The 1,153,433-nt window shown below is 39.2% G+C and overlaps 2 protein-coding genes, 6 long non-coding RNA genes and 2 pseudogenes across 34 annotated transcripts in view; 4 read left to right on the top strand and 6 right to left on the bottom strand.

The window, feature by feature from the left end:
- Positions 1-5,234: 5,234 nt before the first annotated feature.
- Positions 5,235-219,895, bottom strand: LOC147359199 (uncharacterized). Its single transcript, XR_015140618.1, has 7 exons — positions 216,200-219,895; positions 102,813-103,091; positions 95,772-97,733; positions 94,726-95,518; positions 49,605-49,772; positions 7,431-7,473; positions 5,235-5,652 (listed from the first exon to the last, which is right to left on the bottom strand). It is a non-coding gene; the product is annotated as an uncharacterized LOC147359199 (long non-coding RNA).
- Positions 9,522-81,800, top strand: LOC147359201 (uncharacterized). Of its 3 annotated transcripts, none has more exons than XR_015140622.1 (3): positions 9,522-9,784; positions 36,522-36,552; positions 81,632-81,800. It is a non-coding gene; the product is annotated as an uncharacterized LOC147359201 (long non-coding RNA). The 3 variants fall into 3 exon arrangements; XR_015140624.1 differs by lacking the exon at positions 81,632-81,800 and adding an exon at positions 60,497-61,801 and having other exon boundaries at positions 9,579-9,784; XR_015140623.1 differs by lacking the exons at positions 36,522-36,552; positions 81,632-81,800 and adding exons at positions 13,786-14,014; positions 16,696-18,448 and having other exon boundaries at positions 9,648-9,784.
- LOC147359200 (uncharacterized) lies at positions 140,873-170,525 on the top strand. 3 transcript variants are annotated; one of them, XR_015140621.1, is made up of 3 exons: positions 140,873-141,141; positions 144,107-144,183; positions 169,486-170,525. It is a non-coding gene; the product is annotated as an uncharacterized LOC147359200 (long non-coding RNA). The 3 variants fall into 3 exon arrangements; XR_015140620.1 differs by lacking the exon at positions 169,486-170,525 and adding an exon at positions 148,463-149,331 and having other exon boundaries at positions 140,874-141,141; XR_015140619.1 differs by lacking the exon at positions 169,486-170,525 and adding an exon at positions 158,974-159,494 and having other exon boundaries at positions 140,875-141,141.
- Positions 219,896-225,670: 5,775 nt separating the features above from the next.
- On the bottom strand, positions 225,671-257,826 carry LOC147359198 (TBC1 domain family member 1-like; annotated as a pseudogene). The gene is made up of 4 exons (XR_015141357.1): positions 257,709-257,826; positions 230,487-231,183; positions 228,115-230,111; positions 225,671-226,592 (listed from the first exon to the last, which is right to left on the bottom strand). The product of XR_015141357.1 is annotated as a TBC1 domain family member 1-like (transcript).
- A 10,283-nt stretch (positions 257,827-268,109) lies between these two features.
- On the bottom strand, positions 268,110-492,513 carry LOC147359196 (uncharacterized). 8 transcript variants are annotated; one of them, XR_015140589.1, is made up of 9 exons: positions 492,167-492,513; positions 481,012-481,104; positions 469,052-469,148; positions 358,713-358,785; positions 345,787-345,966; positions 302,386-302,441; positions 297,762-297,939; positions 292,827-292,995; positions 268,110-273,002 (listed from the first exon to the last, which is right to left on the bottom strand). It is a non-coding gene; the product is annotated as an uncharacterized LOC147359196 (long non-coding RNA). The 8 variants fall into 8 exon arrangements; XR_015140595.1 differs by lacking the exons at positions 481,012-481,104; positions 492,167-492,513 and adding exons at positions 452,793-453,049; positions 489,471-489,646; XR_015140591.1 differs by lacking the exons at positions 481,012-481,104; positions 492,167-492,513 and adding exons at positions 484,451-484,608; positions 489,471-489,635.
- Positions 488,825-489,438, bottom strand: LOC147359197 (transmembrane protein 126A pseudogene; annotated as a pseudogene).
- Positions 492,514-494,103: 1,590 nt separating the features above from the next.
- ABRA (actin binding Rho activating protein) lies at positions 494,104-504,557 on the top strand. Its single transcript, XM_086336286.1, has 2 exons — positions 494,104-494,818; positions 503,953-504,557. The coding sequence occupies exons 1-2, from the start codon at positions 494,148-494,150 to the stop codon at positions 504,428-504,430; spliced, it is 1,149 nt and encodes a 382-aa protein (XP_086192412.1). The 5' UTR covers positions 494,104-494,147; the 3' UTR covers positions 504,431-504,557.
- A 14,729-nt stretch (positions 504,558-519,286) lies between these two features.
- On the bottom strand, positions 519,287-1,062,380 carry OXR1 (oxidation resistance 1). 13 transcript variants are annotated; one of them, XM_086336273.1, is made up of 18 exons: positions 1,061,906-1,062,070; positions 962,399-962,660; positions 797,275-797,471; positions 641,755-641,841; positions 596,707-596,789; positions 592,839-592,946; positions 591,307-591,420; positions 581,174-581,326; positions 572,905-573,089; positions 569,028-569,785; positions 561,827-561,995; positions 557,203-557,365; positions 530,041-530,121; positions 528,121-528,246; positions 527,189-527,341; positions 525,735-525,830; positions 523,134-523,207; positions 519,287-521,192 (listed from the first exon to the last, which is right to left on the bottom strand). In XM_086336273.1, the coding sequence occupies exons 2-18, from the start codon at positions 962,419-962,421 to the stop codon at positions 521,057-521,059; spliced, it is 2,706 nt and encodes a 901-aa protein (XP_086192399.1). In that variant the 5' UTR covers positions 962,422-962,660; positions 1,061,906-1,062,070; the 3' UTR covers positions 519,287-521,056. The 13 variants fall into 13 exon arrangements, with proteins under 13 accessions (XP_086192399.1, XP_086192404.1, XP_086192402.1 ...); XM_086336278.1 differs by lacking the exon at positions 641,755-641,841 and adding an exon at positions 958,496-958,590 and having other exon boundaries at positions 1,061,906-1,062,067; XM_086336276.1 differs by lacking the exon at positions 641,755-641,841 and having other exon boundaries at positions 1,061,906-1,062,231.
- On the top strand, positions 649,364-668,330 carry LOC147359194 (uncharacterized). Of its 2 annotated transcripts, XR_015140617.1 has the most exons (4): positions 662,575-662,979; positions 663,169-663,225; positions 663,832-663,939; positions 667,848-668,330. It is a non-coding gene; the product is annotated as an uncharacterized LOC147359194 (long non-coding RNA). The 2 variants fall into 2 exon arrangements; XR_015140616.1 differs by having other exon boundaries at positions 649,364-663,225.
- An 11,790-nt stretch (positions 1,062,381-1,074,170) lies between the features above and the next one.
- LOC147359192 (uncharacterized) overlaps positions 1,074,171-1,153,433 on the bottom strand; it is a 313,939-nt gene continuing 234,676 nt past the window's right edge. Inside the window, exons 3-4 of one of the 2 annotated variants that reach the window (XR_015140614.1) lie at positions 1,084,841-1,084,970; positions 1,074,171-1,074,838 (exon numbers count right to left, since the gene is read on the bottom strand). This is a non-coding gene — a long non-coding RNA (uncharacterized LOC147359192). Of the gene's footprint in view, positions 1,074,839-1,084,840; positions 1,084,971-1,111,926; positions 1,112,567-1,153,433 lie in introns of those variants that run through there. The other variant, XR_015140615.1, reaches the window with a different exon arrangement.

Raw genomic sequence — 1,153,433 nt, 5'->3', positions numbered from 1 at the left:
TTATTTTTCAAAACAACACAGTTACTGTAATAGAACAACCATGTGGTTAGGTTAGCACAGAGCATTTTTGTGAGGAATAGACTGACTGTTATTATCTATTATATAACCAACATTCATTACCAAAGCCTTGAGTTTACATTTTAGATAATCTGAGCAAAAAATTCAGAAAGGAATTTCTTTATTTATTTTGTCCTTATTTTTAATTGCCCTTATCCCTTTCTAATTGAAACGTGAGCAAGCCTCAGTAGGAGAAAGCATTTACTTTTCTTGATCCCTTTCACTCTAGAAAGAGTTTGTTTTTTAACAGAACACAGGCTCTGAATTCAGATCTGCAATGGCTACTCAGTATCCTTATGATCTGAGGCAGCAATCTTAAATTTAAAAGCCCCAGTGTCCTCATGGGAGTAACAAAGACAACCTTGCCCAAAATTGTTGCTGGGACAAGCAACTGGGAAGCATGCGTGAGAAAGTCCTCTGTAAATGGTAAAGACCTTCCTTTTGACGTGCTGCTCTGATTTATTCTCATTCAACCATTTGTTCACAAAGCAAGAAATATTTCAAGAGTGTCTGCTGTGTGCCGGGCATTGTGCTAATTGCAGTGAATGACAACATCTATTAATACTTGTACAAAATTAGAAAAAGAGAATGTGATTTATGTCTTTAGATACTAACAGTTTACAGAGAGAGACAACTGCGAGTTGGAAAATTAGCCAGAGACACAAAAAGGGCTATTTATATTGGTGTAATGAAGGATATAAATATGTGCTATGATATGAAAGGAAATGAAAATTTTGACAGAGTGAACAACACAAGATATGTTCAAGGAACATCAGACTTGCTCTGTCACACTTACAGTGATAAAATATGGAGATAAATTATACAGAACACTGAAAATCAAGCCAAGGAGCATAGATTTTCTTTTAGTAGGAAATAGTGAGTCTTTGACAATTTTGAGCATAATAATGATATAATCAGAAGTAGAACTTCCAGAACAGTGGTGTGAGGAGCTCAGGGAGCTCTTTGCCCAGTAAAGAAACTGATTGACTGATGACAATTATAAATGATAATTTTAAAAAACAACCACTCATCTCTGGAAATTTTAAATAGGGAAATAGTCATTCAAGGAAATCTACTACTAACTCTTTGTAAGAACAGTGAGCACCTATGACATCTTAGCTACAATCTACTCCCACCCTTTCCCTTGATCAGTGTAAGAGAAGCTCTGCTCTAGGCAAGGGTGGCCAAGAGATGGGGCTCCCTCTTTCCCCGGCTCCTAGTTTAGGACGACAGTTTCACCCCAGAAGGGGCTGCTGCCCTGTCTCATTCCCACATCCTGTGTTGCAAAGGTCCTTCCAAACTAAAAGGACTGGCGCTTGCCTCTCCTTCCCAACCCCCACTCGTAGGGCAGGGTCCCTAACCCCAGATATGTCGGGCCAAGAAGACAAGGCCTTAATTGACTCTAATCAGTTCACTCACAGGGAGGAGGATCCATGCCAGAAGGGGCAACCTGCAAGAACAGGGCCACCTCCCCACCTAGCTCTCCCTGCTGAAGAGTAGAACATCTTTGTGGAAGAAGCAGGCCTGGCTCCCTGGCCCCAGCTTCACTGTCATATGATCTAAGTTCTGCCCTCGAGTTGTGGGGCGGTCAGTCGGGCCATAAGATCAGAGAGCTCTGAAGTTCTCTGTTTCTCTAAGGAACCAGATTTCATTTGGAACAGAGCATGGGGAAGTTTGGGCTCGGGTGATGCGGAGGTAAAGAACCCGCCTGCCAATGCAGGAGACGCAAGGGACGTGGGTTCCATCCCTGGTTTTGGAATATCCCCTGAAGAAGGAAATGGCAATCCACTCCAGGATTCTTGATTGAAAAATCCCAAAGACAGAGGAGCCTGGCGGGCTACAGTGCGTGGGGCTGCAAAGAGTCAGATATGACTGAGTGCACGCACACACGGGGGAAGTTTATGCCTGAAGGTGTCGTAAACACTGGTGACCTTGGTCCTGAGAAGCTGAGAAAAAACTGACAGCTCCATGATACTGGTAGCAATAAGCAATTCTGAGAGAGAAACAGAAACAGGGAAAGAGACAGCTAAAAGGAGCCCTGCTAGGGTGAAGCTAGTCTCCATGTCAGGCAACCCTCCTACACCTACAAAGGGTTGGATATTAATTGGCTTAAACAGTGAAGCAATCTGTGCCCCAGGGCATTGTCAAAAACAGCAGAGCAATCAGCTGGGGATTCGTGGAAGCTAGGAGTTGGAGGTTATATTGAGGATCCCCAAGTCTACCTTCAGCCTAGCAATTCACTAGGGCAAATCGGAGGACTCAGCATACAGTTATACTCAGGGCTGTCATTTATTGCACTGAAAGGTGACAAAATCAACAAGTAGCAGAGGTGAATGAGGTGCGGTGCAGAAGAGCCCAGGTGCAAGCTTCCAAGGGTCTTTCCTGGTGGGTCACACAGGAAGCCTCAGTCCTCCAGTCCCACGTTGTGACAACATATGTGAAAGTTATCTAGCAGGGCAGTTCATTAGAGACTGGTTTTTATTGGAGGCCAGGCACTTTGCCTAGCTTGTGTAAAAAGCCCCAATTCCCCAAAGGAAAGCAGGAGTTCAGCACAAAACACAGCCTTTGCACAGAGTTTAGGCACAGTGAGCCATTCTTATCATTTAGTAATGATGGAAACCCTCCCTCAATGCCAAGCTTCCCAAGGTGAATTCCATCACCATTAAAGCTGCTAAAAATAATGTAATAAAAACTGAACTTCAGAAAGGTTAATGCAAACTGGTAGTGCAGTGTAAGAGCACTAGAACAGAGAAAAACTTAACAGAAGAGAGGGGGCTTCTGCATTAGTCCATTCAGGAAGAACTAAGGAGCCGAAGGACAGAGGAAGATAATCCTCATTTACTGAGCATTAATTGTCCATATGGCATGCTTGATAATGACACAAACCTCCATTCTCAATCTTCTTCTCCATTACTCCACTTCATGTACCCTATACTACAGCTAAACTCAATTTGCCCCAAACTCACATGGTAATAATAGGAACAGTAAAGAAGACCACTATGAAAATGCAGTTAGTTTTACTTTTTTCCAATTTCTACACACATATTTTACTTAATTATTAAACAATTTTATTTTATTTTTAATTTAAATTTATTTATTTTAATTGGGGGCTAATTACTTAACAATATTGTATTGGTTTTGCCATACATCAACATGAATCTGCCATGGGTGTACACATGCTCCCCATCCTGAACCCCCCTCCCACCTCCCTCCCCGTACCACCCCCTGGGTCATCCCAGTGCACCAGCCCCAAGCATCCTGTATCCTGCATTGAACCTGGACTTCATTTCTTCATTCATTTCTTATATGATATTATACATGTTTCAATGCCATTCTACCAAATCATCCCCCCCTCCCTCTCCCACAGAGTCCAAAAGACGGTTCTATTTAAAAAACAAAACATTACCAAGTATTAGGATAGGCTAAATCTTCTGCAGTAGTGTTCAAACTTTCAGTCAGTTTCAGTTCAGTCGCTCAGTGGTGTCCGACTTTTTGCAAACTTTAACTTGCATAAGTTTTTAACATATAGAGTTCTGGGCCCCAGCCTCAGATTCTGATTCAGTGTTCTGCGGTAGGGCCTTAGACTTTGCATTTCTAATAAGTGTTTTGCTGAAGCTATGCTCTTGGTCCAGGCATCACATCTTGAGAACACGTGCTATTTTAACACTACGCTCCACATCCCTGTGGTTTGCCACAGCAAAGGGTTATTTGTCACACATGCAACTAGTCCTTCACAGGGTGAGGTGAAGGTGCAGTAGGGTGAGCTCTATGCTCCATAGCCACTCAGAGACACAGGCTGGACTCCATCTGCGTGGCTCTACCATTAGAACCCACCACATCCTTGGTTTTCAGGGCAGGGGGAGAGCCGTGGAGATCTCTCAGCCAAGCTACTCTCTCCTGTTTGACCTAGAAGTGACACATGTCATGTCTGTTCAGGGTCTATTGGCCAGAATTAGGCACATGACCCCTGAAGTCTCCAGTCCTCCCAGGATGAGAAGACTATCAGTGAGCTACAATTCTCTAAGAAAGGAGTGATGTGTTTAGAGTAATTACATTTAGCTAACTGAATTAGATTTGAGCAAACTCTGGGAGATGGTGAAGGACAGTAAAGTCTGGCATGCTCCAGTCCATGGGGTCCCAAAGAGCTGGACATGACTGAGTGACTGAATAACAGCTAAATTCAGTGTTTTATGGAACACAAATAATCTCCCTACATACAAAACTGCTGACCTTCTGATCTTACAGTAGCTGATTGGAATATAGTTATGTAAATATTCGCCCTTTACAGTAATTAAAAAAAAAAAGTGTGAAACTGGCATAAGGATAAACATATAAACCAAAGGAATATTATAGAGGGCCCAGGAAACAAACTCTTGCACATTTGGTCAAATGATTTTCCCCAAAACTTGCCAAAACCATTCAAGGGGGGAAGGAATAGTCTCTTCAACAAGTAGTGCTGGGGAAACTGGAAATCTACAATTAAGAAAAATGAAGTTAGATCCTTACTTTACATCAGATACAAAAACTACATCAAAATGGATTAAAACCTAATTTAAGAGTTAAAACTGTTAAACTCTTAGGTGAAAACATGGCAAATCTTCACAAGCTTTAATTTGGCAGTTGTTCTTTAAAAATAATGTTAAAAGCACAGGCAACAGCAACAACAAGAAAAACTAGATAAATTTGACTTCATTAAAATAAAAAAAAGGCTTTTGTACATCATATCAAGAGAGTAAAAAGACAACCCACACAATGGAAAAAATAATTGAAAATCTTAACTCTAACAAAGGTTTAATACGCAGAATATGTATTAAAGAAAAAAACTCATACAACTCAACAATAGAGAGATAAACATCCCAACTAAAAATACATGGAGAGAAGAAGATATATAAATGACCAAAAGATCTGAACATTATTCATTAGCCCAGTGCAAATCAAAACCACGGTGAAGTATCACTTCATACCCATTAGGATGACTATTATCAATCAAACGAAATCCAGAAAGTAACAAGTGTTCCTGAAATATGGAGAAATTAGAACCCATGTACATTATTGTTGGAGATGTAAAATAGTACAGTTGCTATTGAAAACCGTTGGCCATCCCTCAAAAGCTCAAACTAGAGAAGTACCATTCCAACTAGCAATTACAAAAGATTAAAAAATAGGGACTCCAGCAGAAGCATGTATGTCGATGTTTATTCAGGCATTATTTGCAACAGTTGAAAAAAAGAAATAGCCTCAGGCTCTATCAGCAGATAAATGGAGAGACACAATGTGGTACATACATACGGTGGAATATTATTCAGTCAAAAAAGGAATAAAGTTCTCAAACCTACTACAATATGGATGAACTCTGAAAATATGCTAAGAGAAATAAGCCAAACACAAAAGGATAAACACTATATAATTTTACTTATAAGAAATATTTAGAATAGGCACATTCATAGAGACAGGAAGGAGATTAGTGGTTGCAGCAAGGAATAATAGGGAATTATTGCTTAATGGGTAGAGAGTATCTTCTTAAGGTAATGAATAATTCTGAAGATCTTGTTGATGGTTTCACACACTGTGAAAATAAGGCCACTGAATCGTACACTTAAAATGGTTAAGATGGCAAACTTTATTACATATATAAATATATATATCTCACAATAAAAAAGAAACAAACACTAATGTTATAGTACCTATGTATCATAGTAAAAAAATATAATCTTATTTTTAAAAGAATATCTGCACTGTGTATGGCATAATATATATCAGAACATAGATCATACTATCAAATAATAGGAGAAATTATCTTCCATTTATCTTATTATCTATTATTATTAATAAAATCAGTTATTCTATTCCTTGCCTCTTTGATATTTAATGACATCATTAAATTATCATTCATTTTTAGCTTAAGGTTTTTTTGAGAAATACCAGATGGAGTCAAGTGAAGTGGTTACGAGCACAGACCTTGTAGCTGGAATTCTCTGGATCTGAATCTGAACTCTACCATTTGTTACCAAAGTGATCTTGGGTAAGTTGCTTAATTCTCTGTGTCTCACTTTCCTCATTTTGAGCTAATAATAGTATCTACCTCGTACATTTTGGAAAGTAGATTAATTTTAACTTATAAAGCACAAAAAGCAGTGCTATCTTATGGTAAGTTCTACGTGCGCACTAAGTTGCTTCAGTCGTGTCCTACTCTTGACGACCCTATAGACTAGCTCACCAGGCTCCCCTGTCCATGGGATCCTCCAGGCAATACTGGAGTAGGTTACTATGCCCTCCTCCGTGGGATCTCCCCACCACAGGGATCTAAACCCAAGTCTCTTATGTCTCCTGCATTGGCAGCCAGGTTCTTTACCGTGAGTGCAACCCTGGAAGCTCAAGTGCCATATGTGTTTGTTAAATAAAATTTCTCCATACAGTGATTGGCTGATTTCATACGAAATAGCCTCCAGATTCCCAAAGTAAAGCTGATGTCGTGGCCTTAGTGGTTGCGTCACATCCCTTTATTTGAAACAAATTTTGTGGAGGTTACTACAGTTTGACAAGCTTTAGAATGGCAGTGATAACAATGTCATTACATTTGGTGAAGAGAATAAAATGATTAAATTATGTCAAACCATCCCTGCATCTGAGACCCAGAGAAAATACAACTTATTCTAGTCCTTCACACTCAGACAGGTGAAAAATGATGTCCAAATCTCTCCTCTCAGGGGGCAGGGAAGGCAAACTGCAGTCCTCCTGAGGGGTTTCTCAGGATAGAGACTGAAGGAGGAGGCTTGACGTAGAAATCCCTGTTTCACCAGCTACAGCTGAGAGAGATGCTAACCTCCAATTAGCCAAATCTACCAGGTGGGAGTCGAGAAGGGTGGCCATGGATTTCAAGAGCCAGAAAAGTGAACCTGAGAATAACAAGGCAATAGTTAACAGGAACGGAGAAGGCAATGGCACCCCACTCCAGTGTTCTTGCCTGGAGAATCCCAGGGACGGGGGAGCCTGGTGGGCTGCCGTCTATGGGGTCGCACAGAGTCAGACACAACTGAAGCGACTTAGCAACAGCAGCAGCAGCAGCAGCAGTTAACAGGAAGAGGTCAGGTAAACTGCCTGTAATATTACTGTTGTCTAAAACTTGCTTTAATGTGCAAACCACAGTCCTGGAACTAGAAGGCAGATTGGGTCATTTGTTCATTCTACAAGCTGTTTAGACATATACTGAACCCTGCTCTGAACGTCACACTACGTGTGAAATGAGATGTGGAACCTTCAGGCACAGCGATCCACTGTGGCTAAAAAGGAAAAAAGTCTTTGAGACTTAGGAGGGACCCCAGGGAACTCGAACATTATTGCTGTTGTTTTTAAAAGGAAGTGAAAAAGGATACCAAATATTTCTTGCATGATGTCCCAGCAAGGAAATTCTTACACCTAGTTTAAAAGAAAGAAAGAAAAGAGAGAAGATTAAATCAATTTGGGAATAAAGCTCTTTTGACCTGGTGACTTATTGAAGCCAAAAGTCACTTCCCTTGATGGTCGTTGAGACGCCTTGTTTGTGCTCACTTGATCCCTGGTCTCTTTTACTCTGCCCCCGACTCCCATTTGCCTGAAAACAGTTAAAAGGCGAAGCAGTAAATCAGGAAGTCTCCAAACCCAGCAGGGTTCAGTTTACAGTACTACAGGGTTAGGGCTGCAAACTGGAGTCGTCTAATTCCATTTTCAAAGCTGAACATCTAATGGTGGATTATCATTAATGACAGACAGCATTGTGTCAAAAGGTTGTGTTGGGTTCCAGACCTTTTCATGCTTTAAATTCCTGTGTTTAATCAAAGGTTAACCAAATCATTGCTGGTAGCAAACTGTGGCTTAGAGGTACTGTGGGTGGCCTGTCTTTGCCCCTGAATCAGCCATTGCTGATAAGAAAAAAAATATTCAGATAGGCACATTCCTGGAATCTTACCACTTCATAAAAACTACAACAACCAGCTCCTGAGAAATTGGGGCAGGAGAGGCTATGACATTTTATCTTTAATTGGGAACGGATTTGATTATTTGAATATGTGATTACTGAATTGTTAATTTTTTTTGTTTGTTTGTTTGGTCAAACAGAAATGTGTCCAACATGCGTGCCTGCTAATTTACTTCAGTTGTGTCAGATTCTTTGCTGTTCTAATGGACTGTAGCATATATTAATATATTTTTTTAAATTTCCCACTTCCTTCCCAGACCTTACTTCAGCTTCTTCTCCAAGTCACTGGTAACTCTTTGCTGGGCCTCCACAGACTTGTGAAATTAGGAGAAAGTTCCTTAAGTTAGTACAGCTGATGGTAGATACAAAACTCCTTATTATGCTTGTGCGGTTAGTTACTCAGTCATGTCTGACTCTTTGTGACCACATGGACTGCAGGTCACCAGGCTCCTCTTCCTTGGGATTGCCATTCCCTTCTCCAGAGGATCTTCCTGACCCAGGGATCAAACTCAGGCCTCTGGCATTGCAGACCTATTCTTTACTGTCTGAGCCACCAGGGAAACCCCTTATTATGCTTGTTCTTAGCCAAAAGTCCAAGAAGCAATTTGGCTTCCTTATTATGGTTTGCTTAGTAGGCAGCGATATAGGAGTCTGAATTATTTGAAGTAGCAAGAACTAAAGATGGCATTTTCCTAAATACGACGTAGCTGGAGGTATTTTAATTTTATACGGGTAAGGAGGCTATAAACAGTGGTTCTCAAACTTCAGACTGCCTAAGAATCACCAGGCTGCATCTTAGAAATGAGGAGTCCTAGTTTGAAGCCCCAGAGCTATTTAATCTGCCCCTTTGTTTAACACATGCAGAAACAGGGATGCAGGAGTCAGAGCGAAGCCCTGTGCCCCGGGGCACCAGTCAGCCAGCTGAACTGGGATTGGAGTCCAGCTTCTGATGACTGTCTGAGGTGGGTAAGTATTCAGCATTGACTGGAACAAGATTTCTGTCCTGAGCCTAGACAGACACAGAAACAGCCTTCAGTTCATTGTGATAATGTTATATTAGCAGGAGAAACAAACGGCTTTGGGGCCAAGGAGGGAGTAAGTGCTGGGCTCCGCTGAGGAATGTTGAGGGTGGACTTGAAAGAAAAGGTGGAGTTTGCCAGAATGAGTGCGGTGCCATCACACAAGGTCCTAGGAATGACCACACAAAAGCATGGGCGCATTATAGGGCTCGGTGCGGCCAGGCGGCTCTGAAAACTGTACATTGTCTATACTCCTCAGTGTGGGGCTTGGGCTGTGGGCCAGAGCAAAGGCTGACCACGGCCGGGGAAGTGCGTTAGGGACAGACTGTAAAGAACCTTGTAAGATATTCTAAGGAGCCGTAGTAGCTGTATACTGCAGGGGAGTCATTCTCCCCTTTAGCACGCTGGAGAATCACCTGGATGGCTCTTTAAACCACAGCACTCAGGGCCCTCCCCCCGCTCCCTCACAGGGTTTCTGGTTAAGCAGGGCTGCATGAGGGGGTGGGGGAGCACCAGGAAACCTGCGTGTTTAACAGGCTCCCAGGTGAGGCCAGTGCTACGGCTCAGACCCAGAGACCATCTGCTGTGGGTGTTCAAAAACCAGAAGCAGTTTAGAAAAATAAAGCGCATGATAGCATTTAAATTGTAGAAAGAAAATGCAAGTTGGGATAGAGAAACTAGGGTGTGCTGGTTGCTGTGAAGAAAGAGGCCATACCATCTATTTATTGCCACTTATCATGTGCTGCGTTCTGAGGTAAGAGCTGTTTCTAGCTTTCGTTTAACATGTACTTAAACAAGACAACTGCTGAGTCTTAAGCATACCGCTTAAGTTAGATCAGGCTGAGTGTTAGAATCACGGCTAATAGCCTTGCAAGGAGAGGAAGAGCTATAGGTTGGTGTTCAGTGCTGGGACAGGCTGTTGGCTGCTGGTGTGGTGGAATATTTCCACTGGAGTGGATGGAGTTTGGGTACAGCTGGCCCTTCATCAGCTGTTGTGTGAGAAGGGACACTGGTCCCCCTCCACCTCTTCTGGGCTCCGGTGGTCCTCTAAGTCAGGAAGGTTAGCTGCCTCTCTTAGACCTCACCCTTCAAACTGTAGAGGCAAGTCACCAGGACCCAGCTTAAAATATGAGCTCCTCAACCCATGTTTCCAAGTTCTCCTTGATCTAGAGTGTTAGCTCCCACAACTGTGGAATGTACACCATTTATTTGTGAGAGCCTGGTTATCTTACCAGACCTCACAGATGCCATTTTTAGTCTAATCTTCATGTCATTTCTCATACAAGTAAAGCTTTTCTCCTTCCCTTTCAAGACAAATCCTACCCATCCTTCAAAGCCCAGTTCAGAGGATTCCTCCTTGAGCCCTCCCTGTATTTTCCATTATGAAATCCTGTAGCCGCAATTGACGTGTAATTCACCATTTAGTCCTTTATTATCCCTATTTCTGCTCCCTGCTTAATGTTGCTTCATCAGTTTTAGTTTCTCAGCCAGACTGCCGACTCTTCAGTCATTTCCTGTGCTAACCAGGAAATTAGTTGAGGTGTTCTGCCCAGGATAGGGAAATCCCATTATGAAGTGCTGATCCATAATATCAATCTATGATGTCAGGGAAAGCAAATACACTTAAAACTTGAATCAAACATAAGTTATAAGTGGCACAGTAGATATTGTATCAAATTATCTAAGATAAAAAAATAGAGCAGCTTGTTCACTGGGCTTCAGCTACACCAACTTTATCTCAGTATTTCTTATGCTCTAAGCTCCTCCTTCCCAACAAGACATCTGATGTCCCCTCTGCCCAGTATTTATTCCTTCCCCACCCACACCTTCTCCTGGACTATGCTCCCCCACAAACTGGATCTGTTCGGTGTTCTCATAGCATCCTCCATCTTTCCTTATTTTTTGCATCTGTTACAGTCTGAAGTTACACATGTGTCGGTGTGATTTTTCAATTAACCCCACTAGTCTGGCAGCACCTTGAAGGCAGGAAGAAGGTTTCGACCCCTTTATATCTTCAGCTTATAGCACAAAGCCTAGGCATATAAGGTATTATGTATGTATTTCTTTAATTAAAAATCATGTGAGCAAAAACTTTTTATAAAATTAAAGTAACTAAATGTGTCTGGTGTACTTGCCATTCACACCGGTCTGTGGTCGCATTTTCATTTTCTGTGGGCATCTCTCTATTCTCACAAGCATCTGTCTTCTCTTTGTTTTTGGTTTCGCTGCTGTTGCTGTTTACTTGCTAGTTTCTAAAATGCAAGTGTCTAGCCATAAGAAGGGGCAGGATTAGTACAGACACTGAATCTTGAAGCTCCAGAAATGTGTCCTCTGCAGTCTCGCCCCAGCCTTCCTATCCCCGTGTCTTGGACCACCTCCAACTTGGCTTGACTCCTGGGTGACATGGCTCCCAGAACCCCCTCTCCTTGGCAGACTCCTGTGGGCTTCCAGATACAACAGCAGCATCTTGCAGATCATCCCCAGATCTACCTTTCTAAGCCAACCTTCCTACTCCTCCTGTCCAGACCTATACTTACAAGCTTTCAGATGTTTTTGCCCACATATTTCACAGCCTTCAAACCTATCATCATAGAGACAAACGTAATACTTGCTTTAGCCCCCTAGGCTGTGCTATCTTATTTGTCTTCATTGGCAGTAAGACAGTCACACTTTTGCAATTCTCACAGGCAGCCAAAGTAAGGATCATCGTAAATATTTCTCTTGGTTCATTTTCATCTTCTGTATTTTGTCCATAGTATTTACAACATGTCCACACTTACTAGAAAAGAAGAAATCCATGCTTTGCTAATCATATAGAGGAATTACAATAATACCTCCCCTTTCTTATGTCCATTTAATTTATACTGATTTTTATGTTCACACTAATGTGGTTGTCAAAGATTCTAACATGATTAACATGTAGAGACACACACCGTTTCTCTGCAGAATATTACAAGCTCTTAAAAAATGAATGTCTTCAAAGATGCCACATGTGTCTCCTTATTTGCACTCTGTCTTCCTCCGCCTAACTCCTGCAATCAAGATAGAAACTGGCTTCCCTTCAGCCCTTTTATTCTCTTTCATTACCTCTATACTTTCTATAATGACACCCTGAAATCTGGTGCAATCATTTCTTCAAAGAAGATCAAGAATTGAATATAGTGGCCTACTTGCTCCAAACTATGCTATGACACTTATGGCAGAAAGTGAAGAAGAACTAAAGAGCCTCTTGATGAAAGTGAAACAGGAGAGTAAAAAAGTTGGCTTAAAACTCAACATTCAGAAAACTAATCATGGCACCTTGTCCCATCACTTCATGGCAGATAGATGGGGAAACAATGGAAACAGAGACTTTATTTGGGGGGCTCCAAAATCACTGCAGATGGTGACTGCAGCCATGAAATTAAAAGATGCTTGCTCCTTGGAAGAAAAGTTATGACCAACCTAGACAGCATATTAAAAAGCAGAGACTACTTTGCCAAAAAAGGTCCAGCTAGTCAAAGCTATGATTTTTCTCGTAGTCATGTATGGATGTGAGAGTTGGACTATAAAGAAATCTGAGCACTGAAGAATTGATGCTTTCGAACTGTGGTGTTGGAGAAGACTCCTGAGAGTCTTTGGACTGCAAGGAGATCCAACCAGTCCATCCTAAAGGAAATCGGTCCTGAATATTCATTGGAAGGACTGATGCTGAAGCTGAAACTCCAATACTTTGTCCACCTGTTGAGAACTGACTCATTAGAAAAGACCCTGATGCTGGGAAAGATTGAAGGCAGGAGGAGGAGGAGATGACAGAAGAAAAGATGGTTGAATGACATCACTGACTCCATGGACATAAGTTTGAGTAAGCTCTGGGGGATGGTAAAGGATAGGGAGGCCTGGCATGCCGCCATCCATGGAGTTGCAAAAAGTGGGACTGAGTGACTAAACAATACTTGAAAAACCAATCTTAAAATGGTTGGGAAGCATGTTAATAATTTCCAACCTGTTATTAATAATCAACCTAGATTAACCATCCCTATATTTAGCTGAAGTCTTTATTTAGATTCTCACTGAAACAGTCTTTAAATTCTGTGGGGATAAAAAAGAATCATGGACTGAACAGTCTAAAATGTTAGAATATCTTGAGATAATGAGAAAATGAATTGTGACAAAAATAGTTTTCCTTCCCATTTCCTTTTGTGTCCTGGCATCTCTCATGATCTTTGATGCATAATAAGTGTTAAATAAATATTTGTAGAATGAATAAATTAACGTAAACACAATACATAAAAAGCTGTAGCATGTGTTCCTATCAATTCCAAAGTATGCAGTGTTCTCAATAAAATATGCTATAGTTTAATTTCTGAGTTTTGGAAACAACCCTGAAGATGCAGCCAGAATACATCATTTAAACTATGTTTTGAAAATATCATTAATTTATGTTTCATTTTAGAAGAATGGAATTTCTAACTTATTTCCCAGAGTCTTGTAAAAGGGTGGTATTGATTATGATGCTCTATTTATACTTTGGAATCTCTCTAAGGTTTAAATTCAGCTTGAAAGCAGGGTCATGAATCTGTTCCTGAGTAAGTGTGAGGCAAAGTCGCTATAATCAGATAACTTTAGTATTCACAGTAAAAAATAAAAATAACACTGAAGTCATTTTAGGTAGACAGTTTGGGATGGCTCCCCTGAGTCCCCTTAAGTAATTTTACATTCTGAGATCCCCGAAACCTTGATTGATGCATTGATAAATGCTTTCTTCTGTTTTAGATAACAAAGCACCAATGACTAAAACTAAAGCCAAGTTTTGCCTTTAAAAAATATTCTCCAGTGAATGTCAAGCTATATCAAAACTTGAGTCACACTGCAGTGCATATCATGAATGTTGTGCTGATCATAAATTTCAACTTTAAGTCCAGATCTTATAATGACAAGTCTGCTATCAAACAGTTATATTGTGGGTGAGAAGTCTCTGAAGACTGACGGCAGGGATTACAAGGTCAGCCTTGGCTCCAGTGAATTCCATAAACTTGTGAATAAGAAGTCCTTATTTCTTCAGGATTTTAAGTGTCATGATAAGGAATGGAATATGTCAATAGCCTTGAATCTGTAGGTTTCCTGTCTTAGGTGTCTGGATTTGATCACATCTCAGGTAATAGTTTTGCCTTATAATTATTTAAGGTGAATCATTTGGAGACGTGGATGGCTCCAGTGACTCAGTAACATTTGAAGTTAGTTGGAGCTCAAGTGAATTCATTCGTTTTAATCTACTATTTTGATTAATATGGTGGTGCCAGTGGTAAAGAATCCGCCTGCCAATGCAGGAGACATAAGAGATGTGGGTTCAATCCCTGGGTCAGGAAGATCCCCTGGAGAAGGTAATGGCAAAAGGACACTCCAGGATCCTTGCCTGAAAAATCCCATGGACAGAGAAGCCTGGTGGGCTACAATCCATGGGGTCGCAAAGAGTCAGACATGACAGAAGCGACTTAGCACCAGTGAATTCATTAGATTCAATCTACTATTTTGATCAATATCAGTCCTAAAGTAACTAGAAAGACTCCTGGAGTAGGAAACCCACTCCAGTATTCTTGCCTGGAAAATTCCATGGACAGAGGAACCTGGTGGGCTACTGTCCATGGGGTTGCAAAGAGTTGGACACTGACTGAGCAAGTACATACTGCAGAATAACCAACCACAAGTTAGTCGATTTGGAGCACTTCCTTGATTGTTCATATTACTATCAATGATTGTTTGCTTCCAACTGTTCTTTTAAAAGTGAGCTTTAGCTGATCCTGAACATCCAGTCTAATCCAGATTGCAATAAGGAAATACACAAAAGCTTTCTCTGCCTCAGTTCTCTCGTTAAGAAACTAGAGTTTCTCTCACTACAAATGCCATTATCTGGAACCTAAATGTAGCGGGATCCACAGCCACTTGAGTGGCATCCTCCTTGGCCTGTGCAGCTGACTCAGCCTCACCCATTGGCCCACGTACTCGATCCTTCTTGTCTCTGTGCCCTCTGCCTTCAGTGCCGTAACTTTTCTGACAGTCTCCGCTCCAGGGGGCCAATCCCTTTATTTTCAGTTTCCTGACCCTGCTAGCTATTTGTATTACTCTTTATTTCATGTGTCACTGGCCTGTCTCTCATTCTCAAACAGGCAGAAACAATGTGGTTTTTTTTCCTGGCATTTCACCCAGAGCCAGCTGCAATACTCAGTGTACAGTAGATACTCCAGATGAGTGAAGGGACATCAGTGCAATTTGGGAAAACATTTCAATAGCTTATCATTCCTCTTCAAAACTCTTTTTTTTTTTTTTTTTGGTTAACCCTTCAAACCAACTTTGAGGCTACTTGAAAACAAACAGTAACATGAATTATTATGTTTACATCCTCCCGCTCTCCTTTCTGATCATCATTTGCAAGAGGAAACTTTCTGGAAGTATATTGCCCAAGTGTAGGCACGTGGAGAAAAAAGGAAGAAATTCAGGAGGAAAGACTCATCCTCATGCTAATGATTCAGGATTAGTCTTATTGATTAATGGTCATAATTTGTTACGTAGTGCTGATGTTAAAAGAGATTGTTTAGTTAAGACACCTAGTGTAAAATAAGTTATTTTATTGATATGGTTGTGAAAGTAAGAAGCTGGGAAATTGTGCCTATTTAGTGCTATGGGTTAGACTTTTCTACCTAAATCATTTCTGAAATAATCTTAATGTGTGGAAGGCTAGTTGCTCTTCTGTAAGTCTGATACTATTGTTTCTTAGAGCTGGTAGCAAAGCAGAAGCAGGCTATTGAAGTAAGTGAAGCTGAAACCAAAGGCTTCGGCACCACACCTGTTAATCACTGAAATGAAAGGCCAATTCAAACACTGCTGGTCGTCAAAAACTGCTTGTGTTACCACAAATTCACTTATGACTCTCTTGGGAGCATCACTGCTGTGAAACCTATAGAATTAGAAACCGCCCCCAAATTCTGCTCAGCAGAGAATGCAAACATTTCACTCAAATGGCACTCTTTTGTCAAATGAGCAGCGGCAGGGAAATTGATGAGGGTGCTAATTATTCTTGAAAGAGTCAGAGAGGAGTGGAGAACACTCAAAGACTTCACAGTGAAGCTGGGAGTAAGGGGATGAATTTCTCCAAACTCTAAAAAGCATCAAATCCGCAGACAGGGATGTGAATTAGAAACAGGTCTCCTCCTGTATTGCAACCCTGACATTTCCTTTGTGGATTAAGGCAGTTGGAGTATAAATTTTTGAAAATTGTGAAATTTTCCCTTCTTTCTAACACTGAATTCCTATGCATAATAGGAGGATATAGACCATCACTGCTTTGACTGATCTTTTGTCTTTTGGGGTTTTATAAAAATTAATGTTCTTTCCCCTACATACCAAAAAGGAACACCATGGTAGTTCAAATGGTGAAGGCTTTCAGAGAAAGGCTCAGCTACTCACTATTCAAGCTAATTATGCAAATATGAAATTATCCTGGACTTTCAAAAAGCCAAGTAGAATTTGGTTTTTAACACAGAGATGCGTCAAAGTTGCAAATCAAAAATTTCAAGAAGAGCTAGAGCAAATTCTTTGACTTAATACACTAAAACAAATTAGCAGCTATTTTAATCTCCATGCAAGGGAAAACAAAATATCCTAATTATCTTCTGCATGCCTCTTCAGATAATAAAGAAGATACTAGGAAGCAAGGACCTGAAGAAGAGAAATACTTTGGGAGAGCAGGAACACATTGCCGGAAGAGGAGACCTTGGGTTCACTCCCCTTATATGTATTTGCATTTTCAATTAGACATGGTTAAATATTGAGAATCTTCCAAGCCTAGAGAAATGTGAAATTTTATTCTTGGGAAATCAAGTGGCATGACTGGTATTAAGGATAGAAAAGATCTAAATGTATACCAGAGAAGGATGAGTCACTTGATATCCCAAAAACATATCAGTGAGATAGCAACAGATTTTCAGTGCAAGTTTACCATTTACTGAGCACTGTTGTAGATCTGATGACAACTTGTACTCATCTTTAAGTTGCTTATTACTCATTAGTAGCATAAGAAACTTGTGGCAATCTTATGAGAACCTGTTTAGTTTAAGATACGGCATAGAGAGAGATGTCATGTGAAAGTATGAAGTTCGGAAAACCAATTCTCCATGCTGACAGGGGGAAGAAAACTTATGGTAATTAAATATGCACAGTTACTTGCTTTGCCTAATTGTAGAAACATTCCTACTGGCTAAAGTATGCTTTCCTGCTTTTGAATTGACCCTGAAGTTTTTCAGTATTAATTTAATGGGGAGCGTAAGCAATCCTGAGAAGTCCTCCCATTTCTCACCTTCTCTGTCACCTCTTGACAATCACAAAGGTTGGTTGGTAGCATCAGACTCAGTTGAGCACAGTGACTGTAATTTTCTTTCTTTTATCCACTTTAAAGTGTTTAATCTACCCTAGGAACTCAGACAGAGCCAGGTATACCCAGACAAAGGTATTGGTTATTAAAGGAAGCTATTACAAGGAATTGTGGTTGCATGACCCCATTCGAAGCGAGGAAATGTATCCACTCAACTAGGACAGAAAAGACATGTTCTTCCCAGAGGTTTGCCAAAGCTTGTTTTAGGCCAATACATTTGATCTCCATGATTTCCCACAACTGGGGCTGTGGTTCAATAAAGTGGAGTAACACTGTCCTTGGTTTCTGAAAATAAATACGAACTATGGGCACCACCTGGCCATGCAGGTGCAACTGAGACTCTTGCTCACCCTGTGCCCATTAAGCCAGGACAGCATGTTCTGTCCAAGGATGCCCAGATCGTGGCTTCAGAGATGCTGCCAAAGGAAGGGAACCTTTTTCCAGGCAGGATGGGTCATTCAAGGGGCTTGTAAATGTTCTGTGGTTATTCAGTTTTACAACCACTATGTCTGGATTACAGGAAATTATTCTAAACTAGGGCAGAAAGCCTATATTAGAAGCAATCCAAATAACTTCAGAAGAAGGATAGGGACTCAAATATTTAAAGAGGTTTTGTCTTTTTGTTTCGTTTTGTTTTTTTACTAGAAAGTTGCTAGATTGGCCAAGCCAAAGCCCATGAAACAGTAGGGTGTGACCACTGTCTCAGGCAGATTATTGATTGCTAACATTTAAAAAAAATCTTACATTATATTTATTCTGTTGAAAAGTATGTGCTTAGTCATGTCTGATGCTTTGTGACCCTATGGATTGTAGCCAGCCAGGCTCCTCTGTCCATGGGATTTTCCAGGCAGAATACTAGAGTGGGTTGCCATTTCCTTCTCCAGGGGATCGTCCCAGCCGAGGGGCTGAACTTGCATCTCCTGCACTGGCAGGCAAATTCTTTACCCCTATGTCCTTGAAAAGTATACTTGAAAGCTAATACATGTGTTGGACTAATTTTTTTGCCCCAGCTGTGTCTAAAGCAGGAAATGATAGATTGTTCTCTATTTCCTAGCATGTGAGAAAAGAATTGTCAAGCAAATAATTGGCTCAGAAAATTTCTGCCCAGTTTTGTGGGTTCAGGGGACCTTAGATACAGTGTAAGAAAGACTCAAAATGAGAGTAAAGAGAGGGTGGAGGGGCATGTCCTTCAAAGCCTTCCTGTGTGACATACTGGTTATACATTATCTCTCTTCTGTCATTTAGATCCTCCCCTCTTGTGTTTTCTTTCCCCTTCTTTGAACTTTGGGCAATAATCAAGCCTCCAGGCTGTGCTGCTTCTTAGAGGTCCCCAGAGGCTTTGGGGGAGCTGGTAGGTTGAGACTGCCTGCCAGCCACCTCATACATTTGCTACGCTAGTCCACTCATCTCAAAACAGCCATGTTCTCAAGACTTTATAGGACAGTCCCCTCTGGTAGAAGATTTTTCTTAAACAAGAATTTTGGAAATTTACAAAGCATTTCCTCTTACAAACCACTTCAGAAGGATCCAGATTATTCACAGCTTGTACAAATGAAGTCTCCTCTCAGTAGGCAGTATCCCAGCTCCAGACCCGCACAAACAAAGCAAAAATAGCACATGCTGTATGATTCCTCTTTTCTGAAAATGACTTCGCACCTTCACTGTAATAATATCCTCAAAAAATTCCAATGAGCCAAAATAACGAGAGCAAGGGGCTCCATTCCCTCTAACCATGGGCTTGCTAAGTAGAGCTCTATTGGACTCCTTAAAAGGCTTGTGCAGTTTCTCTCCCAATAAGGTTCAAATAGACTGATGTGTAATTCCGAGTAATTTGCCAGCCCTTCTCCCTTTTTATCATAATATGGTTATGTTAATTATTGTCTTTATCTTCAGGGATCTCATTTTGAGCTCAACTAAGTTGTGAAATTATCTATTGACACTTCTCCAATTTCTACTCTAACTTCCTTTATCAGTCTTGGATGTATAATGTTTGGCTTGATGCCCTGTTAATTATAACATCTAATACTTGCAGAGTCCCAGCCAAAGTGTTTACACAATCTGTTTGATATCCAGAGCAACTTAATCCCCACTTTAGGCAAATCTCTCCCCTCGCTGTCCACCGCTGATTTTGGGATGGGGAAAGAATGACTGTTCTTCAATTTTTCCTACTTCTTTGGCTTTCATTACTCTCCTTTCAAAATTATGCTTCTTTCTCCCTCTTTTGTGAAATCAGTGTTTTCTATCACTATTTATTTATTGCATATAAAAGAATTCTGTAAACTAAAAGTTTGAGGAAGAAATGCATCCTTCTGCCTATCAAACCACAAAAATTTGTATTGTCTTTGGAACTGTAGGTTACAGGAAATACAAGTTAAAACAATAATTATATAATTGGGCTTAACAACTTGGCAAAATAAAAAGGATAAATTATTGATGAAGATATAATTGGTATACCCTTTCTAAGAAAAAGCTGGAAATATGTATGAAACATTTTTAAATGCACATATGTTTTAAGTGGCTTTGCCTTAAAATTTTTATCCTAAGGTTATTATTAAAATCATGGTCAAAAAGATTGATGAGCAGATACATTACTGAACCATATCTTGTTTTATCTTTTTTATTAAAAAAATTTTTTTTAAGTATAGCTGATTTACAATTTTGTATTAGTCTCTGCTGTATAGCAAACTGATTCAGTTATACATATATCCACTCTTTTTTAGGTTCTTTTCTCATACACGTCACCACAGAGTATTATAGAGTTCCCTGTGCTATACAGTAGGTCCTTATTAGTTATCTATTTTATGTATAGTAGTGTGTATGCCCAGAGAAGGCAATGGCACCCCACTCCAGTACTGTTGCCTGGAAAATCCCATGGACCGAGGAGCCTGGTGGGCTGCAGTCCATGGGGTTACTAGGAGTTGGACACGACTGAGTGACTTCGCTTTCATTTTTCACTTTCATGCATTGGAGAAGGAAATGGCAACTCACTCCAGTGTTCTTGCCTGGAGAATCCCAGGGATGGGGGAGCCTGGTGGTCTGCGGTCTATGGGGTCGCACAGAGTCAGACACGACTGAAGTGACTTAGTAGTAGCAGCAGCAGCAATGTGTATGTCGACCCCAATCTCCCAATTTATTCCTCCCCCCTCCTTCCCCTTGCTTGTTTTCTACAACTGTGACTCAATTTACGTTTCACAAATAAGTTCACTTTACCATTTTTTTAGATTCCACATATAAACAATATCATATGATATTTGTCTTTCTCTGACTTACTTCACTCAATATGACAATCTCTATGTCCATGCGTGTTGTTTCGATGGCATTATTTCATTCATTTTTTATGGCTGAGTAATATCCCATTGTGTATATATAAATACCATATCTTCTTTCTCCATTCCTCTGTCAATGGCTATTTAAGATGTGTCCATGTCGTGGCTATTCTAAATAGCGCAGCAATGAATATTGAGGTGCATGTATATTTTTGAATTATGATTTTCTCCAGATATATGCCTAGGAGTATGATTGCTGGATCATATCATAGCTCTATATTTTTAGTTTCCTAAGTAACCTCCATACTGTTCTCTACAGTGGCTATACCAATTTACATTCCCATGAACAGTGTAGGAGTAAACCATTAATTGTAATCAAATGTTGTACAGTGGGAGATTGATTAAGTAAACTGGCTACATTTATGGAATAAAATGTTATGTGGGCGTTAAAAATTAGGCTTTATTGCAAAATTCTTATTCTTTTAAGTAAAAATTGAGCAGACTATAAAGTTTTACATATGGAATAAAGATCTAACTGTACATAATTTTTATTGAATTGAAAAATTTTGTATCTCTAAAGTTTTGATTTTCAAGTGTCAAGTGTGAGTTTCGCATACTCCTCTTACTTGCAGCTGCAGCTTTTAAAAACAAGTCGATCACTTCAGACTTCAAAATGAGGCTAAATGAAATATGTCATATAACATAGTATCATAATATGCTTTTTTGAAAACAGATTATTAATGTTGCTCTAAAAATAAAAAGCTAAAATAAATTGTTCAAAGAAAAATATTTTCTATTATTGAGTGGTTAGGTATAAATTTTTTTTTCCTTTTCAAAATTCTAAGGCTAAAACATTTTGCATATTTGTTATCTTTCTACAACTAATTCACAAATTTATTAGCCAGGTCTGTAGGTGTTAATGTGTCCTAAAGGCAGGCAGACAGAAGTTGCTTTGGGTTAATACTGTGGCTCTCTTTAAAGCTGGCAAACTGCCAGCCCCATTCTAACATAACAGGTATAGTAATAAATAAATAATGGACCTTCAATAAAAATCTATTCGTTTCAACAGTTATTCAGTGAGCCTCTATTACATTCCTAACTTTGTCTCATATAGATAGGAAGAGATATAAGAATTATTGCATTCTAAATTCAAGAATTAAGATTTTTAACAAAGAATAGGAAGTGGCACAAATGAGAACAGTAGTAATATCACAGACATATGTGAAGAGATGGCATAAAGTTCAGAGGCATGACCAAAATCAGAGAAATAGTTAAAAGGGGTATCAGAAAAAGGTGATTGGAAAAGCTGATTATTGTTGGTTGGATTTAAGTGGACAGCGGGGAAGGTAAACGTACAGGACAGGGCACTGTACACCGGTAATGGGCAGGGACAGAGACAATGGAAAACGGAGGGAGAGTCACTGCTCTGACTTAGCAGGTTGCTGTCAAAAGCTCAGTGAAGATCCGGCGTTGTCAGATCTTGGATTTCCCTGCCAGTAGACAAACACTCCAATGTTCTTGCCTGGTGAATTCCAGGGACGGGGGAGCCTGGTGGGCTGCCGTCTATGGGGTGGCATAGAGTCGGACACGACTGAAGCGACTTAGCAGCAGCAGCAGCAGACAAAGGGAAGTCGTGGCCAAGATAGCAAAGCCTGTTGATTCTATTCACCCAGCCCTAGCCCACAAATGGTTCAGGTTCCAATCAGAAAAGCTGAGCTCTAGGAATATAGATATAGATATAATTTATTATAAGAATTTGACCTTATGCAATTGTCAGAGCTGGTTACATAGTCTATTTGAAGCTGTTGTTTATTAACTTGTGTCTTTTGCTGGAAGCCAAAGTCTAGAAAACAAGTGGTTAAGAAGGGAGAATGGACATGAATGGGGAACAAGGAAAAACTAGAACCTGTAACATCAAAGCAGGAGGCAGTGGTACTCATCACCGCTCACAAGGAATCCCCCCAGGAGCTTTAAAAACATTGATGTGCAGGTCCCATCCCTGGAGATCCTGATTTAATTGGTCTGTGACATGACCTGGACTTCAGGATTTTTTAAAGCTCCCCAGATTCTAGTACACAGCTAAGGTTGAGAATTCCTTGTGAGAATTTGCTTTAGTAATGGCAGTGTGATTTAAAGGCTGGGGGAAATCTCTCCCTCCTAACACATACATATGTGTCCATCACAAACCTGTCAGACTGCACAATAGTTTATCCTTAGTGGCTCATCCCATCGAAGCCTCTTCATTCCTTTTTAAAATTCATATCCTTCTGCTAAATGTGACATCTTGAACTTACAATGAGTTTATCTTACCTAGAATCATAAAAATAATTTGGAAAGAATCTCAGAGGCCTCAAGTTCAAACTAGCAAGTATTTTTACTGTGATTTTTATAGATAAGGAAGCTGAAACCCAGGGATGTCTTTCTCCAGCATTATTCTTCTCTGTAGCATTTATTTTGGTGTGGGTGTGGGGAGAGCTTTTAATTAATGTCCTCCTTACATAATATTTTTTTTTAAATAAGAGGTTTTAGACTGTACTTGTGTGACTATGTATTTTTTAAAAACCTTGTACTTTTATGTCAATCTATTTTAGGGCTTAAGATAAATTCCTCTGGGGTAAGGATCCTCATAAATGACATTTTAACCTTTAATATGCCTCATTTATCTAAATCAGCATTTCCTACTCTGTCTTCTCATCACCCTGTGATTGCTTCCTATGATCTACCTTTCTCTCTTTGTACTTTGCATCTTAATCCATAGTATCTCTACTCTGCTGGCCAAAGAGAATATATCATTGCCAAATTGGAAAGCAAAAAGATCCCCCCCTTCTATTAAAAGACATAAACAGCTGTCATATCATGTATATGTCTATTCTCAAAGACGTGTTGGACGTTTTGCTTATCTGGGAATTGTTTGAGGTTCCTCTGGGGTGAATGAATCAAACGCTATAAATTTGCAACATATTAAATCAATCAATCCCTAAAGGTAAAGTACTGGTCTAAGCTTTGACTACTCTGATTGGAGCCCACCCTTTTTCTCCCCTCTAATCAGCATAGTCCGGTCTGAATCAGCCTATCTGAACCAAACCGAGGTATTCTAGGACCAGATGCTTGTGTAATGAAAGGTATGATCTCATCAGAGACTCCATGTTCTAAGAGGCTCACACAAACAGGAGATTATAACCAATATGTTTATTACTCTTCATGACCTAAGTCCTAATTGGAATCATGCAAATCTTCTTGTCAAAATCCTATTGCTGGTTTACCTCTCCATCAGGGAGAAACAGTCATTTTTCTGTATAATAACATGAACAGATAACAAATAACTGCAAACCTTTAGATAATTTAAAAATCCTCTTAAGCCTAGTCTTTTTCTTTCTTTAATATCTAATCTGAAGCATAAGGGTGAATGCAGTGTTTGAGTATATATTGTTTAAGACATTATTTACATGAGGGATATTGATGCAGTATATTGAGCTGAGAAGATACTTATGTACTGTAAATCGCTCTAGTCATATCTGACTATTTGCAACTCCATGGACTATAGCTCTCAGCCTCCTCTGTCCATGGAATTCTCCAGGGAGAAATACTGGAGTGGATTGCCATTTCCTTCTCCAGAGGATCTTTCTTACCCAGGGATCAAACCCAGGTCTCCTCCATAGTAGGCAGATTCTCTTTACCATCCGAGCCACCAGGGAATGATACATTTTGAAACCAGAGAGAGAAAAAAATCTCTTAAGATTTTTCATAAATGTGACCAAGAGTCTCCATTGACTGACCTCATCCAATCAATTTTAAAGAATTAAATGAAAAATAAGTCTTTAATGATACCTATCCAAAAAGGACTGAAAAAAAAAAATTACTTTCACTTGGGAAACTTACTACTGTGATCTGAGGTGCTTTTTTTTTAAGGTTTAATATTTAAGAGGGCTTTGCTGATAGCTCAATTAGTAAAGAATCTGTCTGCAATGCAGGAGACCCTGGTTCAATTCCTGGGTTGGGAAAATATGATGGCGAAGGGATAGGCTACCCACTCCAGTATTCTTGGGCTTCCCTTGTGGCTCAGCTGGTAAAGAATTCACCTGCAATGCGAGAGACCTGGGTTCAATCCCTAGGTTGGGAAGATCCCCTGGAGAAGGGAAAGGCTACCCACTCCAGTATTCTGGCCTAGAGAATTCCATGGACTGTATAGTTCATGGGGTTGCAAAGAGTTGAACATGACTCAGCAACTTTCACCTTCAATATTTAAGAAGTCTCAGGAATTTTCCTTCAGAACTTTGGAATCTATTCACAGATTAATGATTTTGACCACACATTTCAATTCTCTCCTCTTCATTTTGAATCAAATAATATGAAAAAGATGTTTTAATAAAATGTGTTTTGTGGTTCACACATTTTTATAATAATCAACATAGAACCGTGTGGTAAGCATTCCTGAATTTTAGTCTTTAACTCCACCATATACTTGTTATGTGAAAATTACCTTTTTGAAGAGCTCTCATTTGTAACAACCTATTGTGTGAGAACTAAAGATAATGTATGTAAAACTCCTTGAAAACTGCCTGACAAAATAGAAGCTACTTAAGAGAAAAGAGCCCTTTTAAAACAAAACATGTTTATTCACGAGAGAGCTGCTATTTAACCAATTACCTCTTCCATCAAGTTTTATCTTCTCCGAAAGGATCAGATCAGATCAGTCGCTCAGTCGTGTCCGACTCTTTGCGACCCCATGAATCGCAGCACACCAGGCCTCCCTGTCCATCACCAACTCCCGGAGTTCACTCAGACTCACGTCCATCGAGTCAGTGATGCCGTAAGGATAGTCCTCCAAATTTTGCCACTTCTTCCTCATCCTTACAGTCTCTTCATACATTGCTATCTGATTAATGTCTTTTATCATTATAAAGATCTTTATTTTTCTCTATTTAATATTCTTACAGGATCATGATATTTAACATTAAAGGAATGTTATAGACTAGACTGGGCTTCCCTAGTAGCTTAGATGATAAAGCATCTGCCTGCAATGTAGGAGACCAGGGTTCAATCCCTGGGTTGGAAAGATCTCCTGGAGAAGGAAATGGCAACCCACTCCAGTATTCTTGCCTGGAGAATTCCATGGATAGAGGACCCTCGCAGGCTACAGTCCATGGGGTCACAAAGAGTCAGACACAACTGAGTGACTAACACACAACACACACAATAAACTAGCCTATTGCTGTAGATAAAGTTAATATTGTATGCTTGTGAATTTGTGCACATTTTGTTATAAATCGTATTTATCAGTCACTCTCCATTTTACCCCCACTTTACCACCCCAAGTGGTTAATCTAATTTCTGTCTCAATAGATTTGCCTGTTTTAGACATTTCATGTAAATGGAATCATATATCATATTAGACATACATAGACACACATCATAAGGGCTTCTCAGATGGCGCTAGTGGTAAAGAACCTGCTTGCCAATGCAGGAGACATAAGAGACGGCAGGATCGATCCCTGGGTCAGGAAGATGCCCTGGAGAAGGGCATGGCAACCCATGACAATATTCTTGCCTAGAAAATCCCATGGACAGGGGGGCCTGACAGGCTATGGTCCATAGGGCGGCAAAGAGTCAGACACAACTAAAGTGACTTAGCATAGCACACAGATCACATTTTTTTTATCATTTATTAGATGAGTCATTTGAGCTGTTTCTACTTTGGGGGCTGTTATGAATATTGCTACTATGGATATTTATGTAGAAGTTTTTGTGAGGACTTTTGAACTGTGGTCTTGCTTTTGAACTGTGGTGTTGGAGAAGACTCTTGAGAGTCCCTTGGACTGCAAGGACATCCAACCAGTCCATCCTAAAGGAAATCAGTCCTGAATATTCATTGGAAGGACTGATGCTGAAGCTGAAACTCCAATAATTTGGCTACCTGATGCAAAGAACTGACTCATTTGAAAAATGCTGGGAAAGACTGAAGGCAGGAAGAGAAGGGGAAGACAGATGATGAGACAGTTGGATGGCATCGTCAACTCAATGGACATGAGTTTGAGTAAACTCTGCGAGTTGGCAATGGACAGGGAGGGCTGTTGTGCTGCAGTCCATGGGGTTGCAAAGAGTTGGACATGACTGAGCGACTGAACTGACTTGTGGGGACATATGTTTTCGTTTCTCTTAAATTTTCCTCCAGAAGTGGAATTGCTGGGTAGTGGTGCTAGTGGTAAAGAACCTGCCTGCCAATGTAGGAGACAGAAGAGACATGGGTTCAATCTCTGGGTTGGGAAGATCCCCTGGAGGAGGGCATGGAAACCCACTCCTGTATTCTTGCCTGGAGAATCCCATGGAAGGGTAGCCTAGCAGGCTACAGTCTATAGGGTCTCACAGAGTCAGACGCGACTGAAGCAACTTAGCATGCACATGGTAACTCTATGTTTAATCTGTTGAAGAACCACCAGATGATTTTCCATCATCTTACATGCCCACTGGCAATGGATGAGTGTTCTCATTTCTCCACATCCTCTTAATCATATGTTATTTTGTGACTTTTTAATTAAATCTATAGGGCTTCCCTTTTGGCTCAGCTGGTAAAGAATCCACCTGCAATACAGGAGACCTGGATTCGATCCCTGGGTTGGGAGGATTCCCTGGAGAAGGGAAAGGTTACCCACTCCAGTATTCTAGCCTGGAGAATTCCATGGATTCTCCATAGGGTCGCAAAGAGTTGGACAGGACTGAGTGACTTTCACTTAATTAAATCTATCCTAGTGGGTATGAACTACTGTCTCATTGAGATTTTGACTGTACTGTATCCTACATTTTCCTGATGAATGATGTTGAACATCCTTTTATGTGCTTATTGGCTATTTGCATTTCTTCTTTGGGGGAAATGTCTATTGAATTTCTTTGCCCATTTTTGATTGGGTTGTCATTTATTATTTAGTTGAGAGAGTTCTTTATGTATTCTAAATACAAATTATCTCCCAGTGCAATATTTTTTTGCACCATATGGGTTGTCTTTTCATATAATGATTATACTCAAAACACAAAACATTTAACTTTTGATGGAGTCCAACTTATTTAATTTTTGCTTGTGTTGCATGCAGTTCTGTTGTTATATCTAAGATGGCTTTGCCTAACCCAAATACCAAAAATTTATTCATATTTAGTTCCTTTACTGATATTTTCAGTATTTTTTAGTTATTTCTCAGTGGTTTTTTTAGTACTTATCATATACACCTAAACTTATCAGGATCTACTTCAGATTTATATTAACTTTATTTAAATTAGATACAGAATTTATAACTCTTATATAAGGCTTCTCCCCTTCCCCTTTTTGTGCCATAATTCCCATATATCTTACATCTATGTATGTTGCAATTCAGCAATACATTTTTATATTTATTACCTAATGTTATTTTCTGTACTCTAAGGAAGCAAGCTGAGAGAAGAGCTAGTATGTATTCATATAGTTTGCTACAGTAATTTTCTTAATATTTCTTTATTTCTTTCTATGGATTCCAGTTACACTCTGTTGTTTTTTTATTACAGTTGTTTCCTTACTATAATATAGCTTTGTTCTTACCCAATTTCTGTATGCTCTTATCATCAAATATATTACATCTCCATAATTATAGGATGACATAATTATATACATTTTGTTTTATGTGATTGCTTTTAGATTAGTTAAAAGAAGGAGAGACAATACATAAGTTTTACTGTATTTTATAACTATCTACATAATCACCATTATTGGAACTGTTTTTCTTTTTTCAGGTGAATTAAATTACTTGCTGTCTGGCATCACTTACTTTTAGCTTGAAGTACTTCCTTTAGTATTTCTTGCAAGACAGGTCTGTTAGCAATAACTTTTCTAGGTTTTGTTTGTCTTGAAATGTCTTTACTTTGCCCTCATATTTTATAGATAGTTTTTCTGGATGTAAGATTCTTACAGGCTTTTTATTTTTTTAGCAATTTTAATATCATCCTACTTCTTCTGGCCTCCATTATTTTTAATGAGAAGTCATTTGTTAGTATTATTGTTCTCTTGTTTGTGATGAGTTCTTTTTATCTTAGCTTTCAAGATTTTCTCTTCATATTTGGCTTTTATTGTTTTCTATATGATACGTCTCTGGGTGGATCTTTTTCTGTTTACCTTATTGAGAATTCTTAAATGTCTAGATACATTTTTTTTCCATCAAATTTGGGTAATTTTATTAAAAAAAAAAAAACTTTCCTTTTTCCTCTCCTTTTGATGCACCTGCTACATGCATGATAGCAAGTTTAGTGATGTCCTACATTTCTCTGAGGCTCTGTTGATTTTTCCTTCATCACTTTTTCTCTGTTCTTCAGATCACATAACCTCTATCTATTTATCATCAAGTTTACTAGTTCTTCTTTTGCCAGTTCAGATTTACTATGAGCCCCTCATGAGTTTTTCACTCCAGCTATTATAATAGTATACCTTTCAGCTCTAAAATTTCCACTGATTCTTCAAAGAAATTTTAATCTCTTTATTGATATTTTCTATCTTATAAGATACTGTCATATTGTTTTCTTTACTTCTCTAATCATGATTCCCCTTAGTTCTTGAACATGTTTATAGTAGCTGTTTTGTACTTTTTTTCTGTTAAGTCTGGCACGCAGGTCTTCTCACATTGCCTTCTAATATTTTTCCCTCTATATGAGAAATGCTCTCCTCTTTCTTTGCATGTTTCATAGTTTTTGCTGAAAACTGACCGTTTTAGAGTCTATATTTTAATGGTTCTGGATATGGTCACCCCAACGTGTCCACCTCTGCCCCTGGGCTTGTTGTTATGGGAAGAAGGGAAGCAGGAATCTTGTGTTCTGGGTTATATTGACTCAGAGTAGAGCTTCTATCACATTGAGCTGGGGAAGAGGAGGGAGGGTGCAGGTCATGCTCTCACTGTTATTTAAGAGATATTCTTGAATAAATGATTGTGTGCATGTGATTGGGGGTAAGGAGGGGGGCTTCCCTGATGGCTCAGATGGTAAAGAATCTGCCCACAGTGTGGGAGATGTGAGTTCAATTCCTGGGTCAGGAAGATCCTCTGGAGAAGGGAATGGCAACCCGCTCCAGTATTCTAGCCTGGAGAATCCCATGAACAGAGGAGCCTGGCAGCCTACAGTTCATGGGGTGTGTTTTTGATTAGCTGTATGCCCCTAGGAAAATTTACAGAGATTTTGAATGAATGCTTTTTTAAAAATAATTTTTATCAGTTATGGTTGTTTTGCTGGCAAGCAGGTCTACAGAGCTCTACTCCAAGTATGGAGTTGGGGCCTTAATCCAACTCAGCATAGCTCACTTTTGTTGGCACTTTGCACTCAGAGAGTTGACTCTCTGGGAAGTTTTATATGTTTTATTAACTTAATATTCTAAGATAATTCTATATATTACTTAATATTTTAATATTCTAAAGATGTATAAGTAATATATTTCTTTCATTTACTGAACACATACTGCTAAGCATTTTATATATACCATCTTGACACTCATACTTGTATGAGATAGAGGCTCTTAACACCATCCCATGTTTTACAAATAATAAGAATGAGATTCACTCAGAAAGAAATAATCCTCAATGCCATAAAACTAGTTAGGAATGGAGCCAAGATGATCACAAATCTGTCAGGTTTTAATGAATGTGGTCATGCAGAATTTTTTCTGCTTTTATTGCTGTTTCTTTTTTAAGATATATTTCTAGAAGTAAAATTACTAAACCAAAGGAGATGAATATTTAAATTTTCTTGGTAAGAATTAGCAAACTGATTTCTAGAAAATCATCTTTTATTATTTTTTTTTTTCTGTGCTGGGGGCTAGAATATCCCTTTCATTTTTTCACCAGAAATAGAATTATATGATCATTTTCACTTGTATTATGTTGTTACTGATGTTGAAAGTGTTTCCATTCTCTCAATATAAATTACTTATTCATAAGTTGAGACTCTTGAAGCTTTTCTTACTATTTTTATGAGCCTTTTACATAAACTAATATAGATAAGAGTGTTCGATATTTGCTACAAATACTTTTGCTTAACTTGTTTTTCACTGTTTTGTTTTGATTGAATACATTTTTTATTATCTTAACAATTTGTGTGTAGTCCAGGTTGTTAAGGAAATCATCTACTTAATTTCTTGAGGTGAGAAAAAAGAGGCCCAGAAGCAGTTATCCTAGAGATCAAAATTCTGAAAACTACTATCAGTCACCTTTGGTTCACGGGGGACTTCCTGGGAGTGACTCTCCTCACAGTGGTTGCAAGAGCATTGCCTCCTCTGTGAGGCATGTCTTCTAAAGGGTCTGGCATGCTGGAACACCTCACCAAACTACTTTTTTCTGGTAAACTCCCTATCAAGGAGCTATGCTCAAGATTCCCATTCCAGTGGACTGGGCAGAAGGTCAACTCTCTCCGCATTTGTTTTAATTCAGACACTTTAGGAGCTATGATATTCTATATTATAGACTTTAACCTTCCTTCATCTAGGAGGCACATCTTTCAACTTAGTTGACAGGTTAGCTGGGAGACACAAGCAAAGTAAGGTGAGCTGAAGCATATTTCTCAATTTTAATTCTCTCTCATTTACTTGTTTGAATGACAACACCTCAGTTCATATTGAGTAAGTTTATAATAACGAATCTGAAATTCTCTAATTTCAAAATTCTCCAAGCAAGGCTTTAATAGTATGTAAACTGAGAACTTCCAAATGTTCAAGCTGGAATTAGAAAAGGCATACGAACCAGACGGCAAACTGCCAACATCTGTTGTATCATAGAAAAAGCAAGAGAGTTCCAGAAAAACATCTACTTCTGTTTCATTGCCTGTGCTAAAACCCTTGACTATGTGGATCACAACAAACTATGGAAAATTCTTCAAGAGATGGAAATACCACACTACTTACCTGCCTCCTGAGAAATCTATGTGCAGGTCAAGAAGCAACAGTTAGAACTGGACATGAAACAACAGACTGTTTCCAAATAGGGAAAGGAGTACGTCAAGGCTGTATATTGTCACCCTGCTTATTTAACTTATAAATAAGCACATCATATGAAATGCCAGGCTGGATGAAGCAAAAGCTGGAATTTAGACTGCTGGGAGAAATATCAATAACCTCAGATATGCAGATGATACCACCTTATGGCAGAAAGTGAAGAATTAAAGAGCCTCTTGATGAAAGTGAAAGAGGAGAGTGAAAAAGTTGGCTTAAAACTCAATATTCAAAAAATGAAGATCATGCATCCGGTCCCATCACTTCATGGCAAATAGATGGAGAAACAATGGAAACAGTGACAGACCTTATTTTCTTAGGCTCCAAAATCACTGCAGATGCTGACTACATCATGAAATTAAAAGACTCTTGCTCCTTGGAAGAAAAGCTGTGACCAACCTAGAAAGCATATTAAAAAGCAGAAACATTACTTTGCCAACAAAGGTCCATCTAGTCAAAGCTATGGTTTTTCTAACAGTCATGTATGGATGTGAGAGTTAGACGATAAAGAAAGCTAAGCACTCAAGAATTGATGCTTTTGAACTGGAGAAGGCTCTTAAGAGTCCCTTGGACTGCAAGGAGATCAAACCAGTCCATCCTAAAGGAAATCAGTCCTGAATATTCATTGGAAGGACTGAAGCTGAAGCTTAAGCTCCAATAGTTTGGCCACTTGATGAAACGAACTGACTCATTGGAAAAGACCCTGATGCTGGGCAAGATTGAAGGCAGGAGGAGAAGGGCATGACAGAGGATGAGATGGTTGCATGGCATCACTGACTCGATGGACATGAGTTTGAGCAGGCTCTGGGAGATGGTGATGGACAGAGAAGCCTGGTGTGCTGCAGTCCATGGGGTGGCAAAGAGTTGGACATGGCTGAGCAACTGAACTGAATCTCCTGAATATTCCTTAGTAAGAGGATACCTCCACAGGGCTTCTACAACACATATTTCATTACCAGTTAAGGATCTTAATTCTTAAGTCTTTATTAGATGACATCTTCATCTAGACATATGCCTGCTATATGTGTCTCCATTTCTTTCCTTCAAGAGGGCAGCCATATTTAGTTAGTCTCTCAAGTGGTCATCTGTCTGTACATAATGACTATGTTCTAGGACAGCAATATAGACGGATAACCACCAATGATCACTACCATCCCCTCCCCAAATTCAAACTAGTAGGCACATACTCTGCAAGCTACCTGTTTCTTATCATTACTAGTGACAAACATGATTTTATTCTTTCCTAAAACAATCTGGCTAGTTGTGGTATTAATAGAAAATATTGATCCAAATAACTAGCAGTCCAGTTCATTTGGGAGAAGAATCAACTTCTATGAGAGAATAGTTTTACTCCTGTGGTATGAAATAATATATAATCATATTAATTTAGTCCAGAAATAAGTTGAAATTATGTGTTCCCCCCCAATTCTCCCTAAATATACATCATGGACTATAATAACTTGCAGTTTTCCTCTGCCATGAAAGCAAAACTTTCTAACTGAAAACTTTAGAATCATATAACCTATATTTTATTGGCAGGGGCAGGGGATGTCTTAAATTTGAAAATTCCAAACTGGCATTTTCTCCAGAATGAAGAGAGGGCTCCCTTTTCAGATGTGACCTTATCCTGAACTTCTTTGAAATAGCACAGTCAATTGTACTGTGAATGTATTTGACCTCATCAGTTTACTGAAATTTGAAGCCATATCTATATGGAGATATGGAGAGATATGTATCTATTATATACATTCAGATATATATCAGTAATTATTGGGGAAATGATAGTCCAAAGCTTCAGATATTCAAAACCTCTTCCTACAAAAACATGAATAATTGTTATTACTGATTGAAAATGCTCTACCTGTTATTATCAAGTCATGTGTGGGTCTTCTGTTCATAAGCAAAAACATTGGAAGATTAAAAATAAAGCCCATAATAACTAATGTTAAAGTCCCTAGAAGCGCACTGTTAGCCTTTATCCATTTTGGATACAGAAAAGAAAGTCAATTACCAATTTTATTTTAGGTAATTGCTATGGCCACAGTTACCAGGAGAAACAGAAATTCTTCAAAAGCAAACTCACAATAAAGACAGTGTTTTTTCCTTCAGTGAATTCCACAGATACGTTTTTGTCAATGGTCTCAACCAGCAGCTGTGCAATTTGCCATAGTCTGCCAACACATCCTTGCCAGAGCCAGTCTCAATTGCTCAAAGAGGAAAAAAAAAATAGAAATTTCTTCTGAACAAGAATATGAACCAGCAGGTCCCAACCTAGTGGAGAATGTTTGATGATCTCAACCTTTAAAGGGTCTAATTTTTTTTACGAAAGTGGTTTCATAAACTTTTAATATACATTTATCATTCATTTTGCTAGTGATATTTTAAAATAACTATTATACCAGTTTAGTCTATAAATCCAACTTTTGACAAGACAGAGAAGAAACAAGACCCTCTAACGGGAAAACATGTCCATCTTTGGTTGTGAATGCTCATACGCATCATCCTATAGAGAATACCTTTTAGCAAGCACACTTGGCCCAAACATCTGTGCTCGATTTTGTTTTCCTGAACAAATCAATCCATTCAGGGACTATAAAACAAGAATTCATTTAAAAATGTATGTAAGAAAGACACATTTCTCTTTTTAAAAGCTCATTCATCCATGATGAAGCTATTAAAAGAAGGTTCAAGTTAGCAATAAAGAACAAGGGGTAATTGTGTGAATATCTGTGGTGGGAAGTTCCAGGCGAGGGATGGTGGGGTTAGAATGATGGAGACCCGGTGACCAGACAGACCACAAAGATGTCCTCTGGGGGGCTTATATTAAAATAAACAAAGAGAAGGCGATCTACACAGATGTGCCAAAGATTCATGGTAAACAGCTGGCAAACATTCCAGTTAGTGAGAAAAGCATGGTGCTGGGGTTAAGAGACCTGGCTGAACACAGGTTGGCAGTGAACACAAGCAAGCAGCAAGCAACACACAGAAGCTGAGGAAGAAAAACAAAGTCAGAATCTGGGAAGTGGTGTGTACCAGGGGAGATGTGTTCAGGAGTAAATCTCTGACACCTGAAAGGGCCCTGCCTCTAGAGAAACTGCATGCACGCATGCTAAGTCACTTCAGTCGTGTCCGACTCTTTGCAACCCTATGGACTGTGGCTGGCCAGGCTCCTCTGTCCATAGGATTCTCCAGGCAAAAATATTGGAGTGGGTTGCCATACCCTTCTCCAGGGAATCTTCCCAGCCCAAGGATTAAACTCACATCTCTTTATGTCGCTGCATTGACAAGTGGGTTCTTTACCACTAGTGCCACCTGGGAAGCCCAGAGAGCTTATGGCAACCGGAAGACTCACAAACCAAGAGTAAAGCACATGTGACTCTGCTTCTGAAGTTAAAGGGCTTTAAAAGGATTCTCAGAAATAGAAGGGGCATGTCTCCCTTGGCAATCCATGGCAGAACTTGCGTAGGGTAAGGACTGCTGTTGCTAAGTCACTTCAATCGTGTCCAACTCTGTGTGACCCCATAGATGGCAGCCCACCATTCCTTCCCCAATGCATTAAAGTGAAAGGTGAAAATGAAGTCGCTCAGTCGTATCCAACTCGTAGCAACCCCATGGACTGCAGCCTACCAGGCTCCTCCGTCCATCCTCCGTCCATGGGATTTTCCAGGATTTTCCAGTGGGGTGCCATTGCCTTCTCCGGGGTAAGGACTAGCTAGCCATTATCAAATTACACAGTTGTATACACCCCTTCTGCAGAAGGCAATAGCACCCCACTCCAGTACTCTTGCCTGGAAAATCCCATGGATGGAAGAGCCTGGTAGGCTGCAGTCCATGGGGTCGCTAAGAGTTGGACACGAGTGAGCAACTTCCCTTTCACTTTTCACTTTCATGCATTGGAGAAGGAAATGGTAACCCACTCCAGTGTTCTTGCCTGGAGAATCCCAGGGACAGCAGAGTCTGGTGGGCTGCCGTCTATGGGGTCACACAGAGTCGAACACAAGTGAAGTGACTTAGCAGCAGCAGCAGCAGCAGACATTAAATGTCTAAAGAGTAGGAGGAAAGGGATTTCTTGGCTGAGGGAAAGATACTCTATTTTACCATCATTGGGATAGTACCTCTGAAGGAGCAGCATCCATTTCCGTCTGAAACTGGATGGGCTTTAGAACCAACTGACCTGTGAATGATTTGATGCTTACAAATTAAAAAATAATAATAGAACCACCACATTTAAATTCTTAAAGAATGAGACTAAATCAGCAATATAAAATGAGAAATTAAAGCAGAGACATTACTTTGCCAACAAAGGTCCATCTAGTCAAGGTTATGGTTTTTCCAGTGGTCATGTATGGATGTGAGAGTTGGACTGTGAAGAAAGCTGAGCACCGAAGAATTGATGCTTTTAAACTGTGGTGTTGGAGAAGACTCTTGAGAGTCCCTTGGACTGCAAGGAGATCCAACCAGTCCATTCTGAAGGAGATCGGCCCTGGGATTTCTTTGGAAGGAATGATGCTAAGGCTGAAACTCCAGTACTTTGGCCACCTCATGCAAAGAGTTGACTCATTGGAAAAGACTCTGATGCTGGGAGGGATTGGGGGCAGGAGGAGAAGGGGACCACAGAGGATGAGATAGCTGGATGGCATCACTGACTCAATGGACGTGAGTCTGAGTGAACTCCAGGAGTTGGTGATGGACAGGGAGGCCTGGCGTGCTGCGATTCATGGAGTCGCAAGGAGTCAGACACGACTGAGCAACTGAACTGAACTGAACTGAAATAGCAATTCCATGGATATAGTCATTTCCATGTGACCTAACATGTTTCTCTTACTTTTCCCAGGTACCAACAGAAAGAAATGGGAGGAACAAAGGTAAGATGTTCCAAATGGTCTTCTCTCAAGTTCTCCAACCTATCACTGGTGTTTAAGGAAGGTAGGGTCCTCTCAATTCCTCCAGAAGAGTGTCATCACCCCTGTGCAGACCATCTTACATGTGGTCCAGGGGTGAGGACTCTCAGCCTCTTCTAATTTCTTCTTGTTTGTTTCCTTCTTCTGGCTGATGAGCCCTGAAGCAGCAGCTCTCTTGTGTGCTCACTCCTGCTCAGGGTTGCCAGAGGCCAATGGGCACCAGGGGAAGGCTGTGCCAGCCTGTAGTATTGGTCTTCAGGTCATTAATTTCTTAAGCTTGAGGGCTCTACTAACTGCTCCCTAAGAGTGGCTTCTGTCACTCTAGAACCTTCTGGCACTATTTCTCATCATTGCAAGAAGTTGTTGAAAGTTACTGGTCTCATTGTTTCAAGGAGATTACTCTGACAAATAAACTGGGTTTTATTCACTCATTTCTGTAAGGCTTCTCACATGAGGATTAGGGCACAAGTCCTTTGGCATGCTGGTGGTAAGACGAGCCCACATGATATGCATTAAATATCATCAATGTGCTCTTTCTTCTGCCTTTCTGAGTACAAGATATTCACCCCTGTTTCCCCAAAGCATCCATTAGCCTCATGGGACATTTGGATGCTTTAAAGAAAAAGAGCAAGTTAATACTTGGCCTCAGAAATCAAAACAGACAGACTATTGTTCTGAGACTAGAATTTTCAGGTTCCACTGAGCCTTTGTTGTCCTTTGAGGTTATGAAAATACACTCAAGGGACTCGCTGTGCTATGGAGGTGTGCTCCATCTGTGTCAAGTGAATGTGAAGAGGAGACATGATTTGGGGGAAACAAAAGCAATGCCCAACCTCTTCAGGCCTAGGAAATGTCTGGGAAGGAGAAGAGAACAGTGAGAGAGGGCGACAGAAGGCGTCTTCTGAGGCCCCCTCCACAGTGAAGAGGAGAGAACTTTTCAGAGAGGTGAGGGCAACGGGGAAGGCAGGGAAGGGCTCTGCCCACCCCACACTGAGAGCTCCAGAAAGATGTCACCTTGGAAACATCACCACACTGGCAGGTGGCTGCAGCAATTTGGCAAGGTTACGTGGTCAGGCAGAGGGAGGCCTGGAAGGTGAACTCTGTGGGGTCACTCGGGGTTGTGAAGCAACTGAGACTGTAGCAGGGGAGCTTGTCACACTGATTTGATTGCACGGGTTACTGAGCAGCCTGCAAGGCTCAAGGCTGACTGCGTTAGACCCTGCAACATCTCTACCCAAGCAGGAGCCAACATCAGGCTCATTTGCCAGGGAGGCCTGCTGAGCCCTGACCATGCTGGCAAAGACCCGCTCGTGAATCTGGCCTGCTGCACACTTCAGCTGCAGATGACAAGAGGAGCAGCAGACCAGCTGGGTGAGAGGCATTGTCCAAGAGCCTGCAAGTCAGACAGCGTGGAGCCTGAGGGCCCAGCCCTTCCCATTGACTTGAGGCTATGTGCTTGGCACCCCTTTCTCCATATGCTCAGATACTAATTTAGGGAGAGAAAGAGTAACTATTGATACCATGTGGCTTATTCTTACTGGTTTTGGAAGTTTTATTGTGGTTTTTTTTTTTTTTTTTTTTTTTTTGAAAGATGGTAAATAGAATGAGCACCTTAATGTCAAAGATCATGTTTTTTTTTCACCTTTACATCTCTCCTAGTACCTGACCATGACTCTGCAGGTCAAAGAAGCCCAAAAAACAAACAAACAAAAAACTTATAAATGAGAGATTAGTAAATAGGTGTTTTTAGATTTCAGTGGTTCACAATATCCTAGAAAGTAGCTCAGAGTATCTTCAAGCATAACCCTGTTTCCGCACTTCCCTAACTCAGTGCTCCAGAGACATAAATCACCTTGAGTAAGAAGAAACCACATCTGTAAGACTGGGCTTCCAAACTTTAAGAATTTTTCTGTTTTCCAGTCGTTTTTATGTTAGAAGGAGGCAGTCACATCTAGTTTGTGAAACCCTGGCTACAAGAGATTTTCAGTCAACACACAAAGGTTCACAGAGGCTGTCCCTTCCAAGAATAATCTCCCAGGGCCCCACTCAACAATAAATATTGCCCAACTTCCCTGTGCAGAAGTCAGCTTAAGGCCGCAGACACTAAGGAAATTGCCTCTATGTCCAGCCGGCTGACTTGGCAGACCGAGAGCCCACGTGCAGAGAGGGCCTGTTTCTTCTTGCTTTCCTCGTGCTTTTCCTGCTCTCCCAGCAGTAAGCCATGGCGAGTTACGGAAAAGCCTGGGAAGACTCTCTTTTTCCGCAGACCCACTAATTTTTTTTTTTTTAATTTTTATTTAATTAGTATACATGTGTTCCCCATCCTGAACCCTCCTCCCTCCTCCCTCCCCATACCATCCCTCTGGGTCGTCCCAGTGCACCAGCCCCAAGCATCCAGCATCGTGCATTGAACCTGGACTGGCATCTCGTTTCATACATGACATTTCACATGTTTCAATGCCATTCTCCCAAATCTTCCCACCCTCTCCCTCTCCCACAGAGTCCATAAGACTGTTCTATACATCAGTGTCTCTTTTGCTGTCTCGTATACAGGGTTATCGTTACCATCTTTCTAAATTCCATATATATGCGTTAGTATACTGTATTGGTGTTTTTCCTTCTGGCTTACTTCACTCTGTATAATAGGCTCCAGTTTCATCCACCTCATTAGAACTGATTCAAATGTATTCTACTAATTATGAAGAACCAAAGTCTTTGCTTGAACTGTCAGGGCAGTCATGATGCTGACCTCTGCACACACTGCAAACATGGAACTTCTGTAAACCTCACTCTAAAAACGGTCTTGGGAGAGAGGCCTGGGTCTCCACTCACTCTGTTTCAGTTTAGCGCTCCTTCTCCAAGGAACAATAAAATAGCAGCCATTTTATCATCCATTGCCCTTGTCACCCAGTAGAATCCGAAGGAATGTTCTCCTTATAGTGTCGTAGAAAGAGCAACAAAATAACCCATTTGTTATCGTAAAAGGACAGACTTCACTTGTGATTCCAGTATGAATAAAGTCACTGGGTTTCCTGCATGCTATGCTATGCTATGCTATGCTAAGTCACTTCAGTCGTGTCTGACTCTGTGTGACCCCATAGGTGGCAGCCCACCAGGCTCCGCCGTCCCTGGGATTCTCCAGGCAAGAACACAGGAGTGGGTTGCCATTTCCTTCTCCAATGCATGAAAGGGAAAAGAGAAAGTGAAGTCGCTCAGTCATGTCTGACTCTTATCGACCCCATGGACTGCAGCCTACCAGGCTCCTCCGTCCATGGGATTTTCCAGGCAAGAGTACTGGAGTGGGGTGCCATTGCCCTCTCCAGGTTTCCTGCATAACCTGGACCAAATCCCTTTAATTTTCTGGGTCTGAATTTCTATTCTGAAAAAAAAAAAGGGGGGAGGGGGGCGGGGCCAGGGGAGACTTTGTTATGTTTGAAATTCTGTCATACAGCATAGTTTTAAAAGTATTAATGGGATATAAATCTTGACACTTTGGCCTGAGTTATACTTTTTTTCCAGAATATCTTAGGTGATATTCTAAATTCTGTTTCTTGAATTGATTAGCTTAAATTATTCTATATACAAAGAACTTTCCTTCACAAGCTATTTGGATACCTTAAGATAAAATTAACACAGGAAGCATAGGATAAATATTTCTTTCCCATTATAATACATTGCCTTATCAAAGCCAGAAGAGCTATGATTTATGCCTGGAGTTATTCATTTGTGATTTTCTCTTTGGAAGTCTGAGTAGCTATCTCTCCTAGGTAACTGTGTTTTTATGCTAAAGGAAACAGCTGGTAGTATCAGCTGAAATCAAGTATTTGCTGGAACATGCCTTGGTCCATTTACTAATTTCTGAATTTTTTTTTTAAAGATGCTAAGAGTCGGACACGACTGAGCGACTTCACTTTCACTTTCACTTTATTAATCAAAAGGCTCTCATACTATATAATCTTCATTCCTGGCCATAAAAGTATATATAAATAACCTAGGTAATTTCAATAAGAGAAATGACATATTTGTTAATGAAGAAATAGCAATGTCAGTGAGATATTGAGATGCCACCTCAAAAACTGACTGGTGTTAAGAAATGCCGTGAAAAAGAGCTTTGCCATACACATTCAGAAGTATATGCACAAAGTGATCAAACACAGTTGTTCCACAATTTGCACTGAGTGTACAAAATGTATATTGATGTTTTCTGAAACTGTATCATAGAGGTAGGACATATTTTTAGATATTTTAACAAAAGCATGCTATTTACATTTTTGGAAATATTAGCTTCTTATGTACTCTAGATTCTGCTCTACTAACAATAATTACTTGAATTTACTGAGTTCTCAAGAATATCGATTGGCAATATTCTACACCTACACTTGGGTTAAACAAGTGCAAATATCTAACAGATCAACAAAGAATATGACATGTGGAACTATTATTTTTCCAGTTACAGGTGATTATGTTCAGAAAAGAATGCAATAATTCCTTTAATGTTCACTCTACTTAAATGTCCATTTTTTCACCTTTGTCTCTTGCCAGAAGCACAATAATTATTCCAGACCTGGGCTATGTAATAAACGTCTGGGAATAGTTTACTTGCTTGAGCTGTTTCTCATACTAAGACATAGACCATGTGATATTCTGCCATCTGGGGCCTATATATGTAACTTCTAGTTCTCCACCAGAGTTACTCACATGTTCTGAAATACAGTAATGCAAATAATAAGATGTCATTTCACCTTTGGCTCAACCTGTAATTCAAAAAGCCTAAGGAGGCCAATTAAACTGCTCATTTAAAGTAGAATTGAAAAAAATGTTATGTTGGAAAATAATGCAGAGAGTCCATTTGTATTTTAAGTTTCTAAAACTATTACCAAAATATTAGGAGTTTACAGCTTGATGGTAATCCTATGACAAAAACGAAATAGAAGAAGGGGATTTAGGAATCAAATGATCACATTTTAACATGTAACCAGGGAGGGTGATGAAAGCATATTAAGAATTTAAAAAAAAAAAGTCAAATGCTAACAGATGTGGAATATTACACAAAGCACTAACCCAGTAGGTATCCATGTAGAAAAGAATCATGGGAATGAAAAACTAAAAGGCGTTAGCATTCAGAGGTTGCTTTAAGTCTGTTTCCAAGTATACTGAGCTTTGCTGAATTTGCTGAGAAATTTGCATTGTCCTGCCTGACCTAATGCATGGTAAATAAGTCTTGATGTAGAGATAAGTGCTCGGCCCTGTGGGTGGAAGTATGGACTGGAAATAACAGGGGAGACATTCCAAGTGCTGGAGCATGCATCACTGTATACATTATATTACACAGTGGATGCTTGAAAATAAGAAGGTTGATTCTTCCGGATGCTTCTCTGTGGGTAGCAGTCCTCAGAATGGACTTCCTAGAGTTTCTCCCCTGACGCTCACCCCAGGTCCAGGCTGAACATGCCTGTACAGAATCTAACAAGCAGGTGATTTCCTTGGACTTTTCACCTGGTTTTTCCAGTTAGTCAGCAGAGCTCTCACAATTTTGTCCTCACAGAGTCTGCCTCTGTTCTTCCAGAAGTTGCTGTGACCCACAGGGATGTCAGGTGATCTGCCCCAGCCTCACTCGCCAGCTCAGTCACGGGCACGCTATTATCCTCCAGCTACTGTGAATTTCTGCCAGTCTCTTCCCTGCTCCCTGCCTTTCCCTCTGCCTGAAATGTTTCTTCCCTGGGTTCTTTGTGGGTTTGAGTTGATTTCGTTCTTCAGATCTCAGCTTAAATACAAGTCTTCAGAGAAAGTTCTCCTGAACCCTCAGTAGAAAGGACCCATCTCTGTTATTAATAGTGTTACTTCCCTGATGGTGGCTTGGTTTACTTGTTGGCTGTTGGGTTTCCTCACTGAAATGCAAAGTGGGCAGGGAAATGTTCTGTCTTACTTATTATAGCATCCTTAATGCCTAGTCCTGCACAAACCCAAAGTAATGTTAAATAAGTGAATGAAGAGAGGAATAAAAGGTTTTGTAGTGAAATGGAAAGATGAAAGGAGTTGAGAAACATGTGGACCCAGTGAAGGAGAGGAGAGAGTTAGGAGGAGAGCTTGTATATTTCCTGTGGGTCATTTTAAAAATTCTTCATTTTCCCCCAAGCCTAAATGGCAAGGTAAAGGTGTCTACTGGCATATCCTGGGATTCTTTGGGAATGTAATTATGGAATTTGACCTTAGAAAGAAAGCAAAACTCAGAGGGGCACATTCAAAAGAACACAAAAGCAAGAGTCTTCAAATATTCAGTAGGAGCCTCTCTATTCACTCATAGACTGGTTACCTTAACCACCTACCCTGTTTCCAAAGTAGGAAATTCAGCTCAAAGATTAAAGCTTAAACATCTTAAGGATGCTAAATGATTAATGCAAATGGCAAATGAACATGTGTACACCCATGGCGGATTCATGTTGATGTATGGCAAAACCAATACAATATTGTAAAGTAAAAAAAAAAAAAAAAAAAAAATTAGAACGAGGTTAGAAGGAAGGAAAAAGCAAAAAGTAAAAAAAGAAAAAGAATGTTTATTGTATCCATATTATTAAGCCTTTGGGAACAGGGTAAGATTAGAGATGTCTATGTGAGAAAGTGAGTAAGAGTGAGCCAGGGCCAAAATGTAGCTGAGGATACCCCCGTGGCGTTGTGTACTCAGATCCCCTCTGTTGCAGAACACCCCCCACCACCCTGTCGGTTGATTCAGGAGTTCAGTGACCTTCAGCTGAGCTGAAGTCGGTTTCTTTTTAACACAAAGTACCAGGAGAAAGGATGTTTCCACTGCCAGTGCAGACAGAGCAGCTTTCTCCTGATGTCTATTAAGTGGAACTTGAACTGTAAAACAACAGCCGCAAGAAGAGAGTAGGCAACTTAAACGTTTTCCCATAAGTACAGGGCTCTCGCTTGTGCGGGCCAAGGGCTCCATGTCAGTCTGCATCGAGCAGCTTGCTGAAACCCGCCGAGCTGACAGCTGCGGCTGGCCTGGAGCCCACCATGGACCTGAGGAGAATCATACTCCCCTGCTTCATGTGGGGCTTTAAATAACGCTGAATCATCACTTTGGAGTTACAGAATGTGTCAGCCCAGGGAGGGCTGAGGTCATTGCTTGAGATCTTCTTGGGCTGGACGGGAATAGAGGCCTTCAGAAGATATGTGAAGCAAGCCACACACTGTATGACTTCAGTTCACCAACTTGAATTATCTTCCTATTTTCTATGCAGAAGATGGATAGTGGGATTTTCCAAAATTATTTTTGCTTTTTCTGATGATTTCAGAAAGTTTAACTTTCTGAAATAACTTTCCAGACCTTGTAAAATATGTCTAAAATAATGCTTTCTGAAGAGATCCTAGAGGTCTCCTAGAACCAGCGTTTCTGTGGTCCTGAATATCTCAGGGCATACAGGGCTCAAGGGTAATTAGCAAGAACCTTCTATTCTCTTCCCTTGTGCTCCAAGGTGGGGGCAGAATTTCAAGAAATAGATTCAACATGTATTTTCACAAATGAGATTTGGCAACCAGAAAAAGATGAGGCCGTAGCTTTTTAGAATACCCAAATAGTGTAATTACAAAGATTTTCTGGGATGTAACTCCCAGAGATGCATCTTCCCCTTTGACAAAGTGTGAAACACATATGGGCTTCTCTGGTGGCTCAGAATGTAAAGAATATGCCTGCAATACAGGAGACTTGGGGTTGACCCTTGGCTCAGGAAGATCTCCTGGAGAAGGGAATGGCAACTCACTCCAATGTTCTTGCCTGTAGAATTCCATGGACAGGAGCCTGGTGGGCTACAGTCCATGGGGTCAGAAAGACTCAGACGTGACTGAGTCAGTAACATTTTCACTTAAGCATATATAATAATTCGCTATACATAAAGACTCTGTGTCATCAGAAACGACTTAGGAAGCGGTGGGAGGTTGTATGTGGCAGTATATTAAACACTTCTCAAATACATAAACAGCTGGGTCTTTTTTCATATGCAAGTAATTTAAGTTTTCTGTTAGTCATCTCATGAAATGCAGAAGAAAATGGAAATTACAGAAGTGACACGAAACACTTTATGGATACATCTAAGAGACTGGATTGCATTCTAATGATGTGTATTTTGTTATAGACTGGTTCTTTGAAAACTGGCAAACTATATCTGTTTTTAACAGAGATACAAATGGACCAGAATGATACAGTCTCTTTCTATTTCTTTTTATCATTCATTTATTAAGTATCTGTTGGCCTCTGCTTTATGCCAGGATGTCTGCTAAGGACTAGATGTATAAAAGTCAAGAGAAGACAAACAAAATCCGTGCCTTCCTGCAGTTCAGTATTAGAGGAAGCAGGCTAATTTGCATATTTAATTATGTAACTATGCCTATGAAAGTGCCCCCTAAAAGAAATGAATGGCACTAAAGGAACTTGTTACACGATGTCATGACTTCATCCAGGAGGTCAAATGAGGGTTCTCTAATGTAATATTAGTCTGAGTTTGAAGGATACATAGTATTAGATAAAGAAGAAGAGAATTTCAGGCAAAGCAAAAGCATGTGCCAAAGACTTAGGATGGGAAGAAGCTTAGCAAATTTAATAACTGAAAGAGAGGCAAATGGGCTGGAGCATCAATAATCAGGAGAGTGACAGGAGGTGAAGGTACTAATGTAAGCAGGATCTTGCTGATTGTGAAAAATTTGGGACTTTTATCTTAGTTAATGAAAAGCTTTTGATGTATTTGATACATTGGAATGCTATGATCAGAAATGCATTTTTAAAAATCCATGTATTTTCTATTAAAAAAAAAATTGAAGGGATCAAGGATGTATGTAGAGCAATGCATTCAGCATTCTCTCTCAGAAGAGAGAATAGTCGCATGAACTTGGGTGGTAGTAGCAATGGAAATGAGGTGGCTCTGTATTAAAATGAAGAATAGTTGATACCTGGCACATTGTGGACCTCAGTAATATTTGTTGAAAAACTGATTAGTTTTACATTTAGGAAGAGAAAAGAATCAAGTGTACCACTTATATTGCTTCAGTTGAGAATGTATTATACGTAAAGCTGATTTCTAAAGTGTTGTTCACTGCTATGTCCTGAGTCGCTCAATCGTGTCCAACTCTTTGCATCCCCATGGACCGTAGCCCTCCAGGCTCCTTTGTCCTTCTCTAGGCAAGAATACTGGAGTGGGTTGTCATGCCTTCCTCCAAATTGTTCACAGAGCCAGGAGCATTAGCAACACTGGAGAGCTTGCTACAACTAGGCTCTCCAGCCCACCCAGATCTACTACTGGGGCTGCTAATGAGATCCCCAGGAGATCTGTATGCACCTTGAATTTTGAACTTTGTATGTGACACTGTATGTCCAATGTATGTGACACTGGAGCTGAAACATACATAATCTTAAAAGAGCAGGTTACAATCAAAACCAAAAGAAAAAGTACAGGAACATATTTAAATTATGCATGAATAAAATAGTAAGCACCTATTCAAGATGGGCTTGAGTACATAATTAGGTGAGACTTGTTATGGAAACTCTTCATTTTAGTAAACAAAATTTCAAATTCCCAAGCATTATGATAAGACAGTGCTGGCGATGACTATTTCTCTGCCTATATAACAATAACAAATAATAACTAGGGACTTCCCTGGTGGTCCGGTGGTTAGGGCTTCACCTTCCAGTGCAGGGGCGTGTAGGTTAGATCCTTGGTTGGGGACCTAAGATCCCACATGCCTCTTGGCCAAAAGAACAAAACATAAAATAGAAACAATGTTGTATGTAACAAATTCAGCAAAGACTTAAAAAAAAAAAAGTATACATCAGAAAAATCTTAAAAAAATAATAGCCATAATAGAAATAGTAGTTATGACAATAATTAAGACTTGCATTGTATAGTTACTCAGTTCTTGCTTTTATATGCTTTTGCTGTTAGAGAAATTTAAGTTAAAGGGAGAACCCTTAACAGTATGGGGAGAAATGGCCTCGTATGTTATGGTGTGCACAGGAAAATACTGAAATTCTTCTCTACTACCATGTATTTTGACAGGGGTTCATTTTTCTGAAAAGCGAAGGAAATGGCAGCCCACTCCAGTATTCTTGTCTGGAGAATCCCATGGACAGAGGAGCCAGGTGGGCTATAGTCCATGGGGTCGCAAAGAGTCGGACACGACTGAAATAACTTAGCAATAGCAGCAAGATCTGTACTACAGCTCTACATAATAACTTCATAAAATCTGTATGCCCTGTGTACATAAAAAAGTCATATTAGTTATTTCTATAGAGTAAACACAGAAATACCAAAATACAGAGAAGAACTGGGTTTGATGTACCATTACGAATCCTAATAAAAAGAAAATGCCAAAAATTGTTCTAAGCCACATTCTAATTGGAAGTACGATGCAACCAAGTTTACAAGGCTGCTTACCATTAAGTACTAGAGCAGTCCCATATACCCCAAAAGCACAGAGGGCAGGGGCGGGAAACCACAGTATCTCATGTAGCCTTCATATATTGCCAAAAACAGACAAGGTTCAGTTGTGCTCAGTGGCTCCTGAGGTTACAGAACATCATTCTTTTCTCAAGTTCCAGCTGGCAGTGACTTTCCCATCCTCTCATCTACTCCCTTGTGTTTATTTTATATTCATGAGCAGGACAGCAGAGTTACCGAATCGGCCTGTGCAATCTTGCAATTATTGTTTTGAGAAGAATGCACATGACAATTAGAGCAACAATTGAATAATTCAAAGCAGTCATTTAGTATTAATATCATGTGTGCATAACTTGATGAGGGGACAGAGAGGAGGCACAAGAATGTTACAAGGCTGAAAAATCTGACCTTCAGGAAAGAAGGAAAAAAAGTGGCTTGTTTGACCTTGGAAACAGGAAACTAGGGAGAAATTAGAAGCCTAAGAATATATGAGACAGGCTGTAAAGGGAGAGGTTCTGTGACCTGTCAAGAGGGCAACAAAGGAACACGGTGGAAATGAGCTCTAACGATCGTAACAGAAGCTGAGGATAAACCTTCAAGGGATTAGAGGGCCCTAGGGTTGCGGTGGATAGCACATGGCTTTGGACTCTGATATTCCTGGATTTAAATCCTGGCTCTGCCAGGTTAGAAAAAAAAATCTGACCAGAAAACTCTATTTGGATGGAAACTGTGTACTGCTGTTTTTATAATGGTTTAGAGAGGGTTAGCACATGAAAGATGGGAATTAGATTATCTGACTCCTCTTGTAGTGGAAGGTTGGAACACATAATTTTAATCTGTTCTTTGTTTCACATTGATTCTGAAAATTTCTTGGTACATTCATTTCTTTCTAATTTATTGTCTTTTTTTTTTTCCTAAGAACACGATCTCTGAAGTCACACAGTCTGAGTCTGAAGCCTGTGTTTGAACATTTACTTATTATTCATTCTCTTGAAGTCTCTAGTCTCACACTTATAAAAATAGAGACAATAAAAGTACATACCTTGCATGATTTTTTGAAGAATTAAACAACACCTTTCAGACTGATTGGCATATAGTAAACTCTCAATAAAGGTAAGCTCTCTTTACAATTATGCCTGGCTGGTGTCCAGCACTACTTAAGCTCCACGAAGGAATCGAAGATGAACCAGATATGTGTATGAACTGATGTGTATGAACTTTTGGAATCAAGTAGGGGAAATAAGACAGGGATTAAAATGAACATAAATAAAAAGGAACAAATCTGCCTCAAAAAAAGACATAGATAGGGCATTTAAATAAGAGAACTGACTTTAAAGGAGTGAAGGGGAAGTTTCTGGAGAAGGCGGTATTTGAACTGAATTTAGAAACACATAAAGAGTATGACCATCTGGAGATGGGGGAGCCTGGTGTGATGGGAGAAGAGTGATGTATCTCATTCCTAGCTAAGAGGACAGAGCAGGCTTTTTTGCAAGGTTTTCAGATTCTAGTGCTGACTTTAGAGATTTATTTCAACAGATTTTCCCTCCTAAGATATTCTAAAACATTAGTCACTCTTAGTCCCTCAGCTGTGTCCGGCTCGGCGACCCCATGGACTGTAGCCTGCCAGGCTCCTCTGTCCATGGGATTCTCCAGGCGAGAATACTGGAGTGGGTTGCCATTCCCTTCTCCAGGGATTGAACCCACTGCTCCTGCATTGCAGGAAGATTCTTTACTCTCTGAGCCTCAGAATAATCTGCTAAATTTTCAGCAGTCAATCACACACCAGCCTCAAAAGCAGTGAGACACCGTTTGTTCAGAAGTAACAATCATTTCAATGGAATACCTCAAAGAGAGCACTACAGCCCTCATGAGTTTTTATTGTTATTCCATTATTGAATTTACTTCCAAGTTTTATCATTTAATCGTCTGCATTGTGCAAGAACAGTAGTTTATTCATGATTGTTAAAAGAAGAAAAACCTCAAATATTCAAAAAAAGCCTTTTTAGCTTCTAACCAGATACAAAATTCAAAGTGTCTTTTTTTTTTTTTGGAACTGATGTCCCATTTCACACTTTGACTCCATTAAAATTATAGATGATCATGAACACCAGCAAATGAAAGATGTTAGAGAAGAATAGATTCATTTTCTGAGACACACAGAATTTTGGGGGATTTTAAAATATTTAATACTAGAGGGAAACATTCTTGGCAAAATGTATTCTTGATTTTCCTTCAGGCAGTTAGTTTGGGAACTTTTACATAATTGTAAGGGACTAACTCCCAGACATAATTTTTTTTTTCTCTTCTTCTTCTACATACAACTTTTAAAAATACACATTTATATAAATATAAACCTGTTACACTTGTGCATTCCAGAAAAAATCCTATTTGTGTAGCATGGGAATTTAAGTCCTTAACCAAGGGCACTGTATTTTCTGAAATGTTGCTGATTTTTAGCTTGTCAGAAAATTAGGTACAAGGAGGGAAGGATGGCATCACTTCACCAATGGGACCCAATCGATTCAGATAGGCTGAGAGAGAAACAGAGCAGGTACAGATGAAGTAGCCCACTTGGGGAACACTCACATGCTCGGCCCAGGTGTCCTCACGAGTCACAGGTGCTTTCCCAATCCACGTGTGATCAGCAAACAAACTAAGGTTCTCAGTGAAGCTTTAACTTTGGCAGTAAGCAATGGCATTCCCTTGTCTCTGAAATGAAGTTTCTTCTGAGTTATGGTATCACAATCACATTTGCTATGACAAAAATCAGATGTACAATTTCATCAGAACCAACAGGAACTGAATCTAATTTGATGCAGAATCCCCTAATTGAGTTCTATTGCAATTGATGATTTTATAACACCCTTTCTTCTTACTACTTTTGAGACAAAATCTCATTTTCTTTTCTTTTTAGTAAAGGAAGACGTTCAGAGAATTTCTTAAATTTTCTTTCTTAAAAAGATAATGTGCATAAGAGAACGGAGTTGTGGACACCTCGGGGAAGGGAGAGTGGGGTAAATTGAGAAAGCAGCATTGATGTATATGCGCTACCGTGTATAAAACAGATACCTAGTGGGAAGTTGCCATATAACACAGGGAGCCCAGCCTGGTGATCTGTGATGCCCTAGACTGGGGGGACGGGAGGGAGGCTCAGGAAGGAAGGGATATGTGTATTCTTATGGCTGATTCAGCAGCCGAAAGAATACAGCAGACACCAATACATTGTAAAGCAATCACCCTCTAATTAAAATAAGTAAAGGAAAATATTTTTTTAAAAAGATAACGTGCAGATTTTTGAGGAATATCATTTCTTGGGAAACACATTTTATTGTAAACATGAAAAAAATACTTGTATGAGGCCGGACTGTGTACTGTGGGAAATGGAGGGTCCTGCCCCATGTGTCTACCATATGAGGTGAGAGTGAGGGCTGTGGTCTCCATACACACTTATCCACACATTAAAAGTGATAGCTACATCTGCACTCACATTTTCTAAAGAAAACCACATTGAGACTCATCAGACTGTAGCAGCATTCCGAGGTTTATCTATCTTGGGTGAGGACAAAACTCTTCACTGGGGACTTCATTTTATGAAAATATCAATGAATTCTAATTTCTAGGTCATGAGAAATGCCAAGTACTCAGAAAGGAATGCTTTGCTTGTGTGTGTCAAAGAAAAGACACAACAGTGTGTTTTTTCTTTTTTCATCGTTACAGGGAGACATTGTAGGCAGTGGAGAGAATGTGAACCTTGGAGGCAGAAATCGCTAGGTTTGAACCCCCAGGCTGCTATTTACAAGAGTCCTGGTCTTGAGGAAGTTATTTATCTGAGTTTCAGTTTTTTTAAAACATAAAGTATAAATAACAACGCATATCTTGAATGCTAATTGTGATAATAGATAAGATTATCTGTGCATTTAAAGTGGTTCTAGATGTCACAAAACCATAAGCACTGTGGTGTCTCATTAATCATAACAATGTAGATTTCAGTGTCTCCCACCCAGTCCCTTATAATGGGAGGATTTAGTTTATCCCAGTCTCACCTGGTTACTTCTTGACATTTCCACGGATATCTCCCCGGCAATATCTGACACCCCAACGCTCTCCTCATCAGTATCCTCTGAACCAGTATCCTTTCCCATGTCTGTGCTGTTTATGCCCTCACAGGAAGGCCAGCAATTGTGCTGAGAATGTTGGTTTTCAGTGCTGCCCAAACAGAATCCTCCAAGGTATCTGGGCCACTGTTTTCCCCTGAGTCCTCACCGCACCGAAACCAGGATGCAATTCACTCAGAAGTGAGAAGAGCGTCTTGCTCTTATTCTGTGTCATTTCACCCGCGTCCTCAAAACTGCTTTGCCATCCTGGTCTTCAGAGTCACAAAACCAGTTTCTTCACTTTTTGCCTGCAGGATCTTTCCCCATAAGACTCAGAGGGATGGACTCAGGCCACAGAGGCCAGCTGTGTGATCTTGAGCAAGTTTCTTAACCTTTCTCTGCCTCAGTATCCTGCTGTATTAAATAGGTATTGTCATACAGTCTACTTATACGGTTGTTGTCATAACCAAGTGCATTGATGTACACAAAATGCACATTGTAAAGTACTACGTAAGTGCCAACAGTTATTAGAACTTTCATTGTTCTCAGAATTGTTCTACAGTGTAGACCCTGGGAATATGAAGAAATTACTGGAAGAGGTTAAATGATGACTCAAGCTATTTAATTGGAATAGTAAAAGGAGATGTGATTTATATTGTACCTCAAACTGGTACAGTTATCTCCAATTAATTAGAAGATACAGTTTCAAGAATTGAAGTATTATAGGAATATAGGAGGAAAATTAATTTGTTCTGGAGATGCTTAAAGAAGGGAGAGGACTCAAGTTGGAGTTAGTGTTTCCAAAGACTTAAAAAAAGTAGAATGATTAAAAAGGAGGGATGAGAAGGTAAAGCTTGACTGACAGCAAGTCATAGAAACAGGCTTGCAAACCAAGCACACTTGAGAACGGTGAGTGGCACACAGGGAGATGGGAGTGAGACAAGAGTGAGATCTCTAGCTTGAAAAGCTAGCAGGGATTGCAGACGATACTGAGTGATGTGCTCAAAAGTTTAGATTTAATTTTAGGGAAAAGAGGAAACAAAGTTTTTTGGAAAAGAGGCCTTGACCATTTTAATATTTTCAAACAATGCCCACTTTCAGCCATGGAAAACCCTAAAATTGCCTTTTAGGATCTAAATATACATGGTTTATTTTATTTATACATCCTATTAGATTATAGGATCTAAATATGCATTCTTTAAATTACCTTTCTGGTGGTAGGACTTACTTTACAATTTATTAACATAGAAATTTTTTCAAATAGTATGTTTCATTGCATTTTACTTTTATTATTTTGCAAACATAATTACCACTCTGCCAAAGTGCTGATGTTAGTGATAACAAGCAAAGAACCCATGAACTTAATAAATTTGAGATAAAGATGGGAATCATTAGGCTAACTCATTAGACCTAAACTTGCTGACTACATGAATAATTAGGAGAGAAGAGAATAAAGTCAAAAAACATGTATGACATATTAGTTCTACATTTTTAAAGTCTGTGTCTAAAATGTGAACTGCAATTAGAAGTTTGGAATCAATTTTTAGTCTTCCAGAAAGAGAGTTTTTCTTATAATGCATAATTCCTTTCATGGCATGCATATATTTGTCTTTGATAAGTTTTCAAGAATATTATTCTGCAAGAAAACAGGGCACTATTTGAGACTGATAACTTGGCTAGCTAAATGGGTAAGGGAGGAAGCAATTTGGATAAGGGAGGAAGCCTTTGTTAATATCCAAATTAAAGACGATGGAGATCTAAGTCAAAGACAAAGAGAATGAAAAGAGGTTCTATAGTAGCTGCTCAAAGACAAAGAAAAGAAGGCCAGAAAGAAAAGGAGTTGAGACGATAGCTGTGGTTTCTTTCTGAGATGTTTCATAAGGTTTGCATAAAGTTGAAACTAATACCAGATAAGGACAAACAAGAAAGGAGAATTGTAACTTAAGCTTCTGTGTATTATGCATACACAGAGAAGTCCTAAGAAAATACTGGAAAATCAGAGATAATAGGGCATTAGAAATCATTACCATATTGGATTTATCCCAGGAGTGAAAGGATGGTTTTGTGTTTTTGAAAAATTAATATATATCATGACATTAACAAATTTTAAAAAAGAGAGACATTATCTCAATTAGTGCAGAAAAAGGCCTTAAATTACACTCATTACCCATTCAGAATGTTTATAATAAAAAATTTGAGTAAAATAAGTATAGAAGAAAACATACTTAACCTGGCAAATCAGTCAGGGTCCAATCAGGAGACAGAAACAACACAGCAATGTGAATGGGAAAAGCTTAAAGAATTTTAAAAAACTGATTGGAATAAGTGAGGGATTGGTTAGTGAAAAGTAAAGAGAATGCTAAAGAATATGGCGAAAATAAAGAGGCAGCACTACCCCTAGAACTGAGATACAATGCCCAAGGAGGACCCTTCCTCTTCTCCTCCTAGTCACCCTGATTTCCTTTAGGGAGAAGGAGGGCAGAGAAGTTCCTCTAGTGGCATACTAGTAGAATTTGCTAGAAAATCTACCCTCTGGAAATTGCCCAAAAATCTACTCTAGGATTTTGGGGAAAGTCATTCATGGCAAAGTATCTTGTTGGAGGAACTATGCAATGAAACAGTGCAAGGGGATGCCGGGGGAAGCTGCTAGCCTCCAGTTGCCACGAATCTCCATTCACTGCAGAAGCCTAGTGCTGCAGGAGCTGGACATCAGGGAAGCTGTGTGTACCACAGGAGCCTGATGTTGGAGAAGCTGCCTATTCTGTAGGAGCCTGGCCTTGGAGAAGCTGTGGTGCTTCCAGAGCCAGGTGCTGGAAGAGCTGCCTATAGCCTAGGAGATAGGCATTGGAATGCCTGTGAGCTGCAGGAACGTGCCCAGGGAGCACACCACAACCAGGAAGGAGAACCCTTTCCTTCTGCAATGTCTCCCCACTGCTACTACCCAAGTGTAATTGTCATGTGCGCATGCTCAGTTGTTTCTGACTCTTTGCGACCCCATGGACTGTAGCCTGTCAGGCTCTTCTGCCTGTGGGGTTTTCCAGGCAAAAATACTGGAGTAGGTTGCCATTTCATACTCCAGGGGATCTTCCAGGGGATTGAACCCACAATTTCTTGCATCTCCTGCATTGGCAGGCAGATTCTTTACCACTGAGCCACCTGGGAAGCCCAAGTTTAATGTCATGCCGACTGTCAAAGGAAAAATATTTAAAGGGCCCATCTGCATTTTCAAAGAGCAGGCAATAAAGTATATACTTGGAGCCAAGAGGAAATAAGTTGATAACTGGCACAATTACTAATGGAAATCTAACAAGAATATACAACTGTTGTAATTTATTTTGAAGCATTCACTTTACAATCAGGAACAGAAGGAGGATTCTATTACTGCTTCTATTTAACATTCAAATGGAAGATCTAGCCAGGAAAATATGATAGAAAATGAAACAAAATATCTTAACATTGTAATCAAGGGAAAGAAAATGCTAATATTTGCATGAGAAATGTAAAGGGAATATAGTAAGTAATTTAGAGTTTATAGGGATCGTAATCTAACTTCAGCTGCCAGACTAAGCTCGTATTTTTAATCACTTTCATATGTTGTCCTTTCAAATAATTTTCAAAGGCAATTGGGGCTTTAAATGTTTGTCTATGGCACATTTTCAGACTCCATGCTACTAAGGCTGGAGAAAATACTCTGAATGTTCCCCCATACAAAAACATGCACACAGACACATATATACAAATGCCCACACGCATACAGATGAATGTGTAAAGGAAAGAACTGGGAAAACAGATTACATTATCCATGGGACCATGGCCTGATTTTCCCTTTCATATGGGCATCTGATGCAGAGTTTATTTTTATGACTGAAATTCAATATGCAACTGCAACATTCAAAGAATATTCATTGAGCATGTTCCATGGGTCAGTCTTTTAAGATGCTCTTGAAACAGCTGTTTAAAAAAAAATGGGCAAAATCCTTTCTCCCTTCAACTCACATTGAAGCTGGAGAAGTGCTGTGAAGAAAGTAAAACAGAATGATACACTTAGTGTCTTGGTGAGCTTAGCAAAAGCCCTTCTTCCAGCAAATCCACTCAAGGCATATTGGAGTGCTATCATCAGTCTCATAAGTTTAAGTTACAAAGCCAAATTTGATAAAGCAACCCTTGCCCAAGTGCTCCAGCCCATAACTTTCAGGATGTAATGCCTTATGGGCTCTTGAATAAGCATATCTTGATTTAAAGCTTGGCTCACTATGTATCAGCTGTTCATAAGACCTGTATAAAGAGCTTCCTGATGACTCAGTGGTAGAGAATGCGCCTGCCAATGCGGGAGACACAGATTTGATCCCTGGGTCAAGAATATCCTCTGGAGAAGGAAATAGCAACTCCCTCCAGTATTCTTGCCTGGGAAATCCCATGGACAGAGGAGCCTAGCAGGCTACAGAGTTGCAAATGATTTAATGACTAAACAACTATAAGACCTGTAAAATGTGGATTGTAATAACTATCAAAATACATATCTCAATACACGGCAGTGTATAGCCTCATACAGAGGTTATTAGGATTGGCTGAAACACTACATTTAAAGTGCTGAGCATGGTTCCTGAAAGATAGACTGTGTTCAGTAATTATTGAAGGTAATAGTGGTGATTATTTTTATTCTCATGAAAAGCCACACAACTTGAATCACAAAAAGCCATACAACTTGAATGCTTAAGAAATCTTGCAGCCAGTCCAATGACACACCTATCTGATGATTCCATCCAAGTGAGTAAATGATTTTGTTGATCTGGGTGAATGAATTTTTTGGTCTACATCCAACTAAGATCTAAAGGACTCTTCCGTTGAAGAAATCGTTAAAGCCCGGGAAATGGAGTTCTACATGTTTCTCACCATTGGGTGTAGGCTGTCCTGATTTAGTGGAAACACATTTGTGGGCAAGCTTACATGGAACTGTAGTTTAGATTGAGACGAAACTATACATTTTCAAATCATGTTATGATTATTTACCACTTTACCATGACAAAAAGCCAGTTTTAAGTCAGCTTTGTATGGGAAATAGTTACATTCTGGCTGTAATGAACATATTAAAGGTGATTCTAGAAGTTTTAAGGAAAAGAGAAAAAAAAAATCCTAGAAATCTCTGTGTTGTATTTTAGGTTTCTGTTGAATTGTCATTTTGTGGTGATTGTTTGGGTGAGGAGTAGAGTTAATATTGCAGAAGTTAACTCAGAAATCTTTTGCCTAATAGCAGATACCAGGAAATAGATATTGTGTCAAAATAAAATTAAAGAGAAAGGAGGAGAGAGGGAGACAGAGAAGAGGAGGGAAGGAGGCATGAAAGAAGGATGGGAGAGAGATTCTTTCAGTTCATGATACTGATTCATTTGTTGTCTTCCATTTAAAACTGTTCCTGAAGTATCATTATAATGATACTTTTCTTTTCCTGCTTTTTCTTTCCTGCTCCCTCTCCCAGCTTCTTCTCATTCCCCTTCTTTTACCTATTATATTCCCTGACTCTTTTCCAAACTGGGTTCCATATGTTGGCTCTAACATTTCATTATTTTCTATTTCTTAATAGAAAAGAATGATCTGTCTAGGTCAGCAGAGGAACTGAATATTCATGGTGTGCTGTCTTTCCCCATGTATATGATATCACACAACTAAAGCCTTGCAGAGGAGGAAGAATTGTCTAAACTGTCTAAAAAGTTCTTTCTAGGTAAAGGATTTTTTCAATTGTTACTCTTTAGAAAGAAATCACAGTAATACTCCCCAACAGCACATTAGTGATATCTCTAGGCCTTCTGAATACTTTATTTAAAACACAGAATCATAGAATGGTGGCAGTAGACCTAGTCATTTTGTCTGTCCAGGAGTTCTTCACCTTCCTAATCCCATCTTGATTTCTGTTCAGGGAGTTGTCCTTTCGCCACTGTGTGACGTCTTGGTGGGAAGTAGCTTCTGTTTCCTATTATAGAGTGACTGGGCCTGGATAACCCCTCTCCATGGCCCATTGCATGCAGTGGGTAGAATGTAATCTTGGCCAGGGAGACACTCTCTACCTCGACCTGAGTAAATGATGCAGGATCTGAGTCATGGTCAGAGGTTTTTCTCTACCACTGTAGAGGTGACAGTCAATTCAGTCACTCAGTTGTGTCTGACTCTTTGTGACCCCTTGGACTGCAGCATGCCAAGCTTCCCTGTCCATCACTAACTCCCAGAGCTTGCTGAAACTCATGTCCATCGAATCAGTGATACCATCCAACCATCTCATCCTCTGTTGTCCCCTTTTCCTCCTGCCTTCAATCTTTCCCAGCATCAGGGTCTTTTCCAATGGGTCAATTTTTTTGTATCAGGTGGCCAAAATATTGGCGCTTCAGCTTCAGCATCAGTTCTTTCCAATGAATATTCAGGACTGATTTCCTTTAGGATTGACAAGGTTTGTTGTATTGATTGTAGAGCTGACAAGCCTCCTAAATTCCTGCTGTATGCCATTCCATCTGTGAAATCTGATGTGAACCAAGTACATCCCTTTTGATTAAAAAAGAGTAGACTTTTGTTGTTTACAATAAAAAACTGAATTTTACCACTACGCTTTGGAAGAGCTCTTGGAAGTTCTGTCTTAGAAAAAGATACCCACAAGTGAGAATGGTCACCTGGAAAACAAGATTTAGAAAAACTAACCATGTTCATATATATACATCCCTCACTTTCCCACAAAGACTGACAATGGACCTGGAGCACATAGAAATTTTATCAAAAGAGGAAAGTTCAGACATCAGCTAGTATGGATGGGACTCACTGTATTGGAAAAATACAGTGTATTGGAAAAATACTGAATGGGGAAAGGAAAAGTCAATTCGCAAAAAAAAAAAAAAAAAAGAGAGAGAGAGAGAGAGACTTTTGAAATGCCAAGCAAAAGTATAGGGTATAATAAAGGATTTTTGAGTTCCAAAAGCCTGGCTTTTGATTACCAAAATTAAAATTGTTGTATGTAACCAATAGAGTTGAAAAGAACGCATACAACAGATGATCCAGTTTTTCTACCCTAAAATTGTTTTCCAGAACTCAGGCTGAGGCAGGACAAGCAGAGCCTGAGAAGAGGGCAGTAGGAACTGGGGTTGGATAGTTTCTGAAGGACTGCCTCAAGTCATTTTCTCTAGATGGTCCCCATTCCAAAAGAGGTGTAGTAGGGTCAGAAAGCAAATTTTAGGTGCCCAGCTCTGAGTGAGCCTAAGGAGGCAAGAAACCTTCTTGTGACCCCACACACAAGGTGATTCACAGAGGAAAAGAAGATACAGGACAGAGGGGCTGGTGTGCCCTCCCACCTCAAGGTTTGATGATTTGGAGAACATCAGAAAGTTTCTCTGGTCCTCAGAAGGATGCAGAAGTTCTGCAGAGAGGATCAATTTCAGTATCATCCAAGAGGATACAGTGTGTGGACCAGTGCCTGCTTGTCAGATGGAAATGTGACTCCTCCACAGATACCAGTGGAGACAGATCCCAAGACACAAAGAGGGATGGAAATGAAATGCATTTCAGTGGATGTCAGCATGGAGACACGAGGATCTTGGACCACAATTCTGATGGTTCTCTTAATACAACCTCATAAAGACATGATGTTAGATAAACCCACTGGCATGCAGGTCATTTCAGCCAAAGAGAGAGGAGGGAGGTGAATAGGAAAATTGCTAATTTGATTGAATTTACTTAGCATTGAGATTACATTTTTTGACATCAAGGAGAATGGCTTCTTACAGAGAATCTATTTTAAATTACAGAAAAATAAGAAAAAATTGTATTTTTCAGTTCAGTTGTGTCCAACTCTTTTCAACTCCATGGACCACAGCACACCAGGCCTCCCTGTCCATCACCAACTCCCAGAGTCCACCCAAACCCATGTCCATTGAGTTGGTGATGCAATCCAACCATCTCATCCTCTGTCGTCTCCTTTTCCTCCTGCCCTCAATCTTTCCCAGCATCAGGGTCCTTTCAAATGAGTCAGGTCTTTGTATCAGGAGGCCAAAGTATTGGAGTTTCAGCTTCAACATCAGTCCTTCCAATGAACACCCAGGACTGATCTCCTTTAGGATAAACTGGTTGGATCTCCTTGCAGTCCAAGGGACTCTCAAGAGTCTTCTCCAACACATTTCAAAAGCATCAATTCTTTGGCACTCAGCATTCTTTATAGTCCAACTCTTACATCCATACATGACTACTGGAAAAACCATAGCCTTGACTAGACGGACCTTTGTTGGCAAAGTACTGTCTCTGCTTTTTAATAGGCTGTCTAAGTTGGTCATAACTTTCCTTCCAAGGAGTGAGCAAGAGTCTTTTAATTTCATGGCTGCAGTCACCATCTGCAGTGATTTTGGAGCCCCAGAAAAACAAAGTCAGCCACTGTTTCCACTGTTTCCCCATCTATTTCCCATGAAGTAATGGGACTGGATGCCATGATCTTAGTTTTCTGAATGTTGAGCTTTAAACCAACTTTTCACTCTCCTCTTTGATGGTCAAATAATGGATGAAAAATATTGTACCTAATATATGTAACCAAGAGTATATCATTTACTCGGTTAAAACCCTTCAAATATCTGATAGAAATCTTTTGGGCTTACCTGCCCAGAATCCATCAGTTCGTGTTCAGCTGCTGCTGCTGCTGCTAAGTCGCTTCAGTCATGTCCGACTCTGTGCAACCCCATACACGGCAGCCCACCAGGCTCCCCCATCCCTGGGATTCTCCAGGCAAGAACACTGGAGTGGGTTGCCATTGCCTTCTCCAATGCATTAAAGTGAAAAGTGAAAGTGAAGTCGCTCAGTAGTGTCCAACTCTTAGCGACCCCATGGACTGCAGCCTTCCAGGCTCCTCCATCCATGGAATTTTCCAGGCAAGAGTACTGGAGTGGGGTGCCATTGCCTTCTCCACATGTTCAGCTAGGAGGACTTAAATTTTCCTTTGGAAAAGCCCTCCGTCTCCACTCTCACCATATTGCTCCTATGAGACTGACCCCACACTCTGACACAGATTATCCCCCCGCATCCTCTAGCTCTTCTCTCTGGGCCTTACATGACGAACCTTCTCATAAATATTAAATATTAAAGAGAGCTTTTCTGATCAGTGCCTGCTCCTCATATCCCCACCTCAAATCTCATTTCATCATTTATTTAAACGTTTATTTTCTTCACAGAAATTTTTAGTATCTGCTGTGTGTGAGTCACTCAGTCATGTCCAGCTCTGCAACCCCATGTACTATAGCCCACCAGGTTCCTCTGTCCATGGAATTTTCCAGGCAGGAATACTGGAGTGGGTTTCTATTCCCTTCTCCAGGGAATCTTCCTGACCCAGGGATTGACCTGCATCTCTTATGTCTCCTGCATTGACAGGCGGATTCTTGACCTCTGGCACCACCTGGGAAGCCATGCTGCTGCTGCTGCTAAGTCGCTTCAGTTGTGTCCGACTCTGTGCGACCCCATGGATGGCAGCTCACAGGCTCCCCCATCCCTGGGACTCTCCAGGCAAGAACACTGGAGTGGGTTGCCATTGCCTTCTCCAGTGCATGAAAGTGAAAAGTGAAAGTGAAGTCGCTCAGTCGTGTCCAACTCTTAGCAACCCCATGGATTTCAGCCCACCAGGCTCCTCCGTCCATGGGATTTTCCAGGCAAGAGTACTGGAGTGGGGTGCCATTGCCTTCTCCCTGGGAAGCCATACTCTTGTCTATTTGTTACTTTTTCATTGTCTCCCTTATCCAACCAGGGTATAAGTTCCACGAGGGCAGGTACTTTGTCAGTCTTAAGCAACTCATGTTGTCCAAGCTTTGGAAGGCACATAATAAGTACTGCTGGGACAAGCCAATGACGCTCATTTTTGTATTCTGCCATTACATAGTGCTTACTCCAGTGTCAAGTGCTGTCCTAAAGGTTTTCTAATGACTAACATTTTTAATTCTCATAACAATCCTGTTAGAATTAATATTATCTTCATTTGACTAGTTATAACTGCGTTACACAGTGGTTAAGCCATACGGCCAAGTGGGAGAGTTGGTAAGGTTCACACCTGACCGCTGGCTCCTGACTCTTCTCTCTCATCCTCTGTGCCATGCTTATTGAATGATGTGATGAACAAGTACGTTCCTAAGAAACTGATTATCTCTGGCAGGCTGAGAACACCCAGTTCTGATTTTAAAGACAAGGACTGACCATAAAATCTGTGGTTCAGCCAAGATATCAGCACTAAGAGATCCAGCTAGTGGCTCCCCTCTCACTGCTACTGCATCATGCATGCTTGGATGAGTTGTTAACTGGCAGTGGTGGGTTATGAGTGCTCATAAAATATTTAATATCTATTTAATGTTGTTATGTAACTTTGGTCAGTTGAAAATATACCAACTCATTCACTCATGGGGAAAGATTACTAGGGCTGTCAATGAGGAAGAACTTCAAAGGCATATTTTTGCCATTCTTTTTAAAGCAGCTATGTCATTTTATAGAGTTTAATCAACTGTTTTGTAGTTACTGGTGTTGAATTTTTATAGTGTAGTCTAAATCCTACTCTCCCCTTTTCTTTCGTCATTGTATAATCATTGTGGCCCAGCACTGCTAATCATCTGGAAATAAGATGAATCATAATAGGGTGTTACTTATTTAATCCTCAAAGCCATTTTTATGTTAAGCAACATTAAAAAGCTGTGGGTATATTCATTTCTTTCCATTGCGAACATTAGTGTTCCCTTGTTACTTTTTGTTTTGTCCTTCTTTGGGTAAAACAATCCTACTGAACAAGCTGCAGCTGTTGTATAAATCCATATTTTTTTAATACTGATAGGAAGCAGTCAGACATTTCAACTATTCTGTTTTGTTTAAAAGTAAGTTAACAGTTCAGCTCACTCTTAAGAAGGCACCCATGAAGGAATTGTACAGGAATGTGTTTGTGGCCAACTGAATGTTTGTGATTAAAACTACTTGTGAAAGCAACCCTGCTAGACTTAAGAAGAGTTATGCAGCCCTGAAGCTTGGGGGAAATTCACTGAGGGAGAATCCACTAGTGCCTGAAGTGGAAGCTTTTGACCCCTGGCACTGGCAAATACCAGCCAAATGATGCACAGGCTTCGCTTCTTAATGACTAGCCCTTACATAATTTCCTTTCCTTTGCCACTCCATGAGTCTTCAATGTTTGGAATTACAGAGATCTGACATAAGAAAATGCATTTTGATAAACGCTCCCCTAAATACTCTCCTCTTATCTCCATTCTTAACCCCAAATTCGGAGAAGGCAATGGCACCCCACTCCAGTACTCTTGCCTGGAAAATCCCATGGACCGAGGAGCCTGGTAGGCTGCAGTCCATGGGGTCGCTAAGAGTCGGACACTACTGAGCGACTTCAGTTTCACTTTTCACTTTAATGCATTGGAGAAGGCAATGGCAACCCACTCCAGTGTTCTTGCCTGGAGAATCCCAGGGATGGGGGAGCCTGGTGGGCTGCCGTCTCTGGGGTCGCACAGAGTCGGACACAACTGAAGCGACTTAGCAGCAGCAGCAACCCCAAATTAAACTGATTTTCTAGAAAATTGAAAAATATTAGGAAAACCAGTATTTTGTATACTTTCTCTATCCCAGATTTACCTCTGGCAAATCATCTTACCGAATCTTATGAATTAGTGATTAAAAGCATGGGCCTGAGATTAAAGAGAGTAGAGTTAGAATGGAGCTAAGAGAAGTCTATTAGAAAGTAGCCTCACCACTGAATAGCTGTCTGAATTCAGGATGAGTGACAAAAGCAAGCATCAGTCTCTATGTCTGTGTCTCTGTTTCTGCTTTTGTAAGTAGGTTCATCTGTACTATTTTTCTAGATTCCACATATATGTGTTAGTACACAACATTTGTTTTTCTCTTTCTGACCTACTTCACTCTGTATGACAGTCTCTAGGTCCATCCATATCTCTGCAAATGGCACAGTTTCATTCCTCCTTATAGGTGAGTAATATTCCATTGTATATATGTACCACATCTTCTTTGTGGGATGGGATAAACTGGGAGATTGGGGTTATATATATTAACATATACTACTATTTATGAAATAGGTAACTAATGAAAACCTACTGTTACAGCATGATGGGGCAGGAAGAAGGTACAATCTGTAGGATATATATTAAGTTAACTTTAAAAATGCATTACAATATACATTAGGTGCAAATACCATTTAATTTCACTTATACAAGATACCTAGAATAGTCAAATTCAAAGACTCAGAAAGTACATTTGCAGATGCCAGGGGCTGGGGGATAGGTGTGTGGGGAGGGGAGATGGGGGTTACTGTTTAACAGGGACTGAGTTTCAGTGCAGGAAGGTGAAAAATTCAGGAGATGGATTAATGCTGAGAGTTGCCAACAATGTGAATATACTTAGTGCCACTGAACTGTACAGTTAAAACGGTTAAATAGTATGTTGTATATTATAGGATTTTTACCACAATAAAAAAATCATTAAACAAAAGACAAACAAATCAGTCAGTTTATTCACCTGTAGAAAGGGGATAAGATTTCCCACTTCATAAAATCTGGGGGCCCTAAAGGAAATAATCTATGTTTAATACTGAATATCTAATAATTCATCCACAAAAACTCCAGTAGTTATAATAAATATTAAAGCTTAGCTTATGATCAAATACACATTTGACTCCAGTTACCACCAGCTGATAAGAGTTAGAGTGAATTCAAATTAACTTTAGGAAATAAATCATGAATTAATAACTATTTAAGATAACACTGGGGAGTCTCATAGAACCCCAGGGCAAGAATGTTGCTGGGGATCTCAGGAAGAATAGGAGAGGAATTTCACAACCAGGAGGAATTTCTCTGCCTCACGACTATTCACATTTCTGAATATTCACTTGATCCTTCTTTCTCATTTCTTCTGTTATCTCAACCATGTGGTGGAAGCCATGACCGTTACACACTTCACAGGTTATAAGGCCAGCCATTCAAGAGGGGAATGTTGCTTATGCCATATTCAAATCTCTGAAGAACAGGTTCACTGGTCAACTTTGGCTTGTGAGCCCGTTACTGATCTAGCAGCTCAGACCAAGTTGCTCCTTGGTACAGTCATGCTGCTGGCTGGGGTTAGTTCTAGGAAGAAATGCTTTAGGTTCTAGGAAGCAGGTTTCACAGGTGGCCATGTCGATCTCCAATCTTGACCAATTGTCCAGCTCTCTTCTCATGCTGGGCCACATGTACTTGAGCAGGAGAGCTACCTCCTCCCTGAGTCATTTCTTTTTTTTTCTTCCAGTTTTATTAAAATATAATTGACGTACAGCACCATTTGAGTTTAAGGAATACAGGATAATGGTCTGACCTACATATATCATGAAATGATTATCACAGTAAGTTTAATGAATATCCATCATCTCATATAGATACAAAATTAAAGAAAAACATTTTTTTCCTTGTGATGAAAACTCTTGGGATTTACTCTCTTAACAATTTTAATATATGTCATAAAGCAGGGTTAATTACATTTATCATGTTGTAGCTTTCACCCCTAGTACTTATTTATCTTATAACTAGAAGTTTGTACCTTTTGACTGCCTTCATCCAATTCTTACACCCTCCCATCCTTGCCTCTGGTAACCACAAATCTAATCTTTTTCTAGTTGTTTCTGATTTTGAAGTATAACTGACCTACAACCTATCTTAGTTCCTGTCATACAACATAGGGATCTGACATTTCTATATGTTTCAAAATGATCACCGTAAGTCTAGTTACTAGCTGTCACTTTGTCATACAAAGATATTACATAATTATTGACTACATTCCTCACACTATATTTCATATCCATGTTTCATATATTTGGTGATTGTAAGTTTATATCTTTTAATCTTTGTCACTTATGTTTTATACGCACATCCCCCACTCCTCTGGCAAACACTTGTTTGATTTTTATATCTAAAGCTTATTTCTGTTTTGTTATGTTTGTTCATTTGTTTCATTTTTTAGATTCCAAGTATAAATGTCCTCATATAGTATTTGACTTTCTCTGCCTGACTTTTTTCACTTAGCCTAATACCCTGTAGATCCATCCATGTTGCAAATAGCAAGATTCCTTTTTCTTTTTTTGTGTGGCTATATCCCATTGTTTGTATATGCGTGTGTGCTAAGCCACTTTAGTCGTGTCCAGCTCTTTGCAACCCTATGAACTGTAGCCTGCCAGGCTCCTCTGTCCTTGGGATTTCCCAGGCAAGAACACTGGACTGGGTTGCCATTCCCATCTCCAGATGATCTTCCCTACCCAGGGATCGAACCCATTGTCTCTTATGTCCCCTGCATTGACAAGTGGGTTCTTTACCCCTAGTGCCACCTGGGAAGCCCAGAATCTTCCCAACTCAGGGGTCAAACCCACGTCTCCCGATTGCAGGCAGATTCTTTACTGTCTGAGCCACCAGGGAAGCCCCATATATCACATCTTATTTTTCCATGCATCTATTGATGGACACTTAGATTGTTTCTGTATCTTAACTATTGTAAATAATGGTGCCATGAACATAGGGGTGCATAAACCTTTTCTAATTACTGTTTCAGTTTTCTTTGTTTAAATGCCCAGAGTGGAATTGCTGGATCACATGGTAGTTTTATTTTTAATTTTTGAAAAAAATCCATATTGCTTTCCATAGCAGCTACACCAGTTTACATTCCCAATAACACTGCACTTTGGTCCCCTTTATCCCACCTCCTTTCCAACACTTGTTATTTCTTATCTTTTTGATATGGTGGATTCTGATATGTGAGGTTTCTCATAATGGCTTTAAATTTGCATTTCCCTGATGATTAGTGTCATTGAGCATCTTCTCATGCTTCTGTTGGCTATCTGTATGTCTTCTATGAGAAAATGTCTATTTAGATCCTCTCCTTATTTTTAATCAAGTTATTTGGTTTTTTTGAGTTTGAGTTTTACAAGTTCTTTGTATATTTTTGATACTAACACTTTATCAGATATATCACTTGCAAATAACTTCTTCCAATCAGTAGGTGACTTTTTCTCATATTGATAGCTTAATTCACACTGCAAAAGCTTTTTAGTTTTTTGTAGTCCCATTTATTTATTTTTGCTTTTGTTTCCTTTGCCTGAGAAGATATATTGCAAAAAATAATTTATTAAGACCAGGGCTAAAGAGCTTACTGCCTATATTTCCTTCTAGAAGTTTTATGATTTCAAGTCTTACATTTAAATCTTTATTTTTAATTAATTTTTTGCATGGTGTGAGAGAGTAATCCAGTTCAATTCTTTTGCATATAGCTGTCCAGTTTTCCCAGCACCATTTATTGAAGAGGGTGTCTTTTTCCCATTGTATACTCTTGCCTCCTTGTTGTAGATTAATTGCCCATATAAGTGTAGGTTCATTTCTGGGCTCAGTATTTTGTTCCATTGATCTGTGTTTTTGTACTGGTACCGTACTGTTTCCCCTAATGTAGCTTTGCAGGATAGTTTGAAATCCGAGAGTGTGATCCTTTCAGCTTTGATCTTATTTCTCAAGATCATTTTGGCAATTCGGGGTCTTCTGTGTTTCCATACAAAATTTATAATTATTTGTTCTAGTTCTATAAAAAATAGAATTGGCATTTTGATAGAAATTGCTTTGAATTAGTAGATTACCTTGAGCAGTTATTTAAACAATATCAATTCTTTCAACCCATTAACATGGTGTACTTTTCAATCTATTTGTGTCATCCTCAGTTTCTTTCATTAGTGTCTTACATTTCTCCAAGTACAGATGTTTTACCTCAGTTACATTAACTCCTAGATATTTTTAAATTTCCGATGCATTTGTAAATAGGATTGTTTTCTTAGTTTCTCTTTCTGATTGTTTTTAGGATAAAAGAATGAAATAGATCTATATATTAATTTTGTATCCTGCAATTTTGCCAATTCATTGTTCAATTCAGAGAGCTCACAGGGTCTTAAGGCAGACGAACTGCTTGTGGGTTGAGCCTGGTCCATTGGACCAGTAAGCTAGAAGGAGGATTCAAAGTGGCACTCACCAGCACCAGTGTGCTCATGGTAGAATGAGCTCACCAGGATGGCTGCTGCCAGTGTCTATTAATGTGTTCCCAGGATGAGCTCCAGTTGTCTCCTGCCTCTCTAGGAGGTTCTCCAAAATCAGCAGATGGCTTTGACCTAGGCTTTTTTCAAATCACTGCTTCTTCCCTGGATTCACTAGAAGGAAATATCTGTTCCCTAGATATTTATTCCCTAGAATGTGTGAAATTTTGTGTGCACCCTATAAGAGTGGAGACTTTATTTCCTGAAGCCCTCTAGCTCTCCTGATATTGAGTCCTACTGGTCTTCAAAGCCAAACATTTTTGGGGTGAGTCTTGCTGGTACAAGTGTCCTGCACTGGGGACCCCAGTGTGCAGCTTAGATCCCTCGCTCCTTGAGGAGAAACTCTGCAGTTGTAATTATCCTCCCATTTGTAGGTCATACCTAGGGATATGGGTCTTGACTATACCATGTCTCCTTCCCCTCAGAACCATCTTGTTGTGCCTCCTTGTCTATACCTTAAGATGTAGAAGATGTTTTCTGCTAGTCTTCTGGTCTTTAATCATCAATATTTGCTGTGTTAGTTCAGTTCAGTCACTCAGTCGTGTCTGACTCTTTGCAACCCCATGAATCACAGCACACCAGGCCTCCTTGTCCATCACTAACTCCCGGAGTTAACTCAGACTCATGTCCATCGAGTCAGTAATGCCATCCAGCCATCTCATCCTCTGTCGTCCCCTTCTCCTCCTGCCCCCAATTCCTCCCAGCATCAGAGTCTTTTCCAATGAATCAACACTTCACATGAGGTGGCCAAAGTACTGGAGTTTCAGCTTTAGCATCATTCCTTCCAAAGAAATCCCAGGGCTGATCTCCTTCAGAATGGACTGGTTGGATCTCCTTGCAGTCCAAGGGACTCTCAAGAGTCTTCTCCAACACCACAGTTCAAAAGCATCAATTCTTCGGCACTCAGCTTTCTTCACAGTCTAACTCTCACATCCATACATGACCACTGGAAAAACCATAGCCTTGACTAGATGGACCTTTGTTGGCAAAGTAATGTCTCTGCTTTTCAACATGCTATCTAGGTTGGTCATAACTTTCCTTCCAAGGAGTAGGCGTTTTTTAATTTCATGGCTGCAGTCACCACCTGCAGTGATTTTGGAGCCCCCAAAAATAAAGTCTGACGCTGTTTCCACTGTTTCTCCATCTGTTTCCCCTGAAGTGATGGGACCAGATGCCATGATCTTAGTTTTCTGAATGTTGAGCGTTAAGCCAACTTTTTCACTCTCCTCTTTCACTTTCATCAAGAGGCTTTTGAGTTCCTCTTCACTTTCTGCCGTAAGGGTGGTGTCATCTGCATATCTGAGGTTATTGATATTTCCCCCAGCAATCTTGATTCCAGTTTGTGCTTCTTCCAGCCCAGTGTTTCTCATGATGTACTCTGTGTATAAGTTAAATAAGCAGGGTGACAATATACAGCCTTGATGTACTCCTTTTCCTATTTGGAACCAGTCTGTTGTTCCATGTCCAGTTCTAACTGTTGCTTCCTGACCTGCATAGAGGTTTCTCAAGAGGCAGATCAGGTGGTCTGGTATTCCCATCTCTTTCAGAATTTTCCACAGTTTATTGTGATCCACACAGTCAAAGGTTTTGGCATAGTCAATAAAGCAGAAATAGATGTTTTTCTATTTGCTGTATAAATAGTTGTAATTTTGATGTGGCTGTGGAAGGAGGTGAGCTCAGGGCACTGTCCCCTCCATTAGTCATGTCTTGATGATCCTGGCTGCCAGTATTTTGATGTCCTTCTACACCCATGCCTAGAACCCTTCTTCAGTATTTATTTTAGCAGCACAGCAATTGCTGTGTTTCAATTGTACAGGCTCTCAACAGTGCTTTTCTGATCCATATGTCTTTTCATCTCCTCATCCCACTGGATTATAGAAGCTTAGTACTTGGAAGTGAACTTAGAAAACAGAAATCATATGTACACATGCACACACATTTTAAGGATGGGAAAACTGAAGCCCAGAATGGTGAAGTCTTTAGCCAATGTTTAGTTTCCGTCTTGTCTGAGTCTTTCCGACCCCATGGACTGTAGCCCACCAGGCTCCTCTATCCATGGGATACTCCAGGCAAGAATACTGGAGTGGGTTGCCATTTCCTCCTCCAGGAGACCTTCCCAATCCAGGGATCAAACCCATGTGTCCTGCATTGTCAATATTTACCACTGAACCACCAGGGACACCCAATATCACACAGAAAATTAACAAATCAGAGCCAGAATCCAGACCTCTGATTTGTAGACTAGTCTTTTTCCTAAATTGTGTTGGGTATTTCTTGGTCACCAGTCATTATTCACAATTCAATTATTTCTCCACAAGATGAGATTGTTTCTGGGTCTGGAGCACTGTTCTCAACCTACTCTGATTACAACTTTGCAGATTACACTCAACTTCGGAAAAAGCAGCTTCTGCACAGGATTGTGAATTTCACTTGCTTTTGCTGCAGGGGCAACAAAGTACACCTGAAAGGGATTTAAGTTAAAGACTGTAATACTCATCTTTGTTATCCATTTTCCGTTCATATGTCCCTTGTTATTAGTACGTATGTAAAGAAGCTAAGTATTCCATAAATGACACTTTTAAAAGATATTTACAAGTAAGTACAGAAAAAATGTATAATAATGAAGCTTTTGGACCTCATCCTGACACGTATTATGAATATGCCTATGCCTTTGAGGTAATCTACCTCTTTTCCCCAGTATCTAGAGGGGAAAAGATCACTGGTTCTTGAAAAAAATTTGAACCCTTGTTAGAGAGGGCCTGTTGGAAAATTCTTTCATCTACTTTTTGGTGACTCTCCAAATAAGCTTAAATATTATGTCTTTTACAAAAAAAAAAAAAAAAATAAGGATTATTCTATAATTACTGCCATGTCAAATATTTCCAAGACTATATCATTATGTACTAAGCTTCATAATTATTTGTTTATATTTTCATATATACTCTCTATTGATATAATATCTATGTGATTTTCTTCCTCTCATTTTAAGTTTACATATACTGGTTTTATGTTCTCCAAATAGTACTCTCATCTTTTAAAAGTCACCCCTTCTCCACTCTAGTCCATGTGGTTCTATAAGACAATGTTTCTACCCTTAGATATAAGAGGTGGCATGTAACCAAGATATGTCCAATTAGGTCACTGAAGTCACCTGGTTATGGGATAAATTCAGGAAAAAGCATGTGTCCCAATCAGAGGCTATTAGACTCCATTTTAAGACATTTATTGGAATTATTGGATAGAATATTGAGAAGATAAATTTTAAAGTGAAGTTGGTGCAACCACCAAGAAAAGAAAGTATTTGAGACTTAACCCAACACAGAAAAAAGCAAAACTTAAAGATGGATGGAGTAAGTGGGAGTTCAACTGATGTTGGTTAAGGTTTTGAATAACCATGCATAAAGTTTTATTCATTTTTTAGCTTAAGACAGTTTCATTTATTTTTATCTGTCACTTGCAGTGGGAAGATCCTGAACAATTCTGTGTAAAAACTTGTTTTATAAATCTATATCTCATATCATCATTCTCTGCTGTATCCATCCTACTTTTAGAAAAATGGAACTCATTGAAAAGTGTAAGTGGAAATAGTGCAGACCCCAAAGTGGAGAATTGAATATTTTCTAAAATGCAGAGAAAACACTGATAATAAATGATAATGGGTTGGTACCAAAATTTGAATTTTTTAAAAAGTAAACTACAGTAATCAATATGGTATTTAGCACAACTTAATTAATGAAGGTGGAGGGGAAGGAATGAATGCACAGATGTTGGAGAAGAAAAACATCAGCACTTGGAAATAATAATGACATTTACTGATTTTTGTGCTTTTGGTGATAGGTGATTCAGTGCATTTGGAGACTGGGCAGCAGGGACAATTATGAAACAAGAGCTTATTGTTATATCTTTGCTGAGTTTCCTTGATTTGGCACCAAGACAGCTAGCTATAGAACTCTAGGAACTGTATCATAGGTAGATAAGTCCATGTCCTGTGTGTAATGAATATGGTTTAATGAGTGAAGGAGAAATTAGTACCATGGCCTCTAGAGATAGAACACAAAGCTGAGGCTGGGACAGTGGGAGCTCACAGAAATTGTGAGAACTGGATAGAACCTGGCATGGAAAATCTTAAAAGGTAGGGGAAGTAAACTGAAAAAGGACGTATCTTTTCTGTTTTACCCATATGATAAGGCTAAGGAAGATTAGTTAAAAGTAATGTTCTAGCAAATGAGAAAAGGAAAGATATACCCATTTGAATGGAGAGTTCCAAAGAATAGCAAGGAGAGAGAAGAAAACAAGAAAGCCTTCCTCAGTGATCAATGCAAAGAAATAGAGGATAACAATATAATGAGAAAGACTAGAGACCTCTTCAAGAAAATTAGAGATACCAAGGGAATATTTCATGCAAAGATGGGCACAGTAAAGGACAGAAACGGTATGGACCTAACAGAAGAAGAAGATATTAAGAGGTGGCAAGAATACACAGAAGAACTATACAAAAAAGATCTTCACGACCCAGATAATCACAATGGTGTGATCACTAACCTAGAGCCAGACAACCTGGAATGTGAAGTCAAACGGGTCTTAGAAAGCAACACTGTGAACAAAGCTAGTGGAGGTGATGGAATTCCAGTTGAGCTATTTCAAATCCTAAAAGATGATGCTGTGAAAGTGCTGGACTCGATATGCCAGCAAATTTGGAAAACTCAGCAGTGGCCACAGGACTGGAAAATGTCAGTTTTCATTCCAATCCCGAAGAAAGGCAATGCCAAAGAATGCTCAAACTACTGCACAATTGCACTCATCTCACATGCTAGTAAAGTAATGCTCAAAATTCTCCAGGCCAGGCTTCAACAGTAAATGAACTTCCAGATGTTCAAGCTGGTTTTAGAAAAGGCAGAGGAACCAGAGATCAAATTGCCAACACGCTCTGGATCATTGAAAAAGCAAGAGAATTCCAGAAAAATAGATATCTGCTTTATTGACTATACCAAAGCCTTTGACTGTGTGCATCACAACAAAGTGCGGAAAATTCTTCAAGAGATGGGAATACCAGACCACCATACCTGCCTCCTGAGAAATCTGTAGTGAGTTCAGGAAGCAACAGTTAGAACTGGACACAGAACAATAGATTGGTTCCAAATAGGGAAAGGAGTATGTCAAGGCTGTATATTTTCACCCCGCTTATTTAACTTATATGCAGAGTACATTAGGAGAAACACTGGGCTGGATGAAGCACAAGCTGGAATCAAAATTGCTGGGAGAAATATGAATAACCTCAGATATGCAGATGACACTCCCCTTATGGCAGAAAGTGAAGAACTAAACAGCCTCTTCATGAAAGTGAAAGAGGAGAGTGAAAAAGTTGGCTTAAAACTCAACATTCAGAAAACTAAGATCATGGCATCTGGTCCCATCACTTCATGGCAAATAGATGGGGAAACAATGGAAACAGTGAGAGACTTTATTTTTTTTTTGGCTCCAGAATCACTACAGGTGGTGATTGTAGCCATGATATTAGAAGACACTTGCTCCTTGAAAGAAAAGTTATGACCAACCTAGACAGCATATTAAAAAGCAGAGACATTGCTTTACCAACAAAGGTCCGTCTAGTCAAGGCGATGGTTTTTCCAGTAGTCACGTATGGATGTGAAAGTTGGACTATAAAGAAAGCTGAGTGCCGAAGAATTGATGCTTATGAAGCGTGGTGTTGGCGAAGACTCTTGAGAGTCGCTTGGACTGCAAGGAGATCCAACCAGCCCATCCTAAAGCAGATCAGTCCTGGGTGTTCATTGGAAGGACTGATGCTGAAGCTGAAACTCCAATACTTTGGCCACCCGATGCGAAGAACTGACTCATTAGAAAAGACCCTGATGCTGGGAAAGATTGAAGGCAGAGAAGAAGGGGACAACAGAGAATAAGATGTTTGGATGGCATCACCAACTCAACGGACATGAATTTGAGTAAACTCTGGGAGTTGGCAATGGACAGGGAAGCCTGGTGTGCTGCAGTCCATGGGGTCGCAAAGAATCGGACATGACTGAGCAACTGAACTGAACTGAACTGAATGTTCTAGGTCACAGCCTGTGTTTTTGAGGCTCCTCAGATTATTATATAAATTTGAGAAAAAGAAAATAGGAATTCTTGAGTTTTACTTTAATGTAGTTTAGCCATCATATCAGTCAAATTTTTTTCATAATCACCTCCTTGTTTACTGTGTTTGTTTTAAAAAATAACATGGTACAAGCAATGACAGAGGTGGACCTTGGGGCCATTATGATAAGTGAAATAAATCAGATAGAGAAGGAAAAGCACTATTTGGTCTCACTTATGTGTGGGGTCTTATAAAAGAAAATAAAAAATATAATGTGGTAGATTAAAATTCTCAGATAAGTGTTCACTGCAAAATGTGATACTAAATAAAACATGGCTTTTTAAAAAATATAAGATACCACATAGTGACTCTAGTTAACAATACTGTACTGTAAACTTGGTGCTTTCTAAGAGGGTAGATCTTACATGTGAAAGAAAGAGGAGGAGAGAGAAATGGAAGGAAGGAGGGAGGGAGAAAGGGAGGAGGTAAAGAAAGAAAGAAAATGGTAACTTGCTGAGGTGAGGCCTATATTAACTAGCTTGATTGTGTTGATAATTTCACAAAGCATACATATATAGAAACATCCATATATCAAAACATCCAGTTGTAACCTTAACACAATTCTTATTTGTTCAGTATACCTCAATAAAGCTTAAATAAATGTCGTGTGTCTAAACAACTAGATTCATGATGAAAAAAAAAAATCCTCCTTAACAAAATGTTATTGTTAGTTCAATAATATCTTATGTATTATAATATATGGCATCACTAAAACTTTGACATGCTGGTGTCTATTTTAAGGTATGTTTAGTGAAAGCAAAAGTCGCTCAGTCATTTCCGACTCTTTGCGACCCTGTCCATGGAATTCTCCAGGCCAGAATACTGGAATGGGTAGCCTTTCTCTTCTCCAGGGGATCTTCCCAAGCCAGTAATTGAACCAGGGTCTCCTGCGTTGCAGATGGATTCTTTACCAAATGAGCTATCAGGGAAGCCCATTGCTCTATAATAGCTCTTTAAAAAATTAAAGTGCACACTTTAAAAATTTGACAAAATACCTATAACACACACACTCACACAAAATAAATAGAAATTCCTGTCTTTTCCAATCCAAAAACCATTCCCCAGAGGCTCAATTTTTAATTTTTCAAGTTATTTCCTTAAGTATTTACCCCAATTTTTAAAAATAAAATACTATGCTACTTTTCCATAATTTATTGATTTTATAAATTATCGTTAATATTGTATGATGCTAGATGAGCATCTAGCCTTAGAGTTATCATCCTCTCTTTACTCAGATTGATAAATAGTATTTAAATTATCATGATGATTATGTAAATATTGTTCAGTGCCTCGTAGTGGTCTGCAATTACTCTTTTACATTTTCTTACATTTTCTTATTTTCCTTCATTTTGTGTGTGTGTATTTTACATGTAAGGCTGATGGTTACAGTGATAGTCCCAACGAAGTATGTTTCTCTTTTCCTTGACCTTTACAATGTGGTTACCTCTCCTATTAAAAAGCAAAGGCTGTTTCCCTGCCTCTTGAATCTGGGCTAGACTTTGTGTTGTTTTGATCAAAGGAATATAAAAGAAATGATATTGTTCTATTTCCTAAATGAAGTCTTAGAAGAATTGTTGAAACTTCTGCTTTTACTCCCTGGGAACCATGAGAAAACACGATGTAAAAAAGCCCAGATAAAAGACCACAAAGAGGGAGAGTCCAGACTATTCCAGTTGCCCGAATCACAGCTGACTGCAGAGACATAAATAAGACCATGTACAACCAACAGCACTGCCCTTGAATCATGAGAAATAACTATCCATTGTTGCTTCATGTACATTGTTTATTCCACAGAAATTGACACAGAACAAAATAGAATGACCTTGTAACATGGAATCCCAAGGAGAAAAAATAGGAGTGGAGATATATGACTCATGGCTTTTCCACAATTCAACAGATGTAAACCATTTTATATGGTTATACAGATACACACAAATGTATGTATACATACAGATATGTATACATACATACAGATACAGACACTGTATAAGAAATCAAAATGGTTTCCTATGGTGGGAGAAGAAATGAAGTGTGGCATAGGGATCAAAGAAACTCAAAGAATTAGGAATTTGGTCAGGCAAAGGCCAAGGACAATAATGGTCATGAAATGAGTATGATGAACTCAGTCCTCTCCCCTTCAAACCTCCACTTACCACACTCAGACTCATGAAATCCAAAACTCTTTAGTGATGCCCCAGCCACTGATATAATTTTACAGCTCCCTAGACTATGCTAAAATGATAGACAATCATGGTTGATCACCATTAATCTGGTATAGTAAGGTTATTTTCTAAATTATTTTTTATTTATTAACTTACTCTGTTTTTCTGGACTGCTCCTGGAATCTTCTACCTCCAATCTGTTCCTATCTGTAGATGTATACCCTTACTGGGATTACATGTTGCTACTTTCCTCTGTCATTTACACTGTTTCTTATAGTCAGCATTTTACCTTAATTGGCTTACTAACTTTTGAAGTACATTATTCAGTAATTTTATAATAACACATGCCTAAGAGATTTTTTAATGTGTTTATTCTAACGCATCACCTTAGCAAAATTTAATTAACTAAACATATACAAATATTAGTATTCTTATATAGAGTACAAGAATCTATATTTTAAACTAAAGAATAAACATGTATAATACTTAAAAGCATCTAGAACATTATGCATGGGATTTTGTATGATTCAGGAAATAATTTTAGTAGTTGTATTAATAATTCTAAAAACATTTCCAATGACGCCCTCTTTACATCACAGAGACACGTGACAGTTCATTGTTTACTAATCCCTTTTCTTATAAAACCTAAAGATACAGCTATTTAAGAATAAACATTTGTAAATTTTATGTTATAGGAATAAGCTCGTGTAAATTTGGATTTTCATAAGGAAACATCAACCAGTAAGATGACACAGGGCAACTGTGGATATAAGTTATAAACTAAGTGTTCTAACACTTAATGATTGCTAAGCAAAACAGTACATTTATATAATATTTATGCTTAAACCCACTGCCTTTAAAACTTCTGCACCTATGTACCTAATTCAGAAGAACCCAAAGAGAGAAAAGAGAAAATGTATACTTGGCTTTTCTCTTCACTTCTAAAAGCAAATCTAATTCTGTTATTTCTCTAGGGTGAGAGAGGAATTTAGAGGGACACAAATATCCAGAATGAAATTAGAAAATATAATCTAGCCTTGATGGTCTATAAATCTGGAAATCCTTAAGAAATTTGCTATAGGACCATTCTTGGGATTTGAGGCAAATAGACCTGTTTTTGAGCTGGAAATGGTAAAATAACATTTGCCAAACTATTTCCCTGTCTATTTGACATCCTATTAGAACTCTCTGCAATGGACTTCCAACAACCTCCTTGAAAAGAATTCCCCAAAGTCTCATTTAATCCACAAATTCCTCCCTAACAATTCCTGCCTTGGTATGGCCCCAACTATTTTTAGATGACAGTCATAAAATGAGGAACAAAGTATAAATGACCAGAAGTGTTAAACACTCTCTTTAAGACTAAAAATATGTTGCTAGTTGATTCTGTAAGGGTCATAGCTTTTCTTTGACCTGTGGTTTTTATGCAGGCTCTGTAGTTTATCTAAGTCTATTTTGATCACTCAGAACATATAAGCTTCTCATAGAAGAGCATTTATTTTTCACTCTTATACTTCTAAACTTGATTTTACATGCTCAGGAGTTTGACTTACTGCCTCTTATAAATTCTAATATCTATTACTATCTTAAAAGAACTCTAGAGAACATTTTGATTGAAGACTCTAATGGTAAAATCATCCTTTTATAATCCTGAAATTTTATGTTTTTATAAAGGCATGTATATTTTATATACACACATACATGCACATGCATACATATTTGTGTGTGTGTGTGCCTGTGTATTGGAAGGGCTGATGACAATTTCAGTGAAGCACATGACATCATTATTTAGTGATTCACTCACTGCTGCTGCTGCTAAGTCACTTCAGTCGTGTCCGACTCTGTGCGACCCCATAGACGGCAGCCCACCAGGCTCCCCTGTCCCTGGGATTCTCCAGGCAAGAACCCTGGAGTGGGCTGTCATTTCCTTCTCCAATGCATGAAAGTGAAAAGTGAAAGTGAAGTCATTCAGTAAGTGTCCGACTCTTCGCGACCCCATGGACTGCAGCCTATCAGGCTCCTCTGTCCATGGGATTTTCCAGGCAAGAGTACTGGAGTGGGGGTGCCATCACCTTCTCCAGATTCACTCACTATGTAGGCTAATTTCCATGCAGATGGGAAAGACAAAGAAAAGACAAAAAAAGAAAAGTCAAAAATGGAGGTGACTTATCAGTGGTAGTAACAACGTAAGTGTCCTACTTCATCCTTCCCTAATTTTTCTACTTTCTATAACCACCCAGAAGCAACAAAAGCACATTGTGTTTGTTTTAGAAACATTACTGCATTTCCCTCTTATATACTTTTCACAAGGTATACAACATGATTACTTCAAACTTATTCATATAATTTAAAACACTAAAATTAAAAAAAAAAAAATCACACTGTAGTTTTGCTCTCTGCCTCTCCAGCCTTGTGTCTTTCTTGTCGTATTCACCCTAGATTTATGTTTGTGAATCCAAATAATCAAGGCTACAGGTAACCTAGGCCTAAACCCATTGACATAGCCTGTGGTTACTTCGGTGATTGGATTCCAGACAGGCACTTCAATGAGAGGTACATGAGGCAATGTAATTTTCCTGCAAATGCTGTGAAAGAGGCTTCTCTTTCCTACTGACATGCAGTCTGGGAGCATGTGAGGAGATGATTCATTCACCTTGTCCCTGCGGTAGGAAAATTCCAGAGCTTCTGGGGACATACTAATGAGCCTCAGAATAAAACTAAAACAGGGACAGGAAAGACTGATAGATGAAGAGAAACTTGAGCCTAATAACATTTGCACCCCTCCTCCATGTTGGCCGCCATCCTTCTGAATGTTTCTGATACTGATAAATGAATTTGAACTGCCGAAGTCTCCTTTGCTTTTCTGTCACTTACAATCTGAGGACACAATCCTTGGTTAGAACAGATAGTATGTTTTTTAAAGATACTGCTCCCAGGAAATTTCTCAGCAAAATGTTTCCATGGTCAAATACAGTTGGGGAATGCTGAATGTAATACTTTATTTTACTTCATGGAAATGATATTTTAACACCAGTCCTCTTGCTAAAACCCATTGCACTTAAAAATATTTTATATAGCTTCTAAGATTCTGCATGAATTTACATTTTACTATTTATTCTCCTTCTTCGTGGCCTCTTGTCTACTGTACCCTAGCCCCACTGCTCTTTTCTTCCTCCAATTTAGCAAACTCTCTCCTACCTCAAGGCTTTGTCTTTGCTGTTCACTCTACATGGAATTGGGGCTTCCCTGGTGGCTCAAACGGTGAAGAATCTGCCTGCAATGCAGGAGACGGGGTTCCATCCCTGGGTTAGGGAAATCCCATGGAGAAGAGAATGGCTACCCACTCCGGTATTCTTACCTGGAGAATCCCATGGGCAGAGGAGTCTGGCAGGCTGCAGTTCATGGGGTTGCAAAGAGTCAGACACGACTGAGCAACTAAATGCCCCTCTTTATCTGGCTAATTCCTACTTCTTTTAGCTTCAGCTTACATCTTACTTCTTACCAGAGTTCTTCCCTAAATCCATCCCCTAGTTAAATTGGTACCTCTTGTTCATTCTTATAGCATTTTATTCTTTCCCTTTATAGCACCATACAATTTAAAAGTTTATGCAATCTAAATATTTATATCATTGTTTAATCTCTCCCTTCCTATTATTTCGAAAACCCTGTGAGGACAGAAACCATATCTGATTTGTTGACGTTTGTTTGAGCAAAATATGGTGCTGTTCCTGGCACACAGTAGGGACTAGATAAATATTTATTGCCTCATTTCTATCTAGAGGCATGTGACATCGTAACATACTATACAGAATTTCAATAATGAATCCTGTTTAAATTTGTTTAATCCAGAATTTCCCAAATTTATTTAAGAACTGAACTTTTCTTGAGGGATTAACATGAATGAAATTCCTGGATACTCTTATTCTATAGCTCACATTTTAAGAAAACACTTTTTACATTGTTTAGGTCATTTATCCTTTAAATATTCAAGACTAAAAGCCTAAACATATAATTTTATGAGCACTGGACAGTTCTAAGCTTCAGAAGTTCAAATGAGGTCGAGCAACAAGGATATTTGAGGACATTAACCCTGATCATTTTTGGGAGCAGTGTATAGCACGCATATGTTACATTTTCTGTGTTGTTTTTCATGGTGGAAGATGGGCTTCCACCAATTTCTAGGAAATTGAAACGCACTCCAGTTTTCTTGCCTGAAAAATTCTATGGACAGAAGAGCCTAAAGGGCTATGGTCTATGGGGTCGCAAAGAGTTGGACATGACTGAGCAACTGAGCGTGCGCGCACACACACACACATCTTAAAAATCATCAGTTGAGGATCTGTATGATACTAGACTGTAAAGAATTTGTGTGTACTCCCTTAAAGACAATAGTTAATCATTGTGCATTGAATTGTATTGTTCTAGTTTTTATTTTAGGCATCCTTTAAGTTAGATAAGGACACTCAAATACACGGTTAGGAGGATTAAATACTACCCCAGGGCATGTTCTAAAATTCACATGAAAATAATTTTAAATCCCAGTAAATGGTAATGACTTTAGCAATGTCCTTATTTACATTTGTAATGTATATTTTACCAGTACAGAAAATTCCATATAAATGTCTTTTTGAAAAAAATCTCCAAAGAACATTGAAAGCTGGCACATGCATTGCTTTCCCTAGAGAATTTTTAGCTTGACTTTATAACTGCATTCTGCCAAAACCAGATGAGACAAGTCCAGGAATAATTCAAATGACCGCACACGTCAACAATCCAATCTTCAAGCCCAGGTTCCTAACTCCAGGGCAGGGGTGCAGAAAGCATTGAAAATGTCCATTACACTAAGCAGGTGTGAAGTGAACTATTATTTGCTCAACCAGCTGGAATCTTGCCCCTAGTGTAGATTTCTTTCAAAAGCCACAAGCTCCTCACTAACCACCCACATGCATAACTTGCTTTAAGAAGGGTTGGGAAAATGTCATGGGCTGAACCCAACACTCCTCTCTGACCATCTAGATCTACCTCACTCTAAGCCAATGGATTTCAAACCAAGATTTACCAAGAAATGTTACAGTTTTCTAATTATGTTTTGCCCAGAACCATCTGTGATGGCTTTTTCAATATGTTCAAGTCCATTTCAACAGGTACAAGATGTATGAGGTTTTCTCTCCTTCCCACCCTGACACTGGAACACAAAACACACCCATCACCCTTCTGGAACATGCACTTAGAAGGCTTGGATGACAAAAGAGAGCCCCTTTTTACTGCACCTGAGGGCAAGATAGGAGACAGAGGGTCTCTTTGATGAAATAGTACACAGGTATCCTGCAAGAGACAGTCCTTGGCTAGGCTGAGATTTGTTTGCCTTGTAGAGATAAGGACATTGAGATCACACCAGTACACGTTTTTCTAACTGGCTTCTCTCAATTTCCCCAAACCTCCCTGGATTTGAAGCTTTTCTTGTTTTATCCAGAAGAAAAGAAAAACAATTGAGGCTGTATGACAGGTATCACCAGTCAAAAGAGAAAGAGAAGGAGTGGGCTGTAGGAAGAGGGAGGAGCTGGTCTGTGAAGGTGGACCTAAAAGGCCAGTGGTGAGCAGTGGAGAGAGAAGAACCCTCAGGAGTAACAGCCTCCATTTTTTAGTTTTTTAAGGAACCTCCATACTGTTCTCCACAGTGACTGTACCAATTTACATTTCTACCAACCAACCGTGCAAGAAGATTCCCCTTTCTCCACATCCTCTCCAGAGTTTGTTATTTGTAGACTTTTTCATGATGGCCATTCTAACTTCTGTGAGGTGATACCTCATTGTAGTTTTGATCTGCATTTCTCTAATAATTAATGATGTTTAACATCTTTTCACATGTTAGTTGGCCATCTGTATGTCTGTTTAGTTCTTCCTCCCATTTTTTGATTGGGTTGTTTGGGTTTCTGTGATACTGAGCTGCATGAGCTGCTTGTATAATTTGGAGATTAATCATTTGTCCATTGCTTCTTTTGCAAATATTTTCTCCCATCCTGAGGGTTGTCTTTTCATCTTTTTTATGGTTTTATTTGCTGTGCAAAAGCTTTTAAGTTTAATTAGTTCCCATTTGTTTACTTTTGTTTTAATAGAACTACAATATGATCAAGCAATCCCACTCCTGGGCATGCACCCTGAGAAAACCATAATTCAAAAAGACACATATACTCCAATGTTTATGTGTGCAGCACTATTTACAATAGCCAGGACATGGAAGCAACCTAAATGTCCATCAACAGATGAGTAAAGAAGATGTGATACGTAAGTACAATGGAACATTACTCAGCCATAAAAAGGAGTGAAATTGGGTATTTACAGCAATGTGGATGGACTTGGAGTCTGTCATACAGAGTGAAGTAAGTCAGAAAGAGAACAGACACAGTATATTAATGCATATATATGGGTCTAGAAAAAGGGTACAGATGGACCTATTTATAGTGCAGGAATAGAGACACAGATGTAGGGAACACGTGTGGACACAGAGGCGGGGGTAGGATGAACTGAGAGAGGAGCACTGACATATATCCACTACCGTGTGTAAAGCAGATAGCCAGCAGGAAGCTGCTTTGTAGCACAGGAAGCTCAACTCTGTGCTCTGTGATGACTTGGCATGCAGAGGGGGAAGGGAGGCTCATGAGGGAGGGGATATATGTATACATATAACTTTCACTTTGTTGTATAGCAGAAACTGACATAACATTGTAAAGCAATTATCTTCCAATTAAAAAATTAAATAAAAGCTATGGCAAAGTGGTAACAATTTTAAGTTCGGGATATGCAAAAAAAAGTAACAGTCTCCATAGAAGCTGGAGAGGGAAAGACTGCACTGGAAAGCACAGTTGGCAGAAATGGGTGGAAAAAGTCTTCCAGATTGGCTGCCAGGTAAGACACTGCTGGGAACACACTGTTCTGCGACAGGGATTGTACAGTACATTCCTGTAGATGACTTGCTTCTTATTGACGAGCCAGCAGTAATGCATTTTCAGTGATGATTTTACTGTCCCTCTTGTCCAGTGGTAAAGGCAGAGTAAGGAGGTTTTTACAAAAGTTAAAAACAAACACCTCATGCAACCTGGCACATTCAGGAATAAATATATTAAATTGTTGCTTGTAGAATATGCATATGTTTAAGACAAATTCTAAATCACTTTACACAATATCAAACATACATATAGAAAGGTATACACAGAATTCCAGGTACATATAAGAACATCAATGCATGGCAGAATTAAAACAAAAAGGGATTCTATACACACGCACACACATACACATCATTGCCTTTAAGAATGCTGATTCCACTGATAGAGTTTTTTCATATTTCATATTTGTTCTGATAGTGCTTTTAATTCCTATGGAAAATGTGATCATTTAAAACAGGGACTCTGATATTAAAGTGAGAACAAAGAATAAAACATTTATATTTCTCCAAGTTCAAGCCAAGTTTATATATATATATGTATACACATATGTATATATATATGTGTGTGTGTGTATATATATATATATATTAGAAATTCCACTTCTTTGCTTTTCTCTAGAGTCAGTGATGTTTTCACTGGTGGTAGCCAACATGTCTTGAGATAAGTTGAATATCATTTTTGGAGGCTTTAATTGCAATACAATGAACATGGTCCTTGTGTTCATTTGAGAATGCAGAACAGTAAATAATATCTATAAAGCTTCACATTGTGCTGTGTTCTCAGTCGTGTCTGACGCTTTGCGACCCCATGGACTGTAGCCCACTAGGCTTCTCTGTCCGTGAGATTCTCCAGGTAAGAATATTGGAGTGGGTTGCCATTTCCTTCTCCAGGGAAAGCTTCACATTATGCTTAAGTAAAAAGTGAAATTAAAATGTATCTAAAATAAGACAGATTAAATTTCTTCTGCAAAATCTTTATTCAGTTAATTTTAAAACATATCAAAAAGGCCAGGGAGTAAATCACCACATAAAGTCTTAACATCATTTGGAAAAAGGATAAGAAATATAAATAAGCAGAAAACATTCTCAAATGAAGAAAGCAAATTTAAAAAAAAAGAAAAAACAGACATCAAGAAATTCAACTTTCAAGACCTGAAGCACAATCAACTAAAAAATACAAATAGAAAACAGGAAGTTAAGAAAATGAGAAAAATAATTCTTTAAAATATAGAAGAAACTTCCAACAAGTGGAAGAAAGATGCACTTAATTATATTTAAAGTATAGGAATGAAAGTTAAAACCAGCTAAATATATGGCAAATGCTTCAATAGAGAAATTTTAGAAGAATAAAATTTCTAAAAATAAAAATCTTTGTATTTAAATGTAAAGCAAATTAAGAGAGATGCAGTAAAGAATGGATACAATGTTATGGTAAAAGTTAGGGTATAAATCTGCTTATAAAACATCCAGTTTATGCTGTTTAGAGGGCTCCAGGTTTCATTTATACCCAGATCTTCAGTCTGGCATTCAGGTATACTTGGGTACCTAGGGAAACTTATGGGATGGGTCCACCAGGAGGATATTTGCCTGATGGAAGAAAGAGGTACATAGGAAAGAGCTCATTCTAAAGAAGGGAAAGACAGGAGATTATCTCGTTAACAACACATCAGTCACTGGAGAGGCAGGTCTCTCTGCAGAGCGCAGTGTCTCTTATTCTGCATCTGCTGTATATGGAGTTCTCCCATAAACCCCCTACAGGTGAAACCCATCCTCCATTCACCTCCCTGCCTTCTGCCCCTTCCTCTCCATGTGACTCAGCCTGTCACTGGCACAAGAATAACACCATCAGGACCCTAGAGATGATGGAACCCTGACATGGCATAAATATCAGAACAATGAGGGGGGACGCCCAGCAAAAGTACATCCTCTCATGAAGGTTTATAGGCATGTGAGGCCTGGAGGAAGCAGAGAACCTGGCAAAGACTGGAACCTGCTGTACGATATGCAGATGGACACCACCGTAATGGCAGAAAGCAAAGAAGAACTAAAGAGCCTCTTGATGAGGGTGATAGAGGATAGTGGAAAAAGCTGACTTAAAACTCAACATTCAAAAAACTAAGATCATGGCATCTGGTCCCATCACTTCATGGCAAATAGATGGGGAAAAATGGAAACAGTGGCAAATCTTATTTCCTTGGACTCCAAAATCACTGTGGATGGTGACTGCAGCCATGAAGTTGTAGGACCCTAGCTCCTTGGAAGGAAAGCTCTGACAAACCTAGACAGAGTATTAAAAATCACTTTGCTGGCAAAGGTCTGAATAGTCAAAGCTATGGTTTTTCCAGTAGTCATGTACAGATGTGAGAGTTGAACCATAAAGAACTCTGAGCACTGAAGAATTGATGCTTTCACATTGTGAGGCTGGAGAAGACTCTTGAGAGTCCCTTGAACAGCCAGGAGATCAAAGCAGTGACTCCTAAAGGAAACCAACCCTGAAAATTCCTTTGAAGGAATGATGCTGAAGCTAAAGTTCCAATACCCTGGCCACCTGATGCAAAGAGCCAACTCATTGGAAAAGACCCTGATGCTGGGAAAGATTGAGGGCAGGAGGAAAAGGGGGCAACAGAGGATGAGATGGTTGGATGGAATCACATACTCAATGGACATGAATTTGAGTAAACTCTGGGAGATAGTGAATGCGGGGAAATTAGCAAGATGGCACCAGTCAGGCTCTCTCACACCACATCCTCACACCCTCTCCCCATGTTCGGTAAACAGTGACTTTGGATGGTTATGTAACAGCTGAGATCATTCATAGCACTGTGCATGCACATCATGGGGTACTTGTTTGGCTAGGGGGCCACATTTGGTCTGTAAGTATATTTATAAGCTTCAGCTGGAAAAGCCCTGAAGCGTTGTGTGTGGTTATGTTGTTTATGCCTGTTGCTACTGGCTGCTGCTGCAGCCAGTAGAGAATAAATGCATCTACACTTCCTACCGCTCCTTGCATTTTCTTCCAGCCTCTTGGCTCCTGGCTTGCCTACCATAAGTTCAGAGAACAGCGCACACAGTGAGATACAACGAGACAATTAGCACTGTGAGCAGGATCGGCAAGACAGTGAAGGACAGGGAAGTCTGGTGTGCTGCATTCCATGGGGTCTCTAAGTGTCGCACGACTTAAGACTGAAGAACAAGATGATCAGAAAAGTGACTTGCTTGTGGGCCCACATGAGACATCCCCAGGGAGTTCCCAGGAACAGCATGGAGACTTTGAAGGAGAAGCTAGATTTCCATGAAGTTTGTTGGTGGGACTAGAGGAAAGGAAAAAATGTATGTCACAAAAATATATGTCATCAAATTGTAATTCTACCTTGGTCTGAGATCAAAATGGTCTATAGAACTGGGGCCATGATTCAAATTATAAAAGTTATAGAAAGTGCAGTTATACAGTCAAAGTGCTGGGAAAAAGAAGTAATGGCATTTAGAATATAAACCATTTACTATAACCAATAAAACCATCTTTTAAGAAAAAGGTCAAAGGCAACTTCAGATAAATGAAAACAGAGATTATTATGCAAATAATGATTTGTAACTTCTAAAAGATGTCCTTAAAGACAAAGATCTGAGATATGAGATGAATAGTGAGCTATGAAAATGTAAGTATATGAAAAAATATAATTTAATAGACATGTATGAAACTTTAACAATGACTCATTGTGGGAATAAAAATTCAAGATTGAATTGAATGAAGCATTATCACTATCTTGAATGGATGACTGGAGTTAAGCCACTTTAAGATACTTACAGTATTCAGAAGAATAAAGATATTTAGCTTTACAATTTAATAGGTTACTCTAGTATTTTTAAATTCAGTGTTAAAACTTTTAAAATAATTTATATTAAAACTATAATCTTTAGAAAACTATAGAAAAATAGTTTATGTCTCCCAAACTATCAGATGCTCAGTTGCTTTAGTTGTGTCCAACTCTTTGCGACCCTATGAACTGTAGCCCACCAAGCTCTTCTGTCCATGGAATTCTCCAGACAAGAATACTAGAGTGGGTTCCCATTTCCTTCTCCACCAAAATATCAGAGAAAATATTAAATGGTAGAAGAAGAAAATATCAATCAATTAAAATGGCAAGAGAGAAAAAAATTAGAGTCGGCAAATAGAAAGTAGAAAATAAGATGGTTGTGGTTAATCCAAATATACACTCCAGTATTCTTCAGACTTCTCTGGTGGCTCAGATGATAAAGAATCTGCCTGCAATGTGGGAGACTTGGATTTGATCTATATGTAAACAAAATGATTTCTTCTTGAAAATCAAAGATTGTTAGACTGACTAATAAAATCTAACTTTATATTATTTATAGGAAACAAAAGTTTAAATTTAAAAATGATGAAACATATGCTACTGCTGCTGCTAAGTCGCTTCAGTCCTGTCTGACTCTGTGCGACCCCATAGACGGCAGCCCACCAGGCTTCCCATCCCTGGGATTCTCCAGGCAAGAACACTGGAGTGGGTTGCCATTTCCTTCTCCAATGCATGAAATTGAAAAATGAAAGGGAAGTCGCTCAGTCGTGTCTGACTCTAGTGACCCCATGGACTGCAGCCTACCAGGCTCCTCCGTCCATGGGATTTTCTAGGCAAAAGTACTGGAGTGTGGTGCCATTGCCTTCTCCGGAAACAGATGCTATGTAGATATAAATCGAAGCAAGTCTAATTTAGTTATATTAGTAACACAGAACCCCTTCGTGGATCATAACCTTGTTGTGATGAAGGGGTTAGTGTCACTCAATGAAGCTATGAGCCATGCCATGCAGGGCCACCCAAGATGCATGGGTCATAGTGAAGAGTCCTGACAACACGTAGTCCACTGGGGGAGCAAATGGCAAACCTCTCCAGTATTATTGCTGCGAGAACCCCATGAATAGTATGAGAAGGCAAAAAGATATGACACCAGAAAATGAGCCCTCCAGATTGGAAGGTATTCAATACAGCTACTGGGAAACAGCAGAGAGCAATTACTAGTAGCTTCAGAAAGAATGAAGCACCCTGCCAAAGCAGAAATGATGCTCAGTTGTGAATGTGTCTGGTGGTAAAAGTAAAGTCCAGTGCTATAAAAAACAATATTGCATAAGACCTGGACTTTTAGGTCTGTGAATCAAGATAAATTGCCTGTGGTCAAGCAGGAGATGGCAAGATTGAACATCGACATCTTAGGAATCAGGGAACTAAAATGGATAGGAATGGGTGAATTTAATTCAGGTGACCATTATAACTACCACTCTGGATAAGAATCCCTTAGAAGAAATGGAGTAGTTTGAAACTCAACATTCAAAAAATGAAGATCATGGCATCTGGTCCCATCACTTCATGACAAATAGAAGAGGAAAAAATGGAAGTAGTGACAGATTTTATTTTCTGGAGTTACAAAATCACTGTGGATGGTGACTGCAGCCATGAAATTAAATGGTTCTTGCTCTTTGGAAGGAAAACTATGGCAAACCTAGACAGCATATTAAAAAGCAGAGACATCATTTTGCCGATAAAGGTCCGTATAGCCTAAGCTATGGTTCTTCCAGAAGTCATGTACAGATGTGAGAGCTGGACCATAAAGAAGGCTGAGTGCCAAAGAATTGATGCTTTTGAATTGTGGTGCTGGAGAGGACTCTTGAGAGTCCATTGGACTGCAAAGAGATCAAACCAGTCAATCCTAAAGGAAATCAACCCTGAATACTCATTGGAAGGACTGATGTTGAAGCTCCAATACTTTGGCCACCTGATGCAAAAAGCAAACTCACTGGAAAAGACCCTGATGCTGGGAAAACTTGAAGGCAATAGGAGAATGGGGAGGCAGAGGATGAAATGGTTAGATCATCACTGACTCAATAGACATGAATTTGAGCAAACTCAGGGAGATAGTGAAGGACAGGGGAGCCTGACATGCTGCAGTTAATGGAGTCACAGAGTTAGACATGATCTAGCGACTGAATAACAACAAAATAATACAGAAAATGTATTTTAGAGCAAAAGGCAATGTTAGTGATAAAGAGGGTCATCACATAATTATAAATCTTTAATTCCTGAGGATTATATAGTGATTTTAAACTTAAATGGATTTATGATGACTTTCAAAATATAAAGAGAAAATATTGATATATCTACATAAGAAATTGACAAATCAACTGTGAATATTGAACATTTTAATGCTTCTGTAAATATTGATATACAAGCAGATAATCAATATCAATAAGACTATACAAATAACCCCTGGAGAAGGGAACGTCAACCCACTCCAGTATTCTTGCTGGAGAATACCATGGACAGAGGAGCCTGGTGGGCTACAGTCCATGGGGTCACAAAGAGTTGGACACAACTGAGTGACTAACACTTTATACAAATAACACAATTAACAAGATTGATCTTATGGACATATGTAGAACATTATACCCCATCATTGCAAATATATATTCTTTGCCACAATGAAATATGTGCATGTATATATGTATATATACACCCACATACACACACATATATATAAATTCATCATACATAAGCCTATATAGCATCTCAAAAAGTTTCAAACATCTTTATATTCAGACATTTATTTATCTAGTTTTAGAAATTTAAAACAAGAAAAAAAAAACTTTTAAAAAATCTGTATTTATTTGTTAAATAATATTACTATATATTTTTAAATACTCAAAACTGCTTATTACTTCATAATAAAGGTATTACGATTAGAGATAACACAAAGACATAAAAGATAAAATTACAAACAACTTTGAGTAAAAATATTGAAAATTTATCTGAAATAAATTCCTAGATTTTAAAAGTACCAAATTGTCATAAATAATAAATAGAACCTGAGGAGTCCTACAACAGCACCATATTTTTTTTCAGTAGTTTAAACTTTTTTCCCAAATACCATTTCATAGTCTTAATATTTTGGTTCACATTATCACCAAACAAACCTCAAAAGCATGTCTTTATATTGATAGAGAGAGATGATCTCTTGGACTACACAAAAATATAAAAAGCAAATGTATAATTTCAAAAAGGAATAAATAATATTTTTACAGGTTCTGTGATTATACACAAAAAAACCCCAAAATTATAAGTGGACAAACTATTATTAGAATTCACTGGAGATTTTAACAAGGTTGATATAGAATTGATACACACATGAGTCCATTGTGTTTCTATATTTTGGAAAGAAAACGTTAGGCAAGAAATTTAAAAAATAATTTCTAATAGCAGCTGAAAATATAAAGCACCTAAGAATAAAGCTAGTAAACTATGTATAAGACTATTTTGGAGAAATTTATCAAACCGTTATAGCATTTCAAGGAAGGTCTATATAATGGAAAGATTTAGCATGATCATAGAATATGAGCTTAAAGACATCTATTTCAATTCTATTTAAGTTAATCTATAAATTAATATAAGACCAAATTAAAATTCAATAGGATTTTTTTATAAATGTTTAATTTATATGAAAGGTAAAGGACCAAGAAGAGCTAAACCATTCCTGAGGAGTTAGTTAGCCAGAGGAAAATGACTTACTAGATATAAAAAAAATTCGAGTTATATTAAATAAGACTGTGATAGCAGATGCTCTTTGCTCATGGACAAATTTTCTAATGGAATCAAATACAGGGCTTGGGAATAACACAAAATTCATGGAAATAGAAGCAGGGCAGAGGTGTATTGCACACAAATGGGGAAAGAAAGGACTCCCACTCAGTAATGGTACTGAAAACAAAATATCCATGTGGGGAGAAAGGGAAATGGATCTCTACCTCAAAATATACATGAAAACAATTCCAAGTGGATTCAGGACTTAAATGTCAAAGACAAAACTTTTAGAAAAATATATAGGAGAAATTTTATGAGGCTACAGTTGGGAAGAATTTCTTAAGTAAAACTCAAAGCATGTAAATTGTAAACCACTTCTTCAGGTTTATAAGAAAAAGACAAAACAAAGGCAAAGGACATGAAGAGACATTTCACTGGAAACATAAATGACCAATAAAAATGTGAAAAATACTCAACTTTGCTAATAATGATATAACATTAAACTAACTTGCAAAAATGATAAATGTCAGACTAAGGGTTGATATGGAGAAGGCAATGGCATCCCACTCCAGTACTCTTGCCTGGAAAATCCCATGGACGGAGGAGCCTGGTAGGCTGCAGTCCATGGGGTTGCTACGAGTCGGACACGACTGAACGACTTCACTTTCACTTTTCACTTTCATGCATTGGAGAAGGAAATGGCAACCCACTCCAGTGTTCTTGCCTGGAGAATCCCAGGGACGGGGGAGCCTGGTGGGCTGCCGTGTATGGGGTCGCACAGAGTCGGACACAACTGAAGCGACTTAGCAGCAGGGTTGATAAGACTATACACCAAAAGGAATTCTCATCCATTATAGGTGAATGTATATAGGATCAACTTTGGAAGACAACTGAGCCTCACCTAGTAATATTGAACTGACTCTGCAACAGCTATTTCACTCCTAACACATATACCCTAGAGAAACACTTGCACTTCTGTACAGAGAACTGCACAGAACATGAATGTTCACAAGAGAACCATCAGGGTATTAAACACATTATTGACAACCAAAAAACCTATCAAGAGATGAAACAATTTTTAAAGTGGCAATCCAACAATAAATTATTACACAGACAAGGGAAAAAAATAAACCTCACATCAATGAGAATGAATCATAAATATAAATTAACACCTATTAGAATGACCAAAATCCAGAACACTGACAACACCGATTCCTAGCAAGGATATGGAGTGACAGGAGTTCTTATCCATTGCTGGGGAATGCAAAATGGTGTATCCACATTGGAAGAGAGTTTGGCAGTTTCTTTACAAAACTAAACATATACTTATCATACGATCCAGTAATCACCGTCCTTGGTATTAACCCCAAAGGAGTTGAAAACTTATGTACATACAATAGTGCCACCCCCCGCCCCACCTCACCACCCAGATGAGCCCACACACAGATGTCTATGTCCTTTAGGAGGTAAATGGATAAACTATGGCATATCCTGAAAATAGAAAATTATTCAGCATTAAAAAGAAATGAATTATCAAGCCATGAAAAGACATGGAAGAACCTTAAACCCATATTACTAAGTGGAAGAAGTCAATCTGAAAAGCCTCCATATTTTATGATATCAAATACATGACATTCTGGGAAAGGCAAAACTAGGGAGATGGAGAAAACTTCAGTGGTTGCCAGAGATTGGAAGTGCTGGGAGGAAATCTAATCCCTGAACATTTAGAACCAACAAGGATGATTACCACAAAACTGAAAAAGACGAACCCCTTAGCTACTCCTGCATACATGGGAAAAAGCAAACACTGCTTAAACTGGAATAAAATATTTTAGACTACTCAGGTTTCATTGATACTGCTGGAAAGGGGCTATCTTTGAAAACTATTACTTTGTTTACGATTTGCAGTGCACTATAAGCTGCAGTGGCCTAAGGAAAAGTAAGATAAATGTGTAAGTGTAATTCAGTGAAGTATAAATATTTTCCACATAACTATTCCAAGTTTTCTTAATCACTAGGTCCTTCATCTTTTTAAGCAAACCTCACAAGACAACCTGTATTTGCAAACATAAAAGTCTATCTTGGTCAGTTTGAATTCTGCTGTTCTTGTACAGGGCTAAAATTAACCATGATCTTAAATTATTAACACATTCTCCAAGAAGCTAACCTTCTTCCAGGAAGGCTGTTAATCTCAGAAGAGTAAATCCTTCCTGTTTCTGTTATAATAGCTATAAAATGTGGCTAGTATTTCCTGCCTTCCTCAAGAAATGGTAGTAATTAATTGCCGAGATACTTAAAAAATAACTATGTGGTTCTATGGATTAAAGGACAAACAAAGTATTGTTATATTTGGGCAGTTTTTCCTCTAATGAACTCTCAGAATTTGGGGGTTGGTATCTTTCCAAAAATTATAAATGAGAAAGAAATGTGCTTTCTTTCTCAAAGGGCAGTTGAACTTTGTTCAAAATGCTTAAGAAAACATCCGGTGGGATGTTTGCTGATGGAGCTATGTCAACTCATCTTCAAGATTCCCCTTCTAGAATAGTACAACCATTATGAGTCCAAATGCCATGAATATTTTAGCATCACTGAAATCTCATCTCCTAGTAGCCACAGTGCCGTCCTAAACAGCTACTGCTGGAGGTCTGGGCCTGTTTATTCAAGAGGAAACTGAAAGTTCAAGGATAATGTAAAATTGTGAAAGTTATGGTTAGGCACAGGAGCTAAACATGAGAGACATCTTTAGCAAATGGGAAATGTGTGTGGTGTGTGTGTGTGTTTGTGTGTGTGCTCAATTTTCTTCCATGAAGAATCATTTAAACACTGAACAGTTAGTAAATAAAAATGTCTGAGAAGATTTTTCCAGGCAAGAGCTGAGCCATAGCATATTACGGTATTTGCTGAAAGAGAGGTTATTACTTGGCTCAGAGGTTCTGTCCCTTCTTCCCCATGCCTCATCCCCCTTCAGGGTTGAAACAGCAGGCATTTTTCTGACAGAGGGATTCAGAGACAGGAACAAAGGTCATGAACGTGTGACTTTACAAAGAGCGGAATTCAAAAGGAGATTACTCGGATATTTCTTCTGTACTTTTGATCTCTTAATCAAATTATATGTAAAAAGTTACATGGTTCAGGCATTCTAAAAACAGCCTTGATTTATTTTTCTTTATTTAGTGCCTTTCAGCAAATACTGTTGAGAGCCCATTTTGAGAAAGTCTTCAACTGCAAACCAACCACAATCACAAAACGTCACCAGATTTAAATGTAAATATGAAAAAATAAATATACCCCAGAAAAGTTAAGATTATTCACTTATTAACAGATAGTTATTGATCACCTACTATGTGTTCAGCACTGGGGGTATATAGTCATTGCACACATAAAGTTTACAAGCTCGTGTGATAAGTTTTTATTATAATCTCATCTGGAGAATCCCAGGGATGGCGGAGTCTGGTAAACTGCTGTCTACGGAATTGCACAGAGTTGGACACGACTGAAGTGACTTAGCAGCAGCAGCAGCATTACACAAGTACGTGTTTAGTAACTCTAAGTGCTCTGCAAGAGAACTATGGTAAAGAGTATGTGGCAGATGGATCTTGATCCAGACAAGATATCAGGGAAGGCTTTCAAAAGAAGTGATGGTTGAGCTTATATCCAAGGATGAACAGATGCTATCTTGGCAGAATATAGAAGATAAAGTGGTGCAATAAAGATAGTTCAGGGCATTTTCATTTTTTTCAAAATTGAAAAGCAGTGCACACTTTGCTTCAGATTAAAATATACCAACCCGAGTCACACGTCCTTACAAACTGAACTGAATGTGCTGAGAAAGACTGAGGACAGAACCCCTACCTAAGCAACAACTGCTTCCCTGCCAGATGCCAGCTACATAGAGTGATTTGCAGAACGCTGAAGACCCAGGGGCCCTTAAATAACCTGACATCTTGTTGTCTTCCCATTCCACATTTCTAATGGCCAGAAATTCCTGCCGTTAATTTCATTCCTTTGGATTACACAACCTCAATACTAGTAGGGCACTGTCTCTATAAAGCCACAGAGGCTCATCCTGACTTCTCAAGATCCTGCGTGATCTGGTCCCTGATGTTCTCCTGCCAACCCCCGGCTCATGCTCTTGTCTCCATTCTTCCATGCTCAGAACAACACAGGCCTCTTGCATGATGTAAATCACCATGGTCCTGCCCACCTCAGAGTCTTCACAGACTCCCTTCCCTTGTGCTGCTGCTGCTGCTAAGTCACTTCAGTCGTGTCCGAATCTGTACGACCCCATAGACAGCAGCCCACCAGGCTCCTCCATCCCTAGGATTCTCCAGGCAAGAGTACTGGAGTGGGTTGCCATTTCCTTTTCCCCCATTCCCTTGTAATATAATACAATACAAATATGTTATATTTAGACATAACATATATACATATAATTATTTTATATAATATAGTTATATATTATTATATGTAATATTATATTAATGATATCTATTATAACTGTATGATTATAATAGTAACATATTATGTAATATATAATAGTAATATATTATGCTACTTAATGCAAATAGAGTCAGGAAGGAAATATATATAACTTTGCATCTCTGAAGCTTTTGTTGTTGTTGTTCAGTCACCAATTCATGTACTACTCTTTGTGACCCCATGGACTGCAGCATGCCAGGCTTACCTGCCCCTCACCATCTCTTGGAGTTTGCCCAAGTTCATGTCCATTGAGTTGGTGATACCATCCAACCATCTCATCCTCTGTCACCCTCTTCTCCTTCTGCCCTCAATCTTTCTCAGCATCAGGGTCTTTTCCAATGAGTCAGCTCTTCGCATCAGGTGGCCAAAGTGTTGGAGCTTCAGCTTCAGCATCAGTCTGTCCAATGAGTATTCAGGGTTTCTTTCCTTTAGGATGGACTGGTTTGATCTCCTTGCTGTCCAAGGGACTCCCGAGAGTCTTCTCCAACACCATAGTTCAAAAGCATCAATTCTTTGGTGCTCTGTCTTCTTTATCATCCAACTCTCACATCCATACATGATTACTGGAAAGACTATAGCTTTGACTATATGGATCTTTGTCAGCAAAGTGATGCCTTTCTTTTTAATACACTGTCTAGATTTGTCATAGCTTTCCTTCCAAGAAGCAACCGTCTTCTAATTTCAAGCCTGCAGACACCATCCACAGTGATTTTAGAGCCCAAGAAGAGGAAATCTATCATTGCTTCCACTTTTTTCCCTTCTATTTACCATGAAGTGATGGGGCTGGATGCCACGATCTTACTTTTTAAAATAATTTTGAGTTTTAAGCTGGCTTTTTCATTTTCCTCTTTTACCCTAATCAAGAGGCTCTTTAGTTTATCTTCACTTTCTTCCACTAGAGGTATCATCTGCATATCTGAGGTTATGATATTTCTCCCAGCAATCTTGATTCCAGCTTGTAACTCATCTAGCCTGGTATTTTTCATAGTGTGCTCTGCCTATAAGTTAAGTAAACAGGGTGACAATATACAGTCTTGTCATATTCCTTTTTCTGAAGCTTAATCTTAGTTATATATTAAATATAGTTTATATATGTTATATAATATATATTAATAGATAATAGTATTATAATTATATTATTATGATAGATAACAATGACTGTTAAAGGAAGGAAAGAAGAGAGGGATGGAGGGAGGCAGAGACATAAGAATACACATGTGGTTCGAGAGGCTTGCCTGCCCATCATCTCACCTTTACCATTCCAAGTGGCTTAGGCAGGCATGGTTCTACTCCAGGGCCTGTGGCCCAGGACTCTCCAAACCCCTGGTTACCATGATTCATTCAGCACTGGGCACATGGCTCAAAGAGATGGGTCAACTAATGTTCTTTCCAAGATTTCTTCTCCAAGAACATTTAGAAGAGATGCTCTTGCTCCTTTTAAAATCACAAGATGAAAGGGAGAGGCACGTGAGATCTGCAGTCACTTTCATTTGCTAAGTAGAAGAAGTCAGCAGCAGGAAAAAATCAGGCCAGAACTCAAAATGTAGCAAATTGAGACTTGGAGACAGAGAATGTGTGGAAACAGATTTTAAGAGCAAGGGAGGTAGACTTTGTAACATCCTTTCGGCTTCTGATCCAGCCATGCCTGAGTGTTTGGCTTCCTACTCATAGAGTTTTCAGTTATACAGATAAATCCATTTGTTCTCAATTTTATTTAAGTAGGATTCCTGTTACTTTGGGGGGGAAAAAAACCCTGTCAAGTACAGTAGTGATGGCTCTGTTTAAAAACAGCCTAACCCTTCTCTCAATATAAATTAATACTTTGGTCTCACAACATTGGAAGTGCCAAAAGCAGTGCCCAGTGTTTGACAGCAGCCCAGTAAGTGTTGTGACTGGCTGATGAAATAATGAATGACCTAATAGTAACTGTGAATATTTTCAAAGGCACAGCCAGAAGAAAGAAGTTGGGGAATATAATTTCAACATGAGGTGCAGAACTATTGCACAGCAGGTTCCAAGTTCAGCCTGAACAGCACAACAGGTGGACTATGAACCAATTCTGGGCAAGTTTCTGGATTGAAATCCTGATTCTGGGAAATACTGAAGGCAAAAGGAGAAGAAGGCAGCAGAGGATAAGATGATCAGATAGCATCACTGACTCAGTGGACATGAATCTGAGCAAACTCCGGGAGACAGTGAAGGACAGGGAAGCCTGTTGTGCTGTAGTCCAGGGGCTGGCAGAGTCGACTTAGCACTCAACACAACCTAGCAACTGAACGACAGCAACAACAACAAGTGGATCCGGACGTAGAAGACCTGGGCTTAGAACCTCAGCTCTACTGTTTATCCCCTGCTGGACCCTGGGCAAATTAATTAATTCTCTGCTCCTCAGCTTCCTTGTTTGCAAACTGCTGATGAGGAGGAGGACTGTAGAGTTGTTACTGAAAGGAAACACATGAAAATCAATGAAATCAATGAGATGGTTTAAAAAAAAAAGCATGTACACCCGTGGCGGATTCATGTTGATGTTAGGCAAAACCAATACAATATTGTAAAGTAATTAGCGTCTAATTAAAATAAATAAATTTAAATTTAAAAAAAGCATGTAAATCCAACCAAGCATTCCTTAGACTCTCTCTCTTTCTCTCTCTCACACACACACACACACACTCACACACCAGTAGAGTAGGTTATAATTTCAGAAGTAGGTTGCAATTTCAGTTGAACACAATGCTCCGTGGGCAGTACTAAAATAAATGACCTGACATTCTCACTGTGATGCTTGGAGGGTCATCTGGAAGCTTTTTGCTCCCTGGCCCCATGTTCTCATTCTGGTTTCTGGTTGAGAAGTAACTGTATTGTGATCCTGAATTTGTGAATTGACTGAGATGGTAATCTCTTCTTCATTTAGGTCTTGTAAACTCTACGAACACTTAGAAATAAATATCAAATTTAGTATTAAAAGATGATTTTAAGTTCCAAATAATCTGTTTGTTGTTTAAGGTATTTGTATGTTGGAGAGAATCAGTCAGTTTTGTCATTTTTAAGTGAAAGTTTCTAGAGAATTTAAGTTAGGAGTATCGGCATGACTAAAATAATTTGATTTATTTTACTGTTAAGTTTATTATATTAAACTAATGAGCAGTTTGTCACTTATTATCAGTGTGACTTCCAGCAAGTTATTCAAGATTTCAGTACTTCAGTTTCCTCAACCTGTAAAACATAAATTAGAACAGTTTTTAATTAGACAGAATTAAAAATTAGGATAGCTACCTCATGGGACTGATTTGAGGATTAAATAAATGAAAAACTTAGAACATTATCTGGCATAAAGTAAGCATTATATAAATATTGGCTGTAAGGGTTTAGAAAGTTTTTGAAAGTTAAGCTCATATGTGTACACTGTCATATAGTTGAGTCACTTAAGACAATAATTAAATTTATAAAAACAAAAAAGACATTTAGAGGAGTTTAACTAAATTTTAAATATAGTTGATGGTTTAAGGTGATTTTAGTCTGTTCAAATTGAATTAATTTATTGGTATTTTGATACAGGTGAAATTGATCTTATTCTCATAGTATTAATCATAGATATACAGAGAGATGATCAAGAACTACAGGTTGAATTGAAAAACTAAAAGAAAGCCAAGTTTTTCAAATTTGTCAGACTTAATAAACTGAATATTCATATAGAGCCCAAGTGACTACAGAGGGCATTTTGTTGTTTTGGGTTTTTTTGTTTGTTTTGGTGTTGATTTTTTTGCTTACCAAAGTTATTTATACCCCTAACTTTAAATGAGTATTAACAAATAACAGCCTCCATTAGTCAGTGTAAAGGTAAAATACAATGGTGCATTTTAGCATTTCTCAAATTATCTCCCAATGTTAGGAAACTATACCATATGCTTCTCTTGAAGAATCCAGTTCTTGATAGCATATTGATAAAGATGTTTAAGGGCTTCCCTAGTGGCTCAGCAGTAAAGAATTCACCTGCCAATGCAGGAGATACAGGTTTGATCCCTGGATCAGGAAGATCCCCTGGAGAAGGAAATGGCAACTCACTCCAGACTTCTTGCCTGGGAAATCCCATGGACAGAAGAGCCTGGGAGGCTACAGTCCGTGGATCTCAAGAGTCAGACACAACTGAGCAACTAAACAACAATAGCAACTATGTATAAATGTATTCATCCTAGTTTCTCATCATTATTTTCCCATGGAGCCTTTTATTTGTGCACATCCACCATCCATTTAGGATAGCACTTTGCAAACCTTAAGTCCTAGACCAATGGAAAGTTTATAGATCAGTCATGTCAGTGGGTCTCAGATGGTAACTTTCTTTCATCCAGGAGTCAAGAGGGCAGGTGCCTGAGGGCTGAAGGATAGATCTAGTGGGGATGGCAGAGAGATCTGGTGATGACAGAGGAAGCCAAGGGGAGGGGAGACCACTGAGGCACAGTTTGCTTGTGGCCCCCTTCTCTAGACATTGCAACCTGATTTTTTTTCTGGTAAACACTCTCACGGACAAGGTGACAGATCCGTCCCTCCTCAGCCCTTCATCCTAATTTCTGTTACTCCTGGGCAACACATCTAAATTATTTTATTCATAGTTTTTTTTTAATTAATCATTTTAATGATGTGTCATTTCAGTGATTGGTGTACAAAACTGGCAAAATCTTCTGCCTGCAGCTGTAAAATTCTGGTGCATGTGAGTCAAGCTATGATGGTGAAATTTGAGGATGTCTTTGTCGAGTGTCCTCCATGCTTTGCTGATGTTCTTGCTTTAGTTCCCAGGACATTCATCTCTGGGGGTTCTTGAGCTCCATCTGCATTTTGTTGAAGCCCCTCGTGTGCATGCTGGTTTTATCCTGGGAAGGGATCTAAAGCCCTTTGCTCCTCAGATCCTAAATATGTCCAGGGAAGAGGGGTTAGCTTCCCATGTATTTGAAGTCCTCAGCGCATCTCCTTTCCAAATGACTTCCAATTTAACTTTGCCAAACCTGGAAGCCGTCCCTTTTATCTTCTTGTAGAGGCTCTCCCCTCCCCCAGCCAATCTCTATTTTCTTTCATAAGAGCTCCCATGATGCATAGTTGTGGGTATACTATTTTTTGAAGCATTATACTTTACAGAACAATTTTGGCCACAGTCTGTGTTTGCCAAACAAAATTATGCCTCTTTTTTAGTTCTTGAGTATGTGTGTGTTCTTTGAAATTGCTCTAATTGCCTAATGCTGTGATTTTGTATAGTTGAGGTTAGCCAGGGCAAATTATGGCCAAAAAAAGGAGGACTGTCCACTTGAAGGATTTTTGATCTATGTCTGTTCTTTAAAATTATTACTCATGATACTTGTGACAACAAAAATGAGGTATTGCTAGAAAATCTGAGAAATGAGAGGCAGTCACAGTCTTCATTGGAAAACTACATTTTAGAAATTGAGAGTGGTTTCATAAAGAATCTGAACAAGATTTCTTGCTTTGAATGGCTATTTGGGGTCACATTAAAGGACTTTATTGTAGTCAATGTGTGAGTTTCAATTTATATGCTTGAGGCATGTAAACAACAAAACAAAATACAGACCCCTTTTTAAAAGAATTTGGTTTGAGGACTTCCCTGTTAGTCCAGTGACTGGGACTTTGTCTTCCAGTGTGGGGTGGGGTGTTGGTTCGATACTTAGTAGGGGAGCTGAGATCCCACATGCCTTGCAGCCAGAGAACCAAAACATAAAACAGAAACAATGTTGTAACACATTCAGTAAAGACTTAAAAAATGGTACATATAAAAAAAAAAATCTTAAAAAAGTAATTTGGGCTACAAGCAATCTAGGAGACAAAATTTGAGACTAGCATCTTCATTTAAAACCACACACAGTAAAGGGGAGCAATATGAACCCCAAGGGGGCAAAAGCTGACTCCTGCAAGGTGAAATAATCTCAGGTGTTAAAATGATCTGCAGTTGTGTACAAACAAATAGAAATTTTGTGAGGAGAAGAAGAAGGAATTAGGGGGGAAAGTCTGAGGCTTTTTGCCAAGGGAGTGATGGAGAAAATAAGTTTGAGAAACACTAAACTGAGCCTTGTGATAAATTGGTGAAATTACTGAAAGTTCATTTCTACAACATTTATCAGTTCTTGTTCTGAAGTTTATGCTTCGCAATCAGAATCTGCTGCCTGTGTGGGTCTTGTGTCTTTGATGTTAAAGACTTGCCTCATTTCTCACAGCTATGAAATTTTTGGTATTTCTTAGATGGCATGTGGGGCGAGGGCTATATTTGTAAAATTCAAAATGACATTTTCCAGTGGTTCAGTTGACTGAACCAAATGTGACCTTTGTGTTGGCCTAAGAAAACCCTAAATGATGGGACTACATTGCCACATGTCACCACTCATAATTTGTAGTACTCAAACTTTGTAAGAACTCATAATTTTCATGCCTACTCAATCTTTAAGATCCAAATCAAGCATCACCCTGGTTTTGAAACCTAAACAGAACTTCAAGGTCCATGGAGTAATTATTCCTTCTTCTGAGCTGGCAGTATGGAGTACATATGTCAATTATTATGCTAACTACATTGCATTATAATATTTGTTCTTACTTTCTACATCAAGAGCTGTCACAGGTGAACAGCAGTGCCTGATCCATCTCTCTATTCCTAGACCCTTGCTGTGGTGATGGGCTGTGGTATCGCAGCTCAGTAGGACTTGTAGTGTGCGAAGATACCTGCAGTCCAATGGAAGTGGCGAGAAGCCATGATCCAGGATTCCCTTTGGGGTTTTCTGCAAAACTTTTACAGGCAAGCCCTCTCAATTAAACTGTTTCAGTGTCCAAACTACAGCAATTACAACCCTGCAACATTTATTGCCAAGTGGCATTGCTAATTTTTTCATGCTGTGTTTAGATTCCAGTGTATTTTTTCCCTTATCCATCTCTGTTCCTATAACCAGGTCAAACCAGAAACCTGAAAGTCAAACCAGTCTCCACACACAGCAGTCTCTTTTCAACCAATTTAATATTTCTTTAATCCTTCCTCAACTTCCAGTGTGACAGAAGCAGCTTCATAAAAGGATACTCCTTCACTGATTGAAGCGTTAACTACGCTATACATACAAGGACGCTGTTTATTTCTAGCTCTGCAGCGGGAAGGAGAGGTGGGCATTGTGTGTTGCCATTCGGTAATGTTTGGAAAGGAATGGACAATGATTTCAGAATGAAACTGTAGCCATTTTCATTGCACCCAGGAAGACCAAATACAGGATATGAGCACATATTAACTAGACAGCTTGCGCATATTAACTAGACAGCTTTTGTGTAATAAAGGGGTTTTTTTTAATTGAAGACCCACTCATTGTTTCTAAGATTTCTTCCATAAAACACTGCTGCCCTTGGTAATTCTCTATGAGGGCATGAAAATAGAAGAGCTATTATTTACTTAATTATAATACTATTCATGCCTACCTAAGTCCCTCGGTCATGTCAGACTCTGCAACCCTGTGGACTATAGCCCACCAGGCTCCTCTGTCCATGGGATTCTCCAGGCAGGAATTCTGGAGTGGGTTGCTATGCCCTCTTCCAGGGGATCTTCCTGACCCAGGGATTGAGCCTGCATCTTCTGCGGCTCCTGCATTGGCAGGTGGATTCTTTATCACTCGTGCCACTTGGGAATACTATTATTACATGGTGATTATTTTTTTGAAAATACCAAAGATTGCAAAAAATAAAATACAAAACATCTAGAGTTAATGATGATAATGTATGATGATAATAACCTATAACATCATACACACACACACACATTTTGTAATATGACAGTGCTCATTATTATACAGTTACCTCCTTTATTTTTTACAAAAAGTAGTTTCAAAGTGGTCATACTTTCCAAAACTATTCTTTCCATTTTTAAACAATTATAAACATCTCCTGATATCCATTTCCAAGTCATACTAGTTTTTAATGGCCATATACCATTCTCCTCTATGAAATATATTTTATTTTTGCTTATTTATTTTTATTAAGATATAGTTGATTTACAATTATTCTGTGGGATTTATATGAACAGTCTTTCACTTTGTATAATTTTTAAATTATAGCTAACACTTTGAAGAACTATAGCATAAATCTTAACACACTGTTTTTTTTTTTCTTCTGATAAATTCCAGGAAGCTAAACTGCTGAGTCATGAAGTGTAGACATTTTTAAGTCCTCTAGTGGATAATGCTGAATTTCCCTTCAGGAGAGTTGCATCAATTCACAGGCAAAATATATTAAAAAGTAGTCTTTTAAAACCACAGTGTGACCTACCTTCACAACATGGCACAGATGTGGGCTTCCCGGCCAAACCACAGCAGATTGAATGGCTTGGTATGTGGCAACGGAGAAGGTTCTCTCGGTGGAATGTCTGAGGCAAAGTTACAGAGTAGCTCCTAGCAACAGCCTGGATTTAGAGTGCAAACCACAAGTATTCACTGCCTACCTTGCATGCTGGTCACAGTCACATGCTGGGTTTTTATTTTTGTTGGTATTTTTAAAATATTTTCCCAGCCAGGTTAGCACTGTTATTTTCAGGATCACATGTTGATTCTGCAGGACAAAATCAGAACAGAGAAGGAAATAAGTAAAAACACACATAGAAAATCTCCAGTGAATCTCTGAACCTAGATTCTGAAAGATAACTTTGCAAAATATGCCTGCCTATGTAGATGCTCTCAGCAACTACATGTCAAGTAAATTTTTATCTGGGACCATGGAAAGATCTGGCAACCTAATATTAATCTTGGCTGTCACTTTCTCCCTCAGAAATGATATACAGAGAAAGTATATGCCTTAGACTTGATAATGCCATTTCTTCCCCAGTGCTCAAAACTGAAATGTAACAAACAATCATTCATTAGCGTTAAGCAGTGCTAGTGGTAAAGAACCCACCTGCCAACACAGGTAGATGTAAGGGATGTGGGTTCAATCCCTGGGTTGGGAAGATGCCCTGGAGGAGGGCATGGCAGCCCACTCCAGTATTCTTGCCTGGAGAATCCCATGGACAGAGGAGCCTGACGGGCTACAGTCCATGGGGTCACAGGTCACGACTGAAGCGACTTAGCACACAGCACGCAGTGTTAAGTAGTGCCTTCACCTCCATATGTTTTATCCTGATAGAAACACGTTTTCCAATTGGAACAATGAGGAACGGTCCAAATGGGGAGAATGTCCAGTAGCAGAGACCTGACTTGCTTGAGAGTTAAGGTCACTATCAACCTACAGCCCATGGGTCTTTGTGCCAAAGAGGGTATTCTGGTAGAAAATGGTAATGTGACACCACTAGACCTCAGTCTATAGAATCCATCAGCCCAGTCATCCTGCACAACTCAATTTATAGACAGAACCCATAAAATTTTGCAGTCAGGAAAGAAACCTTCAAAGAGTTTCATGTCTTCAAAGGATCAATTTTCACAATTAAGCCCCCAATTTAAGGCAGCAGAATATATTTAGTGGGAATGCGGCCTGGTAATTATCTGTACAAAATAAGCAGCTCTCAACCCAAAAAGGAATTTGCACGTGCACACTACTGTTTGTATAAGCAGCCTTCTGTTTTGCACTTGAGGCCATATACTGTGCAGACACGGCTCCTTAAAACATTGTGGAGCCACTGTGATTTAGCTGGTTGGTATTCACCTAATGTCAGCAATTAGAGTCCAACTGCTGACCTAGGGGCAAATTCAAGTTCTTTACTGTCTTAGAGCTAAAAATGTGTATCTTAAAAAACAGAGTAATTTAAAAATGGATAGGCTTACAGTTAATGTGTTTGGGGAGAAACATCCAGAGTTAATGATGAAATATCATGAGATGAGTATTTCTTGAGAAATCCTCAAAAAATCCAGCCTCTGGAATAATACATTTTCCTGATTTGATTCAAGTTCACAGCTTACATCCAACTCTCAAATCACCTAAATCTAAAAACAGTTGTTCCTTTACACTCTGCTTCTGAAGGAAATGGCAACCCCCTTCAGTACTCTTGCCTGGAAAATTCCATGGGCTGAGGAGCCTGGTAGGCTACAGTCCATGGGGTTGCAAAGAGTCGGACACGACTGAGCAACTTCACATTCTTTTTCTTTCTGATATACTGAGCTAAGAGTCCTGCTGTGAACACCTAGACAATGCTTAACGAAAATTTGTTGGTTCAGAACTGGAGTAAGAGAATAAACTGTGAAGAGCAGAAATCACCAAGAGTGGCTAATGTCAAAGGCAGCCACAGAGCACGTGGCCTCCCTTTGTGCGTGTTGAAGAGAGCCGTCCCAAGGCAGTCCTGACCACTGCACTGGGAGTCCTCCCTTCATTGTGTCACATCGGTTTGCCTTTCAAAAATCAAGAATCGATTCTAGAAAAGATCTTCATAGTGTAGATGGCACTCTGAGTTTTCTTTCTTTAAAAACCTTCAGTTTTTTAAAACCACATGAGATAAAATCCACAAAAATACGTCTTAGCCCTTGAGGCCCTTTATAAAGGAGTTCTACTATTGCCTAGCAAACCTAAGTTCTTTATTAGCTTCCTTCTCATCATGTGAGAAGTTTGTGGTTTACACACACCACTTTTTTTTTTTTAAGTTATCCAGATTTAAGCAGCTTTATTTCCCTGCTGGAAACTTGGCAACATAAATGCCAAGTTTGCACATTTAGGATGTACTTTAAAAAAAAAAATTCTATGGAAATAATGACTGATTTAAAAGAATTAATATATCCACTGAAGCTTAGCTTAATAACACCGAAGCAGCAGTGGATTAGGGACAGGAAGATGGTGCAGGAATATTGTAAATCTTTTTTAAGCAAAATGACTCTATAATAACGGAGACAGTATATTTTCTTAGAAAACAGTTTTATTTAATAGTTTCTTGAAATTCTAGTGACAGATCTGACTGTTCACAAAGTAGATTAAAAAGTGATAAATGGGAAAAAGCAAAGATAATAGCTAACAGAACAGGGCACTAAAATTTATCATCAGTAATAAGTTCAGCTCATGAATCAGGACGTTAATCCTCTATATCATAGAGAAAGCAAATAGTGTGACTTATCTGTTAATTCTGACACAAAGCAAGAGAATTTCATGTGTCTTCCCAAGATATTTCTAATATACTTTTCTCCTAAGTAGCTAGAACAAATCATATGATAAATGGTGGGAGCAATGGGGTTTTTTCCCCCCTGGAGTAAAACAAGGAATCAAGGGGTAAAATGAGAGTACCAAGAAATGAAAGAAACATGTTCTTTATTAATTCAGAAGACAGAAAAGGACAGTAAGTATAGAAAGACAAGTTTCAGATCAACATCATCTAAGAAAGAATACCAAACACCTAGAGTTGTCTAACAATGAAATTGACTCCTTATGAAGTTTGTTTTCTGTCCCAGATGGTGTGCTGTAGAGCTCTAGCAGAATCTAGATGACCATTTGTCAAGGAGTTTTATGACAGCATCTTGTATTTCATTTTCTGCATATTTATTGATTGTTTTCATATACCAAGTAGGCTGGTTTATTAGTACCATGTACCTAGAAAGGCAAGTCCATTTTGCCTCACCACTTGTCATTGCCGAATACCACATCCCACAGTACTGGGGAAGGTAGTCAAGCTCAGGTGTGACCTCTGTTAACCCTGAAACCTTTGCCAATGCTAGCAGCGTTGGGCTACCTATTCAATACAGAGCAGTCAAGACCTGCCTTTGGAGCCACAACATGATATAAGTCAAGGAATTGACAACGTAATAGGCTAACACTCTCCATAATCCTCTCAAGACCATGCCTCGTGTCTGCACAGAGCTCTTGGTACCACTGGTGTCTACCACTTCTTTCCTATTCATCCGTGGTCTCACCTGGTTAGAAACCTAGGCTCACAGTGACCATATATGCTTGGAACAGTGCTAAATTATGCCTGTTGTCCCAACGTGATAATTAATACAGCCCACTTTCACTTTCAAACCCATCCCAGTTTGAATAACAAATTATATTGTCACCGACCTATGACTAAGTCCTGGAGTAACTACCGTAGTTACCACTTTGCCTGATATTATGTTAATGGAAACTCATACATGTGAATACTGCTTGCTACCTTTGCACAGTGAAACCATATAGAACAAGGAGACTGTTTTGGAATTCACATAGGTCACCATGCAAAGCGAGGGCTACCAGTACTCACTGTGCTTTCTGACAGAATATTTCTGAAGCAGTCATTTCTGACCAGCTGAGATTACAAATCTCCTCTACCCCATACTTTAGATGTTTCCCAAATATGTGACATATGAAGGAGGCTTTTCCAATTAGGAAGTTAAATATTAGGTCTCACACTACAACTGTTATTTTGCAATTGGCCTGTTGTCAGCAACAACAAGAAACCCAGGCATCTCTGGGACAATAGGTCTTCTTTGGATTTACTGTAGTTAAGAATACAGTTTGGTTTCCCTGTATTACAGATTCATGTGTCTACAAAAAGCTAGCTTTCTAGGGTACCTACAAACTCCTCTGGTTAAACACCTAAGCCAAGTAAAACTCTCTGATGCCTGTATGCCATTTTAATTTTGTGTCCCATTAACCAATGAAGAGTTTACTCCATTAATTCTTGCCTTGGGAAAGATCAAAGTTACTATATAGTATATTTGGATGATATTCTAATATACTGTTCAGACTTTTTTGCAGAAATCCTCAATTTACATACAGCTCAGTTATCATCATTTTTAAGCTAATCCTAAGCAAGTTTCCATCCAGGCAGTAGAGTTCCAGAACATAGCTTGTCCTGGTCATTCATTAACACCTGTGTCTACCCTCTTGGAACATCAGACTCCCTGTGCTCAGTCGCTCAGTCATGTCCACCTCTTTGCAGCCCCATGGACTGTAGCCAGGCTCCTCTATCCATGGAATTTTCTAGGCAAGAATACTGGAGTGGTTTGCCATTTCCTAGTCCAGGAGATCTTCCCAACGAGGGATCGAACCCACATCTCTTGCATCTCCTGCAGGCAGATTCTTTTACCCCTAGCTCCACCTAGGAAGCCGTCAGACTGTCTAGACTAATACATTTGAAATTTCTGTGGTTTCAGCAAAACGCCATATGTTTCAAGTTCCATTTCTCCAGCATTTATGTTATGGGGTCACACAGAGTCAGAGACGATTGAAGCAACTTAGCAGCAATGAACATAAATGATAAATCCCAGTAGAAACTTGGATCTTTTAAAAAGACCCAAGTACCAACTACCTTACAAGAAGCTCGTCCCAAATACGGTAATGAGTGTTCTTGGAGGATCATTACTTTTACTTCATCATGCTACATTCACAATTCAGTCATTCAGTGATTGAAGTTTGAAGCAGATCTGACAAATCCAGAAAATCTCTTATGGTGTGAAATGACAACTCTTTTTTTGGATCAAGTAGATCTAGATTTATTTACTTCAATCTACTTTATCTAAAGCCCCTTTGCCTAGAAGCAGTTTAATGCAAAATGTGGTCAATGACCAAATCTCCTAAAAACCATTGCCCTTCTGAGATTTTCACCATCTTCTTGAATGTTTTAATTTCTTCTGTCATTCTCACACAGGCTTTTCAATATTTTTAAAAACTAATTTGTTTATATCTAACTTGTCATAAACATACTATTTACAGGATTTCAAAAACAAAAGCATTATTTTGTTTCCTTGTAGGCATCTTTTCCTTTTTGTAACCTTTGAGAATTTAATAATACACTACCTAAGAAAGAGGATTTGCCCAATTTTTAATTATTTTATTGTACTTATTCTTATTGCTTCAATAAATCCTTAAATAATCACAAGAGACTTGTAGAAGATCCACCATCCACAGAACTCTTCCCTCTGAAAGTTCCTCACAACTTATCAGCTGAACTTGGAATCACATAGACAAGGCTAATGCTGTCTTGGAACATCTATATCTATTATTTCCAAATTGAGTCAGTATCTGGTCCAAGTCGTTAATATGTTATATTAAACTTCACTACACTTCTCCACTGAGAGTTTATCATTCTTAAAAATCTTAGCTTCCATGGCCACTAATGCATCCTTAACATTAACATCCTCATTTGCTGTTCAGTCACTAAGTTGTTTCTGACTCTGCGACTCCATGAACTGCAGCACTCCAGGCTTCCCTGTCCTTTGCAATCTCCTGGAGTTTGTCAAACTCATATCCATTGAGTCAGTGAAGTCAGTGATTCTGTCTAACCATCTCATCCTCTGTCATCCCTCTCTCCTCCTAACCTCAATCCTTCCCAGCATCAGAGTCTTTTCTAATGAGTTGGCTCTTCACATCAGGAGGCTAAAGATTGGAGCTTCATCATCAGTCCTTCCAGTGAATATTCAGGGTTTATTTCCTTTAGAATTGACTGGTTTGATCTCCTTGCTGTCCCAGGGACTCTCAAGAGTCTTTTCCAGCACCACAATTCAAAAGCATCAGTTCTTTGGCTCTCAGCCTTCTTTACAGTCCAGCTCTCTCACTTGTACATGACTACTGGAGAAACAATAGCTTTGACTATATGGACCTTTGTTGGCAAAGTGATGTCTCTGCTGTTTAATATGATGTCTAAGTCTAAAACTCAGCATTCAAAAACCAAAGATCATGGCATCTGGTCTGATCATTTCATGGCAAATATATGGGGAAACAGTGACAGACTTTATTTTCTTAGGCTCCAAAGTCACTGCAGATGGTGACTGCAGCCATAAAATTAAAAAAATGCTTGATCCTTAGAAGAAAAGTTATGACAAACCTAGACAGCATATTAAAAAGCAGAGACATTAATTTGCCAACAAAGGTCCATCTAGTCAAAGCTATGGTTTTTCCAATAGTTATCTATGGATGTGAGAGTTGGAGTATAAAGAAAGTTGAGTACCTAAGAATTAATGCTTTTGAAGTGTGGTGTTGGAGAAGACTCTTGAGAGTCCCTTAGACTGCAAGAAGATCCAACCAGTACATCCTAAAGGAAATCAGCCCTGAATATTCATTGGAAGGACTGATGCTGAGGCTGAAACTCCAATACTTTGGCCACGTGATGCAAAGAGCCAACTCATTGAAAAAGACCCTGATGCTGGGAAAGATTGAAGGCAGGAGGAGAAGGGGACAACAGAGCTTGAGATGGTTGGATAACATCACTGACTCAGTGGACATGAGTTTGAACAAGCCCAGGAAATGGTGAAGGACAGGGAAGCCTAGTATGCTGCAGTCCATGGGGTCACAAAGAGTTGGACATGATTGACAACTGAATAACTAATTTGTCATAGCTTTTCTTCCAAGAAGCAAGCATCTTTTAATTTCACGGCTGTGGTCACTGTCCACAGTGATTTTGGAGTCCAAGAAAATTAAGTCTATCACTGTACATAACACACAATCCAATGTATCAATAAGGTAATACAGTCAACATAAAACATAGGTAGGTGGATAGGCATGGAATATCAGGAGAGATGCTGATTTTTGAAAACTTTATGTTATAGAGCTAACAGGAAGAATTCGGTTTACTCAACAGTTTTCATTTGTTATGTGAATATCTTTTGATGTAATAATCCTGTGATGTAGATATTTTTATTATCCCAATCACTAATTTTCCTAGTACTAATGAAGAAATTGGGACTCAGAGAAGTTAGGGCATTTGCCTATAGAGCTGTTCATTGATGTTACTTTTCTTAGCTTTATTCAACCTACATCAGTTCAGTTCAGTTCAGTCACTCAGTAGTGTCCGACTCTTTGCAACCCCATGAATCGCAGCATGCCAGGCCTCCCTGTCCATCACCATCTCCCGGAGTTCACTCAAACTCATCACATAACTTCTACTAATCACCATTGCATCATCTGCAATCCACTGATGCTGCCACCCAACACACACTGCTGGAACAGCTGCTTTCTTTAGCTTTTTGAAATGTTTTTTTCTAAACATTTTTGACTTAGCACCAGTGAGGTTTGGCTCTGACCACATGCTGATCCTTTCTTCTGGATAGGATACTAAGCTCTTAGCACATCTTATATCTTTCATTCAGCTCTTAAGAATTTCTCTAACTCTTCACTAAAGTCTTTGGCTTCTTCAATCCTGATTCCTGGATTTTCTGAAGGGTTTAAAGATACAGGAACCAGGATCCAACCCAAGAACAGAAGGGTTGAGTAATTAAGGTTTAATTTTAATGAAATGAACAGAGTGTATTTAAATATCTTAAGGGTACAGACAAAAACTGACCTCTAATGTTCTCTAATGAAGTGTAGTGGTATATATGTGTATAAATATACACTTATACTCTATGTGTAGCTATATAAATATACATGTATCTATTTTAGGATAAGAAAACATTTTCAGAAAAATAAAATATAAGGACCCATTGCTTTCCCATGTGTGGCTAGAGCCTCTGGGGAGACTTGCCATCTCTTTCATTGTTAACCAGGTTTATAGACCCCCATAGTTAAAGACATTTCTTTATTTTGGAATTTATTAGTTCGTGTATGTAATCAAAGGTCTCAGGGCTCATTATAGAGTACTATTTTTTCTTAAGACAAAATGAGAAGCAACTAAAGTAGCACAGTGATGACAATAAACCTCAATCTAGAGTGATCCCCAGTTAATTTAAATAGAACTTCCTGTCCCAGATGTCTTTAGGCCAAGTCTTGTCTAAATAGAAGGTTTGACCTTTCCTTCTTCCTGTCCACTTTCCACTCACTATGATACAGTTTAAGACAACTGGATTGACATTGCAAATTATGTCCTCGAAGTTGTAGTTACAGATAAAACAAAAAGCAAAACACACGTACTCGTGTGAGTTCTTCCTGAGAACTGATGGATCATCTCTCTACCCTAGTCCAGTGATAACAGTAGATAGAGTCAGAGTAAGGAGTATATAAAATGTGCAAACGTTATTGCCTCTGCTTTATGGGTCAGTGTGATTGAGCCTCAGCCTCTCCCCTGCAGTACCACTGCAATAGCAAATGGTGAGAAGTCAAGAAGAGGCTCCCAGGGTCTTCTCTAAGCCTGCATCTCGGGTGAGGTCCAGACAGCCAGTTGAAAATAAGAACCGCTCACTTTTCAATCAGTTGTTTTTCAGCACTACATAAAACTGATTTAACTGATTCTTGCTCAGGGAGTTGGCCAAGCCATTTAGCTGATTTACCACTGGCTTTTGATTCTAAAGTGAAGTCTGAAAATCATTATTTAAACTTATTAAAGAAAAAGAGAAACAAATGTTTATATAGTTTATCCTTGCTTGGGTTGTAGAGCAGGAATCACTGTCTGATCCTGTGCACCCTGCTGAATGTTCTTAGGTACCAAAAAAGAAAAGTGGGCTTCAAAAAATGACAAAAAATGTACTCAGAATTTTGAACACTATGCATTTCACGTCATCAAAATCTCTGAAAGCAAAAAGGTATTCTTGCTTTTTCAATCCTTTAAAAGAATTACAGATTTATATAAATGAGATACATTATTTAGCAATAATAATGTAAAGACTTCTATCAACAGTAATGATTAATGCCTTCTGAAGTATTTCCCAAGCATTCTGAAGAGTAGTCACTCCTGGTACATAAATATTTTGAAAACATATTGGGAACAATTTAACATTTTTTAAAGTAAAGAGAAATGACACTTTGACAGAAGCACCCTGGAAATTCACATCCTTCTTTTTTTTCAAGTAGTGGATTATATTCTCTGATATGAAAGCCTGTGGCCAGACCAGATTTTTCAGTGTTATTTATGTGTGTATCCATACTGTGCTCTCATGTCCTTTTAATCTTTGCTGGACAAATTAAGTTCAAATATATTTACATGAGCATTATTACAAATGAATAATTTAAATGTTCTTTAGATTATACACCCTTACCACAGACACTTTCCTGAATATGATGCATTTATTACAGTACTTTTACATATATAAGTGTGATTTTAAAGATCAATGCAAGTCCTCCAGTTTTCTATATAACTTTCTATATTAACAATTATTATTATCACGCTCAGCTTTTGTTGTTGTTCACAATCTAATGTGATTTGGGCTCCTTCCCATTGCTTAGGACTAGCTAAGTCTAAGTAGTTAAATATGAATTCTTCCATCTTCATTGCTCATACCTTCCAAATCTCTCTTTTACTGTGCTCTGTTTGAAGTTTTTTCCCTGTATGATAATATGACATTGCCCTGACTTTGCTGCCTAGTCAACCTCGTGTACAATTAGAAGAGCTCCTGGGCCACATTCACACTGTCGTCTGTCTCCTGCATGTGACTACCTCAATGGAGCTGATTTTGAGGCAGCTTTGTTAGCATCCTAATGACTGGCTTGTTCCAAGATTTTCTTTTTGGTAACCTAATCCTATTGACATGAAACTGAGCCTAGAATGTAGCTGATGCTGGTAAAATGCTTCAGGGATACCATCCACAAAGAATTTTCCACAGAGAGCCATGTAGCTCTCAAACCTCTTCCTGTACTTGGATTTTGATACAGCCTTAAATTACTAATTAAAGGGAGGGTCAAACAGACATGTGAATGCCTCTTCCATGCTTTTGATAAATAATTACTGAGCAATGCTATCGTACATGGTACAAGGTGGGGTAAGAACACTTATTGAGTACTAAGTGCCTTACCTGAGTATGACTATCATTGCTACAATCCTATAAAGGAGTTGTCTCATTCATGCTTAGAGATGGGCGAACTGAGACTGAAAGAAGTTATAAATACCCCCGGCACAGCTAGTAACAGTGGTGTTAAGAGTCACATCTTAGGATCACCTATTCTAAAATCAGCACCTTTTTTATGCATACTATTCCAAAGGTTAAAATACACATCCTCCATCCTACTGGACTCTGACAAATTTGTTAAATGACAGCCCAAGAGCTAAACTATAGCAGATTAAAAAGACATAATATATGCCAAAAAGTAATCATGAAATTAAGAGATGGATATAATATGATAAGTGCTTGAGAGGAGAGGTTAGTGGAGTTTGAAATGATCAGAAACAAGGTGGGTGTTGAATGGGATCCAGAAACAAAGGTTATTGGAAAGGTAACTGTACTTAAAGGTAATGCAAACTGAGAAGAGGGACATAAATTCTAATAAAAGCGAGGCTGAGAAAAAAGTTATAGGATCAGCAATAAGTATTTCTCCTTCACGAGACAGCAAACAAGACACACTAGCTGAAGAAAAATGTAAAAGAGTAATGTAAGGTTTAATTTCAAAAACCATGTTGCATTTGGATATGTAAAGCTTTTAAGAGCTAATAATAGTTTGTACTATTCATTAAGAAAAATAGAGGAGGAGGGACCACTGAAGATCTGTGAGTAAGACAACGACATGATGAGAATAAAATTGAAATTAGTCTGGACTAACTGTGCAAGATACCACAGAAGTAAAAGAAAACTGGAGGAAGGTGAGAGAAATTAGAAAGCTGGTGATCATATATATATATACACACACACACACACACATAAATATATAAATATATATATATACACACACAAGTTGTAGTGGTAATAGCAGGAAGTTAACAAAAGGCTTAATGCTATGCTATGCTAAGTCACTTCAGTCATGTCCGACTCTGTGCGACCCCATAGACGGCAGCCCACCAGGCTCCCCCGTCCCTGGGATTCTCCAGGCAAGAACACTGGAGTGGGTTGCCATTTCCTTCTCCAATGCATGAAAGTGAAAAGTGAAAGTGAAGTCGCTCAGTCATGTCCGACTCTTAGCGACCCTATGGATTGCAGCCTAACAGGCTCCTCTGTCCATGGGATTTTCCAAGCAAGAGTACTGGAGTGGGGTGCCATTGCCTTCTCCTAACAAAAGGCTTAAAGAACCCATGAAATGTTTCAGAGAAGCATTTGCTCCAGTAAAGATACATGGTCCATTCTTAAGGGTATGAAGTTAACATAGGCAGTTTTAGTCTATGTTTTATTTTTAATTAATTTTCACATATGTTAATTGAATATTTCATTAACGCACAATGAAATAATACATTATGCTAGTGATGAACTAATTACAAACTGAAACCTATTTTTAAGCCTTTCCTTGAAAGAGGTACTTTTTCTTAATTGATTTTTTTTGGAGGGAGGACACTAGAATTAAATGTCATGTAGCAATATTAAATTTGATGAAAAATATAGTATCATTAGTCTTTAAAAGTAAAACTTAATGAACATGTTATTCTTATTTTTCCATTGTCACAGATACTTAATTATATAAAATATGATCCTATTTTTAAACTTCTAAAATGCCAACTAAATAATTTTGCAGCAGAATTTGGGGGATGGAATAATAAGTGGGTTGTTTGACTTGCAATGTTAAATTGTGGGTTCCCATTTATTTCACTACAAGAGAAATAATATTGATTTTCAAATATAGTAATAATTCTTAAAGAGAACCTTCCCATATGTAACTCACACTATAAAGATATGTTCCTGAATCTACTTTGTAAGGCTCGTAATCTTTAAATGTATTTCGTGCTCTTATTTATGAGCTTCTTATCAGAGTGGTGCTCACATTCTAAATAAGATTTGTAATTTAAACTTCTCTAAATGTGACTACACAGAGTTGAGGCTACATGATCAGAAACAGGCGAATGTCTGCTTCCTTAAAATTTCATCTAAGAGTAATAAGATGTGTGTCAGTGATGAATCTTAGCCAAATTTCTGGGTAATGTTAAGTCTCAATTTATGTAGAGCTACTTCATTAGATAAGCAGACTTCTTAGAAGCCAGACCTCCCAAACCAGCATTTGCAATAAAGAAAAAAGAGCTGTTAATAGTAATTCTCTCATTGTTGATGGTGGTAGAATTATCTGTTTATATTTGTTTTGATTTTTCTATTTTGAGAGGATCTTTTTATGACGACCAAAGCCAGAAGATATTTCTTATTTTAAAATGGAGTTTAAAAGGATTTTAAAAGTTAATAAGTAAGTAACATTTTCTAATTTCCCTTCTCTAAAAGGTCTGTCATCTAATATATAAGGCTGGGCGTTTTAAAAAAAATCCTTTCGTTTATTTTCTCACCCATTACTGTTCTGGATAAGAATAGCCAGAAATAATAACATGATGATGATGATTATAATGATAGTCTAATAACTAAACTTAAGAATTTATATAAATATATGTGTGTTTATGGGACTTCTCCAGTGGCTCAGTAGTAAAGAATCTGCCTGCAATGCAGGAGATGTGGGTTTGATCCCTGGGTCTGGAAGATTGCCTGGAGAAGGCAATGGCAACCCACTCCAGTATTCTTGCCTGGAGAATACCATGGACAGGGGAGCCTGGTGGGCTACAGTCCATGGGGTTGAAAAATGGTTGGACATGACTTAGCAACTAAACAACAATTGTGTTTATATATATATATATATATATATATATGTATGTATGTATGTATGTACACATGGACATCACCAGATGGTCAACACCGAAATCAGATTGATTATATTCTTTGCAGCCAAAGATGGAGAAGCTCTATACAGTCAGCAAAAATAAGACCAGGAGCTAACTGTGGCTCAGACCATGAACTCCTTATTGCCAAATTCAGACTTAAATTGAAGAAAGTAGGGAAAACCACTAGACCATTCAGGTATGACCTAAATCAAATCCCTTATGATTATACAGTGGAAGTGAGAAATAGATTTAAGGGCCTAGATCTGATAGATAGAATGCCTGATGAACTATGGAATGAGGTTCGTGACATTGTACAGGAGACAGGGATCAAGACCATCCCCAGGGAAAAGAAATGCAAAAAAGCAAAATGGCTGTCTGGGGAGGCCTTACAAATAGCTGTGAAAAGAAGAGAAGTGAAAAGCAAAGGAGAAAAGGAAAGATATAAACATCTGAAAGCAGAGCTCCAAAGAATAGCAAGAAGAGATAAGAAAGTCTTCTTCAGCGATCAATGCAAAGAAATAGAGGAAAACAACAGAATGGGAAAGACTAGGGATCTCTTCAAGAAAATCAGAGATACCAAAGGAACATTTCATGTAAAGATGGGCTTGATAAAGGACAGAAATGGTATGGACCTAACGGAAGCAGAAGATATTAAGAAGAGATGGCAAGAATACACAGAAGAACTGTACAAAAAAGATCTTCACGACCCAGATAATCAGGATGGTGTGATCACTGACCTAGAGCCAGACATCCTGGAATGTGAAGTCAAGTGGGCCTTAGAAAGCATCACTACGAACAAAGGTAGTGGAGGTGATGGAATTCCAGTTGAGCTCTTTCAAATCCTGAAAGACGATGCTGTGAAAGTGCTGCACTCAATATGCCAGCAAATCTGGAAAAGTCAGCAGTGGCCACAGGACTGGTAAAGATCCGTTTTCATTCCAATCCCAAAGAAAGGCAATGCCAAAGAATGCTCAAACTACCGCACAATTGCATTCATCTCACATGCTAGTAAAGCAATGCTCAAAATTCTCCAAGCCAGGCTTCAGCAATATGTGAACTGTGAACTTCCTGATGTTCAAGCTGGTTTTAGAAAAGGCAGAGGAACCAGAGATCAAATGGCCAACATCTGCTGGATCATCGAAAAAGCAAGAGAGTTCCAGAAAAACATCTATTTCTGCTTTATTGCCTATGCCAAAGCCTTTGACTGTGTGGATCACAATCAGCTGTGGAAAATTCTGAAAGAGATGGGAATACCAGACCACCTGATCTGCCTCTTGAGAAATTTGTATGCAGGTCAGGAAGCAACAGTTAGAACTGGACATGGAACAACAGACTGGTTCCAAATAGGAAGAGGAGTACGTCAAGGCTGTGTATTGTCACCCTGCTTATTTAACTTATATGCAGAGTACATCATGAGAAACGCTGGGCTGGAAGAAGCACAAGCTGGAATCAAGATTGCCGGGAGAAATATCAATCACCTCAGATATGCAGATGACACCACCCTTATGGCAGAAAGTGAAGAGGAACTCAAAAGCCTCTTGATGAAGGTGAAAGTGGAGAGTGAAAAAGTTGGCTTAAAGCTCAACATTCAGAAAACGAAGATCATGGCATCCAGTCCCATCACTTCATGAGAAATAGATGGGGAAACAGTGGAAACAGTGTCAGACTTTATTTTTCTGGGCTCCAAAATCACTACAGATGGTGACTGCAGCCATGAAATTAAATGACGCTTACTCCTTGGAAGGAAAGTTATGACCAACCTAGATAGCATATTCAAAAGCAGAGACATTACTTTGCCAACAAAGGTTCATCTAGTCAAGGCTATGGTTTTTCCTGTGGTCATGTATGGATGTGAGAGTTGGACTGTGAAGAAGGCTGAGCACCGAAGAATTGGTGCTTTTGAACTGTGGTGTTGGAGAAGACTCTTGAGAGTCCCTTGGACTACAAGGAGATCCAACCAGTCCATTCTGAAGGAGATCAGCCCTGGGATTTCTTTGGAAGGAATGATGCTGAAGCTGAAACTCCAGTACTTTGGCCACCTCATGCAAAGAGTTGATTCATTGGAAAAGACTCTGATGCTGGGAGGGATTGGGGGCAAGAGGAGAAGGGGACGACAGAGGATGAGATGGCTGGATGGCATCACTGACTCGATGGACATGAATCTGAGTGAACTCCGGGAGTTGGTGATGGACAGGGAGGCCTGGTGTGCTGCGATTCATGGGGTTGCAAAGAGTCCGACACGACTGAGTGACTAATCTGATCTGACCTGATGTATATATGGGGGGCGGTGTGTGTGTGTACAAATGCAAATAAAAAGTAGTATTGTCAGGTGAGGAGATAAGGAACAGTGAAATAATCCACCAACCCACTTGAAGTGTTACATTTGACTAAGGAGTATGAGGGAGATTAAATCTGTATATAACAACAAGAGGAAAACCACTCACCTATAATGATAAAACCAAGATATAATTTTATGTGATTTCTAGTCCCTCCCAATAATGACTCCTAGAAATCGGTTTCCTCCTGTCATGTTTTTCTAATCCTACCTACAGTTTCTACAATCCTGATGCTTATCTTTATGATGCTCTATTCTAAAATACAATAATTATTGGCCCAGACATTACAGTTGATAAAATTAAATTTATTATACCACATTATATTACACTGTAATATATACTGCTAGATGTGTGGGAAGTACATTCTCAAAGGCCCTAGTAGGGAAACTCCCATACATTCTTCCTTCTTCTCCACAAGCTTGATTCCATCAAACATACCCATGGATGTAGAGACAGCTGCCTGAACCTTTGTTTTTAAAAGCTGATTCTGCTGAAGTCCCACATCTCAACAGACATCTTACTCTAATACTGAAGAAGGGCTTGTAATCCTCCATTCAAGCTCAAATGCTCCTAAAGGTACAGAATCCTGACCACTGGATTTCAGGATACCAAAACATAAAGACCAAAAAAGACTGGCAATCTGATAAGAAAATTAAATTTTATGTTGAAAAATATTCTAAATATTGCCTGAAGGAACACTACATACTTGGAATTCTCCAATTTAAATTTGTCATGTTAAGTATTCCTGAGTGACCCCACAGGTACATGGTGTCTATGTCTGTGTATCTTAGCTGCCCCTGAACCTATTATTACAAAGGGTGTATGCTGGCTCTGCAGAATGGATGAGTGAGTTATGAGTAAGCCCAGCATCTATTAGCACACACATCTTCCTGAAGCTTTGTATTTGTATACTCGAGTGAATTTGGACACTGGAGAAGGTCCCTATGGAACAATAGTCCATTCTACACTGTGATGGATAAGATCATTTTAGAGTAAGGAAATACACTGAAGAATCTTAACAATTTTCCTTTGAAACACTTTGATCTTGACTGAGTATTTACCAACAATATTCTCAAATTACAAAGTCATTCAGAGATCCCTTAAATGTAATAGATTAGATTAGATTGAAGCTAGGAATCTAATTCACAGCAATTTTAAATTAGGGTGCCAATTAACAAGAAAAAATGATTATGACATTGAACATATTGTCTGCCTTCTTATAATAGATTAATCAGCCTAAACTCATAGCCATTTCAGTTTTTAATGCAGACCACATTTAAACCTCTAAAGCTTAATTACCACAACAACAAAAAGCAAAGTCTCTAATTAGAAGCATCCCTTACTATCTATTCCATAAAATGTAAATTTATGTATAAGTAATTTGTGTATGCATTCTCAGTCGCTCAGTCGTGTCTGACTCTTTGGAACCCCATAGACTGTAGCCTGCCAGGCTCCTCTGTCCATGGGATTTTCCAGGTAAGAATCCTGGGGTGAGTTGCCATTTCCTCCTCCAGGGGATCCTCCCCATCAAGGGACTGAACCCATGTCTCCTGAATCTGTTGCATTTGTCTGGCAGATTCTTTCCTACTGAGCCACCTGTGAAGCCCATATGTAATGTTTTGCTCTGATTTAATTGCCTCAGAGTTTTTCATCTTTTTTCACTGATGAACATTCCAATTCTTCAGTGGAGGAATTATGTCTTTATTTATTCAACAAATGTGCATTTCTAATTTTCCCCATACCAAAATGGACTTCAGGTGAGATGACATTCAATAAGTAATGATTAGCTAGGTTTTCTTGTGTGACAGTTTAGCAGGCTCAGAGAAAGCTTTCAAGGATTGACACTTGTCTTCATGGTATGGTATTTCACCTAAAGAAATGCATGGTTGTTCTTACTAGTACATTAACAACCCCATAATAATGTATGTTTTCACTATTTTTCCATGCTAAGGTTATTGCTTCTCCTCACCAAAATGCAGTTGATTTTTGTAAATATACATGTGAATCATTCTCACAGTCAGTGAGAATAATTTCTTAGCTTCAGTTTTCTTTCTAAAGCTCACATATTTCATACAGAGTTGCCTCTCACAGAAGGAAATTCCACTGTGTCGTACAGAGAAAAAAAATAACCATGCCAACACTCAGATGCAAACAGTGGCATGTTCAACCAAAAATGAACTAGCCAAGGCTTACACAATTTGAACAATGAAATAAATAATAGTAAGATTGTTTTCTAACCCAAAGAATAAAGTACATATTCATGAATCCACACTGATACAAATAAATGACCAAACAAAAACACAAATGAACTGGAGAGCTGAAGAACTCTAGTTAATAAATGTTGAATGAATGAGAGAAGCAGATCACTCCTAGATCACAGTAAGAAGACTACAGTAATAACTTTTGCAGGCAAGATTCAGGGATCAAGGCTAAATTAAAGAGAAACAGGAAATCTGCATAGCCTCAAATTACCTCCTTCAACATAGTTGTTCCATAGTTTTAACAAATTCTTTGTTATTTTTTTTTTTATTCTTTGAATTTTAACAAATTCTTTCCACAAATTCTTTGATACTCCTCTCTAGGAGGTGGAAATTAATCCCCAGTTCCCTTAAGTGTGGTTTGGACTTAGTGTTGAATTCTTAAGAATAGTTTGGAAAGGAAAATTTAGTAACTTTACAGTAGCAAATCCTTGTAGGCTATCACTCATAATAAAACACTGATAACATGTACCTTCTCAGATCATGAGAACACATCTCTAGTGTTTTCTTCTCCAAAATCCACAAGCATAGTCTAGTCATGAGAAAACACAGACAAACCCAAACTTAGGGATATATTAGAAGACTTGTGACCAAAATGGTTCACAAGTGTTGAAAGGTCAGGAAAGGTCAGAAGGTCATGAAACAGAAGCCCAGACAGAGGGACTGTCACAGATGGGAGGAGACTGAGGAGATGTGACGACTGACTGTAACATGATATCCAGGCTTAGACACATAACAGCAAAAAGACCCTAGGGGAAAATGGGGACATGCAAGTAAAATCTATGGATTGGTAACTAGTCCTGTACCAATGTTAATATCCTAGTTTTGGTCATCTTACCAGGCAAAATGTAAGATGTTAACCTTAAGGGAATAAGGAACTCTCTGAACCATCTTTGCAACTCTTACTAAGACCAAAATTAACTTAAAATAGTTTTTAAAAGCTAGAAGGAATCTTCCGTAAAAAAATTGATTCAACCTCCTGTCTTCTGTCATGTATTAATTCAATCAATCAATTATTCCTAGAATGCAAGAAATTTATCTGTTGTTTTCATCACTGCAGCCCCAGTAGCCATATGTAATGTGCAATGAGAGGATTTTTTTAACTGAACTAAAAATAATATCTAATGATTTGGACTTATATCTTAAAAGTAAAAATTTTAAGAAAAAAGTAGTATTTTTATATCTTAAAAATAATGACCATAACTACAGTAACAACACACCCTGGATATCAAGAGTGTTTTCATACTCAATTTTTTAAAAAAATCTATTGCATTTTCATAAGCTACTTCATATCTTCCTCGTCTGGGGGAGTTGAGGTGAATTTGCTGACAAGGACTCACACTGTACCTTGTTTCAAGATTCTTTAATCAGGAAGCTAGATAACGCCTTCTGAAGATTTCAGGAGAAGTTGCAATGGCCTCGGCGATAGATGATCAGTCCTAAGGAAAGTGATCTGGAACTCATTCCTGAGCACCAGGAACTTGTTACATGATGTACTCTGTGACCTGGAGGTTTCTGAGTTAACACTCGGCAGGAAGTTGACAGGGCACAGGTTACACTCCGCTTTATCTTCAAACAGGTTTTAGGAGGAAGGGAAAATCACAGGGAGATTGCAAACACTTCTGGTGAGAGAATTCTTTCAATGTGAGAGAGTTTCACCCTGCTGTCAGAAAGCTTCATTCCTGACACTTTTCTCTATTTAAACAGAGTCATCTTTGGAGCGTCAAACTGACAAGATATGGCTTTTCAGCATTTTCAGAAATGGTAACTTTTGGTGAAGTGATTCAACCTTGTAATCTGACACAAGGAAAAAAAAAAAAAAAGTATTCTGATCTGCATTTAAAATGTGCTGCTTTTGAGCCAGGACATAAATAATGAGTCTGCTTAGCAACTGAATTGGCCAAAATAAATAATAATCTCTCTTCTGCTTTTTACCTCTCCATAATATCTGTAATTCTTGCTGAAAACCCAAAGAAGATACCATATGGATTTTTTTTTTGGTGGGCTAATCTCATAAAATTACAAATAAAGCTTTCACAGAATTGTAACATCTGCTTCACCATTACACTGGAGAAAAGTCATCTTTGCAGCATCACATGAGGACATAGAGTTTCATGTCCAAGTTGCCTTCCATTTTGGCATTCCCGTTGTCTTTGAGAGGGCTTGGAGAACATCAGCAATAAATGCCAGATGAGCGAAACAAGCCTCTGGAGAGAAAGAGGGTTTTGCTTTATTTTACAGATAGTATGATCAAAATTGAAGTACAGTGTTATTAATTAGTTCAGAATAACCTATGTAAGATTTTTAAATACACATTTTCTCAAGAAACAAATGTCATGACTGGATGTAGAATGGAATGTCCAAAGAGTTTGACCTTTGCTTTCACACTGGGGCTACTTAAAGGATGTCAATTTAGAGGTCCACTGACACATTGGAAATGACCCTGGTGCCTGCTATGCCTTTCTTTTATCTTTGTATGTACTTCGACAAGGACAGGCTATGCCTAAATATTTCTCCGAGCTAACCGTGTATTTCCACTCCTGTTGCTGCCACCCTGGTCCAGGCCATCATGCTTCCCCTTGTCTCCGTCTTGCTTACGTCTATCCAGTGGAGTGCTGGTAAACCAGCTTTCCAAAACAACAGCAAAACTCAAAACCCTCACTTGTGGTGTTTGCCAATTTCCAACATGTAAATTTTTCCACCATGTTCTATGTCAAACCACCCACAGTTTAACAACCAGTTAACAAAATTCCTGAACATTTAACAACTGGCATTCTTGGGTCAGTGTGAGCTGGCTCAAGCCCACCACTGCCTCCATGTGATGTCTTACACAGCCAATCATCTGTAGTCTCCTTGCTTAAAAACTTCAGTAGCTCCCATTTTCCTGCACTCTAAGTGGCAAACCCCTCACCAAACTGATAAAACCCTCCACAGTCTGGCCCATGCTTATCTCTCCAGTCTCACTGGATGACCCTCTTTTATTCATACCCCAGCCATATTATTTTTTTTTAGTTCCTTTAATTTATTTACCATGATATCTCTGGTTATTGGACGATCAAATATAGGTTCCTTGTTCTCTTCATCTTGATAATTCCTACTTATTCAGGTATCAGTAGAAAGATTCATTGTGCAGGAAAACTAACCAGGTAGGCATTCCTAACATATTCTCCTACAGTTCTTCTCACATCAGAAAACTCCTACAAGTCCAACAAGATTAGTTATTTAATTACTTTTCTACCTTCAAAACTAGAAACTTTCTGAAGGCAGGAGCCATAGCTCTGAGACAATCACTTTATTTCCAGGGCCTAAGAAAAGCATCTAGTACCTAATAGATCCTCACTTTATTTGCAGGTGAAATAATATTTGTTAAATAATAAGCAAATGGGGATTTACATTCAAATACCCTGATCTTAGGCATAGGTGCACATTTATAAATAAAAGAGATTCATAGCTGTAGTCAGAATTATAACTATTGCCATTTAGGGTCAAGTAATTAAAAAAAAGTCTCTGAATTCTTAAAAGAAAAATATGATTTAAAATGTAATGCATTCTGAAAGCTGAGGTCTTATGAAATCAAAAGGCATGTAGCTTCTAGTGGTGACTGAGAAATGCCACCCTTGAAGAAGCATTCTGAGTATAAAACAGAAACACATTCTTTCCTACTCCAGGGCGCACACTTTCGCATCTTGATTCGGAGCCTGGAACTCAAAGACAAATTTTTATAAACTTGTCAGGGGTGATATACACTGAATTCTTGTATTAAGAAAGAATCAGGCTAGATGATCTTCAAATCTGCTCCCAATTCAAGGGCTCTAAAATTCCATAAAATAAATATAAGGGGGTGGGCGTGGTAGAATGATAGAGGCCTCTTCTATGTCAACTTAGCTTTTGCATACTGGTGCCCTGGCAATGACCTTGAAAGTTAGGAGAAAATATTGCTACAGATGGGGACACACGTGCACTGAGCAGTGTCCAGAAAAAGGCACAGGGTAGCCCTGGGGGAGCAATTTCACTCTGTAGCCATCGATCTTTTGTCTAATATTGATGTTGGAAAAAGCTATATTCAGAGATTCGAGGGATTAAAGGTGTATGTACAGACAAGGCATAAAATGCTGAAGATACTGTGTCCGTGTATTCTTAAACCATTTAGGTTCCTAAATGTGTTTCCCACATAAATCAACCAAAAGTTTTGGAGCAGTCTATGAAAAATGCCTTGTAAATATTAAAATGCATTTTTGAAAGCTCAATTAAAATTGTAACCCCAGGAATAAGAAATAATCCTGCATTCTTTCAGGATATAAGTGCTGAATACCTTCTCTTAGTTGCCCAAAATCATCCCTGCAGGTGGTGATGGGGTGTCCATCTGCATATGACACAGTCTGTGTCCTCAGAGTACGAGCAGTAGAGCAGCAAAAGCACATACGGTATAAAGACTTGTAATTCTGAATAATAAGTATTGTCATCACACTATGTATAAACTACTCCTCAGGAGCATGGGGTAGCTGCCATGTGTTCTCTTTTAATTAGTTCTTTCAAAGGCCACCAAATGTTTGCAAATAGTTAGCCGGTTGTATTTTACACATTCTCCCACCCTCACATTTTAACATACCTGAAACACTGTTACAGGTGCATATTGATTTTAAGTTGTATCACATTTTCAAAAATGTTGAAAAGAGTAAAAATATGTTTGCACAGAAGTAATGAGGTTCCAAAATCACTGCAGATGGTGATTGCAGCCATGAAATTAAATGACGCTTACTCCTTGGAAGGAAAGTTATGACCAACCTAGACAGCATATTCAAGAGCAGAGACATTACTTTGCCAACAAAGGTCTGTCTAGTCAAGGCTATGGTTTTTCCTGTGGTCATGTATGGATGTGACAGTTGGACTGTGAAGAAAGCTGAGTGCTGAAGAATTGATGCTTTTGAACTGTGGTGTTGGAGAAGACTCTTGAGAGTCCCTTGGACTGCAAGGAGATCCAACCAGTCCATTCTGAAGAAGATCAGTCCTGGGTGTTCATTGGAAGGACTGATGCTAAAACTGAAACTCCAATACTTTGGCCACCTCATGTGAAGAGTTGACTCATTGGAAAAGACCCTGATGCTGGGAGGGATTGGGGGCAGGAGAAGAAGGGGACGACAGAGGATGAGATGGCTGGATGGCATCACCGACTCAATGGACATGGGTTTGGGTGAACTCCGGGAGTTGGTGATGGACAGGGAGGCCTGGCATGCTGCGGTTCATGGGGTCGCAAAGTCAGACACGACTGAGCGACTGAACTGAACTGAATGAGGTAATAGGCTGAAGAAAACTTGACAAATGACAGCAAATTCTTTTAGGTAGTTAATTAAGTTAACGGGAAAACCAAATGGCAGAGACATTTGATGAGTGATATGGATACAAGGGTCTACTCTCCACTGGTGCTCGGGTTCTGGTGGGGTTGGATGTGGGAATGAGGATAGCACTCTACAATTTAAGGAAAGACTGAAAAGATTTGAAAGTTTCCAAGGCAAAACCAAGAATGAGGCAAGCAAAAATGAAAGAGGAAGAGAAAATAGTCAAGTAGCGGAAAACTGTTCGGGGAATACTGTGAGTCTCCTTCTCTATGTAAGAATCCTAGCAGTTTGATCTTGAATTTTGAAAGAAAGAGAGAGCCTTAATGAAATGTAAGATATAGATAGGACTAGGCTTATGGGAATCCCAGGGACGGAGAAGCCTGGTAGGCTGCAGTCCATGGGGTCGCACAGATTTGGACACGACTGAAGCGACTTGGCGGCAGCAGCAGGCTTATGGGTGTGCAACCTGTGAGGTCATCCCATGCTTCATTTCATGCTCTGCTGTTACTGCCTTGAAATTCTCACTCTTTGAAAGTATGTTTTTTAAGCTAATTCTAACAGGACAATGGAGCATGTGTGAACAGAGGAGATATGTGCATGTGGAAATTTCTTGCCACCTCTTTTGCGTATAGGGAGGAATCTCCATGACCTGTGAGCATAGACATACAGTGGGTCTACCACCTGTGGGAGGTGAACATATTCTGTCTACTGCTGAGTAAGTGGGGAGACTGAGAGCCCTGGAAGATTCACTATCAATTAAAACACAATTTGCAGAAAGAAGTGGGTGGCACTCTAAGAAACAAAAATATCTCAGAAAATTTATCACATACCTTATTTGCATTGCTTCTCTGTACTAGCTGATTACTGTTTTTTTCTTTTCCATTATAGTTTATTCCAGGATATTGGATATAGTTCCCCGTGCTATACAGTTGGAACTTCTATATTTTGAGAGTTTGCATATGCTAATCCCAACTCCCAATCTGTCCCACCCTGATCCTTCCTCTCTCCCTTGGCAACCACAGATTTGTTATCAATGTCTTTGTTTTTGTCTCATAGATAAGTTCATTTTGGGTCATATTTTAGATTCTACTTAAAAGAGATATTATATGGTATTTGTCTTTATCTTTCTGATTTACTTCACTTACTATCAAAACCTCTAGGTCCATTCACATCGCTGCAAATGACATTATTTCATTCTTTTTTATGGTGGAGTAGTATTCCATTGTGTATCTGTACAGCATCTTCTTTATCTGTCCATCAGTGATGAATATTTAGGTTGTTGCCATGTCTTGGCTATTGTGAGTAGTGCTGCTATGAACATAGGGGTGCATATATCTTTTTAAATTATAGCTTTGTCCCAGTATATGCCCAGGACTGGAATTGCTGGATTATATGACAACTCTATTTTTAGTTTTTTAAGGAACCTCCATACTGTTCTCCATAAAGGTGGGACCAATTTACATTCCCACCAACAATGTAGGAGGGTTCCACACCCTCTCCAGCATTTATTTGTAGACCTTTTTAATGATGGTGATTCTGACTGGTGTGAGGTGATGTCTCATTGTAGTTTTTATCTGCATTTGTACAGTGGTGTATCCCCACTGATTGATTCTATGAGTAACATAGAAGCTTGATTCTATGAGTAGCAAGCTTTTAAAGGGAACTTGTTATCTGTTGAAGAGAGGAATAAATGAACACTGAATGGTTTACTGACATGCTGTAGGTGCTGGTTAGTTTCCAAAGAAGATTGAGTTCCTGTGTTTTATGACTTTTAGTCACGAACAAATTTTTAGTCTTCTATATCATTGTAAGCAGTCATTTTCCTTTATTACTTTTTTGTTGTTAAATTTACTTTTTCTCTCATCTCAGTTGTACTAAATCCCTTGTCACCAGAGAGTGGTGAGGTGTAGAGAACCACACTGCAGATACTGTAGAGATTCTAGGGACGCTGTCAGGGGCTTGTATCCAGCAGCTTAGTCAAGCACTTGCCCTGATTAACACCTTTGGATATTCTCAGCATGTCTATGGTTTTGATTTTGGTGATAGTGTTGACTTTCTTGGGATTCTTAACCCAAGTGGCCTCTTCTGCTTCTGAGGTGTATTTGAATGTGCTGCTGCTGCTGCTAAGTCGCTTTAGTCATGTCCGACTCTGTGCGACCCCATAGACGGCAGCCCTCCAGGCTCCCCCGTCCCTGGGATTCTCCATGCAAGAACACTGGAGTGGGTTGCCATTTCCTTCTCCAATGCATGAAAGTGAAAATGAAAAGTGTATTCTAACTTCAATATTAATATGCTGACCTGAATGCAACAAAGTCTGATCCCACTCTACAAATTTTAGTCCAGCCATTAATACTAAGGATCTAAAAATGGGGAAATATTCAGTATTAATATACATATATCTTTTTCCAACATAAAATTGTCCTTAGAAAATTATAAATGTGTAAAATGGCTGATTGATATTTTTGATATATCCAAGTAACTTCCTCTAGAATCCAAACTGTATATTTTCAGAATTCTTTGTATGGCAAATAACAGAAACCCATCTCAAAGAGTGTAAGAATATAGTGAAGAAATCTAGAGAGAAAAATGGCTTCTAGAATATTTGTATTCAGGAATTCAGCTGATACTATAAGATTCTCTCTCTCTTTTTTTCCTTCTTCAGGCAGTTCTTCTTGTGGTACTTGAGTTAGCTGAAGACAACCCCTGACTCATATCCTGTCAACTTATTGAGTCCAGTGGAAAGAAATAGTTTCACTATTATTTATGGTGAAAAGTTAGGGAAGAATCGTAACTGAGATCCCATGCCCATTTCTTAACCAATCTCTTTGGCTAAAGCAAGAAATATTTTGATTGGGGTTTATGACCACCAGGACCACCCCTTTCATAGATGAATGGAGTGACTAGGGTTATCTCAACCACACAGCTATGGGAAAGAGTACTTCTTATACTGGAAAGGTCTCCCATACCACTCAATGTAAGCAATCATAAAGAATTCATTGCACTCTTATTTTCAGTAACTATTTTAGGAAAGTTTCATGGTTTAGATTTCTAGAAAGACAGTGGCTTCCAGAAGCCATGAGTCATAATTTGGCAGCAGCATGGATACCCAGGGGGTGTATTGGATGACTTCTATTTACAACAGATGATGCTCACTATGCTATGTGTGCCTGCTTTCTCTTTAATCTTCAAAACAACTATGATGTATGTGTTATTATTCCTCACTTTGTTATTGAAAAAGTAAATTGAAGCTGCTGTATAGCACAGGGAACCTAGCCTGGCACTCTGTGATGACCTGGAGGAGTGGAATAGGAGTGGAGAGGCAGGCTCAAGAGGAAGGGTAGAGGAGATATATATATATATATATATATATATATATTTGCATTATTATATGGCAGAAACCAATACAAAATTGTAAAGCAATTAACCTTCAATAAATAATTAAAAATAGTAAAAAGTAAATTAACCTAGGTCACAAGCCTGGTCACACAAGTATCAGAGCCCAGTTTTGAACCCAGATGCAGTTCTGAAAACCATGTGCTTTTCAACATATGGTAATATTCTTATTTGGAAAATGTTGGTGCTTTCACAGAGCAAGCAGAAGTTTTCATTTGCTTTGCTTTCCCTCTTCCTCTCCTCCAAGAAAAAAGACATGTCACCTGTTAGAGGTCAATTTTGAGAAAGTGATCCATTATTAAAATCTAGGAATTGGGAGGCCATTAGCATTGAAAGCAGTAAGAAGGAAGGGGAAGGCATTTGCTGGTGAGCTTAAGATGGAAAATTTTATTTTTCACTTATAGAAATTAAAGGATGGAGATTTGCTGAGACTTTCCACTTCTATTTGAATTTAGAAATTTTTATTTGTCATGAACTTTATATTTTTTAGTTGGTATTATTCAATTACATCACAATTATCTATTGAATTTTTGCTCTAAGGTAAATGTTAAAAAAACAAACCTAAGTGCATAAAATATCTAATAAAATAATAAAAATATAAGTCAGTTTTAAAGATAAACAAAGTACAAAAGGATAGACTGAAATTCAGCTAAATCAACAAATCTCACAGGCCACCCCATGTACTTTGATGGTTCTCATTCTCCTAAATGTAGAGAAAGAATGTGTTACAGCCAAGTTTAGCTCTTGTTCTTCTTTCTGCAAAATTACAGTAGACTATGAACTTGTGGTTTCTGTCCAAGTGAAAACTTCCCACGATTATGTTCCTGACATTTTACTATATATATATTTATAAAAAACATCTAATTTTTCTTCAGAAAAACTGGATTTCAAAATTAAACCTGGAAGAGTGAATAATCAAAATACACAGTCTCTCAACTATTTGTAGTAACCTTTAATGACACTTAGTTGGAGCCACCAAAAAGCAAAGGTCTTCGTTTTTACTTTTCACTTAGTAAAAGATCTATGTATAAAAATCCAAAAGCCCCAAAGGGAGCTTGATGAAGTTGTTCAATCCAGAATAGAAATCAGGATCCACAAGGATTTATGCAGAGAAGCCTGCATAGTTCCTCAATTCCTACAGGAGTTAGTCCTAAATCTTAGGATGGCACACTGCACTTCTATGTTAAAGGTCCCTACTTACCTTGACATCTATGCAAGTAATAATCTGTCACCCTTTCAGAACCTAAAGAACGTGCTATTTCTCAATACCACGCTGCTTTTTGCACCTGTGCCTTTACTTTCATTCATGCTATTGGGCAGAAGTCTTTACACTTTTAGGCCTAGCAAATTCTAATGCATTCTTCAAAATTCAACTCAAAATTCAGGGTACTGTTACCAATGAGAAAAATTTAAACAAAGTACCTGTTTTCCCAAAGCATTTGTAAAAATTTGTTTCCATACCTCTACTAGAGCTCTTTTTTATACATTGTGTTTTGTGGTTTAGTTGCTAAGTCATGTCCGACTCTTGCGACCCCATGGACTATAGTCTGCCAGGCTCCTCTGTCCATGGGATTCTCCAGGCAAGAATACTGGAGTGGGTTGCTGTCTCCTTCTCCAGGCGATCTTCCCAACCCAGGAATCAAACCCAGGTCTCCTGCACTGCAGGCAGACCCTTTACTGATTGAGCCACCACGGAAGCCCTTTTTTATACATTAATTTACATCAAATTAAATTACATTAAATTAATTAACTGTATTTTACTTAGGGTCATTAGAGTGTAAGTTTCTCAGGAGCCATTTTTTACTCATATTTATGCCCTCACCCTAAGAATGCCTTTGTATCATAGGTGCCCAGTTAACAGGTGGTTAATTAATTAATTACTTTTTTCAATATCTATTATATACAAAACATTAGTCACTCAGACATAAAAGTGCCTCTGACTCCAGGAAGTTTGCAACCTGTTTGCCAATGCAAGGTACAGAAAATAGTAATAATGATAAAAATAGTAGAAAATATATAACATATATTATATGCCAGAGAGTATTCTAAGTGTTTTATATGTATTAATTCATTTAATTCTCATTATAGAACCTATGAAATGCATACAATTTTTCAATGAGTAACTGAGGCACAGTAAGAATAAGGAATTCATATCAGGCATGTGGTGAAACTGGAACAGAATGCCAGGAAGTCTGGCTTTAGAGTTACTTTCAACCTATATATTGTACTATAAGTGACCTAATGATAACAACAATTAAATTTAATGGATTAAATTCCATTTGGAATACTAAATATTAAAATAACTATACATTATATTAATGTGCTAAGTTGCTTCTGTCGTGTCTGACTCTGTGTGACCCTATGGACTATAGCCCACCAGGCTCCTCTTGTCCATGGGATTCTGTCCTTGGGCTTTCCCAGGCAAGAATACTGGAGTAGGTTGCCATTTCCTACTCCAGGGGATTTTCCTGACTCAGAGATCGAACCTGTGTCTGTTATGTCTAACCTGCATTGGCAGATGGGTTCTTTACCCCTAGCACTATCTGTGAAGCCCCATTATATTAATAGTACATGTAAAATATCTATAAAAACATTCTATAATTCTTTAATCTGATTTCTCCTCTTAAATACTATTTAACCTGTAGAAACTGCTAAAAGCTTCCCCTCAGGGGACCCTCAGAAGAAAAGGACGTCTTGGTTCCAATTACCACCCACTTTCAACCATTATAGCTCTGCCTTTATTTCTTTTCTATGTTGGGGCTCCATGTAGAATTGTGTCTACTAGTCAAGTGAAGGAGAAGGCAATGGCACCCCACTCTAGTACTCTTGCCTGGAAGATCCCATGGACGGAGGAGCCTGGTAGGCTGCAGTCCTTGGGGTCACTAAGAGTTGGGGGCAGGAGGAGAAGGGGACGACAGAGGATGAGATGGCTGGATGGCATCACTGACTCGATGGATATGAGTCTCAGTGAACTCCAGGAGTTGGTGATGGACAGAGAGGCCTGGCGTGCTGCGATTCATGGGGTTGCAGAGTCGGACACGACTGAGCGACTGATCTGATCTGATCTGAGAGACTTCACTTTCACTTTTCACTTTCATGCGTTGGAGAAGGCCATGGCAACCCACTCCAGTGTTCTTGCCTGGAGAATCCTAGGGACGGGGGAGCCTGGTGGGCTGCCATCTATGGGGTCACACAGAGTTGGACATGACTGAAGCGACTTAGCAGCAGTCAAGTGAAGGTATATTGAAAAATATTTATATATGTGAGTAGATCAGATAAAAACAGAAAATAAAGTAGAATGTGCCTTCTCAGATCATCCACCTCCCTCTTTCTCCTGTTCCCCATGTTAAGACAACCACCCCCACAGCCACTATCAAAACTCAAGCTACGCTAAAGTGAAAAGTGAAAGTGTTAGTCAGTCATGTCTGATTCTTTGTGACCCGATACTGTGGTCCACCAGACTCCTTTGTCCATGGAATTCTCCAGGCAAGAATACTAGAGTGGGTAGCCATTCCCTTCTTCAGGGGATCGTCCCATCCCAGGGATGCTGCATTGCAGGCAGATTCTTTATCATCTGAGCCATCAGGGAAGGAGTTAACCTAACCCTTCCCTGAACTAGTTAAGAGGTGTTTCCAAACTGTGCCTTTATTAAGTTTTGTTGTCTGAACCTCTATCCTGCTTCCCTGTTCTGTCAGCAGGATATTCAGATATGTACTTGATCACCTCTATTTCTTGTTTACTATCCTTATTTAACCTTGGATTTGATACTAAGCCCATGCTTCTTCCAGTTCTCGCTGCTCTGGTCCTACTTTCTGTATCATTGCAGGTAAAACTTCTGCTCTGGCCTTGGACATCACACTGGGGTCAATTCTGCTCACCAGTACTCAACAGAAAATCAAACATCTGCAGGGCCTAGATTGGACCTGGGGTGTAGGCTTTTCATAGAGGTGTCAGCTTCTTTTTTTATTAAGATTCTTATATTTTTAAAAAATGAACTTCTGGTGGAAGTTTAAAACACTGCTGGATGTTTGAGCTCCAGAGACTTACTACTGCCAGCACCATTGCAACTGATTTTCTGACATGTCATCTCTTCCAAACTCATGTAGGAAACAAATACATGGTCACTCACCTCTTCTGTTACTCTTTTCCATGATAGGATCTTAGATATGAGGCTCTTTTTGTACATGGTGTTGTCCTCAACTCCAGAAACTATAATACACTGGCTTTAGAGACACATAAGTTAAAATACAGCCAGAAAGTAGAAAAAGCTAACCGACAAGATCTTGAAACCCTTATATAAGGTTACCAGACAAAGTGTCATAATAGTATCAGTTATCATAAGTAGCATCACATGGTAGTCTTTTAATAATCTTTAACAACATTATATGCTTAGGATAGACTGGATGACCAAGAATACAACTCTCCAATATTACTGAGAGTGATATTGTGTCGTGTGAACACACTTGCATGAAGCTTTCTAACTGAGGAAGAGACACAAGTACCCCCTGGATTGTAGATGAGTTGGACTGAATAGAAAATGTATAGAAAGGGAGAGAGCTGGGAAAGAGACACAGAGCTGAAAATCAAAACAGCATGAACATCAGATTCTGAGAAGTGAAATCCAGTAGGCAGTCTGAACATCTTTCCAAGACAAGAATCATGAGGTCCCTAAGGTCACAGGAAAGGTGTAAAGACATCTGTAAGTAATCCCAACACAGAGTATCTCTGATATGCCCTGGAGAAATCATATGTACAGCTTTAAAAATGGTGAATTAGAGGAAGTACTCTCAGAAGAAGTGTCTTCCCATACAGAGAACACAAAGAACAACATGCCTAATACTCATTCAATTCTTTTTAGGAAAATTTGGGAGATTCTTAACAGCACTTGGGATTCAGTTATCTAATCATATCCATTATGATTCAGTTATCTAATCATATCCATTTAACAGTTCTTTAAATACACTTGTCTACTTTCTCTTTTCCTTCCTTCATCCCTCTCTTCCACCCTCCCTCCTTTCCTACCTTGTTCAACAAATATTTATTCAATTCACATTCTACATTTGGAACTTTGATAGGTCATTCATGTCTTTATGCACTATTTTCCCAACATAACAGCCCAGCCCACACTCTTTGGTGTATATGATTATACTCAATGGATCTTAAAGTCATACAGCCTTGAATTGAATTGAATTGTATTGAATCAAATTGAATTGAGGAATTGAATTCAACTGTGAATCCAACTTGGGAACATTACTTAATCATTCATCTGCTATACTTTTTGATAGTTACATATCCATCTCCCAGGTGTGGGATAAATTTTAAATGAGACAATCCATGTATAAAATTTAATATTATACCTGACATACAGTAATTGCTCAATAAATCTTAGTTGTTATTATCATTATTGTTTTTAAGATTCATCATGGCCTCATTTTAAACCTCTATGAACTAGCCCCTAACATTCAACTAATCTTCCTCCAAGGTCCCAGAGCATCCCATGTGTGGTCAATACAGGGATGTATCACTTATATTTCCCTGAAGAAAGAACTTCCTTCCCAGCTTACAGGGATGATGGCCATCAGAAAGTCTTTAGCTGATAGAGAAGACCTTTTCCAAGGCCATGACCTTCCCAGCGTACCCCTATATCCAGCCACTGAGCAGAGTAAGAGATTTAAAGACCCAGCCTAGCATGGAACAGCTCTGATGGGCGATTAATACTTGCTCCAGAATGTTCTGCCATGTTGGTCAACACTTTGGCAGATGGGCATCAGTTTGACTTTTTCCCCTGCCCAAGCCTGTTTCCACCCCCCATTCTTGCACAGGTGTTCATCACAAATAATAAATATCTTGCACCCACAACTCCCATATCAGCACCTGCTTTTAGAGAGTCGAACCTGAGACCCCACAGTAGCTGTGTTCCATTCATTTGCCTCCTGATGGACTGTCTGATCCTTGAGGACAAAGGAAGTCCTATTTAGTTCTGTATACCCAGCACCTAGCTAGTGATGATTATATATTAATGCTGAGATATGTGCTGAACTTAGTTGCTCAGTCATATCTGACTCTTTGCAATCCCATGGACTGTAGCCTGCCAGACACCTCTGTCCATGGGGATTCCCCAGGCAAGAATACTGGAGTGGATTGCCATGCACTACTCCAGGGGATCTTCCCAACCCAGGGCTCGAGCCCAGGTCTTCTGCATGGCAGGCAGATTCTTTACCGTCTGAGCTACCAGGGAAGCCCTAACAATAATTATATAGGAAACACTCAGTGAGGAGTTGTACGTTGAATGAATGAAAAATAAGTAAGGAGTTAGCTTGAGGGCTTCCCTGGTGGCTCAGATGGTAAGGAATCTGCCTGCCATGCAGGAGACCTGGGTTTAATACCTGGGTTGGGAAGATTCCCTGAAGAAGGAACTGGCAAACCACTCCAGTACTCTTGCCTGGAGAATCCCATGGACAGAGGAGCCTGGCAGGCTACAGACCATGGGATGGCCAAAGAGTGGGACACAACTGAGTGGCTAACCCTTTCCTTAGCTTAAAAGAAAAGCTATTTTAAATGTGTTCAGGAAAATTGAATCACCATAAAAATGATTATTCTGTTTCATGTTAACTTAAAATGCTTCCCGTGAATGAAGCAGAAGTTTTTTTAATAAACTGTATGTACAGAGGTAGAGGAAGCAAATTTTATCAGTGCATTCAACACTGCTCTGGATAGAATCCTCTTAACCTTTTAACAACTGCAGAAACTTTCTTTCTGGTGCTTACTATATGTAGTTGGAGGAATCAAATAAGAACAATGTATGTACGACATCTGGTGGCTCCCAGATAATGTTACATCGACCTTGTCTGGAGTCTGAGCTGCACAGCTTGGTGATCATATTAGTCTGAACCTTTTCTTACATTGAAACCCTCTCCAAGATTAACATGGTCTGCCAGTGCTGGTAGAATGGGAATTATTAAATTTACCAAAGATGCCAGTCGTGATGAACATTAACAGCCCTATTCTTTAAATCCTTTGATTTATATTGTCTTCAGAATCAATAATCATTCATCCAATTAAACGTTCTTGGTCTGGGCCTCTGGCCAATTCTGTGTCATAGGAGGTGATAAGACCCATTAGCTCTAAGCCTTAAATTAACCAGCATCAGACCCAAGGGAAGAATGTTGCACAAATGACCCACCTCCCTTCTAATTCCAAACTTTCATGACTGATGCTAGAAAATATCTTCGTTAAACTGCTGCTTTTCTGGTCAGCAGGACAGACTTGGCTGTTAAAAGGAATAAAACTTAAGATCTCATGATACTTCTTCAACTTTTGTAAATGGAAGTTAGATTTTAAAAAGGTACATTTAAAAAATCAAATGTTATGTGACCTAATATAAACTTATGCAGACATAAAGCATCTAGAGGTAGGAAGAGTAGAATAAAAATCATAGAATCATTTATATGCTTTGGATGATATTGTTACAGTAACACAGTCTGGTGACCAACACATTGACTTGATTTTTAAAATATTCTGAAAAAAGGGAGAGCAAACTTTTGATTTATTAACAGGGAGTAGGACTAAAGGTGAGATTATGTTTATTTGTGTAATTGTCTCTTTCTACCCTTGATTTTGTATGTATTCTTACAGCTTTTGTTGAAAAGATTTAAGTAGTTAATAGATACGTAGATGATACATCCAGGAAACTGGGAGAAGAATCAAATCAGACTTTAGGAAACATTTGCTAAGTAGCTGCAGATTCTTTAGGAAACAAAAGAGATCCAGTAAAGTTAGGTTAATGTTTGGTGCAGTTCACACAGATTTGAGCATATGCTACTTTGTAACGGGCTAAACTGTAGACTTTTCTTTGAACCACAAATCCTCAAAAATAAGAACTGATGAAAAGGGTCAGCAAAGTTAAATCACCATGGAAATCCAGGCAGTTTTACACTCTTCACTTTCAAAGTTGACAAGTGTCATTGGGTTAAGGTCAACACTGGTATTCAAATAAGAATGTAATCTACTTTCCTTATAACTAAAGCCTAACAAACATTTTTAGAATATTTCATTAATGAAAATTTCAGCATAACCTCAGTCTTTTGAATTTTGTTCTACTATCAATAAACATGAAGACTTTTTCTCCAAAATGATACTGGAAGAGATCTCTTTATTGGTTTTCATCTTGGCACATGAATTGGCTAAATTAAAATTACCAGAATTTATTGAACATGGATTTAGAGAAAAGCCAGGAAATTTTCTGGGTCAGGTTACCTCAAAGCCTATTTTATTCTACTCATTTCACCATGACTTGTGTACAATCTCATGAATACAGAGGTGACTATTAACAGTTTGTTTAGTCAAGAGATGATGGAACAGTTTTTGTGATCATTGCCTCCTTGAACCCATGCTAGAAGTTCATGGATTAGTAACCTTGTCCAGATATGGACATTTGTGTGTTGGTTTTTATCATGTTTTTATTTATCACACCATTAGTAATGTTGAACTTTGAATTTAAAATCTTTTTCAAAAATTACCCTCATTTCTTCCTGTTGTAAGCATCTGTAGAACTGGACTGGTATGAGATTGTATCTCATTCTCACATGCCTGAATTTATCTTATTTAGAAAAATTTTAGTATAAAAATGTGGTGTTTTAAATGTAGCTAATTGATGACCTCATGAAAATCAAACCCTAATTCTTTTCCTAATTAATTTTCTATTGGAGTACAGTTGCTTTCCAATGTGTTAGTTTCTACCATACAGCAAAATGAATCAGCCATATGTATACTTATATCCTCTCCCTTTTGGACTTTCTTCCCATTCAGGTCACCACAGAGCATTAAGTAGAGTTCCCTGTGCTATAAGTACATTCTCATTAGTTATCTATTTTACATATAATATCAATAGCATATAAATGTCAGTCCCGATTTCCCAATTCATCCCACCTTCCCTTTCCCCCCTGGTATCCATACAATTGTTCTCTATATCTGTGTCTTTATTTCTGCTTTGCAAATAGGACCATCTATATGGCACCCCACTCCAGTACTCTCGCCTGGAAAATCCCACGGACAGAGGAGCCTGGTAGGCTGCAGTCCGTGGGGTCGCTAAGAGTCGGACACGACTTCACTTTCACTTTCACTTTTCACTTTCATGCACTGGAGAAGGAAATGGCAACCCACTCCAGTGTTCTTGCCTGGAGAATCCCAGGTACGGGGGAGCCTGGTGGGCTGCCGTCTATGGGGTCGCACAGAGTCAGACACAACTGAAGCGACTTAGCAGCAGCATACCATTTCTCTAGATTACACATAAACTTGATTCTAATTTTACCATCAAAATTCCATAAATGCAGATCTAAAAAAAGAAAATATGTGGACATGATTATTTTAAAAAGAATACGTACAAAAATCCCCACCTTGTTTCTATTTTTAATGTATTAGCATTTTATAAAGTAGATAAAAGAGATCCAGCACAAAAATGAGCTAGGGACAGGATGCATGCTATAAAGAAGAGGATCAAGGATCTAGGCAGAGCAGTCAGCATATGGGAGAGTTGAGTGCCAAATGATAAAGGAACCATCAACTGGAAAACTGTAACAACAACCACAGGGGCTGGAATTCACCTGTCAGCTGGGTCTCTGTTATGGATCTTTCCCTTCCACTTGTGAAACTACATGCCCTAAGACAACTTCTTAAATATTTCTGTGCCTCTTTTCTGCTCTGTAAAATGCAGGTAATAAGTACCAACATCTTGGAGTATTACATATGACAGTTCTCATAAGGCACTTAAAATGTGGCCCATAATTGGCATGTGAGACATGGTAGACATTATCATTATGAAAAAGGATTGTGACAGATCAAATATTAAACAAAATTCTAAAAAATAATAATTAGCAAAGGCCTTCAGATAATAATTGTGAGGTTGAACAGAATGAAATTCGATATGTTAAAGGAAGAGAGCTTTTTCTTCAAAATTAAGGGGAGAAGAAATTGTTCTTTTGCAGATTAAATGAATATATGTAAATCTTTAATCGTTGGAAAGTATATAAACAAATACTATTTGTCTTTCAGTGTTATTAATGGTAGTGGTAAACATTAAATTCTATATGGCCAAAGCTTGGAATAAAATACCAAGGATTGAGCTTGAAAAAACAAGCAGAATTCTTGTTAAAAAATGCCAACTTCCTCTTCCAGCATTTTTATGTGAACTAAGGGAAATGTTTATTGTCCACTAGAGAGGTTCACAGAGAAATGTCCATATTTAAGTTCTTTTATCAAAAAAAGAGAGGAAATTATTTGAGGGAATAAAAAGTGTGAGGGTGGGGGTAATCCATGTTCACAATGGAACATGGATTCCAAAGGTTGTGTAGGAAATGACAGAGTATTGCCACAGTTGGGGGAAGAGTGAAAAAATAGTCAGTAGTCAGGAAGACCAGAATACTACTAAAGATAAATGGAAAATAGGAGAAGGAAAAGTCTGGGGAGAGAAAAATAAGTACAGAATTAAATCATCTCACATGCCCTATATTTGGTGCAAATTATATTGGTTTTGAAATTGGCTGAAGTTTCCAGACACTATCTGAGTTGGTCTCAGGGAAATAATGAAGGCCACTGGAGTGGGTAGCCGCTCCACTCTCCAGGGGATCTTCCCAGCCCAGGGTCAAAGCCAGGTCTCCCACATTGCAGGTGGATTCTTCACCAGCTGAGCCACAAGGGAAACCCAAGAATACTGGAGTGGGAGCCTATCCCTTCTCCAGAGGATCTTCCAGACTCAGAAATCAAACCAGGGTCTTCTGCACTGCAGGCAGATTGTCTACCAACTGAGCTATCAGGGAAGCCCAGTGAAGGCTCAGGAAGGCTGGTACCAATCGCACCAAATGCACAGGACAGGTGAGCATCAGACACAATGCCATGTGTTCCCTAATCCCCGTCTGTCTTTCCTCCTGACCTCACAGCTAGATCCAGTTTCCACCATGTCTGGCAGTGAGATGGTGCAAGGAAACTGAATTATGCCAAACAGGGTGTGGAAGTTTTATGCACATCATGAACATCATGTACACTGTTCTTGCACTAGCTCCTTTGAAAAAAACAAACTATGCACCCTTTTCTTACCTCTTCCCTCATCTGCCAGCTGTATACAGAGGACTCGGGAAGACTCTGGGGCTCTGGGGGAGGATGCAATTATTATTTGGAAAGGGTTTGAGCCATATAATGACAGTGTGGATCCCAGTTGTCCCATATTAAAACCTTCATTTCACTGTGTTAGGAGCAAAAAAGACAAGCTTTCATTGTGCCGAGACATGGAGACTTTATGAATGTCAGTAAGCATCCCCTGATGAGAACAATGAATAAACCCCTGGGTTTGGCAGAGTGTAAGTAATTGATAACCTTGAATAAATTTCTAAAGAATAGCGAAATTGAAACCATAGTTGCAATACATTCAAGAGAAAATGCAGACACACAATTGCTTGGGGAGTTTTGCTGTGAAAGCAGAAGATTATATATAATACACACACATACAAACATACATATGTGTATAAAAACAGTAGCCAATTGATATGTATATGAAGGGTACAGTAGGTACAATAATAATCCCCCCAAGAGATCTACATTCCAGTCTTCAGAACCTATGAATATGCTAAGTTACCTGGCAAGGGAAAATTAAGGTTGCAGAAAGAATTAGGCTGCTAATCAGCTGACCTTAAAGTTAGGAAATTTCCAGGTGGGCCCAATTAAACACATGAACCTTTAAATAGGGGAGAAGGCAGCAGAAGACTCAGAAGCGGAGGGAAGATGCCCTGAGAGGGACTCGATGGCTATTCCTGGCTTTGGATATGGAAGGGGGCTGCTGCTGCTGCTACTAAGTCACTTCAGTCAACAAATAGCTCAAACTGAGGGAGATGGAATGACAAGAGGCCTCTGGAGGGAACACATTCCCACTGACACCCGGTTTCAACCCATTGAGATGCCTTTTGGACTCTGACCTCCAAAACAGTAAGATGATAAATTTGTACTAAGTTTGTGGTAATTAGTTAACAGCAACTCTAGAAATTTATACAGGAGAGAAGCTCATTATAACAAAGGTGACCCAAAATAACATGTTTAAGAATATACTTTATAAGGAATTATTGCTTCTAAATGAAGAAAATTACAAAATTTTACTGCAAATTGTAAAAGAAAATCCGAATAATTGGAGAAACATCAAATGCTTCCAAATAGGAAGGCTAGATACTATAAAGTTGGTCAGTGTTCTCAGACTTAGGAATAGCTTTAATGCAATTGTACTCATACCCTTCAAGGCCCTATGTATCACTCAGGACTAATATATCTAGCTTGAACTAGACTTTTTAAGTGATTTTTGTTTTGGAATAGTAAGTAAATTAGAAAACATTGAGAATTTGTATGCTCTCGGACTCTCATCTCTGCTCTCTACAAATTAATGTCATTGCTTTCTGTAGCTGACTTGGTTTATTTCTACTCTTGAGAGGGGGAGGGGAATGGCTTCCCTGCAAAATAGTCATTAAGCTCATTGGTCCAGCCTGTCACATATCTGAATGGCCTGTGTGGTTAGAGGTATGGGGCATCATAATTAGCCTAATCAAGGACACTTGACAATCTGGTGGCCAGAGAAGGTGGGCCTGTTACCAGAAGAAGGAGAGATACAAAGAATAGGTACTCAGCATAGAACTCTACTTCTAAAAATCTACCATAGGAAGTAAAAGTGCAGAAAAAATACTTATGGAAAATGTTTTTCATCATTGTATTATTTATAAAAGTTATTGAAATGATCTAAATCTCCAACAGTAATAAGTAGTAAATTAAATTATGGTCTACTCACACGATGAAATACTTTGGAGTCATTAAAAATATTTTCCATGAGTTTTTAGGACTGATAGAATTCAAAATCCATGGAGAAATACTCATAAAATATTAAGTTAACAAAAATGGAATACAAAAAAAGTACATTATGATCCAATGTTTCAAAAAAAACTCTATTTAATTCACCAAATACTAACAATATGTATGTATAGATAATGAGATTACATTTTTCTTTAGCTTTTTCTGTATTTCCTGATAAATAGCCTAAAGTAGCTTATACAGCTTATAAATTGACCTATAAAACTGCCTTTGTAAACTGTGCAAATATGCAGCAAGGGTAGGCAAACACGTCTCTTGCTACTAGAACCCAAGGCTCTAATCCAGTGGCTCTCAAGTCTAATCAGGCATCACAACCACCTTATTAGAACACAAATTGCTGTGCTCCGTCCCAAGAATCATCTTCTGATTCAACAGGTCTGTGGTATGAACTGAGATTTGCATCCATAGCAAGTTTCTGTGTGATGTTGATGTTAAAGGTCTGGGCATCATTGTTTGAGAACCACTGTTCATCGTATCTGACTACATGCAGTTCCTTGAACAGACTGCTTCTATGCACTTCTGAGCATTCATCTAACTTCTCCTCCTTCAAACCTCAGCTCTACCACTGTACCTTCTTGCTTGCCTAAATCCTCCATGTTCAAGAATCAGCCAAGGTACAACCTTTCCTGAGAGGTTCATTCCTTAAATTTTTCATCAGGATCAAGTGCTTTTCCCATCTGCTCTCAAAGCTCTCAGAGCTAACTTCTATCAGCCTCCCCCAGGGTCTGCAAGTCCCTAGTTATAACCCCTAACGTAGTGATTAGTGAACGAATGAAACTATTTTTTTGATCTACAGTTATGTAAGGTCCTTCTCATTGCTATGCAATTAAATTGTAAAAATCAGTAAAACTGAGGCTAACAGTGTTTAGCTTACCTTTTCAAGGTCAACCAGATAGTTAATGGCAAGGTCAAGTCTTGACTGCAGGTTACCTTGTTGCAAGTCCTATATTTTCTGTTTTATTTCTTGCTGTTCCCCAATCATAGATGCTGTATGCTACACATCTAAACTTTTATGTTTCCAACATCCACTGCAGTGAGATCAACTTGGTTTAAAAAAAATGGATCTGAAGCCTGCATCCTCACAAAGAGCCACCAGTATAACAGGAAAGAAGACAAAAGGGAAATGATTCTTGTTTTTATTTTATTTTGCCTCTGTTAGCGAAATTAGGTGGTTTTTTTTCCTGGTAACAGTTTTATTAAGAGATAAATTACCTATTACACAACTCACTCATTTAAAATGTACAACTCAATGATTTTTCAGTAATTCTGAGTTGGTACAAACTTCATCACCATTAATTTTAGAACATTTTTATTATGCCCCCCAAAAACCAATTCCCATTAGCTGTCACCCTCCAGCCCTATCCCTCTAGTTCTAGACGACCTCTGGTATCTCTCTAGAGATTTGCCTCTCCTGGGCATTTCATGTAAATGGAGTCATGAAATATGTGGTATTTTGTGACAAGCTTCTTTCACTTGGCATAATGGTTTCAAGGTTCATCCATGTTGTAGCGTGTATCAATAATTGGTTCCTTTTAATTTCACTGTATAATATACACCATATTGTATCTGTTCACCAGATGCACATTTGGGTTGTTTCCACATTTTGACTATAAAGAAAAATGCTGCTACAAATGTCTGTGTACCAATTTTTGGTGGGCATATATTTTCATTTCTCTTAGGTATACAACTGAAAAAATTAAAGTTGCTGAATTACATAGTGACTCTATTTAATCTTCTGAGGACCCTCAGGCTGTTTTCCAAGATGATTGCCTCACTTAAATTAGTTTTTTTTTAAGTGTATTTGTTCAAACATTTAGTAAGTTTTATTTGAACTGTGAGAAACCTAATTAAACCAAATACTCACTTTTGGGTCAGTTATGCATTGTCAAATCGATACAACTGTAATCCCCTGGGTCTCTGTAGGGTAGGGCTTCTAAATCATCACTCTCCCACCCTGCCCCGCCCCACCATTTCTCCAACAAGGTCCATCCATCAGCTATGGCTGATTTATCATTTCACTCAGTGCTTTGTTGTTGTTTAGTTGCTGAGCCATGTCTGACACCTTGTGACCCCGCGGACTGTAACCCATCAGGCTCTTCCACTGATGAGATTTCCTAGGTAAGAATACTGTAATGGGTTGGCATTTCCTTCTCCAGGGGATCTTCCCAGATCAGGGCTTAAACACGTGTCTGCTGCATTGCAGGCAGATTCTCTACCACTATTTCTGAAAGCCTGAAGTAAGGCCTAATTGAGCAGGAATAGAAGTTATATGAGAAATTGAAACTACTCTTATATGAGTATTTTCATACAAGAAATTGCAGAAGCCTTCATACAAGAAATTGAAAAAGCCTATTTTCATACAAGAAATTGAAACATGTGTGTTTGTTCAACCAGCAGACCATGTTTGACCCTGATTTTTCACTGGTAATTATTTGTTGCCTCTTGATGTATTTCTGCTGAATTTATGGAAAGTATCACTCCATTAGAATCTGTTTCCCATTGAAAAAATATTTACCTATGATCACATAAAGATTGTTCTTTTATTCATGTTTCAATTAGGCTTTTCTGTAATCAGTTAGGTCTCTTCTAAAAGAACAGAACTCTGAGATCTTGTATCCTCAGGAAGTAACTCATCATTCCTTACCAGAACTGCTGGCCTTGGGCATCATCTCCTGGGTTTATTTGGTTTGGGCAAGAATTGTGCCAAGGTTTTAGTTTAGGCCTCTTTTTTATGTGAATTCTTGGGAATACTCATATTCAGTAGGAAGAATGAATTCTCAAGTGGTGTTTTTTTTTTTTTTTTAAAGACATGGTATGATGCTTTCACAACAAGGGCTTCATTTTTAAAGATGTGTTTCTTTGAAAGAATCCTTGATAAACAAGAGTGGGAGTGAGGAGGAGGCCAGTTGGACTTTGGAATTGGTGACTCTTTGTTTTCTGGAGTAGGAGAAGGAAGGAGAAATAGGGAAGTTTTCCAGACTATTCCAAGATGTGGCATTTGCCAGGATCTGTAGATTTCCCTCGTTCTCTCCTCCCTCAAGACGTGGCACCAACATGTCTTATTAGTTGCAATCAGTCATATAGAGGCAAACCAATTCCCCAAATAAATGGGTATGAATGAATAGAAAATCTATTTTGCAAAATGTTTCAAGTTAGGAAAGAAGTGGGGAGGGCAACTTATAAACCTATTACATTGAGATTTAAGGTCTATTTGTTGTTGTTCAGTCACTAAGTCGTGTCTGACTCTTTGTGACCCCATGAACTGCAGCAGGCCAGGCTTCCCTGTCCTTCACTATCTCCCAGAGGTTGCTAAAACTCTTGTGCATTGAATTGGTGATGCCACCCAACCATCTCATCCTCTGTTGCCCCCTTATCCTCTTGCCCTCAATCTTCCCCAGCATCAGGGTCTTTTCCAGTGCGTTAGGTCTACGCATCAGGTGGCCAAAGTATTGGAGCTCCAGCATCAGTCTTTCCAATGAATATACAGGGTTGGTTTCCATTAAGATTGACTGGTTTAATCTTGCTTTCCAAGGGACTCTCAGGAGTCTTCTCCAGCACCACATGTTGAAAGCATCAATACTTTGGCACTCAGCCTTTTTTATGGTACAACTCTCACATCCATGCGTGACTACTGGAAAAATCATAGCTTTGACTCTACTGGCCTCTGTTGGCAAAGTGATCTCTGCTTTTTAATACACTGTCTAGGTTTGTCATAGCTTTTCTTCCATGGAGCAAATGTCTTAATTTCATGGGTGCAGTCACCATCTGTAGTGATTTTGGAGCCCAAGAAAATAAAATCTGTCATTGTTTCTACTTTTTCCCATCTATTTGCCATGAAGTGATGGGCCCAGATGCCGTGATCTTAGTTTTTTGAATGTTGAGTTTTAAGCCAGTTTTTCACTCTCCTCTTTCACCCTCAGGAGGCTTTTTTGTTCTTCACTTTCTGCCATTAGAGGGGTATCTTCTGCATATATGAGATTGTTGATATCTCTCCTGGCTATCTTGATTCCAGCTTATGCTTCATCCAACCGGGCATTTTGCATGATGTACTCTGCATAGAAGTTAAACAAGCAGGGTGACGATATACAGCCTCGATGAACTCCTTTCCCAATCTTGCACCAGTATGTTGTTCCATGTCCTGTTCTAACTGTTGCTTCATGTCTTGAATACAGGTTTCTCTGGAGACAGGTAAGGTGGTCTGGTATTCCCAACTCTTGAAGAATTTCCCACAGTTTGTTGTGATTCACACAATCAAAGGCTTTAGTGGAGTCAATGAAGCAGAAGTAGACTTATTTTGGAATTCCCTTGCCTTTTCTATAATCCAGCAGATGCTGGCAATTTGATCTCTGGTTTCTCTGCCTTTTCTAAATCCAGCTTGAACATCTGGACATTATCAGTTCATGTATTCTTAAAGTCTAGCTTGAAGGATTTTGAGCATTACCTTGCTAACATGTAAAATGAGTGCAGTTTTAAGGTAGTATAAACATTCTTTGGCATTGACTATCTTTGGGATTGGAATGAAAACTGACCTTTTCCAGTCCTGTGGTCCCTGATGAATTGTGTAAATTTGCTGGCATATTGAATGCAGCACTTTCGTAACATCATCTTTTAGGTTTTGAAATAGCTCAGCTGGAATTCCGTCATCTCCACTAGCTTTGTTTATAGTAAAGCTTCCTAAAGCCTACTTGACTTTACACTCCAGGATGTCTGGCTCTAGGTGAGTGACCACACCATCATGGTTATCCTGGTCATTAAGACCTTTTTGTACAGTTCTTCTGTATATTCTTGCCACTTCTTCTTAATCTTTTACTTCTGTTAGGTCCTTGCTGTTTTTGTCCTTTATTGTGCTAATCTTTGCATGAAATATTCCCTTGGTATCTGTAATTTTCTTGAAGGTATCTCTAGTCTTTCCCATTGTACTGTTTTCCTCTATTTCACTTTCATTTAGGAAGGCTTTGTTATCTCTCCTAGCTATTCTCTGGAACTCTGCATTCAGTTGGGTATATCTTTCCCTTTCTCCTTTGCTTTTCACTTCTCTCTTCTCAGCTATTTGTAAGACCTCCACAGACAACCACTTTGCCTTCTTGCATTTCTTTTTCTTGGGAATGGTTTTGGTCACCACCTCCTGTACAGTGTTACACGCCTCCATCCATAGTTTTTCAAGCACTCTGTCTATGAGACCCAGTCCCTCGAATCTATTTGTCAGCTCCACTGTGTAATCATAACGTATTTGATTTTGATCATACCTGAACAGTCTAATGCATTTCTTTACAGGGGTTCATAATCTGAGCCACAGTCAGCTCCAGGTCTTGTCTTTGCTGACTGTATATACTGTCTCCATCTTCAGCTGCAAAGAATATAATCAATATGATTTATATAAATATCAATAAGTCATTTAAATTATGAAATTAATGAAAAGTTGGTAATACTATTTAGGATATTTTTCTCAAAATAAATATCCTATGTTTTAAAACACAACTTTAGAATCAGAGAGCTTTGAGTCATGATTCCATGGCCTTCAATTAAATGACCTTAGACATGTAATTGGAGAAGGAAATGGCAGCCCACTCCAGTGTTCTTGCCTGGAGAATCCCAGGGACGGAGGAGCCTGGTAGGCTGCAGTCCATGGTGTCACTAAGAGTCAGACACGACTGAGCGACTTCACTTTCACTTTTCACTTTCATGCATTGGAGAAGGAAATGGCAACCCACTCCAGTGTTCTTGCCTGGAGAGTCCCAGGGACAGGGGAGCCTGGTGGGCTGCCGTCTATGGGGTCGCACAGAGTTGGACACGACTGAAGCAACTTAGCAGCAGCAGCAGCAGCAGACATGTAATTACATCTCACTTGTTTAGTTCCCTTGTAAAATTGGCAAAATTTCTGAGATATCAATAAAATTTATTTCTCCAAATAGAATTTCTGTAAGAGTCAAACCTGGCTATGCAGCCAAAGCTCTTTGTCTGGTACATAGAAGATAATAAGTACTCAAAAGATGCTAATTATAATTTATATATATATTATAATGATGTATATTATCACCATTCAGAAGGTGAAAAAAATCTTCTCTAAAAGAATGGCATCTTTCAAAAGAGTTGTAGGAAATACTAATGAATTCTGCAATGGCCTCAAATAATTGAAATAAAAAGTCATCATGGAAAAATTTCAAGAGATTTTTGCCTTTAACAAATGCATTTTGGTTAAAGTAGTTCTTAGAGTTTTTGTACAGTCCTCCTTCAAAATATGTATTTGCTTTTAAGCATTAACTCCTGGGCTTAGTAGCGAAAATAATATAACTGATCTCCTTTCCAAGTGTCCTTCCTTTACTAACATAACATAGCAGTCTTCAGATATTATCTTACAAATGATGTCTTCCCTTTATTCCTCTCTTCTTTCTTTCAGAGACAAATGTTCTTCCAAAAGTTGAAGAGAGTGGTGGCTAACTTCATACCAATACTCTAATCCAGTGCTTGTCTTTCTTGATTTCCATGCCAAATTTTCTCTTTACCAGTTTGTTTTTTTTCTAGATCTATCTTTTTGTTCCCTTTTGATTTTGAACACTCTAAATTTGCAGAAAAGTTGCAGGAATAGTATACAGTAATCACTATTCACATACCTTGCATTTAGATTCACCATTTATTAATAATTCACATTTTCCTAATTTAACACTTTCCTCACCTTGCCTCCATACACATACCTGTATCTCCTGAGAACAATTACTCTTGGGAAATTTAACACTGTGTAATTTTATTATATGGGCTCCCCTGGGTACTCAGTAGTAAAGAATCTGCCTGCTAGTGCAGGAGATGCGAGTTTGATCCCTGGGTTGGGAAGAATACCCTATAGAAGGAAATGGCAACCCACTCCAGTATTCTTGCCTAGGAAACTCACATGGACAAAGGAGCCTGGCAGGCTACAGATCATGGGGTCGCAAAAGAGTTGGACATGACTTGGCAACTAAACAACAACAATTTTATTATATAATACATAATCTGTATTTTGATTTGCCCTATTGCCTAATAATGTCTTCTGTAGCTCCCCACCCTGCTCAATTTAGGATCTATCAAGTATTACACATTGTATTTATAGCTGTCATGTCCATTTAGCCCTTAAATATTTGTGTTCATCAAGGATTCCTTTTTTGTTTTACACTCTACCAATAAAGGAAATGGCAACCCACTCCAGTATTCTTGCCTGGAAATCTCATGGACAGGGGAGCCTGATGGTCTACAGTCCATGGGGTTGCAAAAGAGTCAGTAACAGCTTAGTGACTAAACAACAACAATAACAATATTGCACTAAATTGATATACCCAGCCCTAATCTCCAGGAGTGGGTTATAGAGGTTGTCTGTTGAATACCTTTTTTATTCCCTAAATGAATGGAATGTCTATTTAGAGGAGAGAACCTATATCTATCTATGATTAGGATAAGAAGATGGGATTGATTTCATTCATCTACTGTCCCTTGATCTCCACATCCAAGTGTACACAAATCGTTAAATCTAGAATCCATCAACTTCAATGATTCAGTAACAACATTTTTCAAACTTTGCCAAAGATATCTTTACTCTTCTTTCATGAACCCTATGTTTTGAAACATTTTGATTCCCTAAATACATTAACAGTGGCTCAGATGGTAAAGCATCTGCCTACAGTGCGAAAGAACTGGGTTCAACCCCTGGGTTGGGAAGATCTCCTGGAGAAGGAAATGGTAACCCACTCCAGTATTCTTGCCTGGAAAATCCCATGGGGTTGCAAAGAGTGGGACACAACTGAGTGACTTCACTTCACTTTAAATAAAATCTCAGCACAAAAGTAAATATTTTTATCTTGTGCAAATATCTGTCTTCACAGAATTTTTGAAACATTGATGATAGTATTTAGACTTCTTCCAGGGTCACTAGAAAGGATACATGAACCCCCATATTGAGAACTATTATCTTAACTTAATGAGTTACTTAACCTGCCATGTAAATCCCTTTACACTGAGTCCTTTCCTGCTTCTGGGCTAATTATCTACTGCACCCTCTTATACTACACTCCAGCCACTTTTGCTGTTCCTCAAATTTTCACATCTCTATTCTACCATTTCCTATTCTGTTCCCAAAGCTCAGAATCTTGTCTTCATTTTTACCTATCCAAATATAGGTCAATGCCATATTCTCTGTGAAACCTCCACTCTTCCACACAATCAACTCTGATCTTATTTGAATAGTTTCTCAGCATTTTGAAGATACCTCTCTTGTCAGTCACAGGTTTTATTACATTTTGTAATAATTTCTGTTCCTGTCCCCTTTAAGAGTCTGTAAGCTACAAAAGTACAGAGTCTGTATTTAATCATTATTTTCCCCAATGGTCTGATACATTGTAGATGTTCAATATCTATATGGTGAATCAACGAAGCCTTGGGCAGATGGTGGAGGTACACAGGCAGTTGAATGGAGGGTGCCTCTGTGATGAAGTGTGGTGTACATGTTCTCAAGCATTTTGGGGTCTCGAGCTTTGTTGAGGGTTATATAAAAGTTCAAACCCCACTCCCCACAAAGATGCTCACATCCATAGTCACATATTACAATGTTGGATCAACAGACTGGAACTCAGATAATAACTTCTGCTGGCCTATGGTTTTTTCTGTCAATAAAATTTCGCTGGTCACTGGTTATGCTTATGAGGGTAGCAAGCTAATCACTCATCTGTTTGCAGAATCTATTAGACTAGAAAATAATTTTCAATCAGGCAAAGCAGTATCAAATTGAGAACAAAAAAAAGGGTGAATAATCAAATGATTACTATAGAATGTTAACATTAAAGCACCACTTGCTGCTAAGTCGCTTCAGTCATGTCCAACTCTGTGCAACCCCATAGACAGCAGCCCACCAGGCTCCCCCGTCCCTGGGATTCTCCAGGCAAGAACACTGGAGTGGGTTGCCATTTCCTTCTCCAATGCATGAAAGTGAAAAAGTGAAAGTGAAGTCGCTCAGTCGTGTCCGAGTCTAGCGACCCCATGGACTGCAGCCTACCAGGCTACTCCGTCCATGGGATTTTCCAGGCAAAAGTACTGGAGTGGGGTGCCACTGCCTTCTCCAAAGCACCACTTGGGCCAACTAAATCTACTAAGTTCATTGTAATTTGCATGATCAATCAAATATTCTAGAGACATTATTCCTTTTTTGTAGCAGGTCAGGCTTTTAAAGTAGTTATTGGCTGTTCCTTTGTTTTCAAAAAAGATTTATTAAAAAAATATCAGGAAGTAAAAGTCTTTCCAACATGGAGATAATCAGCTACTGATAAATCAGTTTCTCTAAATTATGTTGTTCTATATCTGTAGTGAAAATCAGTCACCAGTTTCCATCTTCTAGTGTAATATGTTCTAAGGGTGCATCCAAAATATGTGGTCAAGAATAGCTTATAAAGGCAGTGGTGTGACATATTATCTTCTAAACTTGGCAGGATAAAGGAATAATGAGAAAATAGATGGTTTAAACCTACAGAGCTTCCAGACATCCGTATGCCAAGGATTTTAAAAATAGGAATTTAAAGCAGATGAGCACAACACCATTTTAGATGTAGCAAACATATGTTTTAAATATTAATAAAAATATTTCTACCAAATTTTATCCTTGGTGATTTTTTGAAATTTAAATTGGACTTGCCATGTAAAAACATTTCTTGTCCATTGAAATGTTAGCAGTTATCCAGTGCGTACTTAGTATGGCTAAAATATCAGATCAGATCAGTCGCTCAGTCATGTCCAACTCTTTACGACCCCATGAATCGCAGCACGCCAGGCCTCCCTGTCCATCACCGACTCCCGGAGTTTACTCAGACTCACGTCCATCAAGTCAGTGATGCCATCCAGCCATCTCATCCTCTGTCATCCCCTTCTCCTCCTGCCCCCAATCCCTCCCAGCATCAGTCTTTTCCAATGAGTCAACTCTTCACATGAGGTGGCCAAAGTACTGGAGTCTCAGCTTTAGCATCATTCCTTCCAAAGAAATCCCAGGGCTTATCTCCTTCAGAATGGACTGGTTGGATCTCCTTGCAGTCCAAGGGACTCTCAAGAGTCTTCTCCAACACCACAATTCAAAAGCATCAATTCTTCGGCGCTCAGCCTTCTTCACAGTCCAACTCTGACATCCATACATGACCACGGGAAAAACGATAGCCTTGACTAGACGAAACTTTGTAGGCAAAGTAATGTCTCTGCTTTTGAATATGCTATCTAGGTTGGTCATAAGTTTCCTTCCAAGGAGTAAGCATCTTTTAATTTCATGGCTGCAGTCACCATCTGTAGTGCTAAAATATATGGATGTTTATAAACTATACTTGTGTAGTTATGCTCATTTAAGAATTTAAAGTGTAAAATTTATTACATTCAACCTCATAACTTACCCACAAATTAGATAAACAATGGAGCTGCCCTTGACATTTTTGGAGGAAAAAGATAAAGAGAAGGTGAAGACTAATTCAGGTTAATATTTTTGGTCTTAATCCCACTGAAACTAATATAATTTTTGTTTGCAATTAAATGATATAAATGTGGTAAGAAACACCATGCAGAATGAGCCAAGCTAAAGGATAGGGAGAGAGCTGGTAGGGAGGCAGAAGCCTGATCTTTACTAACACTGCTGTTTCTATGATTTTTTTCTAAATAGTAACAATAAGCCCTTAAAATGACTTCTAACTTTTCTTGCATTAGCAGAAACTTCCAAGAGTTATAAACAGTCCAAATAATGCCTTTAGTTACTAGTAATTGAATGTGTCATTGCAGCAAAGGAAGGTGATATTCTGGTTGGTTGAAATTCAATTGACATTATGTGAAAAAGGATAAAATACCTGCAGAATTTTTAATTGAACTGAATTATATCTTGCAAAATGAATGGATGAGAAAACAGAAATAGGATTGATAGCAGTAATGTTTGAGTGTATCAGCAAATAGAATTCTTATAGTATTTCTGAGTTGCTTCCATGAAATTGTGAACATTTCCAATTTGGAGCTAATTTGAATTATCAGTCCTTTTTAAAACAAAGTTTGGAAGCCTCCTATTATATTTGAATCTATCTGGTGGTTGTAATAGTACATTATTCAAGTGTTGTATTAAAATAATCTGAAACAATAACTACCCCCAGATGGTTCAAATATGTGGCGATGTGATCAAGGAAGCAGAGTATTTTTTGCCCAATTTTTAGTGGAGGGCTTCCCTTGTGGCTCAGCTGGTAAAGAATCCATCTGCAATGTGGGAGACCTGGGTTCAATCCTTGGGTTGGGAAGATCCCCTGGAGAATGGAAAGGCTACCCACTCTAGTATTCTGGCCTGGAGAATTCCATGGAATTTATAGTCTGTGGGGTCGCAAAGAGTTGGACATGACTGAACGATTTTCACTTTCACTTTGATAGTACATGCCTTTACTACAGTCGGTTGAAAATTGCCTCTCCCATACTTTCTCTGAAATGGCTTTTTCTCTTATAGTTATGTTAACTCTCATGAAGGTTAAATATATTTAAAGGTATACTATTTTCTATTAAGTAACGTCATACAACTTTCCACTGCTTTGTCTCAATTCAATAAAAAGGAAAAATACAAAAGGCCTATACCTAACAGAATATAATACTTCCTTCACCTATTTATTTGTAGAGGAAAATACTAAAAAGACAGGGAACATAAATCAGATGTAGAATACAGTGATATATGGATAGGGAAAATTTGTTCATTCAGCTACTGCTATTAATAGGAAAGATGTGTAATTGATTATCCAAGCTGTGTTAACTTTTGAGAGTGAAATGGAAATGCTATTAATAATTATGTGGGAATAAAATGTATAAGTCAGGCTTTCTCAAGGTAAACTGTGTCATATGTTTACCCTAATTATTAAGCATCTGGTAACATGCCAAGCACGGGGTATTTTGAAAATAAAAAAATGATAATAATTACTGCCGTCCAGAATCTTGGGGTCCATGAAGTGAAAGGAATAAATCAGTCCTGCAAAACAGATGCCAAGAATGATGGGAGGCGATGCCCTGCCAACCAGATGTCTTCAATGGTACCTTTTAATCCCTTGTTCAGGCAGAGATTAGCCTGGGTTCTAGGCCTCCATTACCTCTATTTGGACATTCCTACGGTTTGACTCGGGTCAGAGTTGTGGCTTTCAGCTTTGTGCTCTTAACGGCTCTCTGGTGCCCTGTCTCTACTTGTGGTGGCCCAGGTTCTGTACATTCATGTAGGAGTACATGAATGCCCTTGTTATCAGAAGTGTACATGCCCCAAAAATGCTTGTCTCAGTTTTGAGTATTTGCTTAATCTATGAGGATTAAGATATGAAAAGCATTGATTTGGATTTTCTACAGTGGCTCTTCTTAGGAGATAGTAATTTGTTGATTGTGCATAATATGCTGAGTAAGGTTTTTCAGGTTTCCAGGTGGCATACTGGGAAAGAATCTACCTCCCAGTGCAGGAGACACAAGTGACACTGGTTTGACCCCTGGGTCAGGATGATCCCCTGGAGTAGGAAATAGCAGCACACTCCAGTATTCTAGCCTGGAAAATCCCATGGACAGAGGAGCCTGGCGGGCTACAGTCCATGGGGGTCACAAAGTGTCAGACACGACTGAGCCATTGAGCTCACACAATATGCTGAGCACTGTTTTTATGTAACAGTTTTCTCACACGTGGACACATGCAATCTTCAAAACAACTGTGTGACACTGATTTTGTCATTACCCTCAATCTATAGATGAGGAAGCTGAGTATCGGAGAGGTTAATTAGCTTGCCCCTGGTACCCAGCTTTGGACAAGGATTCAAATCCAGAAATCTGCTTCTAAATCCCATGCTCATAACCACTTCACTTTACTGGGTTTGACCGAATACCAGGTTCAACTTGGAATTTGCATCCATGAATTAATCCTTACCATCAGCTCAACAGAAATATAAGAAGTTAAAGTATTGTCAGTCTCTTATGCAGCTAAATTTGCTTCTTTTATATTTGTTTATCTTCTCAAAAAGTATATATACTTAAAGATGAAGGAATCTGAAACTGCTTAGAGGGTACATTGTCCTTTCATAAGATAAATATATACTAATGTTATTGGACGAAGGCAGGGGTCTGTACTTTAAGGGTCGGAGAAAAGTTCACTATTTAAGCTCCAAAACCCACAGGAAATCTACAGCACTCTATCCAGCAGTGCAATCAGTTGAGTGGTCCAAGTATCCATCACTCCAAATATACCTCCCCAAAGAGCAAATGCAGGTGATTGATTCAATCAAAATCTTCAATCAAGAATATTCTTTACCATGCTGCTTATGTAAAGATGCCTGGCTTCTTTCTATATTTTGAGTAAGTTAAACTGTGCCTCAATTCCTCAACTCTAAATAGATGCAATTGCTAGAATATTAGATATCACAGAGACATTAAAAGGGTTCTCATAGTCTGCTATCTATATGTAAGTTGAATTGCATTCCATCAGAATATGCCAAGTACTCTGCATAACTGTTTTGTTACATGTTTACTAGCAGTTAATCAAGGCCCTTTTGTTTTTGACTTGAACTGTTGAAAAACATTCTAAATTCTTTGTTCACTCCTGTTGTCATGGATATAGACAAAAGATCTTAAGGTGACTCCACCTTAAGATGGAAGTAACCTTAAAATAAGAATGGAGTTCAATCACTGTCTATTCCTGTAACTTAATAGCCATTAAGCGAAATGCTTTGTCACTTATGTTCTGGTTTCCTAAGCTGTAAAATGAGTGAAGATTTTTGACACATTTAAAATTCGAAATTCAAATGGCCCAATGTATATAAATACACTTTGTAATTTACAAAGCTCTATTCAAGTATATGTGTTTGTGTGTGTGTGTTAGTCGCTCAATCATGCCCAACTCTTTGGGATCCCAGGTATTTAATTCCTTTTCCATGGAATTCTCTAGGCAAGAATACTGGGGTGAGTAGCCATTCCCTTCTCCAGGGAATCTTGCCAACCCAGGGATTGAACCTGAGTCTCCCACATTGCAGGCAGACTCTTTACTGTCTGAGCCACCAGGGATGCCCACATAAGTATATGTAAGTATTTGTGTATGGGCTTCCCTGGTGGCTCAGTTGGTAAAGAATCTGCCTGCCATGCGGGAGACCTAGGTTTGATCCCTGGGTTGGGAAGATTGCCTGGAGAAGGGAACGTCTACTCAGCCCAGTATTCTGGCCTGGAGAATTCCATGGACTGTGTAGTCCATGGAGTCACAAAGAGTTGGACACAACTAAGTGACTTTCACCTCGGTATATGTGTATGTCTACGTAAGTATATGTCCATATTAATATGAAATACATATAACTGGGCAGTGTGAACACATCCCTAGGTAAGACATGAAAGCTACTGAGAATTTTCCGTCTCTGGTATCAGTACCTTTTTTTTCTTCCCTTACTTCTTTTGACTTCTTATAACTGAACTTATTTGAATTCTGAGGTTGTGCTACATATCGCTACATCTGAACTAACCTGCAGTTCATTAAGCTATATGAGAAGTTGGTTGCTATTCATATTTACATACTGTTAAATAATAAAAATAGTTGTACCCTGTATTATAAAGGAGTATACTAGTAACTTGGTTGTATACCCATGTGATGCTCCTTTGTTTCGGTTACATCAAAATTCTTAAAATCACAGCAAGATTGCATGAAATTAAATGTATTTTACTGGGACTGTAGAGGGAATGTTATTTTTGCTATGATCCAGTGACTCATGAGACAATCAGTATTCTTAAAGTTGTTCTTACAGTTGAGCCATGGGTGACAGAGAGAAAGAAATTGTTTTAAAAAAAATCTAATTGAAAGAATAAGAGCAAAGAGTGTAAAACAGTTCATTGAAACACTACTTCCTTTAGAACTTTTTAAATTTTGAAATAATTGAAAAATTAAAATTTAGAAGAATAATGAAAGGAAACCCTATACCCAGACTTACCAGCTTTTACTACTGGTTACTGTTAAATTCCTGACCCCAACATTTTGATTATTCTGTCTCAGTATCTACACACACACTCACACACTTTTATCTATATTTTCTGAACCACTTGAAAGCATGCTGCATATACAAGGCCATCTTAACCATTAATGCTTCAGTGTGAGTTTCCTGAAAACAAGAATATTCTTAGATAAATTTTCTGAATTTAATTATGGTGGTTAATATTGATACAGTACTTAATGTAATCCACATTCCAATTTTGTGAATGGTCTTAAATCACAGCAGTTGTGAATCATGCTGCAATAAATATGGGAGTAAAGCTGTCTCTTCAGTATACTGTTTATTTCTGTTGGATATATTCCCAAAAGTGGATTATATGGTGCTCAGTCACTTCAGTCGTGTCTGCTTCATTGCAACCCCATGGACCATAGCCCACCAGGCTCTTCTGTCCATTGAATTTTTCATGCACGAATACTGGAGTGGGTTGCCCATGCATTCCCCAGGGATCAGGTCGAACCTGCATCTACTTCATTGCAGATGGATTCTTTTACCGCAGAGCCACCGGGAAGCACAGATCATATGGTAGCTCTGCTTTCATGAGGAAACTCTACTCTGTTTTCCACAGTTCAGTTCAGTTCAGTCACTCAGTTGTGTCCAACTCCTTGCGACCCCATAAATTACAGCACACCAGGCCTCCCTGTCCATCATCATCTCCCAGAGTTCACTCAAACTCATGTCCATCGAGTCGGTGATGCCATCCAGCCATCTCATCCTCTGTTGTCCCCTTCTCCTCCTGCCCTCAATCCCTCCCAGCATCAGAGTCTTTTCCAATGAGTCAACTCTTCGAATAAGGTGGCCAAAGTACTAGAATTTCAGCTTTAGCATCATTCCTTCCAAAGAACACTCAGGACTGATCTCCTTTAGAATGGACTGGTTGGATCTCTTTGCAGTCCTAGGGACTCTCAAGAGGGGAACACATGTATACCTGTGGCGGATTCATTTTGATATTTGGCAAAACTAATACAATTATGTAAAGTTTAAAAAAAAAAAAAAAAAGTCTTCTCCAACACCACAGTTCAAAAGCATTAATTCTTCGGCACTCAGCTTTCTTCAAAGTCCAACTCTCACATCCATACAGGACCACTGGAAAACCATAGCCTTGACTAGATGACCCTTGGTTGGCAAAGTAATGCCTCTGCTTTTCAATATGCTGTCTAAGTTGGTCATAACTTTTCTTCCAAGGAGTAAGCATCTTTTAATTTCATGGCTACAGTCACCATCTGCAGTGATTTTGGAGCCCCAAAAAATAAAGTCTGACACTGTTTCCACTGTTTCCCCATCTATTTCCCATGAAGTGATGGGACCAGATGCCATGATCTTCGTTTTTTGAATGTTGAGCTTTAAGCCAACTTTTTCACTCTCCTCTTTCACTTTCATCAAGAGGCTTTTTAGTTCCTCTTCACTTTCCCTACCAACAATGCACAAGGGTTCCATTTTCTCCACACCCTCACCAACATTTTTTTATACCAGGTAATTTTGATGATAGCAATCCTAACAGGTATGAGGTTATATTTCATTATTGTTTTGATATTTCATTTCTGTGGTAACTAGTGATGTTGAGCATCTTTTCATGTACCGGTTGGTCACCTGCATGTCTTCTTTGGAAAAATGTCTTTTCAGTCCCTCTGCCCATTTTTAATTCAAATTTTTTGTTTATGTTTTTGTTATTTTTATTGACTTGTATGAGTTCTTTCACTTCATGGGAAACAGATGCGGAAACAGTGGAAACAGTGTCAGACTATTTTTGGGGGCTCCAAAATCACTGCAGATGGTGACTGCAGCCATGAAATTAAAAGACGCTTACTCCTTGGAAGAAAAGTTATGACCAACCTAGACAGCATATTGAAAAGCAGAGGCATTACTTTGCCAACAAAGGTCCATCTAGTCAAGGCTATGTTTTTTCCAGTGGTCCTGTATGGATGTGAGAGTTGGACTGTGAAGAAAGCTGAGTGCTGAAGAACTGATGCTTTTGAACCGTGGTGCTGGAAAAGACTCTTGAGAGTCCCTAGGACTGCAAGGAGATCCAACCAGTCCATTCTGAAGGAGATCGGCCCTGGGATTTCTTTGGAAGGAATGATGCTAAAGCTGAAATTCCAGTACTTTGGCCACCTCATGCAAAGAGTTGACTCATTGGAAAAGACTCTGATGCTTGGAGGGACTGAGGGCAGGAGGAGAAGGGGACTACAGAGGATGAGATGGTTGGGTGGCATCACCGACTCAATGGACATAAGTTCGAGTAAACTCCTGGAGTTGGCAATGGACAGGGAGGTCTGGCGTGCTGCAGTCCATGGGGTCGCAAAGAGTTGGACATGACTGAGTGACTGAACTGAACTGAGAGATATGTATGGGCTTCCTTGGTGGCTCAGGTGGTAAAGAATCTGCCTGCAATGCAGGAGAGAAAGGTCCTTCTTAAAAGCACAAAAGGCAGATGAGCTTGAAGAAAATTACACCAAATTCTCTTAGTCTTTTTGTTCTTGACAATTTTCCCCACTGTATAATATTCTCTTTGTTTTTCCCACTATTCCATGTTTATTTTGGTCTTTTCACAAGATACAGATGTTTTTATTTTTAATTAGAGGATAATTGTTTTACAATGTTGTGTTAGTTCCTGCCATACAGCAACATGAATTAGCCATAAGTATACGTGTGTCCTTTTCCTCTTGAACCTCCTACCACCCCCGACTCATCCCACCCCTTTAAGCTGTCACAGAGCACCAGGTTGAGCTCCCTGTGTTATACAGCAACTTCTTCTATTTTATATGTGGTAATATATGTTTCAATGCTACTCACTCAATTTGTCCCTCCCTCTCCTTCCCCCTTCTTCCCTGGTGGCTCATATGGTAAAGTGTCTGCCTACAATGAGGTAGACCGGGTTCAATCCCTGGGTCAGGAAGATCTCCTGGAGAAGGAAATGGCAACCCACTCCAGTATTCTTGACTGGAAAATCCCATGGACAGAGGAACCTGGTAGGCTACAGTCCATGGGGTCGCAAAGAGTTGGACACGGCTGAGCGACTTCACTTTCACTTTCTCCTTCCCGCACTGTGTCTGCAAGTCTAAGATACAGATATTTTTAAAGGGCCTCAATATAGGTTTATGAAGGGTTAATTAAAAAGAACTTAGAGATAAGTTTTCTTCTTTTATGAACTGTATAGTACTCCTATGTGTAAAACTCTGTACTGGGCCAAAAGATTAAGAAAATGAGTAGATAAAGCACCAGCATTTAATGAGTTATTGTACCCCATTGCCCAAGTAAAGCGTTACTTTACACCAAGACCTATCATCTTATCCATGTAGCGGCTAAGCTTTGAAACTATGTTAATTTGGATTCATTGTTGTAAATAAAAATAGCCTGATATATTACCCCATTACTTCTATAAAACTTCTTAATGTTACCAGACACCAACTTTTGCAAAAACTAGCATTCTTAGCAGCATTTGACCACATTTGCTGCTTCTCTCTTCATAAAATGCTGTTTTTATTAAGCTTCCATGCCACACTTGTCTCATTTGCTCTTCCCTGACTCTCTCATCAATTTTTGGATTCCTTTTTCTCCACAGGACCTTTAATTGAAGTACCCTAGAGCTCCGTCCTCAATACCACCTCTCCCCTATAGGAACAGCCTCCTTACAAACTCTCCCCAGTCCCACATCTTAAATATCATTGATATCTCAATGTCTCTTAAGTTTTAAATCTGCACACTGAACCGAATAGGCAGTTAAGCATATAAACTTAGACATTCAAGAAGAGATAGCACTTTTATGTCTAAGAGTAGAGTCTTTCTCTCTTTTGTGAATAAATTCATTTGTATCTCTCTTTTGGGTTACACATATATGTGACGTCATATATTTGTCTTTCTCTGACTTACTTCACTTAGTTGATAATATCTAGATCCACACATGCTGCAAATGGCATCACCACATTCTTTTTATGGCTGAGTAATATTCCATTGTATATATCTACTGCATCTTCTTTATCCACTCCTCTGTCAGTGGACATATGGGTTGCTTCCATGTCTTGGCTGTTGAAAATAGTACTGCAATGAACATTGAGATGCATGTATCTTTTCTCCAGATAACATACATGTAAGTGCATGCTAAGTCACTTCAGTTGTGTTGGACTCTTTGCAACCCTGCGGACCATAGCCTGCCAGGCTTCTCTGTCCATGGGATTCTCCAGGCAAGAATACAGGAGTGGGTTGCCATGCTCTCCTCTGGGAGATCTTCAAGATCCAGGAATCGAACTCACATTGTGTCTTCTGAACTGGCAGGCTGGTTCTTTACCGTACCTGGGAAGTATACTGCATGCATGCATGCTAAGTCGCTTCAGTCATGTCTGACTCTTTGCAACTCCATGGACTGTAGCCCTCCAGGCTCCTCGCTCCATGGGATTCTCCAGGCAAGAATACTGGAGTGGGTTGCCATGCCCTGATTATCAACAAGGATCTACTGTATAGCACAGGGAACTCTACTTAATAGTCTGTAGTAATCTGTATGGGAAAAGAACGCATGTGCATAACTGAATCACTTTGCTGTACAACTGAAACTAACACAGCATTGTAAATCAACTATATTCCAATACAGAATATAAGATTAAATTAAAAAATTAAACGTTCAAAAATAAAAGTAATTAATACAAGAATCTAAAAAAAAAGCAGGTTTAATTAAATAAATTCTAAGGTTTCTCCTTATACTAAATATTTGGTAGCTTTCTATCATACTTTAATGCTTTCCTTTTCATTTTAAGCAAAACCGAAGTTACAGTTTCATTAATACTCAACTTATAAATTAATAATAGATATTAGAATTTGCTTATGTAATCTATTATAAAAGTTTTTAAACTGCCTATAGAAATATTGTCTACTGAGGACAGTAAACAAAATTTGGAAAACCATTCCCCAGTCATTCCTAAACTTCAAGCATGTTGTGGAATCATGTTAATACATTTAAAGCTACATTTTGCTGACAGGGAGGAGTCAGTGAGCAACTTGAAGGCATAAAACAGATATGAAAACAACACTCCCACTAAAGGCTAATGGTCATGAAACTAAAATGGTGTCCGATTCCCTTGGCAGTGAATGTAGGAGTGCCAGAGTCCTGTAATTAGATAGTTTGAGTGGTAAATGATCAAATAATTAGCAAACTAATCCTGTAGTTCTCAGTAGCTGTTAATGACTTTGCAGAATATTTTGAAGATTCATTTTACACTTTCTGGTCTACTCCGCAGAGCCACAACACTGTAGTCGGGCTTGGACTATCTTGAAATTACATAAAAGAAATGAAAAAAAAAGTGCTTTTCAAACTGATTATAGAGAACATTATTAAACTAAGTTTAAGATTAAATTGATAAATATGTCCCTGTTTGGCTTTTTGAAGGCAGTATTACCAAATAATACCAAACTTCTAAGTAAAAGGAGATTTAATGAAAGATAAAGTATGCCTGCATTCCACAACAAAAAAAGAAAATGTTATTTAAGATAATTGACTAGGAGGGAGGAGGGTTCAGGATGGGGAACACATGTATACCTGTGGCAGATTCATTTTGATATATGGCAAAACCAATACAATATTGTAAAGTTAAATTAAAATTTAAAAAAAAAGAAAAAAAAAGATAATTGACTAAACAGCATTTTAATATAGGTTCTATTCAGGTTAATCAAATTGTCGATATACCAGATACCATCTGTCATATACCAGATGACCAGAAATACAATTCCATCAGAGCAACTACATATACCTATCTTTATAAATCAGTTGTTTTTATTCTACTTTATTCTTTAAACAAAATATTCTATTCCTTTGTGGAGGATTCAAATTCCTGATCAGTTTGGGACCAAGCCTTCAGAATTGAGTCAAATCTGGTAAGAATCCTATTCAAAGAGATTAAAAATGAACTTGGGTTTATATCATTTTCCCTACAACTAGCCAGCATTTATTTTAATGAGAAAATTTAAGAGCATAGACATCTAAAAAGTCACTCATGACTGAGCTCTCTGAGCTTTCTTCTCAAAATTCCTACCTTCACTCACAAAAAAGTATCCCTTCTCTGTCAAAATCTGTTACATATATGACCTTGACTGTGTTTATACTCAAGGACTCCAGAATCTTTTTAAGTTACCTTCTCTCTCTTCCAACTTTAGCTCACTCTCTCCACTGGATCTTTCCATTTAGCCTCCAAACATTTTAGTGCATTTAATTTAGCCTCAAAATATTTAGTCCCCAAACGTTTAAATACCTCACTGAAAAACAAAGGAATACAAATCAGAACTTCCTGAATTTGTAACTCCTAAATTGCATCTTTTCCTGTTTATCCCAGTGCTCTAGGCTCTTTTTTCATATTACTGAGTTATAGCTGACATATAACATTGTGTAAGACATTCTTGTTCTGTCGTTAAGTCACGTCCGACTCTTTGACCCCATGAACTGCAGCACACCAGGCTTCCCTGTCCTTCACTATCTCCTGGAGTTTGCTCAAACTCATGTGCATTGAGTTGGTGATGCCATCCAACCATCTCATCCTCTGTTGCCCACTTATCCTCCTGCCCTCAATCTTTCCCAGCACCAGGGTCTTTTCAGTGAGTCAGCTCTTTGCATCAGGTGGCCAAATGTTGGAGCTTCAGCATCAGTCCTTCCAATGAATATTCAGGACTGATCTCCTTTAGGATTGACTGGTTTGATCTCCTTGCTGACCAAGGGACTCTCAAGAGTCTTCTCCAACACCACAGTTCAAAAGCATCAATTCTTTGGCACTCAGCTTTCTTCACAGTCCAACTCTCACATCCATACATGACCACTGGAAAACCATAGCTTTGCCTATACAGACCTTTGTTGGCAAAGTGGTGTCTCTGCTTTTTAATATGCTGTCTAAGTTTTTCATAGCTTTCCTTCTAAGAAGCAAGTATATTTTCATTTTGTAGCCACAGTCACTGTCTCCAGTGATTTGGGAGCCGCCCAAGAAAATAAAATCTGTCATGGTTTCCACTTTTTCCCTCTCTATTTGCCATGAAGTGATGGGAACAGAAACCATGATCTTAGGTTTTTAATATTGAGTCTGAGGCCAGCTGTTGCACTCTCCTCTTTCATTCTCATCAAGAAGCTCTTCAGTTGCCCTTTACTTTCTGCCATTAGAGTGGTGTCATCTGCATATATGAGATTGTTGATATTTCTCCTGGAAATCTCGATTCCAGCTTGTGCTTCATCCAGCCAGACATTTTGCATGATGTACTCTGAATAGATGTTAAATAAGCAGGGTGATGACATACTGCTTTGTCATACTTCTTTCCCAATTTTGAGCCAGTTTGTTATTCCATGTCCGGTTCTAAATGTTGCATCTTGTCCTGCATATAGATTTCTCAGGAGACAGGTAAGGTGGTCTGGTATTCCCAGCTCTTGAAGAATTTTCCACAGTTTGTTGTGATCTACACAGTCAAAGGCTTAGTGGAGTCAATGAAGCAGATGATTTTTTGGAAATCCCTTGCTTTTTCTATGATCCAGCAGATCTTGACAATTTGATCTCTGGTTCCTCTGCTTTTTCTAAATTGAGCATGTATATCTGGAAGTTCTCTGCCTAGCTTGAAGGATTTTGAGCATTACCTTGTTAGCAACTGAAAAGAGTGCAATTGTAAGGTAGCTTGAACATTCTTTGGCATTGTCCTTCTTTGGGATTGGAATAAAAACTGACCTTTTCCAGGCCTGTGGCCACTGCTGAGTTTTCCAAATTTGTTGACTCATTGAGTGTAGCATTTTAACAGCATCATCTTTTAGGATTTGAAATAGTTCAACTGGAATTCCGTTACCTCCACTAACTTTGTTCATGGTAATGCTTCCTAAAGCCCATTGGACTTCACACTCCAGGATGTCTGGCTCTAGGTGAGTGACCACACCATCATGGTTATCTGGATCATTAAGACCTTTTTTATACAGTTCTTCTGCATATTATTGCTACATCTTCTTAATCTCTTATGCTTCTGTTAGGTCCTTACCATTTCTGTCCTTTATTGTGCCCCTCTTTGCATGAACTGTTCCCTTAGTATCTCCAATTTTCTTGAAGGTATATCTAGTCTTTCCCATTCTATTGTTTTCCTCTATTGCATTGTTCGCTTAAGAAGGCTTTCCTATCACATGTTAATTTGATACATTTATGTATTACAATATGATTACTGCCAAGCATTAGCTAATACACATAATTATCATATTTCTTTGGTGAGATCATTGAATATCTAGTCTCTTAGCAAGTTTCAAGTGAATAATATAGTATTGTTGTCTATAATTGTTGCCATGTGCATTGGGTCTTCAGAACTGATTTATCTTCTAACTGAAATTTTGTAACCTGTAACCAACATCTCCCAATTCCCTCAACGCCCTAACCTCTGGTAACCACATTCTACTCTGTTTCAGTTCATACTTTTTTGGATTCCAGATATAAGAAGAATCTTCCTCTGTCTGATTTATCTCAGTTAGCTAATGCCCTCAGGTTCCTTCAGTGTTCTCACAAATGGCAGGTTGTCTGTCTTTCTCATGCCTGAATAATATTTCATTATCTTTTTATCCATTTATCCATGGATGGACACTGAGGTTGTTTCCATATCTTGGTCATTGTGCATACTGCAATACACGTGGAAGTGCAGACATCTTTCCATATCCTGTTTTTATGTCTTTCATGTATACGCGGACAGAGATTGCTGTATTAAATGGTAGCTCTATTGTTAATTTTATGAGAAACCACTGTACTGTTTTCCATAATGGCTGAATCATTTAACATTCCTACCAAGAGTGCACAGCTTTTCTCCACATCCTTGTCAACACTTGTTATCTATTGGCTTCCTGATGATAGCCATTGTAACAGATGTGAAGTGATATATCATCCTGGCTTTGGTTCCATTTTTTTTTTTTTTTTTTTGGTTAGTGATGTTAAGCATCTTTTCATGTAACTGTTGGCCATGTGTATATATTTATGGAAAAATACTTATTCAGATTCTCTCTCCATCTTTAAATCAGATTGTTTCTTTGTCATTGAGTTGTATGAGTTCTTTGTATATATTTTTCCTCTGAGAATAATTTTATTTATTATATTCAAAGATGCTTTTAAATAGATTTAATTGGTCTATATCTTGAGGTGATATTTGACTTTACATTTGAATTTCAAGTGTTAAGAATATAAGATTTGATATGCTTAAAGCAAGAACAGGGACAAATATAACTTATTTCACCATGCAGCTACTTTAGAATCTTCTAGATTTGTAAAGATAAACTCTCAAAGACTTAAACAAAACAAAATTTGCCTCCAGTAGGTAGGTGGCCCAGTCAAAGAGCAGTAATGCAATGTACCTGATTTTCAACAGCATTAGTAATTTTCATCTCACGTTCCACAAGCATCAATAAACAGAAAGATCTGAAGCTGCAACTCCCAGCTATGATCATCTTTCATCTCAGTTTTATTTAATCTCAAGGGATGACATAAAAAATTTTAAAATCTAAACTAGAAATTCACTTTCATGTTAGAACTGGATATCATATTTTAGATTTTGTCCCGAGGATTGTCAACCCAACAGTGGTTTGGGAATATAGCAGGCAGAAAACCTAGAGACTCACACTGAAAATGCTATATGAAAAATAAGACCTATTTGCAAATGGAGGGACTCCATTGTTTAATTTTGTTAGGATCACATTGTACATTGATTTTAATTTTTTAATGAAATTTGAATAACATATCAAGCAGAAATTTATAATTATAAATATACTTCAGTGGTAGAATACACTGAGTATAAATAATATATTTGTATAAATATAAGTGCTTTGATATACAAAATGGTTCAAAACTATTCCCATAGGTAAAGAGATCAGTATAGCCCTGAAAGGTAAACGAGAGAAAATAAAAGAAAAAATAAAGCTGCTACATCAGTACACAGGAAGTAGGTTCTAATCTAATTTAAAAATGATACAAATGAACTTATTTACCGAACAGAAACAGACTCACAGATCTCAAAATCAAACTTATGGTTATCAAAGGGGAAATGTGGAGGAAAGTGATAAGTTAGGAGATGGGAATTAATACATATACACTACTATATATAAAATAGATAACTAACAAGGACTTGCTGTATAATGAAGGGAACTATATACTCAATATTCTGTAATAACCTATATGGGAAAAGAATGTGAAAAAGAATGGCTATATGTATAACTATTTCACATTGCTATACACATGAAACTAACACAGCATTGTAAATCAACTATGTTCCAACAGAATTTTTTAAATTTATCTTTAATTGAAGGATAATTGGTTTACAATATTGTGTTGGTTTCTGCCAAACATCAACATGAGTCAGCCTGTATTTTTGGAAAATTAATTATTTATCAGATACATGATATGCTTTGTTGTCTCCCATTCCACAGATTGTGTTTTCATTTTGTGGATTGTTTCCTTTGTTGTGCAAAAGCTTTTTAGTTCTGTGTAGTCTCAATTTGTTTTGCTTTTGTTGCCTTTGCTTTTGTGATATATTCAAAGAACAGTTGCTAAGACTAATATCAAAGATTTTTCCCTTGTTTTCTCTCAGAGTTTTATAGTTTTATATCTTATGTTTAAGTCTTTAATGCATTTCAAGTTAATTTCCATGAAAGTTTAAGATAGGGGTTCACTTTCATTAGTCAAAGTTAAGTGAAGCTGCTCAGTCGTGTCTGACTCTTTGAGACCCCATGGACTGTATAGCTGACCAGGCTCCTCGTCCATGGATTTTCCAAGCAAGAGTACTGGAGTGGGTTGCTATTTCCTTCTCCAGGGGGTCTTCCCAATCCAGGGATTGAACCAGGGTCTCCTGCATTTCAGGCAGACGCTTTACCGTCTGAACCATTGTTCTGCATTTATTATCCAGTTTTCCCAACATTGTTTACTGAAGACACTATCCTTTCCTCATTGGGTATTCTTGTCTCTCTTGTCAAATATTACTTGACTGTAAATGTTAAGTACTATTTGGTTCTGGGCTCTCTAGTCTATTGCATTCATCTATGTGTCTATTTTTGTGAGAGTACCATAAGATTTTAATTAGTATAGCTTTGTAATATAGTTAGAAATCTGCATGATGCGTTCACCTTTGTTCATTCTAAGGACTGGTTTGGCTATTTGTGATCTTTTGTGGTTCCATGCAAATTTTAGGATTTTTTTCCTGTTTCTGTGGAAAATGCCATTTGAATTGGGATAAAGGTTGTATTGAAACTGTAGATTGCTTTGGGTAGTATGGACATTTTAACAGTATTCTTCCAATCTATGAAAATAGGATATTTTCCCATTTATTTGTGTCTTCCTCGATTACTTTTATTAAGCAAACTCTTATAGTTTTCATAGTATAGATCTTGTACTTCTTGGTTAATTTACTACTCAGTATTTTCTTTTTTTGATATTGTGAAAGGGATTTTTAAAAATTTATTTTTCAGATATTTTGTTAGAGAAATCATTTTCATTTGTATAAAATATGTTGATTTTATATTCTACCACTTTACTAAATTCATTGATTACTTTGCATAGTTTTTTAATTGAATCTTTAGAATATTCTATAAACAATATCTTATCTGCAAATAATAATTGTTTTTTTTTTCTGATTTGGATGCTTTTCTTTGTCTTGCTTAATCACTCTAGCTATGGCTTTCAGTATTATGTTGAATTAGAATGGTAAGAGTGGACACCCTTGTGTTATTTTTGGCTAACATTATAATATTAGCTTCTCATATGTGACCTTTATTATGTCGAAATATGTTCCTTCTACATACAATTTGTTGAGGATTTTTGTTGTGAAAGGATGTTATATTTTGTCAAATGGTATTTTTTCTGCATCTATTGATGATCATATAAGTTTTATTTTTCATTCTATTATGTAGTATATCATGTTTATTCATATGTGTATGTTAACCTGGAGTCTTAGAGATAAATCTGACTTGATTATGATGGAAAGTTCCTTTAATGTGCTGCTGAATTCAGGTTGCTAATATTTTGTTGAGATTTTTGTATTTATATTCATCAGAGATATTGACCTATACTTTTCTTTCCTTATATTGTCTTTATCTGGCTTTGGTATTGGAATAATGCTGTCTTTTTAAAAAATATTTTTATATAACATTTATATATAAAAATTTTAAGTCACTTTAATAGAGACAAGAGTGTTCATGAATATATACATGCTAAAAATGCTAACCAGCAATTTAAATTCACTAAATCAGACTAACAGCATTAAGTACTTGCCTATATTAAAATACAAACTAAAGAGGATTCCCTCTGCCTCCCACAGAGTGTGGACCTGAACTTAGTTGGTTCCTTATATTAAAAAAAAGAAAAGAAAAGAAAAAAGAAGGCATTTGTTCTCTCACGATCTAAGAGTACTATCAAATGTAAGTGTATTAAATCTGTTAGTGTTTTCTTCCTGGTCATAGATGAATTGGAGACATGTAAGTGAAGAGGAACTCAAAAGCCTCTTGATGAAAGTGAAAGTGGAGAGTGAAAAAGTTGGCTTAAAGCTCAACATTCAGAAAGCGAAGATCATGGCATCCAGTCCCATCACTTCATGGGAAATAGATGGGGAAACAGTGGAAACAGTGTCAGGATTTTATTTTTCTGGGCTCCAAAATCACTGCAGATGGTGACTGCAGCCATGAAATTAAAAGACGCTTACTCCTTGGAAGGAAAGTTATGACCAACCTAGATAGCATATTCAAAAGCAGAGACATTACTTTGCCAACAAAGGTTCGTCTAGTCAAGGCTATGGTTTTTCCTGTGGTCATGTATGGATGTGAGAGTTGGACTGTGAAGAAAGCTGAGCGCCGAAGAATTGGTGCTTTTGAACTGTGGTGTTGGAGAAGACTCTTGAGAGTCCCTTGGACTGCAAGGAGATCCAACCAGTCCATTCTGAAGGAGATCAGCCCTGGGATTTCTTTGGAAGGAATGATGCTAAAGCTGAAACTCCAGTACTTTGGCCACCTCATGCAAAGAGTTGACTCATTGGAAAAGACTGATGCTGGGAGGGATTGGGGGCAGGAGGAGAAGGGGACTACAGAGGATGAGATGGTTGGATGGCATCACTGACTCGATGGACGTGAGTCTGAGTGAACTCTGGGAGTTGGTGATGGACAGGAAGGCCTGGCGTGCTACGGTTCATGGGGTCTCAAAGAGTCGGACACGACTGAGCGACTGAACTGAACTGAAAGATGAAATTTAACCTGTTCAACTACGATACATAATACTGCATTGAATAAATAATAATAGACTAAGACTAGATTATGGGTTTCCCAGGTGGTGCTAGTGGTAAAGAACCCACCTGAAAAGGCAGGAGACATAAAAGATGCAGATTTGATCCCCAGGTGAGGAAGATCCCCTGGAGTAGGGCATGGCAACCCACTCCAGTATTCTTGCCTGGAGAATCCCATGGACAGAGAAGCCTGGCAGGCTACAGTCCATAGAATCTCACAGAGATAGACATGACTAAACCAACTTAGCACGCACCCAAGACTAGTTTATATGTAAAGATCCATGCAACTATGATTCTAGTATAGTAATTGCTGAAGTAAAAGAAAAAATTGAATCATTACAGTTATGTAGCAATGTACTTTTCGGAGAAGGCAACGGCACCCCACTCCAGTACTCTTGGCTGGAAAATCCCATGGACGGAGGAGCCTGGTAGGCTGCAGTTCTTGGGGTCGCTAAGAGTCGCATACAACTAAGCGACTTCACTTTCACTTTTCACTTTCATGCACTGGAGAAGGAAATGGCAACCCACTCCAGTGTTCTTGCCTGGAGAATCCCAGGGACGGGGGAGCCTGGTGGGCTGCCGTCTCTGGGGTTGCACAGTGTCGGACACGACTGAAGCAACTTAGCAGCAGCAGCAGCAGCAGCAGCAATGTACTTTTACCTAATCTGAATACCATCTTTAATCTTGGAAAATGGTTTTCTCACAACAGTTTCTTCATACAATTACTTTAAGATTATTTACTCTTCAGTTTTTCTAGAAGAGTTTGTAAGAACGTGGTATTAATTATTCTTTAAATATTGGAATTCACCTGTGAAACCATCTGTTCCTGGGATTTCCCTTGTTGGAACGTTTTTGTGATTATTGGTTGTATCTTCTCACTCATTATTGGTCTGTTTAGATTTTTTATTTCTTCATGATTCAGTCTTGGTAAGATTGTATGTTTCTAGGAATTTATCCATTTCTTCTAGATTATCTGATTTGTTGGTATGTAATTTTTCAGACTCTTACAATCCATTATTTTTTATCTGCTTTAACATCCCCTCTTTCATTTGTGATCTTATTTTTTGGAATTTTCTGTTTTTCTTACTAGTCTGCTGCTGCCGCTAAGTTGCTTCAGTCGTGTCCGACACTGTGCAACCCCAGAGACGGCAGCTCACCAGGCTCCCCCATCCCTGGGATTCTCCAGGCAAGAACACTGGAGTGGGTTTGCCATTTCCTTCTCCAATGCATGAAAGTGAAAAGTGAAAGTGAAGTCACTCAGTCGTGTCCGACTTTTAGCGACCCCATGGACCGCAGCCCACCAGGCTCCTCCATGGGATTTTCCAGGCAAGAGTATTGGAGTGGGGTGCCATTGCCTTCTTACTAGTCTAGATGAAGGTTATTCAATTTTGTTACTATTTTAAAAAATGAAGCTCTTAATTTCATTTTCTATTGTTTTTCTGGTCTTCATTTTACTTATTTCCACTCTGACCTTTGTTATTTCCTTCTTTTTGCTAACTTTGAGCTCTGTTCTGCTTTCTTGAAATATAAAGTTAGGTTGTTTAAGATCTTTCTTAATGTATGCATTTATCACTGTAAACTTCTAAGAACTGTTTTTGTATAATCCCATGGTTTTGTGTATTTCCATTTTCGTTTGCTTTTTCAATTCCTTTTTGATTTCTTCTTTGAACCACTGTTCAGGAGTGTGTCGTTTGTAGGTTTTCTAGCTTCCTCATGTTGTTGACTTCTAGTTTAATACTATTGTGGTTAGGAAAGATACTTGGTATGATTTTAAAATTTTATTTAATTTTGAAGTATAGTTGATTAACAGTGCTGTGTTAGTTTCAGTGTACAGCAAAGTGATTCAGAGACACACATGCATGTATGCTTTTTCAAATTCTAATTGTTTTCTCATTTAGGTTATTATAGAATATTAAGCAGAGTTCCCTGTGCTATTGGTTATCTATTTTAAATGTAGCAGTGTGTACATGTCAATCCCAAACTCTCAATCTATCCCTTCCCACCAACCTTCTGCCCTGGTAACCATAAGTTTATTCTCATAGTGTGTGAGTCTGTTTTCTGCTTTGTAAATAAGTTCATTTCTATCATTTTTCCAAGTCTCTGCATTAAGTGGTATCATACATTTGTCTTTCTCTGTGTGATTTACTGTACTTAGTATGATAATCTCCAGGTCCATCCATGCTGCTGCAAATGGCATTGTTTCTGTTGTTTTAGTGGCTGGGTAATATTCCTTTCTATAGATGTACCACATCTTCTTTATCCAGTCAACTCTTGATGCACACTTAGGTTGTCCCCATGTCTTGGCTATTGTAAACAGAGCTACAGTGAACATTTGAGTACATGTATCCTTTCAAGCCACTTTTTACTCTAGATATATGCCCAGAAGGGGGATTGCTGAATCATATGATAGGTGTATTTTTAGTCTTTTTAAGGAACCTCCATACTGTTTTCCTTAATGGCTGTACCAATTTACATCCCCGCCAACAGTGAAGGAGTTCCTTTTTCTCTACACACTGTCCATCATTTATTGTTTGTATATTTTTTTGCAATGGCCATTCTGACTGGTGTGAGGTGATATCTCATATAAGATTTGCATACCTCTAATAATTAGTAATGTTGAGCATCTTTTCATGTGCCTGTTCGCCATCTGGATGTCTTCTTTGGAAAAATGTCTATTTAGGTCTTTTTTATACTGAGTTGCATGAACTGTTTGTAAATTTTGGAGGCTAATTCCTTGTTGGTCACAGAGTTTGCCAGTATTTATTCCCATTCTTTGGGTTGTCTTTTTTGTTTTGTTAATGGCTTCCTTTGCTGTGCAAAAGCTTTTGCATTTAAATAAGTCCCATTTGTTTATTTTTGCTTTTATTTCCCTTATTCTAGGAGAGGAATTGAAAAATACATTGCTGTGATTTATTTCAGAGTGTCCTGTTTGCGTTTTTCTCTTAAGAGTTTTGTAGAATCTGGTCTTGCGTTTAGGTCTATAATCCATTTTGAGTTTATTTTTGTATGGTGCCAAAGAATGTTCTAACTTCGTTTTTTTATGTGTAGCTGTCCACTTTTCCCAGAATCACTGTCATTTCTCCATTTTATGTTATTTCCTTTGCTGTAGTTTAACCATAGGTGCACGGGGTTATTTCTGGGCTTTCTACCCTGCAATGATCTATAGGTCTACCTTTGTGCCGGTACCACAGTTTTTGATTACTATAGCTGTGTAGTGTAGTCTGGGATCTTCATTCCTCCCAGCTCTGTTTTTCTTAAGATTACTTTGGCTATTTGGGGTCTTTTGTGTCTCCTTATAAATTTTAGGATTTGTGTATGTGTGTGTGTGAAAAATGCCTTTGGTAATTTGATAGGGATTACATTGAATTTGTAGATCACCTTGGGTAGTATATTCACTTTGACAGTATTGATTCTTCCAATCCAAGAACATTGGTATATCTTTCCATCTGTTTGTGTCATTTCAGATTTCTTTCATCAGCATCTTACAGTTTCCAGAGGACAGGTCTTCTGTCTCCTTAGGTGGTTTATTCCTAGGTATTTTATTCTTCTTGATATGGTGCTAAATGAGATTGTTCCTTTAATTTCTCTTTCTGATCTTTCGTTTTTAATGTATAGAAGTGAAACATGGGCCAGTGGGGTGATTCTCAGGTAAGTTTCTTTTTTTTAGCAGATCATAGGCAGGCTTCCTGTCGGAAGTTTAGAATGTGATCAGCAGGAACCACATCCCTTGAATGCTCTCTGATATATTATCTGCCTTTTTCCCAGTCTCTTTCCTCCTCCAGTCATGAAGGTTCCACCTCAATACTCTTGATCTCACAGAGGACAAATGGGTTTCTCCCATGGTCTCAACACAATTGGAGAAGTCACTCACTCATTACTCTCCTTTTCCCTGTAGTAAAGGTTGCCAAGAGCTACTTTAGTCCTATGTCATGCTACCTTGGGAGAGGCATAGCACTGGCAGTTTCCTTCTCTAATGTGTGCAGTTTTTTCCTTCTCTTGTGCAATTGTTACTCCAGTGGAGTGGTGGAATTTCTAATCTGAAGTCATGGAGTTCTACAGAGCAGTGGTCCCCAAACTTTTTGGCACCAGGGACCATGGAAGACAGTTTTTCCACAGGCTTGTGCTATGAGGGAAGGTGGCATTACATTTATTATTCTCTTTATTTCTATTATTATCACTTCAGCACCACCTCAGATCAGGCATTAGATCCCAGGGAGGCTGGGGACCCCTGCCATCTGTGGGTGTCTTCCCTAATCAACCCTCTCCAGGTATACCTCTAACACAGCTAAGAGAGGCTGAGGGAAGTTCATAGGTTCCTGTTGGTTCCATAGCCAGTACCAATGTCTGTCTGCTTATTCAATGAACAGTGGGCAAGACTTTCCCTAGGTCCTTGGTATGTGGTGCTGGATCCCACAACTCCCAAAGAGGTCCCATTCTTCATGTATAAATGTTGAATTTTTGTCCTTAAAATGGGGGACACAAAAGAGGGACATCATATACCACCATGCTATCAATATCACTCTTAATCTAGCTAGTTATCTTAAAAGACAACTTTTCATGTCTGCCTTTATTCCTTCATTGTTCATCCCCTCTAAATAGTATGGAACTTGGTTTCCAATTTTCTTTCTACCAGATTGCTGTTCATTGATGATTTCATAATCATCTATTTGTAGGTCTCTCACCCCTCATCCTCTTTTATATCTGCTTATTTGGCACATCCAGGTATTTTCTTTGTTACTTCTTCTTCCACACTATGTAGATATTCTCCAGAACTATGTCTTTGACTTTTACTGCACTTGCTCCTTGGAAAAATCATAGTCAGTATAATAATCATCTCTAAATAGATAGCTCTCATATCTGTGTCCAACCCGACTTCTTTATAAAGCTATCATACTTAATATTTAACTGCTTTCTAGACTTCTTTACCTGTCTGGTCTGAAGGCAATGCCAGTTCATTATGTCCAAAACTTAAACCTCCTCAGCTTCTTTCTGTCACTTTTCTCCTAATGACCCAGGTTTAAACATAAAGGACATTTCTCCACCATTTTTTGATCGTCATACCTCATCAAACATACTAAAAGTTGTTCATTGATCTTCCTTAATTCTCTTAAAGAATGCCCTGTTTTTCTGAAATTCAACAAGTCCATCTTTAGTATACACTTGGCCAATTAATCTTCAAGCATAGCTCTAAGCACTCACTTCCTGTTCTAAAACCTAAAATATCTGCATACTACTCATAGAATAATGTTCAGACTCCAAGTTTGTTACTGGTCAATGTCAGGCTTCAGAAATTTTTATCAAGCTATTTTCCATAATTGTTCTGTAACATAGAACTATCCTGTGCCTCCTTTCTGTGTGTATTGCAAAATGCTATTCACTCTGCCTAGAATTCCCTATTCCTGCCAACTTCTCCATGCAGGCAGGTCTAGGTTTTACTCATTCTTCAAGAGATTAGCTTAAATTCCATCTTTATTGTGAAATATTTCTTAGTCTTCCAGCTGGAAGTAATCTCTCTTTTATGAAGTCTTAGATTATTTTTGTCTTTATTTCATCTAGGGCATCAGTCACTCTTGGCTTTGTACTATTATAGTAATTTTAAGGCAACTTTAACAAACACTTATGAAACACTTGCATGTGTAAGGCAAACTGGTAGACACTATGGATGCAAAAGTGTATTAAAAAGGGTTCAAATCCTCAAGCAGCCCCCATCTGGTAGGTTTATAAATCTTTCTTATCTTCCCTACCAAATGAAAACAGAAAAAAAAATTTTGGACCTAACAGTTATTTTAATATTTCCCATAAGATATTAAAAAGAAAAATCAGCTAATGAAAAAAAAATAATAACAAGAACATTATGATCAGGAGAAACCAGAAACTATTCTTACCTTCAAGTAATTGCCACAGAAAAGTTCTCTATGTCCCAGTCTATTCTAAGTTTTACCAGTTTAATTATTTTTCCTCTTCTTTCCTAGTGACTAATTTTTAAATAAATGAAAGGAAAATTTTGTTATAAGGAATGGCTTTGAAAGTTTCCATGTGAGAGGAAATTGAGGTATAATTCTAAATACAGACTCAGTAATAAGAAGTGTTTTGTGAGAACTTGGTCATAACTCACTTGTCCCATGAGACATGATACTAATGTCAGCATTCTCCCCAACAGTGGTTCTCAAACGTCGTCATGCTTCAGAAACACCTGAAGACTTTACTACAGCACATATCAATGGGCACCACTCCCAGATTTTTTATTCTAAAGATCAGGAAAAGGGCCCTAAGATTTGCATTTTGATCAAGTTCTCAGATGATAATGATGCAGTTGTTCTAGGGACCACACTTTGAGAACCATTGCTCTACAAAATTACTTTGCTCCATGAATATTTTGAAAATCTTTTCAAGAACGTCCAGTTACTTACTGTTTTTCATTCCTCATGAGATTTTAGTGAAGAATAAATGGCTCTATATCATGATCATTTCCTGGCTACTTTGAGATCAAAGAAGTCAGGAGATGATCATAATATAGGTTCTTGCAGCCTAGTTACTATTAATAATGCTCTAATAAGCAATATTTTTGAGGGCTTCTGATATCAAACCATTATATAATAATCTCATTACTATAACAAATGCTATCATATATGTAATATTATCAGATACGAAAACTAAGTCACAGGACAGAGCCAAGATCCACAGATAGGTCTCCTAATATCAGATTATAAGGCTTTCTTCCCTCCTGACTCTTTCCTTTGAGATAATAACTTTGTAGAGACCACAGATGAATTATTCTGGTGTCTGTCTCACAATTTAATTGAACAGCAATAATCAATGAATACTTTTCTTCTTAAAGATAATCTTCACTGCAGTTTCTCAGAGACAATTATGCCACTGTGTCTCTCTTCTTTCATACCTTCCCTCCTATCTTGTCAACATTCTATTTCATCATTAATAGATAATGTGCTCTTGAAAGAGGCATGTGTTAGTCATGTTCATCTTCTCAATGGTAAACAAGCACATTTTCTGCCACAGTTTAGGCACCTAAGAATTGTTTGATTGAACTGAACTAAATGGGAGTTATCTCACATTTTATCTTCTAAATGCCATCTTATCATGTGATAACAGCAATGATTAGGTTTAAATACTCAGCAAAATGCAAGCAATTTTCTGGAAAAGACTGAAAAAAATACATGACTTTGTAGGGCATATATGTTTTTAATCACTTCTTGGCTCTCAATCAGTAACACCATTTCCTGGAATAATATAACAAAATAAAAACAGATACTAGAGTAATATAATAAGACTCTAACCCTCTTTGAACAGTGCTTGCTTTATGTTCTGCCTATGAGAAAAATTTATTAGTAAGCATTAAATAAAAGAAAAAAAGACTTTATGTAAAAGTGTGATTTCCCTCCTCCATACCTAAAGAGTAATCACTATCTTATCCTAAGGGGCAAAAGTGTCTATATTATTCCTATACATTACAGTGATAATATTTCTATAAATGAGGAATAAAAATTCTCTTCATATCTCCTTTTCAAAGGGATGCCCAGAGAAAGTAGTAAATTCTCCATTGGAAGTCATTGGGGAAAAAAAATTAAAATCAATTAAAATTTAGAAGTTAAAATTGATGGACAAACTCCGGGGCAAAAAAAAAAATTATATATATATATATTATAAATTTCAGGAGCATGGTTGCCAAAGGAATTCAATTTAAAAACTGGTGTTGACAGGAGACCAGCAGTGAGAGACCATAGGAAGCAAGAAAGCATATAATTAGATACTTGATCTATGAAATATTAAAGTTAAGTTGATGTGAACCAAGTTATGGCATAGTGTAGAAGATCTACCATGAAACTGAGGGAAAAAACAAAAGGATCTCATAGCCAAAGGATTCAAAACAGCAAATAAACCAAGACATCCTTGAAGGAGAGTCAACTCCCCAGTGGTGAGGGATTAGGGGTGGAATCATCATGGCAAGAAAAACCACATCTGAACACACATAACCTTTACCAATTTATCTGTACACACATATATACGTACATAATGGAAGCTTTTATGTTTCCTTTTTACCTCTGATTTAACATACCCAGAAGCCTGAAAAATTGTAAATCCACCAAACAAAAGCTACCCTGTTCTTGGAACCTGAAGATTTCCTAGTCGTAATGCCTATATTAGCCAGGCATACTAAATATCAAGCTCCAGGCTGGAGGCAAAAAATCAATAACCTAAGCAGACATTAATTGAAGCACAGAAGGAAAAAAGAAGTGCTTGGTGTATCTACAAGACTCAGAGCTAGGGCTCAGGTGAATTACAAACACAAGTCTGAAGCCAATATTTACACAAATTCTTTGTTCACAATACGTAATTCCAGGACAATTCTTGAAAGTTTTAAGAACAGTTTTCAGCAAATCATTGAGTGGAATGTCATCATATACCTGAGTATTAATAGCTCTACTGGGGTTTTAAAATGCTGTGCCTAACCTGATTTTTACCCAGAACCTACTCCAAAACATAATTGTTGCCAGAATTTAGGCACAAGTCTAGTGTTTGTCAAAGAATTGGCTTTTAAAGCATGTATCTATGGTCATGATTTAATTTACATGTAAAATAAGTAGTAAGGATGGGAGAAGAAGGAAGGAAATATTTCTGCATCTTCATGTTTAAGTGCAAATTACATGACATTAATGTTTTAAATTATGTAATTAAATGTTAAATAAGTATTATAAATAGGAAATAAGGGATTTGAAACAGAGAAGACTTATTAGACTTTTTTGCTCTCAGTTATTAACCATATAGCCTTAGGCAAATTTCTTACCCTCACTGAGCTTTGCCTTTCTAACTTCTAAATAGGATGATAATATGAAACATGATAGATAGGAGATAATAAAGTGTGTAATTCAATGTCTAAAATGTAGCAAATGTTCAATAAATTGTGCTCACAGTGGCATTTACCATGCAGCTAATAAAATACATATTTCTGGTCACTTCATTTGTTTTGGATATCTTCTAAGATTCTGGAGCAAGCCCTAGCAATGCGTAACTTTGTATGTCAACTTTTAATATACAAAAGCAAAATTTTAAAAATTATCCCATTGTAAGCCAATGTAATTTTAATACCTAACTTTGTCTTTGTAATATATATTTTCCTTAGAAAGCTTCCTAAATTGAAGTTGCACAGAAACCTCCATCTGCCTATAATTTTGCCGATACTTATTAGTCATTACTACTAATGAGAATCAATTAGTAACACTAAAATAATGTATGATATGACTGTTTTCCCTAACTCAGAGTTCTTTGAAAAGTTCAGGGTTTTTTTTTTTTTGATAATTTTTTTATTTATTCTTGGCTGTGCTGGGTCTCCATTGCTGAGGGGGCTCTTCTCTAGTTGCGGTGAGCAGGGGCTCCTCTCTAGTTCTGGCGCACAGGCTTCTCACTGTGGTGCATAGGCTCCTCTTATTGCAGAACACAGGCTCTAGAACATACGGGCTTCAGTAGTTGCAGTGCATGGGCTCAGTGGTTGTGGCTTCCCAGCTCTAGAGCTCAGACTCAGTAGCTGTGGCACACAGGCTTAGTTACCCCGTGGCATGTGGGATCTTCCCGGACCAGGGATTGAATCCATATCTCCTGCACGGGCAAGAGTGATTCTTTACCACTGGAGCCACAAGGGAAGGCCTACAGTTTAGTTTTAAATTTTAAAAAAAATGGTGGAATCTAAGCTCACAATTAAGTGTATATGACTAGTTTTTTAGGTATTTACCATCAATAGTAGGTTTGCATTTTGAAGACAATGACGGTGCCAATGGGAAGTTAGAAGCCATGTATTCTTCAAGTTTGTTGTTACAAACAGACACTTGTATTGTTGAATTATATCAAATGTAGTTTTCAAAATGTCAGCACACTGTCAAAAACCATGTATTTAGTGAAGAAAAGAGCCCATATTGTTTTAACCTTATGAGATGGGGAACAGACACTAAAGCTTGGGAGGGAAGAGGCTGAGTTTAATGACACTGGATCCAACCCAAAATTGTCAAGTCAGGTAGAATGTTCCCAGAGGTCATCTACCTGGAGCCATAACTTGAAAATTAAAACTTCAGGAATAAGCATAAAATTCCGGTCATCTATGTACACTTTATTCAAATATACAAGAGTAAGCTGAGGGAGAAAGAGATGGAGAGTATGCATGAGAGAACATGTGTGGGAGAGAGAATTAAATAGCATGGAAACAGGTGCCTGCCTTTTGCTGAATAAGCCAGTGCCTCAGAATGGCAGGTGGGAGCAGTGAATCTGCCCTTCCTCTGTGTTCAATCCCACAGCCTCTCATATTGAGGGCGACTTCCACCCTAGTTTCTGGAAATCCAAAGCACCAACTTAATCCAGTGTCACCTGAAAGAATAGCTATCCTCCAGTCCTAAAGGAAAAACTGCCTGTGTGGGATTTATTTATTGGAAGAGAACTCATCTGTCTATTGGCCTATATGCTTGACTTAAAGGATTTTGAGTGATTTTCATTGTACATAATTTCCCTTTACATGTTTGTTCAAGAAACAAATCTTAAAGAACTGATTCTACTATACCCCAAAATAGGATCTCTTCCAATCAGCATGCTACAACAGAAATAGGAAGAAGTATATGTTCAGTTCAGTTGCTCAGTTTTGTCCAACTCTTTGTGACCCCATGGACTACAGCATGCCAGGTTTCTGTTTATCAACAACTCCCGGATCATGCTCAAACTCATGTCCATTGATGCTGGTAATGCCATCCAATGGTCTCATCCTCTGTCGTTCCCATCTCCTCCTGCCTTCAATCTTTCCCAGCATCAGGGTCTTTTCTAACGAGTCAGTTCTTCACATGAGGTAGCCAAAGTATTGGAGCTTCAGTTTCAGCGTCGGTCCTTCCAATGAATGTTCAAGACTCATTTCTTTTAGGATTGACTGGTTTGATCTCCTTGCAGTCCAAGGGACTCTCAAGAGTCTTTTCCAACACCCAGTTTAAAAGCACTAATTCTTCAGCACTCAGCTTTCTTTATGGTCCAACTCTCACATCCATACATGACTACTGGAAAAACCATAGTTTTGACTAGACGGACCTTAGTTGGGCAAAGTAATGGCTCTACTTTTTAATATGTTGTCTAAGTTTGTCATAGCTTTTATTCCAAGGAGTAAGTGTCTTTTAGTTTCATGGCTGCAGTCACCATCTGCAGTGATTTTGGAGCCAAGAAAAGAAAGTCCGTCACTGTTTCCACTGTTTCCCCATCTATTTGCCATGAAGGGATGGGACCAAATGCCAAGATCTTAGCTTTCTGAATGTTGAGTTTTAAGCCAGTTTTTTCACTCTCCTCTTTCACTTTCATCAAGAGTCTCTTTAGTTCCTCTTCTCTACGGTGAAGGGTGGTGTCATCTGCATATGTGATCCAATCTTGATTCCAGCTTGTGCTTCCTCTACTCTGGCATTTTGCATAACATACTTTGTATGTAAGTTAAATAAGCAGGGTGACAATATACAGCCTTGATGTACTCCTTTACCAATTCTGAACCAGTCTGCTCTTCCATGTCAGGTTCTAATTGTTGCTTCTTGACCTGCATGCAGATTTCTCAGGAGGCAGGTAAGGCGGTCTGGTATTCCTATCTCTTTAAGATCCAGTTTGTTGTGAAGTATATGTAGCAAGTATAAATTATCAGGTCATAACTTTGAAATATGCAAAAATATCATACCCCATAGTTTTTTGGTTTTTTTTTAAAATAAACACAAACCCTCATTCTAACTGATTTTAGTTAATTCTAGTTAAAATTAGTTTATTTCAAATTTAAATTAGCTATCTAGGAGGCTCTTTTTCCTATCTTTCTTTTCTAGTTTCTTATACAACTTCATGGGGATTTGTGAATAGTGTTGCAAGGATGGGGGAAGGTCAGCTATTGGTCAGCATCTGGTCACTCATGGATAATTTTGCCCTCCTTGGTCCCTGACATCTCATCCTCTCAGGTTGGCTTTCACTGAGATACACTATCCCAATGATCATAGTCATTGTTTCACACAGTTTATGTTCCTCTCTCCATATAAAGAAGACTTTTCTAATCCATTATCCAGTTTTCATCCACTTCTCTTCCACTCTTGAGACCATCAGATCAGATCAGTCGCTCAGTCATGTCCGACTCTTTGCAACCCCATGAATCGCAGCACGCCAGGCCTCCCTGTCCATCACAAACTCCCGGAGTTCACTGAGACTCATGTCCATCAAGTCAGTGATGCCATCCAGCCATCTCATCCTCTGTTGTCCCCTTTTCCTCCTGCCCCCAATCCCTCCCAGCATCAGAGTCTTTTCCAATGAGTCAACTCTTCACATGAGGTGGCCAAAGTACTGGAGTTTCAGCTTTAGCATCATTCCTTCCAAAGAAATCCCAGGGCTGATCTCCTTCAGAATGGACTGGTTGGATCTCCTTGCAGTCCAAGGGACTCTCAAGAGTCTTCTCCAACACCACAGTTCAAAAGTATCAATTCTTCGGTGCTCAGCCTTCTTCACAGTCCAACTCTCACATCCATACATGACCACAGGGAAAACCAAAGCCTTGACTAGACGAAACTTTGTAGGCAAAGTAATGTCTCTGCTTTTGAATATGCTATCTCGGTTGGTCATAACTTTCCTTCCAAGGAGTAAGCGTCTTTTAATTTCATGGCTGCAGTCACCATCTGTAGTGATTTTGGAGCCCAGAAAAATGAAGTCTGACACTGTTTCGGCTGTTTCCCCATCTATTTCCCATGAAGTGATGGGATGGGATGCCATGATCTTTGTTTTCTGAATGTTGAGCTTTAAGCCAACTTTACCACTCTCCACTTTCACTTTCATCAAAAGGCTTTTTAGTTCCTCTTCACTTTCTGCTATAAGGGTGGTGTCATCTGCATATCTGAGGTGATTGATATTTCTCCCGGCTTTTGTTTCTTCCAGTCCAGCGTTTCTCATGATGTACTCTGCATAGAAGTTAAATAAACAGGGTGACAATATACAGCCTTGATGTACTCCTTTTCCTATTTGGAACCAGTCTGTTGTTCCATGTCCAGTTCTAACTGTTGCTTCCTGACCTGCATACAAATTTCTCAAGAGGCAGATCAGGTGGTCTGGTATTCCCATCTCTTGAAGAATTTTCCACAGTTGATTGTGATCCACACAGTCAAAGGCTTTGGCATAGGCAATAAAGCAGAAATAGATGTTTTTCTGGAACTCTTTTTCTTTTTCCATGATCCAGCGGATGTTGGCAATTTGATCTCTGGTTCCTCTGCCTTTTCTAAAACCAACTTGAACATCAGGAAGTTCATGGTTCACATATTGCTAAAGCCTGGCTTGGAGAATTTTGAGCATTACTTTACTAGCGTGTGAGATGAGTACAATTGTGCGGTAGTTTGAGCATTCTTTGGCATTGCCTTTCTTTGGGATTGGAATGAAAACTGACCTTTTCCAGTCCTGTGGCCACTGCTGAGTTTTCCAAATTTGCTGGCATATTGAGTGCAGCACTTTCACAGCATCATCTTTCAGGATTTGGAATAGCTCAGCTGGAATTCCATCACCTCCACTAGCTTTGTTCATAGGGATGCTTTCTAAGGCCCACTTGACTTCACATTCCAGGATGTCTGGCTCTAGGTCAGTGATCACACCATCATGATTATCTGGGTCATGAAGATCTTTTTTGTACAGTTCTTCTGTGTATCCTTGCCATCTCTTCTTAATATCTTCTGCTTCTGTTAGGTCCATGCTGTTTCTGTCCTTTATCGAGCCCATCTTTGCATGAAATGTTCCTTTGGTATCTCTGATTTTCTTGAAGAGATCCCTAGTCTTTCCCATTCTGCTGTTTTCCTCTATTTCTTTGCATTGATTGCTGAAGAAGGCTTTCTTATCTCTCCTTGCTATTCTTTGGAACTCTGCATTCAGATGTTTATATCTTTCCTTTTTTCCTTTGCTTTTCGCTTCTTTTCTTTTCACAGCTATTTGTAAGGCCTCCCTAGACAGCCATTTTGCTTTTTTGCATTTCTTTTCCATGGGGATGGTCTTGATCCCTGTCTCCTGTACAATGTCACAAACCTCATTCCATAGTTCATCAGGCACCCTATCTATCAGATCTAGGCATGGACATCACCAGATGGTCAACACCGAAATCAAATTGATTATATTCTTTGCAGCCAAAGATGCAGAAGCTCTATACAGTTAGCAAAAACAAGACCAGGAGCTGACTGTGGCTCAGACCATGAACTACTTATTGTCAAATTCATACTTAAATTGAAGAAAGTAGGGAAAACCACTAGACCATTCAGGTATGACCTAAATCAAATCCCTTGAGACCATAGGATATGTTAACACTTTCCCTGGACTTTTCAGGGGCCATAGGAAGATGTCTTATGGAGGTATCTCAAATAGAATCTGCCTTTCACATCATACTGCCACTTCTATTTCACTGCTACTGCACCAAGTTGATGTGATATAAGAATAATCTCAAATTAGGCTGGCTTCTTGAATCCCACCTTAGAAGTAACCATAGTTCTTTCTTCCCACTCAATAACAAACTTAAATGGAAGGTAAAAAAGATTAATTCATATGCCTCTACTTGGAACTAACCACAGGGTTAACATATAGCATAACCAACTTATATCTCAGACAGTTGCATCTAGTTCACTTTATCTAGTTTTTTCTTGACTCTTATCTCCCCAAGTCCAACTGAAAGGATCTTTGTCAAGACTTAGAAAAATGAACCAATTTTTTTGGCATGGACTTTATACTGCAAGCTCTTCAGTTTCTGCTTCTGAAAAAGACAAAACCCAACTCCTGCAATTCAAAAGTCATTATTACTTTTACCTTTGTCTTGAAGTTCAAAAATCTATTTCAAAATGCAAAAGTGAGACAGCATTCTTTTTTTTTTCCCCACTCTGCTCTTCCACAGTAAATCTCTACTATCTGTGGAAATTAAGATCATGTTTATGAGCAGGAACTCTATTTTCCCTCACCCTCGCTCCCCTTGAGTCTCTCACTCTCTCCATAAATGTACAAATTACAGGTAGGCATGGATACATAAGTGCGTAACAAACCAAATGACTAAATTAGATGTGATCAATTTTATCCCATTCACGTTGATTTGAAAGGTCTTCATTCATTTTATCTTTTTTGTAATACTCTATTCTGTAACGGTAGCAAATACTAAAGATTTTATTTTAAAAAAGTGGAAGTAACTTGAAATTGGGAAAATTAGGTCTGTGTATTTTTTTCCTCTAGAATCTGGAAATGGCTGCTGTTAATTGTTTCTTGTTTTCTTATATTTCTATTGGAATCTATTCAACTAAGAAACACTAGTGTTTTATGGAATTACAGTTTGAGCACTACCATGAAACCATCTGATAATACTACATTAACTTGTCCCATCTTTCAAAGATCTGGAAACAACTATTTTCTATATGGGTTTCACACAGTCAAAAGTCAGGAGTGATTGTGGGACCTCAGTGTAGCTCATATGTTATTATAAGAAAAATTCTATGGGCTTTTGCAGATACAGGGCTACAGGGCAACAGTTTGTGTGTGTGTGTGTGTGTGTGTGTGTGTGTTTAAATGCATGTTTAATTTTTCTGTTGTTTGTATTGGTTTTAAGTGAAAGACAGCCAACAACTATGAAGGAAATAGGAATTAGAAAGGATTTCCATCATGAGAGAATGTCTCCCAGCAGTTCTTGGTTTAGAAATATATTTCTTTCCAAACCTCATTCAAAAAGTATTTCAGCCATTCTTATTACTTTAGAGGATTTGAAAGGAGTTTCACAAGATAACTGCACTTCCTCCAATTCTCCCTTTTTATTGATTTGAGTAATAGTAGATAAAAACAGAAGAGACAGTAAAATAACAATGGATAGGACCCATGGAGATCAGAAAGCAAGCATCTATCCCTTACAAGCTGAGCTTTGAACAGTTGCAGGCGAACATTTACTGCTCTCAACGAACCCCAGATGTAGGATACAGAAGCAAACCATATGGGTCAGAGGCAGAAAAAAAACTAAGAAAAAAGATGTAGAACAGAGCAAGAGTCTGATACATTTTTCTAAGTAAGCCCAGCTAGGGGCTTTACAAAAGAGAAGGAAATGGCAACCCACTCCAGTACTCTTGCCTGGAAAATCCCATGGACTGAGGAGCCTGGCGGGCTGTGGTCCATGGGGTCGCAAAGAGTCTGACACGACTGAGCGACTTCGCTTTCACTTTTCACTTTCACGCATTGGAGAAGGAAATGGCAACCCACTCCAGTGTTCTTGCCTGGAGAATCCCAGGGATGGGGGAGCCTGATGGGCTGCTGTCTATGGGGTCGCGTAGAGTTGGACACGACTAAAGTGACTTAGCAGCAGCAGGGGCTTTACAACTAGCAAGAAAAGGGTTAATAATTGGTGGCTGTCCATAGGTAGAAGAGCAATAAGGAGCAGCACTGTTGCAATGGATTTGCAATCCAAAGCTTAAAAAAGTACTACAGTTCAGTTCAGTTGCTCAGTCGTGTCTGACTCTTTATGATCCCATGACTCGCAGCACACCAGGCCTCCCTGTCCATCACCATCTCCCAGAGTTCACTCAAACTCACATCCATCAAGTTGGTGATGCCATCCAGTCATCTCATCTTCTGTCGTCCCCTTCTCCTCCTGGCCCCAATCCCTCCCAGCATCAGAGTCTTTTCCAATGAGTCAACTCTTCGCATGAGGTGGCCAAAGTACTGGAGTTTCAGCTTTAGCGTCATTCCTTCCAAAGAATACCCAGGGCCGATCTCCTTTAGAATGGACTGGTTGGATCTCCTTGCAGTCCAAGGGACTCTCAAGAGTCTTCTCCAACACCACAGTTCAAAAGTATCAATTCTTCGGTGCTCAGCCTTCTTCACAGTCCAACTCTCACATCCATACATGACTACTGGAAAAACCATAGCCTTGACTAGATGGAACTTTGTTGGCAAAGTAATGTCTCTGCTTTTGAATATGCTATCTAGGTTGGTCATAACTTTCCTTCCAAGGAGTAAGCTTCTTTTAATTTCATGGCTGCAATCACCATCTGCAGTGATTTTAGAGTACAAAAAAATAAAGTCTGACACTGTTTCCACTGTTTCCCCATCTATTTCCCATGAAGTGATGGGACCGGATGCCATGATCTTCGTTTTCTGAATGTTGAGCTTTAAGCCAACTTTTTCACTCTCCACTTTCACTTTCATCAAGAGGCTTTTTAGTTCCTTTTCACTTTCTGCCATAAGGGTGGTGTCATCTGCATATCTGAGGTGATTGATATTTCTCCCGGCAATCTTGATTCCAGCTTGTGCTTCTTCCAGCCAAGCATTTCTCATGATGTACTCTGCATAGAAGTTAAATAAACAGGGTGACAATATACAGCCTTGACGTACTCCTTTTCCTATTTAGAACCAGTCTATTGTTCCATGTCCAGTTCTAACTGTTGCTTCCTGATCTGCATATAGGTTTCTCAAGAGGCAGGTCAGGTTGTCTGGTATGCCCATCTCTTTCAGAATTTTCCACAGTTGATTGTGATCCACACAGTCAAAGGCTTTGGCATAGGCAATAAAGCAGAAACATGTTTTTCTGGAACTCTCTTGCTTTTTCGATGATCCAGCAAATGTTGACAATTTTATCTCTGGTTCCTCTGCCTTTTCTAAAACCAGCTTGAACATCTGGAAGTTCACGGTTCACGTATTGCTGAAGCCTGGCTTGGAGAATTTTGAGCACTACTTTACTAGCGTGTGAGATGAGTACAATCGTGTGGTAGTTTGAACATTCTTTGGCATTGTCTTTCTTTGGGATTGGAATGAAAACTGACCTTTTCCAGTCCTGTGGCCACTGCTGAGTTTTCCAAGTTTGCTGGCATATTGAGTGCAGCACTTTTACAGCATCATCTTTCAGGATTTGAAATAGCTCAACTGGAATTCCATCACCTCCACTAGCTTTGTTCGTAGTGATGCTTTCTAAGGCCCACTTGACTTCACATTCCAGGATGTCTGGCTCTAGGTCGGTGATCACACCCTCACGATTATCTTGGTCATGAAGATCTTTTTTGTACAGTTCTTCTGTGTATTTTTGCCACCTCTTCTTAATATCTTCTGCTTCTATTTGGTCCATACCATTTCTGTCCTTTATCGAGCCCATCTTTGCATGAAATGTTGCCTTGGTATCTCTAATTTTTTTTGAAGAGATCTCTAGTCTTTCCCATTCTGTTGTTTTGCTCCATTTCTTTGCATGGATCGCTGAGGAAGGCTTTCTTATCTCTTCTTGCTATTCTTTGGATACTATACATCTGTGTTAACTGAAGTTGTCATGTTTTACATTACACCTCTGTGGTGACCCATGAACGAAAGAGCAGATAAAACCAAGGAGGGTCTTGGAATGCAGGAATGGAAAACCAGACCCTTATTGTCCTTCCCTCCCCCATGTTGTAACTATTAATGGATTTCAGGTTCTCCTGAGCAGTATAACCTGTCTCCCCTCCTACCCAATAGGGAGAAGATATTTGCCTTACTCTCCATGCCCCCACCCAGTACACGTGCCTCACCCAATCAGCAAATGACCCGCAAGACCCCTATCCCCTCCTTGTGCCCTGGGTATAAAAGGACCCCTCTTCAATGTTGGTTCTCCCTTGAGCTGGCTGGCTGTTCTAACAGCGTCTCCACTGTAATAAACTTTTTGCTTTTTTCATTCTGTCTCATGTCTGGAAGTTCTTTTCCAACCCGCGCATGGACCACGACAACCTCTAGTAATTATTTTTCTTGTATCTGGAAGTCTGTACCCTTTCATCTTTTCATCACCTTCATCCAATTCCCAGCCGCCCCCCCACCCCCGACCCCACTGCCCACCACCACACACACACACACACACACACACACACACACACACACACACACACTTCTGGAAACAACAAATCTGATCTCTTTTTCTAAGAGCTGTTTTGGTGTGTGTTTGTTCCAGATTCTACATGTAAGTGGTAGACAGTGTTTGTCTTTCTCTGGCTTTATTTCATTTAGCATAATGCCTCTAAAATCCCTCTGTGTTGTTGGAAATGGCAAGGCTTTTTTTTTTTTTTTCCTCTTTTCAGATCAGATCAGATCAGTCGCTCAGTCGTGTCCGACTCCTTGCTACCCCATGAACCGCAGCACACCAGGCCTCCCTGTCCATCACCAACTCCCAGAGTTCACTCAGACTCATATCCATCGAGTCAGTGATGCCATCCAGCCATCTCATCCTCTGTCGTCCCCTTCTCCTCATGCCCTCAATCCCTCCCAGCATCAGAGTCTTTTCCAATGAGTCAACTCTTCGCATGAGGTGGCCAAAGTACTGGAGTTTCAGCTTTAGCATCATTCCTTCCAAAGAAATCCCAGGGCTGATCTCCTTCAGAATGGACTGGTTGGATCTCCTTGCAGTCCAAGGGACTCTCAAGAGTCTTCTCCAACACCACAGTTCAAAAGTATCAATTCTTCGGTGCTCAGCCTTCTTCACAGTCCAACTCTCACATCCATACATTACCACAGGAAAAACCATAGCCTTGACTCGATGAACCTTTGTTCACAAAGTAATGTCTCTGCTTTTGAATATGCTATCTCGGTTGGTCATAACTTTCCTTCCAAGGAGTAAGCGTTTTTTAATTTAATGGCTGTAGTCACCATCTGCAGTGATGCTGGAGCCTAGAAAAATAAAGTCTGACACTGTTTCCACTGTTTCCCCATCTATTTCCCATAAAGTGATGGGACCGGATGCCATGATCTTCGTTTTCTGAATGTTGAGCTTTGAGCCAACTTCTTCACTCTCAACTTTCACCTTCATCAAGAGGCTTTTGAGTTCCTCTTCACTTTCTGCCATAAGAGTGGTGTCATCTGCATATCTGAGGTGATTGATATATTTCCTGGCAACCTTGATTCCAGTTTGTGTTTCTTCCAGTCCAGCGTTTCTCATGATGTATTCTGCATACAAGTTAAATAAACAGGGTGACAATATACAGCCTTGATGTACTCCTTTTCCTATTTGGAACCAGTCTGTTGTTCCATGTCCAGTTCTAACTGTTGCTTCCTGACCTGCATACAAATTTCTCAAGAGGCAGATCAGGTGGTCTGGTATTCCCATCTCTTGAAGAATTTTCCACAGTTGATTGTGATCCACACAGTCAAAGGCTTTGGCATAGGCAATAAAGCAGAAATAGATGTTTTTCTAGAACTCTCTTGCCTTTTCCATGATCCAGCGGATGTTGGCAATTTGATCTCTGGTTCCTCTGCCTTTTCTAAAACCAACTTGAACATCAGGAAGTTCACGGTTCACATATTGCTGAAGCCTGGCTTGGAGAATTTTAAGCATTACTTTACTAGCGTGTGAGATGAGTGCAATTGTGTGGTACTTTGAGCATTCTTTGGCATTGCCTTTCTTTGGGATTGGAATGAAAACTGACCTTTTCCAGTCCTGTGGCCACTGCTGAGTTTTCCAAATTTGCTGGCATATTGAGTGCAGCACTTTCACAGCATCATCTTTCAGGATTTGAAATAGCTCAACTGGAATTCCATCACCTCCACTAGCTTTGTTCGTAGTGATGCTTTCTAAGGCCCACTTGACTTCACATTCCAGGATGTCTGGCTCTAGGTCGGTGATCACACCATCGTGATTATCTGGGTTGTGAAGATCTTTTTTGTACAGTTCTTCTGTGTATTCTTGCCATCTCTTCTTAATATCTTCTGCTTCTTTTAGGTCCACACCATTTGTCCTTTATCGAGCCCATCTTTGCATGAAATGTTCCTTTGGTATCTCTGATTTTCTTGAAGAGATCTCTAGTCTTTCCCATTCTGTTGTTTTCCTCTATTTCTTTGCATTGATCGCTGAAGAAGGCTTTCTTATCTCTTCTTGCTATTCTTTGGAACTCTGCATTCAGATGTTTATATCTTTCCTTTTCTCCTTTGCTTTTCGCTTCTCTTCTTTTCACAGCTATTTGTAAGGCAATCCCAGACAGCCATTTTGCTTTTTTGCATTTCTTTTCCATGGGGATGGTCTTGATCCCTGTCTCCTGTACAATGTCACAAACCTCATTCCATAGCTCATTAGGCACTCTATCTATCAGATCTAGGCCCTTAAATCTATTTCTCACTTCCACTGTATAATCATAAGGGATTTGATTTAGGTCATACCTGAATGGTCTAGTGGTTTTCCCTACTTTCTTCAATTTAAGTCTGAATTTGGCAATAAGGAGTTCATGGTCTGAGCCACAGTCAGCTCCTGGTCTTGTTTTTGCTGACTGTATAGAGCTTCTCCATCTTTGGCTGCAAAGAATATAATCAGTCTGATTTTGGTGTTGACCATCTGGTGATGTCCATGTATAGAGTCTTCTCTTGTGTTGTTGGAACAATGCTATGACCAGTGCATTTTCTTGGCAAAACTCTATTAGTCTTTGCCCTGCTTCATTCCGTATTCCAAGGCCAAATTTTCCTGTTACTCCAGGTGTTTCTTGACTTCCTACTTTTGCATTCCAGTCCCCTATAATGAAAAGGACATCTTTTTGGGGTGTTAGTTCTAAAAGGTCTTGTAGGTCTTCATAGAACCATTCAACTTCAACTTCTTCAGCATTACTGGTTGGGGCATAGACTTGGATTACTGTGATATTGCATGGTTTGCCTTAGAAACGAACAGAGATCATTCTGTCATTTTTGAGATTGCATCCAAGTACTGCATTTCAGACTCTTTTGTTAACCATGATGGCTACTCCATTTCTTCTGAGGGATTCCTGCCCACAGTAGTAGATATAATGGTCATCTGAGTTAAATTCACCCATTCCAGTCCATTTCAGTTCGCTGATTCCTAGAATGTCGACATTCACTCTTGCCATCCATCTCTTGTTTGACCACTTCCAATTTGCCTTGATTCATGGACCTGACATTCCAGGTTCCTATGCAATATTGCTCTTTACAGCATCAGACTTTGCTTCTATCACCAGTCACATCCACAGCTGGGTATTCTTTTTGCTTTGGCTCCATCCCTTCATTCTTTCTGGGGTTATTTCTCCACTGATCTCCAGTAGCATATTGGGCACCTACTGACCTGGGGAGTTTCTCTTTCAGTATCCTATCATTTTGCCTTTTCATACTGTTCGTGGGGTTCTCAAGGCAAGAATAGTGAAGTGGTTTGCCATTGCCTTCTCCAGTGGACCACATTCTGTCAGATCTCTCTACCATGACCCGCCTGTCTTGGGTTGCCCCACTGGCATGGCTTAGTTTCATTGAGTTAGACAAGGCTGTGGTCCTAGTGTGATTAGATTGACTAGTTTTCTGTGAGTATGGTTTCAGTGTGTCTGCCCTCTGATGCCCTCTTGCAACACCTACCATCTTACTTGGGTTTCTCTTACCTTGGGTGTGGGTATCTCTTCACAGCTGCTCCAGCAAAGCACAGCCATGCTCCTTACCTTGGAGGAGGGGTATCTCCTCACCACCGCCCTTCCTGACCTTCAAAGTGGGATAGCTCCTCTAGGCCCTCCTGTGCCAGCGCAGCCACAGGGTGGGGTTGGTCCTCCCAGCCGCCACCCCTGGCCTCTGGCGTGGGGGCATGGGGTAGCTCCTCCTGCCCACCACCCCTGGCCTGGGGCTTAAGGGCGTGGAGTATCTCCTCCCGGCCGCCGCCCCTGACCTCGGACATGGGGTAACTCCTCTCGTCGCCGCCCCTGACCTTGGACTCTGGGGATCTCCTCTCGGCCGCCCCCGCTGGCCTCCGGCGTGGGGTAGCTGCTCTCAGCCGTTCCTGCGCCGTCGCAGTCTGGCACTCTGGGCCACTGCCCCTGACCTCGGACGTGGGGTAACTCCTCTTGGCTGCCGCCCTTCGGCATGGGGTCTTCCCGGCTTCTGCCCCTGACCTCGGACGTGGGGTAACTCCTCTTGGCCGCCGCCCTTCGGCATAGGGTCTTCCCAGCTTCTGCCCCTGACCTAGGATGTGGGGTAGCTCCTCTTGGCCGCGCTTTAGCGCCCGTCGCGGCCGCCTTTTACTGCTGAATAATAGTTTGTTGTATTGATATATATGTATGACATCTTCTTTATCTACTCATCTGTTGACAAACACTTGGATTCTTTCCAAGTTTTGGCTATTGTAAAGAATGCTGCAGTGAACGTAGAGGTGCAGATATCTTTTCAAGTAAGTGTATTAATTTCCTCTGGATAAATACCAAAAAGTTTAATTGCTGGATCACATGCTACTTTTCTTTGAGTAACTTCCATACTGTTTTCCTGAGTTGCTGCACCAATTTTTATTTCCATCAGCAGTGCACAAGGGTTCCCTTTTTTCTACATTCTCCAGGAACAGTTTTTATTTCTTGTCTTTTTGTTAATAGCCATTCTAATAGATATGATGTGATATATCATTGTGGTTTTGATTTGCATTTCTTTTATTAGTAATGTTGATCACCCCTTATTTCTTGGCCATTCACATGCGTTTTTTGGAAGAATATTACAGGTATTCTGTTCAGGTCCTTTTTCCATTTTTAAATTATTTTATTTGTTTTGTTATTGAGCTGTATGTGAATTCTTTATATATTTTGGATATTAACACTTTATCAGATACAGTTTGCAAACATTTTTCCCTGTTCACTAGGTTACCTTTTCATTTTGTTGATCATTTCTTTTGTTATGAAGGAGCTTTTTTAGTTTGATGTAGTTCCATTTGTTTTTTAGTTTGTTGCTTATACTTTGGGTGTTAAGTCCAAAAAATCATTGTCAAGACTCATATCAAGGAAATTATTTTCTGTGTTTTCTTTTAGGAGTTTTAAGTTTTCCAGTTTTGCATGTAGGTGTTTTACATCCATTTTAAGTTAATTTATGTAAGTAGTGTAAGGTAGGGGTCAAGTTTTATTGTTTTATATGTGAATATCAAGTTTTCCCAGCACAGTTTATCGAAAAGACTCATTTCTCCGTTAAGTTTTATAGGCTTCTTCATCAAATATCAGTTTACTCTCTATAAATGGGTTTTTTCCTGGATGTGCAATTATCTTCTGTTGGTAAATATGTCTATTTTATGCCAGTAACATACTACTTGGATTACTATAGTTCTATAATATAGCTTGAAATCAGAAAGTAGGTTACTTCCTTGTTTTGAACATCCTTGTCTTTGCCATCATTAAGGTTTTTTTTTTTTTTTTTGGCTTTGAAGGTCTTTATTAATGATCCTATAAAAATTTTGCAGCTTTTTTTCTCCTGTAAAAAAAAAATCTCTTTGAGATATTGATAGAGATTGCATTGGCTCTATAGATGGCTTGTGGTAGTTTCAATGTTTTAATTATTCTAATCCATGAACACACACATACCTTTCCATTTATTTGTGTCTTCAGTTTTTTTCATCAATGCCTTATAGTTTTCAGTATAGAGATATTTCACCTTGTGGTCAAATTTATCCCTAAGTACTTTTTGGGTTTGACGCTATTGTGAATGGAATTATTTTTTAAATTTCTTTTTCAGAATGTTTATTAGTATAAAAATACTACTAAGTTTTCTATTCTAATTTTGTATTCTGCAACTTTATTTAATTTATTAGGGTAACAGTTTTTTTTTGATAAAGTATTTATGTCTACATATAAAATCGTGTCATATGCCAATAGAGACCATTTTATTTCTTCCTTTTCAATTCTGATAAGTTTTATTTCTTTTTCTTGCCTGCTTGCTCTGGCTAGGATTTCAGTACTACATTGAATAAGAGTGGTGAGAACGATCATCCTTGTCTTGTTCTTGATCCTAGAAGAAAAACTTTCAACCTTTAACCACTGAGTTTGAATATGATGTTAACTGTGGGCTTGTCACATATGATTTTTATTATGTGCTCATTTTGTACCTAATTTGTTAGAGGTTTTATCATGAACACATGTTGAAATATATCGAATGCTTTTTCTGTACCTATCAAGATAGTCATAAGATTTTTTTTCTTTTATTCTATTAATGTGTGTATTCCATTTATTGATTTGCATATGTTAAACTACCCTTACATCCTAGGGGCAAATCCCACTTGATCATAATGAATAATCCTTTTTAATGTGCTGCTGAATTCATTTTGCTAGTATTGAGAATTTTTGTATTTATCCTCAGTATGGATATTGGCTTACAGTTTTCTTTTCTCCTCCTGTCCTTTTTTAGCTTTCATACCAGGGTAGTGCTGGCCTCCTAAAATAAGTTTGAGTCTTGAGCTTTTCCCTATTGGGAGATTTTTATTATTCATTCATTCTCCTTACTAGTAATTGATCAGTTCAGATTTTCTATTTTCTCCATATTCAGTCTTGGTAGGTATTGTTTCAAAGAATTTTTTCATTGCTTCTGGGTTGTTCAGTTTGTTGATGTAAGTTGTTCATAGTAGCTTTTTATGCTCCTGTGTATTTCCATGGTATCAGCTGTAATGTCCCCCTTTTAGTTACAGTTTTGTGCATTTGAGTCCTCTGTCTTTTCTTTGTTTGTCTTGCTAAAAGTTTATTAATTTGTTAATCTTTTTTAAAGAACCTACTCAGTTTTGTTTATCTTTTCTATGATTTTCCTGTTCTCTAGTTAATTTATTTCTGCCATAATCTGTATTATTTCCTTCCTTCTGCTCACTTTGGGGTCTGTTTATTAATTCCTTGAAGTGTGGAGTTAGGTTATTTATTTGAGATATTTGTTGTTTCTTAATGTAGGTGTTTATTGCCGTGAACCTTCCTCTTAGAAATGTTTTTGTTTCATCCCATAATTTTGGCATGCTCTGTTTCCATTTTCATTTGTCTCAGGATACTTTTTAATTTCTCTTTAATTTCTTCTTTGATCCATTGATTGTTTGATTTTCATTTATTTGTGAGTTTTGTTATTTTCCTCCTGTTACTGGTTTCTAGTTTCAAATGATTGTGGTCAGAGAAGATAACTGGGCATGATTTCAGACTTCTTGAGTTTGCTAAGACTTGTTTTGTGGCCTAACACATGGTCTATCCTAGAAAATGTTCTATGTGCACTTGAGGGAAAAAAATACATTCTGATGTTGTCAGATAGTGTTCTTTCTATGTGTGTTGGGTCTGTTTGGTCTATGAGTGCATGCTAAGTCACTTTAGTCGTGTTTGACTCTCTGTGACCCTGTGGACCATAGCCCACCACGTTCTTCTGTCCATGGGATTCTCCAGACAAGAATACTTAAGTGCATTGCTGTGCCTTCCTTCAGGGAATCTTCCTGTTCCAGGGACAGAACACGCATCTCTTACATCTCCTGCATTAGCAAGAGAGTTCATTACCACTAGTATCACCTGAGAAACCCTATGCTGCTGCTTCTGCTACTGCTAAGTCGCTTCAGTCGTGTCCGACTCTGTGCGACCCCATAGACAGCAGCCCACCAGGCTCCCCTGTCCCTGGGATTCTCCAGGCAAGAATACTGGAGTGGGTTGCTATTTCCTTCTCCAAAGAGTGAAAGTGAAGTCACTCAGTTGTGTCTGACTCCTAGTGACCCCATGGACTGCAGACTACCAGGCTCCTCCATCCATGGGATTTTCCAGGCAAGAGTACTGGAGTGGGTTGCCATTGACTTCTCTGAGAAACCCTATAGTGTTATTTAAATCTGAGGTTTCCTTATTAGCCTCTGCCTCAGTAATCTGTTGTTTAGAGTAGGGCATTGAATTCTCCAACTATTATTGGATTGCTGTTTATTTCTGTTTAGCTCTACTATTGTTTGCTTTATATATTTATGTATTCTAATGTTGGATGCAGAAATATTTACAATTTTTAAAGTTTCTTGATGAATTGACCCCTTTAGCATTATGTAGACAAATAAAACTGCTAATGTTACCATTTTTAAAGTCTTTTGTCTGATAAGTATAGCTACCTCTACACAGTTGAGCACCACAATTTGGTTATGTTTGCTTGAAATATCTTTTTCTATCCCTTCACTCTGTCTTTGTTTATCTAGGGGTAAAGTGAGTTTTGTATTCAGCATATCATTGATCTTTTTAAAATTCATTTAGCCATTCTATGTCTTTTGATTGGAGAATTTAATCCATTCACATTTAAAATAGCTATTGATAGATAAGGATTTACTATTGCCAATTCATAAATTTTAGGCTAGTTTGTATATCCATTATTCATTGATTCCTATGCTACTGTCTTTTTTTGTGTGTTTAATGTCTTTTGGTATCAGTTTGCTTTTACCCATTATGTTATTTTGTATAATTACTAAAGGTTTTTCCCTTGTGGTTACTATGTGGCTTGCATAAAATATCTTATAATTCAGTTCGGTTGTTCAGTCATGTCTGACTTTTTGCAACCCCAAGGACCGCAGCATGTCAGACTTCCCTGTCCATCACAACTCCTGGATTTTGCTCAAACTCATGTCCACTGAGTCAGTGATGCCATCCAAAATCTGATCCTCTGTCATCCCCTTCTCCTCCTGCCTTCAGTCTTCCCCAGTATCAGGGTCTTTTCCAATGAGTCAGTACTTCATATCAGGTGGCCAAAGTATTGGAGTTTCAGATTCAGCATCAGTCCTTCCAGTGAATATTCAGGACTGATTTTCTTTAGGATGGACTGGTTAGATCTCCTTGCAGTCCAAGGGACTCTCAAGAGTCTTCTCCAACACCACAGTTCAAAAACATCAATTCTTTGGTACTCAACTTTCTGTATAGTCCAACTCTCACATCCATACATGAGTACTGAAAAAACCATAGCTTTGACTAGACAGACCTTTGTTGGCAAAGTAGTGTCTGCTTTTTAATATGCTGTCTAGGTTTCTCAATAGCTTTTCTTCCAAGGAGCAAGTGTCTTTTCATTTCATGGCTGCAGTCACCATCTTCACAGTGATTTTGGAGCCCAAGAAAATAAAATCTGTCACTGTTTCCATTGTTTCCCCATCTATTTGGTGTGAGGTGAGGGAACCAGATGCCATGATCTTAATTTTTTGAATGTTGAATTTTACTTTTTCACTCTCTTTTACTTTCATCAAGAGGAACTTTAGTTATAATAAGTTGAATTATAGTTTATCATAATTATTTATAATTATAATGTTTAATTATAATCTTAAAATTATAGCCCCTTATTTTAAACTAACAACTTAACCTTGACAGCATTCCTAAACTTTTCACTTTCACTTCTTTCACCCTCTCACTTTTTAGATTATTAATTACCTTTTACTTGTTTTATATTGTGATTCTGAAAGTTGTTTTTACTGTTTCTTTAACTTTGAAACTATCATTGTAAGTGAATTACATGCCACTGTTACCATATAACAGGATCAACTTTGACTATCTATTTACCATTATCATTGAGTTTTATGATACCTTCTTATGTTCTTATGATGTTAATTAGCATCCTTTAACTTATACTTAAAGAACTCCTTTAGCATTTCTTGTAAGACAGGTGGAGTGATGATCAACTCCCTCAGTTTTTGTTTTCTCTGGAAGGTCTTTATTTCTCCTTTATTCTGAAGGAGTTTTGCCGGGTATAGAATTCTGATTGACAGGTTTGTTTTCTTTCAATATTTTCAATAGATCCTTCCGTACTCTCCTGGCCTGAACTATTACTGTTGAGGAATCCAACAATAGTCTTGTGGGGATTCCCTTGTGTGTAATATCTCTCTTTTCTCCTGTTGTTTTCAAAATTCTTTTTTTTTTTTTTTTTTTTGTCTTTGACTTTTAACAATTTAATGTATCTTGGTGCACACCTGTTTGGGTTCGACCTATTTGGGGTTCTTTGGGCCTCATTGATCTGGATGTTTCTCTCTCCAGTTTTGAGAAGTTTTCAGCCATTATTGCTTTAAATATATTTTCTGTCTTTTATTCTCCTGGAATTTTCATATTGTGCCTATTGTTTGGTTGTGTCCTATGAGTTCCACTGGCTTTTCTTCATTCTTTTTCATTCTTTTGTTTTTCTTCTTTTTGCTCCTCTGAATTTCAAATGCTCTGTCTCAAGGTCACTCATTCTTCTGAGTGGTTGAATGTGCTTTCCAATCTCTTTATTAAGTTTCTCAGTTCAGTCACTGTTTTTTCACCTCTGGGATTTTTTTATTGATGGTTTGCTATTTCTTTGAACTTTTTTTATGTGTTGTTGTTCTTATTTATCTATTTTTGTGTTCTTGTAGTTTGCTAAACTTCAAGATTATTTTGAATTCTTTGACAGTTCTTAGATCTTTGTTTCTTTATGGTCAGTTACTGGAACTTTATTACTGTTCTTTGGTGTCTTGTTTACTTTTCATGATTCTTGACTCCTTATGTTGGTACTTGAACATTTGAGCAAGCAATCTCCTCTTCCTATACTGTAGATTCATTTTCATAGAGACAGTTCCTCACCGTCACTGCAGTTGTTCAGGTTTCCAGTAGTGCCCTTGGGCAGATGATGCTTGCCACAAGAATCTATTTTGGAGCGAGCTTCCTCTCAAGCTCTGAAGTGAGGAGAGGCATTTTTGCTGTTGGTGAAGAATAGTTGGGTAGGACTGATGGCTTGGTTTCCTGCCCAAGCAAGGCTGTAGGATGGACTTCGCCATTCCCTGGGTTCTCAGTTTAAGTTTTCTAGCTATTGAGACTAGATACTATTGTCAGCAGTAGGTAGGGCTACAGATGAGTTTCCCTGCCCTGGAGGGCAGCAAAATGGGTCCTAGGGCTCACACAGCTCATTGTTTGTAGACACAAATCAGCAAAGCTTGTGTGCTGAATTCCTTGGCCTACCCACTGGTTTTGCTCTGCAGATAGAGAATGCCATGGGCTATGCTCACTGTTCAAGTGCCACTGTACAAAGGGCTGCTGGACAGGCTGTGCAGCTTTCCATGTACTCTAAATAGATTCATTGGCTGGGTAGGCTTAAGGCTGGGTTTTGCAATGGGAAGGACCACAAATTAGTTTCCCTGCCTGGGAAAAGCTGGGGAACTGGCTTTGAAGCCAAAAGTTCTCTTTGTGGTCCTGACCAAATTTCAGGGCTGGCAACACTCTTTAAGGACCTGAATCAGGCAGAACTTCCCTTGCCAAGTTTCCTAGTCATACTGCTATACTGTCTTGGCTTTCCTGATCAGCAAACATGTTGATTTTGACTACTTACTTGGGCACTGCAAGTAAGAACTCAGTCTATCAAATCTGAGTGCTGATTGTTGCAAGACCCTACCCACTTTTCCATCACAATCAGATTCTCAAGGGTGAAGCCTCACATATTCCCCTGAAATCCCATGAATAAGACCAGAGTTCCCACAAAGTGATCCACAATGCTGGGAGAGCAGGACTCTACCTTGGACTCTCCTTTTCTACTGGAGGAATCATAACCTCAGAAGGGATCTCTCGGTGTGGTGCTGCACCAGCCTGGGGATGGGGTGCATTTTCAGTACTGTGTAGTCACTTCTCTTGTATACTTCTATAACAGTGTCTTGGTTGTTATGGTGCAGGGAGTGCTTCAGCCTATCCCTCATGTTCTAGGATTTTTTCAGGATTATTTTGTCTGTGAAGAGTTGTTAGTAGCTGTCCTTGTGAGGAGAAACAAAGTTAGGAATGACTTATGTTGCCATATTGGTAACATTACTCTTTTCAGGATCTTTGGACACAAACCTTATTAACCTAGCATTTAGTCATCTTTACAAGACAGAGTCTCATAAGGAAGAGTGATTGATGTTCTGTTAAGGAAAAAAGTCCATGAAGTCAGACAACGTGGAGCTTATTTATGACTCTGCATTATTTGAATTTATTGACTCCAGTCTTCTAGTATGTTTTTATTAGATTAAGTTTATAGGTCCTACAATTCTCATATTCTTGAGTTTTTCCTAGTAAACATCAACATTTCCATAGTACAAGAACAATTGGTATTTTCATATATCTTTTATAATTCAAAAAATGTCCAAATTATCAAAGATTAAATTTACTTAGCATAATCTTAATTCTGCTGCTGCTGCTAAGTCACTTCAGTCATGTCTGACTCTGTGCGACCCCACAGACAGCAGCCCACCAGGTTCCCCCGTCCCTGGGATTCTCCAGGCAAGAACACTGGAGTGGGTTGCCATTTCCTTCTCCAATGCATGAAAGTGAAAAGTGAAAGTGAAGTCGCTCAGTCGTGTCCGACTCTTCGCAACCCCATGGACTGCAGCCCACCAGGCTCCTCCAACCATGGGATTTTCCAGGCAAGAGTACTGGAGTGGGTTGCCATTGCCTTCTCTGAATCTTAATTCTAGATATATATTATTTTCATATTTAACTTTTAAGATTGGCCATCTACTTATTATATGGAAGTTTTTCTTAAATATAATGTGCTATTGACTAGCTCTTTATGCTGGTTTACTTTTTGGATATTACAGACTTAGGCATTAGCTACCACAAATACTTCATGAAAATTGGTGGCATTTATATTTAATTTATTTTTAGTTAAAAATGAAATAGGCAAATACTATCACTATAGATTGATTATTAAATTGTCAGTCACTTTATATTCCAAACAAGTGTCTGTCCAAGTATAAACAGAGATCATTATTAGAGTATGTGCATTGTATGTAAGAATACACACAACAATATTTCCAGAGCACTTAGAACATTTAATTCCTAAAGCTTGAAATCTATAAATATCTCAATATGCTCATCACAGATTGCACAATTAGCCTAGTTTTAATCCCTGAAAAATACTAAACACTTAAATACCACCTAGTAGAAGAAGAATAATTAAAACAGAATTGAAGTTCACACTGTTATTTGGAGAGGCTTATATTTATCACTTCCTATAAAAGATCCAAGAAGACTGTAACAAAAATACAAATATTGGCCTGGGGCACACCACTTCCTTGTCTGTTTTTAAACAGATGTCTCTGACAATGTTTATTGACATGAAAGAGAACATTAATAATACCAAATTCTCAAAGAGCGTGAAACATAGACCTCTAGTGAAGTGACCATCAGCTGATGAGCTTTCTCACCCACTGATGACCATTTCAAAGAGAAAGTTACAGAACTACTGCCACATCACTGCCTGCACCATCTCCATAATATGTTTTCATTCCAAACACAAACAGTTGTATTTGGAAAGTATTCACAACATGCCAAAAAAAGTCTTTTTAAAAAGATATTACATAGTTGTGGGTCAGTTCCATAGCAGGGAAATGCTTAGAAGAATTATGAATAGATATTATATTTATAAAGGATTTAATAACATGGAAACAGAGTTCCCTGGCAGTCTAGCGGTTATGATTTGGTGCTTTCACTGTCGTGATCTGGGTTCAATCCTTGGTCAGGGAACCGAGATCCCACAAGCTGCACAGCGTGGCCAGAAAAAAGAAAAATAGCATGGGAAAAATGTCATGATATCATGTCAGTGAAAAAGTTATATATAGTGAACTTTACACTATGTATAACATCTATAAATATGAATACTAAAAGTACTAAAAGGAAACGTACTAAAAGATCATTCATGATTACCTCTTAGTGTGACCTTGGTTAGATTCTTAAACTTTGTTATACTTTTCAAATTATCTTTAATATTTCATAGAAGGGAAATGGAGTGAATATATGTAGTACTACATTTAAAAGTTCTTTATCATGTTGAAGATTTCTAGCCACTGTGATGAAAAATAAAAGTAAAACCACTTAAAAGAGGAAAACAATTACCTCCCTGCTGAATTTAGATAAATAAGAATCAATTTCCAATTAGAAAAAAAAATTTAATTTAACAATTAGCTAACCCGAGAAAAATATCTTTACTCAATATGTTTTCTTCATTAGTAATAATTGAGACACAGGAGTCATTGTCTATGCTCAGAATTGGAATTTCAACTTTTCCTTTTCCCGTATCCCCCCTCCTATAGATTCTTACAACGCAGTGTTTTTCATGTTATTGAAACTTAACGTTTGAAGCCGTGTTGTAACCAGGTTTACTATGAGACAACAAAACATTATTAGATGGAGTCAGGCGCCAGTGTGCAAATCATCCATTCAACAATTTGAAAGCTACCCAGTTTCTTAACTTCTCTACATATCAGTTACCTCACCTGTTGAATGGGCATTATAACCTCAGAGGGTTTTCATATGTTTAAAGGGATAATTCTCATAAAACTGCTGCTATGCCTCCCAATTCCCCAAACCACAGTCTTTCCCATCTCATCTCATGCCAATCCAGTCCTTTCATCTGCTTGGCCCAGTTCTGTGAAGTCATTCTAACCCTTCCTTTCTATCATATCCCACGTTCAACCTGTTAGCAAATTCTGCTGTCCCAACCTTCTGCAGGCTCTGACCACTCCTCACCACTTCCACTGCCGCCAACTTGGTGTCATCTGTCATCATCTTGCTCACAGTTAAGGCAACAGTCTCCTAACTATCACCCTTGCTCCCCAAAATATATTCTCTGCAAATCACACTGTAAGCCACAGCATGTAATGTCTCTCCCCAAACTCTTAAATGACTGTCAATCTTGATCAGAGAAAAAAAATTCTCAACCAAGACCTGGAAAGCCCAACAAAAACTGATCTCTCCTTGCATCTCTGACCTTAACTCCTATAACTCCCTCCTGTGCTACCTTGTCCCCAGACATATTGGTCTCCAGAACAAAAAAGGCAAGTCTTGTTTTAGGACCTTTGCACTTGCTGTTCCCTCTGCATGGACCATTCCTCCTGCAGATATTCATGTGGCTTCACCCTCATCCTCTTCAAACCTTCATTCAAATGTAATCTCATTAAGACCTTTCCAATTCAAGGCAGTAAAACCTCCCTTAGGACTCCCCATTCCACTTACTGACTCTGTTTTTCTAACATGTATCATTTTCTCATTTACTATGTGTAGTAAATTTTCACATTTACTATGTGTGTGCTTATGCAATTTAGAATATCACTGTATGAAGTCAAGAATTTGACATACCCTTGGACCTTGTCAAGAGGCAATAGTTAGAACTGGACATGGAAAAACATACTGGTTCCAAATCAGGAAGGGAGTATGTCAAGACTGTATATTATCACCCTGCTTATTTAACTTATATGCAGAGTACATCAGGAGAAACGCTGGACTGGATGAAGCACAAGCTGGCATCAAGATTGCCAGGAGAAATATCAATAACCTCAGATATGCAGATGACACTACCCTTATGGCAGAAAGTGAAGAAGAACTAAAGAGCCTCTTTATGAAAGAAGAGAATGAAAAAGTTGGCTTAGAGCTCAATATTCATAAAACTAAGATCATGGCATCTGGTCCCATCACTTCATGGGTAATAGATGGGGAAACAGTGTCAGACTTTATTTTTGGGGGCTCCCAAATCACTGCAGATGGTGACTGCAGCCATGAAATTAAAAGACACTTGCTCCTTGGAAGAAAAGCTATGACCAACCTATACAGCTTATTAAAAAACAGAGATGTTACTTTGCCAACAAAGGTCCATCTAGTCAAAGCTATGGTTTCTCCAGTAGTCATGTATGGATGTGAGAGTTGGACTATAAAGCAGGCTGAGCACCAAAGAATAGACGCTTTTGAACTGTGGTGTTGGAGAAGACTCTTGAGGGTCCCTTGGACAGCAAGGATATACAACCAGTCCATCCTAAAGGAAATCAATCCTGACCATTCATTGGAAGGACTGATGCTGAAGCTGAAACTCCAACACTTTGGCCACCTGATGTGAAGAACTGGCTCCTTGGAAAAAACCTTGATGCTGGGAAAGATTGAAGGCAGGAGGAGAAGGGGATGACAAAGGATGAGATGGTTGGATGGCATCACCGATGCGATGGACATGAGTTTGAGTAGGCTCCAGGAGTTGGTGATAGACAGGGAGGCCTGGAGTGCTGCATGCTGTGGGGTCACAAAAAGTCAGACACAACTGAGTGACTGAACTGAACTGGACCTTTAAAAATGCCTGGTACCTACTAGTTAGTTAATATTTTATCAATGAATGAGTACTTGCCTTTAGAACAGTGCCTGAAGAAAGTACTCTGTGTTGTTGTTGTTCAGTCACTAAGTCATGTATGACTCTTTATGACCCCACAGACTGCAGCATGCCAGGCTTCCCTGTCCTTTACTATCTCCCAGAATTTGCTCAATCTCACGTCCATTGAGTCAGTGATGACATCCAACCATATCATCCTCTGTAGCCCCCTTTTCCTCCTGCCCTCAAATCTTCTCCAGCATCAGGATATTTTCCAGTGAGTCAGCTTTTTGCATCAGGTGGCCAAAGTATTGAAGCTTTAGCATCAGTCCTTCCAATGAATACTCAGGGTTGATTTCCTTTAGGATTGACTGGTTTGATCGCCTTGCTGTCCACAGGACTATCAAGAGTCTTTTTCAGCACCACAGTTAGAAAATATCCATTCTTTGGCACTCAGCCTTCTTTATGGTCCGACTCTCACATTCGTGCATGACTACTGGAAAAACCATAGCTTTGACTATACAGGCCTTTGTGGGCAAAGTGATGTCTCTGCTTTTTAATACATTGTTTAGGTTTGTCATAGCTTTTCTTCCAAGGAGCAAGTGTCTTTTAATTTCATGCTTGCAGTCACCATCTGCAGTGATTGTGGAGCCCAAGAAAATAAAATCAGTCACTGCTTCCCTTTTTTCCCCTTCTATTTGCCATGAAGTGATGGGAGGTACTCTATTCATGTTAACTATCCTCATGATCTGTGAGAATATCATAGAGTTAGAAGGAACTTAAACCATCTATTTAAGGGACATTTTTGAAAGGTGATAATTTGAGCTTAAAAACTTTTTCCCAATAGGCCATTTGATACCAAACAGAGCACCCTATTTCTTTTTTACATAATTCTATTTGTTAGCCAGTGACATGCTGTAAAGTGAATACTGGTAAATACTATTCATTGATGTTCTGGTTATATTCTGCAACTACCCTAAGTCTGCCCATCTTCTATTTAAGGGAGCATTATGTGTATGTAAAGGTAGCTAGAATATCCATTTAAGTCTTCTCTTTTATACATAAACACTGTGAGCTCTTACACATCTTCCATTACATCCAGAAGTGAGCACAGAGGTGGTCACAGCAGTATTTTCCCATTATTTCAAACTAAACAACATTTTATCCAATGTCATCATACCATTAGCTTACCCTAAATTAGTTGTGATTTAGGATGATCAGCTTATGTTTATAATTAGTGTATCTTTTTCCTATATTAGCTTCCTTTTAAGGTAGTTGTCTCTCATTCCATCTTATGCCTTTCCTAAAAATACAGAATAATCTTAATTGAGACCCTGTCTTCTTAAGTCCAGAAATCCTCAGGCTATGAAAGGAAGATAATAAATTTTGCCATCTATAATCAGAAATATTTGTTATATATTTAAAGCATCACACGGGTAGTTTCTATAAATGGTTTTTTCCTACCACATTGTCTTCTGCTAAAATTTTCTGAATTTGTAGTACAAAAGATCCCATCTTCCATGAAATGTCTTCTCACACACCTCTCAGGAACTCAAAACACACCCATCAATCTCAGTGTGGTAAACTGATCTTTCTATCTAGCACCAAACCAAGACCTCAAGAACATGTACAACTACAAAAAGACAGAAGGGGATGACAGAGGATTAGATGGTTGGATGGCATCACTGACTCAATGGACATGAGTTTGAGTAAGCTCTGGGAGTTGGTGATGGACAGGGAGGCCTGGCATGCTGCAATCCATGGGGTCACAGAGTCAGACACAGACTGAGCAACTGAACTGAACTAAATTGACCTAAAGACTCCTCACAAAGACTTGTGATTAAAGGAACCTCACAATGTGAACTGAAAAGGTTGAAGAGAAACCTCGCTTTGGTAAATTGCTTTCTTGTGCTATGCCCTTTGTTTATCATTAAGAGCATGATCATAGTACAATATCTAATAATATCAACAGAGGAATCAGATAGCTTTAATAGGATGCATTTGTAATGCATTTTGAACTCCTTACAAGACACATTATAAATAAAAGTATTTATGAGTTGAAGAGTAAATAGATAAATGCAAGCAGTTAAAAACTGTTTAATAGCAGAACAGCTTATTCCCTGTATTAAAATGTGTTTCATCATATTATAGCCCTCCCTAAACTAGGTCTCAACATGGCTAAGGGAAAGCAGACTTTATTTTACTCTCAAGATTCAATACACATGTGTAGTAACAAGACAAATTAGTAGCCAGGATGAAGACAAATCTTACACACCCAGAAGCAGAACCCTATCTACTGCCATCAGTACAGATTTGCTGAATAGATTTTATGCCTCTCACACAGTTTATACCAAGTTATCTAAACTGGATATGAGAGACATACATTCATGCATAGAACCCTGCAGATAATGAAATGCTAATCAAAATATTTTCTTATTTTCATTTGAAGAGTCTTGGTTAAGAGAATTTTGCTAGATTTGGAAAATAAAATGCAGGATGACCAGTTAAATTTGAATTTCAGATAAGCACATAGTTTTTTAGTTTACACATGTCTCCAACAGTGCATAGGACATAAATGAACTAAAAATTATTTATTATTTATCTGAAATTCAAATTTGAATGTATGTCTTCTATTTCATCTGTCAATTTTAGGCTAAGATCATAGTAACATGACTATGATTGGAGTCACATGAATGTAAAGGTGTGTTCAGTAAAGTTTTGGCCCAGGCACAAAATATGAAAAGGAGTACATACCAAAGCTGGGGGTTGACCAGGGGCAGAACTCACAAATGAAATGTACAAAAACTGGCTCTACATTTCTGGGCCATTTAGTGAGATCAAGAATATTAAAAGGGGTCACAGTGTTCAGGAGAATTAAAGAGATTTGTGGGGGATGTTTTGGTGGAAAAATCTGGGCTTGAGAACCCTCCACTACCCCAGGGGAAAGGAGAGGAGTTTGGTGCCCCTTAAGTCAATGCAAGTGAGGGCTTCACCAAGAACCCGGAGAAGGTCTAATTCTCTCCGTAGTTGGAGGATTCCATGGTCTCATAAAGTGGTCTATTTGGGGAAAATAAAGAGAGGACAGGGCTATGTTGGCAAAGGAGTTATCCTTCTACTAGTAAAAGCCAAGGAATGTTTGATTCCCATGGACCAGATGTGGGCCTGTGGGGAAAAAAGGTGATCTGGGACACAAAAGAATGTGGATGTAGCACCAAGATGGAAGATATCACCAGGGCTGAGGGCGGAAGGAAGACGTTACTCACCATGACTGCTGCTGCTGCTGCTAAGTCGCTTCAGTCGTGTCCGACTCTGTGCGACCCCATAGATGGCTGCCCACCACGCTCCCCCATCCCTGGGATTCTTCAGGCAAGAACACTGGAGTGGGTTGCCATTTCCTTCTCCAATGCATGAAAGTGAAAAGGAAGTCACTCAGTCGTGTCTGACTCTTAGCAACCCCATGGGCTCACTGCAGCCCACCAGGCTCCTCGGTCCGTGGGATTTTCCAGGCAAGAGTACTGGAGTGGGGTGCCATTGCCTTCTCCAACTCATCATGACAGCTGCCACTAAAAAGGATCACTCAGCAATCTTTAAGGTACCCACAGGAGGGCTGCCCTGGTGGTCCAGTGATTAAGAATCTGCCTTGCAGTGCAAGGGTCACTGGTTCAACCCCTGGTCTGAGAAGCTTCCATACGCCACGGGGCTACTAAGCCGTGCACCACAACTACCGAGCCTACACTCCAGAGCCTGTGCTATGCAACAAAAGAAGCCACCACGATGAGAAGCCCGAGCACACAACTAGAGAGTAGTCTGTACTCGCTACAGCCGGAGAAAACCTGTGCACAGCAACAGAGACACAGCACAGTCAAAATTAAAATAAGATCTAAAGGCTTCCCGGGGGGCACTAGTGGTAAAGAACCTGTCTGCTGATGCAGGTTAGACGTAAGAGATGTGGGTTTGATCCCTGAGTCAGGAAGATCGCCTGCAGAAGGGCACACCAACCCAGTCCAGTATTTTTGCCTGGAGAATCCCATGGACAGAGGAGCCTTGGCCGGCTGTAGTCCATGGGGTTGCACTGAGTCAGACATGACTGAAGCAACTTAGCACAGGAGACAAAGTACCCATGGACTTCTCTGGTGGCTCAGATCAGATCAGAGCAGTCACTTAGTCGTGTCCGACTCTTTGCGACCCCATGAATCACAGCACGCCAGGCCTCCCCGTCCATCACCAACTCCCGGAGTTCACTGAGACTCACGTCCATCGAGTCAGTGATGCCATCCAGCCATCTCATCCATAATCTGCCTGCAATGCAGGAGACCAGGGTTGCCATTCCTCGGCTGGGGAGATCCCCTGGAGAAGGGAATGGCTACCCACTCCAGTGTTCTTCCCTGGAGAATTCCATGGACAGAGGAGCCTGGCGGGCTACAGTCCTTGGGATTGCAAAGATTCAGACAGGACTGAGTGAATAACACACAAAGTACCCATAGGAGAAAGCATCAGCTACAAACACCTGCCAGGACCAGAGTGAGAAGCCAATTTATGAAGATATCAGTTAGTCCTCAGTCAGGAAAGAACTTCCCTTTCCTATTTCTTTTTCTTCCCTCCTCCCTCTTCAACGATGGCATGGTCTAAAACTACAGCTTGATGAGCCTGAATCCAGAAAAGTTATCATAAGCTTCTCTTTCTCCTCTCCAAATACCCCAGCCTACCATCTGCAGGTCTGAACATTTTACTCTGGATTAAAACAAAAAAAAATAATATTTTATACTGGATTATTTAAAATTTTTTGCCATAAGATTATGTCACATCTCTTAAAGTAACTGCATACTGCAAGACTGAGCACAAACATTTTGTGACGTGCTAAGTTTTACTATGATAGAGAAAAGCTTTCTCCAACTAAATAAACTGTAAATGAGCAATAGGAGACAAATAACTGTTTAGACTTTATCCAGTGGTTCACACATACTTATATGGCTATTGGGACCAAAATTAAAATGCCCTTCCTATGAAAGCCAGGTTGGCTGAAACAGCTTTGAGTTTAAATCCATGTGTGTCCATCTGTCCATCTTATTGATTCACCAAGAAAAACACTACCAGTTACCATACTGGCACTTCTGCCATGCTGCTCTTCTGTTTATGGCCAAATATAGAGCCGGTTTGAATTTTGGAAGCTAATAGACCATTTTGGAAAAGGAAATGGCAACCCTTTCCAGTATTCTTGCCTTGGAAATCCCATGGACAGAATATCTGAGCAAACTACAGCCCATGCGGTCACAAAAGAGACCGACAGCATTAGCTACTAAGCACCAACAACAATGTACCATTTGGTACATTTAAGAACATCAGTGAACATTCACTTTTACTCCTGATATTCAGCAACAGTGTGCAGAGACTGTACATAAGAATATTTCTAAATTGGAGATTTTTCAGAACTAAAAGGTTTTCCTTTGAATCAGTTTTCACTTTTCAAAGACTTCACTCAGGTTTTTTCCCCCATTTTGAGAACCCAACTCTCAAGGATTCCTAGATTCCTTTCTTTAAATAAACATCGCTAGGCAGATTAACCTCCAAAAAAAACTGAGAACAAGAAATACATATAAACATATCTGGAATCAATAACAAAACCTATTGCAATCATGTATAATACAAGAAAGTCTTGACAGCCAAAACTGAATGCTAGCCAAACATTGCACAATGCTGAAGGCAGCAGTCGAGTTTGAAAACAAAAATAGTAGATAGTGTCAGCACAGACAGAATGTACAAATTCCTGTAATATAATTATCTTCCTGGGAATGCAAGAAAAGAAGAGCCAAAGAAGTGACCTGATCTATTACATGTTATATGTTACATCTATTACTTCTTCTACAACTTACAAATGTCCAAAATGTATACAGGGAGAAATCCTGCTATATATATTTTTAACAATAAAAAGAATAATGTTACATTTGGGGAAAAAAGGACAAGAGGTACTTTGTCCTCAGAAGTAAAATTATATATACTATCTTGTGAATCCCTCTATAATGCACATTTATATATCTAAAAGTATTACTTATTTTGCTTTGTTCTAATTTTTTGTTTTATTGAGATACAATTGACATATAACATTATATTAGTTTTAAATAGTTTTAGATGTACGACATAATGATTTGATATATGTGCCTATTGCAAAATGAGTACCACAATAAGCTTACTTAACATCCATCAAACACAGAACTACAATTTTTTCTTTTGATGAAAATTTTTAATATCTACTGTCTTGGCAGTTTTCAGATACACAGTACAATACTGTGAACTCTGGATGCCACGGCTGTATATTACATCCCAGGACTTCTTTATTTTATAACTAGAAGCTTGTACCTTTTGGCCACCTTCACCCAATTTGGCCACCTCCTACCCCCTAACCCTGGTAACCACCAGTCTGTTCTCTAGATCTGTGAGGGGTTTTCCTCCTTTCTTCCCTGTGATTCCACATATAAGTAATATCATAGCAGCATTTGTCTTCCTTTGTCAGACTTATTTCACTTAGCATAATGCCCTCAAGTTCCATTCATGTAGTTGCAAATGCAGGATTATTTGCTTGTAGGTTTTAGGGCACTAACTATGAGATGATATTTATTGTGCTTTTAAACATTTCTGAATAGCTATGCACTGAGAGAAGCCAGTCCCTCAGAAGAAATTTTAAAAGAAGAATAATACTGTGTTAGTGGGTCACAAATTAGAAGCCCTGGCTACCAGCTCCTAACTTGAATCCTAGACTAAGTAACTACATACAAACGTGAGAGAACTTGAAACAACCTGGGGCACGTACACACACACCTCTCTGCTCCTTTCAAAACCGTTTATAGTGCAGAAGCATTCATGCCAATGACAAATTCCACCTCAGAGCCAGAGTTTAGAAGAGTGTCTGAGCTAAAACATATTTGGAATTTCCCCTCTCCCACCCCTGCCCTTTGCCAATACAGTGAGTTTCTTCAGGGGAATAAGCAAAATTAGATGCAGGCTTGCATGCTCAGTCCCTCAGTCATGTCCAATTCTTTGCACCTCCTTGAACGGGGGCCTGCCAGGCTCCTCTGACCATGGGATCCTCCAGGCAAGAATACAGGAGTGGGTTGTCATTTCCTTCTCCAGGGGATCTTCCCAACCCAGGGATCAAACCCACATCTGTGCCTCCTGCATTGGCAAGCAGATTCTTTTACCACTGAGCCACCTGGGAAGTCCCAAGATTGAATGCAATGTAACTGAAAATTCAAGTTAAATTTCCAGCTTTTTTATTCAGATTAATCACAGCAAGGTTTTTGAGCCAATTTACTGCAAATAAGCCAAGTTCTGGCAATAACCAGAGCATTTACTTTAGGTTTTCTTTTGAGCTTCACTTTGAAAGCTATTCCTCTAACAGCTACAACAGAACATTATATTACATTTTCCAAGTGCTGAGACTTTCCTTTGGGCTTGATGACAATGGGCTTATGGGGTTCAGGCTTGTTTATATACAATCCCTCTTTCTTTCTGATGGTTAAGTTTACACTATTGTTCAGTTCAGTCGCTCAGTCGTGTCCGACTCTTTGCAACCCCATGAATCACAGCACGCCAGGCCTCCCTGTCCATCACCAACTCCCGGAGTTCACTCAAACTCATGTCCATTGAGTTGGTGATGCCATCCAGCCATCTCATCCTCTTTCATCCCCTTTTCCTCCTGTCCCCAATCCCTCCCAATGTCAGGGTCTTTTTCAATGAGTCAACTCTTCGCATGAGGTGATTTTGGAGCCCCCAAAAATAAAGTCTGACACTGTTTCCACTGTTTCCCATCTATTTCCCATGAAGTGATGGGACCAGATGCCAGGATCTTCATATTCTGAATGTTGAGCTTTAAGCCAACTTTTTCACTCTCCTCTTTCACTTTCATCAAAAGGCTTCTGAGTTCCTCTTCACTTTCTGCCATAAGGGTAGTGTCATCTGCATATCTGAGGTGATTGATATTTCTCCCAGCAATCTTGATTCCAGCTTGTGCTTCTTCCAGCCCAGCGTTTCTCATGATGCACTCTGCATAGAAGTTAAATAAGCAGGGTGACAATATACAGCCTTGACGTACTCCTTTTCCTATTTGGAACCAGTCTGTTGTTCCAACTTATTCAATTTTTTAATTCAAAACATTCATGAACAGACTTAAATTCAGAGAAATAGAAATGAAAAGAGTGAAATCAAACAGTTATGGTCTTTTATCTTCTAAACCTTTGACAAAAATATATGCATTAAAAAAGTAATGTATACAGCTTTATGTACTAGCCTTCTAACTTAGAATTATTCCCTGAGCATTTTTCATGTTCTTACATTATCTTTTAAATATTTTAAGTGGTGTATAACATGTTAATGAGTGATGTACCATGGTGTATTTAATCTTTTCCTTATTGAATATTGTTTGTTACTAGTTTCTCACAATTATTACTGATGATCCCATGAACTTCTTTGAGTGAAAAGCTCTCTTTTATATTTAGGATTGTTTTATTATTGTAGACTCTCAGGAGTGGAATTACTGTTCAGAGGACATCAGGTTCTTAAGGCTCTTCATACATATTGATAAATTGCTGTCTAGAAAGGTCATATCAATTAACTCTGCCACCAGCAAGACTGGAGCATTCTTAATGAAGAGCATTCTACATTTCTTAAGGTTTTTATCCCAGGCTCACTTAGCCTCTTAGCTAATGTGATAGGTAAAAAGTTGAATATCATTATAGTTTTTAGTTCATTTCATAGAAATTCAATATATTTGCACATAAAGACTTAAAAATCTTACAAGGCCTTTTAAGGAGAAGGTCATCTTGCATACCCTTACCTGCCTCACAAACACCCAACAACCACTTCCTACTCTGCAGAAGCGGAACATGTTCTAGCCAGTGCTGTTGCCTTGTCTTTTGACTATGGGCCTGGAGCAACATGAACTGTCTCTGTGCCTATTGTGATTGCTGATCTGTCAAGAGAAGCAGTCTACCTTGGCATGATAATAAGAGGAAGGGGTATCCTTATGTTGGTGTGCACTAAAATGCCTCCCTGATAAGGTCAAGATGCTAAAAAAGCTTTTGTCTTGATTCTTGCTCTGCAACACGTTTCACTCAGTCGTCTATCCCTGGGCCACTCTGCCAGCCTTGTTTCAACAAGCCAGTAACTCACAAGAATAACAATCGAGTCAGTTGTTCTTACTTAGCTCTCTGCTCATGGAGCTGATGTTTTCCATCCTCAGCAATCCAGATGTACTCAGTTAGAGGATGAAGGACATGGAGCTGATGTTTTCCATCCTCAGCAGTCCAGATGTACTCAGTTAAAGGATGAAGGACGGCTGTCTTCCTCTCAGGAACACCTTGTAGGTACTGGTCCTCTCCACCACTTACCTTTGCTGTTCCACAGAGACATTTTCAAATAGCCGAGCATAAATCACAACAAGGACATGCCAGAGGCTGGTTGGGATAGGAATTCTGACTGCTATTATCCTGTGGTGTGACCTTACTGTCATTTTCTGGTGTGATTCTAAGCAAGGTCCCTAATCTCTCTGTGATTCAATTTTCTTGCCTGAAAAATAGGAATAATAGTACCTACCTCACAGGGCTATTATAATGATTAAATGAGCTGGCGTGTGTGTGTGTCACACTTAGAAAATGAGTGTCTCACACATAAAGTACCAAATACATGCAAGCTATAAGTATAATTTCACACTGCTTAATTCCTGTCACCTGAAACGAAAGTCTTGTTTCCTAGTTTGTAGTTTCTTGCTGTGGATGTTTCATTAGTGGGACTATGGAATACTTCCAAGCATGGCATAGAACCTGGTTACCTTGGTATTCTATTCATATTCTCACACCGGGTCTCCTCAGGGATTTAGGGTGGTGGCTTTCTATGCTCTGTCATATTCTTAAAGTATTCTCACTGAAATTTCAAATTATAAGACATATCCAGATGAAGTTTTATCAGAACTGTTACATTTATAAATTAATTTAAGGAGAATTGATACCCTCCAGTACTCTTGCCTGGAAAATCCCATGGACGGAGGAGCCTGGTAGGCTGCAGTCCATGGGGTCGCAAAGAGTCAGACACGACTGAGCGACTTCACTTTCACCTTTCACTTTCATGCATTGGAGAAGGAAATGGCAACCCACTCCAGTGTTCTTGCCTGGAGAGTCCCAGGGACAGGGGAGCCCGGTGGGCTGCCGTCTATAGGGTCTCACAGAGTCAGACACAACTGAAGTGACTTAGCAGCAGCAGCAGCAGCTTACTATATGTTGGCTCAGATGGTAAAGAAACTGCCTGCAATGTGGAGACCTGGGTTCAATCCCTGGGTTGGGAAGATTCCCCTGGAGGAGGGCATGTCAACCCACTCCCATATTCGTGCCTGGAGAATCCCCATGGACAGAGGAGCCTGGCAAGCTACGGTGTATGGGGTTGCAAAGAGTCAAACATGATTGAGTGACTAAGCACAGCACAGCTTACAATATAAGGCTGCCCTGATAATTCAGTGGGTAAGGAATCCACCTGCAATGCAGGAGACCCTGGTTCAATTCCTGGGTTGGGAAGATCTGCTGGAGAAAGGATAGCCTACCCACTCTAGTATTCTTGGGCTTCCGTTGTGCCTCAGCTAGTAGAGAATCCACCTACAATATGGTAGACTTGGGTTTGATCCCTGGGTTGGGAAGCTTACAATATATGTGCCCCCTTTTTTCATAATTTCTTGTATTAGAATTTTATCAGAGGAATCCCCTGGTGGTCCAACAGTTAAGACCCTACACTTCCAAGGCAGGGGACACAGATTCAAACCCTGGTTGGGGAAATAGGATCCCATATACCTCATGGCAGCACTGCCAAAACAATAAATTTTTTAAAGGATTTTAACAAATTATATTTTAAAACAAGCAGAACCACTATATATAAGGAATTTGTTGCCAGGATTGGGTCTTATGGAAATATGAGAGCTGGCTAAGTAATGTCTGTAAGGCTGCTGTCTTTTGTCTCATCTACAGCTTGAAGTCCAGAGGGTGGGTAGTTGGGAAGGGAAGATGAGAGTAGCATAGGGAAGATCAAAGAGAGGCTGAAACTCACAAGACGGAGCTGGAACCCATGAGGAAAAAAACATAACCCATGTCAGTGCTCACCCATCTGTGATCCTGATGCTGGGTGTCCTGCACAGAAAGTTGGTGACCTTCTTCATGAATGTCAGGAGAGGCAGAGTTGAAGAAGGAATTCAGAAAAGATGGGTTCTGTCCCACACCTAGGTTTGAGACAGCAGAACTAGGTGCAAACTACAAAATGGCTTCTGTTTAACTTCCATCTCCCTGACAGCCTATAACAATGTCTCCAACAGTCCAGTCTTAACTGGAAATACACAAGAAAGGGAATCCTGGGAAATGTAGGTCAGCTTAGGCAAGGTGACACATTACCAACACCCACATCTCTCAGTACAATTTATTTAATGGATTTTATATGTTTCACACTAGTAATTATTTATAACTGTTTTACCACTACCAATGGGATCTCTAAGCAGTATGTTTACTCTGTGGTTCTGAGCACTCTAAAGCCCTTTCCCACACTGCCTCTATCATATGTCAAAATATATCAAAGCTAGTTATCCAGCACTGCTTTCTTGGCTGAATTAGCTGAATATACATAGAATAAAACTCAAAAACATGCTTTAATGGTCCAGCTTGAAATTTATGAATAAAAATCCTACCTACTCCCTCATTGCTATCTGAAAAACTCAAGTCAATTCACTCTCCTATTCTCATTATTTTTATATTTGTTGTTCATGTACTAAGTTGTGTTTGACTCTTTGTGACCCCATGGACTGCAGCATGCCCTCCACTGTCTCCCTAAGTTTGCTCAAATTCATGTCCATTGAGTCAGTGATGCCATCCAGCCATCTCATCCTCTATTGTCCCCTTCTCCTTTTGCCTTCAGTCTTTCTCAGCATCAGGGTCTTTTCCAACGAATCCATTCTTTGCATCAGGTGGCCAGCGTATTAGAGCCAGCATCAGTCTTTCCAATGAACATTCAGAGTTGGTTTCCTTTAGGATTGATTGGTTTGATGTTCTTGCGGTTCAGGGGACTCTCAAGAGTCCCCCAGCACCACAATTCGAAAGCATCGGTTTTTTGGTGCTTAGCTTCTTTATGGTCCAAGTCTCACATCTGTACATGACTGCTGGAAAAACCATAGTTTTGACTATATGGACCTTTGTCAGCAAAGTGACGTATCTGCTTTTTAAAACAATATTTTTATATAGCTTCTAAACTCGTACACACCTCCACTCCTGTATTAGTGTTCTCAGACTGCAAAAACTAAAAAGCCACAGATTGGTGGTTTGAATAACAAATTTACTTTCCACAGTTCTAGAGGCTGGGAAGTCCAAGCTTAAGGTTCTGGCATTTCCATTTCTTGGTGAGGGCTTTCTTCCTGGCTTGCAGATGGTTACTTTCTTACTTTGGACTCAGTGGGGAGAGACTGTAAAACATGAAATGTTCAAAACAAAATTTCTTACTCTTCTTACTCCAACATGTCTTTCTCCCAATATTTCCTCAGTAAACAGCAATTATTCATCTAATTACACTGGCTAAAAACTGTGAAATCATTTTGCCTTTTTATTTTCACACACTAAAAAAAAAAAAAAAAAAGCAAATCTATCAGATATCAGACACAGACTGAGATATTAAGTACACACATCAGTAAATCTCATTGGTTCTTCTTTCAAAATACTTCTGAAATCTACCAACTTTATACTGCTGGTCCAAGTACTTTTCTTCCTGAGCAGTAGTAGAAAGCCTCCTAAATTTCCCCTCTGCTTCCAGTCTTGCAACTGTACAGTCTAGTCTTTACGTAGCTTTAGAATGAGCCTTTTTAAAATGTTAGATTAAAATGTTAGAATGGCATTGAAACATGTGAAATGTCATGTATGAAACGAAAAAAAAAAATAAATAAAATGTTAGATTATACCAGAAAGTGAAAGTGTTAGTCACTCAGTCATGTCCGACTCTGTGTGACCCCATGAACTGTAGCCTGCCAGGCTCCTCTGTCCATGGAATTCTCTAGGCAAGAACACTGGAATGAGTAGCCATTCCCTTCTCCAAGGGATCTTCCTGACCCAGGGATCAAACCCACAATTCCCACATTGCAAGCAGATTCTTACCATCTGTGCCACCAGGGAAGCCCAGATTATACCAGAGCTATGCTTAAATCTCCTAATTGTTTCCCATCTCTAACAGAATAACCCAAAATCCAAACATCTAAGATCCCACTTTGGCCCATAGCTTACCAAATGTCTTAATTCCCATTCTCCTCCAGTCACACTGAACTCTTTGCTATACTTTGAACACATCCAGCCTGCTCCAAGTACAAGACTTTTGCATCTACTGTTCTCACTTCTCAGAATTCTTTTTATCCTAAGATATCTTATGGCTAAATTATTATTTATATCAGGTCTCTTTTTGAATGCCATCTCAAGGCCTCTTTCAATACCTTCAGTAAAATAGCACCCCTGCCACCTTTTATCCCCTTACTTTGCTTTACTGTTTCTTCATATAGTTAATCAATATAATATAGTTAATATAATTAATGTGTTAATCCTGACATAGCATTAACTGCCCAGATATGAAACTTGTCTCCATTACTCACTGTTATGACCCTGGGCAGCTTCTTTACCTTTCTATGATATATTTTCTACGTTTGTAAGATGGGAATAATAATAGAACCTACCTCATAAGGGTGTTAAATTTAAACAAGATTGTGTGTGTGTGTGACAGACAGAAAGAAAAACACTGAGAAAAAGAAATGAGTGTCTGACACATGAGCACTACATATGCACTGCTACTAGAATAAATATTATTTGCCTCATTATGAATGTAAGCTCAGTGAGAGCAAGATTTTTGTCTCTCTTGTTCCACCTTGTATCTCTACCATTGAGAATAGTAACTTCACAAAATTTTGACTGAATTAAAGAAAAAAATGGTCACAGCATTTATGTGTATCATTCATCTACTTAAATTAGTGCACCTGAATTTTAATAGTTTTTAGCTGAGTCTTTTGACTTTTAGGTAGCCAAACATATCAACAACAAAAGAATATTTTCTTACTTTTCCCATATTTAATTTCATGTTTTGTAGCCTTTTAAATTGGCCCAAACTTTTAAAACAGTCATCACCCTTGCTGTTTCCCATTCCAGTTTTAGAAAGAACACAGAATTGTGGCTACTTCATTAAAAGAAATGTTTTTTCATAGAATTGGTTTTGAAGCTTATTGAATTTCCTTCTAATTAACAGTGGTAAAGGCATGCGTGTGTGTGCTCAGTCATGTCCAACTTTTTGCAACCCCTTGGACTATAGCCCACCAGCTCTTCTGTCCATGAGATTTTTCCAGGCCACAATACTGGAATGGGTTGCCATTTCCTCCCCCTTCAGTTCAGTTCAGTTCAGTCACTCAGTCATGCCCGACTCTTTGCAACCCCATGAATCACAGCCTGCCAGGCCTCCCTGTCCATCACCAACTCCCAGAGTTCACCCAAATTCATGTGCATCGATTCAGTGATGCCATCCAGCCATCTCATCCTCTGTCGTCCCCTTCTCCTCCTGCCCCTAATCCCTCCCAACATCAGGGTCTTTTCCAATGAGTCAACTCTTCACATCAGGTGGCCAAAGTTTTGGAGTTTCAGCCTCAGCATTAGTCCTTTCAATGAACACCCAGAACTGATATCCTTTAGGATGGACTGGTTGGATCTCCTTGCAGTCCAAGGGACTCTCAAGAGTCTTCTCCAACACCACAGTTCAAAAGCATCAATTCTTCAGTGCTCAGCTTTCTTCACAGTCCAAATCTCACATCCATACATGACTACTGGAAAAACCACAGCCTTGACTAGACGGACCTTTGTTGGCAAAGTACTGTCTCTGCTTTTTAATATGCTATCTAGGTTGGTCATAACTTTCCTTCCAAGGAGTAAGTGTCTTTTAATTTCATGGCTGCAGTCACCATCTGCAGTGATTTTGGAGCCCAGAAAAATAAAGTCTGACACTGTTTCCACTGTTTCCTCATCTATTTCCCATGAAGTGATGGGACCCGATGCCAGGATCTTCATTTTCTGAATGTTGAGCTTTAAGCCAACTTTTTCACTCTCCACTTTCACTTTCATCAAGAGGCTTTTGAGTTCCTCTTCACTTTCTGCCATAAGGGTGGTGTCATCTGCATATCTGAGGTTATCGATATTTCTCCCAGCAATCTTGATGCCAGCTTGTGCTTCTTCCAGCCCAGCGTTTCTCATGATGTACTCTGCATAGAAGTTAAATAATCAGGGTGACAATATACAGCCTTGACATACTCCTTTTCCTATTTGGAACCAGTCTGATGTTCCATGTCCATTTCTAACTGTTGCTTCCTGACCTGCATACAGATTTCTCAAGAGGCAGGTCCCGGGATCGAATCCGTGTCTCTTATGTCTTCTTAATTTGCAGGCAGATTCTTTACCACTGGTGCCCCCAGGGAAGCTCCATACTGTGAGAACTTCTATTTCAGTACCTGGATTAATGGCCATCATTTAGTACATTTTATGTACATACTTGTTAAACAAATAAATGTAAAGATTCAAGAGTGATGTTTTAAAGATGAAGGGAAATGAAAAGAGACACCTAACATCTATTTAACATGCAATATATGTTAGAATCACTTTAGTTATATTGCTTTTTATTCAGCTCTTACAGTAACCTCTGAGAAAGGATTAAAATAACTAAAATCAGGGAGATTTAGTGACTGGCCCAAAGTCAGTGGGCTGGTAAGTTGGAACGGAGAGGTGAGCTCATGTATATATGATCTCAAAGACCATATACTTAAGACTGCAGTAGCTGACCACCACACGAAAGCCTTACCACTTTACTAGGCCCAGTGAGAAAAAATATCTTCCATTTTTTCTAACTGATGGCTATTAATCCAGGCTCTGAAATAGAAGTTCTCACAATCTGCTATGAGAGACCTTTGAAAACCTAATTACAGTATAGTATAAAATGTGCCTGAGAGTAGATGGTCAGTTAATTCTTAGTGAATAAATGAACAAATGGTTAAGTGAAAAGCTTAACCTACAGTGTGTATCTCTTTCTAGAGACTTCAACTTCAAGTTACCAGTTATATCAGCAAAGACTAAAAATTCCAGTTCATGTATATATTCACACAACATGCCTCATGCCTGTCTGTGGCTAGAATAGAGAGGAAGATCTGGGAGACAGAAAGTGGAGCATGTAGACTCTTGAAGAGTAGAATGACATCATGGCTTGTGTGCCTCAAAAAAGAAAGTTTCAATGTAGAGAAATCTTCAGCGATTTGTTTTTATAAACATCCGGTTCTGCGCTGGCAGTATATTCGAAGAGTTCCATGAGAAAGCAGCATCAGCACAAAATAAAATATCTCCTAAGACTTCTGAATATCCTTTGACTGTTTCCTTTTCCGAGTTTCCAAGAAGAACTTAATTGTGAGATAAGGCAAAAGCAGAAAATTTTTCCAATTACAGAAAAATAAGTAGACCTCATTAAAGTTAAACCTAAAAATATATTCACCTATCATCATTCATCTTTACTTAGAAAACAATAGTTGCCTATCCAAACAGAGAATTTGATTGATCCTGGGTTCTCAAAACACACATGAATGATTTTGGACAGATGTTTCATCAATGACAAATTGGCCTTGAGGGAAATGCGACCACCTTGGAAAAAAGCCATATATCCAGATTCTTTTAGTTTCAGCAGCACTCGTTTGAAACTATTCTCTAATCTTAAATTTCTAAGTAAACTTCTGTAAAAATAAATATTAAAGGACTCCTTTTAAATTAGATTTAAATAAATCCTCTAAAGGCTAAGATTACGGTTTTAAGTGACCCACTAATCAACTCTCCAAATTTATGGCAATAATATTATTGGCAAGAGTTTGCAAAGTGGTTGATGGCATCAACCACAAAGCCCTGTTTATAAATACATATTATCACATTAGGGGCACACTGTTTCAATTTTTAGAGCATTCCATTTAAGTTCCAACTTTGAACTGATCTGATTAATACTTTTTATTCTAGTGGTTGTATTTCATTTATGACAACACTCAGTGGGAACAGAGAAAGTGTTCCATTTAAAATTAAAGAGTTTTGATGGTAACATCAAAAGCTGTGGAATTGTCTCTCAGATATTCTCCAGAAAGGAGGGTGGAGGAAAGGTCTGTAGTAGTGTTAATTTAGTGTTTTCAAGAGGAAGCAAGATGAATCTAAGAATTTAAGAGCTTGGTAAATTGCTGAGCTGTTTCTCCTGAATTAATGTTAAAGGTTCTCTTATCATAGAATTAGACACTCACAAATACATTCACACTTACACAAAAACACCACCACCACCACATATAATGTAGGCTCCTTATGCTATGAACTTGTTTTCAATCTACCCACTCCAGCTTTATTGTGTTGCTTAATTTTATATTTTAAGGCTCCATTATTATTGAGATCTGTTTTAATGGCATGTTCAAGAAATCACTTGACCAAACTTTGAGTGCAAAGGGCAAATGCAGAAACAATGAAGCATGTCTCAGATTCTCTTGATCTCATAAAAGTGGATCTATAGATATTTTTCATACAGAAATAAATGGATCTATGCACATATATGCACATACACATGTTTTCTTGGGTCAAACAGTTCATAATTCAAACAGGAAGATCTAGCAATTCCTAGAGACTTCACATTGGTATATTTGAATTTGTTTGACTTTAAAATTTGTAAATATTTATAATATTTAATACTTCTTACAGAATATTCTCATGGGAAGAGAGGATGAATTGTGATAACCTAACCAGGTTCCAGCCTCCCTACTTATCACTGTTTCAGAAATCGCATAGCATTGCAAAAATAACTCCCCTTACTAAACTCTGGCCCAGGCCATCTAAGTTTCTCTCTCTACCTGCTAAAGGAGATCAAAATGCCTAAGACCTTATATTCAAGAACACGAAAAGAGGCAAAGCTAGCAAGATCCGTAGACAAGATCAAGTTCAACACTTCTCACTACTGTCTAGAATAGTGACCTGAGCTTCCCCTCTTCACCAGGCCAACCCCTGTCCATCCTTCATATCTCTCTCTGGCTTCTGCTCTGATTGGCAAGTGCTCTTCCTATGAATTCATTTGGAATTCTTTCTCAGGAAAATAATATTGAGTAGTCCAGATGTCAACTTCCCCCTCATTCCCATAGTTGTATAACACTTCACCAAAAAAAATTCACTGTGTAAATTGGTTTACACACACTCTACCATTAACAGCTTTGAAATTCAGTTTGGGCATCTATCTTCTTCAGAGTCACGTTTGTTATCACTCTATCCTGATGGCACCCTGGCCTCCAGGATTCTCTAGTCTCTCTTAGGCAGAACAATTCTACTGTCAAGCATTCCAGAAGCATTTCAGTGTTTAAGAAAACACAGTCATGCAAATAACAGTATCCACTTTCTCCAGAGGAAATGTATCCAGTCTGATGTTTACTGATCTTGCTCTTTGAAATCTTTCCCTGCATACTTGCCAAGTCTGACTCTTTGTAACACTATGGACTGTAGCCCTCCAGGCTCTTTGGTCCATGGGATTCTCCAGGCAAGAACACTGGAGTGGGTGGGGATCTTCCTGACCCAGGGATTGAACCCACATCCTATCTGATGAAATAAAAGTAACATTGGGATTTTATGGTTCTTTTCTCTGGAGCTCTACCAGTGTGATTCAGCGACCCTTTATGTTTCTACTTTGTCTTCCATCCTACATTTATCCAGCAAACAGGTTCCTCACTTACACAGTCTATATGCCTTTACTCTTCCTCACATATACCTGTTTGCTTACTCATAGTTTCTGCTTCCCTCATAACTTCAGCCTATACATTAGATTATCAAGACCTCCCTGACTTTTCAGTTTATGCTCCCAGTACTGCCTACTTCAAATATTTAAACTAAAAACAGTTGATGTCCCCAGGTCACCTTTTAAATCTGGTCCTATCATGCTGCTAAGTCACTTCAGTCATGTCCGACTCTGTGTGACCCCAGAGACGGCAGCCCACCACGCTCCCCCGTCCCTGGGATTCTCCAGGCAAGAACGCTGGAGTGGGTTGCCATTTTCTTCTCCAATGCAGGAAAGTGAAAATGAAAGTGAAGTCGCTCAGTCGTGCCCGACCCTCAGCGACCCCATGGACTGCAGCCTTCCAGGCTCCTCCATCCATGGGATTTTCCAGGCAAGAGTACTGGAGTTGGGTGCCATTGCCTTCTCCGGTCCTATCATAGCTCATTGGAAAGCAATGGATTGACTGCCCTTAGTCTGAGGCCTCGCCTGGTTGTCCAGTTGTGTATGGACATGGTACAAAAATGATCATCCAGAATCACTCCTTCTGCAGCCACTGTAGTAGCTTAGCTCTCCTTAAATTGACCCAGAGGGAAACAACTATTATGACTGTGGTAAGTTATATCAACTGTAGTTCCATCTTTCCTATTGCAATAGATAGGTGGTCCCCAAGCCATATCCCCTTTTATAAGGCAGTACACCCACCTCCCTGGTTTCCTGAGCATGGCTGTTAAAGGCTTATAGAAGCCTTCCTTCTACAGGAAACTGTCCTCAGCTGACAGGAGCTGCTTCACCCCACAGGTTACTGCCTTTTCTCCTCTTGTTCACCTTTCTTATCCTGCTTACTTCCTCTCCTACAGATTTCTTCCCCGCTCCTGAGGAGTACTCCCTCAAAAAAATCTGAATTCTTGTCTCAGGCTGTCCATCTAAGGAACATAACTTCAAACCTGTTAAATAAAAGGTCCCTTTGCATTGGAAATAAGTAATTCTGCCCACAACTTATGATAGTAATAACTTTGCATTTATGTTTTAAGATCTAGGATTCAGATTCTATTTTTATTTCAGACATGCTATCATTTAAATGGAGATATAAAACTGCATAATAAATCTGCTAAAATGATGTGCGTGAGATTGAGGTGAAATTAAATGAAATGACCTATGACAGGCTTCAATCATATTTGTATGGATAATACTTTTTTCAAGAATCATATTTCAAGTATTCAAATTCTTCTTTATTATTCAGATATAAGTGACATATAACATTATATTAGTTTCAGGTATACAACATAATGATTCAAAATTTGTATATATTGTGATACAATCACCACAATAAGTCTGGTTAACATTCATCAAATTAAAAAAATTTTTCTTGTGATGATAACTAAAGATTTAGTTTTTTATCAACTTTCAAACGTATAATACTGTATTATTAACTATAGTCACCATGATATACAGTACATACATGAATTAATTTTTATTATGAATGGAAACTTTTACCTCCTGACTACCTTCATCCATTTTACCCACCACCCAAACCCCACCTCTGGCAGCCAGTATCTGTTTTCTGTATCTGTGGGTTTTTTTTTTTTTTTTGACTCCACAAATAAATAAGAACATACAATATTTGTCTTTCTCTGTCTGACTTATTTCATTAAGAAGAATGTATGGTCCATCCACGATACATCCACTATACACTGGTCTATCCACGACAGAGTAAATGGCAAGATTTTCTCGTTTTAATGGGTGAATAATATTCCACTCAGTTCATATTCCACATTTTCTTTATTCATTATCCATTGATGGACACTTAGACTGTTTGCATATCTTGGGTATTATAAATAATGTTGCAATGAATATGAGCATGCACATCTTTTTTTAGTTAGCATTTTTTATTCCTTTAGATAAATACCCAGAAGTTAATTGTTGGATGATATGGTAGTTTTGTTTTTTGTCTCTTTTTTTAAACATAAACGTGCATTTATTCGAGTCCATGCCATCTAATCTACTGAGTAATCAGGACTGGAAAAGGGAAGAATTAAACCTAAACAACAACAACAACACTGAGACATTCACTGCCTGCATTGTGAGTCAGTTCAGAAGAATCTGTGTGCTGGCAAGCCGGTCTCCTCCCTGAGAAGCACACTTCATTCTCTGTTCTCCTCCAGCATCTTCATCTCTCTCAGTTAAGGCCTGGACAGTGTCAGGGCGGTGGCCACACCTATTCTGGAGCTGTGGGCTGGTGGGAGTTGGACCCCAGGCCGTCATTCACCCGAGGGGTCAGGCTCCCCGCTGCCCAGCTCTGCCATCTGCCTCCAGAGCTGCTCTACTGTCTGCAGCAGGGCTGACCACTCCAGCTCCAAGGCCAGGGTCGCCTGTTTTAGCTTGCTTTCGCTACTTAGGAGCTTCTCAGGGGTGGCTCCCAGGCTCTGGATCGTCCCATTGGCCACCTGCAGTTGTTCAGGGTCAAGATTCTGTTTGCATAAGCTGCTGTTGGGCTTCTCTAATTTGTCCGTTCTTTGGTTGTCACTGAGAGAAGAATTGATAAGCTCTTCCTGAAGCCTGAAGCATGTGGTACTCAACTTCATAAGCCTGTAACTTTACAGGAGTTCATCTCAAACACCTAACTGATGGTCTTCAACATCTGCACCAAGCCCAGGTTGGGTAGTATGCTTTTTATAAAGTCAACTATGGTTTCACTGACCTAGAGCCAGACATCCTGGAATGTGAAGTCAAGTGGGCCTTAGAAAGCATCACAACGAACAAAGCTAGTAGAGGTGATGGAATTCCAGTTGAACTATTTCAAATCCTGAAAGATGATGCTGTGAAAGTGCTGCACTCAATATGCCAGCAAACTTGGAAAACTCAGCAGTGGCCACAGGACTGGAAAAGGTCAGTTTTCATTCCAATCCCAAAGAAAGACAATGCCAAAGAATGTTCAAACTACCACACGATTGTACTCATCTCACACGCTAGTAAAGTAATGCTCAAAATTCTCCAAGCCAGGCTTCAGCAATATGTGAACCGTGAACTTCCTGCTGTTCAAGCTGGCTTTAGAAAAGGCAGAGGAACCAGAGATCAGATGGCCAACATTCACTGGATCATAGAAAAAGCAAGAGAGTTCCAGAAAAACATCTATTTCTGCTTTATTGACTATGCCAAAGCCTTTGACTGTGTGGATCCCAATCAACTGTGGAAAATTCTTCAAGAGATGGGAATACCAGACCACCTGATCTGCCTCTTGAGAAATTTGTATGCAGGTCAGGAAGCAACAGTTAGAAATGGACATGGAACAACAGACTGGTTCCAAATAGGAAAAAGAGTTCGTCAAGGCTGTATATTGTCACCTTGCTTATTTAACTTATATGCAGAGTACATCATGAGAAATGCTGGACTGGAAGAAACACAAGCTGGAATCAAGATTGCCGGGAGAAATATCAATAACCTCAGATATGCAGATGACACCACCCTTATGGCAGAAAGTGAAGAGGAACTCAAAAGCCTCTTGATGAAAGTGAAAGTGGAGAGTGAAAAAGTTGGCTTAAAGCTCAACATTCAGAAAACTAAGATCATGGCATCCGGTCCCACCACTTCATGGGAAATAGATGGGGAAACAGTGGAAACAGTGTCAGACTTTATTTTTCTGGGCTCTAAAATCACTGCAGATGGTGACTGCAGCCATGAAATTAAAAGATGCTTACTCCTTGGAAGGAAGGTTATGACCAACCGAGATAGCATATTCAAAAGCAGAGACATTACTTTGCCAACAAAGGTTCATCTAGTCAAGGCTATGGTTTTTCCTGTGGTCATGTATGGATGTGATAGTGGGACTGTGAAGAAGGCTGAGTGCCAAAGAATTGATGCTTTTGAACTGTGGTGTTGGAGAAGACTCTTGAGAGTCTCTTGGACTGCAAGGAGATCCAACCAGTCCATTCTGAAGGAGATCAGCCCTGGGATTTCTTTGGAAGGAATGATGCTAAAGCTGAAACTCCAGTACTTTGGCCACCTCATGTGAAGAGTTGACTCATTGGAAAAGACTCTGATGCTGGGAGGAATTGGGGGCAGGAGGAGAAGGGGACGACAGAGGATGAGATGGCTGGATGGCATCACTGACTCGATGGATGTGAGTCTGAGTGAACTCCGGGAGTTGGTGATGGACAGGGAGGCCTGGCGTGCTGCGATCATGGGGTCTCAAAGAGTTGGACACGACTGAGCGAGTGATCTGATCTGATGGTTTCTGGGTTTTCATGCTGCAGAATCAAGGGCTTATGGTATCCCAGCAGACTTAAAGCCACTTTAAATATGACCTCTGATCCCTGAAGAAAGATCATATCAAAGACTCCAGTGACAAAGCCCAGGGGGAACTGCAAGGCAAACACAGTGAGGAACCAGGACACGGCATAGAGGCTGGGGCTGATCTCATGTCCCTCCAGGTGGTTGGATAGGTCCCTGTGGTAATCATGGAACAGCCTTGAGAGTTGGTACATCTGGATCTGTAAAATAACCATATCCATTCAATACTGTTTCCACAGTCCCATGTCAAACATCAGAACCTTAAGCATGTTAAACGCCTCTTATTCACCCATGTAAAGCAGGAGGATGCCTGCTACAAAGCTGAGGCCTTGGCAATAGCCCACTTCTTCATCTAGAAGTGAGCAGGCCTTCAGGATGTTGTAAAGTGACAGCTGCCCTGCTCCTAGCTGAGCAGAGTAGTACTGATGTGTTGGAAATGTTCTCCCGAGGTAGATGAGAATGGTGTGCTGCTGGGAGGTGAGCTGCTTTAAGTGCTCTTTGTAGGAAATCTCCTTGGGCTGCTGTTTGATGAGGAACAGGTGCTTCAGGCGGCATTGCTCCACCAAGAATTTCCAGATTTTGCCCCGGTGGTGTCATGGCACACCTTGGCCAACAGCCAAGTGCATTTTTTCCATGTCAAACTTAGTTTTTGATCTTCCTGGAGTGCATAGCATCCTTTCCCACACTGTAGTCACTTCTTTAAGACAAGGAGTGATTTCTTCATAATCAAGGTTTAGGCACTTGTTCAGCAAATCATTCTCAGAGGCTTGCAGCTTTTGTTTTTCCTTCTCCATCCTGAACAGCAGTATCTGTTGTAGAATGGCTTTTTGCCATAGCTCTAGGAGTTCACAAGATGTCCTTTTCTTTTCCTCTGGGATAGGGCTGAAGGGTCCATCTTCATAAACTGGTTCTAGAGGAGATCGTGGGGAAAGCTCTCCCAGCTCTGAATAATCTTCGTATCTGCTGAGAGAATCACAGGCTTTCGGTGGGGTGGCCACTCGAAGGAAGATCTGCTGCCTCCATGGTCTCTGTGTCTTTATGGAGGTCCTGCTGGGGTCACCCATGTGGTCAGCTTTGGACTCAAAGTTCTTTGATTCATGAGGTGGGCTCTGTGCTCACTGAGTGATACCTCACAAGCTTCCTTTGTGAGACCCCTGGGGACCCCCATGCCAGCTGTGGAGGCTTTCTGGCATTCCATGAGGACATGACTCAGGTGTTGGCGTGCCTTTGGAAGCCCTGCTTGGGTGAGGGCAGGGCTGGCTCTTCCGTGGGTTGGCTCTCCGAGTCACTGGACAGGTCCTCCAAGGAGCTGAGGAGCCTGAAGCAGCTCTTGGAGATGGGCAAAGCCTCCTTTTCACAGCCAAACAGCTCTTTGCTGGTGTTACTGAGTATTCCAGACACAGAGCTGTCCAGACCCAGACTGGCCGAGTGCTCCTGGAGGCCTCTGGCTTTATTATCCCAGGACAAAATACTTTCTAAAGATTCTGTTAAAGACCTCTTCGCTTTATTTTTCAGCATATCCAGCCTAAATCAAGTGGTACTTGATGGTAACTCATTTCCAATATTCTCCACTGCAATCTGTGACATCTTTTTTTATCTCCCCAATATGGACGTGAACTTTTAGCTTCTCTTCATGTAAACATCTCAGGAAAGAAATAACCAATTCATTCTCTCACTGCTCATTCCTTGATCTCAGTTTCTGAACCTCCTCAAAAATAGTTGCTTGCTCCTGGTTAGTTAATGTTGTCAGGTGCTTCTGGAGCTCTAGTTTGGTTTTGGAAGAATTCCTTCCCTCTATCTGCTCACAGAGCTTGTGCAGGCCCTGCAGGGGCAGCCCTCACATAGCTGGACCAGCGCCTTCTCTGTCTGCTGCACTGAGACCACCATGAAGGCCTGCTTCAGGGTCATCATGGTCTTGATAGGTAGGTAGAATAGGAAAAAGGAGTCCAAAATGGCAGTGGCTAAAAGACAAAGAAAAGCAAAGCCCGCGGAAATGAAACAAAAGAAAATCTGAGGACCAGAGTGAGAACCTCAGGTGAAACAAACAGCCCTCCTGGCTAGCCCAGTTTACATAGGGCAGGCTCGGGGGGAGAGAAAAACCATATAAAAAGAGGAGTCAAAATCGAGCCCTGGCTCTTCTTGTGGGTCAGACCGCCCTCACACCTCAAGGATGTATTTTCCTTTGCTTGCCAAATAAAACTGAGCTGTAACCAAGCTGTAACCCTGGTCTGCCATTTCAAATTTTTGCTGCAGCGAGACAGAACTGAGGAAATTACACTCTCCCTTGACAATCTCATCCACCAGAGCTTCATTTGTGCGCTGAAACACATAACAGAGGAAATGAAAGCCTCTACCTCCCTAAGACTCCCGGCAGATAAAACCGAAGTGGGCCACTTATCTAATAACCTGAGAGCAAAAAGATATCTCCTGAAAATTTTTCTCCAACGCTATTTTTTTGGTGTCAGGACTGATGAGGTAAACCTTCTGATTGACCAATTGTGAAGAGCATAGTTCAAGCTTCCTCAATATCTGTCCGCTGCACAATATTGAGTCCACTAATCAGGTGGTTCTGGATGTCACTTTCCTCAAAAGAGTTGAAGAAACTACTACTCTGCAAGCCTGCATCCTGAAACTCTTTTCCGAAGGCCAAGGAGTGGCAGCCAAGGCTTTGAGAAGGACTTGCGCACCGGCTGAGGACCGGCTCGGCATCCCCCAGTGGCTGCAGCGCAGACTGGAACTGATCCGAGAGGAGAAGCCACCACTCACGTGACTGAAGCCCTCCAAGCACTAGTTGATCAGGGCTGGCGGAGACTTCCTGAGCGCCATCACCACGTGGCCGCAAAACAGCACCTCGAACTTCTCATGAAGGTGTCATCGAACTCCGTCTGGCAATGCAGCTCCTCCTGGCAGGCCTGCTGGATGGAATTGATCTCAGGCACCTTGGCCACCCAGCTGAACAATGGTGAGATCAAGGGCCAGGTGGGGGCTCATTGTCCTGGGCTCCCGCTTACTCCCACTGCCTGCCCTAGGGGTGGCAGGGAGTCAGGGGCCAGCTTGGGGTGCAGCAGGGCAGGGCATGGCTCCCCTGGCTGCAGCAGCAGACTCCTCCCCACCTGTCACATGGTAAAAGTGAAAGTGAAGTCGCTCAGTCATGTCCAACTCTTTGCAACCCCATGGACTGTAGCCCACCATGCTCCTCCATCCATGGGATTTTCCAGGCAAGAGTGCTGGAGTGGGTTGCTATTTCCTTCTCCAGAGGATCAAACCCATGTCTCCCACATTGTAGGCAGACGCTTTACCATCTGAGCCACCAGGGAAGACCCACCTCACTTGGTAGTTCTGTTTTTGAGGAAACACTATATAGTTTTTACATAGTGGCTATACCAAATTAATATTTCAACCAACATTACACATCCATCTTCTCAGCAACGCATGCTATTTCTTGTCTTTTTCATAATACTTTCAGACATGCATAAAGTGATAATCATTGGAGTTTTGAATTGCATTTCCCTATTTATAAGTAATGTTGAGCACCATTTCATGTACCTGTTGGCCATCTGTGTGTCTTATTTGGGAAAAAAAAAAATCTAGTCAAATTCTCTGCCTGTTTTTTAACTAGATTGTTATTTCTCTATTGAATTCTATATATTTTGAATATTGTTCCAGTATCAAATACTTGGTTTGCAAATATTTTCTCCCATTCAGTTGGTTGCCTTCTCATATCATTGCTGTGGAGAGACTTTTAGTTTGATGTAGTCTCACTTGTTTTTGTTTTTATTGCTTTACATTTGGCATCAAATCCACGAATCATTGTTAAGACTTACGTCAAGGAGCTTGCCACTCTGCTTTCTTCTAGAAGTTTTATGGTTTCAGGTATTATGTTCAAATCTTTAACCCATTTTGAGTTAAATTTTGGGTATGGTATCAGATAGCAGACCGCTGTCATTCTTTTGCATATGTTCCAGATTTCCCAACACCACTGACTGAAAACTGTCCTTTGTCCCTTATATAGTCTTAGCTCATTTAAGCAAATTAATTGACCATATGCAAATGGGCTTATTTCTGGGCTCTCTTCTATTCCATTAATCTATGTCTCTGCTTTTATGCTAATACCATACTGTTTTCATGATTATGGCTTTTGTGATATAGTTTGAAACTAGGTACTGTGTTGTCTCCAGCTTTCTCTTCTTTCTTAAGATCACTATGGCTTTCAGAGTCTTTTGTGGTTCCATATACATTTTAGGATTGTTTGCTCTATTTCTGTGAAAAATTCTACTGGAATTTTGATAGAGATTGCATTGAATCTATAGACTATTTTCAGTAGTATGAACATTTAATAATATTAATTCTTCCAATCTATGAACAAGTAATATATATTCATTTTATTTGTATCTTCTTCAATACCTTTCAGTAACATCATATAATTTCCAGTATATAGGTCTTTCACTTCTTTAGTTAAATTTATTTTTGATGCAATTGTAAATGAGATTATTTTCTTAATTCTTTTCTGATAATGTATTATTGGTATAGAAACACAACAGTTTTTTTTATTTTGTATCTTGCAACTTTCCTAACTGTATTGCAACTTTTGCATTTATAATGTATATAAACTGTCATGTTTTCTGCAACTAGTGACAGTTTTATTTCTTCCTTTCAAACTTGGATTTCTTTTATTCTTTTTCTCACCTAAACGCTGTGGCTGAGACTTCCAATACTATGTTGAATAAAAGTGGTGAGAGGGGGCATTCTTGTCTTGTTGTTGTTCAATCACTTAGTCATGTCCAACTCTTTGCAACCTGATGGACTGCAGCACACCAGGCTTCCCTGTGCTTCACCATCTCCTAGAGTTTGCCCAAACTCATGTCTTTTGAGTTGGGAGTCTGAGTGTCTCTGTCACCCCCTTCTTATCCTGCCCTCAAACTTTCCCAGCATCAGGGTCTTTTCCAATGAGTCGGCTCTTTGAATTAGGTTGTGAAACTATTGGTACTTCAACTTCAGAAACAGTCCTTCCAATGAATATTCAGGACTGATTTCCTTTAGGGTTGATGGGTTTGATCTCCTTGCTGTCCAAAGGACTCTCAAGAGTCTCCTCCAGCACCACAGTTTGAAAGCATCAGTTCTTCGGTGCTCAGCCTTCTTTATGGTTCAACTCTCACATCCATACATGACTACTGGAAAAACCATAGTTTTGACTATACAGATCTTTGTTGGCAAAGTGATGTCTCTGCTTTTTAATGTGCTGTCTAGGTTTGTCATAGCTTTTCTTTCAAAGAGCAAGCGTCTTTTAATTTCATGGCTGCAGTCACCATCGGCAGTGATTTGGAAGCCCAAGAAATTAAAGTCTGTCACTATTTACATTTTTCCCCCATCTATTTGCCATTAAGTGATGGAACTGGATGCCTTGATCTTAGTTTTGTGAATGTTGAGTTTTAAGCCAGGTTTTCACTCACCTTCATCAAGAGGCTCTTTAATTCCTCTTCACTTTCTGCCATTAAGTTGGTGTCATCTGCATATCTGAGGTTACTGATACTTCTCCTGGCAATCTTGATTCCAACTTGTGAGTCATCCAGCCCATCCTTCTGCATGATGTACTCTGCATATAACTTAAATAAGTAGGGTGACAATTGTTCAGCCTTGTCATACTCCTTTCCCAAATTTGAACCAGTCTGTTGTTTCACATCTGGTTTTAACTGTTGCTTCTTGACCTGAGTACAGATTTCCCTGGAGGCAGGTAAGGTGGTCTAGTAGTCCCATCTCTTTAAGAATTTTCCACAGTTTGTTGTTATCCACACAGTCAAAGGCTTTAGCATAGTCAGTGAAGCAGAAGCAGTGTTTTTCTGAAATTCCCTTGCATTTTCTATGATCCAGGGGATGTTGGCAATTTGATCTCTGGTTTCTCTGCCTTTTCTAAATCCAGTTTGTACTTCTGGAAGTTCTTAGTTCACATACTATTGAAGCCTAGCTTGAAGCATTTTGAGCATTACCTCACTAGCAGATGAAATCAGTGCAATTGTTGCCTAAGTGATTTCTTTGAAAGGCTGAACATTCTTTGGCATTGCCCTTCTTTGTGATTGGAATGAAAATTGACCTTTTCTAGTCCTGTGGCCACTACTGAATTTTCCAAATTCTGACCCGAAAGTTTTTAGCTTTACACAATTGAGTATGATATTAGATGTGGGCATGTCCTGTATGACTTTTTATTATGTTGAGGTATGTTCCCTCTATATTCACTTTGTTAAGAGTCATTATTATAAAAAGATGTTCAATTTTGTCAGATGTTTTTTCTGCATCTATGGAGATCATATGATTTTAATCCTTCTTTTTTGTTAATGTGGTGCATCCTGTTGATTGATTTGCAGATGTTGAATCACCCTTGTATCCCTGGAGAAAACCCACTTGATCGTGATGTATGAGCCGTTTAATTTATTGTTGATAAATTAACAAATTTATTTAATTAAATGTAAATTTAACCAAACAAATACATAGTTTGCTAATAGTTTCTTGATGACTTTTTCATCCATATTCATCAGTAATATTGACCTATAATTTTCTTTTCTTGGAGTGTCCTTGTCTAATTTTGGTATCAAGGGTAATGCTAACCTCAAAAAATGAGATTTGAAGTACTCCCTCTTAAAATTTTTGGAACAGTTTGAGACGATTGTTGTTAATTGTCTTTAAATGTTTTATAGAACTCACCTGTGAAGCCATTTGGTCTTGAACTTTTGTTTGTTGGAAGTTTTTGGTTACTGATTGAATCTCTTTACTAGTAATCAGTCTATCCATGTTTTCTATTTCTTAATGATTCAGTCCTGGTAGATTGTATGTTTCTAAGAATTTATCCATTTCTTCTTGGTTGTCCAACTTGTTGATATGTAATAGTTCATAGGAGTCTTTTAACGATCCTTTGTATTTCTCTGGTACAGTAACATCTCTTCTTTTATTTCTAACTTTATATATTTTAGTTCTTTCTTTTTTTTCTTGGTGAGTTGCTAAAGATTTGTCAATTTTGCTTACTTTTTTAAAATATTAGCTGAATTTCACCTTTTGTTTTGCCTTTTTAGTCTTTATTTCATTTATTTCTGCTCTGATCTTTGTTATTTCCTTCGTTCTAATAATTTTGGAATTAGTTATTCTTGTTCTAATTCCTTGAAGTGTAAAGTTAGGTTGTGTCCTTTTTCTTAATCTTGATATAGACATTAATCACTATAAATTTTCCTCTTAGAACTGCATTTGTTTCTTTGCATAAGCTTTGGTATATTTTATTTTCATATTCTTAAGGTATTTTTAAATTTCTCTTTAGATTTTTTTTTCATTGACCCATTGATTGTTGAGTATCATTATTTAATCTCCATATGTTTGTAAATTTTCTTCTTTTTTTTTTTTGTAATTGATTTCTAGTTGTATACCATGTGGTCTAAAGGATGCTTGATATAATTTCAAACTTCTTAAATTTATTAAGATATTTTGTGGTATAACATATGATCTCTTCTCTAGAATTCTTCATATACATTTGAGAAGAATGTGTATTGTTTCTTTTGGATGAAATGTTCTGCATGTTTTTTAAAATCCATTCAGTCTTAAACACATTAAGTTCAATTTTATTGATCCTCTTTCTGCATTATCTATTGATGATAGTATTAAAGTCCCCTAATATTATGATATTACTATCTTTTATCCCCTTTAGATCTATTAATATAGTTGCTTTATAATTTAGGTGCTTTTATGTTGGATGCATAAATATTTTAAAATGTTATATCCTCTTGTTGGATTGACCTCTTTATCATTATATAATGACCTTCTTTGTTTCTTCTATAAGCTTTGTCTTAAACTCTATTGCCTGATGAAAGTACAAGCATACCTCATTTTACTGTATGTCACAGATTTTTTTTTTTAACAAATTGAAGGTTTGTGGCAATAGGGCATCAAAGAAGTGCCATTATTTCACATTATTCCAACAGCATTTCTCACTTCATGTCTCTGTATCACATTTTGGTAATTCTCAAAACATTTCAAACTTTTATTATTGTATTTTTTATGGTAATCTGTGAGCAGTGGTCTTTGGTGTGACTGTTACAAAAAGATTATGAATAGCTGAAGGTTCAGATGATGATTAGGATTTTAGCAATAAAGTATTTTAAAATTAAGGTATGTACATTGCTTAAATATAAGGCTATATGTTATATATATTGCAAACTTTATAGACTATGTATAGTGGGAACATAACCTTTAATATGCACTAGGAAGCCAAAAATTTTGTGACTCACTTTATTGAGATAATCATTTTGCTATAGTAGTCTGGAATCAAACCCACAATATCTCCAAGGTATGCTTGTATAGCTACTTCAACTTTTAAAATTCCATTTGCATGCTACATCTTTTTACTGTTCCTTCACTTATACTCTATGTGTGCATCCTTTGATCTGAAACAAGTCTCTTTTAGGCAGCATATAGATAGGCCTTGTTATTTTATCCATTTGGCCACTCTCTCTTATAATTGGAGGATTTAGTGCATTTACATTCAAAGTATGTACATATATACTTATAGCCATTTTGTTAATTGATCTTCAGGTATTTTGTCATTTCTTTGTTCCTTTCTCCTTTTGCTCTCTTTGTGATTTGAAAATGTTCCCTAGTGGTATGCTTAGATTTCTTTTTAATCTCTTGTGTATCTTCTATAGGTTTATGCGTTGTGGTTACCATGAGGTTTACATAAAACAATTTATATCTATAATAATCTATTTTAAACTTTTTATTTTTTATTGGACTATGACAGTTAACAATGTGAGTTTCAGGTGGACAGCAAAGGGACTCAGCCATACATATACATGTATCCATTCTCTTCCAAACTCCTGTAACATTGAGCAGAGTTCCATGTACTATACATAAGGTCTTTGTTGGTTATCCACTTTAAATAAAACACTGCCCTATTTTTGAGTTTCTGAATCCTTTTTTCTGCATCCTCTAGTCTGTTATTGCACCCCTTTGCTGTATTTTCAGTTCAATCACTGTATTCTTCAGCTTTAGTTGTACTTTATTTTTCTTTCTCCTTGCAAAATTTATTTATGCAATCTTCTCTGAGCTCAGTGAGCATCTTTATGATCATTATTTTGAAGCCTATCAGGTAAATCTTTTATCTCTATTTTATTAAGTTCTTTTCCTGAGGTTTCATAATTTTTTTATTTGAAACACATTCCTCTGTTGCTTCATTTTCCTTGATTCTCTGTATGGGTTATGCATTTTTATGCATTAGATGAAACAGTCACCACCTCTAATCTTGAAGGAGTGCTCTCCTATAGGAAATGAATATTATCATTCAACTCTGCCCTAGCTCTTTGGTCTCTCAAATTTTTGTGATTTTTCCAAGCAGCCTATTTTACTTTTAGTGGCTCCCAGTTAATTGAGGTATGCCCAATCCTGTCAGTGTCCAAAAGGAAGGATCTTAGTCAACAGCTAGATTCAGGCTTATTAGAAGCCAGGTCCTTGTGCAGCAACTTTTAAAGTATAAAAATAGATTTCTTTAAGGGAAGACTTTTGTTATTGTTGTTTGGTCACTAAGTAATATCTGACTCTTTTGAGACCCTATGAACTGTAGCCCAGCAATTCCTCTGTCCATGGAATTTTCCAGGCAAGGATACTGGAGTAGGTTGCTATATCCTTCTTCAGGGTGTCTTCCCAAACCAGGGATCAAAGCAGTGGCTCCTGCTGTGTCTCCAGCAGTGCAGGTGGATTCTTTACCACTGAGCCATGGGGGAAGCTCCAAGAGAAGACTGGGATATGGACATTTGTCTTCTCTCTCTGTGCTGAGACTGGGGGTGATAACCAGTTAAGAAATCTTTCTTACTTTGTCATTGTCCCACTAAACCCATAAACATAAGCACAGCAGGCAACTAAAGCCAGGCTTTCAAGGGACTATCTTCTGGGTGGCAGACGCAAAAGTTGGGACACCAGGATTATATACAAGCTCCTTTCTTAAAGACACAGATGACCTGAGTTGGGCAGAAGGGGAGTTCTAATATGATGCCTGCCATCTTCCCCACTCTCTGAGGAAGGGAGGTTATAATCAGCCCTTGGACATGTGTCTACTTAGAAGCCTGCCCTTCACACCGCAGTTATAAAAATAAGCTAATAGGCCTCTTTTGCAGAATGACTGGACACCTTAATCTATTGCCTCTCTGCTTTACCTTGTAGGTGGTAGCGGGCTCAGAAATTTCTCCACTTATTAGAGTCCTGTCGGACCTGAAAGCCTAACCCCACTGGTCACCAGAGCCAGGTGATCTAGAGGTGTCCTCTGGGTGGCAGAGGTTAAAATTGAGATGCCAGATAAGTGTACAAGCTGCTTTCCAGGAGGTATCGGCAACCCGAAGTGAGGCAGAAGGAACACACAAAGATGGCACCCCTGGCCTCTATTTTTGGAGAATATTTCCATAGGTCACTAGATGTATGTTAAAATACATCTTCAGGCTGATGCTTAGATATAAGCAAATAGACTTTCATAGAAAGTAGAAAGTCTAGGTGCTTTGACTATCTGTGTTGGGGTCTGGGATGGGTGAATCTATGCACAGGAGCCCTTTAAGAACTGCTTTCAGTTCTCAGTAGCCTTGTGGTTCTCTTGACCCAAGCACCACTGACTTTCAAAACTAGAATTTAGGGGGGCTCATCTCTTGGGTGCAGGTCTTAAAAGTTAGGGTGCCAGATGTGGGGCTCAAAACTTTTGTTCATCAGGAGAAGCACAGGGTTTTGAGTCTCCTCCTGATTGCAGACTGCTGTACCAGGGCTGTGATTTATGGCTAGACTGTGTCTCAGTCTCTGCTACTCACTTCAATATGGGTTTTTTCTCATTTGCTCAATTTATAGGAGTCATACAGCTGGCTCTGGGTTTTTTCTTTTTCTTTTTTATTAGAGTATAGTTGATTTACAGTGTGTTGTGTTAGTTTCAGGTGTACAGCAAAGTGATTCAGTTATAAATATACATACATCCATTTTTTTCAGATTCTTTTCACATTTAGGTTATTACAGAATATTGAGCAGATATTCCCTATGCTATATAGTACGTCCTTGTTAGTGACCTATTTTTTTAAGACTATGTGTATTTTTATTAAACCACCAATATCATTTTGAATATTTCTCAAAACAATTCTTATTACTATTTTATATAATTATTATTTGTATATTTCCTCCCCTTTCTCATCAATTTTTTATTTTTTTAATTTTTATTTTTGTTGGAATATAGTTGATTAACAATGTTGTGTTAGTTTCAGATGTAGAGAAATGAATTCAGGCATACATATACATGTATCCTTTCTAAAATTCTTTTCTCATTTAGTTTATTACAGAGTATTAAGCAGAGTTCCCTGTGCTATACCATAGGTCCTTGTTGGTTATCTACTTTAATTATAGCAGTATGTACATGTCAATCTCAAACTCCTAAATTATCCCTAACCCCCACCCTTTCCCCCGGTAGCCGTAAGTTTGTTTTGTAAGTCTATGGGTCTGCTTCTGTCTTGTAAATAAGTTCACTTGTATCATTTTTTTAAGATTCTGCATATAAATGATACCATATAACATTTGTCTTTCTCTGTGTGACTTAACATCACTTAGTATGATAGTCTCCAGGTCCAGCCATATTGCTGCAAATGGCCTTACTGCATTCTTTTTTATGGTTGAGTAACATTCTGTTGTATATATGTACCATGTCTTTATCCATTCATCTGTCAAAGGACCTTTAGGTTGCTCCCATGTGTTGGCTATTGTAAACTGTGCTGCAGTAAGCATCGTAGTGCATGTATCCTTTCAAACTATGTTTTTATCTGGATATATGCCCAGTAGTGGGATTGTTGGATCAAATGTTAGCTCTATTTTTAGTTCTTTAAGGAACCCATACTGTTCTCCAACTTACATTCCCACCAACAGTGTAGGACAGGTCTCTTTTCTTCACACTCTCTCCAGGATTTACTGTTTGTAGATTTTTTGATAATGGCCATTCTGACTGGTATGAGGTGATACATTATTATAGTTTTGATTTGAACTTCTTTAATTGGTAATGTTGAGCATATTTTCACGTGCCTCCTGGCTATATGTATGTCTTCTTTGGAGAAATGTCTATTTAGGTCTTCTGCCCATTTTTTGATTTAAAAAATTTTTTTATTGAGCTTTATGAGCTGTATCTAAACTTTGGAGATTAATCCTTTGTTAGTCACATTGTTTGCAAATATTTTCTCCCATTCTGTAAGTTGTCTTTTTGTTTTGTTTATGGTTTCCTTTGCTGGGCAAAAACTCTTGAGTTTAATTAGGTCCCATTTGTCTGTTTTTGTTTTTATTTCCATTACTCTAGGACACAGCTGAAAAAGATATTGTTATTTATGTCAACAAGTGTACTATGTTTTCTTCTAGAAATTTTATAGTATCCCATCTTATATTTATGTCTTTAATCCAGTTTGAGTTTGTGTATGGTGTTAAAGAATGTTCTAATGTCATTCTTTTTTATGTATCTATCTAGTTTTCCCAGCACAACTTACTGAAGAGGTTGTCCTTTCTCCATTTTATAGTCTTGCCTCCTTTGTCATAGATTGACCACAGGTGCATGGGCTTATTTCTGGGTTTTCTATACTCTTCCACTGATCTATATTTCTGCTTCTGTGTTAGTACCATACTGTTCTAATGACGACAACTTTGCAGTATGATCTGAAGTCAGGGAAGCTGATTCCTCCAGCTCCAACTTTTTTTCTCAAGATTCTTTTGGCTATTTGAGTTCTTTTGTGTATCTCTTCAAGAAAATCAGAGATACCAAAGGAACATTTCATGCAAAGATGGGTTTGATAAAGGACAGAAATGGTATGGACCTAACAGAAGCAGAAGATATTAAGAAGAGATGGCAAGAATACACAGAAAAACTGTACAAAAAAGATCTTCACGACCCAGATAATCACGATGGTGTGATCACTGACCTAGAGCCAGACATCCTGGAATGTAAAGTCAAGTGGGCCTTAGAAAGCATCACTACAAACAAAGCTAGTGGAGGTGATGGAATTCCAGTTGAGCTATTTCAAATCCTGAAAGATGATGCTGTGAAAGTGCTGCACTCAATATGCCAGCAAATTTGGAAAACTCAGCAGTGGCCACAGGACTGGAAAAGGTCAGTTTTCATTCCAATCCCAAAGAAAGGCAATGCCAAAGAATGCTCAAACTACCGCACAATTGCACTCATCTCACACGCTAATAAAGTAATGCTCAAAATTCTCCAAGCCAGGCTTCAGCAATATGTGAACCGTGAACTTCCTGCTGTTCAAGCTGGTTTTAGAAAAGGCAGAGGAACCAGAGATCAAATTGCCAACATCAACTGGATCATAGAAAAAGCAAGAGAGTTCCAGAAAAACATCTATTTCTGCTTTATTGACTATGCCAAAGCCTTTGACTGTGTGGATCCCAATAAACTGTGGAAAATTCTGAAAGAGATGGGACTACCAGACCACCTGATCTGCCTCTTGAGAAATTTGTATGCAGGTCAGGAAGCAACAGTTAGAACTGGATGTGGAACAACAGACTGGTTCCAAATAGGAAAAGGAGTTCATCAAGGGTGTATACTGTCACCCTGTTTATTTAACTTATATGCAGAGTACATCATGAGAAACGCTGGACTGGAAGAAACACAAACTGGAATCAAGATTGCCGGGAGAAATATCAATAACTTCAGATATGCAGATGACACCACCCTTATGGCAGAAAGTGAAGAGGAACTCAAAAGCCTCTTGATGAAAGTGAAAGTGGAGAGTGAAAAAGTTGGCTTAAAGCTCAACATTCAGAAAACGAAGATCATGGCATCTGGTCCCACCACTTCATGGGAAATAGATGGGGAAACAGTGGAAACAGTGTCAGACTTTATTTTTTTAGGCTCCAAAATCGCTACAGATGGTGACTGCAGCCATGAAATTAAAAGACACTTACTCCTTGGAAGGAAAGTTATGACCAACCTAGATAGCATATTCAAAAGCAGAGACATTACTTTGCCAACAAAGGTTCGTCTAGTCAAGGCTATGGTTTTTCCTGTGGTCATGTATGGATGTGAGAGTTGGACTGTGAAGAAGGCTGAGCGCCAAAGAATTGATGCTTTTGAACTGTGGTGTTGGAGAAGACTCTTGAGAGTCCCTTGGACTGCAAGGAGATCCAGCCAGTCCATTCTGAAGGAGATCAGCCCTGGAATTTCTTTGGAAGGAATGATGCCTAAGCTGAAACTCCAGTACTTTGGCCACCTCATGCGAAGAGTTGACTCATTGGAAAAGACTGTGATGCTGGGAAGGACTGGGGCAGGAGGAGAAGGGGACGACAGAGGATGAGATGGCTGGATGGCATCACTGACTTGATGGACGTGAGTCTGGGTGAACTCCGGGAGTTTGTGATGGACAGGGAGGCCTGGCGTGCTGTGATTCCTGGGGTCACAAAGAGTCAGACACGACTGAGCGACTGATCTGATCTGATCTGATCTGTGTCTCCATAAATACTTTAAAATTTTTAGTTCTATTTCTGTGAAAAATGCCATTGGTGATTTGCTAGGGATTGCATTGAATCTGTAGATTGCCTTGGGTTGTATATTCATTTTGACAATATTGATTCTTTCAATCCAAGAACATGGTACATCTCTCCATCTGTCTGTGTCATCAGCATCTATGGTTTTTGAAGTACAGATCTTTTGCCTCCTTAGGTAGGTTTATCCCTAGGCATTTTATTCTTTTTGATGCAATGATAAATGAGGTTTTTTTTCCCAGAGAAAAAATTTCCAAATATAACTACAGATTTGGTGTGTTATAGATTTCAAATGTAACTATAGATTTCATGGAAGGAGGTGAGTTCAGGGTCCTTCTGTGTTGCCATCTTGAACCAGAACTCTCAAGACTCAAATTATTGAACTGACTAGCCTAGTAGAAAATAAAATTGAAACATTTTTAGTTATTTAAGGATAACTAAAAAAATGAAAATGTATTTGAAAGGATTTTTGAAAAATAGAGCAGAATAGTTAACCTTAGGAACCTATCCCATCCCCCAGTCAGAAACAGTAAAGAAGGAAGAAAAGTTGATTTAAAGTAACCAAAATAGAATTTTACATTATCCAGATTTTAAAAGTTAGTATTACATTTCAACTTTACTTCTTAAAAGCTAACTTTTCTTTTTTTTTTTATTTTTTATTTTTTTTTATTTTTAAACTTTACATATTTGTATTAGTTTTGCCAAATATCAAAATGAATCCACCACAGGTATACATGTGTTCCCCATTCCGAACCCTCCTCCCTCCTCCCTCCCCATACCATCCCTCTGGGCCGTCCTAGTGCACCAGCCCCAAGCATCCAGCATCGTGCATCAAACCTGGACTGGCAACTCGTTTCCTACATGATATTTTACATGTTTCATTGCCATTCTCCCAAATCTTCCCACCCTCTCCCTCTCCCACAGAGTCCATAAGACTGTTCTATGCATCAGTGTCTCTTTTGCTGTCTCGTACACCGGGTTATTGTTACCCTCTTTCTAAATTCCATATATATGCGTTAGTATACTGTATTTATGTTTTTCCTTCTGGCTTACTTCACTCTGTATAATAGGCTCCAGTTTCATCCACCTCATTAGAACTGATTCAAATGTATTCTTTTTAATGGCTGAGTAATACTCCATTGTGTATATGTACCACTGCTTTCTTATCCATTCATCTGCTGATGGACATCTAGGTTGCTTCCATGTCCTGGCTATTATAAACAGTGCTGTGATGAACATTGGGGTACATGTGTTTCTTTCAATTCTGGTTTCCTCAGTGTGTATGCCCAGCAGTGGGATTGCTGGATCATAAGGCAGTTCTAATTCCAGTTTTTTAAGGAATCTCCACACTGTTCTCCATAGTGGCTGTACTAGTTTGCATTCCCACCAACAGTGTAAGAGGGTTCCCTTTCCTCCACACCCTCTCCAACATTTATTATTTGTAGACTTTTGGATCGCAGCTATTCTGACTGGTGTGAAATGGTACCTCATAGTGGTCTTGATTTGCATTTCTCTGATAATGAGTGATGTTGAGCATCTTTTCATGTGTTTGTTAGCCATCTGTATGTCTTCTTTGGAGAAATGTCTATTTAGTTCTTTGGCCCATTTTTTGATTGGGTCATTTATTTTTCTGGAGTTGAGCTGGAGGAGTTGCTTGTATATTTTTGAGATTAGTTGTTTGTCAGTTGCTTCGTTTGCTATTATTTTCTCCCATTCTGAAGGCTGTCTTTTCACCTTGCTGATAGTTTCCTTTGATGTGCAGAAGCTTTTAAGGTTAATTGGGTCCCATTTGTTTATTTTTGCTTTTATTTCCGATATTCTGGGAGGTGGGTCATAGAGGATCCTGCTGTGATGTATGTCAGAGAGTGTTTTGCCTATGTTCTCCTCTAGGAGTTTTATAGTTTCTGGTCTTACGTTTAGATCTTTAATCCATTTTGAGTTTATTTTTGTGTATGGTGTTAGAAAGTGGTCCAGTTTCATTCTTTTACAAGTGGTTGACCAGATTTCCCAGCACCACTTGTTAAAGAGATTGTCTTTAATCCATTGTATATTCTTGCCTCCTTTGTCAAAGATAAGGTGTCCATATGTGCGTGGATTTATCTCTGGGCTTTCTATTTTATTCCATTGATCAATATTTCTGTCTTTGTGCCAGTACCATACTGTCTTGATAACTGTGGCTTTGTAGTAGAGCCTGAAGTCAGGTAGGTTGATCCCTCCAGTTCCATTCTTCTTTCTCAAGATTGCTTTGGCTATTCGAGGTTTTTTGTATTTCCATACAAATTGTGAAATTATTTGTTCTAGCTCTGTGAAGAATACTGTTGGTAGCTTGATAGGGATTGCGTTGAATCTATAAATTGCTTTGGGTAGTATACTCATTTTCACTATATTGATTCTTCCAATCCATGAACATGGTACATTTCTGCATCTATTAGTGTCCTCTTTGATTTCTTTCACCAGTGTTTTATAGTTTTCTATATATAGGTCTTTAGTTTCTTTAGGTAGATAAATTCCTAAGTATTTTATTCTTTCCATTGCAATGGTGAATGGAATTGTTTCCTTAATTTTTCTTTCTGTTTTCTCATTATTAGTGTATAGGAATGCAAGGGATTTCTGTGTGTTGATTTTATATACTGCAACTTTACTATAGTCATTGATTATTTCTAGTAATTTTCTGGTGGAGTCTTTAGGGTTTTCTATGTAGAGGATCATGTCATCTGCAAATAGTGAGAGTTTTACTTCTTCTTTTCCAATTTGGATTCCTTTTATTTCTTTTTCTGCTCTGATTGCTGTGGCCAAAACTTGCAAAACTATGTTGAATAGTAATGGTGAAAGTGGGCACCCTTGTCTTGTTCCTGACTTTAGAGGAAATGCTTTCAACTTTTCACCATTGAGGATAATGTTTGCTGTGGGTTTGTCATATATAGCTTTTATTATGTTGAGGTATGTTCCTTCTATTCCTGCTTTCTGGAGAGTTTTTATCATAAATGGATGCTGAATTTTGTCAAAGGCTTTCTCTGCATCTATTGAGATAATCATATGGTTTTTATTTTTCAATTTGTTAATGTGGTGTATTACATTGATTTGCGGATATTGAAGAATCCTTGCATCCCTGGGATAAAGCCCATTTGATCATGGTGTATGATCTTTTTAATGTGTTGTTGGATTCTGATTGCTAGAATTTTGTTAAGGATTTTTGCATCTATGTTCATCAGTGATATTGGCCTGTAGTTTTCTTTTTTTGTGGCACCTTTGTCAGGTTTTGGTATTAGGGTGATGGTGGCCTCATAGAATGAGTTTGGAAGTTTACCTTCCTCTGCAATTTTCTGGAAGAGTTTGAGCAGGATAGGTGTTAGCTCTTCTCTAAATTTTTGGTAGAATTCAGCTGTGAAGCCGTCTGGACTGGGGCTTTTGTTTGCTGGAAGATTTTTGATTACAGTTTCAATTTCCATGCTTGTGATGGGTCTGTTAAGATTTTCTATTTCTTCCTGGTCCAGTTTTGGAAAGTTGTACTTTTCTAAGAACTTGTCCATTTCTTCCACGTTGTCCATTTTATTGGCATATAATTGTTGATAGTAGTCTCTTATGATCCTTTGTATTTCTGTGTTGTCTGTTGTGATCTCTCCATTTTCGTTTCTAATTTTGTTGATTTGATTTTTCTCCCTTTGTTTCTTGATGAGTCTGGCTAATGGTTTGTCAATTTTATTTATCCTTTCAAAGAACCAGCTTTTGGTTTTGTTGATTTTTGCTATGGTCTCTTTTGTTTCTTTTGCATTTATTTCTGCTCTAATTTTTAAGATTTCTTTCCTTCTACTAACCCTGGGGTTCTTCATTTCTTCCTTTTCTAGTTGCTTTAGGTGTAGAGTTAGGTTATTTATTTGACTTTTTTCTTGTTTCTTGAGGTGTGCCTGTATTGCTATGAACTTTCCCCTTAGGACTGCTTTTACTGTGTCCCACAGGTTTTGGGTTGTTGTGTTTTCATTTTCATTCGTTTCTATGCAAATTTTGATTTCTTTTTTGATTTCTTCTGTGATTTGTTGGTTATTCAGCAGTGTGTTGTTCAGCCTCCATATGTTGGAATTTTTAATAGTTTTTCTCCTGTAATTGAGATCTAATCTTACTGCATTGTGGTCAGAAAAAATGCTTGGAATGATTTCTATTTTTTTGAATTTACCAAGGCTAGCTTTATGGCCCAGGATGTGATCTATCCTGGAGAAGGTTCCATGTGCGCTTGAGAAAAAGGTGAAATTCATTGTTTTGGGATGAAATGTCCTATAGATATCAATTAGGTCTAACTGGTCTATTGTATCGTTTAAAGTTTGTGTTTCCTTGTTAATTTTCTGTTTAGTTGATCTATCCATAGGTGTAAGTGGGGTATTAAAGTCTCCCACTATTATTGTGTTATTGTTAATTTCTCCTTTCATACTTGTTAGCATTTGTCTTACGTACTGTGGTGCTCCCGTGTTGGGTGCATATATATTTATAATTGTTATATCTTCTTCTTGGATTGATCCTTTGATCATTATGTAGTGACCTTCTTTGTCTCTTTTCACAGCCTTTGTTTTAAAGTCTATTTTATCTGATATGAGTATTGCTACTCCTGCTTTCTTTTGGTCCCTATTTGCATGGAAAATCTTTTTCCAGCCCTTCACTTTCAGTCTGTATGTGTCCCCTGTTTTGAGGTGGGTCTCTTGTAGACAACATATGTAGGGGTCTTGTTTTTGTATCCATTCAGCCAGTCTTTGTCTTTTGGTTGGGGCATTCAACCCATTTACGTTTAAGGTAATTACTGATAAGTATGATCCCGTTGCCATTTACTTTATTGTTTTGGGTTCGAGTTTATACACCGTTTTTGTGTTTCCTGTCTAGAGAATATCCTTTAGTATTTGTTGGAGAGCTGGTTTGGTGGTGCAGAATTCTCTCAGCTTTTGCTTGTCTGAAAAGCTTTTGATTTCTCCTTCATACTTGAATGAGATCCTTGCTGGGTACAATAATCTGGGCTGTAGGTTATTTTCTTTCATCATTTTAAGTATGTCTTGCCATTCCCTCCTGGCTTGAAGAGTTTCTATTGAAAGATCAGCTGTTATCCTTATGGGAATTCCCTTGTGTGTTATTTGTTGTTTTTCCCTTGCTGCTTTTAATATTTGTTCTTTGTGTTTGATCTTTGTTAATTTGATTAATATGGGTCTTGGGGTGTTTCGCCTTGGGTTTATCCTGTTTGGGACTCTCTGGGTTTCTTGGACTTGGGTGATTATTTCCTTCCCCATTTTAGGGAAGTTTTCCACTATTATCTCCTCAAGTATTTTCTCATGGTCTTTCTTTTTGTCTTCTTCTTCTGGAACCCCTATGATTCGAATGTTGTAGCATTAAATATTGTCCTGGAGGTCTCTGAGATTGTCCTCATTTCTTTTAATTCGTTTTTCTTTTATCCTCTCTGATTCATTTATTTCTACCATTCTATCTTCTAATTCACTAATCCTGTCTTCTGCCTCTGTTATTCTACTATTTGTTGCCTCCAGAGTGTTTTTAATTTCACTTATTGCATTATTCATTATATATTGACTCTTTTTTATTTCTTCTAGGTCCTTGTTAAACCTTTCTTGCATCTTCTCAATCCTTGTCTCCAGGCTATTTATCTATGATTCCATTTTAGTTTCAAGATTTTGGATCAATTTCACTATCATTATTCGAAATTCTTTATCAGGTAGATTCCCTATCTCTTCCTCTTTGGTTTGGTTTGGTGGGCATTTATCTTGTTCCTTTATCTGCTGAGTATTCCTCTGTCTCTTCATCTTGTTTAAATTGCTGAGTTTGGGGTGTCCTTTCTGTATTCTGGCAGTTTGTGGAGTTCTCTTTATTGTGGCGTTTCCTCACTGTGTGTGGGTTTGTACAGGTGGCTTGTCAAGGTTTCCTGGTTAGGGAAGCTTGTGTCGGTGTTCTGGTGGGTGGAGCTGTATTTCTTCTCTCTCCTTTCGAAGAGTTGGGTTGCTTTTCTGGGTGCCTGATGTCCTCTGCCGGCATTCAGAAGTTGTTTTGTGGAATTTACTCGACGTTTAAATGCTCTTTTGATGAATTTGTGGGGGAGAAAGTGTTCTCCCCGTCCTACTCCTCCGCCATCTTGTCTCCTCCCAAAAGCTAACTTTTCATCAAAGATTATTAATGATATGTTTCTTTCACTGTATTTTATACATAAACATCTTTTTTGATAAAGTTGTTTCAGATGATTAGTTTACATCCCAATTTAAAATAATTCAAAGAAAAAATACTCTTATGGGATAAATGTGTCTTGTTATTCCTAAAATAGCTATTTTCAGCAATAAGTTGGTCAAAGAACACTTAGTTTAAAGCTTCATTAAAGACATGAAAATTTATATGTTAATTTTTCATTCTGACATCAATATGAATTTGATCATTAACATCACTGCTATATCTGAAATCTCTAGAAAGATTTTCTCTTTTATATAAAGAACCTTAGATTTTTGTTGTTTCTTGGTGATCTAGTATTAATTGACTTCTCTATAATTGGTTAGCTTGCTTTGAATTGGTTAAATGTTCCCTGTAATACTGATCTTTTTAAGCTTAATATGAAATATAAGAGATCAAGCTTTTGCCAAGAAGATATCCTTCCATTCTCTTCCAGTCTTTATGTACCATAAAGACTATAGCACTTACATTCTACATTTTGAGTCCCTCTACCTGGAGTCAGTCTTTAAGAAAGATTCCCTCCACTTACAAGATCACGCATGCATTTGAGAAAGCTAAACCTTTTGTCAAATATTATCATTAATGAAGTATAAATACACATTCAGTAAGGCAAGACACCAATCATCCAAATAAGTGAGATAACTCACACAGCGTGCTTTCTTGTTGTTGTTTGCAGTATTATAGCTGTTTTCTAAAAATGTTCCATCTCATTCAATACAAAACAAAGAAAATCAATGTTTACCAAAAACCCCTCTGTCAAAGAATAATTAGTTTATTGGTGCTCTATTCCACCTGCTTTCTAAAAGGTTTCTGTGTGGCAGAGATTGAAAAACTAAAAGTTGCTTTTCAAACTCCCTTGCAGCAAGGGTTCTAGATACCAGACAGGGTTCACAAATGAGATTCACTCATGCAAGAGTCAGAAGATGAAAGAGGGGCAGAGGCCAGTGATTTGCTTCAGTGCTATTTTCTGTGGAAAGCCACAGCCGAGACATTGGGTCTAAGTTGGTACTCTAGTGCCCAGTTGCTGCCATAGAGATGCCCAGCAGCAGCTGTAAAGATGCTTTGGTGGCCTTGTGATTCTTCTCCCTTGATTAGGGCAGAAGGAGCAGCTCCCCTGAATGGCAAGTTCCTCATTATTACTCTGAAAGTCATTCCTGGATGACCTGCCAAGAGGCTACTCCTTCCTTGTTTTGAATCCTTTTCTGATTCAAAAAGCTCTATTTTTGTTTCTTATAACTATATTGTGACTGGCACTGTTCCAGAAAGAAAAGTTTAGAAAAGTGTAGCTGAGGTATAGTTAAGTAAGAAAATTCCAATTATATGTTTGAAAGCATTTCCAAGAAACTCAGCCATTAAAGTTTAAATTTTGTTGTAGCTTCCAGAACTTGGTGGATGGGTAATAACTGATCAATCATGCTTGATAGGAAGTATAACAAGATGCAAAGAGCAGAGCCTTTGAAGTCAGACAGGAGTGCACAGTCTAGTGGGTTTTCAGTTAGAGCCATAGTTTCTAGACAGACTGGCAAAAGGAATGTTGTGAAACTAAAGAATAAACTTAATCCTCAGATAAAGATAAAAGTCCCATGATCGTCAATGAAAGTTTAGTGTATCATGCCTGGGAAGGTAATCCATTCTAAGCTCGACCAGGTGAATAGACTCAGATGATCAGAAAGGAAAGAGGGAGTACAGCCTTTGGAAGGCGACAGTCCTGAGGTCTTCCATTAATTGTGTTATTTACCAGCTGTATGACCAAGACTTCCCTTAGTCTCTAAGCTTTAGTTTCCACAACTGTGAAATAGGAATATTAAACTGTTTAATTAGAAATAAGGTTTGCAAGGCACCTGTAGCACCTGGCATGCAACAGGTATTCAAAAGTAATGAACTATTATTCCCTCAGCTTTGACTTGAACAATGAGTCTAATCTTGTTCATGTCCATGGCATCACCGATGCCATGGCAAACTTTGGGAGATGATGAGGGACAGGGAGGCCTGGCTTGCTGCACTCCATGGGGTCTCAAAGAGTCCGACATGACTGGGTGACTGAACAACTACTAGCCTTTTTCACAGAGAAGCAAAATATAGTAAAATATGAAAATGGAAACAGAAGAAAGCAAAAAAGATAAATAGCAAGATATAGAGCCAGAAGGGCTAATGATGTCTCATAGGCCCTGAGACACGGGGAAAAGGGAAACATTCTCCTACAGTGAGAAGAAAGGAAATAAAGTAGTCTGGAGCCACAAAGAATCTAGGACAGAGCCCTCCTGCTGCATTAGCGCTGGGTGACTATAAAAACATGAGGTCTGCTCTCAGCGGTAGAGGTATGCACAGTGGATTCTATTATAATGCTCTGTTTTCACTCAAAACTTGCCAAAATTTTTCTTTTGAGGTGAAACTCTCCAGTATTTTCTACAGCTCAAATTGATTATTTGAAGTAGCATTGAAAGAAAGTAAAGACACTTGTGATTAGAATACAAAGAGGTGGGAGAAGAAACTCAAAATTATAAAATATAACCTTATAATTGTGTAAAGTTAACCATGTTAGATTGTTCATACAAACCACAGAAAATAGGTTGCACTTTTAATTGAAATTCAGCATGAGAGATTCTGTGCTCCTCTTAGAGCTCAAAATATAGACAATACTGACTAAAACCCATCTAAGGTGAACTCGGTATTCTCTGTTTATTTGTATCAGCGTGGCTTACTGTCTACATGCATGCTTTCTACAGCCAACTCAGCACAAACGCAACTGGCTCATTCAGTTAAATCTATCAAGCTATTTGCCAGTTCAGTGAAACAAAAGCACAACTGTTGTATTATGCAAATCAAATCTGTTTGTGTATAGACAGATCTACAAATTTCTAGTTAATTTAATTTTCATTATGTTAAAAACCATGTTGAAATAACACAGTATATGCCTAATTATTTTAAACTCTTTAAGTGTGGATTCGTGTATAGTCTTAGGAATGACTAACCACGTTTTATATCGTTTCATCTCTGCCCAGTGCCATTTTTCTTAAGTTCATGTTTCAGCTATTGCTATTTTTCGGTAGGAAAGTTTACCTTGGTCCATCAGAGGCAAGCAGAAAAAGTACAACTGTCTTGAATTTGGCTCAGAAGTATGATGTTCCCTGGGGAGTTTGTGAACTCCAGACACTTCAGAAGATGTCACCAAGCTATCCAGGTGATATGGATACAACTCAGAGGACCACTTTAATTCAGAATGTGGCCCCAGGCAGGTGTTTGAATAGATTAGGAATCTGGGAATAAGGCACTGATAGAACCACAATGGCATTAAGTACCTGGTTACTGGCACTCCTGTGATCAGTAATCCCACTGAGACAATGAGCAGGGTCTGTACATCTCCACTTTTAGAGTTCAACCACATGCAAAACCTTGGGTAACTTACTGATAGGAAGTTCAAGTCCTCAGAAGAACTTCCCACCAGTGATTTCAACTTTTCCCAGGAGGAAACATGAAGTCTCTCCCTTCCACAAGCTAAGGCTTCTCTTCAGCTTGCTGGCAGCTCCAGTCTACTGCTTGCTGCTAGCCACTCCCTGATTCATAAAACCTTGTCCTGGTTTAGCCATTTTAAGCAAGAATCTCTACAATTTCTTCCCAGGGCTTCTACCCTAGCCTCTTCCTAGGGTACTTGTGGCCACCAAATCTTGCATGTAATTCACACTATTCCCTCAATCAGTGCACAATAAGATGGTGGGCCTACAGACAAAGGATATTACAGTCATATGCTGTCTGTGGTATAGACTCGATGCCTACAGATTTGCTTTCCCAATTCATTGGGGGAGGACAGCAAAAAAGCTAGCATGATGACGATCTTTTCCTGGTTCTTCCCTCCCTCCATTTATTCTCTTTCCAGGTCTCCTTATCACTTTTCTCTTTTAACTCTACAATCCACTCTAAAATCATTTTTCATCTTAATACTATAACTTGCAGTTGTTGTTCAGTTGCTAAGTCAGGTCTCACTCCATGGACTGCAGCATGCCAGGTTCCTTTATCCTCCACTATCTCCTGAGTTTGCTCAAAATCATGTCCATTGAATCAGTGATGCTATCTAACCATCTCATCTTCTGCTGCCCCCTCCTCCTCCCCCTCAATTTTTCCCAGCATCAGGGTCCTTTCCAATGAGTCAGTTCTTCTCATCATGTGGCCAAAGTATTGGAGTTTCAGCTTTATCAACGGTCCTTCCAATGAATATTCAGAGGTGATTTCCTTTAGGATTGACTGGTTTGATCTCCTTGCTGTCCAAGGGACTCTCAAGAATCTGCTCCCACAACATATTTCGAAAGCATCAGTTCTTTAGCATTCAGCCTTCTTTATGGTCCAACTCTCATATCCATACATGACTACAGGAAAAACCATAGCTTTGACTATACAGACATTTGTCAGCAAAGTGTTGCCTCTACTTTTTAATAAGCTAAAATTCTCATAGCTTTTCTTCCAAGGAGAAAGCATCTTTTAATTTCATGGGGGCAGTCAGCATCTGCAGTGATTCTGGAGCCAAGAAAATTAAAATGTTACAATTTCCACTTATTCTCCTTTTCATTGCCATGAAGTGTTGGGACCAAATACCATGATCTTAGTTTGTTGAATGTTGAGTTTCAAGGCAGTTTTTTCACTCTCCTCTTTCACCCTCATCAAGAGGCTCTTTAATTTTTCTTCACTCGCTTCCATTACAGTGATATCATCTGTACACCTGAAGTTGTTGATATTTCTCCTGGCGATCTTGATTCCAGCTTTTGCTTCATCCAGACCAGCTTTTCTCATGATGTACTTTGCATATATAAGCAGGGTGGCAATATACAGCCTTGCCATACTCCTTTCCCAATTTTGAACCAGTCCATTGTTCCACGTCTGGTTCTAACTGTTGTTTCTTGACCTGCATGTAGGCTTCTTAGGAGACAGGTAGTGTGGTCTCGTACTCCCATATCTTTAAGATATAGTTTGTTCTGAACTACACAAAGGTTTTAGCATAGTCAATGAAGCAAAAGTAGATATTTTTCTGGACCTCCCTTGCTTTTTCCATGATCCAACAGATGTTGGCTATTTGATCTCTGATTCTTCTGCCTCTTTGAAACCCAGCTTGTATATCTGGAAGTTCTGGGTTCACACACTGCTGAAGCCTAGCTTGAAGGATTTTGAGCATTACCTGGCTAGCATGTGAGATGGCAATCGTATGGTAGTTTGAACATTCTTTGGAATTGCCCTTCTTTGGGATTCAAATGAAAACTGACCTTTTCTAGTCCTGTGGCCACTGATGAGTTTTCCAAATTTGCTAACATTTGAGTGCAGCACTTTAACAGCCTCATCTTTTAGGATTTGAAATAGCTCAGCTAGAATTCCCTCACCTCCACTAGCTTTGTTCATAGTAATGCTTCCTGAAGCCCACTTGGCTTTATAGTCCAGGATGTCTGGCTCTAGGTGAGTGACCATGCCATCATGGTTATCTGGGTTATGAAGACATTTTTTGTATAGTTTTTCTGTATATTTTTGCCACCTCTTCTTAATCTCTTTTGGTTCTCTTAGGTTCTAATTTCTGTCCTTTATCATGCCCATCCTTGCATGAAATTGTTCGCCTGAAATCTCCAATTTTCTTGAAGAGATCTCTAGTCTTTCCCATTTTATTGTTTTCCTCTGCTTCTTTGCATTGTTTATTTAAGAAGGTCTTCTTATCTCTCCTTGCTGTTTTCTGGAGCTCTGCCTTCAGTTGGGTGTATCTTTCCCTTTCTCCTTTGCTTTTCACTTCCCTTCTTTCCTCAGCTATTTATAAATCCTCCTCAGACAACCACTTTGCCTTCTTGCATTTCTTTTTCTTGGGTATGGTTTTGGTCACCACCTCCTGTACAGAGTCATGAACCTTGTCCATAGTTCTTAAAGCATTCTATCAGATATAATCCTTTGAATCTATTTGCCATCTCAATTGTATAATCCTACATGATCTGAGTTAGGTAATACCTGAATGGCCTAGTGGTTTTCCCTACTTTCTTCCACTTAAGCCTGAATTGTGCAGTAAGGAGCTCATGATCTGAGTCACAGTCAGCTCCAGGTCTTGTTTTTACTGACTGTATAGAGCTTCTCAATCTTTGGTTGCAAAGAACATAATCAATCTGATTTCAGTATTGACCATGTGGTGATGGGCATGTGTAGAGTCATCTCTTGGATTGTTGAAACATGTGTTTGCTATGACCAGTGTGTTCTCTTGAAAACCCTCTGTTAGCCTTTGTCCTGCTTCATTTTGTACTCTGTGGCCAAACTTCTGTGTTTGGCCATGTGTTTATTCCATGTATCTCCTGACTTCCTACTTTTGCATTCCAATCCCCTATGATGAAAAGGACATCTTTTTCTTTTCTTTTCCTTTTTTTGCTGTTAGTTCTAGAAGGTGGTGTTGGTCTTCAAAGAACTGGTCAGCTTCAGTTTCTTCGGTTTCAGTGGTTGGGGCATAGACTTGGATTACTGTGATGTTAAATAGTTTGCCTTGGAAATGAACCGAGATTATTCTCTTGTTTTTGAGACTGCACCCAGGCACTACATTTTGGAATCTTGTTGATTATGAGGGATACTCCCTTTTTTCTAGGGGATTCTTACCCACAATAGCAGATATAATGTCATCTGAATTAAATTTACCCATTCTCATCCATTTTTGTTCATTTATTGCTAAAATGTTGATGTCCAGTCTTGCCATCCCCTGCTTGACCACATCCAGTTTGCCTTGTTTCATGGACCTAACATTCCAGGTTCCTATGCAATATTGTTCTTCACAGCATCTGACTTTACTTTCACAAAATCCACAACTGAGTGTCATTTCTGCTTTGGCCTAGCTGCTTGATTCTTACTGGAGGTATTAGTAATTGCCCTCTGCTCTTCGCCAGTAGCATATTGGACACCTCCCAACCTGGGGAACTCATCTTCTGGTGTCATATCTTTTTGCCTTTCCATACTGTCCACATGGTTCTCCAGACAAGAATACTGGAGTGGTTTACTATTCCTTCCTCCAGGGGACCATGTTTTGTCAGAACTCTTCACTGTGTCCCATCAGTCTTTGGTGGCCCTGCATGGCATGCTCATAGCTTCATTGAGTTATGCAACCCCCTTTGCTATGACAAGGTCATGATCAGTTGCTTTCATCTGATTCTACCTTGACTGATATTTTTTTTAATTGTGGTTTTTTTTTTGGAGGATAATTGCTTTACAATAGTGTGTTGGCCTCTGCCATACCTCAACATGAATCAGCCATGGATATACATATGTCCTCTCTCTCCTGAACCCCCCTCTCATCTCCCACCCCATCCCACCCCTCCAGGTTATCACAGAGCGCTGGGTTGAGCTCTCTGTGCCACGTAGTAAATTCCCACTTGCGATCTACTTTACATATGGTAATATATGTGTTTCATGCCATTCTCTCAGTTTGTCCCTCCCTCTCCTTCCCACACTGTCCACAATCTGATCTCTGTGTCTGCATCGTCACTGCTGCCCTGCAAATAGGTTCTTCAGTACCAGCTTTCTAGATTCCATACACATGATTCAATGTATGGTATTTAATCTTTCTCTGACTTACTTTACTCTATATAATAGGCTGATATACCTCATTAGAACTGACTCAAATATATATATTTTTTAATATAGCTGGGTAATATTACATTGTATATATGTACCACAACTTCTGTATCATTTATCTTGTCGGTGGACATCTAGGTTGCTTTCATGTCCTAGCTATTGTAAAAAAAATTGACATTTTTAATTAAATGTTACTTCTCTTTAACTAGTTTGCAGAGTACTTATACAATTTAAGTCGTAATTTGATCTGAGACTATAAAGAGATCTCTAATATTACATATCTGGGACTTATTGCATTCTGGATGCTCTGTTAAATAATTTACATGTGCAATGATAGTATAGAATACTTTAAAAGCACCAATATAAGTCCACACAGATTTAAATCCTCATTAACACTATACTAACATTGTAATCTAGGCAAATAAATGTTTCAAAGGCCTCAATTTTCTCATCTGTAAAATGGAAATACTGCTAGGACTTATCCCAGGACTATTTTGAGAATAACTGAGATATTGAATGTAAAACTCTTAGTGAATGTTTGATAATTAGCAAAGAAGTGTGGCATATTAGCTGTTTCTGATACTAGCAATTTTTTTTTCATTTAATGAGACTGATCACTATCACTCCATCACAGAGATGAGGGAAACTAAAGTCCACAGAAGCTAGGTAATTTGCTCAAGATCATGCAGCTGGTAATTGCCTGAAAAGATACTTCTTTCCAGAGCTGACTGCAGAACCTGATCTCTGACAGAGCACACTGGTGGTTCTTGCCTCATGTTCTTTAAAACTAAGATGTCCCAGGTATGCTCATGGGGATTCACACTCATGGGTCTGCTGCAGCTGCTTGTGGGTGGCTCTTCATTATTTCCAGTTTTACAGAAAACTTTGATGACAACTAAAAGTACATTGTTTCCCACCAATAAAGGTGCCCCAAAGCCTTTTTTATGGTGCTATAATCAGGATAAAATGAGAAGTATATGAAATCCACTTGTAACAGTTGCATATCAAGAGCTATTTTTCCCCTAGTTGATAAAAGAAAGTATAAATGATTCTTAAGGATAGATGCTTCAAAGGAAATTCTTGCTTTGTGTGACTTATATTCTAACTCTGAAAGAAACTTCAGAAATTTTTTAGGCAAAATGTTATGACACACACACACAAGCTTGGTTCCTTGAGGCAGAAGCAGCAGCTGTGTCATTGGGGTAAATCAGCTGTGATACCAACCGATCTTTCCATCAGGAACTGGCAGCTTCTTTGGCTCCACTCTCTCCTCATATCCAGCACCATCAATCATTAGTGTGCCTCTCGTAATCCAGCCCATCTTCCTTCTGTCCTTTTCCATTGCTGCTACTCACAGTCGCATTTACTTCTTTTCCAGAATATTTAAATATGCTCCTGATCCCATCATTTCTATATGTAGACCACAGCTCGGCTTAAAATATTTTTTTCTAGCCAAAGTCAAGTCTCCTTAGTTTGCCAGTCAAGTATATCCATACTCTGTCTCTAGTACTAATTTTTCACATCTTGTATCCCCCAGTCATGTCCCATCTTCCCCTCACTGTGTCTTTGATTGTTTTACTACATTCAGTTGATCTTCTCTGCCACTTTTACACATGTTCAAGCTCTGCCCTGCTTTCAACATGGACTTCTCGGACAGTTTCCTCTCTAATTGTCCTGATTCCTACAGTAAATGTGCTTTTGCCAACCCATGAACCCATGTCACATGTTACTTATACATTACTACAAATCGTGGCATTGTGGGGAAGGAAAAATTTTCCTCTACACATCTTTGATCCTCTAGTGTAGGACCTGGTAAATTAGACTGGCCAGAGACAGGATAAGAGAAAAACAGAAGTTTATTGATATTTGCATTATGAATGTACACATGGGTGCGCCTAACAAGTAACTCAGAGGAGTAATTAGAATTTGGGCTTATCTCAAGCTACGTGGAGGTAAAGGAGTTTGGGGCCACTGAGCAAGGGATGTAGTTAAAAGAATGTGACCAAGGAAGGTGTAGTAAACATGAATTGTTTAAGTAAAGTTTGTCGTGCATTTGTAAGAAGTGCTTTCTCCATTGATAATGAGGCCAAAAAACTTGGCCTCTGTGCACCCAGGGCTGAATCAAGTCTCAGAGACAGAGTGCAGGGTGAAGTAGCAAAGAATAGTGTTATTGCTATTTTGATTATTTATTGCTAGTAAAGCGTCTGCCTACAATGCAGGAGACCTGGGTTCAATCCCTGGCTCAGGAAGATCTCTTGGAGAAGGAAATGGCAACCCACTCCAGTATTCTTGCCTGGAAAATCCCAAGGACAGAGGAACCTGGTTAGGCTACAGTCCATGGGGTCGCAGAGAGTTGGAGATGACTGAGCGACTTCACTCATTCATTGCTAATTTTATTGCTATATTTATTCCAGACCAAGGGACACAACAGGCTCATGCTCCTGGAAACTGTGTCCCAGCCTGGGAGGATCTGGTGTAGAGTTTTATAGCAATGGTTCAAGGGCAGGATCACTGATAAGATTGTGGTATGTGTGAGGCTAATCACTTGGTGAGCATCTTTGGTTTCTTTAATCTGGCCTTAGGTGGTCTTCTCTGGAATGAAGAATTCTGACATTTTCCATTTGTCAGGAGGCTTTTAGTTCTGTAAAGATGCCATGATATTGTTATGTTTATTCCTTGAGGTAGAACCAAGACCCTGCCCCCAAGGCTGTATTGTCTTGCCTCAAGGCTCCTCTCTTGTCTCTGTATCCTCTCCCTTCTCTGATGGGCAACTGTTTGAATCTGCCCTTTGGAACTCAGGGAAGATCAGGGAGGCTAGAGTCTTTTGCCTACACGCAAGAAATGGGAGACCCGGGAAAGCTCGTGTGCCCAGGAGACAACAGGGTCCTGCTTGGTTTCACTCTCCCCTTTTCTTTGATACTCCTCAATCTTGAGGAGAACAGAAGTTACATAAGGAAAGGAATAATCATTTTGGGCAGAGACATTAATCATGAACTCAGTTTTAGGGGGACTTGGTTTTAATCCCCACTTAGGTTTTATCTTTCCCTAAATCTTTCAGGAAATAAGCAATAACCAGTCTAGCTACTTCCTGTTGAAATGGGGCATATTGTTTAGTCACCATGTCATGTCTGACTCTTTGTGACCCCCTGGACTGCAGCACGCCAGGCTTCCCTGTGTGTGTATGTGTTGGGGAGGGTGGGGGGTGAGTTCAGTTCAGTCGCTCAGTCATGTCCGACTCTTTGTGACCCCATGAACTGCAGCACACCAGGCCTCCCTGTCCATCACCAACTCCCGGGGTTCACTCAGACTCATGTCCATCGAGTCAGTGATGCCATCCAGCCATCTCATCCTCTGTCTTCCCCTTCTCCTCCTGCCCCCAGTCCCTCCCAGCATCAGAGTCTTTTCCAATGAGTCAACTCTTCGCATGAGGTGGCCAAAGTACTGGAGTTTCAGCTTTAGCATCATTCCCTCCAAAGAAATCCAGGGCTGATCTTCAGAATGGACTGGCGGGTAGTCCTTCCTAAATTGGGAATAGGTATCAGATTAGAAATATTTGAGTTCCAAATCTTGGATTTGAGTTTTGCATAATTAAGATTTCAGTCCCTTCGTCTGCCATTTTGGCACAACAGACCCAGTGAGAGGTAGGAGGACTAACAACAGAAACTTCGGTAGACAGGCCGGATCTCCTTCCCTCGGGAATTCAGGACCCTAAGCCTGAAGCCCAGTCTGGACGTGGCACCGTGGAGGACTTGCGGCCAGTTGTTTGCACATCATTCCCTGTAAGGGGGAGAAACCCACCAAGGCAATCGTGCAGACCTGGAAAGAGGAAGCTGACTTCATATCCAGCAGTTAGAATTACTGAAAGAATCAGTATGTGAATCTATTTGTGGGAAAAGGTATAAAACAAACAAAACAGAACTTCCATTTCGCTTGCCAAATACCTAAGGTTTCCCAAAGTACATGTAAGACGTCTGCTTCTCGGGATCCACTCACTGGCTGTACACAGGCTTGGCTGGTCAGTCTCTTTTCACTCTAATGTGATGTACCGACAGTTTGGCTCCACTCCATTTTAGAGGCGTGAGTAGTGAGAACATCATAGGGTCCCTTTCTTTGCTCTTCAAGTTGCTGCTCAGCTTCTTGCTTTTTCCACATTTTTGGCAGCACCCACTATTCCACTTTGAAGGGATGCAAAGGAGCTTCCAGGTGGGGGAGAGACCTATGGGACACAAACTCATGCACAGTGTTTAATGGTTCATCCATCTGTTATACCTGCTGTTTAATTTTTACCTCCTGCAATAGAAATGTTTCTCTTTCTTTACTCTTAGGAGCTAAGAATTGTCTCCCATATAGGATTTCATCAGGGCTCAATCCTAGCCCACTTCTAGGGGCCAACCATATATAGAGGAGAGCAATAAGCAAGCCCACTTTAGATGAGTTTTCTGGCATAATTTGGTTTTCTTCAGGGTGTGGTTCATCTCTCAGCCTTTCCCATAGATTGGGGTCTGCATGATGAATGAAGTTTCCATTTTATACCTAAAGCTTTACTTACTATTTGTTATTTCTAGGACGAAAAAGATCCATTTTCACTCCAAAGAGTAGAGGGAAGGCTGTACCTAGGAATAACATCCTTAAGAGGGGCTTCTGTCACTTCCAGTGCTTTTTCCATTCTCTCTGGGAAGGCCTCTACTCAACCTTCTTCCAGGTGTAATACTCATAAATCTTCTGCCAAAATCTTGTTAAAGAGGATAGGGGAGTTTTTTAATACTTGGGGCAACACCATCTAGCAGTACTGACTTCCTGTTTTGGAATTCGAGTCTTGCCATTCAAAGGCAGAGCAATTGTGATTACTTTTCTACTGGAATACAGAAAAAGGCATCTTTCAAATCTAATAATCTCCGGGTGTGGTTCCTGAGTAAGGAATAATGTTTATGGGTTCAGAACTGTAGAGTGAAAGTCCCGGATGATTTCATTCTGGCTCACAGATCCTGAATGAATCAGTATTCATTGGTATGAGTTTTCTTGACCAGCAGAATAGGAGTATTATAAGGAGACCTGTGGCCTACCATCCATGGGGTTGCAGGAGTTGGAGACGACTGAGCAACTGAGCACACACACACACACACACACACACACACACACACACACACAAGGAGACCTGTGGAGTCTAATTAGCCCATACTTTAGAAGTTTAAAACCAGCTAGTTAAAAACCAGGCCTTTTTCTTAAGAGGGTTTTGTTTTTTCCCTGAATACGAGGCTCCCGTTTTTACAGTGATAGAGATTGGGACAGCATATCGGCCTGTCTGGGTGCCCCGTCGGCCAGACAGTCTTACTAAGTGGTTGTGTCTTTTCCTGATTTTGGAGAGGGCAACATCTCTATGAAGAGAAATTTCCTTTATAAATGTAAATTTCCTTTATCAAAGGAAAACTCGTACCTTTTCTTAGAGGTTTACCTGCTTTTGCTTGTTCTCAATTTACTTTAGTTCAAAATAATCCACATGCCAGAGGGGCATATTTTGGAGTGGTATATATCCTGGTACCCTTCAAAATGCATCATTCATTACCTTACACCTGAAAGCATTTCATCTTATCTAATATTACTATATTTGGATTTTCCTAACACAGAGTAAACTTGAGAATGTTTCCCTTTCTGCCTCAGCAAGAAAGATACTTTAAAAGGGGGAAGAATAGAATAAAAAATGAGATCCAGCTCTTTTTTAGAAGAGTCTGGGTGGGTGGCTGAGGTGGGGTGCTTTCTGCAATCACTGACTCATCCCTCCTACCCACAGGAGAGAAAAGCACTTGGAATCACTAAAAAGTTGCTTTACTTAAGACTGGTGTGACTGGGTGGCCACATGGCCTTGGAATGAAAGCAGAACAAAGCCTCCAATGGTTCTTAGCTTAAAATACAAGCAGATGCTCATCCCAATCCTGACCCACCCTCAGAAGCTGTTGAAGGGCAGAAGAATATGCCATCCCAGACACACCTCTTTGGCATAAGGATTACTTTTAGCTCATTTTTGAGAAACAACAAACACAGGAGAATCTATAAAAATAGAATAGCAGTTGCCCTTTGGTAAGGGACATTTATACAGGAAGTCTCCATTTGTAAGGGCATCTTCCTCTCTGTCCCAGGAAGAGAAGGATTCTCCATCTCCCGAATTTCTTATCAGTGGAGAAGTGTACATGTGTGCTAAGTTGGTTCAGTCGTGTTCAGCTCTATGAGACCCTACGGACTAAATGGTTCACATGCTCCTCTGCCATGAAATTCTCCAGGAGAACACTGGAGTGGGTTGGCATGCCCTCCTTCAGGGGATCTGCCTGACCCAGGGATCAAATCCCCGTCTCTTATATCTCCTTCATTGGCTAGTTCTTTACCACAGCCACTTAAATCTGCAGAGCAAACCTTACCTTGTTGCCAGGCTTTTCCTGGTAACCTTCCATAGCTTGTGTGTGTGAGTGCACGCAGCCATGTCCAGCTCTTTGCAACCCCTTGGACTGTAGCCCGCCAGGCTCCTCTGGCCATTATATTTTTCAGGCAAGCATAGCTGGCATCCCCTTCAAAATGTCTTTTGTTTGTCTTTTTCTGGAGATGGTATTCTAAGGTGGCAGCTTTGGCCACTTCTGGTAGTTTTACTCAGTTTTTCTAGGTATCTTCCACATATACAGGTGGTATACATGTTGATGAAATAAAATTCCTATTTTATAGCAAGATGAGAACATTTTAAACATGATTTTTTTTTTTTTCCACCTGTTTGGGCCTCTTTGTACATATGCCTTAACCAGACCTGCTTAGCAGATAACATTCCTTCCTTCTTAATCTGATCAAGTGTTACAGCTCCTCAGGAGATAACCTTCCTTCTTAATCTTGTAAGGGGCCAGGATGACCCATGACCCACTGTGCGCTTCTTTGTACATGGAGCTCTGGACAGTGTAAAGTGTCAGTACATCATTTGAAGTATATCCCTTTGTCTCAGAAACTTATACAACTGTGCTTTGACCTCTAATGGGCAGAATAGTCTTCAGAGCTTTCCGAAAGACTGTTTTCTGGGTTACAATCCTCCAGGTTGGCTCAAATAAAAATTTCCATTTCTTTCTTGATTAACTATTAATTTTTCCATCAACAATGTTACTAAGCTTCTGTTTGTTTTTCTCCTATTAACTTGCTTTTTATTATGGGGTTAGGGTCCCAGTCAGGAACCTGGAAGGGTAGAAGAAAAATTAACTTTTTTACCCCTTCACTGTCCTATGAAGTATAAGAATGGTTTGAAAGAGGCCATCATCCCAGTGCACCTGTCAGTGCCCTTAACAGAGCACCCTGCGTAGCCCCTGGGCTCATACGTCACTGGTGCCCCTGCCCAGGAGCACCAGTGAGAGATGGAGCTTAGCATCCCTGGGGATGCCAGGCTTTGCAATCTGAACTGCAACCTGGGGCACTTACTCATTCAGAAGGGCAGCTCTGGGAGTCTTGTTCTGAGTGTTTAGCTCCTGGGGACCTCTGGGAAGGTGGTTATTTCGGATTTGCTGCTACTTCTAATAGGTAAGGAGAGCAGTGTCAATCCTATTATCCCATCATGGACTGGAACCCAAAAGTAACCCCCCTGAAACGGTGAGGCAAGAGCCACCCCAGTTAATATAACTGCTTGAGGAGATGGTTTCAGTCTTGTTCAGAGGGGCCAATAGCACCTTGCTCTCTAGGTGTTAATAGTTAACTGAATAAAACTTATAGTTAGGTTTTGGTAATTGATGTTTTACTGTCTTAGATATACAAGTCATCTTGAATTTTTTTCTAATAGGTATAGAGTAAAAATGACAACCTTTATATAATAAGACACCACAAAAGTTGTTTGGATGACTAAAACATTATTTATACATTTAATAAAAAATACATGAACCCCTAATATATACAAAGACGCAAGCTAGATATAGAATAACAGTGATAAAAAGCCATAGCCCCTGTGCCTAAGAAACTCATAAAATATGTTTAGAGAGAGATTCACCAAATTCATATATGTAACTTTTATTCGTTCCCCCCTCCCCTGCCCACAAATACAGGATTTCCTGTCTAGTCACCTGGCTAAGTACTGGGTAACACAGCCCTGCCCTCAACTTACCTATTGAACAAGAAAAAATTTAATATATAACTATAAATCCTGATGAGCATCATGAAGAAAACAAATAAGGTAGAAATTAACCCATTCATTTAGATTGGTGAGAGAAGATCTTCATGAAAAGGTGAGGTTTCAGCTGAAATCTGAAGGTCAAGATGTAATCATTTATGAGAAAGTCTGTCCAGATAGACATGTGTTGAAGCCTGTAAGGTAAGACATGCCTTCTAGATAGATCAGGCAAGATATAAGTAGAGCATAAAATATTACAGTGATAAGGATTTTGAATGTTTTCTTTTCAGCAAGCATCTACTGCATGAATGCAATGAGCTGAAAACACAGTGATGAGTATAGACACAAAAAGTTCCTGCTCTCCTGGAACTTTGTAATCAGGTGAGAAAGACAGACGCTCAGCATGCAATTACAAGTGTGATAAAGATCGTGTGCTAGTGTTATGTGGGCATATGTGGTGAATGGATTTTAGCAAGCCTAGAAGGACTGGGGAAGTCCTTTCTGGGGAACTGACATTTAAAACCAGGTTGTGAAAGCTAAGCAAGCATTGCTGGGTGAAGAGCTGAAGAAAGCACAGGAGACTATTGAGGAAAAGATTGCACAAGGTAAAGGCATTCCTTCACTTAAAAGCACAATGTGTGAAAAGACAGACTAAACTATTAATATTTATTGGTGGCTCAGACGGTAAAGAATCTGCCTGCAAAGCAGGAGATCTGGGTTTGATCCCTGGGTCAGGAAGATCCCCTGGAGAAGGGAATGACAACCCACTCCAGTATTCTTGCCTGGACAATTCCATAGACAGAGAAATCTGGCAGGGTCCAGTCCACAGGGTTGCAAAGAGTCAAACACCACTGAGCGACTAACATTTTTAAGTTTTCATTTTTTTTTCTAAAAGCTTTACCAAATGATGGGAAGTCAACATTAATAATCATGTTTTTACCCCTGTGACGCTGAATTATCAGAATGTGTGTGTGTGCTCCTTTGCATCCAACTCTTTGCAACTCCATGGCCAGGCTCCTCTGTCCATAGGATTTCCCAGGCAAGAATACTGGAGTGGGTTGCCATTTCCTTCTCCAGGGGATCTTCCTATTGTACGATTTCAGAAATTGTTGTTTTAAATATATTTTTATGACATGTAAATGGCCTCATGATCTAATGGAACATACAATTCTATGGAAGCTGAATTGTATTAGTACAGCTAAATGCAGCTGATAGAAGTAATGTACAGAAATCTTGAGACCAAGGCTGCCTCCTCTTTGAAACCATCCTATCTTCCCTGGAAGATCTGGCTACTTTCTGTACTCAGCCCTTCAATATAGCAGTTATAATTGATTATAATTACTGTTCACATGCCTGACTCGGTCACTAAACTAAGTGACTCAAAGGGAGGGAATGTTTATTATTTATCTTTCTAACCACAGGACTTTAGATACAGTGGATGCTCAAAAATATATTTCCACAGAAATAAATATGAATGAAGCTATTAAGACATACTTTTGAGGTTATCAAAGATTGGGCCTTTGTCTTAATAACATGCATAAAACTTTAAAGGGGATGTTCATTTAGACTCCCCCTCCACACACACAGCTAAGCCAACACCCCAAAACCCCCTTGGCCACTTTGACACCTAGTTCCTATAAATGTTTCCCTTCCTCCCATGTACTCGCTCTAATAATTTAGTGAGTCTAAGAAACACAGCCATGTTTAAACATCTGGGATTCATCAGGCTGGTTCTCTTAATCAAAGTTAGGAAATCAGCTCCAGATGTTGCCTAACTAAAGTTACATAAGCATTGTTCACATTTTTAACTACAATCAGACCTAAGTTCCCATTTCTTGAAAGTAACTTAATTTGTATAGGTAGGAGTTCGACTCTGCTCTGTTTTTTAAAAATTAACTTTCAGCTTAAATACAGAGATAAAGCTGATAGATTTCCTTAGAAGTAAATGAGTATCAATGAAAATTCAAGATACAGTTTTTGAAATCACACATGTAACTATATTAGCTCAACAATGCCATGAGAAGGAAAGAAAAACTAACACTGTCCAAGTGTCCATTATGTGCCTGTGTAGCAGATAAAAAATAAATTTTCCTCTACCCCTCTAGGTTCTTGGCTGTGATACTTCTGTTACAAGACTAACAGGAGAAAAATAAATGTTTAATAACATGTATACCTGAGAGAGACCGATAGAAAACTGAGTTACTCCCACAAATGGCCCAAGCCATCACCTTAAATACCATCTCCAACTAAAGACAAAAGAAGATGTTGGAGGTAAGCCAAGGAAGCAGTTGCATGGTTACCAAAGCACAGTAAACAAGGGTACGATTATTATGTGAATTGAAGGGTTACCTTCTCTACTGATAAGAATTTCTAGAGATTTAGTCATCTTCTCTGCCTACTACAGCAGAAGAGGAGACTTCCCTTACAAAAGGAGGTTTTCCTTATAAATGTGAATGCCTCTTACAAACGAGTAACTTGTGCTTGTTTTCAGGGTTTCTCCTGTGACTGCTGTTTCTTAAAAATAACCACCTCAAGATAATGCATATACCAATGAGGCTTATTCTGGGGTGGCATATTTGTTCACCTCGCCCTGCTACTGAAATTTCTCCAAGGAGAATCATAGTACAGAATGTGAGTTAAGAGATAGGTCTATATTTCATTGAACCAGCCCCTTAGTCTTGAAATAGGTCAGTTAAACAGTTGCCTCATCTCAGAAGGCAGCTTTGTGGGTGGGCTCCCAAAGTTAGACCTATATGATGCGAGCAATTAGGTATCTAATAAAGATATCCTGAGGTTCCTACACCCATAGGTTTTCCCACACAATAAGAAAACATTGTCCTTTAAGTAGATGAAAGAAAAGTTATAGTTTTATAGAAGTACAAATATTGATATTAAAGCTTATTTAAAAATCCTTATAATAATTCAATTTTACCTAGCTTAACCACACAAGATTCTCTCTTCACAACTTTTCATATCCATTTAGACTGTTCTTTATCCTCATCTTTTCCATTTTGAAATAGCCAGTTGTTCTTAAAGACAAAATTTTCATTTCCCTTAACAAAAACACATCTCCATGTCTCACACTTTGCTACCCAATAACATACCCTACTTACCTTGTATTCAGAGATGGAATAGTTTCTCTTAACTATTGCTACTAGTTTTAATTACATATATTAGAATCCTTAACCTATAGAAACCTTAATTTCTACTCAAACCTCAGAAGTAAACAATTGCGAATGGTCTGTTATAATAGTGTTCCTTTTTCATAGTACAGGTTTTGGATGTGGCATGAGACCCAAACATTTTTGGCGCATCTATTTTTTATTACAGAAAAACTAATGTTCAAAATGCTATCTTATTTAGAAATGATATAGATTTCAATGAATCTATATCCTTTAATTTAGCAGAATTTTAAGTTACTAAAAAGGTTTTGGAAGCTTTAAAAGATTTTAAAGGAGACATAAAAAACTTCATCATTATTGAAAAGTCTACTTACAGACTATATAATTCATTATTAATCATATTTTAATTATTTATGAAACTTTCATAAATATTAGGCAAAATTAACCATATTATTTTTCTCTTGCTGACAGTTTTTGTAACAGGTAAGACATGAGCTTAGCTAAGTAGTAAACTCAGGTAGAATATAAGTTGTATGTATGCATTATATTTAGTGCTAATAACACTGAAAACATGTCATTTTAATTAAACCAACAAACTTCAACTAGCTTTCATTTACCAAAGATTATTCTAGATCCCCTGGAGGATGGCATGGCAACCCATTCCAGTATTCTTATATGAAAAATCCCATGCACAGAGGAGCCTTGGAGGCTGCAGTCTATAGGGTCATACAGAGTCGGACACGACTGAAGCGACTTAGCATGTACGCATGCATTCCAGATCACATGTACTTGAAAAAAACATTGTAGGGTTAGTTTCTGTATTTCTGTGAGTTTTGGACTATCCAAGCCATACAGTGTTTTCCTTCAAGCTGACCAAATAGAGTTTTGACAAATTATGTTTGACAGTATCATATAGAGATAGAAAAATACCACATCTATAACATACATATAGAGATACACGTAATCATATAGAGAAATACAAAGAGAAACAGTATAGCTTTGATTCTAAAATTTTGGCCATATGTCAGGTCCAATATAAAACTAAACTCAATATAAAACTTATTTTTAAAAATAGCTGGATCCAAACTGTGTTTCTGGAAGATGGAATAAGTTTACCTGCTCAGAGGGAAGCTTTTTTTACTAATATCTGTGGAGAAGACACTTGAAATTTTTTTTATTTGCTCAATTTCTAAATAGCTCCTTTTTGTTCCCTCTAGATGAGAATGATTTCCTTAAAGTTTGCATTTCAAAGAAGCGGCTATTAGTTCCTAGAGTAGACAAGGTAGGCACAGAGAAAGTGTACAAGTTTCCTCTAAGATGAAGTTTGGGGGATACTATTAAAGTCTAGGAAAATTAAAAATTTTGTCTTTGTCTCAAGTGCAGAACAATTCTGTCTCCAATGTCCTAATCTTCTACAATATCTGCAAGCATTTTGAGATCAATAGGGAGATTGGGGGGTTGGTAAGGATAGCTGGATTTTTGAATTGCTTCTACAGCTACATTTCTGGCTTTGTAAAGATTTTAAAGACAAAGACAATTGTTTTGAATTCCTCAGTGAATTAGACTGTAGCCTGAATCATATCAAGGGGCTGACCTGCCCATCCAAATACATTATCTCCCATTTCCTTCTTTTCTATCAAGATTTTCAACCAAGATGGGAATCAAAAGAATCCTGTGTTTTGGAACTTCAGGGTTGAATGTGGTATGCCTTTGTAAAGTCTGTAAAAATGCTTACCTTTTTTTCTGAGTGTACAGTTCAACCTCAACCAGTTTACCTTAGGATGAAAAGCTCTGCCATTGCTCCTACCAGCATCTTAACATCAACCTCCCCCTGAGTCATGCCCTGATCATTTGTAAACAGACCTAGGAGGAATTCTGCTCATCTGTTACCTCTATGAGAAGTGTTTTCCCCAGGGGACCCTCTGACTTTTCTGTTAACTACAGTATTATAACGAAAGAACACACCTTAGCAGCCAGGCAAGGTCCCTGTAAATGGAAATGTGACTGTCCACTGGTGTTTTCAACTCTCATAAATGTGGTAGGATCTTTTGAAACTGAAGTAAGAAAAAGGATGTTTTACATAATTTCATCCTGTTAAGGAAAACCCTAAAGCTAAATACCATACTACTATTTTTGTGTCTTCTTTTCAATGTTATCTTTCCATAGGTACCAATAAGACAGTTGTTAAAAATCTTTTTTCATATACGGAAGTCTTTCCAGTTCAAAAGATGCATCATCTGCCCATTGACAAGGAGAATACTCAATGGTATATTTATCTCAATAGTGACTCAAACCAATAAGCCTTTCATTGGCTTGCGTGTGCTAAGTTGATTCAGTCATGTCCAACTCTTTGTGACCCTATGGACTATATATTCCGCCAAGGCTGCTCTGTCCATCAGATTTTTCCAGGAAAAACACTAGAATGAGTTGCCATGTCCTCTTCCAGGGCCTCTTCACTAGTTGCTATACCCAAGAAACTAGTTCACACAAATATTTCTTCATCTAATCTAAATTTGGAATGCAAGTGTGAAATGAAAATATCTCCTGCCATATTAATAAACAAGAAGTGTCACAGCCATCAGCGATTTCTGGCCTTCAAAAATGAGTGCAGGCTCCCAAAACTGTAATCCAGAGGATGCTGCCACCCCCAGGTGATTGCTGAGGAGCTGGGGGAATGCAAGCAGCACTGTGATCAAGGAAACAGGATGAGCCCCAGGTAGCTGAGGTGCATATGAAAGGAATGAATTCAGTGAGACCAGAGACTTGCATCTTACATACACAGAACGCTCAATTCCTTAACTTGATACCTGATGGTCCCTCTTGCCTCCTTGGAGCAGTTTTCTCAGAGCTACTGAGATGCTGCATCCCAGGTTCAGAGTCCTAAACATTCCCACCAAATAAAGAAGCTTTCTACTTTTCAGAATACTGGAGTGGGTAGCCTATCCCTTCTCCAGGGGATCTTGCTAACCCAGGAATCGAACCAGGGTCTCTTGCATTGCAGGTGGATTTTTTACCAACTGAGCTATGAGGGAAGCCCTACTTTCAGGTTGTAACTCAACAGGTTTTAGTTGACAGGAGGGACAAATTTTTACCCTCTTGTCTAAACTGGGTATACAGATAGGGACTTGGAAGAATTGACTTTAGTAGAACTTTTTACTTTTTGCCGGCTTCTACCAGATTTCCAGGATCCCATCTGCAGGCTCCAGAGTGAGTGAGTTGTCTCAGAAACTCCCATCATGGGTCTTTCAAAACTACTGGGGAGGAAAAATAATTTTCCCTCTCTACTTCTAGGTTCTTAGTGGAGACAACTGTGCTAAAGGGCAGATTAACAGGGGAGAAAAACAAGTTTAATAACATGTATACCTTGGTGATACCCGTGGAAAACTAACTCCCCAAATGGCCCAAGCTACACACTACATGGGTCTTCCCTGGTGGTTCACTGGTAAAGAATCCACCTGCCAATGCAGGAGATGCAGATTCAGTCCCTGGATCTGGAAGATCTCCTGGAGGAGGAAATGGCAACCCACTCTAGTATTCTTGCCTGGAAAATGCCATGGACAAAGAAGCTGGGTGGGCTACAGTCCAAGGGGTTGCAAAGAGTTGGACACAACTTAGCAGCTAAACAACAATACCTTATATACAGAAGATGTTGCAAAAGGGAGGGATAAGCCAGTTATGGACAGTTATTAGGCAAAGCAAAATAAACAGGGATAGAGTAGTTTTCTCCACTGGTAAGCCTGTCTAAAGGTTTAGTGATCTTTCTCTTCCTGGTACAGAAAGGGAGACAGACTGATAAATGGACATTTTCCCTTATAACTAAGCATGTTGTTTATAAAATGGACAACTTCTACTAGATTTTCAGAGCTTCTCCTATGTCTGCTGTTCCTTAAAAAGTCTGTTGTGGCTTAAGAATAACTGGCTCAAGATAATTTTTATGTCAAAGAGGAGTATTGGGGGATAGCATATACTGCTCTCCTGACTGGACATTTTCACAGGTAACTCAACATGTACTATGTTGTTGAATTTAATTCTTATAAAAATTTGTGTAAAGTTAATTACATCATTGAAAATCATATACATAGTGTCTAAGGATTACAGTCATTTCTTTCACCCCAAATTTAGTACTCTTTCCATGCATTGTCTTTCTCTGTAATCTTAGACAATATGGGCCAGGAGGATAAAACTGGGAAATATTTTATAAAGCATATCTACAACTTTCTCAGAAGTTATTTTCCCAAGGAAGACCATAAGTGTGAAACCTATATCTGCTTTTCAGATACAAACTAGTATTTTGTTTTGTCCACAATTTATTATAATAATTTAATGATCAGAGAACATAATTGGATTTTATGAGGCTCAAAAAAAGCCTAGAATACAGGAAAAATAAAGTCAATCAATTTAACCCCACTGCTAGAAGTTCTACAATAAGCACTCTCTAATCCAAAAATGCTGTAGGGCTCTAGAAGAAGCCTATTTGTGATCAAATAAGCCCTGAACTGACTTTTGATGTTAAGAGAAGGGTAGGATAGATGTTCCAAATGGTCCTCCTCTTGTAATGCAAGTTGATCCTGCATAACTACAACATACTTGCTTTTTAAATTAGAGTTGAACACAAAAGCAAACATAGAAAATCTCCAAAGATTAAGATATGTAGGGGAAGAATAAAAAGAACAGTGAGCTAAACCCTGAATAATCCCAGGAAACAAATATACAATTTAAGGTTCCCCAATTCTAATACCAGCCCTGGGCTCAGGGGACATCTAGGCCATTGTCTTCAAGGTAGGGATGCTGCACAGTAATGTGAGATGCCCCACAGGAGCTAAAGTGGTTGAATATGCGTATGTAACTTTGGCTCCCTGAAGCAAACAAATCTTCAGAAAGTCACCCTACATTAGCCTTTCAGAATTCTCAAAAGTTGCATAAAGTAAAACTCACCGTTTAAATAAATCACTTAATAAATAAAATAGGCTGCATGAGTGAGCGTGATCAGAAGTAACAAAAAATAAACCTGTCAAAACCTGGTGACATTAGAATTAGCTGATGAAAAATATACAATGATTTTTATAAAAACCTAGAAAAAATACCTGATGCAAAGACCCCGTTGCTGGGAAAGATTGAAGGCGGGAGGAGAAGGGGACGACAGAGGATGAGATGGCTGGATGGCATCACTGACTCGATGGACGTGAGTCTGAGTGAACTCCGGGAGTTGGTGATGGACAGGGAGGCCTGGCGTGCTGTGATTCATGGGGTTGCAAAGAGTCGGACACGACTGAGTGACTGAAGAAAAAGACAAACACAGTTAAAATATGTTAGAAACATGAGATTATTAAAAATGGCTAAGCAAATTGTAAAAGGATCAAGTAGAGGTTTTCTGAATAAAAAACATTTATTGAAATTAAAATCTCAATTGCTATGTTAAATAATATATAAGACACAGCTAAGGAGATAATGAACTAGAAACAAGAAATGAAGAATTTGCAGTTGAGAGATAAGGGCATGGAAGTATAAAAGGTTAAGAATCACTGAAGAAAGAAACACAGAAGGTCAAACACGCATTTAATTATAATCCTTGAGAAAATAATACAGAGAAGCAATAATGGACTAATTGAGAATCAGGCGGAGAATTGCTGAGTCTCATGAACATGAGAGCTTTTTAAGAATTATGATAGACAGAAACTTAATAATCAGAGGAAAATCTGTATGAAAAAGATAGTAAAACTCCAGAACACCAACTATAAAGGAAGTATCTGAAATTCTGCCAGCCAGGGAAAAAAAAAAAAAAAACAGAACACCTATAATAAAGAAAATTTAGTCTAACAATATATTTCTGAACAGCTTCAATGTAAGTCAAAGGCCTTAGAGCAAAATCTTCAAGACTGAGAGAATATGAACCTAGAATTGTATTACGAAAGTTCTTTTTCAAGGTCATTATTAAAATACATTCACAAAAAGAAAAAACAAGTTTACCACCAATAGACCTTTACTAGCATACATTCTAAAAGGTGTACTTAAAGGAAAAGGAGGAAAGATTCTAGATATAAATTATGAAATACAAGAAAACAATGTTGATCAAAGCAAATGTTAAACATACAGATTAATCTATACACTAAAAATAACAAAATGATAACTATTTTGTTTATGATGAATAACTGTTAAAAAGAGACAACAAAGGTACTAGATATGCACAGTCTAATACTGTTAGACAGAAATTATTATTTAAACTTAAGAAAATTAAGTTAAAAATTCAGGTACTTATTCACACTAGCTACATTTTGCATGCTCAATAGCCATATGTGCTGGAAGTACTAAGTAGTCAGTAAGACAAGAGTTAAATAAAGAAGAAAACTAAAATGTCACTATTAACAAATGATATAAATGTTTACATAGAACATTCAGCAAATTTGGAAAACTCAGCAGTGGCCACAGGACTGGAAAAGGTCAGTTTTCATTCCAATCCCAAAGAAAGGCAATGCCAAAGAACATTCAAAATCCCACATAATTGCACTCATCTCACATGCTAGTCAGTGAAGTCGCTCAGTCGTGTCCAACTCTTTGCAACCCCATGGACCATAGCCTACCAGGCTCCTCTGTCCATGGGATTTTCCAGGCAAAAGTACTGGAGTGGATTGCCATTTCCTTCTCCAGGGGATCTTCCCGACCCAGGGATGGAACCTGAGTCTCCCGCATTGTAGACAGACGCTTTACCGTCTGAGCCACCAGGGAAGTAAAGTAATGCTCAAAATTCTCCAAGCCAGACTTCTACAGTACGTGAATCATGAACTTCCAGATGTTCAAGCTGGATTTAGAAAAGGCAGGGGAACCAGAGATTAAATTGCCAACATCCGCTGGATCATGGAAAAAGCAAGAGAGTTCCAGAAAAACATCTATTTCTGCTTTATTGACTATGCCAAAGCCTTTAACTGTGTGGACCACAATAAACTCCGGAAAATTCATTGACAGATGGGAATAACAGACCACCTGACCTGCCTCTTGAGAAATTTGTATGCAGGTCAAGAAACAACAGTTAGAAATGGACATGGAAGAACAGATCGGTTCCAAATAGGGAAAGGAGTACATCAAGGCTGTATATTGTCACCTTGCTTATTTAACTTATATGCAGAGTACATCATGAGAAACGCTGGGCTGGATGAAGCACAATCTGGAATCAAGATTGTCGGAAGAAATATCAATAACCTCAGATATGCAGATGACATCACCCTTATGGCAGAAAGCAAAGAACTAAAGAGTTTCTTGATGAAGTGAAAAAGGAGAGTGAAAAAGTTGGCTTATAACTCAACATTCAGAAAACTAAGATCATGGCATCTGGTCCCATCACTTCATGGCAAATAGATAGGAAACAGTGGCTGACTTTATTTTTCTTCTCTCCAAAATCACTGCAGATGGTGACTGCAGCCATGAAATTAAAAGACGCTTGCTCCTTGGAAGAAAAGTTATGACCAACCTAGACAGCTTATTAAATAGCAGAGGCATTACTTTGCCAACAAAGTCTGTCTAGTCAGGCTTTGGTTTTTCCAGTGGTCATGTATGGATGTGAGAGTTGGACTGTAAAGAAAGCTGAGTGCCGAAGAATTGGGGCTTTTGAACTGTGGTGTTGGAGAAGACTCTTGAGAGTCCCTTGGACTGCAAGGAGATCCAACCAGTCCATTCTGAAGGAGATCAGCCCTGGGGTTTCTTTGGAAGGAATGATGCTGATGCTGAAATTTAAGTACTTTGGCCACCTCATGTGAAGAGTTGACTCATTGGAAAAGACTCTGATGCTGGGAGGGATTGGGGGCAGGAGGAGAAGGGGACGACAGAGGATGAGATGGCTGGATGGCATCACTGACTCGATGGACGTGAGTCTGGGTGAACTCTGGGAGTTGGTGATGGACAGGGAGGCCTGGTGTACTACAGTCCATGGGGTCACAAAAAGTCAGACATGACTGAGTGACTGAACTGTACTGAAATGAACAAATGATATGAATGTCTATATAGAAACCTAAAGAATTTACCAGCAAATATTAGAAATCTTGCTTACCAAAGTGCCTGAATATAACATTATTTAAACATTAATGTGTTAATATATATAAGCTACAAATTCAGAAAGCATAACTTAAAATGTATTTTATTAATAACATGAAACATACAGTGAAATATATATATTTTAAAAGATGATGTGCTAGAAGCCAAGGAACAAAGAGTAAATTTTATTGAAAGCTGTTTATAGAACACAAAAATATAAAAATAAATATACCAAGTACATGGTGGGATAGCTCAATAGCATTAAATGTCAGTTTTCCTTACATGTCACTATATTGAGGAGGAAAAGTTAAAAGTTTACATAACCTCCTGCTCGTTCTGCCTCTGTAACTCAGCTTGCTCCTTGCAAAGCCTGGATTATGTAGGTCACGTAGTCTCAGAAAGTGGGGACTTATTTACAATACCAGGAACTGGAGCTTATCTCACTCACCCTTGTCCTGCTCTTTGCAATTGCCCAGCGCCTGCCAACCTGCTTAATCATGCCTGTCCATGTAAAGGTCAGGCATCCCCCTCACCATCTTGACTGCTGTTCCTGTATGCGGAACCCCTTAGTTAAAGCAGCCTATTAGCAGCTAGTGTTGCCCACTATAGTCTGTGTATGAAAACTCTGTTACCCCTTTGTTCAGGGCTCAGAGCTTGGAGTGTTATCTCCTTTGGGCCTGCCGGTGTAATAAACCTGAATTCTCCAACTCTCTGAGTGTGGAGCTTGGTTTCTCAATTACTGACTTCTGCAACAATATATTTAATCAAAATTTAACAGGATTTTTAGGAAATAAGTTAACTCTAAGACTCACTTGAAAAAGTAAAGGCCCAATAATGGGTAAAACACAACTGAAGAAGAATAGTGTGGGGAAAACTGTACTGTCAGATAATAAGCTTTATTATAGAGGTATGCTAATGAATAAAGTGTGATATTAATTCACAGCTGGTCATGGTACAAAACACTCAATAGATTAGAGAGTTCAGAAACAGACGTATGCTTAATAGAACTCAGTAATGACAAAGATGATATTCCTGATCATTGGAGAAAGGAGCTATACTAATCATATAAAAAATATTTTTTGAATATAATACCTATAAATTTCAAGCTGACTAAATATTAAATTCCAAAGGGAAACTTTTAGAAGATATCTTTTATGATCTCAGAATAGGGTAAATATCAACCTTAAATGAAAAAATATTATTAAACTCAATTATATTAATAGAAAAAACTTCTGCTTATCAAAAGACATAATAAAGAAAATAGGAAATCACAAATTATTTGAAGAAGATAGACCCAAAGAATTAGTATCCACCAAGTATAATATGCTTATGAAGCAACAATAAAAACAACTACCCTTCTCCCATCAAATCAAAACAATCTAATAAATGACCAAACCTGTATTTCAAATGAGAAAAGATACTTAATGATTTAACCTCATTAGTAATCAGATAAGTAGAATTTAATGTCACAATGACATATTTTACATATATATTTTAAAATTCTTATATTAATTGCTGGCCAGGAGGCAGAGTGATAAAACATATATACAACTCTAGGGGCTGTATAATTGGAATATCTAATTTGAGAAACAATAATTTTGTAAATCTAAGCCTGAACTTACCTATTACTGAGGAATTTTACTCCTAGAAACAAAACTTAGAGAAACCTGCACATGAGCCCCAGAAGCTATGTACAAGAATTGTGTAGATGACAATAATAATTAATAACAAAAAATCAGGTAACAGAAGCACTGACAAAGAAACTATAAATTATGACATAGTCACAAAAAATACAATATTAAGTAGCTGTGAAAAAGAGGGAACTATGGCTACTAGAACATGATAGATGAATCAGAAACAATGTTGAGTGCAAAAAAGCAAGTTGAAGAAAATTACGTATTATGAACTTATATAAAGCATAATATACACATATAATTATGTAATTACCTAACTTATATACTACAAAGTTTATGAAGAGCTTTTTATTTTTTTTAGATATTGCTACATATGTGAAGATTTTATTTAAGAAGGAAAGAGAGGCAGGTTGGAGACAAGATAGTGAAGTAGGAAGCCTTGAGCTCAGCTTCTCTCATGAAAATACCAAAATCACAAATAACTGCTGAACAACCATCAAGAAAAAAGACTGAAACTACCAGAGAAGATATTCTACATCCAAAGACAAAAAGAGAAATCACAATATCATGATAGGAGGGGTGGTGTTTCTGCTGCTAAGTCGCTTCAGTCGTGTCCAACTCTGTGCGACCCCATAGACGGCAGCCCTCCAGACTCTGCCGTCCCTGAGATTCTCCAGGCAAGAACACTGGAGTGGGTTGCCATTTCCTTCTCCAATGCATGAAAGTGAGAAGTGAAAGTGAAGTCGCTCAGTCGTGTCCGACTCTTCACAACCCCATGGACTGCAGCCCACCAGGCTCCTCCATCCATGGGATTTTCCAGGCAAGAGGAGGGGTGCATTCATGACAATATAAAATCCTACACACACCAGATGGATGACCAACAAACTGAAAAATAATTATATCACAGAGGTTCCCCCACAGGAGTGTGGTTTCTGAGGCCTATGTCAGACTCCCCAGCCTGGAGGTCTGACATCAATCAAGAAGAGAAGCCCCCAGAGTATTTGGCTTTGAAAGCCAGCACAGCTTGATCAGAGGAACTCCAAGGACTTTGAAACATAGAAACAGCACTCTTGGAGGGTGCAAGCAAGGCCTCATGTAAACCAGATGCCAGGGGAAAAGCAATGACTTCACAGACGCCTAGACCTCACCTACCTGCTAGCGTTAGTATGTCACTTGAGAAGCAGGAAGCAGTTATAGCTCTCTCTTTAGACATAAAATCTGGTGGTGAACATGTCTGGAAATAGTTTGGGACATTTAGCACCAAGATGTGGAATCACCCACCAGCTTGTAGGCTCCAGTGCTGGGATGCCTTAGGCCAACCAACCAACAGGGCAGGAACACAGCCTACCTGTCATCAGACAGGCTACCTAAAATCTTCCTGAGCCCATAGCCTCTCCCTAAACACACCCCTTGACGTGGCCATGCCTACCAGAGGCAAAAGGCCCTGCTCCAGCCACCAGTGGGCAGGCAGCAGTCCCTCCCACCATGCTGCTGCTGCTAAGTCACTTCAGTCATGTCTGACTTTGTGCGACCCCAGAGACGGCAGCCCACCAGGCTCCCCCGTCCCTGGGATTCTCCACGCAAGAACACTGGAGTGGGCTGCCATTTCCTTCTCCAACACATGAAAGTGAACATTGAAAGTGAAGTCGCTCAGTCGTGTCTGACGCTCAGCAATCCCATGGACTGTAGCCTACCAGGCTCCTCCGTCCATGTGATTTTCCAGGCAAGAGTACTGGAGTGGGGTGCCATTGTCTTTTCCCACCATGAGGCCTCCACAAATCTCCAAACCAGCCTCACCCACCAGTGGGCAGATATCAGAGGCAAGAGAACTACACCATTGCAGCCTATGGAATGGAAATTGTAATCACAGAAAGACAAAATGAGACAGTAAATCTGTTCTAAATGGAGGAGCAAGACAAAACCCCAGAAGAACAACTGAATGATGTTGAGACAAGCAATCTACCCAAAACAGAATTCAGAGTAATGATAGTGAAGATGCTCCAAGATCTAGGAAAGAGAATAGAGGCACAGACCAAGAAGACACAAGAAATGTTGAACAATAACCTAGAAGAAATAAAGAACAAATAAACAGAGATGAACAAGAACTGAAATGAAAGTACTCTGGAAGAAATCAAGAGCAAAATAAATGAGGCAAAAGAACCGATAAGTGAGCTGGAAGACAGGGTAGAAATCACTGCCACAGAACAACAACAACAACAAAAAAGAATGAAAAGAAATGAGGACCATTTAAGAGACGTCTGGGACAACATTAAATGCAAGCAACAGTCACACTATATGGGTCCAAGAAGGAGAAGAGAAAGAGAAAGGGCCCGAGAACAGAGTGGAAGAAATAATAGCTGAAAACTTCCCTAACATGGGAAAGGAAACAGTCATCCAAGTCCAGGAAGCAGAGAGTCCCAGGCAGGATAAACCCAAAGAGGGACATGCTGAGACACATGGTAATCTAATCAATAAAATAAAGACAAATAAAAAATATTAAAAGCAACAAATAACATACAAGGGAACTCCCATAGGTTATTCAGCTGATTTCTTAGCAGAAACTGCAGGCAAGAAGGGAGTTGCAAGATATGTAAAATGTGATGAGAGAGAAAAACCTAAGACTAAGAATATTCTATCCAGGAAGGCTCTTACTCAGATTTGAAAGAGAAACCAAAGATTTACAGGCAAGAAAAAGCTAAGAGAATTTAGCACCACCAGACCAGGTTTGCAACAAATGGTAAAGGAACTTCTCTAGGCGGAAGAGAAAAGGCCAAAACTAGAAAACAAAAAAATTACAATTGGAAAAACTCACTGGTAAAGGCAAACATATAGTAAAGGTACAAAATCATACACATAAAAATATGATATCAAAACCATCAGTTGTGAGGAGAGCACAAATGCAGGATACTAGACATACATTTGAAATGAAAAGACCAGCAACTTCAAACAACCTTGTTTATATCATATTACTATATCAAAACCTTATGGTAACCACAAACTGAATAGATACATATACATAAAAGAAAGAGTCCAAACACAATACTAAATTTAGACATCAGGTCACAAGAGAGAAGATCAAAAAAATCACAGGAGAGAAGAGGAAGGGGAAAAAAAAGACTTACAAAGCAAATCCAAAATAATGCTTTAAATGTCAGTAAGAAAATACATATTGATAATTACCTTAAGGGTAAATGGATTAAATGCTTCAACCTAAAAACACAGACTGGTTGAATGGATACGAAAACATGCCCTGTATATATGCTGCACACAAAAGACCCACTTCAGACCTAGGGACATATACAATTGAAAGTAAGAGGATGGAAAAGAGTATTCCGTGCAAATGGAGTTCAAAAGAGGCTAGAGTAGCAATACTCATATCACACAAAATAAACTTTAAAATAAGTTAGAGAGTAACAATTGGCTTAAGGCTCAACATTCAGAAAACTAAGATGATGGCATCCTGTCTCATCACTTCATGGCAGATAGATAGGGAAACAGTGAAAACAGTGGCTGAGTTTATTTTGGGGGGCTCCAAAATCACTGCAGATGGTGATTTTAGACATGAAATTGACAGACGGTTACTCCTTGGAAGGAAAGTTATGACCAACCTAGACAGCATATTAAAAAGCAGAGACATTACTTTGCCAACAAAGGTCCATCTAATCAAGGCTATGGATTTTCCAATAGTCATGTAAGGATGTGAAAGTTGGACTATAAAGAAAACTGAGTGCAGAAGAATTAATGCTTTTGAACTGTGGTGTTGGAGAAGACTCTTGAGAGTCCCTTGGACTGCAAGGAGAGCCAACCAGTCCATTCTGAAGGAGATCAGTCCTGGGTGTTCATTGGAAGGACTGATGTTGAAGCTGAAACTCCAAAATTTTGGCCACCTGAAGTAAAGAGCTGACTCATTTGAAAAGACCCTGATGTTGGGAAAGATTGAAGGCAGGAGGAGAAGGGGACGACAAAGGATGAGATGGCTGGATGGCATCACCGACTTAATGGACATGAGTTTGGGTGAACTATGGGAGTTGGTGATGGACAGGGAGGCCTGGCACGCTGCAGTTCCTGGAGACGCAGAGAGTCGGACATGACTGAGATACTGAACGTGTAACTCATATTACGCAAAATAAACTTTAAAATAAAGACTGTTACAAGAGACAAAGAAGGACACTACATAATGATCAAGGGATCAATTCAAGAAGAAGATGTAACAATTGAAAATACACATGCACCTAACATCGGAGTAGCTCAATGTATAACGCGAATGCTAACAGCCATAAAGGGGCAATCGACAGGAACACAATAATAGTAGGGGATCTAACACCCCGCTTTCCTCAGTGGACAGATCATACAGACAGAAAATCAAGAAGGAAACTTAGGCCTTAAAAGACACAGAGACCATATGTATTTAATTGGTATTTATATAGCATTCCAAGCAAAAGCAGCAGAATACACATTCTTCTGGTGCAGATGGAGTATTCTCCAGGATGGATCACATGCTGGGCCACAAAGTGAGCCCCAGCAAATTTAAGAAATCTGAAATCATATTAAGCAGCTTTTCCAACCACAACACTATGAAATTAAACATCACCAAAAGAAAAAAACTGTAAAAAAACACAAATACATAAAGGCTAAACAATATCAAAGATATCAAAGAAGAAATTAAAAAATACCTAGACACAAATGGGAGAAGGCAATGCCATCCCACTCCAGTACTCTTGCCTGGAAAATCCCATGGATGGAGGAGCCTGGTAGGCTGCAGTCCATGGGGTCGCTAGGAGTCGGACACGACTGAGTGACTTCACTTTAACTTTTCACTTTCACGCATTGGAAAAGGAAATGGCAACCCACTCCAGTGTTCTTGCCTGGAGAATCCCAGGGACGGGGGAGCCTGGTGGGCTGCTGTCTCTGGGGTCGCACGGAGTCGGACACGACTGAAGTGACTTAGCCGCAGCAGCAGACACAATGACAACAAAAACACAACCATCCAAAACCTATGAAACACAGCAAAAACAGTCCCAAGAGGGAAGTTTATGGCAATACAACCTTTCCTCTGGAAACAAATCTCATATAAACAACCTCTAGCTTTACAAGTAAAGCAACTAGAGAAAGAAGAACAAACACAAAGTTTATAGAAGGAAAGAAATCATAAATATCAAAACAGAAATAAATAGAGATGAAGAAAACAATAGGAAAGATTGATGAAACTAAAAGCTGCTTCCTGAAAAGATAAACAAAATTGATAAAGCATCAGCCAGATTCATCAAGAAAAAAGAGGGGGTTCAAATCAATAAGTCAGAAATGAAAACAGGCTAAATTACAACTTATAACACAGAAATACACAGGAACATGAGAGACAACTGTTAATGCAAGCAGAGTCTGATGCTGGGAGGGATTGGGGGCAGGAGGAGAAGGGGACGACAGAGGATGAGATGGCTGGATGGCATCACTGACTCGATGGACGTGAGTCTGAGTGAACTCCGGGAGTTGGTGATGGACAGGGAGGCCTGGCGTGCTGCGATTCATGGGGTCGCAAAGAGTCAGATACGACTGAGCGACTGATCTGATCTGATATCTGCCTATAAGATGAATAACCTAGAAGACATGGACAAATTATTATAAGGGTACAGTCTCCTAGGACTGAATCAGAAATAAACAGAAAATATGAACAGATCAATCACAAATTGAAATTGAAATTGTGATGTAAAAACTCCCAACAAACAAAAGCTCAGGACCAGATAGCTTAATAGGCAAATTCTATCAAACATGAGAAAAGAGTTAGCACTCATCCTTCTGAAACTATTCCGAAAATTGCTGAGAAAGGAATACTCCCAAACTCATTCTATTAGGTCACTATTACCCAATAACAAAATTTTAAAAAGATACCACAAAAAAGGAAACTTACAGGTCAATATCACTGATGAATATAGATGAAAAAATTCTCAACAAAATACTAGCAAACCAAATCAACAATACACTAAATGGATTATACACCATGATCACCATGATCCCAGGGATGCAAGGATTTTTTTTATATCCATAAATCAATTAGTGTGATACAGCACATCAACATATTGAATAAAAACCATATGATCATCTCAACAGAAAAAAAAAAAAAAAAACTTTTTACAAAACTCAACATCCATTTATGATAAAAACTCTCCAGAAATTGGACAGAGGGAACACACCTCAACATAATAAAGGCCAAATATGACAAACCTACAGCTAACTTTATACTAAATGGTGAAAAACTGAAAGCTTTTTCTCTAAGTTCAGGAGTGCCCACTCTCACCACTTTTATTCAGCACAATTTTGGAAGTCCTAGCCACAGCAGTCAGAGTAGAAAAATTAATAAAAGGAATTCAAATTGTAAAAGAAGTAAAACTCTCCCTGTTTGCAGATGACTTACTATACATAGAAAATACTAAAGATTCTACCAGAAAAATACTAGAGCTCTTCAATGAATTCAGTAAAGTTGCAGGATGCAAAAATTAATACACAGAAATCTGTTGCATTTCTATATACTAACAATGGAAAATCAGAAAGAGAAATTAAAAATCCCATTTACCCACATATCAAAAAGAATAATATACCTAGGAATAAACCTAACTAAGTGGTCAAAATACCTGTACTTGAAAAACTTTAAACTGATGAAAGTAACTGAAGATGATACAAACAGTTGAAAAAACATACCATGTTCTTAAATTGAAAGAATAGTATTGTCAAAATGACTATACTACTCAAGACAATCTACAGATTCAATGTAATCCCTATCAAATTACCAGTGGCATTTTTCACAGAACTAAAAAAAATCTGAAAATTTGTATGGAGACACAAAAGACCCTGAATAGCTAAAGCAATCTTGAGAAAGAAAAATGGAGCTGGAGGAATGAAGCTCCCTGACTTCAGAATATACTACAAAGCTATATTCATTTGTAGTATAGAGGGGTTTCAGGAGGGAAGGGACATATATATATCCCTGTGGTTGATTCGTGGTATGTGTGGCGGAGGCCAACACAATATTGTAGAGCAACTGTCCTCCACTAACTGTATTTTGTTCTGTACTTCTCAATACTGTTGACTTACAATCTTTGATAATAATTATACTCATCAAAACAGTATGATACTGTACACACACACAATAGAACTGTAGATCAATGGAACAGGATAAAGAGCTCAGAAGTAGTTATGCCCTTACGGTCACTTAATCCTTGAAAAAGGAGGTAAGACAATACAATGGAAGAAAGATTGTCTCTTCAATAAATGGTTCTGGGAAAACTGGAAACTAAAGTAAAAAATGAAATTAGAATATGCTTTAATACCATACACAAAAATAAACTAGAATCTAAATTTAAGATCAGATACTATAAAACTTTTATAGGAAAACATAGGCATAGCACTCTTTGACATAAATTGTAGCAATATTTTTTCCAACCTGTCTCCTAGAGTAATGGAAATAAAAACAAAAACAAATGGAATCTAATTAAAAGCTTTTGCACAGCAAAGGAAACCATAAACAAAATGAAAAAACAACCCAAAGAATGGGATAAAGTATTTGCAAACAGTGAGACCAAGGAGAGATTAATCTCCAAAATTTTCAAAGAGTACAGACAGTTCAATACCAAAAAACAAACAACACAATCAAAAAATGTGCAGAATATCTAAATAGACATTTCTCCAAAGAAGACATGCAGATGACTAAGAAGCACATGAAAAGATATTCAACACTGCTAAATATTAGAGAAATGTAAATCAAAACTATAATGAGGTATCACCTCATACAGGTCAGAATGGTCATCATCAAAATTCTTTAAACAATAAATGCTGGAGAGGGTGTCGAGAAAAGAGAATCCTCCTACACTCTTGGTGGGAATGTAAATTGGTATAGCCACTATGAAGAACAATATGGAGATCCATTAAAAAACTAAAAAGAGCTACCATATAATTCCACAATCCCACTCCTGGGCATGTGTCCAGAGAAAACCATAATTAGAAAAGACACATGCACCCCAGTGTTCATTGCAGCATTATTTACAATAGCCTGGACAGGGAAGCAAACTATCCATCATTAGAGGAATGGATAAAGAAGATGTGGTATGTATATTCAATAGAATATAACTCAGCCATTAAAAAGAATGCAATAATCCCATTTATAGCAACATGGATGAACCTAGAAATTACCATACTAAATGAAGTAAGTTGGAAAAGGCAAATATCATATGATATCACTTATATGTGGAGTCAAAACAATATGTGAATAAACTTATTTACAAAAATAGAAGTTGACACATAGTCTTCAAAAACAAACTTATGGTTACCAAATGGATAAATTGGGGTTGGGATAAATTAGGAAGGTGAGATTAACATATATACACCACTGCATGTAAAACAGATAATCAACAAGATTTACTGTGTAGCACAGGGAACCCTACTCAATATTTGTAATAACCTAAATGGGAAAAGAATCTGAAAAAGAATAGATAAATGTATATGAATAACTGAATCACTTTGCTGTAGACCTGAAACTAACACAGTATTGTAAATCAACTGTATTCCAACGTAAAACAAAAATTTTTTAATAAAAAAACTTAATAAAAATAAAAACCAGCACTTGAAATAATAATTACCGCTATATTGGTTTGAGGTCACAAATCTAATAAAATGATCATATTTACAAAATAAAAAAATACATGCATGTGCACCAAATCACTTCAGTTGTGTCTGACTCTTTGCATTCCTATAGTCGTAGCCCACCAGTCTCATCTGTCCATGGGATTCTCCAGGGGAGAATACTGGAATGGTTTGCCTTGGCATCCTTCAGGGGATCTTCCTGACCCAGAGATGGAACTGGCATCTCTTAAGTATTCTGAATTGGCAGGCAGGTTTTTACCACTAGGGCCACACGGGAAGTCTCCAAAAAATGCATAGGCAATACTGTATCAGTTATTTCTGGAATGGTAGTAGAAGGATGGAATGTTGGAGGAATACACCCAAAATTCAGGGATGTCAATAACATTCTAGTTTTTAATCTAAACTAGTTCACCGTGTTGATGTTATTATGCTTCATAAAGTCTCATCAATTACTTATATGTATCAAATATTGCATAACATTTTATTCAGAGCTTTTGTGTATCTTTTGATGTACCACGTAATTTGGCTTAGCTAAAAATGATAAGCTAAATTACATTATGCATGAGTAAACAAAAAAACATGGATTTGGAGCCAGTTAGAGCTAGATTGGAATTTTCCTTGATTTTGATGATTGCTAGATTAAGCTGTATAATCTTGAGTGAGACATTTAGGATCTCTGAATATCAGTCTCTTTCAACAATATTTTATATTACGCCTGCTATGTGCTGATGTTCAAGCTGGTTTTAGAAAAGGCAGAGGAACCAGAGATCAAGTTGCCAACATCCGCTGGATCATGGAAAAAGCAAGAGAGTTCCAGAAAAATATCTATTTCTGCTTTATTGACTATGCCAAAGCCTTTGACTGTGTGGACCACAATAAACTGTGGAAAATTCTGAAAGAGATGGGAATACCAGACCACCTGATTTGCCTCTTGACAAATCTGTATGCAGGTCAGGAAGCAACAGTTAGAACTGGACATGGAACAACAGACTGGTTCCAAACAGGAAAAGGAGTATGTCAAGGCTATATATTGTCACCCTGTTCATTTAGCTTATATGCAGAGTACATCTTGAGAAACGCTGGGCTGGAAGAAACACAAGCTGGAATCAAGATTGCCAGGAGAAATATCAATCACCTCAGATATGCAGATGACACCACCCTTATGGCAGAAAGTGAAGAGGAACTCAAAAGCCTCTTGATGAAGGTCAAAGTGGAGAGTGAAAAAGTTGGCTTAAAGCTCAACATTCAGAAAACGAAGATCATGGCATCCGGTCCCATCACTTCATGGGAAATAGATGGGGAAACAGTGAAAACAGTGTCAGACTTTATTTTTCTGGGCTCCAAAATCACTGCAGATGGTAACTGCAGCCATGAAATTAAAAGACGCTTACTCCTTGGAAGGAACGTTATGACCAACCTAGATAGCATGTTCAAAAGCAGAGACATTACTTTGCCAACAAAGGTTCGTCTAGTCAAGGCTATGGTTTTTCCTGTGGTCATGTATGGATGTGAGAATTGGACTGTGAAGAATTCTGAGTGCCGAAGAATTGATGCTTTTGAACTGTGGTGTTGGAGAAGACTCTTGAGAGTCCCTTAGACTGCAAGGAGATCCAACCAGTCCATTCTAAAGGAGATCAGTCCTGGGTGTTCTTTGGAAGGAATGATGCTAAAGCTGAGACTCCAGTACTTTGGCCACCTCATGCAAAGAGTTGACTCATTGGAAAAGACTCTGATGCTGGGAGGGATTGGGGGCAAGAGGAGAAGGGGACGACAGAGGATGAGATGGCTGGATGGCATCACTGACTCGATGGACATGAGTCTGAGTGAACTCTGGGAGTTGGTGACGGACAGGGAGGCCTGGCGTGCTGCGATTCATGGGGTCGCAAAGAGTCGGACATGACTGAGCAACTGATCTGATCTGATCTGATGTGCTTAGTACAGTTCGGGACACTAGAGGTATAGTGATCAACAAAACAGAGGCCACATCCAGGTGCTGCAGAAGATCTGGAGAATAGATTGCACAGGAGCCTGGAATGGCTCACCATTCCAGGCTGAGATACTTGGTGTGAGACCCATGTCAGAGCCCTCTTAGGTGAATTTCTGTGGAAATTATTTCACAGGCCTTTTCTGAATTGGTGCTCTTCCACCACTCCTGGGAATATATCTAACACAGACCAGGACATTTTACATCCTAACAGTATCATAAGTAGTTTGTCTAAGAAGCTGGCTATCTGTTCTTTTGTCAGTCTATTAAATTCCTCATGGTATGAGGTTAGGTCAGCTGTGGTACAAGGGACCAACCCTGTAGAGAAGTCTTTACTGTAACTTGCTCATATGCTAATAATCCCTGACTGCCTTACTTGTACGCTTTTCCCATTTTTACCCTCACTCCCAGTGTCACCAGAGAGAAAATTCCTTTCTCCCATTTTACTTTTACAGACATCAGGGTCAGAACTCTCCCCTCTCCTACCTGCCTACCTTCACGTTCTCTGTGCGTCTCATTCTTTCTCTTATTGCCACGTTCCCACTGAGCTCTTGGATACTCAAGCAGTCCTGGGGCTACGAGCATGTTGGTTTATCAGTTACCATCTATCCTGAAGGAATTTGTTGCTGCTGTTGTTTAGTTGCTCAGTTATATCCAACTCTTTTGCAACCCTGCGGACCGTAGCCCATCAGGCTCCTCTGTCCATGGGATTTCCCGGGCAAGAATACTGGAGTGGGTTGTCATTTCCTCCTCCAGAGCATCTTCCTGACCCAGGGATCACCCATCTCCTGCATTGGCAGGTGAATTCTTTACCACTGAGCCACCCAGGAAACCCATCTTGAATTAATACTTGCTCCAACAGGGCACATGGCCAGTTTGAGAGCAGAAAATCTTTCTATCCTTATGTAAGAACCTAAGAGAAAAATAAAGGGAAAAATCTAATAACAGTGTGGTTACTCTAAATATAAATTTTGCATATATGATATTCATTGGAATGTAATAAGAAAAATCCTCATATTTAGCAGAAATGCAGTTTATGTATCACACAAAGAACCCTCCTGAAACCAACAGTAAATTCTTATAAAAGGGCATTCATCTGAAATACTGATAAAGAAACATCAAGAAAATAATCATTAAATTCTCAACATCTGAAAAGTAGGGAGAAAAAGAGTAGTAAAAAGTAAGTCAAAGATATTTGCATGTCATAATTGGAAAATTTCCTTCAACTGTGACCAAAGCAACAAAATGAGGCTTGAATATGTATTCAGATAGTGATTGTTGGAAAGTAATAGATAATTATTTACTTTCTTAAGAAAAGGGCGTAAGAGAATACATTATAGAGTTTGGTCAATCCACAACTCAGGTGGTAACACCAACCTTCTTGAAAGGACATTCCTCATTCTCAAACACCTCGAAGGAAAATGAACCAGGTAATCAGGCCACAGGGGAGATTTTAAATATTAAAAGTTGCTTTCAAGTGTCTGTTTTGCTTCTGGAAATATCTTTATTTAAAACAAGAAGTCTTGCCCCATTCACTATCAAAACAAAGAACATAAGCAAAAAAACTTCCCACCACACTGAGTCTCTCTCTCCATTTTTTCTAAGCTAAGGGAAAGATATACCCATTTGAATGCAGAGTTCCAAAGAACAGCAAGGAGAGATAAGAAAGCCTTCCTCAGTGATCTATTCTGCAAAGAATACAGGGAAAAAATACAATGGGAAAGACTGGAGATCTCTTCAAGAAAATTATAGATACCAAGGGAACATTTCATGCAAAGATGGACTCAATAAGCACATAAATGGTGTGGACCTAACAGAAGCAGAAGATATTAAGAAGAGGTGACAAGAATACACAGAAGAACTGTACAAGAAAGATCTTCACAACCCAGATAATCATGAAGCTGTCATCTCTCACCTAGAGCCAGACATCCTGGAATGTGAAGTCAAGTGGGCCTTAGAAAGCATAACTGTAAACAAAGCGAGTGGAGGTGATGGAATTCCAGTTGAGCTATTTCAAATCCTGAAAGATGATGCTGTGAAAGTGCTGCAATCAATATGCCAGCAAGTTTGGAAAACTCAGCAGTGGCCACAGGACTGAAAAAGGTCAGTTTTCATTCCAATCCCAAAGAAAGGCAATGCCAAAGAATGCTCAAACTACCACACAATTGCACTCATCTCACACGCTAGTAAAGTAATGCTCAAAATTCTGCAAGCCAGGCTTCAACAATACGTGAACTGTGAACTTCCAGATGTTCAAGCTGGTTTGAGAAAAGGCAGAAGAACCAGAGATCAAATTGCCAACATCCACTGGATCATGGAAAAAGCAAGAGAGTTCCAGAAAAACATCTACTTCTACTTTATTGACTATGCCAAAGCCTTTGACTGTGTGGACCACAATAAACTATGGAAAATTCTGAAAGAGATGGGAATACCAGACCACCTGACCTACCTCTTGAGAAATCTGTATGCAGGTCAAGAAGCAATAGTTAGAACTGGACATGGAACAACAGACTGGTTCCAAATGAAAAAAGGAGTACGTCAAGGCTATATATCGTCACCCTGCTTACTTAACTTATATACAGAGTACATAATGAAAAATGCTGGACTGGAAGAAGCACAAGCTGGAATCAAGATTGCTGGGAGAAATATCGATACCTCAGATATGCAGATAACACCACTCTTATGGCAGAAAGTGAAGAAGAACTAAAGAGCCTCTTGATGAAAGTGAAAGAGGAGAGTGAAAAGTTGGCTTAAAGTTCATCAATCAGAAAACTAAGATCATGGCATCTGGTCCCATCACTTCATGGCTTCAAATATTTGGGGAAACAGTGTCAGACTTTATTTTGGGGGGCTCCAAAATCACTGCAGATGGTGATTTCAGACATGAAATTGACAGACGCTTACTCCTTGGAAGGAAAGTTATGACCAACTTAGACAGCATATCAAAAAGCAGAGACATTACTTTACCAAAAAAGGTCTGTCTAGTCAAGGCTACGGTTTTTCCAATAGTCATGTATGGATGTGAGAGTTGGACTAGAAAGAAAGCTGAGCACAGAAAAATTGATGCTTTTGAGCTGTGGTGTTGGAGAAGACTCTTGAGAGTCGCTTGGACTGCAAGGAGATCCAACCAGTCCATTCTAAAGGAAATCAGTCCTGAGTGTTCACTGGAAGGACTGATGTTGAAGATCAAACTCCAATACTTTGGCTACCTGATGCGAAGAGCTGACTCATTTGAAAAGACCCCGATGTTGGGAAAGATTAAAGGAAGGAGGAGAAGGGGATGACAGAGGATGAGATGGTTGGATGGTATCACTGACTCAATGGACATGAGTTTGAGTAAACTCCGGAAGTTGGTGATGGACAGGGAAGCCTGGCGTGCTGCAGTCCATGGGGTCACAAAAAGTCGGACATGACTGAGAAACTGAACCAAACTGAACTGAATGATTTCCAATGCATGGGATTAGGAAATCTTAGAACTATTGGGCTACTAGCTCTACCTTTGTGATTTACCTTCACAGAGCAGACCACTGAAAGTTCATCTACCTTAACTTGAATTTCTTTCTCCTATTGCGATAAATGAGGTTCTGAGCACAAACAAGAGTCAAAGTTCTGGAAAGCATAGGATCCAAACACCATACACAGCCCTATGAAGAAACTGAGATGGATTTCAACCTGTATGAAATTTATTTTATGAATGCCTTACTCTGGCACTAAATATCTTCTTGCAAATAATGCCTTGCTCCAACCTCTGCATTCTTTATTCTCTCCAAAATTAAATAAATCCCTGAAAATTCTCCTTTAACTGGTATAGTACTTCATTCCTTTTGCTGTTTTCACAAGTTCCAATGGTGCCTTGTGTCGAGCGATTCACACTATATTTGCCAAGTATAATTTTCCATTAGGATGAGCAAGAAAGACTATTTACAGCTGCGTAGTGTATGGCTGTAACAGCACTGGAAAACAAAAGTCAGGTCACAGATCCCTTTCTCAAAGGCAAATACAGATCAGTTCCTACTTTTGATTCAGGCAGCAAGCCAAACCCAGAATAAGAGAAGCCATATGTATGTGTTTGAGAGAAAGTTGCCTAAATAAGTAGGGATTTTCCCCAAATAATGAAGTTAACTTTTTTTATGGCTCTTGGAGGATGATGGAAATGTAATGGTCAGACTACACATCTTAAAAATGTTTTCTCAGATACTCCAAGGTAATTTTTCAAAAAGAAGAAACAGCATGATAAAAGGGTCACAGCCTTCATCAAGACTGATGAATACAAAAAGGGCAGCTATGGTATTTAAAGGTTCACCAGTTTCTCTACACTCAAATGCAGATGAAACTTGTTCCCAGATATTTTTATCCACGTCCAAAAGAAGGAATATCTCTGACTAAATAGGAGCCTATAGAACTGCCCGCTCTCGTGCCCTTTTTTATTTTAATTTATGCTTAAAGATCATAAAAAAGAGTGAGTGATTCTAGGATTACTATCAGAAACCCTCTTTAAGATACATCAGGTCAGTTCAAGAAGACTGATCCCCAGTCTGGGAAGAGTCTAAGGGCTGTTAAACAGGTGGTTCTCAACAGGGAGCAATGTGGTCCCAAAGGAACGCTTGGCATGTCCAGTGACATTCTTGATGGTCACAGCTGGAGTGGGGGAAGTAATTGTGGCATCTAATAAATAGAGGCCAGGAATGCTGTAAAACATCCTACAACGCACAGGACAGTCCTTGACCAGAAAGAATTAGGGCCCAAACTCTTAAGTGCATAGAATAAGAAACACTGTTGTAGATCAGTATCTGCTGGATCAGCCCGATCTGTGAGGAAGCACAATTTTACCGATTTCTGACCTTGGAGATCCTCATTGTAAGCAGCCATTTGGAGCCATGTTCCCCGTGGTGTGGATGCATTCAACTGGTGGGACTTCTGTCCTTATTTTTAAGCTGTGTGGTCCTCTTTGTAAGCAGTTATTTGGAAACCACTGCCTTGCTCCTTCCTTCTAGCAGACCTGGCTTTCAGAAAGGCACAAAGGGAAGATAGAACTATATTCACTGATGTTATTTGGCTTTTCCAGCCCACAAAGTATATTCTAAATGAAAAGAAATGACATTTGGAATTTCCTTTTACCTCATGGCCAAGTAGTATGTTTGACAATGACTATAAACAAAAATAAATTTCAAGAACTGTTTGGATACATAAATTCCACTTCATAGTATACAATTATATGTATGAGTTCCCAAATTGATATAGCTAATCAAGGAAATGATTTACATAGCATATAACAAAAAACAAAAATAGGTTTATATTTTCTTCTATTTTAAAACATTAAATATAAATATATATATATATATATATATACACACCACTATGCAGATGAAACTTGTTCCCAGATATTTTTATCCATGTCCAAAAGAAGAAATATCTCTGACTAAATAGGAAAGAGCCTGTAGAACTGCCCATTCTCCATAATTGACTCTCTCCATAATTAAACAAATCCCGGAAAATACTCCTTTAATTGGTATAGTACTTCATTCCTTTTGCTGTTTTCAGTACTTCATTCTTTTGCTGTGTTTATATATACACATAAGTGTATATATATATATATACACTTTAAAAAAATATCAGTACAAATGGTAAATCTTTTTTTTTTTTCCTTGAAAAGAAAAACATGTTCTGGAATAATGTACTGCATTAACTTTGGTCAGTCAGTTCAGTTGCTCAGCCGTGTCCGACTCTGCGACCCCATGAATCGCAGCACACCAGGCCTCCCTGTTCATCACCATCTCCCGGAGTTCACTCAGACTCACGTCCATCAAGTCGGTGATGCCATCCAGCCATCTCATCCTCTGTCGTCCCCTTCTCCTCCTGCCCCCAATCCCTCCCAGCATCAGAGTCTTTTCCAGTGAGTCAACTCTTTGCATGAGGTGGCCAAAGAACTGGAGTTAACTTTGGTAAGTAATGGTGAAAATAGGGTTGGTGTATATTTTTTGTCTCTGTAACCATCTGTTGACTTATTGGAAAAGACTCTGATGCTGGGAGGGATTGGGGGCAGGAGGAGAAGGGGACAACAGAGGATGAGATGGCTGGATGGCATCACCAACGCGATGGACGTGAGTCTGAGTGAACTCTGGGAGTTGGTGATGGACAGGGAGGCCTGGCGTGCTGCAATTCATGGGGTCGCAAAGAGTCGGACACGTATGAGTGACTGAGCTGAACTGAACCATCTTCGTTAGCAAGATAGTAGGTTGGAAACTTTCTGTTGGCTTGCCAATTATTCACTTGAAGTTTTATTGGTCCATGAAACTCCAGTTTCTGGAATGACTGTTCTAGTCCAGCCAACAACCAACAAATTCACAACCAAATAATCAGGGTCTTCGCTTAAGCAATTTTAATGGTGAGGAATGTCATATTTGGCCAGTCCAACTAGAAAGCTGTTCATTTGAGGTGAAATGTAACGTTTGTACTCATCTACTTGCAATTTCTTGGCTCCAGTTCTACCCTTCAGGCCACAGCAAACTAGGCAAATTCTACTTCTACAAGACAGCAAGGATGGTCATCGTGTCCATCCTGAACTTTGTCGTCTCTAAGCCAGGCACATGACGCAGCTCAGAGTTCCTCTCGTCATTCTGGTCACTGTCTCTCTAAACAGCTTCCAGTTTCTAGAAAACTGAGCGACATAAGCTTTGACTGAAAAAAGTTGAATACTGCTATCGTTTTTCTGTTTCCGACATTTCACTCATACTGTTCCGCTCTAGGACAAATTAGATTTGTTGGCAGGCTTTAGTAGGATCGATACATGAAACTGTAATCAAATCAAATCATAGATACTGAAATAAATTCTTCTTTTAACCCACATGCCCCCCTACTGGGTATATATCCAATTGATGGGGTTTCTATTTGATTTAAAGTTAGAATCTTTTTGTAACTTATCTTCCCTAATTTTTATCTTGTTATTGTCAGCATGTTGTTCCACTCTGATGAGATTCTTAAAAATATTTTTCTTATAAAATATTTCAAACATATGAAAAAATCAGAGAGACTAATGTAATGAAAACTCATGTGCCCAAATTCAGAAATAATAAATATTAACATTATAGCATATTTTATTTTGGTTATTTTATTTTTTATTTTTTAGAAAACCAAACATTAAATATAGTTACAGACCAACTGATGGCCATGAAAGCACATCTCCTTCCCTCTCTCCTCTGTGAAACCGCTATCTTGAAGGTGCTCTATATCCTTCTCATCCCAGATTTACATACCTAAATCTACATATACAGACAGCTATAGACCTATGTATGTACACAAACTTTAAACATATGTTATCATACAATATAAATAATTCTCTATCTTGGTTATTTATTGAAAATGTATTTTTTTATTGGAGTTGAAGTATAGTTGCTTTATACTGCTGCTTCAGTTTCTGCTATACAGCAAACTGAATCAGCCATATGTACACATATATCTCCTCTTTTTTGGATATCCTTCCCATTTATGTCTCTGCAGAGCACAAAATGGAGTCCTCTGTGCTGTACAGCAGGTTCTCATTAGTATCTATTTTATATATAGTAGTGTATATATGTCAATCTCAGTCTCCCAGTTCATTGCACCCATCCTCCTATTTATCTGCACTGACCAAAAAATGAGAGAAGACTCAAATTACTAAAATAAGAAATGAAAGAAGATAAATAACTACTGACCTTAAAGAATTAAATAAGGTTATAAGGTAATACAATTACCAATTTATGCCAGCAAATTATATATCTTGGATGAAATGGAAAAATTCCTAGAAAGACACAAACTACCCAAACTGATAAAAAGAAAAATAGTTTGAATACACTTACAACAAGAAATTGAATTAATAAAAAAAATTCCCACAAAGAAAATACCACAAGAGATAACTTCAGTCGTTAATTCTACCAAATGTTGAAGGAAAATGTAACGCTAAACTTTCTCAAACTCTTTCAAAAAAATAGAAAAGGAACATGTTCCAACTCATTCTATGAGATCAATATTAGCCTAAACCCAAAATCAGATATTATAAGAAAAGAAAACTATAGACCAATATATTTTCTGACTTCAGGCATAAAAATCTTCCATAAATACTAACACACTAAATCCAGCAACAATAAAATATACACTGTGACCAATTGCAATTCATTCCAAGAATACAAAGTTGGCTCAATATATGAACATTAATACACCATACTAATAGAATAAAAGATTAAAAACATTATCATGGCAACAGATGCGAAAAGGTACTTGACAAAATCCAATACCCTTTATTATTAAAAACACTCAATAAACTAAGAATAGAAGAGAGCTTCCTCAACCAGGTAAAGGATATCTGTGAAAGATTCACAGCTAACTTCATTCTTAGAGATACTGAAAGCCTTTCTCCTAAAATTAGGAGCAAGACAAAAATGTCTGCTCTTGCTACACTTATTCAACATTGTGCTGGAGGCTATAGTAAGAGAAATGAGACAAGAAGAAAAAATAAAAGGCATCCAGATTGGCAGGAATACTTGAAATTCACTAACAAGACAAATAACCCAATAAAAATATGGGCAAAGAAACATTTCTCGAAAGAAGATAAAGAAAAAAACTATGAGTGAAAAGCAAGTCACACCACAATGAGATACTACTGTCCACCTACTAGGATGATTATAATAAAGAAAAAAAAAAAAAAGACTAAACAGTAAGCACAGGTGAGATGTGAAAACTCATGTACTGCTGATGGGAATGAAAAACAAAATGCAGCTGCTTTCAAAAATAGTTTGGTAATTCTTTAAGAAGTTCAATATCATTACTTTATAACTCTGCGAGTCCACTCATAGGTATTTACCTAAGAAAGATAAAAGCATATAACTTTGTACAAACTGGTATCTAAATGTTTATAGTAGCCAAATGCTTCATTCAAGCAAAAAGTAGCAACAACCCAAATGTTCAGCTGATAAATAAATAGAATATGGTATATCCATACAATGGAATATTATTCAGCTCTAAAAGTAACGAAGTACTGATACACGCTACATGAAAGAAGCTGAAAGACACTATGCAATGTGAAAGAAGCCAGACATGCAAAGCAATATATTGTATGATTCCATTTATATGAAATGCTTAGAATGGGCAAATCCATGGAGGTGGAGAAAGCAGCTTTATGGTTGCCAGGGGCTAGGGGCACAGGGAAACGAGGTCACAGAGTTTCCTTTGGGAGTGATTAAAATGTTTTCAAATTAGACTGAAGTAGTAGCTTCACAGATATATGAGTGTGTGCTAAGTCGCTTCAGACGTGTCCACCTCGGTGCAACACTATGGACTGTAGACCGCCAGGTTCCTCTGTCCATGGGATTCTCCAGGCAAGAATACTGGAGTGGGTTCCCGTGCCCTCCTCCAAGGGATCTTCCCAGCCCAGGGATCAAACACAGGTCTCTGCATTGGCAGGCAGATTCTTTACCACTACTACCACCTGGGAATCCTTCACAGATATATAGATATACTAAAAATCACCCAACTATATACTTTAAAAGTAAATTTTATGATGTGTGAATATATCTCATAAAAAAACAATATATTTTACCACATAAAAAGGAGTGAAAAAATCTGATTGCCTCAACAAAGACAACAAATTTCTGAAAAGCTTCCACATTAGAACAAAATCACAAACTAGGATGGAAGGAGATCACCTTAACTTGCTAAAGTTTATATTCACACCCCGCCCCCTCCACCCCACACACACACTCAAAACCCAACTATGATAAACAGTACACTTACTGGAAGTGAGTGAAGTTGCTCAGTCGTGTCCAACTCTTTGCAACGCCATGGACCATACAGTCAATGGAATTCTCCAGGCCAGAATACTGGAGTGGGTAGCCCTTCCCTTCTCCAGGGGATCTTCCCAACTCAGGTTTCAAACCCAGGTCTCCCACATTGCAGGAGGATTCTTTACCAACTGAGCCACAAGAAAGTTAAAAGTTACTTCCTTTTAAACAACGTGGATGTCCACCAACAACAGTGTCATTTAATATAGGGTCAGAACTCCTGGCCAATACTATAAAGTATTTTAATAATAGCAGCAGCAAAAACAGTGATAATGAGGAAGAACCAGGGTGGAAGGAAAGATAGAAAAATGTTATTGTTTGCATATAACATCATCATCTACCTAGACAAACCAACTAAATTAAAAAACATTAAAAATAAGAGAGTACAACAGTGTCGCCAGAGACAAAATCAATGTACAAAAACCAATGGCATTTTCTGTAACAGCAAAAACCAACTAAAAAAATATAAGAAAATGTATCTTTCCAATAGCAACAACAATGTAAGGTAACTGGGAATTACCTTTATCAAGATCACACAAAATTTCATGTTTTTAAATGTTAAGCTTCACTAAAGTATGTAATAATTACCTGGATAAATGGAGTATGTTCTGTGCTGTGGACAAGTCCACTTACCATTATAAAGATATCCCCAATTTAATCTATAAACTGCATTTAAAAAATCCATTTGGAATATTTAAAAGTCAAACATATTCTAAAACTTACATGAACAAATAGAAGTGAGGAAATAACTAAGTTGACCTACATAAAAAAAAAAAAAAAGGTGAACACTTACCTTTCCAGTTATTATAATAACCAGTAAATAGACAAAGGGACAGCTGGATCAAAAGAGAAAGCTTGGAGACAGACCCATGAACCCACAGGAACATAATACATAATAAAGATGACACCATACATTAACGTATAAAAAAGAGGGAACAGGTAATTTTTTAGATTGTTTGGGGAAAGTTGGTTCCCTATACAGAGAAAAATTCAAATTAGCTCATTTGTTAATACAATTTGCAAAGATGGACTCATGGTTTATAAAATATCTACATGTAAAAGTTAAATCACAAAATTAATTATAGATAATGTGAGAAAATACATTTGTGATAATGGAGTGGAAATGAACTTTTTAAACATAATCTTAAAAGTATGGAATATCAGAAAAAAACTTTTAACTGATTAAGTTGATTATAGCAAAATAATGGCTCTTGACTAGAGAACATGATGGCAAAATTGAAAATGTCTGAAATCAATCAGAGACTCCCTCAGATGAGAGGTCGGCAAACTTTTTCCATAAAGGGAAAAGCTAGTAAATATTTTAGGCTTTGTGAGTCATATAATCTCTGTTGGAACTAAACTCTAAACACTGTCATTGTAGCATAAAGTCAGCAATATACAATACAGAAATGAATGAGCGTGGCTGTGCTCAATACAACTTTATTTACCAACACTAAAATTTTTGATTTTATATAATTTTCATGTGTCACAAAATATTATTATTCCCTTCATTTTTGCCCTGTCATTTAAAAATGTAAACTTCATTCTTAGCATGTTGGCTGTATGAAAACAGGCAGCAAGTCATATTTGGGCCAGAGACCAAAATTTGCTGACCCCTAGTCTAGACTATAAAAGAAGCTTTACAAATGAAAGAGGTAAAAGAAGAATAGCAGTACCAAATAGGCAAAAGGTAAAAGCAAACAAAATATAGAAAGTGAAATTTAAAAGGTCTCAACTTTTAAATATATGCTCAGAGCACATAATAATCAGAAACAAATTAAAATGAGACATCATTTTTATACCCTTCAGACTATCAAAAGTTATAAATCTGGCTAAGGCCAAATGGCTGGGATTAGAGAATGAGGATCTTCATACTTTGTTGATTAAGTGCAGACTGTGTAACTCTTCTGAGAAATCTGTTAAATTAAGTATATTGATATCCTTCCATCTGGGCACCCTTCTCTTGCCTCTATAACCTAAAAGAAGTCCATAAGGGGAAATATATAAGGAAATTTATGCCAACTTATTTCATGGAGTTGAATGTGACCTGGGTGCCCACCGTTGAGAGAATACGTGAAATAAACATGGTAGATACATACATAACGACTGTTGAGAACCAAGCCTACTTTAAAAGCCGCATATACAGCAAAACTGTCATAGAAGCACAATATTTTATGAAAAAGTGAGAAACAAGTGATGTAATTTACATTACCATTTATAAAAATTTAAAAAATAACAATGTACATAAAACAATTCATGTTTCACAAACATATATACAATCCAAAGGACATCTGCAAAACTAGACAGAATTGAGTTTGGGATGAAAGAGGGGGATAGGTCGAATAGAAGATGAGGATTAAAATGAATAAATGTATAAATCAGAAAAAGAGCATAAGGCCTTACAGAACCATCCGTGATCCTGCACTGTGTATTGAGGTGTGTGATTCACTCAATACTTTGCCTCCGAGGTTCAGATAGACATACACAAACAAATAAAAAGCACAAATTACTGAAAATATTATAGTGAGAGATCTTAACAATTTTCCGCCTTTAACAGAGCAAGTATACAAACAAGAAGAGAAAAAAGTATAAGGTTTTTGCTCAGATAAATAAAAGTAAACAAAAAGATAAAACTAACTTTCCACCCTACAAAGGAAAGAAAGACTTTCATATTTTGTCAAGGGACATTTGCTAAAATTGATCATCTCTTCAACCTTAAATAAAACCTTAAAATCTGTAATTCTCCATAATGTGAAAAAGGTAAACAGTAAAACACAACAAAATAAAGCATATCCCAACCATGGGAACTAAAAATTAATGTTCTGACCAGAAAAACAGAGAAAATCTGAAACAGCCGAAAACAATTTATAAAATAATAAAAATACTACATATCAAATGGCATAGATTGACCAAGGTATAGTAAAAGTAAAATTTCATTAACTACTAAAAAGAAATAAAACAAGAGACTTACACATAACTGCCTATAAAAGAATAAATTTGTCATGAAGTATTGAGAGAGTTTTCCAGACAAGCAAAAGCTAAAGCACTGGACCAGCCTTACAAGAAATGTTAAGGGGAATTTTTTAAGCAGAAATGAAAAGTGCTTACTAAAGCAAAATACACGAAAGTATAAATCTCACTGATAATGGTAAATATATAGTAAAATTCAGAATAATTTAGAATAATCTCATGTTGTAAAGTAGTACATTAATCACTTATATTGCTAGTATGAAGGTTAACAGACAAAAGTAGTATATACAACTATAGTGATTAGTTAATGATACACAATATAAAAATACATAAATTAAGACATTAAAAACAAAATGTGTGTGGGGGTAAATATATAGAGCTTTGGGATGCATTCCAACTTAAGTTGCTATTAACTTAAAATAGGCTGTTATAAATTGTTTTATGTGAGCCTCATGATAACCATAAGGCAAAGCTCTATAGTATATACACAAAAAAAGCATGCTAAGCACACCACTATAAAGCAGCACCATATAAAGTAATAGAGCTAGAGAAGAAAGAGAAGCTACAAAACAGTCAGAAATCTCAATGAACAAATGGCAATAAGTACATACATATCAATAATTGCTAATTGTAAAGGAACTAAAATTTCAAATCAAAGGACATAGAGTAGCTAAATGGATAAAAATCAGGAACCAACTATATGATGCCTACAGAAGATCTTAGATATAGGGACACACATAGACTAAAAATAAAGGTCTGGGCCGAGGTATTCCATGCAAATAGAAACCAATAGAAATCTGGGGCAGCATACTTGTATTAGAAACAATAGATTTTAAGATAAAGACTTTAATAAGATACAAAGAAAGTCATTACATGATGATAAAGGGCTCAGTTCAAGAAGATGATATAACATTTATAAATTATGCTGACTCTTCACGGCCTTATGGCCTATAGCCTGCCAGGCTCTTCTGTCCGTGGGATTCTCCAGGCAAGATTATTGGAGTGGTTGCCATGTGCTCCTCCAGGGTATATTTCTGACCCCAGGATTGAACCTGCATCTCTTATGTTTTCTGCATTGGCAGATAGGTTCTTTACCACAAGTGCCACCTGGGAAGCCCACCCAATATAGGAGCATCTAAATATATAAAGCACATATAAACAGATTTAAAGGGAAAATAGTACAATAATAGTAAGAGACTTTAATACCACACTTTAGCTAATGAGTAGATGATCCAGTCAGAAAATCAATGAGGAAACACTGGCTTTAAACAACATGTTAGATCAGAAGAACTTAATAGACATATTCAGAACCTTTCATACAAAAGCAAGAGAATATACATTCTTCTCAAGGGCACATAGAGCTTTCTCCAGGAGGGATCATAAATTAGGCCACAACAGAAGTCTTAATAAATTTAAGAAAACTGAAATCCTAGTTAAGCATCCTTTTGGCCACATTAGTATGAAACAAAAATTCAATCACAAGAAAATAAGTGGAATATTTATAAATACATGGAGATTAAACATGCTACTAAATAAAAGGTCAAAGAAGAAATCAAAAGAGAAATTTAAAAAACCTTGGAACAAATGAAAATATAAATGCAACATACCAGAACTTATGAGATGCATCAAAGCCGTTCTAAGATGAAAATTCCTGGGATAATGCCTAGATCAAGGAACAAGAAAAATCTCAAATAAACAACTTAAATTTATACTTCAAGGAACTAGAAAAACAAAAATTTAAACACAAAGGTAGTATAGGCACAGCGCATCTTATTTAGCTTCACTTTATTGAACTTCATGGGTATTGTGATTCTTATTAAAGATTTGTGGCAATCTTGCACTAAGCAGGTATATCTGGTGCCATTTTCCTAAAAGTATTTGTTCACTTTGTGTCTCTGTCACATTTTAGTAATTCTTGCAATATTTTAAACCCCTACTAGCAAAAGATTATAGCCTGCTGAAGGCTCAGATGATGTTAAACATTTTTAACAATAGAGTATTTTTATTTAAGATATATACTTTGTTTTTTTTAAACATAATGCTATTGAACACTTAATAGACTAAGATATAGTGCAAACATAACTGCCATATGCCCTGGGAAACCCCAAAATTCATGTGATTCACTTTATTGTGATATTCTCTTTATCACAGTGGTCTAAAACCAAATTCACAAAATCTCCTGAGATATGCTTGTAGAAGAAAAGAAAAAACAGAGATCAGAAAGGAAATATATAAAATAGAGACTAAAGTAAAAAAAGAATCAATGCTATAAAGAGCTGAATTTTGACAACATAAATAACATTGACAAAACTTCAGCTAATCTCAAGGGTGGGGAGAAATGAGAGAGAGAGAAAGGACTCAAACAAAATAAGAATTGAAAGAGAAGACATTGCAAGTGATACAAAGAAACCAAGGATCATAAGAGACTACTGTGAACAATTATATACCAACAAATTGGATGAGCTAGAAGAAATTGGAAAATTCCTAGAAACACACAATCCACTATGACTGAAGCATGTACAAATTTAATACCTGCTAAGGAAATCGAATCATAAAAGCATCCAACAAACAAAAGTCCAGAAGTGGATGACTTTACTGGTAAATTCTACCAAACATTTAAAGAAGAATTATTACCAACCTTTCTCAACAGAAGAGGCGGGAACACTCTTGAATTCAGTTTACAAAACCAACATTACTCTGATACCAAAACCAGTTAAAGATGCCACAAGAAAATTATAGACAAATATCCCTGATGAACGTAGTCTCATCAGAACATAAACTCCTCAAAAAAATAAAACAAACTGAATTCAATAATATGTTAAAAGCATCCTACACCATGATCAAATGGGATTTATTCAAGGGATTCAAGGATGGTTCAACATCAGCAAATCAGTTATGATACACCACATTAACAAATTGAATAAAGAATCATATGATTGTCCAACAGATGGGATTTATTCAAGGGATTCAAGGATGGTTCAACATCAGCAAATCAGTTATGATACACCACATTAACAAATTGAATAAAGAATCATATGATTGTCCAACAGATGCATAAAAAGCATCTGACAAAATTCAGCATCCATTTATAATAACAGCTCTCAACAAGGTGGGTACAGAGATAATGCACTTCAGCATATTAAAGCCATATATAATAAACCCACAGTTAACATCATACACAATGGTGAAAAGCTAAAAGTTTTATCTCTAAGATTAGGAACAAGACAAGGATGCCTACTCTTGCCACTTATTCAACATACTATTGGAAGTCCTAGACAGTGCAATTAGGCTAAATAAATATGCAAAATAAAAGATATCCAAATTCAAAAAAAGTAAAATTGTCACTATTTGCCAATGATATAATATATTAAAAAATTATTAAAATATATTAAAAAATCTGAAACTACCAAAAATTTATATTATAATAAAAGAATTCAGTAAACTTGCTGCATACAACATCAGTATACAAAACTCTGTTGCACTTCTTCACACTAGTAACAAACTATTAAAAAGAGAATTTAAGAAAACAATCCTATTTACAATTGCATCCAAAAAAAAAGGAAGAAATGTAACCAAGATGGTGAAAGACTTGTACACAGAAAACTTTAAGACCTTGATGAAAGAAACTGAAGAAAAAAAAAATGAAAAAATATTTTATGTTCATGGATTAGAAGAATTAATATTGTTAAAGCATTCATACTGCCCAAACTAACCTACAATTTATGTAATTCCCATCAAAACTTCAATGACATTTTTCAAAAAGTAGAACAAAACAACCTAAAAGTTGTATGGAACCACAAAACACCCTAATTAGCAAACACAATCTTGAAAAGAAGAATAAAGTTGGGGTCATCACACTTCCTGATTTCAAACTATATTACAAAGCTATAGTAATCAAAACAGTATGGTATTGGCTTTAAAATAGAGACAGTGATCAATAGAACAGGATAGAGAGCCCAGGAAATAAATCCACAAATTAGTCAATTAGTTTATGACAACATAGCTTCGAATATAAAATGTTAAATGGACAGTCTCAATAAATGGTGCTGAGAACCAGTCACATTATCTTATACCACAAATAAAAACTAGCTAAAAATGAATTAAACTCTTGAACAATGACCTGAAATCATAAAATTAGAAGAAAACTAAGGTGATAAACTATCTGACTGGCTTTCAGTTCAGTTCAGTCCAGTCGCTCAGTCGTGTCTGACTCTTTGCGACCCCATGAATCACAGCACGCCAGTCCTGTCCATCACAAACTACCGGAGTTCACTCAAACCCAAGTCCATCGAGTCAGTGATGCCATCCAGCCATCTCATCCTTTGTCGTCCCCTTCTCCTCCTGCCCTCAATCCCTCTCAGCATCAGAGTCTTTTCCAATGAGTCAACTCTTCGCATGAGGTGGCCAAAGTACTGGAGTTTCAGCTTCAGCATCATTCCTTCCAAAGAAACCCCAGAATGGACTGGTTGGATCTCCTTGCAGTCCAAGGGACTCTCAAGAGTCTTCCCCAACACCACAGTTCAAAAGCATCAATTCTTCGGTGCTCAGCCTTCTTCACAGTCCAACTCTCACATCCATACATGACCACAGGAAAAACCATAGCCTTGACTAGACGGACCTTTGTTGGCAAAGTAATGTCTCTGCTTTTCAATATGCTATCTAGGTTGGTCATAACTTTCCTTCCAAGGAGTAAGCGTCTTTTAATTTCATGGCTACAGTCACCATCTGGTGTCATTTTGGAGCCCAAAAGAATAAAGTCTGAAACTGTTTCCACTGTTTCCCCATCTATTTCCCATGAAGTGATGGGACAGGATGCCATGATCTTCATTTTCTGAATGTTGAGCTTTAAGCTAACTTTTTCACTCTCCACTTTCACTTTCATCAAGAGGCTTCTGAGTTCCTCTTCACTTTCTGCCATAAGGGTGGTGTCATCTGCATATCTGAGGTGATTGATATTTCTCCCGGCAATCTTGATTCCAGCTTGTGTTTCATCCAGCACAGGGTTTCTCATGATGTACTCTGCATATAAGTTAAATAAGCAGGGTGACAATACACAGCCTTGACGTACTCCTTTTCCCATTTGGAAGCAGTCTGTTGTTCCATGTCCAGTTCTAACTGTTGCTTCCTGACCTGCATACAGATTTCTCAAGAGGCAGATCAGGTGGTCTGGTATTCCCATCTCTTTCAGAAATTCCCACAGTTCATTGTGATCCACACAGTCAAAGGCTTTGGCATAGTCAATAAAGCAGAAATAGATGTTTTTCTGGAACTCTCTTGCTTTTTCCATGATCCAGCGGATGTTGGCAATTTGATCTCTGGTTCCTCTGCCTTTTCTAAAACCAGCTTGAACATCAGGAAGTTCACGGTTCACGTATTGCTGAAGCCTGGCTTGGAGAATTTTGAGCATTACTTTACTAGAATGTGAGATGAGTGCAATTGTGCAGTAGTTTGAGCATTCTTTGGCATTGCCTTTCTTTGGGATTGGAATGAAAACTGACCTTTTCCAGTCCTGTGGCCACTGCTGAGTTTTCCAAATTTGCTGGCATATTGAGTGCAGCACTTTCACAGTATCATCTTTCAGGATTTGAAATAGCTCAACTTTTTCTATTTGACAACAAAAGTAAAGGCAAGAAAAATGAACAACATGTGGGACTATATCAAATTAAAAAGCTCTACACAACAAAAGAAACCACCCACAAAGTGAAAGGGCAACATATTGAAAGGGATAAAAATATTTGCAAATCATATATTTGATAGTGGGTTAATATCCAAAATGTGTTTTAAAAAACTCATTCAATAGTAGAACAAACAAAACCACAGAAAATATTGATGTAAAAATGGATAGAGGATATGATTAAGACATTTTTCCAAAGAAAGTATACTTATGGTCAACAGATACATGAAAAGGTATTCAACATTGCTAATGCTTTTGAACTGTGGTGATGGAGAAGAGTCTTGAGAGTCCCTTGGACTGCAAGGAGATCCAACCAGTCCATTCTGAAGGAGATCGGCCCTGGGATTTCTTTGGAAGGAATGATGCTAAAGCTGAAACTCCAGTACTTTGGCCACCTCATGCAAAGAGTTGACTCATTGGAAAAGACTCGGATACTGGGAGGGATTGGGGGCTGGAGGAGAAGGGGACGACAGAGGATGAGACGGCTGGATGGCATCACTGACTCGATGGACGTGAGTCTCAGTGAACTCCAGGAGTTGGTGATGGTCAGGGAGGCCTGGCATGCTGCAATTCATGGGGTCTCGAAGAGTCAGACACGACTGAGCAACTGATCTGATCTGATCTGAATCATCAGAAAAATGCAAATCAAAACCACAATGAGACTGCATCTTATACCTGTTAGAATTGATATTATTGAAAAGATAAGAAATAACAAGTGTTGCCAAGGATTCAGAGAAAGGGGAATGATTGTGTCCTGTTTCTGGGAATGTAAATTGGTGTAGTTACTATGGAAAACAGTAGAGAATTTTTTTAAAAAATTAAAAATAGAACTACCATATGATATAGCTATTCCACTTCTGGGTATTTATCTGAAGGGAACAGAATTACTTACTAGAAAAAATATCTATTCCTCCATGTTCACTGCAGCATTATTTACAATAGCCAAGACATGAATTACCCTAAGTGGCTGCAGACAGATGGATGGATAAAGACATTTTATATGTATGTATAAGCAAGGGAATATTATTCAGCCATAAAAAGAAGGAAATTTTGCCATTTGTGACAACATAGATGGACTTTGAGGGACTTATGTTAAGTGAAATAAGAGGAAAAAAATACAAATACCATATGATCTCACTTCTATGTGGAATCTAAAACAAGCAAATAAAACTGGAGTTCATAGGGACAGAGGAAACGGTGGTGCCAGAGGTTGGGAGGATGGACAAAATGAGTAAAGATGGTCAAAGGGTACACAGTTACAGTTATAGAATACATGTCATGAGTATGTAATATACAGTATGACTATAGTTAATGTATATTTGAAAGTTGCTAAGAGAATAGATGATGATGCATGTTATCTACACTTACTGTGTTATCATTTTGCAATATATACAAATATCAAATCATTTTCTGTATATCTGAAATTAATACATTGTTATATGTCAATTCTATCTCAATGAAAAAAGGTTTTTAATAATAAAATGCAAAGAATTTAGGAAGAAAAAAGTATAAGGATAAAAGCTTAAAAAAATAAAAACATATCTATTAAGTAACATAAATAGCAATATATAAGGATATATATATAAGTATAAGGATAAAAACATAAAGGGCTTCCCTAGCAGCTCAGCTGGTAAAGAATCTCCTGCAGTGTAGGAGACCTGGGTTAGGAACATCCCTTGGAGAAGTGATAAGCTACCCACTCCAGTATTCTGACCTGGAGAATTCCATGGACTGTACAGGCCATGGAGTGGCAGAGAGTCAAATGTGACTGAGCGACTTTCACACTTCAAAAACATAAAATAAAATTTAAAAAAACATAAATCTATTAAGCAACAGAAGTAGTAATATATATTTGTACAGTTTTAGATATGAAGAAATATATCTAGAAACAAATTTCTATTTAATTAAGGATTAATTAAATTATTTGATTATAATAATTTCTATAAAATAGAATTATTTGATTACAATAGTTTCTATGACTAAAATTAGAAATTATAGTAAAGGATAGAAAAGCTCATTTGCTAATATAAATTACTAAAATTGACCCACATGTGAAGCCAAAAGAACTTATTGATAAAAAGAAAACTACTTCATAATCATTTCATGAGTTGGTGAAAAAGACAGTCAATAAAATTTTCACACTTACTGGTGCTTAATGCAACAGTTAATAGAAATTTCCATTCAAAAAGGAATTAGTAAGGATTCCTAGTCTGATCTTTATTTCTTTTTTTCTGTAAGTTCTAATCAATTACAATAAGAAACAAGTCAGAAAACATAGCTGTACTGATTTGCTTCTTATTGTAATTGATTAGAACAGTATGGAGATTCCTCAAAAAATTAAGAATGGAACTATTATATGATTCAGCTGTTCCACTTCTGGGTATTTATCTGAAGAATACCAAAAAACTAATTCAAATAGATATATACACCTTTATGTGAATTGCAGCATTACTTACAACAGCCAAGATATGAAAGCAATGCAATGAATGGATAAGATACTGTACACACAGAGACACAGCAATACGACTCAGCTATGAAAAATAAAATTTTGCCATTTGTGACATGTGTGGACCTTGGTCATATTATGCTAAGTGAAATAAGTTAGATGAAGGCAGACAAATACCATATAATTTCACTCATGTGTGGAACATAAAAATAAAACAAGACTGAAACAAATACTTAGGTACAGAGAATAAAGTAGTGGTTATCACAGTGCAAGGAATGTGGGAAGAGAGTGAAATGGGTAAAAGGAGTCAATTGCACGTTAATGAAAGAAAACTAAACTTTTATCAGGTAGCACACTTTAGTGTATACTAAAGTAGAAATATAATGTTCTACACATGAAACATACATGTTATAAGCCAATGTTACCACAATAAAGAAATCAATAGGCTATTTAGAAATTGGTATGTAGTGCCCATTTCAGTAGCACATATACTAAAACAAACAAAAAAAAGATGCAAGAAAACATAAAAATAAGAAAAGTCATTTTTAAAGTCTTTTTTTTTTGCAGGTGTGCTTAAAGTCTTTATTGAATTTGTTACAATATTGATATTGCTTCTATTATGTTTTGGTGTTTCAGCCATGAGACTTGTGGGATCTTTGCTCCCTACGTACAACCCACCTGCACTTCTCTGTCCACAGGAATTTTCCAGGCAAGAATACTGGAGGGGGTGGCCATTTCCTCCGCCATGGGATCTTCCTGACCCAGGGATCGAACTTGTGTCTCCTGCATCAACAGGCAGATTCTTTACTTACTTGAGCCAACCAGGAAGCCCCTTACCCCCCACATCAGGGATCAAACTGGTACCCTCAGCCATCAGGAGTTACAATACAAAACCCCAAAATCAATCAACAGATGACTCACTGCACAATCAAAGAGATATAGATCATTCTATTTGAATGGAGATGGAAAAACTGACTTGGAGAAAATAAATTAGATCATGGTGGTGGTTTAATCGCTAAGTCGTTACTGCACCCCCAAATAAATCTCATATTAAAGGCCAAGTATTAAAAGAAAGTGAACTAGGATAAAACACAAAAGAACAGTTTTGCAGTGGTTTTGCTACCTAGGAAGAGCCAGGATAAGTAGAATAAAGAAAAAACTGTCCTCAGGCCTCTGGAGAAATTTCCAAAAACTGAGCTTGGTTTAAATAGGGAGAACTTTCCCACTCATTGCACCATAAATGTGGACTTCTTACCACCTGTATGTATCAGTTTCCATGTGCATATCTCATGTCTTCTTCCAAAATCTCATTTAACAAATCTTTCCAGAATACATGGGCCCAAGATATCTACTATGGTGATGAAAACAATCTCTACCTAGCCATTTGGGATTAAGCAAAGAGTCTCAAAATGGGACATCAAGGAGAAAACATACCTAATTTAATGAGAAGTTTATTGTTTATGAAGTTTTCATAAACAATCTTGCATTTGAAATATAGGACCTTAAATAAAAGGTAAATTTTGAATACGGCTTCCCAGGTGGCTTAGTGGTAAAGAATCTGCCTGTCAAGCAGGAGATGAGGGTTCAATCCCTGGATCAGGAAGATCCCGTGGGGAATGAAATGGCAACCAGTATTTTCCAGTATTTTTGCCTGGAGAATCCCATGGACAGAGGAGCCTGGTGGGCTACAGTCCATGGATTTGCAAAAAAGTCAGACACAACTTAGTGACTAAACAACAATAAATTTTGAATATACTGATGTGTGAGAAGGACAGCCCATGATAAATAATAAAAAATCAAATAATCAGGAAAGTCTGGGCACACAGGAGAGGACATGAAGAAATACAATGGGCAATAAGATTAGTGAGTAAATATTAGTTTGTTAGGGCTGCCATAGCAAAGTACTACTTACTGAGTGACTTATAAATTTATTCTCAATGTTTTGGAGGCTAGAAATAGGGGATCAACGTGTCAGCAGGGACATGCTCCCTCTCCAGGCACTAAAGAAAAATCTGTTCCAGGACTTTCTCCTAGCCTCTGGAGATTTGATTACCTCTGTATAGAACCTATCTCCAAATAAGGTCACATTCTAAGATACTGGGAGTTGAGACTCCAATGAGTCTTTTTTGAGCAGTAACAGGAGAGACACCATCAACCCATGACAATAAGCAACAGATCAGGAAAGACTATATTTAGTGTAATGAAGGAGACCCAGTTTCGATCCCTGGGTCGGGAAGATCCCCTGGAGAAGGGAAGGGCAACCCACTCCAGTATTCTAGCCTGGAGAATCCCATGGACAGAGGAGCCTGGTGAACCACAGTACACGGGTTGAAAAGAGTCAGATACGACTGAGCGACTTACACTAAGTAACTGATGGAGTAAAGTACTGCCTAACAATACCTTAGGTAATAACGTAAGTGAAATGATTTTAGTTCAAGGAAGAAGTGAAAATGAGAGGATGATAAATGAATGTAGTTATCAAAAGCAAAAAAAAACAATGTGTGGTTAACAAGGTCAGAATAAGCTATTAAACTTACCTATGCTTTGTTATTTCTTCTGGAAATTAGGAATTTGTAATTCAGGTCATAGAAGAACTACACCAAAACATAGATTTTAGCAAAAAATACTGGAGCTACCAAGAAAAGTTGAACCAACAGCCTACAAAAATGGACCATAACAAAGAAATCTGCTGGAGGATATATAATCCCAGGAATTTTGCATGCTCTAACAATGAACAGCAGATGGTACTAAGTCCAAAGAACATTGGTAAATAAAATAGCCAATGGTTTCAATCAGTTGAAAAACTGGAATGTTAACTCCAAATCCTATGTAAACCAGTTTCCAGAGAGACTTTTTTTTTCTTTTTAAGTGAAAACACATTTGCATTTTGATGGCACATTTCTTCCAAGGCTTTCAAAGCATTTCTATGGCAAGTTTTTCTGCTTTATGAGTAATCCAGGGCAAGTCACTTTTAAGTTGATATTGTGTTGTTGTTTTCATTATAAATGTAGAATGCATATTTCAGGTTCCTCGCAGTTTCTGGAGTTGGGGGAGTAGTAACTATCATTTATAACAATGTGTATGCACATGAATAAAATACGAGTATATTTTAAACTATATAAACATGAACAATCTAGGAAATAACAGACTTATAAGCATATCACCATAAAAAAATCCAGTTCTGTACTAGTTAAAGCTTTTTGCAGAATGCTAAGGGTAGGTACAAAGCTAATGAATTAGAGTTTATTACACAAAATTAAGGCTTCTTTGGTAGCTCAGAGGTTAAAGTGTCTGTCTGCAATGCAGGAGACCTGGGTTCGATCCCTGGGTTGGGAAGATTCCCCTGGAGAAGGAAATGGCAACCCACTCCAGTATTCTTGCCTGGAGAATCCCATGGACAGAGGAGCCTGGTGTGCTACAGTCCACGGGGTCGCAAAGAGTCGGACACGACTGAGCGACTTCATTTGACTTCACTTCATGCAAAATTAATATAATTCATAGAAAAACACTTATTTTAATACCATAGTAAAATCATCTCTAACATAGGCTATGTTTTAAAATAACTACAAAGGAGAATACTGCATGTTGTAGAAATTATGTTTAATAGCCCATTAAATCACCATAAACTACACTCTGTGAGTACACTATGCACTCTCTCTCTCCAATACAGAATTTAATTGGTTCTGGTTTTCTGGTCAGCACCAAATAAATATACTAATACATGTAGTTGAATTTGGATAAATATAATGTGAATATGACAGCTCCACTTTCATGATTAGAATTTACTGATTTTACTCAAATCAATAAAGTATCTTTAGACTCCAAATCAAAAGCAAAAATAAACAAGTGGGACTACATCAACTAAAAAGCTTCTGCACAGCAAATTGGAACCATCAATAAAATGGAAAGATAGCCTATAAAAATGGAGCAAATATTTGCAAGCCATATATCTGATAAGGGTTTAATATTCAAAATATATAAAGAACTCATACAATTCAATAGCAAAAACAATACAATTTAAAAATAGGCAGAACTGAGTAGATATATAAGAAGACATAAAGATGACTAACAGGTATATGAAAAGGTATTCAATGTCACTAATTATCAGAGACATGGCAATCAAAAGCACAATAAACTATCACCTCATGAATGTTAGAATAGCTATTATCAAAATGATATGAAATAATAAGTGTTGACAGGATATAGAGAAAATAGAACCCTTCTTCACTGTTGGTAGGAATGCAAATTGGTGCAGTCATTATGGAAAACAATACAGAAATTCCTTAAAAAATTAAGACTAGAACTACCCTTGATCCAGCAATTATATTTCTGTGTATTTATCTCAAAGAAATGAAAACACTAACTCGAAAAGATATCTATACTCCCATCACAGCATTATTTATAATAGCCAAGACATGGAAGCAACCCAAGTATCCATCAATGGACAGATGGATAAAGAAGTTGTGTGTGTGTGTGTGTGTGTGTACAGGTGCGTGTGCACGCACACACACATGGAATATTACGCAGGAATAAAAAAAGAAGGAAATCGCCATCTGTGACACCATAGATGGACCTTCAGGGCTTTATGCCAAGTGAAGTAGGACAGAAAAAGACAAACACTGCTGAGAGATCCAAGATCGTTTCTTTTCTGCCTCCTGCCATCTCTTTGTGAAGATTCTATGTCTAAATTATCACATTCTCAAATTTGCCCAGCTACTTCAATGGGACGTAGGTCACAGAAAATACGTACAAAAAAAGCTAAAATATAGCATATGGTGAATGGAGATAAAAATTCAACTTCAGTGCATTAAGTTGAAGTGAGCCATTTGCTCCACATATATCTCATAAAACTGTTAAGTCAATTTTTAAATCACCTTAGTGTCCCCTCTAAAGGGGTTTCATATTAATTATCATATGTTATCTTAAATATTCTCTTGGTTTAATAAAATATAGTAAAAGTACTGAAAATCAGAACAAATCTTAACCAATGTTCTCAGTAACATTACACACATAAAAATAAAATAAATACATGCCAAAATTAACTGAGATAGAAAAATAACAAAAGTTCTGCATTAAGTAAGAAGGAATAAAAGTTTAAATGTGCCATTTCCTTTTCATTCCAACTAGCTTACTTTTGCTTATAATAATATTTTAGGATATATTTTCCTAGATGCTTTCTGAATTTAGACATTTCACTCTTTGGCCCTGGTATTTACATAGCAGGAAACCATGCCATTATGGGAAACACTGAGATTCCAGAGGACTCTGAATTAATAACAGTGGATGTCTTCTTTGTTAACAGCTTTCAGGAACTCTCCTTAGTCCAGATATTACAAATTTCAAACAATAATAATAATCACCTCAATACATAATTCATGGATTTTTTTTCTGATTAAAAAGGCTATATAAATGCCCTCTGGAAAAATGCCACATTAAAAAATGTGAGAAGAGAAGTAAAATCTTGAGCAATCTCCCTTGAGTAACCTTTATTTCATCTTAAACAATGAAAGCTACTATGGTAAAAAAAAAAAAAAAAAACTCAGGAAAAAATGGATTTAATTTGTTTTTAAATAGTTCACAACTCTCAAATCTTAGAAACATCTGCTTTGAAAAAAATTAGTTTAGATTATCAGTTGAAATGGAGGCACACATTCTTTATCTGTTCAAAATGATGATTCTTCATTCAGCTACTATCCATTCAAAATATACAGATTAAGGCACTCTTTTAGGTCATAAGAGTGAACCAAACAAACAAATTTGTGCCTTTATAGAAATTACATTCTAGTTAAGACGGGGGAATAATAAACATACACACACACACCAAAACCCTTTTTATTATGTTACTATTTTAAAAGGTGATAGGTTTTGAAGAAAAAATAAAGCAGAGAAGGGGAAAAGAGATTGCTGAGGAATAAACAGTGTTGTAATTGTAAATAGGCTGGTTAGAAAAGGCCTCACTGATTATACCGGAGCAGAGCTGCAGGAGATGAAGAAATGAGCTGCACCAATGTCTAGGAAATAAGAGTTTCAGAGATTTCTCACACCTTCTTAGTCTCTGTCCCACCAAAGAAAAAAATCGAAAGACATTTTAGCAATTATTGATTTTCATTGTTGCAGTTTAGAGTTAAAACCACTGCTTCACTGTTTTTTTATCAATGAGTATCTCATAGCCCTGTTAAAATATATACAATAAGGCTTAAGATCACTTGTTCATTCTCTGCCCATGCTTGATCAACTCTTTACCAATCATTTCATTCCTTATGGAAATTCAACAGAACATGGGCCACAATCATAAAGAATTCAACTTTATTGAAATTACAGCCAAAATTTTAGATTCTCATACTTTTAGACTACGAAAAGATTTTCAGGGTGTGTGTGTGATGGTATATAGCAACTGACACCCAGGATCATGTTGAAGAGACAAGAGAAATAGTGGGGACTATAAAGAGCTGGAATGGGCACGTTCCATCAAGTGCTGGAAACCACTTGGGATTTTTGAAAGGAAAAAAACACACAAACAGGCACTCCAATTTACATATGACATATTCCCTTTTTTGAATAAAGGCAAATTTAACTTAAAAATTACTCATCATATGTTGGTAATACAGCTCTCATGTTTCCACTTGAGAACCCCTAGTCCGGACTTTAAGAAGATGTGTCTTGAGTGAAAACACCTCTTCCTTGACTCACACCGCCTTGCCCTCCACCTAGCCAGGCGATATAAAGACTCTCTGGATTTTATGGAGATAGATCTAGATAAAGATGAGATAAATGTGGAGAATTTCAAATGAACCCCAGATAAACTTGTGGGATCAGAAACTAAAAATGACCTATTTCTCACATTCTCTATAGAGAGTTTGAAGGATCACAAGACCATCATCACCACACAAGGGATGAGGGCAAACTCTACAAAATCTAAAAGTCATAGGACTAAGCCTGTATTATCCCATTCTCACCACCTCACTGTTTTATCTGATCTTGCTGACAACAGAAACATTCTATTCTCTAATGCCAATTGCCTGCAGAGGTTGCCTACGAGAGACCTGTTGAGGAATCCCTGCTAGCTTGTGAGAAAGATTATCTGGAAGGCACGCAGGTTTCTCTCTCAGGTGACACCTTGCATACAGAACTTATTAAATTTAGATTCTCTCATCAGAGGTATGCACAATATTTTTGTCAACTATTTGGACAAGTTTTCACTCCAGGCTACATCCTAACATACTTCTAAGAAGCAGTTTGGGGCTATCTATCCATGTATAAACTGCAACGGGAGAAACAGTTCCATACCCTGTAACTCCCCAGGAATTGAGGAGTCATCTTTTCACACCAAAGTTGACACCCAAAGCCAAGAAGCATAGCTTCAAAGCAAAGATGAGGTAGGAGCTGCTCTTGCAGTCAATGACTACAAGTGCCATATAGTGGAAAAGAGCATCCAAATTTATGTTTCTCTAATTGCCATGAATCAAGGCCCACATATGGAAAAGGTTTGTTTCCATGGGGAACACTCATTAATAATCTGATCTTAAATGATTCCCTGCCTGACCATATAACTTGGTCATCATCAGTAGCTCATGAGGAGGTAAAAACAACACAGCTTAGCTTTGGGAAAGAACAAGAAATAGTGGGAGCTCAGCAATATTTTGTTCAGCTGAATAGGATGCAAGTATTCTAGGTAGATAGCAAGTCACCAGCAGCATCTACCACTGCATGAATACTTTTTAGTTTTATTCAGCCTTAATATTACTTATCTTTTCCCTCTTATCTTTTTCCCACTTTCATACTTCATATCCTGTTTCACCTCTTCATCTTTCTTTCTTTTTTTCCCTGTGTATGACCAACACTTAGCATCCTTGGACTGAGTATCACAGTATATAGACCCTGAGCTCTAGTTCTGCCAGAAATTGAGTGACCTTGGAAAAGTCTCTTTATCTTGCCACACCGTGATATTTTTATCTGTATGGTTAGGAGGAGGATAAAGTGAGGAGGAAGGCAATTAGTGGGGTTTGAAGTGTATAAGAGGGAGGCTGTAGAGTATAATTGACCACATGGGTTTAAATGCAAGATCCTCTACTACAACTGGTGTGGCTTTGGAAATTACATAATCTGGCTCTAAGTCTCCCAGTTGCAAGGGGGAATAATGGTAACACCTGAGCTGGCAGGCTTATTATTATTCTTGTATACATATGGCACTTAATGCAATACCTGTCCTACATTAAGTTTCCAAAAAATGACAGGTATTATTTTTATTTTTACTTACTACTGTTGTTTAGTCGCTAAGTCCTATCTGACTCTTTTGTGATGCCATGGACTGCCTACCAGGCTCTGTCAATGGTATTTTCCAGGCAAGAATAGTGGAGTGGGATGCCATTTCCTTCTCCAGGGGATCTTCCTGACCTAGGAATTGAACCTGTATTTCCAACATTGGCAGGTGTATTCCTTACCATGGAGCCACCTGGAAAGTTCTTACTATCTACTTTATTACTGTCTGACCATCCTGATTTTATTCATAGTTAAAATTATTATATTGTTGTTGCTTCCTTAATTGACATTCTGTGAAAAATCACAGCAAACCAAAATATCATTTTTCATTCACTTCTAAGAGATCACTTTTCCTTGTCACCATACAACCCATGTCTCCTTCCTTTCCCAATAGGAATGTGCCTTTTAAAACTAGATTTTTCTGGGGCATCCCTGGTGGCTCAGTGGTAAGGAATCCTACTGCCAATGTAGGAGACACAGGTTCGAGCCCTGATCCAGAATGATCCCACATGCCACAGAGCAACTGAGCCTGTTTACCACAATGACTGAGCCTGTGATCAAAGGCCATGTGCTGCAACTACTAAAGAGATTGCCAGGAGAAATATCAATAACCTCAGACACACAGATGACACCACCCTCAAGGCAGAATGCGAAAAACAACCAAAGAGCCTCTTGATGAGGAGAGTGAAAAAGTTAGCTTAAAACTCAACATTCAGAAAACTAAGATCATGGCATCTGGTCCCATCATTTCATGGCAAATAGATGGGGAAACAATGGAAACAGCAAGAGACTTTATTTTCTTGGGCTCCAAAATCATTGCAGATGGTGACTGCAGCCATGAAATTAAAAGACACTTGCTCCTTGGAAGAAAAGTTATGACCAAACTAGACAGCATATTAAAAAGCAGAGACATTACTTTACCAACAAAGGTCTGTCTAGTCAAAGCTATGGTTTTTCCAGTAGTCATGTATGGATGTGAGAGTTGGACTATAAAGAGCACTGAAGAATTGATGCTTTTCAACTGTGGTGTTGGAGAAGACTCTTGAGAGTCCCTTGGACTGCAAGGAGATCCAACCAGTCCATCCTAAAGGAAATCAGTCCTGAATATTCATTGGAAGGACTGATGTTGAAGCTGAAACTCCAATACTTTGGCCATCTGATGTGAAGAACCGACTCACTGGAAAAGACCCTCAGGCTGAGAAAGATTGAAGGTTGGAGAAGGGGACAACAGAGGATGAGATGGTTGGATGGCATCACCAACTCAATGGATATGAGTTTGAGTAAGCTCCGGGAGTTGGTGATGGACAGGGAAGCCTGGCGTGCTGCAGTCCATAGCATTGCAAAGAGTCAGACATGACTGAGTGACTGAACTGAACTGAAGCTCCATAGAGCTCATGTTCTGAAACAAAAGAAGCCACCACATGAGAAGCCCATGCACCACAACTAGAGAATAACCCCTGCTCTCTGCAACTAAAGACAATCCTGTGCAGCAATGTAGACCCAGCACAGCCAAAAATAAATAAAATTATAAAAAATTTAAAAATAACATAGGCTTTCTCTTACTACCCATTTTCATTCCTCAGCTATTTGGAAAGGCCCCTCAGAAATGACTTTGCCTCCTTGCTTTTCTTTTTCTTTGGGATGGTTTTGCTACTGCCTCGGTACAATGTTATGAACCTCTGTCCATAGTTCTTCAGACACTGTGTCTAAGTGAAGGACAAGGGAGGAAGGGAAAATGTACCCAACTGAATGCAGAGTGCCAGAGAACAGCAAGGAGAGATAAGACGACCTTCTTAAATGAACAGTGCAAAGAAATAGAGGGAAACAATACAATAGGAAAGACTAGAAATCTCTTCAAGAAAATTAGGGATATCAAGGCCCCATTTCATGCAAAGATGGGCACAGTAGAAGACAGAAAAGGCAGGAACCTAAGAGAAGAATAAGAGATTGAGAAGAGGTGGCAAGAATACACAGAAGAATTGTACAAAAAAAGTCTTAATGACCTGGATAACCATGATGGTGTGGTCACTCACCTAGAGATGGGCATCCTGGAGAGTGAGGTTAAATGGGCCTTAGGAAGTATTTACAACAAACAAAACTAGCGGAGGTGATGGAATTCCAGCTGAGCTATTTCAGATTCTAAAAGACGATGTTGTTAAAAGTGCTGCACTCAATATGCCAGCAAATTTGGAAAACTCAGCAGTGATCACAGGACTGGAAAAGGACAGGTTTCATTCCATTCCCAAAGAAGGCCAATGCCAAGGAATGTTCCAACTACTGCACAATTACACTCATTGCACAAGCTAACAAGGTTATGCTCAAAATCCTTCAAGCTAGACTCCAACAGTATGTGAGCCGAGAACTTCCAGATGTACAAGCTGGGTTTAGAAAAGGCAGAGGAACCAGAGATTAAATTGCCAACATTCACTGGTTCATGAAAAAAGCAAGGGAATTCCAGACAAAACATCTACTTCTGGTTCATTCACTATGCTAAAAGCTTTTGACTGTGTGGGTCACAGCAAAATGTGGAAAATTCTTAGAGATGGGAATACCAGACCACCTTACCTGTCTCCTGAGAAACCTGTATGTGGGTCAAGAAGCAACAGTTAGAACCAGACATGGAACAGTGGACTGGTTCAAAATTCGGAAAGGAGTATGACTAGGCTGTATACTGTCACCCTGCTTATTTAACTTATATGTGGAATACCTTATGTGAAATACTGAGTTGGATCAGTCACAAGCTGGAATCCAGATTGCTGGGAGAAATATCAACAGATGATACCACAAAATGGCAGAAAGTGAAGAACTAAAGAGCCTCTTGACAAGGGCGAAATAAGATAGTGAAAAATCTGGCTTGAAATTAAAAAAACTAAGATCATGGCATCTGCTCCCATCACTTCATGTCAAATAGAAGGGGAAAAAGTGGAAGCAGTGACAGATTTTCTTTTTCTGGGCTCCAAAATCACCATGGACAGTGGTGCAGCCATGAAATTAATAGACACTTGTTCCTTGGAAGAAAAGCCACGACAAACCTAGACAGCATATTAAAAAGCAGAGACATCACTTTGCTGACAAAGGCCTACCTAGTCAAAGCTATGGCTTTTCCAGTAGTTATGTATGGATGTGAGAGTTGGATCATAAAGAAGGCTGAGGGCTGAAGAATTGATGCTTTCAAAATGTGGTGCTGGAGAAGACTCTTGAGAGTCCCTTCAACTGCAAGGAGATGAAACCAGTCAATCCTAAAGGGAATCAACCCTAAATATTCATTGGAAGGACTGATCCTGAAGCTGAAGCTCCAATATTTTGGCTAGTTGGTGCACTGAGCCAACTCACTGGAAGAGACCCTGATGCTGAGAAAGATTGAAAGCAAAAAGAAACGAGGGTGTCAGAGAATGAGATGATTAGTTAGCCTCACCAATTCAATGGACAAGAATCTGAGCAAACTGGGAGACAGTGAAGGACAGGGGAGCCTGACGTGTTGTAGTCCATGGGGTTGTAAAGAGTCAGACATGACTTAGTGACTGAACAACAACAAATTATCAATTTATGTCATTCTGCTCCTTTGGAAAGCTCATCAACTTGCAAGAGTATATATTCTCAAGATATAATTGATACATAATTTTCACCTATGAGTCCATCTAATAAATAGTAAGCTCCAGCAGCATCAATAAAGTGAGTAGCAGAGTAGACTAAATAAAGCACTAGAATGTCATTGTTGTCTGTGTAAGCTTCAGGTGACCAGCTAAAGAAAATTTAGCCACAAGGAGAGGAAGGGAAAAGAAGAAACATTAAGTGTAAGATCAAGTACAACCAATACAGAGAAGTCAGGGGGGAAAGGTAAACAATGGAAGTTGCGGTAGGCGAAATAACAATCCCACAAAGATATCTGCATTCCAGTTCTCTGAACCCCTGATCCTGTTACCTCATATAGCAATGCAAAGAAGCTGTGCATGTGTGATTAAGTTCAGGATCTTGGAGTGGGGCAAGTCTCCTGTGTGATGCAGGTGGACCCAATGTAATCTTAAAGGTTCTTATAAGTGAGGGAGTGAATTTCAGCATGATGCAGCCTAAAAGGGACTTGACGAGCCACTTCTGTCTTTGAAGATGAAAGGGAGCCATAACTAAGGAATGTGCACAGTCTCTAAACATAGGAAATGGCAGGGAAACTGATGCTCCCCTATAGCCTCCCAGAAGGAGTGCAGCCATGCACATACTTTGATTTTAGGCCTGCAAGTCCCATTTCAAACTTCTGACCTACAGAATCCAGGCAATAAATTTGCATTGTTTTAAGCAAACAAATAATTTGTTATATCAGCCATATAACTAATATTAAAAAGGTATTCAATAATTACAGTGACAGTAATGGCAGCTAATTCAACAATTAAAAATGAGCATAGATGTTACTTTTGGTGTTGTTCATTCGCTCAGTCATGTCTGACCCTTTTCAACCCCATGGACTGCAGCACGCCAGGCTTCCCTGACCTTCACCATCTCCTGGAGCTTGCTAAAACTCAGCCACTGCTGTGTTTTCCAAATTTGATGGCATATTGAGTGCAGCACTTAACAGCACAGTGCTTTAGGATTTGAAATAGCTCAGCTGGAATTCCAACACCTCCACTCCCTTCATTTGTAGTGATGCTTCCTAAGGTCCTGTTGACTTCACACTCCCTAGGTGTCTGGCTCTAGGTGAGTGATCACACCATCATGGTTATCCAGGTCATTAAAATCTTTTTTGTATAGCTCTTCTGTGTATTCTTTCCACTTCCTCTTAATATCTATCTATGTCTGTTAGGTCCATACCATTTCTGTCCTTTATTGAGCCCATCTTTGCATGAAATGTTCCTTAGGTATCTCTAATTTTCTTGCAGAGATCTCTAGTCTTTCCCATTCTATTGTTTTCCTCTATTTCTTTGCACTGATCACTGAGGAAGGCTTTCTTATCTCTCCTTGCTCTTCTCTGGCACTCTGCATTCAGATGGGTATATCTTTATTTTTCTCCTTTGCCTTTCACTTCTCTTCTTTTCTCAGCTATTTATAATGCCTCCTCAGACAAGCATTTTTCTTTTTTGCATTTCTTTTTCTTGGAGATCATTTTGATCACTGTCTCCTGTACAATTTTACAAACCCTATCCATACTTCTGCAGGCACTCTATCAGATCTAATTCCTTGAATTTATTTGTCACTTCCACTGTAAAATTGTAAGAGATTTGATTTAGGTCATACCTGAATGGCCTAATAGTTTTCCCTACTTTCTTCAGTTTAAGTCTGAACTCTGCAGTAAGGAGTTCATGATCTGAGCAATAGTCAGCTCCCAGTCTTGTTTCTGCTGACTGTATAGAGCTTCTCCATTTTCTACTGCAAAGAACATAATCAATCTGATTTCAGTATTGACCAGCTGGTGATGCCCATGTGTAGATTCATCTCTTGTGTTGCTGAAAGAGGGTGTTTGCTATGACCAGTGTTTTCTCTTGGCAAAACTCTATTAGCCTTTGCCCTGTTTCATTTTGTACTCCAAGGCCAAACTTGCATGTTACTCCAGGTATCTCTTGACTTCCTACTTTTGTATTCCAGTCCTCTATGATGAAAAGGAAATATTTTTTTGTTGACAGTTCTAGAAGGTCTTTGACTTTGTGGATCACAATAAACTGGAAAATTCTGAAAGAGATGGGAACACCAGACCACCTGACCTGCCTCTTGAGAAAACTATATGCAGATCAGGAAGCAACAGTTAGAACTGGACATGGAACAACAGACTGGTTCCAAATAGGAAAAGGAGTACGTCAAGGCTGTATATTGTCACCCTGCTTATTTAACTTATATGCAGAGTACATCATGAGAAATGCTGAACTGGATGAAGTACAAGCTGGAATTAAGATTGCCAGAAGAAATACCAATAACCTCAGATACCCAGTGACACCACCCTTATGGCACAAAGCAAAGAACAACTAAAGAGCCTCTTGATGAAAGTGAAAGAGGAGAGTGAAAAAGTTGGCTTAAAACTCAACATTCAGAAGACGAATATCATGGCATCTGGTCCATCATGGCATCATGGCATCACTTCATGGCAAATAGATGGTGAAACAGTGGAAACAGTGTCAGACTTTCTTTTTGGGGGCTCCAAAATCACTGCAGATGGTGATTGCAGCCATGAAATTAAAGGACACTTACTCCTTGAAAGGAAAGTTATGACCAACCTGGACAGCATATTAAAAAGCAGAGACATTACTTTGTCAACAAAGGTCTGTCTAGTCAAAGCTATGGTTTTTCCAGTGGTCATGTATGGATGTGAGAGTTGGACTATAAAGAAAGCTGAGTGCCAAAGAATTGATGCTTTTGAACTGTGGTTTTGGAGAAGACTCTTGAAAGTCCCTAGGACTGCAAGGAGATCCAACCAGTCCATCCTAAAGGAAATCAGTCCTGGGTGTTCATTGGAAGGACTGACGTTGAAGCTGAAACTCCAATACTTTGGCCACCTGATGCAAAGAACTGACTCACTTTAAAAGACCCTGATGCTGGGAAGATTGAGGGCAGGAGGGGAAGGGGATGACAGAGGATGAGATGGTTGGATGGCATCACCGAATCAATGGACATGGGTTTGGGTGTTGGTGATGGACAGGGAGGCCTGGCCTGCTGCGGTTCATTGGGTCACAAAGACTCGAATATGACTGAGTGACTGAACTGAACTGGAAGGTCTTGTAAACTATAGGTGTTATAGGGGCCAACAAACCCAATCCAGAGTGTTAGGCATCCAGTGGTTACAATGTTTCTATTATTTTACTACCATCTGTCTTTATGGGAACAAGAAATGAACACTTGACCCATGATGGGCCAATCAGGATCATTTTCCTAGAAATAAGGGACACGGAGAAGGCAATGGTACCCCACTCCAGTACTCTTGCCTGGAAAATCCCATGGACGGAGGAGCCTGGTAGGCTGAAGTCTATGGGGTCGCTAAGAGTCGGACACGACTGACCGACTTCACTTTCACTTTTCACTTTCATGTGTTGGAGAAGGAAATGGCAACCCACTCCAGTGTTCTTGCCTGGAGAATCCCAGGGATGGGGGAGCCTGGTGGGCTGCTGTCTATGGGGTCGCACAGAGTCAGACACGACTGAAGTGACTTAGCAGTAGCAGCAGCAGTGTCTCTTTGTAACTAGCATGATAGCATAGGAACTTGAGCACATCATTTCTTCCCACCACAGTTGCTGATAACAGAGCTAGCCAGCGTGTCTACAGAAAGAGAGAAAAAATTGATGTGTGTGTATGTAAATAAAATGGAAAGAGACTATTCCATAGGCTCCCTATCACCTTTTTCCTAAGCCCACCCTAAGGCCAGACAGTATTCATGCCTTTCACTTCCTTGAACGCGTTGCCATCATGAACAGCTGCATAAGCCAACTTTAGGTGGTTTCTCTTAGTTAGAAAGCAAAGAGTCCTAAATAATACAGATAAAGGAAAATAGGACAAGAGATGAATGGAGACATGAGTCTAAAACTACAAGTGAGTGAACTATAATTAACCCACTGTTTAAGAAAGGATTGATAGCATGAATGGAAAAAGTATGACAAAGTGTTATCTTTACATCTTTAAACAGATGACAAAGATTTCAAAAATTTACAAAAGGAAATGCCAGACAAAAATACAGAACTTACAAGAGTCAAAACCTTGCCCGTGATTCTTTGAATACCTTGGCCAGATGAGGAACATCAAGGAGCCCAGAGTGGAAACAAAATATGATACAAGGAGACCATTGTGTGAAGAGGGGTTTTGGAGAGTGCCCCAAAGCACTGGGAGACTGTGGAACCTGACCTCTTACCTCAAGCTCTGATGGGGAGGGACTCTAATCAGGCTCCACAGAGAACTTAATCTGTGACCCCTGAGGTTGGAAGCAGAGTTAACCAAGGTGCTGGTGGGGACAGAAGAGAGAGGAATGTTTGTTAGTGAGCTGGAGAATGTTCTATTCAGAGAGAAAACTAGAAGATGCAAGAAGCTAGAGATGGAAGCAAGTTCCAAGAGGCTGGAGAAGGAGGCTCAAGTCACTAGTCAGGGTAGAAAGATAATCAGTCTTCTGGGTTAAAGAGAACAGCAAGTAAGAGGTTCCCCATTTGAGATTCTCAAAAAGGAGCCACAAGAGAAAAAGTAGGCTTTGACCATGCCAAGTTCATAGAGCACAAAGCCACCCAGCCAACATCTGTATCCTGCTTCCTCTCTTCTCATGCCTTATCACTAATAGGGTAGAAAACATCCCATGGAGGACAGAATAAGGAAGAAAGATTGTAGGTGATCATTATACCCACTGGGTCTTAGCTGAGAGAAGGTGAGAAGACATGTCTTTGAATAGACTGAAGTGTTAATAACTTGGATAAGATGCTTTTCATTTTTTCAATTGTGACTGTTTTGTGACATAAATTGACTCCAGGACAGTCTTCAATAGCTCTATTGCATAACTGAGGAAAGTCTTCCCTCTACTGAATAAAGTCAAAAGCGGCTTCGGGAGACAAAGCTTTGATCCCACCCCAAGAGAGATGCATTCAATTTATCAGTAACACATACCGATTACAGATATGTCATCTATATTATAAATATTGTGGTCTGGACATTTTAAGACATCTGCAAATAATTGGGCATGCTTAATTCAAATGTTGCAGTAAATTTAATCATATCCATGCATTTAGCATGTAATGGATTCTCAAAAAGAAGTATATGGTTCTAACTCCACATAGAGACAGTGTGTAGCAAATGCAAGTGATGCCTCAGCCAGTAACTTCTGGACTCACCTTCAGGTGGACTGGAGGAGTGCCCTGTAGGCTGGCAGCTTCCCTCCTCACAGCGATATACTGTCTAGTGATACAGAGATAATGGTTAGAAAAAGGTAAACAGCAATTCCCTCTGGGGAACGGGACTGGGATAGGAAAGAGAAAGGCAAGGAACTGTGGCTTTAGTAGTCTCCTTTTAAAACACCTTCTTTAAAGTGTGTAAATATACATACTTCCCCTAAAGAAGAGTATGCATGATGTGTTATTAAGTTATAACCACAAGGTGGAGGACACTATTGTGCGCATATATATATATATATATATATGATTACAATAGAATTAAATGTACACATACACATGGACTTTTAAGCTCTGTACAATTTCTGGAACTGTTGTTAAAATAAGCCAACTTCTATTGTTGCAGTTTGACCAACTATGATGGCCCAGAGAAGGCGACAGGACAGGTGTCACTGAGGAAGAGAAAGGAGTCTCTTCCAAGCCTAGAAGCTTATGGACAGAGGATATATTCAGGGGTGAGGAGCCAAAATTCTAGGGCATAACTTCCTCCCCACTTGAAGTTGAAATCTTAGCTTGAGGCTGGAGGCATAGCTGATAGGTTGAGGAGAAAACTGAAAGTGTGTGTGTGTGGGAGGGGTGCGGTTTGCGTGGTTTCCTGTCTTGCCCTGAGGCAGGAGACCCGTGTGGAGCGGCCACCCAACAGTAGACACCATGTAATGGCTCAATGGAGGAGCAGCAGCTCAGCGTTCTTAAGCTTCTGCCAGTTGCCCTATGATGCAGAGGGTATGCAAAGGTTTTTCTGTGCACTGTGCAGGGAAGACAGGCCTTGACTGGTTCTTTCTGGGCAGCAGGACTTAGGAGGGAAAGACAGGGAAAGAGAGGGCTGAGCAGAGAAAGGAGAGAAAGCTCAGGGGTGAGAGAAAAACCAGCACAGCCTTTAGCAGTAGAGCCAGCAGCTAAGCATTGCCCTCATAGACAACGGTCACCATGAAGCTGAGCTCAACAAGGACCCAGAAAAGAACTCTGGGACTTGGATAGCAATCTGAAGTCTTCACTACCACCCCCACCATCTCAGACCAGCCCAAGGGCCAAGTAGTTAATTTGGGAAGGAGAAGGGTTAAGAATGGAATCTGAAAAAACTGAGCTTTTACTCAAGAAGGGCACTGGTACACAAAACAAGACATAACAACCATTGGAGTTTCACAAAACACACCCTGAGAAGCTTTAAAAAAAAAAAAAAAAAGTATATTGTAACTATCGGAAATGAGTTCAGATGTGAGACATGATATATCATCAAATCACAACTTGGATTGTGAAACACAAATTTTTCCTCTGAGACTGTAATATGTACTCAGGTTTTTGTTTGGATACAACTGAAAACAAAGAGAATGGAGTGCCATCTTACGGCAAGACCTCCCATCTACTCCTTCTTCAGACCCATCCGCCCTCCCCAGCTCCACCAGCCCAGGTCGTCCCATGTCTTTGTCAGCATTAGATCATGCGTGTTTATCAGGGCCTGCCAGTGTGAAACCCATTAATCAAAAGCACATAAGGTTTACATTGGGCTAATTAACTTCAAGACAAACATAAATCTTAAGAGCATGTTCTACATAACAGCAGGAGTGTGTGGAATGAGCCGTGTTACCCCAGCCCACTTCAAGCTGCCTTGCCCTCTCTAACAGAAGATGACCAGGTTTTGCTTTAAAAAAAAAAAAAACTGTTATTTTATACTTAATAGCTAAACAATGACTTGAAAACTAAAGTATGCAATAAGTCAACTTAGCCTCTTCCATGATGATGTGCTTTTTTTGTCCAACCATTTTTTTTTTGGACTGTTTTTCCCACTACACTGAATGAACTGAAGTCTATGTTTCAGCACCATAGACAAAACCCAAGTTAACATGATAAAGTCTATTCCCGCCCTCATTAGAGGCGCCACTGCAGAAGGGCACATAGGCTACAATAAGCCTTGAGTGATTTTCCAACAGGTTGGAAAATTGGACCCAGAAGCAGCTTTGCTGGCAAGAGAAGACATCTCTGCAGCAGGACATATTAAAAAAAAAAAATGGGCTTTCAACAAGTAGATATCAGTTAAATTTTTCTGATTTGTTTTCTCCTTGGTAAAGATTAATATCAAGTGACTTAGATTCTTAGATGCAAGCAACAGACACTTGCATCTAGCTGATTTTAGCCAAAAACAAAAACCACAAGACTTACCAATAGGCTGTCATAAAAGGTGGTGCATAGGATCTCATGGCTTCCCTGGTGGCTCAGATGGTAAAGAAACTGCCTGCAATGTAGAAGACCCGGGTTCGATCCCTGGGTTGGGAAGATGCCCTAGAGAAGGGAATGGCAACTCATTCCAGTATTCTTGCCTGGGGAATTCCATGGACAGAGGTGCCTAGCAAGCTACAGTCCACAGGGCCGCAAAGAGTCGGACATGGCTTAGCAACTAACACGTTCACCTTTCACTTCCACAGGATCTCAGGGAAGACCAGAAGCTGACCTCCACAGCCGCCACCACCAGCACAAGCTTTGGTTTGCCTCGGGGGTGCCATGCTCCCTCTGGAAAACAGACTTCTGCTTCTATCCCCACTGCTTCCATCAGTCACAAGCATAGGTTTTTTCTCATGGTCTTTACTTCATCAGGACATACTCTTCCCATTCAAAGGGCCAAGTTACCCACATCTCAGTTGTGAGACTGAGAAAATGAGGTGCAGGGTGGCCTCTGCCCTTGAGTCAACCACAGAAACTTCTTCTGAAAACTTGTAATAAGGCTGAAATTATATAAACAGGTATACATTTCCTCAGGGAAGAGAACTTGACTCTAATTCAAGGCTGGCACAAAAGAGATGCTCAATATGAGTTGTTATTGTGATGAATTCTTAAAATCAAGGAATAAATGAACATTATGGGTAACAGACTCTGGCTGTGTGGCACAGTGAAGCAATAGCCAAGTATTGAATGTACTTTCTTCCAGTCTCACAACATTCACCTCTCTGGAAACTATATTATACAAACTCTTTATATTTGGCAATTGGAGAAGTAGTTTTCTGATTTCTGGATTAGAGTGCTTAAATGGTATATATGCATTATGTACGTTATCAATTTGAAAATAATTAGAATGTAATACATGCAGTTATCGCCAAAATTCTTTTTTTGAATTCAATGAACCATCGTCTTTTTAGATTTATTTTTTTTAATTTTATTTTATTTTTTAACTTTACAATATTGTATTGGTTTTGCCATATATCGAAATGAATCCGCCACAGGTATACATGTGTTCCCCATCCTGAGCCCTCCTCCCTCCTCCCTCCCCATACCATCCCTCTGGGTCGTCCCAGTGCACCAGCCCCAAGCAGCCAGTATCGTGCATTGAACCTGGACTGGCAACTCGTTTCACATATGATATTATACATATTTCAATACCATTCTCCCAAATCATCCCACCCTCGCCCTCTCCCACAGAGTCCAAAAGACTGTTCTATACATCAGTGTCTCTTTTGCTATCTTGTATACAGGGTTATTGTTACCATCTTTCTAAATTCCACATATATGCATTAGTATACTGTACTGGTGTTTTTCTTTCTGGCTTACTTCACTCTGTATAATAGGCCAGTTTCATCCACCTCATTAGAACTGATTCAAATGTATTCTTTTTAATGGCTGAGTAATACTCCATTGTGTATATGTACCACTGCTTTCTTATCCATTCATCTGCTGATGGACATCTAGGTTGCTTCCATGTCCTGGCTATTATAAACAGTGCTGCGATGAACATTGGGGTACACGTGTCTCTCAATTCTGGTTTCCTCAGTGTGTATGCCCAGCAGTGGGATTGCTGGATCATAAGGCGGTTCTATTTCCAGTTTTTTAAGGAATCTCCACACTGTTCTCCATAGTGGCTGTACTAGTTTGCATTCCCACCAACAGTGTAAGAGGGTTCCCTTTTCTCTACACCCTCTCCAGCATTTATTGCTTGTAGACTTTTGGATCGCAGCCATTCTGACTGGTGTGAAATGGTACCTCATAGTGGTTTTGATTTGCATTTCTCTGATAATGAGTGATGTTCTACAGTATTACCCACTGGACATTGTCTGTTATATCTTTAATTAATATTCTGATAATGAAACTAAATGCCAAACAATAAAGACTTCATAATTTTACATGACCTACTAAAACAACTTTAAACATATACTTTTTTCAGTAATTATGAGGAAGCATTAACAAATGTTTATTGACATTTTTATATTTGAACATAATAACTCATTTTCAATAGAAAATAATGCTATTTTCCTTTTTAGTTTTTTTTAATTAAAAAAAATTTAGGTCACACCCTATGGCATATGGGATCTTAGTTTCCTGATCAAGGATCATACCCGTGCCCCCTGCATGGGGAGCGTGAAGTCTTAATGACTGGAGCGCCAGGGAAGTCCCAGCAATGCTATTTTCAAACATGCAAAGTCTACATAGTCTTTAGGATAGTTTTTAATTATCCTTATTTATTATCCTTGATTTGTGTTATGAAGTATTCATGTCCTCTACAGATTATGCTCCTTACCAATTAAGTAATCATTATCATGGACCAAATTCTCACTCTATCATCAGAATTCAATAATTTTATTATGAAGATCTTATCATTTCTAGCCAAGGCACTGAAAAAGTGGAGGAGAAGGTAATTTACCATAGTAATTCTGAATAATCTTATCTACCTCTGAACTTGGCGGGGGGGGGTGGTTACAAAGCTACAAAATAAATACAAAACTAATTCAAGATGTTCTGAACCATGGTAAATCAGAATTAAGCAGACCATGTAGCAAAGCTATTTACACAACATAGCATTTGGGGCCATCTGGATCATTTTTAAACTAGACAAACAAAATGAGGAAACACACAGGCAAGAGGACCAAACTCTCATGCAGCCACTCTCCCCTCAACTCTATCTGTGGCTCCATGGCTAGAAATGACATTAAACCAGTTTTTAACAAAGAACTGCTTCCACACACAATCTTATTTAAAAAAATATGTAATATACATTAAAGGAAAATCCAAAGAAACAAAATCAGAATAAAAACCATTGTAATCTTATATAAGTTAACACTATGAACATTTTGGTGTATTTCCCTCTAAATGTATGTGTGTATTTATGTGCATGGGCTTCCCTGGTAGCTGGTAAAGAATCTGCCTGCAATGCAAGAGACCCCAGTTCAATTCCTGGGTCAGGAAATACACTGGAGAAGGTTCAACCCCTGGGTTGGGAAGATCCCCTGGAGGAGCACATGGCAACCCACTCCAGTATTCTTGCCTGGAGAATCCCCATGGACAGAGGAGCCTGTTGGGCTATAGTCCGTGGGGTTGAAAGACTAAGCACAGCCAAGCATGCATATGTGTGTATGTATGTTTAGATATATGTTTGGATATACACTAAAATAGAATCATACAGCATAACTTAATTTCCTCACCTAACAATATTTCCAGCCTCACGATAGTCCAATGCATGGATCTACAGAATTATTACTCAGTGCTCTCCTTGAGTATTGAGGTTAGTTCTAATTCTTTCAACAGAAACAGAATTATGTGGAACCTACCATAATAAAGAGTCTGACTTCATTTTCACTGGTAGACCCCCTGACTGCTTTCAAGTCCCATCCTTCCTCCTCTCCCTCTGGCCCCACACCTGAATAAGCCCATACAAAATCCTCTGGCACAAGAGGGGAAGTTCAAACCACACAAACCCTTCATCCCAGCCCCAACCCTCAACCACAGTAAAAACCAAAGCCACTCGCCCCCTTTGGTTTAAGCCATTCTAGACGATCCCACACTCTGAGTAATAAAGCCTACCTTATCCTCTTGGTGCACATGTGACATCATCCTTCTCAACATCTGAACCAAATCTGAGTGAGGGGTTGACCCACCTGCCACAGGGCCACGACAATACAAACGGTGCTGTAAACTGGACCATCTAGCAATTACCACCGCATGTGGGGAATCTTCGTTCTCTTGCATTTGGTTTGCTTACCAGATCATCTGCCCCTGGCAAGCACGTGCTCTGAGCTGCTATGTGTCAATGAGTCTGAACTTTGAGTTGTGTTGCTGCCCTCTGGCAAGCTTGCATTTTGAGCTGTCCTACACTCTGCTGCATTTGCAGAGTCCTACCAAACTTCACTTCTTCACTTCACTTCACCAAGCCTCTGTTATACACATTACCTGCTGCTGCTGCTGCTAAGTAGCTTCAGTCATGTCCGACTCTGTGTGAACCCATAGACGGCAGCCCACCAGGCTCCCCCATCCCTGGGATTCTCCAGGCAAGAACACTGGAATGGGTTGCCATTTCCTTCTCCAATGCATGAAAGAGAAAAGTGAAAGTGAAGTAGCTCAGTCGTATCTAACTCTGTGCGACCCCATGGACTGCAGCCCACCAGGCTCCTCCATCCATGGGACTTTCCAGGCAAGAGTGCTGGAGTGGGATGCCATTGCCTTCTCCGACACATTACCTACTAAGTGACAAAAACTGACTTTAGGGGCAATGGTATGGGAACAGGGCCCGCCTTCACGTGGACCTGGCTTACATGTCTTAGCCTAGACACAGATTGAATCAGAATTGAATCTCAATTCTAGCATAATCTGTAACTGATAGGCTTGTTCATGTTGTTACTTATGAATTGGCTCACTCTGAATTGTGTCTTCCAATAAAATTTGACTCTAGAATCTATTCAAATTGCTATTCTACAGGTGCTCTTATTGGTGCTCCCAGAGACTCTGTCATCACTGATTCAGCCAACTCCTCTCTTGCTGCCTACAGTTGCTCTATTATCCAGGATGGCCACGGTTGCCCGTGGGCTTCCGGTGCAAGAAATGGCCCTCCTCAGTCCCACGCTACACTCCATTAAAGCAGCAAATCCTGTCCACATACTGAACCCTTCTAGAGATGGAGGTTCTCACAAGTCCTGAGCCTGTGACTCCCCCCACCCAACTGACTGTTATGCCTTGGGTCATGGGGGTAGAAGGCCGAAGACTCTATGCCCACAGAGGCTTCCTTATTAAAATGGAAACCGTATTTACAGATAAAGCCAAACCTGGACCCTCTGCTACATTCCACCTATGAGAGGAAGTGGCTCTCCCATCCTCATTCCATTTTCAGATGCAATGGCACCAGAGGCGGTCACTCTTCTTCAGAGCCACTAACCACTTAGGAAGTCCACGGGAATCAACTGAGAGAGATACAGAAGGTGAGTTCATCCACCTTACAGATGGCATGGGTGATGGAGCTCCCCAGAGAGCCACTACTATCTATCCTCTAACTTGGACATCCTTGATCAAGGATCCTATAGATAGATCAGTTTCCTGGCCTTATGTTTACAGAACATGCTGTGTTCTGCAAGTCAACATGAAGCTGTGTTGTGGTCAACTATACAGAATGCAGTGGGGCTGTCTAAGGGGCAGGAGAAATCCCATAGGATTTTAAAAATCTAGTGCTGATAAGTGTTAGGCTTTATTTGAATATTTCCATTTTGGAAAGAAGATACCAAGTCCCTAAGGGAAGAGGGAGGAGTTGCTGTTACATAAAAATGAAATACACAAAACTAGTAACTCAAGAAGTAAATATGGGACTTCCCTGGTGGTCCAGTAGTTACGAATCCATCTGCCAGTATGATCCCTGGTCTGGGAAGATCCCACCTGCCTCGGGACAACTAAGACCACGCACCACAACTATTGAGCCTGTGCTCTAGCGCTGGGGAGCTGCAAATACTGAGCCCACAGGCTGCCACTACAGAAGTCCATGCACCCTGGAGACTGTGCTCCACGACACGAGAAGCCACTGCCAGGAGAAGCCGGCACTGCAACTAGAGAGTAGCCCCGCTTGCCTCACCCAGAGAAAGCCCACACTCAGCAATGGACTCAGTGCAACTGAAAAGAAATACTTTTTTATAGGGAAAAAAAAAAGATGGCGCCAAAGGTCAGCATAACTGACCAACCTGAGCAACTGTCTTAATATTGGAGGATGACTAAGACAGTAATCAGTCCTCTCTGCACAATTTTACACACTCCTGGCCATTGACAATGATCTATTGGTTCTAATAAATGGCAACAGCAATTCCTCATTCATGGTTGCTCCCACTGGGATTAAAAACTCAGGGAATTTCCTGCCTCACAGACACCCAAAATACAAATCCTGGTCACATATGTCTCTACACAAACTGAAGTTATAATATAAGGGCTCACCAAGATGTCCCCTATTCCCTTTGGCATCCCAGACATTCAGGTTCAAAAAAACAGAGCCTTTTGTCTTTGTTGTGTTCACTTTGTTTTTGTTTTTGCTTTCTTTTCTGTGCTGAATCCCCAGTACCTAGAATGCTGCCTGGTATACAGTAGATAGTCCGAAAATTATTGAATGAATAAATGAATGAATGAATGATTGAATGTCCAAAATCTTTGACACTGTGTTTTTTTGTATCCCAGAGACTCTATGCTATTCGCAATGTATAGTCAAGTGTTTTGTTTTTTTATTTCAATGTTAGTTTCAGTGACGAGAAATTTAAAGAACTATTTAAATAATTTAATTAAGGATCCTCGTTTGGCTTCAATTATTCGGTTACATCAGATAAAATCTCTTTTGGTCCATTTCTTCAGAAATTACAAATTTAAACAGAGGACTAGAGCCAGAAAATTTGTAGGAAAAACAATACTTAATCAATGCCTTTTCTAAATCTTCCCAAAGAAAATTTTAGAGTTTTCTAGTCATTTCCTGAGAAGACAATTTCTTTGATACCTTCATAGATCTGAGAATAGAGTTATTGTTGTTCAGTCACTAAGTCATGTCCAACTCTTTGTGACCTCATGAACTGCAGCATACCAGGCTTCCCTGTCCTTCACTGTCTCCCTGAGTTTGCTCAAACTCATGTCCATTGAGTCAGTGATGCCATCCAACCATCTCATCCTTTGTAGCCCTCTTCTCCTCTTGCCCTCAATCTTTCCCAGCATCAGGATCTTTCCCAGTGAGTCCTTTGCATCAGGCAGCCAAAGCATTGGAGCTATCAGCAGCAGTCCTTCCAACGAATATTCAGGATTGATTGTCCTTTATTATGCATATCTTTTCACAAAATGTTCCCTTGGTATCTCCAATTTTCTTAAATGGAGTGATTATTTTATTTTAGAGAAAGTCTAATAATTATACTACTTCAATCCCTGAGGCTAATTTCTTATCAGCTCTCTGAACTGCATGTCATCTGTAATGTTCATCTATTGATTTAGCCCAGGAAAAACTCAATTTATTCAAGATCACTGGATGAGCATTTGGAGAAGGCAATGGCAACCCACTCCAGTACTCTTGCCTGGAAAATCCCATGGATGGAGGAGCCTGGTAGGCTGCAGTCCATAAGGTCTCTAAGAGTCGGACATGACTGAGCGACTTCACTTTCACTTTTCGCTTTCATACATTGGAGAAGGAAATGGCAACCCACTCCAGTGTTCTTGCCTGGAGAATCCCAGGGGCCGGGGAGCCTGATGCGCTGCCATCTATGGGGTCGCACAGAGTCGGACACCACGGAAGCGACTTAGCAGCAGCAGCAGGATGAGCATTAGTTGATTGTAGCTCCAGCTTCATTTGCTCATTTAGGTGGTACTCTACTATTACTTTAGAACTAGGAATGTAACTGTATATTTGAAGCTGTTACACAAATAGTTTTTATTTTATAGCATTCTTTTTTATGTCTGTAGGGACTGAAGAGTACAAGAAGAGCTGATATCTGTCAAGCCTTCCCTCTAAAATCTACTCATGTGGAAAATTTGAGAGGGAGAAAACATTTTCTCTAGACTCAAAAAAAAAAAAAAAGTTGATTGAAAGCAAATTGTGAATTTGAATCTCATAAACTTAATTCTCTGCCTTCACCGGCCAGCAGATCAAATGAAATATACACCATGGTCCTTTCTCTGATTTTAGGTTATTGATTTATTAACACAGGTAGAAATTCTACATGGCTCAGTAATTTCTACAGATTTGTTTTTAAAACAAGAAGGTCATCGTTTCATTTTGGCAGTAGGACTGAATATCAAGTGAAACACTAATCTCAATCCCAAAGTGCAAACACATAAATGTGGGGGGAATTTTATACGATCAAACTGAGCCCTCAAAGATTTCATCCAGTATTCTAAGTCCACAAAGCTGTCCGCGCTTTCCCAAAATATAAATTTTAGTCCATATTCCACTAGTGCTATATCATTCTTTTACTGTATATTATTGGGGTTGGTTAGGGAGAGGAATGCACAAAACAGAAAGTAGTTGGGAAGCCTACTCCCCATACCACAAAAAGGAAGATTTTAGTTCAAGTCCATGACCCAAAGATGCAACTATTTCCTGGAAGCAGGATTGATCAGTGGTGACTGTGAAGAAAGCTTCATTGGGAGAGTCCAACTGAAGGACCAGGCATCTTGGCCATTTATTTACACATGCTCTAGGTTATAGGGAGACTGTGGAGTCAGACAGACATGGGTTTGAACCCTAGTCCTACCAATTATGGGCTTCTCAGGTGGCACAATGGTAAAGAATCCATCTGTCAATGAAGGAGACACAGGAGACTTGTATTCAATCCTGGGCTGGGAAGATACCCCTAGAGGAGGAAATGGCAACCTACTCCAGCATTCTTTGCCTGGAGAATCCCATGGGCAGAGGAGTCTGGTGGGCTACACACACATGTGTGTCAGCACACACATGCATTTGCCTGCCAGTTAATAGATATTTTTAATTGCTGCATCATCTGTAAATGGTGTGTGATGTCAGGGACTGGGTCATAAAAAGGCAGACTTTTATCTTGTTCTTTCTTTTTCCTGTATTACTCATTCTGAAGGAAGCCAGCTGCCTTGTCCTGAGCTTCCCTACAGAGAGGTTCATGTGGCAAGAAACCAAGGTCTCCAGCCAACAACTGGTGATAAACTGAAGCTTCCTATCAACACATGATAGAGCTTGCAATAAAATCCTCCAGCTTCAGACTAGCTCTCAGATGACTGCAGCCCAGGACTCCATCTTGACTGCAATGTTATGAGAGATGCTAATACAGAACCACCCCGCTGAGCTGTTCTCAAATTTCCTGACTCACAGAAACTCAGATAATAAATGTTTGTTGTTTAAAGCTGGTATTCTTTAAACAACATTTCTGGGGTATTCTGTTATACAGAAATAGATAAGTATTGCAACTGCATTGGGAGGGAAAGACTAGAAGACTGAAGCTATTTGTAATTAATAGAGAAATACACTAGTCTCCCAATGATGAGGAATGTTTTTATTTTGAGTCTTTTTCAGTTGGATAAGAACTGCTTGTGTACAAGATTTTACAAGCTTCTGCTTGTGGAAAAATACAGATATGCACAATTGAATGAGTTTAATTCAAAACACTTTGAGTTTCTTTTCCAGGTCAAAGTGGCTTTTTATTTTCCATTTCCAGCTTTTTTTTTTTAGAGGCTCTTACATTAACCACAAATGTAAGAAGATGATTGCATTTAAAAGCTTGGTCAGTCAGTTCAGTTGCTCAGTCGTGTCCGACTCTTTGCAATCCCATGAATCGCAGCACGCCAGGCCTCCCTGCCCATCACCAACTCCCAGAGTTCACTCAAACTCACGTCCATTGAGTCGGTGATGCCATCCAGCCATCTCATCCTCTGTTGTCCCCTTCTCCTCCTGCCCCCAATCCCTCCCAGCATCAGTCTTTTCCAATTAGTCAACTCTTTGCATGAGGTGGCCAAAGTACTGGAGTTTCAGCTTTAGCATCATTCCTTCCAAAGAACACCCAGGACTGATCTCCTGTAAAATGGACTGGTTGGATCTCCTTGCAGTCCAAGGGACTCTCAAGAGTCTTCTCCAACACCACAGTTCAAAAGCATCAATTCTTCGGCACTCAGCTTTCTTCACAGTCCAACTCTCACATCCATACATGACCACTGGAAAAACCATAGCCTTGACTAGACAGACCTTTGTTGGCAAAGTAATATCTCTGCTTTTGAATATGCTGTCTAGGTTGGTCATAACTTTCCTTCCAAGGAGTCTTTTAGTTTCATGGCTGCAGTCACTATCTGCAGTGATTTTGGAGCCCCAAAAAACAAAGTCTGACACTGTTTCCCCATCTATTTCCCATGAAGTGATGGGACCAGATGCCATGATCTTCATTTTCTGAATGTTGAGCTTTAAGCCAACTTTTTCACTCTTCTCTTTCACTTTCATCAAGAGGCTTTTTAGTTCCTCTTCACCTTCTGCCATAAGGGTGGTGTCATCTGCACATCTGGTAGTAAATCAAATTATCTTCTAAATAATACATAACGATCGTATAAAGGGAATGATTTATGTGTAGCCATAAATCTGTCACAAAAGTAAAAGAGCTAAGTGGTCAACAAACATTATTCATTGGCTCATCCTCTTAACACAAAACATTTATTGACTCCTACTGTGTCTTAGCCAATGGGCTAGATACTCCTGGTATAGAGATAAAGCCTGAACCTCGAGTCAGTTTATTTTTATAGGATTCTATGAAGGCCCATCTGAATAGCTCCCTTGCCCATGAAGTCTTCCTCCATTATCAAAGGAGATAATTTCCCACTTTTGGACTTCTATATCATTGTGTTTGCCTGACTTCATAGCATGTGACCACATAGCAATTGACCTTTGTCACATTATTATGGCATTTGTCGTATGGGCCCCAACTGAATTATAGATTCCTTGGAGCCCAGGGAAAATGTTTACTAAATGTTCGAATCTTTCACACCTGTCTTAGTAAATGTTTAAGACAGAACAGGAGCTCAGTACTTATAATATTTAACAACTGATGCTGCATTAGCACTATATAGACTTAGCGAATGAACAACAACAGCAACACAAGACATAAATTTATAAATAATAGGGAGATGGAAGGCAGAGAAAGAGAGTGTGAATATATTCTTGTGTCTTTATATGCCTCCTCCTCTTCCCTCTGAGTAAGTTAGAGTTACCGGTGGAAGAGAATAAAGAAAACTACTTCAGAGGGACTTCTCTGGAGGTCCATTGGCTAAGACTCTGTGCTCCCAGTGCAAGGGGACTGGGTTCAGTTCCCGGTCAGGGAACTAAATCCTGCGTGCTGCAGCTGAGGTTCCCACATGCCATTGGTGAGAGTCTGTGCAGCCAAATAAAATTAAAAAAAAAAAAAAAACCTCCTTCAAAAAGGACTATTTTGATTTAGCACAGATGAACATATTTTAGCCAGGTTCAGAAAGTATAGAGTAGTTAACACCTCTAGATTTGAATTCTCACCCTTCCACTTAACATATTATTTCTCTGAAAATTTTATCAACCATAAAAGAAATCTACCTACAAGGTTGCTAGGAAGAGAAAAAGATGATACCTGTAAAATATTTAGCACAGTTCCTGGCACATAGTAGTGCTTAATAAAGTCCTAGGTGGTGGTGATTCTCACCTATAATACTTTGCAAATCGCATTTAGGGAAATTCAGAGTTGGAAACACTCTGGTAGGGCCTCTCTTCATTGCCTTTGGCCTCGTTTTTTTCCTGCCTTCCTCACAGTTATAACTATAAATATCCTTTGACTGAAGATTCCCTGAAACATGTTATCTTTTCATATGGGGCTGATAGCATTAAGTTATTCTCTAATTTGAAGAAGTTGCAAGCCCAGGCTGATTCCTGTTCACTATTCTTTGTTGTAATTTATTCAAGAAGTTGTGTCTGACTCCGATCCCATGGTCTATAGTCCGCCAGGCTCTTCTGTCCATGGGATTTCCCAGGCAGGGATACTGGAGTGCTTGCCATTTCCTTCCCCAGGGGATCTTCCTGACCCAAGGATTGAGCCCACATCTCCTGCAACTCCTGCACTGGCAGGCAGATTCTTTACCACTGAACCACCAGGGCTTCCTCACTATTCTTTGGTGTCTATTTAATTCCCAGTTCCTGAGTAAACATCCCCAAAATCTTCCCAGATTCATATAATCAGCCTTCTGTTTTCAAGCTCCACATCTGAAAAATATCTCATAGAGGATTCCAGTTTCTTGGCCACACTCCCAATCTCTGAGATTGTCTTCACAACATTCACTGACTCTGAAGGTTTGCTTCTCTTTTGAATGCTCTGTGGAAAGTTGTATTTCACTCATCTGTGCTCAATCCTAGTCCTGCTCTCTCCATGATGCTGGAACTGCCCACAAGTGAACAGGAATGTCCATTGCTCCTTGACCTCACAGGTGAACAGCATATTTAAATACCCACCATTGCCTAAACAGCTAACAATTAACACAGCAAATGCCAGGCTGAATTTTCATTTTTACTGTCTTGCGCACCATCTGATATAAGCTGGGAGTTTAGATAAAATTATTCCAGTAAAATGCAGATGAATCAGAAGTTGTTTTTCAGTTTTGTCAATGCAACTTTATCGTGAATTATCAGCATATCTCAGAGATATGGCGAGTTCAGTTCCAGACCACCACAATAAAACAAATACCACAGTAAGACGTTCTATTTGAGTTTTCTGGCTTCTTGGTGCAATACAAGTTATGTTTACACTATACTGTGGCCTATTAATCCAGTAGCATTATGACTCAGAAAAGCATACAGTGATTAAATGTACATACATTAATTAAAAATACTTTATTGTTAGAAAATGCTAACCTTCATCTGACAATGCAGAGTTACCACAAACTTTCAGTTGGTTAAAAAACAAAAATACAGTGTCTGCAAAGCATGAAAAAACCAGGTAATGTTTTAAATGATTATACTACTCCACAAAAAACTTGTCCTACTTTGGTATAACTATCATTCTCTTTATTATCCCATCTTCCTCTGAGCCCTCTGACTACTCCCTGAAGTGTGGTGTTCTGGGGCCGGGTGGGAGAGCAGAGAAATGGTTCTGTTAGGGGAAGCATACTGATTGAAACTGCCCACCCTGACCAGGCACCATAGTAACCATTTGCATGAGTTGTTTATGATTGGAGGTCCTGCTATGGAACACGGAACTAATAAGCCACCACCAACTGGAAGAATTCAGGAAAGGTCAAAAGGAGACACCACAAGTCCGACCACCTCCCAGAATCCCTCTCTCTGGCATCCATCTTGGCTGAACAAGGCATGCACCACCAGGAAGGACTCTTGAGTCAGAATGACTGGCTAAGGACAACCCGGAAACTAATCCCATCACCATAAAACCCGAGACTGCAAGCCATGTGTCAGAGCTGTTCTCCTGGGTTCCCTTACCCTACTGTTCTCCACCTGGTGCCCTTTCCCAATAAAATCTCTTGCTTTGTCAGCAGATGTGTCTCCTCAGACAATTCATTTCCGAGTGTTAGACAAGAGCCCAGGTTCGGGCCCTGGAAGGGGTCCCCTTTCCTATAACAATTCTGGCGTTAAGTGGGAATTGCATAGTAACAGGGAAAGGCTGAGTCCAGGACCAGACATTTAGTTGCACACAGTAATGACTAAAGCTACCTGAGCTGTGTAATCAGAGAGCAAGCTGAGAGAGGCCAGAGAAAGTCCCAACCCCAAAAGGGCGATTTTCTGTCCAATCTCTACAGTCTAGAATACAGATGTCTAGGCCCTCATGTCAACCCTTCAGATTCTGTAATTCTGTAAAAGACGCTAGAAAAGGTTACTGGATTCTGATTCAAAAACAGAGTTAATCTATTCTCAGTATTATAATTGTCATTGCACTGTACATTGTATGCTCAATAAGACCAGGAACTGTTAAATAAATACATGTTTTACCTGCATTTATGCTTACTGAAACCATTTTATATACAGGAAAAATGGAAGCCTGCCCAAGACTGTGCAACAACTAAAGGTTAAGTTGGGATTCAAGTCTTGGGTCTCCAAATTCCATATTACTTTTCAGTATGCCTGCCTCTTGCTGCTGTTGCCATAAATACAATCTACTTTTTCTGATTTGTCTTGGTTCAGGCTATTATAACAGAGTACCATAAACTGAGGGACTTATTAAAAAACCACAAATTTATTTCCCACAGTTCTGGAGTCTGGGAAGCCTAGACTTCAAGGTGATGGCAGATTCACTGTCTGGTGAGAACACACCCTCTGGTTCACAGACAGCAGTCTTCTTGCTGTGTCCTCATATAGGGGAAGGACGTGGGAGCTCTCTAAGGTCTCTTTTATAGGAGCACTAATCCCATCATGAGGGCTCCACCTTCATGACCAACCTTTTGGCACCAGGGACCAGTTTCATGGAAGACAATTTTTCCATGGACTGGGATGGGGGCGTGGCTTCAGGATGATTCAAGAATATTACATTTACTGTGCACTTTATCTCTATTTTTTTTTTATTTTTAAACTTTACAATATTGTATTGGTTTTGCCAAATATCGAAATGAAACCACCACAGGTATACATGTGTTCCCCATCCTGAACCCTCCTCCCTCCTGCCTCCCCATACCATCCCTCTGGGTCGTCCCAGTGCACCAGCCCCAAGCATCCAGTATCGTGCATTGAACCTGGACTGGCAACTCATTTCATACATGATATTATACATGTTTCAATGCCATTCTCCCAAATCTTCCCACCCTCTCCCTCTCCCACAGAGTCCATAAGACTGTTCTATACATCAGTGTCTCTTTTGCTGTCTTGTACACAGGGTTATTGTTTACACTGTGATATATAATGAAATAATTATATATATATATATATAAAATGAAATAACTTATCATAATGCAGAATCAGTGGGAGCCCTGAGCTCAATCTCCTGCTGAGATTGAGGCCTGGGAGGTTGAGGACCCCTGACCTAACCACCTTCCAAAGGTTCTACTTCCAAATGCAGTCTTATGAGGAATTAGATTTCAAAATATTTTGGGCAGTGGGAGAAGACACAAAATTCAATCCCTAGGCAGGGCATTAAAGTTGAACAATTCAGCATAGGGCTTAGCTCAACTCCGAACTCAGTTGGCAGAGACCTACCAAGACAGGAGACAAAGGACATTATCTCTGCAACTCATCCCCTATGTCATTCTGCAGTCAGGAAATGGGTGCTACATGAAAAATTACCCCAGAGCTCCCCTCCTGGTAGGTTGCTAACATTTCTCCACACTCATGCCATTCTAACAGAGTTCACACAAAACACTGGGACAAAAGGTTCTAAAGCTCTAACTAAGGTTTGTGGATGTTGTTGCTACTACGCCTATATATCTATGTTAGGCGTGATAAAGATATGTGTCTTTTCTTTTTCAGCCTAAACTTACATTTGTAAAACCATGACAAACCACCACAAAGAAATGAAATTGAAGGTAGAATTTTGTAGGATCTCCTTCAGAGTTCTGCAGCTTGGATTAGGATTATTTGTTTGCTTAAATTAGAAGTCTGTATCTAAGCAGTCACTAAGAAACGGGGCTCAGCTGCTTTTAGAGTGGCCATTTTCAGATTTCAAGGACCCTTAAATACATGGAACAGCCTAAGCAGAGAAGAATGCACACCCAGCACCACTCCAACCCACTGACGGATATCATATGAATTGGAAGGTGATCAGGACTCTTTCCTCCTACCACTAATGGGATAAATGCATATGCTGAATTTCCAGGAGAGACGAAAGAATGCACAGCAGGAGAAACATCTGAACACTCCTGCCCCAAATTTATGCCGCCCCTAACTGTCTATTCATCTGCTTCTGAAATGAGTATGTCAAGACAAACAAGCCAATCTTTCTTGGAAACTGCATCAGCCGCCAGAGCACCATAAGTGCACCGTAGTCCAAGCTGTTCAGCTTGACCATGAAACACCTGACCTCTGTCAGTCTCTCTTCCATGAGTGATCACATTTTCTTCATCTGGTAAATCAGAAAATTCTTCTCTATAAAGACAGGATGATGGATTCATAATCTACTACCTGCCAAAGGATCATCAGTTTCTCTAGGGAAAATATCCAGAACCTTTATGAATAGTAGTGGACAGAAATGTGCCCTCCTACCGTTTTCTTTTTTTGGCCAATTGGCAGTTACTGAAAGACTAAGGGCATCAGAAAACACTGCTCCAAAGCCTCAGTATTCCAAAAATGTGCAATCATGGCACAGAATATTTCATTTGGTCTTTGGTGTGAATATAAATTCTCTCCCTTATCCTCTTAGAAAAATCCTATGCAGGGTGAATCCTTTGTCTTTAAAAATAGGACACCCCCAAATACTCCTAAGCCACAAGCAGTAATTTAGGAAGTGTTTTTAGAAACACACAAAAAGGCCAAAGCCACCATGGCAAAGAAACTTTTTAATAGATTGAGGGTGTTTATTAAACCTCTCATTAGATTCCCACGGGCATAAAATGCCTCTGAAGAATAAGTTGAAGACAGGGGTATGTCCCATGACCACTGGATGACCTCCCCTGCTTTACGGCTCCGATGCTCTGCTCTGTTGGCAAGACACACAATGTGGAAGGGTCCTGGCATTTAAACAGAGGCCGTTTGAACACTCTCTACATGTGACCCCAGAGCTGGAGACTCCGTGAGACACATGTCCTCACTCAACTCATGTTTAAATCTGGACCTTGTTTCTTTCTTTAAGACAGGCTATTTTAAAACTAGTTTTAGGTTTATAGGAAAATTGAGCAGAAAGTATGGGGATTTCTCCTATACCTCTTGCCCTTGCACATGCTTAGCCCCTCTGTCTACATTCAGCAACAAAGTGGTACGTGTGTTACAAGCAATAAAGCTGCACTGACACATCATTACAATCCGAGGTCTATAGATTTATTACAGTTCAATCTTGCTATTGTTTCGTCTACGGGTTTTGACAGAGGCATAATCATATACATCTACCATTTATAGCAGCACACAGAATGGTTTCACTTCCCTAAAAATCTTCTATGTTCCATCTAGCCATCCCTCCTCAAACCCACCCCTACCCTCAACCCTGATGATCATTGATCTTTTTACTGTCTGCACAGTGTTGCCTTTTGAAACACATCATATAGTTGGAACCATTCTATATGGAAGCTTTTTTCAGATTGGCTTCTCTTGTTTGGTAATATGCATTTGAGGTTCTTCTAAATCTTTCCATGACTTGATAGCAAATCCGTTTCATATGGAGTAACATTTCATTATCTGGATGTACCACAGTTTATTTATCCATTCACTTACTCAGGGAATCGTGGTTGCTTCCAAGTTTCGGAAATTATGTAGAATTCCACTATAAACATTCATGTGCAGGTTTCCGTGTGACATAAGTTTTCAACTCATTTGGATAAATACAAAAGAATACAATCGGTAGATCACATGGTAAGAGTGTGCTTTGTAAGAAACCACCAAACTGTCTTCCAAAGTGGCCCTTTTTTTTTTTTTTTAAACCCAGAAGAAATTGTCTTGGGGCTCCAAATTTCTCATGTTCATGGCACCATCATCTTCATAAGATGCCTCTGGATAGAGGCAGCCCTGGGGCTGAGAAAACTGGGTCTCCTTTCTTACTTCTCAGATCTCCGGGCAGGGCTCCTGGAAAAAGATTGTGGCACTGGGCAGTATACACTTACCAGGTGTCAAAAGTCCTATCCATGGACATCCCTGGTGGTCCAGCAGTTGAGAATCCACCTTCCAGTGCTGGGGGTGCAGATTTGATCCCTGGTCAGGGAACTTAGTTCCCACATGCCTCGGGGCACCTAAGCCCGCATATTGCAACTACTGAGCTTGTACACCGCAAGGAAGACCCGACACAGCCAAAAATAAATATTTTTTTTAAAAGACCCTATCCAGAATCCTTCTCACATCTGTTTCATGTCAGGAGGAGACTGCACCCCAATCACAGTTTAGTCAGTGTAATTTTATTGGCAGCAGTTCCTCCCCAAACGAAAGCCAAACTTAAGGATTACAAATCACAAAAGTTTTTCAACAATTTGCATGTTGGGCTGTCAGGTTGCTCACCCTTAGTACTTGGTCATTTTCCATCCAGCTCTAGGATTTTCTCAGGTTGAGAAATACTTCTTTGTCATCAGTTAGGCTGACGGGTCTGGAGCAGGACAAAAATCTCTAGAGATTCAAATGTCCACATGTTCAAGAATTCTTAATTGGACTCCCCTGGTGGTCCAGTGATTAAGAATCCACCTGCCGATGCAAGGGACACGGGTTCAATCCACGGTCCGGGAAGATCTCACATCCCCCAGGGCAACTAAGCTCAAGTGCTGCAGCAACTGAGCTTGCACACCTGAGAGCCTGTGCTCTGCAACAAGAGAAGCCACTGCAATGAGAAACCTGCCCACTGCAGCTAGAGAACAGCCCCCCCACCTCATCTAGAGAAAGCCCACGTGCAGCAATGGAGACCCAGCGCAGCCATAAATGAATGACGGAATAAATAAACAAAAAACAGAAGTGAAAGGGGTCTAGTTCTCAGGTACAACAAGGGAAGCCATAGTCAGGCGGGTCACTGCCCATAACCTTGGGCAGGGCCGGCTCATCCAATGGTGGGCACCCTGGCTCGTGCCCACACACAAAAAAAAGAATTCTGAATGAGTGAAGGGACAGACAGGGTCACTTTCCACTGCCATCCATGGCACACATCCCTCTCCTGGAGAGATTCAGATACACACACATCCTCTTATGGACCTGGGCAGGCCCCACTGAGACTGTGGGTCTCACAATCAATGACCAAATGATAAATCACTGCCACTCATACCTGCTCAGGATTCTCTTAAGGACACATCCTTGCCAGAAAATATCAACATGTCAATCCCCACAGTCCAAAGAAATACAGAAGTAAACCTGGGACATCAAAATAATGAAACACATGGATCTTAATATCCTCAACATAACTGGCTGGCCTTTGATTAGCAACTTATAAAACAGGATCTAACTATGAATGTTGGGATTAGTAAATTTGAAATTCTTTGGCTGACTTTGAAGAAAATGTAAGGTATACTTGTATTTGAGGACTACGATCTTGAGAACTTGTTGATATAAGTATTAAAAAAAACAAAAACAAAAAAAACCTGTGCTGTGAACTGCATTTCTGAATAACAGAAGTGAAAAGAGGTTAGTTCTTGGTTAATAAGATGCAGAAGAGAAGGTTAGACTGCACGGTCATACTAATTATACAGGAGGATTCAGAAATGGATCCTATGCAAATCTTTGAGCTGAGGACGGCAGCCTAGAGCAATAGAGGAAATCAGGATCACATGCAGATCAGAAGGGACAATGGGAAACAGGGATATTGGAATCCAAAGAGTTGTGTATAAAGAGGCTGCTGCACAGCCTTGACTTTCAGAGACAAACACCATCAACCTGTAGCAACAGGACAGGGAGGCAGAGAAGGGAATAACTATCCCAAACTCCTCCTCTCCCCTCCTCCGGTAGCCTGCCTCTGTCTCTTTCTGGTAGAACCCTAAAAGGGAGACGGAACAAGGGTAGCCTATGATGCAGAAATTAGCCAGAAGGAGCAATTGTCTTAGCTAAGTTTAAATCTACACAAACTCTGTTTCTTATTAGCATGATTAAAGCTCTTCTCTTTAATATCCAGCTGCTTAACTAACCTTTTGGTTTAATCACAAAGGAATGTAACTCTTAACAGTAAAGCTTTTGGTGACCACAAACTTTATGCAACATTTGTTACAGGAAATCATATTCATTCACTTAAATAAAAAATGTTTGTCATCAGAAGATAAATTTATACACTTAAGTTATGGATGTGTTCACCAACATCAACCTTATAATCCATCCAGCCACCTGTAAATGAACTCATCCTTCTTGTGTTCATGAAATGCATCATATGGATTTTCTTTTAAGCAGGGAGCATTTTGGCTACCTTCCTTTTATAGCTGTAGAAAGAAAAGTAATCTCATTCCTTACATATTCATCTAAATATATCACAAAGTTACTTTGCTTTTTTTAAAATAACATAAATCTGTTACCTCCTGTTTGGAGAACTTCTCTGTTCTTTGATATTTACTTAAGTCATGGTTAAACTTCTTAGACCTTCAAACATAGAGGAAAATTCTGAATTATCAGGATTTTATATAATAAATTGTCTTTTACTTATAATCACCCCCCAAAAAGTGACTCTGGACCTCTGCAGGATACTCAAAGCAATTACCTGGAATTAGGGAAATAAGAAAATATGTATGTACGTATGTATGTATGTGTCTCTTCAAAACTAATCTGCCTATAGGCAATGTCAATGAAAGGATGGGGTACAGATCTGAAATGTTCAGGGCCCCCTGTTTTCCTTATGCTTAACTCTGCTGACATATGTAAGATCTGTGATAACAGGACTATGGGAAATTGACTTAGTAGCACTCCTTCACACGCACTCACCTAAGACAATAATACAGGAACACAGTAAAGTACATTTGCCTCTGACACAGGCACAACAAAGCAAACAAATTTTATTGCAATCAAACATCATTTTTATGCTTCTTGTTTTAAAATGCAAATTCTATGCAGCTTTCTTTGTAAATTTATATGTCCACCAAATATTTTTTAAAATGAATTTATTGTCCACATAGTATACATAGTATGGCTCAGCAAGTAGTTATGGGTCAGTTCTAGAACCTTTTCTGTAAGATCCCACTCTGTGCTTACTGATCCCATTTTCCAAGGTCTTCCTCTCAATCCAAGCCCTGTACTCCGCAGATTTTAGAAGAGATCTGGTGGTGGTGATGTTTATCAATGCATGTCTGCTAAGTCACCAGGCTCCTCTGTCCGTGGAATTCTCCAGGCAAGAATACTAGAGTGGGTTGTCATGCCCTCCAGGGATCTTCCTGACCCAGGGATCCAACCCGAACCTCTTACGTCTTCTACATTGGCAGGCAGGTTCTTTTACTACCAGTGCCATTAGCAATACATTTGCTCAAAGTCAGATGTTATTCCTTATTTTCCTTTCTTGCCTGGAGGATCCCATGGACGGAGCAGCCTGGTGGGCTGCAGTCCATGGGGTCGCGAAGAGTCAGACATGACTGAGCGTCTTCACTTTCACTTTTCACTTTCATGCATTGGAGAAGGAAATGGCAACCCACTCCAGTGTTCTTGCCTGGAGAATCCCAGGGATGGCGGAGCCTGGTGGGCTGCCATCTATGGGGTCGCACAGAGTCAGACACGAGTGACGCGACTTACATTTTACACTTAACCTCACCTTGATCTGATCCTGTACAACCTGCCCTGACCCTTTCTAGGTAGTCAATGTTAAACACTAGTACACATCCTTCCACACCTTTCCCCATAATCATAAAATTACACACACACTCACAAACACAAGTACCTAGGTTTGAGGGACTATCTTACACAATAGATTTTCACCTTATAGTCTCTGCATCTACCATTTCACACTTACACATGTAAATCTCACCAAGAAAGTTGACATAGATTTACTCATTCTTTAGTCATACATACATATTTGATACTTTAATGCTAAGTTCAACCTCATCCACTATCACCACTCCCTCATTCTTTTTGGCCTTTGGTCTCTCTTATCCATCCTTCTATTTCCAAACTATCATTTCAAGGGACTTCCCTGGTGGCTCAGAAGGTAAAGCATCTGCCTACAATGTGGGGGACCCAGGTTTGATCCCTGAGTTGGGAAGATCCTCTGGAGAAGGAAATGGCAACCCACTCTTGGAAAATCCCATGGACCGAGGAGCATGGTAGGCTATAGTCCATGGGGTTGCAAAGAGTTGGACGCAACTGAGCAACTTCACTTTCACTTTTCATCATTTCAAGTGTGTTTCATCAAACTGAATGCATCTGCTTTCCTTTTTTAAGAATCCAGTCTCTCAACATCTATCTTTCAATAAGAGAATTTGCCAAGTCATACTGAATGCAACAATTTACATACTTTATTTTACTCCTTACATCTCACTTGGTTTGTTCATTTTTACTTTGTTTTTGCTTACTCATTCTTTCTTCTTGCTTTGGCTGTTTTGCTAGTTATTCCCTTTTCCCCCCTGTATTTAATTTGAAATTCGGTACTTTTCCACTCTGTCAGTGTTTACCTTCTTTTTTCCAGCACTCATAATCAAGCTCTTATTTACCTCTTTTTGTATGAAACCAAAATAACAACTATTTCTCCCAACTGAGATGAGCTATTTCCCATTGTTTTCTTTCCCTTCCCCAAGGAGACCACTAAAAGGCTTTTCTTTCTCCACTGCTTGGTGCTGAGTTCTGTAGAATGCTTCACTATTCTTTATTCCCCCAACTTCAACACCTAAATCCTTTTTTAGGTAAAAATTTAGTAACCTGCCGCCTCCCTTTCCATATGTCCCTTTTGCTTTGACAATTTATATTCAGCACTTAACTTGTACATTTCTTGTTACAGTATCATTAGCCATTTGCATGTACTTAATGTGATTTGCATAAATTTACATCTGCTCTCGCACATGTTTAATACTATTTGCATATATTTACATCTGTTTATATATGCATGCTTGCCATTCCTTTTCTTCACCTACATTAAGGTTTCTTTCTTTCTCTCTTTCTTCTTTCTTTTTTTTACAGTATCTGCCCCATTTAGAGTGTATACCTGATAGTTTCTCAGAATCCTCACAGATCTACAAATATTTCCTATACCTTAGCAAATGAATTATATCAACAGCCTCAGCTTGCAGAACTTTCCTCCCAGTTCAGTTCAGTCACTCAATTGTGTCTGGCTCTTTGTGACCCAATACTTCCTCCCAGTAGTCTATAGCAATTAGTCCACCATCTTGCCTTAGAATTCCAATATTATATTTCTTCCTTTGTAAAAACTCTGTTTTTTTCCAATCTAGTAACCTGCAAGATTTTCTGTTTGCATCTTCCACCTTATCAAGGCCTTTCCCTGGTAGCTCAGCTAGTAAAGAATCCACGTGCAATGCAGGAGACCCCAGTTCAATTCCTGAGTCAGGAATATCCCCTGGAGAAAGGATAGGCTACCCGCTCCAGTATTCTTGGGCTTCCCTAGTGGCTCGGATGGTAAAGAATCTGCCCACAATGTGGGAGATCTGAGTTCAATTCCTGGGTTGGGAAGATCCCCTAGAGGAGGGCATGGAATACGTTGTCAAAAATTTTCTAAGTCTATTCTTCATATTTTCAGCCTTTTTCTATTGTCTTATACATTTTCCTGAATTTCTTTTAAGACCTTGCTAAACTAAAAAAGTTTCCATTTAAAATTATGTTTTACTTAACCCCACCCTCTTTCAGCATGTTACCACATTCTATTTTCTTCTTCCTACACTTTTTAAATGAGACCAGGTGGCTCAGTGATAAAGAATCTGCCTCCCAATGAAGGAGATGCAACTGACCAGGGGTTGATCTCTGGGTTGGGAAGATCCCTGGAGAAGGAAATGGCAACTCACTCCAGTATTCTTGCCTGGAAAATCTCATGAACAGAGGAGCCTGGCAGACTAGAGTCCATGGGGTCATAAAGAGTCAGACACAACTGAGTTACACACACAGGCAGGGAGGCAATGAATTTTTACACTCTCATTCACTCTCCAATACATGCTTGGTGCATTCTGTGTCATGGGCATTTTTAGATGTTGGGGATGCAATAATAATACATTTTAAAAAGACAAAAATGCTTGCTGTTACTGAACTTGTTTTCATTTTTCATTCTTTCTTCTACCCACTGAAATCAACCCCTCGCATCCCCTCTGTCCCTGCCCTGTCCAAGGCTGCTCTAGCAAAGTTCAGGAATGAACTCCCAAACCTCAGTGATCTACAACATTTGACACTTTTCTCAACATCTTCTTGACTGTGATAATGAGATTGTATCTATTAGAATAACAGTCATTACAAATAAAGAACTCAACTAAAATTGGCCTAAACAGTAATTTATAAGGTATTATTATTGGAATTTTCAGTTATGGAAGGTGTCAGGGCTGATTTGATTAGGCAGCTCACCAAGAACTTGGTTTCTTTCCTTGGATTCTGGTTCTCCGATGTCAGTTTTATTCTAGGTCATAACAGTTCCAATTTTCACATTAATAGGCCATACCTATTAATCAGAAGGAAGAGCTTGCCTTTTAGGAGCTTTTTCATTTCCAAAAAAAAACCTCCAGCAAACATCGCATCATGTCTAATTAAATTTAATTGGGTCTCTTCCCCTTTCCTAAACTAATTATTCTCACCCTAGAAATGTTCTGATTGTCTTAGGATTGGGTTATTTGAACCTATCATTGTGGCAGTGGTATAGGATTACTCTGAATAGCTGTATAAACCAGGGCTCACCCCTAGGGCTGAGTCTGAGTCAGCTTTTGAGGACACACATCAGCAGCATAATGGAAAGATGTGTGGATCCCCAAGCAAAAATCTGGGTACTGTGAGGAAGGGAAAAGCGGGGGAACTATTGCTCAGTTGACCATAAACAAATGCCAATCAGTTTCCCCCTAGACCATCAATTAAACTTTGTGGCTTTCTAGAATTTCATCTACAGCAATTTGGGGTATTTTCATCTACTTCATGACTTTAACTACGAACTCTATGATAGGCACTCTCAAATTTATGTCTGAAATCTCAGCTTCTTTCCTGGAATCTAATTTGTATTTCCAGCTACAAGCCAACTGTCTTGGCTCATTAGTATTTCAAACTTAACCTGTCCAATACTTGCATAGACATCGTAGTAATCCAAAAGAGAAATCTGACAATAATCTTTGACAATCATCACTTTTTCTTGTTAATACTTTCTCCAATATCAGGGAGCTTCTTGCACCAAATATCTGGACCTTCTTTACCAATGTGGACCTTGTTTAGGTGAATATTACAGTCACTTAACACACCTGAGACTTTTGTCGAGGAAAAGATCAACATTTAAACTTTGCTGCTGACTACATGCTTTATCATAAAGCTCTGTGCACTTATACAACATCAAGTCAATGTGGTAAACCAGCTTGTTTAGTCACTTAGTTGTGCCCAACTCTCTTGCAACCCCATGGGCTGTAACCTGCCAGGCTCCTTGTCCGTGGGATGTCCCAGGCAAGAATACCAGAGTGGGTTGCCATTTCCTTCTCCAGGGGATCTTCCCGACCCAAGGTTCGAACCCACCTCTCCTGCATTGGCAGGTGGATTCTTTAACACTGAGCCACCAGGGAAGTGCAGTAATCCAGCTTAGTCACATGGGAAGGTTCCTGTCATTACCTTTTGTTCTTAGACTTTCCTTGGAATCTTGACCAGAACTAAGGAATGAAAATACCTTGTTTTTTCATGTCTCTGTAGCACTGCTTGTTCCCCTTGGCTGGAATTTTCTTTCTTCCTTGGGCTCTGGCATGACATATTCTTGAGCTCACCCTGAAACCTCTGACAGAGTTACTGGCTCTATCTTTCCAAATCCCTTACACAGACTTAATCGTCTAGTATAGACAGTCTACTATTGTCAAGACACATTGTATCACTGTATCATAATTATTCAGCTTTATATCTATCTCCACAGCAGATAGCCATGCCTTTGCTAGGTGTGTAAAGATGTGAAAAATGTGTGTAAGAATGGAAAGAGAGAGGGCAGTGGGAATGTGCTGGGGTAATAAACAATCATCTATATAGTGGACTTAGAGAATTGTTTTCACTTTTTAGTAGATAGATTTTATATGAACAGAAGGAAATCATTTGAGGATGAAAACAAGGATCTGAATCTACATTCTTCTACTAATTACAATAAGAACTAGAGTCTTTTGTAATAAGAACTTTTCTCTCCATGTCCAACATCAATAATTTGCAAATGTGGATAATTCTAATCAGCCAAAAACTTTTAGGCAGACTGTGGAGCATTATGGGATATGCAGTTCAGTGAAAATGTTATGACTCAAATGAAGCATGTTACATTGGAAATGTGTATCTGGTTTCACAGGCTGGAGTTCAGATCCGCATAAGGACTAACTGAGACACAAAAATCACAAGAGGAGAGTAGATATCTTTCTGCCCCATTTAACAAACACAACTTTTTTTCTCATTTCTTGAAGATGGAGCTCTTGTTTCACTTTCTTATTGCCTATCAATCAGCTGAAGAAGACATCTGCAATTGGGGTTCCTTCGTAAGACATAAGCCCTGGCGGCGGCAGCCAGCACTCATCTGAAAGCTCCATCCTAAATTACCTTTGTCAGGCTGTATAGAAAGTAAAGGCACACTTCAGTCTCATGTGATTAAATCAGGGAATGTACCAACCCGCCAAAGAATGGCAAGTCCTTTCCATTTACATGCTCCATTAACTGCACTTCACCGGAAAAATAAATCTCAGGGCAATTCTTTACCTCTGCTCTTCTAATTGCTACTTACAAATTCTTTTCTCCCAATCATGCTATCTCTCATAAATCAGGAAGCCAAAGCATTTGTAACTGAGTCCCTGGCTCTAATTTAACACGATATGCCATGATTAATGCCAAAGGCAAATAATATACCAAGTTACCATGGGAACCAGGGCATGAAAAGGTAAAAGCCCTCCCTGACACAAGATGGGTGGGACTTCTGTGGATACCTGTGCCCCACCAACACCAGGGACCATGTCATTTTGGCAAAATACCTCAGACCCAGCCCATTCCCAATCCCAGAGATGTGTGGATCCATCCTTCCTCCCTTGAAATTTAACATGCAATTAGTCCACACCTCCAAAGGAGACAAATTACTGGATCATCATTCAGATTAGATTCTTCATTGAACACTCACATTCAAAAGCCATGGCATATGACACAAGATTAAAAGACTTACAAAAGAGATCACCTGAAGGTATCACCACGATTAAAATAGTATATTTCATTTTACAAAAACACTCACTCATTCCAAGGTTCTGTAAGCTGTATAGTAAGTATTTTTCTACCTTCCAATTCATATATACATATAGAGGATACTTTCAAAGTGAGAGAAGGGGTTACATGGTTTAAAATCAATTAGAAATAAAAACCAAGTATCTCTAGAGTTACAAAATGGGAATAAATTATCTCACTTTCCAAAATATTTATTCATATAGGGCTTCAAGGCTTGTTTCTAGTGATGTAAAACTACATCATGAGCATTTATGTCTGTGCCCCCTACACACAAGGAAAGAGCACCCATATAACATTTCTTCATCAGCGTCCTTCACTTATATCTTTATTTACTCTGCTTTGGCCTCATGCAAACAGGGAATTTCAATTATAAGGAAAGGAATCATTGAATTTCCACCATAAGGAAAATATTTCTCTAGAGAAAGAAACAAAGAAAATGCAAGCCATGGTACTAACATGATAATATATAATTTCTCTGGGGAAAAGTCAATGCAAATGTATGTATGGTATTGAATGATGTCATTCATTTATTTTCTTGCAAATTTTTCTCCATTTTATTCAGAAAATGATTTAAACAACTGAGCTGAAGTAAACAACCACATTCGCTTTTGGTACAGTCCTGTAAGATTTAAAGTTGAAATTGGTGCACAAATGCCATGTTGGTCACCAGAGTAGACAAATCTTTGCCATACATGTTGATTTCATTGAGGATGAAATTATTGCCAACAGCCTTGGGTTCATTAAATTCAGAACATATTTTATGGAGTATTTTGGCCATCCAATTTTAAAACCATGTGTATTTTATGGAAAATTTTAATTCAGAAGTGTTTGATTCCTTTTAAAATCATTAAGATTTAAGTGAATTTCTTGATGTTGACCAGTAAAGTCAGTTAAACCTACACTATAATATTGAGTTTGATGATTGGCAATGAATGAGAGGCCAATGTTAGAATTAGTGTTTTGTTGCAGGAGTGGGAGCAGTTGTCTACATGTATCAAGAAGCTAATCATGAAACTTTGAAGGATCAGAGTAGATGAGAGGGTACAGGTTTATTGCAGAGTCTTCAAATAATTCAGACAGCCATCTTGCTTTTTTAGTGGCTAAATAAATAATGTCTTTCACATAGATCTTTTCTTGGAGAAGGCAATGGCACCCTACTCCAGTACTCTTGCCTGGAAAATCCCATGGATGGAGGAGCCTGGGTAGTCCTGAGGGTCGGACACGACTGAGAGACTTCACTTTCACTTTTCACTTTCATGCACTGGAGAAGGAAATGGCAACCCACTCCAGTGTTCTTGCCTGGAGAATCCCAGGGACGGGGGAGCCTGGTGGGTTGCCATCTATGGGGTCGCACAGAGTCGGACACGACTGAAGTGACTTAGCAGTAGCAGCAGCAAGTATTAGGTGATCCAGTGAAGTGAAAGTCACTCAGTTGCTCAGTCTTGACTCCGTGACCTCATGGTCTATACAATCCACGGAATTCTCCAGGCCAGAATACTGGGGTGGGTAGCCTTTCCCTTCTCCAGGGGGTCTTCCTAACCCAGGGATCGAACCCAGGTCTCCTGCATTGCAGGCGGATTCTTTACCCACTGAGCCACAAGGAAAGCCCAAGAATACTGGAGTGGGTCACCTATCCCTTCTCCAGTGGATCTTCCTAACCCAGGAATCCAACTGGGGTCTCCTTCATTGCAGGCGGATTCTTTACCAACTGAGCTATGACGGAACCCTAGGTGATCCATAAGAAGAGAAAATGATATTATACTAGAATTAATTCTACTACTAATAAAATGTATTGAACGCTTTCCATATGCCAAACACCCTGCTAAAGATCATCCCCAAATCATCTCATTTGATCCTCAAAACAACTCTGTGAGGTAAATATAAGCCATACCTCATACCTTTGCCAAGGTCACATATATACTTTCTATTTATCCATTGTAAAGGCTTTCAGAAAAGAATGTAAGAGAGGAGACTTTATTAAGAGGCTATTGCTTCACATTTCCCCACCTCAAAGAATAGTCATCTTAGACAATACAGGAAGAAGGAAATGCTATCTATCTGGTTGAGCCAGGGTCAAGATCAGATAGTCTGGTAGTGTGTGTACTTGACAGCCATACAATTTAGGTTCCATACACCATACCAAGCTCAGTCTAGCTAAACAAAACATACAAGAGATAAGACTCTTGTTCACAGCAATGTTATATATTGTATTACCATTCACAACTGCTCCTCTGTGGGAGGATTACACAACCCCATCCTGTTGACAATAGGTTTAGACAATGTGACTTTCTTCGCACAATGAAATGTGAACAGAAGGTGACACATACCACTTCTCAGCAGAAGCTTTCAGATCCAGCCCATGAATCATGTTTCTATTTCTATTTCCCCCTCTGTTATAAGCCCAGCAACATCCCTGATAGGAACTTCTCTATCAGCCTCAGTTCAAGATTGAAGACAACAGATGGCAAAGCCCCAGCCAGCCATGGTGAACACATACATGTGAACGGGAAATCTACTTTCATGGTTTAAATCCCCTACATTTGGGAGGTCTTTTGTTACTACACATTAGCATTGTTACCCCTACAGATACAAACAATGTAACACAGTGATTAAGGGGATGAGATCAGCAAACCGCCTAGCCTCCAGTCACAATCCCATCACTATTATTTACGCTATTGAAATTCAGTTTCAACAATCTAACCTTTGAATAAGCCAAAGTGAATGTATAACAAATTAAATTTGGTCCCTTGAATACTCTCACTGATTCATATGGAAAAACAAGTAGGATAAATTACAATTGGCTTACATTAAGCAAAACACATTACAAAGTTCTTACCTCTTAAAATTTTTTTAAGGTTTTCCAATACATATGTCAATATTTAAATTGTATACTTATCTTTCTCCCTTTCCATTATTGAAAATATAAAACATTAAGATTTCTCTATTTCTAATCTCTATAGAGTCCCATGCTCAAAACAATGGTATACAGTTGTCTGATACGTCATTTTGGCATAGTTGATCATTCATTTCTTATCACTGTTTACCATACTTACAAGCTTTGATAAGGGAAAAAAGAGAGGATTTGTTCAGGTAGTTACACCTTACATGCTTTCAAAATGATTTGGAGGAGTTGCTTACAAAAATATAGATACTGCAACAGAACCAAAAAAATGAAAAATGAGTGCAAAGGAGAATAAAGGCAGGCCTATTAGATGGATTTGGTACATAAAATGGAATCCAACAGGAGCTTACGTGCTTATTTAAAAGCTCCGCAAATTCAGTTTTTGAGATTCCTGGTGTCCAAAGCAAAGAGAGAAGTATAATCCCTCATCAGATACATAATGATCCAAAAACCTTAAAAAGCAGTGACTCAAGAGAAGTACAACTTTTCACAACATGGAAATCTGCCAGGCATTTCCTTTGTGGGTCAACATCAAAAAGAAAATGTGAGATAGCATCCTTAACAATGTCCTTATCAATATCCCTATAAGCAAACAGCAAAAATGTAAGAAATTTCCCACTCTGTATTCCATTAAGACTCGAATTTCATTCTTATGACTTAAGGAAATACCCAATTCAAGATGTTCTTCCAAGTTATTTATTTACACTAAATGTATATAGCCATTTAGACTATGTCAAGTTCTTTATATATAATATTCCATGTGGCATCTCTGAACCAAAAACAAAGTTAATGATGGAAACATTGGTCATTGTTTTAGATACTTTGTGGTGTGTGTGCTACAATGTACTTAGACCAAAATTTGGGAAAACATTCTGGTTTATCTGCAAAAGAATCTTGAACAAACAAGATCCAGATCTTTTCAATTCAAGATCATATTCTCCTAGTCATTCCAACAATCTTTACATCCCTTGCCATCAACTTTTTTTTTTTTTTTCCATTGTCACCTCCAATTCCACAGTTATTTTTCATTTTGACTTTCTGAAACCTTTCTTCTTCCTTCTATAACTGACATCACTGGCTGGGTACCTCACTTAAGGTGACAATGACATAAAACTATCCAATGATTGTGACTCATTACAGATATCCTTTATTTGTGTTCATATAGAAACTATATAATAATATGGCCATTGGCGCTTCTCTATAGAGTGCCTTGCTCGCTATAGAATTTTCTCACCTTGCTTGTCTTCCAACATCAATTATTTTCAGAGTAAAGTTGGGCCTTGTGGAAGAGCATCAACAAAAGCAGCCTAGAAAAATGGGGAAAGGACAATTAACAAAAGGAACGGATTTGAGTACTTCTGAGATCTCAGACTCAAACTTGGAAAAGTGGTTTTCAGAAGCCATCGAATGATCTGATACGAAAAAAACTTCATTTAGATTTATAATTGGTTCTGCTATTCATTTCTAAATACATAAGGATTTGTAAAATATTTCATTTTAAATAATATTTAATATTAATATTTAATATTAATATCTCAAAATTTAATACTGAGACATGCTGTCCCTATGCTTAATTGTTTGACCCAGAGAAAGTTCATCTCCTTGTGCTTCCATTTCTTCATCTTTAAAATATAGATTATAATAAGTCCTATCTCATGGGGCTGTTCTGAGAGTTACATGGGTTAAAATTCCTAAACCAATTAGAGCCATGCTTGGCACACAGAGGACAATAAAGTGCCTGCTATAATTATTATTCTTTTAAAAAATAACTTCTAATGTTTTCAAAATGTTATTGTTCCCTATATTTTTCCTCATTAAATATTCAATGACATAAAATGATAGAAACGAGCACCATGAAAATGGAAACATATTTTTAATTTTTTAGATGAATGCCAAATTCTACCTCATTAGGAAGAAATGAAGCTACAAGTTTTCCTTCCCTTGCACACACAGTTTTAATCAGCAGACACCATGACATTTCAATCAGTGATAATTCAAGAAAGATTTGTTTTTGCTAACATCTCTTCACAAATTAGTGTTTTTTGTTAAAGGCCTAAATAAAGCCAACTCCAATTTTAGATGTGCTTTGATTCAAAGACTCTCGCTGTCTATTCAGCTTGTCTACAGGCCCTGTTCACCCATCCTTAGGTTGGCAGCAGGTTACAATGAAAAGAGCACTGGTCTGGAAATCAAAAACTTATCCTGAACTGTCTGTGTCACTTGCTGGTTCTTTATATTTAAACAAAGCATTCTGCCTAATTTGAACTTAGTCTCCTACAGGAGCTGAATGGAGATGGTCCTTTATTATTATGAAGTACCATGCGCTCGGTCGTATCCGACTCTCTGTGACCCTGTGGACTATAGCCCGCCAGACTCCTCTGTTCATGGGATTCTCCCAGCAAGAATACTGGAGTAGGTTGCCATTTCCTCCTCCAGAGGATCTTCAGGAATCAAACCCACAGCTCCTGTATCTCCTGCATTGCAGGCAGATTCTCTATAAAATTCTGTAATTCTTAGAAGATTTTCATGGTATCTACATATGTTGGACAATGTGACATTAACTCCCCTGAAGTTATCCATCTACATACAGACTTGTATAGAAAATGAATTCTCCTCATCTAGATCATTCATACATTACCCAGAATTTGATGCTTCCTAGGAAGAACAGAAAATAGTCCATATTTAAAGCTATTTGATATTTAAATAACTAGAATGTCCTTAACAGCATTGAAACTCTCATCTCTTTCTACAGAGAATACACATAGATTTGACTGTTTTTTGTTTGCTTGTGTTTTTAATCTTTGCAATGCTGTCCAGGTTCTGGCTGCTGCTTCTTGTTAGCTGGTCACATATACAAGTGACACAGTCATTGCCAGCATTTGCTTCTCAAAATAAAACTCCCCAAAGATAGCTTTTTCACTGTTTTGTATACAAACATATAGCTATCTTCTGGAATTCTCACTTGTACTACCAAGTGCCAAGAAGCCATTGACTTGATTTTACTTCCAAGATCCCTAGTATCTAAGAGGTATGAGCAATCATTCAACCAGACCATATACTGCACATTCTTAGAGATACCCATGGGATCATGAAAGGTAGGAGACGGTTTCTGGAGTCACATTCCCCTCCCCCAGAAAGGAAACAGACAAGTCAGCTAAGGAGATATGACCACAGGACTTCCACTGGCAGTGACTAGGTGAGGCAGAAGACAAAGCAGAAACCCTGAAGGATCTGATGAAACATCCTAGAGCCAGGCCACACAGGAAGAGAGCTGAGTAGCCAGAGGGAAAGAGGCTTAATCAATAGGCACCACTAAGAGGCATAGCCCCAAGGCACCAAGAGGGAAAGTGGAGTCTGAGACTTCACTTCTGAACCATAACAGGGATTATGTGCCTAGTCACTCAGTTGTGTCCGACTCTTTGCAACCCCACAGACTGCAGCCCACCAGGCTCCTCTGTCCATGGGGATTCTCCAGCCAAGAATACTGGAACGGGTTGCCATGCCCTCCTCCAGGGGATCTTTCCAACTCAGGGATCGAACCCAGGTCTCCCACATTGCAGGTGGATTCTTTACCATCTGAGCCACAAGGGAAGCCCATAATAGGGATTAGAGGTCTCAAGTATCAGGAATGTCCTACCCTCCCACCTACCCAGGCAACAGTAGAGGTAAAAGTAAACTCTTTGGAGAAAGTTGCCCTAAAACAGACCCACGAGGATAGCACAGACTGAAAGCAAGGATGAACTTACAAATAAAGATCACCAAACACAGAAAAACCAGCCACAGTGTGTGAGAATCGGCAGACAAGGAATAAAGGTTTAAATAGAAAGAACTGCAGGTATTGGAATGGCTTTGACATAATAGAAAACAGCTATGTATGAAACATATAAAATTTATAAAAGAAAAATACAATTACAAAGATATGTATATAGTAAACCTAGGAGAAATAAGGGCTTCCCTGATAGCCTTCCCTGGTGGCTCAGTCGGTAAAGATTCTGCCTGCAACGTGGGAGACCTGGGTTCAATCCCTGGGTAGCAAAGATCCCCTGGAGAAGAAATGGCAACCCACTCCGGTATTCTTTCCTGGAGAACCCCATGGACAGAGAAGTCTGGTGGGCTACAGTCCATGGGGTCACAAAGAATCAGACACGACCGAGTGACTAACACACACGACAGAGCAGCGGTGAAGAATTCACCTGCCGGTGCAGGAGATATGAGTTTGATCCCTGGGTCAGAAGATCCCCTGGAGAAGGAAATGGCAACCCATTCCAATATTCTTACCTGGAGGATCCCATGGACAGAAGAGCCTCGTGGGCTACAGTCCATGGGGTCGCAAAAGAGTCAGACACTATTTAGCGACTGAAACAACAAATGAGAAGTAAGCAGATGGAACTGAAGAGGTTGTAATTAACAGGAATGAAAAATATATAATTGAAACTGTACATGTTAAAAATGAAAACTCAATCAATGTCCATAGATAGATGAGGAAAAGAATAATAGGTTAAAGGAAAGATAGAGGTCAGGGGATGGGGGATGAAGCTTCCACCCTCTAATCATACTTTGGTCTTTCTGGTGACTAGCACCCATTCTGAAGCTATCTAGGAGACCCAGCCACTGGATACCTCTTTAACATTCTAAAGACACTCATTACTCTGGAAATTCTAAAGGCTTTAGAAGTTTTGTGCCAGGAGCTAGGGACAAAGACCAAATATTTGTTTATTTATTTATTGATGAATACATTCAGATGTAATAGATATTGAGAGTTCTAGTTGCTCCACAACATCAGCGATAATAATTGGTACTGTCAGTCATTAATTAATGACTGATTAATTCATTATTCGTTATTCACTCATTAATCTTTGAAATTTTAGTCATTCTGTTGGCAATGGGTTACCATTATGGAGTTAATTTGTACTTTTCCAATGACTAATAAAACTGGGTTTTGCTTCGCTTTGTTTCTGATAAATTTATTCGTCATTGCTCAATGCTCATGTTTTATTATGTTAGGTTTTCTTTTAAGCTACTGTTCTCTTTTAGTGGATTTATGTGATTATGCCTCACATCCTGAAAGTAGGACCTTCAGCTATTTTGACACTAAACAACCAAAAGTACAATTTTTTCATGGTGGTGACTAACTGCGTTAACAAAAATCAACCTTATATTTTCTATCGATAATGTTAACGTGGACTTCCCTTGTGGCTCAGCTAGTAGAGAATCAGCCTGCAATGTAGGAGACCTGGGTTTGATCCCTAGGTTGGGAAGATCCGCTGGAGAAGGGAAAGGCTACCCACTTTAGTATTCTGACCTGGAGAATTCCATGGACTGTATAGTCCATGGGGTCACAAAGAGTTGGACATGACTGAGCAACTTTCACTCACAATGTTAACTTGTATAACAGGACCTGCAAAATGGAGGCAGACCCAGCGGTCCAGCCCACATCACAAATCTCTACTTAAGCCAGTCTGCACTAACAGAAATGTCTCCCTGTCAAGGAAAGTGAGCACCAATCACAATCCTCCAACCCAGCTTTAGCTAGCTTACCTCACCCTAGAAAACAGGACCATCTAGCCTTTAAAGAAATCACCCAACCTCATTGCTAATCATGCCCTGTATCCACATCGCTTGCTCTAACAGTCTACATAGCTTGCTCTTGTCCAAAATCCCTTAGGAGGAAATCTCTACTGCTTAAGAGGCATTGTACTCTCCCAACCCATGGATTGTTTTCCATGGATAAAGGACAGCAAGCTCATGATTAAATTGTTTCCAGTTTCTCACTTGCAACAGTATGCTTAGCATAAATTAGAACAGAGGGCTTGTTTTCCCAGAAGGATTCCTTTAAGATATTTGTTCTTTATTCATATGATGAAAAGAAGGCAGTCACTGTTCAAAATACTCTTAAGAAGTTTTTCTACAAACAGATAAAGCACTTTAATTCTCAATGTTTCAAATAGTTTAGATAAAATATTTAAATACAGCTTTTGCTATTCAAGAATTTTTCTATATATTTATAATCTATAGTAGGAGTTTTAATGTTTTAACAAAAATGTTTTAAGTTTTTAATTGCAATAACTGACATATAACACTGCATTCATTTTGGGTGTACAACATAATGATTTATGTGTATATTGCAAAATGATTGCCACTGTGTTTACTTAACATCCATCACCGCATGTAGTTACAAATTCTGACTATGTGTGTGTGATGCAAACTTTCATGACCTAGTCTTTCAGCAGCTTTCGAATATACAATGCAATATTGTTAACCATGGCCATCATGCTGTATATTATATCCACAGAACTTGTAACTTTAAGCTTATACCTACTGATGACATTAACCCATTTTATCCATCCTGAAAGTTATTTCCAATGCAATTAAACTGAAAGATTTTAGCTCCAGAGAAGCAGACAATATTCCCAATATTTCTTATTTCTCTGAAGTCAAAGAAGAGTTATTCTGCAGAGAGAAACTTGAAAGAGCTAAAGAATCTCATAAGGAACATGTGGTAGCAAGAAACATGGACCTTCAAACGTCCATCCTCAAATTCACAGAATGTTACTTCACGTTCGAAAGGGACTTTGCAGATATGATGCAAGTAGGGATTTTGAGGTGAGTACACTACACTGGATTATCAATGTGGCCCCAATCTAATCACTTAAACTCTTAAAAGCAGAAAATCTTTCCCAACTATAGTCAAAGAGATGCGATGACAGATAAGGAGGCGGAGAAAGAAGGCACAAAAAGGAAGGCACTTGCCACTGCTAGCTTTGAAGACAAAAGGGCCTACATGTCAAAGAATACGGGTGGCATCTAGAAACTCAGAATGACCAGCAGCCAACATTCAGCAAAGAAACAGGGGCCTTCGTCCTGCCACTGCCAGGAAATAAATTCTGACAATACGCTGAATGAGCAAGGAAACCAGATTCTTGCCTTGAGCATCCATAAAGGAGTGCAGCCTTGTCAACAATTTGATTTTAGCTCAATGATTCCTGGATCAGATTTATGACTTACAGAAATAAAAGATAATAAATCTGTGCATTTAAACCACTAAGTATATGTAGTATATAAAGGCAGCAATAGAGAACTAATATAGGCCCACAGCAAGAAAGAGAAGTGACTGTCTCAAAGTCATACAACTTTTAGGGATAACACCAGGGCTAGGACATTGTCTGATTCCACTTTTATTTATGTGATATTTTAAAAATTGAAATACATATCTTTATTTTCCTGGTAATAAACATTAAACTGCCTCCTAGTATACATTTAGCAAATTAACAGATGTTCTGAAAGATGCAGATAATGATGGTTTTAAATTTATGTCAATTAGGTGTCAAAGAAAAGAGTTGTAAGAACTTTTTTTAAATTGACTTAGATGAAAAGAATTTCCATATTTCTTAAAGTTTTAAATCACTTATCACTTAAGAAATGTTTATTTTATTGGCAACAGAACAGATGTAGGTCTTAATCAAAAAGGTTATTTTCTTTGCAACAAAAAGAATTAAACACCTAGAAATAAATTTAACCAAGGTGAAAGACCTTTACACTAAAAACTATAAGACACTGTTGAAAGAAATTGAAGATGGCACAAAGAAAAAATATTTTGTGCAAACTGTTAAACTATCCATATTACCTACAAAAATCTACATATTCAAAGAAATTCCTATCAAAATCCCAATGATATGTTTAAAAAAAATATTAAAATTTATATGGAAACATCAGATCAGATCAGATCAGTCGCTCAGTCGTGTCTGACTCTTTGAGACCCCATGAATCGCAGCATGCCAGGCCTCCCTGTCCATCACCAACTCCCAGAGTTCACTCAGACTCACGTGCATCGAGTCAGTGATGCCATCTAGCCATCTCATCCTCTGTCGTCCCATTCTCCTCCTGTCCCCAATCCCTCCCAGCACCAGAGTCTTTTCCAATGAGTCAACTCTCTGCATGAGGTGGCCAAAGTAGTGGAGTTTCAGCTTTAGCATCATTCCTTCCAAAGAAATCCCAGAACTGATCTCCTTCAGAATGGACTGGTTGGATCTCCTTGCAGTCCAAGGGACTCTCAAGAGTCTTCTCCAACACCAGAGTTCAAAATCATCAATTCTTGGGCGCTCAGCCTTCTTCACAGTCCAACTCTCACATCCATACATGACCACAGGAAAAACCATAGCCTTGACTAGAAGGACCTTTGTTGGCAAAGTAATGTCTCTGCTTTTGAATATGCTATCTAGGTTGGTCATAACTTTCCTTCCAAGGAGTAAGCGTCTTTTAATTTCATGGCTACAGTCACCATCTGCAGTGATTTTGGAGCCCCCAAAAATAAAGTCTGACACTGTTTCCACTGTTTCCCCATCTATTTCCCATGAAGTGATGGGACCAGATGCCATGATCTTCATTTTCTGAATGTTGAGCTTTAAGCCAACTTTTTCACTCTCCTCTTCCTCTTTCATCAAGAGGCTTTTGAGTTCCTCTTCACTTTCTGCCATAAGGGTGATGTCATCTGCATATCTGAGGTTATTGATATTTCTCCCGGCAATCTTGATTCCAGCTTGTGCTTCTTCCAATCCAGCGTTTCTCATGATGTACTCTGCACAGAAGTTAAATAAACAGGGTGACAATATACAGCCTTGACGTACTCCTTTTCCTATTTGGAACCAGTCTGTTGTTCCATGTCCAGTTCTAACTGTTGCTTCCTGACCTGCATATAGTTTTCTCAAGAGGCAGGTCAGGTGGTCTGGTATTCCCATCTCTTTCAGAATTTAACATTAAAGATCCCAAATAGCCAAAGTAATACTAAAAATTACAAAACTATAATAACAAAATAGCATAGTACTGGCTGAACAGACATATAGATCAACAGAACAGAATTGAAAGCCCAGAAATAAACCCATATATATAAGGATAATTAATTTAAAATAACAAACAAAGAACATATACTGAAGAAAGGATAATCTCTTTAATACATGGTGCTGGGAAACCTGGACTGTCATCACATGCAAAATGATAAAACTAGACCACCATCTCACACCATACAAAAAAATCAAATCAAAATGTAATACAGATTTGGTTGTAATGCCTGAAACCATAAAACTCCTAAAAGAAGTTGGGCATCATTGACAATAGCCTTGGCAATATCTTTCTGAGTATGTCTCCTCAGGCAAAGGAAACAAAAACAAACAAATGGGATGACATCGAACTAAAAAGCTTCTGAACAGCAAGGAAAACCACAAACAAAATGAAGACAATGTATCAAATGGGAGAAGAGATTTTCAAATTGTATATCCAATAAGGGGTTAACACCCAAAATATATAAAGAACTTATAAAACTCAAGAACAACAGAAGAAGAAAACCCAAACAACCCAATTAAAAAATGAGAAGACACGAATAGACTTTTTCACAAAGAAGACATATGAGGGCCAATGGGCACATGAAAATATGCTTAACATCACTAGCCACTAGAAAAATGCAAATCAAAACTACAATGAGGTATCACACCAATTAAAATGGTTATTTTTAAATAGGCTAGAAATAACAAGTGTTGGAGAGGACATGGAGGAAAGGGAACACCCATACAGTGTTGATGAGAACGTAAATTGGTGTAGCCACTGTGGAAGACACTATAGAGATTCCTCAAAAAGTTAAGAATAGATCCAGCTACTCAGGGCTATTTATCCAAAATGCTGCTGCTGCTAATTCGCTTCAGTCATGTCTGACTCTGTGCAACCCCATAGACAGCAGCCAACCAGACTCCCCCATCCCTGGGATTCTCCAGGCCAGAACACTGGAGTGGGTTGCCATTTCCTTCTCCAATGCATGAAAGTGAAAAGTGAAAGTGAAGTCGTTCAGTTGTGACCGACTCCTCACGACCCCATGGACTGCAGCCTATCAGGCTCCTCCGTCCATGGGATTTTCCAGGCAAGAGTACTGAAGTGGGGTGCCATCGCCTTCTCCATATCCAAAATGAAAACACTAATTTGAAAAGATATATGTGCCTCTATATCCATTGCATTATATACAAGATATGGAAACAACCTAAGTATGCATCAATAGATGGATGGATAAAGAAGATGTAGTGTGTGTGTACATGGACGATCTGGAGGGTAGTACACTAAGTCAGATGGAGAAGGACAAACACCATGTTGCTTCCCAATGTGCCATGTAACAGCTGTATAAAATCATCCCATAAAACTTTAGTTCTACCACCTGCAAAATAGAAATAATATAACATTTTCTTCCAACATCACAGGACACCATGTTTGAAAGTATTTTCAAATAAGAAAGCTATATGTACCTGGGACATTTTTGGTACATGGAAGAGATAACCCACAGATAAGAAACCACGTCCAAAGAAATATATTTTCTGAGTAATGTGACAATACATTGCAGGTGAGATTGTTCTCGCAGGTATATAAATAATTTTATGGTTCCCAGATGAATATGTGAAGCCACAAGTTTGGATTAACCACAAAGGAGCCTAAACATTAAAAGAAATAATACTCTTTGAAAGAGAACCATTAAGTATACACATCAGACCAACAGAAAAAAAAAAAAAAAGTGAAGTCACTCAGTTGTGTCTGACTCTTTGTGACCCTATAAGCTGTAGCATACCAGGCTCCTCTGTCCATGGGATTTTCCAGGCAAGAGTACTGGAGTGGCGTCCCATTTCCTTCTCCAGGGGATCTTTCTGACCCCGGTCTCCTGCATTGTAGGCAGACGCTTTACCTTCTGGGCCACCCGGACCAACAAAGGACAGACCTAAAGTCGGGTCAACAAAGAAAGGCATAGCACAGAGACTTTCTGGAAGTCAAGAGTTAAACAGTAACCAGCCTGAAGAGGCTTCATGAAGAGTAGACTCTGCCCCCCCATGTGTCTGCAGAAATCCTTGAAAGGGTCATAAAATATCCCAGTGATGAGAACTATCACATGGCTGGCTCACTCATTGCTTTGGATATAATTTGGATATAATAACATTTCATTATATTAAGAAACATTAAGCAGAAGACCTTTTAAGATATTTGATATCTAGCTGAAAAGTTTTGTTTTACAACGATAATTAGAAAACTACTATTCATATTTAGAACACTATTTCACAAAATTAATCATACATGCTCAGATGGGCCAGATACCTCCTCCTTTTAGATACAGATTTTAAAAGAATAGAGGGTGTATTCTGTTCAGCTGCTCAGAATCCAGAAATTCTCATATGTACTTTCTACTATGGATACCAAAAATGTTGACCTACTATTAAGAATTTTCCAGAAAACGTTCTGGAGGCTATTATACTGTTTCTGGACAAATTGTGATTACTTGTCCCTCTCTCCTTGCAGTTATTTACAAAAATCAAACTTTCCATTCAGAATTAAATTTTTTAATTTATCAACTGATAGTGCTGCTCTTGACAGATCCATTGTATAAAACTGTTGTTGTTTTAGTTGCTCAGTTGTGTCCGACTGTTTGTGACCCCATGGGCTGTAGGCCACCAGGCTCCTCTGTCCATGGGACTCTCCAGGCAAGAACTCTGGAGTGGATTGCCATGCCCTCCTCCAGGGGGTGTTACCAACCCAGGAACTGAAGTCAGGTCTCCTGCTCCTGTAGACAGATTCTTTGCCATCTGAGCTATCAGGGAAGTCATGTCTTTGTAAAATATAGGATTTTGAATACAATCACTAGATCACCAAAAAAAAAAAAAAGAGTAAAATATTATTTTAATTTCTAAAAGAATACTAGTTAAGAAATAGCACAACCATAATAATTGAATTATAAAGATGAACAATAAAAATAAATTATTATAATATGGGACTTCCCTGGGTCCCAGAGGCTACGACCCCTTGCTGTCAATGCAGGGGACCTGGGTTTGATCCCTGGTCAGGGAACTAGCTCCCACATGCCACAACTAAAAGATCCAGTGTGCAGCAACCAAGAGCCAGTGCAGCCAAATAAATGACTAATTTTTTAAATAATTATAATACATTCATTCATACAAGTTGAAATGACTCCTTAAAAATTCCTGCCATCCATTCCTTATCTTTGGAATTTCTCAGACCTGGATTTAATACTTCTCTTTGATACTTATTAATTATAAACGCTTAACCTACTTACTATCTTCAATTTACATTGCACTTGGTTAGAATATCTACTTAATGTGACTGTGGTGAAAATTAAATACAGAGCTCCTAACGTAATTCTTGCTACATAATAAAGCATCTTTAAAAGGAAGATTTTTGCTTGTTTTCTTGGTCCATAACCACAGGAAATTGAAGAAAATCATTCTACTTTCACAAATTAAAGATCTTGAGAGCTAGATTCTAGTGTCCACTTCAGCAAAGTCATACTAATAATCAAAGCATTTTATAATTGCATAGAACTTAATCATTTATAACACTTTGTAAATATCTCACTTGATACAAATTCATACTCTTTTGAGATATGACAATTGTGGTTCAGAAAAATTAAGTGATTTTTTTATAGTAACTTTTAGTGTAGTAGATATATTTTGGTTGCCAAGGATTTTTCTTTATCCTGGGAAATGCCTTGCCCTCCTCTTCATTCATAAGACTCCTATGAGAACTTTCAAGTCTTATGTAAATTCATACTGGCAACAGGTCCAAGAGTGGAAACAAGACTTAAGTGCAGTCAATAATAGCAGACCATTCACAGTGGCCACAACTGATTGGTCCAAGGAGGACCTCTGGCTTGCTCTGAGCCAAAGGATCTCTTTCCAAGATTCTTTGAACATCTGAGAAAGTTTCTCTCTGATGACAGGGCTTTGATATGTTTAACTCTGGAGCTGTTGGCATCAGTGACTTCTGTTGTTGGTGTTTAGTCGCTAAGTCATGTCCCACTCTTTGTGACCCCATGGACATTAGCATGCCAGGCTTCTCTGTCCTTCACTATCTCCTTGAATTTTCTCAAACTCATGTCCATTGAGTCAGTGATGTCATCCAAACATCTCATCCTCTGTCATCCCCTTCTCCTCTTGCCCTCAATCTTTCCCAACATCAGGGTCTTTTCCATTGAGTCAGCTCTTGGCATCAGATGGCCGAAGTATTGGAGCTTCGGTATCAGACCTTCCAATGAATATTCAGGGTTGATTTCCTTTAGGATTGACTGGTTTGCTCTCCATACTGTGCTCAAGAGTCTTCTCCAGCATCACAGTTCAAAAACATCAGTTCTTTGGCCCTCAGTCTTCCTTATGGTCCAACTCTCACATCTCTACATGATTACTGGAAAAAACATAGCTTTGACTATATGGACCTGTGTTGGCAGAGTGATGTCTCTGCTTTTTAATAAGCTGGCTAGGTTTGTCATAGCTTTTCTTTCAAGGAGCAAGCATCTTCTAATTTCATGGCTGCAGTCACCATCCACAGTGATTTTGGAACCCAAGAAAATAAAATCTGCCACTATTTCCATTGTTTCCCCATCTATTTGCCATGAAGTTATAGGGCTGGATGCCATGATCTTAGTTTTTTTAATGTTGTGTTTTAAGCCAGTTTTTTCACTGCCCTCTTCCACCTTCATCAAGAAGTTCTTTAGTTCCTCTTTGGTTTTTTTGCCATTAGAGTGCTATCATCTGTGTATCTGAGGTTGTTGATATTTCTGTAGAATGGGGAATGTTATTCTGAGCCAAAGAAAACAAGGCTTTTTTCTTTTCATTTTTTTTTTAATCTAAATTTGGTGCTCCTTTCACCAGACAGATTACTAATAGCCACCAGTCTTCTCCCAATACCTCCTTTTGTCCTTTTTATGCATTTGATTTTGGGGCCTAAGGAAGTAAACCCTGTAGTGGGTGGTATATAAATTAATTCACACACTAAGTATATAAGAAGGAAATGTATACATAGTATATAAGAATGAAATGACAAGACAAAGAGGGACAGACTCATGTCCTAAAACTGCTTCAAGTCACTCAGTACACATTCTAGTGCAGCTGATGAACATTAAATTCATAAACTTGATCTGCTTCATATAACCCCAATCCATTTCACACGAATTTTTGTTTGCCTGTTTTCTGCTTCTTAAAATGCTCAACCTCCAAGTCCACAACTTTGACATCTATTCACCTAAGTGTTGTTACTCAGGTCTTGGTGGAGAGAGAATTATTCCAGGAAGACTTCTGTAGTCTCCAAATTTGGGTTCTTTTCATCTCTTGCATGCTCTATGAGCACCTGTATTAAATCCACACTAAATCCTAAATCCTGCATTAACTCCTATCCCATTACCTGATAAAAGTTCATCAATATAATCCTAAGAGAATAGTAACTATCCTGCTCAAGGTTCTCAGGCCTATATCTTCAGAAGCTCAGATTGTGTTTAACATATAGCCAACACTCAACAAATATTTATGATATTCTTTGTAAATAAACTTCTTTGTTGATTTTTATAAACTTCATACCATTCTCTGCTTCCAAATAAATCACTGATAAGGTATCTTACTTACTAATGAAAGCATCTGAGTTACTCAGTTGCACTGGGATGGACAACTACTCAATCCTGAAATGTCTGAAGTTCTCTTCTGAAGTTCCATAATAAAGAGTATTAAAGGCAAATTTAGATGGACACTGAAATGAGAATTGTCTTCAAAGCATGTTCAAGTGATTTCATTTACATTAATAACAGAGAATGGGAATGAGTATCTAAATTCCTCCAAAGGACAGGAAACATGCCAAACACTGTACCCTGAAAAAGCAACTTGCAACAGGTCACAATTGAAAATTATAAAATGGTTCTCATATAAATGGCTATTGACTCTTAGATTTTGGTAATAACATTGTAAACTACGTACTAATATCATCAAAGCCAAATGGTTTTCCTTATGTGAGTGGGCATAACTACTTAACCAAATTTCTTTCAGAATATATTAGAAATGACAGTGATGAAATAAAAAAATAACTCAGTTAAAGAAATAAATATACTATTCATATTTCACCAGCAATATAAATGGTATGAAGCGAATAATCCTCTCACTGGGTGACATCAATCTGACATAAACAGGAGCACTAGGAGAGAAACATACCTAAATATACTTCTGTCACAAAGACTTAGGTTGAAGAGACATAGAACGAAAGCCCAATGTTTTAGTTTCTATCAACTGCTTGATGCAGTGTTTTCATCCTATTGCTGATTTTGGCCCTTATGAATATTCTGTGTTTTTCTTGGATCTTTAGAAATATCACATCTCAAATTACAGAGCAATGTGCATTCTAGGCCGGGAAAAATGGTAATGCCTAGTAATGTGGTATGCCTAAGATTTTGCTTGGCACATGTGTCTAACAAATACTTATTGAATAAATGAATGAACTAATAAATCAGTTCATTGCTTGACTGCACACTTTGAATTCTTTGTTTTTGAATATGACTTTTAATTTTTTACTTCATTGTTAAACACAAAAACTTGGGCAATATATGAGAGCAAAGCAGTACTATTCAATAATCAGAATGGGAAAATTCTCAAAATTCTTGAGTTTAACACCCACCTCTCCCAAGATATGCTTAATATGTTTGTCATTAGAAAAACTTTGGGTTTGTTCACAGAAGAGCATTAGTCAAATCCAATGTTTTCTTTGGACCAAGTATGTGAATATGAATCTACTCATCACCATTAGCATGAGAAGAGACCAATGAATAGATTTCCCCAGAAATTACCAATAAAAAGTAGAAAATGTACAAATAAATTATATAAGGGCCAACTAAGCCATAAAATCAGAATAAGACATTATAACAATTATATATTATTATTAAGCCAATGTATTTAATAACCTAAATAAAATGGACAATTTCCTACAAATTTATACTTAGTGTAACTCCCTCAAGAATAAAAATAAAACATATATACTCCTTAAATCATTAAAGAAATTATGTTACTAGTAGAAAATCTAATCCAAAGTATCTCAGACTGTATTATAGATGAATTCTACTGAATAGTAAAGGAAAAGATGTTTATGAACTTCACAAATTCTCCAAAGAAAAAAGAAGTAACACATTGTAACTTTTTTAGGATAACGCCAACAAAGGTCCCTCTAGTCAAGGCTATGGTTTTTCCTGTGGTCATGTATGGATGTGAGAGTTGGACTGTGAAGAAGCTGAACGCCGAAGAATTGATGCTTTTGAACTGTGGTGTTGGAGAAGACTCTTGAGAGTCCCTTGGACTGCAAGGAGATCCAACCAGTCCATTCTGAAGGAGATCAGTCCTGGGTGTTCTTTGGAAGGAATGATGCTAAAGCTGAAACTCCAATACTTTGGCCACCTCATGCAAAGAGCTGACTCATTGGAAAAGGCTCTGATGCTGGGAGGGATTGGGGGCAGGAGGAGAAGGGGACGACAGAGGATGAGATGGCTGGATGGCATCACCAACTCAATGGATGTGAGTCTGGGTGAACTCCAGGAGTTGGTGATGGACAGGGAGGCCTGGCGTGCTGCGATTCATGGGGTCGCAAAGAGTCGGACATGACTGAGAGACTGAACTGAACTGAAATCTATATCAGTAAATATAAAACTTTTATAAAATCAGGAAGAGAATTTTATTACCTAATAAAGAAGATCTACAGAAAACTATAAAAATACCATAGTTAATAATGAATCATTAAAAGCATCTCCTTAAAATCAAGAATGGATAATTTCTGTCATCATCACTTGTTATCCACTTAGCCCTGGAGATCCAAGCCATCACACCAAGATAGGGAAAATAAACTTTAAGAGGATAACACTGATAAGAGGGAAATTAACAATTATTATTCAATACTTTATAACTATTCATAGAGATATTACAAGAGAAAACATAGGCAATATGTGAGAAGAGAAAACATAGGCAATATGTGAGAAGAGAAAACATAGGCAATATGTGAGAACTACTAAGAAAATATATCAAGATTGATGGACACAGGTAGACTTTTAAAATTACTTTTATTTCTGTAGACTAGCAACAAGAGAAAATGAAATTTTAATAATGGAACTTTAGGTAATTTTTAAAAAACTCAATAGATAAAAATAAATATAAGGAAAAAGCTTCAATCACGTCCCGTAAGAAGCACTGGTCTGCACCAGGCTCTGGCATTAGCCCCCCAGCTCTAGTCTGCACCCGCCATGCCAGCAGTCCCTGTGCACCCCAGAAAAAGCCCCAACCCATGCTTGTTTCAGCTCCAACACTCCCACCAAAACCACTGGCCACATGTAGACCATGGAGGGACATTTCTACACAAGGACATGCTTCAAGGCTGGGATAGTCCAACTTCATAGAGACAAGCAGAGAAATTCAAACAAAATGAGACTACAGAGGAATATATTCCAAATGAAAAAACAAGATGACACTAATGAAATGGAGAGAAGTATTGGGTTGGCCCAAAAATTCATTTGGGTGTTTCTGTGCCGTCTTGTGGAAAAACTTGAACTTTTTCGCCAGCCCAATAACTTACCTGATAAAGAGTTCAAAGAAATGGTCATAAAAATACTCAGCAAGCTCAGGAAAAGAATACAGGAACACACTGAGAATTTCAACAAAGAATTGGAAATATGAAAGTACCACTCATGGTTTCCTCCGGGTACATGCCCAGGAGTGGGACTGCTCTATTTTTAGTGTTCTGAGGAACCTCCATACTGTTCTGCACAGTGACTATACCAATTTACATTCCCACCACCAGTATAGGACTTGCACTTCCTTGATGATTAGCGACACTGAACATCTTTCCCAGTGTCTGTTGGCCATCTGCTTATCTTCTTCAGAAAAATGTTTATCCAGATCCTCTGCCCATATTTTAACCCAGTTGTTTGTTTTTTGATACTGAGTTGCATGATTTCATTACGTACTTTGCATATTAACGCCTTATCAGACATATTCTTTGGAAATACTTTCTCCCATTCAGTAGATGACCTCCCTGATTTGTTGATAATTTCCTTCCATTTACAAAGGTTTTCTTTTTTTTTTTTTTAGAGTGATGGAGTCCTGCTTGCTTATTTTTGCCTTCGTTTCCCTTTCCTGAGGAGATATATCCAAAACCATACTACTAAGACTGATGCCAAAGAGCATACTGCCTATGCCTTCTTCTAGAACTTTTATGGTTCCAGGTCTTAAATTTAAGTCTTTAATCCATTTTGAATTTAGTTTTGCCCATGGTATGAGAGAGTAATCCAGTTTGATTCAATCAGATGAGAAAAAAGAAATAAAAGAAATCCAAATTGAAAAGAAGTAAACTGTCACTACTTGCAGATGACATGATACCATACATAGGAAATCCTAAAGATGCCACCAAACACTACTAAATCTCATCAATGAATTTATTAAAGTTGTAGGATATAAAATTAACTCACAGATATCTGTTGCATTTCTATACATTAAAAACAACCTATCAGACAGAGAAATTTTTTAAAAATTTACAAACACATCAAGAAGAATAAAATGTCTAGGAATAAATCTAAAGAGATATAAGAACTGTACTCAGAAAATTATAGAACACTGATGCAAAAAATTGAAGAGGATATAAACAGATGGAAAGATATACTGCATTTGTGGATTAGAAAAATTAATATTATTAAAGTGACCATACTATCCAAGGATATCTACAGATTTAATACAATCTCTATCAAAATAACAATGGCATTTTTCACAGACCTAGAACAAATAATTCTAATTTTTCATGGATATACAAAAGTCCATGGATAGCCAAACAATCTTGACAAAGAAGAACAAAGCTGGATGTATCATATGCTTTGATTTCAAACTATATTACAAAGCTATAGTAATCAAAAAATTTTTGTACTGGCACAAAAATTGACACACAGATCAATGAAACAGAATACAGAATCTAGATATGAAGTCACTTTTATATGGGTGATCAATCTACAGCAAACTAGCAAGAATATACAATGAGGAAAGAATGTCTCTTCAATAAATGGTGTTGGGAAAACTGGACAGCGACATGCGAAAGAATCATACTGCAAGGCATTTTTTTAATACCTAGATAAGTGGAGGCTTGTACTGATATGCAGTGTTTCTTCAACTTGACTGGGGCTGCATATTGGTAACTGTTGGGGAGTTTTAAACAGTGCTGAGACCTGGGCCCCACTTCCTGAAATTATGGTTTAATGGGTCCAGCATGCGAACTGGGAATTGGGAGTTTGTAAATCTCCCCAAGTCATCCTAAGGTGCAGGCAGGTTTGATTTCTAATGATTTAGTGGCTGCTGTGGTACCCACATGGACCCCCACTGTAGGATACAAAATCCTATTCCCCCAGCTGCTGGCAGTAATGGCAACTGAAAGTTCTCAGGTGACTCCTCTCTGGAACTTTCCCTCAAGTCCTCTAGCTGAAGACAGCAGGACTGAAGCCCCCTGCATACCACTTCACAGTCACTTTTCTCTATCCTTTGCTCTAAAGATAAACATTAACTTGAAGTAAGTGTTTTGTATTACATTTGTTTATCCTTTTGTCACATAAATCTGTTCCCCTACTGATATATCGTATCAGTCATATCATACTGAATATGTTCTTGTTTTATTTTATTGTTAGAATTATTCATATAACTATAATTCTAATTCATTTATCTTTAAAGCTGCATAGGTTTCTGCTGTATCCATACACGATAATTTTTTTTTCCTTTTTTCTCATATTTAGGTAATTCCATTTTTTCTTAAAGAGGTCGTTAGAGGATTTGGCCATGCCCTAAACAATTTATAGTTTCTTTAAATATATCAAAAATGGGATAGAATTTCCAAGTGAGGTAGAAAGCCTTTGAATATGTCCCTATAAAAAGAATGAGAAAAAGCACAAGCAGGGATTGACATAAAAGCTAAGTAGAATCCATGTCTTCTGAAGCACAGCTAGGGAGCATTTTCTTACCATTATTTCTATCAAAACTTCATCTTTACATTCTCTTGATCACAACTAGCTTAAGACCTTTTTCAAAAATCCTCATTTCTTTTCTCCTGAGGCAGTTCTAAAATGACATGTGAGGCCAACTGTCCTATCATGGACAATTTCTTTTCTTCCTCCCCCTACATTGTCATATTTTCTCTTGTTTGTAATCCTGTAACATTAGCAGAAGAAAAGAGGGTACTCATAAATCGTAGCCTATATGTTATCCAGGGAGAGTGCCTATTTTGTAGTCAGATAATCTGGGATAAAATGAGAATGTGTGAGGGAGTTCCTTTACCTCTCTAAGCTTCAGTTTCCTCATCTATGAAATAGAAATGCAATTTGAAATCAAATACTTTGAGTGTTACATGTAAGACAATTGAGATATGCATGCAAAGTTCTTGGATGTAATGCAAGCCTGGTTCTCTGCAAGTACTCAATAGATGCTAGTTTTTTAAAAATTTGGCCTGTGTTCCTCATAAGATTTCACATCAGCTACAGCCACAGAATATTGCCAAGTTGTGATCACTGCCATAAACAATAGCTCTAGTGAAGTAACCTTCTGGGGATCTAGGTATGCTGAATTCTGATGATATGAATTTCTTTATCATCTCCCAGTTGGTCCAGAAGTCAGTCAGTGATAAACAGCCACAAAAGCAAACTTAAGGTAAGCACTTTTGAATTAGATTCATATACATTTTGTATATTACCTGATACATGATGGGTTTTGATCATATTTCAATAGATTCCACATGTTCAGTTCAGTTCAGTTGCTCAGTCATGTCTGACTCTTTGCGACCCCATGAATTGCAGCACGCCAGGCCTCCCTGTCCATCACCAACTCCTGGAGTTCACTCAAACTCCTGTCCATCCAGTCATGCCATCCAGCCATCTCATCCTCTGTCGTCCCCTTCTCCTCCTGCCCCCAATCCCTCCCAGCATCAGAGTCTTTTCCAATGAGTCAACTCTTTGCATGAGGTGGCCAAAGTACTGGAGTTTCAGCTTTTGCATCATTCCTTCCAAAGAACACCCAGGGCTGATCTCCTTTAGAATGGACTGGTTGGATCTCCTTGCAGTCCAAGGGACTCTCAAGAGTCTTCTCCAACACCACAGTTCAAAAGCATCAAGTCTTCAGCGCTCAGCTTTCTTCACATGTTACATAGTCCTAAACTTATTATAGCACCTTTGAAAGAAAAGTAGTAAAAGTCTATTGTGCAGTGTAATCTTATAGGGCTGATAAATCTAGGGACCACATTTTCATGTGCCGTGCTAAGTCGCTTCAGTCATGTCTGACTCTTTGCGACCTTATGGAATGTGATCCTCTAGGTTCCTCTGTCCATGAGCTTCTCCAGGCAAGAATACTAGAGTAGGTTGCCATGCCCTCTCCAGGGGATCTTCCTGACCCAGGGATGGAACCCTTGTCTCCTGCTTTGGCAAATGGGTTCTTTACCACTAGTGCCACCGGGAAGTCCCCGTATTTTCATAGATGGCTTAAAGAAAAGTGAGACTTCCCTGGACTTGCATGCAAAATGTAACCTCTATGTGTATTCTTTTGAAGAACACTTTGTTAACTTTTATCATATTTCAAAATGTGTCTGTTATAAAAAGTGAAGCATATCCTAGTTTACTGAAACCAAGCTTGGATGAAAAATAAGCAATGATTTGGTGTTTCCCTTCTGTGTTGGTCCGGGTGGACTCTAATTTAAAAGGTCATTGCATGGGCACAACATCAATCCACCATCTAGTTCACTTTATGGCTGTACATTTCTCCTTGTCTTGTCAGTCCCTCTCACTCAGCGATACACTGAAACCAGAGCTATACTGTTACAGGTACAGTGAAATTTCATCCCTGTTTGTCTGGAGCAGACTTACTCAATATCTGTCCCCTAGTGTAATTATTCATGGCATGTCTTTCACTCTCAAAAATGTGCCAGTTTGAAGGATATGATCACCATTAACATAACTCAACAATGGCAAATAAACTTATTTACAGAAACAGACTCACAGACTTAGAGAATGAACTTAATGGTTACCAGAGGGGAAGGGTGGAAGGGAGGGATAGATTGGGAGTTTCAGATTGACAAGTACACACTGCTATATTTGAGATAAAATGCCTTTCCATGAAAAAAGTGGGGCCTCTGGACAAGACTGGGCCTTTAACGGGGCACTTTCATCTCTTAAAAAAAAAAAAAAATTGAAATCATCTTCCAAACAAATGTACCTAGTCTTGCCAGCAGTCAAGAGAGATGAGCAGCAACAAAGCTCACCAATCTTCAGTAAGTCATTACCCCAAAGAGTAAGTCAGGCCCCCACATTATATGTTAACTGAGGAAGCAGAACGGGGCTAGGTGGTTGGAAAGAAGTCATTCTCTCCATTGCAGATTATAGAAGAAAACAGCAGTTCTATGACAGTATGATGAAGGGTCACTTGCCCCAGCACTGCCCTTTCACTGGCCAAACTACCTGACCTCTGAACTGATATAGCTACTTTTAGAACTCAGATTCTCAGAATTCTTTGTAACTTGTCCAGATACCAAAACTAACTTCATAATTCCCAGAAAGAAAACATGCTGTGAAAATTCCTGAAGTAATACCAGTAGTCAGTCTTAGTTGCGCACTTTAAACGAAAAAAAAAAAAAGTCTATTATACTTTTTCATGCTACAACATCTTTCACAACAGTAAGAATGTATGAATATGAGAATGGAAGTATGATGGGTGTTGACATGATGGTCAAAAAGGTTACACTGTAAGACAGTATCAGGTGAGAGCCGAATACAATATTGTCATGAAAACTCTTTTAAATGAGGCCACAAAAATGAGCTAATTTCTACCTTAGCAGTGTGGAATGCTTTGTGATAGCAAACATTTCAAAAGCAAAAGGACACCTCAAGTTTCTAATGCATTGTCTATAAACACAATTCACAAAATAATAACGTGGTGGTAAATACGAAGAAGGAGAAAACAGAGACACAATTTTATATCCAAACCTAAAATTTTAGAAAATATTATATGCTAAGTGGGAAGATTCTATATTGTGTGAAAATCTCAGAAAATTATTTTCTTTTAGGAAATAGCTAGAGCTGTTGAAATAGCTAAAAGTCAGTTGAACAAATGTGAACATCTGATGTCAGTGAAGGTTAGGTAAATATCACGGGAATCTACCTGGCTTAAGGAATAAAAATCCTCTTTTTAAAGTATTTTATTAAAGGAAGAAAACCATTCAATTTAATAATGTCCAAGGAGAAAAATCATAATGAACAAGCACCTATCCTACAAAAAAATCAAACAGGACCTGCAATCTAACAAAACACTGATGTTCTCACTGAATATTCATATGCTGCTGAGACTTTCACTCAGCTTGGAGTGAGTGAAAGTTCAGCCATAAATGGTCCCTAGGGACATGCTCCCTGTTCAAAAATTCAATCTCACTATGTGAAGTAAAACCCAGTTGTATGTCAACCTTGAAGGGATGGGTGTTTTTTTATTTGGCTTAAGAATGTGATATGTAGAACATGAGCTGGGAACACAATTTAACCTAGTTCCCACCCAAAGCCTAAATCCCAATGACTCTCTCTTGGGCTTTATCTGCCTGGTACAATAGAAGCCCTGTCAACTTAAAAAGAAAGCTGTGATGTGATGGGCTACGTGGACTCCTCCCCACAGCAGTGGAGTTTGTGCCAAAAACCTGGAAATTTAATAGGATGAAACCATATCCTGCCTGGACTTCCCATCCTCATTTATGCCCAACCATTCCTTGTTTGGCCATCTGAAGCTACTCCAAAAGACATGTTATTCTAGCAACAAAACTGTAGGCAGTGCTATTGACAAATGCCATTTATGAATTTGCTAGCTCATGTTCCTTCCATATGCTTCCATCACATTGGGCAATCCTGCTTCCTGTTATGTTAACACAGGCCAATGTCTCTGACAAGTGTGGTGGGTTTAGAGAAGGAGCCACACTTGAGTATCCTTCCCACCATTGAGCTGGCCTTAGCTTATCATTTTAAGAAAGGAGTGCTTCTGATACAACCTAGATTTATGTTTCATCTCAGTTGTTAACAAAGAAGACAGCATTTTTATATATCCGCAGCTATAGCTTTCATTAGTGAATTGGTCTGACCACAGTATGGCACCTCATGAAAACTTGAAATATCTGATTTCCTTATTTCTCCAAATGTCTGCTCTTTTACACTCTGTAAAACTTAGGAAATGTTAAGAACCCAGTGACAGCATGAGGAATACACCTTCGCTCAGTTTCAGGGGTAACAAACTGGCATCTGAGTATTTCAAGCCATTTAGAAATAGTAAATGACGTAGCTCTAAAACACATTTTATAAAAATGTAGTAACAGCATCAATGAGCAACTGCCTTTAATACACGTAGGTACTTATTCACATCAAGTACCTAGTAAATAAAAATACAGTTGACCCTTAAGCAACATGAAGGTTAAGGGCAACAACCCCCTGAATAGTGGAAAATCTAAGTATAACTATTACTAACAGTCTACTGTTGACCAGAAGCCCTACCAACAATGCAAACAGTAGATAAACACATATTTAAAACTTATTTTATATATGTGTTATATGCTGTATTTTTACAATAAAGTAAGCTCCAATGAGAACGTAAGTTCCATGAAGCCTCAGATATTTTTAGTTTTTGTTTTGTTCATGAATACATCCCAAATTATGTGCCTTATATAGTACATGGTCAATAAATCTTTATTGGTGAAGTGAATGAAATTCCAAAGAAAAACCTTTCTTCAGAGTAATCTAATCTTAATAAGCCACTAGATTAAAAAGTAGTGAGGTACCATTGGGGAAAACATTTTTCTATATTATCACATCTAGGCCTAGGCAGTCTGTCTCAAATGTGCTCTCATTGTTACTGATTGACTTTGGGCAACAACTGATACATAATCTTGGTATTTTTGAAGATAAAAGAGAAGGGCTGAGGAAAGTATAAAGACAATAGATATAAAGATCATGGTGTCACATTCGGTGATACAACAAAGGAAATTACACAGTGCATCTTGGTAAAATGTCACTTTAATCATATTTACTCTTAGGAATGCTATAGAAGTTAATTTACGCTTAGGGCCATTCAGAGGGATTTATTTACGTGTCAAAGGAACTTTATTTTATTTACAATAATCCAATTATTTAACTTCTCTAGATCAGTTTTCTCATCTGCAAAGTAAAGGGGGTTTTAAGACCAAGTAGAACCACTGAATTTTGATAAAGCTTGTTAGAGTCTAAGTAGAACTTTGCAGGAAGATGGACTTGGGTAATTGATGAAAAAATTTTCACGCTATGTCATCAAAATGTCAGAACACTGGAGAGAGGATCCAAAGCCCCCCTGTTCCTCTTACTTCCCCAAGGCTGTTCCACTCTTCCTTTGAGTTTATGGGTTATCACACTGTTTCTTCAATAACCCTAGTTTCTGCTTTCAAACTTATGTTAAACAGAGTAATCCTCTGTTGCTTGCAACTGAAACTCCTAACTAATAAAGAAATTAGTCCTTGGAAGTGCCAAATGCTAAAATGTGAATAAAGCACAGAGATTGAACAGCAAATGGTGAGATTTTCTTACATGAAGGGCTAGGAAAGTTTCGATTCTTGCTGCTTTAAATCTAAAAGTTGTTTGAGTAAGGAACCAATTGTTGTATTTTGAGACCCAGATCATGTGACCAAAGAATTCAAGACTGCTGGAAAGCAAATGGCAGGATGGTGCAGTGTTTTAGCTACTTCTTTCAGATTCTGATAAACTGTTTCTGGAGAGGGAGCACAAAGTCCAAGGTATTCCATGTGAAGGGGGCCAGCAGCCGGGATATAAAGCTTTGCCAAGAGAGGCTGGTAATCTGACTGTCAATGTCAGACAGTGTAATAGTGTAATTGGTTTCCTTTGTGCTTTGTCTAGGAATAAATAAAAAGAGAGAGCAGAGGAATTGAGGAAGTTGTCAATAAAATAACCATAGAATTTTACACAGTATAAAAAGATAAGAAAAATGAGAAGAATTGAGAATTCTATCAAATAATAGAGAGATTAGTATAATCCAACTAGTGAATAAATTACTTAAAGTCTGTGTAAAGTCTAAAAAATCCTATCCTTCCCATTCAGACAATTAAATTTTAGGACAAGATTAGAAGGAAGATTGAAGTTGAAAATTGGGTTAGAGCTAAATTTGTGTGTGCTCAGTCACGTCCAACTCTTTGTGACCCCGGGGACTGTAGCCTGCCAGACTCCTCTGTCCATGGGATTTTCCAGGCAAGAATACTAGAGTGGGTTGTCATTTCCTTCTGCAGGGGATCTTCTCCACCCAGAGATCAAACCCATGTCTCTTACACTGGCAGGCAGATTCTTTACCACTGAGCCACCTGGGAATCCCCCAGAGCTAAATTGACCAGATTGATGAATTAAACCACAGCTACGGTAATTAGGATGGAGTAGGAAATGCAACCCAGTCCAGTGTTCTTGCCTGGAAAACCACATGGACAGAGGAACTTGGCAGGCTACAGTTCATGGGGTCACAAAGAGTTGGAGATGACTGAGTACTCTTGCCTGGAAAATCCCATGGATGGAGGAGCCTGGTGGGCTGCAGTCCATGGGGTCGCTAAGAGACGGGCACGACTGAGTGACTTCACTTTCACTTTTTCACTTTCATGCACTGGAGAAGGAAATGGCAACCCATTCCAGTGTTCTTGCCTGGAGAATCCCAGGGACGGGGGAGCCTGGTGGGCTGACGTCTATGGGGTCACACAGAGTCGGACACGACTGAAGCGACTTGGCAGCAGCAGAGCATGCACACACACATGTGCTGTAATTATGCAAGTTCAGTAGTCTATGACAAAGCAAGCAGAGTCCCGCCATTAAGAGTAAGATCAGATTACTGACATTAAATATTTTAGGGAAAAAATCCTTCTGGAAGGTATAAATTCAAAACAAATTCTAGGTTCTATCCCTCAAATTTTTGGCCAGTAACTCAAATCTGATTGCATCACAATCTCCAAAATTGAGCAGGTAATGTCCACTTGTATAAGATATTTCTGCCCTATACAGTTAGGCCAGTTTGAAACTACAAGGAGTTGTGAAATCAAGAGAAATAATAAGTAAATCAAATTATTATTATTAATTTGGTATAAAATTTATAAATAAGTTCTGCAATCATCAATTTTTTTAAGTTTTTAAATGTTTAATTTCATATTTTAGAGAAGTCTTTGTATGTATTTATTTTGATAAACAGTGTATTTTATATGACAAGCACTCATGAGTATTTTAGAAATATTAACCTATTTAAAACTCACAGCCACTCTATAAGCAGTACTATTACAAGTGTATTTTTTATAGGTAAAGAACATGCGGCACAAAGGCATAATTTACTCAAAGTTATCCAGGCAGTAAGTGGCAAAGCTGGGATTCGAACCTAAAACAGCCAAGTTCCAGAGTTCGTATTGTGTATCACCCACTATGCGTTGTGTTTGTTATTGTTTAGTAGCTCAGATGTGTCTGATTCTTTGCGACCCCATGAATGTAGACCCTCTGTTAATTTATTAGACATGATGCTTTATTTAAAATTTTTAAATTGATATTAGAGATGTGACAAACTGAGATCTAGGTCTAAGGGGATATGAAGAGTTCAGATTCTGTTGTTAAGAAACTGAGTTGTTTAAAACACACACACGCATGCACACACATATAAGTAATGTACCCAATGGTGCTATGCAGAGTGAACACAAGTATTAACTCTTTAAATCCAAATAACAGTCTTATGTAATGGGTGATATTATGACCCCTACTTTTCAGATGAGAAAGCTAAAACACAAGAGAGCATAAATGAACTGCACCTGATCATTCAATCAGTAAGCAGGGAGTCTGACTCTAGGATTCAGATTTACAAAGTCCAGATGTAAATGTTAAAATTCAACAACACTTGTAGCATTTATTACTAGGTTTAGAGTCTTCTATATAGAAAGCCAAAAGACTTAGAGCAGTTGTACTGTCAGAATAGCACCAATCCTAAAGTAGGCCTGTTGTTGCTCTATCTTTATAGCAATCTCTAGAATAATAAGCCGTTTTATCTTCCTGCAGAAATATGCTCTACAAATCCTCACTCATAAGGAACCATAGAAGAAATTGTTGGTTCTTTCCAGTCCAAGACCACCACCAGGAATATCCCTGCAGTCAAGCAAAGTTGGCATTATTGATTGACTTACTGCAACAAAGGAGAATACATACCATGGAGAACCATGGGGAGAGCCCCACAAGAGGGTTTTAGAAATGATCCATAACAGGATTTGGCTTGTGTTAGGTGATTTGAAAGGTTCATAAAAGTGGAGCTTTCTTTGTTCTCTCCAAAAAGTGGGAGTAAATCTATGTTTGGGCATCTTAACAATTTCTATAGTGAACTAATCTTGCAGCAACAGCACAAATAAGCTGAAAGCAGCTGTTGTTGAATTTTGGTTTAGCAGCAAGGAAGAATATTCACAGTCATCTGAAAAGGATCATAAAAATACATTTCCCTTTCCAACTTCAAATCTGTCTGAAGCTGGATTTTGCTCAAATGCTTCAATCAAAACAACATATTACAAAAGACTGAATACAGAACAATGTAAGAATCTGCCTATATTCTATTAAAGAGATTTGAAAAAAACATAAAACAATGCCCCTCCTTTCACTTACTTTTTGTTTTGAAAGATATAGTTTATCTTCCATAAAAATGTTATCTGTGATAATATAATGGGTTCTGTCATTATATCAGAAAAATCTACACAGGTATACCTGTGGCGGATTCATTTCGATATTTGGCAAAACTAATACAATATTGTAAATTTTAAAAATAAAATAAAATTAAAAAAAAAAGAAAAATTGATAATTAAATTTTTTTCTGTTTCCATTTCTATTGTGGTAGACATGATCATTTAACAAAAGTTCTCTGGAGTTCTCAAGCATCTTAAAGTGTGTTAAGGGATCCTGTGAGGAAACAGTTTGAGAATGGCTCATCCCAGCAAAGGGGGAAAAGTGTGCAAAATATTAGAGGCCAAAAGGGCTGTAATGTCATTGCAAGAACTGAAAGAAATTCAGCTTCGTTTAACCGTCAAGGTCATGCATTGGTGAAGAATCTGCGTGGCAGTGTAGGAGTTGCAAGAGATGAAGTTTCGATCCCTGGGTCGGGAAGATCCCCTAGAGGAAGAAATGACAACCCACTGCAGTGTTCTTGCCTGGAAAATTCCATGGACAGAGGAGCCTGGGGGGATATAGTCTCTGGGATCGCAAAGAGTCAAACACAACTGAGCACAGCACAGAACAGAAGGAGAGAAGTTCTACAAAAGAAAGTAAGAAACGCTGGCAAGAAGTAAAGAAAAACACCTATCAATCTGCCACAAACTTATCAGGGATCTTAGCATCTCATGGTTCACCACGAAGACCTATTACATTTTTTAACAGTTCAGCACCCATTAGTTATGAAGCAATGTCACTGTGAGGTCTGCATTTCAGTCACATCACCATTATCATTTGGAAGTAGTCCATTGCCCATGCCCCGCCTCAATCTTTGAAAGCACACAAAATTTAAGAATCTTTTCCAAATAGAGGGTCTTTGTTAAGGGCAAGAAATTGATAAGGCAGAAATATTTACTGTCTATTAGGCAAGAGATTGATAAGGAGAACTATTTACTGTCTATTAACTATTAACTAGCTAACCTCAGCAGAGTATGTTACATGAATGCAAACATGCAAAATGATGATTTTAACTACCTAGAATATTAGAAGCTAAGCAATTGACTCCCTAAGGTCTCACCTCAACATTTTGATTTTGCCTTCAACTTGGGCAAAAATCTCTAATTAAATTGTGAAAAGATTGACTTAAATCTCAATGTCTCTCTAGAAAGAAGTGGTAGACAGGCTTCTAAATTTGAATTTGCTTTCCATATGGAAATGTGGACATAGTTCATTGCACTGTAGAAAATAGCTTTGTGATTTTTCTGCAACACAATACAGATAAATTAGAGCAATGAATTCTAGTCATACTCCATTTTTATCCAAGAATACATTGTGAATTTGTTGTAACTGCTGTTTTTATACTAACAGACATGGCATTGAACCTGATAAGAAACCAAGATCTATGAAGCTAAAATAGCTTACATGACAAATCAGCATGACCTTGCATAAGGGAAAAAAAAAACTATAGGGGAAAATGAAGATAAAAGTTAACATGTGATGAATTCTAACAATTTACCTAATATGAGATCTCAAAGTGTTTTTACCTTTGCATCCTGGGATTATTCTTAAATGTGATTAACTGACAGTTATTTGACAAGTAATTACTATATTCTTATTTACAAACTACTGATTTAAAACATGTACAGTCTGACTTCATCTTACTGATACCCTTTCCTTGTTGCTTCAGTTTTCAGAACTGTTATCATTTTAACCAAAGCTAACCCCCTAGCCTCTTGTGATAATTCTTATTAATCTTGGGAGAAGGAAAGTAACTCCTTTTTTAAAAGACCACATCACTAATAAAAGCCATACATCTCAAAGATAATGAACTCACTAGAAAAATGAGTTGTGGCAGCAATTTTCAAACATACTTCACATTAGAATAACCTAGAAGCTTTAAAAAAATACCTATGTTTGGGTTCTACCCCAAATTGTGATTTAATATTCCTAGGTATGTAGGTACTTAAATATCAGTTCTTTTAAAACAATAGCTTTCAGTCCCAATATTAGAATATGATTACTTCTGATCACCCGTAATGTCAGCCTAGTTGAAAGTAGTGAAAGTGATGGTCGCTCAGTCGTGTCCGACTCTGTGACCTCATGGACTATAACCCACCAGGCTCCTCTGTCCATAGAATTTTCCAGGCAAGAATACTGGAACGGGTAGCCGTTCCCTTCTCCAGGGGCTCTTCCAGACCCAGGGATCTAAGCGGGTTCTTCTGCACTGTAGGCAGATTCTTTACTATCTGAGCCACCAGGGAAGTCCAGTGTCAGGGATTTCAAATGTCCTTGGAATGTTATTCCATCCCCATAACAATTGGTCAGACTCTGTGATTGGCAATCAATGACGGTAGTGTTTAAAAGCTCACAAGTACTTCTTAATAGTAGGCCAGAATTTTCTTACTTCTTAATAGTACTTCTTACTTCTTAATAGGCCAGAATTTTCTTAACTTCTGAGAGAATTTCTTCTACAAAAAAGAGGAGAGATCTCAAAATCACCTTTAGCAGAATGTCCTGTTTAGTAGATTAGCTTCCTGGCCTTACGTGTGCAGAACATGCTATGTTACACAGGTCAACATGAAACTGTGTTGTGGTCAGCTATACAGAACACAGTGGGGCTGCCATGTCTAAGGGGCAGGACAAATTACAAGCCTCTAAGATTTTTAAAATCTAGTGCTAACAAGTGTTATGATGTACTTGAATGTGACTATTTTTGAAAGAACTTACAAAGAAGATACAAAATCCCTAAGGGAAGAGCAGGAATTGCTGTTACCTGAAAATAAAATACATAAAAATAATAATTCAGGACATAAGATTATTTGGAAGAATGAAGTTGAAGAACAGAAGCAGGAAAAAAAAGCTTAATCAGAAGACTTATAGATACATGACAATATCAGATGAGTTCTATTAAACTCTATTTCCTCATATGCACAAGGGGTTAATACCTACCCCAAGCAGCTATGGGAGAACTCTGTGTAAATGTGCAAAGCTTTACACCCTTGCTACCCAAAGTGTGATCCTAGCAACATCAGCATTACCTGGGAACTCATTAAAAAGGCAGAATCTCAGGCCCACTGCAAACATAACTGAATCATATTCTGAATTTAGCAAGATTCTCAGGGGGTAGGCAGACACATCCAAGTTTTAGAAACTCTTCTCTGTATACAAGCACTGTGGTTATTACCAAAGTAGTCATTGTAGGATGACTTTAACATCAAATCTTTTAATCAGATTCACAAACACAAAATAAATATACCCTGAATTTATCCATGGCATAGATTTTTTGGAAGCAGTAAGCACCTGTGAAGCAAACACATGCTACAACCTTGCAACCTGATAGTGGGGATTTAGTTCCCAGCAAGTCAATTTATTGGAAGGATTTCTTATTTTGAACCAGCTTTGAGATTCCTGCACACCTGGCAATGATCATAATGGAAAGGGTAGCTTATATTCAACTGTCTTGTATTCAGTTATCCAAGGAAAAGTTGATCTCCACATTCCAGACAAATGTATGAAAAAATATAGTATATAAATAAACACAATGGAATATTAGTCAGCCTTTCAGTTCAGTTCAGTTCAGTTGCTCAGTCATGTCTGACTCTTTTCAACCCCATGAATCGCAGCACGCCAGGCCTCCCTTTCCATCACCAACTCCCGGAGTTCACTCAGACTCACGTCCATCGAGTCGGTGATGCCATCCAGCCATCTCATCCTCTGTCATCCCCTTCTCTTCCTGCCCCCAATCCTTCCCAGCATCAGAGTCTTTTCCAATGAGTCAACTCTTCGCACGAGGTGGCCAAAGTACTGGAGTTTCATCTTTAGCATCATTCCTTCCAAAGCACACCCAGGACTGATCTCCTTTAGAATGGACTGAGAGAAGGAAATCCTGTCATTTGCAACAATGTGGATGAACCTAGAAGACTGAGTAAAATAAGCTAGACACAGAGAGACAAATACTGCATGATCTGCTTAAACGTAGAATCTAAAAAAGTCAAACTTACAGAAGCAAAGAGCAGAATATGGTTTCCAGGGGCTAGAAGGGCAAATCAGACGTTGGTCAAAGAGTACAAACTTTCAGTTATGCCAGATAAATTAGTGCTGGGGAGCTAACGTACTGCACAGGGACTTATTTAACAAAGCTAGACTATGTACTTAAAATTTGCTAAGACAGTAGGTTTGAGAGTTACTGTCACACACACACACAGAAAAAAAAAAAACAACAACAAAGGAAGGAAAGAAGGAAATAAATATGTGAGAGGATGAGTACATTAATGAGCGTGGTGGTGGTAATCATTTCACAATGTATATGTACATCAAAGCATCAAGTTGAATACCTTAAATACATATAATTTATATTGGCCAATTATACTTTAATAAAACTGAAAAATAATAATTTTAAAAGACAGACTATCTTTTTTAAATTAAAAAAAAAAAGACAGGAAATGGAGCTGGATTGTAAACATCAACTTTAAAAACAAGAACTTGATCAGGCAAAGAACAGATAAGGGATTTTGAAGCTCCACAGAAAAAAGAAATCAGAAGCTTTAACCATTATCCATATTGCATTTCTTTCTTACACGGGATTCTTCTCTAAGATTTATTTTTCAGCCAATTATATGAACTATAGTTGTAACCCTATATTTTAGTAGGCAGAGTATCTCTTTAGATTAGAACATCAGTTTCCTCATGGAAGTTGATTTATTTTTTGAGATTTGATATGAAAGATGAAATTACTGCATATGTTATGTGACCATCCATTGTTTTTATGAATAGGGATACACACACACACACACACACACACACCTCTTTTCATGAACCAGATACCAATGCAATATGTATTTCAATATAAACAAGCTATATGTTTTACTAAAATAGGTATATAGAATGGCCATATGGCCACTCATTCACAAGACCCTACATTAAAAAAGGACAGTCCAAAAGAAAAGTTAAAATAAAAACACATATAGTAGGTGAGCAGCATATTAGTGGAAACTAAATATTCTGTGAACAAGCTTAAGATAGCCTTTATGCTTGAACATTGGGCCTGTCCCACATAAAATGATAAACACTCTTGTTAAAGCCTGACTGATCACAAATCTGGATGGGAATTTACAATCTCCTTGGCTTGTAGACAAGCTTTTCTTGATTTGACCAGCCCATGAAAGAAGGAAATCCAATTAGACACAGATGGAGGAAAACAGAAACTCATTCTCAGCAGGTTTTTAATTCAAATACAGCCAACTTCATTACATATAAACATTTGAAGTTTAGGAGGGAAATAGAAAAACACAAAGGTAAAGACCGAGGAATAAGCTTCTGTCTAGGGTTTTGGATTTTTATCCCTAAGAATTTCAAGATTTTAACCCTTTCCCATCAGTAACGCATAGGAATATCTTTGCAGGCTAGCACTTAAGTGTTTTGTTCCTAGGTTGACACAGGACATATTCTCCAATTATTCAATACAGTGCTCTATTTTTGTCATCAAGTCTAGTTTCAAGACTAGTGATCAAATTTATTATGTACTTAACTGATTTGTTTGACTGTTTCGTATATCAGGTACTGAAAGAGGCACGATAAATCCTTCCTAGATGATGATGGATTTCCCCATTTTTCTTTTCACTTACATTTTTGTTTTATAATATTCTGTAGCCATATTTTCCAGTCATAATTGTTATTTCTCCCAAGTGAATCAAACATTATTTCATTACAGGGAGAATCCATAAAATGTTTCTTTAAATCACCTTTGAAGTCTATTTTCTTTTACCTTGAAGTCTATTTTGCCTAATAATTCAGACACTTGGAATTTCACTTTCTTCTGGTTGGTATATCACCATATTTTCCCTTTTATTTTTCTTTTAAATTCTTAGTATCTTGTTTTAGCCAAGTTCAGTTCAGTTCAGTCGCTCAATCGTGTCTGACTCTTTGCAACCCCATGAATCGTAGCACGCCAGGCCTCCCTGTCCATCACCAACTCCTGGAGTTCACTCAAACTCACGTGCTTCGAGTCAGTGATGCCATCCAGCCATCTCATCCTCTGTTAACCCCTTCTCCTCCTGCCCCCAATCCCTCCCAGCATCAGAGTCTTTTCCAGTGAGTCAACTCTTTGCATGAGGTGGCCAAAGGACTGGAGTTTCAGCTTTAGCATCATTCCTTCCAAAGAAACCCCAGGGCTGATCTCCTGCAGAATGGACTGGTTGGATCTCCTTGCAGTCCAAGGGACTCTCAACAGTCTTCTCCAACACCACACTTCAAAAGCATCAATTCTTTGGCGCTCAGCTTTCTTCACAGTCCAACTCTCACATCCATACATGACCACTGGAAAAATCACAGCCTTGACTAGACGAACATTTGTTGGCAAAGTAATATCTCTGCTTTTGAATATGCTATCTAGTTTGGTCATAACTTTCCTTCCAAGGAGTAAGCATCTCTTAATTTCATGGCTGAAATCACCATCTGCAGTGATTTTGGAGCCCCCAAAAATAAAGTCTGACACTGTTTCCACTGTTTCCCCATCTATTTCCCATGAAATGATGGGACAAGATGCCATGATCTTCGTTTTCTGGATGTTGAGCTTTAAGCCAACTTTTTCACTCTCCTCTTTCACCTTCATCAAGAGGCTTTTTAGTTCCTCTTCACTTTCTGCCATAGGGGTGCTGTCATCTGCATATCTGAGGTTATTGATATTTCTCCCAGCAATCTTGATTCCAGCTTGTGCTTCTTCCAGCCCAGTGTTTCTCATGATGTACTCTGCATATAAGTTAAATAAACAGGGTGACAATATACAGCCTTGATGTACTCCTTTTCCTATTTGGAACTAGTCTGTTGTTCCATGTCCAGTTCTAACTGTTGCTTCCTGACCTGCATATAGGTTTCTCAAGAGGCAGGTCAGGTGGCCTGGTATTCCCATCTCTTTCAGAATTTTCCACAGTTTATCGTGATCCACACAGTCAAAGGCTTTGGCATAGTCAATAAAGCAGAAATAGATGTTTTTCTGGAACTCTCTTGCCTTTTCAATGATCCAGCAGATGTTGGCAATTTGATCTCTGGTTCCTCTGCCTTTTCTAAAACCAGCTTGAACATCAATTCACGTATAAATATCACAAAGTTGGGTTTTTAAAATCTAGTCTTACAATTACTGTATTTTATCTGGAGAAAGTATACTTTATTTGTATTTATCTTGATTACTGATAAATTTCTACCATCTTATTTGTACTTTTTCATTGTCCTGATTTTCCTATTTCTTTTTCTTTCTGTCTTTCCTTATTTGATCAACAGAAAGAAGTTTTTTCTCAATTCATTACTCCCTTCTATTAATTTATATCATATACTTTTATGCTTATTCTTTTAATAAGTTCCATGTATGACTAAATCCAGACCAATTCTAAATCCAGATCAGATCTTTACTCTCCTCCCCTTCAACTATAAGAGTCTTAGGACACATTAATTCTGATATCCCCTACTAATGCATATGCAATTATATTCTAGTGTCTCAGTTCTATCTTGTATTATTAATTCCACTATTACACATCGCGTGACACATTAGACTGTATTTCACTCAGATTAGATGATATATGTTAGACTACGTAGACTATATCTCACTACCCTTTTCTCTTAACCTCTCAGTTTTACATTTTCCTCTGTCTATTCAGTTCAAAAAACTTAAATTATATTCTTACAGATATTATATCACAACAAATGTTTAGAGCTTTCTGACACAATTATCATATCTTTGTTCACCATTTATTTTCACTTCTGTTAACTTCCCTATAGTAAGATGTTTCTTCTCTTCCTAAAGAATATTCTTTAGAATGTCCTGTAGTGTGGATATATTGGAGATAAATGTTCTCAGTTACTGTTGTCTGAAAATGACTTCATATTATCAATATTCTTGAAAGATATTTCCACCAGATGTATAGTTTTAGGTTGACAGTTATTTTCTTCAGCACTTGGAAGGTGTTTACTAGTCTTTCGGCTATTGCTATTAAACAGTCATCCATCAAATTGCCATTTCTTTGTACTAATCATTTTTCTTTCTCTGCTTGCTTTCAACATCTTACTTTTGCTTTTGGGCATTCTACAGTTCACTCTGTCTCATCTAAGTTAGAATTTCTTCTTATTTATCCTGTTAATTTTGTGTCTTATCTTCATTTCTCTTCAATTGAGGGGTCTTTCCAAAATTCTGGAAAAGTCTTAGCATTTATCCCTTAAAATATTGTTTCTTTTCTAGTCCTCTTACTTCTTCTGGGATTCTAATTAGGTGTATGTTAGATGATTTTTACTATCATGTGTGTCTTATCCTGTTTTATGTATTTTCTATGTTTTTTTAAATATGTGGTCTCAAAAAGTTCAATTATACTCTTTTATTACAGATTTCTCACTAAATTTAAAGTGGTTTACCCATGACTTAATTTTGAAACAAGCAGATTAGATGAATTCGAGTAGCAAACCTGTGTAAGGATTAACTTGTGACACAAATCATCATGGGAGAAATGCTCTTCTTTCAACTAATGCCAAAGTCATGCCCTCTTCTGTGGGGCAGGGCTATCATTCATTTTCCATCATGTTAAAGTGTGAGTCTTTGAGGTTCCAGCTTTAGCAGGGTCTTCTGTCAGAGTCTTCACATTGAGAAGGTCCTAGCTTTTATTTCACATACATCAAGGTGTATGAAATTTGAAAATTGGGGTTCAATTCCCTTCCTTTGCTTTTATCTTCTTCATTTAAAAAGCTGACTTTCTTCTTTTCTTCATCAAAAAGCCATGAGATAATTCTAAATGATATGGTGTCTTACAGAAGCACTCTTCTACAGGAGAGGATTAACATCAGCAGGAGGAGAACACTGGATGTATACATAGGGAGATGGAGACAGTGGGAACTAACTTTCTCATCAGACGAAGTAGAAATAGCAAATAGGGAAAAGCTAGAATAAGCCTTATGTGGTTGGATTGCAACTAGAGATAACCATGTAAACTCGTGGCTTTAAACATATAGAGTTAAATGCAAATGTATTTTTTCTATGAATGTGTGTTTGTACATATATACATACATTTCTTAATCTTTCCACTGAAAGAACTTGGGAAGAGTGCACTTCTTTAGCATCATCCACAAAGTCCTATTTAGATCCTGGTTTCAGAAAGTTAGTTAAGAATCATGACTTCGTATAGATTCTAGGTACCTCCCCACAAAGTAATTATTGAAAAGGGAGGACTATTTGAGGGTAACTTCAGAGTGGAGACACCTGGCAGGCATAATCTTAATAAATAAAGTGGTTAGATTTAACACAATCAATAATGGGATGAATGGTCATCATGTGCTCCCCAATAGGATTCAATGATATTTGGTGGGTGAAATGTATAATCTAGGACTGATGGTAAGAAACACTGCTGCTGCTAAGTTGCTTCAGTCGTGTCCGACTCTGTGCGACCCCATGGACTGCAGCCTACCAGGCTTCTCCGTCCATGGGATTCTCCAGGCAAGAACACTGGAGTGGGTTGCCATTTCCTTCTCCAAAGAAACACTAGAATAACACAAATTGAGGGGAATTTGGCAAAATGACCTGCCTAGCATTCTCAAACCATCAATGGCTTGAAAGTCAAGGACTGAGGTAATGTTCCAGGTTGAAAGGCAAGACAATAGGTGTAATGTAATCCAGCATTAGATCCCTTAACTATTCAAAAACTTGACTGGGACAATTAGCAAAACTTGAATGGGGGTTTCTGAGAGATTGCTAAATAGGAGTTCTTTGTGCTACCCTTGCATCTTTTTTGTAGTTTTAAACAACGTTGAAATAAAATATTAAAAATCAAATAACCAGAAGTTCAGGGTCACTTAAGGTGTAGCAGGGCTTCCCTGGTAGCTCAGCTGATAAAGAATTTGCGTGCAATGCAGGAGACCCTTGTTCGATTCCTGGGTCAGGAAGATCTGCTGGAGAAGGGATAGGCTACCCACTCTTGTGTTCTTGGGCTTCCCTGGTGGCTCAGACAGTAAAGAATCTGCCTGCAATGTGGGAGACCTGGGTTCGATCCCTGGGTTGGGAGATCCCCTGGAGAAGGGAACAGCTACCCACTCCAGTATTCTGGCCTGGAGAATTCCATGGACAGAGAAGCCTGGTGGGCTATAGTCCATGGGGTCTCAAAGAGTCGGATATAACTGAGCGACGATGTCCAATTTTTCACTTTCACGGTGTAGCAGATATCCTTAGGGCAAACCTTCACTTCCCAGCATTCCTACTTCCACTTTGGTTTTGGTTTGCATGGATTTGTTTTCTTGTCAGCTCAGTGATGCATTTGAAAAGATATGCTTTATCTAGTATTTTCAGTTGTCTACAGTAGAAGAAATATTTATAGTATCTAATTCACAATGCTACGGAAAATTCTGGCCTCATATATTTTAATACAGTTGACCCTTGAACAACGTAAGGGAAAGGTGCCGACCCTCTGCACAGTGAAGAATTCCATGTACCTTTATGCCAGCCCTCCATATCAGCAGTTTTGCAACTGCAGATTCAACCAACTGCAGATTGTGTCATGCCTATGGGAAAAAATCTGCATATAAATGGGCCTGTGTAGTTCAAACTTGTGTTGTTCAAAGGATTAACTATACATTTTTGTTCCATTTTTTTCTATTCTTTTCTTGCAAAATATCAATGTATGTGTATTTTCTTTGACCTGGCAAGTTCTCTCTATTCCTTTTTTTTAACTCTATTTTTTAAATTTGTTTATTCAATTTCCTCATTCCTCAAAATTTGTTTGCTCAATTTTTCATGCCACCAATTGCATTTTCAGCAGCATCTAATCTTCAATTTTCTTTTTGCTAATTCATCTATATTTTTTATTTCTGGTGTGACTTTATTTCTCATGCTTCTTTAATTAGTGCTGGCAGCTTAATATTTTTCTTACATTCTATTATTTCTACTTTGAGCATTTATTTTGATAGCTACTATTTAATTTTATAAAGTCTCTATTCTAATTTTTCACCTGCTTAATGGTAAAATATTTCTCACTTGAATCAATTTTCAATTTTGTCATATTCCTATTAATATATTTTCTTATATTGAGAGAGCTCAATCTAGTTTCTTCCTAGTTATTACTAGATTTTTAGTGCCAGCTAGGTTATTGAAAATATGGGAAAAGCCTTGAAGAATGAAATATAGACATGCCTTGGAGATATTACAGGTTCAGTTCCAGACATCACAATAAAGCAAATACCACAATAAAGTGAGTCATATGAGTGAATTTTTTGGTTTCCTACTGCATATAAAAGTTACATTTGCACTAGGTTGTAGTCTATTAAGTGCACAATAGCATTATGTCTAAAAAGAAAATATATCTTATTAAATAATACTTTATTTCCAGAAATACTAACCATTATCTGAGACTTCAGCAAGTCATGGTAACATGAATGATCACTGACCGCAAGACACCATAACAAATGCAGTAACAAAACTTGGAAATATTACAAGAATTACCAAAATATGACCTAGAGACATGAAGTGAACAAATGCTGTTGAAAAATGGTTCTAACAGATGTGTTCAATGCAAGACTGCATAAGCCTTCAATTTGTTTTAAAAAACTGTGGTGTGTGAAGTGTAGTAAAGTGAAGCACAATAAAACGAGGTGTGCCTTTAGTCGGTAAGCAGCTTCAGTTTCAACCTGTCTCTGTCCACTTACTTCCCCCTCTGCTCTTTGCCAGATAAACAAGTGTCCACTCCAGGAGAACAGAAATTTTCCTGCCTACTGCAATGACATACTTTATCCCATAAGCCATTATGCAATGGTTTAGCTACTTCTCTTTAGCTAACAAAATAATTTATGACTGCAAGACTAATTACCATAGAGCAGTTTACTGACACAGCAAAAGAAGGAAAAGAAGTGGTACAGATGGCATGTCACTGTATTTGCTCCATGATCTCTGCCCTAAATCACTCTGTCGTGCCACAATGGGATATTCACGCAGCACAGTGAACACACACACACACGTGGAGCATACCAGCTCAAGGGACAGCACGGCCAGCGTGCTTGAAAGCGTTGAGCATAGTGAGGTGAGGTCAGGGGAGGAGGCAGTGGCCAATTCACAGAGGACCACAGGCCAGGACAAGGAGTTGGCATTAAATTCTAAATAAAGTAGGAAACTACTGGCAAGTTTTAAGCAGGGAATATATACCTGACTTCACAAATAAGGAGTAAGAGTTGAAGTAAGGAATCCAATTTGAATGGTATTTTTATAACCTAGACAAGAAATTAGACTAAGGCAGTGGTAGCAGTGGAGAAGGAATGAAATCAATGGATGCGTCATCATCTAGGAGGTACAACCAACAGGACTACTGTTGGATATGAGAGGGAAAAAGGCAGGGGGGAAGGATTCAAAGATGTCTTATAGTAATTTTTCAAAAAAAAGGAGGAAAATAGAGAGTTGTAAGAAAGAAGAGAAGAAACGTTTTCAAGGGGAGGGTATTTAGTGTTAGAAATATGTATTGAATGAATGAATGAATGAATGAAGACACATCAATCTTTGTCCTCAAACTGTGGGGAAACAGACAAGCAAGAAGGAACTTTCTATCAAACGTGCTAAGTGCTATGATTAGGAATATGCAGAAACTGGAGCAGGATATAGGAATGGCACCTGAACCATGCTTTGGAGGTCAGAGAGGACTGCCTGGAGGAAATAACCGTCATTTGAAGGAGGAACCAGTGGTAAGAAAAAGCTAGGTGCTTTCCAGGAGCTTCAGAATGGCTGAGACAGACAGGAAAGCATGAAATAGAGAAGGGATGGAGACGTTAAGGCAATCAGGGAGTTGGAAGCCTTTTAAACCATACTCAGACTTTGGTCCTTACCCAGAGGGCAACAGGGTGTCAAGCTATATAAACAGGGAAAGCCAATAGTACCTATTTCTTTCCTGCTCATGTTTCACTGTCAGGAACTAGAAACATGAGCCCACTCAGCTGCGTGGACTGTGGAGTGGGGTTCCTGCATGCCCAGGAAGAGGAAGGAGTCAGTGAGCACTAACAGTGTCTACCACAAAGGGAGAATGATTATTCTACAGACTACATATTCTATCTCAAGTATCCACATTCATTCTCCTTTCAGTAGAAAAGACACAGAAACAAAAGTTTTTTAAAAATGATCATTAAAGTTCTGGTCTATGCATGTATTCACCTACTGCTATAGTACATGAATAGGATGTATATACACTGTCATCAGATCGGTTTGTTACATAAGAAGTAACTCATTGGAAATGACCCTAGTGCTAGAAAAGATTGAAGGCAGGAGAAGAAGGGGACGACAGAGGATGAGATGGTTGGATAGCATCACCGACTCAATGGACACGAGTTTGAGCAAACTCAGGGATATGGGGAAGGACAGGGAAGCCCGGCGTGCTGCAGTCCATGGGGTCACAAAGAGTCAGCCACAACTGAGCAACTGAACAACTGCCTCAAGAGCCTGAACAGTTGAAACTGAGGAACATAAAAAGCCCAGTATGGTTGCCAACTTGAAGAAAAATTGCCAAGTATGTTAAGACACCATTGACAGAGAAAGCTTTGGTTTCAAATCTGACCTCCGAAAGCAAGCCCGAAGTGTAGATGCTTCAGATTGCTGTGACGGCCTCAAGCTGCTCCTCCCTGTGCTGTGTGTATGTTGTGTTCCTCAAAGGGAACAGGACAGGGATTAATGGTTTTTAATCATTTTATTTATTTATTTAATTTTTGGCTGTGTGCCGTCTTCGCTGCCACAAGGCCCTTTTCCCTAGCTGCGGCGAGCTGGGGCTCCTCTCTAGCAGTGGTGCGCAGGCTTCTCATTATGGTGGCTTCTCTCGGTGCGGAGCCCAGGCTCCAGGGTGTGTAGGCTTCAGCAGCTGCAGCACAAAGGATCGGTCGTTGTGGTTCCCGGGCTCCAAAGCGCAGGCTCAATAGTTCTGGTGCACTGGGCTTAGTTGCTCTGCAGCTAAACAGCAACGTGGGATCCTCCGGGATCAGGGATTGAACCCACGTCTTCTGCACTGGCAAGCAGATTCTTTACCCCTGAGCCACCAGGGAAGCCCCAAGGGATTGATTTTTAACGATGATATGATTCTCCTTAGTAACTGTGAAAACTACTTTTGATTGGAAAAGTCCAAACTCTAGCTGACATGAACTCTGTAGACATTACTTGAACTATGCTGCTTTTGCTACTGTTTAGGTGAAGAAACAAGACATGTGCTTTGGTTTAAACAGAAGCCGGGTTAACCCCAGATTCCAACACTACCAGCTGTGTGATCTTGGACAATAAACTCAAACATTGTGAGCCTCAGCTTACTCATCTAGAGGATGATCATGACTATTTTATTATGTTGTCTTAAGGATTAATTTTTTAAGACCTATAAATCACATAATACCATGTTTGCCATGTGGTGAGGGCTCGATTAACAGGAGCTCCTATGACCTCATTTTTCAGTTCTCTGTGCTCAGTTGTACTCTTTGGATAAAATTTCAAATTTTTAAAATTTAATATTACAAATTCAAAATAACTTCAGTTATTTCAAATGCGCAAAACAATCATTGTAAAGCTGAAGAATTTATACAAAGTTCATTTTAATGAACAAATTTTGTTATTAAAAAAAATGAATGCTATTGCGGTCAGATCTTTTTTCATAAAGTTCTGACGAGTAAAATCAAATGTTTGCCACATGTTTTCCCATCTGCCAAGAACTACAGATGTCCTGGCATCTGGTGCAGTGATACCCGAAGCCACGGCCACAGGCTAAAGGGCTTTCAGAACCTAGTGTGTAGATTCAGAACTCACTGTGTTTGGAGGCTCAAAAAGGTCCTCAAACTTATAGCCCTCTGGCTTGGCTGTGTCCACCGCTGATCCCCTAAGGCAGACCCCGGAATTCAATGCTGGGTGCCCTGGAGGCATTACGTGAAGGCCTCTTCACAGTATGCTCTCCTCCCTGTAGCTTGGATGGTAAAGAATCCGCCTGCAGTGCAGGAGACCTGGGTTCCATCCCTGGGTTGGAAAGATCCTCCTGAGCAGAGAATGGCAACACGCTCCAGGATTCTTGCCTGGAGAATCCCATAGACAGAGGAGCCTGGTGGGCTACAGTCTGTGGGGTCACAAAGAGTCAGACACGACTGAGCAACCGACACCACTATGTTCCGCACGGTCTCCGGGAATTTGATCCCTACCAGGGTTCCTGTGGCAGAACAGGTTACAAAGAACAAGGCACAAAATTAAGCAGTGCCCGGGCAAGACTGCTTAAACAGTAGCTGCATAAAACAAAGCCGAGCAAACATAAAGACACCTCAGGTTGAAAAACACAGCATCACAATCTATGCAGAGTTACCAGGTTGCAGATTTTAGGAAAGAAAGAAGAAAAGAACAATGAAAGAAACTCACACTCTGAAATCAAGCTTCAGGAAACAGTAAGGGTGAAGTAATAGTGCACTAAGCAGAGTCCCCTGTGCTACAGTATGTTCTCACTAGATATCTATTTTATACACATTTTATACACAGTATCTATAGTGTATGTGTATGAATTCCAACCTCCCAATTTCTCCTACCCCACCTCTTTCCTCCTTGGTATCCATATATTTGTTCTCTACATTTGTCTATTTCTACTTTGCAAATAAGATCATCTATACCATTTTTCTAGCTTCCACACGTATGTGCTAATATATGATATTTTTCTCTTTCTGACCTACTTCACTCTGTATGACAATCTCTAGGTCCATCTACGTCTCTACAAATGACCCAATTACATCCCTTTTTATGGATGAGTAATATTCCATTGCATATATGTACCACACCTTCTTTATCCACTCCTCTGCTGATGGACATTTAGGTTGCTTCCATGTGCTGGCTATTGTAAATAGTGCTGCTATGATCATTGGAGGGCGTGCATTTTTGAACTATGGTTTTCTCTGGGTATATGCCCAGTAGTGGGATTGCTACTGGGCCATTGCTAGTGGGCCATGTGGTAGTTCTAATTTTAGTTTCCCTAAGGAATCTCCATAATTTTTCTATAGTGGTGGTATCAATTTATACCCCCACCAACATAGCACGGGAAAGACTGAGGGAAGGAGGAGAAGGGGACGACAGAGGATAAGATGGTTGGATGGCATCACCGACTCAATGGACATGAGTTTGAGTGAACTCTGGGAGTTGGTGATGGACTGGGAGGCCTGGTGTGCTGCAGTCCATGGGGTCGCAAAGAGTCAGACATGACTGAGCGACTGAACTGAGCTGAACACAGCACAGGGAACTTAATGCACTGGCTTGAATGGAAAGGTTCAAAAGGGAGGGGATAGATGTATATGTATGGCTGATTCATTTTGTTGTACAGTAGAAACTCACACAATATTGTAAAGCAACTATATGCCAATAAAAATTAAAGTAGTTGAAGTAACACAATCTTTGCAACAGTAACATTGAGCTAGTGAAGAGCTCACTAACCAGCATATTTCTTAAGTCCTTTCCTTCCTTCTCTCCCAAGTATCTCTCCATTTTATGCAAGCAGAAGGCAAAAAGATCAATTTTTAAAAAACTGAGGATAAGAATTTACCTTTGCTCTACTTTCTTCTGTATTTGCAAAGATCAAAATTTAGCCTCTCTTGCAAGGTGATTGTAGAAACATGTAAAAGAGGTAACTAGAAAAGAAGTCATGTGAGTGGGAAAACAGATACACACCACATTACCAAGAGCTGGGTTGTAGTCCTACTCTGATCCCTGATGGAATGTGACTTCATTAAATTGCAAATCTCTGTGGCTGCATTTCCTAACATGTACCATGAGAAGGGTTGACCTTTTTAGTAAATGACCATACATTCCAGAACAGACCCAGTCTGCACCTGCTCTCCTGGAGCTCATATAGCATCTCCTCTCACGCTGAAACGTGCCCTGGTTTGCTTAAATAATGCAGTCCACTCTGCCTCTTGGTAGCTTCCCTGGTGGCTCGTGCAGTAGCGAATCTGCCTATAATATGGGAGACCAGGGTTCAATCTGTGGTTTGGGATTCAATCCCTATAGAAGAGAATGGCAACCCATTCCAGTATTCTTGCCTGGAGAATTCCATGGACAGAGGACCCTGAAGGGCTACAGTCCATGGGGTTGCCAAGAGTCGGACATGACTGAGTGACTAACACTCACTTTTTTCACTCTTACCTCTTAGGTTGTATTTTTGAGCTCTAAAATTCTACTAACGCTTCCATTCATTTATCCTGCATCTAGAGCATTTGTATATAGCAATGCTCTCCCCAGAAAAATAATAGCTGATGCAAAGTCACCTATCTTGGCAAGCATGTTAGACTAAGAGTTCCTTCCATGTAAGTCCTCTCAGCTAGACTTTTGCTGGAGGTCCAAGATGTCATCTGCCTTGTAGAATCAAATACTGGAAAACCTAATTCACTTGAACTTTCCAGTGAAGTAAACAAATGTTACATATTCATTTTCCTGTTAGTGAAACATGGTATTTTATACCCAATAGTCTTCATAAACTACTGAATTATAATGATTAAATTCTTATTTCTTAGGCTGTGTTACATGTCCAATTTCCAACTTGTCAATGTACTAGTTAGATGCTAAAAGGCATCAAAAATATATCCACATTATGCCATTTCCTGTGGAAATAAGAATTTAATAACATCTCAGAAATATTCTGACTATAAATATATTTAAATAATTTATGATTTTTCTTCCTAAGTTAAGGAATATAATAATTAGTAACATATGTTGCAATGTATCAACAAAATTAACTATCTGTTGGGAATTTTTTTTTTTAAGCTCCATCTCAAACTTATCAAGTAAATTAAAAAAAACTTTAGTTTAGCACTGCCTCAGCCAAACAAATCTATTATCCATAACTGATGATCTTTCTTGGAAATAGAGACTTCGTTTCTTCTTTCTCCATTGCTTGGCAGCCATGCTTGTCTTCTGTGACACTCCTCTGTCTGTCTGAACTTCCTCTGCCCTTCCCCTGACAAACCATCTCAAGCTTGTCTTCGTCCCCCCTGCACCCTTTAATTGGAGCTGCTGCTAGTTTACAAAAGTGATAACTGTTTTAAGCAAAGCTCAGCTTTAACTATTAGCACACCAGTGTCAGGGGACATCTACAGGCTGTTTTCTTCCATAAAAAGAAGGACTAAGATGGATTACTCGATTAATCAAGGCCACCTCACTGTCATACCTTGCAGTCTCATCTTTTCTCCACCAATTAATCTTCACATTTGTCTCCATTCCAAAAAAAGTCTCAAACACAAATTTTATATTCATTTATTATCCAAGTAAATTTACAAACCCTAATCTCTAACTATTTATTACTATTATAACAGTTCCCTGTAATGACTGTAAACTCTCTCCAACTCATGTGTGTCTCGAAGCATTTTTAAATGAACAACTGTATACTTCAAACTTTGGAATATTAACAGAGTTTGACAAGTTATATTTCATATTCAAAGATGAAAATGCTTTGGAAAGTCTCATAGTCTAATAATAAATAACAGAAGGGAACCAAAAATTAAAACAGATGCCTTCAGATATGGTTTTAAAAAGAGATAGCAAATAAGTTTTTAAATGATCAAGGCTTGCATAGAACAGAAATTATTCATCAATAAAAAAGAATGACGTTATGATACATGCCACATCATGAATAATCTTTGAAAATATTATGCCAGTGAGGAAGGCTGTCAAGTGAAAGGCCAGTACTGTATAATGTAATTTACATGAAATTTCCAGAATAGGTACATCTATAGAAATAAAAAGATTAGTGGTTGCCAGAGGCTGGGGGGAGGGGGAAATGAGGAATGACTGCAAATGAGCACCAGGTTTCTCTTTGAAGTAATAAAAATAGTCTAAAATTGGACAGTCTTGAAGATGGTACTACTCTGTGAATATACTAAAAACTACTGAACTACACTTTCAATGTGTGAATTCATGTTTTCTCAATTATGTCTCAATAAAGCTGTTCTTTTTTCAAAAGCCATTCAATCAAGGCTTATAATAATTATACCTAACATTTACCAAATACTTTCTCTGTACCATGTCCAGATCTAAGTACCTTCAGCTGTATAAACTTAGATAATGGTCACAACCACCCTACAAGTTAACTGTTTTATAGACGAGGAAACTAAATCAAAGAGAAAGCTTTTCAAAGATCCCAGCAAGCAGGTAGAGATGGGATTCAAACCCAAGACCAACTCCATAGCCCTTGCCTTTAAATCATTATGCTCTCCTCCATAGATTAATGGTTTTTAACCCTATCACACTGAATACCCACTTTAAAAAAATATTATCTAACTCCTATTTCAAAACCCTAAAATAAATTTACAGAAGGTGTAATCTTCCTACAGATATAATTAAACAAACAAAAAACCCCATAAAACTCCCTGGTTGTTATATAAAAGAGAAATAAAAACAAAGCAAATTTCAGTAAAAAAAAATCATACATAATTCAATATACAAAATCTCACATTAGGAGAAATAATGATCTCAACACCCAAAACTGCAGACTGACACAGGTGTGCTGCATTTTTGACTCAAGTACCTCAAGCGGCATTGTCAACAGTGATGAGATGTTCCAATAATGATGAATAACTCCTGGAAAAGTTCCAAATAAAATAATGGGAGCCCTCTCTCTATGCATACAATAGTTGTATTCTGGCAAATTCAGTGGATATTAAAACTGCATAAAATATCATTTGCTTATACGTTAAAACAATCATTTGGTTCTTCCTTCAGAAAATTATAAATAAGTTCTTGACCTATATGAATGTCCAGCATGACTTCTAAAAGTCAGCAGTACAAGAAACAGTGATTTGTGACTCCAGACTAACCTGAATATTAGACATCCAGCCTCATGATTCTCCACTCACTAAATGCCAGGAGAGCCTTTTAATCATGGAACAACCATAAAACACCCCCCCCACACACACACAGATTTCCAAAACATCCCTAAGCAGCAGGACTGCCTCTAAGGAGTACCACTGCTATCGAAGAGAGTAGATTTCACACTTGGAGCAGAGAAAGCACCACCTGTATGAGAGGAAAGGAAAGGCCAAGTCCAGATAAAGATGGAAAATCTACTATAGAATGTGTAATCCAAGGCAAAATGATTTTGAACTGTAAATGAATCCTGAAGAACAGGGCTTCTGGGGTCTTTGGCATTTTATTTTGACACTTTTCACCAGCGTAAGACATCCCACCTAGCGTAACTGAGTAGTGCCTCTGGTCTGGCTCCTTGTCCAGAAAAACAGCCTTGGAATGGGCCCAGTCAGCTCTGTGAAGTTTATTTGCTCTTTTTCTTCCCTTTCTGTCAAACTTCATCGCCTTCCCTCCTCTGACTTTCCCATCCTCTTCACGCTTCTATGTTTCTTAGCAAGTATTCCCTCAGGACTTGCAGACTAGGACGAAATGAACCTCAAGAACAAATATTTTGGGAATAAAAGATTAGTGGATGTAAAAAGGGACTACGACTCTTCTAGAAATTATTTCATTCATTCAACAACTATTACTACACACCTGAGATATGCCATATACTGGGTTGGATACATGCTCTTCTCACGGACCTAGTGGGAAGACAGAGAACTAACAAGCCATTTGAAGGTACCACAGGGAAGTCCAGGATGGTCTGGATAATGCAGAAGCTGACAGAGATGACACCTGACCCAAGCTTGAGGAGGAAAACTTGAAGAGCTGCAAAGCAAGGTGAGGGGAAGAAGAAAGGGCATCTGATCATCAAGAGTAGTTATATATAGAAAGACTCAAAGTCAAGAGAAAGTGATGGAGTCAGGGCACTACTGCTAACTCAGTGCTACCAGGGACAGGACAGAAGTGACAAGTAATAAGGCTAGATGTATTAGTAAAAGTCATTTATACAGTAGGGGTAATATTTGCTATGCTGAGAACACTGGATTTTACCCTGATTTTATGGGAATTCCACAATAAGGCTTTGTTATGAGGATTGGTTTTCAGAAGGACCATTCTGGCTCCTTGTGGAGAAGAGAGAAGAGAAGGGCCATAGTGGGGACAGAGAGACCAGTAACAAGGGTCTCCCATTGTTACAGGCTGGAGGTAAGGGTGCAGTCGTGCTCACCGGTGTCCAACTCTTTGTGACCATGGACTGTAGACCATCAGGCGCCTTTGGGATTTCCCAGGCAAGAATACTGGAGTGGGTTGCCATTTCCTTCTCTAGGGGGTCTTCCTGACCCAGGGATCGAACCAGTGTCTCTTGCATCTCCTGCACTGGGAGGTGGATTTTTTTTTTTTTTTTTTTAACCACTGAGCCACCTGAGAAGCCCAGTTAAGGGTAGCTGAGACTAAAGTTGTACCAGTGAGAAGTGGCCAGTTTTGAAAGTTATAACGGACATAGAAGTAGATAGACTCCAGGTAACTGTCTAAATTAGAGCGGCGGCAGGGCAGGGAATGCACACAGATGTCTGTCAGCTCAGTGAAGGATGGAGCCATTGACTGAGATGGAGATCACAGGAGGAGAAGCACGTTGGATCAAATGAGAATGCAGAGGGTGAATTTTGAGGCAAAATATGGAATTGCAGCTCTGGTTACTACGGTACGCAAGTTTCTCAGAGATCAACTCTTCTCTTTGGAGTTGTTGAATTTTATAACGACAGAACCAAAAAGGGCTTTGGTCATCAGACATTTAACTTCCTCATTTTAAAAATAAAGAAACTGAAGGACTTCTCTGGCGATCCAGCAGTTGGGACTTCTCCTTCTAATGCAGGGGTTACAGGTTGGATCCTGGTCAGGGAGCTAAAACCCTCATGCCTGTAAATGTGGTGATACTATCTGCCTTACAGGATTTTCCAAAGATTGAGTGAGCAAACCTATGAACACACTTAAATTAGTACCAGTCACATAGGAGATGCTCAGGAAATCTTTCCAAGTAGGCATATTAGAGTTGAAATTTTCATCTTGCAGTTGAGAAAGGAAATCAGGATGACAGATCTAAACTGACCTCTCTAAGCAGACATGACACCTGATACTTTGGCATTGGGATGGGATGCTGAAAGGGGGAAAATCTGCTGAGTCTTAAGGAGAACACATATTTATGAAAGATTCTGGGGGGCAGTTGGTCAAAGTAGGAAAATAAAACCTAGGATTATAGCGTAAAAACTTAACACAGTTTAGAAGGGAAGTAGGGATTAATCAAGTAGTAAACACAGCACAGACATAAGTAATGAGAGGAGCCAAGAAAAGACTATGAAGCACGCAAGCTGGATGGCAAGAGTGGAGCCATTGAAGAGACCATTTTGCTGTCAAAGTGCACAAAGTGAAGAAGTCAGTAAACAGGTACTGCTCTCCAAACATTAATTTCCAGGGTGTATATGTGTGACCGGGTGGGATTTTGTGTTGTGTTTATTGGTTTAGGAGTGCGCATGCTACTTAGTTTCATAGTCAGAGAAAATGGCCCTTCTCTGCAGAATGTTGATGCTGCCACAACTGTTTTGTTTGTTTTGCTTTTTTAATCAAGCAAATAAACCACTTTATTTTTAACTAGGGGAGACTAATCTGGAATCACAGGAGAGCCCACACCACAGGAGTTCACACTGTGCCACAACTGTTTTTAATTTCTGTGTGTCTGACCTTGCCTGGCCAATCCTTCTACTCTTAAAAATTTTTGTTGCTTTGGTGTCGTCCCTTGGACGTCCTTGGACGTCCCTTGGACACCTTTTGTTTCTCTTTTTAAAAAATAAAAAGCTATGATCAATTTTAAATTACAGAAAAATTGGTTATTTACTTGTATATGTTTTAATATGCCCTTATTCATGGTATGACCTATAACTTGTTTTTTGTGTTTTGCTTTATGAACTAGTGCTCTATTTTCTCTACTTTCATCAACTCAAAGATACTCTATGTGTTTTCAAAATTCAAAATGTGCTTGGACTTATTTTTCTATTGATTAAGGATTCAAGATCTCTTGACTTCCCCCTACAAACAAGAAAATTAATATGTTTTGGCTTTTCTTAATTCTCTCTCACCTATTCAGTTTTTTCATAAATATGAATTCTTTAGGCATGACTTATTTTTATCTTGTACCTTCTCTTTAGGCATATATTTATATTTGTACTATTTTTAATTTATATTTACAGTAAGAATTTAAACTTGTATCACTGGTGTCAGAGTTTAAAAAGTCAGACTTCTATGGCTTAATCTGTCCTTTTTCTGAGTTTGTTATTAATTTGTCTTATTCCAATGTGCTACATTTAATTTTTTAATGAATGAGTGATATAATTTTTATTTTTTTATTTTATGAGAATTTCTGTCCTTTATTTCATATGTCATCTTATAAATACCCCTATTTTCACATTTCCTATAAACCTCGGGAAAAGAAAGGAAAGCTGGGAGTGATGTCAGCACCATGGCAGCGTGAATCATTCTTTTCTCTCTTCTTTGATTAACACCTAATTAGACATCTGCAGGTGGCTCGGTAAAAATCTGCAATGCAAGAGACGCAGGTTCAATCCCTGGGTCAGGAAGATGCCCTGGAGGAGAACGTGGCGAGACAGCCCAGTATGCTTGCCTGGAGAATCCCATGGGCAGAGGAGCCTGGCGGGCTGCAGTCCATGGGCACACGAGGAGCCAGACACGACTGAAGTGACTTAGCCCAGCACACACACACCACCACATAATGGACAAAAGGGCCTGTGCACATTACACCAGGAATCGCAGAAGGTTTCTACTCACGCGTGCTTCTGAAAATGGGCAGGTAGGAACTCGGTAGTGGCTATGAGGCTGACTTGACAAGCCTGCCCCAACTTTACTCAACCTGATCAGAGAAAAGAAATGTGGAGGGTACAAAACTGGGTGGATACCCATGGCCACCTGTGCGGAAGAGTTCGTGGGAGTCCAGCCTTTCTGAGGGGAGAGTCTGGCACACCACAGAAGCAAGATGGAGATAGATGAGTTTGGATGATAGGAGAGGAAGGAATGGGCCAAGATGCCCTCTCCCCAGGGCAACACTGCAAATGGCTGGGCTTTTGGCTGCAGAGGTCTTCCCTGGTAGCTCAAACAGTAAAGAATTTGCCTGTAACACAGCAGACCCAGGTTCGATTCTTGGGTTGCGAAAATCCCCTGGAGAAGGAAATGGCAACCCACTCCAGTATTCTTGCCTGGGGAATCCCATGGACAGAGGAGCCTGCTGGGCTACAGTTCATGGGGTCGCAGAGAGTTGGATACAACTGAGTGACTAACACTTTCACTTTTCACTTTCAGTGGCGACCTCTCTGACAGAGGTGGTGGAAAGTGGTGGCCTCTCCCACGAGGAGGTAAAAAGTTAAACTCTCCCACGGAGGAGATTAAAAAGCCAAAGTGGTGTGTGGCTTCCGGGCTGTGCCATTGTGCGAGTTGCAGCTGGAGAAACCTGTTTCTCTCCAGCAACATCCAGGTTTGTGAAGAGGGAACTCTGTGACTGGGGAAGGGAAAGGGAAGGAGGCAAATAACATAAAAGGGCTTTGAAGGAATGTGTTTCCTGCTGTCGGCTTCACAACTTCAGCAGGCAGTCGGCCTGTGGACCTCTGGGAGTGACACACTTGAGGAGTCCCCACCTGGGCTCATGGGAACCCCCAAAGCTGCAGGTGCTAAGCTCCCACCAACCCCTAATCTGCCATCAGCTCCACATTCCCAAGTGCATCAGCCAGCTCCAGTGGCAGAAACTGCAGGCTTGAGCTGTAGCGCCACCTTCTGGAGTATAATAGCTTGTTGAATTTTAAGAACTACAAAATCAAAGTTCAGTTAAGGGTGGATCTGCTACCTCAAACACAAAAGCAGACACGCATACCTTCAAACAGCATGAAAAACAAAGGAAATGTTGTTTCATAAGAAAAAACTGATAACTCTCCAGCAGCCAACCTCAAAGGCATGGAATATTGCAGTCTAAACTATAAAGACTTCAAAAGAACTGTTACAAAGAAATTCACTGAGCTCCAAGAAAATGTGAAAAGACAATTCAAAGAACTCAGGAATAAGATATTTAAAGAGAAGGAGTTCTTTACCCAAAGACTGAAATTATTTTTAAAAAAGAACCGAATTCTGAAACTGAAGAATTCAGTAAATGAAATAAAGAATGCAATGCTCATGCTCAGTCACTTCCATTGTATCCAACTCTTTGCGACCCCATGGACTGTAGCCTGCTAGGCTCCTCTGTCCATAGGATTTCCCAGGCAAGAATACTGGAGTGGTTTGCCATTTCCTCTTCCAAATGCAATATTAACCAGCAATAACAGGGAAGAATGGTTAGGAGAGAGAATAAATGGTCCAGAGGATTGGAAAATAGAAATAATTTAATGAGAAGAGAGAACTAAGATCTTTTTCTAATTGAAGAAACCCTATAAAAGCTACTGGATTTGATTAGAAAGGCAAATATCAGAATAACCGGAGTACTAGAAAAAGTAGAGTGGAAGGGGGCAGAGAGTTTATTTAAAGAAATAATAGCTGATAATATCTCAAACCTGAGGAAGAACTTGAATGTATCAATCCACTTTGTTGTCTCAATGCAAAAAGACCTTCACCAAGACACATTGTAATGAAATTGTTAAAAATCAGGGACAAAGAAAGAATCTTAAAAGCATCAAGAGGAGGAAAGGAAGGAAGTACAGAGACATCCCCAATTACCAATTAGACTATCAGCAGATTTCTCAGCAGAAGCACTTACAGGTCAGGAGAGGGTGATATGACATATTCAAAGTGTTGAAAGGAAAAAGTTGCCAGCTGTACTTATCTAGCAAAGTTATCCTTAAGATATGAATGAGAAATAAAGGCTTTCCCAGGGAAACTGAGGGAGTTCACCACCAGTGTGCCTTCCCTCCAAGAATGCCAAAAGTTCTTCAAGCTGAAATGAAAAGATCTTCATGTAAAGAAGGAACATACCTCAAAGTAATAAAGGCCATATACAGCAAACACGTGGCTAACAATTTACGCAACGGTGGAAAACTGAAAGCTTTTCCAAGAATAAAACAAGGGTTCCAAAGCTCACTCCCACCACTAGTGAGAGTCCTACCTAGAGAAATTAAGCAAGACAAAGAAATAAAAGGCATTCAAATTGGAAAGGAAGAAGTAAACCTGTCATTATTTGCGGATGATATGATGTAGAAAATCCCAAAGACTCAACCAAAAACTGTTGGAACTATTAAAAAAAATTCAGTAAATTTTAAAGATATAAAATCACAATGGAGTATTACTCAGCCATTAAAAAGAATACATTTGAATCAGTCCTAATGAGGTGGATGAAACTGGAGCCTAATATACAGAGTGAAGTAAGCCAGAAAGAAAAACACCAATACAGTATACTAACGCATATATATGGAATTTAGAAAGATGGTAACAATAACCCTGTATACGAGACAGCAAAAGAGACACTGATGTATGAACAGTCTTTTGGACTCTGTGGGAGAGGGAGAGGGTGGGAAGATTTGGGAGAATGGCATTGAAACATGTATAATATCATGTATGAAATGAGTTGCCAGTCCAGGTTCGATGCACGATACTGGATGCTTGGGGCTGGTGCACTGGGACGACCCAGAGGGATGGTATGGGGAGGGAGGAGGGTTCAGGATGGAGAACACATGTATGCCTGTGGCAGATTCATTTCAATATATGGCAGAACCAATACAATATTGTAAAGTTTAAAAATAAAATAAAATTTAAAAAAAAAGAAAAAAATCAATATACAGAAATCAGCTGCATTTTAATACACTAATTATAAAAGATAAACAAGAAATAAAACAATCCCATTAACAACAGTATCAAAAATAATAAAATACTTAGCAATAAATGTAACCAAGGGAGGTAGAGTACAGTTTTACTGTACAGTAAAAACTATAAGAATTTGTTGAAAGAAACTGAAGGAAGCACAGACAAATGGAAAAGCATCTCATGTTCATGATTAGAAGGACAAGTATTATTAAAGCATCCATACTACCCAAAGCCATCTATGGATTCAATGCAACCTTCATCAGAACAGTAGTAGCATTCTTTAAAGATACAGAAAAACCCTGAAATCCTCAAACTGCCGAAGCAATCCTGAGAAAGAAAAACAAAGCCAGAGGCATCACCCTTCCTGATTTTAAACTACACAACAGAGCTATAGTAATAATCACAGGGCTTCCCTGGTGGCTCAGAGGTTAAAGCATCTGCCTGCAATGTGGGAGACCTGGGTTCGATCCTAGGTCAGGAAGATCCCCTGGAGAAGGAAATGGCAACCCACTCCAGTACTCTTGCCTGGAGAAACTCATGGATGGAGGAGCCTGGTGGGCTACAGTCCACAGGATCGCAAAGAGTCGGACACAACTGAGCGACTTCACACACACACACAACACTGGTATAAGAATAGCTACATCAAAAAAATAGAACAGGAAGCCCAGAAGCACACAGTCATATAATGTTCAACAAGGGAGCCACAATACCTGTGGGGAAAGGGTAGTCTCTTTGATAAATGGCCTTAGGAAAACTGGATAAACACATACAGTGAAACTGGACCCCTATCTTATATCACTCACAAAAATTACCCAGGAATGGATCAAAGACTCAAACACAAGGTAGGATACCATGAAAGTTCTAGAAGGAAACATACAGAAGGATTTCCTCAATACCGGTCTCAGCAACGACTTTGACTATAACACCAAAAGCACAAACAACAAAAGGGACTATATCAAACTTAAAAGCTTCTGCACAGCAAAAGAAGCAATTAACAAAATAAAGACAGCCTACAGAATGGGAGAAAAATTTGCAACCCATATACTGGATAAGAGGTTAACATTCAAATATACAAACAATTCATAGAACATGACCAAAAATGTGTTTTATAAAAATGGGCCAAGGACCAGCAGGTACATGAAAAGATGTTCAACATCAGGAAAATGTAAGTCAAAATCACAATGAAATATCACCTCACACATGTCTGAAGGGATATCATCAAGAAGAGAAAAAAATGCCAGGTGTTGGTAGGGATGTTGAGAAAACAGAAATCTTGTGTACTGTTGATGGGAATGTAAATTGGTTCTTCAGCCTCTATGAAAAACAAGGTGGAGATTCCTCAAAAAATTAAAAATAGATACAGTGTATGGTCCAGCAATTCCACTTCTGGGTATACACCCAAAGGAAATGAAAACAGGATACGAAAGAGATACATGCACTCCCACGCTTCCTGCAGCTTTGTTTACTATAGCCAAGGTACGGCAACAACCTAAGCACCCCAAAACAGACAAATGGATAAAGAAGTTGCAGTGTATTTATACAACAGAATGTTATCCAGCTATGGTAAAGAAGAACATCATGTCATTGGCAACAAGGATGGGCCTTGAGCACATTACACTAAGCGTGATAAGTCAGAGAAAGACAAGCACCATGTGATGTTACTTATATGTGGAATCTACCCAAGCCAAACTCATAAAAACAGAGAGCAGAAAGGTGGTTAGCAGGGGATGGGCATGAGAGGGACAGGACAGATGTTTCAGGGGACAAATTTGAAACAAGTAGTAAATAAATTCTAGAGATCTGAAGCACCATGTGGTGAATATAGGCAATGCTGTATGGAAATCAAATTTCCCAAGAGATAAGAATTATTCCAATCATTAAAAAGAAATAACTATATAACATGATAGAGATGTTAATTATTGCTACAGTGCCAATCGTATTATACAACCTGTAAAAGTATTAAGTTGGCATACAGTACACAGTCCATGGGGTTCAAAGGGTCAGACATGACTGAGCAACTTTCACTTTTCATACCTTTAATTTAAACAATGTTACATGGCAAATAAATTTCAATTAAAATATTTTAAATTTTAAAAGAGAAAAATTGGATCACAGTTCCTTTCCAGGAGTGAGTATAAATGTTGTGTCCTTAGAGTCTATAATTGATGTAAAGAACTGTCAGAAAAAAAAAGTTTCATTTCGATTTATTTGTAATTACCCTGGTCTGTTTTTTTGTTTTTTGATTTTTCCAACTGGATACTTAAATAGATTGTTCTCTAGCTCTAAAATTTTAAAATAATTCATCAGAATCTGTCTTTTCATCAATTCTGCCCGATAATTGGTACACTTACTTTATTTACAACTGGTCTTTCTTACGTCAGTAAAGCTTTACGCTCTTGTACAGTTGATACTTATTACTCTTCATTTTTTTCTGACCAGGACCATTTTTTCTCTAATTGAATTTCTTGAATATTGATTACGCCCTTCACTGCTTCTATTCAAGCTATAAATCAAGCTTCATCACTTTTAGGTTTTATACAGGTTTTTCCTATTTTTACCTGCATAAGAGTTACTCCTTTTTCATATTTCTTGTCAAACGTATATTATATGACTATGCTAGTGTGTGTGTATATATAAACACACATGTATGTGTTGGTTATATAATTTTATAGAATAATTTTCCTGTATTGTATCAAAAACCCAGAGCAAACTCTTTGAGACCTCAAGGACTCTAGCCCTCCAGGCTCCTCTGTCCTTGGGATTTTCCAGGCAAGAATACTGGAGTGGATTACCATTTCCTTCTCCAAGGGCTCTTCCCAACCCAGGGGTCAAACCCTGGTCTCCTGCATTGCAGGCAGAGTCTTTACCGTCTGAGCGACCAAAGAAACCCCAAAGCAGATGGTTTATATAATTTATGTGTTTTAATTTTTAGAAGTCTGGTATTTCTCTACAACTTGAGAAAAGTGGTGTCATTCTTTAGATCATAGAAGCTTTCCTAAGTCCAATGTTTCTTTTCACCTGATCCCTTATCATTCAGTGAGAAGAGCTTTATTGAGGTGAAGGGTTTCCCACAAAAACAGCACAAGAACATTCTCCTTGAGAGCCTTCACTTGGGGCTCTGGTGGACGCACACAGACTCTAATCAAACTCCTAATGTCTGATGCTCATACTTTCAGAGTTAACATGTTCAATTAACCACAGGCTGCTGGAGTATATCGGATCATTTGAAATCCAATGAAGCCCATAAAACACCCCTCTCACATTCACCCCAGCAAGTATTCACCAGCAACAGGCATCTAGATAATCTGAGTACAGATTCTCAAGCCCAACTGCTGATGTCCAAATCCTGGTTCTACAACTTAGGAATTTTATTACCTAAGTACCTGCTGTGGAGAATGCCCCATGAAGCTACAATAGGAGAAGAATTTCATCAGCTTTTCATTTCTGAAACAGAGACAAGCTTTTCCCTCAGAGGGGAAAGGATAAATGAGTCACTCTGTGTAATGCACTTCAAACAGTGCCTGGCATGAGTTCCTATCATATAGCAAGGTGCAGTTTTTCAGAAACATTAGCTTTCAAAGGGCTCATGGAGCGCTTTTCAGGCTCTGCATTTACACAGATCTATACAGTATCAAGTAGGAACTGAAGCAACCAGAGCAAGAGAAGTATAAAGACACGCCCACAGTGGGCAGAAAATCTCTGTGCCCGCTGACCTTTCACTCTGTACTGGGGAAAATGAGTGCCCAGAACCACTTCCTCTTTGGGTGTGCTCCCCCAATACCATGTTCTAATGATTTTGTCAATCCCAGGATGGATAATACCCATTAAAAATCGTCATGTGGAAAATGTGCCTGTAATGACGTAAGTATTCTCCTCGCCTGGCTGGCAATGCACCACAGTGAAGAAGGGAACAGCCAGCTGGGCTTTTGGAATGAGACATCTGGAAGGATCCAGCCGTGCCCTCAAGAGGTGGGTGAGACAGGAGATGGAGAGGTGAAGGGCCGTGGGCTGAAACGACAGACTTGCAGTGCGATGAGTTTTACAGAGAACAATACCCATGATGTTTCAAAAAAAAAAAAAAAAAAACACCAGAAAGAGAAAACTAAAAATGCTAAGGAAGCAGTCACCCCACAAAGGACGCTGAAGGACAGGGCGTGGGCCCTGCCTTCCTGCTCACACACAGAGCACCTTTTATGCGCCAGACACTGGGGAGGTTCAAAGGGCCACCAGATATAATCGAGGGTGAATGTAGAGAAAGGGACTGTGCCCTGTACATATAAAAAAGGGAATAAAAATAAGAGAGTGGTACAGATTTGTGATGAGGCAGAAGGACAAAGAAAGGGAGAAAAAGGACTCTGCCTAGAGTTAGTTGGCCTCCCACTCCACCGCTCCATTGTGCTCACGTTACATGATTTTACAATGCATCCATTGAGGCTATGCAAAGCAGCATTTTGTTTTTTCGCCTGAACTTCTTCCCTCCCTGTTCCTTTATTATCTATAGTCTTCTTGTTTTTGTTTCCAACCTAAGCATTATAGATTTTAAGAAAACGAAACAATTTAAATGCAATAGAATTTGACCCACAGATACTGAAGAATTTAAGAAAATATAGGTTTTTTGTTTGTCCAATCTAAGCAGATCAAGTAGTTTTCCCAGTAATTTTGTTGTAAATTGATTCCATAATTGGAATATTTATGGTGAAAACTCCTTTCCATCTTAATCATCTGAATAACTGTCTCAATTCACATCCTTTTGAAAAACTGTAGTCCCTCCTCCTCCTTGACTCAATAAACGTTGCCTTGCTCACTAGTAGGCAAGGTTTAGATAGAATCTGTTGCAGTTCTCACTGTGTCCACAAGATGGCAGGTAGAGATTTAGACTGAGTTTAAGAGTTCTAGTACAAGACTTCATAGCTTTTTTCTGATTCAGATCTCCTATTATTCAGCTCATCAACAAAACTTTTTTCTTTTTTCCCCAAAATTTATTGAGGTATAGTTGAAACATTAAAAGTTACACATATTTAAGGTTTACAGCATGATGATTTGATACATGAACATAAAGTGAAACAGTTACCACCATCAAGGTAATTAACACATCCATCACCTCACCGTTAAACCTTTTTTTCTTTTTTTTTTTATCGTGAGAACACTTAGATCCACTGCTTTAGAAATTTCAAGTATACGCTATTGTTAACTATAGTCTGGGTGCTGCACATTAGAGCCCCAGGATTTATTCATTTTATAACTGAAAGCCTCTGTTCCATCGACAGCATCCCAATTTCCCCCTCCTCCAGTTGGCAACCACAATTCCACTCTCTGCTTCTATGAGTTCAACTTCTCAATACCTCTTTTTTGAATGCGTATTATATGCCAAGAAATCTACTAGACTTGGGGCAGTAATATCACTCAGCTTTAAAAGATTACCTTTATTTACCATACGATTTAGAAAAAACACTGGTATTTTGTTTCCTGGAGAAAAGGCAGGAACTTCTGGACAGTATATTAATATAATTGTATGGTGCCCAGGAAGCTGCAACTAAAAAATATGCGAGAAAAGTAACACATACAACAATAATCAACGCAGAAGACTGGGTGTGCCTGGCAATGTTTAAAAATCCTACTGGGATTACCACAAAAAAATCTGAAGATTGTCTCCAAAATTCCAACCCTTTTTGTTTCTAAAGGTATTTCCCTTGGAATTTAATTTCCTTACAAAAATAAAATTGTAAAATATTTTTCTCCAGATATCAGTATTGACCTTGCCAACCGAGTAGAGTTTGAATTATCAATGCTAAAAAGAAACTTTCACTGTATTATGAAAGTCCAATAAATAGACCTATATTTTAAAATAAAGGGAATTTCAGAAGTCAAGTGAAAATGGTCCCTTTCCACATCTTGAAATTTAAATCTGTTAAATTTTCTTTGTACTATACTGATACTTTGGCCACCTCATGCAAAGAGTTGACTCATTGGAAAAGACTCTGATGCTGGGAGGGATTGGGGGCAGGAGGAAAAGGGGACGACAGAGGATGAGATGGCTGGATGGCATCACTGACTCGATGGACGTGAGTCTGAGTGAACTCCGGGAGTTGGTGATGGACAGGGAGGCCTGGCGTGCTGCGATTCATGGGGTCGCAAAGAGTCAGACACGACTGAGTGACTGATCTGATCTGATACTGATACTAGGCAATCTTAATTTAAACAAAATTAGAATCACTGTAAAATGACATATAGTCTAGTTTATTTTACATATTCATATGTTTATTTCCCTTATGTTCCATACCACTTATCATGAATTATTTTTAAAAGTAAAATTGTAAAGGTAAATTTAAAAATTAGTACTCAATATTAGAGGATATGAAAATTACATGAAGACAAAACCCAGATGGTTTCATAGATTAAGTCCTAGAACAGACAAAAAAAGGGCACTAATGGAAAATACTGGTGATATTGAATAAAGTCTGTAGTTAATTTAGTAGCATAATATCAATGTTAATTTCTTGGTTTTGACAAATGAACCAAGCTTGTTATATAAGCAGAGGAGCTGGGTAATGAACACAGAAATGCTCCATATTTGCAACTTTTCTATAGATCTAAAATCATGCCCTCAAAAAAAAAAAAAAATTGGTCTAGGTAACCAGCACTACTGGTCACCCACCACAGACCAGGTGATAATCGGGAGGCTGGTCACATAAACGCTGTCTGAGCTGTTCACAGTCTAGAAGTGACATGAGTATTCATGTTAAATTATAACCACAAAATATCTTACCAACGTAGTTTACCAGCACGTACATTCTTGCTTTTCTTAGAAGAATTAAACATCACAAGAAATTAGTGTGGGGGAAAGAGGAAAGAGAAATGGTGCTGTGCTTAGTTGCTCACTCGTGTCTGACTCTTCGCAACCCCATGAACTGTAGCCCGCCAGGTTCCTCTGTCCCTGGGGATTCTCCAGGCAAGCATACTGGAGTGGGTCACCATGCCCTCACGTCAAATAGAGAACCCAGGGGGATTCTGGCAGAAGCAAGGAACACTAGGGTGGATGAAGTACACAGGTGTGGTGGTGGAAACCCTCTCCGTCATTGTCTCCTTTTAGATTTGTTCCTGATTAAAATTTGCATTTTCAAAATAGCAATCATCACCTCACATAGCTACCTTTCTTTTGTGGTGGAAACACTTAGATCCACCCCCATAGAAATTCCAAGTATACAATACCGTTAACTATAGTCTGGGGACAATAATAGCTAGACAGGTGGTGGGAAACTGCTGCATGGCACAGGACCTCAGCTCAGTGCTCCATGATGACCTAGAAGGGTGGAACAGGAGGGTAGGACCTCCGGGAGTTGGTGATGGACAGGGAAGCCTGGAGTGCTGCAGTCCATGGGGCCGCAAAGAGTCGGACACGACTGAGCGACTGAACTGAACTGATTTTGGCTTGTGTGAGGCATGTTTTACCCCATCCTCCTAAGAAAGTGGAAGTGTTAGTTGCTCATTCATGTCTGACTCTTTGTGACCCTATGGACTGTAGCCCACCAGGCTCCTTTGCCCATGAGATTCTCTAGACAAGAATACCAGAGTGGATAGCCACTTCCTTCTCCAGGGGATCATCCTTATCCAAGGATCAAAGCTGGATCTCATGTATTGGCAGATGGATTCTTCACTGTCTGAGCCTCACCCTCCTAACAGGATGCTTTATAGATAGAGGACAGGTCAGGGGAAGCAAACAGAAGCAGGAAAAAAAAAAAAAAAAAGTTGTGAAAGGGATGGAGAAAACAGAAGAAAATTTAAGGTAGGAAAACAGAAAAAGCAAAATCCTCCTGCTTCATCCCTCAATTCCCAAGCAATCAAGTTAGGACCCTGTACAAACTGAACCCACCCTCTCCACGCTTCCTCTGTCACTATTAATAACCAATAGATCACCCAGGGGATGAACTTCTCACAGAAAGGATTTAATAGCTTTCTGAGAAGGTGGGCTCTCAAATTTCAAGAAACTTACATTTTCATCCTTTTTTTTTTACTAGTCAAGAATAACCTGGCTGCCTCCAAACATTTTTCAAAACCTGAACAAAACAAGCAGTTTCTTAATATACCACAGTCTATCAATGAATTTCAGGCAGAAATTCATGTGCGGTATTTAGCCCCAGAGGCCATGGGATATGATACAGATGAAATTTACAATCTTAACATTTAAGCTGACGAGCCATGTCGAACTTCATTAATAAATAACACAACCATTTTGCTGGAAATCATTCCTCATGTCAAAAACTCAAGGTTCAAGAAGTGGAAAACGTGCACAGAAAGGCAACCATAACAAGCAGAGGAGAGAGAAAGCTAAAAGTTCTGTAACATGTAGCTCTGTAAGGGTGAGGCTGGAATGGGAACAGAAAAATGAACCCAAGAGACACCAACATGGAATAGCAGACTCTTTCCCCTGATTCCCTGATACTAACATCTCCTTCACATCCCAGTGAGGTGGAGTTAGGACATGTGGGAGTACTGCTTCTTTCAGATGGGTTACTTGGGAGGGGACAGCAATGGAAATTTGTAGAGATTAATTCAAAACTGGCTTGAGGCAAAAAAAAAAAGTTGGGGTAAAATATCCAAAATTATCACCTCTGTGAGTGTGTGTCCAGCATTCCTTTCCTAGGAACTCATCCCTTCATGACCTGGGTGGTTGTTGCAGGAGCTGTCGAGTTACAACAGGTCACCTGCCTGCTAGCTAGTGAGTTTCCTTCCTTAGAAATTTACACCTGAATCAAGAGACTAAGAGACAGCCTTTCCCTTGTGTGTCTACAAAGCCTGGGAGCTGTTAGCGTGTGACTGTATTCCATCATGTAAGGAAGAGCAAACGATAAATCTGTACAGAGTGAGGAACAGAAAGAAAAATCAGATTCCTGAATCCTGCCTTTCATGAAGCACATAAGGATTCCTGTCCTTGGGATGCTTCACCGAGTGCCCTTATGAAGAAACCTTTACCTGAAATTCATTTTAGATGGTTTCTGTTCTTTTCAACCAAGATAACCCCATTTAACACAAACCCGATAAACTATTCTCTTTTTTCTCCCTCTCTGGTCTTTTCCCTTATAGCTTCAGTTTTTGTGTGGAACCAATATGTATAGCAGAGAAACAATTAAAAACCATCATCACCCTGCTAATCAGTAGGGGAGAGATTTCATTACAGCTACAGTTAGTTGGATTTCAAGCAGGAGCAAAGGGGATAGTGTTATCTGATGATGCAAACAAAAATTAACAAAAATAATGATTTTTAGAGTCCAAGTCTGAATTAGCACTCCACCTAAAGGTTTACTCTTCTTGCCAAAATTGAGTTGGCCAAAGCGTGCATTTGGGGTTTTCCATAAGAGGGAAAGGAAAAACCCAAATGAATGTTTTGGTCAACCCAACACAGTGGCGATCTCTACAACCTCCTCCAATGGTACAGAGCTATCCAGAGAGGTGGCAACATGCAGTGCACACATTTAAAAGAGTCGGATCTCAGGATTCAATATCTGCACACACTTTATCATGATAAATAGGAAGGGAGATATCCAGTCATATAAGGAGAGTTGTTGAAAACAATAAATGTAAATATACAAGTTAGTAGGTCACCTCTGACTCTAGAAAGTAAAGGAGTGGCATGATTGCTTGAGGACATGGAACAGCCTGTGATCAGCTGATGATACAGAAGTCGTCTTATTGGTACCTAAGTTTGGCCTTGGATACAAAATGAAGCAGGGTAAAGGATAACAGAGTTTTGCCAAAAGAACACACTGGTCATGGCAAACACCCTCATTCGACAACACAAGGGACTACTCCACACATGGACATTGCCAGAAGGTCAATATCGAAATCGGACTGATTATAATCTTTGCAACCAAAGATGGAGAAGCTCTAGACAGTCAGCAAAAACAAGATCTGACTGTGACTCATATCATGAATCATGAGCTCCTTATTGCAAAATTCCGACAAATTGAAGAAAGTAGGGAAAACCACTAGACCATTCAGGTATGACCTAAATCAAACCCTTTATGGTAATACAGTGGGGGTGACAAATAGATTCAAGGAATTAGATCTGATAGACACACTGACTGTGGATGGAGGTTATAACATTGTGCAGGAGGCAGTATCCAAAACCATCCCAAAGAAAAAGAAACGCAACAAGGCAAAATGGCTGTCTGAGGAGGCCTTACAAATAGCTGAGAAAAGAAGAGAAGCTAAAGGCAAAAGAGAAAAGGAAACATATACCATTTGAATGCAGAGTTCCAAAGAATAGCAAGAAGAGATAAGAAAGCCTTCCTCCGTGATCAATGCAAAGAAATAGAGGAAAACAATAGAATGGGAAAGACTAGAGAACTCTTCAAGAAAATTAGAGATACCAAGGGAATATTTCATGCAAGGATGGAGACAAGGACAGAAATGGCATGGACCTAACAGAAGCAGAAGACATTAAGAAGAGGCGGCAAGAATATACAGAAGAACTATACAAAAAAGATCTTAATGACCCAGGTAGCCATGATGGTGGGATCACTCACCTAGACATCCTGGATTGTGAAGTCAAGTGGGCCTTAGGAAGCATTACTACAAATAAAGCTAGTGGAGGTGATGGAATTCCAACTGAGCTGTTTCAAATTCTAAAAGATGATGTTGTTAAAATGCTGCACTCAATATGACAGCAAATTTTAAAAAGTCAGCAGGAACCACCAGACTGGAAAAGGTCAGTTTTCATTCCAATCTCAAATAAAGGGCAATGCCAAAGAATGTTCAGACTACCGCACAATTGCACTCATTCCATATGCTAGCAATATAGTGCTCAAAATCCTTCAAGCTAAACTCCAGCAGTACTTGAACTGAGAACTTCTAGTTGTACAGGCTGGATTTAGAAAAGGCAGAGGAACCAGAGATCAAATTGCCAACACTCATTGGATTATATAAAAAGCAAGGGAATTCCAAAAAAACATCTACTTCTGCTTCATTGACTACACTAAAGCCTTTCACTGTGTGGATCACAACAAGCTGTGGAAAATTCTGAAAGAGATGAGAATATCAGACCACCTGACCTGCCTCCTGAGAAACCTATATGTAGGTCAAGAAGCAACAGTTAGAATCAAACAAGAAACAACAGACTGGTTCCAAATTGGGAAAGGAGTATGTCAAGGCTGTATATTGTCACCCTGCTTATTTAACTTATATGTAGAGTACATCATGAAAAATGTTGAGCAGGATGAAGCTCAATCTGGAATCAAGATTGTTGGGAGAAATATCAATAACCTTAGATATGCAGATAACACCACCCTAATGGCAGAAAACAAAGAGGAACTAAAGAGCCTCTTAATGAAGGTGAAAGAGGAGAGTGAAAAAGTGAAAAAGCTGGTTTAAAATTCAACACTCAAAAAACTAAGATCATGGCATCCAGTCTCATCACTTCATGGCAAGTAGATGGGGGAAAAATGGAAACAGTGACAGACTATTTTCTTCGGCTCCAAAATCACTGCAGATGGTGACTGCAGCCGTGAAATTAAAAGATGCTTGCTCCTTGGAAGAAAAACTATGACAAACCTAGACAGCATACTAAAAAACAGAGACATCAATTTGACAACAAAGGTCCATATAGTCAAAGCCATGGTTTTTTCAGTAGTCATGTATTGATGTGAGAGTTGGACCATAAAGAAACCTGAGCACTGAAGAATTGATGCTTTTGAACTGTGGTGTTGGAGAAGACAATTGAGAATCCCTTGGACAGCATGGAGATCAAACCAGTCAATCCTAAAGGAAATCAACCCTGACTCTTCATTGGAAGAACAAATGCTGAAGTTCCAATATTTTAGCTACCTGATGTGAAGAGAAGACTCATTGGAAAAGACCCTGATGCTGGGAGAGACTAAAGGCAGGAAGAGAACAGGGCGACAGAGGATGAGATGTTTGTATGGCATCATCGACTTAATGGACATGAGTCTGAGCAAACTCCAGGAGATTGTGAAGGACAGGAAAGCCTGGCGCATCCTGCAGTTCATGGGGTCTCAAAGAGTCAGACACAATTGTGTGACTGAACAAAATCTACTCAACAGCATCGCTGAACACCTGCCAAGTTTGAATCAGTACCAGCATTTTCAGGTCTCTGTTACAGGACATCACCAATATCCAGGGCAGGCAGAGGAACCAGCAAATGTGGCCACTTGGACTCAATGGTCTCAATTTCTACTTGCGTTTCAATGTGCTTCTGAGCTTTTTATATTCCAAAATGTGAAAGCACGTTGTGGCAAACTCCGTTAAAAAGCTATTAGCAATGACAGTGAAGGAAGAAGAAAAGTGGTAACAAGGAAGGGGAAATCAGCAAGTATAAAAAGTCACTTATCTCATTAAAAAAAAAAGGATTTTTCTTGTTAAAATGTTTGATGTGTTCAGAACACATTAGACTCTAAAACATCTCTACAGAGTAGATATTGTCATTTACAAAGCTAGACATGTCAAACTGACTCAGTTTATTCTCGTCATACATTCATGTGTATCAAGAAATGAATAAAAATATTTTTCCACATAATGTGTGAATAGTTATTATCTTCACACTTTTTCTACTTTGATACAGCAATACAAGATCTATAGCCTTCTCTTACAGGAAAAATCTCAATCTTACTTAGATAAGAGCAAATTAGAGTTACATGGGAATAATAAACTTTTCTTAAGAAGTTACCACCAGGGGACTTCCCTGGACTCCACAGTCCCAAAGTAGGTGGCCTGGATTCAATCCCTGATCAGGGAACTAGATCCCGCATGCTGCAACGAAGACCCAATGCAGCCAAATAAACAAATGGATGGATGGATAAATAAATAACTAAATATAAGTTACTATGCACCACACATTTTTCTAAGTGCCCTGTTCAGTTCAGTCACTCAGTCATGTCTGACTCTTTGCGACCCCATGAATCACAGCATGCCAGGCCTCCCTGTCCATCACCAACTCCCAGAGTTCACTCAGACTCACATACATTGAGTCAGTGATGCCATCCAGCCATCTCATTCTCTGTCATCCCCTTCTTCTCCTGCCCCCAATCCCTCCCAGCATCAGAGTCTTTTCCAATGAGTCAACTCTTCACATGAGGTGGCTAAAGTACTGGAATTTCAGCTTTAGCATCATTCCTTCCAAAGAAACCCCAGGGCTGATCTCCTTCAGAATGGACTGGTTGGATCTCCTTGCAGTCCATGGGACTCTCAAGAGTCTTCTCCAATACCACAGTTCAAAAGCATCAATTCTTCGGCGCTCAGCCTTCTTTACAGTCCAACTCTCACATCCATACATGACCACAGGAAAAACCATAGCCTTGACTAGACAGACCTTTGTTGGCAAAGTAATGTCTCTGCTTTTGAATATGCTATCTAGGTTGGACATAACTTTCCTTCCAAGGAGTAAGCGTCTTTTAATTTCATGGTTGCAGTCACCATCTGCAGTGATTTTGGAGCCCCAAAAAAATAAAGTCTGACACTGTTTCCACTGTTTCCCCATCTATTTCCCATGAAGTGATGGGACCGGATGCCATGATCTTCGTTTTCTGAATGTTGAGCTTTAAGCCAACTTTTTCACTCTCCACTTTCACTTTCATCAAGAGGCTTTTGAGTTCCTCTTCACTTTCTGCCATAAGGGTGGTGTCATCTGCATATCTGAGGTTATTGATATTTCTCCCGGCAATCTTGATTCCAGCTTGTGTTTCTTCCAGTCCAGCATTTCTCATGATGTACTCTGCATATAAGTTAAATAAGCAGGGTGACAATATACAGCCTTGACGTACTCCTTTTCCTATTTGGAACCAGACTGTTGTTCCATGTCCAGTTCTAACTGTTGCTTCCTGACCTGCATACCAATTTCTCAAGAGGCAGGTCAGGTGGTCTGGTATTCCCATCTCTTTCAGAATTTCCCACAGTTTATTGGGATCCACACAGTCAAAGGCTTTGGCATAGTCAATAAAGCAGAAATAGATGTTTTTCTGGAACTCTCTTGCTTTTTCCATGATCCAGCAGATGTTGGCAATTTGATCTCTGGTTCCTCTGCCTTTTCTAAAATCAGCTTGAACATCAGGAAGTTCACAGTTCACATATTGCTGAAGCCTGGCTTGGAGAATTTTGAGCATTACTTTGCTAGCATGTGAGATGAGTGCAATTGTGTGGTAGTTTGAGCATTCTTTGGCATTGCCTTTCTTTGGGATTGGAATGAAAACTGACCTTTTCCAGTCCTGTGGCCACTGCTGAGTTTTCCAAATTTGCTGGCATATTGAGTGTAGCACTTTCACAGCATCATCTTTCAGGATTTGAAATAGCTCAACTGGAATTCCATCACCTCCACTAGCTTTGTTCGCAGTGATGCTTTCTAAGGCCCACTTGACTTCACATTCCAGGATGTCTGGCTCTAGGTCAGTGATCACACCATCGTGATTATCTGGGACATGAAGATCTTTTTTGTACAGTTCTTCTGTGTATTCTTGCCACCTCTTCTTAATATCTTCTGCTTCTGTTAGGTCCATACCTTTTCTGTCCTTTATCGAGCCCACCGTTGCATGAAATGTTCCCTTGGTATCTCTAATTTTCTTGAAGAGATCTCTAGTCTTTCCCATTCTGTTGTTTTCCTCTATTTCTTTGCATTGATCACTGAGGAAGGCTTTCTTATCTCTTCTTGCTATTCTTTGGAACTCTGAATTCAGATGCTTGTATCTTTCCTTTTCTCCTTTGCTTTTCGCTTCTATTCTTTTCACAGCTATTTGTAAGGCCTCCCCAGACAGCCATTTTGCTTTTTTGCATTGCTTTTCCATGGGGATGGTCTTGATCCCTGTCTCCTGTACAATGTCATGAACCTCATTCCATAGTTCATCAGGCACTCTATCAGATCTAGGCCCTTAAATCTATTTCTCACTTCCACTGTATAATCATAAGGGATTTGATCTAAGTGCCCTATGTATATATATTCCCATGATATCCCTATTTCTTAAGTACTATTGTGCCAAGTACTATGCTTATTGAAACTCTTTTCTAGATGAGCAAAGTGAAGCATGAAGAGATCTAATTCGCCCAAGGACCCACATCTAGGAAGCTGCAGGACTGGTATTTGAATCCAGACGTTCCGCATTCAAGGGCTTCCCTGGTGGTTCAGATGGTAAAGAATCTGCCTGCAATGCAGGAGACCCGGGTTCTATCCCTGCTTCAGGAAGATATCCTGGGGAAGGAAATGGCAACCCACTCCAGTATTCTAGCCTGGAGAATTCCATGGACAGAGGAGCCTGGTGGGCTACAGTCCATGGGGGTCACAAAGAGTCAGACACAACCTAGCAACTAACACATTACACACACTGTTCTACATCCAGAGCTGCACTCATATCTAAGCGGTAATCCAGATTTGGGGGCCACCATGGAGAGCAGTTTGTAATCAGCGGCTTGGTACTGGCTCTGTAAGACTTTCACAGACAATAAAGCTAAGAACAACCTTCAGGGCCCCAACTCTGGTGGGAGATGCTGTACAAACCTGGAATGGGCTGTTTGGAGAAAATGCAGTGGATTTCCGTTTACTTGGCAGAGAAATAGCATTGGATACAGGACCAAGTACAAGCTTAAAGCCAATTCCACTCAACTTATTTTATGCTGTAGTAGGAAATGACAGGTACCTAAAAGGAAACATCTGGTTTGCTCTCTGCCCATGTGAAATTCAATACTATTATTAGGCTAAGACCCACCAGGGTCAGCTCTCCCAATCCTTTAAAGACTGCTCCAGCCATTCACTTGCTCATCTATGTGAGAGTTAATAGAACAACACAAATGTCCCAATGGGACTTGATGTCTTTTTAATACTCCTTGCTGAATTATAATTGTTAACATATTTAATGATTTGGGGATAATTTTCTTATTTTCTTATCATTCAGAATTGGAAATGCTGTGGAAGTTACTGGTAGAGAGTTGAAGTATATTTCAGAAGGAAGCCCAGCATATAAAAAGTTTTAAAAGTGTGGCAGCTTCATTGAAGGAACTTGGAGTTCTGGAGCCTCCCCGCCCCCCACTAATATATCTCCCTCCTGCTTAGGCACATGAAGGTCTTTATGAAACTCCTGGGCCTCCAGATCACAGTTTGTAAGCCACTGGCTATTACCAAGTAGGAAACAAGCGGGCAGTGACCCTGAGCTCTGGAGGCAATACATGAAATGCTCTGAGGATTGAGAACAAAGCCAGGTTTTGATGACTCTGCCAAAGTTAGCCAGTAAAGTCCATTTGCCTGAAGGTCTTCATGAGAATGGCCGGGATGAGAGAAGGGAACACCCATGTCTTTTCCTAAAATTCAGAAATCCCCAAGCACATTTGATGGGCCAAACACAAGCCCCTTGGACTTAAGGTTTGAGGAGCATCTTAACATCATTCTAAGGAAAGAGTCAAGCAGAGAAGATTGTATGAAGGTTATTAGCACATGGAAGGAAGGGAGAAGGTGAACAGATGGATGCTCAGGGGCAAAGTGACAGTTTGACAAAAGTAATAATGGGATAAAAGATAATTCTAAGGACAGAGAGGGGTAACTGAATTAAATTTGAAGGCGCCTAAAAGTGAGAAGGCTGTGGAATGGTGCTACATGCTGGAAGGGTCATCACCAATACAGATTTTTTTAAGACGCAGGGAGCATGTTGAGGAGAATAAGGCAAACTTCATGATGAATCAAAAGCGGAAACCATTAAGAACATCTGAAAGTTCAGAAGATTTTTAGCACGTGAGGGCAGGATGAGTGTCGTGTGGCTGGAAAGCCTAGACACAGGTCCTGGTGGTGTTGATGGTGGGGTTTATCCGGATTGAGGAGCTTTGCAATAACTGTTAAATTTCATCTTGTTACAGACCTTTGCTCTGGCTGATAGAATACTTTTTAGGTCATATTTCTTTTAACCCTAAAATTCTACCATTTCTTCCAGTTTAATATCACTTATGATATCTACTTGGTCGATCTCAGTCAGCATTTGTTTAAATGAAATAGAATAAAAAGAATCAAATGCATTCTATACAGTTGCGGTTAGCATTATTTTGTGAGAATGTTGTTTTCATTAAATATGTGTTTATGTATATGCATTTATTATGTGTATATGAATGTATGCATCCTAAGCCACAATATAAAGTTTTTTTTTTTTTTCCTACTCTTGGGTCATAGTCAAGAAAAAATTTAAAAGACACTAAATTAGATAACCTGGTCATGGTGATGGTGTTGAAAACAGGCATGCTTCTATGCTTCAGAGAAAGCGAAATTATATAACCATTTCAGAAAGCAATTTGGTAATAGGTATCAAAATCATCAGAATTGTTCAGATCTTTTGACCTTATGATTGGCCTAAAGAAGTATTTGATCAAGTACTTAGATACACATATTTTTCACAGCATCATGAATAGTAATAAAATCTGGAATCAACCAAAGGATCAAAGGATAGAGTGATGCTTTACACAAATTTTGTGGCAGGTATACAAAACACATCAAAAGTTACTAGTTGTTTTTTATCAATATGGAAAGATACTCATGACTGGATTACATTACAAAACAAATGGTGCCACCTAATTTTTATGTTTAAAAAATAAAAACTGTGTGTCCATGAAACAAGCCCACCATTGGCTATTGACGGCCCAGAGGAGTCCTGCCCCACTGGACTCTGTCCCCACAGCTGCTGTGGTCACAGGCACCTTGTTTCCCTTCCACAACCAAAACCACTCTTGCCCCCTGAAATAGATGGGGCTTCGCCACCTTGAGAGGAAGGAATGGGGGACCCCCAGGTGGGCCAGCTTTGGGCCAAACCTGGAGCAAGGCGCTGCGACATTCTCATGCCATCTCTTTCCCATCCCCAGGCAGGAGGGCCTGGGTGCGGCCACAAGGGCTGGGAAGAACACATGCTGAACTACAGGGTTGAAGCCGAAATCACAACGTATTTTAGTAGAAATAAAGTGAGCACCCCTAACAGGCACAGGTGTAACAAATGAGTTGGTAGACTTTCTGCAAGAACCAGAGAGGAAAAAAGCAAGACGCAGAAAATGAGTGTAATGTGGTCTCAGTTCTGTAAATAATTACTATGAACGTATATTGCTATTGTTCAGTTGCTCAGTCGTGCCCAACTCTTTGTGACCCCATGGACTGCAGCATGCCAGGCTTCCCTGTCCTTCACTATCTCCTGGAGTTTGTTGAATGTATACATTCATGTCTATATATGTATATACACATGAACATATATATGTACATATGTGTATCGTCGGGAGAAATATCAATAACCTCAGATACGCAGATGACACCACCCTTATGGCAGAAAGCAAAGAAGAACTAAAGAGCCTCTTGATGAAAGTGAAAGAGGAGAGTGAAAAACTTGGCTTAAAACTCAACATTCAGAAAACTAAGATCATGGCATCCAGTCCCATCCCTTCATGGCAAATAGATGGGGAAACAGTGGAAACAGTAACAGACTTTATTTTGGGGGGTCCCAAAATCACTGAAGATGGTGACTGCAGCCATGAAATTAAAAGACACTTGCTCCTTGGAAAAAAATTTATGACCAAACTAGACAGCATATTGAAAAGCAGAGACATTACTTTACCAACAAAGGTCCATCTAGTCAAAGCTATGGTTTTTCCAGTAGTCATGTATGGATATGAGAGTTGGACTATAAAGAAAGCTGAGCATCAAAGCACTGATGCTTCTGAACTGTGGTGTTGAAGACTCTTGAGAGTCCCTTGGACTACAAGGAGATCCAACCAGTCAATCCTAAAAGAAATCAGTCATCAATATTCATTGGAAGGACTCATGTTGAAGCTGAAACTCCAATACTTTGGCCACCTGATGCAAAGGGCTGATTCATTGGGAAAGACCCTGATGCTGGCAAAGATTGAAGGGAGGAGAAGGGGATGACAGAGGATGAGATGGCTGGATGGCATCACCAACTCAATGGACATGAGTTTGAGTAAACTCCAGCAGTTGGTGATGGACAGGCAGGCCTGGTGTGCTGCAGTCCATGGGGTCACAAACAGTCGGACATGACTGAGTGACTGAGCTGTATATATATATATATGCACACACATACATGAATGCATATATGTATATATATGAATGTGTATATATATATATATACATGTATACAGGTCAACAGGATTCTATAAGCACAGAGAAAACAAATTATATGGGCTTACCTGATGAAGAGATTAATCAAGGAAGACAGAGTGTGAAAGAAAAAAGGAAAATCTAGTGAAATTATTTTGAAATTGAAAAAACATGTTCATAGAAAATTTATAAAAGGTATTTATACAAAAGGTGTAAAATTAGCAACAGTGGGAAAGTAGGGAGGCAGTATGAATGTTTCATTTTTTTTCCTTTTCTATTATTTCAAACAGTCTTTTTTTCTAAAATGAATATAGATTTCAATCCTGTCCAGTCCGAGATGCTATTACTTACAGAGCCTCTATCCAAAGATGGACTTTTGGTCCTCACCCAAATAATTCCTTACAAGAGTATTTTCATGGCTATAAGGGAGAGTCTACATTTTGAAGTAAAAAAATGGGAGTAGCATATAGAGCAGACAAGAAGAAATGAATCCAGCTGGAATAGAAGAGGCTCATTAAGAATACATTTTAAGATTAGACAAAGGGAAATCAATAGGATGTCAGGCCTGACATGTAGGGTTTGCCAGATGGACTTGATCTTTGTAAGGTATCGAGTCATTTCATAGGAAGGCATCGTCACACTTTCCTGCCTGTACATCATAATGTCCATTAGCTCTGACTTCAACACTGTGCAAACTAACTCTGAAGAGCAGGAATCTGTACTGCAGTGGGATGGTGTTAGTACATGAAAGTCAAAGTGACACAAGAAACACTTCACTGAACTTTTCTCAACGGCACAGCAGATGTTCTTTTCTAGCTACTGTAGCAAGTATTTTAGTTTTCATAACAAGCTAAAGAAAATTGCTATATAGCTATAAATGTCAGCTTGAGTTCTAGAATTAATATTCTCCTTGATGCTCCATTTCTTAGAGGACATTCATTCTTTGCAACGTTCCAAGCGCTGTGTTTGGAAAGCATCATGCCTTAATGAAATAAGACCTAAATATGCTCGAAGGGAAATAAAACAGTCTCTACTTAATAATGTGAAAGCAAGATTACAAATACACTTTGCTTTGATTAAATCTTAGTCTAGAGTTTGGCAAACTTTTTCTACAAAGAGTAAGATAATAAATATCTTAGGCTTTGCAAGCCAAATGTTCTGTTGCAACAGCAATGGTAGACAATTTATAAACAAAATGGGAGTGGCTATACTGCAATAAAACTTTATTTTCAAAAATAGATAACACGCCCAGTTTTCTATAGTTTGCTACCACCAAGACAATATAAAATAAACGTCACCAAAACACAAATTAATCTATATTTGGAAATTTACCAAAAAATAACACTGAATCAAATGAGCAAAGATTATTTGATTGTTTAAATACTCTACTACTCAAATATTTATTGGGCAGTTAAATATTCTACTAGATTTTATGTACAAATTATTAATTTATACCAGATTTAGTGTGTTTTCCTAGAGCATTTTTGTGTTTTACAAAATATAACAATAGAGAGATGAAGATCAGATCTTTGTAGATACTTACATACTAATTTTAAATTAAATATGTAAGTTATTATAACTGTATTGGAATTTTAAGTACATGCTTGAATATGAAAATACATAGGCCTCTTCTCTATAACTAACTATACAGCCTCATTTCTGCTGATGGTCAATTCTAGATCAGTTCTCAGTCCAGCCCAAGCACTTAAGTTCAGGCCTACAGTACAATTTTGTTAGAGTTCCAAATTCCTTCACGTGTTTTAGGGTTTCCTCCTTTACCCAGTTCCTGAGTTGCTTCTACATTCCTAATACCAGGGAGGCTCCAGAACCAGCTGCTGGGTCTTTATCCCATTTCTCCCTGGAGCTTGAGTGATTGTGGGTTCCTCGCATAAACAATGATGACCTTAGCATCCTGTGTAACTGACAATGTATTTCCCTCTCCCTGGCTTTTGGGGTCTACTGAGATTCTGACCAAGCTTCCTGTATTACACTTCATCCTGCTTCTAGCCTTGGTCACCAGGTGGCAGACTGGGAAAAATTCCAATTCTTCACTCACTTAGGGACCCGGGGAACTCAAGAACACTTAGGATTGTCTAGAGTCCCGAGAAACTCAGATGGGAGATGGGGGACAGGGCAGTGCTGTCCCTCTGATGCTTAGATACATGATGTTTCCTCTGCAGCCTCCAAGCTCAGCCACCCTGAGCTTGGTGCTGGGGTAGGGAGGACCCTGAGTTTTAAACATAAAAATTTTGAGGTCCTCTATTTTTAAATTGGTCATTCTCTGTCATTTTCCCCTTGCTGTCTGGGGTAGGTGATGAGGTGATTCACAAAGAAAACATGACCTCAGGAATGGAGGCCAAAATCTCCTCTATTGTAAGGAGAGTCCTGTCTCTTGTTACAAGCAGTCCACAGCCCAAGGCTGAAAGCTGATGGGAACATGTCTTGTGGCTGGAAGAAGGAAGTAGAGATAAACCATGAAAATGCTCTCTTTAGGACTGTTAGTTTTTAAAGCATGTTCAGGAGGAGGCAGGAATGTTATTCAGATACATGGACTAGTGATTTGAGGATAAGATGCGGGGAAGAGAGAGAATAACCGGAAACTGGTTCTGAAAGATCACCTAAAGCAGTATTGACCAGTGCAGTGACTATGCTGTTTTACCTCAGGGTGACTCAGCAGTCAGCCAGGTGCAGCTCTGAATCGTTAGTTCCCTTTATTTATTGTCTTAGATGGACTTCCTGCTCCTGCTGCTGCTGCTACTAATTTGCGTCAGTCGAGTCCGACTCTATGCGACCCCACGGACGGCAGCCCACCAGGCTCCCCTGTCCGTGGGATTTTCCAGGCAAGAGTACTGGAGTGGGCTGCCATTGCCTTCTGCTCCTAAATCTACCACTAATCTCAGCTCTTTGAAGACTTTTCTCCTGCATAATTACATCCCTCTCCTACATCATTCTTTTACTGTCTCCCTGACCCATTCTTATCAACATACTTATGTGCTGTAATATCTGATATCTTTAAAAAAATAACAACTCCCTCCAGCTCCCAACTCTTTACTTTGGTCCCATGTACAGCAAAAAAGATGATGCTGTGAAAGTGCTGCACTCAATATGCCAGAAAATTTGGAAAACTCAGCAGTGGCCACAGGACTGGAAAAGGTCAGTTTTCATTCCAATCCCAAAGAAAGGCAATGCCAAAGAATGCTCAAACTTCCACACAATTGCATATGAATTAAAATTATCTTAATATTATTTTGAAGCTGATGATTCCTGAATCTGTATCTTTTGTACTGCCGTTTACTCTGAAATCCAGAAAGCCTACTCTACACTCTACTCAGACAGGGAATAAGCACTTCAAGTTTAACTGTTCATAATTGAATTTAAAATCCTCCCTTAGTCTTAAGACAAAAAAGCAAACAAATATTGAACTGAGGTTCAGTTTATTTTTCAGTGATATGTGTTAGCAAATCTCAAATTATTTTGTATATATTACAGGATTGAGCAAATAGGACAATATATTGAGAATAACAGGAGTCAGGTTTCTGTTATTCTCCAACCAACTGGCTGGTTGGTTGGAGAATACATTACAAATATGGAAATTAAGAATTATAAACTGGAGTTAAGAGTATTAGTATAAACTTGGGGTATTTGACATAAATCAATAAGTAACAGAGTAAATAAATACAGAAACACACACAAGCACACACACACAGCTCTTTCTGCTGAGTAAAATAGAAGCAATGGCACCTGAGGAACAATGAACACATATAGATCTTGATTTCAAAATACCATTTCTCCCAAATAAGGAATCAGGGTTTCTCGGAAACCACAGAATAAGTAGAAGGTAAATCTACAGCATCTTCCTGTGCCAGAAAGTAAGGAACTGTTCCAAGAACAATGGAATTATGCCCAGAGGACACAAGATCTAGCATGAAGAAACCTCACTGACTAAATCTTGGGAAGTCTGGACATCAAAACAATTATTAACGGGGCTTCCCAGATGGCGCTAGTGGTAAAGAAACTGCCTGCCAATGCAGGAGACATAAAAAAGTGCAGTTCTGATTCCCTGGTGGGGAAGATCCCCGGGAGAAGGGAATGGCAACCCACTCCAGTATTCTTGCCTGGAGAATCCCATGGACAGAGGAGCCTGGAGGGCTACAGTCCATGCGGTTGCAGAGTGGGACACAACTGAAGTGACTTAGCACACACACCCTCTTAAAAAAATATCAAGGTCTAGAAAGACAAAAGTGATTGAGAACCTGTTTCAGGTTAAAGGCTTCCCTGATAGATCAATTGGTAAAGAATCTGCCTGCAATGCAGGAGACCCCAGTTCAATTCCTGGGTTGGGAAGATCTGCTGGAGAAGGGATAGGCTACCCAATCCAGTATTCTTGGGCTTCCCTTGTGGTTCAGCTGGTAAAGAATCCACCTGCAATGAGAGAGACCTGGGTTCGGTCCCTGGGTTGGGAAGATTCCCTGGAGAAGGAAAAGGCTACCCACTCCAGCCTGGAGAATGCCCTGGACCCATGGGTCCCAAAGAGTCAGATACAACTGAGCTACGTTCACTTTCAGGTTAAAAGACACTGAAGATACAGAGAAACTGAAAGTAACGCATAATACTGGGATGGAAGGAAATAGAAGACATTATTGGAAAATTACCTTTGAATATAGAATATAAATTAGATGAGAAATAATAGTAGTAAATAAAAGGGACCTTGTTCTAGGAAATGCACTCTGAAATATTTAGGATAAAGGGTGATTTGCAACTTATTTTTTAAATGATTCACAAAGAGAAAAGGCATGATAAAGCAAAAGAGCTGGCATGTGAATAAGTGGTGAATCTGAATCTGAAGTACAGAGTGCACTATTTTCACAATTTTTCTGAAGGATTGAAGTTGTATTAAAATTAAAAGTAATGTTTATATCTCTTGTTTTAGAAGAATTAGGAGTAGCAGAAAGGTCATAAATGATGCAGAAGCTAAGATCAAGTCCAACGGTAACAACAACAACAAAATGCACAAGACAGAAGTGAGGCTATGCCGAGAAGGAGTTCAGAATTTTACCACATGAAAGAAGCTGTTTCCATAAAAGAGCTATGCTGTCTAAATCGTGGCCTCACTAATTATGGCTGTGAAAACGGAAGATCAAGTGCCTGGCACTGTGACAGTTGAAGAATGAAGAGGCCAGTCATCAATACAATTTTTGAAGTCTTACAAAGATGCAAACAGTGATGCAGAGAAGCCTTTGTCTGTACCCCAGTGTCGAAGTCCTCGAATAAGACGGAATATGTAGATAATAGCAATGAAGACGGTGAGAAAGTGGCATTAAGTGAATCACTTTGGGAGTCCAAAGAAAGACATTAAGAAGGGTTTATGGGGAGCACTGAGAAAGAAGCAGATGAAATGGAAGCTTAACATATAATGACTTTCCCAGGATCAATGAGAAGGAGAAAGTAGGGGGAAAGGTCCTCTATTTGAGAGTATGACCAGAAAGGCAGTATCATCAGGGGAAAACATGCTTCACTTTAAAAAAAGGAAAACTGAAAGCATTCCAAGCAAATGTCAAAACCACAGGTTGTCTCTTCAGTGAATGGTGCTAAGAAAATTGATTATCCGCATTCAAAAGAATAAGTTGGACCCTTACCATACAACATATACAAAATCAACTCAAAATGGACCAAAGATCCAAATGAGAAAAACTATTAGAGGAAAGCATAGGGGAAAATCTTCGTGATATTGGATTTTTCAATGATTGCTGAAATACAATACCCAAAGCAAAGCAACAAAAGAAAAAATACATAAATTGGACTTTAACAAAATTGAAAACTTAATACATCAAAGGACACATTAAGGAAGTGAAAAAGTCAATGCACAGAATGAGGGAAAATATTTACAAACCATATATCTGATAAGGTCTAATATCTAGAATATAGAAAGAATTCTTACAAAAACAACGAAAAGACAATTATAAATGGCCAAAGGGCTTGAATAGACATTCCTCCAAAGAAGACACACAAATAGCCACCAACCACATGAAAAGATGCTCAACATGACTAGTCACTAGGAAAATGCAAATCAAAACAAGATACCACTTCATACCCACTAGGATGGCCACAATAAAAGATAGAAGATAACTGCTGATGAGGATGTAGAGAAACTGGAACCTCCATACATTGCTAGTGGAAATGTAAAATGGTAGAGCCACTGTGGAAAACAGTTTGGCAGCTCCTCAATAACCTAAACATAGAACTATTACAAGACTCAGCAATTTCACTCCTAGGTGGTCGTGTATGTGTGTGTGTGTAATACACAAAAGAGAATTTGTATGCAAATTTTCATAGCAGATCTACTCACTGTACCAAAAGGTGGAAATAGCCCAAATGTCCACCACAGATGAATGGATAAACAAAGTGAGATAAATCCATACCATGGAGTATTATTTAGCTTTAAAAAGACATGAACTACCAATACTTGCTACTTGGATAAATCTTGGAAAACTTATGTGAAGTGAAAGAGGCTAGACACCCTAAGACCGCTTACTCTATGATTCAATTTGTATAGAATATCCATCCACAATAGGTAAATCCACAAAGATAGAAAGCAGGTCAATGGATGCCAAGGGCTAGGAGGGGAAGGGTGCAAGGACATAAAGAGTGACTACTTAACTGGTATGGTCTCTTTTTGCAGGGATAAAGAAAGTTCTAGAACTAGATTGTGATGACAGTTGCACAATATTATGAACATACCTAATGCACTGAGTTTTACACTGTAAGTTGGTTAAAACAGTAAGCTTTCTGTTATATATACTTTACCACAATTTTAAAAATGCAGATTATTTTAGAGAACATAATAGAAGTAGCTAGACAGGTGTGAAATTCTGTCAAGTGTCTGCAGGTTGGGGAACAGATGGGAGGAGTCACATGAAGACAACGAAAAGGCACTTTGAAAACACATTTTGAAGAGCTTTGAAGATCACATTGAAGAGTTTGAACGTTACTTTAGAATAAAGAACCACTGAAGACTTTTAAGCAACATGGTTAATTGACCTGAAGAAGTTCTAAAGTTACTGTGACACTCTTTTACATGGAGGCCTGATATGACACCTAGACATCTATCAGACATTCTCTTTTATTGATAGCTTCATTAATGAACTTGATTCGATTGTCTGCCTCTCTTTCCCTGGAAGCCAGGGCACAAAAGGCCTTTCCTTGTATATAATTTTTCCAGTCTTCTCAAACTGTAATAAGCCGAAAGTAGCCAGACTGGTGGCCATCCCTAACAAGGTTTTAATAGGTCTTTTAGGATGCTTTTTACACAGGGATATGAACGCCTCCCTAGACAATTAGTGGCTTGAAGGCCTAGGCTATTTGAACAAACATATTTCCCCTGCTTTCAGGCAGCCCCAAAGCCTCCTCCCAGCTGTGGGATGACCCTTGTGCGTCAGCACAAAAGCCGGGGATGCTAACATTTCATGGCAGAAAGTCAACTCCACAGCCTGCAAGTCTGGCATGTGAGGCATATAGATCTATCTTTAATCAAAACCACAGTCAGTTGGCACTTCGGGCACTCCAAGAATGCAGACAGGAATTCTTGATCCGACTCCGGCCAAAAGCTCCCATGAACACCTGACATTGAGAGACTTGGCAAAAAATCCATCCTTAACTCTTCACTCTTTGAGACACTATTGTGTCTCAGTTAGATGAGCTCCTAAATCTCATACAGAGGCCACACGACCATACTTCTCTAATTATGTGCCTCTCCTGGATTTCATGGAGAAGGGAATGGCAACCCACCCCAGTTTTCTTGCCTGGAGAATTCCCATGGACAGAGGAGCCTGGCAGGCTACAGTCCATGGGGTTGTAAGAGTGGGACATGACTTAGCAACTAAACCACCACCTGGATTTCAAAGTATTATACTTACAGATTCAAATATTCAACTAAAAAATATATATATATTTTTTTATTTTTAAAATCAACCACACAGTTGCTAGGGTTCATTCAAGATCCTTCATGAGTTGCCCATCATCACTCTAACCTTCTAGATTCAACTCCCACTTTCCCCACAGAACCCTAACTTGCACCCATTTATCTCTTAGTTGTGTGTCTTCTGATGTGTCAGTTACTGAGGATTCGTGGGTGAGTAAAACATGGTTTCTGCCTTCATGGTATTATAGCAGCTCAAAATAAAGACGGACACTGGGCTGTTGCAGAAACAAGGCATTTGCCAAGTGTGTCTCTCCAGCACTGTTTCAGTACCTGTCAAATCTTTTTGCCAAAGACATTGGGAGCTTTACAAGACTAGCGACATCTCCCCATTCCAGGTAGGACTTGATTTGGCATTGTTTTAATCACAGTGAGATGGAAACTTAGGACAATTAGACCAGCCAGGCAGGTTCTACCATCCCTTTTTGTCTGTTTACCCAGAAAACACCAGCTCTGCCCCTGCTCTGAGTCTGGTGTGTGTCTCCCCAACTTGAGTGATCCAGGATTCTTAAGACACGTGTACAACCCATAACGAAACCTCATGGCCTTGACCAACTGATGGCTACAAAAAGTGAGGCAGTGTTACATCCTTTTAATACCACCTGGATCTCAACTGTGCTGTCAGATCACAACTCTTTTACTTTACGTTTTGAGACATAAAGGGGCAAGTCTCTTTCTAACCTGTTATAGAATCATTAAACAACATGCAGAATTTTGGACAATTTTAATCTCAGAAATGTTTACATGATTCACATGTTTTCTCTACTTGTGTAATATATAGAATATATTTTACAGTGACTTGTTTACGAAGAATAAACAACTAGCACAGTTTGTTAATACTATTTCTCTTGAAAAGAGAAGAAAAGAATTATACGCTAAGTGTCACTGAATGTGTTAGTCGCTCAGTCATGTCTGACTATTTGCGACCCCATGGATTGTAGCCCACCAGGCTGCTCTGTCCATGGAATTCTCCAGGCAAGAATATTGGAGTGGGTAGCCATTCCTCCCTCCCGGGGATCTTCCTGACCTCCCGGGGATCGAACCCAGGCAGGTTCTTTACCATCGTAGCTACCAGGAGGTAGATGGTTAATTTTCTATTTTAATATCACTAGGCTCAGGGATTCCCAGAAAGCTGGTAAACATCTCTCTCAACCTCCCCTCCTGCTCTTGCAGCTGGGACACCCATTTTCTCCTGTCATCAGACATCAGAGCTCCTGATTCTTGGGTCTTTGAACTACTGGGCTTACACCAGTGCACTTACCATTCAGGTTCTCAGGCCTTATGCTCAAACTGGTAGATACACCATTGGCTCCCCTAGTTCTCAAGCCTTTAGACTTGGACTGAATTATACCACTGGCTTTCCTGGGCCTCCAGCTTGCAGATGGCAGACTATGGGATTTAGCCTGCACACTCATGAGTCAGTTCCTATAAGAAATCCCCTCAGGTATAGATTCTATAGATGGTGCTTCTCTGGAGAACTCCAATATACCCTTTAAAGGGGAAGCTGACTGAGGAGTTCCATAGCATGGTGCCGAGCACGTGGAGAGTTTGTGACGAGATAGTGATTTTAGTAATTAGTGTGCTTCCATAGGCAGAGCACGTGGAGAGTTTGTGACGAGATAGTGATTTTAGTAATTAGTGTGCTTCCATAGGCAGAGCACGTGGAGAGTTTGTGACGAGATAGTGATTTTAGTAATTAGTGTGCTTCCATAGGCAGAGCACGTGGAGAGTTTGTGACGAGATAGTGATTTTAGTAATTAGTGTGCTTCCATAGGCAGAGCACGTGGAGAGTTTGTGACGAGATAGTGATTTTAGTAATTAGTGTGCTTCCATAGGCAACAGGCACTCTTCCTTTATTCAGATCCTCCTTGAATTTTCAAATAGCACTTTTTTTAGTGCCTATTAGGTCAATTTCATTTACAGACAGGAATTCAAGATAATTAGTGACTAAATTCCCATCAATTTCCTTCCACTTTGCAAACTGAAATGAATGTTTCTTTCTGGTAGGAACAAAAAGTTTACTTTATTTAGGAGGCCGGCAGCCTGGGGATATGTGTCCAAAACCCAACTCTGAAGATTCTGGTCAACCATGAAAGTGTTTAAAGGAAGACCAAACTAACACCAGTTTCTGATATATCTTAGTGAGTCATTAGCCACACAGCTTCTTGTCTATTATCTCCACTGTTTCTACCGTGTGTGTCAAATATTCTATTTGCTAGAATAAGGTTTAAACAGAGGCAGTAATAATTGTGAAGTTTGTGTGTAGACAAAAATTATTGCTGGGCACCTGTGAACCATGACTGAGTGTTCATTTTGGATGGCATTAGTGTGAGACAAAAGCCTATCCCAAGGCTATTAGAATCTTGCTACCCAAGTAGACCAACATGGAAATAAGGCAATCCAAGATCCTCTACAAAGCCTATAGAGTCAGTTCACCAGCAGACTCAACTCTTCCCAAGGCTAGTGCAAGGTCTGGATTCAGATGGAAGCAGTAGGAATTTTGCCTTAACTTCCAACCAAGGAGTCCTCAGTTTTAGAAATTACTGGTTCTTTATTTAAAAATGATGTGTTTTCCCTGATTCAGTTTTTTACCTGTTAACACTTACAGAAGAGGAGAGGTAGGGTCAGTATCGTAGAATACAAACAGGCTTACAACTGGCCATTTCTAAACCAACTCAATTTCACTTTCCAGGAGTTTCTTTATGACCCCAGGGCAAAGGAAAAAAAAAAAAAAAAGACTCAGAGTGAACACTGAATTCTTCTGTTCTAATTCCTCCTCTCCCTAAACACACACATACAAATTCTGAAGCTGCAAAGGCAGACCCAGTACAATCTAGAATATCAACACATCCTACAGGTCATCTGGTCTCAACTTCTCTCCAAAATAACAACAGCAAGATTCTATTAAAGAAAGAAAACAGAAGAAATATGGGGAGAAGGTTAATAGCCATATAAAATAGAAAGTAAACTTAACCTCAGCAAATATAAAATTTTGATAATGAAAATCCTTAGCAAACAAAGGAAATCCATCACTGGAAACATGATACGGAAGGTAGACGGTCATGGCTCTAGAAAGGACGTACTGTTTCAATGAGAAATTAAAGATTCTTTGAGATTCAAACACATTATGCAAAAGACACCAGGCTGCTGTCCCAAGGACAACCTAGCATGGCTTTCCTTCCCTAGAGCAGGAGAGGCCACCAGATGTCAGCGAAAGCTAGAAAATGAAATCAAGTTTGGGTGTTTAAAAAAGATAACTTGTCTAAATTTACACTAGGAGATAACATTCTGGACATGTTTTAATAATAATAATGAAAAGTAATGATAATAAAGGGAATTTCAAATACAAAGAAATTACCAAAAAATTTTGTTAATGAAGACCATGATAAGTGAACTACCAATTTTTCTCATATTATCAAAGAACATCTATTTTAGTTAACCAATGCCGCATCAGGGGAGAAAGAAACAACGGTTCCTATTGATCAGATACACAGCAAACAGTAAATTATTTTCATAAACTTGGCCATCAGATGCATTTCCACTTGGGATCAACACAAGCATCCCATGAAATGGACAGCTATTGGAGGAACACAACTTTTGAATAATCCCAAGGAATTTTTACTAGCTTTTCCACTCTCCCCATGCAAATAACCTTGCTCAGATCCTTACTGGCAATTTTAGAAAAGGTTCCCCTATTTAGGGAATTGATACTGCCGCAAAGAATCAAGTGAAAATAATCAGTTCCCTTCACTTCCATCAGACCTAAAATTACAATGCTATGCTTAGAACAGATGGGTACCTTCTAGAAAATTTCATATTTTTCTACTATGAAGTCATTGTTTCTTGTGGGGGCCTCACCTGTACTTTCAAATTAGCCATTTCTCAAGAATTAGCTACCGCTGTTTGCCTCAAAAACAAAATTATCCTTGAAGAAATAAAAATTAATATTTTTACCACATTATGCTTTCCTGTTGTGTAGGTATAATAATTCCACGTCCATTTTACAGATGAGGAGATCAAGGCTAAATAATTAACCCGTTTGCACATTGAATTAACTTCAGCAACAAGCTCCCATTTGTAAATCTTTCTGACTCAACTCTAAGAGCAAGTAAACAAAGAGCCATATGCTATTGTAACTGTTTTCAGTTTCCCAAGAAAATCACCAAATAAAGGTAGAACAATGAGGCAAATACAGTTATCCAACAGAAAAAAAATAAATAAAACATTGAGAACAGTCAGCTAAAGCAATTTTTGTCAAATTCTAGGCTAAGAATATTAAACTTGTCATGAGACTGTACCATTGTAAACAAAACAGAAGTTATATATTTGTCATATATCAGAATATTGGTTTTTTTCCTCCATATCTTTGGCAGGAACAGAATGGGTTGTGAGCCAAACTCACTTAATGTTTGCTTGTTAAGGTTTAATTTTATATTTTTAAATTTAAATGCGAAGAAACTAGAAGAAGTAGAAAAGTACCAGTTATGGGGATTTAAGAAGAAGCCCTAATAATATAAATGATTTACTCTCCTGAGTTCTGAACTAACCGAGATAAACAGAAGTCAGGCAAATGAGACCACAAATGTCAGCTAGACGTGAGCTCTTGGAGGCAACTCTGGAGGGAGGCAGCAAAGGTCCCTAACAATGTATCCTGAACAGATCTACCTAGAAGCAGGACTCAAGGCAAGGGTTTGACCACAGGTAACAGTTTATTTGGGAGCTAATCCAAGTATTAGAAGAGTGAGGGAATGGGACAGGGAGGGGAAGAAAGTCAGCAAAGAGTGTGTGCTAAAGCCAGTTACCAATGTGGGCAGCCTGACCGCAACCCAGCAGGGCACTTCTGGGAGTAAGAAGAGAACTCATCTCTGAGAGTTACTCACCCCAGTGTCTACATGAATCAATTCCCACCCAGCTCGTTAGAGAGCTGCCTCTAGGGACATCAGCTCTAGGGCACTTCCAGCTTGTCCTGTGCATGGGCCAAACACATTCCTATGGCCAGGCACATACACTAAGGGAGTGCAGGTATTGGTAATAAGCAACCTTCTGCCTGTCCAGGTGAAGGCTGGGAGAAGAGAGATGGGACATCCACAGCATTTGCTAACTCACTGAGTCACAGGCTACTGCTGCTGCTGCTGCTAAGTCACTTCAATCGTGTCCGACTCTGTGTGACCCCACAGACGGCAGCCCACCAGGCTCCCTCATCCATGGGATTTTCCAGGCACGAACACTGGAGTGGGTTGCCATTGCCTTCTCCAGAGTCACAGGCAGTACACACCAACCTCACCATGGCTAAGAGTAGACCAGCCCTTAGGGTTCCCTGAGCCAAAAAAAGGGAAAAGACTGAGCCATGCATACTTATCTACTCATCCAAACTCACATCGGCCAAGGCTCTCCTCTGCTAAAAGGAATAAGTCAGGGGAGCAAGAAGACCAGGAGTGACCTCTGATGGAACTAGGGAAAAAGGTCCCCCCATAATGACAGCCCTGGATGAGATGTATAGCAGATGAGAAGTACCTAGAAACACTACCTAGAATGTCTTCACTCATCTTTTTTATTTACCTGTTGTTACTAAAAAAGAAATCCCAAGCAACTCACTCTTTCTGGTTTGACTTAGGTTTCAGTGAATTATTAGTACATTTCTAACATAATCTTTCCAGTAGTCATGTATGGATGTGAGAGTTGGACTATAAAGAAAGCTGAGTGCAGAAGAATGGATGCTTTTGAACTATGGTGTTGGAGAAGACTCTTGAGAGTCCCTTGGACTGCAAAGAGATCCAACCAGTCCATTCTAAAGGAAATCAGTCCTGAATATTCACTGGAAGCTGAAACTTCAATATTTTGGCGACCTGATGCGAAGAACTGACTCATTTGAAAAGATCCTGAGGCTGGCGAAGATTGAAAGCAGGAGGAGAAGGGGATGACAGAGGATGAGATGGCTGGATGGTATCACTGACTCAATGGACATGAGTTTGAGTAAACTCCGGGAGTTGGTGATGGATAGGGAGGCCTGGTATGCTGCAGTCCATAGGGTTGCAAAGAGTTAGACACTACTGAGCGACTGAACAGAAAATAGTTTGAGCACTAGAGATCCAAAACAAATACATTCAACAGAGTTGACTGGCATAAAAATTACTTCTAGATTATATATATATATGTATATATATCTCCTCTATATATTCTCTAAGGGAGAGTTCAAAATCATAACCCAGTGATTGGGTAGTAAAAATCAGTCTACTTTAAAATATTTTTATAACTCCCAGATACCAACTAAATTGACTTAAAGAGGTGAGAAGTAAATGGGGAAAAATAAATATTACGAACAGCAAAACAGCCAAGTATATAACATGTTAGGAAAAAACAAAATGTTTTTATGGGGTTATATCATACTTATACTGAAAAGTGAAAGCGATAGTTGCTCATTCATGTCCCGCTCTTTGCAACCCCGTGGACTGTAGCCCCCCAGGCTCCTCTGCACACAGAATTCTCCAGGCAAGAATACTGGAATGGGTAGCCATTCCCTTCCTAAGGGGATTTTCCCAACCTAGGGATCAAACCTGGGTCTCCTGCATTGCAGGCAAATTCTTTACTGTTTGTGCCATCATGCTAAGACCTAAATAACTTCTGGATGTGGCAAACCAACATAACATCTGATTTATTTTATTTGAAAAGAGAACGCTTTCTGACATGAAAAATATACGGCAGCCCAGTGTGTGTATGTACATATATACAAATACACAGATACATATACACATAGGCTATGTGTACTTGTATATATGCGTTTATATCACTGACTTATTGAATGAGATTAAGTAATGGTCATTGGCAATTTCCAGCTTTGTAGACAATCAACATGGATGTATAAAGTTTCCCTTTCAAAAGCAAATGTGTGCTATAAGAAGCAAGGGACTATCTTTCACAGTGAAAGACAGTGTATTACTCATTCCTCATTCATTTATTCATTCCACAACGACTAAGTGCCTACTTGGCAGATGGAAGATTAGGAAACTGCAGAAAAGAGGTTGTACGTGTTATCTATTGCTGTATAACAAATTAACCCCAAATGGCGTTCCTTAGGACAACAAAAATGTATTAATTATCTCACAGTGTCAGAAATCTGAAGGAGGCTTAGCTGGGTGCATCTGGCTGGGGAGGCTGCAGTCAAGAATCAGCTGGGGCTGTGGTCACCTTAAGTCTTGGTTGGGCTGGAGGATCTGCTTCCAAGGTCACTCGGGGGATCGTTGCTCAGAGCCCGCAGTTACCACAGGGTCTTCTCCAAAGGACTGCACACAAAATGGCAGCTGGCCTCCCTAGAAGCCTAAGCTCTAAGAGAGAGCGAGCCACAGGCAGGAACCTGCCTGGCAATCTCTCATGAGACAAGTGTATTTAGGGACTAAAGACATCATGTAAGAAGTGCTGCTACCCTCAAACCACCATGATGGAGTGAGCACATGGAAAGAGCCCATAGACCCAGAGAAAGACACCTGAGGAGCCCCAGCTGTGGCGTCCTCAGCCCAGGCGGCAGACTGTGCGTGTGGAGACCTTAGAGACCAGCCAGCCTCGGCCACAGAGGACTTTCACCCCATGAGAGACCTCGAGTGGGAATCCCCTTGCTGAGCCCAACCAACTCAGTGCTATTGGAGATAATGAGAGATCGTTGTAACCAGCCATTACCTGAGGGTGGTCTGTGACAGAGTAATAGATAATCTGAAACAGATCTTACAGAGAATACAATCTCCTTCACCTTCAACAAGAAAGACGATTCAAAGGCACCGTATAGAGCCGCACACGACTGAGCACACACACACGTATTTGTCTAAGAAGACTCCATTGTGTTTTTGGAGGTTTTGGCAACCTGAAAGCCAGGGAATGCGTTCCCTCTGCTTCCTCTCTTCCCTTTAAGGACTCTTACAGCACTTTTTCTTGTGCAGAAGCTCACCTCTGTCAAACCTTTTTCATTACGAAACAAGTGAAACACCATTTTCCAATCCCTCAGTTCGGAAGTTCTAGTGATCCTCACCTGCACAAATGGCTATTTTTGAGAGACAAAACTACCAAATGACTGAGGAAGTATTTTACTGGAAGACAGAAACATCAAAAAGGTCATTTTCAACATGCCATTAAGTTCTGTTGTTTTGTCTTAACACGATGCAATCACCTCACCAGGAGTGAAAGACAACCAATGCAGACAACAGTCAACAAGGCATTTGCTACCCAGACCTGAACTTACAGGATGCTACTGTGCAGGGCGTCCCTGGTGGCTCAGAGGTTAAAGCGTCTGCCTGTAATACAGGAGACCTGGGTTCGATCCCTGGGTCGGGAAGATCCCCTGGAGAAGGAAATGGCAACCCACTCCAGTATTCTTGCCTGGAGAATCCCATGGACAGAGGAGCCTGGTGGGCTACAGTCCACGGGATCGCAAAGAGTCGGACACGACTGAGCAACTTCACTTTCACTTTCACTGTGCAGGTAAGTAAGCCACCTCAAGAGTGACAATCATAGCATCTGCCAGTGAGATCGATCATCTGCCTCCCCCTTCCTAGAATCTCACTGCCCAAAGACGGATCAATAGGGTTTTAGAGTGACACAATTAACAGCACCATTCGAAGCTGTTAGAGCTTAAAATTTATTGCAGCCTTAATGCACAGAATAAAGTAATTTACAAGCAATTGTTGTTAGCAGTAGCTAGAGAATGGGTAACTGACCATTCTGGTGAATGTAATGGCAGTCCAATAGCTGGTCCTTTTTGTGGCGTTTGTAAAAGAGCCTCCCCCACCTCAACTCTGCTCCCCTGCAAAGATCCACCTTGTCAACTATCAGGCAAAATAAAAGAAGGTATTCTAGAGCAGGGCTTCCCTGGTGGCTCAGCGGTAAAGAACCTGCCTGCAGCGCAGGAGATGCAGGTTTGATCCCTGGGTCGGGAAGATTCCCTAGGGAAGGAAATAGCAACTCACTCCAGTATCCTTGTCTGAGAATCCCATGGACAGAGGAGCCTGATGGGCTGTAGTACATGGGGTCGCAAAAAAGTGAGACACGACTTAGGGACTAAACAACAACATTCCAGAGGAAATAATACCCACAGGACTAAAAAAATGCCACCAGAACGTATAGTCTGCTCTTCTAGGGGAAGGTGCAGTTAAACACAGTAGATTTGTAAGACAGTCTCCTGCACAGAGGTGTCTGCAACACTACCTATCAGACTCTAATGACATATTAGAATGTTTTAGGAAGAAATGAACAGTTTCACATGAATACATTAGGTGCAAAAACGTTGTTGATATTTATTCAAATACAGGTGTTTCAATAGTTGCTCACAGAACAACTCATGGGCCACAGGCTTAGTTTCTGCAAAAATCCCTTGCTAGGACTAATCAAAATGGGAAGGCAATGGGGGTGGCTGGTAGCCAGCAAACAGGGAACAGGGGCCTGTGGGGCAGGGGACAGGTGAGGGGAAAGGAAGTGAAACATCCAAGCTTCTAACTCATCAACTCTTTTCCCCTAAGTCCCTGGCAGCTCCCCTACATGGGAGTTACTGTTGCCACATATGCTAAATACGAACTCAGTGGCCTGGGTCCTCCTTTCTACAGGTACAGAAAGTCAAAACAGCTTTGCTGTCAGACCACTGCTGGAATGTTTGACTGGCTCTGTAGACCTCAGAGTCCTTGGCTGCAGGTTTTTGATACGTATATGCTGACCTTTAACTCTGGGCCAGCTCTGTCCTTTACTGCAGGTGCAACATGGACTATGTTCCTGAAGTTCCTTATTTAGTCACTTTGTTAGAGTGTGATAGGCAGGGTCACTCTGTAGGTCAACTCCTGTTTCCTTGGGCCAACCCAGAGAGCATACTGGACACCATCCTTACTTCCTGAGAGAAGCATTCCAGTTAGGCATTCCCATATCCTATTCACCTAAGTTAAATACTTCACTAACAGGTGGGTGTTGGATGAAAGACACGAGCTCAACAAATGCAGTTCATGTGACTGACCCTCATCTGCAAACCTGATGGCATGACCTCTGCAGCAATAGTTCAGGTCCAGAGGCACTTCTGAATCACCTAGAGGGCTCCCAGGTGCTGCTAGGGGTAAAAAATCTGCCTGCCAATGCAGGAGACACAAGAGACGCAGGTTCGATCCCTGGGTCAGGAAGATCCTCTGGAACAGGGAATAGCAACCCACGCCAGTACTCGTGGCTAGAAAATTCCACGGACAGAAGAACCTGGCAGGTTACAGTCCATGGGGTCGCAAAGAATCAGACATGACTGAGCACAGCACACACAAAGGGCTTCTTAAAAATGCTGACGCCTAGCCTGCCGCAGAACAGTTATGTCAAAATAACCAGGAGAAGGGCCATTGCACTGGTATTTTTTAAAGCTCCCTTATGATTCTCATGTGCAGCTAAGTGCGTTTCTGCTTTATATTATTTTCAGAGACAATAAATTCTTATTGGTTTCAGAATAAAAGTTTTTCAATGCCTTTTCTTCCTGTAGGGCTGACCACCCTTAACTGTTCACCTCTAACTGTTGCTATACGTAGTACTGCAAAAGGCCCTTAATTCCTCATTGAAAGGAAATTTACTAGTTAAGGGAAAAAAAAAAAAAAGGAAGACTATTAGGAAAGGGATGGGATAACCTGTGAGGTAGCAGGGAGGTTCAAGAGGGAGGGGACATAGGTATACCTATGGCTGATTCATGTTGATGTATGGCAGAAACTAATACAATATTGTAAAGCAATTATCCTCCAATTAAAAATTTAAAAATTGAAAATAAAAGACAAAGGAAGAGCTCTTAGAGAAACTGTTGCTTAAAAGCAGAGATTCTGTACTCAATGTTATCCTGAGTCTAGTCATCATCCATAAAGATTTAGCAATTGTTTCCAAGTATCTTATGTAACCCAAAGCTGGGTGCCCTCTAGACCAGAATTAACATAGTGTTGTGTCCACAAGCCAGCACAAGTATATCCCCAAAAAGCCTTGACAAAGGGTATGAGTCTTTGCTTATCCTTTTTTGAAAAGTTTAGAGAGAAGAAATTATATAGCCATAAAACATAGCACAGTTAAGCTTAAAAACACCATCTTCCCAAAATTCCACATCGCAAAATAACAAGCATCTCTAATATTAGCATCTCCTCCAAGCTCTTTCAAAAACACCCCGTCTCTCAAAAACTCAGCCTCCTCAGCATTTTTCATTTCTCTCTCCTCTTTTTCTAACCCATCCTTTCCTTCTATAAATAGCTTTCTGTCTCTATCATATTGCTGTCATCACTACTTTTTATGTTTTATGCCCAGCACCCATGATTTCTTTTTCTAGTAATAGGAGCACTTTCCTCAGGAAACCACCCCTTTTCTTGAAAGTGTTTCAAATGTGGCTGAGCAAACCTGTCTCCAGGGCTGAGTGTGAGCCTGGCCATCACCTGGAATCCACAGTGACTTGTCTACTCAGGATGCGCACAGGCCAGTCAGGACGGTTAGCAGCAACAGGCCAACTTCAAGACTGCTTAAGCTGTCAGACAAACAGTTTTCTCTTTCTTCTGAGGATACCAGCCTGAGAGATAGAATACATGTCTAATAGCCCAAAGTGAGTACAGGAAGTCTGAGAATGAAAACCGACAAGGACCCAGAACACAGAGGTGGAAAGAAAGTGCACTTGTGTGTAAGAGCATCACTCCAGTAGGTTAATCCCAAACCTACTACGTTTCTGATGGAAACCAGCTGCACTTCAAGAAAAACTATCCTGTTTCACAAGTGAAAGAGCAATTATTTTAAAATATATTGAGCTAGGTTTCTGTCACTTGAGACTGAAAGTTACATGCAATACAGAAACCAGTGCTTAGAAATTAGGGTTATTATAAAAAAGAGTCCACAACAGGGAACTGGCCGAGCAGCACTAGGAGACTTCTATCCTAACTAAGCTAAGAAGTTGGAAGTGTTTGTTAAGAGGTGATTGACCTACTGCTCCTGGGGATACAGAGCGCTTGCGTAAGAAGCCTGGACTATTAGGAAATTTTGCAGAAAAGCTCTAGAACATAGGGATTTATCAAGTTACTCCTCACTAAGCTCCAGCAAGAAATAAACTTCCTTTACAAAGAACTTATACGCATGCTCACCTTACTGGATACAGAGGGAAGAACATAAAACCTTGTGAAGACAGACCCTTTCTACCTACAAGTAATTGGAGATGTTTTCAATTCTGTTTGCATTTTACTTGCTGGTTAGAGATCCTAAGTTATCTGCCCCAGCCAGGATAAAGGTGGAATTGAAGCTAAAAGTGGAACAGGAGATAAGATAGCAGGAGGAATCAATGACTTTCTCCCTCAGGCTTCTTTTAAACACGCCTCGACCTGTGAACTTCCTGTGACTATTTTAAAAGGAGACAGTCAACCCCAAGGAAAAGAGCCAGTCATTGGACTGCAGATTAGGGAGAAGGGGAAGGTGAGATGGGACTTCTGACCCATCTTGAGACAGAGGCCAAACTGGAGAGATATTAGATAACTGGTTAGCTAGACAGAGCTTACTCTGGGGCCCACTCACCAGTATCTAAAGTCAGTGGCACCGACTTAAGATAACTAGTTTGTCTTTATTAAAATTTACTGACATCTAACAGAGCCCAAAACTAGCCCAAGCCTACTAAGCTTTTAAAGAAATTGTGTTTTTAAGAGAATCCTCAGTCAGTTGAACAAAAGCCTACACACCTGATTTTCTGCAGCTTTTCTTTTTTCACTTAGCAATGTCTTGGGAAGGGGTTCATACCAGTCCCTACTCCCTCAAGTTCTACAGATTTCATTGTACAAAAGTTTTATAATCTATTCAGCAAGTTCACTATTCTGACCACCGACTTTTACCCAATTCAGAGACATCCTAAAGAACGCTGCAGTGAATATCCTTGTGTGTACTTATGAAAAGAGGTTTTTTCTTTAAAATTCAATTTTATCTTTATTGCCCATGTATTTTGTGTTTCATTACCAGACCCTAGAGTCTTAGAAACAGCCTCCAAAATTTTAAACAAAGACCCCAGCGACAAAGAGCAAAGTACCCCCAAAGGCTGAAATATTAAGACCTGACCTTTTGTAATGCTCCGGCTTCCCACCAGCACAGTCTCCACACTCCAATTCTCTTTTCCTTTCTGGTTGGTTTTGCCAAACTTCCACAGTTTCTGGGTATGCCAGCAGTGTGTTTGTTTTTCATTTTCTTGTGGCTTGCGAAGCCGCAGATGTGGGTGGGTGGCGGGACTCAGCACTTCACTTCCTTAGCAGTAAGTACCAACATGGCACTGCACACATATGGTTCCCATTAAAGTATATGGCAGGCACGTGTCTAATCTAGAGGGTGAAATTGGCAAAACTGAAACAGCTGTAGCTTTTGAGTCTCCCTTTTGAATGGGTACTACAGGAGGTGAATAGTTCAGCCCCCTTTTCCAACCTGCTTACATGATTTCTTTCTTGCAAAGCGGTCAGTTTCTTTCTACTTTTGTTTATATATTCTAGGATTTTCCCCAAACTTTTCCTGGTTCAGTATTTCTTTCTCATTATAAAAAAAAAAAATGTAAAAAGCCATTTTGCATAGTCTATAAATACCACTGACAAACAACAACCTCCAGTGCAGGCAGAAACTGGGTGACCAGGTATTGGTGTATTTTAGAAGGTGTCAACTAAAAAGATGCACAACCTGAGAGTTTTGAGTTAAGTTTTACTTGGGGCAAAATGAGGACTGCAGCCCGGGAGACAGCACCTCAGACAGCTCTGAGAAACTGCTACAAAGAGGCAGTAGGGGAAGGTCAATATATAAGATTTTGGTGAAGGGGGAGTTCAGTGCAATTAAGCATTCATTTTACAAAAGGTTTTCTGCTAGTCATGAGGAGATAATGTCACCATGAAGGGGTTTAGGGCTTATCTAGATATGAAGAGATACAAGGATTTGGATCATGAAATCAGTCCTGAAAATCTCTAACTATCCAAAGACCTGTTCCACCAGTTTCCCTGGAGTACAGAGTGCCTCACTCTCCACCCTGAATTCCCCTCAGGGAGTGTTGAAGGTCAGCAGCCACAGCAGCCCAGGGTTCAATCTTTGCTGAGGCAGATGGCAAATGTCCTTGTTGTTCAGTTATTCTGAAAGTTAAAAGCATGGTCCAAACTTAAATGGAGAATTAGGAAACATCACCATAGAGATATTGCAGAAAATATAAAAATGGGCGAGACTGACCAGGAAGAATATATGAAGTCTGGCCAGCTTTGGAGGAACTGACCTCTAAGGGACAGGGCAAGGAACCATCAAGACACAGTCAAAGATGTGGAATAAATATCTGTAAAGTTTAATGTCCCAGAAGGCAAGAGAGAGTGTCTTAGTTCATTCAGGCTGCTAAAACGAAAATACCATACACTGGGTGGCCTATTTCTTGTAGCATCTAAAGATATCCTGGAATGCGAAGTCAAGTGGGCCTTAGAAAGCATCACTAGGAACAAAGCTAGTGGAGGTGATGGAATTCCAGTTGAGCTATTTCAAATCCTAAAAGATGATGATGTGAAAGTGCTGCACTCAATATGCCAGCAAATTTGGAAAACTCAGCAGTGGCCACAGGACTGGAAAAGGTCAGTTTTCATCCTAATCCCAAAGAAAGGCAATGCCAAAGAATGCTCAAACTAGCACACAATTACACTCATCTCACACGCTAGTAAAGTAATGCTCAAAATTCTCCAAGCCAGGCTTCAGCAATACATGAACCGTGAACTTCCTGATGTTCAAGCTGGCTTTAGAAAAGGCAGAGGAACCAGAGATCAAATTGCCAACGTCCAATGGATCATCAAAAAAGCAAGAGAGTTCCAGAAAAACATCTATTTCTGCTTTATTGACTATGCCAAAGCCTTTGACTATGTGGATCACAATAAACTGTGGAAAATTCTGAAAGAGATGGGAATACCAGACCACCTGACCTGCCTCTTGAGAAATCTGTATGCAGGTCAGGAAGCAACAGTTAGAACTGGACATGGAACAACAGACTGGTTCCAAATAGAAAAAGGAGTACGTCAAGGCTGTATATTGTCACCCTGCTTATTTAACTTATATGCAGAGTACATCATGAGAAACACTGGGCTGGAAGAAGCACAAGCTGGAATCAAGATTGCTGGGAGAAATATCAATAACCTCAGATATGCAGATGACACCACCCCTATGGCAGAAAGTGAAGAGAAACTAAAAAGCCTCTTGATGAAGGTGAAAGAGGAGAGTGAAAAAGTTGGCTTAAAACTCAACATTCAGAAAACAAATGGCATCTGGTCCCATCACTTCATGGGAAATAGATGGGGAAACGGTGGAAACAGTGTCAGACTTTATTTTGGGGGGCTCCAAAATCACTGCAGATGGTGACTGCAGCCATGAAATTAAAAGATGCTTACTCCTTGGAAAAAAAGTTATGACCAACCTAGATAGTGTATTGAAAAGCAGAGACATTACTTTGCCAGCAAAGGTCCATCTAGTCAAGGCTATGGTTTTTCCACTGGTCATGTATGGATGTGAGAGTTGGACTGTGAAGAAGGCTGAGCACCGAAGAATTGATGCTTTTGAACTGTGGTGTTGGAGAAGACTCTTGAGAGTCCCTTGGACTGCAAGATCCAACCAGTCCATTCTAAAGGAGATCAGTCCTGGATGTTCTTTGGAAGGAATGATGCTACAGCTGAAACTCCAGTACTTTGGCCACCTCATGCCAAGAGTTGACTCATTGGAAAAGACTCTGAACCTGGGAGGGATTGGGGACAGGAGGAGAAAGGGACGATAGAGGATGAGATGGCTGGATGGCATCACCATCTAGATGGACGTGAGTTTGAGTGAACACCTGGAGTTGGTGATGGACAGGGAGGCCTGGCGTGCTGCGATTCATGGGGTCGCAAGGAGTCGGACACGACTAGAAACTGAACTGAACTGAAAGGCATCTAGACACCATTCCAAATGAAAGGAAAGCTAAGATTAGACCTCAAGGACACAGAGCTAAGAGTAGGACATCTAAATACCATTGTCACGAGTGGCCAAATGAAAGAGCTAGTCTCCTTTGACAGGCTCAAAGCTTACGACCTCTCCTATTAAAAATAGAGAGGACTGTACCCAAACATTTCCATCTGGAAGTAATTGGTCTTCCAGTCTTAGCCAAGCTTCTAAGGAGGAGGAATCAAAGGCTTTCCATCTCATGATACAAAATGATTCCTTCATCTCTGGTATGCTATCATTCTGTACATAAGTGCAAACTGAGCTGAATGGACTCCCCGTCTCTTCCACCCTCGGGAGAATTCACTGGAAGAAACAGAGATCCAACTGATTTACGATTCTGGACAGTCTTTCCCACATACATGAGAAACTATTTCTCACAGGGCTTTTCTCAGCTGTTGCCTTTTCCTGACGCAAGTGTCAAATGCTCTGGCAGGTGAATTCTCCATCCCTGTGGTGGCCTTGGGTGTTGGCACTCATAAACCAGTATATTTCTGTCATCACCCGAATGCCGAATCTCAAAGGACATGTATATTAGAGAAAGGCAGCTGCTGTGGCTCCTGGGAGGAAAATGCAATTAAGAAATGTTTTAGCACACAACCTCAGCCTTTCCTTTGGAGAATAAGGGGGAGAGCTGGAGAACTCATGGGGGTCCCAGCCAAGGGAATGGCTACATTCCCTCTGTAGAACCAGATACAAGATACATGAATCTAAGAAGCTTAAAAAGAAAACACAGCAAAGGGAAAGTTTAAAGATCAGAGCCCACCTCATGCCTCATTTTGCCCAAACCTTTGTCTGATGTAAAGCCCAGAAACTGTTTCCTTTGATTCTACCTGACAAAGCCCAGGGGTGAAATTTACTTCTAATGTACTTTGTATTGTGCAGACATAGCAGGAACGAATTGGAACTGAAAAAACAAAATGTATTTGTATAAATGGTCATCTAACTCTGTTTTTTCTTTTCTTTTTTTTTTTTAAATTGGAGTATAATTGCTTTTGTTGGCTTCCCAAGTGATGCAGCGGTAAAGAATCTGCCTCCCAATTCAAGAGATGCAAGAGACATGGGTTCAGTCCCTGGGTTGGGAAGACCCTCTGGAGTAGGAAATGGCAGCCCACTCCAATATTCTTGCCTGTAAAATTCCATGACAGAGGAGCCTGGCAGGCTATAGTCCCTAGGGTCACCAAGAGTCTGATGACTTAGTGCACACGCGCGCACACACACATACACATAATTACTTTACAATGTCATGTCAGCTATAGCAATACAACGTGAATCAGCTCTATGTGTATATATATCCCCTCCCTCTTGCATCTCCCTCCCATTTATCTAGGTCATCACAGCACCAAGCTGAGCTCCCTGAAGAGCTTACTTAGGGACAATGTGCAGAGTGAAAACAGGAAACACAAAATCCTGTCTCCTCATGAGCCATCCAAGGTTCTTTCCAGAAGACCCACCCTACTCAATACCTTCAAAGGAAAAACTTAATGACACCCTCACCATATCACAATGGAAAACCTTGTGATTTAAGAGAGTTTTATGCCAATGTAAAATGCCATGTTTATTACCAAAATGCTTTCCAATCTCACACTTATACTGTTTCTTATAAAGCGTATGGAGTGTAGCCTGCCAGGCTCCTCAGTTCGTGGGATTTTCCAGGCAAGAATACTGGCATGGATTGCCATTTCCTTCTCCAGGGGATCTTCCCAACACAGGGATCAAACCCAGCTCTCCCACACTGCAATCAGACTCTTTACTGTCTGAGCCACCAGGGAAGCCCATATTTTAGCACATAGCCCAAATATACCAGACTTCAGCACCCAGGAAGTCACATTTCCCTTTCATACATAAATCACAACAGTTGGAACCCCTCATCCTTTTGATGTGCAATCTTTTCCAGGCTGTCTTAGTCCATTCAAGTTCAGGATGCTCTAACAGAATACTGTCGACTGGGTGGCTTCTAAACAACAGAAATTTATTTTTCACAGGTCTGGAGTCTGGAAATCTAAGGTCAAGGCTCCTGCCTGCTTTGCTGTCTGGTGAGAGTTCTCTCTCTGGTTCACAGACGGATGCTTTTTAACTGTGTCCTCTGTGGGAGGGAGCAAGGTGCTCTCTGGACCTTTTCTTACAAGGGCACTAATCCCATTCACAGGGCTCTGCTCCTACAACTTAATCACCTCCCACAGGCCCCAGCCTTCTAATACTTCACCATGGGACTTAGGGTTTCAACACGGATTTGGGGTGTGGGGAGGACATAAACATTCCATCTACATGTTTAGGTTAGCATAGGTTTTCCCTCTACTAACAGTTCCTGAGTATCTCAGTATTTTGTGTGTTTCCCAGATCCTCCCTTCACCAGGCATTTAATTCTGGATTCTGTGAACTGCTTCTCCTTCCCTAAGGAGAGCCATCCCCAAGTAGAACAGAAACTCTTCCCCTTCACTTTTTATAGCCTAGCAGATACAAGCTACTTTTGAAAAAAAAAAAAAAAGATACTAAATTTATTCTAAAAGTAATTCAAAGATACTGCACAGTCCCCCACTCCTTTAAGATCCCTGATAAACCAAGTTTATGGCATGTCCTCTCCTCTACATCAGGCCACTTGCTCAGCCCCAAGGGTTTATCCAACATCTGTCTGTGCTCCAGGTACTTCCACCACATCTCCATGTGTAGGTCAAAGGGAACCCAGTCCCAGAGAAAGAAGAAAATGTTTTCCCCACCCTATTCTAAGCCTCATTTAGCAGTGACTTCTTTCCAGAAAGGCTGACAACTGAAACATCCATTTCTGTTGGAGGCAAACTCACTCCAGCTACAACCTTGCAGTTGAGCTGTTCACAGGACAATTCTATGATGACTGATAACCTTCTTCCCAAAGTGTGTGTGCTTAGCCTGGCCCCAGTTTGTAGGATATCAATAGCTCAGTGGCAATTAGGTTATTAGTTATTATTCTGTGATGGGCAGAATACTAGCTCTCAAATATGTCTATATCCTCATCCCTGGAACCTGTGCATGTGTGTGTCACCTTTCAAGGTGAAAGGAACTCTAGATGTGGTAAAGTTGGGGATCTTGAGATTAGAAAACTATCCTGGATTATACGTGTGGACACAATGTCATCACAACAGTCCTTAAAGGTAGAGGACATTTCCTGGCTGTGATCAGGGAGATGTGACCACAGAAGCCTGGTCAGAAAGATGCAACATTAACGGCTTTGCAGTGAAGAAACAGGGCCACAAGCAAAGGGATGTAGGCAGCCTAGAGAAGCCAGAAGAAGCAAGGAAATGGATTTCCCCTAGAGCCTCAAGGAGGAACACAGCTCTGCCAACACCCTGACATTAGCCCACAGTTCTGACCTACAGTTTGTAAGATACATTTGTGCTGCTTTAAGACACTAAGTTTATGGTAACTTGTTATAGCAGCCATAGAAAAAGTAATTCCTTATTCCTTTTCAGTCTCTTCTCATTAAGCATAGAAAAGACATGGAGACGCAGTCTCACCTAGGAATATACATTCCTAGGAATATGCTAGTAATATGTATTATATGTGTTACTCTTGTCGTGTGAGTTAATCTTGGATACAATGTAGGGGATTCTGATAAGCAGAACTTGTGTACTAACTTCAGTCATTCTTGGACACCAGAAAACAATTTAAAACAATAAAGTTAAAGATCATTGGGAGAAATTTTAAATCAATTAGAAATAAATTCTCCAGCTCAAGGTGTCTCAAGTTGTCTGAGACTATTGACATTTGGGGCCTGGCCATTCTGTGTTGGTGGTGGTGAGGGTGTCCTGTGCGTTGTGGGATATTTAGCAGCAACCCTGACTCTACCCATTAGATACCAGTAGCCTCCAACTGTGACAATCAAAAATGTCTCCAGACATGGCCAAGTATCCCCTCGAGAAAAAACTATGGGTGACTGAGAACCAATGTTTTATCCCAAAGGTATATTGGGGGAAAATAAAAGAAGCCGTCTTCCAGGGATAACTTGGCTATTTCAGAATAGGAAAGTGTTCCATTGAGAAATATATGCTGGTAGGATATGTGTCCATCCCACCAGTCATTAGGTTCTCAATGCATGGAACACAGTTTGGGATATAAATATCCATTTTGCGTGACTTAGGTATTTGGATAAATTCATTGCTTTCTCCCCTACTTTTAACACAAGCTCTTTTTCCATGAGTCAATCATTTTTCCTGGCAAACTGACTTCGAATGGCATTAAATAAGAAAGGTATGGTGGCTGCACTTGTAAGGGCATGGCATGACTTCTTAGGAGATCAGGCACCAACTCAACCAACTGGAGGTAGCTTTGAGTTACAGGGCACAGGCTAGTGGGCAGAGGGGATGTTGCCACAGAGCCACTCACTGAGAGGGGCAGCAGCTTCCAGCAGAGCTAAATTAACTTGGGCTAAAGTTATCAGATGGGATCTGTTCTTAGAAAAAAACTCCACTGAAGTAGATGTCCACATATACAAACAGCCCCACACTTCCATTCCATGAATGAAATTTAGCTACATTAACCTTAAGTGCTGGCATCTCAGGCGGCCACATGTACAAGAAATCAAAGGTTATCTATTCTTCTCAAATATGGTAATGATCTAAAAATAGGGAAGTGATTTAGGAACTAAACAAAGCAACAGAGTTGGTTGTTTATAACCTGTGAATAAGCCAGTATATTAATTCAGCAGACAACAATTTGAAAATGAAGACATCACTAGAGCAAACCTTAATCCATTATCAAATCAGATGAACTCAAATTAATAAATTAATGGAGCACTGAGCCCAGGGTTCTATTCTATAGCAAAATATCCAAGAATTTGGGTGACATCTTTTCTCAGACCATCGATAAGGTCAGCTGGGTATCTTTTATAGGATAGTTTTAAGTTGGGATTGTCTTTGAAGTACATGTATGATGTCCATTTGCCAGATGCGGTAATAGTCCCTGGAAGCAGTATTTAGGAATGGAAAAGTAAGTTAAAAGTGATAGATAAATGGGATCTTTTTAGCAGGGTTCTATTTTAGATAATTTTTATAAATATATTACCCATAAAGAATAATCACTACACAATTAGGAAAAAAAAAAAAACATTTATCCTTCAAAATAATTAATTCCCATTTCCCGTTTAGATTAGATTCAAGGTGATGCCTCAATTACATTACAGATAAAGGCATCATGACCACACGTTTATAGTTCTCCTTAAATATTTCATGGTCCATTACCTCAGGGGAGATTAAGTCCCTATGAGTTTCTCCAGAATGAGGGCTGATGGATGGAAGCTTCAGAAAATCAAGTTTCAGAGCAAAATACAAAAAGAAACGTCTGGTTGTTTAATGAGAATGGCTTAGCCATAGACTGAGCTCCACTGGGCATCGACTCCTCCTGCAGGGTCTGCATCATCAACTAAAAATGATTTAAAGGAGAGGCTAGGCAGCCCTTAGAACAGCCTCTTCATGCTGCCAGGGTCCACTCCAGCATCTGGAGGTGGCCATCAGCTAAGGCTCCCAGGTCCTGGCTTCTAAGAGGTCAGATGACTCTCCCAGCCCCACAGGGACCCGAGACAGCCCCCAGGGCATCAGGGACAGGATGTGTGGCCTCTGTCCTATGTTGGAGCCACTGGTCATGACTGAGCATGAGCTCTGTCAACAGCATGGGTCAGCAGAGAACACAGATGGCCCACTGTCTGTTCTTCTCTGCCCTTACTCCCCTCGCCATCAGCAAAGTGTTTTGTAATCAATTGATGATTCCATCCCTAATTAGGTAGGTCCCCTTTTGATGTTTTTGAGCTTGCTCAAAATTTTGGCTCAAGGGAGCTCAGCTCGGTGCTCTGTGATAACCTAGAGGAGTAAAATGGTAGGGGGGTGGGAGGGAAGAGCAAGAGAGAGGGGATATATGTGTGTATATATAGCTGATTCAATACTGTATAATATTGTTAGACAATTATACTCCAATTTAAGAAAAGAATTAAAGCATTTTAGACAGCTAAACAAAAATTGGCTCAAATCTATTCCTTGAGTTGGGCTTCCCTGATAGCTCAATTGGTAAAGAATCCACCTGCAATGCAGGAGACCCCAGTTCAATCCCTGGGATGGGAAGATCCCCTGGAGAAGGGATAGGCTACCCACTCCAGTATTCTTGGGCTTCCCTTGTGGCTCAGCTGGTAAAGAATCCGCCTGCAATGTGGGAGACCTGGGTTCGATCCCTGGGTTGGGATGATCCCCTGGAGAAGGGAAAGGCTACCCACTCTAATATTCTGGCCTGGAGAATTCCATGGACTGTATAGTCCATGGGGTCGCAAAGGGTCTATGGGGTCGCACAGAGTCAGACACGACTGAAGCGACTTAGCAGCAGCAGCAGCAGAAAGCTTAAAAAAAAAAAAAAAAAAAAAACTGGCTCAAGTCTATTCCTTGAGTGTATTTATAAACTGAAATCATTCACTCAATAAGGACCTAGTTGTGTCAGGCACTGTAGAAGCACTGGGATGAAAGGGGTGAGCAAGACAGGGGTGGGCCCTGCCTTTCAAGGTGTTAAGTGTCAACCATGAAAAATATACACATAAACAAGCACTCGCTTGTTCCAGGATGGAAGGGACATGCTCTCTGTCTAATACCCGCTCTCCAGCCTCCCTCTCCAAATGGGGTAGAATAAAGAAATACGAGAAAGTGTAGGAGCCTGTAGCAGCAGCTTCTCACCCATTGGGGTAGACAAGGGGCTTGCCAGTGCCAGGGGCCTACAAGCTGAGCCCAGAGGGAGGAGAGGGAAGGGGAATTGGGGAGAGAATGAATGTGCCAAACAGAGGACAAGCATGAAGGCCAGCAATCAAGAGAGCAAGGTATTTCTGAGGAAGCGGTAGAAGCTGCTCATGCTGGTTTGTAGAGGATCGGGGGAGGGTGCCCAGCAATGAGGATGGCGAGGTGGGCCGGAGTCCCTCTGCTCCTTGGTGTGACTGTGGTGGAGCCACATTAACTTCGTTACAGAGGGAGTAAGGAAAACCCTGTCCCCAAGCGCTGGAAGCAACACACCCGATCCCAGGGCGTGTCTCTTGTCTCTTCTTCAGGCAAAGCTCTGGACCAGCCTAGGCATCCCAGGCCCTGACCCTCTCTGGACACGTCCTGCACACAGCCTAGAGGTGACACTGGTGGCAGAGTCCCTGTACCCCGTCTCTGCCGTATCCACCTAAGGTTGCTAGGAAGTCTCCACCCTCTCCCAGAAGGCGCCTGAGGACGAGAGGAGCGCTGCACAGCGCAGGCTCCAGCCCCCTGGTTCTGGTACCTGCATCACTGCCAGCAGACAGACGTGCGCAGGGACCTCACTGGGATGCGCCCCCCGTCAGCGCTGTTCCCAGCGCACAGCCTCTTCTGGAGAGAGAGAGGCTGGAGAGCTGGTGTTAGTGAGAGAGCATGTCCCTCCCATACCGGCAGGGTTTTATCCTTGCTTTCCACATCCTCCTCCCCAGGGGATGACTGGAAAGGACATTCTGGAATGACAGATACTAATTCCAGCCTTTCTCTTGCACATCCCACCCGCAGGGTTGCACAATATGCGGAGTGGGAGGTGAGGAGATTGTGTGGAGACAAGTCTAAGCGATGCCATCTCTCCATCTATACGGAGGGTCCCTGCCACACCTCTGCATCACCCAGCTCACTAGTGGACGAAGAGAAAGCCTTCTCTGATTGCCTCTCTTAACGACTACCATTGGCTCCGCGTCTCATGAATGCACGTGCACGTTCAGGCCCACCTCTCCCCCGCTTCTCAGAGCAGGCAGTGCTCCTGGACGTTGGCACACAAAGCCCCCCGGGGAATAACCCCACGTCCTGAGAAGAAGTGGATCACGTGGTGGCCAAGTACTCTTGGTAGGCACAGAGTGACCATCCACTGGTGGCCACAGATACTGATGGTTAGCTCTAGAGATCAACCTAGGAAAAGAAGCTACAGGTTTATGCAGCTAAAAGTATGATGAGTTTGGTAGAATCTGTACTCTAACTGATAGATTGTGATGCTAAGGAATGACGGTTTATTTTTTTAGGTGTGATTATGGCATAATTGATGTATTAAACTAATACAATTTGTAATGTTTAAAAATAAAATAAAAATAAGAGATCTTTCAGAAAGAAAAAAATGAAGTGAATGTTAGTCATTCAGTCGTGTCTGACTCTTTGCAACCCCACCAGGCTCCTCTGTCCATGGAATTCTCCAGGCAAGAATACTGGAGTGGGTTGCCACTTCCTACTCCAGGGGATCTTCCTGACCCAGGGATTAAACTCAGGTCTTTTGCATCACCTGCATTGCAGGTGAATTCTTTACTGTCTGAGCCACCAGGGAATCGGGGTATAAACGTTATTAATAAAATCTTCTGTTATTCTAGGGCTTATTTCAACACAGTGTGACAATGGAAGGAGAGTGGGTACTCATGTAGGTGAGATGAGCTTGGCATTAGCTTATGATTACTGAACCTGTGATGGAGATGGTTGGATGGCATCACCGACTCAATGCACATGAGTTTGAGCAAGCTCCGGGAGTTGGTGATGGACAGGGAAGCCTGGTGTGCTGCAGTCCATGGGGTCTCAAAGAGTCAGACATGACTGAGCAACTAAACTGAATCTGACTGATGGAGATTCATAGTACATAGAAATTATTATTAATACATTATACTCTAGACTTTTGTCTATGTTTGACAAATACTGACTTTTGCCTGTGCTTCCCTACTGTGGAGTTTTAAAGCACATCCTTGGTAAATACATAAACTACTAGAGAGGGTTAAGATAACTGAAATCCTTTAAAAAGGCTTTAACAAATGGCATCTCAGTAGATGAATAAAGGCAGAACAAAGTCTCCACAGTCCCTGATGAATTCAGCAAACCTAAGATTGCTTTTGAAAGACCTTCTGCTGTGGATTATAAGTAAGTGAAAAGTTGGGCTCAGAAAATTAAAATTAGATCACATACAAAGAAGGAAAAATCAGCAGAGATCACAAGTTGTATATATATTCTCTCTTGGCAAAGATATTGTCAGATTCACCAGATCATCAAGACTGAACAACAAAAATACACTTATTCATTTTCTGAAAAGTTTTGAGTCCAATTCTCCCAGAGGGAAGAGATCCAACTCCAAGGAGCCTCCAGACCTCCCAACTCGGTTTCTGAGTGAATGAGCGAGGACAGGAAATCTCTCAGAGTCATTCTTTCTATCTCAGTGATGGCAGGTCTGGTCCTCCAAATGGACATATTATCATCAAAGGGATTGGAAACACCCATGCTTAAGCCTATTGTGTAGGGATGTGGCAGGATTCAGGAAGTGAATCCAAACCCTCAGGCTGGGCTCGCTCTCAAAATGCCAGAGAACTGAGAATCCAGTGAGCTGGTCATTCCATTCTAAGTTAGAACTTAGATGTCTGTCACAATCCAAATTCCTAGTCCAGACTTCAGTAAAAACTGTGCCAAGATTTTCATGTCTCTCTTCAACTGCCACTGAGGAGCTGAATTAACAGACAAGACGGACAGTGACCACTCGAGCAAGTGGTCCCTTTCTCTGGCCACTTTCAGGTAAGATCAGAGACTAACTGATGCCCCCTGGGCACTTAGCACTTCACCGATACCATCAAATATCGACCTCTTAGCTGTTGCCTTCCCATTTTACAAATAAGAAAACCAAAGCCCGGAGAGGTTCAGAAAGTGACCCGAGGTCGTATAACTAGTAAGTTGCTCAGCTTGGGTTTAAAACCAGATCTCTAACTACAGAACCCATGCCCTTCACCACAACACGAGCCCATCTTATTAAATCCAACAGAGACTAATAAAATATATCAGAGTATTTTCTCTCTGGCTTTGACCAAGTGAAGACATAACCCTTTCATTGATTCGTTGGGTAGGTCATCTAGCTGTGTCCTTATCCCTCACTGGAGTTCGCCTGTCTCCAGTACTGTGAAATTCTTTTCCTTCCAGAAGTTCATCAGGGCTCCAATCTGGGATATGATAGAGTCACTCATACGTTTAAAAGCAGCCACTTGTCATGATGACTATTCTCAACAATACTGTATTTATTTAATACTAGATACAATGGCACCCCACTCCAGTACTCTTGTCTGGAAAATTCCATGGATGGAGGAGCCTGGTAGGCTACAGTCCATGGGGTCGCTAAGTCGGACACGGCTAAGTGACTTCACTTTCACTTTTCACTTTCATGCATTGGAGAAGGAAATGGCAACCCACTCCAGTGTTCTTGCCTGGAGAATCCCACGGACGGGGGAGCCTGTTGGGCTGCCATCTATGGGGTCGCACAGAGCCGGACACGACTGAAGTGACTTAGCATAGCATATATACTAAGAGAATAGAGTTCAGATGCACTCACCATACACACAAAGTTGGTAACTGTGCAAGGAAGTATGTTAACTAGCTTGACTATAATATCAACTTCACTGTACATGTATATCAAGTAATCATGTTGTATACCCTAAATATGTACAATTTTTATTAAAAAATAAAAGATAAAAAGATTTTAATTAAAAAAATTAAAGTAACTAGTTGTTCTTCACGTAGACATGTGCAGACACACGGTGATTTTGGTGGGTTGAAAGTCAGAAACTATGGAAAAAGAAATCCCTGAAAAGGATGCATCAAAAATAACTTCTGATTGGAATTCAGAAGAGAGTCCCATCTAAGGCAAAGGTGACCTGTTAACTTGCCAGAGAAACTGTGTTTCCCTGCCAAGGGAGGAAAGCACTCGAGACCCACAGGTATCTGGGCCAGATGGCTGTGAATGCAGTTACAATGTCCTTCTTAACCCTGAAGGACAAGTTCTTTGGCAGGAAAACTGGATACAACCCTTTGGAAGGGTATAAGTATTTATTGCCCTAACACCACTAGTACAACAATCCTGTGGCTAATAATACTGTCAATGCAAAGATCATAGTACTCACAGCCCATTACAGCCATTATTTAAATAGCACCTTTTCCATGATGTAACTTTTATACTAGCTGACCATGAGCATTTGAAGCTAAAATAAGGCAACTTGTTTCTTCATCTGTGACACTCCCATGGGTGCTCCTGCTGCTTAGTAGCTCAGTCATGTCTGACTCTTTGTGACCTCATGGGCTGTAGCCCACCAGGGTCCTCTGACCATGGGGATTCTCCAGGCAGGAATACTGGAGTGAGTTACCATGCCCTCCTCCAGGGGATCTTCCCACCCCAGGGATCGAACCCAGGTTTCTCGCATTGCTGGTGGATTCTCTACCGTCTGAGCCACCAGGGAAGCCCACCCACATGGGTAGGCTACCTTAAATCAAGTAATTCAAGTACTTCTGAGTTCCATATTATGTTCTTCAAGAAGCTACCATCCATTAGGCTTAGTATTCTGTTGTATTTTCTTCTGGAATTTCTCATGAATGGAGGTGACTACTTGTCTATGATGCTAGGCCATAAGACATTTTTAGGTATAGCAAACTCCTTAATTTAATTAAATATGTGCAAAAGACAAATAATGACTCTTTCTCACAGACATCTCACAGTGCTCTGAAGTCAGTGGCACAAATAGTTAATAATTTATTTAATTAATTAAAGTAATTGCAATTAGGGATCAAAGATTATGCTTTTCTTAAAACAGAATCATGGATTTTCCTATAATGTCACTCTCACTGGTTTATATTTTAATTCTGGATTTAGTTTGATTTTAAATGATAAAATTCCAGTCCAGTGTAACATTTAAAAAGGGAATTTATTAATTAACATAACTGAAGAGTCTTAGGGGAAAAACATCTTCAGGTATGGCTTGACCAAGGTGCTAAAACAGTGTTATTTGGACACTCTCCATCTTCTGATTTGCTTTCCTTTAGGTTGATTTTACTTTTATACAGTGTCTCCCTGTGTAGCAAAACAGCTTACTTTAGAACTTGGCAATACCAATAGAAACAAAACCTTTCCTTCCCAATAATTCTAGAAACACTCTGGGATTGAGTCTCACTATATTAATAAGGTCACTTGTCCCTTCCTACATCCAAGGAGGATAAAAACACGCTGGTTTGTGAGATCAGTCACTTACCAGGAAGGGAGGAACTAGGCAGGTGGTGGGTTTTTAGTCCCATTCAACTACAAAGTAAGATGATTTCTCAAAAATTGACATGCTGTTTCCAGAAAAGAGAAAAATGAAAACAAAGGAGACGAAACTCCTTTCGTAATCAACTCCATATAGCAAGGTAGAGTTTTAGTAAAAGCATTTGTCAAAGGCGCCTAACCAGATGATCCTAATTTATGTTTTATTCTCTTGCAAAACAACAGTGATTGCTTTGTGGTGGTATTTGTGGATTATAATTTCATAAATTTTAAAAAGTTGTTTTCTCATTTTATTGACAGATACATTTTGAATAAGGAAGAGATCAAGGGAAAATGCAAAAAGTAAGTAGTATCTCCATATTCATACTGACTCTAATGCCATCAGGGTAAATTTTGCTTATATTTACATCCAGATTTTTTTAAGTCCCGTCTCTCACATATAGAAAAGCAGACAAAAGTTGGAGAACTGCTGATCTCTGAACAATGAGCCTTAGGGTATAATCGAACTCTGCAGGAGAGCCTCTAGCCTACTAAAGATTGTTCTGGCTGCTCAGTCTATGTCATTTGCATTTATTTTGGATTTATTTGTTCTTAGATTTTTCAACCTACACTAGCATGTAATGCAGAAGTTGCCAAGGATTTTATCAACAATAAAATTTGCAGAATGATCCATCCCTTAAAATGAAAGTAGAAATCAACGACTGTCATTGCTTTACACATGTAGTTGGTTTTTAGTGTCCTAAAATAATACTGTCTTGTTTAACACCGTTGTAGACCAAGACATTCTATATAGGAAGATTTTCCAGATAATTGTTTGAATGATGTGTTACTTCAATATATCTTTCTAAAGTGCATTATTTTATGTAGTAGCTTAGCGAGCATATGTATCTGGGTCATAGATAAAAACACCAACTAAATGTATACATCAAGGACTTCCCTGGTGGTCCAGTGGTAAAGAATCTGCCTGCCAATGCAGAGGACACGGGTTCAATCCCTGGCCTGGGAAGATTCCACACGCTGCAGGGCAATAAAGCTTGTGAGCCACACAACTGCTGAACCTGCATGTGTAGAGCCTGTGCTCTGTAACAAGGGAAGCCACCGCAATGAGAAGCCCACGCACGGCAACTAGAGAGTGGCCTCTGCATATGGCAACTAAAAACCAGCCTGAGTGCAGCAACGAAGACCCAGCACAACCAAATTAAATTTTAAAAATTAACACGTCAAAAACCAGCGACAGTCTCACGGCTTACCTTGCAATAACTTACAGGGTTTTATGGATGTTTAGCCAGTATATTAGAGAACTTCAAACTCACATGCAATTGATGTGTCCACTGTGTCCCCACCACCGCCAGATCGTCAGCTGCGGCTTCTTAGTGCTGGAAGAGGGTCTTCCTTATTGCCATTTCCAACCTGTGGCAGAAGAGCAAAATAGGTAACTGAGTTTGTTAGAATTTGTTTAAAATAAAACCACATATATCATTTAAGGAACTCTGCAGTGAATCAGTGAATAAGGTACCACAGTTTCAGTGCATAAACTCCGTTAGGTCCATCAACTCCTATACTCTAAAGTCAAAGACAGCAGAGCCATGAATGCATTCTTAGAACCTTACCACAGTGGCTAATACCTAACTGGTACTCAGTAAATATGGCTGAATGACTAAATAAATGCACAGCTTGGTGCTTGTTTAACTGCTCTGAGACTTAAATGTGGATTCCACCTAAATTCTTGCTGATAGTCCTTGGAAAGTGAGAAAATGTGTGCAAAACCACATAGTACTTGACACATAACATAATAGGTGTTCAGTAATACTACATGAATCAGCATTTTGCTCATCTATGATGCTATTTGCTTATTTTTAAAAATGATTTTCATTTGTTACAGAATTTTCAGAGGTGCATGGTACCATTAAACCATGTATACCATTATACCTCATCAAGACTGGGAATACCAAGTTCAAGTCCTGGGTTTTTTACATATTATCTAATTCTGACCATGAGCAGTTAACATAATTTCTCAGAACCTCAGTTTCTCTGTGGGCAAATGGAAATAATTATTCAACCACATAAAAATGTACTGAATCCCAATCAGAGCTAAGGTCTATAAGATTCAAAAATGATCTATTGCTTTTCTACATCATATTGGTTCTTATGAAATTCAAATTAGAAAAGAATCTTTTATAAACTAAGAGTCAATTCCAACAATTAAATGGTATTGGGATTATTTTTCCATGAATGTTAAGGCCTTTTTTGTCACTGAAAATCATTTCAGTTCTTTGGTTTCTTTTTCTTTCACTGTATCATTCAGAGACAAATCAAAACAAGTAATGCTTTGCTTTTTTCAAAGTTTGTTTTTATTTGCAATTGATTTTCCCAAAGCCCAAGTTCTAGTTTTCCGTTGGACTGTTTTGTGGGAATGAGTTACATATTTTGTAGATATTTTGGGAGTATTGGGGATAAATGTTTGCTTAAATATCTTAGAGAAAGGTTTACAGGATTTTAATAAATGGATTTGATTGCTCGAGGGATTTTACTTCCCTTATTGATCTAACAAGGATTCAAGGAATCAAGCATGGATAGAGAAGATAAAGAGTCTCTTTGAAACCAGCTCCTTTCAATATTGGGTTGAGATTCAGGGTATGCTAGGTTGCCAAGTTTAGCAAATAAAATACAGATCTAGGTAAATTAGATTTTCAGATACACAATAAATGAAGTTTTAGTGTTCAGTTCAGTTCAGTCACTCAGTCGTGTCCAATTCTTTGCGACCCCATGAATCGCAGCACGCCAGGCCTCCCTGTCCATCACCAACTCCCAGAGTTCACCCAAACCCACATCCATCGAGTCGGAGATGCCATCCAGCCATCTCACCCTCTGTCGTTCCCTTCTCCTCCTGCCCCCAATCCCTCCCAGCATCAGAGTCTTTTCCAATGAGTCAACTCTTCGCATGAGGTGGCCAAAGTACTGGAGTTTCGGCTTTAGCATCATTCCTTCCAAAGAACACCCAGGGCTGATCTCCTTTAGAATGGACTGGTTGGATCTCCTTGCAGTCCAAGGGACTCTCAAGAGTCTTCTCCAATACCACAGTTCAAAAGCATCAATTCTTCAGCGCTCAGCTTTCTTCACAGTCCAACTCTCACATCCATACATGACCACAGGAAAAACCATAGCCTTGACTAGATGGACCTTTGTTGGCAAAGTAATGTCTCTGCTTTTGAATATGCTATCTAGGTTGGTCATAACTTTTTTTCCAAGGAGTAAGCGTCTTTTAATTTCATGTAAGTATTGACAAATGTTATATCCTATATTCTATCTGGCAATTTTAGGTGAGATGATGCCTCCAAGAGTCTGAAAAGACTTCTTATTTACTTGAAAGGGCCTACGAGGAGTCTTAACAAAACTGCAACCTTCAGACCATCTTTATTCGGTTAAAAATTGAGATACATTTTCCATCTGGAAAAGGGTTCTGTAAGGTGACCAGGGTCTTCTGGAAGTTTCTCTCTTACAGTCTCTCATGTAGGTAATTACACAGCTATTGGGACTGGAGTTGTCTAATCACATCAGTATGCTGCAGACCCAAGACACCTTATAGAACTACTGACTAAAAGTTCAGCTGACCACTCTTGATTAAAGTGTCTACCCATGGCCAATCCATATGGCTTGGGTACCTCCCAACACGGCGGCTGTAGTCCTAGCTAGCATCCCAAGAACGAGTCCAGTGGCCCCCGTACCTGCAGGTTCTGCACCACAGGTTCAACTAACACAGATCAAAAACATTTGGAAAAAAATTCCAGAATGTTTCAGAAAGCAAAACTTGAATTTGCCAAGCACCAGCAACTATTAACACATCATTTACATTGTATTTACAACTACCTACACAGCATTTACATTCTTTTAGGTATTATAAGTAACATAGAGATGGTATATGCATATGGAAGGATTGCATAAAGTGAAAAGTGTTAGTTGCTCAGTCATGTCTGACTCTTTGTGACTCCATGGACTATAGCCTGCCAGGCTCTTCTGTCCAGAGTGGGTAGCCATTCCCTTCTCCAGTAGATATTCCCTACCCAGGGATCAAATCCAGGTCTCCTGCACTGCAGGCTGAGCCACCAGGGAAGACCAGTAAATATATGGAAGGATTGCATAGGTTATATGCAAATACTATGCCATTTTATACAAGGCATTTGAGCACCTGAGGAATTTGGTAGCCTCGGGAGGTCCTGGAAACAACCCCTTTTGGATAGCAAGGGACACTTATATTCCAAGAGCTAACTCCTCTGCTTCTGCTTTTAAACTAAGCAAACTCAGCGTATTTGTTGATACCATCAACATGTGTTTTAGAGGTGATTAATACTGTCATGACACTTGTTACATGACTTCTGCTCTCTAGAACACATTTACTTCAACCGATAAGAATAGAAAGATGCAAAAGAGAGGTCAAATAGTGGCATGTGAAGTGAGGATTGAAGAAGGGACAGAAGGTCAGGTGGAGGCAAGTTTAAAAGACAGATAAGTGGTGGCAGGGAAATAGTCATCTTCTTCAGTGTAAAGTGCAAGAGTTATGAATTATATTGGAATGATATATGGATTATCCTGAGAGCTGGTCTAGTTAAGAAATAAGTTGACTCCTGGGGAAGAAAAACTAAGAACATGGAATCCAATAAAAATAAAATCTGCCCAAATATTTTTATATGTTAGACTCTATAAGGGACTAAAACATAATAAATTAATGGTTTATCCTTTTTTAAAAAAATTAAAGTTTGATTTTATTCACCTGTTTTTCACCTAAGTCTATCCCTAGATGCTTTAATAAAAGGCTACTTTCCCTTAAATGCATTTAAAAATGTTAATTGGACCAACGGGATTCATCTCTAACATAGATCTTGGCTTATATTTTGAATTATACTGTAACACCCACTGCTATTTCCTTTCCATATTTCAACAGTGTCCTGAGTATAAGCTGAGAGCCCCAAAGGCATTCAGGAGCCTGAGTGAGTATAAATCCCACTCTATCAATGTTTCTAATCACAAGTCCTTGACATGCTTAAGCATGTACAGAAAATGTATAATTGAGGCTCATTCTGTAAGTGAGCCCCAGGGGTTGATGTTAGTTAAATAAATATTAGGTCTGTTGCATGGTTACCTTGTCCAGCCATAACATAGCTGCCTGCTGAGCAAAACAGTCGGTGGCTGGAAAAGTAGTGAATAAGAACATGTTCTGCCTGCTGCTATGAGATGTGAAAGTGGGAGGCTGAGAGCCTGATTTGCCCTGAGAGACTCGATAGCATAGAAAAGGGCAAGCCACTCAGTTGGACACTTGGACTAAGATGCAACTGAATTGTTTCTGAAAGCCAAGCCCACAGGGAGAACATACCAAGAGGGAAAAATGAGATCATATTGTCCAGTCATTGACTGAAAACTCAGGCTATGATCTTCGGTCTGTCACCGTATCAGAAAACACAGGATTTCACTAATAGCATTCAATAATGGGATCTGGGAAGCCACTCAAGTAGGGTGGGAAAGGTAAGGGGGTAGGGGTTGGTACATTTCATGTTGAATCAGTACACAGGGCCCTGCAAGAAAGCAAAATCACACCGGCTGTCAACCAACAGTACAACATCTTGTTGATGTGGACTGGCCACTACTCACCAGAAGAAAGTTTTCCTTGGAAGATGAGAATTAGGAATGCAGAAGAGTTAAGGTCATAAAGGGGACAAAATCAATTTGACTCCATGCAAGATAAAGGTTGAGCTCGAGGTTGAGCTCAACCTGTCCTAAGACAGCATTTCTGAACAGCCTTTGAAACAGATACTATCCTCTGAAATTTTAGTCTTCAGTCTCCTTCCCTAAGAACTAATCTTGACATTAGAGACATTTAGATAATGTTGGAAGTTTAAGGTGGATCTTTCCACATGAAATGTTGCTTTAACCTTGTATCATCATTGCTGCAAAAAGACAAGCAAGGTTATTCATAGTTATTTCAAACTTCTGTTACTATTCCTCTCTCACTTAAAGAAAAACAACACATGAGCTTTATTTAACTTAATTTACAGACCTCCATTGTTTATCTTCCAGGGAAGATCAAAATCTCTCCTTTATTCCTATGTGTTTGAAGCCAGATCATCATAACCAACAAAATTTGCAGCTATGTACCCAAATCTTCTAAGTCTTTTCTGATAATATTTCTGCTTTCCTCAGATTACTGTTATAAAACATATGTATATACCCCATTTCATTTCTATCTCCCTTTCCTGTCTCAGCAAGAGTATTGTAGCAGCTCCATTAAGGTATTCATTCAGATTTCCAAATATAAGACTTCCTGGAATAGCTTTGCCAGTTGGAACTTTACAGAACAGAGGTAGGTAAATTGACATTTTTAGAGCTTGAGATGAAGATGTAGCAAAACAAACTGCAACATAGAGAAGACATATCAGGATTCTTTTAAAGATGGTTTCAGTGGTTCACATCAACCACTGAAACTCCACTAGCACTGAAATGACTTATTAAACAACTTTATTCATGGGTAACATTCAAACTCTTGAACCACTCAGACAGACTGTTCAGTTCAGTCGCTCAGTCGTGTCTGACTCTTTGCAACCCCATGGACTACAGCACGCCAGGCTCCCCTGTCCATCACCAAATCCCAGAGTTTACTCAAACCCATGTCCATTGAGTCGGTGATGCCATCCAACCATCTCCTCCTCTGTCTTTCCTTCTCCTCTTGCCTTCAATCTTTCCAAATCATCAGGATATTTTCAAATGAGTCAGCTCTTTGCATCAGATGGCCAAAATATTGGAGTTTCAGCTTTACCATCAGTCCTTCCGGTGAACACCCAGGACTGATCTCCTTCAGTATGGACTGGTTGGATCTCCTTGCAGTCCAAGGGACTCTCAAGAGTCTTCTCCAACACCACAGTTCAAAAGCATCAATTCCTCGGTGCTCAGCTTTCTTTATAGTCCAACTCTCATATCCATACATGACCACTAGAAAAACCATAGCTTTGACTAGATGGACCTTTGTTGGCAAAGTAATGTCTCTGCTTTTTAATATGCTATCTAGGTTGGTCATAGCTTTTCTTCCAGGGAGCAAGTGTCTTAATTTCATGGCTACAGTTACCATCTGCAGTGATTTTGGAGCTCCCAAAATAAAGTCTCTGTTTCCATTGTTTCCCCATCTATTGTCATGAAGTGATGGGACCAGATGTCATGATCTTCATTTTCTGAATGTTGAGTTTTAAGCCAAGTTTTTCACTCTGCTCTTTCACTTTCATCAAGAAGCTCTTTAATTCTTCTTTGCTTTCTGCCATAAGGGTGGTGTCATCTGCATTTCTCCTGGCAAACTTGATTCCAGCTTGTGCTTTATCCAGTCCAGCGTTTCTCATGATGTACTCTGCATATAAGTTAAATAAGCAGGGTGACAATATACAGCCTTGATGTATTCCTTTCCTTATTTGGAACCAGGTTGTTGTTTCATGTTCAGTTCTAACTGTTGCTTCCTGACCTAGATACAGATTTCTCAAGAGTCAGGTCAGGTGGTCTGGTATTCCCATCTCTTTAAGAATTTCCACAGTTTGTTGTGATCCACACAGCAAAAGGCTTTGGCATAGTCAATAAAGCAGAAATAGATGTTTTTCTGGAACTCTCTTGCTTTTTCAGTGATCCAATGGATGTTGGCAATTTGATGTCTGGTTCCTCTGCTTTTTCTAAAACCAGCTCGAAGATCTAGAAGTTCATGGTTCATGTACTGTTGACGCCTGGCTTCTAGAATTTTGAGCATTACTTTGCTAGCGTGTGAATTCAGTGCAATTGTGCAGTAGTTTGACCATGCTTTGGCATTGCCTTTCTTTGGGATTGGAATGCAAACTGACCTTTTCCAGTCCTGTGGCACTGCTGAGTTTTCCAAATTTGCTGGGATATTGAGTGCAGCACTTTCACAGCATCATCTTTCAGGATTTGAAATAGCTCCACTGGAATTCCATCACCTCCACTAGCTTTGTTCATAGTGATGCTTCCTAAGGCCCACTTGACTTTGCATTCTAGGATGTCTGGCTCTAGGTCAGTGATCACACTATTGTGGTTATCTGGGTCATGAAGATCTGTTTTGTATAGTTCTTCTGTGTATTCTTGCCACCTCTTCTTAATATCTTCTGCTTCTGTTAGGTCCATACCATTTCTGTCCTTTATCGAGCCCATCTTTGCATGAAATATTCCCTTGATGTCTCTAATTTTCTTGAAGGGATCTCTAGTCTTTCCCATTCTGTTGTTTTCCTCTATTCCTTTGTATTGATCACTGAAGGCTTTATTTCTTCTTGCTATTCTTTGGAACTCTGCATTCACATGGGTATATCTTTCCTTTTCTCCTTTGCCTTTCCCTTCTCCTCTTTTCACAGCTATTTGTAAGGCCTCCCCAGACAACCATTTTGCCTTTTTGCATTTCTTTTCCTTGGGGATGGTCTTGATCCCTGCCTCCTGTACAATGTCAGACAGCCTGTGTACTGAATTAAACCTGAGTTGAGAGTTGTAACCCTTTGGCTGCTGGATTGTGTGTGTGTGGTAGGGGAGGCCACTGTCAAGAGGTCCCTGGGTCTGAGCACAGCTGCTATTTACATGAGTATTTCAACATTCTAGCAACTGTATTAGTTGTGTCTGTGTACACCTGCATCATATTATTTCTGTTTATAGCCTAGGCTGCTCCAAATTATTCATTACAAGATGTACCAGAAAACATGATATGGTCCAGATTTTGTATTTCTGCTGTATTTCTTATGCAATTGTGTGATTAATCTCAATGTCTTAGGTTTTGTATGTAAGATAGTTGAAAACACAGTGATTGTGAAAACTTTCCAGAGGACGATCTGTCACCAAAAATCTCACTTCTCTCCAGCATTGTTTGTCTTTGAAATAGTCTTAAAGAATATTTGTCCTGTAACCTTCCTAACGTGCTCATTAAAAAAGCATAAATACTATTTTAGCTAGGTTCAGATTTAAAAGAAGGCATAAGTATAGTCATCATCATTACTGCATTGTGTTGATGTTAGATACTTTCAGCACCTAATAGTGTTCTAAAGTAGTGATTCCCAATCTTTTTGGCACCAGGAACAGGTTTAATGGAAGACAACTTTCCACTGGGGTTGGGGTTGGGGGATGGTTTGAAGATGTTTCAAGTGCCTTACATTTACTATACACTGTATTTCTCTTATTATTAACTCAGCTCCACCTCATATCATCATGCATTAGATTCCAGAGGTCAGGGACTTCTGTTCTAAAGGGAAGTTTATGTTCCCTCTTTTTCACCATCCATAAATTAAATATTCTTGATTGGGTAAAAAAATATATTCTTCTCATATTTTTTACCACAATAAGAAAAAATAATGATGTTGGCATCTTAGGGTTGATTAGAGTATATTACAAATCCAGGAACATCTAATATAAGAACATAAATAAGTATTTATATGCATGCAGACTTGTTGGCATCCCACTCCAGTACACTTGCCTGGAAAATCCCATGGACGGAGGAGCCTGGTAGGCTGCAGTCCATGGGGTCGCTAAGGGTCGGACACGACTGAGCGACTTCACTTTCACTTTTCATTTTCATGCATTGGAGAAGGAAATGGCAACCCACTCCAGTGTTCTTGCCTGGAGAGTCCCAGGGACGGGGGAGCCTGGTGGGCTGCCGTCTATGGGGTCGCACAGAGTCGGACACGACTGAAGTGACTTAGCAGCAGCAGCAGACTTGTTGTTTAGTTGCTAAGTGGTGTCTGACTCTTTGCAACCCCTATGGACCATAGCCCACCAGGCTCCTCTGTCCCTCGGATTTCCCAGGCAAAAATACTTGAGTGGGTTGCCATTTCCTTCTCCAGGGGATCTTCCTGACCCACGAAGATCCTGCATCTCCTGCATTGGCAGGCAGATTCTTTACCACTGGGCCCACCAAGGAAGCCCTATGTATGCAGATACCTGTCTTCTAATTGAGACATGACTTGTAAACATCAAGACTTGCATAGTAAGTTGATTAAACAAATATACATGTGTGTGTGTGTATATATATATATATATCCTGTATATCCTCTACTTTACTATCATGAATATCTGAGGACACATACAATTTTCACAGCTCATTCTATTTCCTCAGCAGTTGACTTGAAAACAGCTTATTTGCATTAGCCACAAAACCCAAACGCTTAGTTGATAAAGGAATGAAAAGTAAAACATGTACCAAGGGAGATAAACCTGTTTCTTTATCTCATCCCTCACTGGCTTGAAAATGTCTCTGAGGGAAGAAAAGTTTGCAGGAATTTGGTTCCACGTGGTGGAGGATGATTTATGAAAGTTCAATTACAGCCTGACCCCATCTGTGGTATTTGCCAAGAACCAGCTGTGTCTTTGGTAAAGTAGGACAAAAAAAAAAGCCCTGAATGCATATTGAGCTTCAAAACAAAGAACAATATAATAGGAGGCTGCCAGATACACGTCTCCTGAAAGGCCATTATAATTAAAAATATCTGAATAGTATTTTAAATACAATATACAAGGTCATTCCAATAAGAAGGTAACATAGGCATTGACAGAGAATGACAAGAATACTCAGAAAGCAAGTGCTTGGAAATTATATTGCATGTGAAGTTTCACATGGTGGTTTTAAAAACTGTGTCAGAAGAAAGGGTATAATTTGTCTCCCATTCTAATTTGATTGTCATGACAGGAGGTAGGCTGCCACTCAAAGGCTCAGAGACCTGCTATTGCTTCTGCATTGTTTATACCTGCAAGAGACGGTGTGTAATCTAAGTAACATTTTACAAGTCCCAAAACAAAGTTTCAGAAAGGGTCTACACTATTTACTGATTGGTAGGTTAGGAAAGGCAGAATAAAGCAGCAAGTGCTGAGATGTGTGCTGGGAAATGTCTGTTTAATACAGTCCATCTTCAAACCGTAATGCTGGAGAAGACTCTTGAGAGCCCCCTGGACAGCAAGGAGACCCAACCAGTCAATCTTAAAGGAAATCAGTCCTGAATGTGCATTGGAAGGACTGATGCTGAAGCTGAAACTCCAATACTTTGGCCACCTGATGTGAAGAGCTGATTCATTGGGAAAGACCCTGATGTTGGGAAAGATTGAAGGCGGAGGGTGAAGGGTGTGATAGAGCATGATATGGTTGGATGGCATCACCAACTCAATGTACATGAGTTGGAGCTGACTCTGGGAGATAGTGGACAGGAAAGCCTGGTGTGCTGTAGTCCATGGGGTTGCAAAGAGCTGGAGATATCTTAGGAACTGAACAACAGTCTTCTACTGAACCTGTCTTGAGCCACCTAGCAAACAGTTTATGATGTTTTGAGTATCGGGACTTGAATCAAGATGCCAGATTTCAATTCTAGTGCCACGTATTTCCTCCATAACGAGGACAATCACATTTCCTCCAGAGCTTCACCTACCTGTCTGTAAAATGAAGATTACATGCATGTTTTTCCACTGTGAGTTGTAACCAAGAGATTATCTTAGGTGAATAAACCTAACACAAGAAGCAATATAGATTTCAGACACACAGGTGTTGAACACTCCTTGGTGTTTTAAAAGAAAAGATACTTACTTTGAAGAAAAGATGTACAAGGATTTAAAACATCTTAACTAACTACAAATAATGTTCCCTGGACTTTGGAGGAGGTAAATTATTCTCACCAGAAGCATAAGAAAGGCTAAATTAAAGTTTCTTTTTTTGGTAGTCTCTCCCCGACAGGAAGCTGTTATCTCTCTTCTTCAAATGCTGCTTAGACCCCTGCAACTTAAATTTAGCTCTCTGGCAGCCTCTCCTTCCTCCTATGGGCTACAAGTGGTGTTAAATGACAGACAGATGTTAAACAAGATACTTCCCTGCACAGCTGCCTTGCCTCTTTGAGTAGGCTCCGATCTCTATTTAAACAAAAAAGAAGAAAGAAATCTGAAGATAAGCCTGTCAGAGTGTTCTGAAATTAACATAACTCAGACCTCCTGCCAGTGTCCTAAAACTTAAAATAGTGAGTTGCCAGCTCGCTGCAAGACTTTGCAAGCAAAGCCCATGTCTTGATGTTGGAGCAAGTCTGCAGCGCTTCCCTGGGCACTGGGAGAATTCAGAAAGCGATAAAGGAGAGAGCAACGCCTCCTTGTAAAACTACACATTGAAAAGCTGATGTCCTCCCGGCCCTTCCTGTCACAGATGCTAACCACAGGGAAATCATCTCTTTCTGTATTTACTGAGCCAGGCTAATAGCTTTACCATCCACGCCCCATTTACTCTTTATAACAATCCTGTCAAAAGCATATTTACACTTCCTGTTTGGATAGAGAATTCCAGTAGAAGCAAGTTAGTAACATGACCAAAGGTCATACAGGTAGCTGGTAACTGGGATTTCATCTGATCCAAAGTCAGCCTATATAATACAAACAGAGAGACTAAAAGATGCTGAAGGAAGACTCTGCAAGAAGACTGTGGTGGATTGAATGGTGGCCATCAGAAGAGATGTAAGCATCCTAACCCCTGGAATCTGTGAATATAATGTTATTCAGAAAAGGGGTCTTTGCAGATGTAATGAATTTTGAGGAACTTGGGATCATCCTGGACCGTGCATGCGCAGGCACATACACACTCAATTGCATCCAATCTCTTGTGATCCCATGGACTGTAGCCCGCCAGGCTCCTCTGTCCATGGGATTCTCCAGGCAAGAATACTGGAGTGGGTTGCCATTTCCTACTCCAGGGGAATCTTCCCGATCAGGGATCGAATCCATGTCTCTGGTGTCTCCTGCACTGGCAGACGGATTCTTCACCACTGTGTCACTTGGGTCATCTGGGTGGGACATAAATCCAACGACAAGTCTCCTTATAAAAGAGAAAGGCAGAAGGTGCTCTGACACAGAAAGAAGAGGAAAAGACATGGACACAAAGAAGAGGACCGTGAAAAGACAGAGGCAGAGACCAGAGGGGCAATGCCACAAGCCTGGGGAGCTCGGAGCAGCCAGGAGGCAGAAGAGGCGAGGAAGGGTCCTCTCCTGCAACCTTCAGAGGAAGCACAGCCAGGCTAACATGTTGATTTCTGACTCTGGACACCAAAATGGTGAGACAGTGAGTTTCTGTTTTAAATCACCAGATTTGTGGCAATTTATGACAGCAGCTCTAGCAAAATAATACAGAATTAGACAAAAATCCTTAGGTTAACACTTTTGGAGGCCCCTGTAATTATCATGACTAGATTATAAGAGACACCACCTTGCTTCCCTTTGTATCTCTTACATTCATGATACTCACCTGTAGCTCAGTGAATATTTGTTGACTTGGCCCATGGGAGCAGCTGAAAGTGTGGCAAGTGGGAGCCAGGAGTGTCTCCAAGACTGGCATCATCTGAGGGCAGACAGAGGAGACTGTGGCAAGTCAGCCCCTTCCAAAGGGCAGATCAGATTGAAATCACCCAGGTGGCTTTTTTTTGAGATTGAGAAAAAGGATCAGGAACCCTGTCCTCATTTTGGGAGATACAGAGGAGGCTCTTCCAAGATGGCTGAGTGGTAAAGAATCTGTCTGCCAGGACAGGATATGCAAGGGACACAGGTTCCAACCCTGGGTTGGGAAGATCTCTGGAGGAAGAAATGGCAACCCACTCCAGTATTCTTGCCTGGAAAATCCAATGGACAGAGGAGCCTGGTGGGCTACAGTATATGAGGTCACAAAGAGTCAGACACACTGAGCTCATGTGGCTGAGAGGAGGCCCCAGGATATTCACAGCAACTACATGTTTTCAGTCCTCATCTAATCAAAACACTGTCAGGGAGATGGAGATAGATTCCTATACATTTTAAATTGGAAAAAAAAAAAGAATAAATCAGAGGCCCTTCTATCATTCACTCTTTTGTTTCATTTTTATTTAAAAAATTATTTATTAAAGATATACAAAGGAATGCAGTAACATCTCCTTCCCCCATCACCCATTCATTCACTGACCAAACATTTGTCAAGTGACTACCATGCGGGCTCTTCTCATGTTTTCCAACTATACATTCATATTCTTTGAGAATACCACCAGATGTATCTGTTCTGTTCCCATTTTTCTACCTCTAATATTTTTTCTGTAATTTTTTTGTCTTTGACAGGTGTCTTGCCATCTCGCCCTGGAATTATTATATCTGCTGCTCCCTTCTTATTCATAGAGGTGATGTTTCTTTAAGTTTTTGGCTGAAGGTTCACATTTTTCACCTGCTCTGTGGCAGCTTTTTTCTGGCGAGTGTTCTTTGTTGGTAACTTTATTCTTCTTTTTCACAGATTTTTCTTAAAGTGTCTCTGGGTTGCTATTGTACCATCTTACATCTTTTAAGTGGGTTGAACTTTTCTGCGCTAGGCATTTAAGAAAGTTCCTGTGAGGAAAGAGGATGGATCAGAGTAGCTTGCAGGTGTTTCAATCCAGAGAACCTTCTGTTGCTTCTACAGAAATCTGACTGCTTCCTGCAAATATGATGCCTCCATTGCATTCTTTGTGCACCTTAACTGCTTCTTCCTGTTTCAATTACCTGCTTTTCAAAGTCAAAGTTTAGAAGCATTTTGCTTGCCAGCCCTGACACCAGATTTCTACACTTACTACAGCAAACAGCCATGCAGCTTTTTTACTACATGACATAGCTCTTCCCTCCAAAAAAAAAAAATGTGTTTTTGCAAATTCCTTCTGCAACCCACCATTGCCAGGCCATCTCAGTATACCTCTGGACTTTATGCTAGATCAATTCTAACCAATCTCAGTTAGTTTTAGCAGTCATTTCACAAACGTCAGGGTCTGCAGATTGTTGCTGTTCTTCAGTCATCCAGTTGTGTCTGACTCTTTGCGACCCCATGGACTGCAGCACGCCAGGCCTCCCTGTCCCTCACCATCTCCTGGAGTTTGCCCAAGTTCATGCTCATTGCATTAGTGATGCCGTCCAGCCATCTCATCCTCTGACGCCCTTTTCTCCTTCTGCCCTCAATCTTTCCCAGCATCAGGGTCTTTTCCAGTGAGTTGTCTGCAGATTATCTGTGTCCTACTTCACAGAAGATAGAGTCTGAGAGGCTTTTTAAAAAAATTTTACCTGTTGCTTTTAGATGATTTCTAGGACAAGAGGGTAAACATGTGGTGTAGAAAGCCACGTAAAATGGGCTATTTCAGCTTTCTCAAAATGACAGCCTTGAACTGAAAGGAATACTTTTAGCACAGCCAAATTTTCAGGATTTGGAGTATATTTTAACTCTGTATGTTACATTCATGCTGGCCTATGAATGAGGTATTTGAGTGTGATATGATTAGGACTGGTTGTTCTTTCTTGGTTTTCCAAACTTTCTGTCATGACTCTCTTAGCTTCAACACATACACATATTCACACACACACACACACACTCACAGGAGAGGATGCTATATAAAGATTAAATAAGTGAGCACAAAAAATGTCCTTTGAGGACTTCCCTGGTGGTACAATGGGTAAGAATCCACCTGCCAGTGGAGGGGACACAGGTTTGATCCCCAGCCCAGGAAGATTCCACATACCATGGAGAAACTAAGCCCACGTACCGCTGAAACTACTGCCCTCACTCCAAAGCCTGTGAGCTGCAGCTACCGAAGCCAGCCTGCCTAGAGCCTGAGTTTCACAGCAAGAGAAGCCACTGCAGTGAGAAGGCAAGCCACTGCTCACCTCAACTAGAGCAAGCCCTCAGGCAGCAATGAAGACCCAGTGCAACCAAAAATTAAAAAAAAAAATTAATATCCCCTGGGTTTCATAATGAGGAAGGCATCTGTGCCCTGACTAAACTGAGTTTGTGGGAATAAATCAGAATTGTGAGTTGAATGGATTGAGAAGTGAACAGAAAAGTTATTAAAATAAGGAGTAAGGACTATTTCAAGATACCTTATCCCCAGCTTTCCTGAGATACAATTGACATACAGGGAAGTATAAGCTTAAAGGTACACAATGTGTTGATGGGATACACATGCATTACAAAATTATTACCAGGATCGAGTTAGTTAGCACCTCTATCGGGTCACATAACGACACTTGGCATGAACGAAAGGAAAGCTTTACAGGATCAGATAGAAAGTCAGGGCTAAGAAACTCTATATTTAGATCTTCTTAAGAAGCTTGTTTAGAGAGTGATGTCACAAGCTTTGGAAGTCCCGTCCTTGAAGGTGGGGGTAGACAGCAAGGAGGAGGAAAGGAGTCTGTGTCAGAGCACAGCCATTCAAAGCCCTGATTCTGGAGTCAGAGTGCTTGACTCTGATCCCATTGTCAACTCGTGTTGGCTCTATGACTTGGCACGACCTTAGTCTCCTTGATCTAAAATGATCCCCTTAGTCTCCTTGATCTAAAATGATCCCCTAATCTAAATATAAAAGAGCCCAGACCTTTCTCCTGAGCTCCAGTCCCTGTCTACTAGATAATTTACCCTGAATGTCCTCCAAGGTATCTCCAAGTTAACATGTCCAAAACTTAGTACCTGCCCAATCCCCAAGCTTATTATTCCCTTAGTATTTTTATTCTTTGGGGATCAAACCACCACCTACCTACAAATCCAAGCCAAAAAGGCTACGCCCATCCCAGATGCCTTCATTTCCTTTACATCTAACATCTCATTGTGATCAGCCGTATCAATCTCACCTCTTACTTTCACCTGTAGTACTTATGCCCTCCTTTCCTACCTTACCACTACCATCTAAAAGTAGGTTTTCATCAACTCTTACCTAGACTTCTGCATTCCTCTGCCCAGCACCCACGCAGTTAGCCTGGAACCAGAAATCCCTAGTCCAGATTCAGGAATCAGGTTCCTGGGTGGGTGGGGGTGGGGGTGGCGAAAAGCAGGAACAGCCGTCCATTGGCTAGAATTCAGCTCAGTCAGCACCTGCAATTAATTTTCTCGGTTTGGGAGGAGGGTGGGAGGGGCACTTAGGTTACCCTAGGCTGTCACCATAGTAACCAGATTTGGTGAGTGGGGCTGCCCCTTCACTCTCCCTGTGGGAGTGGTGGAAATAATCTGGGTCTGCCTTATGGCACCCCACTCCAGTACTCTTGCCTGGAAAATCCCATGGACAGAGGAGCCTGGAAGGCTGCAGTCCATGGGGTCGCTGAGGGTCAGACATAACTGAGCGACTTCACTTTCACTTTCATGCACTGGAGAAGGAAATGGCAACCCACTCCAGTGTTCTTGCCTGGAGAATCCCAGGGATGGGGGAGCCTGGTGGGCTGCTGTCTATGGGGTCGCACAGAGTCGGACACGACTGAAGTGACTTAGCAGCATCCTTACTTTCAACTAGTTAATGAAGCTAATTGACTGGAACTTCTGCATTAGAAAAGCCTAAAGGGAATGGGGGAGAGACCAGAGAGCCTATGTGTGTTAGTCACTCGGTCGGTCGTGCCCAACTCTTTGCAATCCCATGGACTGCAGCCCCCCAGGCTCCTCCTTCCATGGGATTTTACAGGCAAGGATACTGGATTGGGTTGCCATTTGCTTCTCCAGAGAGCCTATAGAGACCCCCAAATAGCCTGCTCTTGGCTGGGGTTTCCTCAGGATAAAAGAATAAAAATGATCTCAGCCTCTTCTCTTGCCCACACACCATCCTTGAATCTACTCTCCATGTGTGCTGTGCTTAGTTGCTTCTGACTCTTTGTGACCCCATGGACTGTGCCCTCCCCGCTCCTCTGTCCATGCGGATTCTCCAGGCAAGAATACTGGAGTGGGTTGCCGTGCCCTCTTGCAGGGTATCTTCCCAACCCAGGGATCAGACCCAGGTCTCCCACATTGCAGGTCCATTCTTTACCGACTGAGCACCAGGAAAGCCCCAAAATACTGGAATGGGTAGCCTATCCCTTCTCCGGCATCTTCCCCGCCCAGGAATCGAACAGAGGTCCCCTGCATTGCAGGTGGATTCTTTGCCAGCTGAGCTACCAGGGAAGCCCCTGTTCTTCATACCACTGACAAAGTGAATGTATTAAAATGCAATTCTGATCACGCCATTCCTCAGGTTAAAGCTTTACGTTTGGATAAAATCTACATTTCTTATCAGGGCTTTCAAGTTCCTCCACAATCTGATCCTACTTATCTCTCCAGCTACAAACGTCACTGTACTTCCTTCTCAGTTTCCACTGCAGAGGAGGTAGCAGTGCTCTTAAGAGGAGAACCCCTTTTGTTTAGAGAGACTTTATTACGCTGCTTGAATATACAGAGGCAATGAAACCAAGGGTGGGGAATAAGGAGGTGAAGACCAAAGGAACTAGGGACTTCCCTGGTGGTCCAGCAGCTAAGACGCTGTGCCCCCAACGCAGGGGGCCCAGGTTCAATCACTAGTCAGGGAACTGGATCTCACAGGCTGCAGCGGAGTTCGCAGGCTGCAACCAATGATCCCACGTGTCACAACTAAGACAGCTGAGATGCAGTACAGCCAAATAGTAAATATAGGTAAGTATTTTTAAAAAAGACAAAGGGAGCAAGAGCCCATGTCTGGGGGCAGGTGACAGTTTGGAGAGCAGAGTGGCCAAGGCAGGGTGAAGAATGGGTGGAGGAGAGTCAGAGGGGAAGCAGTTGGGGGCCTAACAAGGGGAGAGTGTGGTAAGACCCTGCAGACCATTGCGAGGATTTTGACCTTTGCTTTGAAGCAAAAAAATCATAGAAAAATTTTCAGCAGTGATATAATCTGACTTAGGTTTTTAAAGGATCTGACTAATGTTGGGAATGGACCGGCTAAGAGTGAAAGCAGGAAGACCAGTTAAGGAGACAATGCAATGATTCACAGAAGAGCAGATGGTAGCTTGAAAGCTACTAGGTGAGTGAAGGTGGGGAGGCTAATGTCAGTAAAGATGGTGAGAAGTGGTCACATTCTGGATACATCCATGCACACTCTTATTTGAGAAGATTTCTAAGATAGACTACCAGACTCTTTCTGTTTACATTGAGTGGAAGGGGATGTATATCATTTTCTTTGGTTCTTAAAAGAAAGGCGACCCCATCAGTCTGTAGTTTGTAGGGAAACTCAGGTCTCACTTTAGTAAGACATGCTATTTCCTCCTCCATACCTTGAATCTTTAAGCTTCTCTCTGGGGTTTACTCTTGCCCAGCTCCTTCCACTGGAAAATAACCCATCGTGCTCAGCTCAAGCAGCACCTTATTTTTAAGGCCTTCCCTAATCCCAAAGATACTACTATGACCTCAGATACACTGCTCTCATAACCCGTATATAATGATAACACCTGATTGCTCACTTTCTCCATGTCCTACTGTGAGGTTCATTAGGGCAGATTCATCTCTTGACACCCATCCCCTCCATAGCACACACATGGTGCTTAGTGACTACATGAGTGCACAAGACATAACGTGGTAAGGTAAAGACAGGTGGCACCAGCGGCACTCAGAGCTCAGTGGCTGTAATACACCCAGAGACGGGCAGAGTACTATCTTATCCAGTGGTGAAGAAAGCCTTCCCAGATGGTGCTAGTGGTAGAGAGCCCACGTGCCAATGCAGGTTAGATGTAAGAGACACGGGTTTAATCCCTGGGTCAGGAAGATATCCTGGAGGAAGCCACGGCAATCCACTCCAGTATTCTTGCCTGTCTCCTCCTACCATGGACAGAGGAGCCTGGTGGGCTACCGTCCATTGGGTCACACAGAGTCGGACATGACTGAAGCATTACAGCACGCTTGCATGCATGCAGTGATGAAGAAAGAAAGAAAAAACTGAGCATGGTGATTCGTCTCCTATCACCCTTTGCAGTTTATGAAAGACTTCGGTATATATTACTAATTCTCACACCAAGTCCATGACAAAGAAGATTTATACAGGTAGAAACAGCAAAAATTAAACGAACTGTCTCAGCACAGACAAAACTTCTCCTCTATATGCATTCTTGTTCAATCATACATCTTTCAAAATAGGAAGAAAAAGGCTTTTGCAGTTGAAATTCCAGATTCACCCAAACTATAAAGGAAAGGAGTAAAAAGTGAAGGCAAATGATAGCAAGCTTTGACTATGAGGCTAAGACCTTTTAACTTTTCCTGGATGGTATTGGGAAGCGGTTAGTGTTTTGATCAGCTGAGTGAGACATGAATTGAGTTTTAAGATAAACAAGGGAGATGTGTACGGATGGATTTGCATACAGCAAAATGAGGAGTGAAATATATCAAGGAGATATCGCACTAATTAAGTGGGTGATGGTCAGACCAAACCAGCTGTTGATTTCACTTTACTTTCACTGAACTGTAGGTTGACTCTATACTACTGAAAGATCAGAGCAATTAGAAAGATTATACTTTAATGGGTATTGTCAGTTCAGGGTGTCATTCAGTTTAATGTGATACACTTCTAAATTGTACAGTTTGGAGTTAATAGATTAAGCATGAATTGAACCAAGTTAGTGTTAATAACATAGTGAAGACTGAACAACTATTATTCAAAGAAGAGTGAATTTAGTCATAATTACAAGGCCAGTTTCTAAGACACCACCATTTAGATTTAATATCATAAGCGTTTTAGTGTTTGTTTCCTAAACTAAACCAATGTGGCTATAGTTTGATCATGGTTTTTGTGACATGTGTTCTCTAAAGTTTTCTTTGGTCTCTGGCAATGTATGTATTGTTTATGATGTAAAAGTTTATGCAGTATTATAAGTACATACTGAGGTTTGATGTGTTGACTGTGAATCAAGGTCATTTATTTAGAAGGTGGCATCATTAGCCTCAGTAAGAGTGTAAAGAACACTGTGAACCACTTCCACATGATGTTCTTATGCAGTGTATTGGGCACTGTGTTAGTTGCTTCACAAACAATCTCACTTGAACACAGAAAAAGTGCTGGGGAAAGTCATGTTTTTGCCACTTTCGGACAAGGCATTTGAGTCTCAGAGAAGTCAACAGAGAATTGAATGGAGATCCAATCTGTCTGGACCCATACCTGGGCTACTGGTCACCACACCCTTGAGACCTGCATGTGGAGTATCTACTGGCCCCCACAGCCTCTAGAAGCTAGAAGCAGGGTTGTCAGCCCTGGTGGTGGGTTAGGTTCCCTACCCAAGCAAGGCCTGCCTCCAGAGACAGCTTGGTGCTAGTTTCCCCCACCCCCACAATTTTATCTTTGTGTACAGATTTGCTCAACAATCACTGAATTTCTAGGACAGGTTCAGGTAACCAAAGAGCCTTTATCAGTAGTATATATTGTCTCGACCCAAAGGATGCTGCAAACCCAGGCTGGAGCCAAATGGGAAATAACATCTTTCTTACGAAGGCTTAGAAATCCTCATCCAATCATTTAAGATGTTTCCTTTCTCGGGTAGCCCAGGCTGAGTTACACCTGGCTGCTAGGCCACCATTCACACGGTTAGCCAAGAAAACAGGGTACAGGCCACCAAAAACAAGACCCCCTCATCCGCCTCATGTTATGGCACAAGTTTCACAATACAAATCACCTGTATTCAAAGGTAAACTTACGAAACTTGTACAATACACATGCCATCAAAAGTGGGATCACTGCCAGTGGTGAGGCAGCAGCTACAGGAGCCTGTGCCACATATAAGATACACCAAAAAAGACTAGCTGCTATGGGGCCACAGAGAGCAGTATTAAGTCCAATATAGGCTGTTTCATTTCAAGCAGATTCCTTTCTGCTTCTGGAAGTTGGTTAATTTTTCTGGTTATGATATCAGTTAGGTTCTCCTTGACAGTATCATCTGCTTCATGGTTTTCCATTTATTGCAACCCTTTCCCCAGAATGCCAGTACCTTACTAGCTCTCCTCTCAGCAGTCACTGCCTCCTCTGGTCTTCAAAGCCATCACGAGGGTTCCCTTCACCCTTTGTGCTCCTGGGTGTAGCCATTCTGGCTTCGCTCTAGTTTTCAAAGCTTCACAGGTCATCCTAATGTGCTTAAGACCCTAATGTGATCCTCAGTGATTGGAAACCACTGAGCTCCAATATTCCAGGAGTTTCCAGGAAGGCACCTGTGTGCAACTCTTTGGTAATTACTACCAAGGAACTGAGACCTCATCTGACCCCCGACCAGGCTGAGGGAAACCTTTCAGACACTGTCTTAAAGGCCTCACTATAAATTACCTTAAAATAAAGCACTATAAATAAGCACTCCCTTTGCAGCCTCCAGTTCCTACCAATCACCCTACTTGACCCTCCCACCTGAAGATGCACCCCCTACCGGGGGTTTGGTATCAGTCCTGTCCTAGGTCACACAGAATTGTCTAAGGAGTTTTAATTCTCTAACTCCATGGCTCGACCTCAAGATGATAATAACAACAGCTGTTTATCCAGCTTCCACGTGCCATGGTGTTCAGTGTTTCATGTGTGTTACTCTTAATTCTCACGCTGACTCTGTGAGGCAGATTCTCTGATACTCATGAAGAAACTGAATCTTGGAAAAATTAGACAACATGCTAACCTGCAGTCTGGGTTTTCACCTGGTTCTGCCCGACCACCGGCTTCATGTCCTCGGCTCCCCTCACTGCTCCACGTCTCCATGTAAACACCCCAGCGCTTCTGCAGCTCCAGAGGGAAACTCCTTCTCACCACAAATCCTCCTCTTCTCCAGCCCCTTCCCAGATAATGTCACCTCCTCACACCTGTCACTCAAACTGAAACCTCTAGATCATTCCCCAATACCCATGGCAACTAGTAAGTCTGCTCTGACCCTCACTGGCTCCCGAACCTTCTTCTCTTCTTTCAGATCCTTCTCTCAGAACCATTCTTTATGGTTCCCTCCAAGATTATTTTCATAACCCCTGTAAAGCAGGGATTATCTCCTGAGGATAAGGTTATCTTAGGTTATCTCCCTATCCTAGATTTGTCTTTTTCAAATCCACAGCCCACTTCACTGGTTTTTGATTTGACCATTTGGTAATGCAAATTTGATATCACATTGAGGTTTACTTTTTTTTAATGATGCAATGAGTCTCATTTGATAAAACACTGATTCCTTAGCAAGGTGTTCTTCAAAATATAGCTCCAACTTATTTCTCAAATGTGTCCTGGCCTCTTGTCCTTACCCCATAAACACGGTCTTCTCTAAAGTTCAGAAACTGGGGGCCCACAGAATCTGGTCCAAGAACTGTATAGGTTCACCTTGTACTATTGTGTGTATTAACCATCACTGTGTAAGGAATTCTTCACCGTGTAAGGAACTGGGAGAGTTCATGTAAAAACCCAGACTTCTTACTTCTCTTGAGACATTACCTCACAAGTTTCCCGAGTCCTCACACCCACAGTTGTGCTCCAACCCAGCTAACCTCGTGTGTTCAATGGCCTGTGGGATCCTCCAGGCGTCTGGGGTTATGGTCTCTATGCTGGGCCGTGAGAAGGTCTCTAGGCGCACCATAACTTCGTAACTTTGTTCACGGCATTTCTTCAGGTTGGTGTGCCCCTTCTCCCCCTGGTAAAGTTTTATTTTGAAGGGCTCAGATAAAGGACCACCATTTCTGTGAAGTCTTCCCGATAAAATCATTCACCTGTGCTCAATAAAGCTTTCTATTTCTAATGTTTAGTTGCTCAGTTGTGTCCAACTCTGTGTGACCCCATGAACTATATATAGCCCACCAGGCTCCTCTGTCCATGGGATTCTTCAGGTGAGAATACTGGAGTGTGTTGCCAGTTCCTTAGGTAGGGGATTTTCTGACTCACGGGTTGAACCTGCATCTCTTGCACTGGCAGGTGGATTCTTTACCACTGAGCCCACCTGGGAAGCCCCATTTCTAATGCAGCTCTCCCCAAACTGTTAAAGGCAGCTATATGCACAATTCTGTCCTGGCTAGATGGGAAGACCTTGAAGGGAGTTCTGCTTTAATCAGTTTCACACCCTTCCTCACACAACCACCATCAGGCCTCACCCATGTATTCTTTCCATGAGCACTGAGTTAAGTAAATTCAGCTGAAATCAAAAGCCCTTTTTTGATGTCCATTAAAGTCTTTTCATTCCCACTTTTCTGTAACTGAACAAGAAAAGGACTTATTTACATAGAAAGGATCAATGAAATTATTATTCATATGAGCTTTGAGCAAATGTGGCTTTCTAAAGTTTCTTTAGTAAGATTATATCACTGGTGATGATAGCTGACTTTACCTGAGTTCCAAGCATATCATAAGAAGTGTATAAATATTAACTCCTTCCTTTTCCTAGTATTGCCCATATGATCAAATAATAATTAATATTTTTTATAAAACACATTCACACCACAAATTTCTTAGGTGGTAAATACTTCGTTAATCAGGTCTACATCATCACCTAGTTTCTAATCTCGTGTCTCACAGGAAACTCACAATGTAAACTACTTAGTTCATGGTATCTTTGTCTTTTTTTATATCATTCCTTTATACCTTCTTTTAAAGCAGAAGAATGTTGAACTCAAGAATCTAGATCTAGGTTGAGAAAGAAGATAAGACATTTCTTATAAAAGACATACTAGGCAGCATACAGACCTTTCTGTAGGGAAGGAACGCCCAAAGCAGACACGAGGAGGAAAGGGATTGTACACTCTCTTCTGAAGAAGCATAAATGAAGGACCACAGTTGGCGTGGAAGTAAAATCTCAGAAGAAATGATTAGATTCTTTTAGGAGTTCCCTGGTTTTTGCCAAGACTATCTGCTGACAGCTGTAAGCCCCAGGCAGCCAGCTGCAATGCCCGTTAATATGTGAAAGACTATTAACATTTTGCTGTTTTCATTCTCCCCCTGTAAGAAGTGAATAAGGAACAGGTGTGGACAGGGAAGCAGAAAAGTTCCTTTGAGAGTTATAAATCAGCCTGATCCTGGGTTGAGTGCATGGATGTCTCTGAGGAACCCCATTCCTTTCCCAAGGCATTCCAAGTGGGTAAAGGGAATCTAACAGGAATCAAACCACCTGCAGTGTGTCTACATTCCAAGAAAGAATGCCAGAAGTTTCAGACTCAGATGGAAATCCTTGTCATAGTTTTCTCTTCATGTGATCCAATTTCCTCTTAATTAATCAACTGGGATTTTGTCTCTGAATTGTTGGCCCATAGTTAACATTATCAGATGCTGTTGAACTCTGAAAACATCTGACAGATTTCTAGATAGAGTATTAAGTCATCTTCCCAATTGTCTTAATCTTAGGAGGTAAATGACCTACAGGATGAAAAACTGATAACATTTTTTAAAAATAAATTTGTCTCAATTTCAGAAGTAATTACAGTTACCTTTTTTAATGCTCTTGGACAGCAATTTTCAGTGTGTTTAACTGCATGTCAAGATTGGAGGAAAGTGTAAAAATCTATAGAACTGTGGTATGAAAAAAATTTCTATTTGTCTTACTTTAAGAAATACTCAATGCTGACCCCTGCACATTTTTACCTGGTTTAGGACATGTCCTAGATAGTTCTTTCTCTATACAAATGACCCATCTGTCCAGTCCTATTTAAAATAAAACAGAACACAACTATATTCCAGTCTTTGTTCTCAGAACTGAAAGCATGGCTTTTTCTGCATGAACCTAATGTTATGCCAAGGAAGTTTGTGTTATTAAAATCAAACAGCTGAGTGGGGCTTGCTTCTGATAACGTTCACTTACTTTGTCTTTAAATAGTCTTATTTAACAAAATATTTGAAAAGATTTGTTGTAATAGCAGTCTCTGAAGTTCATTGTGTGTATAGGTCTCAATTTAAAGATTTTTTAAAAAAATAATTGGACTAAAATTTTGACTATTGTCTTGTGTATTAATACGACTTGTCTATAAAGTAATTCAAACTTGAAATTAGAATACTAGGCCCTTTTCTCCCCGCTTATCTGGGCCTCGGTTTTCTCATCTGGTAAATGGAGCTTGGATGAGATGACCTCTAAGGTCTACATCAAATAGAGCTGAAGGCAAAAGTAAAAGGCAGTCGGATGCCTTTGAGGAGTAGGATGAAGAGAGGCACAGGCTTTGCATCAGACATCTGGGTTCCAGTCTTAGATATTATTAGCTATAGGAAGTTATGCGTCACTGTATTCAGCCATAAAATGGGACTAATTAAAGCTGTATCGAGCACTGCTGAGGTTTCAATGGAAATAAGCCTATTATGTTCCCAGTACAACTTGTGCACGTATTTTCTGCTCCTATAAATGGTCGGACCATATTTTAAGGTCAAGAAAAACTTAAGGCTGAGCACATGATCGGATCTAGTAGTTTCCACTCTGGCACTTGGAGAAGAAAGGGCAGGATCCTATCACTGTCCTTTACCAAGAGAGATGTCCCTCTGCTGTGATGAAACTAGAGCCATCAGGGTTTAAAAAAAGCGCACGGTCAGGGGGAAGGCACCGCATCTTGGCAAGAAGAGCTTAACATAGTTTCCAGTCACCAAACTCTCTTCCCACCCCACACCCCGCTTCTATTTAAATCCTGGGCCCTCCACCGGTCCACACTCATTTTAGCCAGTACCCAGGCTCTCAGCAGAGAAGGGTGGCATGGCTCCCGGGGAAAAGAAAAGGGGGAACGGGCCGGCCAAGAGTGCCCTCCGGAAGGTGCACACAGCCACCCTGGTTATCACCTTGGCCCGAGGCTGGCAGCAGTGGGCCAACGAGAACAGCATCAGGCAGGCCCAGGAGCCTGCAGGCTGGATGCCAGGGGGCACCCAGGACCCAGCCGATGCTTCTGGACCAGCGATAGACGCCCCCACCCGCTGGAAAGCTCAGAGGGCCCCAAAGCCTTCCTGCCCGAGGCCGGAGGGCTGTGGAGAAGATGGACACGGCTCAGAGGAAGCCAGCGCGGTTTCTCCTATCAAAAGGAAAGAGGTGACCAAAACGGTGGTCAGCAAGGCTTACGAGAGAGGAGGGGACCTGGGCCACCTCAGCCACCGGTACGAGCAGGATGGCGACCAGCCGGAGGCCAGGCAGCCAGAGAGCGATGTTGACAGACTCCTCCGCAGCCGCGGCTCCCCAACGCTGAGGAGAAAGTGTGCCAAGCTGGTGACCGAGCTGACCAGAGGCTGGAAGGCGATGGAGCAGGAGGAGCCCAAGTGCAGGAGCGACAGTGTGGACACAGAGGACAGTGGCTACGGAGGCGAGACGGATGAGAGGCCGGAGCCGGATGGAGAGCAGGTGGCCGTGGCCAGGATCAGACGCCCCCTGCCCTCCCAGTAAGTGAACACGTCTCTCAGCGCCTCACCCCGCCTGCCGCGTGCCCCGAGCAGCTGAGGGGTGCCAGAGAGCAGGGGAGCCCTGCCCGAGTAAGGGGGGGACTCGCCGACAGGGCTGGCAGCCGGGGCTGGGCGAAGGCTCGCCCCTGGGCTAAGAGGACAGTGCCCGGCTCAGTCATGGACCTCCGGGTCAAGGGCTCGCCCCCTTTGGTTTCTCCTCTCTGTTCTGAACCCTCAAGGTTTAGCCACAACAAAGATGAAGCCACCAGAGATAGGTGTCTGCTATGGGTTAATGTTTGAAGTCAGTTCTATAATGAGTAAGGATTGGCTTATTTTTTCTGCAGAAAAAAATATTTCCTGGTAGACTGAGGGGAGAGACCTTTCCCTTGTCTCAAATCAGTGTATGTAATATTATCAAGAGACACATCTACCCAAATAGTGCCCATGGAACACAGACTTCTGTGAGCCTGGACACAGGTGGGAGGCTGCTGTCTGACTGGAGAACAACCTCTGAAGTAAGACAGGCCCAAGTTCAAATCCCATCTCTGCCCTGGCTATAGATAATGATACTGTGGTACACTTGAAAGTTGCTAAGAGAATAGCTCTTAAATGTTCTCATCACTCACACACACACACAGACACACACAGACACACACACAATAGCCAGTTATTCTTCTCCAAACCCTCCTTTGTAAAATGATGGCAACAATAAATTCTGCTGTTTTGAGAGAAGTAGATGAGATTAAAGCTGCCAAGAACTTAGCACAGTGCCTGCTCCTAAGCTCACTATATGGAAGTTATTAGTCCTCATAGAGAGCTTATTATTTAGCAATTCTTCAAACTTTCAGAAAGCTTTTTCCATTTATAAACAAAGGCAGAATGCTATTAACGCTAGGTAATTAAAATATCACTATGCTTGTGTGCTGTGTATGTGTGATAAGTTGCTTCAGTCGTGTCTACCTCTTTGTGACCCCATGAACTGTAGCCCACCAGGCTCCTCTGTCCATGGGATTCTCCAGGCAAGAGTACTGGAGTGGGTTGCCACACCCTCCTCCAGGAGATCTTTTCCACCTAGGGATCAAATCTGAGTCTATGTCTACTGCATTTGCAGGCGGGTTTTTTACCACCAGCGCCACCTGGGAAGCACAATCCTAAAGCAGTTAAATGCATACACACACACCAACACATGGACTCAGACTGATACATTAATACATATATTGTGACAAGAAACACATGCTTTATTTCAAGACAGTAAGTCTCCCTCCACAGAACAGAAAGTCAGGATTTCTCACTCTACAACCACAGGATATCAGAATATGGGGGAAGTCTCAGATGTGATGAAATGCTTACAAGCTGACTCCCTCTGGGAACAGTTATATGTGAAGGTGTGCTTTTCAACTTTTATGGAACAATCAGTAAAGAACAAAATTGGGAACCTTATTTGACAAAAAGTTGCCTTACAGTTTGAGACCTTAAAAATGTTTTGAAAGAATGAACACTATTATGGGCTTCCCAGAGAGCTTCTCAGGTGGCACAGTGGTAAAGAATCTGCCTGCAAATGCAGGAGGCTTGGGTTTGATCCTTGGGTCAGGAAGATCCCCTGGAGGAGGGCATGGCAACCCGCTCCAGTACTCTTGCCTGGAAAATCGCATGGACAGAGGAGCCTGGTGGGCTACAGTCCAGAGGGTTGCACAGAGTCAGACACAACTGAGTGACTAACACATACACATATAGGTGTTTTACCTGCTTTGTCCTCTGAACTCTCACAATAAGGTTGGTAATATCTCATTTTAGGGATGAAGCTCAGAGGGAAAGTTCACTCAGCAAGTTAGTGACCTGAGACATGCATGCCCATCTCCAAATGTCACGCTTTGAAACCAGACATGATGCTACTTCTCACTCAGTGCCTTGAGGATACAGAGATCTGGATTTGTGTTCTACTTACATTCACATAGGAATTCATAACCAGAAATCACTATTCTGCCAGGTCATATGGAACCATAGTCTAAATTTTAGCCTCATGGATTTAGGAGGTATGCATGCTAGAAAATGAAATAATAGAACCCAACAGAGTAAAAACCGAGGGTAGCACAAAGAAGATATTCCTGTCAGCATCTTTTGAATTGGCCGAGGGCAGGGAGATGACAGCTGTGACCAGTCTCTGACACATGTCCTCTCTTTTGGCACCTAAGAATTGTTCATATGTTTATTTATTTAATCCTCACAACATTCTCTCAGGGTAGGCATAATCATTATCTTCACTGGATAGATGGGAACACGAGACAAATAAATATTAAGGAATTTGTATAGGATTGTACTGTCCATGGGATTCAAACCCAGGCACTCTGGATCCAGAGCCCACCTTATTGACCACTACTCTAAACTGTCTCACCTGAAAGTGGGAACGTGCATACTAGGCCCTTCTCATGGTTCCCCAAAACACGCCTTCTCTGTGTGCTAGAGCAGGACATAGGCTTTGAATGAGAGACAATTAGATTTGGAATATTGGTTACCTGGGAAAATCCTAAAGTTTCTTCATTCTCACCAAAAAAAAAAAAAAGCTGTGATAATCCATAGAGTCATTTTGGTATCAATCATGTAAAGTGATGGGCACAGAGTTGTGCTCTGTATAATACAAGGGGCCAGCCCTGGTCATCCCAACACTGCACAATACTAGGAGACTGGCTGTCAGGGTTGGGGAAGGGAATAGGGCTTCCCTTGCGGCTCAGTCAGTAAAGATTCTGCCTGCAATGCAGGAGACCTGGGTTCCATCCCTGGGCTGGGAAGATCCCCTGGAGGAGGAAATGGCAAACCACTCCAGGATTCTTGCCTGGAGAATCCCATGGACAGAGGAGCCTGCCTGGCTGCAGTCCATGGGGTCACATGACTGCAGTTGGACATGACTGAGTGACTAAACCTACGTACCTACCTATGGGAGTGAAATCCCTCCCTTGCTTCTTGGGTTCCTTTCCCTCAGTCTTAGAGCACACAGGGTACTGGAATGTTGCCCACAGCAATAGCAGCTCTGAATGTCAGCCAATGTGAGTGATGCTCAGAAAGCTACAGCAGAAGCCTAATGGGGCTTTTTACCTCATGGGGTGCTCACATACTGCTGCAGACATAAATGTGGCATCCCTGACTAGGCCTATATGAGAGGGGGTTTGTTCACTTATTTTTAATTCTAAGCACCATTCTTTCCCCATATCCACTAATAGGGAGAAAATGATGTGTCATGGATATTTAAGCAGAAAGAGAGTTTTCTGGGTGGTTCTACGGATAACAGAGACAAACAATTCAGGTTCGATAAAAAGTAGAAATATTCCTTACCAAAAGAAGTTTACTAACTGGGGCTTTACTATGAAAATGAGTTCCATTTTATGCTTTGTTTTTAAAAGTCTTTTGACTGCGTAGCTATGTGACTTGTTTGGTCCAGGTCCTTCAGACAAAGCAACTTTTATCTGTCCCCCATTACAGTAATGGTGCAATATTACACAATGTGTTACATACAGTAATGGCACAATATTAAAATGAGAGTCATGCATCCACCCTCTCCTCCAAGGTCTGTTCAGTAAAAATGAAATGGTTGAGCATGAAGGGGTGTTTTATAGAAAAGGGAACTGAACACAGAAATGTATCCACGTCATAGAGCCAGTAAGTGATGCCCTCGGGAAGTGATGCCAGAGCTTGTGTTCTTCCCAACCCAGGGATCGAGCCCAGGTCTCCCGCCTTGCATGCAGATTCTCTACCATCTGAGCCACCAGGGAAGAATGACTTTAGAGCTTGTGTTCTTAACCACTGTGTTAGACTCATCTCTCAGCAGAGAACAGACTCAATGAATCAAATGGAGATCCAAGCATCACCTCCATTATGGAATCCCAGGAAAACTCCCAAAGTGTAATGTTTTGGTGCAACTTTTTTTAAAGGTATTTGCTAGAAACAAAGGGGAAAGTATGGCCTTCTAGTATTTGCCCCAATTCTAGAGCTTGGAACCCTTCCATGGACTCAGGACGGTTACCAGTCTGCAAGGAGCAGAGCAGCACAGGCCTGGTTCCCACACCTGGCTGATAACAGAACATAGAGCACAGTTGTGAATGCACAGTCACTCTGCTTCTGATAAATGTGACCCTGTGGAGGTCACGCTCCCATTAACCAAACTCGCAATATACTTCCTGTAAGAAGACTAAGCACATGAGTGTGCACAGGAGCAGATTCTCCCTAGAACTTCCCCGAGACATCGGAAATGTGGCAGAAGTTCTTGGCTTTACTGACAGAGAAGCGTTTTAGCTTAAGATATGAACACGGTGCCAGTCTTTCAATATTGCTTTGCTTTCTATGAATTTATACTAGGTCATCTTTCTAAAGCTCAATCTGAACTATCATTCATATTTTACTTGAAAATTTAAAAAACAGGATAAGCTGCTATATTGATTCCTACATTCAGTGAACAGGGAGGTGCTCAGAGTCTGAGACTTACTAATCCTGATTTAAACCTGATCCTTTCAGACTTTTTAAAAATTGAAAATCTGAAAGTAATACTGAACATGTACAAGATAGATAAAATTAAATACTCATTAAGGTATATTTCCTTCTAGTAATTTTTGAGCAACCCAATTTTCTAGTTCTTGCTTAAAGGACCAATTTTTTCACTTTCCTTCTCTATTATTGGGAATTATAGTTTGACTATATAACAAATGGACATTAAAACTTAGAAGATGCTCTTTTAGATGTTTCTCTTCTTCATAGCGTCATTACCTCACCAAACCTGACCCTTATCCCAAATGACATAGAATTTCAACACTCAGGGAATTTAAGTTCCTAGTAAAAAGAAAAATACATATATCATCAAAGAATGAGGCCCATATAATATACAGTTTATGAAAATTTTATCTGGATACTAATTTGAATATTTTTCAATTCTGTGCTTTCTCTAAGTTATAAAATCAATACAGTTGACTCTTACAACATGGGTTTGAGCTGTGTGAGTCCACTTATAAGTGGATTTTTTTTTTCAATAAATGCTTACTGGGAGAAGGCAATGGCACCCCACTCCAGTACTCTTGCTGGGAAAATCCCATGGTTGGAGGAGCCTGGTAGGCTGCAGTCCATGGGGTCACTAAGAGTTGGACAGGACTGAAGCCACTTAGCAGCAGCAGCAGCAAATGCTTACTAGAGTATTGCTCAACCTGTGCTGGTTAACCACTGGGTTAGACTCATCTCTCAGCAGAGAACAGACTCAACGAATCAAATGGAGATCCAAGCATCCATGAATCCATGAATGTGGAAACATGGATACAGTGTAACTGTAGAACGTGAAAGTCGCTCAGTCATGTCCCGACTCTTTGTGACCCCATGGACCATATATATAGTACACGGAATTCTCCAGGACAGAATACTGGAGTGGGTAGCCATTTCCTTCTCCAGGGGATCTTCCCAACCCAGGGATGGAACCCAGGTCTCCTGATTGCAGGCAGATTCTTTACCAGCTGAGCCACTAGGGAAGCAACTGTAGAGTTATACTCAAGTTTTCAAGTGCCTGAAGTATCCGAGTCCCCTGCCCCCATACATAATTCCCCCGAACAAGTGGATGCGGATCCTGTAGTACTGCAGTGTGTGTGTATGCTCAGGTGCTTGGTTCGTGTCCGACTCTTCGCGACTCTATGGACTGTAGCCCGCCAGGCTCCTTTGTCCATGGGAAGAGAGGCAAGAGTGGGTTGCCATGCCATCCTCCAGGGAATCTTCCCAAACGGAACTTACGTCTCTCGTCTCCTGCATTGGCAGGCAGCTTCTTAACCACTAGTGCCACCTGGAAGCCCAGTACTGTAGTATTTACTATGAAAAAGTGTCCACATAGAAGTGGACCCATGGAGTTCAAACCTGTGTTGTTCAAGGGTCAACTGTAATACCAGCAGAAAGAATTTTGAAAAAAAAAAGTTAAAAGAAAACCAACTATCTCTAGACGAACAATTTCAGTTATGCACGTACTCTTGATTTCCTCAACCTGGTGCATATATACATTTTACATAGTTAAAATTGGAGCATGTGCTCAAATTTGTTTTATTCTGTTTATTTTTATGAATGTCTTTTAGTGATTATTCACCATGCTTTTTCATTACTGAATATTCAGTTAGTACTTAAAAGAGTGTCTGGGACTTCCCTGGTTGTCCAGTGGTTAAGAATCCACCTGCCAATGCAGGGGACAGGGGTTTGATCCCTGGTCCAGGAAGATTTCACGTGCTGTGGGGCAACTGAGCCCGTGCTCCACAACTACTGAAGCCCGTGCACCCTGGAGCCTGTGCTCCACAGCAAGAGATGCCACCACAATAGGCCCACGCACCGCAACTGGAGAGTAGCCCCACTAGAGAAAATACTCGCATAACAACAAAGACCCAGCAAAGCCACAGAAATATAAATTTTGAAAAAAGTGTGTCTGGTACACAACAGGTGTCATACATAATTTAATAAAGGATGGAAGGAATGTCAAAGTGCCCAGAAGTTCCTTAAAGGGAGGACGTATTATGTTCTATACTATGGGACAGACCGCAGTTGGGGCTCAGGAGACAAAAAGCATGAGTTAGTGAATCATGCTGTTCTTTTCACTGTCTTCTGAGATGTTCAAGTCTCTCCTCCAGCAAGCTGTTCCAGCCTCAAGTTTGATATGAGCTTTGGGTTCTGCCAGGATGACACTGGGCTTGTTATCGAAGGCTGTGTCTGCCATGGATTGCCGTCATTGCAAGGGGACTAGGCATTTACTCTCATCTGATCATGAGATCTAGCAGCCCATACTCTGGGCAGCTGAACAGGGACAGTCTGTGGAGACGCAGATGAAGACAAGGACCAGCAGGGCTGAGGAAAATGCGTTTCACTTCAGGGCAGTGTAGTTCCTAGCACTTGTCCATACATACATGTGTGCATAGTTGCTCAGTCACGTCTGGCTGTTTGCAACTCCATGGGCTGTAGCCTGCCAGGCTCCTCTGTCAGGGGGATTTCTCAGGCAACAATACTAGAGTGTATTGCCATTTCCTCCTCCAGGAGATCTTCCCCACCCAGGGATGGAACCCTGTCTCCTGCAGCTCCTGCATTGGCTAGCAGATACTTTACTACTGAGCCACCTGGGAAGCCCTTCCATACATACATGATTTTTTTAAAGTTGTAATAATTGTGTAAAGTTTTCGGATGCTGATTTTTCCCAATTGACTTAATCATATACTTTTGTCCATGTGTTTACAAAGAATAGTAGTGTTATCTGTAGCAGTGTGCTCCTGGTTTCAATTCTGTTATGACAGTGAAACAATGCAGCAAGCTAGGGACACAAAGCATGGGAATTAATGAAAGTTCGCCACCTAGTGGCTGTCGGTCCTCTTCGAAAAATAATACATGTATGCCTCCCTACCCATATCTGTTAGTTTCCTGCATTTGATTGATCAGATTTTAGGAAATCAATTTGGATGGTGAGGAACACCCGCATCTGTCTTGTTCCTGGGTTTTGACCAGCAAATTACGAGAGTTCAGGGAGGGGTTATTGAACTCATGCATGCCATTCACATGTGTGTGTGTGTGTGCTTACTCATTCGGTCATGTCCAACTCTTTGCGACCCCATGGACTGTAGCCACATAAGCAATTTCAGCTCTACCCTACATCTCCAATTCCAAAGCTTCCAGTCATGAAGCCACTTGGTGTTGGGGAGAAGGATGGGTGAGTCACTTGTGGGGATGAGGAATATAGATTTCTGACTTTTATATAGTCCAAGAGTTCATGCTTTACTTATAAGATTGGAGCTAGAGAGATGACAGGAATGTCTGTTAAAGACAAACTTTGCTGTTTTAAAATTAGGTCTACACTCGCCAATGATGGTTTTTAATAAGAAATGCATTCCAGGCTGCAATGGCAGACCCACACATTTGAGAAAACTCATCCACTTATTACACACTGCCCTGGCAGGCTGAGCGGCGCCATCACGTAGCGGAGAGAGCATGGTCTTGTGGCCTCAGACATTTGGGGTCTGAATCCCACGTCTTCCACTGGGCTGGGGCAGCATTTCACAGTAGTTATACACAGGCTCTGGAGCTGGCTTTACTTTGGTTCGAGTCCCAGCTCCATCATTTAACAACTTTGTGACTGTAAGTTACCTAACCCTTCTGCCCTCACTTTGCTCATCTGTGAAATGAGATTAATGGTACCTATCTCATAAGATGGTTGTGGAAATATTAGTAGAAAGTGTTTAGAAGAATGTCAGCACATAGTATTCAATAAATGTTACTACTGTTAGCTAGTGTCTATTTATACAACTAGATATTTCAAAATTTGTGGAACATCATAGATATGAACATAAATATGCTTCATTAAAAATACGTATTTAAAAATCTATACATGGCAAAGGTGGCAGCAAGGGAGACACAGACATAAAGAATAGACTTTTGGAAACAGTGGGAGGAGGAGAGGGTGGGATTACTTGAGAGCACAGCACTGAAACATATATATCAACACATGTAAAGTAGATAGCCAATGGGAATTTGCTGTATGACGGCGGTGCCCTGTGACAACCTGGAGGGATGGGGGTGGGGAGGGATGTGGGAGGAGGTCCAGGAGGGAGGGGCCACATGTATGTCTATGGCTTCATGTTGATGTGTGGCAAAAACCGTCACAATATTGTAATTATCCTCCAATTCAAATAAATAATTTAAAAATCTACACGAGTGAATAGTATAAGTATGTGGCTGATAAAAACCTTATTTTGGGCAAATAACTTTTTTGAAGTCGTGTATAAAGTGGATTCCCTTAACCCACTGATATGATTCCAGTTCTAAATGTTACTAACATGCAAGTTTGAGCTACACATATTTGCCTTACCTTTGTGTAAGGAAGTTTTTCCTTGAAATAGAGTTTAATATCATTTTATGGGGCTTAAAACATTATTGTTACTCACAGAGAAAATAATCTAGGACCTATCTCAAACTCAGAACAATTGTGGCATCGTCCATGACTTTCCTTCTTCCATCTCTTATTTTTTTGAATTATGTCTTTTATAATGAAAAATTTATAGACTTACATTAAGATGCATATATATAAGAAGTACAAGTAGAAAGCAACCCTTGCTAAATTATGAATATCTTGATTTTTTTTCCCTCTCTTTTAGGGCAAACAGATTCACAGAGAAGCTCAACTGCAAAGCCCAGAGGAAATACAGTCAAGTGGGCAATCTGAAAGGGAGATGGCAACAATGGGCTGATGAACATATCCAATCCCAGAAGCTCAATCCCTTCAGTGAAGAGTTTGATTATGAGTTGGCCATGTCTACCCGCCTGCACAAAGGAGACGAAGGCTACGGCCGTCCCAAGGAAGGAACCAAAACTGCCGAACGGGCCAAGAGAGCCGAGGAACACATCTACAGAGAAATCCTGGACATGTGTTTCATCATCCGCTCGATGGCTCGCCACAGACGGGATGGCAAGATCCAGGTTACCTTTGGGGATCTCTTTGACAGATATGTCCGTATTTCAGATAAAGTCGTGGGCATTCTCATGCGTGCCAGGAAACATGGACTGGTCGACTTTGAAGGAGAGATGTTATGGCAAGGCCGGGATGACCATGTTGTGATTACTCTACTCAAGTGAACTCTCAATCACACAAACCAAACTTGACCCACTCTTGTCTTAATGCTAAATGCTAACGTAGTGAGAAAGTAAAATGCAAACTTCTCTGTAATAAGTTACTAATTATTAAACAATTTTTTTACATAAATAACTTTTGAGCACTCTATTTCTGAGGGAGTTTGAAGACAGAGGAAGCACACACAAAGCATTTCAGAAAGCACACTGAGGATTATTTGTCCACAATAAGTATTTAAAATTCCACTTACCCTTTGGGCAAAGATATTTGGCTATTCTTTGCAAAGTTGCTATAGATATTAATGTAAATAATTATACCTAAGATGAATTCGGGTAAATATCAGCAAACCATACTATGATATGTCATTGTTTAGGAACGAAAAACCATTCCATTAATTCTGGCAAAACTAAACTTAAAATTTTCTAAGCATCCTGACTTTGTTCTATTATTTTTATGATAGCATCACTTACAAAATAAGCACATAAATAAAAAGTTGTATTCAAGTAAGACACTGAAATTGATGAAATTGCTCCGTGGTCTTTGAATTTAATAGGTTTCCAACAGAAGTTAGCCATCCTTCTCTGATGTGATTTGGGCAAATCATATGAAAACAGGCATCGCTGGTGGTCATAGAGCCAGCAGAGAAAGCAATTCTGTTCACCTTCTCTATGATAAAGCAGAGGTGAGAGATTTAGATTTCTCTGCCTTTGCAGGACTGCTTGGGGAAGTTTATTTTTTTCCTCAAAAACCTTAATGAGTCATGCTGTCTACATTTACCTCAATACACATCAAAGTAGACAAACAGAAAACGCTACAATGAACTGGAATGTTGAGTGTAGAAGAATCTGAGTCATGGGTAGATCAGAAACAAACTTTCATCAAGTCATTTTACTGTTTCATTTTATTTTGTGATCTAACGAAAGTTTTGAAAATACCCGGAAGTCTAAAAACAGCAACATTAGTCCAGCCAAAGTGAAAGAAGTATAGTTTAATGATGACAAGGAAATTTATTTGGCACTAATCTGTTCCTTGTCATTTTTCTCCATTAGTGTGCCTTATATAATTCTAAAAACAAGCTGAATAAAATGTGAGATTACAATTCTTAAGAAATTCAACGAAAGTTACTAAATGATAGCACTTTGGTGTTACATACAGAAATTAATGTCAAAGAATAATCCAGCAAAATAATAGGTGCTCCTAATTGTAAACTATTAGGCTTAATACAAAGTATGGATTAAACTACCATAGGAGTTATCTTTGCTTTCATAAATTATTTTCTTTCAAACTAAAAGTTTCAATATCTTCCTAAAGAGGAAAGTTTGTATATTTTTAATAATAGATTTGTCAAATTACATATTACTTAGTAGAATTTCACATAAGATGTATACTTTTATCATAACAGTGAAACCTATGTCAAAAGCTTAAAACATGGCATGAGAATAAAACATACTTCTATGTTCTTGTTTTTGTAATACTATTTTAAAGTATGTTCCAAAGCACACTCCACAGTGTGGGCCATTGCAGAGGGTGAACGCGATGGCCATGAAATGTGGCAATAGTTTTTATAGCCTGGGTAATTCCATATGCTTATGAGTTGGAGGACTATTCCAACTGTTTTGGGGAAGGGACGGAGATTTCCTGGATTTAGGCCACAGCCCACTCCTTGGTCTTTTAACAGGGCCTTGGAACTGTCATGCCACCTCTGGGTGTGTCATTTCACTTGCTGACTCAGGATCAAGGTCTAGTCTTGCCTGCCATCGTGGTCCCATTTGATTCTAATCAGTTTATGTTGTATCCTTGGGCTATGTCATTCTTTCAAAAGTTGTGCCCTACCCCTTTCCCTCCAGTTAGAGTAGGAGGGGTACAATCACATTTAAAATCAAACTTCATACCCGCCAGAGATGCTTGGCAGGCACAAACAAAACCTTGTGGTCACCAGGACCCAGAGAAAGGTGCAGTGACCCTTACGAGACTCAACCAGATCTGCCTGTGTTTGAGGGTCTCCTGTGGAGGCACGGGTCAGCAGTGGCCTGCCGCGGGGACAGGGGCTCTGGCTGCAGCGGTTCTGAGAGGTGCAGCAGGTGGAGGCAATAGTCCTCTTGGAGGAGGTTGCCATTAGCTGCACAACAGGCCCGCCAGGTGGGCTATCCAAAACTGGAGAACAATCACACCAAAGAAGTCCTCGAACTCTTGCGAAAGTTCTAGGCCCCACAAAAGACTTTCCAATCCGGGGATCTGGCAAAAGGACTGAGAATCCCCAGGGAATCTGACTCTGAAGGTCAGCAGGATTTCATTACAGAACTTCCACAGGACTGAGGGAAACAGAGACTCTTGGAGGACGCAAACAAAATCTATTCCAAGGAGAAAGGAGCAGGGACCTTCAAGGCCGAACAGGTCTTTAGATAGGCATTTTCAGGAACTAATTTTATGAGCCCAATCCTTGTATCTTCTCATAGCTAGAAAAGCACTAAATCCCTTCACGGTGACATCAGCTCCTCACCAAGACTAGCAGAGAACCTTTTTGTAAAGATAAGCATTTTATTGCATGAATGCACCCTTTACCAAAATCACATATATTGCTCCCCCCCACACCACATACACCCCTCTCCCAACACACACACACCCCTCTCTGGAGTAGTTCCTCAGAGATGTCTGAGGTGCCGTCTCCTGGGCTGCAATCCTCATTTTACCCCAAATAAAACTTAACTCACCTTTCACGCTGTGTATCTTTTTAAAGTCAACCATTTGTAGACACCCAGCTCCTCACCAGACTCTCTCTCTCAAAGTGTATTTTTGCTTAAGTAAACTTTCATTTTACTTTCTTAACCTCTCTGCTTTGTCTCTGAATTCTTTCATAATGAAGAAAAACCTTAAAACTCTTTGGGAATACCAACAAGGATTTTCTCATGACACTGTGTGCCCAGATTTGGGGAGCATCCCTGTTTCTTCACATAAAAACAACCTGTCTCTAACAGAACAACATCATATTGACTTTTTGACCAAGAAATTCCAGTACTGCAAGCAGCCAGACCCCACTTTTGGTAACAATAGGATATATTTTTATCCCTAATCTACAGAGAAAAAAAACGTTCTCCATTAGTCACCTCTTCTTTTGGAAGGAAACCAGCCTGAATTGGCTCATAAGCAGTTACTGCTTACCTCTGAAGAGGAGGAAAACTTAGTGCACACTCTTCAAAGCTCTGAATTGTTTGCTTCAACATCTCAGGGAACACAGAATTTCAGAGGTGCTACTTAAAGGCTGATCTGCCTTCCACGGACATCAGCAACACCTGTTGCTTTTTAGAAATGCAAATAAGGAGTCGCTCAGCACTGCAGAGGTTTCAAGTTTTGGCATGCTGAAAAGTCACCTAGAAAGCTTGCTAAGGACCCCTGGGTGAACCCCAGAGATTTTAGTAGGTCTGGGATGGGGCCCAAGAACTGGCTTTTCTAAGTTCCAAAGTGGTGCAACTATGGCTGTTATTCTTTAGACCACCTTAGAGCAAAACAGGGAGAATTTGTCACTTTTTCAGGTTTTAACACCTTTATCTTCTGACATAAAGCTCAGCTGCTTTCAGTTGTGTAACAGAATCTGGTTTAAATAACAAAGGGAATTTATTTCCTCACACAAAGTGTAGTTTAGAGGTTGGAGGGCTTCAGCTGTTGCCAATTATGTTGCCAACTACCTGTTCTTTCCAAGTAAATGACCTCTTTCCAAATATAACTGAGAACTGTGAAGCTATCATGCGTGGCCATACATACCAACTAATCACTGCCCCTCACATCTATCTTCAGTCCTGCCCATAGAGCATTTTTAGCACATTTTAGGGCTTCAGTAAAAAATGTTAATTTCTGTCCTTCCTCCTCCTTTGAGGATGTCTATTATTTCCACCCAAAACAATTTTCCTCCATTTTCACAACATTTTGTCACACCAGAATAACTCCTATGTGCTGGGTAGTGTGAAGAACAGACACACATGGTCCTTTTTTTTTTTTTTTTTTAAAAAAAAAAAAGCTTTAAAGTCTAGCTCAGACAACTTTCTTTCTTCACCCTCTCCCCAAACCAGCTTAGGAATCCTTGCCACCCCAGCCTTTCCTCTTACACAATTATCACAATATATTGTGTATGTATACTAAATGCTGTGTATATAAAAATTATGAATAACTATAAAGTAGGCTCGATCGTGTAGAAATTTTACTTGAAAACTGGGTTTGCTGTAAGATACAACCAAGCCAAATTGCATTAGACTTATTACTTGCTCTAAGTAAGGAGAACACCAGGGACTTTTCCAAAACAGTGTCTCTCTGAACAGCAAAACTGGGCAACTTTAAGCTATTGGTACAGGCATACTCATGAAGGGGCTTGGGTGGTAGGCAGACTTCAAACTTTAGTTGACTAATAACATGAGGGTCAGAAAAGGTCAGCATCATTATCCCTTAGATTCCAGTTGATCTGGTTGTTGGGATTTAAGTTTTGCAAACCAGCTCAAGACAGTGCTTTATGCTAGCCTTAACCATTGACAGAGAACTAGCAGTCTTTACAACTGCAATCTTTGCTCTTGTTATTTCTCTGCTTGGTAATGGTTTTGTTCCCAAATATTTTTTGTCCCCTATATTGAAAAGCAGAGACATTACTTTGCCAACAAAGGTCAGTCTAGTTGAGGCTATGGTTTTTCCTGTGGTCATGTATGGATGTGAGAGTTGGACTGTGAAGAAAGCTGAGTGCTGAAGAATTGATGCTTTTGAACTGTGGTGTTGGAGAAGACTCTTGAGAGTCCCTTGGACTGCAAGGAGATCCAACCAGTCCATTCTGAAAGAGATCAGTCCTGGGTGTTCTTTGGAAGGAATGATGCTAAAGCTGAAACTCCAGGACTTTGGCCACCTCATGCGAAGAGTTGACTCACTGTAAAAGATTCTGATGCTGGGAGGGACTGGGGGCAGGAGAAGGGGACGACAGAGGATGAAATGGCTGGATGGCATCACCGACTCGATGGACGTGAGTTTGAGTGAATTCCGGGAGTTGGTGATGGACAGGGAGGCCTGGCGTGCTGCAATTCATGGGGTCACAAAGAGTCAGACACAACTGAGTGAGTGAAGTGAACTGAACTGAAATCCATTTATTACTGAGATCTGTTCAAGGTCAAGCACTGTGGCCAGGCTTGATCACAAAATAACATAGGCCAAAAATGGCTTATGTCAAGAAAGCCACACCTGGTTCTTTTTCTCCCTACCTCATCTGCTTAGAGAAAGAGGTAAGTGAGGGAAAATGACAATGTGGCTATAAAGGCCATGGGTTAATGCAATATGGATCAGGGTCTGCTCAATTGATCTTAGTAGGATACTCTCATTTTAAAATATGAAACATACATGGTAATGAAGATTGAGGAGACAAAAATCCCATATAAGAAATATTATAGACTTCCCCAATGGCTCAGTGGTGAAGAATCTGCCTGCCGACGTGGAGGACATGGGTTCGACCCTTGGTCTGGGAAGATTCCGCATACCACAGAAAGACTAAGCCGCAACTACTGAGTCCCTGTGCTCTAAGTACTGAAGCCTGTGAGCTCTAGAGACCATGCTCCAAAATAAGAGAAGTCACTGCAACAAGCCTGTGTGCCACAACTGAAGCCTAGGAACAGCAACGAAGGCCCAGAACAACCAAAATTAAATTAAAAGAAAAGTTTCCATCCATTTTAAAAAGACAAAAAAATTACATCTCATTAAACCCAAATCTTAAAATATCTGATGCTGTCTTAAAAAAGTCATAACATTATATTCTTTTTTCATAGTACTCTTCTGCCTTGGAATAGTTAACTACATTGTTATTTTTCCACATATGCAAAAAGAAAAGAAAAAGCCATGAAGTCCTGAATGGACATGTCTTCACTTGAATAAATCCTCTGAAAAGTACAGAGTTGATTTATAACTCCATTTAAGCTATTTGTTACATGGATGGTCTTTTCCTCTTCCATTCAGCCTGGTAACACCTTGTCAAAGAAAAGAAAAAAATCCCAATCCTAAAACTTCCTTTCAAGATACAACTCAAACAATCAGTTTAGTCAGTTCAGTTCTGTCGCTCAGTAGTGTCCAACTCTTTGCGACTCCATGAATTGCAGCATGCCAGGCCTCCCTGTCCATCACCACCTCTAAGAGTTCACCCAAACTCATGTACATCAAGTCGGTGATGCCATCCAGCCATCTCATCCTGTCGTCCCCTTCTCCTCCTGCCCCCAATACCTCCCAGCATCAGAGTCTTTTCCAGTGAGTCAACTCTTCACATGAGGTGGCCAAAGTACTGGAGTTTCAGCCTCAGCATTAGTCCTCCCAAAGAACAACCAGGATTGATCTCCTTTAGGACTGGTTGGATCTCCTTGCAGTCCAAGGGACTCTCAAGAGTCTTCTCTAGCACCACAGTTCAAAAGCATCAATTCTTCGGCACTCAGCCTTCATCACAGTCCAACTCTCACATCCATACATGACCACAGGAAAAACCATAGCCTTGACTAGACCGACCTTTGTTGGCAAAGCAGTATCTCTGCTTTTGAATATGCTATCTATGTTGGTCATAACTTTCCTTCCAAGGAGTAAGCGTCTTTTACTTTCATGGCTGCAATCACCATCTGCAGTGATTTTGGAGTCCCCCTAAAATAAACTCTGACACTGTTTCCACTGTTTCCCCATCTATTTCCCATGAAGTGATGGAACCAGATGCCATGATCTTCGTTTTCTGAATGTTGAGCTTTAAGCCAACTTTTTCACTCTCCACTTTCACTTTCATCAAGAGGCTTTTTACTTCCTCTTCACCTTCTGCAATAAGGGTGGTGTCATCTGCATATCTGAGGTTATTGGTATTTCTCCCGGCAATACTGATTCTAGCTTGTGCTTCTTCCAGCCCAGCATTTCTCATGATGTACTCTGCATATAAGTTAAATAAGCAGGGTGATAATATATAGCCTTGATGTACTCCTTTTCCTATTTGGAACCAGTCTGTTGTTCCATGTCCAGTTCTAACTGTTGCTTCCTGACCTGCATATAGGTTTCTCAAGAGGCAAGTCAGGTGGTCTGGTATTCCCATCTCTTTGAAAATTTTCCAGTTTACTGTGATCCATAGTCGAAGGCTTTGGCATAGTCAATAAAGCAGAAATAGATGTTTTTCTGGAACTCTTGCTTTTTCTATGACCCAGCAGATGTTGGCAATTTGATCTCTGGTTCCTCTGCCTTTTCTAAAACCAGCTTGAACATCTGGAAGTTCATGGTTCACATATTGCTGAAGCCTGGCTTGGAAAATTTTGAGCATTACTTTACTAGCGTGTAAGATGAGTGCAATTATGCGGTAGTTTGAGCACTCTTTGGCATTGCCTTTCTTTGGGATTGGAATGAAAACTGACGTTTTCCAGTCCTGTGACCAATGCTGAGTTTTCCAAATTTGCTGGCAGACTGAGTACAGCACTTTCACAGCATCATCTTACAGGATTTGAAATAGCTCAACTGGAATTCCATCACCTCCACTAGCTTTGTTCATAGTGATGCTTTCTAAGGCCCACTTGACTTCACATTCCAGCATGTCTGGCTCTAGGTCCGTGATCACACCATCGTGATTATCTGGGTCATGAAGCTCTATTTTGTACAGTTCTTCTATGTATTCTTGCCACCTCTTCTTAATATCTTCTGCTTCTGTTTAGGTCCATACCATTTCTGTCCTTTATCGAGCCCATCTTTGCATGAAATGTTCCCTTGGTATCTCTAATTTTCTTGAAGAGAACTCTAGTCTTTCCCATTCTGTTGTTTTTCTCTATTTCTTTGCATTGATTGCTGAGGAAGGCTTTCTTATCTCTCTTTGCTATTCTTTGGAACTCTGCATTCAGATGCTTAGATCTTTCCTTTTCTCCTTTGCTTTTCGCTTCTCTTCTTTTCACAGCTATGTGTGAGGCCTCCCCAGACAGCCATTTTGCTTTTTTGCATTTCTTTTCCATAGGGATGGTCTTGATCCCTGTCTCCTGTACAATGTCACGAACCTCATTCCATAGTTCATAAGGTACTCTATCAGATCTAGGCCCTTAAATCTATTTCTCACTTCCACTATGTAATCATAAGGGATTTGATTTAGGTCATACCTGAATGGTCTAGTGGTTTTCCCTACTTTCTTCAATTTAAGTCTGAATTTGGCAATAGGGAGTTCATGATCTGAGCCACAGTCAGCTCCTGGTCTTGTTTTCACTGACTGTATAGAGCTTTTCCATCTTTGGCTGCAAAGAATATAATCAATCTGATTTCGGTGTTGACCCTCTGGTGATGTCCATGCGTAGAGTCTTCTCTTGTGTTGTTGGAAGAGGGTGTTTGCTATGACCAGTGTGTTCTCTTGGCAAAACTCTATTAGCTTTTGCCCTGTTTCATTCCGTATTCCAAGGCCAAATTTTCCTGTTACTCCAGGTGTTTCTTGACTTCCTACTTTTGCATTCCAGTCCCCTATAATGAAAAGGACATCTTTTTGGGGTGTTAGTTCAAAAAGTCTTGTAAGTCTTCATAGAACCATTCAGCTTCTTCAGCGTTACTGGTTGGGGCACAGACTTGGATTACTGTGATATTGAATGGTTTGCCTTGGAAATGAACAGAGATCATTCTGTCGTTTTTGAGATTGCATCCAAGTACTGCATTTTGAACTCTTTTGTTGACGATGATGGCTACTCCATTTCTTCTGAGGGATTCCTACCCGCAGTAGTAGATATAATGGTCATCTGAGTTAAATTCACCCGTTCCAATCCATTTTAGTTCGCTGATTCCTAGAATGTCGATGTTCACTCTTGCCATTTCCTGTTTGACCACTTCCAATTTGCCTTGATTCATGGACCTGACATTCCAGGTTCCTGTGCAATACTGCTCTTACATAACACAGTGTGTACTATTTTTAATTGTAAAATAATGCAATAAAACAATACATATAGGAAAGTGGTTGAAAAAAGTATGGTACTTCCACATGAGTGCAGCTCTAAAAAAAGTAAAAGGTAGGATTGGGGTAGATGAAGATGGCAGAACAGAAAGCTGAGCTCACCTCCACCCCAGGAATGCATCGAAAACACACATGGAGCAACTGTTTCTGAAAACAAACGGAGACTGGTAGAAAGGCTATTCTACAACCAAGGCTCTAAAGAAAGATCTACACAGAGTCGGGTAGGAAGAGAAGAGAAGCTGTCAAGAGCTACATCCTGAGCAGGGAACACACAGGGGAGGAGGCAAGTCACAGGCTCGGGGATCCTGGCTGGGGATTGAGGGCTTGAAACATACCCCCCAGAGCTAGAGTCCAATGCTGGGAATGTGAGTCCTCTTACGTGACTTATCAGAGGGGTGTAAGAACTGAGACTCTGCTAGTGAAGCTTGCTTACTCCCAGGAACAAAGGCAAAGGAAATAGACTGGAAACACCCAAGGCTCTGGCTGGTTCTGTGACCACTCTAGTGCATGCCCTGGCCCACGCTGGGCACCTGCATCAGCCCCTCTTGCTCTGGTGCAACTGCTTCTAGTAATGTCACCCCAGCAGCAAGTAAAATATATTCAATGTTCAAAATTTCATTCTCCTTAAGAGGAAACACATCTAACTGGAAGAAATGGCTGATTTCAGGACTGGGTTACAGAAAGTACAGGTAAGTCTGAAACATCTTGCTGCACCTAAAGCAAGCAAGTGCTCAAGAAAATGGAGAAACACACAGAAGTCAGTATGATGGGGTTCCCATTGGTTAAATCTAGGACAGAAATAGATTATTTGATGCACTGAATTGAAAAAAGCAAAGAATAAACCCATCAGTCCATCTCCTTTCATTCTGCCTCATGTCTGGAAATTCTTTTGCAACCCGCACACAAACCATGACAATAACAACATAATTTTCAAATGATGGAGCAACAGAAGTTCTTCCTTACAGAAAACCCTGACAAACAAATGTGCTGGGAATAAAAAAAATAGAAAAATCATTATTTTGCATCTTTTAGTAATTCAGGAAAGAAATGCTTAATTGATATCAAAAACACTGACAGTTTGGTGAAGAATAGGGTATCTATGATATCAAAGTATCTCCCTACGTATTTTTAATTCATTACAAAGGGAAAAACTGATAGCAGTGGAGAAACATGGTGGATACTATTTTAACTAACAAAAGTATCACCAATAAAGAATAAACATACATCGTGTGCATCCTAATATGATACAGAAGACACATCAATTCTGTTTTCCTGTCCAAAATGTATAATCTAAATACAGAAAAAGTGCAGACATCCACATTGAAGGATATTCAACAATCCTGAATATCAATCAACAAAAACAGCACTGTCATAAAATAGAAAGAATGACTAATGAGCCTTCCCAGGTTAAAGGAGATCATAAAGAACAACTGAATGCAATATAGAATCTTGAATTAGATTATGGATCAGGAAAAACAGTGCTTTAAAAGATATTATTAGGACTATTGGTGAAATTAAAAAATGGATTTTTTAATTAAATCATATTACTGGATTATGTTAAATTTCCTGAATTAAATCACTTCAGTTCAGTTCAGTCGCTCAGTCGTGTCCGACTCTGCAACCCCATGAATCGCAGCACGCCAGGCCTCCCTGTCCATCACCAACTCCCGGAGTTCACCCAGACTCATGTCCATTGAGTCAGTGATGCCATCCAGCCATCTCATTCTCTGTCGTCCCCTTCTCCTCCTGCCCCCAATCCCTCCCAGCATCACAGTCTTTTCCAGTGAGTCAACTCTTCACATGAGGTGGCCAAAGTACTGGAGTTTCAGCTTTAGCATCATTCCTACTAAAGAAATCCCAGGGCTGATCTCCTTCAGAATGGACTGGCTGGATCTCCTTGCAGTCCAAGGGACTCTCAAGAGTCTTCTCAACACCACAGTTCAAAAGCATCAGTTCTTCGGTGCTCAGCCTTCTTCACAGTCCAACTCTTACATCCATACATGACCACAGGAAAAACCATAGCCTTGACTAGACAGACCTTTGTTGGCAAAGTAATGTCCCTGCTTTTGAATATGCTATCTATGTGGGTCATAACTTTCCTTCCAAGGAGTAAGCGTCTTTTCATTTCATGGCTGCAGTCACCATCTGCAGTGATATTGGAGCCCAAAAAATAAAGTCTGACACTGTTTCCACTGTTTCCCCATCTATTTCCCTATTTCCCATGAAGTGATGGGACCAGATGCCATGATCCTCGTTTTCTGAATGTTGAGCTTTAAGCCAACTTTTTCACTCTCCTCTTTCACTTTCATCAAGAGGCTTTTGAGTTCCTCTTCACTTTCTGCCATAAGGGTGGTGTCATCTGCATATCTGAGGTTATTGATATTTCTCCCCGCAGTCTTGATTCCAGCTTGTGCTTCTTCCAGCCCAGCGTTTCTCATGATGTACTCTGCATATAAGTTAAATGAGCAGGGTGACAATATACAGCCTTAACGTACTCCTTTTCCTATTTGGAACCAGTCTGTTGTTCCATGTCCAATTCTAACTGTTGCTTCCTGACCTGCATACAAATTTCTCAATCACTTACTATGGTTATTAAAAATAATACCCTTGTTCTTAGGGGATGCAAGCAAACATTTAGATTAAGTGTAACAGAATTAGACTTAGTAACATAGGTAAGTCAGGGAAGTACATGGAGGGAGAGGGGATATGACTGGGAGAAGAGAAAGCAAGCAAATAGCTATTTTGTAAACATGCTGGTACATATATTTTGGTAAACAAATATAAACTTACTGTAGGGTACATACAAGGAATAAAATTTGCTGGCCAAAGTTAGGTTTAGAAGAATACTGGCAAAAAATTTTCCAAAGTTAACTCACTTCACTTAATAGGTTTTATTGGCTAATTTAATACTCTTGGCGTGCACATGCTCAGTCGCTTAGTTGTGCCTGACACTTTATGACCTCAAGGACTGTAGCCTGCCAGGATCCTCTGTCCATGGAATTTCTCAAGCAAGAATATTGGAGAGGGTTGCAATTTCCTTCTCCAGAGGATCTTCATGACCCAAGGATGGCATCTCCTGCAGCTCTAGAACTGACAATTGACAAAGTCTGCCTTTCTTTTTTGATTCATAATCATTTATATATTGTGTATATGAGACCTTCATTTGATCTGTGTATTACAAAAACTGTTGATTGCCTTTTCATTTTCAATGTTTTCTTTTGATGAAAAGCTCTTGTAATTTTAATGTAGTATAATTTATCAATTTTCCCTTTACAGTTAATGCTTTTCTGCCCAATGTATGTGTATTCTAAAGTCATGATGATTATTCTCCAGTATCTCTTATACTTTTCAAATTAAAAGCATTATTATTTTTTGACATTCACATTTATATCTATAACTTGTAACTTTTGCATGCAGTATGAGATAGGTTAAGATTCAGTGTTCCATACAGATATCCCATTAAACTGGCATCATTTACCAAAAAGACCTTTCTCTTCACTGAGCAGCAGTGTCAGTTTTTGTAAAACCAATACAATATTGTAAAGTTTAAAAATAAAATAAAATTAAAAGAAAAAAAAACAAACAGAAAAATATATTAACCATAAAAAAAATAAATAAAAAATCAGTTTGTTTGTAGACTCTCTTTGATTGGTTATTTAGTATATCCTTTGACCAATACTACATTATTTTAATCATATTTTTAATAGATCATGCATATCTGGTATTTAAGACCACAGTCCATTCTTCAGTGTTGCTTTAGTTTTAATCTTTGCATTTCCATTTCCATGTTAAATCACAGAATAGCTTATTTCCACAAATTCTGGCTGAGATTTTCACTGCCAATACAGATTGATTTTAGAGAAATAACTTCCTTCAATTATGTCTTCAGATCATCAGTATGGTCCCTAATGGTATATACTTCCCACTTATCTTCCCATTTGTCTTTAACTTTTTGTTATATATCTGATATTTTCAATGGCATTACAAAATGACAGTACTTCAAGCTTCTTTTCTTATTGTTGGTTTAGAAAGAATAAAAAGAAAGGTTTTTATATATTTTTTTCTTTTTTTAATACTGAATTTGTCTTTAGTGACCTTGTTAAATCAACTAGTTTCAACAGTTGGATCTTTTTGGAAATGTCTATGTACACAATTATGTCATATACAAATGATATATCTTTCATTTCCAATCCTTATGCCTTTTCTTCTTCTTGCTTTACTGAAATGGTTGGTACTTCCAAGATAATGCTAAATATAAGTGGTGAAAGCAGTTATTATTGTCAGGTTTCCTATTTCTGGGAGGAAACTTTCAATAATTGACCATTATAGATGATGATTCCTGTACAATTTTCAAGGATAACTTTTTTTTTAGGTTGAGGAATATAATTTTTCCCTAATTTGCTAAGTTTTTAAAAAAAAATCATAAACAGGGACTGAAGTTGATCAAATGTTTCTTATGCTTCCACAGAGATGATCATGGAAGAGACTGAAGTTCTCTCTTTTCTTAGCAGCCTGGGAGATTCATGTAAAACTGATCATTTTATTTTCCTTCAAAAACTTAAAAAGCATTACCCAGTAGAAACATACATACAAGCTTAAGACTTCTGTGGGAAGGACTTTTTTTTTAAATTAAGAGATTCAATTTCTTTAATACAAAAATTGTATTTCTTCACAAGGTCAGTTTTAATAAATTATTTTCCAGAACATTTTTCCATTTCACCTACATTGTCAGGTTTATTGATGCAAAGTTCTTCCCAATATCCTATCTTTTTAAGGCCTGATGGCCCCAATGATGTCGCCATTTAAATTCTTCTTAACAGTGATTTGTCTTTTTCTTAATCTTGCTGGAGGTTCACAATTTTACTATTCTGAGATTTTGTTTTGTATGCTTGTTCTAAATTTTTTTACTTATATCTTTACTTTGTCCTACATTCTATCTCCATTAGGTTCAATTTGATGCTGTTTTTCTAGCTGCTTGAGATGGACGCTTAGAGCCTTTTCTTCAGCTTGTCCCTTGATATTACTATACCCCAAAATTTATCTCAAGAATTTTCTTTTCAACAGTCTATAATCTCCAAAGATATCTCACACATAGATTGTGGCTTCAACAACTACCTATATGATGTTGATTTAAAATTTTTTTATTTATCAGAACAGAATAATAATCCCCACTTCTCCAGTCTACTTTCTAGTTTCTCATGTTATATTATAATAAGGTTCACAACAAACCTAACTTCCCTATCTGCTGATTATGTCTGTTCTTTGTAGATTACCCATCTCAATGAATAATGTACCCCATTCCTAAGTTAAAAACCCAACAGCTATCCTTAACTTTTTCTGACATCCACCTAATAACCAGATCTTCTTAACCCTAATTCTTCAGTCTCTTTCAAACACATGCCTCCTTTCTTATCACCATCGCTACTATTCATATTCAGCCCTCATAATTTTTCTCCTGACTTCTCAACAGGCTTGTTTATTGGTCTCCTTGTCTCTATTTTTTCTATTAATAATTTTTCACAGATATCTCTTTAAAGCAGAAATTTGATCATGTCATTCTTTTATTCAAATTTTCTTAACTGCTCCTGTGAGATAAATAAAAATAAATTTCTTGACATTGTACAAAAACAAAGCTCTTTATGAAATTAGTCTTACCTTGCTATGCACTCTCCACTAAAAAAAGTGATATAATTTAAAAATAACAAACACTCTTACATGAGCTTCTCACATGCCAAGTACCTTGTTATATCCCCATTTTCTAAACTGACTCTTAAATTCATCCCTCCATCATTATTAATATTACCACAAGCACCACAGTTTCTAGAACCATTTTTCACATGTAAAACACAGTAGAATGGTTAATCAAAGACTTCTTAAATAGAAAATAACTTGATTATTCAATAAATACAAATTCAAATTTATATTTATGTATTTAATTTTATTTGGTATACACCTCTATGACCTTATTGTAACTGAAATCCAATACAGGATTTTTTTATGATTAGTCAACTCCACAAAGACAATAATACTGCTGTGGAAAACCAAAGGGGGGAAAACTGATATATTTATTTACAGTTCCCTATATTGTAAACATTTAATCTATACACTGTTAGTAATTTTTAATGAGAGCTTTACATAGACAAAGAAACGATGCCCTGCATTTCTATTCATATTCAGCAATAGCATATTAAATAGAATATCAGATTTTCTTTTTCATTAGCATTATGCTTTCTTTAGATATTATCTAAATTTTCAAAAGATCTAAATATATTCAAGTACTATACAACTAAAACTACTTAAGCCAACATATTTGGCTTATAATTTCATTTTCAGAATAATTTAAAGTGCTATAAGCAACCTGGCAATCAACACTTTCTATAAGAACAAAACTACCTTTAAACATTAATTTACAAGATAATATACAATGTTTATCTGGAATAGCTGAAATTTCAGCACAAGGTCACTGTCACATGTATAACAGCAGGATTCTTTTTTTTTGCATAACATGAAGCTTTGAAATTAACTGATGAATTATTGCCATAATGGCTTATTATTGGTTTCCTACAAAAGAGGATAAGAACTACTGATATATTCTATCTTTTCTTTTTTTTTGAGGTCACTTGACAGTAAGTCTGCATATTCAACAAGTCTACTGAGTTACAATATTCTACTATAATCATTGCCCTTTTGTAACAGCAAATGCTAATGGTAATAACATATACCACTTAAAAAAATCACAAGTTTTTTTTTTTTTCCTTTTGAATAGGAACCTATATTTTGGGAGTTGGTGTGCAACAAGGCTAAAACAACAGAACTATAAAACAGTTTACCTGACACAATATGTTGACGAAATATGCATCTGTTTCATAGTTTTTTAGTTATGATAATGCCCTGCTAAGCTACAAATATGTAAATAGATATTTTCTTGCTTGATATATTAAATCCAGTAGAATCATCAAGTTCTCATTCTCCTTTGTCATTTTATAACTCTTCATCAGACAATTCAATGATGAAAGCATATGCCCAAACCTGAAGACCATGTGCATTGTGGTCTATTACAATCAGAATTCTCCTGAAATTTCATTTTTATTAAAATGAAATTGAGATTACCAGCAAAATTAATAAAGAGAATGCAGTAGTGTGAATTAAAACTAGAACTCAGTGATCTATGAAGTACGTGTTGTTTTGGCATGTGTTTTTTTCTAAGAGTAACTAGGTTGAGCATGTCCAATAGTCATTTGTGCCAACCTCACAGATAACGGCAGTATCATGTATTCATTCCCTAGATATCTCAAGTTAGACTACTTTAGTAAAACAATCAATATAGTTTAAAAAATAAAAAACCAAAATAGGTTCAACAAAAGAGCACCATCCTATTAGGAGACTGAGAAAACATGGATTAGAGATGAGGTGGTCACTATGATCAAAATGCTACCAAAATTTTGACAAAACCTAAGCTGTTATGTTCCATGGACCCATGCCATGGTATAAACCTAAAAACGTCTGGGACAGAAACATGATTTTAAAAATAAATTCCAAAATTATAGCTATAATAAATGGTGATACGAACTAATTTTAAAACACGAGCTACATATTACATTGTATTGCTTCTTGAACTTTCCAAACAATGCTTGTTTGTCTATGTCAGGTTTGGGCCATTATCCTGCTAAGACAGAGAGCATTATATTCATTTAAAAGCCCAGATTTCAATGTCTTGGATACAGAAATCTTCCTTCTTAGAAAGTGTATGATTCCCAAATGTTTTACAAGAATGGCTTCTTCCATGGTAGAGATCTCCGTCAAGCCATAGGGCAAATTCTCCCCTGTAATATATAGAAGACAATAGTTCTAACAAGAGTCTTTTAATACTTATGCCCTAAGTTATAAAAGAATTATTGCAGAGGCTATAAAATATTAATTTAATGAGACATTTCAATATCCAGCAACTCTAAACTCATTCTTTTTTTCAAACCATTCTCTACTCCTTTCCACACTGGCACAAGGCAACTTTTTGTTCATCCCATTATAAAATTACTGAACATACAGAGCAAGGAATATAATGAACCCTCTAAAATTAGTTTCACAAAGAATTAGCTTTTGAGGCAGGCACTACTCTGTTATTCTTTGTCTGGTATTATAAATTTCTCTCTGCTGTTTGATTTTAACATATTTAATATGAGTTTCTCAGAGACATGAAAACTCCCTATCATCTAAAATAAAAAGTGTGGTTAGTGTTAAGGGTTCAATCTCCAATTCACAGCTGAGGAAACTTTAGACTTGAGTTGTTCAAGGTCCCATACATAATGTGTGCTGAAGCTGAGAATTTGAATCAGGTCTGATTCTAAATCCTATATTCAGTCTGTTACATGATTTTGATTTCTTTGGGGCTCCTGTTTGGAATTCTGGAATATCAAGTCCTTTCCTCCCATTTCCTGAGACCATACTCTCCTTCAAAGACTGTAAACTTGTTCTAATTTGTTATCAAATGACCCAATGGTTAGTTTAGTTTGCTGGAATCATGCTGTATCATCAAAACCAAGTTCCAGCCAACATCTAATGACACTGTGTATATTACTTTCAAAGACTGAAGGCACGCTTAACAGTTTGAAATTATAAGCCACTTGCTTGTGAGGCTTTCCTGGAGAACTAACTGAATCACATGTAAGACTACCATTTGGAGTAGGGCTGATTGACTGCCCCTCTCCACCAAAAAAGATGGAACATATGAACACCATAAGCTGATTCCAATAACTAAAAACAACATTGTTGTTAGTTACCCAGTTATGTCCTTCAGAGAAGGCTATAATAACCATGCTTAATTTTTAATCACTGAAATCATGTCTTCCAAATACCTATCTACAGAGAAGTTGTTAAGAGAATTTGTTAGACTTGGGATGATGCAATTCAGGCTAATATGATTCTGTAACCTGAATGAATTATTATTATTATATATATCCTCAAATATAGGAAATAAATAACACTTACATAAATTTGGGAATTATTTAGCATGTATTATGTCTTATTTTGAAGGACACAGAGAAGTAACAAACGAAGGAGATCACATCTGCCAAGGGCTAGTTAAGAAGTCTGGGCTAGGAGGCAGTAGAGCCACCTATCTACAAACACCATGCAGACCAAATGAAGTTGAAATACCAGAATAAGAAACCGAAGTTTCCTGCAGTGCTTGCTATGCTAAACAAATCAAATCAAACTGCTGATTACTCATACTGCTAAAAACAAAATAAATACGAAAACAAGCCCTGAAAACTTTGGGGGGGGGGGGTGGGATCACTAAAATTTTTAACAGGAAAACAAACTTCTGTTGTCTAAAATATCAATCCAAATAGTCTCCAGGGTAGAATAATATGAAAAAATTTAGACCTTTTTTAAAAACAATAAATTGAAAGAAAGAATAAATCATCATAATTTTTTGAAAATTTGAGAAGCTCGAAGGGATTAGTATATTTCTCTGTCAAATATCAAGGAGTCTGTGTACTCTAGAAGATGGGTTTTAATCGAAAGGGAATCAACTAAACAGCATTCTGAGATGAATAAACAAATATTCTATCAAGGGTTTCATATATTACACTTATGCACTTTCCTGCAAATACATACTTTCTTAGTCATAATATAAAAATTATTCATAATATATAAATTAGGATTCTAATATCAAAACTTTTCAAAGATAGCTGATTTAAAAATAACACAAATGAATTCTTAAAGTTTCTTTTAAAATCTCATAGTCAAATTTTCAAGAGACTTACCCTCCACCACCAAAAGCTAGTGAATCCATGTCTCCTTTGATAAAAAACATATTATCTCCTGTCCACTTAAAGACCTACAAAAAAAAAAAAAAACTTTAAATATGTAGATGAAAATTATTACTATAGTTAGTTCTCCTGAATCCCAAATAGTTAATAAAGCCTAGACAGACAGCAAGAAGAATAACAAGAACAGAAAAAGTTTGGGCCGAAAGGGTGGTGCTTTTGCTTTCAGTTTTTAAGACTAAATTTGAAAGCATGTGTTCAACTGCAACATAATTTAAATACACACATCTTACTATTTCTTCATATATACAAATTTTTCTGACTACACAGGTATCAAGAATTCGATGGTTAAATGAGAAATGTCAAAGAAAGTAAATAAGCTAAAAACTGAGTATATGCTATTTTTCACACCAAATTTAAGTGATGTAAAAGTCACTCAGTTGTGCCCAACTCTTTGCAACCCCATGGATTATACAGTCCATGGAATTCTCCAGGCCAGAATACTGGAGTGGGTAGCCGTTCCCTCTTCCAGAGACATCAAATATAAATATATATTAATTTGATAATATTTTAATATTTTGATTATGGCCAAGGTCTTTTCTTTGGGTATGAATTGCTCTATCATTATTCTCATAAAAACGAGTAACATGCTTATTTATGACTTCCAGTTTCAATTTTTTTAAAGAGCAATGAATATAAAAACATCTGAGAAATTCAAGGGTAAAAACTTCTGGATGTTGGGTTTCCCTGGTGGTCCAGTGGTTAAGAATCCTCCTGCCAATGCAGGAGACACGAGTTCAATCCTTAATCCACAAAGATCCCACATGCTGCCAGGCAAGTAAGCCCACGTGCCACAACTACTAAACCTGTGTCTAGAGCCCATGAGCTGCCACTACTGCAGCCCACGGGCCCCAGAGCCTGTGCTCCGCAACAACAGAAGCCACCACAGTGAGAAGCCCACAACTAGAAAGTAGCCCTACTCCCCACAACCAGAGAAAGTCCATGTGCAGCAACAAAGACCCAGAGCAGCCAAAAAAACCTTCTAGTAATATTCTTAAATATTTCCAATCTTTCATGGAAGTTCTACCTAAACGTAATATTAATACAACATCAATTTCTAGTACCTCGTCTTTATAAACATTTTCCAAAGTATTCATTATAGTTCTCAATAAACTTTTAACACTCACTTTTTCATAGATACATAACATTTGTTTAATTGCATTGTTAGTTAACAAGTAGAAACAGTATCACAAAAAGGACTGAAAACAAGCACAACTGAAACTTCCAAAATCTGTAACAACTACAAGCTTCCAGCTAGCTGTAGGAGTCAGTTGATATGTTTTATGGAAGGAATGGAAAGCACTGGTTAATCTGGTGAGCAACTTAAACCCAAGTTTGTTAAGAGAGTTTTTCTTGTGCTACCAAATTATATTTTGTTCATGCCTACCTGGTGGCTCAGTCGGTAAAGAATCTGCCTGCAACGCGGGAGATCTGGGTTTGATCCCTGGGTTGGGAAGATCCCCTGGAGAAGGGAAAGGCCACCCATTCCAGTATTCTGGCGTGGAGAATTCAATGGACTGTATAGTCCATGGGGTCACAAAGAGTCGGACACAACTGAGACTTTCACTTTCTATAAGCTGTGCTTAGTCACTCAGTATCATCCAACTCTTTGCGTACACATGGATTGCAGCTCGTCAGGCTCCTCTGTCCATGGGGATTCTCCACGTAGGAAGACTGGAATGGGTTGCCATACCCTGCTCCAGGGGATCTTCCCAACCCAGGGGTCGAACCCAGGTCTCTTGCATTGTAGGCAGATTCTTTACTGACTGAGCCACCAGGAAGGCATGAAAAAAAGAGAATTTGGTAACGCAATAAGAACTCTCCTAACAAACTTGGGTTTAAGTGGCTCACCAGATTAACCAGAAGCTGTTCCTAAAGACAACTCTTTTTTGTTTTTTTAAGCAACTATGTTGGTTCCTATTTTCAAGATTAAAATTTTATCTCCTAGGAACTGTCTGACATGCTGCATCAGACTGTATTAGAGACACTAAGACTGCACTCGATGCTTCAAACGGAGTTGCACGTTCACTAAAATTTAGGTACATTTAAAAATTTTAGATCTTATTGGCACTAGAATGTATCTACTTTAGTCAAGTCACAATAAAGAAAAATCAGGTAATCACTTTTGACTTAAACCCAAATGATTTATTTTTTAAGTTTTTAAGACTGACTTTCATTATTAAAACTTATTTAGTAAGTTAAAGCTTCTAGAAATTTTACAATGATGATTCATAAACAAAATAGTAATTATGATGTATACTTCTTACTGGACCCACGATGTGTGTCTGGTACCACATCAAGTGTTACACATGTATGGTTTTCATTCAATTTTCAAACAACCCTGTTACATTTTATGATTCCCATTCTATCCACAGGAAAGTTGAAGGTGAAAATGGTAATGGAAAAAAAAAGTGCCAAGTTAACAGTAAAAGGCAGAAACTGAGAGTCAAATCCAAGTATGCAAAACTCCAGACTGAATGTTCTGTTCATGATACCATCTCTTCACAAACTGAATGTAATTGGAATAACTGTCCTTACCTCAAATTCTGGACAGAATGTAAAAACAAAGGTCTCTCCATTTCCATAAAAGCCATCACTCACTTTAAATGGCTGAGATGCAAATGCACCAAAAACCTAAGGATTAAAAAAAGGCATGTTCAATGACACAACTATCAATTTGTTTCTTTAAGCATTAGTCCATGATATATGTTTAACTAAAATACAAAAAAAAAAAAGGAAATATACCATAGTTTTATCTATCTGTACTTTAACAGAGAAGCATGATCAGTTGTTAAACAACTCATATTATTGGCAGGTATAAACATATCAGTTTTTCAGTGGGAAAATACTAGATTTTTCCTCATTTTGAAACCTAGAAAGATGTTCATTTTAACAATTAAAAAAGACAATCTAAAAAAGTGGTAGACACATTTCAGGATGACAATGTACGTATAATAAAGACAACAGCTGTTGTAGTACTATAGAACTTAAGAAAGCAAAAACCCTCCAGCATGGGTAAACATTCTCCTACTAAAAAGGTATGCTAGTTTTTTCTTCATTACACAGTAAATTCCATGAGGACAGAATTTGGGTCTGAATTGTTCAGTATTATAATGCCTTGGCCTTACACAGTACAAGACACACAATGAATAAGAGGCCTGGACAAGTCATTCCAATCTCTAGGTCTAAGGTTTCAGATCATGAAATGGGAATGTAGAGTTTGATTGATGATCTCTATAGTGATTATATCCCCTTATATTCTATTTTCATACTCTTAATTTTTAAATAGATTTTCTTATTGTAAGGTATGTATGTAAATAATATATGTATAAAATATAATTATACAGCTCGATATGGAATTAGCACAAAGCAAAGTCCCATTTAACCTTTATTCATATTAAGAAACGGGACACTACCAGCACTCCAGAAACTCCCTTTGTGCCTCCTCCATGTAACCACCTCCACCTCCCCAAAGGAAGCTACCAGGTTTGATGATACAAAGATTTGTTCTGTCCATTTATGAAACTACTGCTTCAGAGATAACCAATGTGTTTCTTGCTTATCTGACATCCTCACACAATAATCTTTAACTTTCAAAACTTTCTCCACACTTCAGGACTGTCAATTTTCACCATTTCCCTGAACCTCACTCTTATCTCCTCCAGACAGAAATGAACAATATAAACACCTCTTTTACTTTTTATAGGTTCTCACTATACTAAGGCGTATTTTGCTTGGCATCAGAGATACTCTCATACTTTAATATTTTTTTAACCAGACTGTAATTCTTTGAAGGTAGGAACTCTTTAATTATTCATGCTCATATCTATCCCTCTGCAGAACTCAGCACTGCCCTGCATATCAAGAGCACTCAATAATTACCAAATAAACTTAATAAAATATACTAATGCTTTTTATCAAAAGAATATGCTAAAATTCCTGCTACTTCCATCTCTTAAAAGGTAAGGTGTCTATGTGGTTACTTTTCATACCTGCCAATCACTGTCTTTAATCACCATCAGCACTGGAGTGTCTAAACCTGTCATTGTTCGATAAAGGGTCTTCAAGCTTGTGCCATGCTTCCTAGTACCATAAACAAGAGTCCATGGATAGCCGATTGTTCTTGGTGGAAGATGCTTGGTAAGCTTTGAAAAATAAATTGTTAACACATACTTGATAGTTTCTTATTGTCAATCTGCAGAATACTAATGCCGGCTGGAATTAAATGATACTTTATAAAATGTAGGCTATGAAAGTAACAGTAGAAATTATTTATCATTATGAAAGATACAGAGATGCTTGAAGTCTGTACATTTCTTGGTATGAAACACTAATTGTTCATTAGACAAAAAAAGAATCATATCAAACAATATATACATTAGAGGCAAGAAACATGGGTTCCTTATTGTTTGCATCCTCTGTATCAAATTAACAAAAATATCAGATGAACTGTTACCTTGATTATTAACACCTCTCAAATCTAGAGTAAGACTCTCAGAATTAGAAATCAAGCTTCAATATGTTACAGCTGTATGGCTCTGAACATTTATTCAACCTCTCTAAACCCAAGTTTCTTCATTTACAAAATGTGACAATAAGAACATCCAACTCCTACAGGGGCTGCAGCAACTAAATTAGATAACCTATATAAAGCAGGTAACTGGCACACAATAAGAAATTAAATACTGGCTATTATCCTGTTTCACCTAAATTACTATTGCCATTTATTTTAATGTCTGGTTACCCAAATCTCCTAATATCTTCCATTACATTAATTGCTATAATTTGTTTACTTTTTCTTCATTGAAGAGTAAGAACAGGAGCAATAGCTCTGCTTCTTCAGTTTTTAAATCAACTAAAAAGAAGCTATTTTACTCTCATGGGCACATACTCAGAATTTTACAAAAGTGGGTAATTATCATACCTTTATAATTTGATCTGGCAGTAAGAGATGACTGGGATCACTTAGGTTTGGTCGAAAAGATTCAGATTCCAGGTCTGCTTTCACTGGAGTACTCTGCTTTGAATTGATGTCTTCCCTCGTAGTAATCTAAAGAAGCAAATAGAAGCAATATATTAATGTAAAACTGCAACAAACCTTTAAAATTTTTAGCCTTTTGAGAGATATCAAATCTTATACCTTGAAAAACGTGGCTAAAGCTTTAATTTAGGATTGTAGAAGGCAAAAGATGCTCCATCTAATAACAATGGCATGTCTAATGTAGAAAGAGATTTCTGCTAAAGAAGACATTTTCCTTATCCACTACATGAATAAGGACAGGTATTGAAAGATAAACCCTGTATTTCTGTGTAAAAAGGGTAAACTGCATGCAAACTATACTTCTGTTGAAGGGCAAAAGTGAGCGAGCTAGCCTGCTTTTTTCTCTGTGCTATTTTAAGATATTATTTTTATGAGATTATTTTTTTCATGGGAAACAAAATTTGCCAAATATAATTAAGAAAACTTCCTGGGTGCCAAAATTTTAATTTTAATTTAAAAAACAGTACAATAAAAAGTATAATATTTCATTGGTGTGCATATATATGTAAATTTATATGCTTTGAAAAGGTTACTGTTATTTTTTAAAATGCCTTTAAAATTTTTACTTTCTAAACACAAATTTTTTAAATCTAATTGAACCAAACAATACATCTAAAACTTGTTCACAAACCTATTTTTAAAATTAGAACAATCTGATGCACTTAAAAGAATGTATATGTTTGTTTGATGAAAATGATCTCACTGATATTCTTAAAATGATAAAAATGTTCATTAAATCAAAATAAATTCTTTTAGAATGTACTATGTTGGCACTTTTTCATGTTAATTTAATCTATAAAATGCAATCATATTGGAAAGTAAAATATATGAAAACATAAGTATTACTGATGAAACTTTTAAATCGGAAAACAGAATTCTATTGGAGCAGATAACTAAAATGCAGCAATTTTCGGCGACTGTGATTCCACACAGGAATGAAATCTTGCTAAATTATTTTGTTCTTTTAACAGATTTCTTACCAAACCTTAACAACATACATTTTCGACCAATACATGTTCTAGAACTGTATTGTTTTTTGATGAGAACTATATTAATTTTTTCACATCATGTTTTACCCTTATTTTGATGATGTGAAAGGTTAAAAAAAAAAATCTGAGGCAGCATGAGAAGCATTAAAAGAAAAAAATTCAGGAAAGCGTATCTCATTAAGAAAGAGGAAAACACACAATAATACACAAAACTGAAAAATGAGTTCAAATATATAGTTATTTCTGAAAAATCACAAAGATTATTTCACATATTTTTAAATAATTTATCTAGTTCTAGTACCTAATCAATACTACTCCAAAATGTCTAATACCAACCAGGAAAACCTCAAGGACAAAAACAATTCATCTCATTAAGATATTTGATGTAAGGTTGATACAACTGAAATAGCCTTAAAGAGAACCTTGCTATCCATTAAATTTTTAAACATTTCCCCATAGTACCACACCTTTCAGATACCGTTTAGTAAAGATTCAATCTCAAACTCAAGACGTTCTTCCAATGTTAAATGAAAACTCCTCATCAATCTAAAAAACACAGTACTAAGAACAGTTCTAAAATAACAGAAAATTCCTCTGAATATTTTTAATAAATGAAAAGATGCCAGAAAAGATAGCCCTACAGCTCTTCAAGGCAATACTGTACTCTTATTAATACAAAAAGGAATTTTCTGATGGGGCATTTTAGTGCTGCAGTCAAAACAAATCCTTCAAAAAAGAGATTTGCTCTGATGAAAGACACTAAAAATAGGAAGTATTCAATCTCTGAAGGGGTTTAAACTACTGAATGGGGCACCTGGAGACGTCTGCAGAGTGTGCGCAGTTCTTCAGTATTTAGAGCATCGATCCTGCGGTGATACTCAGCCACTGACACTACCTGAATATGGAGACAGGAAGACAATAATTCCACTGACAGTTGAGAAAAACAGCCCAAATAAAATAAAAACTGGAGAAGTTTAAATGGGAAAGAGAACTGTAATTAGGATTTCTTTCCCCACTCCATGCTCAAAATCTAAGAGATTTATATATTAATCTACAGTGAAATACACATGAATATATTTAACTTATTAACTACCACACCCAAACTAACTACTAGTAGTAGTTAGTACTACTAGTAGTTAACTACTAACTACTACTAACACACTACTACTAGTATACAATGTAGAAGGTTTATTTTATGGATTGTTTCATGTAGACAAAATTTGACTAGGTAGCATCACAGTCCTTTATAAAAAAATGCTGTATGAAATATAACATGTTTGCTAACATCAAAGATAACATCTAAAATCTAACTGTGTTGCAGTTTACAGAAAAAATGGTAGTTTCAACTCTCCCAATCAGTTTAACTCAAACATTACATCCTAACAGCAATGCTGGAAAAATTTCTTCTTGGCAAAGGTAGCATATACCCAAGCTATACAGTCTGTATCACAACAGAGAAGTGGAAGAGCAAGAAAAAGATACGAAGCACATTTTAAAACCCAAGACAATAAGAAAAATAAGCTCCGGAAACAGAAAATTACATTTTTAAAAGCATATCTAATTGTATTCTCAGGCATGTCTACTTCAGTCTTTCTAAATAACCCTGAACTGAAAGTTTTTGCCCCTCCTCTACAGTACTACTTTAGAGTCGGTACTGTAGCAGTTATCTGTGACTAAAACTTAATGACTTTCCTACATTCTAAATTACTAAGGGAAATTGTGTATCTTCTATAGTTGCCTAGACTAGTCTGTTGCACATTGCTGAACCTGAAAGCCATGTATAACAGATAAACATTATAAAAAGCCCACGAAAACAGACAAGTTTCCTCAGACTCACACAACAGCTACCGCTTTTTCAGATCATGACATAATTACCAAAACAGTAACCATAATACAGTGAACTCTGGTCGTGCTATAATATGTGCTGAATACTCTGAGCTATGACAAATTCCTCTTGTGATCAAACAGTTATTCGCAGAGGTTCTGGCCACAAAATGCAGTTAAACCAATTGACCCACAAGACTTCTAAACTAGGTTTTTAAAAAGGTTTTTGTTCCAGCCAACTAAAAGGAATCAGTCACCTCTATAGAGAGCAAAGTAAACTTGGTGAAAGCAATGAGAGACATGAGAATTAAAAAACCAAAAAGAAACTGAACAGATTTTCTCATTCTGGCCATTATTAGATTGACTTTCGCAAAGCAAAGAACATACAATATGATAGCTGACTCTTTACTTACAAAGAAACCTGAAATGGTTATGACTCAACCTCTGGGGAATTGGATGGAACTAGGTTTTCCTCCTCCTTTATCTATTTTTCTCAATGGGAACAATAAGACAAAGGAAATAATAAGAGTACATAAAAGAATGAAAACAATAAGAGTACATACCAAATAGGGTTTCTGTGTAAATAAAAAGAAATGCACATAAAGGACTGAATATAGTGCCCACCACAGAGTAAACAGGGATTAACACTACTTTTACTTGATGATTTTCATCATTTACCTAAGGACTAGAGAATAAGGCTGAAGAGTATCCATATTTATGTTTGGTTTTTATTTTTGATATTAAAACATTTCGGTTTTCAATCTTCCCGACCCAGGAATTGAACCGAGGTATCCTGTATTGCAAGCGGATTCTATACCAACTGAGTTATCAGGGAAGCCCAGTTTCCCTACTCTTAAATTTAAATTTAAAAATATTAAAGATTGTTCAATTAAGAACAGCATTTTCAATAAATATGAAAGAAAAATTGGGTACTAAAAGTAAAAAACTAAAAATCACAGCTTCCTTTTCTAAGTCACAAACAGAACTTTCTACAAAATATTTAAAGATCAGTTATATTTTTCTTCTGTTTTCCTATGGCATTCAGTCTATAGGAGTTTTCTATACAAGAGTTTTCAAATTATATGACTTAACTATTCCTTTCCATTCTTTCTATTCTTCCACTCAACGCTTATCTTACACTTAAAGCTCTTCTTTTACCATATAAAACACACTTCGTGGAGGACAGTAAAGTTGAATTTGCTCATAAAGGGATCAGTTATAATCTATGTACCAACATCACCTAGAACAGGAACTGACAGAGAGGGAGCCATAAATTGCCATTATAAACTTATTATATCTGGTACTGTCACAGTTTCTTTAATATCACAAATCTACTTTTCTAATTTTTTTTTTTAAACTATATTCCTTTCTTGGACTTGCAAACTCACCACCTCCTTTCCCTTAAATATTTACTCATGCTGTGATGAATGGAGATATACAACAGTGTCAAAAGTGCAGGTAAACTAATAAAGAAGAAAGACTTGAAATCAAATGACGATGATCTCGGATGGCCTTGGCCTGAAGCAGTATTTTGGTTCCCTGGCCAGAGACTGAAGTCACGTTGTGGCAGTGATAACGCAGAATCCTAGCCACTGGACCACCAGGCACAGTGGCCAGCGACAAGGCCCTTGACTCATGGGCTCTATATAAACGAATTCCGAAAGAGAGACAAAATGTAGTGAAACAAGTACAGTGTTTATTAGGAGGAAAAAGGGTATGTTATGAATACACTCACATCAGTGAACTCAGAGAGCACATCTCGCGTTCATGGTAGTTTGAACAGTCGTAAGGGGCATTCTCTTCTGGGCTTCCTTTGGCCAATCACCTTGCTTTGCCTGGTTCTGAAACTGTATCTGGCTTATCCCACGGATTTTCCATGTGTGTTCACACATCTCTTAGACAAGATGGATTCTTGCAAAGAGGCCTATGGGTAGATGGACGTCACCTACTGTGGAGAGACACCCCCACCCCTTTTGACCTTTGAGGAGCCTTTCTGTGCACGTGTAGTCAGGAAGGTCTCTGACTTTGAGAATGAGGAATATATGGTTTATTAGCTTTATTCTGGGCAAGGCTCAGATACTCCTTCTTCCTGCTATTGTCTTCATCTTGGAGTATCTGCCCATAAAGAACAAACTCCAGCTGCTCAGCCTTAGGCCCATCTATCTCCTCCAGCAACTAAAGAAATATACTTCCCCCTATCAAAATGAATAAAGAGATACAGATTCCTAGTATATATAGTGGATCTGAAATTAGTCTCAAATTAACTTTTAACCCCTTAGTAAATCATAATCCATGTACAGAAAGTATTGTTTTATCCAAAAGATTAAACCTAAGTAGAAAATGGACAGATTGCTACAAAATGTCCTGTATCATACTCCCAAGTATTAAAGTACACAGTTGAGGAAATCAGTTAAGTTCAGTTCAGTCGCTCAGTCGTGTCCAACTCTTTGCGACCCCATGAATCGCAGCACGCCAGGCCTCCCTGTCCAACACCAACTCCTGGAGTTCACTCAAACTCACATCCATCGAGTCAGTGATGCCATCCAGCCATCTCATCCTCTGTCGTCCACTTTTCCTCCTGCCCCCAATCCCTCCCAGCATCAGAGTCTTTTCCAATGACTCAACCCTTCACATGAGGTGGCCAAAGTACTGGAGCTTCAGCTTTAGCATCATTTCTTCCAAAGAACACCCAGGACTGATCTCCTTTAGAATGGACTCATTGGATCTCCTTGGAGTCCAAGGGACTCTCAACAGTCTTCTCCAACACCATAGTTCAAAAGCATCAATTCTTCGGCACTCAGCTTTCTTGACAGTCCAACTCTCACATCCATACACGACCACTGGAAAAACCATAGCCTTGACTAGACGGACCTTTGTTGGCAAAGTAATGTCTCTGCTTTTGAATATGCTATCTAGGTTGGTCATAACTTCCCTTCCAAGGAGTAAGCGTCTTTTAATTTCATGGCTGCAGTCACCATCTGCAGTGATTTTGGAGCCCAGAAACAAAAAGTCTGACACTGTTTCCACTGTTTCCCCATCTGTTTCCCATGAAGTGGTGGGACCAGATGCCATGATCTTCATTTTCTGAATGTTGAGCTTTAAGCCAACTTTTTCACTCTTCTCTTTCACTTTCATCAAGAGGCTTTTTAGTTCCTCTTCACTTTCTGCCATAAGGGTGGTGTCATCTGCACATCTGAGGTTATTGATATTTCTCCCGGCAATCTTGATTCCAGCTTGTGCTTCTTCCAGCCCAGCATTTCTCATGATGTACTCTCCATAGAATTCAAATAAGCAGGGTGACAATATATAGCCTTGATGTACTCCTTTTCCTACTTGGAACCAGTCTGTTGTTCCATGTCCAGTTCTAACTGTTGCTTCCTGACCTGCATATAGGTTTCTCAACAGGCAGGTCAGGTGGTAGTCTGGTATTCCCATCTCATGAAGAATTTTCCAGTTTGTTGTGATCCACACAGTCAAAGGCTTTGGCATAGTCAATAAAGCAGAAATAGATGTTTTTCTGGAACTCTCTTGCTTTTTCCATGATCCAGTGGATGTTGGCAATTTGATCTCTGGTTCCTCTGCCTTTTCTGAAACCAGCTTGAACATCTGGAAGTTCACGGTTCATGTACTGTTGACGCCTGGCTTGGATAATTTTGAGCATTACTTTACTAGCATGTGAGATGAGTGTAATTGTGCGGTAGTTTGAGCATTCTTTAGCATTGCCTTTCTTTGGGATTGGAATGAAAACTGAGCTTTTCCAGTCCTGTGGCCACTGCTGAGTTTTCCAAATTTGCTGGCATATTGAGTGCATCACTTTCACAGCATCATCTTTCAGGATTCGAAATAGCTCCACTGGAATTCCATCACCTCCACTAACTTTGTTTGTAGTGATGCTTTCTAAGGCCCACTTGACTTCACATTCCAGGATGTCTGGCTCTAGGTGAGTGGTCACACCATTGTGATTATCTGGGTCGTGAAGATCTTTTTTGTATAGTTCTTCTGTGTATTCTTGCCACCTCTTCTTAATATCTTCTGCTTCTGTTAGGTCCATACCATTTCTGTCCTTTATCGAGCCCATCTTTGCATGAAATATTCCCTTGGTATCTCTAATTTTCTTGAAGAGATCTCTAGTCTTTCCCATTCTATTGTTTTCCTCTATTTCAAGACCTTGTAACTAAAAGTGTATTAGCCGTCTGGCTAGAAAGTCATTTCTTAAGGTGCAAAGTGGTTTGGATACACTGCTAAATCCCATATGTAGGAACTGCTTGACAAAGGACTCTCACAAAGTGTTTGCCTAAGCATTTACTTTCAACAAATTACAAACCTAAAGGCAGAATGAAATCCACTCATCTCTATTACAGTGAGACACACAGCTAAGAAGAAAAGCTGAAAAAAGAGGAAATGTATAGTTGCTGTAAATGTCGTGAATAAGAACACGTTTTCCTAGAAAGAAAGAGCAATGCTTCGGTCTAAGAGTTCTCTTGGGCTTCCCTGGTGGCTCAGACAGTAAAGAACATGCCTGCAATGTGGTAGACCCGGGTTTGATCCCTGGGTTGGGAAGATCCCTTGGAGAAGGGAATGGAAACCTACTCCAGTATTTTTGCCTGGAGAATTCCATGGACAGAGGAGCTTGGCAGGCTATAGTCCATGGGGTTGCAGAGAGTAGGAAGGACACAACTGAGTGTCTTTTGCTTGGCTTCAACAGTTCTCTTTCTTGAATTTCCCCTTAGGATTATCTGTAAACAAATCTCCCTTCCCCCAACTGCCTTGCAGACTAACAGAGATATCTGTGAATGTGGAAGTTTCATTTCTCATTTACTCCTTCTTTTATTCCTTAGTAAAGGGAGATAATGTAGAAAGAAAAATGTTACTAACAATGCTATTTATATTTACTTTGATATCCAAAAATATTTTTTAAAAGGAGGAAATTAAAGTTGAGCTGTTGTAGCTAACAAAAAAGGGAATACAATAGCATCCTGTAACTACCTAAAACTCTGTTCTACATTTCATAATATATGACAAAGTCTTTACTACAAAATAAGACTTGGATTATGTTAAAACTTTGCTTCTTTTTGCCTTAAATTACAACTACTGTTTTCAATAGTTGTAATTTAAATCTTTAGTCAGGCTAATAAAATTGAAAAAAGAGAACATACAAATAAATTATATCATATATGGAGGCCATCACTGTTGATAATAATGGAATATTATAAACAACTCTACACTTTCAAATTTGAAAACCTAGATGAAATGGACCAATTCATTGAAAGACACAAAACACTAAATTCATACAAGAAGAAACAGATCCTCTGGAGTAGCTCTATATCTACTAAATTAATTAATTAATAATTTATAGTCTTGTAAAACATAAAGTACCAGACCTAGTTCTAGCCAACTAAAATAAATTAGCTACCAATAAACATTAAGGTAACTCTATCAAAAGCCATTCAAACTTGTTGAAAGCTATGACAGACAGGATAATAGAAAAAAGGGAAAATTAACAGACTTTCATTCTGGCCAATATGATACTGACTTCTGCAAAGGAAACATTCATACCTCATCACAGCTGAGTTTGTGCTTACAAAGGAACCCAAAGTGGCATGATCTCTAGCTCTGGAGCATCTCTAATGAATCTAGACAGATTCACTACTGAATTCAATCAAACCTTTCAGGAATAAATTATAGCAATTCTCTACAATCTCTTCCAAAAATAAAAGCAGAGAAAATACTTTCCAACTCATTTGATGAGGGCAGCATTACACTAATAAAAAATAAAGACATACCAAGAAAGACAAACTACAGATCACTATCTCTGATGAACATACATGCAAAAACCCCTCAACAAATAAATCTAATAACATGTAAAAAAAGATTTATATACAGTGACCGAGTGGGATTTAATTGCAGGTATGTTAAAGGATAGGGGTTTCCCAGGTGGTACCAGTGGTAAAGTACCTGCCTACCAATGCAGAAGACTTAAGAGTCGTGGGTGCAATCCCTGGGTTGGCAAGATCCCATGGAGGAAGACATGGCAACCCACTCCAGTATTCTTGCCTGGAGAATCCCATGGACAGAGGAGCCTGGTGGGCTATGGTCCAGAGGGTTGCAAAGAGTCAGACACGACTGAAGTGACCTAGCACAGCACACATGCAAGGGATATGCAAGATATTTCAATATATGAAAATTAACATAAATAGATGCAGAAAAAGCATTAGTCAAAATCTCACATGCACTATAAACACTCTCAGCAACCTAGAAATAGAGAGTAACACCTGAAACTTGATAAAGAATACCTAATAAAAAAAAGTCCTACAATTAAAATACTTTTCAACTCTTACTCAATATTCTAGGAAGACCTAGCTAACACAGTAAAACAAGAAAAGGAAATAAAAGGTATACAGGTGGGAAGGATGGAATTAAACTCTAAGCACAATTCTAAAAAAATCGACAAAAACCAATGGAATTAATAAGCAATTGTTGCAGGTTAGCTGGATATAAGGTTAATATACAAAAGTCAACTGCTTTTCTATATATCAGCAATGAGTAATGGGAATCTGAAATGTAAAATAATACTATTTATTTTAGTACAGAAAAAATATCAGTTCTTCCCAACTTGGTTTATAGACAACACAATTCCAATTAAAATCCTATTCAGTCATTCTGTGGATATATGCAACTGATTATTTAAGGTTTATGTATAAAGATCCCAATGCCAACACAATAATGAAGGAAAAGAAGAAAACTGAAGGACTGACACTACTCAACTTCAAGACTTACTATAGTCAAGACTGGATATTGATAAAAGAACAGATCAATGGAATGGAAGATACAGACTCTAGATATAGGCAAGTACAGTCAACTGATTTTTGACAAAGAAGCAAAGATAACACCATGAAGAATGGTCTTTACCAAAGAGTGCTGCAACGACTGGACATCCACATGCAAAAAAGTTAAACTGGACAAAGTCTTCACACTTTTTCACAAAAATTAACTGAAAATGGATCTTAAACCCAAATGTAAAATGCAAAACTATAAAATAACTAGAAGATAACACAGAAAAATATCTAGGTGCCCTTGCGTTTGGATGCCTTTTTAGATAAAACACCAAAAGCAAGCTGCATTTCATTATAACTAAAAACAACTGGCCTGTGATGGACACTGTCCAGAGAATACAAAAATGATCCACAGGCTGGGAGAAAATCTTTGCCAGATTTATATCTGATACATATGTTATCCAAAATATTCGAAGAACTTAAAAACAATGAGAGAAAAAAACATGAACTAAACATCTGAGCAGACAAACAAGACTATGAAAAGATGCTCTGTTATATGTCATCTGGGAAACACAAATTAAAGAAACAATGGGATACTACTTATAAACGTCTTCAGGATGAAAGCATTGATAACATTAAATGCTGGTGATGATGAGGAGCAGTAGGAACTCTCATTTATTGTTGGTAAAGGACAAAACAGTACAGTCACTTTGGAAAACCATTTCGCAGTTTCTTACAAAACTAAAAATACACTTTTATAATCCAGCAATCACACTCCCTGGTATTTACCTAAATGAGCTGAAAATTTATGTCCACATAATATCTGAACACAAATGTTTATAACAATCTTTTCTTTAAGTGTCAAAACTTGGAAGTGACCAAAATGTTCTCCAGTAGGTGAACAGATTAACAAACTATGGTATGTTAAAACAATGGAATATTAAAGTGAAAGTCGCTCAGTGATGTCGACTCTTTGTGATACTATGGCCTATAGTCCATGGAATTCTCCAGGCCAGAACACTGGAGTGGGTAGCCTTTCCCTTCTCCAAGGGATCTTTCCAACCCAGGGACAGAACCCAGGTCTCCCACATTGCAGGCTGATTCTTTACCAGCTGATCCACAAGGGAAGTCCAATATTAAAAGTCAGCACTAAAAAGAAATGAGCTATCAAGCCATGAAAAGACAGGGAGGAGCCCTAAATTCATCTTACTAACTGAAAGAAGCTAATACGAAAGGCTACATATGGTTTGATTCCAACCATATGATACTCTGGAAAAGGCAAAACTATAGAAAGAGTAAAAACATCAGTGGTTACCTGGTCTTCAGGTGGAGCAAAGGAGAAATGAACAGAGCACAGGTATTTTGAAGGTAATGAAAACTACACTGCATCATTCTGTAATGGCAGATACATGTCATTCCATAGAATGTGTAACACAAAGAATGAACCCCAAAGCAAACTATAGACTTTGAGTAATGATGTATAATAATATTAGTTTATACAATATAACATGTACCACATTAATACAAGATGTAAATAATAGGGGTACTGTGTTTGGAGATAAAGGGGGTATATGGGAACTCTCTGTACTTTCCATTCAAGTTTTCTGTAAACTTTGCTCCAAAAAATAAAATCTGATAATTAAAGAAAAGCAGGGAAACGGTAACAAAATTCAGGGAGGTGGCTACCAGCCTGGAAGTGACATGAAATGAGAAAGAGAAAGAACACACAGGATGATACTGGTTCATTGGTAACATTCTAGTTCTTAAGTTGGATAGTGAGTAAGTGAGTGAGTGGGATCAAAGAGACTCATTTTATCATTAGGTCTCACAACTTATATACTAACAAATATGCTTTTCAACTACTGAAGTCAAATAAAATATTCTACGCTGAATATATCTGTATATGTCCTTTTTTCAATTACGTTGTAACCAGAGAGCAGAAGGTTTATACAATAAGGCATATATAACCACTTGTTAAACTTCCCATGAATATGTATTATAGATAGGAAACGCAGTATGGCAGAAAGAATCCTGGGTTTAGCTGTAAAACTCCTCTGTTGTAATTCTGATTCTCTTTAACAGTCATTCCTACATATGCCTAAGGGATCAGTTCCAGAAACTGTCACTGAAACCAAAATCTATGGATGTCATTACAGAAAATGACAAAGTATTTGCATATATCTATGCACACCCCTCTCATATACTTTAAATCAACTATATATTACCTGTGCTGTGCTATGCTACGTCGCTTCAGTCATTTCCGACTTGTTGTGACCCCATGGACTGTAGCCCACCAGGCTCTCCTGTCCATGGGTTCTCCAGGCAAGAAAACTGCTGTGGATTGCCATTTCCTTCTCCAGTATATTACTTACAATACCTAATACAGTGTAAATGCTATGTAAATAGTTGTAAATACAATATAAATGCTATGGAAATAGTTGCCAGCATGTGGCAAATTCAAGTTTTGCCTTTTGGAACTTTCTGGAATTTTTTCCTAAATACTGCTGATCTGTGGTTGGCTGAATCTGTAAATGCAGAACCATAGAAGGCAGAAGTGGCAGATAAGGAAGGCTGATTATATTAGTTGGGTGAACTTGAGCAATCAAACTTAATCTATTTCTGGTTTTTCGAATGAAAATGATCTTAGGCACTTTATGAGGAATAAATAACAGTATGTATAAGATATATATAAAGTAGAAACTGATACAATAAATGTACAAAATAAATGTCAACCCCCTTCTCCTGGTTATATTCTGACGATTTTGAGAGCAAATACAGCAAAGAATTTGAGAGCACAGCCTAGAGCCAGAACAGAATGGCTGGATTCAAACCACAGCCCCGACTTCTGGTTGCAATATGACTATCTTATGTCTCTGTTTTGTAAAATGAAGGTGAAAGTGGCAATATTCCACAGTTTGAGGATTCAATTTAAAAAACTCATGGTACATGTATAGTGTTAGTATAAGTAACTTTTTTATCTGTATTATAATCATTCTTCAGCTGAGGTCACTGGAAAGAGCTTTACATTTAAATTTGTTTTTCTTAAAATTCTAGCTGTGAGCTAATTTCTACACAGACATAAATAATTCATCATGTGTTTTTAAACATAAAAGCCTAAAATATAAAAAAGAAATTTATCTTGGCATATATGAGGGTCTAGGGAACAACAAAAAAAGGGAAATATGACAAAATCTAGTGAATAATTGACAGAGAAAAGTGATGTTTAATATTTTAAATATTAAACAAATATAAAAAATAGTTAATATTTTGTGACTTTAATGTGATTAAGCTTACACCCTTATAAAATGTGCTTATAAATCTTCATGTCAATTACAATTTATTGACAAACACAAAAAAGGCAGAGTATATGGGTATACTAAATATATAAACAGCTTTAAGTAAATTATTAAATTTACATTATACATCAGAATAAACTCTGCAACAGCCTTTAAAAATAAGACAGCAAGATGGCTGAGTAGAAAGACGCTGAGCACATGAGCACAGCAAAATCAGAATTATTCACAGAACAACTATCAGTGAAACAGACTGGAACCTACCAGAAAAGATCTTTAACAACTGAAGATATAATGAAGATGGGCAAGAGGGTATAGTGCAGACCATACCTTTGGTAGGTGAACCAGAAACAGAAGGCTAACTATAACTGCAGAAGTTCTCTCTAAAGGAGTCTGAGTCCCACACCAGGTTCCCGAACGTGGGCGTTCTCTGCTAGAAAAACCGAGCCACCAGAATGTTTATCTCTGAAGACCAGTGGGGTTTCCTTTCAGGAGACCCAGAGAGTTGTAGGAAAAAGAAGACTTCAGCCTTAAAAGAGCACACATACTCTGAAAGACTTGGGACAGAAGCAGTAATTTGAAAGGAGCCAGAGTTAGATCTGCTTGCAGATTTTGGAGTTCTGTAGAGGCAGGGAGCAAAAGAAGTTCACCTTGGGGACAGAGACACTGGCAAAAGCCATCTTTGGAACTAACAGGACTAATAGGTAGAATATACTCTAAAATATACAGAATGAAGTAAAATCTGTCCAGTTAGCTTAAGTGAGAACCATATTGATGAAGCATGCTTGACTTTATCAATCACTGTGTACAACAGTGATTCAAAAATTTTTATAGATTGTAATCCATTTATAATTATTATAAAATATCAGCTATATTCCCTGTTCTCTGTATCTATAAAATGGTTTCTTCTTTGTCATATTAACTACTTTGTTTTACATTTTAGATTCCATATGCAAGTGATAACATACAGTATTTGTTTTTCTCTAACTTTCACTTAAGCATAATACCCTCTAGGTTCATCCATGTTGTTGCAAATGGCAAATTTTCTTAAGCCTTTCTCCTACCCTACAGCTTCTGGGATTTCTACTCCAAAGCAAGGAAAACAGTTAGAAAATGGGGACCTGAGCTTGTCTACACACCAAAACACATTATACTATATTGTACCATCTTATAAAACTCTCAAAGACATCCTAGTGAGGTAATGAATATGCTAGGGATGAGCTGTCTCTGTTCTCCAGGACAGCTTAGTTCAGTAATGTCCATATGAATTTTCTCACCTGTAAAATGCCAAGTGATACTACTGACTTTGCAACTTATTGTGAAGGTTAAATGAAGTATTATATATAAACTCTAATTATGTCCAGAGCTAAGGACCAATGAGAAGCATGCTCTCATATGACAAAATCATGTAACACCTTACTATAAGGTTGAAAATGAATCTGTGACTGTAATAAATGTGTGATGTACATTATAATGACCTACAAAGTTTAAAATATCCACATTTTGCCTATATTTGTAATGAACTATATTACAGTATTAGCAAACTAATGATAAATGTTAATTCAAACTGCAAATTAAAAATATATGCATAGCATCATTGTTCTTGGTTTAAAAAAAAAAACTGTGTTAATTGGCTAATCTGATCAGAATTTTAACAAATCCAGTCATTTTCAGATGACTAAACCCTCTGTGGTGATGTTTCATAAACAAAAACTTGAAATCGTCAACTTAAAAATAAAAAGATTTAACAAAGTACTCTCAGCCAAATTAAAACACTACTAATAGAAATCATTTTGATATTTTTACACAATTGAGAGTGGCAAGCTGCTGGGTGCAACTTTCAAAGTCACTCGGGTCTAAGTATATATCCAGTCCCATTTAAATCACCTACGACTATAATACAAATAAAATGAACATTCATAAGGCAAGATATAATCCTAAACTACCAAAGAAAGAACAACTGTTATACATTTTCTAACAAATAATGCATAAATACTTACACCAAAAAATACCCAGGAGTCTTATAACAGTAAGGTTGAATAAGATTTTTCTTTGTTAGAATATTATTTAGAGTTTTGTATTAGGCAGTAATGCTTGAAACTTTTTGGATAGCTGAAAAAAGGTCTTATATGGCTAAAACAATAATCTTCATACACTAAATTATAAATGTATTTGGATTGGGATCCAATCAATAAAATAGAAATTCATTAAGAAGGGTCTACTTATTTTTAAGCAAAACAAAAATTTACTCATTTTTAAGGAAAACAAAATTCTGAGCATTTTCCTACAAAGCTTAACTTGAAAATTAAGACAGTAATAAAAATTCTATAACTTCCTGCTGATGCAAAACAGGAAAACCAGAACACTTTGACAAACCAAAATCATAGTCCCTTACTTATTTCCTTTTGAAGATATTTAGGATTAGCAGAAATAACTTGAAGGTACTTTTTTACAATCATACAATTTTGAATTCTGTAAGTATTCTTTATGTTTAAAATTTAAAATTGCATAATTCTGCAGAATGTCACCATAAAAAGACTAGTAAATACAGAAATTGAAATCATTGACTAAGATTTACCAGAGTATATTTTTGATTAATTGGTTGATGCCTTTTCCCTTTTTTCCCATACCAGAGGCGAGACATTTCGTTTCCAGGACAAATTAAGTTACATCATCTCCTAAGAACTGTTTTAAAAAGCATTCTTCCTCTGTCAAAGATCCATTTCCAGCACAAGAGCCCTACTACAGTGACAAAACAGTTTGCTGGAGACAACGATTTGATTGACAAGACAGAGAGCTAATCACTAAGTAGTATCCATTGCAAAGATAGTCCTGAGTGGAGACTGTTAAGTTGGGGAGGGAAGAGAGGATTTCCCATGTTTAAGTTTGGTTGCACTGTACCCAAATGTGCAAAGAAAGGACTCAAAGGTTTAAAGATACAGAGCATGTATTTCCAAACACCAGTACATTAAGAAATACACTAAAAATACCTCAGTCATAAAAAAAGTAATCAGTACAGTTTCCAGAATCCCTTCCAAAGTACACAAATGACTTCAATTAACATTTTATTATGTTTCTACAGTCATAAAATTGTGCCTTATTTATGTCTAAGAATCCTTATAACATTTCGTCTTTTATGTATTTTTAAGCATTAAAATATCCTTTGAGGACCCTTCAAACTTTCAGAGTGACTATAAAAACGAAGCCAATCTACTACAAATAAATCTTATACAAATATTCACTGTGACCTGAAAATTCCTCTGAGTATTACACAGCCCATTTTTAAACTGCGTTTCCTAACACTTAGTTTCTTGAAAAAGTAATTATTATCTATTATGCCTAGGTATATACTTCACTAACAAGGGGTATCCTGAATGTAACTCAATTTTTAAGATTATTATTATGACTATAAACAAAAAATATCTAAATTACCTGACTTTTAGCTAGAGGTAAATAATACACTGAATGTATCATAATGATACACTGAATATTTCTTCCATTTTAAATTAAACCTGCTCTTCCCCCTTTACCTTGCTGTGTGTACACACAAAGCTGTGCACACAAGGCCGCCCTTCACACGTACACAACCACTTTTCTAGTATACGCACTGTACCATACCCACACCCACACATCTTTCTCCACATTCCAGGATGTGCATGCATAGGACACAGTACACCTCTGATGAACATCCACCCTGCCACTCACACCAGCCACACCTGTATCTTCCCAACCAGCTCTACATCACACTTACCCTAAGATCTCTCTCCCACAACCCCTCATAGACACACTATAACCATCTCTACACCATCTGTACAATACAGAGTCCTCTTACATATACAGTGAACTGTGGTCACCAACTCCCATCTCTGCACTGCCTCACACATAAAACAAACATTAAATAATTTGGTGGTAGTGGGATGCTATTTTGAAAACCTATCATTACTTCCAGTCAGAATTTCTATAACTAAAAATATGCACACCAAAACGTGGTTTAAATGAGATTTTAAAATATATATATACACACACACCATGCATCAGTTCAGTTCAGTCCCTCAGTAGTGTCTGACTCTTTGTGACCCCATGGACCACAGCACGCCAAGCCTCACTGTCCATCACCAACTCCCAGAGTTTACTTGACCTCACGTCCATTGAGTCGGTGATGCCATCCAACCATCTCATCCTCTGTTGTCCCCTTCTCCTCCCACTTTCAATCTTTCCCAGCATCAGGGTCTTTTCAAATGAGTCAGTTCTTCCCATCAGGTGGCCAAAGTACTGGAGTTGCAGCTTCAGCATCAGTCCTTCCAATGAATATTCAGGACTGATTTCTTTCAGGATGGACTGGTTGGATCTCCTTGCAGTCCAAGGGACTCTCAAGAGTGTTCTCCAACACCACTGTTCAAAAGCATCAATTCTTTGGCGCTCAGCTTTCTTTATAGTCCAACTACCATATTCATACATGACTACTGTAAAAACCATAGTTTTGACTAGACGGACCTTCGTTGGCAAAGTAACATCTCTGCTTTTTAATATGCTGTCTAGCTGGTTAAAATACATACATACATACATACATATATATATATATATATATATAACACATATATATACACACACACCATGCATAGGATAGCCTATTTTGTCTTAGTATACATCCTCACACCTTCTCCCTAATACAGCTTTGATTTTGTTAAGGTATCTTTCAGCCATGTTTCTGAGAAAACTGGCTTCATGTCGAGACAGGATGGGCTCTTAAAGATCTAAACCAGTGGCTCCAAAATTTTAGCTATGTCAGAATCACTTGCAACATTTGTTAAAACAGAACACTGGGCTCCAAAACCAGTTTCTGATAAGTAGACTGCAGTGGAGCCTGAGAATGGACTTTTTAATTTTCTGGTGTGCCACAGCTTATGGGATTTTAGCTCCCCTACCAAGGACTGACGGAGAAGGCAATGGCACCCCACTCCAGTACTTTGCCTGGAAAATCCCATGGACAGAGGAGCCTGGTAGGCTGCAGTCCATGGGGTCGCTAAGAGTCGGACACAACTGAGCGACTTAACTTTCACTTTTCACTTTAATGCATTGGAGAAGGAAATGGCAACCCACTCCAGTGTTCTTGCCTGGAGAATCCCAGGGACAGGGGAGCCTGGTGGCTGCCGTCTATGCTGTCACACAGAGTCAGACATGACTGAAGTGACTTAGCAGCAGCAGCACCAAGGACTGAACCTGGGTCCTCAGCAGGGAGAGCACAGAATCCCAACCACTAGACCACCAGTGAATTTCCTTAACTTTTTAAACAATTCCTAGATACTACTGCTGCTGGTGGTCTGGGGACTATACTTTGAAAAACAATTAAACCACAATGAACTATCATGTCACACCAGTTAGAATGGCTATTATCAAAAAAACAAGATATAAGAAACATAGGAGAAAATATGAAGAAAACGGAGACCCCCCCTTGTGCACTATTGGTGGGACTGGATTGTATCGATAAACTGGTATAGCTACTATGAAAAACAGTATATGGAGGTTCTTAAAAAAATTAAAAATAGAACTATTGTACGATCCAGCAATTCCACTCCTGGTTATTTATCTGAAGAATGAAAACTAATTTTTAAAAAAGATGTATGTACCACCATAATCACTGCAGCATTATTTATAATAACTAAGATAAGGGAAAAGATACGGGAAGGATTAAAGGCAAGAGGAGAAGTGGGTGGCAGAGGATGAGATGGCATCCATTACTCAATGGACATGAGTCTGGGCAAACTCCAGGAGACAGTGGAGGACAGAGCCGCCTGGCATGCTGCAGGTCATGGGGTCCCGAAGAGTAGACTTAAGTGACTGAACAACAAGGATATGGAAACAACCTAAGTGTCCATCAATGAATGGATAAAGAAAATGTGGTACACATATGCAATGGAATACTACTTAGCCAAAATAAAGATTGAAACCTCATCATTTGAGACAGTATTGGCTGGACCTTGAGTTCATTAGCTAAGTGAAACATTCAAATAAAGATAAATACCACAGACTTCATGTATATGTGGAATTTAAAACAAAGAATGAAGTTCATAGATACAAGAGAACAGACTGGTGGTTGCCACTGGGGGGATGCTGGGGTGGGCAAAATGAATGAAGGGGGCCAAATTATAAAATATAAATAGGTCATAAGAACTGTATAGTCAACATGGAGACTATGGTTAATACTGCAACACATATTTGAAAGTTGCTAAGAGAGTAGATGACATCAGCCTTATGGCAGAAAGTAAAGAAGAACTAAAGAGCCTCTTGATGAAAGTGAAAGAGGAGAGTGAAAAAGTTGGCTTAAAGCTCAACATTCAGAAAATGAAGATCATGGCATCCGGTCCCATCACTTCATGGCAAATAGATGGGGAAACAGTGGAAACAGTGGCTGACTTTATTTTTCTGGGCTCCAAAATCACTGCAGATGGTGACTGCAGCCATGAAATTAAAAGACGCTTACTCCTTGGAAGGAAAGTTATGACCAACCTAGATAGCATCTTCAAAAGCAGAGATGTTACTTTGTCTACAAAGATCCGTCTAGTCAAGGCTATGGTTTTTCCAGTAGTCATGTATGGATGTGAGTTGGACTATAAAGAAGGCTGAGTGCTGAAGAACTGATGCTTTTGAACTGTGGTGTTGGAGAAGACTCTTGAGAGTCCCTTGGACTGCAAGGAGATCCAACCAGTCCATTCTAAAGGATATCAGTCCTGGGTGTTCTTTGGAAGGAATGATGTTGAAGCTGAAACTCCAATATTTTGGCCACCTGATGCGGAGAGCTGACTCATTTGAAAAGACCCTGATGCTGGGAAAGATTGAGGGCAGGAGGAGAGGGGGATGACAGAGGCTGAGATGGTTGGATGGCATCACCAACTCAATGGACATGGGTTTGGGTGGACTCCGGGAGTTGGTGATGGACAGGGAGGCCTGGCATGCTGTGGTTCATGGGGTCACAAAGAGTCGGACACGACTGAGTAACTGAACTGAACTGAACTGAAGAGAGTAGATTTTAAAAATATTTTATCACAAAATTTTAAGTATGTATTAACTAGATTTACTGTGGTGACCATTTCATAATATGTGCAAATGTGAAGTCATAATGTGATACATCTGACACTAGTAAGTTATATGTCATTTACACCTCAATTAAAAAAGAAAAACCAACCGGTCTAAGCTATTTTAAGTGTGATTTTTTATTTCTTGAAGCCAAATGCTTCCTAATTAATGAATGTAATACCTACCTAGCATACATAAAATGAGCTCAGTAAATCTCCTTTCTATCCCTTCTTTTTTCATATTACTCAGAAAACGTAATGCCAGGTCATTTAAATTTTGCTAGATACCCCAGAGCTTGAAGGAGATACCAATTTAGCATTACAAAAGTAAAATGACAGACTATAAAAATGAAGCACTTTTAAAAAACATATTTTAATTTTAAAAATCATAAAACAGTCATTCATTATTCATCCCTTCTCACAACATAAATTAAGTAACATTTTGGATTTTTAATGGAAATTTTACAGCCTACAGCTTTTGGCTACCAGCTGAGGATGAATATTAATAAAGAAATCAAAGCACTGTTCAAAACTTTCCAGAGATAGTTAACATCCACAGCTAATATTAGTAATAGTTAAAACAGACCATAATTACTCTTGCATGCTAAAAGCTAATATGAAAACATTTAATAGCCTAGAACCAGAGACCTACTCTACAGCACAGTACTAAACATATACTTCAGAATTTGCTAAGAAGGTTAATTTTATGTTGTGTTATTACAAAATAATAAGAGATGAGAAACTTCTGGAGATGGCCAATGTTTATGGTAAAGGTTGTGGTGATGCCTACATGGGTGTATTTGTTGTTCAGTTGTTTAGTCGTGTCCGACTCTTTGCAACCCCATGAACTGCAGCATGCCAGGCTTCCCCGTCCTTCACCATCTTCTGGAGTTTGCTCAAACTCATGTCCACTGAATGGGGGATGCCATCCAACCATCTAGTGCTCTGTCACTTCCTTCTCTTGCCCTCCATCTTACCCAGCATCAGGGTCTTTTCCAATGAGTCTGTTCTTTGCATCAGGTGGCCAAAGTATTGGAGTTTCAGCTTCAGCATCAGTCCTTCCAATGAATATTCAGGACTGACTTCCTGTAGCATTGACTGGTTTGATCTCCTTGTAGTCCAAGGGACTCTCAAGAGTCTTCCTCAGCACCACAGTTCAAAAGCATCAATTCTTCCAGGCTCAGCCTTCTTTACGGTCTAACTCTCACATCCACACATGAATATTGGAAAAACTATAGAGCTATGACCAGACAGACCTTTGTTGGCAAAGTGATATCTCTGCTTTTTAATATGCTGTCTAGGTTTGTCGTAACTTTTTTTCCAAGGAGCAAGTGTCTTTTAATTTTGTGGCTGTAATCACTGTCCACCGTGATTTTGGAGTCCAAGAAAATAAAATCTGTTACTGTTTTCGCTTTTCCCCCATCTATTTGCAGTAAGTGATAGGACTGGATAATGATCTTAGTTTTTTGAATTTTGAGTTTTAAGTCAGCTTTTCACTCTCCTCTTTCACCTTCATCAAGAGGCTCTTTAGTTCCTCCTTGCTTTCTGCCATAAGGGTGATGTCATCTGCCTATCTGAGGTTATTCATATTTTTCCTAGAAATCTTGATTCCAGCTTGTGCTTCATCCAGTCCGGCATTTCGCATGCTGTACTCTGCATATAAGTGACACAAGCAGGGTGGCTATATACATACTCCTTTTCCAATTTTGAACTAATTAGTTGTTCTATGTCTGGTTCTAAATGCTGCTTAGGGCTTTCCTCATAGCTCAGTTCGTAAAGAATCTGCCTGCATTGCAGGAGACCCCGGTTCAATTCCTGGGTCAGGAAAATCCACTGGAGAAGGGATAGGCTACCACTCCAGTATTCTTGGGCTTCCCTTGTGGCGCAGCTGGTAAAGAATTCGCCTGCAATGTGGGAGATTTGGGTTCAATCCCTGGGTTGGGAAGATCCCCTGGGGAAGGGAAAGGCTACCCACTCCAGTATTCTGGCCTAGAGAATTCCATGGACTGTGTAGTCCATGGGGTCCCAAAGAGTCAGACATAACTGAGCCACTTTCACTCTGACTTTTCTTGATCTGCGTACAGGTTTCTCAGGAGGCAGGTAAGGTGGCCTGGTATTCCCATCTCTTTAAGAATTTTCCAGTTTGCTGTGATCCACAAGTCAAAGGCTTTGGTGTAGTCAATGAAGCAGAAGTAGATGCTTTTCTCATGATCCAACAGATGTTGGCAATTTGCTCTGGTTCGTTTGCCTTTTCTAAATCCAGCTTGTACGACTGGAAGTTCTGTTTATGTACTGTTGAAGTCTAGCTTGAAAGATTTTGAGCATAATCTTGCTGGCATGTTAAAAGAGTCCAATTGTACAGTAATTTGAATATTCTTTGGTGATGCCTTTCTTTGGGATTGGAATGAATGGACCTTTTCCAGGCTTGTGGCCACTGCTGAGTTTTCCAAATCTGCTGGCATAATGAGTACAGCACTTTAACAGCTTCATCTTTTAAGACTTGAAATAGTTCAGCTGGAATTCTATCACCTCCACTAGCTTTGTTCATAGTAATGCTTCATAACACCCACTTGACTTCATACTCTAGAAGTCTGGATCTAGGTGAGTGACCACACCATCATGGTTATCAAGGTCATAAAGACCTTTTTGTATAGTTCTGTGTTTCCTTGCCATCTCTTCATCATCTTTTCTGCTTCTGTTAGATTCTTGCTGTTTCTGTCCTTTATTATGGCCATCTTTGCATGAAATGTTCCCTTGGTATTTCCAATTTTCTTGAAGAGATTCTCTAGTCTTTCCCATTCTATTGTTTTCCTCTATTTCTTTGCATTGTTCACTTAAGGCTGTCTTCTCTCTCCCTGCTATTCTCTGGAACCCTGTATTCAGATATCTTTCCCTTTATCCTTTTCTTTTCACTTCTCTTCTTTTCTCAGCTATTTATAATGCCTCCTCAGAAAACCACTATTCCTTCTTGCATTTCTTTTCCTTAGGGATGGTTTCGGCTGCCTTCTGTACAATGTTATGAACCTCCATTTATAGTTTTTCAGGCACTCTGTCTAGCAGATTTAATCCTTTGAATCTACTTGTCACCCTCACTGTGTAATTGTTATGTGATCTGCTTTAGGTCATACCTGAAAGGTCTAGTTGTTTTCCCTACTTTCTTCAATTTAAGCCTGAATTTTGCATGGATGTATATTTGTCTCCAAACTCAAGTTGTATATATTAAATATGAACAGTTTTTTGTATATCAATCATACCTCAATAAAGAAGTCTAAAAATAATCAATATGGAAATATTACACAAGACAATTTGTGTAACTCATGTTTTTAATGTTTTTGATTTACAAAAGTTTCATTTACTGAATTTCTTTTGGTGTTATGATTTATAATCCTATGTGATTCAATTTGTTTACAAAAGTATATTCATTTTAATTACTTTTATGTGATAAATGTGACCTCTATTTAGTGACTCAGAGATAGAGACTACTTTTATTTTGAACAAAATCAATTCTGTATGGATTTTGCTGACTAGGCTGAGAAGAGATCAGGAATTTTGCTTTGTTTTACATATTGACTCAGTTTTAATTTTGGCACTACTTGCTACTTTAATTAAACACACACACACACAAACCATGTCCTTAAGAAAATGAACACCAGAATACTCACTGTCTGGTAGCTTAAGAAGTAAAATACTAACCACTCCTGAAACTGTTGGTTCTTAAAGTTCAACAATATGAAACTGTTAAGTCTTCTCTGAGAAATGTAATAAAACACCATAGCAATAACTTAATGACAAATAAGAAAACAGAACTGATTCCACATGGTAATTATCACATCCAGGTGGAAAACCAAATCACTGAAGATATAATAAATTTTACAGCCTAAATTGCTACGGTTAGGTTAAATATTTTAAAATGTTTATAAAATTAACCACTAAAAATTAATGTCAAAATGGGAAAATCCTATAAATGATTTACAAAATTACATCAGAAAGCAAATTCTAAAATATTTGACATAATTACAAAACCTTTGTACAGGTTTATTTGATAAGTAACCAATAAATTTACATCTATGCATATGTGCTAAGTCACATCAGTCATGTTTGACTCTGTGACCCTATGGACCATGGCCCACCAGGCTCCTCTGTCCATGGGATTCTCCAGGCAAGAATACTGGAGTGGGTTGCCACACCCTCCTCCAGGGGATCTTCCCGACCCAGGGATTGAACCACATCTCCTGTGTCTCCTGCACTGGCAAGAAGGTTCTTTACCAGTAGTGCCACCTTTATATTTTTACTTAAATGAAAGCTTGGATCGTTTGAGAAAATGTGAGTAATGTCAAGCACATAAAAATGGAGAAGTCATATTAGAAATCAAAAACTCAATGTAAGATATTTTTGTCAATAATTAGGCAAGTGTGAGAAGTGAAAAGTAAACCAGAATAATTTTCTTCACTACTGTAGCATCACTTTTACTTCATGATCAGGAATTTTAAAAGGTTTTTTTAATGTATATCAGATGAATTACGATAATGCAAAATTCACATGAATCTTAAAAATGAAACAGGCTTTGGGATTTCTGTGGTGGCCCAGTGGGTAAAACTCTGTGCTTCCAATGCAGGGGGCCCAGGTTCCATCCCTGGTCACAGAACTATATGCCACATGCTGGGATGATGACTCAAACAGCAAATTGTAAAAATTCACTCATATTATGTGTATTTTAAACATTTTTATCACCTGTGAAGAAATGTGAAGAACTGTAGAAAAGGATTATAAATGAAATGAGTTGATAAAGCTGAGTGGTACATGCAAATTCACGATACTGTTAATCTCTGTATGTATGTATTAATCAAATAAAAGCACAATCATCAGCAAGTAATAAGAGGTCAACAGGTATCTTTTCCCACCTTCACCTCAGGATCTTCCTTACACTGTTGAAATGCCATTAGTGTGTTTTCAATGAAAATTCATAAAAACAATCCCCATGAAAAAGGAATATTTCTCACAAAATTGCAAAAGCCCACATAATACAGCTTCCTCAGTATACATGCTTTACTGATTTCTGGAACTGAGTACTGAAGAAAAACAGAGAAGACTCTACCAATTGTAGAAATTATTCTACTTCAGCTGCAAGGTAGGGCTACTGAATTACCAACAGCAGAAGAATTTATTCTTAAGATACTCAAGACAGTATGGTCAAAAAAGAAACAATGGTGAGGTAAGCTGATGTATTATGCTAACTGTATTTATACTAACAACTAAATTTGAATAAAGTGTACATATTAAATAACATTAATCCAACACACATCTTGAGTTACACATGTAGTATTTCTTAGATTTCTTCTCCAAGTATTCAGAAATCTTAGTTCTGATGTATCATAAAGGGTTATTACTGCTAACAATCTTAAAATACAATTATCTTTTCTCTTTGCTAGCAAAGGTAGGTTTCTGTGGCCCTCACCTCTTACTGCCCTTTGAGGTAGTAAGTTCCCTATCACTAAATATGCTAGAGTATAATCAAGAATGATGTAAAATGAGAGAGGCTGAACTGTCAGTTAATTTCAACTCTAAGAGTCTATGGCTTTATGATAAAATATTTACTACAAGTGACATAAGAACTTATTTTAGACCAACTGTTAACAAGTACAAGTTATATTTATTATTTATTTTAATCTATGTCCAAATGTATTCACTAATGCTGTATTTACAAAGGGTTAATTATATGACTGCACTGTCATATAATCTGCACTGCTCAGCAGATAGAACAGTGTATGAAACCCATAAAACCCTGCCCTCTTGGTACTTACATAGGTAGGGGGAAGGTAAAGGGGAATAGGAAGGGAGAACAGAAAAGAAGTTGAGAAGGTAAGTTTATCATAGGCAAACGTTCCCCAATGTACAAATTTCATGTCAGCATGAAATAAATTCATAACAAATTCATCTTAAATTCTAAGTCACCTATTCTCTACACCTAGGTAGAAATTTTGAGTTTTTCTTATTTTATGTATGTTCTCTAGTCAAATTTCCTTTTTAAAATTGATCTTTATTTAGAGGATGATTGCTTTACAATGTCGTGTTGGTTTCTGTCATACAAAACTGGGGATCAGCCATAAGTATACATATATCCCCTCTCTCCTAAACTTCCCTCCTGCCCCTATAATTTGTCAGAGACGACTGGGTCGAGCTCCCTGTGTTATACAGCAACTTCCCACTAGCTATCTAATTTGCACATGACAGTGTATGTATGTAATGTTACTCTCTCCATTTGTCCCACCCTATCCTTCCCCTGCGTAGGTTCTCTACGCCTGCATCTCTACGCCTGCCCTGCAAGTAGGCAAGTGGGTTCATCAGTACCATTTTTCTAGAATCTATATGTATGCATTAATATATAACATTTTGTTTTTCTCTGACTTACTTCACTCTGTGTAACAGGCATGAGGTTCATTCACCTCAAATTCCCTTTTAAAACATCCTTTAAACATTTAAAATACTTTTTATGTTTTCTTACATTTGCTCAAACCCATAGAATGTACAGCACCAAGAGTGAACTCTAAGGTAAAGAACAGACTTTTGATGGGGAAAAAAAAAAACAAAAAACAGCAGCTTTTTATGTACTTGGTAGCTATCAGGCACTAGACCAATACTGTACAAGAGAAATACAACGCAAGACATATGCAATTATAAATTTTCTAGTGGCCACATTAAAAAAAAAAGTTAAATCAATTTTAATATATTTACTTAATCCAATATATCCAAAACATTATCATTTCAACATTTCAACATTATCATTTCAACATAATGAATGTAAGATTTAATGATATCTTACATTTTTTTCTTTCAGTTCTGAATCTTTAAAAACCAGCATATTTTTTATATTTACAGATTATCTCCATTTGGACTAGCCATATTTCCTTGCTCAACAGCTGTGTACAAGCAGTGAGGGGCTATTGTATTTACAGGAATTAGCATATTTAACTACATCTGAATGCAGATACCAGATTTTCACAGGAAATACCTGATCTTATTTATGAGATCATATTGAGATTTTATGAAATTTATAGCTTAAAATAATTCATATATCTAAGTTGTTCAAAACATATCTAAAAGTCATCCAATACTGAATCAAGTATTGATTTTTATGTTTAATCAAAATTAAACAATTAAAAATTCAGTTCCTTAGTGGCATCAGCCACATTTCAAGTATTCAATAGCCACATGTCACTAGTGGCTACTCTATTAGACAGTGCAGCAAAATGTTTCTAGATAACACAGCAGAAAGTTTCTAAAATTTAATTTTTTATCAATTTTTTTTATCATCTTCTTTTTATTTGAATCAATTCTAGTTGAAAACAGGTGAGAAAACTTTTTCTTTAGAAATTATAATCTGCAGAGTTGTCCATAAGAATTAAGATGGTCCCTTTTAAATAAAAAGTTTATACTCAAAAAATTGGTACTAAAGTCTGTTATTTCCAAAATTAAGTGTTTCAATCTCAAAAGAGAGAAAACTGTCAATTCTCTGACTTGATTGAAAATACTGCCATCTACCTTGCCACCCAAGTTAGTACTTCACCATCATCTGACACTATATCCTGTTTTATTAGCTAGGTAATACCTTTTTAAAACACTTTATTTTATCCCTTTCCATTCTACCTTTGTTTGTTACTGCTTTAGTATAGGTTTACATCCTTGATCACCTGGGCAATTTTAAAAGTCTTCTAAATCTAAGTTGTAAATACACAGGGATTGTTTTGCATATGCCAACACCCAAGTAAATCACCACCCAGAATAAAATACAGACTACCTCCAGTACTCTATAAAGTTCCCTCCTGAGCCTAGACAACCCCTAAACTCCCAGAAACAGGTAGTCTGGTGGACTTTTGACTAGTTTTGCCCTTTTGAATTTTATGTAAATGGAATTGTATAATATATAGTCCTTTCATGTCTGGCTTGGCTTCTTTTATTCTGTGAGACTCATCCACATTGTTGTACCAACAGAACCTTTTTGTTGCTTCATTATTTGGAATTTTATAAATATTCCAAATTTTTTTTTTATCCAATAACCTGCAGACAGGCATTCAGGTTGTTTCCAGTTCATGGCTATTGTGAAAGCTGGTAGGGAGATTCCTCCATTATATCGTAGTCACAATAGAAACTGATGCTGAATGTACTACACGGAACGGACTGAGGCACATACAAAATCAGGTGTGCATTTTAAACAAAAGACATGCCATGTATACCTTTAATCATTATACATGTTAAGTACATATACACCACATTAATCACACAAACAATCACGAACAACACCAGATGGATAACAAAATTTGATTCAGTTTATTATCACATTTTAGCATCTGCTCTGTATTTTCTAATGCATGAAGAGGTGAATCCAGGGAACCATAACAAAAGAAAGACCAGATACATCACTCTATCAATCCCACATGACAAAGCATGTAAAATCATAATACACAATTTTAAAAGATAGATCTAAGAGGGGTTAAAAAAAGTTGTTTAGTGTCAATTTGACCATTTATACAAGCTCAGTATATTTGAGAAGAGCATAAAACTTTCATTACTTTGTAAAATTAGCATCAGCTTATTTTCTTTGCATATTGCTAAACTCATGTCAAGATAATGCTTGGATATGAGCTTAGAAGGAGTGCTAATTTGCATAAATGTGTTAAATAACTGCTATGCCTCCTCCATGCAGGAGATAACACTAAAGTGAATTAGATCTGCAATAAATGTTTTATGAAAATTAGTATAACAGTGATTATTCCTAAAGTTCATTCAATAAAAGGCATTTTGCTGATGATAGGTTGCTTCTCTAGCATTTTAAAGCAAAAGGGAAATGAATAAACCAAAGTTACTAATCAGATTTATTCAATAAACACATATATACAAGGACAGTGAACCTTTAAAATATTACTCACTTAAAGATCACTTGAACTTTGCCAACTCTAAAACTATATATTCATACAAAGAAAAAAGATAAATGAAAACTTCACATTTTCCCCCTTACCTCCCATTCTCTAGCTGCTGCTTCATTAGTAGAATCCTCACTTGTTTCAGATTCTTCAATCTTTTTTACTACTATAAATCCAGGTTCTTTGGTATATTCACCAGTATCTTCTGCATATGTTTCTGGACTCCACTGAATGAAGAAGGCATACAAGTGGTCTGTCCTGTTAGAATGAGTGATTATGAATTAATACATCTGCTATTCTGAGTTGTTAGCAAGAATTTAAAAATTATTTTTGTTAAACAGCTTCACAAAACTTGAAGACTTAAAATATACAAAATATTACATACACTATTCTTTATTTAAAAATAAAACAAAGCCGACTACCAAGAAGACATTAACTTAAACTTCTGGGGCTGTGTTCTGTCAAGCTCCTAACTACACTAGGATTTTCTTCAGCCTGGTTTTGACTAGCTCAGATGCTGTTCATGGCAACATTTCTTTTCATGAAGGAAACTTGACAATGGGAAGGAAAACCGAACTCACCATTTTAACCTCAATCACACAATGATCTAATTATATGAAATACAACTAACAACTTACTCTAATTACCTATTTTGAAACCTGACCACTATACAGGTTTTTCCCAGGTTAACAGAAATTTAATATTTTTAACTTTTATGTTCCTTCTTTCAGTTTTGTTTACTAAAGCCTAAATCCCTGAAATAAAAATTATCTGAAGGGTCAGATGTGCATTTCAAACATCTATGCTTTATTGGCTTTAATTGGTATGGATAACTGAAAAGTGATTATAAAACTCTCTACTTTACTCAGCCATTAAAAAGAATACATTTAAATCGGTTCTAATGAGGTGGATGAAACTGGAACCTATTATACAGAGTGAAGGAAGCCAGAAAGAAAAACACCAATACAGTATACTAACACATATATATGGAAATTAGAAAGATGGTAATGATAACCCGGTATGTAAGACAGCAAAAGAGACACAGATGTATAGAACAGTCTTTTGGACTCTGTGGGAGAGGGCAAGGGTGGGATGATTTGGGAGAATGACATTGAAACATGTATAATATCATATGTGAAATGAATCACCAGTCCAGGTTCGATGCATGATACAGGATGCTCGGGGCTTGTGCACTGGGATGACCCAGAGGGATGGTATGGGAAGGGAACTGGGAGGGGGGGTTTCAGGATGGGGAAACATGTGTACACCCGTGGCGGATTCATGTTGATGTATGGCAAAACTAATGCAATACTGTAAAGTAATTAGCCTCCAATTAAAATAAATAAATTTATATTAAATAAAAACTCTCTACTAACATATAGCAATCAATAATCACTGTCCTGGACATTGTTTGCAATAAAATAAATTTTTAATAGTGTCATTTGTTATGTGGCAACTAATGCTTTAAAAAGGTGTTAAGCATCATCTTTCAGATAATTTGTCTCTATGAAGCAATTTTTTTCATAAAATCCTAAAATACAATAAAGTTCAAAATTCTAATAAAACTAATTTTTAATGAACATTAGCGAAGGTGCAAGGTCAATATTAAAATGGAAAATTCCATGCAAAAATTAAAACAAAGCCAACACTAAGGAGAAAAATAAATCCTTATGTTATAATAGGGTTATAATTATAGGATTATATATATATTATATATATAATTATAAATATAATATGTTATAATCCTAAGATATAATAGGGTTGAATATTTCATTGTAATCATCTTGCTATCACTGGCAAATCAGAGTATCTGGCTCTTTGCCTTTCATGTACTCATAAATTATGCAAATCACAGCATATTTTTAAATTATTCTAATCACATTTTGTTGAACGCACAGATTGTACTGTATATTTAGGTGAGGTGGGAGAGAAAAGAATTTTATTATTATATTCTTGAAAGTAAGTCTTCAGAGGAACATATAAAGCCTTTCCAAGAGGTATACAGACATTTAAGATAGATCTAAGGGAATCAATCTTTTTCTCTTCCGTTTCCATATGGTAATCTTCACTCCTACTCATCTTCTTGAGAACAGTGTGGTTAAGATATCTTACAGATTGTTTCTTCTCTGCTTTCACTAAAGTACCATTCTCACTCATCCAGAATTTTACAATGGTACATGTCTTTATAGTCAAAAAACTTCCAGTATAAAGACTTCCAGGTTGCCTAAAGTTGGTATTGAGACAGGGCAAGATTTTAAAAACTGGGTAATAAGTCCTTTTGCATATCAGGTGGTTTCTAATTCACTAATTTCCACAAAACTGAATGAAGCTATTCAAATGATGGTTATTAAAAATAATTTTGATGAAAGATGATTAATTTTAGAATATAAACAAACACGTTTAAAGAACTGACTGACATTATAATAAAACTTCTCAGTTTCATAGACATTTTTATGAACAAAGCTTTTTAGTACTTATAGAAAAAGAAAAAAGGGAGGGGGCAGAATTGAGCCACTGAGTCTTATCATTTCAATGAACAATATTCATCAATGGATACATAAACTAATTGGGGGAAAGCCCTAACTATTTTATTAAGACATTTCCTGTATTTTACATTTTGTGTGTTAATAGCTATGTATGATAAATTATAATTCATGTTGCTTTGATCAACTGTTCATTAGTAAGAATTTTAATGATAAAATGTTATTCTGGGTTTAATTAATATTTGGAATAATGTAGGTGTTGAAAGACAATTTTCTCTTGGATTTCTGCATGTCTTACTGGCAGAGGCACTGTGTACCTGTGTTCAGCACTACCTTTTCATGTAAGTTTGCACAGAAAACAAAGCATAGCATGGTTTTAGAAGGCAGAAATATTCAGTATCTTGTGGTGGAAGTTTAGTCGCTACGTTGTGTCTGACTCTTCTGTGAACCTATGGACTGTAGCCCACCAGGCTCCTCTGTCCATGGGATTTCCCAGGCAAGAATACTGAAGTGAGCTGCCGTTTCCTTCTCAAGGGGATGTTCCTGACCCAGGGATTGAACACGTGTCTCCAGCTTGGCAGATGGATTGATTCTTTACCACTGAGCCACTTGGAAAGCCCATTAGTATCTTACTCTGGATCAAAGGGAAACCATGCTTACTGTACATTATAGAAATTTTAGGTTCCCTAAACTTACGGTTCCTCTTCTTTAACATAACCCATGGCACATGCAGCTGTCACTTGGCCTTCTTCACACCCAACAGTGGGAACTGAAGCTCAAAGAACTCATACAAGTGCTAGAGCTGTGACTACTGCTGTTGTGACTCTTCTGCCAGAACTCATTAAACTGAGGCAGGCCAACTTGTTAACAAGTAGGGTGAGCCTTAGATCCTTTACTCTTCTGAGAATAATCAGAAAATTTTTAGTATGTGTAATGTCAGTACACACAGTGCATGCATGTTCAGTCGCTTTAGTCATGTCTGACTCTTTGTGACCGTATGGACTGTAGCCTGCCAGGCTCCTCTGTCCATGGGGATTCTCCAGGCAAGAATACTGGAGTGGGTTGCCATGCCCTTCTCCAGGGGATCTTCTGACCAAGGTATCGAATCAGCATCTCATGTCTCCTGCATTGGCAGGTGGGTTCTTTAACACTAGCACCACCTGGGAAGCCCCAGATAAATGTGTAAGTATATGCAATTTGTTGCAAAAAATGTAAAAAGGAATAAAAATGTACTACTTTATAATAAGATTCTATGAGGAAGTATAATTGAAATATAAATTCAAAGAGAAAAGTAGTGATGCAAATTTTAACTGTTTTAGAAGAGCACATTCAAGTAGTGTTTAAATGTATAATCTAATCATAAAGGGCAAACTGTTCCATTATCTAAATCCTACTGGATATATTTAATAGATAAATGTAAGTTTTAACTTAGAATGTCATTATTTATGATACAGTGAACTTAAAATGTCAGTATTTACAATACAGTGATAACAGACATCCTTTACAAATATTGCTCAATCGTAATATGAGAAATTTCACTGTGCAGTGAGTATAAAAAATAATTTGAAGACCAGATCCTTTTAGTAGCTAATTTAATGCTATGTATACAGCAAGCATTTATAATAGAAAGGATTCGATGAAATTTTTAAAAAAGAAATTATACACAGGGAGTTTGGGATGGACATGTACACACTGCTATATTTAAAATGGATAACCAACACAGACCTTCTGTATAGTACATGGAACTCTGCTCAATGTTATGTGGCATCCTGAACGGGAGGGGAGTCTGGGGAAGAATGGATACATGCATATGTATGGCTGAGTCCCTTTGCTGTTCACCTGAAACTATCACAACAGTGATAACTGGCTATACCAGTTAACAAAATACAAAGTAAAAAAAAAAAAAGAAATTGTATCATTTCCTGCCTTGAGGTGGGGCTGTACCAGTTAATATTTTAATGAACCTTCTTGATCTAAAACATTTTAACTATGACTGTTTACTAGTAACACGAGGTATATGTTCATATTTTTTGCATTAAACCACAAAGGGGACTAAAATTAAAAGTGGGGTAAATTAAAGAGTATAAAAGAGGAGCTAATTGATTTTGAACACATTTAATGTCAGGTTTTAATCATAAACTATTTCAGTACTTTGCTACTGGTGTGAACTGTTATATAAAATAATTTCAACTCAAGGAATCTCAATGTTTTCCAGATTTTGTTGTTATTGTTTTACCTTTCTTGTGGCACAGCAAACCAATATTCATGTTTCTTATCTCTCTGTGCATACTGCTGCATTGTTGCACTTGCTTGAGATACAAATGTTTTCCTCATAGGTTTTCTGACTCTGAGACATAAGAACTTATGCAATCGATGCCTTCTCTTTTCTTTTAAAAGTGCAGAACCTAGAATTGAGATAGAGTGTTTATTCAATTCCCATACACCATGTTTGAATAATTAAAAAAAATTTAGACTAAGTAATGTTTATCTCTAAACTTTTGACAAATAATTACAGAATAAAACGTTACTTTACTGAAAGGTGAATTCTCTTAAGTAGCTTGTATATTTTTCCATCAAAAGTGACAAGTATAGCAAGACTAATAAACTAACACCCGACTTATGAACTGATATTCTATCTAAGGGTATTAGGAAAAAATGTGGAAGATCCAGAAATTCTGGTTAAATTTTTCTAACAACCACACTAAAGTAATTATTCATACACATACATATACAATATTCTGCATACTCTCTATCATCTTTCTAGAACAATATCTAAATAAGTTTGCAGAATTTTCAAAGTTTTACTGTAATATGGTTGTTACAGAAAAAATTCAGTAAAAAAGTTTCTGAGGCTTTTACATACATATGAAGGTGTGACAAAAACAATATGCTAGATTCAGCCATCTGTTTAGTTTATTAAGCCTGAATTATCTCTAACCCTTCCAACCACAGATGCTGCCATATGACACACTGAAGGTCTGACAATAAGGATCAATTCAGGAAACTAGACATTGGCTTACAAAGGAGGCATACTATGGAAGAAAAAGCACTTTGCTATAGTCATGAGATCTGGATAGCAGTCATGGCTTTTTTCTGTGTAACACTGTGCAAGATACATAATCTATCTGAGCCCCAGCATTTGCATCAGGTTAAAAGAATGAACTTTTACTACTCTTCTCACAATTATATTCCATTATATATTTATATTATATAGTTTTATGATAAAAGATCAGAAACTTTGAATACTTCCCTATATAGAATCTCAAGTTCCTTAAAATTAGCTACTTAAAACTAATTTTCTTGTCCTCCCTCCATATGTACATACAAAAAAGAAGAAACCAAATAGCAGCAATCCAGGAACACCTATCTAAACATATCTACCAAACTTTCTCCTTTTAGTAATGTCATAAAAGGAAAACCCAATTAAACCCTGCACCTAAACAAACGCAATAAAATACGAGCAGTCTACTAAATTACTGGGTCAACCAGAATGCAACATTTTATCGTTTTCAAAGATTTCAGAACCTAAGACAACCAAACACAAACATCAAATAAAGATATCTATGCCAGCATTCGTCACAACATCAATCTTAATAATATCAATTGTTAATAACAAGTGAATGTCTTAATAAATACAGAAATAGCTAAATTACAGGGCCATTAAAAACCATGAAAGAACTACACAGGTTCAAGTTGACCCTTGAACAACACGGGGTTGAACTGCACAGGTCCACTTATATGTAGATCTTCAAATAATATATACTTTAATACTACTATACACGGTTGGTTGAATCCATGTATGCAGAACCACAGATATGGAGGGCAGATTGTAAAGTTAAACATAAAATTTTGAATGTGGGAAAGAGTATGTGTCACCCCTTAACCCCTGAGTTGTTTAAGGGTCAACTGTATAATGACACAGGAAAATGTTCATGACATAAAATATGAAGTGAAAAAAGCAAGAAACTATACTACATGTAATCCTAATTTTATATGAAAACTATACACATATCAAGATATATACAAATTATATCAATATTGTATATGTGTATATATGTAAATGTGTGTATGTAGATACACATACGCACTAAAGAGCAAAGATAAATACATCAAATATTAACAAGGATCAAATCCAGGTGATGAATTCCAGGTAATTGTTTATAAATTTTCTAAAAAGCAACATATTTGTCAAAAGTTCTTTAATGAACATTAACTCTGAATAATGAAAAAATATTCAAGCTTTTATAGAATGTAATTACTTAACATCTATGGAATATAATCCTTAGGTCTTCAGTATATGTAAATTATATACAGTATATATCAGTATATCTAAATTCAGTATGTTATGCTAAGTGACTTCAGTCGTGTCCAACTCTGTGCGACCCCATAGATGGAAGCCCACCAGGCTTCCCCGTCCCTGGGATTCTCCAGGCAAGAACACTGGAGTGGGTTGCCATTTCCTTCTCCAATGCATGAAAGTGAAAAGTAAAAGTGAAGTCGCTCAGTCATATCCGACTCTTAGCGACCCATGGACTGCAGCCTACCAGGCTCCTCTGTCCATGGGATTTTCCAGGCAAGAGTACTGGAGTGGGTTGCTATTGCCTTCTCCGAAATTCAGTATATCTAAATGCAAAGAAAATTCCGTTTTGAAAAATTGAATCAAACCCTGGTGTGTTGCTGGGGAGACTATAAAATGGTATAGCCACTGTGGAAAACAGATCAGTGGTTCATCAAAAAAGTACACACAGAATTACCATACAATCCAGCAAATCTACTTCCGGTATGTAACCAAAAAAAAATGAAAGAAGGAAATCAAACAAATTATTTGTACACTAATGTTCATAGCAGCATTATTATTCACAACAGCCAAAAGGTGTAAACAACTCAAATGTCCATCAACAAGTGAACATATAAAGGAAATGTGCTGTGTACAATGGAATATTATTCAGTTTTATATAGAAAGAAAATTCTGACACACCACAACATAGATGAAACTTGAAGGCATTATGCTAACGGATATAAGCCACATACAAAAGGAAAAACATAGAATGGTGCTTGCCAAGGACTGTAAGGAGGGGAGAATGGAAGATATCATTTAATAAGCAGAGAGTTTCAGCTCAGGAAGATGAAAAAGTTCTGGAAATGGATGGTGGTGATGGTTGTACAATAATGTGAATATGCCTAAAGCTCCTATATTTTACATTAAAAATGGTTAAACTCGTAAATCTTATTTTATGCATATTTTAACAATTATGCAGGTCAGGAAGCAACACTTAGAACTGGACATGGAACAACAGACTGGTTCCAAATAGGAAAAGGAGTACATCAAGGCTGTATATTGTCACCCTGCTTATTTAACTCATATGCAGAGTACATCATGAGAAACGCTGGGCTGGAAGAAGCACAAGCTGGAATTAAGATTGCCGGGAGAAATATCAATAACCTCAGATATGCAGATGACACCACCCTTATGGCAAAAAGTGAAGAGGAACTAAAAAAAAGCCTCTTAATGAAAGTGAAAGAGGAGAGTGAAAAAGTTGGCTTAAAGCTCAACATTCAGAAAACGAAGATCATGGCATCCGGTCCCATCACTTCATGGGAAATAGATGGGGAAACAGGGGAAACAGTGTCAGACTTTATTTTGGGGAAGACTCCAGCCATGAAATTAAAAGACGCTTACTCCTTAGAAGAAAAGTTATGACCAATCTAGATAGCATATTGAAAAGCAGAGACATTACTTTGCCAACAAAGGTTCGTCTAGTCAAGGCTATGGTTTTTCCTGTGGTCATGTATGGATGTGAGAGTTGGACTATAAAGAAAGCTGAGCGCCAAAGAATTGATGCTTTTGAACTGTGGTTTTGGAGAAGACTCTTGAGAGTCCCTTGGACTGCAAGGAGATCCAACCAGTCCATTCTAAAGGAGATCAGCCCTAGGTGTTCTCTAGAAGGAATGATGCTACAGCTGAAACTCTAGTACTTTGGCCACCTCATGAGAAGAGTTGACTCACTGGAAAAGACTGTGATGCTGGGAGGGATTGAGGGCAGGAGGAGAAGGGGACAACAGAGGATGAGATGGTTGGATGGCATCATCGACTTGATGGACATGAGTCTGAGTGAACTCCGGGAGTTGGTGATGGACAGGGAGGCCTGGCATGCTGCGATTCATGAGGTCGCAAACAGTCGGACGCAACTGAGCGACTGAACTGAACAATTAATATTTTAATTATAAAACAGAAATATGTAAATTAGATTAATCTGAAATCAATACTCCAATAGAATGAGAAATGTTAGCTAAGATACTTGAGTTATACCACTTTTAACATAATGTACAAAGCAGAATCATTGTGTAGTAGAAATAAAACCTATTACTATAATTTTCAAAAGTAAACAGTATGAAAATACAAAATTGAAAGAGAAAATGGTATTTATCTCAGTTCTGCTTTTTATTTTAAATTAAAAATGTTTAATTCATTTATGGCCACAACGCATGGCATCTGGGATCTTAGTTTCCTGACCAGGGATTGAACCTGGGCCCTCTGCACTGGAAGCACAGTCTTAACCAGTGGACAGCCAGGGAAGTCTCTTTAGTACTGCATTTTAAAGAAAAACAACCAGACAATGATGGAACCTGTGAATACCTGGAAGAATTTCAGAAACAGATTTTATGTCTAATTACACTTTTAAAAAATGAAGGGATTATATAACTTTGGCAATTACAAATTGCAATTACTTCTTATTGTCAAATTCAGACTTAAATTGAAGAAAGTACAGAAAACCACTAGACCTTTCAGGTATGACCTAAATCAATCCCTTATGATTATACAGTGGAAGTGAGAAACAGATTTAAGGGCCTAGATCTGATAGATAGAGTGCCTGATGAACTATGGAATGAGGTTCGTGACATTGTACAGGAGACAGGGATCAAGACCATCCCCATGGAAAAGAAATGCAAAAAAGCAAAACGGCTGTCTGGGGAGGCCTTACAAATAGCTGTGAAAAGAAGAGAAGCAAAAAACAAAGAAGAAAAGGAAGATATAAACATCTGAATGCAGAGTTCCAAAGAATAGCAAGAAGAGATAAGAAAGCCTTCCTCAGCGATCAATGCAAAGAAATAGAGGAAAACAACAGAATGGGAAAGACTAGGGATCTCTTCAAGAAAATCAGAGATACCAAAGGAACATTTCATGCAAAGATGGGCTCGATAAAGGACAGAAATGGTATGGACCTAACAGAAGCAGAAGATATTAAGAAGAGATGGCAAGAATACACAGAAGAACTGTACAAAAAAGATCTTCACAACCCAGATAATCACGATGGTGTGATCACTGACCTAGAGCCAGACATCCTGGAATGTGAAGTCAAGTGGACCTTAGAAAGCATCACTACGAACAAAGCTAGTGGAGGTGATGGAATTCCAGTTGAACTATTCCAAATCCTGAAAGATGATGCTGTGAAAGTGCTGCACTCAATATGCCAGCAAACTTGGAAAAGTCAGCAGTGGCCACAGGACTGGAAAACGTCAGTTTTCATTCCAATCCCAAAGAAAGGCAATGCCAAAGACTACCGCACAATTGCACTCATCTCACACGCTAGTAAAGTAATGCTCAAAATTCTCCAAGCCAGGCTTCAGCAATATGTGAACTGTGAACTTCCTGATGTGCAAGCTGGTTTTAGAAAAGGCAGAGGAACCAGAGATCAAATTGCCAACATCTGCTGGGTCATAGAAAAAGCAAGAGTTCCAGAAAAACATCTATTTCTGCTTTATTGACCATGCCAAAGCCTTTGACTATGTGGACCCCAATAAACTGTGGAAAATTCTGAAAGAGATGGGAATACCAGACCACCTGATCTGCCTCTTGAGAAATCTGTATGCAGGTCAGGAAGCAACAGTTAGAACTGGACAGGGAACAACAGACTAGTTCCAAATAGGAAAAGGAGTTCGTCAAGGCTGTATATTGTCACCCTGTTTATTTAACTTATATGCAGAGTACATCATGAGAAACGCTGGACTGGAAGAAACACAAACTGGAATCAAGATTGCCGGGAGAAATATCAATAACCTCAGATATGCAGATGACACCACCCTTATGGCAGAAAGTGAAAAGGAACTCAAAAGCCTCTTAATGAAAGTGAAAGTAGAGAGTGAAAAAGTTGGCTTAAAGCTCAACATTCAGAAAACAAACATCATGGCATCCGGTCCCAACACTTCATGGGAAATAGGTGGGGAAACAGTGGAAACAGTGTCAGACTTTATTTTTCTGGGCTCCAAAATCACTGCAGATGGTGATTGCAGCCATGAAATTAAAAGACGCTTACTCCTTGGAAGGAAAGTTATGTCCAACCTAGATAGCATATTCAAAAGCAGAGACATTACTTTGCCAACAAAGGTCCATCTAGTCAAGGCTATGGTTTTTCCTGTGGCATGTATGGATGTGAGAGTTGGACTGTGAAGAAGGCTGAGTGCCGAAGAATTGATGCTTTTGAACTGTGGTGTTGGAGAAGACTCTTGAGAGTCCCTTGGACTGCAAGGAGATCCAACCAGTCCATTCTGAAGGAGATCAGCCCTGGGATTTCTTTGGAAGGAATGATGCTAAAGCTGAAACTCCAGTACTTTGGCCACCTCATGAGAAAAGTTGACTCATTGGAAAAGACTCTGATGCTGGGAGGGATTGGGGGCAGGAAAAGGGGACAACAGAGGATGAGATGGCTGGATGGCAATACTGACTCGATGGACGTGAGTCTGAGTGAACTCTGGGAGTTGGTGATGGACAGGGAGGCCTGGCATGCTGCGATTCATGGGGTCGCAAAGAGTCGGACACGACTGAGCGACTGATCTGATCTGATCTGATCTACAATTTTAAGGGGTTACCCTGGTGGCTCAGATTGTAAAGAATCTGCCTGCAAAGCAGGAGACTTAGGTTCAATCCCTAGGTTGGGAAGATCCTCTGGAGAAGGGTATGTCTACCCACTCCAGTATTCTCACCTGGAAAATTCCATGGAGAGAGGAGCTTGGTGGGCTACAGTCCATGGGGTTGCAAAGGGTCAGACATGACTGAACAACTAACACACTACACAATTTTAAATAGTATTCTAATGATGTAACATACCAAGAACTAAATGAAAAAAAAAAGGGGGGGGAGAAATCATAGGTATTATAGACTTGTGTGCATTTTTAAGAAATAAATTGTTTAAAGACAGAATGCAGTGAATCAGGAATGCTTAAACATGGTGGAAAAGATGCTCAATATGTGTACAATCCACTGTGAGATAAGACAGTAGAAACCAGACACTATGTACTTGTCCCATAGAAACATCAGTCAAGGGCCACTAGATTATCCTTCAGAGTGGCCTAAGATACAGCAGCTTTTGAGTCAGTGAGCAAAAAGTGAGACCATACACAGTAAGACAAACTAACTTAATATATTCCTCAACACTTACCTTCTATATCGGCTGTTGCTATTTTATGCTTAATTTCTTTCTGTGACACCTGTTGCATAGTCTCCCTTTGCTGTTTAGTTTGTTGCATGGAATGGGATTTCCAGAGTTTCCGTAGCTCTTCTACCTCAGTCTCTGAGTCCTGATTTTGTTCCCTTCCTTGTTTTCCTTTGTCGACAACTTGCTTTTGTTTTAATTCTATTGCTTCCCCACAAGGCATACTTTCTTTTTCAACTGCTTCTTGATGTAGTGAATTCTCATCAAGAGGAAAATCCTGGTTATCTTTTTTTATACCTGTGCTTTGTTCTTTAAGACCTGATATTTTTTGAAGATTATCTGCAGCCTGATCTCCTTCCTTAGTGGGCATTTCAAGATTATTTAAACCAGTTTTAAGAGAAAGAGTCCCAACTTCATTGGCAGTATGTCCAGAACCAGATTTTAAGTGATCAGGAGTACTAGCAGCCTCTGATATGACCGCTAAACACTCTACTCCGCTCTGAGTGATGGTCTGCACAGATTCTGATGACGCACCAGATGATTTATCATGTCGTAGCTCATCCAAAGAAATAAGTTCCTCCCGAACAGGAGAGAGTTCTGATTCTGTGAACACATCTTCAGAAAGAGACTCCTCAGTGCTCCTAGGAGCAGTGCTGGCACTGTCATTAGCTGCATCACGGATTCTTGAGTCTAGTTCATCAGTATTACTTCTTGTCACTTTCTTTAAATGGCAGAAGTCCCTTCCTGATAACTGATCTATCTCTCTGTCAGTAAACAAAATTTAGAGTTATTATTTTTTAAATTATAGAATTTTATTTTCCACAAACTTAACACTGAATTAATATCACTAAAAAGGCTTTTCTAAAAGGACAAAGCATACATCTCTTAATAGCATACTAAAAAACTGATTCATATAAAACAAGTAATTAAGTTTCTGCATCAACTACTTAAGATATGGGAAATATCAATGTTAGATTTACTGAACTGATCTACCTGAAGAGAAGTTGAAGACACAACTTTTGGGTGAAGCTGTATTTCTAAACTAAAATTTACTCACTGATGAAATATGAAAAATAGGCTTAAAGTTTTGATTAAAATTTTGAATGGTTTAATAAAGCACATTGACTGATACTATGTACACACACATAGTGCTTATATAGATTTAAATAGAAATTAAACTAAAATAAATGACTCAAATGCAAAGCTAAAAATCAGCCTGAACAGAATCAAGGCAAAAGTACTTAGAGGAATTCTTCATGGTTCCAGTGACAACTCTTAACAATTCTAAGAGAACTTGTTCAGCTAACAGGTTAGATATTAGCTAGCTGAATGATTCATCGTTACTTCTAGATTTCCATGTTTAATGCCATTTGTAATATACAAGCACTAATGTTCAAAGGTTAGGTAGTGTAAGTTCTGCATGGAGGCCGTACAAACACTACAGCATGATATACAAATCAACAATTTAAAATGATGGCTAAAAACTAGTAAATGGAAACTACATAAGTTTTTAGTGGGAAAAGAATATTTATGCAAGTTTGAGAATAGAAAAGACTGGGAAGTAAGTTGACACAAAATTTATTGGTGACCTCTGGATGGTGAAGTTGGGTAACTCTTTTCCTCTTATTCTAGTATTTGATATTTTTATAATTGATACTTTTTTAAAAAGTATCAATTAGTTGAAGTCCAATTCCTATCTCTACTTTCCTTGCAATGATTGATTCACCTTAAGAAATCCAAGCATCTAGTCTGTGCTATTAAATATGTAACAGTGTCATCTACTGGTGATCGACTAAAACTGCACATAAGGGTCCTGAAAGAAAGTGAAGTGGGGCTCTTTGTAACCCCAGGGACTGCAGCATGCATGTCATGCTGCTCCATCCATGGGATTTTCCAGGCAAGAGTCCTGGAACTCAGCAAAAAGGTTTGAGACACTATCTGTAGAAGAGCCTTAGGTAAGAGATAAAATTAAGTAAATCCAACAGGACACAAATTTAGGTAAGTGTTGTAACTTTTTTTTTAATGTCAGTCATGCTGCTATTGTTCCTGAACAATACTTTCGAAATCAACTTCCCAGTAAAAGACTAGAGCAAACCAATAAAATCTTATACACCTCATTTTTACCATATATAACATTATTCTGCAAAACCACAGGACTCATTTATCTGATCTGTTGCCAGATATTTGTTTTTAATCAATTCATAAGGCAGGATTTAAATGTCTTTTTGGAATAATTTTTAAAAAATGTTTGGATCAAATAGATGGTCTTTCCAGGTGATGTTCTAAATGATAAAAAAAAGTGATTTACAAGAGGAAGAGTTCCACAGCATCTGTGTAGAATAGTTATGGACCATACCACATAATACTCAATAAAATCCCAAAGTATCCTAACACAAATGGAAAATCAGGGCAAGAGAAAATGACCTCACTCATGACTGACATAGCTATAATCTTAATTCTCTTTTAATCTAATCCTTCACTCCTTCACCTTTGTCTCACCTCTCTACCTGCCACTGTAATCTTTATTTGCTCAGACTGATTTTAGATGATGATATATTAAATAACTAATAGTAGAGGCAATCTTAGGAATAATCTGCACCTCTAAAGATGATTTACCAAGCCAAAACAGTTATCTATTGGGGTGGCAGGTATAATGGACATTCTTAAATAAATGATTTTATTCTACCTTAGGTATTCTAACAATTTATGTAGTCTGCCTCAGAAACAAAAATAACTTTCTCTCTTTTGTAAGTCTCTTTTGTAAGTAGTTCTATCTCACAAAGGTTAATTTTAAAACAATCATTATCAACTTTGTAGGTTATTACAGGGACAGAAATCTCAGTATCAGTTAAAGTGAAGACAGTTTTTAAACCGTTGACAAAGGAATGATAAATTATGAAGAAATAGAAAGAGGGAAGCTCTTCAGAGAAGGCAATGGCACCCCACTCCAGTACTCTTGCCTGGAAAATTCCATGGGCAGAGGAGCCTAGTAGGCTGCAGTCCATGGGGTCGCTAAGAGTCGGACACGACTGAGCGACTTCACTTTCACTTTTCACTTTCATGCATTAGAGAAGGAAATGGCAACCCACTCCAGTGTTCTTGTCTGGAGAATCCCAGGGATGGACATGACTGAAGTGACTTAGCAGCAGAAGGAGGGAAGCGCTTTTCTATTTCAATTTTCTTCCTTTGTACTTTCCTATTCCTTTCTTTGTATACCTATCTTTTATTTTCTTCTTTTATTTATTATCCTTCCCTTTTCTCTCTGTCATTACTTTCACAGGCTGTGCTGACCTGTAACCTCACACCTGTTACCTGAAACACACAACATCCATAACCAGTACATTCCAAGGTTAACTTTACACTTGTGCAATCTGTGGGTCTTCTCCCCTATATTTTATACTTTCCTGAGAGAGAAGGATGCAAACATATAAATCGGTAAATAAAAGACAAAGCTGCTCTAGTTTTATTAATGTCAGGTCTTTGCTCATGACCTCTCCCAAATCCCACACCCAACTCTCCAGACTCTTCTAAGGAAAATTTGAAAGGTATCCTTGATTACTGATATTACTTTAAATTACTAATAAAAATAACAGAATTATGAATTCTGTATCTGAAGAAAAAGGGCTGGTAAACACTGAATTAAATGAATACTACAGGTTATTTTTAAATATCAGGTTCTCTGATCAAATATGCAAATATCAATTTAAAACAATTCCTAACTATTCTAGTGCATAAAGAATAATCTTTTCAATACTATGTTTCATTACTGATAAAATGAAAAGCATCCATAATAAAACTACTAAAAGATACTTCAGAGTTATTAGACCAAGGTCAACTAACTAGATGAAATAAAACTGCAAAGGAGTATAAATATCATTCTTACATGGGTAAGGATTCCTTTATTTTGCTATCCAAAATTTCTTTGTACATTGCTGCTGACATCACCTCTTCCATTGGACACATGATGCCATATTCCTCACAGCCATTCTCTTGAACCAATGGGTCAGTTTTATGTGGATCAAACATTATATTATTTGGTGTAACTAGCAATACACCACTGACTGTGCCCTAAGATGAAAAAAGAAAATAATGTTTAATCTTCAAAGTTTACATTTCCAAAAATTATTTTAGATATTTTTACTGATTTTCTTCCCATGTTAAGCCACCTACCTTACACAAAAGTAGTACACTCAAGCACTATGGCATTCTCATGAAAATGTTTTTAATAATACCCAAATTTTCCCAGTAAATTCTCCTTGTTAGCAGGGCAAAGTACAAAGAATATTATATTCACCGTCAATCAGTCGAGTCAGGAATTAAAATCTGCAGCCTCAGTAAACTGTTGAGTTACATCAGCAAGTTAATTGCAGTAGTGTATGGAGGACTTTACAGTTCTCCAAAGGCATGAGCCTTGTTTCACATTAATTTGCACACAACTTCTTGTGTTGTTCCCTCACCAAAGGTACCAAATAGTTTCATGCAGACAATGCAAGTTTAATAAATAATGTGCCTATAACCCAATCCACTATAAAAGGAAAATAGTATAATCTGTTTAAAGTATCTTTAAAAATAAGTCTCAACTTTACTTAACTCTGCTAGCCTAGTTATGTGGCCTTGGGCAAGCACAGCCTCTGGGCTGTTTCCTCATCTGTAGCATAGGATAGATTAGATGACTTCTATGACTTCTAAGGCATATGGCATCTACTTTAATCATGAAAAGCTATGACATTTTAAATATATTTATATAAAATAGCAATACAAATATAAAGAATCCAACCCTCTAATCTTACAAATGAGCAAGCTGAAGTACATAAGAAGCTGATCCCACTAATATTAGCTAATATTTACTGAATGCTTTGTATGTACCATGCTTTATATATATTTTTTCCATTTCCTCTTCATAATTATAGTACTGAAATGAGAATACAGGCAAGAAAATTAAATTTGAGAGAGGCTAGGCAATTTGTTATAAATAATCAACAACACAGCTAACTAATAAGTGGTAGGACTAAGATCCCAAATCCAAAAAGTCCAATGCTTTATACTATACTCTCTCCACATTTGAGTTACAAACATTAATCACTCCAACTCAAGTACCAAAAATTCTTTAATCCCATACTATTTATCCATTTATTTATTTCTGAAGTACTGTTGATTTACAATGTTTCTTTGATTGCTGCATAAAGTGATTCAGTATTAGTAGGTGGGATCCTCTCATCTGGCCAATTAATAATGCCTGTTTTGACCCTGGTCATAGTATGAATTTTCTTCTAAACTACTCAAGCTCAATCAGAACAACAAGCAAAATTCAGCCAAGGAAAAAAAAAAAACCTCCTACAGTTATAGGATGGATTTATGAGGTTAACATCAGGCTGTGGTCATTTCAGATTTAAGGCCCCCCCTTCCCATGGAAAGAGGAGCCTGGTGGGTTACAGTTAACAGGGGGTCACAGAGTCAGACACGACTGAAGTGACTTAGCACTTAATCTTGAGAACAATTAAATTATGCTAAGGATAACCAGCCTAGTAACACTAGGAAATTGGACTGGGAGCTTTATGGACAGTGCCAATATATAATTTCCCTGAAAGATTAGTATAGAACAGACTACATCAGATGACCTGAGAATACACCGGGATAAACCTAATAGAAGTTCCTGGCTTAATTCTAATTATGATCTTAATAATATTGCTAGCTATATTATTTGTACTTGGCCAGTTTTACAAGATTATTGTTTCTTACAATATCAAAGGTGTAACTGAACCTCCAATGAAAATAATGACTAGGTAATGTGAAGCAGTTGATCAAATACATAGTTCTGTATGGTATCAATGATTTTAATAGTGCAATTCTAGACATGGAAGGATAAAAGAAGAGGGATTACTTTCCTGGATCATAATTAGAAGACAGATGTCCAGAGATCTTTGACTATAAAGACCTAGTCCAGGAATAGCACACTGAATGGCCTATCAGCAAAATCATCACCTAGAAATGATTCCCAGCTATGTGGGATGGATGGTCATGAAATGCCTCCCAAAGTATGACTGAATTTAATACCATGATGGGGCCCTGTCAACTAACTGGCATTTGCCATGGGTGCTTGCCATCTACCTCTACAAAGATTAAACCGTGTGCTGCTGCAGCTGCTGACCTTCAACATCCCCTGAAGGAGTTTAGGGTGGAGAGTAGAAATGTGGCACTCTGCTCTGGGAAAACTGGTAGGGCAGGTCTTTAGATAGTTAGATATACTCAGGAGCTGATTTTATGAGCCAATTCTTGCATCTCTTCATATCGAGGAAAGCACTAAAATCCTTCATGGTGACAATTGTTTCCTATGACTAGGAGAAGCTTCACAAGACCAGTGGAAACTTCCTACCAAAAACTGTTGCTTGATTGCATGTATTCCCCCTTTACCAAAATCACATATATACTGTGCTTCCCCACTACCTATCTGAACAGTTTCTCAGAGCTATCTGAGGTGCTGTGCATGTTGTGCATTTTTTTTAAGTCAACAGAGTTAATATATACATTCTTAATCCCATTTTCAAACTCTCATTTCGGAGCATGCAGGTTTAGTTGCTCCTTGAGAATCTGCCTGCTATCTCCCCTGTTCGATTCCTGGGTCGGGAAGATCTGCTGGAGAAGGCATAGGCTACCCACTCCAGTGGGAAGTCCAGTATTCTTGGGCTTCCTTTGTGGCTTAGCTGGTAAAGTATCCACCTGCAATGCGTGAGATCTGGGTTTGATCTCTGGGAAGATCCTCTGGAAGAGGGAAAGGCTATCTACTCCAGTATTCTGGCCTGGAGAATTCCATGGACTGTACAGTCCAAGGGGTTGCAAAGAGTAGGACATGACTGAGTGACTTTCACAAGACAAGACAAGAACGTGGAATCTTCCTGGACCGGGGATCAAACTTGTGTCCCCTGCATTGGCAGGCAGATTCTTAACTACTGGACCACCTGTATATTTTTTGGATGATGGCCCACACCAAGGCACATCATAATCAAATTGATCAGCAATTAAAAAAAAAAAAAAAACTGAAAAATAGGCAGAAGATTTAAACAGACATATCTTCACAGAAGACACAGAGATGACCAAGAGATACCTGAAAAAAGATGCTCAAACTCCTAATTATTAGAGAAATGCAAATCAAAACATATAAGAAGATATCTCCTCACACCAGTCAGAATGACTATCATCAGAAAAATCTACACTGACTTCCCTGGTGGTCCAATGGTTGAAGAATCTGCCTGCCAACACAGGGAATACAAGTTTGATCCCTGATCCAGGAAGGTTCCACATGCTGCAGGGCATCTAAGCCTGCAGGCCCTACAGCCTGTGCTCTGTAACAAGAGAAACCACTGCAATGAGAAGCCTGTGTACCACGACTAGAGTAGCCCTTACTTGCTGCAACCAGAGAAAGTCCATGGGCATCAAGAAAGACCCAACACAGCCAAAAATAAGTAATTAAAAATTTAAAAAAATTTAATTAAAAAAATCTACAAACAATAAATGCTGGGGAGGCTGTGAAGAAAAGGGAACTCTCCTACACTACTGGTGGAAAGGTAAATTTGTATACTTAAAAGCTACTTAAAAAGCTACTTAGAAAGTTACTTACAAAGCTAAAAATAGAGCTACTATATTATATAGAGCTCCAGTAATCCCACTTCTGGGCATATATCCAGAAAAAAAACACGGTTCGAAAAGATACACACATCTCAATGTTCACTGCAGTACTGTTTACAATAGCCAGGACATGGAATCATGCTAAATGCCCACCGACAGAGGAATGGATAAAGAGAACTGGCATATATATACAATAGAATATTACTCTGTCATTAAAAACAGTGAAATAATGCCAAATACACAACATGCATGGACCCAGAGACTTATCATATGAAGTCATGTAAATCAGAGAGTAAGGCAAATATGTAGTATCGTTTATGTGCGTAATCTAAAAAAGTTTATACATATGAATTTATTTACAAAACAGTAACAGACTCAGATTAAGAGAACAAACTCAGGGTTATCAGGAGTAAGGCTAGGTGGAGAGAAGAGATTGGGAGTTTGGAAATGACCTGTGCATACTACTATAATAAAATAGATAAACAGACCACAGTGGCCCAAAGGCAGCTAGAGGAGGAAGGTATTTGCCTTGCAGAGCAACTCATATCTGTGGCCACACAATCCACCTCCCCCACCAATTCCCACCATGTGTGTCCATTTGGCCACAGAGCCAGCAGGAAGCGCTGGGCTCCGGGCACTGAATGGGTGGCTACACCAGCCCGATGGCTGTGGCAGCCCTGTCTACGGGCCTTGTGGTGCAGCTGTCATGCCTGGCCTCGACCCATGGCTAGGCACCTTCCCTTTAGCAAGGGACCCACTTGCACGCTGATAACCTTCTTTGACCTGGCCTGGTAGCTATATATTATCTTCCCCTTCTTCTAAGTCGTGGAGTCAGTGATTCTCAACATCTGCCTGCATCTACATATTTAGAGCAACTAACTTTGGGGCACTGAGGTTGGGGGAGGCAGCAGGATGGCTGACCTCCACCCCCAGCTCACCTCCTCTAGAGCAAAGTGACCAGCTCACCTCAGGCACACACACCTGCTGGCCTGTCCTGCCACTGACCTATATTTCATGTAAATTGGTGACTAGAAATCATTATTCGTGGAAAGCTTGCAATATAACCAAAAAGTCTAAGATATAATGAGAAGTTGAATCTCAAGGAAATAGCTAATTCAAGGAACAGAATTTAACTTGAAAATCCTCAGAAATAGCTGCAAAGCTCTTGCATACATAAAACAAAAGACAGCACAAACAAAGGGAAGTGACACTGAGCATCCTCCCCACAGGGCATCCAATGGGGAAAAAAGGAAAAGTTACTAACGACTTCAGTGAAGATAAAATGTACAAAAATGGTCCAAATAGGAAGCAAATCTTCCAAATTAGAAAAAAGAAGTGAACAGACTTCCAACTGAATAGAGTCAATTCTAGTCAATAGATGGATAAAGTTAGAAGCTAATCACATTATCTGGAAAACACACATTTCCTCATCCCAAAAGAAAAAACAAGGGCAAACAGAACCTACAAAGAAAAACAAACATTTCAAACTGTACAAGGAGAGCATGCTTCAAATATGAAGCAACATCAGATGTAACTGTTTTTCAACCATTGCCTGGAGAGTGAGAAAGGGAGTCTGAACACTGGCACATGTGGATCAAGACTCTGCAGTCACGGAAAATCCAATCATAGTGCTCAACTCTGCTATTCAGTCAACAGTGTTTAGATAATCATTACAATGGAAATATTAGTTATGGCTTTTCATTTTTAGAGTAAATCTCTAGGCAAAGCAGGGAAGACTTAATTATGGTCACAGAACAGAATGGGAATATTAACCAACTTTGACAAGTACAGGCAACAAGTTGCCAGGTAGAGGGGAGGAAACGGAATAGTGGTGTTATTCTCCTCAACAAGGAAGTTCAGATACTGTCTCTAGTTGAAAGGGTAAGACAAATTTAAAGTTATATTATTAAAGTGAATATATTTAGTGAATATAAAGTGGTTATATTTTTAAAGTGAATAAGGTAACAAACAGAAGAGTTAAAAATAGTTGACACAACCATATGTGGGAGGGGGCATAGAAAAACCAAGGAAATAGTAGAAAGTCAGTAGAAAATGCCTCATGTCATCAAGTTAAGAAACATTAAGAAAAGCCTATTGTTAGGAAAAATGGAGTTAACCTCTAAACAGACATATATAAAAGTTTCTACCTCTGGGTTGGGAAAACAAAAGTTGAGAAGGGTGGGCATGGATCTACTGCTTTTCATTATATGCCCTTTTGTACTAGTTGATCTTTTAAAGTCCTTTATATGCAAGTATTAGATTAAAAATTAAAACTTAAAAAAAAATAAGATAGCTAAAGCCCTACTGTATAGAAGAGAGAATAAGCAAATGAAAAAATGCTCAATATCACAAATCATTAGGGAGGTATAAATTGCATTACCATTAAAGACCAACAAGCATAACTAAATTCTAAAACACTGACAATAGGGAGTTCTGGTAAGCATATGGAGCAACAGCAACTCTCAGCAACTGCTGGCAGTAAAACAAAATAATGCAGCCACTTTGAAAGGCAGTTTGGTAGTTTCTTACAGAGCTAAAACCAGTCTTACCACATGATCTACCAATCACACTCCTTAGTATTCAATCAAAGGAAGTAAAAATATATGTATACACAAAACCTGCATATTCATGTTTACAGCAACTATATTCCTTAAGTGTCTAAACTTGAAAGCAACCAAGATGTCCTTCAGTAGGTGAATGGATAAACTGTTGTACAGTCACAACAACAAAAACAAGTCGTCAAGCCATGAAAAGACATGTTGTTGTTCAGTCCCTAGGTCATGTCCTACTTTTTGTGACTCCATGGACTGTAGCCTGCCAGGTTCCTCTGTCCATGAGATTTTCCAGGCAAGAATACTGAGGTGGGTTGCCATTTCTTTCTCCAGGGGATCTTCCCGACCGAGGGACTGAATGTGCGTCTCCTGAATTGGCAAGCAGATTCTTTAGTGCTGAGGCAGCAGGGAAGCCCATGAAAGACATGGAAGACTCTTAAATGCATGTTGAAAGAAGCAAGTCTGAAAGAAGCAAACTTCAGGATTCTATAATAACTGTATGACCCTGACAAACTGAAAAACTATGGAGATAATAAAAAGGTAAGTAGTTTCCAGGGGTTCAAAGAAAAGGATGGATGAACAAACAGAGCACAGAGGATTTAGGGGGCAATGAAACTATTTTGTATAATACTGCAATGCTCGATACACGTCATTATACAGTTCTCAAAACCCGCAGAATGTAGGACACAAAGAGTGAATTCTGATGTAAACTATGGAATTCCACTTTAAGAATAAGACAAGAGAGAAACCATGTTAACACTAACCAAAAGGAAGGTGAAGTGACTACATCCGTAACAATCAAAGCAGATTTCACAGCAAAGACTATTACCAAGAATAAACAGTTTTTCATCATAATTAAACAAATCAATTCATCTAGACAATTTAAGAATCCCAAACATTTTTGTACGTAAGCACAGCATTTCAAAATAACAAAATAAAAACTGATAGATGAGGAGGGGAAAATAGACAAATCCACAATTGTAGAGGTATTTCAACATCCTTCAGTCAATAATTAATAAAACAAAATCAGTAGGGATACAGAAAAATAACACTCAACTTGACATAAGTGATATTTATAGACTACTTCTCCCAATAACAGTTGAATACATATTCTTTTCAAGTACACATGTAACATGTATCAAGATTTACCACACTATGGACCATAAAACATTAAGTTTTCAAATAGTCGTCATGTTCTCTAACCACATGGTGGAAAAACATTAGAAATCAGTAACAGAAAGATATCTCAAAAAACTCCAAGTAACAAAGAAACTAAACTAAGAAACTTCTGCATATTCCATGGGCCAAAGAATAAATAAAGAGAAAGTAATGAATAAAAATACAACATATCAGAACTGTGGATGTAGTTAAAACAGTACATGGGGGAAATTTATAGCACTAAACATCTATCTCAAATACTCATAATTTATGAATTACAGCTATAAAGAAATGGTTTTCATGTGTGACTTCTCAAGTCAGTAGTATCATACGGTACTTACTTTCTAGGAAATATGTGGATTTCTTCTGAACACTGTGGTACTTTTACTAATTTCCTTTGAATATCACAAGTTCTCTGCCTTAGAAAATCAACAATTGTGACAGATAAAACACAGATTCAAACTGGATTTGAATTCTGGCCAGGATAGAGAAACCCTGCACTTGCTAACCTTTTCTTAAAAAGTTTCTTTTTTCCCCTGTGGTGAAGGAACATTTAGTCACTAAGTCATGTCTGATTCTTTTGCAACCCCATGGTCTCCAGCCCACCAGGCTTCTCTGTCTATGGCTTTCCCAGGCAAGAATACTGGAGTGGGTTGTCATTTCCTTCTCCAATGGTGAAGGAAAAGAACTGCCTATTTCACAAGCTTATTTTACAATGATCACCAGGTGCTGATGCTGATGACTAAAAATATAAATGCAAACTGTCATATTTTACTAGTAAAAAATGATTAAAAGTTTTTCTAAAGTGCTATTCCTTACCTTGCTACTGGTAATATATCTGCAATTAATTTTAAGAAATTTCTCAGTAAATGCTTCTTCCTCCTCAGAAGTTGAAGATACAACTCGTACAGGTCGAATAGCAGTAAAAGCAGATGAGGGAGTTGGTTCTTTTGGGTGGACTACATCAGGAGTCTTTAAAAAAAAAAAAAAAAGATAAAGGCATTTCAGTGAACTAAATAAAACTAAGCATATTATTAAAGCCAAATGAATAGCTTTCCTCAGTAAGTACTTTTCCTTCTCATCATATTCTGGAGATCAGCTCAAAATGTTTTTATTATTTTAAAAAAGGGAAAACAGTCACTTTTTTTACATTTGGAAAAGATCTCCAGCACAGCTTAAACTTGTATTTTCAATTACTTCTTTAATGAGAATATATTTATAGAATGATATTTTTTACATATATATACACACACACACACATATATAAATCATCATGAAAATGTTGAAAACCATCTCTTCTATATTGACACCCTAAATATACACAATACACACATACACATTCAGTTGCTCCTGAATTAAATGACTGGTCCTGATCATTTAATAAGTTCCTCAGGTGTTGGGACAGAGAAAATGTGAGTGCTTATCTATGAACCTAGGAATTCAGCAGAATCCATTCAGTGAAGAACTTTTTAAAATTTCAAGCTATAATGAGTTTATCAGTAACATTTTACAAGGTATTAATTAGTTAGATCATAGGTTCTTAACTTTTTTGATGCCATGGAGCATTTCCATAGTGAAGCCTATAGACTTCCTTTACAGAAGGGAATTTTTTTTGAATACTTAAAATAAATTACAAAGAAAAACAATTGTATTGAAACACAATTATCAAAACACTTTTTAATTGGATATATAGGTATCTATGATTCTTTATTAATACATTAAATAAAAAAGATCTAGAGATGACTCTTATAATGATAATTTTGAAGCACATGGCCATAGACAACATTCTGTGATATCTACAACAATACTAAATTGATTTGAAAATAAGTGAGCTCTGCTGGGGACAAAGTCACAGGTATATCTGGTGCTTTTCTGTAGTTTACTGCTTATATTCCTAATACTCAAAAACGTTAGATTTCACTTAAAATTTTTTATATCCAAGTTCAAAGAACTCATAGTTCTCCCAAAGATCAGTATTATGTACAAAAATAAGACGATTAGACAGGTGCCTTTTAATTTCTGTTTTAAGGAAAAGACCGATGCTGGGGGGGACTGGGGGCAGGTGGAGAAGGGGACAACAGAGGATGAGATGGCTGGATGGCATCACTGACTCGATGGGCGTGAGTCTGAGTGAAGTCCGGGAGTTGGTGATGGACAGGGAGGCCTGGCATGCTGCGATTCATGGGGTCGCAAAGACTCGGACACGACTGAGCTACTGAACTGAACTGAACGAAACCATTTCATGTTTTATGAGTAAATTCACAATAACTTATAAAATAGCTTTCATATAATAGCAAGGTTCTTCAGAGTTTTGAACTAAAACCTGCCACACTGTAATTAATACCTAATAGTTATGACTTGTCCTTTTGAAATAATTAACAAGACTGCTTCTTCGTCAATCTCACAGACTCTTATATACTTGAAAAGAGCTACCAAATTTTAACATAACTTTTCCTACTCTAATAAGTAGATCTAATTTCTTAAGCCTATATGAGGAAAGAATTTTTAGAATTCCTTTCTAAATTTCATATGCCCTTCCTAAAATGGAGGGTTGAATCCCAAGCACTTGAGCAGATATTCAACAGATATTTTTCAAGACAGACCAGATAAGAACACTATAAAACAACTACATTTAATATACTATAGCTTATTTTTTAAAAACCTAAAATGAAATTGCATTTTAATGCTGCATGACATTGTAAATCATTATTATCAGTTTTTTCATTTTATGATGCAAATTATTAACTTCACATTCATCCTATTGTGTCTGGCAGAACTGTATCTAAGAGTTTTGTATCATATATAAATTCATTTAGCACAAATGATAAATAAGGGAATTAATAATAATATTAATTGGAATCTTTATATTTAAGTATTATTAAAACCATAAGACATATACTATTGCCTTAATTTACTTTTATTTATTTTTTCCATTACCTTAATTTTTGAGCAAACTTATACTTGGCTAAATTCAGTAACTTGCCCAATGAGTAAGATGAAGCTGAGATGAAAACCCACAGTGCCAAAAAATCAACTAGTGAGCTTAACTAGAATACTATGTACTTTCCATTTCAAATATTTTTCTAAATGACTGTGTGCACAGGGGGAAAAAGTTAATACAAAGACATCAGAAAGTCCCCTGCAAGTTGGCACAAAACTACAAATAAAGTTTGTGATGTTGTTCACTTACTCTCAAATCAGGTGACAACATCATCTACTATATAACCATATTATTCACAAAAATTGTATGTACCTTGTTACACTGTCAAATATTTCCCTTAAAAATAGACCTTATAGAACAGTTTGCTGTTGTTACATCACAGTCTCAAATTCTATTATACAACTCAGTATCATTAGCAATTCCGATTTGTCAATGTAATCCTATTAAAAATAACACAGATTAGTTTAACAAATGCTTCAATTATAACACAAAAGAGTATTTCTTGAAAAGAAATCAAAATTGTTTGGAGGAATCTTAATCAGAATCCATTTTAACTTACATACATACTGATACAAAGCATCAGCATCTCTGTATTTCTGTGAATTTACAAATTCTGTTTCTTAATAAGGTGATTTTGAGGCTTATTTGACTGCTTCCTGAAGCTTCTTTCTGCAATTTTGCTTTAGCCACTAGGGATGGAAAGGTTCTTAAAAATATAGAATTAAAAATTATCAAGCCTCAATAATCACTTCAATTGTTCAAATGTGCAAAAGCAAAGCAATTTTATGACAAGTGACCCAAAAAGGCCATCTTTTTTTCTGTACAATATGATTAAGTATTATATAATTTGTAGACTATTATTATAAATCATTATCATAAGCTAATTAGCAACTACAAACTCTCCTTTTCCCATGCTGCCTTGGCTTTATTGAGGTTTTGCTCTTTAGTGACTGAAAATATGTAGAAATGTTCTCTGGTAACACATAGGTTAAGGTATATAAAATTTGAGGAGGAAAAGCCATACAAGGCACAGAAATACCAACATTTTATTTCATACAACATAATATAATCTAAAAGAAAATGTTATTTTTAAAGCAATGTACATTTCTTAACCAGTAAATATGATGAGTATCATTTATTTTGTATAAATTATGTTTAACTATCACTCTCAGAATTTATTTAAATTCCACTTCTTAAGAATTTGAGGCTTTTAAATCCAACATGCAGAATAAAATACAATACAAATAAAAAACAAAAATATTAGAGTGAAGAAAAACTTAAATGCAATTTTATGTGCTGTACTTGGGGTTTGGATCTGGCTTTGAACTTTTTAGCAACCAGGTTAAAAAGCAAAGAAGAATCAGTTTTTAAATTCTTTATGAAAACAATGCTCCCATTCAGAATCTAAAGAAACCTCTTACTCAGTAATTTAACTATTTATTTGTGATGTTACAAATAAAGAGATTTCTTCTATATAAAAAACTGCTTTCCCAAAATCTACATAAATACTAAGTCCTACTATGAAGTTCTGTTTTCACATATTTCAAATATAAAATTTTGTTCTAAGACTATAAGACTAAGTTATAATTAGAGCACCATCATTTAAAAAGCACATATTAAAAATTGTAACTCCTGGTTTTTAAATTAAGTTTAAAAGCACCAAAGCTAAATTATACTATACAATATATAGATAATATACAATTCATGTATTATTTATACATTTGGCATTTACAGCATTTATAGTTATTTAATTTCATGCAAAGATGAACTCGATAAAGGACAGAAACGGTATGGACCTAACAGAAGCAGAAGATATTAAGAAGAGGTGACAAGAATACACAGAAGAACTGTACAAAAAAAGAGCTTCACGACCCAGATAATCATGATGGTGTGCTCACTCACTTAGACCCAGACATCCTGGAATGTGAAGTCAAGTGGGCCTTAGAAAGCATCACTACGAACAAAGCTAGTGGAGGTGATGGAATTACAGTGGAGCTACTTCAAATCCTGAAAGATGATGCTATGAAAGTGCTGCACTCAATACGCCAGCAAATTTGGAAAAGTCAGCAGTGGCCACAAGACTGGAAAAGGTGAGTTTTCATTCCAATCCCAAAGAAAGGCAATGCCAAAGAATGCTCAAACTACTGCACAATTGCACTCATCTCACACGCTAGTAAAGTAATGCTCAAAATTCTCCAAGCCAGGCTTCAGCAATATGTGAACTGTGAACTTCCAGATGTTCAAGCTGGTTTTAGAAAAGGCAGAGGAACCAGAGATCAAATTGCCAACATCTGCTGGATCATGGAAAAAGCAAGAGAGTTCCAGTAAAACATCTATTTCTGCTTTATTGACCATGCCAAAGCCTTTGTGGATCAAAATAAACTGTGGAGAATTCTGAAAGAGACGGGAATACCAGACCATGTGACCTGCCTGTTGACAAACCTATATGCAGGTCAGGAAACAACAGTTAGAACTGGACATGGAACAGACAGGATCCAAACAGGAAAAGGAGTACGTCAAGGCTGTATATTGTCACCCTGTTTATTTAACTTATATGCAGAGTACATCATGAGAAACGCTGGGCTGGAAGAAGCACAAGCTGGAATCAAGACTGCCGGGAGAAATATCAATAACCTCAGATGTGCAGATGACACCACCCTTATGGCAGAAAGTGAAGAGGAACTAAAAAACCTCTTGATGAAAGTGAAAGTGGAGAGTGAAAAAGTTGGCTTAAAGCTCAGCATTCAGAAAACAAAGATCATGGCATCTGGTCCCATCACTTCATGGGAAATAGATGGGGAAACAGTGGAAACAGTGTCAGACTTTATTTTTCAGGGCTCCAAAATTACTGCAGATGGTGATTGCAGCCATGAAATTAAAAGATGCTTACTCCTTGGAAGGAAAGTTATGACCAACCTAGATAGCATATTCAAAAGCAGAGACATTACTTGGCTGACAAAGGTCCGTCTAGTCAAGGCTATGGTTTTTCCAGTAGTCACGTATGGATGTGAGAGTTGGACTGTGAAGAAAGCTGAGTGCTGAAGAATTGATGCTTTTGAACTGCGGTGTTGGAGAAGACTCTTGAGAGTCCCTTGGACTGCAAGGAGATCCAACCAGTCCATTCTGAAGGAGATCAGTCCTGGGTGTTCTTTGGAAGGAATGATGCTACAGCTGCAACTCCAGTACTTTGGCCACCTCATGTGAAGAGTTGAGTCACAGGAAAAGACTCTGATGCTGGGAGGGATTGGGGGCAGGAGGAGAAGGGGATGACAGAGGATGAGACGGCTGGATGGCACCACTGACTCGATGGACAAGAGTTTGGGTGAACTCCAGGAGCTGGTGATGGACAGGGAGGCCTGGCGTGCTGTAATTCATGGGGTCGCAAAAAGTCGGACACGACTGAGCAACTGAACTGTACTTATTTTAATATAATATGTAACATAAGCTTATGTTTATTATATAACAAAGTATATGTTACATATTTACATATGAAAATTTAGATTTAAAAGCATGGAAGTTAAAATAATAATTTACATATATATTATGTATAATAGGTAAAATATACTTCACATACAGGTATTTTAAATTTATTCTTGGTTTAAATATATAATAGTATAAACAAAGAGAGAGGAAGCAGGGAGTAAAGAGGAAGGTAAACAGAGGGGAGAGGAATGTTGTAACTAGTCTAAGGATGGCATATATGAGAACAATTTTTAAAGCATATGCTGTATTTAATCTCTTCGACCCACACTGATATTTTTAGCTAAAATTTTTTTAACTTTGTGCATGTGTGCTATGACTTTAACATCTGTTTTCAGGTATGTAAGTTCAATATGTCAATGAATTATGTGCTTAGTATGATTAAAATAGAGGGAGGTTTATTTTATTAGATATCACATATATTCTCAAGATCCCCAAAACTCTGTAAGAAATTAACATCACTCTTTTATATATCCTCTCATCTATACGTGAAGAAAACAGTCACTGAATGTCTTTTAAAAAAAATGTTATTTGACTCGAGTTAGAAAATGTTCTACAGCTTCCTGACTAAACTATGTGATTGTCTTTAAATTTTATAAAAGGCAAAGTTTTTATGGCTTCACTGTATCACCCAAGTAGATGTGCTGAAGTCCTAACCCTCTTCCTCAGAATGTGACCTTATTTTGAAATCAGGTTTTCACAGATGAAGTTAAGCTGAAGTCAAACAGGAGTAGAGTGGACCCTTAATCCAACTTAACTGGCTTCTTTATCTGAAGAGGAGACCACTATGTGAAGGCACAAACACACAGGGAGAAGACAGCCCCGTGACTACAAAGGCAGAAACTGGAGTGATCTACACCAAGACCAAGAAGGACAAGGATTGTGGGTAAACACCAGATGCTAGAGGAGGCAAGGAAGGACCCTCCCTCATAAGGAGATACCATACCCCTGCCAACATCTTGATTCCAGATATCGAGTCTCTACAACTGTGAGGTAAATTTCTGATTTAAACCACCCATTTTGTGATCCTTTGTTACAGCAGTTCTAGGAAATGAATACAGGCAAATAATTTTTTCAGATATAAAAACAGAAGAGCAACATATTAAAGAGTCCAGAGAATCTTATATTGGGAGTAAAGAAGAAACGAAGCAATATTTTTGTTCACCTTTTAATCATTCTAAGCAATACTTCTGAATCATCTGCTTTACTTTTATTTTTGCTTTGTTAAGCAATAATTTGCTGTATTACTTCCACACAGCTCTTTACTACAAACTTTCTAGTTTCTACAACTTGTGACACAAATATTTTAAGACTGTATGTTTCAATCTCAGAGAATGCATACTGCTAATCCTTAAGCTTTAATGAATTAGCTCAAAAAGTGATTAAGAATATAACACAAAATCTGAATGCAGACTGTCAGGGTTTAAATCTCAGCTTTACCACTCATTAAATATGTGACTTATATAAATTACTCATTCTCTCTATGCCATAGCTTCCTTGATAATAAATGCATAGTAACTACTTTTAAAATATTAACAGTAACTGCAGCAATATAATTATGCTTAAAAAGAAGCTTTTAGTGTGTGTAAACTCTATTAATACTTTATATATTTTCTCCTGTAAGACCTTCTAGGCCTCCCATAGAATCTCTCAGAAGCTTTTCAAAATTGTATTTTCTCACTACCATGAAATATAATTTGAAAATTATATTTCCTTAACATATTAGAAGTACTGTCCTTTTCTTATTTTTCACTTAGAGTACAGTAAAGAATGTTTTATATTAAGGAGAATAAAGGTATCTACTGTCCCATTCTTCAGTGGAATATATTAACATAAAGCAGAAATTAAAAGCTATTTAAAATCATGTCACTTTTCCATATTACTTATATTAAACATTTTTCCTCTGAATTCTATACTGAGTATATCACATTAGCAGCTCTAGCCTAAAATGACATTAGCATAATAAATAAATTTTAAGATGCACAGAAATTAAAGGAAGTAAACAAAGAAGGTTTCTATATTTATAAAAGAATGACAGATTAAAAAAATTTTTTTAAGAAACGTTCACAGTACGAAAGTGATAGGTCTCACTACATTTACAATGATTAAATATTACCTATCTTTAGGAGCTGGGTCCAAATATTTACTGAGCAACAGTAGTTTCTGAGTTACCAATTTCCAGCTATAAAGTGGAAATTCAAAAAACACGGACTCTGGACTAACCTGCCTTGAAATCCTGATTCAGATACTAGCAAGCTGAGTGATAGACGCAAGAGTACTTAACCTTTCTCCCTCAGTTTCCTCATCTGTAAAATAAGTACTGTACTGTTAATATACTAGAAGAAACAGATGGCACACCAATTTGAATGATTTTAGGAGAGTATAATAATGGAACTATTTACAAAGGTATACAGTGTATACGAAAATTTAGGGCAAACAACAGAGGCTTCATCGTCACCCATAGGCCCAAGAAGTAAGGGAGAGAGACAGACAGGGAGGGCTCTGTGGAAATGGTCATATGACAAGAAATTAGCTGCTGAAGAATGCAGCCACTCTGGAGTGACCCTGTAGGAAGACAGCTGAATAAATATGCTCCTCCTCTGTTCCTCTTATCTTCTGTTAATGTTCTCAGAAGACCAAAACCAACAGAAATGAAAGGTCAGGGTGGCCCATCCATGATGCAGGCTACCACCTAAAAGGATGAAGAAGGCTGTAGAATAGGTCTAGAGGGAAAAACAAAGACAGCCAGGCCAGGCGCTTATCTCTTAAGTTTGAGGTTAGGCTTAGATGGAAATTCTTTTAAATTGCTTAGAATTTTATATGACATACAGTAAATTTTAGCTCTTTAGCATATACTTACTCTCACTTTCATTCTATCTTCTTCCACATTTCTTCATCAATATGAAAACATGAGGGGGGACTGTGTGATAATTCCCAAAGATTATATTTTATATAAAAATAAAATATTAAAAAAAAACCAAAAAAGATCCTTTATGGCAGTAACATTTTAGCCTTATAAATAAGCCCTTAAAAAGCTGAACATTCAGGAAACCAATCAGTGAATATTAGAAATACAAACTTTTGACAATTTATGGGAAAACATATTAAAAACTAATAAACAGTATTTGAATTAATATAATACAGATGAATTATATCAAATAAAACATAAGATCATAAAATCCTTGCTTCTAAGGAACTTACACACAGAGTGTGGGAAATATACATTCAATAATTACAATATAGAGACAGAAGCACTTGAAATATTGTATATAAAAAGTCACATGGGAATATTATCTCAGAGGCTAGTAATGAATATATTTCTAGCTTTAAAAAGATATAACTAAAGTTTATAAAATTACTGTTCAAAAGAATTATTTCTGACGATTGCGCACAATCAGACAGTAGGTGGTGATCATCACATGGGTAAAGGCAACTTCAAGAACTCATGTTTCTTACCGCTTTCCTGGATTCATCTCAGGGAGAAAGAATTTATCCATATGACTAGTCATATTAGAGGACACTTTGGGGCCACCTTTGACAGAAGCTGAGACACTAAAGGTTAAAAATGTTTCACGGCTTTATTGTTCTTTCCTTCTCTTTTACCAACATGGCTAAGTGAAGAAGACAGCATTTTCATGTAGATTTTATTGCTCTCTTGAGCCTCAGCACTCTCTTCTCTTTGATCTTATGCCTTTCAATAAAGCCACTTAATAGGCAGATTTGGGTTAAAGCAAAGGACAAGAAAAGGACCCCACAGGTTCCTAGTCAGGCAAAATACTACAGTCAAGCTTTTCACAATTATGTTTTAGTGTATGGAACACAGCTAAATTAAACTATCCTAAGGTTACACTACTCTCCTTTGTCATTGCCCCTTATGAATACAGCACTTTGTTAAGGCCCATGAGAAAATGGTATGGCCATGTTCAAAAAGGTATCCCTGCATCGTTTGGTCCAGTAATACCTATCATTAGAACCTCACTTCCATTTTCATCGATGATAAGAATAAATGTAATATATTCCTTTCATGGGCTTCTCTGGTGGCTCATACAGTAAAGAATCTGCCTGCAATGCAGGAGACCTGGGTTTGATCCCTGGGTCAGGAAGATGCCCTAAAGAAGGGAATGGCTACCCACTCCAGTATTCTTACCTGGAGAATTCCATGGACAGAGCAGCCTGGTGGGCCATAGTCCATGGGGTCACAAAGGTACAGTGTTGTCATTTTTATAAGATAGCCAACATGATAGTATATGATTAACTTATTAAATATTTAAATTATTATGATATTTATAAATTATTACGTGGTATTTATAAGAGGGCTGATGAATATCTTTGGATTACTACCACCACTAACAGTAAGTTAATTTAAGCAATCTGATTTAATAAGAATGTTTACTTTAAAAATTGGGACTTACAAATTTAATTAACAAAATGAGGTAAAATTTTATTCTAGCCATAGTCAAACTAAGATTAAATAATGATGATATATATACAGTGCCATTTCTTGATAGCTTTGTAAAGAAGGGAAACTTACAGTGGTCTTCTCCAATTCTGCCTCGGATGATGTTGGTGACAGAGGACTTATGGGGCTTAGAGATGGAGAGCTCTCAACACTGGAGACATATTCAGGATCAGGAACATATAAAACCTGAGAGAACACATTCACATAAAGATTCAGTCAAACTAAAATATTAATAATCACATGCTGTTCTCTAAGAAAACACCATTAACAATATCCTTGAGAAATAAATTTTAAAAATTAAAACCTTCAGATTAAAAGTATCTTATTACTGAAATAATCTTTAACAAAGTTTAAAAAGATTCAAATTTAATTTAGATAGGTTTGATAACACAGACTGTGGGCAACAGTGAAGGGAAACAATGATCCTTATAAATTATGGGTGTTCCTCTTAAAGGACAATTTGGGAACAGCCAGCAAAGTTTAAAATGCACACATTCTTTAACTGAGCCATTTTATGTCTAGGACTTCACTTTATAGATATACCTGAATATAACAAAAAAGATATAAACAAGAGTGTTCCTTACAGCAATGTTTACAATAGCAAAAAAAGCAGAAAATCTAACGTTTACCGTGCTTAGTTAAATCACAATATAAGCACACCTTGTTTTATTGTGCATCACCTTACTGTGCTCCACACATACCACGTTTTTACAAGTTGAAAGTTTGTGGCAATCCTGAGTCAAGCAAGTCTATCAGTGCCATTTTCCAACAGCATGTGCTCATTTTCTGTCTGTGTGTTACAATAGGTAATCCTTGAAATAGTTCAAACATTTTACTACTATTATGTTTGTTATGCTGATATGAGATCAGTGACTACTGCAAAAAAAATTATGACTCTCTGAAGGTTCAGATGATGGTTAGCATTTTTTAGCAATAAAGTTCACTCAAATTACAGTTTAAATCAAGGTATATACTTATTTTATACATAATGCTATCACACACTTAAAAGACTACAGTGCAGTGTAAATATAACTTTTATACACACTGGGAAACCAAATAATTCTGTGACCTGCTTTACTGTGATATTTGCTTTACTGCAGTGGTTTGGAACCAAATCCACAGTATTTCCAATGCATACCTGTATACTGGTACAGTGCAACATTCTAGATACATGAGAAAGTCTGAGACTGAGTTATGCATAAATAGAACATTTTTCCAGATCAAAATTATTTTTTAAAAAAAAGAAGAAAGGGCCAGAGTATTTTTGGAAGGGTATACAAACTAGTAACTACAGTTGCTTCTGGAAAAGGAAAACTTTAAGTCAATTACCCTTAAAGAAGTTTGAATTTTTTATCATATACATGTCCTGCTTTGAACACTTCTAAAAGCTCTTTAAAACTATATTTGAAAAGACAATTTAGTTATTTTCATTAATATTAAAAATTCACATGGATATAAGTGACATTTAATCTTCTCTTCTAGAACCAATATGATTTGTTCAAAGTACGCACAAAACTATTCTTCTTAAATTAACTATATTGCAATGGACACTCTGTCTTAACAACTGAATGCTTCTAACCATCAACGCATTTAGAAAATGATACCTGTCCAGTAACAACTGCTCGGGAGAATAATTTATTTAATTGAACAAGTTCGTTGGGCGTTGTATCAAATTTCAGGGCTATACTATTCAAAGAATCCCTTGATTCAACCTGTTTAAAAGAAAAAGAAATTAATGTGTCAAAAGAGAAAATCTAAACCATAAGGTTTAATGATCATTAATATGTCTATGGAACAATCTTACATTTGATTGGTAAGTGCTGTATATTTCCATCTTTAGAGATAGAATAGCTTGAGAAATTTTGCGTTTGTTAACAATTAGTCTCAATCTATTATCAGAGTATATGCTTTACCATCATACATTACAATTATATGAAGTTCTCTACTTCAAGCAATTTCAAAATACAAACCATAATTTACAAAACACAAGTGATTTTCATCTTACAAAAGCTTTAAAGCAATATACTATAGTTTCTAAAAATATATATAACTTTTATAAAGTAATTTTACTTTAGTAAAGCATGTTGTACTAAACTTGAAATGCTATTTCTAGTAATCTTTATATACGTAACCTGTCATTTAAATGGATAAATTAGAAAATATATTCAAACCAAAGCTGAGGAATATGTTTGTGAATCGGTATTATCTTAATGAATCATACTTATAGAAATCTTAAATTATGAGATTTAATTGCCAATTATCCTGAAACAAAAATGTCATTTGATTGGTCAACATATTCCTTTAGAATTCTCCATAAATAAAGCATTATGAGAGCTCTGTAGAGAACAAAATGAAGTGCAATTAAATAGTTTTACTGCATAAAAGATTTATAATCTATTTGGACAGTAAGAAAGACAAAAAAGATTATATAAAAGATGAAAAGCAGTTTAAATGAAACAACAAATACAACAAAAGCTGAGTAGAGATAAAACAACATATTTGTTCCTAAATGTCCAAGAAAGGTTTTATGGAAAAGATTTAAAGCTAAATCTTGAAGAAGGGGTAGGAATTTGAGAAGTAGAGAAAAGGGAAAAGAACATTCAAAGTTGAAAGAATAGAACCGACATATCAGAGATAGAAAAGTTACAAAACACATTTGTGAGATTTTGTAACTTCCACCTAAATATCCAGAGTACACTTATGAATTTATGATTTTAGGAAGGGAAATAACTAGAGTTAAATCTCAAAAAAGGATGATATTAATAGGGTATTTTGAATTAGACTGTAATAGACTTTGAAAAATCAGGAAAAGTAGATATGAATGTGGGGGGGCTAAAAATATCCAATAAATATATATTTTCCTTTTAAGGTTTGTAAAACCAAACTGATGTCAAAGACATGAATAAATAACCTAGTTCCGCTCCCTTCTGTGCAAACTTTCTCATCTATGCAGTGAGACGGTATTTCATTCACTTTATTGAGATAATGTATGTAAAAGCTCTCTGTAAACCAATTTTACTTTGCTGTAACATCTGAAAATTTATAAAATTACTTTCTTTCATATGAATTAATGCACATTTCATCTTCACTATTATTACTAATTGGGGTAATGAAGTAATTAAGAAAAGCCCACCAATATAAAGCAATAAAGTCATGTGGCTGAGAGGCATCTTAGATTTGTGGCAACAGGTCCAGGATTAATGAGACAAGAGAATCGATGCAGAAAAACCAATAAAATACTACAGGAGTAGATAATCTTTAAAGTAATAAAAATGTAAAAGAGATTAAGGTATAAGATTTTCAAATAAGACTCAAGAGAATATAGGAATGGACTGAATGAGGTAGTAATACAGTAGTAGTTGTAGAATGTCACAGGTGTGAACGTTAATGAGCAACTGATGCTAAATCCAAAAATGCCAACCTGGATGAACAACAGACTGATGGTAAATGGAATAAAAAACTAGGCACTGGGCAAGGATGAAGAAAGAATTGGTATAAGGTTTTCTATAGTTTGTTAAATATGATGATTTAATGTATATGAAGGACATGTGTAGGTTATATCCAAATACTGTGCCATTTTATGTAAGGGATTTGAGCACCTGTGGATTTTTGTATCTGTGGGACTGCTGGAACAAATCTCCCAGGATACTGTATTTTACACCTGTTTCGCTGGTTCTGCTCTTGTCGATTCCAAATGTGAGTGGTCCCTTGTATCTTTTCACTTTTCCATTTCCATTCTATTAGTCGGAAATCTTAAGAACTTTACTATCTGAAGTGAGACCCAAACTTTTTTCTATTTCTACCTAAACTTTAAGCATCTAGAAAGGTAGAAATAGAAAAAAGTTTGGGTCTCACTTCAGATAGTAAAGTTCTTAAGATTTCCGACTAATAGAATGGAAATGGAAAAGTGAAAAGATACAAGGGACCACTCACATTTGGAATCGACAAGAGCAGAACCAGCGAAACAGGTGTAAAATACAGTATCCTGGGAGATTTGTTCCAGCAGTCCCACAGATACAAAAATCCACAGGTGCTCAAATCCCTTACATAAAATGGCACAGTATTTGCATATAACCTACACATGTCCTTCATATACATTAAATCATCTCGAGGTTACTTATAATACTAATATAATGTAAGTAAACAGTGGCCAGTAAGGGAAATTCAAGTTTTGCTTTTTGGAACTTTCTAGAATTTTATTCCCCAAAATATTTCAATCCATGGTTGGTTGAATCTGTGGATGCAGAACCCAAGGATAAAAAGGGTCAATTGTAACTGCAAATTTCAATTAACCTCTTCCCCAAAATAACGATTCTTAATTTAAATTTCAACTTGCAACCAATAACACAAGTTTTATTGAATTACAAAAAAAAAAAAAAAAATCGGTAAGCTCTTGAATTCAAAACCAACTAAAATTTCATAATTCTTCACAATTGTGTGATTACATATGTAGACAATGAAATGCCCCATGCCTAAAGTCTTATGCCTTAATGAAACATCAAATTACACTACTAAAGAGTTTACTGTCTGAATTTATATTCTTAGTTTCTCAATTAGGCAGAGAAGGTACGAGCACACTCAACTTTATAATATGTTTGAGAGAAGATTCTTTTGATAGTAGTAAATACATTTCTACCCTAAATTATGTCATTTCAAACCTTTTAAAAATAATTAAAATTTCAAACTGTCAATTACACAGTTTATGAAAATAAAGTGTGACTCAAGGTTTTGATACTTTGTTCAATTTTTAGAATTTATAAAAAATAATCAAGACTCAAGCCAAGATTGGAAGGCTTTGTGATGACACAAATGTATAACTTACTATTTTCTTAATACAGATATAACAAAATATTAGACAAACTATAGTTAAAATAACTGCTTTATAACATGTTAACATTATCTAACAACACTTACATTTAATCAAATAAGCAGCATACCACAGATTAGATTTCTCACTTTAGTCCTCCATAGTAACCAGAAATATGAAAAGCTGACTCTAAGGACATTTTTGAGAGTCATTTCTAGAACAGAGAAACTTAGCTATGTATCAGTGCAAATAATCGAATGAGAGAGGTTATTCTAGAAAATTAATATCAATTTGCTTTTTCCATATTCTGTCATTCTCATTATCACTATCATTGCTGGGAATACAATGAAGATCACATTTTTTAAAAAGTAAGTGCTTACCTAAAAGCCCAATCTAATAAAAATTATTGTAGCACAGAAACTTTAACTCCCAGCAAACTATTATTTATTAAATTTTCTAGAATTATCTTCATATCACACTTAAAAAAAAATCCTAAATACAATTAAAAAACAAGTATCATTGTTAGTAAAAGTTACTGACAGTGAAGTACAGATTTTTAAAATAAGGAAATTAGGAACCCTTGTCTCATTTACAGTATAAACAAAGAATACCTTCAATAAGACTATCACAAACAGAAATCACCTTTTCCAAAACAAATAACTTACAGTATATTTAACAGTCCCTTTGGGTTTCTGAAAAGACATTCTTCTCCCATCTTTTTTGTCTAGGGTCTTCTTTTGGCCAGTATCTGGAAAAAAAGATGATGTAAAATTCTATTAAATTATTTTCCCTTTCAGAGTAATTTAAGGACAGCTAAATAGAGCTGAGGGAGCAGATATTTACAGATTCACCAGGAATACAGCTTGCCACCTAGGATTCTCTGCTCTAAAATACAACCAAATATCAAAATAAGTAAATGTACTTCCTTCCCTGCTAGGTTTACAAACTGACCAGTATGAAGCAATACATTTAATAACTGGAAGTCAATTCAAAACCTAAGGAAGGAAGGAGACAAGATGGCGGAGAAGTAGGTGGACAAGGGGCACATCTCTCTCCATGGATGTATCGGGAACACAGAAGATCAGATGTAAAAGATCATGTGGAGCACGAGCTGAGGCTGGCAGGAATCCCTGACCACCAGAAAGGAATATATAGAGCCACACAAAACTGAGTAGGATGAAGGAAGGAAGGAAAAAAGAAGAGCAGAGAGAGCAGAGTGAGCAGGGTCAGACATGCACCCAGCAGGTGGGGAAGCTGAAGCAGCGGTGAGATCCCCACATTTGGGGCAATCAGTTGGGACTGAGGGGAAGCATTCAAAACTGCTGGAGAGTGAAGCAGCTGATATGTGACAGTCTGAATAGAGTGAGACCCACACAGACAATCTGGGACGTGACCCTACATACCCCAGACAGGAACGCAAGTCCACTAGAATGTGTGATGGCTGGGAGCTGGAGTGTAGGGATTGGAGAGCAATCCCAGGGTGAGGACTGCTTTTCACTTCAGAGAGATGGCAGGAGGAGACAGGAGAGAAGATATGGCCACAGGGAATGCTTTTGAAGCAAAGCTTGGAAGCCATGGAGGCAGGGCACTACTGCTGAGTCACATGCAGGGTGTGGAGTCATCACTTAAAAACTTGGAACAAAACTACCATATAACCCAGAAATCCCACTAGTGGGCATATACCCTGAGAAAACCATGATTCTAAAAGACACATGCACCCCAGTGTTCACAGTAGCACTATTTACAATAGCCGGGACATGGAACCAGCCTAGATGTCCACTGACATATGAATGGATAAAGAAGTTTTGGTCCATATAAACAATGGACTATTGAACCTAGAACCTGTTGTACAGAGTGAAGTCAGAAAGAAAAAAACAAATATTGCAATATTAACACATATAAATGGAATTTAGAAAAACGTTACTGATGTAACATTTGCAGGGCAGCAAATTGTAGGGTAGGGCAGAGATAGACTCACTGAATGCATTACTGCAAATAAAGCTAGTGGAGGTGGTGGAATTCCAGCTCAGGTATTTAAAGTCCTAAAAGATGATGCTGTTGAAGTGCTGCACTCAATATACCAGCAAATGTGGAAACTCAGCAGTGGCCACGGGACTGGAAAAGGTCAGTTTTCATTCCAATCCCAGAGAAAGGCAACGCCAAAGAATGCTCAAACTACAGTACAATTGCACTCATTTCAAATGAGAGCAAGGTAATGCTCAAAATCCTTCAAGCTAGGCTACAACAGTATATGAAACAAGAACTTTCAGATGTACAAGCTGGATTTAGAAAAGGCAGAGTAACCAGAGATCAAATTGCCAACATCCGCTGAATCAGAGAAAAAGCAAAGGCATTCCAAAAAAAAAGATCCTCTCTGCTTCATTGACTATGCAAAAGCTGTTGACTGTGTGGATCACAACAAACTGTGAAAAACTCTTCAAGAGATGGGAATACCAGACCACCTGACCTGCCTCCTGAGAAACCTGTATTCAGGACAAGAAGCAACGGTTAGAAACAGACATGGAACAACAGACTGGTTCCAAATTGGGAAAGGAGTATGTCACGGCTATATATTGTCACCCTGCTTATTTAACTTATATGCAGAGTACACCATGCTAAATGCTGGGCTGGATGACTCACAAGCTGGAATCAATACTGCTGGGAGAAATATCTACAACCTCAGCTATGCAAATGATACCATTCTAAAGGCAGAAAGTGAAGAGGAACTAAAGATCCTCTTGATGAAGGTGAAACAGCAGAGTGAAAAGCTGGCTTAAAACTCAACATTCAAAAAACTAAGATCACGGCATCTGGTCCTGTCACTTCATAGCAAATAGATAAAGTGGAAGCAGTGACAGATTTTATTTTCTTGGGCTCCAAAATCACCGAGGATGGTGACTGCAGCCATGAAATTAAAAGACACTTATTCCTTAGAAGGAAAGCTATGACAAACCTAGACAGCATATTAAAAAGCAGAGAAACCAACTTTGCTGACAAAGGTCCATACAGTTAAAGCTATGGTTTTTCCAGTAGTCATGTATGGATGTGAGAATTGGACCATAAGGAAGGCTGAGTGTGGAAAAAATGGATGCTTTCAAACTGTGGTGCTGGAGAGGACTCATGAGAGTCCTTTGGACAGTAAGGAGATCAAACCAGTCAATCCTAAAGGAAATCAACCCTAAATATTCACTGGAAGGACTGGTGCTGAAGCTGAAGCTCCAATCTTTGGTCACTTGATGTGAAAAGCTGACAAACTGGAAAAGACTCTGATGCTGGGAAAGACTGATGGCAGCAGAAGGGAGTAACAGAGGATGAGATGGTTGGATGGCATCATTGATTCAATGGACATGAGTTTGAGCAAACTCTGGGAGATAGGGAAGGACAGGGAAGCCTGGTGTGCTGCAGTTTATGGAGTTGCAAAGAGTTGGGACGGGACTTAGCAATAGAACAACAATAAAGACTCAGACACAGAGAACAGACTTGTGACACAGTGGGGAAAGGAGAGGGTGGGATGAATTGAGAGAGTAGCAAAGAAAGTAGATTAATTGAGAGACTAAGATACATATTAGCACATGTAAACAGATAGCCACTGGCAATTTGCTGTATGATGCAGGGAGCTCAACTGTGTGCTCTCTGACAACCCAGAGGGGTAGGATGTGGTGGGAGGTGGGAGAAAGGTTTAAGAGGGAGGGAACATATGTATACCTATGGCTGATTCATGCTGATGTATGGCAGAAATCATCACAATATTGTAAAGCAATTATCCTCCAATTAAAAAAATAAATTGAAGAAACGCAACTGTCAGCTGAAAGGAAGTTATTAAAAAGCAAATTAAGGACTTAAAATTTATTAATTTATTAAAAGTAAATTAAGTTATTAAAAAGTAAATTAAATATCTTTCAACACATCTAGTCCTATTATAATAAAGTATATTTGAAGTTTATTATTATTAACCAAACCAAGTTTGAAGCATGTAACATTAATCTTCACAGAGGAAAACATCTCTAGTTCTAATACAATCATAGTTAAAGATAAAATCTTCACTATGGAGTTATATTAAAATACTGTATTCTTTATACATACCATGAAGTAGATTAAGATATGCTTTCATATATAAACATACTTTTTATGCACACCATTTCAGATAGAGTGCAAACTATTTGTCACTTGATTATCAAAATATTTCATTTGAACACATCATTACCACAAAGTTTATAGTATCTGTTTTAAATTCTGTATTAGTGTTAGCTTTCTCATCTGTACTTCATGTAACAAAGATTGCACAGAACTGATAAAATATCACTCCTATCTAAACAATTTTAAATAAAATCAATCTCTAAAAAACTAATAAACTCAAAACTGAATAAGATCATAAACATAACAAGATGTTATAGTTATGCTCAATTTTTACAAGATTAAAACAGTAATTCTCAAAGAAAAATTAGTTCTACCTAAGCCTAAGGAATTTACAAAATATCTTCCTTTGTTCTCCCTCCATCCAATCTTAATTGATATTTTGACTATTCTAGAGTTTGTTTATACGTATCTAATTAGCTCAGTTGGGTGAATGGTTCTAATGAAGCATTAACAATGATAAAAATAAAGTTCACATCTCAAAAAAACCCAATTTGCTCTACAGTACTTAAAAAGGCTGTCACCTTCCTGATCACCCAGGTTAAGGCAGATCTCTACTACTAGTCATATAGGGTCTTTGTTTCCTTCACAGTATCTGGCACAGTTTTAAGTTTCTTTTTAAATCTCTTCCACTAAACTGTAACCTATAAAACACCCTACTTAGTTCCACAATGACTCCTCAGTACCTAACAAAGAGACTAACACATAGCAAGCATCAAATGTGAATGAAATAATGTTTTGAAGCTACGGCTTAAACTGTATCTAGAACTGCCACAATTCTTACAGTCATTTTCTTTTTTAAAGAAAAGTGGACAAAGAAGAAAATTATATACTATTTGGCTGTAGAAAAAGAGATGTTTTCCTAAAGTTACGCTGGGAATGAAAAATGGTATAATTCTTAGGGAAAGACAGCATTTTTTCTTTTCACTATATTCCAATTTTCCTCCATTAAACAGCATATATTTAAGTTTGTTTTTTGTGATAAAACATTAAAGCTATTTTAAAATACATTAAAACATTAATTCCTTTCCTCTATCTCATTTTGCAATTTAAAAGCAGTGCAAAATATAAGTTCAGATTACTTTTAACTAATAATATATATCCTTTCATGATTTCAGGAGTAAATGATGGTCTGGACTTGCTTTGTATAGTTGTATTTTTTAATCTGTTAAAAGAGTTCATTAAAGGTCTAAAAGAAAGTGTTAGTCACTCAGTCATGTCCGATTCTTTGCGACTCAAGGGACTGTAGTCCATGAGGCTCCTCTCTCCATGGAATTATCCAGGCAAGAATACTAGAATGGGTTGCCATTCCCTTCTCCAGGGGATCTTCCTGACCCAGGGATCAAACCTGGGTCTCCTGCATTGCAGGCAGATTCTCTGTCTGAGCCACCAATTACAATTAAATTTGCAACTGCAATATCATTTTCAAAAGTTTACCATGGAGTGCAGTTCAGAGAAAGAAAACTAATATATCAGCTTTCTGCAGCTTAAAGTTTGAAACAAACTGAAAGCACTCACTTTAATAATTTAAAATTATAATAAAATATATTGCAATAAGTCATTATAAGTTCTAAAATTATTTTAATAACCAATATTAAAACATGTATTAATAAATATAAGTACCAGAGCACAATGAAATACACTAATCATTCTCTTCTATCAATACAGAAATATAATCACAATATTTGAGAACTGAAAGTGATCACACGGGTTACGTAGCCCCGTTTCCTATTTGTTAACTTTATACTACCCTTTTAAAGACAGTTGCCAGTATACATGAATCTGGATTGGGAGTATGGAAAAGAGAGGCCCCATTTAGCTTCCTCACAAAATTATTAGTATTACAGTTTAGAAATGCATAGATATTTATGATTTGAAAATGAAAATAATAGTGAACATATATCAAGTGCCTAGCATATGCCAGGGCTTCCAGATAGCTCAGTTGGTAAAGAATCCACCTACAATGCAAGAGACCCAGTTTGACTCCTGGGTTGGGAAGATCTGCTAGTGAAGGGATAGGCTACCCACTCCAGTATTCTAGCATGTGCCAGGTACTGCTCTAAGTACTCATTTCCTATCTTACCTATTCATCAACCTTATACAGAGGGTATCACTTTTACTCCCATTTTACAACTGAGAAAACCAAGGTACAATTTTGGTTATTACAACAGGATACTGTTCAGCAGTTCACTGCTAAACACTGTGTGCTGAAATGCAAATAACCGTCCCCCCACAAGAGAACAATCTGTCACAAAATGTCAACCCTGCACAAGGTGGGAAACCATGCAATATACCCTAATAGTAGCCATGAAATATAGAAGGTGCTCCATAAATATCAAATGAATATATAATACTTTCCCCTGAGGTACAATTATCTGGTATGGTGGAAAGAGCAAGGGCATTAGATTTTACTCTACATATCAGAAGCAGAAGCTTAATGTATGTAATCTAAAACAAGAAATTCCCATCTAGACTGTATTCTATAAGTTTTGATACACTGTATTTTAATAATTTCATCCAAAATATTTCATGACTTCTACCCTAATTTCTCCATTTGCTATTTTAAGAATATTGCTTAATTTGCTAATCTACGACAATTAAAAATTTTCATCTTTTGGTTAGTGATTTCTAACCATACTGTGATAAAAAAAAATACTCTTAAATAGTTAAAACCTGTAAAATTCATTAAAACTTGCTTTACAATCATGTATAAATTTAGCAAATGCTCCATATACATGTGCTTGAAAAGAATGTGTACTCTATACAGAAGGGCAGTGCTATATGTATGTGTGTGCGTGCATGTGTGGACATGCACGCACACACCCACACACAAACACCTATCTCCATATCCCTGAGATCAAATTTTCTGACTGGGTTCAAATCTTCTATATACATATTGGTTTGGTTCTGCACACTTTCTTCAAATTACTGCTAGAGGTTGTTAAAATCTCTCACTATGATTGTGGGTTATTCAGTTCCTCAAACGTTTCTTTACTTTGCTTTCTATATTTTGAGACCATGATATTAGGTTCACACAAAATAAAAACTGTTATATCTTTCTGGTTATGTTGAACCTTTTCTTAGAATATTTTTAGACTTAAAGTTTGATATACTTTTAAACAATTATTTTTATTTTTTTGGCTGCTCCATGTGGCATGTGGGATCTTAGTATCCCAACCAAGGATCAAACCCATACCCCCTGCAGTGGAAGCCAGGAGTCTTAACCACAAGGGCCAGTAGGGAAGTCCCAATTGAGCAACAAAGATTGACCTAGAGATTATACTAAGTGATGGCATTCATATAGAAAAAGACAAATGTCATATCACTCATATGTGGAAGGAACCTAGTTTTTTTAAAATGATACAAATGAACTTATTTATAAAACAGAAACAGACTTACAGATATTGAAAACACACTTATGGTTACCAAAGGGGAAAGGGTGGCAAGTGAGAAATAAATCAGGACTTGGGTTGAATAACTATATATAACATGGCATCCGGTCCCATCACTTCATGGCAAATAGATGGGGAAACAATGGAAACAGTGAGAGACTTTATTTTGGGGGGGCTCCAAAATCACTGCAGATGGTGACTGCAGCCGTGAAATTAAAAGACGCTTGCTCCTTGGAAGAAAAGCTATGACCTACCTAGACAGCATATTAAAACGCAGAGGCGTTACTTTACCAACAAAGGTCCGTCTAGTCAAAGCTATGGTTTTTCCAGGAGTCATGTACAGATGTGAGAGCTGGACCATAAAGAAAGCTGAGCGCCGAAGAATTGAAACTTTTGAACTGTGGTGTTGGAAAAGACTTTTGAGAGTCCCTTGGACTGCAAGGAGATCCAGCCAGTCAATCCTAAAGGAAATCAGTCCTAAATTTTCATTGGAAGGACTGATGCTGAAGGTGAAGCTCCAATACTTTGGCCTCCTGATGAGAAGAACTGATTCACTGGAAAGATCCTGATGGTGGGAAAGATTGAAGGCAGGAGGAGAGATGAGATGGTTGGATGGCATCACTGACTTGATGGACATGAGTTTGAGTAGGCTCTGGGAGTTGGTGATGGACAGGGAAGCCTGGTGTGCTGCAGTCCATGGGATCGTGAAGAGTCAGACATGACTGAGCTACTAAACTGAACTGATATATAACACTGGGGAAGAAAATGGCAACCCACTCTAGTATTCTTGCCCGGAGAATCCCATGGACAGAGGAGCCTGCTAGGCTGCAGTCCATGGGGTCACAGAGAGTCAGAAAGGACTGAGTAACTAACACACACACATTAAACAATTATGTTAGTGGTCATACCATAAATTATAGCCTAAATTGTTAATTTTCAGTCTAATATTTACTAGTACTTTTATCTTCCTTCTGGTCAATGTAAGGATGTTAAAAACTGTGTGATCCTACCAAGACTTATATGCAATATTTATTGCATATTTCAATTATATATATATATTCAAAAACACTCTTAAGACATTATTTTTCTAGACAGTCAACATTCATTTGGTTCTTCCCTCATATTTACCATTTTTATTGCAACTCTGGGTAATTTTGCAGGGGATGGATTCTTAGTTGGTACGTGTTCTCCTCTGTTGTTTAGTTTCCACTGTTTCTGTTGAGAAATAACTGTCAATCTTATTCTTACAGCACTGACTACTTGTTCTAAATGCTTTTAAAATTCTTCATCTTTGGTGAGATTTGTACTGATTCCACTTGGGGCTTTGGAGAAGGAAATGGCAACCCACTCCAGTATTCCTGCCTGAAGAATCCCATGGACAGAGAAACCTGGTAGGCTATATAGCTAGATACGACTGAAGTGACTTAGCATGCACACACTTGGGGTTTGTAGCGATGCTTGAATCTGTGAATTTCATCATTCTTGGCATTTTCAGTCATTCTTCTCTTAAATAATACTTCTGCCTTCATTCTCTCTCTCCTTTCCTTTGGGGACTCAAATATACACATATTAGAACTTCTAATTATATCTTGTATTAAACTTATTCCCGCCTTTATTTTCCAGCTCCCCCCCCCCCACTTTATTCTGGATATTTTCCTCTGATCTATTTTTCAATTCACTAATTCTTTCTTCTGTGGTGGCCGATTTGCTATTAAATTCATCCACAAAGGTCCTAATTAGAAAATTATTTTCAATTCTGGAATATCCATTTTTCTTTTTTATAGTTTGAATCTCTACAAAACTCTCAATCAGCTCAAAATTCTCAACACAGCTATTTTAAATCTGATAACTGCAAGATACAGGGTTCCCGTGGGTCTATTTCTATTCTTTTATTGTTTCTGATATCTTACCAGGTGCCTAATTATATTTTCTGTACTGTAAATTAAATATGAAAAATTGTCTATAGACAGAATTTGACACACAGAAAGCTGAAATTCTCTAGACAGGATTAATACTTGCTTCTGCCAAACACTTGAGGACACTAGCAATACCAAATCTTATTAATGCAGTTATAGGAATGATGATTTAAAGCCAATTTACCATCCTATGAGTTTTCCTCTATTCCTACAGCATTTTGGGGGTCCTAAGTGAGAGTAGTTCATTCCTCTACTGTGGTAGGTCTTGTACTGTGTCCCTGTTCCCTCATACTAACAGACTGCCAACAGCAACTTTTAATCTCTGAGCTGCTGCTTCTGGAATCAATACTTCCCCTGGGGAAAAAAGCAATCCCAAACTGGAGCTGCTCTTCCTTCAGCCTCTGTCCTCACTCAGATCCTAATCTAGTTCTATCAATCAGTTTTCTGATAGCCTCAATAAAATTTGTTTTGGCCCAGCTATTCATGCACTGGAGAAGGAAATGGCAACCCACTCCAGTGTTTTTGCCTGGAGAATCCCAGGGACCGGGGAGCCTGGTGGGAGGCCATCTATGGGATCGCACAGAGTCGGACACGACGGAAGCGACTTAGCAGCAGCAGCAGCACAGAACTGGTGGAGAAGGAAATGGCAACCCACTCCAGTATTCTTGCCTAGAGAATCCCAGGGACAGAGGAGCCTGGTGGGCTGCCGTCTATGGGGTCACACAGAGTGGGACACAACTGAAGTGACTTAGCATGCATGCACTTATTTATTTATAATAGAAATATAGGTGATTTACAATGTTGTGTTAGTTTCTCATATATAGCAAAGTGATTCAGTTATACATAGATCAGATCAGATCAGATCAGTCGCTCAGTTGTGTCCGACTCTTTGCGACCCCATGAATCGCAGCACGCCAGGAGTTCACTCAGACTCACATCCATCGAGTCAGTGATGCCATCCAGCCATCTCATCCTCTGTCGTCCCCTTCTCCTCCTGCCTCCAATCCCTACCAGCATCAGAGTCTTTTCCAATGAGTCAACTCTTCGCATGAGGTGGCCAAAGTACTGGAGTTTCAGCTTTAGCATCATTCCTTCCAAAGAAATCCCAGGGCTGATCTCCTTCAGAATGGACTGGTTGGATCTCCTTGCAGTCCAAGGGACTCTCAAGAGTCTTCTCCAACACCACAGTTCAAAAGCATCAATTCTTCGGCGCTCAGCCTTCTTCACAGTCCAACTCTCACATCCATACATGACCACAGGAAAAACCATAGCCTTACATATTGTTTTCCATTATGGTTTATTAGAGAATATTGAATATGGTTCCCTGGGCTATACAGTAGGACCCTGTTGTTTATCTATTTTATATATCATAGTTTCCATCTGCTAATCCCAAACTCATAATTTGTCCCTTCCCACACCCTTTTCCCTTTGGTAACCATAAGTTTTCTATGTCTGTGAATCTGTTTCTGTCTCGTAAATTAGTTCAGTTGTATTATATTTTAGATTCCACATTTAAGTGATACCATACGGTATTTGGCTTTCTCTGACTTACTACACTTGGTATGATAATCTCTAGGTCCATCCATGTGGCTGCAAATGGCATTATTTAATTCTCTTCCATGACTGAGTAGTATTCCACAATATATAACTATTGTAAACAGTGCTGCAATGAACAATGGGGTGCATGTATCCTTTTGAACCATGTTTTTCTCTGGATATATTACCAGGAGTGGGACTGCTGAATAATAAAGTAACTCTATTTTTAGTTTTCTAAGGAATCTCCATACTGTTTTCCATAATAGCTGTAACAATTTACATTTCCACCAATAGTGTAGGAGTTCCCTTTTCTCCACAAACTCTCCAGGATTTATTAATTGCAGGCTTTTCAATGATTGGTCCAGTTTTTTAAATTGTTCTTAGCAGGACAGTCTGAATTATCTAGCTTGCTATTATTACCAGACTGAGAAGTCCAAAGAGATTTTTAAGCAGAGAATTGACAAAGCAGTATCAGACCTTTAAATTAAAAATCATTTTGGTAATAGAATGGGAAAGGCAAACTAGAATAAAGCAAGCCTGAAAAACCAATGATGAATCCTGTATGAAGTCTCATTTTAATATACTAAAAGACTCCTAATATAACTGAATATTGTAATTTTGGCTGTAGTTACTGATAAAAAGTTTGATGATTTAAAAATATTGAGCTGGGAGTCAATTATTTTCATACGATAAAACAGATTTTAAACTCTGAAAATATCTTCAAAACTAAGAAAGTTACACTGAGAACTGCTTTTCTAATTAACTGATTCCATCTATAGTGCAGTAGTATAGGAAACTATGCCTATGTTTTCAACCTTTCACTTGCTAATGACTCCTTATCCATAGTCAAAACAGAAAAAAAATTTTTTTTAATCCCTCAGTTTTTCTTCAACTTTGTACCCATCCTGCTCTAGATATCAGCCTTTCTGCTTCTTTTCATAGTTGAACTTTTAGAAATGAGTCTAGTCTCACTGTCCTTACTCTATCAAGAGATTCCACAACGTACTGCAATAGCTTCTGTCTTCCCAGTTCCCTAAACCTGTAAAGGAGACCAAACTAAGGGGAAAATCAGATGAGCTTTTTCCATTTTATTTTATTTGCTCTTTGTGAAGCACCAAACTAAGGCCTTAATGCTCACCTTTCCTTTTTATTTGGTAACATCTCAAGTCCCTTGGTCTCTAAAACATTTGCTGTTCCCCTTTAATGCTCCTTTCCTCTACCTAATCAAGGAATTTTTGTGTGTGGCCCACTTCTTCTTTTTTTTTTTTTTTCACGTTTCAATGCCATTCTCCCAAATCTCCCCACCCTCTCCCTCTCCCACAGAGTCCATAAGACTGATCTATACATCAGTGTCTCTTTTGCTGTCTCGTACACAGGGTTATTGTTACCATCTTTCTAAATTCCATATATATGCATTAGTATACTGTATTGGTGTTTTTCTTTCTGGCTTACTTCACTCTGTATAATAGGTTCTAGTTTCATCCATCTCATTAGAACTGATTCAAATGTATTCTTTTTAATGGCTGAGTAATACTCCATTGTGTATGTACCACAGCTTTCTTATCCACTCATCTGCTGATGGACATCTAGGTTGCTTCCATGTCTTGGCTATTATAAACAGTGCTGCGATGAACATGGGGTACACATGTCTCTTTCCCTTCTGGTTTCCTCAGTGTGAATGCCCAGCAGTGGGATTGCTGGATCATAAGGCAGTTCTATTTCCAGTTTTTTAAGGAATCTCCACACTGTTCTCTTTGGTGGCTGTACTAGTTTGCATTCCCACCAACAGTGTAAGAAGAGTTCCCTTTTCTCCACACCCTCTCCAGCATTTATTGCTTGTAGACTTTTGGATTGCAGCCATTCTGACTGGCGTGAAATGGTACCTCATAGTGGTTTTGATTTGCATTTCTCTGATAATGAGTGATGTTGAGCATCTTTTCATGTGTTTGTTAGCCATCTGTATGTCTTCTTTGGAGAAATGTCTATTTAGTTCTTTGGCCCATTTTTTGATTGGGTCATTTATTTTTCTGGAGTTGAGCTGTAGGAGTTGTTTGTATATTTTTGAGATTAGTTGTTTGTCAGTTGCTTCATTTGCTATTATTTTCTCCCATTCTTTTTTTTAATTTATTTTAATTTATTTTTTTTTAAATTTTCTCCCATTCTGAAGGCTGCCTTTTCACCTTGCTAATAGTTTCCTTTGTTGTGCAGAAGCTTTTAAGTTTAATTAGGTCCCATTTGTTTATTTTTGCTTTTATTTCCAATATTCTGGGAGTGGGTCATAGAGGATCCTGCTGTGATGTATGTCGGAGAGTGTTTTGCCTATGTTCTCCTCTAGGAGTTTTATAGTTTCTGGTCTTACGTTGAGATCTTTAATCCATTTTGAGTTTATTTTTGTGTATGGTGTTAGAAAGTGGTCTAGTTTCATTCTTTTACAAGTGGTTGACCAGTTTTCCCAGCACCACTTGTTAAAGAGATTGTCTTTAATCCACTGTATATTCTTGCCTCCTTTGTCAAAGATAAGGTGTCCATATGTGCGTGGATTTAAAATTTCATGATATAGAATGCTACTGTTGTTATTTAGTTGTGTCTGATTCTTTTGTGACCCCATGGATTGGAGCCCACAAGGCTCCTCTGTTCATGGGACTTCTCAGGCAAGAATACTGGAGCGGGTTGCCATTTCCTTCTCTAGGGATAGTCCCAACCCAGGAATTGAACCCCCATCTCCTGCACTGCAGGTGGATTCTTTACTGCTGAGCCACTGGGGAACTTCCATATAGAGTGCTAACACAGCCTTGCTACTTAAAATTATGTTCTAAGGATCAGCAGCACTGGCATCACCTGGGAGCTTACTGTGAACAGAGAATCTCAGATTTCACTCCAGAACTACTGATTCCCATTGGCATGCACAATAAATTTGAGAAGCACTGTTAATAGAGATTTTGAAAGGATTAAGCTTGCAGACTGAGTAACTGACAGAAGAAATAGGCTTCTTTACAACTTCCCACTCATGACAGTAACACTAGCATCTTCAAACGTCTGTCAAACTAATTGTTTAATAGTCACTGTGATAGATTACTACTGTTACTAAATATCTTGTATCTCCCTGGGGAGGAAAAGAAAATACACTGTACCATCCCACTGATGTCAGACATGAATAGAAACCATAAGTCTTTTGGCAGAAGTGTTAAGATCCAACATTATACTTCTTAGCTCTTTTTTCCTTCTATCTTAAGACCAGGGCTATTTCATATAGTGGCTACTCCCTAAAAGGCTATTACACATACACATACCTGTGCACACACATCTAGTCATTCCTGTTTCTGCTCCTGGTTAAATTATAGTGCTTGGAAAAGAAAATTTCTTCAAGAATTCATACATAAGAAGCAAATCACTGACTAGCGGAAAAAGAAAACAGTCTAGCTTGCTTAAGACCCAAGAATGAGATTATACCAAGGGTATCAAAATAAAAACTCTAGGAATGATAAAAGGATCTAACAGGGAGTACTGAACAATTATATAGGGGGGAAAATTGCAAACGTAATGTAATAAATACCAGGAAGTGGAGAGAAGAAATACAGGAGATGAAACATTCAAATCACCTAAGAGTTAAACAAACCCCACCTAAAACTGAAACGAGAATGTAATAATACCAACCTCTTAATATTTTTGCAAATTCTTCTTAACTTTAGACACACTAGGAAATACTTGCTTAAGGCAAACAAATATTATCTTTTAGTCACTCTTACTTTCTAATCATCCACTCATCATTTTATACATAAATATACATAAAACTGGAGAAGGAAATAGCAACCCACTCCAGTATTCTTGCCTAGAGAATTCCATGGACAGAGGAGCCCGATAGGCTACAATCCATGGGGTCGCAAAGAGTCGGACATGACTGAGCAACTAACACACACACATACATAAAATAGATCTGAACAATAACATCTACCCTAAAATTAGTAATATCACTAGATATTGGATTAGAGGTAGCTTTTAAACTTTAATTTTTGTTATGTATGACTTCATAGTTAGCATGCATTAGTTTTACCAAAGTTTAGAATCTAGTACCCACCTCTCAGTTAAGACAAACCATCAGATAACTGCATATATAAATTAATCATTTTGGCCCTATATGGAATTGTTTTTTACAGCCTTGCATTTTGTTGTTATACCATTGAACTACATTAAGTAATGGTGTTAAAAAAACAGCTTTTTGAAATCAGAATCTGTATTTACTATAAAGATGATAAGGATATTTTTTGCTATGTTAAGAGTTGCATGAGGATTTTTTTCTCTTTATTCTATCAGGAAAAGTCATGTTTCTTTTACCTAAGCAATAGTTTTATCTTTACCTTAGTGACATTGTGATTTATCCCTGATCACATTTCCCTTTTTTCACTGATTGCTAGAAATCAAAGGCAAATTTTGGGCCTTTCCCTAATACATTACTCTGACCTTAAAATATGCCCCTTTTTGTATGAACATTCATTCATTCAACAAAATGTATTGAGTCTCAATATAAGTTTGCTGGTGGCCATTGGGACTTTTATACACAGAAGACTATTTGCAATTACTTTACTTTTTAATTAATCTTTGATTTACTGAAGTGCAAATATAAAAATCCAGTTTTCCCTTAAGTCTTCAACTATGTCAGTGTATTATACTTACAAAACTAGTAAATTTTAACACTTTCTAAGATCTTTCAATAGTTAACTCAGAAAACAAACTAGATATCCTTAAATAATCCCATTTATAAACTAGAGTAATTACATTCTCTCATCTATACTAAAAGGCACTTATAAATCTACTATATTTTATTGTAAACACTTTAATTGCCTCTATAACAAGAAAATCTTTCTAAACTCTTTAGTAAATACATTACAATAAAGTTTTAAATATAATGAAAAGTTCTCTTTGGTATTCATTTTCAATTAAATTCTTAGACTAATTTACATGCACTCTAATAGGCCTAATTCTCTGAAATATAACAAATATTTTAAAGACCAAATACACTAATTATTCCTAATCTTAATACAAAATACTAGGTATTTAACAAATTTCATCATTTCTATATTTACTTCTGACCTTAACATGAACAAATCTTAATGTACCCACTAAAAAAAGCAGTGATTCTCAAAGTGTGGTCCCCAAATGAGCAGCATCAGCATTAGATGAGTTGTTGCTGGAAATGCAAACTATGGGGTCTAGCTCAGAAGTATTGAATTAGAAACTCTAGAGGAGGGGTCTAACATTTTCAACAAGCCTTTGGGTGATGCTGAGGCACACTAAAGTTTGAGACTTACTGCTTTATTGTAGCCTGAAATACTCAAGAGGCAGTTCTGTCCAAAAACACAGATAAGTCTTGAGTTCAGCCATCCTGTGAGATGAGCAGCAATTCTAAAATGGGCAAATCTACTCGTGAGAACCAATGGAATCAGGGAACACTGTTATGACTTCAAACTTCGTCAAAGTTACTATCAGAGCAGACTGAGGCTGTTTATCTAGAAAAGATTCTTTCCCCACCTCCCACCTTAGGAAATGAGACTAAGACTGCAGACATCTAGGATTATCTTCTTCCGTGACTGACCAGTACTCTTAATTAACAGTTACCCTAACAACTGGGCTTCCTTGGTGGTTCAGATGGTAAAGTGCCTGTCTGCAATGCAGGAGACCTGGGTTCGATACCTGGGTTGGGAAGAACCCCTGGAGAAGGAAATGGCAGCCCACTCCAGCAGTCTTGCCTGGAAAATCCCATGGACGGAGGAGCCTGGTAGGCTACAGTCCATGGGGTACCAAAGAGTCGGGTACGACTGAGTGACTCCACTTTCTAACAATTGGTACTACAAATCCTTTACAGGCACTTGGTTTTTCCTGGGTTCAAGTTAAACTATTATCTAACTCTTTCAGACAATCTGCATCTCAATTTCCAACCCGAAATGTATCAAAGTTTTCTTACACCTTCCTTGGAGTTTGTATTTTCAGCTCAGTCATTTAATATTTTTCTGACTCTAAAGAAATTTCAATGACAATCCATCTTATCCTTTACCTAAATTGTTTTAACTTTAACATCAAACAAAACAATCTTGCATTCTTCTCATGCTTTTTTCTTGTCTGACATAACTCTTAGAAATAGGAAGATAACACTCAAATGGATTTTGTCTCTCTCATTTCTCTGCCTAGCCAAGTTTCTTAATCAGGAAAATGGGTTAATAATAGTACTTACCTCACCAAGTTGTTATTAGGATTAAACAAAAATATTTGGTAGTAGCTGCCCCATATAAAGAGAAGGCAATGGCACCCCACTCCAGTGTTCTTGCCTGGAGAATCCCAGGGACGGGGGAGCCTGGCGGACTGCTGTCTCTGGAGTCGCACAGAGTCAGACACGACTGAAGTGACTTAGCAGCAGCAGCAGCCCCATATAAAGTGTTCTTAGCTGCTCTAATTGTCATTTTCCCAAAAGATATTGTTTTATTAATAAATGATAAAAGTAAATGAAAAGAAACTTTAAATAGGAGTTCAGATATACATATTTAAAGTATACTGTCACCAAGTGGGAAAATAGAGTTGCCATAACAGGGAAGTTTATGATAAAAACTATATTACAATTAAGTTGGAACTCTAATATTTATATTTAGAGCCCCACTGTTCATGGGGTTCTCAAGACAAGAATGCTAAAATGGTTTGTCATTCCCTTCTCCAGTGCATCATGTTTTGTCAGAACTCTTCACCACGACCTGTCTGTCTTGGGCGGCCCTACACAGCATGGCTCATATTTCACTGAGTTACACAAGGCTGTGATCCATGTGATTGTTTCGGTTAGTTTTCTGTGACTGTGGTTTTCTTTCTATCTGCCCTCTGATGGATAAGGATAAGAAGCTTGTGTGAGCTTCCTGATGGGAGGCACTGGCTGTGGGGAAAACTGGGTCTTGCTCTGGTGGGCAGGGCCATGGTCATTAAACATTTAATTTTCTGTTGATGTGTGGGGCTGTGCCCCTCCCAGCAGTTTGGCCTGAGGTGACCCAATCTTAGAGTTTGCAAACTCTATGGTAGGCTATAGGCTCTATAGCAGGGGTAATGGTGACCTCCTCCAAGAGGACCTATGCCAGCACACCATGCCTCCCAGGATTGCTGCTGTCAGTGCCCCTGACCCCAAGGCAGGCCACTGTCAACCCACACCTCAGCCATACTCCCAAACAGTCACAGACAAGTCTGGCTCAGTCTCTTGTGGGGTCACTGTTTTTTTTCTCCTGAGTTCTGGTGCACATAAGGTTTTGTTTGTGCCCTCCAAAAGTCTCTGTTTCCCCAATCCTGTGAAAGTTCTATAATCAAATTCCACAGACCTTCCAAACCAGATTCCCTGAATATTCACTGGAAACATTGATGCTGAAGCTGAAGCTCCAATACTTTGGCCACCTAATGCAAAGAGGCAACTCACTGGAAAAGACTGATGCTGGGAAAGACTGAGGGCAGAAGAAGCGGGTGACAGAGGATGAGATGGTTAGATAGCATCACCAACTCAATGGACGTGAGTGTGAGCCAACTCCAGGAGATAGACAGTAAAGGACAGGGAAGCCTGGCGTGCTGCAGTCTGCAGGGTCACAGAGTTGGAGACAACTGAGCACCTGAACAACAACAACTAAATACTAAAAAAATATTTTTTTACGTACTTATAACTACATGATCTAGTAAACTGACTATAGTGATGCCTCCAAACATGAGCTATGCGCAAGGCCTAAAAATTTTTTTAAATCATAAAATAATTTACTCTTTGCTTGCATGCATGCTAAGTCACTTCAGCAGTGTTCGACTCTTTGCAATCCTATAGCCTGCAGCTTGCCAGGCTCCTTTGTCCATGGGGATTCTCCAGGCAAGAATACTGGAGTGGGTTGCCATGCCCTATTCCAGGAGATCTTCCCGATGCAGGGATCAAACCCATGTGTTTCCTGCAGCTCCTGCACTGCAGGCAGATTTTTTACCACTAAGCCACCAGGAAAGTCCAATTTACTCTTATAGCAGGAACAAAAATGGGGTCATATGGTGTTTTCTTTGTAATTATTATTAACTAGAGCAATGGTGTGATAAGCTCCTTAACGTGTCTAAGTCCCAATTATGGTTTTCCATAGAGGGGACTATAATGTTGGAGTCAGCAAACACTATAAACTGTAAGACCAAAAGCAGACACCTTGGAGAGGAGAGAGACATTAATAACAGTTAACAGTCAGTAAGTGGTCTGTTTTTACACAAAGAGTAAAATCAGAAACAGATGACCCAAGTTCTATTAGGCCCATCCTTCAACGGTAAAACTATTTTACCATCATCATTACTGAGCATGAAATGGTGACGGATAAGGTCACTAACAACAAATGGAGTCCTGGAATACAGCCAATCTCCAAGTGTGGAAGTGTCTGCACAAGATATACTGCTACAACACACAGGATACTTTAAACTGAAGGAAGAGTAATGAACAACAGAGAACTTAAGCAGCTGTTAAAAAAGTCTAAAATAATGGTAGTCACAAGCAAAAAGAGTAGAGGAAATCCTTGAAACAGACTAACAGATACTCATTCCAAAGGACACAAATGCAAGGAAAACCCTACAGTCAAAGCCAAAAAAATAGAGCTCTTATTTTAAGCAAAGGTTGGACTAAAAATTAATGAAGAACCATTTACTTTTTACCTGCATATGTACATGTTGCCTCTCAAAGGAATTAATTTAGAAAGCTGTACTTATTCAAGAACCAGAGGGGGTGATCAAATTATTGCTGAACATTCATTTCTTGAACTATCTTCAGAACTCTGTAGGCATAACTGTATAGACTTACAATATTTTTAACCCCAAATGCTACTTTGTAGCTTTACTTCCCAACATGTTCACTAATCCTGTTCCAAATGAAAAAAAGAACACCAGAGTTGAGAACCTTTTAGCCCATCTAATCAACCTCATTTACAAATAAGAAAATATAGGCCCAAAGAGCAAGTAATTTTCACAAATTCTTTCAGCAAGTTAATGGTAGGAAGTACCTACCCACCTGATGGTAGCTAGAACTGTGACATCACAAGGGTTCTATAACTTGTATCAGAGACTTGGGGGCACAATGAATATTAAAGACTGGGTCTTGAGTACACAAGCCAGCTTCCCCAGGAGAGGACTTTGTATAATACTTTGAAGCTGCAACTCTGAAAGAATGTCTGCTATATTAATAGCAGTGTGCTCAATAAATGTTTCTTCATCAATGAATCAGATGTGTATGTTTGGCCTTACTTATTAAAATATTCACCATATCCTTTCCTGGTTAAAAGTTGCCCCACATATTCTTCACCTGCCTAGAGGCTGGTCACATTTCAACTGTTTTCAGTAAGTCAACTGAGATCTTACACACACAAACAAACCTCTTATTCAAACACTAAAGTTCTAGTCCTCATCCCTGGTCCACCTTTAAGAGGATTTTGCACCTGATTAATGTTCTTCAAAACAGAAACGAAGTGCATACCCTTTCGTCTTTCTAATTTCATAAACAGGAGTTGTGAAGAAAAGATTTTATGTAAAGTGAAGAAAAGTTAACAAAAGGGACCATGCTAAAAATTACATTTTAATATTCAAGTTTATTCAAAGCTTAAACTACACACTTAAACACAGAGATCAACAGATGTCCTCACTGGTTCACTGCTTTAAAATAAATCGTAGGATGTGGGGTTGTGGATAGATTTTATATTCTCTGTACTTTTCTCTAATTCCTAAACACTCTAATGCTCATATAATTTACTCTCATAATACCAAAATGCGTATCAGAACAGGTAACAAGAATCAAATATGACCATGAGAAGTCTGAGGAAGCCAACGACATTGGAGAAGTTACCGTATGCAAGACGCCAATACCGCTTTAGCAAGGGCTTTAAAAAATTTCGTAGGGTATCAGTACCGTGTCATTACGATTGATTTTTTTTAAAGAATAGTATAACTCCACTATGACGAAAGAAAACACAACAGGCGGTAGAAATGACAACTGAGAAGTTTGTTACGTTCTGCCCCCTCAAGACAACACGCCTTTCAAAATACACGATACAAAAATCCGGGTTCCTGTGTACGTTACGCATTTTCTTTTTTAAAGTCGTAGTAAGTAAGCGTTGATGTGAATTCTCACATGTCAAATAAAAACAATGACCCAGCCCAAACCCAAGCCAGACAAGGCATTCTTAACGATCCACTGAGAGGAAAAACACGAGGGTCATAATTGATTCAATATTCACCTCCCAGTGGGAGGGAAAAACTTCAGAGCTCCTACCCTTCAAACAGTTGGCACAGTAAAGAAAGTCGAGTCCCAGCGCAGAGAAGCAGGAAGAGCAGGGCAGGAAGAGACGCGACGCAGCCCCGAGGAGGTTTTCCGCCCCCAGCGCTGAGCTAGCGCTCGGCCTCCTCGCCCCCCGCCCCGGCCCCGGCACACCTGCCAACGCTGGCCCGGCGCGCGCCCCCTCGCGCGGCGCCCACCCCGCCGCCGTCCCCCCCGCTACCCCCCGCCCCCGTCCTCAGCCCGGGTCGGCCGCGCGGGACGCGAAGGAAGGCTGGGCTCACCGGGTCCCTCCGGGCTGGACGGCGCCGGGGGCCGGTGGGGCGGGGACCCGCACCCGGGGTCCCCCTGGTCGGGCTCCCTCAGGTAATCCTCGAAGCGCACCTGACGGGCTTCGCCGCCACCCCCGAAGCCCCACAGGCGGTTGGCTGTGCCCCGCAGAAGGCGCCCGCTCTTCCCTGTGAACGTGGTCAGGTAGTCCATCCTGCCACGGGGGGCAGGAACCCAGGAAGAGGCCGACAGTTTCTGCTGCGACGGCCGCCGCTCGGTGCGCGCCCGCCCGCGCGTCCCACCCGACAGCGGGGGCGGCGGCGGCTCCTCACGCCTCCCGGGAGGCGGGGAGGGGGAGGGGACGGCCGCCGCTCGGCCCGGGGGCGACCATCACGGAACCCTACAGCGGGGGAGTAGGAGCGGGACGAAAGTTTTTGAAAAGTTTGTGCCGTTGCTTCTTAACACCGATTCTGGGCCAAACTTAGCTTAGAAAGTAGACACATACTTCCTGGAACAGAGGCCGCGGCGAAAAGCAGCGGCCTTTTAGCAAGCCGAGCGGGGCCTGACCGCTTCCCCCCACCCCCCCGTGCCTGGCCCCAATGGAGCCGGCCCGCCCCTCCCCGGGCCGACCCGACCGGACTTTCAGGCCGCTGGGGGAAAGCTGGGGAGGGCGTTTCCCGCCCCGAGGGCCGACACGGGCGTCAGGGTGGCCCTGGGGAGGCTTTGCTGGTATTTGCGCAAAGCTTGGGGCCTGGGAGGGCAGCGTCCAAAAGCTTCTGTCCATCAAGAAGTTTCAGTGTGTGTTAGGGGGATGGGCACGAATCTACAGGAAACTTTTTGCAGTTTGAAATTTGGGGGAGGGAGGCCGAGTGGGTGAGAGGTAAAGGAGAGGTTAGTTTTAAGGTCGTAGTTAACACAAAACAGCCCAGATTAAGATGCTTCCTAAGGAAACCATCTTCGTAAAATAAAGCATCAATCGTCACGTTCGAAGTTCGCTGTGGCATCAGGAACTGATGTTAAGAGTTTGACATTCTATGACTGGTCTGTAAGGCAAGGTAATTAATTAGGGCTTTAATGTGCACCTTTACCCTTTAAGGAGAGAAAGAGCAGTGACATTTGACAGGCATTTAGTACCCAATTTTGACTCCTATGAGAGCTGGTTATTCTATTCCTTTTACGTCTGTGTTTGAAGGATCTTTAACTAAGTGGGCTTCCCAGGTGGCGCTAGTGGAAAAGAACCCGCTTGCCAATGCAGGAGACAAAAGAGAAGCAGGTTTGATCCCCTGAAAGAGGGCTGGGCAACTCACTCCAGTATTCTTGCCTGGAAAAAAAAATCCCATGGACAGAGGAGACTGGTGGGCTAAATACAGTCCATAGAGTTGCAAAGAGTCGGACACGACTGAAGCCACTTAGGAGACATGGCTCTTATTTTTTACCATGCATTAAATAAAACTTTCTTGGAATTACCAATTTATTAATGTATTTGAAGAAAAGGTTTAAATTAGAAAGTTGGAGAGCTAATCATACCTAACAATGGAGTCCAGAAAACATCTTTCAGGAACTTAAGCGTTTTGCCAAAATCATTGAAGATTATCCTCCGGGCCGCACGCCTCTGCCCCCTTTTCAATTATTTGACTGGTCTTTTTCCGACTGTTAGCATTTTCAGCTTAACAGGTAGAACAGACTTCACCATTCTAACAGCAGCATCACTTTTATACTTGGTTAAATGTATAGAATGACTGGGCTACACCGCATATACCGCAAAGTGTAATTCACAGAGTTTCTGAGTAAGGACCCAAGCATGTGAATATCCAGCAACCATCCATGTGTTTAGATGTGGTGCTTGGGAAAACACTGCTCTGGACTTCGTTCTGTACCTCCTAGGAACCCATCTGGTAGAGTAGTAAGTGGCTCCCAGTTTTTCTGAGATTTCCATTTTATAAGGAAGCACTAAGCTTAGCACCACGTCCAAAAATTAGACTCAGTAAGCTTTAAAAATTGAATTTGAATGACTTAAGTCTCAGTCCAGTTCAGTTCAGTCCAATCACGCAGTCGTGTCTGACTCTTTGCGATCCCATGAATTGCAGCACGCCAGGCCTCCCTGTCCATCACCAGCTCCTGGAGTTCAGTCAAACATCCATTGAGTCGGTGATGCCATCCAGCCATCTCATCCTCTATCGTCCCCTTCTTCTCCTGCCCCCAGTCCCTCCCAGCATCAGAGTCTTTTCCAATGAGTCAACTCTTCGCATGAGGTGACCAAAGTACTGGAGTTTCAGCTTTAGCATCATTCCTTCCAAAGAACATCCAGGACTGATCTCCTTTAGAATAGACTGGTTGGCTCTCCTTGCAGTCCAAGGGATTCTCAAGAGTCTTCTCCAACACCATAGTTCAAAAGCATCAATTCTCCAGTGCTCAGCTTTCTTCACAGTCCAACTCTCACATCCATACATGACCACAGGAAAAACCATAGCCTTGACTAGATGGACCTTTGTTGGCAAAGTAATGTCTCCGCTTTTGAATATGCTATCTAGGTTGGTCATAACTTTCCTTCCAAGGAGTAAGTGTCTTTTAATTTCATGGCTGCAATCACCATCTGCAGTGATTTTGGAGCCCCAAAAAATAAAGTCTGACACTTTCCACTGTTTCCCCATCTATTTCCCACGAACTGATGGGACCAGAAGCCATGATCTTCGTTTTCTGAATGTTGAGCTTTAAGCCAACTTTTTCACTCTCCACTTTCACTTTCATCAAGAGGCTTTTTAGTTCCTCTTCACTTTCTGCCATAAGGGTGGTCTTCTGCATATATGAGGTTATTGATATTTCTCCCGGCAATCTTGATTCCAGCTTGTGCTTCTTCCAGCCCAGTGTTTCTCATGATGTACTCTGCATATAAGTTAAATAAGCAGGGTGACAATATACAGCCTTGACGTACTCCTTTGCCTATTTGGAACCAGTCTGTTGTTCCCTGTCCAGTTCTAACCGTTGCTTCCTGACCTGCATATAGGTTTCTCAAGAGGCAGGTTAGGTGGTCTGGTATTCCCATCTCTTTCAGAATTTCCCACATTTTATTGGGATCCACACAAAGGCTTTGGCATAGTCAATAAAGCAGAAATAGATGTTTTTCTGGAACTCTCTTGCCTTTTCGATCATCCAGCGGATGTTGGCAATTTGATCTCTGGTTCCTCTGCCTTTTCTAAAACCAGCTTGAACATCTGGAAGTTCACAGTTCATGTATTGCTGAAGCCTGGCTTGGAGAATTTTGAGCATTACTTTACTAGCGTGTGAGATGAGTGCAATTGTGTGGTAGTTTGAGCATGTTTTGGCATTGCCTTTCTTTGGGATTGGAATGAAAACTGACCTTTTCCAGTCCTGTGGCCACTGCTGAGTTGTCCAAATTTGCTGGCATATTGAGTGCAGTGCTTTCACAGCATCCTCTTTCAGGATTTGAAATAGCTCAACTGGAATTCCATCACCTCCACTAGCTTTGTTTGTAGTGATGCTTTCTAAGGCCCACTTGACTTCACATTCCAGGATGTCTGGCTCTAAGTGAGTGATCAGACCATCGTGATTATCTGGGTTGTGAAGATCTTTTTTGTACAGTTCTTCTGTGTATTCTTGCCACTTCTTCTTGATATCTTCTGCTTCTGTTAGGTCCATACCATTTCTATCCTTTATCGAGCCCAACTTTGCATGAAATGTTCCCTTAGTATCTCTAATTTTCTTGAAGGGATCTCTAGTCTTTCCCATTCTGTTGTTTTCCTCTATTTCTTTGCATTGATTGCTGAGGAAGGCTTTCTTATCTCTCTTTGCTATTCTTTGGAAGTCTGCATTCAGATGCTTATACCTTTCCTTTTCTCCTTTGCTTTTTGCTTCTCTTCTTTTCACAGCTATTTGTAAGGCCTCCCCAGACAGCCATTTTGCTTTTTTGCATTTCTTTTCCATGGGGATGGTCTTTATCCCTGTCTCCTGTACAATGTCACGAACCTCCGTCCATAGTTCATCAGGCACTCTATGTATCGGATCTAGTCCCTTAAATCTGTTTCTCACTTCCACTGTATAATCATAAGGGATTTGATTTAGGTCATACCTGAATGGTCTAGTAGTTTTCCTTACTTTCTTCAATTTAAGTCTGAATTTAGCAATATGGAGTTCATGGTCTGAGCCACAGTTAGCTCCTGGTCTTGTTTTTGCTGACTGTATAGAGCTTCTCCATCTTTGGCTGCAAAGAATATAATCAATCTGATTTCGGTATTGACCATCTGGTGATGTCCATGTGTAGAGTGTTCTCTTGTGTTGTTGGAAGAGGGTGTTTGCTATGACCAGTGTGTTCTCTTGGCAAAACTCTATTAGCCTTTGCCCTGCTTCATTCCGTATTCCAAGGCCAAATTTGATTAAATAAACAAATTATTTTATTTTTCTAAAATACATATTACATCTTCACATTTGCTATTTATTTTGTGATAATCATATGCAAAACAGTGGTTGAGTTTTTTATACCTGATAAAATCTGCACTTTATTTCTAACCTTAGCAAGAATCTGTACTCTACCAGTTCAAACACTGGCTTACAAGCAGTTAACCTTTTTTTTTTTTTTTCCCTGCTTCAGTTTCATAGAAACCTAGAGCTCCGGATAAAAACTTTGATGATTAAGTGCTTTACAAGTTTTTATTTAAACTCAGCCAAGCCCTAATGTCTCTAAAATCCATTTATTCATTTCATCAGCTTTTCTTTTTAATTCTTCACATTTGTTGTCTCAGCCGTCACTATTCTCCTGAAGTTACCAAATTCATTATTCAAACATGTTACTTGGTCTTCTGTATGACTCAAAACCATAGACCATGAAACACTCTCACTTTTCTTCCCCTTTTCTTTGTAATCTACAGCAAGCTTATCTCCATATATTGCCTCAGAAGGAAGGAAGTCCTTGCTCTTGTCCATGCCTCTCCTTTTCCAAATTAATTCTTGACTTTAGTGTGTTATTGTCTATGACTTGCCAGCCTTATTATACCTTTGTGCTTTACTATTTTTTCTCTCTCCACTCTCGTTCCTTCCTCCTTATCCTACCTGTATCATCCACATATATTCCTCTCAAGCTTTAAAAACAAACAAAAAATGGCCTTCCTTATATATCTTGCCTGACTCCTCTAGCAACCCTTTGCCTTATTTTTAAAATAACTTTACTGGCATATTATTTTACAAACCATATAATTCATCTGTTAAAAGTGTACACTTCACTGGTTGTTAGTATATTTAGACAGTTGTTAAACCATCCCAAATCTAATTTTTGAACATTTCTATCATGAATACAACTTAGTGACTGAACAACAACAAAACTTACCTCCCAAAGAAACTTCTTATCCTTTGTAGTACTCTCCATTCTCACCACAGGCATAGACAACTAATCTACCTTCTGTCTCAATGGATTTGCCTTTTAAAAACATTTCACATGAACTGAATCATATAATATCTGGTCTTTGGTGTTTGACCTCTTTCAATTAGCCTAAGGTTTCTGAGGCTTATTCATGTTGAAACATGTATTAGTAAGTCATTTCTTTTTATTGCCAAATAATATCCTATAGGAATAGATATTTATCCATTTATAAGTTGGTGGACATTTGGATTATTCCCACTTTTTAGTTATTATGAATAATGTTGCTAATAAATTTTTTTGTGGACATATATTCTCATTTCTTTCTATACCTGAGGTTGAATTGGTGGATTTTTTTTTTTTTAAATAACATAGTCTAAGTTTAAGGTATACAATTAGATAATTTGATAGGAGTATATATTCCAAAATGATTACCACAGTAGGGTTAATTAACATTTCCATAAACTCATATAATTACCTTCTTGGTATAGCTGCTAGGAGAGCATTTAAGAGTTACTCTCTTAGCAACTCTCTTCAACTATATAATGCAATATTGTTAACTACAGTCACCATATTATATGTTAGATCCCTCACTTAATTTTATTCAACTTAAAATTGGAAACGTAGGGGCTTTCCTGGTGGCTCAGTGGTAAAGAAATCTGCCTGCCAATGCAGGAGACAACGGGTTCAATCCCTGAATCTGGGACGATCCACCAGGCCTTGGAGCAAATAAGCCCCTGCACCACAATTATTGAGCCTGTGCTCTGGAGCCTGGGACTGCAACTGCTGAGCCCATGTACTGCAACTACTGAAGCCCTTGTCCCCTAGAGTCTGTGCTCCGCAACAAGAGAAACCACCACAATGAGAAGCCCACGCACCGCAACTAGAAAGTAGCCCCTGCTCGCTGCAACTAGAGAAATCCCACGCAGTAAAAAAGGAAAAATTTGGAAATATCTACCATTTGACCAACATCTCACCATTTCCCACATCCTCCAGACCCTGGCTTCCCTGGTGGCTCAGAGGTTAAAGCATCTTCCTGCAATGCAGGAGACCAGGGTTCGATCCCTGGGTCGGGAAGATCCTCTGGAGGAGGAAATGGCAACCCACTCCAGTATTCTTGCCTAGAGAATCCCATGGACGGAGGAGCCTGGCAGGCTACAGTCCACGGGGTCACAAAGAGTCAGATAAGACTGAGCGACTTCACTTTCACTTTCCAGACCCTGGCAACCACTCTTCTACTCTGTTTCTATGAGTGCAATTTTTTAAGATTCCACATGTGAGATCATACAGTACACGATCTGTCTTTGTCTGACATTTTGGTCAGCATAATGCCCTTAAGGTCCATCCATGTTATTGCAAATGGTATTTCATTTTCATGGCTGAATGATATTTCATGGTGTATCTAAACCTCATCATCTTTATCCATTCCTCCAATGATGGACATTTAGGTTCTACCCAGGTCTTAGCTATTGTGAATAAAGCTCCAGTGAACATGCAGATGCAGATATCTCTTTGAGATAATGATTTCATTTCCTATGGATATATACCCAGTAGTGGGATTGATGGATCCTATGGTAGGTCTATTTCTAATTTTTTGTGGAAACTCCATATTGTTTTCCTTAGTGGCTGTACCAGTGTATCCACACCAACAATGCATGAAGGTTCCCTTTTCACCACATCCTGGGTAACACTTACTACCTTTTTGATACTGCTACTGCTACTGCTAAGTCACTTTAGTCGTGTCTGACTCTGTGTGACCCCATAGACGTCAGCCCACCAGGCCCTCCTGCCCCTGGGATTCTTCAGGCAAGAACACGAGTGGGTTGCCATTTCCTTCTCCAATGCATGAAAGTGAAAAGTGAAAGTGAAGTCACTCAGTCGTGTCTGACTCTTAGCGACCCCATGGACTGCAGCCTACGAGGCTCCTCCGTCCATGGGATTTTCCAGGCAAGAGTACTGGAGTGGGGTGCCATTGCCTCACCCACCTTTTTGATAACAGCCATTCTAATAGGTGTGAAGTGATCATATTGTGGTTTTGATTTGCATTTCCCTGCTGACTAGTGATGCTGAGGATGGTTTCATGTAACTGTTGCCCATTTGTATGTCTTCTTTGGAAAAGTGTCTATTCAGATCCTCTGCCCAGTTTTTAATTCAACTGTTGGTTTTTTGCTATTGAGTTTTACAAGTTTTACAAATATATATATCCATATATATTTTGGATATTAACCCCTTTCAGATAAGTGGTCTGCAAATAATTTTCTCCCATTTCTTCGGTTGTCTTTTTAGTTTGTTGATTATTTCTTTTGTGTGATGCAGTCCCTCTGGGTTATTTTCATTTTGTTGCCTGTGCTTTTGGTGTCACATCCAAAAATTCACTGCCAAGACCAGTGTCAAGAAACATTTTCCCTCTGTTTTCTTTTAGAAGTTTTATGGTTTTAGGTCTCACATCTGAATTTTTAATTTGCTTCAAGTTAATTTTTGTATGTTTTGTACAATAGGCGTAGAATTTCATTCTTTTACATGTGACTACCCAGTTTCCCCAGCAGCATTTATTCTTGGCTCCCCTGTCAAATATTAGTTGATGGTATATGCATGGTTAATTTTTATTTATGGGCTCTTGATTCTGTTTCACTGGTATATGAATATACATATGTGTCTGTTTCTATGCCAGTATTCCATTTTTTTTTTAAATTGGAGGATAACTGCTTTACAATGTTGTGTTGGTTTCTGCTGCACCACATGAATCAGCTCTGTGTGCTTGCTCAGTCACTCAGTTCTATCTAACTCTTTGTGACCCCCTGACTACAGCCCACCAGATTCCTCTTTCCATGGAATTCTCCAGGCAAGAATACTGGGTTTCCATGGAATTCTTCAGGCAAGAATACTGGAGTGGGTTGCCATTTCCTACTCCAGGGGATCTTCCTGACTCAGGGATCAAACCCGTGTCTCCTGCGCCGCCTGTATCAGCAGGTGTATTCTTTACCACTGAGCCACCTTGGAAGCTGGGAGAAGGCAATGGCACCCCACTCCAGTACTCTTGCCTGGATAATCCCATGGACGGAGGAGCCTGGTGGGCTGCAGTCCATGGGGTTGCGAAGAGTCTGACACGCCTGAGTGACTTCACTTTCACTTTTCACTTTCATGCACTGGAGAAAGAAATGGCAACCCACTCCAGTGTTCTTGCCTGGAGAATCCCAGGGACGGGGGAGCCTGGTGGGCTGCCATCTATGGGGTCGCACAGAGTCGGACACGACTGAAGCGACTTAGCAGCTTAGCAGCAGCACTTTGGAAGCTATAAGTATACATATATCCCCTCCCTCTTAAATCTTCCTGCCCCTATCCTAGCCCTCTAGGTCATCTCAGAGCAGTGAGCTGAGCTTCCTGTGCAATACCGCTGCTTCCCACGGCTATTTATTGTACACATGGTACTGTATGGGTATCAGTGCTACTCTCTCAGTTCGTCCCACCCTCTCCTTCCTCCAGTATGTCCACAAGCCTGTGCTCTACGTCTGTGTCTCTACTCCTGCCCTGCATAGGTTCATCAGTATCCACTGTTTTGATTAGTATGACTTTGTAATAAATTTGAAATCAGGAAGTCTGATGTGCATCAGTTTTGCTCCTCTTTCTCAGGTGCTTTGGTGGTTTGGGGTCTTCTGCAGCTCCATATGAATTTTAGCACTACTGCTAAGTCACTTCAGTCATGTCCTGTCCTATCTCTATGAAAAATTCCATTGGAACTTTGACAGGGATCGCACTGAATATATAGAACACTTTGGATAGTATGGACATTTTTAACAATATTACAGTCCATGAACATAGGCTACCTTTCCATTTATTTGTCTTATTCAACTTCTTTCATCTGTCTTGTAGTTTTCAAAGTAGAGATCTTTCACCACCTTGGCTAAATTTATTCCTAAGTATTTTATTGTTTCTGATGCTATTGTGAATGAGATGATGTTCTTTCTTTTTCAAATAGTTCATTTTTAGTATATATGAATACAACTGATTTTCTCTGTCGATTTGTATCCTACAACTTTATGAAATCTGTTTATTAGTTCTAGCAGTACTTTTATTGGAGTTGTTTTAATATCATATATTAATTATACCATATCATATTTAATATCATATATTAATCATATCATATATTAATATCATATCATCTGTAACTTTACTTCTTCCTTTCCAATTTGGCTGCTTTTTATTTCTTTGTCTTGCCTCAGTGCTTTGGCTGAAACTGCCAGTACTGTGTTGAATAAGAGTGGTGACAGTGAGCATCCTTGCTTTCTTCCTGATCTTAGAGGAAAAGGTTTCAATCTTTCATTGCTGAGTGTGATTTTAGTTGTGTCTTATCTATATATACCCCTTATTTTAAGGTATATTCCTTCTATACACAATTTATTGGGAGTTTTTGTCACAGAAGGATATTGAGTTTTGTCAAATGCTTTTTCTTCATCTATTGAGATGATCATATAAGTTTTATTCTTCACTGTACTGATGTGGTGTATAAGATTTATTGAGTTGCATATGTTGAACCATTTTTCCATTCTAGGAATAAGTCCCACTTGATTGTGGTGTATGATCCTTTTACTGTGTTGCTGAATTCTGTTTACTAGTATTTTGTTAAAAAATTTTGCATCTATATTCATCACAGATATTGTCCTGTAGTTTTCTTTTCTTGTAGAGTCCTTATCTGGTTTTGGTATTAGGGTAATGATGGCCTCAAAATGAATTTAAGAGAATTCTATCCTCTTCAGTTTTGTGTAAGAGTTTGAGAAGGACTGATGTTAATGTTTCTTTAAATGTTTGGTAGAATTCACCAGTGAAATCATCTGTCCTGGACCTTTCTTTTTGGGGATGTTTTTTATTACAGGTCCAAACCTCTTACATTATTGCTCTCTTAAGATTTTCTAGTACATTATGATTCAGTTTTAGTTTAAAGTTTTCTAGAAATTTACCTGTTTTTCCTAAGTTATCTGATTTGTTGGTATTTAAAATTTTTCATAGTAGTCTCCTACAAACTTCTATATTTGTATATTATTAGTTGTTTTAGTTTAGACTATATTAGAAATAACTTCCCTATCTCTGCTTTGTATTTTTTTTTAAGATATTAGAAAAATGAAAAAAAGAAGCAGACTATGGCCACCTACCCTACTCCCTACCCTGGGCCTTCTATGGGTGCTGAGCAGGCTCTACAACCAACACAGGCACACAAAGCATTTAATGAATGAAGTCAACAAAGACTGGTTAGAAGCCACTCTGTGCCTACTCTACTAGTTTTCTGAGAGTTAAGGAAGGAAGAGGTGGAGAAAAGATTCTTAAACACACAAAGAAATGTACAACAGCTTTGTTAAGACTCTCAGATGGAGCTGGTCCTACTGCACATTGCATGGTACATAACTGCATGCGTTTCTGTTTGTTGTGTGACATGAGCCTCTCAGCTTTTTGTTTCTCCCCTATTTAATCATCTCCAACACTGCAGCTGGGTAATCTCAAATCTACAGATCTAACTGTTGCTTTTCCTCTAATTAAAAAAAAAAAAAAAAACTCCTCTTCACAGCAGTAGAATCCTGCTGATAATGAGAATCAGCTGTGGAACATTTTTAAAAATTCAGATTTCCCAACTATACCCCAGAGAACCTGATTCCAGGATTTTAGGGTGTGTCTCAGGAACCTCATTTTTTGATTATGAGGCATGTTTGAGATCTGCTCCTTATATTATAGTTCTTCAAGTGTTTTGCATATTTAGTTCATGCAGATCACACATTTACTTCTGAAATAGGACCACAAGACTAGTTTTGACAAATACTGAGCCACTGAGCAGAAGTGACATGTGTTATACTCACATGTGTAAAGAAACGGCCTCTGTTTAAAGGACTCAATTTTCTACACTTCACATGCCTTTGCCCCTGCCTCGGCAACCAAGGATACTACCTGCTTTAGCTGGCACGTGGTGAGATGGTGGCACCATCTCCAACAACCTGGATCCAGAAACTATGCAGATCAGAGTCCCTCCCCCAACTTCAACCTGAATTGGACATGTAATATGAGTGAGAAATAAATCAAGAAATAAACACTGTTACAGTAAGCCACTGAAGTTTAGGGATTCACTTGGCACCATAGCATAAGCTTAGCCAAACTGGCTGATACAAGGGTTTGTAAATGGTTAATTTTCACTGATTTTTATCATACCTTCCAAGTTAATATACAAAACACTACCTGATTTACATTGTCAAGTTCATGTATCTGTTTTTCAGGCCTTTCTTGCCATTTTTATATTCTGACAAGTATTCTCAGGTTCCAAGATTATGTATTAATTTACCATTTAAATAATGTATATGAATAAGGACTTTCTTGACATTTTGCAACCAACAGCAAGCAAGCAAACCAAGCACAATGAGTAGAATGGTGAGGTATGCGTGTGCCAAGTCACGTCTGACTCTGTGCAATCCCATGACTGCAGCCTGCCAGGCTGCTCTGTCCATGGGATTATTTAGGCAAGAATACTGGAGTGGATTGCCATGCTCCCTCCAGGGGCTCTTCCCAACCTAGGGATAGAACCCACGTATCTTATGCCTCCTACACCGACAAGCCGGTTCTTTACCACTAGCGTCACCTGGGAAGCCCAAATGGTGAGGTAGTCATGCAGAGAACAGTCCATCAATCACCCATCACTCCCCGTTTAAAACTTTAGTTTCAGCCCTATCAGCCTAATTCTCTCAATAAATGTTTTCATGATCAGAAAATATTATAAATTTGAACTTGTAAACCATATGTATGATCATGTGTGTGTATGCTTAGTCGCTCAGTTGTGTCCGACTCTTGGCGACTCCATGGACTGCAGCCCTCAGGCTTCTCTGTCCATGGGGATTTTCCAGGCAAGAATATTGGAGTGGGTTGCCATTTCCGTCTCCAGGGGATCTTCCTGACCCAGGGATCGAACCTAGGTCCCCTGCATTGCAGGCAGAGTCTTTCTTGTCTGAACCACCAGGGAAGCCCATGTATGGTCATAACATGCCATTTTTATGTTTATATATTGGTTTTAGGTAAAACTATATTAAAAAAAAGTTTGAAAAGAATTGCTTTTAGAGCTATAAACAGTAAGTCTCAATTCTCTTTCACATGCTGCCCTGAATTTAGCAATAACAACCTTGTCAGACCTGAGAGAAACCTTGGTGTTAATCTAGTTTCGTCTCTTATCTTCATTGATTTGTTAGCTAAGGCCCAGAGAAGTCAAGCGAGTCTATCAAAGTCACATGCTTGGGTAAGAACAGAGCCAGAAAAACCCAGGGCTTTCCTACAGTGAGTGCTGCCACATGAAGTTCTCCTTCTCTGACCTGAGCAATTAATTGTGACTCTCAATTCACTCAAACATTTGTTAAAAAGGCAGGATTGCCCACAAAATGTTTTCCAATGTGAAAACTAGGTCAAACTATTTACTTTTGAGATGCAGCTTTCTTATGTATAAAATAAGGACAAATAATACCTTGTAGCTTTCTTTTGACTAGAAAGGCTATCATACTGTTCAGTTCAGTTCAGTCGTTCAGTCGTGTCCGACTCTTTGCAACCCCATGAATCGGAGCACACCAGGCCTCCATGTCCATCACCAACTCCCTGAGTTCACTCAGACTCACGTCCATCAAGTCAGTGACGCCATACAGCCATCTCATCCCCTGTCGTCCCCTTCTCCTCCTGCCCCCAATCCTCCCAGCATCAGAGTCTTTTCCAATGAGTCACAACTACACATGAGGTAGCCAAAGTACTGGAGTTTCAGCTTTAGCATCATTCCTTCCAAAGAAATCCCAGGGCTGATCTCCTTTAGAATGGACTGGTTGGATTCTGCTGCAGTCCAAGGGACTCTCAAGAGTCTTCTCCAACACCACAGCCCAAAAGCATCAAATTCTTCAGCGCTCAGCCTTCTTCACAGTCCAACTCTCACATCCATACATGACCACAGGAAAAACCATAGCCTTGACTAGATGGACCTTTGTTGGCAAAGTAATGTCTCTGCTTTTGAATATGCTATCTAGGTTGGACATAACTTTCCTTCCAAGGAGTAAGCATCTTTTAATTTCATGGCTGCAGTCACCATCTGCAGTGATTTTGGAGCCCAAAAAATAAAGTCTGACACTGTTTCCACTGTTTCCCCATCTATTTCCCATGAAGTGATGGGACCAGATGCCATGATCTTCGTTTTCTGAATGTTGAGCTTTAAGCCAACTTTTTCATTCTCCTCTTTCACTTTCATCAGGAGGCTTTTTAGTTCCTCTTCACTCTCTGCCATAAGGGTGGTGTCATCTGTATATCTGAGGTTATTGATATTTCTCCCGGCAATCTTGATTCCAGCTTGTGCTTCTTCCAGCTCAGCGTTTCTCATGATGTACTCTGCATATAAGCTAAATAAGCACGGTGATAATATACAGCCTTGACATACTCCTTTTCCTATTTGGAACCAGTCTGTTGTTCCCTGTCCAGTTCTAACTGTTGCTTCCTGACCTGCATACAGATTTCTCAAGAGGCAGGTCAGATGGTCTGGTATTCCTGTCTCTTTCAGAATTTCCCACATTTTATTGTGATCCACACAGTCAAAGGCTTTGGCATAGTCAATAAAGCAGAAATAGATGTTTTTCTGGAACTCTTTTGCTTTTTCCATGATCCAGCAGATGTTGGCAATTTGATCTCTGGTTCCTCTGCCTTTTCTAAAACCAGCTTGAACATCAGGAAGTTCACAGTTCACATATTGCTGAAGCCTGGCTTGGAGAATTTTGAGCTTTACTAGCATGTGAGATGAGTGCAATTGTGCAGTAGTTTGAGCATGTTTTGGCATTGCCTTTCTTTGGGATTGGAATGAAAACTGATGTTTTCCAGTCCTGTGGCCACTGCTGAGTTGTCCAAATTTGCAGGCAGATTGACTGCAGTGCTTTCACAGCATCATCTTTCAAGATTTGAAATAGCTCAACTGGAATTCCATCACCTCCACTAGCTTTGTTTGTAGTGATGCTTTCTAAGGCCCCCTTGACTTCACATTCCAGGTTGTCTGGCTCTAGGTGAGTGATCATACCATCGTGATTATCTGGGTCGTGAAAATCTTTTTTATACAGTTCTTCTGTGTATTCTTGCCACCTCTTCTTGATATCTTCTGCTTCTGTTAGGTCCATACCATTTCTGTCCTTTATCGAGCCCACCGTTGCATGAAATGTTCCCTTGGTATCTCTAATTTTCTTGAAGGGATCTCTAGTCTTTCCCATTCTGTTGTTTTCCTCTATTTCTTTGCATTGATCGCTGAGGAAGGCTTTCTTATCTCCTCTTGCAATTCTTTGGAACTCTGCATTCAAATGTTTATACCTTTCCTTTTCTCCTTTGCTTTTTGCTTCTCTTCTTTTCACAGCTATTTGTAAGGCCTCCCCAGACAGCCATTTTGCTTTTTTGCATTTCTTTTCCATGGGGATGGTCTTGATCCCTGTCTCCTGTACAATGTCACGAACCTCCGTCCATCAGGCACTCGATCTATCAGATCTAGGCCCTTAAATCTGTTTCTCACTTCCACTGTATAATCATAAGGGATTTGATTTAGGTCATACCTGAATGGTCTAGTGGTTTTCCCTACTTTTTTCAATCTAAGTCTGAATTTGGTAATAAGGAGTTCATGATCTGAGCCACAGTCAGCTCCTGGTCTTGTTTTGGTTGACTGTATAGAGCTTCTCCATCTTTGGCTGCAAAGAATATAATCAATCTGATTTTGGTGTTGACCATCTGGTGATGTCCATGTGTAGAGTGTTCTCTTGTGTTGTTGGAAGAGGGTGTTTGCTATGACCAGTGCATTTTCTTGGCAAAACTCTATTAGTCTTTGCCCTGCTTCATTCCGTATTCCAAGGCCAAATTTGCCTGTTACTCCAGGTGTTTCTTGACTTCCTACTTTTGCATTCCAGTCCCCTATAATGAAAAGGACATCTTTTTTGGGTGTTAGTTCTAAAAGGTCTTGGAGGTCTTCATAGAACCGTTCAACTTCAGCTTCTTCAGCGTAACTGGTTGGGGCATAGACTTGGATTACTGTGATATTGAATGGTTTGCCTTGGAAATGAAGAGAGATCATTCTGTCGTTTTTGAGATTGCATCCAAGTACTGCATTTCGGACTCTTTTGTTGACCATGATGGCTACTCCATTTCTTCTGAGGGATTCCTGCCCACAGTAGTAGATGTAAAGGTCATCTGAGTTAAATTCGCCTGTTCCAGTCCATTTTAGTTCGGTGATTCCTAGAATGTCGACATTCACTCTTGCCATCTCTTGTTTGACCACTTCCAATTTGCCTTGATTCATGGACCTGACATTCCAGGTTCCTATGCAATATTGCTCTTACAGCATCGGACCTCGCTTCTATCTCCAGTCACATCCACAGCTGGGTATTCTTTTTGCTTTGGCTCCATCCCTTCATTCTTTCTGGAGTTATTTCTCCACTGATCTCCAGTAGCATATTGGGCACCTACTGACCTGGGGAGTTCCTCTTTCAGTATCCTATCATTTTGCCTTTTCATACTGTTCATGGGGTTCTCAAGGCAAGAATAGTGAAGTGGTTTGCCATTGCCTTCTCCAGTGGACCACATTCTGTCAGATCTCTCCACCATGACCCTCCTGTCTTGGGTTGCCTCACGGGCATGGCTTAGTGTCATTGAGTTAGACAAGGCTGTGGTCCTAGTGTGATGAAATTGACTAGTTTTCTGTGAGTATGGTTTCAGTGTGTCTGCCCTCTGATGCCCTCTTGCAACACCTACCATCTTACTTGGGTTTCTCTTACCTTGGGCGTGGGGTATCTCTTCATGGCTGCTCCAGCAAAGTGCAGCTGTTGCTCCTTACCTTGTACGAGGGGTATCTCCTCACCTCCGCCGTTCTGACCTTCAACGTGGGATAGCTCCTCTAGGCCCTCCTGTGCCCGCGCAGCCACCACTCCTTGGATGTGGGGTTGGTCCTCCTGGCCGCTGCCCCTTTCTCGGGCGTGGGGTTACTCCTCCCGGCCACCGCCCCTGGCCTTGGTGTGGGGTAGCTCCTCCTGGCCGCTGCCCCTGGCCTCGGGCGTGGGGACGTGGCGCTCCTCTAGGCCACCGCCCCTGGCCTCAGAAGCGGGGTAGCTCCACTCAGCCGCCGCCCCTGACCTCGGACTTGGGTAGCTCCTCTCAGCCGTTCCTGCGCGGTCACAGCCTGGCACTCTCGGTCGCTGCCCCTGACCTCGGACGTGGGGTAACTCCTCTTGGCCGCTACCCTTCGGGCATGGGGTCCTCCAGGATTCTGCCCCTGACCTCGGACGTGGGGGTAGCTCCTCCTGGCCACCACCCCTGGCCTCGGGTGTGGGGTAGCTCCTCCTGGCCGCCGCCCCTGGCCTCGGACACGGGGTAGCTCCTCCCGGCCGCCGCCCCTGACCTCGGACTTGCGTCGCTCCTCTCGGCGGTTCCTGCGCCGTCGCAGCGTCGCAGCCTGGCACTCTCGGTCGCTGCCCCTGACCTCGGACGTGGGGTAACTCCTCTTGGCCGCTGCCCTTTGGGCATGGGGTCCTCCCGGCCTCTGCCCCTGACGTCGGACGCGGGGTAGCTCCTCCCGGCCGCCGCCCCTGACGTCGGACGCGGGGTAGCTCCTCTCGGCCGCGCTTTAGTGCGCCGGTCGCAGCCGCCCGCGCTTTAGTGCGCCGGTCGCAGCCGCCCGCGCTTTAGTGCGCCGGTCGCAGCCGCCCGCGCTTTAGTGCGCCGGTCGCAGCCGCCCGCGCTTTAGTGCGCCGGTCGCAGCCGCCCGCGCTTTAGTGCGCCGGTCGCAGCCGCCCGCGCTTTAGTGCGCCGGTCGCAGCCGCCCGCGCTTTAGTGCGCCGGTCGCAGCCGCCCGCGCTTTAGTGCGCCGGTCGCAGCCGCCCGCGCTTTAGTGCGCCGGTCGCAGCCGCCCGCGCTTTAGTGCGCCGGTCGCAGCCGCCCGCGCTTTAGTGCGCCGGTCGCAGCCGCCCGCGCTTTAGTGCGCCGGTCGCAGCCGCCCGCGCTGTTCAGAACCATACTATTAGACCCACTGTCCCTTGGCTTTAAGTAAACAAATTAAGATTTATTGTCTTCAGAGTTCAGTCTATATACTTCTAGGTCAGGGTTCAGCAAAGTCGTGGCTTGTGGATCAAATCAAGCCTGATACCTGTTTTTAATCAATGCAGCTTCATTGGAACACAGCCACACCAGTTCATGTATGTATTGTCCATAACAGCTTTTATGTTACAACAGCAGAGATGACTAGTTGTGACTCAGACATTATGACCCAAAAGCCCCCAGATGTATTCCCATGCTGTTTTTGGAAAAATTTTGCTCCCCTGTGTTCTAGGTTGCTGAGATCATTTTGAAACTACTCTTGATTATTTCACTTAAGTATCATTCCATTATCTCTTTCCCTGAGCCAACTACAGATTTATCTCTAAGTTGTTCACAAAATATTTGGGCCTTGGGCAGGCACAGGGCACAAACACTTGAGAGTGCCTTCAGTTGACTGTGATTACTACTCACTGGACACACTTATCCAAAGAAGTATGAATACACTACCTGAGGCCATCGCCTAGTTTTCATTTGTCAGCTACATCATGTAACTGTTAAATGCTTTTCTCATTAGAAGATGAGGTCCAGACTCCAAGTGATCACTGTTTTTCCCTTCCCAGTGGGCTTCAAACGAACTTTGTTGTTTCTGTATCCTTCAACTCCACTTTAGCCCCATCTTTTGAAATCTGAATTCTTCATCTAATTATACTTTTCTGGCAGCTCTCCTACTACCCAGATAGAGACTGGTTATCTGTCAACAAATCTGATTATTCTTCCGAGCTTTCTTTTTGATCTCGGTGCCCAAGTGACTGAGTTCTAGTCAATGGAAGGATTGCAAAAGTGATGTGTGCTTCTTCCAGGCCTGGCCCACAAGGGCATCCCACTGATGACCCTCCATGGTCCTTTGCTTTCACAGCCTGGAAGCAGATGAACACAAAGACCTTAGAAGACATTTGTTAAAGATGACCATGAGATAGAAGGAAGCCAGGTCCCTGGATCTTCTCTTAGACGGGAGCCACCCACCACTGAGGAACATCAGTTTCAGACTTGAACAAGAAATAAACTTGTATTTAAGCCACTATCTATGTTTCGAGGTTTGCTTGTTATAAAAGAGAGGGTAATTTTACAAGTTTTCTATAATTCTCAGCATATCACTACCACAGGCTCTATGACTGCATATCGAAATATCCTCATAACCAGTTTTCTGGACAAAGAGGTTATAAGTCATGCAAAGTGGATGTAAGGGGTCTTTCACTATGTCCTCACCTACCTTTGCCTAAATTTCCATGTCACAGTTTTTGTTTTGTATTTTCTAGTAGTTCATTCATTTAAAAAAAAAAAATAATGCCCAGAGGTTTGTGAACTGATTCAATCATTCAACAGATGTGGTGCCCTCACTAGGCACCAAGTAAGTGCTAAACCAGACAGACATACTTCTGCTTCTAGTAATTCCTGATTAGTATTCTTAAAGAACTCAGTAAACACTGGTGAGACACAGTTTCCTCAGCTATCATCACACTGGGATAGCAAAGGTGACCTAGTGTCTAATGAAAACAGTATAAGTTCATGACATTTGACACAGGCCTGACATATGATCGGTGCTCTGTTGGGAAGGAAGAAAACTTTCCTCTACCCTTCTAGGTTCCCTTGTCTAAACTAAGAATTAAATTGATGTGTAGCTCATTCATTCTTTTTTTGTGGGGGCAAGGGCTGCACTGTATGTGGGATCCCAGTTCCCCAAACAGGGATCAAACCCATACCCCCTGCATTGGGAGCACAGTGTCTTAACCACTGGACTGCCAGGGAAGTCTGGCACATTCATTCTTAACTGAGAAAAGCAAAGCAAATAGGCGCAGTTGTTCTGTCTATTAATAGTTCAGCAATGTACATCTTCCTCAAGAAGAGAGCCTCACTCTTCCTTCTTATTTTCCTTTATTTTAGGACTTCCCTTTTCATAGAATGATGCTAGTTGGCTGGTTCCTTTAGTGTTTCTGCAAACTCACTCTGGGTTTTAGCCTTTCTGACACTCTTCACAGTTTTATGCCACCCTTTTTTCTTGGTTAACATGCCCTTCCTACTCATCTGTTTCAGGTTCAAAGTTGAGAGAACATGGTAAGTCACTGAGTTCTCCCCATTTTGTTTTCTCAATAAGATTAGTTATTACTTTGATATTTTGGAATGCTACCATCTTTCCTCTCTTTAGTGCTAATCTTTGACATTTGATTAAAATGTCTTATTTATTATCTGTCTGGTCAGGGAAGTTCCACATGCCATATGTCGTGGCCAAAAATTTTAAGTCTATTTGCTGTTGCTATTGTTGGGCTTCCCTGGTGGCTCAGATGGTAAAGAATCCACCTGCCAATGCAGAAGACTGGGGCTTGATCCTGGGTTGCGGAGATCCCCTGGAGAAAGAAATGGCAACCCCTCCAAGCAAGAATATATTCTTGCTTGAAGAATTCCATGGACAGAGGAGCCTGATGGGTTTCTGATGAGTCCAGGGGGTCGCAAAGAGTCAGACATGACTGAGAAACTTTCAGTCCCCTAGTGGCATTCAACAAGGACAGGGACTCCCTTCACTGCTTAGAACAAGGCCCAGCACACAGTAGACACGCAAGTATTGTATCTGTTGAATGAATGGATGAGTGAAATCATGTCCATCTTTTCTCTAAATTTGATCCCAACTTACTTTTCTATAACTCAAGACACAGATGTAATTAAGTCTAGCTTACTCCCTCTCTTTATTATTTAGGAGTACCAACTATCCAACTCTATTCTCTCAAATTGCAGTTCTCAGCCTTGGCTACACATTTTAGGACTCCTGTGGATCTTCTGAAATCCCAGTGCTCAGGTCACACTCCAGATCAGTGAAATCCAAATCTCTTAGAGGTGGGATACAGACCTTAGGAGGGACACTGCCTAGGTGACTGCAGTGTGTAGCCAAGATTAAGAATCGCCACTGGGCTCCTGTTGTTTCTGTAATACAGTTTTCTTTCCTGTTAGTGAAAATTAAGTTGAGAAACCAGTAATGATTATGACATCATCTTGTGAGGGATCCTGAGATAATAATAATGAACATTTCTCAATTGCTTACTATGTTGGGCATTGTACTAAGGATTTTTCTTATATTATTTCCTTTGATCTCAAGTCCTCCCTGAGAGGAAAGATAATTAGCCCCACTTTGTAAACAAGGTTACTGGTAACCTCAGGAAGGTAAAAGAAAGTTCTCTCTTTCATGGGCGATTTTGCCTCCCAGTAGTGTTACAAGATAAAATACTGGTTATTGTTTAGTCACTAAGTTGTGACTGACTCTTCTGAAACCCTATGGACTGTAGCCCACCAGGCTCCTCTCTCCATGGGATTTCCCAGGCAAGAATACTGGAGTGGGTTGCCATTCCCTTCTCCAGAGGATCTTCCCAACCCAGGGATCAAACCCATGTCTCCTGCATTGGCAGGTGGATTCTTTACCACTGAGCCACCAATGCTATGCTATGCTAAGTCACTTCAGTCGTGTCTGACTGTGTGTGACCCCATAGACAGCAGCCACCAGGCTCCCCCGTCCCTGGGATTCTCCAGGCAAGAACACTGGAGTGGGTTGCCATTTCCTTCTCCAATGCATGAAAGTGAAAAGTGAAAGCGAAGTCGCTCAGTCGTGTCCGACTCTTTGCAACCCCATGGACTGCAGCCTACAAGGCTCCTCCATCCATGGGATTTTCCAGGCAAAAGTACTGGAGTGGGGTGCCATTGCCTTCTCCACTGAGCCACCAAGGAAGCCCTCAAATACAGGATTCCCAGTTAAATTTGAATTTCACATAAAGTACACATAATTTTTAAATAAAATTTTATACCAAATTTTGCATGGAACATACTCATACCCAAATGTCATTTGTTGTTCACCAGAAATTCCAATTTACCTGGGTGTTCTCTAAATCTGGTGACCCCACCCCCAGGGAACATTTAGCTATGTTTGGAGATATTTCTGGTTGTCAAATGGAGGGCGTGTTCCTGGCATATAAGTAGGTGGAGGCCAAGTATGCTCCTTAAGATCTTACAATGTTCAGGACAGCTCCCACAAAAAAGAGTCATCCAGCTTTAAATGCCAACAGTGCCAAGGTGGAGAAACCCAGATCTAATAGATGGTGGGAAAGATAATTGCATTATGCCTCTGGCAACTTTTATAGTTTGTCCTCAGACAGCCTTATTTCATCCTCTGCCTAGCTAAAATAATATTTAAGATTTTTTATATTTGCATTAGTATGTTGTGCCTAGGGATAGCATGTTTCTATGGATCCTGATACCTCTTTGGGATCAGGCTATGGCCACTTGCTGAAATATCTTTCTGTGCTTTCTCTTTCAGCCCCACATTTTTACTTACTGTTTCAAAATCTATGTGGTCCCAACTAAGATGCCTACTCGCTGAAGTCCTCTTTGCACCAATCTGACTTAGCTACAGTTAGCACAGAGAAATCTGAGACTGAAAGAAAGATGTAATTAAAAAAACCCCAGACAGCAAAGGGACAAGACAGATGCATGCAAAATAGTTTATTGCTAACAGAATGATGCTTCTGTAGAAAACAAATTTGTATGTTGTGAACACCATTAGCACAAATGACAAGTATTTGATAACTTCTAAAGAAAAGACTCTGATGCTGAGAAAGATTAAAGCAGGAGGAGAAGGGGACAACAGAGGACAAAATGGTTGGATGGCATCACCAACTCAATGGACACGAGTTTGAGCAAGCTCTGGGAGATGATTAAGGACAGGGAAGTCTGGCATGCTGCAGTCCCTGGGGTTGTAAAGAGTAGGACACGACTGAGCTACTGAACAACAACAAAGATGTGCTATCTGCAGGTGTTTTTTCGAAACTTCAGCAAAAGAACACTGAAATGAATTTTCCTCAGTGATTTTATAGAACATGCATTTATGAGCTTGTCATGAAAAAATCTAAGTCGATTTATTTTATAGTATGCATATATTCTAATTTGATTTTAGAATCTTAAAAAGCATTCTGGGTATTCTTTCAAGCACTGTGACCAAACATAGGTTGTATTTGGTACAAAGTTTTAACTATTTCTTAAACATTGAACCCTGTGCCAGAATTTGAATTTCAAAAGATTTATCTTTTTCAGGTGTAATTTTAACACACTCACTTTAGGGTGTTTCTAAAAATTGATTTGCAAGGTAACAGATGTCAACTTTATGCCCCCAAAGGTTAGAGTTTGAGTTACTTCCCAAAGTAAAAATCACTTGCTATTCAGACTTAAAAAAAAAAAAAATATATATATATATATACACACTTATTTCTATTATTTCTAAATAGAGGATTACTGTGTTTTAAAATCATCACATTCGCTTTATTTCTCCAAAAAAGAAGAGACCATGAGTTTTGGATAATATAAAGAGTTCTATCCAAAGGTTCTCTTATCTGCATTAGCTAGAGATAATAATAATTATCACAATAGTCTTATACACATATACAGTTAGTTGAAATACACACACACATATATACAATTAAGTATAATTGCTTCTTAATAAATATAAATTCTTTCTGCTGCTCAAAATTTAATATTGAATGTTTATAAGATATGTATTTGGCGTTTCTGGACACACTTTATGTGTCTGTCTCTGAAACTATTAGTTGACTGTCTCTGTTAATTTGACTTTTCTACTCCACTCTCTTCTGGTTCATTTCATAAATATCCTAAACAGATACATCAATTCTTAATAGAAGGCATCAACTGACAGTTTACACACCAGAACTCTTTGAACTCCTTGCCCCCAAATCCTCATCTTATTCTATCAATTCTAAACTACCATGCTAAGATACCTCAGTTCAGTTCAGTTCAGTCGCTCAGTTGTGTCCGACTCTTTGTGACCCCATGAATTGCAGCACGCCAGGCCTCCCTGTCCATCACCAACTCCCGGAGTTCACTCAAGTTCATGTCCATCGAGTCAGTGATGCCATCCAGCCATCTCATCCTCTGTCGTCCCCTTCTCCTCCTGCCCCCAATCCCTCCCAGCATCAGAGTCTTTTCCAGTGAGTCAACTCTTCGCATGAGGTGGCCAAAGTACTGGAGTTTCAGCTTTAGCATCAGTCCTTCCAAAGAACACCCAGGACTGATCTCCTTTAGAATGGACTGGTTGGCTCTCCTTGCAGTCCAAGGGACTCTCAAGAGTCTTCTCCAACACCACAGTTCAAAAGCATCAATTCTTTGGTGCTCAGCGTTCTTCACAGTCTAACTCTCACATCCATACATGACCACTGGAAAAACCATTACCCAGTCCTAACCAAGTTGTTACACTGAAAGATCTGCTTTAAATTTGAAAATCTCAAAAATCGCAACTATTACTCCCCTAGTCTTCTCCCCCATCCCAACACAAGGCACTTCAAAGGCTCTGTTGAGTCTCTCTACCACAATAAACTCAGATTTGTCTTACAAAAAGGTAGTTTTAGGGATATTTCAGGGAGCCAACTTTTGACATTAGATTATGAATTCCTAAAGGGTTTCCCAGGTGATGCTAGTGGTAAAGAACCCGCCTGCCAATGATGTAGATGTAAGATATGTGGATTCAGTCCCTGGGTCAGGAAAATCCCCTGGAGGAGGAAATGGCAACCCATTCCAGTATTCTTGCCTGGAGAATCTCATGGATAGAGGAGCCTGGAGGGCTACAGTCCATAGGATCGCAAAGAGTTGGACATGACTGAAGTGACTTAGCACACACATGAATTCCTAAAAGGTTGCGTCTAATGTCTCACTAATCTTACCTGCAGTATCTGTACAGGGTTTCTCTGGGCAGGTGGTTATCAAAATGTTATCTTCAGAACAGCAGCAGCAGCAGCAGCATCTAGGATCTTGTAAGAAATAAAAATTCTCAGGCTTCAACTCAGCTCCATCAGAGGACTGGTGGAACCCAGAAATCTGTGTTTTAACCAGCTCTCCAGAGGATCCTGATGTACTCTCAAGTTGCAGAACTACCATAGATCATAGCAGATTGTCAATACACAAGAATGTGATGAGTGTCAAGGGGAAGTACGGTAATTCCCAGTTAAAGTAGATAAAGTACAAGACCGCTTTTTGGAGGAAGTGACAACAGGGACTTGAAGGATTGGTAAAAATAGTAGAATGTAGTTAACTGTGGCTGAATAAAGTAGGGTTTAAGGGTACTGGGCCAGAGAACAGAAAATGGAAAGAGGCTGAAGCTAAATTGTGAACATCTAAGGAATGTGGACCTCTTTGTGATTATAGTTGAGGGTCACTGATAGTCACAATGCACTTAGGGATACCGTGTGTTACGGGGAAAATAATTCTGTGCTTCAGTGGAAAGCTATGCAGTGTCTAGAGTACACTCTTCTGGATTATCTAATTTTGATTCTATGGAAGCAGATTTACAACTCTGTAAAGTGTAAAAGCTGATAGCTATGCAAAATTATTCTAGTCTATAAACAAAGACATTCTTGTTTTGCAAGTTCTGTCCAAGAGACTTTGAATTGACTTTCTTCAGCAACAGTGGAAGTGTGTCCCCATGTGCACACGCATTCCAATAAGCCGTGTCTATGTCTACTTGGATTCTCCTTTAAGTTGGCTGTAACATCTTTTTGTAGCATCTTATTGCTTCCTTAAGTAATGAGTTAAGTAAAGTATTTAACACGTTCATTTTTATATTGGTCTTGATGTTACCTTTTTGAGGGGGAAATCATCCTTAAATAGTACTCTCTGCCTGGAGGAGGGCATGGCAACCCACTCCAGTATTCTTGCCTACAAGAATCCCCATGGACAGAAAAGCCTAGCGAGCTACAGTCTATGGGGTTGCAAAGAATCGGACACACAACTGAGTAAGCACAGCAGCACAGTACTCCTTGACCATCTTATTTCTCTGTTTTTTGTTTTTTTTGTTTTTTTTTAAATATGATATTCTTTTAAAATAGCAAAAGGATATATAATAGTTATTAATTGTATATTTATTAATTTGGGGGCTATGAAACTTTGCATCATGCTTCCTATAAAACTCATCTCCAGTAATAAAGGTATTTTAGAGCTTTTGAAATATTGTTATATTTTATGATAATAATTTTAACAGTAGGAAAAACTCTTAGGAAAAACAACAAGTTGTTCTAATAATAATCCTCCAGACAAAGATGATAATATTGTGCTATGCTGAGGCAAAACAAACAAGCTAAGGAGTGGAAGAGGTTTGCAGACAAATCTCAATTATTAGAGAAATGCAAATCAAAACTATAATGAGGTATTACCTCACACTCATCAGAATGGCCATCATCAAAAAGTCCACAAATAATAAATGCTGGTGAGGGTGTGAGAATACGGAACCCTCCTACACTGTTGCTGGAAATGTAAATTGGTGCAGCCACTATGGAAAATAGTGTGGAGGTTCCTCAAAAAACTAAAAATAGAGTTGTCATATGATCCAGCAATCCCACTCCTGGGCATATATCCATAAAAGGTGAAAACTCTTAATTGCAAAAATACATGCACCCCAATGTCCATAGCAGCACTATTTACAATAGCCAAGATATAGGAGAAACATAAATACACATCCACTGATGAATGGATAAAGAAGATGTGGTATATACACAGTATATTGTGCATATTTGCAGCAACATGGACGGACCTAGAGATTATGATACTAAGTGAAGTAAGTCTGAAAGAGAAAGACAAGCACCATGTTATCACTTATGCGGAGAATCTAGAATATGACACAAATAGGTTTATTTACAAAATAAAAACAGACTCACAGACATAGAAAACAAACTTACGTGGTAAAGGAAAAGGGAGGGGGTGAATTACAGGCATGGGATTGGCAGATAAAAACTCTTCTATTTAAAACAGATAGACAACAAGGTCCTACTGTTCCCTGTCACAGGGAACTATATTCAATATCTTGTAATAAACAATAATGGAAAAGAATATGAAAATGAATATAGCTGTATATAGATATTAATATATATAGAAATATATCTGAATACTTTGCTCCAGACCAGAACTAACACAACACTGTAAGTCAGTGATACTTCAATAAAAAAAGAGAAAAGCTCGTAGTTTAACTAACAGGTTTTTGAGGGCTAATGAGCAATACGGAAAATTTCATAAGAGGCTGTTTTCATGGAAAGAACAGAGAAAGAAAGACTAGGTGACTGGACATCTACCAGGAAGAATAGGAAGAGGGAGAAAAAAAGATCTTAAGTCAAAATAAAAAACCACAGACATCTAACAAAGCAGCTTTTTATAAATAGGGAGACTCTGGGGGCACAACCTAAATTACAGAAGTGTACGGAGCAGCACCTGAGTGTCAGTCATTCTCTGATTCAAAGTCAGCACCCAGATTTCCTTCACTGTCCCATTATTCATTTATTCCTCCAAATACAGATTCATCAAAGGAAAACCTTAGATCTAAGTTATTCCATCAAATCCAAGCCAATAGACCAAATACAGCGCCACGCTGGGAAAACTACTTGGGGTTCAAATGGGAAGGTTTCTGGAAGCACCTTGCTCACTCATCCTCTGACTCACTCACAAGGCAGCCACTGAACCAGTCAGGCGTCGGTTGTTCATCTGTAAACAGTATAATGTCTGCATCTGGGGATGTTGGCAGAGTTCATTACTTAGTCTTTGAGAACCACTCTTTGGTGTCTACAGGAAGGAGCCAGAAAATATAAAACATATTGCCACAAATACTGCCATTTAATAAGCTGCAAAAGTACTTGGTTTCTCTTTTTAATAGCTCGTGGGATTCTCTTTTATCCCCTTTTCCAGAAACAAACAAAAAAAATGATATGCTTTTCAGTGGTTAGATACATGAAGGGTTTATATGATGTTGAAAGGAATGCCTTTCTATATGACAAATACATACCAGCTTAAAGGGTTTGCTATTGATCACGTAACATCAAAGGACCTTAGTCTGCACTTACAAGCATAGACTCTCAACAGAATGAGATCAGTACAGGACTCTATTAAATGCCTGATTTGGATGACTATGCAGCTCAACATTCCATCAATCAACCATTAAACTGAAGAATGCCACAAGAGAGGAAACATGGGGCGAGATCAGAGGCATCACCAACTGCTTTTTCTTGTTTTTAAACACAACGAAGGCATTAAATCTAAGACCAACAGCCCAGAGTATTCACAAAGCATAACATCTACCACAGAATCAATTTTGAGAAAGGGAGCTTGGCAGATTTTTTTTAAGTCTTCTGGTTTTTACCAGGACTATATCTAAAATTGCCCACAGACCAAAAAATATGTGCTAATAACAGCACATATTTAAATCCTTTGGAGAAAATGGTATCTTGTTACATGATTAACCCTTTTTACTATAAGAAACTTCTTCTAGTTATTTTTACAATTTCTAGGACATAAGTTCATTTATTTTGATTTTTTTTATTATTTATTTTATTTTTTAAATTTTATTTTATTATTTAACTTTACAATATTGTATTGGTTTTGCCATTTATCAAAAGGTATACATGTGTTCCCCATCCTGAACCCTCCTCCCTCCTCCCTCCCCATACCATCCCTCTGGGTCATCCCAGTGCACCAGCCCAAGCATCTAGTATTGTGCATCGAACCTGGACTGGCAACTCGTTTCACATATGATATTATACATGTTTCAATGCCATTCTCCCAAATCATCCCACCCTCGCCCTCTCCCACAGAGTCCAAAAGACTGTTCTATACATCAGTGTCTCTTTTGCTGTCTCATATACAGGGTTATTGTTACCATCATTCTAAATTCCATATATATGTGTTAGTATACTGTATTGGTGTTTTTCTTTCTGGCTTACTTCACTCTATATAATAGGCTCCAGTTTCATCCACCTCATTAGAACTGATTCAAATGCATTCTTTTTAATGGCTGAGTAATACTCCAGTGTGTATATGTACCACAGCTTTCTTATCCATCCATCTGCTGATGGACATCTAGGTTGCTTCCATGTTCTGGCTATTATAAACAGTTCTGCAATGAACATTGGGGTACACGTGTCTCTTTCAATTCTGGTTTCCTCAGTGTGTATGCCCAGCAGTAGGATTGCTGGGTCATAAGGCAGTTCTATTTCCAGTTTTTTAAGGAATTTCCACACTGTTCTCCATAGTGGCTGTACTAGTTTGCATTCCCACCAACAGTGTAAGAGGGTTCCTTTTTCTCCACACCCTCTTCAGCATTTATTGCTTGTAGCTTTTGGATCACAGCCATTCTGACTGGCGTGAAATGGTACCTCATAGTGGTTTTGATTTGCATTATTTTTATATTTAAAAAAAATGTATGAAATATTCTAACACACTAAAAAGTTGACACAAGAGCATAACAACTAATAGGACAGTTTCAAACATTTCCAAGATTTTACCACATTAGTATCACTTACTGCTACTGTCTTTGCCAAAATGTTTTAAAGCAAATTCCAGCCATATTATTTCACCCCTATATACCTTGGTATTCATGTCTACATTTTAAAAGATTTGGGAACTTCCCTTGTGGTCCAGTGGCTAAGACTCCAAGCACCCAACATGGTGGCCTGGGTTCGATCCCTGGCTGGAGAACTAGATCCCATATGCCACAACAAAGATCAAAGATTCCAGGTGCTGCACCTAAGACCTGGTGCCACCTCATAAATAAATACACAAAATATAAAAAAGCAGTAAAATAAGTAATTTGGACATTAATCATTAACCATTAGGTGCCTTTCTGTTGTTCAGTCTCTCAGTCATGTAGGACTCTTTGAGACCTCATGGACTGCAGCACGCCAGGCTCCTCTGCCCATCACCATCTCCTGGAGCTCCCTCAAACTCATGTCCGTCAAGTCGGTGATGCCATCCAACCATCTCGTCTTCTGTTGTCCCCTTCTTCTCCTGCCTTCAATCTTTCCTTAGGGTCTTCTCTAATGTGTCAGCTCTTCACATCAGGTGGCCAAAGTATTGGAGCTTCAGCTTCAGCATCAGTCCTTCCAATGATATTCAGGGTTAATTTCCTTTAGGATTGACTGGTTTGATCTCTTTGCAGTCCAGGGACTCTCAAGGGTCTTCTCCACCACCACAGTTCAAAAGCACCAATTCTTCAGCGTTCAGCTTTCTTTACGGGCCAATTCTCACATCCATACATGACTACTGGAAAAACCATAGCTTTGACTATATGGACCTTTGTTGGAACCTTTGATAGGTTTCCTTATCACACCAAATAAAATTAGCATTTAGAAGCCAAGAACTAGTCCGTGCCCAATTTCTCCAATAGGTGAAAAAGTCTTTTTGCACTTGGCTTGTGGAATCACAATCCAAACAAGATCTACCTGTTACAATTATTTCAGTCTCTAGTCATCTAGACCAGTGCTTTGCAAACTCTAACGTGCAAATGAATCACTTAGGGATCTTAAGATTCAGTAAGACCTGAAACAGGATCTGAGATATCCTCTGTCTAGGTGGTGTCAGTGTTGCTGGACTCAAAATGGAGCGTATTTGAAGCAGTAAGATACAAGCAAAGGCTCTGCTGGTGTTTGTTTTGTGCATGCCAATGGCTTGTTGCAGAAACAGGTCACTGATGCTGGGCTATAGCCCATGGTCTGAATTTCCATGTTTGTCTCCATTTGGTATTATTTATTCCTCTTCTAATATCATTAGTTTCTGTGAATAATGTTTGCTCTAAACCTCGAATAGATTCAATCTCACCTATTTCCACATGAATATCTTAAGGAGTATTATTTGATTCAAAGTACTATTCAATCTGTATGAATATCACATGCTTTATGGCAACTGCTGTGTTAAATAGCTGGTTCTAGAGTCAGATTTCTGTGATTCAACTTCACCTCTATCACTTACTATTTATACAACTTTGGAAAAGTTAATTTTTCCCGACTCAGTTTCCTTATCTGTAAAATGAGTATAATAATGCTCTCCTCTTACAGAGTAACCAAAGAATGATGTGGCATTTGTTTGAGAAATGTAAACTATTATTATTGTTATTGATTATGTAATCTTTTTATTCCAAGTTAAAATATTTTAGTTTCTGAGACTTCCTTCTAAGTTCTAAAACTAACTCCTCAGTTCTTCCTTCATTTTAGGCTCCCCTAGAAGCTATAGCTTTTCTCTCCTTCTGTATAGTGCAGATTATAGAACTGGGCAGGATCCTAAGGGGGAGAATATTATTTGTTTTTGGAGGATTTCCTTTCCATGCTTTTTCAGGGTATCATAACTAGAAATTAAGACTTTAAAAAATATTAGATCAACTCGAGTAAGTCTTTCGAAAAGTATCAGTTCTTGGCAGTTCATTAATAAAATTTAGGTAATAAAATTGTACAATATGAAATGGCCCAAATCACCCATCTTAAGTGGATACCATAAAACTAAGGAAACTTGTTGTTCATGCATATAATCTTACATAAAGTATAGAACTTTTTGTACATTATCAGTAATTGATACTAGGACTAGGGTTTAGTCAGAGAGCAAATCTTCAAGATTATTGAAGTTGAGTTGATGGGACACTCTGATATTTCCTTATCTCTCTTTTAACTTGTGAAGTTTGAAGAGAATCCCCAAATTAAACTTGATACTTTGGGAAATCTAAGAAGCTAGGGAAGAAAGCATAGGTCAATTCACAACAGCACAGTGCATTCCGAATTTTTTTATGAGTGACTATATATATGAACACAACACATGATTTATATGGACAAGAAGTCTGCAGCAGTAAGTTGAAACCATGACTTGTAAATTATTCCTTCTCTTCTAATAAATTGCATCAGCACAGAATCACTTAGAGTCATCTTTCATTGCAAGCAAGCTCTGGCACAGATGATCAGGGCCAAAAATAAATGAGGCAAGGAGCCCAATATTTTTCTACACTTTGCTCTTTTTCCTTTTGAGCTTGATTTTCTCAAATGACTTTCCTATGAGAATGAATGTATTTGTTTCAGAGATGTATTCTCTTAGTTTAACGATATGGAGAGTGAGATAAGAAGGTAGAATTGGCAAAGAGTACTAGCAGCAAACCAAAATAATTGAAGAGAATAGTCTGAAAGTCAATTACTTTTGAAGACTTGTTTGCAAGACAGCCATAGGATAGTGACATTACCATAATTTTACAATTATGTAGTGTTCGGGAATCAGTATTTACATGTGATACAAGTAAAGAAAAACTAGAAACCATATGTTAAACTATATAACTATGTCTAACAACACAGTAAAAATTTAAATGAAAAAAAGGTGGTATATAAAAAGTGCTCCCCCCTTTTTCAGTACCTATAATATATACACATCCATATATAGCACCTAAAACCACATGTAATATATACATGCACCCCACTCCAGTACTCTTGCCTGGAAAATCCCATGGATGGAGGAGCCTGGTGGGCTGCAGTCCATGGGTCGCTAGGAGTCGGACACGACTGAGCGACTTCACTTTCACTTTTCACTTTCATGCATTGGAGAAGGAAACAGCAACCCAATCCAGTGTTCTTGCCTGGAGAATCCCAGGGATGGCGGAGCCTGGTGGCTGCCGTCTATGGGGTCGCAAAGAGTCGGACACAACTGAAGCGACTTAGCAGCAGTAGCAGCAATATATACATACACACATATATATATACACACACATACAGCACCTAAACCAAATCCATACAGAATAAGAATTAGCTAACAATGACAATCCATCTATTATCAGATAATAGAGCATCGTATTAGGCAATTTGTTTCATTTTCAGACATTTGATTGCATTTAGCCTGAAATTACTGATTCAAAGCCAAACATAAAAAGGAATTAGATGGAATAAGTCTACTTAGAAACAAGGTTGAATTTTATTAAAATTAAAATTTAGAATTTAGGCCACAGAAATTTTCCAAATCATCCATGTAAAGATAAAGGTACAGAAGATGTATTATGTGACCCATCACCCACAGTGGATGCCACTGCAAAGCTAGGTATGTACTTATGTGATCACACCTGAAGGCAGTATTTGCTTCCACATTAAGCATTAAGATCATTATTTTATCCCCCTCCAACCATTTATTAAAATCTGAATGGTGGGCCTAATTGGATTATGTTGTATCTTTCTTCATTCTTAACATTTGCAAGGACTTCCCTAGTAGTCTAGTGCTTAAGAATCCGCCTGTCAATGTAGGGGACATGGGTTTAATCTCTGTTCCAGGAAGGTTCCACAACTACTGAAACTCATGCCTAGAGCTCATGCCCTGAATAAGAGAAGCTATTGCAATGAGAAGTCCGTGCATTGCAACTAGGTCATTGCCCCTGCTCACTGCAACTAGAGAAAGCCCGCGCACAGGAATGAAGACACAGCACAGCCAAAAATAAATAAATAATATTTGCAAGATCTACATTTCCTAGGAAACCTTCTGCTTTCCCAAACTATATTTAATTTTAGTGACAGTGTATGTCTCTCCGTCGTGTCTGACTCTTTGTGATCCCATGGATTGCAGCCTGCCGGGCTCCTGTGTTCATGAGATTTCTCCAGGCAAGAATACTGGAGTGGGTTGCCATTCCCTTCTCCAGGGGAAATTCCCGATCGAGTGATCGAACTTGGGTCTCCGCCGTAGGATTCCTTACCATCTGAGCCACCAGGGAAACCTGTTTAGGTTTTAGGGACCATATCAATAACATTTTCTCAATGAGTGTAGACATTTTCTGTTTTCTTGTCCAGCATATGAACTAGAATATTCCCAGTGCTTCTGTTTTATTTCAGTTTCCAAACTGCAAGTCTTTAGCATATTTTTTCACAGTGTATTATGATGAGAAGCATAGCATTGTATAACGTGTCATAATAAATAGCAGACATAGCAATTTCTTCAGAAAACTTTACTGAAGGAGTTTTTTCAGATGGCGATTAAATCACTGCATCAGTAATATGTTCCCAAGTAAAAGTATGTTGAAAGTGATTGAACATTTATATGTTTTTATTTAGGCTCTTATCGTTCTTACTAGACTGATTATGATCTTCGATGACATGATCTAGCTCATTCCTGGCACACAGAGGCCATTCAATAAATATTTTTGAATGAATTAAATGAAAAAATATCAACAGACTCAATGAAAACATATTAATGTTCATTAAGTGCTCCAGTCTGGACTCATAGCCATGAAATATTCTACCTTTTACAATTCAATTTATAACTATTTAAAATTAAAGCCACAAAGACATTTTGATATTTATGAGTGTGTGTACCCCAAAAAGAGTAATGCTGCTAAGTCACTTCAGTTGTGTCAGACTCTGTGTGACCCCAAAGACGGCAGCCCACCAGGCTTGCCCGTCGTTGGGATTCTCCAGGCAAGAACACTGGAGTGGGTTGCCATTTCCTTCTCCAGTGCATGAAAGCGAAAAGTGAAAGTGAAGTCGCTCAGTCGTGTCCAACATCTAGCGACCCCATGGACTGCAGCCTACGAGGCTCCTCCGTCCATGGGATTTTCCAGGCAAGAATACTGGAGTGGGGTGCCATTGCCTTCTCCGAAAAGAGTAATAGATAAATGCAAAACAAGATGTATAAGAGTTCAAGGGTGACTATTTCTAAAAATACTTAATTTGTCTTCTTAATTTCATGTTCCATCCATACTTAGAAAAACAATGGCTGTTAATATCCTCACATTACGGTATCAAGAATCACTATAAAGTAGTCGTGAGATGTGAGAAAACTATGGGTTTTAATTGTGTAGGTGTAGTTACTACTGTTGTTTAGTCTCAGATGGCAAGAATACTGGAGTGGGTTGCTATTTCCTTCTCCAGGGGATCTTCCTGATCCAAAGATTGAACCCACATCTCCTGCAATAGCAGGCAAATTCTTTATCACTGAGCCACCAGGGAAGCCCCTGGATGTGTAGACTCAGATCTAAAAAACTTTAAATGTTTCCACAATCTTCCAGCTCTCCTTCCTGCCCCATATCTCTTACCACTCACATGTTAATCTTCTCTCCCTTTCATTCTTGAACCTGTTGTTGTTTAGTCATTCATATGTGTCCGACTCTTTGCGAACCCATGGACTTGCAGCACTCCAGGATTCCCTGTCCTTCACTATCTCTTGGAGTTTGCTCAAACTCATGTCCATTGAATCGATGATACCATCCAACCATCTCATCCTCTGTCACCCCCTTCTCCTCCTGCCCTTACTCTTTCTTAGCATCAGGGTCTTTTCCAATAAGTCGGTTCTTTACATCAGGTGGCCAAAGTATTGGAGCTTCGGCTTCGGCATCAGTCCTTCCAATGAATATTCAGGACCGATCCTTTACGATTAACTGGTTTGATCTCCTTGCAGTCCAAGGAACTCTCAAGAGTCTTCTCCAGCACCACAGTTTGAAAGCATCAATTCTTTAGGTGCTCAGCCTTCTTTATGGTCTATCTACCACATCTGTACAAGACTACTGAAAAACCATAATTTGACTAGATGAACCTTTTTCGGCAAAGTGATGTCTCTTATTTTTAATATGCTGTCTAGGTTTGCTATAGCTTTTCTTCTAAGGAGCAAGTGTCTTTTAATTTCATGGCTACAGTCACCATCTGCAGTGATTCTGGAGCTCAAGAAAATAAAGTCTGTCACGGTTTCTACTTTTTCCCCATCTATTTGCCATGAAATGATGGGACCAGATGCCATGATCTTAGTTTTTTGAATGTTGAGTTTTAAGTCAGTCTTTTCATTCTCCTCTTTCATCTTCATCAAGAGGCTCTTTAGTTCCTCTTTGCTTTCTGCCATTAGGGTGCTGTCATCTGCATATCTGAGATTATTGATATTTCTCTTGCTACTGCTGCTGCTGCTGCTAAGTCACTTCAGTTGTGTCCGACTCTGTGTGACCCCATAGACAGCAGCCCGCCAGGCTCCCCCGTCCCTGGGATTCTTCAGGCAAGAACACTGGAGTGGGTTGCCATTTCCTTCTCCAATGCATGAAAGTGAAAAGGGAAAGTGAAGTCGCTCAGTTGTATCCGACTCTTAGTGACCCCGTGGACTGCAGCCTACCAGGCTCCTCCGTCCACGGGATTTTCCAGGCAAGAGTACTGGAGTGGGGTGCCACTGCCTTCTCCGATATTTCTCTTAGCAATCTTGATTCCAGCTTGGGCTTCACTCAGCCCAGTATTTCACATGATGTACCCTGCATAGAATTTAAATAAGCAGAGTGACAATATACAGCCTTGACATACTCCTTTCCCAATTTTGAGGCAGTTTGTTGTTCCATGTCCAGTTTTAATTGTTGCTTTTTGACCTGCACACAGGTGTCTCAGGAGGCAGATAAGGCAGTCTGGTATTCCTGTATTTGTCTTTGAGATATTTAATCAGCAGTTTCTTCTCCTTCCATGACTTCCATGTCTGATAACCATTACCTTTGATCCAGAAGATTCTCCCTTGCTCTCTTGACCTTGTGGTATATTCTTCCAGGCTTCACACTTGAGGTTAGGTCCCATTTTACACAGCAAAAGGCCAAAATAAAATCCTTCAAAGGACTGGTCTAATGTTTTCTTGAGCATAATGCTACAGGTTACATCCAGAAATTTCCATTTAACTGTCCTGTCCATTTACTGAATATTGGCTCAACTCTGATCCATGTATAAAGAGGCCAATGGCTTTCTACCCCTCTCCACTATGCCCCAGGTTTTTAAGATAGCTCCTGAGTAAAATAAAACAGTCCAGGAGATTAAAAACAAAAAGAAAACTTCTGGGTAGTGATCTCAAATCTTTCAGTGAAATAAATGTCTTTACTAATCTCAGGTCTATCTGAGCTCTTAAGAGTCTGGATGTTTTTATTAGTAGTATTGGTAGAGAGCTCTGCTGTTCCTGATATCTTTCATTGATAAGCTATTTGGCTATTGCTGAATCTGGATCTATAAGAGAAGGTTATTGTGTGGACGGCTTCAGGATATTAGTTAGCTCATCTCTGGCTTTTAACCTTAATTCTAATTTTGATTACGTGCTAATACTCTTGAAACTAAAATCTTTTACACATGATTCCATTGAAAAACACTTTTCAGTGTAGACCACTGTCAGCTGACAAAGGATAAATGTTTTTTCACTAGAAAAGTCTGAAGTTCTTGTAATGGTGAATACACAAAAAATGATACCATGTGGTTTACTTTTAAAATTCAGTCCCCTTCTCCCACTCTTTTGTCTGGGGTGGGGGGAATCTCTTTTTTAAACCAACTATTCACATCAGGGATTTCCAGGTAGAAATATTTTAACTGTCTTGTCCTACACCAGGCATATCTGACCCATCTTTTAAGGTGCTCTGAGACCTCATTGAAGAGTTGACTCATTGGAAAAGACTCTGATGCTGGGAGGGATTGGGGGCAGGAGGAGAAGGGGACGACAGAGGATGAGATGGCTGGATGGCATCACTGACTCGATGGACGTGAGTCTGAGTGAACTCCGGGAGTTGGTGATGGACAGGGAGGCCTGGCGTGCTGCAATTCATGGGGTCACAAAGAGTTGGACACAACTGAGCAACTGAACTGAACTGAACTGAGACCACATTCAGATTGTGCAACTGGCTGAATGGTAAGAGTTCACAGAGGTCATGTAAGAAAGTAAGATGTTAGAATAGTTTGCAGCTGGTGTGTTTTAAGGTTAAATTTCTATCACCTATTGGTATATTTTTAAAATGCCCACCATGGATTATTTAAATAATTTATGCTTATTTTATTGTCACCAATGACCAGAGAAGCAGAAAGGCATGCATTACAGTCTCCTTCTAAAACAGACAGCTCTTTCCCTTCTATTTATATGTCACTTATATTTATATATTACATTCTGCTTTTTGATGTGCTGAAATTCTCATTCATTTCCCCTCATCAATGCTGCTCTGCCCGACTACTAACTATCCATTCTGCCCTTCTTCCTTCTTGATTCTATTTTGGATGACAGTGCGTTTAGCAAAAAAGCTAATTTTTCACTTTCTTTTTCTAGGTAGTTCTGTGACACAGTTCTAGAAACTAAGATAGAAGTGGAAGTCTGCTATAAGTTTTTCTTCACTGATATGGGTTTTACCCCTTTCTGCCTGTTACCTTCCTCCTATCTGAAAGATGGATGTGATGGCAAGAGCTATAGTAGTTCACAGAGAACAATGAGGAAAAGGCTAAGGAAATTTCAAAATGACACCAGCTTGACATCCTGAACCTTTACCAATGATTGCCTATTTCTGGACTTCTTTACACGGAAGAAAAATAAAGCTTTGTATGTTTTTTGTTTTTTTTTTAATGTTTGCCATTTATTTATTTATTTATTTATTTATTTATTTTATTTTTAAACTTTACATAATTGTATTAGTTTTTCCAAATATCAAAATGAATCCGCCACAGGTATACATGTGTTCCCCATCCTGAACCCTCTTCCCTCCTCCCTCCCCATACCATCCCTCTCGGTCGTCCCAGTGCACTAGCCCCAAGCATCCAGTATCGTGCATCGAACCTGGACTGGCAACTCGTTTCTTACATGATATTTTACATGTTTCAATGTCATTCTCCCAAATCTTCCCACCCTCACCCTCTCCCACAGAGTCCATAAGACTGTTCTATACATCAGTGTCTCTTTTGCTGTCTCGTACACCGGGTTATTGTTACCATCTTTCTAAATTCCATATATATGTGTTAGTATACTGTATTTATGTTTTTCCTTCTGACTTACTTCACTCTGTATAATAGGCTCCAGTTTCATCCACCTCATTAGAACTGATTCAAATGTATTCTTTTTATGGCTGAGTAATACTCCATTGTGTATATGTACCATAGCTTTCATAACTTTACATAATTGTATTAGTTTTGCCAAATATCAAAATGAATCCATCACAGGTATACATGTGCTCCCCATCCTGAACCCTCATCCCTCCTCCCTCCCCATACCATCCCTCTGGGTTGTCCCAGTGCACTAGCCCCAAGCATCCAGTATCGTGCATTGAACCTGGACTGGCATCTCATTTCATACATGATATTTTACATGTTTCAATGCCATAATCCCAAATCTTCCCACCCTCTCCCTCTCCCACAGGGTCCATAAGACTGTTCCATACATCAGTGTCTCTTTTGCTGTCTCATACACAGGGTTATTGTTATCATCTTTCTAAATTCCATATATATGCGTTAGTATACTGTATTGGTGTTTTAGATAATACTGAAACCATAGTCACAGAAAACTAGTCAATCTAATCACACTAGGACCACAGCCTTCTCTAACTCAATGAAACTAAGCCATGCCCATGGAGGAACCCAAGACAGGTGGGTCATGGTGGAGAGATCTGACAGAATGTGGTCCACTGGAGAAGGGAATGGCAAACCACTTCACTATTCTTGCCTTGAGAACCCCATGAACAGTATGAAAAGGCAAAATGATAGGATACTGAAAGAGGAACTCCCCAGGTCAGTAGGTGCCCAATATGCTACTGGAGATCAGTGGAGAAATAACTCCAGAAAGAATGAAGGGATGGAGCCAAAGCAAAAAGAATACCCAGCTGTGGATGTGACTGGTGATAGAAGCAAAGTCTGATGCTGTAAAGAGCAATATTGCATAGGAACCTGGAATGTCAGGTCCATGAATCAAGGCAAATTGGAAGTGGTCAAACAAGAGATGGCAAGAGTGAATGTCGACATTCTAGGAATCAGCGAACTGAAATGGACAGGAATGGGTGAATTTAACTCAGATGACCCTTACATCTACTACTGTGGGCAGGAATCCCTCAGAAGAAATGGAGTAGCCATCATGGTCAACAAAAGAGTCCGAAATGCAGTACTTGGATGCAATCTCAAAAACCACAGAATGATCTCTGTTCGTTTCCAAGGCAAACCATTCAATATCACAGTAATCCAAGTCTATGCTCCAACCAGTAATGCTGAAGAAGCTGAAGTTGAGCAGTTCTATGAAGACCTACAAGACCTTTTAGAACTAACACCCAAAAAAGATGTCCTTTTCATTATAGGGGACTGGAATGCAAAAGTAGGAAGTCAAGAAACACCTGGAGTAACAAGCAAATTTGGCCTTGGAATACGGAATGAAGCAGGGCAAAGAATAATAGAGTTTTGCCAAGAAAATGCACTGGTCATAGTAAACACCCTCTTCCAACAACACAAGAGAAGACTCTATACATGGACATCACCAGATGGTCAACACCGAAATCAGATTGATTATATTCTCTGCAGCCAAAGATGGAGAAGCTCTATACAGTCAGCAAAACAAGACCAGGAGCTGACTGTGGCTCAGATCATGAACTCCTTATTGCCAAATTCAGACTTAAATTGAAGAAAGTAGGGAGAACCACTAGACCATTCAGGTATGACCTAAATTAAATCCCTTATGATTATACAGTGGAAGTGAGAAACAGATTTAAGGGCCTAGATCTGATAGATAGAGTGCCTGATGAACTATGGAATGAGGTTCGTGACATTGTACAGGAGACAGGGATCAAGACCCTCCCCAGGGAAAAGAAATGCAAAAAAGCAAAATGGCTGTCTGGGGAGGCCTTACAAATAGCTGTGAAAAGAAGAGAAGTGAAAAGCAAAGGAGAAAAGGAAAGATATAAACATTTGAATGCAGAGTTCCAAAGAATAGCAAGAAGAGATAAGAAAGCCTTCCTCAGTGATCAATGCAAAGAAATAGAGGAAAACAACAGAATGGGAAAGACTAGGGATCTCTTCAAGAAAATCAGAGATACCAAAGGAACATTTCATGCAAAGATGAGCTCGATAAAGGACAGAAATGGTATGGACCTAACAGAAGCAGAAGATATTAAGAAGAGGTGGCAAGAATACACAGAAGAACTGTACAAAAAAGATCTTCACGACCCAGATAATCATGATGGTGTGATCACTCACCTAGAGCCAGACATCCTGGAATGTGAAGTCAAGTGGGCCTTAGAAAGCATCACTACGAACAAAGCTAGTGGAGGTGATGGAATTCCAGTTGAGCTATTTCAAATCCTGAAAGATGATGCTGTGAAAGTGCTGCACTCAATATGCCAGCAAACTTGGAAAAGTCAGCAGTGGCCACAGGACTGGAAAAGGTCAGTTTTCATTCCAATCCCAAAGAAAGGCAATGCCAAAGAATGCTCAAACTACCACACAATTGCACTCATCTCACATGCTAGCAAAGTAATGCTCAAAATTCTCCAAGCCAGGCTTCAGCAATATGTGAACCGTGAACTTCCTGATGTTCAAGCTGGTTTTAGAAAAGGCAGAGGAACCAGAGAACAAATTGCCAACATCCGCTGGATCATGGAAAAAGCAAGAGAGTTCCAGAAAAACATCTATTTCTGCTTTATTGACTATGCCAAAGCCTTTGACTGTGTGGATCACAATAAACTGTGGAAAATTCTGAAAGAGATGGGAATATCAGACCATCTGACCTGCCTCTTGAGAAATCTGTATGCAGGTCAGGAAGCAACAGTTAGAAGTGGACAGGGAACAACAGACTGATTCCAAATAGGAAAAGGAGTAGATCAAGGCTGTATATTGTCACCTTGTTTATTTAGCTTATATGCAGAGTACATCATGAGAAACGCTGGACTGGAAGAAACACTAACTGGAATCAAGATTGCCGGGAGAAATATCAATAACCTCAGATATGCAGATGACACCACCCTTATGGCAGAAAGTGAAGAGGAACTCAAAAGCCTCTTGATGAAAGTGAAAGTGGGGAGTCAAAAAGTTGGCTTAAAGCTCAACATTCAGAAAATGAAGATCATGGCATCTGGTCCCACCACTTCATGGGAAACAGATGGGGAAACAGTGGAAACAGTGTCAGACTTTATGTTTCTGGGCTTCAAAATCACTACAGATGGTAACTGCAGCCATGAAATTAAAAGATGCTTACTCCTTGGAAGGAAAGTTATGACCAACCTAGATAGCATATTCAAAAGCAGAAACATTACTTTGCCAACAAAGGTTCGTCTAGTCAAGGCTATGGTTTTTCCTGTGGTCATGTATGGATGTGAGAGTTGGAATGTGAAGAAGGCTGAGCACCGAAGAATTGATGCTTTTGAACTGTGGTGTTGGAGAAGACTCTTGAGAGTCCCTTGGACTGCAAGGAGATCCAACCAGTCCATTCTGAAGATCAGCCCTAGATCTGAAGGAATGATGCTAAAGATGAAACTCCAGTACTTTGGCCACCTCATGGGAAGAGTTGACTCATTGGAAAAGACTCTGATGCTGGGAGGGTTTGGGGGCAAGAGGAGAAGGGGATGACAGAGGATGAGATGGCTGGATGGCATCACTGTCTTGATGGACATGAGTCTCAGTGAACTCTGGGAGTTGGTGATGGACAGGGAGGCCTGGTGTGCTTTGATTCATGGGGTCGCAAAGAGTCGGACACGACTGAGCGACCTACCTGATCTGATGTTTAGATAAGTATCATCAGAAGTCTTTACTCACAGACAGATGCAACTCCTCACTTCTAGAGTAGGAGTTTGAATTTAGGTTTTCAGTTTCCAGCTCTGTAATCTCTCCACTGTCTCTTTTATATTATGGTGCCTGCTGATCCTAGGGGAGAAGGCAATGGCAACCCACTCCAGTACTCTTGCCTGGAAAATCCCATGGATGGAGGAGCCTGGTAGGCTGCAATCCATGGGGTTGTGAAGAGTCGGACACAACTGAGCGACTTCACTTTTGACTTTCATGCATTGGAGAAGGAAATGGCAACCCACTCCAGTGTTCTTGCCTGGAGAATCCCAGGGACGGGGGAGTCTGGTGGGCTGCCGTCTCTGGGGTCGCACAGAGTTGGACTTGACTGAAGCAACTTAGTAGCAGCAGCTTAGGATGCTAGAATTTGACTTGTTCCTTTTCCTAGCACCCATGAAATACAGCACTCAATATCAAGTTTAAGCATAAAAAAAAAGGTAGTATCACATTTTAGATTTTAATTGGTTACTTCCATGCCCTAAGTAAAAAAACCAAATCAGCCAAAGGCTGTTTTTGGCATTTCTCACCAATCTTTTTCTTTTTTTAATGAGTTTATTTTGCCTCCTGGCGCTCAGTAACCTTTAATATCTACCACTCAACCTCTATCTAGGTCTGCCCTTTCCTAAGGGCTTGAAACTCTCAGTTACACTCTCTTCCACCTCTCCATACCAATCAAAGCTGATGTGATTAGAGGAGAAATGTAGATTTACTGTCAAGGAAGGAATTTTCAGAGATGTAAGTATCATTTTAAGAGAATATTTCCGTTTCGTAAAAGGGACTTAAAAACCCAGTTGGATGCCTAAGATTGGAAATCACTGAAGAGTCATTAGTGAGTGAGAGGTCTCCTGGACACCCCCTTATCTAACCCAAGCAGCTACTTCTCTCCACACCTCAGCTCCTTGAACTTCCTCATGCACCCTCCACTCCCAGCCAGCACCGAGGCAACACAGCTTAAAGCAAGGGATTTGGTGTGCAGTCCTAGAAAAGTACCAGAGACAGGGACAACAAGGAGTGGTTTTGAATAATTCTACACTTCCCAGGTGGTGGTGCTAGTAGTAAAGAACCCACCTGCCCATACAGGAGACAGAAAAGACAGGGTTCCATCCCTGGGTCAGGAAGATCCCCTGGAGAAGGGAATGGCAACCCACTCCAGTATTACTGCCTGGAGAATCCCATGGGCAGAGGAAGCTGGCAGGCTACTGTCCATGGGGTCACAGAGTCAGACACAACTGAAGCGACTTGGCACACACCTATGTTAAAAAAGTATTCTTAGTAGATATTTTATCTGTGTAACACACATTGGATAATTAAAAGCTTTTCATGTTTTAATGTATGTTTGGAATGCTATAAACTCTCCAATAAATGTTCTTCCTTGTATGTTCTCTTTTCTTATTTGCTGTCACGTTACTTGGCATAGAATACCTACTTCCTCTTTGACTTCATTCTACCATAGTCTTTACATTCCTTCCTTGTGCATATCAGTTCCCTTGTCCCTATCAAGTGGAAAAAAAAAAATGGAAATAAAAACAAAGTACACTCAAGCAAAGGCCTCAGATGTATGACTCATGGGCTAACTGGTCTTGAGCAAAGCATTTTTTTTTAACTTTAATATTTTTAATTAATTAATTTTATTTTTCCATGCTGGCTTTTGGTTGCTGCACAGACTCTCTCTACTTGTGTTTAGACGAGACTACTCTTCACTGAGGTGCATCGGCTTCTCATTGCAGTGGCTTCTCCTGCTGCAGAACAGGGGCTCAGTAGTTGTGGGCTTAGTTGCCCCATGGCACGTGGGATCTTTCCTGACCAGGAGTTGAACCCCTGTCCCCTGCACTGGGAGGCAGATTCTTTTGTTTTTATTGCCGATTCAGAACCACTGGACCACTAGGGAAGTTCTTGGCATAGCACTTACCATGCGTTCCTTACCACGGTGAAGCAGACTCACCTTGGGAAGGTCCTTTTCAGTTCCAGGATTCTACAATTTAAGCCTGCCTTTAGACATATGTCATTCATCTTGGTGAGAACCTTGCGGGGAAGGTGAGTAATATTATCCCCATGTTGCAGGTGAAGAAATGAGGGGTTGCATACCTGCCAGGTAGCAGTGTAAGGAACCAAAGCCAGGTATTAGCTGACTTTTATCTCTACACAGAAAGGTAAGGCACTACTTCTCAATACAAAGAGAAAACAGAGAAGGTCAAGTGGGTGGGATATTAAGGGTTACCTACCAATTAATAGACAGAAGCAGGGGTTTCACCCTCTTAAGATATGGGATTGTAATGTAGATATATCATACTGTATTAGCTTACAATGACTAAGGGAAATTATTACTATATTCCCCCAGAGTAACAAATCTGTTTTAGACCTTATAGTTGTTTAATATCACCTAGGGATGGAGGATCTTGCCACACAAGTTAAAAAGAAAAAGGAAAGCAGTTTATTAAAAATAATGTTTAACCTCTTCTTCATACCAAATAATGAATATTTGTTTTATAACTTAAGAAATGCTTGTGTTCTGATATATGTTGGTTCTCTATATTTTAGGGGATAATGTAAATTTTAGACGTATTTCTTTGTTGGTATCCTTGGCATAATAGTACACGCTAATCAATAGAATATTCCCATTTATGAGTTTAAAATTATTATTCTATTAAGCAGGGGAAACAGAATATGGGCAGTGGCAATGACAGTGATTTCTTGCCCCAACTGTACCATCTTCAAGATTTATCACTCCTTTAGGGGCATGTGGAGAAGGCAGTAGCACCCCACTCCAGTACTCTTGCCTGGAAAATCCCATGGATAGAGGAGCCTCGTAGGCTCCAGTCCATGGGGTCGCTAAGAGTCGGGGACGACTGAGCGACTTCACTTTCACTTTTCACTTTCATGCATTGGAGAAGGAAATGGCAACCCACTCCAGTGTTCTGCCTGGAGAATCCCAGGGACAGAGGAGCCTAGTGGGCTGCTGTCTATGGGGTCGCACAGAGTCAGACACAACTGAAGTGACTTAGCAGCAGCAGCAGCAGTAGGGGCATGTAGCTGGATGTGTAGAACCCTGAACTAGCAGTCAGATGAGCAGATTTATTCCCGAGACATTTCACTGACTCACTCTGTGACCATGCGCTCATCAGTTGATTTCCCTCAAGTTCTCAGATCTTAAAAGTAGTGCTGTTTCAGACTTCCCTGGTGCTCAGACAGTAAAGCGTCTGCCTGCAATGCAGGAGACCTGGGTTTGATCTCTGCGTAGAGAAGATGCCCTGGAGAAGGGAATGGCAACCCACTCCAGTATTCTTGCCTGGAGAATTCCATGGACAGAGAAGCCTGGTGGGCTATAGTCCATGGGGTCACAAACAGTCAGGCACAACTGAGTGACTAACACTTGTAATTCACTAACCTTTGAGAAACACTGTGAAAGAAGGTATAACTGTGTTTGTCTGAGTGTGTTACTCACTCAGTCGTGTCCAACTCTTTGCGACCACAGGGACTGCAGCCCACCAGGCTCCTTTGTCCATGGAATTCTCTAGGCAAGAATATTGGAGTGGATTGCCATTCCTTTCTCCAGGGGATCTTCCTGACCCAGGGATTGAACCTGGGTCTCCTGCCTTGCAGGCAGATTCTTTACCGTCTGAGCCAACAGTAAGTAACTTGTAAAAAGGGTAAAAGGGTGAAAAAAGAAAATGTAAAAAGGGTAAGGGCAGAAAAGCTAAGACTTGAATCTTAGTCAACTATTTTTTTTTAGAGAATTTACTTTTTTTTTTAATTTTTTAAGAGAATTTTAATTTCACCATTTCTAAATGTTATCATGTGCTTCTTTTTCATGTGTAGGGAAAAGGGGACTGAAGAAAAAGAAGGGTTCATCTTCCCTTTTCCCACTCCAACCTCGTAAGTCTGATTCTGCTCTCTCATAATGACCCAGTTGAGTGTTATTCAGAATGTTAATGCACTTACACATTAAATGGAAGGAGGAATTCCTCATTTTTGAGAAAGGGGAAAACCCCACATATTTCAAAATTCTCTTCAGAGCTTGCTTCACTGCTTCCATTCGTTCACAATTGCTGAACTGCTCTTCTCCAAGGACACAAAGACAGTGAAGATATGGCGTGAGACGAAGAGCCCACAGATGAAAGGCACTCGATACTTAAACAATTAGCACACTACAGGTCCGTGAGTGTGAAGTGAAAGAAGACAGCGTAGAGGAGATAGGAGCATCTTAAAAGAGGCCAAAAAGTGCTTTATCAGTTAACCTTGCTGTACCATGGAGGCAAGAAAAAAAGGTCATTTTCTAGACACTGTAAGTTTTATAGTAATGTTTGTTTTAATGAATATTTAATCAAGCCGATTGTACACCAGGCAGTGTGCCAGGCAGCAGTAAAGTCTATAAAGGCATCAGTTTGGAAGTTGGCTAGATAAAATTACAACTCCATTTCTGGCTATAGGTATGACCTTGGGCAAGTTGGCTGACCTCTCAAAATCTGTTTCTTCATTTAGAGAATGGAGATTATAGATAAAAGGGTCTATACCTCACAAGGTTGTATGAAGATTAAATGAGAAAATACACATAAAGACTCAGCCCAGTCTTTGGCACCTTCTAAGATGGTAAGTGTTCAGTAAATACTGGCTATTATTGAGTAATCTATATATAGTTTCTCACTGAAGTCTTGCAACAATCCAGTGGACAGGCATTCTTAAAATCAGGTCAATACAAAGAGGACTGAGGATATAGAGCACAGGAGATGCTAGGAAGGTAGGTTCCAAACCATAAAAGACAGTGTGTGTAACATAAGGACTCGGAACATATGTAGCAGGCAATGGTAAATCTTAAGAGGATTTTTAAAAGAGAGAACCAATCAGTCCCATTAATACGTTTCAGAAAGATCATTAAGATGGTAGTGTGGATAATGGATTGGAAGGGCATGAAGAAAGAAAAGAAGGTTAGAAGTCCAGTTAGGAATTCCTTGTAATCAAGTACTCTGAGATATAGTAGTATGGGAAATTCCCAATGCAACACTACAGAGCTTCAGAAAAAAATAGCTGGCAGATCCCCTGCCCCTCCAATCTGTACCTCTTCCTACATCCTGTCATGACAGAAGCTTTAGGACTTGCCTTACAGCTAATGTTTTCAGCTATGAATTGCACCAGCATTCTTTTCAAATTGGTAGTCTTTGTTAGCAAGTGGCATGAAGCTTAATCACCTCTGAAAAGACAGCAAGTAAGTCCCTTGCTGGTACTAGAAGAACCAAGTATCAGTGCGATTGTTCCTTGACTGCAGGAGAAAAGTAGACAAGAAGCTCTAAAAACACTTGGGTAGTTTGCTAGCTTTATCATTTTTGTCATCTTCATATGTTGGTTATGTTATCATTATCAGTTTCCTGTATTGATTCAATAGTAGTAAATCATCCACAGTAGGAAAGGTGATACAAAATATAAACAGAATATCTCACTTTGTATTGATTTACCATCACATACCTAATGTTTTATTTTTTCTATTTCAAAAAGCCTATTTTCTATATTTAATGTTCCTGCTGGGAACAGCAGTCCCTTTTCACTATTTTTGCTTAAAATTATCAACGGTAAAATATATGCTTTGAAAGACAAAGGAAAGTAAGGGAAGATTAAAACATGTTGATGGCCAGTCTTCTCTCAACAAAACTGAAGCTAGTTCATGAGGACTGCTATCTTGATTATGGACCAGTGTCTGAATATATACTTTGAGAAATGTATGAGAAACCAAGTTTTGAAATACCACCTTTTCTATCCTGAAGTCTTCCCTTTCTGCTTGTGCTCTGATCCAGTTTTTATTAACAAGACATGTTTTCTCAGAGTTGCCACAATTTCAATTGTTTGCATAACATGTACATGTACCTTAAGATAAATGTGGTTGCTGACTTGAAAGGTTAACTGTATAGAAAAAAAAGAGTCAAGACCTTGAGGAAAATAAGGGTCTGGACATTTTCTGTTTTTCAGGATTTGCAATTTTGAAATGATAAAATATATGTGCTATCCCTTAAGCTACAGAGTACATTAAAAATTAAGCTGCCTCTAAAATGTATTATTATATATATTACAAATTGACTTTAAATATTTATATATTTAAAACTAGAAACTGTAAATGTCTTGAAGAATTACATTATGGAATAAATTAAACTATGGACTATTTATCTAATAGTTTTGAAACTGAGAAAAGTATCTCAACAATAGTGAATAATAACCTGGAGATAGTTTCTTCAAGTTTAAGATTTAGTGGTGGTTGTTATGATTATTACAAAAATGTATGATGTTAAGTCAGGAAATCAGCCTTAAGACTTGAAAGAGAAAGTATAGGGAAAAAAGCCATCCTTAAATGAAATATTTATCTGAAGCTTTAAAAACACGTAGGATTTTTTAAAAACTAAGAAAAGTGAGATGCTTTTAAAGTAAAAAAAAATATATCGTTAAGAGTTAATCATCCACACAGATAAGGTGTTAAGAAACCAAAGACCAAAGGAGAAATAAATAAACTAATTTAAAAATATGAAAAAGGACTGAATTAAAAGAGAAAAGTCACCAAACTTCAATCAAGGCCATGTCTTACAGAGAATGACGTTTGTAGAAATACAAATGAAAATATAAATATAATAAGCAAGAAACAGGAAATACCATTTAAAAATATAATAAATCCACAAAAGTGAAAAGGGTTTTCTTAGCTAATAGACCAAGACAATAAATATCATACGTCTACATGATAACTTAAATGATAACTTAATTTTAAAAATTAAAAAAAAGAATATGAGGTTAAGTGTACAACCCTGACTTGCCTCTAATAAGCAAGCTTAATAGCTCCAGCCCTGAGATATTTCTAATATGCCCAGATTGCATTTAAGGCAGATTCTTTACCATCTGAGCCACATGGAAAGCCCTGTTTTGTTTTTTTTTCCATTTTTAAAATTCTTTTTTGCCTTGAAAGAACTTATGCTATAAAACACATACACACACACACAGAGGCTATTAGAGCAAACTGAGATTACCTTTTCTTTGATTCATTGTAGGAACTCCTTTGTTCCTCTTTTTTCAGCAATGAGCAAGCAGGCTTTAGTTATATACCAAAGCCCCAAGTTCATTTTAACTCTAGGTTAAAAGACAGATTTGACTCTTGGACAACTTTGATGATGCATGGGGAATCATATGACCTACATCCGTGTAACTGGGGGAAGGGCTGCTTTGTAGGCCTTATGTTATGCAACATTTTTATACCACAGTTTCCTTCTCTGTAAAATAGAAATAAAGTTAGTCCTGCCTACTTCATGAAGTTTTCCTCAGGGCTCAGATGGTAGAGTCTGCCTGCAGTGTAGGAGATCTGGGTTTGATCCCTGCGTCGGGAAGATCCTCTGAAGAAGGAAATAGCAACCCACTCTAGTATTCTTGCCTGGGAAATCCCATGGACAGAGGAGCCTGGTGGGCTGCAACCCATGGGGTCGCTAAGAGTCAGACACGACTGAGCGACAAACACACACACACTTCATGAGGATGTTAAGGAATTTTAAGTAAAATGAGAATGCATGTAAAGGTTTTTACAAATGATGCAGTGCAGAGAAAATTCCAGTTATTTTCTACTACTGATAGAAATAGTAGTAGATTTATACTTGAGACACACTTAAAGAAGAAAAACAATTCCAATGCTCTTAGGCTTAAATGAACATCAATTATGAGTGTACATTATGTCACTGGCTGACTCTGAGACCTCATCCTGGACTATTACTACTTTGTCCAGTTGTACTTTTTCCGTTCTGTGAACAAACCAAGTTTGTTTTCATCTTCCAACCTTTATATTTACAATCTCTCTACCTGGTTAGTGTATGGCTTCTCACCATATGGGTTTCAACTCTAATGACACCTTCTCAGAGATGCCCCCCATCATTATCCAAGCTAATCCCACTGCTGCCTCACCCTACTACAGTCTCATGTGATCACATAATTCTATATTTTTCCTATTATTAATATTTTCTTCCTAACACTATTTAAATATCTTGCCTGCTTTTCACTTGTTTATGGAGAAATCACCACCATGGAAGGCCACAGTGTCCTTTTTACAGACACCCTGAGTAACAACTTAGCAGTCTGTCACTAAGCTAGACGGGACTGCCAGCACTTGGATGACAGTCAGAAGTTCACAGCGACCTTGTCAAATCAAAGAAATGATCAGCTGGAAACCTGACTTCCCAGAGGAGCAAGGTGGCTAGGGAAGAATGTGCAATTGGTAATTTTCCAAATGATGCATTTAGATAAGTAATGATATCCTTTTACTAATTAAACTCAATATGTATTTACACAACCTTCAGATAACTTGATTTGTCTGTAATTTCTATTTAGCAGCATATGTAACGCTGTTTTAAAGTAGTCTCTCTCACTTAGTCCAGTCATCTAAAGCAAAACTGTGACGTGTCACATTTACTGCTGGCATTCCCCAACCTCCTCTTTCATAAAGTGTTTCCTGACTCTTGAGATATTTAATCCCCTTTCACTCCCAGGTGGCGCTAGTGATAAAGAACTCGCCTGCCAAGGCAGGGGATGGAAGCGATGACTGTTCGATTCCTGGGTCTGGAAGATCCCCTGGAGGAGAGCACAGCAACCCACTCCAGTATTCTTGCCTGGAGAATCCCATGGACAGAGGGGGCTGATGAGCTACAGTCCATGAGGTTGCAAAGAGTTCGACACAACTGAAGTGACTTAGCATACATGCACGCACTCACTATTTACACACCTGCCCCACAACTCTCCAAGGCCCCGCTTTCAGCTGTCAGCAGATCTCTATTTGCTGTTTCATCTAAATTCCAATTCAGAAGTAGACATAACCCAACTGTGACACTCTACGAAATGCATAATTATAACTGTCTGCATATATATCTGTCCTTCTCATTAAATTCTACTTGTCTTACCAAATACAGAGCTCTAGCACTTATTTATTATAGAACACAGTAGACATTCAATAAATGCTTTCATTTTGTATTTTTCCAGAGTGTTGCTTTTTTCTTTTTAACATTGCCCATATGTTACTTTATTATTACTACTAGAACATAAACATGAGTGGGATTGGAGTCATTTGTTTATACACTTTTCCATGTTAAAAACTTACACCTTCTTTTTAGGGGAAAAAAAAAAAAAGTCAAAGAAAGATGGAGGAAAGAGGCTTTGTTATGTCTGGCCGTGCCAGGTCAGGCACTCGCAATTTTCCCCTCAACTGGAAGAAAAACAAATTGCAGAAAATCCCAGAGAATAGTTGAATCTATATATAGTCCTATTTTTCCAATTGATCTACTCAGTGATTTAAACAAGGAGTGGTCTGAACATAGACTCCAAAATCAAGTCTTGGATTTGAATCCCGATTCTGACCCTTAGCTTGCTTGACTTCAGGCATTTTCTTAATCATTCTGCGATTTCACTTCCTTGTTTATAATATGGGGGTAATAATTATACCTAATGAACAGGGTTGATATCTGAAGATACGGTCAACAAATATTTGAGGATATATTATTACACACTAGACTCTGTTCTTGGTATAAAAGAAAGAATATGAAAAAAAAAGACAAAAAAATTCTTCTTCGCAGGGTTTGCATTCCAGTTAGTAAGATAAATATCAACACACATATTTGTTACTGATAAGTGCTAAGGAGGAAAAAAAAAAAAAAAACCACAGAGAAGACAGGTATGAAATGTGGCGGGGCTGGAGGGTTTTAAGTTTTAGATAAGGTGGCCAGGGAAAGTCACATTGAAAAGTTATAACTCCTGAAAAAAGGCTAAAGAACATGAGGGAGCTGGCTATATGAGCCTCTATAGGAAGAGCCTCCAAGGCTCAGACTTGTCCAACTCTTTGACACTCTGTAGACTGTACCCTGCCAGGCTCCTTAATCTGTGGGATTTTCCACTGGAGTGGGTTGCCATTTTGTCTTCCAGGAAATCTTTCTGATCCAGGGATCAACCTGCATCTTCCACCTTTCCTGCATTGGCAGGTGGATTCTTTACCACTGAGCCACCTGGGAATCTCCAAGACAGAGGGAACAGCAACTGAAAAAGCCGTGTGAAAGAAACGAGCATGTCTGGTGGGTTCAAGGAACAGCGAAGGTAGGTGGAATGCAGCGGCACTGAAGGAAACAAGCGCTGTGTGTGCGCGCACGCGCTCAGGTGGGGATGACCAGTTAAGACTGCACCATGATGAGAACTTCAGCTTGGCTTTCACTCTGAGAGAGAGGAGCCCCTGAAGAGGTTTGGGCATAGGAGAGAGACAATGAGATTCACACAGTGAGATTCCTGGTACCACATATCTCCACCTGCCTTCCTGAAAGCTGACGGGTAGAGGGGTGGTGCGGAAAGCAGCAGAGGCAGGGGGACCAGTCAGGAGGCCGTTTCCATAACGCAGCTGAAAGATTAAGGTATTTGGACCCAGAAGGGAGTAGCACAGGTGGCTAAGAGCTGGGCAGATTCTGGATTTATTTTGAGAATAGAGCCAGCTGAATCTCAGGGATGATCAGAGTAGAAGAGGAAAAAGAAGAGTCTTAAAAATGCAGCAGTGTCTCTGGTCTGAACAACTAGAAAATGGTGCTTCCATGAACTTCCAGGAGTTAATACATGCTTGATGCATGATTTGTATAACTTTGCTAAAATGTGTTAAGATATTAATGAATTAATATGGGTAAACCACTTAGTATAGTACTTAATATTAAGTCCATCCAATATAAGTGTTAAATGTTAACTATTAATAAGTTGAGATGGGAAGTGTTTTAACCCCCAATATATTATTAGATGAGAAAATGTTCACAGTAGAAAACTTTTGGCTTTTGAAAATAAAGTGACTGAAATGAGATAATGACAGACTCTCCATTGGAAGCTTAAGTGTAGAAGATAAACAGGATTTTCAAATGACCACAATTCCCTCTCCTTCAATTCCCCTTTTCACCTGCACATGCCTTTAATATAGTATTTGTCTTTTTTACTCTAGCTCTTGAAAGTATCCCTATCTTCAAAAGCAACGCATGCACAAAGCATATTTCTCTTCCAAAAAAAAATTGTGTTTTATACTTACTATAGCAATGAAATTTATATTCAACAATACTATTTTAACTGACGTGGAAGTATCCTGTATTTTGAAGATACAGCAATGACATTTATTTTTGATTGTTATTTTATTTTCTTGAAACTGTGAAAGCCAATACAATGAAATGTAAGTATTAAAGAATGCTCAAATACATACAAATATCCTAACCAGCTTTTTTAAAAAAGCACTTTTGGTTTCTATGTTTTTCTGTAGAATTCATTTTTCATTGGCAAATTGTAAGATGAAATTTCAAGCTGAAAATATCTGAAATCTTCTTGATGGCAGAAAAAGGGTCCTGATGATGGAAATAACTATGTGACTTATCTGATTTGATTCAATCAATTTAGCATCATTTCTCTTTTGTGAATATCTGGGACCAGGGAGTATTATTACTTACAGAATTTTTTCCCAGTGGGCATTAACTTACACCATGACTTTCTGTGGGAAATAAGACTCTACTAAAATGTATGTTCATGTGCCAATTCTGTTTAAGTCTTTATGTATAACAGGGCTTGGTAAATAAATAACATTGGGGACCCAATAAATAGACAATAAGTTTTGGTTGCTTCAACCAGACCAAGCAATCAATTCAAACACAGAAAAAACAATAATTTCTGGCCATCTCCCCACCACTCCATTCCACCATGTCTTCCTCCGTTAGACAAAACTTTGTCATATAATGATTCCAAAATACACTGTTAAATACCCTTATGTTATTTTTTCGAAGTCTTACTGTAATGTACAGATCGATATGACTCTTAAATGGAAGGAACAAAGATAGGAAAGGAATTGGGGAATCTAAGTACCATCTTTTATTTTTAATGCCACAGAGGTGCTGTGGGCTGTGGTTCTGCTAATCCAATAAAGGACACAAGCTTTCAGAGACTGGCATGCATTCAGCACTGGGATTCAAGACAGCTTTGGACTCAAAAGCTGGAAGTTCTCTGAAGAGAGATTTCACAGTTCTTCTTACAATTTAGTCAATGAGTTAATGGGTCACATCATCATTTCCAGTGATAATTAAAATGCAGAATTTACTCTCTTTAATTTGGGATGAATTTTATAATTTCTTCTTTCCTCCAATAGTCTGATTTTTAATGTTGATGCTACAGTTGATAGTTGAACAGTACTTCATAGTTTATCAAGTGCTGTCATACACATTTCATATTCAATATTTTACTGGTCCAATATTTTTTTACAAATTGTCCTAACAATCTCATGATGAAGAACTTATTCATTATTTCTATTCTTTGAATATGTAATTTGAAACTCTAAGAACAATTATTAATCACTAAGTACATATAGTTTAAATGAGTAGAACCATAACTTGAACCACATCAGTACTGTTAAATATTGGTAATTATCTTACTAATAAAATTCTGGGAGTATCTTCAGAGGTTTTCAGTCAAGGCAGTTGGTCCAAGAGCAAGTAGAACCACAAGGAATTAGAGTGGAGGAAAGTAGTGAGAAGTGACCCAAGTTAGTCATGGATAAGCAACATAACAGAAAGAGAATACTATTACAGAGTTTAAATGTGAAATGCATAGCATTTAGCATATAATACAAGTAATGTATTTATCTAAAGTTTTTACTCACGTATTTCATCAAGATTGCATTGATTATAAGATGCACCACTGAGAGAGAAAAAGGCAAAATCCTGTCAATTAAACCACGACACACCACTAATCATAAGACACTTTCAGATTTTAAAAAGTTAAAATGTGAAAAAAGGTATGTCTTAGAAGCCAGGAAATATAGTGCCGGTAACAGCAGAGGGTATGGAAATTCTCAAAATCAGTCATAATACAATCTAACTAGACAATCAATAAACATTTATTAAGTGCCTTTGGATGGGTATAAAGAAGCAAAATGTGTAATCTAGGTGAAGAGGCTTAAGTGCCATGTATAAAATATTAATTGCTGTCTTTCAGTCTTACAGTGATGGCCACTGGTTGGAGAAAACAAATCTGCTTGTGCAACAAAGATGCCTGGGTGTGCAACTGCCAGGGGGATATGATATATAGGAGGGAGGAAAAGAGGAATAAAGAAGAGGAAGCAACTGGGGGAGGGGAGGATGGCTTGGAGGACAGGTAGGAGGAATGGAAGGCGGGGTCCAACTCAACCCAGAGCTTCACTGAAATTCAGGAGTGGCCAGAATCCTGTGCGCATGGATCTCCTAATCTTATAAAATATAATCACTGGGCTGTATGTGAAATGATTCTTAAAAACAACAGCTTTGAAAAAGGGCTTCACACACTTTTGTAACATCTATAGTCTAAAGGTTTTTCCATTCTTGTATATTTTTTAAATCTCAAAGATTGAAAACTTAGACACTTTGGATACCTCTCAAATTTGAGCTGAATGTAATTGTTTAAACACTGGGTGTTGCTTGGAAATTACATTTTGCTATGACTGGTTATCTGGAGAAGGCAATGGCAAGCCACTCCAGTACTCTTGCCTAGAAAATCCCATGGACCGAGGAGCCTGGTAGGCTGCAGTCCACGGGGTCGCTAAGAGTTGGACACGACTGAGAGACTTCACTTTCACTTTTCACTTTCCTGCATTGGAGAAAGAAATGGCAACCCACTCCAGTGCTCTTGCCTGGAGAATCCCAGGGATAGGGAAGCCTGGTGGGCTGCCGTCTATGGGGTCGCACAGAGTCGGACACGACTGATGTGACTTAGCAGCAGCAGCAGCATGACTGGTTATCAACCTGTTTGATGACTTAAAAGTTTTAGATTCTGTGATTAAAATGAAAAGTTGTTTGGGCTAAAGCCAATCATCTAAATATCTAACTTGGGCATTTTGCATATTATTGATATTATGATTACCAGCACTGAATCTGTGTGCTGAATTGGAAAAATGAAATTAGATTGTTTATTTCTAATTAAAAACATTTCTTTTTCTGCAAAGATATTACATAATTTACCCTGTATTGTGGAATAATTGCTTTTGAAATTAACCAAATAAAAAGAAAAACATTCAACATTTTAACTGGGCATTATGCTCATAAATTTATCACTAATTTGAAAGGGCATATCCCACAGCACTCTGATATTGTTACACAGTTGTTTGTGATTGAGGAAAAACTAACCTGGTAATAGTATTTACTTCTTTTGAAAAGAAAAAATAAAATAATAATGCAGAACAATTTCATTTTTAAAAGTCAATAATGAATTCCGTCTGCTGTATGCCATTAAAAACAAAGAGGTTACTCACATGCCTCAGATCTTTTTAGGTCTTTGTTCCTTCCATTGAAAAGCATAGGCCAACCCCTCAATAATAAAGTTATTTTGACTTGTCTGACAAAAACTTAAAACAAAAAAAACAAAAACTTATCAATTTCCCTCCACATTTCAGTGGAGCCTAGAGGACTTGAAATAACATGTTAAAGAAAAACAAAGGCATTTAAGCAAACTTTTAAGAGAATGGTTAGGAGAATCTAAAGAAATGCATACCAGTCTCTGAAACTCAGAGCACAGTGGTGATAAAAACATAAGCATATGACTTAATCACGATCATTACCCTAGCTGTGCACAAACTGTCAGTTTGGGGCAAGAGAAGGTAATATGGAAAAGATAGACAAATATGACAAATGACAAATTGACAAATATGACAAATGACAAATTGACAAATATGACAAATGATTTCCTGTGAATGCACTAAAAAAAAAAACAAAAAAAAACCACCAATGACATATTCAAATGGCCACTGGACATGAAAACAGACTTAAAATCACTATGTTTGAATCTATTTCTGGGAGTGCCTCCATACAGAATCATGGCAGCCGCACCTACAGAAAATCACAGACAAATAATGAACATGCAGAGAAAGTCTTTTTTTATATCCTCTATTCAGATTAGTATTTTAACACAGTCACTCCCTCCTGGTAACTCCCAACAAACATTCCCTTTCTGGAGGTAGCAGCCAACAGAACCGCAGGGCTCATCTGGATTTGGAAAATAGAACAAAGTCATCCTTCTCTGACCTTCTAAAATGACTGGTTTAAAGCTGAGAGCACTCACACATACCTTTGCGTAGGCAGAGCATTTCTGAGGTCCTCCCTTCAAACCCTATTCAGCCAGCAGTGAGCTGCTCTCAGGAAGAGAGGACGGGATTTTGGTTCCTGTGCTTCCTCAGGTAATACAACACTTCCTTCCTGGGAGAGACTGCCCTCTCCTCCAGGCCCTGACCTCTGGTGGCAGTGTTCAAGACTCAGATTCAGAGGTTTCTGCACACAGGAAACCCACTGCATCCGCTTTCTGACTGCAGCCTCATTCTTGGTTCACTGAACACTCTGGAAACAGTGCCAGTATGCTCTGCCTAGTAAGTTACTAAGTGGACCCTCTAAAGTCTCTCATAGAGTGAGAGAACAGAACTCAGTATCTAACTTCTGTACTCTTCTTATCTTAAAGTAAATCAGTGCACAACAAATCTCTGTTATTTAGTCCTAACAGTACTGACATTCAGCAGATCTGATAAGGCTGGGTCCTAACCTGGTTGGTGTTTTATATCCTTGCTGTTGTTTAGTGACTAAGTCATGTTCAACTCTTTTGCAACCTCCATGAACCGTAGCCCACCAGACTCCTTGGTCCATGAGATTTCCCAGCCAAGAATACTGGAGTGGGTTGCCATTTCCTTCTCCAGGGGATCTTCCTGACCCATGGATCAAACCTGCATTTCCTGAATTGGCAGGCAGATTCTTCACCACTGAACCACCAGGGAAGCCCCAATATTTATACCTTTACAAATATTTAAATATGTTATTAGTTGATGAGCTAATAATCCAAACATAAGTGTGATTTTTTTTCCTCCAGAACCTCCATCTGCATTGTCATGATATAGTGCACATTGCTTTGCATTACAGTTATTTCCTTCTGTGTTTTCTCCCTGATGGGACAAGGAGAGAGTACATCATACTAGTAACAGTTCTGCAACTTAGCAAGTGAATGAATGGATAAGAGTCGTAATAATCCCCTTTCCTACCTGCCCCCAACCCCTCTTTAATTCACATTCTGTGTTATCCTTTAAAAGCAGATGGCACCATCCACTGCCTGCTCTATAGACTCCCCGTCCATATACTTAATCTAGAGAAGGTTTTGGTGGATGTTTCCCTTACATTTCCCTTATATTTTTCATGAAATCCTTCAATGGCAGCTCACTGGGATATAAACATATGATAACACTGTACTTTATTTGACAGGTAGGGATGAAAATCATCAGATAGAGAAAATGTCAACTTAGTAGATAAAGATCCAAGGTCTACTGTCTGCCACAATAGGTGGGTTTCAGGGGCAAGTTAAAAAAGATCTACATGTCACTGAAAACTGTCTGCAGAGTTAGTACATTGTAATGAACAGACAATGATTATAAAGACAACGGAGTTCATGAATACCACCAAATTCACAACATTGTCATTTCTGTGTAATATAGTAAGACCATGATTTTGCATGCAATACAGAACTTTTGGCATTTGTTGAGTTCTGACAGTTCTACAATAGGCTACCCATCAGTAAGTAAAGTACCTGACCAAACCAACACAATTTTAGAGGGCAATGGTCTGCACTGGCAATATGATTCGTTCTCAAATGAAAAGGTATGATAGCTAATCTTCTATGGAGCTACCTTTGTAACCACCACAAATTATTTGGTCTCTTTAAGACTTCCAGCAGTATTCCCTACAAATGCTATTAAGTAGTAAGACAAACAGTGTGAAACTTCTGGTAAAGTTCCCAAAACTCAGCTATAAGTGTTTTAATAGCTATTAATTTCCATTCCATTCCTTAACGACATGACTGGCTTTTTTCAGTCCTAGATACCATTCTACTGCATTAGAGCAATGCTAATGCCAACAATGCCTCACATGCAGGTAAGGCTTTATCTCTGATGAAGTGCTTCAACTAATATTCTCTAGTTACACACACAACTACTCTGGGAGACGCTGCTTATTCTCAAAGTTCTGCAGAGTTAGGTATGTATAGAAAATTAATGACAGAATGTTTCCTTGCAGCTTTATATGGTAAGCAAAAAGAGAGGAAAGATGGGTTTTGAAGTTGCTCTAATGTTCATCTTTATATAATTTAATATAGCTGCAGACTCCTGGCAAACAACAGCAAGCAGGCAGAATACAGGAATGAACTGGCTTTTTTTTTTTTTTTTTGAAGCAGACTTTATATTAGAAAAATAGACTCAAACACACAAAAAGAGAGAGACACACACAAAACCCTAGACAAAACATAAACATGTTTTTCAATATCTGCAGAAAATGTAAAATGGGGGCTTTTATATATTTACATCTCACACAGACAGTAATGCTATCCATATCTTCATTGTGTTTGAATTCAAATTATAGAGATATAAAGACATACACACATATCAAACATACTTGTAAATTGGACATATGAAAAGTACTTGTATAAACAAATACACATATCTATACACATTTCATATCTATACAAGATACATATTTCCCAGTATTTTGTCATTTGCTCTTTCTTATTCACTTTCACTAGGAATCTGATAGGAACTAGATTTGACTCACTTGTCAGCTAAGTGTAGTTCTTTTGTAAGACCAAATTAATTTTTCAATTGTGCTTAGAACTGTCCATTATGCATCTGAGCAAGATAGTTTCCAATAAATAAACACTGGCTCTTGAGCACTGCTTCCCCTTATCTCTCTATCACCTTTAGGATCCAGGTTGCTAAGAAGCTCTGATTTTAAAATATTTTTAGTGCTGTGGTCAGGAATGCTACTGCTTCTATATCACCTTCAGTTTTCATTCTAGATTATTTTTCTAGTTTTAAAATGTATTTCTTAGTTCACTTTTTCATTGGTTTGCTTTATATCTGTTACATCATATGGTTTGATTAATTCATGATAATGAGACAATTTTTTATTGAAAGTATTTTTCCAATTTTATTGTGGTAAGAATAGTGAGTAACCACAGAGTCTAGCTCTTACCAGATTCCTAATGTAAGCAAATAAGAAAGAGCAAATGATGACATACTGAGAAATACGTAACTTGTGTAGATATGACATATATATAGATGTAGATACTTATTTACACAGGTACTTTTCATATGGCTAATTCACAAGTGTTCGATATGTGTGTGTCTTTACAGCTCTCTTATTTGAATTCTAACACTCAATGTGTTAACATATAAAATTTTGTGTACATTATTGTTCATTATAATAATGTGACTATTTTCCTTATTATTTTTTTGTTGAAGTATAGCTGATTTACAAAGTTGTGTTAGTTTCAGGTATATAGCAAAGTGATTCAGCTATATACACACACACACACACACACACACACATACATGTATGTATATATATTCTTCTTCAGATACTTTTCCATGATAGGTTATTATAAGATATTGAATATTGTTCCCTATGTAGTTTATCCATTTTATATACAGTGATGTATATATGTTAATCCCAAACTCTCAATTTATGTCTCCTCCCAACCTCTTTTTGCTTGTGGTAACTATGTTTTCTATGTCTGTGAGTCTGTGTTTTTTTTATAAATAAGTTCATCTGTATGTAAGTGATATTGTATGATATTTGTTTTTCTCTGACTTATTTCACTCAATATGATAGTTCTAGGTCCATCTATGTTGCTGCAAATGGTATTATTTCCTTTTTATGACTGAGTAATATTCCATTATATACCACATCTTCTTTACACATTCATCTGTCAATGGACATTTAGGTTGTATCTGTTTTGGCTATTATAAATAGTGCTGCTATGAACATTGGGATGCATGACTCTTTCTGAATAATGGTTTTCTCTGGGCATATGCCCAGAAGTGGGATTGCTGGATCATATGGTAGTTTTATTTTTAGTTTTTTAAAGAACCTCCATACTGAGCCACTATGGACATTCTCATCAAGAGTGTAGGAGGGTTCCTTTTTCTCCACATCCTCTCCAGTAGATAATGTGACTTAAAATTTTTTTTATTTTTATGTGATGGATAAATCTTGATTACACAACTAGGGCTTGTTCAAACTGAACCTTTTTTTGAAGATGGTAGGGGTAGGATCCTTTGCTAAAGGGAAATTTTTGAAAAATAGTCTTTCCAAGACTTGAGTAATTTTGGAATCTTGTGATGTTCCTGTTTATGTTAATTGTTGGCAGGTATAAAAGGAACTTCCCTGGTAGTTCAATCAGTAAAGAATTTGCCTGCAATGCAAGAGATGCTGGTTTGATTCCTGAGTCAGGAAGATCCCCTGGAGAAAGGATAGGCTATCCACTCTAGTGTTCTTGGGCTTCCCTGATGGCTCAGATGGTAAAGAATCCACTTGCAATATGGGAGACCTGGGTTCGATCCTTGGGTTGGGAAGATCCCCTGGAGGAGGGCATGGCAACCCACTCCAGTATTCTTGCCTGGAGAATCCCCAAGGGCAGAGGAGCCTGATGTCACTCAGGAGCCCTGGTCACTCAGGGCTACAGTCCTGAGTGACTAAGCACAGCACAACACAGTATTAATAAAGCACTTTTGCTAGTATCTCATTAAGTCAGGGATGTAGTCTTAATTTGAGATGTGAAATTTAATTATGATATACACCCTTATCAAAATGCATGCTTCAGAATACAAAAGAACACTTACCTCCTCAGGTGAAGAGCAAAGTTGTAAATAAATGTGGTTAAGATGCTAAGTGATCCATGGTGTCAGTTCTGAAACAAAGGTCCCTTAGGGGATGCAAGGAAAAGCAATGTTCCCTGGTTGAGGGAAAACACCCAGCTTCTCTATAAGAAGGGTTACTTACTATTTAATTTCCTTTTAGAAGAGAAAGGATGTTTAAGAGTGATTTTTAAAAGAAAATTTGAACTGCTTACAGTAGCGATTATTGTTGGGTGATATGTAGGGTATTTCAAGTGTGCTAGTCTTCCTGGAAATAAATGTCATACAAAATTCCTATATGTAGAGTTTACTTAAAAGAGCTTTCACCAAATCAGATCATGTAGCACTAACAAAATTAACTCTGTTTACTGAGCAACTAGAGCTTGAGGCAAGCCTGTGCCAAGCATTGGGGTTACAGTGGTGATTCAGTGACATGATATACACAGTCTTAATCTTCTTCTGTCTCCTCGTGAACCTATTTTCTGACTAAAGGAAAAAAGTTTCTTAAATTTGCATATATTTCCCTTGGGAAAACTGTCTCCAATTAAGCAGGGAGCACAATTTCCATTCTGTTCTTCCCTCCTATTGTATTTCTCAGCAATCTACGTTAAATGGTCAGCTTGTCTCCTTTCTGTGGGCTGTATCAGCTAATTTAAGCATTAGAGTGATCAACAGTTAAGATTCTTGAGCCAGTCTGCGTGGGTTCCAGCCTCCACTTTCCAGCCATGAGGCCTGGGGTAAATTATTAATGTCTCTGCCTCTTAGCTTTCTCACCTGTGAAACAAGCATTTTAATACTGGTTTGGCAAAAAAAGTTCCTTTGGGTTTTTGAAACTCTAAGGAACTTTTTGGTCAACTGAATACATCCAGCCACCTACGACTACTATGAGCTTAAGTGTTTTCATACATACAAGGAATTAGGAATAGCACTTGGCATGGAATAAGTACTCAATAAATGCTAGCTTATTAAATTATCATTATAAAGAGAAACCTAAAAACTTAGGTGTAGAAATTTTACATTTTGCCAGCCATATCAAGATAAGCCATGCTAATATAGAAATTAATTAGGTTGAATTCTTCAAAACAAAGCTTTCCTTAACTATCTAATTTTGAAAATTCAAAATTATTCTAAGAAAAGAGATGCCAAAAGGAAATAAAGGGAAAAACACTCACTTGATAATGACAAATGAGTTGGAAGCTTGATTTCAAGCTTCTATAGTAAAATCTATTCAAGAAAATGAATGATTACACACACACAAAGTTGTGCAGTACATGAAAATTATTATAGCCTAAAAGAATTATGTTAAAGTTTGAAGGAGCCTTTTGGGCCTAGAAAAGAAAACAATAGTTTCAAAGGCCCTTGCCTAATCATCTAACTTCAGAGAAAACAAAAGGGAACTTTAGGTCCCGCCCTGATGCTCCAGGCTGGTTGCATCTATTTGAGACATATCACCCACTGTCCAGAAACCTTCCACCCCCTACACCTGCCCAGAAGACTTATCACCCCCTGCCCAACTACAAATGCCATCTCAACTAAAGAATACCCAAAACATCCCGCCTGATTGACATTTGCCTTATCACTTACACAAACCTCCCTATAAACATGGAGCCTCCCTGATCCCTCTCCGCGCTCAGCCTGGTCGTTAGGCCGACTGTCACCCCTCCTTGCCTGAATAAAGGTAACCTACTTCTGTTGAAGGTCTTTCCTCTTTCTGGCTCGGCCCAAACTACACCTTACGTTCTTGGTGCCGGGAAGGGGCGAGGCACTGGTCTCACTCTCACTCTCCCTCACTCTCATTGTTTTCCCTTTTCCCGGAGTCTGGGAGCACGAAATCCTCCGAGCTCACTTTTCTGCCAGGGCTCAAGTTTCCCTTGGGGCGCCCAGTGCCTGAGCGGTGCAAGCCTTGTGCTAAGGCTTTATTGGTGCTTTGCATACCCCCAGGCCTCAGCTCTACTCCCTCTCCTTCTCTCTCTCTGATGACCTCCAGAACAGGGAACTCTTGTCATTCGACTGCTCTACATGCAACACTCCACTCAAGCCGGCCCCTAGATTAAGGTAAGATCCGGACGGTGTTCTAGAGGCGCCCTAGAACCCAGTCCTCTCCGGATCCCGGGGACCCCCGGCCCAGGGCCACTCTGTAGGTGACGGTGGGGGACGCTCCACCTCGACACAGAGCTCTCTTCTCATAACTCCTATTGAGACTACGGGTGACGACTTGAGCCCTCAATAGGAGCCTCTGCTTGCTGTTCAATTATGGGATCTGGCCAATCTGTCCCAAAAGATTCCCTTCTGACTTGTGTTCTCAAAAATCTCATGCCTGTGGCGGATTCATTTTGATATTTGGCAAAACTAATACAATTATGTAAAGTTTAAAAATAAAATAAAATTTAAAAGAAAAAAAAAAAATCTCAAACCACTCTCACTCACTGAACTCAAAGCTAACTGTTTAAAACAACTCTGTACACAGATTTGGCCTCAATACCAATTAGACAATCAAGATCGCTGGCCTGAAGTCAGCACATTTGACTTTAACATTCTTCAAAATCTCACAGATTTCCTTAAACGGAATGGCAAGTGGTCGGAGGTCCCCTATGCCCAAGCCTTTTGGGCCCTTCGGAGCAGGCCCTCCCTGTGCAAGGACTGCTCTACCCACGAGGTCCTTCTATGCACCTTGCCTCCCAAGCAAAAGGGCTCTTCTTTCTCAGGTAACCGCAGACCCAGACCTTCCGCACCCCATGGAGATCGACCCCACTGACAAGCCCCCTCCCTACCCAGCCCCCTCCCTACCCGCCACCCTGCCAACCCTCTCCTTCCCCTTCATCCAACTCACCTACTGGCCTGGAAACCTCTCCTGACTCCCCCTCGACCCCGCTACCCCATCTCCCCGACTCCCCCTCCCCGCTTCCTTCGCCCCCTGCCACAGGGTCAGGTACCTAACACATGTTTCCCCTGAGAGAGGTGGCAGGACCAGAGGGCCCCACCCGAGTCCATGTGCCATTTTCATTGTCAGATATGAGCCAGACAGAAGCAAAGTTAGGATCATTTTCTGAAAATTCTACCAGATACCGAAAAGAATTCCTGAGACTCTCCCAGGCCTACAACCTCACATGGAGTGACGTATATTATATCCTAAATGCCACTCTCACCCCTGACGAAAAAGATCTTATCTGGCAAGCGGTAAAAGCCCATGCTGATCATTTACATAACCAAGACCAGGATAGCCCAGTTGCTAATGAGGCGGTGCCTCAGTTAGATCCCCACTGGACTTACCAGCCCGGTGACCCAGGTATCAGGAGACTCAATCATATGATTACCTGCATTCTAGAAGGAATGCAGAAAAATACTCATATCCATGTCATTTATGATAAAGTCAGAGAAATCACCCAAGGGGCAGACGAAAATCCAGCCTTATTCTTGGCATGCCTCACAGAGGCAGTCCAGAAGTATACCAACCTAGATATCACCACCCCTGCTGGTTACTCTACCTTCACCTTCAATTCATCAGCCTGTCCGCCCCTGACATTAGACACAAGCTTCGGCAACTAGAAAAGGGCCCTGAGACCCTCCAAAGAGACCTTCTAGAAGTAGCCTTCAAGGTGTTCAATAATAGAGAGGAGGAGGCTGAGAGAGAAAAAGAACGTGACAGAAAAGCTAAATATGCCTTTTTGGCAGCAGCAATTAAAGGAAGAGATCAGCCTGGCCCAAGTCATCCCAGAACGGGGCTTAAGACCTGCCCTCCCTACCCGGGCCCTGCTTCCTATGCAACCAGTCAGGACACTGGGCAAAGGCATGCCCAAACCCACAGCCCCCCACAAAACCATGCCCGACCTGTGGCCAGTAGGGACACTGGAAGATGGACTGTCCCCACCTCCCAGACCTGGAGAGTGGAATGTCCACAGGGACGCCCTGGTGCCTCTGGGGAAATTCCCACTTCTCCACAGAACCCCAGCCCAACCCTACAAGAGTTGTTCCAATGATGGGGCCCGGGTTCCAGCCCCCTGGCCCTGTCCCAAACACGAGCTCAGAACTTAGGGTAGATGGGGTAGTGGCCAGAAAAAAGACCTCTTTTATAGTAGACACTGGAGCCACTTTCTCTTAATTTCCCACTCTGGCCCAACTCAAGACTCAGAACTCACAATCAAGGGGGTCTCTGGAGTTCCCCTAAGGCCAAAAATCAGCCCTCCATTATTCTGTCAATTTGGAAAATCGACCCTTATACACTTATTCCTCATAATGCCTCAGTGCCCGATGGCACTCCTATAGGGAGACATTTGTTATCCAAATTGGGGGTCTTTATTACCATACCCCCTGCCCTCGAAACAGTCTCTATATTCTGCATTCAGATGACACCTGGACAGTCCCTATCCTCACCCCTGACCTTCCCTTGGATCTACCCGCCTTAGACCCCCAAGTCTGGGACACTGATCACCCATCCATAGCCAAACATCATCTACCAGTCCACATTACCCTAAAAGACCCCTCGACTATAATCACTCAACAACAGTATTCTCTCACCCCAGAGGCCCAAAACGGACTTAAGCCTATCATCGTCTTCTTCAAGTCTCTATCCTAATCCTACCCATTCACCACACAACACCCCTACTCTGGCAGTAAAGAAGGGGCCAAACTCTTGGAGCCTGGTCCAGGATCTGCAAAAAGCCAAAGAGGCCATCACATGGACATTCCCAGTAGTCCCTAACCCTTACACCCTTCTGTCTACCATACCCCCGACTGCAACCCACTTCATGGTATTAGATCTCAAAGATGCCTTTTTCACCATCCCTCTCCACCCCCTCTCCCAACCCTTTTTCGCCTTCACCTGGCAAGACCCCAAGACTCAACTAACATGGACAGTTCTCCCCCAGGGGTTCAGAGACAGGCCTCACTTTTTTGGACAGGCTTTACAAAAGGACCTACAGACACTAGACCTAGCCCCGAGTCATCTCCTTCAATAGTAGATGACCTCCTCCTTTGTAGCCCAACCCGAAAACTGCCTCCAACATACTGCCAAACTCCTTGGGGCCCTGGGATCCTGCGGTTATTGGGTATCCCGATCTAAGGCCCAAATAGCCCAGACAAACGTCACCTACCTGGGGCTCTCTCCATATCCCACCAACAAAGAACTATTCCCCCAGATAGAATCCAGGCCTTGATTAACTGTCCACTTCCAAAAAAAAAAAAAAGGAGCTCCTGTCTATCCTCAGCCTCCTCAACTTTTTCCGTATCTGGATCCCTAACTTCTCCCTCCTTGCAAAGCCACTCTATGAGGCAACTAAAGGATGTCTGGGTGAGCCCCTCTTTAATCCCTCCTCGCTGGCCAATCCTCTTCGCCAGCTCACCCAGAGCCTCCTCCGAGTGCCAACTCTCCACCCGACAGATCACACCAGACCATTCTTTCTCTTTGCACATTCCAACCAAGGACAGGCCCTGGGACTTCTGTGTCAGCAGGCTGGAGACACCTGAGCTTCCATAGCCTATCTATCAAAACAGCTTGACGTGGTGACCAAGAGGTGGCCTTGGTATATGGGCTCTGGCTGCTATCGCAGCCCTCGTACCCGAAACAAATAAACTCTCTAGACATGCCCCTTTAACAGTCTGTTCTCCACACACCTCCCGAGACTTACTATCACATCAGGCTTTCCTCTCCCTTCCCCCTTCCAGGGTACAGGTCCTACATGCCTTTCTCCTCGACCCTCAGCTCTCATTCTCCCCCTGCTCTCCCCCTAACCCCACCAGCTTATTACCCACGTCCTCTACAACAGACTCCCTCCTACATAGCTGCAGCCTAACAGTAGATCTTACCCAAAACCCCTTCCAACATTTAACAGATCAGCCCATCCTAGACCCAGACACCACACACTGGTTCGTTGGTGGCAGCTCTCAAAAATCCCCACCCTTTGCAGCAGGATATGCCATCATCCAGGGGGACCTTTGTCACAATCACGAAACCCACACAATTGAAGCTTCACCTTTGCCACCTCGCACCACCTCCCAACAGGTAGAACTGATAGCTCTCACCAGAGCTTTAACTCTAGCTAAAAATCTAAGGGTTAACATCCCCACAGACTCCAAATATGCCTATAACATACTTCACTCAAACATCCTAATATGGAGAGAAAGAGGTTCCTAACCCAAAAGGGATCCCCCATTATTAGTTCAGACCTGATCCACAAACTTCTAGAGGCAGCACTCTTACCAAACAAAGCTGCCATCCTCCACTGTAGGGGACATCAAAAGGGAAGTCTCATATCAGCCTACAACAATGCTGCAGACCAGAAGGAAAGGAGATAGCACTGTCCCATCCTTCCCTCCAGTCCCCTGTCATCTTAGCTCTGACTCCACTCGACCCTCCCACCACCAGAGGAATTTTTCTACACTCACTTTTTCATCCCTCATCCAAGACACTCCAACAGTTCCTCCGTAACCACTTCCCCATATCCAATGCTGACCAACAATATTTAGATAACCTTACCCACTTCTGTCAAACATGTCAACGTACTAATCCCAATTCCAACCTTAAACCGACATCCTTTCCAACCCATCAAGTGCGAGGCAGCCTCGCAGCACAGAATTGGCAGATAGACTCTACTCATATGCCCACGGTCCGGAGAGTCAGATACCTCCTGGTCCTTGTGGACACCTTTTCGGGATGGGTAGAAGCATTTCCCTCTACAAACAAAAGAGCCCACACCGTGGCCCGAATCTTCCTCATAGAAATTATCCCCAGGTTTGGCCTGCCTTCATCCCTACAGTCTGATAATGGCCCGGAATTTACATCCAAGGTCACCCAAAAACTTGTCCAATTCTTACAGATACCCTGTAAATGGAAATTTCATACTCCATACCACCCCCAGTCCTCAGGAAAGGTAGAAAGGATGAATAGAATAATCAAAAAAACCCTTACCAAACTAACTCTCGAAGTACATCTAGATTGGACTAAACTTTTGCCAATAGTTCTCCTCAGAATATGGGCTTTGCCCAGAAAGCCCCTGGGGCTGAGCCCCTTTGAGGTGATGTATGCCTGCCCCTGAGCCCCCAAGCCTCCCTGCCCTCTTTACAAACTGGGGACATGGCCTATCTGCCTAACAACCCCCAGGGTGACTTAACCCCAAAGTGGCAGGGACCATTCAAAATCATCCTCCTTACCCCAACTACAGCTAAATTTGAGAAGGTCACCTCCTGGGTACACCTCTCTCGCCTAAAACAGGTCACCTCCGATCCTGCGCTGCCTCCTTAACTGACCCCTATCAGGTCTCCCTCACAGGACCCACCTCCTTAAAATTCACCTGGCGACAACCTCTGTCAACCATCCAAGAAGTCACTGAATGACCTGGACACTCTTCAACCTACAGCTGTTTCTGACCCAACTACTACAAGACCTCTGGACCAGCGCCCCGACAGGAACCTCCTTCAAAGACCTGACTACACTGGTGTCTCAACTGTGGCTCCAGGGAACCTTCTACAACCTGACTCCAGACAAAACTGATTTCTTTACTCTCCTTCTCTACATCATTCTACATCCTAATGAACACTGTTCCTCCTCAGATTCAAACAACCACCAACTTGGGGCCTTTTACCCCTCGCCCTGACTGGCCTCTCCCTGTGTCTCTAACCATAATAGCACTCTTAATCTTAATCCTTGCTATAGGCCTAGTAACTTTCTCCCCTCAGGACCGGCCACCTGCCCTTCGTCTTTCTGTAGGTATCACCTGCATTGCTAGCTGTGTTCTACTCCTAGGGTGCTATTTCCTCTGCGCTGCCTAACTATCAGCCCCATGACTCCTCTGTTCCTTATCCTTGCTGCACTCCTCAGCCTTCTGGCTACTCCCTGCCCCTGCTCTGATATTTATTCCTATGCACATTCCTCATGTTATAATACAGCTCCAAAACCATGCACCATGAACCTCAGGGGCAGGAAGTCCAAATCCCTACTCACTCTTAAAGTACAAAAGAGAGGGAGTTTCGTGAGTACCTGCCATAAGCCAAATGGAAGAAACATGTTTCTATCCCATTACCCACTGGGGGTACTCAGACGGGGGCGGGGTACTAGATCAAAATCGGGAAAAGAAACAAGAACAAGTCATAAAGAACATCATTTCCTGGTTACAGGCGACCCCTGAGCCTTATAAACGCCTAGACCTTCTTTCCCAATTACAGCCTCTCCTAAAACCTCCCCCCTGGCAACCAACACCTTACCTGCCTTCTCAACTCTTCCTTCCAATTCTTCCAGTACACACAACACACATCCCAGTGTGTAGCATGCATGTCACTGTCTCCCTCACGGCACACAGCAATTCCTTTACCTTCAATCTGGCTGTGCTCCCTCCTTCTGTTCCACTTGGGTTCTCTGGAACAGCACAAATAATTGCACCAATCTGGGAATCTTCATTCTCTGTGGGACCTATACATATTCATGTCTCCTGTTGGACCCCCCTGGACCTTGCATCTTGGTCTTCCTGACCCCGGGCCTAACATTCCTCAAAGAAGAAGAGGTAGAACAAATAGTCTACCCTCAAGGGGAACTTTCCCACAGGAAAAGACGAGCTGTCACAGCCCCCCTCCTGATTGGGACTGGCATAGCAGCAGCCCTAGGCACTGGGATTGGGGGCATCTCGACCTCTACCCATTTCTACTACAAGCTGTCCCAAGAACTTAATGAAGACATGGAGCATGTAGAGGAGTCCTTCATTTCAATTCAAAGACAAATTAACTCATTAGCTCCTGTGGCCCTACAAAATAGGCAAGCCCTGGACCTTCTCACCGCAGAAAAGAGAGGGACCTGCCTTTTCTTAGGAGAGGACTGCTGCTATTTTGTTAATAAAATGGGCATAGTCCAGGGCAGTCAAAGAACTTAGAGACAGAATTGAATGCCACAGAAAAGAGTTACAAAACCTTTACAGTACCCAAAACGTGTTCCAACAGGTCCTCCCTTGGTTGCTCCCTTTCCTGGGACCACTGGTACTTATCATTCTATTCCTCTTATTTGGACCCTGTCTCTTCAATCTCTTTCAAAGTTTTCTCCAAGAACAGATTCGGGCCATCTCTTGAGATCAGGTCAAGACCATTCTTCTTCTCGAGAGCCTCACCCCAAGCTCAGAAAAAGGAGACCCCGGGCCCTAGGATGATCCTCCATTCCAGACCCAAAATCGTTGCCCCTATCCAGCAGGAAATAGCCAGAGAGATATGGCGCCCTTTCTCCCATTTTTTTTTACGATTTCAGGGTCTGGAATGAAGGAGTCTTTTGGACCTGGAAAAGAAAACAACAGTTTCAAAGGCCCTTGCTGAATCATATAACTTCTGAAAAAACAAAACAGAACTTTAGGTTCTGCCCTGATGCTCCAGGCCTGTTGCATCTATCTGAGACTGATCACCCACTGTCCAGAAACCTTCCACCACCTTCTCCTGCCCAGGAGACTTATCACCCCCTGCCCAACCACAAATGCCATTTCAACTAAAGAATACCCAAAACATCCCGCCTGATTAACATTTGCCTTATCACTTACACAAACCTCCCTATAAATATGGAGCCTCCCTGATCCCTCTCCGCGCTCAGCCTGGTCGTTAGGCAGACTGTCACCCCTCCTTGCCTGAATAAAGGTAACCTACTGAAAGAGATGGGAATACCAGACCACCTGACCTGCCTCTTGAGAAATGTGTATGCAGGTCAGGAAGCAACAGTTAGAACTGGACATGGAACAACAGACTGGTTCCAAATAGGAAAAGGAGTATGTCAAGTCTGTATATTGTCACCCTGCTTATTTAACTTCTATGCAGAGTACATCATGAGAAACGCTGGACTGGAAGAAGCACAAGCTGGAATCAAGATTGCCGGGAGAAATATCAATCACCTCAGATATGCAGATGACACCACCCTTATGGCAGAAAATGAAGAAGAACTAAAAAGCCTCTTGATGAAAGTGAAAGAGGAGAGTGAAAATGTTGGCTTAAAGCTCGACATTCAGAAAACGAAGATCATGGCATCCGGTCTCATCACTTCATGGGAAATAGACGGGGAAACAGTGGAAACAGTGTCAGACTTTCTTTTTTTGGGCTCCAAAATCACTGCAGATGGTGACTGCAGCCATGAAATTAAAAGACGCTTACTCCTTGGAAGGAAAGTTATGACCAACCTAGATAGCATCTTCAAAAGCAGAGACATTACTTTGCCAACAAAGGTCCGTCTAGTCAAGGCTATTGTTTTTCCTGTGGTCATGTATGGATGTGAGAGTTGGACTGTGAAGAAGGCTGAGCACCGAAGAATTGATGCTTTTGAACTGTGGTGTTGGAGAAGACTCTTGAGAGTCCCTTGGACTGCAAGGAGATCCAACCAGTCCATTCTGAAGGAGATCAGCCCTGGGGTTTCTTTGGAAGGAATGATGCTAAAGCTGAAACTCCAGTACTTTGGCTACCTCATGCAAAGAGTTGACTCATTGGAAAAGACTCTGATGCTGGGAGGGATTGGGGGCAGGAGGAGAAGGGGACGACAGAGGATGAGATGGCTGGATGGCATCACTGACTCGATGGACGTGAGTCTCAGTGAACTCCCAGAGTTGGTGATGGACATGGAGGCCTGGCGTGCTGCGATTCACGGGGTCACAAAGAGTTGGACACGACTGAGTGACTGAACTGAACTTCTGTTGAGGTGGTCTTTCCTCTTTCTGCCTCGGCCCAAACTATACCTTACAAAGTCAATGTTGATTCAGTGGTGCTGTGGACACTGCCTAATAGTATATATTAATTTTTTTACTTTATTAGTTATTATAAAGAAAGTGAAAAGAAAGTGAAGTCGCTCAGTCATGTCCAACTCTTTGTGACCCCGTGGACTGTAGCCCACCAGGCTCCTCCATCCATGGGATTCTCCAGGCAAGAATACTGGAGTGGGTTGCCATTTCCTTCTCCAGGGGATCTTCCCGACCCAGGGATTGAACCCAGGTCTCCCACATTGCAGGCACATGCTTTAACCTCTGAGACACCAGGGAAGCCAGGGAATTTAGTTATTATAACTATTGATTAAAAATTTCCCTGTATATGAATTATATACCTATATGTATACATATATATTGGAGAAAGAAATGGCAACCCACTCCAGTGTTCTTGCCTGCAGAATCCCAGGGACGGGGGAACCTGGTGGGCTGGTGTCTATGGGGTCACACAGAGTCGGACACGACTGAAGTGACTTAGCAGCAGTAGCAGCAGCATACATATATATACACATACTGATTTCATTTACCTATGATTTTCCTCTATAGTTTCTCTTCTATCCTTACTTATTTATATTTTTTCTACAAATTTTAGAGAGTATGTATATGAAGGAAAAAAACTTTTTTTTCAACAAAAAGGAGACACTTTTTTAAGAGTACAGGCATTTGAGAAGTGGAAACAGCAAAGATCAAGTAGAAGATAATAAAAGAGGAAAATGATGAAATGATTCAGTCAGTTCAGTCATTCAGTCGTGTCCAACTCTTTTCGACCCCATGAATCGCAGCACGCCAGGCCTCCCTGTCCATCACCAACTCCCGGAGTTCACAGAGACTCACATCCATCGAGTCAGTCATCGATGCCACCCGCCATCTCATCCTCTGTCGTCCCCGTCTCCTCTTGCCCCCAATCCCTCCCAGCATCAGAGTCTTTTCCAATGAGTCAACTCTTCGCATGAGGTGGCCAAAGTACTGAAGTTTCAGCTTTAGCATCATTCCTTCCAAAGAAATACCAGGTCTGATCTCCTTCAGAATGGACTGGTTGGATCTTGCAGTCCATGATGAAATGATTAGTGGATAAGAAATGGAATAGATATCATATGAGAAGATAACTCAAGATCTTAGTCCTATTGATTAGTCTTAGAAACAAGTTAGTTCTCTTGAAAAATAGAATGGTCTTTTAGTTTTTGTTTTTATATATGTCTACCATATGTAGTGTAGAAATTGAAATCCTACTGTATTTGATTTAATCAGACCATGTGGCTGGAAATTGATGTAAAAACTGGAATTTATTATTATATTTTTAAAAACAATCTATTATACTTCCTGACAAAAGTCACTGCTATAGTTCAAAAGTAGAAGTACTCTCTATCAGCATTTAATGGCTGGAAACAAACAAACAACGTAGATTTGACTAGGTTAATTTTGGGACAGTCAGGCAAGAACGGGGATGGGAAAGGGCAAAAAGAAGAGATTTGGAATGCCCAAGCTGTCTGCCCAGCAGTGCTACTTCAATGTGGGACAAAGGCTTTGCTCTACAAACTAAAAAGAACCTCTGTGTGCCTTGTAAATTATACTGAGGATTTGGATTTTAATCTGAGGGCAACAGGGAGATACTTAGGCTTTTACGCAAAACACCTTTTGACATCACTGTTCCAGTTCTCCAGAGTCTGCCCAGTTCTGGCTCCTTAGTTCTTAAGGCAACATCTTTGAACTAGATGGGACTCTCCTTACCTTGTCCCTGGTTCTCAATATCCTCTCTTGTGTCCTCAGTCCAAGTACAAATCCATGAGGGCAACTGAAATCAATACTCAGACGAAATCAGACCTACGAAGGTAGACTCACTGCTCACCATCACAGGATCCGGCCTAAGACCACTCTTTCATCATCATCCCCTCCTGTTTACTGAATTTGACATACTCAGGCTTCTTTGCTGTTTTTTGAACACACTAAGCATGCTCCTGTCTTAAGGCTTTCATACCCACAGTTCCTCTTATCCTAGAATGCTCATCCCAGACACTGGTCTGAACTTGCTCCATCATTTTATTTAGGTCTCTGTTCATACAGCTCTTCCTTAGAGAGGTCTTTTCTCGCTACAGTATCCACTATCCAGGGAAACACACTTTACATGCTTTTTCCTTCATAACACATCACTAACTGATATCATACCTTTATAAGTTTTTGCATAGTCCCCTAAGATTGTTCACTGTTAGAGTCCCCACAGCTGAAATGATGTCTGGAACACTGTAGGAGACCAAGAAACATCAGTTCAATGGCCCAACTAGATGTTGCTGGGCAGATAACAGATGTCCAGTGAATATTTGTGGAAAACCTTAATGACTGAATGAATGTGTACATTCTTTAGGTAGGGCAATAGACTTATGCTAGACTTAAAAATGTATTCATAATAATCCTGTTGTTATTTTAAATTTGCTTCTAATTACTTATTTGCTCAGACTTGGGGTGTCATGAGTCTTTGCTAGAGATACGTTGTCTACATTGAAATTTAAAGAGATAAATAAATCAGGTAAATAGGATCATGTGTTGAAAAAATAGTTGGGAATAGGAGAAATGGAAAGTATTCAAGGCAAACAGATTACAGGGGGAAAGACCGGGTTCAGCAGGAAGCTTTAACCACAAAAGGTCCAGTGTGACAGAAGCAGGGTACAGGATTCAATATGATAAATTAGAGCATGCAGAGGGAGGAGAGATATGAGATTAGAGAAATACGAACCAGGGCCTTCATGTGCCTTGTAAATTACACTGAGAATTAAGATTTTAATCAGAGGGCAATAAGGAAAGCATCAGTAAGATCCAACTTGAACTTTAAAAATTAGCCCAAATACAGGAGACAGATCGAAGGGAGACACAGCCTGAATGTAAGAGTGACTTTGGGAGGTGATGATTATAATCCATGTGGTATACGAAGCTGAATAATGACAGTGTTGCTGTTCAGTTGCTAAGTCATGTACGACTCTTTGAGACCCAATGGACTGTAGCACACCAGGCTTCCCTGTTGTTCACAGGGTTCACTCAAATTCATATACATTGAGTCAATGATGCTATCTAAGCATAATGACAGTAGGGGCTGAAAGAAGTGAATCAATTGAAAAAACTTGACAGGTTAGAATTGCTAGGATTTCTTGAGGGATTATAGCTGTGTTAATGGGGAAGATGTGGTTGGGGAGACAGAGGAAAGAACCGATTTTGGGACTAGAGAAGAATGACAGAAACTCAGGTTTAAAAAGAGGGGCATTTTAAAATCAGGGCTTCCAGGTGGCTCAGTGGTAAAGAATCCACCTGCCAATGCAGGAGACATGGGTTTGATCCCTGGAGAAGGAAATGGTAACCCATTCCAGTATTCTTTCCTGGGAAATCCCACGGACAGAGAGCCTGGTGGGCTACATTCCATTGGGGTCACAAAAGAGTTGGACACAAATTACAAGCTAAACAACGACAACAATTATGAAATCGACTGTGGAAATATTGCTTTTGAAATACCTGTGGTATATTCTAGTGGATGTCTAGTAAACAGTTGAATTTATAGATCTAGAGTTTATGATAATCTTCTCAGTTGGAAATTTAGATTTGAACAGCATCTACTCACCAGCGTGAATTAATATTGCTTAGGGCTAACATTCTCATATGCTCTTTACCTAGATTCAGCTACTGCTAATAATCCATCACATTTGTTTTACATTTGTGTTTTCCTCCTCTCTCTCTGACACACATACACACACGTGTACACGCACAGATGTACAGTGTATATATTTGTTGAACCATTTGAGAGTAAGCTGCATGCATCATGATTGCGGCCCTAAATACGCACATGTATATTTCCTATGAATATGGTTATTCTTTTATAGAATTGCAGTGCAGTTTTCAATTTAGTCAATTTCACACTGACATAATACTTTTATATGACTGTCTTCTGCAGTCGAGTTTGGACTACTGATCCAATACTAACATCAGAAAGTATTTTTAATTCTCAAATTAAGGTCTCCTTCTGCTATGTTTAGCTTTTATAATTACACAAAAATCTAAGAGCCATGTTTAGGATTCGATCTTGTTTGCATTTTCCTTCCTACAAAAGAAGTAATAAGCTTTGAAAGGATATTTCTTTATATTAGTGAAGTCCATCTCTTGCAGCTTTATAAAAATTCTACAAGTTCCATCATCTACGTAAGGACAAAGCTGTCATTTGAATAAGAGTTGCCCAACTGAACTGTTTTGTATAGTTTATTTGTTATGATGCTTTTTTAATGATCAATAAGGCTTCTTAAGACTCCAGAGAGCATTCTTCCTGTTCTTAAGATCACCCAATTTGAGTTATATTACTTTTTTCTCCTTTCAAGAAAGTAATTGGTAAGGAAAGGGTGAAGGATAGTGACAGAAGGAAACAAAGTTCATTCTGTAAAGGAGGCTTTACAATTACAGTCACCTTTAAGAAATATCAAAATTATAATTCTAACAACTGTGACACATCAAAAAATCAGCTTGAGCTAAAGTCAGTAGGTTGTCAGTAAGAGTTCAGAGTAGGATGACATAAACCATCAGCATTCCAAACCTAACAGGACAGAGCTGCACAATAGGAACCATTGTTTATGGGAATCCTTTTGCACCCACTTGCAAAGTTGCTAAACTGGTTTCTGTTTCCTTTGTGGGTGTTTGGTCAAAGAAGAGAAGCATGTTTGGGCTTGTCATTGAGAGCTGATCTCTAATGGAAAAGAAACAGATTTATTAGAATTATTTACCTCCATAAGAACCCTAAGTTCACATGGCTCAAAGCCACCCACACATGTGCAAATGACCTTCTTCTTCCTTCCTTCTTTCCCAGCCCTCTTTTCTTTAGATGTGAGAAATGGACCTGAGTTAATCTGCAAGCCACGGCAAAGGAAAATGTTTGATACGTCTTAAGTCTTTGATAAAAATTAGTACACACAGCAGTCCTTAGCAGCCTACGGAAACCACTGGCAAGATGACCAACCCTAATGATACATTTGTCATTAGGCTACTGGAAGATCTGCCCCTGAAGTACATGAACTTGGGCGCACCTTCATACGGTACCTGTTTGAGAACCTTAAATACAAAATCAAACGGTGGGACTCCAGTGTAAACCTGTAAAATTAGGGACTTTGAAATCAGACACATCTGAGTTTGAATTCTCTCTCTGCTGCTTACTGTGCTGCTTTGGCTGAATTACACACAGCTCTCTATCCCCCAGTTTCCTTGCTAGTAATGAAAGAGAGACAGAACATACCTGCCAGGGCATTAAATTGGGATTAAATAAGATAACATATGTAACATGTCTAAGTACAATATCTGCCATATGGTAGGTGCTTAAAAAATATTCCCTGAGCCCTCCAGCATGCTGACAAGGACTGATTTACCACAAAGCAGAAGGACTGATCTGAGGCAGAAGGATTGATTTAAGGCAGAAGAGACAGAGGAGAGGGAACAGAGACTTCTTGGAGGTGGTGATATAAGTCAGGGAATGAAGAAAAGCAGGAGACAGCAGGCTGTGCCTACAGTCCAGACAAGGGCACGCCGAGCCTGAGCTTGGATGGCACCAGTGACAGAGGGCTCGGGAGTGTGGTACCAAGCACAAAAGCCATGTGACGCCTCATGTTCATATCTGGATGGCATCTGTGACAGAGGGCTCGGGAGTGTGTTACCAAGCACAAGTCACGTGACGCCTCATGTTCATATCTGCATGGCAGACAGCATGATGCTGCCCTTGCAACCAGCAGGGAGGAAGAGATGGCTTGAGTCCAAAATGGTCATCTGAATCCTGGATACGTTTTCAGAGACCCTTAGACTATTAGGAACAGTTGCCCAGCTTCAGACAGACGTGTGCTGCTTTAAGCTTAACAGAAAGGTCAGCACCCAAGTTTCCCTTGAGGGAGTTAGCTACCTATAGGTAAGTTGATATGACAGCTGTAAATACCCTTAAGAAAGGAGGAAGTGCAGAGAAAAAAGAGAACAGGAAAGCTTTGACCATGTGTGTTTAGGTCAGAGGTAACAATCCTGTTCTACGTTTTTCATCTTTAAAGGTTGAATGTCAAAAGTATGTTTGTAAAAGGTGTTGAAACACAGTGTGGAAGGTTCCGTATGCATCTGGTTTCTGGGACATTGGTCATTTGATGTCTTATTTAAACAGCAAAAAACATTCAGAGAGAGTTTCTTTCTTTATGGGGGATTAAGAATAGCAATGGAAGGAAAGCTATGATAAACCTAGATATAGCATATTCAAAAGCAGAGACATTACTTGGCCAACAAGGGTGCATCTAGTCAAAGATACGGTTTTTCCAGTGGTCATGTATGGATGGGAGAGTTGGATCATAAAGAAACTGAGCGCTGAAGAAATGATGCTTTTGAACTGTGGTGTTGGAGAAGACTCTTGAGAGTCCCTTGGACTGCAAGGATATCAAACCAGTCAACCTTAAATGAAATCAATACTGAATATTATTTGGAAGGAGTGCCACTGAAGCTCCAATACTTTGGCTACCTAATGCAACGAACCAACTTATTAGAATAGACCCTGATGCTGGGAAAGATTGAAGGCAGGATGAGAAGGGGATGACAGAGGACAAGATGGTTGGATAGCATCGCTGACTTAACGGACATGTGTGGAGAAGGGGACGATAGAAGATGAGATGGTTGGATGGCATCACCGACTCAATGGACGTGAGTTTGAGCAAGCTCTGGGAGATGGTGAAGGACAGGGAAGCCTGGCGCGCTGCAGTCCATGGGGTCGCAAAGAGTCAAACATGACTGAGAGACTTACAACAAAGAATAGCAAAAATTAACATTCCCTGTGTTGCTTCGTGGCAGGTACTCTTGTGTAGTAGACAGAATAACGACACCTAAAAGTGCCCTTGTGCTGATCCCCGGAACCTGTGAATATGTTACCATAAGTAGCAAAAGGGGCTTAAGGTTGTAGATGGAATAGATATGTGGGTGAAATGAATTAAGGCTGCTACTCAGTTGGCCTTGAGATGGAAAATTAACCTGATGGGTCCAATGTAATCACAAGGGTCCTCCTAAGTGGAAGTGGGAGACAGAAGGCTCAGGGCCTGTGTGATTCCACGTGAGAAAGACATGACTGATTGTTGCTGGTACAGAAGACAGCAGTGGGCAAACAGCCAGGGGTTGTAGCCAGGAACCTGTAAAAATCACTAGAAGCTTCTAGAAAAGACAAGACAATAGATCTTCCCCTAGAGCCTTCAGAAAGGACTGTAGCCCTGCTCACATACTGACTGTAGCCTAGTGAGATGCATTTTGGACTTCAGACCACTGGAACTATAAGATAATAAATTTATGTTGTTTTAAGCCACTCATTTTTTGGTAATTTGTTACAAGTGCAACAGGAAACTGATATATCTGCTAAATATTAATAGTGTTCATGCCATACTTGAGGTAGGACCTATTATTATCCCCATTTTACAAAGAATTAAAATTAGAAGTCCTACCTTGGTCTGATACCAAAGTCCATGCTCTTAGCCATTACCTTCTCCCCCTCTAAATTCTTCCAAAATCTCTAGAGAGGAGTCTGATGTCATTAACTTGCTTTCCTAGAAAATGCCTCAACGTAGTTCTACTCAGTTAAAGATAACTACATCGTAGTATAATGGGGCAAGAACAGATTATAATCACACCTAACTCAGAGTGGTTTCTTTCAATTAATTTGTTCTAGTGCTTTCACAAGCAAGTACATAAAAATGTGGAAGAGAATCAAAATGTACAAAACACAGATATAAATGATTCCAAGGCCTTAATGAATCCAGGAGAGAAAGATTGCTCATAGCTTTGGTTTTGTTTTTATATTACAGATAGAGACTTGTAGGATGGCTTTGAAAACCATCTTGAAATAATATGAAATCAGTAAAAGTTTGTTAACTCTACTAATTTCAGACTCAGATTTTTTTTTTCCCTCTAAGTGTAATGTAAAGCTGATGACAGCTCATCGGTGGTATCCAATGTATTTCCTTTGTCAAGGTGAAGAAATGTTGGTTTACAGAAAGAAATTGAATGTAATTTTAAGCAATTTACTTTTAAAGATGAACACAACTATTTAGCAGAGGATATTTTAAGTAAATGCAAAATAACAGCTGAATGGCTGTATGTCAAAGACTAAGATATATGTTTTTTATGGGTGTCCAAGAGACAGAAAATATTTCTTTTGTATTCAGCCTATGTTTTTCCTATATGGTATATTTTGCAAAAAAAAATCCCACACAGCATGATTATTTTTCTACCTTTTATAAAAGATAGAGACTGTTTATTCATTTAGTAGATACAGAAATTTGGTCTGTAATTGAACATCCTAGCCCCAATCTCACTCCCAAATCACTTAAGGGAAGATGATTTAACCAGAAAAATATTTGACAGAAGCCAACAATGACCTCGGGAATTATACTGTCCCATAGGCTGTAAAATTGTGTCACATAGCAATATTGCAGAAGTGATGAATGTTTAGCATGTATGTTAATTTACATTTCCTTCTGACAATTGAAAAATATTGTTTGACTAAATAGTAAACACATTTGAAACCTTGAAAAAAAAAACAAAACAGTATAATTATTTTCTTGTTAGGATGACTTTTTATCCTTTGCTTTCAACCAGGAATGTAAAAAGGACCTTGTCATAAACAATTTCCATTCCTTGAAACTCAGTGTCTACATTTCAATGTAAATAAGAAGTAGGAACTATTTGACTTGAGGTTATTTTAGCAATGCCCTTACTCACATTAAATTTTACTCTTTCTGTCCTGGCTCCTTCCCTCCAGAAAGTGGTTGGTTCAATTAAAGCAGACTATTAGGTAAGCCTAGGCCGAGTCTTGCTAGAGAAAAAGGAAGAACACCTGACTTGTACAAAAAGACTGAAACCAGACAGGCAATGCCAACAGCCAGCCATACCCTATCCTTGTGTTTTAATTTAATTCCTGTAGTTGTAGTTTTTATAAATATTTCATTTTAGTTTTCAAGTGTAAAATAGTGCATTTATATATATATTTATATGTAATTTTATTTTTATGAATTACACAGTAAATGCTTCTAAAAGCTCGCCTTTTTCATGAAATCTTTTTCTTCACCCCACTGTAGCACAAAGGAATGACTTTGCCCTAGTGCAAATTTGCAAATTAAAAGTCCCAGGATCTCACCTCATTCTTCTTGTAAGATTTCAAGAGATTTAAGCTGAAGAGAGCTTGAGGCGGCATCTGGTCTATTAACTGGCTATATTCTGACCTGGCTTTTTACCCAGAATGACATGCTGTACAACCTCAAAAACTTTGTGCAAAGAGGTGTGCAAGTTACATGCACACATTTGTACACGGGGCACACAAATACACCCACATCTTGTACATAAACATGAGTAGCCTATATGATTTGTGAAATGGTTACATCAGGCATAGTACAGTACATACACTTTGTGCAAACCACTCTCTGAGAACAAACAAGAAAAGCATATGTAACAATTATCAAAAGGTAGCTACCACCTCTATGTTATTTACAAACAGCTGTACACCACCTGTCCATCAGCTGTGTACTGGAATGGCAGTAAGCAGTTTTATTCAGTAAGCCTCTTCCCCTCTTCTCTTCGCACCTGGTTTAAAAACATGTAATCCAACACTTCAGTAAAGCAACTGAGTTTTGTTACTGCATAAATTTGGACATCTGTCCACAGAAAACAAATGGATGAGGTCAAAAAGCAATGATTATTAATGTTGTAAGTCTTCTTAATAAGAGCAACACCCATAGCAATTTACAAAAAGCTAAAATACAATATTGTATCTAATTTAGAGGATATCAACAATAACGATAGAACGGAGAAAGATGGCAGCATCTAAGTCTTTTAAAAATTCACATAAATATGCATATTGTCCAGCAAATTATACATTTTGTGTTTATTCCCTGTTAAAAGATGATACCAAACAATGAACACAGGAAATAAGCTTTGCCATTAATAGCCATGGCCTTGTCTTGATATAGCCATGTTTTCCTCGTCCACAGCTCTTGGCTATTAATAGCCAATGTTTTTCAAATATCTCAGTGGTTCATGACTGTGAAGTACAACAAATCTTATAGGTAAATAAACTGGAGAGAGAAAAAGCAAGAACAGGAGTCCACATATTTTGGCTCTAAAACCAATCAGTTGCACAAACCTTGGAGAAGTCTTTCAAATTAAACTTAGTAAGAACTCTTTCTGTTCTGACAAGTATTTAGTATTATAATTAACTAAACTAATGATATCAAATATTAATCAGCACCATCTATAATTCAAAATGCCTATATTCCATTTGACATGACCAATAAGAGCATTACCACATGGAAGATCAGCTTACATAGGGTTAATCTTTAAGTCAATGGGAAGAGTTGAATAAGATGTATTGTCAAATTTATAACTGAAAAAAAAATCATTAAATCACCCACATATATGGTATGCAATGTATTGTGTATATCCCACATGTACAGAAATTCTTACGCACACTAAAGCATGTTTGAAGGAAGAACAAAAGGAAATTCTGTATGTAGTTGTTTGGACAGTCAAACTACATGACTTTAAGAAAACTATGAAACCCTGGTCGTGAATGGATTATGGATGGGGGACCATAAAGTATTTCTGTTTGCTTTTTGGTATACTGCTTTGTAGTTCTATTATGCATATTAAGCTCTACAATTTTAATAGATTTATTTATCATGAGGTTTAGATGACAATTATGGAGCCACATTCTATACTTTATATGTATTTTGGGTCTGAAGTCCTTGAATAACTTCAAGGTGTTATAATTTCACTGTAGCTGTAAGTGGTAGACATGTCTAGGAATATCACCAAAATTTACACTTTCCTCTTGTTGAAGAGGTGGATATGTGTTGGCATATGGTTGCTTATGACCTTTTCCCTGAGCTGACTGGATGATGACGTCTTACCTGACACTTGACTCAAGGACTGCTCTTCTATGAGCAGACGTCTGGATAATCAGACACTCAATTTGGAACTGAGAGGTGAATTCTGGAGCTCAAAGACTTTCTTGTTAAAGTCCAGTTCAGGTCATAATGACCAAAGCCATGTACAAGCTGATAGATAAGCAGAGAAACTAGTCTATACACAGGAGAATGGAAAAGACTTGCACAGCAAAATGGAAATCCAAGACCTTGGGGATATATGTATACTTATATCTGATTTATGGTGTTGTATAACAGAAACTGACACAATATTGTAAAGCAATTATCCTCCAATTAAAAGTTTTAAAAAAAGAAAAAAGACCTTGGGCAGCAGGGGAAGAGAGAGAAAACCGTGACTTCTGATTTTCTAGGACCAAGTCCTATCTTCACCAAGCCTAGATTGCAGATGTCACTGCTTGCCCAGTCATTATCATCCCTACTGTTTTTGAGTATAATGGGGTCAGTTTTAACTTCTTATGACTCAGAGAGCCTTGACTAGAAAGAACACTACCATTTAAAGTGTATGAAACATTCTGATAAAAAAAAAAATTATTATTTTTTCCCCCCATTTGACCCTTTTACTAAAGCTCTGAAAAAATACTACTTTTAGTTTATGGGCAATAAAAAGGAAATAGGAAGATTGAGAGTACAGTTCAGCATTGTAGAGCTTTGTCCAAAACTGGGATTTCCAACTCAGGACTATCCATCTCCATTATTCCATCTAACCACCACCATTATGCCTAGACAGTTTCTTCCCAGTAGCTAACAAAATTGTTCATAATCACAGATGTCCTTATTTTCTTACTAACTGACAACATGCCCAGGATTCATGTAGAAATGTAGAGCTCTCTCCCCCGAAACACAGTGGTGCCAAACTTGTCATTGGTGGTTTTAGCCCTTACCCCAATTTAGTAAATCTGACAGTACTGCAAATAGGCGTTGGTGGGCATAATGAGTAAGCGGATTCTGAAGGTACAGGTTATTTTAAAGAATCATAAGCTTTTCAACTAATCTTTAAGTACACTGAGGGTTGCTGCTGCTAAGTCGCTTCAGTTGTGTCCAACTCTGTGTGACCCCGTAGACGTCAGCCCACCAGGCTCCCCCATCCTTGGGATTCTCCAGGCAAGAACACTGGAGTGGGTTGCCATTTCCTTCTCCAATGCATGAAAGTGAAAAGTGAAAGTGAAGTCGCTCAGTCGTGTCTGACTCTTAGCCACCCCATGGACTGCAGCCCACCAGGCTCCTCCGTCCATGGGATTTTCCAGGCAAGAGTACTGGAGTGGGGTGCCATTGCCTTCTCCACACTGAGGGTTATTACCCTTTAAATTAATGGACTTTAAGTAAAGCACCTTTGTAATGTGGATAGGCCTTATCAGTTGAAGGCCTTATAAGAAAAGACAGGTTTTGCAGATGGCCAACAGCCACTTGAAAAGATGCTCAATATTATTAATCATCAGAGAAATGCAAACCAAAAGCACAATGAGATATCATTTCACCCCTATCAGAATGGTTATCATCCAAAAGAACAAAAATAATAAATGTTAGTGAAGATGTGGAAAAAAGGGCACCCTTCTACACTGCTGACAAGAATGTAAATTGGTATAGACACTGTGTCAAACGGGATTTCTTCAGTGACTCAGTGGTAGAGACCCCACCTGCAATGCACGAGCCGCAGGAGACTCAGGTTGGATCCCTGGGTCTGGAAGATCCCCTTGAGGAGGACACGGCAATTCACTCTAGTATTCTTGCCTACAGAATGCCAGGGACAGAAGAGTCTGGCGGGCTACAGTCCATAGGGTCACAAAGAGTCAGACATACTGAAATGACTGAGCACACATGCATTGTGTAAAACAATATGGAGGTTTCTCAAAAATTTAAAAGTAGAACTACCATATGACCCAGTAATTCCACTCCTGGGTATATATCTTTAAAAAAAAAAACAAAAAAAAAACACACTAATTTGAAAAGATACATGCACCGCAATGTTCATAGCAGCATTACTCATAATTGCCAAAACATGGAAGCAATCTAAGTGTCTATGGAGATGAACGGGTAAAGGATGTGGTGCATATATACAATGGCATACTACTCAGTCACTTGTGAATAAAATATTTCCATTTGCAACAACATGGACAGACTTGGAGGATATTATGCTAAGTGAAATAAGTATGAGAAAGAAGTCCTATGAGATATGACTTATATGTGGTATCTAAAAAAAACAACAAAAAGGGAATGGACAAAAAAGAAGCAGACTCACAGAGAACTGGTGGTTACCAGTGGGAGGAGATTAAGGGAGAAGAGCAGCATAGGCGGAGGGGATTGAGAGGCGCAAGTTACTATGTATAAAATAAGCTCCAAGGATATACTGTTCAACACAGGGAATTTAGCCAATATTTTACAATAAGTATAAATGGAATATAACCTTCAAAAATTGTGAATCACTGTATTACACACTTGCAACTTATAAAATATCATAAATCAACTATACTTAAAATTTTTTTAAAAAAGAACAGATTTCCCAAAGAAAGAATTAGGTCTCAGGGCTGCAACACAGAAACCCTGCCTGAGTTTCCAGCCTGCCTATCCTGTCCTGTCCTACAGAATCAGGATTAAGGACTGCAACATCAACTCTTACATAAGTTTCAACACTGCCAGCTTGCTCTCAGATTTGGGAAGTGCCAGTTTCCACAAAAGCATGAGTCATTTCTTTAAAATAAATCCCTCTAGATAAATCATTCTAGATATCCCAACAGATAGGTGGATAGATTATGTATTTTTAAATGTGTGTGTGTGTCTTTCCCCTTGATTCTGTTTCTCTGGAGAACCCTAATACCGAGGATTTGCTGAGGTTGTTGATGGTGGGAAAATTTAACTCAGGAGATGATACAGAAAAAGACCTTAGTTTAAAATCTGAAGGCAGTCCTTTGTAAAGGTGGGCGTAGAGACCCCGAGCAGATGACACTTGACTTAGCAGAATGTCTTAGTGAGTTATTAAAATACAAATGCAGGATGAGAGCCTAGACTGGGGTGAAGCATGGACAGCTGTGTGATCTTCCCAGTATCAGGGAGTAGTGGAAGGAAGCCGGTGGGAGTTATTTAAACAAAGTCCAGAAGAAAGGCAGAGGGTCCAGTAATGTGTCAGTGGCCCAAGCCTGAGAAAGGAATCACTAGGGACAGTGGTATCTGATACTGAATTTGAGTTGTTTCCTGCTCTTTGCTTTACCACTTCTCTCCCCACTTCCAATCAAGTGTGTCACACTTTTAATGTTGTTTTAGTTGTGTCTTGGAGTCAAAGGAAGAAGGTGTGGCTTTCCAACCTGAAGCAGACTGGGCACAGGGCGTGACCTTCTACACCCATCAAGCGCCTTAGGGAAGAGCAATGAGAAGAGGCGACAATGGCAGAGAAATGCGTTGCAGCAGTCTGATTCAATGACAGCCAGTCGTGAAAGCAGTGGAGGTTAAATTACTTATGTACTTGAAAGAAAAACAGTTTAGAGAGACAGCAGATTAAGGATTGCAAGTAATAGCTGAGAGTAAGATCTAGGAGTAAGACAATCCTGAGGTGAAATCCTACCCTCCCTGCTCCAAGGGGTGATCTCTCTAAATATGATTTTCTCATTTATAAAATCAGTTCAGTTCAGTCGCTCAGTTGTGTCTGACTCTGCGACCCCAGGGACTGCAGCATGCCAGGCTTCCCTGTCCATCACCAGCCCCCGGAGCCCACTCAATCAGTCAGTGTATAATATTCTGTAAAGGTGTCAGAAACTGAATGCATGTAAAGCACAGAGCATTCTACCCAGTACATAGAAAAAACTCAAACAAGAGATATTATCATCATTAACAAAGAGAAGCCTGTAGGCCCTTTCATGAGGTTTGCAAATGCCATTTAATAATATGTGTGTTTGACGCTGGGCTGTGAAAGACTGCCTTTTCTTCTGAAAGTCAAGCTTCCTGATTTCACAGCAACCTGGCTTATCCCTTCACCAGCAGGGCTCTACCCTTTCGGCATTCCATTCACCTCTACCCTATCCATTTTAAAAAGGTGGTTGAAATATATGTTTAAAGGGTGGTTTCGGTTTTTACAAAAGTATAATTGTAGATTTGAGGTAAAGTGTTACAACATACAATTACACCGTATAAGCCTGCTTTTTCAAGAGTTTTTTCACTTAGTCCCTTCAAATGTTAGGTTGATTCTGTTTATTCTTGACTTATAAAGCAGTTTCAAGGCACTGCTTTCTAAGACATTGTAAAGTGATTTTTTTTTTAATTTAAAATTCTATCCAAATCTTTATTTTTAGAGAAAAATTACATCTTCAATGTTTAAACATCTGGGTAATATAGAAAAGTAATAAAAATAAAACAACCACCCATCATAATCCCATTACTCACAGGGAACCATTATTTAATGGTGAATTAAATACACCCTCACACACAGAATACATTTTAAATGACTTGAGATATACTGTACAGGTTTCAATTGATAGCTTTAGCTCAGAAGGATAATATGGTAATATCATCTACCACATACCATTTAAAAATATAGAAAAACAGGATGAAAAATGTTGAGGGCTTTTCTTTTATATTGATAAATTCTATAAAAAGTATTTTATACTTTATGGAGGAAAGTTCATTGAGGATAAGGATAGTGCCTGATTCTAGACATAATTTCAGGAAATATATCAGAGAAAATTCATCATCTTGCTTTCTGTCCATTTCCCTGATTAGACTGTTAGCCCAGGGAAAGCAAAGCCCTTTGTGTCTTTTTTTCCTTTGTACACCAGTACCTAGCTCAGTGCCTGGCACCAAGAAATTGCTCAGTAAGTATATGATGGGATGAACACATGTTAATGGCAGATGGGCCTTTCTAAGATCAGCCTATATGATACGGGTCATAGAAAAAAAAAAAAAACTTGGAATAATATAGAAAATATGAGGTTCCTTTCTGCAGTTAACAGATGGTATATATCATCCTCGAAGCCAAGTGTTAAAATCCTCAGTAGTGACAAACTCTCAAGTGACAATCATAAAGCAGAGGAGCTACTGGACTCGATGCTCATAGCAATCTACTGTTGAAGGTCACAAATCGCTGTCATTATCCAAAAGCATAAGACAGACTAGTATCACTGATATAATCAACAAAAAACTTTGGCAGCTTCAAAAGTTGATGAGTTATCATCACTGGAATTGTTTCAACAGAAGTGAATGGCCACTTGACAAAAATGTTTGAGAAGGGATCTGAGGCTTGGGTAAGAGGTTGGAAGAAAGTGCTGTTTGCTGCTGCTGCGTCACTTCAGTCGTGTCCGACTCTGTGTGACCCCATAGACAGCAGCCCACCAGGCTTCCCATCCCTGGGATTCTCCAGGCAAGCACACTGGAGTGGGTTGCCATTTCCTTCTCCAGTGCATGAAAATGAAAAGTGAAAGTGAAGTCGCTCAGTCGTGTCTGACTCTAGCGACCCCATGGACGGCAGCCTACCAGGCTCCTCCATCCATGGGATTTTCTTGGCAAAATTACTGGAGTGGGGTGCCATTCGGGCCAAACCTTAAGGGTAGCAAATGGGAGATCCACAGCCCACATTTGTTTTGTGGATGGGTTTGTATGGAAGGCAAACAACATTTATTTTTAAATTGGTTTGACTCTGTTCTTAAAACTGAGAGACGCAACACACTCACATGTACCGATCTCTAGCAGGGGGCCTACTAGAGGTCCATTACTTCATAAATAAAATTTAGCATTATATTAAGCTAATAAGGCATCACCCTAATAGAGGAATAGCTAAATATTAGGAAAACTAATACAATAATTCATGCAATCATAACCATACAAATTTTATAAAATTCAACATTTTAAAAAATGACATTATCTTAATAAACAAAGATTACAATAAAAAACAAATAAATTGGTTTGAATATCTTTAGATTGGGCATATGCTTTCAAATTCCCATGGTTTCCATCACTCTTATTATTTGCAAATGATGGATATGTTTATTTATTGTAGTTGCTTGACCCCAAACAAGCCTAGGAGTTTTCTGCTCTTGAATTCTCTAAGGTCCCTTTCAACACTTGATTATCAAGGACTAGGTGACATGTTAAGAGAGTTATTGGGAGGAAGGGAGGTAAACTTTACACTAAGAATAATCATCACTCTGGGACTGGCAAATCCTTTCTCGACTCTTTATCCTTGACATTCTAGCCTGGACATGAAATCCAACTCTCATTACATAAGCCTGTGGCTCACTTCAAAGATTTTGTCTGTTATCAAAATATTAACTTAACCTTTCCCAGTAAGAAACCTGATAAGAATTCAACATATCTGTGGACATCACAAGAAAATTAATCTTTTATTCCCAGTTGAAGAATAAATATGGCCCAGTTCAGATATTTGAAGGAAGGTACTGAAAGTAACAAGTCTCTCTGACCATGTAAATAGTGAATTCAGGCTCCATGTTCTTTTTGATTTAAGTCATTGTGTTACGATTGTATGTGGTTTTATCAGCACACACTGTAACTATAAACCACTGTGGTAGGCCAGCTCTGTGACCCACCACCAATGTTTACTCTTTGAGAAGCTGAACTAGTATCTGATAAAGAAAATGGTGACATTTTATCCATTCAGTAATAAACAGCAACTAGGAAGAAATCAAAGTGTTCATTGTATGTGAGGAGGCAACACTATCCTCTAATCTACCTGTTAACTCGCCTCCTTAAATTGAATAAGGTCTACCAAGAGAAGCCACTGAACTTGCTACAAAGTCCCCTCTTTCTCATGGGTTTATAATTCTCTTCACAAAAACCCCTATTTTTTGTGGAAATTTCCCAAATGATAAAACTTGGGGAAAATATGAAAACTGGAGAAAACATGTGTTTTTTTTAATTGAGGAGATAAGAAAAAATATTTTTAGTACAATAAATTTTACACTTACCCTCTCAGATTAATAAATATGTACTTGGCATTTATTTCATTGATGTGAGTCTAAGAGCAATCAATGAACACCTGAAAAACTTAGTTTAATTACTAAGGCATTATTCTTTTTTTATTTATTATTTTTTAAATATAAATTTATTTATTTTAATTGGAGGCTAATTACTTTACAATATTGTATTGGTTTTGCCATACATCAACATGAATCCACCACGGGGGTACACGTGTTCCCCATCTTGAACCCCCCTCCCACCTCCCTCCCTGTACCATCCCTCTGGGTCATCCCAGTGCACCAGCCCCAAGCAAGTCCTGTATCCTGCATCGAACCTGGACTGGTGATTGCATACAGCCTGGTGGGCTGCCGTCTCTGGGGTCGCACAGAGTCGGACATGACTGAAGTGACTTAGCAGCAGCAGCAGCATACAGGGTTATTGTTACCATCTTTCTAAATTCCATATGTATGTGTTAGTATACTGTATTGGTGTTTTTTTTCTGGCTCCGTTATTCTACTATTTGTTCCCTCCAGAGTGTTTTTAATTTTGTTTATTGCATTATTCATTATATATTGACTCTTTTTTATTTCTTCTAGGTCCTTGTTAAACCTTTCTTGCATTTCTCAATCCTTGTCTCCAGGCTATTTATCTGTGATTCCATTTTGATTTCAAGATTTTGGATCATTTTTACTGTCATTATTCAGAATTCTTTATCAGGTAGATTCCCTATCTCTTTTTTTGTTTGGTTTGGTGGGCATTTATCCTGTTCCTTTACCTGCTGGGTATTCCTCTGTCTCTTCATCCTGTTTATATTGCTGTGTTTGGGGTGGCCTTTCTGTATTCTGGCAGTTTGTGGAGTTCTCTTTATTGTGAAGTTTCCTCGCTGTGGGTGGGATTGTACGGGTGGCTTGTCAAGGTTTCCTGGTTAGGGAAGCTTGTGTCGGTGTTCTGGTGGGTGGAGCTGGATTTCTTCTCTCTGGAGTGCAATGAAGTGTGCAGTAATGAGATATGAGATGTCAATGGGTTTGGAGTAACTTTGGGCAGCCTGTATATTGAAGCTCAGGGCTGTGTTCCTGTGCTGCTGGAGAATTTGCGTGGTATGTCTTGCTCTGGAACTTGTTGGCCATTGGGTGGTGCTTGGTTTCAGTGCAGGTATGGAGGCGTTTGATAAGCTCCTGTCTATTAATGTTCTTTGGAGTCAGGAGTTCTCTGGTGTTCTCAGGATTTGGACTTAAGCCTCCTGCTTCTGGTTTTCAGTCTTATTTCTACAGTAACCTCAAGACTTCTCCATCTATACAGCACCATTGATATAACATCTAGGTTAAACATGAAAAGTTTCTCCACAGTGAGGGACACCCAGAGAGGTTCACAGAGTTACATGGAGAAGAGAAGAGGGAGGAGGGAGTTAGAGGTGACCCGAATGAGATGATGTGGAATCAAAAGAGGAGACAGCAAGCTAGCCAGTAATCACTTCCTTATGTGTGCTCCACAGTCTGGACCGCTGAGAGATGTTCACGGAGTAATACAGAGAAGAGAAGAGGGAGGAAGGAGACAGACTGGGTAGCCAGGAGGATAAAGGGGGGAATCAAAAGGAGAGAGACAGATCGAGCCAGTAATCAGTTCCCTAAGTGTTCTCCACTGTCTGGAATACAAAAATAGATTCACAGAGTTGGGTAGAGAAGAGAAGGGGGAGGGAGGCGATAGAGGCGACCTGGTGGAGAAAAAGGAGAGTCCAAAGGGGGAGACAGCAGTCAAGCCAGTAATCTCGCTCCCAAGTAAAAATGGGTACTGAAGATTAGGTTCTTAAAGGTACAAAATTGATAAGAAATACCATAAAGCAAAGATTAAAAATTTAGAGTAGAGGTTGGATTTTCAAAAATACAATATTAAAGAAAAAAAAAGTCACATAAATTATAAAAAAATACATATATATGAAGTTTGCTTTAAAAAATAGGGTCTCTTTTTTTTTTCAAAGTAATAGGTTATAAAAATGAAAATTAAAGGATTAATAGAGGACTTAAAAATTAAAAAAAAAAAGAATGATAGTAAAAATAGTAAAAATATATCTAGGACTTTCTCTGGTGTTATTGTGGGCAGTGTGGGGTCAGTTCATTTTTGGATAGTTCCTTGGTCTGGCTTATATTTCTCAAGATCTATAGGGCCCTTCCTATGTAGTCGGTACTAACTACTGGGTTTTAATCTATTGCGCCTGTCACTTCCAAGGCAGTTCGCTCTGTTTTAGCTTCTTCTGTTTGCTGGTCTCTTTAGTGTCTGATTTCCACCCTGACACAAAGAGGGTGGTGGTGGACACTTTTTTTAGGCTCACTTGTTCAGTTGCGCTGTGGGGAGGGAGGGATGCTGCAAACAAATAACACTGGCATGTGCTTGCAGTGTCTCAGCCACACTGAGCCTGCCACTGCTCACAGCACATGTGCCCTCCCTGCCCACACTGCTCAGGCTCTATGTTGCTCTGCTGGGAACCGTCCGAGGCTGGCCCTGGGCTGCATACACCTCCCAGTTCTAAGCCGCTCAGGTTCAGGCACTCGGGTAGTCCTCAGAGGTGCAGACTCAGTTGGGCCTGCGTTTTGTGCCCTTCCCAGGTCCGAGCAGCTCAGGTGATGAGGTGTTTGGCGAGTGCGGTTGCTGCGACTTATCGCCTCCCCCGTCCCTGCCACTCGGTTTTCTGGGTGTACAACCAGCGTGCCTTCTCAGGCGGATGTTGACCGTCCAGAACCCCAAGATGTCTTAGTTAGCAAAGAAGCCTTCTTACAGTTTGGTAGATAATGCCTCTCTGGGGCTGTAATTGCCCCCTTCTGGCTCTGGCTGCCTGTCACCGGAGTGGGGTGGTCTGCAGCCGGCTATCTATCTCTGTTCAGTCCTTTGTTCTGTGAGCGGGCCTGACGGTGTCTTAGGTTAGGGCTTTTCATGTGGTAGCTATCCCACAGTCTGGTTTGCTATCCCAAATTAGTTCCCTCAGATTGCCCTCAGGGCATTCAGGCCTGCTCCTTACTCTAAGCAACGCAGCCTGTGCCTCCCTGCCCAGCCCCCGCTTGCTAGTGGCGGGTGCAGGCGTCTGTGCTGCTTCTCTGCTGGGGGAGTTACCGTTGGGCATGTAATCTGTGGATTTTAATTATTTATTTATTTTTCCTTCCAGTTATGTTGCCCTCTGTGGTTCCAAGGCTCGCCAAGACTCAGCAGTGAGAGTGTTTCCTGGCGTTTGGAAACTTCCCTCTTTTTAAGACTCCCTTCTCAAGACGGAGCTCCGTCCCTACCTCTTTTGTCTCTCTTTTTGTCTTTTATATTTTTTCCTACCTCCTTTCGAAGACAATGCGCTGCTTTTCTGGGTGCCTGATGTCCTCTGCTGGCATTCAGAAGTTGTTTTGTGGAATTTACTCAGCGTTTAAATGTTCTTTTGATGAATTTGTGGGGGAGAAAGTGGTCTCCCCGCCCTATTCCTCCGCCATTATGCTGTCATTTGGCCTGCAATGCAGGAGTCCCAGGTTCAATCCCTGGATCAGGAAGATCCCTTGGAGAAGGAGACCCACTCCAGTACTCTTGCCTGGAGAATTCCACAGTCTTTAATTGTCTAAATCCCTTTTAAGTAGTATTAAATCTAGACTCGTTTTTTTTTTTTTTGGAGCAACAATTTTTAAAATACTGAATAACAGCATTTTTTTTAATGTTATGTAAAATAAAATAACAGTATGTTATTTAAATGTTTGTGGTATTGGTCAACTATTTTGAGCCAGAAGAATACATCATCACCCACATTTTGATTACAGAGCAAGTAATCAAACTGATAATCAAATTTTTTCCATAAGTTGGGTTTCTTTATATTTCAGGAGGTTGTTGTGAAACTTTGTAACAGTTGCCTGATTATGGCTTTAATTTACCACATCTGAACACACACCAAAGCACATGGTAGTCTTTCATGCCAGTTTCTCTGAGGTCTAGTAGGGTATAGGTTTTCATTTTGGATAGTTGGTAAGTCTTTATTTTAGTTGTACTGTTATGTTACTTTTCACATCCAATTAAGTAAGTCCAGAGATACCTTTGGTCTCCCACTAACATCAATCTGTGATGATGGAAATCAACTTTTCTCAGTTAAATTACAGCTAAGTATTAGTTATAAGTGATAAGTATAGACACTTTCTTTACAATACTCCAAAGCTGCAGGTGTGAAGGGGACATCATGAAGTTGCCTTTAATAATTCTTAGATTCTCCCCTGTGTGGGGTCAAGTGGGATACCTCAGTACACACTACAGAGGCCCTGTGATTCTGCAGTCTGCAGAGCTGTGTTACCCTCACGACTCCTCACAAGACAAGTATTATCTTCAGACCTGTGTGTACTCATGCAGAGAAGTGTTCACATTTGTGCCTTCCTGGGTTGCGTGGGGACTTGAGTAGGTTGAGGACAAAAACAGAGGCTGCAGGCAAAAACTGTTGAAGAATAGCTGAAACTAGTGGCAGTTTTGAAGGATGAATGAACTTCAAAAATCATATCATAAAGTTGATCTAATATGATTATGGTCAATTAGCCTGTCAATTCCATTCAGTTCAGTTCAGTCACTCAGTCGTGTCCAGCTCTTAGGGACCCCATGGACTGCAACATGCCAGACTTCTCTGTCCATCACCAACTCCCAGAGCTTGCTCAAATTCATGTCCATTGAGTTAGTGATGCCATCCAACCATCTCATCCTCTGTCATCCCCTTCTCCTCCTGCCTTCAATCTTTCCCAGCATCAGGGTCTTTTCCAATGAGTCAATTCTTCACATCAGGTGGCCAAAGCATTGGAGTTTCAGCTTCAACATCAGTCCTTCCAATGAATATTCAGGACTGATTTCCTTTAGGATTGACTGGTTTGATCTCCTTGCAGTCCAAGAGACTCTCAAGAGTCTTCTCCAACATCACACTTCAAAAGCATCAATTCTTCAGCCCTCAGCTTTCTTTATAGTCCAATTGTCACATCCATACATGACTACTGGAAAAACCATAGATGGTTTTTTTTTTTGGAAAAACCAAAGATGGACCTTTGTTGGCAAAGTAATGTCTCTGCTTTTTGATATGCTGTCTAAGTTGGTCACAGCTTTTCTTCCAAGGAGCGAGCATCTTTTAATTTATGGGTTCAATCCCTGGGTTGGGAAGATCCCCTGGAGAAGGGAATGGCAAACCACTTCAGTATTCTTGCCTTTAGAACCCCATGAACAGTAATGAAAAGCCTGTCAATTAGTGATCTATAATTGATCACTGTGGAGCAACTGAACCTGTACACCAAAACTACTAAGCCTGAGCTCTAGGGCCGGGAGCCACAATTACTGAAGCCCGTGTGCCCTACCACCTGTGCTCTGCAACAAGAGAAGCCACTGCAATAATAAGCCCGTGCACCGCAACGAGATGGTGGCCCCTGCTTGCCACAAATAGAAAAGCCTTCTCGCAGCAACGAAGACTTGGTGCAGACAAAAATAAATGAATAGAATTACTAAAAGAAAACCAAGGACTTCCCTAGCAGTCCAGTGGTTAAGAATCTGCCTGCTAATCCACGGGACACAGGTTCAATCTCTGGTCCAGGAAGAGTCTACACGCTGCAGGGAAGCTAACCCTATGTGGCACAACTACTAAAGCCAGATTTCTAGAGCCTGTGCTCCACAAGAGAAGCCACCACAACGAGAAGTCCGAGTACCACACCAAAGAGTAGCCCCTACTCACCACAACTAGAGAAAGCCCACACGCAGCAAAGAAGGCCCAGCACAGCCAGGTCTGACTCTCCAAGATCGCATGGACTGTAGCCCGCCAGGCTTCACTGTCCATGGGAATTCTCCAGGCAAGAATCCTGGAGTGGGTTGCCATGCCCTCCTCCAAGGGATCTTCACAACCCAGGGATTGAACCCAGATCTCCTGCATTGCAGGCCAATTCTTTACTGTCCAACCCATCAGGGAAGTCTAAGAATACTGGGGTGGGTAACCTATCCCTTCTCCAGGGGATCTTCCCAAACCAGGAATAGAACTGGGGACTCAGGCATTGCAGATGGATTCTTTACCACCTGAGCTACCAGGGAAGCCCTCTTCACATTATATTTATCCAAATTGCATCTGTTGTTCTGAAAATTCAGTAAGGCAAAATTATCTGTCCGTTCTGGTTAACTGAGAGTTTTCCTAAGATTATTTACGAGGACTTAAGTGCATTGGGCCCAAAAGAGAATGACTATCACTTTAAAAACCCATAATGAAGAAAAAGACTAAGCAAGAGTAACAGATGAAGGAACTTGCTATTGGACAGGCTTTGGTCCCATGCAATGTCCCTGGCATTAAGAAGAGGACTCTATGTTCTCTAAGGACATGGACTGTATATAGACAAGAGCTAATTAGAAGTGGTCTGATTCAACAGAGGAAGCACCTGGGCTAAAGTCCTGGTTCTGCTGCTTCTGTGTGAATTTGGGCTTAAAAGATCACTTGACTTTTCTAAGCCTCTTATGTTTCATCTATAAAATAACACCTCATGTGTATTGTGGAAATGAAATGAGACAATGTGGGTCAGAAGGCTTTGTCTACTTGAAGGCTCTTAAGGAAATCTGATGTATTAACCATCAAATTTTCAAATTAAAATACTCCAGTGTATTTTTCCCCAACTATAGCCAGCAAACTGCCACTATTATACCTAGAGGGGGTCATCAAGCTTTCAAAGTTCCCAAAGTTCTATTTCTGCTGTGAGTGAGAAATGGAAATAACTGGTAAATGCTTGTACATCCTGAGCCAAATGTATATGGCAGGTGAACCAGACCATGATACCAATGATCTTTACAATCTCCCTTTGAGTTGCTGCTGCTGCTGCTGCTCCTAAGTCGCTTCAGTTGTGTCCGACTCTGTGCGACCCCATAGACGGCAGCCCACCAGGCTTCCCAGTCCCTGGGATTCTTCAGGCAAGAACACTGGAGTGGGTTGCCATTTCCTTCTCCAATGCATGAAAGTGAAAAGTGAAAGTGAAGTCGCTCAGTCGTGTCCGACTCTAGCGACCCCATGGACGGCAGCCTACCAGGCTCCTCCGTCCATGGGATTTTCTAGGCAAAAGTACGGGAGTGGGGTGCCATCGCCTTCTCTGCCTTTTGAGTTAATGATGCCTAATTTTAATTGTTGTGATCAAGAAAGTCTCAGCCATTCAGATAAACGAGACCACTATGGACATTTTCCACCCATAGTTAAGATAAGTGCTTAGAAATAAGAAGATGAAGCAGGTAACTCCAAAGATAGGAATCAAACTCATGAACACAATCAGTTTACTTCCAAGGAGTGAAAAAGGAGAGTTAGGGCAGGACTGGGGAAGTGCCAGACTCTGGTAAGTGATTATAAAAATAAGAGAAGTCCTAGAGGAAAAAGTTATCTTTTCTTCTGTAGTGACAGAGCTGGACAGGAATCACCTGACAGAAGGAAACTGAAGTTATTAGCAGAAGCAGGGAGTCAGAAGGAGAATGCCAATGAAGCATCAAGCTCTCAGAGGAGGCATGCATAAAGCAACGAGGCTATCATCTTGGAAGGTCGAGAAAAAATGTGAAAAGAGAAGTTTGATCTAGTCAGATTACGGCTTTCACCACATCTGCACAAACTGCAGGATACCTCTGGAATAAGTTTGGATGAAGGCTGAGGATCACTGTGTAGGGCTTTGAAGGTGAAGTGTAGAGACAAATGACAATGAACAGGAGAAAGCTATTAAAAGCCTTGAACCTACAAGATTTTTCATGGGAGTTTCCAGAACTGCAACTTCCTATGTGGTCTGACGGAGAAGGCAATGGCTCCCTACTCCAGTACTCTTGCCTGGAAAATCCCATGGACGGAAGAGCCTGGTAGGCTGCAATCCATGGGGTCGCTAAGAGTTGGACACGACTGAGTGACTTCACTTTTACTTTTCACTTTCATGCATTGGAGAAGGAAATGGCAACCCACTCCAGTGTTCTTGCCTGGAGAATCCCAGGGACTGGGGGGGGCCTGGTGGGCTGCCGTCTCAGGGGTCACACAGAGTCGGACACGACTGAAGCAACTTAGCAGTAGCAGCAGCAGCCTGTGGTCTGAACAACTGATTAATGATGTTGTTCATTCATCAGCTGAAAGACCCATGTGGGCCAAAAACTAAACTGAGGATACAGTGATGGGGAAGACATAGTCTCTGCCATCTAGGAGCTCACAGACAAGCTATTACAGAAGAAGAAGTTAGTTCCTATAAGGATAAGCACAGGGTGCTGGGGAAACAGAATTGCTGAGGTACCAAATTCAGCTTCAGTGGAATCAGGCTGATCTACTTTTACTTTTTCCACTGCACTTATTTCCTTCTAACATATCAGGACATTTATTATTTATCAGTTCTAAAATATAAACATCTTGAGAGCAGGTATCTTCATCTGTTTTGTTAAATGATGGCTCGCTTGTACCTTGATGGATGCCTGGCACTAGCGGGTGCTCAACAAATACTTACTGAACTTATCAAATAAAAAACTAGATGAAAGGGAAGTTTGGTAGAAACTGTTGCTAAAATTTACATTTTCAAAGTAATTACGGTAAGTAGAAGTTACAACATTAAGAAGAAACTTTTGGAATGCGTTTTCAAAAATCTAAAGCTTGATTCAACACTCTAACTTATGAAGGTTTCTGTTAACTAGTCTCCTCTGACTTGGATCAATAATAGCTAGATATGCCTGATTGCATTTCCAAAGCATGTATTAAATTCTGATTTTGGCAGATTATTGAGAATTCAAATACCGCTCTAGGAGTTTTACTTGCAACCTTTACTGAATGTCTTGTTCCTATTATGTCTGTTTCCCCCAAGCAAGGAGGAAAAGGCCACTTCCACCATTATTATTAATACATACATAAACTGATCATATAAACAAGAGAAATGCTGTCTTTCTTAATTTCTTTCCCCCACGAGGTATAGTGCTGGTATTCTTCCTCTGTTTGAACAGATAATGGAATGATGCAACTGGTGGTTAATAATTCATAAAGCTAGTTCTGTGAATGCTCTTTTTTCAGAATCCAGGGGCCAGGAGCCTACTATCATTTTTAAGGAAGGGTTGCAAACTGGCGATCCAGAGGCCACATCTGCGCCCCACCCCCACCCGCCTCCAGAAGGGTATGGTGAGCCACCAGGGAAGCCTGTATATATATAAGTTTCAAAACTATTTTTTAATTAATTGTCAATACTTCAAGAACAGGAGATTTTTCATAAAATTCCAGAATGCCAACCTCCACTTAAAAAATCTGGCAGCAATGGGACAGGTATTTCTGCAAAGCAATGGCCTCTGGGAGCTAAAGAGGAGCTGCTGTTTGACCAGGCAGCGTTTTCCATTTCCAGAAACTCCAATCAGTCATTCCCCTCTCCTGCAGGCTGCAATGGAAAGCAGAGGGCTCAAGGCAGGGATTCTAGATAGGAAAAACTCTGAAATAAAAAAAATTAATAGAAAGAGGGAATATCGGCAAATATTTAGGAAACATGATGTGATTCAGTGTTTCTAGAATTTGTGTAATGTTTATGGAAATGGTAGAAATGGGTGGTAATGCTTTAACAATACATTGAGTCCATGATGGGGAAGGCGCTGAAGGACAACCTGAGGGTTCTGCTTTTAATTCAGTAGACACCGTCTCAGGTGTTCTTCAGCAAAATAAAGATAGTGATAAAGAAAATAAGGCATTTTGCTGAACTCCTGGCATGCATTATCTCATTTAACTCTTATGACAAATCCTATGGAATATGTACGATTATTATTTCTCATTTTACAAATTATAAAACTGAGCTTACAAAGGTTAATGTTCCCATGACTGAGTAGCTATTAAGTGGGAGAGCTGGAGTCAAATCCCTTTATGACAAAGTCCCTAAACATAAGTGTTCTTCCCCTTTAACAAGTCAGAGCCATGCTTTGGCAATAGTGGGTAAAATGAGTGAAAAGGGAGGCAAGGATAGAAAGGCTATTGCATTGTTCATGTGAGTGGTAATGAGGACCTGAAGCCATAGTGTAAATGGAAATGAGAAAGCTTGTTTGACTGGCATTTCAGAGGAAGAATATTTAAGACTTAGAAACAGGCTATTTAGGAGAGTGTTGATAACATAAGCTTTAGAGTTGGGGGCTCAGAAGAAGGGTAGTGTTACAGGTAAAAATGTGAAAAAAGGTAGGAACAGGTTTCCAGGGAGAGTTCAGTTTGATGGACCCAAGGGATATTCGGGTGATTATATAAAAGAGGCATGATGGCTGGAATGCTAGCAGCCATGTTAAAGACAGAAGCCTTGTGCTAAGGAAGGCAGAGCAGAAAGATGACTGAGTCCAATGACTTTGTGAAACCTTAAATGCCTATCCCTGATCATTTTGCATGAGCATAAAAGTTTAGTTTGACTAAATACAACAGTTGTGTCTCTGTTACAACCAGCTAAATGTACTTTACTTTGATGCAAGTATTACATTTTCACTAAAATAATGAAAATTTTAGTCCTAACTGCCCTGTTTTAAATGATATCTACAACTTACGGAAACAAGATTGAGGATTCTCTATTATTTCATTAGTCATTCTGCTGTATCCATGGACTAAAGGGTTTTGTTCTCCCATAAAGTACCAATCCAGATAAAATTGATAAAAAGTAGGCAAAGGGTTTTACAACATTTCTCAAAGTTTTGGCAAGGAAAACAATTTTTACAAAAATGAACAGGAAATCAGATGTAAAAATAAAAGTATCCTATGGTATTGCTGGGGAGAAAGCTTAGGGGAAAAAAAGATTTTATATTTAGAAACATGAGAGTTGGCCTTCTTATTTTTATAAAAAGAAGTATGAAAAGAAATCTGCTGCTATTTACATGATGTGGGATTCTAGTTTTTACAAGGAGCAAGGGATTCAGTTGGCCATAAGTTCAATCCCAAATGGGTCACATGAGGAAGGAAATCAGAGGGAGCTCCCACTTGAATCTGATGACCTGACATGTGATTAAGGGAGCTGACTGTCCCATTGTCTGATGGATCTGGAGTAGCCTGCCCAGGGTTGGGTGTTAAGGAACACTGGCAAACCAGAGAACATCAGAAAACAACGTGGCTGAAGGCCCTGGGGAGAAGAAGGGCTGGGGAACTAGGAATGCTAGGTCTCCTGAAGAAGAGGCCCGGAGGCGACAGAAGTCATCAATCTTCCAACGAGTTGTTCTTTACCAGCTCTTGTTCTCTTATAGTCTGTTGTCCTTTCAATATCCAGAGTGAGCTCCTAAAAATAGGAATAAGGTCCCTCCTCTGATGGCAATTCTCCAATGGCTCCTTCTTGGAATTTAGAATAAAAATCCAAGATCCTGAGCGTGAACTGGCTTCTGTTACTTTCTCTGCAGTCTCCTCTAATACAGGGTCTTTTTTCCTAGTACCTTGGCACTCCAAACCCTTGGACTGCAAGGAGACCAAACAAGTCAATCCTAAAGAAAATCAGTCCTGAATATTCATTGGAACGACTGATGCTGAAGCTGAAACCCCAATACTTTGGCCACCTGATGTGAAGAGCTGACTCACTGGAAAAGACCCTGATGCTGGGAAAGATTGAACGCAGGAGGAGAAGGGGACGACAGAAAATGAGATGGTTGGATGGCATCACCGACTCGATGGACATGAGCTCAAGCAAGCTCTGGGAGCTGGTGATGGACAGGGAGGCCTGGCGTGCTGCAGTCCATGGGGTCGCAAATAGTTGGACATGACTGAGCGACTGAACTGAACTGACACTCCAAACTCACTTCCACTTCTAGGCTTCTGCACCTACTGTTCCTTCTGCCTGGCCTGCCTTCCCCTAGATCTTCAAAAGCTCTCCTCTTCATTTCAGAGTCATCTCCCCAGAGAAACTGGCCCTAAACATTCCTAGGGTCAGAAGTGCTTTTGTTTCAAATCCTGATTCCACTTCTTAGGATCATTCTGGCCTTGCCTGTGAAGTAGCTATTTGAGAATGATTTCAAAATCAAATCACAGAAAGCAGTGTGAACAGTGCCTTTAACCTTCTGTGTTCACAGAGACACCAATTATTAATTATCATCATTGTTTAAATATCTATCATAACATTAAATTATTTTATTTACTGATTTTCCTTATTTTTTGGCTATTTACTCATGAAACAATATGAATTCTTTCAGTGAAGAAATCTTGGTTTTCCTCTTCTCCATCTTCAGTGCTTCTGACAGTGTTAGATTCACAGGGGGCACCTAAGAAGTAATTTGCTTACTTTTGGGCTATAAGGCAAAGTAGAAACGATTGACTTTTCCATAGCCTAAACCTGAATTTTCCACCATCTGTGTCATCTTGGTCACTTTGGAGGTGTCAGTTTCCTCCTTGCTACTGCTAAGTCATTTCAGTCGTGTCCGACTCTGTGCGACCCCATAAACGGCAGCCCACCAGGCTCCCCCGTCCCTGGGATTCTCCAGGTAAGAAAACTGGAGTGGGTTGCCATTTCCTTCTCCAATGCATGAAAGTGAAAAGTGAAAGCGAAGTCACTCAGTTGTGTCCAACCCTCAATGATCCCATGGACTGCAGCCTTCCAGGCTCCTCCATCCATGGGATTTTCCAGGCAAGAGTACTGGAGTTTCCTCCTTAGTGAGATTCTATATGGGATACAGTTTCGTCAATTTGGCGGAGCCTGGTGGGCTGCCATCTATGGGGTCGCACAGAGTCGGACACGACTGAAGCGACTTAGCAGCATCAGCAGTACCAAGTGTGAAAAGGAGTTCCCAAGTGGCTCTAGTGGTAAAGAGCCTGCCTGCCAAAGCAGGAGACATTAGAGACACCAGTTCAATCCCTGGGTCAGGAAGATCCCCTGGAGAAGGGTATGGCAACCCACTCTACTGTCCTTGCCTGGAGAATCCCATGGACAGAATAGCCTGGCAGGCTACAGTCCATGGGGCTGCAAAGAGCGGATATGACTGAAGCGACTTAGCAGGCAGCACGCAGGTGTGAAAAAGTACAATAATATATTAGGCAGCAGAGGGCAGCAGCATGCCAAAAATGCATCTGCAGCTCTAGCTCAGGTGTCTTCATTTTCCCTTGAGCTGGGTAACTTGTATTTAAATATTCCATCAAGTCATTAAGTCCTGTGAGATAAGGAAAGAATTGATATCTTCAGAGAAATGATATGTAAACTGTCTTTTCTTTTTGTAAAAATAGTTTTCAAATTACGGATGAAGGAAAAGTCAGTCTTGCCTTCTGATTTTATTTCCATGTGGGAAAGCAGTTAATATTGGGACCCATAAGATTTGGATTTAAGGATTGTGGTGCTGGTATTTCCACTCCTCCCTTATACTAGCTTATGGCCTTAGGAATGTTGAGAATAATTAGCTGATGATAATTTATCTATAATAATACTATTCAATTCTTAGGCCAACCCTATGAATTAGATATTAGAACACCAAACAGTGAGAGATAAGTCATGTGCCTAAAATCACACAGCTGAGATATACGAGCCCTGAAAGGAAGCCATTAACTATTTATAAGAATCTGCTTAGTTTAAAAGTAAACAAGGGACTATACGAACCTCTTGCAAGTAAATGAAAACTAAGAAGTGAGAAAAATTTTTTTCATTTGCTTGAGAAATTAGATCATCAAATAAGATATTCAATATTCAGTTAACTCAGTATCTGGAAGACCTACCAATAGTAATTCAAGATAATTTAAGAGTCCTTTTGAGACACTGAATTTCTACACCTTCATCCTGCTTTTTATTTTTTAAATATTTAGATCATAGTTCAGCTGGCCTTAACCTTCATGGGTCTATTCTTCTGGGCAATTTCTTACCTATATCTGTAACTTTCCCTTCTCTATTCTCAGCTATTCTAGTACCTTTCATGCTTTTTTTTTTCTCTTTCACCATCTTAAAAATAATACTCATCAGTTCAAATATTAACATTTGCTATCTAGAAATGTCATAAGAAAAGGAAATACATGCCAATAAAAAAGGGAAAACATGTGGGAAGGGGATACAGAAAGGTCTGAAGAAAAGAGGAAAGAGAAAAGGCCAGGTTGCAATGTTTGTGTAGGCACAGTCACGGCCACGTGTGCATGTCAAACAGAAACTCACTGATGATTAAACACTGACCTCTTTGGACTTATATGAGAAATTTAGCCTATTCTTTGAGGGAAGTAAATTAGCTTATTCGAAGACAAACCTTCTGAAACTCTCTACTCTGCTCCCCACTATCAATCATTTCCCTCTCTGCTGAATTACTCTCAAATTATGCTGCTATTTTGCCCATCTTAAAAAAAGCCCTCTTTGACCCAATTTACTCCATAGATGAGCAATCCCTTCTGTTGCTCCCTATTCTGGATTAAAAAAAAAAAGCTCCTTGACTTTTTCCTTATTCACCATTTCTAACTTCTGCTTTCCCAAGTTCTCAACTCAACAGCTTTCCTATATGGGTGGGACACTAAAAAAATGCTGATTGGAAGTGCAGCTTGTCAGTTGTCATCTTGACTCTAAGAGCCTCTAGTTGAGCCGATTTCTAGGAGAATTCTTAACATGAATAATTAGGTGTTTTCTCCTGGGTCAATGTACTTTTATAAAAGACATTATTTTGGTTCTACCTTTATTCCTACTTCATGAAATATTCATTATCACCAACTACATTTCAGGGGTTCTGCACTATAAGTTTTGGGCTTCTCAGCTTTTCCCAATGTTAGCCTTAGCTTTCTTGGGTCTGTCAAGTTGTCTGCTTTACAACTTCCAAGATATTTTAGCTGTTATCTCCTCTCTGTATTCCTTTAACCTATATTGTCCTTCTAAAAAAGTCACTTTACTGTCATTTTAGTTGAGCATCAAAAAGGAATTGACCTTAATGGCTGTGTTTAATCTGCTATTTTAACTGGAAGTCATGTTTTTAAGATGTCTGAAATACTTAGGAACATCTAACTTATGGTTTGTTTTTAATGCAAGTTAATAGGTTGTTGCAAACATAATTGTGATTTCAAACCATGAATTTTAAGTCACTATAAATAGATTCAAACATATCTTTATTAATCAAAATAGGAACCATTACAGTCAACACATTTTTGCCAACAAGTGTGTGTGTGTGTGTGTGTGTGTGTGTGTTAGTCTCTCAGTCATGTCTGACTCTTTGCAACCCCATGGACTGTAGCCTGCCAGACTCCTCTGTCCATTTAATTCTCCAGGCAAGAATACTGGAGTGGGTTGTCATTTCCTCTGCCAGGAGATGTTCCTGAGCCAGGGATCAAACCCAGGTCTCCTGCCTTGCAAGGAGACTCTTTACCATCTGAGTAACCAGGGAAGCCTACTCCAGGTTCCTGTAGGAACCTGGAATAAGCTTATTTCTTTAGCATAAAAATCTGTGCTTCAGTATTCAATGAACTTTTGGTAAGTATTTTCTGCCTTCTGCTGGTTGTGGAAGCGTTTCCCCTGCAAAACGTTGTTGAGATGCTGAAAGAAGTGGTAATTGCTGGCAAGAGGTGAGATGAATATGACAGATGAGGCAAAACTTCTGTAGCCCTTTTCATTCAGCTTCTGAAGTGTTGGTTGTGCAATGTGCAACTGGACGTTGTCATGTAGAAGAATTAGGCCTTTCCTGTTGGCCAGTGCTGGCTGCAGGTGTGGCAGTTTTCGAGATATCACATCAATTTGCTGAGCATACTTCTCAGATATGATGGTTTTGCCAGGATTTAGAGAGCTGTAGTGGATCAGATGAGCAGCAGACCACCAAGCAGTGACCATAACCTTTTTTTTTGGGGGGGGGGGTGCAAGTTTGGCTTTGGGAAGTGCTTTGGAGCTTCTTCTCAGTCCAACCACTGAGCTGGGCATTGCTGGTTGTTGTGTACAATCCACTTGTTTTGCACCCCGCAATCTGATTGAGAAATGGTTCACTGTTGCATACAATAAGAGAAGAGACACTTCAAAACAACAATTTTTTGATTTGCTGTCAGCTCGTGAGGCACCCACTTATTGAGTTTTTTCACCTTTCCAATTTCTTCCAAATGCCAAATGACCATATAGAATTGTCAATGTTGAGTTCTTCAGAAACTTCTCTTGTAGTTGTAAGAGGATCAGCTTCGATGGTTGCTCTCAGTGGGTCACTGTTAACTTCTGATGGCCGACCACTGTGCTCCTCATCTTCAAGGCTTTTGTCTCCTTTGCAAAACTTCATAAACCACCACCTCACTGTATGTTTGTCACCGGTTCCTGGGCCAAATAGGTTGTTGACATTTTGAGCTGTCTCTGCTGCTTTATGACCCATTTTTAACTTGAATAAGAAAATTGCTAGAATTTGCTTTTTATCTAACCCCATTTTCCCTAGTCTAAAATAAATATACACAGCAAGTAATAAGTCAGTAGCAAAAAAACATAAAGCGAGAAATGTGCATTAAAAATGTATAACATAACCACATTTAATAATGTATTCCAATATCAAATGACAAAGTTCAACAATGTAAAACCTCAATTACTTTTGCACCAACCTAATACTATTTTAAAAAATTGAAGTATAGTTGAGTTACAATATTATATAATGGAAAGACTGAAAGACTTTTTCTTGGTCTCCAAAATCACTTTGGATGGTGACTGCAGCCATGAAATTAAAAGATGCTTGCTCCTTGGAAGAAAAGCTATGACAAACCTAGACAGCATATTAAAAAGCAGAGACATTACTGCCAACAAAGGTCTGTCTAGTCAAAGCTATGGTATTTCCAGTAGTCATGTATGGATGTGAGAGTTGGACCATGAAGAAAGCTGAGTGCTAAAGAACTGATGCTTTAGAATTCTGGTGTTGGAGAAGACTCTTGAGAGTCCCTTGGACCGCAAGGAGATCAAACCAGTCAATCCTAAAGGAGATCAGTCCTGAATATTCATTGGAAGGACTGATGCTGAAGCTGACAATATGTAGGTCACCTGATGTGAAAAGCTGAATGATTGGAAAAAATTCTGATGCTGGGCAAGATTGAAGGCAGGAGGAGAAGGGGACGACAGAGGATGAGATGGTTGGATGGCATCATCGACTCAATGGACATGAGTTTGAGCAAGCTCTGCGAGATGGTGAAGGACAGGGAAGCCTGGTGTGCTGCAGTTCATGGTGTCACAAAGAGTTGGACATGACTGAGCAACTAAACAACAACAAATGTCCCTCAAACAGGACACCTAGGGAGTGAAAGGGAACCTCAGGGAATGTCTGAGGGGCTGGCGGTTTGAAGTAATTACATGTAGTTAGACATTCTCTGGTGTGATTATATAGGACTCCAGAGAATAAGCATATCTGTTACCTGAAAGGAATACTGTAACAAGGTGGAACGGCTTATTGAGTCTGTTATTAGGACCCACTCGATAATAGTGCTATGTTGTTTATACTACACTATCGATAGCATATTTCATCAGCAAGAACTTTGATAGAAAAGAAAGACAAATTATAACTATGTCTGGATATTATTTACTATCTCCAACTATTATTAAAAAGGTCCCTAGAGAAGTCGAAGGTCTTTATTTCTAATCTACCCCAGTTTTCTCTAAGAAATCTACTTGCTTTGTGACCACTTTATGATTAAGTCTATAGACTTCTCCAAATTCTCCCTGTTCAATACATTAGTGATTCCTTCATAAATGAAGCCTGCTTGTCAAGTGATAAGCTATAGCAGTTAATTTCTAAAAACAGGAAGTACAACACTGCTGCTGCTTTGTAAGTTATTGTGTCTACTTTACATAAAACGTGGTGCTTTCCCTCTAACTACACTATTATTAAGTTCTACTCATAAACCTAGTAAGAAATTTGGCTTTTTAAGGTGGGCAAAGCCCAAATTAAAGAGTTGTAGAAGACTTCTTATTTAATTTTGTTTAATGATTTCCACTGTTGAACACTTGTCCTTGAGAACAAATATACAGTAAGCTCTGTAATGACAGGGCATTTCTGTTTTGTCCACATGCTAGATAACCATTTATTCACAGAATAAATGTGAAAGAAAATTTCATTGTGCAGTTTTGCTATTTTTAGCTGCCATACAGAACCAGGGTCTTATTTTGGTCTTATTATTAAAGTTTATATTTCCACATAATCTTGTCTTATCTAGTAGGTCTTTGTTATTTTTATTTCTCTCCAAGTAAGCTATCTTGAGTCTTGAACAATATTTGTTTTTCAATACATTAAAAAAATTAGTTGTCTGGCTTTTTTTTTTTTATCACTTATCAGATAGTATTAGAAAATTTATCAGTCACTGGCTGGAAAATGTTCAATATTCTGTTTTATTTTGTTTTGTTTTTTCCATATGAGCTTTGCTTTTGAGAATCTAAATATTGTCATCTTACAGCAAGTAAACATGAGATTAAATTATTATAATTTTATTTTACTCATCTGTTCTCATGTTTAAAGTGAAAAAGGTATTTGCTTCTAGACATTTCTACTAATAAAATGAGAAATGGAAACAAGAAAAATAAAAAAAAATTAATAGAAGTAAGATAAATGTTTTAAATATTTTAAAACCCATATCACAACATCAAAATATTACAGACAGCTATTATAATGACAGCTCTTAAAGTTCAAGGTTAGCAATTTCTGGTGCTTATTCCATAGAAGGGACACTATACAAATATCCAAACTAATTCTTATTTGCATGAGATTCTACCATTTGGTTAATTTTCCAAATGCTTCACTAGTAGGATCCTGCTTTCCCTAACTATGACTGACATTTCAAGCATTAATAAATGAGAAATAAAAAATAGGCATAATTTCAAAAACTTACTTCTCAGCTTCACAGATACTGGGCATATTTTTTTTAGAATTCAGCCTTCTGCAGTAGTGGGCTGGCAGGTTGTCTTTCAAACACTCTTGCTATTTCATTGGGTTTATTTCCATCCCAAATTCTAAATCCAAATACAGAGTGTCTTTGAATAGCATCATTTTTTCTCCATCTTTAGCACTCACATACTGAAGTGAGAAGTCTACACCTTCCCACTTGTCTTCCTCTGACTAATTTTAAGAAGATTTTAAAGCTGGGTAAGACAGTGATAGCCAAAAGAATGAAGCAACAAGTATGTGTTTTAGGTTCGAAAGAGCAAGTTATTCATTTACTCAAGAAATGTTATGAGAAGTATTTAGTTACTTAGATTAAACACAGTCAGAGGGAAGAATATTTAAATATGTTAGCCCCAAGTTGTTTCTCATGAAATATTAGCTTCAGTAATATTACGTTTTCTGAAATACAAAGTATATTTCTTCATCAAAAAATGAAAAAGATAACAGGAAATAAATAACAAGTGCTATTGAGAATGCAGAGGCACAAGTGCTGTTAGAACCCTAGGGCACCGTTGGCAGGACTATAAAATGGTACAACCACCATGCAAAACAGTATGTCAGTTTCTCAAAAAAATAAAAGTAGGACTACCACAGCATCCAGAATGCTACTTCCAGATCTATATACAAAACAATGGAAAGCTGGGTCTCAGAGAAATATTTGCATACCAATGTTCATAGCAGCACGGTTCACAATGGCCAAGAGTTGGAAGCAACCTAAATGTGCACCAAAGGGCGAATGGATAAATGAAATGCAGTGTATACATACAACACAATATCACTCAGTCCTAATAAGGAAGGAAATCCTGTCACATGCCACAATATTGAGGGGTCTTAAGAACACTTTACACTAAGTGAAATAAGTCAGTCACGGAAAGACAAATATTTTATGATTCCACCTGCATGAGGTATCCAAAGTAGTCATATTCATAAAAACAGAAAGAAGAATGATGGTTAACAAGGGCTAAAAGGGAGGGGAAGATGGAAAAAATGTTTTATGCAAGATGAAAAAGGATGTTTCATAACAAGGTGAATATACTTAATGCTACTGATATACAGTATATACTACTGTACATGCTACTGTACATATACGTGTACTGTAAATATACAGTAATGCTACTGTACACGCAAAAGTGGTTAAGATGGTAAGAAAAAGGATATATTGTTTGAAAAGCTTCCTATTTAAACTGTTCTCTGCCTATCATTCTGTGTGTTCAAAATCATAGGGGCTAGTCATACACAGGACATAAATGGTGGTCATTAGGATATATTTTCCAGGCTAAATCATCGATAATGCAAGCAGCTGGAAGTCTGTGGTCATTCAAAACACACACACTTCTGCTGTGAAAATTCTTGGGTTTTTGACCAATCATCACTACCCCCAAACTTCACTGATTTAAAGAACTATGCAGCTCATGAAGGCTAAATTGCACAAAATCAAGCACAGAGATAGCATAGTGATTAAGAATATGAGCTCAGAATTCAGCCTTTCTGAGTCTGAATCCTGGCTTCCCTACTTAGAAGCTATATGCATGACTTTGGAAATTCTTAACTTTTCTGAACTTTAAGCTTTCTCTCATCTGAGTGGTAAAAAACAAGTTGAAATTACTTTGTGTGGCTCTCATGAGCAGTACATCCAGTGAACCATGCAAAGGCTTACTGTACATGACAGTACATATGTGCTGGCACATGACACTTAAACGCTGGCTATCGTTATAACTTTTCCTTTTTTGGAAGAGATATTTGAAGCTATAGCTTTGTTCTCAATATTCTGAGTGGGAAAATGAGTCAGACTGTTTTAATGAGTCTCCAAAATCAGGCTTTATAATTACTTTGATTTTGTAGATTATCTGGTTCCTTCAAATATTAAGATATTAAATATTCAAATATTAATGGTATTAATTTTTACCATTGTTACTTTCAAACTCTATGAGATCTTTTGAAGTAGTAAGAGAATTCTGTTTTAAGTAGTAATAGAAAGCATACTAAACTTGTAGTAAGTTACCATATGATAGGGTAGATATGCTGCTGACTATTAGCTAAGTTACACTGAGTACATGTATAAACTTTACATTTTGTGTCAGTATCTTCATATGGAAAATTAGATTAATTTCTATTAAAAGCTTGAAAATTAAATATGATCAACTGTAATCATGCTTACCAAAAACAGCTGTAAACACTACTATTGTACAAATATAAGAAGTTTATTAGAGCTATTTGATAATTAAGATGTATGGATTAAGAATCAAATATATATAGGATGTATGTTATTAGTAACTGTTCATTGTGGAGTCATTGCATAGGGCAAAAAAAATGTTAGCCAATTACATGCAGGTTTGCCTTGACAGATGAAAATGGTATCTTTGTCTTATACATGGACTCAAAGTGCAAACTCAGCTAGACTGTTAACAGGTTAACCCAGAAACTTGGGTCCATGGAACAGCCTGCTCTAAGATTTCCATTCTAGTCACTGCTTCTTCCAGGTTCCTACAATCTTTGGGCCCTTCAAACACAGACTGAAGAAAGATTTTATTAGTAGTGAATTTTCTCCCTTCTCATTAATAGAAATAGATGCCACATAAAAATGGGAGCATTCAATAATTGTGTAAGGGAAGCTATATGTACTTAACCATCTTCTCATAAAGATTCACAAGTCTGGAAAGTAGTCATTTAGACAAGATATTCAATTTTAGACATCAACAAAAAATTATCAAATATCATCATTGAGGGATAACATAACAAAGGCTAATATTTGAGTGCTTTTCTGTGTTGGGCATTCTGAGCAATTTACTTGCTTTATTTAAGTTAATCTTTACAATGATTTTGAGGCAGATATGTTCTATTCATACTATATATAAGGAAACTGAGGTATACAAAAGTAAAGAAACTTACCTAAAGTCACACAACTAGTAATGGCTGAACTAAAATTTGAGCTCAATCCTCTGACTCCAGAGCCAGCAAACTCAGCCACATGGCTTTCCAGCAACCTTCCCCAAACACTCTGAGATGAGCAGAGATGTAAAAATAGTCACTCACCCTCCCACTTTGGCTTAGTTTTCCTACTTAATTTTATTTAGCTAGAGGCTGGCAGTCCCAGGAATCTGTAAAATGAGGGCTAACCCTGGGCTCAGGTAAGATGAAAGGACATGGAGAAGAGCCAGAAGGTGATGCGAATCAGAGGTGAGGAATTTCCAGGGTCAAGGAACAGCCATTACAGGATGTCAGACAGAACGGGACAAGTTTCAAGTGGTCACTGTGCACCAACCATAGCCACAGATAGGGAATCACAGCAAAAGCCAAGCAGCAAGCCAGGAACCAGTCAGCTCAAAAATTCTGGAATCAAAAAAGCCATGGCTAGAGGCAGGCAAAGGAGTAGGGAGTCAAGAATTTCAAGACCTAGGAGGGGGTCAGTCCAAGTCAATAAAAAAAGAGGGAGCATTTATCTCAGGAGGATATTTCTATTTAAGAGAAAGATTGAAAAGATTATCCAAGTAGGAACTAAGGTCAAAGGTGCCAATTATAGTATTAATAGTAGTTGAGTTCAGATGATGGCAGAAACAGGGAAGAGAGTCAACAGGAAGTCAAGGACAACCTTGTTGACAAGAACAATGCAAACACCATGTAAATACTTTTGAACTAATGAATAAGTAAATGACAGATGAGTTAAGTATTTTGCTAACTAATGAACTGAGTACTCAAGAGTCCAGACCTCAGATGCAAGCTGGACAATGGAACTAACCTATGTTACAAATTAACAACTGACCTATTTTACAACCACATTAAATATGTAAGATTTTTCTTCCTGTCACATTTTTACAATGTACATAAAGACACACATACACACACATACACATATATACAATTATATACATATACTCATAGAGTATATATAGTAAATTTTTAATTCCTTAAAATGTTGACAAGGAAGCTATGCTGAAACATGAGAAGAACTGACTGATTCGTATTCCTGAACCATACGGAACTATATATATCCTATATATGAACTCATTTCTTTACGAAGTAGACAAAGTTCTGATAACTTCTATCAGAGTAACCATAATATATCCAGTGCTAACTTAACTAGAAGGAAAATTATCAAGTCTTGTATTTCTGCTTTAGGAAACTATGCTGTTTCAGTTAGTATAGCCAGGAGACAGAACAGAATATAAGGAACAATTTAGTTATAAGGTTTAGTTCAGTTCAGTTCAGTAGCTCAGCTGTGTCCAACTCTTTGTGACCCCATGAATCGCAGCACACCAGGCCTCCCTGTCCATCACCAACTCCCAGAGTTTACCCAAACTCATGTGTATCGAGTCGGTGATGCCATCCAGCCATCTCATCCTCTGTCATCCCCTTCTCCTCCTGCCCCCAATCCCTCCCAGCATCAGAGTCTTTTCCAGTGAGTCAACTCTTCACATGAGGTGGCCAAAGTATTGGAGTTTCAGCTTTAGCATCAGTCCTTCCAGTGAACACCCAGGACTGATCTTCTTTAGAATTTACTGGGTGGATCTTCTTGCAGTCCAAGTACTCTCAAGAGTCTTCTCCAAAACCACAGTTCAAAAGCATCAATTCTTCGGTGCTCAGCCTTCTTCACAGTCCAACTCTCACATCCATACATGACCACTGGAAAAACCATAGCCTTGACTAGACAGACTTTTGTTGGCAAAGTAATGTCTCTGCTTTTGAATATGCTATCTAGGTTGGTCATAACTTTTCTTCCAAGGAGTAAGCATCTTTTAATTTCATGGCTGCAATCACCATCTGCAGTGATTTTGGAGCCCAAAAAAAGAAAGTCTGACACTGTTTCCACTGTTTCCCCATCTATTTCCCATGAAGTGATGGGACCAGATGCCATGATCTTCGTTTTCTGAATGTTGAGCTTTAAGCCAACTTTTTCACTCTCCTCTTCCACTTTCATCAAGAGGCTTTTGAGTTCCTCTTCACTTTCTGCCATAAGGGTGGTGTCATCTGTATATCTGGGGTTATTGATATTTCTCCCGGCAATCTTGATTCCAGCTTGTGCTTCTTCCAGCCCAGCGTTTCTCATGATGTACTCTGCATAGAAGTTATATAAGCAGGGTGAAAATATACAGCCTTGATCTACTCCTTTTCCTATTTGGAACCAGTCTGTTGTTCCATGTCCAGTTCTAACTGTTGCTTCCTGACCTGCATACACATTTCTCAAGAGGCAGGTCAGGTGGTCTGGTATTCCCATCTCTTTCAGAATATTCCACAGTTTATTGTGATCTACACAGTCAAAGGCTTTGGCATAGTCAATAAAGCAGAAATAGATGTTTTTTTGGAACTCTCTTGCTTTTTCAATGATCCAGCAGATGTTGGCAATTTGATCTCTGGTTCCTCTGCCTTTTCTAAAACCAGCTTGAACATCTGTAATTTCATGTATTGCTGAAGCCCGGCTTGGAGAATTTTGAGCATTACTCAATAGCACGTGAGATGAGTGATTACCACAAAGATAGCAATTGCAGAAAGTAGCTACTGGAACAAAAGGAATTGGTTGCATTTATCAAAACAAAGGAACTTAGAGACATTAGATATTAGAATGAAGATATTAGAATGAAACCTGGCTTTATTGACTACACCAAATGACTGTGAGGATCACAACAAATGGTGGAAAATTCTTTTTGAGATGGAAATACCAGATCCTCTGACCTGCCTCCTGAGAAATCTGGAAGCAACAGTCAGAACTGGACATGAAACAACAGACTGGTTACAAATCGGGAAAGGAGTACGTCAAGGCCGTGTATTTTCACCCTGCTTATTTAACTTATATGCAGAGTACATCATGAGAAATGCTGGGCTGGATGAAGCAAAAGCTGGAATCAAGACTGCCAGGAGAAATATCAATAACCTCAAATATACAAATGATACCACACTTAGGGCAGAAAATGAAGACCTGAAGAGCCTCTTGATGAAAGTGAAGGAGGAGAGTGAAAAAGTTGGCTTAAAACTCAACATTCAGAGAACTAAGATCATGGCATCTGGCATGGCATCCCATCACTTCATGGCAAATAGATGGAGAAACAATGGAAGCAGTGACATAGTTTATGTTGGGGGCTTCAAAATCACTGCAGATGGTGATTGCAGCCATGGAATTAAAAGACGCTTGCTCCTTGGAAGAAAAGCTATGACCAACCTAGACAGCATATTAAAAAGCAGAGACATTACTTTGCCAACAAAGGTCTGTCTAGTCAAAGCTGTGGTTTTTCCAGTAGTCATATATGGATGTGAGAGTTGGAGTATAAAGAAAGCTGAGCATCGAAGAATTGATGCTTTTGAAGTGTGGTGTTGGAGAAGACTCTTCAGAGTCCCTTGGACAGTCCCAGTCCATCCTAAAGGAAATCAGTCCTGAACATTCATTGGAAAGACTGATGCTGAAGCTGAAACTCCCATACTTTGGCCACCTGATGTGAAGAACTGACTCATTTGAAAAGACTCTGATGCTGGGAAAAATTGAGGACAGGAGGAGAAGGTGACGACAGAGGACAAGATGGCTGGATGGCATCAGTGACTCGATGGACATGAGTTTGGGTAAGCTCCGGGAGTTGCTGATGGACAGGGAAGTCTGGCGTGCTGCAGTCCATGGCATCACAGAGTCGGACTGGACAGAGTGACTGAACTGAACTGGGCAGCTACTCATGTGTGTGTGTTAAAGTCACTTAAGTCCTGTCTGACTCTGTGTCTTTACGGACTGTAATCCGAAAGGCTCCACTGTCCATGGGATTCTCCAGGCAAGAAACTGGAGTGGATTGCCATGCCCTCCTCCAGGGGATCTTCCTATCCACGGATTGAACCGGCATCTCTTATGACCCCAGCCTTCACTCAGGAAAGAATGTGTCTTCCTTTTGTGCCCACTATGGGCAGAGATCCCTGGTAGCTCAGCTGGTAAAGAATCTGCCTGATATGCAGGAGACACCTGTTAGATTCCTGGGTTGGGAAGATCTGCTGGAGAATGGATAGGCTACCCACTCCAGGATTCTTGGGTTTCCCTGGTGGCTGAGCTGGTAAAGAATCCGTCCTCAGTACGAGAGACCTGGGTTCAATTCCTGGGTTGGGAAGATCCTCTGGAGAAGGGAAGGGCTACCCACTCCAGTATTCTGGCCTGGAGAATTCCATGGACTTTATATTCCATAAGGTAGCAAAGAGTCGGACAGGATGAGCGACTTTCACTTTCACTTCCTTCACTTTCACCCACTCCAGTATTCTGGCCTGGAGAATTCCATGGACTTTATATTCCATAAGGTAGCAAAGAGTCGGACAGGATGAGCGACTTTCACTTTCACTTCACTTTATGGGCAGAGCATAAAGTTGCTTCACAGCAATGCAGCCATAGCTGTAACAGAGCTAAGATGGGGAGTGGGTTTGGATCTGTGAGACAATAACTTTAAAACTGTCACTTGAAGAAATATGTTCAGTGTAACTTCTTATTTAATAAAGGAAATCGTGTAATTCAGCTGTTCATGACTAGTTTAGAGAATCTGCAGATGATGAATTATAAGCTATTAAAGGAAATATTTTGTACATTTAGTAATTTTCTAGAAAATATTATGAATTCTTCCAAGTAAAAGTAGTTAAAAGTTACTCTCCTAAAATACAAAGAAAAGTAATTTACACTGAAGAATGCTACAAAAACAATTTAAATAAACCTATAGCTCCTACATGCAAGATGACTATGTATGAAAAAATTTAAATACATTTTGGTTTAAATTGTTGATGTTCTAATTATGTCTGAAACAATTTTAACTTGTCAAATGTCTGTAATATTACTTACATAGCACAAGTACTCTGTCTAAATATATAATGATGCTTTAATTATCTAATTTAAGAATTTGCTTTCTAATGTTAGAATGTATGATCAATCATTATGATCATTACTTCAAAAAACAAATAATTTAAATAGAATACAAGAGATATCCCCAATAGACTATTGCCTAAATACTGATGTTTTTTACATCACTGCTAATTATGTGTTTTGCATCTCATCTAGTTTCCATTTTAAATGTTACAAATACTGCACGTTTATTTTTACTCTGAATAAAAATCTTTTCAAAACAGATTATACTTTTCAGGTCTTCTGCAGTAGAGTCTCTGGATCTCTTCTGGCTAACTTGTTAAGTACCATTGTTAAGTACAAATGATTTACAATTCCATATATTACCAATAATTACAAAGTAATAATTTCTATTTCTAAATTTTCCAGAATATTATTCCAAAATAACATAAAACTTTACTTTCTTTATTAGAGTAATAAATATATATTTTAGAAAATTTAGAAGACACAGAAAAAGTAGGAAAACTTATCTTACCACAAGCTAATATTTTAGTGCTTTACTTCCAAGATGTCTCTTTTAAATTTTTAAAATCATGATTGTGGTCAAATTCTATGTTCAAAGTTATATCCAGCTTTTAATTATTATAAATGGTAATTTTCTGTGATATTAATTTCCTTATAAAAGTAATCTATAAGGTCTTCTTATATACACTTTCAATAGATGAGCTATAGTTGAATTAAACACTATTTTTACAAAAAGCTACATTTTAAAGAAAATAGACTTTCAGGTTGTTGCTGTGTGTGTTATAAACAACACAAAATCTTTCTCTTTCTCTGACAACCTCTTACCAACCTACTTACCTACAAACCTATTATTTGTTGTTAATATGTCTGTCACTCTCTTCTAATTTGCTGTTTTTAATCTGCCATTGACTGGGAAATCATATAGTCAAATGTGTCAGGATTTTATCTAACTTCAGAGTTAATGCACTTTGAAATGAGAATGTTAAGTCTGTGCTCTGAGAAAACTGCATGAGCTTTGGTACATAAATGAGGTGCCATGTATGTTAGCAATTCAATACCTGCTCTCTCATTCTTTTTTTAAAATCCAGTCTTCAGGATTCTTGGCTGAATCAAGTTAGTTGGTATGATTAGGTAGGTGTCATTAAGTGAGACATCACATGTTCACTTTGCACCTGCTTTAGTGACTAACAGCTGGGGACATGAGAGTTTATATTTGCATTAAAACAAAGACTGAAGATCACTATAATAGAATTTAACATGGACATGAAAACCTCACTGGTACATGAAGCTACACTCAGGCTCATCAGGCTTCAAGGATTTGAGAATGCCCTTCTCCATGGAATCAAGTGAGACAAATTTGTTTAATTATAATAATGCTAGTGAGAGTGATATGAAAGAGATCAATAGAACTAACAGGAGAAATATTCATGACCCTTTGTGGAAAGTGCATTTGTGGATTTAGCATTACAAATTTAGAGTCTCTAAAATGTTCTTACCTTGTGATTCAATTTTAAGACCCTAATCTAATAATTCAAAATATAGGCAAATATTAATGCATGAAGATATTCATAGCAACATTCTTAATAGCAACAAAGACCTAAACATCTAAGCATTTGATACTGGTAACATGCTGAATAAATTCTGGTATTTCTACAGGTTAAGTTAATGCATACATAAAAAATATTTAGTACACTATTTCAATGACATGATAATAATGTATATTACCAATTTAAAAAAATGCAAAACTCTGTCCAATTATCTCCATGATGAGAAAGTCTCATGGAGAAAAGCCATAAAGTAAATGTGCCAAAATCTTCACAATGGTTATCACTGGCTAATAGAATTATGGTTGTTACCTTCTTTATATTTGTCTGTACTTTCCAAGCCTCCAAAAATATACATTATGAAGAATCAGAAACAAACAGTACATGTTATAATTATTTTAAAGGCTGGATTCTGTAACCCATGGTAACTGAGGTAGGACGTTATTTTTGTGTGCAAAAATAAAATCTTATATTCTGTCCATGATAGTTTATATTTGGACAAGTTGGTGTACTAACCGTTAGAACTGGCCAGATGTAACTTAGCTTGGGTGGACAGGCAGTCATGCAGCCTCCTTTCTTCAGAGACGCTGTGCTAGAGTTTGCTAGTTTTCTCCCTAATATCTGTAGTCATCTCCTATAGAGAAACTTGGTTTAACCAGGAACAAGTCTGTTCAACAAGACTTTGTCTTCCAGCCTTCCTTGGGTCAAGGGGTGGCCACGTGATTAGTTTCTGGCCAGGGAGAAATGAACAAAGCAGCAATGTGGCAACTTCTGGGTCATGCTCCTACAAGGAAAGGTCTGTCCCATCTCTCCATTTCATCTCTTCACTGGCTGAAATGCAGATGCTGCAGTGGACACTGGAGAAGTCTTTTTAGATCAAGAGATGTAAGATGAATATTAAGATGCCAGAGGAACTAGGAGTCTGTACTCTTGACACTAAGAAACCTGCCCAGGGGATTCCTTACCCTCAGACTGCTATATAGGACAAAAACAAATGCATTTGGCCTTTATCATTAGTTCAGTTCAGTCACTCAGTCATGTCCAACTCTTTGCAACCCCATGAATCGCAGCATGCCAGGCCTCCCTGTCCATCACCAACTCCCGAAGTTTACCCAAACTCATGTGCATCGAGTCGGTGATGCCATCCAGCCATTTCATCCTCTGTCATCGCCTTCTCCTCCTGCCCTCAATCTCTCCCAGCATCAGGGTCTTTTCCAATGAGTCAATTCTTCGAACAAGGTGGCCAAAGTATTGGAGTTTCAGCTTCAGCATCAGTCCTTCCAATGAACACGCAGGACTGATTTCCTTTAGGACGGACTGGTTGGATCTCCTTGCAGTCCAAGGGACTCTCAAGAGTCTTCTCCAATACCACAGTTCAAAAGCATCAATTCTTTAGCGCTCAGCCTTCTTTACAGTCCAACTCTCACATCCATACATGACCACTGGAAAAACCATAGCCTTGACTAGACAGACTTTTGTTGGCAAAGTAATGTCTCTGCTTTTGAATATGCTATCTAGGTTGGTCATAACTTTCCTTCCAAAGAGTAAGCGTCTTTTAATTTCATGGCTGCAGTCACCATCTGCAGTGATTTTGGACCCCAAAAAAATAAAGTCTGACACTGTTTCCACTGTTTCCCCATCTAACCAGATGTTCAAGCTGGTTTTAGAAAAGGCAGAGGAACCAGAGATCAAATTGCCAACATCTGCTGGATCTTCGAAAAAGCAAGAGAGCTCCAGAAAAACATCTATTTCTGCTTTATTGACTATGCCAAAGCCTTTGACTGTGTAGATCACAATAAACTGTGGAAAATTCTGAAAGAGATGGGAATACCAGACCACCTGACCTGCCTCTTGAGAAACCTGTATGCAGGTCAGGAAGCAACAGTTAGAACTGGACATGGAACAACAGACTGGTTCCAAATAGGAAAAGGAGTATGTCAAGGCTGTATATTGTAGGAAAAGCAGTATGTCAAGGCTGTATATTGTCACCCTGCTTATATAACTTCTATGCAGAGTACATCATGAGAAACGCTGGGCTGGAAGAAGCACAAACTAGAATCAAGATTGCCGGGAGAAATATCAATAACCTCAGATATGCAGATGCACCACCCTTATGGCAGAAAGTCAAGAACTCAGAGCCTCTTGATGAAAGTGAAAGAGGAGAGTAGAAAAGTTGGCTTAAAGCTCAACATTCAGAAAATGAAGATCATGGCCTTTATTATAGCAACAGTCAAATTAGTTTCTTAACTCGTGCTGCTTCTGTCTGGCAGAAGCAGCTGGATTTAGTTGATTACTTTTAGAGGATTAGTTCACCATTAATTACACCAAAACTAAAATCACTATATTTAGTAGCAATTTCTCAACATTTAAAGAGCTAATCTTTAATAACCCATTCTGTAGGCCAATTAATACAGCTATTTGAGGGTACAGAGTGCCATGCTACTTGAAACCAGATGTCCCAGAAGCCATCTAAGGTCCTTCAATGAATGAATGTCTTTTTTTCTCCCAAATTAAATATCACTCATATGACATATGGTTAAGACTCAGTTGCTGAAGAAAATTCAAAGTATTTATTGGGATAATATTGGGAGCACTTTCAGGTGACCTGATTTTTGACACCAGTGCTGAAAAGAGAATCAGGTTCTCAACTGTTCACAACGGAATGTCAGGCACTTCAGACCTGACATCTTAAGTGTACAGAAATCTTGCTTTACTTTGTATCTTAGGTGCTGTCCCAAAGAGAACTGAACCACAAACTGACTGCAACTGAATACCGCTCAAGCATTTAAAATGGCTTTCTTTGAAAGACTAATGGATATACTAGAAATCTATTCTAGATTCTCTAAATCATCATTAAAACATGAGAAAACAAACAAACAAACAATATATATGTAAAGTTAGTATTTGGTGTTTCTTACCTACTGCAGCAGAATTATTACTGAATACATTGTCTCTGTTAGTTATCTTTAGACAAAATTCAATTCAATAATCTCTTTCTCCAATTTCATCTCTAGAAGTATAAGATGAACTTCAAGTTTTCTTTTTTCAAATATATATAAATATATTTATTATTTTTTTCATACATATATACATAAAACCCAAAGTTTCCCATCTGTCCTTTAGCCTACTACCGTATATTCCTTCGATCCCTGGTAAAAGCACTCCCATTCTTGTACTGGTTCCATTCCTCTCCAACACAACCCATGTACTTTGAGGGTAACTGGCTTGACCTCCAAATTAAAGAATCAATGGTTCACACCTAAACTAATTGGCCTAACCCAGATCCAACCACAATACATTTATGGAGATAAGGGTGGGCAAGTGCTCTAAGCTGATTAACTTAGGCCAAAGCTCAGGATTTTTGAGAGTAGGAAAGCTGTACACTTTTTTGCTAAATGAGATAGCATATATGAGATTCAAGCTCAAGTCCACAACCATTCACAACAGACTGTTAGCTAATGCAGATCTGACATGTTAATCGTAAAGAAACCTGAATGTGGACTAAAGTAGCCATCCTGGGGCTGAGGTGGAAAGCTCACAAAGAATGGGTCAGCACTGAAGAAGCAGAAACAAGCAATGCAGAGGGCATAAAAATGGGTCCTTCTGCTGTCATTTAAACAGACAGATCAGGCCTGATAAAGACAGCAAGAAATTGAGACAAATTCCGGGCTAACCTCCAACACTAATTTCACCTCACATTCGTGGATATCGCCAATCCCCTCTTAAAGGCGGTCCTTGGTTTTTAACTAGTTACACCATTTCACAGTTTACTTTCATAAACCTCTGCAATAAACCTCTCCACACTGCATGGGAAAGTGGCGGCAAAGAAATCTTTATTGATTCTCTGTCTACTTTGAGTCAGGCATTCAATGTATACTGTTTTGTCTAATCTCAAAACTGAGAAGGTCAGGTTCTCCATTAACAGACATAGAAAATGAAGTTCAGAGAAGATCCCCACGGTCACACAGCGGTGACTCCCGGTGCTGGGAACTGAATCTCCGAAGCTCAGTTTCTTTCTATTATACTAGGTTGCTTTAGATAAGTAATACTGATAAATTCCAAACAAATAAAAACATTGAGATATCATTTCATATGTGAGTTTTTGAAACATTAGCCAACACCTACCTCTTTACATTTCTATAAAACTTGAAGACTTAAAATTTTGTTTTTGAAAAACAGAATTTTTCAGACCACTCAGAAATAACTTCAATGTCAAAACAAGGCAGACAGCACTGACTTATAAAAAGAAAAAAACATGAATGTGCTAAATCTGAACAGTCTGACAACTAGTAACTATTCTTCCTCAATCTTTATCCTCAGTAGGCTGTCTCAAATGATTCTTTATCAAAGAGCTGTTTTCAGAGTTTTTCCCCATCCCTTTAAGCTAGCCAGGGTCTCAGAGTTCAAATCTATCTCGATTGTTAAAGCAAAATTCTTGGCCATTCTTCTGCTTTCTTACTGTAATTTTCCCCTTGATTTCTTGGCAACTTTCTTTTCCATAATAACCTTCTTCCCCTGCAGATAGAGGCCAGCTTCTTTGCTGACTTTTATATCATCATTTCCTAGGAGGCAATGAAGTTCAACTTTCCTGTTTTTTTCTTTCAGCTTCCTGTTTAACTCTTCTTTTTAAATGCGCTTGCTCCTCCCTTCTCTAAATCTTCACAATATTACCCCAACCTCTTTCTTGAGTATTCATGTTGTCAACTAGCTCTCTTTGAGCTGCTTCTTAAATAGTGAAGTCATGTCTAAAGTTCTTGGTAATCATAAACTGATCACGTCAAGTTGAGCTCTATGGAATACAGAAAGTATTTCGGTGTTGTTATTCAGTCACTAAGTCATGTCTGACTCTTTGTGACCCCATGGACTGTGGCCTGCCAGGCTCCTCTGTCCATGGGATTTCCCAGACAAGAATACTGGAGTGGGTTGCTACTTCCTTCTCCAGGGGATCTTCCAACCCAAGGATCAAACCTCTGTCTTCTGCTTGGCAGGTGGATTCTTTACCACTGAGCCACCTGAGAAGCCCACATAAAGTATTGGGCTGGTCAAAAAGTTTGTACGGGTTTTTCTGTAACATCCTATGGAAAAATTCATTTTGGTGAACCCAATACAATGCCACTGACTTTGTACTTGCAACACTATGTAGCCTAGAAATATCTTCAAGGGGGTGTGGGGTGGAAATCTGAAATCTCAAGACAGACACAGTAGAAGTAGCATTAACGGTTTTCCTGAATGTCAAAGTCAGAGCACACTAGGAAGCAGAACTGGATATTCTCATATTTGTTGTTCACATAAGGGAGGATGGATAATAAAAATGTGAGTCACAATCATGGTCAGGGGGTCACAGGGTCACACCATCAGAGCCGCACCATGACAGCGTACTGACAAGAATGTAGTAGCTGTGGAAATTATGTAAAGCCGCATTCAGCTGCAATGTGTTCTGGTTATTTTAGAGCATCCGCACCTAGAGATATAAATAATATTTACCTTGGTAAAACAGCTCCCACACAGACATTTCACACTTGATGCTTTAAGAGGAAAATATCAAACAGGCTTACAAACATTTCACAAAGTTTTATAGTTTTCTGGGTTTCATAAGTTTGGGATTGATTTAAATGGGCACCGTCAAACTACACAAATGTGAAATATGGTTTACTGAAAATGATTTTAAAGTAGAAGGGTAGGATGTCAAATTGAGAGTATTGATGTGAATATCAATGGAATATGTATGGGGACTTTCTTGTCATTTCTCCAAAGTTAACCAAATCAGTGAAACAAACAAAACAGAACTCTACACACTGTTTTAGCAAGATTTTATCCTTTCTGGGTTACTTGATCTTATGTCTCATAAAAAGTGTTTGGAAAGACGTCCTAGGCTGGTTATGTAGCATGTAGAAATAAGTATTTTAAACATTTAGTGTTTAGTGATCAACTTTTTAAATTAGTTTTTAATTTTTTTCAACTTAACACCTATTAGTGGTGCTCGTGGTAAATAACATGCCTGTCAACGCAGGAGACGCGAGACGACCCCTGGTTGGGAAGATTCCTTAAAGTAGGAAATGGTAACCAATCCAGCATTCTTATCTGGAAAACTCCATGGACAGAGGAGTCTGGTGAACTACAGTCCATGGGGCCACACAGAATCAGCTATGACTGAGCATACAACACCTAATAATCTATGAGAGTGACAGGGAAACAGTCAATCTCTGTTGACTGGATTGTGAATCAACATAATCTTTTGAAAAATAATCTGGAAATATGTAATAAGTTTCTAAAATTGTGAGTGGGTTACTTCAACTTGGTGATTCCTACCTCGAATTTATCCTAACAAAGGATATATTTATCCTAACAAAGTCATAAAAAGGAGAAATGCATAGGTTTAATTGCATGGATTTTGCTTAAAATACTATTGTAGGTAAACATGAACAAACAAAATCTTTGAAGTCCCATAACAGAGGATCAATTAAGTTGCAATATATCTATACTATAAGATACTATATAATCATTGAAAATGATGCTACAGAATCATATTTATTGGTACAAAAATATATATATAGGAATATAGTAGTTAAAAAGATTGTTGTGTGTATATTCTGTGATTGGCATGTTCTAGATGCTGTAGCGACAGTAGTGAACAAATCTAAGCACATCCCAGTCCTTGCAGAGCACACATACTGCTGCTCATCTTAGAATCTTACAACATCAACCAATTTTGTTAAAGTGTGGTAGCTCAGCTGGTAAAGAATCTGCCTGCAGTAGAGGAGACCCTGGTTCCATTCCTGGGTCAGGAAGATCCGTTGGAGAAGGGATAGGCTACCCATTCCAGTATTCTTGGGTTTCCCTGATGGCTCAGCTAGTAAAGAATCCATCTGCAGTACAGGAGACCTGGGCCAATCCCTGGGTTGGGAAGATCCCTTGGAGAAGGGAAAGGCTACCCACTCCAGTACTGTGGCCTGAAGAATTCCATGGACTGTACAGTCCATGGGGTCACAAAGGGTTGGACACAACTGAGTGACTTTTACTTTCACTTTCATATACAGATTACATGTAGTTAGAAAATCTGGCAAATTATATAAAGTAGTTCTCTCTGGAGTGTGTGCTTCATTTCTTCTATTTGTTTATATTTTCTGATACTTTGTATAATGAACACATAATCATGTTATTTTTAATGAAAAATTGGGATATACAACAGCCAGCAATAACCAAAAATTGCTGAAAAGGAGCAATGAGAAAAGGCTGTCTACAGCAACATGGGTGGAGCTAGAGATTACATACTAAATGAAAGACAAATACCACATGATATCACTTATAATTGGGGCCTCCCTGGTAGCTCAGAATCTACTTGCAATGCTAAAGACTCAGGTTCAACCTCTGAGTCAGGAAGATTCCCTGGAGAAGGCCATGGCTACCCACTCCAGTATTCTTACCTGCATAATCCCATGGACAGAGGAGCCTGAGGGACTATGGTCCATGTGGTCACAAAGAGTCAGACATGACTGACTAACACTTTCATCACTTATAATTGGAATCTCAAACATGATACCAATGAACCTATCTATGAAACAGAAACAGTCTCACAGATATAGAGAACAGACTTACAGTTGCCAAGTAGGGATGGGGAACGGATGGATTGGGAGTCTGGGATTAGCAGATACAAACTAGCAGATATAGGATGGATAAACAAAAAGGTCCTACTATATAGCACAGGGAACTATATTCAATATTCTGTGATAAACCATAGTGGAAAAGAATGTGGAAAAGATGTATGTGTATGGACATGTGTGTGTGTGTGTGTGTGTGTGTGTGTATATATATATATATATCTGAATCACTTTGCTGTACAGCAAAATTAATACAACATTGTAAATCAACTATACTTCAATAATAAACATTTGAAAAAACAAAAGGTTGTCTAGTATTTAGGAAGCATGTCACTTTCCCACGATTCAGGTACATTTCATTTACAAAAAATAAAGCCATTATGACCTTATAGACAAAAAGAAAAAGAAATGTCAGACTGGATAATTGATTTCAATAGCTGCCATTACTCTTTTCACCAAGACAACTCAGGAGAAAACCAAAATTATCTTTTAGGTTTCACCTGTCACTGTTCTACATTTTATCATCCTTCTAGTTCAGTCACCAGAACTCCAACTTTTTCTGTAGGGGCCAGAGGTCAGAGGCCATGGAAAAAGCAGATTTGACATTTCCAAAATGATGCAGGATAAGAAAAGGAGTACAATTTATGGTGGACCGTGTTCTTGCCTGGAGAGTCCCAGGGACGGGGGAGCCTGGTGGGCTGCCGTCTATGGGGTCGCACAGAGTCGGACACGACTGAAGCGACGTAGCAGCAGCAGCTGAGTCATAAGTGAGCGATTCTGTACTTGGAGTTTTTAACTTCCTTATTCATAATTCTACCAGGTAGGTGATCTCCATTTGTTACACATCAGCAATCATGGAAAAGGTATTTTGTTTGTGTTCACACAGCTACAAAGTGAGGAGACAAGATCTGAAATCATATCTGGGTCCACAATCAGTCCTCCTTTCATTACCTTGGTTGGCAAGGCAGAAGAAAACAAGGTATAATAAAGCCAATGACCTAAAAAGCCACAAAAGTTTAGATCAGGAAAAGATCTTGTACGTCATGGGGTTTCAATTTCCTCATATTAGAGATGGGAAGGCAGAGACTCTGGGATGCTAAGCAACTTGTCCAGCATCACATTCTCCTAGCACTAGGGAGAAATGATCATAAAATATCATAGTGTGAGTCATTAGGCAATAATTCTACTTTCTTTTGGTCATTACTCAGTGGCTGTTTGCAAATTATTCAGTGATAACATATCATCCAGATATATTTTATGCAGTGAATTTCATTTACATTTTAATTGAAGATATACTGTGTTTATTAGCAACTGGAATGGAAAGTCACAAAAATTATCTTTAAAAATTATTTTCTTTCATTACCCTTACTTAGTTTTCTTTAACTTTATTGACTCTTTCTGAATACTCTGTTTTGAAGAAATGCATAATAGACACAACTTTTAAGTTATATAATTTATTTACTATTCTGACAGACAAACAAGAGTTTCTAAATGCTACCCCATTTAACAGCATTTATATTTAGTATTACAATGAATTTCTGCAGGCCAACTTCAGAGAAGTAACTCCTTATTTGGGAAATTATCTGGAAATCAGTTTATAGAAAACACCGCAGACAGATGAGGCTAAAAAATGTATCTGAACCCTTTCCTCACTGAGCTAAGCACAAAACAAAAGCCATGGCATCAAACAAGTGTCTCCTCTTCTTGAGGAAGAATCTTTATAAAGCACACAGTGCTGATGAAATTGCAGAGCATCTGGTGAAGCCATGAGTAATCTTTTTAAAACCTGAGACCTTACCTGAAGTCTTTGTTCCACCTGTCTTGAATCTAAATAAATTCAACATCCCAGCTATCTCTCTATGCACAGCATGCATTTATAAAAGACAAAGATCCCCCTTGCCTCTTCTTCCTACACCTTATGAGATACAGAGAGTGTGAAAACAAAATAATTGCAGGAGAGATTCAAGTTCTTAAGTCAAGTTTGTTGTGGCCAATTGAATACAAATAAGATAGGCTAATTAGGGGGTGGCATGTACTTGTCATGGGCTTCCCTGGTGGCTCAGACGGTAAAGCGTCTGCCTGCAATGCGGGAGACCTGGGTTCGATTCCTGGGCTGGGAAGATTCCCTGGAGAAGGAAATGGCAATCCACTCCAGCACTCTTACCTGAAAAATCCCAGTTACTTGTCCTGGCAAGTGAGCTGTACAGAATCTGAAGCCCAAGACATTCAGGCAGATTCCCTCCTCAGCAGATGGGAATTCCAGGGCATGCAGGGACTTCAACAGAGTCCTAATAGGTTACCTGTCAAGGTTTGGGGCAGAAACTACCTCTGGATGCCTGCTACCAGGAATCTTGGTCAGCTGTATACAATTTCCAAAGAGGTAAAACAAATCACTTAGGAGCATCAGTGCTATCAGAACAGGCTTATCAGGAGGGGCTTTGCAAAAGGAGTTCAAGGAAAGACCCTGCCCAGTTTATGGGACAGACTTCTGTTTCCAGTGTATAGCTCAAACCTGCTGACATCCCTGTTTTTTTACTTAGGTTAATTCCCTTACACAACTCAGTTCAGTTCAGTTCAGTCACTCAGTCGTGTCCGACTCTTCATAACTGCCCCTCCTCAATACTGTGGACCACCTGGGGCCAATGATTTTTCAACTTCAGTGTCAGTAAGAATTGTTTGAAATACAGACTCCCACGTTCCACCCCAGAGATTCTGGCTTTCTCCACATTACCTTCAGTTTTATGTTTCTCAATGTTTTTAATCCATGATGCTTTTTGAAATGAGGTGGATCTCTTCCCATTTTGAGAATTGGGCAAATCTCTACAAACTTTAGTTTTATTATCTATTATGATGAAAAATAATTGGACTTTTTCTGTCCCACCTGACAAACAGGACTGGTAAAATATCGGAATGTTTAATATGTTTTTTCCTAAGCCAACCATTGCCATCTTTTCCCCAGTGAAGAATCATCGCCCTGTTTCAAAGAAGCATGTATCTAACCTGTGCTTGTTATTGATGTAGGTTTATTGGAATTTGGGAGACGTGAGATGGAGAGACACAGGATGTAAGCAGCATCCTTGGTGTCAAGATGCAGGGGGCACCAGTGTTAATTGCAAGGTACGGTACATTAGTGACGAGCTATCAAGAGAGTTGGGACAACTTGGACAGGGAGAAGATTATAATATGGATGGGACAGGGCTAACATTCAGCCAGTTTGTATCAGAAACTTTTGCATTGGCCAATCTATAGCTACTGCACCCCTCCCCCAGCCAGCCCTCTCCCTCACAGTCCAGGCTCCCCAGTTTGGCCCCTCTGGCCAACTGATGACCCAGGAACTAAAGAATTAACAGTCTCCTTGCAGGGGGCATCCAGTCCTGCAATTGAATTTGATTGGTTTGAGCTTCTGCCAAAGTGGCTGTTAAATATTTTGAATATCACTATTCTGAATGGAGCCCAAAAATCACTGCAGATGGTGACTGCAGCCATGAAATTAAAAGACGCTTACTCCTTGGAAGGAAAGTTATGACCAACCTAGATAGCATATTCAAAATCAGAGACATTACTTTGCCAGCAAAGGTCCATATAGTCAAGGCTATGGTTTTTCCAGTGGTCATGTATGGATGTGAGAGTTGGACTGTGAAGAAAGCTGAGCACCAAAGAACTGATGCTTTTGAACTGTGGTGTTGGAGAAGACTCTTGAGAGTCCCTTGGACTGCAAGGAGATCCAACCAGTCCATTCTGAAGGAGATCAGCCCTGGGATTTCTTTGGAAGGAATGATGCTAAAGCTGAAACTCCAGTACTTTGGCTACCTCATGCGAAGAGCTGACTCATTGGAAAAGACTCTGATGCTGGGAGGGATTGGGGGCAGGAGGAGAAGTCGGGACGACAGAGGATGAGATGGCTGGATGGCATCACCGACTCCATGGACGTGAGTTTGAGTGAACTCCCGGAGATGGTGATGGACTGGGAGGCCTGGCATGCTGCGATTTATGGGGTCACAAAGAGTCGGACACGACTGAGTGACTGAACTGAACTGAACTGATTCTGAATGGGGCTAAAATACATAAATTTTCATAAAAATCAATTATTTTGATTGAGCATGAGAAGCAGGAGAGCCCAGATGAAGCCTGAATAAACCATCCAGCTCAGTGTTACCTAAATTTCCAACTGCAAGAACTGTGAGCTCGATAAACAGTTGTTTAAGCTACTGGCTTTGGGGTTGGTTTGTTGTGCATCAGCAGCTAACTCTTACAAGAGAGCTATGACCTTTTACTTCCCAGAGGAGGAAGTGGGAAGCTTCAAGAAGGAAGCTAGCTTTTCCAAGCACATGTCCCAGAAATGGGAGCTTATCTCTCATATAATTTTCACAGTAACTCTATGAAGTGACTGTTATTCCCACTCTGAATGTGAGAAAACAGGATTTAGAGACCTGAGATAACTTCTTCACCAGTTACAAAATCTAATTAGTGATAAAGCCAGAATTCAAAGTCAGTTATATCTGACGTCACATCACTGATGTGAACATCTGTAGTAACATGCAATATACTTTAGTTTGCTGATGTGTCTTCGGTTTCTTAGTTATGTTTAAATTACTCCTTGATTTTTCCTTCTTTATTAATATGGAGCATTTTCTCCTAAAACAAATAAGAACTGTCACAACAAACACCCCATTTCAGATAGGAGGGTCTGTTACTAACATGCATGACACTGGACTTGACTGGTGCTCAGGGGACTGTAAGTGTTGATCCTTGCCGCATTTTCGCTTAGCTCAACTTGGGTGCTTGCAGAGATGGAGAATATATGCTGAGTCCCAAAGCATCCTATGTGATAAATTCAATAAATGGAATCTAGGGGGAAATACGGAGGAGGCAATGGCATCTCACTCCAGTGTTCTTGCCTGGAAAATTCCATGGACGGGGGAGCCTGGTGGGCTGCTGTCTATGGGGTGGCACAGAGTCGGATACAACTGAAGTGACTTAGCAGCAGCAGCAGCAAAATATTTGCTTCTTTCTCTTCCTAGGACCTATTTGTAATAAGACAGTTACCAATAAATAAGCAGAATTTCACAAACCATAGTTTTATTGACAGCCAGTATCTGCTACTTCTGTGCCTCAGATAAACATTTCCAGGAAATATTAATCATTTGACTTTGCTGTCAATGCCAAGTGGTCATCATTTAGAAGAAACCCAGGCCATAACAATAGCCTCTGAGGGTAACATAACACTTAACTATATGCTTTGTATACTTAAAAGTTGATTTTAAATTTTAAAATTTAAAATACTGAGCACTAACATACCACTACATATGGATTTATTTCCCATGCTTCAGCTACCTCATTACAGCAAGAAATTTAAATGGTTTCAAGTACTATAAAGGGGAAAGTTTCTTTAAATCCTACTGATCAGCTTTTCAGGTAATGGGTTATGTCTCTTTCTTTAGAAGAAGAAAAAAAATTAATTAGTTGGAAGGGCTCAATATAGAAAATGCTTCATTAACAACAATTAGAGTCAACACTAAAAGAAAAAGGAATTTGAGTTTCCGTGTGTGTGTGTGTGTGTGTGTGTGTGTGTGTGTATGGATGTATGAAGAAAAGAAAAGAATTCCAATTCATAGGAATTTAGATAAAAAAGAAAACCGCAGGTGGGTATTTGCTCAGACTGCTTCAGTAGCTTCAAGGTTACAAAATTAATGAGGGAAGGGAATTGCTCAGTTTCAGATGAGAGAACAGGAAGCCGTGGCCTGAAGCTATGGAAGGAAAGCTCAGATAGCTGTTAGGAAACATAGTGAGTTAGAAAGAACATTTAGCAGTGAAGCATACACCCAGCCAAGCAACTGTGAGGCAACACCAGCGAAGACATTGCATAATCAGTGAGCAAAGATTATATAAAACACGGGCCTGGCATTACAGGGTCATCTTGCACAAGGGGCTTCTGGGCAGCTTTTGCTGAACTCACTTTTTTGTGCCTCTTGCTTTTTAAGGACGGTTAGCTGTCCCACTATGCTCAGCTGTTGATGCATGATCTCAGTTAATGATGAGGATCTAAATGACTCTGCTTTACAGAGGAAATAAATGGAGAGAGAGAGATGAAGTATTCAGCTGAGGTCACGCAGAAAATAAAGGCAGAACCAGGATGTGAACACAGATTCTGTCATTTGATATCAAAGCTTATGCTTATCATTGAGTTCTACAGCTTCTGATCTTAAAGATGATAACAGAATTTTAAACATAAAAATGTGTATTCTTCAACACTACAGAACACTGGTTTGTTCTTCCCAGAGATGCCTAAATCCAGAGTCTTAAACGAAAGCACATTACAAAACAGGTTTGTGCAGCCTCATTACTTTCTAGCTTTCTATTGGGTTGGCCAAAATTTGTTCGGATTTTCCATAGATATTACGGGAAAACCCGAATTAACTTTTTTGTCAACCCAACAAGTTGTACCCACAGGCAAGTAACAAGGGCACGGAATGTTGGGGTTTCAATCTGCTTCTTCCCATGTTCCCAGTCTACTTTTACTCTTTTCTGGACTTTACAAATGCTATTATTACCAAGACAGCTCTACTAGGCAAGGGTCATGCCTAATGCCTTCATGGAGTTCTCAGATACTACTGGTGCTAACAAGAATATGCATTCTGCAGTAAGGCTCAGGCACTTGGCATCTTTGGGGAATTTTAAAATTAATTTTTATTGGAGTACAGTTGCTTTACAAGTGTCTGCTGCACAGCAAAGTCAATCAGCTATATGTATAAGTATATCTCCTATTTTGCATTTCCTTCCCATTTAGGTCATCACAGAGCATTGAGAAATTGCCTGTGCTAGACAATAGGTTCTCATTAGTCGTCTATTTTATACACAGCAGTGTATATCTGTTAATCCCAATCTCCCAATTTATCCCGCCCTCCTTCTCCCCTTGGTATCCATATGTCTACTCTCTATATCTGTGTCTTTATTTCTGCTTTGCAAATAAGTTTATCTGAATCATTTTTCTAGATTCCACATATAAGATATATTATATGATATTTGTTTTTCTCTTTCTGACTTCACTGTGTGACAATCTCTAGGTTCATCCATATCTCTGTCTCTTCATACTATTCATGGGGTTCTCAAGGCAAGAATGTTGAGGTGGTTTGCGCTTCCCTTCTCCAGTGGATCACATTTTGTTAGAACTCTTCATCATGACCTGTCTGTGTTGGGTGGCCCTACATGGCATGGCTCATAGTTTCATTATATTACACAAAGCTGTAATCCAATTCTTTGGTCACCTGATGTGAAGAGCTGACTCATTTGAAAAGACCCCGATGCTGGGAAAGATTGAGGATAGGAGGAGAAGGGGATGACAGAGGATGAGATGGTTGGATGGCATCATTGACTCAATAGACATGTGTTTGAGCAAACTCAGGGAGACAGTGAAGGACAGGGAAGCCTGGCATGCTGTAGTCCATGGGGTCACAAAGAGTCAGACATGAACAACAGTAGCAGTGTTTCTCTGCAAATGGCACAATTTCATCCCATTTTATGGCTCAGTAATATTCTATTGTATATATGCACTACATCTTTATCCACTCCTCCGCTGATGGACATTTTGGTTGCTCCATCTTCTGGCTATTGTAGATAGTACTGCAATGAACACTGGGGTGCATGCATGTTTTTGAATTAATAGTTTTCTCCAGGTATATGCCCAGGAGTGGAATTTCCAGGTCCTATGGTAGTTCTATTTTTAGTTTTTTAAGGAAACTCCATACTGTTCTCCACAGTGGTTGTATCAGTTTACATTCTCAGCAACAGTGTAAGAAGGTTCCCTTTTCTCTACACCCTCTCCAGCATTTATTGTTTTTAGAATTACTGATAATGGCCATTCGGACCTGTGCGATAGTTTTGATTTGCATTTCTTTAATACTTAGTGATGCTGACCATCTTTTCATGTGTTTCTTGGCCATCTGTATATCTTCTTTGGAGAAATGTCTGTTTATGTCTTCCACCCTGCATCTGTTAACATTTCCACAAACATTTTTTTCTCATTTTAATCTCCAGCCAAGCTTAGAGAGCTTCTACTGCTCTGCTTCTGTTCTTTATTAAACCTACAGCTGAATAGAACTTACTTTCCAAATGGACACTGCAAATTTTCCTCAGAGGCAAAGTATTGGCTTAAATAGATGTGTAGATAACTTCATACTCTAGCTAATTTCATCTTCTTCCTAGAAGATTCTGCTCATGTACTTTTCCAACACAGCAATGTGGCTTGAATCCTAGTCTGAGGGAACTCCCCAGATCATAGAAAACTGATTTCCTTTCCATGGATAGTCATCCAGTCTTAGGAATGATACACTGACTTATATCTCATGTATACATCTATGTGTATATATATATCCCCCAGAGAAAAGATTCTTACATACATGAACCATACCAGTATACTGGTAAGCTGAAGGACTTGTAAAACTTATGCCAAAATAAATAATAATTTAGAACTGCCTTAAGTAGAAGAGAAAATTACACTATGGTGGTCTCTATTCAATATCCTGTTAGATGAGCAAATGTAACATTTAAATATATTATGCCTATAGGTTTAGGTTTAGTCACTCAGTCGAGTCTGACTCTTGTGACTGCATGGTCTATAGGCTCCTATGTCCATGGGATTCTCCAAGGCAAGAATACTGGAGTGGTTTGCCATTTACTTCTCCAATATTATGTCTATAGCATCCTGCTGCTGCTGCTGCTAAGTCGCTTCAGTCGTATCCGACTCTGTGCGACCCCATAGACGGCAGCCCACCAGCTCTCCATCTCTAGGATTCTCCAGGCAAGAACACTGGAGTGGGATGCCATTTCCTTCTCCAATGAATGAAAGCGAAAAGTGAAAGTGAAGTCGCTCAGTCATGTCCGACTCTTAGCGACCCCAAGGACTGCAGCCTACCAGGCCCCTCCGTCCATGGGATTTTCCAGGCAAGAGTACTGGAGTGGGTTGCCATCGCCTTTTCCGCTATCAGATCAGATCAGATCAGATCAGTCGCTCAGTCATGTCTGACTCTTTGCAACCCCATGAATCACAGCACGCCAGGCCTCCCTGTCCATCACCAACTCCCGCAGTTCACTCAGACTCACATCCATCGAGTCAGTGATGCCATCCAGCCATCTCATCCTCTGGTGTCCCCTTCTCCTCCTGCCCCCAATCCCTCCCAGCATCAGAGTCTTTTCCGATGAGTCAACTCTTCGCATGAGGGGGCCAAAGTACTGGAGTTTCAGCTTTAGCATCATTCCTTCCAAAGAAATCCCAGGGCTGATCTCCTTCAGAATGGACTGGTTGGATCTCCTTGCAGTCCAAGGGACTCTCAAGAGTCTTCTCCAACACCACAGTTCAAAAGCATCAATTCTTCGGTGCTCAGCCTTCTTCACAGTCCAACTCTCACATCCATACATGACCACTGGAAAAACCATAGCCTTGACTAGTGATAGCATCCTACTAATCTCCAATTTCCTCAGTATTGCCATAGTCACCTCTTACTCTATGACAATGCTTCATTTCAAACCAGAACATATAGTTAAGCTCAGAATTTGTCCTAAGTTATTTTATTAAGCTGATTATAAGCAGAGGCTAGAAAGTCTTCAGTTCACACTTAATTGAAACCTTGGGAAAAAACCTTAGCATCATTTGAGAAAACTGAGCCTAAGACTCACTTATTATGACCAGTATATTCATTTTATGCAACACATGAATAAGTAGGTTGGCAATGAGAGAGTCAATTCCTAGGTAGGTTGATAAGAAGTCCAGGGTCATGAAAGAGGAAAAGGGGTCTGGAGTCCTCAAGAAGGATTAAAGGGGTCAGGGGCTCTCAAGGAGAAAAGGACATTTTTCTACATTTCTTTGTCTTAGTCAATGTAACAATGTATCTTGCTCAAGGACATGTTTCTCCTTAATAAGAACATTCTGAATAATCCTGTCATCTTAAAATGTATATTATGGGAGTGGGTCTGGTAAGATCTTTCTATTGCTGCTACTGCTAAGTCACTTCACTCGTGTCCGGACTCTGTGCGGCCCTGTAGACGGGAGCCCACCAGGCTCCCCCATCCCTGGGATTCTCCAGGCAAGAACACTGGAGTGGGTTGCCATTTCCTTCTCCAATGAATTAAAGTGAAAAGTGAAAGTGAAGTCGCTCAGTCGTGTCCGACCCTCAGCGACCCCATGGACTGCAGCCTTCCAGGCTCCTCCATCCATGGGATTTTCCAGGCAAGAGTACTGGAGTGGGGTGCCATTGCCTTCTCCGCTAGTCTTGATCTTATTAATTTAAGATGTATGTTGTGGGAGTGGGTCTGAAAAAAGTATATAAGGCCTGGATAAGACTAGCTGGGTGGCCTTCTCTGCTCCCCTTCTGATGTCTATGTCAGAGGCTTTCTCTGACCCTCTTCTTACTTTAATAAAACTCTGATACTAAAAGTTCTTGAGTGATCAAGCCTGGTCCCTGGTCCCAAAGCTAAATCTTATTCTTCGGTGATCATGAATCCGACATCGTTCATCTTAAGCTATCAGCATTAGACCTGATGCTATCAATCAAGCTGCTTTAGTAAACTGTGTATTTGAAATAAAATACTTTTATGTGGGCAACTGAGGTTTTTTCCAGGGCATTAGCTACTCTGAGGCAAATTTCAAGTTCTAGAGCATGATATGGCAGAAGCCACTGTTCTAGGAAAGGAAATTTACTCAGTGTATTTAGTTCTCAGTTTATTTTACTCATGTTGTATATTACTGCATAAGCCAAGAATGGATATAGATGATAAATACAGAAAAAATATAGATACAGGTATAAATTATTTTCTCAAGTTACGGAGATATTAAACAATACATATTGGCAAATTGTTTCTAACAGATACAGGAATGAACCTAGACATAATATATTAATTTAATAAATAGTTTGTGTAAGCAGAGTTTATTTTTCTACCTCAAAAGTGTAGAAAGTATCAGATAAGAAGATAATCAGATAAGTAGAAAAGTATCAGATTAGCCTGCTTTCTGACAAGGATACTTACTATTCCATATTTATCAGCATGGTGCTGGTGGTTTTTCACAGGAGAGAGACTGGAAAATTATTTCCACTGAATATGGAAATCGTGAATTCCCTCAAATAACATGCCAAATTTGTTTTCACACATTGTTTCACTTTAAACACCAGTGTAAGAACAAATAAATTCAAATAAGAAAGGAGATGCCATGCTCCTCCTTTGTGAAGATTCCTGATCAGATCTGCAGTTGTTACAAAATGACAGCTTAGAGATGTGCAGTTACAGCTGTGCTTCTTCCTAAATGCTGCTAGTAATCAGGTTGGCTTGCAGGAGGCATTCTTAGAAGGGCAACATTAGGACACGACCTCCTCAATGCAAGCATTGGGGTAAAAGAAAAGGGAGGAAATGTAGTGGGGACCACATGGCCCTTCGTCTTCTAGGAACTGCCAGGCTTTCCTCGACCCTTAATCACTGAAGCTCAGTGGTGAGCGGGAGAAAAAAGAACCTGTGGTTCAAGGAAGGAGTGGGCGATGCCAAGGAAGGCAGGGGTGTTATCAAATGAGCTCTTGATGAAGAAACACGATGTTCACAACTGGATACTCACAGGGTCTGCAAGAAGCAGGAAGATGGCCACCAGCAGAGCAGGTCTGAGTGATGTCTACAGAAAAGCACTGACGTTTATCTCAGTTATTCATCTCTACGGTAACTCCATGCATTTGTGCGTTAAGAACTGAACACACATAAAGAATCTTCATTGTGAAATTCAGCTTTATTCTAATTCCCAAATGGCTCCAGGGACACATGCAACACAGAAAACACCAACTAAAAAAAATCCCTGTTGTGATTAAATAAAGACACGTATCTCACTTCCTTGAACAAAGCCAGTTATGACTGAAACAGGTACTTATCTTTAGCATTTAATAACTCAATGTCTAGATACTCCTGACATGGATCAAGACCAGACAGAATTCTCTAGGGTCACAAGGATACCTTGGACTTGAAAGGCATCAAACATTTTCATTCTCCCTCAAAATTCTCCTCCTATCTGAAAATTCCATCCTATCTGAAATACGGAAACAAACATGCTCAGATACCTCGAACCTCCCACCTGTTCCTTTTTCCAACTCTCACGTCTCTACATCTGTTCCATCAACACATTCTTCAAACAGATTCTGAATCCATTCAGTTCTATCTCTCTCTGTGACTATCATTCTACTCCAAGTTACTACTTCCCTGCTACACTGAAACAGTATCTTAGCTGGTGTTTCTGCTTCCAACCTTGTCCCCAACAATCCATGTTCTATATACACTAACTACATATACATGTGTTCACATACACACACACTATATATAAGTAGCTTCAAATGGTGGCTGCTAAAACTCTTTACTATGGTCTATAAGTTCCCTTGGAGAAGGCAATGGCACCCCACTCCAGTACTCTTGCCTGGAAAATCCCATGGACAGAGGAGCCTGTTAGGCTGCAGTCCATGGGGTTGCTAAGAGTCAGACATGACTGAGCGACTTCACTTTCACTTTTCACTTTCATGCATTGGAGAAGGAAATGGCAACCCACTCCAGTGTTCTTGCCTGGAGAATCCCAGGGACGGGGGAGCCTGGTGGGCTGTCATCTCTGGGCTCGCACAGAGTTGGACATGACTGAAGCAACTTAGCAGCATAAGTTCCCTTATGACCTACCTCAACTGTCCCTGGTAACTTCATCCACTCTCCCTTCCCTCGCCATGCTGGCCTTTTTCCTTTCCTCCTATATGTGTAGCTCATTCCCACCTCAGGACCTTGGCATTTGCTATTTCCTGCATTTGGGATTCTCTACCCCTTGAAGTTTACATGACTGGCTTCTTCCATCCTATAGGTCTTAATTCAAAAGTAACTCCTTGGGCAATGCTTTACTTGGTGGCCCAATCTGGAGGATCCATCCACCATCTGCTTTTCTCTATGATGTTGTCATATTAAATTTAAAAAAATTATTACTATTTTTATGAGCTATAGTTCACATAACATAAAATTATTATAAAGTGAACAATTTAGTAGCATTTGGTGCATTTGCAAGGTTCTGCAGCTACCTTCTAACTACTTCCAAAATATTTTCATAGCTCCAAAAGGAAATGCCACATGTATGAAGAAGTAGCTTGCCATTTCACCTGCCCCAGCCCCTGGCGATCAATAATGTATGTTCTATCTCTATGGACTGACTTTTCCTACACATTTAATATAGGAGTCATATAATATGTGACTTACTGTGTTTGGTTTATATTACTTAACATTAAGATTTTCAAAGTTCATCTACACTGTAGCATGTATCAATATTTCATTCTTTTATGGCTAAATAACATTCCATTGTGTGTGTATACCACAGTTTGTTAATCTATGCATCTGTTGATGAACATCTGGGTTGTTTTAAAATTATTTTTAAGTGTAATTTATCTGAAATTATCACACTCACTTATGAATTTGCTTGCTTATCATTTGTATCCCTCTACCACTGGAATGCACTACCACTTCTGTGACGTCAGGGACTTGCCTGTTCATTACTCTTTGCCCAGTAAATCACTATTAAATAAATAATGGCCAAACTTACATTCTATCCAAGTTGGGGGATTTATCATCCATGGATTTCCTCTGTAGCCCATCATTTATACCCTTTCTTTTCCTGCTGATACAATAAGGAAAAGTCTCTCTCTGTAGAGCTTCAGCCTTCACTGCCAGAATCTATACCAACTTCAGTATTTCTAGATAATTTGTATGTTTCCCAAACTTTTCTGATCATAAAATTCACCTGGCTGAATATTAAAAATACTCTTCTCCTCTGAATATTGATTCAGTAGGTTTGGAGCACCTAAGTCTATAGTAAATGCTTACGGCCATTGTCATGATCATGGAACATTCCAGGATATGCTTACGATCATGCACATTTGGGAACATTAGCTTACAGCAGCAATTTTCAACCACATTTTGCGTAGAATTATGTGAAGAGCTTTTAAAAAGTATCAATGCCTTGGTCCAAACCCTAGATATTCTAATTCAATCTGGGGGAAAGGCTGAGCTGCTGCTCCTGCTGCTAAATTGCTTCAGTCGTGTCTGACTCTGTGCGACCCCATAGACGGCAGCCCACCAGGCTCCCCCGTCCCTGGGATTCTCCAGGCAAGAACACTGGAGTGGGTTGCCATTTCCTTCTTCAATGCATGAAAGTGAAAGTGAAGTCACTCAGTCATGTCCGACTCTTAGCGACCCCATGGACTGCAGCCTACCAGGCTCCTCCGTCCATGGGATTTTCCAGGCAAGAGTACTGGAGTGGGGTGCCATTGCCTTCTCCGAAAGGCTGAGCACTGGGATTTAAAAAAATCTTTCCAAGAGGTTCTAATGGACAGGCAAATTCAAGTACTGCTGGTTTACAGCACTGGTTCTCTGCTTGTCTGTTCACTGGCATCACCCGGGGAAATTTTTAAAGTCCTGAGTTTCCAAGGTCTCGACCCAGACAAGTTAAATCAGAAAACCTGGGAGTGACATAAGTGACATTCTTAAAAAGTTTTTTAGAAAGCTTTTTACTTTTAAGTAATTGTAGATTTACAAAAAAGTTGTGACAATGGTACAAAAGATTACCATATAGCCTTCACCCGGCTGTCTCTAACATTAACATCTTATATAATCACAGTATAACTATCAAGATCAGAAAATTAACACTGATAGAATATTTTAGCTAATCTATGTCTTTTGCAAATATTACCAGCCTGGTTCAGAGGACTCTGCATTAGGTCATGAAAATAAAGGTGAAATTCAGGCTTCCCTGGTAGCTCAGTGGTGAAGAATCCACCTGCCAGTGCAGGGGACATGGATGGGTTCAATCCCTAATCCAGGAAGATTCCACTAGCCCAGGGAGCAACTAAGCCTGTGCACCACAAGCACTGAGTCTCAACTACCGAGCCCACATGCCACAACTACTGAAGCGCACGCACCCTAGAGACCGTGCTCTGGAACAAGAGAAGCCAACGCAATACAAAGCCCATACACCGCAACCAGAGAGTAGCCCCAGCTCGCCACAACTAGAGAAAGTCTGTGCAGCAACAAGGACCTAGCACAGCCAAAAATAAATAAACAAGTCTTTAAAAGGTGAAACTCATGTAATGTTAACCATATGAAGCATGCCAGCCAAGCATTTCACAGAATGCCACTCAACTGGATCGGCCTGGTGTTTTCTCATGATTTGTCTGGGTTATACCCTTTCCGGAAGCATCCCACACAGGTGACACCGTAGCTCATCTTAATACATCATACTGAGTGTATGGGCTATTAATACGACTTACTATGAGTATGAGTACATTTAAAAACTCCCCAGGTGATTCCAATATGCACTGGAGTTTGAGACCCATTAATACAGAAGAGATCATAGTGTCTCCAGAGTCTATGGTAAGTTGATAGATTCTGGGATTTGAATATTACAGAGAGGAAAATAAGAAAAACATTCTGGGATAATGAAAACTGATGATAGAATATAAATGGAAATATAAATATTATAAATATGAATAACTGACACCTAGGCCTAAAATTTTTTATTGAGTGTTCCCTACACATCAGGCATTGGGACACAAAAATATATAGGACATAAACTTGGCCCTCAGGGAACTTAAGGTAATGGGGAAGAAAATATCTTTATAATGAAACATCAAATGCTAATACAGAGGTATTATGATGGCTTTCTGGAAGTGATGTTACCTTAACCGAATCTTAAAAGAAGAGGCAAAAGTTAAGTGAAGAAAAGTGAGGATAATAGCCTTTAGGCAAATGAGGCAATTCTTTATGAATAAAGAATTGTAGGCAAGAACAGCAAATTACATAGGTCGGGGGTGGAGGAGACTATATACATTTTACCCTTTATATAGTATAAACATATATATATATATATATGTAAGAAAAGAAAATATATAAGAAAAATAAGATATATATAAGAAAAATATAAATTTATATATATAAGAAAATGATTATATATAAGATATAAGAAAAATAAAATAAGAAAAATTGCAGCAGAACAAAATAGCATTACAAGTTTAGCTTGGATTGTGTCTTTTAATACAAAAGACTTTAGGGTTATTTTTCTCTAAATAAGAATACATTTTTAATTATACTTATGAACAGTTTTTCTCCCCTTGGGTTTAGAAACATTTTCTTTCCCAAGATGCCAGTAAATCTTTATAAAACACTAACTACACACCCAGTATACTGATCGGTGCCAAGGGACAATTAAGAGGAGAATAAAATGGAGTCTTTGATACCCAGGTTGCTACCATTTATTGGGAGAGACAAGTTCAAATGACCCACCACCCATGTCCACAGTCAGGTTTACAGAAACCATGTGGAACTAAAAAAATTGAGAACCCATCAATGTCACCACTGTTAAGAGACATGAAATATTCATACTAATGAACTTAGCACATTTCAAATGAATTTCACACCTGAAAACCTAAAGTTAAATATAGTCTCTGTTATCTTCATGCCATGGAAAAATTATATATTCTATTTTTCACAAATGCAAGAGTCACTGAATCTTCTCTCAGGAAGATACAGAGAATAAGCAGAGTTACAACGCATTTTTACTTTCTGGTCTTTCACAAATATATCTGGCCAATTAGCCCCTAAGTTGACAGAATGCTATCAGCTGAGTGGTAAAGAATCCACCTGCCAATTCTGGAGACTCAGGTTTGATGCCTGGGTCAGGAAGATCCCCTGGAAAAGGAAATGGCAACCGACTCCAGTATTCCTGCCAGGGAAATCCCAAGGACAAAGAAACGTGGTGGGCCACAGTGCACAGAATCACAAGAAGACTTTGACACAACTTGGCAGCGAAACAACATGTATCAAGAAGGCTTAATACTGAATCTCTCTGAAGTCCCTATGGATTTTTAGGAGGCCTGAAGGCACTGACTCAACTTTGATTTTTAAATGTACTAACAGTTTAGGCCCAAAGTCCACTGCCTAAGAATAGAGAACAGAGCTGCCCACACAGTATATTCCTATGGAACTTGAGGGACATAATCAAAATGTATTTGCTTGATAAACAGAAATGGGACTATTCAGAAGAGATTCATGAAAGAAAGCACCACGCAGTTCCTCATCTCAGGGGCAGCTCCTCCGGCATGGTTCAGCCATGCACTCTCCCTACAGACAAGCACTGAAAGGGGGCAGCTGAAAGTAAAGCTTCAGCATCTCAAATGATGTACAAATCCTCCCAGGTTTCTGAACACAAGGATTCCCCTAGTACAAATGTTTCTCCTAGAACAAAGAAATCCCTCTCCATCTCTAAGATACTGACCTCAGATGCGGCTTCAGCATTCTATTAATAAACTGAGCTGTTATCAGAAATGCAGACCAGAATTTAAGTAGCTGGCGGGCATTTCATTTTGGCCTCTAAGGGCCCCAAAGTGAAACTGATGCTAAGAAAATAACTAAGTGAAAGTCTTATATTTTTGTGCTTAAAAATACATTTAAAATGCACTCAAAAAATACAAAAATCCTTTGTACCCAAACGTGTTTGAAGAGAAGAGGACTTTAGAGTGGTTTTCCTAGGGCCCATTTCTTTCCTTAATCTTATGCTTTCATTAAATTTTGCCTAGTTCAACAAGAAATATTCCCTAATGGCAACAGTTATTGAACATGACATAGCTGGTTGTTGGTTGGATACTATATTTAATTATTTCCTAAAATAAGTATACTACTTTGGGATGAGTGAATTTTCCGGATAATTTACAAAAATGTATTTTAAAATGTAATTGCTCCTGATGGTAAACTATTTGAATTCTATTACTCCAATTAAAAGCCCAAGTAAGCAAAGGTACAATAGAATGTGGCCGCAGAGAAGGAAAAGCTTCATTTGGGGACTGGGAGAAGGTTTCACAGGAGAGGTAGCATTTGAATTAAGTTTGAGAGCATTAATAGGTGACTAACTTACCTGAGGGTTAAAAGAGAGGATCATTCTAGGATAAAGAAACAACTGAGTGTTTAAATGTAGCGATAGCTATTTGCTGCTCTGCTTGGGCAATGTCACTGTCTTTGGCTTATCAAATGTGGTAGGCACTTGGATTCCATCCATTCATTCGTGGGTGAATGGATGAGGCTTCCTAAGTCTTTCTAACAAGAATATGGACTGCTGTCATGTTATACACATTCTGGCTTTTGTTCTCTGTCTACACTGGAACTTGAGTGTTTTGAGAGCTGTGACTACAGTATCTTTCTGCACTGGAATTCCTTCCTTAGAGAGAGAGACAGAGACAGAAAGAGAGCAGTTTGAATCTCCCATATGAGCAGTGGAACCCAGGACTAACAGCACAGGTTTCCAAGTCCCATTTCCTTAGCAGCACTGTGACTTTCGGTAGATATTTAAGCAATTTAAGCCATGGTGTTCTCATACATAGTACAGGAATAATGGCAACCTCACCCTCATTGTACAGTGCTGTTATAAGAATTAAATTAGATATCTAGGGAAAAGTTTAGTAGCATGGTGCCAGGCAAATAGGAAGAATTCAGAACCACCAGTTATTTTTTATTCAGGACGACCACACTAAGCTATGTTCTTCCCAACAAACAGCAGGAGTAACAGAACACAGGATCTCCCATGTAGACAGTGAATAGTTGACCCTTTTTCATTTATTTATATCTTTAGTGTTTATCTGAGTAATCATACTATTTGACAGACAGTAAACCCTTTACCAGTTAATCCTAAAGAAACTCAATCCTGAATATTCATTGGATACTGAAGCTGAAGCTCCAACACTTTCACCACTAGATGCAAAGGGCTGACTCATTAGAAAAGCCCTGATGTTGGGAAAGATTGAAGACAGGAGGAGAAGGGGATGACAGAGGGTGAGATGGTTGGATGGCATCACTGACTCCATGGAGATGAGTTTGAGCAAGCTCTGGGAGTTGGTGATGGACAGGGAAGCCTGAGGTGCTGCAGTCCAAGGGGTCGCAGACAGTCAGAAGCGACTGAGTGACTGAACTGAACTGAAACATTTTACAAACATGGCATTTGTAAGAAAGAACCCTTGGGGTCATATGCAGAAATGAAACTCCAGAGTTTAAAAAAATTAGAACTTTCCCAATCATGCTCACACACGTTTCTTAATATTCATTTATTCACAAAGTCAGCAAATATTCATTGAGTGTTTCCTATGTGTCCAGCCCTGAGCAAAGTGCAGGGTAGATGATGATGAACCAAGCAGCCTTGACTCCTGACTTTCTGGAGATTATAGTCTAGAGAAGGATGAAAGCCACTTCAAAACTTCTGACGGGTTTTATAGTGGAAAAATCCAGCATGCCCCGGGAGTTCTGCAGTCTGGTCCATGACATCACCCCGCTTCATGGACCATGGGTTCCGTGCCGCAGCTCCAGTTTCCAGAGGAGAGATGGATGCCCATGGCTGAGTTTACATCGCGGCTGCATTGTTCTTCCAGGGATGACACCTTTGAGGCAGGTGTGTGCTTCAGCAGCACCCGTGACTGAGGCAGGTGTATTCTTCACTGTTGCTTTAATATATTCATGAATGTGCTAGGGTTATTTTTATGCTGTGATTCTAGTGAGGGGGAAGGATTCCATGATTGGATGTTTAGACAAGTAGTTCTTTTTCTGCAGCTGGTTTTAGGCTGCCAGAAAATGGTGCATCTTAAAAAACATTCACAGACTACATCACCTCTGAATCCCCAAATATTTTGAGAACTCTAAAAATCACGTCCAACTCTCTCCATATTAATAGAAGATGACAAAGCAATAGGCAGTACACATCCCACAAATATATTCAGCTCTCTTTTACACGCAGCAATTTCCTGAACACTACTTCGAGGCCCCAAATACACAGCACACTAATAAATTAAAACCCCTTAGCTGGTTATCAGTTCATTGTTGAGACCACAGTGTATATTACTTTTTAATTCACCATTCTTTGCTGGTTTGTGGGGAAAGTATTATTTGTTCATGTTCCTCATTCAGTTTTTTATACAAAAAATTTAAGCACTTAACAGGGCTTCTACCCTCTTAGCAAAACTTCAAGTGTACTATATAGTACTATTACCTACAGGCACATTTTTTTAGTTATTTCCTCCACAGTCTTGTAATTTTCCTGCTCTCTCTTTTTTATATGAGAGATTAGAAGATGTTTAGCCATAAAGCAGGAGGGAGACAAAGGTGAAATTAAAATGCAAAGTTGCTGGTCAGTCCCTATTTGTGTCCACTTGTGTAGCCAGAGGAACATGATGCTTGGTCGGAGAAGCAGTGGACCAGGAGCCTGGAAACAAGATAAGTAGCCCCTTAATCTGGGGTGAGTCCTGTGAGTTCTCTGACTCAGGTTTGCTTATGGCAAAATGAGTGAGTCAAATCACAGAACTCCTAAGATAAAAATGAATGATTCATACCACTTCATATCCACTAGGATGCCTATAAAAAAAAAAAACAAACATGAAAACAAGTGTTGGCAGACAATGTAGAGAAATCAGAACTCATGTGCATTGCTGGTAGGAGTATAAGACTGTATGCTGCTGCTGCTGCTAAGTCACTTCAGTCATGTCCGACTCTGTGCGACCCCAGAGACGGCAGCCCACCAGGCTCCCCCGTCGCTGGGATTCTCCAGGCAAGAACACTGGAGTGGGTTGCCATTTCCTTCTCCAATGCGTGAAAGTGAAAAGTGAAAGAGAAGTCGCTTAGTCATTTCCGTCTCTTCGCGACCTCATGGTCTGCAGCCCACCAGGCTCCTCCATCCATGGGATTTTCCAGGCAAGAGTACTGGAGTGGGGTGCCATTGCCTTCTCCGGTAAGACTGTAAACTTGCTATGAAAAAACAGTATGGTGTTTCCTCAAAAAATTAAAAATAGAATTATCATATGACCCAGCAAGTTCACTGCTGAGTACATACTTAAAAGAACTGAAGACAGGAACAAAGACAGTTGTACATATGTGATTATAGCAGCATTATGCCCAATAGCTAAAAGGTGGAAGCAACCCACTGTCCATCGACGGATGAATTGATGAACAAAAAGTGGTAAATGCATATATTAAAATATCATTCAGTCCTAAAAAGGAAGGAGATTGTGACAAATTTTGCAGCATGGCTAAATCTTGAAGATGTTTTGCTAAATGAAGTAAGCCAGTCACGAAAGGTACTTACATGAGGCACCTAGAGTTGTCAAATTCAGAGACAGAAAATTGAATGATGGCTGTTAGGGGATGGGGCAAGCTGGGAACAGGGACTTATTGTTTAATTAGTGCAGAGTTATAGTTTTTCAATATGCAAAGTGTTCTGGAGATGAATGGGTTGATGGTAGCACACTCTAGGATGTACTTAATGTCACTGAGTTGTACACTTAAAAAAGATTAAAATGGTAATTTTTTTTTGTTATGGGCATTTTGCCACAATTTTTTTTTTTTTTAAATAAGTATACTTTACAACCACTGTGCTAGAGCCTGGGAATGCAATGATAAAAGTCTCAAAGAGGACTGTTTAACAAAGAGTGCTAAGTTAATAGACGTTCACAATAAAAGCTAAGCCTGTCCTGCTGTGGAAATATGTAAGAGGGGGATTACCAGAAACAGCAGAAAGCAGAAGAGAAATGGCTTTGGTAAGTCAGGGTGTGTTCAGTGCACTGGTGAAGACGTGCACAGGCCTTTGGATAGAGAGATAACCCACAAAAATGACACAAAAAACTCAATACCTATCCTGCTGAAATGTAAAGTGTGATGGATTTAACACTTTTCTTTCACATGAACAACTGTAACAGCATCATTCAATAAAATTTCCTTCCTTTACCGCCTGCTTTGTGATGCTACCTTTCAAAACTAAAATTTTTAATGTAAATTAAGTCAGTGTGAGGCCATTTACTCTGTTCCTACTGGCCTGTTTGTTAGATAAATATGTTGGTGTACCACTGTCTCGATTATTATAGGTTTAAGGGATGCTTTAGTATCTGGCTGCTGCTGCTGCTACTAAGACGCTTCAGTCGTGTCTGACTGTGCGATCCCATAGATGGCAGCCCACCAAGCTCCTCTGTCCCTGGGATTCTCCAGGCAAGAATACTGGAGTCGGTTGCCATTTCCTTCTCCAATGCGTGAAAGTGAAGTCCCTCAGTCGTGCCCGACTCTTAGCGACCCCATGGACCAGAGCCTACCAGGCTCCTCCATCCATGGGATTTTCCAGGCAAGAGTACTGGAGTGGGGTGCCATGGCAGGACAACATTATTTTCATTCCTTTCTTTTTATAATGTCCATACATTTCTTGCTTGCATTTTCCATAGGTTTTTGCTGCCCACCACAAAAGGAACCTCTAAACTGCATTTCCTAGCTTGTTTCTGATGATTATCAGTTTTTGTATAAATACATTGTTTTGCTAGTTAAATGAAGTCTTTTGTTCAAATAACTTCTCAGTTGAATGTCTTGATTTTATCAGGTAAACAAATTATCTAAAACAATAATTTTTCCTCCCTTTCGGTAGCTGTTTCTAACTTCTATTTTGTAGTATACTGAATTGTCTAGACGAGTGCTCCTCAACCAGAGAGGACTTTCTTCCCAGGGAACATCTGACAGTGTCTGGTGACATTTTTGGTTGTCTCACTGGGGGTTGTGTTACTAGTTTCTAGTGAGTAGAGGCTAGGGGTGCTGGTAAATCAGACTTTCCCTCCATTATTTTTATTTGCAGGGGAATACAGAACACTTTCACATTCTTTTGTGCTAGTCAAAAAGACTCTGACACCCCAGGAAGAGCAGCTTTCTTTTGTCAGAGGCTCCTTCTACCAGTAAATGTATCAACATGTGCTTAACTGCTCTCATCAACTGAAAAAAGTCAGATACATCTAAAGGAACACTTCCATCATGGAGTTACCTTCTAGAACAAGATATAACTGAAAATATCAAAATAGGTTCCTGCTTGCTTCACCTTTTAATATGATCAGAGTTGCTAGCAAAAATGCTCAGAAAAGGCAGCAAAGGAAAGCTGATTTTGCCAATATTGTTGGTTGCTAGGTAACGTCCTTATTACACATATCTGTCTCCCGTTGGATTATACACTTTGACAATCTTGTAAATGGAAGTAAAAAAATTGTCCTCTCTACAATTAAGAGTCAGGATAAGAAAGGATATGTTAGCATTCAGAATGGTAACTCACTCAACATTACTCAAGCTAGCCCTTACAAGAGAATACACAATTCCATCTAAGACTTATATGAACTGACCAGTGTTCTCTTTATTATAGAGATATCAATACAGTCCCATCCCTGACCTTTTAGATACAATGACCCAAGGGGCTTGAAGACTAAAAACTACATTTTTCTATATCCTCCTGTTAGTAAGCTTTCCATTTAGAGTCCATCAATGAGAGGTATTCATAAAGACTTGAAAAGGAGAAGATAAGAAGACTTTATTTTTCTTCCTTAGTGGCAAAGGTAGATTTATGGGTGGATGGCAATGTGAGCTTTTCAGAGGTTTCTCCCATGTTTCTAAAACCATTTCGGTGCTGCACATAGCTGAGAGTTTGCTTCCTGTCAAATTGGCACTTCCAGGTTTTATTCAAAATCAGAAGTAGTTCTCTCTGACCTTCACTCCCAGCCTTTTCCATAGGCTTTGTAGGCAGTCCTATCTTGTTCAAATACCTAGAGTGGTCTTTGTTTTCCTAAGCAAACCTCAGCCAGTACTCTGTAGTATCAGCTGACCAATGAGTATCCACAGGGAGAAGTGTACCTACTTATGTCTGAAGAAATCAAATCATCTGTCTAAGAAAGACGGTAGCTTTTCATACATTTTTAAAGAAATTGTTTATGGCTAAAAATTACATAATTTCTACAGTGTTTTTTTGTCTTTTGTTTCAAGTGTATATAATGTTCAATATCTTCTCTTATGGGAATTAATCAATCTCTGACCCACATGTGGGTCCTCAAAAAAGAAAGAATCTATCAACATAACCCTGAAGAAAAACAAAGATAAACTGATTCTATCTCAGGTGGGGATGTTAAAAATAAAGGGGGAGGGGTATAAAAACAAAGGAATGACCATATGAATGGGATAGGATGACACAGCTTAAACTAATTACATCAAATTAATTTCCAGGTAGCACACTTGATCCATAAGCCATTTGAGAAGTTCTGTGAATGATGAGTGCACGCTCGTTAGACTGCATCCTTCTCCCTTCCCCCATCCTGCTCTGTTGAAGAATCCTCCAATGTCTATATTTAGAGCCAATCACTGAGGACATTGCCAAATAGCACAGACATGTAGAAAACCTCTTCTTTATGCTTAAGGTAAAAAAGAAGCTGTAAATTTCTGCAGGTGTAGCACATTCACCATCATAGTCATAAAAATGGGACTTCAGATTTGTGAATCTTAAGTCAAAAGCTAGCAGACTTACCAGCCATATCTGAAATCAATTACAGGGAGAAAAAATTTACCATCCCATATCTTCAACACTTACAGGAAGACTGTTGACATAACCTGTTTTCACTTATGAAAAAGAGCACAAACCAGAGCTTGATGGTTTGCTAAAAAAAGGGCAAATTCTCTGAGATACCAGAAGTAAGTTACACATAGTTCCATTAATTTTTTTCTCATGACCTTAGACTTGAAGCCAGTGTGAAATTTAGTTTTTTATAGTGCTATTACTTTCTGGCTATTGCTAACAGCATGATTATATTGGAAACATTTATTTAAACTGAATCTATTTATATGCAGTTATGTTACCACAGTTATATTGAAGGGAATGGGAAAAAAAAAACTTTTACAGTCTAACTCACAGTGGAAATTTACTAAGACAAAATAATTTTATGATTGTATATGTGTGAATATATGAATATGTATCATTTTCTCAATAAACTTTGGCAGAACTATAGATTGGGAAGAAGAAATAAGCTGTTTTTGTGATCTTTTAAAGTTCTGAACATGAATTACATGTTTGGGAAGCTTTGCCTCCAAAACTTCCCAGAATTGCTTTATGAAGATTAACAAACTTATCTCAGGGAGGGGGAGGGGAGTATATATTTCCCCCATCAGGTGCTCCACCTGTTTACTAAACGTTTGTTTTAGGCAACTTATAGTTTTGGTTTAGGCAACTTATGGTTTTCTTGTGAACTTACTTCACTAGGATTTGAGGTTGGGTAATTTTCATAGTAATCTCCAAGTATAATCTTAGCTGCTAAACAGTCTCTCTCAAGCTAAAGAATTCTCTCCAAATGGCTTAAGGAGATCATCTGTGTACTTATTATGGTGAAATAATTTTGCTGTGTTTGTATAAGAGAGGATCATTTTATTTATTGAAGGAAATGACAGAATATAGGTTATTGCTTTGTACAGGACAGACTCAAACCCTTGGTTTATTGGTTATTAACTGTGGGGATCTCAGGCAAGCTGCTTAACCTATCCGAGCCTTAACTTGCTCATTGACTAAATGCAGATAAAAAATACACAGCTCATAGTATATGCTCAAGATAATACAGAATGATATGTGTAAGAGCCAAGAGGAAATACAATAATAAGCACTGGGCCTAGATAAAATGTTGGAACCTTAGCCCCACTTGTATTATGTGTTTCTTCTCTGCACCTTTGAGACCTATTCATTCCCAGGGATCCCTCTTAGACGGCTCAGTATTTTGACCACTCAGTGTTAGTTCTTGTCCTGCTTCTTAACTCCCTGAAATGAACTGTCTCCATAGCTCATCACACCTCAGGAAACCACTTTCATGCTTCTAAGGTACTAGCCACCAATCTGCTAAATTCAGTTTTGTCAAGTGCTCACAGCAAAAAGCAAAATTATCCCCTTTTCTTCTTCACACGTGGATAAGTGATTCCCCAGAAAAAGTTTTCTCTTGGTTTTATAACTTGCGGGTGATTGGGAGGGGGCGTTGGAATCAAATCAAAACAGAAAATACTGGGGCACAGATATGGCATTATGATAGCCCTCTAATCACGCAGCTTGCCTTGGCAACAATGAGCGAACCTTGGTTTCTTCATTTCTTTCCTGCTGTATCTCCCTTGGTAGGGATTAATGTGAAGAAAAATGGTGAAATGAACTTGTATTTCCTGTAGGAAATCAAGGAGAGCATATAGCTATGTGTGAGTTTCTGCTTGTTTTAGAGGTAAAAGGATTGGGAATAAATGATTTGTGCTGCATCCCAGGAGCACTGTTGTATCAATTTGCTTCACACCAACATAATCATCAGTCACTGATCCACTACTTACTGTATGTCTGATATATTTCTGTTTTAAAAACATGAATTATCATACTCTTGTGAGTGACTATTAAAGAGTACTTGTTAAATACTTATTGTATTTCATTGGAAATTACTAATTAAAAAAAACACATTATCTACATTTAATCCTTAGAACAGCCTATTGATGCAGACAACATCTTTTTAGAGATGTAGAAACAGAGGTTCAGAGAAATTAAGCACATAGTATTAATAAGCAGTAGAGCCGAGATGTAAATCAGATTATGTTTGGCTTTTAGCCAAGGCTTTTCCCCTCTTCTCACTGCCTCTTACTGAGGGACCTTCCTAATTGAGGGCAGTAATGCTTAAGAAGTAAAAGGAAATCATTCAGAAGTCTATTAAAGTGCAAACAAGATTTGACTGTGGCATTGCATACTCTAAAAAATGGAACAGTATAGACATTAAAATCATTTTATGCAAAAATAAAATATGAAAGTATTATTGAAAACAATAGATTAACTGTTGGGCAGAGTTCTCTTAGAATCCCTTCCATTTGCAGTCATAATTTTATATAGTCCTTGTTATTGTTGTTGTTCAGTCACTCAATTCTGTCCAACTCTTTGCAACCCCATGGACTGCAGCATGCTAGGCCTCCCTGTCCCTTACCATCTCCCAGATTTTGCCCACGTTCACGTTCATTGCACTAGTGATGCCATCCAGCCATCTCATCTTCTGACTCCCTCTTCTCCTTCTGCCCTCAATCTTTTCCAGCTTCAGAGACTTTTCCAATGAGGCATTTGTTTGCATCAGATGACCAAAATACTGGAGCTTCAGCTTCAACATCAGTCCTTCCAGTGAATATTCAGGGTTGATCTCCCTTAAGATTGACAGGTTTGATACTCTTGCTGTCCAAGGGACTTTCAAGAGTCTTCTCCAGCACCACAGTTCAAATGCATCAATTTTCCGGCATTCTGCTTTCTTTACGGTCCAGCTCTCACAACCATACATGACACTGGGAAGACCATATAGTCCTTATATTAAGCTAAAAAGTTGTAGCGGAACTTCTGCCCACTGGTTTTAGAGCTACCTTGGGGGCTATGTAAATGATGACCGATCCTTAGGGTAGAAAACAGCTACAAGGTTTCCCTGAGATGCTGATCATTCAAGCTCATATTCTCTTTTTAGCTTGCAATGTCACACTGCTGCCAATCTACTTCTAAAACTAAAATCCATGCCTCTCTTTCTTATCCAAATTGTTGTTAAATCAGGTTTTCTGAAATGTACAACTGACTTTTTCAAGCAGAGAAAAGTTGACATTTAATAAGTTAATTTTAGTTTATAAGTTTATTAAATGTTAACTTTTTAATCTGGGTCAATCATTTATAGTGAACTTATCTTGTCATATTTTTATCTCAGTCAGCATTATGGCAATTTACAGCTTTTCTGTGTAGGTCAAGACAATGGGGAAATGTGAATGAGACAAAGTCCTAAATTCAGGCCTTGTGACTCAGTACTAGAAAACCACTCTCCAAGCTGACTTTTAATTACTAGTTACCCTCAAAGGTATCCTCAGAATTGCGTCATGCTTATTTCCCTCTTTGTTTAACTGACCATCACAAGGAATCTATGTCAGACGGTTCTGCTGAAATCAAGATATTTTCTCTAAGACATTTCCCTAATCCTTAAATCTGTTTAAAAAGAAAAGGTTTGACATGAGTCATTCCTGAAGAACTCACACCCAATTCCATTTCATGACATTTGAAATTAACTTACCGTTTTTTAGCAGTATGTTGAATGAACTAGCTTTGATTCCTATCAAAAAATTACTGTAATTTTATCACTTCACAATTTACTAGCACATGAAAACACAAATGACGGAAGCTGAGTTTGAATCTACATAGACATACACTCCATAACAAATCTCAAGCTGAATCATACAATGAGTGTTCAAACACTGCCAGTATTTTGCTTTCATTGAGAAAATATGAAAAGGGTAGGTTTAGTGCTTCAGTGGGAACAATGCATTAATTATAGAGTGCTATTTCTAATACACATATGAGAAATAATATTACATGAGCAAGACTTAGTGCATAATTGTGCTGATCACCTATTTATTATTATTCCCTAGGAATCTAAAATGATTCCTGGAGTTTTATCAATTATCGTAGCAATGAGTTACAGTTGTACAGGACTTAGAGCTCATTATACAAGCAACATCTCATATGCTAAATAAGTTGATAACTTATTTAGGACTCTTTGGAGAAAGTGAAATTTAATGGAAAGAAGATAGGTTTTTTGGAGTCCGATGTGGATTTAAATCTTTGTTCTACTATTTATGAGGTGGATAACCTTGGAAAAACCATGAACCTCACATAAATGTATACATATAAGACCAAAAAAAAATCTACTATTACAAGATTTTTATGATGATTAAATTAAATGACAATGCACAGCATCCAGCAAAGATATGTGCTCATAACTATTGGGGTTTTTCTCCTTTTTCTTCCCCTTGGAGAATTCTCCCTTGGAGAATCTAGCTCCACATGCATTTTTGCATGCTTAACTTTAACTATGCTTATTACACTCAAAATACCCATTGTCTATGCTATTCAGAATTGCTGAATTTGTCAGAACTACCTGAGGTCATGAAAGAACATAGCCATTGAGAAAAGGATCCTTTCTATAAAGGATGTAATTATTATAAAGGGTGCTCCTTTTAACACAGCAGAACAATTACACTAAATAAAAGGAGTTTAGGAGACTTCAAAAAGACAAATTGTGATGAACAGTTCCAATCATGAACAGCAAAAAATCAGATCCAGCCTGAAACTTTTACACTTTCATTAACGAGCCAGATTAGTTTTTGAACAACCAGATTTAATGAAAGAATACTAAAAATGGCAGAAAGGACATGGTATAAGTAATGGAAGATGTTTTCACAGACATGTTATTTTGACCTATATTTAGATACGTGTTATACCAAAAATCAATGTTCAAAATAATTTCATTTGAATAGAACACTAATGAAATGCAGTTAAAAATATTAAAATCCAAGGCTTAGAGGCTCAAAGCAGTTTTCTTGATGAGGAGGATATCAAATTCCCCAGTTTTTCAAGTAGGAGTTAGAATTCCAGGAGGATAAGTGACCCAGCTCCAAGACCACACATTTGATTTAGGAATAAATGTGGGAACAGTTTCAAAGCCATCTGATTTTTGAGTCCCCTCTTCCCACTGTTAGTGATTATCTGTCTGACCCTAATGTCAGGCATGGGTTTATCCCACGGGTCAGTCAACTGTACTGCTTCTGCCAATTCAACCAGGACAAGGAACTTCATTTTTCCATCATTTTTCACAGGAAATCCTATCACAGACAAAATGTCTTGATTTGTGTAAACTTTGCTGAAAGTTCAGGAGTCATGGGAAGGGGACAGGAGGAGGGAGCATTGGAAGGCCCGGTATTAGCAAAGAAAATTGGCATCTGGGTTAAAGGATGGCTGAATAAATAAAGAGCTCTGGAGACAGACAGAGATTTATCTCCCTGGAGCTCCGAATTTATATTTCAAAGGAGGCTAAAACTCTGAGCTATTTTGTTTGTTTTGCCAAGGGTTATAAAAATTTAGCCTCATGCTTGCTTTCAGGGCAAAATTGGTACTACAGACATTAAATATATCAATCATGTATCTTCCCTAAGCTAAGAATACTTATTACTGATTATTACTGATCAGTCATGACTTCCCCATTGACCTCTTTCATTTTCATTCTCCTTTTTTAATGAGACAGCCACTATTTGTTAAGAATTTACTAGTCAGATTCAATACTAAGAGCTTTATATGCATTGCTATTATTCAGTTGCTTAGTTGTGTCCAGCTCTTTGTGACCCCATGGACTGCAGCACAACAGGCTTCTAGCGTCAGAACCCACATCATTTCTCCTGCTTTGCACTAAACTACACGATAGTGTTCCAGATAATACCCTGACTAATCAAATTCAGAAACTGCTAACATGTCTCAAACGCTCTAATCTTAACAAAACAATTTTATCTATTACCACCTTAGGGAAATTACTGTATCTGATAGTATGAAAACTATGTGTATGTATGTGTGAACGTTCCTACATTCTTATTCTTACTCAGAAATTTTCTAGTATGATGGGTGTCAAGGGCTTGGAGTCAAGTAGTTTGTTTCAAGAAAGGAACAAATGTCTTAATGCTAAATTTTAGTCCAGGATGATAAGTTGGGTCCAAATTCCGAGACATATTTTATATGTGTTGCCAAGTGAAGAAGCCTTCAGGATCCTTAGCCTTGCTAGTCACAGAGCAGCAGCACCTGCAGTGTTGTTACAAATGCAAAATGGTGGGCCAAACCCAGGCCTACGGAGTCAGCATCTGCATTTTTATAAGGTTCTGCAATGTATATTAAAACTTAAGAAGGGATTCTTTAGAACAGTCTTAAGGCTTTAAAGCTTTCCTTTTGGAACCCTCCTACACTGTTGGTGGGCATGTAAATTGGTACAGCCACTTGGAGAACCATCTCCCCCCAAAAAAGAAATGCAAAAAGGCAAAATGGTTATCTGAGGAGGCCTTACAAATTGCTGAGAAAAGAAGAGAAGCTAAAGGCAAAGGAGAAAAGGAAAGATATACCCATCCGAATGCAGAGTTCCAAAGAATAGCAAGGAGAGATAAGAAAGCCTTCCTTAGAGATCAATGCAAAGAAATAAAGGAAAACAATAGAATGGGAAAGACTAGAGATCTCTTCAAGAAAATTAGAGATACCGAGTTCCAGAAAAACATCTACTTCTACTTTATTGACTACACCAAAGCCTTTGACTGTGTGGATCACAACAAACTGTGGAAAATTCTGAAAGAGATGGGAATACCATATCACCTTATCTGCCTCCTGAGAAATCTGCATGCAGGTCAAGAAGCAACAGTTAGAACTGGACATGGAACAACAGCCTGGTTCCAAATTGGGAAAGGAGTACGTCAAGGCTGTATATTGTCACTCTGCTTATTTAATGTGTATGCAGAGTACCTCATGTGAAATGCCTGGCTGGAAGAAGCACAAGCTGGAATCAAGATTGCCAGGTGAAATATCAATAACCTCAGATATGCAGATGACACCACCCTTATAACAGAAAGTAAAGAGGAACTAAAAAGCCTCTTGATGAAAGTGAAAGAGGAGAGTGAAAAAGTTGGCTTAAAACTCAATATTCAGAAAACTAAGATCATGGCATCTGGTTCCATCCCTTTATGGCAAATAGATGAGGAAACAACAGAAACAGTGAGAGACTTTATTTTAGGGGGCTCCAAAATCACTACAGACAGTGACTGCAGCCATGAAATTAAAAGAGACCTGCTCTTTGGAAGAAAAGCTATGACTAACCTAGACAGTTTATTAAAAAGCAGAGACATTACTTTGCCAGCAAAAGTCTGTCTAGTCAAAGCTGTGGTTTTTCTAGTAGTCATGTATGGATGAGGGAGTTGGACTACAAAGAAAGCTGAGCACCAAAGAATTGATGCTTTTGAACTGTGGTGTTGGAGAAGACTCTTGAGAGTCCTTGTTTCTTGGACTGCAAGGAGATCAAACCAGTCTATGCTAAAGGAAATCAATCCCGAGTATTAATTGGAAGGCCTGATGCTGAAGCTGAAACTCCAATACTCTAGGCCACCTGATGCGAAGAACTGATTCATTTGAAAAGACCTTGATGCTGGGAAAGATTGAAGGTGGGAGGAGACGGGGATGGCAGAGGATGAGATGGTTGGATGGCATCACTAACTCGATGGACATGAGTTGGGGTAAGCTCCAGAAGTTGGTGATGGACAGGGAAGCTTGGCGTGCTGCAGTACACGGGGCTGCAGAGTCGGACATGACTAAGCGACTGAACTGAACTGATCTTGGAGAACAATATTGAGGTTCCTTAAAAACTAAAAATAGGGTTACCATGCATGTGTGCAAGCTAAGTCACTTAAGTTATTTCTGACTCTTCTTGACCCTATGGATTGTAGCCTGCCAGGCTCCTCCATCCATGGGATTCTCCAGGTAAGAATACTAGAGTGGGTTACCATGCCCTCCTCCAGGGAATCTTCCTGACTCAGGAATCGAACCCTTGTCTCTTATGTCTCCTGCATTGGCAGGCAGGTTCTTTACCACTAGTGTCATCTGGGAAGCCCTAGAGTTGTCATATGATCTTGCAATCCCACTCCTAAGCATATATCCAGAGAAAAACACAATCCAATGGGATTACATGCGTGCCAATGTTCACTGCAGCACTGTTTACAACAGCCAGGACATGGAAGCAACCTAAATGTCCATCAACAGAGGAATGGATAAAGAGGTGGTACATACATACAAATGAATATTACTCAGCCATTAAAAAGAATGAAATAATGCCATTTGCAGCAACATGGATGGGCCTAGAGAGTGTTACACTGAGTGAAGTGTCATATAGAGAAGAAGAAATATCAAATGATATCCCTGATATGTGGACTCTAAAAAGACATAAACAAATGAACTTCGTTACAAAACAGAAAGAAACTCACAGACTTCAAAAATGAACTTATGGTTGCAGGGGGAAGGAATAATTAGGGCGTTTGGGAAGGTCATGTACACACTGCTATATTCAAAATGGATAACCAACAAGGACCTACTGTGTAGAACAGGGAACTCTGCTCAATGTTATGTGCCAGTCTGGATGGGAGGAGGTTGGGGGGAGAATGGACACACGTATGCATGTATGTGTGCATATATATATGTATATATATGGCTGAGTCTCCTTGGTGTTTACCTGAAACTATCACAACAGTGTTAATCAGCTATACTCCAATACAAAATAAAATGTTTAAAGTCTGAAAAAAAAATAAAGTAATATAGATTTAAAAAAAAATCAAGCTTTCCTTCTGAGTTCTGCTGATGAAAAGACCAAGCGTTTCCCCCATTCAGGTGGTATATCACTGAAGTGCCTTGAGACCCTGAGTCATTTGCTGTCTGCTGCTTATCCTGAAGTTTTCTACAAGTCCCAAAATAAAGTAGGAGAAAGTGCTCAGACTGTGTGATGTGGCATGACTCTGCAAGAAATAGGGTGTTTAAACAGAATGAATCACAATGTGATTTATACTAAGAGGACAGGCTCATGAATACTAATTCAAGACTGGAAGAAGAGATGTTTTCAGATGCATTGACTTTCCTCTAAATCAGATAAAAACCACTTGCTTTTAACATCAAAAGGTTTCTGATGCGATACTTCAGACAACAATCCTAGTTCATCTTATTTTTCTTGACAGGTTTTATTACTCCAATGGACTTAAATCACAGGTGATGACCAAAGAAGGGAATTGAAGAGAAGTCGCTGCTCCCTCCCTCTCTGAAAAAGAATATCCCCACTCTACCCCTCTTCCAACATACCTTTCCTGAAAACATCTATTCTCGAATCCTAGGATCTCAAAGACACACTGTGATAATCTCTTGCACCTCTGGTTACATGAATGGTATAGTTTCATTTGTTTCCTGCATAGCTAATAAGAGGCAAAAAATGGAAAATTTGTAGGATCACAGAGCTTGAGGAAACCACAAAGATTCCTCCTATGTCCCTGTTCATGTTTTTTCATTTTCCTTTGAAGCCTATTGGTCTGGTCTTATATATTAAATTTTGGGGAGGACTCTTTCCAACTAGTTTAAAATTGGGAAATGAGTACATCAAGGCTGCATATTGTCACCTGCTTATTTAACTTATATGCAGAATACATGATGCGAAATGCCAGGCTGGATGAAGCACAAGCTAGAATCAAGATTGCCAGGAGAAATACCAATAACCTCAGATACACAGATGACATCACCCTTATGGCAGAAAGTGAAGACGAACTAAAGAGCCTCTTGATGAAAGTGAAAGAGGAGAGTGAAAAAGCTGACTTAAAACTCAATATTCAAAAAAAAAAAAAAAAGATCATGGCATCTGGTCTCATCACTTCATGGCAAATAGAAGGGGAAAAAGTGGAAGTAGTGACAGGTTTTCTTCTCTTGGGCTCCAAAATCACTGTGGATAGTGACTGCAGCCATGAAATCAAAAGACGCTTGCTCCTTGGAAGAAAAGCTATGACAAACCTAGACAGTGTATTAAAAGGCAGAGATATCACTTTGCCAACAAAGGTTCATATAGTCAAAGCTATGGTTTTTCCAATAGTCACATACAGATGTGAGCTCAGTTCAGTTTAGTCGCTCAGTTGTATCTGACTCATTGCAACCCCATGGACCACAGCACGCCAGGCCTCCCTGTCCATCACCAACTCCTGGAGCCTACTCAAACTCATATCCATTGAGTCAGTGATGCCATCCAATCATCTCATCCTCTGTCGTCCCCTTCTCCTCTCACCTTCAATCTTTCCCAACATCAGGGTCTTTTCAAATGGGTCAGTTCTTCTCATCAGGTGGCCTGAGTACTGGAGTTTCAGCTTCAACATCAGTCCTTCCAAAGAATATTCAGGACTGCTTTCCTTCAGGATGAACTGGTTAGATCTAGCTGTCCAAGGGACACTCAAGACTTTTCTCCAACACCACAGTTCAAAAGCATCAACTATTTGGTGCTCAGCTTTCTTTATAGTCCAACTCCCACATCCATACATGACTACTGGAAAAACCATAGCCTTGACAAGATGGACCTTTGTTGGCAAAGTAATGTCTCTGCTTTTTAATATGCTGTCTAGGTTGGTCATAACTTTTCTTTCAAGGAGCAAGCATCTTATAATTTCATGGCTGCAGTCACCATCTGCAGTGATTTTGGAGCCCAAAATAATAAAGTCTGTCACTGTTTCCATTGTTTCTCCATCTATTTGCTATGAAGTGATGGGACCAGATGTCATGATCTTGGTTTTCTGAACGTTAAGTTTTAAGCCAGCTTGAGTTTTGGACCATAAGGAAAACTGAGTGCCAAAGAATTGATGCTTTCCAATTGTGGTACTAGAGAAGAGTCTTGAGTGTCCCTTGGACTGCAACGAGATCAAACCAGTCAATCCTAAAGGAAATCAACCCTGAATATTCACCGGAAGGACTGAGGCTGAAGCTGAAGTTGCAATACTTTGGCCACCTGATGTGAAGAGCCAACTTATGGGAAAAGACCCTGATGTTGGGAAAGTTTTAAGGCAAAAGGAGAAAGTAATGCAGAGGATGAGATGGTTAGATAGCATCACTGACTCAATGGACATGAATTTGAGCAAGGTCTGGGAGACTGTGGAGGGCAGAGGAACCAGGCAAGCTACAGTCCATGGGGTCACAAAAAGTGGAAGATGACTTAGCAACTGAAGAACAGCAATTTTTCTTTATCACTTTATTCACTCTTCTTAAGAAACTCCTCTATACTTACAGGTTGATTTGGAGTGACATCTTCATCCTAAACCTACCTCCTGAGCTCCAGAACCACAGATCCAACTGCCTATCTCCCCAGGTACCTCAAAGCTCAATGGCTCCACCACTGAACCAATATCCCATTTTAGAAGTGACCCCTTGAGCATTTCCCATCTTGGTAAATGCCAAACTGGTACACCTAGACATTCAAATTAGAGACTCAATAGTTATCCCAGAAGCCTCACACAAATTGTCTTTTTTTTTTTTTTTTTTTTTCATTTTATCTACTGAATTCCTCACCCAATTGTTGCTTTTGTTGACTTCCTCAGATTTAGCTTTTCTCATGTACTTGCATTTTAGTTTCAGACTGCTTCCCTGGTAATGAATCTGCCTGAAATATAGGAAAACCCAGGTTCAATCCCTGAGTTGGGAAGATCCCGTGGAGAAGGAAATGGCAACCCACTGCAGTATTCTTGCCTGGAGAATCCCAAGGACAGAGGATACATTTCATGGAATTGCAAGGAGTCAGACATGACTGAGTGATTAACTCTTTCAACATTTCCCTCTTGTGAGGGAGCTTTTGAGTTTCACATGTTTCTCTCTTTCCAGTACGTTCACTCTCCTCCAGCCATTTCAACTCTAGCTCTACTTGCCCCCGAGATCTCCATTCCAGAACAAGATATGAGATTGGTGGCTCAGGTTGCATGCTGCCAGTGGGGGAAAAACAGATTCTGACTTCTGGGTCCAGTCTCCAAGCCTTTCTCTGCTTCTTCTGGCCTCTGAAGCTTATGCTAAGCCATAACCTGGGGTGGGCAGTAATCAGAGATTTTTTTCTTCCTTCTTTCATGGTTGGGAATCCCTTGTGTATGCTCGCTCAGTCGACAGGAGTGGGTTGCCATTTCCTCCTCCAGAGGATCTTCCCAACCCAGGGATCATAGCCATGTATCCTGTGTCTCCTGCATCGGCAGGAAGATTCCTTACCACTGAGCCACCTGGGAGTCCCTGCTCAGGTGCTATATTTGAAGAAGTAAATGGGACTCTGTTCTCCTAGTGTGCATAGTATCTTTTTTGTTTTAAAGAAAAATTTCTATTTGAGAACAGTTTCTACATTTACCAAAAAATTGCTAAAATAGCACAGAGTTCTCATATACCCATATCCAGTTTCCCCTATTATTAACCTCTTATATTAATTAGTTACATTTGTTGTAATTAATGAACACATTACTATGAACTAAAGTCCATGCTTTATCCAGATTTCCTGACATTTTACCTAAAGTCCCTTTTCTGTTCCAGGATCCCATCCAGGACATGGCTCTACATTTAGGTGTCATGTCCTTTTAAGCTGTGCTTGACTGTGACAGCTCCTGGGGTTCTTCTAATCCCAGCCACCCTGCTAGAGTTGAGGTCTTGGCTGACCCTGATTATTTCTGGACCAGAATCCAAAGGCCCTTGTGTTCCATGCTCCTTTATTTCTTTGTGTTTTTACTCCTTTTCTGGCCCATAGAGATATCTGCTTAGTTTAGTAAAGAAGACATATCTTAATTGGGAACCGTCAGCTACATTTGCTTCAAGCATGCAAAACTTGAAATCATAACCAATTGGAAAATCTTCCTCTTTTTCATTTCCAGCTGGTTGCCAATTCCTCTTCACTTATGTTCATCACCTCTCTGTAATTCTCTTTACATATTGCCTCTGCCTTAGATTAGGACCTTGTCATTCTCCATTAATATTATTTTGATACTTTACTTTTTATTTAACTTCTACTGTGCACTTACTCTGCACCAGGATCTATTAAGCAATTTGTATGCATTGTAAACCTTCTTAAAACTGAGCGGTACAATTTTCTTTTACTTCCCAAAAGAAAATTAGAAGTTCAGAGAGATTAAGTGACTTTTCCAAGGTCACAGAGCTACTTAGGATGGCTGTGTGGGTATCCAAAACTAGGTTGATATAATCCCAGAGCCAAAGCTCTTAAACAGTACAGCATAACACCTAAAAAATTATTTTGTCTCTAGGCATATATGCTGTGCTTAATCACTCAGTCATGTCCGACCCTGTGTGACCCCATGGACTGTAGCCCACCAGGCTCTTCTGTCCATGGGGATTCTCCAGGCAAGAATACTGGAGTGGGTAGCCAACCCATTCTCCATATGATGCTCAAAACATTTCTCTATAAAGCAACTTTATCAAGGTACTCCAGAAGTGAAAGGCCTTTAACAACCCCCAAACTGTCACAATTAGTCCAAATTCTGTAGTGCACAGCACCCCTCTTTATCTGGCCTCTCATCTTTCTCAAGTCTCATCTCTAACTGCCAGTTGCCAACACTAGTCATCCATTTATTAAATGCATGAGTAAGCATTCTTAAAACTGCCCACTAAATTGAGATTTAGATAGGCTTACATTAGGGGAGAGGTGAAAAGTAAATCAGAGCATGGAGAGAGAATTACTATTTATATTCCACTTTTTCTAATTTTAATGCCTCCTTTTGGCTATCCTCATCCCATCCCACTCACCCTATGTTTGTTTCCAAGAATGTTTCTCATATCACAAAAAAATCTGTAATTCCAGAGAATTATTTATTTAAAGCAGAAAGTGAAACTTTGTAGCCTTGAACAGCATACCAGATACCCTGTTCCTTTAAACATTATTCTGCTGTTTTGTTACATATTGACTCAATTGAAATAATACTTGAAAAAGACCTTAAAGACACTAAAATTACCAAATTGAAAAGGAAATTGTTTTGAACTGGTCTATGAGACACTCAATAAATAGAGTTGCAAGGTTCAAGTCTCTGTGGGCACCTGTGATATTTTATCTCCAATATACTATTGAGGCTAATTTTTGTCTCTTTTGGCTCAGAGAACTGGGAGAGGAAATCAATGTCCTCTCTATCAGTGTATTAAAATTTAAGTAACAAAGTCCAAGGAGCCTTGAGTGAAAATCCTAGCAGACAAAAAACATTGTGATGCTGCCAGTAGGCAGGCACTGGTTAAAGTCTTGCCGATTCCTCTTTGCTGGACTATCCTCCACATACTTAATGTGTAATGTCTTACTATTTAACGTCCACAAGACAGGATGTGTTGGAAGACTTATGATTCCAACTCATGAAACAGGCTGACCAAATAAATGACCAACAGAATGGAGTTGAAGTTGAATGCTAACATGTGTTGGCCATGTTTAGGCAAACAGTATAGGCTTTCTGCTCTAGGGAACATCCATATAAATTGATAAAGACTTATTCAAATAATATTTTGAAGGCATTTATTAACTTTGTTTTCTTTAAACATATATGGTTACATGAGATTAAATAATGTTTAACATTGTTTTCAAACCATCATATGAATTTCTCTTAGTAGGTATTTTTACCTACTAAAAAGCTATTAAACTAATTTGCTGAACATAATATTTTCTGCATTGTGAAATCATGTTTCCATTAAAAATTCACATAGCTTTTTACACACAGATTATACTGACACAAAGGCTTTTTATCTCATAGCTTGTCTAGATGATTCAACATCTGAATTAGTACAGTTTTAAAATAGCTCACTGAAAGCTCACTCACATGTAGATGTGCACATGATTCACAGCGACTCTATTAGGAACGGTCACTGAAACATTTATAATTGGGTTATTCAAAGTAATTAACTGTAGTCAGCATCCTTTCAAAACCTCTGGCAGAAATAGGAAATAGAAGCATGTCCCTCAATTGTGCCTCACTTTTAACTATTTTCACATCCTTCGAAGTAATATTCTTTTGGGCAGAGTTGTGAATGAACATGGTCAAAATTTTATTGAGGAGTATGAATTTTTCTTTTTTTTAATGTGTAAAATGTCTTTAGATATGAAGTATGAAGAAAAGCCACATCTTAAAAAGATCACATGATAAGAATTGTTTCTTTAAATATATTTTTCATTGAGATATAGTTGACATAGGCATTTGTTAGTTTCAAGTGTGTGACGTAACAAGGGGATATCAATAGTCCGACTTCTGAATGTTTGTAAGATCCTAGAAATGCTTTAAATTGATGATTTTTTAAAAATGGAAATACTGGGGAAAACTGAACATATCAATTCACTGTTTAAATTGCCATTATCGCTGTCCCTGAATATTTAAAATAAAGTAGATATTTCTTAATAATCTGTCATTTTTTTCCCCCTAGCCATGGTGAAATGGGAAAGTCCCTACAAGCATTGGTGGGTGTAAAGGGCACGTTTTGATGGCTGGGACTGCGAAGGACTTATTGTCATAGGAATTCAGCAAATTTCAAATAGGATCATGATTATTTCTCCACCACAAAATAATGTCCATTTTAATTATTCCATAATTTTAACCAATTTAGCTTTAATTAGGCTGCTTAGAAATCATTAAATGAATTGACAGGTACAATTTGTTTTTACTAAGTTATAACTTATGCTGCAACTCAAACACTAAACCAACACTAGTAGCTCAGGGGAACCCCCGGGCATTGACATTTCTTAATCCACTGATCACCACCATAATTAAAGTGTGTTCCTTGATCCTGGGTTGATTACTTCTGACAGAGAACAATAATAAAATTAGGGGAAAGAGCATAAGACATATGTACAAAATTTGATGGAAACTTTGTAAACCAGAGCTGGCAAGCTTCCATAGTATGTTATGAACATTACCAATCTATAGGGGGTATCAAACAAATGGCTTTTTCTTCTTTCTGAGTATACCTACTACTGCTTAGTAAACTTTAGTTAAAATTGTATAAACGTTTCGTTAAGAAATCTGATTTCTCTTGAAAGAAATAAAGTGTTCATATTTATTCTAGAGTGGAAAGTGAGTTTTCATCTGTGAGTTGTCTTAGGTTTCACGTTTTAAAGTGGACTTTAAATGGAAATTTAAAAATGACACTAAATAAAAACCCATTCAAATTCCCCTCTAGCACATACATACCCACAGACACAGATTCTTATATACTGGATAATCCCAAGGTCTGCTTATCCTATAAGTGAACAAAAAACTGAACTTGGATTTTCAGCTATCTTTAAATTCCACTATATTAGTAGAAAGGGCCCGCTCTATTGCAATGTGATACTTCTACATATGGGTATGTTTGTGCTTAGTCACTCAGACACGTCTGACTCTTTGCAACCTTTTGGACTATAGCCCACCAGGCTCCTCTGTGAATGGGATTTTTCAGGCAAGAATACTGGAGTGGTTGCCATTTTCTTCTCCAGAGGATCTTCCTGACCCAGGGATCAAACCTGGGTCTCTGTGTCTCCTGCTTATTGCAGGCAGGTTCTTTACCTACTGACCATGGGGAAGCCCGCCTGTACATATGCACCAGTCTTTAAAATTTGTGAAAATCCCAGGTCCATTTAGGGAAGTCCAGATTCCATGTATAACAAGGAAGCTCAACAACAGAATAATTTTCCTTAAATAATCTTCTGACCCAGAAAATATAAGAAGTCATCAAAATATCAAAACAAACTTCAAAACAAAGTCATTTTTCTCAAGAACATAATTTAATTTGAACCCTCAGAGCAGTTATCCATTTTGTTTTTGTGCTTATAGATAGTGACCTGCATGACAAGTTGGTTCTTCTGATTAAATCAGAGAGACTTCCTGGTTTTACATGAAGAATCTTCTAGCTTGGAAAGAAGGTAGGTGCTGGTTCAGTGATGACCTAGTTTTATGCTGCAGAATGTATTGCCTCCAGCAAGAGTAGTTTTTTCCATTTTTTCCCCCTCTGTCTCCCATTACAGTATTTTTCACTTTAGAGTTGATCTTTTTTATTCATATAATTAAAAAGTCTGGATTCAAAATGAGAGTCATATAAGTTATGTGATGATACTTTAAAATGCCTGGTGTATTGCAATTAAAAAGCAGTTAAATATGTCTTGCTTTCCCCTTTTTAGAATTTCCAAACCAGTTATTACTGCTTTAATTTTACCAACTACTCAGAAAAATTCCCAGGGAACCCCTAATTTAATAGACATTCTTTTCGATATATAAGCAGCCTGGGGTTAGCAAGATACACATTTGTATTTAATTGTGCTTCATTAAGTTTGGAGGTTGAAAGTGCTCTATTCTGAAGGCAGGGTAAAGGACAAGATCAGTGTATGTCAGACTTTTTCAATTCCATAGAAGAGTAATAGTTCAAAAGAATAGTTTAGGGATATTTCCTAACAATTTTGACAAGTGAGGAGGTTTAAAAATAACACATCTTATTAAAAATTTCTACAGAAGTAATACACATATTATGTCATCATTTCACAGACATAATGTTAAAGTATCATCCCTTTGGAGAAGGCAATGGCACCCCACTCCAGTACTCTTGCTTGGAAAATCCCATGGACAGAGGAGCCTGGTGGGCTGCGGTCCAAGGGGTCACAAAGAGTTGGACGTGACTGAGCGACTTCACTAACATAAGAAAGGAGTTAAGAAAAGAAAGACAGGGAAAGAGAGAAGGAGGGGAAGAAGGACAGAAAGAAGAAAGGATGAGTAAAAAGAAGGAAAAGATGGTCACTTTGGTCAAATACATGTAATTTCATGAAAAACTAGTATTTTTTTTTTTTTTAATGCATTTGTTTCACCATCAGTGGTATGGACTAGCCCTTGCAAAACCACTCACTGAGATCTCTGTCAATGCTCTAGTCTCATTTTGTTTTTGAGAAAAGAACCTGACCTGAAAACGTTTGGAAGATAAGCTGTTTACCATTAGTTATCAACCTACTTAGATTCTTTCCTTGGTTTTGCCACTATTTCCAGTGTGATTGTGAATAAATCTTCAACTTTCAGACACTTAGTTCCACAGAATGCTACCTAGTGGCCATAATAAGTATCCACTCATTAATGTTGAGTGGAATGTTATTAATATAAGCATTCACCCAATTCAACATGTATTTGTTAGTAACCTAAGACACAGACAATGCATATGCTAAAATGCTGTGGATTTATCCATGTGATCAAATTTGGGGAAGGGGTGGCCAAGTATGGGGGGAATTGGGGTGGAATTCTAACACTGTTGTAGGCAGAAGGAAATACTTCCATAAAGCCCATGACACATCATACAGAAGCATGGCTAGAGGGCAGGGCTGGGGTCTGAGACTAAGCTGGACAGCAAACTGGGGCACAGAATGAAAGGTCTATAGAGCAACAACCTTATCTGGTGGGGAATGAGAAACTGCCAGCTAAAAACCAAGAGATAAGCGAGCATATCCACAAGGATCAGGACTGGAGGCTGGCTTCATATATGCAGGAGGGAAGGGATCATGGCACCTCATTCAAGCCATATCTTTAATGCTCAACAACAATTCACTAATATTCATGGAGAACCTCCAAGGTCTAGGCACTTTATACAGACAACTTCATATACTCTTCACAACAGCCTTTTCGGGAAGCACCAGTTTTTATTTTCTTTTGTAAGTAAAGACACTGAGCTTTGAGTATCTTGTCCATGGTTTAAGGATCTTGTTCATGGTCACATAACTGGCAGGGGGAATGGGATTCCAACTTAGACATCACATTTCATAGGCCAAGTTCCTCACTGATCCACCCTGCCTTTGGGAGCAGAAGTAGGAACTCTGTAAGTACTATGGGATGCGTGACTATCCTTCTGCCTTCCTGCCATGGGTCAAAACCATTCAGGATCTCAGAGAGCTGATCTTAGCACTTTTCCAGGCAAGTTGATGCCTAAACCACTCTTAAGACATAACAGCTGTACTTCAGAAAACAAAACCCAAACTTCCCAGTACATGTGCTCAATTTGTTACACTCCCTTGATACTTCATTTTAATATTCTTTGCTACAACCTATTCTTTTCTTAGAAATGAAGAACATCTGGGCACCTCCTCTTTAAAACAATGCTGGGAAGCTTGAGAATCACTAAATTTCCCATCAATCATTTTCTTCTTCATGCTGCAAATATCAATTCTTCATGCTACAAATATCAATCCCATTAGTCTTTTCATAAACTAATTCTATGCCAAGTGAAAAACAACTCTTTGAAATAAATCTATTATTATACATCAAATGCCCTGTAATTGAAACCAGCTTAATTGATTTCTCAGAACTGTATCATTTATTTGCTAGAATGTTTACAAAAATTGTATAAGATTTAAACACATTTTACCAAGTAACTTTTCTATTGCCTTCTTCCCTTAACCTGTTTTACTGTTCTTTAAAAACTTATCATTCTTTGACAATGTGTTAAATATCCCATTTATTTATGGCTTGTTTTTCCCAGTAGAATATAAGCACTTGAGCACTTGGACTTCATCTATTTTCTCTTGTGTTCCTGGCACTTCAAATAAGACCTGGTATGTACTAGGCATTTAGTAAGTACTTATTCAATTAATAAGTGGATAGGTTAACAAATGAAGGAACATATTTTCATATATGGAAAATTCTGAGTTAAACACATGCACTAAATAAACCCTGAATTTGTTCCTCTGAATACAACTAGAAATTACTGTGTAAAGAATAGTGACTGGTTCATCATAGGTGGTATCCAACGAAGAGAAGGTGGTGCAGTGAGATTAATATAGAAAGGATAAAAAGTAGAGACTAGGCATAAGGGCAAACAGGAGATTAAAAGGGGTGAGCAGACTGTTAGTTCCCTTGACAAGGTGAGGACCTGAACGTAAGTCTCAACTGAAAGAAGGTTCCAGAGGTATTCAGACACCTGTTGGCCAAGGAGTGCCCTACTGGCCCTGTTTGGAAACCCTGCAAAGCTAGGAACCTGGGAAGGCTAAACTCAGCCCTTTTCTGTCTTCTCCTTGAACTTGCAGAGAGCATTTAAATAGTGTAAGTAATTAAAAAAAGGGCTTTAAGTATAAGATATGACACCATTAAACTCCTAGAAGAGAACACAGGCACAACGTTCTCTAACATAAATAGCAGCAACGTTTTCTTAGGTTGGTCTCCCAAGGCAGAAGAAATAAGAGCAAAAATAAACAAATGGGACCTAATCAAAGTTATTAGCTTTTGCATAGCAAAGAAAACCATAAAACAAAAAGACTACCTAAGACACAGCAGAAAATATTCTGCTAACAATGCAACCAACTAGTGTTTAATTTGCAAAATATACAAACACCTCATACAGCTCAATATAAAAACAAAACCCAAACAAACTGACCAAAAAATGGAGACAAGGCCTACATAGACATTTCTCCAAAGAAGACATACAAATGGCCAACAGCCATATGAAAAGATGTTCAACATTGCTATTAGAGAAATGCAAGTTAAAACTATAATGAGTTTTCACCTCATGACAGTCAAAGCAGCCATAATTAAAAGTTTACAAATTATAAATATTGGAGGGGGTATGGAAAAAAGGAACCATCCTACACTGTTGGTGGGAATGTAAATTGGGGCAGCCATTATGGACAACGGTATGGAGGGTCTTTGAAAACTAAAAACAGAGTTAACATATGATCCAACAATCCCATTCTTGGCCACATATATGCAAAAGACAAAAACTCTAATTTGAAAAGATGCATGCACCGCAATGTTCAATGTAGTGTTATTTACAATATCCAAGACATGGAAGCTACCTAAATGTCCATCGATGAATGGATAAAGAAAATGTAGTATATGTATGTATATGTGTGTGTATGTATGTGTATATATACATATATATATGGAATAAAGCCATAAAATGAGTGAAATAATGTTATTTGCAACAACACGGATGACCTGGAGATTATCATACTAAGTGAAGTAGGAGAAAGATAAATATTATATAATATCACTTATATGTGGAAACTAAAAAAATGATAGAAATTAACTTATTTACAAAACAGAAACAGACTCACAGATATAGAAGACTGCTGCTGCTGCTAAGTCGCTTCAGCCTTGTCCGACTCTGTGCGACCCCATAGACGGCAGCCCACCAGGCTCCTTGGTCCCTGAGATTCTCCAGGCAAAAACACTGGAGTGGGTTGCCATTTCCTTCTCCAATGCATTAAAGTGAAAAGTGAAAGTGAAGTCGTTCAGTTGTGTCTGACTCCTAGCGACCCCATGGACTGCAGCCTACCGGGCTCCTCTGTCCATGGGATTTTCCAGGCAAGAGTACTGGAGTGGGGTGCCATTGCCTTTTCCACAGAAGACTAACTGTTAAAAAAGCGGAAGAGACTTCCCTGGTGGCTCAGATGGTAAAGCATCTGCCTATAGTGTGGGAGCCCAGTTTGATCCCTGGTCGGGAAGGTCCCCTGGAGAAGGAAATGGCAACCCACTCCAGTAGTCTTGCATGGAAAATCCCATGGATGGAGGAGCCTGCTAGGCTACAGTCCATGGGGTTGCAAAGAGTCAGACATGACTGAGTGACTTCACTTTCACCTTCACCAACGGGGAAAGGTTGGGGGAGGGATAAATTAGGAATTTGGGATTAACAGATACACACTACTATATCTAAAATAAACAACAAGGCCCTACTGTATAGCACAGGGAACTATATTCTACATCTTGTAATAAAGTATAAAAGAAAAGAAACCCCCCCAAAAAATGTATGTATAACTGAGTTGCTTTGCACAACAGAAACTATCACAACATTATAAATCAATTATGCTGCAATTTAAAAAAATTAAAATGAGGGCTTTGCTAACTCTAAACTTTTTATTTTCTAACAGATATCAAGGTTGTATGATCTTATTCACTGCTCCTCACAGCAGGGGTTCCAATCCTTCTCTAGTGCGCTGAGTTTTCAAAGCTCTTCCTTAAATTGAACTTTTAACAGGTCTCCTCCCTCTTCCCCCACTGAGAAGGGCAAGGATCGTCACCTCCACCTCCCCTAGCACCCCTCTCTCACTCCTCTGTCCCATCCCTAAAGTTTATTGAGCACTTACTGTGTGCCTCACACTGAACTAAGTGCTGGGATTAGTGAAATTTATGGCATCCTTCCCTCCTCATAAGAAGTGACAGTTGGTATGGAGACAGACAACACTAGAAGATAAGGAAGACAGGTAGGTGCCAGATGCAAGGCAGCTGATAAGCAAGGACAGTGGAGGGTGGTGAAGAGTGGCTGGATCTATGCAGTCAATAAAGAGCCCCTGTGTTTTTACAATCTGATGTGATTTGTCCATCTTTTGGATTCCACTGCACTTGGAGTGAACCTCTCCTGCCCTTCCTGCTCCTCTCTCATCTCCCCTCTGCACCCCACCCCTCACCATGGCACTGGGGGGCATCTGTCTTGTGTTCCACTCAATGACGTGCCTGCTTTAATCAGACACTCCCTCCTCCCAACTCCCCGCCCCCCCCCACCACACACACAGTAAACACCTTGAAAGCAGAGATCTCTGTTTTACTCTTTTTATTCTGAACAGCATCTGCTATCAGGCCTCCCACAGCAAGGTCTGATCGGAGATTAATCAGCATTTTGTGTCAATGAATGACTCTGATTACAGAGCATCTATTCAAGAGCTGTCGCACTTCCTAACTTTCAAGGGGAAAATCTCAGAATGGAAAGAAATGAGCACCTTTTACTAACAGTCACAGATGCTGGAATTTTGGCTTTAAGACTCTGAACCAAGGAACAAATATTACCTGGACCGTACAAGCTCAGCTTAGGGAGCGATGGGACACTTTGGGGTCCTGTGTGCTTAGCCTTCTTCTCTACCTCTACGCCTACCTTACAGCTCTTTCAGAAGTCCTTGCATGTAGTTCTCTGGATTAAAGGTAGCAAGTACGTGGAGTATGAAAAATGAGTCTATTATTTGATTTCATCTTCCATCTGTTTTTTTTTTTTTTTTTCCTTCTTCTTTTTGGACACAGCACGAGGCTTGTGGGATCGTAGATTCCCGACCAGAAAGCAAATCTAGGACCTTGGCAGTGAAAGTTCGGACCCCTAACCACTGGACCACCAGGGAATTCCCTCATCTTCCATTTAAAAAAAAAAATTTTTTTTAAATTTTATTTTTTAACTTTACAATATTGTATTGGTTTTGCCATATATCGAAATGAATCCGCCACAGGTATACATGTGTTCCCCATCCTGAACCCTCCTCCCTCCTCCCTCCCCATACCATCCCTCTGGGTCGTCCCAGTGCACCAGCCCCAAGCATCCAGTATCGTGCATCGAACCTGGACTGGCGACTCGTTTCATATATGATATTATACATGTTTTTAAAGTAGGGATTATGTTTTTCAAGGCTATGCAGGTTCCTCATATAAACTGCCAAACTCAAATGGCTTTATTGAGCATGAACAAAAATTAGAGTAGGGAAGAATTCTATTCTTTTTTCATCTGTTTAGCCATTAGAGCTAGTCCACTAATTTAATGTTGTATTATTCTAGTTCTAATTAGCACTTTCGTTTAAAAATAATCATAGAATTTTAAGTATGTGAAGAACTTCAAATATCTAGCCCAGTTGTAGGTCACAGCTCCTTAACAGAACATGCAATCAATTTAGTGAGCTAAATTAAATGACTACATTAAATTTAAATGACTGCATTTAAGACATGAGAAAATAACAATTATAATGAATAGAAAGGAAATGTTTTCTGAAAATTTTTTTCAGCTGTGTTGTGGTTGAGTGTGCATGGGGTAAGTAGTGTAAAATGTATTAGGCAAAATGCTAAAATAGTTCCCAATATTTCTTACCCCTCTCACCCTTCCTGAGATCCCCAGGCCTGTGATGGTGATGGACATCACTCCCATGATTAGCTTTTGTTGACTTTCAAACATGGAGATCATCTCTGTGGCCCTGACCTAACTACACAAGCCCTTTAAGGGCAGAAAGCTTTCTTGCAAGCCTGAGGAGAGAAAGTCAGAGATGCATCATGGGAAATATCTGACACACAGTTACTGGCTTGAAGATGGAAAAGGCCACGTGACACGCGAAGAGAGTAGCCTCTGAAAGCTAGGAGTGAAGCTTCAGCCGATCGCCAACAAGGGAAAGGGGACCTCGGTCCTACAAAGGAGAAGAATTGAATTCTGCCAACAAAAGGAATGAACTTAGAAGCATTCACTCCCTTTGTTGGAGGTCTATCCTTCCCTAGCTGGACCAATCTGCAGACAAGAACTCAGCCCAGCTAATACCTTGAGTTAAGCCTTGTAGATACACCCTGAGCAGAGAACCTAGGCATGCTATGTGGACTTCTGACCTATACAACTATGAACTGATAAATGGGTGTTGTTTTAAACAGCTAAGTTTGTGGTAATTTGTTTCATTGCAATAGAAAATGAATACAATATTTTACACGGTCAATTGTAAAATAAAGAATGCAAGAGAAAAAAAATACTCAGAAAGACCAATTTGCTATAAATCTATCACTGTACAGATGAGAAAGTTAAGGTCAAGTGTTGGTAAATAACTGTGCAAGACTGTACACTTAGTGACAGAAGCAGCACAGAGAAAGCTCTTTCTTTAGCCATAGTCCTGATACCGTGATTACAACTGTTTCAATCTAGCTAAAGACTCATATATCTCACATTGAAAGAGAAAAGCTTTTCCCCTACTTATTTCAAAACAACAAAATTTTATTACACTTCTTGTAAGATGAATTATTCTCCTACAAAAAGTAATGAATTTATGCTGTGCCATGTTTTGGTTGCTATAATAGGCTTAATATATTTCTGCTGCTGCTGCTAAGTCACTTCAGTCGTGTCTGACTCTTTGTGACCCCATAGACGGCAGCCCACCAGGCTCCCCCGTCCCTGAAATTCTCCAGGCAAGAATTCTGGAGTGGGTTGCCATTTACTCCTCCAAATATTTCTGCTATTAAGAATAATTAAGGACCTGAATCTACTGCCTACATAAGGAGGCACTAATTTCTCTTTGTAGAGTTCTCTCAATAGGAAGTAGATCCATAAACAAGTTCACGAGGGATAAAAGCTGAGAGATCAAAAGAAATTTCTAGAAAAGCTACTGCAGCGACTCAGCCACTAAGGGACACTTAAATAATTCCAAAAAAGTTTTAGCTCTTTTTGAAAACGTCATTTATTTTTAATTGAAGTTCTTTTTTTAATTTAAAAATTCTCTGAATTATTGCTTGAATTTTCATAAATCATTTCATTGCTAAATTTAAATGTAGTAGTCAACTTAGCCACAAGAGGGTTTTTCCAGTTGTGTGAGTCATAAGTTGAGGCACTGAAAGCTATGTTTATTTTTTTTTTTTTTTAATTTATATTGGAGTATAGTTGCTTTACAATATCGTGTGAGTGTCTGCTGTACTGAAAAGTAAATTAGTTATACACATAATCCCCTTTTTAGTTTTCCTAGAGTTCCTAGAGTTGCCTAGTTTTTAGTTTTTCAGAGTTCCCTGTTCTATATATTAGGTTCTCATTAGATATTTATTTTATACATATGTGTGTGTGTGTATGTGTGTGTGTGCACACTCAGTCGTATCCAACTCTTTGCGACCCCATGAACTGTAGCCCACCAGGCTCCTCTGTCCATGGAATTTCCCAGGCAAGAATACTGGGAGGGGTTGCCATTTCTCCAGGGGATCTTCCGACCCAGGGATCGATCTCCCATCTCTTGTGTCTCCTGCACTGAGGCAAGTTCTTTATAAGCTGAGCCACCAGAAAAGTGCATTTTATACATCAGTTCAGTTCAGTCAGTCAGTTGTGTGTAACTCCTTGCGACCCCATTGACTGCAGCACACCAGGCTTCCCTGTCCATCACTAACTCCTGGAGCTTGCTCAAACTCAGGTCCATTGAGTCAGTGATGCCATTCAACCATCTCATCTTCTGTCATCTTCTTCTCCTGCCTTTGATTTTTCCCAGCATCAGGGTCTTTTCAAATGGGTCAGTTCTTCCCATCAGGTGGCCAATGTATTGGAGTTTCAGCTTCAACATCAATCCTTCCAATGAACACTCAGGACTGATCTTTAGGATGGACTGGTTGGATCTACTTGCAGTCCAAGGGACTCTCAAGAGTCTTCTCCAACACCACAGTTCAAAAGCATCAATTCTTTGGTGCTCAGCTTTCTTTACAGTCCAATTCTCAAATCCATACATGACTACTAGAAAAACCATAGCTTTGACTAGACAGACCTTTGTTGTCAAAGTAATGTCTCGCTTTTTAATATGCTGTCTAGATTTATACATGGTAGAGTATATATGTCAATCTCAATCTCCCCATTCAATCATCCCTCCCTTCCCCGCTCTGTAACCATAAGTTTGCTCTCTACATCTATGTCTCTATTTCTCCTTTGCAAGTAAGTTCACCTGTACCACTTATCTAGATTCCACATATAAGTCACATTATATAATACTGTTTTTGTCTTTCTGACCTACTTCTTTCTACATGACAGTCTTCAGGTCTCTCCATTTTTTTGGAAATGGCACTGTTTTATTCCTTTATGACTGAGCAATGTTTCACTGTATATATGTACCATACTGAATAGTATCTTTAAACAAAAGGGTATATTGGCCAGTGGATGGGTTAGTTGGCATGGTTAACTTAAGTGAAATTATCCGGGGATTGCAGTAAAAATATCACTCTACTGTATTTTCGATAGAAACTCTTGGCTCACCTCTTTGTCAAGGGGGTTGGTATCATTCTGAGTGACAGAGGCTAATGCTAAAATGTCATGAGAAGGTTAATTTCATTCACAGAGTCGGCTATCTCTGGCTCACAATTTTTTGTTTAATTCCTTTAATTTTCTATCTCTCATCCATAAACAGAGACTATAGTACTTAACAAGACTTGTGAAGATCAACTGAGATTGAAGGAACTTAACTTATGCCTGGTATTGAGAATTACTCATAAATGGCAATTAAAATTGTTGTTGTTTATCACCAACACATTTACCAAGGGATACTAAATAGACTTGTTCTGCAAAATGATCTTTCAACACAGGTGATTTACATGGTTGCTAATATTTCAATCTTGAAAATGTCTCCAGGTCCAAATTAGTAGAAGGGTGATATCAAAAAAGGAAAGTTGACAATTCTTTTGTCTATTTTAATATACAGACATGTCACTGACAGCAGTTATGAATAAAATTCTTGCAAATCCAATACTTAACCATTCACTAGTGGCAGGGCTATTTAAAATAACACAGTTCATCTTTTTGCAATTCAAACACAATTTATACTTTTATTTTCCATGCTTAGCTCTTTATTTCCTTTGATCAAGCTGGTCAATTTTTTGCTCTCATGTTCTCATCTTTAAGGAATACTGAAGTTGTAAGATAAGTTTTGTTTTCTGAAGGAAAAATACTGTCATCTTAGCTAGTTAATAAATCAGAAAAGCAGCAGATGGTTGTGGACATGTTGAAAGATGGAAGGAGAGGACACTGGGAAATGGAGAGAGGCAGTTATGTAAATGCCATGGGCTTTTGCAGCTGATTGCTTTTTAGAACTCTGCTATTATAAGTTTTACAAATGGAAATATGTTCCTGTCTACCTTCTCTCATATCAAGTCTCATTATAGGTGACCACTGACATCCTGAAAGACACCCATTAAAAAAGTAAGACACAAATAGCTTCATCTGGAAAGAGGAAACCTGAGAACAGATATAGGAAGAAGACATAATGGGAAGAGAAAGCATGGTTTTAGGCGCCAAATCCTGAATACAACTAGACATACATGGAGGCATCTCTTTAAGTGTGAAGGAAGTAATTTAACCCAAAGACAGAGTATAATGACTGCACAAAGTCACATAGAAAACTGGTGTGGGAATCAGAGTTGAAATCTGATACGATTACATTTCTAGATAGAGACACTAAAATATCTGAGAAAAATAATACAAACATCCCATGTTGGGAGCGCAGGGGTATTGGATACCATGTAAAACATGAGCCCTTTAATGTAACTTTGGTAAAACCATTAAGCCAACAGCATCTACTGTAAGGGTTTTCGGTGATGATTAAATCTCTCCAAGAGATAATAAGCAACACCGCTGCATCCATCATCTTCTTGGGTAAATTCATCTCCCCCATGTATGACCTCTGCCATATATACGTCTAGCAACTTTTGTCTCAATTAGACCACACACACTGAAAATTGTTACTGAGAGGTAGAAATCAAGGTCAAAGACATGATAAGCAAACACTGGTACATAAAAGTGGGCAATACAACTTATTTGTATTATCTCAAACACTTTAGGTGTTAAAGTTCAGAATTATAGGATATTATTCTACTTGAGAAAAAAGGGACACAATGTAGATAGGTTACTTATAATACTGAATATAAAATGAATGCTATGTAAATAGTTCTGGATGTACAGCAAACTTTGGATGGACATGAGTTTGAGCAAGCTCCAGGAGTTGGTGATGGACAGGGAAGCCTGGCGTGCTGCAGTCCATGGGGTTGCAAAGAGTCGGACATGACTGAGCAACTGAACTGAACTAAATGTGGACAGACCCTCTCCCTAGCCTACTATCTTATCATACAATGGGATCTGGACGTGATTCACTCTCTCCAATGTAATGTGCAAGGTGAAAACAGATCTACAACATTATTCGTCCTTCTTCAGAATGTAATAATTTTCTATTTTCTTAGTGGCTTTGTTAGTTACAGGCTGACATCAACCACTGCCTCAACAACCCAACAGAACAGGGTCAGCCACTTGAGAGCCTGGAGGGAAAATGAAAAGAACAAAAACCCAAAACCCACAGAGAAAACAGCACTGGCTAAAGACTGGCAAAAATGAAAACAACAGCACATAAGCTTAAAACTTAGAAAATCATATATCTATATGTAAGTTACTTCTGTTAGGCAGGATATAGAAAGTCTTCAAGCCTACTCTCTTACTTAACTTTGCTGAAGGCTTGTGGTATTTTTCCAACTCTATGTTCAGGCTGTATGAGAAAATGTCCATGGAAACCACCAGAAATACAGTTGCCCCTTTGTATCTGCAAGTTCCACATCCACATATTCAGCCAAACAAGGACTGAAAATATTTGGGGAGAAAAATTCAGAAAGTTCCAAAAAAAAAAAATTGCAATTGTTTTACACCCAGAATGATTTACATAGCATTCATATTCTATTTGGAGAAGGCAATGGCAACCCACTCCAGTACTCTTGCCTGGAAAATCCCATGGACAGAGGAGCCTGGTAGGCTGTAGTCCATGGGGTCACGAAGAATCGGACACTTTCTGAGTGACTTCACTTTCACTTTTCACTTTCATGCACTGGAGAAGGAAATGGCAACCCACTCCAGTGTTCTTGCCTGGAGAATCCCAGGGACGGCAGAGCCTGGTGGGCTGCCATCTGTGGGGTCGCACAGAGTCAGACACGACTGAAGCGACTTAGCAGCAGCAGTAGCAGCATATTCTATTTGGTATTATAAGTAATCTCGAGATGATTTAAAGTATATGGGAGGATGCGTGTAGGTTCTATGCAAATATTATGCTGGTTTATATAAAGGACTTGAGCATCCTCAGCTGTGGTGTCCTTTAGGGGTCCTGGAACCAATCCCCATGGATACTGAGCAACAGTTATATATATTATATAAACAAGGTGACATTAACCACAGCCCCTCACATTCACGGTTCTGATTCAATAGACGTCATCTACTCATTTGCATAAATCATGGCACTCACCAATGGTGTAGAACCTCTTCAGCTCACTTCTTCGGGAAGGATGTTTCTGGGAATTTGCTGCATTGTTCTGTTCTTCTTCAATGATGGGCGTCTTGGGTGCCGGGGGCTTACTGGCTTGTGGCATTTGCTTTCCTGCACCAGCCAAAGGGTTGAACCCTGGAGCAGTAATATCCACCGACTGGGACTTTTTCTTCAACCTACAGGTAGAGCATACCACATGTGATAACTCCTGACTCCAGAGAGAGACACATTTTTTTTTTTCACATTTATCTCCATCATAATTTTTGTCAACAACTGAGTTACATTTGGCCTTGAAATAGAACAAGGTTTATTCAGAAATTACAGATCTTCCCTACAGTATTTTAAATCCTTCAAATATTTTTGAAACCAGTTGAGGGGAGGGGATCTTCTAATCAGAACATTTCATTAAAATACATTCAAATGTAAGGTGATAAAGGACTTTAACTGTTCGAATAGCAAACTAAAATCTGGTTTCAGACAAACACAATGCACTGAGGAATCGCTTGAAGTTTTGAGCAGAGTATTTTTTAATGTCACAGTAAAACATTAGTTAGAAACAAATAATTGCAACCCCCAGAAGAATAATGAAATGTTTATCTGTATAACTAGAGGCTGCCAGTGCTATTCTGTTTCATTGGTAACAGCATCTTAGCTGGAAAAATTACAGAGTTTATACTGTTTCTCCAGATACTCTTAATGACAGTAAGTATACTACTGCTCCTCCTAAACTTTAGAGAACGGACATAGGTCTAATAGGAAAAGCAAAAGCCCACGAGAGCATGATAACATTTTTCTTGGTGTAAAAGTAATTGGTAAGTGATATGCCTGAAATTCAAATACTTCAAGCTACACAACCTGATATTTGTAACGTAACTGAACCCTAAGCCCAGCATACCCGTGCTTGGTACTTTTGGAGGCTAATGTTAAGTGTCATTTTTCAAGTCTTAATTCCCTACAGAAAACTAGTTGACAGTTTTATCAGTTATGGTAATCACACCTGCACATTTGCAACTTCCTAAAAGTTTCATAAAATTTCACACCTCCAGGTTTTAGTCAAGCTTTTCCAGTGTATTAGCTTCACTTTCTGCCCCACTGGTCAGACCCTGCTCCTGCTTCTACACTTGGCTTACATGTGGCCTTCTCTTGGACACTTTCTATGACACAGACCTTGGTGGCCTGACACCATTCTGCATGGGAGGTTATTCATAATGAGCTCTCAACAAGTCTTTATTAAATTGAATTTATCAGAGAAAAATCTTTGTTAAAGGAATAGAATATGCCAATTATTAAAAGATTCTTTAATGAAAGCAGTGCTTATTCAAATTTAGTCATTTAATTATCACCTGTAGCATATCTGCTATATTTCAGTTCAGTTCAGTTCAGTTGCTCAGTCAAATCTGACTCTACGACCCATGGACTGCAGCACGCCAGGCTTCCCTGTTCATCACCAACACTCAGAGCTTACTCAGATTCATGTCCATGGAGTCGGCGATGCCATCCAACCATCTCATCCTCTGTTGCCCCCTTCTCCTCTTGTCCTCAATCTTTCCCAGCATCGGGGTCTTTTCAAATGAGTTAGTTCTTCGCATCAGACAGCAAAGTATTGGAGTTTCAGCTTCAGCATCAGTCCTTCCAACAAAAATTCAGGACTGATTTCCTTTAGGATGGACTGGTTTACATACTACCTATGTGATCTACTTAATATTCATGAAAATTGACCTGCTTTATGAAAATTGCCAACAAGTATATTAACAAGTGCTAGACAGCACTAGTCATGAGACATATAAATTAAGATCACTTCACACTCAAAACAGAACCACCAGACTGGCTAAAATGTCAAAGACGTGACATGAAGTGTAGTGATAAGGAGCAATTGGAATTCCGGGACATTGACAGTGGAGACCACTCTGGGCAAATTCCTGCCACAATCTTAGCTGAAGGCATGCATCTTTTGCGTCACGCATTATATTCTTAATATTTATGCTACACAAATATAGACATATTCACCAAAAGGCCAATCAGGAATATTCATAGAAGCACTATTTATGAATACATAAATATCAAAAACAGCCCAAATGCCTACCAATAGTAGAAATGGGTAAATGGGTTGTGATAATACTTATAAAATGGAATTTTATACAGCTCCTGAAATGAAAGAACTACACCTGCTTGTAATGACACGGATGGGTCTCATAAAAATAACGTGAGCAAAAGGAGGCAGACAGAGAAAGGCTCATGCTACGGAATTCAGTTTATATGAAGTTCAGATAGAACTATCAAACTCTCTCTGCTATTAAAAGTGTGGATAGTGGGGAGTTATTACATTCACGGGCTTTTCAAGTGGTGCAGTGTGAAAGAATCCACCAGCGAATGCAGGAGGTACAAGAGACACAGGTTTGATCTCTGGATTGGGAAGATCCCCTGGAGAAGGAAACGGCAACCCAGTCCAGTATTCTTGCCTGGAAAATCCCATGGACAGGAGAGCCTGGCCATGGGGTTGCAAAGAGTTGGACATGACTGAGCAACGGAGCACACACACATTACACGGACAGAGACAGGAATGGCTTTCTGGGACTCTGGGACTGTTCTGTTTCCTGATCTGGGTTCTGGGTACCAGGATGTGTTTACTTTGTGAAAATCTCATCATCTACGGTTTCTGCATCTTTTCTGAGTATACAGTACACTCCAATAGAGCTTCCATTGGAAATTGGCTAAATTTTTAACTTATTCATTTAAAATTAAGATTATATATAGTTACTGAATAGCTGCTTGCCCCAAAGCAGCAAGTAAAAAGAAACAGAATGAAAGTCTTGCCTCTAGCCTCCCAAAGAGGGCCAGAGTAGAGTGAATCTAAAGAAGAACCCTTTCCTCACTGGGTTGGCTGGACCTCGTCCCCCTGCTTTCCGTGAACTGAAAGGGGCTATTCATTCATTCCTTGAAAGGCTACTTTGCATCAGCTGATATTTAGGGGACCAGGAACACACAGCGAACACAAAGAGGCAAAATATCTGCCATCGTGGAATCCTCATTCTCATGGAGGAAGACAAGTAATAAGTAACAAAACAAACCGATATATAACAAATCAGGTGGTGAGAAATGCTGTGATTAAAACAGAGTAAAAGGGATAGCCAACAAAAGTGGCCAAGCATATTGTTACATAAAGGAGAGCCAATGGAGGGCTCTCGGACCATCAGACTTCTGAGAAGAGACATGAAGGGAGAAGCTGTGAGAAATTTGGGGAGAAGTATTTCAGCAAATGGGGAACTTGTTTTTCTGCATTAGAGGAACAAAGTGACTGCAGGAGAGAAGCAGGAGATGAGGTCAACAAGATGGGGTCAACAAGATGCCCTCCATCAACAAGATGGGGTGCAGGAGAAAGAGGACAGATTATATAGAGTTTCAAGGTCATTTAAGAATGAGGCCAGGAGAGGGTCTGATCCAAGGAGGCAGGTCATGATGACTGTATATTAAAACACTTTGTTTGCTTTGCTGAAATCAGGTTGAAGGCTGTATCTCCAAGTTAAGCAAGCTGCATGCAATGACCTTCAAGGAGTCAATACCAAAAATCACTTAGAGTACCACATACTTGAGCAAACAGGGGTTTACTTTGCACAGGATTATGTACTTATTAATGCCATGGTCCTCCAACATCATCATTCTTGTCCGAGTCTGAAGTTTATGCACTGTAGCTGAAAGTTACAGTAGTGCTGTGAGCAGCATTAGATTAATACGTTAAGAAACAAGGTGAAGGTCATCGAGGCAACAACTTGGATTTGTTCCAACATGGTTTTCCAGAGAAGCACAGTTAGGCATACAAAGATGTAGACTACACTACAAATATATTAAACCCTAAAAACTCTAAGAAATCACCAATATTTGACCATTTTCACCTACAGAAATGTTAATTTTCTATAGTGCCTTTTACAAACTGTTTTAAGATCAAACGAGTTTCAGCATAAAGCAAGTTTTTTTTTTGGGGGGGGTAGGGTGGGGAGAGGCGGTACGAAGGAGTAGGAATTGAAAGGAAAGGTGCTACATTTTACTGAAAGAAATCCAACTGCTCTCTGCCTGTGTGCATGCTCTGTCACTCAGCTGTTTCCGATTCTTTGCAACCCCATGGACTGTAGCCCGCCAGACTCCTCTGTCCATGGAATTTTCAAGGCAAGAATACTGGAACGGGTTGTCATTTCCTTCTCTAGGGGATCTTCCCAACACAGGTATCAAACCCACGTCTCCTGCATTAGCAGGCAGATTCTTTACCACTGAGTCACCCGGGAAGCCCAACTGCTCTTTAGTTCTCAGGAAAGATTCTTTTCAAAATGTAAATGTGACAAGTTTTATCTTCAGTCCACAGAGCAAACTATTTTATCACCAGAAACTGCTTACATTTTATGCTGGCCTGTTTTAGAACTGATCAGAGTTGCTAAATTTATGTCTCACACTGGAGGACATCAGCAATGAATCTTAAATATTTGATAAAGGGCTTGATACTTAATTAATGAAACTCTCCATCACTTCAAATACCTAAGTACTCTACAACTCCTTTTATAGCCCCTGGAATAAGCAAAAGACAAAGGCAAGCAGTCTATATTTTCTGTATTTTCCCTCTTCTTTCTGCTCTTTCCCACCAGACACTCGTCCCAATCAAAACTTGAAGGTGACATGTTTCCACTGTTGTCGCTGGAGTCTGGAATGCTGCTAGCACATTTGTGGGCTTGCTTAAGGAAAGGCTTCTATTTGCATGATCTTAGAAAGGAGAACTGTGTGGGTAACCGAATTACTCCTTTAAGGATCCTAAAAATGACTACTGTGGTTGACAAGGAAACCTGCTAAATGCTACCTTCAATTTCCATATTTCATGAAAGGGGAAGTCTTTGTAAATTTTTAACAATGTTCTTAATTAAACTAGTTAAACAAATGTAAATATAGCATAATGGCCTACTTAGGTGTATGGGAGTAATAAATGAAACACTACAACTAGAGACAAAAAGATCTCTCAATAGATACCAAGAGGATCTTTGTTTAATGAGCCTTGCATTACCAAAGGAAAAATAACTGTCGACTTCTTAGAAGGGGGAAAGGAACTGAATAAAAAGAGGCGTTTCCCCCTTGGTAGGGCTTCAATGGGCAGACCCCCTTGTGTTTCATCATCTTTGCCTTTTCTTGTTCCTATGTTCTTGTGAACAAACAAGGATTATTCCTACTCCTCCAAACATGTATTCCAATGCCTTCTTTCATCGTGGTAACAAAGTGACTGAGTGAAGTCACTCATTTGTGTCCGACTCTTTGTGACCTCATGGACTGTAGCCTACCATTCTCCTCTGTTCATAGGATTTTCCAGGCAAAAGTACTGGAGTGGGTTGACATTTCCTTTTCCAGAGGATCTTCCCAACCCAGGGATCAAACCCAGGTCTCCCGCACTGTAGGCAGATGCTTTACCGTCTGAGCCAGCAGGCAAATCCTTATGGTAACAAGGTTGGACATTTTTCTGAGACTCAGTTTCTTCATCTATAAAATGGGGCGGGTATACCTGTGGCAGATTCATTTCAATATTTGGCAAAACTAATACAATATTGTAAAGTTTAAAAATAAAATAAAAGTTAAAAAAAAAAAAAACAGAACCAGAAAGGTTCTGAGGACTAAGTAAATATCCTATGGACAGTACCTAGCATAGCACCTGCATGGAATGCAAGTTCCAATATCTTTAAGGGGATATAATTTTGTTCAAACTTCTATGGATGCTGAGGAAATGATATCAGCTTCTGCACAATTTTTAAAAACTTTTTATTTTATACTGGAGTATAGCCATACATATACAGGTATCCATAGCTCTGTTGGTAAAGAATCTTCTTGCAGTGCAGGAGACCCGGGTTCAATCCCTGGGTCAGGAAGATCCCCTGGAAGAGGAAATGGCAACCACTCCAGTATTCCTGCCTGGAAAATCCCGCAGACAGAAGAGCCTGGCAGGCTACAGTCCATGGGATCACGAAGAGTCAGACATTATTGAACACACACGCAGAAGGAAGGAACTTATGTTGACTTTAATAGAAACATAAGAAATCTTTCACTCATTTCAAGATAATGGAATAGAATTCATGAATATTTTGGCTAAGGGCTTAATGGACATCCTGGAGCCCAGAGCTTGTGCCAAAAGTGAGTGAATGGCTTTAAGCTGCTCATCACACAGGACTTCTCCCCAAGATGTGGGTCAATCCTCTATTTCAACAGCTTTCACCAAGGAGAAGCTTGCTCTAAGCTTCTTCATATCTGGCCCTTATTACCCTGGTTTATTACCTGTCGTACTCTTCTGGTCTTACCTTTCCTTTCCATCTCACACTGAGGGATCTGCACCTTCCCATCATCTCCACTCTTCCATCATCTTCCCTTTAAGTCATAACCAAGCAGTACTTTTCATCTTTCTTTGTCTGTTATGCTTTTCATCTTTTAATAATTTTGTTAACTTGGTTGAATACTGCATGATAGAACTCTACCTTAAGCCTGAACTAAACTCTGGTATGATTTATGTATGTAAGAAAAAATATTTTCATTTAACTTGGGTTCTTAACTGGAATTACTTCTCTCCCATCAAGTGGAATTTAAATTGTACCTTCATGATAATTAATCGGATATGTTCCTGAGCTCTGTAGCTATCTGAGAAAAAAATTAACCTCATATTATCATTTATTATATAGTATTAGGATGCCCATAGCAATAATAGAAACCATTGGGAAAACCTACTATAGTATAATGGGAATATTCCCTAGGTCATAAGAAAAGTTTGGTTGGGAGGCTAAAACTTAGGGAAGCTGGAATCCAATCAGGATATTTGGACTAAAAAGCCACACTTTAGAATTAGGAGATGGAGAAAAATTTCAGCTCTAACATTCACCAGCCATGTAACTTTGGACAAGAACTTTGACTGGGTCTCTATTTTCTTACTCCTAATGGTGGTGTTCACACTATATGCCTACTTGACCCACGAGAGTTATTGTGAACAGAAAATGTGTTAATGTTAATGAAAGCACATTGTAAAACTCCACAGAACTCTGTAGTACACAGCAGTAGCTATACAAAATCACTCTTTTCCCAATTCACTTGGTCTATACTTAAGCAAACGTACATGTACACACACATACATGGATACATGTGAATGGCTGTGCCCAAAGACTCAAGGCTTGTAGTCCTTTCCAGTCATTTCCAACAAGACGACCATCTGTCATTTGCACAACTCATTACTGTTAGCAAAGCTGTCTCCTTGCTTCCTAAAAGAGCTAATGCAAGGATATTTTTTGAAGTAGTAAAGCTGCTGAGAATGCAGATTTTCCAAGTTGGATACTGTGTACTGCAAAAATGTCAAGTCACTGAAAAAGAGCCTTTGAGAGCAAATGCCTGAAGAATTTTCACACTGCAAAATTAAGGGCTTTTGTTACCCCTTGTACAGTTTGACTAAAAATCAGCAGCTAAGAACAAACCACAAAACCAGCAAAAAACAAGCAGATTCAGAAATCCAACAAGAAGAAATGACAGATTGGAAACCTATGCATTAAAACAAGAAAACAATCCCTTGGGGTATAGAGTATGCCAATTACAGCCTGCTCTGTTACAGCTGTAGCCAAACTATTTTTGTGCCCCTACAAACAAGGATTAAGACATAAAATATCATTAACACGGGATCACGAATTACACAATGTTCTTTTACAATTCAAAACCAATGCAAAAGTTTCAACAGAAGTACCCTTCAGGAGTGCAGATTGGCATTGGAACCATTAATGGGACAGCAAAACCAGATACCTTGCTATAATAAGATGTTTCTAGCCCTGTATTCATTCTAAGAGGTTGATGCTGTCCTATCTTGGAGATTGAGAGAACAAAAAATTCAAGAATTGAGTCAAAGGTACAAAGATATGTAGAAATGGTTTGCTAGAAATTCTCTTATTAGATGCAACTGAATTCAAATCTGTGAAGAGCAAGGCCAGCTGTATACAATATCAACCAAATAGAAGCATACATGAATCCATTGCTATGATAACCTAAATTTATAACAAAAATAATAGAAATTAAATCCAAAACCAATCTGCCTCTACAGAGTTCAATAAACCCTAAAGTAAATGGTTAGCCTTTCTTATTGACCCTTCATGAAAAAGACATCCAAATCCTCGAAGTCTGCCAGGTGGTTTATTTATATCTTCATGCTTATACCAGCCCAGAGAAAAGAGGCTGGAGAGAAGCATTTTTCATCAGGATGCTTACCACCAGATCAACTGAATTCCTACATTCAGAGAAATTCCGTCTGTTCACCATTTCACTCCTAGGACTTAGCACGCGTTCATGGGTGCTTAGTCACTCCAGTCGTGTCCGACTCTGCGACCCCGTGGACTGCAGCCTGCCAGGCTCCTCTACCCATGGGATTCTCCAGGTAAGAATACTGGAGTGCATTGCCAAGCCTTCCTCCAGGGGATCTTTTCAACCCAAGGATCAAACCCAAGTCTCTTAATATCTCCTGCCTTGGCAGGCAGGCTCTTTACTGCTAGCACCTGGGAAGCCCAGGACTTAGCATAATTCTTGGCATATAGAAAGCACGTCATAAATAAACTGTTAAATGAATGAGTGGTTTCATGATGGGAAAAAGCCACAAGAGATAATACAAAAATGCAAGCAACTTCAGGTATAAAGTCTATGAAAATAAGCTAAAAAAGTAACTAATTTTGGACAGTTTGGGGGCAGATGTAATAATCAATTTAGTACATCCCCACTCAATCATGGTAGCTTCAAAGCTTAGACAAAGGAAATTATTCCACCTCCATTATCAGCAGTATAATAAATTGGAACATTTCTTTTTTCACTAAATTTAGCCTTGTAATTTCTAAAAATACACTATGCAGTCTTGATAAATTGACATCCCTATGCAAAAATTTCAGTGGTGGCATGAAGAAGTGAAAAGATCAAGGACTCTGTAATCAAAAATTTGAGTTCAAGTTCAGGATCTACTGATTTTAAGTAATCTAATATTAAATACTTTTCTTGATTTGAAGTTCTACTTTATATTTTTGATCATTCATTAAGAATTTGCATATTATCTTTCTACTGCTGCTGCTGCTAAGTCATTTCAGTCGTGTCCGACTCTTTGCGACCCTATAGACGGCAGCCCACCAGGCTCACCCATCCCTGGGATTCTCAGGCAAGAACACTGGAGTGGGTTGCCATTTCCTTCTCCAATGCATGAAAGTGAAAAGTGAAAGTGAAGTCACTCAGTCGTGTCCAACTCTTCACGACCCCATGGACTGCAGCCTACCAGGCTCCTCTGTCCATGGGATTTTCCAGGCAAGAGTAGTGGAGTGGGGTACCATTGCCTTCTCCTATCTTTCTACTACACAGTTTCAAAAAATTAAGTCAACAGTATTAATAGTAAAATTTTTATGAGCTTCCCCTTCCGTGTACTTTCCAATTATACCACTATATTGCAAGCATTCACTTTGAAATTACACAAATTTCCAATTTATTTCAGTTTTTGCCTTGGAACTTCAAAGCCTTTCAACTGGAAAATCCTGGAAGTAGAAACACATTATGCAAATCCAAAGATTAGGGCTTGAAGGATTTGGAAGTCAAATTCTTATAAATGTTGAACAGTCTTCTGTAATAATCCACAGAGACAGAATTTAATTTTATTACCTTTGATGAAATGATTTGTAATATGCTATTGCCACATCGAGTGCATTCTGTTTATTCATCTTAGGAAGAAGGAATCAGAATAAATAAGCACTATTTTAAGACTTCAGGCATCTATCCAACATTGCCGATTAAAGGAATCTATTTTTAACAGGATCTCCTATCACAAACTATCTGTATAATGCATATAGACTAGCTGATTAAAATGTAGTTTTGCCTATGCACAACATAAGGCAACTCCAAACTTAAATCAAGATAGATTCTGTAGGTAACAATGATCTGGGCCAAAACCCAACAGTTTGCAGTTAAAATGCCAAGGTAGAACAACAGTCTCCTGTGTTAATTTCCCAAAACGAATACATGATAAACAGAAAAAGAAGTTATAAAAATATAGGTCTCTTGTTTACATGTTAATTCAGAAGCTTGAGAAAAAAAATCACTCCACTTAATTCATTGTTTCTTTACCTCTTTAAACCAACCTGTCCTGTTGATGAATATTAAAAAATCCTTAAGTCATTCTACATATTTTCAAATAAAAATGTTGCTTGGTGGGTTTTACATGTAAGATTGCATATTGATTTTATTCTTGTGTGAAAAGAATTTTTTAACATGCCCCCACGTAGATTCTAATTACCTAGCAAAATATAGTACACCATGTCCCCCTCAATTTGAGGATCACTGGGAAATCTGTTATAATTTTCTTCAATTCACATAATAGTGGTTTAACATACGATGGTTATGAAGTGTTTTCCCAACACAACAAAGTTGGATTTTAGACCTTCTTCAGATAAACATACCATAAATGTTTAGAATTAGATTAAATAAGTCACTGGTGTCCTTCCCAGTAACAACTCTATAAACCTACATTTACCTTTCCCCACAATTTAAAAACATTTTCCTATTATAGAAAAGGGTATGATCCTCCTCTTGTTAAAACTAATCTCTCCATGTGTTTTCTGAATCCAACTGCATCCTCTCTCCATAGCCAAGGTTTCAATGTACTAACCATTCTCTTCCTTCCTGTAAATCCTGAATCAACTGACCAATAAGGACTGGAGTCAGGGGCCCATCACAAGTGGGCAGCCTGGAGCATCAGGAGCCCTGGTGAGGCTACCCCACGTTCAGCGAACATCAAGAGGATGCCGTGGGCTTCATGTCCCAAAGACAGAAGGCAGAGGGGGTGGGGCCGGACCCCTGCAGTCCTTTCCATGGTCTGAGAAGTCACTCTTCTTTCTCAGGAGAGGCAGAGATACAGAGAGCCCAAGGTCTCTTCTAAATCCTTCAGAAAAGAAGGAAGTCTATTTTACACGCACAAGAAGTGATGCAGGCAAGGCAGACAAGATTCCTCGTACATCGCTTTCTCAACTGCACTCCTAGGTTATCTGCTTCCACCCTGGTCATGAATCTCCCACCAGCATTCAACCAGGTGCTAACATCTCCCATCACTTCAAGAAGTCCTTTTCTTCCTTAGGCTACCATCCCATTTCTGGATTTCCTTTCTCTTTATTCATCACTGCAATCCTCCCCAATAGTGCCTCACACCCAGAGCTCTCACAAAACAATTCATTGTGGTTTTCAGTTATTTCACACAGTCAAATGTTACTTTCTTTTGGTTTTCATCACTTTTAGCCTTAGAATGGCAGGATGTTTGGTGGATATGCAAAGCACAAAGGGTAAGGTTGTGGACTCTGGATGGAGTTAGGGGCCTGGGTATAAAACCTGGCTCTTTATTATGGGATCTACAGTGAAATTACTTAATCTCTCCACAGTTCATATGCATTTGTAAAATGAACTTAATAACTGTATTTGCCTTGAAGGATTATTAAAAGGATAACTAAAAAGCAGAGACATTACTTTGCCAAAAAAGGTCCATCTAGTCAAGGCTATGGTTTTTCCAGTAGTCATGTATGGATGTGAGAGTTGGACTATAAAGAAAGCTGAGCACTGAGGACATGATGCTTTTGAACTGTGGTGTTGGAGAAGACTCTTGAGAGTCCCTTGGACTGCAAGGAGATCCAACCAGTTCATACTAAAGGAGATCAGTCCTGGGCGTTCCTTGAAAGGACTGATGTTGAAGCTGAAACTCCAATACTTTGGCCACCTGATGCGAAGAGCTGACTCATTTGAAAAGACCCTGATGCTGGGAAAGATTGAGGGCAGAAGGAGAAGGGGACAACAGAGGATGAAATGGTTGGATGGTATCACCGACTCAATGGACATGGGTTTGGGTGGACTCCGGGAGTTGGTGATGGACAGGGAGGCCTGGTGTTTTGCGGTTCATGGGGTCGCAAAGAGTCAGACACGACTGAGTGACTGAACTGAATTTCATCCATATAAATATTCAATGTGATCTGTACTAGTACATCTAAGTATTCAACTTTTTTTTTAATAGTCCCTTTACATTGAAACATTTTAGCTTAGAGCCCCTGACACACAACACTTCTAAAATTCCTTTTTTCCATCATTACTTAAAAAGTTCCTTTTTTCCCCCCTCTCTTTCAACCTTAAGTTCTGGAATATCCAGGGGACTAAAAAGAACTGGGCCTCCCTCTGCTTTGCATTCACTATCTCCCTAAATATTCTCATCCATTCCCTTGGAAGAAAGATTTCTATGCTGGAAACTCCCATATTTATACCTCCAGCCCACACTTTCTCCAGAACAGCAAACTTAAATATATAACTAGCTACTTGGCATTATCCATTACCTGTGGCACTTCTTAAACTCACCATGTCCCTAAACACATTCTTGATCCCTAAATTCACCCCGATCTCCCTTTCTCTCTTCTTCCATCAGCACATGGCATCAACACCTTCAGTTATTCAAGCCCGAAAACTGGAAGTTATATTTGTTTCCTTCCTTTTCAACAGTCATCTCTAATTCTAATTCATCAACAAATTTTCTGTATTCTGCCTTCAAATTACACGTTAAGTCTCCCTACTTCTCTCCATCTTCACTACCACCTCCATGGTCATCAGCCCTCTGGGTTACTGCCACAGCATCCATGTTGGTTCCTCTGTTAGACTTTCCTCTCTTCCCACCTATTCTTACAGCAGCCAAAACAAGCATGTTAGGCCTAAAGGAGACAAGCTATTTTCTTGCTTTAAAGCACTGAATGGCTCCCCACTATGATCTGATGCATTTCTAAACTTTTTTCCATGGTCAATTAGGCCCTGCATGTCTCCATATTGTAATTCATCTAGGGCTATTCTTCCTGCTCCTGTTCTGGTCTCACTGGTGTCCTTCAAGGTTCTTGAACACATCAAGCTCTTTCCGGCCTCAGGACCTTTGCACATGCTCCCCCTGCCCCTGACTGACTGAAATGCAGTTTGAATTGTTGGTTGCTTCTCATTTTTTAAGTCTCCTCAGAAAAACCATCCCACATGATTCTAAATAGGCTGTCTCTTTTCTCCTGCCTTCCAGCCCCACTGAAGCTGCTCTCTGGTGTTCTGCCCACCTGCTCCTCATGGTATTTATCACCAAGTCTAATGATACACTTGTTCATGTGTCCATTCCTCCATTTTGTCTCTCTCACTTCACAGTTCACTCGGGTGGCCCTGGAAGCACATGTCCTTTATCCACCTACCATGTGCCTTGCACGGTAAGTGCACACCAAAAATATTTACTATACAAATAAATGAACTGGTGAATAAATGAATATATTATCCTTCTGCACAGACTCCAGACGTGAATTTACTCAGAAGACTTATAGGGCATGAGGTTACATTCACTCTCTCCAACTTCTTTCCTTTTCAGTTTGTCTCAGTCACAGTGTCCCAAATCTTTCTTAAGAAATTACAGTCACATCTCTTTGGTTACAAAACCACAATATTCATAGCAGTTATGTGAAAGGAGAGCTGTCTCCTGATCTATGAGCTGGGCTAATTTTGAAAGCTGAAAATTATGGTTGAATGCATCATCTAAGAAACAGGCTTGAGCTAGAAGATCCATTTAAATGTGTTGATAAACTGGCATTGTGCTAATGGGCATTTCACTCCTGTATTTTCCGGGTCTCATATTTTTGCAGCTGGTAAATTACATTAGGAGAAAAATCAAATGGAGATTGAATGCAGAGAAGCAAAGTATTACATATTAATGAGCCAGAAAAAAAGGGCAGTATAAAAAAACATATTCATATATATGTTAATTTCTAATTACATTAAGGACTGATAGAAATCCCTACATAACTCTATTTAAAATAGTATATTCAGTCAATCATCTTAAAGAATAAGAAATAAAATCTGATGATGGCAAAAAGTAGCAATCTATATTTAATTATAGATTACAGAACCTTTAAAATCTGTAGGGAGACTGAGTTCAACCACATAATTTCACAGTGGCATTAATGGAACTAATATTTCTGGAACTCAGGCTGTATGTTAGGTAAATAGCCAATTATTGCCTTAAATTTGTCCACCATAAGCTACTTGAGGTCAGGAATTGCCTTATTCATATTTGGGCCACACTGCCCTGATGGGCACACAGCAGCCACCATTAAAATAAGGCTTGACTTCACCTAGGAATAAACTGAAGGACTGCTGCTGCTGCTGCTGCTAAGTCGCCTCAGTCGTGTCCAAGTCTGTGCGACCCCATAGACAGCAGCCCACCAGGCTCCCCCGTCCCTGGGATTCTCCAGGCAAGAACACCGGAGTGGGTTGCCATTTCCTTCTCCAATGCATGAAAGTGAACAGTGAAAGGGAAGTCACTCAGTCGTGTCCGACTCTTTGCGACCCCATGGACTGCAGCCTACCAGGGGACTAGGTACATACAAATGCCCCAGGAAAGACTGCCTTTGTGTCTTCTTATGAACCCTTAGTTGCTTTCTATCACAAACCAGGTAATGGCAGTACAGTACTCTTCTGGGCTTCTTTTCAGACCAAATTCTCAACTAGATTCTGCCATAACTGGGAATAAACCTGACTTAACACACTTAAGGAGAAGGCGATGGCACCCCACTCCAGTACTCTTGCCTGGAAAATCCCATGGACGGAGGAGCCTGGTAGGCTGCAGTCCATGGGGTCGCTAAGAGTCGGACACGACTGAGCGACTTCACTTTCACTTTTCACTTTCATGCATTGGAGAAGGAAATGGCAACCCACTCCAGTGTTCTTGCCTGGAGAATCCCAGGGACGGCAGAGCCTGGTGGGCTTCTGTCTTTGGGGTCACACAGAGTTGGATATGACTGAAGCGACTTAGCAGCAGCAGCAGCAACACACTTAACCTGAACCTCATCATACTCATCTGTACCATGCTGGATATTACCCCTGTGATATTTGCCTAACATGTTTATATGTCTTTGTGTTCCCCAACATCTGCTGATTCCCATCTATGTTCAAGGCACAGTAGTAGATTTCAGGGATCTTACTTGCCAGCATCAATACGCTGCATTTTGTTAGGCATTTAAAGCCAACGTTTTATCTTATCAGCTGAGATATTTCATGGGTTCTTTGTAGTTCACTCTTTACTGGAGATCCCTCCTCTGCAGTTTCTTCTTTATGAGTGAATACAAATCGTCCCTCTGGGTCCTAACAGTTCCTATTCCAGGCTTCCATGTACACTATCATGTTATTTCTGCTGGGATTACGGCCCTCCCCCAGACAGCCCTCAGAGACAAGATCTAAGACTCTTTCAGGCCAGATCTCTGTCTCTGCTATGGCCACATCTTGCTGATAAGAAACAAACATTCCTTGCCCTGTAGATTTCAGCACATTCATGAGATGGCAGCTCTTTGTATCCCAGGGTCAGATTCTCCCTACTCTTCAAAATTCTCTTGGTTGAGTCAAAGTTGAACCCATTGTTTCCCCAAGTTCTCAGTGAAGCGCCCCATATAGATTTAAGGTGAGGTTGGGGGGTTGGATAGGACAAGATTCCCAGAACACTAGCAGCTCTGTCTAAAAACCCTGTTCTAATCTCCAAACAGTTATAATGATTGGTGGTGGGTGGTCAGCTGAGAGTCACAAAATCAGTCCTTGACCATCAGCTTATCAAATCTCAATTAGGTGATCTCATGTTTCATTTCAAAATGAGTAACAGGTGTCTTCTCAGATCCAGTTGAACTACAGATAATGTCTAATTTTAACTTCCTGCTACAGATGCAACACACCTTTATTAACCATTCTTAAGGTCATTGCTCTCTAAGAAAGGGTTGGAACCACCAAAGAAGGTAGTGATAGAATGGAACCATCCTTTAATTTCAGGAACATTTCTAGTTAAATATCATACACACACACACACACACACACACACATTTAAATTGATTTTTAGAAAATTCAGTGAAAGCTTAATGAGCCCAATGCACTACGCTAAGTACTAGGGATACAAGGATGAAAAAACAACCTGTTGCTTCCCTTCAGGACACAAAAGGGGATGGATTTATAAGACAAAATTATAGAAAACAACAAGAACTCTGGTTACAAGAGGGTAATCCCTCCTCCATTTTGGATTTACCTTTAAATTCTAATATTCATGTGAATTAATTTCACATGAAACAATGGAAACAGTGACAGACTTTATTTTCTTGAGCTCCAAAATCACTGCAGATGGTGACTGCAGCCATGAAATTAAAAGATGTTTGCTCCTGGGAAGAAAAGCTATGACCAACCTAGACAGCATACTAAAAAGTAGAGACATTACTTTGCCAACAAAGGTACGTCTAGGCAAAGCTATGGTTTTTCCAGTAGTCATGTATGGATGTAAGAGTTGAATTATAAAGAAAGCTGAGTGCCGAAGAATTGATACTTTTGAACTGTCAGACTCTTAAGAGTCTTTTGGACTGCAAGGAGATCCAACCAGTCAGTCCTAAAGGAAATCAGTCACTGGAAGGACTGATGCTGAAGCTGAAACTCCAATACTTTGGCCACCTGATGCAAAGAACCTACTCACTGGAAAAGACCCTGATGCTGGGAAAGACTGAAGGCAGGAGGAGAAGGGGATGACAGAGGATGAGATGGTTGGATGGCATCAGCAATGTGATGGACATGAGTTTGAGTAGGCTCCAGGAGTTGGTGATGGACAGGGAAGTCTGGCTTCCTGCAGTCCACGGGGTCACAAGGAGTCAGACACAACTGAGCAACTGAGCTGAACTGATTACCAACATATTACAAAACAGAAAATATGTTAGACCAAAATGGCAAAACTAATCTCATTTCAGAATAAAGAGCAGAACTCTTAACTGAACAAACTTATCTTTACAAGAAATGGAGGGTATCATCATCTATGTTCTGATTTTTCCTTGGAGAGGTAAAAATCAAGCAGGCATGGACTGCCCACAAGCACTTGAAAACCACTGGACTAGATCGTCTCAAATTCTACAGGCAATGAATTTCCTTTGCCAAGAACCCCTGTATTCAAACTGGTTCTACTCCTTCTTCTATGTTGTTATGCCCTACAGCAGGGGGACAGATTTTCCTACAATTTTCCAAGCCCTGAGTTCAGGGCCAGGTACGTAATTTGTGGTTCCCTGTGCAAAATGAAAACGCAAGGTTCCTCATTATAAAATGTATTAGGCGTTCAGGATAACAGCAGCAGAGCACACAGCCAAGTGCAGACAGGCCAAGGCCCTGGGCAGTTGCACGGGATGCACCTGCGTTAGGCTGCTCTGCCCGTGTTGTCTAACACAATCTCCTACACTGATTTCCCAAAGAAGAGCTTTAAAAATGACGCTTCAGCACCAAGCAATCATGTCTAAGGAAACACTTTTAGAATGACAGTACAGCTTGATGAAGTCTTTCTTACTGGTCAGTAAATCCTATCTTGAAGGTCAGAGCTCAACTCTAAAGTATTGCGGATTATGAATTTAAATAGTGTCTTAAGCTCCTGGCAGTTAAAATGTTCTCAGCTTAAGTTGATCTTTGTGTCTATAGGTCACATTGGAGCTTAAGAATAATAATATTCCACGTGTACACAATCTGATGAAAACCTCCTGGATGGCTCAAAATAATCTCCATGTGGAAAAAAGGACACTGAGCGGCTCCAGCTGCGGGATGGGAAACAGCTGTGGGAAGGATGCTATCCGGCCTTTTTGCGCTTGAAGCAGAAGGTGTTTGGAGGGATCACATATTTATTCTGCAGAGACAGGCAGCATTTCAGAGCAAGGATGATTGGAAGAGTCCTGAGAATGTTCTGGCTGACCCACCATGATTCCCCACCCCCCCTTTAGATTTCACTACAGCCTCTTACTGCCTCTGCTCTTTCTTCACATTCAGTCCATTTTCCACACAAAGAGCAAAGTGCTGTTTAAAAAAAACATAATTCAGATCAAGCCAGTCCTTCCAATAAAGCTTCTGAATAGATTTCAAACCACTTACCACAGCTTGCAGGACCCTTCACAACCTGGCCCCTGCCTGTTTCACTGGCCTTATCCCTATGCTCCTCTTCATTCTCTGTTGTGTTCACATGTTTTTCTGTTCCTGGAAATTCTATTAAGGCATTTGTATTATAAGCTCTCCCTGCTTGAAATGCACCTTCCCTAGAAATTCATATGTCTGGCTTCTTGTCATTCAGGTTTCAACTCAAAAGCCCCTTTTTACAGAAAGACCTTGATTGACCACCCATCCTGAAGTTGTCAGTTCTTTCCATCACCCGATTTTATCTGTATTTTCTTCAGACCATTTATCAGAGACATACTTTATTATGAGTCATCTGTGATTCCTAACCCCTTTATTAATGATGTGAGAACTGGAAGCTCACCTGCTTTGTTCACTGACAGATCTCTGATGCTTAGCACAAGATTTTAGATCGTAGAGCAGTGGTGTCACATACACAAATACTTCATTCTGCATTAACTAAGAAGGAAACACTACACACTTTGGTTTGAAAATGACAGTGTACCTGCAGAGACTTTTAACTAGAAGGAAATGTTATGTGCTTTCCATCATTTAAAACTGACAGCTTCTCTGCAGAGATTTTTACATATGCAGGAAAAAGACTGACATGTTAAATGTAGCACTTCCTGTATAGTACCTGCTGTGTTTTTCCTTGATGACTGTATTTTTTATTTTTAAAGAAATTCTTTGGTAATTTCTCAGGAGCTCGATTAAGTAGTCTACACACGATGACAATTTGCACTCCCAAAATCCATAGAGCACTACAGCCGGCAGCTAGACATTAATGTTCATTGATGATTCCTGGGTCATTGGTTTTGTCAGAATAAGGAAAGTAAAGTTCAGTGACTACACTTCTAACATTCATTTCTCACTTCACAGGCAACAAAAACGCGGCATTATTATTCAGATTAAGATTTAAAATTGCAAGTCATTGCTGAGACAGTGATGAGAAGGTCAGTTTTAGGGGAAGAACAATTCTTTTTCTACCACATATTCTCCTGTTTAACCTTGAGGGTATCATTGGAGTCAGAAGCCAAATATTGCTTTATCTCACTACATATATCAAACTAATTATACATTTCCTTTCTATACATCAGGAAATGTTGAATAAGATTATACTTGCTACTTAAGAATCAAGAAAGAAGAAGGAAAATTGTGAAACATGCTCATAATTCTTGTCATGCACTCAGTTGATTAAGGGCAGAGCAATTCTGGAGACAGTGATCAGTCCATAGTGTATTTTAATCTTTCCTACACAGTGGAAGCAAAATATTATACAGGTTTTGGAGAAACAACCCTCCAGGCATACAGAGTTGAATCTATTTTGTTACTTTATTGCTGACAACACAGAACAGAAAAAGCAAAATCATGCTACACAAAGGTTTGGGCCATCAAAGGTAAAGAAATTAAAATGAACATATTTCATATTAAATATGTAAGTTTTTTCCTTGACTTAGGATGACCCTTATGGACCAGACTTCAGTAGAGACAACTAAAACTAAGACTTTTCTTGAGAACAAGTATTAGCCCAAAGAAACAGTAGAAATTAACAAGCAGTTATTCTGGTAATTATATCCTGGGCAAAATTATTACATACTTTTACTTTATAATTATTATTACTTTTATATTATTATTACATACTTTTAATAATAATAATATTATTATTTCAGCTCAGTTCACTCAGTTGTGTCTGACTCTTTGTGACCCCATGAATCGTGGCACGCTACTTTTACTTTATTATTTCATACTTTTTATTTAAGTATTACATAAATACTAGATACTTTTAAAATATCTATTAACTCTTTAGCCAAAGAGGTAAAACCTGCATCAGCTGGTCTCTTGCCATAGAGGATGACGAGGTGCATGTGTGTGTGTGAGCACTCAACTGTCTCCGGCTATTTGTGATCCGTGGACTATAGCCTGCCAGACTTCTCTGTCCATGGAATTTTCCGGGCAAGAATACTGTAGAGTGTTGCCATTTGAACTAATGACAAATGAAACTGTCTTGGAAAAAATTCAACTCCAAGCATTTTTGAAAAACTTTTCCAAGTGACATATAATAATGAATCCCAAGTTGCATGTCTAATTTACATATACACCTTAAGATGCATGGAAATGGAATGGAAAACAGAGATGCAATCATGATTTAAGACAACAGTCAGAAAGTCTGACTCAATCTGCATTCCAATGCTTTATGTTGCGATTTAAAAGTTTCTGGATTTCATACAAAGATTTATTTGATTAACGCTAAAATATGTCAGCTGCAAACTGTCTCATGAAGTTTGTTAGTAAGCAAAAATTTTATTATTTCTGCAGATAGTGTATTTCCCCCCATACTTTAAAAATTATGTCTGAAATATTCTCTTGATTGATTGATTTATAAGACAGAGAGTATGTTGGGCTATGTTTAAAGGGATGGTCCACGTGTGGATTTATTATCTAGGCAGCAAATCTCAAAACCATATTTGAGAAAAATGTTTGCTAATAAATTTAAAATGTGATATTCATACACTTGCAAAATTTAATAAAAGTTGTATTTTATTATAACTTTATAAAATGGAATTCAGAGAAGACACTATATGCCAATTTTCAGGAGTCTCTGTAATAACTTTTGGTGGCTATTGCTTAAGGACAATTATTGGCTAATTTCTAGCAGGGAACTACAATGAGAAGACACAAGTCGTATGTACAAAAGTCAGAGATGAGTCAGGACATTTGAACTCAGTTAAAAGTATACTAACTAATCCTATAAATATGTTTTTCTGGGCAATACAATACATTTTTTCCTAAGGAAAAAACAGGGCCACAATGTGCACAGACATTAAAATGTATACATTTCAAACTGAGATGAAACATTCTCATCAACATAGGTTAAATCTCATTCTCTGACATTCAATAAAGATAACCGCCCCCCCTCAAAAAACTGTATTGTGACCATATAAATTCTTCTACAGAAACCTTTTCTCCTTGGGGGAGGGACTTAATCACCATCTGGTACATTACAATGCAACTGAAAAAATTAGGGATTACTAAATACAAATACTGCATTTTAATAGCAAATTTTGATCTTCATTGAATACACATTTATGGAGGCATAGTGGCTAAGATTCCAGTGATATTTCAAATGTCAAGAGTGTCAAGTAATAAAATCTTCACCAAATGAGCCAGGCTTTTTTTATAAGACTGTATTAGATCAACTTTTACTGTGATTACTTCCTCATCATTATATAGCAAATACCTCCTCTTTGAGATAAACACGGGGTAAGCCTAGAACATTGTAGAAAAATGCCCACTGAATGTAAGGTTTTATAACAGATGAAAAAGAATTACCTGTCACAAAGAAATGATTAAGTACCACTTACTCATTGCTCCATTGACTGAGTCCCAATATGAATTTAGAAAGATTACAGGTCTAAGATTTTCTAAGTCAATATGTCAATTTAATCAGTGCTGAAGTATCCAAGGAGTTGAGTTTACCATCATCAAAAGCATTTAAGTAATCACCCTTTTAAACACTCTGCATTAATGCAGTTTACACAGAAAACTGCTCTGGTGGATATGAAGCTTACTCTACAATCTCAGGTGTGTCAGAAATATCATTTTTCCTTAAATCCACTTAAATCTAACATCAAACACCCTACAGCAGGAAGTTCAATCTCAGTCACTCTTGTATATTCCTCCCTTGTCCAGAGTTGTGCCAAAAGCCCCAGGATCTTAAGCATTACCAAAATAAAGTAAGTGTCCCCTCCCCTGCCCGCCCCAATCACTGGTTTGTTACAGAATTTGTGGTCACGCTGGCTCACATTGGTCCACCCACTGTCCCAGATCACATGGCTGTGATTTTGCTTTTTCTGTGCTTGCCTCAAACATGGGAGTCATTGGAGTGGTGGTGCAAGTCTCCCCAGGGGTGTCAGTGGGTCATCCTCTCTGAGATCCCACTGTCTCTTGATAATGTGTTTGTCATCACTAGCTCCCTGGCTTTTAGGAGCTTCCTGTCCCCCAGCCATGGGGTAGAGCCTCGTGGTTAGTTCTGGCCAACTAGTGGTTAGTGGAAGTGATATGTGTCAATTTGGCCCCATGAATTGCCAGTGTGAGAGCCTCCATTTTTCTCTCTCCTCTGTCACAGTACTAGTAACGTTGCAGATGGCGGCTGTTCTGTCAATCAGGATCCCAGGTGAGCAGACATGGAGTAGAATGAGCCCATCCTAACCACCATGGAAATTAATCTTGATGGAAAACCAGAAACATGCTGTTTCATACTACTGAGGTTTGGGGCTAGTTTGCTGCTGCAGTATAATTTAGTCTGCTGCTGCTGCTGCTGCTAAGTCACTTCAGTCGTGTCCAACTCTGTGTGACCCCATAGACGGCAGCCCACCAGGCTCCCCCGTCCCTGGGATTCTCCAGGCAAGAACACTGGAGTGGGTTGCCATTGCCTTCTCCAATGCATGAAAGTGAAAAGTGAAAGTGAAGTCACTCAGTCGTGTCCGACCCTCAGAGACCCCATGGACTGCAGCCTTCCAGGCTCCTCCATCCATGGGATTTTCCAGGCAAGAGTACTGGAGTGGGGTGCCAGTGCTTCTTAACTTGGGCATGCATCAGAATCGCCTGGAAGGTTTGTAAAAACACAGACTGCTTGACCCTGTTCCCAGGGTTTCTACTCAGCAGGACCAGGTAAGACCTGAGAATTTCTGGTCCTAACATGTTCCCAGGTGATGCCGATGCTGCTGGTTCAGGAACAAGACACTGAGAACTGCTGATCTGGACTCTCCTGACTGATATGGGCTGCTGGGGAGTGATGCTCAGTCATTCCTGGGAACCCGAGGCCCACACCATAGACTTGGCAGAGAGAATGAATATATTAAATATCTTTATTTTCATTAACCTCTAAGTGAACATTTGCAATTTCCCTCTATTACAAATGTATGCAATAAAGTACAATAGCATTAGCAGTACCTGTAAGCTCATCATGAATAAAAAGTAGAGATATTTTTATATCACTTCATAACTAAGTATCCATGCTCAACACTATATCAAAATCAAGATAATTACCAGTTATGTTTCCAGAACTTACTGTTTTTGAAGTGAAAGTCACTCAGTCGTATCCGACTCTTTGTGACCCTATGGACTATACAGTCCATGGGATTTTCCAGGCCAAAATACTGAAGTGGGTAGCCTTTCCCTTCTCCAGGGGATCCTCCCAACCCAGCGATCGAACCCAGATCTCCCACATTGCAGTCAGAGCCTTTACCAGCTGAGCCTCCTGGGAAGCCCAATGCTTAATAAATAAATACATATTATTATGGATGCGTTAGTTGCTTAGTCATGTCCGACTCTTTGCGACCCCATGAATTGTAGCCCACCAGGCTCCTCTGTCCATGGAGTTCTCTAGTCACGAATACTGGAGTGGGTTGTTACTCCCTCCTCCAGGGGATCTTCCCTACCTAAGGATCAAAGTCAGGTCTCCCACACTGCAGGCAGATTCTTTACCATCTGAGCTACCAAGGAAGCCCATATATTACTATATCTCAATCTTAAAAAGTGTTTTGATAAGTGAATTTCAATATAATAGGCTTGGTTTATAATTCTCACCAAACTGCTGAAGGGGACCATGGAAAAATGAATAATACCTACAGCAACATCTCAGCTTAGACTGAACTCTTTTGTCTTGGGAAAAATTCTTTTTCCTTTAACTGCCCTCAAAAGAACTCTTCTTTCTTCTACTTTACACAGCATAATCTTTTCAAGTTTAAAATTCTAAAAAAGATGGAAAAGACTTTCAGCAACTTTTGCTTTTGCACTGCAAAATTCTCTATGATAGGGAAACTAGGGAGCTGGATAATAGTATGGAAATTGGGGGGAGGCTTCCAGGGGAATAAACCTTAAGATAAAATCTCTAATAATTATCCTATCACATTCTATCTAAATGAATTACCTTCCTCTCCTTCTCTTTCCATATTTATAAAAGTGTTTTTCTTCATTTAAAACTAGTGCAATTTCTTTCTCTTTTCTGAAACTTTCAATAGTTGCCTGATTTCAAGAAGTTTTAGTGTAGCTCTCCATAATACGAATTTAACATGTATTATTATATATTTACAACTTGAGCTTGATAATAGATTTATCCAAATGTTGCTCTGAGGATAATATAGACCATATCTATATATATTACCATTACCTGTATTCATTTAGTCACTTACAGAATCACAGATATTGAGTAATAGTGTGCAATGAAACTGGCTTTCTGCTGCAGCTTATCACTGTGAATAGCCACACATATCGGGCACTATTCTAGGCACCAGGAATAACGTGATGATCAAGGTAGACACGTTCTGTGTTCTCACAGAACTTTAATTCTATTGGGGAACATAAGTAATAAGTAAAATTGTTAAAGAAGAGGAAACACCCAAAAGTATTAGAAAATTGAAAGAGGAATGGGACACCACACAGTGCTTCTAGAACTTGAACGTGCATAAGATTTGCACATTTCCTGGACCAGCAGCACTGGTGTCACCTGGGAGCACAGAAAAGCAGTCTCAAGGCCCATCCTAGGCAGAGTGAACCAGACTTGACATCTTAATAAGACTACACACACTACATGTGTGTGTCTGTTAAGGGCTGAGAAGCACTGTCATGTGACCGCATCTCAGCACACAGTAGGTGCTCATTATTCATACACTAGTGACAATGAATATTCATTAAATTAACTGGCACACTGTAGTTTCTGGCTGATAAATCAGGATACTGATTAAAGGGGAAGGGGATTATGGTTTAAATATTTCAAGTATTTCAAGAAAATACTTGAAAATACTTCAGTATTTCAAGACAATTATTTTTAGGGCAGAAAGGTCATCAAACACAATGTGTTTTTTTCCCATGGGGAAAAGTCATTGTTTTTAGTGAGACCAAGAACAATTTATTCAGCTTGAAGTTTCCCTAACTGCTGGGCAGGGGCGGGAGAAAAGCAGGAGGGAGGCAGTAATAAAATCCTAACACTGTAAAAATCTGATGCTTCAGAACCCTCAGCTTCTAGATGGCCTCTGAATACCTAGTAGGCAAAAGGCTGTAGAATGAGGCAGATGGGGAAGGGTCCTCTGCTCATGCTATTTATGAACCATGATCTGTAGCAAGTCCCTTATTTCTGCCCTTAGTTGCCCGATCCGTGGTGGTTTAGTCGCTCAATCATGTCCGACTCTTTGCGACCACATGGACTGTAGCCTGCCGGTCTCCTCTGTCCATGGGATTTTCTAGGCAAGAATACTGGAGTGGGTTGCCATTTCCTTCTCCATGCTCCATCTGTAAAATGGGACTAATGTTAAGAATCAATCAGTGTTTATGATTTTCAGAGATCTTAAGTCTTTCAACATCTTCTAACTTATTTCTCATAATAAATATTTAAGGTATGACCAGGCCCTTTCTAGAGAGGGGAAACTGAAGCTTAGAGTGGCTGAGTGTCTCAGCCCAGATCCTGTGAACACCACACCGAAGAGCTGGAGTCTGACAGCAGGTACAGAGGGCAGACTTCAAAGAGCATGTTCTTACCTTTAGCTCAAACTGCCTCATTAGAGCTTGTTTTGGTAATGTAATGCTATACTGACCTTTATTCCTATTCTCATTTTTCTTTCAATCTCCTCTCCTAAAATGACTATAAACACTAACGTAGGAGTAAAAACAAACAAACAATCTTGGTATTCCATCAGCAGATGCTGAGTCCCCAGGAAAAATAAGTACAAGTCAGGAAGACAGTGACATCCCTGAAAGGAGAACAGCACATCTGAGTGCAGAGTCTCCAGATGTGTGAATAGAGTGATAACAAAAAGTGCGTAAAATGGGCAGAGGAGGAAGAATGAGAGGAGATGACAGAAGAGCATCCTTGGGCGAGGAATTCAGAAGAGGCACCCGGGGGGTGTGGATGCAATCAGTGCATATTTGAACCTGAAGGAGGCAGCATACTGCAAACAAATGTGTGTTCAGCTTGACATATCTGCAGGCTTTTCCTTAATCTGTAACATAGCAGCAACATGGTATGACCCTAAAGCTTCTCACTGACCACACATGTTTATCTATAGCTACAGCATGCAATGATGCAGAACAATTTATAATGCATTTTAGAAAGATTTCCTTTTAATTAGTTTAATGTAAAAAGTAACTTGGCCCAAAGATCCACTCTGGCTCCTTCAGTATATGTAACTATATCTTTACAGAAGGTAGGAAAAATGTATGACACATTAAAAAAATTACTTTTAAAAGCTCTTGTCTCTATCCTCCAAGTGTTCAGAAACCTAGACTCTAGGTGTCTGGACTGGTATTGCAAAAGCACTGACAATAGAATTTTATTAAATCACTGACAACACAGTTTGGTAAACATTAATTATAATATTATAATATACAACGCATGAGGGATTAACTAGCCTGGCAGTGTACAGGTCTGCTGAGGCTGTGCTTCCTTTCCCCAAAGACTTAGCTTTTTACAACCAGCCCAAATACCTGTGGGTGACAACTTAAAACATACGGAACCATCTGGAAGATGATGAATGGACACTGATGTATGACTGCTGATTCCCAGAGCCTGGGAAGGGACAGCAAACACTAGGATTTCCTTTTACCTACATCATTGTGCAGGTGACCTTCAAGTACCTTCGTCTTGGTGCACCTGCAAAGGAGCTCCAGGGAACCATAAAAGCAGGTACGACTAGGTTTTGAGGGCAGCTGTGATTGATACAGTGGACACATGGAGAACCGAGTCTTCAAGGCCTTCAGACACAATGCAGCACTTTACAAGAAGCCCCAGCTTTCTTTCTTAGGTTTTATTCTGAGGGCTTTCTGAGCTAACTCCATCAAGAGACAGATCAAAGATTTTGGAGAGGAGGAAGTCATGAGACAGTAGCACAGAACACTTGCTGAATGGAATAACGCATATGCATTGCTCAATCATGTCCAACTCTTTGCTATCCCATGGACTATACAGTTCATGGAATTCTCTAGGCCAGAATACTGGAGTGGGTAGCCTTTCCTTTCTCCAGGGGATCTTCCCAACCCAGGGATTGAACCCAGGTCTGCCGCATTGCGAGCAGATTCTTTACCAGCTGAGCCACAAGGGAAGCCAAAGAATACTGGAGTGGGTAGCCTCTCCCTTCTCCAGTGGATCTTCTTGACCCAGGAATTGAACAGTGGTCTTCTGAACTTCAGGCAGATTCTTTACTAGCTGAGCCACAAGGGAAGCCCAGAAGAAACAGCTGAACAGGCAGAGGAAAGAGCTAAACAAAAGTACCTTACCACTTTCAAATTGTGCCCTAAAATACCTCAGGGGCCACAGCAAACTCACAGAAGGAAGGGGAAAGGGTGGGAGGGATTTAATATTTTCAAGGAAACCACAATGATAACTGTGTACCCTGATGGGACTCAGGATGAAGGAAAAAACAGGATATTGGCTCTAGATATTTAAGGTGCATATCAAAGGAATGACTTAAATGAGCCCAGACTCCTGCGTCTTCCCATACACAGACCAGCTCTAAACTAACTTCAAATGTATGTGTTTTTTTAAATTAACAATAATCTTTCAATGTTCTGACTACCTTGTTTTTTGTTGCAAAACCCCTATATATCCTGGCTTTTCTCCCTTACTTCTTTGGAAAAGTCTCTCATAGCTATCTGAGAGCTCGTCTCCTGGGCTTAAGTCCTCAGTATGTCTCCTAAGTAAAACATCATCTTCAACTTTAAGGTTGTGCAGCTTTTCTCAGTTGACACAAATGACTACTTTTCCATTGCTTCAACTTAATTACTAAACAAAATTTTAGGTATTTTCTGGGGCATCATGAAAAGATCCTGAGATTAGTGAATCCAGGAAGTTTGAAAACCTATGTCTCATGAAATATAACCAGATGGTTTTATACCACTTTTCACATTTGCATTTTCATTGTTAAATCCAGAGGCAACAAAATAAGGCTGACCACATAGACACCTCAGGATGTGCTAATCATTTTTCTAAATATTCATTCAAACCATGTCAACCTAGCTGTGTCCCTCTCAGCTCATTTTACAGACAAGGAATGAACAGAAGATACTGACTCACTTGCTCAAGGTCACCTACATTCAGAGCAGGCAGTTGGTGTGTCTGCGGAACTGGCACTTGTCACCACCACACTGCTGCTCCTGGCAGGCTGGGGACATAACAACAGTGTGACATGGAATTCAACAAGCCTCTCTGCCATCTTCCACAGACTTGAAAACTGGAAATTTCACACTACTGATATTTTCACACTTCTAAAATGTCACAGATTTCATAGGAGCTTTTGGGGAGGGGTTGGGAAGAAGATATACAGCATCACATTAATTATATGCATTAGTTACAATATACATTCCATTTAGATTAGTTAAAATGTGAAAAAAAAGTGTCTGTGGGTCAAGGAAAAGCAGTGTACTCACACTGCTGTGTGTGTGTGTCTGTCTGTCTGTCTGCAATGACTGTCTACACACACGCATTGATTTCCGTTCTATTAACCAAAATAAAATACCAACTAAGAAACGAGGGGGAAACCCATAAAAGATAGCAAAGATAAACTGGGGACAGAAAGGAAAAGAAAGGATAATCAAGGCCAGCTATTTAGGCAAAACTGGGCAAAAGGATAATTCCTCCTAAGGGTATGAAGCCAAAGCAAGTCTGCTGGCATTGTATTTAGAGTCTGTAGAAATAAGGATGCTTATATTTTGAGCACAGGCTCCAGGACAGTGGATCTGAAAGGAAGGGAGAGAAAAATGAATGATAACCCCAGATTGAAACATAAGCAGCCAGTATAAAGACAAAGAGGACACCCAGGATACGAGAAGGGACTGGGGACTATCATTCGTTTAATAATAAACACCATTATATTAAGCACACATTCCTCAGGTTGGCATACAAAGCCCTCCATAATGCCATATGGTGTTGGCTTCTCCAACTCCTCCAACACAGGGGCTAAACTCACCAAATCCGACTCATGTTCCCCGTGCCTCTTCAAGCCAAGGTGACAGAAGACTTCCTCTCAGGCAGAAAAGCTGCTCCAGGGAGCCTCCTGCTTACATTTCCATCTTCACTCTTTCTAACAGTCCCTCCAGGCTCACCCTCGGGAGGAGCATGCTTTTTAAAGGCTGCATCCTCCTACCATATGGGCTTTGTTTAACCTCTCCACCTCACAGCATTTTAAATCCTCCTCAGGGCACTGAACATACTCTTCTACTCTACTGTTCTGGTGGTTTGCAAGTATTTTAAGTCAGGTAATACATTGTTTAAGTGAAAATAAATAAAATGTGTCAAAAAGGAACGCAGCTGATTGGTGGTGAAGGAGAAGGCTGATTAAAGGGAAATGTATTTCTTTTTATGTATCTTTGGTTCAAAGAAAAGCATCTTGCACACAATAGTACTCAGCAAATATTTGCTGTGTTTAATGAAAAGAGGGCTACTGGTAGAGTGATCACACCTCCCATTCACCTGGAAAAGTCTAGTTTGAGCCAGCTGTCCTACCATAATTATTAATGGCGTACTTATTCTCTCTCAAGTGTTTCAATTTGCACACAAATTATATCACGTTAGTTACATAAGGAAAAAAACTGATAGGTGAGAATGATATGTTGCAGGAAAGGTTAAATTAGTTCCTCCAAATCATAGAGCACAGAAGGATCTTAATATATAACCCTAAATCAACAAAGGGAAGCATCTTTCATAAAATCAAACATCTTAAGTACAGAAGACAGCTTGACGAAAAAAATTTTATAATTAATAATTAGAACATTTTAAAAATTATTATTCTGTCATAACAACTCTCCTGATGTATCTAAATAACATTTTGTGTTGTCTACATCATCACTGGTTTATTTAACATTCCCAACTATCAATACCCATCCTCAAATGTAAAAACTAAGCAATCAATAAATATTTATTTAGTGTCAATTATGCCTAAGATAGTAAATAATGTCAGATACACTGACATAAAATGTGCACACTTATTGCACATACCCTTAATTATGAAAAGAAATCTATCTCCTGTGAAAATTTACAATGATGAATTTTTCTGGCAATTTCTCAAAATCACCCCGGTGATGGTGCTGCACTGGGGTGGGGTCCTCCAGGACTCCTCTGCATCCTTCATCCTGACTCCAAGTCATTCACAGCACCAGAGGAACCTGAATTAATATTCAGGAAGGTCTCATAATATTTGAGATATTTACTCAATATAACCCCAAACTGCTGCTTACTTGAACTTCAAGAACTTTTAGGTTAAAAATTATGTTGACATTGAATATATTATTATATAGTAATTACAACTTATTGTAATATAACAACACCTATCTGGTCATTTCAATAGGAAACTATGCATATGAACTTAACTGGAGTACTATATTGGGAATCTACAAATTCCACTTCTTCTCAGATGATAAAAGACAAGATGAAAAGTCTCATTTCATGCATTAAATTAATTAGGAACATAAATAAAACAGGAAACCATGAGAAATTTAAAAAAACTCTCAATATAAATAAAACAGGTTTATTTCCAAAAGTCCAGGAAATTAATATATAAACCTTCATTTTATTGTATATGCAACTGAAAAGGGAGAACTATTTCACTGTTTCACTATTTTTTTGAAAAAAAAAAAAAAAACTATCAGTATTTTTCTCTAATTCATTCTGTATGATTAAACAAATTTAGGAAATACAGGCAAGATTTGAGAATATTTTTTTTATCAAGATTGGGTTCCTTAATATATCATAATTCTTGATATAGTTGGCTCAGAAATCCAGAAGGTCATATCTGATATAATGTACACATGCAAAATTTACTGGAAGAAAACCAACGTGAAGTATGGAGTAAAGCTCCAGTGACATTAGCTTAACATAAAAAAGTGGAGGCAATTAGAGAATTATGAGAAGACATTTGACACATGTAAAATATGTGTGTTAGACTATGAAATAGGCAGATAGTTTTCTTTTACTTGATTAATTTATTCAAAGGTCATTTATTGAATGAACTAAAAAACATTAATGAGTTGAGCACATGCTGTGGGGCCCCATCTCAGAACATATCATATGAACATACAAAACACATACTCTGAATGAGACATGGCAGATCTGCTAAACAGGCTAACAGATGTAGAGGGAGGTAAGGAAGCAGCTAATTAACATGGTACTGATGACCATGATGACAATACTGTTATCAGAAATAGCTACAATGTGGTGAATGTGTACCATAATCTATGCAATATGTTAAGCAAGAGGGAAACTCATTTACAGGCAAAAAATTCATAACAGAGTTTCAGTACAGATACACCATCATCCAGGTGGAATCTGATAAAGCAAGAACTAAAAGTCAATGCTCTCAACCACCATGGAGGTGATTATGAAGGTGAGGAATTATGAAGGATTATGATTATGAAGGATAAAATGAGTGTGGTAGGCAGAATATGGCCCCAAAAGATGTTAAAATCCTCACCTCTTGAACCTGTAAACAGACTACCTTGCACAGCAAAAGGGAGAAGGCAATGGTACCCCACTCCAGTGTTCTTGCCTGGAGAATCCCATGGATGGAGGAGCCTGGTGGGCTGCAGTCCATGGGGTCACGAAGAGTCGGACACGACTGAGTGACTTCACTTTCACTTTTCACTTTCATGCATTGGAGAAGGAAATGGCAACCCACTCCAGTATTCTTGCCTGAAAAGTCCCATGGACAGAGGAGTCTGGTGGGCTGCAGTTCACGGAACTGCAAAGAGCTGGACACAGCTGAGCACACACAGGTGTCTCCTGAGTCACAAAAGCCTGGTCAAGAATTAACAACTAAAAGGATGTAAACGTGTAGTAACAAAAGTAGCAGGAGAGTTGGTAACAATTTAAACAGTAAATCAGCCATATGGCAGTCACAAAATCTTCAGTTCTTTCCTGAAGTACCTAGATAACAGTATCTGACACACGTTTCCTGAGTTGTTTTATGTATGCTAAAACCTCCACCAAAAGGAAGAAGTGAATAACTTGATGACCATGAGCACTTCACCCAAACTACTGGAGCCTGAGGACTGATAATGTTAACCCCTGTGACCTATCTTGCTACCTCACTATCAACCAATCAGAGAACTGTGCATGAGCTGATCACATACCCTGGATGACCCTCCCTTCAGTTCAGTTCAGTTCAATTGCTCAGTTGTGTCCAACTCTTTGTGACCCCAAGGACTGCAGCACACCAGGCCTCCCTGTACATCACCAACTCCTGGAGTTTACTCACTCATGTCCATTGAGTTGGCGATACCATCCAACCATCTCTGTTGTCCCCTTCTCCTCATGCCCTCAATCTTTCCCAGCACCAGGGTCTTTTCCAATGAGTCAGTTCTTCACATCAGGTGGCCAAAGTACTGGAGTTTCAGGTTCAGCATCAGTCCTTCCAATGATATTCAGGACTGATTTCAGGACTGATACTCAGGATGAACTGGTTGGATACCCTTACAGTCCAAGGGACTCTCAAAAGTTTTCTCCAACACCACAGTGCAAAAGCATCAATTCTTCGGCACTCAGCTTTGTTTATAGTCCAACTCTCACATCCATACATGACTACTGGAAAAACCATAGCTTTAAAATGCTTTGCTGAAACCCTTTAGGGAGTTCAGGTATTTTGAGCTCTAAAGGTCCTAAACGCCTTGCTTGGTGCCCTGCAATAAGTGTTGCAAGGCAACACTTTGTGTGGTGAACACTTTCCTTTACCACAGCCCAGTGTCAGCAGACTGGCTTTACTGCACAAAGTCAAGTGGACCAAAGTTGGGTTCAGTAACACTAGGGACCCCATAAAGGAAAGCAACCCTGCTCCAATCTTAATTTTATCCAGATGAGTGTCGGGAACCATAAAATGACAAATTAATGTTGTCTCAAACCCTAAATATGTGATCATTTGTCACAGGAGCAACAGAAATCTAATACAAGGGGCAAGATTAGAACCAGATGGACAAGGGGGATAATACTATAAATCAGAATCAAAATGTTAAGAGCTCAAATTACAGCATGGCAGTAAGAATACAGGAAAGGGACATAAAACAGAGACCAGCTGGATCTGATGGGAAGAAATAAGAGGAAAGAACAAAGACTAGGTCTCTTTGTCTTGGGAAACTAAATGGTTCCATCACCTGAGATTGTGGTGGAGCTGCTGCTACAGCAGGAGCAACCTGAGCAGGGCTTATGGAGAGAGAGAGAGAAGGGGAGATGGCTAGGCTCAGTTCAGTTCAGTTGCTCAGTCGTGTCCGACTCTGCGACCCCACGAACCGCAGCACGCCAGGCCTCCCTGTCCATCACCAACTGCCGGAGTCCACCCAAACCCATGTCCATTGAGTCGGTGATGCCATCCAACCATCTCAGCCTCTGTCGTCCCCCTCTCCTCCTGCCCTCAATCTTTCCCAGCATCAGGATCTTTTCCAATGAGTCAACTCTTCGCATTAGGTGGCCAAAGTATTGGAGTTTCAGCTTCAACATCAGCCCCTCCAATGAACACCCAGGACTGATCTCCTTTAGGATGGACTGGTTGGATCTCCTTGCAGTCCAAGGGACTCTCAAGAGTCTTCTCCAACACCACAGTTCAAAAGCATCAATTCTTCTGCACTCAGCTTTCTTTATAGTCCAACTCTCACATCCATACATGACCACTAGGCTAGCTGTATATATACTGTGTCAAAATGGAAACTTGCAACAGGCGGCTGGCTCTGTGTATGTGGTTATTCATTCTCTTGAGAATATAACCATGCATTCTTAATGATGATTAAGTATAACAAAGGTCTTTTCTCTCCCTCAAGGTCGCTCTCATTATCCTCCAAATTGACAGTGGCTGTTCCCTTCCTTGTCTCTCCATTTTCTTCTGGAAAGTGACTGACACTCCTTCCCTCGCTCCCCTATTGCTTGCATGGGCTCTTGTTCTCTGGCTGACCAGAACACTCCATGCCAGTCAGAGGACCCAAGGCTGCCATGCTCTTGTGGCATCTCCCCCACTCCCTGTGGAAGGAAGCACACAGAGCATCTCCTCAGTAAGCCCACTCACTCTCCTTCCCAGCGCAGGAACCCAGTGCCCTTCTTGCTCATATCTGCATTTTCAGCAAGAGATGCTGTGTAAACAGAATTGTTCACAGTCCTTTAACTGTTAAAGATCTCTTGCTTCATTTGACTACAGGGTTACTCACCACTTTGGAAAGTAGATTTCAGTTACTGTGGCAGCTGAAGTCAGAGCTTAGGGAGGGACTCACACTTTACTGTAATAACTCCAAGAGGAAGAAAATGCTCCAGGAAATTCCTTATGAACAAAGCCATTGGGCAAGTCAAGACAACCTTTCAACTGCTAGATTTTACTGAGGTATAACCGACCAAAAAAATGGTATATATTGACGATGTACCATTTGAGTAAACGCTGGGCTGGAAGAAGCACAGGCTGGAATCAAGATTGCTGCGAAAAATATCAATAACTTCAGATACGCAGATGACACTACCCTTATGGCAGAAAGTGAAGAGGAACTAAAAAGCCTCTTGATGAAAGTGAAAGAGGAGAGTGAAAAAGTTGGCTTAAAGCTCAATATTCAGAAAACGAAGATCATGGCATCTGGTCCCATCACTTCATGGCAAATAGATAGATAAACAGTGGAAACAGTGTCAGACTTTATTTTTTGGGGCTCCAAAATCACTGCAGATAGTGACTGAAGCCATGAAATTAAAAGACACTTACTCTTTGGAAGGAAAGTTATGACCAACCTAGATAGCATATTCAAAAGCAGAGACATTAGTTTGCCAACAAAGGTCCATCTAGTCAAGGCTATGGTTTTTCCAGTAGTCATGTATGGATGTGAGAGTTGGACTTTGAAGAAAGCGGAGCACCGAAGAATTGATGCTTTTGAACTGTGGTGTTGGAGAAGACTCTTGAGAGTCCCTTGGACTGCAAGGAGATCCAATCAGTCCATTCTAAAGCAGATCGGTCCTGGGTGTTCTTTGGAAGGAATGATGCTAAAGCTGAAACTCCAGGACTTTGGCCACCTCATGCGAAGAGTTGACTCACTGGAAAAGACTGATGCTGGGAGGGATTGTGGGCAGGAAGAGAAGGGGACGACAGAGGATGAGATGGCTGGATGGCATCACCGACTCGATGAACAAGACTTTGGGTGAACTCTGGGAGTTGGTAATGGACAGGGAGGCCTGGCGTGCTGCAATTCATGGGGTCGCAAAGAGTCAGACACGACTGAGTGACTGAACAGAACTGATTCATATACATTGTGAAAAGGTCACCAAGAGCAAGCTTATTAACCCATCACCTTACTTACTCTTTTCTTTTTTCCTTTCCTTTCCTCTCCCTCCCTTCCCTCCTCCATTTCCTCTTTCCTTTCTTAAGATTTACCCTATCAGCAAATTTCAAGTATACAGTTCAGTACTCTTAAGTCTAGTCTCCATGCTGTATATTAAATCTCTAGAACTTATTTATCATGAAGAACATTGTACAACTTTGACCAACCTCTCCCTATTTCTCCCTCCCTCCAACCCTAGCAACCATTATTCTACTCTGTTTCTCTGAGGTTGTACTAGTTTAGATTCTTCAAGGAGTAGAAGCAAGTGAGATCACAGACTATTTGTTTTACATGTATGACTTATTTCACTTAGCATAATGTCATCCACCTCCATCCATGTGTTCACAAATGGTAGGATTTTCTTGTTTTTAAGGCATGAATAACATTACTCACACACACACATACACAAATACCACATTAATAAGTATATTTAAATTTAAATTTCATAGGTACCATAAGAAACCTGAGAATATATCCAAGAACATGCTATGTTAGGAAGGACAGGTATACAAAGAAGAATGACTTGAAATAATTTAAAAAAATAGCATTGCCTATTATCTATATATAAAATACATTTATAATTTTATAAGGATTATTTACCCATGTTGACTTTTGGACAGAGTCTACCATTACATTAGTGATTTTATCTAATATATTTAGATTACTTAGAAGAAGGAATTTAGAGTCTATCTAGAGCATTAAAAAATGGAATTAAAATTTAAAGTGACTGAAGAAAAAACTCCTAACTTCAAATTCAGTTTGTCATGCCATGTTTTTGAACTAAATCATTCAGTTTATGAGCCAGGAGGTGTTTTGCATTCTTTCATCAAGATCAAGCATTTTCCTTGATAAAACAATGCTGATAACTTTCAATACAATGGAAATCCAGTTATTTGGGCAATTTTTTGCCAAAAATAAACAAGCAAATTAAATGATATTTAAATTGATAAATTAGTATACCTTAATGATGAGTTCATTGATAATGGAAAAACTGAAATTTCATGCTTTTAAAATTACTCATAGTTTTTATTTTATTCTTTTTTTAATTTTTAGTTGGAGGATAACTGCTTTACAGCGTTGTGTTGGTTTCTGCTGTACAACAGTGTGAATCAGGTAGGTGTACATAGTGTGAACCAGATCATAGATATACATACGTCCCTGCCCTCTGGAACCTCCCTCCCACCTCCCCACCCCATCCCACCCCTTTAAGTAGTCACACTGCACTGGGTGGAGCTCCTTGTGCAACTTTCTACTAGCTATTTTACATATGGCAGGGGCCGCGACCAGTGCACTAAGCGCGGCCGAGAAGAGATACCCCACGTCCGAGGTCAGGGGCAGAAGCCGGGAGGATCCCATGCCCGAAGGGCGGCAGCCAAGAGGAGTTACCCCATGTCCGAGGTCAGGGGCAGTGGCCGAGAGTGCCAGGCTGCGACGGCACAGGCCGCCAAGAGGAGCTACCCAGTCCGGGGTCAGGGGCAGTGGCCAGGAAGAGCTACCCCACACCTCCCACGTCCGAGGCCAGGGGTGGCAGCCTGGAGGACCAACCCCATGTCCAAGGAGCAGTGGCTGTGTGGGGGCAGGAGGGCCTAGAGGATCTATCCCACGTTGAAGGTCAGGAAGGGCAGCGGTGAGGAGATACCACTCGTCCAAGGTAAGGAGCAGCGGCTGCGCTTTGCTGGAGCAGCTGTGAAGAGATACCCCACATCCAAGGTAAGAGAAACCCAAGTAAGATGGTAAGTGTTGCAAGAGGGCATCAGAGGGCAGATACACTGAAACCACACTCACAGAAAACTAGTCAAGCTAATCACACTAGGACCACAGCCTTGTCTAACTCAATGAAACTAAGCCATGCCTGTGGGGCAACCCAAGACGGACAGGTCATGGTGGAGAGATCTGACAGAATGTGGTCCACTGGAGAAGGGAATGGCAAACCACTTCAGTATTCTTGCCTTGAGAACCCCATGAACAGTATGAAAAGGCAAAATGATAGGATATTGAAAGAGGAACTCCCCAGGTCAGTAGGGGCCCAATATGCTACTGGAGATCAGTGGAGAAATAACTCCAGAAAGAATGAAGGGATGGAGCCAAAGCAAAAACAATATCCGGCTGTGGATGTGACTGGTGATAGAAGCAAGGTCCGATGCTGTAAAGAACAATATTGCATAGGAACCTGGAATGTCAGGTCCATGAATCAAGGCAAATTGGAAGTGGTTAAACAAGAGATGGCAAGAGTGAATGTCGACATTCTAGGAATCAGCGAACTGAAATGGACTGGAATGGGTGAATTTAACTCAGATGACCATTATATCTACTACTGCAAGCAGGAATCCCTCAGAAGAAATGGAGTAGCCATCATGGTCAACAAAAGAGTCCGAAATGCAGTAGTTGGATGCAATGTCAAAAACAACAGAATGATCTCTGTTAGTTTCCAAGGCAAACCATTCAATATCAAAATAATCCAAATCTATGCCCCAACCAGTAATGCTGAAAAAGCTGAAGTTGAACAGTTCTATGAAGACCTACAAGACCTTTTAGAACTAACACCCAAAAAAGATGTCCTTTTCATTATAGGGGACTGGAATGCAAAAGTAGGAAGTCAAGAAACACCTGGAGTAACAGGCAAATTTGGCCTTGGAATATGGAATGAAGCAGGGCAAAGACTAATAGAGTTTTGCCAAGAAAATGCACTGGTCATAGCAAACACCCTCTTCCAACAACACAAGAGAAGACTCTACACATGGACATCACCAGATGGTCAACACCGAAATCAGATTGATTATATTCTTTGCAGCCAAAGATGGAGAAGCTCTATACAGTCAACCAAAACAAGACCGGGAGCTGACTGTGGCTCAGATCATCAACTCCTTACTGACAAATTCAGACTTAAATGGAAGAAAGTAGGGAAAACCACTAGACCATTCAGGTATGACCTAAATCAAATCCCTTATGATTGTACAGTGGAAGTGAGAAATAGATTTAAGGGTCTAGATCTGATAGATAGAGTGCCTGATGAACTATGGAATGAGGTCCATGACATTGTACAGGAGACAGGGATCAAGACCATCCCCATGGAAAAGAAATGCAAAAAAGCAAAATGGCTGTCTGGGGAGGCCTTACAAATAGCTGTGAAAAGAAGAGAAGCAAAAAGCAAAGGAGAAAAGGAAAGATATAAGCATCTGAATGCAGCGTTCCAAAGAATAGCAAGAAAAGATAACAGAGCCTTCCTCAGCGATCAGTGCAAAGAAATAGAGGAAAACAAGAGAATGGGAAAGACTAGAGATCTCTTCAAGAAAATCAGAGATACCAAGGGGATATTTCATGCAAAGATGGGCTCGATAAAGGACAGAAATGGTATGGACCTAACAGAAGCAGAAGATATTAAGAAGAGATGGCAAGAATACACAGAAGAACTGTACAAAAAAGATCTTCACGACCCAGATAATCACGATGGTGTGATCACTGACCTAGAGCCAGACATCCTGGAATGTGAAGTCAAGTGGGCATTAGAAAGCATCACTACAAACAAAGCTAGTGGAGGTGATGGAATTCCAGGTGAGCTATTTTAAAACCTGAAAGATGATTTTGTGAAAGTGTTGCACTCAGTATGCCATCGAATTTGGAAAACTCAGCAGTGGCCACAGGACTGGAAAAGGTGAGTTTTCATTCCAATCCCAAAGAAAGGCAATGCCAAAGAATGCTCAAACTACCGCACAATTGCACTCATCTCACATGCTAGTAAAGTAATGCTCAAAATTCTCCAAGCTAGGCTTCAGCAATACATGAACCGTGAACTTCCAGATGCTCAAGCTGGTTTTAGAAAAGGCAGAGGAACCAGAGATCGAATTGCCAACATCCGCTGGATCATGGAAAAAGCAAGAGAGTTCCAGAAAAACATCTATTTCTGCTTTATTGACTATGCCAAAGCCTTTCACTGTGTCAATCACAAGAAACTGTGGAGAATTCTGAAAGTGATGGGAATACTAGACCACCTGACCTGCGTTTGAGAAATCTGTATGCAGGTCAGGAGCAACAATTAGAACTGGACATGGAACAACAGACTGGTTCCAAATAGGAAAAGGAGTACGCCAAGGCTGTATATTGTCACCCTGCTTATTTAACTTGTATGCAGAGTACATCATGAGAAACGCTGGACTGGAAGAGACACAAGCTGGCATCAAGATTGCCGGGAGAAATATCAATAACCTCAGATATGCAGATGACACCACCCTAATGGCAGAAAGTGAAGAGGAACTCAAAAGCCTCTTGATGAAAGTGAAAGAGGAGAGGGAAAAAGTTGGCTTTAAGCTCAGCATTCAGAAAATGAAGATCATGGCATCCGGTCCCATCACTTCATGGGAAATAGATGGGGAAACTTTGGAAACAGTGTCAGACTTTATTTTTCTGGGCTCCAAAATCACTGCAGATGGTGACTGCAGCCATGAAATTGAAAGATGCTTACTCCTTGGAAGGAAAGTTATGACCAACCTAGATACCATACTCAAAAGCAGAGACATTACTTTGCCAACAAAGGTCCATCTAGTCAAGGCTATGGTTTTTCCTGTGGTCATGTATGGATGTGAGAGTTGAACTGTGAAGAAGGCTGAGCACTGAAGAATTGATGCTTTTGAACTGTGGTGTTGGAGAAGACTCTTGAGAGTCCCTTGGACTGCAAGGAGATCCAACCAGTCCATTCTGAAGGATATCAGCCTTGGGATTTCTTTGGAAGGAATGATGCTGAAGCTGAAACTCCAGTACTTTGGCCGCCTTATGTGAAGAGTTGATTCACTGGAGAAGACTCTGATGCTGGGAGGGATTGGGGGCAGGAGGAGAAGGGGACGACAGAGGATGAGATGGCTGGATGGCATCACTGACTCGATGGACGTGAGTCTCAGTGAACTCCAGGAGTTGGTGATGGACAGGGAGGCCTGGCGTGCTGCGATTCATGGGGTTGCAAAGAGTCGGACACGACTGAGTGACTGAACTGAACTGAATGTATATGATTCAATGCTACTCTCAATTCATCCCAGTCTGTATTTTTTAAAATTATCTTTAATTTTATGTTCACAGAAAAAAATGAGAAGCAGCAGCAGGAATTTCCCCCATATTCCCCGCACTACCTCCCTGGAGCCTCCAGCATTATCAACAAACCGCAGCAGAGGAGTACATCTGTTACAACTGGTGAACTTAAACCAACATGTCATTATCACCCAAAGTCCATAGTTTACACTAGGATTCATTCTTGGTGTTGTACATTCTATGAGTTTAGACAAACTTAGAGTATCATATAGAGTAGTTTCAGTGTTCTAAGAATCTCCTGTGTCTGTCTTTGCCTCTCCCCAACCATTGGCAGCCACTAGTCGTTTTTCTACTTTCATAGTTTTGCTTTCTACAGAGTTGGAATCGTACAGCATGGAGTTTTTTCACACCAGCTTCTTTGACTTAGTAATATGAATTTATTTTCCATCCCTGTATTTCTTGAGTGATATATATTTCTTCTAAGTGCACAGTTACGTTCCATTGTTTGGAAGTACCACAGTTTACTTATCCATTCACCTACTGAAAGACATCTTGGTTACCTTCAAGTTTTGACAATTACAAATAAAGCTTTTATAAACATCCATGTGCACATTTTTGTGTAGATATAAGTCTTCAGCTGGTCTGGATAAATACCAAGGAACATGATCTTTAGATCACATGGTAAGAATATATTTAGTTTTATAAGAAACCTTTAAACCATCTTCCAAAGTGGCTGTACCCTTTTGTATTCCTGCCAGCAGTGAATGAGACTTCCTGTTGCTCTACAACCTTATCAGCATTTCATATTGTCAGTTTCCTGAATTCTAACTATTCTGATAGATGTATAGTGGCATTGTATTGTAGTTTTAATTTGTATTTCCCTGATGATGTCTGAAGTGGAGTATCTTCAGATGCCTGTGTATCCTCGATGGTGAGGTATCTGTTAAGAGATTTGGCTCATCTTTTTAACTGAGCCGTTTGTTTTCCTATTGTTGAGTTTTAAAACTTCTTCATAAATTTTATAACTTATCAGTTATTTCATTTGCAAATATTTTCTTCAAATCTGTAGGAGACTATATATTCTCTTGACAGTGACTTTCATAGAAGAGAAAATTTTAATTTTAATAAGGTCCAGCTGATCAATTTTCTTTCAAAAATTGTGCCTTTGGTGTTCTAAATAAAAAAAATAATTGCCAAACTCAAGGTCCTATAGGTTTTCTAACTACGCATTTTTAATAAATAGAGTAAGAGGCTAAATATCTCTATCTGATCCTTGAAAATCAAGTGTAAATTCAGTCATTCTAGTTGAATCCAGGATAGAATGGCTTAGTTTTGAATGGAAAGGTGCTGGCAAAGATGTCTGGGGAAAGTGGCTGGCTCTCCAGATAAACTGGCCCCCTTAGCTTGTGATTACATTGCCCTTTCCCAGTATCTAGTTTGCAGCTTGTGGACTTGAAAATTTAATTATTCATCCATGGGACAAAGTCCACAGGTAATCAGATTTCCAAGAGACTAACACTTTAAAATCACAATGCCAAGCCATGAATTTATAATGAGAAATGTTTTAAAGTGGACCAGATATTCCATTGGCCTATATGCAAGCTTTGCCTACAAAGGTTCATATAGTCAAAGCTATGGTTTTCCCAGTAGTCATGTATGGATGTGAGAGTTGGACCATAAAGAAGGCTGAGCACTGAAGAATTGATGCCTTTGAACTGTGGTGCTGGAGAAGACTCTTGAGAGCCCCTTGGATCGCAAGGAGATCAAACCAGTCAATCCTAAAGGAAATCAACCCTGAATACTCATTGGAAGGACTGATGTTAAAACTGAAGCTCCATTACTTTGGCCACCTGATGCGAAAAGCTGACTGATTGGAAAAGACCTTGATGCTGGGAAAGACTGAAGTCAGGAGTAGAAGAGACAACACCGGGTGAGATGGCTGGATGGCATCATTGATTAAATGGACAGGAGCTTGCAAACTCCAGGAGATGGTGAAGGACAGGGAAACCTGGTGTGCTGCAGTCCACGGAGTCACAAAGAGTCATACTTGAATGAGTGACTGATTAACAACAATACGCAAGCTAATAATTCATAACCAAATTATAATTGGAAGCTTTCTGATGAGGATGGAAATAAGTAGATGATTTTAATGGCTACTTTCATGGCATTATTGGAACATAATTTTTTAAAAAGAAATCATGATTCAGGTGTCATATCACCACTCCCTAAAGATGGAGCGAGAGGTGCTTGGCAGGCATTCTCTTACTAAGCCACCAATTTTTATTTTCAATTGCTATAATGTCTATTTCTTTTCTTCCTCCATTCCTCCCTCCCTCCATCCTTTTCTCCTTCCTTTTAAAATAAAAATGCCAATACTTTCAAGTAAACTCTTGCTGTACGAATATTTCTTAGTTGACTGAGCTCATATATAATAGTTGCTTTACATTTATCCATCAGAAAGCAATCTTATTTCTTTATTTCCTAGTCCCCAGTGACTGGAACAGCCTGTTACTACTACATCTTCCTACAGGTGTCTCATGACCAAGTGATGGTTTTATTTCTGGATAGTTATCTATATACTTTCACCCATTCTGTTTCATTAGCTGTGAAGATTTTATCTTCATAGTAATTTAAGGCCCCAACAACTAAGCATTAAGGGAACCAGCAAGACACATTCTGTACATTACTAAAAGAACGGTCTAAATGCCTTCACATTCTAATATGTATAATGCCACAGCTCTTTTGAAAGAATCTTTGAAGCCTGGAAAAGAAGATCCATAGTGAAGTGAAATCCAAATGAGTGAACAAAACAAAGTCCACACTTAATAGTAGAGATGAGGAAGAAGACTTTAGTACTTTCTTGGCTATTTAAGTGTATGTATATATTGAGAATTGAATACCCATCAAAGTATCTAGTAATAAGGAAATTAATATTTATTAATTGCCTGCCATGTACCAGGAACTATGCAGGATGTTACATAATGAGCTTGAGAAGTAGGTATTTTTTATCTCTACTTTAAAATACAAAGCTGTTCAGGAATCTTTGTAGCCTTCTCAATGTCAATGAGTTTGCAGGGGCTACACATGGAATCTGAGCCCAGTTTCCTCTGATTCCTAATTCTTATTCTTCCAAGTATTTCACAACATCTTATCCACTCATTGTTAAAAGATTTACTTGGTTGGAACCCTTGAGAAAGTGAAAGTGTTAGCTGCTCAGTCATATCTAACTCTTTGCAACCCCATAGACTGTAGCCCACCAGGCTCCTCTGTCCATGGAATTCTCCAGGCAAGAATACTGGAGTGGATAGCCATTCCCTTCTCCAGGGGATCTTCCTGACTCAAAGATTGAGCTGAGGTTTACTGCATTGCAGGCTTATTCTTCACCATCTAAGCCACCAGGAAGCCCAAAAAAGTAGTAAACACCAGTATTCCACACTGCCTCACTATCTTATTCACTCACTGTTAAATTATTTTCTCTGGTTGGAACCTTCCAGAAGGTATTTTAAATCCCACTCTGTGCTCTTGTCCTCCAGAAAATTTGGGGGCTCAGAACATGCATGCCCATGGAACAGTACTTCAGAGCCCCTGTACTAACCCTCTATCTACCAAAATCCAGTAAGAAAAGAAGCCATGGAGGCACCCTGATCTTACTCTAAATTTGTTTTGCAGTTGTATGTATTTTCCTCATTAAATAACCATGATTCACTTAACACTGTCAGAATGGTGTCTGTCTCATATTTGACATACAATAAAAATTTATTTAATGCATAAATGAAGGCATCCGTGAACGTTAAGTGCATCTTATTTTTAACTTGCCTCTCCCTAATTTCTAGCAACAACATCTCAAATTTCTTTTTCTATATATCCTACTCATGGAAGTCTAAAAGCATCATAAGCATAAAGGAAAATTAGAATTACTTAAATCTACCCATAATTCATATGCATGGCAATTAGGAGGAAGATGACAAAGAATAATATAAGCATTAATGAATAAATTAATTATAATTCTAAGAGAGATATTTTGACTTAATAGAGATCAGATTATTAAATTGAATCCATAAAGTATGTTTTAGGTATATTTTTCAAAATAAGATAAAACAGGTTAAAATGTAGCAAATTGAGTAGCTCCATGTAAAGAATGATTTATACTTTCCTTTCTCAAAAGCTATTTGGATGTACTCTTTTCCCCCATGGGTCTTCTTAAAAATTTATTGTCTAGCCTAAGACACTTCATATGTTCCTTCAATTTCTAGTCCTGCGATCACTTCAAAAGAAGCCAGTCATCTATTTTAACTAGAGCTACCAAAACAGTTCACTGGAGAACTATGCAATATTGCCTTTTATGTTTAAAAAAGGATCAATATTCTAAATCTTGGGCTTCCCAGGTGATGCTAGTGGTAAAGAACCTGCTAACTCAGGAGACGTGGTTTTGATCCCTGGGTGGGGAAGATCCCTTGGAATAGGAAATGGCAACCTGCTCCAATATTCTTGCCTGGAAAATTTTTTGGACAGAGGAGCCTGGTAGGCTGCAGTCCATGCAGCCACAAAGAGTCAGACATGACTGAGCAACTAAGCACAACTGTCTAAACTTTCTCTATCTGGTTATGTTTCTTGTATCCAGCCTCTACCTATTGTTAGAAGTCTTTAATGCAAGTTTCTAAAAGTATCCTAACTTTTAATCTATCACGTGGAATTGAGGAGGCAGCAGAAAACCATTACATAACATCAGTACAGGGTCTTCCAAGACAACTCAGTATTCAGTCTTTACATTATAAGCTCTATACATTGTACATGGCCCAGTTGTTTAAGATACCAAGATCCAACCAGATTTTGGAAAACCATTTGCCTGTCTTAGGATAAGCACAATAAAAAATTTTCAAAGAAAAGAGAGGCCTTTGTCAACCACCTCATCAGTCTTACCTACTTCTAGACATGGTCTCCTTTTTATCTTTATTTACTTGGTAAACTGTCTTAACACTGATGGAGATGATTATGTAAGATTCAGAGACACCAATTTATCTCACTCAGTGACCTGAAACAAGGAAGCTTTTAAATAATAACTGTCCCCTTAATTTAGTTATAAGTATTCAATCACTCTCTTCCTTAAATTCATATGGCACTTTACTAGTCTAAATTTGTTCAAGAACATTAAATAATTTAATCCATATAACCCTTTGTAAGATGGTCAAGGCAAGAACTTTATATTCCTATGAGCAGTCTAAAGTTCAGAAAGTTTACGGGACTATGAAAGTTTACACAGCTAGTGATTGATGGAGGAAACACACAAAGCCAGGTTCATCCCCCAGTGTTGGAACACATGTCACTGTGCTCCATCACAAGTGTTTACTGAGGGCTTATCATGTGTACCATGCATGCACTCCCAACATTCACTATTTGGATCAGGAAATAAGAAACACAGGGAGGAATTAAGCAATACTATCATTCAAAAGGTCTGGGACTGAAACATTTCTATGGCTTATTATCAGCTAATATTCAGTCCATCCATCAAAGTAGGACATAAGTAGGACAAAAGAAATAGAAGTTTAAGAAAAAAAGGCATTAGTATACTCAGAGCAGTTATTATTTTTCATAAACCTAATAAATATAAAGGCCTATTTCTATCAGGCCTTTACTAAAAGGAATTGAGAAAAAAATGGAGAGGGTGAAATAGCTATAACAGATTTGAATTTTACAAGCAAGAGGATTTGAGAAATATCATGATGCAGAGAACCAAAATACCTGGGCTGCCTCTGCATATTTGAGGGCAATGCTAACAAAGTCAGGGTGACCTTCTAGGGTTTCTTTTTTTCTTCATCTTCTTCCCATCGCTTCTCAGTTGCTTATCACACAGAGTTTGGTAATTAATGAACAAAAATTAGCTGTTTGGAAACTACTGTGGGAGAAGAGCATTCCAGAAACTTAAGGCATTGCTACAATGATTGTTAAAAATGTAGAAAAGTCAAGAAGTGGCAAAATGTTGTAATATACTGACTGTCACAACTCCTACAGCTTCCGCCTACATAGCTGGCTAACTTCATAACTGAAAACACTGCACTGTAAATAAGCCAAAACCATTTCCATTTCCAGTAAGGTCTCTTACATTTGTTCTCTAAATCAAGTTAGAAACTTTAACCTTTTGTGATTAAAGTCTAGAATACAGACCTTTATATTCTCAAGTGCTTCCTGCGGTTCAGAAATAACTGTAAAGTTCTCAGAAAAAAACAAATGTGACTACTGACTAAATTTACAGCATCTGAGTTCATGTAAGTAAATCCTGGATCTTTATGCAAAAGCTAACTTATATGAAGTAATCAGCAGGCTCTAAATAGTAAACATCAATATCCAAAATTGAATTTGCCTGTGTTTTCACAATGAAGGTAATACATGGCTGCCATGATGGCCAGGAAGATGGTGCACTGCACAATCCCAGGGGCACAACGGTGTACCCAGGAATTATATAACGTGGCAGCCCAGTATGTGAATTCAATGTAAGCAACTGCTTCCAATTAGCAGCTGAGAATATGTAATGAGAGAATCAAAAGTTATACTAGAGAGAATAATAAAGACTTATTAGGTAGATGAGACATTGCATTGCATATAGTATATCAATGCGACATGAATGACAGACTGATTTTTGATTCCGAAAGGCAGAGAAGTGTGGCAGCATGCATTAAGTCCTCAGCAGTGTATGGTTGGTAACAATATCCAACAATAATTTAAACAAGCACTATCCTAGAGAAATGAACAGTATAAAATATACTGACATAGTACTATTCAGAGTACACACTAAATGTTTAGATCAAAAAAGCTAATTATTGATAATACATATTTTAATCTAGGTTTCCCACATTGCAAGCAGATTCTTTACCAGCTGAGCCACAGGGGAAGCCCAATATTAAGTTAAGATGGAGTTATAAAAGTGATTAATCTAGAGAAAAGTCACCTTTCTTCTCCTCTTCTGAGGAAGTAGATATTTAATTGCTATTATACTCAATAAAGAATATCTAGAATTTGTCTAAAGTATAAGACTGAAATTAGATAAGGAACTTAAACTGTCATATATTATTTAAATGCACTAGAATATTTAATTTCCTACTTCTGAATTATATACACACTCACATACACATACACATGTATTCTTTAACTTTTCTTAGAAACTAATTCTAATTTTTAACCCTGACTTGAAAGAAAACTTTTTCTTACTGCTTTAAGTTATAATGTGTTTATAACAAAAAATAAGCAATAGGAAAATTACATAACAGTTCTCTCCAATAATCAAATTATTTTAAAAAATTAATCATATAGATTATATTAAATTTAACTATTGACTAGCTCAAAGGCATCAGGGACCACTGACCAACATCTCATGCTTTCACACCCATCCCGCTAATCTCTAAATAAAAGTCTCTTTCAAACAATTGCGGTGCTTCACCTTTTTTTTCATATAGGTGCTTCCTGTCAAGCATTTTCTTACTTACTGTTCAGACATGAAAGAATTCAACTATGAGATATTTTTATTATCCTTTTACTCTGCATTGCAAGTGTGAATTAATGTTTCTTTTTTCCCCAAATATCAACTTCTGGTGATTTGAGGTGACCTAAAGCATAGAATACAGTTAAGAGTAATCCACTTGGACTCAAATTTAATGATAATTTGGTTAGGAGTTTGCCATTGTGCTATGTGAAATAACATTCAGTTCAGTTCAGTTCAGTCACTCAGTTGTGTCCGACTCTTTGTAACCCCTTGAATTGCAGCATGCCAGGCCTCCCTGTCCATTACCAACTCCCCGTGTTCACTTAGACTCACGTCCATTGAGTCAGTGATGCCAACCAGCCATCTCCTCCTCTGTCGACCCCTTCTCCTCTTGCCCCCAATCTCTCCCAGCATCAGAATCTTTTCCAATGAGTCAACTCTTTGCATGAGAAGGCCAAAGTACAGGAGCTTCAGCTTTAGCATCATTCCTTCCAAAGAAATCCCAGGGCTGATCTCCTTCAGAATGGACTGGTTGGATCTCCTTGCAGTCCAAGAGACTCTCAAGAGTCTTCTCCAACACCACAGTTCAAAAGCATCAATTCTTCAGCACTCAGCTTTCTTCACAGTCCAACTCTCACATCCATACATGACCACAGGAAAAACCATAGCCTTGACTAGACGGACCTTTGTTGGCAAAGTAATGTCTCTGCTTTTAAATATGCTCTCTAGGTTGGTCATAACTTTCCTTCCAAGGAGTAAGTGTCTTTTAATTTCATGGCTGCAGTCACCATCTGTAGTGATTTTGGAGCCCAGAAAAATAAAGTCTGACACTGTTTCCACTGTTTCCCCATCTATTTGCCATGAAGTGATGGGACCAGATGCCATGATCTTCATTTACTGAATGTTGAGCTTTAAGCCAACTTTTCCACTCTCCACTTTCATTTTCATCAAGAGGCTTTTTAATTCCTCTTCACTTTCTGCCATAAGGGTGGTGTCATCTGCATATCTGAGGTGATTGATATTTCTCCCAGCAATCTTGATTCCAGCTTGTGCTTCTTCCAGCCCAGGGTTTCTCATGATGTACTCTGCATAGAAGTTAAATAAGCAGGGTGACAATATACAGCCTTGACGTACTCCTTTTCCTATTTGGAACCAGTCTGTTGTTCCATGCCCAGTTCTAACTGTTGCTTCCTGACCTGCATATAGGTTTCTCAAGAGGCAGGTCAGGTGGTCTGGTATTCCCATCTCTTTCAGAATTTTCCACAGTTTATTGTGATTCACACAGTCAAAGGCTTTGGCATAGTCAATAAAGTAGAAATAGATGTTTTTCTGGAAAAGCCGCCAAATGAGGAGCTACTTTGGTTACATTCAGTCCTTGCAGAATTGCTTGCTACATAAAATTCATACACTGACAATAAACTGTTCTCCCCTATTTATACAACAAGGTCACTTATGTATACTGCTACTAATAGTTACTGTGTTAAGGTTAGTGTCACCAATGAATTTAAATACAGAAATAAATATTATGTGTTAATCCTATGGAAGGCCTTTCAACATGACTGTGCTTCTACTCCCTTTTATTCTGACAATATTCCAATCCCTGCCAATATGAGAATTATACATACACCAGCACATTATGGCTGAAAATGTACATATCAATAACAATAGCAGCTAACACTTATTGAATGAAATGCCACAAACTTCACCTGGACTATGTGATTTAATTCTTAGGAAAATCCTATAATTGTATTACTATAAAGGGAATGTGGTAAAAACAATCACAACACTACCACCAAGAGTAAAACAATTACAGTAGCAACACCAGATACTCATTGGTATTATTCACCAGTGCTAATTTTTCATGACCAAGAAAAAGAAATGCAAAAAAGGCAAAACAGTTGTCTGAGGAAGCCATACAAATAGCTGAGAAAAGAAGAGAAGCGAAAGGCAAGGGAGAAAAGGAAAGATATACCCGTTTGAATGCAGAGTTCCAAAGAATAGCAAGGAGAGATAAGAAAGCCTTCCTCAGTGATCAATGCAAAGAAATAGAGGAAAACAATAGACTGGGAAAGACTAGAGATCTCTTCAAGAAAATTAGAGATACCAAGGGAACATTTCATGCAAAAATGGGTACAATAAAGGACAGAAATGGTATGGACCTAACAGAAGCAGAAGATATTAAGAAGGGGTGCAGAATACATAGAAGAACTATACAAAAAAGACCTTCACAACCCAGATAATCATGGTGGCATGATCACTCACCTAGAGACAGACATCCTGGAATGGGAAGTCAAGTGGGCCTTAGGAAGCATTACTACGAACAAAGCTAGTGGAGGTGATGGGATTCCAGTTGAGCTATTTCAAATCCTGAAAGATGATGCTGTGAAAATGCTGCACTCAATATGCCAGCAAATTTGGAAAACTCAGCAGTGGCCACAAGATTGGAAAAAAGTCAGTTTTCATTCCAATCCCAAAAGCAATGCCAAAGAATGCTCAAACTACTGCACAATTACGCTCATCTCACATACTAGCAAAGTAATGCTCAAAATTCTCCAAGCCAGGCTTCAACAGTATGTGAACAGTGAACTTCCAGATGCTTAAGCTGGATTTAGAAAAGGCAGAGGAACCAGAGATCAAATTGCCAACATCTGTTGGATCATCGAAAAAACAAGAACGTTCCAAAAAACACCTACTTCTGCTTTATTGACTATGCCAAAGCCTTTGACTGTGCAGATCACAACAAACTCTGCAAAATTCTTCAAGAGACGGGCATATCAGACCACCTGACCTGCCTCCTGAGAAATCTGTATGCGTGTCAAGAAGCCACAGTTAGAACTGGACATGGAAAAACAGACTGGTTCAAAATTGGCAAAGGAGTATGTCAAGGCTGTATATTGACACCTTGGTTATTTAACATCTATGCAGAGTGCAATCATGACAAATCCCAGACTCAATGAAGCACAAGCTGGAATCAAGATTTCCAAGAGAAATTTCAGTAACATCAGATATGCAGATGACACTACCCTTATGGCAGAAAGCATAGAAGAACTAAAGAGCGTCTTGAGGAAAGTGAAAGAGGAGAGTGAAAAAGTTGGCTTAAAACTCAACATTCAGAAAACTAAGATCATGGCATCTGGTCCCATCCCTTCATGGCAAATAGATGGAGAAACAATGGAAACAGTGAGAGACTTAATTTTGGGGGGCTCCAATATCACTGCAGATGGTGACTGCAGCCATGAAATTAAAAGACACTTGCTCCTTGGAAGAAAAGTTATGACCAACCTAGAGAGCATATTTAAAAGCAGAGGCATTACTTTGCCAACAGAGGTCTGTCTAATCAAAGCTGTGGTTTTTCCAGTAGTCATGTGTGGATATGACAGTTGGAATATAAAGAAAGCTGAGTGCCGAAGAATTGATGCATTTGAACTGTGGTGTTGGAGAAGACTCTTGAGAGTCCCTTGGACAGCTAAGAGATACAACCAGTCCATCCTAAAGGAAATCAGCCCTGAATATTCATCGGAAGGACTGTTGCTGAAGCTGAAACTCCAATGCTTTGGGCACCTAATTGGAAGAACTGACTCATTGGAAAAGACCCTGATGCTGGGAAAGATTGAAGGTGGGAGAAGAAGGGGATGACAGGATGAAATGGTTGGATGGCATCACCGACTCAACGGACATGAGTTTGAGTAACCTCCAGGAGTTGGTGATGGACAGGGAGGCCTGGCATGCTGCAGTCCACAGAGTTACAAAGAGTTGAACACCACTGAGTGACCGAACTGGACTGAAGTGTGCTAATTTTTACAGCAACCAATAAAGTAGGGTATGCATGCGTGTGTGTGTGTTTGGTAGTTCACAGTTGTGTTTGCCTCTTTGCAACCCCGTGGACTGTAGCTCACAAGGCTCCTCTGTCCATGGTATTCTCCAGGCAAGAATACTAGACTGGGTTGCCATTCCCTTCTCCAGGGGATCTTCCCAACCTAGGGATTGAACCCAGGTCTCCTGAACTGCAGGCAGATTCTTTACCATCTAAGCCACAAGGAAGCCCAATAAAGTAGGGACTAGTACATATTTTCCTTATTTCATAGGTAAGGACACTAAGGCACAGAGAGGTCACGTAACTTGTCTAGGCCAAAAGCTATTAAATGGCAGACCAAGATCAAATTCATTTTGGCTCCAGAATCTGTGCTTGTAAACCATTACACTATGCTGCCTCTTTATTCTCTCATGACAATTCTATGCCACAGATTTTATTTATTATGCTAATTTTACAGATGGGAAAACTGAAACACAAAGAATTTAAGTGATTTAACTAAGACTGCTTAGCTCAGAGGAAGAGAAACTTTTTCTGTAAAGGGCCAGATAGTAAAAGTCTTGGATTTGCAGAACATAGGGTCTTTGTGGCAACTACTCAACTCTGGTAATGTAGCACACAAGCAACCACAGATGGTACATAAATAAATGAGCATAGCTGTGTTCCAATAAAACTTTATTTATGGACACAGAAATGAACTTCATATACAATTTTCATGTGTCACCATTAAAAAAATGTTTCTACAAATCTATGAATATTCTTAAATTACAAGTCATTAAAAAACAGGCAGTAGGCCAGATTGGGAAGACCAGCTATAGTCTGTCTACTCCTGATATAGTTTGGGATTGTTGGAACTGATATGTTAATCCCAGGTAGGGTTGGGAAGATCCCCTGGAGAAGGGAAAGGCTACCCACTCCAGTACTCTGGCCTGGAGAATCCCATGGACTGTATATTCCACAAAGAGTTGTATATTTGTATATTCCAACAAAGAGTTGGATATGATTGAGCAACTTTCAGTTTCACTTCACTTCACAATCCATCTTCAGAGTTCACATTCCAAACAACTGTAATCTAAAGAAGTATTTCTTAAACTTAAAGGCTCATAAGGATCTCGTAAAAATACACTTCTTTAGATTAACATAAATGTTTCTTAGTCTCTGAAATCTATACATCCAATTGCATGCTGCTGTCCCTAATCAGGTGCTGAAAAGCTTAGCCTTCCAAGAATGCTTTGAGTAACAATGATCCACAGGCACATGGGGGTGCCAATTTATCTGGTAAATAAAAGAATTCTCTAGATTATATAGTCTATAACATTGTCATTACTAAGGAGATGTTGGTCTGCAATTCACATGAAATAAAAATATGTACGTATTTTTTGCTGAATTCATGATTTTGTTGTTGTTCAGTCACGAAATTGTGTCTGTCTCTTGGCGACCCCATGGACTGCGACACTCCAGGCTTCTCCATCCCTCACCATCTCCTGGAGTTTGCCCAAGTTCATATCCATTGAATTGGTGATGCCATCCAACCATCTCATCCTCTGTCACCCCCTTCTCTTTCTGCCTTCAATCTTTCCCAGAATCAGGGTCTTTTCCAGTGAGTGGGCTGTTTGCAACAGGTGACCAAAGTATTGGAGCTTCAGCTTTAGCATCAATATTTCCAGTGAGTATTCAGGGTCAATTTCTTTAGGATTGACTGGTTTTATCACCTTGCTGTCCAAGGGACTCTCAAGAGTCTTCCCCAACATTACAGTTTGAAAGCATCAATTCTTCATCACTCAGCCTTCTTTATGGTCCAGCTCTCGCATTCATACATGAATACTGGAAAGACCATAGCCTTTACTATACGGACCTTTGTTGGTAAAGTGACATCTTTGCTTTTTAACACACTGTTTAGGTTTGTCATAACTTTACTGCAAAGAAGCAACTGTCTTCTGATTTCATGGCTGCAGTCACCATCCACAGTGGTTTTAGAACACAAGAAGAGGAAAACTGTTATTGCTTCCACCTTTTCCCCTTCTATGTGCCATGAAGTGATGAGACCAGATGCCAAGATCTTAGATTTTTTAATATCGAGTTTTAAGCCGGCTTTTTCAATGTGCTCCTTCACCCTCATCAAGAGGGTCTTCAGTTCCTCTTCGCTTTCTGCCATTAGAGTGGTATCATCTGCATATCTGAATTCATGACAGCAGAGTACAAATATGTAATCAAAGTTTTGCTTACAAATTGGACAGCCTTTCTGCCTTCCACTGGCAGTTGTAAGACTCATGTCACTGGCAAGGAAAGGCACAGTAATATGAAAGAAAACAGGTGCTTCTCATCTGATTTTTCTTAGAATATTGAAAAAGCAAGACTGAAACTTCTCCCAATGATGAGACCCCAGACATTAAAAGTATAGAAACAATTTGGTAGGCAGTTATTTTAAAAGTATTGTAATAATTTTTTATATACTCAAGCTTACCCCTAAAGAATAGAAACAATCCTCTTTAGAAATCTCTTCACTTTCCACTAGAAATTAAGCACCGTTAACTTCTACTTTATTAAAGTGTCCATCCCTACTCCCCCCTCCCAATAGATGTCTGGTCATAGCACATAACTATTTTTAGAGCCTTCTAGAAAATAGAAAGACATACACTTTGTGTTAAAAGAAAGCCTTTATGGTTATCTTAAGAGTTTATTATTTTACATAACAAAAGGTTACATTTAGTTTTCTTTTAAACCTACAATCTAGTACTCAGAACCCTAACATTTGTTATATTTTTCTGAAAAAACCTTGAGATGCCTAATGAGAGCATTTGCTGCCTAAACAAAACCCATATTTTTTATAGTCTTTTCAAGTGGTATTTTCAAAGGCACTGGGAGAAAAGCTGATGTGTGATGACTACCATTAGGAGGCAGTGATATTCTTTGACCTTTATTTAATCACCATCATCAAAAGGCATTTCCCAGGTGTCCAGTTGTGGCAGCAGCTTATTTGTGCTGCGGCATTAAGTTCCATCCTGCTTTACGGCTGGAAGAAAGCCTGAGTGGTCATTTTATCCAACACGATCTTCCAACCGAGACTACACTAAACTGTGACAGTATTCTTTTTCCAAATGGTATTGACAAAATCTTTATTACCTTTCCTGCCAATCATTTCATAACAAAGTCAACTGAAAAGGAGTGCAAAAGCAGATTTTATAGGACATACCAGCGATGTAAAACTGGAGTAGCAGTTTCAAAAAAAAAGGCAGAAAAACACATTGTCTATTCTGGTGAGGCAATTTGCAAAATGGCTTACTGCTAGGAAAAATCAAACAAAAACTTTAGAGTACAAAGTTAAGAACAGCTTCAAAAATGTGGACACTACAACGGAGACTCGAAGAACACATGTAGTCAGAGTACTGATATTCTGGCTTAATAGGGAGAAACTGCTAAGAAATACAATCAAGGAGACCAATAATTAGATGACAGGGCAATGTGGATATTAATTTTAGAAGAAAAGAAGATACATCACCATGGAGTAACAGTTCAATATGATTTAATTGCATAAGTCTCTTCCATGATCTAAGCATGGGTGAGCAAGTTGTTTGACTATAAACATACTCTTTATTAAAGTAAGCAGTTTGCCTCAAGTGTTGAGAAGCATTTAACCTCTAACTTTAAGCCAATTCACATTTGAGGGTTATAGTAAATACCTGCTGTTTTTATTATTTAGATTCCATTTACCCTGCTTCCCATAATTGCATTCCTCTATTTCCCTCTGAAAAAAAACAACCCCTCTCTCCTTTGTCACTTGTCTCCTGTGAAAGAGGCTCTGTGACACAAGCCTTCAGTTCAGTTAAGTTCAGTCACTCAGTCATGTCTGACTCTTTGCGACCCCATGGAATGCAGCACACCAGGCCTCCCTCCCTGTCCATCAGCAACTCCTGGAGCTTACTCAAACTCACGTCCATCATGTCGGTGATGCCATCCAACCAGTTCATCCTCTGTCGTCCCCTTCTCCTCCTGCCCTCAATATTTCCCAGCATCATGGTCTTTTTCAATGAGTCAGTTCTTCACATCAGGTGGCCCAAGGATTGGTGTTTCAGCTTCAGCATTAGCCTTCCAATGAACACCCAGGACTGATCTCATTTAGGATGGACTGGTTGGATCTCCTTGCTGTCCAAAGGACTCTCAAGAGTCTTCTCCAACACCACAATTCAAAAGCATCAATTTTTCAGCACTCAGCTTTCTTTATTATCCAACTCTCACATCCATACATGACTACTGGAAAAACCATAGCATTGACTAAATGGACCTTTGTTTTTTTTTGTTTTGTTTTGTTTTATCTCTGCTTTTTAATATGCTGTCAAGGTTGGTCATAGCTTTTTTCCCAAGGAGCAAGCGTCTTGTAATTTCATGGCTGCAGTCACCATCTGCAGTGATTTTGGAGCCCCGGAAATAAAGTCTCTCAATGCTTCCATTGTTTCCCCATCTATTTGCCATGAAGTGATGGGACCAGATGCCATGATCTTAGTTTTCTGGATGTTGCATTTGAAACCAACTTTTTTACTCTTCTCCTTAACTTTCATCAAGAGGATCTTTAGTTTGTGTTCGCTTTCTGCCATAAAGATGGTGTCATCTGCGTATCTTAGGTTATTGATATTTCTCCCAGCAATCTTGATTCCAGTTTGCGCTTCATTCAGCCAGGTATTTCTCATGATGTACTCTGCATGTAAGTTAAATAAGCAGGATGACAATATACAGCCTTAACATACTCCTTTCCCGATCTGGAGCCACTTAATTGATAATGGTGGCTGCACAGGTGCAGGAGGGCTGAGAAGAGCTACTCCACGTTCAAGGTCAGGGGGGCAGCTGTGAGGAGATACCCCTCGTCCAAGGTAAGGAGCAGTGGCTGTGCTTTGCTGGAGCAGCCATGAAGAGATACCCCACGTCCAAGGTAAGAGAAACCTATGTAAAACGGTAGGTGTTGTGAGAGGGCATCAGAGAGCAGACACACTGAAACCATAATCACAGAAAACTAGCCAATCTGATCACACAGACCACAGCCTTGTCTAACTCAATGAAACTAAGCCATGCCACATGGGGCCACCCAAGACGGATGGGTCATGGTGGAGAGGTCCACTGGAGAAGGGAATGGCAAACCACTTCAGAATTCTTGCCTTGAGAACCCCATAAACAGTATGAAAAGGCAAAAAGGTAGGACACTGAAAGATGAACTCCCCAGGTCGGTAGGTGCCCAATATGCTACTGGAGATCAGGGAGAAATAACTCCAGAAAGAACGAAGGGATGGAGCCAAAGCAAAAACAATACCCAGTTGTGATGTGACTGGTGACAGAAGCAAGGTCCGATGCTGTAAAGAGCAATATTGTATAGGAACCTGGAATGTTAGGTCCATGAATCAAGGCAAATTGGAAGTAGTCAAAAAGGAGATGGCAAGAGTGAATGTCGACATTCTAGGAATCAGCAAACTAAGATGGACTGAATGGGTGAATTTAACTCAGATGACCATTATATCTACTACTGTGGGCAGGAATCCCTCAGAAGAAATGGAGTAGCCATCACGGTCAACAAGAGAGTCTGAAATGCAGTACTTGGATGCAGTCTCAAAAATGACAGAATGATCTCTGTTCATTTCCAAGGCAAACCATTCAATATCACGGTAATCCAAGGCTATGCTTCAACCAGTAATGCTGAAGAAGCTGAAGTTGAACAGTTCTATGAAGACCTACAAGACCTCTTAGAACTAATACCCAAAAAAGATGTCCTTTTCATTATAGGGGACTGGAATGCAAAAGTAGGAAGTCAGGAAACATCTGGAGTAACAGGCAAATATGGCCTTGGAATATGAAATGAAGCAGGGCAAAGGCTACCAGAGTTTTGCCAAGAGAACACACTGGTCATAGCAAACACCCTCTTCCAACAACAAAAGAGAAGACTCTACACGTGGATATCACCAGATGGTCAACACCGAAAAAAGATTGATTATATTCTTTGCAGCCAAAGATGGAGAAGCTCTATACAGTCAGCAAAAACAAGGCCAGGAGCTGACTCTGGCTCAGATCATGAAATCCTTATTGCCAAAATCAGACTTAAATTGAAGAAAGCAGGGAAAATCACTAGATCATTCAGGAATGACCTAAATCAAATCCCTTATGATTATACAGTAGAAGTGAGAAACAGATTTAAGGGACTAGATATGATAGACAGATTGCCTGAAGAACTATGGATGGAGGTTCATGACATTGTACAGGAGACAGGGATCAAAACCATCCCCATGGAAAAGAAATGCAAAAAAGCAAAATGGCTGTCTGGGGAGGGCTTACAAATAGCTGTGAAAAGAAGAGAAGCGAAAAGCAAAGTAGAAAAGTAAAGATATAAGCATCTGAATGCAGAGTTTCAAAGAATAGCAAGGAGGGATAAGAAAGCATTCCTCAGCGATCAATGCAAAGAAATAGAGGAAAACAACAGAATGGGAAAGACTAGAAATCTCTTCAAGAAAATTAGAGATACGAAGGGAACATTTCATGCAAAGATGGGCTCGATAAAGGATAGAAATGGTATGGACCTAATAGAAGCAGAAGATATTAAGAAGAGGTGGCAAGAATACACAGAAGAACTGTACAAAAAAGATCTTCACGAACCAGATAATCATGATGGTGTGATCACTCACCTAGAGCCAGACATCCTGGAATGTGAAGTCAAGTGGGCCTTAGAAAGTATCACTACAAACAAAGCTAGTGGAGGTGATGGAATTCCAGTTGAACTATTTCAAATCCTGAAAGATGATGCTGTAAAAGTGTTGCACTCAATATGCCAGCAAATTTGGAAAACTCAGCATTGGTCACAGGACTGGAAAAGGTCAGTTTTCATTCCAATCCCAAAGAAAGACAATGCCAAAGAATGCTCCGACTACCACACAATTGCACTCTTCTCACACGCTAGTAAAATAATGCTCAAAATTCTCCAAGCCAGACTTCAGCAATATGTGAACCATGAACTTCCAGATGCTCAAGCTGGTTTTAAAAAAGGCAGAGGAACCAGAGAGCAAATTGCCAACATCCGCTGGATGATAGAAAAAGCAAGAGAGTTCCAGAAAAATATCTATTTCTGCTTTATTGACTATGCCAAAGCCTTTGACTGTGTGGATCACAATAAACTGTGGAAAATTCTGAAAGAGATGAGAATACCAGACCACCTGACCCGTCTCCTGAGAAACCTGTATTCAGGACAAGAAGAACAGTTAGAAACAGACATGGAACAACAGACTCGTTCCAACAGGAAAAGGAGTACATCAAGGCTGTATATTGTCACCCTGCTTACTTAACTTATATGCAGAGCACATCATGAGAAACACTGGGTTGGAAGAAGCACAAGCTTGGACTATAAACAAAACTGAGCAACAAAGAATTGATGCTTTTGAACTGTGATGTTTGAGAAGACTCTCAGGAGTCCGTTGGACTGCAAGGAGATCCAAGCAGTGCATCCTAAAGGAGATCAGTCCTGGGTGTTCATTGGAAGGACTGATGCTAAAGCTGAAACTTCAATACTTTGGTCACGTCATGCGGAGAGTTGACTTATTGGAAAAAAACCCTGATTTAGGGATTGGAGGCAGGAGGAGAATGGGATGACAGAGGGTGAGATGGCTGGATGGCATCACCGATTCGATGCACATGAGTTTGAGTGAACTCCCGGAGTTGGTGATGGACAGGGAGGCCTGGCATGCTGCAATTCATGGGATCGCAAAGAGTTGGACACGACTGAGTAACTGAAGTGAACTGATGTTTGCCTAGAGAATCCCATGGACAGAGGAGCCTGGTGGCCTGCCATTCATGGGGTCACACAGAGTCAGACACAACTGAAGCGACTTAGCAGCAGCAGCAGAAATAAACAACTTGAATAAATAACCTAGCTTAGTTTTACTCCATTAACTACATTATCAGTTTTCTCCACACAAAATAAGAATAAAAATTTCTGTATCACAAGACGTTTTGAGGATTAGTGCAACACTGGGCTTGAAAATGTTTTATAAAGTATCAGGTGCAATTATAATTCCAAAGGAAATATTTGTGGAAGACAATAATTTTCCATGAAGATTCTAAGTTCAACTCAAAGGCTACAATCAAACAAATAATGAGAATATAATCAGAGCTTTAGAAAATTTTATGTTAAAATGAAATAAATAGAAAAATAACAGAAAAAGAGAGAAATTCACTTAAGTGTGAAGATAAATAGATGAGGCCCTGAAATTAACATTCTGCAATACAGAAGCACCTGTGGTTTTGAATAATGATGTACTGATGAAGAAAATGCTATTTCTATGAGCAATAACTGACTACGTGCGACTCAAACGAGTCAGGCTTAGAGCTCAGGTTTTCCTCATCTAATCCAGGGCTCTAAAATATAGCTAGCTATAAGCATTTATTGAGTTCTTATTATATGCTAGTATTGCCTTAAGTATTTTACATGAATAATACAGTGATGCTGGTGCTCCCATAATCTTTGCTTCCCTGACAGACTGGTTGAGACAAACATAAACCAGGTAATTTAGCAAGGTCACACAGGCTGAACTAGGACTGAACCAAGGCAGGTTGATAGCCTTGCTATGTTCTCAACCTCTATGCCACCTCTCTAAGCAGAGCTAGACTGCCTTGCCTTCCATTATGCATTTCTCAGTCTTCATGAAAAACCAGTTCATAGGCTCTTATTATACTTTTAAATAGTTTATCTAAGGTATTGGATTGCATTTCCTATCCACTCAGAGAAGCAATGTGTTCTCCCAAAGTTCCCCACAGGAGCTGAAGAGTCTGTGAATGGATAATGACTGAAACCAGAGGTGGAAAAATAACACATTCAATGCAGAAATAGCAATTAAGAAGTTCAACACAATATCCTGTTTACACCTTTACACGTTGCCTAAAGCATAACAATCAGAAAAACCTTGTGTCCTTTAAAGGTTAATAAAGACTACTGTACGAATGTGAATATATAAAGCTAAGAAATCTAAATTCATTTCTATGAAATGATTTTAATTCTAAATTATTTGAAAAGGCATAATATTCTGGAACAGATTATTATCTTTTTCCAAAGCTCCTTTGAGACATACAAAATAGTCCAACAGAGTAACCAACAAACAAAAACCTATAATATCACCTAAGATCTTCCACATAAGAGAAAAATAATACATAAATATAACTAAAAATAAATATGAAAGGGAAATAAATTCACCTGTACCCAAATCCCTTTAAAGTCAGTCAGTACTCTTTCCTCTGAATTTAAACGTCAAAAATACAAGTTCATATATTATCTTTAGGTGATTTAATTTGGATGTTTCTTACAAATGCTAATGAATAACTGTGGTATTAATCAGACCTGATTCACATTCATCAATGAGTAACTCCCTTTGGCTCAATAGAATTACTTATATTACTTATTCTTTATATTTTGCTTTTGAACTGTGGTGTTGGAGAAGACTCTTCAGAGTCCCTTGGACTGCAAGGAGATCCAACCAGTCCATCCTAAAGGAAATCAGTCCTGGGTGTTCACTGGAAGGACTGAGTTGAAGCTGAAACTCCCATATTTGATGCAAAGAGCTGATTCATTTGAAAAGACCCTGATGCTGGGAGGGATTAGGGGCAGAAGGAGAAGGGGACGACAGAGGATGAGATGGTTGGATGGCATCATTGACTCGATGGACGTGAGTCTGAGTGAACTCTGGGAGTTGGTGATGGACAGGGAGGCCTGGTGTGCTGCAATTCATGGAGTCGCAAAGAGTTGGACACGACAGAGCGACTGAACTGACTTTATATTTTTGTAACACTTTGCATATACAGTTGACCCTTGAACAATGTAAGGGTTTGGGGAGGTTCAGAGTGCCGCTCCTCCCCTCCACCACCTCCCACAGTTGAAAATCTGTGTTGTGTTATCTCTGCCTCAAAAACAAAGAAACTGATAAATGATTCACTCAAGGGCGGAAAGCTGAGACAGTCAGGATAGAATCAAGTCTCAAAACCCTAGTTTTGATTCCGTGTATTGTGATCTCTAATCAATCACAAACTTTTTCCCGCATACTTAGAGATCTGTAAAATGAAAATACAGGTGCTATATACGTTGAAAAAAATTCACACACAAGTGGACCCATGCAGTTCAAAACCATGTTATTCAAGGGTCAGCTGTATCATCTACTCTTATTTGCACAATAACCTGTGAGGGGAAAGGCAGGTATTATTATTATTTACAAATAAAGAAACTTAGAATCAGTAAGAAGTCTATATTTTAATGTTTAAGATAACTATAAAAGCCATATTTAACTTGTACATCAATGCTTGACCCCCTAAAATTCCTATTACACATGTAAAAACATCTAATGAAGGGAACTCATCATTTCCCAAAGGGGATTACTCTTACCCTGGCCAGATCTGAATTTGGGGAAATTTTTCCTTACCAAAGTCTGTTCACATAATCTCAAATTACTGGCCTGAGTTTACCTTTAAAGTCACAGGACAAATCTATTTTTGGATAAATAAATTTTTAAATATATGTGCTTGTCTATTAAGTCCCTCTATTTTCTTTCCTGTAAGCTAAACATTCTGCTTGTTTAACTCTTCTTTGTGTCTTAAGTATATGTGTATATATATATATACATACATATATATATAAAATTAATATATTTTATATTACGTACATATATAATACAAGCATATAAGCATATATAAAATATGTATTATATTAAATTACCATATAACGACATAATAAACACATAATATATAAATACACACTAATTTTTAAAATGATACATATATTTATGTAAATATATGTAAACTTTTTAATATAAACCTCTACACACAGTTCCAAATATGGCATTTTTTGTGAGATATTATACAAGCCTAAGGAGATGAAACTGAATGTCATTCAATCACACTGTTTTATCAAGTTAATAAAGGGTTGAGTAATTACTATATATCCCAAATTTGACCAGCACCTATGAAAAAAACTAAAGTGGTATAACATGTGGTAACTTATCTCAATCAATTTATAGCCCAGTTGGATTTATCTAATTTTAAAAGTATGTGGACTAATCCAAGTAAAATTAAACACTCCATCATCTAGTACTAATTATAAGTAAAGTAAGGATTTATAGGATTATCACACATGCTATATATATGTTACAGGTCTACACACATGCTACAATTTCTGCTGCCTTGTCCGTGGCAGGCATTGCCAAGAGAGCACTGTACTGAGTGCTGAGTATGGGTCCATGACTTCAGAATCCTTCTCTGGGAGAAGTGCCTTAAAAGAGTAATTAAAGATAAGTTTGGGGATGGTGGCTCAAACTACCACACAATTGTACTCATCTCACACGCTAGTCAAGTAATGCTCAAAATTCTCCAAGCCAGGCTTCAATAGTATGTGAAATATGAACTTCCAGATATTCAAGCTGGTTTTAGAAAAGGCAGAGGAACCAGAGATCAAATTGCCAACATCCGTTGGATCATTGAAAAAGCAAGAGAGTTCCAGAAAAACATCTACTGCTTTATTGACTATGCCGAAGCTTTTGACTGTGTCAATCACAAGAAACTGTGGAAAATTCTGAAAGAGATGGGAATACCAGACCACCTGACCTGCCTCCTGAGAAATCTGTATGCAGGTCAAGAAGCAACAGTTAGAACTGGACATGGAACAACAGACTAGCTCCAAATAGGAAAAGGAGCATGTCAAGGCTGTATATTGTCACCCTGCATATTTAACATCTATGCAGAGTACATCATGAGAAATGCTGGACTGGATGAAGCACAAGCTGGAATCAAGATTGCCAAGAGAAATATCAAGAACTTCAGATATGCAGATGACACCACACTTATGGCAGAAAGCAAAGAAGAACTAAAGAGCGTCTTGAGGAAAGTGAAAGAGGAGGGTGGAAAAGTTGGTTTAAATCTCAACATTCAGAAAACTAAGATCATGGCATCCAGTCCCATTACATCATGGAGAAATAATGGAAACAGTGAGAGGCTTCATTTTGGGGGGCTCAAAATCACTGCAGATGGTGACTGCAGCCATGAAATTAAAAGACACTTACTCCTTGGGAGAAAAGTTATGACCAACCTAGACAACATATGAAAAAGAAGAGACATTACTTTGCCAACAAAGGTCCATCTAGTCAAAGCTATGGTTTTGCAGTAGTCATGTACGGATGTGAGAGTTGGACTATAAAGAAAGCTGAGCGCTGAAGAATTGATGCTTTTGAACTGTGGTGTTGGAAAAGACTCTTGAGAGTCACTTGGACTGCAAGGAGATCCAACCACTCCATCCTAAAGGAGATCAGTACTGAATATTCATTGGAAGGACTGATGCTGAAGCTGAAACTCCAATACTTTGGCCACCTGATGCGAAGAACTGACTCATTTGAAAAGACCCTGATGCTGGGAAAGACTGAAGGCGGGAGGAGAAGGGGACAACAGAGGATGAGGTAGTTGGATGCCATCACCAAGTTAATGGACATGAGTTTGAACAAGCTCTGGGAGCTGGTGATGGACAGGGAAGCCTGGCGTGCTGCAGTCCATGGGGTCACAAAGAGTTGGACACGACTGAGCAACTGAACTGAACTGAAAGAGAACAATTAAATATTTTTCCCAATGTCACAAGTATACACACACAAACACACTTAATATGCTCAATAATTTGATGCCACTCTCAGATACTTCATTTGCAGACTTAATACAAGATATCTCAGCTACTTTTTGGTATTTCCTTGGGAGGCACAGAGTATAGACAGCCTGAGCTTCAGAGAACGCAGAACAATGAAAGATGTTTAATCGGAGTTAGTGGCATATTTTTTGCAAGACCACTGGTGATTCCATAGTTCCAACTTAGTTTATGTCTCTACAACAATCCTCGTCAGAGTGTGTATGGGAGGAGGGGTTAAATCCCAAAGAGGTAAAAAGTGACAGCCCAGAGGCAATCTGAAATCTCCGAAACACAAGGGGTCAGCCCGTCTGAGCACATGTCCACAATACAAATATCATAGCACCTGCATCTGGGAAACATCTGAATTTCTTTGGGAATAACTTAACTCATCTGCTAGTCACCTGTCTTAGGCCAGTGTGTGTGGCTAGCTCATTCTGAGCACAGAGAGATTTTGCCTTATGGAAAGTCTTTATCATAACATTTCACATTATCGAGAACACACCCCAAATTCTGAAACTCCCAGCAGAGTGCATGCTTACTACCTAAAATGATGATAATTTATACAAACTGTTCCACCAGCAATGGATCTGATTTTACCCAAGCATGAGGCATAGACATTAGCCACTTTTAAAAGACTGCTTTAAAGCCCCTTAGCTCCCATTAGAAATGCTTCTGAAACCCAGGCTGTTGGTGGCCCTACCACTTGACTTGGTACAAGTGTTTACTAAATGCCAGGAAATGGCATGTAGGTAACAATCTAGGTATACAGAATCCACCATGCTGTATTCCATGCAATTCCCAGATAATTGGAAGCAGAATACATAGAAAGATGATGATGGCATTTAATCCTGCACTTGGAAACTGATGGTGACAGTTCTTGAAGGACAGGGTAGCCTCAGAGAGTGTATTGGAAGTCTGCAAATATTTCCAGGTATAAAGAGATTCTCAGTGATTCTTTGGGTCACTGTCAACTTGGGAAGACACTGATTCAGAGCACTGGTGTCAAAAGTAAATTTAAAGTAAATTACAAGTGACAGACTGCAATCTACAAGTGATTTGGGCTCCAAAATCACTGCAGATGGTGACTGCAGCCATGAAATTAAAAGACGCTTACTCCTTGGAAGGAATGTTATGACCAACATAGACAGCATATTAAAAAGCAGAGACGTTACTTTGCCAACAAAGGTCCATCTAGTCAAGGCTATGGTTTTTCCAGTGGTCATGTATGGATGTGACAGTTGGACTATAAAGAAAGCTGAGCACTGAAGAATTGATGCTTTTGTACTGTGGTGTTGGAGAAGACTCTTGAGAGTCTCTTGGACTGCAAGGAGATCCAACCAGTCCATTCTGAAGGAGATCAGTCCTGGCTGTTTGTTGGAAGGACTGATGTTGAAGCTGAAACTCCAATACTTTGGCCACCTGATGCGAAGAGCTGACTCATTTGAAAAGACCCTGATGCTGGGTAAGATTGAGGGCAGGAGGAAAAGGGGACAACAGAGGATGTTGGATGGCATCACCGACTCAATGGACATGAGTTTGGGTGGGTTCCAGGAGTTGGTGTTGGACAGGGAAGCCTGGCATTCTGCAGCTCAAGGGGTCGCAAAGAGTCGGACATGACTGAGCAACTGAACTGAACAAGTGACAGACTGCAATCTACAAGGCCGGGACCATCTCTGCCTTGTCAACCATCGCACAGTACTTCGTCTGCCACAAACAAGCACTCCTTCATTATAAAAGGAAGGGGAATTCCTTAGTAGCTCAGACAGTAAAGAATCTGCCTGCAATGCAGGAGATCCAGGCTCAACCTCTGGGTTAGGAAGATGCCCTGGAGAAAGGCATGGCCACCCACTCCACTATTCATACCTGGAGAATCCCATGAACAGAGGAGCCTGGCGGGCTATAGTCAGTAGGGTCACAAAGGGTTGGACACGACTGAGCGACTAAAAACATATACACAAACTAAATGAATAGCAGATACGCTAGGGGTTTTTCAAGAGATTGTCCCACCTTCTCCCTAGTGAAAGGCTCCAGTTTAGGACAGAAAGTGGTTTGTTAATTTCAGACGGGAACAGGAAGAGAGAAGATTACTCCTAACAAGCACTATCAGAAGCCCAAGGTAAAGTGGTACAAAAAGCAAGGAGGCTGAAAGAAGTGATTATCCTGCTCACGAGTCCCAGTGCCAAGCACACTGCCTGGCACACTGAAGGAATTTAGGACACGTGCAATCAATAAGTAGATGCTAATTAAGTAAATCCTAGTTTTAGAGGTGGAGAGAGACTGAAAATGTTGATGGAAACTGTCTAAGATATGATAATGATGCCAGTCAGATATCTTACCACTTAATTAGAGGTCAATCTAATGATGCATTTTTATATAAAATGCTTACAATAAATATAGCTGCAATTTACAGGAAGAATACATACACAGGCATACATTTATGTATGTGGTCTCGATTCCTGAGTCTCGATTTATCTGCCATTCCTGGCTGACATGGGACTCTGCTAGGAATCCAACCGAAAGAGGGGCTGGGCAGAGGGATTACGTAGGTTTCAGAGGTAATCAAACAGCTAATTTATTATTATGGAGTTTATGATGGATAGATGTAAATATAAAAAAAATGCAGGTGAAATTGTGATGGGGAGGAAAAAACTCACAATAGCTCATAGATATGGATTCAAATTGTCTCTTTCTTTCAAGCTACAATGATGCTATTACATAATTTCCAACATAATTATACCATCAATAGGAATAAAGCCAGACAATGGAGCTAGATGTGTTCAAACTAAATTATTTGAGTATTTTTTCAAGTGCCCTTTTTATTGTGTAAATAACCCATGCCCTTTTTAAAAGTAAGTAATATTTATTCTGCTTCTGCTGAATATATTAGAATCCGAGAAAATCCTTAATGAAAAGCTGCTCAGAAAACAGCCATGCTGTTTTATAAGAGCAGGATCACATGACACAATGACTAGATTCAGAATCATCAGAGGAAGGAAGAAGGGGGTAAGGTATGGGGGACAATATCCATATTCTATTGCCAGTTATGGCTCTATCCTCTGGGTGACCTAGGATGACTCAGATCTCTTTCTATGTGTGGTCGGTGACTCAGAATTGTTTTTTAAAAGTTTTCTGTTTAATTCTATATCATAGATCATTTCCTCTGGAAAGCATAAAATACAAAATGATCTTTTTTAGTTCTTTCTTCCATCTGTATTCAAAGTGAGAGCTATTAACTCCTCCTGTATATAGACTGACCTGAAATGGCATTATGTTTATAAATGGCATTATGTTTATAGAATTTCACAGTGAAAGGCTAATGATAAAAATATTCTAGAAAATACTTTTCAAAGTTTTTGAATTATGGGACCTAAGAGCTCTTTTACAGCCCAGAAGGAAAAAAAAAATCCCTATTGGAATTTGGGAATTAGTCAAGGATTATCAAGAAAACACTAACTATATCTTCTGTGGTATCAGATTCAGTGGATCAGGATCTAAACCACATCTTATCAAGCTTCTATGCCACAAAAAGTCACTTAGAATCCAGGGAATGAGAAGCTGAGGCCCTATACTGCATTTCTATCCAGTATCCCTTGTGACTGATACAGGCTGGACCAGACAATATTTTCAATAACACTGTTCTAGAAGGCTATCACCTGTTCCTTATTCAGTATCTCTTTGAGTTATGTTACCATCTATTTAAAGAATGATTCATGGCTGACATTAGGGATTTGGACACAGATTCCTGGTTTTGACCCTTGTTAATGAAATGAGGAGACATCTTTAAAGAACCAGTCATTGGATCCCGGCTAATGTTTTTCTTTAATCAATCTACAATGTTCCAACTGAGAATTTAAATTTTCTCTTAAAGGTTCTAAAATTGCTTCTAATTGTCCTTTTTGAGACTCTGATCTCTGGTTAATTGTAGTGTAAAAGTCCTAAATGTGTAAATGATGTTTAGCAAATACCTTGTACAATTTTGATGAAATGTACACAAACACTGGATTAGTGAGTTTTTGTTTGTTTTATAAAATGCAGGTCTTGACCAATGCAGAACTTAGATATTCTATCTAAAGCAAAAATAACAAGTCCATTGTTGAATGATATTGGACTGAGGGTACTATTCATATAAGAGCAACAGTATCACAAGTCCTCCCAGGGAACAACGTTCTCTCACTTCATACCACTCTACAATTAACTAGGGGAATGAAATGTGCCAAACTATATTTATTCAAGTTTCACTGAAAAATAACTGCGCCAGCAGCAAGAGGACAAAGAAAAATACCATATGGTTGGTCTTTATCCTTCAGCATGTAGTCACAAAAAGTGTGAGAAGTTTTCAAATGAGTGTATACAAAAGTTCAGAGGGCACTGGAGAGGCAGAAACAAAGTCCATCTGGGGTAGTAAGGATGGCAGACTTGGAGACGGCATTTAAATTGGATCACGGAGAACCAGTGTTTCTTTGAGAAAAGAGAAGTCAATTTCATGCTGAGTGAGTAGGAATGAATGCGACAGCACAGAGTTGCAAAATAATCTCCTCCCATTGACAAAGTCTCACAGTTCAGAGGAACAGTGTGTGGGACTGAGCGGTGGGGAGAGGATTCGGAAAGCGTAGGTTGGGAGCATTTTAATAATAGTATGCATTCAGCCCACGCTTGAGTCACTGAGTTCATCAATCGGGAGACATATTTTACAGTTTTAACCTTTTTTTTTTTTTCAGTTTTAACCTTTTAACCTCTGAAATCAGGATGCCGCTGGACAGGTGGCACTTATTATCTTGTCACTACCTATGAATGCACATAAAAACTTCCAAAGAGGGTGGAATAAAATGACTCTTCTGAGTCATATTGTCACTAATGCTCCTGAGGAAACAGGAAACAACATTATCCGGAACAGAACACAAATGTCAATGACTCTTGAGTAGGGAGGGAGGGAGATGACAAAATGCCAGGCTTTCGTTGTACAATTGTAAGAATCACCTTGCGCATGTGCTCAGTCACTCAGTTGTGCTCAACTCTTCAGACTATAGCCCACCAGACTTCTCTGTCCATGAGATTCTCCAGGCAAGAATACTGGAATGGGTTGCCATTTCCTCCTCCAGGGGATCTTTCCAACCCAGGGGTCAAACATGCATCTCCTGCATTGGCAGGTGGGTTCTTTACTACCGAGCCACCTGGGAAGCTTCTAAGTACCTAAGAATCACCTTAGCCCATGTATTTTGGCGATTTATTCTTTGCTACCAGCTTCCCTCATAGCTCAGTTGGAAAAGAATCTGTCTGCAATGCAGGAGACCCTGATTCAATTCCTTGGTTGGGAAGATCCTCTGGAGAAGGGATAGGCTACCCACTCCAGTATTCTTGGGCTTCCCTTGTGGCTCAGCTGGTAAAGAAACCACCTACAATGTGGGAAACCTGGGTTCGACCCCTGGGTTGGGAAGATCCCTGGAGAAGGGAAAGGCTACCCAGTCCAGTATTCTGGTCTGGAGAATTCCATGGACTATATAGTCCATGGGGCCGCAAAGAGTTGGACATGACTGAGCAACTTTCACTTTCACTTTATGCACCAGAGTGATAGGTAATAAAAATCTGATTTTATCTGAAGTCTCAAAAATCTTTCAGGAAGAAGAAAATAAAAAATCAAAGGCATGTAAGAAAGAAACAATTGTGCCATACTAGAATTTGTGTACTCTTTTCCCTTGGCAGTATATAAAATAAAGCTGTGTTTTGTGATCACTGACATCCTACAACAGCCCATGGATTGTAGGGCATGCCAATCACTGTGCCAGGTATTGGGGGTATAATGGGGAACAAAACATGATGCGTCCCAGATCTCACACTGCTGCCAGGCTACAGTCTTAGATGCTGGGCCTGGATTATGTATTATGATATGGTGTGCCCAGGAAGGGTTAAGAATTGAATGGTCAGATATTATTATATTTTCAGGAAGTTAGCTCTCTCGGTGAAGTACAGGCTGCATGGCAGAGAAGGGGACTGATGATAGGGAAGACTAGTTAAGAAGATCCTGAGATAGTTTGTGCAAGATATAATGAGGGCCTGAATGAAAGGCTAGACTAAGAAGAGGATTTAATCAACATGATTTGCACTCTCATAGTTCATGATTAAAGAAAACCAGCACACAATTCAAACTGCCTTCCCATGGATGGAAAAAAAAAATCTAGCATTTGAGAGCTATTTGATCATCAAGCATATTGTCACTTTCAAAATGCTACATATACTGTAGCCTTAAATCGCCCAACATGGAGGGCAAGGCACCAGCTAAGCCCTGGGAATACAAAGAAGAATTGAGTCTTCCGAGGTGAAGGAGAGAGAGAGATGGAAAGGTGATGTGATTATGTGCAGTGATAGAGGGGAAATTCAGTTTGGGAGAGTTCAAACTGAACAGAACTGCAGCACTGCCTGGAAATGGGAAGGACCTCCAAAGGGGAGCCACGAAGGACTAGATGCTTGAGGACATACAATAAAGTCGCAGAGTGGAATAAGAAAGGGCCCTCTGAGCAGAGATAAGCCTGTGCAAAAACACAGAGCTGAGAAAACCATGTTTGCAGCAATTTTCAAAATATGGATATGTATGGACAGGAGGGAGAGATTAGGGTGTATAAAACCCAAGGAGCTTTATATAATATTAAAGAGTTTCAATTTAACCTTGGAGTACTGTAAACCCACTATAGGATTACCTATATTTCAGTTTAGGTTATTTCCATAGGCTTTCAAAAATTTTATCATTCTAAATTGGATTACACATAAAAACAAGTCCAAAAGGGTTTTCATTATGTTACACAATAAACAATAAAAAGCAAGGGAAGAGACTGCTATATGTCCCCATTAAAGTATGCAATTAATTTGAAATGCTTCTAAAAATGGAAAAGCCAGGAGCAGTAAATTTTTGACCAATTTAAAAGGACAAGTCCAATATCAAGCAGAGAGACTGACTGTGCTTTCAGAATTATTCCATGATGTACTTGGATCATGTAATAGAAAGAAAAGGTGCCTACAGATACTGAGTGGCCTAAAGATTACTCTTTGTAAAGATAACAAAATATGGAAACCTTTCCCTGTTAATTAAAAGTTTCTCTTTTATATTTCTGTGTGCACGTGTGTGTTAAGTTGCTTCAGTCGTGTTCAACTCTTTGCGACCCCATGGACGCCAGGCTCCTCTATGCATGGGATTGTCCAGGCAAGAATACTGGAGTGGGTTGCCCTGCCCTCCTCCAGAGGATCTCCCCAACCCAGGGATCAAACCTGTGTCTCTTATGTCTCCCGCATTGGCAGGCAGGTTCTTTATCAGTAGCAACACATGGGAATCAGAGTATATTTACACATATATATGTAAATATATATATGTATTACATACATATATATGTAAATATAAGTAGTATATAAATATGTATATATAAATGAATGATTAACATCAACATTTTGCTTTTCTGTCATGTTTATAGAATAACTTTAAAATGCTGCTGTCTTTGAGTTCAGACTTACACGTATTTCACAGATTTAAGAAGCCACAAAAGAATAAAAAAATTCAGCTAATGTCATGCTTCTCCTTTGGATATTAGTAGGGGGCAGCATCCATCTTCTACTATTTTAAAATTACCATTGAAGAAGAAGCCATGTCTTTTCCTGTGTCTTTCATTATTCACATGACCCTACTAGAAAGAAACCAAATGTGGATGGCATCAGGAGCTAGACCACTGGTCTGTGTTACACACAGTTACAAAGAGTAAATGTCTGAGACACTTGCCAGATTCTGGGACCCCAAACTGAGTACACAACAGGCATTTAGCCAAGTATGCTCTCTTCCCCAAATTATCTCATGGCCTCATGTTTTTAACACTGCAATGTGTGAGCACACAGCAGCCTTCCTGATGTGATACCATATTAATATTTACACATTTAACTCTGAGTTTCACTCACTAACCAGTAAAATCTGGAGAGCAAGGACTGTGTTTTATTCATTTTTCAATCTTTTTCTCACAAAAAGTCGAATGTCTTGCAAAAAAATAAAAGCTAAAGAAATCTATGTTGAATTATATTGCAGATACATGAACAATATTTAAAATTTTTATTGCCAGTCTCAATAGAGACGAGCATTTCTGGAAAACAATTAAAAGTTTATACTAAATTCTGTCCCTTTGTGCTATTTTAAAATCATTAATATTCCAACCAGCATCATCAAAATCAATATGTAACAAACAAAAAGAAAAAAAGTTTCTATCATTCTGAATTAAAAATGATCATATAAATTGCTTTGAAACTGAACTGGCTTTGAAGGAACTGACTATACACAAAATGTCAAAATTATAAGAACAAATCCTTTATTCTGAATAGTGTATATTTAAAGACAAACTACCAGGATGCATTTTCTGGATAAGTTTTTGTCTCCAAGTGGGTAGAATTCATATGTATGAATAATATATATATATTAGAGCCAGGATATATACTTGTAAGACTTCCAATAGCATGCACTCAGATGGAGTCCTAGATTCCAGATGGTCTAGAACAGAACGTTCAGAATTATCAGCGTTAACACTCCCATTCTCAGATGACTGCGTTCGTGTCATCACCTCCAAAGCATATATGTATTTTCTGCACTAAACTTTGAGAAATAAACATAACGTAAAATCTCTCTCAGACATTTAAGAAGAGAATAGAGCCAGGCTCCACATCTCTACCTCTGATGGGTTCCACAGGAGCACAAAGAATGTGTTATAGTCTCTCTTTTTTCCCAATCTGTGATGGGGACAGAATTGAAATCACTGTTTGCTGCTCTACACAATACTCCAGATAAGCAAACCTGCTTCAGTTCCAGAAACAGGAAAAGTCAAGCAAATGACTTGACGAGCTGCTTGTTCTTAAGAAATAAGAAAAATGAGGAATTATTTTTCTGAGGCACAAAAAGAAAGCACCAAGCATTGTAGAAGATTTACTTTGTTTTCAAACTCGGGAAAAAAAAGTCTCTTTCAGGACTCTATAAAATAGAAACATAAAAGCATTTAAGGGATGATTCTCCTATGTACCTAGGTGGCTAAAAGATGCCTGTTTCCTTCTACAGGAAATAAGATTGGTACCACTGGAGACATGGAACTCACACAGTGAATTGCTGTTCAGTCAGCCATGGAAAGCATATTCTTACGGAGAATATCCCAGACAATGTATCTATTTCAGAGCTGCCTGTACCTCTTTATTGTTTTTATTGCTTTTGTTTTGCTTTTCAATCCAAAATTTAGAACTGTAATGACTTAGCATTTTTACTTCCCCCATCAGCAAAAATTTAATCAGCTCAGATCAAATCAGTCGCTTAGTCATGTCCGACTCTTTGCGACCCCATGAATCGCAGCACGCCAGGCCTCCCTGTCCATCACCAACTCCCGCAGTTCACTGAGACTCACGTCCATCGAGTCAGTGATGCCATCCAGCCACCTCATCCTCTGTCATCCCCTTCTCCTCTTGCCCCCCAATCCCTCCCAGCATCAGAGTCTTTTCCAGTGAGTCAACTCTTTGCATGAGGTGGCCAAAGTACTGGAGTTTCAGCTTTAGCATTATTCCTTCCAAAGAAATCCCAGGGCTGATCTCCTTCAGAATGGACTGGTTGGATCTCCTTGCAGTCCAAGGGACTCTCAAGAGTCTTCTCCAACACCACAGTTCAAAAGCATCAATTCTTCGGTGCTCAGCCTTCTTCACAGTCCAACTCTCACATCCATACATGACCACAGGAAAAACCATAGCCTTGACTAGACAAACCTTTGTTGGCAAAGTAACGTCTTTGCTTTTGAATATGCTATCTAGGTTGGTCATAACTTTCCTTCCAAGGAGTAAGCGTCTTTTAATTTCATGGCTGCAGTCACCATCTGTAGTGATTTTGGAGTCCAGAAAAATAAAGTCTGACACTGTTTCCACTGTTTCCCCATCTATTTCCTATGAAGTGATCCTGTGTCCTAAGTCTTTTTGGTTTGCTTCAAAGAATCTAAACTAAAAGATGATGAGATCAATTATAGTCTTTAAAGTGATGGGGAGCATTTTATAAAGTGTGTACTTGGGATACAGTCAGGCATAAGTTTGATTAAGTAACCACTAAGAAATTGCAGTATTATGAAAAATATCCTCATAATCAAATCTTAGCTTTGGTTAAAGTAACTGGTTCATCTCATTATTTTTGTCAAGTGTCTATTTTAAATACTTAGGCAATTGGTCATTCACTTATCTGAACATCCATCATAATATGAATAAATCATGGTTCATTCATCACTTGAAATATTATACACCACTGTAAACCTGAGCCATAACTACTGGTGTGAAGCATTACTCTACCATGACATGTAATTTAGTGAAATACCAAATAGGATGCTTTTATGTCTGAACATGCAGGGCTTCCCTCATAGCTCAGTTGGTAAAGAATCCACGTGCAATGCAGGAGACCCCGATTTGATTCCTGTGTTGGGAAGATCCCCTGGAGCAGGGAAAGGCTACCCACTCCAGTATTCTTGGGCTTCCCTGTGGCTCAGCTGGTAAAGAATCTGCCTTCATTGCAGGAGATCTGGGTTCAATTCCTGGGTTAGGAAGATGCCCTGGAGAAGGGAAAGGCTACCCACTCCAGTATTCTGGCCTGGATAATTCCATGGACTGTATAGTCCATGGGGTTGCAAAGAGTTGGACACGACTTAATGACCTTCACTTCACTCACTTAAAAACATGTGTGCATGTGGGAAAGTACACATGTGTTTGTTGCTTAAGCATGAAGAAAACTGCAGAGACTATCAGGAGAGTAGGTTCAGAAAAGGATGAGGCAGAATTTTTCTTTGTGCTGTTTGATTTGTATCTATAAGCACATATTTTATAATCAGAATATTATGAAGAAAGTATCAGTGGAACTTTAAAAACTTAATCTTGTTGGATTTGTTTTAATTTTTTAAAAATCTATTACCAATCTACTATGGATTCTATTGCCATCATTAGTAAATGCTCAATGCTGATAAATTTATTTACTTTTTTACATTTAGTATCCTAATAAGTACAAAAGGAATAATAACAATACCAATTTCACAGAAGCGGTTGTGATAATTGCATTAATATATGTAAGGCACACAGAAGAGTGGTCTGATTAAATGATTAACATCTTCTTCTAATAAAAGTGGTGGTACATCTGGGGCCATTTGTAAAGAAATAATTTACTAGGGTTTCTGAATAACTCTACTGGTTTTGCGACCAAAGCATACTCTATGTAGTTGTCTGTTTTTGCCTCAGAACTCTGGTTTTCCTCATTTAAATATTGATGGAAGGAGGGCAAGAAGAACTGCAGGTTTTTCTCATTATTAAATGAAGTGTCAAATTGGTCAAAAGGGAGACATCTGTTGAAACATGTTAATTCTTATATAGGAAATTTCAACCCCTAAAGTATTACTATAATTCAGGCAAACACCTATATGTTTTTAATTATGTTTCCAGATAATTTGGTTTTCTTGCTTCCCAGATGCAAATTTGTGGTCAACTTTATTAAACCAGGTGGCAAAGTGCTAATTAAGTAATCTGGTTAAATAACTCAAGTTTCAAAAATCATGTTTTTTCCCACCTACCCCATCGGTAAACTCCATATCAGAAGAAAAAAACAGCTTTAATTATGTAAAGTAATATAATTTTGATATTTGAATGACGTTAAAAAATACTAATTCTGCAGTCCACATTGTACTTAAAGAAAACGAAAACATAACCTTATAGATATAAAAGGGATTAGTAAATAAAGAGAGTTTATTTCTTGGGGTGAAAGATGCGTTTCTATACCTTTGCTATGTCAGATGCTCTAAAAAATCACACAGACATCTACCATTGCCCATAAACAACTGAAAACCGAACTATCCAACAGATACGTTATGTTGCTAGACCAATACCACTGCTAGTTTAAAATACAAAGTGCTTGAGAAACTATCATTCTAAGAAAAACACCATTTTTTCATGACTCATTTTCTCAAGTAATTATTTTAGAATGATTTAAATAATGTATCAAGCTAAATACAACATACTAAAATGGAGACCAAAATGTCTGATTATCTCCCCATATCGTTTAATAACGTTTCAGTTCAGTTCAGTTCAGTCGCTCAGTCGTGTAGTGTAACCCATCCATAAGAGGTGCTAGTCAATGACAGGGAGTGCTGGGGTGAAATTAGGAAAAATACCGTTAAAAAATTACAAAGCACCATGGCTTTGAAAGGGATCAGAAGTAATGGATACAGCAAACCAAGCATGTCGGAGGGTTTTCCCTTTCTTTAATACCTATGCCTTTGGCTGCCTGCCTTGTTCACGGTCCCATTTTGCCAGGAAACAAATGGCAACAGAAATCCATCTGTTTGGTTTCATAAACACAAAGATTTGATTTTCCATTTGCACAGAAATCAGAGATCTATTTGCTAATGGAAGTAGGAAACGCTTTCTTCATAAAAACAGAGGAAGTAACAACAGATGGAGCTGGTAGATCCCACCTACCCTGGGCTGTTTTTGTCCTTCGTCATTTCTGTGCGGGCGAGCAGGCAACCTTAGAGCTGAGTGGGAGCCCAGGCGGATCTGATGGGCATTGTGTTACCTGTGAGCCTGGTACTTGGTGTCTCGCAAGCTCCGCCCACACCTCCACCAGGGGGCCGGCTGTCGGGGGGAGGGGCCCGCGTGCAGAAAAACATCCGAGGAAAAAGGAGACCCTAAATTCCATACAGCAAGCTGTCATCCGCTAAAGAACACGCCATTCAGTGAGTACAAAGAAGGCGGGTGTTATAAACGCAATTGCTCTTCGATTATGTATGTGAGAAATATGTTTCCATAAGTGTATTTTTCTTTATGGCATATCATTTAAAGTACACAGTAAGATGTGTTAGTAAATGGTAGGTAGTACTCAGGTGAAATTTCCTTGTAGCACACAAAACAGACAAGCATTTTAGAGACAGTGTCCATATCAGACTTTTAAAATCTTCAGAAAACGCAGTAATATTGAGGCAGACACAGCTCTCACTAGAATTCAGTTGTGTTCTTACCACGTGCTAGGCATTGTGGGACGTATTGTTTTGCCACACAGTGGTGCCTCTGAAGTATTATTACTCACTCTCACAGTGGTGCCCAGGAAGTAGCTACTATTCATATTTCCACTAAACAGACGAAAGAATGGGAAATTGGAAAAGTTGTGGAATTTGCTCAAGGGCAAATAGCTAGTTAATGGCAGACATGGGATTAGAACTCTGTCCTTTAAGACTCCAAACACTGACCTATTGACCACTTTATCCCCTTTCCTTTACTTTATTACATAACTTTAGGTAAAGTCCTCCATACCACCAGAATATTCTTCCTAAGTACTAAAAAAGAAATACTTAGATAAGGTAGATTTTGTAACTTAGTGTGCAGCATTACCAGAGATAAGCCTCAGTTACTGACAAATTAATACCCTCAAAAAGTTTTAAATGCCTTCAAAGAAACATTTAACTTTTAATTTATTTTCAAAATCTGGGATGATGATGAGAAGATATTAAAAACCTGTAAACACAGTCCTTAGGTGTAAATTACCTAGCATCCTAATAAACAGAAGGAGCAGAAAGAGTCAAACATATGTCATTTAAAGGATATGTTGGGGATGGGATAAAAGCTTAGACTGCTTCTACCAGAGATCACTGTAAAAATTCAATTTCTAAATGGAGAAGCTCCCTGTGGATTCAGAGAAGCCAGGAAATAAGAAAGCCCCAGGGCATTGCCACACCTTGATTTGTGAAGAGAAGCAGAAATGTGTTATACCAGCTTCCTCAGATGACAAAGCAATCTGTTAAGGAGCTGCATTTGGATACGCGAAGGCGTCCGCCTTGCCAATTTCTAGAGGGAAACAGTGACGGGGAGGTGAGCCACACCTTACACTCTCATCACATTCACACTTTTTCCCACTCGTATCCACCTGCTTGGGCTAGAGAAGAAGACTGTCACAAAGTCAACCTCCATATCATAGCCGAGAAAGAAAAGGCTCTGCCTGCTTCCCTCTGCACACAGTAGGGTTTAAAAATGTGCTAAGACTGTGGTCTTGTCAATCCTTCTGTTCCGTAGCACTCATGCCCCAGGAGAAATTAAGGCCAACTTGCTTTTAAGGTAGAACTAAACCAGGCCCAATGACAATAAAATCTGTTTTTGCTACTTTTCTTCAAGAGGAGCTAGATTTTTGTTGCACTTTTAGAGAAATAGTAAGATATGACTTGCCACGGGTAGAAATTCCTTCCCAGCCTTTGCAATCTGAATAGTGCTAAGCTGTGAACTAATGAGTGTGTGTATCTTTTCTTTCTGTCCCCAATATTTTACTCAGGTAAGATCTGATTAAGTGGACATGCAGAGTAAACTTAAAAGGCAAAGTCTAAGAAAGGCAACACATGATGGACATGGACAGAAATGAAAGTGGATGTCCCACACTGTGGCACAAAACGGGAAGGGCATGAAGGGCCCAAGCATGGCAATAAGGCTGGTCCTTTAGCATAAACTGGACATGGTGCCATCTGGCGGTTTGAAACATGACCCGTTAACAATGCACAGTTCCCAAGCTATGGGTAGCAGGCTTCTAGGTGCAGTATTGTGCTGATGGATTTGCCTGACCCTATGAACATGCTCATGTTTAGGCCAACTCATAATTCAGCAGTTAGACCTCGCTGTATTTTTTACTTCTTTATTGTTATTATATCTTATAATGGGCTTCCCAGGTGGCGCTAGTGGTAAAGAACCCACCTGCCGATGCAGGAGACTGTAAGAGAACTGAGTTCCATCCCTGGGTTGGGAAGATCCCCTGGAGGAGGGCATGGCAACCCACTCCAGTATTCTTGACTGGAGAATCCCATGGACAGAGGAGCCTGGCGGGCTACAGTCCATAGGGTTGCAGAGAGTCAGGCACGACTGAAGCAACTTAGCATGCATGTCTTATAATGAATGATTCAGGGTTCCCCTACTTGGGTATTTAGTATCTAAATAACCTCTTAAGTAACTACACACTTGTCACCAGCCCATGACATTATACTAGAAATAAAATAGGTGAGATTAGAGTGTTTATCTACTCCATTGCGCTGCAAGTCTCTTTAATAACAGGAAAGCGGGTGGATATTATCAGGACTGCTTTAGTGGTTTCCATTTAATTCCCTATAAATAAAGGGCTCTGTTGGTAGACTCATTAAGACAAAGGATTTAGAAACACCAGAAAAAGAACTCTCCTTGAATTCTTAATGCCTATTGCCGAAGGTCAAGTCTAAAGTATTTTATATTTGTTTTAAAATACTATGATTTATTGGGTTTGCCCAAAAGTTTGTTTGAGTTTTTCTGTAAGCTCTTAAGGAAAAACCTGAATGAACTTTTGGGCCAACTCAATATCTTGCATTGTCCTAATTCTAATATCTGTTTGATATATGCAGGTGGTGTGTATATATATACATATATAAATTTTCTAGGATAATTTTGGAACTACAGTTACAGATGACACTTTTTTAAAAAAAATTCAAACAAGGAATTTTTGTTTGAAAATTTTGTTTGTATTTGGAAAATTTTGTTCGTATTTGGCAGATGTTTATAAGTCCAATTTCAGCTATAAAAATAAACAATAGTTGACAGTCATACTGGGAAATGTTATGAATGGGAGAGTACTAACAATTTCTATACATTTAACCTGCGAATATGAGTTGGTGAAAAAATCCTGATCATCTAGGTTAACATGCTGTACTTGATATTTTAATTTCAATTTGGCACTGCTTTCTATTTTACTGTGTTTACCCAAGAAGAAATATACACTCTGATTTTATTACAGTATTTATTTCTATCATTATTATTTAAAAATTCCAACTGCCAGATATTCTATGTTATTTTTCAATCTGCCTCTATCCAAAGAGGTAATAACTAATAAACCAAATCCTGTGCCTCTTTGGAAGGAAACAAATGAGAGTAGACACTGTGGATAGTCTGTAATCTACTCATCAGTGGCCTGATATTTTTTAGATACATGCCTCAAAACTTAACAATCAAATTTTAATGAGTTGGAAGTTATTCTATCACCCCAACCTAGAAAAGAATAAAAGTCTCTTTCATACTTAACTACCTACCATATTGAAATCATTATTGAAATCAGCAGTGCTTTCAGCATGTACAGAAAAAAAGCCCATAATTTGGGGTTGTGTCGACTGTGACATTCATTAGTATTAAGGACAAACTGTAGGGCTTCATAGGGCATCCCTGAGCAACAGCTGTCCAGGCAATGATGCACTCCTGTCTTCACAGCAGAGCCTATTCAACCAGCTTTTGGAGAGTGAGGGTATAAGAATAAATCAAAGAGTTATAAACCTATAATAATCTAGACAACACACTGAAGTTTCTAAAACTGTTGTCCAATCTGAAAATGACCAGTGCAGTCCCACTGACAAGGGGCACCACTATGAATCCCCTCTGTGTCTGAGACAGCTGATCTTTCCTCCATCTTACTGAAAATGAAATAAAAAGGTCAGGTAAGTGCAGTTTTATTCATGCCCCCAAACAGTCTCAGCCCCAATAAATCTCACTTAACCAGTGACTTCAGTTATCCAGAATACAGTCAATGATTTACAAATTTTCAAAGACTTTCTTCATAGAAGAAGTCTACATGCAGAACCTAATTAGAACTCTATCTAAATCTTTATTTTTATTATTAATCTAATAGGCATAGCTACCTGATTTCTCATTGATTAGACAAATTTATTGAATACCTAGTTTGTGAGTGGAATTTTGCTAGGTTCTAAGGATTCAGTATTGGGAAAAAAAGTGATTTTTTTTTCTTTTGCCAGTGGGATTTGCATGATAAAACCCACACTGTTTGGGTGGCAGGTAAAAAGCTGGTTGAAGTGGGGAGGACAGTGGCTACTAAAAGCCAGCACATATATAGCACTAGCTCTTTGGGAAGAGTCTAAAAGGAATAAATTCAGAAAGCCAGTGGTTTAGTACCCCTAAATTTAAAGGCAAATATCAGGAAATAGAATAAAAACAAAAAGCTAAAAGAATAAATAAATATATACATATAAATACATTTTGGAAAAACAAAAGTCTTCTGAGTATTAACAGTAAAAGCAACAACGCAACTGTCATTGGTACACTATTTTGCTCCAGGTAGAGTTCTAAGCAACTTTCACGTATTATCTCATTTAATCATCCCAGTGACAATGGGGATGGGATTCCTATTAAACCCAATTCATATGTCAGTGGGGACTGAGGCACAGAGATGTGACTGGCCCAAGGTCACATGGCTGGTAAGTTAAGGGCACCAGAGTAGTGCTCTAATTCTATACCCAGCAGATAAGCAATAGGGCTGAATCAACGTGCTTATCCCTGGCCCTTTGTCTTAAACATGCTACTATCATTCTGGGAACTAAGTACTTAGTTAATATAATTTGATTTAACATTTAGAACAGCATTACTCTCATGCCCACTTTTTATAGATGACAAAACAGAATCTTAGAGTAGTTAAATAATTTGCCCAGCTACAAAACAGCAGACCCAGGCTTAGAATCCAAGGTTGGTGACTCCAAAGCCCTTATGCTTTGTCCCTGTAAATACCTTGATGTAAATATGTAAATACTGTGTTGACTTCCTGACACTCTACTACTCAGGCAGCACTGGTTCAGACAATGTAGTATCTAGACAGGGATCTATTTTGGAATGAGTACGTCCTGAGTTTGATTCTGTTTGTGCTCTATGGACCCAGGACTAGTTACTTAATCTGAATGAGCTTCCTTTGAAGTGAGGATAAAAAAAATCCAACTTTATATGGCAGCCCCCAAAAGAGCAGGTGCTCAATAAGTATGTGTTTTCTCACCCAATTCCCCAACATTTTGAAATTAGTGACCAGGCTTTAGAATAAAGATATCTAGAGCTTCCTTACAACTTGGAATTGAGAACTGGTGAAAAACAGGATTCATAATCCCAGTTCCTATCTGGTCAATTTAAATAGTGCTGTTAAATAGCCATATAACATAAGCTGTAGAAGCCACATCAAAATAACTAATTTTAATAATGTTTTATTTTACCCAGTGTACCCAAAATGTCATCATATAATTTTGGCAGGTGGTCTGTATAAAAATTATTGATGTATTTTGCATTCTGGTTTTACACATTGAATCAATGTGTATTTTTCATTTAAAACACATGTTGATATGTACTAGTGGCTCCTATATGGACAACATTTTAATATGTGACTGTTATGGTCATTTCTCCGTTTGTGAAAGATCTTTTCCAATCTTTTCTTTCCTTATTTAGTGCACTCTGGATTTAGATATAATTGCTCAACAATATGGTCCTTGTATACCTCCCTTGACCTCCTACATTTACCTTTATGGTGATATTCATGGAATTAATTAGATTTACCCATCGTACAAGGTGTGTGTTGACAGTCCCTAACTTCTGAACTGCTCATCAGAAGTTAAATGCCTTAAGTACGTGTCCTGTTCACGTGACACATTGTATATGCTGCTTTGCATATCTGTCTCTCTGACCGTATCTCTCCAGGTAGGACTATAAGTCCCTTAGAGCTTTTCTAGATATCTTTACAGTCCCCTGTTCTAGCACTGTGTCATGTACCTATTAGACAATGCATTTTAGGGACTGACAACAGATTCCCTTGAGGAACTATCTTCTGGGTTTCACCATATCTGCCACAGCACTTTGCCACAGACTCTCAATTCATTTTTGTCTGAGTGAATGAATTTTGATTCACTGGCTAATTTGAAAAGCTCTACTGTCCCCAGTGTGAAAACACAGCCAATAATGAGATTATCTAAGAGGCTTGTAGGAGGATCATCTTAAAAAGTTAGGAACTAATTTGCTATCCTTCAGTCACAGAGAGGTATTATCATACTGGGATCATCACCCTGGCTTCCTGATTCCTCATCCTGTACTCTTTCCACTGGGTTACATTATTTATTTCTGTGCACCTTTTTCTACGTAATTTCTCCCAAGGGGAGAGTATTGTCCTCAAAGTGAGAGGTCAAAAACACTGAAATAAAGATTGCTGAAATGCTGATAAAGACTGTGTGGGGGGGAAAGACAGAAAATAGTAGTGCATTCTTGAAAGGTGAGGAAAAAGTCCATTCTATGCCAAATATCCTTTATTTTCAAGGTGTAAACAGGGACATTTTATTTAATGCAAAATTCTGCTATGAAATTAGATACTAAATCATTGCATTTTTAAACCTTGACTTTAGAGAATCTCTAGCTTCTAGAAATAGTATTTCTCTGTATATTGACAGACTTAAGAGATATATCACAAGCAGGCTGATGCTTCTAAAGGTCATTTCCTTAACAAAATGGCATTTTTTCACAAAAGTACAGGAGATTTTGAAATTATCTCACAATAGAGTTTTAAAGACAATTATCCAGAGATGAAGATCAGTGTAAAGGGTAAGAGAGAGTGCTTTGAAGCCTTATAGATCTGAATTTGAGACCTGGCTATGCCCCTTACTGCTTCTGGATGGACAGATGTTATTTTGTTGTTTGCTTTACTCACTTCATGGTCATCTCCCCTTTTTTGGGGGTGAAGGAACAGTGGACTACTTCTCTTCTCTTCATGGGCTTTGTGTTGTGTTGAGCCCACTTCCCTGCTGGGGGTTCAGATTCAGCCAAACAAGGAAAATGATATTCAGTTCCAGAAATGTGCAGGAAGTTCAGGGAAAGAGGCATGGCTGGTCTGCTAAGGACTGGTAAGCAGACAGGATGTGAGCCTTCGGCGGTTGGCAGTCAGCCCCCTCAATAGGAAAGGCTGCATGTGCAAGTAGCTGACAGAGAGGAAGCACAACCAAGACGTGGAGACAGGGAGGTGACATATTTTGAGCTCTGGCATCATGGAAGCCAGTCCTGCCCCTTGACTTTACACGAATTATCAACAACTAGGTTTTCTCTCTCTCGAAATCGTTAAGCACGTGATGAAACAGTAAGTTATGGAACACTTCTCAACCTCTTATTTTTTAGTCATAAAACAGGTACAAAATAGCCATTTTATTAGTCTTGGGGAGGAGCCAATTGAGATTACATTCATGCAGTTCCTGAAATACAGTGGGATGCAAACCGTCAACGATGCTCTTTTTATTTTAAAAGGGGTGGAGAGTGAGGTGGCTGAGAACGTGAGCTCTTGAGCCAAAGAGATTATGTTTGAGAGCTGGACGTGCTGCTCACCTGCAGGACAAATTTCAGTAAGACTACAGGACTTTTCAGTTCCAGTTTCCAAATTTATCAAGTGGGAATAATAATATGTATTTGAGAGAAACACCATACCATTTAGAAATAGCATATGTGAGGGCCTAGCTAAATGCCTGGCACACGACCAGCCGCCATGAAATGGTGGCTACTTGTTTTGTTATTACCAATTTCAGTGATTGCTAACTCTAATATATTTTATGTCAAAAGCATTCTAAATAGTATCTGTTTTAGTTTTTAGCCAGAAAAGTCATGATTATTTTTAATCTTTCCTTGGAGAGAAAAAGAAACTATGTCATGTGCATTTCAAAAAAGTAATGTGATCGTAAACAGTGAAAATGAATGTAGCATCCAGAATAAACAAAGGAAAGCATCCATCTGACTGCTTTTGAAGCTTGTTTAGGTGTCCACAGGATGTGGCTGGTCACATAGATACATGTAATGGCATCCTATACCACAGTCAGGAATCAGAGCCCTGAAGGTGAGAAAATGCATCACATGGAAAGTGGCTGTCATATCTGGGGCTGCTGAGGGTAGGGAAATCTGAGGGGATTGGATGGGGGCACATATCTCAATGGCTAAGAAAAGATGGTTCCTGGGGACCAGGCAGCAAACTGAAAGCACAGGGAGATAGCTTCCATTATTTGGAGTCAAAATGTTTCCACTTTCCATAGCTTTATGATCACCCCTGAGTCCTCCACATGCTACCTATAGACACAGTACTAGCTTTCCATCTGGGACATCAAGTCATACCCACAAGTCCCCAAAGTGCTTGCAGTCACACAAACATACATGAATAATTCAGGACTTTATAAATGATTAAGCAGATGTACTGATATTTATCAGCAGCAGGTACTTTCCTTTCACAGTATCACAAATCCTCATGATTGAGGGTAATTAGGGAGAGGCCCTGACTGAATAACTGACAAGCCCAGATTAGTAAGTCATTTCATAGTTTTCTACATTTAAGTAGACTCTGTAAATAGCAATAAAGTCAGCAAGTAAGATGTCCTTGTCAAAAGAAGCCCTTCAGGTTCTGCATAGTAAACTGTAGATAAATATCATTTGCAATGAGACTATTATTTACAGGCAAATGGGAAGTCATACACTAGAACCATTGTCTTTTTTCCTGAACTTTCTAGGTCCAATCAGTCATTTATGCTCTACTGCCAAATATATATTAAATACGGATGGTGTTCCCCATCTCCAATACTATCCCCTTCTCAGTAGTTCTCAACTGGGGTCATTCTCCATGCAGTAGCCAGAAAATCTACTAAAATATAGAAATTTATGGCATAAACATATATAAAGATACAGCATGTACATATCATGCTTAGTCACTCAGTTGTGTCCAACTCTTTGCAACTCATGGACTGTAGCCCACTAGGCTCCTTTGTCCATGGAACTCCGGGCAGCAATACTGGAGTGGTTAGACATTCCCTTTTCCAGATCTTCCTGACTCAGAGGTTGAACCCAGGTCTTCTGCATTTCAGGCAGATTCTTTAATATCTGAGCCACCAGGGAAACCCAGCATATAAACATATATGTATACAATAAGTGCTATATATAATATTGCACTATTATTAATCATATTGAGGGGTGGCAGATTGGGCGACCCCTAGGTATGTCACATGAGTATGAGAATGGTTTTGGACAGAAAGGCACTTTAGAGAGAGCCTATGCAGGAAGGAGATGGAGAACATGGAGAAGATGGAGAAGCTCTATACAGTCAGCAAAAACAAGACTGGAGCTGACTGTGGCTCAGATCATGAACTCCTTATTGCCAAATTCAGACTTAAACTGAAGAAAGTAGGGAAAACCACTAGACCATTCAGGTATGACCTAAATCAAATTCCTTATGATTATACAGTGGACTTTAGAAATAGATTTAAGGGACTAGATCTGATAGACAGAATGCCTGATGAACTATGGATGGAGGTTCATGACATTGTATAGGAGACAGGGATTAAGACCATCCCCATGGAAAAGAAATGCAAAAAAGCAAAATGGTGGTCTGGGGAGGCCATATGAATAGCTGTGAAAAGAAGAGAAGGGAAAAGCAAAGGAGAAAAGGAAAGATATACCCATTTGAATGCAGAGTTCCAAAGAATGGCAAGGAGAGATAAGAAAGCTTTCCTCAGTGATCACTGCAAAGAAATAGAGAAAAACAATAGAATGAGAAAGACTAGAGATCTCTTCAAGAAAATTAGAGATACCAAGGGAATATTTCATGCAAAGATGGGCTCAATAAAGGACAGAAATGGTATGGACCTAACAGAAGCAGAAGATACTAAGAAGAGGTGGCAAGAATACACAGAAGAACTGTACAAAAAAGATCTTCATGACCCACAATGAATCTTCATGAATCCAATGGTGTGATCACTCAGCTAGAGGCAGACATCTTGGAATGTGAAGTCAAGTGGGCCTCAGGAAGCATCACTACAAACAAAGCTAGTGGAGGTGATAGAATTCCAGTTGAGCTATTTCAAATTTTCAAAGATGATGCTGTGAAAGTGCTACACTCAATATGTCAGCGAATTTGGAAAACTCAGCAGTGGCCACAGGACTGGAAAAGGTCAGTTTTCATTCCAATCCCAAAGAAAGGCAATGCCAAAGAGTGCTCAAACTACCGCACAATTGCACTCATCTCACATGCTAGTAAAGTAATGCCCAAAATTCTCCAAGCCAGGCTTCAGCAATACATGAACCGTGAACTTCCTGATGTTCAAGCTGGTTTTAGAAAAGGCAGAGGAACCAGAGATCAAATTGCCAACATCTGCTGGATCATTGAAACAGCAAAAGAGTCCCAGAAAAAAACATCTATTTCTGCTTTATTGACTATGCCAAAGCCTTTGACTGTGTGGATCACAATAAACTGTGGAAAATTCTGAAAGAGATGGGAATACCAGACCACCTGATGTGCCTCTTGAGAAGCCTCAGGAAGTAACAGAACTGGACATGGAACAACAGACTGGTTCCAAATAGGAAAAGGAGTGTACATCAAGGCTGTATATTGTTACCCTCCTTATTTAATTTGTATGCAGAGTACATCATGAAAAACCCTGGGTTGAAAGAAGCACAAGCTGGAATCAAGACTGGCGGGAGAAATATCAATAACCTCCGATATGCAGATGACACCAACCTTATGGCAGAAAGTGAAGAAGAACTAAAGAGCCTCTTGATGAAAGTGAAAGAGGAGAGTGAAAAAGTTGGCTTAAAACTCAACATTCAGAAATCTAAGGCCAAGGTATCCGGTCCCATCACTTCATGGCAAATAGATGGGGAAACAGTGGAAACAGTGATAGGCTTTATTTCTGGGCTCCAAAATCATTGCAGATGGTGATTGCAGTCATGAAATTAAAAGACGCTCCTTGGAAGGAAAGTTATGAACAACCTAGACAGCATATTAAAAAGCAGATACATTACTTTGCCAACAAAGGTCCATCTAGTCAAGGCTATGGTTTTTCCAGTAGTCATGTATGGATGTGAGAGTTGGACTATAAAGAAAGCTGAGCACTGAAGAATTGATGCTTTTGAACTGTGGTGTTGGAGAAGGTTCTCAAGAGTCCCTTGGACTGCAAGGAGATCCAACCAGTCCATCCTAAAGGAGATCAGTCCAGGGTGTTCATTGGAAGGACCTATGTTGAAGCTGAAACTCCAATACTTTGGCCACCTGATGTGAAGAGCTGACTCATTTGAAAAGACCCTGATGCTGGGAAAGATTGAGGGCAGGAGGAGAAGGGGACAACAGAGGATGAGATGTTTGGATGGCATTACTGACTCAATGGACATGGGTTTGGGTAAACTCCGGGAGTTGGTGATGGACAGGGAGGCCTGGCGTGCTGTGGTTCATGGGGTCACAAAAGACTCAGACACAACTGAGCGACTGAACTGAAGTGATGCAGGAAGCATATTCCAATTTCCCCTTTTCTTCCCCAAAACAAGATATAACAAAAATAAAACTCCAGTGGGAAAGATTCCCTCCCTGTACCAAGGAAGGAAAGAAACATTCTTCACCAGGAGTCAGAGCAGAGTGAATTTTGTGTCAACACACCTTGTAAAAGTCACCCTTATCTTCCCTTGGCCTCCCTGTATATTTTAAGTGCTTTCTCACAATTGCCTCTCTTTGTTCAATCTGGCATAAAGCATTTAGGTTTTGCTACTTTTTGGGTCTCCATTTCCTCACGAGGGCTCTCATGTCAGGTAAAACTTACAGGCTTCTCTCTAATCTATCTGTTGTCAGTTTATTTATTAGACCAAGCTAAAAACCCTAAGAGGAGAGAGGTAAAATGGCACCTTTCTTGCACTATAATAATACAATTTAAGTATATTAATAACTAGCGTAACACACACACACATAAATCTGCCATGCCGCTCCCCCGCTAAGCCTTTTCAGTGGCGTTCCAGAATACCTCGGAATTCCTAGCTTAAAATCCAGCTCCTACCCCAAGGTTCCTAGCTGTTCCACCTCCTCCATCTTCCGCCCCTCTCTCCCTCACGTTCTCAGCCACACAGACCTCGGCAGTCTTCACACACAGCAAACTTGTTCTCACCCTTATTCTCACCTGCTGCTCCTTTGACTGCAGACTCTTTCACTAGATGTCAGCATGGCCGATACCTCATGCAGCTCTTAGCTCAACTGTTACCTCTCAGAGGTGGCCCCAGGATCCCACAGCTAAGGCAGATCTGACCCGCTCTGTCCCCAGACACACTCACTTTCAATCACACTGCCCTGTGTTATGGACTTCATGGCACAAGTCAGGTCATGTTGTGGCATCACCTCATTTAAGTGTGAATTTCCTTGTTTATTATCTCACCTACTACTGTTATAGTAAGCTCAAATGGAGTAAAGACCTCAAGTATTTTATATATAATTGTGTCCTGAGTCTCTGGAATAGCACCTGACTCTTGGTAGGCCCTCAATAAGTAACTGCTAAATGAATAAATTATATTTCCTGAATCCAACTTCTTCCAGGTTCACTGAGGTATAATTGCCATTTGACTTTAACAGCAGTTACTTCTAATTTTTCTTAGCATAGATAAACTTTTTAAAATGTTGACATTTAGATTAACTTCTATCCAAATTGTTACAAATTACAAATGAAGTAAATTGAACTCAGCTGTTTTTTTTCTTTCCAAATCATTTAACAGTGAGCAAGTCAAAATGATTAACCCCAAAAGCAATTTTTTCTTATTTGTTTTAGTGGCATTCATAGCTTCATAGTCAAGATGTATGATATCACCAATAAAATATGCTATTTCAAAGCACATTGAAAGCTCCAAGTTTTTGGAAAATTGTCTATATCTTAGAATTACAGCTTGAATGAGTTTTTCAATGTATTTTTTCTCATCCTCTTCAGTTAACAAAGACCACAACTTTGTAATAAAGTTGGCCCTTTTTAAACTGTAGCAAGCAAAATGCAAAATTCTCTGAATAGATCCTCTATGATTTATTGGAATATTACTGTTGCTTAAACCATTGAGAATACAGTAACTCAAATGATCATATTGCTATGCACACCCATACAAACATGCATGCACACAACATCAAAATGAAATAATTTAATCAGAAGTAACATTACATTCTAGTTTTAATGGCAGAACGTATACACCACTAAGGCATGATGTCAGAAAAGTATGAGATTTAAGAGATAAATAGAATATTAAACTTGTCCTTTAAAAATGTTTTGTAATGTTGTTTTTCTCCCCACTCCCAAAACACCTTTTAGGTTTGCACAGGGACATTTCATGGATGATAGATTAATCCTGTAAGCCAAAAACTCATTTCAGTACAATTACTTTTCTAGATAAATTTAACTGCTAGGTGAGAAAACTCAGAAATTTAATTCTGTTATACACCTACAAGGAAAAACAAACAAGAAAAGTATATTTTTAAAAATGTGGCTTTTGTGGGAGGAGGGATAAATTAGGAGATTGGGTTGACATATACATGCTGCTGCTGCTACTGCTGCTAAGTCGCTTCAGTCGTGTCTGACTCTGTGCGACCCCAGAGACGGCAGCCCACCAGGCTCCCCTGTCCCTGGGATTCTCAAGGCAAGAACACTGGAGTGGGTTGCCATTTCCTTCTCCAATATACATGCTACTATATATAAAGTAGATAACTAATAAGGACCTACTGTATAGCACGGGGAACTCTAGTCAATACTCTGTAACGACCTGTATGGGAAAAGAATCTAAAAGACAGTGGGTATATGTATACCTGATTCATAAAGCAGAAACCAACACAACATTATAAATCAACTACAATAAAACTTTTTCTAAAAATTTCTTTCAGCAATGTTTAGAGAAGTGAAATTCCAAAAGTAACTACAGGGCTTCCGGGTGGTCCAGTGGTTAAGAATCTGCCTTGCAAATGCAAGGGTAACCGATTCAATCCCTGGTCCGGGAAGATTCCACATGCCTCGGAGCAACTGAGCCCCTGCATCACAACTTCTGAGGCCAGGCTCTACAGTCCACATGCCTCGAGCCTGTGCTAAGCCACCCCAATGAGAAGCCCACACATAGCATGAAGAACAGCACCCACTCTCCACAACTAGAGAAAGCCTGTGCACAGCAACAAAGGCCAGGACAGCCAAAAACAAATAAATGAATAAATCTTTAAAAAAGTAACTACAATCTAAAAATAGGGGGGTGGATAAATAAAATGTATGGAATAATATAGGACTAAATATCTAAACATATAGATAAAACATGGACACAGTGGAGGAAGGAGGAGGTGAGATGAACTGAGATTAGCATTGACATATATATACTGCCGTGTCTAAAACAGATAGCTGGTGGGAAGCGACTGCATAACACAGGGAGCTTAGCTTGGTGCTGTGTGATGACTAGAGGGATGGGATGGGAAGGGAGGGAGGGGGGATCAAGAGGGAGGGGATATATGTATATTTATACCTGATTCATGTTGTTGTACAGCAGAAACTCACACAACATTGTAAAGCAATTATCCTCCAATTAAAAATAAAACTATAAAAAAACATGAACATATTTCCAAAACAATGTTGATTGAGTAAAGCAAGTTGCCACAAGATACAAACACATATGATGTAATTTATATACACAGAATACTATATTCCTATATTCTTCATTCAACACATATTTTGGGGGTACCTACTTTATGTCAGTTATTATTTGAGACACAAAAAAAGATGTAATCAAAGAAGGTACCTGACCTAACAAATAATCTAGTGAAGGAACAGACAGCAAAAATAGATAAATGCATGTATATATACATGCATACATGAGCACATTCTGTCAGGCAGTAGTACATTTTATGGAGAAAAATAAAGCCTGAAAAGGGATCATGAGGACTTTTCAACTGTAGACTGAATGGCTTCCCCACCCCACTGGGAAGTGACTTTTGAACAAAACCCAAATGCAGGCAGTGATCTGATGGAACCACAGAAGACAGGTCTGTGGAACAGTCATCTGGGGGAAGGACAAGCAAGAGATAAAGCTCAGAGATGGAAATGTGCTTGGTGTGCTTCCTAAACAGCAAGGAGGCCAGTGCTCCTGTAGCTCAGGGGGCAAGGCAGAGAGTGGAAGGCTTGGAGGTTGGACGGTGGAACATACAGGGCCTTGGTGAACATGGCAAGGATTCTGGATTTTATTCCAATTGCAGTGGCGCCCCCATGGGCTAGGATGATGGAAGTTATTAATACATGATCTTAATGGATGCTTTTAATGATCAATCTAGCTGCTGCGTGGAGAAGAGATGGAATATGTTGAAATGATTCTATGAGAGAGAAATCAAAGAGCAGCTCAGAAGATGTGGCAGTACACCTGATAAAAGATGCCATGAGAGAGACTAGGGAAGAAGCAAGAGCAGGGAAACAGGGCTTGGGACTATAATATACTTTCACTTGAAGGCAGAGCCGAGCAGATATATTGTTCATGCATAAAATGATACATAGTAAAAACACAGAATTTGCATGTTGAATACTGATAGTATTGCCTCTAGGAGAGGGGAAAGGGGAATAGGAAAATCTAGGCAGATTCAACTCTCTCCAATATTTTATTTCCTTTAGGGAAAAAAAAAAAAAACTCTGATGCAAACATGGTATAATCTGAACATCTGTTAATTCCTGGTTTGGGATACCCAGATATTTGATATATTATCTTTCTAATATCCTGGTTTTCATATTTTCCCATAGGAATTACATTCTGTACAGAAAAGAGTAATGTCTATTTTTTTTTCTACTGTGAATCATGATTCATCCATTTATTCAACAAATATTCCTTGAGCCAGACTCTGGTTGCAGGTGCTTTGGAAGCTATACAAAGCAACACAAAGTCCTCATGGAGTTTATATTCTGTGGAAAAAGGCAGACAATTGAAGTAACAGATTTTATATATATATATAAGGCCATTTTGGATAATGGAATGTGAAGAAAAATAAAACAAGATGGCAGAGATATTTCAAATTGGTTCTATTTGTTTTCTTATAAGACAAATCTATTCAGTTTTATTCCTGTGGGAAGATGGTAAAAAATAATTTATCATCAACATCACCTTATTATTATTATATCTCATGAATTTTTTGGGTCAGGGATTTGGTCCGGGTCGGGTGTGGAAGGTTTATCTGTGTTTCATGATATTGGGATTTCAGCAGGGATGTTTCAGAAGTTTGGGAACTGGAACAACTGTAGGCTATATTAGCATATCTTGGGCTTCCTTTTAACTTGGTGGCCCCAGTTGGACTTGTATGTCTGCTCAGGACTCCAAGAACAACTGTCATTGGAGTTGCAGGCAGAAGCTGCAAAGTTTCTGTGACCTAGCCTCAGAAGTCCTCGAACATCACTTGTGTCACATACTGTTGGTGAACCAAGCCACCGAAGACAGCTTATACTAAAAAGAAAGGAAGTAAGCCCCACCTCTCAATGGGAGGAGTTGTTTAGTTGCTAACGTGTGTCCCAGTCTTTGCAACTCCATGGACTGCAGCACACCAGGCCTCCCTGTCCTTCACTATTGCCCAGAGTTTGCTCAAACTCATGTCCATTGAGTCGATGATGCCACCAACCACCTCATCCTCTGTTGCCCTCTTCTCCTTCCCTCAGTCTTTCCCAACATCAGGGTCTTTTCCATGAGTCGGCTCTTTGAATCAGGTGGCCAAACTCTTGGAGCTTCAGCTTCAGCATCAGTCCTTCCAGTGAATATTCAGGGTAGATTTCCTTTAGGATTGACTGATTTGATCTCCTTGCTATCCAAGGGATTCTTGAGAATCTTCCCAAACACCACAGTTCAAAAAGCACTAATTCTTCTGGGCTTGGTCTTCTTTTTGGTCCAACTCTCATATCTGTACATGATTACTGGAAAAACCACAGTTTTGACTATATGGGCCTTTGTCGGCCAAATGATGTCTCTGCTTTTTAATATGTTGTCTAGGTTGGGCTAGCTTTTCTTCCAAGGAGCAAGCTTCTTTAACTTCATGGCTGCAGTCACCATCCACAGTGGATTTGGAGTCCAAGAAAATAAAATCTGCCACTGTTTGCATTTTTTCACCATCTATTTGCCATGAAATGACGGAACCAGATGCCATGATCTCGGATTTTGAATACTGAGCTTTAAGCCAGCTTTTCACTCTTCTCTTTCACCTTCATCAAGAGGCTCTTTAGTTCCTCTTCACTTTCTGCCATTAGGGTGGTATTATATGCATATATGATGTTATTGATATTTCTCCCAGAAATCTTGATCCCAGCTTGTGGTTCACCTACTCTGGCATTTCATATGATGTACTCTGCAAATAACTTAAATAAGCAGGGTGACAATATACAGCCTTGACGTACTTCTTTCCCAATTTGGAACCAGTCCATTGTTCTATGTTCAGTTCTAACCGTTGCTTCTTGTCCTACATATAGGTTATTCAGGAGACAGGTAAGGTCTCTCTTTCATTACCTTTAAGAATTTTCTAGTTTGTTGTGATCCACACAGTCAAAAGCTTTACTATAGTCAATGAAGCAGAAGTAGATGTTTTTTTCTGGAATTCTTTTGCTTTTTCTATGAGGAGTAGCAGGAATTTAATCTACCACAGAGAATTACTTTATTTAGAGATGCATGAACTAAAATTCATTAATTAAGTCTATAAAATGGAGCAATAATGTCTGCCTCAGAGCACTGTAAGGATAGCAAATAATGTATAGAAACTATCTGCAACAAAGCAGGGTTTAGGGGCCAGACACCAAGTCTCTGTGCAGTCAAAAATTTGTTTATAACTTATAGTCTCCCTCTGTATCCATAGTTTCCCCATATCTACAGCTCTACATGCATGAATTCAACCAACCACCTGTATAGTATAGCACTACAGTACTTACTATTGAAAAGAATCTTTATATAACTGAACTCATGCAGTTTTAACCTGTGTCATTCAAGGGGTTAAGTGAGTACCTGAGAGGACCACTAAAATGGATCTGTCCCTATAGACTTAGAAAAGAAACAAGACTCAAAACCCTTTTCCTCTGAGATGAGGAGGGTCAAGGAAATCCTTGAAATCCACTAGGACTGGAAGAGTGGCACAGTCCTAATAAGGCTCGATTATTTTCTCTAGTACTTGGAAGACCATGATAGGAAGGTAAGCTGAAATACCACATCTAAGATACTCCAAACTCTGCATCTGTCTTAGTTCCCAAAGCTTTATGACTTCTGTAAAGTAGGTAGCCACTTTGTTTTGGTAAAGGTAGAGAGTATAATTTTATACTCAGCAGGTTTTAGACATGGAAGGAGATAGGCAAATGAATTCTTGATTCTTAGGATTATAAAATCAATAAACTTTTCTTCTTGAGGCAGCTGTTAAAATCAAGGTATTTTGAAAACAGTAATAAATGTTCCTTTACTTAGCTCTGAAAGGAAGTCAAATAGGTAAAGAGCTCAATCTACATTTGAAGAAAGTATGAGATAAACATAACTTTCATCCCCATTGTGCTGTATACAATTGTATCTTTTAAATGCTAACTAACTTCATTCCATCAGTTCTCTTTTAAGATTAAGCAAACTAAATCGGTCCATTGGTTTTTATAACACATAAAGTTCCTTTCAATTCATTGAATGGGCCTTTGGATGTTTGGAAAATGCATTCATTTTATAAGGGATTATTACTTAAGGAAAAATGCTTAAAGAAAACAAAAGATACGAACCTATTATGTAAATGAAATCACTAAAATTCTATCTGCACACAAATAATAGGCTACAGAAATCCTTCTAGCCTTAGTTTCCATCTTAAGGAAATATAAATCGCTGTAACCATCAATTCAAAGAGAGATATTAATACAGAAATCATTGGAAAAACATTTACACTGAACATACATAAGCTTTAAATATACTGAATAAAATACTGGAAGACATTCACAAATTTACCTATGTTTCACAATCTTATTTTCTTAGCAAAACTGAGAAATCCAAAGCAGTCTAAAAAAAACTCAACTACATAGGAAAAAATGTATATAGAATCTTATAGTCCTCTAAAAATAGGAGATGTATTGATCTCTATAATAGCTCATTTGATAAATCAATTGTTTCTTAAGCCTCTACTATGTGTCAGATGCTGTACTAAGATCAAAAGATATTTAGAAGAAATTCTTAACTCTTGAGGAGCTCACAGTCTTGAGCTGGTAGCCTTCTCTCCACCCTTGAGGAACTGAGGGTGGACAGTGAAGTACATGCGTGCATGCTCAGTCGCTTCAGGCGTGTCCTGCCAGGCTCCTCTGTCATTGGGATTCTCTAGGCAAGAATACTGAAGTGGGTTGCCATGCCCACCTCCAGGGGATCTTCCCATCCCAGGGATTGAACTCGCATCTCTTATACCTAACCTGCATTGGCAGGCGGGCTCTTCACCACTAGGACCACTTGGGAAAGACAGTGAAGTACCAGGGGCCGATTTTATCTAAAAGGGCAGCCACTGCTAATGAATTTTCAGCAGGAAACAAATGTGAACAGAAACGGATCTTAGATAGATCACACAGTAAGTGAGGAAACCAGATTGTGAGCTCAGGGCGCTGAGTACTGACAGCTCTCACTTTATCCTTTTGTGGACAACTTTGGATTGTTGCCAACAGAGACTGATCTGAATCCTCTGCAACACAGTGGTTATGAAGCTGTAGACAACACCTTAATTGCTCCAAGCCTCAGGTTCCGATTTTGTAAAAGAAGGGTTTAAATATCTGTTCGTGGCTGAGAGGATAAGTATTCATCTTGTGGTATGTGTGTGGGGGGCGGGGGGTCCTTCCAGGGTGACCCATTGGTACATATGGCACCAGACCATGCCTCCCACACATCCTGTAACTGGGATGCCTACATATGTTGACATTTGAATTTCTAACTCAAATATCTTTATTCCTTTAGTAATATGCTAAGTTGTTTTTAATACTTCAAAAATCACTTAATACTAGTCAGTTTTCATTAAATGCAATACTCTGTACCTATCATCACTCCAATACATCAAAGCCCTATACTCTATAGTTCTATACTGTAAACAGTTGTGAAGCTGAAGTCTAGTGTCATCTACAGTCTTTCACTTAGATTTTTGAGAAAGATATTAACTACTCCATGCCCCTAATTGTGGTATTCCACAGGATATGGAATCTCTTAGGACTACCAGCTAAATGTCTGCTGTGGCAACACTGTAAACCAGTATACTCCATACGCTTCCAATCTTCTCTTCTTTTTGCTTTCTCTACAATATAAAGTGCTAAGAAAAATACACGAACTCCCATTCTGTCTTGCAGGCAGGCGTGGTCATGTGACAAGACAAGGTCTAGCCAACGAGTGGTGAGTGAAAGTTCCAGGAGTAACACAGAAGGGCCTTCTAGAGAGAAGCCTTAACTTTCCACCCAACCTCCTTCTTTCTATGTTGAATACAGATGACATGCCTCGGGGTATAGACATCTCAAGACCTTGAGGATGAATGGGCTGCAAATCTTAGGCCTGCTGAGAAACAACACTGAAGGAGCTCCTTTCCTTAGTAACACCTTTAAGTACCCACGTTACTCCTACACTTCTTAGTTCCAGATTTCTTTTATGAAAAATAAAACTAGTATTTACTTATCTATAGATGTTCTCTTCAATATGGTAGCCACTGGTCACATATGCTTTAAAATTTTAATTAAATCACAAATTTGGTTCCACAATATTGAACAGTGCCATTGTAGAACATTTCCATAATCTCAGACGTTTCTATTTAAACTGCACAGAATAAAATGTTGTTTGCAGCCAAATATACTGTAATGCTACTGATGTTAATATTTTTATCACTAAGCCAAGGGCAGAAACATTTCAGTCCCCATCTCTCAGCTAAGCCATATGCCTCCAGGTACTTGATTGTTTGTTTCATGTTGAAATAGCATACTCTGATTTATCACTAGCCTTTCATCCAAGAGATTTCTCACACTTTCTTAGAGGATTAGATTAGTCTGTCAGAACATATTCTTCACATAGCTCCAAATAATCAAGTACTCTCCCTAGAGATAATGGCAGAATTAAGAAAATTAATATTCCTATGCTAATATTTCAGGAAGAAAGGAAAGGCAGCCACAATCATGTCACAATCACAACATTGCCAAGTTGAAGCAACTGACCTCAGTATATGACAATCTCTCCAGTAGTAGCTCTCAGTCCTTTCAGAATATACCAGTCTCTTTTATTCTCTTAAAAATTATTCCAGGATGAGAGCTGAACTGAGACCCACATTATCCACAGCTGCAAGCCTGGCTGTTTGAAGCTCTGTCCTGCAGACTTTGATTAGGCTTCAATAAATATAGTCACGAATCAGCCTACCAAACATAGAGGCATATCACAGAATTCAAATCAATAGAAAGAATATCTGATGAAGCAATTTCTTACTATTTAAACTTAGTTATAGCAAAAGAGGAACAGATGATGAAAATTTCAAGAACATTTATGACAAATTTCCTAAGGTAGCAATTCTAATTTCAGCTTATTTATTTATTTTTAAGTCACAAAACACTCTTATAAGTGATTATAAGAGTATCTAATATTTATTGAGCATTTATTATGATCCAAGAAGCATTGCAAGCAATGTTAATAAACTTTTTTTAATCCCTGCAAATGTACTCTGAGATAATTATGGTTGTTATCCTAATATTATACATAAAGAGATTAAGGCACAAAGAGTTTTAAAAATTTGCCCCATGAGTAAATGGTGAAACTCAAATTCAGATGCTCAAAGATCTGTCTCCAGGGTCTTCCTCTTAGTCACTATATTCTTACAAATGGATCATGTCTCTACAGAAATGTCAAGAATTATTCATTGACTTCATGCAGATAATATCACTTTCATCCAGGTACCCCCAGAAGTCTCAGGTCACACCGACACTTTGTTTTCCATCACTTATACCAGTAGGGCTTCCCTTGTGGTTCAGACAGTAATCTGCCTGCAATGCAGGAGACCTGGGTTTGATCCTTGGGTCGGGAAGATCCCCTGGCAATGGGAATGGCAACCCACTCCAGCATTCTTTGCTTGTAGAATTCCATGGACAGAGGAGCCTGGTGGTCTACAGTCCATGGGACTGCAAAGATTCAGACACGATTGAGAGACTAACACTTTCATAGCCCCAGAAGTCTTAGACCACACCAACACTTTTCTCCATCACTTATACTCCTACTTCTTAACAGAAAACAGCAATTATGAAAATGAGTATTTTCTGAGATATAAAGTTATTTTAGATTTAGGCATGATCCTCAATTATTTAAAAGAGTGAATAAAAAACAAATAAAAGAAGAAAAGTATAGCAGGTATGCCAGAAATTAGAGGTCTGTAGAATCTGGGTAGCAATTCATAAAAATAATAATGTCAAACAGTTACTGAACACTTAAAGTGCCAGACCTTATTCTGAGCATCACATTTTACCCTCACAACATCCTAGTGAGGGAAGTACTGTTATCCCATATAAGAGATGAAAGCAGCTGTCACAGAGATGATCAGGCGGATAGTAGATGGTGCTCCCAGGTATCTGGCTCCACAGCTGACCTTTCACACTTTCTGTGATCTGGCCCTTGACCTCTTCGCTACCTCAGCTCCCACTCCTTTTCCCGTTGTTCACTCTGTTTCAGCCTCCTTGTGTTCCTTTCATGCTCCCTCTTCAAGAAGCTTAGAGTAATTTCCTCTTTTATCAGAGAGGCCTTCCCTGACTTCCCCTAATGACAATCCATGGCCCCAACTGCAGTACCTAGCAGATATTTATTGAATGAATAAAGAAACAGACCTGTGTCAAGTCTGCTCCCTCAGGGAGGCACAGTGATGTTTGATACCAAGAAGACACTTCTGCATAGGTGTTCTGGATTGGCTTTCCTTTCCTCACTGGTCTTTGTTCGGCCAATTCTTTGGGGGGTGGGGTAGGAGTCAAAGATTCTAAAATAAAAGATTAACTTTAGGAAATAAAACATATTTCAGAGAGAAACTGGTTCATACAATCCTATGACTATAGATGGTATACCCTTTTACCATCCTAGAGGATAAAAGCAATAAGATCAATAAGGATGGGGACTTACTGATCCCTTAGTTGTTATCACTGTTGTCATTCAGTGGTAAAGCTTACACTTTCACAAAATATATTATGCAATGTATAAGATTGTATCAGAGTAAAATGTAATATTATAAATGAAATCATCTAAAGTAAAAAAATATACCAAATAGCAACAAAATTTGAGTGAACTGCAATTTCCAGTTTTCATAGGTTAACTCCAGATTATCCAAATTATTTTTTTAGTCTATTTACATTAAATAACTCAATTCTTGGCGATGGTTAAAAGAAACACCTATGTTTCAAAAGGAAAAAAAATGTAAATACTAAAATGCATAAGAAAAATTAATCCTCACTGGTAATAAAAGAAAACTGAATAAAATAGGGCATCATTAAAAAATTTATGCAATGGAGAAAAATTAAATTATAGAAACCAATGATAGAGTCCAAGGAAATTAGAATCTCATAAAACTGTTGGCCAGGATAAGACTTTGAAAGAGGGCAATTCCAAAACTTCATTAAAGACTTCTAATTTTAAACTCATATTGGTCCATCACTTACATCATTACAAATTTTCCCCAAGAAAGTCATTTTGAACGTTGGAAGATTTGTCAGATGAATGCCTGTCATAGTGGTATCTGAAGAGTGAAAGACCAAGAAACAATCACAGTGTAACAAAGGGACCTGGTTAAATACATAACGGAATATTTAATAGAATTTTACCCCCATTTACTAGTCATTACTGTTATTCAAGAATATTTAATGACATGGAAATATTTATGTGTATTTTAGTAGGAAAAAGAGACAACCAATTATGACAGAGTGAACCCATTGAAATGTACAGAAAAATTCCAGAAAAGTACACACAAAAAGTTAAAGGACTTGGATGACTGAATTTTAGATAATAGTGATTTCCTCCCTTTCATTTCATGTATTTTCTAATTTTCCTAAAAACGACAAAAGACATGTTTTTTTTTCCACTTAGAAAGAAATGATTATTATAATTTTTTAAAAACTGTTTGATAAAGGGGGAGAAGGGATTTCACCTTTTCCCAGTATTTTATGTAAGGTGATAATGATGAAATTAGAGGCTACAATTTCTCTCTCAGAGAATGAAGAACAACCTTTTTGGACATGTACAGCTTTTCATTATATCCTCATCTTCTGTGGTTAAAAATGCTGCCTACATACACAGACCAACACTACCCAATTTTCCTCTCCTTTTTAAATCTAGTTTTGCCTTACCAAAAGTTTAAATAATGGTAGAAACCCACTAGCTAAATAATTATTCAGGTTCAATAAGTTGCATAACAGAGGCTTAGCAAGTAAACTTAATATAGATGCCATCCTGAGAATAACTAATTTATCTACCAGCATTTAGGCAATTTATTCTTTAAAACTGGCTTTCAGAGTATATTCTAGCCATAGTTTCAAAAATATAGAAATAACTCCTTAAATAAAGCCCAATCACTTAATTTGAATGACAGTTCCAAAACGTCACACCTGAAATTGCTTTACCAATAAAGTAAAGCATGGTCAGAGTGACAAATAGATTCAGGGGATTAGATTTGATAGAGTGCCTGAAGAACTATGGACAGAGGTTTGTAATATTGGACAGGAGGTGGTGATTAAAACCATCCCCAAGAACAAGAAATGCAAAAAGGCAAAATGGTTGTCTGAGGAGGCCTCACAAATAGCTGAGAAAAGAAGAGAAGTGAGTAGCAAAGGAAAAAAGGAAAGATAGACCATGTGAATGCAAAGGATAGCAAGTCCCAAAGGATAGCAAGGAGAGATATGAAAGCCTTCCTAACTGAACAATGCAAAGAAATAGAGGAAAACAACAGAATGGGAAACACTAGAGACCTCTTCAGAAAAATTAAAGATACCAAGAGAACATCTCATGCAAAGATGGGCACAATAAAGCACAGAAACAGTATGGACCTAACAGAAACAGAAGATATTAAGAAGAGGTAGCAAGAATACACAGAAGAACTATACAAAAAAGATCTTTAAAACCCAGATAACCACAATAGTGTGATCATTCACCTAGAGCCAGACATCCTGGAATGTGAAGTCAAGAGGGCCTTAACAAGCATTACTAAATGGATTAAAGATCTAAACGTAAGACCAGAAACTATAAAACTCCTAGAGGAGAAATAGGCAAAACACTCTCCAGCATAAATCACTGCAGGATCCTCTATGACTCACCTCCCAGAATATTGGAAATAAAAGCAAAAATAAACAAATGGGACCTAATTAAAATTAAAAACTTCTGCATAACAAAGGAAACTAAAAGCAAGGTGAAAAGACAGTCTTCAGAATGGGAGAAAATAATAGCAAATGAAGCAACTGACAAAGAATTAATCTCAAAAATATACAAGCAACTCCTGCAGCTCAATTCCAGAAAAATAAATGATCCAATCAAAAAATGGGCCAAAGAACTAAACAGACATTTCTCCAAAGAAGACATATAGATGGCTAACAAACACATGAAAAGATGCTCAACATCACTCATTATCAGAGAAATGCAAATCAAAACCACAATGAGGTACCATTTCATGCCAGTCAGAATGGCTGCGATCCAAAAGTCTATAAGCAATAAATGCTGGAGAGGGTGTGGAGAAAAGGGAACCCTCTTACACTGTTGGTGGGAATGCAAACTAGTACAGCCACTATGGAGAACAGTGTGGAGATTCCTTAAAAGACTGGAAATAGAACTGCCTTATGATCCAGCAATCCCACTGCTGGGCATACACACTGTGGAAACCAGAAGGGAAAGAGACACGTGTACCCCAATGTTCATCGCAGCACTGTTTATAATAGCCAGGACATGGAAGCAACCTAGATGCCCATCAGCAGATGAATGGATAAGAAAGCTGTGGTACATATACACAATGGAGTATTACTCAGCCATTAAAAAGAATACATTTGAATCAGTTCTAATGAGGTGGATGAAACTGGAGCCTATTATACAGAGTGAAGCAAGCCAGAAAGAAAAACACCAATACAGTATCAGATCAGATCAGTCGCTCAGTCGTGTCCGACTCTTTGCAACCCCATGAATCACAGCACGCCAGGCCTCCCTGTCCATCACCAACTCCCAATACAGTATACTAACACATATATATGGAATTTAGAAAGATGGTAATGATAACCCTATATGTGAGACAGCAAAAGAGACACAGATGTATAGAACAGTCTTTTGGACTCTGTGGGAGAGGGTGAGGGTGGGATGGTTTGAGAGAATGGCATTGAAACATGTATAAAATCATATGTGAAATGAATCGCCAGTCCAGGTTCTATGCACGATACAGGATGCTCAGGGCTGGTGCACTGGGATGACCCAGAGGGATGGTATGGGGAGGGAAGATGGAGGGGGGTTCAGGATGGGGAACACATGTACACCTGTGGCGGATTCATGTTGATGTATGGCAAAACCAATACAGTATTGTAAAGTAATTAGCCTCCAATTAAAATAAATAAATTTATATTTTTAAAAAAAGCACTACTAAAAACAAGGCTACTAGAGGCGATGGAATTCCAGTTGAGCTATTTCAAATCCTAAAGATGATGCTCTTAAAGTGCTGCACTCGATGTGCCACATAATTTGGAAAGCTCAGCAGTGCCACAGGATTGGAAAAGGTCAGGTTTCATTCCAATCCCAAAGAATGTTCAAACTACTGCACGATTGCATTCATTTCACATGCTAGCAAGGTAATGCTCAAAATCCTTCCAGCTAGGCTTCATCAGTATGTGAACCAATAACTTCCAGATATACAAGATGACTTTAGAAAAGGCAGAGCAACTAGAGATCAAATTGCCAACATCCATTGGATCACAGAAAAAGCAAGGGGATTCCAAAAAAACATCTGTTTCATTGACTATGTTAAAGCTTTTGACTGTGTGGATCACAACAAACTGTGGAAAATTCTTAAGAGAGATGGGAATACTAGACCACCCTACCTGCCTCCTGAGAACCTGTATGCAGGTCAAGAAGCAAGAGTTAGAACTGGACATGGAACAACAGACTGGTTCAAAATTGGGAAAGGAGTTTGTCAAGGCTGTATAACGTCACCCTGCTTATTTAACTTATATGCACAGTACATCATGTGAAATGCTAGGCTGGATGAAGCACAAGCTGGAATCAAGACTGCCAGGAGAAATATCAATAACTTCAGATATGCAGATGACACCACCCTTATGGCAGAAAGTGAAGAGAAATTAAAGAGTCTCTTGATGAAGGTGAAATAGGAGAGTGAAAAAACTGGCTTAAAACTCAACATTCAAAAAATGAAGATCATGGCATCTGGTCCCATCACTTCATGACAAATAGATGGGAAAACACTGGAAACAGTGACAGATTTTATTTTCTTGGGCTCCAAAATCACTGTGGATGGTGACTGCAGCCATGAAATTAAAGATGCTTACTCCTTGAAAGAAAAACTATGACAAACCTAGACAGCATACTAAAAACCAGAAGCATCACTTTGCTGATAAAGGTCCATATAGTCAAAGATATAGTTTTTCTAGTCGTCATGTACAGGTGTGAGAGTTGGACAATAAAAATGTTTGAATGCCAAAGAATTGATGCCTTCTAACTGTGGTGCTGGAGAAGACTCTTGAGAGTCCCTTGGACTCCAAGGAGGTCAAACCCGTCAATCCTAAAGGAAATAAATCCTGAATATTCTTTGGAAGGACCGATGATGAAGCTCCAATACTTCAGCCACCTGATGTGAAGAGCTGACACTGGAAAAGACCCTGATGCTGGGAAAGATTGAAGGCAGGAGGAGAAGGGGGCGACAGAAGGTGAGATAATTGGATGAAATCACCGACTCAATGGACGTGAGTTTGGGCAAACTCCGAGAGATGGTGAAGGACAGGGAAGTCTGGCATGCTGCAGTCCATGGGATCGCAATGAGTCAGACATGACTGAGTGACTGACCACCACCACCACCAACGTTCTAGGATGGACCTTAAATCTGAGGGTTCTCTTCAGGTGCATTTTGAGAGTGACATATATCATTTTGAAAGACTGAGTCTGCAGCAATAAAAAGACATGGTCTGTCTTGAAATGTTTTGCTTTGTAAATTTTTATTTGACTAGATGCTAATTTAATCAGTTATAATAAGAAATCACACTCCCACAGGACCAGACTACTTATTAATTCCTCAAATGGGGAAATAACAGTGAAACCATGAAGATACAATGAGGACAAGGTCAACAATATGACTATTGATTTTGAGCTCTGAAAGTCAGAGGTTTCTAGAGCCCTAGGGAAATGCTGGATGTTTATGCTAAGCAGCCAGAGAGAATCTCTCTCCTGGGCAACACCAAGGGCCATTCTGACTCCTCTGTAGGCACCATTCAGATCATTCACCTCTTAAATGGTCTCTATAATGTTGAAAACCCATGTAATATTAAGTGCTTTACAGAGTAATGATTGAGAATAAAATTAAAAATATAGACCATAGGATTTGGTGTTGGAAAAAAATGATTTCAAGTTCTGATTCTTATGACTGATTGATTGTGACCTTGGGCAAGTTACTTAACCTTTCTAAATCTTTTTTAATCTATAAAACTGGGGTAATAAACATAGTTACCTCATTGAGTTGTGAGCACTAAATGAATGCCCTAATATGGCACAAAATAGTGTTCCAACAATGGTAGTTATCACCATAAGGGTGAATACACACTCTGAGAAGCCATTTAGCTCTTTGTTCGAAATCACACCTGTGGGAAACATACAGAAAATAACAAAATGTGACTTAAAATGATGATATTATTACTATTAACCTTTTTACTATTTTATAATGCTTTAAATGACAGTTACAAAATCCAGGACATTTATCAGTTACCTCAAAAATAGATACAACCTTATCATTCAGAATTAACTTACTTTTTTTTCATTTTTAAAGAGACGTATTATTTATTCCCACTTTGGGGTACTTGTTCTTTAAATAATGTTTGTGTGTAATATATGCTACAGGATACAGAAGATCAATTTTTTGCAGAATTATCAATTTCTAACTTAAACAATAGAATTTTACCATATTTCCTCTTTAGTTTTAGACCAATGCTTCCCCGGTGGCTCAGTGGTAAAGAATCTGCCTGCAATGCAGGAGACACGGGTTTGATCCCTGGGTCAGGAAGATCCCCTGGAGGAGAGCATGGCAATCCACTCCACTATTCTTGCCTGTAAAATCTCATGGACAGTGGAACCTGGTATGTTACAGTCCACAGGGTCACAAAGAGTCCAACATGACTGAAGCCACTGAGCACTCATGCACACAACGCTTCATGAAAAGCGGCTCACTTTTCACATGTGAAACATGTGAATACATAATTATACACAATTAAAATAGTCACAATTTCACTTTTCCTGCTTCCTTAGAACTGAGACTAAACCAGTGATGACAAAACCCTTTGGAAATACAATCTTAAAATTTAACTTAAACATCCAATGAGCTGAATTACAAAGATGAAACATCTATCTATGGTCAGGAAACTACCCTAAACACAGAAATAATCAGAACACTGAGGTACATCTGGCACTGATTACTCTTAAAGCTATCTAGCAATCATCAGTCCATTTGCATATATTTAACAGAAAAGATACTGCACTAATGCTATGGATTGCTTGCATTAATGGCCCCACCTCTCATACTCAAGCATTTTATCTTATAGTTCTGTGCTGTTTTCCCAATCTGATGTTGAGCCCCATCGAGTGACTTGCTTTACTTTAGCCAGTGAGATAGAAGTGAAACTGATGGAAGCAGAGGCTTGAAAGAGCGTTTGGTTATTTGCTTCCAATCTTGCTTCTCTGAGATCATGGTGAGAACACAATCAGTCTCGCCTTCTGAAGGAATATAATAGACAAGCATGTGGAAGGAAGCCCCAGTTATCCCAGCCCTTAGCTAGCCACAGGAGAGAACCCAGCCAAGATCAGCAAACCACCTCCACACTCTACAACTAACCACAGACATAGTGAGCCCCCTGAGCCCAGAAGAACCATCCAGCTGACCTACAGACATGGGAATTTTGATAAATGCTTGTTGTTTTAAATTACTATGATTGGAGGCAGGTTGCTACATGGTTTTATTTTGGTGATAGATAACTGATGTACTTGTATACCAGAATTTTCCAATTTTAGCTTCCTATTACACAACTTGGAATTATTTCAAGAGGTCTAAGAAAGAGCAGAATTCTATACGAATAGTATTCTTGAATACGAATATTCAAAGTGTGTATGTATGAGTAGCGGGGAGTGGCCTGTATCCAGGTGTTATAAAGAATCATCTATTTGGGAAGGGTACAAAATGTGTTAAAATTCCTATTTATGTAAAGAACTCCATTTTGGGAATACGTTTTATCATGTACAGAGTATATTATCATAGCTGATGTATAATTTATTACTAAATATATGCACATGTATTGGAGGCACATATTTTATTGATAGGTACACACCCTGAACAAAGTTCAGAGGGCACTGATCTTGACTGTTTACATTTGGTAATTTTCTTATCTAGCATGGGCTTTCATGGTGGGTCATCTCTTCAGGAACTAAATGAAGACAAATTCATTGGCTAGGTGTCACTATTCTCTTCTGAATATGATGCAATTTTAAATATTTTAAAAAATTATTAGTATTCTATTAAAGTAAAATGAAAAATAAGGGTAGTGATGTACAGTGTTTTCTTTTTTAAATATATTGTCTACATATAGAACATTTGCAGGGGAAAATGCTGCACAGTCTCTTTAACATGAGACCATGTAACATGGTCCTCAAGCAGTAACATCTTAGTTTGCCACATCAATTTAGACTGATATCTTATTAAAATTTGGGATAGAAAATATTTTAGATGGAAAATTTAAACATATATTAGTTTTCCTACAAAATATTTACCAAAAGACACCTTTATTTTAATGAGTTTATACTCATTATATCTTTATAGATTTAGCAGTTCTGATTTTGTAAGAGATTGCACAGATTAATGGTTTACAGTGATTTTAAAATACAGCTAATTTAGTTAATCACATAAACCCCCAAATAACTCCTTTACTGGAACTAAAATTACAAATATATATATTAGTAAACTAATAAGGAGTGAGGTATTTTTCAGATTAAGGATGTGTATAAGAAAGACATATTCTTCATGACTTCAGAGAGTAAAGATAAATGTTAGAACATAAATTCTACAAATTAACAAATAAAGATGCACAACCTTCAATTCATGACCAGTTTTACAATGTGCTATGTCTTTAAAAGGAGAGTAATTTCAAAATGTCAACTTTGCTTCAGCATGGTCTTCTTCTATATCAAATTCTCATAATGCTGCCACATGCTTTCTTTTTCTTTTCCTCTTAGATCATTCTGCCAAATTCATACACATTATATTTAAAGGTATTTTTAAAACACAAGTAATTTTCCTCCTCTTCACATAAAAATGCTTTCCTTCTTTTCAGTCCCAGAGAGCTACATATTCTGGTCTACTGATTTTCCAGAAAGCTCAGTTTTAACCCTTTGAAAAAAGGTTGGAATTATATATATATATATATATACACATATATATATATATACACATATATATATACGTTTATCCAGGTTGAACTGTATTCTTCAAAAAAAAAAGTTTAAAATATGATGTGCATATTGATTTCATAGTGTTTTGAGTTATATCTAATTCCATAAAATGAAACAAATTTGTCACTTTATACTACTGCAGTCTAACTGGCAAATAAAAGGTCAAAGTTATTTTAAAAATCCATTGAATTTTTGCCCATATTAAGGAACAAAGAACCTGAGGGGCGGCTAAGAGGTTGTCCCCAAGGATGCAGCAATCCAGACATGCAGAGCTGAGGGATGCAGTGCGCCAGCCTGTCCTGAAGGGGGAGCCTCTGCAGCCCTACCAAGGAGGGAGACACTGTGCAGCAGAAAGTCTCCTTGCAGACTCCATGGATTTCAGCTCCCCGTGCCTCTAGCCAGATAACGAGCTCATCCGTCATCTCTTTAGCTTTTGAGCCAACAGGCTATTGACTGGATCCAGGCTCTAGGGACTGGGATGTTCTTGGAAGAGCTACTGATACTCACCATGTGACCTCCGTCAAGCCAATCAATATGCCACTCAGCTCTTCCATGTTCCCTTTCTGCAAGTGGAGGATAAGAAACAGCCTGCAACCTATCTAAGTGTGTGCTATTTTACAAAAGGCTTTTCCCCCCGTCTTGTTGTGGATATCTATTCTCCCATAAATGAACAGATTAATAGCACAATTTTCAATGCCTGCTGCGTTGTGCTCCACGGCAAGGATACACTGTTTTTTTCTGAAAAACAAACCATCAACAAACAACAGAAGGGACGTTTAGCACCATTTCAAAAGATCAGACATTCTGTTATGAACAAAGGATCAGGAGATGACAGAGACATTACAGAAGAGAGAAGGACGTGAAATATACAGAAAGATGGCATGAAGAGATGAACACGTTAGTATATTTTCAAATGAATCTTGTGATATATATACACACACACACACATATATATATATATATATATATATATATATATACGTATACACACACATACCAAGTAGTTCATTTACAAAATGAAATAAACAGTAAAGATTACAAAATCCCAAATTTGTAATCACAGCCCCAAATGAACCTCCCCCCACTCATTGGTTTACTGTCTTTTCTTTTTAATTTTGTTGTAATCACATTCTGTAAGCTGCTATTGTCAAAAGTTAAAATTTAAGATGTCTTTTACCAAGCTGACCACTTGATACTGAGTGGACAGCCAGACGCCCCAGAGATGGCCTCAGCTAAAGTGATTCAGCCCGATCCACAAAGCCCTCTGTCTCATCCATCCCTGGTCACCTCATGTCTAGGAGTGGTCCAGCCCCCTCTCACCACCACTGTCCCTCATCCTTGGAGGTTACCATGCTTTTCCTATGGCCCCCCTACATTCTGGTTACCCTTTGTAAATCATCCCTTTTTAAACTGAAGTCTCCTTAAATTACATACTCTGAGTGTGCCACTATTTCTGGTTGGGTCCCTGACTAAACTATACCTATTCCATAGGTATCAGTTCAGTTCAGTTCAGTCGCTCAGTCGTGTCCGACTCTTTGCGACCCCATGAATCGCAGCACGCCAGGCCTCCCTGTCCATCACCAACTCCCGGAGTTCACCCAGACTCAGGTCCATCGAGTCAGTGATGCCATCCAGCCATCTCATCCTCTGTCGTCCCCTTCTCCTCCTGTCCCCAACCCCTCCCAGCATCAGAGTCTTTTCCAATGAGTCAACTCTTCGCATCAGGTGGCCAAAGTACTGGAGTTTCAGCTTCAGCACCATTCCCTCCAAAGAAATCCCAGGGCTGATCTCCTTCAGAATGGACTGGTTGGATCTCCTTGCAGTCCATGGGACTCTCAAGAGTCTTCTCCAACACCACAGTTCAAAAGCATCAATTCTTCGGCGCTCAGCCTTCTTCACAGTCCAACTCTCACATCCATACATGACCACAGGAAAAACCATAGCCTTGACTAGACACTATGATAGTACTATGAACTATGTAGGGTTTAGTCAGTACACAGCAGGGGAAGGAGAGGGTGGGACAAATTGAGAGAGTAGTGCTGAACATACACATTAGCACGTGTAAAACTGAGAGCTAGTGGGAAGCTGCTGTGTAACACGGGAGCTCAGCCCAGTGCGCTGTGATGATCTAGAAGAGTGAGATGCGGCTGGGGTGGGAGAGAGGTTCAAGAGGGAAGGGACATGTGTATACCTATGGCTGATTCATGTTTTTGTATGGCAAAAACCAACACACCTGTAAAGCAGTTATCCTCCAATTAAAAATAAATTTTAAAAAGTAATACTGATATATAGTAATAGTTGGAAATCCTAGTGGTTCCTGTTTACATCACAAAATTTGGTTGACATGGAAACAACTTTTTTTTCTGTCAACAGTGATAGATTTTGTAGATAGCAGTGCTATGATTATATTAGGAACAAAAAATTTGATAAATGAGTTCACTGGCCTCAAAAGCACATTTGAGGACCTAATAAGACTATTAGGTGTTTTCTGATTATGTTTTAAACAATGAATTTCCTCCATCTCACGGAGTGCAGTGAGAAAGAATTAGTTCCTGAGAGTAAAGACTATATAAAATGTACTGTAGTAACCCTTACTGAGATCTGAGTGATAAATCCACATTCTCTTATTTTCACAAATTGTCTTATTTACACTATCATCTCATATTTGTATACTAGCAGAATTTCAATATTGAACATTGTTGGAATATTTACTATCTGACAGCCATCATGTTAGGTACATTATATAAATTATTGCACAATTCTCCAATAATCTTATGACATCTGTATTCTTCTTATTTTGTTTTTCAGATAAGGACATGCAGCTAGAAGTGAAGCCTGACAGCTTTAAACGCTGTGTTAAGTGTGTGTGTGTGTGCTCAATTGCTTCAGTCATGTCTAATTCTTTGCAGCCCTATGAACTATAGCCCACCAGGCTCCTCTGTCCAAGGGATTCTCCAGGCAAGAATACTGGAGTGGGCTGCCATGCCCTCCTCCAGGGGATCTTCTTGACCCACAGATCCAGCCCATGTCTTTTACACCTCCTGCATTGGCAGGTGAGTTCTTTACCACTAGCGCCACATGAGACATCCTGTGTAAGTGTAAGACACCAAATACGATTCATTGGGCACACAGAAATACATTTGATGCACAATATGCCTTTAAGTCTCTTTATAACACCCTTCCTGTGCATCAATCTTGTTTCTCTGTAATGCTAATCAACATTCTAAGTTAAGAGAAAATTGGATAAACCCTAAGGCCCCTTCCAAGTCTCACCACCTACAGACAACTAAGCCACCCAATAAAATAAAATCTTCAAAAGCTATAACTTTCAGTTTAAATCTGGAGATAAGAAATGGCTAATTAAGTAACCATTCACAACCCTTCAAGTCGTTCTCAGGAATGTAAGACAGAAATAGTTCATAATACATACCAGTAATACATACTGAATTCTTATATTTGCCATGTACTCACTTTTTTTGCATTATCTCATTGAAAGTTCACAGTGACCTTAAAAGTAGGTACAAATATTATCCTACTTAAGTAGTAATTAGAATCCTAATTCCTTATGTATTCTAAATGTGCCTCATTGTTCAGTCACTCAGTCTTGTCTACTCTCTGTATTTCCTGGAATTTGCTCTAACTCTTGTCCATTGAGTCAATGATGCCATCCAACCAACTCATCTTCTCTTGCCCCCTTCTCCTCCTTTCCTCAATCATTCCCAGCATCAAGGTCTTTTCCAAAGAGCCAACTGTTCACATTAGGTGGCCAAAGCATTGGAGCTTCAGCTTCAGCATCAGTCCTTCCAATGAATATTCAGAGTTGATTTCCTTTAGGATGGACTGGTTGGATTTCCTTGCAGTACAAGGGATTCTCAAGAGTCTTCTCCAACACCACAGTTCAAAAGCATCAATTCTTCGGCACTCAGCCTTCTCTATGGTCAAACTCTCACAACTACTGGAAAAACCATAGCTTTGACTAGATGGATCTTTGTTGGCAATGTAATGTCTGTGTTTTAATATGCTGTCTAGGTTTGTCATAGCTTTCCTTCCAAGAAGCAAGTGTCTTTTAATTTCATGCCTGCAGTCACTGTCCACAGTGATTTTGGAGCCCAAGAAAATAAAATCTGTCACTGCTTCCACTTTTTCCCCATCTATTTGCCATGAAGTGATGGGACCAGATGCCATGGTCTTAGTTTTCTGAATGTTGTGTTTTTAGCCAGTTTTTTCACTGTCCTCTTTCACCTTCATTAAGAGGCTCTTAAGTTCTTCTTCTCTTTCTGCCATTAGGGTAGTATCATCTGTGTATCTGAGGTTATTGATATTTCTCCTGGCAATCTTGATTCCAGCTTGTCCTTCATCCAGCCCAGCATTTTGTATGATGTACTCTGCATATAAGTTAAATAAGCAGAGTGACAATATACAAACTTGACGTATTCCTGTACCGATTTGAAATCAGTCTGTTGTTCCATATCCAGTTCTAACTGTTGCTTCTTGACCTGCATACAGATTTCTCAGGAGGCAGGTAAGGTGTTATAATATTCCCATCTCTTGGAGAATTTTCCACAGTATGTTGTGATCCACACAGTCAAAGGCTTTAACATAGACAATGAAGCAGAAGTAGATGTTTTTCCTAGAATTCTCTTGCTTTCTCTATGATCCAATGGATGTTGGCAATTTGATCTCTGGTTCCTCTGCCTTTTCTAAATCCAGTTCTACATCTGGAGTTCTCTGTTCACATATTGTTGAAGCATAGCTGGAAGGATTTTGAGCATTACCTTGCTAGCATGTGAAATGAGCACAACTGTGTGGTAGTTTGAACATTCTTTGGCATTGCCCTTCTTTGAGATTGGAATGAACACTGACGTTTTCCAATCCTGTGGCCACTGCTGAGTTTTCCAAATTTGCTGGCATATTGAGTGCAGCATTTTAACAGCATTATCTTCTAGGATTTGAAATAGCTCAACTGGAATTTCACCACCTCCACTAGTTTTGTTTGTAATGATGCTTCCTAAGGCCCACTTGACGTCACACTCCAGGATGTCTGGCTCAAGGTGAGTGATCACACCATCGTGGTTATCTGGGTCATTAAGACTATTTTTAAAATGACTAAACTATGCCATTTTAAGCCAAACAACTTTTTTATTCTTTCAAAGAAATGACAATGGGTAGCCATGGTAATTGACTTAGAAGCACCCAGTTAATTTTAAATTGTAGCTTCAAATTACAACATAGAAATCGTAGTGCCTGAGTGACCTGATTTTGTGTGCTGTCAATACCTTCAGGATCTGGCTTCAGCTTTTCTGATGACCTCTCCTCCCAAAGTCAAACTACGTTTGCAGGAATGTCATCCCACCACTCAGTCATACTCAGGCCCATGTATGTTCTAATTCTCTTCTGCTTTCTCATCTTCATGCCTTTCATTTCTCAATTATATTAAAACTCAGATAAAAGGTTATAGCCTCCAGTAAGTCACTCTTACCCCAGGGGTGTTTCTACACTGTACTTAAAACAATCACAACACTTATAGATTATATTGTAATTAACTGATTGTTTGTCTACAAGCTTTTTAAGAGAGGAGCCTGTATTCTGTCTACCTGGCAAAGTACTTGAGGGTTTCTCAGAATCTGTTGAGTGAGTGAAAGCCCAGGCAAGACTGTCCTAAGAGGACAGCATCAACAGGATGGAAAACTATCTGAAGATATACTGTGAGCCAGGTGCCAGGCTCTGTATAAATGTGTATCCTCCAGAGACACACAATCTATTTGGGTGAAAAAAAGGCAAAAAAAAAAAACAGTCCATAATATATAAAATTACATAAGTTCAAAATAATATTGGCTTGCTGACAAAAGAGCAAAAAATTCTTACTATTAAGGGTGATAGTGATCACCATAATATATCAAAGAAAGTTTTATAAAAAACTTAATTATGCAACTTTTTTATTTCCCAGGAATTATTCCCCAGAAGGAAGCAATATGATAAACATCTAGTTCTTTCTCTACATATGCATATTCTCACTCTCACCTTCTTGCTTTCACATGCATGTGAGCATGGCACACAAACACACATGTATGCACACAAGCACATATACACACAACACATGTATACACATAAACACGCACTAAAAAACATTACAACCTTTTAAAGTAACCAAAAGATAAAGGGAACTTTATCTTACATAAGGATTCTTATGTAGCCTACTCCCTAAAATAAAAAAAGAAATTATCTTGGTTGCTAGAACTGAAATTCGAATATTGTCTTCTAGTCAACATCAGCTGTTAATTCAGACTACGGATAACATAATGATGCTTTCCCTTTTGGCAAAGCAGATTAATACTGATAAAAGATGGCAAAGCATTATTATAAGTAATAAGACAGATGGCAATAGATTTTAGGCCTGCAGAAAAGCCATAAAAATACACTGAATATTGACAAGGAAGAGAGGTTTCAAAAATGGTGACATGTAAGTCATGGCTCCGTTAAGACACTTTCACAGGGCGCCACCGTGGTGTCAAGTGAAGGCAGCAGACTCTGAAGACACGTCCCCTGTCACTTCAGATATTTGTTGACAATTCTAGGAGTTTATACTCCATTATGAAGGATGACTCGATTAAATTCAGGCCATCATGCCTACAGTAATTAGTCTGCTAATTCTGCAGCACAGCTTTTGGCTTCTGCTCAGCAGTTGGCCTAAGGTTATAAACTGGACTATTTATTAAGCCTTATTAAGACTGCTGTCAGCTGTAATCATATTGCTCCTCCACACAAAACCTTCAGTGGCTCCCTGCTGCCTTCCTAATTAAGTCTATACTCCGTATCTTGACATTTCAAAGTCCTTTACCATATGTTGCTAACCTTGCCTTCCAGTCTGTATTTTCACCACTCCAAGGGTTGTTCTGGTCTGGTCCAACTAAACTTCTTCTCCTTTCTCAAACACCCTTTCTGATGTCTTCTTCACTCATGAGATTCTGACTGGATTGCTCTTTCTGCTTCCCATCATTAACATCCCATGCTGACCCATCCCTCTATATGACCACAGTTTTCAAGCTTTCCTAATGTATCTCAATAAGTTCGTCTGTTAAAGAAATGTAAGTGATAAAAATGGAAAAAGTAGCAAGTTTAAATGAGATAGATTTGATTCTGAATTCTAATTTTTTCTACTTGCTGATAAGCTTAAGCAGGTTAAATGAGATCTCACATATAATGATTCTGTTACAGTGTCTGACACATGATAGAAAATCTATATACACTGACTTTCCTTTCCCTGATTTCTCCAATTCAACATAGTCCCTCCCCACCTTGCATTACATGACAGAAAACACTCCAACTGTGTTACCTGGTAGTAGTTCATGATCTCTTAGCACTTGTCACATAGGAAATACGTGCCTTGTCATCAGTGACTAATCACTGATGGCACATTTACAAATGAAAACCCATCAATCCCAGAGAACAAAGTTCCAAATATCATAAATCAGTTTATCAAACTCAGAAATTTAACATAGCCCCTTAACTCCTTATTTAGAAAAAAAAATATTATTAGTTAAGAGAAAAGCACTCTGCAATTCTAATGATAAAATAATTACAAGATATTGAACCAAAAGTAGATCCAGAATTAGCTATATTTTCATTCTACTTTGTTATTTACAATCAAACCACTGTATGTGCAGTGAGAACTGAATTTGCTTTGAAAACTGGAAAACATCTAATTAAGAATATTTTTTAGATAGCATGAATCTATGTAATAAAATAAAAATAAAATCTAATTGTTGACCCTTAACCAACCTGTTAAAAATCTTTTCAGTGTTACTGAAAATTTGTCTTATCTCTTATTCAATTTAACAGTTTCTAATAATCCTTAACTGTGTCTAGGAGACCTGAAATATTTTAAGAGATAAGAGCCTTAACCAAAAGGTCAGTAGACAGTGATGTCTTTCTACAATTATTAGTCCATACATTAATAAATCCCAATGAGTACTGGAAGGACGTTTAATTCTGAGACAAGTGCAGCAGTATTTCTGGGATCAGGTACCTGCATGTACAGTGAATACATGTTTTGGTGTAATATTAAATGGCTTTGTATTCAAAAGCAGTTTAGATCAAAGTCGAAGCTAAAGTCAAAAATTATCATAGGATGAAAATACTAAAAACAGGCTTCAAGTATGATGAATATGACGGATCAGTAACAGCCCTTGAAAAATAAGGTATATATTTTTTAAAAATGAAGGCAAAGCTAAGCCTTGTGTAAAACAAATTTTTTCTTTAGCTCTCTGTCAAAAAATGTTCTAAGTCAGTTGTAGACAACCAAATGGATCCCCTGGCAAGCAGTGAAAACTCATGTTATTTATCAAGATTTGCTTTCAGAATAATGCAAATTACCATCTATCATCTATAACACGTTGAGCATGAGTGTTCCCTTTATAGGACAATAAAAACAAATAAGATTTGAAAACAAATGAAAGATATACACATCATCATTCTGTACTGAAATATATACCTTTTTTAAAGAAAATGATTTATCCGATAATATAAATAATACACAGTATAAAACTTTTAGAAAATTTAGGAAAATACTAAAATAAAAGAAAATCACCCCATTACATATAAGTTCAATCTGCCAGTTAACCAATAAAAATAGAGGCTCACATTGCCTGACTTGATCATTAACAATTCTATTTCAGGACAGAGTTGTAGGTCTAAAACCTCCTGACTCCTTGTTTACTTCACCTTGAAAATGATAATACAGGTTCAGGAACTTTCTGTGCCAGAATAAATTAGGTTATGGACATTGATGATAGTACTTATGTAGGAGAAGGAAATGGCAATCCACTCCAGTATTCTTGCCTGGAAAATCCCATGGACGGAGGAGCCTGGCAGGCTACAGTCCGTGGGGTTGCAAAGAGTCGGACATGACTGAGCAACTTCACAACAAGGAATGGTTCACTGGAGAAGGCAGTGGCACCCCACTCCAGTACTCTTGCCTGGAAAATCCCATGGGCAGAGGAGCCTGGTGGGCTGCAGTCCATGGGGTCGCTAGGAGTCGGACACAATTGAGCGACTTCACTTTCACTTTTCACTTTCATGCATTGGAGAAGGAAATGGCAACCCACTCCAGTGTTCTTGCCTGGAGAATCCCAGGGGCGGGCTGCCTGGTGGGATCTGCCTGGTGGGCTGCCATCTACGGGGTCGCACAGAGTCGGACACGACTGAAGTGACTTAGCAGCAGCAGCACACTGTTATGTATGGTGACAATTTTAAAGAAGTCTGGAAACTGTTTCCAACAGTGGGCCTTAAATTGCTTTCATATTTACAGCTTGGTTTGAGAGGTGAGTTTGTAGCTCCCTTTTGGTCTCAGAAACACCTTTCCTCCATCCAAGCATTTGAAGGATAGGTTGCTTTTTGGGATGCCGGGGAGTGATTTGTATGCTATTGGAGATGGCGGAGGAAATTTCCCGAGAGATACCCAACGCCTGGTGTCAACAGCCTGATACAGTCAAGAGTGAAAGTTGTTAAAAAAAAAAAAAAAAACAGCAACTAGGTTCAAATGCTAGAGTTACTAGTATTTCAGAGGAACTGCAAGAATGACATAAAAACAATAATTTTAAAAATGGAACATTTTTGAGGGTTTGATATTAATATATATTGAGAGTATACTAAGAAATTTATACAAATTTTTAGTCAATCTTCACAATAATCCTATGAAGTAGGTTCTGCCTCTTTCTCCATTTTACTACTGGGAAATTGAGGACAAGAAAATTAAAATATCACAGTGTTAATGAGCAGCAGTCACCACCAGATCCAAAGTGTTCAAACCTATACTCTTAGAGTAATAGGTAGAATGCAGGGCCTTTTGCAGCCCAGCACTTCTCCTGTTCTGAACAAAATACAGGTCCTTGGGTGATACTCCACAGTATCTAAGATGATATAGTTTAATCTAAAGGATCAAAGGCAGGCATAGCCTGAAGCCTTAAACCCTCGAGATGCCAGAAGCCAATGTTCTAAGACTCAAAGAGTTGTTCAAAAATCAGGGACCTTGGATAAGCATTCTTATCATTGCACTATGGATATTTATAAAAAATTATTCCATCAATATATATTTACTACTGAGAACAAATCTATTGCATTAGGGACACAGGATAAAATAAAAAATAAGAGACTGTCTCCCAGAAACTTCACTGGGAGAAGAAGCATCATCCATATGTCTCCCTCATGACACTGAAGGGTTCTTGAATGAACCAACTATGACTTCCATACTTTCATATCCTTCATTGTGCCAATCATGTACCATAATGTGCCTATTATGTGGCAGTTGTATACTACACTCTGTCTTCTTGGTGTAGGACATGATGGGTACCCAATGGACAAAAGCCAGCATGTTTAACCTGGTCCAAAGTGCCGTGCATGCTCTGGCCTTGTCTCATGTCATCTCACTCTCTTCCCTCACTTCTTATCATTCTTGAAGACATGAATATTTTCCCAGCCCAGGAAGCCTGTCCACAGCAGCTTTCAGCTTAAGTTTAACTTTCATAGAGAAATCTTCTGCACACTAGGTCAGGTCAAAATTCCCTATAAATCAATCTCATCCCATAAGATAATTTTCCGTTTCAACACTTACCTTGATGTAAATAAACACTTATTTATGTAATTAATTTTAAGGACATAAACACTGTAAGTCTTATTTGCTGCTATAATCTCAGCACCTACCATAGAATCTGATAACTGGTAGGTCCTTAGTATTGAGTTATTCAAATGAATAAATGAATTAGTAAGTGGATGAATAAGAATTTCTGAATAAATGACTCCTTTCTGGATCATACATATAATCATTTAACCATTTCTGGCGGACCACAGATGCATTAAAATTGAGAAATACTGAGAAGCTTAGAATTTAGTACAAAATAAAGTTATTATTCATTGGAAGAACTGATGCGAAAGCTGAAGCTACAATACTTTGGTCACTTGATGCAAATAGCCGACTCATTGGAAAAGAACCTGATGCTGGGAAAAATTGAGGGCAGGAGGAGAAGGGGACAACAAAGATGAGATGGTTGGATGGCATCATAGCCTCAGTGGACATGAGGTGAGCAAGCTCTGGGAGATGATGAAGGACAGGGAAGCCTGGCGTGCTGCAGTCCATGGGGTCGCAAGGAGTCAGACATGACTAAGAGACTGAACAACAACAGGAACAATGGAGTTATTAGAAATGATTGCTCTTTTCTCTGAGACACTCAGGTAGAGCTGGTTGTTGTACACATCCCATTGCCTTCTTTTGCTTGTATTACCAATCAGTCATCCATGCAATGCTTTTATATTTTTTGAGTCATGTCCCATATCACATTATCCACATCTTAGGTTTCAAGTCAGAATTTTGATAACCCCTTTGCTATATCTGTAAACATTTGCATCTCGTCTTGGCTCAGCACCAATTTGCAGGAATTACCTTGGAATTAATTAAATGTTCTAAGAGGCCAAGTCTCCTTCTGAAGGTACAGGGCTCGTTTTCAAAGAAGGTTCTGGGTTGATTTTGTACTAATGAATTGATTTACTGAATAAAAAGTCATATCTTTCTTCTAAGGATATCAGTAAGATCCAACATCTACCATTATTCCAAACCAGCATCACTGGTCTCCACCCACTAAATACTAGTAGCAAACTCAAGTAATGCCAGTCAGAAATGTCTCCAGACAATTGCCCTGCATCGCCAGAGAGGTAAAACCATCCCTTGCTTGAGAACCACTACTCTAACTGATATATTGCATAATCATGGATGGTGGGGTCATGGTCAACGGTACCTGGGGATGTTAGTGAAAGCTTCCCAAGCAATATGATGTGATGCTCCAGTTGAGGTTTCAAGGGTCAGCAAGAATATGTTAAGAAAGCCAAAATGAACCCTTTGACCGTGAGTAAATTTAACTGGAGATCTCAAAACTGGGAACATTCAAGGTCAGTACTAACCATCCCTGGGCCAGTCAATTCTCCAAACTGCACATGAACACCACTCTCTCATGCTTTCCCTTCTCTACCATAACATGCTTTGGACACTCTGCACTGCTGAAAGACATATAACTTGCTAAATAATGGTACAGATTCAATCACTAGCTATGTGATCTTGGGAAGTCACTAAACTTTTGGGAGTTACAGTGCCCATGTCTTATAAAGTGAAGCTGTTCGATTAGTGTTTGACCTCCAGAGCCTCTTCAAATTAAATTCTTTGATAAATATTTGTTGTTTTTTACAGAAGTCTCTCTGCTCATTAAAATGGATACCCTTCATGTTATATTGATTTGTAGTGGGCACTAATCAAACAACAGTTCTAGTAAGTTAGGTACTGAAAACTGATTAGAAATATATCCCCACTTTTCACACCCCTCTGGGGAACATATTCAGATTCAAAGGAGAAATCATTCACCCTTAAGACAAACAGCAGCATTATTGCACTGACAGTGAATTAAACTGCTCGGGACGGCATCAATTTCAAAGAGTTATAATCTTGTCATGTCACAGATGTATGCATATTCATATTTATATGTACACATTTTTTTTTTCAAAAATACTGAATGTTTCCACAAAGAGAGAGAAGGAAGAATTGAGTTCAATACATAAACCATGTTCTTTTTTTTTTAAACAGATTTTTTTTTAGAGCAGTTTCAGGTTCATAGCAAAACTGACTGGGAAGTACAGAGAATTCCCATATACTCCTTGGCCCCACAGATGCACAGACTCTTTCACTATCAACATGCCCCACCAAAGTGGTATACTGGTTCCAGCTGATGAGCCTACAGTGACAATCATTATTATCCAAAGTCCATAGCTTGCCCTAAAAATTCTATGTGCTCTGTATATTCATCCTTTCCTTCTTCCTAACCCGTACCAACCACTGACATTTTTTTTTTTTTATTGACACCAATAGTTTTGCTTTTTCCAGGATGTCACAGTTAGAACCACACAGTAATGTAGCCATTTCAGGTTGGCTTCTTTCATTGAGTGATTTCCATTTAACTTTCCTCCATGATTTTCCGTGATGTGATAACTTATTTCTTTTAGTGCTGCATAATATTCCACTGGTTAGATGTATCCCTGTTTCCCTGTTCACCTATTGAATACATTTTGGCAAGTTATGTCTTCACAAGCTTTGGCAATTATGAATAAAGCTGCTAAAAACATCCATGTGCAGGTTTTGTATGAACATAGTCAAACAATTGTTAAAGTGTGGATTTATTAACACTACTGCATACCAAATCACGCTGAAAGGTAATAGCTAAAAGCAACCACCCATTTAACTCATGATTCTCTGGATAAGCAATCTTGACTGGACTCATCTGGCTGGTTCTTTTTTCTCAACTGCCCTCCTTCACTTCTGCCGTCAGGGCAACTTGGCATTGCTGATCTGTTTTGTATTCTCTCACATCTCTGTGACCATGGCTGGGTCAAGGCGCTGACTTAGCTCCACACTACGTTCTCTCACCTGCCAGCAGGTGAGCATCTAACTGCACACGTGACGTCTGGGTGGGCTTCCTAGAGAGTGGAAGCACACAGCGGGCTCTTGCAGGCCAGGCTCTGAATGTGCAGGGTGTCGATTCTGCAGGATTCTGCTGGTTGAAGTAAGTCACAAGGCCTACTCAGATTCAAAGGAAGGGGAAATGAACCTCACTTCTTGATGGAAAAAGCCGAAAAGCCACTTGGTACAGGGCACAAATACAGGAAAATGTGAAGAATTATGCCATTGTTTTGCAATCCGCTACATCTGGGTTATTAGACTAGCAGGACAACATCATGGTTTAAATTTTGAACTCTGGGAGTCAGCCACTGAAACTCAGAACTTTCTTTGTCATTCACTAGCTGAGCAGTAACGACCTCTTTAACCTGAAATCATCTTACTTGTAAAGTTGGGATAATGATGGCAACTGCCTTATAGTGATGGCTTTCCATGGCTGCTGTTCTACTGTCACTGAGGGGACTTCATGCTGGTGCTTAGTCACTCAGTCGTGTCTGACTCCTTGCGATCCCATGGGCTGTTTCCTGCAAACTCCTCTGTCCATGGGATTCTCCAGGCAAAAATATTGGAGTGGGTTGCCATTTCCTTCTCCTGACTTTACCTAACTATTAAAAAAAAAAAAAATATATATATATATATATATATATATTGCCCAGTTTGAGAAAATGAGATAAACTCCCCTTCTTCCTCAAATCATTCATTGTCAAGTCACTTCTTTAAATCACGTTTCTGAGGATACAGAAAGATCATGGAGCTATTTTTGGTTAGTTTTTACTTTTGTGCTAATTGATGGCCTTTTTCCTATCTTCCTCGACAAGAACAGAAGTAATCATCAAAATTTTCATTTGCTGGATAGTTTCAACTAAAACAACTTTTAAAACTTAACTTGCCATTTGTCTTTAATTGTTCATTTTCTTAAATGTACTATTCACCTGAGTACATGGTAACACGTTGAAAGTTTTGAGTAGTAGCTACTAAGCCATGTAAATTGAATTATAAAGTAAAAAGGATCATTTAAACCCCCAAAATATATACCTACTTGTATATATCTGTCATTTGTCCATTCAGCAGGATCATACCTTTGAGCATGTTTTATTTACATATCAAAATTAGATATTCTATCTCTAAGTGTGCTTCATAGTAGAACCTTGTTATGAAGACATTTTTGTTACAGACATTTGCTTTTGTGATGCAACAAATTTAAAACCTGTTTATTTTCCTAATCCAAATTGGATTTTATAACTCAGTATTTCAGTCACTCAAGTAATCTACCAACTCTGGCTATAAAATTATAAGATCAATTTATGTTAATTTTTAAAAGGTTTTAAAAACTCTGTTTAATATATTACTATTCTGGGAAAAAAGAAGAAACTGATTTGAAAGGAATATTTTTGTTAATGTTGAAGAAATACTGGGATTTTTTCAGTCCAAAATGCTCATGCTATGTCATTTTTTCTTTCGTTTAAAAATTTATGGTGTTATTCAAAGTATAACTTATCTATACAAGTGTTTTAAAAATATAACAGTATATAGAATATCAAAATGATGCTGAGTTAGAATATAATATAATCAAGAATTCAAGACTAAGGAAAACTGAAGCATACCCTCTTCTGAGGGTATCTTTAAGAAGGCAGCCATAAAACCACAATAATAAAACCCAGAATTGAAACAGATACTCTGGTATACATATACAGAAAGCACTGTTATTCAATAGGAACATGATTTCCAGTTATTCAAATGAAACTTCCTTTACAACAAGAAGATTCGGCATTTAAGTAGTTAAGAGCATCTTACCTAACATCTAGACACCCCACTCCAGTACTCTTGCCTGGAAAATCCCACGGACAGAGGAACCTGGAAGGCTGCAGTCCATGGGGTCGCTGAGGGTTGGACACGACTGAGCGGCTTCACTTTCACTTTTCACTTTCATGCATTGGAGAAGGAAATGGCAACCCACTCCAGTGTTCTTGCCTGGAGAATCCAGGGATGGAGGAGCCTGGTGGGCTGCTGTCTATGGGGTTGCACAGAGTCGGACATGACTGAAGTGACTTAGCAGCAGCAGCAGCATGCACACTTTGGTGGTGAAACAAAGGAAAAGTAGGTAATATTCCTGACTTAAGAATGTTGGAATATGCTTGAGAATATAAGGCATATGGATATTAATGATGTAAGAATATATACAGAGAGCACACATTTGAATGATCATTAAAATAGTGAAAGATATGTAACTGCTAAAAGACAGTTTTTTAAATCAAAGTAGTCAGAAAGCTAGTAATCAAGAATTTATTTTGGAAAAAACAGTGGGTCTTAAAAGGGCAAAATATAGAATAGGAGAAAAACTAAGTAAGTTAGGGAAGTTGACAAAAATAGAACTGCATGAAGACAACTCCTATTATTGCTTTATATAGCTGTCTGGTGATGAATTTTCTTACCAGACACAAGGAGACTTGAAATAAGGAAAAATACACTAAGAACCCGATGGAACCCTATTTTATTGCTGAGGCAGCAAAGCACAGGAATTAAGAGCTTGCACTGTCTGGATCTAAACCTGATTCTGTCACTCATGGGCCAGGTGGCCTTGGGCAAGCTCCTTGGCTACGTGCCCCAGTCTCCTCATTTGTAAAACGAGGAAAAACAGCTCCTGCTGGTATGTTGGATTGTACCACAGCCACTAGTTCAGGGTAGGAATTGCATTTCCCAGAACCCCTCCCTTTGTATGTTTCTAGGTTATTCTTATCAAAAGAAAACTTGCAGGAGATATGTAGAGTGGAAATGAAGTAGTGATCATTTAATCTCTGAATGGCTCGTGGTCAGCTGTGATGATGGACAGATGCAGAGATACCCGATGATTTTCAGCCTGTCCTCTTTCTCCCACTGCCCCGTTGGCAGGTCTTCCTTACTTGTCATGCTGCTGACCAAGAACAGGACTCAGGGCTGCCAGCAGACACTTGACTGAGGACCCACAGAAGCAGAAGTTACCAAAAACACCAAGCTTCTCTGTCTGAGCTCCCCTTCGTGTTGTCATTTCAGTGTCTGGACGTATCTGGATTCTCAGATTGATCGGCATGCAATGAGTAAACCATGTGTAAAGGAAATTAACTCCCATGCTTACAACTGTCATAGTTGGAAAGTGGGTCTAATTCATTCTCTCCCCACTAGTTTCTGTCTTAATAAATTCTATTACAAATTATACTGTGGCCTGATGATCTCATATCTTACTAGAGATTCTGAGAGGTTCTGTTCTGCAGAACACCATTGTTACTGCTCGTTGTTCAGATTTCATGGGCAAGAGAAGCTACAAGTGACATGAAAAAAGTAACATTTTGACACAGTGGAAAAATTCTGGGGTTTTGGTAACTAGAAAAATCTGTATGTGACCCCTGACTTTCTGCCCTACTGTGTGACTTTGAGCAAAGGTCTTAACATGCCTGATCCTAATTTGCCTCAAAAATAAAATGGAAATAATACCACCCTCAAAGAACTTTCATAGAGGCTTATGAAATAAGACAATAATATTTGGACAATGGCTGGCATATTATTAAACACTTAGTATATGTTTGACCAATACTATTATCTATTTTCTAGATCTCAAGGCCTACTAAATAAAAAATACGCAAAAAGAAAATTTTAAACTCTCTGAATTTGTCCTTGTGAAAAATAATACCAGTGTTCTATGATTCCCATACATAAGACTTGTTGATTTCCTACTTACTCATGAAATAAGTTAATGTATTGTAAAGTTGGTGAATATATTATTTGAAGTGAAGTGCCTATTTTTCATATTATTTTGAAAATTAGGGAAAAATGTACATTTCCCAGCATGTTGAGAGAAAACACACAGATGGCATGCCAGGTCATTAAACTAGCAGACATGTTTGACCAGAGAAATTTTAGCATATCTGAAAATTCTGACAATGAACATATTAGAAAAAAAGAATAGAAAGTTAAGTAATGAAGGTTCTGGTTGTATTTCCACTTCAAAGTTAGGTATACACTTAATATAAAAACCTACTCTGACTCTTTTAGTCATGAATGCCTAGGAAAGTGAAAGTGTTAGTTGCTTGTTCATGTCCCAGCTCTTTGTGAGCTCATGGACTGCAGCTCACCAGGCTTCTCTGCCCATGGAATTTTCCAGGCAAGAATACCAGAGAAGGTTACCATTTCCTCCTGCAGGGGATCTTCCTGACCCCAAGATCTATCCTGCATTGGCAGGTGGATTCTTTACTACTAGCACCCCCGGGGTACATATAATATAAATATGTTAAAATCTATCTCTTATTTCACAGCAGGGTAACACTCAACCTTTCCTGAACTAACATAAAATCAAAACAGGCATGTCCTACCTGGGATAAAGAAAATTATAAGTAACTTCAAGAACTACAAAGAGGATCATGATTCATTAATTTTATTATTTCTCTCTGCTGTATTACACAGGGGGTTGGCAATTACCCCACACGCTAGCAAAATAATGCTCAAAATTCTCCAAGACAGGTTTCAATAGTATGTGACCGTGAACTTCCAGATGTTCAAACTGGATTTAGAAAAAGCAGAGGAACCAGAGATCAAATTGTCATTATCCATTGGATCATCAAAAAAGCAAGACAGTTCCAGAAAAACATCTATTTCTGCTTTATTGACTATGCTAAAGCCTTTGACTGTGTGGATCACAATGAACTGTGGAAAATTCTTCAAGAGATGGGAATACCAGACCACCTGACCTGCTTCCTGAGAAATCTGTATGCAGGTCAAGAAGCGACAGTTAGAACTGGACATGGAACAAAAGACTGGCTCCAAATTGGGAAAGGAGTATGTCAAGGCTGTATTTTGTCACTCTGCTTATTTAACTTATATGCAGAGCACATCATGAGAAATGCTGGACTGGATGAAGGACAAGCTGGAATCAAGATTGCCGGGAGAAATATCAATAACCTTAGATATGCAGATGACACCACACATTTGGCAGAAAGCAAAGAAGAACTAAAGAGCCTCTTGATGAAAGTGAAAGAGGAGAGTGAAAAAGTTGGCTCAAAACTCAACATTCAGAAAACTAAGATCATGGCATCTGGTCCCATCACTTCATAGCAAATAGATGGGGAAACAATAGAAACAGTGAGACTTTATTTTTTGGGGCTCCAAAATCACTGCAGATGGTGACTGCAGTCATGAAATTAAGACACTTGCTCCTTGGAAGAAAAGTTATGACCAACCTAGACAGCATATTAAAAAGCAGAGACATTACTTTGCCAACAAAGGTCCATCTAGTCAAAGCTATGGTTTTTCCAGTAGTCAGGTATGAATGTGAGAGTTGGACTATAAAGAAAGCTGAGCACCAAAGAATTGATGCTTTTGAACTGTGGTATTGGAGAAGACTCTTGACAATCCTTTGGACAGCAAGGAGATCCAACCAGTCCATCCTAAAGGAAATCAATCCTGAATATTCATTGGAAGGACTGATGCAGAAGGTAAAACTCTAATACTTTGGCCATCTGATGCGAAGAATTGTCTCATTTGAAAAGACCGTGACGCTGGGAACCCCTGTCCATAGTTCATCAGGCACTCTATCTATCAGATCTTGTCCCTTAAATATATTTCTCACTTCCACTGTATAGTCATAAGGGATTCTGATCTGATCTGATACCTGAATGGTCTAGTGGTTTTCTCCACTTTCTTCAATTTCAGTCTGAATTTGGCAATAAGGAGTTCATGATCTGAGCCACAGTCAGCTCCTGGTCTTGTTTTTGCTGACTGTATAGAGCTTCTCCATCTTTGGCTGCAAAGAATATAATCAATCTGATTTCGATGTCGCCTATCTGGGAAGGACTGATGGTGAAGCTGAAACTCCAATACTTTGGCCACCTGATGCAAAGAGCTGACTCATTTGAAAAGACCCTGATGCTGGGAAAGATTAAGGGTAGGAGGAGAAGGGGACGACAGAGGATGAGATGGTTGGATGGCATCACCGATTCAATGGACATGGGTTTGGGTGGACTCCCAGAGTTGGTGATGGACAGAGAGGCCTAGCTTGCTGTGGTTCATGGGGTCGCAAAGAGTCAGACACAACTGAGTGACTGAACTGAACTGAACTGATGCTGGGAATGATTGAAAGCAGGAGGAGAAGGGGACAATAGAGGATGAGATGGTTGGATGGCATCACTGACTCAATGGACATGAGTTTGAGTAAGCTCCAGGAGTTGGTGATGAACAAGGAAGCCTGTCATGCTGCAGTCCATGGGGTCACAAAGAGTCAGACACGACTGAGTGACTGAACTGAGCTGAACTGGCAATTACCCACTCATATCACTATATACACAGTTTCACTGTTTAGTGTTTCATACCTAAATTATGTAAAACACTGTATATATTTTTACTCCTAAGAAGAAATTGTATTATTTCACATTTATTCCATTTTAATTGGGTTATTTTCCTTCTTCCTGAATCCAGTGAAATACTAGCATGAGAAGAAAAATAGGGCTTCTAATCTGGGTGTCTGAGTACAAGCCCTCAGAAAGGCTTCTTTTGGGACATTTAAATGTTAATTTAAATAATGCTTTTTAATTAATCACAGCTATGGCTATACACTCTTTTTTGAATTATGAGTTTAAAGAATAATATACTGGATAGGGTAGATAGCATCAGATTATAAAGCCCAAGAAGGGTTATAACAGCTCATTTTCATTCCATTTCTTCCCAGAGGGTAAAGAGCTGAGAGTTAGATGAAATAATGATGATAAAATGCTATAATTTCTATTTTTGCAGCTGTATCCCTGAACAGAATAAAACTATAGAGCTAGGGTATTTTATATACCAAGCCCTTTTTATTATCTTTATTCATTTAATTTACACAAAAACAGAATGATGCACTTACATAATTATGAAATTAGCTTATCCATGTCAGAAATGGGGAAACTGACTCAGAATTATTTAGGAGGCTTAAAATCTAATTGGCAGTCACTTCTACTTATATTTCAAAACATTTTAGTACTTTCAAGTGGTCTTTGGGGCATCAAAATCATTATGGCAGGTGAAAATAAACAATGACAATAGAGACATAAGTTAAATATTCAGTATTCCAATTTGGATGAGACTAGTTAATGGTGGTGGGGGAAGGTTAAATTGAAATTTTAAAGAAAATGAGAAAAAAAACTCTGGATGTGCATGTACGAGCAATATTTTTAGAGAACAATAAAAACAAGTAAGGTAGGGATGTATCAATGGCATCCCACTCCAGTACTCTTGCCTGGAAAATCCCATGGGTGGAGGAACCTGGTGGGCTGCAGTCCATGGGGTCGCTAAGAGTCAGACGTGACTGAACGACTTCCCTTTCACTTTTCACTTTCATGCATTGGAGAAGGAAATGGCAACCCACTCCAGTGTTCTTGCCTGGAGAATCCCAGGGACAGGGGAGCCTGGTGGGCTTCCGTCTATGGGGTCGCACAGAGTCGGACACGACTGAAGCAACTTAGCAGCAGGGAGGTATCAGCAAAGAAATGAAGCTACGCTCACACTCATATCTATATTACAACTCAATAACAACAACAAAAATTTATTTAAAAATAGGCAGAGGAATGAAATAGACATCACCTCCCCACTCCCCCCCAAAAAAGACATCCAAACAGCCAACAGGTACATGAAAAGGTACTCGGCATCACTAATTATCAGGGAAATGCAGATCAAAAACCAAACTGAGATATCATTTCAGACCTGTGAGAATGGCAATCATCAAGAAGACAAGAGATAAGGAAGTGTTGCTGAGGATGTGGAGAAAAGGGAACACGTCTGTCCAGCTGATGGTACTGTAAACTGGTTCAGCCACTATGGGGAACAAACAGTAGGATGGTTCCTCAAAAAATTAAAAACAGAATTACCTTATAATCCAGCAATCCATTATCCAAAGGAAGTGAAAACAGGCTTCTAAGGAGACATATGCCCCCTCTTGCTTATTTATAATTTATTTTTCTGATAGTGATAAAGCTGACTCTAGTTATCTGCAATTTACATATATATGTACACATATAAAGTAATTTCAGAATTGCTACTGAGTACTCCTGAGAGAAACAAACTTGCCAATTAGAATATAATGTTCATGCACAGTTCTTTTTTTGTCTTCAGCTTTATAGTTTCTGGTCAAAATGTATTTTCTAATTATTTTAGATAAACTATTTTTTCCCCACTATGATGACTAATTAAGGTTATGTCATACATCTGCAACATTTGTAAGTTAGATTTGTTTTTCCAGTCTACATTCTATGACCTAGAGTCACCCAACATCATGGTTGATCTTTTAAAAAATGTATTTACATACACTGAATTTCACATTTGTGATACATTTCTATGGATTATGATTAATGCATACTGTCCTATATCTATCACTGGATTAGTACACAGAACAGTTTCATCAGAATTTCCCTGCGTATCCTCTTTTATTCAACCACTGTCCCTTCCTCAAAATCCTGACAACCACTCATCTGTTCTCCAACTATACATTTCCTATAATCCCAAACAAATGGAATCACACTATATGTAGCTTCTTCAGTCTAAGCTTCTTTAACTTAACAAACTAATTACAATGTATCCATGGTATTGCTAATATCAATAGTTACTTCCTTTTTACTGCTAAATAGTAGTGTTCCATTGTATGACTAGATGACATTGGCTTGTCTGTGATGCATACTCAAGTTGTTTCCAATTTTCGGTGATTATGAATCAAGTTATAAAAATCTTCATACAGGTGTCTCTGTAAATATTAGGTTTAATTACATTTGAGTAATTATCTAGGAGTGGGGTTGTTGGGTCCTATATCAAGTATGTGATTAATTTCTATAAGAAACTGTTTTATTTTAAATCTTATTTTTTGCATTCCAGAAAGTATGTAGCAGTAAACATATTCCTTAAGAACGTCCTCTAATTTTAAACATTTCATTTTCAAAGTGAGCAACATGTCATGATATATGGGTGGCTGTATGTCAATTGCTTAGAAATACGTCTCTTCCACTCTCAACTCTCAGAATAAAATATTGTGTCTCAAATGCCCAGTCAGTGGTTATTTAATCATCTAATGGATTGTAAATCTTTAGAATAATACGGTCTGCTTTTTTAGATAGAGATTCCATTAAAAAGTCACTCTCATTCATGACTGGGCCTGGGTCTCTACTGTTATTCCTGAGATCTCACTTGGTAAAGAGCACGATGAGGGCCCACCGCCATCGATGAGTGATGCACATGGCGAGCAGCCGTTGCCCTTCGTTGTTTTCAAGGTCCTCCAGTTCTGCTGCTAGTGTGCCATGCTTGGGTAAGGAAATCCGAGGTGAGCCTGGCAACACGTAGCCATTCCTGCTGATGCCACCCTACCTCTGGGGAGGTGCTAAGGGGGCATGGGACAAAGGGGCCCTTACTCTCAATCTTTGAGCACTGTTTCTGGATTATAGATTTTCAGGTGACATTTTCCTTCTCTAACATTTTCTATCTTTAAAATTTTTCTCTTTTGTAAATGTGTTGATTCAGCCATCACATCAGCCATCAAATGTGCTGAAATAAATCAGCATTTGGAAGAACATTAAAAAAGAAACAAAATAACCAGGGATGTTAAAATTTTGAGTTTGTAGATCTCAAAAAAATACACAAATACATTTCTGCTTCATAAGAAATTAGACTATGGTAAAGAATATTTGTTGTGATATATGAAAATCTCAAGTCACATAGACTTGAAATTTCATTTCAAATACATCACATGTTTTTATTTGTTACATCTCAGTATTCATTACTCAAAAAATATTTTAAAGAAGGAACATATTTTCCCTTATGACTCAAGTCTTGGTCATGGAACACTGGCATCATTTTAGTGAAAATAGTTTATTATTTATTTGTACTACCATATGCATAGCACCATCTATGTAAACTCTCGCTAATGCATACTCTAAATTTCACTTTGGATATAACCTCAGAAAAATAAGATATAGAGTAAAATGTTATGACATTTTTTCATCAAATATATAATATTTGTATCTTTAAAAACTTTTCTTAGGGAAATTTCAAATATACACAAGAATAGGATATAATGTAACTTACTTACAATTCAACAGTTTTCAGCTCCTTACATATCTTCTAGTTATCAACTCATGCCAATCTTCCTTTTCCTGTACCTCCATTCATTTTCTTCAACTCCAATTATTTTGAAACAAATCTCAGAGTTTATAACATTTAAATTTCTACATTGTTTTCAAAGGCAAACCCAATAAGAGATTAATGGCAAACATAAGCAAAGTGTTTCCTTCAGTTTAATGACACTTATTAAAAAAAAAAATCATGGGTACAAACTTGGCGGTCTCCTACAAAGCATACTTTTAGGAGCTCCAAGAGGTCAAATGACCATGAAACTGACCATTTAGTCCTACCGACTGCTTGGTAGTGACTTAGAGGCATCCCCTAGCATTAACACATTCTCTCCAGCTCTTGACAAAAATACACATCAGTTGCCCTGAACGGGAAGTATATGAGGCTGTCCATTAACCGATCAGTTTTTGAGCTAGATAGATGATAAGTACCCTCAATGAGATAAAGCAAAAATGGGAAATAACCATCATGAGACAAAGATAAAAGGGAATACTGTAGGTTCTCTAAGAAGGAGGAAACAAGAGAGGCAGAGGGTACCAGTAGGAAAGTCAAATATATAAAAAACCACTTTTGCTGACTTTACAATTTTTTCTATGTTCCTCTTGATTTTCAGTCAACAAGGAAGAGAATAATCATGAAGAATCTGAATGAGTCACTCTTAGGTGGAGCTACTAAATCTGGACTTTGAAGAGGATAGTCATAGAAATTTCTTGAATGATTCACTTAAGACCAAACTGTATTGGAGAGTTTAGTGTATGATTCTATTGGGACAGTCAATACATACTGATTTACAGAAGATTTGGGAATTCTGGAAAAGAAACTAAAAGCAATTTTATTCCTATTATCAGTAGCAAATTAACCATTTGTTTTTCAAAGGTAAACTCTTCTGCTGAATTATTTATTCTGCATATAATTCTAAATGATAAAAAATTTCTGTAGAAGAGAAACATCAATATACAGCATATGCAATGATTATGAGCTACACGACTGGAGCCAGACTTGTTCATTCGCTCAGTTGTGCCCAACTGTTTGTGACTCCATGGACTGCAGCATGCCAGGCTTCCCTGTCCTTCACCATCTCCCAGAGTTTGCTCAAACTCGTGTCCATTGAGTACATGATGCCATCCAACCATCTCATCCCCTGTCACCCCCTTCTCCTCTTGCCTTCAACCTTTCCCAGAATTAAGGTCTTTCCCAATGAATCAGCTTTTCGCATCAGGTGGCCAAAATATTTGAGCTTCAGCTTCAGCATTAGTCCAAACTGCCTGGGTATAAAGACCTGCCCTGACATTAACTTGCAATGTGACCTTGGAAAAACTGCTTAACTTTTCTATATCTCAGTACCTTCATGTACAAGAAGGGGAATAATAACAGATCTTATCTCTTGGGGCTGTTATGAGGGATTAACTGAATTAATATACGGAAAATGTTATAACAGTGCTTAAGTGGAAGTTGCTCAGTTGTGTCCAACTCTTTGCAACCCCATGGACTGTCACCCACCAGGCTCTTCTGTCCGTGGAATTCTCCAGGCAAGAATACTGGAGTTGGTAGCTGTTCCCTTCTCCAGGCAATCTTCCCAACCCAGGGATTGAACCCAGGTCTCCAGCACTGCAGGCAGATTCTTTACCGTCTGAGCCACCAGGGCACCTAGTAAACACTATGTAAGTGTGACTGCTCCCTACCCCACTCCCCACCCCTAGGATGTAAGTTCCAGGAAGGCTAGTATTTTTTGTTCATCAGTGTATCCATAGTGCTTAGTGCCTAGTACTAACACAAAACAGGCACTAATTAACATTTGTTGAATATATAAGTACATAAAACTTTAGTTATCTTCTTATGGGGGAAATTTTAAACATGAATGTGTATTACTTACTATGACATTAGAGAATAAATAATCCTACTAAAGTAAAAACTCTAATTAACTAATAATCATGAAGGAAAAAATTACAGATTCTGTGACTACTACTTCTATTCATGACGGATACATTTGAACACCAAGACAAATGAAACTAATCCATATCCAAAAGGCAGTGATGTCTCAGAGATTGGTTCTACTTAACATCTGAAGGCATATATCAACAACAGTATTAGTCTTTTTGAGGCTGAAATTTTATTTCTTTTCATGAGATACAATCAATTTTGATATGTGGACTACATTAGAAAGATAACTGGGAAATGGGAATTAGCCTCTCACAAAGCATATGGATCATTCAATGAATTACTCAACAATGATTAAAAAATATCAGTTAAAAATGTATCTAGGCTCCATAGACATAGGCATCCCAGAACTGTTAAGGAGATAATATTTAGTTAACTGCTTTGCTTTATTATGAGAAAATACAGCAAATATGCAGATGCTTTACACTGGCATTATATGGAATGCTTCACGGAATCGAACTTTTCAAAAACCTAAACTTACTGCTCTTATACAGGGGTTTCCCTGGGGTAAAGAATCTACCTGCAATGCAGGAGACATGGTTCAGTCCCTTGGTGGGGAAGATCCCTTGGAGAAGGAAATGGCAACCCACTCCAGCATTCTTGCCTGGGAAACCCTATGGACAGAGGAGGCTGTTGGGCTACAGTTGACGGGGTCACAAAACAGTCAGACACTACTTAATGACTAAACAACAACAACCCCTCTAATATAGTGTTCAAATATTTTCATGAGCATTTCCCAAAATCATTCTAATTCTTTCTTGCTTTTTTGCCCAGAACAGGCATTGTTTGATTAATTTTTATGATGGATAATTTAACATTTTTGTAATGACTTAGGGTTATCATTACCAAAATGAATTATTGCTCTGTGTTGTACATAGAGTTTTTGAGGTTTGGAAAACTGTCTTGTGAAAGGCTCTGGACTGCTACGATTCTTCATTTCTTATTAAAAGGGTGAGAGTAAAGACGGGGTCTACAGTGAACATTCACTTTGCCACTGAATTCTGATTTTTGATCAAGGCCATTAAATAATCACTCTCATCCCTCTGGAGCTTCAAGGGGACCCCAGGAAGAAATTCTGAAGTGAGAGAGAACAGAAGGGTTTTGCTGGGCAAAATAACTTCTACTGCATCCTAAGGAATTTTATACTATCAATTTTCCAGCTTAGTTCACTGGCCTAAGCTACCAAACTACTGTTAAAGTAATTAAACAAGGAGGGCATGAGACTGAGGTGGTTCTAATGCCTTGGTAGCCTATGTAAGTAAACCAAAACCTTTTGTTCATTGTTGTTTTTTAGTCACTAAGTCATGACCAACTCTTTTGTGACCCTGTGGACTGTAGCCCGCCAGGCTCCTCTGTCCATGGAATTTCCCAGGCAAGCATACTGGAGTGGGTTGCCAATTCCTTCTCCAGGGGATCTTCCCAACCCAGGGATCAAACCTGAGTCTCCTACATTGGAAAGGCAGATTCTTTACCACTGAGCCACCAGGGAAGCCCTAAGCCAAAGTTAATGTACTAGAATTCAAGAAAATGCAACTTAAAAACAACTACTAACAATCACCAATAGCCAACTAGGCTTTCTCCAGTGGAAGGGAAAGTCGCTCAGTCGTGTATGACTCTTTGCAACCCCACAGACTATACAGTCCATGGAATTAAACGAGGAGGGCATGAGACTGGAAGGGTCAGGCTCTTCTGTCCATGGAATTTCCCAGGCCAGAATACTGGAGTGGGTAGCCTTTCCCTTCTCCAGGAGATCTTCCCAACCCAGGGATTGAATCCAGGTCTCCCACATTGCAGGTGAATTCTTTACCAGCTGAGCCACCAGGGAAGCCCAAGAATACTGGAGTGGGTAGCCTATCCCTTCTCCAGCAGATCTTCCCGACCAGGAATTGAACTGGGGTCTTCTGTATTGCAGGTGGATCCTTTCCCAACTAAGCTATCAGGGAAGCCCTTCCCCTGGTAAGGCAAGTGTTTAAATAGCTGCTGCCAATCATTGCTTTGCTTTTGCATCTTCTCTAAAATCCTTGCCCGTAGCTCCTGTCGGTGGAATGCTCCTTACCACTTTTCTGCACGGCACTGTGCCATCGTGATACACTGTATGCGCAAACTCTTGAAAAAAAGTTACACATGCCGCAGTTTACCTTCTAACAATAGGCACCGAAGAACCTTAAGGTGCAGACAAGTAAAATGGTAGAATTTCTTCGATGCTGTATTCCTTTTATGTTCAACTTAAGAGAGTTTAAACATTTATGGTAATAGGTGGCATAATGGCAGTATTAGGCCAAGAGCAAGGGCTGCGTGTTTTTGAGGACTGATCCAATGACACAGGCTTGAGATGGGGACATCATTATTCCATCACTTGCTCAGGGTTAGCTACATATTTTATTTATATCTGGGCCTTTGAGTAGCTTTTCCTGAGAATGGGGAAATAAGGATGATATTTATCTTCAACCCCTCGTAAAATGAAACTCCTCGTCGTTACTTGAAGAATTCACTGGATGTGCCACTGTCACCTCGGCCTCCCCCTTGCAGTTTGTTGTTTCTAATTTGTTATGGTCTGGGAAGCCATAATCTAAACTTCCTAAAATTAAATCTATAATAAAAGTCATATTTGCCTGAGGGCTTTACCCGTGGCGAGCACTTGGGCGACAGACAATGCTGCATCTATTTTAGGACGTAAGAGAATTTTAAACTTTATTCCTCGTTCTTAATGTGTTCTAGGATGGCTAAGATTCCCAAATAAATTACCTTGAGATAAATAAGACATTATTATAAACGGATTGAGAGCTCCTAAAGTCACCAACTTGGTACTGACCTGATGCATAGCACTTAAGTGTCTCAACACAATGAACATTTTCTGAGCAATCTCATTACCTGGAAAATAAGTGTACCTACATGACTTGCCTATAGTACGTGCCCTACAATAATCTAACTGAAATAAAGTTCTAGAAGAGATGCAACTCTGGGCTTAAAATACTTTTTTTAGCTTTAAAATTTTCCATGTGGGAAAGAAAAAGCTATTTTGAGTTCCACTTATGACCCCTGGGTTTTCCATTATCTGCTAAGTATTCCAATGCCTTTATAGTGTTGTTTTTAAAGACAGTTAACAAGTTAAATTAAAACAGAAGGAAAGTTAGATCAATAACATCAGAGAAACTACCAAACGGAAAATCTCAAAAGGATATCTTCCTTTCCTAGGCCCATGAGAACAATAGCATGGAGCTCCTCTTAGCTCACATTGGAAAACGTAATCACATCTAGATGGAAAAAGAGAGTTGCTACGGAATTTCCAGTAACCTCAGGCATTAAGTGCTGGTCACACCTCTGTTGCCAGCTTCCACTGACAAACAACCAGGAAGAATGACTGGTCTGTGTGCAGCTGCAGCTCCTGTTGTTTGTCATCTGTTTTTTAAAACTGTATTTGAAATTATGCCTCAAGGGTAGTTAATGGCTAAGTTCAATAGTTTTGTGTATTTTTATTCTTATTTAGATCATGGAGGCATGGCATTGATGGCCATTCTCATTTTTTTAAAGCTCTCTCTCTCTTTTTTTTTTTTTTTTTAACTCAGCTGCACAACAATTTCATAACTTGGACCAGTACCCTTTTACTAATCCTGAACTTTCCATTTCTAGCTTTGCATTTCAGATGTTTGTTCCTGAAGTAGATTCACAGCTACTCTTCTGTCTGTCTCTTTCCTACCTTCAATCACCCATTTTACCAACCTCATATTACTTTTCTTAAAAGAGCCTTTTAAAAATAGAGCTACCATATGATCCAGCAGTCCCACTCCTGGGCCTATATCTGGAGAAAGCCGTGGTTCGATACATGCACCCCGATGTTCACAGCACCACTATTCACCAAGCCAATACATGGAAGCAACCTAAATGCCCATCAATAGAGGAGTGGATAAAGATGTGGTACATGCATACAAGGAACTATTACTCAGTCATTAAAAAATAAATAATGCCATTTGCACCAATATGGATAGACCTGGAGAAAATCATACAAAGTAAAATAAGTGAGATAGAGAAAGACAAGTATCATATGATACCGCTTACATGCAGAAACCAAATAAAGATACAAATGAACTTAAACATATTCACAAAACAGAAACAGACTTACTTATGGTTACCAAAGGGGAAGAGTTGGGAGGAAGGATAAACTGAGATTTGGGATTGACAAATACACGATACTACATTTAAACTGGGGCTCTGTGACAACCAAGAAGGGTGGTGTGGGGTGGGAGGGAGGTGCAAGAAGGAGGGGACATATGTATGCCTATAGCTGATTCCTGTTGATGTATGGCAGAAGACAATGCAACATTGTAAAGCAATTATCCTTCAATTAAAAAGAAATAAAAACAAACAAGGACCTACTAGAGCACAGAGAAGTCTTGATCAAAATTCTGTAACAATCTAAATGGGAAAAGGATTTGAAAAAGAATAGATACATGTGTATGCATGTATGTGTGTGAGTGTGCAGGCGTGTGTGTGTGTACATATATATATATATAAACTGAATCACTTTTCTGTATACCTGAAACACAATATTGTTAATCAACTATAAAAATTTTTTAAAAATCTGCTAAAAATACCAGGCAATCCACATAATAGACTATCTCCTTAGTTCTAAGCTCTTCTCTCCAATCTTAGCTTCTCCTATTTCTCTGCCCTTCCTGTCACCTCAGTTAAGCTTGCAGACTCATGTCTTAACGTCACCCAACTCTTACTAGTGGATGTCCAGCTCCAGGGATGCCTTTAGTACTGTCCTATTCAACCTCCTTTAGGACAAAGTACAATTCCCCACTTTGCGTTGACTTGGTGGGGAGGTTCGGAGAATAAAAAGGCAAGAGAGAGATGAGAACAATCTCCATGATTGCTCCTCCACAGCCGAGAGTATTCATATAACAAGCAATGCTTTAGGGGAGAGGGAAGGGCTTCTTAATTATGGAGGTTTACCAGGTGGCCCAGTGGTAAAGACTCTGCCTGCCAATGCAGGAGATGCAGTTTTGATCCCTGGGTCAAGAAGATACCCTGGAGAAGGAAATGGCAACCTGCTCCAGTATTCTTGCCTGGGAAATCCCATGGACAGAGGAGCCTGGTGGGGTACAGTCCATGGGGTGCAAAGAGTCAGACAGGACTGAGCACACAATAACAATTATTCCTCAAGATAGTGTCCGTTACTTTTTTGTTGGACACATTATATCCCAGAAATGCAGTGCTTTTTTGTGAGATGACTAACTCAGCAAAGAAAGATAAACTCTACTGAAAAATTGGCTTAAGCAAATGTAGGAAGTATTTCCTCTCAGCCCCATTCTGGTCCTTAATCTCAAAAATTACCAAATTTTAAACTTGAGGTGGGCTTTCTTGTCCAACTTTCTAACACTGGTGGAATCTACTGCCTCTAGTCAACTTTCCAGTACTGGAGGGCCACCAAGAGTCAGAGGGATGCCTGGATAATATCCACGTATAGACTTGAAGACTTTTGCATTAATCAGGGTTCTTGTTCATGGGGAAGGTAGTCGAACATGCTTAAGTAGAAAGTATTTTATTGCAGGGTAATAAGTAGTTATGAAGTTCCAACCACATGACAAGAATTTCATACAGGAATTCTTGCTGGTGTTGCCAACTCCCTGCTCAACAGCTATGATGTCAAAGATCAGACCAGTAACTACAGAAGAACAAATGCCTTTGTTGCCTTGTCTGCACCTCACTTACACACACCCCAAGTCTCAGTCAACAGAATCTGCTTGGCAGAGCCCAGAGCACGAGGAAAGCTCTAGTTGCCAGGGAGTCTTGCAAAGGTATTGTTTGAGTGTCCAGGCTCCAGCCCAGGAAGATATGCTAGGAGGGGAGCAGTGCGTGTGTGCATGATAAGTCATTTGAGTAATATCTGACTCCTTGTGACCCCATGGACTATAGCGCCAGGATCCATTGTCCTTGGGGTTCTCCAGGCAAGAATACTGCAGTGGGTTGCCATGCCCTCCTCCAAGGGATCTTCCCCACCCAGCAGTGATCTAACCCATATCTCTTAGGCCTCCAGTATTGGCAAGCGGGTTCTTTACTACTAGTGCCATGTGGGAAGCCCAGAGGGGGAGTAGAGTGGATATCAAATGAGCCAGCCTGCAGCATCTGCTCCATGCACTTATCATACAATGAACAGCTTGCTTATCTCATGGATAGCAAACTGGATAATGAGGCCCTGCAAAGACTTGATTAAGAGAGTAGGCCCTGGACTGAGACTGCTAAGGCTCAAATCACATGTCAGACAGCACCTATGTGATCTTCGGCTGCTGCTGCTGCTGCTGCTAAGTCGCTTCAGTCGTGTCCAACTCTGTGCGACCCCATAGACGGCAGCCCACCAGGCTCCCCCGTCCCTGGGATTCTCCAGGCAAGAACACTGGAATGGGTTGTCATTTCCTTTTCCAATGCATGAAAGTGAAAAGTGAAAGTGAAGTCGCTCAGTTGTGTCCGACTCTTCGCTACCCCATGGACTGGAGCCTACCAGGCTCCTCAATCCATGGGATTTTCCAGGCAAGAGTACTGGAGTGGAGTGCCATCGCCTTCTCCGGTGATCTTCGGCAGTCACATGTTATTTCTATCCATTTATTTTGTCTACAAAGGAGATATCTGTAATTCTTCACTCTCCTGATTAGTGTAAGGATTGCTGCTGCCGCTAAGTCGCTTCAGTCGTGTCTGACTCTGTGCGACCCCATAGACGGCAGCCCACCAGGCTCCTCTGTCCCTGGGATTCTCCAGGCAAGAACACTGGAGTGGGTTGCCATTTCCTTCTCCAGTGTAAGGATTAAGAGCACTGAAATGTAAAATGCTTGAAACACTACCTCTTACATACTAAGTGCTCAATAAATGTTTGTTAAAACTATTTCTATGAAATTGTGACTTTTTAAAATTTATGTAAGCTGACCTAAGATCTCTGTGCATCTTTACCAGGAGACAATTTATATAAATTGCAATTAATGGAACATGGTCCCTGCAGAGTATCAGTGAAAATTTTGCCACGTTTTTGTAATACTGCTGTTAAAGGATGAAAAGAAATCTGTTATTAACTTGCCTCAAATTAGGTAATTGTCAAAGCCTATGATTGCTGTTCCAGGGAAGGCAATGAAAGCTTCCAGATACCTTTCTTCTTTGAAAGAAAAAAACCTCATCCCAGAATGTTTGAATTCTGAACAGAACTCTCAATTTTCATCCCTGAAAAAAAAAAATAGACTCCAGACTGGAACTAATGTGGGAAATAACACAATGTTCTTTAATGTTGTTTTGAGTCAATAATTTAAAGACAGTAAAACAGCAAAAACAAAAGCTTTTGACCACTCTTAGTATCTTAGATAACTGAAAATCTCCATCTCCATCAGGGCCAGACCATAGCAAAGAGCTGTTCTAGGTCTTGCATTTACCTACAACAGCTCCCCTGCCAGTTCTTGAGCTCCTCTGTTAATCAGAAAATTCTTTTACTCAAAAATTTGAGAATCTGTCTGCCAAATTTAACCCACTGGCCAGGTCCACACCATAGCACTGTATAAAATCTCTCTTCTCCTGAAAAGCATCGCAGTCCCAGGACAGCACTGTCCAGGATGGGCAGCTGTTCACAGGTTGTGCAGCCTGGCAATACCATGAAGGACATGGGCTCGTGTCCCTCTTCCTTACTGTGTGATCAGAGGGAGATGCATAACCCTCTCTGTACCCATTTTATTCTCTGCAAAATGGGTGGTGATATGTATGCCTACCCCACTGGACGGTGAGAACATTAAATAAGGTAATATAATAAGCATGAGTTATGAATGATACCTTCATCACCATCCTCACAGACTCTGTATTGGTCTTGGAGTTGACTAACAGTTTGTTAATGAAAACATCCTTATGAGATGCAGTTCTACCTTTAATACATGGATTCATTTTGTCAGTCTCCTCCACAATGTGGTGGTTGGAAGTATGCACTACTCTGCATGTGATTTAACTAGTAGAGCAGACAGATGAAGTCTTCTTCCTTGCCCATCTGTTTTGCTCTATGCCTTTATTGATGTCGCGTATTATAATAGGTATGGGAGCGCATCACACTCTGGTTTACATTGACTTTATAGTCCAATGAAATCCCCAGGTCTTTTCCTGAGCAGCTGCTATTACGCCAACTGTTTCTCATACTATGTTTTGTGAGTAATTTTTTTAACCAAAGTGCTGTGTGATAAAAGGATTGGATTCTACTTAGGGACAGCTTTGACTTGGTTAGTGTGATTTATGGGTACAGACTATTTTGGTAAACAGGAATAAACAAAATGAAGATGATTCCCATGGTACTGAAAATCCAATTATCTCCTGGCTCCTCTACCAGACTATTAGCTAGATGAAGCCTAAGATTCAGTCCTGATCATCTGTTTGTTTTTTAGTCAAAAGTGTGCACTCAATATATGATGAACTGCCAACCTCTGCACAGTAACGATTGCTCCCTTTGTTCTTATCAACCATCTGCAAGATAATCCTGATAGATTTGTGAACACTGTATCAGTTTCTTCATAACACAATATTTCAAGTGATACAATGACAAGGCACACATCTGGTGTACAACCGATACTTCATTTTAATGCAATCTTGTAGCTGTCTAGAGGATGTAATACATGTCACCGATAATACATTTCCAAACTAATACAGCATGGCTTATTACAGGTACTGAAGATAAATTTAGATGTACAGACACCAATGATGTTAACTACGTAAAATGTATTGGAGTTTTACATAGAGAAACTTAAAAATACATTTTATGCTATCATCTAATTAAAACACTGATCAGTAGTGCTCTTGCCTCATTACACAAGCAACTCAAGGAATGACAACTGCTTTTATGAGCATTTATTATTAACAATGGGAAAGCATGATTTCCATTAAAATAGACACTTTGAAATGAAATGAGCATGCTCCCCTGAGGTATGTTTATCATTCTTTCCTTCCCCATATACTTAGTCTCTCTCCTCCCCACTCTTCGAGGCATCCAGGACAAAAAAAGTGAAAAGAGCATTAACGTTCTTCCTTCTAGGTAGGCCCAATAGTCTTCTATCCCATGATTATTCTAGATGTACAAAAGTAGAGTAGCAAAGAACAAAAACTCTGTATGGAAGCTGTCAGAGGTTCCAACAACCTCCCTCTACTTACTTGGATAAGTTCTTTAACCTGAATTACCCTTAGTTTCCTCATACATAAACTGGCGATGACCCAATTTCCAGAAGATGTATAAAATTTTACTGAGATTAAAGGGAACTCCCTGGTGGTCCAGTAAGGCTAGGACTCAGCACTTTCATTGCCGGGACCTGGGTTCAAACCCTGTTTGGGGAACTAAGATCCAAAAAGCCAAATGACAGAGCCAAAAAAATAAATTTTACTGAGATTATATGACAGCGTACCTAGCACAGTGCTTGGCATGAAAAATACATCCTCAGTCCCCCATCCACAACCCCCCAAGTAAAACAAACAAACAAATTAAAAACCTCACTGCAATTCACAGACCTGGATAGGAAAAGAAAAAATACCAGATTGCTGGGACCCTCTGGTAGGTCTGGGCTGAAGAGCAAGAGGGCAGTAAACCCAAGAGTGGTTCACATGGAGAAGAAGGTCCAGCAAGTGTGTAAGTGCTGTTCAGGAGACCTGAGACTGGGCCAGGCTGGCAAAAGGCTCTGAACCAACACTACATGAAAGGATTCAGGACAGGAAGGAAAACATCAAGATTTCTGTTTGGAGGATTTGCAATCAACTGAAAAAATCAGCAATGATAAATAAGACAGTATGCCGCATTATGGGGCTTCCCTGGTGGCTCAGTGGTAAAGAATGCACCTGCCAATATAGGAGATGTGGAAGACTCCTGTTCAATCCCTGGGTGGGAAGATCCCTTGGAGGTGGAAATGGCAACCCACTCCAGTACTCTTGCCTGGAGAATTCCATGGACAGAGGAGGCTTGCAGGCTACAGTCCACAGATTCCCAAAGAGTCAGACATGACTTAGCGACTAAGCACGCACACATGCTTGTTGCATTATACCTTTGAAACAGAATGGTGTGTGTGTGTGTGTGTGTGTGTGTGTGTGTGTGTGTTTTAACTTGGGGATCTGGATTAGGAAACAAACAGAGAAAATGAAACTCCAAATTTCACAAAATAAATCTGGGAGGCACGCGCAATTTCATTTTGACCTTGTAGTTTTACCATGAAGAAAACAAAGTATCCAGAGAAACTGTGATTTAGTCAAGGTGACAGTTACTGCAGAGGGACTTGAAGTTAGAGCTTCTGGTTTCTGGTCAATTAAAAGTCTTATTTGCATACACTTATTTGCCAGATATTGATACTACATGGATGGAAAGCTTCATATACAAACCATAAAAACAAAGAAAAAATCATCCGAAGGAACCTTGTCATTTGGAAAGAAATGTTTTGATTATTGTTTCTTAAGCATCTAACATTTAGAAATGTGTAGATTATTAATTTTGCATTGGCTAAGAGATTAAAATTAGTAAACATTCCACATATCCATGGGATTTCCCTGGTGGCTCAGGTGGTAAAGAATCTGCCAGCAATGCAGGAGACCTGGGTTCAATCCCTGGGTCAGGAAGAACCCCTGGAGAAGGGGTAACCCACTCTAGTATCCTGGCCTGGACAGAGAGAGCCAAGGACAGGAGAGCCTTTCAGGCTATAGTCCATGTGGTTGCAAAGAGTCGGACACAACTGAGTGACTAACACTTTTCACTTTCACCCTCACATACATAAGCACCTGGATTTTTAACTAGAGGTATATTTATGTCATTAAAATATTGAGTTATAAGAGATATTAGGTGAATTTTTCAATTAAAAGCTTGCCTCAAACAGAAAGTCACTGTAAAAAAACCCTCAGTAACAGAATATTCTATAATAAGGAATATTTCTTTATGAACAAATAAACCCTAATGACTTGATAGATGTTTCAGATGAATATATTATGAGAAAGGAATGGGATGAGAGTTAGACGTCTCATTCAGGAAACAGTAAATGAATGATATGAACAGAAAAGACACAGCCTGTCTGTTTGGGTCCCACGTCTGAGGATGGTTGAAGACTTTTGAGAGATGGCCTGTTGGCCAATATGGAACTGCTCTCCTTATATTATCTCTTCTGCCCACTTTCTCTCCTTTATGTTTAAACAATTGTTCACTCTCCACACACTTTCTACCCTTTACTTCAAGCATGCTCAAATCTTTCCAGTCTAAAGAACTTCCTCATTCCTGCTTCCACCTCAGGACCAATCTCCTCTCTCCTATTCATCACATGGCAATTTAATCGAGGCACAGATTTAAATGTCACCACATCATCCTTCTCCCTTACTTCCAAGCTGAGTACACTATGCCTCTGGCCCATCATTCCAAAGTGTTCTCCTGTGTCACAAGTAACCAGGATCCTAATTTCCACAGCTTATATTTAATTCTCATTCTGCAATTCTTCATTGTTTGGCTATGCACCCCTTTTGAAAACCCTCTTGCCTGTAAAACTCTGTATTGCTTTTTTCCTCAACAAATCTGAAGCAAAACCGCTCAATTAAATATCCTAGAAAAATAACAGGTGAATCTGAAGTTGAATTATTGTAGCAGTGACCACTGCTACTTTGTTTCATGGAAAAGTCACTCTTTCAAATCTCTCACTAATCTCCTTCCCCATACATAGAAATCATATCTAGTCTTTCAAGTCTTTATTTAAAAAAACTACCATGAATTATAATATCTGGCCAGGACCTGCATCTAGGACATATAAAGAATTTTTGTAATTCAATAACAAAAAGCCAAATAACCCAATTAAAATATGGACAAGTGATCTGAATAGCATTTCTCCAAAGAAGTGGCCAAAAATTATACAACAAGAGTCTTAACATCAACATCAGTAATCACTGGGGAAGTACAAATCAAAGCCATGAGGTGATCTCCAAATCCACTAAGAAGCCTGGATTCAAAAGATGGACAGTAACAAGTGCTGTCAATGATATAGAGAAATCGGAACATCCATACATCCCTGCTGCTGCTGCTGCTGCTGCTGCATCGCTTCAGTCGTGTCCGACTCTGTGAGACCCCATAGACGGCAGCCCACCAGGCTCCCCCGTCCCTGGGATTCTCCAGGTAAGAACACAGGAGTGGGTTGCCGTTTCCTTCTCCAATGCATGAAAGTGAAAAGTGAAAGTGAAGTCGCTCAGTAATGTCCGATTCTTAGCGACCCCATGGACTGCAGCCCACCAGACTCCTCTGTCCATAGGATTTTCCAGGCAAGAGTACTGGAGTGGGGTGCCATTGCCTTCTCCGATACATCCATGATGGGGATGTAAAATGATGTAAGTGGCTCAGTCATGTCCAACTCTTTGCGACCCCATGGAGTGTAGCCTACCGTGCTCCTCCATCCATGGGATTTTCCAGGCAAGAATACTGGAGTGAGTTGCCATTTCCTTATCCAGAGGATCTTCCTGACCCAGGAATCGAACCCGGGTGTCCCGCATTGTAGACAGACGTTTTATCATCTGAGCCACAAGGGAAGCCGTAAAGTGATGTAACTATTTGCAAAATAGTCTAGCAGGTCCTAAAGAAATCAGAGTTACCATATGACCTAGCAATTCTAGTCCTAATGATGTATTCACAATAAATGAAAATAATGTTCATACAAAAATTCGTATATCCATACAAAAAAATGAGTGTTCACAGCAGCATTATTTATTCTAAAATGTGGAAATAACTCAAGTGTCCATCAACAGGTGGATGGATAAATAAAATGCAACTTATGTATATGTAAAATATTGTCTATTCTTAGATATAAGATGTATGTATATTAATGAACCACTGTTTGCAATGATTTAGAATGATGAAAAGGACTGCATTACTGATAGATGCTATAACATAGATGAACTTTAAAATCAGTATGCTAAGTAAGAGCAGCAAGTGATAAAAGTCCATACATGATGCCATTTATATGATAAAAACATGGCAGTAATTATGGTGATGGCTGCACAACTCTGAATATACTAAAAGTTATTGAACTATATATTTTACATGAGTAAATTATATGACATATGAATTCTATTTCAATAAATCTGTTATATATTTTTTAAATACCATGAAAATCAGAACGGTCAGGAATGGCCTCCAGCAACACATATTCCCCTTTGAATAGTTTAAACATAAAGGAATCAGAATTACTGTTTTAATTTGTATACCAAAAATTTGGTCTCAAATTTACATCAATTGGATGCCACGGCTAATAGGAAAAGAAGCATGTCTTAGCTGCTGACAGAATTCTCCTCCTGTCAAAAAACAACTTTACAAAAAACAGCTGAAACTGTTAGTTAAATATTAACAGAAAGATCTTCTGCATATCAATTATGCCCAAAGTCATTATTTTTGGCAGTCACACAATAAATCTAGACTCCAGAGAGACAATTTATACCATCTGTTCTTAAACTTGAGCATGTACCAGGATCACCTGGAGGGCTCAATAAACTGCAGACTGCTGGATCCCAACCCCAGAATTTCTGATTCACTAGGGTTGCAGGGGGAGCCCCTAACAAGTTCCCAGGGGTTGTTAATTCTGCTAGCCCAGGGACCACACTTTAAGAACCACTCCCTATTCTATAGTAATCTATTTAGTTTACTTGTGATCTTACTTAGGACTAATTTATCTCAAAGACAGTTATCGAAAATCAAACCTGTTACACAAGCCATATGGTAGATTAGAACTGCCATAGTAGAAGAATTGCTTGACTGAGAAACCTATTGACATAAGATAGTAGTGTCCTGAATGGGCCACCACTTGAGCTTGAAATACATGATGAGATTTAAACAGTGAGAGCAGATACAGAATCAGAAAGTCACAGAGAAAGTCAGGCCTCAGTAAATTAGATGAATGCAAAAGAACTAGAAGAGAGATCAATAAAGTTTTGCTCCTTGGGGCAATGAGATGACAGTCACAAGGACATCAGTGTATCTTAACCGGCCTTCAGTTCCTGAACCACATTCTCAATTTTGTGAGGCCTAGTGCTGTATCAGTGTTCCCCTGACACTTTCTTGTGTCACTGTTTCTGCAGTACAGCAAGCTGTGTGGCTGAGATGCCTATACTCATTATTCCAGAGTCATTCCTACAATAACCTGCCCCTATGAAGGGCAGACTTCACTGGGAAGCTTTCCTCTGAAGTCCAAAGAACATATTTCCAAAAAGACCTAAGGATACAGGTTGATCTAAGGGCCAGCTCTAACAAGATGGTGCTTAATAGAGATGTGTGCCCATTATGGACTCAGAGCTCATATTTGATAACCACATGATAAAAACTGACAAAAATGAAGCAGGAAAAAATAAAACAAAAATGAGCTCTTATAATTGCGCTTATAGGAATATACTCCCCCAAAAAGAAGATAGCGGTCCCACAATGCATGAAGCCAAGCCAAATCTGGTTTTGGTGTCCAGTTATTAGCCATACTTTCAACAGAAGCAACAGACAAGCTAAGGCATCACCAGGGTAGAGAAGAAGGAACTGTAAATTATGTAACTGAGTAATAGTTAAAGGAATCAACATGGTTCGTTTGTGAAAGGTCAAAGAAAGGCAGCGAAGGAGAAAAAGGTAAGTTTTATCTAATGATCTTGGTGCTTCCCCTAATAACTGCAAACTACAAGAAAGAAAAAAAAAAGTCCCACAGTCTAAATTGGGGAAACTCAGATTATTCTACCTTCCTCTTAAAGATCTCCAGTATAGATCAGAATATAGAACACTGTATGCCATGTAGTGGATGCTCAATAAATAATCGTTAAATGAATTAGCCCAACAAAGAATGTGTGAAGTACTGAAATTAATCAGACCATTTGGAACTCTTTCTTCCCCAAATAATCTGACTGTGGTTCCTCTTCCTCCTCATGATAACTGTTAACATATACCTTGGAATTAGTGTCCTTTAGAAGATATTTGGGAAAATGTTGTAACATAGCATATACGGTATTAGGTAAAATGATAAACTAGTAATTAGAGTAGTAGCCTTAGAGCCAAAATAGAGGGAAACTTGTAACAATAAGAAAAGCCCAAATTCATATGGGTAGCCCATGAGGCTGGGGACTCACAGGAAGAGTGTTGAGGAAAGAGTGAATTAGGATTAGTTCAGAAATCAATTTAGGATTTCTGTTGATGGGATCCATGGCTTGGGTAGTTATCCAAACTAGGTCAGTAGTTCCCACTCTTAGATTTATATAAACATAAATCTGAAAACTGAAATTGGACATCCACTTTTGGACTAAATACTTCTATTTTTATCAATTAGGGACAATGACTACTGTTTAATGTCACCTTTTCACAAAAGACCATTTTAATAAGAAACAATCACTTTGAATGAAAGAAAGAAATTTAGCAAAATTAGGCAATTATTTTTATTTTTCTCATATTGTAACAAAATGGTTCATTACTGACTGCCCCTTGTCCATGAACCCCAACTCTGTAACCAATGCCCTATGTGACCTCAAAACTTCCTTCTCAAAAACGTTCTATGATTTTAAACAAATGTCCCACCAAGGCCAGGCAATAATTTTTGATGATGTGAAAGGGCTCAAAGACAGAAAGGGCAGGAGATGACAGGACACAGCTCTGAGAAAACTTCTCCAAAGTGTAGAGGTTAAAAATCAGGATCACAGGATTGGAACAGGGCTGCCTTATTTTCTCAAATATTAGGATGGCTCCTGAATTAGCTCCAGTGAGCCAGAGCTTGAATTGAGAGCTGAAAATATATCCACAGAACTTCTCAGTGCCCAATGACAAGTGCCTGCACACATTACACACAAAATAGCCTTAAGACAGTGAAATCATTCCACCTTCTATTCCAGCGCTGGCCCTTTTTATAAACGAGCTCTTCCTACCAAAACTATATATGTCCTATCTATCACAGTGCCTCGGAGGGGAATAAGACTGACTACTCTGGTGAATGTTCAGCCAGTTATGAGCACAAAGCATCTGGTGAGCACCAGGTGCCAACTAGGTGTAAGCTGACCTCATCTCTGTCCTAGCAGTTGGCTAACCAGACACACTCTAACTGAGAAGCTGAAGAGTCAGACATCTCACCATATATGCTCTGGTCACAGCTAGAGCTCCATGCTTCACCTCAATCAATCAGATTTACCCCTTGCTAAGTGGAATAAGTATTTGATATATCTGTTTTATTCTCCAAATACTTAAAATCTGAACTTGGAAAAGCTATGGAGGGATATCAAGCAAATCCTCACTTCAAGAAAATTACTTTCTCTTACTCAGTTCATAAGAACCCAGAAGTAATAAACATAATGAACGCTTTCATCATGCAGGAGAATTAATAGATGCCTTTCAAATCTTTTCACATCATCATCTTTATAGTCACTTCAAATATCTAGCTAGCTTTCCATAAAAACACTAAAGAGAATATTACAGATTGAAAAAGATCATCAAAATTTCAATGAGCCTGATTCTATGCAAATTTTGTATCTGCATATAATTTTATGACACTATAAAAACCTCAGGGAAAATGTCTAAATAAGAATGTACCCAGGGACATCACTTAGCTTGAATTTCAATTTTTTCTGTCATATTCATGAAAGCACTTTGTATCAATATTCTAAAACCAAAGAGTAGTTAACCTAATCTAATTTCTTTGTCAAATGTTGGAGTAAAATCCAATTTTCAGTTACAGCAGGAGTCCAGGAAGGTAGCTTGCATAAAGCTGAAAAGCCATCTGGAACAACAGCATCCCTCCTGTGTGAAATATACCAGTCAGAAAACATGGCGAAGTCTCAGGACTTCCACTCTGTATGGTGAGATCTCAAGCAAATGAGGGGGGCCTGGTGCGTCTGGCTCTTTAGGAATCATCTGTCAGGGGAGGTGGTTCTCTCTCTGTTACTGTGACTGTGCTGCTCTGCATCCTTAGCACAGAAGTTGTAAAATCATGCACCATTTTGCCTAAGGAGACCTAGATCAAAGGAAGATGTTCACTTGAATTCAACATGGTATCTATAATTAATAGTTTCAATTCACCAAACATCATTTATGTGACCTCTGTCAATGTGAATGTGAAAGAAGGTAACTTTACAAATTCTGGGGACTCAAAACACATTCAAAAGTTCAAGTCTAGTTATTATGAAATATACATATTTACTGTTACTTGGGAGTAGCATTATTAAGTAGCGTTGACAGATGATCTAATTGACTCTGTGCATAATAGAAAAACTTTAATGTTGTTGAACCACCAATAAAAAACTTTAATGCTATCAGATAAACAAAATTATTAAATAATTGTTAAAAGGAAAAGGAAATCCATAAATGTCAAATATGACTAAAAAATAAATAGCAGGCAAGTGGTAGTTATAACCCTGCAGAGATACCTCCTAGACATCAAATGGTACATCCAGAAAGAAGGAAGGATTAGCCACACTTCCTTATATAGGCAGAGCCTCGCATAAATCTAGCAAAAGAAGAATCCAATAGGTTGATATTATATGCTTGTAAAGCCATTTTGGCAATAACGTCATTTTCAAGCTTTCTCAATATATTGGATCTATAACTCCATAGTGCCTAATGAAGGTGGCAGGTGTCCATGGATGATTTCTTCTATGACCTGGATCAATATACCATTGACAATTAATACTTTGCATTGGAGCCAGTTTAAAATAACTCCCAATACACCAGAAGTTACAGACTTTTTAAATTTACGGTCCAATTAAATTAAAACACACACATAAACATACAAGATAGGAGAAGAGGGTTCAACATTGTATTTTCAACTTCAATTTTGCCAAGTAAAGACATAAAAAGTAATAACCTGATTTCTATCTATAAGCAGTACCATGAAAGAATTCATACTGTACCACCAAAAGTGTAGAAAGGCCATAATCTTAAAATAAAGATGAATTTTTCCCAAGGAAAGAACGTCTAATATTTCTATGCCAACACTCTGATCAAAACACACATTAACATTTGAATAGATGTTGTGTTTGGAGAAGGCAATGGCACCCCACTCCAGTACTCTTGCCTGGAAAATCCCATGGGAGGAGCCTGGTAGGCTGCAGTCCATGGGGTCGCTGAGGGTCGGACACGGCTGAGCGACTTCACTTTCACTTTTCATTTTCATGCATTGGAGAAGGAAATGGCAACCCACTCCAGTGTTCTTGCCTAGAGAATCCCAGGGACAGGGGAGCCTGGTGGGCTGCCGTCTATGGAGTCACACAGAGTCGGACACGACTGAAGTGACTTAGCAGCAGCAGCAGATGTTGTGTTACATCTGGTTCCTCACTAAAACCACATATATAAACAACCAGAACAGAATAGACACTTCACTGTTTAATGCACTTTTGTGTTTATATATGGAAATCAGTCTTGAAGTTTATTTTGTAGGAAGAGATTTAAAAATAAATGTAAAATGTAAGTTGGATAATTGATAATCTAGTCTCAATGTATAAATTTACAAAAAAAAACATTCATTCACCTTCTGTAAGACTCTTTAATTCAAGGTAGAATATTTCTGTAGATGAAATTTCTTCTATATTATGCCTGTAATTATTCAGATGTATCAGATTTGTTGGATTTTTAAAAAATGGATGATAAGGAGAGACAGGCTATATTCCTGAAAAAGGTTTTCCATGAATCTATTTTTCTTTCATTATTACATCTCACTAATCATATCTGCTGTACATTTATATTAAAAATATGAATTGTTTCAAAAAATTTGAAGATCACAGAGATGTCCTTTTAAGAAATCCAGTTTAGACTCTGATCTCAACCGTCAGTTCTTTCTAACACTGAAATTCATACTTTATATGAACTTTTTCCTGTAATCTGATAAGTGAGGGCAAGGTTCCCCATCACATTTAGAACATAATCCAGTCGTTCTCATGACCTACACCCCCTGCTACCCTCACCTGCTACCCTCACCTGCTACCCTCTCCAAGTGCAGTTTTTGGGACTCTCCTTTCTATTGGATGAAAGAAAAGTGAAAGCATTAGACGCTCAGTGGTTTCCGACTCTTTTGGATCCCAAGGACTGTAGCCCGCCAGGCTCCTCTGTCCATGTAATTCTCCAGGCAAGAACACTGGAGTGGGTTGCCATTTCCTGCTCCAGGGGATCTTCCCAACCCAGGGATCAAACACAAGTCTCCGACATTGCAGGCAGATTCTTTACCATCTGAACCACCAGGGAAGCCTATTGTCTCCACCAGACTAGCTTCCTTGATGATTTCTCAAACACACAAGGTCCATTTTAGTCTCAGAGCCTTTGTCCTCCTGTTTCTCTGCCTAAAATGACTTTCCTCTATGAGTTGTATATCTTATTCCCTCTTGATTTAAATGCCACCTGTCCAAGAGGCTTTTCCTGACCAATTTCCCACTCCTGCTATCACTCCATGTTTTCACACTGCTTGATTATTCTTCAAAATCTTCACCACTATCCGATATTATAAATCATATTTGTTAATCTATTTACTAGTCTTCAGCACTAGAATATAATATTAATCAGAGTAGGGACTTGTTTCATTCATTATTCTATCCACAGCATTGAAAACTGTACATTGTAGGCACTCAAAATACTTGCTGAATGAAGAAGTATAGATAAATATAATTGTAAAAAAATTCTAATTTACATAAAAATAGTGCAATTAAACTATACTAATTTTGTCTCTAACTGTACAGGAACTGTTTTTATATTCCTATAAATCTCATAACAACTCATATTCTTTAGAAAAGAACACAAAACCAAGTATAAATGAATAAACCTAACTCTTACTCAGCTGATTCAAAAAGTGATTTTTCTCAATTGAGATGGAATAGTTTTAAAATCAAGCTGAACTCCACTATTCACAATAGCCAAGACATGGAAACAATCTAAAACTATCTAAATTTCCACTGACATAGAATAGTTAAAGAAGATGCAGCATTAATATACATAATGGAATACTACTAAGTCATAAAAAGGAATGAAATAATGCCCTTTGCAGCAACATGGATGGACCTAGAGATTATCATATAAGAAAAGTAAGCCAGAAGGAGAAAGCCACACACCCTATAATGTTGCTTGTATGTGGAGTCTAAAACATGACACAAATCAACTTACCTATGAAAGAGAAACAGACTCACGGACACAGAGAACATTCTAGTGGTTGCCAGGGACTGGGGAGTGGTAGAAAAGCAGTGGATTGGGAGTTTGGGATTAGAAGATGCAAACCATTATATATAAAATGGATAAACAACAAAGTCCTATTGCATAGCACAGGGACCATATTCAATATCCTATGAAAAAAGCATAATGAGAAAAAAATCTATATATAAATAAAACTGAATCACTTGACTGTACAGCAGAAATGAATACATTATAAATCAACTATACTTCAGTAAAATTACATTTTTAAAAAGTCAAACTGAACTCTTCATAATTTTAAAATCAAGGAAAAAAACAAACAAACAAATAAAACTCAATAAGCAAACAAACATTTAAAAAGTCATGAGGGATATATACCAGGATAAAAAAAATTATTGAAAATTTTGTATACCAATGGCAAATGATATTTAAGATTTGACAATTTAATTATGATCATGCTCCAAATAACATTAACTTAGTCTATATAATTATTTGACTAACAAAAGTTTTTTCATAGGACATCCACTGATCTTTACCTTAATTGCTCAAGTCCCAAAATAGTTGGTGTTAGTAACTCCAGCCTTAATGATTGGAATGGACTGCTGAGTTTTACATTAAAGCCTCTACAGTCTAAGGAAACATTTCTGTCATTATTCACTGTAGTTGTTTCACAACAGAGGAAATTATGATTCCTCTGATAATGATAAAAGACATATTTTGAAGTGTATTTATAAACCTGGATGATATTCAAAAGGAAGATGATACATGTGACCCATTATCATTCCCTGAGGCATAGTTGATTTTACTGTTTACATTTTCCCCCTGATATTGATAGTGACTTGGTGATAAATCAACTATTTCTATGACTTGTGACCAATGGCGAGTTTGAGGGCTGGTCAAAGTTACAGGTGTGGGCTTTGGTCATCAAAGAGTGAAACTAGTTGGCTCCTGTGGGAAAGGGACCTGCTACCCAAGACTCATTAACTCCACAGAAAAGCAATGCCTGCAAGCAGACCAAAACTTACCACACAATTATCTTCAAAATGTGATTCATGTCTAGTTGGCACTGGTTTTTAAGAATAAAAATAAAACATTCTGTTTCACTAATTATTTTCTTATTCCAAAGAGAAAGAATCTGAGGTAGATATATGGAGAAAAATATCCAGAAGGTTTCCTCTAAATTTTTAAAAAGCTATTTCTAAAGATACAGAGTGCAAAGCCAAAAATGGTCAAGGATTCTAAAAATACAGTGTGTTTACTTAGAGTGTCAAGCCTGAATCAAGATAGCATTAATCATATTAATGATGAAGGGATTTCTATTTCAAAGAGCATATTATGAACAGAAACACATACTGAAAATTTTCAGAATTCAGTAAATTGACTTTCATCCAAGTCATTGCACTGTAACATAAAGCATTGTGTAATTTGGGGGACACATTGAGTTTCCACTCTGGCTATTTTATCCTCTCTTATCTTTCTCTCCCAGGTGATTTTCTTGAATCTGCCTGCAACGCAAGAGATCAGGTTCAATCTCCGGGTCGGGAAGATCCACTAGGGAAGGGAATGGCAACCCACTCCAGGATTCTTGCCTGGAGAATGCCATGGACAGGGGAACCTGGAGGGCCACAGTCCACAGGGCCACAGAGAGTTAGACACAAGTGAGTGACTAACAGTTTCACACTTTCAAACTCAACTTACTTTTCTTCTATGTTCTGGATCTACTGCACAAGCTGAACATCCCCACGTACAAGAAGATTAAGTTTAGGCTCTCAAACCCACTCTTTCTTCCCAGTGCCTGACTATACTAGCCATTCATTCAACATGCACTTACCGTGCTGAGAAATACACACGGTAGATAACCAACTAAACTTTTCCTATCACTCAGAAGCTCTCGTCTCTTTTTCCAGTTTGAAGCATTACACATAAATATTTATGTATTAGCTTTTTATTTTTTCCTCTTCTCCAATATTAGGCTGATGACAATTGACTTTCAACCTTTACTGTAAAACTCAGGGTAAAAACGTTCCTTGCAATCTCTACCTATCCACATTTTCCCCTTGTGGGCTCTGATCCCTTCAAAAATAGAGACAATTCAAGTCTCCACTTTCTCTGCAACTGCAGATCCTGTCCCTGAGAGCCTACCATTTAACAATGTAAATAGGACAAGAAGTTTGCAGAAGAGTGGCTAAGGCAATTTTTGAGGAACGATCCTAATTATTCCCCTTCTCCCCCTGCCTTAGAATAAACAGGCTGCTCCGTCTCTCCAGAATATTTTTTCTCCTAAATGCAAGTGCCAAAGAATGATATAAAATGATACATTTCTTCATTACTTATTAAAGAAAAACTGAGGTAAAAATATTATAAATAATGTCAATAACCTGACAAATCAGATTTTATATCTTTCTCAATTCTAGGATTCTAACACACTGTATCTGGATAAAGATAATCCAAACTAGTTTTAATCTCCTATTAAAGCATTATTGAACTTAACAACATTCATAATAGCATTTTATACTACAGGCATATCCAATAAAGACCATTTACCACTTCTAAATTTAGTCAATATATCAGTAACTCACACAATTCAGACTTTTGTCATATTTCCAATCTATGAGCATGCGTGATAAAACAGTTTGTTGACTTTGATAAAATTCTACCAGTCAACTATAAGAAAATACTTCTCTGACAATTATCAGCACATTTTCAATGTTTATGAGGGACTACATCTGGTGAAAGGATTAACATATATGATGAGTCCTTTTCTAAAATAAAAAAGGAGTTGAGCTGACAAGAACTTTCTCAAAAATCTCACATTTTCTCCATAACCTTGATGTCTGTCTGCAACTCCTGCGGCTGCTGCTGCTAAGTCGCTTCAGTCGTGTCCGACTCTGTGCGACCCCATAGACGGCAGCCCACCAGGCTCCCCCGTCCCTGGGATTCTCCAGGCAAAAACACTGGAGTGGGTTGCCAGTTCCTTCTCCAATGCATGAGAGTAAAAAGTGAAAGTGAAGTTGCTCGGTCGTCTCCGACTGTTTGCGACCCCATGAACTGCAGCCTACCAGACTCCTCCGTCCATGGGAGTTTCCAGGCAAGAGTACTGGAGTGGGTCACCATTGCCTTCTCCAGTCTGCAACTCCAGGAGCAGCAATAAGATAGAGCCTTGCCTGATTGGTGCAGTACCTCATAACCCAGTACCTTGTGATCTAGCAATATCTGATTAAATTTCATCTCAAGAGAAGTACTTACAAGAGTAAAATTAAAAAAAAATATATTAAACATATGAAATTCCAACCAGCCTGGGTAAAATAAATAACACTACTGCCAAGAATCCGCCTCCAATGTGGGAGACCTGGGTTTGATCCCTGGGTTGGGAAGATCCCCTGGAGGACAGCATAGTAACCCACTCCAGTATTCTTGCCTGGAGAATCCTCATGGACTGTAGCTGACCAGGCTGCATCCATGAGGTCTCAAAGAGTCAGACATGACTGAGCAACTAAGCACAACAATGCCATACAACCTCACCAGCCTTTACATGTGATGGTGTCACTTTATATCCATCAAAAAGAGAGACGACTTCAGAAACTGTTCAGTGAAAACAGAAGATACCCAAAGATCATGCATGGTTTGAGTCCATTTTTCGAAAAAGATGTGAGTGTATGTAGGAAAGACTATATCTCAGCATTTATAACAGTGGCTTTCTAGGAATGGTAGGATTCAGTTCACTTTTAATTTCTGCTTTGTAATTTTCTATAGTGTTTGACTGTAATTAGCCTATTTCTTTATATTTACAAATAAATGCAAGAGGTGCGTTTGTATTTCTGAAAACTAAGCCACTTATTTCCAAGCAGAAAAAATAAATCTCCATTTTGATTTTCAAAACACCTTGGACATCCTCTTAGAGCATGTATCACATTAAGTCAGTTATTTGATCACAGTCATCGCTCAGTATCTCTGGGGGATTGGTTCCAGGACCTGCCAAGGATACCAAAATCCAGTGCACTCAAGTCTCTCAGTGGGCCGTACCCCTGGAGTCTGTGCATCTGCATATATAGAAGGCCAAAATATTTAGTGAAAAAAATCTGCATATAAGTGAACCTGAGAAGTTCAACAGTACATGAACCATGAATTTCCAGATGTTCAAGCTGGATTTAGAAAGGTAGAGGAACCAGAGATCAAATTGCCATCATCCATTGGATCACAGAAAAAGCAAGAGAGTTCCAGAAAAACGTCTGCCTCTGTTTTATTGACTACACCAAAAGCCTTTGACGGTGTGGATCACAACAAACTGTGGACAATTCTTCAAGACATGGGAATACCAGACCACCTGACCTGCCTCCTGAGAAATCTGTATGCAGGTCAGGAAGCAACAGTTAGAACTGGACATGGAACAACAGACTGGTTCCAAATCAGGACAAGAGTACGTCAAGGCTATATATTGTCACCCTGCTTATTTAGCTTATATGCAAAGTACATAATGAGAAATGCTGGACTGGAGGAAGCACAAGCTGGAATCAAGATTGCCGGGAAAAATATCAATAACCTTAGATATGCAGATGACACCACACTTCTGGCAGAAAGTGAAGAGGAACTAAAAAGCCTCTTGATGAAAGTGAAAGAGGAGAGTAAAAAAGCTGGCTTAAAGCTCAACATTCAGAAAACTAAGATCATGGCATCTAGTCCCATCACTTCATGACAAATAGATGGGAAAACAGTGGAAACAGTGAGAGACTTCATTTTCTTGGGCTCCAAAATCACTGCAGATGGTGGCTGCAGCCATGAAATTAAAAGACGCTTGCTCCTTGGAAGAAAAGCTACGACCAACCTAGACAGGATGTTAAAAAGCAGAGACATTACTTTGCCAACAAAGGTCTGTCTAGTCAAAGCTATGGTTTTTTCAGTGGTCATGTACAGATGAGAGATAGACTATAAAAAAAAAAAACTGAGTGCCAAAGAATTGATGCTTTTGAACTGTGGTGTTAGAGAAGACTCTTGAGAGTCTCTTGGACTGCAAGGAGATCCAACCAGTCCATCCTAAAGGAAATCAGTCCTGAATATTCACTGGAAGGACTGATGCTAAAGCTGAAACTCAAATACCTTGGCCACCTGATGCGAAGAACCGACTCATTGGAAAAGACCCTCATGCTGGGGAAGATTGAAGGCAGGAGGAGAAGGGGACAACAGAGCATGAGATGGTTGGGTGACATCACTGCCTGATGGACATGAGTTTGATCAAGCTCTGGGAGTTGGTGGCGGACAGGGAAGCCTGGTGTGCTATAGTCCATGGGGTCGCAAAGAGTCAGACACAGCTGAGCAACTGAACTGGGCAGCTGAAACCTGAACCTGTGCTGTTCTAGGGTCAACCTCAGTTAGTTTTCCTGGCCAAACGCTAAGCTCCTCTAAGACCAGTGATTGCTTTTTACCAGCACTTCCCTGTGTTTAACACAGAGCACAGCACGTGACACATAACAGGTGCTCAGCAGATTCTGACTGCCTATATAGCTTGTCACTTTCGTCCACTGCCCTCTAGCCTCCACTATCTGGCTCTAGATGAATTACCTTTACCTCTGCCAGATGTCATAAAGTCTTTAAGATAACATGGGACAAAGACTCCAGTGTGTAGGCATTTACACACTTGAAACGTACTTTGGGGTAAAATAGGTGTCATTTGGCAAAGTTAGCTGAGCCACTACTGGAATCGCTCTTCTGGCCCACGTATGCACAGCAACAAGAAAATAATGGAAGCTGAGAGTGCAAGAGAGCTGGGGGAGTAGAAAGTATCAGACTCAGTAGTGGAGGGTCATTATGAGACGGACAGCTGGAGACCACATCAGCTGAATTATAGCAAAGGGCTGGTATCTTTCTGTTGTGCTTCTTTTGTATCCTGCTGAAAACCAGGCAATTTCTAGCCTGCTGCTGCTGCTAAGTCGCTTCAGTCGTGTCCGACTCTGTGCAACCCCAGAGACGGCAGCCCACCAGGCTCCCCCGTCCCTAGGATTCTCCAGGCAAGAACACTGGAGTGGGTTGCCATTTCCTTCTCCAAATTTCTAGCCTATAACATAACAAATAGAACTAAGGTTTACATTTAGTAGTTTAGGTAGCTAATTCTGCAGAATTTTGAAAATTCAACTAAGTTTCTTCCAGCAACAACCTCCTTACCACCCCTTGGAAATTAGGGGGCTTATTCCCTGACCCCACATCGTACCTTCCAAACGACTGCTAATGCCTGCTGGTGCTCCTGGTCCACACACTCCCTTCCTTTCTGGAGAGGTTCTAGGATATCTCTACAGACGAAATTAAGGGGAACATTCTGGTTGGAGATGGGGACTAGGGCACTTGGCTTGAAGCCACAAGCACAGAGCTAGGATACTCTTTTGACACTGATGGTTTTGGGTTTTACTTGGGTAGTTGAGTGGTTAGGAGCATCAAATGGCTGTCCACCTTCACTTCCTAACTTTGCTACTTAGTGACTGTATCATACTGGGCCATTTACTTAACTTTCTGCACCTCACTTTTCCATCTGTAAAAATGTAAATAGCAATATTACATTCCTAAGATGGTTGCTGGGAGGAGTATGCGGACAAAGTATTTTTTTTAAAGTGCCTAGTACATGGTAACTGCCATGTAAATGTTCATTCTTGATAATATTTACTTAGATTGCATATTGTAAACATTATATGCTTAAAAACATTACATATATGTACATATAAAGTATTTATATATGTTATATATGTATATATATACACACACATATATCTACACATTTTTTAAAAATATTTTTGAAAGGAGGAATCCAGGATGATTATCAGAAAAGGAAGCACTGAAAGTCCTTCCAAGCACCCCTCAGCATTGTACCATTTCCCTCTTTGTGCTACAGACATAGGGCCCTTTTTCAATTCTTCCTGCCTCCTCATGTCTCTTGCTAATTATCTCAGCTACCAGCAACCATTCTTCCCCTCAGATCATAGCTTGACACCTCTCACCTGTCCATGGATGCCTGCAATTGATTCTGTACATCCCTCTGTCTCGGTCTCAACCAGTGTCCACTCCATCATTGTCTCCCTCTGGTAATTATTTACTAAAGACAAGAAGAGGATTCATGAAACATCTGTTGTATGTCCCTGTGTGACTTGTAATCGATTCCCACCACTCTTTGACACTGCATAAAACTGAAAGTATTAGTTGCTCAGTTGTGTCCAACTCTTTGAGACCCCTGCCTATAGCCCGCCAGGCTCCTCTGTCCATGGAATTCTCCAAGCAAGAAAACTGGAGTGGGTTGCCATTTCCTTCTCCAAGGGATCTTCCCAATCCAGGGATCAAGTCTAGGTCACCTGTACTGCAGGCAGATTCTTTACTGCCTGAGTCACCAGGGAAGCCCTAACACTGCATAGTCTCTCAGAAACTTGTAACCTTCCTAGATTGTATTTCTCTTTGAGATTCTGCATGAAAGAGTCAAATTATTTTACTTTTTTTTTCAAAGATCACACACATAACTTCTAGAGAAAGTAATCATTTCAATTTTAACATGTAAAAAGATATTTTTCTTATACTTGTATTTCAAAGCTAGGAGTATTGCTTGGATAGTTGTAAACATGAATGTAAGTATCTTAACCTATATTTTCTAAATCCTAGGTTACATGTAGGGAACACAATTAGGCATCCCTTCTCCCATTAATCCTCAAAGTTAAATTTTAAAATCAACACATGGTTATGGTTAGGTGTGCATAACATCTTAGTAGGCAGATCAAACTCTTCACAGACTGAAGGAAGCTTTGGCTATAAGCCCAGTGCTAATATTAATGAGAAAGTCAACCGAAGGAGAGTCCAGCAGACCTGGAACAGAAGAATCAGAGTGATGAACACTGACAGTGTTACTGTAACTCCTAGCCATGAAGAAGCTGCCCTGGGAAACAGATGGTGGTGTCTGGCAGACACATCCCTTAGTGTCGGGCACGCCAACTGTTTCCTTCGAACACTGGAAGCGTGTAACTCTCCTTTCCGTGATGATGTGACCTCAGCCAAACTTCTGATTTAGGTTCCCAGATAGTTTTCTACAACAGTTAAGAGGGTGCATTCCTCAGGCCAAAGCAAGCAGCCTGCACACTTAAAAGTTATACACACATCTTATTTTCAATTAGTAGTCTTGGCATTATTTTCCAATGGCAGTCAATATTTTCATGTCTTAGTTTCTGGATTTCAAAACAGAGAGCCAGACCCTATTTCACTAAATTAATGTAGCTCTGAGAGAAATTTCCATAGAGAATTGATGAGTTACTATGCATCTATATATATTCAAATATTTATAAGATAATATTCCCCAAATTGTAGATTAGAAATGTTAGGACATACGGATGATTTACAAAGGTTAATGTGAAAAAGAAGATTAATGATTTCTAAACTGGGTGTAGGGACTTCCCTGGTGGTCTGTGCTTTCCAAGGCCAGGGGTGCAGATTTGATTCCTGGTTAGGGAACTGAGATCCCATGTGCCATGGGGTATGGCCAGCAAGAATAAATAAATAAAGAAACCGGGTACAAGTGAAATAAATCAGTGATTCGTTTTGTACATCTTAGATTTCCTTTCCATACTGCTTTCTTACCAGTATGTGAGGAGCCCAAATTCTAAGAGGCAGAATGGAAGTACCAAATTGCACATAATTGTATGAAGGGGTGACACTGGTGAAACAAGTTAAGAGTTTACTATAAGATCTAACAGGGAACACCTGTTGTAGCCGGAATTATGAGTATTTTCACATGAAAATATCCAAGAACTGTTTCTGTAAAATTTGAACTTTTAACATGGAAAGAATTCCAACAAATTTCAGACATATGAATTCTATAAGATACCCTCACAATTTTAAATGCCCTTTTCAAATAAAAACATTAATTTGCCATTGAATTACCTACTTTGCATTTTTCCCACTCATTCACACAGCATACATTTCTATAACATCTGCTAAATTCTAAGAGCCATGCTGGACAACTGGACTGGAACCACAGGACACCATCTCCCTGTTGGTGAGGAGTTCGTTGTGTTTTGGATGGCCCCCAGTCAAAACACTAGCTCACATCAAGGCAGCTGTTAACTGAGGGACAAACCAAGGACAGGCTCCAGTGTCAGTCTCCTCCTGACTCAGCGAAGCAGGCCACACCACAGCCTGTCTTGAGATAAGATAATTATATCTGTGTTTTAATCTCCCTCTCCCTTTCCTGCTTCTTGTTCATCTTCTATTTGCCCAACCTCACCTCCTTTTTCTCCCCTCCACCCCACACCTCTTACTTCTCCCCCTTCTCTGTCCCCTTCCCTTCCTCCTCCTCTTTTTCTTTGGCATTCAATTTTTGTTTTGAGGATTCAACTCCAACACACATGTCTGCCAGGTGGTATAATTCTTTTTTTTTTTTTTTAATATGGATTTATTTATTGGCTCTGCTGGTCCTTGTTGCTGTGTGTGGGGTTTCTCTAATTGTAAGAAAGCTCCAGCTCTGCATGAGCTTCTTACTGCAGTGGCTTCTTTTGTTGCTGAGCATGGGCTCTAGGCACATGGGCTCAGGTTCTAGAGTGAAGGATCAGTGGGTGTGGCACATGGCTTAAGGGGTGCCCCACAACATATGGGAAATTCCTAGAACAGGGGTCAAACTGGTATCACCTGGATTACAACATGTATTCCTAAGCCTTGAAGCACCAGAGAAGCCACCGGGATGTAATTCTTTTAAAAAGATGTGTCCTTAATATCTCCTAGGGGTTTGAAGGGGTTCACAAGCTTTCCAGAAATTGTTTACTTTTTAAATTTTAATGATAATTTTATTTTCATCAGAATATAAAAGTAAACATTTTTTAGAAATAATTCACCCCTGAAATACTTTTTCATTTATTCTTACAGAATATATTTCAGCTTCAATTTTTTTTTAATTGAAATACTTAGCACCTAATAGGGATCAAAGAATACATTCTAAGGCATCCATAAAAATAAGCCCTTCAGAAACACAACTCTAAACAAATGATCCTATGCTCTGCCTAAAGAAACTGCTTACTTAACTAAAAACAAATGCACACAGTTAAACCACAGAAAGTCATCTTTAATCTGAGGCTATCTATGTTGCCAGCACAAATTGAAGACAAGGATGAGATAGGCTCAAGGAAACAGAAAAGATTACCAGATTTTTCTGACATCCACATACTGAATACTGTGAATTTGTATAGTATCACTTATCCAGCTCTTAATCTACAGAAAAAACCCAAAGTTCAGTAAAATGCCATCAAATTCATCCATGCTAGTACTGCTCTTCATTGCCATAAAAGTTGTTGATTATTTGCCAGAAAAACATCTTCATGATTTTTAAAAACCACAAACAGCTTTTAAATGAAGTATAAGTCAAAGATTATTCTGAATGTCAGCTATTTAGAGACATGAATCTATTTAAAAAGTTTCTTTTTAAGTTCCATTTAGTTTAATTTGGTTAGATCTATTTAAAAGGAAGGCCTGAAGGAAAGTATTGATGAGAAAATGTCTATCCCACCCTTAGAGGCACCTTTACAGCTTATGAGACCTGAATCTGGGAATATGATAGCAGAGAGGAACACTGAAAGCTGGTTTTATTCCCACCCTTCTCTTCCCCTAAGTGTGAGAGAAAGAACGGCACTGGATGTTATTGGAGTTCAGCGGCAGGCTTGAACCCTTCCCAGAGTCCCCAGATCCCCTGGTGCTGAACGTGTCAAAGTTTAATTCCAGGTTGCTTCCTTCACCCTAATATAGGACAACAATCTCTTGAATATAGGACAACAATTTTTAAGTTCTCTCCCTCTTTGAGTTCTGACCACAGAACTTATAAAATGTTGTTTCATGATATATATATATTTGAATTTAAAGTTAGGAAGTCATTCACTTACCATGATAAATTAGTTACAGACATTGCAGCAATTTCTGGAGGAGTCTTGTGGCACAGTCTTCTCTTGGTTTCAAAGTAGGGAATGAGTAGGTCAAGCAGGAGCCTGGTGGGCTGCCGTCTATGGGGTCGCACAGAGTCGGACACGACTGGATCGACTTAGCAGCAGCAGCAGCAGCAGGTCAAGTAGACAAGACCGTCAGGAATTTTAGCTTTGCTACCACAATGATGCACAAACCACTTATTTACTCACACTTTGAGAAAACCTGGAAAGAAAAGGAAGAAAACAGTATCTTTAGTACCTAGTTCAAATGTTAAGACACTCATAAACCAAAGAAAATTAAACCAAGTTTATGATAAACTGAATGCTTTTTCTGGAAAATACAGTGAGTGAAAGATTAATAAACTGTCAATTCTCTGAAGCAGAAAATACAGAGGGAACAGACTGTATTTTAGAGGCACTGAATTTTTTTCCCATTAGGGTCAATCAATTATGTGCTTCAAATCAGTTTTATACACTTGTGATAAAAAAGATCAAGATACTGATTAGCTCATAGCAGATACTGAAAAAAGGAGTTCCTTGGCACAAATTGTTGTTATATCCAAAGTTTTAGTAAACAATCATTCATTACTAAGTCTGAACAAATAAGAATTTATACTGAGTAACACATGGGAGATAACCAGCATGTTTTTAGGTAACAAACATTTCCACACATTTTTTAGAGCATTTACTGTGTACAGTGTTCTATGATTTCAAACCAAAATTTTCTTAGGGTACAATTAACTCCATGGTACTACATTAGGCTCTTTCATTAGTTCAGGTCATAAATCTGTTGACATTCATTGAACATATAATATGTATGTTTAGGCTATCTTAGGTAGAGCTCTTGGAGAAGAGTTACTTGGAGAAGGCAATGGCAACCCACTCCAGTACTCTTGCCTGGAAAATCCCATGGACAGAGGAGCCTGGTAGGCTGCAATCCATGGGGTCACTAAGAGTCGGACGCAACTGAGCAACTTCACTTTGACTTTCCACTTTCATGCATTGGAGAAGGAAATGGCAACCCACTCCAGTATTCTTGCCTAGAGAATCCCAGGGATGGGGGAGCCTGGTGGGCTGCCATCTATGGGGTTGTACAGGGTTGGACATGACTGAAGCGACTTAGCAGCAGCAGGTAGAGCTCAGGAATAAAGACAAATGGCACATGAATAAAACATTGTCTCTGCCATCAAAAATATTTAATATAAAAAGATAATTATAATAAAATAGGGCAAGAAAAATTTACAGAGTGTATGTATACAGAAGAGGGGCTTCTAGCCCACTACTAAGAGATTTTTGAAAAGATTTCTAAGGAAAATATGTCCCATACTAATACCATCAAGTCTCATTGCAAGTTTCAAAAAAAAAAAAAATTAAAGTGACAGAATAGACAGAGTTTGTCCCTTTCTCATAGAAACCAATCTTGAGTCTTAAGAAGACAAGATGGATATGGCAACTTCATGGACACCAGGTATGCAGGCTCCTTTTTCATTTCACCATTCTCAACAGATGGTCCCCATCATGCTTTAACTGGCTGCTGACTCTAGGGAGAGTGTCTGGGCCCAGCTGGCAGAAAAGAGGAAGAGGGAAAGAAGGATGCATCCTAAGATTTACACATGAAATTTCAACTTGCATTTAATTGGCTGGAATGTAGTCACATGACCATTCCTAGTCTAAGGGAGACTAGAAAATGCAGCCATTATTCTGGACAATCCTCTGTTTAGTCACAAATCAAGGTGTCTATGAGAAAGCAAGTGGGGTGGGCAGAGTGGGCCTTGAGAGAAAACTAGTACTATCTGCCATCATGTTTGAGACTCTGTGATCTTTACCCCCAATATTTTATGATGTATGCCAAAGCCTTTGACTGTGTGGATCACAATAAACTGTGGGAAATTCTGAAAGAGATGGGAATACCAGACCACTTGATCTGCCTCTTGAGAAACCTGTACACAGGTCAGGAAGCAACAGTTAGAATTGGACATGGAACAACAGACTGGTTTCAAATAGGAAAAGGAGTGTACATCAAGGCTGTGTATTGTCACCCTGCGTATTTAACTTATATGCAGAGTACATCATGAGAAACACTGGGCTGGAAGAAGCACAAGCTGGAATCAAGATTGCCGGGAGAAATATCAATCACCTCAGATATCCAGATGACACCACCCTTAGGGCAGAAAGTGAAGAAGAACTAAAGAGCCTCTTGATGAAAGTGAAAGAGGAGAGTGAAAAAGTTGGCTTGAAGTTCAACATTCAGAAAACAAAGATCATGGCATCTGGTCCCATCACTTCATGGGAAATAGATGGGGAAACAGTGGCTGACTTTATCTGGGGGGGCTCCAAAATCACTGTGGATGGTGATTGCAGCCATGAAATTAAAAGATGCTTACTCCTTGGAAGGAAAGTTATGACCAACCTAGACACTATATTAAAAAGCAGAGACATTACTTTGCCTACAAAGGTCCATCTAGTCAAGGCTATGGTTTTTCCAGTAGTCATGTATGGATGTGACAGTTGAACTATAAAGAAAGCTGAGTGCTGAAGAATTGATGCTTTTGAACTGTGGTGTTGGAGAAGACTCTTGAGAGTCCCTTGGACTGCAAAGAGATCAACCAGTCCATCCTAAAGGAGATCAGTCCTGGGTGTTCATTGGAAGGACTGATGTTGAAGCTGAAACTCCAATACTTTGACCACCTGATGTGAAGAGCTGACTCATTTGAAAAGGCCCTCATGCTGGGAAAGATTGAGGGTAGGAGGAGAAGGGGACGATGGAGGATGAGATGGTTGGATGGCATCACCGACACAATGCACATGGGTTTGGGTGGATTCCAGGAGTTGGTGATGGACAGGGAGGCCCAATGTGCTGCAGTTCATGGGGTCGCAAAGAGTCAGACACGACTGAGCGACTGAACTGACTGAAATGAACTGCAAAGTGGCAAAAATGGGACAGAGGGGAAGTGGAAATGATCCATGTTCATGGGTAATTTTACATATTTTATATATAATTTTAAATATCAAGCTTCCTCAGTTTTCTTAAATCATTCATAGAATCAATAAAATGTTTTCTGTGCCCTACTATTTACCAAGCCTTAACTAAGGACACAAAGATTAAGAAAATACAGTCTTTGCTCAGAAAGAGTTCATTGTCTAACAGAGAAACCATCATATAAAAAGTAAGATAAAATATACTCTAAAAATTGCTCTATAGCGGAATAGAGAAAGTACCATAATTCTAACATTCTAATTGTAAGAGATTCTGACTACCAGCAGAGTAAGCAGCTGGCAAGTCTATATCCTAAATCATCTTACATGCCAAGAAGGTTTTAAGTACATCCTGCCCATGGTTAATTGTTAAAATATATGGGGGCTTATATGGGTCACAAAGAGTCAGACACGACTGAGTGACTGAACTAAACTGAACTATGTTTACTAAGGATACAAGAACTTGACATTCTCCTCCTCAAACTGGTAACTGCAAATGCTCATAATTATATTCACTGAGTCTTATCAAGGGTTTGGTTATTGCCCCCTCCTCTCCCCCAAAAATGTATGTAATACTGTCTGACACAATTCATCCTTCTAGAAATTCTTAATTCTATCTTTAGAGAGACGTAATATATCTGGATGTTATTATTTTAATACATAACTAAATTATGCTTACTGAATTATACTTTGGGGTTTTGCCAAGAGTTTGTACTGAGGGACATCATTAAAGAAAATAATGAGTAAACAAGCAAAAATCAGGCCTGTGAAATCAGCTATTAGGTTCAGTGAAATATTAGTCAGCACAAAAATACTGCCCTTATAAGCATTCAGTGGAAAAATGTGTCAGAACACCAGGAAAACTAATCTTCTAAATTTCTGGTTTCTGTCAATACGGTTTGCCTGATCTCTATTCAATAATGCAGAGAAATAGAGGAAACCAAGAGAATGGTTAAGACTAGAAATCTCTTCAAGAAACTTGGAGATATAAAGGGAACATTTTATGCAAGGATGGGCAAGATAAAGGACAGAAATGGTAAGGATCTAACAGAAGCAGAAGAGACAAAGAAGTGACAAGAATGCACATCGGAACTATACAGGAAGGTCTTCATGACCCAGATAACCACAATAGCGAGGTCACTCACCTAGAACCAGATATTCGGTAGTGTGAAGTGAAGTGGGCCTTAGGAAGCATCACTACAAACAAAGCTAGTAGAGGTGATAGAATTCCAGCTGAGCTATTTCAAATCCTAAAAGATAATGCTGCTAAAGTGCTGCCCTAAAAATGTCAGAAAACTTGGAGAACTCAGTGGCCACAGGACTGGCAAAGTTAGTTTTCATTCCAATCCCAAAGAAGGGAAATACCAAAGAATGTTCAAATTACTGTATGATTGCTCTTGTTTCACATACTAGTAAAATGATGCTCAAAATCCTTCAAGCTAGGCTTTAGCAGTACCTGAATCAAGAACTCCCAGATGTACAAGGTAGGTTTCAAAGAGGCAGAGGAACTGGAGATCAAATTATCAATATCCTTTGGATCATAGAAAAAGCAATAGAGTTCCAGAAAAACATCTACTTCTGCTTCACTGACTATGCTAAAATCTTTGTGTGGATCAAAACAAACTGTGAAAAATTCTTCAAGAGATGAGAATATCAGACTACTTTACCTGTCTCCTGAGAAATCTATATAAAAGTCAAGAAGCAACAGTTGGAACTGGACATGGAACAATAGACTGGTTCCAAATCAGGAAAGGAGTACGTCAAGGCTGTACATTGTTATCCTGCTTGCTTAACTTATTTGCAGAGTACATCATTCGAAATGCCAGGCTGGATGAATCACAAGCTGGAATTAAGATTGCAGGGGAAAATATCAACAATCTCAGGTATGCAGATGATAACACTAATCACAGAAATTGAAGCAAAATTAAATATCCTCTTAGGAGGGTGAAAAGGACAATGAAAAAGCTGGCTTAAAACTCAACATTCAAAAAGTTAAGATCATGGCATGCAGTCCCATCATGGCAAATAGACAGGGAAAAAGTGGAAGCAGTGACAGATTTTATTTTCTTGGTCTCCAAAATCACTGCAGACAGTGACTGCAGGCAATTAAAAGACACTTGCTTCTTGGAAGGAAAGCTATGAAAAACCTAGATAGCATATTAAAAAGTAGAGACCATCACTTTGCCCACAAAGGTCTGTATAGTTAAAGCTATTTTTTTTTTTCCCGCTTCCCTCATAGCTCAGTTGTTAAATTATCTGCTTGCAATGCAGGAGACCCGGGTTCAATACCTGGGTCAGGAAGATCCCCTGGAGAAGGAAATGGCAACCCACTCTAGTATTCTTGCCTGGAGAATCCCATGGACAGAGGAACCTGGTAGGCTAGAGTCCATGGGATCACAAGAGTTGGACATGACTTAGCAACTAAATCACCATGTTTTTTTCAGTAGTCACGTATGGATGTGAGAGTTAGACCAGAAAGAAAGCTGAGTGCCAAAGAACTGATGCTTTCAAACTGTAGTGCTGGAGAAGACTCATGAGAGTCCCTTGGACTGCAAGGAAATTAAACCAGTGAATCCTAAAGGAAATCAACTCTGAATATTTATTGGAAGAATTGATGCTGAAGTTCCAATATTTTGGCTACCTGATGCGGAGAGCTGACACATTGGAAAAGACCCTGATGCTGGGAAAGGTTGAAAGCAAAAGGAGAATGGACCGGCAGAGGATGAGATGATTAGATGGCATCACTGACTCAATGGACCTGAATTTGAGCAAACCCTGGTAGATAGTGGAAGACAGAGAAGCTTAGCATGGTATGGTTCATGGGGTCTCAAAGAGCTGGACGTGACTTAACGACTGAACAAAATCAACAATTCAACAGCACACGGCATTACTGCAATTTATGCTTATTTTCTTGCTTTAACTTATGGGAAGCTCAGAAGCAAATTTATGACATATCTTTAAGAACTATATTAGGCCTTGGGCCTTGAGGTCTGCTTTTTTTATACCAATCCATTTTTCCATTTTTACCAATTTTAATTTTTAACCTGTCTTCATACACACACACATACACACACTATATTTATGTAAATGTATATAAAACCATTCTTAAGTCTGTTTTAGAGTGCGAAAAGACCACAGTTCCAGAGTTGTTTGCTTCTACCAAATGAAGAAATAACATGTAAAGAAATTAGATCCAGTATCTTAGATCAAGTCAAACAAAACTGTTGCTATTGTAGGTCAAATAACATCAGTGTGTGTGATCCAACTTACCATAAGTGAAGAGTCAACCACTACAGCCTTCAGCCTGACTAAACCTTAGACATGCTTCTTTTTGACTGTGGGTCCCTGACCTCCCCTTCCTTAGAAAAACTATCAATGTAAATTCATTCTCTGCCTCTTTGAAATGTAAATCTTCTTCCAGTCTCTGGCCAGTTTTACAACCAAGGAAGGCCCTTCATAAGTACCTAAGAACCAACCCTTTGAAATGTAACTCTAAAAGGAGATATTGCTCCACTCCCCATTCTCAGTGGGAGGACAGAAGTCTAACTTCCATAAACACCAATCAGCAAAGATGTCTTATCACAATGGCCTACCTCCCCAACACCTCCATGACTTTTCTACTAGCTTGCCCACAGCACATAAAAACCTTCCTGCCTTTTGTTTCAGCAGAGGTGAGCTCCATCTCTCTCCTCTACTTAAAGAAAAAAGTGAAGTCTCTCAGTCATGTCCTACTCTTTGTGACCCCGTGGACTGTAGCCTACCAGGCTCCTCCATCCATGGGATTCTCCAGGCAAGAATACTGGAGTGGGTTACCATTTCCTTCTCCAGGGGATCTTCCGGACCAGAGGATCAAACCTGGGTCTCCTGCATTGCAGGCAGACGCTTTACCCTCAAGCCACCAGGGAAGCCCCTCCTCTATTGAAACAGTCTTGATTTAAGTTGTTCTTGCTAGTTGAACTCTGGTTCAATTTTTCTTTGAGAGAGTCTTGTTTTTAGTCTTTAGAGTTCAGAAAAATTTCCTAAGGTGCTGGCAATATTGTTAAAAACTGCAATCTTTTCTTAATCTACTTTACCAGCAAGCACTATCAACTTGGGTTTCAATAAGTTTATATTAAGTTTATATTAAATGTAGATTTGTAAAACAAACAAAAAAAACCTAGAGAATTGCATTTTAATTTAGACTGTATACAAATAAAATATTTGAACAAAAACAGTCATAGTGACCATTGATAATTGAGGCTTCCCATGTGGCGATAATGGTAAAGAATCTGCCTGCAAAGCAGGAGGCCCAAGTTCGATCCCTGGATCAGGAAGCTCCCCTACAGAGGGGAATGGCTACCCACTCCAGCATTCTTGCCTGGAGAATCCCACGGACAGAGGAGTTTGGAGGGCTACAGTCCACAGGGTCGAAAAGAGTTGGATATGACTGAAGTGACTTAGTATGCATTCATAATTACTAGGACATTAGTTTTGTTATTTATGTCATCTTGCATTTTTCTTTGCATCTTATAACTAAATGATTTATTTCTTCAATGACATATACCTTGAGGCACTCAATAAAGTTTACTGAGTTGAAAAACACACGCACGAAAAGCCCTTTGTTTACATTTTTATGAAGCAGAGTTTTTCAGAGGTCTTGAGAGTGGGCTTGTTATTCTTTTAAATGACACTTAAATGATTCATTGTTTATCAATACAACCTTTCCAGAAGAAAATATCTTTATGATCTTCAGGCAAGTTTAAATTTTCCATTTACTGTGATGATTCACAGTCTTTATTCTAATCCCAATATCAGTCTCCACAATGAAGTATGAATTTATAGCTTTCGGCCAAAATTCTAGCATTACTAAGAGCCACATTCTGCCCCTTTGTCACAAGGAAAAGAGAATATATCTTCATGGTTATATAAATGTTTCAAAATACATGGAATAATTTGACTTTCCCTGAATGCCAAGCCAGGACTTATAAGTTATAAGTATAGGCACAATTGTTCTCTTTAGGTTAACCTTTTAGCACAATGTTAAGGAAAATGGTGTGTGAATTTAATACTAGACCCCTCACTTGGCATAGTCATTAACAATGTGAATAACACCTGTTAAAAAAAAAAAACTGGATTATTGGGATTATACTTTACCAAAATAATTATTTTAATAGTTTTATTCATGAGTAACATTCTAGGCAATGCCAAAGAATGCTCAAACTACTGCACAATTGCACTCATCTCACACATTAGTCGGAGAAGGCATGGCAACCCACTCTGGTACTCTTGCCTGGAAAATCCCATGGACGGAGGAGCCTGGTGGGCTGCAGTCCATGGGGTCGCTAAGAGTCGGACACGACTGAATGACTTCACTTTCACTTTTCACTTTCATGTATTGGAGAAGGAAATGGCAACCCACTCCAGTGTTCTTGCCTGGAGAATCCCAGGGACGGGGGAGCCTGGTGGGCTGCTATGGGGTCACACAGAGTCGGACACGACTGAAGCAACTTAGCAGCAGCAGCACATGCTAGTAAAGTAATGCTCAAAATTCTCCAAGCCAGGCTTCAGCAATACATGAACCGTGAACTTCCAGATGTTCAAGCTGGTTTTAGAAAAGGCAGAGGAACCAGAGATCAAATTGCCAACATCCACTGGATCATCGAAAAAGCAAGAGAGTTGCAGAAAAACATCTATTTCTGCTTTATTGACTATGCCAAAGTCTTTGACTGTGTGGATCACAATAAACTGTGGAAAATTCTGAAAGAGATGGGAATACCAGACCACCTGACCTGCCTCTTGAGAAACCTGCAGGTCAGGAAGCAACAGTTAGAACTGGACATGGAACAACAGACTGGTTCCAAATAGGAAAAGGAGTACGTCAAAGCTGTATATTGTCACCCTGCTTATTTAATATGCAGAGTACCTCATGAGAAATGCTGGACTGGAAGAAGCACAAGCTGGAATCAAGATTGCTGGGAGAAATATCAATCACCTCATATATACAGATACACAATCCTTATGGCAGAAAGTGAAGAAGAACTAAAGAGCCTCTTGATGAAAGTGAAAAAGGAGAGTGAAAAAGTTGGCTTAAAGCTCAACATTCAGAAAACTAAGATCATGGCATCTGGTCCCATCACTTAGATAGGGAAACAGTGGTAACAGTAGCTGACTATTTTTCTGGGCTCCAAAATCACTGCAGATGGTGATTGCAGCCATGAAATTAAAAGATGCTTACTCCTTGGAAGGAAAGTTACGACCAACCTAGACAGGATGTTAAAAAGCAGAGACATTACTTTGTCAACAAAGGTCCGTCTAGTCAAAGTTATGTTTTTCCAGTAGTCATGTATGGATATGAGAGTTGGACTATAAAGAAAGCTGAGTGCTGAAGAATTGATGCTTTTGAACTGTGGTGTTGGAGAAGACTCTTGAGAGTCCCTTGGAGTGCAAGGAGATCAACCAGTCCATCCTAAAGGAGATCAGTCCTGGGTGTTCATTGGAAGGACTGATGTTGAAGCTGAAACTCCAATACTTTGGCCACCTGATGCAAAGAGCTGACTCATTTGAAAAGACCCTGATGCTGGGAAAGATTGAGGGCAGGACGAGAAGTGGATGACAGAGGATGAGATGGCTGGATGGCATCACCGACTCAATGAACACGGGTTTGGGTGAACTCCGGGAATTGGTGATGGACAGGGAGGTACAGTTCATGGGGTTGCCAAGAGTTGGACACGACTGAGCGACTGAACTGAACTGAACTGAACATTCTAGACTTCAAAATCCAGCTGAAAGGAATATGGTATTTTCATATGCTCATTTAGTTGAAACTATTTTGCCATTTAGTTATAAGCATAAAAGAATTTCTGTAAAGTGATCTGACTTAAACAAAAGAAGTATTTTCATAACCTAGTGCATACATAGACAGATGCTTTTGTATTTTTGAGGTGTTAAAATTCCATGAATATCGGCTTAAGGAACCTACCATATAATAAAAGTATGTTTTTATATACCCTATCGAAGAAGGCAATGGCACCCCACTCCGGTACTCTTGCTTGGAAAATCCCATGGATGGAGGAGCCTGGTAGGCTGTAGTCCATGGGGTCGCTAAGAGTCGGACACGACTGAGCGACTTCACTTTCACTTTTCACTTTCATGCATTGGAGAAGGAAATGGCAACCCACTCCTGTGTTCTTGTCTGGAGAATCCCAGGGATGGACAGGACTGAAGTGACTTAGCAGCAGCAGCAGCAGCATATACCCTATACTTAAGACAATAAACATATAAAAATACTTGGAATAGGAAAGGAAAATGATTAAGGGTTTTTGACCACAAACCCTATTGAGTGATACTAAACTTTATAGGATGATTTCAAACTGCATGAGACCATTGGATTTTGTTTAAATTATGTACAGGTGATGAGGTACACATATATTCTAATTCCACTAAAAGCATTTTAAGAAATAATAGGCATAAAGAGAAGAATAAAAGGCATTAAGTATGGGAAGAACATTTTTATGCCGAAGATTCAAAATAAATGTTAGCAAAGCAAATTGTCAAGAAGATATTCGAATATTTTGAGTTTTACAGAGGGGCTTCTTTTTCATTATTAAGTAAGTAAGTATTAGTTGCTCAGTCGTGCCCGACTTTTTGCGAACCCATGGACTGTAGCCCTCCAGGCTCCTCTGTCCATGAGATTTTCCAGGCAAGGATACTGGATTGGGTTGCCATTTCCTTCTCCAGGGGATCTTCCCAACCCAGGAATCAAACCCTGGTCTCCTGCACTGCAGGCAAATTGTTTACTGACTGAGCTATAAGGGAAGCCCATTTTTTAATTATTACATCAAATCACAGGCCTTTTCTTGCTTTCTGGTGCCCCTACAAACTAATACTGATATTCAAACCTAGACAGATTCCCTACTCTGGTTGATTTTGTTTGCTTACAGTGCTCATTCCAGAGCCCTGACTATACTACAAAGTTCTGATTCTTCTCCATGGCCTGACATTTTCTTCCCCCTCTAACTGCATGTATCCAAATTCTTTAAGGATCAATACAAGGTCCAGATGCTGTGAACTCCTGTCTCATAGTTTGGGTATCTCTGATCTCCCCTCTTTCTGAACTCATCTACAGCTAATTTAGCAATCAAAATACAATAAGCATTAAAAGGTATACATAATCTTTTCATGTACATATTATTTTTATTTGCCTAAATAAACTATAAGTTTGCAAAGGTCAGGAATTGTCTTTTATGTCCAAAAGTATCACATATTCTCCAGATGTTAATAAACTAATGGAAAAAATGTAATATCTTGGCAGCAATATGATTTGAACAAGTGAAAAAATAATGGTTCAAATATTAACTTCTTTTTATTTATTCTCTTACTTGTATTATTAAAATTTCAGGACCTCCAAGACATCAGGAGACTATAAGTCAATCTTTACCCTTAAAGGGATATTCTATGGATTTCTATCTATACCAAACTCTCTCTCTCTCCCTACCTACTATATACAAGTACCCTATATGCACACTTTTTCCTGTACCTTGCTTTTTCACATATGTGCATAATTATACGTACATACTTTTTCTGCACCTTGGTTTTTCACACATGTATTTCCTTATCAATTCACATACAGAGATGCCTCATTGTCTTTAAGGATTATAAAGCATTTCACTGAATGGGTTTACTCTATTACCCTGTCTCATAGTGAAGGAGATTCAGTTTGCCTCTGATATTCTGCAATTACAAACTCTGCAGTGTATACCTATGTATCTATAGATGTAGAATACAATGTAGATGTTATGTTTGTGGCTAGTAAGGTTTGGAAGTAAGGTTTCTGGGTCAAATCTATGCATATTTTTACTTTTGAAAGATACAGGTAAATTGCCTTTTATAGAAGCTGTATCAATTTGCACTCCTACAAACAGAGTATAAGCTTAATCTTTCTGACTTTACTGCTTCTGAGAGTACCAACAAATGTGGTAGGTTTTATAGATACACTTTTTGAAGTGTATACCTTGTTCAAATCAGAAGTACTACTGTTTTACACACCCAATTAATCCCTAAGCCTGGTTGATTCTACTTCTGAGATCTTTGTGAACAAGTCCACTCTGGTTGTTTCTTTATTTTTAAAATAGGAGTGTTAATTGTCCTCTTAGCAAAAGATTATGGTGAGAATTAAAATAATAATGCATAAGAGGACTTAATATTGCCTGGCACATAGTAAGAGTTTAAAAACATGACAATGGAAATGATGATGATGATGATGATAACAATAAGGAGACACTGATGGTAACAGATGTCTGCCTACTTTGCCCTCACAGTAAAGCCCAAAGTCCTTGGTATGGTTTATAAGACTTGAAGTGATCTGATTAACATAGTGTTTCTTCCAAACTTTCCTTACCCTTGTGAGGTGCAGCTCCCTCATAATATCGTGTTCTTAATCCACAATAACTTTTGGAAACAATGGTTTACTTCCTTTACATAGGTCTATATTTCCCTCTAGTTCCTTGAGAACAAACACCAAGTTTCAAACCAACCTAGTAAACCTAAAGCCTATCACAGTGCCGGAGACGGAGAAGAAACATAATAAATGTATGTTAAAAAATAAAGAAATAAATGTCTGAAATAAAGAAATGTTAAATTCTACAGAATGCTGAACTAAAGCAGTGACTCTTTCTCTTTTAAACTATAAAAATATCATTTTTTTTATTTTGAGTTTTATTTACAGGTTCCAGACTTCTAAAATGTAATCACTTTTTAAACTGATTTTTTATGTTTCTTTGAAACTTGTATACATCAGGGAATAATAATTATGGAAACGTTGAGGGGAAACCATTTCCTTTTTCAAGTCTCTTTTGCTCTTCAATTTTATCCAAACCATGGCTTAGAAGGACACTAAGTAAACTAGGATCCTTCTGTTTGGATATGCAAAATGAGGTCAAACAGTGCTAACACTTTATCTACTTCTGGAATCATCACACAAAATCCCTAACAGGAGACAGATGTCTCTCTCTAGAACAATTCCGTGATTAAGGTCAGCATGGCTATAGACCAAATAGCACAATTACCTTCCAAGTTTTTATACCCAATTGATACTTGGCCCTCAAAATACAGTCTTTGTAGAAGGTTGGGAAATCCCACACATTACAACTTGATAACAGCACAGATGGTAACCTTGGAAACAAGCTAATGCAAGGCTTTATGTGTCCTTCCACTATAGTGCAGCTGTCATTTGACTTGTATTAAAGCCACTTCATGGGAGAGAGATGTTAGTATTCAATTGAGCATGTCAGTAATTGGTCTAAAAGCATTTATCATAAGGGACTTGGCTCTATTTATGATTATCCTAAGTACCCACTTCCAAAATACCCCCTATGTTCACATTATAGGAAGTACTTATCATAAGAGAAATAAAAGGTTATGGGCCTTAGAGTAATTTTTAAATAAATTAACACACTAAACAAAGATCACCTTAAAAGAGTTTGAGATTATTTTCTTCAGAATAATTGACCGTACCAGATATTACTAGGACTTTCTGAGGAAAATTCATTTTATTCTTATATGAACTACAATGATACATTTTACAGCTGTGTTTTTGTGCTTTGATCTCATTTTCTTTCAAACCGTAGTATAGTCATAAGTTTCTCTGCTGCCTACATCTTCCAACTCCACCTCTTCCTAGTTCTCCTCCATGTCCCTGATTCTGTACGATCTTTCCTACAACTTTAAACTATTCCTTTATCTTTTCCTACCTTTACTAACAAACGCCATGAAATATTACCTGCATCGACTACCTTCCCTTTTTCATCACCCACCTCTGCTTTCTAGTTTCTACTCCAGTAATCTCATGACCAGTCCACCGATCCCGATAGTCTTCTGTCAGATGCCATTCTCACTGTTCACTTGTCCTGAACTCCCCCTCTTTGACTTCTAGGATGCTGAAACACCCAGGCTCTCCTAACCCGCTCTGTCCTCCATTATTCTATCATCATTCCTCCATTTCCTTTATGTTGAAATTCTTCCAAGTTTTGTCTAATGTGACTTTCCCAGTACATGATTCACAAAGTTCTATCTACGGATCTGATTTTTTTTTTCTGACTTCCAGAATCATTTTTTCTAGTTATTAAACAGGTGAAAAACCTTGTTTCTTGCTGTTATTTTACCACTTAATAATATATCAACTCACTGTTTACTTTTTATACCTACTGCTGCTGCTGCTAAGTCGCTTCAGTCGTGTCCGACTCTGTGCGACCCCATAGACGGCAGCCCACCAGGCTCCCCCGTCCCTGGGATTCTCCAGGCAAGAACACTGGAGTGGGTTGCCATTTCCTTCTCCTTTATACCTACTACCACCACCCAATTCAAGCTCTTATTATGCTTTGTCTTAAATATCTTTTTTCAGATATTTTTAGGTAACTGAAAATATATAAATAAATAGATAATAGAGAACACTTTAAAATCTTAAGATGGACTAACCAGCATTCTAACTGAAAAATAGATTTTTTAAAAGGTTCTTTTGGCAGTTTAGTGTTTGATAGGGAACATATCATTTTCTGGAAAATACTTGAAGCCTATCCCTCGAATGCTATTCTTCTCTGGTATGGTTTTCAAATCACTATCTAGAAATGGTTGCACTGGCTTTGAACTTGTCTCTGATCCTCAATCCATATTATAAATTAATTTTACTAAGGCAAAGCACATATACACATAAATTCCATATTTAGAAAACCTCAAATAAATCCTACCACCTAAATACTATGCTTGGGATCTTCTTCCAAATTGTTTGGCCCTATTTTCTGGCTTGTCCTCACTCAGTTGGATTACCACCATTTAGTAAATTTGTTTTCACCCCCTGCTGCAGGCCTCACACAGCACTCTGTACATTGTAAGTACTCAAAAATATTAAATTGAAATCCCAGTTCAAAACTCAAATTTTTCAGGTGTACCTTATTGTACCCAAGGGTAGCACTAACTATATAAGCCTTTTAAAATGTATGATACATCTAAACTGCCTAAGGTTCTTAGAATTTACAATATTTTTTGATGAGTCACTAAAGGTTCAATCTCATGTGGATTGCCCAGTAGAAAAGATTGACAAAACACAGTGTATTTAAGAACAGAAAGAATTTTTTCTAAATAAATCTTTCAAGTGAAAAAATATCTTAGGCACACTTAATAAATCTTCCTGTAGTCTCAGAACATAAGAACTTTAGTATTCAGGATTAACTTAAGAGAAGTAGGGAAAACAAGCCCGTGAACACATTACAGTTCAGGAATGTAATATAGATGTTGATTTTCCCCTGAAGACTTGCCAAGCATGGCTTCCAGGCTCTTCAAGGTTCAGCTCAGCTTACCTTGTTGATCGTCATCTCAAGCTACCCCCACCTTATAGGCCTCCTAAGGACTGACAACACGGTGCTTGGTTATCTCCTCAATAAACTGAATATGGTCATGACTATATGTTTCAGAACTAACAGACTGCTCATTATGTTCCTACCTGGGAATATCTCTCCCTTCCTGATCCTGAAGATCTATTTGTCCTGCAAAATGCAGCTCAAGTATCAATGCCCCCTTGTTATTTAAAACTTAGTAGAATGATGTCCCCTTCATATTTATACCCTTCTCATGATATATATATTTCTATTGCAATATTTTTTATGTTTCACTAGTGCTATGATTTGTCTGTTAAAGGTGAGCATTGTGTTTTAATAATACGATATTCTTTATCTAAGAAATTGTTTAAAAAAAAAAAAACATGGACTGAAGTTTCTAGCCATGGGTGTGAGGAGCATCTTGTGTTTTAACAGATGCACAGACAATCAGAGTGGAGATATAGTAATATTTCTTTAAAATATAATTATTTATAGATATTTTAGAAAAACTAACCAAGCTGATAAATTCAATAGTTATTCACTTATCTGAGTCTAGTATTTCCTTAACAGTTTTCCCCAGTGGCTCAGTGGTAAAGAATCTACCTGCAATTCAGAAGATGTGGGTTTGATCCCTGGGTAGGGAAGATCCCCTGCAGAAGGAAAGGTCAACCCACTCTAGTATTTTTGTCTGGAAATCCCATGGATAGAGGAGCCTGACAGGCTACAGTCCACAGGGTTGCAAAAGAGTCAGCTAAGATTTAGCAACTGAACAACAAAGTTCCTTAAGTGAAATAATTACATCTTATTTTTTTTTCTTCATTTCCATACTACTTAGTATGGTTTATTATCTAGAAAGAACATTCAATAAATATCTGCTAAATTGATTTTAGTTGAATTTCTTTATTATTATGGTCACGTAAATAATTGGTTTTTTCTAACATTTCTTCTGTTTTTCCTTTTGTTTAACAGTGAAGTCATCTGCAAAGCAGAGACTCAATAAATATAAGGAAAAACGGCCTACTTCCAAGAGATGAATTCTTAAATGTTAAGAGCTTCTCTGTTGCTAAGCAAATAGTTAACCCCTTCATGGAAATATCTATTTCATAGGGAATGTAGCATCTTAGAGTGAGGCATTTTTATTAGATATAAATTACAGTATGAGCAAAATATGTGCATGTCATTCTTTACTAAGACACATGTTTTATTCTTTTGGACATGATCTGAAAATACCCAACAGCATCAAAAGTCAGTTCACCTCTTCAAACAAGTCCTTCTGGTGAGCCTAGAGAACTGACTTTTCTCTGCTAGTCTTTGACTTTCATTTTGCAGAGACAGACATGCTTAATTAAAACTGAAAACTGAGGAACTTCCACCTTTGATTACTAAACAGAAAGTTTTTCTAAACATGTCAGAGTATCACTGAAGTTTCAATGAAATACACAGTCATTGGCAGAGGGATGGTGTCACCACCAGCAAAGCGAATTAGGGATGGAAAAATAGCTCAGATAATCATGCTGAGATGGAAAAAAAAAGGATTTTCTTAGCTTATCATCCAAATTTGCTTTTTTCACAGCAGCACTTACTCAACAATTTCTTCATCAACTCTTAATTTATTAAATAAAAATTTACTCATCTCAACCCCAAGTCTTTGTGTTCTTCTAAGAAACCATACCCTTAAGAATTGTCAGAAATTATAAATCCTTGAATAATGACTAAATGCCTCTATCTTCAGCCAAAGTTTTATGACTTGAGAACCAAATAATAGGCAATTTACTCTTCAACATTTCCTTAAGGACACTGAGGTGTACAGAGTTACGCAAATACATAAGGTTTTTATTTGTTGGTTGAAATGTTTTTTAACGTTACTTTAAATTCTCACTTAAAAGTTGTATCAGCTTATTTTTGGATATTTAATACCCTGGATCTTTTTTCTTATCCTCTGATAACATTCATTTTTAAAATGCCACATTTTACCAAGAAAATAAGTATTTATGAAAAAACTCTAGCTCCTTTTGTCGACTGTATTCTGTAATTCACTGGGAAAAACTGCTACAATCTCATTACCAAAAAGTTGCTTCAAATGATGCTGCCTTGCATAATTGTTAAATCGTTTGTAACATTCTTAGCTCGATGTTGAAACCTGACTTCTTTACCAAATGATCAATCTCTTTCATGTTCTTCTTCAGATCTTCACAGCTATGTAGTACCTTCAGTAACATCTATCTGCTTTCAAAGATCATGATTATCTATCCATTGCATGAGGTATATTTCTAGCTTTTCAAACATACCAAACTATGCTTGAGTGGCACAGTGAAGCTTTGCAAAACCAATAATCGTAATATAGAATTGTGATAGACATTTTTATAAGTAGTGAAAAAACCCCTATGTATTATAGATGAAGACATACACATGACCAGGCTTACATCTTTTGTGTGTTCACCCCTTTCAAAATACTTTCAATGATCCTTCCAATGAATGGAATTCCCTAGATCTTTACACTCACCAACTTTCTTCAAAGGCTTTTCCATTTCATTAGAAGACACTGAAATGATCTTATAAGGAGAACAGCTAAGCTATGATGGAAGAACACATTCTCCTACATGGAATCACCTGCAACTTAAATATTTCCATTTTTGCACTATATAAATTTGTTACTTGAATTTCTATTTGAATGGTAAACTTTTAGTGAAAATTTTTATACATTGTTTTAGCAAATATTTGGATAGCAAGAGTCCGGATAGTGAGGGCTATCTGTTTTGCAGGAATACACATGTTTCAGTTCAGTTCAGTCACTCGGTTGTGTCCGACTCTTTGCGACCCCATGAATCGCAGCACACCAGGCCTCCCTGTCCATCACCAACTCCCGGAGTTTACTCAGACTCATTTCCATCGAGTTGGTGATGCCATCCAGACATCTCATCCTCTGTCGTCCCCTTCTCCTCCTGCCCCCAATCCCTCCCAGCATCAGAGTCTTATCCAATGAGTCAACTCTTCGCATGAGGTGGCCAAAGTACTAGAGTTTCAGCTTTAGCATCATTCCTTCCAAAGAAATCCCAGGGCTGATCTCCTTCAGAATGGACTGGCTGGATCTCCTTGCAGTCCAAGGGACTCTCAAGAGTCTTCTCTAACACCACAGTTCAAAAGCATCAATTCTTCAGTGCTCAGCTTTCTTCACAGTCCAACTCTCATCCATACATGACCACAGGAAAAACCATAGCCTTGACTAGACGGACCTTTTTTGGCAAAGTAATGATGTCTCTGCTTTTGAATATGCTATCTAGGTTGGTCATAACTTTTCTTCCAAGGAGTAAGTGTCTTTTAATTTCATGGATGCGGTCACCATCTGCAGTGATTTTGGAGCCCAGAAAAATAAAGTCTGACACTGTTTCTACTGTTTCCCCATCTATTTCCCATGAAGTGATGGGACCAGATGCCATGATCTTAGTTTTCTGAACGTTGAGCTTTAAGCCAAGTTTTTCGCTCTCCTCTTTCACTTTCATCAAGAGGCTTTTTAGTTCCTCTTCACTTTCTGCCATAAGGGTGGTGTCATCTGCATACCTGAGGTTATTGATATTTCTCCCAGCAATCTTGATTCCAGCTTGTGCTTCTTCCAGCCCAGTGTTTCTCATGATGTACTCTGCATATACATGTTTAGTGGTCTATAATTTAAAATCTTAGAGTTAAGAAACATTGCCCAATTCATTCCTCCATGCCCTAGGCATAATTAATTGCTGCCAATTAAGAACCCCTATTACTGCCTATAAATGTTTAAAAATCAGAGGGGAAATCTGGTCTGAAACATCTGCCAATTTCTGTCATGTAGATAATTCAACTATAAGGGAGCAATTTCAATCTACCAACGGGGCATCGTTGAAAGGATAGTTGGGAAGGAATGCTTATTATTGGTCCTCAGGCACCATGCTGGGGTGGGCTGGTAAACAACCTGGATATGGAGTACAGGCGTGGAGAAAGTGAGCAAAGGGGGAAAGCTGACACAAATTATTAAAAACTGCAAAGTGAAACACTGACAAAAATTCTTGGAGAGAAGAGGTCAGGTCAATAATAGATGGAAGGATGAAGCCTATACAGAAAAAAGACAGAAAACTTTATCTGAGGCTTGACAGAAAGAGATGAGGTTGGTTATAGACAGAGGAACATTTTTAGGTACAGAATGGGAAATTGTGGTACTTAAGACTAAGAGAGTTCAGAGTTTCCAATACCTTTTAACAGTAGGAAGCTAAGCAATGGGGCAGCCCTGGACTGTCAAGATAGATGAGCTCATGTGGGGTATAGGAGCAGATGGTGATCAGGAGCAAGTACTACATATATGTGTGTGTGTGCAAGCATATAGTTATGTTCTTACCTATCTATCCCTACTAGACTGAACTCCTCCAGAGAAATAAAAGTAACTTTTTTACCTTTGTTTCCTTGACATATATTGCCTAGCTCTTTTTGTTTTCTTTTAACATTATTCTTTTTTATTTAACTTTGTATTGGGGTATAGCCAATTAGGGCTTCCCTAGTGACTCTGATGGTAAAGAATTAACAGTGCTGTGATAGCTTCAGATGAACAGCAAAGGGGTCAGCCATACATAAAGATGTATCCATTCACCTCCAAACTTCCCTCCCATCTAGGCTGCCACATAACATCAAACAGAGTTCTATGTGTGATACTGGAGGTCCTTGTTGGGTTATCCATTTTAAACATAGCAGTGTGTACAGGTCTTGATAAGTAGACATAGACTGAATGATCAAATAAACACAGAAAAAATAAGTATTTCTAAAAGGATGTACTATTTTAAATATCTTTTCTCAATCTCATTCAAATCCAATTAACTAGAATTTAAATATCATGTTTATGGTATTTGCTGTTGTTGTAGACAAGACAGCATTTACTTGGCAAAGAATGACCTTCAGTTCAGTTCAGTCGCTCAGTTGTGTCCAACTCTTTGCGACCCCATGAACCGCAGCACGCCAGGCCTCCCTGTCCATCACCAACTCCTGGAGTAATACCAATTTCAGGTAGAGTATCAAAAAGTCAACATACCTAATAGGAATGTATTTCTAAAGATATGTGAGCATGCTTCAAGATGTAGGTTGTACAAGGCAGGAGAGTGGTATAAAAAGTGAAAAGTCTTTATAAACACTAGCCCTCCACATTGACATTACTTTATTTATTTGGGAAAAGTACATCAAACTCTGAACTTCATCCCCCATGTTACAGAGAATGTCTTCTGTGGCTAACTTCATGCTCCTGGGTTCTTCAAACAAGGCATCTAATAGAATGTGTCACTCTATTTCCCAACACACATCTAGATGGGCACAACTAAGCTTATACAGCCTGTACTACATAACTTAAGAGAATACCAAATGACCCAGAGTTTGTAAGCAAGAACTGAAACTTGGCAGGATCACCAAGAATAATAACAAGAGAAAACCATAATTCAAAAAGATATATGGACCCCAAAGTTCACTGTTGCACTATTTACAACAGCTAGAACATGGAAGCAACATAAATGCCCACTGACGGAGGAATGGATAAAGACGTGGGGGGTGTGTGTGCCTATGTATACATACACATACTCACACAATGAATATTACTCAGCCATAAAGAAGAATGAAACAATGCCATCTGGAATAACATGGATGAACTCAGAAACTGTCCTATTGAGTGAAGTGTGTCAGACAAAGACAAATGTCATGTGATATCACTTATAGTGGAAATCTTGAAAACTGGTACAAATGAACATATTACAGAACTGATAGACTCATGGACAGAGAAAACAAAATTATGATTACCAACAGGATAAGGGAGGGAGGGATAAATTGGAAGATTAGGATTGACATATATCAGATCAGATCAGATCAGATCAGTCACTCAGTCGTGTCCGACTCTTTGCGACCCCATGAATTGCAGCATGCCAGGCCTCCCTGTCCATCACCAACTCCCGGAGTTCACTCAGACTCACGTCCATCGAGTCAGTGATGCCATCCAGCCATCTCATCCTCTGGCGTCCCCTTCTCCTCTTGCCCCCAATCCCTCCCAGCATCAGAGTTTTTTCCAGTGAGTCAACTCTTCGCATGAGGTAGCCAAAGTACTGGAGTTTCAGTTAAGCATCATTCCTTCCAAAGAAATCCCAGGGCTGATCTCCTTCACAATGGACTGGTTGGATCTCCTTGCAGTCCAAGGGACTCTCAAGAGTCTTCTCCAACACCACAGTTCAAAAGCATCAGTTCTTTGGCGCTCAGCCTTCTTCACAGTCCAACCCTCATATCCATACATGACCACGGGAAACACCATAGCCTTGACTAGACGAACCTTTGTTGGCAAAGTAACGTCTCTGCTTTTGAATATGCTATCTAGGTTGGTCATAACTTTCCTTCCAAGGAGTAGTGTCTTTTAATTTCATGGCTGCAGTCACCATCTGCAATGATTTTGGAGCCCCCCAAAATAAAGTCTGACACTGTTTCCACTGTTTCCCCATCTATTTCCCATGAAGTGATGGGACCAGATGCCATGATCTTCATTTTCTGAAGGTTGAGCTTTAAGCCAACTTTTGCACTCTCCACTTTCACTTTCATCAAGAGGCTTTTGAGTTCCTCTTCATTTTCTGCCATAAGGGTGGTGTCATCTGAATATCTGAGGTGATTGATATTTCTCCCAGCAATCTTGATTCCAGCTTGTGTTTCTTCCAGTCCAGCATTTCTCATGATGTACTCTGCATATAAGTTAAATAAACAGGGTGACAATATACAGCCTTGACGTACTCCTTTTCCTATTTGGAACCAGTCTGTTGTTCCATGTCCAGTTCTAACTGTTGCTTCCTGATCTGCATACACATTTCTCAAGAGGCAGATGAGGTGGTCTGGTATTCCCATCTCTTGAAGAATTTTCCACAGTTTATTGTGATCCACACAGTCAAAGGCTTTGGCATAGTCAATAAAGCAGAAATAGATGTTTTGCTGGAACTCTCTTGCTTTTTCCATGATCCAGCGGATGTTGGCAATTTGATCTCTGGTTCCTCTGCCTTTTCTAAAACCAGCTTGTACATCAGGAAGTTCACGGTTCACATATTGCTGAAGCCTGGCTTGGAGAATTTTAAGCATTACTTTACTAGCGTGTGAGATGAGTGCAATTGTGTGGTAGTTTGAGCATTCTTTGGCATTGCCTTTCTTTGGGATTGGAATGAAAACTGACCTTTTCCAGTCTTGTGGCCACTGCTGAGTTTTCCAAATTTTCTGGCATATTGAGTGCAGCACTTTCACAGCATCATCTTTCAGGATTTGGAATAGCTCAACTGGAATTCCATCACCTCCACTAGCTTTGTTCATAGTGATGCTTTCCAAGGCCCACTTGACTTCACATTCCAGGATGTCTGGCTCTAGGTCAGTGATCACACCATCGTGATTATCTGGGTCGTGAAGATGTTTTTTGTACAGTTCTTCTGTGTATTCTTGCCATCTCTTCTTAATATCTTTTGCTTCTGTTAGGTCCATACCATTTCTGTCCTTTATCGAACCCATCTTTGCATGAAATGTTCCCTTGGTATCTCTAATTTTCTTGAAGAGATCCCTAGTCTTCCCCATTCTGTTGTTTTCCTCTATTTCTTTGCATTGATTGCTGAGGAAGGCTTTCTTATCTCTTCTTGCTATTCTTTGGAACTCTGCATTCAGATGTTTATATCTTTCCTTTTCTCCTTTGCTTTTCACTTCTCTTCTTTTCACAGCTATTTGTAAGGCCTCCCCAGACAGCCATTTTGCTTTTTTGCATTTCTTTTCCATGGGGATGGTCTTGATCCCTGTCTCCTGTACAATGCCATACACCTCATTCCATAGTTCATCAGGCACTCTATCTATCAGATCTAGGCCCTTAAATCTATTTCTCACTTCCACTGTATAATCATAAGTGATTTGATTTAGGTCATACCTGAATGGTCTAGTGGTTTTCCCTACTTTCTTCAATTTAAGTCTGAATTTGGCAATAAGGAGTTCATGGTCTGAGCCACAGTCAGCTCCTCGTCTTGTTTTTGCTGACTGTATAGAGCTTCTCCATTTTTGGCTGCAAAGAATATAATCAATCTGATTTCGGTGTTGACCATCTGGTGGTATCCATGTGTAGAGTCTTCTCTTGTTTTGTTGGAAGAGGGTGTTTGTTATGACCAGTGCATTTTCTTGGCAAAGCTCTATTAGTCTTTGCCCTGCTTCATTCCATATTCCAAGGCCAAATTTGCCTGTTACTCCAGGTGTTTCTTGACTTCCTACTTTTGCATTCCAGTCCCCTATAATGAAAAGTACATCTTTTTGGGGTGTTAGTTCTTAAAGGTCTTGTAGGTCTTCATAGAACCGTTCAACTTCAGCTTCTTCAGAGTTACTGGTTGGGGCATAGACTTGGATTACTGTGATATTGAATGGTTTGCCTTGGAAACGAACAGAGATCATTCTATGGTTTTTGAGATTGCATCCAACTACTGCATTTCGGACTCTTTTGTTGACCATGATGGCCACTCCATTTCTTCTGAGGGATTCCTGCCTGCAGTAGGCGGCGACAAGAGGAGTTACCCTGCATCTGCTGTCAGGGGCAGCGACAAGAGGAGTTACCCCATGTCCGAGGTCAAGGGCGGCGACGAGAGGAGTTACCCTGCAACTGAAGTCAGGGGCGGTGGCCGGGAGGAGATACCCCACGGCCCCATGCCCGAGGCCAGGGGCGGTGGCCGGGAGGACCAACCCCAGGTCCAAGGAGCTGTGGCTGCACAGGCGCAGGAGGGCCTAGAGGAGCTATCCCACGTTGAAGGTCAGGAAGGGCGGTGGTGAGGTGATACCCCTCGTCCTAGGTAAGGAGCAATGGCTGCGCTTTGCTGGAGCAGCCGTGAAGAAATACCCCACACCCAAAGTAAGAGAAACCCAAGTAAGACGGTAGGTGTTGCAAGAGGGCATCAGAGGGCAGACACACTGAAACCATACTCACAAAAAACTAGTCAGTCTAATCACACTAGGACCACAGCCTTGTCTAACTCAATGAAACTAAGCCATGCCCATGGGGCAACCCAAGACAGGTGGGTCATGGTAGAGAGATCTGACAGAATGTGGTCCACTGGAGAAGGGAATTGCAAACCACTTCAGTATTCTTGCCTTGAGAACCTCATGAACAGTATGAAAAGACAAAATGATAGGATATTGAAAAAGAAACTCCCCAGGTCAGTAGGTGCCCAATATGCTACTGGAGATCAGTGGAGAAATAACTCCAGAAAGAATGAAGGGATGGAGCCAAAGCAAAAACAATACCCAGCTGTGGATGTGACTGGTGATAGAAGCAAGGTCTAATGCTGTAAAGAGCAATGTTGCATAGGAACCTGGAATGTCAGGTCCATGAATCAAGGCAAACTGGAAGTGGTCAAGCAAGAGATGGCAAGAGTGAATGTAGACATTCTAGGAATCAGCGAACTGAAATGGACTGGAATGGGTGAATTTAACTCAGATGACCATTATATCTACTACTGTGGGCAGGAATCCCTCAGAAGAATGACCTTAGTCTCAAGAAAAAATTTTAAGTAACGTATCACTCATAAAAGAGATTATATACACATAGATGACATAAAACACAGGAATCTCTCTCCCCTTTTTATAGGATATGGAGAACAGTACTTTTAGTATAAAAGCTGAAATATTTTCAATGCTCTTGTGTTAAAATATTCAAGCTTAGCTCTATCACTTAATGTCTTTATTCACAGTTCATATTTGCTTATTTCTGCAGTATGAATAATGCAATTTTATGTAATGTATCTTTGAGATTACAGTAAGATTTGCTATAAACGTTTTGCAAATATCAGTAAAGGTTGAATAAAACAGTGGCTTTAAGAGAAAACGTCTGAGAGATATCCAAGATTGTAACAGGCAGTATAAATTTATTGCAGTTTACGTCATTGCTTTCTGCTGTGTTCCCTGGTGCTTTTATGTTCTTTATTAATTCATCCATTCATTGATTCTTTGAACCATATTTAAATGACTGTTACCTGAGAGGCATTGTTCTATGAGCCAGGATTATAACAAAAACCCAAAAACAAAACAAAGAAAAAGCTGCTGTCCTCATGTGGTTTAATATCACAGTATAGGAAAAAGATTACAAAAACAAAATAATAAATAAAAAATGATAAATGCTGTGAGGAAAAGCAAAGTAAGGCAAGGGACCTGCGTGTGATAAGGCTATTATTTTAGATATGGTGGTCAAGTAATGTCAATCTAAGGAGGTGACATCTGGACAAAATATATATATATAAAAGGGAATAACTGAATCTTTCTAAAGTATTTATGGATTTTGAAGAATTTTTCAAAGTTACATCAAAAATAAAAGTAGGGAATTCAGCACCTCAAGTAAAACTTACAAAGCATATTATTACACTTACTTTTGCTTTCTTAAATGGAATAAGCCAAAGAAAATTTATTGGTGACTTGAGTGGCAGATCATTATTATGATCCATTTAAGTAAGAAGCTTTTCTTTCCTTTCCCCAACTGACAGCTGCTCCAATTACAACCTATCAGTTGACTGCTGCTAATTGCTATGGTATGGAAAACTAGACATATAGTTTAAAGGATTCAGTGAAAACAGTTAAAACATTCTAACTGATGGCCTTAATGCTCACCTATAGAGAAGAAGTATTGGTGGTAGGCTTACAAAAGTTCTTTCCATAACTCTGAAAATTTGTGTTTGTCAACTGACTCAGAAAAGAAGCATATAGATAAAAAATATGATTTACATATGAGATCACAAAAGCTAATATTTATTAAGTGCTTACCCTATTTTAGAATTTGTTCTAAGCACTTTATCTCGATTCCTCTTTCAAAAACTAAGCATGCTCTCCCAGTTTGTCTGGAAAATGGGGAGAAAAGTAGTACCCTGTTCAGTTTTACTGACAAATTTATTAGTTACCATCTATTATATAGCAAAGAAAAATTATATTTTTATCAGAAGGAATATAGAATAATATATAAAGACTCTCAGACAGAAATGAACTTGTGTTTTAGGTACTGGAAAAGTCCAGTATGACTCCATCAGTGTGCGTGTGTGTGCTCAGTCATGTCTGACTCTTTGTGGCCCCATGGACTGTAGCCTGACAGGCTCCTCTGCCTGTGGAATTTTTCAGGTGAGAATACTGGAGTGAGTTGTGGTTTCCTCCTCCAGGGGATCTTCCCAACCCAGGGATCAAACCTGCGTCTCTTGTGTCTCCTGCTTTGCTTAGGTGGATTCTTTACCATTAGTATCACCTGGGAAGCACGAGTCATTAATATGTATTCAATATATCTAAATAGCAGCATGTGCCACGTGCCAGAACATTGCTGCTACCAAGTCGCTTCAGTCGTGTCCGACTCTGTGTGACCCCATGGACTGCAGCCTACCAGGCTTCTCTGTCCATGGGATTCTCCAGGCAAGAACACTGGAGTGGGTTGCCATTTCCTTCTCCAATGCATGAAAGTGGAAAGTGAAAGTGAAGTCGCTCAGTCATGTCTGACTCTTAGTGACCCCATGGACTGCAGCCCACCAGGCTCCTCCATCCATGGGATTTTCCGGGCAACAGTACTGGAGTGGGGTGCCATTGCCTTCTCCCGCCAGAACATTACTGGTTATCTTTTTTCTTTCTGTTTTATCTTTTGTTAAATTTGTCGATGCCTATATTTGCTGAACACATGCAATGAGGGGTAACTACCAAATAGCAAGATTTCAAATCAGTTTCCCAATGTGGAAACAGAAAACCTAAGTCTGTTCTTAAAGAAAACGTGAAATGCAAAATATGAATCTCCTTTTAAGAAGAGAAGCAGCTTTAACAGAAAACTGAAAAAGAAATCACTTTATTTAGGTGCTATGTGTAAATTCCTTCTTCTGAGGATGAGGATAACTAGAGAGGACAGAGAGTATTCACAACTCTATTTGCTAAAAGGTTAGATTACGACCAGATTCAACATTAAAGAGAGAGGGAGAGAGAGAAGCAGTATGACAGGGGAAGCACGTATTTCCTCTCTGAATAGTCACTCTTTGAATAGATTTCAAGAAGAATAAAATACGTTGGGAAAGTGAAAGTCTCTCAGTTGTGTCTGACTCTTTGCGACCCCATGGACTATACAGTCCACAGAATTCTCCAGGCCAGAATACTGGAGTGGGTAGCCTTTCCCTTCTCCAGGGGATCTTCCCAACCCAGGGATCCAATCCAGGTCTCCCATATTGCAGGCAGATTCTTTACCAGCTGAGCCACCAGAGAAGCCAAAAATATGTTTTAGAGAATTTCAAGTTATAAAGCATGGATCAGTTCAATTCAGTTCAGTCGCTCAGTCGTGTCCGACTCTTTGCAACCCCATGAATCACAGCATGCCAGGCCTCCCTGTCCATCACCAACTCCCAGAGCTCACTCAGACTCACGTCCATCAAGTCAGTGATGCCATCCAGCCATCTCATCCTCTGTCGTCTCCTTCTCCTCCTGCCCCCAATCCCTCCCAGCATCAGAGTCTTTGCCAATGAGTCAACTCTTCGCATGAGGTGGCCAAAGTACTGGTGTTTCAGCTTTAGCATCATTCCTTCCAAAGAAATCCCAGGGCTGATCTCCTTCACAATGGACTGGTTGGATCTCCTTGTAGTCCAAGGGACTCTCAAGAGTCTTCTCCAACACCATAATTTAAAAGCATCAATTCTTCGGCACTCAGCCGTCTTCACAGTCCAACTCTCACATCCATACATGACTGAAAAAACTATAGCCTTGACTAGACGGACCTTTGTTGGCAAAGTAGTGTCTCTGCTTTTGAATATGCTATCTAGGTTGGTCATAACTTTTCTTCCAAGGAGTAAGCATCTTTTAATTTCATGGCTGCAGTCACCATCTGCAGTGATTTTGGAGCCTCAAAAAATAAAGTCTGACACTGTTTCCACTGTTTCCCCATCTATTTCCCATGAAGTGATGGGACCAGATGCCATGATCTTCGTTTTCTGAATGTTGAGCTTTAAGCCAACTTTTTCCCTCTCCTCTTTCACTTTTATCAAGAGGCTTTTGAGTTCCTCTTCACTTTCTGCCATAAGGGTGGTGTCATCTGCATATCTGAGGTGACTGATATTTCTCCCGGCAATCTTGATTCCAGCTTGTGTTTCTTCCAGCCCAGTGTTTCTCATGATGTACTCTGCATATAAGTTAAATAAACACGGTGACAATATACAGCCTTGACGTACTCCTTTTCCTATTTGGAACCAGTCTGTCGTTCCATGTCTAATTCTAACTGTTGCTTTCTGACCTGCATACAGATTTCTCAAGAGGCAGGTCAGGTGATCTGGTATTCCCATCTCTTTCAGAATTTTCCACAGTTTATTGTGATCCACACAGTCAAAGGCTTTGGCATAGTCAATAAAGCAGAAATGGATGTTTTTCTGGAACTCTCTTTCTTTTTCCATGATCCAGCAGATGTTGGCAATCTGATCTCTGGTTCCTCTGACTTTTCTAAAACCAGCTTGAACATCTGGAAGTTCACGGTTCACATATTGCTGAAGCCTGGCTTGGAGAATTTTGAGCATTACTTTACTGGCGTGTGAGATGAGAGCAATTGTGCGGTAGTTTGAGCGTTCTTTGGCACTGCCTTTCTTGGGATTGGAATGAAAGCATGGATGGTTCAGGATATACTGACATTTAATGTCAATATACCTGTAAATCATTTCAGACATAACGACTTACAATGAAAACTCTGAGATTTTCCATTGAAGAGTAAGGGTTTTTTTTCCCCAAAAGCTATAAGAAGCCAAATTAGTTTTTAGTGTCTGAGACAGTTATTACAAAGTTATATTTTCGTTATGTACAATTTTAAATACTGAAACACAAATGCTTCTGATAGTACTTGAAGCCAAACATGATATGAAGTTCTGTTTATATTTCAGTATAAGGTAAAGGTGATTAAATTTAAAATGGAGACTTTATATTTCTACTTCCTTTCTTTGGAGAAATATTTTCTTCTGTCCCTTATAACTTGACAGAAAAAGTATGATGTCAAGAACACTTATGTTTGGAACTCTGAGACATTTAGGACTTTGTATAACAAATTCTGACAGTGTTTAAATAATTTTTAAGGTCATATCAATAGGCACCTAAGAGTCGTTACATAATGAAAGCTTTCTATGCGCACAATGTCACAAAGTTCAGAGCCAGGTTCTACCCGGATGACGTCAGAAACCTGCGCGACGCTACTCCTTTAAGGAGCAGCAACCTCTGTCTCTATCAGTAAAACACGGAAGATGAACTACGTCACCTGCCTGAAATATTTTATAAAATGTCAAGCACTATTCCAACAATCTTTATCATGTATTACCATTGTTACCTCAGGTAACAAGTTTTAAGATTCTAGGATTGTGCTAACAAAGCTCTTTGGAAAAATTAATAAAATTTGAATCCCTAAATATGAAATTGTATTTCATATAATATTAACATTAAATGTATTTTGTTGTATTCCAGTTATTAGGTATATGACGATATGTTCATCAGATATTTAAGTACTTAGAAGGCCGTAGTCACAAGTCATGCTTTGTATCTCTCTTCTTGCCTTTCTCTGTTTCTGTCTCTCCTGCTTTGCACAGAGACACACACACACAAATATATTGCTTCCCTATTTTTAGAAAAATTAGTAAATCAAGTGTTTAATATTTTACTAGGTATGTCCTATGCTTCAGTGACATCTGTATTTAGAAAATTTTTGGATTCTTGACAAACTAATTTCGACAAATGTTGGCATATGTAGCTGAAATACACAATAAATAATTTAGAGAAAGAAATTTTAAGTTTTCTTCATTTACTGACTTTTCCTCCCTCTGTATTTCTGTTTAAGCTACTGTCACATGTGACATAAGCTCTTACTTTCAGTTTTCTTATTTTAGTCAATAAGCCAACATCATGTACAGAACACATCTAGACTAGAAAACTATTTTCTTAGCATAATAATTTTTTCCAAACTGTTTTTATTCATTAAGTATGACATCTGATAGAGATATTTTGGACTTAAAAATCATAACTAAAATCTCATCAGGAAACAGCAAGAATATTCATGAATTATCTCTGTATTTCTATGTTAATTACAAAACTAAATAAGTCATGCTTTATAATGCAGAGATTGTTCTCAATTTAAAAATTGACTAAGCATAGCTGCTTAGTCAATGTTAAATTTTAACATATTTGTAAAATACAAATACAGCTTTCTTTATGAGGGGTTTATAATATCCCATCATTATGCTACAGACATTTGCTTAACAACATTTGAATTAAGCTCTTTGCCTAAATGACACTTGCCAGCATAAGCCATTGGTTTATGTCAACATTCCCAGGTCTTTAAAGAGTCATTCCAGCCTAATGTTCATAACAAGAAGTAATAGGAAGTTTTGCCAGCCTGCAACACTGCCAAAAATTCTCCAGTTTGGTTTGCATTTCCTACAAAGAACTGTAGAGGAGTTCACCAAGAATAAATACCTTCAGCAGAGGAAGCTGAAGTCAACGTAGTGGGCCTTGCCAGTGTCCCTTCCCAAATCCAGTTAGTAAAGACTCTGCAGGGAGGAGGAACCTGGCAAAAATAAAAACGTGCTCTAAAATAGTTAAAGCTGATGGACACAATGCGATTCAATGCATTGGTTTGAATTTAGGCACAAGTCTACAAGTGAAATGTGAGTGAGGTAGCAACATATTACAAAGAAGTCACTGCGTTAGTTTGACTGGGAAATCCAATTCCTTAGTGACCAGAGGTAGGTCACTTGCCCCCAAGGGAGTAATTCACAGCCATCCAGGGCAGCCTGATGAAACACCCCCAGTCTCTGACTTTGCCACTGGAACTGCTGAATGCCCGCATCACATCTCAACTGCCCTTCTTCCCCACAGCACACAATGGACGCCTCAGTATCCTTGGGGATGCACGGGATGCCAGATAATACCCAGTCCTCACTGTCAGTCTGCACCTGTCCGACCTGCATGAACTGTGATCCTGTCACCTGCTTTTCCGCTAGCTTTCCTCACCCCCTCCCTTCTTCTCAATGGGTCTAAGGAAAATGGGATTGGTGTTAAAGTCAACTTTTCTATTCATATCTTGTGAATCTGAATTACCTATGTAAAAACTCACTCTTTCAGAGAAAAATCAAAGATCCTGAACCTAGTTCTAATTCTTGACCCCAAGAATTAGTGTGTAATCAGACGAGGAACTAAATAATCCAGGAATTCATTTAGCTCAAATTACATGCTTTACTATTACGGCAGTGAATAGGCTACCATAGTGACTGTAACCAAGTGGGCATGATGGGGTGAAAGGAGGAGAACAGACACTGAAGGTCCAAGCTGCCAAGTCCGCCCGTGGAAAAGAGTCTGTGAAAGACACAGCCTTTAATTCTGGATGGTGACTAAGGCAGCCTGAGTCTAATAGTAGACATTCATTCAAATATTTCTCAGTATTGACTGCAGACCACTGTTCAGTTTGGGATAACCAGCAATCAAAGAAAGACCCGATCTCAAGGAGTTCAAGGTGCAGTGTGGGTGGCAGAGATGAAAACGTGCAGCTGAAGTATGACGTAACTGTATGCCTGGGGATTAGAAGAGGAAAGTGGAGGATATACAGCCATGGATCAGGGCAAGAAAAGGCAGGTCTGGGTGAGCTTCCTAAAGGTCAAGTCAGAGTTCATGAAAACTGCCAACTGAGGCACTTTGAGTGAGAGAACAAACATATGCCAAGGCCACTGAGAGAGCATGGCATGATGTTCCATAAAAAGATGTTAGTTACATTTTTTTAGATGTTAGGTAAACACTTTAAAACACAAGCAAGCAAAACAAAAATAAGCTAGAATTTTTCAATATTAAATATTTGCATGTCAAAGAGAACTACAAAGAAAGTGTAAAGATACCCCACAGAATAGGAGAAAATATTTACAAAGCAGAGCTGTTAAGGCTTTAGCATTCACGATATATAAGAACTCCTACAACCAATAAAAAGAAAACCCATCCAATTAAAATTGAGGCAATTAACACATTTAAATGTTGGAGAGAATGTTTGGAAATTGGAGCTCTCATATCTTGTTGATGAAAAAGTAAAAACATGGAAAACAGTTGGTCAGTTACTCCAAAATTTAAACATAGTTTTACTACATGACCCAGGAATTCCACTCCTAGGTATTTATACAGAAGTGTTGAAAGCATGCATTCACACAAAAACTTACAATAAACATTCACAGCACTGTTTTCATGATAGGCAAAAGTGGAAGGAAGTTAAATGTCTATCAACTGAGAAGAGGGTAAACAAAATGTAGCATACCCATACAACCATACTGCTGCTGCTGCTAAGTCGCTTCAGTTGTGTCCGACTCTGTACGACCCTGTAGACAGCAGCCCACCAGGCTCCCCCGTTCCTGGGATTCTCCAGGCAAGAACACCTGAGTGGGTTGCCATTTCCCTCTCTAATGCATGAAAGTGAAAAGTGAAAGTGAAGTCGCTCAGTCATGTCCGACTCTTAGTGACCCCATGGACTATAGCATACCAGGCTCCTCCGTCCATGGGATTTTCCAGGCAAGAGTACTGGAGTGGGAAGGAACACTATTCAGCCACAAAAAGAAAGGAAGTACTGAGACATACCCAGATGAACCTTGAAAACTTTATGCTGAGTAAAAGAATACAGACAGAGGAAGTCTCACGTTGTACAATTCAATTTATATGAAATGTCCAGAATAGGCAAATCCACAGTGACAGAAAGCTGATTATAGTTACCAGGAACCAGGAAAGAATAGAAGGTGACTGCCAATAGGTATGGAATTTCTTTTGTGAATGATGCAAATGTTCTGGAATTAGCAGTGATGGTTGTACAGTGGTTTTTTTTTTTTAATATATTAAAAAACTACTTATTCTATACTTTAAAGGGGTGAATTTTATGGCAAGCATTTTATCTTGAGTAAAAAAACATTTAATGTGTTGCCAAAGAAAATGTAAACTCCACAGACATGACATGGTAGGTTTGAGTCTCAATTACAAGGTACAAGTCTCTCAAACTCAATTGTATCTTTCTTGGCTTTTCCCATGATTAGCCCTTGTACTATAAATGCATTCAATTTCTGGCCAACAAATTATGTAGGAATCAGTAAAAATCTAATTTGTTATGATAAGTATGTTAAATTTCTTCTTTTTTATATGGAAACTTAGTGACATCTAGAAAACAAGATGCAAATTAATTCCAATACACTGCATGCAGAATGGTAAAGAGCACAGAAACTCTGATATTGCATGTAGAATGTGTTAAAGAAATATCAAGTAGACATGAAATACAGACCCAGGAGGTGACTTAGGGTAGTGATTGTTGTTGTTTAGTTGCTAAGTCATGTTGACACCTTGTGACCCCATGGACTGTAGCCCATCAGGCTCCCCTGTTCATGGGATTTCCCAGGCAAGAATACTGGAGCAGGTTGCCATTTTCTTCTTCAGGGGATCTTCCCAACCCAGGGATTGAACCCAAGTCTCCTCCATTGACAGGCAGATTCTTTACCACTGATCAACAAGAGTATTGCTACCCCCAGTACAATTCACAGATATCTGCTAATCAAAGAAATGTTAGTTACCAGTCTGCACTGACATAGAAGCTTGTATCAGAATGAAAAACATTAATTTGTTATGATAAGCACGGCAAGTTTCTTAAATAAACATGGCAAGATCTTAAGTGTCAGTTTTTCTTCTATAATATTTTTAAAAGTGGAGATCCAACTGGAAAAATATCCAACTAGAAGAAGAAATACAGCAAAAACAGATTCTTAAAACAGTATATGCACAGCTCTAATTTTGAAGCTGTTAATTTATCATGTTCCCCTTGATACCCTCCCATATTAGCTTCCCAATTCCTGAATACATGACTTGGTTCTATAAATTCCCTAATCCAAAAAATGTTATTATTTATTTTATGAGAAAACAAAAAGGAGAAGAAATTACTGTATGGGGAGTTGGACCGAAGGAGAGGAGAGGTATACACACCCCATCCTTTCTAAGAAATAAATATAACAAATGGTGCCCAAAGGATTCCATTAACGATATTTATGTAGTGTTTCCTATCACAGATTACAAAGAATAAAATTCTGTCAAAATGGAATTTAGAGACATTCCTTCTGTAATTCTCACAAATAACTTCAAAGCCATCATTTATTACATTATAGCTTTACTAAAAAGCTAATATATGTTTAAAATAATTTTATAACCTAATTCTAAAATTCATCTAAGATACTGTAATTGCAATGAATTAGTAAAGAAAAATGTATTTGTATAAGTGTTTCCATGACAAGTTAATCTATGGTGGCAACATTTTTAACTGTGAAAAACATTTGAAGCAATTTTTCAAATATTTCATTTCAATTAACTGATGGAAAATACCTAACCATATCTGCAAAAAGTTAACTTTAAAATGTTTCATTGATATTAGACAATTAGAATATGCTACTTTATTTTTGTCACTGGATGAAATGTTTGTTTACTTGAAGATTAAAGTTAAAGTGAACTTAAATATTTATAAAGTAGAGTAAATAATATTGGAGTAGCAGTTCATAAACAGACAAATAACAAGTAGGTCTTGAACAAGACAGTTATTTATTGTACTTCTGTGATTCTGGGCAACTCACCAACACTAAATCACAGGAATATGCAAATAAAGCAACTCCAAAGTCTAAGAGATATTTACAATGAAACTTAGTTCCTCTTGCACTTCTTAACTAACTTCCCTCCTTAACTAACTCTTCCCTCCTTAACTAACAGTTTTAAAACCAGCCAGTTACCACTTAACAAAATTAGCTTCTGGAGATCAGAGAATTATTATTTGTTCTGAGTCCTCAGAAAAAGTTGCCAGAAACAACCACATATTTTTGTAGTAGAAATGTTTCTAATGTATTTTACTGTGTGGTCCAATCACTTTGGTTGAATGCTTCAAAACTGATCAAATAAAAGTGCCACTAGCTCTTCTACTGAAGAGCTCTTTCTACTCTTGCCTGGAAAATCCCATGGATGGAGGAGCCTGGTGGGCTACAATCCATGGGGTCGCTAAGAGTCGGACACGACTGAGCGAATTCACTTTCACTTCTCACTTTCATGCATTGGAGAAGGAAATGGCAACCCACTCCAGTGTTCTTGCCTGGAGAATCCCGGGACAGGGGAGCCTGGTGGAGCAGCAGCAGCTCTTCATACTGTGATGACACAGCCCAATGAACTAAACAGCAGTCACCAGCACTTATACTGAGTCATGCTGGTTCAGTTTGATTTGCTCCCAAGTAGACTGAGCGACTTCACTTTCACTTTTCACTTTCATGTATTGGAGAAGGAAATGGCAACCCACTCCAGTGTTCTTGCCTGCAGAATCCCAGGGACGGGGGAGCCTGGTGGGCTGCCGTCTATGGGGTCGCACAGAGTTGGACTCGACTGAAGCAACTTAGCAGCAGCAGCAGCAGCAGCAATGGTGGGGTCTTGAGAGACTGAGCCATAAGCAAGTCTTAATGCTACTCATCAGGTAAATAAAGCACATTCAGAGAACTTTTACCCATGAGACGATATCTCCTTTTCCCTTTTAATTTCATAAATGAGCATATTTTCCCTTTTTATGGTATCAAATGTTAAGTGTCTGTCTGTTGTAACAGATAGTTTGGTCAGAGATAGTTGAAAAGGGTTGTGATTAAAAACAAAACAAAAAAAATCATTGACTTAGCCCAAAGAACCTATTCCACAACACTTGGCTATCTAGGATGAAGTAGTTTTTTTTTTCCAGTGAGGCTTCTACCTTACCCAACTATAATGCCAAACTAAAAGCAAATACTAATACTTGAAGGAGCTAATTTTATTTTCAGGAATGAATAGCTGTCCTCATTCAACATTATTTCTTACAAGTCTTCAAAAAGGTGCCTGGCATTGTGTTAAGAACTTTAACTCCAAGTAAGATATAATACTAATCTTAAATCACTCAACCTAGTTGGGGAAACAGAGGAAGCAGAATGTATAAAGGCCAAGATTTATAAAACAGAATGGCAACTCAGGAAATAAGAAGTTTGCAGCTAAATCACAGGGCAGATATGGGGGAACGGCCCAAAGACGAGGCTAGGAAGAGAGAGAGAAGTCATAGTGTGGCCAGTACTTACTCAGGACGAACTAGATGCCGACAATGCAAAAGGGTTCCCTTTCTCCATATCCTTGCCAACATTTGTTATTTCTTGTCCTTTTTGATAACAGCTTGGTGTAGCTACTATGGAACGCAGTATGGAGGTTTCTCAAAGAATTAAAAATAGATCTACCAAATGGTCGAGCAATTCCACTACTAGGTATCTATCTGAAGAAAATGAAAACACTAACTCAAAAAGATATACACACCCTGTATTCATTGTAGCATTATTTATAATAGCTGAGATGTGGAAACAACCTAGGTGTCTATCAATGGATGAGCAGATAAAGATGTGGAATACATGCGATGGGACACTGCTTAGTCACAAAAAAGAATGAAATCTTGCCATGTTGGACTACATGGGTGGACTTTGTGGGTATAATGCTAAGTAAATCAGAGAAAGACAAATACTACATGATTTCACTTATAAGTGGAATCTAAAAAACAAAGAAACAAACAATAAATAAATAAAAACAAAAAGAAAACTCAGACAACATAAAGCAAAACTCTTAGATACAGAGAACAGACTGGTGGTTGCCAGAAGGGAGGATAATGGGGGGAGTGAAATGGATGAAGAGGATTAGAGGTACACAGTTCTAGCTATAAAACAAATGTCATGGGGATTTAAAGTACAGCATAAAGAACAGAGTCAATAATATTTTATTAACTTTGTACAGTGACAGACGGTATCTAGATTATTGTGGTGATTATTTCACAACATATACAAATGTCAAATCACTATGTTATACATCTAAAACTAATATAATATTGTATGTCAACTATACCTCAATAAAGATCTAACTATATGCCAGCTGCTGTGGTAAATGCCACATATATTTTTTTCTCACTGAATCGTTGCAAAACAAGTCTATAAAAGCAGACCTTATTTTGATCACCTGGTTATAGATGAGGAGGCTGAGAAACAAAGAAGGTGTGTAAACTGAAACCTATGTTACCCAGTTAATAAGCAGAATTATGATTTGACTGTGGCTCCAAGATTCCAGGTAGCTCAGACGATAAAGCGTCTGCCTACAACGCAGGTGACCCAAGTTCGATCCCTGGGTCAGGAAGATCCTCTGGAGAAGGAAATGGCAACCCACTCTAGTATTCTTGCCTGGAGAATCCCATGGACAGAGGAGCATGGTAGGCTCCTACAGTCCATGGGGTTGCAAAGAGTTGGACATGATTGAGCGACTTCACTCACTCCAAGATTCCAAAGTCTATGCCTAAAATAAAGGGCCTTGTGTAGAAAAACAAGTTTTGCTTCTTTCTTGCTGTGTCTGACTCTGCAATTCCATGGACTGCAGCCTGTCCTGCTCCTCGTCCATGGAATTCTCCAGGCAAGAGTACTGGAGTAGGTTGCCATTTCCTTCTCCAGGGGATCTTCCCGACCCAGGGATTGAACCCAGGTCTCCTGCATTGCAGGCAGATTCTTTACCAACTGAGCCACTAGGGAAGCCCTTGTAGATGAAAAGGTGTCATGGATGAGTCTCACAAAGATAAGCAGCACAATGAGTTTGACTCCAGACAAAGGTGACCCCGACCCAAAGTTCTGCATGAACTTCAGGGGACAGATCATGGAGTAGGTAGGTATCTGGAGGGCCAAAGTGGTAATGGAGGCTGGAAATGATGGAGCTGTGAGTTTTGGCAGCAGAAATGAAAAGAAGCCATGACTCTACTCAAACACTGATTCAATTAGAGATATTTAAGTTTCTAAATAATGACTCTGAAATGAGAAATATGCTCTTGATAACCCTTGCTGCTGCTGCTGCTGCTGCTAAGTTGCTTCAGTCATCTCCAACTCTGTGCGACCCCATAGACGGCAGCCCACCAGGCTTGCCCATCCCTGGGATTCTCCAGGCAAGAACACTGGAGTGGGTTGCCATTTCCTTCTCCAATGCATGAAAGTGAAAAGGGAAAGTGAAGTCGCTCAGTCGTGTCCGACTCTTAGCGACCCCGTGGACTGCAGCCTACCAGGCTCCTCCATCCATGGGATTTTCCAGGCAAGAGTACTGGAGTGGGTTGCCATTGCCTTCCCCGAAAGGGCATGATAAATGCCCTTAAAATGAAAGGTGATAAGGACTCGTATTATGGCACTACTCCTGCTGAGAGTTTGGCCTACTTCTGCTGGAGAGTATGGCCAAATATAACCCTTCTGAAGAAATTATAAACATCAGGGGGAAGAGAATCATTGTCTTTTCTCTGCAAATGTGAACTATGAGGCCTAGAACTAAGAGCTGACCATGTCTGTTGCCACCTGTTACTCAAAAATGGATGTCAAAGTAAGAAGTGAGTCAAGGTGAGAGAGACACTCGTGCATCCAGGGTATTCGTGCTATTGGTGAAGCCCTGGCTGTACCATGCTTGAATCAATACCACAACCTTTACCCTTCCCATTCCTTTCTCAGTTAAGCTCATTTGATTTGAATTTCTGCCACTTGCAGCTGAGAGTCCTGATTACCAATGCAAGAACAGCAGTAAATTAACTTCCTCTTTGAAAACACAACATAATAGAATATTGGTTAAAAATAACTACATTATATAATGAAATAAACTCATTATCAGTAGATTAACTTGAATTATGAACTGATACTTATTCCTTTGGCACTGAGGAACCAACGCTGGAGAACCTTAAGAGACAAAACCAAAATCATCCTTTTTTTGAAGAATCATTTATGATGAAAGCTAACAGGAAAAAGCTAGTAGATCTCAACATTTGAAACAATGTAGAGAGTTGCATTTAGCAAGGCACATTTTCAGTTGAGCACAATGGAAAATATGAGTGAATATAACATTTCATGAATTATGCATTATATCAGAACATCATTTGGTAAGCATTCTGACCTCTGCTATTTCTGTTCTGGTGTCTGTTGTAGTCCCAATTAATCAGGAAATAAATTAGCATGGTAGATAATAGATAATGGTAGAATTAAAGACAGGAAGTTGAAAACCCTTATAGTACTTTAACATTTAAAAGCGTGAAATTAGTTTTGAAATTAAAATGAAATCAAAGAGTAGGAGTAGTAAGTAAGAGAAGTAAGTAAGAGAAGTAACCTCTTTCTAGTTCAAGCTATAATTTTTAAAAGGACGTAAAATTGCTCTCTATATTTTTATTCTCCACAATGTAGTTCAACGTGAATGAACTAAATATGTAATAAAAACAGAGAGAATAGTGAGTCGATCAATGTAGGCCCTGCTCTAAACTGAATACATAGCACATTAAAAAATAATCAGGTGATTAGATATGAGAAAACTTTTATAAAGGACACTTCATTTTGAAATTATTACCATAGGCAAATAAATATTTTCATCATAAATGGAAATTTTTATTATGTTTGTTTATTCTCCATCCCCTCTCTCACAAAAATGCACAGAGATATATTTTTGTCCAAGCACTTAGAGAAGTATTAAAGGTATTTAATAGACATGTGTTTAATGAATAACTGAAAAGTTGACTATGACAATGCTGAATGAAAATAAACACCATATACAGCCCTCTAGTTTGTAACATAACTTATAATTACCAAAATGTACTTTAATTAGTAAAACTGATAATTGTACATAAGAGGAAAACTATACATAATTTGAGCCCAAAGAAAACACCTAGGCCCAGAGGATACTGGTTTGAAAACAAATAAGTCCCCTGTTCCTCGGTATGTAATCTCTTTTTTTCTTGCAAATGAGACCCAACAAGTCAGTTGAGGAAAAAGAAGGGAGACAGAAAAGGCAGGTGGGGAGGGAGAAGATGAGGAGGAAAAGAGGTAATTTCTGTGAAATAATGGCACAGACAGTGACTCCAAGACTCATATTTTCAGTAATATGGTGGAGTCAGCTAGTGCGACTTCCCCTATTTTTGCTACAGACAGACAGAAGTGAGAGATAAAATTTAAAAGCAAATTATCTGAGCTTGGAAGAAACAAGGAAAATCCCCAGGTGCTAAAAATGAAGATAAAACAGTGAAACCGGTAACCCATGAACCCTAACTGGGGAGCTGGCTTACAGCACAGACGGTGGAAACAGTGAATGTGCAGCCATAATGGGATCAAGGATGTGGCAAGAAGTTGGAATGGAGGCCGGCCCTTTTATTTACATTTTTTTTGCAATTTAATTTTTTTAATTGGAGTATAATTGCCTCACAGTGACGTGTTAGTTTCTGCAGCAGCCGAGCTCCTTAGGCTACACAGCTGCCTATTTTACACATAATAGTGAAGCGACTCAGCAGCAGCAGCAGCAGCAGCAGCGTCTCTCAATAGAGGCCTTTTAAAGTTCGCCTTCTTGACAGGCTAACAGCTCAGTAGAAGGAACACTAACAGAGCTTTCTCCATCAGTTCATGGAAGCAACAAGAGCATTGTCCTGTCCAAGACTGTACACTGAAGAGAGGAGAGAAGGAGGGTTGATATAAACAGAAATGATCTCTCTGATGAGAAACAGAAACCCCAGTTTGTCCACCTGAGGGTGTAGAAACCAAATTATACTGACTGCAGAGTTCAGGGGGCCTGAAGTTGAGGAAAAGAGAAGTAGTGTTAGAAGATGATAGAAAATGTCTTTTTAAATACCCAGGTTTCTGATTTTTTCCAAATAAAACAAACAGCCAAGGTTTCTCAGAAATAAAGATCTGATCCTCAAAAGAGAAGAACACAGATGTATATAAATGTGTTATAAGAAGAAACCCTCTAAATAATAATGATCCTCTTGGAAAAGATTAAAGTGGAGAACAGGGAGGAAAATATTAAAAAAGATCCCTGGGCTTAAATTAAAATTTTCTATTCAGAAGCAAAAATCACCTGGTAACTTGACTATTGTTCTATCTTCACTGACAAGAGGAAGAACCTGCTTGTCTTTCCAGGGGTAGAATTTAGGTCAGAAAATATGAGCAACATTAAATTTAAATATATTTTTCTTACCCTTTTTCTTATCTTATTGGGATTATACTGCAGGCAATGCTTTTTAATATCCAAGTAAACACGATAAAATTTATCTAACCAGAGTATCCTAACACTAATCTTATGCAACACTTTAGGCCAACCTAATACAATACCATTCTGATTTTTCAGGTTCTAGAAATCATTTTAACAAATAAGTAGTACATTTTCAAAACTGCTTAAGGACTTGGAAACATAATTTGATTGCTTAACAGAATTATTAGAATTAATAATAATTAATATAATTATTCTATTGATTAATAAAATTCTTCACTTATAATCACAGATTTAAAACTTCAAAAACTCTCGTTGATCAGGTAAAAAAGACAGACTAGAAAGTTGTGTGCCTGTGATCAACCACACAAATCTTGAGAGACCAAGATGGAACCTACAGTCATCTTAAGTAATTAAAACAGAGTAAAAAGGAGTAATCTGAAAGTACAGTTTGCTTCATGAATACAACATTAAAACATTAAAAAAGGAACAGAATCACTACACTTAATTCCATCTGTTTTGCTTATGTATTTGTTAGTGGATCAATCGTGTCTGACTCTTTGGGATCCCATGGACCGGAGCCTAGGAGGCTCCTCTGTCCATGGGATTTCCCAGGCAAGAATCCTGGAGTGGGTAGCCATTCCCTTCTCCAGGGGATCTTCCCGACCCAGGAATAGAACCCAGGTCTCCCGCAGTGCAGGGAGATTCTCTATCGCCTGAGCCACCAGGGAAGCATGCATCGTGTATTTCAATTTTTTATTTTGTTATTGTTTTTCTTTGATTTCTTATTGTTCATAACCATGAATATAACAACTTCTGAATCTTGTGATTCCATCTAGTGAATCGTCAAGCCTGAAGGTAGTCTTGGAGATTGCTAATACACCTTTTAAAGCCATGGTCCAGTCCTATTAAACCCAGGAAACCTTTCCTCATCCAGCGCTCTTTGATTTTCCTCTTCTTTGCCACTAAATTGTATATTGTCTTATCATTTTCTATGGTTCATTGATCTTTAGACCTATGAAAATTTTACTGCCCAAACAGATAATTATAAAATGTTAACAAATAATGTATATCCAATGCTACACCTAGCTGGACATTTCAATAAAACCTGTTATATTGAACTTATATGCAGAGTACATCATGAGAAATGCTGGGCTGGAAGAAGCACAAGCTGGAATCAAGATTGCCAGGAGAAATATCAATAACCTCAGGTATGCAGATGACACCACCCTAATGGCAGAAAGTGAAGAGGAACTCAAAAGCCTCTTGATGAAAGTGAAAAAGGAGAGTGAAAAAGTTGGCTTAAAGCTCAACATTCAGAAAACGAAGATCATGGCATCTGGTCCCATCACTTCATGGGAAATAGATGGGGAAACAGTGGAAACAATGTCAGACTTTATTTTTGGGGGCTCCAAAATCACTGCAGATGGTGACTGCAGCCATGAAATTAAAAGACGCTTACTCCTTGGAAGGAAAGTTATGACTAACCTAGATAGCATATTCAAAAGCAGAGATATTACTTTGCCAACAAAGGTCCGTCTAGTCAAGGCTATGGTTTTTCCAGTGGTCATATATGGATACGAGAGTTGGACTGTCAAGAAAGCTGAGCACCGAAGAATTGATGCTTTTGAACTGTGGTGTTGGAGAAGACTCTTGAGAGTCCCTTGGACTGCAAGGAGATCCAACCAGTCCATTCTAAAGGAGATCAGCCCTGGGTGTTCTTTGGAAGGAATGATGCTAAAGCTGAAACTCCAGTACTTTGGCCACCTCATGCAAAGAGTTGACTCATTGGCAAAGACTCTGATGCTGGGAGGGATTGGGGGCGGGAGGAAAAGGGGACGACGGAGGATGAGATGGCTGGATGGCATCACTGACTCGATGGACGTGGGTTTGAGTGAACTCCGGGAGATGGTGATGGACAGGGAGGCCTGGCGTGCTGTGATTCATGGGGTCGCAAAGAGTCGGACACAACTGAGCAAGTGAACTGAACTGATACTGAACTTAATTCAGATACTGGCAATTTCAATATAATACTAATCAAACACTTTCATACTTTACAATTCAAACAAGATGGTTACAGTAGAGATCTTTAATTCATTTGTATTCTGAACTGAAAAACAAGTATCAAAAGGAAGGCAAGTGTTTCCCCCACTAGCCAAGTGAACACACACTAGCAGGAGACGGTTATTTTCCCTCCTCAACACTTAATTGGCCATATGAATTATCTGTATATACCAATCAAGTTCAATGGCAACTTGATATAAAAAAGAAAGAGAGATTGACTCAGAGTCCAAAATATATCACTAGATAAAGCAAGCATTATTCTATAGGTTCTTTGCAAAAAGCATTCAAGTTTCTATGATTTCATCTTACCATTTAGTATCCACTTAAATATATTGAGGGTGATTTTATGTTCATAAAAATACTAGGGACACATTTTTACTGCTGAAAAGGATCTTAAAAATAGCCCACTGAGGAAGGGAGCTCACAGAAGTTATGTGATTTGATCAAAGACATACAATCTAACTCAGATCTCTTAATTTCCATCTATGATCTAACTGTAGAAGCATACTGTACTTACACAAAATCAATCATATTGATGATGACTTCTGGCTGTGCACACCTCTCCGTTTATTTCATAAGCAGCAAATAGGAATTGTGATAGATAACATCATCTAAATTCATTCTTCTATAGAAATGCTTTCACCTTTAAAGAAAATTTATATTTAAATACATTTTGAGGTTTTCTCTGTATGGGCATCTTCCTAAAACATTCAGATCCAAATGAAAAACATAAATCAGGAAAAAGAAATGTGATTGGTAAATTTCAGAGTGATTCAGCAGTTGATGTGCAGTAACAGAAATAGTGATATTGGATAACAGTCCCTGAAGATGAGTGAGAGTAACCAGCATACAGCAGCTGGGGCTGTCCCGTACTAGTTCATAGAATCTTCACAGCAACCCTGTCATAGATGCTATTATCATATCCACTGTACAGCTGAGAAAACCGAAGAATAGAGAAGTTTACAAATTTGATAAAGATAAATGCCAAAGTTGGAGGTCAAAACCAGGGAATCTGTTTTCAGCCTTAGGACTCAACCACTGCAACATCATGCTATATTGTCTCCTGTAGGTAGTAGGTCCTCTGTAGGAGAAATGTGCAAATAAAGAAAAACACATACGGATTAATTCTAAAGGGAAAATGTGCAGATTCCGCGAGAATATTAATGAAGCAAAGATATTAATGTTTGTTTACATCATTAGCAGAATACATTACACGAAAATTCATTAACAGCTAAACAACATTAAGAAAATTCGTTATTCTCCTGAGGGGAAAATTTCTATGAACTAAAAAAGTTTAAAAATTCTCTCCAAAGTCTACTTCCTCTTTTATTACTTTTATTCTTTTCCTAAAAGGTCTGTTATCCACTTCGGGATGATAAATGCATTTTTTTTCCTATAAAATTTCCTTTATAGTTCAGGAGGCTGCAGAAGGAATTATAGAAAACCTACCAGATTTGAAAGTTAAAGGATGTGGGTTATATTTCATCTTACATTGTGTGAGTTTTATTCAAACACAATACACACCGTCTCATGGCTTCTTTTGTAGTGTTTCAGCAGAGATAAGCCAAGAGTCCTTATGGCTCCCAAAGCCTAAAATATTTACCATCTGGCCCTCTACAGAAAAAGTTTACCCATTAATGAGATAATCCACAGGTAAAACACTTAAAGAGAGTTCCTCCCATGCTGATCATCACTCAGGACGGGTGAGCTCAGCATGGGGGACAGAGGGTGGCTGATGTCAACAGAGAGCACCAGGTGCTCTGAAAACAGAAAGGAAACGTCCCTGTACCCAAGGACAAACCCAGGACACGGCATACAAGGATTTCTAAAGCTTTTTTCCTCTTTGTTGGTATAAAACCTTCTTTTCAAATAAAACATGACACTGAAATTCAATACACAAAATGAATAAAAGCAGTGATATTCTCGCTGGGAATGGGGATGGCTGAGCTAGAATTCAGGCATCCTGGCTCCCAGCCTTTGGCCCTTTCCTTGTATCACATGCTGTTCTTTCATATAATAAGGCTTTGTTACTGTTCGATTTTTATTTGCATAATGAAGATAAATAATGTTACATAAAGAGGTGCTTTAACAAATTTGCTTTCCAAGTAATAATCTAGGGCCTCTCAACAAAAGGTTAATCTCAAATTTTTTTCAACATCAAACCCAAGAGATATTTGGTAGCTCCAAATGAGAGTTGATTATTTCACAATTGTAGCATAAATCACGGAGAAGGCAATGGCACCCCACTCCAGTACTCTTGCCTGGAAAACCCCATGGATGGAGGAGCCTGGTAGGCTGCAGTCCATGGGATCGCTGAGGGTCGGACACAACTGAGTGACTTCACTTTCACTTTTCACTTTCATGCATTGGAGAAGGAAATGGCAACCCACTCCAGTGTTCTTGCCTGGAGAATCCCAGGGACGGGGGAGCCTGGTGGGCTGCCGTCTATGGTGTCGCACAGAGTCGGACACGACTGAAATGACTTAGCAGCAGCAGCATAAATCATCATGTTAGAAAATAACCCCTTGTTAGGGGTGCTGAAGGCAACTTTGAATGTCATTTCAAATGAACTCTGGGGTAGAATTTGGGTTCTGTGCCTTTGGTTTGTAGGGAAAGCCTGTGTGAGGCTGCACTCTGATTTCCTCTTCTACCTTATCACTCTTACTTCCCACTGCTCACCAAACATCTTTTCAAAACAATCTTAACGTCATTTATAAGTTGGAAAAAGGCTCTGCCTTGTATTGAATAATATCCAGGGTTTACTTGGTCATCTGAATTAAATTCACCCTTTCCCATCCACTTTAGTTCACTGATCCCTAAAATGTCCTTGTTCACATCCAGTTTACCTTGATTCATGGACCTAACATTCCAGGTTCCTATGCAGTACTGTTCTGTTCTTTACAGCATCGGACTTTACTTTCACCACCAGGCACATTCACAACTTTGGACCATAAAGAAGGCTGAGCACTTGAAGAACTGATGCTTTCAAATTGTGGTACTGGAAAAGACTCTTGAGAATCCCTTGGACAGCAAGGAGATCAAACCAGTCAATTGTAAAGGAAATTAACCCTGAATATTCACTGGAAGGGCTGAAGCTAAAGCTCCAATACTTTGGCTACCTGATGTGAAGAGCCAACTCATTGAAAAAGACCCTGATGCTGGGAAATATTGAGGGCAAGAGGAGAAGGGGGTGACAGCGGATGAGATGGTTGGATGGCATCACTGACTCAATGGACATGAATCTGAGCAAACTCTAGAAGGACAGGGAAACCTGGCGTGCTGCAGTTCACGGGGTCGCAGAGTCACACACAACTTAGCAACAGCAGGATGCTCAGGCCATCAGTGCCCTTCCCAGCAACCCTATCCCCAACCTCAACATCCGTCCCCAACTTCCGTTTCTCACCTGCTCCCCCTGCTACCTACACCACTGCCACTCACCGGCCCACTATCAGAGAACCCTCCTCATTGCAAATACTTACATTAACTGAGGGAGAAAAAAAAATATGCTAAAAAAAAAACCTATCAGATCTATTATATTTTTTCTTTGAAACATGAATAATCAACTGAAAGCATTAATATGGGAAAAATGTATGTAAACCCACTGGTCTTTCTCCCAACAAACAAAATTTTTCAAGCTGTTTTTGTAAACTGTGATTTCAAAGGCCGTTCTACCTAAAAATTACTGTTTTCAACATATAATTTGAACAGGTAAAATGAATCCTAGATATGAAGGAATTTCGTTCTTGTCACATGAAGTATTATACTATAGACTTGTGTTACTAAGTCTTATACATTATTAATCAACATTTCCATCTGTCAAAGCTGTAAGCAGAATAATAACTGTTGTCAAGAATGACAGGCGAGAAGAAAAAAAGAAAAGAGAGAGAGAGAAAGAAAGAATGAGAGTTACAAACAGAGTGATTTCATACTCATCACCAAGAAAGTACTTGTGGAAAGAAGTAGATGCTCTGTAGATTTTTAACTGATAAAATATTATCTATTTTGCCCTGAATTCCAAATGAAAGGGCATATCCAATTAGCATCATTATAGGCAAGGCAGCAGAATCATGGGACAGGTTAAAACATTAGTTTTCATAACCATTCCCACTTCTCCACTTCTGAGGATTTCTGCTATCTTTTCTTTGTGGTCTCATCAGAGGTAAAGGGGAGAAATAAATATTTGCAGAAACCTCAATCCATGACAAGGAGATCCTAAAGGCAGACGTGCCTGATGAAAAAGAAGACACGTCTGTGGGGAGAGAGGGGCAAAGTAGTGAGGTTCAGTGAAGAGGAGAGTCCCAGAACATGATCAAGAGGGATGTGAGCACAGTCTAAGAGAGGATTTTAAGTGAAGTATGATATGACTGGGTCATCACATGTCAATAATAGTTACTATTGCTCCGAGCCCTACAGCCTGAGAGACAATCTGACAAACACGAACAGATTTACAGAGTGAAGCTTCACTCAGCTTCTCAGTCTTACTCCAGATCCCAAGAAGGTACCTCTCAAATTGCCTCAAACATGGAAATAAAATTTAAAAAAATAACCGTAAGGACCTTGCAGAGGAACTCCCCGCAAAGCTTCAACAACCGGGATGTGAACTACTGCAGATAAGCACGTATTCCTCATCAAGGGCTCCGCTGATTTTTAAATCGGGCTAACAAGCCCATCCCCAGAAGTGCCCAGAGTATAAGATAAAGGGCTTGCCTTGATTCTTCCTGCCCGAGGCTACCAAGGAGCCCACTTATCTTCAGGGAGTTATCCTCTCAAATATTCCCCCAGCATATTGCCTAAGGGGAAATGGCTGCAGCTGCTGCTTAGTGCATTTTCTTTTTTTTTTGGTCAGGAAGATAAGTTTGCTCATTGAAAGGTAAATGGAAGAAGAAAAGGCTTCTGCAACTGTCATATTTCACAAGCAAAAGGCCTTTTTAAAATTCCCTGGAAGTTTGATTTTCTCTTTCAGGCCAAAAGAACTGTAATTGCCCAACTGTGGGATGGGCGAGATAGGCCTTGTTTCTACAGTCCAGACCTAGACAAAAAGTTTAATTCTCTGAAAAGCTACTTCTCTCCTATTAAGTCGCTTTCCTCCTGGATATAAAGTTGGCCAATCACCTGTCTGAAAATGTGCTGCCTTTAGTGGAATGTGGTTTTCTTTAGTCGAAAGAAAGTCACTTTTCAGCTTGTCCTTCTGATTCCCTGGCAAAGGAGAACTTAGCCTTCTTCTTTATCTTTTTCCCTGGCTCCACTTCAATTCCATCAGCTATACAGAGGGCTTCTAGATAATAATAACCCTAAATTACTTCTGCTGGAAGATCTTATGGAAAAAGAGCCTGTGAAGTGGTAAGTTTCAAGAATATTTTATGACATTTTAGCTGCTGCTGGTGTTGTTCAGTCGCGAAGTCGTTTCTGACTCTTTGCAACCCCATGGACTGCAGCACACCAGGCTTCTCTGTCCTTCACTATCCCCTAGAGTTTACTCAGATTCATGTTCACTGAGTCAGTGATGCTAACTAACCATCTCATCCTTTGCTGTCCTCATCTCCTTTTTTTTCTATTTCTATTTTAGCTAGTTACATTAATTTCAGAAGGAATCTTTAGGGAGCCCACCGCTTGGGGCTTTAAGCTATGGAAAAACGTGGGAGCAATGTAAATTACCTTGGGAAAACACAAACTACTAGAAATATCAACTACTCAAAGAATCTATTCCTTTAAACATTAAAGAGATTCATATAGAAAGGAAAGACATTTATGGATATTTCCTCATTTATTAAATGACTGTCGACAACTGTAAATAAAACTATGGTTCAATTCATGTATTTATCTCTTTCACCATGCCAGGCTCTAGTGGATGAGAAGATAAACAAGTACCTGCTCTCCATAAGATTAAGAAACTAGCAGAAAAGCAAGCATCCTATAATTACAGTGTGATATATGCCATCCTTGTGATATAAATAAAGAAAGTAAAGGAATGCAGAGTGGGGGGAAGTAATCTGGCCAGGAGACAGAAGAAAAGAAAGGATGCAAGAAGCTTTCACTTGAGGGGAAATTGGAGCTGAGCTTTGAGAATCATCAGAATTTGCTAGGCAGGAAAGTGATGGGGTGCCATTTCAGATACTGTGAATCTGTAGCACATTTGAGGAAAGGCAGAGAGCTCAGTGAGCCCAGGAAACAGGGGGAAAGGGTAGGAGAAGCAGTTCACAAGCTGGATTTTTTAAGGCCTTGAAAACCATACAAAAAACCAATCTTTCTTTGAGGCTCTGAGGAGCTGTCCATGGTTTCTGAGGAAAAGACAACTCACAAACAAAGCAACTGGCCAGAAAAATTACCCCTCAGACAAATAAGTACAGTACACATTACAGAACAGAGTGTTTGAAAACTACATTTTCATACACTTGGATTTTAATCAGTTCTCAGTTCTAGTGTGGGAACAGAGGAGAAATCCTAACCAATTACTTCAGACTTTCCCTTTTGTGAGTGTGTTTACACTGATAACAAAGCAATAGATATTTTTTAAATTTATCTATTTTGTTATCATAATTCTCAAGGTTAGATTTTTAGTTACAATACCCATCTGTATTAAGTATCCCATATATTTAGTATGGATAAAATTTATGTAAGAGAGATCGGAATTTAATAATGTATCACTATTTACTTGTCAAGGTTGTTTGGACTAGATTAATTTTATCTTCTCACATTTAATATTATTCTTTACACAGCAGGTTTCTTTTCTTTGTTCGTCTTCCCTTGGTGTCCTCTTTCATGGAGGATTAAAGTTTAGAATCTCAATGGACAGAAAAAGAAAAGTTTTTTCTAAGTGTTAATTTCTAGAAAAACTATACAAACTCCCCAACTCTTTTTTTTTTTTTTTGTTATTTGGAAAAAGTGAAAAAAAGAGGGGGTGAAGGGAGAGAGAGAGAAAGAATGAGAGTTCTACAGAAAAGATATTCTGGGGCATCCTGCTGTGTTAGTCAGATCCGACAGCTGCTGCAAATAGAATGTCCGGAAGCACTGTGCTGTGTAGTGGGAGAGAAGCGCTCCGTTGGTTAACTGCCTTGCTCCAATGGTGTCCTAGATAGAAAGTCATCTGGGGGCATAAGCTACAGGAAATATACATTATGGTTATACTTTATGCAAAATGCTTTAATATGATGAATAAAATCAGACCTTAAGCTTAGAGTGTTGATACACACAAAGCCTTTGACTGCGTGGATCATCACAAACTGTGGAAAATTATTAAATAGATGGGAATATCAAACCACCTTACCTGTCTCCTGAGAAACCTACATGCAGGTCAATAAGCAATGGTTAGGATCTCACATGGAACAACTGACTGGTTCAAAAACGGAAAAGGAGTACGTCAAGGCTGTATATTGTCACCCTGCTTATTTAACTTATATGCAGAGTACATCATGAGAAACGCTGGGCTGGACGAAGCACAAGCTGGAATCAAGATTGCCAGGAGAAATATCAACAACCTCGATATGCAGATGACACCATCCTTATGGCAAAAAGCAAAGAGGAACTAAAGAGCCTCTTGATGAAGGTGAAAAAGGAGAGTGAAAAAAGCTGGCTTAAAACTCAACATTCAAAAAACTAAGATCATGGCATCCAATCCTATCACTTCATGGCAAATAGATGGGTAAAAAGTAGAAACAGTGAGAGATTTTATTTTTGGGGGCTCCAAAATCACTGCAGATGGTGATTTCACTGCTTGCTCCTCGGAAGGAAAGATATGAAAAACATAGACAGTGTATTAAAAACCAAAGATATCACTTTGCCAACAAAGGCCCACTTAGTAAAAGCTATGGTTTTTCTGGTAGTCATGTATAGATGTAAGAGTTGGACCATAAAGAAAGCTGAGTGTCGAAGAATTGATGTTTTCAAATTGTGGTGCTGGAGAAGACTCTTGAGAGTCCCTTGGACTGCAAGGGGATCAAACCAGTCAATCCTAAAGGACATCAACCCTGAATATTCATTGGAAGGACTGAAGCTGAAGCTTAATGGAAAAGACCCTGATGCTGAGAAAGGTTGAAGGCAAAAGGAGAAGGGGCTTGAGAGATGATGAGAAGGTTAGGAACACCGACTCAAAGGAAGCATGGTATGCTGCAGTCCATCAGGTTGCACAGAGTCAGACATGACTTAGCAACTGAACAACAATATTGTGTGTGTGTGTGTGTGTGTGTGTGTGTGTGTGTGGAGAGAGAGAGATAGATATTAGATAGATACATGAGCTTTCCTGGTGGCTCAGTGGTAAACAATCCATCTGCCAATGCAGGAGACGTAAGAGACCCAGGTTGCAGGTTCCATGACTGGATTGAGAAGATCCCCTGGTAGGAAATGACAACCCATCTCAGTATTGTTGCCTGGAAAATCCACAGATGGAGGAGCCTGGCAGGCTACAGTTCATGGGTTCATAAAGATCTGGACACAACTGAGTGAACACATACACACACACACACTCACATATACGTGTGTGTGTGTGTATTTACAAAACCTTTCATATAAAAAATACTAAGGTATATTGCACATCAAATAATCAAATAATTGGTCATCAAATTGCAGTGAACATTTGTAATTATCTTTTCAAGGATAAAACAAGTGTATCAAGCCACTAGCTTTTCCTAGCCTAATGTTTTACTTAAGTTTTGAAGGGAGAAGTTCAATACTGAATCTTTACAGAGATCCAAATAAAATAAAGAAACAAGGATGTGATTTACTACTGTAGGTTCATTTATCTTTCTTTGTTAAAAAAAAAAAATCACTGTAAGTAAATGGTTATAACCCTCAATGACCAAGAGAGGTAGGGAGATGGCAGACAAATGCAAAATGTAATGAGGCAGGATTGTCCAAAAAGCTCTGCCTGTCTTCAGTCTAGATTCTTTTCAATAAAGATTGATTGTAGCCTTCAAGGCAGAATGTACATCATTACTCTTTAGATATTCCATTCCAGGAGGCTAAACTCCTCCCTAGAGATTTGCTTTGTTTGTGCACATGTGACACAGAGAAAAAGAAGCTTTCAGTCATGTAGTTTATAAATTTACCCTTATATAACCAAACAACCGATAAGTTTACATTAGAACATAATTATCCAAAAAAGACGCCTATGTTTCTCCAATGGTCAGATTTTCCTTTACACAGCCTGTTACCAATGCTGAGTCACTTCAGTGATACAAAGGTACTTTAGATTTACTACAGTTTTTGATTTGACAAAAATTACTATCAAGTCGCACAAACCTCTCAAGACCATCTGCCTCTCCAAATGGTCCATCCTACCGATTATCCATTTCCAAAGGCCTTTGAGAAATACATTTCATGATTCTTTCCTAGCTCACACCCAAGTTTAAAAATAACACACATACCAAAAATAAAAGGTTTTTTCTGATCTACACTACATGCCTCTTGTTTCCAGTTTGGCTCATTTGAAGTTATTCTTTGTGGAATTGAGAGCTAATGTTAGACATAAGTAGAGATGACTTTCTCTGACCAGCAGAATCAGAAGTTCTCTCTCTATACCCATTGCTACATGGGCTTTCTGAGTTTTGGTTTCTTTTTAATGAAGTGGAGAAAACAATGGTGCAGCTGGTGCTGAGTCGCGTCAGTCGTGTCCGACTGTGCGACACTGAGCAATTACAGTTACTTCTCTTTGTTACCTTACCCATTATGTTTTCTGTGGTATTTCTTTGATTCTAAGGTGCCATTGATTCTAAGGCTCACTAGTGAATTAATAATAGCTTTTCTGAACATCTTTTCTAAAATGTTTAATGAGTAAAAGCATGAGTCTTAGAATCAAGACCAAGGAATTTTTCAAAAGTAATTTTCAACCACGCTATAGAGATTTTCAGCTATAAATTAGTATGTCAAGAGGATGCCATCCAGTTGTAGAAAGTTTCATGTATTTTATCTTGTCTTTAAATAAATACATCAAATAAGTTAATGTCATTAACAAATATTACCGGGGTAGGGAAAAGGGGAAGAAAACACCATTTGTTTTTTAGTGGCTATTTGTGTTGTCTATGTACTGTATGTAAGTCCTTTCATTTAACACTTACAATAATCCTATGAAATACATGCTATTTTCCCCATTTTACATTGAAGGGAACTCAGGCACCAAAGAGGTTAAACAACAACAAAAACAAAAGTTTGACTAAGGCAGAAGACCTAGTCCATGCAGAATGGAAAGTCAAAAGTCTAAGACCCTTTCTATTACAATGCCTCACCAAAAAATGCCAACTTAACAATTTTACAAAAACCGAAATCTCTACTAAAATATACTTTCATAGGCTTAAGACAATTTGCTTAGAAATATATCCTTTGTATCATCTGAACCTAATTCTTCAGGGATATTGACTTTTCTTACCTTAAAACCAATGTTATCCCCTGGAGACAATTCTTGAGTGACTATATTGTAACATCCTAATGAAATCATCTTTTCTAAAATTCAGTTAAGATCCCATTATTTTCACATATATCAGGATACTCTTTCTTTAATGAGACTAAACAACTGATTACTCATGTTCTATCCATGCCTGTATTCGCCAGAGGTAGTTAGGAGTTTGTGTGAAGCCTGGCTGGGCTAGTTTCGAGCTGTGGGACTTTGGACCACTTACTGAGCTTCTTTAAGCCACAAATGTCATCATCATTTAAGAGTCCATGTTCATAAAGCTCTGAGCCCACTTAGCACAGAGTAAGCTCAGCTGACTCATTCCATTAATATTTTAAACGTTACTGAAGTTTACAGCCTATGTCAGGGAATTCAAACTCTCAATGCATTTAACTTTAGCTTAGGCAGCCAGCATAGTGTGCACAGTGTCTTATATATAGAAGTGATTAAACCTAATTTTAGACTCAGGCATGTCATATTCAGTTCCATCACTAATTAACAATCAAACATTGCCTTCCCCTTGGAATCAGAAAAGCGCTGGTGCTAATTCCATGGTGGTCCCTAATACCCACCTTTTCAGAGGTCACAGCTTAATCAAAACATCAAGAACCAAGGTGAACTTGTTTGTAATGAATGAAAAAATTTATTCCATAGATTCTGACCTTATGACATACTCCTAGAGGGAAAAGGCTCTCTGCACTTTTGAATTCCTACTGTAGAAAATATTCCCTTTTGGTCATGTGTGATGATCAAGTGCTCTGTGACCACCTCTAATAAGGAAGTCTGTTTAATGCTACAATTTTATACCTTCTTGAATTTGTATGATCACAGAATTTTTTTCTCTCTACATAACATCTATTAAACCAAGTTCTATGGAAAGACAGTCTGGCATTTAAAAGATTCCAATGGAAAGTACCAAAAAAAAACAAAAAACACTCCTCTTTAATTTTTTTGTTAAAGCAATGGCATTGTGGATTTTCTCTTCAATTTTCAGGAAAATTCTACTACAGAGGCTTGGAGTTAATGTTAAAAGTTCAACTAATTTAGTATTGACCACTCCAGGATGAGAACAGCATAGGACATTAAGTCTTATATGTCATATTAACTGTTTTAGTTCCATAAAAAGCTTTATGATTTAATTTAGCAATGGATTCCTACCACTGGAAAAAAATGTATCTTTAAGCTTGATATGACTGAAATAATTCATTTTGTCTTGACAAGAGGCAAAATCAAACTACATTGCACAAGAGATTCTTCCTCATCACAAAATAGCAATCTAGCAATTTGTAATGGTGCTTGCTAAGAAAGAAAAAAAAGTCCATATTAAAACATGGTCTGAACTTTCTGGTCACCCATTTAGGAAAACCTCATTAAATCTGAAAACATCCAAATGAAAATCAAACAACAAAAATGCTTTATTTGCATGCTTCTGAAATCTACTGCAAGGAAGAATATGTTGTACCCTAATTATACTGGTTGCCAGTGGACTTAAAATTAATATGACAACTTTCTTCAAAAGAAATATATGTACTTAGGGAATTTTTAAAGTTTCAAGAATGAAATTATAGCTCTGACAACACGAAGCTAGGTGAGAGTAAATTTTCACCAATCTTGAAGTCAGTCATGATAAATAACAATTATTTTTAACAAGGGAGAGGCCAATCTTCCATCATCTTGAAATGATATTTCATACAACATTATGACTACTCAGAGTATTAGTACAGAAACACAAATATATTGAAGTAAAAAAAAATAAAGATCCTATATACCCTTCTTAAATTTCACTTTGATTAACTGGTCCCTGATGTTCTTTATTATCACGTGTTTCTAATGACCATGTTTTTATTTCAGTTTTGGAGTATAATTGCTTTACAGTGTTGTGTCAGTTTCTGCTGAACAACAAAGTGAATCAATCACCAGTTCAGTTCAGTGGCTCAGCTGTATCTGACTCTTTGCAACCCCATGGACTGCAGCACACCAGGCTTCCCTGTCCATCACCAACTCCCGGAGCTTGCTCAAACTCATGCCCATCGAGTTGGTGATGCCATCCAACCATCTCATCCTCTGTCATTTCCCCTTCTCCTCCTGCCCTCAATCTTTCCCAGCATCACAGTCTTTTCCAATGAGTCACTTCTTCACATCAGATAGCCAAAGTATTGGAGCTTCAGCAACAGTCCTTCCAATGGATATTCAGGACTGATTTCCTCTAGGATTGACTGGCTTGATCACCTTGCAGTCCAAGGAACTCTCAAGAGTCTTCTCCAGCACCACAATTCGAAAGCATCAATTGATCGGCACTCAGCTTTCTTTATAGTCCAATTCGCACATCCATACACGACTACTGGAAAAACTATAGCTTTGACTAGACAGATCTTTGTCGGCAAAGTAATGTCTCTGCTTTTTAATATGCTATCTAGATTTGTCATATCTTTCTTTTCTTCCAAGGAGCAAGAGTCTTTTAATTTCATGGCTGCAGTCACCATCTGCAGTGATTTTGGAGCCCAAGAAAATAAAATCTGTCACTGTTTCCATTGTTTCCCCATCTATTTGCCATGAAGTGATGGGACTGATGCCATGATCCTAGGTTTTTGAATGATCAGTTTTAAGCCACCTTTTTCATTCTCCTCTTTCAGTTTCATCAAGAAGCTCTTTATTTCCTCTTCACTTTCTGCCATAAGGGTGGTGTCATCTGTATATCTGAGGTTATTGATATTTCAGTTATATGTATACATATATCCCCTCCCTCTTGAGTCTCCCTCCCATGCACCCCACTCCCTCATCCCACCCCTCTAGGTCACAGAGCTGAGCTCCCTGTGCTATATACATCTGCTTCCTTCCAGCTAGTTATGGTAGTGTAAACATCTAATGACCACTTTTAAAAATAATACCTCCAAAGTCGTCTATGCAGTTCAAAAGATTTGCTCTTTCAAACAGAAGGCTCTGTTTTGGTGTGATCTTAAATCTGATTATCTGGCCTATATGATCACCATGAAACACAGATCTACACACAATGTAGGCATCCTTCATTAACATCTGAAGGAGTAATTTTAAGTCCAACCCATTGATTGAGTCTTGTGTTAGTTGACAACCATATTCACATTATATAACAGACGGTATAGGTTGCTGGGTTAACCTAAGCTTTATTAAATGATTTTCAAGAAACAATTTTGATTTTTCACAGGTAATACCATAAAATTTAGTGCAACTTAGTGTACAATCTGAGTCACTCAAGCTTGAGAGTGCTAGAGACTGAATGTGTCCCCCTCAAAATCTCTATGTTGAAACCTAGTTACTAATGTGATGATATATGGTGCAGGCGCCTTTGGAAGATCATGAGGTCATGAGATTATGTCGCGAGAACAGAACCCTCACAAATGGAAATGGCATTCTTTAAAAGAGACTACAGAGAGTTCCTTTGTCCCTTCTGCCACTGAGGACAAGAAGAGAGCAAGAAGACAGCTCTCTTCTTGCTATCTTCTACATTGTGTGCAGATCTGCAGATGGCAAGAAGAGAGCTGTCTACGAACCAGAAAGTGGTACCTCACCAGACACTGAGTCTGCTACTGCCTTCATCTTGGACTTCCCAGCTTCCAGAACTGTGAGAAATGCATTCCATTGTTTTTAAGACACCGGGCTTCCCAGGTGACATGAATGGTAAAGAATCCACCTGCCAACGCAGGAGACATAAGAGATGCAGGTTTGATCCCTGGGTCAGGAAGATCCCCAGGTAAGGAAGATGCCCTGTAGAAGGGCATGGCAACCCTCTCCAGTATTCTTGCCTGGAGAATGCCATATACAGAGGAGCCTGGTGGGCTACAGTCCACAGAGTTGCAGAGACAGACACGACTGAAGAGACTGAGCACACGCACACAGGATGATGATGGAGAGCACTTTAACCAGGGAAAGAGCCTGGATAAATACCTAGCATGGCAGCCAACTTCCAGTATGCCCAGCTGTGGTTTCCACTGAGCATCCTCACCAACAAAGAACGGCGCAAGCTGACCTCTTTAACTCATAGGATGCTGAGGAAATGAAGCAGGGCAGCACCTCAGGTGAAATCATAGATGATACTATGGCTTCTGCCTTGCTTTCTTAGCTTGCTTGCTTTGACAGAAGCCAGGCGTCACATGAGGACACTCAAGCATGGAGAGGTCCAGACCGGAAAGAGCTAAGACCTCCTGCCAACCACTAGCACTGTGTGAATGAAACATCTTAGAAGCCACTCCAGGTGAAGTTTTCAGATGACTGTAACCTTGTCTGGCAAACTGACTCAAGCTGGTGACAAACCTAATCAGAGCATCCAACTCAGCTGCTTCTAAAGCCTTGACCCATAGAAACTGAGATGCTAAGGAGTTATTGTATCTCTAAGCTGTTCAATTGTGCAGTAATACACTGTGATAATGGACAACTGCTAACTTGTGGAATAGTTTAATGCACATCCCTGCTGGCTCAGATGGTAAAGAATCTCCCTGCAATACGGGAGACCCAGGTTTGATCCCTGGGTTGGGAAGATCATCTGGAGAAGGGAATGGCTACCCACTTCAGTAATGTAGTCTGGAGAATTCCATGTACACAGGAGTCTGGCAGGGTACAATCCATGGGGTCGCAAAGTCAGACACAACTAAGTGACTAACACTTTCACTTTCACTGGATAAGTATACCCAACATTGCCAATCCATAGTGCTTTGTAGCAATTGACTTGTTATAACATATCTGTTTTATGAGTAAGGTATTTGCTCTAATGGTAGGCATTAAGTGAGTATAGACTTTGAAAGAAGTTAGGCATCTCTCTCAAATGTCAAGGCTTCATTGGGTGGTGAGTAAAAAGTATCACACAAGTCTAAGTGACATGAAGGCAGGTATTCTATTTTATTTTCTACTGTATCCCCAGTGCCCAGAATAGTGTCTGGATCACAAAAGGTGCTTAGTAAATACTATATGAATGAACATATACAGAGTTCAGGGGTATCTCCCATGTAACTCTTATTAAGTGCAGACTATGTAAGTTATTTTATAGATAGATAGATATGTAGAGAGAGAATTCTTTAAAACTCAAATATAGGTTCTAGAAAATTAATTTTGCTATTTATTTTTTCTGAAAATGTTTTATTATAAGAATTTCAACTTAACATATACCTGTAAGTTACAGATAGATGTCTATGAGTATTTTCAATGAAGAACATGTCTAAATATTTAAATGAATATTGGAAAAGTACACTTATTCTAAATTTTGAGGTTAGTTCCAAAGGTGATTCATCATTTGTTTTCCAACTAAATATACTAACCTTCTTGATAACAGACCCAAGAAGCTTTAAGAAATAATATACTACAGAACAATTAGGGATTCCTTAAGTATATTCACATTTATCTAGCCAACTAAATAGTTTCATTTTCAAATAGATTGAGAATAGATTTTATAACAGAAGCAGAAATTGTATCTGTTAATAATAGATTCAAGTAATCCTTTCTTGGACAAGACCATCTGGTAAATACTTTCTGTAGCCAGAATTGTAAAGCTTTTCAGGTCATAAACTGAAATCACATATAGACTGTATCAAACTGAGAAGTTCTTTTCTGTCAACAATTTACATATAATAAGGTAATAAGGGTAATAATAAAGGTCTGTCTAGTCAAGGCTATGGTTTTTCCAGCAGTCATGTATGGATGTGAGAGTTGGACTATAAAGAAAGCTGAGCACTGAAGAATTGATGCTTCGGAACTGTGTGTGGTGTTGGATAAGACTCTTGAGAGTCCCTTGGACTGCAAGGAGATCCAACCAGTCCATCCTAAAGGAGATCAGTCCTGAGTGTTCATTGGAAGGACTGATGTTGAAAGTGAAACTCCAATACTTTGGCCACCTGATGCAAAGAGCTGACTCATTTGAAAAGACCCTGATGCTGGAAAGATTGAAGGCAGGAGGAGAAGGGGATGACAGAGGATGGGATGGTTGTTAGATGGCATCACTGACTCAATGGACATGGGTTTGGGTAAACTCTGGGGAGTTGGTGATGGACAGGGAGGCCTGGTGTGCTGCAGTCCATGGGGTCACAAAGAGTCAGACACAACTGAGCAACTAAGCTGAACTGAATAAGTAGATAAATATTGAGTATTTTCCTGGAAATATACACATTTAGCTAGCTTTCAATTTTATTTTGTGTAGATCTTTTAGTACGACACAGTTTTTCACATAGGAGAGGGTTTCTAAATACATTCTAGCATTAAAAGAGAGCTGTTAAGGCATTAATCAATAGAGGATTACATGAAAGCTTCTGGTTGTGTGGATATTCACTTGCAGCTTCTTTCTTTGGATTTTGATATAAATGGAAAGCAGTAAATAGAAAGGAAGCTACTGATACAAAGGGCAGGGAAGGAATTCTGAACTCTTCTAGGTCTGAGAGGTCAGCATTGGATTATGGACTTATAGCAGATCCCACACATTGTCAGAAATCAGACTGACAAAAAAAAAAAAAAAAATCAGACTGACAACCACAGCCTTTATATCCTCAGAAATCTCATTTCAAGAATGTGTACCCATTGACCTAGCATCTTCAGAGATTTCTACAGACCATGGGAAGAGATTTAGAAGTCAATACTTACATTATTTGTTAAATTCATGGCACTAACAATTCCAACTTCATTAATTTAAAATATATCCCTGGAATCAACCACCCCCCAGGCCACTGTGCTACTTGTTGAGGACACACCTTTCCGAAGGACACACATGTGGTCCTTGCCCTTAGGAAGCTTACATTCTAGTAGGAGATATAGATAGATAGATAGATAGATAGATAGATAGATAGATAGATAGATAGATTAAAAAGCTAGGGGAACAAATGGGATCAAAAAAAATCCCAGAGCAAGTGAATATGAGACCCAACAAGTTTGTTGTGGGAAGAGTACTTGAAACTGAAGAAACAGCATTGATAAAAGCCCAGAATGAAACAGAATAAGATACATTTGGAAACTAGAAGATTATAGGTGAAACCAGAAGATTATGAGTGAATCAGGAAGTAAGAAGGCTGACAAAAATGAGGCTGGAGAGGGAGGTGGGTGCCAGCCCATGAAAGATAAAAAGATTTCTGAATGTTACCTCGAAGGCAAAATACTCATTTTACGTAAATTTAAATATAGGCTCACTATCCCCTTGTCCCGCTGTGTAAACCAGAAGTGTTTTTTCTCTGTCAACCTTTGGGAGGTGTTGACAGTCCCAGTGGTTAACAGAGTTGCCTTCCATCTTTGGATTCTTTTTACATCTCTTCCCTTTAGCTACTAACATTTTCCTTTTATTAGGGCAAACTTGTTAATACCTACATTCTATTTGGAAAATATCCATAAAATGTACATAGAGTGAAATTGCACAGATACTAAGTATAGCCCGTACAATTGGATAAATGTTAGCAATTGTACACACCCTTGTACTCAACATCCCAATCAAGATATAAAACATCTCTATTATCCCCCAAAGTTCTCTTGCTTTCCCTTCTAAGCAGTCGGTTTTCAGCCTCCATAGACATCCACTCTCCTGATTTGCTGTCACCCAGATTAGCTTTGCCTATCTCAGCAAGTCATACAAAAGGAATCATACAATATGCACTATTCTTTCACATAACATAAAAGTTGCAGAGACATCCATGTTTGTGTGTGCATCAGTACTTCAATTTTCTCTATACTGTTTGCTAACTAGTATTCTATTGTATGGATTTGTTTATCCATTTTCTTGTTGGTGAACATTTGGAATTTTTCCAGTTGATAGTTATTGCAATTAAAGTTACTATATGACCATGTACAACTATTTCTGTAAACAAAGCTTTCCATCTGTTGTGAATAAATATCTTGACCTAACTATATGTATATGTTTAATGAGATAGTGATAATGGATTCCCACAGCTTTCAATCACAATGTATTATGAGTAAGGATTTGCACATCAGTTCTTTGTGAATCTAAAATTATTGTCTTACATGAAGATAAAATCTGAACACTTATGTCTAACATTACAATTTAGGAGTCATTATGAAAACCACTCCTTTGATGTCCCCAAAGAAGAAACAATTAGTACAAGGAAATTTTAAAAACTCAATTGAATAACAGTATCAGTAACTCTTCAAAATCTAGAGGATCAGATTCATATGGCATTTTAATGGGAAAAAAAGAGCTTTGAAGTTATGGGGCAAAATGCACAATGAAGGTAGCCTAAAAAGTAGGGGAGAAAAGCCATTTCACTTCCTAAAATCTAAGCCCTTTGGACAATACTTTACCCTCTCCTGAGGTACTTAAGAATATTACCAAGAAGTCCTTTAGTTTTTGCTTTATATTACAAACTGCAGCTGTGAGTGAGAAATAGTAATTAAAAATCTCTCTATCCCAGTTATGTGTTAGTTGCCCAGTAGTGTCCAACTCTCTGGGACCCCACAGACGGTAGCCCGCCAGGCTTCTCTGTCTATGGAATTCTCCAGGCAAGATTACTGGAGTGGGTGGGTATTCCCTTCTCCAGGGGATCTTCCTGACCCAGAGATGGAACTCACATCTCCAGGTGGATTGCCAATTCAACCCTGCATTGGCAGGCGGATTCTTTACCATTTGAGCCACCAGGGAAGCCTAGTTATAGGTAGGAACAGAACAGAAGAAAAATCCAACTAACATAGTTAACAAATGGCAATGGAGTAAAAATACAGAACAGAAAATGAATCTGAGACACTGTTACCTACTATGAATTACATTGTGATCACTCCAGACAGCTGACCCCAATTAACTGCTAAGAATAGATACCGGATTTACAGAAAGGAAGGGTACACTGGCAGATAAAAAGAAAAACACGGGTAGCAACCATAGCAGAAAATAATGGATGGGTATTTGGAGAATGTCTGAAGATAAAAACAGACTTTGAAAATTATTATCCACATAGCTAAAAAGATCATTAAATATTAATAATTTCTCAAGTAAATATAAATCTTTAAGATCATCTTTATTATAGTAGAAAAAGAACTATTAGCAGAACCATGAAAAAAATTACTTAAATCTCCTAAACAAATTTAAATTAATTTAATTGGAGTCATTTCTTTACTCAGAGCTATTAACACTTAAAAGTATATTTGCTAAATTGGACTCTCTGAAGTAATATTTGAAAGCATGTTCTTTCACACATGTTGAATCTTAAGCTGGGAATAAATATAAACTCTTTTGGCTATCTTTTTATAAATTATATTTTGGAGACTATGAAAAAATTTTCAGATAATACAAATTATAGTAACAAAAGGGGAATAAATAAAACACAGAATTATGAAAAATGATTAAAATACATTAATTTGTAGACTGAGTGCACTGGATAGGAAAGCACTATATTTTCAATTGTAAAGAATATAATTTTTTTCTATATAATACTTTTACCTTAGCCTAACTTATAATTTCTTCTTCTCATTTAGAAGGCAAAAGTACAAAATCTCTAAACCTAGTTTTTTATTCTTTTCTGTATAAAATACTATATTACTTAAAGTGCTATGTAGCTAAAGAGAGGTAATTCTGGTAGACATTGTTACATTTTTATCTCAGCCCCACATATGGAAAACCAATTTAAAGTAGGCATGTGGGTTTCTATCTATATATTAGCTGAACTGCTAGCTACTGTGAATTACATTGTGATCATTCCAGACAACTGACCCCAATTAACAGTGAAGTAAAGTTGCCTTGAGTCAAAGTATGACCTATTGAGAGACAATCCCCCAAATAGCCATTTAGATCTGAGTTGTCCAATACGGTAGCTACTAGCCACACATGGCTATGAAACACTTGGAAAGAGGCTAGTGCAATGCAGGGGCTGAACGTTTTTCATTAACTGAGATGTGCTGTAAGTATAAACTACACATTGGATTTTGAAGATTTAGTATAAAATGCTAAATATCTCATTGACATTTTTATATTCCTAATAAATTGAAATATTGATTTTTTTATACATTGGGATAAATAAAGTATATAATTCAAAATAATCTCACCAGATTCTTTTACTTTCTTAATGTTACTACTAGGAAATTTCAAATTCCAAACATAACTCACATTAAAGTGAAAGTACAAGTCGCTCAGTCGTGTCCGACTCTTTACGACCCTGTGGTCTATACAGTCCATGGAATTCTCCAGGCCAGAAACTGGAATGGGTAGCCTTTCCCTTCTCCAGGGGATCTTCCCAACCCAGGGATCAAACCCAGGTCTCCTGCATTGCAGGCAGGTTTTTTTTACCAGCTGAGCCACAAAGGAAGCCCAAGAATACTGGAGTGGGTAGCCTATCCCTTCTCCAGCAGGTCTTCTGCACTGCAGGCGGATTCTTTACCAACTGAGCTATCAGGGAAGCCCTCACATTATATTTCTATTAATAGTTCTGGTCTAGATTCTTTAAAAGAAAACAAACCAAAGTAGAGCATCTGGTTCTCACAGGTTTTAAGAGCTATGGATTCATTTTACTTTCTTAAATTAAAATGCACAATGATTAAGTCCAACATTTTGGGGGACTAACAGATCGGTTCTTACAGTTCAATGAATAGGCATAGTTCTAGGCTTAGAATTTAGACAGCAGGAATGATCAAACTCAAAACACTTATCCAAGAAAATGTGTCTTCAAGCAAAAGACACAGAATATAAAATAGGATGAAAAAAAATCCAGCTGTCTGCCTTTTAAAAGAAGTACATGAAATATTTAGGAATGTAGGTGATAACTAAAGATTTTGGGTTAGCAAAGAAGTTCAGTTACTATTGAGAGATTAGAAAGAGATTAAATCATAGCATAGCAACAAACTAGAGAGTATTTGATTTAAACAACTCAAATTTAATCAGGATTTCAGGCACTAGTAGAAAGGCTTGATTCAATCAATTTTCCTGTAAAAGTAATTAAAAATAATATATACAAAGATAAGGCATTTTATAGTAGTGATTTTTACTATTCTAAAAAAATCTTTCAGTAATTTGCACAGCTAAAAAAAAGAGGTAAATAATACTATTTGAGTTGTTATTACCTAAGTAAGTGAAATACATACTTGATAAACCACTAGTAGGTATTACAATTATGAAAAATGAGATACATACTCAAATATATTTACCTGACAGATGCTGAAAGGGAAAATACATCAGTTTTAAAATATTTAGTTAAAATTTTAATAAAACAAGTTTATGCATTACACATATTTTATTTCAATATATGTTAAGGTATTACATTAAACAGATATTTGTATTTTTGAGCATAGGACCATAAATACTAAAAATGCCACAATGACTTTGAATTCTGTTTTTCAATCTAACTAGTAGGTTTACTTGAATGATTTAAGGGAGTATTACACACAAATTTACAAGTTTATGGAAAAGTAAGCATCCAATAGAAGACTCTTGAGAGTCCCTTGGACTGCAAGGAGATCCAACCAGGCCATCCTAAAGGAGATCAGTCCTGGTGTTCATTGGAAGGACTGATGCTGAGGCTGAAACTCCAATAGTTTGGCCACCTCATGCGAAGAGTTGACTCACTGGAAAAGACCCTGATGCTGGGAAGGATTGAGGGCAGGAGGAGAAAGCAACAACAGAGGATGAGATGGCTGGATGGCATCACTGACTCAATGGATGTGAGTCTGGGTGAACTCCGGGAATTGGTGATGGACAGGGAGGCCTGGCGTGCTGCGATTCATGGGGTCCCAAAGAGTCGGATACGACTGAGTGACTGAACTGAACTGAACTGAAGCATCCAATAATTTACTCCTTTGCTTATACATGTGAAATGTGTATAACACTTAAAAATATCAAAGGCAAATTCAGATAAATCAATATAGAAAATTAAAACATTAGGCTAACTTAGGGCTTTCCTTTTGATGTCTTTAATTTAGAAAAGACAGGTATGTATTCCTTTTTCTTCTTCTCTCAAAATGTTCAATCTATAGGTTTTTCCCCTCATTATACTTTACTGTCATAGTTCCTAAATGATTCTCAAATTTTTCTCTTTTTTTTTTTTTTTTTAAGGCACAGGCTCACCCTTGATTATGATACTTAATAAATTTAGTATTATAGAAAAACAAATTGCTGAATTCAAACATAGAGTTCTTCTGCCCAAAGAATGATTCTAGAACTTGGGCTGAAGACAAAAGACAATATACTAGCAGGTGGCCATGAGCTCTTTATAAAGTCACAAAGCCTACACACAGAGATAACTCCATACGTAGTTGGGTCATATGTAGATGGGTCCTTCTAGTCTTTCCTTCTTATGCCTATCACCAGTAATTTAACAAAGGTGGTTTTTATGTTTATCTACTCTACTTTTAATTCTCTCATGTGGTAGAGATTTTTGTTCCTTCTTAAAGAAAAATATGGCCAAAACTATATTTTAATTTCTGACATCTAAAAGGAAGTATTTTTACTTGAAGTGTAAAATAAGTTATCTTTAATAACTAAGGCATTAACTGAATCCTCAAAATAAACCTCAAGATTTGTACATGTTCTCTCATATAATTCTTAGAATCTCTCTGCAAATCTTTAAACCTCTCTAAGGAAGTTATTAGTATTCATTCACCTTTTTAACAGATAACAAAATTAATGTTCAAAGTGGTTGTTACTTAATATAGCCCCCAATCACATAACAACTGTAATCATTAGGTTCTAAGATGGGTTTGTCATTCAAATGCATCCCTGAAATCAGGAAACTACTTACAGTCAATGACATCTTCATTTGATGAAAGTCAGTAACAAGATCATTATGGCAGAGATCTGGACCCCGCCTGATTCATTCAATCCAAACCCTCTTGCTCCTCTCTACAATGGCATTACAGTGGCTAGATGGATCTACACCTAGAGTTCTCCATTTTATTGCACTCCCAGACCCTGTAAATTTCAAAGTGTGATTACATTTGTGTATTCCTATTGATTGAATATTGAAATTAACCCCCCAAATATAAAAAATAAATACAAGAAAATTTAAAATACTCTATATGTATAACACGAAGACACCTCAACTCTCAAATTATATGACTCAACTTCCAAAAGCATTAGATCAATACATAAGTATAGCTAAAATAACAGTGGTTATAAAATTTATAAACAACCTTTTATCAGTAACAAGCACCCCTTTCTCGAAGAATTTGGCTCTAAGTAACATCCATCATCCCTAATTTGTTACAGATATGCTCAAACAAATACTACATTGAAAATCAAGATTCTTGACTTCAGACCTCAGCTTTTACGTGACTTATGTTTCATCACTTGATATTTTGGGACCTAAAACTGTCACATTTTACAATGTAAAGGTTTTAATCATTTTGAAATACTCCAGTTCTAAACCCAAACTATTCATTCTCTAATCCAGACATAAAGAAAGAAAAAGATGAGAAGAAAGAATGGAATCATCCAACAGAAATTATTCAACAGGGTTTTTAGCAGAGATATCCTGGAAGGCAGGGTATGAAGCACTCTTTCTCCTTGGTGGAAAGTGCAGCACTAATGCACAGAGTTCCGCTAATGCACCTGGTTTCAACTAAACCTCTTCTAAAAGGTAATGCAGAAGAACTCCTTTTCCAACATCTGTCCCTCTGACTTTTATGAAAGAGGAACTGAAGCAGTGATGGTTTTCCTGGCAGGTTACATTTCAATCTGTCTCTGAAATGTCTGTACAGCACAGTCCTTATGACACAGATGAGTCACTATATGCCTTGGGTTGAATATTTGTAGAACATCATAAAAACAGTGACTCATGGTACATTTCATGATGCAAATGATGCAAGTAATTCATTTTTCTGAACACATTAACTGAGGGGTCCATTTACAAAAGAGAAATTGTATATGAAATATGGAAGTCCGCATAAGGGATTAATTTAGATGAGAGAAATGTTTTAGGTCACTCACTGGGATGAGTTCACTTTATTCAAATAGAAAAAGCTGTAAAACAAAGAGGCTTCAATATAAATCTTAGATGTGGAAAAGGGGACAGGTAGGGGCTCAAAGTAATCAAAGGTAACTGATGCAAGGAAACCCTGGGGTTTGGACTGGGATTTCGCTCAACTGAGAAGCCTCCACAGTCAGGCCAAAGAGCATACTCATAGGTTCAGGAAGGTTGATCTTTCTAGAGACATATGATAAATTCTGTCGAATAACTCCACCATTTTTCTTAATCTGTAGACCCATTCTTATCTCTAACTATGCTTTTCCTAAATGCTATATCCCAACTATAAAGACCTATGGTGTATTTTTCTAAATTGTTTTGCATTTTTCTTCCCTGTGCCTTAGATTTTGCTTATGCTAACTGCTTTGCCTAGAAGGCTTTCGGGACATTTCTTCCCTGACTTTTAACCAAATCCTACCCATCTTTCTCAGGGCTGGACAGATCTCATCTATAGCACCATGTAATGTTTCCACTCCCCAAGAATCTACCTTTCTCTTCCCCATGTTTCAAAGCACTTTGTAAACTCGCCCTCGACATGTCTGTCTCTTCCACAAAATCGTGATCTAATTTCATACAGTGGCTAGAATGCTTACTTAATATACATATTTTTATAATATATACTTAAGAATAGCATATACGTAACATATTTGTTCTTTAATGAAATAAACTATTTCCTCCAGGCTTGAAATAACAAAGAAACATCATTTCTGAATAACATCAAGGTGTCATCAAGCATATGGTAATGTGCCTGGCAGAGAGGAGGTTCTCAATAGATCCTTGACTGAAAAACACAGGCCGTTTACTTTATAATACAGGAATAGTGACTCGATGTCCTTAGTTACAGAATGAATGGAAATACAAAAGAGTTTTTTTCGGGGGAGAGTGAGAGAGAATGTGCATTAGTGAGGTCAGAGCCATAAAGCAATGTTCTGTTCTTATCCATTACTATCTCCCCAACCATCTAGGAAAAAAATACCTAAGAGTAGATGTACCAGTTCCTGTGGGTACAATTACATTCTGAGAACTACAGTGCATTCCCTACACACCAATACTCCTCCAACAAATACAGAGTTTGTACATCACTATATTGGGTTATCATACTATAGTAGTTCACATTATCGTTCAGAAACATTGTTGCTGGAGGATCATCCATACCCATCATGCTGATATCAGGCTGCAGCATGACTTTCTTTGACGAATGACATGTGGGAAGAATTGACACAGGTGGGCAGAAGCTCTTGGATTTATTATAAGGTTTGCCATGTTGGACTATAAAGTTGAGTTGGACCATAAAGAAGGCTGAGTGCTGAAGAACTGATGCTTTCGAACTGTGGTATTGGAGAAGACTCTTGAGAGTCCCTTGGACTACCAGAAGATCAAACCAGTCAATCCTAAAGGAAATCAACCCTGAATATTCACTGGAAGGACTGATGCTGAAACTCCAATACTTTGGCCACCTGATGTGAAGAGCTGACTCACTGGAAAAGACCCTGATGCTGGGAAAGATTGAAGGTGGGAGGAGAAGGGGGTGACAGACGATAAGATGGTTGGATGGCATCACCAACTCAATGGACGTGAGTTTGAGCAAACTCCAGGAGATAGTGAAGGATAGGAAACCTGACGTGCTGCAGTTGATGCCGTCGCAAAGAGTTGGACACAACTGATCTACTCAATAGCAACAACAACCACCATGTTATTTTCTCTCTCTCTCTTATGAGATAAGCAATGATCTAGATATAGGCTGATTTGTCAGCCTGCCTTCAGAGTAAAATCGAGTAAAGGAGAGCCGCAGCTGACTTGCAATGGACACACAGCCTGAGTGACACATTTCTGTGATCTAAAGCAGGGGTCCCCAACCTCTGGGATCTAATGCCTGATGAACCGAGGTGGAGCTGATGTGATAAAAATAGAAATAAAATGAACTATAAATGTAATGCTCTTGAATCATCCCAAAACTATCCCTCCACCCTGGTCCGTAGAAAAACTGTCTTCCATGACATTGGCCCCTGGCACCAAAAACGGTGGCAACCATTGGAACTCTTAATATTTGTGGGGTGATTGTTAACACTCCATAGCCTAGGTTATCCCAAATTATATGAGTGTGTATATATGCTGGATTACATAAGCTCTGTATTACATGTAAATGCATACATATACAAAATATACACATACATGTGTAAACGTGCTTTTCTTATGTTTTGTCTTTCAGGAGTTTCAGCATCACTAGAGGGGAAAGAAAGGTATGTCAGTGTTGAAAGATTAGTAAGGTTCTTATTCTTCTGCCAATAAGTAAAATTGCTTTTGTTATCTTTTTCTCCCCTGGAAGTGTCTCCTCTCGATAAAACAATAAACATAATTATCATTTATTCCCCATCACTATCCCCCATCCCCATAATTACCATTTATTACCCATCAAATCAACTATGTGTATATTCCATCTATGTGTAGAATCTACATGTAGATTCTGATTCTGATTATCTACCTTTGCATCATTTTCTACTCAATTCCACTCTACTTCTATTCTATTCCACTCAACTTTATAAAATGCTGCATAAGAAAACAGATATTCTAGAGATAGAAACAGCACTCATCATGATTGATTCCAAATGTTTGGATTTATTCTCCCCTAATCCTTACTTGATATGCATCAAAAAGCAGCAGCAAATCTGACAGAGAAGGCAGAGGAGCACACGAGAAAAGAAACTGTTGCTTATTTACCAAAATTTTTTGCAATATTTCTTTGCAAGGTTTATATCTGGTCCTTTGCTGGATCACTGCCTCCCACAGTGATAAATTTTATATATCCATTAAGGCAATAGTTTTCCATCAAAAATCTGTTCCCCATGTCAAGCATTTGCACTGTATTCATGAAGTATTCTCACCCAGTTTGTGCTTATTTCCTTTATCTTGTAGATTTCTCCCTACTCCTTTCCCAAGGTGTTCTTGAGCCAAGATGTGTGTGCATCTGTGAGAAAACACTCTTAATGAATATCTACACAGAATTGTAAGACTAGTAAAAAGAAGAACCCACATGCCCACAGTGAGCTTCGTGCTTGTGCTAAGTCACTTCAGTCGTGTCTGGCTCTTTGTGACCCTATTGACTGTAGCCCTCCAGGCTCCTCTGTCCATGGGGGATTCTCCAGGCAAGAATATTGGAATGGGTTGCCATGCCCTCCTCCAGGGAGTTTAGTGCTTAGCAGATATTTAGTAAGTATAGTATCCTTTCCCTTAAGAAAATTATCTAATTCAAAACAAAAACAGGCAAGAGAATCTATATAAGACAATAAATTACACAATGCATGACAAAATAAAATCTGAGTCCATTTGTCTAATATATTCCTAATCATGGGGCTCAAAACACTTTACCTTGACAGTAAGTGAATGAGAGATGCAGTTGTCAGCTTTGGGAATGCTGTATTGATAACACAGTGGGATCACCTCTTAAAGTTTGTAGGAGGATTTAATGAGAATGAAGTACTTGAGGTAGGTGGGAGTTTCAAGAGTAAATCCCCTAAACATTAGTGATCATGACACTGAATAAAGCCATCATCACAGTTTTGGGGTGTGCTTGGACTCCCCTGGCAGGTGAAGAATAATTTTTTAGGGCAAGCCAGTGGCAACACAGCATCTGTTACCACTTCAGGTCAAAATAAATAATGGACATCATAAACCAAAATTTAGGAAAACTGTACCAGCATGGGCTAGGAATTAGGTGTCAAGATCTAAGATTACTCTAGTCCCAGCTTTATTGTTTCTCTCTTGAACCTGCCTTGGCCTTCAACCCAATCTTAAGTACTATAAAGACAAATATTCACTGATTTTCCAATGACAGAATGAGAGCCAGAGATTATATTTAGTCCCCAGTATGTACACAGATCTCATCACTCCTCATCAACCCAACCCAGGGCATCACTAGAGTACAGTCAATCACCAAAGCTAATGAAGAACCAGAGTTCTATCTGGGGATCTTTTTACAGGTACCTCCTATTTGCTGGTAGGAACTGAGGAGGGTGATGGCCAAATTACTTCTCTTTGCCTTGGTTATTCATCTGCAAAGTGGACGTAACAATGACACTGTCCTTCCAGAGTTTTTATTTTAAAAAATGGGAGAAAATATTTGCAAACCACCTAAGTTAGGGACTTACTTAATTTTAGTCTTCAATATATATTCAGATCAGAATATATACCAATTGGCTTTTAGCAGTGGATTGCAGGAATGGCTCCACTGGGGATTGGAAGGTGAACTGGAAGAGACCAACACAACAAATACTGGAAAAACTAAATCACTGGGGAATATGATGGCCAACTTAGTTAAAATCTCAGAGCAGGGGGAGAGAGAGTGGATAGTTAGTACCCTATATGTGCCAAGCAACTCCCATATGATGGGCTTTTATATCCATTATAATTAACCTGTACAGGAGTCCTGTGATGTAGGGATTTAGCTCCCAGTTCTATAGGAAATACAGGGAGACTCAAAGATGATCACTAGCTTGCCAGAGAGCACTCATCTGCTCTGGCTTCCAAGCCTATGCTATTTCATTTCTTCTGTCTCCGCACAGGTGATAAACAGTGGAGGTGAACTTTGAGTACTTGTGATAAAGGAGGGCACAAACACTAGTGTTATTATTGTCATGATTAGTTATTGTAGAGATAACCCTGATGGATGGCTCTTTCGAGGTTCAGATCAGATCAGTCGCTCAGTCGTGTCCAACTCTTTGCGACCCCATGAATCGCAGCATGCCAGGCCTCCCTGTCCATCACCACCTCCCGGAGTTCACTCAGACTCACGTCCATCGAGTCAGTGATGCCATCCAGCCATCTCATCCTCTGTCGTCCCCTTCTCCTCCTGCCCCCAATCCCTCCCAGCATCAGAATCTTTTCCAATGAGTCAACTCTTCTCATGAGGTGGCCAAAGTACTGGAGTTTCAGCTTTAGCATCATTCCTTCCCAAGAAATCCCAGGGCTGATCTCCTTCAGAATGGACTGGTCGGATCTCCTTGCAGTCCAAGGGACTCTCAACAGTCTTCTCCAACACCACAGTTCAAAAGCATCAATTCTTCAGTGCTCAGCCTTCTTCACAGTCCAACTCTCACATCCATGCATGACCACTGGAAAAACCATAGCCTTGACTAGAGGAACCTTTGTTGGCAAAGTAATGTCTCTGCTTTTGAATATGCTATCTAGGTTAGTCATAACTTTCCTTCCAAGGAGTAAGCGTCTTTTAATTTCATGGCTGCAGTCACCATCTGCAATGATTTTGGAGCCCCCCAAAATAAAGTCTGACACTGTTTCCACTGTTTCCCCATCTATTTCCCATGAAGTGATGGGACCAGATGCCATGATCTTCGTTTTCTGAATGTTGAGCTTTAAGCCAACTTTACCACTCTCCACTTTCACTTTCATCAAGAGGCTTTTGAGTTCCTCTTCACTTTCTGCCATAAGGGTGGTGTCATCTGCATATCTGAGGTTATTGGTATTTCTCCCGGCAATCTTGATTCCAGCTTGTGTTTCTTCCAGTCCAGCGTTTCTCATGATGTACTCTGCATATAAGTTAAATAAACATGGTGACAATATACAGCCTTGACGAACTCCTTTTGCTATTTGGAACCAGTCTGTTATTCCATGTCCAGTTCTAACTGTTGCTTCCTGACCTGCATATAGGTTTCTCAAGAGGCAGGTCAGGTGGTCTGGTATTCCCATCTCTTTCAGAATTTTCCACAGTTTATTGTGATCCACACAGTCAAAGGCTTTGGCATAGTCAATAAAGCAGAAATGGATGTTTTTCTGGAACTCTCTTGCTTTTTCCATGATCTAGCAGATGTTGACAATTTGATCTCTGGTTCCTCTGCCTTTTCTAAAACCAGCTTGAACATCAGGAAGTTCACGGTTCACATATTGCTGAAGCCTGGCTTGGAGAATTTTGAGCATTACTTTACTAGCGTGTGAGATGAGTGCAATTCTGTGGTAGTTTGAGCATTCTTTGGCATTGCCTTTCTTTGGGATTGGAATGAAAACGGATCTTTTCCAGTCTTGTGGCCACTGCTGAGTTTTCCAAATTTGCTGGCATATTGAATGCAGCACTTTCACAGCATCATCTTTCAGAATTTGGAATAGCTCAACTGGAATTCCATCACCTCCACTAGCTTTGTTCATAGTGATGCTTTCCAAGGCCCACTTGACTTCACATTCCAGGATGTCTGGCTCTAGGTCAGTGATCACACCATCGTGATTATCTGGGTCGTGAAGATGTTTTTTGTACAGTTCTTCTGTGTATTCTTGCCATCTCTTCTTAATATCTTCTGCTTTTGTTAGGTCCATACCATTTCTGTCCTTTATCGAGCCCATCTTTGCATGAAATGTTCCTTTGGTATCTCTTGATTTTCTTGAAGAGATCTCTAGTCTTTCCCATTCTGTTGTTTTCCTCTATTTCTTTGCATTGATTGCTGAGGAAGGCTTTCTTATCTCTTCTTGCTATTCTTTGGAACTCTGCATTCTGATGCTTATATCTTTCCTTTTCTCCTTTGCTTTTCACTTCTCTTCTTTTCACAGCTATTTGTAAGGCCTCCCCAGACAGCCATTTTGCTTTTTTGCATTTCTTTTCCATGGGGATGGTCTTGATCCCTGTCTCCTGTACAATGTCATGAACCTCATTCCATAGTTCATCAGGCACTCTATCTATCAGATCTAGGCCCTTAAATCTATTTTTCACTTCCACTGTATAATCGTAAGGGATTTGATTTACATCATACCTGAATGGTCTAGTGGTTTTCCCTACTTTCTTCAATTTAAGCCTGAATTTGGCAACAAGGAGTTCATGGTCTGAGCCACAGTCAGCTCTTCGTCTTGTTTTTGCTGACTGTATAGAGCTTCTCCATCTCTGGCTGCAAAGAATATAATCAATCTGATTTCGGTGTTGACCATCTGGTGATGTCCATGTGTAGGGTCTTCTCTTGTGTTGTTGGAAGAGGGTGTTTGTTATGACCAGTGCAATATATATTAGTGATATCATTATTACTATCACCATCATCAACATCAGCATTATTGACTAAGTCCTTTTTATACGGGCTTTCAGGACTAACAATACGAAGGATGACCTTAGGAAGTTCACCCATAGCCAAGCGAGAGCTGATAGAATCTTTGACTGCCTCAAAGCAAAACAAAGAAAAGAAAGAAGAGGGGAGTGAGATGACTAAAATTGCTGTCATTGATAACATCATAACATCCTTAAAGGACAGACTCAGGTTGTTCCTTCCAGGCAAAGAAGATGAGCTAACAGACTCCTTAGGTTGTGAACCACCAGACCAGAGACCTGTAATCCACAGGCATTCTGACTCCTGAAACTACTGTTAAGAAGTATCACAGGATGATGATTAATTCCAATTTCTTTGTTCTTCTTTAAAAACCCTAACTCAAAAACCAAGTAGGAGTGGATCTGAGGCTTGTCTCTCTGTCCCTTGCTTGGCCCTGCAATAAGCCTTGACTTTGCTACAAAAAGAGGAAGAAAGAAAGGGATGGGGCACAATGCAAGTTGATGCTAAACCCATTAGACCCTAGAAGAACTGCAGACAGGAGCAACCAGCAGGAGACTGAGAACAAAGCTGGCTTTGAAAATTGCTGCCATGGTTGAGGTCTTCCTGATGAGTGGTACACCCAAGGGAACAATGACTGCGAGAACCAACAGAAGAACTGCCTCAGGGAGTAATCCCTGGGAAGAGCAGACAGGGTCAGGTTAGAAGACCTTCAGGCTTTGTGATCTCCACCAAAGAAGCATGACTCACTCTCTCCAGGGATAGAGGTACAGTCTGTGCTTTTTTATAACACCTGAAAGTAGGTGCAGCAAAAAGATTGATGATATTCCATTTTACTCCTTCTTAAAGACAAAAATCCATGTCTGATTCATCTTTCTATTTCCCCACATCACCCAGCACTTTAATGGTACCTGGTACTTTCTGTACACAGTAGACGCTCCAAAAATCTGTTGAATGAAAAAAAAAAAAATTGAAACCTGAGCTCCAAGTTTTCTGATTGGTTATAAAACCTAGACTCTCCAGATGGTAACTGGTTCACCTGTAACTGTAATCAGACCTTAAGATTTTCAAGGAATTTTGCCAAACATCATATCTGAACTCCAGTACCTGCTAACAAAGAAAGAAAGAGAAATTGCTAGATGCCACGGGCTCAAATCTGACAGTGACATCATTTGTGGTGGTGGTGGTTTAGTCGCTAAGTCATGTCTGATTCTTGCGACCCCACGGACTGTAGCCTGCCAGGCTCCTCTGTCCATGAGATTTTCCAGGCAAGAATACTGGAGTGGATTGTCATTTCCTTCTCTGGGGGATCCTCCTGACCCAGGAATCAAACCCAGGTCTCCTGCAGTGCAGGCAGATTCTTTACCCACTGAGCTATGAGGGAAGCCCTCGTTTGTGGTACAATGAGATTACTATAATATATAATATATGTACAGAAGTCTCCTTTATATCTGAAATGATATCACCCAGGCCAATTTCTCTCTTTTAATAGACATGGTTGACAAGTCCAATGTGCAAAACTCATTAACTATTAAAAACATTTTTACATATTTGAGGCTATAAATAGTATCATTCATCTCAGATTTTAGTTAGCTTACAGAAGCCTTTGCTTTGGTGGTTACTCCAAACTTGAATGCTAAACATTATGCCCAGCAATGTACACAGTATCCTTTGGTTCTTTGAAATTATGATCATGCTACATAGCATGAGTGTGGAAAGAGCAAATTGTCCAAGATGGCATGTTCAGACTCTCGCCCCACATTTTATAAATAATGACTATGTAACAGCTGAGCCCATTTGTAGCACTGCGCATGTGTATCAGGAGGTGCTCCCTTGGTCACAGGCTACTTTGTGCTGTATGCATAAGCTCCACCTAGAAAGCAGTGGCATTTACTACTGCATCATGGCTATGTCCGATGGGTCAGCCACGAGAGGACAGAATATAGTGTGTCTACTGTTAAAGCTGCTGCAACAGCCAAGAGAGAATAAACGTGTCTGCAGTTCCTACGGCTCCTTGAGTTTTCTTCCAGCTTCCCACTTGTGCCGTGCCTACCCTGGTTTCAGCAAACAGTGTGAACAGCAAGACAACTGGCATCACAAACAGGATCAGTGATACAGTGTGTAAATTTTAATTGGTTATCTACAACATTCCAAACATTCTACTTGCTACTGGCGTTATAAGACACAGTCTTCCTTCCACTTGCTTATAGTTTTGGGGGAAGCAAAGAAATTTCAGTCAACCATTCTTGATTTATAATAATGCTATGAAAAAGGTAAAACACACACAGTGTTGTGAAAAGACATGAGACCCATCAGAATGGTTAGATAACCTGGAAGGGTTCCTAAAAGATGGTGCTAAGTTTTGAAGAACAAGTATAGTATAGTTTGACTTGCCCTGTGACCCTACTTCATAAACATGGGTTAATTTGTTATTTTAAAGGAATGCAGGACTTTCCTGGCAGTTCAGTGGTTAAGATTTGTGCCTCTAATGCAGGGGGTATGGGTTTAATCCCTGGTTGGGGAACTAAGATCTCACATGCCTTGTGGCAAAGCCAAAATAAATAAATAAAAATAATAAAAAATTTAGAAAACATTGAAAAGAAGACTGTTCTCCTAAGCCTATTCTCTTACACTTGCCTACTAGTCAAAAAACAAAATCAAAAAAATCTAATCAAAATCTAGAAATCATATCTTTAAGAAGGTATTGCTCCATAAAGTACTTTATTTACTTATTTGTGTGCAGTCCTATTAACTTTGGCAACCACAGCACACACATGAAACTAAAAAATCAGCAATTCTTCAAGAATGTGGATAACTCTGAGAACTTGGTCCAACTGGTTTCCAGTAAAGGCCAGAGATGAGTCTGGTCTGGAAACTCTTTCTGGTCTATGGCAAAAGAAAGAGCTTGTGCTAGAATTTGAATCAATCCACTGCTTCCTTCCTTGAGAAAACCTAGCTATGCAAAAGAAAGTCGGCTAATTTACATTTGGCACAAGCTTCTTATGTTGTCACAGACCAGTGATATCAAAGGCTGCACCCCAGTACTTTGAGTGATGCTGGTCTAAATAGAAACCACCCAATCCGGATGGTTCTTGTTCGCTCACACCAATACGGAATCCCTCAGTGAGTCCTCTGGGTACCGTGGTTTGTGCATATCCCCAATGCAGTTTCTTCGACCACTTCTGCCACTAGTTATAGTCCAAACAAGACTTATTTCTCACATCCGTCACAGCCACAGCCCACTCAATGGTTCCTCTTCTTCCGTGTCTGTCCTGTGATTATCCTGCCTTCTCGGCAGCCAGGGTGGAAGTTCCAAAATCTTCAGCTAGGTCAGGTCACTCTTGGGCTTCACAAATGACGTTAACACGCTCTAAGGACCGCTTTCCTGGTTCTCCTGCTGCCTCACTGGCTGCCGTTCCCAGGACGCCTTGCTTTTTTCTCCTTTGCTTTCCATTCTCTACATGTTCCTCTACTCTAAGCCAGTCCTCTGATTCCTCCTCTTTTTAATCTCAGTACTATTGTTGTTCCTCAACCTCCAGGCTTGTCATGCTCTTTCACATTACCCACATTTTATTGGAGTATCTTTTCTTCAAAGCCTTTATCTCTGTATGTGCTTAATGGCTGATCGTTTCCACAAACTAGAATGTGATGTCTGCAAAAACAGAGATTTCTCTGGATTTATTCACCATTTTTTTTCCTACGTTTGGCAAAGAGTAAGCAATCAATTTACATACTAAATGAAAGAATGAATAAATGAGTTGAGAAACCTCAAAATTAATGTGAAATACAAACTACAATCAGTTTATTACACAGTTAGCAGAAGTGTATTACACAAAATATGTATTTCAAGAGAGGGGATTCCTATATATCAGCTCCCATCAGGTGCTCATGCATGCCAGGCTGTAGGGAACATCTGAACTTTCCCTGGACTTTGGTCCCCCAGACGTGGCTCCTCCGTGACTCAGCTTTTCTGTACTGGAGCGATCCCTTCCCTGGGTCAGTGTCTGTACTGCAAACAGCAGAGAACGCTCAGGTTTGCTGTCAGCAATTGTACCAAGTACAAGGTTCATACATTCAGAGTCGCCACTTGAACTTCTGCAGACCCAGTTCTTTCTCATCTTAATTTCACAAAACCGAAGGAGGCTCCTTGTCTTCCAATAGACTATTCCCTCCACAAATGAGTCCTCACTGGCCAGGAACCCTGGATCTGCATGGCCCATCTGTCCCTGGGCTGCAGCCTTAGGTCCCAGCCAGCAACCTCCGCAGCCGACATGGGCACAGTCACAGCAACAGGTGGTGCTCTGTACCTCACTCCTTTCAGCAGAACATGCAGACTGAGGTGCAAACGCACAGGAAAACCCCTGCACTGAAGTGTGCATTCCAGTCACTTCCCAGCATAAGATTGCTAAGCCTCCATCTAGCTGGAACCAACCCCAGGGGGCTCTGTTCTCTCAGCTCTGCTTTCTTACAGACATGATAACTGATAAAAAAACAAATACTAGGAGGCAAACCCCAAATTTAGATTTATCTGCTAATTCATGTTTATTAATCAACCTCCTCTGGATACAAAGGTGAGGACTGTTTTGGTTCTTGTTTGTTTTTCTTTTTGTCACCAAGGCAATAGTTTATTAAGCCATCGGTTCACTAAACACAGCACAACAGAGTTTCATTACCTTCATGCTACTTTCTCTTGTGCAGCATTTTTCTTTTGAAAATGTGATGTTTTTCCCCATTAAATTACCTGGGAAGGAGAAATCTATTTTTTTCTATTACAGGAGCACAAGGGATAATAAAAACCTCTGCACATTCTATGATATCTAATAGAAAACTGGTGTTTGTTGTATTTTCTCTTCTAAATGGAAGACAGTAAGCTAACCAAGATGTTTCTTTACACATTTGGAGACCATTCTGGCCATATCCTGGAAGAAAATTTCCACTTTAGGTTCTGGTCACTGAATAATGATTTACAGGGTACCTCTCCAGCTTAGGAACCAGGTTCTATTATTAGCTAAAGGGCTTATCTTCTAACCCTTCTTACCAGAAATTATTATCCATGAGATAAGCATCCATGTAACGAGTCTTAATGATGTCTCTGATTCCCCTAGCCTCCTTTAAGACACGAACAATCCTAATTTATAGATGTTTCATGAATCTTTTCAGAAAGAAACCATGAAAAAAAAAAAATAAGCCACTAGCAGAAACTTGTATCAGAAATGTTATTGTAGACCCTCTGCTTTCCACTTTAGGTTCTCAGGACACTTTGCAGTGCTCTTTTTCATTACCATACTGTTCATCTGCTCGTCCTTGTCTTTAAAAGGAAATGCCTGTAAGACACCAGTACCTAGGATACCAAATGGAATGAAGCTGTTGCAGAACTGTGCATCCAGAATGACCGACTCGTATTTTCTAGCTATTTAACATCCAAACAAGAAATTAAATGTCTTTCATTGCTGACTTACTAGAAATTGAGGATAATTTGTCTTTTATTATTGTTACTGCTTGTCCCTCTAATCTTGTTATTCATGTTAGAGACCATTAATGGGGCTGTAATATCTTATTTGTTGAACAATGGACTTGGAATGCCTCATGGTAAAAGCAAATGCATCACAGATAAATGTACCCATGGATTTCAGATGGCAAGGCTGTAACTAGGAATCAGCCAGCTACCATTTAGGTGTGTTTCTTAATACAGAGCAGCACTGTCTCCCATTTCTGTATATAGGAAAGACCAAGATGCTACTATCTCAGAACCTGGTTTCAAAACCAAAGGCTATTTGAAGGAAATGGCAACAGGAGGAAAGGTGAGCATATCCTTTGGTCTCCCTTATAAACTTTCTGGCTCAGGCAATAGAAATTTTCAAAGCCCTCACTCTACACCAAATGACATACTCAGACCTTTCCCTTCCTGCTGCCATTTTAGTATAAGGAGAGTTTATAGGACACATTTATGTTTTAATTATTTTATTTAAAAGTAATGGGGACTTTCCTGGTGGTCCAGTGGATAAGACTCCATGCTCTCAACACAGGAGACCTGGGTTTGATCCCTGGTTAGGGAACTAGATCCCACATGCTGCAACTGAAGATACCACATGCCACAACTTAGACCCAACACACCCAAATAATAAATAAATATTTTAAAAATAAATAAAAGTAACAAAACCTAGCTTACATTAGCTTAAATAGAAGTGAGAAAATGGGCTCATGACACTGAAAGAAACATTTAGGAGTCTTACTGACTTCAGGTGTAGTCAGATCAATAGGTTGACATGTGACTTTTCATCTCATTTTTATTTTCTCTGGACAAGCTTCATTTTTAGGCAGGCTTTCTCCATTCGATAACAAGGATGGCCACCAGCAGCTCTAGATACAATCCTAACAACTCTGTTCCCCCACGAGAAAGATGACATTGTTTCTGTACTCTGTCAAAATCCCAGGGAGTGCTCTCATCATCCTGCCAGCTGGGATCACACACCCATCCTTGAACAAACCACGGTCACTGCAGGTGGGGGCCTGTGGCTGGCTGGGTCACACGTTCACCCTGGGGGAACAGCAGCAAAGGAGGCAAAGGAGGCAGGCTCACTCCGCATCAACTGCAGGACTGAAAGGTTGATTCTAAGGGGTGGGGCAGTCCACAAAGGAATTCTGCACAGACCAAAAAAAAAATGACCTTTTCATGGGAGTACATTTTCAAATAAAGGACCTAAAATAGAGAACAAAGCCCTCTGATGTTATGGTTAGGCTGAGGCTCTTGTTGACATCATGCATAAAGATGCCAAACACAGAGAAAAATGATTCTCTGTAACTGCTTTAGTCACCTCCTCCGAATATCCTTGTCTTCAGGTCCTTTCAAAGTCCTCCTTCACAATGTAGAATCCTTAAGAATCCTTCTAGATCTTCTGTGTACTAGGTAAAAAGAACTGGGGCATTAATAATAAGCCACTTAAGTACAGGTGGATGCTGGCCATTTCAGCACAGGCTGCCTCAGCTTCATGTGAAACCTTGCAGAAATTGCACAGAAGGGGACACACAGATCCTGGTTTGGCAGCCTGAGAGGGAAGAGTGTTCGTGCTGTTCATGTCCAATTCCTCCATGAGAATAATACAATCATGTGGTAATTGACTCATCCCCATGGGTAACTAATATTAAAATGAGGCAAGAGCTGCTCCAATTAACCTCTGGACAAAATGTTGCCATTTCCAAAAGTATTTACATGAAATAAAAACTGTATTTTACATTCTTATTCACATGATCAAAATATTGCAAGAATTTTAAATTCAGAGCATTGGTTAAGAAGGCCACAGAGACAACAGTGTTCAAAATTACAAGTCAGTTCCATTCAATTATGGCATTGATTATCTCCAGTCTTTTATAATGAGGTTCGAACAAACAGGTAAACAATGGCAGATAAAAAAACAGGCAGATACTTGAGTGATTTTAATAACCCTTTCTTTCAAAGACTGAAGATGTTATAAGAGCTTTTATAATGGAAACTTTACAAAGATGTCTTCAAAGGCAAATGACAAAGGCAAGTGGTTTAGAATTCCCTCAGTTCAGAACCTCAAAGAAACAAGTAATTTAATCTTGGCACTGAGACCAAAAGCCTGCTACCCAGAAGTGAAGGAATACTTGTAATAATGTATATGTGTTATGGTATATGTGTCATGTTCCCTGTATTTAAACAGCAAACTTTTCTTTTTAAGGTGAAAGGCATTCTACTTTTGCTTAATGTTATCTGTTCTCTTGGAAAAGAAATAGTGTTACCTCTGTGTCAATAAGGAATAGTTGATTATGTCAGTCTCTGTTTCAAAAATCAAAATCCTCAGCCTGGCCAAGAAAATCCAGTATTGTCTGATGCTGGCTTCTGTTTCCACCTCCATTTGGCACCACCCTGACCCTTGACCCAGCCACACTGATCATCTTTCACTTCCTCATAAGTGCCAAGCTGTTTCTTCCGCTTGGGACACCGCTCTATTCCTGCCCCCAGCTCCACCCTCCAGCCTTCAATTAGAGCGCTCCTCTTTTCTCCAGGTCAGATCCCACTTCTGTACAGCCTCTCGCCCCCCTAGTTGTGGTTTCAAGCTCCTTCCTACACTACAGCTGGCAACCTCCCCCCAGCACCCACAGGGGCAGGGGCAAGTCAGCTCTGCCCCTCATTTTATGTAGATGGTCAGTGTTCAGCTGAGTGCCTAGCACGCATTCAAATCCCAAACATTTGTTAGAAAATGTTCCATTGCAGCCTAGGATAATGTCTCCCAGAAAGTATATTTCAGTCAAAACATACTTTGGGCAGATTTCACAGTGATCTGCAGTCTTTCCACATGTCAGGAAGGTCATAGTAAGAACACTACAGTAACTGCAGCAAAAATTCCCAGATAGCTGTGAGGTTTTGTAGACCAGACCTAGATCAGTGAAAGAAGTTAAACAAAGGCAGATTTTATTCCAAAAGAGGTAAACCTCCTGTCAGGGTTGTCAAAAAATGAAATAATCTATCCTGAGATAATTTAGACAATCTACTTTCATAATGGATATGTAAATATTTATGTAAACTATAACCCACAGGGAAGCAATCCTCCCATCCCTCAGGGGTCTGAGGGAATCCCCACTTGTCCGCTAACACTGCTGACATTTAAGTCACCCAAGTGGTTCACTCTGGAATGACAGTATTTATAAGAAAGTTTGAAAGATAATAAAAATCTTGGCAAGGGAGACATGTTCACTAAAATCTTACCTGACCTGCCAAGGAACTGAATCACAAGTAGAAAAAGAGCTCTGACCTGCAGCTCTGAAGTTAAATACCAGTCCTCCTAGAATTCACAAACACGAGAGTGGAAGTCACCAGGCTGACCCCTGTTACAGCTGACGGTCTCCCCAGCAAGGGTCCCAGAGGCCCAGAGCCACAGACATGGGGTGGAGTTCTAAGACCAAGGCCCTCTAACAGGCCAGATCAAAAGGCATCACAGCATCTCCTTATTTCTAAGGCTGCACTGGCCCCTACTCTAGGAGAGGCCTCTCAAAGAGGCCACAGAGGATTTACAGATCCTGAAAAACACATCCACTGCCCTCCCCAACAAACATGAAACCTGCTAGAACCACTGCTTCCTATGGAATGGCACAGCTGGCATCTGGCAGATCAAGCCCATGTACAGAGCGCAAAAAGACACTCAACAGCTCCAGCTTCCCAGTCCCAGCTATCTGCTGCGAGTCCAAGAAAGGTTCCAGGTTCTTCTGTGATATTACAAATCCCTCTAGGATTCTGTCTGAGCCTATGACCTCTTCAAAGAATGATATACATAGGATTACAAAGGAAATGAAATACAATGAAACAGTTATCAAATTATAAAAGAATGAATTTGTGATATGTTTCTTTTTCTAATACTCTAAATAAAAAGATCTAACAGCAGATCTAATAATAAACATACTTTCAAAGCAGGAATGAGCACAGATGATTTTTTAAAGTATTACCAACCATTGTAATGAAATATGATATTATTTGGGATTATTTGCTGACAAGGCCACAGGTACTGCCATGCTACTGTGGTTTGTGACCTACACCCATAACGAAGGACAAAGCTAACTTCCAGTTAGAGGTTAACAACAATAAAGATGTCATTTTCTGCACCCAAGTTTGTGCACTAACCGAATTCTATCCATGCCTATGAACTACAGCTTAGGAGCCGCCAGTTCAGAAGATTATTAGATGAATTCTAAAGAACCTTTAACCTTGATGAGTCTATGACCAACGTGATACAAGTTTAGGGTAGGGGAAAAAAAAAAACTAGATACTTTTATAGAGGGCTTTGAGTTTCAAAAATAGAGTAGTTTATACATCAATAGCATTTTATGTGGTAAAATGAGAAAACCTCAGATCATATATAGGACTGTCTTCTTGCTGAGCAAATTATGACCTCTAAGTCTCTCCTAGCCTCACAATCAGCCCCTCTAATTATCCTGCTTTCTACATAACTGTCTTGATCTATTTTAGACTCTCTGCATTTTCTAAAGTGCCATGTTTTCCATGAAATATTCACGGCCCCCTCCTTGATGGTTACTCTCCCTGATCACTGGCACAGCAATGAGGTCAGCACATCCCTTCTGTTCCTTTTCATTGTAGAATCCTAGTCTGTGGAATACCACCACAGCTGGTTTATCCATTCCCCAAATGATGGACCTTTGTACAGCTACCAATATTTAGCAATTATGAATATGGCTACTGTAGTTGAGTTCTCTGGGTCTACCCTCACTCTTACGCCTTATAAACCTGGACCCTGGGCTGGCTTTTCCTCACCCTTTCTGCCCCACTGTCCTCCCATGGCAGCCAGACTACGCTCCGGATCTGGGGCAGATCTCAGCTTTGTACCAGAGCACCATTCTGGGCTCAGTGGGGTTTCTGCCCCTTCCCCAGCAGTGTAAAGTTTTTGTTGGTAAGAGAAGAATGTGGAGGTGCAGGTGGGATTCTACATCTGTTTCCAGGGGCAGCCTCACACTATGCACACACCTGTGAAACCAACACAGTCTCTCTCTGGTTAACTTCCCTGCCCTCAAACTCTTTGGAATGCACTGAGCAGAAGCCCATGGGAAAGAACTTGTGCACTTACACATGGAATCTAAAACATGATACAAATGAGACTTCCTTGGGTCCAGTGGTTAAGACTTCATACTTCCAAAGCAGGGTTCAACTCCCGGTCAGGGAACTAAGATCCCACATGCCATGCAGGAGAGCCCTCCAAAAAAATTTTTTTTTAATTTTAATTTAAAAAAATATATGATACAAGTGAACTTATCTACAAAACAAAACAGACTCACAGACATGGAAAACAAATGTATGATTACCACAGGGGAAAGCAGAGGAAAGATATATTAGGAGTTTGGGATTAGCAGATACAAACTACTATGAATAAAATAGACAAACAAGGTCCTACTATATAGCACACAGAACTATATTCAATCTTCCTACAAAAAAATCATAATGGAAAGAAATACATGTATATGTATAAAAGAAGAAACATATGCCTGTATAATGAAAAAGAATATATGTACCTATAACTGGATAACTTTGCTGTACACCAGAAACTAACACACATGGTAAATCAATGATACTTCAACAACAAAAAAAAGGAAGACCTTGTGAGAAAGCACAAACTCCCCTTGTATCTATGCTCTCATGTATTCTCAGCTATCTTGTCAGCCCTCACTTAACTTTCAAAAACTTCAAAATATTTTACATCTTTCTTATTTGCTTTCTAAAATCATTTTGTATTATTATCTTTAGTTGCAGTAAAACACACATAACATAAAATTTATGATCTTCACCACTCTAAGTGTACAGCTGAGCGGCATTAAATCCACTCACCATTTTTTAAAATTATTTTATTTTTTAAATTTTATTTTATTTTTAAACTTTATAATATTGTATTAGTTTTGCCAAATATCAAAATGGATCCACCACAGATATACATGTGTTCCCCATCCTGAACCCTCCTCCCTCCTCCCTCCCCATACCATCCACTCACTGTGTTGAGCAACCATCACCGCTGTCCATCTCCAGAAGGCTTTTCATCCTCTTGCAAAGCTGAAACTCTGTATCCATTAACCAAAAGCTCCCCATTTCCCCCTCCCTCCAGTTCCTGACAACTACCATTCTACTTTTTATCTTCATGACTGTCTGAAGTACCTTCAACAGTCAAGGAAGAAAACTATTTGAGGTACCTTAAACAGTCAAGGAAGAAAAATGTAATCATATAAGAATTAGTCTTTTTGTGACTGGTTTCTTTCACTTACATAATGTCTTCAAGGTTCATCCATGTTGCAGCATGTATCAGATTTCCCTTCGTTTTTAAGGCCATATAATATTCTATTGTATATATATATATATATATATATGCCACATTTTGTTTATTCATTCATCTATCAGTAGACACTTGAGTTGCTTCTACCCCATGCCTACTGTGGCTAATGCTATGAACACAGGCACACTCTTCTTATCTACCCTTATTTGTTCTTCCCGTGTTCCGGCACAGGTGAAAGGGTTCATGTCCCATATCTCCTTAGAGGGACTCATCCTTCTCTGATTTCAGTTCACTTGCTTATCTTGTGAGTTCAGTTCTTGATGGGCCCCAGAGAAGTTAAGATTTTGTATATTATTCAGCTTTTTCTCATTGTGATGGTGGGAGTGATTTCTTGGGGCTTTCTCCATCTTAAGTGGAAACTAAACTTCTGAACTTTATTTCATTTTAAAAAATAACGAAATAGTGTTGGGAGCAGTGGGAAGATAGAAGAATAAGATGGAGGGATGTTACTAAAAGAGATATTAATGCACATCTTCTATATTTTATAATTTAGGGAGTCATCGGACAAAAGCAAATATCAAGACCTAGAACTCTTAAGTATGTATTTAGGAATATGGAAGTAAACACTGGGGGGGGGGGGGAAAACTGGTTGTTTCCCATGAAAAGGAACTAAAGATGGTGAGCACTGGAGGAAGAAACTGTTAGTTACATCATATGCTTTGTAGAAAATTTTGATTTTCTAAACATGCACATGTATAAAATTTGTTGAAAAGCTTAAAATTTTTTTCAGTATTATAACTGATTACCCAAGGTGGCAAAATGAAAAAAAAAAATCTTTTTCTTTTTGAAACCTGGGCCCCGTGACATGGAGAAAACAATGGAAAAATAATTATATAAATTAATATGACATTCATTCTATCAATGTAAGAACCTACCTTGAAAGCCAGAAAAGCAATTTTGAATTGCTTTTTTTAAATTAATTTATTTTAATTGGAGGCTAATTACTTTACAACATTGTAGTGGTTTTTGCCATACATTGACATGAATCAGCCGTGGGTGTACATGTGTCCCCCATCCTGAATTGCTTTTAAAAAAGCAGTTTAGGAATACACATTATCTAGGCACTGTAAGCAATGCAAAGCCATGTTTATATGCACAATTTCCCCTTCCTTTGAGCCAACAAGTATCTTGTGAAACAATTCAGGAAGGGAGGACTCTTACACACAACAGCTCATCCCAGATGTCCAGAGTGCAAAAGTGTGCCAGAAAAGCAAGGAAGAAAATCCAGACAGTTGACTCATAGGAGAACTCTGACACAGAAATCTCCAAGTCTCAATCATCCATCTATATTACCTTCTTGCTTTTTTAAAATATCAAACCATTAGAAATTTCACTGTATGAATTTTTAAAGGAAGCTTTGTGTCATTATTTTATTTGGAAACTAGCACTTAGCATGAAAGAAGATAAAATTGAAAACAATGAAAACAAGATACTTTTATGAAACTTTTGAGAGCTTGGCAACTGAAGCCTACTCTATTTGCAAAAGGGAGATAAACATGTATTTGAGATACTAGTTTTAACACTGGCACTGAATTGAAACTTCCTCCTTGCCTTAATAACAAACACTGAAAGACAACAAACTCAGAATCTTTTCAATTCAATCTTTTCAGTTCAATATATATCCATACAGCTCCCAAAGTCATCTCGTGTAGAATCAGTCACACTGTTCCACACTCTGAGAAACACTTCTTTAGCCAAAGTCCCCTCCAGGCTTCACATTAACAGATGAATTTCAGAGGATCAGGGCTACCTCTCTTGGCAAAGACAGCCCAGAGGAGGACACAGATTAAGGAGAAAAATCACTCCCCACCTCCAACCCTATTTTTAAGATGGTAAAAATGAAACAAAGAGGGGAATCACATATGAACAAGGTAGGTAATCCTGGATTTCAGAAGGCTACAGAGAAACCGTACGACAGAATATGCTGCTGCTGCTGCTGCTGCCAAGCCGCTTCAGTCGTGTCAGACTCTGTGCGACCCCATAGACGGCAGCCCACCAGGCCCCGCCGTCCCTGGGATTCTCCAGGCAAGAACACTGGAGTGGGTGACAGAATATGACAGGGCTGATGATGATCAGGGAAGCACTCCAGGTAAACAACTTGAACATATATTTGTAAAGTAGATGCTGATGAAACAACAAATTCACTCAACAAGTAATTATTGATCTTGTGCTATGCCAGATACTGTACAGGTTCCTGGTTTGTTCTTTATCACCACCATAGTAGATCAATGAAATATCTATCTATGTAATAACTAGAGTCTATGGGTGCCATGTTCTCTTCTATTGCCACAACATATAATAATGCTTTGGGGATCACGAATGTCCTATATACTCCTAGAAGAAGACAATTTTAACATGAAACGTGGGGGCAGTTATCAATCTAAGCTCCCTGCATACTCAGAAATCTCTTCTATCTCTTCCGTAACAAATATGATGAGCTTCTGCTGAATGTTTCCAGAGATAGGGACTCCTGAACCACACTCACACAAGATTGTTCTCTCGTAGAGAAAATCGGCATCTCTGGAATTCCCAGCCATAGGTCCTAGTTCTCAAGCAAGCAATAAAGATGAAATCTTTCTTCCTTTTGACATTTGGAAGCTCATTTTATATTTATCTTGGACTCCTCTTTGCCAAGTTTATGGTCTGTAGTTCAAAAAACTGCTCTTACAAAGCAAACTGTTTTTCCATTAGTTCTCCAGCAGACACATGATCATCTGAAAATGGGAGCCTGAAACCAGGCATGATACTTCATACAGAGTTTATAACAGAGAATAATAGGATAGTACCCCTTCCCACTATTCAGATATCGCTGTGTGCATGGCTGTTTACCCTATCCACATTACATTGGCACTAAGTTGGATAGTTGGAGAAGGCAATGGCACCCCACTCCAGTACTCTTGCCTGGAAAATCCCATGGATGGAGAAGTCTAGTGGGCTGCAGTCTATGGGGTCGCTAAGAGTCGGACACGACTGAGCAACTTCCCTTTCACTTTTCACTTTCATGCATTGGAGAAGGAAATGACAGCCCACTCCAGTGTTCTTGCCTGGAGAATCCGAGGGATGGTGGAGCCTGGTGGGCTGCCATCTCTGGGGTTGCACAGAGTCAGACATGACTGAGCAACTTAGCAACAGCAACAGCAGCAGCAGCAAGTTGGATAGTATCCCCTCAAATCTCATGTTCTTCCTGGAATCTCAGAATGTGACCTCATTTGAAATTGGGTCATTACAGATGTAACTGTTTACATTAAGATGAGGTCATAGGGGAACAGTGCAGGTCCCTAATCCAATACCACTAGTAGCCTTATGAGAAGAGAAGCGACACAGATTCACCATGGCGGAGGGAGTGGGAAAGACGCCAATTGACACTGGGGCAGAGACTAAGGTGATGCCTCTGTAAACGGAGGAACACCAACGATTACAGGCAGCACCAGGAGCTAAGGGGAAGACATGGAACAGATTCTCCCCCAGAAAGCTTTACAGAGAGAATGGCCCTGCCAACACCTTGACTACAGGCTTCTATCTTCTTGAACTGTGAGAAAATAAACTTCTGTTGTTTTAAGTCACCCAGTGGGTGGTAATTTGTTAGAACAGCCTTGGAAAACTGACACAGTGGTTCTGTCTCGCACATAAATAACACACTTCTTTTTTGTTTTTGTTTTGTTTTCCTTCCAGTAATTGATCATCACTGAAGCCAGTTTTTCCATCAGGAATCCATGTCGTGAATATGAGTATGTCTGTCCAGTATTATCTAGTCCCCTCTTTCCACTAGGGGTGGATTACAGATTATGCCTTGGTAGCCCCTTGGGTCCATAAGCACAGGGGTGGTGAACTGCCGGTCATGATACCCTGTTCTTCCTCTGAACTTGTTCCCAAAATGTAAGTCCGTGTGCCTGATGCACAGCGAGGCCAAACAATACAAAACATCAGAGTTCGGAGTAGAGAAAGATTTACTGCAGGGCCCTGCAAGGAGATGGGAGGCTCATGCTTTAAAAACCCCGAACTCCCCAAAAGTTTTCAGCAAAGCCCTTTTCTAGGAAAGGTGAGGAGGGGTGTGGTTAGTTGCTGCAGACATCTTGTGTCAGATTCCTTTGTTCTTGAGGTCAGGTAATGATGCTCCTGTAAATCTCTACGGAATGAATATTATTCTCTGTTCTGATTAGGAAGGGTCTGGGTCCCAGGGTACAACTTTCACCCTCCAAGGTCTGGGTCCAGGCTAAGATGAGACACAGCTCAGTTGGCAGCAGGTCCCCCAGGGCCAAGTTCCCAGACCCTACCCAGCGGTCATCACTGAGGGAGCCAGGTGTCCAACCCAACTGGCTCTCAGGCTCCTCAGGCCGCACAAACTGGGCGGAGGCAGGTCCCACAGGTTGTGACCTGCAGACTCGCTGCTATTAGGTCACAAAGGAGAGGATAGGCGAGACATTCATGGCTGCCATCAAGGCCTGAGCCAAGGCCAGTGGGCGGACACAGCCTTCAGCCTATTCCCTGGGCCCTCCAGCTCACCCACTGGCCCAAGGCCTGGTGAGCTAGAGGGTCTTGGGGAGAGGCTGGGAGCCACCTCTTATCTCACTCTCTATCTCAGGATCAACACTCCACCAACAGTTGAAGGAATCCCCCCACCAAAGGTTGCTCCTTGACAGCTGGCTGCTTGTGGGCGGGGCCTGCTTCGGTGCTGACCAATGGCTGAGCAAGACTCATTGCCAGGTAACAGGTAAGGAGTAATGGCACACAGGGAAGGCAGTGCTCTCTTTTTCTCTCTTTCTGGCTCCCTCAGAATTCTAAGTCTTAAGCACAGAGTCCCAATCATGGAAAACGGCTAGAGTTGACTTATTCCAGCACCAGGCTATCGTTTCCAAGGTCTCGTTCTTCATCATTTCCTTGATTCCATAAACTCTTCCAGGACCATACACTGAATCCCTTTCTGTTTAAATAATCCAGAATCAGTTTCTATTTAATTCAGTTAAGGAGTGCTGATAAATTACAAGACTGAAGCTTTGAATTTTGTTCTGTTTTGTTTTATTGCTGATTGGATTTTTGACTTACCACTACTAGTAGGTTCCATTGAAATTTCAGCTTCATTTCATTCCCTTCCACAAAATAATCTAATTCGCTCAATACTTTTCCATGTATAATTGTCTGTAATGGATTTATTACTGTGTTTTGCAAGCCTCTATGCCTCTGTCCAGAAGAGGAAGCTGATGGAAAACTTACAAGAAATGAATGCACAGTTTCCACCTGGACTACTAACAACCTTTTCACTCTCACTCCCATTAACAGTGAACTAGTCACATGGTTCGAGCCCTAAATCAGGTCCAACTGGAAGCTAAATACATATAACAACCCATGTTTTACTCAGTTACACATCCATGAAGCCTCTCTTTTTATTCCCCTCTCAAGTCACTTAAAATCAAGTTTTCTGATTCTTTATGGTAAATATATATGAACAAATTCAAGTTTAAATAGTTACTTTCAAGGGCATAGCTGAAATATGGTGAATTAGCAGCGTACAAGGACAAAGAAGGGTGCAGGCATCATGCTAAGATCTTTACTTGCTTATCTTACTGAATCATCACAAGAATCATACTCATAATCCGGTTAATGTGATTTGCAAAAGATAGGAGAAGCTGGAAAGTCAAGTTATTTGTCCAAGTTTTCACAGCTAGTGACTAAAACATGGAGATTTGAATTCAAGTTTGAATGATTCAAAAGGGAATGTTTGTTCAAAGTTGCCATCTGTCCTGGCTTTCAATTTTAAGTCTTTCATTATCGAAACTGATAATATATCTTTACCATGAGTTACAAATAAGACAACATACATAAAATACTTTACAACTCACAAAGTATTTCCAACACATGCAGATTTTTACATTTTCACTGAATCTGAAACTCTTCAAGGAACCACAACGGCAACAGCACTGATTTAAAACAAAAACAAAACTATTAACTTAGCAACAGAACCATCAACAAGGGCCAATATTCAATTTTGTTCACTCCAATTAGGAAAAAATAAAGATATCATTTTGATCATTTAAGTGAAAAGTTGAGTTTAGCTCTTGTACAAATTTAATTAGAGATCCACTGATGCCTTTCTTAATTTGTCTATAAAAGACCTTTATAACAACTGAAATGAGAGGTTCTTGAGTTGAATAACCATTTTTAAATAAACAGAATAAACATGGCTTTAACCAAGAGAATAAGTGTGCTCTTAAGTGGAGAATGTTGGGATGGAGACTCTATAAATAGACTCAGCTGAAATGATGTAGCATAACCTTCGGCAAATCACACCATAACCCTGAGTCCCCAAGGCCCCATCAGTCAAAAAAGGACAACAGCCCACTTCACCTTCAAAACCCCATCCTAACTATGATCCACTCCCAGGTCCTTTTCCACCTCAGTTTGCTCACCAATGGCCCCACTGCTTCCCCATCCTGGACAGTAACCATTTAAATTTCAGCTTTAGAAGGACACATAAGCCCATCACCATCACTATTGACAGGCACTTGGCTTTGAAAATATTTCCTCTAACCCTACAGTGAATTCTATAGGAGAAAAAAAATTCTGTTTCAGAGATGAGAAAATTGGAGCACCATGAGGTAATTAAAAAAACAAAAAAAACAAAAAACAAGCTTCATCTAAAGTCACAAAACTCCTAAGGAAGAGTGCCAGATCAACTCCCAGGACTGCTATACCTGTTTTCTGCTACTGGGTAGTGAGTGTTCTGGCTCATCCGTTGGTCTTTTCCAAATACATCAAATTGATTCACAAGCCAGGCTGCAATGCTAGTTCAAATCAAAACTGCTGAAATCATGTTTCATAATCCAGAAGACTAAGATCTATGTTTGTTCAGTGGAGTCCCAGACCAATGTCAAGTACCAGGCATGTTTGTGTGTAAAAGCTGCTGCTTCCAGCACCCGTAACTGTGCTCCCAATGACAAACAATATATCTCTTTCACCTCTTTAAAAGGACAGAGACAGCTCTAAACCACAAAATTAGAAGGGATTATGTCAACCAACTTAGCCCAGTATTCAGATTCCAAATGATATCACATAATGAATATTCCAGAGATAGAAGAGACACACTCTTTATAAGGCTGAAAGCCTTGGGAAATCTTCTGGGCTATTTGCTTCTTCAGATGAATAAGCATTTATGAACGAAGGTAAAACCTTCCACAGGTAAGGTTACCTTGCTAATAAGGTAAAATGAAATTAAAAACAGAAACTCTCTTTGCCTTCGCTATAGCATAAATTTCAAATTCTTGCCTTTGTTGTTCTCACTCTTGAATTCAGCAAGGGCAACATACACTGTTCAACAAAATGTCCAGTCCTTACACTGTCCTTTGAACTGGACAGTAACTGACCTGCCTCAATGACCACCAAGTTTGTTTACAGGTAAGAAGCTGCCATTAGTCCACTCCCCATTCCCAACACGTATACTCTGAGAGTTCAAAGCCTAGGTAGTGCCTAGTGCAGCAGGGATGCTCAGCTCTGTAATCTTTGCTATTTGTTTCATCAAAATAGTCACAGGATACACTCAGTTTTTGAAAGTGAGCCTTTGTTGCAGTTTTATTGATGAAAATGATCTGCAATTCTGCTTCACTCTAACCATCTGTACCAGCCAGCCCACTGCCTCCTACTATGGCTATTAAATGCATAAAAGGGCACACATCAGCTCAACAAGTGTCTGCGGGAAAAGAAACCATCTCTCCTTGCTCAGATGTCAAACAAAATCAATAACTATTTCCAAAAGAAAGGAAGAGGTAGACAAGAACTGACCCCTTTCACCTCAAATTGCTTGCTCCCTCCTTGTCTGATCTATAGAGAAACCCATGTAACTGCTTCCCTCCTATTTTTTTTTTTTTTTTACTCCTTCTGCATTTCACCAAGGGGGTCTGAAGTATCAATATTTTCAAGAAAAGGCTATATATATCTCTATAGCCTCTTCAAATTTAATGAAAATGAATACCTATCTTGTGTTTCTTTGTAGAGACACACTTTTAGAGACATACATGAAATACATATATGTTACTCTAAATAAACGTGGTTTTGCAAACCAGTTGCAATGCACAATGCAGTTCAGCATTGAGTTCAAGTGGCCAGAGGAGAGCCTGCTAGTGTTGAAATTACACAGGCTCGCTGAATTTACAAAGAGTATTATCATTGGTTCAGATTATTTTATTGAGGCTTCACAGAGCCCATGAGAAGTGCCCTTGATCAACACCAGTGTGGCTCATAGTGTTTTCCTCACTTCTTTCCCTCTTGTCTTCGGGAAGAGGAAGCCTTCCTAAGATCAAGAATATGCAACTAAACAAACAACTGAATAAGGCAATTAAAGGCTGCAAGCAGAGAAACTGAGGTTGCCTTTGTGGAAAACAAGGGCTCTCCCCACCCAATATTTTTCCAAGAGACAAAGCTCTGTTCCTCTTAGAAGCAGGAAACAGTTGTTTGTGTTTGTACACACAGGAGTGAAGGAGGGGATACTGACTGCCCCAGAGACTAAGCAGGAGGCTCTTCTGCTGTGTGAATTCCTGAGGGACTGAGGGCTGGTGACGGCCAACGATGGAGGGAATGGTTATTATAACAAGAAAGGAAGTAAGCAGCCCTAATGAGAATCCCTTTAGAATGAATTCTGAAACCAATCAGCCAACCAACAGAAGCACTGTACAGGTGGAAGTAGACAGAGGGGAGAGGGTGGAAATGCTGACCAAATCTCTTCAGTGTCATCATGACCAAGGTTTTGTCTAACAGGTGTTCTGGTGTTCTGAGTTCCTGCAAGTGGGCCATCTTAGAACAGCGCCCTGATCTTATTACATCTATGAGTGTAAGCTATTGTTCCTCCTCTCCAGGCAGTGTATTGTACTACAGGCCAGAAAGGTTTGCCTCTCAATACATGCCTTGTTGTCGATTTAAAACTGAAACTAAATCCATGAAAATTATATGGGATTCTTACCTTTCTGTGTGGATACCTACAAACACTAAGGTTTCATCTGGGAACATTTCATGAGGCTTCTAATAAATGTTCAGCTAACATTTTCCTCTGGTTCAGTTCAATTCCTCACTATATGAAGAATTTATTAAATTTAAAATAAATTAATATTAATTAAAAATAAAAGCTATGTATTTTTAAAAGCAATTACCAAACAAATTCAGTGAAAAAAACTGCAGTAGAACAGTTTTAACTTGTTATCAAAAAAAAAAAAGCTTACTCAGCTCCTATACATACTATATGGGCCTTTCAGACATTCCCAACCTATTTTAGGACCTCTTTTTTGAAGGCTGAAAAGAAGTTCTGCTAAAAGTAAATCTCTTTAATTTGCTTCATTTAAAGCAAGTGTTTTTGTAAATGGGGAACAGTTTGCAAAGACAGTCTCTTAATATTAACTACTCTTGATTTTTCAAGGTAGACTTCCAATGAAAACATGTGAAAGCATCCTGACAGGAGTAGCTTTTCATTCTAATCACACCTGTTCTAAGCCAGGGTTCCTCATCTTCAGTACTACTGACAGTTGTGTGTGTGTGTGTGTGCTCAGTCCGACTTTTGTGACCACAAGGACTGTACCCCGCCAGGGTCCTGTGTCCATGGAATTTCCCAAGCAGGAATACCGCAGTGGGTTTGCCATCTCCTTCTCCAGTGGATTTTCCTGACCCAGGGATTGAACCAGCATATCCTGCATTGGCAGGCAAATTCTTTACCACCATACCACCTGGGAAGCCCCAGTTGGATAATTCTTTGTTGCGGGGACAACTCAGTATATTGTAGAACATTAGCAACTTCCCAGGCCTCTGCACAAACGATGCCAGTAGCACCCCTCCCCACCAAAGTGTGACAATCAAAACATCTCTAGGTACAACCTGTGTTCTTTGGGGGGCAAACTTGCCCCTGTTGAGAACCAAAGTTCTAAACCTATCAGTAATATCTATTCCCTGGAGTAAGAGAAAGTGATTTCTCTTTTCCCACTTTGGTTAATATTTCTCTCACTCATTATTCTGCTTCATCAAGCCATTTCACTTTTTTTTTTTTTTTTGGTAATGTCTTTACCTTAGGGCTGCAAAGAATCTGTTGATTATTGATTATTTCCTAAAGCAAACCTGAATTTAGGTAACAGTTCTCCAGGAAAATTATTGTCAAGCTAGACTTCTGAAGACTAGGAATCAGTCCAAAGGTACAACCCTTTGTATTTCAAATGCAGGAAGTTTGGAGTTAAGGAGAGAAGGGTTTTCTCATTTCATACTGAATTTAGCATTATATAAGTGAAGTTTTACCTCCACACTCATATAATATCTTCAGATGCCTAAACTCTAACTTTACTTGATATCCTAATCAATTTGCCTAACTCTCCTTTCTCCATGACTCTCCAGCAAAAAACAGACAAACATATTTTGTTACATCTATTTGAACAGCACTCTGGGGAGAATTAACAGGCAAAATAATAGTTTATTCTACCTTCACCACATGTATTAACAATAATCAATGAAGAAAAAACAGTGGTAGAAGCAGAAAATGACAGTATATGTCTTTTTATTCAAACTTCTCACCTTACAGATATCCAGAATCATGGTCATATTTCAAAAGGTATATTCCAGTAGTTACTAGAAACTGGCCTAGCCACTGTCACACGGAATAAGAGGATACATCCCTGCCATTAGAAGCTTGTTGGTGGTCTTTCTGCTGTGTCCCTCCAAGGGTCAGTGATCACCCTGCAAGACTACCCCTCCTATGGTCCTCATCATTTTTTTAGAGTTCCTCACTTCCCTTCCTCTGAGTTTCCCCCCTGCAATTTGGATATTCAGAATTATTTCTGATGACTGCACACACCGTCTTAGAGCCCAGTCTGCAGAGACATCGGCAGACAGTAGGTACAGTTCCCGCTCCTCCTTCTTTGAGTCCCTCCACAGATGGTACCAGTTTCCAGAGTTGACTTCATCCTCGTTTTTCATATTTGGTGAAATATGCCACTCCCGCTCTGCCGCCCCCTTCCCCTCTAATTTCAGATCTGTACACTGCAGAAGCTTCTTCCTTTCTTGAGGTCGGTGGGTAAAATATCTACTCTTCAAAGAGGTGCTTTTACATACAGCTTTTTTGCCCTCAGAGTTGGTTTAGTCTACTAATCTAGTCGTTTTTCCTTTTTAAGTTACAATTACCTGTGGGGAACTCAGGGGAGACCCACCTCCGGAGAACCAGTAAGTGCCACTCTGTCCAATTTTCTGGACTCTAGCTATTTGGAGCCATCACTTGGGGTCCGCGGGGCAACATCACAGAGTCACCTGCAGGGGCAGCAGAGCGAACTGCGGAACCCCCCGCCCCCGCCCCCGTCCCCGTGAGTGACGCCCCAGAGAAAGAGCCGGGGGGGATTCGGGAGCCCCTTTAACCACCGGGATTCCTGGGATTCCCTCTGGCAGAAGAGGGACAGCCGCGTCCTCCGGGTACCGAATCGGAAGACAAGACCTGCATCAGGTGTGGGGGTGTGCAGGAGCCGGGAAGAGGTTAGAGAAGAACATCACTGGATGAGCAAAGAATGTGACCCTAGGGAAAGGAGGCAGGAGAGACGCGGGAAAGCACGTTTCCTTTAATCCCCTCCCCGTGCCGCCTGTGAAGCCCTGGATCTCCTCGTCATGGAGACAGACTGCAGCAACACAGGCGACCCCGGGCGGGCAACACGCACACTGGCGCGCGCGCACACGAACACTCACACGCCCCGCCGCGACTTGCACACTGCAGACTTCTGCCTGACTTCCCGGCCCCGAACACCGCACCTTCGGGGCGAGACCGCGGGCTCCTGTGGCCTAGAGAAGAACCCCCAACTTCCACACACACACACATCCCCCGAAACATACACATTCAGATCCTGCTTTGTACGCCAAGGGTGCTGGGAACCACTTAAGGGAAGCACGGACAGCTCCCCTGCAAACGACTACCTTCCCGGTTGCCTGATCTGTCCAAATCTACAAACTCGCCTTAAGCAAGCCGCCCGGTAACCAAGCCAGGTAGGAGATGAAGGAGGAGCTGGCTTGCAAATGAACCTCAGAGAACCGCTACTAAGACACTATTCAGAGGACCACACGTAGCAGCCTCCAAGCCTCTCCTGAGCCTTTTGGTCCCAACCCTGGCTCCATTCCTCAGCTCGATCGCTGCACTGTTCCCCTCCTCCCCTTCACTCAAATACCCCAGCGATTTTCCAGCTGGCCCTTCCGGGCCACTTTCTGCATCCATCCTCTCTGCTCTGCCAGTTCCCAACATTTGGCCCCGCATATTCGCTGCAAAGACTTTGATCCAAAGCTACCTCTCTCCATCATTACACTGCCCTGATCTGGTACAGATTCCCCAAATTATTACAGTCCACTTGCTTCCCGAAGCAGACGGCCTCTTCCACCGGCGTCCTTTGCTCTGGTTCAAATCCGCTTTCCACGCGCCCCACTTTCCATCCACCTTCCCTCCCGCCGCTCCAGCCAGGACGCGCTCACCCTCTCCTATGCCTTCCACACTGGGTTTTCACGTCGCTCCCACCTTATCCCCCGGGGACACCCTTCTTTCCTTCTGCGGCTGTTCTCAGCCAGGAGCCCGCATCCCAAACCCAGCCTCCCAAGCCGGCACCAGCCCGCTTCCTGGCAGTGCGGTCCTTCCCTCTCCCCAAGTTGGCCCCCTTAGCCTCCAACTGGAGTCAGTCCGGCCCTCCTGCTTTGCCGGTCCCCCGACTCCAACATCCCAGGGGTCATCACTTTCAAACTGGCCAAAAGGTTGGCCGAGGCGCCGGGCACCGGGGGCAGCGGGGCCAGCCGGCTCTCCGGGGCACTAGCCGCGCCTCCCGCCAGGGCTTCCCCGGGGGCGCCGGTCCCTCGCCCCACCGCCCAGCCACCTCACAAACTTACTTGCGGGTCGCCGGGAGGGGGCTGCGGTGAGCTGCGGCGGGCCCGGCGGCGGCGGCGGCGAGTGCGCCCCTCTCGGCGGGGCTGGGCTGCGCGGCGCCGGCGCTGCGCTCCTGCGGTCGCGCGGTGGACGGGCTCAGCCTGACGCAGCCTGGTTCTGCCCCCGCCGCCGCCGAGGCCGCCGAGCGCTTCCAGACATGCTCAGTTTCCAGACCTGCCCGCGTGGACGCTACCATGAGCGAGAGGCGGCGGGGGAGACAGGAGGCGGCCGCCCGCCGGAGGCTACCACGCCGGAGGCCGAGGGAAAGGGGGGGCGACGCGCCACTAAAAATAGGTCGTGCGGAAGCCGCGGCTCGAGTTTAAAGCGCCCCCCCCGCCAGCCCACCCCAAGGCCGCCTTGGCGCTCGCGCGTTCCCGCAACCGGGGACTGGGGACCTGAGCGCGCGCGTCCTACTAGGTCCCTGCCGGCGCTGGGAACCCTACCCCAGGGAAAAACCGAGCTCTACGCCCCAGCACCCGAGAGTCTTCGCCGGAACGAAGCCCCAAGCTTCCCCGATTTCGGGCTGCAGCCTGTCAGGCAGCCCGAATTTCAGGCTCTCGCCAAAGAAATGAAAGAAAGTTGGGTTAAAGCGGTGGAAAAGCTCCGTGACAGCGAAATTAAGACTTCTGAAAGAAAACTTCAAGTTTTTTGGAATGCTTAGTTTTGCTGGAAGGAAAAAGGAAGAAAGGAGGGTGATGATCCACGGCCGGGAGAGGGGGCTCTGGAAAGAGCATGAAAAAATATAGAATTCTTTTCAGGGCGTCTCTAACTCCTCATTCCATAGGATTTTGCATTGTTCGCTGACATCCTCCCTGACCTTGCTGCTGCTGCTAAGTCACTTCAGTCGTGTCCGACTCTGTGCGACCCCATAGACCGCAGCCCACCAGGCTCCCCCGTCCCTGGGATTCTCCAGGCAAGAATACTGGAGTGACTTGCCATTTCCTTCTCCAATGCGTGAAAGTGAAAAGTGAAAGTGAAGTCGCTCAGTCGTGTCCGACTCTTAGCGACCCCATGGACTGCAGCCTACCAGGCTCCTCCGTCCATAGGATTCTCCGGACAAGAGTACTGGAGTGGGGTGCCATTGCCTTCTCCGACCTTAGTGATTTTGTTATTCTTGTAATCTGAACTGTAATTTCTTTCCCGCACGTTTTACCTCCACCCTTCCTCCCTCAAACCGACTTTACATGCAAAAAATGAAAGGACGCACACTGGTGACGGGTAGATTCTGACACCTGAATGGAAACCAGCCAGTTGGTAACCTTACGCAGGGAGGGCTCGGTACTGTTGACCAGTTCGGCCAGAAAGCATCCTGAGGTCTCCTGAGTATCCAGGTCTTTCAAACCTCAAGGTCTTAGAACCGCGGCACCTGTAAAAACACCTTCCCCGCTCTTCATTTTCAGTCTGGTCTACCTTCATTCCTAGAAATCTACTTTTTAAAATTTTTCTTCCTTGAAGTGAGAGGTACAAAAGTTTCCTGGGTCAAATTCCCGTCTTCATTCACCCTTCACAACCATCCAGTAAGAGAATTAGTATTATTCCTATTTGAAAGATGAGGACGTTGAAGTTCAGGGACGTTCCTCTCTTGTCTGGAATAATAGTGTTGAACCCAGAGTCTACCTGACTAGAAACTCCGATGGCTTCCGTATAACCTATTTATTTGAATCAATAGCTTTACCTGATAAAAGCTGGGGGGAAAAAATCGATTTTTCTCTGTGGAGTGCTCAGAATGAGAAAATGCCAAATATGAGTTTGCTCTTCTTAATTTTCCCGCTAATTTCTTTCTCAACATTCACAGCTTAGATTGTGTGTATTCTATTGAAAGTGACGCGTTTTGTTTTTATTCATTCAGAGAAGATGTACTGCGAATCTTCTAAGAACAATGCACCTACTGGCAATGTATTTTATATACCACTATACAGTCTTTGCTACGCCTACTTTCTTTTGCTGTTGTTACAAGTTAGTGAGGTTTCCGTAACCCTACTAAGTAATGTAGGTGTACATTTTCACAGAACTGAGTGGTATGTGTCTCTCTGGACTAAGTTGTCCTTGCTCTTACCTCCCCTTCCTCTTAAAATTTAGTACCATGTCTAGCCCCCAAAAGATGATTGCTTAATGCTTGACCTTTTACTTGCTAGTCTCCAGCTTCTCCATTCCTTATTCCTTTGGTGTGTGCATCCCATAGATGTCATCTCCAGAACTAGAGCCACTTGGTAATGACACCAGGTTCCTAATTTTCTATGAGCAATTCACTAGGAAGATTAAAATGGAATTTCTCTTAGAGTATCAGCACAATGCCTTTCCATAGGTACTGAAAGAAGATGAAAAATATACTTTATCTTCATCCCAGTTGTGTTTCTTCTTCCTTTCTCAGTAATTAATCCTAGAGTGGGTATGATTATCTGGACATCTTCATGCTACAGCATGCATACTAAGCTTAATCATGAAACAGGCAGATTTTGATGTCAAAGTGAAGCCTGTATGATTTCCTACCCATACACGTAGTTCGAAAACCTGCTGCCTTCAGGATTCTTATTAGCAAATGACAGAAAATTCAGCTCTAACTTACTCAAGCAAACAAAGGAAACTGGGCTGTGTATTGATAACTCAGCTGGGCTGATTCAAGGCTTAATAGCATCAGCTGGAATGTGTTTCTCTCTCTCTCTCTCACTTGCTCTCAGCACTGCTTTCTGTTTGGGCTTCGTTCTTCATCAGACTGTGCCCAGAGTGCAGCTCCAGCCTTACGCAGATGACAAAGTTTGCGATCTTACAAAGAAAGCAAACCTTGTGCTCTGATGAGCACATCAATCTTTGTAAAAGGAGTCTGGTTAGCTGTCCTTGTGCATCCTCTAGGGGAAGAAACCTCTCCAAAGGAGATAAAGTATATAGTCGGTAGAAGAAGGGATAGGGGTGCTTGAAAGATAGAAATAATAGGCATCCTCCACAGGCATCCTCTGTGTGGAGGATGGGATTTGTTTCCCCATAGAACAAAAGGGACAGCAAGCCCATGGCAGGATATCAGTTGATTTGAGTTATTCAGAAATGAGCAAAAGAATAATGATGCTTGCAAGTGTCTGTCCTCTTTTTAGGAAGAGATACTTTGATTTGCCTGCCTAAGGGTAGCAGTTAGTTCCTCTTTGTTGCCTTTCCATCTATATTTCAGGGCCATAGATACTTACAAGGTGGTGCCACTCATTAAAGCTTTCTAATGAGCCTTCATTCAGCTGAGCCCTCAAGTCTGCAATCTGTCTGTATGAGAAAATGACATTTTCCACATTCTTAAAGCCCATTATTTCTTTTTTGATTTAACATACCTGATAATTCTGTAAACCATGTGACAATTAAAAACTGGGCTATTTCTCTTTTGCCTCCAATCCTGACAGGGAAATGCTACTCTTCCTATGATAAATATATTACATCTTTCTTATGGATCACTGTGAGAATTATTGAAATAAGTGATCATCATTCCATTTCTCATACCCCAAATCCATGAATTCACTTGTTCCCTTTTTAAATATTTGTTTATAAATAAATAAATGCAATCTATGTGTCACTTCATTTAAACTGTATTTTATAATTATATTAAAATCATCAAATTCAGATCTTTTCCTTAATCTTTCTCCTCATTGACTTCCTTTTTTTTTTCTTATTGACTTCTAAGAACTCCTCAGTCAGTGTCTCTTGCACCACACCTTATTTATCCACACTTCTGATTATTCCTCTTTCATTTTCCTAGTTCTTTGTCTTTTTCTTACACCACCGTCCCATTTGTTTTTGTTATCTGTACACTTCTTTTTCCTCTCCCACCAAAACACAAGTTTGTAGAGGATTGGGACTATAGAGAATTTATGTATGTGTGTGTGTTTTTTCTTCTTCAGTGTTTGACAGATGTTTGCTGAAGTGTTCAGTCAGTTCAGTTCAGTTGCTCAGTCGTGTCCGACTCTTTGTGACCCCATGAATCGCAGCACACCAGGCCTCCCTGTCCATCACCAACTCCTGGAGTTCACTCAGACTCACGTCCATCGAGTCAGTGATGCTATCCAGCCATCTCATCTTCTGTCGTCCCCTTCTCCTCCTGCCCCCAACCCCTCCCAGCATCAGGGTCTTTTCCAATGAGTCAACTCTTCGCATAGGTGGCCAAAGTACTGGAGTTTCAGCTTTAGCATCATTCCTTCCAAAGAAATCCCAGGGCTGATCTCCTTCAGAATGGACTGGTTGGATCTCTTTGCTGTCCAAGGGACTCTCAAGAGTCTTCTCCAACACCACAGTTCAAAAGCATTAATTCTTCGGCGCTCACTGTTCTTTAAGCGTTAGTGGGTTATAAAGGGAAGGTGAATGTTTAGATCTGAAAGAATGGGTCTAAGCCTGAAGTTCCCAGTTTCATTAACTGGAGAAAGGCTGGAGAGGGCTGATGCTGGGGGTAGGATGACATGGCATGTAGATTTTTCTTGTCTCTCCATTTTGTCTGGGGATAGCTCAGTATAGCCCCTTCTTCCCTCCCTGACATTTTCTTACCAACCTTCTCAAAGTTGGAATGCTTCAGTGTGATCTGTGCCACACTGCCAAGCACCTGTAATTTTCCCTGATACTGGCACTGACCACTGAGCATATTCCACTTCTATTACATACAGACAGTTTATTTTAGACACCTGAACACTGGGTTGCCTCTTCATTGCACTCTTTTCATACTAAATTTCCTTTTAGAAAATCGGGACTAAATTAGGAATGTGAAATTATTCATAATTGAGTTCCTCAAGAGAAAAGGCAGTATCATGATGGCTTCATTGAAGAGCTATTAAGAGCTTGTCTTTTTGATACCTGTTATTTTCCCATTGTGGAAAAAAAATGTATAAAAGGAAGAACTAAATGGGAGCAATTCAAAGACATTAATGCCCAAATTATTCTTTCATTTTATGACCATAGATAAATGTCATAACAGATCAACTAATGATATACACTAAAGGTATAAATGTGCATTCCCCGCACCCCCCGCCCCACCACTCTGCACTTCAAGGCTAAAACTGCTCTGGGTAATAGTCATGGGACATTAAGGATGCTCATAGTATTTGTGAATCAAAATGCTTCTTGACCAAAAGACTTAGCTCTGATGGCCCTTTCCTCAGGGAAGAAGAATGTGGGTAATTATGCACTTCAAATATCAAGCTGCTCTTTTCTTGCCTCTAAATCTAACACAAACGTGGCTTAGTTATTGAGCAGACAGCAAGGTTGGGTTACAAACTGCAACTCTTTTCACTTATCATTGAATCCAGTGCTACAATAACAAATATTCTTAACATGTGATCTCACATTCTCAAGTTTTATCAAGAAATTCATGATCATTAAGTTATTTCTATAATACATTTGAATACAATAGTTCAAAAATCCTATTCTGCATCAGTTAATAATATCCAACACTTATCATTACCTCTGTATCTCATTCTTCAGTAGGCACTTACTTTGCTTATTTTTATCATTTAATTCTAATATCAATCCAGTGAAATTGTATGTTACTTAGATCTTTTAAATTGTACATATAGAAATCCAATCTAAGCTAGTTTAGGTGAAAAGGAAGATTTTCCAGCACAATAGTGCAAAATATAACCTTCAGAAGGCAGGGGACGCCTCTGAACCTCAGGTTATGGAAATACTGTCATGATTCTGTTCATTTCTCATCCTCATCTCTCCCTTGTGTCAGCTTTATTACCCCACCTTGCAAACAGGCTTTGTCTACAACTGGCATAGTCTAAGGATCTCTCCTTTAAATACAGATCAAATGTGTTACACTGGTTTTAGCTTTAAAACTCTCAGAGAATTAGTTACTTGCTTCCATAAAATAATCTATGGAAAAGGGAAGTAGCAACTTTCCAGTGGAGAATCTTGGCAGACACCATCGTAACCAGATGATGAAGGTTAACATCACCAGTGATGTCATGTGGACCTTGTTTACCTCCTGATACAATATGGTAAGAAGGGCACTCATCTCTATAGAATTATTCCCCCAAATTAGAATTCTACAAAATATCAGGCAATCTTAAACAGAGCAGCAGTCTATAAAATACCTGAACAATATTCCTCAAAACTGACAATCATAAAAAAAACAGGGAAAGACTAAGAAACTGTCACAAACTGAAGGAGACCAAAGAGAAATGAAAACTAAATCCAGTATTGTACCATGGATTGGGTCCTGGAAAAGAAAGAGGAAATTAATGAAAAAATTAATAGGATCTAGAGTTTAGTTAATAGCAATGAGCCATGTGTTTAAATAATACTAAATTTTGCTGTATTAAAAATTATACCAGCAAGATCCGGGGGAAGGAATGTGTGTGTATGTGTGTGTGTGTGTGTGTGTGTGTCTGTGTATTCTGAGGATGCTAGCCCAGGGAAGGAAGAGGGACATAAATTATCAATATGGGGGTTCTTATCAGAGGGTTTGTGTTTGATGTACAAGTTTGAATGGCTGGAAAAGGTTCTAATGGTTTGTTCACTTGGTTATCTAAATCCTGGTCTTGTGGAGACTATCCTAAATGGAGTTGAGATGCTAGAAATTCCTGTGCGTAATATAAAGGGGATGTGAGGTTGTGGAGATAGGAATGTTTGTATGGCATTATCAAAGAGGATTGGCTCAACTATTCCCTACTGGTCCCCAAGAAGGACCAGAAGACTTCTCATCAAGACACTAATTGCTTCCTTGACTCTCCTCTTTGGCCACAAAAAAAGGTAAGAGACGTTGACATTGAAATGGTTTCTAGGATTTAATGGAAATAAAGGAAAATCAATGTGGAAGAGGTCAAGAACCAACTTAACCACCAGAGTCAATGTGGGTGATTATCACAGCAGGTAACAAGGCTGAAACGGTCATAGAAAGTGTGACCCAAAAGAGATATTTTGTTGTTGTTTAGTTGCTCACTCATGCCCAACTCTTTGGGACCCCATGAAAGAGTAGTTCGCCAGGCTCCTCCGTCCATGAGATTCTCCAGGCAAGAATACTGGAGGGGGTTGCCATTTCCTTCTACAGGGGATCTTCTCAACCCAGGGATCAAACCCAGATCTCTTGCATTGGCAGGTGGATTCTTTACCATTGAGCCACCAGAGAAGTCCCACAGAAATCTTTAGAAGTGGCTGAAAAGTCATGGTCTCTTTTGGACTGGATACCTGTGTATCATACTAAGGTACTTAATCTATAGGTAGCTTGTGCTCTGGTGAAAATGGACTTGACTTAAATCAAATAGAAAATCATGGCTCTCCACATAATTACAGACCTGAGTTAGAATACTGGAGTCTGGTTACATTCAGAGAGGAATCCTCTACCACAAGTAGATATTTTGTATATGATGCTAAAGCTGAAACTCCAGTACTTTGGCCACCTCATAAAAAGAGTTGACTCATTGGAAAAGACTCTGATGCTGGGAGGGATTGGGGGGCGGGAGGAGAAGGGGACGACAGAGGATGAGATAGATGGCTGGATGGCATCACTGACTCGATGGACGTGAGTCTGAGTGAACTCTGGGAGTTTGTGATGGACAGGGAGGACTGGCGTGCTGCGATTCATGGGGTCACAAAGAGTGGGACACAACTGAGCGACTGAACTGAACTGAACTGATATATATACACACATATATTTTAAATTAATTTATTTTTTAATTGAAGGATAATTGCTTTACAGAATTTTGTTGTTTTCTGTCAAACCTCAACATGAATCAGCCATCAGTTCAGTTCAGTCACTCAGTCGTGTCCAACTTCTTGCAACCCCATGAATCGCAGCACACCAGGCCTCCCTGTCCATCACCAACTCCCAGAGTTCACTCAAACTCATGTCCATCGAGTCAGTGATGCCATCCAGCCATCTCATCCTCTGTCGTCCCCTTCTCCTCCTGCCCCCAGTCCCTCCAAGCATTAGGGTCTTTTCCAATGAGTCAACTCTTCACATGAGTTGGCCAAAGTATTGGAGTCTCAGCTTCAGCATCAGTCCTTCCAATGAGCACCCAGGACTGATCTCCTTTAGGATAGACTGGTTGGATCTCCTTGCTGTCCAAGGAACTCTCAAGAGTCTTCTCCAACACCACAGTTCAAAAGCATCAATTCTTCAGTGCTCATCTTTATTCACAGTCCAACTCTCATCCATACGTGACCACTGGAAAAACCATAGCCTTGACTAGGCGGACATTTGTTGGCAAAGTAATATCTCTGCTTTTCAACATGCTATCTAGGTTGGTCATAACTTTCCTTCCAAGGAGTAAGCGTCTTTTAATTTCATGGCTACAGTCACCATCTGCAGTGATTTTGGAGCCCAAAAAAATAAAGTCTGACACTGTTTCCACTGTTTCCCCACCTATTTCCCATGAAGTGATGGGACCAGATGCCATGATCTTCGTTTTCTGAATGTTGAGCTTTAAGCCAACTTTTTCACTCTCCTCTTTCATTTTCATCAAGAGGCTTTTGAGTTCCTCTTCACTTTCTGCCATAAGGGTGGTGTCATCTGCATATCTGAGGTTATTGATATTTCTCCTGGCAATCTTGATTCCAGTTTGTGTTTCTTCCAGTCCAGCGTTTCTCATGATGTACTCTGCATATAAGTTAAATAAGCAGGATGACAATATACAGCCTTGATGTAATCAGCCATAGGTATACATATATCCCCTCCCTTATGAACCTCCCTCCCATCTCCCTCCTCATCACACCCCTCTAGGTTGATAAAGAGCCCCTGTTTGAGTTCCCTGAGCCATACAGCAAATTCCCATTGGCTATATATTTTACAAATGGTTTAGTGTAAGTTTCTATGTTACTCTTTCCATACATCTCACCTTCTACTCCCCTCTCCCCATGTCCGTAAGTCTATTCTCTATGTCTGTTTTTCCACTGCTGTCCTAAAAATAAATTTTTAAGTACCATTTTTCTAGATTCCATACATATCCATTAGAATACGATATTTATCTTTCTGTTTCTGATTTACTTCTCTCTTTATAATAGGTTCTAGGTTCATCCACCTCATTAGGACTGACTCAAATGCATTCCCTTTATGGCTGAGTAATATTCCATTGTGTATATGTATCACAATTTCTTTATCCATTCATCTGTCAATGGACATCTAGGTTACTTCCATATATTCCATAGACACAGAGTCTGCCTAGTTGATTTTGTGGATTTAATCTGAAGCTTGTATAGCTAGTGGGAGGGTTTGGGGTCTTCTTCCTTAGCCACATTGCCCCTGGGTTTCAACTGTGGTTTTATTTCCACCTCTTTATGTGGGTGATCCACTGGGGTTTGCTCCTGAGGCTGCCCTGGAGGACTTGGGTTGCCCCTGTGAGGGCCAAGTGTGGAAGTGGTGCAGCTTCTTGGGTCACAGGGGTTCTGGCAGCACCAGGTACTCAGGGGAGTTGGCAGCTAGGGCAGCAGGAAATATAGTGCTCTAGAAGGGTATGGCAACCAGTGTTGGCCAATACGCTCCAGTATTCTTGCCTGGAGAACCCCCCTGACAGAGGAGCCTGGCAGACCACAGTCTATAGGATTGCAAAGAGTTGGACTTGACCAAAGCAACTCCATGTGAATAGATGCAAGACTTTTTTGCCTGTGGCAGCCCTGCCCCAATAACAGTTGAGCGTGAAGGTGGCACAGCTGCTTGGCTTGCGGGGTCCCTGGCGGCACCAAGTGTGCAGGGACTGCCTCCACCCCAGGAGTTCTGGCCCTATCAGAGTCTTTTTTCGAGCCTCTTGTAGCTGGTGATCAGCAGGCCTCTTTTGTCAGTCTTTCTCTGTAGCTCTGCTCGTTCAGGCCCTTAGATGGCTCCCTTGCCTGGGACCCTTCTCCGTTGTTGAGCATGTCAGGCACATAGAGGGCCCCCTGCCCCACCTGCGGTTCTACTCTGTAGTTCAGTGTGTCAGATGTTTGATGGGCAGCCTCTCTACTGTTCAGGGGTCTATGCTTGCATTTGGGGAGAAAGAGGCTATGGTGGTGGCTTACCCCCTACGCATGACTCAGCAGTATTGCCTTGCTTCCATGGCTGCCCAGCTTTCCTCCACAGGCATTTCCCACCACAGTTTCCTCCCTCACATCCCCTCTATCCATCTCTCTGCAGTCAACAGCAGCCCTCACCCTGGGGTTGATCCACAATCCCTAAACTCCAGCTCCCAGCTGCTGCACCTTCCAGGACACCTGCGTCCCTGTCCGGGGTATGTATGGCTGTAGCAAGAACTGTCTGATTCTCATTCCATTTAGGCTGCCACAGATCAGCTGTTTCACTCTCAGCTTTAAATGTTTCTCCTCTGACTCAGACAATTGCCCTGCTGTGGGGATCAGACCCCTGCTTCAGTTCGCCCACCCTCTGAAGGCAGGTTTGGTCCTACTAACAATCCTGTTTTCCCCCCAGTTCCTTCCTCCTACCGAGTTTTGCGTGGTTCTATAAATTCTTTTCCGCTGGTCAGGTACTCCTGTTTGCTCTCAGCTGGTGTTCTGCATGCACTGTGTCGGTGTCTGAATGTGTATTCCTGATGTATCCATGGAGAGAGATGTACTCCATGCCCACCTATTCCTCCACCATCTTGTTCCCTTCCACAAGTAGATATTTAATTCTTTTCCCTCATTTCCCCCCAAAGGACTTGCAATTATTTCCCAGAGTGACTATCTTCGGAAAAGGGAAATACCCAGATCTTTCTGGGGCTTACTGCATTCTAGTTCTAACCGAGAGCACCACTGTGGTCCACTGGCAGAGGATAAGTAGAAATTCTGTTCTTAGTGTCCTTAGGGGCTCTGTGATTCTACAAACACATTCTGTACTTAATTTTCCTTCCTGAGTGAAGAGTTGGAATACATATACTCAGCAGCTGTTATGAACTTTTACATTATCATGAAGGTTTTCAAGGCAGAAAATCACACCCCTCATAACACACAAGCAAAGCAAAATACTCCCCAGAGACCTAAGCCTCAACCTCCCTAGCAAATTAATAAGTAGTGAGCCAAAGCAATATCACAGTGCTTCAGGAATCATAGACAAAAGTGTTACCACTGAACTTGCAACTTACAAATGTAAGTTGCAGGGGTAGTGATGTAATCACACCCTCCCCCACCACATTTAACTTACCTCCTTCATTTATGCACAAGCTATATGGATACTAGAAAAAGAGGATTCTCAGAAGCTTAATTAGGTGATTGCATCAACTGCAGTTGATTTTTCAAAGGTGACCTCCTTACTGGAGCAACTCAAGACAGCCCCTGACATCTGGTATGCATCTATTTATTGGCCAGATATGTTTTTCATTGTCTCTATAAGCACAAAACTGTAGAAGGTATTCAGTTTCACCTTTATTTAATAGAAAAGCAGAACAATTTACTGTCTTTTTTCAGGGTGAGATCAACTCTCTGGTTCTGCACCATAACATCCAATCCAGAAGTCTCTTGATTATGTCATCCTCCCCCAGGTTTTATTCTGAGCAACTGATGACACTCTCCTAGGAGGATATGGTGATCAGAAAATCATAGGTGCACTAAGTTGCTTTGGGAAGACATCCAGGAGATGGGAGATAGATTCAGACAAAAATTTCATATATGTAAGAATATATCTATGGATATATATAGTTATTACCCAGTTATTTATTTAATGTTGCCCCTCTTGGCTAGAATGTTTCAAAAAAGCAAGGATTTTGTCTACTTTGTTGACCACAATGTTACCAGAACAATTTCAGCACCTAGAATAAATGAATGTTCCATGGATAGGTGTGTTATTTAATGCTCATCCTCTCCTAAAGAATGGTGAAATTTTTATAGCAGCTATCTTCTTCAGGCAGAGATGAAGTTTTTACTGCTCAGCATTATAATTCAGAAAAGGTTTTGAATTCTGCTAAAACAAGATTTGATGTGTAATCATTTGGAGGAAGAAGCATGGTTTGGAATAAGTAATAAACATTATAAATTTTTCTCAGATCTCAATGACTTGTGCTTGAAAGAACTTCCATTTATGAAAAAGGACAGCATAAGTACTTACTTTAAGAGAGGCTAGGAAGATATCAGTCACAAAGGGCAATTATGATATTGTTTTGTGTACTTTTTGCTTTTACCACGTACTGTTGAGCAAACAGTTCATGAAGCACCAAAATGATGCATATTTAATAGGACAGGAGGTCAAGGGAACAAAATAGAGAAGTAAGCAAGTAAGCAAAAATGGAACATCAGTAAGACATTATTTTATTTCAAATTTTTAACAAAGAAGTCAGTAAGAAGGGAAATATTTGGTGAAAATTTTGTTTTTTTTACTATTAAAATTGTGCTGTTTTAAAGCTTCTAGGGTAAGAAACTTGTTCATTAACCCATATTTATTTAAAGAGGCTACTTTATGCCTCTCAGTGAGAAGAGACTCCTTCCTAAATAACCAGTACACTATGCCAACAGAGAAAAATCTACACAGGGCAGATGAATTTGCTTCATTTACCCACTTCCCACCATCTTTCTAGAATCACTGACACCCCATTCCCACCTCCCAGAGTTGGACTGGATGTTCTTCCTAGAGTGAGTGTTATCATGTTGTACTCATTCCTCTCTAATACTTACTGGTTGCTGTTGACTACTTTCTCATCTGATACTTCAGTTGAGAAAAGGGGTATGTCTTGTTTCAGATAATATCTCCCACACTTGCACAGTGCCTAGGCACAAAGTAGCTTCAAATAAATATGGGTTAATGAACAAGGAAATGAAAGATGACATGACTCTCTACAGAGCATCATCCCAGATTTGCGGGAAAAGGAACTGATCTTGACATTTTTTAATTCAGAGAACAAATGTGGAGATGAGGCTTGATCATGAGGTTAAAAGGCCCATATCCTGGACTTGCACCTTCTTCTGAAGATCAGCATCATTTTGACCCATTCAGCACTAAGAGAAAGCCTTGTATTCTGATTGTAGTGCAAACTCTTCTGCAATAGAGGAACCAGTGTGGTGAGAGGATTTTTCAAGGCATTCCCTGTTGTAGCTATAGAAGTAATCAAGTTCTTTCTTCCACTTCCAGAGGCTATTAAAAATAAATTGGTTTCCTTTTAGGGTTAGTACTTTTTATATACTGACTGCCCCCAAACTCTAAGGCTGTATGATTTTTTAATGTTGTAAATAGTGAAAGTGTTAGTCTCTGAGTCATGTCCAACTCTTTGTGACCCCGTGGACTATAGCCTGCCAGGCTCCTCCGTTCATAGAATTCTCCAGGCAAGAATACTGGAGTGGGTAGCCATTCCCTTCTCCATGGGATCTTATCAACCCAGGGCTCAAACCTGAGTCTCCTGCTTTACTGTCAGAGTCACCAGGGAATTTTGCTATTTTAATTTCATTTTCAAATGTTTGTTGATAGTATTGACACATAGAGATATAGTTTCTTTTAGTTCTTATGTATGTATGTGTTAGTCACCCAGTCATGTGCGACTCTTTGCGACCCCATGGACTGTAGCCCCTCAGGCTCCACTGTCCATGGAATTCTCCAGGCAAGAATACTGGAGTGAGTTGCCATTTCCTTCTCCAGGGAATCTTCCCAACCCAGGGATCAAACTTGGGTCTCCTGCATTGCAAGCAGATGCTTTACCATCTGAGCTACTAGGGAACCCAAACACATATTAGTTCTTAGTAGCTTTTTAATAGATTACTTGGGATTTTATATGTAGAACATCCTACCATCTGCAAATAAAGGCAGATTTAATTCTTTCTTTCCAATAAACAGGCCTTATTTTTTCTTTCCATATTGCTGTGGCTAGAAATTGAATTACAGTGATAAATAGAAGACATTTTTGTTTTTTTTCCTCAATTTTGGATAAAGTATACCCTTAGGTATATTACTTGTTGTTGTTCAGTCGCTCAGTCATGTCTGACATTTTGCAACTCCATGGACTGTAGCACACCAGGCTTCCCTGTTCTTCACTATCTCCCAGAGTTTGCTCAGACTCACATCTATTGAATCAGTGATGCCATCCAATCATCTCGTCCTCTGTCACTCGCTTCTCCTGTCCTCAGTCTTTCCCAGCATCAGCGTTTTTTCCAATGGTATATCATTAAACATACCATGAGGTATGATATGAGCTGTAGGTTCTTCATGATGCCCTTTATCACAATAAAGTAGTTCCTTCTCTTCTTCAATTTTGAAAATGTTTATAATAAAGAGTTACTGAATTTTATTGATTTTAAAAATTTTATTCTGAATTGTTAAGTACATTGACTGATCTTTTGAAAGCTGGATCAAGACTTTATTCCTTGGATGACATTCACAAAAATGTTATTCCTTTTTATGTTACTAGAATCAATTTTCTTGTATTTTGTTGGAGGTTTTGGGGATCCAGGTATATTTGTCTGTAATATACCTATATTGTAATGTCTTTGTCAGGATATCATAAGTAGGATAGCCTCAAAAAAATGAATTGGGAATTTTTCTCTCCTTATCTATTTACCAAAAGAATGTGTGTAAGATTCATATCATTTGTAATGATCTGGGTCTAGAATTTTCCTTGTGGAAAGCTTTCTTATTATCAAAGTCAATTAATAGATATAAAGCTATACAGATATTCTATCCATTCCTGAGTTTTGGTAAGTTACATTTATCAAGAAATTTGTTCCTTGTTCCAAATATTGAATGCTAGCTTAAAGGTGTTCATAATCCTTTATTATAGGTTTAATACCTATAAAAGTTTTTTTATAATATTCTCTCTTTCATTCCAATGTTCTTGCTCTATATATTCTTTTACTTGATTAACATTGCTATGTTTTTTTTTTTTTTGCCCATTTTATTAATCTTTTTAAACAACATCTGCCCTTCACAAAATAAGTAACTTAAATGGATCATCTAACTAATTGTAAAATGCAAAACTGTAAAACTACTGAAAGATAACATAGGAAAAAACCTAGATGACCTTGGGTTTGGGGTTGTCTTTTTAGATACAACATCAAATGCATGATCTACAAAAGGAATAATTAATAAGCTGGATTTCATTAAAATTAAGAACTTCTGCTCTGTGAAAGACAATGCCAAGAGAATGAAAAGACAAATCACAGGGTGGAAGAATATATTTGCAAAATACACATCGAATAAAGAAATATTATCCAAATTACACAAAGATCTCTTAAAATATAACAACACAACAAAAACAAACGAATTAACAAAAATTAAAAAAATAGGCCAAAGATCTTAACAAACACCTCCTCAAAGACTTACAGATGGCAAATAAGCATATGAAAATAAACCCCACACCATATTTCATCAGAGAAATGAAAATTAAAACAGTGGCAAGATATCACTACACATCTACAGGAATGGCCAAAATTTGGAACACTATCAACAGCAAAAGCTGGCAGGGATATGGAGCAACGGGAAATCTCATACATTGCTTGTGAGACTTAAAACATTAATAATACATATGCTATTATTGTTTTGTTTTAAACAAAACAGTCTTTTTTTTTTTTTTTAAGAAAAAAAGGTAGCAAAACAGTTACCAACTTCCCATTCATTTCATGTGGGTTCAGTTTTCCGTCTGACATCATCTGTGTTTAGCCTAAAAGGCATCCATTCCGTCCATAGCCTAAAAGTACATTTCTGTCTACAAGATCATCTATGTCAAATACCCAAGAAAGACAATATGCTTAGTCCAACTAGCTGTTGTTGGATCCATTGTTTTTATTATTTCATATCAGCATATGGATTAACTGCCATTATGTACAGAATCCACACTTGACTTAATGAGCTGTAGATGACGTTTGAGGGTAACATAGGACCAAATTTTGCTGACTAGGACTAACTCTTCAACATAGCCTATAAGGGAATACTTTCTCCTGGAATAGTACCAACTACTATTCAATAAACTATGGAAAATTCTTAAAGAGATGGGAATACCAGACCATCTTACCTGTCTCCTGAGAAACCTGTACGCAGGTTAAGAAGCAACCTGGAACAGTGGAACAGACATGGAACAATGGATTGGTTCAAAATTTGGAAAGCAGTATATCAAGGCTGTATATTGTCACCCTGCTTATTTAACTTACATGCAGGGTACATCATGTGAAAGCCTGGGCTGGATGACTCACAAGTTGGAATCAAGATTGCTGGGAGAAATATCAACAACCTCAGATATGCCGATAAGACCACTTTAATGGCAGAAAGTGAATAGGAACTAAAGAGCCTCTTGATGAAGTTGAAAGAGGAGAATGAAAAAGCTGGCCTAAAATTCAACATTCAAAAAACTAAGATCATGGCATCCAGTCCCGTCATGGCAAATAGATGGGGAGAAATTTTGAAACAGTGGCAAATTTTATTTTCCTGGGCTCCAAAATCACTGCAAACAGTGACTGCAGCCATGAAATTAAAAGACGCTTGCTCCTTGGAAGAAAAGCTATGACAAACCTAGACAGCATGTTAAAAAGGAGAGACATCATTTTGTTGACAAACGTCTGTGTAGTTAAAGGTATGTTTTTTCCAGTAGTCATGTATGGACGTGAGAGCTGAACCATTAAGAAGGCTGAGTGCTGAAGAATTGATGCTTTTGAACTGTGGGGCTGGAGAATACTCAAGATTTCCTTCAACAGCAAGGAGACCAAACCAGTCAATTCTAAGGGAAATCAACCCTGAACATTCATTGGAAGGACTGATGCTGAAGCTAAGGTTCCAATATTTGGGCCACCTGATAAGAAGAGCCGACTCACTGGAAAAGACCCTGATGCTGGGAAAGATTGACGGCCAAAGGAGAAGGGGAAAACAGAGGATGAGATCGTTGGGTGGCATCACTGAATCAATGGAAATGAGTTTGAGCAAAGTCTGGGAGATAGTGAATGACAGAAAAGCCTGGCGTGCTGCAGTTTATGGGGTCACAAAGAGACGAACACCACTTAGTGAGTGAACAATAACTATTCACTGAAAGTTTATGTTTCCAGTACAGTTTATTGGTTAACAGATAAGAGATTGTTTTATCTAATCCTTATCATTACTTTGGCTTCCCTGGTGGCTCAGACAGTAAAGAATCCACCTGCAATGCGGGAGACCTGGATTCGATCCCTGGGTTGGGAAGATCCCCTAGAGGAGGGAATGGCAACCCACTCCAGTATTCTTGCCTGGAGAATCCCAGGAACAGAGAACCCTGACGGGCTACAGTCCATGGGGTCACAAAGAGTTGGACACAACTGAGTGACTAAGCACAGCACACCACAGTTACCTTGGTTTCCCTGGTGGTTCAGGCAGTAAAGAATCTGCCTGCAATGCAAGAGACCCAGATTCGATCCCTGTGTGGGGAAGATCCCATGGAGAAGGGAATGGCTACCCACTCCAGTATTCTTGCCTGGAGAATTTCATAGTCAGAGGAGCCTCATGGGCACGATGGAGCAACTGTAATTACCTTAGGAGATAGTTATTTTTATGTCTCAGACATGTGAAATAAATTTCCTAAAGTCAGTCACAAGATCATTTATTGTAGAAATTCAAAGCCTAAGCTATATGATCTCAAAAACTATGCATATTTTTAAAAACCACCATGCTGTGCTGCTTCCTATAAAATTAACTGGTTGCCAACATTGCTTACATAATCTGCTTGAAGATGTGCTATAGAACAAAAGGATGATCGCTAGGGGAAAAAAAAATCCCTCAAGAATGATGAAATGTGAGTCAAAAAGTGCTGGCATTAAAACTATTTATATATATAAAGCTAACTCTAGGTAGTTGTTCTACATATGGTTGTGAAGTTAATTTTAAATGTGTTTTTTAACCAGGAAGATACAACATGTAGTAGAAATAGATGACAGTGATTACAATTATATAAATGTTCCATTTTCCATGAAAAAGCATTTAGAAAATTTTAGTCTAGTAGATAGATAATAGAAAGAATGAAAGAAAAATAAACCAGAATTCTGACATGGTGATCTCTGGATTGTGAAATTATGTCTTATTTATTTCATTATACTTTGCTGTATTTTTTGAAATAATAAGCAAAACTTTACTAAAAAACAATTCCTAACATTTCCTAAAACATTACTAAATTTCCTTTTTGATGTTGTGAAAAACTCAAAACACTTGAAATATGTAATAGCTGATATTTATTCCCAAAATACATCTGTGCAGGAAATTTTGCCTTTGAGTAACTTAATTCAACCAAAGCTCCCACTCTGTAGGCTAACAAGAAATGGAGCCATAGATACTCCTTGAACTCTGCCTACAGGAGAATTCTGCAACAGTTCCGAATGTTGTATGTTTTGGGTTGGCCAAAACATACAGAAAAGCCCAAATGAACTTTTTGGCTAACACAGTACAATACAGCCTTTGAAGGTTGTTACTTTTCACTGATCTATACCGGTTACTGTTCAGCGAATCAGTGTCCAGGAAGACCTGGGTCCTTGAAGGCCAGGATCTTTATCTTGCCACCTGGAATGAAAGAAACTTTTCCATTTTCTTGAGACCCTGGTCTTCATAGCATGTATGGTTCTCTTGTGCTTCCTGGGTCAGAGCAACTCCAACTCTCTCTGCTACTTTTCTGAACTATCACAGCACTTACCTCTCTTCCATTTCCTTTGTGTAATAATTCTCTTTTCAGTTATGGCTTTCACAAAAGATTGGAAGAGATCTTTTCTTTGGGCATTAAAAAAAAAAAAAAAAATTTCCATTTTGTTCTTTGTGATGAGTAGACAGCCAGAGATTTTTGGCAGTTAGTGCAGAGAAAAGCTTTTAGCTAGGTGCTGGAGTTGAAAGGAACTCACAACCCAGTTGGGAAGATGGGCTACCCATATGGATAAATAATCAGCCAGAGAGCACCAGTGCATAAAGAGTAAGTACAAATTGGTGGTCATGGTTTTAGTGTCATCTCTTTCCGATGTCTTTAAATCTTTCCTTCATCTTTTTTACTTCTTTTATCTGTTTTTTTCCCCCCATCATGTCCTTAATCAGGATCCTCAATCTTTTCCCCCAAATGGAAGCAAACAGATTTCTTCCTTCCTACACAGTTTACTCAGTGGGTATGTCAGAGTGATTTTGTTTTTCTCCCAAAGTAAATTAGAATTTTGAAATGTTAGGTAGGTAGACAGATGTGTTGAAAGTCCTTTCAGGTACAGGAAGAGAGATGATTCAACATCTTTGCATACAGGAAACACAACAGAATTTAGTTATATTATATTCTAGTGCATATAAATCTCATAAATTGCAGGCTCTGAATTATTTCAACAAAACTCTGCCCTTTCAAAGGTTTCTCAAAAACACCTCCTTATTAAAAAAGTAAAGTGATACCACAACACAATTGGCTGCCTCTCTCATTTCATCCTCTGAGTTGTCAATTTCATGAGCACTTCTTTCTTCTCTAAATGTGCCTTCTTTACTAAAAGGAACCAGAAGTGAAGTGAAGTCGCTCAGTTGTGTCCGACTCTTTGCGACCCCATGGACTATAGCCCACCAGGCTCTTCCAGCCATGGAATTTTCTAGGCAAGAATACTGGAGTGGTTTGCCATTTCCTTTTCCAGGGGATCTTCTCAACCCAGGGGACAAACCCAGGTCTCTTGCACTGTGAAAGGTTTTCCTAAATGAGCTAGTCTGTCCAGTACAGTATAATCTCACCTACCTTTCCTGATCATCTCAGTGTCGGTCTATTTAATCTATCAGAGAAAAGAAATAAAAGGAAGGAGGAAGAAAAATAATAATGAAATATATATAATATTGTATGTTTGTATAATATTAGAAGATTGAAATAAAACACAGAAAAAACCATTTAATCCTTTACTCTCCCCAAAATATTCCCTTAAGCTCATCTTTCTTATGACTCTGTGCTATAATTTTTGAAACAGAGATTGATTCTTAACATTCTCATTTTCAAGATCTTAAGAACCCATGAATAGTGTACACTAAATGCATATTAAAATATGCTCTGTTGTTCTGAGTTGAAAGAAGTTTTCTCCTTGGATATCACTATTTTAATATCAAAAGACTTGGGTTCTAATCCTTGCTTCTCTTCCTAGATAAGTGATGTTATAGAAGAGACAGCTACTCTGTATTTCAGTTGCCTCATTAATAAGATAAGAAAAAGAATCAAGTTCCTAGGACTTTTGGGAGGGATATAACAGGTACTTCAATGGTTGAAGAGCCTGTAACATAGAAAGCACATATTTGGAATTTTTAAAAATATTTATTTCTATTTATTTTTGGCTACACTGGGTCTTCAAGGCTACACGCAGACTTTCTCTGGTTGTGGTGAGCAGGGGCCACTCTCTAGTTGTGGGGTGTGGGCTTCTCTCGTTGTGCAGCACGGGCTCTACAGGGCATGGACTACAATGGTTGTGACACATGGGCTTCGTTGCCCTGTGGCACGTGGGATTTCCCCAGACGAGGGACTGAACCTGTGTCTTTTGCATTGGCAGGTGATTCTTAACCACTGAACCACCAGTGAAGCCCTATATTTGGAATTTTAAAATGCTTTATTGAATATAAAGTAAAAGAGAAACTAGTTTATGGGTTATACTTAGAGGTTTGGGATTGGTCAATATATTTCCCTCTTTTTGGGTATGTACCAGATGCTGCTAGGCAGGACCCACAGAGTTTTGGGGAGAGCCTTTTAAAACCAGCAAAGTTCTAGGAAGTGGTCTCTGCCAAACATGAGTTGCATCTAGTGTTTCTTGACTTTGACTTCTGCTCATAACCTGATATGAGCACGTGATATCTGTTGGTGTTTTCCATTCAATTCCAGCTGTCCTTTGCTACCCTCTGTTTTCTCCTCCTGACTTTGCCTGCGCTTGTCCAGGACAAAAGGCTTTGCTCTTCTTGCCTTTAGAAATTCCCCTGACAGTAACATCTGGCAGAGTTCAGGATTGTGCTCTCCAAAGGAGCTTGGGAAGTAATTTAAAAGCTATTTTGGAGTCAGAGCTCAGGGAAAAAGCGTTAGTAAGACAATAATATTAAGGGCTGCTGCTGCTGCTGCTGCTAAGTCGCTTCAGTCATGTCTGACTCTGTACGACACCATAGACAGCAGCCCACCAGGCTTCCCGTCCCTGGGATTCTCCAGGCAAGAACAGTGGAGTGGATTGCCATTTCCTTCACCAATGCATGAATGTGAAAAGTGAAAGTGAAGTCTCTGGCTAGTACTTTATAACTAGCTTTTTGTATTTGTTTACTTAATGGGTTCATTTAGCTCTTTTCCATAAAAGAAAGCAAGTTTCTGAAACTTGTTCACTCCTAAAACGAAAAATAAACCTTATTTGAATTTTAATAGACAAAATAGTCTTAGAGTGATATCTAAGACAGTGTTTGTAACTGACTACATTTGATTGTTTATTCTTCCAATTTTAGGTAAGAATTTAATAAAGGAAAGGCATCGGATGCTGGGTGGGTACAAAATCAAACCAGATGTAGCCTACATCTTAAGAAGATTTACGTGTTGAATAAAGAGCAAAAAGTTTAGAATAGAAGAGAAATAGTAGAGGAATAAAGTCTCATGGGAATTTAAAGGAAGGGGAGATTATTCCTAGCTACAAAAATCAAGGACAGGACTTCATGTAGGAGGTAGTTGTTTATTTCTTTTTGCATTGTAAATTGGTGTTTTGTCTTGGAAAAAATGCAGGGAAGGAAGGCTAAGAAATGAAGGAGCGCCAAAGGATAAGGGCAAGGAAACATATGTAATGAAATAAAATTTTTACCTCCAAAGTCTAGCAATGGATAGGTGAATTGGCTAAGTTTGTGGTGAGCATCAGAAGCTCAGCTGTAGCTTAATAAAGGCAACGCATCAGGCCAGATAACTGTAAAACCCAGAGGAATGTTAATTTCATGCATAACTAGATCCAGGTGCTCAAACAATGTCCTAAGGCTCACCTGAGGTCATCTCGCTCAGCCCATGGGCTGTGCTTTCTTTTGTAAATTCTCAGTTCTTTGCATGTAATGGCTGCTGGTTATTCTAGGCTATGTGCTGCGAGGTCAACTTCAGTGGAAAAGGTGTTGGGGCTGATAGTTTAGGTTCTATTTGGAAAACGGGGGGTTTCACACCTATCCCTAAAGCAACTGCTATAGCCAGGGGAGGGGGTTTTTTGGTTGACCAAGTCAGCATTGTGTGTGAGCTCTTAGAGCCTCAGAATGGAATCAGCCTAAAGGTTAACCCCATAGTCTGAGAATCAAGAGAGGTAGTTCACCAGGAAAAGCCAGGATGATGTGATAGCAGAAGGATGATGGAACGGAGGGGCTGTAGGAGCAAACGGTATTCTATAAGGAAGGAAAACTCTAGGTCTGGGAGGAGGAGGAGCGGCTGACTAAGCGATCTCCTGATCACTGCTGTCATCCTTCCGGCTGTGCATGGATCCTTCTATAACACTCTGCTTGAAGTATAGTTTTTAAAAAGCAAGCAAATCTCCATCAGGTCTCATTAGCACAGCTATAGCCAACTGAGTGTTTAAAAAAATAAGAACTACTGTGAAAAGATAAACTGAGGCATATTAAAATGTTTGTTTATTTGAGCAAAGCTCAAATTGGTTGTCCTTGGATTTCAGTTTCTAACCTTGAAGCATTTACAAGCTTAAATTTTGGTTTGTTTTTGTGAATCACCACAGTATGAGAGCCACCTCTGTCTAACAGGTCTCCTTTTTAAACTGATTTAACAACACAGAGGATTATAAGTACTGTATTACCAAATAACAATTTCTCCCACTTCAGTGTTCTTGCCTAGAGAATCTCAGGGACAGGGGAGCCTGGTGGGCTGCCATCTATGGGGTCGCACAGAGTCGGACACGACTGAAGCAACTTAGCAGCAGCAGCTTTTGACAAAATCATAGAGTAGGGAAAAGGGAAAATCACTTTTCTGCTTCCTTCTTTCCTGATAATGCCCAGAATTTTGTTCTCATAGGCTCATCTCCTCAAGAGTGTCCTGGAACCTCCAAGGAAGCTGACTGCTTCCTTGGCAACAAAAGAACTGACATAAATGTATTCTCCCGAAGGCATGAGATCTTACCGAGATGTGAGGAAGGGTTTCCTGGGTTTTCCCATTTTAAGAATAATCCTCCAGAAGAAACACTTTCTTTTTAGAACATGGTAGGTAGACATTAGGGGCTTCCCAGGTGGCTGAGTAGTAAGGAATCCACCTGCCAATGCAGAAGACACAGGAGACAATGGATTCGATCCCTGGGTTGGGAAGTCTGGAGGAGGAAATGGCAACCTGCTCCAATATTCTCGCCTGGAAAACCTCATGGACAGAGGAGCCTGATGGCTTAAAATCCATGGGGTTGCCAAGAGTCAGATATGATTGAACGCGTGTGTGCGCATGCACACACACACATGTGTAGACACTGAAACTTGGTTTTGTTACTATTAGTTTTCTACCAGAAGGGGAACCTCCTCTCTCTCCAGCCCTCCTCCTCTTCCTCTTCTTCCTTGTCCTTCTCCCCCCTTTCCCCACTTATCTCTCTCCTGCTCTTCCTACCTCTCTTCCTCCTCCTCTGTTCTCCTCCTCCTCCTTCCCTCCTCTTTCCCTTCTCTTTTTGCTTCTTCTCATTTCCTAACAACAACAACAAAAAAGTCCATGGAGACTTACTGTCTAAAAATGTACCAACTTTTGGTGCAAAGAGATAGGCTCCTCTAGTTTTGAGTGCTCCCTGAAAAAGGAACAGCATCAAAGCTGCAGCAAAACAGAAACCTAAGTGCTTATTCCCCATGCTACCAGGTCACGTGATTTTATATCTAGATCTCAATCAATGAGAGCTGATTGTTTCATGACTGATTAGATTTGGGCTATTCATTCACACGGATCTCCAAATTCCTTTGGTTAAAATATTTATCATGACTTAACTTCACTTGGTATGACAGTCTTTAAGTCCATCCACGTCTCTACAATTGATACAATTTCTTTACTTCTATGGCTAAGTAGTATTCCATTGTGTATATGGGCCACATCTTTATCCAGAAAAGAGGGGATATATGTATATGTATAGCTAATTCACTTTGCTGCATAGTAGAAGCTAACACAATATGGTAAAGCAACTTTACTCTGATAAGAATTAATTTAAAAAAAAATTATCATGGACACATCCATTTCTGCATATATTTCTCCCTTCAATTAGATTAATTACCCAATTACCCAAATTAAAGCAATTATCTACCTTTATATATATAGTTTAATAATTGATATTCTTTAGGCCCATAGTCTGAAGAATACCTTACTTCCTTTGCCTTTCTCTTTTGTTAAGTCACTGCAGACAGCCACAGGTCAATTTCTGTATCTGTTGGGATGTTCAGAGTCTGACTGACATCAAGGTAGTGGAGAAGGGAACAGAGTATGAAAGGTTAGGTCAAAGTTCATCTTGCTTTGTAATGATGAAGGGTCAAGACCACTGGAGTGATTGATTGCTCACTTCTTTCAGATAATACGGGCTGTGATATGTATTTTTCCACTAGTATGAAAATTTGTCAAAGGCTTGATGAGAATAAACAGGATCGAGCAAATCTGATACCTAGAAAGAAAACATTCCTCTACACTAGAGCCATTCTTTGTACCTATGAAAATCACATAGTATGAAACCCATTTATATGAAAATGTATATATGAAACATGCTTATATGAAAATGTATGTGAGGCACACATTAAGCCCATAGCATAGCTTTATGCTGACAGTGTCATTTTTAATAATGAATCAAGATAAGCCCATTTAGAATAGCCGTTGTATTTTTTTTTTCATATTTTGGACTTTTCTTTCCAAAAAGTATAAATACTTTTGTACATGATGTCATGCAAATATTTGAACCATTTGTGGCTCTTAAATGAAGTTTGTTTTATTGTGCTTTTGACCCTTTATTGATTTTTGTTTGTTTGTTGTGGTTGCCCGTGTTGTGGTCTTCAAATTAAACCCAGTAATGGATAATCTTGTGTCAGTTGGAGTGAGCCACAAGAATGTCCACATAAACACTGTTCTAGGTGTATCTGCGAGGTGTTTCTGGATGAGGTTAGAATCTGAATCCTAGGATTCAGTAAAGTAGGCTGCCCTTCCCAAAGTGGTTGAGCATCATTTAGTCCAGTAAGGCCTGAACACAACAAAAGGTGGAGGGAGGAATTCAGCCCTTTTTCCTGTCTTACCTGTCTCTTTCCTTTGCGTTTCCTGTCTCACTCCAACTAAACCAGAATATCTCAGATTCTCCTGACTTTAGACTGGGATTTACATCATGGGCTCCTTTGTTTCTCAGGCCTTTGGACTTTGACTGAATTATACCACTGACTTTCTTGGATCTCATGCTTGCATATGGCAGATCACAGGACTTCGCAGGCTTCATAACTACATAGGCCACTTCTTCATCATAAACCTCAATTTCTGTCTCTTTCTGTGTATGTATAAATATGTATGCATGTGTGCTAAGTCACGCTAAGTCAGTAGTGTCCAGCTCTGTGCCAACCTGACTGTAGCCCACCAGGTTCCTCTGTCCATGGGATTCTCCAGGCAAGTGGTTTGCCATGCCCTCCTCCAGGGCATTTTCCTGACCCAGGGATCGAATCCACATCTCATGTCTCCTGCATGGGCAGGCAGGTTCTTCACCATTAGCATCACACAGGAAGTCCCATATATATGTATAAGTACATAATATGTACACTATATATACACTATATATATATATATATATATATATTTCTCTGGAGAGGGCTTCCCTGGTGGCTCAGCTGGTAAAGAATCTGCCTGCAATATAGGAGAGCCTGGTTCAATTCCTGGGTTGGGAAGATCTGCTAGAGAAGGGATAGGCTACCCACTCCAGTATTCTTGGGCTTCCCTGGTGGCTCAGCTGTTAAAGAATCTGCCTGCATTGTGGGAGACCTGGGTTTGATCCCTGGGTTGGGAAGATTCCCTGGAGAAGGGAATGGCTACCCACTCCAGTATTCTGGCCTGGAGAATTCCATGGACTACAGTCCATGGGGTCACAAAGAGTTGTACACAACTGAGTGACTTTCACTTTCACATTCTCTGGTGACCCTCACTAACAACAATTTTTCAAAGTCTGTTCCTTGAACTCTGAAGTCTGAAGGAAACTACTAAACTCTTTCTGGAAGAGGAAAGGTTTCCAATGTCTAATATGTTTAGGAAACACCAGGCATTACGAGACAAAGAAGCTTCTTTATTTCAGCACTCTTTGGAGCATTCACTAAGCTAGCATGAATGAGAATTCCCAAGGGTCTATATGAGGGTGGATTTAATAAGAAGCATTTCCCCAAGTTATTTTATCACCAAAGTTTTAGATGGACCTCTTACAGGAGTATTGTTCCTTAGAACACACTGTGGCAGCAGACTACTGTAAGGCCTTCAGGGAGTGAGAAGAAGTATGGATGGCCACATGCTGGTTTCCTTTTGGCTCAGACCTTTAGAGTCGCTAGTACGTAGGTAAATTCTGCAGCTCCAAATTCATCTACTTTTTTTGGTTTGTTTCCCTCCAGCTCGAAGTTCCATATTAAAAAGTCATTATCAAAATGTCACATTCTAATAATGCAGAGCAATTTAGAGAAAGTCTTGTAAAACAATACATATTTTTAGAAGTTTGAAGGAATTTTTTAAAGAGAAATAAAAATTTCAAAAAAGACTTATGAATTCTAGAAACAAAGTACTTTAATTACATGCAAACATTTGAAATCATGAAGATGATATCTATGGTAATATCATGGTCTTTCAAATATGTTCTGAATAATTGGACAATAATTTCTGCAAAGAGCAGAAGAGACGGCATTTATATTTCTATTTCTACTAACAATGTGTGAAGAGAGAGTGAACTGACACTTTAAACTTCCAATGATCTTTGAAATAGATAAATATTCTGAAAGAATATTTACCAGATAACTTTTAAGAGTTAGATTTTTTTTCTAAGTTAGGATTATTTTAGCATCTTGCAAATTCAGACCTGGTGCCAGATAGTTGTACTTTCTGGGAATTTTACTTCACACTTCATTTATTTATATGTTCATTATTCATATGGAATGACATATGTATGGGATAAATTTTTATTAGCATACCTTTTTGAGGATTCAAAAATAATCACTTCTATATATTAGTTCTAGCATAATTTCCTCTTCCTCCCTTGAGCTGAAAATACCTGAACTCTAGTACAGGCACTTACAATCTTCTTGCAGCCTTATTCCTACGTTTAAAATTTTTTAAAGACATAAAATAATATTTTTAAAAGTTTTAAGTCAATTGATGATATACAAAAGACAAAAGACCTGGAGAAGGAAATGGCAACCTACTCCAGTATTCTTGCCTGGAAAATTCCATGGACAGAGGAGTCTGGCAGGCTACAGCCTATGGTGTTGCAAAGAGTCGGACATGACTGAGCGACTAAACAACAAAAGACAAAAGAAAACTCCAAATTGTTCCTATCCTTAACATCCCAGTTCAGGGAGTTCCTCCCTTGGTTCACAACAGCCCAAGAGGGAGAGAGCATTGCCCATCCTGTGTCCTGTCCAATCTGCCAGCCAGCATTTTTATGCCTCACTGATACATTACTCTGCCTTGTCATCTCTGGGATCTCACTGTGGGAATTTCCTCCTGGTCTCTAGCAGATACCCACAGGTAGTCTTATCAGTTGAGACATGGTCTTAGCAATCATTGGGTCCCCTGGATTACTCTAAAATCTGCTGAACATGTAATTTTAGTTGCAGCAGAAATGAGAAGGAAAGTCATAGCTTCTTTCTCTCCAAATCACCATGTCAGCTTCTAAATTTCAGTGTCTTTATTCCTTCCCATTGTGTTGCCTTCCTCTCTGACGATCTGCAACAACCAAAGTGTAGTCACCTCTGTTCTTCAAAGGTATGATGAGTTAATGGAAAGAGCTGTCTTGGAATCAAATGGACGTCAATTTGAATTCTTTTTAGCTAGCTAGTCTTAAAAATTAACTTAGACTTTGTGTCTGCAGTGGCAGAATAATGACAATCTTTTAAGCTGATGAAAGCATTGGGTGAGATAAGTATCTATTAGAACCTTGGGACATAACAGACATTCCATAAATATCAAGCCCAGATGGAAAGTACTGTCTTCCTGTGCCATCTCTACAGACTTTTCTGCAATGTTTCCTATTCCCAGTGAAAGCAGCAGAGTCAAAACTATTTGCTGGTCATTGCATTGGACTCTTCAGTATGATAAAATAATTGGAATTCATTTATTTAGCAAGTGTTTATCATGCAATCCATGCACATTGCACAGAGATAAGGATAGTATAAAGAGATTGAAGAAACAGCCTCTACTTTCTAGAGGAAGCATGCATCTATTTAGGTAGGTAAGAAATGAAACAGCAAGATATCAATTCAAATTACCTATGTACGTTATTAACTGAAAAAAATGAATGCTACAATAAGTGTTGGAGAATATTTTTAAAAACTGGAGATCTTAGTGTAGGGATATTTGGAGAAGCCTTTTTGAAACTAACTAAAATCTAACCTTCTACAAAAGAATGCTTTGGTAAAATGATCCCATAAGGCTTTTTCTCTTTTAAGCTTGATGTTTTAAAGTATTGCATGTTTGATATTCTGAATATTTTATTCAATTTCCTTTGTGAAAAAAGTCGAAGGATTGATTCAGAGTTAAGATGGCTTTTAGTTCTGTGGAAAAATGATCACCACTTTAACAATAAAGAGAGAATTTTTACAAATATATATCCAAATTACAAAAAAAAAAAGCAAGCGGCTATTGTATTTAGACACAAAATAAGTTCTTCAGTAGCATTTTTGGGATAACTTTTAAAATGAGGTTATTTCCATCATAAACTCTGACCATCCCACTTCTAGGTATATATCCAGAGGAAAGAAAATTTGTCAAAGAGATATATCACTCCTGTGTTTATTGTAACATTATTCACAATGGTCAAGTAATGAAAACACCCTAAGTGTCCATCAGTTGATGAATGTATAACGAAGATATCCTGCCATTTGTGACAAAATAGATGGGCCTAAAGGACATGATGTTAAGTGAGATAAGTCAGACAGAGAAAACCTAATATTGCATACCCCTTATATGTGGAGTTAAAAAAAAAAAAAAACAAACTTGAAATAACAGAATAGATGATAATTACTGGAAGCTGGCTTGTGGGTGAATGGAAGAGATGTTTAAGGGTACATACTCGCAGCTAGTATATATCCTAGAGATCTAATGCAAAATAGCGTGATTATAGACAATAAAACTGTATTGTACACATTAAACTTTCTACACGACCAGATCTTAAATTGTTCCCATCGTTAGAAAAAAATGACAATTATGTGACATGACAGAGGTGCTAATTGTTGCTACAATGGTAATCATATTGCAATGTAAATGTATCAAATCTATATATTTTATGACTTAATCTTTTAAGTCAATCATATTTCAATAATGAAAAAACAATCCAACAGTATCAATCTGGAGAAAAGCCACCAAATCAGATGAAAGAGTTATTTAATAATATATTGATAGTTTAGAAGTTACTACGCTTCAACACACAACTTAGCGACTAAACAACATCAGTGATGCTTCAACACTATAAATGTAACTCCTTTTTTGGTGTATTAATTCATTCACTCAATAAATATAGTAAGTATCTTTCACAAATTAGAGGTGGTCCCTGCCCTCCAGAAGCCTCTGAGTTAGTGAAGGAGCTAGGTATTAAATACAAATATGTGGGGCTTCCCTGGTGGCTCAGTTGTGGGAAATCCAGCTGCCAGTGCAGAATAAGCAGGTTCGATCCCTGGTCTGGGAGCATCCTACATGCCATGGAACAACTAAGCCCATGAGCCACAACTACTGAGCCTGTGCTCCAGAGCCTGGGAGCCACAACTACTGAAGCCTGGGTGCCCTAGACCCTGTGCTTCATAAGAGAAGCCAGCACAATGAAAGCCTGCACACCACAACTAGAGAGGAGCCCCTGCTCTCCACAAACAGAGAAACACTTGTGAAGCAACGAAGACCCAGCACAGCCAAAAATAAATGAATGAAATTATTTGAAAAAAATATGAATACGTAACTAGATAATCACAAATTTTAATGAATGATAATAGAGGACAAGAATGGATGCACTATGAAAAAGAACATAAAGAGGGACCAAATTTAGATTTGGGAAGGTATCAGGGAATGTCTCTCAAGAGAACCGACTGGTAAACTGAAAGGTAAAGAATGAGCAAGAGTTTGCTAGTGAAGAGCATGGCAGGAGAATTCCAGGCACAGGGAACCGTGTAGACAAAGGCCCTGGAGTTAGAAAGAGCCTTAAAAAGACCACTTAGTTAACAAATGGGGTTTCCCCCGTGGCTCAGAGGTAAAGCCACCTGCAATGCAAGAGATACTGGGGATGTAGGTTCAATCTCTGTGCAGGGAAGATCCTCTGGAGGAGGGCATGGCAACCCAGTCCAGTATTCTTGCTTGGAGAATCCCACAGACTGAAGAGCTTGGTGGGCTACTGTCCACAGGGTTGCAAAGAGTCAGTCACGACTGAAGCGATTGGGCACACATGCACACAGTTAACAAATAAAGATCAAGAGAAGGGTGGCATGAGCTGAGACTGAGGAGGGTCTAGGAGATCATGGGTTTTATTCTAAAAGAAGAATCCATTAAAATCTAAAGGTAGCTTTTTATAGTGATTGTTGTACAATAGCATTAGCAAAATTGTAGCGCATTGTCTGATTCTTAGCAAGTGCAAATAAATGGTGACATTACCATTAGCAACATGAAAATAAATTCAAGTATAAAATGAATTTCTTAAAATTTTCATTGCTGTTCCTGAGCCTCTTGATTCTACATGTTAATACAATAGATTATGACCTAGTTCGTATTTAAGTTTAGAAACTAGTTCTTAGGGCTTCCCAGGTGGCGCTAGGTGGTAAAGAACCTGCCTTGCCAATGCAGGAGACTTAACTCTGGGTTGAGAAGATCCTGTGGAAGATGGCACAGCAACCAGTATTCCTGCCTAGAGAATGCTGGACAGAGGAGCCTGGTTAGCTACAGTCCATAGGGTTGCAAAGAGTCAGACACAAGTGAAATGAATTAGCACAGCACAACAGCATATTTCTTATGAGATTCTAGTGTCCTGAAGACTCAATGCCATAAAAATATCAGGATATTTTTTCCCTGCAATCAGACACATTGCAGGAACTCAGGGAGTTATCACCAAGAATGGAAGCAGTTTGAACTTTCCTTTCTACTGCAGCAGTTGAAATTCAGATTAGAACTGAAGGCAACCTTTTCAAACAATACATTTAGAATGTCCCTTTAGATACACATGATATTGTTTCAATGTCAGATATTCAAATGTTGGTGCCAAATGCATTATTCAGAGAAATGAAACTCTTCTTCCTGTATTTCTTGTTAGTGAGAAAATCTACAACTGGGGAAATTCACTCAAATCTGATTAATTAACAGATATTCCACACTTTAATTAGAAGTAGCAGTGAACATGAGAATATCTATTTTGAACCCAATTTTACCATTAATAAAGACAGACTCTTTCAAAATAAGACTTTTTCTTTTTAAAAGGGAACAGTGATGAGATTGCTTCATTAAATCATAGTGTTTAGTTTATAGCCACAGAATCATTTAACAGGTTTAATTTTGCTTAGCTCTGTACAACTAATGTTAAATTCAAAAAAGATTTTAATTTCCTAGATAGTAATTTTAATAATTTTAACTTCTACTTTGATATTACTTTGTATAAAAAAGAATACTTTCCTTTTAATTTTCTTCAAGATTTTTTTCAAGGGAAGTGTCTTTATCTAGGCTCTGGTGTCCAAAGTGGCATCTCCTTTATTCATTCCCCATAGAATTTGCTCCAAACAAGTCTAGGGGAAAAGTATGGTAGTCCTTCCTAATCTGCAGGTTCATGTACCATGGTTTTAGTTACCCATGGTAAGCTGTGGCCTGAAAATATTAAATGGAAAATTCTAGAAATAAGCAACTCAGAAGTTTTAAACTCACACCTTTCTGAGTAGTCTGATGTAATCTCCCGCCATCCTGCTCCATCCTGCCTATGCAGTCAATCACCCCTTTATTCAGGGTATCCCACTGTTAGTCACTAGTCTTCTCAGTATGCAGATGACACCACCCTCATGGCAGAAAGTGAAGAGGAACTAAAAAGCCTCTTGATGAAAGTGAAAGTGGAGGGTGAAAAGTTGGCTTAAAATTCAAAATTCAGAAAACGAAGATCATGGCATCCGGTCCCATCACTTCATGGGAAATAGATGGGGAAACAGTGGAAACAGTGTCAGACTTTATTTTTGGGGGCTCCAAAAGCACTGCAGATGGTGACTGCAGCCATGAAATTAAAAGATGCTTACTCCTTGGAAGGAAAGTTATGACCAACCTAGATAGCATATTCAAAAACAGAGACATTACTTTGCCAACAAAGATCCATCTAGTCAAGGCTATGGTTTTTCCATTGGTCATGTATGGATGTGAAAGTTGGACTGTGAAGAAAGCTGAGTGCCAAAGAATTGATGCTTTTGAACTGTGGTGTTGGAGAAGACTCTTGAGAGTCCCTTGGACTGCAAGGAGATCCAACCAGTCCATTCTAAAGGAGATCAGCCCTGGGATTTCTTTGGAGGGAATGATGCTAAAGCTGAAACTCCAGTACTTTGTCCACCTCATGCTAAGAGTTGACTCATTGGAAAAGACTCTGATGCTGGGAGAGATCAGGGGCAGCAGGAGAAGGGGACGCCAGAGGATGAGATGGCTGGATGGCATCACTGACTCGATGAATGTGAGTCTGAGTGAACTCTGGGAGTTGGTGATGGACAGGGAGGCCTGGTGTGCTGCGATTCATGGGGTCACAAACAGTCGGACACGACTGAGCGACTGAACTGACTGAGTCTTCTCAGTTGGACTTCCCAGGGGTGGCTAGTGGTAAGGAGTCCACCTGCCAATGCAGGAAATGCAAGAGACGTAGGTTTGATCCCTGGGTCTGAAAGATACCCCGGAGTAGAAATGGCAACGCATTCCAGTATTCTTGACTGCAAAATTCCATGGACAGAGGGGCCTGGCAGGCTACAATCCACTGGGTGGCAGAGAGTCGGACGTGACTGAGAGACTAAACAACAAACTAAAGCTTCCTCAGTTATCCGATCCACAATTGTGATATCACTGTGCTTGTGTTCAAGTCATGCTTATTTTACTAAATGTTGGCTCTACAGAGCAACAGTAGTGACGGTGGTTATTTGCATATGCCAAAGAGAAACCGTGAAGTGCTTCCTTAAGTGAAAAGGTGAAAGTTCTCCACTTAATAAGGAAAGAGAAGAATGCTGAGGTGGCTAAGATCAATGGGAAGAATGAATCTTCAGTCTGTGAAATTGCAAAGAAGGAAACAGAAATTTATGCTAGTTTTGCAGTTGCACCTCAAGCTGCAAAAGTTAAAGCCACAGTGCATGGTAAGCGCTCAGTTAAGATAGAAAAGGCATTAAGTTTGTACAGTAAGATAATTTGAGAGAAAAAGAGAGACCACATTCACATTACTTTTATTATTATATAATATTGTTATATAACATTTATATAATTGTATATTATTATAATTTTATTATCAACTCTTATTGTTAACATATTATTGCACCTAATTTATCCATCAAACTCCATCATATAAAACACTATATATATATACACATACACATATATATTTGGTTCATGTACTGTTGAAGCCTAGCTTAAAAAATGTTGAGCATTACTTTGCTAGTGTGTGAGATGAGTGCCATTGTGCGGTAGTTTGGGCATTCTTTGGCATTGCCTTTCTTTGGGATTGGAATGAAAACTGACCTTTTCCAGTCCTGTGGCCACTGCTGGGTTTTCCAAATTTGTTGGCATATTGAATGCAGCACTTTGACAGCATCATATTTTAGGTTTTGATAGCTCAGCTGGAATTACATCACCTCCACAAACTTTGTTCATTCTTCAAGCTAGGCTTCAACAGTACATGAACCGAGAACTTACAGATGTTCAAGCTGGATTTAGAAAGGCAGAGGAACCAGAGATTAAATTGCCAACATCCATTGGATCATAGAAAAAGCAATAGAATCCCCCAAAAATATCTACTTCTGCTTCATTCGCTACACTAAAGCCTTTTGATTGTGTGGATCAAAACAAACTGTGGAAAATTCTTCAAGAGATTGGGAGTACCACATCACCTGACCTGCCCCCTGAGAAATCTGTATGCAGGTCAAGAAGTGACAGTTAAAACCAGACATGGAACAATGACTGGTTCCAAATTGGGAAAGGAGTACATCAAGGCTGTATATTGTCACCCTGTTTATTTGACTTATATGCAGAGTACAATTGTGAAATGTGGAGCTGGATGAAGCACAAACTGGAATCAAGATTGCCAGGAGAAATATCAATAACCTCAGATATGCAGATGACACCACCCTTACGACAGAAAGTGAAGAACTAAAGAGCCTCTTGATGAAAGTGAAAGAGGAGAGTGAAAAAGTTGGCTTAAAGCTCAACATTCAGAAAACGAAGATCATGGCATCTGGTTCCATCACTTCATGGGAAATCGATGGGGAAACAGTGGAAACAGTGTCAGACTTTATTTTTTTTTGGGCTCCAAAACCACTGCAGATGGTGACTGCAGCCATGAAATTAAAAGGCACTTGCTCCTTAGGAGAAAAGCTATGACCAACCTAGATAGTACATGAAAAAGCAGAGACACTGCTTTGCTGACAATGGTCCATGTAGTCAAAGCTATGGTTTTTCCAATTGTCATGTATGTATGGGAGAGTTGGACCATAAAGAAAGCTGAGCATTGAAGAACTGATTCTATTGTACTGTAGTGTTGGAGAAGACTCTTGAGAGCCCCTTTGACTGCAAGAAGATGAAACCAGTCAATCCTAAAGGAAATCAACCCTGAATATTCACTGGAAGGACTGATGTTGAAGCTGAAACTCCAATACTTTGGCCACCTGATGTGAGGAATTGACTCATTGGAAAAGACCCTGATGCTGGGAAAGATTGAAGATGGGAGGAGAAGGGGACGACAGAGGATGAGATGGTTGGATGGCATCACTGACTCAATGGACATGAGTTTGAGTAAACTGTGGGTGTTGATGATGGACATGGAGGCCTGGTGTGCTGCAGTCCATGGGGTCGCAAAGAGTTGAATAAGACTGAGCAACTGAACTGAACTGAAAGAAATTATAAAATTGACTATGGGAAACATTGAACTGACCTTTTAAGAAACAGACTTAGAGATTATGAGTCAACCCAGGTGACTCAGTGGTAAAGAATCCACCTGCCAATGCAGGAGACACAGGTTTTTCCCTGGGTGGGGAAGATCCCCTGGAGAAGGAAATGGCAACCCTCTGCAGTATTCATGCCTGGAAAATCCCATGGACAGAGGAGCATGGCGGGCTACAGCCCATGGGGTCACAAAAGTGTCGGATGTGATTTAGAGACTAAACAGCAATGTTCATTCCATATTTTAAAACTGATAAATTTAATTTTTAAAAGCTGTTTAGGTTTACATAAAACTGAGCAGAAAATACAGAAAATTCCCATTTATCTTCACATCTTTTCTTTCTCCCCACACAGTTTCCCCTATTAAGTTTTTGCATTAGTGGTACATTTGCTACAATTGATGAGCCAATATTGTTACATTATTATTAACTAAAGTCCATAGTTTGTACTGTGTAGTCTATGGATTTTGGCAAATGTATAATGACATGTGTCCACTAGTATGGTATTGTACAGAATAGTTTCTCTGCCACATACATCACCCACTGTGTTCCACATATTCATGCTTCCTTCCTTCCCTCAAACCCTGGCAGCCACTAACCTTTTGTCTACTTGACTTTTCCAGAATGTCATGCAGTTGGCATTGTACAATATGTAGCCTTTTCAGATTGATTTCTTTCACTCAGCAAGAGGCATTTAAGTTTCCTCCATGTTTTTTCATGATTAGATAGCTCAGTTCTTTGTATCACTAATATTTAATTTTATGAACGTACCACAGTTTATTCATCCATTTACCTACTGAAAGGACATGTTAATTGCTTCCAAGTTTTAGCAATTAGCAATAAAACTGCTATAAAAAATGTGTTTTCAGGTTTATGTATGGACATAAATTATATATACACACACACACACAGATATGTATATTCTCCAGGCAAGAATACTGGAGTGGGTAGCCATTCCCTTCTCCAGGGGTTCTTCCTTACCCAGGGATTGAACCTGGGTCTCCTGCACTGTAAGCAGATTCTTTACCATCTGAGCCATATATATAGATATAGATATAGATATAACAAGGTCTAACATATATTACTGGAGAAGGAAGTGGCAACCCACTCCAGTGTTCCTGCCTGGAGAATCCCAGGGACAGGGGAGCCTGGTGGGCTGCCTTCTATGGGGTCGCACAGAGTCAGACACGACTGACTTAGCAGCAGCAGCAGCAGCAGCAGCAGCAGCAGCAACATATAGTAGGTTATCTGTACATGCTAATTCATCATAATTCAGCTCACAGTTAATTATTTCATACTCATGTATCAAGAAAATATATAAGGGAACCAGTATCTGGAGCCAAAAGAACTTTGGGTTCAGGCAGAGGTTGCCTAGATCTTCAGCAAAATTAATTTTCTCTTTTCCTAGGCACACAACGAATCTATGTTTCCCAGCCTTCCTTGTAATTAAGTATGGGCAAGTGCCTGCATTTTAGCCAGCAGAATGTGAGCAGAATTGATGAGTGAGTAAGGTTTGCCCTATAAAAATCGCTTCCATATGTCCCTACCCCCTGTAACAGAGATGGCAACCACCAAAGCAATCTCGAAACTCTTGAAGACAGCAGAGTAGCCAACAGCCTGAGCCCTAGACTCTATGTGCAGATATTATCACACCAAGCAGACCATTTGAATTGGGCTGTCCTGTGAACAACAAATAGACTTCTATTATACTTGAGCTAGTATAAATCTGGGGGACAAATTTGTTACAGCAGCTTGTATCACTCTAATATTGTGGCTGATTGCATTATCACTACTGGAAAAAATTGGTTGCAATTTTGTAAAAATGGTGCAAACCAAAAGTAAATAAATAAATATACCTGAAACTTACATATTATTTAACTTGAGGTTTTACAAAATATTATGTAAGGGGACAGTATGATTAAACATATAATTATTGAGCATATTAATGATAAACAACTATATTTAGACTTTTTTTTTTTTTTGCCTTTTGGTTTGGGCTACATATCAAATTTTAAATAATATGCATCACATGAGTTGACCTTTTTGTATTCTGGCTTTGCCACCTAACAGAAACATTACTCATATTCATATATATTATTTTAATCAGTGATAATACTTCATTTAATTGAAATACCACAATTTTCTTAATCATTCCCTATTTTTATATTGTCAGGTGGTTTCTAGTTTTTATAATAAATATAATGGTACAAATAAACATCTCCTGAGCATTTTTCCCTTAGAAAAATCCTTAAATACAAACCACTAGGTCAAATTATACAAACATTTTATGATTCTTGATATTTTTTCCAAATTATTAAAAAATTGCTTCAAATGACTATTTCACAAAAATAAGTGGTTCGTTAGACTATACGCCAAGCCACTTCTCCAAAATTAGTACTTAAAATTTGAAAATCAGTGAGATACATTGATCTTATGGTAAAAAGTCATGAAAATGAAGTCACATTTTCTGTATATTCATAGGAATCAAAACTCACCTAGCTCAGTGTCTGGTGTATTAAAGTGTTTAATGAATACTTGCTGAGCAAATGAATGTATGAATGAATAATAAATATGTGAATGAATAAATAAATAAATGAGTATATGGGATCGTTTGTTCTAGGTTGGTATTTTTCAGTATCGTAAATGTACTACTGTTGCTGCTGCTGCAGCAATATATGGGAAGGCCAGGTATAAGCATGAGTCCAAAGGCTTCAGTCATTTCTGACTCTGTGCGACCCCATAGACGGCAGCCCACCAGGCCCCCCCATCCCTGGGATTCTCCAGGCAAGAACACTGGAGTGGGTTGCCATTTCCTTCTCCAATGCATGAAAGTGAAAAGTGAAAGTGAAGTCGCTCAGTTGTGTCCGACTCTTTGTGACCCCATGGACTGCAGCCTACCAGGCTCCTCTGTCCATGGGATTCTCCAAGCAAGAGTACTGGAGTGGGGTGCCATTGACTAAGGTAGTTTTAAAAACTGCTCATCATGAGGAACGAATGTGTCATCATACCAAGATATTGATCAGGCAAGTGAATCTGAATCTCCGGCAATCATGTCTGAGGCTGTTTATATCACTGAGGCAGAAACAGGAAGAAACAGAAAAGAGTATCTTGGATAAAGTCCTTTAAAAAGAGCCAGGAGGGAAGTTGGAAGGCCAGGTATAAGCATGAGTCCAAAGGCAGCAGTGGTTGTGTTTATTATCTGTGGAATATCTCCTCAGCTTTAATTGGGGCTTTGACCCCTTGCTAGTCACACAGTTCCAGGGAAATATCTAGCTATCTACCTATCTATCTATCTATGTACCTAGCTATCAATCAGTCATGACTCTCATCCCTTCCCCATCCCTGGGCACTGGTGATGGGTTTATAAGTGGTCATAGGAGTCAAGCTGGATGAATGAATCCTTTCCAAGGGACTTGAAAGAAAATATAAGATCAATTTCTTCCCTGAAGTTGTAGTACTGATAGTAAGTCCAGAAGTTGTGATTGTGCAAATATTTTGTTGGGGGGAGTATCATATAAAGGGTTTTTTAAAATGGAGGAGCTGGTATTTGTTTCTTCTGAGGCTTCATACTAATTTCTAAGTTATTCCAATAAGGAAACCAGGGAAAGGTTGAGCATGATAAAAGATAGCTACTGGTCTGACGGGGTTTTCCAACCAAGCCCCTTTATTTTCTTTTCAAGTAAAAATATGTAATATTTGTATGTAAAATATGTAGAAATATGTAATGATTTGATTGCTCTTTTACTGGTTTCTCAGGATTCTACTTTGTTTTAAAGATTTAATTAGAATTCAGTTAAAATGTCACATTACCAACTATCTGTTTCAGAGGAGAAGTTGGACCAAAAAGGATCTTTTGTAGTTAAATTCTATGAATAGTTTCCACAGTGACATCTCCTTCTTTAATTTTAATTTTTTAACACCAAACACATTTTGTCTTGGCATATAGCCAGTTAACAATGTTGTGATAGTTTCAGGTGGACAGCAAAGGGACTCAGCCACACATATACATGGATCCATTCTCTCCCCAAACCCCCCTCCCATTCAGGCTGGCACAGAACATTAACAAAAAATTGTATAATGCCATTTGCAGCAACCTGGATGGACCTAGAGAGTGCCATGCTGAGTGGAGTAAGTCAGACAGAGGAGAACAAATATCATATACATCCCTTATATGTGGAATCTAAAAAGAAATGATACAAATTAACTTACAAAACAGAGACTCAAACACTTAGCAAATGGAACTTACGGTTGCCGAGAAGGGATAGTTAGGGACTTTGGGAAAGTCGTGTACACAGTGCTATATTTAAAATGGATTACCAACAAAGACCCATTGGAACTCGGCTCAATGTTAGGCCTCTCCTTCTTGGGATAAATAGTCTCTGTCTTTTACATCCAAGATAATTAATTGACAGTGATGTTGGAAAATTGTATTTTTTCCCCCAAATATTGATGAGTCTATCAGACTGTTTCTCACTGACATTCCTCTCTGGAAAAGGGTACTCTTCTTCCTACCCAATGGCTGTCATGCCTTGCCGTGACTTCCAAGCCGGCAGAATGCGAGCACAGGGGATATAAGCCAGCGTGAGCAGAAAACGTAAGAACCATTTTGAAGTTTTGTCATTGTTTGTTTCCTTTTGCTATGAGAATGGCATATTCCAGGTAGGGGCTGCTCCTTTATTCTAGAACTTTGAACAGGATAGACACAGAGCAAAACCACATCTGACCTCCAGGCCACATGTAATATGGAAAAGAAATAAACTTTGTTACTGTGAGCCAGGCATATTTGGGGATTACTTATTACTCCAGCATAATCTAGTGACAGCGAGCCTCACTGTAACCAATGACTGTTTTCCCTTTCTCATTTGGGGCACTGAGAGGCAGTGTTCTTCTATTCTCTAACAGAGAGAGCCCGAAAGAGCTACATGCAAACATTCTCAGGAGATTGTGTAAGACAAATCCTTAAAAATACCCTATGCTTTTATTTCCCCTGTTGATACTTATATAAATGAGTTCCTGGACAAAACCTAGATTAAGCACTGCCATACCATACCCGCTTCATGGTGATTTACCAATGCCATAAGTTCGAAAAAGAAAGAAAGTCACAAGAAAATAGCTCAAACCTCTCTTAGTCTGATGTGGCAAGAATGTACAAGAGACCATGGTGTATTCCATATCTCATTTTTTTTCTTATTCTTGTGAACAGATGGGAGCTGTACTATTTGAGGAAGAGTAAATCCTGGTATTTGGCCATTATCCAAAGGTAAATGAAAGAAGTGGGTGGCATCCACAGGGCTCAGTAACAGAAGACAACTAAAAATAGGTGCCCAGCCCGATTACAGCTAGGCTGTGAGCTGCTAGGCAAGAAAGCATTTTTTCTCAGCATCTTAGGGTGCTCCATTCACAAGTTTTAAATTGCCTAGTAATTTATCAACTTTATTTATCTCATCGTTGTGCTCATTTAACACCCATCTTTATGGCCTCTTTATTTTATATTAACCTACGATACAGATTAAGATGATTTATACACTGAAGCGGGTCCCTTTTTGCTCACTCGGTCCATTACGTTCAAGAATGATACTACTGGTGCTCAGAGGTTTCTATTCAAATGCCCTGACTTCATTCTGAAAATTAACATTTCCTGTGGTTATAAAAGTTACACTATTAATTAGGGGCTCTGCAACCTTGAAGGTGTGGTCCTTTGAGGGTTGCTGATGTTAACCCTGGATACTCTGATTAAGTTGCCCCTCATTTCTAGAGCAATTGTTAGAATTGCTAAGTCTTTTCTCATAGATAGAGAAGTCTTGAATATGTGATAACAACCTCTTAGAACAGAGCCAGATATTCCTATTTCTACTGCAGCGACTCTGATTGTAGACCCCCAACCAGAGGAATGAAACAACACACTGTTGTCATTGTTGCTTAGTCACTAAGTTGTGTCCGCCTCTTTCTGACCCCATGGACTGTAGCCCGCCAGGATCCTCTGCCCATGAGATTTCCCAGGCAAAAATACTGGAGTGGGTTGCCATTCCCGTCTCCAGGGGATCTTCCCAATCCAAGGATTAAACCCATGTCTCCTGCCTGGCAGGCAGATTCCTTACCACTGAGCCACCAGGGAAGCCCAGAACAATACACTGTGCACTAGCATGTATATAAGCATAGAGCTAGCAAAGGGGCAGCTTACTGACTGAAGATCAAAAATGAACTGGCACTCCCGAGGCTCACAAGTGGGTATTGTATCATTCTCAACAAATCTCACTTCTTTACACATTTGAAATGCTATTCTTTTTTTTTTAATTTTATTTTATTTTTAAACTTTACATAATTGTATTAGTTTTGCCAAATATCAAAATGAATCCACCAGAGGTATACATGTGTTCCCCATCCTGAACCCTCCTCCCTCCCCATACCATCCCTCTGGGTCGTCCCAGTGCACTAGCCCCAAGCATCCAGTATCGTGCATCGAACCTGGACTGGCATCTCGTTTCATACATGATATTTTACATGTTTCAATGCCATTCTCCCAAATCTTCCCACCCTCTCCCTCTCCCACAGAGTCCATAAGACTGTTCTATACAGAAATGCTATTCTTAAAATTACACCTTAAAATAAACTAAACTCCAAGAACATGAAACAAGAGTCAACAAACAAATATTGAACAAAATGAGCCAGATGCAAAAGAATACATGTGAATAACAAAGCTGCTGCTGCTGCTAAGTCACTTCAGTCATGTCTGACTCTGTGCGACCCCATAGATGGCAGCCCACTAGGCTCTCCCATCCCTGGGATTCTCCAGGCAAGAACACTGGAGTGGATTGCCATTTCCTTTTCCAATGCATGAAAGTGAAAAGTGAAAGTGAAGCCGCTCAGTCCTGTTGGACTCTTCTCGACCCCATGGACGGCAGCCTACCAGGCTCCTCCGCCCATGGGATTTTCCAGGCAAGAGTACTGGAGTCTCCGAATAACAAAGCTAGGTGACATTAATCTATCGTGTTAGAAGTTTGTCTTTGTACAGGAGGCAGAGGCTAAAGTTGGAAGAGACATGAGATGGTCTCCAGGGATGGTAGTCATATTTTATTTCTTGACCCAAGTGGTTGTTACACAGATGTGTTCTATTCATGACAACTCATGTAAATGTATACTTCTTATTTATGCTGCTGCTGCTGCTGCTAAGTCACTTCAGTCGTGTCCAACTCTGTGAGACCCCACAGATGGCAGCCCACCAGGCTCCTTTGTCCATGGGATTCTCTAGGCAAGAATACTGGAATGGGTTGCCATTTTCTTCTCCTAACTATTCTGTAAATAAGTTATACTTTAATTAAAAAAAAAAGAAAAAAATTATACTCCAGAACTGAAGGCACAGTCTTGGGTGGTGGGGTCTTAATTTATTTTGAGAAACTTTCTATTTCTGCTTTCTTTAAAACAAGTTTTATTCTTATTTTGTTTTTAACCAATCAAACTCTGCCTCTTGAATGTGGGCAAACTCTGACCCATAATTAAATGTTGACTGAGTCCTGCATTTCAAACTACATTATAGCATTGCTCATTTATTTACACAGTCTCCCTGAAACCAAACTGACTGATTTTTATTTGGGCAAACATTGGCATCATCTATTTCAATTTGACCTAGACCTTCCATGGAATTTTTAAAGTTTGGATGATGCCGGTGAAATCCCAGCAAGTTTCATATCCAAATATGATTTAGTTCTATGTAGGGTCTTAAAGAAGAGGGCGTGGCAACCCACTCCAGTGTTCTTGCTTGGAGAATCTCCATGGACAGAGAAGCCTGGCAGGCTACAGTCATGGGATTGCAGAGTTGGACACAACTGAAGCAACTTAGCATGCATGCACGTGGAGTCTTAAAACAACCTAATTTTCTGTACATACCATGCAGGGCCTGATCCTTAATATTCTATGTACTTCTCCATTTGTTATTTTAATTATATCAGGCTGATTCTTTGATTGAGGTTTTTAAAAATGAAATTTATTTTGAGATCTCTACCACTCAGGCTACCAGAACATGCTTCCTGAACATTCTGTCTATTAATAGAAACATTTATTGTTAGGCTTTTTAAGATAAAATCTAGTGTACTTTTTAACTCAATCCTGATACCAGGCACCTCACAACTGACTTATGCTTTATGCACACCAGTTATCATTAACATTTGTTTTTCTTCAAAGATTTATTTTCCCAGTAACCATGGTGGAACAGTCTATCCCCTCCCATAAATCTGCTTATAGATGCCATTCAGCTGTGTGATTAAATGTAATTAATATTTAAGACCTTCTATAGCTGGTCTCTGGTGTGGAAACAGAGTTTCTGGTTTTGTTTCTTTTTTTTTTGGAGAGCCTCATAAGTGTTTTCCACATATGCTCTAAATAAGGATAGCTTTGCCTTCATGACCTGGTGTGTACTTGTGATCAGGGAACATTTGCTTGCTTAGTTGCTCAGTAGTGTCTGACTCTGTGTGACCTCATAGACTGTAGCCCACCAGGCTCCTCTGTCCATGGGGATTCTCCAGGCTAGAATACTGGAGTGGGTTGCCATGCGCTCTTCCAGGGGATCTTCTCAACCCAAGGATGGAACACAGGTCTCTCCCATTGCAGGCAGATTCTTTACTGTCTGAGCCACCCAGGAAAGCCCAAGAATACAGGAGTGGGTAGCCTATCCCTTCTCCAGGGGAAGGTGGATTCTTCACCAGCTGAGCTACCAGGGAAGCCCCAGGTGATCAGGGAAATTGGGGTAAATTAAATCATAATAACAGTTATGATCAAGAGTAGCTTCTCATCAGAATGAATAGGATTGGGGACCCAGACTGGAAAAGTAAAACTTTTATCAAGTAAAACTTTTTAATATCAAATAAACTGGGGAGTATTTAAAATTATATTTTTACTATACCTGCTCAGTTCCACATACAGTTTTTCTTGGGCTCTCAAGGATTACTTCTTTCATAATTAACGCATAACTTGCCTCCTATTTGGCCAAAGGAAGTTGCCATTTTTAATTAATATTTTTGGTGGATCATAAAGTCATAAGTCCTTGATCTAGTTTAATGAGTACAAAATCTCATCTGTTAACAGTATATTTTCTAATTTTTAGCTTCTATTTTCATGAACCACATTTTTTTTTGTTAAAATTCCGTTAACAAGCAATATTTACTTTATTTCTTCACTTGGGCTTCAACAAAGAAATGTTCAAGTCTTTTATTTGCAGCACCTTCCTGGTGATTATGGGCTTCCCCGGTGGTGCTAGTAAAAGAACTCACCTGCCAATGCAAGAGACATAAAAGATGTGGGTTTGATTCCTGGGTCAGGAAGATCCCCTGGAGGAAGTCATGGCAACACACTGCCAGTATTTTCGCCTAGTAAATCCCATGGACAGAGGAGCCTGGTGGGATACAGTCCATAGAGTTGCAAAGAGTTGGACATGACTGAAGTGACTTCATGCACCCATAGTGATTATGACAAAATATATCTAAAATGGGAAGATGGTCTAATTTATTTATCAAATCTATTTCTTCATTTTCTTTCCCCCTGTCTCTTGGTCTTATCTTCTAGGATGCAGATAACCATGGCGATGACCCTACAAAGCCTGGTCCGATGAAACCAGTCTCAACAGGGAATTTACCAATAATAGACCCAAAACTGCTAACCTTTCAGAGGCGTGAGGACTTTGATCTGGGAGTCAACTAATGTATTTCATAGTTACATTCTATCCATTGCTTGAAGGTGAAAAGAAGGTAAAAGTTTCATTTTATATTGTTGTCTATACCCACCTATAGACAACTCTTGTTGTAAAATGTATTCCTGAAGCATATATTTTGGGTCTAGGGACCCTGTATTTGTTGTTTAGTTATTAAGTTGTGTCCAACTCTTTTGGGACGCCATGGACTACAGCTTGCCAGGTCCTCCGTCCATGGGATTTCCCATGCAAGAATACTGGAGTGGGTTGTCATTTCCTTCTCCAAGGTATCTTCCCAACCCAGGGATCAAGTCCATGTCTCCTGCATTGGTAGGTGGATTCTTTACCACTGAGCCACCGGGGATGCCCAGGGATCCTGTATATTTGAACAATATAAGACTTCTAATGATGGCTGCATTAACCAGAAAAGTGATCCTATAACCGGAACGAGAATAACATACAAATTTATTTTTTATCTGGGAGCCATAATATGTCCCAGTAATAGACAAATGAGTATTGCCGTACATATGAAAAGATACTAACCATCATTCAAAACAGGAGAAATGGAAATTACAAGCAAACTGATATGCTATGATTCATATACAAGATCAGCAATATCAGAACATTTAATAACATTATGTTAATGAGGGAGTGAGTATAAACTGTCAAAAATGTCTATGAATTATAATTTGACAATAGCTATCAAAATTACAAATGTACTTATACAATGACCTAGCATTCCGTTTTCTAGGAATTTATTTTACAGATGTACTTGCACTGTGCAAAATGATGTATATTGAAGAATATGAATTAAAGCATTACAACATCAATGGCAAAAGACTGGAAGCAGCTTAAACGTCAGTCAGTCTGAAAGCAGTGAACTATAGAATGGTACATTTATACAATAGAACAACATGCAGCCATTTAAAAATAATGGAGAAGCTTTTTATATGTTGAAATGATTTTCAAGATACCTATGTTATTAAAGCAAGATGCCAAACAGTATGTGTAGTATATGACTATTTATGTTTCTGGAAAGACTCGATATTATGTATGTAGAAAAGAAAATCAGACTATTTATGTTTCCCCTTAGACTGATTAGACTATAAACTGAACAGTATAAATCGAAATTAGTTTCCCTTACTTAACATTACTGTTAGTCACTCAGTCGTGCCCGACTCTTTGCGACCCCATGGACTGCAGCCCACCAGGCTCCTCTGTCCATGAGATTTTCCAGGCAAGGATACTGGAGTGGGTTGCCATTTCCTTCTCCATGGGATCTTCCCAACCCAGGGATCAATCCCGGGTATCCTGCACTGCAGGCAGATTCTTTACCAAGTGAGCTACAAGGGAAGCCCATTTAACATTACCCCTTACAATTGGAAGTGAGTGCTGGTAGGGTCAATTATTCTACCACTTTTCCTGTTTGCTGGTTACACAAACACATGAAGTAGAAGAATATGCAAGCCTTTAATTCAGGCTCAAAAATCCAATTTCTAACCCCTATTGCATGCACAAGAACTTGGAGTTTTGATGAGGGAAAGTGTGGAAGTGGGTCCTTTGTTCTTTTCAAATTATTCCCAGTTCACCAGGAGATCAGGGTCTTTTGGAAAAGGCACTGGACACCTCACAAAGCTGTCTCTCACAATTCCTGGGGAACAAATCCACTTCTTTGGACTCTTTCTCCTCTTTCCTTTTTCTTCCTTTAATGTTTTGCTTCTCTTCCCCTGATTTCCCCTATTCTCTCGTCAGCCTCTGGTATAGTTTTCCATCATCTCATCCCATTCCAGCTCTACTCTGGGTGAAGTAGATAGAATGGCAGCAGGGATCCTGGAATCCTGACAACAGACTATGGGAATAACCAGACCTCCAACCCTGGGCCCCAAGATGATCTCAGATGATAATGAAACATACGTTTTCTTCCTCTCTCTTGGATTCTATTCCTAAATGATGCTTTTCCTTCCCCTCTGTTTGTAGTAGGTGCTAAGACTGGGGGAAGGGGGAAAAAAAATCTCATTCTGCTCTATACTTTCTTTTTTTTTTTAAGGAGAAAGAGGCATCCCACATTTAGCCCTAGCCTGAAAGCATGCCTGTTTAATCTAGAGTCAAATTAATCAGACAGCTTAGGATTTGGCTGCCTCTCGATTCTCCCTGCTCCTTATAGTTCTGCTTTGTTCAAGAAAAGTATCTATCTTCTTTACCAGCTTTTCCTCCGACTCAGCTCTTTACTTAATATGAATAATTAAAACTGTGCAACTAAGAACATCAGAAAGCCTACAGTCAAGCTAATTTATTTTAATTAAAATTTGATTCACAGCATTCAAACTCGTCCCACTAGACAAAAATATGCACCAAAATTCAGAAGATGCTGTGGGAGCCTGGAGAAGGTCAGTCAGCATTTCCAAGGACTAATACCAATTTAAGATCATTAAAATGAGCTTAGGGAAAGTAAAGAGCAATTAGAAAATAGATATAGATATTAATGTATATTTCAATATTTGGTCTTGTGGGATTGTAGATTCCTCTGGGCTTCTAAGTTGAATAAGTCTGGAAAAATCCTCTATGTATAAATATTTTAAATGCATGTGCACAATTGTAAATTTGGTGGTCCAAAATAACATTAAGGTAAAAATGGGTTTCCCTCATTTAAGAGCAGAAATGGGGTGCCTGCCTTATATGGAAAAGGAATCCTTTATTATATAATTGTAATTTAATTTAAAACATCTCTGTAGTAATTATATATTAAACAGCATCAGTCTGCTATTGGAGCCCCTTTTAAAATGGGACCGTGTCCTAAATTTTCCATCTATTCCTTTCCAAATCTTCATGGTAATGTTAACCAGTCAGATACTCAATGCTGTAATGCTCTCAGGCACTGCGTACTTGCTTAAAGCAGTTTATGATTATTTTAGGCTATTCAAAATTGTCCATAGTGAGTAAATCATTCTCAGCTAAGATATATCTTGTTAATTTGCCAGTTGCTGACAAACACAGCATCTTCTCAGCTGAATCTACCTTCAATTGACTGGAGTCTCCTAGGACTTTTGATTGGGTCTTACTTTTATCAGGTTGTTAGGGAAGAAGATGAACCAGATGTTGAAAACTTCCCACTCCTGTGGACTTAATTACCACTCCTGGCATACAGAAAGCATTAAAATATTCATATTTTTGAATGAAAGTTGAGTGAATATATAATGAGGAGCATTTTTCAATTATGCTTGTGATTTATGGCTTTCATTTGACATTCTTCTGGACATTGAACAGAGCCTTTGTTTTTATTTGCTTTTCTTCTGTAGGCTGTACAACATAGAGTTATATACTTTTCATCCAGTAGAGACAGGAAGAGAGAGAGACAGAGAGAGGCAGTTATCACAGCTGCAACTTCAAATGGAGTTACAGAGATTGCCACATTTGTGGAGCCCGCATCTGTATAAACTCAAATGTACTATATTTTACTAATAGCAAAAAATGCAGTTGAGACAGAGAAAAAAAATTATAGAATAAATAGATAATAGAAGAAATAAATCTAAAAAGAATTACATTTTCTAAGTATTCTTCATCCTTGCAGCATCAGGGCAAGTTCTGTCTTTAGCTCTGAAAAGCCTTTAGAGATTTGAACAAAATGGAAGTGACGGTCTCTACTGAAATTTTCCATTTAAAAAGACAGCCCGGTGTACAGTTATATAAAAGGAAAAATAGCTAGTACAGGCTAAGTTGGTGTATGACCTAATTTGGAGAAGCCCCAGTGGATTGCATCACTCAAGATCATGATCTGCTTGAAGATAATAGGCTTTGTCTATCTACTTTATTTCCTCCCCAGGGTCAACATTATGCCAACATTATGCCTTCTTTGTGGGTCCCTTTCTCTATAAAAATATTAAAAATTATATTTTCAACTGATATAATGACAAATATGTTAATAACATCAAAGAGTCTTCTCTAACCTATGCAGTCTTTTTTTTTTCTTCTTCTTCTTCTGATTCAAGAAGAGACCAAACACTTTGATTTGTGAGCCTAGAAAGGCAATGGCAACTCACTCCAGTATTCTTCCCTGGAAAATCCCACGAACTGAGGATCCTGATAGGCTACAGTCCATGGGGTCGCAGAGTCGAACACAACTGAGCGACTTCACTCACTCAAAGGCAGTGTGGCCCCAGGCACAAGCTTTCGCTGCTCTGTGGATGGCTGGCACAGAATGACTCAGTGCTGGAGCTGCAGGGATCTTCATTTGTAACCTTCATTTTTATTTTATTTTTGGCTGTCCTGGGTCTTCCTTGCTGCACTGACTTTCTCTAGTTGCGGTGCTGGCTACTCTTTGCTGTGGTGTGTGGACTTCTCATCGTGGTGGTTTCTCTTGTTGCTGAGCACAGGCTTTAGAGTACACAGGCTCAGCAGTTGCAGTGAATGGGCTTAGGGGCTTGTGGCATGTGGAAGCTTCCCACAGGAGGAATCAAATCTGTGTCCCTACACTGGCAGGTGGATTCTTAAGCACTGGGCCACTAGGGAAGTCGTGGTAGGATCTTTAAAATAGAAGTCCAATGTCTTCTTGTACTGGGCCAGATAACATGATTTTGGAATGAAAAGTAAACTATGGGAACATTTCTAGTTTGTGCAATTCAAGGATGGATGGTTTTTCTTCAGAGATCTTAACATCTGAATAAAGAGAGCTTTGCAAAGGCCTAGCTGTAGATGGGTACATGCTAATTAAATACTAGCATCTTTTAAAGCAGACTTTGTATGGAGCTAGAACACACATGCATATCAAAAGTAAACAGCTCATTGGATTATCACAAAGAGAACAACCTCGAGTAATCAGCTCATTGGATTATCACAAAGAGAACAACCTCGAGTAATCGCAACCAGAAAATGCTATCAACATTTCAACACAAAGAATATGCAAGAAATACTTCAGAAGTGGGAGCTGAAAATATGAAAAGAAACATGGCTTAATATTTACTTTGATTCTAAGAATAAACGACCTACACATTTGTGTAAGTGTTCTATTTTATTTTGCTGTCATCTTGTTTATAACAGCTACCCCCTTCCTGTCCCTGAATTCTACTCCTGATCCTTGATCCTCAACTCATTCCTCAGCAGCAAATCACTCCTGACCTCCTCTCATCTTGTCACCGACATGTCCACTCCCAGCACTACCCTGTCATTCATTTGTCCTCAAATATTTGAGGACCCATCATGTACCAGACCCTGCCTAGTGATGGGTTACAGCAGGGAACAAGTCCAGACCATCCTGGAACTTCAAGGTTAGTATCAGAGATATAGACATTTCATGAGTAACTATTAAGTTTAATTCTATGAAATTAAAAGGGAAAAGTACAACATGCCATGAGAGTGAATAATACAGAGGCCTAATCTTATTCTGGTGGTAGTTTATTCATTCTTGCCCTTTTTGTTAAAGATGGTAATGGTCATACTAATGACCAGTGACAGCCAAGATAAATATGAGACTTTGTGTAATAAGTAGAGACAGTTTCATGCTATAAAATGAATGATATTGTTGTAAATCCTTACACTGTTTTTGTTAGTGATATTAAAATATTTGGATTTTTATCTTTCAGTATTGCAGTATCAAAACAATAGCATCTGTTTCCATGCTCTCCAGATCACTGCGCAAGTGCCCTTCTGCATCTTCTCCATCTCTCTCGTCTCTGTCTGCTAGTCTGTCTCTCTCTTTCTCTGTCTCACACACACATACACATGCGCATTTTCCATTGTTGTTGTTGTTCAGTCGCCAGTCGTGTCCAACTCTTTGCAACTCCATGGATTGCAGCACGCCAGGCCTCCCAGCCCTCAATATGTCCCAAAGTTTGCCCAAGTTCATGTCCATGTCCACGTATCCGATAGCAGATCCTAAAATCACAATTTTAAGCAACTCTCAGATCTCCCAATTTTTTTTCCTCTTTATTTTAAGAAAGACACAAGATTAAAACATCTTGCCACTTAAAAATCCTCATAGGTTTATACCAGAGTGAGGATAGAAACCTAGAGAAGAGCTTGGCTGCCCCGTCCTGTATCAAGGCAACCCACTCCCTTGCCCATCCTGTCATGTAACACCTGGAATCGAATTGCCGCCACTTTGTGATAACCCTCCACTCTTCTATGAGTCTTTTTTTAAAACCAAATGTCTGCTTATAACTTTTCTTAATGTTTATACTTTTAGTCCTCGAGTATGGTTGCTTTCCTGTTCAATTTCAGCAGGCTTGATCATGGCCATAATTAAGTGAAAGACAGGTACACAGGGTGATGCCTCCTCCATTCTCTGAGGCATGGCTGAAGTGCAGAGAAATACAAACATAAATCCTGAAACGCATGGATGTTTAAGTAGGATTATGTCAGTTTGCTTTTCTCCCCCCAGGTATTAAGTTGACGTCCCTGAACTTCTGGTACCTAGTAGGGACTCAGTACATGTCTGCCAAATGAATGGATTTGTTTCTATTCTCTCCCCATGTAGTCATTGGCTCACCATGATTTCCTCTTTAGAAACTGGATTGTCTTAGGTAACAAGGCTTAATGTGTGCAGGGGCCCAAAATTAGGCAACAGTTCCCTGGCTATAGTTTCCACATCCTCCTGAAGGGGCTTTACTCATGTTGAGAGTCTCATGGCAAATTCTCCTCCTCTAGCATCACTGTATATATCTAGAAAGGATTTTTTTTTTCACTTTGCCTAACAATTTCCTCCTTGGCTTAATTTAAAAATTTCAGGTAGCTACCATCTGGTCTCATGGATTTAACTGCATTTGGTTTGTTCGTAATTTCCAGAATAGCCTGGGCATTTGCCAATGTTTATTCAAGCACCTCCTACCTGCACACTTCAAAAAGCAATTTGGGAGTGAAAATACTCTTAACAACTTCTTCCCTAAAGATGTTGACCAATAATTTGCTTACCCTTCTGCTATCAGTTCTGTCCATTTAATATGGCCTGCATACTGTGCTCATCATGTGATCATCTTCTATTTCTAAAGACACAGCTTTCACCTTAGAGCCTCTCCATGATACTTTTTTCCTTCATTTCTCATTTATAACATGACTGGTGCGTTCTAAGATGCTAAAGTTCTTTTACCTAGATTTATTTTGTTAGCTTATTTATTTTATTTTTGGTTGTCCTGGGTCTTTGTTGCTGCACAGGCTTTTTAGTTGCAGTGAGTGCAAGCTTCTTATTGTGACGACATCTCCTGTTTCAGAACATAGGCTCTAGAGCATGGTCCTTCAGTAATTGTAGCACATGGGCTAAGTAGTTTTAGCTCCCAGGTTCTCGAGCACAGGCTCAGTAGTTGGGGTGCACAGGACTAATTGCCATGAAGCAAGTAGGATCTTCTTGGAGCAGGGATTGAACCCATGTCTCCTGTACTGGCGAACAGATTCATGACCACTGAGCCACCAAGGAAGCCCTTGCCTGATTTATTTTTTTAAGGGGATATTCCTAGGATAATTCCTTCAAATTTTCCAGCTACAGATGGCAAGAGTTTTTTTTGTATGTGTTTGTGTTTAAGTATATAGTAATTTTGATAGCATATTTAATCTCAAGATTTTAATCAGCAATCTTGAAGAACTTCCAGAATTTTTACAGATTAATGAATTTTTATGTAGTTTTATTGAAATTTTCTATATTTTGTTCCCTCATTTATCAAAAATATCTACTTAAAGGGGAAATAAATATTTAAGTGTAATGAATTTCAACAAGACATAAGACAAAACATTTGATGGTATAAATGGGCAAAAAGTATCGGGATTGATGATTATTTAAGTCTCATAAGTTGAAGAATCTGAGGATGGGGGTGGGGAGGGGAATGTCCTTAAATGCCTTTAAACATAACAGGCATGAAATGATTAAGAGACTGAGGCAACCTTAAGAAAGGTCTCTGGAGTCAGGCAACAGAGTTCTGAATTGACCTTATGCTGACTGAACAATGGTTCACATGAAGAATTGATGTAATCTTGCTACAAAAATAGTATTTAAAAAGGAATCAGACTTTATTTTTATCACATCTATAGTGTGTTATTCTACCTGAGTATCAGGGGTTTTATTTTTTATTAATTAAAAAGGACACTCTCAAACTGTAGTATAATAGAACGAACATTACTAAATGACATCTAGCTCAAAACAATGATGAAAAGAAGACAAAATGGCCAAATTCAAACATGAAAGATGACTTCAAACACTGGGGGGATGACATGGGCAATAGGGATTTAACCCAATTTAACTAGAAAAAAAATTCCTAGGATCCATGATTGGGACTTTAGAGGTTTCCAGCTTCAGTTCAATATAAAAAGTTTTTAAAGGTTGTTCCAACAAATTAGTGATGTTGCCTTGTGAGAGAGTCGGTTCCTTGTTGCCAGAGCTGTGTTAAAACAGATGCTGAATAAAACTCTGTCAGAAATCCCATCAGATTGGGGGTTAAGATAAGCTAATAATTTTCAGCTCCAAACCAAAGATGCTTCCAGTTTGGTTACTTTCATTTTCTACAACTAGAGAAGAAAGGCTGATTTTAAGTGCTGCATTTACCTTTAAAACCCATTCAGAGGAATTGCCCATGCTTAACAGTCACAGCAATTCTAGTTACCCAGATGGTTGTGGGCTAACATTCCCTGGACTCTAATCTCTAGAGGAAATGTTAAGGAACACACTGGGGCCTGAACTTGAACCTGTGCAGGGCTGTGGGCTGTCCCCTTTTTTTTTAACAGTAGATGCAAACATCTACTTGTAAATGGCCATTTTTACAACTGCCACCGCTAGGGCGCTGCCACAGACACTTTCGCTTGGCCCACCCACCTTTTATTTTCAACCCTCTCTTCCTGACCTCTTTCTGGGCTGTCATGAAATAGAAGCAGGGTCCTATAGTAAGATTCTTGGAAAACTTCTGTTTTCCTGATCCAGGCCTTGTGCCACTTTCTCCTTCTTCAGGGTTTAATTGTGAACCCTGAGGATGGAATCACAGGAGCTAATGTACAGTCATGAGGAAAGCACCCTGGAGGATCGTAAAGACAGCAGCTCCGACAAGTGCCTTACAAACCCTTTCTTCCTGTTTGTTTAAATATTTTGCTCAGAATTTTTTGATGCCAACAGCTGAAAGCATTCCTGACTGAGACATGATCCTCCCTGATTTTCCCCCTTGGGAATGCAGTATTTCCAGTCATATGATTGCTTAAGCATCTTATATGACTCATTCTTTAGAGCAACCCTCATCTGTAACTCAGAGGCCTGAGGACCATAGTGGATGTTTATGGAACCATAGAATCTTAGACAGAAACAGAAAAGTGCATGTATATAGCAATTTTCTTTTCTAAGATCCCTGGTAAATAGTCAAGCATTTATGCAATATTAATTGAATGCCTACTAGATTTAAATGCCTTCATTAAGGAATCTCAGTGATTATCAAAGTAACCTTTGAATGGCTCTGGCTGATAGAAATTCTTTTGTTTTTGAACCAAAGTATTTTGATTTTATAGAGGATATCCTTTTTTAAAAAAGTCTTAGATGTATAAAGTATATGATCTCTGAAATAGCTATTAATATAATTTATTGGAAAATGACTTGTCACAGTGGAAAGCACATGATCTTTGGATTAGATAATGGTTGGTAGAATCTGCAGGCACTGCCTCTTACTAGCTGTGGGACCCTGGGCAATTTACTTGTGCTAGTGATTCTGTTTACTCCTATCTCCCCTCATCCCACTTACTTTCTCCATGCTGAACTTCTCAGAGCATATCACCTAGGCTCCCTTTCTTCTGGGTGGGTTTGGTCAATGGGAGAAACATGCAGGAGACTAGAGGATGGGAGGACAGTAGAGCTCAGGGTCTCTGTTCCCTCAGTAAACTTCCTCTGTTTCCTATGGTTTTGCCAGTGGCTGCACTCCACTAGATACCCCTCATCCAAGGTAAGGAGCAGCAGCTGTGCTTTGCTGGAGCAGCCATGAAGAGATACCCCACGCCCAAGGTAAGAGAAATCCAAGCAAGACGGTAGGTGTTGCAAGAGGGCATCAGAGGGCAGACACACTGAAACCATACTCACAGAAAACTAGTCAATCTAATCACACTAGGACCACAGCCTTGTCTAACTCAATGAAACTAAGCCATGCCCTTGGGGCAACCCAAGATGGGCCGGAAATGGTGGAGAGATCTGACAGAATGTGGTCCACTGGAGAAGGGAATCGCAAACCACTTCAGTATTCTTGCCTTGAGAACCCCATGAACAGTATGAAAAGGCAAAATGATAGGATACTGAAAGAGGAACTCCCCAGGTCAGTAGGGGCCCAATATGCTACTGGAGATCAGTGGAGAAATAACTCCAGAAAGAATGAAGGGATGGAGTCAAAGCAAAAACAATACCCAGCTGTGGATGTGACTGGTGATAGAAGCAAGGTCTGATGCTATAAAGAGCAATATTGCATAGGAACCTGGAATGTCAGGTCCATGAATCAAGGCAAATTGGAAGTGGTCAAGCAAGAGATGGCAAGAGTGAATGTCAACATTCTAGGACTCAGCGAACTAAAATAGACTGGAATGGGTGAATTTAACTCAGATAACCATTATATCTACTACTGCAGGCAGGAATCCCTCAGAAGAAATGGAGTAGCCATCATGGTCAACAAAAGAGTCTGAAATGCAGTACTTGGATGCAATCTCAAAAATGACAGAATGATCTCTGTTCGTTTCCAAGGCAAACTATTCAATATCACGGTAATCCAAGTCTATGCCCCAACCAGTAATGCTGAAGAAGCTGCAGTTGAATGGTTCTATGAAGACCTCCAAGACCTTTTAGAACTAACACCCAAAAAACATGTCCTTTTCATTATAGGGGACTGGAATGCAAAAGTAGGAAGTCAAGAGTAACAGGCAAATTTGGCCTTGGAATATGGAATGAAGCAGGGCAAAGACTAATAGAGTTTTGCCAAGAAAATGCACTGGTCATAACAAACACCCTCTTCCAACAACACAAGAAAAGGCTCTACACATGGACATCACCAGATGGTCAACACCGAAATCAGACTGATTATATTCTTTGCAGCCAAAGATGGAGAAGCTCTATACAGTCAGCAAAAACAAGACCAGGAGCTGACTGTGGCTCAGACCATGAACTCCTTGTTGCCAAATTCAGGCTTAAATTGAAGAAAGTAGGGAAAACCACTAGACCATTCAGGTATGACCTAAATCAAATCCCTTATGATTATACAATGGAAGTGAGAAATAGATTTAAGGGCCTAGATCTGATAGATAGAGTGCCTGATGAACTATGGAATGAGGTTCGTGACATTGTACAGGAGACAGGGATCAAGACCATCCCCATGGAAAAAAAATGCAAAAAAGCAAAATGGCTGTCAAGGGAGGCCTTACAAATAGCTGTGAAAAGAAGAGAAGCGAAAAGCAAAGGAGAAAAGGAAAGATATAAACATCTGAATGCAGAGTTCCAAAGAATAGCAAGAAGAGATAAGAAAGCCTTCAGCAATCAATGCAAAGAAATAGAGGAAAACAACAGAATGGGAAAGACTAGAGATCTCTTCAAGAAAATTAGAGATACCAAGGGAACATTTCATGCAAAGATGGGCTTGATAAAGGACAGAAATGGTATGGACCTAACAGAAGCAGAAGATAGCAAGAAGAGGTGGCAAGAATACATAGAAGAACTGTACAAAAAATATCTTCACGACCCAGATAATCACAATGGTGTGATCACTGACCTAGAGCCAGACATCCTGGAATGTGAAGTCAAGTGGGCCTTAGAAAGCATCACTACGAACAAAGCTAGTGGAAGTGATGCAATTCCAGTTGAGCTATTTCAAATCCTGAAAGATGATGCTGTGAAAGTGCTGCACTCAATACACCAGCAAATTTGGAAAACTCAGCAGTGACCACAGGACTGGAAAAGGTCCGTTTTCATTCCAATCCCAAAGAAAGGCAATGCCAAAGAATGCTCAAACTACCACACAATTGCACTCATCTCACACACTAGTAAAGTAATGCTCAAAATTCTCTAAGCCAGGCTTCAGCAATACGTGAACCATGAACTTCCCAATGTTCAAGCTGGTTTTAGAAAAGGCAGAGGAACCAGAGATCAAATTGCCAACATCCGCTGGATCATTGAAAAAGCAAGAGAGTTCCAGAAAAACATCTATTTGTGCTTTATTGACTATGCCAAAGCCTTTGACTGTGGATCACAATAAACTGTGGAAAATTCTGAAAGAGATGGGAATACCAGACCACCTGACCTGCCTCTTGAGAAACCTATATGCAGGTCAGGAAGCAACAGTTAGAACTGGACATGGAACAACAGACTGGTTCCAAATAGGAAAAGGAGTACGTCAAGGCTGTATATTGTCACCCTGCTTATTTAACTTATATGCAGAGTACATCATGAGAAACACTGGACTGGAAGAAACACAAGCTGGAATCAAGATTGCTGGGAGAAATATCAACCACCTCAGATATGCAGATGACACCACCCTTATGGCAGAAAGTGAAGAGGAACTCAAAAGCCTCTTGATGAAACTGAAAGAGGAGAGGGAAAAAGTTGGCTTAAAGCTCAACATTCAGAAAACGAAGATCATGGCATCCAGTCCCATCACTTCATGGGAAATAGATGGGGAAACAGTGGAAACAGTGTCAGACTTTATTTTCTTGGGCTCCAAAATCACTGCAGATGGTGACTACAGCCATGAAATTAAAAGACGCTTACTCCTTAGAAGGAAAGTTATGACCAACCTAGATAGCATATTCAAAAGCAGAGACATTACTTTGCCAACAAAGGTCCATGTAGCCAAGGCTATGGTTTTTCCTGTGGTCATGTATGGATGTGAGAGCTGGACTGTGAAGAAGACTAAGCACCGAAGAATTGATGCTTTTGAACTGTGGTGTTGGAGAAGACTCTTGAGAGTCCCTTGGACTGCAAGGAGGTCCAACCAGTTCATTCTGAAGGAGATCAGTCCTGGGATTTCTTTGGAAGGAATGATGCTAAAGCTGAAACTCCAGTACTTTGGCCACCTCATTCGAAGAGTTGACTCACTGGAAAAGACTCTGATGCTGGGAGGGATTGGGGGCAGGAGGAGAAGGGGACGACAGAGGATGAAACGGCTGGATGGCATCACTGACTCGATGGATGTGAGTCTGAGTGAACTCCGGGTGTTGGTGATGGACAGGGAGGCCTGGCGTGCTGGAATTCATGGGGTCGAAAAGAGTCGGACATGACTGAGGGACTGAACTGAACTGAACTGCACTCCACTATGGTTCAGCCCCTAGAGGATGGCCTTTCTTCCCTCAAGCCTTCATGTGGCTCTAGTTGCCTCCATCTCTTCCCTTTTCCCTTTGGGCCCAGGTGTGTTAGATGCAGCCTGCTGTGGCGCTTTCCTTTGCCAGTATGTGTGTCCTTGTCCCGTCCTTCGTAGCTTTCCTTATCCATTTCCATCTTTGAAAATGGTCTCTTCTGAATCGGTCATCTGTTTCTTTTGTCAGCTGCTACATTAGTAAATCTGTCTGAGTCTCCACTTACTCACTGGCATGGGGCTACTAATAGACACCTCCAAGAGTTCATGGGAGGGATTAAATGTCATTACCTCTGTACTACAGTTCAGTGTGTGCCATAAATGTAAGACTATAAATATTACAGGTAAAGATATGATTAGCATAGTTTGCATGGGGGGAGGGAACCAAGAGCAGTCCCGGTTTTACATACTGGCAGGATCCTTTTCCTGACATAAATATAGCCTAACACATAGGAGTGGAAAGAATATGCAATTACATCAATGGCTGCGAATGTCACAAGGAGCAGAGCTTTTCTCAAGATCCTCACTCTCCCCTACCAAACTCATGGATCTTTCTCTCCCTGGGAGGTCTGTTCATTCAAGGATGAGTAATAGGTAACATTTCACAAGCTGAAAGCAGAGCACCTCCATTCATTTTATGACCGGTATAATTACCTGACTAAAGACAATTCAACACACTGTATCTCTACCATTGAGTCTGTTTTTCTGTATGGTCAAATTAAATTCTTATTAACATGTACACCTTGCCTTGTAGCTCAGTTGGTAAAGGATCTGCCTGCAGTACAGGAGACCCGGATTCAATCCCTGGGTTGGGAAGATCCCCTGGAGAAGGAAATGGCAACCCATTCCAGTACCCTTGCCTGGAAAATCTCATGGACAGAGGATCCTGGTGGGCTGCAGTCCATGGGGTCGCAAAGAGTCAGACACAATTGAGCGACTAACACACACACACACAACATGTACACACCTTAAAGAAAGAAAATCTGTTGCTTTCTTTCCAAGGTGCGTATTCTTCCCTTAGAATCTGCACATACTTCTATGTAGCACTTGTGAAACTGTTGTGTAGTCAGTTGCTTGCTTATTGCTCTTCTCAGTGAGACCTTTTTACCCATGGTACCTTACAGAGTTACCTTACCATATTAGTCACTCAATAAATACTTGCTGAGTGAATGGTGCCTAGGAGTTAGCAGGGACTATTGCTTTTATTTAGGTTCTGGAGTAAGACACAGATGGCTTGGCAGATGGCATGTAAGGTCATGCGATGCCTTTCCAGGGAGCCTGAAGTTATTCACAGAAAGCCATTGCATCACCACTGTGACCAGACTGAGCGCTCCCGTGAATCTGAGCAGACACATTAGCGATGGGATATTAGTAGGGGAGAGTTCGGCATCCTGCCAACTTCGAAAAGACAGCACAGAAAAGTAAGAGAAATAATGGCCTGAGGACACCAGCATAGGTCAATGAGAGCTACATCTCAAGTTGAACCATGATCAGGGTCAAGTGCACAAAAAATGATGTAGGATTTTTCTCTTCCTAACTGAGACCTTTTGGAGTTAAATATTAAGTATGTTAAAGTAATGAATAAACCAAAAAGTTGCTTCTGAACAACTTGAAATCATGGTTGAAAACATCAGAAAATAAATCTGAGGTCTACTGAGAACTCCTTCATTTAGATCACATTGTTTTATATTGACTGCTGTCATCATTCAACAGATATACAACAATGTACACAGTGTCAGTTCAGTTCAGTTGCTCAGTCCTGTCTGACTCTTTGCGACCCCATGAACCGCAGCATGCCAGGCCTCCCTGTCCATCACCAACTCCCGGAGTTCACTCCATCCAGCCATCTCATCCTCTGTCGTCCCCTTCTCCTCCTGCCTCCAATCCCTCCTAGTATCCGGAGGGATTTTCCAATGAGTCAACTTTTCCAGTGAGTCAACTCTTCACATGAGGTGGCCAAAGTATCGGAGTTTCAGCTTTAGCATCAGTCCTTCCAATGAACACCCAGGACTGATCTCCTTTAGGATGGACTGGTTGGATCTCCTTGTAGTCCAAGGGACTTTCAAGAGTCTTCTCCAACACCACAGTTCAAAAGCATCAACTCTTCAGCACTCAGCTTTCTTCACAGTCCAACTCTCACATCTATACATGACCACTGGAAAAACCATAGCCTTGACTAGATGGACCTTTGTTGGCAAAGTAATGTCTCTGCTTTTGAATATGCTATCTATGTTGGTCATAACTTTCCTTCCAAGGAGTAAGCATCTTTTAATTTCATGGCTGCAATCACCACCTGCAGTGATTTTGGAGCCCCCCAAAAATAAAGTCTGACACTGTTTCCACTGTTTCCCCATCTATTTCCCGTGAAGTGGTGGGACCAGATGACATGATCTTCGTTTTCTGAATGTTGAGCTTTAAGCCAACTTTTTCCCTCTCCTCTTTCAGTTTCATCAAGAGGCTTTTGAGTTCCTCTTCACTTTCTGCCATAAGGGTGGTGTCATCTGCATATCTGAGGTGATTGATATTTCTCCTGGCAATCTTGATTTCTGCTTGTGCTTCTTGCAGCCCAGTGTTTCTCATGATGTACTCAATATAGAAGTTAAATAAGCAGGGTGACCATATACAGCCTTGACGTACTCCTTTTCCTATTTGGAACCAGTCTGTTGTTCCATGTCCAGTTCTAACTGTTGCTTCCTGACCTGCATATAGGTTTCTCAAGAGGCAGGTCAGTGTAGGTACTTAATATTTCCTGATTGACAGGTCACAGTGCAAAGGGAATATTACTGGTAGTCTTTACTCTCCAAACCTTATTTCTGATGCCAGAAAACTTTAGAATCAAAGGTCCTGCAGTGCCCTGAACATGGCATACCCCATTACTTCAGGCTTTTGCCACACTGTAGCCCTGCCTAAAATTCTCTCCTCTCTTTTATCTATCTCAGCCCTGCATGTGCAGACTTCCAAAGTTACACTGCTGCTGCTGCTGCTAAGTCGCTTCAGTCGTGTCCGACTCTGTGCGACCCCATAGACGGCAGCCCACCAGGCTCCCCCGTCCCTGGGATTCTCCAGGCAAGAACACTGGAGTGGGTTGCCATTTCCTTCTCTAATGCATGAAAGTGAAAAGTGAAAGTGAAGTCGCTCAGTTGTGTCCGACTCTTAGCGACCCCATGGACCGCAGTCTACCAGGCTCCTCCATCCATGGGATTTTCCAGGCAAGAGTACTGGAGTGGGGTGCCATTGCCTTCTCCGAAAGTTACACTAACACCAGATAATTAACAATCCCATGTGGTTCCACAATGAAAGTATCTTTGCATAATAGATTTTGGCAGTAACCATACTAAACAATATCATCAGGCAAAATCGCATATAGGTAGTTAAAATTACTTTGAAATAGTTTTCATATGGGGTTCCTCTAGTCTTTCATTCCTCCAAAGGGCATATGGTTCCATTTAAATTTTTCCTTGTTTCCACTATGAAACAAGTATCCTCTTGAGATGCTTTGATGTGGTTTACAGGATGTAAAATATGGATAATTTATTCATTCAACTTCTGGAAGTACTGCTGGGGGGCAACACTCACCTGTTAACCCTCTTTAGAGATGCCTCCACTGAAGAGTACATCCTGATGAAGCTGGCTTTCTGTGCTGACCCAATGTCCTTTCTCCAACTTGAGACAATTCTGAAGGGTTGTTCCTAATAGCTTACAGTGAACAATGTCTAATTTGTCATCTCTGAAGAAGATTTAGCTTCGGGACCAGGAACCATGCTTGATCACTCAAGACCTTTTGTGTAGCAGAGTTTTATTAAAGTGAAAAAGGGACTGAGAAAGCTTCGACATAGACATCAGCCCACGTGCTAGTCTTATTAAGGCCTTATGTACTTTTACCAGGCTTCCTGGTGGCTCAGAGTTTAAAGCATCTGCCTGCGTCTGCCTGCAATGCGGGAGACCTGGGTTCGATTCCTGGGTCAGGAAGATCCCCTGGAAAAGGAAATGGCAACCCACTGCAGTATTCTTGCCTGGAGAATCCCATGGACAGAGGAGCGAGGTGGGCTGCAGTCCACAGTGTAGCAAAGAGTCGGACACGACTGAACACCAGACCCACTCCCCCAACATACGTCTTAAATTAACAAGATTAAAACTAACAATGGAAAGGTCTTACCAGACTCACTTCCACAACATACATCTTAAGATAACAAGATTAGTCAGAAGGTTCTTGTTAAAAAGGAGAAACTTGTCCTAGCAAGATATATTGTTGTTACATAAAGCTTAGTACAGAGCTTAAGATGAGTTGTTATGTTGTGTAATTATTAGTTCTGGGCTTAAAGAAAATAATGTGGCTAAGACAAAGCCGTGGGGCCTCAGACTTCCTTGTGGCTTAGCTGGTAAAGAATCCACCTGCAATGTGGGAGACCTGGGTTTGATCCCTGGGTTGGGAAGATCCCATGGAAAAGGGAAAGGCTACCCTCTCCAGTATTCTGGCCTGAAGAATTCCCCCAGTCCATGGGGTTGCAAAGAGTCAGACACAACTGAGCGACTTTCACTTCACTTCACTTCACTTCATGGATTAGCTGTCTCATTCCACCTTCAGCACTTCGCAGAGGGTTGACTGAAGATTTGGCTGGGGCCCCAAGGCTGCCTTCTTCTGTCCCATTCTGCTTGTTTGCTTCTCTTTCCCTTCAACAGGTGTTAAGACCACTAGGCCTTCCTAATGAACTTCCTGGGTGCACACCTCTGTCTCAGAATCAAGGAACTCCAATAGTGAGAGTTGGCAGGAGGGAGCCCACACAGGGATGGGATTTGGGACAGGTTCACACAGCTCCATGGTAGGTGGGGAGGACCCCATTAGTGGTGGTAAGCAGAGCATGGAGAGTGCCTGGCACATGACAGTGTCATTGCAAAGACTTTTGCCTTGGAAAACAGGGATAAACACAGTTAGAAAAGATTGTACCAGCTGGTGTGAGGTGTGAAGTGTTTGAGACATAAGGGGAACATAGTAACTATGAGGAGGATGGAATTGGGTGGCTTGGCTAAGCTTGATGGATGCTTTGGAGAAATAACAGCAGAAAGCTTAGAATAATGAAGCTTCACTTAAAAGCTAAACTTGAAAGCCAGAGGGCCCCTTTGGTAGCATCAAAGAGACTCTCATCTTCTGCAACAAAAAGGCAGAGAAATTGACACCTAAAGAGTAGTTGGGCTTCAAAAAGGTCCAGATCCTTCCAAGGCATGTCTGCTGCACCAAGATCAGGACTCTGGTTGAAAAAAATAAAAATGGAACCATGATCCTTGGGATGGCATTGATGTCCTGAAAATCTTGACTTCCCAGACCTCGTTCAGTCCTTTGGGCCTACAAAAAGGCTGGAAAAAAAGTGAAGGTGTTCGTTGCTTCAGTCATGTCTGACTCTTTGTGACCCTGTGGACCATGGCCTGCCAGGTTCCTCTGTCCATGGAAATTCTCAAGGCAAGAGTATTGGAGTGAGTGGCCATTCCCCTCTATAGGGGATCATCCCCACCCAGGGATTGAACCTGGGTCTCCTGCATTGCAGGCAGATTCTTTATTGTCTAAGCCACGAGGGAAACTCCAACTAAAAGGCTTATTTCTCCCTATTAAAGACTAGAAACTGTCCTCCATGAGAAAATAATGCAAAAGCCTCTCCCCTCAAAGATAATAAGTATCTCTCCATTCCCCCATGATCTGCCCTCAATTCCCTTCTGCCTACTAGGTAAAAAGGACGATTGAGTTATGACATCACTGCAGCTAGGGATGTGCTGGGCCTGCTAAATAAGGAAAGGGACTTTAACTTCTTTTGCCACAGGACCAGCTAACATGTACCCCTGAGGACCTGCGGGACTACACAGGACCCTGGATTTTGGGAGTGTTTGATCTGATCGGGAAAACATAAGGGTTAGACAAAGGAGTGTTTGTTTAATTATTTGGGATCGCTCTCCTGGGATAGACAATTGAACATCTGACAAGGCCTTGGGAAAAATAATGAAGACAAAAGATTAGTCACGGACCACATATGAGGTATAGATGTCATAATTTCCAGAACATATAGTGTAAGAAGCGATTAAAAGGCTCAGAGATGTGGATGTGGCAGAGGGAAAGAAGGGAAAAAAGAAAGTGAAGTCGCTCAGTCATGTCCGACTCTTTGCGACCCCATGGACAGTAGCCTGCCAGGCTCCTCCATCTTCCAGGCAAGAATAGTGGTGTGGGTTGCCATTTTCTTCTCCAGGGAATCTTCCTGACCCAGGGATTGGATATACTATAAATACATTATGTACGGCCAGAATTCTCACTAGGGGACCGTGTTCCATAGAAGAGCCTGGAGGATATACCACTCACCAAAACGATACAGAATATCCTGATAAAAGTAGTACCAGTATCAGTTAAAAGGTCAGAGGTGGCCATCTCCTGTAAGCTGGAGTTAATAGCAAGGTTTGCAGTGGGAAACAACAGAGTTCAGTGGTACCATTTACCTGTTGGAAGGCAGGTAGATACATTTTAAGAAGTGGCAGATTCGGAAGGGCTTCCAGGCAGGGCCCGTCTTTCAGAGAGTTATGGAAGTTTTTTATATAGCATGGTGTCCCTGGGCATGTGACATACATGGGCAGCTAATACTAGAAGCAGATGGTAGTACTACTCAAAGATTGCAATTAAAAGACATTAAGAATGAATCACTGGGAACCTGAGGGTGATTGCCCTCCAGAGTTATAATACCTTGCTAGATCTGAGGCAAATGTTGGGCCTGAAAACTGCTTAGTGAAGGAGAGGCCTGCTTACCAGAAGAAAGGACCCTGAAATACCACAGCAAGTGTTCATGCTATGATTCTCTCGGGTTTTCTCCAGTTCTCAGTTTTAAGTTGTTAAGTTTGGCGATGATTTGTTACACAGCAGTAGATAACTGATACCACGACACTGGTCACTTTACGCATGCACCTGCTGAATGAACACTAGGGGGAGTCATCTTTCTTCCAAATTATGAAACACCTTTTCCAGGGTGGGAATCTTTGGTGAGAATTCACATGACAAACACCTGTCTTCATACACTGGGTCTGTCCATAACTTTTCCCCAATCTCATTTGTCACTGATTCCTCTTTTTTACCCCCAAGTCCATGACCGTCAAGTCAAACCATGTGTTCTTCACAAATTGGTATAGATTTTGTTTTAGGACAACTCTTCTAAGCAAAAAGGACAAAGACATCTACTGTTCAAGGTCTTGCCTATTGATTAGACCAGCCTTAACCACTGCCTTTTAAGTGATGCTTAGAAATGGCAACCCACTCCAGTACTCTTGCCTAGAAAATTCCATGGACAGAGAAGCCTGGTGGGCTACAGTCCATGGGGTCACAAAGAGTTGGACACAACTGAGTGACTTCACGACTTCACAACTTAGTGGAGATGTAAGTCAAACTGTCTTCCAGCTGATGCCAGGACACTGAGCAGAATCAGTTCTAAACCACAGTAGCTGTGTGGTGGAGGACGGGGAGATGGTGTATCAGAACTAGAGACACAGGCCTATGCCTTGAGAGAAGAATTTAGGGTTTGAGTATCTCATTTGATTTTTGAGCTGATAAGTGCTTATTCTTCACTCCCCTCCCCCCTCCCCCGCCCCCAAACTTCATCAGTGACACTGACCTTCAGAATTTTGCTTTTGGTGGGAACTTCACTCTAAAGAAACTCAGAATCTAATTTTATTAGATGCTTTGTCTGCCAGGTCCTAGGCTGACAGTTTTCTATCCCTTACGAGCTGACTGGATGTTTTCTAACTCCTAGATTTCTTGGAGGGTCTATGCTGCAGCCACTCATGGTACCATTTCCTTTAAAGTCAAGATTCTTACGAGGCCAACTTTGGCTGAATTAAACTAAAATATAATTCATTAAATAGATACTGTGTTACTTGAAGACTTTTTGGCAAAAATAAGGAATCAGAAAATGGACCACTATACAAGGTGATGGTGCAGCCAGAACCACAAAAGAAGATCAGTTTTGAGAAGTGGTCTAGCGAGAGGAACGGTTCTAAGGCCACCAGGCATGGATATTACACTGTGCACGCTCACTGCTGCTGGCACTGAGCAGCGGCCGTCACCATGGCGACACTGCCAGTCCCACCTCCGGACACTACATGTTGGTGCTGGTGCTGCTGCCACAAAGATAATACCCCTGCTTCTAGCTCCAGACTCCAGATCCAAGTCAGGCACGTTTGATTGGCTAAGCTTGGATCAAAAATCAGAACATTGGCAGCCTCAGAGGCTAGAAAGAGATGCACTGGGCTTTTTGGCTTTTACAGTAGAAGATAGATTCTTACTAATACCCATGTTCAGAGAATTTCTGAAACACAGGAGGGAGGTCAGATATTAGACAAAGAAGAAAAACACAAATGCCCTCTAGCTAAGATCCCTCTGCTCTATTTGTCCCCGGTCCACTTCCCCCACTATACTACATGTCAGTCTCCAGGAATCCATCGATGTTTTAGGATTGGGATAATAAACTTCGTAATTTTGAACTTGCCACCCTGTAGGCTGAACTTTGAATGTGCTCTGAAGAATTACAAAGCTGAATAACCAGGTAAGGAATTACATTTTCTTTTTTCAGGTGGAGAAATTTGTATAAAAGGAACTCCAGGTCACAGAAACACACAAATGTTGGAGTTCAAGTGTTATTTGTTTCAGTAACTAAAGAATACAATCAGTTTCACAGAATTAGAAATTGGTACTCATATGAATAAAAATGAGTTACGGAAAAGAACTGCATAAGAACCATTAGAAATGAAATTTAAAAATTCAGATGAACAAAACTGAGTGAATATTTTGAAGATATTAAACTCTGAACTTAAAGTCTTTCATAAAAGAGTGAGTCATAATGAATGAAAAATAATTTTACATCTTCTGAGACAACTTCAAATGAGATGTTTAAATATAATCTGGCCTCTGACCTCCTTCTCACATATGAACCATGCTAAATATGGAGAAGAGATGAATACTGAACACAGACATTGTGGAAGACAGAAATAATGGATCTTTAAAATTCCTGTTACACAAGGCTGATGGCATTAATAGTAAAATGGACACAGGTCTATCTTAGTAGCTCACTTGCTTCGCCCTGCTTCAAGCATATGTGTTGACAAAGGCTGTGGTTAAGAAATGTTTTCAGTATTCGTATATGAAGTAAGTGGGTAGTCAGGTGTTGAGCAAATATGGAAAGGTCATGGTGACCTTCAGGATCATTGCAAACACTGTGTGATATGCCTGAAGCCCAGGTTCTAACACAGGAACTATGTGGGGGGATAACTTATGGGCGTGACAGGTACTAACAGAAACCAGAGAGCTTCTAGGATTGTTCTCCTTAAGGCTAGGCTAGCTGCCCCACCGAGTCACCTACCAGGAGTTTTCAAGTTCATCTATTCCTCTGAAAGTCTCTGTCTCTGTCTCTCTCTTTATCTGACTGTCCATCCATCCATCCATCCATCCATATCTACCTATCGTCATCATCACTTATCCATTATTTATTACAGAGAAATTCAGCCACAAACAGAAAAAGAATGCAATAAACCTTCAAGTACCCATTTTCCAGCTTCAATAAGGATGAATGTGTGGCCACTTCAACCCTTCCCAGGACCCTATGGAATGTAGCTCACAAGGTTCCTCTGACCATGACATTCTCCAGGCAAGAATATGGGAGTGGGTTGCCATTTCCTTCTTCAGGGGATTTTCCTGACCCAGGGATCGAACCCAGGTCTCCTGCACTGCAGGCAGATTCTACTGTCTGAGCCACCAGGACATATTATTTTGAAGCAAATACCTCACCATATAAAGTCCCACATAGCTCAGTGGTAAAGAATTGCATCTGCCAATGCAGGAGACACAGGAGACGTGGTTTCAATCCCTGGGTCAGGAAGATCCCCTGGAGAAGGAAATGGCAACCTGCTCAAGTATTCTTGCATGGAAAATTCCCTGGATAGGGTAGCCTGAGGGGCTGCAGTTCATGGGGTTGCAAAGAGTTGGACATGACTGAGTGACTAACATACACACACACACATCTGACCATATAATTGGATCTTACAAACATTCTGGTTCAGTTCAGTTCAGTTCAGTCGCTCAGTTGTGTCCAACTCTTTGCAACCCCATGAATCACAGTATGCCAGGCCTCCCTGTCCATCACCAACTCCCGGAGTTCACTCAGACTCATGTTCATCGAATCAGTGATGCCATCCAGCCATCTCATCCTCTGTCATCCCCTTTTCCTCCTGCCCGCAATCCCTCCCAGCATCAGAGTCTTTTCCAATAAGTCAACTCTTCGCATGAGGTGGCCAAAGTACTGGAGCTTCAGCTTTAGAATCATTCCCTCCAAAGAACACCCAGGACTGATCTCCTTCCGAATGGACTGGTTGGATCTCCTTGCAGTCCAAGGGACTCTCAAGAGTCTTCTCCAACACCACAGTTCAAAAGCATCAATTCTTCGGCACTCAGCCTTCTTCACAGTCCAACTCTCACATCCATACATGACCACTGGAAAAACCATAGCCTTGACTAGATGGACCTTTGTTGGCAAAGTATTGTCTCTGCTTTTCAATATGCTATCTAGGTTGGTCATAACTTTCCTTCTAAGGAGTAAGCGTCTTTTAATTTCATGGCTGCAGTCACCACCTGCAGTGATTTTGGAGCCCAAAAAAATAAAGTCTGACACTGTTTCCACTGTTTCCCCATCTATTTCCTATGAAGAGATGGGACCAGATGCCATGATCTTCGTTTTCTGAATGTTGAGCTTTAAGCCAACTTTTCCCCTCTCCTCTTTCACTTTCATCAAGAGGCTTTTGAGTTCCTCTTCATTTTCTGCCACAAGGGTGGTGTTATCTGCATATCTGAGGTTATTGATATTTCTCCCGGCAATCTTGATTTCTGCTTGTGCTTCTGCCAGCACAGAGTTTCTCATGATGTACTCTGCATAGAAGTTAAATAAGCAGGGTGACCATATACAGCCTTGAAGTACTCCTTTTCCTATTTGGAATCAGTCTGTTGTTCCATGTCCAGTTCTAACTGTTGCTTCCTGACCTGCATATAGGTTTCTCAAGAGGCATGTCAGGTGGTCTGGTATTCCCATCTCTTTCAGAGTTTTCCACAGTTTATTGTGATTCTAGTAAAGATCTATAGTAAACATTCTAGTAAAGATCTCTAAAAGCTAGTAATTTTTAAAAAACATAACCACAACACCCCTATAACAAATAAAATTAACAACGTTTCCTTAGTATTATCAAATATCCAGAGTGCTAATTCAATTATTTAATAACTGTCATTAAAATTGAGTAATTTTTTTGAGGAGGGATGGAATAAAAAATCCAGATGAGGTTTATACATTATGATTGGTTGATACGTTTCTTTAGCCTGTCCACATCTGTAAATTCCCCTTTTATCTCTCCCTCCTTCCACTACTTTGCAATTTATTTGTAGAAGAAACGAGGTCATTTGTCCTGTAGAGTTTCCTAGTCTGGAGCCGTGAATCTTTGAGAACAAAAAATAGTAATAAGTGAGATGTGAATATTCACAGTCTTGTGCTTCTGGCCCCTAAGTGAAGTCTGACTTTGCTGTATATGTTCTTGGGGTTTTGTGCAACAGAACAGAGCTCTAACAGAGAACAATGGACTTGGGAAAACCCAGGATGGAGAACCGGCCCTCAAAATTGACAAATATCCTTGCCCTGGTGCAGGGAAGAAAGAATAAAAGTGAAAGACAGAAAAGGAAAGAAGAGAATCACTAGGAGGAGCTTAATCTGAAGCCGTGAGCAGCTGTAGATTGGCAGTTAAAATTGGGAGAGAAAGCGATTTGGAGGGATAGCTGATATTTCTATGGAAAAGGTTAAAGTCACAGAAATAGAGACTAAAATTTTTTTAATGTGAATTAGATACATGCTGATCATCTCACCCTGAAACTTTTGGGTTGGTGTTTTGTTTTATTTTTAAAGAAGCAAAGGAAACATTGGACTTCTATTTGTGATGTTTTTCATCATTTTTTAAAATGGAAGAAACTGGAATATGTGGGGTCTCAATCACCTTCCTTCGATTCAATTCTTTAGGTTCCAATACCCAGAAGGAAGGCCAGAATGGAGTGTCCTTTTCATCCACTCAACCCACCCACAGTAGCTGGAAATCAATGCCCTTTAACCCTTTTTCCTGACTCCACCCTATTCAGTTCAGTTGCTCAGTCATGTCCCACTCTTTGCGACTCCATGGACTGCAGCACGCCAGGCTTCCCTGTCCATCACCAACTCCTGGAACTTACTCAAACTCATTTCCACTGAGTTGGTGATGTCATCCAATCATTTCATCCTCTGTCATCCCCTTCTCCTCCCGCCTTCAATCTTTCCCATCGTCAGAGTCTTTTCCAATGTGTCGGTTCTTCACTTCAGGTGGCCAAAGTATTGAAGTTTCAGCTTCAGCATCAGTCCTTCCAATGAATATTCAGGATTGATTTGCTTTAGGATTGACTGGTTGAATCTCCTTGCAGTCCAAGAGACTCTCAAGAGTTGTCTCCAACACCGCAGTTTAAAAACATCAATTCTTCAGAGCTCAGCTTTCTTTATAGTCCATCTCTCACATCCATAAGTGACCACTGGAAAAACCATAGCCTTGACTATTCAGATCTTTGTTGGCAAAGTAATGTCTCTGCTTTTTAATATGCTGTCTAGGTTGTCATAACTTTTCTTCCAAGGAGCAAGTGTTTAATTTCATGGGTGCAGTCACCATCTGCAGTGATTTTGGAGCCCAAGAATAGAAAGTCTCTCACTGTTTCCATTGTTTTTCCATCTATTTAAATAAAGTGATGGGACCAGATGCCACAATCTTAGTTTCCTGAATGGTGAGTTTTAAGGCAACTTTTTCACTCTCCTCTTTCACTTTCATCAAGAGGTTCTTTAGTTCCTCTTAACTTTCTGCCATAAGGGAGGGATCATCTGCATATCTGAGGTTATTGATATTTCTCCCAGCAATCTTGATTCCAGCCTGTGCTTCATCCAGTCTAGCATTTTGCATGATGTACTGTGCATATAAGTTAAATAAACAGGGTGACAATATACAGCCTTGACGTACTCCTTTTCCTATTTGGAACCAGTCTATTGTTCCATGTCCAGTTCTAACTGTTGCTTCTTGACCTGCATACAGATTTCTCTCAAGAGGCAGGTCAGGTGGTCTGGTATTCCATCTCTTGAAGAATTTTCCACAGTTTGTTGTGATCCACACAGTCAAAGGCTTTGGTGTAGTCAATAAAGCAGAAGTAGATGTTTTTCTGAAACTCTTTGCTCTTTCAATGATTCAATGGATGTTGGCAATTTGATCTCTGGTTCTTCTGCCTTTTCTAAATCCAGCTTGAATATCTGGAAGTTCATGGTTCACATACTTTTGAAGCCTGGCTTGGAGAATTTTGAGCATTATTTTGCTAGCTTGTGAGATGAATGCAATTGTGTGGTAGTTTGAGCTTTCTTTGGCATTACCTTTCTTTGGGATTGGAATGAAAATTTATGTTTTCCAGTCCTGTGGCCACAGCTGATTTTTCCAAATTCGCTGGCATATTGAGTACAGCACTTTCACAGCATCACATTTTAGGATTTGAAATAGGTCAACTGGAATTTCATCACCTCGACTAGCTTTGTTTGTAGTGATGCTTCCTAAGGCCCACTTGACTTCACATTCCATCAATATCCTGGAATGTTTATGGACCTAACAGAAGCAGAAGATATTAAGAAGAGGTGGCAAGAATACACAGAAAAACTATACAAAAAAGATCTTAATGACCCATATAACCATGATGGTGTGATCACCCTATTCAGTAGGGCCCATGTCAGTTAATAAGCTTTTGGCTGCAGGCAAAAAGATCCTTAACTCAAGGTTATAAAAATAAAGCAAAGTTATAGTGCCATATAGCAAGGAGGTCTGAGGTAGGGCAGGTTATTGAAATATCTTCAAACAGTTTTATCCCAAACAGCTCAGGCATACCCTGCTTTACTCCTTTCGTGGTCATAAGATGATTGCAACAGTTCAAATAATTGAATCATCATCAAACTATTAAGAGGCAAGAAATAATAATTTTTCTTTCTTTTGTGTTTCTCTTTATGAAAAAAAATTCTTTTTCGAAAAGCATAGCTCCTTTATACATCTTCCCCTTTTGACTCATTCTCTAGGACTGGGTGCCATGACTCATTCTAAGACAATCACTGGCAAAGGGACATAGAATTACCATGGTTTCACTGGTTTGGAGTAATAAAGACCCACACTTTTTTTTTTCAGTTTATTTATTTATTTATTTATTGGCTAATTACTTTACAATATTGTATTGGTTTTGTCCTACATTGACATGAATCCACCACGGGTGTACACGTGTTCCCCATCCTGAATCCCCCTCCCACGTGCCTCCCCATCCCATCCCTCTGGGTCATCCCAGTGCACCCAGTGTCATGCATCAAACCTGGACTGGTGATTCATTTCACATATGACAATATACATGTTTCAATGCCATTCTCCCAAATCTTCCCACTTTTGCCCTCTCCCACAGAGTCCAAAAGACTGTTCTGTATATCTGTGTCTCTTTTGCTGTCTCACATATAGGGTTATTGTTGCTGCTGCTGCTGCTGCTAAGTCGCTTCAGTCGTGTCTGAATCTGTGCGACCCCTCTTTCTAAATTCCATATATATGCGTTAGTATACTGTATTGGTGTTTTTCTTTCTGGCTTACTTTGTATAATAGGCTCCAGTTTCACCCACCTCATTAGAACTGATTCAAATATATTCTTTTTAATGGCTGAGTAATATTCCATTGTGTATATGTACCACAGCTTTCTTATCCATTCATCTGCTGATGGACATCTAGGTTGCTTCCATGTCCTGGCTATTATAAACAGTGCTGCAATGAGCATTGGGGTACATGTGTGTCTTTCAATTCTGGTTTCCTCAGTGTGTATGCCCAGCAGTGAGATTGTTGGGTCATAAGGCAGTTCTATCTCCAGTTTTTTAAGGAATCTCCACACTGTTCTCCATAGTGGCTGTACTAGTTTGCATTCCCACCAACAGTGTAAGTGGGTTCCCTTTTCTCCACACCCTCTCCAGCATTTATTGCTTGTAGACTTTTGGATCACAGTCATTCTGACTGGCATGAAATGGTACCTCATTGTGGCTTTGATTTGCATTTCTCTGATAATGAGTGATGTTGAACATCTTTTCATGTGTTTGTTAGCCATCTGTATGTCTTCTTTGGAGAAATGTCTGTTTAGTTCTTTGGCCCATTTTTGAATTGGGTCATTTACTTTTCTGGAATTGAGCTGCAGGAATTGCTTTTATATTTTTGAGATTAATTCTTTGTCAGTTGCTTCATTTGCTATTATTTTCTCCCATTCTGAAGGCTGTCTTTTCACCTTGCTTATAGCTTCCTTTGTTGTGCAAAAGCTTTTAATTTTAATTAGGTCCCATTTGTTTATTTTTGCTTTTGTTTCCAATATTCTGGGAGGTGAAGACCCTCACTTTTGAGGCTGGGGATCCTGATACCTTCTGTGAGCACAATGTCATGTGGAGAGCAGAAAGAGTTCTGTCTTTATGGAAGACTGAGGTGGGGGGATTCATTTGTTAAGGCATCCAAGAGTGTCTGCCATGGGTCTTACAGGCACCAAAGATATAATAATAAAAATCCATTAGATAAATAAAATCATTCATAGAGAGGATAAAGCTTCTTATTACAGACTTATTAGTATCCTCTTTCCCCAAAATTCCTGTCTCCAACATCCCCCCAGCTTTGGTAGGTTTAGTCTCTCAGTCATTTATGACTCTTGTGACCCCAAGGACTGTAGACCACCAACCTCCTCCATCCATGGGATTTCCCAGGCAAGAACACTGGAGTGGGTTGCCGTTTCCCTCTCTAGGGGATCTTCTTGATCCAGGGATTGAACCCGGGTCTCCTGCATTGCAGGAAGACTCTTTACTGATTGAGCCACCAGGGAAGCCCAGCTTTACATATCTTAAAACTATAAAATCTAAAACATTTTATTTATGGGAAGGAAGGGAGTTGGTGATGGACAAGGAGGCCTGGTGTGCTGTGATTAATGGGGTCGCAAAGAGTTGGACACGACTGAGGGACTGGACTGAACTGAACTGAAGTGATTGAAGAGATAATGACATGCCTTTCACTTTTATCAGAGCAATACATGGGGTGATATGCCTAGGGAAGGCATATTTTAGCCTGGGAGGTAGGAGGTTTCTGCTTTTTTAGAAAGGCCAGAACTGGGCTCAGAGAAGAGAAGGCAAAATTAAGATTAAAGAGATCCTTCTCATGACATCATCATGCTCAGCATGGCAGGGATTTAAAATAGTGTGATGAGAAACAGAGGTGGCATATTTGAGTGAAATATCTATTCTACTGTACATTTTAGAATAGTGGCCCCCAACCTTTTTAGCACCAGGGATCAATTTTGTGGACAACAATTTTTCCATGGACCAGGGAGGAGGGGTGGTTTGGGGATGATTCAAGCACATAACTTTTATTTGCACTTTATTTCTATTATTATTTCATCAGCTCCACTTCAGATCATCAGGCATTAGATCCTGGAGGTTGAGGACCTCTGTCTTAGAACCTTGGCATAATGATTAGCAGTTAAACAGGATAGAGAGCAAGTAGAGAAAAGGAGAAACTGACTTTTCAATGCAGCTGTCCAGAGGGTTTCTCAGGGGAGGCAGCAAGGGAGAAGGAAGCAAGTTTTTACAAATAGGCTTGATCATGTAGGCCTCTGGAGTCCAAAAACAAAATTTAACATTTCTCATGCACTCATTCATTCAACAAATATCCCAGATTCATCACACTACTCCTTCCCCTCTACCTATGTTCAGTCTTGTTTGCATAAATGAACCCAGGATTATTTCTGCTGGAGCAAGGAGGATACTTATATCTAATTATCCTCTGTGTATAGCACTCATTATCTCTTTGGTCCTGGGTGAATCATATTCTGAGACATAGTTCTATTTTCTTTCTTTACTGAAGTATTCAGATGTACTAAATAAGATCATTTCCTCCTCTCTCTCTTTCTCTCTTTTTTTCATGCTACAGGCTTTCCCTGGATATATTCACCCAATCCTAGTCTTTAGACTCCATTTCCTCACTGATGACTTTCACACTGGTATGTTTAATCCAAATTTCTTTCCCATTTATTAAGCCCTAAAACCATTTGCTAAGTGAACACGTATACCTGAAAATCTCATAGACTTCTCATAGTCTCCATCTCCAGGCAAAATGTATCTGTCTTTTCCCCCTACTTGATCTTCTCATGTGGACAATATAAAACATTCGTTAACTCATTTAGCCTACCAAACTTCATGCTAGGTGCTTTGAGTAATCAAATGATGCATATGACATACTTCCCTTAAGATCTTACTCCTGAATTTTCACCTTCTAATGAAAAAAGAAAAGTAAGAGAAATCAGTGATAATAACTCTCTTCCTTGTTTTCTACAATTCTGTGTTCTTGCCAACATATTTAAAAGGGCATATGTTTTAATTAGTGTCGATTTAAAAAAAATAACACCTCTGCTTTTATTTTAACAGAAATGGTTTAAGTAAGGAATTGGGGTTATGCCAAATAAATGAAGTAAATTACTTAAAAGATAAAATGGCATGATGAAGCAATGTTATTTTTATCAAGATGATTGGTATGATTAGTGGTGACCTTGAAAACATTCATAAAGGTTTTAAATTGGCATAAATTAGGGAGAAAAGATGGAGAAAGCAATGGCCCATCCATGTTAAGCAGAAAAATGTCTTAACAAGAGGAGAATTCAAGTAGGCAAAACATGAATTCAGAAAGAAGACTTTGATCACATAATTTGCTTTTAGGGAATCAGCCTACTTTCTCATCTAACAAAATTTTTCATGATGATATGATATGAAAGATAGTATTCTCTGCTATTCCTGAGTATAAAAAGTTCCTAAAGTATAATTTCTTAATGAAGGTGACTTGCAGATAATGCCTAAATTATGATTTCAGGGAAATGGCTTTACAGATATGGGTTAGTGATAATCACAATGCAGATGAAAGTAAAATGTGTAATGTGACTAAATAATAAAGACTAAGACAAAAGCGAGTGCTTATGATGAGTTTAAAGAGCAGAGTTTGCCCTCTAAGCAGGTTAGCAATGAGTAGGGAAATAAGTCATAATTATAAACTACTTCTGTACAAAGTAAATATTGATAAGTTCTCAAAATATAAACAGAGCTATGAGAATTCACGGAGAAGGCAATGGCACCCTACTCCAGTACTCTTGCCTGGAGAATCCCATGGATGGAGGAGCCTGGAAGGCTGCAGTCCATGGGGTCACTGAGGGTCGGACACGACTGAGCAACTTCACTTTCACTTTTCACTTTCATGCACTGGAGAAGGAAATGGCAACCCACTCCAGTGTTCTTGCCTGGAGAATCCCAGGGACGGGGGAGCCTGGTGGGCTGCTGTCTATGGGGTTGCACAGAGTCGGACATGACTGAAGTGACTTAGTACTTAGTACTATGAGAATTCAAGTAAAGATAGTTCATATTTAACAGTTAACAAGGAAGTCTTCATGGAAAAGAAAAAGGTGATCGGGGTCATCAAAGTGAGCTGAGTAAATAGTACCGGCCAGACATGGGCATTTCTGTTAGATCTTGATGCTGGTCCTTGGGGTGCAAGGTGGGATGCAGGAGCAAATAGAAATATGCGGTCTGGACAGTATGCAATACAAGTTGTGAGGCAGCACAAATCAACTGTTTTTGAAGCTAAGGGCTAGGTGATAAATGAGGGTCATGGTGCAAGGGAAAAAAAAATTGGAGAAGTGAGCATGAAGTATGAGAGTAAGGTGATTCAAGATCTAAATAGAATTCTCATTGGATCCCTACGTGAGTTTATATAACTGAGCTGTGTTTATTTAAAGAAGTTCACAGAGGATAGGTCAGAAGTCTGTTTCAGAAAAATGGGCATAAAACAGAATGTAAATTTGGAGAAAGACTTGACTAATGTGGAAATAAAACGAATGGACCTGACTAAAGCAGGTCCTTTTTGACTGACGTTTAGGGCAGGTTTAGATAAAGAGATATTCAGACAGAACTTGAAGGAATTGCTGCATTTAGATGTTATGAGAAGGAAGAGGAGCCAGAAATGAATCAAGCAGTGGCCAAATGTTACAGGAACATTAAGAGAGAGACAAGTTGGGAAAAATGACTTTTGAACTACCAGGTTCACCAAAGAAAAAAGGTAAATATCAAAGTGGAATTGCTACCATTGGGGATGCACATAAGCATAATAATTAATAACACAACTCTAATTACAGTTATGACTGGAGACATTGTGATATTGGCACATGTTTTACTCTTGACAATTTCAAAAATACAGAGGGAGTTGTTTTTGTGATTAAACTCATTTGTTTTGAAAATGTTTACTTAGAAACTTGGTATCTTAGACAAAAATGACAAGTGCTTATTTCCCTGGAGCTCTTAGCTTGGTTAGAGTTGTTCAGAATCAATACATGGGGCTGGAAAAGAACCATGGGGGGTAAATTTCAAATTGAGGTCTTTCATTAGGGATAGTGTCCTAGCTGTCTAATGCTGCATAACACCCTTCAAAACTTTGTGTTTATAACAACTGCCATTTTATTGATTCACATGATTCTGCAGGTTGCCTGGTTTAGCTGGCAATCTTCATGAGATTGGCTGGGGATACAGTCATCTGAGGAGTCCATTGAATGCAATGTTCAAGATTTCTTACTCATGGGACTGGAAGTTAATGCTGGCTTTTAGATGAGTGCTCACTTGGGGCTCTCAGCTGACGCATTTACATGTGCCTTTCCACGAGTCTTGAGCATCTCAGAGTGTGGTGACTGGACACTGAGGTGAACTGTCCTAGAAGCCAGCATTCCCAGAGGGAGGAAGCAGAATCAGCTACCCGCCTAAAGAACCGCTTACACCTGGCTCAGTGAGCCATTTATACCACTCTCTATAGTTGAGCCAGATTCAAACAGAGGAGAAAGCAAGTTCACTGCTCAATGAGGACAATGAGAAAGAATTTGCAGCTAACCTGAATATAGCAAGTACAAGAAATCAGTTAGGTAGTTAGAGAAAACAGGCAATATGCTGTGAATTTTTTTTACTATTTATACACAATGGGCAAAAAGAATAGTATGAGATAACCAAAAATACATGGAAACCCCCTTAGCTAAATAGCAAGTTGTACCTAAACCAAATTTGGTCAAGAAAGGAAAGGGTTCCTACCTCAAAGGACCTTTGTATCAAAAGCAAAACATACCAGAAAAAAACAAAACAGTTTTTTCCACCACTAGAGGGAGGAAATCCCCAAAACAAAGATTCACAGACGAGACTTTATAATAGTTTGCCTGTAGAACACAACACAATACAACAAACAGACTGTGCTTTGAACCATTTCAAAATTTGCTGTCAAAGTGACTTTCGTTGAGAAGTTAAACAGAGCACTTGATGTGATTCTTATGTATATATTTCATTTCTAACTGTGAGTTAATATTTTCTGCATGAAAGTAAGGCATTGCTATGACAAAAGCACTGAAGAAACTATTCAAAAGAAATTAATCCATGAAAAGAATGTTTTGAGTATAGGAGTAAAAATAAACATTAATTATGTCTCCTTTTATCTTTTGCATTTCATCATTAAAAGTATTCCTGAAATCAGAAATCAGATAGAATAGGAATTTTTTTTAAAGTGGAAAGCTCTAAATATTTTTAATCTAACATTTTTAATCTTTGAAAATATTTTCAGTAGGATAGATTCAAATTCAAACTTAGAACAATGGAGTCTTAAGGGCTTCAAATCTCCAGGCTTGTGTATGAGGTCACATAACACATTGGTACAGCATGTTACTACATACATTTATCAGCAAGCAAAGAAGCCACCCATCAACCATCAAAGCATGTATTTTTATTTCTGCTTTATTGACTATGCCAAAGCCTTTGGCTGTGTGGATCACAATAAACTGTGGAAAATTCTGAAAGAGATGGGAATACCAGACCACCTGATCTGCCTCTTGAGAAATGTGTATGCAGGTAAGGAAGCAACAGTTAGAACTGGACATGGAACAACAGACTGGTTCCAAATAGAAAAAGGAGTTTGTCAAGGCTGTATATTGTCACCCTGTTTATTTAACTTCTATGCAGAGTACATCATGAGAAACGCTGGACTGGAAGAAGCACAAACTGGAATCAAGATTGCCGGGAGAAATATCAATAACCTCAGATATGCAGATGACACCACCCTTATGGCAGAAAGTGAAGAGGAACTCAAAAGCCTCTTGATGAAAGTGAAAGTGGAGAGTGAAAAAGTTGGCTTAAAGCTCAACATTCAGAAAACGAAGATCATGGCATCCAGTCCCATCACTTCATGGGAAATAGATGGGGAAACAGTGGAAACAGTGTGAGAATTTATTTTTCTGGGCTCCAAAATCACTACAGATGGTGACTGCGGCCATGAAATTAGAAGACGCTTACTCCTTAGAAGGAAAGTTATGACCAACCTAGATAGCATATTCAAAAGCAGAGACGTTACTTTGCCAACAAAGGTTCGTCTAGTCAAGGCTATGGTTTTTCCTGTGGTCATATATGGATGTGAGAGTTGGACTGTGAAGAAGGCTGAGTGCCAAAGAATTGATGCTTTTGAGCTGTGGTGTTGGAGAAGACTCTTGAGGGTCCCTTGGACTGCAAGGAGATCCAACCAGTCCATTCTGAAGGAGATCAGTCCTGGGATTTCTTTGGAAGGAATGATGCTGAAGCTGAAACTCCAGTACTTTGGCCATCTTATGCGAAGAGTTGACTCATTGGAAAAGACTCTGATGCTGGGAGGGATTGGGGGCAGAAGAAGGGGACGACAGAGGATGAGATGGCTGGATGGCATCACTGACTCGATGGAAGTGAGTCTGAGTGAACTCCGGGAGTTGGTGATGGACAGGGAGGCCTGGCGTGCTGCAATTCATGGGGTCGCAAAGAGTCGGACACGACTGAGCGACTGATCTGATCTGATCTGATAGTCCATGCACTAGACCAGCCCTAGATGTACACTGGTGGGGGGATAACAGAGACATGTTTCCTAACTTCATGGAGAGTTTAGGCCATTATATGGATAATAACCCAAATAATTATAATTGAAATTTTAATTAAATAAGTCACATCTAAATTTAAAAGAAATTGTGCAAGAACAAAATTAATAATAATAAAAAAATTATGATTCTTCCTTTTTCATCCTGTCTTACAATTTGCAATCTGAGGATGTTGTATTTGTGAAGGTTGTATTCTCTACAGGGTGCCTAGACACAACTTTTTAAAACTGTGTGCCATTTTTGATGTGTTTGGAATTCTAACATCTCTTCTACCTGTCCTTTCCATTATCTAGAGTGCTCATCCCCACCTCAATTTACCTAAGTGCATTTACATCACTCTCTCTGCTAAATGAATCCACTCAGTCTCTTGAGAACATACAAAGCATTATCTGTTTCTTTTTAATCATTCATCTATCTCATGGTAGAAACCCCAAGTCTTTCAGTGCAGTTAATAAGAGATACATGTTAGGAGTGTCTTCAATTGCTCTGAATATTATGTCCAACTCAGATCTCTCTTGTACTCTACTAAAAATCTAGCTGCTTCTTTCACATTTCCATTCAGATACCTCAAACTCACTATTTTAAAAATGAAGGTGACTTTTGTACGCTACTTGCAGCTGAGATTCATATTCATATTTATCAAATATTCCTTGAGTATATAGTCTATGGCTTATGCTGGGCTTTATTTAGATCCTACTGTAACCAGCTCATTACTTGTCAGCCTCCCTCTTTGCATGCTGACATAAACACTACTGATTTTCCAGGTCCTACTGAAAATTAGGAGAGCACTAATATCTATGATTGTTTTTGGGAAAAAGAACATGGATGTTTTTTCCGGACGGTTATTCCTCTCAAGGCTCCTTGTAGTTATCATCTTTTTATCCTCTTTCAGTTTCTCCAAACTCTGCCATTTGCAGTTGTCCTCAATTTATCTTTCCAGAATCTAGAGACATTCTCTAGTTCATCTGTTTCTGTAGGGTTAGTAATTACAAATTGTGAAGTTGCTATCTGTAACACTGTGTGGGTATTTGGCAGTATCTTCTTATAGGCCAGATCACAGGAAAAAATATTTACCTATTATGTACCAAGTAGAGACAGGTACTCATAGGTGTCTCTATGAAACTAGTTTTTAAAAACATACATTTGGAGGGTGCTATGTTGTGCAGGCCTGGCTGTAGAGATGAAAATGCAATGATACAATGTCAGAAATAACTGAAAGAATGGCCCTGTTTTCAAAATGTAATTCTCAGGTGGTAAAATGTAGAAAAGTTGCATACAATTGGAATCAATCACAGTTCGCTCTTAACTTCATGACTTGCATAAACATAACTTGTGAACATTCTTATTTAACTTGTTAAGGGTTTTATTGAGATGTATTTTCAAGTGAAATTAAAGGAATATTCTTCCCTTTGGTTTATCAGTGCTATGATTTACTTGTTACCATTGAACAATCTTTTACATCCATGTTTGAGGAAGGACAGATTGTTTAAAAAGAACCAGAATTGCTTTGGCTAACTCACAAGATATATGTGTATGGCTTAGATCATTCACTCTGATTGTAAAAGAGCTAATTTTCTTAAAACATTATGCTGAAAAAAGTCTCAGATATAATATAATTTAACCTTTTTATTTTACCAAAAATTTTAAAAGGGAAATGAGAGCTTAACCAATTAAATGACTTACCCAAGATGACTCAGCTTTATTGGATAGGAGATATGTGGTCGATTAAAACTAGGCTGTAAGTACCATAAAGCAGGTAGTATTCATCTCTCTGTCCTATTTACCACTGTATCTTTCAGTTCAGTCATTCAGTTCAGTCGCTCAGTCATATCCGACTCTTTGCGACCCATGAATTGCAGCACGCCAGGCCTCCCTGTCCATCACCAACTCCCGGAGTTCACTCAGACTCACGACCATTGAGTCAGTGATGACATCCAGCCATCTCATCCTTTGTCGTCCCCTTCTCCACTTGCCCCCAATCCCTCCCAGCATCAGAGTCTTTTCCAATGAGTCAACTCTTTGCATGAGGTGGCTGAAGTACTGGAGTTTCAGCTTTAGCATCATTCCTTCCAAAGAACACCCAGGACTGATCTCCTTTAAAATGGACTGGTTGGATCTCCTTGCAGTCCAAGGGACTCTCAAGAGTCTTCTCCAACACCACAGTTCAAAAGCATCAATTCTTCAGTGCTCGGCTTTCTTCACAGTCCAACTCTCACATCCATACATGACCACTGGAAAAACCATAGCCTTGACTAGACGGACCTTTGTTGGCAAAGTAATGTCTCTGCTTTTTAACATGCTATCTAGGTTGGTCATAACTTTCCTTCCAAGGAGTAAGTGTCTTTTGATTTCATGGCTGCAGTCACTGTCTGCAGTGATTTTGGAGCCCCAAAAAATAAAGTCTGACACTATTTCTACTGTTTCCCCATCTATTTCCCATGAAGTGGTGGGACCAGATGCTATGATCTTCGTTTTCTGAATGTTGAGCTTTAAGCCAACTTTTTCACTCTCCTCTTTCACTTTCATCAAGAGGCTTTTGAGTTCCTCTTCACTTTCTGCCATAAGGGTGGTGTCATCTGCATATCTGAGGTTATTGATATTTCTCCTGGCAATCCTGATTCCAGCTTGTGCTTCTTCCAGCCCAGCGTTTCTCATGATGTACTCTGCATAAATGTTAAATAAGCAGGGTGACCATATACAGCCTTGACGAACTCCTTTTCCTATTTGGAACCAGTCTGTTGTTCCATGTCCAATTCTAACTGTTGTTTCCTGACCTGCATGTAGGTTTCTCAAGAGGCAGGTCAGGTGGTCTGGTATTCCCATCTCTTTCAGAACTTTAGTGACTGCCATATTGACTGGCATAGTATGGGTATTTAATACATATTTGTTTATATGAATGAAATAATAAAGAGTGTGTGCTTTCAATCTTTTATTTATTTTTCTGAAGTTAAACTAAGTCCATGAAGTTTCTTCAACCTCAAATATGTATTTGTCTTTGCTACTTATTTCTTATTATAACCAAGGTTGTTTTTGTTTGTTTTTTCTTAGCAAAACAGTGGATTGAAGGAAGCACAGACAGACCTAGAGACTATTGAGACTGTAGAGCCAAAACAGGTGAAGAAATGAAGCCTACCCTTGAGAGAAGGGGCACTTCCCAGGTGGTGCAGTGGTAAAGAATCCTCCTGCCAATGCCAGAGATGCAATCCTTGGGTCAGGAAGATTCCCTGGAGGAGGGCAAGGCAACACACTCCAGTATTCTTGCCTGGAGAATCCCATGGACAGAGGAGCCTGGGAGGCTACAATTCACAGGGTCACAAAGAGTCAGACATGACTGAGCGACTGAGCCACACATGTACAGGAGGAGGAAGTCATTCTGTCTGCATCTAAGAATCCAGCAGTCAAGAACATGTGATTGATGCATAAAAAGGCAGTTCTATAGAAGGCCAAGTTTGAAAGTATTTTGGTTGGTAGCATGTAGAACATGATATGAAGGATCTTTGAAGGCAGACAGTAAGGTAAAGGCCACAAACACAGTTCTTTGCTGGCTATTTGGCACCTTGGTCATTGGTTTGGGGTTCAAGGTCAAGGTTCATAGCCCCAAAGAACCATAGAAGTGTCTGTGATTATCAGAGAAGAAAGGAAGTTGACATTCTAGCTTACCAAGCCAGGGCTATGCATGCTATGACCCAAATGGAGACTGAAACACTGAAAAAAATAAGTTATGGCTTCTGAACAAACTAAATGTGAACGACAAAAACCATAAGTAGGTTAAAGTTTTCACATCAACTTTGGGCTCTGTTGGAACATTCTCCTTTTTTGGTAGCACTTAGAACAGAACATGTTCACAGAAAAGTGCCGAGGTGTTACCCTCAGCAGAATATAATATTCAGTAAGTGGGAGCACATAAAACTGTGGCAGATTGATGACCAGCACTGCCGTTCCAGCCTCCTCTGGTCCTCTAATTTATAGTCCACGGTCCTAGCCAGAGACTTAAGGATTCAAACATTTCTCTTTTCTGATACACACAAATTTACAAGTTTTTGAGATGCATTTTTTGCCATAAAATTCTTTGAAAGACACAGTTAGACTGTCGCAAAGGAATTTCTACAGACAAAATGGAAGATTTAATAATTATAAAATGATGAATTCACTTGAAACTAGTGAAGGATTGGAGTGCAGCATAGACAGGAATAGGAATTGACTTGTAGAGATGCTCGCTAAGAGTAAGCTCAGGCACACAAACCAAGCCCTCAGTTGAAGGGTAGCAGATCAAATAGCCAAACAGACTTCCCATTTATTTTGTTGGAGATTGGGGATCTTCCTGTAAATCTCTTAGACATGGATTGTATCTTTGAAATGGATTCCTGTGGAGTTAATTCCTGCAAGCTACAAACACAGCAGTTTACTAATTAATACTGATTTTTGATGAAGTAGGTGACAGATGAGGGGGCAGGGGTGGCTTACTGATCTGATAAGATGCCCAGGAAATGAAGAAAACAGTAACAGAAATCCAAGATAACCCAAGACAAAATCCCAACAGCCTCATTCCCCGGTTTTCTGGCCATTATTATTTGATAGTTAAGTGACTTGAATGATCTGATTTACCTACTTTTTTCCCCACTCCACTTTGCTGCTAGAAGCCTGGATTCAGAGTTGTAGGCAGGGGTAAAAGTTTTCAGAGGAGAAGCATACAGAGAGGTAGAAAGGTGGAGATTTACCTACCCTTTGCCTTTGTCCCTCTGTCTTCACAGACACCCCATTGTCCCCATGGTTGGCTTAGCCCCCAGCAAGATTCTGAGATTATTTCTCTAGGTTTTGTGACTTAAGGAATTCTCACTCGGTATTTTAGTGCAGAAGAATCAAATAAGCCTTGTAGGTGGACCTGCTCTGACACTATCTCCAAGTCTAGAACCTAAGCCTTCACACAGCCTTTGTGAAAAAGCCCCTACTTCTGCAGCAGTTCTTCAGATACTGGCATATATCTGTTCTGAGGAATAAGAATCAGGCTTGAGGAGTGGAGTAAAGATCCAGTAACAAGATCTAAGGTTTTAGGGAATAAAATGATACTCCAGGCAGTAGAGCTAGACATCAATTCTGTTTGGGTAGAATCCCTAGCATTTCTTACTTAATATTGAGTAAGTGCAGTGTTTGAAAGGGTCTAGTTTAGTTCCTTCTGTATGGGAAATACAGACCTGAGTGATAGAGAGGATCAAGCTGTCTCAGTAATGAGGAAAATATCTGGGTAGGTAGTCAAGCGTGCACTAGTATATTTCATACACTGTGTATTTTCGATTACTTGTTGAGCTGGAAAGTGGCAAAAAGATGGAAGGAAATATTGCTATTCTGCATCCCTGCTATATAAGTCAGCAAAACATCAGTAAATGATTGAACAGGAAGTGGACTCCACATGCCATCTGTTTAAAAGGCTGCATTAGAAAATTGGCATAACCTTCGCTGCCAATAACCGAGGGTACAGTTTATGAGAGATGATTTTGGCCCAGATTCTGGTCTAGATCGCTTCTGTATATGTGTGCATCAGCATGTGTGTTTCCCCTTGATGGAATTTTTTATATCTGAAGAGAGATTTTATTGATATTTAGAAAAACCCTGAAAATTGGAAGATCTTAAATCTCAGTCTTCTTGGTCCTACATCCCTGTATCTTTGCCTATCACATTCTGCACACTGCATTTCTGGGCAGGCTGACTTCTGAGGTCATCTGTTTCTTTTTCATATTTCATGTGTGACTTTTTGGTAATTTAGAGATTCCTAAAATGTGGTTATAGTAAATATTAAGCAGTAAGACCATCCTCGGGTCAAATGCACTTAGGAAACACTGGACAGAATAAAGTTAAATGGTTTTTTATTGTGGGATTTTGCCAAACCCTAAAACTGCCAATGGTTCCTAATCTCTGAGAAGTGCTGGATCTTTATTTGAAAACAGAAACCTTCCTGTTTTTTTTTTTTTTTTCCATTCATGAGGAACTCTGGAAACTATTTTGTATTAGAGCATATTTTGGAAAAGCTCCTATGGAGCCCAAGGGGAAAAGCTTATATAGAACTTTTTTATCCTGTTGAGTTCTGTCAAGTTGGTTCCTCCTTTGCTGCTCTGAAAAAGCAGGAGACACTGTTCTTGTAAATCAGATTCCTTGGGATGAACAAAAAGCAGACCTTCTTGGAGTTAACTTTGTATCCCTGTCCCTGTGTCTGGCTCTGATTCCTTTCCTTGAAGGCATGAATTTTCCTCTCCTAAAATAGAATAGGTTGCTGTAATCACTGAAGCAAAATCATGGCTCTGAAAGGATCATTTTTAGACACTGTTTGTATCGTAGACCTGACAGCTATAAGCTAAAATCTACTAGAGATGCTTTCATAAAAAAAAAACAACCCTAGGCAAGGTAATATTATTGAATGTTTGACATGTTTACTCTAGGTACTAAAAGTGTGTAAACTAATAAGTATGATAAATAACAGCAGGGAGATTAAAGTACAATATGAGCTGTAAATTAATGTTAACCAATCTTTATGGCCAGGAGGGGCATGCCTTTATAAATTAGGTTAATGTGGAAGTGTATGAAAATTATGGGAAGTTTTTACAGAATTCATAATCAAACTCTTCACATTATTGTTATTCTACCCTCTAATCTTGAGTTGATTGTTTTGAAAATCTCCTTATTTTATTTTTTGTCTGTGACAAGTGTAATTAAGCTCTCATAGAGCTTTACATAGTAAAAGGTACAACAGTCTCAAAACCCAAAACTCTGTGAGGCATGAATAATTAATCCCCTTTCAGGGATTAAAGAAAAGATGCAAACAATTCAGTTGTAGTCAGCTATCTTACTGATGTTATCTTAGAGATATCTAAGATATATTCCTGATGTCTTAGAGCCATTATAGGAATCTGCCTCTCACAATACCAAATCCAAAAGTCCACATGCCATCATCTGCATTGTGTGAATAGCGTTAGCATTCAATATATACATATTTAACATATACAATGATTATATACTTAGTACTTTGAGTTTTCATCTAAAAATTTGTGGGTAAATCATCCAATTATACAACCGGCAATCACATTTCGATTAAGTCGATGGTAAATCTTTTAGATTATCATTATTTAGAATTCCTTCTTCTCTATTCCCCTTGCTTCTCCTACTCTCTTTCCCACTTCAATGCCCTGGAAAAAAGGTAAAGGATACCTTCCATAGAAGATGATAGAGAAACCATTCATCTAGGCTATTCACAGAGTCTGCTGAATAATTTTGCAGCATGTTAGTGTCACAAGCTTGGTCATCCAACATTCCAGAAAACACAGGGGAACCTGACACATACCTCTAGAGCAAATGCCAGAAAATTCCTGTGTATGTAAAGGTGTCATTCTTTTGGACAAGTAAACCATCTGTTACACATCTGGTCTCAAACTGTTTCTATCCTTCTTTAAAAGGATCATACCTAACCCTGCAAGCTCAGGTTAGGGTACCTAAAAACCCAGTAGTGACCATTCACAAATGACTTCTCCTCACTGTTGTCATCAAGATTTATATAAATGAGGAGGAGATGCTTTTCTTCCTAAAAGAATAGATCTCCTTCTGCCAATGACAGCATACCTATAACAGTCCTTAGATCATAAATGTAAAATTTGTTTTGAAATATTTCAGATGGACCCATATCAACCAGACCTACTCACATCTATAATCACACTATCTTTTTTTGGAGCTTGTATATTATTTCCTGTCTGGTATAAATTTATTCTCATACTCTACACAGGCTTGCAGGGGAAATGTCATATATTAGATTCTTCCCAAGATTTATTGATTCTCATTTTTTTTAAGACAAAGGCACATGCCTTGTCCTAAAGGCATTCACAGTTTATTTCCATGCTAATCTCTAAACATAATTTTATTAATTTACAAAGCACCTCCATTAAGTGGCAAATAATTTTATGGATGGAAAAGTTGAGCCATGAGGAGTTAAGATTAGCATAAAACCACATAGCTTGAAGAGATAAGTAGGAACTGAACTTCTATATCCTTGTCTGGTTTTGATGCTTTGATATTCAGCAGAATTGGGGAGATCCCCTAGAGGGAGGTATGGCAATCCACTCCAGTATTCTTGCCTAGAAAATCCCAGGGACAGAGTGGCCTGGTGGGCTATGGTCCACAGAGTTGCAAAGAGTCTTACACAACTGAAATGACTTAGCATGCAGCACGCATGGTAAGAAACATGAGTACTGAACTTAGATTTAGGAGCCATGAGCTCAAATCCCAGATCTGTTTGTTGCTAGCTGTGTGAACTAGCTAAATTATATGACCTCTCTGGGCTCAGATTTCATTATCTGGATGCTGCAGAGAATGTAATTAACTTAGAGAGCTCATAGGAGGATTAAGTGAGATCATCTACATGAATGGACCTGACACTGGTAGATGCCCACTAAGTGTGAAATGATATTTATAAATGTCCAATAAGCAGCTTCAATAAGGGGAAATGACCCTATAGGCCTCATTTCTGTCGCTGGCTTTGGGATAAGTTGTTATTAATAGAAAAGGCATTTCGATTTTAAGACAAGGCTGATGTGCATCCAAGCAGATTAATTCTCCAGTCCAGAGACCCACAGTGTGAACATGAGGAAAATATCCATGCTAAGAACTTGTCTTAATGTGGAAAAGATCATTTGAACAATGAGTCCTAGGAAGTGAGGCCAAAGCACTGAGCAATTTAATCATATTCTCAAATAAGAAAGAAGGAAAAGAAAATGGAAGAAAACTCACTGAGGGTCCTAGGAAAAGGAATGCTTCTTGTTTTGTCCAAGGGAAAGAAATGGATAGAATTGGAAATGGAATTGAGAATAGGGCAAAGTAGCCCCAAAGAGAGGATTCAAAAGGCAATGTCCTTAGACAATAATATCGGAACAGACTGTGGTATCAGAGGAGAACAGACCTAACTGACTCCACTGGGAACCTGTGGGGAATGTCTGGTCTGCACATGCCCTGCTGTTAGAGTTCTCATTACACGGAAATGGCCTGGAGTCAGGAGTTTTTATGTTGAGGTTTTACTAACTATATTTGATGAAAGAGTGTAAAGAGTCTGCAGAAAACTGGTCCAGAAGTATGGTCAGATTCCGGAGCTGGAGTGGAGAGTCAGCAATAATAAAATCAAATAATTCATATTCTCACCATTCAACAAAAGTCCTTCTTCTGAGATTTGGTAATGAAAGCATCTAATTTTATTTATTTTGTTGAACTAACACAACTCATCTCGGGCTTGAATTGTTGACACTTGTAATGAGAAAGTTCTACTCAGCCAAAAACTGTTAAGGAGGGAAATGTCATTTGTGAAAGAGTCCTTCAGATAGAATAGAAAACAATGAGACTGAACGTCAGTTGACATCATTGCAATGTGCCATTATGCTGCTGTGGAAAATAAACCTCATTTAAACTGCATTATACTTGATGTTTGAAGATGTTAGTAACTGATGTTACTAAGATGTAACTACAGATAATTAGGAAAGACTGATCTACTATTAAATCTTTAATAAAATCATGCATGGCTTCCTTTTCCTTTCATGATGTATTTCAATGCTGAATTCAAATTATGAAGAAGTTGGAAAAGCAAAAAAAAAAAAAAATCCTACTCCTTGAAATACATTTTAAGTAGGCATTTATGCGGTTCTTTATTATGACTGACAATTTATATAATCTCTTGTGAGTCCCTAAAGGAAGCTGGCATGATCGACCTCAGTGCTTCTGATGTGTAACTAGAGAGGAGAGGAAAGTAATAGAAATGTGTCAGGAAGCCCACAATACTGTTTACTGTTTGGGGGGGTGGTTCTCTCCTGAGTCTCCTTTGCCAGAATCTCTCAACAACATGTTGATCACATAAATTACTATGAATGAAGATTAGACTTGAATCCCATTTTTCCGTTTCCTCCTGGTGATGTTCAGAAGTGCATTTTATTGAGTGTAATGCAACGATGTGACAAAGATACAAAGAAAGAAATAGAAGATAATGAATCATCCTATTTAAAGTTTCTTCTTGTAATAAGTTTTTTTTTTTTTTTTTTGTCTTCACATTACTGTTCTTTGGCCCAGGGTAAAGTCAATATTTTTCAAGAATGCATCAAGTTCCTCATTCTGACAATTTGCAGGATCCTTGGGGATTATTAGTCTGGAAACACAGGCTATAAAACAATTAAAATTGTCATGGAGTTCCCAAAAAGTTACAAAAGTTGTAAATGTAAAAATTTATGTTAAAAAATTTTAAAATATTAAAATAATTTAAACAATTGTTTAAATTAAAAATAATTTAAACAATTCTTGTTTTCTGAGATTTTTTTGATGTAGATAATTGTTAAAGTCTTTATTGAATTTGGTACAATTTTGCTTCTTCTTTTTTTTTTTAATGTTTTTGTTTTTTGGCCGAGAGACAGGTGAGACCTCAGCAGCCCGACCAGGGATTGAACCCACGGCCCCCTGCACTGGAAAGTGATGTCTTAACCACTGGACCAGCAAGGAAGGCCCTAAACAATTCTGAAGTATCCACAGCAAGCAGTGAGAAATTTGTCCTGAATTTCCTGTTTTCTCTCATAGTTTGGTCTGCAATTCCCAATGGGAAGAGGCCTTGCACGTGTGCTAAGTTGCTCCAGTCATGTCTGACTCTTTGCAACTCTATGGACCACGGCCCACCACACTCCCTCTGTCCATGGGATTCTCCAGGCAAGAATACTGGAGTGGATTGCTGTGCCCTTCTCCAGGGGATCTTCTCGACCCAGGGATTGAACCCGCATTTCTTAAATCTCCTCCATTGGTTTGTGGATTCTTCATCACTAGTGCCACCTGGAAAACCCAGGAAGAGGACTTGGTAGAAATCTATTTTTTCCACTCACGTGGTGTTTGGTTAATACCACCAAGAAGTGTTTGATCAGTATGTACTAGATCACTTCCAGTGGTGGAGGACTCATGATCTCAGGAAGCTTCCTGTCCCACCTTTCAATATTCTTTCGCTGTATGAAAGAGCCAAAAGCTCTCACCCTAGACTTTCTACTCACTAGATAACTCGTGAACTTGCAGTGTGAAATCTAACATGTAGATGGTTCCCTCCTGCTCTAAGGATTTCTTCTAGAGGTGCTTTTCCTAATGCTGCTATGCATATCTGTAAATTAACTCAAGATTAGTTGCTAAATGGAAATCTTGCTTACATTCTCTGGGACACTACAAATAACTCAGACTGGAGAGTACATTCTTCTTACACAGTCAATGGCACTGTCTCTACTTCCTCACCTCCTGGCATTCCTACTGATAGTGGCTTGAAACGCTATAGTATCAGTGTACACATTTTTTGAGATCAAGAGCATAATCAGAGGCATTG

The sequence above is a fragment of the Bos grunniens genome, chromosome 14 (assembly GCF_055505025.1).
Source record: "Bos grunniens cultivar Pamir isolate PY7600 chromosome 14, Bosgru_T2T1.0, whole genome shotgun sequence".
Lineage (NCBI taxonomy): Eukaryota > Metazoa > Chordata > Mammalia > Artiodactyla > Bovidae > Bos > Bos grunniens.
This window is presented reverse-complemented; position numbering and strand designations above follow the sequence as displayed.

What these genes read in the sequence shown, in the direction of transcription:
- ABRA (XM_086336286.1), top strand. Translation starts at nt 494,148, where the DNA reads ATGGCTCCCGGGGAAAAGAAAAGGGGGAACGGGCCGGCCAAGAGTGCC. An exon ending in AGACGCCCCCTGCCCTCCCA is followed by an intron (nt 494,819 to 503,952) that starts GTAAGTGAACAC and finishes CCTCTCTTTTAG; the next exon opens with GGCAAACAGATTCACAGAGA.
- OXR1 (XM_086336272.1), bottom strand. Translation starts at nt 874,088, where the DNA reads ATGACGAAGGACAAAAACAGCCCAGG. An exon ending in GAAGAGGTTCTACACCATTG is followed by an intron (nt 641,842 to 797,274) that starts GTGAGTGCCATG and finishes ATTTCTTACAAG; the next exon opens with ATCCTAGATGCTGCTGCTGC. An exon ending in CACTCTGCAGACGTCTCCAG is followed by an intron (nt 528,247 to 530,040) that starts GTGCCCCATTCA and finishes TTGCTTCTTTAG; the next exon opens with ATTACTACGAGGGAAGACAT.